The sequence below is a fragment of the Ornithodoros turicata genome, chromosome 1 (assembly GCF_037126465.1).
Source record: "Ornithodoros turicata isolate Travis chromosome 1, ASM3712646v1, whole genome shotgun sequence".
In the NCBI taxonomy this organism is placed as follows: domain Eukaryota; kingdom Metazoa; phylum Arthropoda; class Arachnida; order Ixodida; family Argasidae; genus Ornithodoros; species Ornithodoros turicata.
The window spans coordinates 57,135,661-58,257,426 of NC_088201.1; the positions used below are offsets into that span (position 1 = coordinate 57,135,661).

Here is a 1,121,766-nt window from a genome sequence, read left to right on the forward strand (position 1 = left end):
CGTGATATACCAGCATTGACTACCTCCTCCCTGTCGTGATTCGAACATAAAACACTCTGATAATTATATGATTGTCCTGCCTTTCCGTGAACCTTTGGTTCAATGACAAACACATCTCCATTCGTGCGATAAAATCGAACGGTTCTCTTAACGAACATACTCAGTGTGTGTATGTGTGAGGGGGTGAGTTCTGATCGAGGGCAATAGTTGTAAAAAAATACCAGGTAATTGGGGGGGGGGCGGACATCTTTTGTGTTTCATGCGTAATGAGGATGCCATGCGCTTTGGAACATACCAGCTATCTACTGGAACATCGCAAACGATGATTCTCCAACTTTCTCTTCTACTTCCGCCTCGCAGAATGTGTACCTTCGACAAAGCTGCTCAGGGGTGCACCATTTCTCCTCTTCACGGCACTTTAACCCGTGGCAGTAAGACGGACGCTCTCCATTAGCTACGCAGGTTTTTTCGTATACCTTTCCGGAATCCCCTCCACCTTGGCTGCCCTCTCAGAAAAAGATGGGCCACATTTTCCTGAAACGCTAGAGCGACGCTGCGGAACTTCGCTCTAGGATATCTGCGAGACAAGTACGCCGTTGAGACTCGGATTGCTTGGGTGCACGCATGCTACGAAAGTCCTTTTGGGTTCTTGGAATAGTGCAACTTGGAGCATACGCACGATGTGTGTTATAGTAGACGGGAAACTGGCTTAGAAAGGAATATGTGAACAGAACGAAAACCAATATAATTTCCGGTCACCCTTGTAGCCTCGTGCATGGTTCCTCCCATTACAGACACCTCTCCTAAGCGGACCCCCCCCCCCCACTTGCGACAGCTACATCGCTTCCTTTCCTCTTTTATCTTTCCATTTCCTTTTTTTTTTTTCTGCCAATAAATCCCCCTCCACAATCTAGCAAGCTTCAAATCTGAACTGTCCTTACGGAACACTCTCAAAGACGGAGACGACATTATCAACATGTGCATCGCGAATTCCATACCGCACAACAGACACTTGATGCATCCGTTCATCGCGGATGTTTTTGTCTTGTTTTCTTATAACCATATTTCGTGTTCTATCGCATAGGAGCAGGATGCGCTGAAGAAAGTCCGCCGTGCCTTGTACCACTGCACTGGTGCGGGTAGGGAGGTTAAAGGGACCCTGATCAGAAGTTGGACAAATCTTTCGTTTGCATCTATTGCGAAAGTATAATATGCCTCCAAGCGACACGCCAAATATTTTGCGCGGCAGCGAAGTTTGCCAAACGGTGAACTGACAACCGGCTTGGCTTTTCCCCCTCAACTCGCGTAATCGGCGCCGAAATCTAGCCTCTTTATAGTGGTTTTCCGCTTGCGTGATGCGAACATGAGGCTCATGTTCATTGGACGCTCGGACGGGAAGTTCTGTTGTTAGTGAGTTAGTGAGAGCGGCATCGGAAAGCGATCTTCACAATGGATGTCGAAGCAAGCAATGCGGAGACTCCGAACCCGGAACTTTTCTCTGACCTTCCTGTGATCGAGAAGGAAATTCTGTTGCGTGCTGAACAGTTCTGGAGCCTTGCTTTCGAAACGTCGTCGATGCCGCGCATGTCGAAGTCGAAGCTCCACGAACGTCGGGCACAGATGAATCAAACACCATCAACCGTCTATCTTCGACAGTCTGGTAAGGGATGTGCTTTCTAGCGCACATTATGACCGACAGAGAGAGAGATACATGATGACGATGATATGATGATATGATTATGACCGAAGATGTAAAAGCTCTCTGTAAATTTCGTGTCCTCATATTTAGTGCGCACTTGTTTAAAGTACCGGTGCGGCTCGTGTGTCATAATGCCCAAGGAGATCGAATGCTTGTGCTTACAAGGAGCTCGAAAGCACTCCCGAAGAGTTGCAGTACGAGTGCATTACAAACCACGAAGATTTCCAACTTTTATCCCTCTATACGGCTGTCGCACTAGAACACTGTTCATAGAAGCTGCGGCCATGCGTGTTGAGGAAGCATGCTGAAGTTACCTCAGGCAGTGCTTCCCTAACTGGAAGTCAGGGTCAGAGAGCATCTTGTGAGAGGGACAGCGGCATTGTCCAGTGAAGACACTCCAGGAATTTTGCACATTTTTGGGTAGTCACACCTTTTAGAACTTTTGATGGATAGCAAGGTGTGGGAAACACTGACCTTAGGTGTATGAATTCTTCTTCTTGTTATTTACAACCGGGTACCCATGTTCTAGTAATCTGGAAAAGCCTTAGCTCTCTAGCGGGAAATTGTTAATTAACCTGAGTGTCTTTTGTGGAAACAGGTTGTAACTGCCTTTCTACCCACCCTTCTTGGTTGCTCTAGCAAAACCAAATGTCTAATTCGGTTCACGATTGCTTTGAGTGTTTTCAGGCTTCCGAAATGGAGCCACGTTATGCCATGTCGACAAGGTAATAACTCAGATTGCCTTCACTTTTGAAAATGGCCCTTCAGTGCTTCATGTGACTGCAAGAATGGTATCCCCCAAACAATAGGCAATAAGAACGATTTCTGCAATGTAATAAGATTGGTAAAACAGGAACTTTATTTGAATGATGATTAGTGGGGAGCTTCATCCTCAGGGGCACTACTCTAACAATTCCTTGCGGTAGTGTGCTGAAGTGAAATAATGAGCCTTGTAAACAATTTACTTGGCGTGGTATATATTCATTTATCATCCGTTAAAGACCCCAATGCGGTGTTACATAACGGAGGGGCATCTAATTATACAAGACCGATCACCAAAAGGCCGTGCTTCATACTATAGATTAAAATGCGATGCGATAACGTGACAAACGGCGCGTGGTGGCGGAATGATAGGTTCTCCTCACGAATTGTTGGCATGGCGGCAGTTATAGTTAGGAAACTGCATATCCAGTTAATGGTAGCAGGACCAAATTTTAATGAGACTAATTTGGCTAAGACGCGAGCATAAAGAGCAGTGTCAAAAGTCTTTGCAAGGTAAAAAAAAAAAAAAAAGAAAACACTGCATCTATGTGGGCCCTGGAATCAATACAGTTTTAAATGTCGTGAACAAACTCCACTACGTTAGTTTCGCCTGAGTACCCTTGTCTAAAGCCATGCTGGAAAAAAAAATAAACTGATAGACTCGATTAACGTGCTAGTATATGATGTGCTCCAGTATTTTACAGGGGGCAGCAGATAATACGCAAGTTACAGTGGCGTCAAATCAACGACAGCGACAGAGCTGTTAAGGTAGTTCCATAGTAGGTCCTCCGTATGTATATTTTTTCGTGCTTGATGACAATACACAAACAGAGCTGTATATTTCAGTTCGCCTGTCGCAAATGGGGTCTCCTGCGGGGTCCTCATCGCTGCAGCTTTGGCGTGTCTCGCCCGTGTTTGTGCAACGGGACGTGCCCGAAGCTCTTCAGAAGACGTACGCTTCCAAACACGGCCCATAATGCCGCTGTGCGCCTCCGCTGCTGCTATAGGCCCCGAGCAACCGCATAGGCGGCACCTTGCGTTCTGCGCCTTCTCCGGAATGTTTTGTCGTCAGCGGTAGGACGGTAAGTGAGGAAGTGAGTGTGTTGTGTACGAATGCGTGAGATGGAAAGTCGCATCGGAACACTCATTACATCAGAGTTATCCAAACTCTCGGAAGTGGGAGAATAGGAGCAGCACTCTAACCCTGTGTGGCGTTGGACGGTATTTTGGAGGATACAAATAAAAAGAAGAACGTCGTGGGTAGTTTTGATCTATCCTTGACAAGCTCGTTCCATGTTGAATATGTCTTGGGTGCTTGAATTTTCTTTTGGATTAAATCGGTATTTTTTTATGTTTTCTGTGCTATGGGGATATACAAAATTCTTCAGATATCTGGCAGCAATGGACTGTAATGGCCATGTTCGTTATGTCAAGTGGGCGATGCAACATACATGGGAAGTCGAAGTCACATTTAAGGGGGACATTTTCTCGCTTTACACCATGACACATGGGGAAATTATTTGAGCGTGTTGCTGATGGATAACACGTTTGAAAAAATATCGTGCGTCGAGGGCGCCCTCTTCTCGAAGTGTGCGCTAGCCGTAACTCTCCCTTCATCAGTGTCGCAGTGCCTTCAAAGTATACGTGAATTGTATCGCAACTGACAAGAAGAATGGTACGTTTATATCAGGGAAAACTAGACCCAGCATGCACAAGGGGCTGTGCCACAAGCGAAGTTAAACGGGCACGGTGCATGTGCTTCGGACGGGTGTTTGCACACACGCGGTGTTCATTGCTATTGTCGTTGCATGATATTTGAACGTCAAGTTGTTGGGTGAACAACTGTATGATCATTATGCTGCGTCAACTATGCGTATTGGGCAAAACATTATTTTGTACTGCAATGTGTATGTTCTAGATGCTTTACGCCTTGAGCCTCCTTCGCTGGTCTCAACATAACCAAGCTGTCCGACTTAGTCCCTGCAGATGGCGCCTTACATCTGCATATCCCCTATTGTTTCGGCAGTTCGAATTGCCAACTGTAGGACGGGACAAGCGCAATGCTTGCCCACATCACGCTTCAAAAATAGTACTGCCCTCGTTCCCAAAACGAAGAGCAGGCATGTCCTACTTTGCCTCCCTGCACGGCGATCATTCGAACGCCGGTTTGAAGGGAGACTGCCGTTCCAAGTTTGTTGGCTGTCATGGGCACAGCGCAGGGGTGTAGGCAGTTCTTTGCGCAATTGGTTACTGAAAACCCTGTAATCCGTCCTCAAAACATTGTCAGCTGGTATTTTGGAAAGACGATTGCGAGGCGATATCTGCATTCATATGGGAGCTGAACGTGGAAAGTATCCTCAGAAGGTTGTTGGGGAATTCCAATACCTACCGGTGCCAACTGGAGGCAGCCGACTGTTCGCTGTACACTCTAAGAAAAAAGGGTGTGAAAAGGTAGTAACTTCTGTAGTTACCACCCAGGTTCACATAGCGTCTGATAAAGGGTGTGAAAGGGTTGTAAAAGCAATTATCATATATCCAAATTGCTACAAAAAGGCGTGCGCCCCCCTCGTTCACAGAATCAGAAGCGGTAATCCCATCATTCGTGGCAGAGAGTGAGGTAGCAGGTAGAACTTAACTAGAACTATACCCAAAAGGTATAACTGCTCCACCCTTTTTTCTAGGAGTGTACTGCTACCCAACCCGACTTTCTCTTCTATTTCTTTTTATCTTTTTACTCGACACCCGTCTTTTATTAAACAATCCTACCAATATTTGCCTACTAAAGATAATAGAGAAAGCCAATTGCGTCAACCAATGTTGAGTCACGTTGATAAAAATATTTCAAGTGTACGTCTTTAATGTATGGTGGATTCCACAAACAGAGTTCGAAGTCATTACAAAGCGTGCGCCCGTCTGTCCATCCGTCCGTGGTAGTCCCCTGTAAAGCGTGCTTTCACGGCGCTGGCTGTGTGTTCGTAGGAGAAGCGAGCAAACAATATTACAAGATGACAGTGACGGGTTCTCTGCAAGCAGGATGCGCGTGACAGATGGTTTGCATCGAAGTGAACTCCTCGACGTGGAAGCTGCACACGGCCTGGTTCACACCTATTAGTTGATTCGCAGTGGAAGTTCCCGACAGAGACAAACAAGAACAAATTTATTTTCAGATGATGACGAGCCCCGACAGAGACTAGGTGAAATAAGAGAACTGAACTGCATACTGAAAGGTTGCCGGGTGCGGCTCCTGTCGTGCATGTGGCGCGTCGTGACCAGTACCATATAGGCATGCATGGACCATGCATTAGTTGCATCCGATAAGTTGCATTGGGAAATGCTGAAGGAACTGTGACTCGCCAAAATTCAGTCCAGGTGTAGGCTACTAGCGAGTGTGGCAGCATCTCAGGGCTTAGGCCAATGTGACGTGGCGATGCGAGGTATACAGCGAGCCGGCAGGGTTGCGGAATTAGGTGGCCTATTCTATTCCAACTCCATTCCGAGGAATGGAAATTCCATTCCTTTCAATTCCATTCCTTTCAATTCCTCGTAGTGAAGAGCTATGGTCAATTCCCATTCCTGGAATGGCTTGGCAGTGCCCATTCCATTCGCTCAATTCCGGAAATAATAAACAAGGCATCATGAATGAAGCAAGTAAGTCTGATACTTGCAAGCTGATGAGTGCAGGGGTGATGACGTCATCCGGAACAAAAAATGCACAAAAGCAACATATAGAGGGTTTTCTAACGCATCACAACGACACTAATGCACCTGAAATTGTACTAAGTAAATTTTCTGGGAGCTTTATTGCGAAATACTGCATAAAAACACCAGTTGTCTTGATGATCACGACCACGACGTTCCTGTACACAAACATTGGCTGCTGGAAGGAAGTCCGTCTTCATCCTGGATTCGTCTGGGATCCCCCACTTATATTCCTCTCTGAGGAAGTATACTATGTTACCCACTTCAAATGTCACAAGTGATTTAATCAACCACCGCTCTTCAATGACCTAGACATAACAGTCTCAGAGTGCTGCGAGCCTTGCGAGGTACAAGAATGTACTCTCACCATCTTCGTTTTTCCCTAAAACGTCCTCGACCGCCTGTGGTAGTGATGGCTGCTTGCCGTTGTTGACCTTACTCATGTGGGCGTCACAGCTATAGTCGAGATGAAATGGGATGAGTGGAAGAGATGAAATTGATGAGCAGATGGGTCGGGATTAGTAAGATATTTTGTGCAATGAGTAGTGTTCATCAATACGGAGTATCTGCGCATGGTCCGACTTTTGAAGGAAGCGGACTGCACTGCGTGCTTTCCAGCATCTTCGGATAAAAGAACCTCTGGGATGGAGGGTATTGTTGTGTCTTTCCTCTAGCAAGGAGCAACAACTGCGGGCACAAGGCAATTACGTTTATTCATCAAAGTGACATGCAGCCCTCCCTGCTGTACACTGACCCTGGCGTACAGAAGTTACACCCTTTTTGGCGATGGGGAATACCTGGGACAATTGTCACTGATAACGGGTCTCAGTTTTGCTCTGAGGCTTTTCAGGAGTTTCTCAAGCAAAATGGCGTAAGACACGCGAGATCAGCGCCCTACCATCCACCAACTTCTGGCGGCCCGTGAACGACGATGAAGATGTGCCTCTGCTGGCGCGCGCCTCTGCGCCTGCCAGACAGTTCTACAGGCACCGTCCTAGTGTGAGGCCATGCACATCTGCCCGCTGGGACATTCCATCATCTCCGGTCAGGACTCATGTAGGGGGGACACCACCTCCTCTACAATTGGTGCCCTGAACAAAGAACACCACGTTCGGTGTAATTCGGCCCAGTACCATCCCAAATTTTCCAAAACGACCAACGAAGATCCCTGGAAACCATGCTGAAGGTACGGTGCCTAGTTCATCCGAGGACTCGATAGGCGGTGACGCTCCTCGCTCAGCATTCAACGGCTTGGCATATCACGACCGCACCACTTTCAACACGCCATGGTCACTCTCACTGCGTGACGCCGCTTCACGCTTCGCAACGTTCCCCCTCGGGCATTCACTAGCGGCATGTTCCCGAGCCACACGCTCCTGTACCGGTCGCGATACGCCGCTGTCGACCGGACTACCTGCATCTCCTACACTAGCGGTCCAGGGACCTAGCCCGAGCTATCTTCCCACCTGGCCTTCCACATCGATCCTAATATTCGGCAACCAAGCAGCCAACCAGGAGTAGACCGTTATCTGGCTACTTGAATAGGGATGTAGTTCCGTATCTGGACCACTGGCTTTTTTAAAGAAATAAGAATAAAAACAAAAATCTAACGCTTTAACGTGAAAGAAGAGCTAACTAATAACGAAATTAAAGGGACTCTGACCAGAAGTTCGACAAATATTTCGTTTGCATCTATTACGAAGGAATAATATGCCTCCAAGCCACACGCAAAATATTTTGGCTGTGCGCGGAGGCAAAGTTTGCCAAACAGGGAGCAGAAAACCGGCTTCGCTTTTCCCCCTCAACTCGCGCAATCGGGGCCGAAATCTAGCCTCTTTGCAGTGGACATCCGCCAATTTCCGTGTGCGTGACGAAGTCACGAGGGCCACGTTTCATTGGGCACCCGGACCGGAAGTTCTGTTGTTAGTGAGTTTGTGAGAGCGCCGGCATCCGTCCGGAAAGCGATCTTCAATATGGACGTCGAAGGCAGAAATGCGGATACTTCGAGCCCGGAACTTCTTTCTGACCTTTCTGCGATCGAGACGTCGAGAAGAAAATTCTGCGTGCTGAACAGCTCGGTAGGCTTTCGAAACGTCGCCGATGCCGCGAATGCGAGACGAAGTTAGAGCTCTACGAACATCAGTTACAGATGAAGCAAACAGCATGAGTCGCCTGTCTTCAGGTAAGCGATGAGCTTTTTAACGCACACTGTGATCGAACATGTAAACGTTCGCAGAAATTTAAATTTCGTGTTCTGATATCTAATGCGCACTTGCTGTTCATGGTGCCGGTGTGGCTGGTGTGTCCTAATGCCGAAGGAGATAATGCTTGTGCTGCAAGGAGCTCGAAAACACTGCCGAATGACTGCAGTATGAGTGCATCACAACCCACAAAGATTTCCAACTTCTATTCTTCAATATGACTGTCCTGAAGGTCGCATATTGAACTCCGTGGGCACGCGAACCTATGAGCGACTGTATTCACAAGTAAGTCACATGTGCCCTTGTCGAACGATGTTAAAATTTGGGCGCCCAAAACTGGTTTGGTCCTGCAATAGAGTCGTTAAAAACTCCAGTACAGGGCGCAGCACATAAAAAGGCTATACAGTACACGACTCTGAACTGGAGAAAACCAATATAGGCAATTTTGTAATTGTCAGTGTGCTGTGTCCTGAGTCACGTTTTTATGTATTGCCCTGTGCATAAGGTTTTAGCGTAGGTTTTTAGCGATATTGAGTGTTCTTGATTGTCGATTCAGTGAAAAGTAAAACAATTTTGGGTTCTAAAAGAACACAGTATGTGTAGTAATGTACAAGGTGTGGGCAGGTAAACTGCAGTTACTCTCAGGTGCATGTAGAAATGACAATGCACACACACTGTACTGTAACCGGTTACCTATTTGCCTAAACTATATTTTATGTACATCTGTGTAGACGATGCAGATACACTGCGTATCGCCAGTTTGCAAGGTGAGTATGGCACAAGCTTGGAAAAAACAAGATCATGGTCATCCCAGCCTGTGCAGTGAAGAGGGTCTGGGAAGCCTTTCCCACAGAAAATGCCACAGGCTTCAAGTACCCAAGATCCTAACTGGGGGTACCTCTTCGCACAGCTCGTCTATCACATTTAAAATAATTCAGCATCTGTATTTAGGATAATCTATAGCTCTCAGGATGATGCATGGTTCATGAGTTCAACATGTTGTGTTGAAACACAACACTAGTCCTTTTTAATGAGTCTTGCGGAATGATAGATGAGCACTCCTTTCGTGACATTGTGTACCATTGCTACAGTGAACAATTTCTTGAGCAAGACTGATGAACGAACAAAAAATAGAGTCTTGTCTTCCAAATATGTATGTTCCTTGTAACTTCCGTATTTGTTAAGTGACCCATGTTGATGTCCCCCCTCATGTAATGCCTGCAATGGCCTTTGAGATATATTCATAAATAAATAAATATCAAAACCGGAAAAAGATGTAACACGTATCCTCTCCTTGTGTGAATGATACATAGACATTCTCAGAAGATTTGTACATAGTCACACTTTGCCTCATTTTGCATAAAGCCTAGTTCCACCTCTTATATCATCTCCGCATCTTCAATCTCCAAAGCAGTACAAGGCTAAAGTAATCAGTTACTACATAAAAAGAAGGAGGGGAGGAAAACAAATGCTGGCACATCTAAAATTCGAAGAAACCCTGGTACTTTCACGGGGCTACTCACGGCTCAGTGCTGGATCAGATCCCGATGGAAAACAGCTTTTCTGAGCCTCAGTGATAGATTCCCTTGATTGCACTGACTGTGAGGCACATCTCATTGGCTTGGTGGCAAGTGGGCTTGCGTCTGATAGTAAGATTTGGAAGAAAGGGAGCAAGGAACATCTCTCTACGGTCTTAAGAAGGATATCAACGTTACCTGTCAAGGTACAGCATTTCATGTTGCTTTCAGTAAGTACAACACTCCTCATAGCAGTTACCATTCGTGTTGGGAAAGCATGCTGAAGTTAGCTCAGGCAGTGCATCCAGAACTGTGAATCGGGTTCATAGAGAGCACCTGGTGAGAGGGACAGCAACAGTGTCCAGTAAAGACTCTCCAGGAATTTTGTGCAGGTTTGGGGGTCACACCTTTTAATAGTGTTGATGGAAAGCAGGGTGTGTGAAACACTGGCTTCTGGTAGATGAATTCTTGTTATTTATAACCAGGTACCCATGTTCTAGTAATCTAGAAAAAGCCTTGGCTCTCTTGGAGGAAATTGCTAATGAATCTGAGTGTCTTTTGTGGAAACAGGTCGTAACTGCCTTTCTATCCACCCTTCTTAGTTGCCCTAGCATAAGCAAATATGTAATGCTGTGCACCATATCTGATGCTAGCACACTAATTGCTTTGAGTGTTCTCAGGCTTCTGAAATGGAGCTACCTCGTACATACGCTGTGCCATGTCTGCAAGAACATAAATCAGACTGCCTTTACTTTTTAAATTGGCCCTTCAGTGCTTCATGTGACTGCAAGAATGGCACCCCCAAACAATAGGCAACAAGAATGATTTCTGCAATGTATTGAGCTTTGTAAAACAACAACTTTATTTGAAAATATATTCCAGAAGCCGGGTGACAACCTCATAATGTAGCGTCCTTTACTGCAGACACCGCTCAACACAACGAATAAAAACAGAGCGTAAACGTTTTGTCGCCTATCCGGGTGGCATCATCAGTACAACAGAGGCCAAAGATGAGCACATCAGCCTATCTAAGAGGGAATCTTACACATCCGATAGGGGGCCACGGTATGTATTACAGGCTGAAGCATCACGCCTGATAAAGCAGGATTCTAAGAACTTTCTAGGGTCCCATCGCTAGTCATGAGCAAAGGTTACTGCACCATCAAAATATATGTCCCTTAGGACAGCAGTGGTAGACTGATTCGGTCCTGTTTAGTTAAGCTAAGCATTAGTAGCCCTGACTCTTTTAGTCTTGTCCCACGTCTTTTGTCTATCTCGCCAATGTAGGTTGTATCAGATTCTATGCACTCAACTTGATATGCACAGTCAAAATGCCTGATGGGCACAGTGCCCTCCAAATAGCGTATGAAATACATTGGATGAAAGGAATGCGGACCACCGATTTGACTCCTTTGATGTTGTTTTTGATTGTTCTCTGTTGGAGGGATGATGCCACCTGGATAGGCAATGAAACGTTTACTCTCTTTATTCTTAATTGTTGTGTTAAGCCAGTGTTCTGAGTAAAGCATTTTACATTATGAACTTTGTTTGAATGATGATTAGTGGCAAGCTTCATACCCTGGGCCACTACTCTAACAATTGCTTGTGGTAGTGTGGCGAAATGGAATAACGAGCCTTGTAGACAGTTTACTTGGCAATATATTTATTTCTCTCTCATAGGTTGAAGAACCCAGTGTGGTGTTACATAACGGAGGGGCACGTAATTATACAAGACCGATCACCAAAAGGCCTTGCTTTCGACTAGATTAAAATGTGAAGCGATTGTAACATAACATAACATTGCTGCATGGCGATATGATAGGTTCTCCTCACGAGTTGTCGCCACAGTTACGGTTAGTTGAGAAACTGCATATCCAGGTAGCAGGATCAAATTTTAATTAGGCTACTTTGGCCAACACGCGAGCGTAGAGCACAGTGTCAAAAGCCCTTACAAAATAAAAAGAATACTACATCTACATGGACCCAGAAATCAAGACAGTTTGAAATGCTGTGAACGAATTCCACTACGTTAGTTTTGCCTGAATACCCTTTTCTAAAGCCATGCTGGAATTTAAAAAAAGAAATTGACAGAGTCAACTTGGTTGACAACGTGGTAGTACATGATGTGCTCCATTAGTTTACAGGGAACCCTAAAAAGTGGAGCTGGTTAATAGATAGAAGGAGCATAGTTGTCACCTCTTCTGGAGACAGGAGTAAGCTTGAGACCTATGTCCTCGACTCGCACACATACTAAGAACCTTTGACACAGATTAACGTATCTTCATTCCAGCTCTTTCACTTTCAGATGTTCATCTCTGTTGAGTGGTCTGTCATTCTTGTAATACAGATTGGAATTGAAATGCAGGTGCATAAGGGATGCTCTGAAAGAAAAAGTGTTTGGTTTTAGTCCTCTTAATGTTTCTGAAAACGAAAACAAACTTCACGGTGACTACTCTTCTGAAATTAGCAATTCCAGGATGACAGCAAAAAAAAATATCTTGCCATATCATTATATCCACCTGGCACTTCAATTGAATAATGGCAGTTGAAGATGACGATGATTCAATTTAATGACGCATAAGCAACTCGGGCTATAGTGTGCCAAAACCATGGTAAAACTGTGACTTGTTAAATATCAGATTATACTAAAATAATATACTTTGTTGGTTGGTAAATTGAGATATAGACAAAAACATGATATGATAAAAATAAGCAATTGAAGAAAAGGCAATTGTTGGCTTTGTGTGACTGATGTCGAGTTTGCCACACTACGTGTTGAATAATAATGTACGCTGATACGCTGTAGCATATAAAGTACAATCATACACACGCTCAATATGTGGTGGATATGTGAAACCAATATACACATACTTACATTTCAAACTTTCTTGAAAAAGGCAGTCCAAGTCTGTCGGATTTGCCAGACTCTATACAAAGCCAGTAAGCACAGTGTGGAATGACTGATTCATCTTTCGAAGGCAGAGGTGCAGCTACCACGACGCTTCGTCATCTCAATGCTTCGGAGCGGCATAGCCTAGTAAGAAGCCATCAGAAGGATCTCATAACGATAACTTGGTCGAAAAAGTGGAGGGTTCTGTGGGATATGTAAGAAAGCATACGCGTTACACAACAGCTACGAGAATGATCGACTGCACCTGCATGGTTTTCAGTACGTAGACTTGGAACTGAAAAATAAATGTGCTAACCTTGTTGATACTACTTTTCCGTCAGGACCACACGAGAGCACATTTGGTTTTTTTAGTTGAAGGTATCATCAGGTCCCCATGCTCCTTTGAGATGCAGCAGACAGAAGTTCGCTGAGGCGAGTGACTGCCGTTGCGGTTCGTCGCTTCGCAGCAGATCAAGAACAGTACACCGCAACGATAGGTGAAACGTTCAGAATATGGTGACCCACTCCAACACCAACCCAATGACCCGAACAAAGAGGATGAACCGGGAGTCACACAAGTTCGCAGTTAGCAAGCTCGGCATACGGCATCCATTACAGCTGACCGGATACGGAAGCATATATCGAATGCCGTGTACAGATTGAAAAGAAAATCGTAGAAACTGTTGCAGGTGATAAATGCAGGGTATATTTTTCTTCTTGAGGCTCTGTAACAAAAACATATTAACGTAGAAATGCCATTTCACGAAGGAAATTGACAGATATTGCGTGACCACGTGACGCGTTTGAGCCAATTGTGGGTGTTGCGAGTGGCCCCCGTGTTGACGTCATCTTGATGGTGGGCCGGGACGGATATCCTATATAAACGTATGTTTTCTCGGTTTGACGCTAGGCGTGCTGCACTCGGATGAAGTCAAATGTTTAAAATTCGAGTTTAGAGAAACCGTGGGGTTTTAATGCGTGAATTTTCGCATGGAGAGTCCTTGTTGGGTGCTTTATCGACTACAAGTACGAAAGAGCTCCCACAGTTTCTGGTCAGAGTCCCTTTAAACAGGAATGACCCTCGTATATTGCGTGAAACCTATAAAAATTAAATTTTATCGCCCGTTTCTTGAAGGCGATCCGCCATCTTTACTGAGGACGTTCTGATCTAACCCGAGGTACAGTCTCGACGCCCGCACCGCCTAGTGCGTGCCTGGGGGGTCGCCCCCCCCCCAGACCCCCTCCCAATCTGTAAAACCTAACCTATTCTAACCTCACTAAAGTGAGGTGATTTAGCCCAATTCAACGACCGGACCTCTTGCAAGATGCCGTTAGGCTTAGCATTCCCGTGTTTCTCCTGCGCTAAAAGTGAATCAGATGGGGTTTTTGAAATGCATATATAAAAAAACTTCTAGCCCACAGAATTTTCTTACATTTTTAGATGACCTTCTTCCACTTCTATGCAATATTTACCTTCCTAACGCGTTCACTAATTTGGGCGATGAAGGAAAAAATACACAGTTCAGTCTGGTAGTAGTGGGAACACAAGTCCAGGGAATGAAGCACTCCTTGAAATAAAACTTTAATATACACAAGCTTTCGTGCAGAACGTGCACTTCATCAGGTGAAGATACAAATAACCGTACAGCAGAACCGGGCTATTATAGCCTCACACATGTCTAGTTACCCGCCTCTTTATGTTAATTATCTATCCCCCCACGTGCGACGGGACACTTGACAGTACCCCAAATCCAGAATTTATTACTCACCCTCTGTGTCCCCAAGAACACAGGAAATGCCACACATCGTCTTAACACCCCGCCAGCGTCTTTGCGCCTCCGATTGACTGTGCTTTGTGGTGGCAAGTTAACAATCTCGCTTCACTTGGCAAGGAACAGACCTCGTTCGAAATGTTGTGTTGTGTAACTGGTTTCCCTATATGTCCATACGTAAGTGGGAATGGTGGCATAGCAGACAGGGTCAGTAGGAAAAAAGTTAATTATACAATCCGGTGTCAGTGAACAAATGATGAAACTAGTAAGATTACAAAACACTAACCAAGAACAAGCACAGTTGTTTCAGTGTTTTTAAAAATGAGTGGTCCCGATACGGAACTACACCCCCTGAATAGTTTCATGTACAAGATCGTATATGAGGACATGTCATATATTTCTATCTTACGTTTAGGATTGTGTAAATGTCCTTGTTTTAGCTTATGATGGGGGGAAGGGTGTGATATTGTATCGTTGGCGCATGACAGCAGGTGTTGATAGATAACAGCCAAGGCCTTCCGCCACGTTAACCTGATACAAGGTTGCGACTTCTGTACACGAGGGTCAGTGTGCAGCCAGGAGGGCTGCATGTCACTCTGATGAATAAACGTCATTGCCGTGTGCCCACAGTTGTGGTTCTTTGCTAGTGGAAAGACACAACAGGTATCATCTAAGGGACCATCAAGGTACAATCTCTTCGGATGTGTTCGATGGTTTAGGTTTGTTGGCGCAGTCTGTGACTTGCAATCACCGGAGCGTAATGGCGAGTCTGATATGATGAACTAGCTTTATAAACACGGACGAAGAAGTGGACGCGATGTGCGCTAGACTGTCAACTGAACATTTATTGAACAGGGATAGAGAAAACAACATATAAAAAAACTGTTCTACAATCGTCGTCCCGCTTATCCAGGGACACAAACTCCATATCATGCAGCGCTACAGAAGGCTGGCAAACGACCCCAAGTTTCTTACTTCAAGTTCCTCGATTACGTGTTATGTTAACCGGCTGCGAGGAACCTTAAATCTTTGTATTTCCGTGGTCATTATGTTTGACATTCATCAACCCACCGATTTATCACCGTCTTAGAATTTCTTCTGTGGGGCCGTTTGAACCAATCAATCATCGGTAAGTTAAAAACAGATCGTGTTATGCGCTTTGTTTTGTCTACGAAAACATCAGACGGCGGCATATGCGACCGCTGTTAACTGTTGTCCTACAAACGAAACGGACCTGCAGGCGCCACTTAGGGCAACTACCCGGCCGTAATTCCCCCGGCAGATATCTGTCTATTTCCCTGCCATCGGTTAACAGACCAGAATATTTCCATCGTTTCTTACGATGCCTCCGTGGGGTTGTGCCTTTTCCCGAGATACTTGAATTCCTCTACTTATATATTTCCTTTTCGCCCTCCTTTTTTATCATATTGGTAATACTTTGTGATACCGATTGAGTTTCTGCGGAGTGCGCCTCTCAGTAATTTCCGGTAATTAGTAATTTCAGTAGCTTTCCGATAATTAATTTTTTATGTATGATCAGGTACGTTGTTATACTGTTGTAATCGTCGTACTTTTCGAAGGAAAGCGTCATGCTCGCTAGGGAAGTTTTCCATTTATCATTTCATTTCATTTATTCATAACCCAAAGGCCCTAAAAGGGCATTTAAATCCAACAAATTATCCAACTAATAAGTAATCAGCCTCAGCTACAAGCAGACCTCGGCGAAATCACGCATGATCCCGATAACCCACAATAACTGCCATCACGATCACCAAAGGGATGAGTGTGGCTGTGAGTGCAATCGTCATTGAAGTGCCCTTGCGATGATCCTGGCGCGTTGAAATAACATCACGAAGACCTGCGGTGATCGCGATCACGCTCACGGCAGTAATCTATATTTCGTGATTCCTGTATTGGGATCACGATGCCGCGCCTCTGCAGGCAGTCATGGGGATTACAATGTGATTGAGATCAGGCTGCTTTCCCTGAGCGCGATTATTGCGTGATCGCGCTGATTACCGCGATCATGTGTTCAAAGCGCAAACTATAGGAAAGCGCGCACCTTCTGGGCCCGTTCGCAACGCCGTGTGTTCCGTTCCGTTCTGATTAGTAGGTTGATGCTCTTGCTTCACTGCTGTCTACCCTAAACATGCCCCTGCCCATAAAATTCAAATATAAGAGGTGATATTTGCATAACGCTTGCCTTTGGATGCTTTCTCAACTGCTGCTATCATCCTCCAACGTCTCTAATTTTTCATATCTCGTCTTCGGCGATCACTGTGTCGTTGTGAACCTGTTGCCAGGTGACCGAATGTCTGTTGTCACGATGCTAGAATTTTGCAATGTCGGTATGTGGTGGTGGTGTGTGTAGTTTTCTGCTTGCCGCAGTTGGCTTCGCGGCACCGGCATGTAGACATACTGGCGACGAGAGGGCCAATGGCGACGTCAGTTAGGAAATATTTGTCATAATCGGTAGCTTACATTGTGCTTCTAACACCAATTATTTATTCAGCGCGCAGAAATACATGAATGAACGAACATCCTCAAATTGACATTGATAAGTACGTTTAGCTAAGTCAGCTTCTATAATGGCTACGTCGTGGAATTTCTCCGGCTCCCTGCCCTTTTGACCCCTTCACGCTTTCCGCCACGAGGATACGTTTTTCCACTGTAGTCCCGTAGTCGGGAGAAGTGAGGACCGTCGCGCCCTTTGTATCGCACCGGCCACCGAAAAAAGGCGTTCGACGCCACCGGAAGTGGCCGGTACGCCAAAGCAGACCTCCGCTAGACAACCGAGCTTAGGATATCGACTGGTGTTATGTTTCCAAAAGGTGCAGACATATTGCTTGCCATAGACCTCCGCCAGATACTCGTGAAGCTCAGACGTCTGCCGAACTTCAGGCACCGGGAACACCGTATCAAGGACACCGTAGATGCTGAGGGCTCTAGAAAGATCCACAGCGTGCTCAGACCGTGCTCGAAATTTCCAACTGCTCTTGTCTTTCCAATCTTTCGCGTGTTACAGTGAAGGCACAGCATAAATGCTTTCTTGCCGTCATTAGAGATACCGATATATTTGAAGTGGTCCTGCAGCCATTCAGTCACAGCGAAGTCACACATGGTGTGCCGCTCGTCAACGCGATCAGACATGATTCTTCGCTGCAGCAGCGGCGCCTGTTGCCTACACAACCAGTGCCCAAAACACCCCACACCCTGGCTCGAACCACTTTTTATTGCCATTCCGTTCTTCGATTTGCCTATTTGTGGCCGGAAAGCACAATCACAAGAGGAAATTCACGCCCTCCCTGTCTTTGCTGTGTGCTAGGTGCCATGTGCAAACAGCGCAACTACATGGTGATCGCGTGAGTGCGATAATGCCTACATATTACACGAACGGCCTTTACCTGATATCGTGATCACACACATGCAATCAACCTCATGGTGGTCTCAGCATACGCGATTAACTTAACATTAACATTCGTTCGACTTTTGTGATTACGATAAACAGTGGCACGAAGATGAGTGCGATCCAGTATCGCGCTCACGATGCACAGCGATGACGCGCCGTATCAGCCTGAGTGTGAGCGTGAGTCGGCTTCAGCCTCACGCTCGCCTTTCTTCTGGGCAGAAATACCGAGCGCTGGCTACAAGCCCCGCAGAATGGTCCAAAAGACGCCCCTGTACCAGAGGTCGGCATTTTGGCCCTCGATCACTCACGCCCACAATCATCTGATAAGAGCGCATCCACCTCACACTCAATGATCTCACGCAAAGTCCTATATCGCGCCCTGTATCGCAATATTTCCAGCAGCTTGAAATAATCAAACGGCTCGAGGCGATAAAAGTTGGCGATCGCAGACGATGACGCCGCCAGACGGACTTCACACGAATGATTATGACTTATCGCACTCTCGTGATCACGATATCACGTGTCAAGATATACACGCGATATCGGTTATGCCATATTAGTGCACTCATGAGATAATGTAAAAAATCACACCCGAAATGTACAATTGATATCGAAACTTGTTTGTGGCGCGACCTTCACCATGACTGATTGTTATGCGGGCGCGGTGTTGAACTGAACGTATCCTTTATTATGCATATGTTCGATGAACGATGGACCAAAAGCAGGCTGACCGCACCTTCCTCCTACATTACCCCACCACCAACGGTGGAACACATGTGCTTCCGAACGTTGATACACAGATTGGGAACACAATAATTCTGTTGTAGCAGAACAAGGAGTAGAAGAATAAGTCGGGAGACGAGGTCAATTTCTCCGCTTTTTTTTTTTCGTTACAAACAAACAAACAAACAAACAAACAAACAAACCATTCTTCTGTCCTGCTTTATGTCGAAAGGCCGTAATGCTAATTATAACTGCCCGAATACGCAGTGTAAAAGCGACAAGCAAAATAAAATGTTGTGTGTACTAGAGAGGAGGAGGAAAGAAGTGTTGAACATTTTGAAATATCCTTTCATACAGGTTCGGTCAATAGATATAGGATTACGTGTTTTCGGTATTTAGCGAAAAGCAGCATTGATAAACGTAGACCGCCACAATCTACACGCGGTGGATGGAAACGATTTGTATGCCGTTAATTTCCGGAATGAGCGCTTCAACTCGCTCAGTTTTACTTACTTCGGAAGAAGTGAAATCATTTCCAGAAAAATTTGTAATCAATTACTCCCCCACCTGTCAGCGCATTACAAGAGCTATGGTTAGGGCCTGCCCAGGTTAACATTAGTCCGGTTTCATCAAGAAGTGGCCTAGCTAGAGCCTGGAGCAAAGCGTTCACTGTGTACATGGGACAGTCCTGTTTCGCTTTCCACCAACTGTCTTCCAATTGAAAATGTGACCATCAAAAGCCAGCGACAGGTGGTGGCCGGCCAAAATAATCCATGATCAGATTCGATTTTGCACGCCGTACGTGTGAAAGACTAGACATCAAAAACCAGGAATCCTACCAATAACCGAAGAATCGGTACACGCGCATATCATTTAAGGCCCACTCCACAGGGATGGGCCACAACTCACCAAACGAAGTTTCTTATATATCATCGTTGTGTATGTTGTTGCTGAGTTAATTACTGCAGCTACTAATCAAATCCAACTAGACGGGTATCATGAACCGTTTGGCAAAATCGTTATGCATACACACGCGTTCCTGACCAAAATCACCTACCCAAAAAGTGAAATAAAAGTTTGAAATGTGTAAGTAAGCGGCATGCGCGATTGCAATACCTATTGGTTAATTTTACAGCATGCTCCCTTGCGTCTTGCAGGGAAAAATAGAAATAAAGATACACTAATGCAAAACGTTCCACAAAGCAAGAGCGAATGTGCAGCAGCAATTTGAACACCAACGCCAGACTGCCGCAGCGAGAGACAGTGACACAAGGACAATGATCGCGGACTCACGCGATAATGGCGTTAGTTCGGAGCCGTACACAATGGTTCCCGTTAGTACTGCTGAGAGACTCGCGAGCATGAGTGCACTAAGCGAGCTCACGATATCTGAGTACAGCGTGAATAGCGTGAGTGCCACCACAGTAATCGCGGTACTTCGCGTTGTCATGTCAACGTGATGGCAGATTATCACAGAGGTACTGCCACACGATGTGAAAACACGCGGGACTCGCGCAATCGGCGATCGTGATTCTGCGTATCGTGAGTTATCGCGATCACGAGTTATTTTGCCGAGCTCTGTCCTGTGCATTGTTCGCGTGAATACTTGGATTTTCATTCTATTCTCAATTAAAATTCGACGTCAAGCTGTGGGAAGCATGTTGCATAGACGTTAATTTGGACAAAGCTATAATGTCATAGTAGCATATTGTTTCCGCGTAACACTCGACTTTGTATACTTGGATAAGCATAAACTGAGACTTTCAGACTTTCAGACTTTATTTTTTCTTTCTGTCATCATTTATACAAAAACTATGTAATTAACAGTACCACTCGGCAAGCCTGTGATGTGGTTCTGTATACATGAATACTACAGAAAAAGAATATGCAATGTCATATACATGCAGTCAATGTATATAAAGAACAACGTAAGAGATTATGTCAGAGTAGGGGGACAGTATCGAAAGACAACAACAAGATACTTAAGCTTAGGCACAGTGATCACTGAAAAAAAAAAAAAGACGAGAGCCTCTTTTTAAAGGCATAAAGCGAGGGAGAATTGCGGATAACAACAGGGAGACTATTCCAGTTCTTACCGGAAAAATAGCAAAACGAAACATCCCAAAGTCAGTACGAGGATATGGCAAACTCAACGTAAAATCATCAGCTCGACGGTCGTAAACGCTTGTGCTAAAACGAGGAGTTGTTAAACAGATTAAACACAAGATTATTGATTATTTTATACGAGAGTATCAAGCACTTATACTTGATAAGCACAAAAAACGGCCAAATATGCAACAAGGAAAATGCAAATGTAACAGTGTCATGGAGTGGTATTTGTAGCATTATACGTAGCGCTCTTTTCTGCAGAACATACAGATCACGGAGTCGGGATTCATATGTCAACCCGTAAACTTCTAATGCATATGTGGCTATGAAATAATGAATACTAAATCATTAGTAGGCTCTGTATTGGCAGGATGAAGTTTAGCCGTGAGAACGCATATAATCCACTTGTGACTTTCTTTCTCACATACTCAATATGAAATCGCCATGACAAGTGAGAGTCGATGTGTAGCCCGAGAAACTTTATATTTTCAGCCTTTTTAAGTTCGATATCCCTGAAACGTAATTCTAAGTTACTTGTGTCTAGCACTCTTTGTTTAGGGTGGAAAATAATGTAGCAAGACTTATCAAGGTTAGGTCTTAATTTGTTTATACAAAGCCATAGACTAGACTCAATCGCTGTGCCACTTCATTCGCTTTGCTATATAGAGCATCCAGGCTTGTACTCATGAGCTCAATTAGTTCCTTTTTTAAACCTGGTATAGCTCTCCAAAGCCATCACGTCAGTTTCTGGTTAGCAGGAGTATTGAGCTGTTACCAGTTCTGTGTCACACGCTGTGGAGAGACAGAGGGAAGAAATACAGATCGTCACTCCGCTCTCCGCTCACCCAAAATCGTCGTTTGCTGTGCGACCTTTCCGTTTCTTTCTGTGTTCGTCCTTTTCAAAGCATATGTTACAAGATGACTTTGTTCAGTGTCATTCTAAAAAGAACCCCCGGGGGTTATTTTCGCGAGATTTCGCCCTTTAACTCAATATGTGCTTTCGAATCATTTCCTCTTTTTTTAATTGTGGAGGGATAAAAATACGGAAGCAGAAAACTCGAAATGAGAACATCACTGTGCCTGCTTCTATCCTATGCCGCGAGGCGGCGCAAGTTTTCTTTGATCTCTTTTCGATTTTCATCCCTCCTTCTTTCTCCCTACTTCCCTTTCCTTTTGTAATGAGAGCATCCCCGCTCCCTCGCTTCGAACATTTCCCCATTTACCCCTCGCCCCGTGTCGGGGTTGTCCGACGAAACTCGCCGCTGTTCGGTCATTCGGCGTCTTCAACGCGGGGAGCGCAGACGCATCGCCAACGTTGACAGTGGATTACGGCACGCATGCCGGACTCCCGTCCTGCTTCTAGCGGTGCTCTACGCTTACCCGTCTTCTTTCCCTAGTGTTATCCACGCGTAACAGTAGCGAGAATTGAATGTTAGGTGGCTTACACGTCGTGTGCCCGGATAAATGTTCCCAGTTTTTGTTGCTGCGTGAAGTGCACAAAACCTTCCAGGTTCAAGCTGAGGAAACTGAGTGCCGCAGCAATGAAGGGATGTTGGACAGTGAGAATGGTGTTTGGTGTTGTGCTGCACTATGTCTGCTTCGGAATGCCCGGTCGAGCAGGTAAGCTATCTACGCTTGGTTGTTCTCACTTTTTATGACTCTTCGGGAATAGCTGGAAAAGTTTTACGCGTCTGAGAAACTTTTCCAGTTGTTCCGATAAACGTTTGTTTCAATGTGGCGAAAACGTAATCAAACTGTGCAGACTACTTTGCATACTGTAGAAAATGTGCTTTACTGTACAGTGCTGGACAGAAGTTCACGGAACACGCTCCGGCGCATTCCTTCCTCAGTGTGACACGCTAGAAGCGAATGAGACCGTACGGACTTAGACATGTGCCTACCCAGTCACCTGTTTGCAAGTCCGTACGGTACCAGCCTCTGCTAGTGTGTCAGTCTGAGGAAGGAATGCGGCCGAGCGTGTTCCGTAAACTTTTGTTCAGCACTGTGCAAAACTGTTTGGCGTAATTTTTATAGTATTGCATATTACTTGCTATAATGCACTACCTCGCCACGATGTACTAATTCATTTGTAGGTATGTTAAGCGCTTATTGAACGCTCAGCTGAGCTGCCTCCGTGCTACTTGCAAGGGACCTGAGTACAGTAACGCTACTACTCTTGGTGTTAATAGACATTACGTCAAAGAAAACATAAATTTCGTTAGTTGAAATCTCCTATCTTTCGAGGCTCGGCACTGTGAATGGTCGACAGCATTTCGCAAAACCTGTGCATACTGTCCGGAAGAGACTGCGGAACACCTGCGTGACGGCTGTCCAGAAATAGCCACGTTTCACATTCTACAGCTCTTGATGCTGATAACATAACGTAAACTGATTACTCACGATCTCTCTTGCACTTTAACATGAATAGCAGACGACATTGGTGCTGCAATGCGGGACTATCTATCGCAAAAACAAGGACGCCTCAGGAAACGTGCACCCATGCGAAATGGAGCGCTCCAAGGACAAGATATTAGTGAGTTTTAGTATAACGTATACGCTGTCGTCTTTGCGTGCGTAAGAGATAGCGTGGTGGTTCTGCGCAATGCGCAAGGCTCTGCTTTTGTCTTGCACGTGCGCAAGACCACCAACGCTATCCTTGACGTGCGCAAAGGCGATAGCGTACGATATACTAAAACTCACTATTGGTCCCCTACCCCTCCATTATCTACCTGCACTTCCAGGCCATTCTGCTGTTTGATCCTTGTTAAGGTTCTCTCCTAGTCACCTTTCATCGCATTACGACATGTGTCATTCGTACTGTTTCTTTTATTATTACTCCACAGTTCTTCATCACTATTTCAAGATACATATTAATGGCATAGTAAACATTATTCCACCACTTACCGGCGCCGCCACATTCGACTTCATCATATATGGTGATGATATTACACTACATTTTTTCTGGATATTCAATAACAGAAACCTAAGGAAATAATACACTACGTTTGCTGTGCGACCTTTCCGTTTCTTGCCATGCAAAATTTGAAAGTATGTCGGATTGGAATTCGATTAGTAATACCGTAACAAACACAATGCTTCTTCGCTTTAAACACGAAGATGTTAGTAATGAAACCAGACGCTACTATGACCGTAAACATGACATGGCACCTGCATTTAAAACTTTAGGGGCATTATTTCCGCAACGTTTAACTCGGAACATGCACGTGGACTATATTCTGAGGAAGCTAAGAGCAGTAGGTGAAATTTTGAGCAGAAATCACCACTTATCACCGGGAAAAGTGAAGTTTCAAATATCCAATTCATTCTTTCTTCCGAGATATACCTATTACTTCCTGTTCTGGGGCATAACTTCTATTGGAAACATAAGCGAGCTATCGGTTCCACCGAAAGGACTGATTCCGGTTGTCCTTTACATAATGCATACAAAATCATTCCTATGTCACGCTGAAGTGGAAGAGGAATTGAACATTAAAGGACAAACGCAACACAAGCCTCACAATGCCTAGTTGCATACTTTCAATTGAATGCCCCTGATATCCCTGGCCGGTAATCAGATAGTGTGGGTTCGAATCCCGCTGCTGGTGTCTTCAACTTCCATCATTCAACTCCTATGTCGAAGTTCGATAATTACAAATTAAGATTAACGTACTCAGTAAGCATTCGCAATGATATTACAAACCTCTTTAAACTATGTAATCTAAAAGTGAGTGTACATTTCGAACTGAGCAGTGGTATGGCACCTCTGTTCAGAACAACAATAATAATTATGGTAGATTATCGCTGGAATACACGTATGCTTCAGTTTTTAAACACTGTGGTAGAATAACACAAGTTTTAAGGAATATGACAACTGATCCCTGTAGATGTGCTCGGTTTCATGGTTATGAATCGAACGACGGAGGACGCGCGTGATCATCGGATGCACTCCCAGCGCCAACGATGGACAACAAAACGAAAGACGATACAGAGTTAGACAGCAGGCATGGGGAATGACGAAACACTACAAAAGCGAGATGCCTTCAGTCGGGATCTCTAGAAGTAGCCCCATGAGTCCTTCATAGAGCCACGATGACTGAAACATGTTGGTTTGACCGGTGTACCGCTGAGGCATTTGCGAAGCACCATGATTGCCTGTAGTTACACCCGGGATCCTGTACGAGTACCGTACGGGAAACACCTTACGTGACAAGGTAACGTGGCATTTCGCCGGTCGCATGAATGTGCCGGTTAAGACGTCGTAACCAAACGGAGTGACTTAGGGAACAATTTCTTCTGGTGGGAGAAATTGTGGGACATGGCATGGCATGAACAAATGTGCGTCTTTTTCGTTTTCTTGCTTAGAGGAATGGCATCAGTCGGAATAACCTCAGCATCCTCGCAAGAGGGCGTAGGACATCCGCCGGTATACATGTCCAAAGGGTCTAAGAAAGTCAGGGTCTGAGCTAACGTCCGCTTCTCCGATGCAGCTAGCACAGGAAACATCATGATTTTCCTGACGACTCTGATGCTCGCATTCTTCTCTAGCGCTTCCATTGCCAGTCATGGTGTCACCAGCGGAGATCTGGAGGATCTCGTTAATGTTTCCTCGTGATGAATCTGGCTCGGTGCAGCACTGGTGGCTTTCGTTCCATACGATAGCACGGTTTTACACTTGGGCTGAACAGCGGAACACTTGACGGGCATGCAGCGAGTTCGTTGTTGTCGTTACCATCTATTCCATCGTCCGTGCGTTGAAGCAACTCCTGGGTGGTTTCAGCCGTGAATCTTTGTCTCGTCTAGCGCAACTCGTGTGGCATCCAGGGTAGGCCAAGTAGCCACTTGAGCAGTTACCACCATATCCAGGCAAACGTCGCAGCCTTCTGCATCGCTCTCTATCTCGCCCAAGTTTATAATCGCAGAAATCTGTGCGTCTCGCAGTAGTCCGACATGGCGCTTTAGCAACGCGAGCTTCAGCTCCAGGATCTCGACGGAAGGAGTTTCCTGGAGGATTGCTGTGATCTCCGAAGTGATCTGAGTGATCTTCTCGCTGACAGGTTCTCTGAGCTATTTGAGACGGCCATGGGACACGGTCCAGTTGCCAAATCCTTCCCGGGTTTCGACTTCAAAATGGAAGGAATATGAGAATTGGTCTCTGTAAATGTGCTCTGTTTAATGGTTATGAATCGAATGACTGAAGGTGCGCGTGATCATCGGATGCATATTGTCGTGAGTATCGTCGTCTAATACACACGTTTCTTGTAAATATATAGTCTAGAAAATGTGAGTGTCTACGTTCCGAACTGCGCTGTGGCATGTACCTCTGTTCAGAACAACAAGAATTATGGTATAGATAATCGCTGAAACGCATGTGCGCCAATGTAACCACCATGGTATAATAATACCAGGACTTTCTCTAATGACTAAAAAGAAAGTCGGTTGCTTTATAGACGTGAATCAGTTATTTATTATTAGTTGTGTGTTTCATTTTGTGACTGCTACTGTGTAGAGTAAATTGGGAGGGAAGCCTTTGTCGAGTCTCCCCGCCTTTTTACTACCTCTTCGACCCAAAAGAAAATAACACTGAATTGAAACGGAAAAGAGAGAGAGAAAGTCATCACTAAATGACCAGCTACATCCACGACCGAGCGCTTTACGAGGAACTTGTGCCCACTTGTGGGGTGGCCTGATGTTTCATTCTTTTTTTCGTGTCCTTTCATTCGCGATATGAACCGTCGTAAAAGAGGGGGCATAAAATCTGTGTCACGTTCATACCTTTGGATTGATACAACTCCAGAGAGGTCTTGTTATCAGGCTGGAGGAGTAGACTGTCCGGGTTTATCCACAAGCCTTGCCTTCAGTATGGAGAAAACAAGCGCAGTTCATCTCGATTATTTGACGCTGGACGGTTTACACTTAAAAGGCGAGAGGAAGAAAGGAAACGCAGATAAAAAAGTTAGGGATTGTCAGTGAAAGTTTGAAAGTTAGAGAAGCGTTCTCTAGGAGAGTGCGTGGCAGATGCGAACGTTGAGGGGGAAATACAAGACATATTTGAAATATGGCAGTCGTCGAAAAAATAACGCAGCAGCGGGAGTCGAACCTACAAACTTCTCGAAGGCGGGTCCAGTGCGATAACCAATTGGGATACGGTGGCATCTTCTTTCGGACGGCTTACCAAGGGACCCCCCCCCCTCCCCCTTCAATCTGCGGAAAGTTGTTGGATGTAACGGCGGCCGTTTTAAATTGGGAATTTCACATGCTTCAACGTCCAATCTTGCCGTGCTGTTTGGGCATTTGTACAACACGGGTATGTACGATTTTCTGCATTTTCAATCAATATGGGGTTACACGGGCAATATGGGGCCCATATTGCCAGGACTTTCCCCATATTGGCTTAAACTTGGCAATATGGGGCCCATATTGCCAAGTTTGAGCCGATATGGGGGGAAATCCTGGCAAAACGGGTCCAAGGATATATCTCGCACGCTCGCAGCGACATTTGCAATCTGACAACGGTACCTAACAAACGTGTTTTTAGTGCTTTAAGTTTAAGACTGATTATCTGAAAGGTGGCTACCTGCATTGTGGTTGTTCCGCTGTCGTTGTTCCTTATCCGTGCATTGTGCAGTTATTTATGTTGACGCCAAGGCTGAAAAACCGAGCTACAAATACTTCACTAAACTAATCTTTAAGCACTTTATGAACTGGCCTTTTTTTGTTTTTTTGTTTTTCTCGCGATTAAGGCTGGCCCGCATGGAGCTATTTTTCAACGCGAAAATGCGAGTCAACGCGAGTGAAGGTGTTCCTATTTATTCTTCGTTTTCTTTTGAATTTTTTTATGGAATAGCATGCCGACCTTGGTCTGGCAGACCTTTCCATTCAATAAATATATATCCCCCCCCCCCGTGTTCCTGCATGGAGAGAGAGAGAAAAAAAAAAACTTCGTCGTCGGCGCGTTCGCAGTGTTGCCCGGACTAAACAACGTCAGGATGCACCGGGCTTATTTGGGAAAGCACAAACAGAAATAACAAATAGAGATCTAAAACCAGCTCGTGGTACATGGGAAAAATGCCATTTATTTTATGAGTTGTCATTACAAACGTACACAGGTGCACGTCGTTCTTGTATACGAAATACGAAACTGCATGCCCAATTGGCCTGCTCGCACTCTTCATGGCCGCAGAAGAAAACGGAAGCTTTCTCTGTCACGTGAGATCGCGTTCCGCTTCCATTGGCCAAAGCCCCTTCCCGCTTCCGGCGTTTTTTTCTACCCGGCCCTGATACCTGTTCGTCGGCGAAAACCTGGCCGCGCGCGTCAAAATTTTAGGTCGTTGACGCCGACGCGCGCGAATCGCGAGCGCAATCGCTCCATGCTGGTCAGGCTTTATACCTTCCGCTCTGTGATATCCTTGCGCCAGAAAACTCCAAACTCCTTCCGCTCTGTGGCACGCAAGAGTTCTCAACAACTGCATCGAAAACTATTAACAGCGTATATACGTTGTTTGACTTTGAGCCATGAACTTCGAGAAATGCATAAAGACAAGGCGGACTAGGTGGTGAAAACGTTAAGAGGAGTATCAGTTCCTTGTATAACTGAAGAAATATGAAAGACGAGGACGCAGAGTGTTGGACACTAGGGACTCAAAACCACAGCGAGGAAAAATTGTAAAGTCAGCGAAGGAATGAAACCAAGTTAATTCATTTCATTCAAAGCCCGCTCGTTTAAAGGGTCTCTGACCAGAAGCTGGAGAGACTTTTCCGCAGTGGCTACCGATAGAATATACAAAAGCAACTTCACATACGAAAATGCATGCCTCAACACCTCGTAGTTTTCGTAAACTCGAATTTTGAACATCGCGGTTCACGCCGACGCTGGCACACCTAGCGTCAAACCAACAAAACGTACGCATATATAGAAAACTCATCTGGTCATCCCACTGGGATGACGTCAATCGCCCATGCAATCAGTGCGCAGAATGCCGTCACACTACAACAACTTTCAGCTAGAACCAACATTTTTACGCCGATATACTGTTGTCACAATGTCTGGAGATAAAAAGCGTGTATATACTTCGAAATCTGAGACCTGTTTTATAACTGTGATAATCCAATTGGCGACTTCCATGGAAAGAACTAGCTACGAGGCTACGACCTACGACGACTTTCGGGATCCAGCGCGCTGTTTCACAGCGTTAGTGTAGTGTGTGTATTTCCAAGTTTTCTTTATTGATATCTTTTGGAACAACGACCAATTTAGCGAGGTACACAGACTTCATTTGACATGCCTCGGTTGTGTCGTCAAAGCGAGGTTTCTCGGCGGGCATTCAGTTCCGTCGATACTGCGCGTTCAACCGCAGCGGCAGGCATGGTACACACACACGCACACACAGCCCAATGTAATTCTTACCAGGCGGAGCAGGCTGATGAGATGGTGCTTTGTGCCAGGGATCAGCACAGTGGTTTATCCAGAATCACAAGCATGGAGGGGTGTTGAAAAATAGTTGGGGGGAGGGGGTCATTATTATAGTTACATCATTACCAACATGTGTCTACAGCTGAAATAGCAAGGGCACCACCTGTAGGGGATACTTCCACCTAGTATCTTGGGTATTTAAAGCATGTGGTAGTTACTATGGGAAAGGCTTTGCGTATCCTATTCACCGCGCAGACTATTATAACGATTCTCTTGTTTTTTCCAAGTTTGTGCAACACCCATCCCACGAACTGTTGGTATGTAGTGTATCTATTTCCTGTACGAGACACGCAAGCTTTGAACAAAGCTAAAGCTAGTAGGACGCAGAGTATTAATTCAGCTGCACTCTTTCTGAATAAGTGACGAACAATAACGAAAAGTTCAGAATAACTATTTTCTATTGAAAATAACCAGCATGATTGTGCACGAGACACGCATCTTACTTGTAAATATGAGCGCTAGGTTCGTGCTGCCCTCGAAGTTCTAAATATGCTGCTTTAAGAGCAGCTCCTTGCACTCCACTTACTTCTTTCGGCATTATTATGCATGAACCATTCCGGCCCCTTTACACGGCGCCGTCAAACACGAAATTTGCACAAACTGTTCATGTGCTTCATCATGATGGATGCTGATGGCTCATCTAACAGTTTGTCGTAACAGGAACTTCCTCTTCATGCTGAAGTCGATTCGCGGCTCAACATTTCAAAAGCAAGGCCTCCAAACTCTGCTGCACGTAGCAGGTGCCTCTCAGCTGCTGAAAGGTAGCTGAAAAGCTGACTTGTTTTCTCCACTGTGCTTCCACGTCCATATTGAAAAAGCACCCAGCACTACGGAAGTTGCGGAAACCACCCGAACTTCCGGTGTGGACTTTCCACCAATAAACGTCGCGGGCGTTTTACGTCATACACATGTGAAAACCACTGCATAATAGCTAGAGTTTTGCGCTGATCGCACGAGTTGAGGGCAGAAATCGAAATCGATTTTCGGCTCCTTGTTTGGAATAGTTCGCGGCTCTGCAGAGACGAAACGTTTCAGTTGTAACTTGGAGGCACCATGTAGGTTCGTTATCCATACAAACAAAGACATTGACCAGGTTCTGGTCAGAGACCCTTTAACTCTGCCCACTGCCGCGGTGTCTTCGTCGCTCCCTCTCCTCTTCAGACTCGAGGGAATGTTAAAGCTCTTCACTATTAAATTAGTGAATTCGAATGTTGAACAGACTTTCCCACAATGCCTCTTCATAACCGTAATTATAGCACATTACTATACACGGACACACAGATGGGCAATGTTTAGTGCAAGCATCGGTCTGTGAAGCTTGCCGCTTCATAGTATTTCTTGACGTTTAGTTAAGCGCCCTTCGGGCCCGAGAAACAAATACTTCCCGGTGGAAAACGCCAGCTGCTCGCAAATCAGCTCTTTCGGTTCGTGCACTTCTCCATTTCGCTTTGTGGTGGCACTTTTGTATTTCGACAGGATTGCAATTTTATATTATCCTACGCGCGTGGCACAGTGCTGAAGAAGGTATAAAACTACTGTGCTTAAAAGGGGGTACCTGTTCCATAACTGAGCGCTGTTTGCATGACAAGATGAGGGGTTAGCAGACAAGACTGAGCTGTACTCTTCATCACCACCACCATCATCACCACTACACTCAACAGCAGTAGAGTATAACTTTACGCTGCTCTTTCTTGTGACCAAAGCCGACTCACTCAATCTGAAACAGTCACAAACTATTCCCTGCTCAACAACAACGACAACAACAAATAATGATAATGAATGGGGAAATTCGCCACATGAGGTGCCGCCCACTACCCCAAGGCACAATGGGCAGGATGACACGTGTCCTGATGATGAGGTGACGAACGATGCTAAATAGGGGTCGATAGGGGTCGATTCGTCAAATTTCGACATCCCTAGCGATTTTTCTGAAATTTCTCAACAATAGATGCTAACGATGAGATGGGGTGTTTTATCGCGGTGATATACATAGCAATACGGGAGCGTGTCTACGAGCGTCCATAGCGTTAGTACACACATATCGACATTTGTACACACATATCGGGTATGGGAATGATGCCGTATCGTGCCGACCTCTTTCTCCGCGCATATTTTATATGTTTTGCACGTGGTTGCTCATCAGTAAATGGCGAACCTAATTCGGTATAAGATTAAGCCTAATAACATCACCTGGCGCAGCTTGATCGTTATCGGTGCGCCAGTAAATTTCAAAATCAAATCGAATATCGTTGCTCGTATTTTTCCGTACACTAAATACGCTCGTGCCTGATTCTGCAAGTCAAGATGACGCGAGACTATGTTTCTTTCTTTTTCACCAAAGGAAACGAAAAAGGCGAAGTCAACTTGCCAAAGTATATTTTTGTTTTCTGTAAATGTCGTAGTGTATAATGTAATATGAATTCTTTAAATTCTTTATAAATGTATGTTTAATAGTTTGTGCAATAATAGGTGCAGTTATTTCGTGTTGATGAATTCTTCGTGAATGCCCTTTGTGTATGTGCAAGCTTCCTGGGCATGTTTATGTTTCTTTGCAATTTCCATTCCACGCCATGTACCGTGCGGTCCCCGGGTTTTTTCAAGCTGCAGAGTAGCAGCTTTTTATCCGGGGCCACCGCCATCTTTTGTAGATGGAAATAACGAATCTAAATAATAATAAAAAAAGTGAAGCGCGCGTTAAAAAAACGCCCATCTGGTCGAAATTATCAGTCCGCAGTCCCACTCTGAGCATGTGCAGCATGTCACCACACATTTATAGTCTGACTCATCTTACGTGTCTCAATCTACCCCAAATCAATATTAATATTATTGTTACTGCAAAATGCGAAAGTTAGTCGTTTCGCGGCCGTTTATGACGCAGTTGATATTAATCCCCTAACCTGTTTCGGATGGTTGCACTTGAATGGTATAGTGTGTAATATAAAGCAAATAACGAGCCCATGTGTCCGTAAACGTCCACATTGTATCGCGACACCGAGCCTTTATATCACTTCAATATTATTAATCATGTATCTCTGCGCTGAGACGTGACAAATTAAAGAGCTTTTGGAAAGGTTGTTGTCACTATCACACCAAAGTGAATCAGTTGATGTCTAATTTTCCTGATTGGCGTACGTCATTTTTCTTATCAAATGTTAATTACTGAACCTTTCGAACAATTTTCATTATCCCTCGGCTCATTAGAACGTCGAAGCACGATGTCGCGAAGCGCTGAATAGCATGTTTGATGGGATAATAACAGTGGGAATGCTTCACGGAACGCGTCTCCCTCCGATTGGATTCCAGGAATCAATTATGTATGATGGTCTCCTCTACCAGCGACCGGTGGGACGTACTAAAGCCTTTGAGCTGAAGTGCAAACGAAAATGGTTCGGCGGGGAGGTGGGGAGGGGGGGGGAGGATATGTTTAATGCTGATAAAAAAGAAGGGAAAGGTAGTTCGCCGGTAGGTCTGGGATATGCTACGTAGTTTGGGAGTTACGGCATTGGCGTTCGTTGAGCATGTCGTGAATGGAAAGATGAAAAAAAAAAAAGAAGACAATTTGTCATTTGATTATTATTATACTTCACAAAATAGTACATTCGCAAGAAACATACAGAAAGAGGTCTCATAGATAAAAGCTGTTTCGGGACTGGTATTACTAGCAACAATGGGTTTTTGAGCAACCCTTTCGTTAAATGAAATACTCCAATGCTAGAGTGAAGCATAGAACATGTTTCACTCTAGCCGTCCTCGGTAGCTCAGTCTGTAACGTGTTGGCTTGCTCAGCTCCAGATCTCGGATTCGGCACCATTCGGCCGGTAGCGAGCTGGGTTGTCCTTACCCAGTGTCACAATGATGTGGGCTCTGCAGCATGATGAGAACATACAGTCTCAGATCTGACAATGGGCATAGGAAATTCATAGTCTCTGATAATGCAAATACCTGACTGAACTGGACCTAATGTAGAGGAACTCAACAAAATTATTCGGCGCAGCATGATCTTTGATATCCTTGCGCCAGTAAAGTCAAATCAAATCAAAAGATCTCGGATTCGATCCCGGTCGAGGACTGTAGCAGAGTGGAGGAGGTAAACATTTCTTCCAGCAGCGTGTGTCCGAGATTTCCGGCGCACGTCAAAAGAACCTCAGATGATCGAAATCATCCGCAGTCCTACCCTTCGGCACGTGCAGCATGTCGTCACACAAGTAGGCTGACTCGCCTTACTTGTAAATCTACTCCCAATTTGAAACTGAGAACACAAATGAAAAACGCTAGTCATATAGGCAGCACAACAAACTTATGGTTATGGATCATCAGTCAGTCATCACCAACCGTATAGTATTCGAGAGGTTTTGTGGCAATGAATTTCTAATCCTAAATGAATAGTGTGGAAACATGAAGGCACCATAGGTTGTAGTTTGGAACCGTCAGAAGATTTTCAGATGAGGTTTGTGTGTGTATATTGCAGTAGCTCTGTATGCGAATGCAATGTGTGGCGTCATTCTACCGTGAAAGGATTCGTGTTCTTGTTTTAAAGAGTAGCAAGCCAAATATTGGCTGACCTCTCTCATCACTTAAAAAGAAAGGATACTGAGTTGTAGCATGACACGGACTGGTGCAGTGCGTATGTTTCTACAGGCATACCGTTTAATAAGGGACATATCGATGTGTGTACTTTCGGTATGTTTCATATGAAGCGTAGTTCGGATGGTAAGGAACTTCTGCTTTCACAAGCGAAGAAGTGTATGCGCACTGGAATCGATATGTGGCATGAAATGTGAGCGTTTTATATTCTAGGCTAGTTATTTGAAGGTCCGTAAATAGAGACACGTGAAAGGCGCATTCGAAAAACCAAACTGGCAACCTATAGCAGTGTCGCGTTATTCCTTTTTCGACTTCGTAGTCATAGCAGTATTACGGAACTTTTGAGCGAGTGACGATATTCGGTCACTTACTTGCTGATCAGTGTTGCGAATACGGTAGCGCCGCTACCGTATTCGCTACTTTTTTCAGTAGCAGAGTAGCGATCGCGCTACATTTTAAATTGGTAACGGAAAAAGTATTTCCGCTACAAATACGAGTAGCGACAGACTACTTATCCGCTACCGCTACTTTTCATAATATGGCAGACGTGGAACACAGAGAAAAAGTGAGATAACGATGAAGCAGAATTTCTTCTTGTCATTCCTTTACGTTACTTGTTAATCAGGCAGACTGATGTGACGATCTTCCTCAACTTCACTAACTTTTTAAGTGATAAAAAGATAAAAACACTGACACTACTGTTCGTTGACGTAAAAGCTTGCAAAAGATAGAAAAGTGATAAAGATCTAACATATCTATATAACGTACGGAGTGGTCACGTGAAAAGAGAGGCGGGGACAACAAAAAAGAAAAAGTTTCTTCATTCCTGGATTGCTAACTTTTATAAGCTCAGCGTAATTGAATAATTAGGAATATAATTTGTGTTATTCTGTGCATTTTCTAACTTTTTACCTCACATTTGCGAAACGCACACAAGTAAGTATGTACTGCATAATATTGGCTACGGAGCTAGTTTCCGTCACACAGTCAGTTGCGAAACTAGTGTGAGCGTGTTGATAGCTCATTTAAAACTGTGTTTTGGAGCTTTATTGTTCAGAGCAGGTAAACAAAGCGTCTTGTTTCTTGGAACAGGAATACGAAAATATATCGGAAACACAGTGAGATATCGCTAAAGTCATTAATTGCACTCCAAACGTACCACCGATTTTGCTTGAATGTGTTCTGCCTCAAGTGAAACACATCTGGCGAGATCGAATTTCCTAAGCTTACACAGGTTGCCGAACTCGGTGTAGTCATTTTCTCACATGAAATACGTTACACTGTGGGTATATGAGCTACACAAAATTAATACATAATAATATTATCCGGTAGTCAGTGTACGCCATCATGCTTACTAATGCTCTTTGCATACTTGCTTGGTGGCGGTACACAGGCGATCAACCTTAAAGCAATTGATTGTTGACAGTGTGTCACATGTCCAGGGAAAAACCTACATGATATTTTTCTCTCTAAATGTTTCATTACGGAGGTGATCTCGCATAGGTAGAATCTTACCAAGGAACTTACGTATTAAACGTAGGTTTTCGTATAGGCAAATGATTTCTAAGAGAAGCCGTCGTGTATAGCAAGCCGCTGTAGCGCAGGCTAACCGTTCCCTCTTCTTTTTTTTTTTTTAGTAATAAACATAATAAGCAACATTGAGGTTGGGATCCGCGGATATCTCGGACAAAATACTATATTGCTGCAGAAAAATCGTCTTGTGCTTCAAACATTCTGACGGGAAAATTATTAAATGCACACATGCGCTATGTGCATTAAATTGCACATTATCTCAAGGTTAATATCAATGTGAAGTAATATATATTGGCGGTAGGAAGTGGTATACTTTATACTGCATGGCACCTATATGAGGGAACTTAAATACTGCACCGTCTTTAGATACATTCGACAACGAAATGCCTACCATAAGGTGTTGCATAGAGAAGGGTACGGTAATGAATAAGTAGCGGCATAGTACTTACGTTACTTTTATTTGGTAGCGGCATCTCGTTACTTTTTCAAATTCGTAGCGACGTTAGTATTGCCTTACTTTTTTGTGGAGTAGCGGGTATAGCGGTATTTCGTTACTTAGTTTTGGTAGCGGGTACAACACTACTTGCGGTGCAATATTGTTAGCCGGGAACCTATCTTACTTTGTGTATTATGACTTTTGAAATATTTTAAAGCTAAGTTTTCAAATTTTGCGCCAGAGGTGCGTTGATCTTAGTAATTTGACAACTGAATTTATCGTAACTTCTCAGATCTGGGCATTTTCATATTGACCGCATTTTTTTTTTCTATTTTGCCAGAAACGAGAGTTTCTTGTTGACGTTTTCGTTTACGTTACACGCTGCAAGTTACAGTACAGTAAAGGACAATGCGAGTTCCGACGTATTTACAACATGACGCCTCGGTGGACTCAAGCGAGGAGGGGTTGATATGTTTAATGCACAGTAACAAAAAAGAGAAGGGAAAGGTTAGCCACGGTGTAGGCTTGCTATTCCCAAAAGCTATCAAGAAAGCAAAAGTACATACAAGCAGCTGAGAAACAGAAAATTATAAAAAAAATACAGAATAAACAGCTCCTTCACTAGTCGTTGCGCATAGGACGTATCAGAGCATGCCTAGGACTTTAGATTCCCGAAGGAATCGTGTCAGCGCAGACGTGACTTCAGCGTGCTGAGTAGGGCCAAGTAGGGGCATGTTCATGTTTTCAGCGACTACGCAAACTGCATGCTCGCTGATATAGTAGGAAATCGATGTTGTTGCCCCGTTGGCGCCCATCTCAGGACAATGAGTAGCACTGCAAAACTAAATTAAAAGGAATGAGGATAAACGCAAGTGCAATGGCGCATTTATTCAATTCAGAAAACAAGCGACCTTGTCATAATTAGAAGCAATAGTTGCCAATGCGACCTACTTGGTATCGAAACATTAACAAAACACGACTAGTTGTGTCGAGCCACATCTCACGCTGCGTTCCCTATAGGGTTTTCCCGATGCTGAACATAGCTTTGTGTTTGTGTGCACCAAAACCCCACCACCACCAGCTTTGCGAGCGAGAAAACTAATTGAATAGGGACTGCCATACTTTTAACCTGATCCCGACATGTAATCTTATCCAGCACAGCAATCCGGTCAGACGCACAAGCGTCTTGTAGAGAGCTTGGAGCTCCTGATCGGTATTGTGGAATATCCCGGAGCGCCGTCGCGAGGCAGGAAAGGCACGCCATCGTCTAAAGATCGCTACATTTTTGCGCTGTCAGACGTGGGGGATGCTTGTGGTTGAAGTCTTTAATTGGCGATGACGGTGTGTCCTATTCAGGAATCAACGAGAAAAGTTGCGAAATCGCATGAAGCAAATCACTCCTGCTCCGTTCACTTTGGCGACAGCCCTTGGACCCTGGACCGACATCCTGCAACACCGTCGCGCCCTGCAGATTTTCTGCAAGACACCGGTCTCCTCTATGTCCTTTAGTGCGCCTCTCCACATTCTGTGCCTCGCGTGCCTTCCTTCATTTAGTGGGGCTGGAGTCACTACATAAGCTACGCTTCAGAGTATCGACACTGAGTTCCAAGAGCGAGCATGCGCCATCTTGCTTCCGCACCACGGTAGCCACGCGCACTTCAGGAACACTTGAGCGCGTGATGCCATCTATCGTGCGCGGGTGAAATGTTCCTTTCGTTTGCAAGCAGCTCATCAAGGCTGACGGCCTTGAGCTCAACTTCACTTCCTCGGGACGATCCTGTTGACAATACATGGATTATGGATTATCGCTCAGCAATCATACACGCTTCTCTATCCCACAGCGGGCTAGTTCCACCGAATTTCGAACACGCAAGGAACCTTTGCATCCTGGATTCCACTGAAAAAAATATATATTCGGTAGACCATCAAAAATAATGAAAAGGGGACCCATTTTCACCTTTGGGGGCTTAGCCGTTCGCAAGGTAGAAGGGGTGGAAACGTCAGCGTCGTTTTGCGACCAGTCTCCGCAGGCCTTTCCAAGGGTTCGAAGCCTGCTATATCGCCAACGGCGCATCGCAGGGTACGGCATTTTTTTCTGTGTATAGTACAGTTGGTGTGTAATTACTGGGCAACTTTCTTTTAGCAACGGTAATTATTTTTTCATAAAATGTTAAAGTCGCGACATACAGCGAAAGTGGCCCCGATTTGAGTGCTTCTCCTGCGCGACTGGTTCGTCGCAGAAACGTGAGAGACCCACTGATGTATTCACCGTTCAAAGCCCTTTACAATGGTACCAATTTCGTTTCTTTTCCGTGCACAAAAATGTGATTTTTCAATTTTCCGAAAGACCTATCGCGAAATTCGCGCACTTTGGTCCCTCCTAGCGCGACTAAAATTAAGCCTCCATTTTTTATATATTGTGGGACGATCTCAGGCCGATATCTGTAATAAATATTAGAATTCGCCCTTGACCGCAGCCGACGCAGCGATTTTTCGACTCACCACTGGTGCGCGCGCTCGCGCCCTCCCGTCGTCTGCTACTTCGCGCGTGGCTTCTTAAACTTGTGTTGTACGTTTAAATTGAACAGGACAAGTAACAACATTTGTGGAGAAGAATACACTGCATGGGTTTATCTACATGTATTTACACGGGTGACACATCCTTGAGCACTCGTCTTAGAGTGACCGCTTTCGATGTCGTGTCCTCTTTCTCCCATACATAACAGGAGCGAAGTCCAGGCACCGGTCGAACGCCTTTCCATTCATCCAGTTTGCGTTCTCTAAAGTCGCTGACGTCATCCACGGGAATATGCAGCAGGACTACATTTCGCACCTTTTTTGACACAGTATTAGTGACGTCGGTAGCGTTCAGGATTGCGTCCGTTGCTTTGCAGCGCAGGTTGTGCGTTGTTGCGCATGTTTAACGACAGCGCCGATTCCATCGCAGGCATTTTTCCCATGGCCGGGCGCCGAGAATACCCACTTGTGTGTATCCGAGTTGTGTTGTTATGACTCATCTCGAAGTGTTGAAACCTGTTTTTAAAGTGAGAGCTCGTTCCATCCGACACATACGCCGCGCTTCCATACACGGGACCGCTTTCTTCAAGATGCTGTTCGATCTTCGCTATCGAAAGCAAAGCTACTGCGCTGTCGTGCCGCGTGTCGTCACTTACAGCGGCGAAAATGATTGTCCGCTTCGGTGTAGTGACAACGCACGTAAATACGGAAACTTGTGTTTTATGCCAGTGATAGCTCGACTGGACCTCCTTTGGTATGACAGACCAATTTTCTGAGAAGTCGAAATGAAGTACCACGTTGCCACGCATCAGTGCAGATTTTTCTCTATGTATCGCTTCTCTCTGGATCTTCCTCACATAATCATGACTGATATAGCGTCCCACCGAATTCCGCAAAACCTCGACGAAGTCGCTCATGGGCAAAGTGCGCTTCACTAGTCCTCCGGATTCCCACGTGGCAAGGGGAATTTCTTCGTCTTCTGGTAATCCCAGACTTGCCGTTGTTAGGGCCTCCGTACCGGGACAGTTCTCACTCTCCGGAGAGGCATGCTTCTGAGCCTCCGTCGCAGACACACATGCTGATGATGCTAGGAACGGATAATTCATTTTCGCTATTGTTTATCACAGCTGTTGCCGTTAACTCGAAATTCGCGCAGTAGGAACACACATACTCTTCTCTACAAGGGCTGATGCTCACCCATCTTGGACGAAGCGAATAAAACTTGCTCAGGCTGAGACTGATGTCCGGATATTTGTTCTTGAATTTTACATAGCTTCCCGAATAGAACACGTCATGTACCTTTTCGTCTTTGCGACTTTGCTATCACCTTCCTTTACGTGCACTACGTCCCTTTGTCGCGGGCTTTGGACGGAGCACTCCAGTTCATGAGATGTGTAGAAACTCAATGCCGAATCGAAGTTCTCCTGCTTTAATGGATTTCTTGAATATGGATCAGGCACTGCCCACACATGGTTGTCCTCAACTAGCTTCTTCGCTTTCCGAATCATGTACCGTGTCGCTTCGGGGATGCTTTCTAGTATATCGCGCTCACACATGGATGCGGGGAGCAGTGTAAGGAGCTGGCATCTTTCTTGCAGGGACTTACTTGTCTGGTAAGCTGCCCGCAGATTTCCTAACATTTCTTTGTAGAGCTGCGCCGGTGAAGTCGATGTGCCAGGAAGAGAAATTTCAAAAGCAGTCTCGATCTGCCGCCGGGTTTTCACATTCAGAGCCTCGTTAATTTCGGAGTGTTTCCTTTCTGCATATGACGCTGACGGCTTCTTGCGTTTTTGCACAGGTGACACGCCGATTTCTTGGGTAGTGATCAGAGCATTTATGTCCTCGATCGCTTGAACTTCTGTCGAGAATGGCACATCCCCAGCACTGCCTTCTGAAGGAGTGGACGAAGAGGCCTCCTCTGATGGCACGAGATTCCTCATATATAGAAAACACTTCCTGCAGAGCATATACGATTCGTTGACATCCTTGGCCCGTTCGGCACCAAGCACGGTTTTCGCAGCTTCCACTCCAATAACAGAAACGGATCTGAAGTCCTTCGTGCGCAGAATTTTCTTCCTGTGCTTGTGAAAGTAGTCCTCACAATATCTGCAATTACCACTGTGCACATATGGCGCCGCAGACATTGTATACAATGGTGTTAAATACGCGTAGGGTATCACCAAGCGGATTGAGAAGACTGTGCCAGTGGTCTGCAGAGTTGAAATGCCCAATGACTGACGCCGCCGCGGTAGTGGTAAAACATTGGGTTCGAGATGTCCCTTTAGCTTCTTGGGAGGTATATGGCAGGACATCCGGCTTACGAGCCGCCTACCTTCAGCATGATAATCTTGTTAAACTACCAAGACGACGGGCGCTGCTGCAGTCACTAACCTTCGCTAGTGTACAGCACTTTTTGCGGGAAAACCTATATCTTATCATCCCACCAATGCTGTTTTATGTATTTGTACGTAAAAAAAAGCACACAAGAAACCGTTTCTGTTGCAAAGCATCACCCGACTTAAGAGCGGCGCGCTATGGCCTTGGCGAAGTAGCACACGATGGGAGGGCGCGAGAGCACGCACCAGTGGTGAGTTGAAAATTGGCTGCGTCGGCTGCGGTCAAGGGCGAATTCTAATATTTATTACAGATATCGGGCTAAGATCGTCCCACAAAATATAAAAAAATTGAGGCATAATTTTAGTGGCGCATTCGCGCTAGGAGGGACCAAAGTACGCGAATTTCGCGATAGGTCTTTCGGAAAATTGATGAAAAATCACATTTCTGTGCACGTAAGAGAAACGAAATTGATACCATTGTAAAGGGCTTTGAACGGTGAATACATCACTGGGTCTCACGTTTCTGCGACGAACCAGTCGCGCAGGAGAAGCGCTCGAATCGGAGCCACTTTCACTGTATGTCGCGACTTCAACATTTTTTTAAAAAAATAACTACCGTTCCTAAAACAAAACCAAGTCTCCAAGCAATTACCCACTCACTGTGCTATACACAGAAAAAAGTGTGGTACCCTGCGATGCGCCATTGGCGCCATAGCAGCCTGCAAAATCGCCTACGGCGACTGGTGACAAAACGACCCTGATATTTCCACCGCCTGTATCTTGCGAACGGTTTTGCCCCCTAAAGTGAAACTGGGTAAGTTCTTTTCGAGGGTCTACCGAATATTTTTTTTTTTTAGTCGAATCCAGGGTGCAAAGGTTCCTTGCTTGTTCGAAATTCGGTGGAACTAGCCAGCGAGCATTATGCTAGCTGTCTTTGATCCTCAACTGGGGATGGTGTGGTGCGGAAACAAGATGGCGCTCCTGCTGTCCCTTGGACCTCAGTGTCCATACTCTGCTGGGGCCTTACTCAGCAGATGCTCGTGCGCCTGTCCGCCTCTCACACATCGTCCCTTCATTGTCATTTTACATCATGCCGTCCCGTTGGCATTGGGGTAGTGGGCCACAACTCAGGTGACGAATTTCCCTATTCATCATCATCATTGTATTTGTTGTTGTTGTTGAAGGTGAAAAAAGAAATACAAACGGTTACGACCATCTAGTTTTAACGAGGAGCTCTCGTGCAGAATCTGCACTTCATCAGACCCGATGAAGTGTCGATTCTGCACGAAAGTTTGTCTTCAAAGCTAGATGCTTCTAACAGTTTGTATTTTATTCTGACCACCTCCTTCAATGGACTTGATGGCGTTTTTATACTCCCTCTATTTATAAAAAGAAAATCATAGAAAAAAATTAACTCTCACGTGGGCCCATCTGATGGCTGAAATCGTTGAGTACATACGTTGCCCAAGGAGTTAATATTTTGCATAGTGTAACCACAAAGTGATTTGAAGAGCTTGACTAAGCTAAGCGGTGCTGAGTTTGTATTTATTGTATTGAGTTTATTGTATTGTAAGTATTTCGACTTGTTTGAGGGACCAATGATAAGTTGTAAGTTATTACTTTTTGGGAAAGGTATATTGTAATTGTATACAATTATGTTTCGACACTAATCTAATCAAGTCCGATAAAGTTGCATGTAATATTAGAAGCATAAGAGAGCATCGTAGGTTGGCCCTGCAGCGCCACACACTTTGATATTGTGAAATTCTCCACAGCCTCCACAACCTCTCCTTGCGTAGTGGTTCGCACGAGTATACGACTGTTAAACATACACTGCAAACTTTTTCACACCTTCGAAGGTGTGCGCCATGCACACTAAATCTGGTTCCTAACATTGTACTTCCAGGAAGATATTTTACAAAAATCAGAAAGCATTACAAAAGATCAGGTGACAGCGCAATTTGTTGCTTTCTTTACACCTTCGATATCGTAGATACGTGCTAATGCATATATGTATCGCTACCGATCATCGAGCACGTGTAAGTGTCTACAATACTGTTCAACAAAGTTGAGATTTTGAGAAAGACTGAGAGGCAACTCGTGCTAAACCGTACTTCATTATGAAATTAGCACAATTACACCGAAAAGGTGTGAAAACTGTTACAGTGTACAGTGGTAGGTATACCAAAAGCATAAAATTTGCATGGTCGAAAATCGAGCTATATTACAAATATTTTTAGAGAATGCAGCGTGACATTCAGCAAGAACAACAACCCTTTGGCGAAGCGCTCTGTTTGCATTGGAATTTTTTTAAATGTTTTGTACTGATACGTTGCTCCACGATACAACATAACGGCAGCAATTGTCCTTCCACTTTCCAGACGATTGTCTTTCATACAGTAAGCTAGATCTCGAACTAAATTTCGTAAATTTCTGCTTGTTTCGTTTCCAATGCGAATTTGCATTCTCGTGACAACCCGAACGTGCCTCTGATAGCGGTGACGCCTTCGGCACACTTAACGGCGTTCTCTGCGGCTTTGCAAATATATTGACGGTTCTATGCCATAGATGAATGTTGTTTTTGGTTAGGTGCGTGCACAAATCCGGGCATTCCCATTATGCATATGTACTAAAGAGGGATGCTCTACGTAGCAGTGTCGAAGAACATCAACTGTGCGCCTGTACATCATTAATGAACTTTTTCTTACATACTTTCCGTTACTTCGAGTTTGGAATGGACATTGTATAGGAATATAGTGTGACAAAGGTCTTTCCACGGGTCTTTCGTGTCTTTTCATTCACTGTTTACGTATTTCTTTTTGCATTCTATATAACTCAAAGTGTACAGAAAGTGAAATATTTGTAGTTCGTGTGAAAGTCAGTATCCGATTTCAGTAACCGTCACAACCAGAATGGAAATAGGACTGCAAAAGGCTGCGCTCCAGAAACATAGTGCAGATTTGGATGCTACCAGCTGCATCCATGACGTTCTCTGCAACGACGGGTGACAGGGAGACATAAAGCATTCGGATAGAATCCCTCAACCTTCGGGCTGTTTAATATCGTGGCGGAGAAACTTATAAAACACATATCTAATATAATACAACTGTACTGCGCCTTCTCTTTCACCAGTGTTCGATGCTGCAAGCACGATATTCAGGTCAAAGGATGTGCGTGTGAGGTACGTGGAGAAACGCGCACCCACAGCTGTCCAGATGGGGGGAAGGGGCAGCCGCCCCTGCGGCCCCCGGGCGCTTAGGAGGGGGGGGGGAGCGCTTCGCGTAATCGTGCCCCAGGCGGAACCTCGCGTCGGGACGGCTCTTCGTGAACCATGCAGCATTTAAAAGATAACTCTGTCAGCTCTCCTTTCGCTACCTCGGCAAGGAAGCAGGAAGATGTTGTCAGAAGCACGTGGTTCGCCTCTTGCGGCTTTTAGAACCAAACCCTCTTATTTTCGCCCAACTCTCCTCGGTCGGCCACCGTATCTGCCTTCAGTGGGTACCCGGGCATACAGGGCTACACGGCAACACATGTGCTGACGCGGCTGCGAGACGCGCCGCGCTTGATGCGGCCACGCCGGTGCCCCTACTACCGCTCCTGGTGTCTGCGTGCCGCCTGCTTATACGGCGTCTCTGCGGCGACGGCACCCGCCAGTTTCTTGTAGACGCTATCCGACCTAATGCGTTCCTGCAGTCCATCGACCCCTCACTGGAGTTTGTCATCGGCTGCCGCTGTACCCGCGAGGAGGAGACCCTTCTACATCGTCTCCGGCTGAACGTTGCCCTCACCCGTTCACTCCTGTTCAAAATGGGCCGCGTCCCATCTCCCACTTGCCCCTGCTGCGGTGTAGAAGACATTTCTCATCAGCTCCTCCACTGTCAGCGTCACCACCATCATCGGGCCGTGCTCTGGCAACATCTCTCAGAGCTTGGGTGCACGGACGGACGGACAGACGTTTCCCTCGCAACACTCCTTGGCCCTGTGCAGCGAGCTAACCAGTGGAGAGTCACAAAAGCGGTGCTCCGCTTTCTGCGTAACACGGGTCTCCTGGGCTCCCTGTGAGCCCTGTGTTTCTCTCTCGGCCCAGTGGGCAGTCACCACAGCGGTCCTCCTTCGAACCTTGTCAACGCCTTGTGATTGTGTGACTGTGTGTGTGACTTTTCAGTTTTAGTTTTGTGTTTTAGTTTGGTTTTTCTTTTCCTTTTCTTTTCCTTTTCTTTTCTTCTTTTTCTTTCTTCTTTTCCTTTTCTTTTCTTCTTTTTCTTTCTTCTTTTCCTTTTCGTTTCTTCTTTTTCTTTCTTCTTTTCATTTCTTCTCCTTTCCTTTTCCTTTGCTTTCTTCTTTTCCTTTTCTTTTCTTACTTTTCCTTTCTTCCCCTTTTCTCCTTCTTTCTTCCCCTTTTCTCCTTCTTTCTTCCCCTTTTCTTTTCTTATTTTTTTTTCGTCCCCTTTTCTTTCCTTCCCCTTCCCTTGCCTTTTTGTTTGGAATAGCAAGCCGACCTTCGTCTGGCTGACCTTTCCTTTCTTTTTCTTAATAAACATATTCCCCCCCCCCTCTTATTTTACAGCGGCAGCTGTTAACGGGCAGGTTTCAGGAGATCGCCATGTCTGTGGAACCAAAAACCTCCTCGCATCTCCGCGCCAGAGAGGAGGAAAACGGAGTAACTGGTGCGCGCGCAGGTGTGGAAAGAGCAGGCGGTGCGAGAGAGCAGCAGCTGGGTGCGGTTCAGGGAAATCAAAGGGAAGCACACATTAGGGAGTTTTAGCACATCGGAGGCGTTCCACGGATAGAAAACAAACAAAAAGGAAGCTTTCAAATACAATATCGGCAACTTGGTGCCAGCCACTGCAAGAGAGTCAGGCGCGCCATATTTTCGGAACCGTTATCGTAAAGTCCTTCAAATCTGCGAAATCTCTTTTAATCCTTCTAAACCAGCCTACTGAACTGGCGCCGCGATAATAAACAAACGAGGGTGAGCAGTGTGACGCCACGTCAGCTGTGGATCCGGCGCCTCGACCATGTCCTCATGCACGGCGGAGGTCAAAGCGGCATCCCAAGCAGCACAATGTACTGAAAGTCGAGTCCAATAGGGGTGAACGGGTAGGTGGAAGACCTTGAACGAACTGGCGAAACTAAAGAACATTGATAAGACACATACCGTCCACCCCTATTGCACTCGACTTTCGGTACATTGTGCTGCTTGGGATTAAGGGATCAGTTTTTAATAACCTTGAAGGAGAGATAAGATGCAGGTTAGCTGGTTGTACATGATGATAATGATAACGTTTATTTCACCAAGTGCTTGGTGGGAGGTGGAGGCAAAAGCTAGACCCCAGAGACAAGGAAAAGACGTACCGCGAAATGGCGTTGTTGTCCTGTGTATGTCTCTTCCTGATCTCGGAGTTCTCTTCCAGCAATTAATAGCCTTTCTGCAAACATATATCACAAAGATTTACAAAGAAATTTGCAGACCGTCACGGAAGGCGTTGCGACATATAGCAGCAATGCCAGGCGTTTCCTCGGCGCCATCAAAAGTCACCAACAGCTGCCGCTGAGAATCGCAACAGCTTTCGTGATCGTCTGCAAGTTTTTGTTTTTCAAGTATTCGTCTTTCGTCCCTCAAGCAAAACTGTTGAAAGTGCGACTGTCGCTGCGTGTCCTATGTCTTCTCATCGCTTAATAATGGCACTCTCTAGCACGCTTTATAATAGCAATTTTCTATACAATAGAAAGGGCAAACTAAATAAAACAAAAATAAATGTTCCCTAGGATCACTAAGCGTAATTTCCATCAGCCTTACGTATATGAGACTATGAATGCTTAGTCATGCACCATTGCTTGCATGCGGCGCGAAGTATTGCTGCTCTGTGCCAGTTTCAATCACCATCGCATATTGGTATCAAAGCCGTAGCGAGACAAGTGTGCGCCCAGGGCAGGGTAAATCTAAAGAGCCCCCCCCCCCCCTTCTTCCACTTCCGTCAGAAGCCCTATAAACAAGGAAATGAAACGCCTGTTTGCGCTGCCGAGATCGTCAATTCAAATTTTCTTTACTCCCGCTTTATCTCGTCCAACCAACCTGCCAGAGCCTGCCGTTCGGCGCCCTCTCAGGCGAAGGCGCTCGGGGCGGCTGCCCCTCTCGCACCCCCCCCCCCCCCCGCTACGGCTCTGATTGGTAGCACTATTATCGATTGCATCACGTATCACCCACAATTATCCAACGTATGTGTGTGTGTGTGTGTGTATCACGTGTTTTATCAGTCACTATCGCAACTGAAATTACGCATAACAATTAAGCATGCACTTTCCCGATTAATGAAGTCCGCTTGTATCGCGTGTGGGCGTCTGGTCAGGAAACCTACTCAGGATTCCATTCGCGAGTAAGAAATTTAAGATACTATCAAAACTGTCAGAAAATTTGAGTGATGTCACCCTGGGGAAGAAATGGGGAAGTTTGTGTGGTATGCGTGGGCAAATTTACCGCTAGGGAGTTTCCGCCATAACTCTTTTTCTCAATCTCGCAGCAATCCGAAACAGTACTAAACTTCGGAATTATGCACCACGTGGAAGTTGAGACTTGCAGAAATGGAAATACCCTTGAAACTTTCTCTGCGATATCCGTACATGGGAGCAAGAAATCTCGTGTTATTTATGTGCTCGGTATATAGAAAACACGGTCACAGTCACTTATCACAGGAAGAGTGAACGGTGCAGACACTGAAGAAGTGATTCAGTTACAACTTGTCGACCACCCCCGATGGCTTGAAAGAATGTAATCAGCGCTTGTAGTGCACGACGACTTTAGATGGTGGGCAAGATACCCAGTACCATGAAAATAATGAAATGATGATTGCCCACAGCTGGCGAGCGAGAACTGAATTGCTAAAAAAATGCTGCCAAAGGTGACAACACACAGATTCCACGTCAAGAGATCCAACGGGTCAAGAGATTGCCGAGATGCGCCGTTGGATCTCTTGACCCGGTTGGATCTCTTGACTCGTCTGAGGGTTCACCAGCCTTGGATCTTTTGACCCCTTTGTGTTACGTCGTTAACTCCAACATCGCTAAGCAGAAATTACCCGTATCGAAATACGAGGAACTCGTTTTACGTGCGGTATAAATGCAATACAAATGCAGGTGGCAAATCAACATCCATTTTTACTGACTTAGTTACTTACTTTGTAACACATAGCCCAGTTAAAGAAAAGCCGACAGTTCTCTTATGTCATTTGTGTAAAAAACAGGTGGTTGCATTGTAAGATCGACCTGTTTGTAACACAGGATTTATAGAAGTGCTGTCTTTTTTTTTTTTTTTTTCAGCGCTTCGTGTTAGAGATTATTTCTATATTTAGCGTGGGCTACATACACTCACATTGGGTGGGCCGGCTGCTGTTTCAAACACGTTGATTATTCAAACACTTCTCGTATCACAGCAGGCTCGTAGTCGAAGAGCCAAGTCGCTGTTGTGGACACACGTTCTATATGGCGAAACCGTATGATCATGGACTCTCTCAGGGTACGAAAGATAGCTTCATATGCCCGAACATCTTTTGTGTGTGTGTTTCGGACAAAGACAAAGCACTTTACGGCTGGGCCCATTATTATTGGTAACAAACTTCAGTTCTGGCATAACGTGGGGACGGCTGCACCAATGGACACAAAAGTACAGCGTGACGTCCTCAAGTGTGTGACGTCCTCAGGGACTATTCGTGTGCTGTCACACAGACACATAACATCACCTTGCAGTGGATCCCAGGTCATTGTGGCGTCCCTGGGAATGAGGCTGCCGACCTACTTGCGAGACGGGCTCATGTGGCACGTGGCGTACCGACGCACCCTACGTATTTCACCCAAGCGGACGCGAAACAAGCAATTGGTACTCTTATGAGACGTCTGTGCAGTGAACACTGGCGCAGCAGTGTCCCTTCTACGTCGTTCCTGCGCAAGGTGGACCCAGATCTCCGTTTTTATATGCCGTCAGCGCTTCCTCGACCCATCACGTCGCTCATCTACAGGCTTCGCCTCAACGTGCCATACAGTGGACGACTTTTGTTCAAGCTCGGCATGGTCCCGTCCCCCAACTGCGGCCTGTGTGATGTAGTTGAGGATGTGGATCATATACTCCAAGACTGCCCGAGGTACAGTGCACACCGTTGTACCCTTGTGTCGTCCCTGTCCCGCCTGGATAATCGGCCATACTCCACCGAAGAGGTTCTTGGGTGCTGGCCAGCAAATCAGCTCATACCTGCCATGCGCGCCCTTGTGCAATTTCTCGTCTCGACGGACCTCTCGGACAGATTGTAACGCTCTGTGTTTTTGTGCATTGAGATTTCGCTTTTGGTGCCAAGCTAGGTGGTGATGTTCTCATTTATTCTGTTTCCATTCTGTTGCAAAGCGTCGAGTTTTGTGTAATTTCCCTTTCTTTTCTTAATAACGCGTCCTGGAGTAGCCAGTCCCGAGTGGCTCGAGACTAACATCTCCATTTTTTTCTTTTAAAATCAATCAATCAATCAAAAGTACAAAGAAAGCTCTGAGTCCAGCAGTATAACCTGCATTTTGGCGTTGAGGTCAATGAACGTGACAGGTCAATGTTGACTGGAAAACACAGTCGGACAGTATTTTCCCGCACGGTTAGTAAAATAGAATAACGTGACAAGGGTGGGGGCCAATGAAAAGAATGAGACAAGGATAAGTTTTAAGCTCTGCGGCCTACGATTCTTTGTAAGTTGAGCTCAATATTCTTGGTAACGAGCATCCGTTCTGGCATGGCGTGGTACTGCGCTAGGGGCAATGGACATAAACGTGCAAAGGCAAAAGGGGGACTCGCCGCCGTAACCTACAGCACAACCTCAGGATTTTCTCGCTTACTTTTTTTAGTGCCTGTGCGTGTGTGGTAAGAAGAGAGAAAACACCGAAACGTCTTCACTGTTACCTGGCGTATTACTTCCTAACTTAATACTACGTACAGCGCAATCGTTCTGCAATGAACATGGTAAGGGAATCCTGACCAGTATGACGCTTTGACTGGTTGGATCTCTTGACTCGCCTATCACGTGACCGGTTGGATCTCCTGACTCGATGGATCTCTTGACCCGGTGTCACCCTTGGCCCGGAAGGAATGGCGCCACGACATCACTCAATGGTTACTACTCCATGCAGTGGACCCGTCATTCTCATTTAAGATGCCAGCTGGCTTCCCTCGCTGCTTTACATCACTTCTGCGGCGTCTACGGCTCAACGTCTCCTTCACCTCTGTCTTCCGGGTTACACTAATACGGCTCTGTGCCCAGCTTGCCACACCCCAGCGAAATTCCCCATATTATCGAGGGCTGCGCCCGGTACACGTGTGAACGCCAGGAGCGCCACACTCCACAAAAGGAGATGTCCCGCTTAGTAAAGAGGAGCGCGCTCCATGCGCCCCGGAGCCGCTACTTAACGCGCCCGTGGGCTCGAGCGAACTCCATGCAATACGGGTTACCACCTGCTACGTAGATGACCAATGAGCGAAGGCGCATGAAGTCGTGGCGGAGGGGGTTGGAGGCGTGATTGGTCGAAAAAAAGCGTTTTCCGTATCGAGAAGTCTGAAGAGCGTGTCGTAGGACAACCGCCTCCGCACGCGATCCGCACTGTACCCGCGACAGAGAGAAGTTGCAGTGTGAACGGCATAAGAATATATTCCATGTCTTTGACACGGAACCGTGTGTTTGAGGTGAGGTGAAGTGTGTCTTTCCAGTGTGCGACTTTTCTGCACTTTCTTATTATTCCACTCCTTTTTCTTTTTCATTTCTTACATTATGGCTAACTAATTAGCGTTACTCATTTTTGCTATGTAAGCGATATATGTCAAGTAGCCTCCACGTCCATGCGTCCACATAGATGCGAAGCCAGTTAATGCTTCACATTATGTTTATTTACACTCACTCAGTGCGTTTTCGGGCTCACTAGCAAATTTGCTGTAACGCGACTTGACATTTCGAAGATTTCGTTATTGGGAATTATATTTGGAATTACATTACTGACTGGGAAATAGCACGGAGACAATAATTATGCTCACAAACTAGTTTGTGGCATTGTAGTGTTTCACATCATTCGCAAAAATAGAGGGGAAACGCAGAGTGAAAACAAAGAAATACGCGCAAAACGCTATAATTAAGTTTTCGAAGATTGCAGCACGTACGCCATTTGACACCACCATAATAAAGTATCAATCATAATGTTATGTCCGTGAACAACATAGAATAAAAGTGAAACTCGCATGAAATACGTGCAGTAAGGCTCGATTTATCTTACATGCGTTAAAAAATAATTATTCAGCGAGCGCAGTTCCTTTATAGGGACAGGAGAAAATTGGCCGTACAACAGATTAAGGCACCTGTGTAAACGACATGAGACTTGTTCCATTAATAACGCGTATTATATAAAGAGCAAGTTCGGGATATTTATCAGTAAAATGACTGCGACAACGCATTGTGCTGAAAAGCTCTGAAATATCGGTCGACAACGCAGGCGTACGATGTTGAAAGAGGAGATGACACGATCGTTTTCGTCCATCTTTTCGAGAAAAGCAGACACTTGGATTGAATCAAAACGTACCACTCGTAAATGAAATGTGCAAAACTAGTCTGCCTGACATGGCGATGAGTGGAATGAGTAAAGGCCAGTTCCCACATACAGCGGTTCGCTTTACAGCGCTAGAAAATAGTGCTCAAAATCTGGCGCCGTTTTTCCGGTTGCTGTTCTCACATACTACTGTGCACAGAGCACTCTCCTGCTGCAGTCACGTGATATCTCGTTGCGACGTCATGCAACGGCACCACCGTGATTGTTTACTGTACGCGCCGGATATCCATAGGATGAACGCGGATGACACCATCGATACTGTGATCGCGATACCGAACTATAGTAACCAAACAGCCATGAATTGGAAGATGCATGGGCAAATGAAACTCGTGGCCATTTTCACGTCGCCGTCGTTGTCGCCTTCCCGCCTTGCGGCTTCGAGTGATCGGAAATAAAATAAACCAGTACTATTTTTGAACTGTGATGTGGGCAAGCTTACGCTTGTCCCATCCTACAGTTGGCAATAAAAAAAAAATAAACCCCAGCTTCCGCGACGTCACGGCTGGAAGACGCTCACGATTGGTTAACACGGACTCACCGCTCAATATAGCGCTAGAAAAGTTGACCGGGGTTCTACTTCGACAAGAGTGGTTTTATAGCGGTTCGTAGAAATGCGAGGAGAAAAATATAGCGCAATTTTCTAGCGCTATGTAGTGAAGCGCTATATGTGGGAACTGAGCTTAACAGCTAAACAACAAGTTTTCACTTATGCTTCCACTATACCGTCTACCTCTTCCTGTGCATTTGTGATTTCGGAGCTGGATGTTGAAAGATCTGCACGTCTGTCGTACGCCACTTTGGCTTCAGCAGCTGAGCTGTACGGGATGTTGATGGCATTAAGTTTCATCGCAAATCAGCCGAACAGCTCTCGCTGGTTCATTTACAGTGACGGTCAAAATGCGGTTTGGAGGCATTGGCCTCTGTTTGTTGCGGGATCTCTCGAACCTGCGCTGCAATATGTATTGTACATGCTTGAGATTGCGGTCTCCGCGGGACATGACATACAGTTCCAATGAAGCCCTGGTTACTGTAGCATCGCAAGAAACGAGACACTGGATGCTGCTGCACGCCGAGCTCCTGATAGCGGTCGCGGCCAGCCGAAGCTCATTTACTTCACCAAGAGTGACGCGAGCAGTATTATTCACAGGCTCAGACAACAGATGTTCACTACTTCCTGGGTGTCTACATCAGCACAGTCTACGTTGTTATACAGGGTTGACCCTGAGCTCCGATACCAAGCGCCTCCATCCTTACCTCGACCTGCTACGTCCCTTGTGCATAGGATTCGACTGAACGTCCCGTACAGTTTGCTTGCTGCACAAACGGGGGGGGGGGGGCTGGTAGTACACAGTACAGTATAATACAGATTCATTATGAACGGCATTTCAACATTAAGATGCATAATCACACGACCGACAAAGAAAAAAGACTAGCACCTTGTCTCATGAAGCTGAATGAATACCTAGCAACCAACGGTGAAAACCTTAGACGAAACAAGCAGAATACCTTGCGCAAATGGTTCTTGATGATCCGCATGAGTTTGCGTGCCTGCACGCGTTTTTGCTCCTATATGCGCGCAATATATGCATTGAACAGTCACTTACAAATGATTTTGGACAAATGCATGGTACGATCATCTGCATGACTGGTCCTACAGCCCAAGTTTGACAGTACGGATGTAATTCGCTGCGCCGGACTCACTACCAGAACGTGTTGGTAGCTGAACTGGGTGGGGTCACCTGAGAAATTACAGGGGAGGTGTTGCAAAAATGCAGGGAGGGTGTACACCCCCCCCCCCCTGAGGGGGTGTAGGGAAATCTCTGATCGATGGAGCATTGTCTGCATACCACGGGGAAGATCTTTCGTGGGAAGAGAGGGTCGGTGATTCTGCATGATGTCCTGTATGCTAGGATGACGCACCTCAACTAGCTGTTTGACGACCATGTGCCTGTCAGTGTCGGCCGGGACTGGTAAGAATGGGCTGCAGCTGTGGTGTGCTGAGGAAACTAGCTGGTCCTCTCGTTCGTTGCCTCTGATGCCGACATGAGACGGGATCCATTGGAGCGTAAGCTCACCTCCGGTTAGCCTATGCTGGGTACACGACCTCCTTATACATCGGGCTAGGATGCTACCACATATAGGGTTCATCACGTGGTTGAGGGCACTTCTGTAGTCCGTAAGCAAAACGGCCTTAGTTATTCCGGTGACTTGAACCGCAGCAGCTGCGTGTAAAAGGGCCAGAAGTTCGGCAGTCGAAGATGATATAGGGTAACTAGTTGATTCCCCTTGCCAGGCCACATTCATTGACGGGATGTATACGCGCTGGTAGCGCTCTCGGAATGGTGGTCAATGGAGCCATCCGTGAACACCAGAGTATGTGTGTGATAGACGTCGCTTATCAGGTTCTCAGCCGCCATCCTGGCCACCAGGGGGCTGGACTCGCTCTTCTTCCGTAGACCCAGGATGTGAAGCGTCGTTGCGGGCACGAACTCCCGCCACGGCGGCGTGGGCGGACTAGCTGGGAGCCGAGGAAGATCCCCCCTGTTGGCTAGAGAACTGGTGGCACTAGCCAGGCGTCCTAGGGATGTGTCTGTCCTTTGTTCGAAGTCGGTGAAGAGGGAATGCTTGTTGATAGATGTTGATGCATTATCCAGAAACTGGAGTCCTTTGAGCTCAGTGTGGACACTAACAGGCTTTTCCGTAGCTTCCAGGTACGTTTGGGTGACGCTAGAGAAGGTTGGGAGACCAAGCACTGTTCTTATTCCGGCGCGATGAAGGCACTCAAGGGCCTGCCATTGTGTAGGCGCGGGGTCTACGTATGGCGCCATGTAGAGAATGCGTGACAGGATCAGGGCTTTGTGAAGGGTGAGCAATGACCGCGCACTGCAGCCCCATGATTTACCGCTGATTCTGCGAAGCAGGTTGAGCGTTTTCTTTCCCTTGCAGATAGTCTCGTAAACTTGCTTAGATCAGCGTAGTGTGCTATCGATGGTGACACCAAGATATTTACATGACGCGCATCTTGCGATGGCAGTGTTTTTAATGCTGAGGCTTGGGAAGTCTTTGCCCACGTACTTTCCACGAGGAATGCAGACCATGCATTTTGACTTCTCTGGCGACGCTTCCAGCCCTCTCGCAAGCAGCGCTGCATTGAGCCAGTTCAAGGCAATATCAGCTGTGTCACCAACTTTCTCCTTGTACGTTCCCATGATGCGGAGGCAGATGTCGTCCGCGTAGATGGTGAGATGAAGGGCGTACGGTGTAGGGCGGATTCCTCGGTGAACCCCGGCCATGATTAGGTTGAATAGTATAGGTGATAGAACACTGCCTTGTGGGGCTCCTCGCTCAAACTTCTTCACAGAGCTAATACACCCGCGGACGGAGACGTCAAACGTTCTGTTGGATAGAAAGTCACAAGTATCCCAGCAGGCGGCCAGTGACTCGAGCTGCTTCGAGCGCAGCGAAACATGCCGAGTGCGTTACCGAGTCGTATGCCTTCTTCACATCAATGAAGAAAGCGAGAGCAAACTCATTGGACTCTCTCGCTTGCTTCAGGCTAGTAGCCACTTCAGCGATTGCGTCAGACGCGCTCCAGCCCTTCCGAAATGCTGTAATGTGATCTGGGAGGCAATTGCCTCGCTCCAGGACCCAAGCCAGCCTTTTGTGAATCATACGCTCCAATAATTTGCCAACGCACGAGGTTAGAGCAATGGACGGTAAGAGGACAGTTGGCTCGGTGGCCTCCCCGGCTTTAGGACGGATATTACTCGAGCATGTTTCCAATCAGATGGGATGCATCCAGAGGTCCAGACGTTGTTATATAGTTGGAGCAGAGCGTCGAGCTGGTCATCACCTAGGTTCTTGAGGGCCTGGTTAGGGATCCCGTCCGGGCCAGCTGCACTGCGCCGCTTTAAGCCTTGGATGGCGGACTTCAGCTCGAACATTGTGAGGTCGTCGTCCGCTGGGGAACCGTTTGCTACAGTGTGGCTAGGAGAAAGGCGTTGGGCACTGCAACTTGCGACGCGAGCTAGATCACTGGCATAGTCTTCGGCTATGTCCTTTGGCTCCCTGTTAGACGCTACCGATAACGTGGCAAGCGGGTCGACAGGCTCGAGAAGGCTTTCGATCGCTCGCAGGGTATGCCAAACCTTCGTTGTTGGAGTATGGGCATTGAGGGACTCGCTGAACTGCCTCCATTGAGTCCGCCTTAACTTCAAGGTATACCTTCTATGGGCAGCACAGACATGCCTGTGAGCGACCCAGTCGCCCTGAAGGCCGGTTCTCAGAGCTCGCCGCTGTGCTCGACGCCGCGCAGCACGGAGGTTGAGGTATCGGAGGTCAGGGGCAGGCCAAACTGGGCAAGTGTGCTTCCCCCAACTGCGGCCAATGCGGTGTCATAGAATACTCGGAACACATCCTGCTCGATTGTTCGAAGTGCGCCTACAGTCATAGGACCCTAGAAGTGAGCTTGGCTCGTCTGGATGCCCTGCCTTTTCACGCTGCCAAAATTTTAGGGCCTTATGGCCAGCACATCACCGTGCGGTCGCATTGCAGGCACCGGTGCAGTTTTTTGAGTCAACCGAGTTGATCAGTGCTTTGTAACTTGTGACGTCTATACATTAGGACTCGGGTTCGGTTCCCGGGATTTTGGCCTAATTTCGTGTTCCGAAATCCCGGAATTTGGCCTTGCGAAGTCTCGGGATTTCGGGATAATGTATTTTGGCCTTCTGGACGACGAATATGCGGTCGCACGAGTGAATAGGAAAGAACGATGTCTTACCGACTTTTGGTTTCAAGCGCCCCTCCTTTAAGACTATAATTTGCAATCCGAAAATTGCAATCCTTCATCGTCCACCACGCATGACAAAGACTTTACCTGCTGACTTATATGAACCACGCAAGATAGCCAAGAACAGCCCTCGACTTGCATTAAAACTCCTACGAGATTGTGAATCATCCGGTCCATACGGCCACACAAAGTATTGCAGAATGTCTCTCTCAGCAGAATTTCTCTTTTTTGTTGTTTTAATCGCCATGAATACGTATGTTTCAAAGTGTGAAGAAAAAAAAACAGACAGCCTTTTTAGTAAACTAGATTGGGATACTCTAGACCTGAACACAACACATGAGTAAAAGGGGAGACGAGCAAAACGCACCAGTCCCCAGAATAACCTAGCGGAAGATGCGAAAAACGTCATTGGTTTTAGCAGCCGCTTTAGCATATGTAAGTGATGAACGTCAGTCTTATCGTACACTGGTAACTGCGAAAAATATGGGCCTGACGGAAATATGCCCGACGACCTACCTCAAGGACATACTTGCTGAAATAATCTTTTAAATCATTCAGTGCTTCCACACGTCAAGCGTCCTGGAACAGCTGGTCGCACCAGTGCGACCTACGTTTCCATTTTTTCTTTCTATTTCTATTCTATTCTATGCCTGGGCAGAGCCACACGATATTCCGTGGCGGACGAGAAGAGACGCATTACAACGCTAAGTCGATAAATCCTGCACGGTACGAAAGCTCAATATAAGACGCGGCGAGACTTTTGCGCGGTGAGCAGTGTTTTTTTTTGTGTGTGTGTGTGTCTGTGTTCTTCCACTAGAATATTCGGACACACACTGACAGGAAACGCGCACTGAATCGCAATTTCCATAAAAATTCACGCGCCATCTTTGGAAGACAAACAACCAACGTCTCCAAGTTAAACCCAACTGAGACAAATTATTACTACGTTCCTTAACAACACTGAGCAAGTCACAAAGTCGCGACACAGCAGTGGTCTCGATCGCGACATTTGGCGCTTGGTCCTTCACCCGCTTAAACAGATCTACCACAACACTGTAGAAACGCGAAGGCGAAATAGAGGTGGGGTACATATTACCGATGCCCCTAGGTACAAGGGTCCTACATAGCCTTACTCTTATCGAAGTTAAGCCTTGCTCCAGACAACAACATATATATTGTGATGATGAAGTGGGGAGGTTTTCCACTCTAGGAGTGGAACGCTACCCCATGGCTAGGGGTCTAATATGAGTGGTGACACTGATGAGTAATGACGATGAGAGATGACGGGAATGATCGAAGTGGCGATGGCGATGCTGAAAGTGATCGTGATGGTGGGAATGTCCGAGGGGCTGCTGGGGTCATAATGAGTCCTTTAGGCCTGTCGCCTCTAAGAAGTCAACCACATGACGTAAGGCCGCCTTGGAGTCGGCCGCGGTGTCCCAAGGGCCGAGGATGGTCGACAAGTTGAAGGGGCGGCAGCCAAGGGTGGCAAGCTGTGACTGCAATGTACGCCTCTCGTTGATATAGGTCCGGCAGCGGAAGAGTATGTGCTCAGTGTTGGCAAGTACACCACACTCGTTGCACATAGGGCTAGCCTCACAGCCTAGCTGGTATCGATAGGACGGAGTGAAGGCCACATTCAGACGTAGCCTGTGGATGAGCGCCTGCAGAGGACGAGGAAGCTTTGCAGGCAGCCGGTATGACAGCGTAGGGTCTACACTTCCCAAAGAGGACCTAGTTGGAATGTCGTGGTGCCATGTAGGGTAGACCAGGAATCGGACAAATGCCTGAGGAGGGATCTTCTGTCTCCTCTCGAGAGTATAATGGGCATAGAAGGCCGTTGTTGATGTGCAGCGGCAGCGTCGGCCTCGTGGTTCCCAGTTATTCCGCAATGCCCTGGAACCCACTGAAAGGCAACGTAGTGGGAGCGATCTTGTAGGGACTTCAGGGCGCACAGGATGACTATCACCACTGAGGAAAGGGAACCGCGGATGCCCATGTTTTTAATGCACAGGAGAGCTGCTTTGGAGTCGGTGTAAATTACCCAGTGCCGCGGTTCGCACTCTTCCGCATATGTCAAGAATAACAAGATAGCATAAAGTTCAGCGGAGGTCGATGAGGTACGGTGAGATAGACGACACCCACGTGTAACAGACTCTGATGGAATGGCAAAGGCAGAAGATGAAGTGCCCCTGGTCGACGATCCATCCGTGTATACAGCGGTACTGTTGTGGTATTGAGCCTCGATGAAGTCAAGGGTAAGTTGCCTAAGAATAAAATCAGGATGGCTCTTTTTGTTGTTCTTGAGGCCGGGGATGGAGACAGTGACAGGCGGCGATGGCAACGTCCATGGAGGCACTTTGGGTGCCGTCGGGCCGACTATGAATTTGGGGATATGAGGTCTGAATGATGTCACAGCAGCATGAACCGTCGCGTTCCGTCTAGCGTGAAGCTTGCGAATCAGAGAGTGATGGTTATGATGGGCGCGGAGACGCAGGTAGTGGCGTGCAGTTTCCCGAGTACGGAGAACCTCAATGGGGATGTCCCTGGCCTCAGCCACTACTAGACGGGTTTCAGAGCCTCGCGGGACCCCGAGACATAGCCGAAGACTGCGCGCGAGCAGGGCTCGAATCCTTTGGATCAGTGTCTGAGGAAGTCGGTGCAGGACGGGAAGGCTGTACATCACTGAGCCACGAACCAGGGCATTGTGCAGCATGAGGAGATCCTTCTCGTCTCGCCCCCATGCGAAGTGACGAATCACGTTGACCCAGCGTTGGACTTTCTTTTCAATGACGTCTATGTGGCGCTTCCACGACAAATTCCATGATAGTCACGCCGAGAAACTTGTGATGTCACCTGCTCCAGTGGGCTTCCACTAATATACAGGCGATATATATGCATGTCTTTGCGCGTGAAGGCTAGAACTGCGCTTTTCTCTACGGATATCTCCATTCCTGCCTGGAGTAAATAGAGGCGAATGGCATCTAACGTGCGCTGAAGACGCTGACGGAGTGCTGGACGGGAAGTGCCTGTAGTCCAAATACAGATGTCATCGGCATACAGGGACAATTTGTCTTTCCGCTGAATGCAGGTTCCAATGCCCGCCATAACGGCATTAAAAAGGAGCAAACTTAGAACGCTTCCTTGTGGTACCCCCTGAGAGATGGGGAATTGCGCTGTGTCGCCTTGTCTTGTCCGGACGAAAATACCTCGTTGACTGAGGAAATCAGCTATCCAAAACAACGTTGTACGTGAGAGCGCAGCGCTGTATAAAGCATGTAAAATTGATGGATGACTAACGGTGTCGTATGCTCTCTTAACATCAACAAATACCACCGCCGAGATCTTCCTGCCTCGTCGTGCCTCTTCCACAGACGTGACCAAGTCGAGGACAGAATCTATCGAACTGCGGTGCCGTCGAAACCCAGCTTGCTCTTGAAGGAAGAAGGCACGGCTTTCGAGCCACCACTCAATTCTACGCAAGACCATTCTTTCCATAACTTTCCCCAAGCAGCTGGTCAGAGTTACCGGGCGAAATGATGCCAATTGGGATGGGTGTTTTCCTGGTTTTAACAACGGTACCACTTGGCCGACTTTCCACTGCCTAGGAACCTGTCCATGCCTCCAGAGAGCTGAGTACACTAGGCGAAAACACGCAAAGCTTCGCGCAGGCTTTCATTGTCGCGCGAGAAGAGAGTAACATCATCAGCGTACGCTGACCACACTTCCAGTGCCAGGGAGCGGGAAACCTCGTATGCTCGTGGATGTTTGCAGACACCACAGGAAAGGATCAAGGCAGAAGACAAAAATCATAGGAAACAAGGGGCATCCCTGGCGTACCCCCCCCCCCCCCTATTGACTGGAAAGGGATCGGCGATGATGCCATTGATAATTATGTCACTGGACAAGCCTGAATACAGGGCCTGAAGCAAAGCTACAGAGGATCCAGGAAAACCGAACATCTCCATAGTCAAGAACGGCTACAAGTGCTCAACCCGATCAAAAGCTTTCTCTTGATCGAACGAGACCAGACAATCGAAGACTTCTAACGTACTCGAGAACATCCCGCGTGAGCAGCACAGCTGAAAAAAAGCTTCTTTCTATAAGACCGAGCAGGTCTGAAAGGGAGATATCACATACGGAAGACACTCTCTTAAACAAGACGCAAAAGGGACGCGATGATCTTGTAATCTGCGTTCAGTAACGTCAGCTCTGGCATGGGCAACCATTATGCCATTCGTTTGATCTTTGTACAACCTGGTAGCTACTTATTGATGACTCGATGAAGGGTCGCTTATGATCATAGTTGCGCCATTTCACCACAGGGAAAACTGATCAATCCGTCGACAGTAAGCAGACGGAAAAGTTTAAGGTTGGGATTCCCGGATATCTCGAACGAAATACTGTTTTTGCAAAAAAAGAAAGTCTTGTGCTCGAAACATTCTGACGGGAAATTTATTCAATGCACATATGCGCATCATCTGAAGGTCAAGATCAATGTAGAATAATATATATTTGCTGTGAGTAGTGGTATACTCTGTGCTGCATGCTGGCTGTGTGAGACACCATAAATATTGCACTGTTGTTAGGCACATTCAAGTATGAGATGTCTACGGTAAGGTATTGCCTAGAGAAGGGTACGGTAGTGGAAAAGTAGCGGCATAGTATTTACGTTATTCTTACGTGGCAGCGGTAGGAGTATCGCGTTACTATTTCAAATTTGTAGCGACGCTAGTATTTCATGCTAGTATCACTGAATGTGTTGCGATTTTCAGCGTCAGCGGAAAATCGCACAATTTGTTTGTTTGTGTGAATGTGTGTATGCGCGTGCGCGCGCGTGTGTGCGTGTATGTCTCACAGTTGGTTTTGTGCCTCGGACACGGCGGCTTCTTGACATCTTCCCGTTAGCAGCTGCGGCTGCAGAATGATGCACTACTTACCGACAGTCCCATTCCTGAATCAACCTGTATTCTTGTTTACTGAGATTAATCGACGGGGCACTCATGCAGTTTTTTCTTTGCCTACTTGTTGTGTATAGAAGGCTTCTTGTATTTCCCGCGTGGTTGTTTCGCAGTGTCGGGCAATCACCTCAGTCTCTGCGAGGTTCGGAAAACAACCACATTCCTAGCAGTGTGTAGCCAGATGTCCAAAAGGGGTACCTGTTAGAGTGGAATGGTGCTCACGTAATCTTAGATTGATGCATCGCACAGTTCGGCCAATAGAAACCCTGCCGCACGAGATGGGAATACTATGGTCTACCCCCTGTTTGCAGAAGTCCCTTATTATACACACCGCTACCGCGGGAGCTATACATACATGGTATAGACTATGCTGCGGCGGTGATAAATTATAACCATGTTACTTATCCCTGTCTGATGCCTGCCTTTGCCTGACTAACTCTTCCTTTTTTTTTTAATAAACATATACCTATCCCCTGTCTGATATCTCTATTGTACCCTGTTATATACCTTTTCTTCTAACAGTAAAGAATGAACGGAGCCTCACTACGAACATGTGGGCAGAGGCACTAGTCTTCCTCCGCATAGCTGTGACTCCGGTGCCGAACTCTTCGATATAAAGACTTTCGCACACACGCCCAACCTTTTCAGAATGCCACAATATGCGCAGCTACTGTACGTTGGGGGCAGGGGGGGGGGCTGTTTTGCCTTCCCCACACTCCAATTTAATATCTTCTGTTTCGTAAAATCGATCCGTGCTTCGTTCGTACAGCATTACAGTCTCTGCTTCTTGACAGAACCAATGAATTAGGAAAACGAAATAATATTGCCGTGGCTGTAATAGTTCGTGTACATTATTTTCGTTGAAAGCATGGAACGGTCGTTGAGACCGGGTTATTGCTTTACTTCACGCATTCAAGCATATACCACCAATGCGCGGTCTGTCCTTTTCACGAGAGTCGACATCTTTATCGCGTTTATATTGTTATGGCTTCCTGCATCGCTCTCTTTCTGTTCCCGTGCATGAACGTTTCGATTGCTTTATCCCTCATTGTAAGGTCAGTACACGTAGGTTGGTTGCCCTTCCCATTTGAGATATGGGAGTCTCTTATTTCGCTGGTCTTAAGCGGTCCCATGTTGGCACGGTGATGTAAGACTTCAGAAGAACGCGGCCTGGGGAATAAAGAACGCACACACAAATTAATTAATTAGCAGCGGCATGACCGAGCGGGTTAAGGTGTTCCGCTCGTTGGTGGTAGAAAAGGTCGTGCTTAAGGCTCGGAGGTGGCTGGTACGAATCCTACCACCGCCTGTGCTCTCTGAGGTTTTCCCTGGGATTTCCGAAGACTTTTCCTGACGAATGTTGGCACAGTTCCCCCTGAAGTCGTCCCAGGACGCATACTAACCACCCTGTACCCCACTCCTTCCTGCTGTCCTCTCTCCGTCTGTCCACGTCTGTACGCCGCTCGTGGCCACAGTCGCTTCGCGGCGCAAGCACAGAACAAAAATAAATAAATCATTAACTTTATTTAGGGGCTTGCGGGCACAAGTGCCATAGCAGAATGGGAGAGAATCGTCGTTGAAAGCTTTTTTTTTATTTTTTAACTCATGAAACGAGCACGTGCGTTGAAATATCCCTCGCAGAATTTCACCATGGATGAGGCGAAACCGGGACCGCGCCGATCAGGAGCGCAGGGAGGACAGCGTTCATTCCACGTCAGAGGGCCACGTGCTTTAGAGCTATGGAGATGATTAGACTTCTGCCTTCACGCGCTTAAACAGATCTACCACAACACTGTAGAAACGCGAAGGCGAAATAGAGGTGGGGTACATATTACCGATGCAGCTGATTTGCTGGCCAGATTAACCGCTTTGCGGCCTGCGTAAGCTTCTGACGGCGAAGGTCATGCGCGTCTGGGTTGTGTGGATTCGACTCGTTTGCATAGCAAAATTCAGCAACGGATATTTCAACGTACGGGCTCATTTCAGGATTTAAAAAAATAATAGAATGCCTTTCGACGCGGATTTTCTCTCATTCTGCTTTCTCACTCTTGCCTGAAAGCCCCCAATAAAAAGTTAATGAATTTTCAATAACTAGTCACCTAGTAATTACACACTCTCTTCGAGAGGATGTCCGCCTGGCCCTATGACCCAACTGCAAAAACGGTATCTATGTTGATCTCGTAGCGCTTCCTAAAAAAAAAAAAGATTAAAAACTGTCGCGGATGCGGAACACCCTATATATCGCATCTTTTTCCGAAAGGGTACTTCGATTTAGAAAGGGTATTTACATAGGAACGAAAGGGGACTGAGTGCTTTGAGGGGAAAGCACGATTCACGGAACAATTAGAAAAAAAAAAACCTGCGGTGGGAGTTTTCCAAGCAAACCTGGGAAATATCCTCAAAATGCGCTCATGTCTGTCGAATAGTGTAACTAAATGAGGTACCCTATTCAGTGGCTCAAGTGACGAATTGCCGCTATAGGCAAGGATGGAGTTTACCACATTACACGAATGCAAATTATGCTGAATGTCGTGCAGTGGAAGACATAGAGCGCGTCGTCCTCGCTCGCCACGCTGGATCGTCGCCCTTTTGATACGTCTAAGATAGTGGGTGCTTGGCCTGCACACCAAAGTCTGAATGCACTGCAGGCCATGGTGACCTTTTCGAGGGACACTAGGACGGAAGACCATTTCTAAACTTCCGTGCTTCGAGTAACGAGTGAGAGTGATACAGTGAGTGACACTGTTACTGTGACAGCCTTGTCTGTGTTGTGACTGTTTCTGGAACAATTTTGGCGGTGCTTGTGACTGTTATTGTGACAGCTTTGTCTGTGTTGCGACAGTTGGTTGAAAAACTGTTTCTGAAACAATTTTGGCGGGGTTTTGTGTCTGTTTTGATGGGAGGTTGCTTTCCTTCTGGGTCTTTGTTTCCTGTTTGTTTGTTTCCTCCTGTCTTTTTCTCTACAGAGATGATAATGGAGTTCAACATGGAGTTCAAAAGCTCAAAAGTTGCGACCAAGTGAGAGGAAAATGTCGGAATCGCTGGGGGCACACACAGGACACATCACACATTCAGCATGTCATAGGATGTCCATAGGCCCGGTTGCATGCAGAAAGTCTTCAAGTGCCCTTAGCACCTTGTCGGACGCCGGAGGACCTAACAGTTTCGTGATGTCGAAGGCTCGGGAGTCCACACGAGAGAGGCTTGTCTCTAATGCCCTTCGAGCATCAACGTATTTCTGACACCTGAGAAGGATGTGTTCTACATCCTCTACAACGCCACACTCACTACAGTTCGGAGAGTCTCGCTTTCCAAGTTCGAAGAGGAGACTTGCGCTGTACGATACATTGAGCCGTAGCCTTCATCATTTTTCTTTTGTGTTATGCCAAGTGTATTGTACACCCGTAGTGTCTTTAAGTGCTTACGCGCCATGGAGTAACTGGTCTCCATGTATGTGGAGCGAATTTTATCAATTTCTTTCTTTTTTATAATCAATCATTCACGGATGCTTCGCGAAAGACAGCTGCACGGGAGATTTGGTTTAACAGAGCCACCCTTCCTTGTCGTAACCCGCGGTGCGAGGTAATCTCGACACCAAAGTAAACGATCCAAACAGTCATCAGCTCATGGCTTTTCTTGCTCAGTTCTCGTTTACAGGAACTCGCGTTCGAAATTTACCGGCGTACGCTTTTCGGATTTTTTCGGATAAATCTCAAAACCCGGAACCCTACTTACGAAGTACACATAGTCGACACATGCTTTGATTACTGCGGATATTACTGAAAGTGCTCCTCCATCATCGTCCCTGTTCTACGACGCTCTGCTATAGGGGCCCGTTGTGGGCATCGCCTGAAGATCGCAGCACCGTAACGCCGTTCGTGCTCGTGCAATGAGGAAGAACAGATGACCGGGCTAGTTGGTTCAAGTCACTCATGTCCTTGGCAGAAATAAACACGAACACAGCAGAGCGTAAATGGCCTTCTAACAAGTTCTGCTGGAGTCCCATAGCGTCAGCGTGTTTTCACCGTATTTCAATGTATGTGCACCCTGAGATCCTGCGTCTTTGGAAAACCGTCACCAGCGTAAAACAAAATTGAACTAAGGGGTGTATGCACTTCTCACCAAATGCTGTATTGCGTAATTACCTTGTTGAATTGTGCGTGGCTGTGATAACATTATAAACTGTTGTTGTTGCGCCATTAAACACCAAACCAAACCATAGCATTATAAGGTCATAATGTGAAAGAAGCTTCATTAAAGTCACAACTTCGTCTCAAACTAAAAGGAAACGTCTACATGCGTATGGTCCTCACAGTGCAGAAGACTGCTGTGTAAAATACTCTGTACATTTTGTTGTGCCATATCTGAAATGTTGTTTTATCTTTGCTATCTGAAACGTCAAATTGACCGCGTTATAACGGAACATTTCGCACAGCAAAAGATCGCGATTTCAAAGCGCGCGCCAAACGCAACCGAAACGTGCACGAAGTGTCACGAAATCTAAACTTTGCCGAAAGAAAAGTGTTTGCGAAATATTTGTTAAAGTAAGTTACTTAGAGGCTACTTCGCCTGGGAACGTCTACCCCCTCAGGCAGGCGTTCGTAGACGAACTAGTCTTCGTTGTATGTTCATAAACTTAGCTACACACCAGCGGCATAGCCGAGTGGGCTAAGACGTCCGCTCATTGGTGGTAACCCAGGTCGTGCTGTAGACTGGGAGATGGTGGGTTCGAAACCTACCGCCGGCTGTGCTCTCTGAGGTTTTCCCTGGGTTTTCTGAAGACTTTCCAGACGAATGTCTGCACAGTTCCCCCTGAAGTCGGCCCAGGACGCACACTAATCCCCCTGTCCCACACTCCTTGCTGCTGTCCTCTCTGTCTGTCCACATCTGTACGCCGCTCATAGCCACAGCTGCTTCGCGGCGCTAACACGCAATCAAAAAAAAAAAAAAAACTTAGCTACAGTTTATAAACTTTTGCTTCGCTCCAGTTGAGCGAAACTAAAATTTCGGACCGGAAGTTCGAAGTCCCAGCATGCGTAGCGCCACCTCTCCACTCGAAAGCCACTAAATCTGAAACAATCCCGGACTGTATCCTCTCCACTCGAGCTGCTCCTCGAGACCGCTTTTGTGTTTCGAATGTCGACCTCGACTTAGAATGCCCCCCAAGGGGAGGAAGCCCTTCGCGTTTTCAACGTCTACTACACTGTAGAGCACTGCTCGGCCCGTGCTTACCAGAAAGCCCGGCCCAGCCCGGGTAAAGCCTCCTTTTTGTGGGCCTGGGCCGGGCTCGGGCTTGAGATTATGGGCTCGTGCCGGGTAGCCGAGAAATTTCTCGGGCTCGGGCCGGGATCGGACAGAACAGCCTAAAAACTCTTCGTGCTTGGTCCGGGCCCAGGTCAGGTATTGAGTCGTCGAGCCGGGCTCGTGCGGGTAAGTCAAATGAAGGCCGCACTTGAACCGGGTCCGGATCTAAAAATTCGATCTAAAAAAAATAAAAAAAAATGAAGGAAGGCTCCATTTCTCCATTCGCTGAAGTAAAGGATCGTTTAAGGATATGGCCGTCAGATTCCCGTCACGCAATAAACAAGCACGGCAGGGAGTGAAAGGTTCTTCGCATCTTTGGCGTGCATGGCGCATCTGGGCACCCCGCACAACCTCTCCATAGTGCATCGCCAGACAACGAGTGCTTTCAAAGCCTCACGCGGCAGCAGAGTTGCGTGTTTGCGGTAGTAATCCTCAACTTTTATCGCACACTTCAAACGGCCACTTTCGGCAGCCAACCACAAAATGACAGTGGACGTTGAGCACATAGCGACAGCCTCGAATTAAACTGGCCAGCACATTCACAGTTACAAATGCAGTCGTCAATTAATATGCGGTTCTCTATAAGGTTTTAAAGGACATCGCGGGGATAGTTTGAAAGCCTCCTCTTCCGTGTGTCTCTGTGTGCGATTCACCAGCTGCTCCGGGCGAGTCAGGCGGAAACTGCTCAATGAGAGACACTCTGCCGTCAGCCAATGTGGGCAGCTCTCTGCAACTGTGTCCCCCCCGAGCGGTTCGCGTTGATCGAGATATTCATTGAAGTGATGTAGCGCAGGAAATATTCCCATCGGCAAGTGGTGGCAATTTAAGGCCGGGCGTTACTCTCGTAGTGTCCTATTGAGATGTAAATTCCCCGGACGTTCCGCAGCCTTTACGATAACCAAATGGGCTACAAAAGGTTTGGGATCTCTGGTGCTGAATTGAAAAGGAAGGACGACAGAAAGACTGGTTGGGGGAGCGAGTGGTTTTCTTTCACCACAGGACGTGAAGGCAAGATGAACAGTTTTAAACGGCAGCTAGGACGAAATGGTTCCAACGCAGTTGTACAACCCTTCTTTGCCTGCTTAGGTTATTGTGCCTATACGCATGCGGCAAAGACGCTTACAGTACTTGGTTTCATAACCTACTGACCGTGACCTAATAGCATAGGAATGTATGCATGAAACAAAGGAATCGTAGCGAAGTACAATTAGCTAGAGGCGAGGCTTCGTAAACACCAGCAAAGGTTATATCGGTAAGCTTCATGACGACACACCTCGTTCATAGTTCGTTGTGATGCAGGTTGGGCCACTGTTGTCCGTTTTAATTCGGGCAGCTACAAAATAGTTGCCGTACTATGTGCGCTCACGTTTTATGTGAAAGAAAAGTGACATTGTGGATCATACATTGTGATGTGAAAAGATATATAAAGTAGTAGGCATTAAAGATGAGGGCAAAATTACAACCCTCTCTTCATTTCCCTTCGCACGTTTTAGGTCTCGTATACACTTTAACTGGGACGGTTGCCATCATTGGACTATTTTCTTCTCGAAATGTTCCTACCATATTCCTAGAGGTACCTGCACTCCTCAGTATACCGGCGACTCATGGCGGTGTTTCCAGTGAATTCACAAGATGACGTTTATGGAGCCCCTTGTACTGTAGCTTAAAATATGTCTGCACCGGCAGGAGGTCGCTTAACCGAGTCGCGAGTTTTCCATCGACTCAACCAAGGGGTAATGTGCCCCTTCGCAAGCAGGGCGCCATTAGCACAGGTGCAACGCGTGAAACATGCAGGCACACAATGCTACGCATGGAGCATCATTAGCTTGATTGCCCTCTAAAAGCGCGCTATGCAGGTCACACTTCTATTCGACTGGGAACCTTCAGGCAAAAGGCAGGGACGAAAAAAGAAACGTGCCAGTGTTGACGGCAGCCATTTCAGTTTCACTGAAGCAATCTAATAATTGGGATAGATTGACACGTAAGGATTTACTGAAGCAATCTATTAGTTGTGTTTAGTTTTAGTTGTGTTAACGTACACGTGTTCGCGATACTCTCGCAATTCTCATTGCAGTCAAGTACTCTAATTGCACTAGGTGTGTGAAGGAACCATGCCTTTTGTTAAAGCGCAGCTGCTGATATCCGCTTTCAGGAGGGATTCATTAGGCAAGGTACTAGAAAATTTGGAAGCCGTGCTGGCTAGCAGTGATTTCGAAAATAACATGAGCTGGCTCTTAATCCAGGTCACTTGAAAGGAGGGTGAGCAGGGATAATCCTATAGAAAGCAGACACATATGGGAGGGATTCTCTGTGCATGATCTTGGGATAATTGTGAATAGTGGACTTCTGAATAGCGAACGTGTGAATAGTGAATAGCGAACTTGCGTAGATCACATGAGTATTTTTTTTTGGGGGGGGGGGGGTGAGAATTTATGTGAGGACCAGCAGAACAAGTCGGGAGACGAGTTAAATTTCTCCTTTTTTTCTCCCTTACAAACAAACAAACAAACAAACAAAGTTTCCGTTTCACGGCACCCTTTACTCCCTCGTCTTCCTGTTTGAAGCGAGTCCGGCACCATGCGGACATTATTTTCATCTTTTCCTTTCTTCATTCGGCGCTATGTGGTCGTGGTAGCAGAAGATAAGGGCACTTGCCAGGGGGGGAGGGGGGGGGCGTATGGAAGCATATCAAGTTCATTGGGAATATATTAGGGATGCCAAGATATCGATAGATTGATTGAATGGTAAAATAAAAAGGTGGAGATGCTAGATATCGATATTTATTACGTGTCTCTGTAGGTTATGTGTATCTTATTTTTCCCCGCCACCAGCGCTTTTGCAGCCACCACAAGCCAGAGAGGAGGAAAGCGCACGAATAAGAGGGAGGAAAAGCACATGGGCCGTGTGCTTTCCTTCTCGCTTGCTTGTGCGATCAACTGTTTTCAACGTGTTCGCCAGGCGAGACGGCGCTGCGCTTTCAATATGGTGGCGTCCACCAGAAAAGTTTATCAATGTATAGCCGCGTTTACACGAATTCGACAAGCTCATCGTATCGAGTTATCGCACCAATCCTGACCAGTGGATTGGTTGACATGGTCGTGTCGGACAGGATTTGTTGGGATAAGCCGACACGATAGGCTTTTGTCGCATTCACGTAAACGCAGCAATATCACTTATTATTCGACACACGCAACGTGGGAGGCTATCTTAATTCCTGCGGTAAAATACCTCATCCCATCGTCATGCATGTAGCTGTTGTTACTTTTAAAACATGGCGATATTTAATTGATATCGACATGTCGATATTCCCGATGTACCGTACTCGCGTTAAAATGATAAGCTACTTGCATAAGCCGGCTCCACAGAAAGGGAGTGCGGAACCCCAACTATCATTTTGTTAACTGCATGAAGCGATGGTATGGTGAGGATGACAGAGGATGTAAGCACTTGAACTGACACGTCGTAGTATGTAGAATGATTCTAAATTATGCAGGGGCCTCAAACTCAAGTTGAGTCGCGGACCGCGGTGACCTTAGATTACATCATGGACGGCCGCACAGAAAATAAATGACTGCGTCGTCATAAATCCGCATGACTAACGAAGAGTAATAATTAACTGCCTTCTGAAATGAGGTATTAAAAAATGAAAACAATTCCAATAATGTATGTATTTCTTCGTATTTCTTCACATACGACTACGTCTGTGTTCAGGAGCACTGAAGTCATCTTTTATTTACGCACTGTATTGTCGTCACTGCTTTGGCTCTAACTTGAAAAAAAAAAAAAAAGAATCAGAGACAAAGAGAGAAAGAAGCTGACTAGACTGGAATTAGTGACACTGGATGGTTTCTCGCTTGGTGCATTAATTTTGACACGTACAATACTAAAATACCGTGGGTGTTGTAAATATCTCGTGCTTTCCAATTTCGCGTGGACGGCACGTGGAGGGGCCACTTCGAGGTTGATAGGTGTACTTTGAGATTACCGACGCGAGCATTCGTTATAGCCGCGCAGAGGATAGACATCAGATGGCTGTGACCACAATTTCGACTCATCGAGGTTCGTAAGTGACCACATGCGTGTACGCTGCTGAACATAGATGGCGCCTCACCGTGCAAGCGTTAAAACTATACAGGAAAATCTGATTTCACTGTTACACTCTAAACCCAGTGACGGATAGGTGCCGTCTGATCAACTGGCACATTTTTTTTTTAAATTTGCCACATGACTTCAAGGGGCACACGGTGCCTGCGAAAGCTGCAGGTGCCATGTGCCCCCTGAAGCAACTGGTACGACATCCCTGCTGTCGCCAGGAGCCACAGTGTACCGGACGTATCGAGGGGTTACTTGTACCCACTAATACGCGAAACACATTGCGCCTCTCGAGTTCCGTAACAGAAAAATTACCTCCACGCTTCGCAAAAAAAGAAAAAGCAAGGAAGAAAATGCTCCGAGCACATCGAACATTTGGCCACATACAACAAATTTTATTGGCTTGCACATACCTTTAAATTGCATCCAGTACATCATCGTTTGCCGAATGGAAAGCATACACGGTTCACTAATCCCAACACACATATGGAGCACACGTTGCACGGACACACAACCCATCCGATGATCCGATGCACCAGGCAGTCCTCCAAACGCCGAGCACACAATCCTCGAAACTTCGAACAGGCTGGCACTGAAAGCTCGATGAAGATCCTTAGTGACGAACACGACGGTTCCTCAAACGAAATGGCCGAGGAACAATTGTCCAACAAGTGGCAACAGACACCAATTCCATGTGAGAAGCAGTTGCAATCTTTCACGCGTATGTGTGACCGTTGAGACAGGAAACAACTGTAAAGAAACCGAAGTGAATATCACGCTGGTATTGTTCCAACGTCAATGCTGGGATAGTACTCCATTTTGTAACTCACCTCCTCGCAATCGATACAGTCGCACGGTCACCTATAACGAAAGAATACAATTAACCTGGCTTGTAATGTACATCGTCGCTTCACCGATGCAGCCGATCCTCTCCTGCCGCCATTTGCAATGTGTGTGTGTGTGTGTGTGTGTGTGTGTGTGGTCACTTTATTGACAGGTAATATTATTAGCAGGGCCAGCCCGCGAAACTGTCCTCCATACCATCTGACATCAGAGGCCCTCGGGTCGCATAAGGGCTGATTGGGCTCATGTTGTAGACCCCTGTTCTAAAAGTGTTCAGCGTACTACTGCGGACTACATCTCGGCTTCAGAATCTTACACTTTGTGTCATTAGTGAGTTTTAGAGTATTGTATGCTATCGCCTATGCTATGCTATGCGCCTTTGGGATAGCGTTGGTGGTTCTCCCCGCGCGCAATGCATAAACAGAGCTTTGCACATTGCGCAGAACCACCACGCTATCCCTTACGTACGCAAAGGCGACTGCGTACGATATACTAAAACTCACAATTGGAATCTACGTGTCTTACAGTGTAGTCTCCGCCCCCAAAAAAGTTTTTTTCTGTATCAGGCGGAAGCATCACAAAACTAATTTCTATTTTTGAACACAACGACATAATCGGTGTGCCCAATCTATACCAACGCGTCTGACAACATTGCCCCTCCAAGGTCGATATCTTTCTCCTCACTAGTTCACCACATCCTCACCACTTGGACATGTGATTGTGCGCCGATAGCATTGTGGCCGGCGTCGGGGTCATACTGGTTTTGCCACTGGCGTCGGCGACGGCGGCGCGAACAAGGAAAAATCAATCATACTGCATGAGCACTATCTAAGCCCCGTTATCTAACTACGTGTGATAAGCAAATACGGTATTGAATGAGTTCTGAAATAATCGTCGAGAAACAACAGCTGATTTCTCTTTCTCTTTTCCCCCTCTTTTGCACAGAACCATGTGTTTCTCCACACTAAGCATGGGGAGTGGGGAACCAACGCCTGGATGGATGCGGTGTAGTTGGTACATAATTTGCACGGTTATGTAGCGCAGCAGAAGAACGCGAACTACAGAAAGAATGAAAAATCACTATGAAAAATCATCATGCAAAATAGAAGCTGGATGGTAAATTAACAAACCCATGAACAGCAGGCACCATGTAAACAGTCGGCATAACTCGCGTCATTTTTCGCACCCGAAGGATTTGTCTCCACCTTTGTCCTTCCCACGTAGTAGGGGCTATTCGCAGAACAAATCACAGCGATTTTTAGCTTTCTGTCCCCATCTTACAAAATTAGAGCGCCAAGGTAACGCTACACTGCGCTCGTTTCCTGTAAATGTGAAGTCTTATCAATAGAAAACAAGCACACTATTCTCACCAATAGATTGCAATGTCGTGGTCAGTCTCAAAACTGACCTCCCCAATAGCACAAAATGCACGAAATGCACGAAACCTCCCCAATAGCACGAAAGTTGCCACGCGTCCTGAACCATGAGACGCGCACCTCCGGTGGCGCGTGCCATAATCTCCGCGGCGGCGGAGCACATGTGTACCCGTCTACCCACGAGGGTGCCCTCGAAAGCAAAACTCAATAGACGAAAGCGTGCTGGGCGAACCCGGTGCATTCTAGACAGGTCCCCACGTCACAGCAAACATCAAGGCACACGTGACCTTAAAGATAGCCGCGCCCGTGATCGGCGGCCAAACCGTTTGTAAACAAACGCGTTTGCTGTTGCTGTGCGCCGGTTTGCGCGTCTTTCCACCACGGTAATGATTTTTATCCTATAATCTCGCGGTAGAACGCGCAGTTTTGTACATGAGGCCTCGTACTGTTGACAAATTCCAAAGATGTGATGACGACCTCGTGTAAGATGCACTGAGCGGATGCGTTGTACTTAAACCAGTCTTGGGAAAAGTTACTTTCAAAAGTAACTAAGTTACAGTTACTCGAGCAAAAAGGTAACAAATTTAGTTACCCTGTGCAAATTGTAACTAGTTACAGTTACAAGTTACAGTTACTTTAGAAATTTTCCAAGCAAAGAATGAGATCAACAGGCTTTATTGCATAGATTGAAGTATTGCTATTTATATATATATTACATTTCGCTAACTTGTCGTAGGTGTGACGACCACACATTTTGCGGCACGCTATCACCGTTGATCTTCTCTCCAACGAGCTTTCGTCTATCCAGTGTGCGGTGGCACCGATGAAGCTCGTGCTAAAATTGAAAGCACCCTGTTTTAACACTAGTCTGCGTCCTGCACGTTCAGCATATTGGAATACCTGTTCGATGCAGTCCAGCAGACGGCCAGAAACCTTCCCTAACCTCTCAACAAGTGATTGCTTCATGTCGTCGTAAGCACTGTTGAGCAGGGCGACAAGGGCTTTTCGCCCGATTACTGTTCTTGAAGGCTGGAGTACCTCAATCATGCGTCTAAACTGCTCGTTCTCCACAACGGAAAAGCACTGCATGCTCGACCCCACAACAAAATTTAAAATAGCCCGGTCTATTTGTCTCTGAGATACTGTAGACGACGTGGCTACCAGTTCCATCAAATTCTTCTGTTTAGCCTGAGTGCTTGGTTGCCTTTCGCCATCCGGTGCTTTACGCTTCTGCTGTGCAACACGGTGCAGACCAGGATGCTTCCTCTGAAAAACCGTTTGGTAACCTACTAATGCCGGCAAAATGTTCACAATACAAGGTAAGTTACTTCCAGGTGCTTCTTCAAGTTGGCTGTAGGATGTCTTGCTGCATGAATAAGTTTTCTTGCACGTCTTGCAACGAACTTTGACGTTGACGTCCGTAGAGAACACAAAATCAAATGTACCCTCATACATTGACCAACGAACCTTCGGGGCATCTTCCATGTTGCCCGTCGGTACACCGGCCACTTCGAAATGTCATCAAGTGACTCTTTGTAACAAATATTTTACAGGCCCTTAGCGCGCCTATTCCTTCTACCGTACCCCGTGCGGAAGTACCGCGCATAACCTAGCGCACTTCCCTCGCATCCCTTCGGTAGCCTCCGATCGAGGTCAAACACCCAAGGAGGAGCACATGACACGTACCTACTTTTGTGTGCTTCGGCGGATAGCTGCATCAACAGAGATTCGTTGTGTGTTTGTTGCGCGTCGTCCCTTCTATTTCGTTTCTTTTTTCGTCGCTTTGGAATATTCTGGTTAGCCCCACATTCACAATTTGTTTTTGTCGAGTAACCGACCATAGCATAACCGCCGCTGAGGCCAATGGCGTTGCGAAAGAAAGGCGAAATGGGTAAAATTATCGTGAAAATATACAATTTCGAAATAAAGTAACTAGTTACTGTAACTAGTTGCTGAGAAAAGTTGCACGGTTACAAGTCATGTTTAAGTGACAAATAACTAGTTACAGTTACAAGTTACAATTTTTGTAACTAGTTACTTGTAACTACGTTACTTCCCAAGACTGACTTAAACTAAGGAGGAATGGGGTACCATGCCGCAGAAGAAGCACCGTATAGTGTACGTTGGCAAAATACGTTCATGTCATGTCTTGGAAAGCGCTCCAACGACATGTAACCAAAGTCAGGCGAGCTCAAAATGACGCTCTTTATGACGTGTGACCAGGACAAGGTGGCGCCTTTGCGAAAAGCATCCGCTTGAGGGTAGTTACAAAAATGGCGGGTTTGTCACCCCTTGTGTCTCTACCAGTCTCTCACAGCTGCTGGCAATCTTGCTGTGTATAGCGGAGACAAGATGGGAGAGCACCCGGTGACGTCACCTACCCTAGGAGAATCCGAAACTTTTGCAATTTTTCGGGTTCTTTCGAATATTCGTGGAAGCCCGCAATGTTCACTGACGGCATTTATATTTTGCGTACTGAAACTTTAATGGAGGTCGATTTATAATACGCAATAAAATAAATGTCATTTCTATGTTTAGTTCGTAACGGCACTTACGGTTCTGCGGATTCAATCTTAAAATTCTTTCGACGCACACTGCTCTTCATGCTGGTCCTCCAGAATGTGGTTTTTGAAAGGTTTGGGAAAGCGCTTTTCGGCAGATCGATAGACTGGCCGCTCGTAACTAATAGCATCATCGACACCCGTCATTTAGTGGTCGCCCACTCGTGAACAGCTGGGGACGGGTACCGGTGTGAACCCATTAATCTGAATGCAGTAAGCGCCCTGTCCTTGAACCAATGATCACGTGCAAAAGATGCGGATCGTGTTGGTGACACATGACGAACAAACGCAAAAGTGACACGGACAGCGTTCGTGAGCAACTGACTTACTAGAGAGTTGTAGTATATCGTACGCTGCCGCCTTTGCGTACGTAAGGAATAGCGTTGATGGTTCAGCGCACGCCCACAACAGCATGAGAGCTTCGCGCAGTGCGCAGAACCACCAACGCTATCTGTTACGTACGCTATCGCCTTTGCGTACGAGGTACTAAAACTCTCTATTAGGACAAGAAAGACAGAAAAAACAACGACTGAGCTGAAAGAACTAGCGCTACAAAGGGTACCTTCCTGTGCTGGGGAAGGATTCATTGATATTTGACTCGCATGATTATACGAGAGCTTAATGGGCGTGATTTCTTCAATCCGTATTTGCGTGTCCAAGGTCAGCGAACATTTCCCTAGACCGTTTCTTTTTCGTATAAGTTTGTTACTTGTATTCATTCTCAAAAACGTTTGCGATACGCCTGGCATTTTCATTCAGTTAACCGAACAGGCGTCGTGCGTAACGTGGTACAAAAAAAATGCCGTTAATCGACAATACAAACTACGTGGACACGCCAATGCAAGCTCGGACGACGGAATATCTTGTGCAGGGGGCACGTTTCGAAACACTTTGGCGAACAGCGTTCAATGCCACTCTATCTGCGTAGAAACCTGACAGAAACGCAAAAGAAATAAATCGGGCAGAACGAAGGACGCTATCCACGCATCCACACGCGTGACATCCTCGCGGAAGATTCTAGTGGAAGAAAAAGCGAGAACGGTGGTGGTGGTGGTGGTGATGGTGGTGGCGAAAGCGAGAACAATGCTCACGGAGCCGAAGTTCCGTCCCGTGTTATGTTGAGCACTCACACTGTGAGGAGTATCGGGAGTAGCGTACTGCACACTTACCCCAAGAACACTCGTGATCCTCAGGACGTCCTCAAAGTGCCATTGCGTCCTCGTCCGTGATGGGATGCCCGGAGGAGATCCAGAGAGTGTCATCAGGGGAGCTTCCAGTGATGGTCATTTGCGTATGTCCTGCGGCCTTCAGTCGGAGGATATATATAGGCGATGTAAATTACTTTAATACTGCGTTGTGCATTTGAATGCTTGCCCCCATTAATTAGTGTTCCGGTTTGTTTGTCATAGCCGAATTCAACCCAACCAGCAGTGATCATTAGAGACCGGCTTTATATGCGCTAAAAAGTAATGAAATATGCATGCAGCTATGCACTAAACCTGGTCACAACATGCAGCAAAAATGTGTCATATATGCGGTAAAAACTCGAGCCGTATATGAAGTGATCTCGCACACCGCCGCCGAGACGAGTGGTTTCTAAATGTAAATGTCCTTTTTATTTAACCGGATATGTTGGGGTTACAATGAAAGATAACGAAAAGCGGGACATTCAGAAAAAGTAATACAAGGCGATGTTTCAATGATTGGAACTGTTGAAGAAAATGTTTTCCACCAGATACCGTTCAATATTTTCTGGATTGAAGTTCTAGCGCCTGTCAGTCAAAACGTTCTTATAGTTCGAAAATGATTTCTCTACGTCGCACGTTGTGAGCGGAGCCTACTGGAAGGCTGAAAGTAGGTGTGCGGGCACAACCTCCGGTAGGGTGGCGTCAGGAACCGAAGTAAACAGATCGCCGACTACTCGGAGAACGGCAAATGCAGGATTCTTTTGTAGCACGGCGAAAAATTTTCTGACAACCTTTTTGCCGACTGGACTGGTAATCTTTGCGAGCTCCTCGCGTGCACCTTTCACCACATCCAAGGATTCCACGAGCAGGAGGCCTCCCGTTTCAAGCTTCCGGATGGCTCGCGCAAGGAAGACTAAGTGCGTTTTCACTACCTCCAGAGCTAGCACTGGGTTTTCAAAGAGCGCTTGTGCTTCTCTGGCAGCGCTGCTGTCCTCGGAACTGAACGTGTTCACCACGTCCTTCAAGTCGTCGAAGTGAGTTGCATAGACGTCGACTGCTCCCAACCAGGAGCCCCATCTTGTGAGAACAGGTTCAGGGGGCAGGGGAATGTCTGGCATCATTGCTCGGTATGTTTCTTTTCGACTTGGCGCCTTCACAAAAATTTTCTTCACGACTGACACCATCTTGTTGACGAGTGGGTAGAGCCCCCTAACTTCCTCTGCCACGCGGTTGAGGCCGTGCGCCAAACACGTTACGTGCACGAGGTTTGAATAGAAAACCTCAAGGGTGTCAGCAGCCTTTATCATGTACGCAGCTGCATCTGTGTAAAATATCCTAAAGTTCTCTCCGCTCCCATCTGGCCAGAGTAGCTTGAGAGTATCGTTTACGAATCTAGCTACAGTGCCGTGGTTTGTTTTCTCAAGTGTTGGACTCGCAAGCAGATAGGGCCTGGACCTTTGATTTTCATCAAGTTTTCCAACAACAAGATGCGCTACGTAGCGGCCGCAAGTGTCCGTCGTCTCATCTACACCACGTCAGCAGCCCACATTGGGCCGTTTCCAACAGAAGACCTTATTTCGTTCACGGCTTCCTCGTACAGAAGAGGCAGGTAATTCTTGCGGAGAGTTGACTCTGCTGGTATCTTCCTGTGAGTATACTTCTCAAGGCATTTTCTTAGCGTCGGGTTTTCGAGTTTGCGCCACGGAATATTAGCCGCGACATTGGCTTCAGAGAGGTCCGCACAAAATTCGTCAAACTCAGGGCGAGAGCTCGCAGCGTGGGCAAGTTGGGGTTGTGAAGTCCTGCTCCTGCTCCTCCTTTGCCTTTTCAGAAATGTGGCACTGCGACCTCGCATGCTGGTCCATTTGGAACTTCCTCTCTGCATTGACCTATAAGAGACAGAAAAAAAGAAAAATTGAGTCAGGAAACATTAACGGCCGTGGCAATGGATTTCTGTGAACTACAACTTTATTTTTGACCTTGGAGAGTGGTGAGTTTCATCGCCACAGGCGATACTCTACCCCATTGCTGGTTGGAATGGGGGGAATAAAATAACTAGCCCCTTCACAATAACGGTCGAAGTCCGATGGTGTCCATAAATGTCAGAAGAGCTTTGAGCGCAGAGCGTTGCTGGGCTGGATTGGGCCAGGGACCAAACAATTTCGATAAGGAGAAAGGGCGAGAGTCCAGCTGACGAAGAGACTCGGAGAGTGTGGTTCGGGAAGGTTGGTAGTGAGGGCAATGAAGAAGAATATGCTCCAGATCCTCAAAAGCACCACAGTGGCAGCAGGTGGGAGAGTCAACTTGTCTCAAGCGGTAATGCCACTGAGCTGTAAAGGCCACATGGAGGCGCATTCGGTGGATTAATGCAGCATCTTGACGAGAGGTGTTTCGTGGCATGCGGAAAGCGAGCGTTGGATCAACTCTGCTCAACATAGAGGGGGGAAGAATGTCGGTTGTCCGTTGGCGGGAAGCCAGGGGTGTCACTAGGCGTCGCAGAATTGAACGGCGGTCTCCTCTCAGCAGAACAATACGGGTCCGTTTCCGATACGAGAGTGCTGCTTCTGCGGCGCTGTCGGCCTGCTCGTTCCCCACGACACCACAATGGGCTGGAACCCACTGGAGAACTAGCCTGTGGCCTGCGGCGTAGATAGTGTGGTAAGCCATTAACACATCTGTGACTGGGGGTGCGGATGGGCCTCGTATGCCGGAATTTTCAATTGCTTGAAGTGTAGATTTGGAGTCTGTAAAGACTGTCCATTCCCGGGGTGTAAAATCAGCGATGTGTTGTAGAAAGAAAAGGATGGCATAGAGTTCAGCAGCTGTGGAGGAGGTTGGATGTGAAAGGCGTCTTCCGTGCACTACGCCTTCGGATGGTATGACGAATGCTGAGGCGGACTTGTTGTTTCGGGATGCGCCATTGGTATATGCTGCCGTAAACGTAGAAACCTTCTCGTCTACCAGAGCATGAAAATGGGCTCGGAGGACTTGACGGGGGACCTGATCTCTTCTTTCCAGAAGGTTTGGGAGGCGTACAAAAGTGGGCGGTACCGGTAGAGACCAGGGGACTTCCGGCGGTATAGTGTCCTTAGTTATGAAGCCAGTAAGAGTCTGGCGTGTCCTCTGCGCTACTCGATAGAAGTCGCTTTCAGGGCGGTATCGAATTTTCCTGAGGAGCGGGTGGCGGGGAATGTGAGCACGCAAACGGAGGTAGTGCCGAGCCGTTTCCCGTTCACGGAGAACTTCAATCGGGAGCTCACCAGCTTCAGCCAGTACTCGTCGTGTTTCAGCCATTCTTGGAACTCCGAGGCATCGACGAAGGCTTCGAGCAAACAGGGACCGAAGTGTATTTAATGAAGTTGTTGATATCCTGTGCAGAATAGGAGGGCTGTAAAGCACAGTCGCCCTCACCAGTGCCGCGTGAACCGCGAGCAGGGAACGCTGATCACAGCCCCATCCTGAGCCAGAAAGATGTTGAATTGCGGGGAGCCATCGCTGCACTTTAGTTTCAAGGTGTTTAATGTGTCGAGCCCAGCGCAAGTCCGAGTCGATTACCACGCCAAGGAAGCGGTGAAAGCGCACCGGTTCAAGCTTCTTTGGAGCAAGCCAAAGAGGGAAATTGGTCATAGCTTTACGCGTGAAAGGGAGCTCGACACACTTTTTGGGTGAAAGGTCCATCCCGAGGTGCGTGAGGTACGTATGGATATTGTTTAAAGCTAGCTGCAGGCGGCGCTGGAGAGCTGGGCGTGATTTTCCTACTGTCCAAAGGGCGACGTCATCTGCATACACGGAAAACGAAAACGACACTTTGCGAGGAATTACTGATTGTAGGCCGGTCATCACCACGTTAAAGAGTGTCGGGCTGAGAATGCTTCCTTGGGGGACTCCTTGAGGAACAGGATGCAGATGGCTTTGGCCTTGGACACGTACGGACAGCGACAGTTCGGTCCGTAAGGAAGTCTTGGAGCCAGATGAAGAGCCGACCGGATACTCCAAACGAGCGCAAGGCGTGCAGCACACAAATCTGCGAGACGGTATCATATGCGCGCTTGATGTCGAGGAAAACCGATCGGACGATCCGTCGATGGGCACGAGCATGTTGAACTGTAGAGACTTGGTCGATAACTGGATCCATGGAGCTTCGGTGGCGACGAAATCCAGCCAGTTCGTGAGGGAACTCACGTTGTTTTTCGAGCCAGCAGTCGAGGCGATGCAAAACCATTCTCTCCATCAGTTTCCCCATGCAGCTTGTCAGGCTCACCGGGCGAAAGGAGGATAGGGCATTTGGGGGCTTGCCTGGTTTCAGGATGGGAACAACCAGTGCCTCCTTCCATGTATGTGGTAAAAATCCTTGTTGCCAAGACGTATTATACACATGAAGGAGAGCTTGGAGTGATCGCCCGTCAAGGTTTCGTAGGGCGGCATAGGTGATTTTATCGGGTCCAGGGGACGAGCCGGCGTTCACAAGCTTCAACGCTGCCTTTAGCTCGATTAGTGTGAAGTCGCGGTCCATAACTTCCGGGGGACGGGGCCAGTCTTGATGAAGTTCAGGCGTCAAACTGTATATAAAGCTGCGGTGTAGTGGCTTCGTCGAGGCAGCCCCTGGAGTCGTTAGTACCACACAGAAGTCCGTCGCAAGCGTTTTTTCGTCTACACCCTTAACGATAGCCAAGGCCGCGAGAGGATTCTTTTGAGGGGGCGCCTCCTTCAGAGATCGGATTGTCCGCCTGATCTTCGTGGCCCGATCGAACGGTGAAAGGTGGTGGCAAAACTTACGCCAACGCTTCCTCTCCTCGTTCTTAAGTTCTCGTGTTACTTTAGCTTTCATCCGGCGGTATTCCACAATGTCCGTAAGTTGCCCCTCTCCGACGAGCCGTTCTTTCTGCTCGGCGACGTAATGCTCTAAGGTGGTTAATTGCTGAGGAATGACCGACATGGCCTGTTACCCCTTTTAGACATGACCACCGCGTCCTGAATACCGCGGGTAATTGCTTGAGAGAGAGCCTCTGGGGACATACCGGTGTGCACAGATGTTCTGAGGCCCGCACGAAAAAGTCTCCAGTTTGTGAAAGAAATCAGTCCAGTAGTGGCTCAGAGGGGCAGTCTGTCGTGCGAAATATATAGAGGAAAATGATCGCCACCTCTACTGTCGACGTCCGTAGCGCACGACAAGTGGCGAATTGTGTCGGTTGAGCACCACGAGAGGTCCAATACATCAAGTGACGTTGGGGATCGCATGTAAGTGGGCTCGCGGTTGTTCAGCAGGCACATGTTATTATTCTCCATTGCCTCCAACAACCTCCTTCCCCTACCGTCCGTCCTTCGGTTTCCCCAGGCCGAGTGATGTGTATTGAAGTCACCCAGCACAAGTGTCGGGGCTTCCAGAGAACCAAGGAAGCGTTCGAGGTCCCTCCACGGGACCTGTCGGGACGGATATAGATACTGACGACCGTTAACAGCATGGGGCCAAGGCGGATCCTGCAGGTGACGTAATCATAAGAGCGATGACAAACTGACCCGATGGGTGCAGCAACGAGGTCATTGCGAACGTATAGCGCTGTTCTGCTCTCAGGGGATTGATGAGATCGATAGATTGTGTATCCATTAACGGCGATGTGTACAATCCATGCCGTGTTCGCATATAGCTATTAAAGGGAACTTGTACTGTTGTAGATGTAATTTAAAATCAGGGAGCAGGAAAAGCAGAGACAATTGCCTTAAGGGCAGTGAGTACCGCTGAGAAGCAGAGATCTTCAGAGGCTGATGAAGGTAACTGTCTCCTCGTGCCTGCTGGTTCTGTCACGCTGGCGTAAGTGTTTGTAATCTGTCTTGATGGACGAGGAGGCGGTGGGTGACTGCTTGTGATAGGCTTAGCCGCGACTGTATTCAGCGACCCTCGTTCACCTGGTGCAGATCGAGGGGGTAGTGCAGAAAATTCTTGTGCATTTGTACGAGACGGGAGTGTGGCACTACCATTCCTAGGAGCGTCAGACGGAAGTCGTAGGTTCCGGTCTTGGTGCCTTTTGGTGGCGGCGGTCTTGACAGGACATAAAGAAAATGATGCGTGATGGCTGGATTTGCAGTTAGCACACTTTGGCTCTCTTTTATTGTTGCAGTCTGATCTCCGGTGAGGCCCGGCGCAGCTGCCACACCGTGTAGAACCTCGGCAATTTCGTGCAATATGGCCAAATCGTTGGCAGTTATAACACTGTATGGGGCCTTCTATGTACTCTTGGACTGTGAAGGTCTGAAACCCAAGGGCAATTCGGTGGGGAAGACGGATTGTAGGTTCAAAAGTTCACACATCACTGCCCTCTTCTGCTATGGAATGCCGAACCTGTCGCCGTGCAGATAAAACCCCTGCGTCTTTAAGGTAGAGCACGAGGTCGTCGTTCGAGTACTACGTACTTGGAACATCATATATCTTGCCCATATTTCTGGCGTACGATTGGGGTATTGATGGTATCACCGGAATCCCAGCTAAGCACTTAGCAGACAAAAGGTTGCGGGCAGCTGCTTCGGACCGTACGGAGACGAAGAGAGAACCATCTCGGTGGAAACGGTGGTGCATAACCTGTTGTTGGGCTAGCAGGCGTATCTCACTAGCGACCGCATTAGGATTCACCTTCCAGAAAGAGTAGTCACTAGTTGCTGGTCGAAACAGTATGGGAATACCGCGGGCTCGGTTCTTCCTGTAGGTGACAGTGGTGAACGGGTCATGAAGGAGAAGTGGCAAGGTTGCCATCGTTCATCTCATCTGTCTGCTGAGGAGCTGGCGGTACCGAAGTGTCCATGGTGTTATCGGGAACATTCACGATCTGTGGATTGTTGGGATTACCAGAGGAAGGGCTCCCTACCCGTTGTCGTTTGGCAGGACTGACGGGGACCTGTTGACCTGTGGTAAGTGTCATAGAGACGTTGGACCTCCCGTCCAGATTACGGCGGGAGGTTCGTGACGGTTAGATTTCTTTTTTCAAAGGCTCTGAAAAAGCCTAAGGGCTGTTCCACTTCACACTGGTTGTCGTTCTTCTGTGAAGTAAATACTAAAGAACGGCCTTGATTTTGCGTCGTTAATAAGCGTCTTTGTGCGTACATTGCGTCGCAAAGCGAGTCCCATTTACGAATATTTGCTTGAGAGATTCTCGTTCGTAATCCTCCCCAATGCATGAAAGCCCATGCCTTGTAAACGTCAAGGGATGAGGGGGGGATATATGTTTATTTAGGAAAGGTCAGCCTGACCGAAGGTCGGCTTGCTATTCCTAAAGCAAAATATAGCAAGGCAGGGTTGTTCGTCTATACTTGAACGTTCCATGCACGCTCCTTTCTTACCTTCTTCTAGCAAATCCTGCAGAATATCTTTCCGTCGGTGCACAAATCTGGATTCTCTGTCGTCCATCTCTTGTAGAGGCATGAAATTGGTGGCTTAGGTCTCGGGATTGTAAGGAAACGACGTAAAAGCCGTCCTCCTCAGGTAACCGAGGATGCGGCTGTAGAGTATGTACCACTGCTCCAAACTACAACGTTGCAAGCTCATTGGCCCAGACTGTGTGCGAGCTCCGATTGGTCGACAACGTTTTGAAATCGCATTCTGTACGCGCGCGCGCGCGTGTGTGTGTGTGCAGCGTCCCGGCGGCCGTTTCAGCAGCTTCAGCATAGTTTCGAAATAGCTCGCATCGGTCGGCACGGCGTCCGTCCTCTTGTGTTCCGTGTTTCGGTGATGTCAATCGGCAGAACAATTTGTGATTCTACGCGTGTCGTGCTGTTCCTGGACACGACTATTATCCCACGTACAGTCTATCAACTACGGAACTGGAATGCTTCGTGGGCTGGTGCGGTTGGAGCGTGAAGAACGCGTTCGGGCGCCGTCGGATGTTGAGGCCTGACAACAAAGACAGGATTATGATTACGTGCCACACAAGCGCCTTTTCCGCTCTGCAAACAACGAAAGAAGATGCTAATTATAAAATCGGCCGGCAAAGCGTCCTTTTCCCAGCAAACCACTAATATCCCATGGATGTCCAGAATAGATCGCGAACGTCTCGAATGTCGCAATGTTGTCCGCACGTCCAGTGGACATCCATGACATGATCCCAAATACGTCGGAGACGTTCCAAAATTTCAACATCCTATGAACATCCCTGGGACATCCCGGACTGTTTTAATCATGAATAAGAATTGTTTATTTTGCATTACGTACGGTGAATTTCTTCCTTGATCCTATAGTGTTATGCGTGAGTACGTGCAGCAGTGGTGATAGATATTTCTGGACTTGGTCGAGAAAAGGAATGTGGCATCACACACTCTTCTGAGAATCGCCGATATATTCCTGATATTTTTTTCAGACCAACTCTCTGATCGTTTTGTACACAACATGACTGAAGTGTCGATAGTGCCATATGCGTCGATTACGTGATCGCAAAATGTGTTGGTAGGTTTATTACATACGAGTACACAAAAAATCATCAGTTTCCACCTGTTACCTAACGCTTTATTAGGCAAGGGGGCGCAAGCTACCGCTACCGCCACCACAATCCACTGCCACTCTACCGCCTTGGAGCGGGATGTACGATGTGTATATATTGGTGCTCGTTGTTGTACTTCTCAAGAATTCATTTCCGTTTGTGCCAAACAAGAATGAATCCTGCAGCAAACAATGTAAATGTTCCTCTCCACAGTTGTGTGTAAAACAAACTAGGAATTGTGTGTGAGCTATGCAGATGAATTGTAATCCGAAACTTTAGGCCTAACGAACGTCCCCGCAATCCTGCTTCCATATTTTCAAAATCTTACGTGAAGTGTGTTATTAGTTCTGTTATAGTTACGCTTTATTGCAACAAAAGTGGACGGGAACGGGAAGTGAATCGGGAACAGGGCAATTCTCGTTCCGAGCGGACAGTGAGAAGCTGAGCGTGACAGGATTTTGAGTTTCTGCACCCGTAACTATGTTAAAAAATGTTATACGATACACTGCAAAAAATTATGTGTGTGGTACAATAAAAGATATGTTACAGCATATTCTTGTTTCATTTTGGGTGACTGTCAGCATAAACCACTATAAATATTCCAAACGACAAGAAGCATGCAAACGGGAATATCCTCTGAACGTCCGAATATCCCGTCGCGATATTTATAGGACGTTCTTGAAACGTACAAAAGCGGGTCTTTTGCTAGTCCTATGGATGTACAAAGGACTTCTACGGGCTCTCTGGGCAAATCCCTGGGATATCCGAACATCCACGCCGGGATGTTACTGGGATATCGCTGGGATATCTGTGGTGGTGATGTCAATCGGTAGAACAGTTTGTAGAAGTGTTCGCCGGTTTCTTCATGCGTCGATGTGATTCAACGTGTGTTGTGCTGTTCCTGGACACGACTATTATCCCACGAACAGTCTATCAACTCCGGAACTGGAATGCTTCGTGAGTTGGAGCGGTTGGAGAGTGAAGAACAAGCGCGGGCCCCGTCGTATTTCGAGAGCTATGTTCGTTCTGCTTCAAGTTCGAACTTAGTTACAGTGCGTCAGCAACGCAGTGGACTTTGTATTCACAGTGCACCCATGTATCAGATCTTTGAATCAGTGCTTAGTGTCAAATAAATATTTCTTTTAGCCAAAAGAAGCTTCAGTTATTTCGAATATCGGGTAACTGCGGCAGGTGTGAAATCCGGTAGAAGTCGATGGTAGCCAGAACCGGTCGAAAGGTCAGCCAAAGTTAACGCTCCTGATTGGCCGACAGGCATTGCATAATATCTACAACGTTGCACTCTCATTGGTCGTGTGCCCAGTGTTGTGTGAATTATCTCAAACTATGGGGCTCGATGGGGAGCTGTTGGAGCTTGGTAAAAGCGGCAGACGCACGCTGGGCGCCAGAGAAAGAACGGGTCATACTCTCTGTGGCAGCCAGAGAGGCACAAGCTGCGTTCGGCGCATCCAGAGTGGCGTCGACGCCCGCAGGGAAGGAATCACAGCAAACGGCACGATGCCGAGTGTCTAATCGGTGGCTTGCAATGCGAAATATGGTTCAGATCGATAAGTCATATCAGACGGGCAGGGAAATATGCAGCAAAAACGCAAAATATGCAGCAACGTATGAAATATGCATTTGCATGCACTTAAAACATACCGCAAATCGTTTGGGACAAGGCTCTAATGTGCTTTCATGTCACCTCCAATGTAAACAATGTTCAGGAAAAAATATGCATTTGCATGAACATCCGGTTTCTAGTTATCATCTATCAACTACAAAAATAGTACAAAGAGAAAATACAAAAAATAGAGGGGTACAAATACAAATTGAATGATTTCAATGGATACTCAATGCACTGAGTTCAATGTGCGACGAAAATAGCTCGCTAGATGTTTCATTGCGATCTTGTTGCCATGAACATCCGAACAAGATCCCTGACGGGATGTTGCATGGAGCATTTCCGTTGAAGATGCAGAAAATAGTAGAGGACCAAGTCGGCGTCTTTTCCTGTCGTCTGCTACGGAATATCTTGTGGCTGTGTCACAGGATATTCCCCACGGTTAGCACTATACACATGAAAACACGATGTTGAGCGCTCGCGATCACGTGACAGCAGAAAGCTCTGATGTTTTTCGAATCTTCCGCTGGAGTATTCTGGGGAATGTCGTTTGTGTGACTACATGGTATGAGGCACACGAAAAGAGCCGCTTTCCTGTCCTTATTACTATTACTGTTTCGTTGACTCAAAAGGCTGTCAAAACACTCCTGGACCTTCGCGAACCGTAAAGCGCGTTGCACCGCACAGCGACCTCCTCCCGCGGCGCGCATGCAGTGCATATGTTAACAACCAAACCATATATCCCTGCACGATCGAATGATCATTTGAGGGGCGTTTTTCCATATGTTCGTTGTCGCGACGTGTCTCTAAAAGGGTTTCCCTGTACTCCCTACAGGGACCATTGCATGGCATGTATAGAATACGACAAATAAAAAGCGCTTACGAAGCATAAACGATGCCCTGCGCCGTTGGTACAGCAACAGTGGCGAAGTTCTTGAATTTACCTCGACGACTAGGACAGGTAGTTACTCAACGTCTGTTGCCTAGTTGAGGACGTTCTAGGGATAGTTTGCTTCGTTACCGGGGCCTTGCTTTGCAGTAACAATAAATCACGAATGAGGAAACTTTGTGCATGGGCGTAATAGCGGCGAGCTGCGTCTTCTCAATTAAGTATGTTTCAGAATCCTGTGAATGTACCAGACTTGCACAAGCAAGTCAGTGACCCTCAGCTAAGTCGAAAAGTTTGTTTTCTGGCAGTGTTAAATATGTGCTTTGAGCGGCTTGCAGTCATCCGTAAACCATCATAAAGTTAACCACTTGGAAACTATCACAGTACCTAAATCACATAACATAACCATAATATTACGTTGAGTGAACATTTTGCATTACACTGGGCAAGAAGCTTGCTGTATCACGTTTGAAATGGGCGAAAGTTAGTTTGTGTGTGCACACACACACACACACACACCTATCGCTGTAAAAATACACATACACCTATCGCTGTAAAAAGGAATTCTGAGCTTAGTGCGTCACGTAGTATCGTAAGCTTTATGAAAGGGAACACGCGAGCGCGTGGCAGATAACCTCCTCTGCTAACTTGATTGACTAGACAGCAGGGTCTTCGATATAGTGAAGGTGTTGGGACTTTGGGCACCGAACACGGGGGATGATGCCTTGGCGGCACTCGTGAAATTTGTTCAGAGCTGTGGGATGGACTCAACCTTCTAGGATTCTCTGTACATGTGATCTTGGGATAATTGTGAATAGTGGACTTCTAGTGAACATGTGAATAGTGGATAACGAATTTGCGAGTAGAGCACCTGAGAAGTATTTTGGGGGGGGGGGGGGGTGACGTGGGGGTGGGTGGCGAGAATTCATGTTAGGAGTAGCACAACACGTGGGGAAAAGAGTTCAATTTCCCCTCTTTTTTTTTCCTACAAACAAACCTCCTCTGCCACTTTTGGCGGCGCTCTGTTACGACACATGAAAGAAAATGACGAGAGTCTTCCTGTTTTGTCTGGTGCTAGCACCCCCGCCCTATCAGCCTGTGATACCAGGCCGTAGCAACGTCGCTCGTCATTATCAGTTGTCAACGGAAACATAAGATACGGCAGCGCCCTTTCCACTTCCACACAGAATGAGCCACAAGACGTCGCCGTAAGCAACGGGCGAGGCTATCTGCCATGCGCTCCCAGGGTGACCGTTCCGAAATAAGCGTATATCCCCCCCACCCACGCGCTCACGTCTTCCCTTTCATAAAGCTCACGATAGTACAACCTGTAGGTAAACGTTATATTAGAGCCGCAGCGTGTCTAGCGTCAATCATAGGAAATATGGAATTCAACAACAAGGATAAAATCACTAATGTACTCCCAGGTCAAGCGTACATGCCATCCATCACTTACTAATCACCATCAACCAACAAAATTGTAGCAAATGGCTAATATGCCGATTGCTTCATAGAAGGCTGTGCATATGGTTGATTTAATACGTTCGTTTTCGACTACAGAAGAAAAAGGAAAGAAAAAGGCATTGGCGTGGCATTGGCAAAGGCGTGAAAAAGGCATTTTACGTAGACGAACGCACAAGGCGCGGTTATTTCTTTCTTTTCTCCTTTTGCTTACGCTAATTTTCCAGGAAAAAAAAACTTTACATTACCTATAGGTTCTTTCTGCGCGCTTGAGAGGAAAGCTCGTGAACTAAAGAAGAGTTACTCAACGGCTTCTGACACTTTGCTTCTTAGAAGGCTTCCTGGAAGGCCGCAGACCTTCAATAGAAATACAATCTCAATTATGAGTACCGTTAAGTTCATGGGAAGCAAAGCAACTTCCATGGCATGCAGTGCGACGATGTTGGATGCCCTTGGCTGCTGAACATTCCTACGCGTCCTTGGCATTTTGAAAGCCGGCACGCGCCGTCAAAAGTAAAACAAATGCCAGCACTTCTTGCCTTCCCGCTGCCAAGCGGTGCCACTTCCCCATAAACAAACAAACAAACAAACATGAAGGGGAAAGTGCCTTTGACTAGAGTCATAGGACTGCAGTAACAAAAAAATATGGGAGGTGAGTTTGCAGTAAAGATTGGGAGTTTCCATATCCTCGGGTGTGTCGTCATCAGGATCGTTACCGTAAACGTGCTTGGCACGATCGTAACATCAGCGCAGCGCTAGAGTTTTCTTCTGTTAAGTTCAGAATTATTGCTCACTAGTAGTTTGCCACAAAGCTTCGAGCTATAGGTGTTACGGCCTCAAACTATTCTTGAGCAATCGAACATTGTCTGTCTTCATTCATATACGCTGCGACATTTTATTCAAGTGTTAAGCCTCCTTCTGTTGCCAGAACATATTGGATTCGTCGAGGTACACTACGACACGAGATGTCTAAAGCGTATACATGTTATGCAAGCGTAGGATGTTGTACCATATCTGTGTAACGGCATTCTGTAGCCTCAAGAAGCAATAAGAGGGGGCTGGCACCCTCACCCCATAGGCTTTTGTTTTGTTTTTTAAGATCCGTCTTAGCGCCGCGAAGCAACTGTGGCTATGAGCGGCGTACAGACGTGGACAGATTGAGAGAGGACAGCAGGAAGGAGTGGGGGACAGGATGGTTAGTATGCGTCCTGGACCGACTTCAGGGGGAACTGTGCCGGCATTCGTCTGGAACGTCTTCGGAAAACCAAGGGAGAACCTCAAACAGCACAGCCGGTAACAGGATTCGAACCCGTGTCACCTCCCAGTCTAAAGCGATCATCCTAACCACTGTGCCACGGGAGCTGGTCACCCCACAGGTGCTAGATGCTGTTACGATATGGATTGGGAATGTGGAACGTCATTTCACATTTCTGCATAGGACCTAGTAATGTAGGCTTGTGTTGCAACCTGTGCTGTACTACTATTCCCATTTTTAGGCAGCGATAATACGAACTTTATTAAGAGGGCATACCAGCTCTCCGTCGCAATGTATTTCCTATGGAACAGTTTTTATGCTTTTTCTCTGTAACCACCGTGCAGATTTGGACACGAGTGGTTTCATCATAAAGAGGAAGACGGGATGAAGAGAATTATGCTACTAGATTGATCATACATGTCGTATGTATTTTACAGCGACGTCACGAGTGCGAAAAAACATACACAATTTTTCTCCTCCCTTTTTGAACAGGTTTTTATTAAACTGGGGGGGGGGGACGTTGGGCAGACGAGTCCGCATTGTCGCGGCCCGTGCAGGAGACCACCGCGACCAATAAACCTCTCCTTTTTTCGGTGCGCTTATAGAGAAGTGAGATGAGTTTATTAGCTTCACATGAAACGTCAATTTGCTCGATTTTGCCGTTTCGGTTTTGTGCTTACTCAGTCAACTGTCTCATAAGGCTAACGAGAATCTCTCGTATTTACGGTTAGTGGAAGGCCGACTTCACAAACATTCCAGTAACGTTCAACAGGACTGCCCGGTAATGTTCGTAATGTTGAAACAGCCAGCAAGCGGATTACACACAGATAAATGTTGCTTAGGATAACGGCACTTAGAACTGCAGCTTTATTTCTTGTTTCTCTCTTCCTCTTATTGGTCGGTTTATTCTTATTTTTATCTTTATTATTTTATTTCATCTTGTTTTCATGAAGGATTCACGTGAACCAATTAGTCTAGCAACAGTCTTTTCCGGAACCCAAATTCACGTTCGTGAAGCAAGGAAAACCAACGACAGCGACGGGGGAGGGGGGATATATTTATTAGACGAAACGAAAAAAAAACAAAAAAAAACAGGCTGAAGGTCAGCCAAACGGGACGTCGCCTTGCTATTCCGGAAATACATAAATTAAATAAATAAGTAAATAAAATTAAGAAATAAGCGATAAATGAAACGGACGCGACGGAACAGCACGTTAGTTGATTATTAGGTTAGTAAAAGTTCGGTGTTTGCTTTTTCATGTTCAGGTTCAGGCAGTTGCTGCGGAGAAATAGCCAGATAACATTTATTTCCAGTAGTTTATTTTTCAACGGGGACTTCGATCACGTTATTTTGAGGTACGGCCAATTTTTCGATACCGGTTCCCTGGATTTTCCATCCTTCGACAATCCTTGCTAGTTGCACGTTGGATGACCCAAAATCTGTACCCGTCTGTCTTTGCACGGCGATCAAAGGGAGGCCGTCTGAGGAAGATAAGAAAAAGCTCCGAGTCACTGGGGATTCTCGGCTGAACTAGTGTCTACGCTGAACGAAAGGTCTGGTGTAATGTGAAGCACCCTGTGAAAACCTAGTAGTGTCTAAAAATATAGTACTGAAGTTTCCGGGTAATAATCAGCGCAATTATGAGACGGAAATCGTGCTCCGAGACCTCGTCGCGCGTCAAGTTCCTTTCATTTTATCTTGTTCATTTATACATAAAGGTGCAGTTCAAGAAGTTTTAGGAGCTTCCTCCTTCTCCTTTTTTCTTCTTCCATTTTTTTTAATAGCTGTTGCTAAATGCATTGCATTTATTTAGGCTGTTTGAGCCTATCAAAAGGCCGAAAATCATAACGCCGAACTGTCAGAAGGCTGAAAATGGAAAGGCCAATGAGACACAGGGTGAGCACTCCAGTGAATGACCATTGAAAGGGATGGTGTAGATCATGAAAAAGTTTTGTGGCTATTGTATTAGAAATCAAATAACTGGAATGCATAGCATTTGGTGCTCGCAAATAGACTACCCAGCGAAGATGAAAAACAATAATCTACAGCATGTTTACTACAAAAAGACAGTGTGTGGTGAGTAAAGTGAGGATAATTGTGCATTAAAAGCCCCTGAAATATAGATGCAAGTGAGAACTGAAATCTAGACAGCCGATGACGCACATCACAGCCGACGGAGTGTTATCGTTCGCTTTGCGGATTTGTTGAAATTAGGAGACATAAGGTTTTTTTTTTTATGTGCTAATAATGAATAGTTAAATCTACATTCCATTCAACAAGCAACATAAAATGGATACAGTTCGCTGCATTAGTTCGCTAGCGTTATCGTTCGCTGGATGCTGGTATTTCTCCACTGTCGGTCAGACACAGGTGTTACAGTTGTCCTTACATCTTTTTCTGGGCCGATGTTTATGGGATATAAAAGTTCTGCACCCACTTATTCAGGTGTTTCATTGCGGTTTCATTGCATTGAAAATCTGGTTCATCAACATAGAAGGTATTAGACAACAACTACGTCATTGTCTGACCGCCAACAACAACAAAACATGTGACCATACCTGTCTCATACCTGTCTCATTAAATTTTCCTATAACAACAAAACAGAACTATATATGAAAATACTAGTACTCCGGTTGAGTTGGGAACTACGTCCGACGATATCCACGTTGAACGAGCGTGATGTCTGAGCCTCAGGATAGTGGGCATTTGCGTTTCATTTCATTGATACGAATACGGAAGGTAATGAGTCATTGCGCTCAGTATTCTGTAGTACTCCCCTTTATAAAAGAACGCGGCTAACATATCTGCCCGAAATAAGAAGGTAGCAGGAAATTGGAAAATCACCAGTGATGAATCACCTCGTGTTATAGTCAAGATTTATTTGTTGTTGGAGAATCGCTTCCTAATCTTACCGCGTTGTCTGCACTCAGCAAACTTTGCGAGAGAGGAACAGAAAGAACAGATATAATCGGCACAATGCAAGCGGCGCAGTGGGTGTAACCGCATTTATGTTCCTTGTTCAATGGTTTTACTGTGCATTAGCATGCATGTTAATTTTAAAAATCCCGTCACCCAATTTAAACAAATAATGTGATAGCACGTGATCGGCTACGATCCGTTTCCTCAGCTGTTCACAACGGCGCTCCTGTAATTTCCGGGATACGGAAAAATCGTCCCCGGTGGTAATCTAGGTTAGAGCCGGGTCCTAGGTTAGTTTTCAGGGTTAGATTAGTTTAGGCTTGTTTTTGACAGTTCACCGTCCACAGTCCATCGCATCGTCCTCATCACATTATAACTGGATATTCCGAAATCCTAAGCATTTGGAGAAGGCGTTTGATCGAAGACCGCTTGGTCCAAAGCCGTTCGATCGAAAGGCGTTTTTTCGAAGGGAGTTCGAAGCTCGCAGCGTGTCCTCAGCACCTCTTTTCCTGTAACTTTTGACTCGAACATATGGAGCATGAGGCGATCAGTGTCCTCTCTTTTTTTGTTTGTTTTTTGTTTGTTTCTTGCTGTTTTTTTTTTAAGCTAAAGAGGGGAGACCACTCGTTATTTGCAGACTTTTGTCATTCACGAACAGCACAGTCTTCTGGCTTTTTACTCTCTTCCATCCGAAAGGAAATAAAATTGAATAGAACAATGGCGGAAGTATCCCGCGTAGCAGTAGGACACATACCGAAGAAAATGTCTTCAAGTTGGGAGCAGCCAATAGTCTGTGCTTCCTCTGGGCACTCTTTTCATTGCTGGGATCCGAAATGGGATAGTGATATGTGCACAAAAGTCACTCAGTCTGAATGCTAAGAAGGAAATTCCGCCATAGTGTAAAATACAGATATTGTATTAACAGCTATATAAAACTAGTTCAATCTTGTTTAGGGTATGCATCTGCTCCAAACGAAGCAATAAAAAAATCAATCAAACGACCGCTGCCGTTTCGATCAAACGGTGTCCGATCAAATGGCTTTGACCAAATGTCCCGCGTTCGATCAAACGGCTTTCGTTCTTGCGGAGACGGTTTCTCCGGGGGATTTTCCCCTGGGAACGGTTCTTCCTGGGGAAATTTTTTCCGGGGAGGAAAATCCGGCATCTCGGGCGAGCTTTGATTAGTATATGAAACGACTTCTCCGTGATCATTCCTTCATTTGGCAACTAGCGCTCATATTCATCTCTGGAAACCCCAATTTTGTAATTGCATCTGTGTTGGCCTTCAAGAATACTGATTTTCCTAAAATACACATAAATTTGGCTCACATGGTGTCCAGTTGTTCAGCTTTTCCACGACGGAATTTGACGTTTTCAAGTTTGGATTGAATTAACTGAGACCTCAGCATCCAACACAACGAAATCTGGAGTAAAAATTTACGCTTCAGAAGTTCTTCTAAAAAAAGAAAAGGCATATATTGTCCTGTCCCACATAATAAGGAGGCCGAACTGCACTTTTTTGCAACACTCAAACAAGAACCTGTTATGTTGTCAGGTGACCATTGTTATTATTTTTCTACTCTATGTCCTTCTATTTTTTGTCGAATCGTTCCTCTTGGCGTCCAGGAAAAAAAAAAAAAAAGACTGTGTTGGGAATATCGGGACTCCCGCTGCGAGGCCTTGCCGCTCGACCTTTCCTTATCTTCTTTGGTTGGTTTCCGTGTGTCGACCCCAAGACTTTATCGCCCTTCACCTCCTTTGTACGGTTTTGCAAACTGGCACACCAGAAGAAAGGGAGTCCCCTGTCACTGGTGTTGTCGACTGACAACATTTTTCTGAGCGGGTGTAAGGTGAAAGAAAAGAAGGGAGAACATGGGGGAAAGGAGCCTTTCAAATATGTTACTGAAGTTTCCGGGTAATAATAAGAAGTCTGTTCTACGACGGAAATTTTGAAAAGTCTTTTGCACCAACGCCTTGTAAATGAATTCAGATATTTGATAATGCTTACTCATCAGAAATATACATATCAAACTGTCATTTTTGCATGAATAATAGAGTTATTATCAAGGTAAATTGCATGTAAGCCAGTGCAGAAAAAAAAAAAGGAATACCGTTTCGAGTACTAGATTTTCCAGACTGGCATTGTAAGCGCTGTGTGTAGGTAATGTTTATAGCCTAATTTACAGCCGCTGGTAGATCCAATTGAGGGCCTCCGAGATACCGGCATCCGTACTATCCGATCACACTTGTACGTAGGCATACAGTAGGTATGCACTAGTAAAACAATACGAAGAACAACTAAAAATTCCATAATCAGTCGGTACAGGCGCCAGCAACTTGTGAAAACAATAATTCTAGCATAAATATATAACAACAAAATAAAAATAAAGTACTCATATAGCAATAGGAGACAAGCAAAAAGACGTGAATGTCTGGAATCGAACTGCGGACCTATCGTGGCAAAGTCCGACACTTCACCTCTCGACAAACAGCGCAGAAGGCGCGGATCGCCTTAAACTCGCGAGGTCAACCATGCACAATGGGGATTATTTGGGGAGTCGAAGGCGCACGGCGTGATAAGGACGGCGAGCGTGGCGCCATCTAGAATCGGGAAAATCGTGAATCGGAGTTGCTCCCCGACTGGTCTGGCCTCTGAACTCTCTTCGTATTACTTAAGGCAGAATACGCCACCACATTTCAGTTATACGTGTGTTGCTAATATAGCCAGGGCTGGCCATCGTGTTAGTACTTAAAACCGCAAGTAACCGCACTAAGTTCCGTTAGGCGAGGCTGGATGTTAGTGCGACGGACTTGTGGAACCGAGCATTGTTTGGCATTTCAACAAAGGAAGGAGAAATGTCGCCTAGAAACGGATGGTCCGCGTTTATGGGGAGGGTGCACCTTCATCACGGATGTGCATCATGCACCTTGAATGATCCAGGGTCAAGCGATGAGGCGTCGAAAGATGGTGGATTGAGAGGGCCGATGAGACCACGGACGGTGATGATGGTGCTAGCCGTTGTGGACTGAATGCAGTGGCGTAGCCAGTAAAATACTTCAGGAGGAGTTCTATGGGGACCTTACACGGCGGAGGAGGATTTCACCCTCGTTTCCCTCTCCCAAATTCACTACCATAGGTACGATTTGGGGTGAACCCCCACCCCCACCCTCTGGCTACACCACTGATGGAATGCACCGACAGAGGATGATGTGACGGTGTTGTGCAAATTGTTCAGGAGCTGAAATATCGGCGGTGTGTTGCAAGTTAAAGATGCCAACGACGTACGTCCTAGGGGCTCCCTTAACAGTGATCAAAAGGAAAGGGCGGAGAAAACGGGGACGACGCTTTGGGTGAACACAGCGGATGGTTTAATAAAAGCAGTGGCAGAATGTGTCCTCGAATTAGTTCCTGACCTACCGTGCTGAATGAACTGTGACATCGCACCTATTAGCTGCTTGCGGTACATGAATCTTAATACGGAGAAGTCGACGTTTTGCAGGTGATTCTTAATTGTGTGTGTTGGCTCATAAACACAAAACGTATTTCGCGGTGAGAACTCTACCTGATGCATCGAATGCCTTCAAGTCAAGGGAGACGACGTGCTTCATAGCAGTGTGAATTGTAGAAATATTTTGTTTGGGTTGTTGTTTGTTTGTTTTGCCGTTGAGTTTGAATACGCAGGGTGTTTCTTTTTATCTGCAACAAATTTTCATGAAAAGGGGAGCTGCCTTACGGCGCTTTTACTTGTGTCATGGGACTACGCGACGAGTCTGCTACTAAGAAACCGCATTTTTTCTCAATTAGGGGACTAATTAAGAGATATTCTAATCAACTTTTAATTATTGACTTTAGAGAGCACATTGCACTGGTGATATTAAGAGGGGGGGGGGGGGGTAATGGCAGGACCGGCTCGCCGTTGTTGGCCACACAGAAGTGGGCGTCGCCACGACTCTGGCAAAAAAAAAAAAGACGGATGGAGGATAGAAGATGAAGGTTGGAGATGCGTAGAGGGTGCATGAGTTCGTCGGGGAGAAGAAAGCGTTAGAGGGGTCGTTGACCAAGACCCGCCTTCTGCAGAACGACAACAAGGTTTCTTGCTGTAGCGGAACGTTCGCTAGAAGAACCACCGGGGTAGAGGATGTCCGGTAGCGTGCCCGAGCTCGAGTGAGGGAGATAGGCTTTGCGCGCAGAATTGTAAGCTCGGCAGTCTCGCAGGATGTGCTTGATTGTTTCAGGTTGTTGGACAGTGACCGTAGTAGGCGTCACCCCTAGAGCCGATCTTGAATAGTTGAAAGTTGGTGAACGCAGATCCAGTACGGAGCCTATGGAGAATGGTCTGTATGACTCGAAGGTTTTTCATGGGAAGAAGAGGGCGATGATGGTGAATGATGTCCCGTATCCCAGGGTGGCGCAGTTCAAGCTGCTGAACGGCCATTTGCCTGTCGGTGTCGTCCGGAGTTGGTAAACTATTGCTGCAGCCCAGGTGTGCCCAGGACGCCAGCTGATCCGCCCTTTCGTTGCCGCCGATACCGACGTGGGACGGGATCCATTGGAAGACGATATCGCCTCCGGTTTACTTATGCTGAGCGCACGATCTTCTGATGCTTCGCGCCAAGATGTTGTCACACATGGGGTTCATCACGTCCCATAGGGCGCTTCTCAAGTCTGAGTATATGACTGCCCTGGCGAACACACACACCTGGACCGCAGCAGCTGCGTGCAGGAGAGCCAGGAGTTCAGCAATCGTAGAGGATATCGGGTAACGCGATGTTCTCCCTTGCCAGGCCACGTTCACTGATGGGATGGGATGGGATGGCGATATTAAAGCCTGATGTCCACATGATGCGCTCGAACCACTGATAAAGCACAAAAGTAATCGCAGCGCGGTCTACGGACCTAACTATTTGACTTCTGCCATCTGCTGTAAATCGCAAGTGTGCGGCAAAAGAGCGTCAGCGATGTTGATATCTCCGCCCTTACTTAATGTCACAGAAAAACGTCATACACGATGTAGGGAACCCTTATAGCGGTATGTTTCACGATCTTTGTTTCGTTTTGCTTTTTGCTTTCTTTTCTTCCTTCATGTGTTCTCCTTCCATTCTTCTGGACACGGCTTTTGGCCTTCACCGGTACAAGAAGCGCTGATATGCACTTGTGACGCACAAAGCTCCTTGCAAGGAAAAAGAAAATAGAAAAAGAAGACAGATTTTGAATCATACCGCGATAAGGGTTTGTCTGAGGCTGCGTTCCAATACCCCGGTTAGTCGACTGCCTAGCGGTCTAACCGGAAGTGCCGCCATGTTAAGTCTTGTTCCAAATCTCGCCAAGTCCGCTATTCAGTCGGCTACCGCCTAGTGAGCATCGATGCAGTCTAGGTCTGCGTTCCAATACCTCGCGCCCGTGAAGCCGCCTGACTAGGCAGCTGAGTTAGACCCCTTTGCTTGTCACTATTGGAACAGGCTTGCCTAGCCGAGGCGCCTGTGGCGCCATTTCGTTGCTCACGCAAGAAATGCGTACGGCGCAAGCGCAGCAGGACTCTAATGCGCTACGTTTCTAGGACATCGTGCATAAACTGTCACCTTCACAACTAAACATGTGTTGCAACTCTCTACGCGCTTTTAAAAAACATACCACTATGTGCAACTTTACATTTAAAGCCAGCAGAAACAGCGGGCACGCTGGTACCATCAACGCGCGTCTCCATCCCGGCTGTCAGATGGTCAGTCGTATAACTAGACTGCATCGATGCGCACTAGGCGGTAGCCGACTGAATAGCGGACTTGGCGAGATTTGAAACGAGTCTTAACATGGCGGCACTTCCGGTTAGACCGCTAGGCATTCGACTAACCGGGGTATTGGAACGCGGCCTAGTTATACGCCTGACCATCTGACAGCCAGGATGGAGACGCGCGTTGGCGGTACCAGCGTGCCCGCTGTTTCTGCTGGCTTTAAATGTAAAGTTGCACATAGTGGTATGTTTTTTAAAACTGCGTAGAGAGTTGCAACAAATGTTTAGTTGTGAAGGTGACAGTTTATGTACGATGTGCTACAAACTTAGCGTGTTAGAGTCCTGCTGCGCTTGCGCCGTACGCATTTCTTGCGTGAGCAACGAGATGGCGCCACAGGCTCCTCGACTAGACAAGCCTATTCCAATAGTGACAAGCAAAGGGGTCTATTCAGCTGCCTAGTCAGGCGGCTTCGCGGGCGCGAGGTATTGGAACGCAGCCTTGGAACGAGACTTAACATGGCGGCACTTCCGGTTAGACCGCTAGGCAGTCGACTAACCGGGGTATTGGAACGCAGCCTGAATCGCATATGACGTTTTTCTGTGACGTTAAGTGAGGGCGGAGATATCGACGTCACTGTCGCTCTTTTGCAGATCACTTGCGCTTTGCAGCAGACGACAGAGCTGAATAGTCAGGTATGTTGCGCGCTCCGAGATTACTTTGTGCTTCATCAGTGATTCTAGCGGATCATGTGGTGATCAGGCTTTAATATTAAAATAATAAGTCAATAATTAAAAATTGATTGAAGTATCTCTATTAATTAATCCCCTAATCGCAAAAAATGTGGTTTCCTAGTAGCAGCCCGGTCGAGTAATCCAATGACAAAAGTAAGAGCGTCCTAAGAAAACTCCCTTTTTTATGAAAACTTGTTGCAGATAAAAAGAAACACCCTGTATACATAAAAAAGGGAAGATATTGAATTCGTCACCTGACGAATTCTCCTACTCCCACAAAGACCCGAAGTGAACCCCACAGAAAGGAAAAAGAAAAACGAAAAGATGAAAAGATAGAAATAGAAAAACATCACCTCTCCCGGTCACCGAACTGTATGTGCACACGCGTAGCTGCATCTCCTAGAAGTGAAATGAATAGACCTCTATCGAAGAAACGTCAGTGTGACGTAATCATGACGTTTTAGACATAGTGAAACCGACACAGCGCGGGCCAGTTTCACAAGGCCATATTCCTTCACGAAGGTCACGGGTGGCTTCTTTGTATTAGTGGTGCACACAAATGAGCTCACGTTTTTAGTCGCTTCCGTGTCTTCATTCGCGTTCCCAGTTCACCGCGGAAAGAAAAGAAGGCTTCATCCCAACAGTTGCATCGTCTGAAAGTCAATGTCGTAATCCTGTGCGGAATGCGGTTTCCTATTACGACTTAGTTCGCGCTTGCTTTGTAAAGAGACACCACGTGCACTCGGAGAAATTCGTACCCTTCAAGCTCATGATGATGGAAGAACACGGTAGCCATCTTTAGAACGGGCTGCCGAAAAGATAGGGCTACCGGTAGAATGGAGCAGAACAAGGCCATACAACTAATAATATGTAAAGAATTTAAAAAAAAATCTTACAATATGAGAAGCCACACTAAAACATGGCTCTTTTGTGACTTACTGATTTTTTGCTGTAGTAGTTCTAGTCTACCAAGGTGGCGGCACTGTTCTACCATCTGACATCATTTGTTTGTAAACAGGAATGGGGAACTCGGCGACACATGCCTAGAATGCGGCCCTAAATGTTGTGTTATGCACATATATGCCTTAGAACTAATTCTTGGTATCCCAAAGGGACCAGGAAGAGATTCCCGATTTTTTTCTTTTTTTTTTTGTTCTCTGCGGATAATGGTTCTCTAGAATAACTTTAACCTGAAACATATGCAAGGGAAATGCGCGCATTTCCTACATGCAACAGTAGTGGCGAGTGGCTTCCGGACACACACGCCCTATACAAGCGGCATGACGTTGTGGGATCGTGCGTCGTTCGCTCATTCCATGCCACTCCGCCAATGGGGAAGAGCACCTGCTTCTGACGTCATGTCTAGTTTTTACATCGTGCCGGCAGCGGTCGAGCCGCACCAATCGCCTTTTTGGCCGTGGTTTTTAGTTAATACCCCATATCCCCGCTATTCTAACCAAGGTTCGGTTTATACTCCGCATAGTGAATGTATTGCTTCCCAGGAATGCGTACAATAAAGATGCTTGTGAGGTCTCTACATGGTCCCGTCAAAGAACACCACAGACAATTGGGAGTAGGTAAGCAAGGAAATAATAACAGGAATGAGAGGTTCTTTCACGAAATTCATGCAAGCATAATGAAACGGCAGAAACAGATTCTAGAATGAAAGTCTTTCACGTAATTTACTAGTCTTCGCATACAGCGGACCTTGCTGAAAGTTAGCATTTGCTTTATTTGTTTATGCATATATATATACTCATGGAACGATACGACAGCACCAGAGGACACGTGTTTGGGGCTCGTCAGCTCTGGGTAGCTGCGCATCGTTCGGAATTGGCAAACCAGGGGTCGCTCAGCGAGCGATATACACCTGGGAGGGTGACTGAGCAGTCCTCAATGCCACAGTGCAAGCCAGTGAATTATCATGAGGGGGTATAATTATATATCGCTCGCTGAGCGACCCCTGGTCTGCCAATTCCGAACGATGCGCAGCTACCCAGAGCTGACAAGCCGCAAACACGGCGAAACACGGGTCCTCTGGTGCTGTCGCATCGTTCCATGAGTATCTGTTTCTCTGCGTGCAGCCATAGAAGCCATCTTAATCTGTAATCTTGAATTTCAAACACGTCTAGTGTCATTTACTTATTTCTGTAATGTCTTTTCCCCCCTCATTATATATATATATATATATATATACTCATTGAACGATGCGACAGCACCAGAGGACACGTGTTTCGCCGTGTTTGTGGCTCGTCGGCCCTGGGTAGCTGCGCATCGTTCGGGATTGGCAAACCAGGGGTCACTCAGCGAGCGATATACACCTGGGAGGGTGACTGAGCACTCCTCAATGCCACAGTGCAAGCCAGTGAATTATAAAGAGGGGGGGGGGAAGCCATTAAAAAAATAAGTAAATGATGCTAGTTCATGCTAGTTTGATGATGATAATTCACTGGCTTGCACTGTGGCATTGAGGAGTGCTCAGTCACCCTCCCAGGTGTATATCGCTCGCTGAGTGACCCCTGGTTTGCCAATCCCGAACGATGCGCAGCTACCCAGGGCCGACGAGCCGCAAACACGGCGAAACACGTGTCCTCTGGTGCTGTCGCATCGTTCAATGAGTATCTGTTTCTCTACGTGCAGCCATAGAAGCCATTTTAATCTAAGTTTGAATTTCAAACACGTCTAGCATCATTTACTTATTTTTTTAATGGCTTTCCCCCCTCTTTTTATATATGTATATATATATATATATATATATATATATAATCTAGTCCACTTTCGCCTATAACTTTTTCTATAGCCAAACCGATGTTAAACTTTTGTGAGAGCGCGATCACGAGCACAGGAAAACTCCGCTAATAATAATAATAAAAAAGAAACCGCACTGCGCCGCCTTAGAACTGTGAAACGATGGCATAAAGTATACGATTCCATTTTATAGCTGTTTTACAGCTTTCAGGTACCTGTAAAGTGACCGCCTGTCTATTCGTCTTCTACTGGCTTTAAAATGTATTTTAAGCGATATTCATTGTTGCTACCGTTTCCGCGCCCATGCAGTTATGCTGTAATATTGTTAGACCGACGTCGGGGCGGAAAGCATTGCTCGCCGTCGAAGGACCAACGTTCCTGTACGAGCATTCTTCAAATTCTTCGACAAGCAAATAGCAGGGCTTATGAAAGGATTGTAAAAAAACTGACGAACCTGCGCTTTTCGATATCAAAGATCGATGCATTTGCTTGAGCTGTTTCCCCTGTGCAACTTTAAAGTAACCATACAGAGCCCTGCGTACTATTGCGCTCTCGAATGCCTAACGTATTCGAACACTCCACCACTGAAAAGCAAAGCAAAACGCAGCACCACGTCGCCTTACTCTCACAGCCCTCTCATTTCATACCCAGCACTCCATACTCAGCCCCCTCCCCTCACCAGCATTTACTTGGAAGTCTCCTTCAATCGCAATTACCGCGTATCCCTGCTGATTCGCGCCAGAAGAGGGTGAAACATCCTCTGTGCGTCCGAACCAGTATACACTCTCCGACTGGATGCGTGCTGATGCGCCTGAAGAGCTGCGACAGCTGCACAGCGCTACCCATAATACCAGAGTGCCTGGGTACCCACCGGAGCAGCACGTCATGGGCCGGTTGAAACATATGAGTGGTCAGTTGCAATCACATCGAGCACAACCGAAGAAAGAACGTCGGGCACGCATTTTCCAGAACTGGCAAGCTACTCTTGGAATCACTATGGACGATCCAAGATCTGGCACTAGAGGGAGACTCTCCGATGTTGTTGCGCCATTAAACACCACCAAACCAGTGGGAGACTTGGAAGAAGTGTTGGAAGACCCCAACGATTGAGCAATAGAGTATGTGTACTTTCCCTTAAGTCCATACAACAGTAATATGACGAGCAAGCAAAATAAAACGGCTCAGTCTATTTTTGCCTGTAGGGCACGCAGTATAGACGTTATTTTAGCTCTCGCATCTCGATTGTTTATTCCGCATCTCGATTAGAGCCCAGCAAACATGATCGGCTGGCATTCTATTACCTAGTGGTCTGATTACGTCTATGCCGGTTGGAAAATCTAAAATGGAATTCGATATTAGAAACGAAGGGTTTGGACATTACAGACTGGGTCCCTTCCAGTACAGCAAAACTGCTTACTGTTGTCTTGTGCTATTTTTTCGTAAGACATTTAAAATCCATAACTGTGCGTTTCGTCGGTGCAAAAGAAAGAGGGGAGAGGAAAATGCAAACAGGGTGGCTCACTGTTGAACGAACAAATGCATACATTTGTTCATGCAGTCCCATTGAAGAGCTAGGTTGAAGGTGCGCCTATGTACGAGCTGGTGCTCATAACCACATTCGCGATGTTGAACAACCAGTAGAAGCCTGTGTGGAACGTTAGGCTTCGATTCCTGAAGTGCTTTTTCATTTCATTTCATTTCATTTCATTTCTTCTACACAAGATACATCACAACTGGGAATCATAGACATGGAGGAGCCAGAGGGAAACACCCGGTTGAAGGCTCTTCCCTCAAAAGTGCGTTAGTCACAATAAGAGCAAAAATCATAAAACATGAAACTAATACAGTCCTGGAAAAAAGAATGGTGCACCGTACATGACGGGAAACACAAGGATCAGGAACTGTTAATTAACAATACATTTCTCACTTGTTTTGTACTTACTGTAATACTTGTGTACTTTGTAATACTTTTCTCACTTGTACAGGCGGCAACAGGTTCCAGTTACAAACACCACGAAACAAAAACGACAGCCTGCCGTAATTTGTACTGATCTTTGGTAGATTTAACATTCCACCTGCTCCTGCCCTAGTACGCGAGCTTGAAATCAAATTGCAAAAAAATATCTTAGGCAAGGTTAGATTAAGTTTTAAAATACGATAGGTCAAACCTAGAACGCCATATGTTATTATGTTCTGGACACTGAGAATGAGTATCACGATATGAAACAAGGGATAAATAAGGCAAATCAAAGATAATCCTGATGACACGGTTTTGTAAGACTTCCAGGACATGTAAGTGGGTCTTATAAGTGATACCCCACATAGAAGAGCAATATGAAAAATGGGAATGTATGACAGCGTAATATAAATTAAGTAATATGGATGTAGGAAAAAGCTGACGCTTGGTATCAGAGAAACGTCAGGCGAGTTATTAGCTCACTAATGCTGGTTATAAAGGGTTAGTCTGAAGGTCTCGACTGATTTCGGAGTTGGAGTTGTATCGTAAGTTGCGTGCGGTTGCCAGGTCCAAATGTCATCTAGCAGAGCGTCGCAGTTTTTCCGATAAACACGAAAAGCGAACGTTTCCTGTATAAGTGTAGATGAGCACGTTAGCGGATGCCGCGAGGGTGAGCAAACGAGGAAAAAGAGATTGAGTACTATTTTTTGCGGCGTGGTAAAACGTAATCACGTAAAACCGCTTGTTGTGTTTACCCTTATCGTGCTTGCACAAACGTGAAATGATTCCCTTTCATGCATACACTAGCTGGCTTGTCTTATCCTCACCCTCATCACCTCCAAACGCTACACCAGGGAATGACACACCCTCGTGAGTCATCGACATTAGGGAGAAAAAAAGTGGGGAACTGGTGTACCGAAGAGGAGAGCAAAGAAATGGGGGATGACGTTTCGAGCGAAGGCTCTTCTCCAGACTAGATGGACGGAATGGACGGACATTCCGTCCATCTAGTCTGAAGAAGAGCGCTTTTTTTCTCTGTGTGTACGTGTGCTTGGCAGCCCTTTTGGTTTTTAGTCACCGACATTAGACGATTGAACATATCCAAGTTTCTAAACCTGGGCGCAATCCCGCAAGCCAGCCAAACGAGGACGTCTGCTTGCTATTCCGCAAAAAAAAAAAAAAAAAAAAGGTAAAAAGAATTAGGAAATAAAGGATAAACTAACAAAATGTGAAAGAAGGACGAGATAGAAAAATAAAATAATTTAAAAGAAAAGGAAAGCATTCTCTTTCTACTTTGGCATGCGTCAGCACCGTTTCTCGCACGCATGTTGTAAAACACGCTAAAGTGGGACCAATCGAAGCTTCGAAAGTGCTACTAAACATATGACTGTTGATAACGTGGCCTTCGAGGTACCGTATCTACCGGACCCAATCAACAAATGAGATCCCAAGTCTTGCACCCTGCCATTGCTCCCGATAGGTACGATAACTCCACGGTCACGTTTCCAGCTGTCTACTAAAACTGCCTATTATCCATCGCTTCAGCTCAGCACAATTAAGGCGTGTCGATGCATGTGTGTTTACATGGGGTGCATTCTTTTCGGCCCCTGCTTTGAAGCAATAACTATTTGGACACGGCGTTGGAATGAGCTCGCGTAATAGTCGGGAACCGCGGTACAGTAGCTTCCAAAAATTTATTCATGGGTATGGGAACAGCGTCGGGCTTCTTTAGGTCCTGGCATCATTTTTGCATTATCGGTCCAGAGTAAAGCACCTGCGTTTCAGTCAGAGGAGCAAAACCAAGATTTTTATCTCAGACTCTCCTACTTCGTTACACACCAGCTCCCGTGGCATAGTGGTTAGCATGATCGCTTTCCACTCCGAGACTGGGAGGTGACACGGGTTCGAATCCTGCCACCGGTTGTGCTGTCTGAGGGTTTTCCCTGGGTTTTCCGAAGACTTTCCAGACGAATGTCGGCACAGTTCCCCCTGAAGCCGGCCCAGGACGCATACTAACCCCCCTGTCCCCCACTCCTTCCTGCTGTCCTCTCTCCATCTGTCCACGTCTGTACGCCGCTCATAGCCACAGTTGCTGCGCGGCGCTAACACGGATTTTAAAAAACAAAACAAAAACCTATGAGGTGAGGGAGCCAGCGGTACAGGCATTCCAACAGTGTTGCCGTTATAATAGGAATGCCTAAAATTTCCATAGAACAAGTAATATTGTTAGTTGCGATATGTGATGCAATGCACTCGTTTTTAAGTGTCCTCCCTTTCGGACAAGGCAACGAACCACCATCATGATTTAGCGGTCCAGCGTTTCTTCTTCTTCTTCTTCTTCGTCTTCTTTTTTTATTCTGCCTGCACCTTCGACAGCAAGGCAGGCAGTGATAGCACTACTCAACAGCGTAAGTCCTATATACCTGAAATTCAAGAGTTTCCTACACATTACTTCCGAGCTGTTGTAACCCTACCCCCCTTTTACTTGCTTGAAAAACCCTCGTGATAAAGTTTTCAGCAGTATTTTCACAGTTGTACTACTAATTAAGATGTAGGGTACCAGGGGAGACAATAAAGAAGCCGAGGAACGGGGCACGAGCCTCACTCGGTTCGTAACCAGGGAAGAGTGTGTGTGTATCCAACAGGCCCAAGAAGTTGGGACTTCTGAGCCGCAGGAGCCTTCCAGCTATCAAGAAGCACAATCGTCGCCAGAGTCCGGAAAGTGGAAGGAAGCAATGGAAGACGAATTACGATCACTGCACGAAGCACGAACATGGATACTTGTCGACAGGAAGCCAGGAATGAAGGTTGTAAAGTCAAAGTGGGTCTACCGGATAAAACGAGATGAAAAAGGAGCAATTCAAAAATATAAAGCTCGCCTCGTTGCAGTCGGTGCTAGTCAAGTTCACGGCATCGATTACTACGACACGTACTCGCCAGTAGTCAAGTTGACAAGCTTACGATTGCTACTTGCTCTTGCTAATGAAGAAAGCATGCACTTGCGTCAACTCGACGTCAAGACGGCGTATCTGCATGGTGTTCTCGAAGAGGAGGTATACATGGAACAGCCGCCCGGAAACACAATGCAACCACACAAAGTCTGTAAACTGCACAAATCCATCTATGGCCTGAAACAATGCGGAAGAACGTGGTACCAGACCTTAGACAAAACTCTGCGAGGCCTCGGTTACAGACGACTCGAATCAGATAGATGCGTCTACGTTCTGGAAAACGCGAATGATAAGATCCTCCTGAGCGTTTACGTCGACGATATGCTTATGGCCGCAACTAGTCAGCATGCGTTGGTCAAGGCAATCGGCGACCTGGGGAAAAAGATAGACCTGAAAGACTTAGGAGAGCCGAAATATATTCTAGGCTTTGAAGTGAACCACGAAAAGCGTAATCGCTGCATAAAACTGCATCAGCGGAAGTATATCGACGAAATCTTGGAGAAATTCGGAATGGCTTCATGCAAGGAAGTCGGAACGCCGATAGTAAAGGGCTTGGGCACAAAACAAGAACACAACGTCGATCAAGATGTAAGGCTGGTCTCGTTGGGTGTCGCCTTTAACAGGGGCTTTCTTGCGAAGTCGTTGCATGAGATGTGTGGAGAAAAAGCAAAGGCAGCAGAGAACCTTTAGAGAATATTTCAAAATTCCCAAAATAAAACGTTAACATTCAACGAGAGCATCAGCAGGCTTCTCATTGTTGTCTTTATAGTTTTCTCTCTCTCTCTCTTTTTGTTTTTTCTGCAACTGCGATCGGGAGACCTTTGTATGGTATCCTGTACGCAAAACAAATTTCATTCACTGATTATTTGTGAGGGTTCCTTAGGCGCAACTGATGCATTACATGCGAGAATCGATCAGAATCCGCGTGGTATGACGGAGTGGATGTGCCTATGGATGAGCAAGGCAACGATAGATGAAATTGCTGGACACCCTTCTTGATTGATCACGCCGTCCACCAAACAGCGGCCATGCAAAATATTTTTGCTGAAGAGTCCTTACCACTCCGCTGCTAAATTTAGAAAAAAATGCTCTGAATTGCACTCAGCACTGTGGCCAAATCTGGGAGGCGTGGGCCGAGACGTCCTCACAAGATGGGCTGTATTTGTCATTGAGAATTTGTCTGCCACGGACACGGTGCGGCGCTACCTGTTCGGATTCGGCTGAGGCTGGGGGGGGGGGGGGATATATTAATTAGACCAAAGGGGAAAAAAAGAAGGAGGGGAAAGGTCAGCCAAACGGGACGTCGGCTTGCTGTTCCGCAAAGAAAAAACAAAAATAAATGAAAAATAAAATAAATAAAAAAGAGAAGAAAAGAATTAGGAAATAAAGGATAAACTAACAAACGGTGTCTGAGGCTGGATTTGAAGTTCAACTCATCCTTGGAATCTGTATATCTTAATTGGATAATGATAAGCCGTCAGATTTCGCTAAATTTTATTGAATTATCTTGTACATACGCGTTTACATTGGATTGCCTTTTTTGTTGCAATTGCTTTGGATGGTTTGATTGATTGATTGGGAAATATTAAGAATAAAAAATATTAAGGTGTGGACCCCACAAAGTCGGGTAAGGCTACTTCAGAACTCATGAGTTGAAAATAAAGTAGAAAAACCGACCTCAAGATGATCAAGAGGCATAAATAAAGATGCTTTGGATGGTTTCTTTGACACTATCTCTCACCGAATTTCTTGAAATGTTGAAGGACTTCGAAACTTTTTCTTTGTTTTAAATTTGTGTTTCACGTGTTCTTTTTTTGTTTTTTTGTTGTTTCTTTTTTTTTTTTCAGATATGATTGAGTCTTAATGCAATGCTCTTAACGGCTTTAGCCATATGGAACGTACGAATAGAGTGACTTCAATTCGGTACTAGTGCTACAATATGCGCCATTTTCTGGTTATCAACCTTCTCCAGTATCTGTAATCGCAATGTAACGCAACGTATCAGCCTCGCAGTAACACAGTATCGTTCAGTTGGGATCTTACGATATAGAGCAGGAGACATAAAGATCCAGCCGAAATTGGAAATGGAAAAAGAATACCGCCAAGTCTTAGAAACCATCAAAAACAAAATACAATCAATGTCCTCGGAAGTTGAAAAAGGTGGAAAGACCCATCACGTGTTAACAATTAATGGAAACTACTCAGAATAAATGAACCCGTAAAGAACTTGAGGCCATATCAGGAAATAAAAGCAAGCAAGATAGGAACACTCAAATGTGACCATCGAAAACATTGAGAATAAACTAAAGCAAACAAAAAAATCAATATAGCACCGAAAATTCAGGAGAATCAAAGCTAAATGAACATATGCTGGCTCGCAAAAATAATCACACCAACCGAGGAACGCAAAATAGGCTGCATAAAAAAGAAAGAAAGAAAAGAAAACAACAACAAAAGAAACGCAGATGTTCATTTTATGACGCAGGAAGAATTACACTTCAAGCCCTTTTAGATTACTTGAAATAGTGTACGGTTAAATTTAGTCGGCGGCAGTATTAAAACGGTAAGGAACAATCGCGGAGCAGTTATTTTTCTTCCTTTGTTTTACAAAGAGGTTATTCAGAAGAATTGGAAGCTTTGTATAAAGAAGAACATTTCACAATGATAAAATTAATTTCCAAGAGGTGATTATTTCGTAACGTGCGTTGGTCTATTCATATGAATGCGAGTCCGGAAAATTGGAAATAAAACGTGCCGTCGAAAAGGAGGGGGGACATATCTAGGTGTCCATTGTTCTAGCCTAAAGGTTACAACAGGGTGTCTAAAATATGGAAAACAAGGATTTGTCAGAATTTTGATGCGACCGAAAAAAAAAAACGGGGATTGTCAGGGAAATCGCCAAAAAGCATGTATAAGCAGCGATATGCAGCGAATCATCAGTGCGGTTGGGCGGCCACGTCGCAGCAACGGTCCGCTAATGCGACAAGCTCTTAGACAAGCTCTTAGACAGAAAAATAGTACTAATAAGTGACCTTTGATATACAAATATATATACAAAAAGGGGGTCATAAATGAGGCACCGTACGAAGTCTCCCGTACTAGAGGAAATAGATCGATACTTTTAAAAGTAAGGAGGAACGTGTATTTGTAATCTGTTTGTTTGAATTCAGTAGATGATCCCTATTATTCAATTATGCAATACATGATATGTTTTATGAGTGATCTGTATCGAAACATAGGGGAAGACACCGAGTTCCGTTTCGTTTTGGTCAGGAAATTCGCTTCAAACAGTCTGTGAAAACCTGAAAATGTAAAGGAATTTGAAGGAGTACAGTTTGGTAGACACCTGTTGCAAGCGGCATTCGCTAAGGCGGATCATATGCTTTCATTTTCCCTCCTCAGCTATAGTTTTCTTTACTTCACTGGATATTTAATTGAACTGCAGCAGCTGGCTATCTTCATGAGCGCCACATTCTCCATTTTATTTTTCCCTACACCAAAACAAACTGTAGCAAGGGATCTGCCCTTATGAAAAATAGAAGCTAGGTTCTATAGAAATTATATAGAAAACTGTGGAAAAGGTAGTTTTAAAATCCATTGGAAATATATACAACTTTTATCTACTTTTAATGTAGTTCCTTTCAATAATTGGGCACCACTTCGTATAGAAAGTGGATGAAGAAAATTGACAAATTGTAAACAGGGTAGGTACAAAAGCTAAAGCAATTCTATACAGCCTCTATCTAATCCTGATCCATTTCTAATGAATATTTGGAGACCAGTTTCTATAGAAACTATACAGGAGAATAGATAACACGTCGTAAGCAATATGAAGAGTCTCCTCACATTTAGATACAGTAGACCTTCGATAACTTGTTGCTACGCATGCTTTGCACCTAGCCGATGCCTGTATCTCGATAACCAGGAATGTTCTATTTATTTCACCACTACACCAGAAAAATGCTTTCCAACTCCAAATCACACACACAAAAAGAAAATGATTAAACAAACACAGATAGGAGGGAAATACTTGCACATGCACAAACTTGTGACGTGTTTGCAAAGAAACAGATACTAATTCAACACGCAACGAAATGGGGGGGGATGTAGGGGGAAGGTGCGGTCAGCCTGCTCTAAAGTGGCGGCTCGGTGCACCCAGGGGATGGAGAAGAGGGGAGGGTGAAAGAGGGAGGGGAGAGATGATGGTGGCACAGGAGAGGGAGGGGCGTGCTAACCCTCTTGCTCTGGGATTTGGGTAGTCCAAGTGGACTACCCACCACAGAAAACATGCGAGCATCCCTCAGTAGTCTTCATTGGGAAGCTCCCTGTACTACGGTAACCGCCATCTGTATTGGCGAAGTTACCCCATCTTATCGCGCCGCAACGAAATGGCTTCGCCATGTGGGGAACCGTCTGCGCTTGAGATGCGACCGCAGGGGTGAGGACGGCACGCATAGATTATTTCCGGAGCAAATAACAGCCACAAAAAATATTTCATCCGACTGGTTCATATATTACTGCATTGAAGATTGTATTTCTTATTTAAATTACTCTGGAACTAAACCAACAAAATCTCTACAACAAAATAATGTGGTGCTGCACGTTGCGCGTGTGTGGAGCGCCGTATTCTACAATTAGCTGCCACGATCTATGCCTTTACACATGGTTCAAACGTGGTAAATACAGTTGAAGTAGGCACAAACCTGCTACTTCAGAACTGGTTTACCCATTTTGTACACACGTACCTTTTCCTTTGACAGTGTAGAAGCAGCAGTACGTCAAGTGCAATATTAAAAAACAAACAATAAATGTTCGCGTTGCCTGAAGTGATAAGTCACAATATTGCTACTGACATTGATATCCATGTTCACACATTCACAAATAATATGCATTACTTGTTATTCAAATGCGTAGAAAAAAAACTAGTACTACATGTCGATAAATAGGAAGTTCCGTGCCTAGTATAAACTCTTTACAGACTGTATAGAAAGTCTACACATTCGAGTTCCTGAATCCTGTATAGAAAGTGTGTAGGGTTTACCAGTAAAACCCTATACAGGTTCTGTCTATTTGCCATGCACAAAGTTGACAGAAAGTGTATAGAGTTTACCAGTTAAAACCCTATACGTATTCTGTCTATTTCCCATGCACAACGTTCACACTGACACGATAGATAATCTATAGGTCCTGTATATAAACTAGAAAATCAATTTCATCAGTGTATATACGCTCCTCTTTCTTTATTCGCACTGCTCGGTGCGTACTCAGTATTAATGCGCTCTACAATGGGTAAAAACTGCATATTTGTTACAATGACGAGATTACTGTTTGTTTGAGGACATTATTTCGTTGCACAAAATATTTAAAAAGTACACAGATCATTATCATCATCAGTTTTATTCCATAAACAATAGCACGGTCCTTTGATACTCTCTCTGGTCACGAAACTCCGCCGGAAAGTTAGCCTAGGGACCGGAGCTGCCGCGCGGTGGCGCGCGCGTAAGCAGCAGGTGGTGACGGTAGAGTCTGGCTCATCGTAGCCGTATGTTCGCGCCTGGGCTGAGCTGGCCGTTTTGGGTGGTTTTGAGCACAACAAACCAAATAATGTTGTTCAACGTTTTTGAATTTTCTTTTATTTTACACGTGCAGCGATATATAGCTCTCTGAGCAGTATAATCGGCTGCGGACGGAGGAGAACTTTCAGCGAGAAATGGCTTTCACATACTCACGTCCAAATGGGACTAGTCGCATTTGCAGCGGCGCTTTGTCACTTAAAACCGCTGTGTTTAGGCAGTTATCTCATCGACACGCCTTAATGTAAGTGTTTCGATCGCGTTTAATGCCTGAAAAAATGAAGACTCCACCTGCGCTACAGCAATGAACCCAATCATCATTTATTGCAAATTTACTATTTTAGGTAGCAGAACTCCAAATACTGCTATTACAACGTGTTTCCCACACCATGGAGGCTTTAATTAACTACATTTTATGATTGTATTATACATTTTATGCGCGAAACAACAGTGATCACAATCAGCGGCACTGGCAATGAGGACTTTATATCACAGAACATCAATGGCAGTGAGTGACTGGGCTTTACATAATCAATTATGATAATCGGAAAAAACAATGTTCCAGGGCAACTCATGAAATGACCAAATGCCTTACGGCCTTGGATGGCCAGACTTATTTGCACTGTTCACCGACAGTGGTAAATCTTTCCTGCCACCTGCAACAGGGCTTGATCTGGGTGTAGCCAGGTTAAGTTTCTTGTTTTTTTTTCTTCTTCTTTTTTTGGGGGGCAAAGAAGTGCAGCCGACATCTAAAAAAAATTAAGCTCTTCAGTTGTTTTCTGGATTTAGTGCGCACTGTATCCAACGCTAGGACCCGGATATATATATATATGTGAGGTACATGTGACACCTTGAAGGTTGCACACACCTGTGCCAACTTTCTCAGCAGGGTGTACTGCTTCTATTGTGTGTCCCACAGCTTCCGCTTTATTCGGTCAAGTTCTGCTTTTATGCACACATGTGAATCAGTCCGACAGGAATCGTTGCAAGTTTTACTGCAGGCTAAGATAAATTAATGAATGCGTGTTATTATGGCCTCTTGTTGGCTGCATTGCATTCATATGTTACAACAGAGAAGTTTCAAAGGGCTTCTATGAATAGTAACGCACATTCTACTCTGATGCGCCTAGCTGTCTGTCTTGAACGCAGAGTTCTCCTGTACCAACGTCAATGAGAGGCGCCGAGCTTCTACCACCACAACTCATCAGTTTTCTTTTCGAGAAGGGTTTCGCTGCTGGCAGCCTCGTCGTTGCGCAACTTTTAGGTTTTGGGGTTCTCTAGTATTGCGGACATCCGTCAAAAATCCGTGGCACGGCCTCAGGACGCAGCTTTGACCTGTCGCGAGGCATGGTGACCTTCTCTTCGCTTGTGGTGTCACTCAGAGCTTCGCGTGTCACGAGGAATTCGTCGGCTCTGACAATGTCGGATGTGTCAAAGTGCTTCTCCCACACACATGTCCACTTTGACTCAAAGCTAAACCGCGAGTCCTCTTTCTGAGGTATCGAACGCTTCCACTTGTCTCGCTTGATGGCATCAGTCGGCAACGCGAAAAACGATACCTTTTCACCAGAATTATCATATCCCGAGCGACACGCTGGGATACAACACGTCTGCGGCATGCATAGATTAGCCGAAATCTATTCACAGTCTAAGGATGCACGTGGATTTTAGGAAGAAGCGTCTACACTGGTCAAAACGCAGGCAACAGAAGAGGCATTTACCCGTATCAGCTGGCGTTTTCTCCCCAAGTAGCGACGCGCGCGCCTCCGCGCGGCGGCGGTTCTCCCTAGGCAAACCTGACCTACTGTTCTCCGGCGGAGTTTCGTGACCAGAGAGAGTATCAATGGACCGTGACAATAGTAACAATTCATAAGAGTTAATTGCAGTTAACAATTCTGCTATTTAATTGATAAAATATTGTATATTCCTTATAATGACTAATAAATAGTAATTCTGCTCATTACAATTAATAGTTATGCTGTTTAATTATTAGTTGAGTAATTAACAATATTATAACACATGCATGAAGTCATACTGCACCGTGGCCCAAAATCCAGACTTATTGGTGAACTCGCTTATATGTATACAGAACAGATTCAGAATGGAAAGAATTATGTTTGCGATGTTTGTATAGAAAATCTATGGAATATGACAGATAAAGTACCTATCCACTCTCAATGAACTTTCTATCTAGTGTCTTGGAACTGGATAGAGGAGATAGATTATCCATTGGAATTGTATAGAAAGTGGAAAACCATTTTCATAAGGGTGCGTCATGAGCACCCGCGTGGGACACTTAGATGTTGCACGTTTAATTATCACATGCGGGGAAGTAGCCGAAGAGCTAACATGCTAGCTTCATGCACGTATATTCTTTCTTGCAAGTCTGAATCGCTCCCCCGCATGTGGGATTAAATCCTAACAAGACGGACTCTTCGCAGTTGTTTTACTACGGTAGTAGGGAACAACCACTTCTGTTTCAAGGACCCATTTCCTGCTCTGGGGATCTCTTGTTGGCAACACGAGAGATACTGTTATTATCTGGCATGTAGTCGTACTGTGCACCCAATGCGCGTGTGAAGCTTAAAGCAGCAGTGCAAGCCCCTTTCCTAAGTTTTTCATTTTGAGCTGGAGGCTATATCATTCTGAAACATCCTTTTCTCTCTACCGCAGGTCTGTAAGTATTCCGCGACACGCGTGTCACGTGGCGTGATGTGATGTGAAGTGAATGTGTATGAGTGCACAGAAAAGGCAAACATTGCAATTGAGGCAGCTGTGCTTTTTGCTCCGGGAAAATTATTTCGTCTAGGATTGACGAATGTATACTCATCGAATGGATCCTCAAAACGACACGTTTTATCAGGAGCCTGATCTTCGTATCGCATAACGCGCGTTAGATGTATCACTTCGGCCCGTGATTCGTCACGAGCTCTTGCGCGAGCCTACCAAAGCGGCTTTCGAGCGCGCGAACTTTAAATATAACGATAGCTATGTGAACGTTCAAAAGTACTAAAGGAGCGTCATTTGCGTACGTAAGGGATAGCGTTTGTGGTTCTGCGCACGCGCAAAACAGAGTGAGCTTCGCGCATTGCGCAGAACCACCACGCTATCGCCTTTGCGCACGTAAGGTATAGCGTGGTGATTCTGCGCAATGCGCGAACCTCTCTGTTTTGCGTGTGCACAGAAGCACCAATGCTATCATTTACGTACGCAAAGGCAATAGCGCACAATGCACTAAAAGGCACTTTTGTCTGCGCGTGCGCAGAACCATCCACGCTGTCCCTTACGTACACTTGTCGATGCACCAGAAAATCCCTAATCATCATCATCATCATGTCCCTTACGTACGCAAAGGTGATAGCGTACGATACACTAAAAGGCACTAATATAGCGTATGTGGTTTACCGATGATAGGATACTGTATAAGTAGTAATTTTCGCGAGGACCTATTTTTCGCGAATTTAAAATCCCGCGAAATATTCGAACCAATGACAGAAAAATACGTGAAAGAAATATGTAAGAAATTTGACCCAGGACGCTGAGGCAACTTATGTATACGGAGGATCTTACGCTGTTACACTGCATTGCCTCGCAAAGTGTTCAGTTCGCCGCTGCAACTGGAGACTGTAGTCCTGCCTTCACGTACGAATCCCCCGCGGATGTAAGCCTCCCGTGATTCCGGTTCCTTGTAAGCCTGGATCATCCAGAAAGCGCGTATGCACTCTGTCACGCGTATAGACCTTTGGAAAAGTTGTCGCATCACTACCAAGTGCCAATCGCACCTGCTCGATGCGATGACAGGAATGACGGGAGACAGGGCAATTGAGCAATGGCACAGATACGAGCCGAGTAGGACCCCCTAATCGCATCCCTTGCAGTCAGAAGTGCTCAAAAGGAAGACAAATTGAACGAATTACCCAGTTGGGATACCTCTTATTAGCTTCTTCCAAGAAGTTCAAGGTGGATGGCCCCTAAGATGCAGGGTGGACGCAGCGCGGTACCGCGAATTTAAGGTTCCGCAAATAATTGCCTGATCCTGGCTTCTCACAAATTCGCGAATTATTGAGCCCGCGAATTTAAGCACTTATACAGTACCTACTGTGCCTTTCCTCCAGTCGTGATCGCACGTACCTGAAAGACGACAGTTGACGAAAGGTGAACGAGTGCCGGTGGCCTGACCCGAACTCACACCTCTCTGATTGCGGGTCAGGTGTGCTACCAATTACACTACGACTATACATCGCGCTCTCATCAACGTACCAAGCCCTCGTTCACGCACTTGGTCTGACACATTCTCTCTCACATTTTCTTCCATGCTCGTTCACGTTCACACACAGTCGAACGGCGTTGGCGGGGCTTAAATGTTCTGTTTGTTTCCATTGTTCCTTCAGCCTCTGCACTTTACGTGGTCGCATGTTTAGACGCTTTAAAAAAAAATTTCATGTTAGCGTCGCGAAGCAACTGTGGCTATGAGTGGCGTACAGACGGAGAGAGGACAGCAGGAATGAGTGGGAGACAGGGGGGGGTTAGTATGCGTCCTGGGCCGACTTCAGGGGGAACTGTGCCGGCATTTGTCTGGACAGTCTTCGGAAAACCCAGTGAAAACCTCAGACAGCGCAGCCAGTGGTAGGATTCGAACCCATCACCTCCCAGTCTTCAGCACGACCTTGGCTACCACCAAAGCGTGGACGCCTTAACCCGCTCGGCCATGCCGCTGGTTTTAGACGCTTTACTTTTCAGTGACACGAATAATTGCATTAATTAAACAAAAAGTTCTTCATTCGTAGCGTGCTTTCTGAAAATGGGGTGCCTAATTTCAGACAGCCTCTTTCGCAAGAATACTTCTACGTCCATACACGATATGTAAATGTGCTCCATGCTCGCGTCTTATTTGTGGTTCACAACAGCGCGCCGTCTTTGTACACGGAAAATCGGCAATCGATGGTTTTGTGCGCCTGCGTAGCGGTACAACGTCTTCGTGTTCTACGTGATCGTCAGCTATGATCTTGCAGGATGTCTTTATTGTACGCACGCGGTTTGAGGAACCGAATAACGATACGCATGAGAAAACGCTTTTCTTTCACGGTTCTGTGCTTTGCTATCTTAACGCAAACCCTGCGGCACTTTTTCTGTTGGTGGTATTTCAACGCGATCTCTCTTCGATTTAAATAAACCCAATGCATTTCCTTCATACGTTCAACTACACTTGCGTATGAGTTTGCAGATAAAGTGCACCAAATCAGCGTCGTTTTCAGTTGCACTGTGCCAGTGCCTTCATAATTGATTCAAAACGAAAAACTCGAGTCTTGGGGGGGCCACAGGAAAACCTAACACTGTCCGCAGGTCCCAATGCCTCAACCATCTTTGTAGTGTCCTGCTAGCTGGTTTTACAGCGACAGCTGTTAAGGGCCCAATTTCGTAAAGATTCTGTCCCGTACGTCGCGTTGCCGAAAACCCATTCGCTTTCTTGGCGCGAGACGAAGCGAAGAAACGAGGAGGCGCGATATGCGGTTTGGTCGTTTCGAAGTGTCATGTTGGCTGTGACGTTGGCGTCACGTGCCTCAGAGAAAAAGGATCAGCGGTGTTTGCCGCTTTCGCATGTCATGGCATGCGAAGAGTTGTGCGCGTACCGGCTTCTCGTCGCCCGCAGCTGCGGCGAGGACAGTATTGCGTTTGTATGCGGAGGTGAACAGCGGCAGTATGGGCCGTCCTAGGAAGTGTACGTACGGAAGATTATCCTGCTGCGGACTACAATCGACAGGGCGAACCATGTGCGTGGCGACATGCGAGCTCAAATAAACAGCTCTGTCGCTGTCGCTGATTTGGGGCCACTGTAACTTGCATCATAACAGTTTTTTTATATTTTATTTCATATTTTCCTCACTTTTTTGTTCTTGTCTTTATCACATCGTTCACCAAACAGGCTTCTTGACGTGCATTGCTCTTCCTTTGGTGACCTACGGCCAAGTGTCAACGTACAAGAGGAGGAAAGCTCGTGGCAAAAGACGAGAGTTGACATTAGACGAGTTTCAACAGGGACGGAAGTGGGTTTCGTAAATTTGCAAGTTGTTGCCAAGTTAAACAATCAACAAGAGGTCCAAGTAACTCATTGCGTGACTCATGACCCACCCATGACGTACCATCTCATTGCGTGGAACGTCGTTTTAGTTACTTGCATCTGCACTCTTTGCCCGGAAACAGGTCAAGGAAGCGACACTTTTATGTTAAAATGCGCTTTCTCTTTTCCTTTCTTTTTTAAATTGCTGTTGTTGTTGGCAAGCGATTTCGTCGAGAGTGTTCTGTCCGCCTGTTACACTGCTGCCTCAGCACTTCAACGACGTCTGCCAGGCCGCGCGAGAGCAGCGCCAGTCGGCGCGTCGCTTTCTCCCCATCTTTCAGTTCCATTCTCTTCGAGTAGATCTGACATTTCCCCCATGGTTCTTTGCCCCGACGGCAGTCGGCCATGCGACAACGTGCTGCCCTCACGAAATCGTAGTGCTATCAGGTGCGTGGCGGGCATGATTGGATGTGTTCCGTCCTATAACCACTCGAAGAATGTACGACTCATGTACGTTGAGCAAAGGGGGAGGGGGGACGTGTAAACATGTGTACTTTGTCAGTTGCACTACATCCCGGTAGTAGTCGTCGCATCACATTCCACAGCGGTCATTAGCAAGTGTGCATGTTGGCGAAGCTTGACGCAAACGTACGTCATGTACTGTTTGGGACATGGTATTACTTTAGATTTAGATATTGCTTTAGATTAGGAGAAATCTTTCCAGGTGCAGTACCGGAAGCAACACTGCTCTGCGACTGTTCGGCGGTATTCCAAGACGCGGTCCACCAATGTAGACCGCGTTAACAAATGTGCTCTCACCCCAATAGACCTGTTTCTGCTGGGTCAGATGGCGCGACTGAGCAGCAACGTCAGCGCCCTAAAATATGCGACGCGCGGCACTTTCAAATACATGGTCTCGAGTTGTTCGCACTTGGCAAGATGCACCGCTTTTTCCGTGGATTTCCTACGGGTTTTGTAGCTTTCCTTAGCGCCATGGCGCTTGAAACACCATGCAAAACCCGCTAATGAAACTACTTACTGTTGGATGCGTGGCCGCTTGTGCCCCGAAATGGCGCTGTGCAGACTTTGCTGCAACAGCCATATAAAAAGAGCAGGCATCCTTTTTGCCCCACTCCGCCCACCTATACGCGGATTTGAAGGGACACCAGAGCAGGAAGGGGGAGCTTCATACCCCTGTCACACGGGTATTTTGGATCCTGCTCGACCGAACCTGCTTGAACCCAATGCAGATCGTATGGTGCTGCACGGCCGCTTCCAAGCAGGATCGAACTTTGATCCTGCTTGACTCAAGACAGTTCCCATAACAGGATTGAGAATTTCAAGACTGTTCGACGGCCGCCATTTGCATCCTCGACCCCGGTGAATTGTCGTAACTTAAGACGGACATGCGCGCGAAGCTACAAATGATGCTTACATCGGTATACGATAAATTACCACTAATATCGCTGTTATATAGGAAACGCCAAATTAATGAGTTCCGTTTATTCATTTGCACAGGTCAACCCTTCAATGCGCATTGAAAGTGGCCGTGTAGCAGCGTCAAAACTCGAGCGTGCTCGGGAAGTTCGATGCAGATCGGATTCGAGAAGGATCGAAATGCCCGTGTGACAGGGGTATTAGATGTGCAGCGCGCCAGTTGCACATGTTGGCGCGACTGTGGTGACCTTCGGCGTGTGATTTAAACTTAAGCGAGATTAAACTGAGTCCACGGCACGAACTTTCTTGATACCCACTGCGATATGCAGCGCACGGTGGATATTTTGTTTGTACGAGTTAGGCCGGTTTCACACTAACGTTTTTCTGGAACCTTGTTTTTCACGGAGTCAAACGGACCCGTTCGAACCTATACGAGGCTCGATTGCCTTTAGACTCTGTTTTCGAAGCAAACGGACCATAGCAACGTTAGTGTTAAACGGGCTTTAGGTGGACTTCTCGGCTTCACTAATAGTATAGCTAATGCGCAGTACGCTTCTGTGGGCAGTGGTGGTCGAAGTCATTTTATACATAGACTTTCAAAACAGTTGAACCTAATGAAAGAGAAAGGCCGCATAGCATAACATAGAAAGCCCAGACAGCTATGTCGAGTAAATGCTATGTTTAAGTGACATTTTGTTTGAAAGAGATAGATTGTTGTACAAAAGACAGCGTCGTACAAGTGTTGCCACGACAACTGATATAAGCAGATGAGAATCATTGTCGTCCAATCATTACTGCAGGATCGCAATGCGTATATCATGCAAGCTGCACGTATATCGACAACTGGTGTGCAAATCGATTAAACATGTCGGTTGCAAGCTATGGCTTGGAAGTGTCACGCCACTACACTACGGCCCACTACACGGCCCACGTCACTACAGGGAGGTCAAAGCCAATGCGTCAACATGGCCACTCATGTAGTTTTTCTTGCCTGAAATGGTGTACCTTGTGCTTTTTTTTTTTCTTCTTGCTTGTTCGATTCTTACCGGACAGGGAACTGCAAACGACGTACGATATGAAGGCCGATTTTAATCAGTCACTTAAATACCGGTGTTGCGCCCGCTATCGGAACTAGGTGGTGATGGTGGTGATGGAACTGCTTGGTGTGTAGTGACGTTCAGGCGGGCAAGCTACGGAAACAAAGTAACAAAATTCACTACCGTCTACTCCACTTAAAACTGACGGTAAAATAATGCAATACCACAACCGCTAACAAATAAACATACTTGGCTCTTTTCTTCTTTTTTTTTTTTTTTCTTCGGCACCGTACCCTCGTCATTTAGGTGTCTGGTTGCCTCATGTTTGACTATACTGTGTACAATTTGTTTTTCTTGAAATAGCCAGCATGCAGCATAAAAGACACCACAACGTTCACATATATGTGAATAACGCTGTTTTTCGTCATAGTATTATGTGCATTCATATCATTCTGTGCGATTGACTCATTTTTCGGGAATATATTAGATTTGATTAGATGACAAAGAAAACGAAAACGGGCTACTCTCCCGCATAGACAGTTCGCAGTTTCCCAACTGGATGAACTGCGATGAATTTCGTGGTTGTTTTTGTTTGTTTGTTTTCCTTTTTTGTTCGTTTTACTTTTTTCCTCTACTTACTGTTGCCAGAATGATTTTCCTTGTGCCTACTTCTGAATTGAATTTGAAAAGGAAGACATGTACTGTAGGGGACACGGTTGTCTAAAATCAGCACTCCGTGGTTTACCGCATCTCAAATATCCAGGTGTTACAAGACTATTTCTTTGGAGTAATAACCACGTGCTGCACATGGTCCACCTTCAAATACAATACTGGCACAACACTTTCAGGCTCAATCAAGGTAATATGGGACGTCGAAGTACTGATGGGCGGTTTTAGCTAACCGTGTCCCCAACAGTACTTCTATTAAATATATCGCATATTCAAGTATTTATACCTGTCCAAATTTATTCGTGTTTTTTTATTTTTGTGAAGTTGGTCAAGATCGTGATACGTTGTAAAATATTGTCACCGGTGATGAAAGTTGGTAGTTTCAGTTTGGACCAGGCAAAATTCGCGGCGCATATCTTCAGCATCGAGGAAAGTAAACAATAACCATTGCGATTGCTGCAACCTGACTTCACCTGTGACTGATAACCAGGAGATGACGCTTCATGCGATTCCATGCTCTGCTGCTCACACTGGACAGCTGCGGAACACATGAAATGTGTTCCATAACAGCATGGAAATGGCATGAAACGTCATCTCCTGGTTATCAGTTCCAGGTGAAGTCAGGTTGCAGCATTCGCAATGGTTATTGTTCACTTTGTTCGACGCTGAAGATATCCAGCGCGAATTTCTTCCTCAAGGCACCACAGTGACTAATTCGTGTAGATTAGGAGTCCTGCAACGTCTACACGCGTGAATACGACGTGTAAGGAAAAGAGCTGCTCCGCAACCACAACTGGCTTCGGTTGCCAGACAATGGTTGTGACAACGCACATGCCCAATGTGCTCACTCTTGTGCCCCACCTTTTGCGTCGGACCCTCTCTGTGTGTCTTAACGTCCCCCTATTGACCCTATTTGGCTACCGCACCCTTTTGATTTTCATTTTACTTATTTATTCCCTGTACCTTGAAACGAAAACGCATCAGCGACTTTCAGGGCACACAACACGGTGTGACACAACTGGTATGTGCAGTGATGGTAAGTGAGGAAATTTGCCACATGATTTGGGGCATGACACATATACTTTAAGGACGTCCCCGTTCTGCGCTCCCACGGCGGTTTTGAACGCGTGTGCGACAGCCGCAAGCCCTGTGCGTGGTCTGAGGTTGATTGCGAAGCTTGTGAACGTTACTCATGTTATGCTGTACTGGATACAAATGCGGAACCTGCATCGTGTCTTTGCATCGTGTAAATGGAGCTCGGCGTACAGACCGGTACGATGTGACGAATTGCTTCGACCAGTGCCATCTTGGGGATTAAGGCTACTCCGTGGAACATCAGGTGACTTGCATCTGGTTTATTTTACGTAACGGGCCGCAGTAACCCCGTATTGCGAATGTAGTACAACTGTTTGCTGAAAGATCAGTTGCAGTCGTTCATTGTCCTCCAGTAGTGTTGACTTCCTCGTTAGCAGTCTCATTAGAAAAGGTAACATATCTTATAATTCCTCTTGGCGCAATTACATGTGAGGTACACCGGTTCATAAACCGAGGTAATTCGCAAGTCGAGGGTTGGCTGCATAGCTTTTCCAAATGCCATATATGCCTTCAGAATAGCGTCAGCCTTGACATTCTCTTCAGAGTGAATATACTGCATTAAATCGTTTTCCCGTCGCCATACATCAGCGCTTCCAGCAAGAGCGAGGTTGCATTAAAGTGGTTTGTTGATAAGTTGATAAGTAAAATAAATAAAATATGAAGACATTGAATTCGGCAATACTCCCCAAAAGAAAAGAGAAAGAACAGAAACGCGTCGTAACACACGAACCTTTAAAAAAAAAGTCGTTTGTTTGTCCATGGTTCATTAATTGCATTTGGCGTGACAGCGAGGAGTCCTTTTAAGTCCTTTTATTAGAGCCTTTATTGCCTGTCAAGATGCCGTCTCCTTTTGGGAAGACTCTCAACGGGAGTCTAGAAACGCGTTCTTTTGTAACGCGATGCTCTATCGCATTGGTGCTTGGAGATGATTCTCTCTCCTACAAATGCTGTAAAGTGCTGTGCATTTAATTTATTAACAGAGTTTTTATTAATGAGGTATTTAACCAGTGAACCTAGTTAATTGACTTAATGTTTAATGGCACCCTGAGTGGCTGAATGACCGCTTCCTGCATTGCAGTCATGGCTTGTGAAGCACGGAAGTGACATGCGCTACGTGAAACCAGTAGGACTGCAATTTACTATTGATATCGGCATAAGCAAATGGTATAAACAAATACGTTACTCCACGCTGAATTGCCAAAGATTACACTTAACATACCCCTGATCAGAGGTGGGCGTTTGTCCTCACTAGCCTCGCCCTCACCTCAATTTTCTGGGAGAAAAATTTTCCTCACCTCACCTCAAAATTTTTCTTACAATTTTTCCTCACCTCACTTCAATTTTTTTATTGAAAAATTTTCCTCACCTCGCTTCACCTCAAAATTGTTTTTGAAAATTTTTCCTCACCTCACCTCACCTCAAAATTTTTTCCCCGAAATTTTCCTCACCTCACCTCAATTTTTTTTCGAAATTTTCTCACCTCACCTCACCTCATTTTTTAAAAGCTATTTGTGTATTGGATGTGAAGATTGTGTATTGAGCGTTGGCTTTGAGTGACTACCAATGTAAATGCATATACCTCAAGCGTGAGTGCATACAGGGTGCGGCATGAAACCTGTCATTTGACCATTATAAGAAAACGGCTTAACGGAAAAATATGGGGTAAACAACTTTCTTCTGGACATTTAGTTTGTCACCAAATACAAATAGTTTCATCAATCTGCCATTGAAATACATTTTCGAAATTGAACTAATTAAATTGCTTAGTCAATGTAACGTTCTTTTTTTTCTCTTCTTGCTGGAGGATTTGGCCTAGTCAATCACAGAAAACGCTTCGTGGAACGATTGTTCTACCGATAAAAGTTGCGCGGAAATTGAGGTTCAATTGCGGGTATGCGAATGACGCGCAAAGTCGGGCGTCAGATCAATGGCGAGAGAGGAGGGCAGTCCCCGCCCAGATGAGAGACAGAAGCTGCGGAAAGAAGGAAAGATATCCCGTGTACGCGCGGGAAAAGTTTCATAAAGTGTGCGTTCGTAAATTTTTCCTCGCCTCACCTAAAAAAATTTTCCCATAGTTTTCCTCGCCTCACCTAAAGAAATTGAAAATTTCGTCACCTCACCTCACCTCAAAATTTAAAAAAGATTTTCCTCACTTCACCTCAATTTTTATATTTTCCTCACCTCACCTCAATTTTTTTAAAAATTTTCCTCACCTATCCTTACCTCAAACTCATCAGAAAAATTGGCCCTCACCCCACCTCAAATATTGTGAGGTGAGGGTGAGGAAACCTTCACCCCGCACGCCCTCGTGAGGGTGCCCACCTCTGCCCCTGATGCAACACTCCGGATTCAGAGAACATTCACCGGCCTCGGTGGCTCAGTTTTTTTCCCCGTTTATTAGGGTTCATGGCGCTACGTACAAGAATGACATGAGTGAATGAATAACAATATTCACATTATGTACAACTCATTGAAAACTGCTGCACATTAACATAATACGGCGACTAAATGAGAGCAATGCGCGTTACAAAAGCAAACTCCACAAAAACCCAAACTCCGCGAAACGTTACAAACACAAAACCCCACATGAACAAGGAAAAGTAAGCTTAGTATAATAAGGACACGTAGAAGAAGTAGGAGCATGAAGACATGAGCAGGACAGACTGGTAAGAAACAAAATAGTGGTCTACGGGGCCCGTTCGTAAGAGATTGATGACGTTCAGCCAGGTGTGCGCAGTTTCGTCAGAGGACGTGAACACTAACAAGTGCGCTAACGAAAACACCATGCGACGGAATATGGGCCAGGAGCCGACCGGTGGCTCATTTGCGTCATATATTCGTCGAGCTACCCACAGTGCGTATAACCCTAACAGGAGTAGGATGTCCAGAGGCAAATCGCATCCAGGCCTGACAGGAAGGAAGCGTATAGTACGGGAATTTAAGTAGATGTCCCTTTTGAATGCGCGCTGGAAAACGTCCCAAAAGAAGATGGCGTCTCGACAATAGAGAAAAGCGTGCTCAATGTGTTCCTCTTCCGGACAAAGACGGCAGTTGAAATTATTCCATGGCACCCAAAGCCCTCTGTCGCGCAGCCACGCACGAAGCGGTAGCGTTCCAGTGCGTAACCGATAGAAGAAAGTCTTCACCTTTGGACGCACTGGCATGCGCCGCACACGCAAGAGAAAATCACCACCAGGCTGGGGTGCAAACATCGTACGGTACATTGGAGGCGGAAAAAGCGAATCCAGAAGAGCGTGATAGAGGCGTTTCCGAGTCGTTTCAAAGATGAACTCTCTAGAGAACCTTGCCAGGAGGAATCTGAACGAGGCTGCTACCTCTTTGTAGAAGCCCCAAACAACCATAGGCGTGTCATATACTGTCGACAGTAACAGTTCCGGTAGCTCATCACGGAGGATGGCAGCAGTGCAGTGCTGGAGGAAAGGGTGTAGCTGGTCGCGTACAAAGCACACGTGGCAAACCAACTGACGAACGGAAAGGCAGGACAATCCCAACCCCCCGAGTTTGACGGGCCGGAACAGACTTCCATGTCTCATTGGTTCATACGACGAACCCCATATAAAGGTGCAAATGACCCGCTGGACTCGATTAATGTGTGTTCTTGCGCACGGGAGTACTTGCAGGTAATAACTTATGCGAGAAGCAAAAAACGTATTTGCCACATATGCACGACCGAAAATAGAAAAGTCCAAAGGTTTCCAGGTTGCCACCAGGTAACGCAGGCGACTCAAGAAAGAAGTCCAAAAAGACCGTGAGCGTCTTGAACAGTTGAGGTCAATTACCAAGTATTTGGGAGCTTGCGTAGACCATGACAAGCTTGCCATAAAGCTCGGCGTGGAATCCCACCGCCCTAGCCAGGATCCGCTGCATTTAGGCCAGCTAATGCGAGCGCCACTATAGCATCACAAAACCTTCGCACATGACATATCGCACGATGGATGCTGCCAACTGTTCCGTAGAACGTTACATCATCTGCATAAGCAAGAACTTTAACTTCGAATGCGTGCCTTCGAAAACCGCGAACATACGGGTCTGCCAGAACCGATCGGCACAGCGGCTCAATGTAAAGGGCAAAGAGGAGGGGGGAGCGCGGGCATCCCTGTCGCACTGAAGACCTCACAGGCATAGGGTTCGAAAGGCTTCCATTGACTTGGAGCTGTGTGGCGACACCCCGATAGCACAATCGCGCACCCACTTGAGCAGTACACATCCCACGTTCACGCAACGAAGTAGCAAAAAAAGGAAGGCGTGACTCACTCGGTCAAATGCCTTTTCGAGATCCAGCTGAACTAATGCCGCTGACAGCCCAAAGAAGTTGCAACAATCGACCACCGATCGCGCCACATGCGCGTTTGTAAATATTGTACGTCCCTTCATTCCGTAAGTCTGATGTTCACCAACAACATAGGGTGTTAGCTCCTGAAAGCGGGCAGTGAGAACCTTCGCAAGTATTTTGTAGTCCACGTTCGCCAATGTTATGGGGCGGTAGTTGCTTAGTAGCACACGAGATTCTGCATCAAGTTTCTTGGGAATAAGAACCGTACACGTACGTGTAAATGACTGTGGTAGCATGCCACAAGAGAAGGCAGTATTAAATACGGTAGACAATATTGGCGCCACCGAGTCTTTACAACATTTGTCAAACTCGGGCGTCAACCCATCAGGACCGGGGGCCTTCCCTGCCTGTAGAGTGGTGGCTCAGTCGGTAGCGTGTTCGTCTTCTGATCCCGAGATCGCGGGCTCGAACCCGGCCGAGGACGCCAGCTACTTGGTGGCAGGGTACAAGTTGCTTCGACACGTCGTCTTCCGCGAGGGACATTAAATACGGGGTGCTGTGTGGTGAGCTTTCATCGCACGTTAAAGAACCCTCAGGTGGGCAAAAGCAATCCACAGACCGACCGTTGTGGCGTCGATCTCAGTTGTCTCGCGACGTAAACCCCAAATTATAAAAAAAATTATGAAAACGGAACATTCCTGTTCCTGCTGAATATTTCTTGGGGACAGCAACACAGTTGTAGGAAAAAGTGCAGGATAATAACTAGAACGTAGTAACACAGTTCCTGGAAACAGAAGTGCTGTTATGATCTCGGAGCAGGCAACGCTGCCTCGACACACACACACATAAATGGGATGATGATGTGGTGGGTCAGTCACCTCCCTTATCGCGGTATAATGCGCTTGTACCTCCAGAACTGTTCCTTGCTTCCCAAATATACAGCACGGTTGTGCGTATACTGTTGAGCCTTTTGTTGAAAGAATCACCGAGTAACAACGGCTCCTCGCGGTGCTAATGGGAACATATGTTGCGAGAAATATATGACGCTGCACGTGGCAGTACTTTTAATTCTGTTTCGTTTAATTAAAAGTTACAACTCCCACATATAGTCTAAACTTTGGGTGATTTGCATTTGGCTGACATCGTTGACAGCACGTTCACATGCAAACTTTACGACACCGATTATAAAACAATGAACGCCTCGAGGCGGTGTGTCCATTGGCCGGAAATGGCCTATCGGAAGAGAAGACCTGCAAAATGCATGAGCTCTCGCTATTTTGCCCCCATCGATTTACTTGTACCGTGTCATAAATCACGGAAGAGCAGACAACAAGCGATTAACGACCACCTTCCGCTGTATACTCATCTTGGGAACTGAAACCGCGAGTCAAGATAGACAGAAAGAAGGTTAGATTAGACTAAAAAGAAAATGAAACATGTGCAGATAAGGGGAAGTGTGTAGGTATACATACGTTATGCTGAAGAACGCACAGAAACAGGACGGGATCTTTACCATGTTCAGTGCTACTAACCAACAGACTCTTCACCTTCTTGCACATATGTTACGTCAATTGCATTGTAGAAAGGGTGATTGCATCTAGTCCACGCCTTTTAATGACACTAAACACGTGAACGTATGATTCGCGTAAACAAGTAAGTGACGCGAAATATATTCATATAGCGTCTCAAAGAGATACTCTGAAAGCTACACTTGCTCGACTAGATAGCAGGGTCTTCGATATAGTGAGGGTATTGGAACTTTGGGCACCGAACACGAGAGATGCTGCCTTGGCGGCACTTGTGGAATTTGTTCAGAGCTGTGGGATGGACACAACCTTTTAGGATTCTCTGTGCATGATCTTGCGATAATTGTGAATAGTTTACTTCTAGAGAACATGTGAATAGTGGACTTCTGAATAGCGAACATGTGCATAGTGAATAGCGAACTTGCGAGTGGAGCACATGCGAAGTATTTTTTGGGGGTGGGGGTGAGAATTTATGTTAGGAGTGGCAGAACAAGTCGGGAGACGAGTTCAATTTCTCCTTTTTTGTTTACAATACATACAAACAAACAATCATATAGAAGAAATCGTTATTATCATCAAAGACATATTATCGTACGTTCAGTGAATGGTTCGTTACTCCTGCACACACAGCTTGAACAGTGATTTTTTTTTTTTCGTTGCTCGTTTACGTATGTTTTGATGTCTTTCGTTGGCATTAAGGATGGAAGAATTGACTATGGCTACGATATGCCGTTGATTACTCATGGATTTTTGTTTGATTAAGTTAATTTGACAGTACTATCACATTGGACTAAATTGGACTTCTACCTGATGCCGCATCACCAAGACTGACCTGCTGCGAGCTCGCCCAGAACACGTATTTTTTGCACCTCACTGTTTTGTTGTTTCTATCGTAACTTAATATCAGCAGAACCAGACACTGAAAATGATTGATATCGCTTATTGTTGAAGTTTAGAGTTAACCGTTAATTTTCCTTACCCTCTTTGTGTGTGTGTTTTTTTTTATGTTTCCTTCTTTAACCTTAATTCGACAATACTTAAGGCTGCACGGCATGGCACGAATAACTAGCCGAATTCTGCACGAACCGAAATCGGGACCGAACTTTTTTTTCGTGCATCACCGCATGCTACCGAACTGAAAGCCCTGTGCTCCCTACAATGTGCTCCCTAAAGTCAACAATTAAAACACTTGATCAAAATATCTCTGTTAATTAGTCCCCTAATTGAGCAAGAAATTGGCTTGCTAGTAGCAGCCCCGTCGAGTAATCCAATGACAAAAGTAAAACCACCCTAAGGCAACTCCCCTTTTCATTAAGATTTGTTGCAGATAAAAGGAAACACCCTGTATATTATTTCACATTGATCTTGACCTTGAGATGATGCGCATTTAAGACAATTTAATGCACATAGCGCATGTGTGCATTTAATAATTTTCCTGTCAGAATGCTTGAGGCAAAAAACGATTGTTCTGCAGTGATGGTATTTTGTCCGAGATATCCGCGGACCCCAAGTTCAAGCTCTTCTGTCTGCTTCCTGTCGACGGATTCATCAGTGTGATCAAGTGCCGCAACTGCCATCGAAACGACCACTCATCAAGTCATCAATAAGTGGCGACCATGAGGTGGAAACATCAAACGAATGGCGCACTGCACCAAAGATTAGGCCTCACAGGAATTACGAGTTGATGTTGTTGCCTACCCCCTGCCCCTCTTCTTCCAGCCACACGACGGCTTCCCTTACAAGGCGTTCGACTATACGAAAATCTACGTTCAGTATGCTTTTTCCGGGAGCATGAGTTCCTCAGTAAGAGTCAACCCGTGTGGGATCACCCCATAGTCAAACGTTTAGAGCGAGAAAAATATCATGTCCCTTTTCCCTGAACATGTCAAATGCTGTCAACAATCAATTGCTTTAAGGTTCATCGCCTGTGTTCCGCCACCAAGCAAGTGTTCAAACAGCATTAATAAGCACGTTGGCGTACACGGGATCCCAGATAGTATTATTTATTTATTTTTATGTGGCTCATATACCCACAGTGTATGTAATATGAGAAAATAACTAGACCGCGTTCGGCAACCTGTGTAAGCTTAGGTAATGCTATCTCGCCAGAAATGCTTCACCTGAGGCACAACACCTTAATGTAAGGTCGGCGGTACGTTGGGAGTGCAGTGAATGACTATAGCGATATCTCATTGTGTTTCCGATATATTTCTGTACTCCCGTTCCAAAAGACAGAAGGATGAAAAGCGCTTTGTTCATCTGCTCCGAGCAATAAAGCTCCAAAACACAGTTTTAAATATGCTATCAACTCGCTCACATTAGTTTTGCAACTGATTGAATGATGGAAACTAGCTTATCGTAGCCAATATTACGCAGTATGTTATACATACCTCTGTGTGTCTCGCAACATAACAACTACATGAATGACGATGTGACCTAAAAAGTTAGAAAATGCACACACTTAACTTATAAAAGTTAGTGAAAGTGAGGAAGATCGTCACATCTGTCTGCCTGATTAACAAGTAATTAACTCAAAGGAATGACAAGAAAAAAATCTGCTTTATCGTTACCTCACTTTTTATTTCTCTGTATGTTCGACGTCTTCCATATTATGAAAAGTAGCGGTAGCGGTAGCTGGGAAAGAGTCCGCCGCTACCCGTATTTGTAGCGGAAATACTTTTTTCGTTACCAATTTAAAATGTAGCGCGATCGCTACTCCGCTACTGAAAAAAGTCGCGAATACGGTAGCGGCGCTTACTAGTAGCGGCGCTATATGTACAACACTGGTGTGAACGAACAGTCCGTTACACTTTCGTGTTCGCTTCACATATGATCGCTCATGATCGTACAGAGTTCTGCCAAGCATATTTGCCGTTGTCCACGTGAAAGTTAAAGCTTCCTCTGTGCCCCAGTGGAACCTGACGAACACCTATGCTGTAGTTCTGTTAGCTAGATGTCAGCTGTATTTGACGCGTGCCTGTGCACGGAACTCCTGCTTGTTTACGCTATACGCACCCATTTTTTGTCGCGTTGACCGCAGCATGCGTCTTCTTGAGCCACTTGACAACAGGTAGAGTGACAAAAAAACGTCTCATGCGTACGTTTATCGGTGATTCCATGCTAACACGCCTGTTTCCTCCGCGACTATCGCGCCCCTTTACTGCACTCTTCCACCCCATGAGTCTCAACGTTGCCTTTACACCTGCCTTTCAACACCGTCTCGGCTCCACCTCGTCTTCCCTCTGCCCCATTTGTGGAGTGCACGGCGACCTCTGCCACGTCATCCTGACTTGTGGGCAGTATCACCACGAGCGCGCACTGATGGAAGTTTCTATGCAACGTATTGAAAAGCGGCCGTTCAACATCGCGAAGATCCTCGGACCGTGGTCGAACGCTGCCCACCAGATGCAAGGCCTTCGTCTTCTTGCGGATAACTTGTGCTCTACCGGTCTGGTGACGGCTCTCTGAAAGTGCTCCCCCCATCATCATCATCCCCTCATGCGTTCCCAATGCGCAATAGGGCAGTGTGCCGCCTCAGCAGCGGTGAATCGCTCACCTCATGATCATCCAATGTATGCGTATGTGTGCGTCATTTGGGGCACAACGCTGTACGACTTCGACGAAACTCGCGTCCCTTTTCTTTCTTTATGATATCACCATCGCAACCCTGTACTGAAAAGAAAAGTTTTTGTGATATACGACTTACTTACCGTTCTTAGTAATCATAGTAATCAATATTTTCTTTTCTTTATTACTGTTTCACACAGGCGTCTGCCCTGCCTAGTTCCTCCATAAGCTGGGTTTGATTACCTCGTGTAACCCAAGGCAGGTGCCTGGCTCTGCTGTGCCCACAATCAGGACTCTCTATCTATCAATTTCATATAGTAGATATAACATCAGGCCGCGTTCCCACATTCCGCCTCATGTCGCAATTTCACTATTGAGCGAAGCAATTTCGAGGAAATACGTTCCTTCACACACGAAGCCATGCGCGACACACAACCCACAAGCAAGCCCACGTCGTGGCTAACCTTTCCCTTCTCTTTTTTTTACTTTGCATTAAACATATCGCCCCCCCCCCCCCCCCCCATGCGCACGCCATGCACGAAGCAGACGATATATCTGTATCTCGGAGCGTCGATCGGCTCTTTTTGTAATCGAAAAAACAAAAAAAAAAAACATTTGGTACCCAAGCATTTCTCAGCAAAAAAAAAAAAAAAGTGGAGAAAAAGAATATCGAATCATGCAGTCTCGTAACTGTTTCCTGCCCATGTGTCGGGATGCAATAGTCCCTTTAAAATTCATTCACTTTATATCGAAGCGCTTTTCCGACGAAAAAAATACCCAAGCAGATTGTCGGCCGATATAGCGAACATATCTCGGTCCCATAGATGGGTTTCCGTACCGTCCCTTTAAAATAAGAGGGACATTATAAGCTAACATGTCTTTCTCGTAATACATTCTGAGTGTCGGCATTGTTAAATTATTTTCGTGTCGCGTGTGGTATGGTGTGCTGCGCTTCCTTACATCACTTAGTTTACTAACATTACAAAGGAGTATATCTTTCGCGAATCGTAATTTCTTCACGAAAAGAAATTCGTAAAGGTGACGTGCACGGAAAACATGAAATTTTTGTAAACGTAATGTCATTATTCACCCATAACCTCATCATTTCATCTCTCGTATTAACCAACGCGCCCTCTAAGGCGAACCACAAGTTAAGTGGCATATTTCATTACTCATCGCCATGCATTGTTGTGAACAACACAGAAGTGCAGTTGAATTCCCTGAACAGAGACATGAAGCAGCTTTTGCTTTGTTGAACAATGGAAACTATCTATTCTCTCTAGCAAGGATCCACATGCGATGGCCAGCATGTACCACACACACACACACTCTCTCTCTCTCTTTCTCTCCGTATCACGCCCCACCGTTCCTACGTACGCCACTATTTCTACGAATCCCATTGTTTTGAGGTTCCCTGGAGGGGACCCGTCTTCGTCCATATCGTCCCCAAATATTTCGCTCCCGGCGATTCCTTTGGCAATCTTACTTCTATTATTATTGTATGGATGCGTTAGAGTTTACCGTGACATTGAAGTGTAATTTCTTTCTGGCAACGGTGACGCTATTCTCCTATGTACCTGTGGCCGACGTGCAATCACTTTTGGGGCCTCCGGGCGTCTTTGCTAGCCCTCTATCGATTGTACGTCGTTTACTGTTCCACGTAATAGCTCATACATGATGCCACGTTGAAGATAATCATTCAGCAGACAGTGTACTCTTTTTGTTGTACGCCGCACGGATTGGCTGATAATGAGCAGGGCTACGGTTCAATTATCAGGCTGCGACAGGGTCGTTAGACGGGGCTCGCCAATTACCGTGGTCGCGTGGCCGAAAATAGCATCGTGCTTTGGAGATGTTGATGGTCGAGGCTATTCATTGCTCTGTCAGTGAGGGCAAAATATTTCTAAATGCGCATTCTATCTGTTTTATTTCGGTTCTGTTAAAGACTGTCCGGTTTAGGATTTGGCTGTCCTGTTGTCAACCCGGCCTTTCGCAGTTTTCTCGTTAGAAGTTCCGTTTACGTAAGTTAAAACAAACAAGGAGCAGTTAGATAAGTATATTTCAAAATTAGCCCCGCGAAGACAGTTCGCAGAATGAAAAACAAAACGATGATATATAGAAACTCGGATTGTCGTAGTGAGTCGCGTTTACAACAAGGACGTTAAAAGATGACTGTGAAAGAGGTCGATCTCTCTTGTACAAGTAAACAGGAGCATACTGACTTAGATGTAGTAGAGTAGAGTAGATGTAGAAGAGGGAGTAGATGTCGACACAGCCTCAACACGTGGCTAGGATGAACCAGCTCAGTCGCCATAGCTGTCGTCCGAAGCACCTCTTACCAGCTCGCGTGGAGTAGAGGTTAGGGATGATCGCTTACACGCCGAAACTGCCAGGTGACACGGGTCCCAATCGCAATACGGGTTCTGTCTGAGGTTTTTCCTAAGTTTTCCGGCAAACCTTCCTGACAAATGCCGGCACAGTTCCCCCTGAAGTCGGCCCGGGACGCATACTAACCCCCTGTCCTTCACTTGATCCTGTTGTCCTCTCTTCATCTGTCCACGTCTGTACGCCGCTCATAGCCATAGTTGTTTCGCGGTGCTAACACAAAATAAAAAAAACACGTCTTCCTAGCCACTTGTCAGGCAACTTAGCCAGCACCTTCCCATAGGCCTTAAGCCGAGTAGGCGCATTACACCCGCTCACGAGATGCCAACTTTACGTGTCTATAATGGTGACTCAGTTGGCGCTTTGTATTCATGCGGAATGCATTCTTCTAACAATAGTAATGTTAGAATCCTGGTTGCTTCGCGTGGTCCTCGGTGTGCCTTCTCCCTTATATGAAACGGCGCACGTGTTCCCTCTCTCATTACCCTCTTCCCTCCGCTGAAAGAACATTGAAAAATATTTTCACTGTTCCGAGCGGGACATGAACCTGATTTCCTTGGTTTGAAGCTCAAATGCCTTACCACAGAGATAGGGACGGTCTGCCTTGCATATTATACTCAGTAGACCTGAAGTGTGTTTCTTCATTTACATATCAACACCCAACAAACAACAACAAATAAGTTAATGATAATGAATGGGGAAATTCGCCACGTAAGGTGCGGCCCACTACCCCAAGGCACAATGGGGCAGGATGAGATATGCAAACAGTGCTCCAATCCTCACCAAGATCGTGTTCTACGTTCAACTGCATTTGTTAGTAGAACCACACGCACGTGGCTCACGGGGTGCACGTCTGCGGAGAGCCCACTTGGTGCTCACTTTTCATATTTCTCTGCAAAATTTCCTTGGCTTCTATCAACACCCTTGACGTCAACATACTCATATAGCGCAGTCTGTGTGCATTATACATATAGTGCATTTGAGACGTTTTGCCAGCTCTACCGAAAGAGCTCCACTGCGCTGTTTTTTTTTTCCTTTGTTTTCTTTTTCAATGCTATTCGGGCTGCCGTAAAAATACTTTGCGCTCGTTGCGCAATAAACAAAGCGCTTGAGTAGAGCACCTGAGTAGTTTATTTATTTTTATTTTTTTATTTTTTGGGGGGCTGAGAATTTATGTTAGGAGTAACAGAACAAGTTGGTAGACGAGTTCAATTTATCCTCTTCTTTTCCCTTACAAACAAACAAACAAAGCACAGCTGCGATGTTTTTAAAACGAACATTAGACGCGTTTACATGGGCGCATACGTCGACTGAGAGCAACAGTGGACTGATCGCAAAGATCGACTTGGGACGGCTTATATGGCAGGAAGCGATGCGCCTTAGTCCGCCGGGCAACTCAGTCGACTCAGTCGATGACAGCGCCGCCAAGGCACTAAAGTGGCCACTTTGCAGTTGCATACTGTTTTATCAGTGTGTGACTTCCTTTACCCCGCCCATTTACCGCGCCCATAAACATTAAAGCCTTCTACCAACGGCCCAGTCGATGCCCAATGCTGCTGGCTGGAAACGCTTGCACCGGCGGGAACGTCAACCGTGTCCGTCGCCATGTTTATTTTCTGTGTTGCGGGCGGAGCACGGCGGCAGATGCGGCTGTGACGTAGCGGAAACCGTCGGCACAGTCGACTTGCCCGGTTTACATGGCAAAGGCGAGACAACTCCAGTCGTCTGATCTACCCCAACGGTGCGGCTTATTTCTGCTGCGTCGACGTCCCCTTTAGGTGGATGTAAACGGGTTTACATGGAGAGGGGAGATCGACCGATCTCGCCCAGTCGTCTTTTGTCGCCTTCATGTAAACGCGCCTATTATGTGGCTGACATCGTGCCCTCCAGTATTTCTCGAGAAGAATATCTGTCTTTTCCGTAAATCCAAATATGAAAAGACACGTCACTTTTATGCAAGTCTGGATCGCATCCATCTATTTTTCTTGCCAGTCCCTTATCCTTGGCGCTTTGCAAGTCAAGAAACTCAAGAAATATTACGGAAGCAGTGACGCACGGTGGGCACGGCCGCCACGCAAAGCAAGAACGACTCCTCAGCTTCACGCGCGGGTTGCAGTGCAGAACAACCGAAGAAAGGTCGATCGCATATGCAAGATGGATGAAGCTCCTGTGGTGATATCCATCACGATGCAAGATGTGGGTGTAAGTAAATAAAAGTAAAAAGGGACACAAGGAAAGGCAGGCTACCAAGAAAAGACACCAGTGCATAGGTAGCGCTTGAGATATTGATGACCGCGAGCTGGAGTCTGCAGTTGGAAAAAGGTGCCTGGGGAACTGATGTTTACAGCAGTGCCCCGCGTCCCCGAATATAGGAGGACGTTTATACCGAGCAATGTAGAAGTGGATTACAGTCAATCCTCGTTTTATGAACCCTCGATTTACGAATTCCCTCGGTTTATGAACTGCGTCACAAGGAACCAAACTCTTTCCATGTATTTCTCCCTCGGTTTATGAACCCTCGATATCCGAACTGTGAACTGATTTTCAGGGAACGAAACGCAAAATCACATGTGTTCTGACTTCGATTTATGAACGGGGACGGTGGAGCTGTCCAGAGGTTGACGCACGGGGAATTACTGGGACCGCGTCAATAAAGATGAACAAAAAATGAAGATCACCTGTTTCGTGAGTGGAAACCTTCCCGGGTGACCTGTAACGGCCGAGCGGTCCCGGTTTCAATCATATCTAGAAGATGAAAACACCTCGTGGCTCCTAGAGAAAGCGATCAGCACAAGCCGGTGACAAACCGGATATATGCCGGTGCAAACAGCCTGACCCCTCAGCTAGCATGAATGCCGTTCTCGATTGGATTCACCGTGACCGTGGAAATAAACGTAATCTAGTGCAATGCCTGTAGTGTTTCAGCCCGTTTCTCTTCCGCGCACCTTGCACCTCGGTTTATGAATCCCTCCATTTATGACCGACTTTTCTAGAAACGAAGGATGTCCATAAATCGAGGGTTGACTGTATACTTGATACAATTCAGGCAATCATTTATTATCATTTCAAAAAAGAAAAAGAAAGTGTCACGCCGTATTTTATCATTCCTGTGTCGCTACTGATAGAAAGATACCAGTTATGTCCAGTTTATCTGTCCTGCTTCCTGCAAAGCAATTTTAATTTCCTTTCTTTTTTTTTTCACTATCTTCTACTCAGTACCGAAACCATTTTTCTCCCGATATCGTGACACTACAGTCACATTCTTCTTCCGATGATTGTTCTCAGCGTACTCAGTAAGTCCGATGTCCTCTTCGTTCCCTGCCCGTCTTATCTAAAAGAGCTTCTGCACGGTGTTCCGGCATCATGCTCCGACTGACGTTCCGTTCTTCTTCCTTTTCCTATTGGGCGGTTCTGTTCATGGTTATTTCCATCGATGTGCACCCGCGATGGATGCTTTATTTATTTATGTAATGGGGTAACTATATGGGGGCTGATCTGAGATTGCGGACCTGAGAATATCATACAGTCGGTATCCCGCGCGTGGAGTCCTTTGGACAAGTCTTCGGGGCTAAGGACTTGAACTCGCTGTTCCTACCTCCTCATAACTAGTACGAGTGAGTGGGGATGACCTATCTCGAATGTCATGGCTCGAGATCCCACGGTGTGCTTAAGGAAAAAATAACCTCCCTTTTTTATTATTTTTCATCTTTTAATCCAACCCAATCCAAGAGAAAATGATAATCTTTTGCCCTTAGAAGTTTGTCTCCTATTTAATACGTACGCTATTGAATAAACCACAAGCATTGTCGTTAAACATTTGAACTTCGTTGCCACCAATGTGACAGTGGAAACATGACGTTAGCCCAAGAAAAACGGATCCAACTGTATTCTTCGGAATCAATCAGCAGCTAAACGTGATTTCCGTGCTGCCCATATTACCTCATAGATGGGCAAGTACTGGCTAGAGGGGGGGGGGGGGGTATGTTTATTGAAAGGGAGGAAAGGTTAGTCACGCGCAGGCAGACTTGCTATTCCTTTAAGAAAAAAAAACAATAAAAAAGAAACACACACACACATACACACACAAAAAGGGGGGGGGGGGCCTTAGAGGCTGGTCGAGAGGGCGGTGGCACGAAGAAAGCTCAAGGGGGTAGTTGTAACCGCCCCCTGGTTGTGCAGGACCGTGCCGAGCAGCGTGGTCAAAGAGATGTTGGGTAGCCAAGTTGTCGCAAGTCGCGTTGGAGGATGAGTCTTTGTGAGAGGTACCGGTTGCAGGATAATAGGTAGTGCTCAATGTCAGCTTCCACACAACTTGTGCAACTGGGAGAGTTGTGGAATTGGGGGGTCTGGCGCATTTTATACAGGAGTGAGGGTGTGCGCGCAACATTCATTCGAAGACTGTGGAGGAGTGACTCTTCAGCTCTATTGCAACGGCAGGCAATAGCACAGCCCTGCAGGGGGTCAATGAGGCGTACGAAATGATGATATGAGGTAGAGTCCGCTCGGAACTGCCGGGTACGGACACAGCGCCACCGGCGAATGTGCAGGGAACAGGCAGAGGTCGTTAGGGGTAAAGGGGTAGCAGGGAGAGCTCTGGTAGATGTTGCGTGTCTTGCCATTGTGTCCGCGCGGGTGTTACCGAGAAGGCCTACGTGTCCCGGGGTCCACTGAAGCGTCACAGAGTGGCCAGTAGCCGCGAGTTGTGTGAGAGCTTGCAGTATGAGCGCGTGGAGAATGCATATTGTACTGGGGCGAAAAGAGAACAGCAGATCCAGTGAAGCCTTGTTGTCAGTCAGAAAAACCCACTGTGCAGCCGGCAGACCGAGCTAGTGCTGTAGAGCCGACACGATGCTGAGGAGTTCTGCTTCCATAGAGGACATTGGGTAAGGGAGGGCAAAGGCTAGCTGAAAGTCACTATCAGGGATATGAAATGCAGGGATATGGAATCGTCATTATCACTGCGAGTACTGCTATAATTTAGGACAGTAGCCTCAGATTGGTTTGCTGAACCGCAGAGAAAAGCAGAATCTGGATATAGTCCGTGGCTGCTTTCCAGCCTCCAACCACGAGTGTAAACATTCACATATTCCTCCGAAAGGGGGGGGGGGGGATATAGGTTTATTGCAAAACAAAACAAAAAACCACAAAAGAGGGGAAAGGTTAGCCTGGCTCCAGAAGCCGACTTGCTATTCCCGCTTATCAAAAAAGGAAAAAGAAAGGGAATACGTTTCCTGCTCCTGTGTCAACAACTTTGTTGGTTGCGGATTTGTGCAACCTAGAATACGAGTTCATATTTGAATCACCTTGTTGTTGTGTCGACTTGGGCCGTCGTGGGTGTTCGCTATTGTGTTGACGCTATCTACAGGTTGTCCCAGAAAACGTGTCATTGAATTATAATAAAAAAACTACGCCACCTAGAATCATGCGGTCAACAGCATTTGTTCTTATTAGGTTTTTGCCGCCTCCTTATGTGAATGTCATGTACTCCAAGTTTAATTATGTAAATATTTGCGGACTGAACTCGGAAATTTGCCAAGTAAAGGTCACTTTTTACCCTACCAATATGATGGGCGTGCCGAATTCACTCAAATTCATGATAACTCACAGTGATATTCACGAGCTATCCCATCGGAAAAAATAGCCGAATATCATGCTTTTCGGAGCACCGCACCATAGCGCGCGATGACTTTTTGAGCGCAATCGCTCTCTGTGCGACAAAAGGAGGTTCCGAAGCCAGCCCACAGAGTGATAGTAGAAAAAGTAACAGTTCCTAAAATTGGGAGAGGGAAAGCATTATGCCAGCGAAAGTCGGACGTTATAAGCCGTGCCTGTTTTATCTCTTTCTGCGATGTCAGGGAGGGCAGGGTTTCCACCCTCCTTTCGTCGGACTGACAAAGATTGCGCTGAAAAATTCATCGTGCGCTATTCTGTGCGACCTCCGTAGAGCATGATGCTCGGCTATTTTTTCCGATGGGATAGCTCCTGAATATCCCTGTCAATTATCATTAATTTGAGTAAATTAGACACGCTCTTCACATTGGTGGGGTAAAAACGTGACCTTTACTAGGCAAATTTCCGACTTAAGCTCGCAAAAATTTACATAATTAAACTTACGGTACACGACATTCACATGACGAGGTAAAAACCCAGTAAGAACAAATGCCGTTGACCGCATGACTCTAGGTGGTGTAGTTTTTTATTATAATTCAATGACACGTTTTCTGGGACACCCTGTATGCAGGGTGTCCGGCGAGAAAGTGTCAAAAAATCAGTGAAAAAAAACTAGGGGTTATAAAAGCATGGGACTTGCTTTTTGAGACTCCTGAAGAATTTTGCCACCTACTGTAATGATTTTTTTAGTGTGATTAATTAATTAGTGGAATTTCGCTAATTAATTGTTGAAAAATGCCAAGGAAGCGTCACGTTTTTCTGCCGCAATTGGAAAGGCCATGTCAGGAAAAGCGTATCCCAGTCAAAATTAGTTGATATTGCGCACGTTTTTCAGAGAAAAATTGCTACCCGAAAAGCACCCGCAATCCTATCGCAAGTTGAGCGCTCATGCGGCCTTCGCTTCGCCGCGGATACAAGCTCCGCCCAAGGGCCCTCCCTCTGCGAAGAAAGCAGGAAGAAAGAAGCAAACAAAATCGGTAAAGAGGAAGAGTGAAACAGACCGCAATCCTATTATCAATCAGATAAACGGAGTCACACGGTTTAGATTGCGCTTTGGACAGAACCACAGTCTTGTGCCCTTTTATTCTCAATGAAAACAAAAATTAAAAAAGGTGCTCGAAGTGCCTGCCGTCTTCGCCGATACACAACTGGCATCTGTAAAAAAACATTTCTCGCAGCATTCTTTAGCTCTTGTGGTGGGAGGTACGGCAGAAGGCGGTTATTTTTTGCTGCAATTCTTCTGGCGCTGTGGACTCCGTTTGGTACACGGCGCCCTTGATTCTGCCCCACAAGTAGAAGTCCAGTGGTGTCAGATCTGGGGACCTCGGTGGCCAGGGAACTGGCCCAATGACGGATAATCCACATATCCCCGATGAGATTGTCCAAAAATCTTTTGGCACTGCCAGACGAGTGCGGTGGGGCGCCATCCTGTTGGAACCCCATCTCTACGAAGTTGAAGACTGTCTTCATGAGTATTTCGTGCACATAACGCTGCGCCGTCAGGCCACCGCTGTAGTACACTAGACCGAGTTTGGCGCCATTAAATATCCCAATCCAAACACTAAAGGACCATTTATTTCACTTTTAAAATAATAAATTAAGTAAACTAATTAACAAATTAATTAGCAAACGTCATTGTTCCGACGGGGAAAGGGAAGGCAAGAAAACAGTTACCAACCAGCACAATATACGGAAACCAGCAAGGCAAAGGATGGGCTGGCTTATCTGTGTCAGCTTTATTGGGAACATACCTCAAGCTACGATAATAGGGACACGGAGGTATTCTTGATAATACCACCACCGACTATCCCCAATGCACTTGTCTTCCGTATGTGCTGCACGGCGGAGTTTGGAGAGGGACCGACAAGCACCACTGCTGGCTCATGAATTTGAAGTTCCTCGTTCTCCTCTCGGCTGACCAACAAATGTACAACAACAAGAACATTTCAGTTTTTCTTGCAGATCGAAATATATTATGCCGGTAAATGTTTTCTAGAATATCATTAAAAAATGTTATCGGAAAGCAGGCACACCTTCTGCAATGGGCTTCAAACAGCTGTGTCGTCGCTTCGCAACTCTTTAGTTGCTTCATTATTTAGAAAAAGAAGCACCGGCTGGTGTACTACTTTAGTCCAGGCCACCGTACGTTGCAAAAGCCTGTATGACTGTCAGAAAGCAACAGTTCACTTCTAGTATGACCGCCTTTTCTAATTTATTTTAAAATTTAAATAAATGGTAAATTTAATTAAATTTAGTGTTTGGAGTGGGATATTTAATGGCGCCATACTCGGTCCAGTGTACTACAGTGGTGCCCTGACAGCGTAGCGTTATGTGGACGAAATACTCATGAAGAAAGTTTTCGACGTCGTAGACGAGCTGCCCTTATTAAGCAAACGCGCCACGATGTGGTTCCAACATAATGGCGCCCCACCGCACTCGTCTGGCAGTGTCAAAAGATTTGTGGACAATACCTTCGGGGATAAGTGGACTGGCCGTCATGGGCGGGTTCCCTGGCCACCGAGGCTCCCAGATCTGACACCACTGAACTTGTGGGGCAGAATCCAGGGCGCCGTGTACCAAAGTACCAAACTGAGTCCACAGCGCCAGAAGAATTGCGGCAAAAAATAACCGCCTTCTGCCGTACCGTCCCACCACAAGAGCTAAAGAATGCTGCGAGAAATGTATTTTACAGACGCCAGTTGTGTATCGGCGAAGAGAGCAGGCACTTCGAGCACCTTTTTTAATTTTTGTGTTCATTGAGAATAAAAGGACAAACGACTGGTGGTTCTGTCCAAAGCGCAATCTAACCGTGTGACTCCGTTTATCTGATTGATAATAGGATTGCGGTCTGTTTCACTCTTCCTCTTTACCGATTTTGTTTGCTTCTTTCTTCCTGCTTTCTTCGCAGAGGGAGGGCCCTTGGGCGGAGCTTGTATCCGCGGCGAAGCGAAGGCCGCAAGAGCGCTCAACTTGCGAAAGGATTGCGGGTGCTTTTCGGGTAGCAATTTTTCTCTGAAAAACGTGCGCTATATCAACTAATTTTGACTGGGATACGCTTTTCCTGACATGGCCTTTCCAATTGCGGCAGAAAAACGGGACGTTTCCTTGGCATTTTTCAACAATTAGTTAGTGTGATTAATTAATTAGTGGAATTTCGCTAACAAAAATCATTACAGTAGGTGGCAAAATCCTTCAGGAGTCTCATAAAGCAAGTCCCATGCTTTTGTCACCCCTAGTTTTTTTTTTTTTGTGTGTGTGATGTTTTGACACTTTCTCGCCGGACACCCTGTATATGCACGGGCGGTGGGAGATGCACGTACGGTTCATTTTATGTGGAAACCGACGTATGAAGTTGAGTTCTGTTGTTGGGAAGTTACTTGTCAGTAGTTTCTTATGCGGATCGCTCTATTGGTTGATTGTCCGTATGGGTGTATAACTGGGTCGATGATGCTTGTCAGCCTTGGCAACGATGAGGCACCTAATACACATAATACACATAATACATTCGTGAGGAAGGCTTTATAGTGAGGATATGGTGATAACGCAAGGACCTGCGACAGGAGCGACAATGTAACCGATCGCTGGAAGTATGACGCAGCAGTTTTGTGTTGACGTCCGTTGTCGCTTCGTGTCCTGACCACCGTCACTGTACCACGACACCACGTCTTCAAGTACTGTACGTCTGTACCAGCGCTCCAAAAACATGCGTCCATATCCCGCCTTGTTGGGCCGTCTACCTTCCATGCTTTCTTGCCGTCGTAAGCACCGCTTCTTGAAGATACTCCTGCTGTTTCTGTGCTCCGTCTTCCCGTGAACGGAAGACGTCACTCTTGTATCCCGTAACACGTACCCACATGCATCTACGCGTTAAGCTCGATGCATACATCTCAACCATTGTGCTCCAGTGTTGTTCGGGCAGCACGTTCTCGATCGAAAGTTCCGCCATCTGCCTAAGGGCAGGAAATTGATGCACAGCATGATGAATGAATATGCAACAAACAGCTTCAGTGCCACAAACAAAAACAGAATCTGTCAACCAAGACGCAACGGTGGTTATGATGAAAGAGGAAAGGCTGAAGTTTCTGGGAGAGCGATTACCCAGTAAGGGATTCTCCCAGCACCTCCCCTCCATCCCCTCGAACAAAAAAAAAAAAAAAACCTGTGAAATGGGCAAAAAAGAAAAAAAGCAGTAGTAATAGGTGTCACCTCACCTACGGGAAACCAACACACCCAACGAGATGAAAGTCTTCACAGGGAACTGTGCCCAGAAATTTGGCTAGTTGGTATTGATCCATTCTGAATGTAAGCGCTGAAAATTACAAGGACGTAGAACATAGACACGGAACGATGCGCCACTTACAACTGTGGCTTTTATTGCACCTTGAAATGAACGAACAAATAGTAAAATCAATGATATAATATAAAAACCCGTCCCTTACCCACCGCCACGAGACCAACCCGGAACGCGAAATTCCGTAACGTAGGCTAGTTTACGCATAGGAGAATGCGCTGCATCGCTATTGGTTGGCGCTGCGGCAGCCTGAAAACCTGCGGGAGCCAGAAACGGCCGCAGCCGCTACCGCGGTCAACATGGCGGCCAGTGTGTGTTTACTGAGTGCGAACTGAATTATTGCGACGGCCAGGTGCAAGGAGCAAATAAAGTGGTAGATGAACTACTACTCGTAGCGCAGTGTTGCAGTGGTGAAAGTTCCGTGTGGCGTTTCGTGTTGTTTGGTGTATGTGTTTTAAGCTCGCGTGGACCATGTACGATCAGTAGATGCAATCAAGTGTCAGTAAACTCAACGACCGCTCAGCAAGCAAGAAATTCTGAAATTCGTTGCGTTTTCTTAATTGCACTTCTCGCTTCTGGCCTCTGTTGACGCAGGTAGTAGAGCCACCAGGAACGTGTTGCTGTGATGGGACTCTGAGGGCAAAGTATTCCGTATAGCCAAACATGAAGGGCAACTACTATTTTCATTTCGACTGTGTCCCGTACATTTGGCGAGAGAATTGAAGTAGAATTTAAGTGTGCTGTTATTCCTGCGTCCTCAGTCGACGATGCTTGAAAGGATGTAGTCAGTTAGTGCGGTTTCGCGAGCAATATTCCAAGCTTCGCACCTCCCTCCAAAGGGGAGTGGTGCGGAAGGTCGTCTGTGTGCATCCAAGAGCCGATATACCAATAATTACCATGCGTATGTCATGTTGAGTGAAAGGGGATCTGCCTGTAATAATAAAAATCACAGCTGCCTTTAGTTGTGGTAACCTATGCAGCATGGTCCCTTGGGCGGTCTGTTCTTGTGTGAGCTTGTGACCTGAAACTGCAAGTTGTAGCGCTTGTCCAGTTACCATGGGCCATTTGGTAATTTTCTGAGTTATTGTACAGCAACTGAAACTTACTTTTCTGCATCAGATAATGCAGCTTACTGTAATTTGTACATTTTTTAGCAGCTTTTCTCAAAACTGCTAGTTACACATCTTGGAGTCGAATGATTATCTCATGCTCCACGGGTACACACCATGTGTACATTTTCAGATGATTTGGAAGCAAGAACCCGCAGTTCATGCAAACAAAGCTGAATGTTGTGGTTTTGCATTGATAGGTGGCAATGCATAGGTCTGCGTGCCAAGACGGAATTGATTACACCTTACTTTATGGTTTTGGGATGGCAACTCCACCTTTGCAGTAACGGTTTCGGGTCAGTACGGCCATACTCCCAACACAAAGTTGGACTAAGGATGAAGGTTACGTCTAGGAAACGTAGACGGCCGTTTGAGGGGACTTCTGAAGTAAAGACCAATTCAGGACAAGTCTTTTGAGCACAAGTCTTTGGTATGGCCGTACTGATCCGAAACCGCTACTGTCAAGGTGGAGTTGCCATCCCAAAGCCGTAAAGTCAGGTGTAATCAATTCCGTCTTGGGTTCTGCTGTTAAAAAACCCTGTATCCATAAAGTCCCTACCGCTGTGTCCCAACAAATCAGCCGCCTCAAAGAAGCTGGCTTCCAGTCGGATGCAATATATACACACCTGCAAAAACTCCTAAACCCCCCAAAACCCTTAAACCCTGAACGCCCACTGAACCGCCGCGTGGTCCTATCGTTTTACCACAGTATATTTCACATGCCTTAGGAAAATTTGCAACCTCGCAAGGAATCAGAGTAGCCCACTCTGTTCACAACCAGCTGTCCACCCTAACACCCTTCATGAAATCTGGTCAACACCAGCGATGCAGCACATCCCACACAAAAAAGTTCGTAGACTGCAAAAAGTCGTGCGTGTACCGTATACCCCTTCGGTGTGGGGGTTCCTACATTCGCCAGAGTGGCCGTTGCCTGAACGATAGACTTCGGGAACATGCTAATAATGTCAAAAACAAATCAAGTACTTCTGAACTTTTTAAACATCTGGAGGGCTGTTCCGGTTGTTCGGCAGACCTTCCCGGAACCAACTGTTTAATCCCCTGCAATGACAAGCTGTCCCGCACTCTACTAGAATCCTCTCTAATAGCAACTACAAAAGGATGTGTGAGCCAACCTAGCATTGTCATCCCAGAAGGCTTGGTCACTCTCCTTAGCCCCGTTAGCCCCGGATAACTTCTTTAATCTTGACTAATTCCATGGGAGAGACTCAAACACATTTTATTCCGTACCTTATTCACTTCTTAGTTTTGCTTGTATGTTTATATTTTCATATATTTTACTGTTATCAATTTTTTACTTTTTATCGTCCTTTTTGCAATCTGTACTGCTTTGGAATACCTTTCCATTCTTTGCAATCACACACGTTCCCTTGCGCAGTTATCGATGCTACCACCGACCGTTAAGAGGTTAGTATTACGCGCCTCATATTCACCTACGCCGAGACGCCGGAGTGTACACTTTCTTTTTACCCTGTCTCCCTTGCCCTTTCTGTATTAAAGCTTCATTGCTGGTTCGTGAGTCTATCTGTTCACCTCGTCCTATGTTCGTCCTGTATTTTTCCCCTCAAACTCAAGGCACTGTTAATATCAACTCAACACCAGCTAGCTTGCCTGCTCCTGCTATGTTCAGTGATTTTTGTGTGCTTCCAGACATCTTAGTACAACTTTGACCAGCTTAGCTAGTGTATTCGGTGACGCGTAGGAATGAGCCCGAGCTCACTGCTACACACAAACATGGTTGTAGTCACACTTCATCAACAAATCGTTCGAAATGCTGACATCAGCTCCCTCCGCTGTTCTGGGCGGACATTCTTCGTGGATTTTAGCCAGTGCCACTCTGCCTGAGCCACATGGAGGTGGCAAAGTACCTGGCTCACTTTTGGCCAGATGCTATGACGAGCTGCTTTTTCAGCAACTGTCATGAAGGGTTGAGGCGTCTACAAATAAGTAAAATCACGTTGAAACAACGAAAAAATAAACAGGCTCGTCATGCAGAAACTAAGAAGACAGTGGTGTCACATATTTACTAGTATAATCACCACTAGCTGGCGGAGGTACAAAAGTCTTAAACGAGGCAATATTAGCTTGAATCAATGTACAGAGACGGAGGACAACAGATGCAGACAGGAGTCCTGTCTCCCTCTAAGTCTCTTCTCTGTCTCCGCACATCCCAAACTTAGGGTAATATTGCCTCCTCCATGGCTACACTGACTCGCTTGCACTCTATCTTTATGTCCCGGTTCATTCCATGTCCCAGATGTTGCGCTAGACTGTCCCTGACTTCTTTCAAATAAATTGTGGTTGATTGTTCCCACGCAGCCAATGCTCTCCCGCTTGCAAAAAGAAAATTGCTTTGTGGCCGCTTCTTGAAGATTTGCAAAGGGACATGTGACCTACCTATTGAAAAAAAAAAAATTCAAACAAAAGAGCTTTTTTTTTTTGCAAATTCTACCCAGATCTCTTCTGAGTGATGACAAAGCGTAACACTTTCGTGCCATATGTACTGAAGGTTGATCGACACTTTGTGATCGGTGGCTGATCGATAGTTTATGCCCTGAGAAAAATAAAATTCAAAAATTCTTTGAATTTTTATGGAACTCCGCAGTTTTTTTCAGAGCCACTCAAACTGTTCAGCACTCTTGCATAGGAGGCACAGAACATGTTAGAAATATTTTGAGGTGCGTATATTTGGAAAAGTATGTGAGAAAAAAAAATGGAAGTTCAAATATATTGCATTTTGCCACTTAGTCGGCCATCAATTGCACAATGAGGTGGTTCTGACAAAATATGAGACAATTGCATTTCATGGTACACACCTTGATTATTTTTTCCACATCGTTTCATAAAAGGACTGCTTTTGCAGTGAAAGAATTTTAGAACTTGACCACCGTCACACATATCCGGCGTTGCCCCGCAAGGCTGCTTCAGCCCACAACGCATCGTCGCTGCTTCCTCCAAACACACTGGAGCACCACTACCCGATTTGCGTGCTTCAGAAACAACTTGTAGAAACTAACCTTCAAATTTCAGGTTCTCACGAGAAAAGCCTACTTCTGCGGCGCAGTTCAACAGGAGAACTGGTCGTACGGATGCACTTAGGTGACATTGGACACTGGCGAGCCATTGAATGACCATAATCAGTTTAAGCGATGGCGGACACGATGCTTACTAACACAGACTCTACGGTGCAAGGCAATAATGTGTGTGAAATAAACAGAGAAAGCACAACAACTTAACTCTTTCAGCTACCACAAAAGAAAAAATAACTGAAGCCTCGAACTGTCCAAGTGAAGTAATTGAGGGGTCAGGCCCCGCCAAGCTACAGTGTCGTAGCTTTTTGCCTGTACCCCCTAAACCCTTGGTAAAAATAAAAATTATGATATGACGAGCCAGCTCAGCAGGCTGGTGTCACCTCCAGTTGAAATGAGCTAGATATAATAGGTGAAGACCCATCGTTGCTGAAGTATATCCTGGTCTCCAGTGCTCCTTGGGCACTGTGCTGCCGCAGAAGGCCATTCTTGTGAGTACGTCAAGCATGGAAAGTTAATTTGTACCAAATGCTTTTGCAGGCAACGTAAATCTGTTTGGGTTGCTCCCGTGTGCGTTTGGCAGCATACTTGGGGTGAAGGAGCAAGGCAATGCCGCATGAGTGTGGGGATGGTCAAGTTCAATATTTCTTTTTTTTTTTTTTTTTGGCTGCAGATGATGAACCTTTGTACAATGGACATACTTCCAAATGAAATTTATCTCATATTTTTATCAGAACCACATCAGTGTGCAATTAACGGATGAATATGCTATAAAAAGCAACATTTCACAAATTCATAATTTTTTTTTTTTTATAATCTTCCAAGTCGGTGTACCTCAAACTATTTTTAACACATTCTGTGCTTCCTATTCAACATCGCTAACCATGATATGTAGCATTATTACATACTAGGTTTAAAAGTATGTTAACCACTAAAATAACTTAAGATAAACTAAAATAAGCATGGCAGAGGTTACCATCTTGTCTGTATAAACGAGTCTTTTCCTTCAGCTTCTGAATGGCCTCTCTGTCATCACCATATGCATCCTTTCACCACTGTTCATACCAGTGATACACTGTTCTCTGCGTTGGGTTAGCAGCTGCACTTGCAAGCAGTTCATGGGCATTGTTTTACATCTCCAGCTTAGTTTCATGAAGGCGCATGGCCTCGAACACAGCCATGCCTCCAAGGAAGCAACCTCGTTATGACAACAAAGATAGAACAAATGAACAATTGTATGTTAGCTATGTAGCATGAGAGTGCAGTCTTGCAATAAGATCAACAAATATACCTCATGAGAACCTGAACTCCTTGTTGAGCAAGTTATGCACATTTAAGATTGCATATTGCCAATCTAGTCTTGTTCCATGATTTTTCTATCTTAACTTTTCTACTAGTGTCCAGCATAATATGGGCTAAGATGACTATATATGCACCTCAAGACCCCTAATCATCAACCAGCATCATACCTAAACCCCTACCCTATGATATATTGCTTTCAAGAGCTGGGTACGCAGTGAACAGATTGAAACAGCAGAACTACCTCAAAGTGCAAAGAACTCATCGTTCAGATCTCTTCACCGGGCTAATAATCCACGAGGTATAGATGTACGTTTAGTGCAGTCATCCAGCCATCGTTTGGCGTCGTCCATGACAGTTTGGAAAGAAGGACATTCGTAACATACGTTGAATTTGAAGATGCGTTGTCCTCAACACAAATGATGCGTACTGACACTGCTTCCAATCGGAACATGTCCCAATTATATCTTGTTTTCAACCCTTTTACGTGACAGTATTTACAATATTTTCCTGGCAATGTTTGTGGCACAAATCAATAATGTGGAAGAATTAATCGAAGTAAATTAAACTGACCACAAGGTGCACGAACGGAGTGTGCAGATAGTGCGGTTGGTGCGGATAGCGTTTAGGATTAGCTGGTGTAGCAACAGCTGTTATGGCAATTCACATTATTGCTCTAGGCATTCTAGCATGGCGGATAGCTTGCAAAGGCTTGTCAAGACGACGCAATGCTGATTTGCCGTGATAGTTTGGTCTTGCAAGTATACTGCCTTAATGTTTGGCCATGTTCTACTGTAGTCAAGTAATATGTTCTCTTGTTCACTGAAGGTCTACAGTATCTGTAACCATAGAACGATGCTGCGGTGCGCTCAATTTTAAATGCTGCTGCGGCACTTCATATTAAAACGGTGGCACTTCACCTCTGGGCTGCAGTCCTTGGATATCTTACCGAGTTTCCCACATCGGTATGGGGAGGAACGGAGCTTTTGTGACTTTTCGGTATTCATGAATACTGGAACATTCTATTACTGAAGATTTCTACACTTATTGCACCTCACACAATGCCGTCGCATATATTCTACCCTGCATAATTCGTTTGCAGTGTGAAATGTTTCGCATGGTTTTTGAGAGAGCCTGTCTCTCCTGCAGGTTGCGTCACTGACCTGTCCATGATGGTGGAGTCATGGTGATGCATGTTCCAACGCTTGAGACTACGTATAGGCGTATAGGTGCATATAAGGAAGAAAACTGCCCTGCTACCCTTCATGTACTCTGAATGTGTATTGTACAATTTGTGCTAGTGTGTACCCAACAACTAGTTTATTTGGTGATTATGATTGGGGAGTTTCATCACCAGGGGCGATACTCAAACCCGTTGACTGTGGTGGTGTGGTAAAATATCATAATGAGCCACCTAACAGTGAGTACTCAAGTCCTATGATGCCAAAATAGGTCGGAAATGCTTTGAATGCAGAACTTTGGTGTGCTGTATGTGGCCATGGACCAAGAAATATTGACAATGTGATGGAGCGAGAGTTCCGCTGATTAAGAGACCTTGAAAGGGTGGTTCGGGAAAGTTTCTGGTGTGAGCGCTGAAGAAATATGTGCTAGTGTGGACCTAGTGTGCGAAGAGTAGCGACACACCATTTAGTAGTCTTGCTTGGACGATACAGGAAAATGCAGGTTTCGCTCCAGCAAAGGAGTTTAGTTTTTTTTTTAACAACACAGAGGAACATTCGTGGTCAGAAAGGGAGAGTAGTGCATACCACGAATGTGGGGAGTCTGAGCAGATGACGGACGGACAATCGGATCAGGCCCATTCTCTCAGTTTGGTATCTTTCGACTTATCCCCTTATTGCATAAAGAGGTTCAATTATTCATGTTTGGTAAAATGAACGAGGTTTCAAGCTTAAATAGGATAAACGTGTGTGGGAGGAATAGTGTAATGTTGCTTTCATAATAATGCTCCGAAACTTTCAAAAGAGGTTAATTGAGTAACAAGTTATTTTGCCATATAATCACAATTATTTAAAAATAATAATATAAAATAAAGTGCTCAGGATTTTCCAAGCACCAGAACTAAATTAAAATGCCTGTATTAAGTGCCAGCAGAGTCTGTTACTGTAGACTGAGACTTGCCAATCAAATGCACACACGGCACACTGAGTCTTGCCAATTTCTACAGGCACATGTGAAAGGAAGTAGAAATATAAATTTAACTTCTAGCACATCCAGTGGACTACAAATTAGTCCATAGGGTGTGACCGCTTTGGTGTTAGGCATTAACCATGAGCATTGGCGTTACCAGGGTTTTTTCCCAGTGGAGCAAGTGTGCAACCCCTCGAACACCCCTTTTTTGGAGACGGACATTGGGCGTTCAGAGGTTCCTATCATGGCATCTGAGAATAAACATTACAACCTATGACTAAAGAGTGCACCATTTTTACAAGCGACCTTGGATGTCCAGGGGGGTCATGGCATGGGGGTTGAGGCTTCTACTGCGTGCGTCTTGAGTGGCCGTCGAGTTTATGTAGACTTAGGTGCAGCCAAGCAATCCTGAATTCTTCCACCGTACTTGTGCAACGGCTTATGTCAAACACACACACAAACACGCCAAGCAACACGGAACGCCGCACGGAACGAGGGCTGACCACAAAACTTCCACAATTGCAACACTGTACTAGGAGATCACACTTTTCACTATTCATCTCTCGCTTTCTTTGCTCCTTGCACCCTTGCACCTTCCCTTCTCAATACTTCAGTTCCTATTGCAGTGTGTAAACAAGCACTGGCAGCCATGCTGGCGGCGATGGCAACTCTCCCCCGTTTCTGGCCGCCGCAGGTTTTCATGCTGCCGCGGTGCCAACCAATCGGCGTGCGCGCATTCTCCTATGCGTAAACTAGCCTACGTTACGGAATTTCGCACCCGGAACAGAGTTATCTTGTGTTGATTTCCGTTCTTTCTAGAAACGTTATCTCACGTGCTACTCAACGCTGACGACGGTTGGCTGATACTCATTCGATCCCTGCCGTGTGTATACAGTAAGTTTCGGTTATCTCTCTCATGTGCCGGAACGCTGAGAGTGGGAGGTGGCCCAGGTTCGAATCCGGGCGCCGGCTTCGTTGTCTGGGTGCTTTCCTCGGGTTTTCCTCAGACGCTTTAAAGGGGCACTAAAATGCAAAAAACAACTTGCTGTCAAATGAAAGTCCGTGTTTGAATTAGTCTAATTCAAACAAAATCAGTTCACAGAACACTACCGTTTAGAAGAAAAACGCAATGAAAGCAGAGCCGTCTTTGGCGGCAACGAATGGGATCTCCAGAGGCAAAGACTGGCGGCATCCAATGAGACAGCAGGAGAAGCATGCGCATACCTATCGTGGGCTTGTGGATTTGGAACGGGTCCGATCGTAGTGTTCCGTATATGCGCGGCATGATGCGCATACACTGCTGAATTTTTCAATGGCGATTCACTGAATTGTAGCCCACAACAGTTGTCGCGAATGTTCTACTGACCACATTTATCTCACGTCCTTCGGACAGCGACGCCAGTGCTCTTCGCAACGCGCACTTTTTTTTTTCACCGGGCCTGGTCCATGACGTGGCACGCGCAGTACGGACTAAAAACACCGATGCACGAGCTGAAGTGTTATTCACTGCTTAGCGCCGAAGCAAGAAATAGTTCGGTATAATTTTGATTGTAGCTTCGTAATGGCATCAAAGTTTTGAATTATGATAAGAAATACGATATTAACATAACGTGTAACGTAATTTGAAGTGAACTTGTCTTTGCATTTTAGTGCCCCTTTAAGACAAGCGATGATGGTGAAACTGTTTGCCGTAGTCGGGCACGCTCAGACGGGCAACGTTACTACTATCGTAGAGGGGGGGGGGGGGGGGTCGTGCTTCCTGGGCCGACATTTCTCTTAAAGCGTTTGAGGAAAACTCATGGAAAACACCCAGACAGCACAGCCGGCGCCCGGATACGGATTCGTCGCCGGAGCGTAGAAGAAATACTTCTTTGGTGCGTCAGCCTCCAGTGCTACTGAGGCTCTCAGCACGAGCTCTGACATCTACCAGGTATCAAAAGCAAGTGCATCCTTACCGGGTACAGAACATATGCCTAGATGCGATACAATATATCTGCTATAAATAGACCGCCCTCGGTGGATCAGTTGGTAGCGTGTCCGCCTTCTTGGATGGACCCCAGGGTTGCGGGTTCGATCCCGGCCGAGGACGCCAGCAACTCGGTGGTAGGGTGCAAGTTGCATAGATACGCAGTCTTCCGCGAGGGACGTTATATACGATGCACCGTGTGCGGCGATATCGGTGCACGTTAGAGATCCCTCAGGTGGTCAAAATTGATCCACAGACCGACCACAGTGATGTCGCTCATGATCGTAGTTGTCACGCGACGTAAAGCCACGAATTATTATTATTGTTAATGGTAGAAATACGAATATCACCATTTAGCCAACTGTATATGTGCCTAGACAAAACGTACACCCAATTTACCCGAATTCAGTGCCTATTGTATGCACGGAACACAGCGAAAAGAAATAGTGAAGAGGAACATCATTACGCGCACTCTTTCAAGGCTTCCTGTTTCGCCGTCTCTTATCGTCCTTAACCACAAGCACGTCTGTCGCCGTTCTTGATACCTTTCCAAAGGTTTCTCCTTTAGCCAGCACGTGCTAACGTATCTTCCTTTCCTCCCGGCAACAATAATGTGCCAGCACGTTCCAGGTTTCCTATAATTCATGGCATGGAGAGCTTCCCCCTTGTCCCTGGCATGATATTGCACAGCTATTTATGACACGGTGCTGCGGATCCCCAAGGTATTGATTATTTCCCCTACAGAATCGGCTGGCTCGTGCCGTGTCTGTTGTGTTTTTTGTTTGTTTGTTTCACCGTTTGTTTGCCGTTCTCTTCGGACGTTACGTGACGCTGAAGGATGATGCGAAATGGACGGCAAGAAGAAAACGAGTTTTGCTCGGCAGAAAATTTTCGAGGCCAGATATTGTACGCCTCTCGAATATTGTCTGTGCATGGAGTCGAATAAACCCAGTTTTATTCATGCTAGATATTTCATTCGAAATTTTCGAGAACTCACCGTGCTGAAGATATTTACGCGTAGTTACCAGGTAATTGATGTGAAGACGGCGGAAGCCAAATCTGTAGTGACTATACATCCTTTCCGGCATTGGGGATGGGGGTAGACGAGAGGTAGCTCGTTGCTCGGAAGTGAGGAAAGTGGGATGGAGGGTAAAGGAGGGCAAAGGCCCGTTAACTTATTTGCTGATTCGCGCGCGGTCTTACAAGCCTGTGGGTCGACGACAAACAGATCGGCAGGGCTCTTTGGACGAGCTTCCGACGATCAAGGTTGCCACGAGAATAGTCTCTCTTCGGGTTGGGGTTCAGATGCGCCGGTGCACCCTTTCCATTGGACAAATCCAGTACTCTCGCTCATGGTACTCTAAGTAATGGAGATGTCGAAAGAAAACAAAGCAGTAAAGATACATAAACCACATGGTTGGAGTTTCTTAACGACCGGTCCTATATTTGAAGTTACAAACGTAAAGTCATATGAAGCGATATAAACCAATCAATTTTATTAATAATAATTCGGGGCTTTACGTCGCGAGACAACTGCGATCATGAGCGACGCCACAGTGGTCGGGTCTGTGGATTAATTTTGCCCACCTCAGGGTTATTTAGCGTGCGCCGAAATCTCGACACGTGGCGCACCACATTTAACGTCCCTCGCGGAGGACGGCGTGTCTGAGCAACTTGTAACCTTCCACCAAGTTGCTATAGCGTCCTCGGCCGGGTTTGAACCCGCGATCTTGGGATCACCAGGCGGACACGCTACCGAGTGGCCAATTTTATTATGCCGATATGAAAGTACAATATCGAGAATTGCCTAAATGCAGCAAAACAGCCGCATGACGTGAAATCCCAACGTTACTTTGGAACGTTCCCAACTTTGCTCAATGTAAATCCCAGCGTTTAATCAACGTTAAACTCGAAATTGCAAATTTCGAGAACTGTGGAACGCGAACCGAAATGGATAAAAGAGTAACAAATGAATGTTCAGCTCTGCCGTTTTCAAGTGATCCCGAAAAGCCAAATGTGTGTCCGGCTCCAGGAGCTCGTGCAATCGAATGCGAAAGAAGCGGGAAGGTGTTCGTCTCAGAAATAAAATAAAAAAAAGTGGGAGGGGGGAGACAGAATTCCACGTTGTCATTGGCGAGTTTGCCTGCTTAACATTCTGATATGTGATGCAGTTTTTGACGCGGTGTGACGCAGAGTGACGCAGTTTGTATCAATTTTCGATTTCAATTTAAATTCAATTTTGTTATTAGTTATGCCATACACAGTATACTGTGGGGGCCCCGTAGCATAGCTAGAGGTGGGGCCTCCCGGAAACAATCTAAATATCATACGTGGCGACAACATCAGAACAAGTCATGAAATATAAGGATGCACATTATATGGATGGTCAAGGGAATATACTGTCATGGTAAGGGAGAAAGCACAAGAGGGCAAAAGAAAGAAAAACAAACAAAATAAATAAATATAAGAAACAAAAACAACTGAGAATCAGCAAAAATGTGGCGCTTATGAAGGTGAACAGCGTAAGCGCAAAAGCCCATGGGAGAAACAAGACAAATAGGTGAAAAAGTTAATGTGTATGAAAATGAGGAACTAATTCATGAGATGGTTCCTTAAAGGGACTATCGCATCCATCTCAGACGATTCCGAAACTGCAGCGCCGTTTTACTCCGCGTTCGTCACTGATAATAACGCCGAAAATCCGACGCGATTTGGCAGCGTTGTTCCTGTGTAGTTTGATATAAAACTTCACAAGAGCAGACGACGCATTCCGGGATTCCCTCTCCGGAAACGTCACACGGACGAGGCCAATCACTGCGCGCCCTATGGCATGGAGAATACCAATCACGGAGCGGCCGGAGGGAGCTTGGTAGCCTTGGCAACCGATAGACAGGCGGCCGGGCAGGCGGGCGAGGCGTCTTCTCTGTTACCGGCTCGCGGAACGTTGTTTCTGGTTAGTGTCGAACGTGTTCGTACAGTCAGGAGCGTAACGCCTTGTTTCACGTAACATGGTTACGTCTGCACTCACACTGGTAAGCGAAAGCCTGCGTATTTACCGAGGACTTTTCACTTAGTATAGTGCGATGCGAACGCCAAGCAGACGATCTCGGAGACAATCGCCTGCGCTGCGCTCCTATTCGTGTGCCTCGCTTACGTCATCATCGTGTTGGCTGCAGATGGAATGCGGACCTTTAAAACTAGATTACTTAACATTTAAGCTGTTTTCGGAAGAGAAATTTTGCAAAGTTGACTCTGAAACGGTGACGAACATTATCCTATCGGTATCATACATACGTTCCCGGATGCGATAGTCCCTTTAAGACGATCCGAAAGCGATGGAATGAACGTACTGACTGTAGACAAGCAGGCAAGGCATTCCATAGTTTGGCAGCCACGAAGGTGAATGTTTGCTTCCCGTAGTTGGTTGTTGTGCGTGGCAGGAGAAAATTACCGGAGCGAGGTGATCTAGATGGAATGCTTACTGCAAGACACTGATTGTCGCAGACAGCTAACAAATGCTTGGACAGAAGCAGTAGAACGCGGAAATGAAACACCTGTATGAGTGGCAAAATACACAGGAATATGAAGAGGTGGCGACAGCTGCATATTGTGGGAGTGAATGTAATGATGCGAATGGCTCTTCTTTGTAAGCGGTTTAGAGACGAGAGATGAGAGATATATGTGGATCCCTATGATGTGATGCAGTAAGAGAGGTGGGAATGTATGAAAGCGTAATATAATGACAAGTGTATGGAGTGGAAAAAAAATATCTGACCTTTGATAACGCATGGAGGCCGAAAGCCACACGACGACATATGTTTGAGATGTGTGATGTAAACTTCAAATGGGTATCTAATGTTACTCCCAGGAACGTTACCTTACCATTAGGTAAGAGAGCTACCATTTAGCGTTAAAGTTGGCAGCAGCTGTAGTTTCCTCTGAGGGCTATGAAAGAGAATGCACCAGTTAACGACATAAGTGAGGTCCTCATTTAGCTTAGCCTAGCCTGTCTGTCATTTTCAGGTAAGAAGTGGTGTCATCAGCGTACAAAATGCACTGTGAATGAATGGTGGAGCTAGGTAAGTCGTTGACATATAGTAAACACAGTAAGGGACCTAGAATAGAACCCTGGAGAACACCGCTATTGATTGTGACGGGTAAAAAGTCATCATTAATTGTAACCACCTGGGAGCGATTGGAAAGATAGTTAGATATTAGTGTGTAAGCTGAACCACAAATGCCATAGCTATTTAATTTAGATAAAAGGATGTTATGGTCAATAGTGTCGAATGCCTTGCTTAAATCGATGAGAATAGCTGCGGTCACTTGGCCAGAGTCCATTGCATCTGTGATCTTGTTAGTAAGTTCAAGTACAGCACATTCATTGGACGAGTGGCGCCTAAACCCAAACTGGCTCGACGTTAGCAAATTGAACTTTTCAAGGTAATTATTGAGATGAATCACGAGAAGTTTCTCGAAAACCTTGCTAAAAAATGGCAGGATGGCAATGGGACGATAGTTATCGATAAGGGTGACCTTGCCTTTTTTGTAGACCGGTGTAATCCTAGCAAATTTTAAAGCAGCAGGGAAAAATAAAGCAGCAGGGTCATAAACATGACGTTAAAAATGTAAAGCACACTCTTGCACCCGTATTAGCTCACAAGTTTGATGTGACTCCTGCAAATACCATCAAGACCAGGAGCGGTAATACGCAGATCTGATATCACATTTGTTATTTCCTCAGGGGAGGTGGGTCGCAAGTAGAAAGAATGATGACGCCTACTTAGAGGTACAAATGGCGAAGTTGCACAAGTCTGACTGGATATTGTAGCGAAATGGACCCTGAAAGCGTTGGCGATTTCACTGTCACCTTTTAAAAGATTTTCACCCTATAGGACATTTCGGAGGGGAATGTATGCGCCTTATTTCTGCCTAGAAAATTGTTGATGACCCTCCAACTTTTCCTGGGGTCGCTTTTATATTTTTCAATTTCACCAAAGTAATAGTACCTTTTAGCGACCTAGAAGAGTGGTTAAATTATTTGAAAAATCCTGTATCGATTCTTAAGGTCATTGTCATGAGGGTATCTTTTTACCTTCTTGTAGAGATTATTCCTCGAGTGGAATTGAGGAGGCCGGTGGTTACCCACGGGTTGACAGGAGTACTAAACCTCCCACCGCACCTTTTATATGCTGTGCACCGAGCGCATGCATTGGTGATGAGGGACACCAAAACCGCGTAAGCTTCTTCACTGGACTCCAGCTTATAAATTTCAGACCCATCTGTGGTGTTCAGTATCTCGATGTATTTGTCTTAATTGAGATATGGTCGCAAGAAAGTATTTCGGTTAACCTTAAAGGGGCCGTAAACAGGCCATCAAACATTTCTGAAATAATGATACCCCATGAAAGAACGCAGCTCATAATACCCAAATATACATTTCGTTCGGCTTGTGCCAGCTCACTGACCCGTATAACTGCTTTCAAAGATGAGTAACCAGCGAGCCTCTCTCCACAACGCATACGTCACATGGCTACGTAGCCTTTTGCCGTCCAATCGTGCGGCCCAGATGCGCACATGACGTTTCAAATTACCAGCCAATAAACATACTTCGTTATCAGCTGTGAGTCGGAGCGCTCAGTTTGTTTGTGTGAAACATGGAGGAAGGAAACACAGGAGCGGCCCTTCCAACCTTTTGCCATTGGGACGAGCGTGCCGACCTTCGCATTGCATTCTGGGATGCTCCTGTCTACCATGTGACCGTTCACGTGACCCCAAGTGCGTGCGCAGGCCAGCTGTCTAAGCAGACGACGGGAGTCGTGATTCTCTTGCAGCTGCATTGTGATGAACACCGCGCGTCCAGTTTTGTTTGTGTGTGTTCGGAGGTTTAGCCTTGGTTTATCCTTCTACTACAAGACAGGTCACGGTCTGTAGGACAAGCACGCGGGACTAGAAACATCATCCGTGGCAGCGACGTTTGTGTGACGACGTCGCTATGTTTTGTGTCGTTATTGCTAAAGTGGTAGAGCATGCCAGTAATCAAACTTTAACAAAAGTGGAGGAAATCTAATGAATCTGCAGCTGTAGCACAGCAAACGAACGATTCAAGATGACTCTATCACAGACAGGGGTACGAAACAACCGATCAAGTGCGTACTTACGAATAAAACGTGATTCCCGTGACAGAGCTGCTTTCTGTTGAACCACAGCCCCGACCGCGGTAAGAACACGTTAATAAAACGTTGTTTCCGCAATGGTACTCGCATTTTAAGAGTAAATGACTTTGGAAATGCATAAAAGCTCGAAGAGCAGAGCTAGCAACAAATCGTTGCTAAACCGAAACTTTAGAGAGGATCACGTGGTGGACAGGAAGTAATGGCGGTTTTGACAGGAGCGACCGCCAGAGGGGTCCCACGGAAATCTGTTCGAAACGGCCGCTCCTGTGTTTCCTTCCTCCATGGTGTGAAACGACGTTTTGCGCTCCGTGGTTCCGAAATTCAACGTCATGACATCTTCAACATCTCTGGCTGGCGCAAACTTCAACAGCTGGGTTGCTATCACATGACGCGATTCGAACCGGGGTTCCTTCCAGTCACGCTATCCACTGTACCACGCTATCCACTGTACCACGCGAGCTGGTGACGCGATGCCGCGTGGATCAAACCAAAGTACGGCAGCCCAGTTGTCGGAACCATTCGAAGATGTCGAAGATGTTCCATCGCGCACCTACTAGCCCGCCATACACCTACCTAAGATTCCGGAACTGTATAGTCCCGGATATTCATTCGCGCAGGTGGTGTGCTGCGTGCTACTGCCCAGAAAACGTAGTGCGCGTATGATACCTAAATTAAATGCATTTCTTTCTCAGTTTGAGGCTGTAACTGTTCAGATTTGAATAGAAGAGGATTCACGTTCATCTAGTCCAATTCCGCATTTGAAATAAAATCATACGTGGAACACTCAATCGTAATTGCGTAATGCGCGAGGCAGAGCTAAAATGCGAAAGAGCAGTGAATATTTCATCTGTATGCAAGCGCCTTTTGTTTTTGAGCGTTAGTAATTGCAAGGAGTTTCACTGACTAAGTTTCAATAATATAACACAAAGAAATGTGCACCTTTTGTACCTGTTTACGGCCTCTTTAACGTGAAAATCGCAAGTTGCAAAAGTTGACATATCGTTCAACTAAAGAAGACTAAACTTTATAAGCAATCAGTGACGTAACCGGGGGTGGGGGGTTTGGGACCCCCCCCCCCCCCCCCTCCCGAAGTCGTACGATGGCGAAATCCTCCTCCGCCATATAAAGTACCCATGGAACCCCTCCCGAAATATTGTTGTGGCTACGCCATTGTGACCAATATTCCGGGGCCAATATACTCGTCAATGACGTCGTAGAGCGAAATTTTTTTTGTGGTATAATCTCTTTAAAAGATTAGCAAGCAATGTGAAAGTTACTTGCTGAAAATACATTTGAAGCTTCATAATGACCTGCGTAGGAATTGCCGAAAGAGAGTATGTCGCTAAGAGCGATTGGTGTCCTATAGCGGCGCGCAACCCCTAAAGTTTGCACAGAAGGATTCATATCACATTCTGAGGGAGCGTGATCGTTTCCACACGAAGGCTCTGAGATGAGCCCTGGAGAGGGCAGACTGTTTGACGTAGTGAAGGTGTTGAGGGGACTGGCCTGGCCGTCCATCGACAAATCGCGCAACAACAACTTCTATGCCTTTTTTAAAGATCCTACACAATGGATCTCATTTTAAGATTTTAGCCATTAATTGCTCGCGAATAGCCGGTCCACCCATTTCTTACCGCCACCACCATCGTCATCATCGTCATGATCATCATCGCATCAAGTGCAGCTGTGCAGAAGCGAGGCGAAGGCAGAGCTTTGACTGCGATCGTGCGGTAGGAGGCCCGTAACTGCAAACGTGAAACGAGGACACATAGTACGAGACATATCAGAGGCGAGAGGCAGTGGAAAGGAGCGGAGAGAAAGATTTTGGATGTTGTCGAAGTTGCCATATCATGCGCCATGTCTTTTTTGTTTTGTTTTTAATACGTTAGCATTAGGAGTGTCAAAATGGAAAAAGCTGTATGTATGTACAGGGTGTCCCGGCTAAATGCGAACAGATTTTTAAAATATACAGGGTGTCCACGCTAACTGTGAACATATTTTTAAAAAATATATATAACACTTTTTCCAAGATGAAATCAATTGCAATATAGCATATGCTGAAGGGCACTCCCTAGGAGGGCATTAGCAAAGTCCAAAGGCAATGTCTTAATTAACTTTCATTAATCAACTTGTTAATTATAAAAGCGACAAAGTTGTCCCAATGAGAACATCTGTTCCTTTCGGTCACCTGATATCGTAGCCGTTTTCAGAACAAAAATCCGTTCGATAGATCGCCCGCAAAAAATTAGTGAAGGAACGCCATTTTTTTCTTTATTTTGTTCATTGCGCATCTTCGCAGACGCGTATTTCCTTCATCCCCAACGTGAGAGGGGAAAGGAGTACAGGGCCGCCTCATGCGTCGCAGATGAGCTTTAACTTGCGGAAACAAAACAAAAACAAATGTATCGGGTGACTCTATCGGAACTGGCCTTATCTTGGGTTGCGTTTTCTGTTTCCTTTTAATCTTTTTCCAGGACGCGAGAGGCGATAGTCTGCTCTTTCTTCCTCTCACATTGGGGGTGAAGGAAAGACGCGTCTTCTACGAAGCGCAATGAACAAAATAAAGAAAAAAATTGCGTTTTTTCACGAATTTTCTGCGGACGATCTATCCAACGGATTTTTGTTCTGAAAACGGCTACGATATCAGGTGACCGAAAGGAACAGATGTTCTCATTGGGACAACTTTGTAGCTTTTATCATTAAAAAGTTAATTAATGAAAGTTAATTGAGGCATTGCCTTTGGACTTCGCTAATGCCCTCCTAGGGAGTGCCCTTCAGCATATGCTATATTGCAATTGATTTCATCTTGGAAAAAGTGTTATACATATATATATATATATATATACATATATATATATAGGGTATATATATATACCCTGTATATATATATATATCACTTTTTTCGAGATGTAGTCAACTGCAATGTAGTATATGCTGAAGGGTACTTCTTAAGAGGGCACCAGCAAACTCCGCAGCAATGTCCCAATTAACTTTCAATAATTAACTTTTTAATTATAAAAGCTGCGAAGTTGTCCCAAGGAGAACATCTGGTCCCTTTGGTCATCTCATACCGTAGCCGTTTTCAGAAGAAAAATCCGTTGGATAGATCGTCCGCAGAAAATTCGTGAAGGAACACCATTTTTTGCTTTATTTTGTTTATTGCGCATCTTCGGGGACGCGTCTTTCCTTCACCCACAATGTGCGAGGGTGAAACAGCACACTATCGCCTCTTGCGTCCTGGAAAAAGATGAAAAGAGAACAGAGAATGCAACCCGAGATAAGGGCATTTTCGATAGCGTCACCGATACATGTGTTTTTGTTCGTTTCCGCAAGTTAAAGCTCATCTTCGACGCATGAGGCGGCACTGTGCTCCTTCACCCTCTCACACTGTGAGTGAAGGGAAGACGCGCCTCTGGAGATGCGCAATGAACAAAATAAAGAGAAAATGGTGTTCCTTCACGAATTTTTTGCGGACGATCTATCCAACGGATTTTTGTTCTGAAAACTGCTACGGTATCAGGTGAACAAAGGGACCAGATGTTCTTATTGGTATGACTTCGCAGCTTTTATAATTAAAAAGTTAATTATTGAAAGTTAATTAGGACATTGTCTTAGGAGTTGTTTGGTGCCCTCTTAAGGAGTGCCATTCAGCACATGCTATATTGCAACTGAGCTGGGACACCCTGTATGTGTGTGTGTGTGTGTCCGTGTATGACCGTGGCCTACGACAGCGTCCTCCACAGCACCATCGTCGCGACGCTTCAAGAAGCGGGAGTGGGCAACCGCCCGCTCTCGTGGATACAAGATTTCCTCTGCAACCGGTCCCTGTTTATTCGTACTGCCGACGGCGACACCGCTACCTTTGCTGTGCAGCGCGGAGTTCCGCAGGGCTGTGTGCTCAGTCCCCTCTTCTTTAATGTCATCATGGCCTCCCTCCCTTCACAAATAAGTACTGATGTCAACGTTACGATCTACGCGGACGACATTTGCCTTTGGACATCATCCACCCGCCGGGACACTATCCAACGCCGCCTACAAGGTGCTCTCAACACCGTCGAGTCCTACGTCTCCGACCGTGGTCTCTCCGTGTCCCCATGCAAAACGTCGGCCATGGCCTTCTCTCGCCGTTCCTTCCAGAATTGCCCCCTTCGAGTTGCGGGAGCGCAGCTCAGCTTTGTCCGACAGTGCACATACCTAGGCATAACCATTGACGCAGGGCTATCGTGGTCGCCACATGTCAGGGCCCTGTCTTCCAAAGCAAACAGCCTTGCAAATGTGCTGCGCCGCATCTCCGGCGCCTCCTGGGGCCCGTCGTACGCTGACCTCCGCCATGTGCACAACTCGCTCACGCTGGGCGCTCTCCGCTACAGCCTCCCGGTCCTGCACGGTCTTGGCCGTACCGGAGAGAGGGAACTCTTAAACATCCAGGCCCGTAGCCTCCGTATCTGTCTCGGCGTCCCAAGGACGTCCGAAACCTTCTCGGTCCTTGCAGAGGCGGGAGAAGCCCCGGCCCCCATCCTCCGCGACAAGGAGACCCTCGGAACCTACGCGCGCTTCATCACACGGCACCCCCTGCATCATCTGCGAACGATACCGCAGAAGTACCCGGACTCTGCCTTCGGCGACGCCATTCGCAGACTCAACGGGCGCCGTCCGCCTGCACCAGCGGGGTCGTTCGCACCCCCTATGTGGACCTTCGACCGACCCACAACGATAACACGCATCCCCGGCCTCCCTCGCAAGCATGGCACACCCACGGGGGTCGCGCGGCAGCGTGCGTTGGAGCACATTTCCTCGCTTCATGACCAGCGAGTACCCATATACACCGATGGCTCGGTGATACCAGGCGGGTCGGCAGCAGCCTTCTACGTGCCTCACGCCCACTGCAGCCATGGGTTTAAACTCCCGTACGAGACTTCATCCACCGAAACCGAAATGATCGCCATTTATGAAGCCCTGAAGTTCATCTCGGCATCCGTTCCCGCACCATGGACCATCTTCACAGACAGCAAGGTGGCGCTAGAAGTGCTGTCATCATTCTCGATCCCCCTTGTTCAGGACATTGGCGCGCTCATCGTTCAGTGCCTCAGCCATCTCGCCCGCGCGGGCCACAGCGTTTGGCTTCAGTGGGTCCCCGGTCACACAGGCCTCCCCGGCAACACATCCGCTGACGCCGCTGCGAAGCAGGCCCACACCTCTGCACCATTGTTATCGGTCCCGCTATCACCCTCGTCATGCCGACTCCACATACGCCGCATGTGCGCCCAGCACACTCGCCTCTTCACTGAGAGCGCCGTTCCAGCCCGCACTTTCCTTCATTCCATCGATCCCAAGATGGAGCTCACCATCCCACTGAGCCTCACTCGAAGGGAGGGCTCACTCCTTCACCGCTTACGACTCAACGTCGCTAAGACCCCATCGCGCCAGTTCCTCATGGGCAACATAGGTTCTCCACTATGCACGAAATGTGGCGTGGTGGCGGACACTACCCACCTCCTCCTGCACTGCCGCCTTTACTCATCAGCCAGAGCCGCACTTGAGCAACAGCTCACACACCTCGGCCTACACCTCACGCTGCGGACCTTACTCGGCCCCGTGCAGCGCGCCCGACAGTGCGTAGTCACCAGACTGCTCCGCCGTTACCTCGCTGCAACCGACCTACTGGTCGCCCTGTGAACCGGACTATGCCCGCCTGGGTACTCTCTCTCTGATTCTTTTTTATTCTTTTTTTTATTATTTTTTATTTTTCTTTATCTTTTTTATTTTTTTGGGGGGAATAGCAAGCCGACAGCCTGTCTGACTGACCTTTCCCTTGTTCCTCTTCTTTGTTTGTTTGTTTGTTATCATTAAACATATCACCCCCCCCCCCCGTGTATGAGATGGTGGAGCCTCAGGCAGCGGCATAAGTAGACATGTAAAGGGGATATAAGAGGGTAAATGTAACTGAAGGTAAATGATTTGAAATTGAAGTAGTCAAAGGTAATTAGTAAGTAAGAAGTAATTGAAGGTAATTAAAGCAAGAATGTTGAGTTTGAAGGCAATGAATGTAAGATGTACGTATGTAATTAAGAGAAATATTAAATTAAATTAAAGCTTACCGCAGGTAATGAAATGTAATTAAACGTTAATTAAAGGAAAATTGAGAGTAATTAGGGCAAGTAAACGTAATTAAAGAGAATTAAATGAAATTCAAGATTACTTCAGCTAACGTGGGGTTACCTTTGGTAATTAAAGGGTAATTGAAAGCAATTGAGGCTAATTAAAGGTTAATAAAATGGGCTTGCATTAGTGATTGAAAGTGTCGAACCGGAAGTCAAGTATAGACCGGAGGTGGACAACCGGAAGTCAAGTATAGACGAGAAGTGGATAACCCGAAGTTGGGTTTAGACCGGAAGTGGATACCCGGAAGTCAAGCATGGACCGGAAAAGGCGCTTAATGCTAACGCATTGCTCCCGCACTGACCGCTAAATCGCCAGTGAATTTTTATGCACAACGACCTTTCTAGCACCTTTTGGTTGGTTAACTACGCAGACGTGCTGCAAGTTTTGCAAGGACGGACGAACTGCTGGGAAGCGGAAGAAGGAGGAAGAGGAGCGAAGTACAACGTAATGGTCGCTTCAGCTTGTCAAAATCCCGTCAGTTTGTGGTGTCACTCCATCCCACTTCCCTCTCCCCCGAATTTAAGGAAGGAAACGCCGTTAGGTGAATGTTGGTCACCTTTGATGCGTTTTCAAAACAATTGACAAAAGCAAGGAATGAGATGATGCTAAAACTTTTATCGGTTGCGCCGTTTAAAAAATGCAGCCCCCTCCTACCTGCTGTCCTCTCTCCATCTGTCCATGTCTGTTCGCCGCTCATAGCCACAGTTACTTTCCGGCGCTAACACGAAACTAGAAAAACAAAAATGCACCCTCGTCTTATATGGTAGCAAATCTGCGAGTCTCGCAATAATGAGTACAGATGCTGCCATCTTGTTTTTATTTTCATTCCGGTATTTGTCCAAGTGTGTTAGTGGCTTGTGCTGCGTTCCTTCGCTGGCATTTATTTCCGCACCTATACGATCGAAGTGATTATCGGTCTAAGTTTCCCTTTTATGAGTATAAAAAAAAATTACTTCAATACTTTTGACATGCATAAGTTGGGTGTTTATACGTTAGTTGCTTCTTTTCATTCGCTACGTATATATAACACATCGTGGTTTTATACATTGTTGGCGGTGAGCATCCATTCGAATGGCTGTGTTTTCTTAGGGGCGAGTGAAGGACTAAGACAACAAGATGCTCGCGCGGCAAAGAAAAACGTTGGTCTCTTTTGGGTCACGTTCGAGACAATAGAACGTGGCCAACGTTACAAAACGGCCATTGCTTGAAATCGAGATTCGCGGCCTGCGTTTCCTGTGGGGACGATGGAGGCTGCATGGCAAAGAGTGCCATGACATAAAGCCAAAAGAACGAACATGATGACACTCGAGCTTAGCCTTTTCCCATGCTGCCTATATGTGTACATTGCTGCTGGTAATATTTTTATTTGCACTCTGCTCGACGTTACGCGAACTGTCAGTCCTCGGAGGTGAAATGTACTGTGGTTTCAGAAACGGAGGCTGCAGGAGTTTCATATCCTCTGTGGAGTCGATTTTTTTTTTTTTCATAGCGTTTCACTACATCCCGAGGTGAGCACAGCTTGCTCTAAAGCGCACTTGTACATGTCTGTCGTCGAGATTTCTTTTTACTGGGTTGGTTTTGTGAATATACGTGTATTCTTCATGTATTGCTCGATTCTACCCGTTGCAGTGGAGCAGATAAGTACGCTGAATGCAGTCAGCGTCATATTTTTCCGAACGGTAATTTCAGACGGTCGTAAAGTTGTTTGCCATACTGCGACATATTGGAACAGATGGACAAGCACACTTTGATCATAACGAAAGTCTGTTCTGTGACATCTAACTTTGTGGTTTTCAATCGCAGCAGGTCAAAATGCTAGAAGTAGTTATAATTCGTACTCTGCTTTAAGATCAAACTGGAAAAGCTAAAACGCATCCGTGGTTGACAGATTCGATTTTTGATATTTCATATGTAAAACGGACACGATTTAGCACAGTACGACACTCTCAAACGCTATATTTAGCAAAATAATATTATATAAGGTCATATAATACGTCGCACCGGGGAAACGACTGATTTGTTAACTGTATCGTCTACAGCTTGGTAGCGAAATCCATGCTGAAGAAGCCTTTGAGCGTGGGCTACACAAGCCACAAGAACAAACACAAAGCAGCTGAAACTAGCAAGAATCATTGCTTCACACAGAACCACAGATATATACTCGTATATTACACAACCCGCTGTGGAAAATTCAAGAGGAACTTGCGCTGGATGAGTTAAAGAAAAGCGACGCGACAGAATTAGGAAAAACAGATCGTCCAAAGTGGTTTCAAAAAGTCTTGTCAAGGGCGGGTGTACTATCACCGATGCCGCGCTAATAAAATGTACAACCGACTAAATAGCCATTGCCTCCCTAAGCAGTCGTTTTCTTGTTTACTTCGTTTCATTCCGAAGGGGCTTACAATATCGGCAAACTTTTAAATGAGTCGCAAAGTTAGAATCTGAATTTGCCATTCATTTAAACAATGAGATCTTTGAGACCAATGTATACAAAGCCACAGTTGAAGGGAATGCTTATTTCTAGCACACGGAACAAAGTTTAGAGAATTATGAGATTTCCGGAGTTAGCTGGACGTTATGAAAAAACGGTACCACAACATTGCGTTTTTTTTTTTACAGAATCAGGAAGCCCGTGGCGAACTTAGCAGAATACACCGGAAGCCGAAATCTGTAATGCTACAGCGAGTGCAAAAAAAAAAAGTGAAAATCGGCTTTTTCTGACGCGCGTATTTCAACGGCGCACGAAATCGGCCGCAAAGACGCGATGAGAGGAGGACATGCCCCTGCCCAGATGATAGACAGAACACTGCAAAAAACAAGAGGAAAGGGAAAGGAAGAGACATCGCAATAATAATCTGAGGCTACATGGATTGCCATTGGTACAGGGCAGGGCATAAACCATTTGTTCTATTTGTTCTATTCACCATTCACCATTTGTTCTATTCGCTCGGTTTTAGCCAAACATCCTAATGCCACTTTCTGCAATTCTTAACTGTTGTCGGCCAACTGCTTGACAGCTTTACACACGTTCAACACGTGAGGTTCCATGCCGCAAACGCAGCTGTCTTTTCCCCGTCAAGGTCGCGGCCAACCAGTCCTGATTTTTGGGTTAAATACCCCGCCCTTACGGAACACCTCTCATCCAGACTTGTGCGTAACGCGCTACAAGTAATTGCGTTACTTGTGATCAATTACCTTTTTGAGTAATTTTTTGAGTAATCAGTTACTTTACTGAGTAATCGATTACTCAGTAATGGATTACTTTACCAGCAGAGATTAGCTTATCTTTCAGATGTTCTGCCCCAAGTCAAGCCCCTGGTGCCATCAGCCTTTGTTGGGCTGTTCTACTATAGCAAGCGGAGGTCATTGTAATAACGCTCTGGAATTTCAGAGTCTCTCTCCCTAATCTCTTCCTACACCAGTGTGATGGTACCTAATGCTTTGGAGGTTTGTGAGTCATGGGGAAGTTCCACGCAATGCTCTTCCACAATCGGGTCAACGTCTTCCCGGGCATACAGTCAGATCTCCTTGTCCTACGTGTTTTTGTTTGTCTTGTTATTTCAGCTGTTCCGCTGTTGAACCTTATTTCTTTTTTCTGAGGCACACAAAGACGGTTATAATTTGCGTGAATGCAGAGTAACGACCGAAGTAACGCGTTACTTTTCTACTGGTTACTCACTTACATTTGAAGTCGAGTAATTGGTAAAGGTAATCAATTACTTTTTCCACAGAAGTAACGGTAACGGTAATCAATTACTTTTTTCGAGTAACGGGCACAAGTCTGCTTTCATCGTATCTTTGCGGCCGATTTCGTGCGCCGTTGAAATACGCACGTCAGAAAAAACCGATTTTCACTTTTTTTTTTTTTGCACTCGCTGTAGCATTAGAGATTTCGGCTTCCGGTGTATTCGACTAAGTTCGCCACGGGCTTCCTGATTCTGTAAAAAACAAAAAAAAAAAACAAAAAAAAAAACGTTATGCTGACGAGGCAAATTTCAGAGTTCAATTCAGAAATTTCAATTTATTGCAGTTGAAATTCCACAAAAGTATCTTTTGAAGATGGCAAACTTAATTGCCGCACGGGAGCCGTTGACGGCATATTTTTCCGTTCTACCGTTTTCTTATAAACCCCAAATGACATGGTCCGTGAATCACCCTGTATATCTTTGAGACTACTGCAGAGTTGTCGGAACAAGCAAAAAAGCAGTAACTGAAGCATCAAGTGCATTAAAGTAGATTTTTGATAGTACAGGGGCAATTGAAGTCCTTGACTGACAACAATCAACAAGAAAACGATTGCTTAGTTAGGCAATGGTTATTCAGCCGATTGGACGTTGAATTAACAATACCTTGGTGATTGTACACCCGTCCTTGAAGAAGTTTTTTGAAATCGCTTGAGTTAACCTGATTTCCCAAATTTTGTTGCACCGCCCTTTTATTATATTATTATTATTATTATTTGTTACTATCATTATTATTGTTATTGTTATTATGATTATGATTATTATTATTATTCGTCGGCGCAAGCCTGTTTTCCTCCACAATTTCTCAGAGCGAGTTGTGTACATATTTGTGGCAATATACCAAAGGTTCTTATTGGTTTGAGCTAGTTTGTATTTGTTCTTTTGGTTACGTGTCACCTCCCCACTCCATCGTCAGAATAAATATGTTGTTGTTGTGTCGCCAGGGCGGCCTTACGTCATGTAGTTGGCTTTTTTGAGGCGAAAGGCCAAAAGGACTCATTATGACCCCAGCAGCGCTCTCGGACATTCCCACCCTTACGATCACGCTCAGCATCGCCATCGCCGCCCCGATCATTCCCGTCATCTCTCATTGTCATCACTCATCGTCACCACTCAAATTAGACACCCTAGCTATGGGGTAGCGTTCCACTCCTAGAGTGGAAAACCTCCCCACTTCATCATCAGAATATATATGTTGTTGTTGTTGTTGTGTCGCCGACGCTCAGGCTTCTTCATTATGAATTTCGTCCACCAGCTGGCCTGTGCCTACGTTATTTTATCGTGTAGTAGCGACATCGCAAATAATGTTCAGTTTTGAAAGTGTTCATATTTTCTAGCGTCCTCGCTGTCCATTCCAATTAGTCGATATTTATGTTGTTACTATGGTAACTTTAACCAAAAATGAACATGAGATTTCATTTAGTGGGCGAATCCGGTCACTGTTATCATTTTATTGAAATCTAACGCAGTATGGTGCTGCGCTGTGTGTGTGTGGCTCGTCGTTTGTGTGTTCGATGATCCTGTACCAAAACACAACACGAATGTAGAACAAGTCGGGAGACAAGTTCAATTTCTCCTCGTTTTTTTTTTTCCTTACAAGCAAAGAAACAACACGGATGCTTTTGCCGCTCCTAACTACGAATAATCAGCGCAAACATAGACGACGTCATCAGGCTTTTAATGACTGCTGCCTCGGGATGTGACTTGCTGAGTGCGGCACCGAAGGACGTAGTGAACGTACTTACTAGCATTTTGAACATCTTTGCTGCCGGCATAATACCTATATATTCCTGTACAGCGGCCCGGCCTGTCATATGTTGCTCTTACGATTACGCCCCCCCCCCCCCCCCCGAGCACCCATTACGTGGCGAGCTTTCTTTCCTCGAGTGAACTCGAGATCTGAGTTGCCGATCGCACGTGACCCGTGTGATCCATTTCCTTAATTCGACGCAGACTGGGAAGCCTAATTGGAGCCAGCGGAGAGTAGACACCGCGCACTTGAAAGCCCCTCTATACTAATTAAGCTTGCTTCTTTTCTGGCAGGTCACGTCACAAAGAAGCAGCTTTCTTTTGATAGCTTCACATGAACAGCCTCCAAGTGTTGCTCTTTCGAATATACGACGGTCGAAAATGGTGTTTGTTACCTTTTCCCCGTATGTACAAGGGGAAAGCGTCCGGCAAACATTTTCCCGATGGTTCGTCGTATCGAATACGACGCCGAGGCAGTCAGCTAGTTGACGAAGATAGTCTGAATAACTGGTTAACTTTCTGGTTGCAGGAAATACGCGTGGAAGACGAATAACGGGGAGGACATTGCCGTGGAGTGCAAAATGTATTTACTCTAGAACAGGTATTGTTATGATCACAGATATTATTTACAGTTAACGGACCTTTCGCAGATGAACTTCCCTTGTGTGTCGCATAGCAAGTTTCGTAACGTCTGTTGTCAGAGGATCCGTGGTCATACTAACGACGGGGGAAACACAGTATTTTCATCATTTTGTGACGCATCTAGTATCGATTCTTAGCTTTTCCCTCTTTCAACGGTCTCTACGTTGGATGCCTATTACTGGAATATGAGAAATGTACACGAAAAGAATACGCCGGTTGACTACATTAACAATAAAAAAAGACAGATGAATATAAAATAAAAATCGGTGGCAGAGTGGTCGATAGTATCGGCTCGGTAGTGTAATGACAGCGGCAAGATGACGCAAACAGGCTGTGGGTTCGGTTTATTGTCTCGATAGGTCTTTTATTTGTTTTTTTACGTTTTTATGGGCGCACCCAACCGGAATTATGCTTGTGTGCAACGCGAGAGGTGTGACCTCCGACGCGATTCGTGCACCTGGTGACGAGATATGAAAGCAATCTGACCTCCCACTATATCTTATCGGAAGCTGAGGCGAACACACGCACGGCAGCCAGTTCTCATTTCGGTTCCACAACAGCACTATTTTCTTATGGCCTGTGTTCGCAATATCAGCTGTCCTGGCTCCTGTATGTGTGTATTCACGCTTTCGCAAGGTTAACTCAAATGAGTGACACGACGTGGCGCCACCCACATCTAGCCGGTGACGCGGTTAACCCTAGACAACTTCCGGTTGTGCCTTCTGTTTGTAAACAGTAAAAGGGTGACTATCTCACCCCTACAAATTGACGGTGAGACCTGTTCTACCCTGTGCCCTGCGAGAGATCGGGAGACGCCACTGTGCCGCCTCTTGGTGGGGATCATCGTTTCGTTTTTGTTACTTACAGTAAACACTCATATGAAATGAAAATGCGCCTTACTTGGAACACATATGTCGTTCTCGTCATGGAACCAGGAAATACCAAAGCTGGACAGTGTCTTACACGTGCAATGCCTTGATACGCAATGCAAAGTGTGAATACTGCCTGGCGGAACATCCCGACGACACGGTTCATTCAGTAGACACCAGGAGGCGACTTGTTTCATATCTCGTCACCAGTTGCTCGAACCTCGTCACAGGCCACAGCTCGTGCGTTTGCACCCAAGTATAATTTTGGCTTTTCATGCCGAATTTTCGTCTCTTTCGTGTGTTCTCATGTGTCGCTATGTTCCTCAACTATCAGACGAAATAAAAGAGCGAAAGGATACGTTGTAAAGTCCGAAACGCATGGAGCGTTTTCCCGACGATTTCACGGCGCGTGCACGCCCGGCGTACGTGTGACCTCCGAAAAACTAGTTTTCCGATGCGCACGGAGAGTGTACGCCGGAGTTTTGCGACTTTTTCGAGGAAAGACAGAGCGATGGCCGCCGTGCGTCTGACAGAGTTGCGTATGGCTAGCGAAAATGTTTTGAGACAGTACTCATCACATTAAATTTACTTCTACATTTTAACGATATCTGGAACGACTGAACGCAGAAACAGTAGAAAACAACAGCATCGACACATTCCAACAAATGATTGTGGTTGATTAACGTAAGAACATTGGTGCGCGTTACTGGCTCCGTACGCCTCCCATGCGTTTTGGGTAGTTCGTCTTGCGAGCGTTTGTTCGCTGAGGGTGCAAGGCTACGGCGTGCACGCGTCGTGTTGGCGCTGAGAAAACGTTCCGTGCGTTTCGGGCGTAAAGAGAATAGTTGAACGAGGTACAATTTGAGGTGAGGTGATATACTAATGTTCGCTTTCATGCTCACATATTAAGTGAAAATGAAATCCCCACTTATTTACTATAGAGACATGGTCAATCTCAGAACGTAACCATAAGTGCTGTAGGAAAGCAGCACAAAGTATATTATTTACCGATCGCATTTCACTGAGTAGAACTCATCTGAAACGTGCTGCTTGCGGCACGGTTGTCTGGAATCGCCTGTCAGTAGTTCTGCAGCCCATATTTACTTGACTGTCGTCCGAAACGCCGTTCCAGTATTGTATTTAAAGAAAGACCATGTGCTTCACCCGTTTGTTACTCAAAATAAATGATCTTGCAACTCCTGGAGACTTGAGATGAGATAAACCACGAGGAGCTGATTCCAGACAACCGTGTCACAAGTACTGCATATATGACGTGTAGGATTTTTTAAAATTTCGTGTTAGCACCGCGAAGCAACTGCAACTATGAGCGGCATGCAGATGTAAATAGATGGAGAGAACACAGCCGGAAGGAGTGGGGGACATGAGGGAGGGTTGGAGGAATGGCTACATGCAATGTTTAATGCCCGGCGCTTTCTTCGAACTCTGGGGAGAAAAAGAAAGGCTTCATCTGTAGACATTGCGGTAAACATGTTCCAATGCGGTGGCTTTATAGGACCATCGTTAAGGGTAAATTTTGGGTCAAGTGATCGCTGGTCGTATAAACCTACGGATGCACCTGCACGGCGGAGGGGCCAATAAAGCTCTTGCTGTAGAAGATGCACTGGCAATGCGATTATTTTGCTGAACGCGACTATATTGTTGGTTGATACCGGTGTCAACACAAGGAAGTTGTTTGGTTCTTCTTCTACCGCAGCGAGATTAATGTACTTCACCACGACGAGACACTGAATGAAATATTCCTGGAGAACGGTGTGATCTAGCCAGTCCGACCTCACGTACGGCGCTTTTGACGTGGTGTTGGTACTAGGTTACATAGCCTCTGGTTTGCTTAAACGAATGGCAACGGATCAAACCCCAGGAACGTGCTTCCTTAAACACAAGTACGTGCAGTCCCGTGTTGTACGCTTCTAGACGGATTACTTATGGAGCGTTAATCAGATCATGGTTCCTTGTTGACGCTAATTGTGACTGTTGACCGTCTTCATTACTGCTACGTTTCCCGAATACTAAGGCTTCCAGTTCGTTTGCCATGCTTACCGCATTAACGAAGTTTGTTTCGCCATTGTGGTTGCGCTCATGTTCGTCGCTTCAGCAGTGCGAGGGCTTTTGTTGTCGGGCATGTCTACAAGTTGCAGGAAGACCTACTTTGGAATGATGTGGACCAAGAACTCCAGCGTATTCCGTACATTGCAATACAGAGTAAATTTTGCATTGTGTGTTCAAACCACATGATGGAAACTACAGTTTAAAATCCCTCTCGGAGCGCGTTTCAAATATAGCGTAAGCGTCACACACGTTTTGTAGCAGCGTAATCCTGTGTTGCTTCGTGAAAACTAGGATGCCTCAATATCTTGGCACAAGATCTATGCACTTGGCACAATATCTGGTGGTTAGCGTGTGCAACACAGGACGAACCGGCATGACTTCCTGGCGAAGCAAAAGCATGAGGGTCTTGTCTTTTTGTGGCTCGTGCCTGGTACTCATGCCCGCCTAAAATATGTCGCCGTGCAGCATATATTGGTCACGGCATGTTCTCCCATGGGCCAAATAATTAATCAATGCTGGAGCTGACGCAAGCATCGGAAGACGCATGACAGTGACCTGTGTCTTTCAGTGTTTTTCGCAATTGTGATGACCGCTCCCGGTAGGAACGACAGCACACGAGATAGGGGTACCTTTGGGGTATTGGGAATTTCAGTTATACGATGCGTCTCGAATGCTTGGATTACACACTGCGGCAGTCACGTGACGCGCGTTTTCTGCGGCCTCCGACCGCGCGATATCGGGTGTGTCTGCGCTTACCAGCTGACGCTGTAAAAGCAAGCAGCTCTTCAGTACTTGAAAATTCCTTTCACGCAGAATGTGTTTTAGCCGCTTGAAATCGTCTGTTCATTCTTCGTTTCCAATGCGGTCCTTACGGCAATCGCAGTGCAGCACTTCGAGTGCTATATCGCGCTTGAATAGCGGCATTCGTGCGTGACCGATGTTGTCGCATGTACCGCGCTTTGTTCTTCTTTGCTGTTCTTCCAAATTTGCAAGAACAGCATTCATTCACTTAGACGATGACGTGATTTCCTCACATCGCACGACCCCACTGCCACCGCCGCAAGAACTGCTAGAAAATCTGTGTTAGGCAATGGGAAAGAGAGTATGACGCTGCTTGGAAAGGCTGACTGTTGCTGACTGCCACGGTGATCTAGGAAAGTGGGAATAGTATGTGGCATGGCAATCTTATGGATGGACGCAACGGGAGGAATTTACACGGGGGGTTAGACAAGCGCATGTCAGCTTATGCATCACAACATGGTGTAATAAAAACCCAACGGTGTCTCATTTCTGCGTTTTCCATCCTTAAAAATTAATCACGATTGTTGAAACAGTTTACTTTTTGCTTCCTGCGACAATATATGGTGATGCGTTGCTTAATTATTGAGCAAGGCACATCAAGCAAGGCAATCTATACTAGAAACTCCCTAACGACACTTTGAAACGACAGCCTCGTAGCTTGCACTCTTTTCGACAGACTTCCGGTGAACAAAAACACAAGAGCGTACCGCTTACCCTACTGAAATGCCATTTTCGTTTTGTCACGCTTCAGTTAATTCCTGTTGCCAACACCTGGTCTGCCAGCAGATGCAAGAAAGACTGAATCACTTTGAGAGCAGTGCACATATTTGTACTCAGGTTACACAAAGCCCCTTCGTCGGTCAGTCGTGAACATCAACCCTCGTTTGTATTCACCAAACCCAGATGTGGAAGCTTAGAGATAAGTGCGAAATGATCCAACAGATTAATACTAAAAGAGACAAAAACCAGAAAAAAAATTTAAGAGCACGTCGCATTGCATATTAGATGACCAACTCGGACATATTGAAGCACTCGCTTTTGCTGAACCGTTTTATGTGTTTCCGTGCTTGGACCTTGTTCGCTGTCTGCATTTGCTCATTATGCATGTTGACGAAGCTTCGTGCCCTGCGTACCTCTACATACCCCTTTGTTGGCTGCTTCTGGAATATGGTCTCCGCAGTGCGCAGAACGCCGTGGCTTCTCTAGAATGGCTGTTGTGAGTCGAAAGAATAACATCGCGAGCCCAAATTGGGTTACGAAGAAGGCAGTACACACGAGAGCAGGTCATTCGGCAGAAACATAATTGTTTAGAGGAAAGGTTCACACTTGGGGGCTGGAGGGTTGAGCTGGATGCTGCCGTGGAAGTGAACGTCACGAAAGCAGATGTGCCGGTTGTTCGCCGTAGCCGCTCCCCATTAACTAAACAGGGTTCTAAGCAATCGTAAATGTCACTTCACTGCTCCGTTCTACCGCCACATGCATCCTGGGCCGACTTCAGAGGGCACTGTGCCGTCATCCATTTGCCAGAAAACTCGGAAGAGCCTTAGCAAAGCCGGTTATGGTGTTCGTTCCCGTTGTCTCTTTAGCCTGACCTTAGAGGAGTGGTCCTCAACGGGGGTTCTGCAGAACCCAGGGGTTCCACCACCCTTGTCCTGAGGTTCCGCGAGCAGAGTATTGTCGAGGTCTTGCGAGTGAAACTTAAGGCTCGCCTTCGGCCATCTTGGTATTCTACCGTGTCCGACATCTCATCCTTGTCATCGGGATTGGCGTCGAGATCACCGGATCAGGGTGACGCGGCAGACGCTCGTTGTAAAGCCTTGAGCCAGGAACTGTCATCGTCGGTTTGCTCAGCCTTTAATCAAATCCGGCTATCTCTCTGCACAACGTGGGGCCCGTGTTGCTTTTCTCTCATGTTCCGAAAGCACGGTAAGCACTTGGAAAGTCTGTCCCGCTTTGGAAAAACTTCGGAGCTGCTTACAGGGATTTGGGATCTACGACCATTAGTGGTGAGCCACTGTGGGTTATCTGCGGGGAAGTATTAACAAACAGGTCAATAGACGACCCTCTGTTTACAAACGTGTCACGTCAGGAGAAGATTGGTTCGAGGTTATATTTTGCTGTGGTGGGCAAGAAGCGGGAAAAACGCGTCGGCTGATAGGCTGATAAAGCTGATAGAGCCCACCAGCATGCTTTGCGCGACGTCGTTACGTAATCAGTGACGTAGGGGTGCAGGTCGTCTATGAATATGGCAAACTTCAAGCGGCATCTTGCGACAAAACAGTTAGATAAATTATAACTATGCAGTTTAATAAACCATAAGACAACGTAAATAATTCGTTACTTGTGCGACATGTAATTCGCATGATCCACTACTATGCAGTTGCTTCTAGTGGTATGTTCCTTGAAGTCTCTCTGGCACGGGCACGGGTTCCATCGAATAATATCTAAGTTTAGAGCCAGTGCGGTAGAGGTACCCCCCAACGAGCTTATGCTGTTGGGGGAAAACATCTATGCTGTACTCACTTGGCCACGCCACTGATGTAACATTTGCAGCTATATGACAACGTCACAACATAAAACATTTTCCTGACCCCACCCATGTCCTCCTTTCCATTTCTCCCACTCGGTGCATCTGTACCTCGCGAATACCCTCGTCTGCATCGACGAATGAAATATCGATTTTTACCGGCATGAAAATTCCATTTCGTGTGAAACCTGGTGAGCAGCATCCCAATTGCATTACGCGCGTAATTTCCGACAATCGCCTTCCGACAACTTCTACGTAGACGTAACATTGATATGAGATCTAACTTTGACGAGGAAACGGCGGGGCTGACGTGTTAAGAGGCGAAATATATTAACGTGTCCCTCATTTGTCCAATGTTTTATCTGTGGCTTCTGTGGCACTCAGGCAAAAATTATGAGCAAAGTTCTTAATCTCACTGACTCTCACGTTCGCATTTTTCGAGTGGATACGTAAGAAGCGCCGCAATAATATTTCAGCAATAATATTAAGATTCAAGCTCGTTTGCATTGTGAGCCATTTTGAAGTCGAAGCGAGGAACACAAATTTGTCGCGTTTTGAAGAGCGACAAGGCAGTGCTAGCGAATAGTTGCTGCCTTTGGCCAACACTGAGACGATAATACACAAAGTAGTCGGTTGTATATCATACGTACTCTTCCTAGCTATAAACGAGGTCAAATCGTCCACAGAGACATCATCATGCACTTATTGGGCATGTTTGATCGCAGTTAGTGCATCGTCTCACCCCTCAAGACAGGTCCCAGCAAACCATCGACGTCTCCTCAACTTCCACAGGACGTTTGAATTTGGACAAAGAGGTGTCTCAGGGACATCTGTTATGATGGGACATTCTGGGGATAGTCCTAGTAGCATCCTAGGACATCCAGTGGATGTCCTTGTAGCATCGCAATTATCATTTAGTAGACATTGTGTGGACAACTGGTAGATGTTGCTTACTGACATTTTCAGGACCACTTCTTATTCCCTGCATTAGCCGGCATGCCACATAATTCAAGAGTTCAGTTTGCAGGTCTTCCAGCTGGTCTCGGGAGCGACCACTAAGACAAAACAGCTCATAAAGTTGAAAAATCTTTCCATGGAGCAGTACTGCAAGCAATACTGCTCCGCGATATTCTATCATTCCGAGACACGATCCCCAATGCAGACAGTGTTAGCAAAGATGCTCGCACCCTAAGCAGGAGAGCAGGCTCACTTATGCCCCCCTCCACCACGTAAGTACGCGAAGTTGATTGAGACCTGAGCTCTAAAAAAACTTGCACGGGAAAGACAGATACTACACATTGTTTGTCGCGCGAGCTTCCACAAATCCGCGAGCGCTGTTCGCCTGCAAATGAATATGAAGGGTGGGATGTCTTAGTTTAATTCGATTGTGTGCACACGCAACACCGAAATGAGGAATTGGTTTGTGCATTAACTCACCATGAATATAACGTCTGTGTTTCTTACTGCTTTTGGTTTGAGACATCCAGTTCGGAAGTCGACCTTCCGCTGTGCTACACAACCCGTGTTTCTCTTAATTATTTAAATACTCTGTATAAACAAGTGCTTAAATACAAAATATAAATATATTATTTAAATACCAGGAGGCTTAATCGCTGCGCGAGCGAAACGAACCAACATAAGGAATCGTTAGCTTACCGAAACGAAAAATGTTAACGAAGTTGCACGCATAACGACGAAACGAGGCTGTCACAGCGGGCCTAGCGGGCCCGTGATTTGCTCCTCGTGACGCATGACGTAACTTCCTCGTTTTCGTTAAAAGTGGCGCAATCTTTGGCCTAGGCAAACTACATACCGTGATCGGTATTATACGAGAGGGTAACCCAGGTGAAAAGACGTTATCGTTGCTTGCGCCCACAGAGAACAAGAAAATGGCGGAAGGTTTCTTTGCCTGGAAGATAACGGAAGCTGCGAACCGTGAACCACGCAGCCGTAACCTCCAAAATGAATTTCAGTTAGATGAAATACATTTTAGGAAGCTATTCCGCCTGTCAAAAAGAGCAGCCCACGTATTGCACTGTTAGAAAATTTTATACCTTTTAGGGGTATAAACAGCTTGTCCCAGGTATCAAAGTAATTTTATACCCCCTGAAGGTATATTATTTGCACCTAATGGTATAAACATATATCCCCTTGAATGTGCATTTTCAAACACGAGGTCTAATCTTGGAAAACTGGTATATTCGATTTATTTCAGCGCTTTATATAAGAGTGGCACTTTCATGATCTAGCTCGTAACAAAATTAGAACAAAATAATATTGAGCAACAAGTGCTTTAATAACATCAACTACCGCGAGCAGGAAAGGGAGAAAGAAAATGCCTGGAGACGAACGCACACAAACGTACCCACAAACTCATATTCACAATGTGCAGGTGTAAAACGTAGAGGGGAGCTCCTGCAGATTACTCGACATGCAGGAAGCAACGTGGGAGGATTTAATGGAGAACAGATACTGGTATAATACATGGCTTCGGAAAATGTGGGGCCGCTTTCGCCGGCACGGTTTTCACGGCACCTCCAACAGCATTCAGCCTGGCTGCTCAGTCTTCCCAGTCAGTATATATATGTGGTGGACGAAAAGGCTCCTCTGAATATATTACGGATGTAGTTCCATATCGGGATCACAGGCTTTTTTAAAGAAAAAGGAATAAAAACAAACATCAAACGCTTTTAAATGAAAGAGGAGCTAATTAGTAACGAAATTAAACAGGAATGACCCTCGTATATTGCGTGAAACGTATAACAATTTAATTTTATCGCCCGTTTCTGGAGGGCGATCCGCCATCTTTACTGATGACCTTCTGATCTAATCCGAGGCACAGTCTCGACGCCCGCCCCGCATAGTGCCTCTTGCACCCTACCTCTTGCAAGATGGCAAGTTTCGACTCCGTTAGGCTTAGCAGTCCCGTGTTTCCCCTGCGCTAAAAGTGAATCAGATGGGGTTGTTGAAATGCATATAAAAAAGTTCTGGTCCACAGAATTTTATAATTCTTACATTTTTAGATTCAGTATATGACGTGTTCACGTGTATGTTCACGCGTTACGGATGCGGCACGGCACGGTTGTCATGGCAACGAAGCACAGCGAACGAAAGAGCATATGCACCGCACGAGTTGGGCTCGAGCGAACTCCATGCGGTACGCGTTACCTCCGGCTACGCAGCTGACCAGTAAGCGAAGGCGTACTGGAGAGTAGAGATAGATGGATAGCTAGATAGATGTAGAAAGAGTGATGGCACGATTGGTCAAACACAGGACTTTTCCGTATCAAGAACGCATGTGTCTGAACAGCGTGTCGTACGACAACCACTTCCGCATTCGATCTGTACCGTACACACGACGGAGAGGAGTTAGTGTGATCCAGGCATATCACAATTCGCTTCTTGACGAGCGCCTCGCTACTCGTTAGACGTGTAAGCAGTTTTTCGTCGACGGATGACGATATCACTGTAATGGGATTACGGCAGGCTATCAGAAGCTATCAGATCCCAAATCAGACACTCAAGAATGTTGATGAGCAACATCACGCTCTTCCAGATATACAACAAAAGCATGGATTGGACCGCTCATTTTATATGGCATGCTCTATATAAGACACACTGATCTATCGACAGCATAGTGACAAATCCTCCAACGTCCCATTGCGTTGGTGTAAGAACATCTGTTTGTCTATCCAGCTTCCCGAATGTCCCAAAAGTCTATCTAGAATCGAAAGAAAAACCCAACAGCAGACACTCGGAAGGTAGACGGCTTGGTCTCACAGTCAACGTAGCACTGTACAACAAGTCAGCACTGCCAAATTCTTAACACGTCCCTAAGCCGTCTGGCAAGACCGTACGCCAACGGCCCACTGTCATAACGTCGATCGCGTCTCCCGACCTGCTAATCTGAATACCCCGCCATTGCGTGATATATAGTGCCTAATACTTCATTGCACATTCCAGGCGTATGAAATAAAGGCGGATCCATCCCCCAGGTATTCAAGGCTGCTAAGAGAACCTGGGGCCCGACGCTGAACTGAGCATACCGTTCGCTATCGTTGATTGTTTGAAGTTCACGCGCTCCAAATGTCATGGGACGGCGCGCGAAAACAGTTTTGGTTTGCTTGAAGGGGGGGGGGGGTATGTTTATTATATTAAAAAAAAAGGATGGAAATGTTAGCCTGCGCTACGGCGGCTTGCTATGCCCAGCAAAGAAAGAAAAAACAGATAAGAAAGAATTACAAAGAAAAAGGAAAACAACCAAGAAATTGAGTACAGTTCACCCAGAAGATCACAGAAGGTTTGCTGGGGTTCTAAATAAATGTTTCGATAGTCTTTCGTGCGGTACAACAACATGATGATGACATAATAACGATGTAGTGGGCTGTAGCGATAGCTCATGGTGAATCACGGGGAAGCAGTGTTGTACGTAGCGGCGCTACTAGTAGCGCCGCTACCGTATTCGCTCCCTTTTTCGCGAAGTGATCGCGCTACATTTTAAATTGGTAACGGCAAAAGTATTTCCGCTACAAGTACGGGTAGCGGCGGACACCTTCTCCGCTACCGCTGCTTTTCATAATATGGAAGACGTGGAACGGAGAGAAAAAGTGAGATAACGATGTAGCGGAATCTCTTCTTGTTATTCCTTTTACCGTGTATTCACACGAGCGACATCCTCACGGAATATTCTAGTGGAAGAAAAAGCGAAAACACTGCTCACAGAGCCGAAGTTCCGTCCCGTGTTATGTTGAGCATTCACACGGTGCGGAATATCGGGAGTGGCATACTGTGCATTTAGCAGACGACACCTAGCAGACGGCACCGTCAGCGTGTTTTCCTGTCGTCTGCTACGGAATATCTTGTGGCTGTGTAGCACGGTTAGCAGTGTACGCGAAGACACGACGTTGAGCGCTCGCGCGCACGTGACAGCAGAAAGCCATGACGCTTTTCGCATCTTCCGCTTCTCGGGGAATGTCGCTGGTGTGAATACACGGTTGTTGTCAAGGTAACTTACCACAATACACGGTCACTTGTTAATCAGTCTGACTGATGTGAAGAGCTTCCTAACTTTCACTAACTTGCATAAGCTAAGCGCAATTGAATAGCAATAGGAATATAAGTTGGTCAATAAATTTAAAACAAAAATTATGTATCTATGCATTTTCTAACTTTTAGCTCTTATATTTACGAAACACACATACGAATAACATAGGGAAATGTGGGGCAAGATGAGATACGGGGCAAGAGGAGACATAGTATCGAACTTGTACTACACAAGTTTACTTGGTTATATTAAATATCCTGATCAGAAGAGAGATTTTTTGCTCGACGCCGCCTGTCTCACAGACGCTTTGCTCGATGTGGTTGAAACTTTACTCATAGGTGGCTCTGCATGTCCGCTTTGTCGCACGTGAGAATTCTCCGGATTGGTGTATGCGTTGAAGAGGAAAAAAATCGTTCACTTCTGCCTGGAATGTAAAAACCCGCCCATAAGGCGCGATTTTCTGTAGTCATTTTTCTTGTAATCTGTGCACCAGCGTTTCGCAGGCTTATTCTGTCAATGTAAGTCCACATGATTTTTCTTTATCCATTCATCTAGAAATATGCAAAATATGGGCACTCTTGGTTATCCGGTGTTGAACAGAAAAATTAATGCATCTGATGATATGCACGGGGCCAGACGCGACACTTTAATGCAATTTAAGTTTAATGCAAATTAAATTTAATGTAACCTAGAAACGGATAAGTCAACTATGGTTTGTTTTCTTGAAAAACGCCAAAAATAAAAATTTCATATTCAATTGCAAATTTCTGTCTCATCTTGCCCCACCTTACTCTACTGCATAATATTGGCTACGAAACTAGCTTACGTCATACGATGAGTTAAAAACTAGTGTGAGCGTGTCGATAACACCTGTGAAACTGTGTTTTGCAGCTTTATTGTTCGGAGCAGATAAACAAAGCGTCGTGTCTTTTGGAACAGGAATATCGAACACAATGAGATATCGCTCCAGTGATTCATTGCACTCCAAACGTACCGCCGACTTTGCTTTAAGGTGTTTTGCCCCAGGTGAAACGTTTCCGGCGAGGTAGAATTACCTAAGCTTATACAGGTTGCAAGCGAGGTCTCGTTATTTGCTCACATTACATACGTTGAACTGTGGGTATATGAGCCACACAAAATGAATGAATAAGAATATTACACACACGCACGCGCACGCGCGCACACACACGGACGCACACACACACACACGGACGCACGCGCACGCTCACACGCGCACACACGCTCACACGCTCACACGCACACGCACACGCACGCACACACACAGTGTATACCAACATGCTTATTAGTGCTCTGTATGTGCACTTTCTTGGTGGAGGTACACAGGCGATTAACCCTAAGACTATCGATTGTTGTCATTGTTTGACATGTTCCTGGAAAAGCTACAGGATATTTTTTTGTTCTCTAAACGCTTCATTACGGAGGTAATCTCACATGGATAGACTCTTCCTGAGGAACTCATACTCGTGGAAAGCGTAGATTAAACGTAGATTTTCGTATCGTCAAACGTTTTGTAAGACAAGCCGTCGTGCGCCCGTGGATCACACGGAAAACTGACCAATCCGTCGACAAGAAGCAGACGGAAGAGTATGAGGTTAGGATCCGCGATATCTCAAAATACTGTCATTGCAGAAAAATGATGCCAGCTGCATAGCCGTTCGGGCTAAGGCGTCCCACTGGAGAAGGGTACGGTAGCGGATAAGTAGCGGCGTAGTATTCCCGTTACCTTTACTTGACAGCGGTATCGCGTTACTTTTTCAAATTTGTAGCGACACTACTATTCCGCCACTTTTTGTGCAGTAGCGGTATTTCGTTATTTAGTTTTGGCAGCGGGTACAACACTGCGGGGAAGTCATGAATTTATCGCGTGTCACTGAATAATGCGAAGTTGAAAATGAGGCCCCTTGTCCTGTGACATTTTGCACTCGTACAGGCTCGTATTCACAGAGGGCTCCTTTGACGACAGCGTCAGGACAGGCACTCGATCGTACTACATGTCATCGATAAATGTAGCCTGGAAAGAAAAATCATTTCTGTTTCCAGTATGGTCTCGCTGCTGAGTTTCTGGTAATATCACATACAGGTGCTGCGGTACAGGTCAGGGTTATAAAAAAATGGCAGACCCCTTCACGGCCTTGAGCAGCGCAATTTAAAAAGATAGGGACATATTTTGCATAATGATGATATTTTGCACATCCCAGCAATGACTCGTCTGACAATCTCCAACAGACGACGACACACACACACACACATGCATTGGATGGTGATGGGGTAGGCGATTCACCGCCGCTGAGGCGGTACACTGCAGACGACGAGACAGTACCTTGGATTATAGGAATCCTACAATCCAGGGTACTCTCTCGTCGAAGAATGCGACACACATGCACACACATATATACAGGGTGTTTCAGATAAATCCCCGGGCCACGGGTGCAGGAATCGAAGAACTTTCTTGTTTACAAGTATCTGTCCGATATCACCTACAAGCTGCGCACCGTGTGAATGAGTGGCAGGCACTGTTTATTTAAATACAAATTCGATGGGTTTCGTGAAAAACATTAAAACGTCGGCATTAAAATGGGTACTACCCCTTTTGGGACCTTCAGTGGATACCTTTTAGAGAAAAATCTGCCACCGAAGAGGGTCATTTGTTAGAGTAATGAATTGGCTTTGGTTTACATATTTTTATCGCGGTTGATCGCGGCGAAGCGTAAAAGGGCGTAATTAATTGGTGGATAAGGGAGCGGAAGAGCGTCCTTTTGCGCTTTACCGCGACCAGCCGCGACAAAAATATGTAACCTGAAACCAATTAGTTACTGCAACAAATGACCCGCTTCGGTGGCAGATTTTTCTCTAAAAGGTGTCCGCTGGAGGTCCCAAAAGGGGTAGTGCCCATTTTAATACCGACAGCGCCATGCTTTGGAAGCTATGTTCTACACGAAACTCATTTGGATTTTTATTTAAAGTGCCACTACGGACTAAATCTCGTGTCTTTAGAATCCTACCAAAGCTATGTTACTGAAATCTTGTTGTCTCATTTTCCACTGACTATCGACCCCTATTTAGCATCGTTCATCACCTCATCATCAGGACACTTCTCATCCTGCCCATTGTGCCTTGCGGTAGTGGGCCGCACCTTATGTGGCGGATTTCCCCATTCATTATCATTAATTTAGTTGTTGTTGTCGTTGTCTCACTTTACATTCTTTCAGAGTATTTTGGCTCTACATTACGCGGAAGCTAGTGAAAATTAATTTTTATTTTTGAGAACTATGACGTCAATTTAGTCTCCGACGGAGCGCCTGGCTCTCCTCTGGCAACGTTGTTGTCTTCCGAGGGGCTCACTTTTTGCACGTTAGCTGAGTCCCACGTGACTTATCTGACCGCTCCGACCTTCGAGAAAACACAAAGGAGCGAGAAGACATGTCTCCTATTTCGCCCTCTTTTGATCTGTGTCACGTGGCTTCTCCAACACGTGTCTCTCCCCGGACGCCAGCGTTGTTGCTAGGAGACGAGTGCCCTCTCCAGAACATGACAGCGTTGCAATTTGTGGGTTTATGACTACGTCACCCGCGCCTCGCGTCATCGAAACTTGTGGAGGCTCAGCAGATCTTCAAAAATTGACAGAAATGCACAGCGTTCGTAAACAGCATTGAAATTTCGCGTGTAGAATCCTTGAGGCACCTTCTTTCCATGGATTAAATAAAGTATACACTGTTTTCCGAGTCCGGAGTGGCACTTTAGATAATGAACTCCTCCCACTCATTCAAACGGTGCGCAGCTTGTAGGTGGTATTGGACAGATACTTGTAAAAACGAAAGTTCTTCGATTGGTGCACCCGTTCGCGAATTATTTAGTCCAGGGATCTATGTGAAACACCCTGTATGTACATACGCACGTACGTATGTACATACAGGGTGTCCCATCTTCTGTCATTAAAATCTGTCATTAAATTATAATAAAAAAACTACGCCACCTAGAATCATGCGGTCAACAGCATTTGTTCTTATTAGGTTTTTGCCACCTCCTAATGTGAATGTCATGTACTCCAAGTTTAATTATGTAAATATTTGCGAACTGAACTCGGAAATTTGCCAAGTAAAGGTCACTTTTTTACCCCACCAATATGAAGAGCGTGCCGAATTCAGTCAAATTCATTATAATTCACAATGGTATTCAGGAGCTATCCCATCGGAAAAAAATAGCCGAATATGATGCTTTTCGGAGCACCGGACCACCGCGCGCGATGACTTTTTGAGCGCAATCGCTCTCAGTGCGACGAAAGGAGGTTCCGAAGCCAGCCCACAGAGTGATAGTAGAAAAAGTAACAGTTCCTAAAATTGGGAGAGGGAAAGCATTATCCCAGCGAAAGTCGGACGTGATAAGCCGTTCCTGTTTTATCTCTTTCTGCGATGTCGGGAAGGGCTGGGTTTCCAACCTCCTTTCGTCGGACTGACAAAGATTGCGCTGAAAAATTCATCGTGCGCTATTCTGTGCGACCTCCGTAGAGCATGATGTTCGGCTATTTTTTCAGATGAGATAGCTCCTGAATATCCCTGTCAATTATCATTAATTTGACTAAATTAGACACGCTCTTCACATTGGTGGGGTAAAAAAGTGACATTTACTAGGCAAATTTCCGACTTGAGCTCGCAAAAATTTACATAATTAAACTTACGTTACACGACATTCACATGAGGAGGTGGCAAAAACCCAGTAAGAACAAATGCCATTGACCGCGTGACTCTAGGTGGTGTAGTTTTTTTTATTATAAATCAATGACACGTTTTCTGGGACACCCTGTACATACGTACGTACGTACTTACGTTAGATGATGATGAGGTGTGCGATTCACCGCCGTTGTCACGGTACGCTGCCACATTGCTTTTTGGGAACGAATGAGGGGATGATGATGGAAAGGGTACTCTTAAAGATGTGTCGCCAATCCCGTGGAGCGCAAGAACTCCGCTAGAACACGAAGGCCGCGCATCTGGTGGGTACCACCCCAAGCAGCGCAATGTACTGAAAGTCGAGTGCAGTAGGGTTGGGCGGTATGTGTCCTATCAATGTTCTTTAGTTTCACGAGTCTGTTCAAGGCCTTCCACCTACCCGTCCACCCCTATTGCACTCGACTTTCAGTACATTTTGCTGCTTGGGACGGTTCGAGAATCTTGGCGTGGTCGAGCGGCCGTTGGTCAATACGCTGCAGACCAATTTCCATTAATGTACGCTCTTGGTGATGCTGCCCACAAGCCAAGATGATGAGGTGGAGATCGCTGTGCACTCCACACCTGGGGCAGAGGGAAGACGAGGTGGAGCCAAGACTGCGTTCGAAGCAGGTGTAGAGGGAACGTTCAGTCTCATGCGGTGGCAGAGTGCTGCAAAAGGGCGCGGTAGTCGCGAAGGAAGTTTAAGGGAAAGCGTGGGGTCTACAACAGTGCGAAGAGAGTGGGCTACATCGTGTTGCCACAAATACGCAAAACATAAATCCATCACGTTAAAGCTGCTAAGCAAAGGTATTCGAGCTTCACTAATCGAACATCCTGCATCTCCGTGAACCTTAAGAGGCCTTACGATATCCACTCGACTTTATTCCATCTAAGTGAACAAGGCGGGCACAGCCGGAATCTGACAAAGTTTCCATTCCTTCATATTTCAAAACAGACCACGAAAATGCCGCGTTCATGTTTTGCTACAGCACATGTAGCATTAAATCCCGCTGTACACAGCATACAGTGTAGAATATTGTTTCGAAATGCTCCCCTGGTGCGCTTTCCCATAACTCACCCAGTGTGACAAACGCTTGCTTGTGTTAAAGTGCCTAGCAGTTCGCTGTCGTACTGAGCAAATGGGCTTGCTGTGGAAGCTTAGAGTGTACGCCATAACGAGTAGAACGTAATACAATGCGCACAAGTACCTGTACTTCGAGCTCGTTGAAGATACGCGAAAAGGTATGCACAATGCCTTCCACATGGAAGTTTACAGCAATACATTGAGGAAGTATTACTTATTCCAAAACTCTTTCTCTGTCTCCTCACAACGCAACTTCAAGGCCAAAAGGTGCCATTCATAGTGTAAGAGTACATCCAATATCGTGAGCCACGTTAATAGTTTGTCCTATTAGTATTATTAGCATTGGTCACGAGCGTACTATGCTTCGTACTGTGTCCTGCATTGAACTGTCAAAACCTTGAGCACGCTCTTCAAAAAGACACTAAATGTCATTACACAGGCTGGCGTCAGGGCCGGCGAGAGGGGAGGGGTGCAACCGGGGATGGAGCTCCGTGGCCCGGGACTCTTCAGGGGCCCGCCAGACCCAAGGCCTGGCGCTTCCTAACACCGAGAGTCGTGAGGAGGGGCCCGGGCAGGACTAAGCCGGAGTCAGCCCCAGGGTCCGCAATTTCTCTCGCTGGCCCTGGCTGGCGTAAGAGCTGTGGCTCTCGAAATAAATCAAGTGCATAAAAGAGGTTGCAACACTTCGTCCCAACTTGTGTCAAATAAATGTTTAAATACTATTATTTGCAACGATGTGAGCCTGTATTCCAAGTTTTACAGCAAAGGAGGCAAAAACGCGGAAATGCATCGAGCCAACACCACCTAGAAGAGAAGGCCTCTCCAATATCCTCTAGCGCTCGCGATACGTGAGCCTACTCGGATGGTTACTCTCCAATGAATCGTGTGCAGTCTGCTTCGCCGGGACACCGCTCTCGTGTAATACCCCTGTTACACGGGCAGCTTTAACGGCTGTTACGCTTAACAGCAGTTAGCCCACAAAACCGCAGTTACCGCGAACCACAGTTCGCTGCTGTTACACACAAATCAGTCAGAGCGTTGACGAAGGTCATGTGGTTTTCTGGTGGTTTCTTACCCCGTGCATTTAATGCCGTCTTCCTCAATTGACTTTGTTGTTAGAGCGCAATTGATTGACGATGTTTGCTGCATTTTCTTATAGGATCCTCAGTGTTATTGTCTGCGTCATATTTCTGTTTGTGCATCCTCGATTTTGTGAGTTAATGTGGTGCACTGAAAGTAGACGTGCGGGCGTTGCAACACAGCATGAAAGACCACATTAATAGTGATAAAAGCGCACAGAAAACAACAAAAATGCCTGTCATTATGTTTACGCTTTTATCACTTTTAACATGTTCTTCTACCGACAGGCCCAATGAGCACACGTTCGAATGACCACATGTAGTGTCGCAGCTGTTTTAAGTGTCAGTAGTGCGCCCTCCCTAGTTTCCCCAACCACGCTCGACAGGGGGATTAGATTACACTCGACACCTACTTTGAATTCGATACGTTAGCGAGCAAGCCTTATATAGCTGACAAAACTTTTTGAGTGCTGATGTTGGATATATCTTTGTAGGGCTTAATGAGATTAGAATTCCAGTTTGGGCCTTTATTTTGCGATTTAAAAAAAAAAAACGAATAAAAGATAACAATTTTTCGTCATCATCTGAGTGCCGTAGAAAAGTTTCTGAGGCCTTCATCGAACGTCGATGGCGCCGTAGCGCAGGCTAACCTTTCCCTCGATCCTGTCCGTCTTATAATAAACATACCCCCCCCCCCCCCCCAACGTCTATAAGCATTGGAAATGATTGAATTCTGTTAGAGAAAAGATGTTTAACTCGAATCCAACAATTATTCGCGATGCTACGCGATTTTCGAAAATGTGCGGGGAATCACGTGGAGCCTGAATGGTGTCGCGCCCTTTTAATGCAGCAGACGTGAGAGAGTGGTTGGCAGCGATGACACCGAGAAGTGATGCCTTTCTAATGCGCACTGCTTTTTAACGGCCATTATACTGACGCTTTACATTAGAAAGAAAAAAAAGCCTCGCTGCATCCTACCGTATAGGCTAATCAGAAATGCTTCCCCGATTGAAATCGTCAATATTTCTGGAAATTCAACGAAAACAGCCGAGCTATTTCGTAACTCGTAGGTACCTCGTAGGTATCTCGTAGGTATCGCGTACTTCATCTTTTGTTGACGACAGCTAGGTATTCCATAACTATTGATAACTACATATTTGACAATGACAAAATGGCTAGGAAGCAAGCGAGCTGGTGAAGGTGATGCATAATGTAAAAACCCCGAGACTAGGGAACACGAAGGGACAGACACAACACGAGACTTCGTGTTGTGTCTGTCCCTTCGTGTTCCCTAGTCTAGGGGTTTTTACATTATGCATACATATTTGACCTCGCTATTCGCATTTGAAATATAGAAACTTTAACGAAAGTACTCTTTTCAATCTTTTAATCAATTTAATTGCTGTTGTTGTCACCTGGAGAGCATCTCCAGTATGGCAAACAACAGCAATTAAATTATGAACGGTGATGTCATAGGGTGTCTCCACGCTTAGGCTGGGGGGCACTATCCCAGATCATGTGGGTTGATATGTTTTGACGAGTGAGGATGACACGCCCACCAAGGTATCAGGGCAACGGGTTAGACCACGCGTTAAGTAGCGGGTCCCGAGCGCATGGAGCGTGCTCCTTTTTACTAAACGGGACATCTCCGTTTGCGGAGTGTACCTGTACTACTTATTTGTTGCTGTTTATTCTCCTTGGCAATTGTGTCCTGAACTCCATTCGCGGTAGCGTCATAACCCCCTCTACTCTCCTCTTCGGTGCATTTCGATGACGAGACACTGTCGTTGGAATATAACCTTGCTGCGAAAAATAAACTTTAAGCAAGGCATCATAATTTTCATAGTACACCTCTGCCAAAATCTCATCACATACTTACCACAGGACAGCAGCGCACATCGCTTTTGTAGCTCGCTTTCTCCGCGCATCTCAACAGACTTTCAAGCTTTGTAAGCCGCAAGTGCGGGATATGGTTATGTTGGTGCTGTAGAACCAATACCCGCATATGACAGATGTGAAAACACAGCGTACTTCTTGAAACTCTTTTCAAAATGAGACTTGTAAACGAAGCGGAGAATATGTGCACAAAAGGCAGTTGAGTGTTCCTTGAAGCGTGGCATGTTCGAAGTTCTCGAATACAAGCTCTTTGGCTGCACGTACTGGAGCTAATAAAGATGGGCAAAGGGTTTATAAGACTTCATCAGCAAATATAGCGTCTGTTATTTTGGTATAGTAAGCTTTGTTGTCAGTAGGAGGCATTCCAAGGTGAACTACGTTCGATTGCCGATTATTCTGTCATGCATTACGCTGTGTAGCGTTCAGGTTACTCATAAGAGCAAACGCAGATACATTTTAGGGGCGAATAGTGATTGGGAAAAATGTGTGTCCTTATACACCATGTATGGCGGGATGTCTTGAAAAATTTGCGCTGCATACGAAGAGCGCATCTTTTAATTGACACAAAGGCGGATGGATGGATGCATCCATCGCGGGTGGATGTCGCGAAAAAAAAAAAAGAAGTAAAAGGCAGAGATTGAATGCATCACAAGACAAATTCAGCTTGTCCCATAAACAGACTCCACCCTCCCCCCACCCCCAAAAGAAAGAAAAAGAAAAAAACACACACACACACACACACTTTCGCCCGCCATACGTGGAGGGGATAAAACAAACAGACCATATCAGCGGTTAGCGTCGTGCACAATGGAGCACACGGTCCTGCTGTCTCCAATGCATAACTCCGGATAAAAGTGAGAAGCGCTGACAAGGCAGCATCCCTCTTGTCAGGTGGTCAAGGAGCCAGCACTTTTTACGAGGTCAACGTTTCGGTTGTTCAATCGGTCGAGAACAGATTTCATAGTGGCCTTTTCAGATGCATATGTGGAGCAGTGCACGAGAATGTGCTCCGTATCTTCCACGTTTGCACAAAGTGTACAGTTCGCAGAATCGGCCCTCCCAATTTTATGGAGGCATTGGCGCCCGTACGGGGCATTAAAACATAACCTGTGCAAAAGCGTCTGAACACATTGAGGGGGTAACGAGGACGGAACACTGAATTTCAGTTCTGGGTCTACTAGATGTGGCATCGCCGAGTGCCCGTCGCCTTGTAGCAATTGTCGTGTACACATATTCTGTCATACAGACCTCAATAGGTCTTGCACACCTCCTTTGGCGTACGGCAGTAGATGTCAGTAAGGCAAAGATGGGCCTTAGATAAGCATTGGAGGTTTAAGGTGTATGAGGAACGCACCGCATTGAGCATGATAAATTTTTATTCTGTGTGAAAAGTAGGACAGCACATTACCATCGATGAGTCATTACATAAGTCATTTTAACCACATTTTGACCATACGTATTAGCATCACGAAGTTATTTCCACACTGTTCGAACAACTGTATGCGCCGGTGTTCACAAACCTGTTCATTGAAAGAACTTCCTACACGAGAACTTTGAAGTTCAGAGAAAAGAGAAATCAGACATGTAACAAAATGTCTTCTCTGTACGGTCTCAGAGGTCTTACCTAACGAGTTCCGTCACTAAAACGCATACTTCCTCGCTATTCCACTGCAGGGCATGCAACGTAATTAGTGGCAGAGTTTCACGACGCCGTGAAAAAAGAAAAGAAGAAAGAACTACCTCATTCATATGTTGTTTTTACCTTAGAGCCACCTGAACATTTCAAGCTATTGTCTGTCAAAGAGGCCTCCTTTTAAATAGCAGTTCGACTCGCACGTACCCTTCAAAAGCCTTTAAATAATGACAAGACGGCAAAAAAACAGAGTGAGAATACGCTTGGTGTAAAAACTCAACAATTGAAACCGATCATCCTAAAGGAAAACGGAAACGCCGTTGCTTTTCTTATTTCTTCAACCAGTCTGTATACAAGATGGGGAAGCAGGGCACCCCCAATAATGTCATTTAGAAAGTTCCGAATAAAGCTGTTTGGTATGCATTAGTTAAGCTGCAAATGTCGGGAGACTGTGACGGGAGCACTGGTCCGTGGAACTTGACAAGGCCAGTTTTTATTCCAGTATCATCCAGCATATCGAATATGCATTCAGTTGCAAATATACTTGGTGGTGGTGGTGGTGTGATGTTATAAGGAAGAGGAGTGAGGTCTGCCTGCTCAGACAAGGCGGCAAGTTTCATTCCTTTGTGAAAGGGGAAGGGGAGAAGGGGGAGTAAAAGAGAAGGTTATCTGGGAGAGCAAGTTATATAGAGTTATCTGTTTTGTTTTTTGTTTCTTTTTTCTTCTTCACTATTCCCGGCGACTATGGTTCTCTAACAATGGACCTCACCTGACTCAGCTGCAGCAGCTAGATCCGAGCTTGCGGTTACGAATGCAGCATCTAAGTTCGGGCAGACAGACAGTTTAGACTGACCCCGAAATCCGCTAAATTTAGCGGCTTTTCCCCAAATTTGGCAACACTGGCCGATGTCTGCTTGACAGCACATTGACAACACGGTGACCGACGTAGTTCGTCTCAACTACAGTCGCCTGCGATACGTCACATATACTACAAGAAAACATGCGAATGATCCACCACAATCCAGTTGCTACTCGAATCCATCTGGAATACATTTGGGGATGAACGAATCTTCCGATGTACTAAAAGTCCCTGTAGTTCGCTTCCCATTCGCTTTTCTAATCGGCAGAATCTGTCGCTTGATTCGGGCACAAGCGACTTGCTAAAACTCCCTGTTGTGTTCTTTGTTGGAAGCCGAGAGAGTGAAGTTGCTGTTGTTGTCGACTAGTGAAGGATCTGCTTTTTTTGCTGCTTCTCCGTAACTTTCTGCATTTCCCTTTCTTCTTCTTCCTTTTTGTTTGTTTCTCTTTGCTTTAGGGAATTGGAAGCCTCCATCATGACTAACCTTTCCTTTTTTATCATCATTAAACATATCCCCCCTCACCCTTTATTGCCTGGCGCCGTAGCGTTGTGTCTGTCATCACTCCAACAGATTAGGTTATTAAATAGCCCACCTGTGCCCGTTGTCACCGTTGTACATCCCTAGGACCATACCTCTCCCTTTTATCTTTCCTTTTCCTTGTTCTGCTAATAACCCCCCTCCCCCCCTCCCCTAGGTCCAGTGCTCCTACTGAACTGCGTCGCCGCAGTTGCCTTTCTCGTGAGAACCTGAAGCTTGGAATATTAAGTTCTCTAGTTTTTTTTTCTCGTTATCTTTTTTTTTTTCGCTGAAGACTGCAAATCCGTTTGGACAGCTCCCATCTGCATTGGGCGGCAGCGGCGGCGACGCGCCGTGGGATGAAGCAGCCTTGCGGTGCAATGCCGGATGAGTGCTGGGGTGGTCCAGTTTAATTTTTTTTTCGCTGCTAAAACAAAGTGTTTCGACGAAATTACGTAAAATTAATGTTCAAGGGGGCGTACTATCAAATGCAAGTTACCTCATATTTTTATCAGGACCACCTCAGTGTACAATTGACGGCTGAATATGTGTTAAAAAGCAATATTTCTGAAATTAATGATTTTCGTCTGCGTACACTTCCAAGGCTGCGCGCCTGAAAATACTTTTATGCCTTTCTACATGCCTTTCCGAAATTTTACAGCTTTCTTGGGGGGCAGAAACTCTCGATAAAAGGTGTCGATCAACCTTCAACGGGTCGTGGCACGAAAGTATTATGCTTTGCCTTCACTCGTAAGAGGTTTGGTTGGAATTTGCGCAAAAGCTATTCAGTTGATTTTTTTTTTTTTTTTCACCAGGTAGGTTACATGTCAAATCCCAATCTTGAAGAGACGGCCACGGCGCAAATAAAAATTTGGCTGCAAAAATAAGCCGGGTGTGCATTGGCTCCATGGGAACAATCACCCACAAAATATTTCAAAGAAATCTGGTTATGTCGAGCGCAATGTCTGGGACGTTTGGCATGGAATGACACGTTTGACATTTAGTTCCGTTATAATTTGAAGAATTTGTAATTCTAAGGATGGTTTTTCGGTTGTTGGGTGGGGGTGATATATTTATTAGAACGAAGAAAAAAGGGAAGAAAGGTCAGGCCAAACAGTATGCCGGCTTGCTATTCCGCAAAAAAAGAAATCAAAAGGAAAAAAGGATAAACTAACAAAAGCTGAAAGAAGGATGAGATAGATTAAAGACAAATAAGATTTTAAAGAGATGAGAGTAATGTTGGTGAGGGTGGGACACTGACGAATGAGATAACAAGACTTGAGTTCGCAGGCTGTGCATGAGACCTGTGTCGCTGAGGAACGTCAAGACTGCTTTGGTCACAGACCGCTGGGTGGGATGTCGAACTGCGCCGAGCAGAGTGGGCAGAGAAAAGTCTGTGCACCGCAGCTCGAGTAGGCGTCATCTGAGCGTGCCTTGAGCGGTGTCGAATCTGCGGCAGTCGAGCAGAAGATGTGAAATATCAGCTTCAACAGCGCAAGTAGCGGTTGTTGAAAATTGAGTAGAAGGCGACTTTTGAGTCTGATATACAACAGGACAGGGTTGTGGATTTCGTGCTTTTGTGGTAATTTGTGCTGCTAGGATTGCGGTCATTTCAACGCCTCTGGACGATGGCGTCCACTGAATCGCTTCTACCCAATCCGTTTGTAAGACTTGGACGGAAAAAGCTCCGGCACTATAGTTCCAGCATTTTTACTCGTTGGTCCATCTGTGAATATGTGGACGTATCCAGCACAGGAGGAATCAGGGCGCGTGCCAAACTGGTAATGGGGACTCCATTATGAAGCAAGGACGTGGCGTTGACTGTAGATGAAATTTGAAACGCAATTAATGTTCTTCATCCAAGACGTGCTCGTTGTTGCGGCGAAGGGTATTACTTGGTTTATTAGGTATTAGAGTCCTTAGTGTAGTGGCAAATGTAAATTATCAGCATCTACTAAAGCCAATCTGTTCTCCGAGAAGCACGCACATCAGACACCGACTCCGATTGCAAGTTGCGAAGCTAATTAAATATGCGATCTATTGCGCCCAAACTTAGCCTGCACGCTGGATTATGAGTATATGCAACGCACTGGTTTCAACTTCGGACTAAGATAACGTTATTCTCACTTTACTGCTTCGGCTTGCTACAGTTGTGCAGCCGTGTACGTATGTCCCAACCATTAGGCACATACAGGAACGTGAATATTTTTTGGCTATATAGACTATACTGTGATATTTAATGTTCTTTCGTGCGATATCTATGTGCTGTATCATCAACTTGAAAACACCAGATCGAACAACCTGCCCCAATAACACGGACTGTGTAACATATCATGGCGACACCCGGAATGTCTCAGGCCTCTGTTCCGTTCGCTTTGTAACATGTGAAAAGGGCGGGTGGATGCCACTATGGGCTCACTGACCTCCCAGCCCCCGTTCCCTGCTCCCCCCTTTACACTTGCCAGAGCATATGAAGCATTGTCAGTCTCGTGGAGTATAACTTCCAATTTCGCTCACTGGAGGCCCAAGCAACGAAAGCGTATAAAAGAGATTTCCAACTGTTATGCGAAGGGTATCTCATAACACCTGACCCAGAGGCCAAAAGTATGTGACCAAGGTGAATGAATTTGTGTTACTTTCCAACATAGTCCCCGTTGACGTCCATACACTTCGTCATACGATGTCCCATCCTCAGGGCTAAGATTCCGCTAGGGGAAAACCGGTCACATCATCAATGACGTCATCATTACTGGAAAGTAAGCAGGACAGAGATAATTTTTTATCCTGGGGAATAAATGTAGTCCAGTGTGGTGGGAGCTTGATGCAGCGGCGTAGCGTGGGTTCCCAGCGCCCAAGGGGAAACCAGCATCGCGCCCCCAAGCACACGGCCCGTTTGTGCATCCCTATACCGTCGTCTTGGTAACTGAGTCAGTTACTTCCGATCACGCGCATCTTAGCGTCGAGTCACATGGCGCAACTTCTTGCTGACATAAAAAGCAGAGCAAGACACTGGTGTAACTGGTGTACATAGATTTATTTCGAATCTCCGACATTTGATTTGTGAAAATTTTTCAATAACATCACGACTGCAGCACTGAACAGCACGTGGTATATTGAACCTCGCTTCAATCGCGGTAATTGACACAAAAAGGCGTACGCCTCCCTCTGTCCTCGAATCAGAAGCGATAACCCTATCATTCGTAGCAATGGCTCGCGCAGAGCGTGCAATGGGGTGAAGTTCAGTTTTTAGAGTGCGGAAGTGGATAGCGGAAGTCGATAGCGGAAGTCAAGTATATGACGGGAAGTTGACAACCGGAAGTCGTGTTTAGACCTGAAAAGGCACTTAATGCTAACGCATTTCTCTCGCATTTACTACTAAATCGACACTCAATTTTTTCAAAAGATAAACAGTTTCACTGTTTTTATTTTGAACTTGTTGTTCTCTCTGTCGATAATTTACGCCCCAAAAAATCTTGCGCCCGGTGCGACCTTTCCTGCGCCCCCCCCCCCCTCCCTACCCCACGCTACGCCACTGCCCTGATGTTAGTCGAGATCTGAGCGATGGTCTGGATGACTGCTAGGCGATCTGCCATGACCTCATGGACACGGTGGATGTTTCCCTGTGCGGTCACGTTCATAGGTCTGCCAGGACATTGGCTGTCCCGTCCTCACTTTCGTTCTGCGGTCCACTTCTGCAACGCGCTGTAGAATCAGCTATCTAGCCCAAACGTCGCCACCATATCCTGGTGGATGCCTGCCAGAGTTAGGGCCCTTCAGAGAAAAATGACCGTGTGTGGCCTCAACTTCTCAATTTTAGCTCAGCTGCGCAGATCGCCACCTGCCGGCGGCCGCCACAAGGAAACCGTGGTCAACCTTCAAGAGAACCTATGGCGTACGATAAGGTGCCTGTGTGCGCATTCCTTATGTGCCCGAAAGATAACGGGATGCCTCTGGTATGTTTGTGTAGCATGGCTGCCTCTTTGACCGCGTGCATCTTACTATAAAGGCTTTTTGTCAAGTCACTCACCTGCACAAATCCCATTGAGACGCTGACAGCCCAGCACAGGTTTCCTTGGCTTTCCTGCCTCGTTACTGGAGAAAGAAAACGAGGAGTATACATGTACGTACCTGACGGCTATCGATCTTCATTTTGTGTAGCGAGCAAGTCATTAAGAATGCACCTTACGCGCTTCATTTAAAATGTAACAAATGAAGAGGGGCATCGAGAGACGAAACGCGGGTGGTGTTGCAAATGGCGACCCGCATCAAAGTTGAAGGATCAAAGCACTAATACATGACGACACTGTAAACGATTCACGTTGGGGCGATTTTCACCCAGCCGCTAATTTCGGACATCATTCTCATTTTCTCTCCCCGTCACCCTCAAATATGTGGAGCATTGTGTAATAAAAAGGCATGTGTTAGGATATATAAAGTGTTGGCTCACGTTAAAAGTGGGTGGCGGTCTGAGCTAACATGTTACTTGGCTGGGGCAAATGGTGGTCGCCCAGCCGTTATCAAGTAATTTCGGTGGCCTTGTTTTATGATAGCGCCTTGCACATTTTTCAGTAACATGATCAATCGCGCTCCTGTTTTCGTCTTTTTTGTTTAGGATGCGTTCTAGAGAACCGTTTCGGTAGAATGAGGTCCTGTTGAATGATTAGAAAATTGGATTGGCACTCGTTGTTATCTTCTAACCACGTAGCATTTGGTTTATAAAGCTACCTTATATAGTACGGGCAAATTACCATGTAAAGTTACTCAGAGTTCTAGGCCGCCGTTCTGTAAAACTGGGTGAAATATTAGGCTTTTATTTTTATTTATTTATTTACTTAGAATACTACTAGCTCCCTCTTGGAAGCCCGAGTAGGAGTGGAACAAAACAAGCATCAGCCATACAACAATACACTACAAATGATCCTGAATATGCGACATAAATTCAGCAACAGATTCAGACGACGTAACACTGCCCAGAAGGCTGTTCCAAGCAGTTATTGTCCTCGGGAAAAAAGAAAATTTAAAAGAATTTTATTACACTCTATGAAGAAATCAGATGTTGCAAACAGATTTTGCAAAGCGAAATATGAGAATGAAACATAACAAAAGCGCCCTGAAAAGCGGGGCACTTGTGTCACGACACACTGGCAGCGCCTTATTTCCAAAGGCAGAGTGCACCGCATGCAGAAAACTTGGCTCATCAAGGTTGTATAAGGTATCATGAAGTTCACTTTGTTTGCTTCCATTGCCTTTCCACGCCGGGACTGGGAGGTGACACGGGTTCGAATCCTGGCACCAGCTGTACTGTCTGAGCTTTTCCCACGATCTTCCAAAGTCTTTCCGAGCGAATGTCTGTACAGTTCCCCCTAAAGCCGCCCAGGACGAATACAAATCCCCAGTCCCCCACGCCTTCCTGCTGTCCTCACTCGATCTGTACACGTCTGTACGCCTCTGATAGCCACAGTTGCTTCGCGGTGCTAAAAAGGAATTAAATAACTAAATAAAAAATAAAGAAATGCTTCAATTGCAAGAACTAAGTCGTACGGTTCGTTGTGTTAGGTCGCCTCAGTCTGCCCTGGGGGTCGCGAGAGAGTGGGAAAATCGTGTCCTTTAAATTTCGCAGGATATTCTCGTGCTACATTTAGCCTACTGTTTTTATATGTACAGGTAGGAAGCTAGAACACCCTAAGAACGTAGTATGCTTTTTTTTGGAAGTAGAAGTACAAATAAAAAATTACGGCGTTCAATTGCAGGCGTGTGTCTCATTCTGGCCCACCTATGTATTACCCTAATCAGACCCGATATCTCTTAGGACGCGAACGCCTGTGGCATATGGAAAACAAGAGTGTAAGACTTAAGTAATTAGGCAGATTTTATGAGTAATAACTTGTAAGATTTCTAATGCGAAATGCCTTTGTGCACCTGCAGTTTAAACGAAACCAACCGTTTTGCAATATTCGTCTGCAAGCCCTGGGCATCCTAAATAATTAAATTGCGAAGTTGGAGTTGGACGGACTAAAAATATTACGAAGTCTCGTAAGCTGCTGTCATCATTTTGTTTCATTTCTGGGATGGGATATTAACCTGGATTATTTGTTATACGGTTAATCTACGAGATTCTTTTATAAGGCGATTTTACTGCTGAAACCACATCGGGAAGGTCCAGAAAGAAGTGATCCGAAAGGAGAAGTGTTCTGTAAAGCCAGGACAAGTTGTACTTCATTTCGACAGTTTTCGACGAATTGGACAGTTATCCTGCCCAAGGAAGTCCAGAGCTACCACTGGCACAAAGCTCAAGTTTTGATATTCACATATGTGGCTATTACGTCAACTTCAACTCGCGGTTATGCTGTTGTGTCCGACGACACCCGGCAGGACAGCGCAGCAGCATTGCATTCTCTTCTCAAGATCGAAGAACATATGCAGGACCACGGACCCCTGTATGGAAGCGCTGTATATATCTTTGATGGGGCCAGTGCGCATTTCAAAAACAGATTTCAGCACTATGAGCTCGAACGCAACACAACTGTAAAGAGGTGGCGTTTCTCAGCTTCAGGTCATGGAAAGAACGCCTGTGATGGAGTCGGAGGTGCTGTTTTCAACGTGCGCTCTCCAGCAACGGAAGTAATACGAAACGCGTGTGAGTTCACTACCGCCGTGTCAAGACATGTCAAAAGCGTGACTTTATTGTACCTTACCTCGGAAGATGTGAAAACCCTCAGGCAACAGAAAGAAGATAAGTGGAAGAATGTACGTCCAGTGCTCGGTCTTCGTTCTCATTACGTGTGGGAAAAGGAAAGTGAGGCTCCTAACAGTGTAAAGTTGAAGAAAACTCAAGCAGATATCCCACCTTTGTAAACTAGCGTTCTCGTCCTGTGTTTTCCAGAGTTAGACAAATGCCATAACATGTTTTACCCTTGATTTCTCTGAATCGCGTCCTTGGCGACCGTAACGCCGACCAGCTGCGGGAGAGTACCGCATAGGGGCAGCGCGCGTGCACACTGTCACTTTAAAAAATCGTAGCGTCATGGAAAATCAAATATGAATCTCGATTTTTTTTCTCTGCGTTAGGAAAGGGTTTCTGCACAACATATAAAAAATCGCGGTAACTTTTTGATGGCCTTTTTTTTTTCTAGCGCCGGCAGAAATACAGCAAAATCGCGATACCGCCTGTGGGATTGTTACAATCTGCTTCAAGCAGATCAACTCTCGAACAATGAAAATGTATCAACAGATAGAGCATGCAATGACGAAACGAATGGTGTAGGTTTCCTTATTACCAGATAAACGGCGTCAGTGCATGAAGGCGTTTTCTTGCGATTTTTCCATTTTTTTACGAAAAAAGTGTCAGTTACAAATGGGTAGGAAGAAGGTAGTGTGTTTTCAATACAGCAGTGAGCAGGTGAAAAAATGTGTGGCTCTTAGAACCGCATAGTTCTCAATTGAGAAGCCCTCAAAGTAGCCCGAAAGGACTGGGTTACATTTCGACCAGTTTCTTTCTCCCCCTCTTCCTCGAAAATGGCTGAAGATTGGGGTTTAAATATAGGCGCATTTTCATCATTTCCCGTCCCCTGAAGAATATAGATTTTCTTACAAAAAATTGGAGATGGTCAGGCTCCTTGCTTGGTCGAAATTCGCTGGAATTAGCCAGCTGTGGCGTGGTGGCCGACATTCCTCATTATCTTCTGCACTGCCAGCAGCATATTCCCCAACGGCAAGCCATCCGTCGCCGTCTAATGCAACTTGTCTGCCACACAATATCCATTTCCACCCTCCTTGGTCCCGTCCCTCGGCCTACCCAGTGGGCCGTCACCACAGCCCTGCTCCGCTTCCTGAAAGACTCGGGCCTCGCGTCTGCCCTCTGACTGGGCTTTCTTGTGTCATGTCGTGCCTGTACTGCATTAACCGTTTTTCTTTCTTGTTTTCCCTTGCTTTTTCCTTTTCTTCCTTTTTTGTTGTTGTTTATTTTGAGTTTTTTTCTTTTTTCGAATAGCAAGCCGGCATAAAAAAAGTTTATCCAAATTAGTTTTCGTTGTGGTGCCCTAAACTAAAAGACAATAATTTAGTTGAGATTGAAAGAGGGTAAAGTAAACTTGCCTCAGGATTTTTAAAGGTAGAAAGGAACGACATATCGTGTTTATGTTATTATGTTCCTGTTATTATGTGTCGAGTTTCAGGTTTTCGGAGTTTATTTTGTGACACAGTGGGAAGGATGTTTTCCGGGGTTTTTCTATCGAAAAACACGACAGAAATTTTCTGTCGTACGACAGCTCTTCTTGTTGTCAGTGCATGATTTTTTGTTGTTACGACAGGAATGGCTGTCGTCACCACAGACGTTTCTGTCATAACAACAGAAAATCCTGCAGTGACGGCAAGAGGGGCTGTCGTTACGACAAACGTGTTTTGTTATACAACAGGCATTTTTGTCGTCACCACAGAAAGTCTAATTGTAGTTACGACACGACTGACTGTCGCCACGACTAACGTGTTTTTTTTTTTAACGACAAACGTGTTCTGGTGTTTGTTTGCTTGTTTGTACGAAAAAAAAGAGAGGAGAAATTAAACTCGTCTCCCGACTTGTTTTGCCACTACTAACATAAATTCTCACCCCCTCCCCACCCCCCAAAAATACTTCCATGTGCTCTACTCGCAAGTTCGCTACTCACTATTCACATGTTCTGGTGTACGTTAGACATTGTTACACGAATACATGTTGTTACAACAAGATATCACCTTTTATGCTAACGAGGGGTGGCAATCGTGAACAAAAACTTTCTGCGGTGTATGCCAACTTTTGTCGCAATATCACCAGACCTACCGTGTTTTGTGCAGTTAGGATTGATAAATTTATTCTGCAGTGACGTTTTTTTTATTTATACCACCCACGGATAAATTTATTTGTTTACCATTTCGCATGGTGGGTAATGCCGGCAATTTTACGCAATAACAGCAAAGGGCAATACTACGCCGCACATTTATGTTGGCAGTAACGCTGTTTTCTCTCGTTTTTCTTCTATACTATGTCGGAAACTGTCGTTACGGCCTCCAAATGGTTGTTGTGCAATAGCCGTTTTTCTTGGCACTACATATATTTATGACGTGACACGATGTATTTGCGATGTCGAGTTTCTCGGCAAACTGTCTTACTTATTGGGCAACTTTCACGGTGTCGTATCGGTATAGGAACGAGAGGGAAAACAACAACAACTCTACACTGTAATACATGGTTATCTTGTAAACTATTGCCATTTTCTAGATTGCGAAATGAACTTCTACTGTGTCCAAATGGGCACAATTGCAGCATAGTGTTCCATTTGGTAACTGTGCTTATACGCATAGGGCATCCACAGTTTTTCTGAGAATCCATACCCACGAAAGCAAGTCTGATAAAAATGAAGCAAACATTTAGTTTCAGTGTTAAAGGACAATTATAACCAGATCTGCACGAATATTGGAAGATTTTTTTTGCATTCATCAGCTACTTTGCACTTCATGCAAGCAGTAATGAAACAAAAACAAATGCCGAGATTTTTTTTTTCAAGCCTCGTCTGACCCAGGGCCGGATCCAGGATTTTCCAGAGGGGGGGTCCTGCTGATGACAAGTGCCACGAGCATGCTGGGATTGGTCCATTGAACCCTGTGTTCAAGTTTGGAATTGAGGGGGTAGAGACCCCTGGACCCCCCCCCCCCTCTACATCCGCGCCTGGTCTGACCGCCATTGAGCTTAGCTTTGTGCGCTAAGCTTTGTGTGTATTTTCAGTTAGTGTCCGAGTTAGCGCCTGAGTTAGTGTCCGAAACGCGACGTTTATAAAACGACACATACTCACAAAACTAATAAGATGCCTTGAACAAACGCTTAGCCTACTGCTATGCGGCAGAACATGCAGACAACGACATGACATTTGTACGACGATCACCTGCTGACGTGAACATCTCGAAATCCGGAAATTCCTCGATATATTCACCTTGCGGCTTTCCCTTGCGTCCCGTCTTACTATATATGAGTTTCAAAAACTAGCTGTCCTTCCAAGAAGACAATTTGTATGTCATCTGTGCTCGCTTATATTCATCTTGAGGAGGAGGCAAGCATAACTCACAGAAAAAGAAAAACCCTGTAGGCGCTGGACGTTTTCCAAGACGACTAGGGAAGTGGCCGAAATGACCTGGTGTCGAGTAAAGTCACTAAATGGGGTACACTCGAGGTGCCTCTAGGCAAGGATGGAGCAGAACCGTTTATGTTTCCCAGAGTTCGGACACCCATTGCTGCTTCGAGCGATAATGAGGTGGAAAGGGAGCCACGAGGGCAGGGCAAAGTAGCCGGAAATTCCAGGGCGAGCGCGGCCTCCTATTCGCTCACGGAAAAAAGTGCAGTCTCCGAGTCAAAAAAATCATTGTGAATGAAACATCTGGAAAGGCTCTGGAATCTTGTTTAAAAAGTTTAAGAACATGTCCAAATGTAAGTGCCTCTAAGAAACAGCTCCTGCCTTTGAGGATTGACCTGGACCACTCAATGTGGTCGCAGGTCATCCAACTATAGCAATTACCAAGAAAAGAAGAGCAATAAAGTAAAACACTGCTTGGCATATTGGCAAGCTGGATATGTGCAGCAATTTATCTGCCATTGGTCTTGGAATGTTCCTCTGTATTCGATGTTTTTCGATTAAAACCGAATGAGGGAAAATTTACCCGGCGTTTTTCGATTAAAACCGAAAACGCGGAACCCTACTTATGGTGAATTATTTATTTATTTTGAGAAGTGAGCGCACATTTGCAGCACCCAGTCAGTGTGTGTGTGTGTGTTTATAAATATATTTTCAACCTCGGTCACCAGCTTCTCATTCGTGGTTTCTCATCTTTATTCGTTTAGCGTATTTCCCATCATGAACAATGAGTGTCACAGCTTAAAAAGCAAAAATAGAGATATATAAAAGGCCCCTAGGCCACTAAAACCAGCGAGCCCACTTAGAAAGGAATATGCTGCAGCAGCATTTCCTTTCCAAGACAGAACAGATGCAACTTATTGCTTGTCTTCCGAGCTTCCGCAAATTTGGGAGTCCTCTTCGCATCTCGGCCAAAATGAAGGGTGCGGTATCGAAGTTTAATTTGATTTCGCACATAACCAACAATGAAGTGAGGAATTTCTTGGAGTATTAAATCGCTCTCAAGGTACCGTCCGTGTTTCTTACTGCTTTGGTTGGAGGCGTGCATCGAAAGTGAAGCTTGGGCAGTGAAACACTATCATTTTTTGTCTCTTGGGAAATAAAATGCTCCGTGCAACGTCCCTCCAGGGGCCCTTCGCGGACGTTCATACAACAAGACCGCAATGAAAGGTCTAGCAAACTATATTTTACTGCACGTCAAACCCAGCACATGGACGGATTCCTTTCAAATCCGACAATCTGTATTTGCACCCCTATATCTGTTTTTATTTTATATTTTATGTTTGTAATTGTTTTGCAATTTATGCATGAGCACTCCTTTGGTTGCATTTGGTAATGAGAAATACACCGGGAACTTGATTACTGTTAGCAGGTATTAAAGTGCACAACGCAGTATTAAAATAATTTTATTCTCCTGTGCTTGTCCTCCGGTTAACGACCGCAGGATGTACGCAAATGACAGTCACTGGAAGCTCCTATGACAATCTGTGGACCTCCTCCATTCATCCCATCGCGGACGAGGACGTGATGACACTTTGAGGACATCCTGTGGACCGCGACTGTTCTTGGGGGAGTGGATGTTAAGGAGAAGCAAAAGATGGATTAACAAACCCAAGTGCCAGATTTGCATGCATTTGCTTGTGTATCTTGTACATTGCCGTGAACCCAATATATGAGCCTTCGAAAATGTTTCGATATAAGAAGACTACTCAAAAACAATAGGAGAAATATCATATAATAATATAATTATTTAAAAAATCTAACTATACATTCGAACTCATTTCGCTACCCAGGAATAATACAATATGTTGTGTCCTACTCATTCGTGAAATGAATGGTATGTAATGTAAACTAAAATAGCAATACATACGACATGGAAAGAATATCGTCATACCCCTTCCACTGAAGTGTGCCGGGCTTTTTCGCCTCGCATAACGTCGTGCTTTCCGCTGCAGCCGCTTGTGAGCCCGTGACTTTCCATTCAAAGTAATAGAAACGAACTAAGCAGAGTATCGAACTTCTGCCAATCGAAATAAAGTGGGCATACGCCGATGATGCCCCATGAACAACAGTGCAAACACAGACAGCGGCTCAAGACTCCCTCCGACGACCGTGTAAAAATGGCGTCGAGCACCAGAGGAGGTGGGACGCATTTTACGTCATGCATATGTTAAGCTTCTCCCTGCGACCGAACTCTTAGAACATAAAGAATTCTGGGATGGAGTTCAGTCGCGTGACACGGATGCCTCGCGCGTTCTCAAGTGAAAAATTGTTGCACAGTGCATTCGGGTGAAAGGACGAGCCACCCTTAATTCCTTCTCGCGGGGGCTGCTAGCTCGCGATACGAGTCGTTCTTGGCACACAAGGAACAGAAACCCGCAAACAAGTCATCAGAGCATGGCTCTTCTTGCTGAGCTCTCGCTTACCGGAACCCCCGAAACTGGAGTTTTTCGGATAAATCCAAATTGCTTTAGCTTTTACCGGCGTATGTTTTTCGGATGTTTCCGAATAAATTCGAAAATCCGGAACCTTACTTGTCAGAAGCTGGACTGGGCACAATTCAAAACAGTTCTCATGAATACTAGTGAACGTTAGTGGTCAAGAAGTCAAAATGTGTTCATAATACAAATAAGCCACATATTCCTGGTTCTAGGGAAGGGTTGTACAAGACTGCCACTGCCATCGTGGTAGATGAAAACAAAAACAATAAAAAAGTGATAAACCGGAACAAATGCTCATTTGGAACATTAGAAGGAGTGTTGCAAAAAGTCAGAGCTACATTGGCAGTCGTGCGCTGGTCGGGGTCATATTTCTAGCCAGTACCGTGCAATCCAGGTAATAAGATACTACAGAAGAAGATTGTGCAATGTCTTCGGCACATCGATCTCTTAAGGTCTTGTCAGTGTTCATGAACTATAAAGCAAAAGGGGATCCCATTAAGAGTTTCATGCGTTGTGATGCAACCGCGCGAGCTGTTGGTGACAGGTGAATTCCAGCCAGCCAGCGTACGTGTCACGATCGAAGTTGCAATATCGAATATCAATTGAGAAGGCCGCAAAACACTTCTTTCCCGTGCAGTGCTCCAAAAACAGCAACAGCAGTTTATTGAAATCCTTGAAAGCAGGTCCTCTGGCGTAGTTGACATTACTAGTCGTAAGTACGAACGCTTATATTTGTAGCATTCATTTTTACTATACAAGGCAAGGAGGTCAAGGGATTGCGCATCACTCTAGCTTCCTCCTTTCCCCGTTTGTGAAGGCAGTACTTTATTGGTTTGACTTCAAATAAAGGGAAGCAAGTTTGGAGTGAACCACGCGCGTCCCCGCACGGTTTTAGCATAGGAGACAAAATGAGACTGAAGGTAACAAAACAATATATCCCCGGACAACGACCGTGTATTTAAAGGGACGGTCGCATCCGTTCCAGTCGATTTCGAAACTATCGTGCCATTTTATTCCTCCTGGACCACTGACCGCAGTATCGAATATCCTACGCGAAATAGTGGCGTAGTTTGACTGTTATTCGACCGAATACGTAACAAGAGCAGACGCCGGACGTTGAGAGTATGCCGGAATTCCCTATCTGGAAAAACTAGAAAACGTCACTCCCTAAGAACCAATGAGGGCGCGACCTTCAGAAAAGCGGACGTCTCATACGGGGCGTCCGGACTGCGCCTTTCCTCCTCTGTGTGTTGCGCTCTCACTCCTCCGCTTAGGGAGTGACGTCGCCACGCCGGAGCTTCTGCGGCCGCGGAAGCAGACCTGATCCTATTTAAAATTCGTTTATTTAATATCTAAGCACTTTTCGGGCGAAAAAAATATAGCCGGGTAAATTGTCGGCTGATGCCGAACATGGTGGTATCGGTTGCATAGATGGGTTTCCGCGTGCGACCGTTCCTTGAGCGAGTTGCCTCCTTGCTTCGCAAGTCACGTAACCTCTGTTCTGTCCGCATCCTCTCATGCGCAGAGACACAATGTTGTTGCACATTCGTGTCAGTGTTGTCGAAGTGATGTTCTTTTATAAAATATTTGTGAACCTGTGCTGCGGATTCCATCCGAATTTTAATGCTTGTTTCAAATTAAAACAACTGCAGTATTTGGGAGCAAATTTATCTGCACTGCCAGGTTGGAGTTGGACGGGCTAAAAATAATACGGAGAGGTCTGCCAGGTCTTAGCTGCCAGATCCGTATTTCACTCTATTCAAAAGTTGTTAGTCACTGCCTGTGAGCAGTTTTTTTTTTTTTTTTTTTTTTTTGCTGCAGAAATTCGAGCAACTGAGAAAACGCTGAATGGTATGCTAGGTTTTTGAAGCAGTAAACACGGACAGAAAGGGTAGGTCACTCCTCGAGTATGGTCTTTTGCTTCAGGGAAATGTTTTTTTCCGGCGTCTCTGTTTAACGAATGAGGTTGTTAAATCCGTAGATCGCCTTTGGCCTATGCTTAACATTTCAAGCTTCATCGACCTGCAGAATAAAACGGTGCTTTAACGCATGGTACGCAGAAAGAAAATAGCCGAAGCTATTTGGCTGCACGTAGTGTATGTGCTTATAAGCACTCAAAAATCGCCATACCAGCACTGGACGGCTGTCCAGTGCTGGCATGGCGGTTTTTGAGTGGTTATAAACACAGACTGTGAATAAGGATCGTTACGTGGAGGTGGGATAAGAATGTAGAGCTGATAACAGCTGACTGGCAGACCGTCGAAGAAACCCGTGCAAACAGATTACGCCTGCGCCTCAGGTGAAGCTCAGAAGAGTATGTATGGCAGGCATAGGATATCACTCATGCAACAGGTGTCAACCATCCTCATGTAAATCACACTACTCGCAACGTCCAATAGCACCGCCGCATGAATGTACTCCTAATGCCCCATGTCATGCATAGAATTAATTTTATAGCCTTTCAAGTAGCTTTTGCGAAACGGCGCCGTATAGGGCTGTCACGGCTTGTATTACATGGCAACCGTCATACCCTTTTGCCTTGAACAAACTGTAACGGCATCCGCCGTGCTCTCTCCTTGCAATTGCAATTGCACACAAAACAGCTCTGTCACTAGTGGGTTGGAAGATATAATCGTTTCGGGTATTTGCTTGGTGATGGTGTGACCATCTCGCACGTTACCAATTGCTCATTCGCTACACGACACTTAATGCGGCAGAACAAAACGGCTGTGCGTGCATGAACTACTAGCAGTGCCCTTGCGATCAGAAAACAGCACAACAAACAAAACGGGACGGAACATGTTTTATTTACCAGCTTCGGGGATCAGCGAATAGTTTCCTCAGTCAAGAAAAACACATCACCTGGAATCTCTGCGGTTTCCATCGACCTGCTAGTGCAGGATTCATGGGGCAATTAAGAACTGTCTTTCGCGCGCAGGGCTATTACCAAAGTAATCACGGTAGGCTCGAAGGCGTTTACTTCTGAGTTGGCGAGGGCGAGTTTACTTCGGTGAAACAGATTAGCGACGGTTACAAAAATAACACATTTGTGTCGTTATGAGTCAAAATTATGATGCTATCTCGCAGTCAAAAAAAGAGAAAGAAATATATAGGCAAAAGAACAATGATTGGGCGACATTCTCCTGACTTGTATCACACCATAAGCATGGTCCCCAGGGGAGGAACTGGCTTGCATGCGGCTCGTACGCCGTTTCTTCGAAACCAACCAATCGTTTGTATTGTATTCAACTCTGTCCTTGGTTTTCTTTGCATGCTTAGTATGCGGTAATACGCATGCTTGTGAGGCCGACGATGTGGGATGTAGGCTAATGTGTAGTTTCTAAACGTGTATTTGGTTTCCGGTCCCGGAAATGAGTTGTACGCTTCGCTTTCAAACTACAAGAGAAAATGGCCTCTCGCTGCCAGGACAAGTGCTTGCATAACAGACACGTAATGCCTCTGATTCGGAGTAGCCCTTGACATGCGACTGGCTGTACAATTATTTTTATGGGTGGCCTTCCCAGATTCCGCAAAGAAACCGGACGTAGGAAAGCCGACTGGTTGTCGTTGACTTGGCACTATTTCCAACGAGAATTTGGTAACTTTTGAGTCGTGATAAATTTCCTTTAAAATGCAGTTGTTCTCAGTGAAATGACTTGCAGTCCAGGTGCGCAGATTATAATTCATTAGCAACGTGCCTTGTGCCTTGCCTGGGCTACGTTTTACTTGTGCTTGGTATGAATATTTTCCTTGCAATAATCGTCTTTCGACAATTGCGACAATTTCTCTTCGATGTCGTGGATCTCTGCAGTGACGTTGGCAGCATATTTCACCACATTACCGCCAACTACGGGGTAGAGTATCACCCCTGGCGATGAAACTCCCCAACCGTCATCACTAAAATAAAATTGTTGTTGTTGTTCGGCAGGCAAAGCTACGGTGGCATATCCGTACATATCCGTACATATCCATCGTGGAAACCGAACTACAGAATTGGTCGCCGGTGCGGAGGCCTCTCCCCCCATGACGCTCATCTTCCTCCGCTCCCTGGCGCTACAGCGTCTACTGTTTGTTAATCCCTCCGTGCCGCAAAGAACAAGAAAGTCTTTTTGCAGACACCGTCTTTTACAAAGAGGTGCACCGCGACCCAAAAAGCTGCGGAACCGAACGTCGCGCGGGAATTAAGGAAAATCGGGCACAAAGATTACTTGGCGTTTGGTTTCCCCACATCGAGCAACATGCGATGTGACAGACGCCACCTGAGCCGGTGCGCCTCTGTTTTCTAAGTGCGTCCAAGCGGAAATTGTTGCGGTATAAATCTACGCGAAGGAACACGAATAGATGTGGTAATCGAATTTGTGCCGCAACAAGCGCCAAGCAGAATTTGGCGAGTGGAAAAGAAAAACTAGCGAAGTTTTTCTCTAACAACACTTATTGGTGGATTTATTGCTGGAACTCGTATTGGTGGATTCATAACTTTTTATTTCTTTATTTTTGTTCTTCATCCCGCGAGAGGACGGAGTAATGTTGCAGTCGCTGGTTTAGTTGGTACGTATTCAATTACGATTAAGGCTCCTTTCTTTGAAAGGAAAGAGAAAGCCACGAATGCAAAGAACCAATGAACCCCATTGTTTCCCCATTTTTTCTTTATCACATCACATCACATCACATCAGTTATACCACAAGGTGATGGTCATGCTTGAGAAGGACAGTAACTTGTCAGTACTCATTGCTTTTATGCTTTGGTTTTGTGCAGTTGGAGGTGCCATATATCATACATGAGAGTATTAGTTGTTCGTTTGTTTGTCTGTTTGTACGTGTTAGCATTATATTGTACTGTATTGTTTGCTTGTATTATACTATTCGAATCAAAAGAGAAAAATAAAATAACACAATATCTTCCGGTATTTTTTTTTTCTATCAACTCAATAACACAAATGGACGTATGCACAATGTCTTGCACCTCACGTGCCAAATAAAAGCATAATAACCCACATGAGGAGGTATGGACATGAGCTCAGTATCATTGGAATACGTTTCTGACATCTTCGGCGACGGGATGCATGCCTGCAATTTTAGCTTCAGAAAATCCCAGAGAGCTTGGCGCCGCTCTGAAGTGTGGGAACTTTCTCATCAGAAAGGATAGGAGAAGGTGTTTAACTTGTTTCGATCTCTCCTGTCTACGGGTCATAGTCTACGAAGTGTCAATGTCAGGAGAAGGAAATCGTGATGAATTATTCTCCTTTCCTCATGACAGTCCTAGGATGCAACCCGAGTTCAGCTCTCTGCGCAGCAGTTCCCCAGTTCCCTCTCTCCCCTATTATCCGTGAAGCGACCTCATTGGTTCCCTCTCCGAAATAAGGGTTATTAGCTAAAGGTTCGGCACACGTAGTTTCTTCTGTGGACCCAAGCGGAGAACCATGCTGGTCTACGAATACCCCCTTATTGCTGCCTTGTGAGTCGACAGACACGTGGTCACGTGGTGTCCCTTTCTCTTGCGCTCGCGAGTGAGAGACAACAATAACAACGGAAATTCGCCACATGAGGTGCGGCCCACTGCCCCAAGGCACTATGGACAATAAGACTGTCGTAGCGTATTTCCTGAAATGGTCGGTCCAAAAGAATGCTTTCGCTTACTCAATGCTGTGAAGAGATGCAAATGTCACGCAAAAAGGAAAAAAAAAAAAAAATAAAGGAGCTGAAAAGAAACAGGCAAGGCTCGCTTGTGTTTAATACATTATTTTCCTTTTTTTCTTTTTTCGGTGACATGCAAATCCTTGTCGTATCGTGCTGCTGGTTGGGGGACGCGTTTTTCCGGAACGCGCGTCCCCAAAAGAGGCCCAATCGTTGGAAATATTTAATGATTTTACCATGAAAACCTTAACATCCTGTATACTTTGTCGTAATTCACTCGTTGCATTGTGTCGATATAAAATCGAGCGGCCTGTTTATTGGAACAAGGGACGGTTGGTCTAACGTAATAAGGCCCCTTTTGCTCTTTGTTGTACGCGTAGATGTGTGGTTGAGTGATCCCGAACTGGGTGATTTCACGCCGAATCAGACAAAGTAGTCCGGTCGACCTCTCCGATTTTTTTTTCTTTCTAACATATATCAAAACCTAGTCCCTAGGAAGCATATTGGCAGTGAAAGTAGTTGAAAATAGTTGGTAGGTATTTCTTAATTAATTATCGTTCATATGCGAACGTTTCGACCGTAGCGCTTCGTATGAAGTTTGACGCCACGCCATTCAACATATTCAGCTTTTTTTTTTTTTTTTACATACTGTCAGTAGTGGATCGCATTGTGTCCTAGGTTCTGAAGATTTTAAGGTCTGTCTTTATCAAGGTAAAACCAGCTTCCGCGGCATAGTGGTTAGGGTGGCCGCTTTCCACGCCGAGACCGGGAGGTGACGCTGGTTCGAATCCCCGCACCGGCTGTGTTGTCTGGGGTTTTCCCTGGGTTTTCCGGTAGACTTTCCAGACGAACGTCGGCTCAGTTCCCCACGAAGTCGGCCCAGGACGCATGCTAACCCCTCTGTCCCCACTCCTTCCTGCTGTCCTTTCTCCATCTGTGCACGTTTGTACGCCGCTCATAGCCACAGTTGCTTCGCGGCGCAAACACGGAATTTAAAAGAAATATCCAGCTAAAAACCACAAAATTGCCTCATTTGAAAATTTGGCGCTTTTCCAACTACTTTACTACTTTCACTACTTTCACGGCTAATATGTTTCCAAGGGACTAGGCTCTGAAATGTGTCTGAGAAAAAAGAAAAAAAGGAGAGCTCTACCGGACCACCCCGCCTGATTCGGCGTGAAATCACCCAACTGTATTTTATGACCCTGCATAACACTCAGCTAATTGCACAAAGCGTACCAGGTAGCGTCTCCAAGAACTAGTTCCAACACATCCGCGGGGGAGCAGACCTGTAACGTATAATCGCGTCTCACACTAATTAGAAGTAATTAGTTCTAAAATTATCGAACAGTCTTATCGCAATGTGTATTTGGCCTTAGCTGCCCTTGTGCCATAAAGCACCAAAACACCAAACTTCACCTAATCACAATGTAATTACTTTGACAAATAAGTTGCAACCCAATTTAAGTTGATTGATAATTTAATCTGTATTCAGCCCCTTGGTTGGACATTGGACCGTCGGATCATCCGCCCTGCATCCAGTTTACGACTACGTTCCCGAGAGCGTTTACCCCGTGTCTTCGGTTTAATTAATTTTATTGCCTCCTCCGATAATCCATTTTAGCTTCGCTGTTAGTCTGAGATCCCGAATATGTAATGAGAAACTATCTCTCCCGCAGGAAGTAGAAATCCCTTCGGAAACGAGGCAACATCGAATTGGGGGAATTCCTGCAATGGAAACCGAGGGTGGCGTGTCGTTGCAGTCACGCATTAGCTTTTGCGACCTTTGCGAAACTGAGGTTTCGAAATGTGGCTGTCCCTCGAAACTGTACGCATTGAGGGCTCTAATTCATTATTCCACAGTGAGCTCTGAACTGTTCAACACCGTTGCTGTTTCGATTCCGAAACGCAGCGTATTCCATGTAGTTCCCGAGAGTTGAAGCACGGCTGTGTTGGTATGGGTCCGTATTCCAAAAGGGAAGAGCACAAAACAGAGCAGACGACAAGGACGGTACGGTCCGTGCCGTCTGCTGTGTTTTGTGCTCTCCGCTTTTGGAATATGGACCCATGTAGTTCCTGTTTCTTGACATTGGAGCCTATGGCGAGTGATATACGAAAGTATCGTTTCCGCAAATGTATAGAGCCCACTGACCGTTTTACACGCCGTTCAAAAAGGGCTGGTTTGAGACGCGCCCGAGGCCTCTCGCGCTGCTATGATCGCTTTATTGAAGGAATACTGTTAGCTGAGGAATATCGTTTTCGGCAAATTGAAAATGAAAACAGTAAGAGTGGGAATGAAACCGTGTGTTTGGGACACTAGTGAAGTCCACACCTCAACTCAAGTTCTCGGTAATCTATTTGCATTCGCATCTCAGCGACAATTTTCTCACATAATTCTTATAGCGGTGGGTCTGACTTGAACTCAGGTCGTTCGAGTGAATTCAGTCGCTCCCGTTAACGTCAACCGGGATTATGTGATAACTGCAACTATGACACTAAAAGAGGGGTGCCGAACACATTCGTGTCCGCATTGAGGCATGGAGAAACTACGCCGACCGCATATCACGGCTTGGGGGTATAGCCTGTTTCTGATTTAGATGCCACAATACAGAACTTAAAACGACATAAAACGCATTACTTAGCGCTGCTCAATCACAGGATCAGTAACCCTTTTTATTTGCTGTGTCATGTGGAAATTTGGCACATCTTGCTTTTAACTGTTGCATCAACATCGTGTGAAAGTGATTGCGCAATTGCAATCTTAAGGACTGCGTTGAAGTCTTCGTTTGTTACTTGTGAGCGTAACTTTAACTTATTCTGGTTCATCACAGAGAGCGCCTGCTAGCAGACGTATGTTGGCACAGTTGTCTCGCGAAGTAAAGCCACGAATTATTATTATTAGACGTATGTTGTACCGAACATGGACAGTGGGAGGTATGTGTTTATTAAGGAAAAAGGAAAAGTAAGCCAGGCAAAGAGCCGGCTTGCTATTCCGAAAAAGAAAAGATAAACGCAAAGAAAAAGACTGGACAGGGATGGGGGGGATCTACATTTATTAGAGGGAAAGGTCGACTGGACAGGCTTGTCCGCAACCACATACGTTTTGTGCGTATCTTCGGATACTTTCGTCCAACGTAAGAATAAAACGATGCCGCACAAACTTCAGCGAACTTGTTCTTATCGGTGCGTCGCACAGCAGGTCAATCAGTTCCATTTGTTAGTCATCACGAACGCTGTTAACTACAGCGGAAAACGGCGAGCCAAAAAGCTCCGTTTCAAGTCTCCTTCACTCGAAGAATCTTTGCTCGAATTCGCTTGGGAGATCACAAAGCCCGCGACTGAACCGGTCCGTTTCTGGTGGCATTGAAGGCACCAATATTACAAATCGGCCATGTAGGGTTTGCTCAAACATTTGGTAGGAATGTAGGAATGACAGGTTTAGAGAGTCATCAGCGAAGACGAGGAAAGCAGCACGGAGACAGACAGGCAATGTCGAACTTTCAACTTTTTATCACGTGGTTAAAGGTTGATTGTGATTAAAGGTTGAAAGTTCGACATTCCCTGACTGTCCTTGTGTTACTTTTCTCGTCTTCGCTGTTGTCATGTGCCAACCGGCCGAGCTCGTCTCTTAGCTTAATAGAATATTTATTTCACTTGTTTACGAAATGTTTATGCGAAATGTCTCTTAGCTAGAGCGTCATCGGCTGGTACAGGTCAGTGGCAACAGTTTTCTAAAACTAATTAACGGAAGATGCAGGAGTACAGAGCCCAATGGTAACACCACGACCGTTCATGAAGCTTCGGTCGAAGTTTTTTGTTTAAAATATTTCGCTGAGGGGCCACGCGGGCCGCCACTTCGGCAGCCCGCCTGTATTAAAAGGTAGTTGAGTAGTTAGTATAGGATCAGATGAAATTCCTTCATTTATCTTTAAAAGTTGTACTGATGTGTTCGCACCTTTTCTTGTACATATTTATAACCTATCCTAGAGTGATGGTACATCCCTGGATGTGTGAAAGTCGGTTATTGTGGTTCCCATAATGAAGGGCAGTGATCCCTGCGACGTTTAGAGCTATAGACCATATCTACCTTTTGCTCGTTCTCTAAAGTTTTCGAAGTTGTGGTTTCAGTAGCTTTAGGGCGCTTCTTTGACGCCAAAACTAGGGATAGCCAACGTGGTCTCTCAAAGGGAAGGCGAACTGAAACTAATTTGTGCTGGTTTTTCAACTGTGAAAATAATTTGTGCCGCTGCGCTGTTCCGAGGGAGAGGTGTCACGCACCGATCGAAACCATCGAGATCGAAGAAGAATACTCACAGCGAAAATGAACCTGAACGTCTTTATAAAAACGCTTGTTTCTGTCCAAGGAAATATTATCAAGTTTTGATCCGGCCGTGAAATAATAGGATTAAAGCAAGGCAGACACGGTGTAAGAAAAAAAATCGATTTTCACACGACTAGGTGGTGACAGAATACAATTAGGAGATTTAGTAGAACGGGAGCACTCTACGAAAACGGTGCGAAAAAAGAAGCTGTCGAATCAAGGATCAGCAACGTGATGACAGCCACATCAAAGGACGCAAGCGATTGGTTTATTGGGCTATGTTTTCTGAATCACGATTAGTTTACATCTTGGGCGCGTTAAGTAGCGGCTCGGGAGCGCATGGAGCGCGCTCCTTTTAACGGGAAATCTCCTTTTGCGGAGTGTCCTACCACCTGCACCTTAATTAATCTTTTAAAGGCTGGCGACAGCCGGGTCGAACGGAAAACGGCTCTACCGGAAAAGAACATTCAGTGGCACTCAGAGGCCTAGAGGTGCTTTGCACACGGAACGTGCACACATCACGTGCACACGCAACAGTCTCTTGGCTTAACCCCCCCCCCTTTTTTTTCGTAATAAACATATCTCCCGCCCCTCGTTTAGCAGAGGCTCCGGAGCGAGAGGGACAGAGCGCGCTCTGTAGAACCGCTACTTAACGCCCCTTGCGATCTACTAAAGCTCGGTAGTGTCCCAACATGCATTACTTTCAAGAACCTCCCTCGGTTCTGGCATTATTTACAGGTTCTTCGGGTGATGTGATGTGATGTGATGTGAATAAAGAAAAAAATGGGGATGTGAGTTTCGACGAAGTCAAACTGGCTACCCCAGTACACTTAATACAGAAAGTTCAATCCGATGATGAGATGATGAAAACGCAAAAGGATGATGTCCAGAGACGAACAGAGATGATAATGGAGTTCAACATGTAGGTCAAAAGTTCAAGAGCTGCGCCCAAGTTAGAGTAAAGTGGCGGAATCACCGGGGGCACACACAGGACACATCACACATTCAGCTTTTCATAGGATGTCCATAAGCCCGGTTGCATGCAAAAAGTCTTCAAGTGCCCTTAGCGCCTTGTCGGACGAAGGAGGACTTAATAGTTTCGTGATGTCGAAGGCTCGGGAGTCCAAACGAGAGAGGCTTGTCTCTAATGCCCTTCGAGCATCGACGTACTTCTGACACCTGAGAAGGATGTGTTCTACATCCTCTACAACGCCACACTCACTACAGTTCGGAGAGTCTCGCTTTCCGATTTTGAAGAGGAGACGTGCGCTGTACGGTACATTGTGCCGTAGCCTATGTAGGACAGTTGTCGTTTGTGGCGTAAAGGAAGGTGGTACCCGAAAGCGTAACCCTGGGTCGACCTTGTACAGAAGCGAATCCCGAGCCGATCCTGTTAACCAGGAGGTATTGCACATTCGTTGTTTGAGCTCGTTCAGCATTCGCCCCGCGTCACCCTTGGTGAAATAAATGGGCAACACCTGGGCGCGCCTTAGTTGAAGAGCCCGGCGTGCAGCACCGTCCACAGCCTGGTTACCTGCAATGCCACAGTGGCTAGGGATCCACTGCATTTGGATGTCATGACCTTTTAAAACTGCTGCATGGTGTGCGTGTAAGACATCTTGTGCTGCTGTCGCCAGAGATCCCGTAGTAAACATGGTAGCTAGGGTCTGTAACGCACATTTTGAGTCGCTATAGATGGTCCAGCGAGCAACTGAAGATTGTGAGTTGATGAAACTTATTGCCAAGAGGACTCCATGAGGTTCTTCGGGTGCGTCAGTGCTATCGCATCCATTGAGTGATTATACCAGAGCGCGGATTTTCATATATGTTTCTTTCTGTATGTGATTCCTCGAGAGTGAGAGGGCTCCTGTCCCTCAAACTGACGCGATACGGCTTCACCGAGACTTGAAAGCTGCTTTAAATAAATGTTATCGCATTTAAAAGGCCACGAGGCGAAACTTACTGATTTTATTTTTTCGAGTAATTAATTGGTTTCTGTTTATATACGTATTTCTTGCGCGGAGTAGCGCAGCAATGCGCTCTTTCGCTCAGCTATCCGGCTCTAAGTTGTGTGTTCATCCCCCTCGTTCACATGCGGGGATGACGGCAGATGAGGAACAGCCGCGAGAGAAGCTTCGGTTATGGTAAACCATACTTCAGCATACTTCGATATTCCTTCTCTACCTGACTGGTGTACACATACGCGCTTCTGGTGCATTCGTCATCATTACGATAAAAGTACAGTATCTTGCCCACCCAATGAGAGCTCTGAGCGCTGTGTACCAGTGGGACAGAGAGGGAGGAGGAACACCTAACACGTAATCACGTAGTATTAATATGTACGAAGTAATAAACAACTGTTGGTTATGTGTGGCAAAAACTAACATGCCTAACCGCCGCATTCCCAGTCAGCCCTGAGGGATCTCTGTGCTTCGAGGGACCCTTCCAGTAGCTTTGGCAATGCATGGGGCACTCGCTGCCAAATCTGCTGAAAGCGTCCTTGGAAGCGCAGGGATCCCTCAGGGCTGAGTGAGAATACCGTGGTAAATGTCATTACCTCCGAATGATAAGGCGGTTTCCTATCGTTCTAAATATTTCGAGGCTTTGAAAGCAACGTAATCGATCAATTTAATAACGGCGATTAATGCAGCAATTAATTTAATATTTAATAACGGGAATATTGTACGTAGCATGCTCCCCTCCCACCCCCTTCCCCCGCTCAAAACTTGTTTTGAACTACTCTTTCTTTCCCCGCACTCGCAGCAGATTGGAAATGTCTGGATGAAGAAACATGCGACAGAGTCTTGTAGTTTCTAGAAATATCGAGATAAATGTTGTTCAATCTGACTGAACAACTACTACCTACTAAGAGTGAGCTCTCCTTCCTTATCTGGGCTGCAAGGGCAACCTAAAATATGTTCGTCTATGAATGAGTGAATAAAAAAGACTGGGGCGCTGGTTTGGTACTACACACTAAACGTGTCGCATGCATATTACATTTTCTGAGTATGCGTATACATCGGCTGTTTGGACCTTTGTCGCGAAGAGTTTCTTGTTTGTCACCTGCAGTAGAAGCCGCTGCCGCAGACTCCTATTTGCTTTGCCAACGAAAACACTCCGCCTCGGCTCAATTAGTTTTAGTTGCACCTGATTTTCCGGTACGAACGAACTTGGTGCATCCACACGCACACAACCCAGGCTGACCCCAGACTATGAAAGAAGGCGTGTATCAAGTGGGTTCTCTTAGACGTGCATCCCCTGAACGGTGACGTTATGGAACATCTGGCCAGTGGCATTAGCACCCGTCGAAGAGCGAGCGCCAGGGTGAACGGGAGTAGGAAGCAAGAGCGCAAGAGGGAAGTCAGCGTGGTTTAGCTCCCGTGCCGTTGGGGGCTGTACTGCTGTATTCACAGATGGCTCCTTCATGACGGATGGCTCAGTATGGCTCAAAGTCCGCTTTGGACTACCATCCTTGGTCCTGGGTGTTATAGACTGACTCAAAATCAGCCGTGTAATCTATAGGAAACGTGGGCACCCGCAGCTCTTTGGCTCCGGCAGTAGTGAGTATACTCACGGTGCTCCAGAGTCTGGGGGAACAGGGACACCGGTTAACCTTACAGTGGTTCCCGGGCCACATTGAAATTCGCGGCAATGAAGTGGCAGATTTGATGGCTGCAGCAGCCCACCGTAACCGCACAACCGTGCCCATCATGCCCTCCAAACGGGATAGGCACGCCCATTTGTCAGCGTTGGTGTCACCCGTGACCGACCAGCAATTGTGCCACGACATCATCCAGTGGTCTCTCCTTTATGCAGTGGACCCGACATTATCATTCAAGATGCCATTCGGCTTCCATCACAACTTCACGTCACTTGTGCATCGCCTATACAACTCAACGTCGCCGTTACACGTGTGTTCCGGTATAGGATGGATCACAGTAGCACGATGCTGTGCATAACTTGCCATACCACAGCTACGATTCGCCATATCATCGAGGTCTGCGACCGGTACACGTGCGAATGACGGGCGCTTAGACACCAGGTTGAGCTTCTGGACCACAGACCATTCAGCTTGCCCAAAGCCGTTGGACCATGGAGCACTCATGCGCATCAGTGCCCGGCTCTTCGCTCCCTGTTTGGCTGTCAAGCTACAGGCCTCCTCCAAGCCCTCTAAATCTCCTATCGGTTATACGGGGAAAAGGTCACGCATTGGCAGTACAAAGAAACGAATTATGCTGTGGAAAATACCGAGCACACCTATCTTCAACACTACATTCGGTGATATATACTCAAAGTCAGATGTTACATCTTCATGAAGGTCATTGTCGCAGGAAATGTGCAGACGGCGATGGGTACAATTGCAGAGTGATTCGTCGCTGCTACTTCGCATAGATCCGGAGCTGAAGTTCTGTGTTCCGCCTACTTTATCGCGCTCTGTTCAGACGTTTTTACACCGGTGTCGGTTGAATGTGCCTTATGGCCGTCATTTTCTGCATAAAGTTGGAAGAGCCAACTCATTGAATTGTTTGGTTTGTGCAGCGGTGGAGGATAGTGAGCAGAATATAATGCACTGTACTAGGATCCCCATCCCCCTCTTTTTCTTTCTTGATCACATTACCTAACATCGCACTGAACTAGGTAATGCATCACAAAGAGTTACACTGAAAGCTGCACTTGATCGACTAGACAGCAGGGTCTTTCATATAGTGAAGGTGATGGGAGTTTGGGCACCGAATATGAGGAATGCTGCCTTGGTGACACTTACGAAATTTGTTCAGAGCTGTGGGATGGATACAACCTTCTAGAATTCTCTGTGCATGATATTGGGATAATTGTGAACAGTGGACTTCTACTGAACATGTGAATAGTGGATAGCGAACTTGCGAGTAGAGCACCTGAGAAGTATTTGGGGGGGGGGGGGGGGAGGAGAATTTGTGTTACGAGTAGCAGAACACGTCGGGAGATGAGTTTAATTTCTCTTCTCTTTTCTTTCCTACAAATAAATAAACAAACAAACAAACCAAATCAACCAAGTTACGAAGGCATTCAGCTTGTAATACACACATGCGCACGTCATCGTACTACCATCCGACATAGCAGCACTCTACTTCAGTTTGACAACAAGCAGTCTCGAGTATGCGCGCTCTAAATTTACACTAGAAACTCGTACGGCAAGGATGCTTCGATGGGACAAATTTTGACAATTTGATGCTTGTAGCCATGCTCCAGCATGGCAAGCTCAAAACTGTGTGTGGGAATAAGAGCATTCTGTGGGCAAATATAGGGGATGTACTCTAAAAACTTTTTTTGACGTAGAACTGAGTCTTTCTTTGCGGTACGTGAAGCGTGTGATGACCAGCGAGACCGCGTAGTAAAATTTGAAGCAAGTTAAAACGCTCATAATTTCAAAACTATTCAAGGCACAGCGGTCAGTGAGATGGCGTTGTGTAGAAAGCAGATACAAATTTCATGTGATTGTGCACACAATCTGTCTTTCAGCAGAACAAACGAGGTGTCAAACGATTTGTCTTGACAGGCTCTAACCATGCATGTATATAACGTAAAAAAATAAAAATCGAGCATTTGAAACTAATACAGGGTGTGTGCAGATAAACCTAAGTGGTATTTGCAAACATAACTCGTTCCCTGACTAGGTCAGAGCTGGGAACGATACGTTTGGGGCAAGTGCGAAGCCCGAGTTCCTTTTTCAAAACACCCGGCGAAGCCACGCGCCAACGAGCCAAACCAGGCGCTGGGGTCGGTCGTCATTGTCCTCACTTCCGGCCACTACAGGGCCCCCCCGCTGGAGACAGCGAGGAGCTGTCAGCCCAGGTGACGGTCTTCCGGGGCGTAGGGGAAGACGCAATGGGCGGAGCAGCCGGTGGGCAGTGGACGGCTGGATGTAGGCACGGGAAGGACGGATCGGTACCGATGGAGGAGATGGGAGCCGCCTCGACGTAGGCGGGCTTGAGTCTGTCGACAGTTACAGTGTCGACCCGGCCATTGACGGAAATCTTGCAGGTCTTGTCGGACCGGTGGAGGACGGGGTGCGGGCCGGAGTACGGCGGATAGAGCACCTTCCTCACGGTGCCCGTGAGGAGGAAGACATGGGAGGCCGTTTGGAGCTCTTGAGGGACGTGAGGGCAGCGGCTTAAAGAGGAACGTGTGGGAACCGGGCGAAGAGTCGTGAAAGCATGGTGGAGGCGTTCGAGGAATTGCGAGGGCTCGATGGCTCGAGAACCGGGCGCGAAGAACTCAGCAGGTAGGCCGGAGGGCGCAGCCGTAGACCAGCTCGGCAGAACTGCAGCCGAGGTCAGGCTTGAGGGCGGCTCGACTGCCCAGAAGGACGAGTGGGAGGTGGTTCGCCCAGTGGGCGCGGTTGTCACAGGCGGTGAGAGAGGCCTTCAGGTGACAGTGCAACCGCTCGACCAAGCCGTTTGATGCGGGGTGGTACGAGGTGGTCCGGAGCCTGGAGGTGCCAAGTAGCGCGGTGAAGGAGGCAAAAAGGCGGCTGTTGAACTGCCGGCCACGGTCGGTGGTAATCCGAGACGGCACGCCAAAGCGGGACACCCATGTGGTCAGGAAGGTGGCAGTGACGGTCTCTGCAGACATGTCTTCCATGGGCGCAGCCTCGGGCCACCTGGTGTACCGGTCCACGGCTGTCAAGAGGCAGTGGTACCCTGATAAAGAGGGAAGCGGGCCGACGATGTCAAGGTGCGATGTGGCGAAGCGGGCATCAGGAGTGACGAACTTGCCGAGAGGGCTGAAGGTGTGCCGGTGGGCCTTGGAACGCTGGCAAGCGAGGCAACTGCGTACCCAGGCGCGGTTGTTGCGGTTCATGGAAGGCCATACGAAGCGTTGCGAGATGAGACGTTGGGTAGCCTTGATGCCAGGATGAGCCAGATCGTGCAGGGAAGAGAAGATTGCACCCCGGGATGCCAGGGGAACGAGCGGGCGGTGCCGACCAGTGGACACGTCGCAACAAAGCTTCAGCTTGCAGCCAGGAAGAGAACGTCTTGGAGGTGAAGGGAGGAGGACTCACGCTCGCGAAAAGTGCGCAAGTGGTAGTCAAGTGCTTGTGGTGAAGCCAGAGCCTCAGGCGAGACTGCGTCTGCACCGCCTGCGTGCGAGACTGCAGATAACGACGAAGGCCGGCTCAAGGCGTCGGCCGGACAGTTTTGCGAGCCCTTGACGAACTGTATGTCGGCGCCGAATTTAGACCGGAAGGCAAGATGCCGAATCTCGCGCGGGGAATACTTGCTGCTGGCGGATCGAAAGGCGGCTGATGGCGGTGAACGGCTTATGATCGGTCAAAAGGGTAAACTTGCGGCCCTCAAGAAAATGTCGGAAATGCCGAACCGCAAGAAAGGTACCGAGAAGCTCGTGGCCGAAGGTGCTGTATCGTTGTTCCGTGGGCTTGAGACTCTTCGAGAACAAGGCGATGGGGTACCAAGAGTCGCCGAACTGCTGCTAGAGCACGGCACCAACAGCGAAGTTCGAGGCATCGACCATAAGAGTTGTAGGGCGTCATGCTTGGGATGAAAAAGCAGAGCGGCGGACGAGAGGTCACCCTTAACCTTCTCAAAAGCCGACTGAGCTTCGGCGGGCCACGCCAAGGTGTGCGCACCACGAGAGGACTTGCAGAGAAGGGCCTCCAGAGGCCGAAGGGCGGCGGCGGAGTGAGGTAGAAAACGACGGTAAAAATTTATCAGTCCCAGGAAGCGGCGGAGCTGCCGAACGGATTGAGGCAGCGGAAAGCTGGAAATTGCCTCCACTTTACTGGCGAGAGGGGAAATGCCATCTTTGGAGACTCTGTGACCGAGGAAGTCTGTCGAGCTCACGCCGGACTCGCATTTCTGCACGTTGACGACGATGCCGTGGTCAGCCAAACGGGAGAACAGGAGCTGGAGACGTTGGGCGTGCTCCTCGGGTGTCGAACTGACCACGAGTAAGTCATCAACGTACGCAAACACGAACTGAAGACCTGGCGTGACAGAGTCGATGAATCGCTGGAATGTTTGAGCCGCATTCCGTAGACCAAATGGCATCCGCGGAAACTCAGACTAAAGGGCGTCGTGATAGCGGTCTTCTTGACGTCCTTAGAGGCGACCGGGATCTGATTGTACGCCTTCATGAGGTCAATCTTGCTGAATATGGTGGCGCCGTGGAGGTTGACTGTAAAATCCTGTAGGCGGGGTAACGGAAAGCGGTCAGGAATGGTCGCCAGGTTCAGGGCCCGGTAGTCTCCGCAAGGGCGCCAATCACCCGTTTTCTTGGGTACCATGTGCAAGGCGGAAGACCATTCGCTCGAAGAAGGCCTGGCCACGCCGATGGTGATCATGTGCTCGAATACCGCCCGAGCAATCTTCAGCTTTTCAGGGGCTAGGCGCCGAGCACGCGCGAAGACGGGTGGTCCGGTGGTGTCGATGTGATGGACCACATCATGGGCGACAGGGCGCGTCCAGTCAGGTGGCTGGATGAGAGTGGGGAACTCCCGGAGAACGTCAGCAAACGAAGACGTCATAGCGGGCGCAGTCGTAGCGGTAACAGAGATTGTTGGGGAAACCGCAGGTGCAACTTGTACCCGGAGACTGGTGGCGGTGTCTACGAGCAACTTGCGGGAAACGTTCACAGACAGGCCGAAACGCTGGAGGAAATCCGCTCCGAGAATAGCTTTCGAGACGCCGGCCACCAGGAATAGCCAAGGGAAACTTCGCCGCAGGCCTAGGTTGAGGTCAAGCACATGCTTGCGGTAAACGGAAATGGACGTGTGGTTGACCGCTGTCAGGTGAAAGAAAGCGGGACGGCGCATGTCAGAAGCGGTGGCGGGCAAGACGCTGACTTCTGCTCCAGTGTCGACTAAAAAGCGAGTCTTGCTGACGCGATCCACAATGTATAACAGGCGACTGCTGAAGGAAGGGGAATTCGGGGAGACGCTGGTCGCCGTCAGTGCGCCCCGGGCGGGTTTCCCGACCAGCCGCAAGTCCGCGTGCAACGCTCGGCCCGGCCTCCGAAGCGGGCGTGATACCAGCAGAGAGGGGACGAGGAAGAGTCTGAGCTCGCCGGTGAAGACGACCGTCGACGAGCGCTGAAGTGACGGCTACGGGAGCAGCGTCGGCGAGAGTTTGCTGGAGAACGGGATCGCCCCTGAGCTTGGGAGAGGGCAGCCACACATTGGCGGAGCTCGGAGACGTCCTCAAGCAGCGAGTCTAGCCAGGAGTTCAGCGAGCCTTCAGGCGCACTGTAAGCATGCTGACGGGGTGGACAAGGTGAAGAGGCGTCAGTGAGGGAAGGAACGGCGGGGCCGACGACCTCCATGATCTTGTCCGCCTGCTAAGCTAGGTCTTGAAGTGGCAGGCTGGTGGCGGGGGCCAACATCATCTGCGCCTACGGAGGAAGCCGCTGCAGGAAAAGCTCCCGGGGGACATTGGCGTCGAACGCGAGCGCGGGATCACCCAGCAAGGCTTTGATGGAGCGAAGAAGCTGGGTTGGGCGCCGGTCGCCAAGCTCCTCAGCCGCCACCAACTGCTGTAGGCGCTTACGCTCGGACATGGTGATGCGCTCAATAATAGCTGACTTGAGCCTTGTGAACGGGTATTGAGCGGGAGGAGTCTGGAGAACGTTGGAAACTTCCATGGCGATGTCGTGCGGCAACGCGGCGACGATGTGCCGATACATCCTCAGCAGGGAAGATACACCGGCCAGTTGGAACTGGGTTGTAAAAAAACGACGACGACGAAGTTGTATCGCGGACCACACGCACCTTCCATTCGGTTCGTGACCATTAAAGAAGCACAACGTCTGTGACCAGTTGTCCGATTGCTTACATTTTGGTGCCGAAACCCGGGAAGAAGACTACTCAGGAAAGCATTTGGCAACTGGACCGTGCCCCATGGATCGTCTCAATCAGTTAAGAGAACCTGTCCGTGAAAGGGTTGCGAAGCTTACTTCGGAGATCATAGCATCTCTCCAGGAAATTCCTTCTTACAAGACCCTGCAGCTAAAGCTCGCACTACTAACCCGTCACGCCACAGAACTCCGTTATCTGGACGAACAGATATCAGCCATTATAGACTTGGACGACATTGAAACCGAAGCAGAGGGCTGCGACATGTATCTGGAGATGATAGTAACTGCTCAAGTGCGCGCTAGCAAGGTTCTGGAATGTTCAAGACGTACTCAATGACTGCGAAAAGGCCTACCTTGAACACTACACGATTTGCGAAAGATGATCCAGAAAGATCCACAGCAGAAGCTTTTCAGGAATCTCTTCAACGCTTGAACGACAGAAGACACTATAGCGACAACCCTGAATTCGTTGTACTGGCATCAAGTGACTGCTCCGCAACTCAGATTGAGCGTCAAACCATGGAAACTTGCGGAACCAAAATCACAGGTGCTGCAGTAGGCCAGGTTCAACACGGGGATACAATGTGTAGTCTCAAGATCTCCGCTGATGACATCTGGACTGGTAACGGAAGAACCTGCGAAGAATGCGAACACCCCACGGATCAGGGAAATCATGAAGTCTCCTGTACCACATCAGCAAAGCAGACGTTACATCCAACTATGACTTTGGCAGACTCTTCCGACGTCTACGACCGCGGACATCCTACGACCTCTTCCAGTGACATTGCCGCTCAGGCTGCTGCAACTAACCCCATCCTTGTGAACATGAAAGGCAATACACGTACGTCTGTTCATGTCAGTCTACGTCCTATCACGCTTCGTAGGAAGAACTGTTCCCTACGTCACTTTGTCTTGCTACGTCTTCATCGGAACATTCATGTGAGGTCACAGGGCCACCACGCACATCTCTCACGTAAGGGTTGGATACTGGAAGCACGTTCAAATAGCCATGATTCTTCGCAAGTGCCTCAGCTAACAGCGCCAGACAAGATCGTTCAGCCTATGTGGTTCTCTACAGGACTTGTAGGACTACCATTAGAGCCTGACTGAAGACCACTCGCTTTTGTACATCGGTTTTAAGTTTTTGTGTTATACGTTGCGTGTTTATGTATATTGTATCGTGGATATCGTCTCACCGTTGGCGCCGGGAGTGTAAAAAAACGACGACGACGAAGTTGTATCGCGGACCACACGCACCTTCCATTCGGTTCGTGACCATTAAAGAAGCACAACGTCTGTGACCACTTGTCCGATTACTTACATGGGTCTTTGCTTGAATAAACCAGATGTTGAGGTTGCGAGGCCAAGAGGGCGGGAGACGGAGAGCAACATGACCCATGGAGTGCGATGGTGGGCGCTGGGGCTCCGAAGGAGGGTCGCTCGCGTCCCCGTTGCTGCTCATCGCCGAAACTGTCCTGTTGCTGGTCCTTTGTTTGGGTCACCAGTGAACCGGACTAGGTCAGAGCTGGGAACGATACGTTTATTCCAACGCTTCGGTAGAACTGGGGCAAGTGCGAAGCCCGAGTTCCTTTTTCAAAACACCCGGCGTAGCCACGCGCCATCGAGCCAAACGCAAGCGCTGGGGCCGGTCGTCGTTGTCCTCACTTCCGGCCACTACACCTGTTTATCGGACGAACTTCGGATGGCGGTCGAGGACGCATTTATGCGTGCGAAAGCTACAGAAAAATCGTGGAAGCCATACTCAGCGTAAAAAAAATTAACAGGCGACGAAAACATCGGCTTCCGTGCATTAGAATAGGGCAACGTGGCGGTTTCAGGAGAGTTGTGTGCAGGTGCCGCTATAGGGGGAGCTATCGGTGCAGAAACCAAAACGACGTCCCATATGGATGCTCATCGATAATGCCCCTGGCGGTACCTGCACACAACCCTCTTGAGACTGCCATGTTGCCCTATTATAATGCACGGAAGTCAATAGTTTCCTCGCTGTCTTTATATCTTGCGCTGAGTACGGCTTTTTTTGTGTAGCTTTCGCGCGCATAAATGCGCCGTTGTGCGCCACCGGAGGTTCGTCAGGTAAGTGCACAACTCGTTACACGTGCAAACGCCACTTATACCCCTGTCAGATGGACTAATTTAGTGTTACTTTCAACGACTGACACTTGCACTTAATGCCATTCATGTGCTGTCACGCGACATGTTTTAGTGACACTCGGCAGAAAGTGCACTACCGATAAAGTGAGCTCCCCAAACTCACTTCACTCCTCTTCGGCTGACCGAGTGTGTAGCCTCGACGGCAAGCTTTGTGGTACAGGTAAAAATATTGAGAAAAAGCGAGGGGCCCCGGCGCCACAATATTTTTAATCAAGTATTTTCAATCCCGTGTTCATTTTATTTTAGCACAGCGTGATATTTTGCCAAAAAAAAAGAAGCCTGTCATTGCTCTCGTCAACAACCTGTGAGACCCTCGCGGTATCGGCGATCCGGCAGCGGCCGTTTTTGTTGTGGCACAAGTGTGAGGCCAATTTGTTTAATGTTGGAAGGAGATTTGCAGGAGGTGTATCTAAATCAAAGAAACACATTCTGTGGAAGGTATTGTGGCGCACGCCTAAAAATTTTGCAGTCGTTTATTCTTATCTATCGTAATTGCCATCATTGCTTAAGTGAGACTTACTTAAGCCTTGTAGCAAGCATGTAGTGAAACTGACATTCGCTTGGTTGGAGTGCAATCCACGAAAGTGACACTAAATTAGCCGGTGTGACAGGGGTATTAGGTTTATCTGCACGCACCCTGTATAGAAGATAGAGCACTGAAGTGTGAATCTTCTGGCAATAGTGAGTTTTAGTGCACCGTACGCTATTGCCTTTGCGTACGTAAGGGACACCGTTGGTGGGTCTGCGCACGCACAAAACATGAGGATAGCTTCTTGAAGTGCGCAGAACCACCACGCTATCCCTTACGTACGCAAGGACTATAGCGTACGATGCACTAAAACTGTTTAATGTCAAACGTGTCCCTCACGAGAGAGCAGGCTAAAAGGGATGTAAAAAGGTGCAACTCACTGCTGCAGAATGTCCTACCCTTTATAGGCAGCGAAAGAAAAAGAAGACCGATCGCGCTAGCAGCGACACTACACCACCAAGGCCATCGATGTCGGGCGTTGCTGCCACAAAACGAGTTAACATAACTTCAACCGTCCCGGGTAACCTCTCCGTAGTTCTACGTCAAAGCCCAACGGACATTGCATCGGATAAGGGACCCCAACGGGCAGCGCATGACAGCTGAGAACATTCCCTTATGCAAAATTAAGACTTCCCTTTTCTGCCCTTTGAGACGGGGAAATGAATTGCTCCCTGACACTTTTCGTTGCTACCGATATATTCAGGTTGGTTGATTGGTATAAAAAAGAAAAATATGGAGATGTTGGCCCAACTCTACATTGGCCCTGCTACTCCAGTACGCTTATGGTGGCGAGGTCTGGCTACCAAGGATTCTGAAGGGGGAAGGTAAAAGGTAAAGGGACATATTCGGGGTTGAGGGGAATTTATGCAGACTTTTTAGAAAATGACGAATTCGCAAAGAGACATTCGGCGAGTGTTCTCCGTCATTTTTCGGCAAATGGTGAAAACTGTGAACCCTATATGGTCATGATGTTAGTCCGGATCATCCGCGCTGTGCCCGTACCTATTCCTCTCCCGCCCCCATGTACCACCGACTGCACTATCACGTACCGGCAAGTACTGTCCCAGCCATTCGATGGCTAAGTAAGAATTGCCAAACTCCTGCGAAACACATTGAGGTGTCACACAGCAAATCTCTTGTCTAGAATATGAAATCCCACCTAATTTATGCAGTTGCAATCTGCATATCCCATATTGCGTCGTTGCTAAATACTTGTGTGCCTTGTCTATCCATTTCTGCGTTCATCCTCCATCCTAGGACGGACAGGCGCGCTAATTCCGATTGCGTATAGCTGCGATATCGTTTAAATACTAATATAGTAAATAGAAGTTGCGGTCCTAGTGCACCCTGCTGATTCTGGTGATTGATGAATAATGTTCGCATGATACACTCTTGCCTTCCCATTACGTGGATGCACCACCTTTCATGTTGTTATAGGAAAATTTATTGGCGGGAACAACACACAACATACAGCACAGCCGAGACACTACAACACAACATGCAGTACAACGCTGCAGTACGCGCTTTTCATGTACTCGCAAATGCCACGGAGCGATCTGTCCTCTTATTGAACCCCTTACAATTCTGTTCTGCTGCGTGTCTTTTTTTTTTTTTTTTCACCCATTAAATGTTTGCCAAACGGAGCACCCATTTTAGTCGTCGCCAATGATCTCCAAAGCAAGGCGGAATCTGTTGAACTGCACCAAATCTCACAACAACAACAAGTATACTGATGACGATGGATGACACGAGCAAGGATGTAGGTAATATGTATACGAAGTGCATGTTCATTCGCATGAACTCTGTTACAGACCAAACCTCGAATCGCACTTCAGTTTCCGTCCAAATGAGGTTCATGCCACTAGACCGAAAGAGAAAACTTTGGTTGTTTACCGTCCCCAGGTGCAGCACCGCATTGCGTACGACATCAAGCACCCCTGTATCTATTTGCGACGCTCTCTAGCCCCGTGTGAATGCCGCACTGCAAACAAATGAGGTCGTTAGTAGTGCAAGCACATAGCGCATCATGCGACGCTTATCACTTTCCTGATGCATGTACAGTTCGTGCATAATGTGAATGTGGTGCTGTCCCGTCTTAATGAGAATGAGAATTATACAGGCTCGGTAATAACTTACAGATACTTTGTGACGTCGTTGGCGCATTCGGCTGGCTCTGGTACATGAACAAAGGCAGTTACATAGCGCTTGATATGTAGTTCCAATTTTTCTCCTGCCACAGTCGTGAGGTCTGTAGGCACCTTTGGACTTGAGAGATCTGTCTGTGCGGGGAAAAAGAAGCTTCAACAACAGAAAAAGAAAACGAGAAACGCCATCGACAGGAGGGAGAGGTCGCAGGGTTGCTGGTACATCGGATAGACGTAAACAGGAAACCAAGGGGCACGGAACATAACAGGAACGACATAAACACTGAAAAAATGGCTAGTGAAAAAAATGACTAGGAAGCAAGCGAGCTGGTGAAGATGATGCATAATGTAAAAACCCCGAGACTAGGGAACAAGAAGGGACAGACACAACACGAAGTTCAAACACATTCTGTTTGTGTCGCGAATTTGTTGGTGCTGTTCCGTTTTAGTACCGTGTTTCTCGGTTTCTTGTTTGTTTGTTTGTAAGGGGGAAAAAACCGAGGAGAAATTGAACTCGTCTCCCGACTTGTTCTGCTACTCCTAACATAAATTCTCTCCCCCTCCACCCCCCTAAACTACTTCTCAGGTGTTCTACTCGGTTTCTTCTTTACTTCTGAAAAATACAATTTCAAGTTTTCGGAGAATGGCTGCTTTATCGCAGGTGTCAATACGCATCCTGTTGATGCGCATCCGCGAGCAGTTCTCCTGCGAATCCTTGAAACGTGGAACAAGTATTGTCGTCGGTCAGTTGGTTGAGTGTCCGCCTACTGAACCCAAGGCTGCGGGTTCGAATCTCACCTTAAGACACACACAACTTGGCGACAAAGTGCACGTTGCTCGGACTCGTCGCCTTCCGCGAGGGACGTCAAATACGGTGCCTCTAAATCATATGCTGTCAGCTGAGATTTCGGCGAATGTTAAAGAACCCCCAAGGTGGGCAAAATGAATTCTCAGACCCACCAATGTGATGTCACTCATGGGTAATGACAATCGTTGTTTTGAGATGTAAAATAAAACCACCAATTATCTATCCAACTTGAAACACATACACTAACATGGAACACATGTCTTAATGCCTGAAGAGAATTTAGAATGTTAAACTCCATTGACGTCCCTGCAGGAATTCTACCAAAAGGCGCATTGAAAGTTGCAATTTAACCCGCTGCATCCAAAACGCGTCCCAGGACGCCTGTAAGTTTTGTGACGTAGTGCAGATCGATTGGATACGGGGTCTCTGACGGAGGATATTAAACAACTGGTGCCATCACGTGCCGACGTTTCAGAGCTGATTAGGGAATTCATCGCATGTGCCACTTACAGGAGGAAGCGTCACTTGTTGGCAAACGACCTTGCGCGGATTGACAACCGACCCCTTGACCTCAGACTCATTTTGGGACCATGGGACAAACGAAAGCAGATGTCCGTCTTGCGACCCTTTATCAAATTCCTTGAAACTACCTGCCTGATCGACTCCCTCTAAGGCCCTGTCAGCGTCGTCAGCATCATCCTGATCACCATCCTCTCATTTTTCCCCAATAGCAATGGGGTAGCATTCTGCTCAGTGAGCGGAAGTCATCCCCATATCATCGTCATCGTGTATTTCTCTCTCTCTTACATGGACAAAGTAACTCACCATAACCACTGCGGTTGCTTGTCTGGTAACCTAACTTTGCAATTTTCAGTCCTTCAGTCAATGAATATTAAGAGAGAAAAATATACAAAATATATTTCATCATGCACACCGCGAGAAACATTATTGCTTGAGAGCTGTCTGTAGCGAGCACTCTGACCCGCACCATCGCTTTACATCAATCTTTGTTATTGCAACATGCTCGTGCAAACGCAGATATTTGTCTGGAGTTTTTCAGTGGCGTTCGCTATTTGTACATACGAGTAAGCCTTGTGCAGACCTCTATGCGGCGTTATAGCCACAAGGATTTCACAACGCGAATTTCTCTTGTACTGGTGTTCTGGTATCTTTCGCAATTCCGACGTAGCATTAGAACAATCATTTCGTTTGAGGCTACCAGTGGTCAGTTTATTTCTTGCTTTTTGTGCTTTGCAGTATAACTAAGAGATTTATCTCGTAGGAAGTTCGATACATGGCAAGTTCACACCTGTGTGGCGAACAGTTGGCAGCACATGCTGGACGGCTTGCAGGCCACGCGTGGACCTGTTGATGAACGAATTTATCTGTTTGTTTTTACTCTCAATGTTTTTTGTGTTGTCTCTTTACATTAATGTCGGATTGTAAAGCGCTCGATGCGTTGCAACACAGTTTCTCGCGAAAATTATGAAATATGGTTCCTGGACAATTGAGGTGATTATGAAACGATTTTTCTTTCTTTCTGGTTTCTGTATGACACAGAAGATAAACTGTAGTCATTTTAGCGATTTGGTCGTACTTCTGCCTGTACTTCGCTTCTGCCTATATAAGCGCAATCAAACACGCTCATGACCATCATGACCATCAAGAACTGGGATAAGAGTGCTACCTGAAGAAAGTACTATGTGTGGAAAAAAAAAAAATTGTGTATAACTCAACCTCAACAGCTGTGCTGAAATGCATGGCCACTAGACATGTGCTATAGTAATCGTCCAGTGATGTTTCTTTTTTTTTTTTTTTTTAAGGTTTAGCGACCTTTAGCTACTGTTCTACCTCGCTTTGACTACATCAGATCGAAAAAAAGTGGCAGCACTCACAAGATGTTTCTAGACACCCAACGCAAGTTTTACGTTCGTCAAGCGAACGGTTTTGGCACGATTTAATATTGTTTCATCAATACTGCAGACCCTGCTAAGGGTCCAAGCAGGTATGGGCATATTCATGTATACATCTACAGAAGGAACCATAATGCCGAATGCCAATACATCCTCCCCAGGTAAAGTGTTCCAGACCCCGACAGTGCGAGGAAAGAAGGCAAACTTGTACATTTCAATCCTTGATGCTTCCAAATTGAGGGCCTTCGAATGATTTAGTCTTTGTGAACTATCAAAACGATACGAGACATAGCTTTCAATATCCAGGTCAATTTCTTTGCTCAGAAGTAAATACAAGAGTTTTACTCGCACTGCCAAGTTATCAAGCTTACATGTACGCAATAACACACAAACTAAACTTGTTCGACTGTAATCATCAAAGATAAATCGTGCAGCCAATACGCTGTACTTCTTCTAATTTCTCAACGTCCTTTTTTTTAAGTACGATCCCAAATCTGTGAGGCGTACTCCAGAGATGGTTTCACGTACGTTTTAGATGCAGTCCATTTAACTTCTTGCGAGGCAGACGCAAGCCTTCGCCTCAAGAACCAAAGCTTCCTTGATGGACGAGAGCAAACTTTCTGTATATGAGGACCCCATTTCAGATTTGAAGTTAACGTTACATCTAAATATTCAACTTCTGTGACCTGTCGAATCTCACAGCCGCTCAACATGTACTGATGTTCAAGTGCATATTTGTTATGCTCATGGGGTACGTCTTAGTGGCATTCAGCTCCATATAAAACTCTTCACACCATTGTTGTATGAGGTAAAGCGAGTCATTTAAAGCTATCTGTGCTTGTTTACAGTTGACTTCAGACCACAGAATACCATCGTCAGGAAACAACCTAACTTTCGGCAAACTTACAATAAGTACAAGATAGGAACCGAAACACTTCCCTGTGGAACACCAGAGGTAACATCTAGGCTAGAGGAAGAAACATTATTCAAAAAACAAATTGCTTTCTATTAGACAAATATGCCCGTATCCAGTCCACCAAACCAGTAGGGAAGACAAACGTCCTCAGTTCCGCTATCAGTTTAACGTGCGACACTTTATCAAAAGCGACGCTGAGCTATAGCGAAGCTAATGCCAAGCTGAGCTATCGAAAGCGAAGCTATACGAAGCTGATAGCCCTGGCGACGCTCTACGGCGAGCGACGACAGGAGTGGCGTGAGGAGGGACCCTGGGACCCTGGCACGGCTGTGCACCATTGCGCCACCAACGACGTGACCGCGTCCCGAGTGGAACGCCAATGATTTGCCGATGCTCCTTTGTGCGAGCCCTGTGCAAACCCAACGTCCGTTGACAACTTGACACTGGGATCCTGCCCGCTTTCTGCGTAGCCAACCACGGCGAGCAGTTTTTCACCTTCACCACCACCACCGACACTGGGATCACGTGTCTAGTGGCCAAGAAGGAAGAGGAGGAGCAGGGAGGAGAGGTCGGGAGGCGATTAAAAAAACGTGCATTTCAGTCGGGGAAAATATGTGGTTTACAAGCCTTCTGGACAGGAAGAACCGTTTTCAGCAAACATTTAATGGGGTCCTCGCGAAATTCCGTGGTCCCTTTAAGCACTACTGGCACGATGACAGAAGGTGAGAGAGCAGAAGTGGGCAGTAATGTTTTTCAGACCATTGCGCATCGCAGGGCCAGAAGTACTAGCTCTGATTGTTTATAACTGCTGAAAGTTTGGGCATGTTGCTGTAACATAGCTGAAGCAGTGATGAGGATGATGAGCGCAACAGAGAACGAGACACAAGAAAGACACGCACGTTTACTACAATGTTGACGTGATTTAGTGAAAGAAAAAAGTACTACGACGTATTGTTGTTACTTTGATACTATTGCTGTTGCTACTTTCATCGTTTTAAAAACGGGCAGTGCAACGGACAAAAGAACAGGAACGAGACAAGCACATTGAATGGAACGTCTCTTTAATACGTGTCTAGTCGTTGTGTTATAGCTTGTGTTACAACTTGTCAATCGAAATTTAAGCGTTTGTTATGCACATACGGACAAACTGCAACCGTCTGCTTGTACCGCTGGAGAGAAGTATATATTGCAAAAAAAAAAAAAAAAATGAAAATTCATCCAGTCACTATGCGGAGATATAGCGGCAAGTAATTTCAGCTAATGACTCAGTCAGCAGTGTGGTAGCCTGTTGGCAAGCGTGGCATATTCATGCCAGTAAAATATCGTCGAAATGCCAAAATTTAGAATTAGCGTGCCGTGCAGTCGTGCATGAGCAAGTAATATAACTGAGAGAACAGGGTGCGCTTCGCTGCAACTTGTCACAAAGAGGAGAACTAACAACAATGTGTCGAACACAATATCCATATTACTAATATGTTTTAATCCAATGAATTCAACAATCTTCTCGTAAACCGAAGCATACAGCAGCGTATGAGAAAGTATGCACGCCTTCAGACTCTTTCACATGAACGACTGCAAATGTCTGCTTCTGTGGCTGTTTATCTGACTGACTGACTGATTGATTGATAAATAAATAATAAGCAGTAGTTAGATCTGACAACGTCAGGACTGGCTATTCCAGAACACGTAAATGGACAAGAAAGTAGGGAAACACACACACACACACACACACACACACACACACACACACACACATACATACATACACACACACACACATACATACACACACACACACACATACATACACACACACACACATACATACACACACACATATATACATTCACACACACATATATACATTCACACACACACACACACACACACACACACACACACACACACACACACACACACACACACACACACACACACACACACACACACACACACACACACACACACACACACACACACACACACACACACACACACATACACACATAAACATACACACATAAACAGACGATGATGAGATGGGGCTGATGCCGGCCAGCAGGCTGGGCGCTACCCCAGTGCAATTTGTAGACAGTGAGACATGATGATGGAGATGAGGATTCAGGTGATCAGAGCAGGGTGGAGAGGCCTGTTGGTGACAAGAAATCCCAAAGGTGACGGAGACCTTGGTGCATATTGATACGGGCAGCACAGCGTGGTGATGGCAATAGTTTAATGGACAGAATGAGAATGGCCGTGCGTGACATGCGCCCGTCCCTGCCGACACCGTCGTCGTCGTCGTAACATTGCCCCCCTCCCCGAGGCGTGACCTCCGGGACACGACAGATGAAGAATGCCGTGCAGCCGGGGGCACAATAGGTAATGTGGTCGATGATGGTCGACGACGGTGTGGTCGATGATGGGAATGGCTCGATGCGGTGACGTTCGAAGGATGGACGGGTGGGCGACGATGGGACGATGGTGGAATGACGCTGTGCTGCCTCCACAGGGTCGGGGCCGATGGTATCCTCCACTGAGCGCTGTCGTCGCGGGCGTCGTTGGGCGTCTTCGGGACTGGGGGATCTTCAGGGCTGATTCATTGTCGTCTCCGGTCGTCGTCGTCTCTTGTGGTCCTAGGGTCGGGGCTGGGGCGTTGATGGCCAGAACAACAGCGCTTCGAGGAAGGATAGCCCGCACCTCCACCAAAGCATAAGTAGGATCAATAGGTAGGTGCGTATCAATATGAACGCTACTGGGGCCAGCACCTTGCGTATGGTAAAGGGGCGATGGTCGATTGCATGCATTCCGTGCTGCAAGATCTCGCGCTCCCGCTGGTAGACAGGGCAGTCCATAAGTAGGTGGTGCAGGTCATCGCGCACGTTGCATGATGCACAAAGGCCCGATGGCGCACTGCCAAGACGCTGCCTCATAACTGGGGTAAATGCAACATTCAGCCGCATACGGTGAAGAAGAGGTGCGTAGTGTCGCGGAAGGAAGCGACAGAAAGAGAGACGGATCCACTGTGTAGAGCAGAGAGTTGTGTGTCGTCTCATGGAGCCACTGTGATCTCGCCTTGTCTGCAGAGGTGGCACGAATAAGGGCCCGCGGGCACCTTTGGGCAAGATGATAGAGCGGGCGGAAGGTATCTGATGACCCCGTAGGGCAGCCTGGTCAGCCTCTTTATTGGCGGGTATGCCCATATGGCCAGGTACCCACTGTGATACTATGCAGTGGCCCAGGTCCAGCAGCTCCTCAACCCCAACACGTCCAAGAGACATAACATAAAATATATGGCCTGAATACAAAGGAATACGGTCACATTTAATCAGGCACTAGGATGAACGATAGCACCTTTCACGGTTATCTCTGTGTTGCGTGTGTGCAGACACTCGAATTCAGTTAACAAAACTGAAAGGTCATAAGACCAGTGGACCGAATAACACACACGCTGAGCCGTGTCCACGACGGGTCCGAGAGTTCTACAGCCGCATTTCGTTTAGATTTGCCATGTAAGCTTAATGCATGTGGATAATGCCGATGCACAAATAAATATTTCACACCGACGACATGCGGGTCTGGGTTCTCTTCAGAAAATACCGCATCCGTCGTAGGACATATGTTATTGAAATTTGCGTGGGCTGGGCTTAAAGTGCCACTATGTACTGAATCTCGTATCTTCAGAATCATATCGAATTGACGGCATCGTAATCCACGTGTCTTACACGGTGTTCACACAAAATATTGTTGCTCTATGTGAAGCGGAAGTATCGTAAAATTAATTTTCTAGCTTTGAGACGCATTGCGTCATATGGTGTGCAAGCTGCCGTGCGTCTGGCAACATTGCTTCCCGAAGGTCGATTTTGCTCCTCCTCACTACAGCTGCAGGTAGGCTTCCCAACGTTGGGAGGAGTGCACAGAAGCTCACGCTGTTGAAGAGACTGACGTTGGGCCAGTTGTACATGTTAAAGATTAAAACCAGCGGACAAGAGAGAAGACAGGAACAAAACCACACGTTGCGACTAGCAACAGTTTAATGACACAAAGCGTTTTTTTTTTTTTCGGCAGAGCAACACATCTGCGCCGTGCAGCGGCCAAAAATTCACAATTAGGAACCAACTGAAAGGTGAAGGTCGAGTACAGAAGGTAAACACACGTGTCAGGAAGCTGGCCGCGACCCTTGCAGGAAACCGAATTCTTTCTCTGATAATAATAAAAGGAGGTAACACTTACACATTGACTCTTTTCATGTTTACACATTTGGTACTACGCCTCAATTGGTAGAGGCCGCACGAAATGTGAATGAGATAATTGAGGCGTACCAAATGTGTACACATGGAAAGAGTCAATGTGTATGTGTTCCCCCCCTTATCATTATCAGAGAAAGAATTCGGTTTCCTGCAAAGCGCGCGGACAGCTTCCTGACACGTGTGTTTACCTTCTGTACTCGACCTTCACATTAATTTAGTTCTTGTGAATTTTTTGGCCGCTACTCGACGCAGGTGTGTTGCTCTGCCGAAAGACACTTTGTCATTAAACTGGTGCTTGTCCCAACGTGTGGTTTTGTTCCTCTCCTCTCCTCTCTCTTGTCCGCATCTTATCCGCTGGTTTTAATCTTTAACATGTACAACAGGCCCAGCGTCAGTCTCTTCAACAGCGTGAGCTTCTGTGCTCTCCCCCCCAACGTTGGGAAGCCTACCAGCAGCTGTAGTGAGGAGTAGCAAAATTGACCGTCGGGAAGCAATTTTGCCAGACACACGGCATATTGCGCACCATATGACGCCATACGTCTCAAAACTAGAAAATTAATTTTACGATACTTCCGCTTCACATAGAGCAACAATATTTTGTGTGAACACCGTGTAAGACACGTGGATTACGATGCCGTCAATTCGATATGATTCTGAAGATACGAGATTCAGTACATAGTGGCACTTTAAGCCCAGCCCACGCAAATTTCAATAACATATGTCCTACGACGGATGCGGTATTTTCTGAAGAGAACCCAGACCCGCATGTCGTCGGTGTGAAATATTTATTTGTGCATCGGCGTCATCCACATGCATTAAGCTTACATTATGACAAAGCTAAACGAAATGCGGTTGTGGAACTCTCGGACCCGTCGTGGACACAGCTGAGCGTGCGTGTTATTCGCTCCACTGGTCTTATGAGCTTTCAGATTTGTAAATTAAATTCGAGTGTCTGTACACACACCGCTGCTCGACGCTGGTGTGTTGCTGCCGAAAAACACTTTGTGTCATTAAACTGTTGCTGGTCCCAGCGTGTCGTTGGCTCCTCTCCTCTCTCTAGTCCGTGTTTTAACCGCTGCTTTTAACCTTTTCTCACGCTGTTGTTCGGTGAGAGAAACTGACTCTCGATGCCGTCACCTGCTCTAGGAGAATCCGAATCTATGGAGTTTTGCAGCTTCTTTCGAAAGTTCGTGAAACACCGTAATGTTCACCGGCGGCATTTTGTATTTGTGTACCGAATGTTTGAGCGAGGCTGATAAAAAAAAAAACAAATAAAATAAATATCAATTTTTTGTCCATGGCCTTCATTTTGTAACCATTTACCTCTACCGGCAGAAATTTAGAGTTTATGATAACTAGCACAGCCCAGAGTCGCACTTTTGTGTTTGTACCCTATGTCCATGCTGTGTCGCTGAAATGTACCTACAATATGGGTCAGTGCTACATTAAAATCCGTTATGAGCTGGGCACCATCAATTAACAATAATTTAGCAAGTACCTTAGTGAAACAAAGCAGGACGATGGCGTAATGCCCTATGCAAATATTGATTCCCTCTACTTAAATCATCGCAAAGAGTAGCGACCTCTACGAGGACAGGGATAATGACTAGCACAGTGTCTGTGGTATTATTTTATCCCTGTTGAGGCCACGAATTTATTTTCTTTTTTTCTTCCCGCAAAGAGCCTGTGTTACGAATGCATTGTAGGTGACACGCAATATACCTTACATCATATTGTGTGCTATATAAAGCGCTAAGAGGAGCAATATGTGTGGGATGATATGTCCAACGGGGCGTGAGTTTTGAAGTCGCTCCTGAAAACATATCTAAAGAATATTTGCTGCTGACAATACGAGCTGCACCATACGTGAGGTGTTCTTAATAGTAGATAGGCCTAATAGCCTTTTACCTCTCTAACAAACGTGAGCCAACAGCGTCCAGAAAGAGACGGAAAAGAAAAGGTGGAATAAATGTGTATAAAAGTATAATGAAAAGTATCGTTCATTTAATCGAGGATTGAAGTAAAAATGACAAAATATACATAATTGCTTTAGATATTCCCGTGGACTGCATTATTACGTTTTAGAAAGTTCAAAAAAGTTGTAGAAGAATAAAGCTCTTGTTACTACATGTTTGTACAAACTCTTGATGTCACAGGTTTTTTTTCTTCTCTTTTCAGGTGAGTTTCCCGCTTATGATTGCTCCAGTAACCGAGCAAACGGTAGGATATGGGAAAGATACGGTAAGAGAGCACGGTAACATGTAAGAGTGTGTACGGCTTCTGTTTTCGTTCCTTTTTTATTGATTCACCGTTTCCCTCCAAACGGGATTTGTATTTCCAACGTTATGCAGGTTCTCTGCATAGTGTGACTTTGCTGGATGTCACCTTGTTTCCCATATGCATTCCCAAATCTCTCGGCGTAATATCACGGAGTTCGTTTTGTCTATTCGTTCCTGAGAGGAGCAATGGACAACTACGCCTGATCCAAACAGCGCATACGGTATGCCATCTCCCGCACACTCCGGCGTTTCTCTTTCTAAACAGGTCGGAAACAAGTCCGCCATTTTGCCTTGGCCGCCGTGATAGACTCGGAGATCGTGTTGCGATATTAGAGAGTTTTAGTACATCGTACGCTATCACTTTTGCGTACGTAATGGATAGCGTTGATGGTTCTGCGCAGTTCATGCGATGGTTCATATGGTTCTGCGATGGATCATAAGAGAAAGAGAGCTTCGCGCAGTGCGCAGAACCACCAACGCTATCTGTTACGTAGGCTATCGCCTTTGCGTACGATGTACTAAAACTCTATGAGCTCACTTCGCTGCGTTAGCGTGTTTTCATTATTCCGCGAATGACTTGTGCACACATCTGGGGAGTGATCTACGAGAACACACAGACGGAAGCACAACCTTGTGGTGATGGTGATGTGATAAAGAAAAAAATGGGGATGTGAGTTTCGACGAAGTCGAACTGGCTACCCCAGTACGCTTACGCAGAGAAAGCACAAACAGATGATGAGAAAACAAAGAGGTGATGAACGGAGATGAACAGAGATGCTGATGCACTCAACCTTGTTCTAGCAACTCTATGCGCTAACAGTGTGCATCTGTGTTTCTTTGTAAAGCGGCTTTTTCTAACAGACGAATTTTTTCGACGAATGATGAAGGTGGGGATTAAACAGACACTCGTCCTGACACGTGCGGTGAGATGCAACGCCTGGCGCTATTGTTGCCAAAATCAAAAGCGTGCGAATGGCGTGATGGCGGTAGGCCATCGGAAGCACCGTGAATCATCGAGTCGTTAAAGGGGACGGTCGCATCGGTTCCTGTTGATGTTGAAACTATACTCATTTTATTCCTCGTGAAACACTCACCACGCTATCGAAAAACCCACGCGAAATAGTGGCGTAGTTTAAGTGTTATTTGAGGGAATACATGACACGAAGCTGTGAATGGACGTGACGAAGAAGGGAACACATGACACGATGTTGAGAGAGTGCCGGAATTTCGTCTCGGGGGAAAAAACGAGAAAACGTCACTCCCTAGGAACGAATGAGGGCGCAACCTTAAAGGTCAGCTCCGGAGATACCTTGACTTCTTGAAACTGTAACAATATTCTGGAAGCCCATATCGAACTGTATCTGAAACCACCCTTCATTTCCGCAAAACAGCCCCATATTTTAAATAATCGTAAATTAACCATTTCGAAACAGAAATGGTGGCCGCCATTTTTATGACGGCAGCTGTTCACGCGGTCTATATCGCCGACGTAAGTGATATCAGTGTTCTTCAAGACTTCCCTCCCTCTCTACGGAGCATACGGGAATGTAAACAAGCGATGGTGGCAGGGAGCGTCTGCTCGATCGACGTAGACTTCTTGATCGCATCGATTTTTTATATTTGGGATGATCTGCCAATGCCAAAATACGCTGTTGATACCATTTGTGCAGTTAGAATTCGTGCAATTATGCTGTCGCGTTCCGGTAGCGGCAAACTGGCTAAGAACGCAATGAACGTCACGTATATCGTCAACGGAACTGTGCTACGCCTACGAAAGATATTTTTATTCGCATTGTATGTGTCTTTGATAAAGTAAGTCAATTCATTGCTGAATTGAAGACTTTACTCTCTTATAGTTACGGCTCATCACTGCTGCATTACTTGCGCATATCTTTCACACTCTCGAATACCTGGCGTTTGACGTTACAGGAGCAGTACATCACATTTCTTGGCATTATACCGGGTGAACGAGTTGAGTTTGGCAACGCCATGTTATCGTATACACACTGCAGGTACGTAAGTGAGAACTGGGCTTGAATGACAACCTTAGTGTAGATTCGCGATGAACGAAAATTTTACGCTGTCGAGAGAGCAAGCACCAGATACAAGAACAAGATACTTACATGAGGGCATACGTGGCTTATGAGAGCTGAACAGAAAAAGAAAGGAAGGAAAAAATAAACGAAAACAAAAATACACTGCACAGTACAAGGACACCGTGCAAGTGTAATTATCAGGAATATCTTGCACGTTATTTCGGCTGGTCTACTAGTGCAGTGCAGCCATGAGCCATCACATGAATCAACCACACACACAAAAAAAAAAAGAAAAGAAATGAAGATGAGTTGCTTCCATGTGTCATCTACACCAGTATTGCATCTGGATCTGCATGCTGGTTTCAGGAGGCGAGTTACTTCTTGAATCAATGCACATTTCCACACATCCCACAGATACTGTAATTTTACATGTAACATTGAATAGACCATAATTTTATTGAATACACAGAGATCATAAAACTATCTGACTCCCCGCCATAATCCCTCGCAACAGGTAAACAAGTACACTGCAAGATGGACAGAATACAGGTGCAGTTGAGGAGAGCTGCCTCAGGACGCTTGCGATGAGCCCCCCTTGTGTAGTCTCTTCATTCTGTTCGGGGGCTCATGAACAGCCATCGTCCACAGAGATCGAGCAGAGCCCCACAAAGCCCCTGGACATACTCTGACATGAAAATTAGCATTATTAGAATTCTTAAAACAGATGGGACAGGCTTGTGCAGTAAAGAAGCAATGCAATTCTCTGTTTCAGTTGTTTTCTCACACACATTCCTTATGTGCAGATACAATATGTTGCACACAGATAAGGTGGAATCGGTGGTCTTACCTACTTACCATGACATACTTAGATACATGACCGAGTAACAGCACTGAGACTAGGCAACATTTAGTGCACACAATGGCGGGATGTCTTTCAGAATGGGAAGTACACCCACTATCCCCTACAACACTTCGAATGTTCCAGTTCCTGTAAGTGAGGAATGCAGGACAATTGCTTAGTAATCGCTGCTAGCTTTTTACCGGAACCAGGTTTCCATTATCATTGCTTGTCCATGTGCATGTTCACGATACTGTGGCACCATTATTGTAGCACCAGACGTTGCTTCACCAGTGTTGCTGTATGTACCTGTTTCCTGGGGCCTGAGCAAAGAGAAGCAGAAATTATAATTATACCTGTTAAGGCTAATATTGTTAGGAAAAGCAAAAAAGCATCTACATATTTAAGAGCTACAAAATGTGATCAACAATGTTGACCGCATAGCTTGCCCCCAGCTATACACCTGCTAATAGGAAATATGTTGTCAACCAATGGACAGCATACATATGTGTTATGACGGTGTGCTACAAAGCAAATGTGGTCCTCTTGCAATGTGCCATGTGTCAAAACGATGATTCACAGATAGAAGAGTCTTTCTCATGACTTCACCTATTTCTGCTAATCTGTGACGAGCATGCTGACCGTCATCCCTTGCTGGTCAAGGTACTCAATTGCTGGAGTCAACTTCATTAGTATAGAAGGACAGAATGGAATTTTTGGCACGTAATAACTTTACATCACAACTTGAATACAATGCGCTCACAGACACAGCCCGGCTTTTAAAGAGGAACAACAATATGCTACCATGTATGCAGGATATGAGGTAGTTCCATGGTTGGGAAAAGGCTGAGTGTGATCATACAGAAGTCCAGACAGACACAGAGTGTCTCAAAACAGGAACTCCTAAGTTGTTGCTGATTTCAGCTGCTGTGACTGTTTTGTCTTCCCTGTCCCAAGCTCAGACTTCTCCAAACTCATGTAATTTCTCAACCAGCTTCTCTGAGAAACTGCGTAGTTTTACATACAACCGCGGATTATAGGGCTTAGCAGTCCCATATTTGTCGTTCACATGTTTACATTGTGTACAAGCCATAGCGCAAGTTCGTGCGGACACTTACCCGCAACTTTGGTCCTTTGGTGCTATCCTTTCCTCTTTGTTGTCGTCGAACGAGGCAGGTGCCGCATCCCTTTCCAGCGACTTTTACAGTCCAAATCGGCCGTCAGGTGAACGACCTCGTAACATTCTGATGCAAAATTCTTCGAGCACACACGGCAGTTGCCTTGATAAGTTCAGAGCACTCAACCACTGGTTTCGTACCACTCAATCACGCACAATATCAACTGGGAACCTGGCACGATACATCTTTCTTAGTAGCGTACCTGCTCGTACTGCGAGAAGCACGGCATTGTCACAATTCACTCACGCTGCATCTCTCACAAAGTGACAACTAATTAGATGAGGTTGTGTGTACTGACTAATCGGAGTAAAAAGATGATCAAATTAAGGCGCGGAGAAAGGTGCCCGTACGTACACGACTCTCGATTTCGCTTTCGCTTTCAGCCTGGCGAGTGGTGATTGCTGGCGATTGCGAAACTGCGAGCCAGCAAACAAGCCAAGAGGAGCCAAAGCGAAAGCTGAGCGTGACGTCAGCTGTTCAAGCGGACGATCGGACGGCAAACCAAAAAACAGATTTCGCAGTAAATACAGGGTATTCGCCGAAACTATTTTGGAAGTACATTCAGTAGGCATCAACCTTTGTGCCTGCGAGTTTTTGTTGTAATCTGTGGCAGTGAGTTTCCTCCGGAGCTGACCTTTAAGAAAAAAGGAAGCCGTGGGCGTCTCAGAGTTACGGGGCCTCTGGATGGCGCCTCTCCTGCTCTGAGTTCCGCCCTCTCACTCCTCTCGGGGAGTGACGTCACGCCGCCGGAGCCTCTGCAGCTGCGGAAGCAGCGCTGATCTTTAAAATTCGTTTATTGAATATCGAAGCACTTTTCGGACTAAAAAAAATTAGCTAAGTAGACCGTCGGCCGTTGCCGAACATAGTGGAGCAGTGGGGGCGGGGGGGGGGTATGTTCATTAAAAAAAACAGGTTTCATATATGGGTTTCGGGATGCGACCGACTCTTTAAAGGGACAGGCTGAATCCGCCCGACTGATATTTAAAGGTACTGTAAGGCAGCAGGCATACAATTTTATACTACTGGCTCATTTGACAGCCTGGGTGCTCAGTATACTGTCCACAAATTTCGTTCAAATCCACTTGGTGTTTTTTTTTTTAATAGAAAATTCTGATTTAATATTACGGGCAACCCTGTGTCTAAGACCCAGCACGAACTCCGCAGTTCACGCCATGTAGTGCGACGAACATAAACATGCCAATAACAATGGGACCGTACAGCGACATCTATGCACCGCTACCACCACTGAGGTTCGCTGGACGTGGTGCATTTTTACGTAGGTGACTCTCATTGTGAATCTGCTGACAATTCTGTTTCTCATTTCCACGATGTACCAATGTTCTTGCATTTTGAGTGTGTCAGGAACTATCTCGTTTGAACAAACTCTTCCAAGAAAGTTCATGAAGCCGACTACTTAGCCCATGACTTAGCCGATAGAGGGTTGGAGACATGTAACACTGTTGCTCGACGAATGGGCGATTGTTTCCCACCAGGTGTCGCCCCGCGTCTTTTCACCGCAATTTCAGTCGTAATTAAAAAATTTCTCTCGCACATAAAATTTGCAGTAGGGGTTTCTTTCGGGATAAGCTTTCAAATTGCGCTGCCAATATTAACATCTTGCCTGCTGCTTTCAGTGCCTTTAAGGGTCAGCTACGCCGATTTCCCGATGTGTTAAAACGGTTGTGATATTCAGAACGAGCACACCAACTGCCCCCGAAACGCACCTTTGTTTCTCAATTTTGTCTTCCTATTACGAAAATTAATTAATCTTAGAAACCAAAACAAGTCATGGGCGCAGCCATTTTTGTGACGTAGATGGGAAAAACCTGCTCCATCTAAGAATCGTGCTTCTGATAGGATGAAAGCTGAGGCTTTCGCCGACTTCCCTGGCGGCTTCTCCCGTTTGCGAGGAAATCCAGTTATGGCTGCCGGCTACGATGAGCGTTTCGTCCCAGGTAATCCCGAGAACTATTGAACGATGGAAACAACAACTGCGAACTCGCCTCAACAACATTTTCGACGTGAAATTCTGATTATGTGCTCGAGAACTTCGCAGTTCAACCGTTCAGCTTCCATTCATGTCGACCCGTTTGCTGCTTTTGCTACAAGTGCAGGAACGGGAGCGATTGAGCAACAACGTGAGACTTGGTGGTCGTTTGAGCATATACCTGCAGAGGACTGGTCTTCAAAGAAAGAAGACCGTATTTCTGCCCATGCACATCGTGCGATTGCCAGGCTTGTTACACGAGATACATATATTGTGCAGCATCATAGCGTGACCGCAGTGAACGACGTAGGAATGTATCGTGACCATTCGAACTGCATTTGTTCAACCATTCGTCGGTTATATGAAAGTGGTCATTAGAGTTGCCCCGCACAAAAAGTGTTGGATGTAGTTTTGCAGTGTGTTGCTTATCTCGTAGAACGTATCGCGGCATGTAGATCGAGAGCCCTTATACGTATTTTTTGCATGTTTACTTGAGTGTGCGCATTGTTCTATACCACACAGGCCATATTTCATTCATAATAGTTTCGCAAATAAACACATACGGGTCGATCGCATACTGCTTTTGAGTTAGGCATAGTGTCTTCAAGTCAGGGTCTATGTATCCTGTTTGCTGGGCCCAACAGATGTTATTAAGGGTAGTGCAACATTTCCCACTTCTTGAACCATGCTAACATTGCCAGAATAAGGAACATTACACTGCTGTGTATTCCACACTCAGTTGTCTCGCCACGTAAACCCCCAATTATTATTGTGTGCTCCACATGTTCAACCAGGCAGCACTTCCCAATTCCCATACCCTTTTTTTTTTTGAACATATGCTTAAAATTGCACAACTGCCACTCAAGTAATTTTGCCACCAATTTAGTCAGTGACAAAAGGTATATGTACTTTATCACAAATTTAATAACCTTGGTGGAAATGGTTGATGCTGTTTTCAGCCTTGTACAGTGCACTTCGTAGCAAAATACACAGTCCAAATGTTTTCCTTGTCCACAAATGCCCTGTCAAAGCTAAAAGACCCTTATCAAAATGGGGAAGCCCGGGCTTGCTTGTCCAGAGAAACAAATATGAAACTGCAGCGCTCAACGTAAATAACTGCATGCTCGGCAACTAAAGCTGTTGATGCCGAAGACCTAATTTTTCTAGGTTAAAAGGAACAAAGGAGAAAAACCACTGTGGCGTATTCATGTTGCTTCAAAAGTATAACACCACAAAATTTGTGAGAGTCAGTTGATGTACTTATGTTGGTCACCTCCTGCACCAATTTTTAATAAGGTTCAATTGCGTTGCAACCAACCAGGACCTAAGCCTGAGCTATAATCTAATAATAATAACAATAGTATTTATCTATGACCTATATGGACCTTCAACACTAGTTTGGTCTTGGATTCCACATGTGGCCTCTAGTGAAATTCGAAGCTGCTCTGTAGAGCTAACAGGAGACTTGCAGATATTTTTTTTATTTATATTTTCCAAAGAACATGTAAAAAACAATGTGCTGTACCAACTGTATTCAAAGAAATACAAATATACTTTGTTTTAGCTATGTGCATGTTAGCAGATTACGGGTGACCGATGACACACAATGGGCGTCAAGGGCGAGAACACAAGAATACAAGAATAATGTGAAATGTGGACTAGAAACTCTATACTAGACGGAGCGTGGACATTACGGCGGATGTGAACGGCGCGCTCTGTCCTGCGTTGTCGCGGTCGAGACGCTCACCCCGGTGAGCTTTTGCGGTGCGCTCGCACATTCTGTGGTGCAATCGTACCGTTTCCTTTCTTTTTTCTTTTCTGCTTTGGGGTGTACCGTCTTTCTTTTTTTGGGGGTAGCAGAATTCGCTTGCGCGAATTCAACCTCCCCTTGTTATTTTACCAACCACCACCACCACCACAAGAATACTACCACTGCAGGCACTATCCTGAAATTCTAAGTCACCATTTGTCAGAAAGCAATGACCACGCACAGCCTAAGGATTATATTGAGCTCCTTCAATTATCCTTTTTATTGACAGCACGTTGGCTGCCATCAAGTTCATGAGTGTGACCTTTATCGTTGAAAGAACGGTTCAATAGTAAGCGAGCTGGTGATAGTGTCCATGATGGCGAGACCTGAAGAGGAGATACAAAAAGGGACATACACACACAATGTTGAGACAATGTGTATGTCCCTTCCTATCCCTCGTCTCAGGGTTTTTCGCTATGGACCTTCATCATGTTTCCTTCCGGAAACTTTACATATTTTTATGTAGAATTGTGAAGGTACAGCCAGGTGCTGTTCGCAAATCACAGAGTACTTTTGAAAGAAGAATCTATAGAATGTACACAGTCATCTTCAGCATTGCACACATCTATGGGACATGTTAATCACTTTGGAATGTCACAGACATGTCATGGAGGCCGGCACATGATAAGTGGTGTTGAACAGACAACTATTTGTCATATTTTAGGCACAAAAAGCAGTTTTGGCACCTGTATGTTGAGACAGATGTATCTCTACAGACTTTGCCATGACACAAATATATGATGCAACAAATGTACTCTCTACTTTATTATGGTTATTAGTCAACACTGCCAAGAATGTGGGAACACAGCCTTGTACCACCTACACTCTTCAAAATGACCTTCACACACGACATTGTAGGTCAACGAGACTCCAGAATGATGTCCTCTCCCTCCCCATTGGCTGAAAACATTTTTCTACTCCTTTGCATAAGGGGAAGTTAGTACAAGAAACGCACACGTTCCTTTTTTGAGCAAATCAGTATTCAGAGCGTTACCATACTGTGGTGGGCCTGCAGTGCATTACGTGGTACAACACACACTGTAAAAAATTTCACCGTAGAACATGTCCCGCGTTCTAATGAATGTCTTCTCCAGTTTTTGAAACTGCCGTTTCCCATAGTGGTTTATGGTATGACACAGTATTTCTAAATCTTTACTGTAGTTTACTGGTTGTAGCAGAAAAAGATACCATTGTTTCCGATCACAGGACACAAGCCATAAGTGCTATACGGCAACAGTACATGCTGCTGTCTAGCAGTTGCTCGTGTTTGGACATGGTATGGTGCATGCAGGGTAAATTTCATGGTTAAAATATCCAAACGTGAATAACTGTTACATTACATGATGTAGAATGCTGTATAGTATGAATTTATGTCCCGTGTCACGTGACCGAAAACAATATGTGCTTTTGCTCGTGCTGCACAGCACAGGCGAAATGAGCTGCATGTGAGGATAACAACATGGAACCCGAGGCGCGGAGGAAAAGGCATGACTTTGCGATCTCTGTGTCAGTTGTTTCATGCTGTAATTGCGTACCAGCTCGCCTGTACCTGAGAATAAGTTTGATGCATTGTACACGCACCTTAGACATGCAGTGTGTGGTGTGTTGTGTTGTGATAGTAATGCCACTAAATACACAACATGTGCTGCCGTGCATATGATACGATGATACTGCTTAAATGTACTCTGAAAGCTCTGGAGTAAGAACACAAACCACCACCACCACCACAACGCCCGCCCCCCTCTGTTGTCATGCGCCTGCAGCAGAGCCACTGCCACTGTCCTTCACCGAATCCGCCTTCACGCACAGCTGGCTTCATCGGTTCGGACTTACACCGATACCACTATGTCGACAGTGTTCTTCAAATTCGGAAACCATCCTGCTCGAATGTCCCACATACAACGAAGCACGCAGACGGCTGCTCAACACTGACCCCAGCATGTCTACATGTGACATCATCGTTGGTGGCAACTCGCCTGGCGAGCGACGACGCCGGACTGGTGCTCTGGTCGCCTTCCTAAAGGAAACGCGGCTTATATCGCGCTTATAGTGTAGTGTAGGTTTCTTTCTTTTTATTTTTTTTTCTGCGTCTTAGTCGTGACGCTGCCCGCTTCCAGCGTGGCCAACCACGGCGAGCAGTTTTCATCTTCACCACCACCACCAAACACCTCAGGCATGGCTGCTCTAAGCTCGCGAGCAACAGCAAGGGCATATACGAACAGAAGAAGTCGAGCACAAGTGATGCAATGCACTTGATTAATCAGAAAATGAAATGTCTCCAGGTGTCACTGTTCCGTCAACAAAAACAGATGAACTTTGAAGGGGCGTCTGGTTGGCAGTGGTGACAGCCTTCAGCTTGAAACCCAGACGGTGCTAGTTGAGAAGTGGAGTGCAAGCTTTTCAGTAGTGCTAGAATGCCTGCGAAATCATTTAACAAATCAGGCAATTCCAAATCTGTACTGAGAATACGCCCGCTGGGGCCTAATCTCTAAAAGATGAAGCAGTAATTAACTGACAGACAGCGTATTTTTCTTTTCTATGTGATTGCATTTGCACCCCATGACTGACTTGTCTGGCATTACGCATCTTACCTTTAGCTGCTGCCTAGTCCTGCCCCTGCAATCTCCTGCTGCAGATAAGGTTAGCACAGAATCCCGGACGAGACATCTTCGGCTTCGTGTGAAACAAGTTGCGCATTGCTTCCGTAGTATTCGTATGAGCGAAATGAACATATCAAATCGCTGCTTTCGAAGGTGGCACCCAGTCGGAGTTGTAACCGATTGTTGCAGTCAATAGCTTTCGCCTTTCGGAAAGTTGTGGTTTGAAACATTGGAACTGCATGCTGAAGTGTTCTTGCAGACGGGAGCAAAACGCTCACGCATTCTCGGCACGCAGCACAGAACACGAAACACACCAGGAAGTCTGTACTGGCCTAGCAAATGCTTTGCAGTCGAAGGAAGCAAAACTCACGTTCCTCGTGGGTTCAGTGAAGCCCAGCAATATACTGGCTCCCTAATAGCGAACTGTTTATCACTTCCCCAATGTCAATCTGCGCAGCAGACGGCTCGGCAGAAGAAACCGGCCGGCTTGGCGGAGGAAACCAAGCCAAATGTCATGCCAAGCAGGAGCACGGGCATACCACGAATGTGAGACACAGGGTTTGCGGGCCACAAGACGGAATGTCAGTGAAACCAAAAATTCACTTTTTCGAAAAACCGCGAGGAGTTAACTATTTTGCACACATAATCAGTGTTCCCTTATGAACACATCGTGTGAGTACCATTCCATTCTTGGAAATCGGCGTAGCTGAGCTTTAAGTTAGTCCTGCATTCGACTGTGAGATACGTGCAGATGCCATGTAGATATTCAAAACGTCGTCCAGTAGAGCGTCGTACTTTTCGGGATAAATAAGAAAAAAATGGAGGCTGTGGCTGGGGTCACAGCCTTTGGGGATTGACGTGGAACTATGGATATGTTATGCCGAATGGGTGACGTCATTTTGACTCATGTTGTAGCAGTAATGACATCGATGGCCTTGGTGACGTAATGTTGCTGTTAGCGCCTGTTTCTTCATTCCCGGTCTATAAAGTCGAGAACGCTTTACAGCAGCGGGTTGTATCGACATCCTGATACATGGGTCGCACCTTTTTACATTTAGGGTATGGTCTTTCCTGTGATGGGTCACTTTTTTTTGCTCGTATTTATGTATATGTCGAGATTGACAGAAAGTTCACATTCCGGCCCGCTCCGGCCCTCCGGTCACCCCCGGCCCTCAGATTCATTGGGTACTTGTGGAACCAATATATGGGATAGCTGAAAGTAGGTTTGTGATTACTGTTGCTCCTCAAAATAATATTTGTTCTCATGGTAAAGCGTATCCTAGGAATGCGGTAGCTATTAAAATAAAAATAATAATTGTTCCAGAGATTCATGAACCTTTAAAATAATATGAAGAGAAGAATAGTCCTCGTGCTACATGGATGTATAAAAAAATAAAGAATGAAGCCGTGTTAGCATGTGATGCTCGAATTATTCATCCTAGGCTTACATCTCGTGTGATATGAGATACTCTTGAGAATGCTGTAGTGATATCTCTTGTTGCTTATTGCTAAAAAAAAATTCCAGTTAGGATTTGGATAATTAAACATATCCTTAATAATTATCCAAACTTTCATAAGTAGGAAATATTAGAAGGAGCTGGTAAATCAAGTCGAATATACAGTTTTTATTAGAATATGTGATTTTCGTAGTAACATTAGTTAGATTTTAGTGGTGCTATAACCCATTTAATAATTATTATAATTGAAATTAAGGAGATTAATAAATAGATAATAATAAGAATAATAATAATAAGAATATAATAGTATCATTAAAGTAGACGGGCAGAAATCCAGCGAACCGGTAGAGAAGTACGAAGGGAGTTGCCTCAGTACAGGAGCCGCCTATATTTCGAACAGAGACTGTTCAGAACAGTCTCTGTTCGAAATATCGGCGGCTCCTGTCCTGTGCCAACTCCCTTCGTAGTATCATTAAAGGTTTTTCTGTTAAAATGTCTTGAATTTTTCTTTTATGTTTGGATATCGGGGTGAAGCTATTTATCTTTAAAAATAGATTAATTGGAAAACCAATTAAAATTAATTTTTATTTCCTGTATAACCTTCAAATGGAAACTCGTTTTTTATTTCATGTACACCTTCTGTTAAAGCTCGTCAAGACTACTCGTTTGGCATCGAATTTGTTCCACTGCGACACCCGGTTGGTATGCTACACGCGGTGATTGTTGAGCGACTGCCAATATTCGTGCCCTGAACTGCACAACGTAACCCTATCCCGCGCCATTGCCGGTGACACGTGCATTATTATATGAAACTTTTATCTGTTATCTCTACAACTGCACTTCACTTATTGCGGTACTTTTGAAATCAGAGTAGTTATTATTATTATTAATATATACATTAATAATAATATAATAGTTCTGAAATTATTAGCGTTTTAAACTACTTGCAATTGCCTGATGCTGCCTGGTCGATCATGACAAGCCGTACGTACCGCATAGAAAAACGTAGTTCTTAGTGGAAACCAGAACCTACTGTAACGTAACGGCAGCAAAATTTAATTTCAAATCATTTGCCCACGAATTTCATTGAAGTATAATACACGGTGTTCCTGAACATGATAAGAAAGCATGTGACAGTGTTTTCACAGCTTTGGATTGGGTTCAAACTGTCGCTTCAAGCGGCTAATAGAGCGTGATCGCTGAATCCTGGCTCTCTCTGAACACGACGCGTAATGAAGATGCATCTCGATATCTGTTTGGAAAGTGGACGGATAATGACGTCGTGTATCCATCCCTGCGGCCATCATCTGTTCCCCGGATGACCGAGAAACGATGGCGCCATAGGATATCATCCCTTTAACCAAGAGCTGCCAGAAAAGAAACCACGTTTTTCTTTTTTCTTTTTTAATTCATCCTTCAATTCAATTGTACAAAATTTGGGATGCACATTGCAATGTTCTCATGAAGTAACCGCATAGTGGGGACACAATTTTGTGGCGACATGGCAAAAGCGTTTGGTTTCCAAGTGTTTGGTTTCTCCTGGTCTGCTTCTGTAGCTCGAGACCGCTGTGTTGATCTCCACGGCAGAAATAAAAACACTCAGTCTCCATCCAAGTGCGATATTGTGCAGTCGTAAACAGACCAGGTATTACCCATCGCAACGCTCGGTGATACGCAAAACACATGAAACCCATTGCCTAGCCCCCACTGTTTATCTTTTGCCGCTCGCGTGTGGAGTTTGGGCGAATGGGGAGACGGTGCAGGGGACGTGCGCGCCCGTCATTTCGTTCCCTCATTCACTTCTGATGCGCAGAAACGCACTTGCGGAGCTCGTTCACTCTTAACACATAACTTCACCACACAACACTGCTCGCAGTCATGTCACTGTCATGCAGAATGGTATACGTTCTCTTCCCTTACTTTCTCAACAGGAAGTCTACTCCTCCTTTGGAGACGTTGTGGAAGAACGCAAAGCGTCCGAGAGAGAGAGAGAGAAATACATGATGACGATGATATGGGGATGACTTCCGCTCATTGAGCAGAATTCTACCCCATTGCTATTGGGGGTCCGAAAAAGGCGAATTCATCCCATTTTTAACAAATCACACGAGAGAACAATGTCGTTCGGGAGGATGATTGGCTAGGAGTGTGTTATGTGGTGAAGTTTTGTGTCCATCCTTTCAGGCTACAGTTGTGACGATGCATGCTCACTCGCGTGTGGCAAACAACGGCGAGCCGACACCGCCTATAGAAACAAAGCCCGATCGCTTAGACGACGTAACAATCATGAACCCGCCAATCGCGACCGTGCTTTCGGCGGCCGTGCCTATGGAGACGAGCCGCTATGAGTCGCATAGGCAGCCAACGGTAGCCACAGAAAGCCTGCGTTTGAAATCGCACGCGGCGATTGGCTTACATCCTGAGTTTCTCTATCCGCGCGCGAAGGAGTGAGTGGAAGTATTAACAGGTTGTGAGCCCTTTCACCACCACCACCACCACCACCACCACCACTGGAAGTATTAGTCGATCTGTAAAGTGAAATATAACCACACTGTTTCAAGGTACCATCATGTAGAACTTGGCTGACACGCAAGTCATCACCTCTCGGTTCTTCATACTTATCGCACTAATTAATTTTGACGGGTAGAAATCCAGCGAACCAGTAAGGAAGTATGAAGGGAATTGCCTCAGTACGAGAGCCGCCGATATTTCGAACTGAAACTGTGCTTCTTCTTCAGTCTCTTTTCGAAATATCGGCGGCTCTCGTCCTGAGGCAATTTCCTTCATGATTAATTTCGAACACTTTTAGAAACTGAAGGGTGGCGACCCTCAACGTTCCAAAACGACAAAGTTGGAGTCGGCCCCGGATTGGCGGACAGACATCACGTGATATTGAAGTACAACATAACGCATCTGGAACACGTTACTAATTACCATTAGACCTTTTTCGAAGAACAACAGCAATTCTTAAGAAGTTCGGTTTAAACGTTGTAACGTCCGAGTTCCGTGCCGGCGCCATCTGATGATTAGGTGATCTGCGCCATCTGTTGACCTTTCTCTCTCTCCATGTCTCTGTGTCATCTGCTCGCTGTAGCGCTGCTGTTTGCGAAACTTCGCATCCAAGTGATTTCAACGAATGTGTCGTTTGCGTTCTTGTGGTCCGGACTACAGAAACCGTGCATTTCCGCAATGAAATGCTTACTGCACTCGCGAGAAACGCACTATCTCGTCTGATGTATCTTGCTGCTTGCGTTCTCAATAGGTGGCGCACGAGTCGCCTCAGCATTGGGGCGCTTCTGGAGTCCGCTAGCTTGCTTTGCGTAGCAATCTTTGCAATTCGATTGCTGAAAAAATGCTCAATATACGGTAGAACTATAACGCATCTGAAGCGTGCAAGTAACAAGCTTTGACCAAACCATACGGTTTCTACAGGTTTGCCATTCACTTCATAGTTCCTTTAAGGATTTTAAGGAGGCCTTCTGTATAGCCAAAGGTGGCGTTGCGCAAACCAAAATCGCCATCAACCCTCCCCAGCCCCATGTTTTAATATTGGACGCACAATTCGCGAAATAGACGTATAGCTTTCGCCTCTGATAAAAACGCGGTGCGCCTTTTGAAGCCACATCACCAACGATCTACGAACACACTCTAGTCAAGCACCGAAAGTTGCGAGCGCGCTCCAAAAAGCCACGAGTGCAGTGGCAAGAAAGCGATACGTGGGCCTGGGAAGACAATCTGATGCCCTGCGTAGAGAAACACAATGGTGAAGTCTACGCCCGTATCGCCGAGGCAATGAACAGTTCCGGAGTGCGCTGAGGGAAACACTAAAGGGGGGGGGGGGGGCGAAATGGCCATTGTCATGTGTCAGCGGCGCGAACTCCTTTCACTAAGTGGTCCTTCAAAGCTGCAAAGGGCCCCTACTGCAAAGGAGTCCTAGCTTACCCTTTGTGTCAGGCGTATTACACGCACATGGTACAAGTCCCTTTAATGCGTCAGCATTAGTAGTGGAAAAAGCTGTATGTACGTACCTACGTGTGCGTGCGTGTGTGCGTGCGTACGTGTGTGTGTGAGAGAGAGAAAGAGAGAGAGAGAGATGAAGCCTCACTGAGGCAGAGGTATAATTCGAGATGTAAAGGGGAGATAAGAGGGTAAGTATAAATGACAAATGACATGCAATTGAAGTAGTTGAAGGTAATTCAGAGTAAGAGGTAAAGCAAGAAAGTTGAGTTTAAAGGTAATAAATGTATGATATATGTAACTAAGAGAAAGGTTAAATGAAATTAGAGTACCGAAGGTAACCGCAGGTTACTGGAGATAATTAATAATTAACGTCAGTTAAAGGGAAAGTAATTAAAACAAGTAAACGTAATTAAAGGGAATTAAATAAAAATTCAAGATTACAAAATTCAAGATTACTTCAGGTAACATGCGGCTACCTTCGGTAATTAAAGGGTAATTAACGGGTAATTGAAAGTAATTGAGCCTAATTAAATGTTAATTATATGGACACACATATAGCAATTGAAAGTGTCGAACCGGAAGTCAAGCATAGACCGGAGGTGGACAACCGGAAGTCAGGTTCGACCGGAAGCGGACGACCGGAGGTAGACAACCGGAAGTCAAATATAGACCGGAAGTGGACAACGGGAAGTGGGGTTTAGACCGGAAGAGGATACCCGGAAGTCGGAATAGACCGGAAAAGGCGCTTAATGCTAACGCATTTCTCTCGCATTTACCGCTAAATCGCCACTGAATTGAATTATTGAATGTTGGCAATGAATTATGGGGACACCTGTTGTGTATCGCTTCAAATGTCTGGGTTCCTTGTCAGCGAAATTGTCTGCTGCTGATAAGCGGTGCTGCCATGATCTCTCGTTGGCCGTGCCTTTTCTATTTATTGCTTGAGTGCCTTTGATACCGGAGCGGCAAGGTGGATGTCGTGGATATCTTTGTGTAGATATAGTATTGGCGACGTTTAAAAGAGCAGTGATGAAAACGAATTCTTCAAGAGGGCAAATCCTCCTAAGATTTTCTGGAACGCTTGTTTATTTATAATACCCTTAGAGCCACGAGGCATTGAAGAGAGGATGTGCGGTTATAACATGACAATAGACAATGGCTTTTACAAAACACGCATATTTAAAAGAAAAGCTTTTTAAAAAAAGCAGATAATACAAAGAAGACAAGGAAGCCCGAGACAGCTTCATAGAGTGCATAAATACACAGAGCGTATGTGGATCAGTGCATGTATAAACATGATATGTCATCACTGAAGGCGGTCAGGCTATCGATGTTCGCAATGTCGCATGGGAGCTGGTTCCATTCTGAAGCTGTACGGATGAAGAAAGAATCAAAAAATGACTTGGTGTTATCAGTATTTACATAGACCTTCCGAAAATGGTCAATGAGGCGAGAGATGTACCTAGGGGATGAAAGGTATGACGAGAGAAGCGGGTCTTCATGGTGGTATATCTTAAAAAAAAGGATGAGACGGGCAACTTTGCGACGATTAGAGAGGAGTGGTAGCTTTAAAGTCACGCTGGATGTGTGGTTGTAGACTATATCTGGCGGCTCGGTTCTTGATTGACTCGAGCGTTTTCGTGAGGCTGTCAGAGGTGGGATCCCAAACAGAAACAGCGTATTCTAGTTTGGGTCGGACGGGGGAGCTGTACAACTGAAGCTTTATATTGGAAGGTGCCTGATGGAATGTACGCCTGATGAAGCCTAGAGATGAGTTTGCAGCTTTGCAAATATGAGTAATGTGTGTTTTTCCACGTGAGGTCAGATGTTATGTGCACACCAAGGGACTTGTGTGAGGAGATTGTTTCAAGTCGTTCACCATTGTTATAGATAACAGATGATGATTTATGTGAACAAGAGATCCTGTGGTGTTTGCACTTGCTAATGTTAAATTTCGTAGACCAGTTAGAGCCAGGGATCGGAACCGGAACCGAACCCGAACCAAAAACCGAAAAAAAACGTTATTTTCTGACGAAACCGAACAGAACCGAACCCGAAGAATTTTTTTGCTTGTCCTGAATTGAACCGGAACTCAACCAAAAAAAAAAAAAAACATACATTTACCGGTTCGGGAATCGGTTCAGAGGTGAAATAATTGTACTACTGACCGACCTTTTTTGTTTGTTTGTTTATTTATTTTTTGTAATATGCCAGATGCGAGTAAAAGTTTGACTGTAGCGCCAGTTTTTTACCGTAGCAAAATAGGGCGCCGACCGGGTTCTGCCAAAAAGATTCCTGCACTTCGCTTTTCGTTTTCAGCAGACGACCACGAGAGTACCATACAGTAAAATATCAGGTAAATAATAAATGTGTTGATTACTTGTCTTGTGTTTTCACCTGCTTTCCCGAAAGGTTTTTCACCTGAAAGTGTTATCTCACACCTTTCGCTTACAACCGAGTAGAGTGAGCTTTCATGTAGCAAAATTACTGCCCATGAACCGGTTAAACCTAGACCGAGAAAAGTAACTGTTCCAACCCCTGTAAATGTTCCGACCGCTGATTGATTTTTGTGTGTGCTGGTGGGAGGGGGGGGGGGGGGTTCTCCGTGAGCGGAACCCGAACCGATATACCTGAACCGGTTGAAGCTGATAATTTCGGTTCAGCGGAGCTAAACCCGAACCGAACCAATATGACTGAACCCGAACCCGAACCGGTTCCGATCCCTGGTTAGAGCACCAATTTTCGAAGGAGGACAGGTCAGATTGCAAGATGCTAGCATCGGTGGAGCTGGAAATTGGCCTATATACTATGCAATCGTCGGCATAAAGAAGGATTGAAGAGTAGACACAATCGGGGGGGGGGGGGGCAAGTCATTGATGAAAATTAGAAACAGTAAAGGGCCCAGGACGGATCCTTGGGGTGCAGCAGATGAGACCGCTGTTAGTGAAGAATTACGGGGTAACTGCATACGACGAATTCTCGACTGAAAACCGGCCACCGTCGCCATTTTTCCGGTGAGCAGACGCGAGCAATGGTAACGTCACCGATTTCTCGACGACAGCGATGGACAGAAAAATCCGGGGAAGAGCGGAAGCGGCCGCTCAACGGCAGCCAATAGCTCGACGCGCTATCGTTCTACGAGCGGACATGGCGGGCATTTTGGATGCCCGCATGACCAACCTGGGAAATTGGGAAGCATGCTGTCGCCCGCCCGCTGCTGTCTGAGGACGCTTTTATCGCGCTTGCTTTGCGAATATGCTTTGACCGCAAGAACTTCTTATATGTGCCGCTATAACTTTTCTATGTGTAGCAAAATATTTATCAGTTAATTTGGAGCCAATATTTAACACGGACTAATGAACCGCCCGCTACTGAGCCACCGTTCGCCGCAGTGGACATCTGTACATGCGGTTCGTCCCGCCGTTTCTCCGTCGAGTTGTCGTGCCGGTGGGAAAGTTGGCCGCTTTTCCGTCGATAATTCGTCGTATGCGATTACCGCTTTAGTATAATTTACAGCGACGGAACTGCAACTTGGAGATAAGAAAGGCTTGAATCCAGGCGAGGACCGCGCGGTCGATGTTGAGATTAGAAAGCTTGAAAAGCAGCTTATCATGATGTAACTTATCAAATGCCTCCCTGAAATCAAGAAATACGCAGTCAACTTCTAAGCCGGTATCAAGTGAACAGCGAACATCACGAATAAATGATACCTGTGTTTCACACGAGAAGTGCTTACGAAAACCGTGCTGGTAAGGTGTGAAGAAAGCATTAGACTCAAGATAACGGATTACGTGCGAATAGATGATGTGCTCCATAATCTTACATGGGACACTGGTGAGTGATATGGGACGGTAGTTACTACCCAAGCAGCACAATGTACTGAAAGTCGAGTGCAATAGGGGTGGACGGTATGTGTCTTATCAACGTTCATTAGTTTCATGAGTCTGTTCAAGGCCTTCCACCTACCCGTCCTCCCCTAATGCACTCGACTTTCAGTACATTGTGCTGCTTGGGTAGTTAGGCTGTTATCTCCACCTTTGTGGACTGGGACAACTTTTCCTGTTTTCCAAGCGCCTGGGAGCTCACCCGCCTCCAGAGACTGTTCAAACATCTTCGTAAGTAGCAAGGATGTGTACACTTTGGTACTTTCAAGAATTTGGCATTCATGTTGTCGATACCGGCACTAGAACAATAGCTTCAGTCTATCAATGATCTTCACAATGCCAAACGAATTAAAAGTTTTTTTTTTTATTATTATTACTTTTTTGACACATAGTAAGCGGATCCATGGGCAAAAAGTTATGCCGTGGCTGGGTTGATGGAAGGATTGCGTTTGTAGGCGAAAATACGCTTGTAAAGAAGTCATTGAATACGTCAGCAGTTGTAGCGGACGGGCCTACGCTGACGTCAATGCTGGTAAGACGGATGGTATAGCAGCACCGTTTCTGATGTTCGTGTGCACGACTGCTTACAATACACTCAAGAACGTGTTGGTGGTAGTAGGAAGTTGTGCAAGTAAGCCATTTCAGGAACCAACAGTGGCTCTCAACAAGCACTCAGTTTCTCAGGCCTCTCATTGCTTGAGCGCACGAAGTTCCAAGAGGGGTACCAGGCAGAAGTGGAAAGTCTTGCGGAATTCGCTCCTTACCTCGAAGAAGTTAGGAAATATTCGTAATTTTGCTCCTTGGTGAACCACTTCGAAGCATGTTTGTCGTTTGATGTTGAGTTCAATGATATTCAGCAGCCCGAAGGAAGTTCCTAGTTTAAACACGTGAACAAAGCCGCTCGAGCTAAGAAATTTGTTATACATCAGTGTAAAGTGTTTCAAGATTTCCCACATCAACATCATCATCCATTCATCTATGATGGGATAGTGCTATATTGTTCTGGAACCGCTACGGAAGTCCTCTCGAATATTTTTTTGAGAAAGGACTACTCCTACCAATCGCCGATCCTACTCTCTGACATGTCTGTCGTCCCATTGGTCATCCACTGGATGTCCCCGGACCTACAGCGACAAGTTTAAGTCAAGAATCCATCGAACGTCCAGGACTTGTTACGCTGCTGCTAGGAGCTATGTGTTGAGTTGAATTTGGCGGAGAGTTCCCAACGGGCGTCACAAGGGTATCGGACTGGGAACCCGGCGTGGAATCTGCGCAGACCTTTACCTGGGCAAGCTCGAAATTCACCGGACTAACCAGGTGCAGGAGTACGAGTCGCCAGGTGTGCCCGGGACTGAGGAGGACATCCAAAAAACTAATAAAGCAGGGCTTACAGTCTGGCCTGAGCACAAATAACGAGGCTGTGTACCGCCTTAATCAAAACCTCCTATATGTCACGCTGCTGGTCGATGGAAGGCCAACGAAAGTCCTGGTGGACAGTGGGGCAACGGTCAGTATTGTAAATCGAAGCCGTGCAGAGGCTAACAAGGTATTCCTCGGACATCCAATAGTCGTTCAAGGCTACGATAGAGCTAGCGGGAATTTACGAGAATGGGCAACTGTCGAGCTGTCGTATAAAAATCGCGTTATGCCCGCCACGGCATTGGTTATGGACGACGTAGAATGCAGCTTCGTGTTTGTCTCGGCCCCACATGAAAGCCATGAAAATGAACTTGTTCTGGGGCGATGGGGGTCGACGTGGAAGGAAGGGCTTGTACAGCATTCACACAAGGGATACAAGTTCGGTGTCCCAGAACAGCTGAGGATGTCATGCTCTTGTACCCAGAGTTTGTTCGCGTTTTTTCCTGTCCACCCGGTATCAAAGGCTACGCTGTACCTTTTCGACTGACGAACATCAACGTCGTCCGCAAGAAACCGTACCCACTGTCCAGGCAAAAGAAAGCGTGGCTCCAAAATGAGCTGCAGGGCATGTTGGACGCGATATCATAAGTCCATCAACGTCGACTTTCGCATGACCTGTAACCATCGCACCCAAGGAGGACGGCACTTTCAGGTTATGCACGAACTACCGCCTCGTTAACCAACAAACGGATCTCTTCCCGTATCCCATGCCTCGCATCGATGACATTATCAACGAGGCAGGGGGATGCAAGATGTTTTCTTGCATTGACCTGACCAAGGGATACTACCAAATACCCCTGGCGGAGGAATAGAAGCACTACACAGCATTTATAACTCCATTCGACGTGCACGGATACAACCGTCTACCGTTCGGATGGAAAAATTCTGGAGCCTGGTCCCAGAAGATAATGGGTGACATTCTGCGGCCATACCGGGGAAATGTTTGTGCAGTATACATCGACGATATAGTAGTACACTGCCGCACACCGGAGGAGCATAGCCATCACTTTGCTCAGGTGCTTACAGCATTAAGCCAAGCGACGATCAAAATCAACTTTAAGAAGAGAAAGTGTTTCCAGGAAAAGGTAACATTTCTTGGGAGAGTATTGGACGGGAGAACAAAAAGCACAAAGCAGGAGTGCGTCGCGCATCTCTCAGCTGCGAAAGCCACACGACATACATTACCTCAGGGTATTCCTAGGCTTGGCTGGGCATTTTCGGGCATTTATTAGAGATTATGCCACGAAAACCAAGTATCTAACGAAACTGATCAGGAAGAATATCCCCTTCACGTAGACAGAAGAATGGGAGAGGGCATACCAATTCTTGGTTAACAGGATCTCCTCGGATCCTAGCCTTACTCTTCCTGACTTGACGCCTTTTGAACTGAAAACTGACCCCTCCCACTTTGGCATGGGGGCGGTGCTATATCAGCGCAGACTGGACGACCCAAGGAGCCACCAAATGAGTGTCACAGGATATCATTCGCACACGCTCTATCAACCAGAAACAAACTACACAACCACTGAAAAGGAGGCTCTGGCGGTAGCTTCGGGGCTCAAGTATTTCCGCCCATATTTGGAACGCCGGACATTTGAGCTTTTCACAGACAATCAGGCACTGTCGTATCTCCTTAAGTTAGCAGCGCGCAAGGGAAGAATTGCACGTTGGATCTTGGAAATACAACAATTTTTCTTCAAATGCTCTTAGAGTAGCGCCTCCGACGTCACACACGCCGATGCGCTGTCACGTCTAGCCATTCACCTGCCACGATGTTCGACTAACGTGGACGAGGAAGTTAATGTCCTGAAGCTCTGGGACGGCTCCCAGCAACTAGACTTCAAGGAGGGAAGTGGGAAGTTTTTTGTTCCGGACACGTTGGTTCATAAGATCCGCGAACTGTATAATGACAGTCCGGGATCCGGAGGACATGATGGGTTCTGGCGTACATCCTATAAGCTTGCAAAAGGCTTCCAGTGGCGAAACATGCGAACCACCATACGAGACTACGTCTCTTCATGCATGGCAGATTCACAAAGCCAAATTCCACCGCCTGACAGACATTATGATACTACCCCAACACTCAGACACACCCTTTCACGTCGTTCACCTGGATTTCGCGGAACGCGAAGGTGTACGACGCACTCAAGCCTTCCTGCTCGCAATCGACCAGTGCACTAGGGTGCTTGCCGCACGACTTGGACGGGAAGACTCCCATTGAGTCCTTGCCCTTCTTGAGCGAGATATGTTCCGGAGCACGAAGGTGATCATCTCAGGCAACGGTCCTGCGTTCCGCAGTAGAAAGCTTCAAGGTGGCCACTTGAGCATGGAATTACCCTGCGGACCACAACTCCCTACCAACCTGCAGCGAACGGGTTAGCTGAAAGAGTCATTCGAGACATCAAAGCTTACATGGCTGTCTATCCGAACTTTCGTGGCGGCTGGAAGTGCGCTTTAGAAGGCGCAGTACGGCATCACAGCAGGTCCCACACCAGGGCTCTCGGATGCAGTCCGCATTTTGCTGCGTACAAGGAGGTCCCTATTCTTCACGCTGATCAACAGCTAGGTGTAGCCGACCGTGTGCGGCTGGATGAGAAGCCGATGACACCGGATGAAAAAGGGTCTGTAGGCATCGAATGAAGCGGAACTTCGATAATAGACACCAGACAGGGGTTCCGCAGCTCAACATCGGGAACCTTATACTCGTTCGGTACGGACTCCCGGGAAGCAAAGCGCCATTTTAGGGGCCCTACACTATCAAGGCCCTGAACAGGAAGCATGGGCTTATTAAGGGCGTTGTTTATACGGGTCCAAACGGCACAGAAGAAAGGGCGTCCATAATAAATATACTTCCGTACCATCCGCGGAGGGATGGAATTCAAAGTAGGGGAGTAATGTAGGAGAGGAAGTGTGGGTGCACGAGAGGAAGATGGACGAAGGCAATAAAATCATTCTCTCTCTGTTTGCTTCGGAGAGCAGCAAACATATCTATCTTGTCTGGTTCCATAGGAACTCTACATGCATCATCTACGCGGCTCTAGTCAACACTTTAGGCAGTGCACACAAGTGGTAAGACATTCTTTTTGCTGTGGTTCTACTTCTCGTGGTGTGTTTTTGAACGCTATTTTAAGTGTCAAAACAAAGGGCGTCGCATTAGATAGGTTTAGTTTAGCGTACGCAATCGGTTTGCGTACGAAAGGAAACAATGTGTTTAAACTACGCATGCGCAGCACGCGAAGCCACGTTCGGTGCATGCATAGCGTGCCCCTGCTATTTCTTTGCGTACGTAAAGCGATTGCGTGCGCAGTACTAAAGTGCGGTCCGCATTATTGCGTTTCAACGCGTTCGTCAGTCAGCGTCTCTGTGTGACGGACGCCATGGATGTCCAATTCACGTCCACACCTTTGCGTGAAACGGCACGCGATGGAGTAATTGCAGACTATACGTGAGAGCAGTAAAAGAAGATAAAGCATGGGTCAGACTAGTGCGTTTCATTGCGTGCGGACGCGGGCGAACGTTGGTTAACGTGGCAACAGACGCGATCGAGGTCTTCTGTAGCAGCAGAAAGCAAGGAGTTCGCCCGAGGTGAACTTTTCCGACGAACGCACCGGCCCACAAGCGAAAGAACCAATCGCCGTGCTCCACGCATGCGTGTTGATGCGTTTCTCCTCTGTGTGAGACGAATTCCGACATGGTAAACAAGAGACGAGCGAGGCTGATTGGTCCTCCGTCCTCGGTAGCTCAGTCGGTAGCGTGCTGGCTTGCTGAGCTCAAGATGGCTGGTTCGATCCCGGCCGATGGCGGTAGCAATGTGGGGCGCCCTACTGAAAAAACGTCCTGAGGTTACGACTGATATGTTGAGGTTCTCTGAGGTTACCTCATAACTGCCTGAGGTTCTCTGAGGTTCCCTCAGAACTGCCTGAGGTTCTCCTGAGACTACCTCAAGAAACCCTGAGGCCGTACCTCAGGACCTCAAACCCGGCTGTGGATCCTCTAAGGTTACCCCAAGAAATTCTGAGGTTCTGCCTCAGGACCTCATACCTCGTTTTCGGTGCTTTGAGATAACCTCAAGCAATTGTGAGGCTCAATCTCAGAACCCCAGATCTGGCCGTGGTTCTTTTAAGGCTCCGCCTCAAGACCTCAGACCAGACCGTAGGTCACCCAGGGTTACCTTAGCGCATCTTTAGTATCAACATAGGGCCTCACACCTTGATACACTTTACAGCTTTGGGAATTTCGGTGCGCATTTCTCAGGGACCCTTTTCGTTGGGGAGGTTCGCAAAGCTTTTGGAGTACAATTTAGTTTAGTGACTTAAGTTAATCATGTTAACTTCATTAAATTGATAACGTTAACTAACCCTACACGAAACCGTAACGCCAAAACGTTACATGCAATTTCGGGTCATCCACATAGGAAGGCATAAATTCATTTATATCCGGTTAAAAATAAAGCTCTGCTAGCACAGTAAACACAAAGAAGTTGTACACCAATACGGATGTTATACAAAAATCACAATGAAAGAATGCTGGTGATTATAACGCATGTTGTTAAAACCCGAGACTATATACGGAACTTCGAAAAGAGACTTATACTTCCGCAAGTGTCTGTTCAGCTTCCTAGTCTCGGGGGTTTTGATAATATGCAAACAGAAATCACACTACTCGTGCGAAAAATACACTATAGATTTTTACGTGATGAATCATCCCTGAGGGTATTATAAATAAATGAATAAATCATCTTAAAACACAATGTGCACGAGTTTTACAGGATAAACGGAAGAAGTTCACGTGCTTAATTTTTGTTAGAGGCCAGAAATAATAGATGCAAACAGGAGTTGTTGTGATACACTCTGCTCCTATGAGCTTCAAACAGGTTGGCGAAGCCATTACAATGAAATGTTCTGCAAAGAATCTACAAAAGATGAAATATTTGGTTTACGAAACAACGCGGGAAACATGCAACGTCAGTGTCGTTTTTACAGCTGCACTAAGTTTCTCCGCTCGAGCCAAGCATCCCTCTTTCTCCCTTTTTCCTTGGTTCGGGAGGGGCCGTACAACAAGTTCCCGATTTTTGTGGTTCCTGGAATCGCCTTGAGGTTCTTGACGACATTCGCGTTCTTGCTTCTGTGGAGAACGCGATTATTTTTGCTGGAGTCAATGATGCCACGGATTTTCAATCGGAACAGGGAATATCCAGTGCACGCTATTTTCCGGAAGGCTAGCGAAAACACGCGTGGAGGCTTCTTTCAGCAAGGTACGTGAAGGTAATTTCTTGCATATTGGTTTGGTGGTATGCGAGTGCGTGCGTACGTGTGTCTTGCATCAAAGAAAACAATTTGCTTGAATTTTTTATGAATGGAAAGTGACACTTTAGAAGTAGATGCAGCTTTGAATTTGAAATATTTGTGATACCGTATTTTCAGATTCCCTGCGACACATTTCAGATAGACTGCATGTCTCGTGGTAGGCACTGAGGATGTTGCCAGGGCCGGCAGCGAACGATAGCGTGTAGGAAAACCTTCAAGGCATGAGCCGGAACCGCAGCAAATGTGGGATGAAGTGAGTGTTTACATATCTTGAACAGTACGATATCGCCACCGAATTTCTGTCCCTCTGTTGCTTTTCATATCATTCTTTATATGCATAGAGTTACTAAGCTTAGTTGGAGACTACACAGACGCCAATGGTCTAAACCGTCTTTGTTTTGAGTATCGCAATTAATCGTAATGGACTTTTGTAGTCTGTTACTGTTACTTTCGTACATGCTCAGTGAATTTGGTAATCATTATTCGGTATTTAGTGTATTATTTTTTATTGTTTCTTTGGCTATCGTATGCCTCAACTGAATTTCATTTCTAGGTGCATATACCTCCAGTGCTTCAAGAGCAGGGCAGAGCAAGGCGAAGAAACCAGAAAGAAAATTAGGATAGTCTGTGCGACACATGAAGAACAAATTAAAGTGTCTGGAAAAGCATTTAAAGTCTGATTACCTCAATCACGATAGAAAGTATTCGAACACGAAATGGTGCTACGGGTGGTCGCTGTTCTTTCTGTCTTGAGTTCCACTCTGCGGAAACCTCAGAACCTGAGGTAACCCCAGGGCCTCAACCTCTGAGGTAACCCCAGGACCTCAGGCTCTGAGGCAACCTCAAAACCTCAGATGTCCCATAACATTCAAGGTTCATTACATTTATTTCGAACTGGCAGCAGTTTATGTCACGCCAGGCTCACACGTGGGCACAAGGTTTTCTGCCACAAAGCTTTGTGGACAGTTGTCACGAAAGACCAGTATTGGCTGCCACTTGCGCTGCCCGCATGCATGTGAACACTCTAGCGGATCGCTCGTTTCGCACGCAGGTGTACACAGGCGTCTGCGCGCTGTGAAACGCACTAGTGTAAACCAAACTTAAGAGCGCACGCGTCAACGGTTGCCGGGACAACGACCGACATTCCTTGCGTGGTTCCGTCCCATGCGTATGTCTGAAGGGGCTTGCGTTGGTTCGCTGACAGACACGTTGAAACGCAGTAGTGCAGACCATGCTTTAGACTAAGGGTTCTCAACCGGTGGGGAATTCCCCCTGGGGGAAATTTGGGAATGTCAAGAGGGGAATGACACCATAGGCGCGTTTACATGAAGGCGACATAAGTCGACTGGGCGAGATAGGTCGATCTCCCCTCTCCATGTAAACCCGCCTACATCGACCTAAAGGGGACGTCGACGCAGCAAAAATAAGTCGCAACGTTGGGGTAGATCAGACGACTGGAGTCGTCTCGCCTTTGCCATGTAAACCGGGCAAGTCGACTGCGCCGACGGTTTCCGCTACGTCACAACCGCATCTGCCGCCGTGTTCCGCCCGCAACACAGAAAATAAATATGGCGACAGACACGGTTGACGTTGGTTGGCATGCAATGCAGCCAAAACAAGACTCGTTCCAGGTGTACATTTATTGACTGGGCCGTTGGTACAAGGCTTTAATGTTTATGGACGCAGTAAAGGAAGTCACACACTGATAAAACAGTATGCAATTGCAAAGTGACCACTTTAGTGCCTTGGCGGCGCTGTCATCGACTGAGTCGACTGAATATCCCGGCGGACCAAGGCGCATCGCTTCCTGCCATGTAAACCATCCCAAGTCGATCTTTGCGATCAGTCGACTGTTGCTTTCAGTCGACGTATGCGCCCATGTAAACGCGCCTCATGTAACATTCGCCTCCAATCGGCCCCAGCGCACTCGTCGTATAATATCATACAGAGTACATCTTCCTCACCAGGAACGCCTCGACGTTATGTCATCATGGCTGCCGAGTGTGCACGATATTCGAAGTGCAAGTTAACGGCACGGTCGCTCGCCACAAAAACTGCGTTAAAGAAACTCGGAAGAAGCAAAAAAAGTACCTCAAATTCTTATATGTGTATTGCTCTGGAGTTAATATGGGGGGGGGGGGGGGATAACGTTTTGATGAACTGCAAAATGGGTGCATGGAGCTAAAAAGGTTGAGAGACACTACTTTAGACTCTGAATTAAGAGTCTGTGCGCTGTGTCGGTCATGCACTCCTTGAGCCCAAACTGAAAGTCAAGGCATTCGTGTGGCGCATTACAGTTCAGTAACCAGCACGCCAACAATAAAACGCTCAGCTGAAGGCAGAGGGTCATGATTCCAACTTCCAGGTTGACACATGTTCCGCGGTAACGCTTACCCGAAAGAATGTGTCGTAAAGTGCCAGCTTTGGGTGCCATGAAATCGTGTTACCTTATGCTACACACCTTCACTATGATGAAGTTCGTACGGTATGGGTGGATTGGATGGACGAAAGCAGTCACTTGTTGCTTTACTTTTTCATTATCATACTGTGTTCCGCAAACACTAACAAATGAGTGCAGCTATCCTGCACCTTCACCCCTAGGTAAAAAGGCCTCCCTATTGAAAAATGGTGTGAGGTAACTACAGAAAATTAAGGTTACCCCAGAAATCCTGAGGTTCTGCTGAAGTAACCCTAGCAACGCCTAGCGTGACCACAAGACGCCCTAGGGTTGCTTCACACGCTAAAAACAGCATATCACGCTCTGCGCCAACCACTGTCACGACTGCTTGAGTTATCGTTACTGATTCGAAGAGAGATGTGAGGCATACGCCTTTTTGTGCCAATTTGGATGTATTATAATTGACACAAAAGAGGCGCACGCCCCCTTCTCTCTCCGAATCAGAAGCGATAGTCCTATCATTAGTGGGAATGGTTGGAGCAGAGCGTGCTGTTCGGTGAAGGTCTGTTCTTTACAGTGCAAGACACCCTAGGACTACCCCAAGACTACCTGGGTTCCTCTAAGACGTTCTGGGGATACCATAAGAAACCATGTGGTTAGCCTAAACTGTTCTGTGGTTTACCCAGGACTTTCGCAGGTTGCCCTAGGTGTCCTTTCCCCCGTTTTTTTCCTTTCGTCTAATAAATATACCCCCCCCCCCCTATGTGTCCTACCGCTACAGAACCTGGCGTCGCCTCAACATATTCTGGGGGCAATGAGAAAGGTCGCGGGGTGGCCCGCAAATAATCTGAGAAACTACTCACAGTACCCCAACACTACGAATTTTCAATAGGGCTAGCTCTATGTGCTACGTTAATACTTGCTTAATAATTTAATAATTTGCTGCAGCCAAAACAACACTATTTATGGGTATGCTACAGAAAAATGAAAACGTTACTTCAGCATTACACCCTAGCGGCGAGCGGAAGCGGGCTCGTTCAGAGGGGTGGGCGAGTGCGATGGTTGATATGATTTGATGGGGGAGGATGACACGCCCGCGAATGTATCAGGGCAACGGCTTAGAGTTCGTCCAGTATACCGGTGGTTGTAAGAAAAACCATAAGCGATTGAAAAGCCCTACTAAGGTGATGAGGGGGATTGCGCCAAGGTCCAAGAATCTTGGATGTGCTAAATGGTATTTTGTCGATGGTGCCTAGTTGACGCATAAGTGTACGTCGTTCATTCGTGAAGTGTTGCCAGTCCATGAGGATGTGCTCAGTGGTGGCCGGGACAGCGCAGGTTGTGCACAGCATTCAGCTGCTGAAGCCTAATCTATAGCGGAATAAAGGGGTAACGGTGACGTTCAACGGCACACGACGCAGAAGGGACGTGAAGTGACGTGGAAGCCTGCTTGGCATACTGAAGGACAATGTGGGGTCAACAGCGCGGAGGAATGACCACCGCGTGATATCTTGACGCCATTTTTGACCGGCCAGAGTTGACACCATTGCTGACAGATAGGATCGTCTATCACCGCTTGAGAGCGCAAATACCGGATAGGGCAAAAGCGGAAACGACTTTAGGGATGCGATGAGCCGCTGCAGCCGCCGGATCAGCTTCTTCGTTGCCTCGTATTCCAGTATGGCCAGGGATCCACTGCAGAGCAGACTGCCGTCCCCACTCTTCTAGTGTCTTGTGCACCTTCAGAATTTCCACAACCACTGGTGCCAAAGATCCTCGAATACCCATGCTCGCTACGCACTGCAGTGCCGCTTTGGAGTCGGCGTCTACCACCCAGAAACGTGGTTCGAATTCCAATACCATCTTCAGGAGTAACAGAGCATATGACTCGGCATAGGTGGACGAAGTGCGGTGCAATAACCGATAACCTCGTGAGATTGACTAGGCAGGTATAACAAAGGCCGCAGAGGATCCGTCGTTGGTGGAAGAGCCACCCGTGAACATTGCGGTATGATTGCTGTGTTTCGTGTCCCCTCATTGCCAGCCTGACAAAATACAAATGGTAGTACTGAAAACCGTTGCTTCTGTTCTCTTCCATGTCAGAAGCGGGTGGTGCATCGGTGAAGTGAGAAATAAATTCTAAATTATGATGTTATGGAGTGTTTCCTCGCTTAGGCTATGGGACAAACATGCACAAACACACTACAGATTTCATAGGAAAATCTGTGCTTGCTTGCATGAAGTACCAACCGAACGAATACGCGAACCCTGATATGGCTTGCCGCAATATGACTTCAAGCCGACTGCTTTTAAGTATAAATGCGAAGGATAAATAATATCGACCTACAACGCTCCCATAACTCTAGCCTTGTGTCGATGCAAGCTGCTGGGGAAATACCCGTAATCATGAAGAGCTCAGAACGCAGTCTATAATCAGCAGGTATCCAGGTGGTCTCTTTTCATCGGTTCGAGAACAACAAAAGCGGACACCATTAAAAATACATAACTTTTATGCGTGCCACTGGTATCCTTGGCGAAATCATCGACGTTCCACGTGTAATTTTCTTTAGGCTCGCCTTCACGGAAATAATGTGCTGCCTTCAAACTCATCCAGGGAAGCATACTGGGCAGATAAGGCTTCTCTATGGTAGCGGTGCCGAAATGCTAGATTCCAAAATTTCAACAGAAAAAAAAAAAAAAAAGATACAAGAAGGCACTCAATCTTTCGGGGTTGTGTATCGCTGCGCAAAACTGTCGAAAGAATTAAAATGTTTTATTTTCAAACTGCCGCAATACTACTTGTTTGTTCAGATCGCACAGGATGTCAGTTTCCGAAAACTCTTTGCGAATCCCTCCGTTCCAGGGAGTTAAGGCGGAAATCTCTTCCTCAGGAATGCCTGGTTACAACGCTGAAGAATTCTATTCATTATCGGGCTGAGAATTTCCTGTTTATTGGTACGCGATCCCTGAATAATTAAGAAAAACGAAGGGTTTCAAGACACATCGCTGCAGTGTGTCGTTAAAAAACGCGAGAGAAAATTGAATTTTGCCCAATGTGTGATGGGCGTTGATAGAACGGGCAAAGCTTGATGAGTGGTGAGGGGCAAATTGGTGACCTTCAGACGTCGTTCCTTGTTCCAGGCGTTACTATGAGAGTAACGAAGTGCAGGACACGTCCTACAACAGCGCTTTGTCGTGCGCGATTGTCTTGTCCCAGTTGTCTGACATCTCCTGTACTTGATTACTTTAACAGCAGCGTGTGGACAAAAAGCTATTGGCTGTGGAACGAGGTAATTTTCTGTGTTATTGGTTTCGAATATACATCTCTTACCGAGGAAGGGAATAAAATATATTTTTATTAACCAGTCTCTCGCTATCAACTATTACAGTCATATCAGGATGGCTTCCACGTCGTTGGTAAAACATAGATGATCGATAACTACCACGGTATTGTTGTTGTATTCATCAAAATCTTATACAAAAGGGGTCCAGTAGCAGAGCTAGAGAAAGGGCTTCCCAGGTCCCACAAGCACACATTAGATTATTACAAATTCACAGTTCGGTTTCCGTAAACAATGCTCGACATGAATACTTAAACTTACAGAAAAACTTAAAGCAAAGGGAGTTATACTGGATAACTTGAAAATAAGCATCTTACATTAGCAGTTTTCATTGATCTTCCCCGAGCCTTCGACTCTATGGACCATAAAGTTCTAGAATACAAATTATGTCGTTATGGCATTAGAGCAGTGTTTCTCAACCGGGGTTCCGCGATCCTTGTCCTGAGGTTCCGCGAAGAGGATTCTGTTCAGCACCCGCGAGTGTAACTTGACCGCCTACCAGAGCTCCCACTCGAACAGCCTTGTTATATCGAACAGTGCTCGACATTTGATCGTTAGCATTGGAATTGACGTTGAGACCGCAGGACCAGATTGCCACAGCAGACGGTCATTGCAAAACAGCCACCAGCTGTGATCTTCATGGGTTAGCTCATCCCGCAACTCAACCCGACAGTTTCTCCGCACTGCGCTTTTGCTTTTCTCTTGTACTTCAAAAGCACTACAAGCACTTTGAAAGCCATAGCTACTTCGGTGAAATTTCGGTGAGACTCTCCTACCCACGTGAACTTGGGCTTTACAAGCATTGGTTTGCAACCCACAACACGTTATCTGCGGAGAAGTAAATTGTGAAACAGTTGAATGTTATCTAGCAAACCTCAAGCGATATTTTGCGACGAAGCAATAAATAATTAAATAAATTATAATTACACATTTATCGAATCAGTTAGACAGAATAATAATTCGCTGCTTGTACGGCATCAAGTTCGCCTCACCCACTTCTATACACAGTTGTACCCAGCGTAGTAGGTTCCTTGAGGTCGTGCTGCCAGGATAAGGGGTCCACTCGAATAACGTAAGTTGAGAACCACTGCATTACAGGAGTTACACTTTCTGCGGGAAGTCGCTACTCTTCATTATGGCGAGACCCCTAGACGAGGGACTTACACACGCAACGTCTCAAACACTCCTGAAGGGTATATTCCCTTTTTGTGATTCCATTTTTTTTTGTCTATGTGGTTTAAGTTGTTGTTTTTGTTGTGGTAATAAATTCGTCAGCTGTGTTTGAGACGTTATACGTGTATGTCCCTCCTTGTCCCTCGTCTCGGGGCTGCGACATCGTGGATACCTATCACCAGCTGACTTGTTACTTTACCAAGGATTTACTTTTCAAGACAGCTCCGGGATTACCCCAATAGTGCGAACGGGAAGTGCGAAAAAAAATCCCTGAAATTCAGAGATTTTTTCGAGAACTCCCTGAATTTCGGGACATGAAAAACAGACAGCATTGAGGGATTCTGGGATTCAGGATATCCCGGGTCCCAACACTGGCAGTTACTGCAACAGCTAGAGCTATCCACATATTACCTTCTGAAGTAATTTCGAGAAATACACCAGTGGAAAACGAGGTCTATAAGTACAAGTCTTCCGATAGAAATGTGCTCTGAAACAATGACAGACGGACAGACAGACAGCTTTTCCGTAAATATGAAAAAGCAAGATAATACGAAGACTTAGTCGGTTTGTTGAATATGGAGGGAATAGGCGGTTAATATAGAGGGTCTGCAGTCTTGTGCAATTTCACTAGAATGAGACGAAAGTAGAATTTTTGTCCAACGCTAAATTCCAATGGCCAATGTGAGCTTAGCTTAACTATGCGCGTTTCAACAAAATTTTTCCAGCTTTGCGGGTGCTTTTGCAGAATTCTACGAAAAAAAAAACACCCGATATGTGGATTGAGAAGACAATTCAAGTGTGGACGAAAATATATAACTCAATCCAGTTGTAGGAGGCATTGAAACGACAAAAACTGCAAAGAATGATGCTCATCAAAAGTTTTAATGAAACTTAATGAGAATATGGAGTGCAAACTCTACACGAAAGCTCGCCACTCATTAAAATTCCTTTGCCATGCTTCATTTTTCACAGTTTGTCGTTTCAATGTGGATGGAAGCTTAAATTGCGACAGAATGTTTAAAACCGCGTCATTTTTTTATTTTTTTATGTCTACATAAATTCGTTCTGAACAGAAGCTATTGTTTCGCATTGCCGAAATTACTGAGGGAACATTCTCAAAACGCCATGTCTTTCTTGGTTGTATAAAAGAAGACTAGACAAATGTAGCGTATTCCGCTATGTAGCGAGGCAGTTCTCTTTTAAATGGGCGCTAAGCACGACTTCTATTGTAGTCTCTTTATACTTTTTGAGCAGGTTGGCTCTGCATCGACTTCCCGATGCAACTACATAGATCGCACCATGGCACGTCAGCATCCAATTTGGGCGTCGCTTTTGCGAACGGTGGAGCTTTCTAAAATGCAGAGCAAGGTGGCACCAAAGTGGGATAGCGTCGTAAAACAAAGTGTCCATTTGTTTTTATAACCAGTTGTCCAATTATTTGTATGGGATATAAGCGGATGAAGATTATAAAGTACAGGTGGACTGCAATAAGACCGGCAACTACTCGAGAAAGTTCAATGTAGTTGCCAAAGCTCATCACAGGTATTCACGGGCGGCAACGTCTCGAACGTAGTGAGCTATAGGGACTGGAGCAAATGAATCATTGCGAAATAAATTTACAAAAAAGTTTTTTTCAGAATTTCTTTTATTTCACCGAGACCCAAACACAAACGGCACCTATGGATCCACAGACAGCATTGATCTGTTACATGCTGAGCGTTAAAATATTACTATAAAATATTATACAAAATATTACAAATATTACTGAACAAGGTTAAAACAATACTGTAGCGTAGTTCCTTCCACTGCAGCGCCAGTCCTGTGCGCGCTAGCCGAGTAAAAGGCTATGCCGCATTCGTGATTGTTTCTTTTCTCTCTCTCATCGACACTGCGACGTGTACGACTAACGGGCCTCATCTATACATAGTATACTTCTCTTAGTTAGGCACCCACAAGTTAATGCACTTATAGTACATACCTTGCATTTTTTGTATACTGGAACTGGAGAAGGTAAATGACATCGTTTTGTTTCTAAAGGACGGCGACAGTGTGGCACACTAGTCTGAGATTTTTCAGCAGTCAGGCTTTGTGATATTTTGAACATTTCGTAGACAAGTGAAATAACTATTTTATTGTGACCTTTACTTACGTATACCATCCAGAACTGAAAAATTAGACTTTACTGCGGTAAAGATGATGCAGATTGAGCATAGACGTTGACATTGAGACCCTTTGTAATGGTTCCTTTGTTAAACCAGCGGCCGAGTCGATACAACCCTCGCTCGTCCGTTTTGACTCCAAGGTCATGGTGGAGGCTACTGGCGGTGTACGCTGAGATTTTCCTTGGGATTTCCAGTAGACTTTCCACACGGGTGTCGGCATTCTCTAAGTTGGTTCATACCAGGTCTAAGTTCATACGAAACCGTCAATCTCCCACTCTTTGCTTCTGTGTTTACCGCTCATGCCCACAGCTGCCTCGCGGTGTTAAAGAAACTAAAGTGCAAAAATGTTTCCCCGCGGAATGAAAGATGCCCCTTACTTTGACACAAACACAAAAGGGACGGGATTCATTCCTTGCGTCTCCTCTCCTCCTCAAGAAGCGTGACAGCGTGGAGCGACCTGCCATTGGTCTCATATAACGACTTGACCAATCACCGCGGGGGACTGTTTGAGGAAACCAATGGCAGGCCGCCACGCATTGGCGCGCTTCTTGAGAAGGATAGAAGATGGATGGTGTGAATTGCAAATTCCTTCGCGTATAAATCAGGAACGGCGCGACACATGAGTTTCGTTCCTTTTATGTTGGTGTAAAGGTAACGGCACCTTTCATTCCGCGAGGAAGAATTCTTGCACTCTGGTGCCTCTCCGACATGTAATGGACTATTTATTGGTTGGAGAAATATGCCGTACATATACAGTCACTGTTAAAGGGGCACAAAACCGATGCAAAAGCAATGATGTATCAACTGGTATATGTTCATTTAACACTGAAATGTATTTTCTTAAATTATGAATGTCGACAACGGCATAGTAGCGCAGTAACTAGAAAAACATGCACTATTTCTCGCACTTGCTGTGCCCTAAGTTCTCGCAACAATAGCGTCGACGTCATTTTGACGTTTCATGCGGTCCACCACTTATGTTGCCGCATTTTTTAATACGTGTTTTCTTTTTAGCGCCGCTAGACTAATTCATGAGGAATGTCCTTCCACATTTGAATTACTTTATTTGCTTATTTGTATTATTTGTTACCGCTTGAGACAAGTTGACTCTCCTAGCTGCTGTCACTGTGTTGCTCTAGAAGATCTAGAGCACATTCTTCTTTGTTGCCCACACTACCAACCTTCCCGAACCCCACCAGCGCTCTGCCCTCAAAGCTCTTTTCACCTTTTTGGACACCATAGGACTTCGATGCTTATTGTGAAGTGGCTCATTATTTCATTCCCCACGTCACCACCCCCAATGGGATAGAGTATCGCCCCTGGCGATGAAACTCCCCATTCACCATCTCGCAATAAAGTTGTCGTTGTTGTTTGTATTATTTCTTGTACATCTTTTCCGGTTGCCTTCACTGAAGGAAATGGCATTACGTGATAACTCTTCGAAGTGAACCCCGTCCACAGCGGTGAGTTGCAACAGTGCGGCAGCAAACAGGTTGGGCAGGTTGTGGCAGTTGCACTTCCTTCCCGAGTTCTCCTCCGCGGCTGACCTTGTGGGACTCCGGGATTGGTTGATGACGCAAGACGTGGTTCGGGGATGGGTCGGGAAATACAGGTTTCTGATACGTCTGCCCTGTTTGATGTAGCCCAGTGACGTTTGCTGACGCATTAGAGGAAGGAGAGTGTTGCGCTGATTCCGCTCTTTTATCTGCTTTGTAAATAGTAAAAGCGCTTGGGTTACACAAAGCCTTACACATATTAGTATTAGTATAGTATTACACATGTTGTGAACATTTCGAAAACAAGTGAAAAAAATATTCCATTCACTCTGTGCGTGTTTTTAGACAAAGTACGGCCATCAATTTAGTGACCCTTTAAGCACTTTTTCCTTCTCATAATTGAATTACTACTTATATTTAGCGCAATGCCATAAAAACACTGCTCACTTTTCTGCACAGAGTAGGACTTCGGCCCTCGCTGTGAAGTTCATCATTATATTTTCTCCAATGCGAGGCATAAGGTGAAGTATTGCCTGTGGCGACGAAATACCCATCATCCTCTATAGATAGTCTGGTTGTTCGCGTTACTCATCGTTGTGAAGCACTAAATGTTATCATTTGAAATATATCGCTGAGTTTTCATCATCATTCCTGATCGCTTCCCCACGAGTGGTGCTTTGAAACCTAAACGCTAGGTTATATTAACGACGCCGGAAGCAAAACACAGCAGCATTCCGTTTGCCTCACGGGACGAGTACCTGAATTGGGAAAAAGATAAACCTTGCAGAATGAATGAAAAGCGAATGCCTCCCTCCCCACGTACCTTTCAGCGCAATGTGATATCGAAGAAACCAATTTTAGAATCTCTGGAACACATACCATCATTTGCGAGGTATTGGGAATGTGACTCCGCTGCGCAAACTTCACACACACATGAAAACAAAGAAAATCCAGACAAAGAAGAAACAAGTACGTGATCCAAAGTGAGTCTGTCTGACATAAAGGTGATTCCCTATTCCCTTGTGAGCAGAACACGCTCGCAACGATCGCCCCCCTCTCTAGTTCGTGAATCATTGAATTGCCATTAGTGCGAAAAGAGAGGACAATTGTCGTCTCGTATTAACGCAGGTGAAAGAGAACAAAAGGCAATTATTAACGCGCTCGCGTACAGGACGTGCTCGTTGAACGAATGTCCCCCGTTTTTTAATTTTTTTTCGTTATTATTATTTGTTTTACAGTACCGAAAATCTCGTACTTTTTTTCTTTTTGTTCAGGATTGAGCTGTCGTGAGACGTAAAGGATTTGAAGTCGAGAAATCGAATGATTGCCGGATTACCGTCTAATTAAACGTCGATGACAACCAGGTTGAAGACATCATACGTGTCAGCGATATGGAACGACTGTAGGCGGTTATTGCGCTTCAGATTTATTATGCCAGAAACGCGCATGAAATGTTGGATTCCGGGTTTTCACTTGTCAACTTTCACACTTTCAAGTGTCGGGGCACTACCAAGTCGTATGCGTTCAATCGTAATGTGAGAGTTACGCGTCGAGGCTGCTGCCATTTGCAAGGTTTTCCTTTTATAATTGCTAACGTCTCCCTCATAGTGCGTGCAAAGTATCTGCACAGTTCGAAACTGATGGTCCGTTGGAATCATTGCTGGAAGCACAAAATCATAGTGTTTCAAAAAAATAAATAAATAAATAAAAATAAATAAAAGCACAGCCAGTATTTCGCAGTCAAACTTTTGAACGTGAAATATATTTTCTGACTTTCATGTTCAGTAAAAGGTAATCTAGAGTTTGTCTTCCTTCAAAAAGCGGCGATAAGGTAGCGTACCACGTAAACGGCATATGCACCGGCAACAGTCGACCTTCGTCTTCTGTATCGGTCCTTGTCAGAAAAAACTACCAGTCTGGCAACAATCGGTGGCTGACAGCGCCAGCTTGGTTATTTTCCTTGTACTTTTCGAGCGTGCTCGTCGCTTGTGCTGTGTTACTTTGATGTCTTTTTGTCACGTCTTCGATGGAATTGATTATCGACGCAAGTTTGCCCCTTTGTCTTTCTTTCTTTTGTTTGGTTGGTTGGTTGGTTGTTTTGGGTGGGGAGGGAGGGAGGGTTATAAACCCCTCTCATCGTTCTTTACGATTTGTGAGTTGCGGGCTGACCTACAGGGTGTGTACAGGTAAAGTATACCCACGTTTACGCTCGGAACGCCTTGCCTGCTTACTGGACAAACTCCCGGTGACGCACCATGATGCATTAATGCGTAAAAAAAAAGAAAAATAAATCATGGTAGCCAAACTGTGCGTAACACGCAAACTTTTTCTCTACGTGCATTTCCAATGGGCTATATCGATGTCAACGAGGCTGTGTCCGGAGACTTGTGTGCGGCTACCGCTAGGGACGCAAACGCCGGAGAAACCGAAATAATAGAAATGAGCATCCAAGTGGGACTTCGTTTCGGTTTCTTCACTGGTAGTACCCCTAGCGGTAGCTGTATGCAACTGAGAAAACCGCACGCCCCCATTCAAAATGCACGGAAACCCAAGTTGGAGTGGCTATATTTTTTGTTGCACTGAATTTGGTTAGCTCGTTCCTTTTGTATCCTTTTTTTTTTTTTCGTCGGCATAAATGCGTCGTCGTGCTCCACCGGAAGCTTGTACGTCGTGCATTGTACACACACTTTGCATTCCGGTTGTTATGCCTCCAGTACATTGCCGCTGGGGTTGAAACGAGGAAGGTTATATACTAAAACTTCTGGAGTGGAAGAAGCGTCCGAGCGGTGACGCCGGCGTGTCGCCATCTTAGAAGGGGCAGAACAAGAGCGAATCAATGTACACCTGCTGACTAAGGTAGCTCTAGATTGTGTGCTTTTATGCGAACATGTAAAATAATTGCTTAAAAAAGGCGTTCGGGCCATCTGCCCAATTTAAATGGACGTTGTATGGACCATTTAAAAATTGCTGGATAAAATCCTCAGAACCCCCTGCCAAGAGCGAGCATCACCTACCAAATCCAGGATTTAGTGCACATGAAGACATACGTCAGAGGAACTGATTCCTTTTATCGGTTACCCCGCAAGACGCAGCTTAAAAAAAATATAATAATAATAAGAGGTATGGTTGCGGGCTTTACTGCCGGTGTCAGTTTTTGCCCCTTCCAATATGACCGCAGGCTGCACCCGCTCGCAACGGCTCGTATGGGGGTTCGCCACTCCAGAAGTTCTCGTATATGACCTCCTTCGTTGAAACCTCAGTGTGTGTGTTTTTTTATCTGACGCAGTAGCACGTGCCTTATTAAGAATTACTTGCTGCGATAAAACTTTCCTCGCCACCAGCATTCTGCTCAATGAGCGGAAGTCATCCCCATATCATCGTCATCATGTGTTTCTCTCTCTCTCTTCCTCGCCACCCACATCGTAATAAATAATTCGAATGATTGCAAGAGCGCAATCATCGTGTCGATGCACACACAGGGAACCTTTCGTTCGTATACACAATACCCAGTCTGAATTCCAGATATCATCGTGCTTTATACGCTTCACGTTGAATCGCTGTTGTTCCGTCTTACACTATCCAATTCCGGACAAATGGATGTTCGCGACCCTTGGAAAAGCGAGCGAACGGGCACAACGAAACCACTTTGCCGCACTTTACTCTGTGTACACGAGACCCCCCCCCCCCCTCCCCCCGACACGCACAGCGTGACGATAGTGACACCATTAACAATTCAGATTCACGAACAAACGCGTTCATCCCTCGGGGTATGCTAGAGTATTCAACCATATGTATCTAAGCATGTGAATTTTTGCGGGGTTTGAAGTACTACGATTGGCTTTAGAATACGCGAAGTGGGATTATAATACTCGATGGTGCGGGCGAACATTCGGTGTCCTTACTTTTCTTTTTTTTTTATGAAACTGGATAAATATTTTTTTTCTGTGTCTTCTAAATGCCGTGTAGTTTTGAACTTCCATGTAGATCACTATTGAGTTTCATGCGGGTGGCAAACGCTTAATCTATAGTATGAAGCACTAAGGAATGGGAAATGGAGAAACGTTGTTGTAATGGTCGGCGTTGGTGAGGCACATAGTATTCCGGCGACACTAGACAGCCTGTATATCAACAATCTGGGCAGTTTTTCATGGCTCAATGAATTATTGGCATAATTCTATTTAGTAATTTAAAAAAATAGACAAAAAGTCCCCTACTGATCAGTGGTCATATCTTGGAGTGTGAGCTGTTCACGTGGCCTCCTTTGAATTTGGTGACACATTATCATTCAGCATCAGCACATGCTAGGATTTTGGCGTGAATCTGATAAATGTAGAATGGAGATATGGAGAAAATAATGTACTGGTGTTGGCGGAGACTGTGCAACATTGTTTAAATTTGTATTACATTAAATAACCAATGAGTTGCACGTCATGGAGGTGCATTATGATCGTGCACGTCAGGCTACGCTGTCTGATGTAGACCTTGTTTCTCTTATGTACGTGTTTGTGCAAAATTCTTCCCGCTCACCTATGTCACTATCCGTGTATTCACACGAGCGGCATCCTCACGGAATATTCTAGTGGAAGAAAAAGCGGAAACACTGCTTACAGAGCCGAGGTTCCGTCCACTTGTTAAGTTGAGCATTCACACAGTGCGGAACATAGGGAGTGGCGTACTGCGCATTTAGCAGACGACACCGTAAGCGTGGTTTCCTGTCGTCTGCTACGGAATATCTTGTGGCTGTGTAGCAGGATATTCCCCACGGTTAGCATGTGTACGTGAAGATATGACGTTGAGCGCTCGCGCTCACGTGACAGCAGAAAGCTATGACGCTTTTCGCATCTTCCACTTTCGGGGGAATGTCGCTCGTGTGAATACACGGTATATGGCACATCTTTCTATTTTCACAGAATTAGCGAGGGAGACACCAGCTCGCGTGGCGTAGCGGTTATGATAATCGCCTTCCACGCCGAGACTGAGAGGTGATGCGGGTTCGAATCCCGGCACTGGCTGTGCTGTCTGAGGCTTTTTCCTGGGTTTTTCGGCAGACGTTTCGAGACGAACTTCGGCACAGTTCCCCCTGAAGTCTGCTCAGGACGCAGACTAACCCCACTGACCCCGAGTCCTTCCTGTTGTCCTCTCTCCACCTGTCCACATCTGTACGCCGCGGGGTTGCACACACCTGTTCACATCTGTTGGGACTGGAACAGAACACGGACTGAATGCGAACGGAAAAGCGGACAGTGACAGTAGGGGACAATTTATGGCCGACCGTTTCGAAATGATCCCCCATGCACGCTCGCACCACACTGTAGCGCCGTGTATTGTACATACGTGTACCGAGTTTCAGATCGCTCTCTCTTTGTACAGTCTTTGCAAATAAAGACAGCCCAGACCCCGACTGCTGAAAACGCTTCTTACTTCTGTGCTTCGCGACATTTATTCGGGCTGCGAGTTTGCAAGGCATTTCTCTTGCCGAAACCCGGGATATATTCTCCGGACCTCAACGGGCAATCTTGCAGTTATGGAACGAGTGAAGCAGAACCGTGCGTCGAGAAGACGTCAAGTGACGAAACGCATCGGCGAAGCATCATTATCCATGGATTATCCTTTAACGAATCGCCGGAGCGGATGTTACTTGATAATCTTGTGGAACGGCTACGGGTAAATAACGAAGAACTCACACATTTTAATAACGAGTTGGAGTAGTATCTGAAGGATGACGAGGTGGAATCCGAGCTGGACATCGTACTGGAGTATGAGGACAACGCAGTAAGCACCATGGCGAACGAAGATCTCCGGCCTTGGTGCTACTCCAATCGCAACAACGACAGGTCAAGTGACTGCATCGTCGCCTCAATCCAACAAGACAACAAAATCCAGCGATATCCGACTTCAAAAGTTGCAACTGGTGAGGTTCCGCGGCGAGCTGTCAATGTGGGGAAGCTTCTGGGAACAGTTCAGAGGCGCCGTTCATGAAAATGACTCCCTCACCAAAGCGGAGAAATTCTACTATCTACGCTGTTTGCTCGATGGGCCTGCAGCGACAGCAATTTCTGGTGTACAAGCAACGGAGGAGTGTTATGCAGATGCCATCGGAAGTGCTGACCGAACGTTTTGGTGACAGGAGACGGATCGAAAGGGAACACCTGTCAAAGCTTCGGACACTCCCGTACGTCAAATCATCACGTGATGTGTACGGACTTCGTAAATTCTACGACCACATTCAAACGCACGTTCGAGGATTAAAGACGCTAGGTGTCGCACGCGAAAGCTACGCATCGATGATGTTTGAAATCCTGCTCTCAAGTTTGCCCACAGATCTGGCACTGGACTACCAACGACAAAAGAAGAGGCTCCTTTTGTACGACACAAGGAATATGCCAGGCAGCACGGAAACATCGTCAGAAGCTGAAGGACACGCCTCCGGTGAGCGCAAAAGTATCCTCAACTTTGTCAGGGTAGAAATCGAGAGCATGGAGAGCATGACGGAAAAAAGGCAAGACACTCATGACGGACGCAGCAGCGACGCATACACAGCACATCCACCATCGTCGCATGTACTCTACAATGACACTAGGAAAAGGACTGAAGCTTGTGTCTTCTGCAGATCAGGAACTCACACCACAGTGAAGTGCAACAGTTCAATAACGCGAGACGAACGCAAAAAGAAACTAGGAAAGGAACACTGCTTCAAATGCACTAAAATCGGACACTGATCACGCGACTGTCGCTGCAAAATTGATTGTGCTACTTGCAACGGGAGACACCCGACTTCCCTATGAGACCCAACTTGGACAAAATCAACTAACAATAAAGAAGATTCTGCAAGTGACACAAATAGTACCGCAGAAGCTAACGTGCTATCGGCAAACATGGCCACACCGACAAACGAAAGCGAGTCATGCTCCAAATATTTAGAGCATTTGGAGTCAACGAAGACAGGTGTGTCTACTTCCGCGGAGTTGTCGAAGGAGGCAGCCCGAGAACCTTCATTCGTGAAGATCTCGCTAAACTACTCAAGCTGGACGTAGTTGACACGATAACGCTATGAACACGTTTGCCAACTCCAAAACTGCAAACAGCAAAAGGTACACCGTTGTCAGAGTGCCCGTGAAGAGCCAGCACACGCTGACCGAAGTAACAGTTGAAGCCATCGCAATATCGTTCATATGCAATGATCTGGTTCAAACAGCTGTGGAGAACGAATTTGTAAAACAGGTTCACGGCGACGGAGGTTTCCTGGCCGATTAGATGTACCATGAGCATGTCCAACGATCCACGGCATTAATTTTCTCCTCGGACAAGATCAGATGTAGAAACTGCGTACAGGCCACGTGCAAATATCCCAAACGAACGACCGCCTAGCAGCCATCGAAACGACACTCGGGTGGACGTTCCAAGGTCCACTATCTACAAAAGCTACAGTCCAGCAAAACACAAACCTGGTCATCTGTCTACTGAGAGTAGGCACAGCTAGAACGTGCCTAACGAAGTATCGGGGTGTAGAAGCTGTCGGTAACACAGGCGATACTAAATATCTAACTGAAAGGGATGCTGAAGTAATGAGGCATTTCACGAATAGCCTCAAACGCAACGAAGACCGCTACATTGTGTCCCTGTCATGTAAGGAACAACACGAGAATCTTCATGACAACCAGAGCTGGTCACATTTCTCGGATCCACGAACCCCCGCTGCCTTGCTAACGCGCGGGAGAACGATCACGAACATATCTCACAGGGATCTGTGGCTCAGGGGACTGGAACGGTTTGGGTAAACGCTACTCAAATTTGCACCTGTGACTTCGCAAACGGACGACGCAACAACCGAGGCGATTTACAAAGCAGTCGAAGAGGAACGACAGAGCACAAAGTCAGTGGCTGTCCACTTCATCCCTGGGAAAACGTATCTTTAGGAAACGAAGGAGCCAGCAAGCTACAAAGGCTCATCCGCGTCTCCGCATGGGCTCGAAGGTTCACGTGGAACTGCCGCAACGCAGCCGGCGACAGGAAACGAGGCCCTTTGGACACGTCTGAGGCACATTAGGCTGGGGAATATTGGAAAAACAACGGGCTCAGCATGAGGCATATTTTGAGGAAATTATAAGGTGGTTCGTGAAAATAAGAAGCCCATAAACAAGTACAAGACATTGTCACTCGGACTGCGACTAGAGAGAAGACCGCACTTTTCGTCCAGATGAGCCTCAGACGCTGTCTCCTGCGCATTTCCATATTGAGAGAAGAATCACCGCGCTACCGAAGTCGCCACAGGAGCTAACGCCACCTTCGTCTCGCATCAACTAAACGAAAAGACGCCAGCGGCTTGTTGACATGTTTTGGGGTCGCTGGAGGAAAGAATATCTTCTGCAACTTCGGTCGGCTCGCCAGGGTTCAGCGACAACAAATACTTTACTGGTTATTGTGCACGATGGCAGGTCGCTACGCCACTTGTGGAAGGTCGCACGAATATTGCAAACACATGCTGGAAGGGCCGGTCATATTCATTCGTGTAACGTGCGTTTGCCAAGTGGAGCCCTGTTGCGCCGTGCAGTACAACATCTGTATTGGAATCCATTGGAATGCAGGGGTTCTTAATTCCCACACCCCATTTTGCCGTCCGGGAGGATGTAACAGAACACGGACTGAACGCGAACGGAGGAGTGAACAGTGACAGCAGGGGACAATTTATGGCCGACCGTTTCGAGACGATCCCCCCACGCTCGCTCCACGCTGTAACGTCGTGTATTGTACATACCTGTATCGAGTTTCAGTTCTCTCTCTCTTTGTACAGTCTTTATAAATAAAGACAGTTCTAACCCAAACCCCCCAACTGGTGAAGACGCTTCTTGCTACTGTGCTTCGCGACATTTATCGTGGCTGCGAATTTGCAGTAGCGACGGACGCATTGCGATGTACGTGCGTGAAAACGCCATGTACTTCTGAGCTCGCGTGAAAGGTGTTCTCTTTCAGCGCATGCCATTCATTCGAAGCCCACCCTACAGCAAAAATTTGAGATTTTCAATACGAATGTACGGCTGTAACGAATCGAATTTAAAGCGAACTTAATGGCTCATCCTGAGATAACCTGCAATGTCGAGAGAGGATTTCAAGAGGAGAATTTGTTTTTAGCAAACGTATTTTAGCTCTCTCCTTCGCGATTTGAATGGGAACGTGCCCCACTGTTTCGTATCGGTTGCAATTCAAGCGTCTTGGCACTTGTTTCGTACCGTGTAACATGCGCCTCGAGAGTCTGTGAACTAATGATGCAAAGCATGCGTTTGTGATGGCTGGAGTTCGTGATGTACGGTACACAGGCCCAAGTCATTTAGTCGATGTCGACTTGCTCACTTCGCTTCGGCCTCATTCATTTTGAATTGCAATGCACTACACTCTTCTCGAGGCGTGCATTTAAGCAAACCCGAAGTTCCCGCTTCACCGACATCACACTTCATTACAGCGCAACAACATTACGTCTGCTCGCCAAGAAAATCGGGGAGAAGCATAGGTATGAGGTCGGGGTAGTTGGTAAACGGACATTAGAACTGGAAGCAGCAAAAGACAAAGAAAGAAGACAAGAAGAGACAAGAAGCTACGACTGCTTACACACAACTAAAAGGAACATCTTATTGCTGCTTGCGGGTTGCTTCTCCTGCGTATAACATGTCAGTGCAGTGAAAGCACGCTTCACAGGAGACCGAGCGGACGTAAACTGTCTCGTTTGGCTGCCTATTTGTTGAATACGTTGAAAGAACGTATCTGCAGAATGATTCCTTGAGCAACACCCGCCTTCTACAGAAAGAGAACAAGGTTTCTTGCTTTGCACCCTCCGACGAACTCACGCACTCACTACGGATCTCCACCCTTCATTATCCATCCGATTTTTTTCTATAGTCGTGATGGCGCCGACTTCCGAGTGGTCAACAACGGCGAGCCGATCCCGCCATTACCCCCCCACCCCCACCCGTCCCGCAGAGTGATTCGGTAATCGCGTTATGGAGCACATCATAATATTATGTAAGCGCTACGGCGAAGCCCGTCTGCTTTTGCAGTCGCAGTTGGCAGCGCTGGACAGCCAAACTGTTAGTGTTCTTAAAGTACTCGGGCCGTGGCAACCCCAAGTTAGGCATCGGACGTGCGGCGGTGTGGTAAAATATTTCCGGGATACATCGAAACAAACAAAAAATGTTCCGACGCATGGTGTCAACACAGAACAGTAGACCGTATCGCATACCCGTATCCGGACGGCGGCGCCTCTGCAAGATCTCAGCTCCATTGGGAGACTCATCGCGTCACGTCCTGTTTAACGCCCATCGGAGGAGCCCATCCAAGCTGCCTGCGTCCTCTGCCGAATACAAACCCGGAACATTGGTGTCGGTATGCGGACACATTACTACCTGATCCACCGATGAATTTTTGTCGCCCTTATTGACGCCTTTTCACGTTGTCACTCTACTCATAATTCTAGAATGACGGCATGCATTTACGTGGCATGTCACTTCTAAAGTGATCCACCGGGTCTGGACAAATTTTTGTCGTTTACGTCTGGTACAGCTAATTGCAGGGCTACTGATGCTGTTTATTCCACTCAGTCATAAACACTGAGATTCCTTAAGATATTAATAGTAGTTGTCTGTGGTAGTTCACTATCAAATGTAAACGGATACGCTCACGGCGGTGTACTAGCTGGAAACATGATCTTCATTTGTGATTATCATGATGATGTAAACTACAACAGAATGGCTCATAGGAAATAAACTGCATGCCTAGACGTTAAAGGGGTTGAGACACTTTCATAGACGTGGTTCATTACATCAAGCACACATTGTATTGCATGCCAGAACACAAAGGAAAAAATAATTATTCTTCCACGTGTCGTACTTAGCGAGATACAAGCCCCCGAACTCACTCCCGAACAAAGCGTAGACGTCACAGACCTCTGAGTTGCGTCCATTCCCATTGGCAGCACGTGACTTCTCGTGGGCTGCCTCACTGGTGGCGGTGAGGTCTGGGGTTTTCCCTCGGTTTTCCGGTACACTTTCCAGACGAATACAGATGAGTTTCCCCTGGAGTCGGCCCAGGACGCATACTAACCCCCTGTCCCCTACTCCTTCCTGCTGTCCTCCTTCCATCTGTCCACATCTGTACGCCGCTCGAGGCCACAGTTGCTTCGAGGCGCTAACACAGAATTTAAAACATACAGGTCATCCGCATCGATTAAAATTTATCAAACTCACCAAATTCGGAATTTCTGGATATTTTGCGAAATACGGTGAGGGAACAAGAGTAGCATAAACTGCGATGAAAACTGTGCATCTTTCGTGCGGATGACTAAGCCAGGCTCCAACAGCTCCCCATAGAGCCCATAGTTTGAGATAATTCACACAACACTGGGCACACGACCAATGAAATTGCGACGTGGTGGATATTATGCACAACCAGTCGGCCAATCAGGAGCCTCCATGTCTGACTGGCTTTTCGGTCGGTCCTGGCTACCATCGACTTCTACTGGATTTCAGGCCTGCCGCCGTTACTCGGTATTCAAAATAAGTAAAGCGATTTTGGGGTAAAATAAAGATTTATTTGATACAAAGCATTAATTCAAAGATCTGATACATGGGTGCACTGTGCGTACAAAGCCCACTGCGTTGCTGACACACTGGGACAAGGTTCGAACATGAAGCAGAACGAACACACCGTTCAACCGTTCAACAAACTCCTAACACCGAGCCAGTCTCATGAGTGCGTACCATTTCATGATGAGCATCTTCTTTCGCTGCCTGCGGTGCATCCATTATAGCGAAGCGAAAAGCGCTTGTGTGGCACGTAATCCTGTCTTTGTTGACAGTCCTCGAAGTCCAACGGCGCTCGAACTTGTTCTTCACGGTCCAACTCATGAAGCATTCCGGTACCGCAGTTGACAAATTGTTCGTGGGATAACAGTTGTGTCCAGAAACAGCACAACACGCGTAGACTCACAAGGACAAACTAATAAACCCGCGAACATATTTCTGCAAACTGTTCTGTCGATCGACACTACCGAACACAGGAGGACGACATGCCGGCCATGCTATTTCGAAACTATGCTGAAACGAACGGCCGAGACGCTGTACGCACATGCGCGCTACAAAATGCGATTTCAAAACGTTCTCGACCAATCGGAGCGCGCGCACAGTCTAGTCCAATGGGCTTGCAACATGGTGTATGGGCGCAGTGGTACATACTCTACAGCCGCGTCCGCGGGTACCTGAGGAGGACTGACTAAGCTACACAATCACATGCTGATGCAGAGTTTTAAAAAAAATATTTACAGAGCAATCCTGTGATCAATCAGAGCAATCCAATCTTACTGGTGATTTGGTAAGCCGTTCGTACCTTTCTGCTTATGATCTGCGTCCTACTGCCTTTCCTTTGTAAATGATTAATCTGTTCGTAAAATCAACTGTCTACACAATTTGTCCGTAGAATCTACACTGTTTAGTTGCTGTCATGCAGCACGCCTATGTGATTTTATACCAAGTGAGAAAATTCGTCCTTTTCTTATAACTCTGCACAGCAAATATGGTTTTCCAGGTGGCGTAGAAATTCACTGCGAAATGGAACGGGGAATGAACTTCGCTTGCGCCGCAACCAACTGGAACATTTCGTATACAACGGTGTACTATGTACTTTTAACGTTTTCATATTTATGATCTTCTACCTGGAGTTCTGATTCCATAACTGGCCGTTCCGCGTAAACATAATTCAGCAAAAAATCAAAATGAAGCAAAAAAAGCCACAGGGCATGTAGTTTTAGGGAACCACGTTAGGTCCTGGAACGAAAATAACCTGTGGTCGTTAACAGCTGGCATCACGTGCGGTTTATGGCCACATATCCACAGATACGCTATCGTTTTCTCTTTCACGTTCCTGCACGCGTTGTCCGTGCGGTCTAGGGGCACGTCAGTCTCATTTATCCTAGTAATATGTGGCATAGATATATTAGCGAGAGTTTACTATAATGTGCGCTTTCGTGAGCAAATGTTGTCTGTTAGGTGTTGCGACTGGAACAGAACATGGACTGAACGCGCACGGAAAAGCGGACAGTGACAGCAGTGGACAATTTATGGCCGACCGTTTCGAAACGATCCACCATGCATGCTCGCTCCACACTGTAACGCCGTGTATGGTACATACGTGTACCGTGTACCGTATACGTGTTATTTTTCTGTGTGTGCGTTATAGGATGGGAATGGATGGGATGGATATTTAAAAGAAATATTGAGATGGTGGTTCCGCACAAATGTGAATCTTGCTACTCCATCACACCAACAACAATAACAACAAATAAATAAGGACTATGACCTGGGGTGATTCACCATTGGAGAGCTGTACCCTACCCCATTACACGCGAAACATTAGATGTGAGATATGAGAATGAAATTAAAGTTATGTGCAAGGGTCATCACGCCCGGGTCATGCGAATGTTCAAATTTTTCGAATGCCGCAGAGAATAACTGCATATTCGATTCGAATTTCGAATCCAATGTCTTGTTTCAAACCGAACACATTCGAATGGTTCCGTATCTGCACGTGTAAGACCGAAAACGCCAAAGAGAAAGAACACAACAAAGTGAGCGCTGCCTCTTGCATATCATACATCTATCTCCGACACCTTGCAGCGCTCTCAGCAGAGTGAAGCTGCAGCAAGGTCGTGCCACACTGTGCGTTCCTAAAGCTACTCCCGAGTAGAGTAGATCACGGTGAGTACGTTTAGGAACGCATGTCACACACTCATCGGGTAAGCATGGAGGCGAGTTTACGCAGACGATGATGGGTAGGAAGACGTTATGGACAGCCGTACACGATAGCTGCGTCGTGTCTAAAAATCGCCTAACACGATGAAGCCGACAACAATCCCATTCCAAATTAAAATGTCGTAGCAAGATTTTGTAAAAATACTTTCTCGCGATTTTCGTTGACATACCTGAAGCAGCTTGAAAAAAAAAAAAAAGAAACAAACAACAGTATAGCATCGCGCGAATCTTTTGCTGGGACAACAAGATAACTAATGCGCTAACATGTCAGATAAGGGATACAAAAGAAATAGGCAAAGAAAACGGAATGCACGACTGAACTTACTATGCAAGACTTACTTTGGCAATCACAGAAGTGAATCTTGCTTATATGCATGCCAGTTGCGCTTTCGACAATCAAGTCAAAAAACGCGCATTGAAACAATTGTGCCATCAAAGTTGCGCCAGACAACTGTGCCATTTCCTGGAGACGTCCTGCAGTATTTTACGTCATTGCGGTACATATACAGCTCATGTTTCCAGTTAGTACACCGCCGTGAGCGTATCCTTTTACATTTCAACCGGACTGCCGTAGATTATAATTATTAATATATTATGCATACTCAGTGCTACGTTTATGACGGAGTGGCATAACAACCACAACATAGATGAATGGATGATGATGTGGGATGTTTCCCTGCGTTGAGTGCAGGACCCTACCCCATTCCAAAAAGGTTCACATGAAAGGATGACGAGGGAAGGAAATCCCTACAATTCGTGAAGGAGGCCGGTGGCCCTCAGAAAGGAAAGAAAAGCGCCAAGTGCACGGCACTGATGTCCAGGGTTACTCCATGGGCCGAGAACATTGCAGATGTTTAATGGCCTCTGATCCAGCATTTCAAGTTGACATTTAAAGGCCCGTGGCTCGCGTACATACTGGCTGCAGTCTTCTAGAATGTGTCGGATTGTTGCCGGGAAACCACAAGTTGTACACAGCGCCGTGTTGCTGTGGCCCAGCCTATACAGGAGTGCAGGGGTGAATGCGACGCTAAGTCGTAAACGACGCACGAGAGACGTAAAGAGGCGAGGGAAACCGCATGGCATTTCAAATAAAAGCGTTGGGTCAGCGTAACAGCATACAGAAGCGACCACCGGGTGATGTCATGACACCATTCCTGATGGGCCCAAGGCGACGTCAACGCGGACAAGAGGGAGCGCCTATCCCCATTCGAAAGTATGACGGGGACTGCTGAGGGAGTAGCATAAAGCAGCAGTTGCCCTGCAAATGAGCGGTACTAGACGTAAATGCCATAATTTTCTCCAGCCTCTGTGGATGTCTTCACAACTGGGTGACATCAAGCCACGTAAAAGCATGGCCTGCTTCTAGAATTACGAGTAGACTGATAACGTGAAAAGCTGCTATAAAGTTGTCCTCAATAAAGGGCGAAACTAATCTGTGGATCAGTTGGTAGTGTGTTCACATACCGACACCAGGGTTCCGGATTCGTATTCGGCCGAGGACGTACGCAATTTGGTGGTGTGGTACTAATTGGTTAAGCGATCCTGGTCGACCATCTTGCTTGCTTGCGAATGGTGCCATGGAGTGTCATTCCCCGCGGTACGTTGGCACAGTTTCGTTTCAAAGTACCCCGAAGAAGAAAAGACGCGTGCGTGACGGAAAGTTGCCCTTGAAAGTTGGTTGTGGTCGCCGTGACGCTACCAGAGTTTGGGATGTCTTTCGAAGCAAAAGGTGCTTCGGAATGTGTTGAATACCGTAGTTTACCGTGAAAGCAGCAGACGCGCAATCTCGGAAGATTGTTGTATTCGATAACTTGAGCCCCGAGTACGCTTTCGTCACAATGTTCGTTCTAGGTTCACTCATAGCTTTTAGAAAATTGAAATTGATAATTACGGGCAACACTGTGTCGAAGTTGTCACCAAATACGCATTGCGGCGGTAAACCACATTGCACGCGGACATCTCTGGGTCTCGAACGAAACAAGTTGGGTACGTCTCGGCTACGTAGCCATTAGGAGCAGCTACTTAGTCGGGAACATGGATCAGTGTTTCTTGGCCATTATTTGAGGATTATTTGCCACCAGACGTCGCCCCGAGCTGTTTCACCCCAATTCTGCTGGCAAATTAAAAACATTAAGCGTTCCCTGTCACATTTGTACTTGTTGCGCTGAATTTACAAGCAACAAACGGTTAAACTACGCCGTCAACATAAATTGCCTGTCTGCTCCATGACACCTTTAAGATACCGTCGAATACCACAGTTACACATGTGAGTAATAGAAATCTGAAGGAGTGTGGTAGAAGGAAACCTCGGAAACTGGGACGTACGGGCGAGGGGAGCGCCGTATTGAACCAGCTACTGTTGCCGGCGCGCATGAAAAAAAAAAAAAAAAAGAACAAGGTAAGCACACGCCAAACATAACGCAAAAGAGGTTTCTGGAGCAGTAACACACAGTCCTAATTCATGAAACCTTAAGATTTGAAAATAAAAATGGTCGATCCATTGGTGGATCCGACGGGAATGCGCTAGCAGTAAGACTTGAAAACCCTTTGGAACTCCCTTTCACAACGCTACACATCCCTTCAACGACCCTTCACAAACGTTACACAACCCTTCACACGACCCTACACAACGCTAGCGCAAGACACCATCCGCAGCCAAACTAGCTTTTCGGCCTTCCTTCGACTCAGCTTGGCGGCACCATCTCGCAGCCCGCAGCCTCTGCCTTCCTTCGACGGCGCTCCTACGCGCAGCATTTATAACCCATGGCGCGACCACGCAGACACGTCTGAACCTGTCGACACCACAGCTGCACTGGCCGCCGATGCGCAGCGTCGCCGGGTCGCCGCGTGTTCTCCACGCGCCCTCTCCTTCCCTCTCAACTCACCGCGCATGCGCGCCACGCCGTGGCTACAGACAGACCACGCCGCGATTCCTGCGTACCGATGACTCTAATGCTAACGCATTACTAAAAATAAACACGAAGACGCGCACACACGAAACGGACGCCACGTGGGCACGCGGTCACCACCGCCGCTGCCTCGACCAGCGTTGGCTACAAGCCTGGATAGAGGCGGGCCGTGACAAAATCCTTAGCCAACGGAAGCAGTGGAGCAAGCGTTGCCAACTGTTTTCGGAATTGCGCCTGTTTTCACGGGCTAAAAATACGTGACATTCACTAGGCTGATTCAACATGGCTGCCTCCGTGAGCATACATTGAGAGAGAGAAGAGTTCAAGTTATTTGCTGTCCTCCGATCCTTCTCCGCGCCTTTCCTTCTAGCCTCTCTCAATAAGATTTCTATGATGTGAATCACCTGAAGCGGCATCCGGCGACGATTCTTTTTCGCTTCGCTTTCTCAGCGCCTACATATGTATTCAGTTCGATTGGGCAACTATTCGCTTCGTATTCGCTTTCGCTGTATACAGGGTGTGTGCAGATAAAGTAGCCTATACCCACATTTGCGTAACTAACGCGTAGCCTGCTTACCGTACTAACTCCCCGTAGCGCATGATGACGCATTTATACGATGGAAACGAACAAAGAGTTGTGTTAATCAAACCCTGCGTAACAAAATAATAACCAGAAACATTGTTCTTCTACACTCTTAAAACAGAACTTCACCACATAGCGCGCTGCGGGCCAATCATTCCCCAGAATGATACCGTTATCATACCTGATTCGTGGAAAGCACGGGGCGTACGCTTTTTTGTGACAGTTATCATAACTGCATAAGTATCACAAAAAGGCGTACGCCTCCTGTTTTCAACAAGTCAGGTAAGGTAACGATGTCATTCGTGATGATGGTTGACTTGAAGCCTGCTATGCGGTGAATTTGTTTGTTAAGAGTGTACGTTTCGTAATTCTCTTTACAAGTTCTTGTTCAACACTTCTCCCTCATAACGTGTGCAGCGTTAATACAAAAACGCACTCTTTTCGGATACGGGCAAGTAGACGTACCGCTATCCAGCTACCTCTATGTTTTGTTACGTCATCTGAAGAACTGTAGCACCCAATCAGACGCCAACGTGGAGGCACGCATAACGTCGTCTGCTCTACACTCTTTAAAATGAGGGGGGGGGGGGTAATGACAGGACCGGCTCGCCGTTGTTGGCCACACAGAAGTGGGCGTTGTCACGACTATAGCAAAATAAAAAAGAAAAAGAAAGACGGATGGAGGATAGAGGATGTAGGGCGGAGATGGGCAGAGGGTGCATGAGTTCGTCGGGGAGAGAAAACTTTTAGAAGGATCGTTTAGCAAGACCTGCCTTCTGCAGAAAGAGAATAAGGTTTCTTGCTTTAGCGGAACGTTTAGAAGAACCGCCGGCATAGATGATGTCCGCTAGCGTTCCGGACCTGGAGCGAGGGCGGTGGGCTTCGCGAGCAGAACTGAAAAATGGACTTCACCACATTGCACGCTCCTAGCCAACCATCACCCCGAACGACAAAGTTCGAGCCCCTGATTTGTTCAAAACGGGAGGCGGAGCCTATTTTGTACAACTATGCCGTACATAATAAGTACATAATAGGCTCCGCCTGCGAGGTAACCGCGATCGCGTTGGTTGGATACGGACTTATCGGACTGTGAAAAGCTATACAGAACGTGTCGCAGCCAACAAGTTAAAATTGCCGTTTGGTGCCGACGCAGTCGGCGGGTTAGCTTGGAAGAGTTCATACCCCCTTTAAACGTGACTGGCCTGCGACTGCTTTTGATTGAAGGGGAAATGAAGAAGAAACATTTGAGGGTTATGAACCACTAAGATAAAAGGTAAAGTAAAATAAAGAGTAAACTCGTACGAATGTGCGAGAGTATCAGGTGGCGATAATTATGGTGATGATGACGATGATGATGATAAAGAAAAGAGAAATGGGGACGTAAGTCGCGACAAAGTCGGGCTGGCTACTCGGGTTGGTTGAAAAAAATTACACACACAAAAAGGCGAAAAGGGGAAAGAAAAACAGGAAAAAGGGAAGTAGCGCTTGGCAGGATAAGTCACAGTACAGCCGTCGAGTATAAAGCAACGAAGCCGGATAAGTTCCACTTGGCTTCACTGAGATCCTCAAGCTTTAGAAGCTGGTGTCCGCCTCAATGTCCCGGAAATAGTTCTACAGAGCACGGAACTCCCGTTGCCTGTACAATTTTGACGACACTGAAAAGCCGGTCGTCCACGGTTGCCAACTCCGATTGTTTGCGGCGACTGGCTTGAGAATGATGCCCAGAGACAAATCGGACGTTCATAACGTCATGCAGAACTCCACATGTAGAGCACTTTGGGGAGGCCACCTTCCCGATGTGGCCACTGTGGGTCGCTGCGGGCACTGTAGAGCACACTCAGTCGAAAGCGATGCAACAGTGTCTTCATGAACTGGGCTAGCAATGCAGGTACCACAAAGGCGTTGTTTGGGTCTATTAAGTGATGAAGTGCTTGCCGACGTGTGTCCATTAAGCCATAACTGAATGTACATTCTATTGCTCAGAGCGACGAGCATTAACTATACGCGTCAGAGCAAGTGAAGTACGTCCGACGTATCGGAACGCGCCTGTATGCGGGGCACTTCTGCGTGTACTGCGTTGTTCCACAGTATGCCGAAATGACCAGGTATCCACTGTAAGGTGATATAGTGCAGTTTCGCAACCCAAGAGAGGTATACACTTATGTCACGTACAATGGGAGCGAGGCCTGTGGAAGCCAGCGCTGCTTACGGGACTTTCAACCCAGGCTTTAAATGATATGTGACTAATGGTTTGCAATTTCGAATGCCTCAATGAACTGCAGTGGCAGACGGACACAACCCTCAATTGAGAACACAGTGACCCCATGAGCGCATGTAAATCCTCTTGTCGTCGATGCACATTTACCACGCGAACCGCACTCTTGGCTTCATGTGCTGCACACTTGGCTAGCTGACTCTGTCCAATCTTATGCGTCTGGTATATATCTAACAGATGTTCGTCCGAACAGCGGCATGGCCGAGCGGGTTAAGGCGTTCCGCTCGTTGGTGCCAGCCAAGATCGTGCTGAAGACTGGAAAGTGGTGGGTTCGAATCCTACCACCGGCTGTGCTGTCTGAGGTTTTCCGTGGTTTTCGGACAACTTCCCAGACGAATGTCGGCACAGTTCCCCCTGAAGTCCGCCCAGGACGCATACTAACCCCCCCCTGAACCCCACACATTCCTGCTGTCCTCTCTCCATCTGTCCATGTCTGTACGCCGCTCACAGTCACAGTTGCTTCGCGGCGGTAACACGGAACTAAAAAGAATAACATGTTCGTCCGAAGCTCGAGAACGCCCCAGCACACCGGGACCCACCACAGTCAACCCTTTCTGGATCCCTTGAAGCCGTGCAGAACAAAGCAATCCGCTTCATCTGTCACAATTACTCAATCTAGCATGAATTTCTTAAGAAAGATGTCCCGCATTATGTTTTTTTCGTAAAATATATTACCACAACGTTTCCTTGACATCTGTTCTTTTAAACCCGCCGAATTATACTTCATCACGGACTGACCACCCGCTGAAAGGCGGTAAACGTTTCTGTCGTATACATCAGCGCGCCTCACTTCTTTTATTCCTAAAACCACAAAAGACTGGAACAGCCTTCCCTATGAAATAGTGTCTTTGAGCGCGTGTGAGAAGTTTGATTCTGCTTTGGCAAACCTTACTTTGGAAGAATATTTATGTTCATGTCCGGTACAACCGTTGTTAATTGTCTTCTATGCCCCTCCCTGATGTAATGCACAACAGGGCGATTTCAGATAAAATAAATGACATGAAATTGGTGAAATAATATTCACCGCCTATAAACGGTCTGCTCAGTCGTGCTGAAGTAACTCCCTTCTGGTTTAATTGGAACATATGTCGAAAATAATGATTTCTAAGGGAACGTCTGCAGAAGCGAGCGTGTGCGAGATTTCTCAGCACGTACTCGCTCAACAACCTCGTCGCGTAATCTTCGTTTGCGAACCGCTCCTCTAAACACTCTTCAGGGTTTCAGAGCAACTCAACACCCCCTATTTTTATGACCCGAGTAGCCGCGCTAAGCTCTAAGCCACCGGTCCGTGAGTGAACATTGCGCGGAGGAATCAAAGGGACACCGAATATGCCGTCTCGGTTGTTTCATCGTCATCGAAAAGCCCTGTTGGCCCATGCGCGGATTGTAGGCAAAAAAAAAAAAGAAAGAAAAAGTAGAAAAAGAAGAGAATATGGAATAAAGACTGTGAAATCGCTGGTATGTTGACGGTAAAATGGGCGGAACAGTTATCTCCCCCTTTGTGTCTCTGGAATGCATTTGCAAAATTAGGACGTTGCTTGCAGTCCCTGTCCCCGTTACGCTATGTATCCGGTTGCAGCGCATCTCAGGGCTGTATCTACTATATTTTGCGTTCGATATCAGTGTCCTGTAACATATCCCAGTGGGTTCGTTTTGCTCTATACGGGGGAGGGATACAGCTTCTGCGTACTTTCCCAGATCAACATCGTTTGATGAAATGCCGTTTTATCCTGTAATCCCCCCCCCCCCAACACATACATTATTTTCATTTGTGGCACCCTGACCGGTTAAGCTTCCCCTGCTCACCATTATCCATACCATCACATTGTCAGTCCTTACAAAAGCAGGTAATTCTTATGCGACTTGTCCGTAATAATGCGGAACCAATTTACTACTTCATCATGCCTATGTCATAAGCCTCATGTCTATGTCATATGTCTGTGTACCTGAGTGTTTGCGCTCCAAGTGTCTATGTACGTTCATGTGCTGAGAGTTGCTCATGTGGTATGGAGTAGCAGGCTTCCACGTTGGTGGTGCCAATTTCTGCATGTTTTTCTCTCTGTCATAAACTACGAGCTTGCCCGAACATGTTTTTTTCCTATCATTGTTTCGATATCCGTTTCAAACTCATTTTGTGAACTGTCCCTCATTTCGAACTGTGCGGTTCGTGTCTTAGTGTGGTACTTTGCATTACCATTTCCGAAAGCGCATTCACAAAGCAGAAGCAACGCGTGGTAACCAGCTGTCAAATGAAGTATCTGTAGCCCATATGATGATCTACAAACTACAATCAAAGTACAATACCATAAAACCACCAGCACGGTGCATTTATTCGTTTTTTGCTTTCGTTGCTATGATGCTAATACCAGTAGATTTCATAACGACTTCACCAAAATATTCGAGCAAAACACACACACGCGCAAAAAAAGTAGTAGATGCAAAACAAAAAAAGCACGCTATAGCGGGTTTTTCGTCCACTGTCCTGTAATTTAAGAAATCACACCAAGAGAAGCTAAGCCCAAACGTGTTCCTCAACAGCCAAAACTGACAATTCTCTGCAACCCCGTGATTCTTTTTGTCTTTTTGTTTTAATGTTTCTGCTAATGACGACTCTTTCCATCGTGCACGAATTTACTTTCGCTTTGCTCTGTCCGCTATGCATCACAACTCTGTCTGACATAATCCCGCCAGGGATGTTGCTTGAATCACCTCAACACAGGAGACGTATTACGAGGGTTAAACCAGACAAATTGCAATGTCGCAGAGATCAAACTCACCATCCGCTATGAAATCATCTTACCTGGCTTCCAGAGTCTGCCTACCCTACATCATGCATGAGTGTTTCATCCGAACTAGAGCATTTGAGAAGCATGATTAAGAAACCTCGAGGACCTCTTTTTGTTTCTTCACTTCTTATCATTTTCGTCGTTCTGTCCAGCAACCTTTGATCTCGTTGCGATGGAGAGTAAAGCGATTTACCTGCTACGGCGGAACGTCTTCCACTACTCCATAAGCCCTTTCGTCTTGAAGCGTTTCGCTCTCAGATTACGAAATGGAATAGGAGAGACATTAAGATGTGCGTCGCGGGAACTATTTAGAGCGCGGCTTTCTGTTGATATTCGTCGAAACGGCCTCAACATTTGAAAGAGTCAGTTACGCGGTGAAATAAGTTGAGCGTTTTATTCTGTATCACGTGGCTGTCTTGCCGCGTCTTTCTCGAAACATGCTCTCCGTGTAACAGAGTAACAAAACACTGTTTATTACCAGTCAGCTACGTGGGTCGCAGCGCGGCTCCTGAAACAGAATGACCATATTCGTGTCGCGCTGCATATGACTTCTTCGGTGTCGCCAGCTGTAGGGCCACTACACTTCCTTCTTGTCAGGTGGAGCCGTGCCGCTGTGGCGGGTGATAGACCTTTCCAGGATACCTTTGAAATTGAGGTGCGTCCGGCTGCTGGCTCTGAGGGGAAGACGCCGAATTATGATGGTCGGCAGCAGTTCTCGCGGGCTCAACTCCTTGTTTCCAGCGAAGTTCAGGTTGTCGTTTCGCCATCAACATGTACCTGAAGCTGTTTCATATCTTCGGTGTGCACTTCGTAGGTGACTCTTCCTAAGCCACGAACAATCGTACCTTTCAGCCAGTGCTTCTCGTGAGATCTGTCTCGTACCCAAACTTGTTGATCGTCCATGAAGAACCTGTCTCTGGTAGCGGAATCGTGATTACGTTTTTGACGAACTTCCGCTGATGACAAATCGTTCGGGCGATTTGGCCGTAGCATGTCAAGTTGTGTGCGATAGTGCCTCTTGTTAAGCAATTCGCACGGATGTCGTTCTGTAGTTGAGTGAGGCGTGACTTTGTACTTCAGTAACAAGCGGCGAAATTGCGTTCCCGAGTTGCCCTCTTCCTTGCGGTGGCGAAGGAAAGCCTCCAGGGTGCGAAAGAGATTCTTAGCCTGTCCGTTGGACTTGGGGTGGTATGGCGGCGTCAAAATGTGTCTGTTCCCAAGTTGATCCAAGAAGTCCTTGAATATCGTATTGGTGAATTGAGGACAGTTGTCTGTAACGAGTTGGACTGAAAGACCGTGGGCAGCGAAGATTTCATCGAAAGCTTCGACAGGCGCAGTAGATTTGGTGGAAGTTATGAGGCGCACTTCGGGCCATTTATTGTGCATCAACTACAAAGAGGTAGTTTTTCCCGTCGAACTCAGCGAAGTCTTCGTGTAACCGACAGCAGGGTTCTCTTGGGACCTCCCACTGGTGAAGAGGAACTGCAGGCTGCCGGTCCGAAGAAGCAAAACAGGTTTCGCATGACGCACATCTGGTTTCTATCTCCTTGTCCATTCCATGTGGTAGATTACAGCACCAACGCCTACTGAGGACGCGTCTGGTGGTGGTTCAAGGTGTTACCCCGGTCGAAGTGTGCCAAGGAATCGATGGAGACGTCGCTTGATCTCCTCAAATGCTCAAGCGCATGCAGGTGACCAATCCCAGTGCACATAATTCCTCAAGAGCCTATTCAAGAGATCCGAGAGGGCCTTGACGTACCGCCCGTAATACTGTACAAGACCAAGTGAAGCACGAAGCTCCGCCACGTTTTTTGGCTCTGGCATGTTGACGACTGTCGACAGTTTCTTCGGTGATGCTGAAAAACCTTCTGCCGACACAACTTGTCCGAGATATTCTACCTCTGGCTTGAGAAATCGCACTTCTGTTTCTTGAGACGGAAGCCATATTGACGAAGACGTCGCAGGACTTCTTCCAGATGGACAAGATGTTCGGCCTCAGTCCTCCCTGTGATTATGATGTCGTCTAGGTAACACGTCAAGCCGCCTAAACCAGCTGTGACCTGTTCCATAGTCCTCTGAAATATTGCAGGTGCTCAACATATTCCAAAAAGCATTCTGTTGAACCGGAACAGACCTTTGTGGGTGTTCACCATAATAACCTGTAGAGGAGGTGATGAGACCGAGCCGAGACCGAGCCGTTCCTCGTCCACGTGCCGTCGTCATTCTTCCCGTATTGGTATCGACGCGGACTTCAACCGCAGGAACCGCTCCGCGTCTGAGGAGGGGGGGGAGTGATGTGGCGGCCCGTGGACGACGATGAAGACGTGTCTATGCTGGCACGCGCCACTGCGCCTGTCAGTCAGTTCTACCGGCACCGTCCTAGCGTGAGGCCACGACCATCTGCCCGCTGGGACATTCCATCATCGCCGGCCAGGACTCATGAAGAGGGACCTTCATGACACCTCCTCTACATTTGGTGACCCGAACGACACACAGGAACAAGAACGACACACAGAACATTGGTCTTCTGGCCACTACAAACCTTTTTTGCCTCTTCCTCGAATTTCAACTGCAAATATGCTTCCGCGAGATCAAGCTTGGTGAGTTTCCTAGCTCCTTCGGGCGCGGTAGAGAGTACTGTGCGACATCAAGCTGAGGATTTACCGTAACGCTGAAGTCACCACAAACGCGTACCGCCCCGTTCGGTTTGGGAACTACAACGATTGCAATAGCCCACAGAGACACTTCTATGGGTGTCAGAACGCCGTTCTTCACTTGTCTCTCAAGGTCTTTTTCAACAGCTTCACGAAGAGCAAACGGAATGGGTCTTGCTTTGCAGTATTTTGGTCTTGCTTCCGACTGAAACTTAACTGAGCCTTGACCTTGGAACAGCTGCCCAAAACGATTTCAAAGAGATCTTCGTACTTCTGAAGAATAGATGTCAAATCCGGTTGCTGGCCTCCAATTCATCCAACAAACATTGTGCTGAGGTCGGGCTTCCACTTGCGAATTCATTCTCTGCCAAGTAAACTGATGCAGGTTAGGACTTCATCCTCATTTCCAACAGCCCTAACGCTTGTGATTGTCTTCACACGTACGACCCTGGGACGAACGCGAAGACTGTGGCTTCTTCCTTGTGCACATGCGTTCGATGTGTCCCAGTTCGTTGAATGCTCTACAGCGCTCCTTCGTGAAGCGGCAAGTGGACTCCGCATGATTGTTGTTACCAGAACGAAAACATTTCTCCTGTTGTCGATTATCGCCACTCCGTACTTTGCCGATATGCGCAGACGTTGTCGGGTGTAAGACATTGCGATCCACTTGACGAGACTCTTGTTCTGCCCGCAGAAAACTTTCGGTGATACGTAATGCCTTGTAAACGTCCAGGTCCACTTCGTGAACTAATCGGGCGCGGATACGTTTGTCACGTAGTCCGATGATGAAGGCTGTGCGCAAGGAACATGCCCGAGGGTCAGTCTCCTTTTCGTACTTACAAAAGGCAATGGTGGACCGAAGCCTTGCAAGGAAAGACATTCGCGTTTCATGTTCCTCTTGTCGCGCAGAGAACAGCTTCGCGCAATCAAATTCCTTGAAGCGTTTCGGCGAAAAATGCTCGCGCAACTTCTTCAGCAAGTCGTCGTAGGAAACTTCAGTTCTGAGTAGTAGCTGAATCAAAGATTGCAGAGCTTTGAAAGACTCCTCTCCCAATAGTGCTATCAAAGTGTTCCTCCGATCGACTTCTGACGTGATTCCGGAAACGTCCAGGCAAGCTTGAAGACGAACCTGGTACAGTGCCCAGTCTTCCTTTCCAGGATCGAACGTTCCTGGGCCGATAAACCCTGAAGTTCCAGCGGGAGCTTGCACAGAGTGAGCGGTAGCTGAACTCCCGGTAGCCGCAGGAGGTGTCATTCTATAGTGCCTCGAGGAGTCTAGCTGCAGTCAGCTCGTCGCCAGTGTAACAGAGCAACAAAACACTGTTTGTTAGCAGTCAGCTACGTCGGTAGCGGCGCGGCTCCTGATTCGTGGCGCGCGGCTTGCGGCATTCCTCGCCAGTACACTCCGTATTTGACGTTCTTGGCGATTGTCTAGGACTGGCCATTCTCAGGGCTAGGTATTCTGGTGCATTAACGATACATTCTACGAGAATTTTGAAATTGATGGAATGGAATGGTAGAACCGGCAAAAGCGGTGGTACCATTTTGTCCTTCTGTCCTTGTGTTTGTTTTTTGTGTTTTTGCTGCTTATGCAGTGTGAACCCGAAAGTGATTGGAGTGCGCTGAAAAGTGCACTTTCGTGGACGGATGGGATAGTTTGCAAGGGGCCACACGAAGGAGGATCGGCTGAACTCCAAGCATCGCAGCGTAATTCTATTTCCACTTTGGAACAGCAGGGTGCAGGTCGCTGACTCTCTGTATATGCGGGTAGTCCAGGGTTAGTAATTCCACATTGTCTCGTACGGCGATATGTGAAACGTCTACATCGAACGATTTGGTCTTCATGCAGAGGATGATTTTTGCTGCATTACGGTAAAGGACAGGAGGCCCTGTGGCACGCGGAGCTGTGTGGTCTAGTGGGACGCCAAAGTTTCATAAGTGAGTCCCAACGAAGAGTTTCGCCAGGTCTAGTGTCATGCGGGGTTATTCTTCTAGTCTCTTCTATACTTCCTCAACTCTGTTAGTAACGTTCGTTGGCGAAGCCCAGTACAGCCAAAGGGAAAGCCGAGGTTCCTGAATTTTGTGACAACTTGTTTGCCGAGCTGATGAACGCAAACGTTCCCCTTTACAACTAAAACCGCGGACTTCCTCAGATTAAGTTGTCCGCCACTGTACTTGCAATAGTATATAGAGCCACCTCGGTGTCTTTTATCGCTGAGTACGACAGCAGTGATATCATCTGGGAAAGTCAATGCTGGGACTATGGGGGGGGGGATATGTTTATTAAAAAAAAGAAAGGAAAGGCTGGGACTAGGGTGAACTGGGACACCATACTGGGACAGTGTGTCCTCTCTTCTTCTTCGTCCTCTTCCTTTTCCACATCAAGTTTGTGTCCGGTGGCAAGCGGTGGCCTGCCCAGGAAGAGTGCGACAATGATGTCTTAGAGCCAGAAACCAATCCCCCCAACAATTTAATGAAGCGGAGAAAAGTGTGCATGGGCTATACGGAGTGTTTCACTTAAGAGTGACCCCTAATTATTTAAAAAAATGTACTTGAGATAAAAATTAGAAGCCTTTTCCGTCATACTTGTGAAGGTTTTTGCCGCCCAAACAGGTGGTTTCCATCAGTGTACCTCATTAATTTGTCTAATTAGCTTAATTCAACTAAAAAAAATTCCCAAGGAGAGGTAACATTTTTTGCGCTAATTAGAAGGCCCATGGCCACAACACCCCTTTTGAGTTACAATTACAGGATCTTTCACGATCTTTCCACAAAAATTTGACACCCGAAAACACATAAAAACTGCCCCAAAAACCGTCGCTCGTCAAGGCGCTCGTTCGGCGAAATTGCCACCCCAAGGGGAGGAGGAACGGACAACACAGGAAGCCGGAAAAATAGCCAGGAGGACAGCTGACTTCGGTGATCAAAGTAACTCATGTTTGCGAACAGATAAGCTTGTGAAGGCAAAATACGTGATTGCATCCGGTCCCCGCCCTCCCTTTTGTCTTCTGTTTCTTCTCATGCTGTTTCCATGCGCTGGGGGAGAGTCTTCGGACCGAGACGATAGTCCTGGAGCCGCGAAATCCGAAAGCGCGCTTGCAGAGATGTCAAGCTTTCGGGTGTCGAATTTTTGTGGAAAGATCGTGACAGATCCTGTAATTGTGACTGAAATGGGTTGCTGTGGCCATGGGCTTTCGAATTAGCGCACAAAAAAAGAAACAGAAGAAAAAAACGATACCTTTGCTTGGGAATTGATTGAGTTCAATTAAGCTGATTAGACAAATTAATGAGGTACACTGATGGAAACCACCTGTTTGGGCGGAAAAAACCTTCACAAGTATGACGCAGAAGGTTTCTAATTTTTATCTCAAGTACATTTGTTTTTAATAATTAGGGTCACCCTGTATAGACTGCAGCTTCTGAAGGAGCAGATCTTCTGTCAAGTGCTCATAGATGTTCGTCGTCATCGTCGTCTTCGCTGACCCCAAAGGCACGAAGATCTCTTTCGCGACCCGCTCGCGTGGCTTAGTGGCTAAGATGATCACCTTCCACGCCGAGGCTGGGAGATGACCGGAGTTCGAATCCCTGCATCCGCTGTGCTGTCTTTAAGTCTTTGTCTTTTCCCATGGGTTTCCCTCATATGCTGTAAGACAAATGTAAACACAGGTCCTAGTAACAGGCAGATCGCATGGCAATAACTCGCCATCAAACAACCAATGTCTTTCACGACAATGTCCGCGACAAAATGCGGAGCCGACGTGGAGGGCGGTGTAATCTGGTTGGCTTTGCTCGCTTTCCGTTCGAAGTCCGCCCAATGGCAAAATGTGCCTGACGACAGGATTTCTTCGCATGTAGGACAGTACACAGAATGAGAACTATAAATGATTTTTGCAACTACTACAAGTATTTGCAGGCATTGGGATGTTTGATTTCTTTTATCGCGGATTACGAAACAGCACGGTTTTTAACCCTTCTTTGCAAGGATTTCTTTGTTTATTTAATAAAAGACACGCTGGTATGCACAACTGTTATAACGATTTAAAATGAGGTTTCAGAAACTATACAGATTCCATCATGAGAAAAGACACGCCAGAGTCTGCTCGAAACTATTTAAGGATCAGGGGAGCGTAGCGGCGGAAGGGGCTATGAACAACCACATCGGCTCACTTCCTGAATGCTACGTCTCCTTGATCGTTGAATAGTATCGAGCAGACTCTGGCGCGTCGTGTTTGATGATGGAATCTGTACAGTTTCCGAAACGTCACTTTGTTTTAACTGTTGTGCATGCCGGTGTGCCTTTTACAACATAAAGATAACTATTCACGGAATTTGGGCCATTTTTAGAAATATTTCTTTCAAATTTCTGTTTAAACAAAATGAATTTTGCGAGCTAAATTTTAATTTTGTATTTTTACCTTTTTTGACAGAAACAGGAAGCTCATGTCTGACTTTGCCCGCTTTACTTCAAAACACGTTCCCCAATACCGTCAATAACAGTGGAGAACGAAGAACGCACGAAATGCGTACATACCGTATTTTCCGGTGTATAACGCGCACTCGTGTATAACGCGCACCCCTAAAAACGGGCCGAATTTGAAAAAAATGTTCGATGTACAACGCGCACCGGTGCATAACCCGCACCGCAATGGTGCTACAAGCTTCTGTACTGCCACCAGTATACACAATAAACCAAAGCGGTGCATCATATACGTATGCATATGCTATATTTGAAACACATTTAGTCAAATCCGTTAAACTCCGATGCAACAGCGTCGCTGTCATAATATACTTCAGTGTCCTCTCTGCTTTCCGTTTCGCGTCCCTTCTCAATCACGCCACTCTTCTGAAATGAATTATTGACCGTTAATGAAGTCCAGTGTCCTTTCGCCGGATCTGTCAACTGACCCTAAGAGATATGGGAGAAAGTCACAGCACACCCTGGAAGTGGCTGGAATTTGTACGTCACTGACCTGAAAAGGAACTCTGCAGGAAAATATTTCCGTGTATAACGCGCAGGACCTCTTCAGAGCACTTTTTTATTGTATAACGCGCGCGTTATACACCGGAAAATACGGTACTCTTGGGCGCAAAGTTCTCCGTAAGATTACTTCAACAAGGAGGCGGAAAAGAAGGTTGGTCCGCCTCTTCAGTCGTATCTTAACATAGCGGTGTATCGTCGCTCCTGCTATCAAGCTGCAGGAATGACAACGAAATTGGACAGGTCGGGCCACTGCCTCTTTCGCGTCAACATTCGGAGTAATCTCACGGGGAACGACGCGCGGCGGAGCACTTACGCGTCTCCCGGGAAAGGCTTCGGTATTTCCATTTCACTATTGGTGCATGTGACTAACAACCACAAAAACAAAAACAGCAGCATGCATGACGATGAGATCAGGTATTTCACCTCAGGAATTACGATACCCTACCTCAGTGCATGTGGGTCAATATACAGGGTGTCCCAGAAAACGTGTCATTGAATTATGGTAAAAAAAATACTACGCCACTTAGAATCATGCGGTCAACGGCATTTGTTCTTACTAGGTTTTTGCCACCTTCTGTTGTGAATGTCATGTATCGTAAGTTTAATTATGTAAAAATTTGCGAACTGAACTCGGAACTTTGCCAAGTAAAGGCCACTTTTTACCTCACCAAAATGAAGAGCGTGCCGAATTCACTCAAATTCATGATAATTGACAGTGATATTCACCAGCTATCTTTGGAAAAAATAGCCGAACATCATGCTTCTCGGACCACCGGACCATAACGCGCGACGACTTTTTGAGCGCAATCACTCTCAGTCCGATGAAAGGAGGTTCCAAACTCAGCCCACAGAGTAACAGTAGAGGTACGTTCGATTAGGCCTGCACTGCCTGAACCAGTTCCGGTGGTGCTGCACTCGCCCGTTCGTTTAGCCAGTGCAGCCGAGCGCCCCCTGCACCGTCTCGTTCGTTTCAAACCAGTGCACGCCAAGTGTAGCCCTAGTGTAAATAAAACTCTGCATTCCCGCAGGGGTGCAGAGTAATGGCGGCAATGGCAACAGGCTACACAAGGCAAATAATGTAAATTCTCGAACGTATCCCGAGAGAGCGGGAAGGGACGTTTGAATCCTTGTTCTCATGATATCAAGTAACCAGACTCGGGATTCCAACTTCCGACACATACATGCACAAATAACTTAGCATATTTAAGTGATCATCGAGCAGTAGAGGCTCGTTCCGCCACAGAAAATTCAATTTATCTCGACCGAATTTCGCAAATATTAGATATAGCATATGCCTGCCTTCCCCGAAAGGTGAATCGTGTTTGCCACATACTTTTTGTGCGTAAGCTTTTTTATGTGACCTTCCGGCAAGCTCAGTGAAACACCACTGGAACTTCCACTTGGAATTTCCAAGTGACTCAGTCTGTCCGAAGCATGGCCTACTCTTCATACAGTTGCGTTAGGAAGAGTCACTGAAGATGCGTGTGCGACATGGCCTTACGTACAAGGACTTCCACCTATTGGAAAAGACGGCTAGGAAAGAGAAGAGCCGCATGGCCGACCGCGTTGATGCGTCCACACATTGGTGGTAGTCAGGGTCGTGCTGGAGACTGGGTGCTGGGTTCGATTCCTACCACCGGCTGTGCTGTCTGAGGTTTTCCCTAGGTTTTCTGGCAGGCTTTCCCGAAGAATGTCGGCACGGTTCCCCTTGAAGTCTGCTCAGGACGCATATTAATCCCTTGTCCTCTCTGCATCTGGCCATGTTTGTACACCGCTCATAGCCACCTTTATGCCGCTCATATACGCATATATACTGCCCATGAACCTTTAGGCGAATTGTAATAAGATTACTTGAAAAATTACTTGCTAGCAACCAGTCGATTAGTTGAAAAATTACTCAAAATGCGATTGAGTACTAGTAATGGAATTACTTGTAACGCGTTACGGGTAAGTCTACATTCGTACGCGCATTCCACTCAGTTTCCAGATGCAAACGATGCCTTTCCGCAAACGATTACGGTGCACATCCATTGCGCTGCAGCATCGTAAAGAGGAGATCAGTCTCGGTTAAAGGAGCAATGAGGTGACATTTAAGGCGGCTAGCAACCCTGTTTCATTCGTGCAGCTGCCCACCAGGGGACACCATGCAAAATGTTTTCGCTACGCTGTGTAGTGACACTGTGCAATCAAATTTACACAAAACAGTGGGATAAAATAGTCACTAATAAGCTTATCTCTTCACCGATCTCTTATAAGTCAGATGGTTGCGCATCACATCCCCTTGCTACACAACCTCCCTGTTACCACAGAGAAGGTGTTAGAGTCTATCCTAGCAAAGGGCGTCAAGCTCTGTCTTGGCCTTCCTCGAGCAACGTCAAACGCTTTAGCCATGGCAGAAGCACGGGAACCACCTGTATCAGCTCTCAGGATGCAAGAAACGTTCCGCCACTACGTGCGGTTGGCAACGCGTCACCATCGCCATCCTCAGCTTCGAGCCATTATGAGTCGTCACCACTCTTCTTTTACCCAAGCTATCCAGACACAACGTGGTCTTATTCCGAAACACAAGCCACATGCATTACCAGATATCCCAACATGGGTCCTGCACCCTCCTGACGTAAGAACTAGTGTGCCTGGACTCCCGGGAAAGAAGGATATACCAACGCATGTTCTTCGTCAGTTCAGTCTTGAGCTACTAAACAGCTCCGCAGGCAGGATGCAGATTTTCACGGATGCCTCTGCGACATCATCCGGCTCCTCGTGTGCATTTGTTATCCCGGAGGCGAATATTGAGAGAGCGGTGCGGCTGTCTCACGTCACCTCTGCAACGGCCGCTGAACTTTATGGAGTCCTCTTGGCAATAAGTTTCATCAACTCACAATCTTCAGCTGCTCGCTGGACCATCTATAGCGACTCAAAATGTGCGTTACAGACCCTAGCTACCATGTTTACTACGGGATCTCTGGCGACACCAGCACAAGATGTCTTACACGCACACCATGCAGCAGTTTTAAAAGGTCATGACATCCAAATGCAGTGGATCCCTAGCCACTGTGGCATTGCAGGTAACGAGGCTGTGGACGCTGCTGCACGCCGGGCTCTTCAACTAAGGCGCGCCCAGGTGTTGCCCATTTATTTCACCAAGGGTGACGCGGGGCGAATGCTGAACGAGTTCAAACAACGAATGTGCAATACCTCCTGGTTAACAGGATCGGCTCGGGATTCGCTTCTGTATAAGGTCGACCCAGGGTTACGCTTTCGAGTACCACCTTCCTTTACGCGACAAACGACAACTGTCCTACATAGGCTACGGCTCAATGTACCGTACAGCGCACGTCTCCTCTTCAAAATCGGAAAGCGAGACTCTCCGAACTGTAGTGAGTGTGGCGTTGTAGAGGATGTTGAACACATCCTTCTCAGGTGTCAGAAGTACGTCGATGCTCGAAGGGCATTAGAGACAAGCCTCTCTCGTTTGGACTCCCGAGCCTTCGACATCACGAAACTATTAGGTCCTCCTTCGTCCGACAAGGCGCTAAGGGCACTTGAAGACTTTTTGCATGCAACCGGGCTTATGGACATCCTATGACACGGTGAATGTGTGATGTGTCCTGTGTGTGCCCCCGGTGATTCCGCCACTTTACTCTAACTTGGGCGCAGCTCTTGAACTTTTGACCTACATGTTGAACTCAATTATCATCTCTGTTCGTCTCTGGACATCATCCTTTTGCGTTTTCATCATCTCATCATCAGATTGAACTTTCTGTATTAAGTGTACTGGGGTAGCCAGTTTGACTTCGTCGAAACTTACATCCCCATTTTTTTCTTTATTCACATCACATCACATCAATAAGCTTATCAAGCTATACGCGTATAAGTGACTCTAGGAGAAAACAGTCTCGTTTGGCAAGTCCCCGTGCCTTTCTTCTCGGCTTACGCACTGCTTATAGCCACTTGAGCTGCGCCGGTCTGCGTCACGCGTCACATGATCGGCCCTACATGAGGGGACAGGTGACGTCAGGTGTACCTCTCACCTTCTCTCGTTTTCCGATACGCTCTTCCCAAGAGTGGGGGATTTTTGAAATGGATGCGGTCCATAGGCGTCGCGCGCACGCTACAGGTCACCTGCTCCCGTTGTACTTTCGTAGGACCTCATTTTATTGGTTCCAGAACACGGCGCAGCCAAAAAAAAAGTAACTATAAAATATTGGGGCTCACCTCAGTGATCCTTTTAAGTGTTTTAAGTGTAGAGGAAGTGGAGTGACAGAAAGGTCCTCGGTCCTTATAGACGACCCACTGTTCACAAACGTTTGACGTCACGAGAAGATTCGTTTTTTGAGGTTATATTTTGCTGTGGTGGGCAAGAAGCGGGGAAAACGCATCGGCTGATAAAGCTGACAGTGTCCACCAGCATGCTTTGCGCGGCGGCGTTACGTCATCAGTAACGTAGGGGCGCTGGTCGTCTATTGTGTCGTCTGCGGCTCGACGCTCCGATTCCTATACAAAGATGGGAGATGCTGGTACGCTGAATATTATAAAACTTTTGGTGCGCCGGAAGACGCGGAGCACCTACCCGAGGCCTCATGTCTAGCTCTGAAGGGTGCCCTGGATAGGCTGGAGCGTCGACCACTCAACATGGAGATAGTATTAGGGAACTGACAAATCAGTGAAGACAACTTTCACTTTTCGCTCTCGTGCGGAACTTGCGCCCAACGCTCATTGTCCCGTCTAGGAGTTATCTTGATACGATACAGTGGTGCTGTGTTACTGTGAACCAGCCGCGCGACCATCCATTAGACAGTTTGTAGTTAGCAGATACGACAAAGAAACGAGACTTACACTTTTTCGGAAACCCGTCATTTGAACAAAGGTATCTGAAATTACCTTGTGTACACGCTTTACATCTGTGCACACCTATGGCATCGCGAAAGTATGTAGAAGTGCCATTAATGGTGCACAGCTTTTGGCATCTTTTGACTTCGAAGTTTCTTTCCATAACACAAAGACAGTTGAATAAATCAGTATTGCTGGACTTTGTGTGCAGGAAAGCACCAGTAGAATCGATGAATCACTACATTGTGAGTGCAACGGTGGGGCGTTCTCTGTACTACCCGTAAGTCACACCTCCCTCTCGAACAATGCACGCTTTGGACATTATCCTAAATTTGAGAGGATCTCTTAGAATTGTGCGCAGAACAACCTTATTTTTATGATGATTGTGGGAAGGCACAGGTGTGGGAAGGATTGTGGGAAGGTACAGATGTGGAACAAACAGATATGGATACACTTTAGTAATCATTTCCTCAACCATACCAACCGCCTTTCTGTTGATTCTTTGTTGAGTTCAATCTGTGCATACTTTTTCGCATTGCGTGTTTTCCACGGACATTGTAAAAGAGCATACAGGATTTTCTATACTGCGCCATACTTTTGTACTGCAAGAAGTCACAAAGAATTCGACAGCTGGCTGCCTACGGTTCTTTCGCCAGCTTGCTGACTTCATGACATGGTTGAAAACTTCCATTGCAACAAACGAATTATTCATGCGGTGCAGCTATCTCATTGCACCAGCCGCTCATGCATCACCATTGTGACTATCATTAACAAAGGTTCGAATAATTAGTCACGTATATCCCATAAAACTGTATGTTACACAGAAAATTTATGACATGCGCAGTGCTACACATAGCGCCTTCCTGAAGTTGCGCTGACACTGTTTACTATCTCCAAAGCAATCTGTTACCGTGTGCATGACATGGATGTCATACCACATAGTACATTGTTAATTGTTTCATTATGAATAAAAGAAATGGTCTCTTGGCACTTGGTACCGCATCTTTCCTGTACCACGGTGCACGCAGGACCAAATGCTCTCTCACCAATTATTCGGTTCGAGAATTTTGAGCCAACCACTGGACTGTTGTTTGCTGTTGCACTGTTTAAATTAACATTATGCGGTACGGTTACTCCTTTCATCAATAGGTTCACCCCCATTGTCCATTAAGCAAATTAAGTACAAATGTACAAATTAAGCAAAAAAATGTTTAAATTAAGATTTTGAATAGGAAGAGCCGAATATAATCATAATACAGTACAGAATACTTGAAAATAAAAGTATTTAAAGTAGAATATCAAATACTTCAAATATTATTGATGCTACATTTAATATACTTCGGTCGTAAGGTAGACCCGTGGCCATGGGTGTCGTCTCGGGATTTCAACGTAATATAAATGTGCTCGTGGTAGTAACTCCGTTTCAAAAAGCTCAACTGACATCCTTCTTCTCTTTCTTTAAAATGACACTACGTGACGTTTTTGTCGTCCATGTGCTGGCTAAGTTCGTGCCAGGCACTGATGTCCTTATCACAGCCTCCGTAGTGCGCGCTTTCAAAGTTGAAAAAGTCGTACGGAAACCATGCTGAATGGGTCCTTTATATCCCCCAAAGACAAAATTGATGAGGAATAAGAATTCCAAATGATTAGAGGTGAAAGGCCCTCCCCCCCCCCGCCCCCCATATGAAAATAGGCGTCACCTTTGCGGTTAGAATACTGTACCAGGGGACAGATAATGAAACTATTTTTGATTACGTGAGAGAAAACCCATAGAAACGGACGAAGTTCCCTGTAACAAGCAGGGGGGAAAGTGAGATGAAAAGGCTGCGTGTGGATAAGTTTGCAGCAGCACAAACACGAGTGCCAAACTAATTAAACTACTGAGTAGAATATACCGAGTATTTGAGATAGCGTAGAAAAGTGAGATACTAAATACAGAAAAATATTTTTTTCATGTAGTATTTTAAATACAATACTTCAAATACGTAGAAATCTGCCTCTAACTTTTCCTCCTGTAAAGCGTGCTTTGTGTACATCGCTTATCATGTGCAGGTGAAGCAGACTTTACGAAGCCCATTAGTCGATGAAGTTTCTAAAAATTGCTTGATCTACAAGGCACCCCTATGTATATAGGAAAAATAATAATGATGCTCTTCTGCCGTTGGTGAGAAATGGAGAAAACCGAAAGAAGTGGCGGTTCTGCCGAATACCTTTTGGTAAGACCAGTGAGAAGACCGTCATGGAAGAAGTATAGTACGATGCCCGTACTCGTTGGAGAACAAGCACATGCCTGTGCGCATGATGACGTTGTCTCTGACTAAATCATATTAAGCGATCGAAATAATTGTATAGATCAACAAATCCATATTCCAGCAATTGAGCGAGTTCAGATCTTGAACGTGGGGCGTCCAATTGGTAAATTAATAGACACTCCGTACGTTTGTTAAGTTGATTAGCATAAAAATATGGCTGATCCCCTGAACTGCCAAGAAATTGTGCGGATAAATTAAATCCGGGAAATGCTCCACTGAGCACGGACGCCTACTCCTCTCGCGCCTTCTTAACACGAGCCTCGGTGGATCAGTTGGTATCGTGTCCACACACTGATCCAAAGGTTGTGGGTTCGAATCCGCCCGAGGACGCCAGCCGCTTTGTGGCAGCGTACAAGTTGGTTAGACACGCCGTCTTCCGCGAGCGACGTTAAATGCTGTGCGCGGTGTGCTGATACGTCGTGCACGGCGCCGTATGTTGGAGATTTCCTTCGCACCCACAGATGGGCAAAATTAATCCACAGACCTGTGGCTCGATCATTATCGTAGTTGTGTCACAACGTAAAGCCACACAATATCAGTTATCAACCTTCTTAACATCATCAGCGAACCGCAAACGATGACCTACTGAACACGGTGTTCTAAATGGATCGCTCGCAAATTGCCGTTGAAACTCAAGATCCGCTCCCACATACGACATTGAATTTTCTCCAGTTGCTGTCCGCTTTGGTTGCGCAGTAACATGCTTGTTCAGGTCCTTGATCCCATTGTCTTTGTCGATAGGACCGCAACGATCAAGATGTCGCTGTTGCTGCTCGGGAGTCTCTCTTGCACGTTTCTCCCGCTGCGCCTTCGCATGTTCTCTGATCTGCGCAATCTACTGTTTTTCAGTGAGAGGCCGTTTTCTTTATCGTCCCATGACCACATTTTGTAGTACGCTCTGTGTCGTCGTAGTACGCTCCGTCCGCTCTCCTCGAGTACGCTCCGTGTAGTCCTCAGAGTGACACGCTAACAGCGAGTGGGACCGCACAGACTTACAAACATGTGCCAAGGTAACCCAGTCGCCTGTTTACAAGTCCGTACGGTTCCATTCGCTGCTAGCGTGTCACTTTGAGGAAAGAATGCGCCGGAGTGTGTTCCTTAAACTTTTGTCCAGCACTGGACAATCCTTGTCCGTGTCTGCGTCTCCAGGTATGAATGCATGCCGCTCTTTTGTGCAGGCATGTGCGCCTCCCATCCTGAATCGACGAATGAACTGTAATGTATTCTAACTTTACAGCGGTATGCTTCTCTTATCATTCTTCTGCTTAATTGGTCTCTTGTCGACTACATTTTTTAAGGTTATCGCGACGTTATTTGTAGTTACAAAGTTAGTCGTAACCTAAACCTTGATAATAATGTTAATATAAAGCGAGACAGTTACAATTCCACACATTTATGAGTGGGAATGTCAATTACGTAACGTGCAGAGAGTTTCTCGCTGTCTACGTTTCGATTAATTTTGCGAACTCCGAGCCTCAAATTAGCGTTCTTCATGCACTCAGTGCGGGGTTATTATACACGTATGTTCCGTGTTAAGTGTGTCATTTCGAAAAACGTAGGCGTCAGCAATTACCTCCCTACAGACTTCCGCTACAAATTGAGGCTTGAAAATTTTTATACAAGAGGCACATATAACGCAGCTTCAAACGAATTAAGTCTATGAAATGTATTGAACATCTGGTTGCCTCTATCCCAGCACCAAAATAAAGAACATAAACAATTTTATTTTAATGAAGATGATTGGGACGTTGCATCATCCAGACACGAGTGCCTCTGCTGTCTTATACTGTTCAATACCTTAAAGGAACTCTGCCGTGTTTACCAGAATCAGGTAGCCGAAACTCCTATTTCTTATGGAGTTTACGGACTCTTGTGCACTTACGCCTGCAGTCGTGAAAGACTCTGACGGATGGGTGGGTCGTAATGTTCCACGTGACCTTATGACGCCACCCTTTCAAACGTTGCATGCCTGCGCACTGTCGATGAAGTCTGAATGCCGAAGCCAGAGTGTTATCTAACTTGTTCCGAACGTAAGTGTAAGGATTAAAGTGTAAATATGTTGGATTTTTTTTGCAATTTATTTGGAATGCACTAAATATGATATTGTAATTCTGAGTTGTATGGTAACGTAACGTAATTGAATTGCAGATGAAGTGTGGGTGAACTAGATGAAGTAATAACGGCAACAATAATAGAACATGGGGAAGAGTTCGTACAAATGTTAGAGAACACATTCATACTTGCATCATTAGGCGAGCATTTATGATGTGCTGGATTGTTTGGATTATGTGACATCATTTTCAACAATATACAAACTGTTATCATGTGCACCTAATGGTGGCATTTGGGTAATGTATACACATATTAGGCGTTCCGTATCGACTTACTCTCTCGTTCTGCAGTTGCGCAAAAATTCAGCAGACGGTACCGAGCAGTGTTCCACTTGTTCACTCAGTTCTGTCCCAGGAGCAGCATATCGATACACTTGAATCACCATCTGCCTGCAGACAAGACTCGTTTTACCATCAAGCGAATGCTGTATCTACCTCGAAGGCGTTCGATAACTAATGGATTAGTAAAGTGACCAGGGCTCACTGTTTGTTCACCGTCCAGCTGCATTACGCATTCGCTAGGTTCCACCTGCAAACTTCCTGCGCCTTCATTTTCTTTTTCTCTCTCCCAAACTGCCCAACGGAAAAAATTTCGAAGAATCGATATACTTATGTAGAAGCAGACTCTGCGCTTTAGAACGAGTGAACTTGCGTTTTAATTCTTCTGTTTCGTTGTTTTTTGTTATCCAAACCCTATAACACACAGTTTTCCTGATTCTCAATCCCAAAATTCGCGGTCACCCCCCACCCCCCCACCCCCACCCGCAGGCGCATTCCTCCACTATGCTCAGCCGCTATGCGGGAAGCGGCCTTACAGGATGTGAATTCAATGGGAGACAGCGTTTATGCCAATCAACAGCAAAACAGAATAAAATTTTTAAGATGTCATCTTCTAATGGAGAAGAACACCATGTAAAGGACCCCTGCAGACATGAAAGGCGCTAGCAGAATATCAACCAAGTGCACCCTGGCCAAATGAATTTTAGGGCATTGCGCCTATGGGGATTCCGTCGATTTTTGCAGAGCGCCCATGTTTAGACTACGATTTTTCGACAAAGACAGTGAAATTCTGGAAATGTCATCGCCTATTTTTGTTCAGTACGTCCTCCAGGCCACATACCAACCATGGCACAATGTGTGAGTGTTAATCCTTATGCACCCAGGGCCTTCAAAGTTGCGACTCAGACAGGGTTCCCCTCCTAGGCGCTCGACGGACTAAGTCCCAGTACTATCGTAGTACGCATGCGCCGAGACTGTACGGCCGGTCCGAGGGAGTTTGAAAGGCGAACGGTAATTTTTTACAGAACTCGAAAGGGCTGACAGAATAGACAACTTTATGTTGAGTGAGTAATATACAAAAGATACCGTTTTGTATTTTATATCGCTTTTATATTAAACTATACAACTTGATAAAACTGTCCATTTCGAATGCCGTTTTGGAAGCGATTTTGTCAAACGCGACCTTTCAGGGTGCAACAGATGAACAAAGTACGGGGTTCAAAGTCCGTGATCTTACTTTCAGATATACGTATTACAAAATCACCTTAGGTCATCTTTAATATTATTGTTATATCAAATGATTAAGCCCCGAATTTTATGAAATGGGCCATTTCGAGTGCCGTTTTGGAAGCGATTTTGTCAAACATGACCTCTCAGGGTGCAACAGGGGAACAAGGTACGGGCTTCAAACCCCGTCATCGTACTTTCACATATACATATTACAAAATCAGCTTAGGACATCTTTAATATTATTGTTAGATCCAATGATATTAAGTCCCGAAGTTGATGAAATTGGCCATTTGGTCAATTCGAGTGCCGTTTTGGAAGCGGTTTTGTAAAACGCGACCTCTCAGGGTGCAAAAGGGGAAAATGGTACGGGGCTCAAGCTCCGAAATCTGGATTTCATGTATCATTCTGTAAAACCAGCTTAAGACATGTCTTATATTATTTTTATATTAGCTCATATTAAGCCGCAAATTTGATACCGTTTTAGTTCTTTCTTTTTTTTTTTGGCTTCACGAGTGTCGTTTTGGAAGCAGTTTCTTCAAACGCGTCCTCTCCATGTACAGGGGAAACAGGTACGCCCTGGCACCACGATTAAAGGGGCTTCGCACGTTTTCAAGGGCTCGATCTCCTGCCGAACGTTGCGGTTGCCTCTATTACAATCCCAGTACACGCCGTTCATAGTATCTTTTTGGCACCATGATACAAATCATTTCAGCCATTGTAAAGGGCCCTGCTGCCGCCTTTTCCAAATTTTGAGGTGGTTTCCGATCCAATCACAGGAGAGGGCATAACATAAGCCGTCTTTATATGTCTTTATATGTGTGTAAAATGTCTGCCACTATGACTAAAGGGGCTTCTGTCCGTTTTAAAGGGCTCTGCTGCAGCGTTTTATGGAGTTTACGGCCGCATCCGTTATAATTCTAGTAGAATGGCCATAGCATAAGCCGTTGCGAACACGTATATGACTTTAGAACTATGATACAAGGGGTATCGACCGTTTTAAAGGGCTCTGCTGCCGCATTTTCCGTATTTTGCGGTAGCCTCTGTTACAATCCCAGTAGAAGGGCATAGCACAAGCCATTGATGACATGTCATTGGCAGCATGATACAAGGGGTCTCGCCCGTTTTGAAGGGCTCTTCTGTCTTTGAAGGGCTTTTGAAGGGCTCTGCGGTCGCTTGTGTTATGATCTCGGTAGAATGGCATAGTATAAGTTGTTGATAATAAGTCTTTGCCGGCATGACACAAGGGGTTTTGCTCGTTTAAGTGGGCTCTGCTGCCACGTTTTCCGAATTTTGCAATCGCCTGTCTTATAACTCCAGCAGAATAGCATTGCACAAGCCTCTGATAACTTTCTTTCTTTCGCTCCACGATACAGGGAGTGTCGCCCGTTTTAAAAGGCCTTGCTGCCGCCGTATCCGAATTTTGCGGTCCCCTTTTCCGCAATCCCGGTAGAAAGGCATAGCATAAGCCGTCATGAATATGCCTTTGGTACCATGATACAAGGGGTTTCGCACGCTTTAAAGGACTCTGCTGCTGCCTTTTCCGAATTTTGTGGTCGCTTCTGTTGCAATCCCAGTAGAAGAGCATCATAAGCCGTTGATAATATCTGTTTGGAACGATGATTAAAGAGGTTTCGCCCGTTCTAAAGGGCTCTACTTCAGTCTTTTACGGATTTTGCGGTCGCCTCCGTTACAATCCCAGTGGGAAGGGTAATAGCATAAGCCAACCCAATCTCAAATATGCCTTTGGAACCATGATACAAAGGGTTTCGCCCGTTTTAAAGGGCTCTGCCGGCGCCTTTTCCAAATTTTGCGGTCACCACTGTTCCCAGTACAAGAGCCTACTATAAGTCGTTGATAATGGTTTCGCTATGCAGAATACACCAGTGTCTTTATGGTGTATTCCTTGGATGTCTCTGCCATCTTCGGAGTTGCAGGAAGGTTACTTTTTACTATTCTCAAAGAAGTTTGCAAGTGATGCAATGTTTCAGAAGGACACTGAGGGTCATTTCTTGCAGGTAGACGTGTAAGCGAATCATGGACTTCTCTATGCGTGCTGCACTTCGAGAAAAATCGGTTGATTACCATGAACAGTGAAATTCAAGCGGCTTCGTAACGGATGTGTACTTTCATCTATGATGTCTTTTCCTCAGACTTTAGCACCAGTGCTCGGAGGTGTCTGCTGCCGTGTGAATGTTCGGACTGCCGGCGATTTGCCGTGCAAGTTCACTTTCGTGCCCCGTATCTTGGCAAGTTTTTTTCCTTGCCATATCTTCGCGGCTCTCTCATGCTGAATTCAAACGGCAGGTATCAGCTCTTAGTCCGTTGCGCAACTCGTATCAGCACCGAAGAGCAACGACAATTTCTTCTTCGTCGTTGTTGTTGCGGCTGGCACTAGCGGCTGGCATTATCAATGCGCATAGAAGCCACCCAAGCAGCACAATGTACTGAAAGTCGAGTGCAATAGTGGTGGACGGGTAGGTGGAAAGCCTTGAACACACTCGTAAAACTAAAGAACATTGATAAGACACATACCGTCCACCCCTATTGCACTTGACTTTCAGTACATTGTGCTGCTTGGGGCAAGATGCGGTAGCCGGTATGATAAGATGTCTGCGTGATTTCTAGTGGAAAGAACCATAGGGGGGTATTCGCTCCGAGATCGAGCAATGTCTGCGCGCTGCGGAGAAACTATGTACCATTGTGTGGACGCGTCGTCTGCTTTTACACGTTTATTCAGCGTTTACTGCAGTAGGTGGAGCATTGGAGAACCGGACAGTATCGAACCAGTGATCTCCCGGTGAATATATACTAGAATTACGGAAAAGAATTATCAATTCCGAACATCGGCCCACGTGTTATCCACACTAGAAGGGTGACAGTTTCGCCCCCTATAGGTCGATCTCGCAGCGAATATCTTTATGGATACATATCTATGGGTATATGCATTGGTGGCCAAGCTGTATCAGGAAATCTCATGAATTACAGGGCTGTGGTTGGAAAAAGTCAGGGGGAGTGCACAACTCCCTGGGGGATGGGGGTAATGAAACCCCTGGAAAGGACCGCAGTTATAGCAAAGTACCTTAGCCTAAACAGCTGAGCGGTATAGTTATTAGGCATTCGCATATACAATTCGTCAATGAAAACTTCACTTGACACACCAACAGAAACAAATGAGCTTCTTTTTCAAATGAGATACTGAAAATTTGAAAGGCGCGTTTCAAGTTCTTCGTACACAGTTCTTCACGAACGATTATCCCAACGTTCAGGAGCACTGAAATTGTCGGTTTACACACTGTATTGTTGATTTTGCTTGCATTTTCAACGTGAAAAAGAGATAAATCATGGAAAGAGAAATAATTAAAAATTTTCACACAATGACCCTCGTACATAACTACTTCATCTCTATTTGTTTTCTTTTTTTTTTCTCTGCGCCTCTCTATGCTCCGTATAGCTTTTCGCGCATGATATCCGGAGAGGCTGCTGCTATGCTGCAAGCCCATAAACTTAGTGTAATAATTAAGATGATGCCATTCTCAGCACTTGTCTCCACCATTACTTCTCAATTATCATATTACTTACAGTGTAGTTTATCAAAATGCACGTTCAGACCAGATCGCTATAACTACTTGTTGAGGTTCATGAGTCACAAACTGCTCGAATGTGAATGTACTTCCTAACGTCGACAGGAGGAGCACTACATCGAGCAAGGGTAAAAACAATGCCTGAAAACCTGGTTTCATTCCGAATTCTTCATTATATTTGGGGGGGGGGGAGGCAGCTTTATTCTATTTAGTGGTCAAGAGCCCTCGGGGCACAGAATTGCTGACTGCAAGCCATGCACATGCGGCCCGCGTGTGTGAGAGCCCTGATTACCCTGATCTAAGCATTGCTTCATCTTCAGCGGGCATTAATAAATAATGTACTCGAGGGCGCGTAGCACTTGTTTAGCATCATCTCCAAATCTGCTAATGAACAACATTATTTTTGATGTTGGGGTGTCTAATCGCCACCGGCGATATTCTACCCTGTTCCAGTTTCTACTCCCCTATACAGGCTATACTCAATCCCGTGCCAGTCTTCATACCATGGATCCATACATTGGAGATCAAGTTGAAAGGTATAGGCAGGGATTGAAGGAACGGGTTGCACCATCAAACCGCGTTATTGTTGCACATGAGAGAACTGATATTCTGAGGCTGGAATAACATAGAAAGGACAAATACATGCAAAGCCTCAAATTGTCTAAGAAGTGACTTTCATCTTTCAGCGTTATTGTTGTTTCGTTTCAAGCTGATCTAAACTCGCTGATTGCTATGCAATTTATTTTTGGAGCACCTTGCATTTCCCACGCATAACTATACTACTGAATACAACAGACATCTGTCGACGTCTGTACGCCGCTCATAGCCGCAGTTACTTCGCGGCGCTAACACGCAATAAAAAAAAAACGAATGCAACAAGATCCGTACGGTGCATCCGATGCACCCTACATTTGTAGTTGTAAGAGACGAATGTCCGCCTCGGTAGAGATACTTTCACCCGCTGGATCACGTCGCGGAAATGTTTCCTTTCCAGGCGGGGGGCTGCAGACGTCCATTGTCATTCAGAGATGCGATAACACACCACCGAACGCGTTCCAAAATGAACCCCCAGAAAAAAGCTCATTTTCATGATATTTTGGTTTTGTCACTGATTTTCCTTTCCCACACTTCAGCCAATCAAATTTTCCTACCTGCGGAAGGCAAAATCTGACATAGGACTAAGTTAGAAACTGCAACATCTGTTGTAATTGTCTGTTCTTGTGTTGTCGTAAATTGCCGTGTGACCTATCCACCTGCGACTATTCCTACAAGTATGGGTAAACAGTATTGTAAATACACTAAAATAAAATTCACTCAGTGTTCTCTACTTCTTCACCGCCTCGTGTGTCGGTGACCTTCTGTAGTATTCCTACGCTTTGCTGGGATTTGGGAATATACACGCCTTCGTTTCTGAATGTATTTAGTTCTGCACCAAAAACCTCTGGTCCAACAAAGTCGCGTTTGATCAAATCATTGCCACTCGAAGACGCCACCACTCGCATCGGCACAGCACTCGCAGACGCCAAATTGTCCATTTCATTTAGTAATAACTCTGGATATAAACGTGATATCGAAGGTGTCATCATTTAATTACGTAGTCTGTATATCCATGCTTAATAGCTATGAGTCCGCGGCCCACACCTGTTTCCCTTGCTACAGCCTGTGAAGTATATCGCGTTTGGTCAAATCGTTAATTTTCAAGCTACCAAAGAACAAACAGGAGAGAAGATCACACACAAGTCGCACTGTTGTTGTTTCGTGTTTGTTCTTTGGTCGCTTATGCATTTACACTAACCGGCCCAATCCATATACTTCAGACATTTTGCCAAACCGTCGCCCAAGTGGCACTTACTGGCGCCAGATTGTCATGAGTAAAAACTTGCAGCCAGTAAAAACTTGCAGCCAAAGAGATGACGGACACAACAGCGGGAACTGCAGACGCTTAACTAAAGGATTTATTAACAATACGTCAGTTAAAAGGCGCAAGGAAGCATGACACAGATAGTGATAACGATAGTGTGCTCCAACAAAGCTAGTCTCCTGCAAGATAATCGATCTCGACTGGCAAGAGGGACAAAGAAAGGGGGAAAGGGAAAGAAATTTGGGGACGACCCCAAATTTCTACCTTGGTGGCCAAATTGTCAGTTTCCTCTATTTTAACTTGTAATAGCTCGCAATAGATACCAACTTGATACTGACGGTATCATCATAAAATTACGTAGTCTGTGTATCGTCTGCGGACCGTAGCTGTTGTCCTTGCTGGCACCCGTAGAACTCCCATTTAGCCAGTTTGTCGTCCAGAAGGCTTTCACAGGCGCAAACCTGCCAATTTCATCCGGCAATCTCCCGATATCAGGAAAGCCTCATGCTCGTTCCCAGAGTTATACATCACGTCTTATTCTTTATCCTACACGAAAGCTCCCGGGCGTGTTATCGGTGTTGTTATCCGGTCGGGGCGCGAAAAGGGAATTGTTCGCCTCAGATATGTCCTCCTCTCCTTGCCCAAATCTGTTCGTCCTCCCGTACTCAGGCACCACCCTGTAAACTTAGCTTCCTTGCATAGTCCTCTACTATCAGGCGAAGCCAGGTTTCAGAGGGGGTGTCCCTGAATGCGGCTCTTGCTTGTGGTTTACTAAGGTGTAAAAGGCAAGAGATATATACTAGTCTGCTTTTCATCAGGCGAATATGATATCCGTTTACCGGTCTTGCAAAGCTCTAGCCTATTCGCGCAGTGTGAGCATTGCGGTGGAATTTCCTGGTTAACGTATTATTAAAATAGGTCTTGAAATCTTCAGTCGAAAAAAAAAAAAAAAACAGAGGAAGAAGAAGCTCTGTGCTTATTTGCAGCCGATGTTTGCGTTTCGCGGCTACGATGTATATCGAAGATTTATATAAGAGGTGCGCTGTGCAAGTATCTCATGTAGAAGCGAAACGTGGGCGTGCATTTGCATTCCGGAGGAGCGTGATGAAACCCTGATATTACTAACCATAGCCGACCGAAAAGTTTCTCTTAGATTTATAAGCGCGCATATATGGAAGGCCCGCTCCTAATGTATTCAATAAACATTACGCAGCTTTTCGGGAGTTCCTTTCGCAAAAAAAAAGTGCGGCGCAAGAGTGGAGAGAGCGCTTCGAATGGGCTTTCCTGAACAGCATAAAATAAATTATTGTCAGGAATGTGTTATGACAATCCAGAAACCAGAATGTGTTGCACGTTTTCCTTTACCGTCCTCTATCTGCCTGTACGAAACTATATGCGCGCACGACTACATGTTCAACGCAATCAGCAGTTGGCAGTGGACGTTTGTCGTAGAAGAAAAGAGAACAGGAGACAGAGAACTCTACGTATAGTATCACCTGAAGAAGTGCGGTGAAGTCCAATAACGCCGCCATTCATCGTTTTTTTCTTTGTGTTTTCACGAGCTGTTTCGGTTTTATGACGAACTGCGTAGCAAATATTACTCAGAGATCGAATGACGTACGAATAAATTGTGCTTAGTGTTCCCATATATCACTATACTGGAAACTATATGGCGACATATGCCTTTTATTAGTCGGCTTCAGATGAAGCCATCGTTAAGCAAGTTGACGGGATATCAACACTTTCAGCCGTGCGGGCACGAAAAACAATGTGAATATCGATAAGGTACATGTAGGTCATCGACGTGAAGATGTCACTTCCTTAAAGGAACTGTAACAACAACAACAACATAGATGAATGGATGATGATGATGATGTGGGATGTTTCCCTGCGTTGAGTGCAGGACCCTACCCCAATCCAAAAAGGTTCACATGAAAGGATGACGAGGGAAGGAAATCCCTACAGTTCGTGAAGGAGGCCGGTGGCCCTCAGAAAGGAAAGAAAAGCGCCAAGTGCACGGCACTGATGTCGAGGGTTACTCCAATTGCCGAGAACTTTGCAGATGTTGAATGGCCTCTGATCCAGCATTTCAAGTTGACATTCAAAGGCCCGTCGCTCGCGTACGTACTGGCTGCAGTCTTTGAGAATGTGTCGGATTGTTGCCGGGAAACCACAAGTTGTACACAGCGCTGTGTTGCTGTGGCCCAGCCTATATACCGGAGTGCAGGTGAATGCGACGCTAAGTCGTAAACGACGCACGAGAGACGTAAAGAGACGAGGGAAACCGCCTGGAAACTGTAAAGTGAATGGCAAACCTGTAGAAACCGTATGCTTTTCTGAAAGCTTGTAACGTGGACGCTTCAGATACGTAATAGTTCTGCTTATATTGAAAACTTTTTCAGTTATCGAATTTCAAAGATTGCTGCGCAAAGCAAGCTAGCGTACTGCAGAAGCGCCCCAACCCTGAGGCGACTCGCGCGCCATCTATTGAGAACGCAAGCAACTAGACGATACATCAGACGAGATAGTTCGTTTCTCGCAAGCGCAGTAAGCATTTCATGGCGAAGGTGCACGGTTTGTGTATTCCGGAACAGAATAACGCAAACCACACATTGGTTTAAATAACTTGGAAGCGAGGTTTTGCAAACAACAGCGATATAGCTAGCCACAGCTAGCAAACGACACAGAGACGGGGAGAGAAAGGCCAACACATGGCGCAGATCACCTCGCAGGCACGGAATTCGGACGTTACAACCGTTAACAGTTAAACCGAACTCAAGAATTGCTGTTGTTCTTCAAAAAAAGTCTAATGGTAATCAGTAACCTGTCTCAAATGCGTTACGTTGTACTTCAATATCACGTGATGTCTGTCCGCCAACCGGGGGCCGACTCCAACTTAGTTCTTTGCGAACGTTGACGGTCGCCACCTTGCAGTTTCTAAAAGTGTTCGACGTCAATTAGTGCGAAAAGTATGAAACTGAGAGGTGATGATTTGTGCGTGTGATCACACAGCCAAGTTCTACATGATGGTGCCTTAAAACAGTGTGGTTATGTTTGACTTTACAGTTTCTTTAACATCTAAGGAGACGACCTAAATGATATGAGCTGCCCGCCTTCTCATCGCTTTCGTAGTGTCCTGTCTCGTATGGCGTCCAGGGCGTTGACTTCCTCTTGTATCAATGTAAACATGTTATAACGGAACACGTTTGGCAATAGCAAAACTGTTTATACAGGTACCAGGGGTCGCGTTTGGGTAGATATGGACGGTGCACCGGAGGCTTCACGATGTTCGAGGCATATTCTTGTCTTGAAGGTAGAGTCTCAGACGCAGTGTGGACATCTCCGCGCATGTACCACTAACATGAACAGGTGCTGAGAAGACAACCTGCACGACGATGACACTGTGGAGTTGATGGAACAATTTCACATTTTCCATACATTTCATGCATTCAAGTTTGAAACGACCTCATTCCTTCAACCGGTGTTTCATACAGTGATGTAACATAAGGCGTCCATAATGATAGCAAAAAAAAAAAAAAAAAAAAGGGACATGCAAGGATGTGTGCAGAAAACCCTAAGTGGCATTTGCACACGTATCTCGTTGCCTAAATGCCGAGCGAACTTCAGGTGGCGCGCGACGACGCATTTATGGGAGCTAAGCGCATAGCAAACTCGTGGAAATTAAACTCGGCGTAACAAACTAACTATAGCTACACAAACTTGGGCTTCCGTGCATTAGAATAGGCTACACCGATGTCGACAATGCGGCTTCCGGAGAGTTGTGTGCAGGTCCGCCAGGGACGCTACCGGTGCATGACAGAAATGAGCATCCACATAGGACTTCGTTTCAGTTCGTGCACCGGTAGCGCCCCCGGCAGTACCTGCACACAACTCTCTGGAGACCGCCAACGGTATGGCCTAGTCGGATGTGCGGAAGCCCAAGTGTACGCCGCTATATTTATCTTGTTACGATGCCGAGTTGAATTTCCTCGATTTTTTCGATAGATATAGCTCGCATAAATGTGTCGTCGTGCTCCACCGGAAGTTCGTCCGGTATAAAGGGAACGAGTTAGGTGTGCCAATCACACTTAGTTTTTTCTGCAAACACCCTGTATGTTGATGTAGTGCGCGATGTGTACACTTTATAGGCGTACCAGTCGCTCTGTCTTCTTCGTGCACTTGTTTTGCATTGATGGTGTGACGACAGCCGAGACGACACGCGAGTGGCAACACATGACAACCGCCTGCGTGTTGTAAATGGTGTTTCGTCTTATACCCCTGTCACACGACAAATTGGACGTCATTCCCAGCGAATGACATTCGTTTCGTGCCACACGGTGAAGTCAAATGGCAATACATGCGAATGATATTTGCCCAGCGAATGAGTCTGGGGAAGTCATTCAATGCAAGCATTAATGCGATTTATAACTCTAAGTTATTTCATGGTTCAGTAAGGTAAATGCGTATGAGGTCAATAAGGTAACAGTGTGAACTCAAGCGGCAATTGGAGTGGACTTATAGTGCAGTGATTATAAAATATGTACTCTAAAACAATTTTAAACCGCTTAAATATAGTGATCAACGCGCGGGGTTCATTCAGGGATTCCACTTGCTAATTATTGCGTCATGTACCTGACGGATGGAGAAGCTAAAGTCGGCAGGTGGCGGCTGTACGTCAAGTGGCAATTGGCAACAGCGTGTATCAGAAAAAAGTGGGAGGAGCGTTTCGCGTGCTGTGTGCACAGTAAACTTTTTTACACTTTTTTGGTGTAAATGGCTTGTCCCATGGCGCACACCTTTTTGGTGTTGCCTTTACACTCAAATGATGAATGTTTTCTAATACACCCTTTAGTTAAGCGTATTCCTAGTAAAACACTGTTATAATGGGTGTATAAAAACAAAAACACCCTTAAAATGGGAGTATTCTATTGAAAACACCTTTTATGATGGAATTATTTGTTCGCAAATATTCCCTCGCAAATACTGTAATAGGAGCTTCCGCGGCAGCATACCGACACCACTGGCCGAGACATGCAGTTCGACGTTCTTGCTTCTATGGCAAGCAGCACCGCGAACACGGTAGACTTCCAGCCGTGGTTCCATCGTAGAACCTAAACCGGAGCGCAATGCGTCGCAGGCAAGCATCGTTAGCTTGGTAACACTGTGGGACCAACCTGAGTGCAGAGGCATAAAGAGACCTCGGGCACCCTCAGTAGCCTATATTGGCGTGTCGGATGGATCATATACTGAAATACAATTTGTTGGGGCACGTTCGTTACATGTGGTGGGGTGGGAAACGTTTGTAGAGGTGGCGGGAATGTGTTTTTGCAATTAACACACACGCATGCAACGAGTCAAAGATATAAGCTAAATTTCTAACATCCCTCCCTGTCAAATACTGTGTTTTTAACTCAGGTTATCGTCTATAATGTGATTACTTGCTGAGCGGAGCTGTGAAACCAGCATAATTTTTCTCTCACGAGAAAAATTTCTACCACCATTTCAACACCATTTCTAACACCATACTCCCAATTCAAATGGGTGTAAAAAAGGTGCATTCGACGGAAAACACCCGTTTCAACACCCCACTTTACACCTTTAATGATCCACATTGGATAAAACATGGTGTATGTCGATATTACACCTTTAGTAATGCACTTTTTGCACTCTTTGTGGAACAGAAAAGGGTTACACAAGAGATAAACTGATGTTCTGAGGCTGGAACAACATAGAAGGGACAGATACAAACAAAGCCTCAAATTGCCTAAGAAATCAACGATGAAAGATGAAAGTCACTGAAAAGGTTAGCCAGCTGTAGGGATCGACCCCACATCTTCTGGATTGCCGGTCCAGGGCTCTACCAATTGAGCTAAGCTATAGCTTAGCTCAATTGGTAGAGCCCTGGACCGGCAATCCAGAAGATGTGGGGTCGATCCCTACAGCTGGCTAACCTTTTCAGTGACTTTCATCTTTCATCGCAGAAAAGGGTGTTTTTATAAGAATACACCCTGTTTGAGCAAATAAAGGTGTAAAATGATTTACTGTGATGGTGGCTCGCCGCTTCGACATTCGTTGCATTGGAAACAAGGGAATTCAAAGTCACATAGTAAGTAACCTTCCGTATTTGCTATTAGTTCCCTGCGTAGTTCGCTCTCATGTTAGTGTAATGTTGCATTGGTGAAGCTCGCAGGTGGATACATGATGTGATGGACGCACACAGACATTCGAGGTTTCACACGTGGACGTTGCACGGACGCCGGCTGTGATGCGTTTATTGGAGAAATGGATGAAAATGGACATACACTGGAAGTAGCATGCTGTTATTGTCGCCATGCACGAGCCAAGCATGCAGCACTGACTGAAGCAGGTTAGTAACACGAGGAACGCGTATGAGCAGTTAGCTTTATGCATGCGTTGAGCAGGTGATTACGTCACATTAAGAAAGTTCTGCATGCATTCGCTTTTAGTGATCCCAAAGACGTATCAGAATTGCGACTGCTTCTTCCTCGTCCTGAATTAGACGTTCGTTCTTTTTCCTGTCACTATTGTTTAAGTCGATTCGTAACCAGTTATTTTAACGGTTGCTTACTTGTCGTTTTTTCTTCTTCCATCATTGCACTGAAATATCGGTTATCATCACTTCGTTGCGTGTTACCACATGACAGTATCCCGAAAGGGAGGATAAGCGAGCTGCGCGTTTCCACGTCAGACTTGTGTAAGCGTTAACATTTGGCGCTTCGCAGGTCGTTGTGAACTTGAGACGTCATGAGCAAAGCATTTTTAACGTTACCATCGCATTCGGTGCAGTAGCACAGAAAGTGGATAGACTAAAAGCACCGGATATATTAAGGCCGCATATTGCGTTGTAAGCAGCATAGTGGAATTGTTTCAGGAAATGGATGTGCAGATTGACACCACTTTGGTAAAATCAGAACAGGTTCGGAAGTTGCATTATGAGGAAACCGATTGTTTGTAACGTGCCTAAGTGTAAAATGTATTGGAGTTCTTTATCTCATTAGACTTTCATTTAGATGATTTTTCTACACGTCATGCGAGGATGACTACGAATTACCTATTTTGCTATAGTCAAAAAGTGACTTGTCAGCTTAGTTCCTTTATATGTACATTCAGTGCAAGGTGTTCTGCACTTTAGTGATACTCATATTTCACATATGCCTTTTTTCTACATGATCCTTCGACGATATTTTGCTCCACTGAAGAGGAGACTTGTCAACTCGATTTTGACTTTCAGTGCAAAGTGTATTGCATCTTGAACTTTTAATATTACTCCTATTTAATATGTTACAATTCATTCTTTGAATGGTCTTTCCATGTGTCATAGGAAGATGATAAAGAATTTTACACTCTATTTTTCGAGTATTTTGCGTAGAATACTATGTAATATGAACCGTTGATTATAAAGTAACTCTCTGTTTGCAAACAAAAACTTCATATTTTCGTTCAGCATTTCCTGCGTTTTATAGGGCAAGGTGTCCTTGAGAACGTGTCATTTTAGTTAATGAAATACTTTACATAGCGGCATGCAGTGAACGATATTTAGTTCCGTTAGGTTTTTGGAAACTCATGACATGCATTTAATTTGTTTTCAGTGGTTCCATTCTTACTTGTTTTTTGCAACTGAGCTCCACAATTTTTTTAGTATTGTGAATTTTTTATCTTTCCAAAAAGATGCGCGTGTCGAGTTTACTCCGTTTCAAGTACAGGCAAATCGGCATCCACGACGCATAGTTATGATTACCCATACTGTTAGCACACATTTCTCTGTGGTGCGCTTCTTTTATTTGGAGTTCATGCAATGTTTTCAGGGACGCCTCACCTCGCCTCCCTGTGTAGATGGCTTCACTGAATAACTTTAAGATAAAGGTTACAAACGTAGCAACGCAGTGGATGTGTACAGGTTACACTTTAACCTCTGTGTAAGAGTTACATGGGCAGCAACGTGGAAAGTGACTACAGGTTATGCCTTAACCTGTGCACAAGGGTTATTCAGAGTATAGGTACCATAGTTACCTCTAGAAATAGAGGTAAAAAGTTTTTTACTTCTATTTATGGGTTACGGACTTTGAGTGTAGTTTCGAGAAAAAGAAATAAAAATAGAACCAATGTGCCTGTATAATGCTTCATATGTTCGCCCCTGGTGTCTTAATTAGACATTGACATCATTTGCGAATGACATTCTGTTTCTTCGTGTAGCTCGATGCAAGGCAAACGAATGACATTGGGTGCGACTGTCATTCGGTTTGCCGTGTGACAGGCGTATTAGCTGCCGCCATGCCGCCGTTATATCCTAACCAACTAAGGCGATGCATCATTCTCACGGATACACTCGGACGCTGCATTTGTGACTCCATGAAGACTATAGTGATACGCGTAGTCTCAATACGGGCTTAGCGCACTCTGCCTCAGAGAAACACTTACATGTATTCTTGTACTCAGCGATCATCGGGAACATCACGAAGTCATCACAGAAACGAGTTTCTCGAAACCCAGTGAAACACCATTTCTAAAATCACTCACCAGGGGAAAGATTGGCGTATTCCCCTATCGTATCCAGGCACACATCGCAGGCCAACAAGACACTCCTCCTCGCAACAGCTCCCAGTAATGATCACGTTCGTGAGCCGCTTCTTGCACGCCATCCATTACCGGCACTTTGTACGCACTAGGCGACGTAATCGCAACATAGACCCGGATGAAACCAAGGAATAAAGTCACGCTATAGAACGCCTGATGGCCCTACAGCACGCCAATATCTATAACCTCTTGCCGAGCAAAATACTTCAGAGAGAACTGTTGCTGACTTGGGTCCTTTTCTTCTTTTTTTTTTTGTCCTCACTTCTTCGAACTGACGTGTATTCGATTGACTCGGGTCATTCGTGAAATTTGAACTGTTGCCGTGTGTTTGTGGACAGGGTGTATGTAACGGAAGCGACAGTCGTGTATGGCGTCTATGCGTGGGAGGGACTGAGGACGTCACTTGTAAGTACGAAATTATTGCGCGACGTATCAGTTCAGGACGTATATGCGTGAAAAGTTGAAGTGGATCGACGCTAGACCCGTATTTAAGAACGAAAGGAAGCAGGAGGTACCCCGCCAGTCCTGCCGCGAAAGCAGAACGTTACTTGCAATCGAAATAAGTTTTTGACTTACGTATAACCTATCAGTCAATAGAGAGTTTTAGGACATCGTACGCTATCGCCTTTGCGTACGTAAGGGATAGCGTTGATGGTTCTGCGCACGTCCATAAAAGAAAGAGTGCTTCGCGCAGTGCGAAGAACCAACATCGCTATCTCTTACGTACGCAAAGGCGATAGTGTACCATGTATTAAAACTCTCCAATGTAGGACTTCAGTCTTTCAGAAGGGTAGACGACTGGGCAAGTTGGTAACAGTGTCTGAATATGAACGCTCATTGAGGACGGGACGAGACAGAAGAACGTGCTAGCACTAAAAGTGTTCTAGTGGTTGTGTTCTTCGCTTTTCTCTCACGTCCTGTCTCATCCTCAATGAGCGCTCCTACTCAGATTTCGGCCCTCATTATACTTTCACCAAATTACCGCGAGCAATGGGGTACACCCCCAATCACATCATCAAATTAAAGTAGCTATTGTTTTGTCGTCGTTTATCATGTATCGAAGTATTCGTACCCCCAATGTGTTACAGGTAGTACTCTCTGATAGCATAACTGTTTATAATTTGTATTGTTTCCTGCCGATTTCTCGCTGCGTTTCGTAGAGAGCAGACGAAGCGTCGATTCAATAATGGTGTTTCCATTTCTTCGGAAGAATTGAAGATGCAGTTATTTTCTCTTCAATGTAGTTGCGCTGTCTGAACTGGTTGGAACAATTCGCTCAACATGTAAAATTAATCACTCTTGATGGGGCGTTGAAGAATGTAGAGCTCAGCGGTCACACTCTTAAAACAGAACTTCACCGCATAAGACGCTGACGGCAAACTATGGCGCAAAACGATACAGTTATTACTCCTGATTTGTGGAAAGCGCGCGGTGTACGCCTTTTTGTGACTATTAACATAACCGTGTACGTGTCACAAAAAAGGCGTACGTCTCCTGCTTTCAGGGCGGATGTGTGAAAAGTTGAATTGGATCGACGCTAGAGCCGTATTTAAGCACGAAAAGAAACAGGATTGAGGTACCCCGCCAGGTGTACTGCCGCGAAAGCAGAACATTACTTGCAATCAGAATAAGTTCTGGAATCTATGTGTAACCTACTAGTCAATGTAGGACTTCGATCCTCAGGGTGAGGCTCATCGTTATATATTCACCTAATTATGCGGGTGTTACGCACATAGGGCTTCATTTCAGTTCGTGCACCGGTAGCGCCACCGGCGGTACTTGCACACAACTCTCTGGAGTTTGACCGAGAGAGCAGTGCGACTCAGCTCATTACAACTGTAACATATTTTACGAGGGCGATTAGAACAGCAGAGGCTTTATACAAATGAAACTGTCTATACAGATACCAGGTGTTTCCGTTTCATGACGGAGCTCCAGCTGCAGCTCAGGTATGTCGAAGATGCTAACTGGGGCCCTATTTTCGTCGAAGTAATCGACCTCGATTACTTTGTGTCTCGCTTGACATTGGTCATCACGCCTTCTTCGCGTAACAAGGCTTCGTCACGAATAACACGCTCTTAACGACCTAGTTACGGGATCTAGTTACGCACATGAGCATGGTTATAGTTTCACCTTATTATGGGGAGGGAAGAACGATGTCATTCGGGATCTCGTGGTTGGCTAGGAGCGTGTTATGCGTGAAAAAGGCTTGTTACGTGAAGGTGTGACCACCAAGGTATGACGGCCAATGACAGGCGAGACACAAAGTAATCGAGGTCGATTACTTTGACGACAATAGGGCCCCAGTTAGCATCCGAAACACACCTAAGCTGCAGCGCCGCATGGGACGCGGGATTTGCGTCTCATGCGGTTTGACAGGCGTATTTGTTCACGGTGCGTGACCATGCAGAGTTCTACCCGGCGCGATATTCACAGAAAAACGCACCATGCGGGCCGGCCTATACCCTGAAAGAATGCTGCGGCATACAATGGTACGCGGGAAGCCTACCATGCACGCTCCAGGCCTTGCACGTTGGCTGGCATCGTATACTCCTGCGGTCCTTAGTCTGAACGATGTACAAAAACTCGCAATGTCATGCGTTGGCGTCAGGAAACTGGCCTCGCGCGAAGGACCCCCCCCCCCCCCCCCCGCCCTCCACAGTGCACATCGGACTCAGTCGTATTTCGCTTCCTCATCCCCAACCTTTCACCGAAATTGCAAAATTCCCATATCGGACCCCCCTCCTGGGAACAAGGCTAACCGGAAGTCGCGCGTACGCTAGTAATAAATTGCGCTGTAATGTGCAGATTCCTTAGTGAGGTTAGGTTAGGTTAGGTCAGTACATATTACACGCGCGGGGGGGGGGGGGGGGTCCGGGGGGGGGCAGTTGTTCGAGACTGTGCTCACTTCCGTCTAAGCCTCGTTCCCAGGGTTAGATCGGAGCGTGTCCAATGTGGGATATCTGTCTTACTCAACCTTTCACCCCTTGCGGCTATAGTCGTGATGCTGCCACTCGTGTGTGGCCAATAACGGTGAGCCAGTACCGTCACCCCTCTCTCCCTCTGTTTTAAGAGTGCATGCATGGTAATCCCTACCGGCCCCGATGGATCAGTTCGTAGCATGTCCACCTACTGACTACAACGTTGCCGCCTCGAACCCGGCCGAGGAGGCTAGCAACGTTCGGCAGGGTACACGTTTCTTGGACACGCTGTCTTCCGCGAGGGACGTTAAACACGGTGTGTCGTGAGCTGAGAAAACAAAAGAAAGGATAACGAGAAAATAAGGAAAGAAAAAGAAAGGAAGAAAAAGAAACATGAAGAACATAGGTGAGAAGAAAAAGAAAGGCGCAAGTGGGCAAAACTAATCCATAGACCGACAACTGTGGCGTCGCTCAGGATTATAGTTGTCTCGTGACGTAAATCCACGAATTATCATGATCATAGTAATCCCACGCACTCATGCGATATCCCACCCTTTTCCCTTTAAATGCGTTAGCATTAGGAGTGTCAAAATGGGAAAAGCTGTATGTATGTGTGGTGTGTGTCGGTGCATGAGATGGTGATACCTAATCGAGGAAGAGGTGTAAGTGAACATGTAAAGGGGATATCAGAGGGTAAATGTAGGTAAATGATACGAAATTGAAGTAGTTGAAAGTAAGTTATAGTAAGACGTTAGATTAAATAAAGATAATTAAAGCAAGAAAATTGAGTTTTCAGGTAATTAATGTAAGATTATGCAATTAAGAAGAAGATTAAATGAAATAAAGATCACCGAATGTAATGGCGGGCTACTGAAGATAATTACATTTAAAGCGAATTTGCGCGTAATTAATGCAAGTAAACGTAATTAAAGAAAATTAAATGGAATTGAAGATACCTCAGGTAACCAGCGGTTATCTTCGGTAATTAAAGGGGTAATTGAAAGCAATTGAGCCTAATTAAAGGGTAATTAAATGGACTTGCATATAGTCATCGATTGTCGAACCGGAGGTGGATATCGGAAGTCAAGTATAGACGGGAAGTGGAGAACCGGATGTGTATACCCGGAAGTCAATAATAGATCGGAAAAGGCTCTGAATGCTAACGCATTTCTCTCGCATTTACCGCTAAATCGCCACTGAATTTTGTTCACTTGCCTGGCACTTCATCATTGACCCCATCAATACCTACACTCTAAAATCAGAACTTCACCGCATAGCGCGCTCTGCGCCAACCATTGCTACGAATGATAGGGTTATCGCTTCTGATTCGAAGATACGGGGAGGCGTACGCCTTTTTGTGTTATAGTCGTGACGATGCCCACTTGAGTGCGGCCAACAACGGCATGATAGTTCGAACTCCCCGTGTCAATTATCATATATCCAAAATGACACAAAAAGGCATACGCCCCACCCTCTCTTTCGGATCAGAAGCGACAACCGTATCATTCGTGGCAATGGTTGGTGCAGAGCGTGCTATGCGATGAAGTTCTGTTTATAGAGTGTATAGTGGTCGGTGCGCAGTAAGCTGTAAGCATTCTGGTGCAGCCGGACCGCAAACTCCCACTTACTTTTCTTTTCAGTCCAATTCAAGTGAATCACAAAACTACCCGGTTCTCTAAAAGTCGTCCCTCTCCATTCTCAAAACTGCCTGGACAAAGTAAGCGTGCAACGTAAAAGACAAAGTGCAATACAGAATGAAATCTCGCCTGCGAGCCTCAACGACTTACCCAATATGAGAATTCCGGGCTTCGCTTTGAGTCCTTTCATTTGTATGAAGCCTCTGCTGTTCTAATCGCCCTCGTAAAATATGTTACAGCTGTAATGAGGTGACTCGCATTGCTCTCTCGAGACAATCATTGTGCTGGGGTATAAAGACGCTAATGTAAGCATCGATGCGAACCTGCTGTAGAACGACTGCAGAAAAACACTGTAATAGCCGTGGAAAAAAAATATATATGGCCGATATCGGAACAAATGTTGTATATAGGGTTTATTCACATGACGTCGTCCGCATGTGAGTACCGTAATGTGGGTCCTCAGGTTTTAACTGTCCAGGACTTCACCCACATAGCATTCTGCTGTGTGAATATTATTTCTACCATATACAATTAATTTCCATGTTTTCAACGCTAATAGAACTCAAAATACGTAGCATATGGCAGCGAACGAAAACGGGAACGAAACTTCGAGGGACCTACATCATGGCGGCGATTTCGATGTTTCGAAGCTAGTGCCCTCTGGAGGGGTGACGTCGCTGAATAAACTCTACAACGCTGATGCGGCCAGCGGCATTGCGAGAGATCGTGTGCTACTGAGAATTGTCCCATGAGAATTGAACCAATGAGAATTGTCCTCTGTAAATATACTTCAATATGAAGTGCCACCACGAACGAAAACTCGTGTCCTTAGAATCCCTAAGAATGTACGCCATGGCGAACTTCATGCCTCACAAAGTGCATTCTCCCAAAAAATTGTGCCTCTATGTGACGCGGTATATTTCTTATCCAAGGTCCATTCCCGCTTCCTCTCCACAGCTGCTGGCAGTCTGCCAGACTGCAGCGGAGGGGGAAGACGCGCGCTGTTGCTGGGAGACAGACGCCAGACCTTCCGGTACTGTCATGCACCCGCTACTCTGGGAGAGTCCGAAAATTCGCGAATCCTTTCGAAAATCCCAGGAAGCGCGCAATGTTCGCTGTCGGAATTTCTATTTTGCGCACTGAGTCTTTAGGCCCAACCGCATGAGCCGTTTTTCGAGCGGCAGAACGCCGAGCTTATCACAACGGCAAGTGACGCTGTGGAGAAACGCTCAAAGCTAGCCGCATGCAGTGTTTCCCCAACGGCGGGCGTTTCCGTGCTCTCTCACAGAAGGAAGCTCCACATTACACGATAAACACTTTTATAAAGGAGTGAAAAAGGCTCAAACACAGGTGCTTTTGAGCGATAACATGTTATAACGAACAAGATGCCGCAGCACTGCAGGAATGCGTACTCACGGAGCCATTTTGTTGTGTCGCGCTACTCACAAGGCACCGAAATACACGAAGCAAACGCAGCATTCCAGTTCACATCTTCATCGATCTGTCGCGCACTTCATGTTGTGTTTTGCAGTATATTGGACGTTCTCACTAAATTACGTTTTTTAGCATTCGCAACTATCTTCTGCCGAGCAGGGTCCTCCAGAGCAATCTCAGCAATTCCTCGTGTCGCCATCTATGGGGTCTTCCGAAAACTGTCGCAAGCGGATGGACTTAACCTGACGCTAATATGTAATTGGCTACTTGTGCACGCCGCTTCCGTCCCTGTATACTTCCTTTGGCTTCCTGCTTCCCGAGTATTGGGGTGGTACGGCTGTTTTCAAGCAGCCTGAGCAGCTTTCTTAGCTGTACTCCGTTTTCCTTTGAAAATAAACTGGAGAAATGTAAAAAAGAAAAAAGGAGAAAAACTGTGAGAAGTCGTACTTCCAATGTGCATATATTTCTATAGGCAGAAGTTCGGAGACCACCAGCCATGATGTCGCTACGATTTTCCCAAACTCACGCCATGAGGAACCACTGATTCCTCGCTATCATTAAATCTCAACAATGTCAAAGATAACGTGGACTGTGAATCACCACCCTACCGGGGCCTGGCTAGTTTTCCCATTGCTCTGTTGCCCGTGGAAGTACATTGAGCCCAAACAATATGGTCTGCCACTCAAATTAAAGCAGTAAACTTCTTCCAAAGTTCGCCTGTCTCACGATGCGCGAAGATTTCAGAACGTATGGAAACAACTGTAAATGTCATCATCACATGAAACTTTACCTGAGACTAATCCCATCAAGAACTCACCTTTGATGCGCGATTCCGGAGCGTCTACTGAGTGGTTCAGACGTTTCAAATAACGTGCTTCTGTCGCGAAAACAGGAGTATTGGCGGCGTTTACAATTTACACCTTGCGTGGTTTACCTCACGTTACTGGCCAGCGTCACAATACCCCTTATTTACAGAAGTCCATTATGCGTGGAGCACCACGCGGATTGTTTTCTATCAATGTCATGTACAGCTTGGGACATACATGTCTGAAGTCGACAGCTTGCGGTTTATCCGGCCTGGAATCTCCAGGCGTTGCACATTTGTTTGTTTCGACTAATAAACACGTACTGGGTAGCATTCCGTACGTGTCTATTAGTCGCAAGAAGCATTCCTGCAACACCTGTAGATTTCAGACTCCATAAACCGCAAGTTGTCGATTCCAGACAAGTATGTCGCAAGGTGCGCTAACGGTAGGCTTCTGGCTCACCTAAGTAACCAGAATATCAGTGCTTGTGCGACAGAATACAGCAACACGTTTCGGCTTTGAGCCTGCCATGCACATAATCTTTAACGCACTTCAAAGACCTTGTATCTGAAGCGCATATATTAATTTTCTTTTCTTTTCTTTTTTGGGCCCTTCCGAACTCATTAAGCGGAAAGCGACACATTTATACACTGACAGCGCCAGTACGCGTATACTTGAAAGAAACCTCTAGCAAAGTCGAGGTCCCACTTCCTTTGTGGTTTTTGGCTTTTCACCGCTACTTCTACGTGCTCGACCTGGAACTCTGAACTCTAATAAAGGCCCGAAACCATGAAGGTCTTTATGAGGAAACCTCTTCAACGAAACTGAAAGGCAACGATATTGAAAGGACCGTGCAATAAAGTTCAGAAAACAGTTTCCAGTATTTTTTGGAAGATGCCCGACCCGTTCATTAATAGAGGGAAACGTCTCGTTGCAATTTTACCTTCTACATGACAAAAAAAGAAAAAAAAAAAGAAGAAGAAGACGAACGGGATGATGAAACCGTGCTTCAGATAAATATACCCTCGTATAGAGTGCCTCACCCGTGCCTACTGACAGTCACCATACAACATGGACATTACGTACAGGTTCTTTTGCGATGCTCGTTTTTTTTTTTTTTTTTTTCTTCTAGCGTTTTGGGTAACTCTGCGTTCTCGAAGCAGTCCATTACTGTACATTGCGCACTGATACTTAGTTCTGGTATCTAGTTTTTCCACTTTCGGAATACATTCCGTAATCACGGCTTATTGCGTCATCTCGTAGCCGCTGAAGTTGACGGTCGGAAGTTAGGTCTGGCAACAAATTTACAGCTCTGCGGTAGATTCGACAGCTGGGCCTTACAGTTAATCTTTATTTTGTTTCATTCAATCTTTCTTTTATTACGGCTATTTCAGGGCGACATTGCAGTGTTGTTGCATGTCGTCCACTGGCAACTGTAGCTTCCAGGTGGGCTAGGTGAATCTTACTTTGAAGATTGGCCCTTCGGGGCCACCCAAACTGCACCCTCAAGCGATATCCCACTCATCTCTGGCGCTCTCCGAAAACACATGGTTACCTCAAACATAGCTTCCGGGAACCGCTATGTTCATTGGTATACATGTCCCTATGACACTACCTAAGAGCATTCTGATCCTCGCTTACCTAAGGCTGAACCCATTGTTGTGTGTCAGACATCCTTCACGCTAACTATCAGTCTTCACCGTGTTCATCCATCATCTCGATTCATCCTCTCTCGGTTACAGACAAATACGGAGGCATCAACGAAACGCTGGTAACGTCTTCATCACCTCTATATCACATGCAGAGCTTTGCTCTTACAGGACTACCAACGAAACAACGGGAAAAGAAGCAGGCGCTCTTTGCCATCGTTAAGTAGTAAAGCACTTTATGTGCCAGACGGGCCATTATCAATAGTTTTGCTTCACTTTTTCTTTTTTCTTCCTCATATCAATTAGTTCTCCTCGTACCTCATCGCGATTCGGCAGTGTAGCCTTGCCATGCCGGGGCCGGCATGAAACGGTTTCATATATTTCCCGTCTGCAGCAAATACGAGGGGTGTTCAAGTCAAACCGGGACTTTTCATTTTTTGCAAATGTAAAATGAACTTACAGGCGAGAAATAAGTTTTATTTTTCAACGTAATCTCCAGCTGCACTAATGCACTTGTCCCATCGTTTCACGAGGGCTTGGATGCCAGCAGCGTTGAAATCCTTACCGGCGCGTAGCAGCCATGATCGGACCGCATTCTTGACCTCGTCGTCGCAGCTGAAGTGGCGGCCCCCAAGGAACGCCTTCAGTGGCCCAAAGAGATGGAAATCGCTGGGGGCGAGGTCTGGACTGTAAGGGGGATGTGGCAGCAACTCCCAGCCAAGTTCCTGTAAGGTGCGTGTCGTGAGGTGCGCGTTATGCGGGCGCGCATTGTCCAGTATAAGGAGGACTCCTTTGGTGATGAGGCCCGGCCGCTTTTGCTTCAGCGCCTTATGCACATCTCTGAGAACCTAGCAGTAATATGCACTATTGATGATGCACTGGGCAGAAAATCAACATGAACAACGTCAGCCTTGTCACAGAAAACCGTGGCCATGACCTTACCCGCAGACGGGGGCTTCGGAAGTTCTTGGGAGCTGGCGAGCCCGGATGCTTCCACTGTTTTGATGCGCGTTTAGACTCAGGAGTGAAATGGTGCGCCCACGTTTCATCGCACGTGATGATCAAATCAAGGAACGGCTGTCCTTCAGTGTCGAAACGGTACCTTAGCTCTTGGGAGATTTCCAGTCTCCTGTGCAGGTGAAACACGGAGAGCTGCCTCGGGACCCAACGGGCACTAACTTTCCGAAACCGAAGGTGTTCATGAATGATAGTGTTCAACGTTCCCACGGAAAGGTCCGTCTTTCGAGCCAGTTCGAGACATGTTATCCGTCGGTCCTTGAGGATCAGGCGCTCCACAAGTTGGATGTTCTCAGGAACTCTGACACTGGGCTCTGAGCCGCCCCGGCCAGGATCGTCCTGCACTGATGTACGGCCGTCTCGGAACCGTTTGCACCACTCAAACGCTTTGCTGCGGCTAAGTGTATCGTGGCCATACTGAGCCTGAAGTCTGCTGTGAATTTCAGATGACTTTATGCCTTCATTCACGAGAAACGTCATGACAATTCGCTGTTCGATGTGCGCGCTCACCTCGTTGTCGGCCATCTTGTCCAGCACGTGTCTTCTTTGTAGACAGGAAACACACAGCGCGAAAACAACAACCACGGGAGGAAACATAAGACACACACGGGCGCTAACTCCAACTAAACTTTACTGCACTGAAGGGTGCGCACGTGTCTTCTGTTTTGCACAAACTTTGGACCACCACGTGGTGAACGCGGAGGCCTGTCGCGTGTGAAAATGACGAAAAAGTAGCGCTCCCTCTCACCGTGCTTCATGACTGCGAAATGGGAGTGGCCGGCAGTTTACGCTCCTCATAGCGACGATTTTCGAATATTTATTTCAGATGTTGCCAGTGGAACAGGGAACGTTAAAGGGGATGCGACAGGTCATCATACGTTATGCCAGATAAACTACAGTCCTTGTACCGCTGTGAACCAGCATTGAAAGTTTCACAGCGAAGAGGGTAATAGAAGAAGACAAAATGGGCACCGCGAATTCCGAAACTTACGCGGCTCGGTACGGGGCCATTACATCCAACGAGCTGTTACATCCAACGAGCTGTTACATCCATCGTGTCGTTACATCCATCGATGGACGTAATGGCACGATGGATGTAACAGCTCGTTGGACGTAATAGCACGGTATGGATGTAACGACGCGTTGGACGTAACAGCATGATGGATGTAATGACACGATGGACGTAACGGTCAAAAAATCTGGGTCGCCATAGGGGCGATGGGAGGTAAGAAGGCCGACGGGAGGAGAAGCACGGATTAGGAATGACAGGAGTGAACAGGTAACCTGCCTGTGTTCAAGACGACTACAACCCGCAGGCGGTTGCTGTGTGTGTGTTTCCTTTCTTTCTTTTTTTCGTTTTCTTTTTATGGAAGGAATAGCAAGTCGGCCTATGCCTGACTAACCTTTTCCCGCTTTTTTTTCAATAAACATACGCTGGCATAGGACGCGCGGACGTCTGCATCCAAATTCGATGCGAAAACTTTATCAAATCGTGGCTTTCATTTTCACCATCATTCTTTCCCGGACGAACTTGAAACGTGAACCAGTACAAACTAACCGCAGACAGTCTCAAAAAAGAAAAAGAAAAGAAACACGCACACACAATAAAGCTTTTACAAGCATAAGAAGCTGCTCAAGCGCTAACTTGACCTGCCACCCTCACGTCCACAACGTGTGGCAGACATTGAAAATAAAATACATAAAATGAATTAAGCATAAAGGTGTTTTAATGATCTTATCTGTGTGCTGCTCTCGCCATATAGTTGCGCAACGCTACCATTACCAAAGGTATAGCAGTGACTTAACAGCAAAAGATCACAGTTTCTTGAGCAGCGCGGCCATAATTGATAATAGCAAAGTGCATTCTATATTTTAGTAGGTACATCAGTTACAAACAGCGCTTCATTCGCGGACTGTAACATTATGTACATGGCAAAACCCCAACATCTATCACGCGTTTCAGATACGTTGCGACGTCTTTATATTGAACGAGGGCACACAAAAAATAGTGGCGAAATAGTTCCATCTCTTCGGCATGCCGGGCGTTCCTCTCCCGGATTCGTGACGTTTGTGGCTTGGGCAGCGCTGCAGGGTGGCACAGCAGAAGCCACAGCTGGTACTTTGCGGCGTGCTGCACCTTCTGGAAAAATACAAGAAGTTCCGCGAGACTCGGGAGCTGGTTCGGGAGTTGGTCATGGAGTCCATTGTGCCAACCCTCAACCACATTCGCGGTGCGTGCGCCGGAGTTGCCAAAGTGGTCCTATACGTCACGGACGGGAACGTATGTCAGCCAAAATTGTGGAAGTACGATATGAGGTGCCGCAGCAGAGCGCTCAGAAGAGGTGATACTTGCTGAGGTGGATTGGAAATAAAATCCCCGCTGAACGGGAGACGGAAATGTTCGGGGAGGAAGGGCAGGTGCCTTACCGTCCTGAACCACTCTCGTACTTCTTAATTGTCCTGCAGACGGTTCTCAAGCAAAGCTAGTCCCGCTTTTCATTTATCGCCGTCGCATAATGAAAGGCGCAGGCACTTATTTTTATCGGCTGATTCACACGTACAGCGCTGAACACTGTCACTGGTGCATTCATATAGCTGCAACTTCGAAGTGAAACATCCAGTAACCTGAGCTTTGTAGTGTTCCCAAGTGGCTGAAACGGTGTAGGAGTGTGTCACGAATTACATCATGGGTTTATTCATGGGCGGCTGTGACACGTCGCCTGGTGAGAGCAAACACCAAAGGGTGACACTCTCCTCGTATCGAGACATGAAGGGTGTACAACGGGATTCTGATTCATGAATTCTGGTGAGTTATGCTTAAAGTTTCCGTCCCGAAACACTTACTCGGCCAACAAAAGCGCTTCCAAGTCGCTATCTCCGCACAAGACGATCATTTCGCTGTCCGGTGTGGAGTCTGTGTCAGAGGAATTCTTCTCCGTGGAATTGTCCAGGCAGCAACAATAACCCGTTTCTGGGTCAACCCGTGGTTTTTCCCGGATTCAGGTGACCAGGTGTGTGCACCTTCCCAACCCTATCTGGTATTCACACCACGTGATTCACACCCAGGACGCTATCTCATAGGTGAAGGAGATCATTGGCAATAAAGCGCAGAACCGCGACATTCGCACTGGGACCACTCAGTTTCAAAGCAACTAAGTTTCCTAAGTTTCAAAAACAACTAAGGAATTAACGACCTCAAGACTTCCTGGCCACTGACGTAGGTGCGACAAAGAAGTACAGAACACCGCGTTTGAGATGGTCGATGGAAGGCGCTGCGTAACAAGCACAGAACAGCGACGAAAACATTGACCGAGTATTCTGTGTCCGTGGATGTAATGGCTCGTTGGACGTACTGGCCCGATGGATGTGATGACTCGATGGATGTACTGGCTCGTTGGATGTAATGACCCGTGGATGTAGTGGCCAAAAATGGATGTAACGTCTCGTTGGATGTAACGGCACAATGGATGTAACAGCATGTTGGACGTAACGGCTCGTTTTTGGATGTACCGGCGCGTTGGATGTAATGGCTACGTTGGATGTAGTGGCACGGAATCAAAGCGAAGCGGGAGAGGGCAGTTTGAACCGGAAGTAGAAGTCTGCTTCCAGAATAGGAGTTGTACGAATAAATGTTGTACGACGAAACACGAATGTATTTTGCGAAGCTTTGGCTGTTTTATCTTGGTGGAAGCCTTCCCGAAGTGAATATCACACCAACTTCGGAAAACTTGCCTTTTCGCGGACACCACCTTTAAATATCCACAACATCGAATCGCGTGAAAGCTCTTTAAAAGGTGGAGATCGACAAAAGGAACGTGACAGAGAACTTGGTAACAAAATAAATTATGGTACGACATTAAAGCAAAAAAGGATTCCGCATCTCGAAGGCTTTAACATGCTTAAACGATCTGACGCGCCAAAATTACTGACAGCATTCGGCACATTAGCACCCCGTCATCACACTAGATCTTCGCCTCAACAACTGCGGTAACCGCCAGTAAGAGAGAGGTTTAGGGAGAGAGAAAAGAAATAAAATATCTTGTGTTTATCTTGGGCATAACGTCAACAAAGTCTATTATCTCACAAAGCACACCATCTACCCACACGTCCGTCGACATACGTAGCCTAACAGCAGAGCAGCATACCCTCTTTCTCTAGTTCCTGACCCGACTATCTTTGCCAGGCGCATCCTCATCAATATACGAGAACAGCGGCATATACATACCTCAATTAAATCGTCGCAATTAACGGCAAAATTTTCCCCCATTTTCATAACGTCCGACCCAGGAGCTCTAATCACTGCACCTGGAACGCCGATGGGAAGAAAATAATTGAGGGACATTACTGATAATGGCGGTGTAGATGTAATGTCGTGCCAACACTAATTATGGCATGCCCAAAGGCCTGCAGAAGATGAAACGGAGAGAGGAGCGAAGTGTGCCGAGCGGCCTCTGCACGCGCGAGAAAATTCACTTTGGCCTGGTGCATACATTACAATCTAACAATGGAAGGAAGTAACTCACGCCGAATTGTTTACAAAGAATAATCGTCTTCTGCACCAATGTTCACAAGAGAGAATGTGCAAGTTCGACGCGAACGGCTTGCAGTGGCGTGTTAAGACTTTAGGTCGAGACAAGATCCCACACAGACTAGAATCAGTAAGCAAAAAAAAACAAAAAAAAAAGAAAGAGGGGGGGGGGGACGCTTGTAGGATGGCTATGCTCAAACCTCAACAGTAGTTACTAGTCATTGACAAACACTTTACAAGCACTACTATTCGATAACTGCAATCTTGTGTATACGTTCATAACAACAATCGTGGTCAACCTACTAACGGCATCTGGGGTGCTGAAGGAGAGCTTTAGATCATATCGTTGTTACCTTGAACATTAAAATAATTATTGTGAGACATAGGTGTTAGATATAATAAGGGCATAAAATATGACTGATAGAACGTTTCAGACACTACGTTGTTTTCTATTCGTTTCTTGCACCAAAAATGCCATTGTCAGGCTGAACATAACTATACTTCAAGGGAAAGCAGGGAGTAACTATGACGTTCACTCCCATTTCGCTTTAAAAAAAGATACGCGTAAAAGACACACTAAAACAGGGTAAAAATACAGAGACCGAAACTTATTCTCCCTCTGCAATTTTATTCTCCGGCAGAGTCTTCTCTTGCATTTATTGCCCTAACTTATACTCTTAGGAGATTTCCTTCCCTAGTCTGCGATTAAAAAAAAAAAAAAAAAAGAAGAGTTTTAGGAATTGCACGGAATTTATCTGTTAACGAACACCAAAGTTGGTTATTTCAGTAGAAAACGTGGCTAGAGACGCAACGGTCCAAAGCCAATTTTTCCAGGGTGCAGACTCTGTTAGTCCGGAACTCAGCGAAAATTAGGGCGCTTCACTGTTCATTGCAACTATGTCAAAAGTTCCTGAGACTTTACTTGAAAATACCGATGTTTTTTGTTTTTAGTATCTGCTTTATTACGCGTTCTGAGGCGTTTATTACGTGTTACGTGCGTTATTACGTTTATTACGTAGCTGCTTCGGATTGGTTGACAGTACAATAGTGAGCTGGATTGCGGTGGTAGCCATGTTGCGACACCATGCACGAATTACGTCTCGACTCATCCTTCGGTCTTGTCTGTGCGCAAGTAATGCGAGTCACTGTGCGTCAGACTTGTACTTGAGTAGAGCATTTAAGTTACGTATCTTAAATACTTTTTGCGAGTAACTTGATATCTTGCAAATACTTTCAAATGTCAGTATTTAGTAATCTCACTTAAATACATCTCAATAAGTTCTACTCATATTCCAAGTTACTTTGAAGACACTTCTCCGTGCGTAACACGGGGGTTGCGCAAAATATTCTCTTTTGTCTCGGCAATGCGCTTCAGCGTCTGAGATCTTCGGGACATCCACGTCCCTAATGGGAAGGGGTAGCGTGCAACGCCTCGGGTTTGGGAGCACGCATAAGGCGATGAAGGGTATGCGGGTAGACCATTGAGACCCCTATCAAGCAGGATAGAAGACCCGTGCCGAAAGCCACAGCGAGAGAGGGCACGTAAAATATTCATAACTCTTCATGAGGTTAAAGCAACGGCCAGGAGAAAAACGACAGTAAATTCTGTCGTTTCTGTAGAGCATTCGTTGGCATATGTATGAGCCTGTTCAATATTGGGGGTAATTTGTATTTACCAGTTGTTCCTGAGAGCTAATAAAGGTTTTTGGTAATGCCACTTTCAACTTCGCGCTATTCGCATTTCTTTGATAGCGAATTCCAACTGTGACGATAAAGAACATCTTGAAACTAACAAGTTAGCTTTAAGAGTATCTAATACTCGATCTTATCTCTCTATTTTAAATATTTTTCAAGATTGGGTATTTAATATTCTACTCAGTTACTTGTTTGCCCGGTACTCAGTAGTTTAAATGCTTCTTGTGAGTACCTTGTACAAGCCTGCTCTGCGCAATACGCAGCTTCCCTAAAGTTCTGGTTTCCGCCGTTTCCCGCGTACGAGGTAGGGAGCCTCCATGGGTTGCTACAGCTTCTCCGCCTTTCCTCCTCGCCCTCGTGCGGAGCGCGCATTTTGACTCCCAACTTGGTACGCGCTGCCCATTGCCCGCTGTGCATTTTGCGCGTTCGAGCGGCCATTCGGCACATGTACACGTAAGTGATTGCATTTCTACTGTATCTTAGCGTCATTATATGTTTTGGGAACAAATATCGCAACTCATCCCTCCGGAATTTTAAATCCAGCGCGCAACAATCTTGTCAAAACTGCCCCTATTACTGCTGAAATCGGTCGTTCCACGAGTCATTTGTTTCTCTCGTTGCATGTGTGCTTGCGTCTGGAAGATTATTGCACTCTTTACAAACCTCGGGTAATACCAGTGTTCCGTCTCATTTTTTCTGTGTGTACCACGTTCGGGTCACAGTTCTTTTGCATCGGACTTTACACATGAAAGGGCTCCTTCTTTCTTTCCTCTATTTCTTTGAGAACCTTTGCGACACTCCATTGGAAGCCAGCTCAGGTCGGTGTTATGTCGACAGACGTTGTACTGAAGTTGCACGAAGACGCCCTGAAGGTGCATGGCTACGAATTATTTTTAACCGGACCAGTTTCTTTGAAACTGATTTGTGTCTGCCAGTTCCTGCACACCCCGCGGACTGGCAACTATAACATCGACAACAGCGATTACCTCGCAGATCTACTGAGCAATCAAATGAAAAAAAAAAAAAAAAAAAAACTCCGACGAAAGGGATGTAGACAGCGACCTGGACTAGGTATTCATCGAAGAGGTAACTGGTGCCGAGTGCGACATCCTGTCACATATCGGCGGGTTTGTTGTGAAAAGTGCCCTGAAGTCGATGAGGTTACAGTGCCAATCATGCAACGTCGGATTATGTGCAGAATCTTCGTAAAGCCACAACAAGCTCACTGAGCTTCGTGAGCACGTACGTGGTGCAATGAATCTTCGGTACATTTCGGGCAGCGTAGCACATTTCTTCGTACAATGTGAAGAGGCATTCAGAGCGATTTCTGCTTCAAAACGCACTTATGCGATGCACTCACCTTTCAAGACTGTGTCAACTTTCATTCATAATAACGTGGACAAGAATCTTCCGGCTTGTCGCCAACATAATGAAGAACTATATCATGTAATCATCGGCAAATTTGTACAACTACGATCGAGGGTGCACTTGCGGTAGGAGCATGTCGGTAAAACAACGTCGTTTTCAAACAAAACGGCAGCAGGCGTTGAACTTGAATGAGACGTTGGAATAAAATCTGCTTGCAATTAACGTACTTCTGTTGTCTGTCATTCCCATGTTTACTATTGTAATTCATTGGTCGAGACACGACTGCGTGGCTCGTGATCGTGCAGTGACGAATTTATACAAATGTCACAAAGCATTAACAACGTATTTTACGACCCATGACCAGCTCTACTAGCATATATGACAGTTTTGCTACGCTAGTATCCTTCATCCCGCTTTTACCCTCTTCCTGTCGCGAGAACTCGAGAAAAACGCAACCCCGCCGCTGACGCCCAATGCGATGTGGGAGTCAAAATGCCGGCGCTCGTTGCAGACGACGGAGTTGTAGCCTCTCTGAAAAGGGAACGCACATGGAGGATCCCTAGTACGAGGGCCATGGGAGCGCCACCTATAGGTACAGAAGGCCAGCATAATGTCTTCCCTCATTCCTCCGCGCGTTGACATATAAAATCGACATGTATCAGCCAATCGACGCATGCGATTTCAAACGTTGGCTTTCTGTGGCTCCCATTGGCTTCCGATGCGGCTCATGGCGGCTAGTTTCCACAGCTACCGCCGCCGAAGCACGGTCGTGATTGGCGGACTCTTACGTCACGCGTTTAAGCGATCAGGCTTTGTTCCTAGGTGGTGTTGGCTGTGTCATCATTGGCGTAGCTGGACATGCAGCTGGTCTGCTAGACTAATGCAATATTTTCTTCACTCGGTGTTAGCGCCACGAAGGAACTGTGGATACGAGCAGCGTACAGACGTGGACCGATGGAGAGAGCACAGCAGGAAGTACGGGGAGACAGAAAGGGGTTGCATGCGTCATGGGAGAACTTCAGGAAGAACTGTTCCAACATCAGTTTGGAAAATCTGCCGGAAAACCGAGAAAAACCTCCGACGGCACAATCAGTGGTGGAATTCCGATCCACCACCTCCCAGTCTTCAACATGACGTTGGAGCTACTACCAACGAGTGAACGCTGCGTTTACTCGGCCACGCTGCAGGTGATAACAATAATAAAAAAGGGAATTTGCACATTGTACAAAACGCGTTTAAATACTGTAGCTTTGCAAACCCATCGTTGACAGTAAATGTTTGGTCACATAGTCCCTGTCACGTGCCCTATAAACCTAAGGACGGACCTCCACGGTGGTGGGCCCTGGAAAGTTATCTAAAGCATATGAGCAGTGGATACGTTAAGAGATCAATCGCTTACGCAGGACTGTTACGCAGTAAGACCTGTATCTTATAGCCAAGGCCATACCTGGGTAGTAATATTATTACTCTAATGAAATTACTGTAATGAATTTCCTGGTAATTTGTAATGTAATTTAATTACATTTGGGCGGTAATTTTAATGGCATTACTCATTACTTTTTGCAAACGAATCCAGTGTGTGTTCTGTGTTTGCACTTGGCAGAGAGAGTTGGGGACCCGCGAGTTAAAAGAATTCTAACACCCACTATGAACGGTGACACACTCAATCGACACGGGGAACGTCAGTTCCCTTCGACGAGCCAGTTTCCTTAGTTAGGGCACCCACAAACAAACGTTCTTCAGGTCAACGGTTTGTAGCCTTGGAGAATCATTGTTTGCGGGCCCCATCCACCAGACAATCTCCCTGTTGTCGTCATACTTTGTATCACCTTCGTCTCTACATTGTGGAACGATACGTCATACCACGACCATCTCTATAATATGGTCGTGGTATGGTATTATAGAGATGGTCGTGCGTCATACGTGTCACACTTGCCTGACATGTAGAAGAAACAAATAGAAGAGTACAAGCTAACTGTTGTTACATTGTCAGCACACATTTGTGTTTTTGTCTGTTGTGCCTTCCACAAAACTCGGGAACATGTATGCCAATAATTTCAAAGTAATGACATTGTAATGTCATTACTTTTTTGTAGTAATTGTAATGCAATTTCATTACATTTCAGTTGCAGTAATGTAATTTAATTTAATTCTAACTGGAGTAATGAGTAATGTAATTTAATTACATTCTAGAAGTAATTTACCCAGGTACGGCCAAGGCATAATGATCGTGTCTAGATTAGTGTAGGTCAACTAGAGAATCATTGTAACCACGAAATAATTATTGTACTACTCACTCGCATGTTTACCAGGATCCGGGTCCTTCGTATACTGAAAATTTACAAAAAGTGCACTATTGAAGTGCAATGCGTATTTTTTGGTGCTGGCTTAACTTCTCTCATACCTCACATCTAATGTTTCGCGTGTAATGGGGTAGTGTACTACTCTCCAGTGGTGAATCACCCCAGGTCATAGTCACGATTTATTTTTCGTTGTTATTGTTGGTGCTGGCAGCATTATTATTAACTGGAGTAGTAACTTATAGTTTCGTGATTCACTGTTCGTATCTCTTTTCTTGGTTTTACTTGCGCAGCCGCTTTCCAACTATGCACCGAAAAATTCTGCAAGTATCGCAGTGAAGTGCGACAGGTAATATTTCTTTACCACATTGCGAAGCATTCCTTCAAAAGGAAGATTGTCGCTCTGGCAACTTCTGCTCTAAGACAGGAACCATCAATGCAAGCCGTAATGAGGCGGGGCGCATGAGAAAATCTGGAGCAGTAACTCAAAGCTTCACGTGCACCTTGAAAGCAATTACTTCACCCAAGAATTTGAACCTACGCGTTCACTCAACAGCAGATGTCGATCAGGTAGGTCGCGCAGGTGCTTTCGAAGCTTTTGCAACCATAACTTTTGTTGAAGCTAAGTTATATGCATGAAATATTTAAGCTAGCGAGGTCATACGACCGAAGAGCGCTGGTGAGATAACGCAAGACACTTTTAAATTTGCTTCGTAATGAGGCAGCGCAGCAACGCGCCGCCGAAGTGCAATTTGTTTTTTTGGTGAAAGTCCTTCAATATAATTTTCAATAGCACTTCTCGGCGGGACGCGATGGAAAGTGATCGTGAAAAGTGAGCGGTTTTACGCTCCTGCCCACGGGAGGTACACGCGACTTCATTACACATCCGTGTCGCTGGTCCCTGTCATAGTGCTCTGTGGCAGCCCGCAAAACGACTTATTGATTCCGTGGCGTACTAAAGACTAGTTTCGGTGCCCATAACGTTCTCTGGAATATTCCAAGACGTCAGCTTGAAAGAACCTTCAAAGTACATGTAGTAGTCCGCTGGTCTACTTCAAATATGCCGGTGGCTGCAGAGGACAAGGAACCAGAGGCTCAACAACGCAGTTCATTGTTTTGTGTAGTGGAGTGCAATATTATAAAAGCACATATTTCCTGCATGCAGGAATGTGCTTTTATAATATTGCGTAAATGTAATACGTAATTATAGTAGTATATAGTTATAGTAGTGTAATATATAATTACAATGTATAATATTGTGTAAATGTAAGCAATGTAAACAATTACACGCATGTAGTTGTAATTGGAGTACAGTTACACGTAAGGTGTGTCAGCCTTTTGTCTTGATTCCGTGTTAGCGCTGCAAAGCAACGGTGGCTATGAGCGGGGTACAGATGTGGACATATGGAGAGAGGACACCAGGAAGGAGTGGGGGACAGGGGGGTTTGTATGCGTCCTGAGCCGACTTCAGGGGGAACTACATTCGTCTGGAAAGACTTCGGAAAACCCAGTCAAAACCTCAGACTGCACAGCCGTGTAGTAGGATTGGAACGCACCCCCTCCCGCCGGTCTTAAGCACGACCTTGACTACCACCGACGCGCGGGACGCCTTAACCCGCTCGGCCATGTGGTGTGTCAGCCTATTTGTGTGGCGACATGCTGCGGATAATTTCGACCACGTGGGGTTCTTTTGAAGTTCATGTAGCAGTGATATGTCAGTGGTTCAAGTAGCGGGTGAAAGGAAAGTCAATAATGTATTCATTCATAGTTGTCACGTATCTAATGAACTTCACGTTATATTTCCGCGCTCCCGAGGACTAGTTGCAGACGCCAACTCCTCTGTATAGGCAAGCCCTTTGTAGATATGCGACATGAAGCAGCGTCAAACGTTACGTCAAACGTCAAGTCCATTATCTACACGAAACATATGTTACGGAAATTCCTGAATCCGAAACCAATCAGGTTTCTTCGATCAGACCTGATTCCGGACTGAACCCAAAATTGGGCGGGAATCAGGAATTATTCAGGAATGGGGTATCAGGATCTATTCCGGTAATTTATTCAGGGACTGAATGGCTCCTGAACTAGAAACTGAATGTAACCTGAACAAACTTGCCATTTATCTGATCATACCCGGATAGAATACAGGATGATCCCTGAACGAAAACGGAAAGCGCCTGAATGAAATCGGAAGAAATGCTGAATGCATGGTGGTGCATGCATTCGCTTGCTATGACCTTTACTGCAGTGGATCAAACAACAAAAATCTGACTAGACCAGCAAGAGATGCATGCAGGATTAGTGCGAAACCTGAAATCGGGCTATTTGACCATGCGCCCTTGTCGTGCCTTTATATACTACATGCACGAATTGAACACATAGTGTAAGATTCAGTCGACAATTTTATTTCCATGGTTTCGTTTGCCTTTGAATTCACTAAATTTGTTCCAATAGATTTCAGTAGAGCCGGGGGCGACGCCTTCCATTCCTCCCGTCCTACGCTGTGTGCCCGAGCGACTTCTGCAAATAAGGCACACACATGAAGACAGAGAAAGAAGTCCATAAACGGAATCGCGGCACAAAGACTTATAGCAGGACAACTTACCGTTATGGAATGAGAGGACTTGTCTTGTGGTAACCCAAGAAAGCGCTGATGCGATCGAGTTGGTTCCTACCGACTGACGACATGGCACGGAAGACGGAACACAGAACGCACGGCACGACACACACAAAACCGGCTTCTCAGGAAGCGCAGGCAAATTCCTGTCGCATTCTTCTTTTAAAACGTTCATTCCATACCATACTGGAGTGCAGTCTTGTTGTCTGCAAGAAAGAAACGGGAAGTGACGAAGGAAAAAGCGTACACACACAAAACAAACGCAGTATGAAGCGGCCACTTACCAGAAATATCCATCAAATATTCTTCTTGCTTGTCAGAATACTTATCTCCCCTACCTGTACACGTTTCACTGTTGTAGTTTTCTATGTGGATCACACACAAAAAAGCGTTTTCTTTCACACGAGGACGCCTTGATGCCGACGATGGCGAATGAATCCTGTCTGTTTTGGCCTAGTTAGCACTTCAAATGACTACGGAGGTCAGGTGACCAACTGACGTTGACAATATTCCAAGAATAAGTATATTCCCTATCAGCCCGAAGGGAGCAGCGGTGCGGAAGGGGAAGGGTCAGTGTATGCCCCGCTGACCTAAAAAGTCGAAACCAGTTTAGCTCCTCGAACACCTTTGTCCAGAGGGACTGCAATGTACATGTGGTTTCCTGGTTTCGAAGCCAAACGGAAACTTCTGCAACACATCCGTATTATCATGTTGTGTTACCTCCTAAAAAAAGTTAAAGAATAAGCAAGATACATTAAGCTTTATTGCTTTATGTTATGTTTTATGCTTTATATTATCATATCCCTTATGAAAATGATTTTCTAGTTTCTATACAAGACCTATAGAGAATCTATCTCTCCTGTCTAGTGTGAATCTTGTGCATAGGAAATAGATAGAAGCTGTATTGGGTTTTTAACTGGTAAACTCTATGCAGTTTCTATACAGGATTCAGACTCTAGAATGTATACATTTTCTATACAGTCTCTATAGAGCTAATACTATAGCTGCCCCGAAAGATCTTATTTACGAACATGTGCTACTTGTTTTTTGCTGTACATTTGAAGAACAACTAATACATGTGATGTGTGCATGTATGAACACGGATACAAATGCTAATAGCAATATTGTGACTTATCACTTCAGACAACGTGAACATTTGCCGTTTAGTACTTTTTAATGTTGCACTTGAAGAACTGCTGCTTCTACACTGTCAGGGGAAAAGGTATAAAAAGCGTATGTATAAAAAGGTAAACGAGGTCGGAAGTAATATTTTTGTACATATTTCAACTGTCTATACCATCGTTTAAACCAAGTGTAACTCACTGATCGCAGTAGCTAATCGTATAGTACGGGGCTGGCTCATTAATTTGGTGTGGAGATTGTGCTGGTCTAGTTCGAGTAATTTGAATAATAAACACAGTCCTTATTGCAGTAATATATTAACAGCTGGAGGAAATGCTTTCAGTGACTGTTATTCGCTACTGAAATAACAATCTATGCGTGCTCCCCTCGGGTGGTGACCGAAATAAACCGTGCAAAATAAATCGTTCCGAAATAAATCGTGCTGAAATAAACCGTGTCAATATAAATCCTAGTAATACTCCCACGGTGTTCAAAATCCCGCTACCGGCTAGAAAACCACCGCCAGCTATCCAGACACCGAGTGCCGGTCGCCAATAGCCACAGGAGCGGTGATGGCCCGCACCCTGTGCCGACGGGAAAAGCCGTCGGCACGCAAGCAATAAGAATGATTTTCTAGTTTCTATACAGGACCTATACATAATATATTTATCGTATCTAGTGTCAATTTTCTGCGTAGGAAATAGATAAAAGCTGTATAGGGTTTTTAACTGCTAAACTCTATACACATTCTATACAGGATTCAGGAACTAGAATGTATACATTTTCTATACAGTCTCTATAGAGCTAATACTAGGCGCCGAAAATGTCTTTTTTAGGGACATGTGTTACTTGTTTTTGCTGTACATTTGAAGAACAACTAATACACGTGATTTGTGCATGTATGGGCATAGATACAAATGCTAATAGCAATATTGTGACTTATCACTTCAGGCAACATTTACCGTTTATTACTTTTTAATGTTGCACTTGACGAACTGCTGCTTCTACACTGTCAGAAGAAAAGGTATAAAAAGTGCATGTGTAAACCAGGGCGGAAGTGCCATTTTTGTACTTATTTCAACTGTCTATACCATCATTTAAACCAAGTGTAACTCACTGATAGCATGTAGCTAATCGTATAGTACGGGGCTGGCTCCATGCATGCGCAACGTGCAGCACCACATTAATTTGGTGTGGAGATTGTGCTGGGTTAGTTCGAGTAATTTGAGTAATAAACACAGTCCTTAATGCAGTAATATACTAACCAGTTGGAGGAAATATTTTTTGTGGTTGTTATTCGCTACCGAAATAACAATCTATGCGTGCGCTCCTCACCCGTGTGGTTGCATCTCTAGCTAAGACGGTTCCACATGTGGCCTAGCCATTTCGTTGCGTGTTTTATTAGTATCTGTTCCTCTGCAAACACGTCACAGGCGTGAGCGTGTGCAAGCGTATTTCTTCGGTTTCTTTTTCGTCCCTTTTTTTCTTTTTTTTTTTTGCGGTTTTGAGTTTTGCGCAGTGGGTAGGATGTGGCGGTGAAATAAATGGTTCCTGGTTTATGAAATACAGAAGAAGATTATCGAGCTACTGCCATCGGCTTCCTCTTCAAAATTGTTTCGTAACCCGTTTCGTGACGCACCATGTATTGACAGTAAAGTCCACTTCATATAGTACATAAATGCAGTCAGTATAGAAAAATGAGGCAACTTTGTATCCTACATGAACACAATCTGTGTAGAAAAATGGGGCAACTTTCTATCCTATGTCTAACTACTTTGTTTTCAATGTATATGTAAATGCTTTATCTATTTTCTATCCGATAGTATTCCCATTTATTCATAGAAACTCCATTCGGAGTAGATACAAGTTTTAATCTATTTCTTATGCGCTCTATCTAGGGTTTCCTATAGAAATCCTGTAGAAAATAGATTTTTTTTTTCATAAGGGATCATACTGTACACTTCCGGCATTGATTGGTGTCCCTTTTCCCTGACCAGAAAGTTATTTCAGCAATAACAATTAATACTAATTAGTGGTTTTACGTCGCGGCCAACTGTGAAATTATTTAGTCAAACATAATCTTGACACAATCCAGCGCTGCCAAGGTCACTTCACCTGATCGTCCTGCCATCACTTCATCTCATCGCTCGTTCGACTGGCCAAGCACGGGGTCTCGAAATAATGTGCACAGCGCGTGGCTCCAGAAAATGTTCCTGGGTGCATTGTGCTGAGGGATCCCGAGTATTTACTCACCGGACAATTGCTTGAATGTATTTCCGTTTCTACTGCTGCTATATTCCGGAAGATATGTTTTGCGGGATTCTGTCGATAACGTTCGTAGATACGCTACATATAATTTAATAATTCGAGACTTCCAGGGCAACGTGATCGAGGATCTCTGTAATCATGTTACGTAATATCTATTGCCACACTTGAAATATTTTCAATGATTGTCAAGGGAACCCCGGTTGGCGACCAAGTATCAGGCACGTCCTTCCGGTCTTGTTCAGGAGATATTCAGGCGGATTCAGGAAATCGGCGTCCGGAATCCGCCTGGACCTACGCCGGAATGCCCTGATAGTGCCTGAACAGTGCCGGAATCCGACGGAATCAGCCGGATAGTGCTCGGATTCAGGTTATTCAGGAAGTTTCGTACGGGATTGGGCGTCTAAGAGAGTACAACCAGTTCGATTGACAGCGTCCCCCATTACTTCTTTTAGGCGTGGCGACAACAAATTAGCGAACGAATTAGCGAACGAATAAGCAAGAAAGTCGCTTTCCTGAATAACCACCGAGCCCCATAGGGACATAGTGACGGCATTTTCTGAGGCACGTGTGTTCTCACCGGTTCGCGACCAATAGTACTTGAACACACACCGCTGTCAATGACGAGATCACCAAGGGCGATGCCAATCCAGCGATTGTTGCCTGCAATACGGAAAAAGCTCTAGGGACGGACGGGTTCACGACCCGCATCAACGTCGGTTTTGTTTTCAGTTATCTATTGCGCCTTTGCTGGAGGTTGCTGGGTGCGCAGCCATTTCAGTGTCCGCACTAAGTCTCTCTTGCAAGCGATATCACACAGTACTAATCGCTAGGAGATGTGATTGAGAAGCACGCTCGAATATGCGAAATTATGATTGCACACGGCCTACCAATGTAGACTACAAGATTCTACGCAAAACTACAGTGCAACCTTTTCAGGCGGTACTCGACAAACTCTCAGCCACTACGTGTGCATCACTAAACAAGGAAAAATAACGGGAGGCTTGCGTCAGAGAAGCCATACCATGGTTCCATTATTCGCACGGTATAATAAATGCAGGAGACTGTGTCATATTTTGAGCTCACTCAATCCAGTGGTGCCCGCTATTCAATTTAGGTAGCGAAATACCGTTACCCGCTACCCTATTTAAAAGTAGCGCGATACTAGCGGCGCTACAAATTTACGAATGTAGCGCGATACCGTTACCGCTACCAAAACAATGCAGCGCAATTACCCTTCCGCTACTTTTTCGCCGATGGCCTATGAATATGTGTCATATATACGCCAGCCAGATTCAGGGCTGAGCGACGGCTGCGGCTCGACTTCTTTGAGTCGGGCTTACATGATCTGAGAGCGAGTTCAGTGGACGTATTCTGGCGTCTAATTTATTTTATTTTCTCCCTCGAAAGTAGCGGTAGCGGAGGCGGTTCCGCTACTAAAAATTGTAGCGGAAATTACTTTCCCGCTACAAATAACAAATGTAGCGGAGTTACACCTTCGCTACTGAAAAAAGTAGCGATTACAGTAGTGCCGCTACAAGTAGCACCACTACGCACAACACTGAATGTCACACAACTTTATTTGACGCCACTCCGATATCATAACGATGTGAGGTTGCGCCATTCACTATCAGAAATGCATTCTGCCACACCTACCGATGTTCTGAGCCCACAGTGAGATACAAAATACGGAGCCGCCTGGTATAACGAGGACAACGTATTAGTTACCCGGACAACAGAAAGAAATCGATGCTACATCATTGTTAAAGTCGCATCTTCCAAATACCCGTCTGGTAGCAGCGAGTTCATCCGCTGATTAATGACACGGGGGATTAGTGTTACAATGACTGTAAGAATGCTCATTAGGCGTACCTGCAGGACTTACTGCAGAAGCGGCAGTTCCCCGTTAGAGCAACACTTGGAAGTGAATCCTCAAGCACGCAATAAAGGAAAATAATGAGTCATCTAAAGGGCAGGCCGTCTGGATATCTGAAAATTGCGTAAGGACTATTTCAGGGAAGTAGTCAGTATGCGGTTTTGATTTTCCTTGCCCATCGTAAACCACCCGAATTAAACATCTATGACTCGAATTTGCATCACACCCTCGATTTCTACGTGGTACGATTTCTCGAACTCTACGTGGTGATTCACCTGACGTGTTATTAATTCCTGTAAAAAAACTCTACTTGTCCGAAAAAGATGCGGTCAACGGCATATATATTATGGGAACTTTTGCCATGACTTGCTTTGGTTTCAAACAGCTTTGTGTTTCTTTTTTTTTTTTTTTTTGCAGGAAGTTTAATGTTCAGAATTGAACTCCAAATTTTGCCGAGTGAAGTTGAAGGGGTTGGGACACTTTCCTAGACGTGGCTCATTACATCATGTACTGCACGCCAGAATATCGAGGAATAAAGAATTATTCTTCTACGTGCCACACTTACTGAGATACAAGCCCTTGAACACACTCAGAGCAAAGCGCAGACGTCACAGTCCTCAGAGTTACGTCCAAACCCATTGGTGGTCGTACGCACATTACTTTTCGTTCACTGCCTCACTGGCGGTAGCGAGGGCTGTGTTGTCGAGCCGCGGATTCCGTGCCACTACATCCAACATCCAACATGCCGCAACACAACATCCAACGCGCCGGTACATCCAAAAACGAGCCGTTACGTCCAACATGCTGTTACATCCATTGTGCCGTTACATCCAACGAGACGTTACATCCATTTTTGGCCACTACATCCACGGGTCATTACATCCAACGAGCCAGTACATCCACCGAGTCATCACATCCATCGGGCCAGTACGTCCAACGAGCCATTACATCCACGGACACAGAATACTCGGTCAATGTTTTCGTCGCTGTTCTGTGCTTGTTACGCAGCGCCTTCCATCGACCATCTCAAACGCGGTGTTCTGTACTTCTTTGTCGCACCTACGTCAGTGGCCAGGAAGTCTTGAGGTCGTTAATTCCTTAGTTGTTTTTGAAACTTAGGAAACTTAGTTGCTTTGAAACTGAGTGGTCCCAGTGCGAATGTCGCGGTTCTGCGCTTTATTGCCAATGACCTCCTTCACCTATGAGATAGCGTCCTGGATGTGAATCACGTGGTGTGAATACCAGATAGGGTTGGGAAGGTGCACACACCTGGTCACCTGAATCCGGGAAAAACCACGGGTTGACCCAGAAACGGGTTATTGTTGCTGCCTGGACGATTCCACGGAGAAGAATTCCTCTGACACAGACTCCACACCGGACAGCGAAAGGATCGTCTTGTGCGGAGATAGCGACTTGGAAGCGCTTTTGTCGGCCGAGTAAGTGTTTTGGGACGGAAACTTTAAGCATAACTCACCAGAGTTCATGAATCCCGTTGTACACCCTTCATGTCTCGATACGAGGAGAGTGTCACCCTGTGGTGTTTGCTCTCACCAGGCGACGTGTCACAGCCGCCCATGAATAAACCCATGATGTAATTCGTGACACACTCCTACACCGTTTCAGCCACTTGGGAACACTACAAAGCTCAGGTTACTGGATGTTTCACTTCGAAGTTGCAGCTATATGAATGCAGCAGTGACAGTGTTCAGCGCTGTACGTGTGAATCAGCCGATAAAAATAAGTGCCAGCGCCCTTCATTATGCGACGGCGATAAATGAAAAGCGGGACTAGCTTTGCTTGAGAACCGTCTGCAGGACAATTAAGAAGTACGAGAGTGGTTCAGGACGGTAAGGCACCTGCCCTTCCTCCCCGAACATTTCCGTCTCCCGTTCAGCGAGGATTTTATTTCCAATCCACCTCAGGCAAGTATCACCTCTTCTGAGCGCTCTGCTGCGGCACCTCATATCCTACTTCCACAATTTTGGCTGACATACGTTCCCGTCCGTGACGTATAGGACCACTTTGGCAACTCCGGCGCACGCACCGCGAATGTGGTTGAGGGTTGGCACAATGGACTCCATGACCAACTCCCGAACCAGCTCCCGAGTCTCGCGGAACTTCTTGTATTTTTCCAGAAGGTGCAGCACGCCGCAAAGTACCAGCTGTGGCTTCTGCTGTGCCACCCTGCAGCGCTGCCCAAGCCACAAACGTCACGAATCCGGGAGAGGAACGCCCGGCATGCCGAAGAGATGGAACTATTTCGCCACTATTTTTTGTGTCCCCTCGTTCAATATAAAGACGTCGCAACGTATCTGAAACGCGTGATAGATGTTGGGGTTTTGCCATGTACATAATGTTACAGTCCGCGAATGAAGCGCTGTTTGTAACTGATGTACCTACTAAAATATAGAATGCACTTTGCTATTATCAATTATGGCCGCGCTGCTAAAGAAACTGTGATCTTTTGCTGTTAAGTCACTGCTATACCTTTGGTAATGGTAGCGTTGCACAACTATATGGCGAGAGCAGCACACAGATAAGATCATTAAAGACACGTTTATGCTTAATTCATTTTATGTATTTTATTTTCAATGTCTGCCACACGTTGTGGACGTGAGGGTGGCAGGTCAAGTTAGCGCTTGAGCACCTTCCCGTCGTGACGGGCCATCTTATGCTTGTAAAAGCTTTATTGTGTGTGCGTGTTTCTTTTCTTTTTCTTTTTTGAGACTGGCTGCGGTTAGTTTGTACTGGTTCACGTTTCAAGTTCGTCCGGGAAAGAATGAGGTGAAAATGAAAGCCACGATTTGATAAAGTTTTCGCATCGAATTTGGATGCAGACGTCCGCGCGTCCCATGCCAGCGTATGTTTATTGAAAAAAAAGCGGGAAAAGGTTAGTCAGGCATAGGCCGACTTGCTATTCCTTCCATAAAAAGAAAACGAAAAAAAGAAAGAAAGGAAACACACACACAGCAACCGCCTGCGGGTTGTAGTCGTCTTGAACACAGGCAGGTTACCTGTTCACTCCTGTCGTTCCTAATCCGGGCTTCTCCTCCCGTCGGCCTTCTTACCTCCCATCGCCCCCATGGCGACCCAGATTTTTTGACCGTTACGTCCATCGTGTCATTACATCCATCATGCTGTTACGTCCATCATGCTGTTACGTCCAACGCGTCGTTACATCCATACCGTGCTATTACGTCCAACGAGCTGTTACATCCATCATGCCATTACGTCCATCGATGGATGTAACGACACGATGGATGTAACAGCTCGTTGGATGTAATGGCCCCGTACCTCTTCCGGTGACCTCTCCGGTGTTTCGCCTGCGGTAGGTGGGGTCGCCATTGACTCGCTGACCGCGGCGCATCGGAAAGCATCTCGAACTATGCCTACGGCCATGTCTGCGGGCTACGGGATTTCGGCGGCTCATTGCAAATTCGATTAGGAAATGCCATATCCGACGGACAGCCTCCTTTAGTGACAGACGCTTTGCCGCGCGGCGGATGTTTTCCGTAGTCTGCGGCAAGCGAAAAAAAAAAAACGAGAGCGTCGGATCTTTCACTCATGTCCTTACAGTCGTTTGAAGCAGAAGTCATGTCACTCATGGTACCGATAAAAGCGGATGGCAACGGATAACACACGATAGCTGCAGGGTCACGCCAACGTTGAAAATCAACAGCAAACAACCGCCGACATTCCTCGCATGTGCACAATCACGTGACTACAACAAAACGGCGGTGACGTTGATCGGCATATGCTTGCCTGAATTCGTCGTGCTGCGCGGAGCGGACGGCGAGATCCTATTCAGTTAAGGTTCCAAATGTTTTTCTGTTTCTGAAGAAAACATTTCGGTGATATTCGTTTTTGACGACCGCTATTCTGCACGCACTGCCGGCTCAACTATATTTTTGGTCCGGACACCACCTTTATTTATTTATTTATTTATTTATTATTATTTTTTTTTTTTACGCTTCTCCCGACTAAAATTTGCTATATTGGCTGTAGACGAATATGTCAACCTCTGGGATGTCTGGACCATAAATGGCTGGTATCTTCTTTTCTGCTTCTCCTCAGTGGCAGACGGAACTTATCGGAACACTGTATCACGGTCCCTCAATAGTCCCTCAATGGAATATTGAGGGACCGTGACTGTATTCATCACCACCTGACGCACAGAGCGTGAGTCCACCACCACCATCACCACCTGCGTTTCTTCATTGGGGATAAAGGGTGTAAAGTGAGCCAAGTGGGGAAACGTGAAGACTACGTGAAAGTGTAGTCCTTACTGGTTATAAGTGAAAGATTCAAGATTTTTTTTTCGTGATTCAAGGTTTCTTTTATTTATGTCAGGTAAAATTCAATTGGACCGTGAGGGCAAGCCCTGTGATACGGTTCTGTCACACTAAGACATAATCCTACCCACATAAAAAGAGAGAAGAGAAAAGGAAAAGAAAAAAGAAACGTGCGATAAATGTACACTTTCAGACCCGGGTTTCAACATTGTTATCCCGGTCATATCACAATAAGAACAAAAGGAGAGAAAGAGAAAAACAAAAAGGTATGTGCAATGAATGTACACTTTCAGAGCTGAGTTTCGACATTGTTATCCCGATAAGAAATTCGGCACAGACGTTTTAACTTATCAATGGCTCGTATGGCAATAGGAAGCTCATTCCAGAGACGAGTACCAAAAAACATGACTAAGAAGAAGCCAAAATTAGTGCGAAAGGTAGGGCACTGAAATAAAAGTGGTACATTTCTAAGGCAGTAAGGTGACTGTACATTTTATAACTGTAGCTCAGAGCTGTCTGTGGACCCATAAAAGAAAGCATGCATAAGTAGCGAGATTTTATATTTTAGAAGATCAAAGATGCTAAGAACAGCGAATAGAGGAAACGCAAATAACACAGAATTCCGGGGATTCATTGAAAGCATATTTATTTTTTTCTTAAAACAAACCCACCATCATATTCTCAGGGCTCGTTTCTGGGCTAAAAATAGTGAGTTGAGATGAGAGCTGTACGTCACACCGTACACCTCAAGACCATAGTTTATGTGAGAGTGTACACACACACACACATAGAGATACGATGATCAGACGGGGCTGATGCCGGCCAGCAGGCTGGGCGCTGCCCCAGTGCCACTTGTACGTGATGAGAGTGTACTAAAGCATAATAAACATTTAAAAGTGTGGCAGTCGGAACTAAGTGCCTTAATTTTGCAAGCGGATAAAGCCCACCAGATATTTTACTTCGTACCAAGTCAATATGTAGTTGCCAGTTAAGATTTTCTTGTAAAATTACACTCAAAAAGCGCGCAGAAGTAGCACGTGTTAGGACATGGTCTCCAAAAAGGAGCTTGTTTTCAGCAAAAATCAAGACTCTTCTGGGAAGGGTGAAAAACGATGTATGACCTCTTCAGTAAATTAATAACGAGCATATTGCATAGTAGCCAGTGTCGGTATTTATCAAGAACGGAGTTTGCCCTGGAAAACAGTGTTGAAAGATTGTCAGATTCTATAAATATGTCCTTGGCATCCGCATAAAGAAAACAACTAGTAGAAAGATAATTAGGTAAGTCATTAATATAAATAAGAAATATGAACGGGCCCAGAATCGAGCTCTGAGGCACACCCGTTCCTACAGACCTTTGATCAGAATAACTCTCAGCATGATAAACGAATTGCTTCCTTCCGCTCAGGAAACTTTCAAGTAAGTTTAATGGAGGAACACCATTAAAATTACCGTAATCCTCTAATACCGTAACGTTCCAACTTCTGTTGGAGAATTTTATGGTTAATGAAGTCAATGCCTTTGATAAGTCAACGAAAATACCCATAGTTAAAAGTTTTCCTTCGATGTTCATTCTAAACTTATCTGTGGCGTGAATTAACCCAATAGTGGTTGACCTCTTTTTGCGGAATCCAAATTGAGAAGCGCAAAGTGGTTGGTTGATTTAAAAAAAAAATCTTTCCAACACCTCAACATTAGTTTTTCCATGACATTACTTACTGCTGAGAGCAATGAAATTTGCCGGTAGAGGTGTCAGTATAATCGCCTTTTTTTTAAAAATAGGTAGCACCTTAGCAGTCTTTAATTCCTGAGGGTAGATACCGTCGATGAATAATTCATTATATGACTCAGCAAAGGTTCTGCAAGATAAGGAAAAAACGTCTTGAGAAACGTAGGGGAAATATTGTCATGCCCAGAAGAATTGAGCGGTTTCAAGCTTTTAATAACAGGAGTGACTTCGGAACTGGTTGTCGGTGTAAGGAAAAAAAAAAGTGTTGCTTCAAACAGGCAAACGGGCCGCTAAGAGTGGATCAACATGTGGGCAAACACGACTTGCTCCATTACAAAAACAATTATTAAACGCATTAGCGATTTCCTTTGGGTTGGTAACACTCGTTCCGTTCTGCATAAGCCGGCGGGCACCAGTGGGGTTTGCATTGATAGTGCCGTGTTGATTGTTATCTTTTTTTTTTTTTTTTTTTTTTTGTCACCAGCTGAACGATTGATGGCTGAAGAGAAGTAATTTCGCTTCTCAAGCTTCAGAGTATCTCTAAGCACATTGTTGTTCCTTGAGTATCTAGCACGAAGGTGGTCGTTTGACGGATTCATGCGGAGTTTCCGACAGAGGTTATTTTTGTGCTTAATGTACCTAAGTACCGCTGCCGTAATCCGAGGCTGCCTCGCTGATGGGCGCCGACTTAAGGCGATTTTCTTTGAGTATCTATTAATAATATCAGAAACTGTGGAAACAAAGAAGCTGAACGTTTCTCGCACACAGGAGAAACGGTCATAGGTCCCAGACATCTGCGAGAAACATCTTTTAATAGCACTATAATTCACATATTTGGATGTCTGGATTCCAGTTGATTCCTGTTTTTCACAGCAGCTACCAAGGGAAATAAAAACGAAACTGAAATAGAAGTAGAAGACACGAGTAAAAATCCTTATCGAAGACGATCTTCCGCAACTCTTTAAACATATACTGAATCTACAGTTTGTTTTCGTCCTATATATCCCCTTATCGTTCCATAAATATTAAGCAATCGGTTTCGTTACTCTGTACTCGAGGCAATACAAATTTAAACGTAATGTAGACATCGAAATATTGTCAACTGAGTACGTCTATAGGTCGTCTATGCGGCGTCTATACGTCTACAATATCTGTGGGACAGCTATCAGCATGTAAAAAACAAAGTTTAGTTGTTTGAACCCCATGAGACGCCCCACAGAGGATGTTCATTGAGATCGCAACAGTCATTTCCGACAAACTTTCAAACAGCTTTCCTATCTTGCAGAACTTTGATCTATTGGATGGCTTGCAATAGTCGGCGTCAAACGTGTGTCCAAAGTCTACACAAGGATTCGTGAGTTCAGTCTTCCCTGGGGAGTTCTTCGAAGGGACCGTGGCATTTTTGACATGTTCATTCATTCGAGTTGTTTGCTCACAACCAGTCTGCCCTATGTACGTCATCTGGGAATCGCTGCATTCAACTTCGATACCCTGGTGTTCGGAAGCGAGGCTGATATCCTTCGGGTGTGACAAGCCCTGACAAACGGCATTATGGCGTTAGATAGCCGGATGATGGCCTTTGCACACATGTCGAAGAATCTGCCCAAGCAGCACAATGTACTGAAAGTCGAGTGCAATAGGGGTGGCCGGTATATGTTTTATCAATGTTCTTTAGTTTCACAAGTCTGTTCAAGGCCTTCCACCTACCCATCCACCCCTATTGAACTCGACTTTCTGTACATTGTGCTGCTTGGGTGACTTGTTTAAGGACTTTTCTGCTTTCAAATCAAGCTGCGTTGAAATTCTTTCAATGTGACGTCGCCTCATGCGTTTCAGAATATGCTCGCATCCACGTACAGGTTGTCCCAGAAAATCTCATTAAATTATAATAAAAGCTATTAAAAGCTGCAGTTATTTCTGTGTTAGCGCCGCGAAGCAGCTGTGGCTATGAGCGGCATACAGACGTGGACAGATGGAGGAAGGAGTGGGAGACACGGGGATTAGTTTCCGTCCTAGGCCGACTTCAGGGGGAACTGTGCGGACATTCGTCTGGAAAGTCTTCGGAAAACCCAGGGAAAACCTCAGACCGCACAGCCGGTGGTAGGATTCGAGCCCACCACCCACCAGTCTCGAGCACGACCTTGACTATCACCAACGAGCGGGACGCCTCAACCCGCTCGGTCATGCCGCTGGTCAGCGGCTCCTGCGCTGTCTTGTTAACTCATCTACGGCGCTCCTTTCAGTGTACCGCGATGACGAATCGCCGACGCTTTCCGTTTTCTTTACGCTTTGCGTGTGTGCATAGCAAAGAACCAAACTGAGAGACTCCGAGAACTTGGCACAGCAAGGCATTCTGAGCGACTATTACTTGCACTAAGGGAAGATAATTCGGAATAGGCACCATGGAATAGCAGTGAGAGACTGCACTAGTCACAAAGTTAACTGTTAACTTGAAAAAGTAACCATTTTAGTTTCTGTTTGCGACTGTAAGGCAGCACAGAACAGCCTTTCGGCTGGACGGGGGGGGGGGGATAAAATGTACTTACACTGATAATTATGGGAAAGATAAACACGCCCATCTTTTGCTGCCATAAAAACTGTGCGCAACATCTTGTTACACCAGCTCCCGTGGCATAGTGGTCAGGGTGATCGCTTTCCACGCCGAAACTGGGAGGTGACACGGGTTCGAATCCTGTCACCGGCTGTGTTGTCTGAGGTTTTGCCTGGGTTTTCCGAAAACTTTCCAGACGAATGTCGGCACAGTTCCCCGTGAAGTCTGCCCAGGACGCATACTAACCCCCTGTCTCCCACACCTTCCTGCTGTCCTCTCTCCATCTGTCCACGTCTGTATGCCGCTCATAGCCACAGTTGCTTCGCGGCGCTAACACGGAATTTAAAAAAAAACATCTGGTTACCACTCCTGATGTATACAGTATTTGTAGCCGAACTCCAGAAAACTTCCCCAGGAGTATTTCACGACGCTCCTTACGTGAATGGCAATGCTTTCGTGACGGCATTCGCAGCAACTGGCTGCAGAAGACTACTGACGTGCCCAGACAAGCCTGTGAGGTTTCTAATGCTGCCTTGCTGGAAGAGAAGGTGAAGCCCGGTTTCGTGCACTCCGATTCGGCGCCATGCAAAAGCAATCTTGCAAAAGGCAGCTTGCAACTAAACCTTGCAAATAGATCCCTTTCTGCTCTTTGTTCCTGGTCTGTGAAGAATGGTATGGTCAGTAATCGTAATAAAACCGAAGCAGTTCTATTTTTCAAAAATCCTGATACTGCTTGTGCTCGATCTGAATAATAACGCTATCTGTTTCTCAAAATCGTCAATAGTTTTAGGGGTAACATTCTGCGATGCCCTAGCATGGAATGACCACTCTCATAGACAAAGAAAATAAGATGTCAACTGGGATCATGATTTTAACAAATCGTCGTAATTTACCGCCAGCACCAGTAACGCTGATCATAAGTAACCTTCTCGCCCTTCAGTCACCTCCTGGAAAAATGCGACAAAACCCAGCCAAGGCCCAGGCCCTTGGCAAGTCCAGGCCCTCGCTGGTCACGGTGTTGTGACATATCTGCATTCCTCCCGGCAGACCGAGCACAGACTGTCTTCCAGTTTCCGCCGATCTGATGGCAGCATTACTGAAGACCCTGATGAGGTTCTCGGCGGATTTGAAGATTTCTTCCGGGCCTTGTACGCTGATTCGCCGATTGTAAACGGACACAATGCCTTTTTGAATGGACTCCCAATCCTCCCTCAGGTGGATCGAGAGGCAGTGGCGCAGCCTCTTTGTATCGGAGAGTTGGATACTGCTGTGCGAAGAACAGTACCAGGCAAAAGTCCTGGCCCTGATGGCCTTCCCTCAGAATTTTATAAGACTTTTTGGCCTTCTCTTCTGTGGTTCTTTTTCGAAGTGGTGCGCAATAGCCTGGATGGTGCTCCGTTGCCAGACTCGTTCGGCTCCGGGCACATAGTGCTGCTCCCAAAGAACTGTGGTGATTTGGCCAATCCCGAAAACTGGCGTCCAATAACGCTTCTGAACTGCGACTATAAGCTTGTCACATCTATCTTGTCCTGTCGAATTCAGAGCGTTCTCCCTTCTGTGGTGCACCATTCCCAGACCTGCACTGTACCAGGGCGAACAATGTATGATACACTATCAGGTTTGAGAGATATGCTACCCTACGTGTCCATGCGAATATCGGATGGGTCCCTGTTGTCCCTTGACCAGAAGAAGGCGTTTGACCGTGTGGCCCATTGTTACATGTTCGCTGTGCTTGGGACATATGGCTTCCCTGAATGGATCTGCAATGCAATCAAACACCTTTACCGCAACCATCGTAGTTCCTTGTACATCTTGCAAAGGTTTTCGAGAGAATTCCTTGTTTCAAGAGGAGTGCGTCAAGGCTGCCCTCTTTCGCCTGCTTTGTTTACCCTGGTAATAGACCCATTCCTCTGGAACATTGACACGAATTCGGGGATCCGTGGTTTCCCTCTCCCACAATCAGGCGAGTGGAAGGTGACTGCCTACGCTGATGATGTAACGGTTCTTCTACGTGATGTTGACTCTGCATTCGAAGCATTGCGTGTGTACGAGTCCTATGCTGCGGTGTCTGGGGGTGCCCTGAACTACCAGAAGACCAGGCTCATGCCCCTCGGGAATCCTGCGCAGTACCTGTCTCTCCCCTTCCAGCACGCCACTTCGCTGAAGATACTCGGTGTTGTGTTTGACAATCGTGGGCCTACGGCTGACAATTGGACAAGGGCCCTTGAAGAGCTGCGAGCAAAATGTGAAGCTGCCTCGCCCTACGAACTTTCTTACCGAGAGCGAACGTACCTTCTCCGGTGTATTTTATCAGGCCGTTTGTGGCATCTGAGCCACATCTCAATAGCCCCACAAGCAGTTGTGGTCCGGATTCATTCATGTTTTCTTTCTTTCTTTTGGAAGAAACGAAGAGGGCCTATAGCACGTGCAGTGTTGTCATTTGACGAATCTGTTGGCGGCGTGAATTTGCCAGACTTCGGTCTTATGAACCGTGGAATCGCCCTGAGTACGACCTTACGAAGTCTCTTTAGCGTCGATGACACCCCTTCTAAGGTATTGTTAACCTACTGGATGGCGCCGTTTCTGAGTGAATTCCTGCACGTGGCCGTTGATCCGCAAGCAGCAGTGGTACCTCAGCGTTTCCATGCAGCCGTTCGCGCATATCACCAAAAACTGTCGTCCACTGTCCCCGTCCGCAGCTTGGCATCTGCTTCAGCCTCTTCCATGGCAAAGAAGGTGCTACAGAACAGTGTCACAACATGTGACGGTGTGCGAAGACGAATGGAGCAAGCGGCAAACATATCGTGGGCAACTGTATGCGCCTCTCTGCCTATGGATTTCTACGAGACGTCATGTGGAGCTTTGCCTGGGGAATCCAGCCTACTCGTGATCGTCTCCACACGTGGAATGTAACAACGTCAGACATTTGTCCATATTGTACGCACCAGGAGACTAACCAGCATGTCATCTTCGAGTGTCACGTTGCTCGTACGTTCTGGAGCATAGTCAGGCGGTCCACACGCATCTTGTGTCCTGTACAGTTCGACCGTAGGTGGCCACATCGGCTAAGTGTATTGCTCACCGCGTGTGGTGCTTCTGTGCTGTGGAAAGCCCGTTGTTCTGCTGTGGCCCGACGTCAGCGGACGACGCCTATCTTCTTGTTGGTTCGCAACGTGCGCGTTTTGCTCACCAAAGTGTTACAGCACGAACTACTCGCTTTAGGTGTGCAGGGGTTCGCGCGCAAATGGTGTCATCACCCCTCGATCTTGTATCACAATGGGTGTGTGACCGTCTCTGGTGCGCCCCCATGAACGTCATTCACGTGCTCTTATTTGCCCTGTAAATATTCTGCACCTGTGTATATATTCCTACTTATTATGTACTGCATTCCATACTGTACATAATCGCAGACATCTAGGGTGGTGGTCTTAGGGAGTACTGTATGTATGTTTGTATGTATGTATGTATGTATGTTTGTATGTATATATGTAAGGAAGTGTGAAGTAGTGGATCTAGAGTGGTTTGTAAGCATATGTGTATGTAAGGTGTACGTCAACTAACGTGGGAAGTAGCAGTTCTTATTACGTTCTTGAGTTTAATAAATTTTCCTTTAACAAGTAACTCGATGATAATGCCACGCGTAACATGCTGTCACGATTTGGGGCACAACGACACAAAGTAATATGCACTCGTTATTTGTGCTGCAAAAAATAAATAAATAAATAAATAAAGAATAATAATAAAATAAGAGCGCGCTGTAACTGGTGTTTCCTATGATGCTCACACTGATGTACTCTTCAGAAAGTTTCACTTCTATTACCACTGAATCAGCCTTTTCTACTTAGGAAATCATAAATGAAAGCAGTTAAGCACAACGATCAGACGTAGTAAACTTTAAGTTGTGCACCCGCCTTTATCCTATTCGTTATGCTAACAAATGGATAATACCTTCGTTTCAGACTTCGTATACGGTTCACAATCCCTAACACCTACGCTCGCACTGCTACTCAACGAGCTGCTTAAAGTTGGCATGCATGCTGACTCAAGGTATAATCAATTGAAAGCACATTTCCTGGACCAACAACAACTATTCATTTGCGACAAATCTAATTCGGATGCAAGTGTGCCAACAGTTGACACTGTTCGGTGCAATCTCGTAGACAGTGTGCATACCTTACGAAGCTGATCTCGCTCTAACTGGCGGCTTTTTTCCCCATTGCTTATTTCCTTTATGCTGTCATAAAGCATATACTGGGGCAGTGCTACCAAAAAGCAGCAGGAGCTGCTTGACTAGGGCAGCACCCCTTTACACTTGGTGCCAAATTGCAGCGCAGTTTATGACATACATATATGCAATAATCCGAACAGTATACATGATATTCAGACGGCTTCCGGTTCGTCTGCTTTCGTGGTTCCAAAACAACATGCGGTTTTGAATTGTCATCTCCGCGGTTTTAGCGCGGCCGTGGCTGATAGCCGAGGGCATTTCTTTGCGTTCCGCCTGCACTGACTTTTCATAAATTTCCTTGAAACGCAACCGTGCCGCACGTTCGGTTACAAAATGAGGGGATGGGAAAACAAATTGTCAGTAGTGAAGTTCGACAGATTTCCACGAGACGAAAAACGCCGCAAAGCATGGGGGGGGGGTATATTTATTAGACGAAAAGGGGGAAAAAACGGGGGAAAGGTCAGCCAAAGCATGGGATTCAGACTATGTAAGTAGTGTGATTAATCGCAACCAATTTTTCAGTCGAATTTTGCCTGATGTGATGTGATGTGATAAAGAAAAAAAGGGGGATAAGTCCTGATTTGCCTGATATGTTACATACGAATGGTAGATTGTACATATTTCAGCAATTTGACGTACTTGTAACGATAGTTTGCACGTAGAACATTTACGTTGTTATACTGTTAGTGAAAAGCAAAGTGTTCTGAGCAGTTACTTGTGTGTAATTAGATAAATATGTTAATACAATATCTTGAACAGCATGGGCAGCAGTGGTGAAACGAGAGGTGTTCTCTCCGAGGAATGCATCGAGAATATGTAGCAAGCACTTTCTGAGTCATGAGTGAACGATGATGCTTTATTTCCAATAGTTGTATATTAGTTGGGTGATACGGACCTCCACCCGAAATCCAGATGTAGGCCCTCAGTGGTACCGCTCTGCACCTCTGCACACGTTGTTTACATTGCGGTACTGTTGTTGTTGTTTTTAAGTGTCAAGTGCGGTACTGATCAGTGCTTCGTGAGCCGGTATTAGTTTCTTGGGGAAAATTAGTGATAGACTGTTATTCTAGGAGCCCCAGTACACACACCTAAGTACCCAGGTTGGGTGTCGAGTTTCTTCACTCACAATGATGCTGTGGTAGACGCCATGCTCCCCAGAATGCACTCTGATAATCGTGACAAAAACAACTAAAATAGCTCCTCGTCATTATGTGTGAAAGCAACGAGCAACAAACACCAGAATTAACGTGGGTTACAGTAAGTAATGGAAGGCCCGGAAGTTTTCGTGGAACCGGAAGTTAGCGCGGGCTGTGTAAGCACAGGCCAAATGACATAATGAAAGAACGCAAATTGGAATACCACACAGTAACATGCACACGTGCACATCATCCACAATCTTACAATAGCTGGGTGATAGAGGAAAGGGAAAAACATCGGTCAACTCAGATAAGCGTCACGGAGTTTTCTTCGGGGCATAGAAAAAATATCTATACTCGACGCTAAAAAGGCGTTAAAAAATTTTGGCAACCTATGGGTTAGAGACTGTTTGCCATAGTTAGTTCTATGGGAAGGTACTTGCCAGAGGTCTGTCTAGTCATTCGTATGGGAGTTTTGCGTAAATTGCACAAGGAGAGTGGAGATAGGGTGCAGGCAAGCTGGTACTTTTTTGTCCGAGCCTTCTAGGTTTTCCTTCGTCATGCACAAAGAGAGCCTGTGTTGTTGTGTTGGCGACAAGCCATCAGCTATGATCTAGTTAATAAATAATCGGACAAATTAGTGATTCCTAGTATTCGTAGTGTACTAAAAAAGTGAGAAGTATGTAAAAAACATGGAACGCTTTCGATTGTTCTGATGGCCCTCTTTTGTAGTTTTCATTACACAAACTGCAAACGCGAGCTAAACAATCGGCAAAATGTGAGGAAAAACGGCGGCCGCTCACAATCTCTCGGCGCCGCAAGGTCACTAAAAGTCCCCACCCTGTCAATGAGGAGGCACGAGGAAAACGCGCATGCAGGCAGCCTACCCTCAACACCTTCAGAGAGCCCGTAAGATAGCCTGCTTACGTTACACTGTGCATTACGCCATAAAGCGTCGCATCAGGCCGTACCTCAAATCTCACACCACTCCGCAGAAGGCTGATTTTAGAAGGCGTTTTTTTCTTCTTCTTTAATTGAATTTGGCAGTGATAAGACATCGCTCAGTTAACTATCTTTGGCGTGGTGGATCCGAATAGAACGTCTGATTGATCAAGCCGGGCTTCGAACAATGTTAAATGTCGTTTCGCTGCCCCTTTAATGGTAGCGCATACTCGCAACGGGCACACGGAAGTGTACTGCTAATCAACACATCATTCGTAGTACATTAGTGCAAATGTACTCGCAAAAAACGAACGAAGCAAACACAACGTAATTTGCTTACATGCGCCCATGCGTATAGAGTAATTCTCGGCCCATGGAGTAACCCTGGACATCAGTGCCGTGCACTTGGCGCTTTTCTTTCCTTTCTGAGGGCCACCGGCCTCCTTCACGAACTGTAGGGATTTCCTTCCCTCGTCATCCTCTCATATGAACCTCTTTGGAATGGGGTAGGGTCCTGCACTCAACGCAGGGAAACATCCCACATCATCATCATCCATTCATCTATGTTGTTGTTGTTGAATGTAAAAACTCTAGAGTGTAGCACACAATGAATAAACTTTGTTGTTGCTAGTGTTCGATGTTTCGCCCAATTTCTCAGTAATCTGACGACTCCCGGCAACTGCAGGCCTCCACCATTTCCCGTATATGCTATTTTCGCGGCAAATATTCCACCGTACCTGATTTGAGTTACAGCTGCTAGGTGTCTATATGTTACGATGGTATTTATGGGTTACAAAACTGGGAATGCATTTGTAAGGATATATGAAAACTCAGAACTCGAGAATACATTCATGAGACGTCAACAATGCTTAAAATAAAATTGCAGAACTGGCATCTCAAGGTGCCAGCAATCACAATTAAAAGTGAGAAGTACAATGGTTAGCAGAAACGAAGATTACAACGAAACAAGATCACGCAGTAAGGATTAAGCCCTGACTAACTGATAGGACCTGAAGCACAGTTCGACAATACTGTAATACGTAGTCATTTTTTTATTTTTTATTTTTTGTCTAGGAACAAATCTGCAGCCTAGTTTTCTGTTCCAATAATATGTTGTAACGCAGCTCTTCCTTATTTCCCTCCCCATCTTCTCCAAACAGGCAACGACATTAGTGCACACTGCCTCACTTTCCGTTCACTTTTCTTCTGACTTTTCGGAGCCACAGAAAGCCACCGATGGATTGTTAAGACTCATTAACCTGCACACCTCACCCCGTAGACCATAATCATTGCTGCTTTCTTTTTTCTTTTTTACCTTTACCCTTACAACGTCAAAGCAGTTTCATTCTTCTGATGTGTCTTCTGGCACTGATGTTCGTCCCGGTTTTCACTAATTGGAGCACCTTTGCTCTTCCTTGGCATTATTGCCAACGCGAAAAATGAGGGTACGCCTTGAGATCTTGCAACAGAAGAAACACTCGCATTCCACAGGAATGCGAGTGTTTCTTCTCTTTTCTTCTCTCCTCTTTTTCCTTGTCGCGCGTCTCGTTCTCGTCATTCGCCTTCCACTCATGATTATGCGTAGCCTCGTGACGTAGCACACTGTTAGATCGGCTTGGCAGAAGAAAGAAGTAGGCTGAAGCGCATTTTTAGAATGCCATCGCCCCGATTCTGATTACTTTGGGATTAGCACTGTCAGAATTATTATTTAGGGATTAACACTGTCAGAATGACAAAGACTGCGTCATGTAGGCACCGATTTCGATTGCGTTGTTGCTGAGATGCAAAGGGAAGAATGAAATTGAAGTTTTCTGCCTTTTCCAACTCCGAATCTACGAATTCAAAAATGACTGAACCGCAACACAGCTTTAGTTAGATTGATGAACCTTGTGTTCCCCCGCTTCTTTCTTGCGTTACAAATGTCTTTCGTGTGACATGATAACTAAAAGATGCGCGTCAGGCATTTTTCACTCAGCCCTACAGTTTGAACTCGCGAAGAACCGAGTATAGGACATAGTTATTACGTTTGGTACGATAGTGCTGCTACGCTACTGCTTTTTCACTTGACTGCTGTCTCTTCAGATTACTGTCGATTGATTGAACTCGAAAGAAGTCACACACACACACAAATAAATAAAACTAACTGCGACGGTTGGTTTGATCTGGTACAGTTTGCGATCATTCCGCCTTTCCGAGGACCATTTGTCAAGGCGTCGTTCATCATTGAGCTGCCGTAATCGCGATGTTGCGCTGAGTATAGATATAAAACGTATCTGAACTTGTCAGATTGGATATTTGCACCGAGAATGATGAAGACCAAGATGTCGTATGGAAAAAATCATCGAAGTGTCCACATAAGTAGTATCCAAATCCAGTGCAGAAGAAGGCTTCTTTTAGTACCGGTGGATTGGTTAACGTCCGGATTATTAGAAAGCTGTGAAATACGACAAAACACGCTGAGATAATGCGCGGCTAAAACGAGCTACGACAAGAGTTCTTCTGTGGGCGCGCGCGCGCTCCAAAGCATTGTTGTTGCTTAGTTGTCCAAACCTTTGTTGTTCCGTGTGCCCGTGTGCCTTGGCTTGCCGTATTTACCCTAGCTTTTCTTTGATTTCGTTTTTCTTTTGTACTTAGTAGATGTGCAACAACAATGGTGCAAACATTTCGTCAGATTAGCTTCCTAACATGTCCTATGCGCGCTAGACAGTTACAGCACTGAGTGGCATCAAATTTTTGAGACCACACTTCATTGTTCATTTGACGATGTTCACAGACGAAGCGAAACCGCTCTACATTTTCATAGAAAATGTCCGAGGAACAACGGCCCACTTTACCATTGTAGCGACGGCCGCCGTCGTTGTGCTCCCGCGCATTAGCGTACCGCTCTGTCCACCAGCGTAACTAACCGGATACACTTATCAACCCACGGACCGGATGCGTCTCAATATTTGGTGACCCGAACAACCAACACTATGTTCGGCGTAATTCTGCCATTCAAAGACACCAGACAAGCCGATACAGACACTAACAGAACAGACCTTGTCATCCCACTGACCGGATCCGTCCCAATAGAGATTTTTAGTAGACCGTTTTTGCATTTCCGATACGATACCCGCTACGGCGTTGGTCTCATGGCGCATGCGCAACGCTAGCGGAGTTTCGCTAGCGTATCGCCGATACGGATCTCCTCGAGGAATAGCGTACCGTGTTAACGGAGGCGTCACGAGGGTTGCGGGGCCCCGCGAGGAGAAGACGACGAGGAGGCCAACTACGCGAGAAGCGAGATGGCGGTGCGGACTCCCGTAGCATTTTTATGCTGCTCAAGGTGATTGCGAGTAACCCTTCGTGGCGACGTTAATTAACCGCATCGTCTCCTTCCACGGTGTATACTAAAACGTCAACAGCGTCAGTCTCGCGTATCGTGATATCGTTTCGGATTATCGTACCGCGTACCGTACCGGGACGTTGCAAAGTGGTTTACTAAAACTCGCTGTTACCATAATGAAACAGGATGCGTGACTCTCGTATACAATGCATGTCTACTGACCAGTGTTACCCGTTACCAAAATAAAGTAACCTGATATTTGTACTCGTTATTGAAGCAGAGTGTAACGAAGTACCGATATCAATACACAATTTAAAGTATCGCAATGTAGCTACGGTTACTCACAAAAGGTAACACGATGCTTGATCCGCGACTTTTGCTGAAATTAGATATATTATTTTATTTGCGTCGTACAAGAACCTCCTGGCTATAGCAGGCCATTGTCCCTCCGTCTCAGATGCATGTGGTAGTGTAGTAATAGTATGTAAACTGAAAGGGGATGTATACGTGACACCAGCCTAGCCATTAGGAATACCTATAGTGCAGTATGTGCCTCGGCGCAACGAAGCAGAATATGTACTGCCAGAGCCTTGACTTCGGTTTCCAGGCAACAACGCTCTAATGGAATTCGTAATACCTCGCATTGTCCTCAGTAAAAGCTGAAGGGTCATGAAAGAAAACAATGGAGCATTTGTTGTGGTATAATCCCAGCTGCGGAACATGTGGGCACGGGTACAGCCCTTCTGTAGAGCACATGGCGGAACCAGCAACACTGTTCAAAAATAGGAAATGTGTGTGGTGACAAAGTTGTTGACAGGCTATCAGAGTATCGGTAACGTAACGGGATCGCACTGCGATATATTTGTAAGGCAATTACTTGCTGCACTGCCAATATAAAGAAAGGAGCACGATTACTGCATCGCCACGAAAAAAGTAGCAATACGCTATGCAAGCAGGTCAGCTTTTCGCGCAGCCCCCCAGCTTTTCCCTTTGTCCATGTACAGGTTGGAACGGTGTCATTGGGGGGGGGGGGGGATGACGTTTAATAACGGGTGACGGTCTCATTGGATCACTCTCAAATAACGTACCAAAACAGCTACATGTGAGGACCACGTGCCTTTCTCTTTTTCACCACAGTGTTTGGCCTCTAATGTCGACAGACGCTTTGTCACGTGCTTTCTCCAGCCTTTTCTTCCTCTCATGCGTAGAGACACACTTGCATAGCGTATTACAGTAACGCCGTTACCTGTAAAGCGTTACCTACAATGCTGCTGCTGACGTAAACATGTCCAGGGGAGTTTGTACCTGATATAAAATATGGACCAGCTCCCGTGGCATAGTGGTTAGGATGATCGCTTTCCACGCCGAGACTGGGAGGTGACACAGGTTCGAGTCGTATCCCCGGCTGTGCTGCCTGAGGTTTTCCCTGGGTTTTCCGAAGACTTTCCAGTCGAATGTCGGCACAGTTCCCCCTGAAGTCCGCCCAGGACGCATACTAACCCACTGTTCCCCAGTCCTTCCTGCTGTCGTCTCTCCATCTGTCCACGTCTGTACGCCGCTCATAGCCACACTTGCTTCGCGGCGCTAACACGAAATAGAAAAAGATATGATATGGGTTCAGAAAAATGCCCTTTCAAAACCCTTGTTGTAATACCCTAGTCAGACGGCATTTCAAATGTCAATTGCGAGAAATGGCCTTCGGCCTCTCAAATGACCTTTGCTCGGGGGCGCCTGCCAGACAGGCGGGAAAGGAGTGCTCCTCAACTGACTGCCCTCACCGGCTCCCTTTTTCGGTTTCGTTTTCCCTGTCTGATGTGGAAATTTTAAGTTGGTCTGTGCGCCACAAATCAAGATGCAGAAGCCATATGCATTTCTCTAAATATGATCTAAATACGTTTACACAGTTTCACTCCATTCTCCGCATTTTATAGGTTTTCCTACATTCAGCTGCGAAGATAGCGAGGGTACAATGGCATAACACTGTTGTCGAGATTGCTCCTTTCTGCTCCTCAAATGTCGTTGGGGGCCTCCTTTCGCGTTGATGGTCATTTCTTAGAAAGGTCCTTTGAGCTGCCCTCTGATACGGCTGTCAGAGGTCATTTTTTGCAAATGAAAATTTCCCGAATTCCTTCGAGCATGCCGTCTGACAGGGGTATAAGACCTCCGAGAAGAATACAACATCCTGACAAGAGATCAAACAGGAGATCAATGGTTGGAGCCATGCTTTTACAGCGAGGGTGGCCGTATGCAACCTGATGAAGAAAGATTAGCTCCCGGGCCCATGCAACATTCTCTTTACTCTATTCTAGGTCCTAAAGCACCATCGTTCTAATTGGACACGTTGGCAGAAGGACACTATCGGCTTAGTTGTCTGTCTTTATACGTTGCGCAAGCACAATTAAGAAGCACAAAAGACAAATTTCGGCGCACTTACCACTGCTGCAAAGTGCTCTGAAGCCTTGAACCCCGGGGTTTTGGGTGGTCAGGGAGTCTCGCGCGCCGTAGCCGCTCGAAACATCACAATAAGACTGTCTTTAGCGCACGGCCGTGACATCAATTTCGAAATTCCTAACCAACCAGAAATAAACGTATGCGGCGAACGTGTCTTTTCGTATAGCGCATGCGTGGTGTTAGCATGCTATCTCCTTGCGTAAGTGCTCTTCTCTTGATGACGCTACATGCCTGAAACAGCTACGACGCGTGAAATGGCATAAACAAACGGAGTTCCATTGAAACAGAAGAGGTTGGTTTCTAAGGCGACAGCTTGTACACTAGGCGCGTTTACACGGGCGCATACGTCGACTGAAAGCAACAGTCGACTGATCGCAAAGGTCGACTTGGGACGGTTTACATGGCAGGAAGCGATGCGCCTTAGTTCGCCGGGCAATTCAGTCGACCCAGTCGATGACAGCGCCGCCAAGGCACTGAAGTGGTCACTTTGCAATAGCATACTGTTTTATCTGTGTGTAACTTCCTTTACTGCGCCCATAAACATTAAAGTCTTCTACCAACGACCCAGTGGATGCCCAATGCGGCTGCCTTGAAACGCTTGCACCGGCGGCAACGTCAACCGTGTCCGTCGCCATGTGTTGCGGGCGGAGCACGGCGGCAGATGTGGTTGTGATGTAGCGGAAACCGTCGGCACAGTCGACTTGCCCGGTTTACATGGCAAAGGCGCGACGACTCCTGTCGTCTGATCTACCTTAACGTAGCGACTTATTTCTGCTGCGTCGACGTCCCCTTTAGGTCGATGTAGGCGGGTTTACATGGAGAGGGGAGATCGACCTATCTCGCCCAGTCGACTTATGTCGCCTTCATGTAAGCGCGCCTATTGTCATGATGGGACTAACTTAATAATCGACATGAAAACACGCTCCTGTTAATAGTGAGTTTTAGTGCATCGCACGCTATCGCCTTTGCGTACGTAAGGGATAGCGTGGTGGTTCTGCGCATTGTGCGAAGCTCTCTTTATGGTTTGCGCGTGCACGGGACCACGAACGCTATCCCTTACGTACCTAAAGGCGATAGCGTACGGTACACTAAAATCTCTAATCGTGAGTGTAGTGTCGTACGCTATCGCCTTTGCGTACGTAAGGGATAACGTTGGTTGTTCTGCACACGCGCAAGACACAAGCAGAGCTTTGCGCATTGCTCAGAACCATCACGCTATGCCTTACGTACGCAAAGGCGACAGCGTGCATTATACTAAAACTGACTAATATCCTACCCGTTATCGCAAAAATGGGATAACACTATGTGACACGTTACATAGTTTCCTCTGCAGCGGTTACGCCCGGGATGCAGGCGGCATTGACCTTCAGGCATTGCGTTATATCGAACCAAAGAACACGTAACAGTAGCCGCGTTTACATGAATACGACACAAGCGTATCGAATCCAGTTGTCGAATCGAATCCACTCATGTAAACGGGTCAGTTCGCTAGAAGAGCGTATCGTATTCAATCAGGTAAACAGAGGCGGATTGAGACGGTGGATGCGCATTCCGATTGATTGTGCATGTAAACAGGCGATGCATATCGAGGGAAGAATAGAGGATTATGAGAAGGGCCGTTCGACTGCGGGCTAGTTGCGTCATCTGCTACTTCTGGTCGGGATGACAAAATGATGATATTAGGGAGTTCCCAGCCACACTCCGTTTTGGATATCTAGGTTAGTCTGCACTGACAGAAGCAGCAGGGCTTTCATCCGTAGAACAGATTTTGTTCTGAAGTACGCTTCAAAATGGGGCGTAGATGCTACGTTTTCGACGTTTTGACGTTCGGAGCGAAGGTAGCGGGACACCGGAAACGGCAGTATTTGCGGAAGTGCGCCTCTAACTTTCCGGTATGACACGGCGTGGCGCCATCTCCGGTCTGGACTCGATCGATGGGCGTCCATCTAAAAGGTGTCGTATCGTCTTCTCTCCGGTTTCGACTCGATTCGATACGCTTGTGTCGTATTCATGTAAACGCGGCTCATGTAACCGCGGCTACAGAATCAATAGAAGGGAGTTTTAGTATACCGTACGCTATCGCCCTTTACGTACGTAAGGTATAGCGTTGATGGTTCTACGCACGCCCATAGCAGAAAGAGAGCTTCGCGCAGTGCGCAGAACCACCCCGCTATCCCTTACGTACACAAAAGCGATAGCGTACGAATACGATGCACTAAAACTCTCTAATAACGAGAATACGCATACAAAGTGTACGATATGACAGACGAAACGAAGAGGAGTTTCTCTTACGCCCGTATTGCGATATTGATGCCCGAAACGAATGACGACGGAGTTCGAACGTCGCTGCAGTCGACACGCAGAAAATATCCCCCGTAGTGGCTGCGGCATCGAGGCCGGAACGGTTACCGCGACTTGCTAGTTGACACTGTTGTTCACAAAGAAAAGGTGGGCCAAACGTTAAGCTGTATTCGATTTACTATTTGCGGAGCTAACCGAAAGAGCTTTTCGGTGTCCATCATCTCGAACGTATTTTTCTTCTTCTTCTTCTTTTTCTTTTTTTTTTTTCGGATTCGTGACTGCAGTTTCTTCTGGCATAAATTTACCACAGCGGCAGCAGCTGTTTCTCGTTTTAATATCGCAAAGGGTGTCTTTTTCTCTGCCTGTTTTGATCAATTGCACTTTTCGACGCCAGTAAACGCATATTCGTCTGTATCGTATGACGTATTTTAGGTGCTGTTACCTGTGGCGTAGCAATTTTCAATGACAAAAATATGCGCCGGTAAAATTTAAAGCAGTTTGGATTTATCCGAAAAACCGCACTTATGGTGGTTCCAGTAGCCGAAAGCTCAGCGAGAAAGGCCATTCTCTAACCACTTTTTCCCTTTTGTGTGAATACTGCCTAGTGTCGCGGGTTACCAGCCCCGAGACGAAGAACGGTAGGTGTCTCCACCAAAATCCACTATGTAACAGCCTTCTCCCGAAGCACCCCTGTAATGCGGGTGAGCTCCACCCTTGCCTAGAGGTGCCTTGACATTGGAATCACTGGATAGGGTACGGTCTACTCGACACGAGTACATTTTGAGGTCATTTAGGTCATTTCCCGGGTCTGCTGGGGGGAAATGTCCAGCGCCTGCGGGGGGGGGGGATCTATTGGCAGAAAAAAAAAAGGAAAATGAAAGATAAAAAGGGAAAGGTCAACCAGGGGCAACACGCCGGCTTGCTATTCCCTAAAACAAAAGCGGTGAATCAAAATGCTTGCCTTCTTCCTCAAAGTGGGCAAGGGGGCACAGATGACATACAACTTATCTTCGTGAAGGGGCAGCTAGTTGTTGCAACGCAGACAGTAAGAGATGGGACGTAAGCGAAAGCTGCCTTGGAACTATAGCTAATCCACCCATGTACACCGGTCCATTCGCTAGGAAAGCGTATCGTGTTCAATCCTCTAAATAGAGGTGGATCGAGACGGCGGATGCGCATTCAGATTGTGCATGTAAACAGACGATGCGCATCGACGGAAGGAGAGAGGATTATGGGAAGGGGAGTTCGGCTGCGCGCTAGTTGGGTCGTCCGCTAGTCTGAATGACAAAATGGTGATATTAGGGAGTTCTCAGCCACGCTTCGTTTTGGATATATAGGTTAGTCTACACTGACAGAAGCAGCAGGGCTTGCAGCCGTAGAGCTGAGTTCATTCTGATGTACGCTTGAAAATGGAGTGTAGATGCTACGTTTTCGACGTTTTGACGTTCGGTACGAAGCTAGCGGGACACAGGAGGCGGCAGTATTTGCTGGAAATGTGCCGCTAACTTTCCGATATGACACGGCGTGGCGCCATCTTCGGTCTGGACTCGATGCGCATCCATGTAAACGGTGGCGTATGCCAAGGCGAATCCAGATTTCGGTCAGATAACGGTGGTTTCGACTCGATTCGATACGCTTGTGTCGTATTCATGTAAACGCGGCTTATGTCAAGGCGAATCCAGATTTCGAGATGTTCACGTCGCCAGGTGATCGTCACACAGATGCCGTCGTCTTCAAGTTCAGTCGCCACAATTAACAGTAAGCGTTTTGGCAAGGCAGCTTCTCTTTCTCTTGTGAGCATATCTTTTCACAGCCGTAGCTTTTTCTCTGAATCCCAAAAAAAAAAAAAAAAAATCAGAAAAATAAACGACGAAAAACTCCGAATTGTCGAAACATAATAAAGTCGGAAGAGCACTGTTCCGAATGTGTCCACAAATGAACCCCGAAACCCGGAAGCCTACTTATAGGGTACACCTTTGCCCTAGCCAGCCCACGAATAAAATCGGGTGTATGGAAGTCCAGGAAACAGTAGCTGCGAACTAAACCCGGGTTTAGTTCGCAGTCTTTGCTCCAGCTTGTCAGCACCATTTCGCTTTTGTCGAGACAGTAGCTCAATGGATCTATTGGTTGAAAAAACAAAACAAACTATGGAGGAGTTCAATAGACACAAATTATAATCTCACAGGCGTTACAGCGATGCAGGCAGGCGAACGGCTCCAAAACAGCGACACCAAAACCGGAGCCACAGTTACAGGTTCCCACTTCTCTGGACTTGACAGACACGACAGGCCTCAACTGACCCTTAGCTCTTACAAGACTCTGCAGATTGCTTTCATCCATGAGCGGACAGGTGTGTAAAAGTATGCTGAAATCATTAGTACCATATCAAGGTCAAACTGTCGCTTACAATCAAGAGGCTTGTCTGCAAGTGATAGAACGTTTATGTCCAGAAGATTTTACGGAATGCTCATACATTCCTCGGTTCCACAATCCCTGGTATCATTATCCTCATGCGTCGTTTATTGCAGCATCCCCTGGTCATGAAGCCAATGCGCGCGAACGTCGAAAGCGCACACATGCTTTCCACCACACGCAAGCTATAAACGGGTATGGTTCGCTGTGTCTCATACTCAATCCCATTGATGAGTGGTCATAAAGTGACCAACAACGCCACTCTAGAGCGCTCAGTGGCCATGCAAATTGAAGAAACGCTCCCTGCGTTCCATTTTTCGCGCGTACGGCGGATAAAGTACGAATCAGTATGCAGCGTCCGAGGACCAATTCGCCGAATCGGCGACACACTGTTGACGTGCCGTGAGATGACTTTTTGCTGCCACCCTTACGTGCACTGCATGAGAAAGACGCGGGAAAGGCTTAGCTGCTTTTAGGCTGATGCGCAACTCGTGATTCAAACCCTTTTGCTTTTGCGAAGGCGATATCGGCTAGGCTGCTCCACTCGAGGGTTGTCATGCAAACGAGGTTTAACAGGAAGTTTCACTTTCCCTGGCGAAGAAGTAAGTCCGAATTGAAGGGGTATGTGTGAAATTCCGACGCGGCGTATTCTGGAGCGGGGTTTCTTGAAAGAAAGAAAAAAAGAAAAGGTACGTTGGATGTGGTGCATGATGCAGGACGCAAGGAGCGTAGCTGATAGCACGTCTGCCTCCTAATCATGTACAGGGTGTTACCCTCTAAACGTCTACCCGTGCCGGGATGCCATGTTCGGCAATTTTCCAATGCAGATGAAACATTGGGTTGTCTGCATATAGAGCTCTGAAGGTCAGCCAAACGGTGTGTCCGCTTGCTATGCCGCAAGTGACTAATTAGAAAATAAAAGAAACAGATAAAGAAGAAAAAGAACGGCGAAAGTCGGATGAAAGAGACGTGTTGCCTATATAAAAGTCTACCTGTGCCGGCATGCCATGCTCAGCAGGTGGTCAATGCAGACGGATAATTGTGTTGCCTGATAATAAAAATTGTGCCTGATAATAAAAATTGTGTTACGGATAATTAAAGCTCTGAAGGACATTCAGTCCTGGTAAATTTGAAAGCGATTGAGCATCGCAGTGCACTGTTTTAATGCGAAATGTACGAATCATGTGTTCAAAACAATCAAAATGGCAGTGTTGCAAAGGGCACTTCAAACGCTGTTTTTAATACGGCAGCGTCGAGATACGCGCAACACTCAAGGACCTGGGATCGCAGTGAGCTGTTCTGCAATAACAGCCGCTTCAGTATTGTGCGTCTGGGAGTAGCGTCTCAACTGCTGTTTTTATGCATATTATTTATGCAACACCGCCGTTTTTATTGTTTTGTATATGGGATTCCTACATTTTGCGTTATAACATTGCGCTGCGATGTTTAATCGCTTTGAAATTCACGAGGACTGAATGTCCTTCAGAGCTTTATATGTAGGCAGCAACATTTTCCATCTGCATTGAGTGCCTACTGAGCATGGCATGCCGGCACACGTAGACTTTTATATATAGGCAACACGCCTCTCTCATCCTTCTTACGCTTTTTTTAATCTAATAACAATCCGATGCACCGTTTGGCTGACTTCCCTTTTCTTTCTTTGCCTTTCCCAAGCAGCACAATGTACTGAAAGTCGAGTGCAATAGGGGTGGACGGGTATGTGGAAGGCCTTGAACAGACTCATGAAGCTAAAGAACATTGATAAGACACATACAGTCCACCCCTATTGCACTCGACTTTCAGTACATTGTGCTGCTTGGGTTTCTTTTGTATTCCCCTTTGAATAAACCCCCTCCCCTCATACTTCATCCACAACTGCCCTTGTTTCGCTGGCAGTTTTGTGAAATGAACTACTGAACTGATATCCGCTGCTGAAACCTGCTGTCCACCTCCATGCACTTGAGCTCTCACTGTAGTGATTTCGAGCAGCAGCGAGCCAGTAACCTTGTTTCGGCCGAAACACACGCGCATGGCAACTGCGGCCAATAAACAATTCAAAGACTAATTTATGAGCCAGGAGAAATACCACTGTACATCGCTTCAGGTTTCCTTCTTTTTCGAATACATGTCTCCGCTTTCAGTATAGGCAGAATAGAGAAGTGGAAGGCGTACTTCAAAACTGCGTGCATGCAGCCGGCACGAGATAAACGCAGCCTTTACGCGTGGTACCTTTATTTCATTTTACCAAATCATAGTTACTTATAGGCATCTGCGAACAGTATTAGTCTTGAGCTCTAAACCAAATGCGATGTTGACGAAGGAAACCAAACATGCATGCATATAAGAGATATCAGCATAGGGTTGCATTGTGGGTTACGGTGCCTAATATAGTCTAAAATAGTAGCTCACACTTTGCTGTCAGCAAGAAGGAATGGTCTGCGGTAAAACAATTGGAAGATAATGCTGAAGTAAAATTTGCATCGAGTTTCTACATTTACGACAGGTTCAGGCTTCTTTTACTCGAGCTGGCGACTGTACTCTTTTTTTACACACGCCACCATTTTCCTCTCCGTCTTTAAGGCGGACTCACTTCTTAAGAAAGTCTATGGGGAAATTTTGTTCGCAGGGTTCTCGTAACCCTTTCTAAATTTCTAACCAAAGAGGTACAGACGTGTTCCCCTCGAGTTTATCTAGGGAAAGACACATTTTTGAAGGCCTGACGCGATCCACTGATTTTTGGCGAACTAAAGTTTGTCCAATTTTCAACACATGGGAGTCTATGGGAGATACAACAAAATGGCTTCCTTCGGCACGCCCGCCCGCGATATTTGGGCCAAAATGATTTCATTCCCTACAGTAACAGTCTGGGAATTGATTGCAATCAACAAGTTCGACAAGCTTACTGCAGTTTCCCAGATCCCTGCGAATAAAAATAATGACTTTGTCGTTTGCTAGCATGTTCTGCACGCTGGCGCTGCCGATTACATTTCTTCCTTAAAGCGCGGGAGGGAAGCAAAGCGAAGAAAACAGTTTTGGGACGGTGCAGCCAACTCTCTCCAGAAGCGAACGCCAACTAGGACGCATGAGTCAGCCTTAAGATCGAATGAAACTGGATCGTGTTTTGCAGCGATAGTTGTAAAGTGGACGTATAAAGTGGGAGATAGTCTGGAGTTGGCGGAAGAGTGTCTGACGCGCCCAGTAAAGCGCTTGCGCCTGCGTCTCACAGAGGGAGCCTCAGGCTCACATTGGGAGAAGCCTGCATTACAGTGCATCCGCCCGCGGCTCACAGAGGGCGCCACATCATGCTGTAATGTCGGTTGGTCGTTTGCGTCTGCGGAGAGACAGAGCAGTTCCCTTATAAAAGAAGTGTGCTGCTGTCAATAGTTGTACGAAGGAATTCGATAAAGAGTTTATAAACGCTGTATGAACTTCCTGTAGAAAGTCTGTTGGAAATTGACCACTGATTTGTTACTGAGCCCTTATCGTGGAAAATCTATAAACAAATGGTTGTCGAACCTCTATACACCATCAACACGAAGTTTTTATACAATTCCTAAGAAGTTTATAGCCCCCGTATGAATTTCCTGTAGAAGGTATGTTGGGAATTTGCCACGGATTTCTTATTACTGCTTTTATTGCGACAGGGTCTATAAATTTCATATTGAACCTACGTTGTAAAACGATTATTGTGTCCCTATCGAACGTCTTGTAATAGGCTGTATTCTGTATTGCAAAATTGTTACGGTATTTGTACTAAGTTGCTATTGAAAATATTCTTAAGGTTCCTATTTTTGTAATTCCGTGCTAGCGCCGCGAAGCAACTGTGTCTGTTAGCGGCTTACGAACGTGGAAGCGGGAAGGAACGGAGGACAGGGGGCTAGTATGCGTTTTGGGCCGACTGGAAAATATGTCACATTAATTCTGCTACACGCAACACATTCCCTGTAAACAGGCAGTTGTTTGTTGTATCCCATTCAAGTGGTTTCTGCTATATTTAAAATAAAAAAATAGATAAAGGATGCATGTATGAACGTCTGCTCCAACATTTCTGCGACCGATACAAGACGAAAGCTCCAAGAGCAGTGATGCGAGCGATTTGGTTTCGATCAAACATAGACATGATGCGGAAAGAAGACCGGACGCTACACAAACATCCACATTTTATGCTTTGTGAGCTGCACATTGCGAGTTAACGCACACACTCCGTCTATACCCGGTGTGTGCCCCATATTGTCGCAGAATCACGTTCTTCACCGTGCAAATGCAACCATGCAACCTGCCAGCATTGGAAGTTTTTGAGTCTGTAATCGTTTTGTAAGACGCGGAGAGACATTGCGCCCCGTGCAGTATTGTCCAACCACCTGTAACTCCCGTTCATTTACACACAATTCTTATGTTGACAAACAAAAGTGACCTTAATTGAGCAAATTTCGGAACTGCATTCGTCAAAATAATGATCATAAAGCTGAAATAGAAAAGAAACGGAACGCATGTCATAAAAGAATCAGCGCATAATGTGCGTGGGGAAAGCAGCCGCCTCGCATGGCGCTTCCGTAACTCCAGCGCTATCCATTGCGCTACAGTCCAGAAAAGCGACTACTCATCCACGCACCCACAGGCCACAGCGCATGCGCAGACGTGCGGATTCTTTCCTCTCCGCAGACGCAACCGTTATGTCTCAGGTGGACCTCAGGTGAAACTTCGCTGTTGGTGAAATCGCGTTTAGTATTCGGTTTAATTCTGCCATAATTTTTTTAAGAACTGCATAAGCGAATGCCTTTTCAAAGGTTATCTGAAGTACCATTCTGTTCTTTACCTCTATATGTTCATGCTACGTATTCCTCCAACTGATGACTGTCTGCGCGACGGGAAGCCATTGTCATGTCTTCGTATAGTTTCGTTTGGCGGAAGCGAAAAAAAAAATCGTCATATAGCTCGCTTACTTTTGCTTTCCTTGTTATTATGCGAAAATTTATTACGGTTCCAGACACACATTGATCCACAGGATACATTACACGTAGACAAGACACACGGAACAGCCCGTTTTCTAAAACTTTGCGTCCGGGTCGCACTTTCATCCGGATACCGTACAGAAAACTGTGAAATCTGGAAGGCAGGAACTCTGCCACATGGAATAATAGGAGATGCAATAGAGAACACGTTTTTGTAATCCTTACTAGGTAGTCAACCATCATTAGAATCTGAACGCTGCGTGGGAAAACTCCTGCAGAAACGTGCCACTGTCGACTCTGTCAACGGCACTTGCGTTGAAATAACAGAAGCGTAAACGCCACAAACGCCGCGAGCATCCTCCACTAACGAGCCTATTTCGGTTCACCAGACACGAGTGGTTGACTCTCTATTCTGTGCATCTCCATACACATGCCCAGATTCTTCATCCGGGCTTATAGCAGAGGGGGACAAAATTGTAACGCCTGACAGACGTCAAATCGGAATACAGGAGCAGTCGCTTCATTCCTATTCCATTCGTGTTGGCCAGCTTCACAGCAGAAATGGTAACGAGCCAGAAACGAAGTGCACTATCTATGCAAATGGAGCTGTGATTTCTGCCCGTAAAAAACCGTTGCGCTGGCGGTTGTACGCACCAGATGGTTAGGCCGGACGGTGCTCTCTGCCCCCCAAACCGCAACGATTAAAAGTGAGAAACTCTGTCGCACGTCAAAGGGTGGGGAAGCATCTGTCAGGCGTTGTATGTATAAGGATGACTCGGTCAGTACCAATCTGCAGGGCTTACAGACTTGGAGACATGTGTATTGTCTCGGCAACTACACAGACGCACATGGCAGATGCAATGTCAAGTGAAGTACTAACTAAGGTGTGCCGACGCTTTGTTTTCAAATGAATAGCATCAACTTAGCTGTCGCCACTTAAAATAGTAGGTCTAACGTGGAGCAGTTGCGTGTGGTTTGTGTATAGAGATAAACACTGGTGTGGTCGCTGCTTCCATACGAGCACCTACTATAGGAAGACCTATTGAAAAGGTAATGCTTCAAATGTTGTTGGGTGCCGGTCGCCCTTTAGCCTTCACACACGTCATATTGTCCCTGTACGATGTCGCGGACCTGTTCCGCTCTGTCATTTGCTCCACAAAGGTGCAAGTGTTGCATCGCTGTATGTGTTCCTCGCTATTGCTCTTTTCTATACCCTTGCGCAACTTTGTGTTGTGTGTCTGCACCAGTCTTATCGAGGAAAGTTTCCAATGCTCGACTGAAATCATCCGCTCTACAGGTATCCAACGACACATAGAGGAAAACAAAACACATTTGACCTCCAGTCTAGATTTCTTCATCTGGGATTTCGCAAGGTCTGCTGATCCAGCTCTGCTGTTTTGCCAGGACAAACTGGGCCAGACCCAGTTCCGACGGGTCTGGCTCTATAGTACTTTTCTTTTTTTCCCTTCTGATCCTAACTCTAACAGCGCAGCCGGTGCTCAGACTCGAACTCGTGCCACCTACTCCAGAGGCGGCTGCTTAAAAGCCATGCAGAATGCCTTATCTGGTATCGAAAGGGCTAGAAGAGCGGTTTGGGTTGGGTTAGGTTAGGTGAAACATAGTGCACAGACGTCCATCTGTGTTCCTGTCGTGTTCCTGCACTATGTTTCTTCTCTGGCATTTCCTTTCAGAACTTATCGCCGCCTATATTCTGCAAGTTATTTGTGCCTTACCTCTTCTAAACGGAACAGAAAATAACAGGGTCCGCCGAATCACGTGTTCCTCTCGACGCCAGCTATTCAGCGGTCATTGGGCTGACAAGTCGTCACATAACGTGCCCCCCCCCCCCATCCCCCAAGATTCCGGATGGGACAACAGAAGTTGGAAATTGTAGCGAGACAGAGCAGTGGATTGAGAAATGTGAACCCCGTTTCATTTGGACTGTGGCTATTTCTGTGAAACGCTCGTAAAAAGCAACAGTCTCGCACTAAAGCCGTTCAGTGACCACACGCATCAGAATGCCGGCGTTCCCGATAGTCGATAGAGTTAAGCTGATAAAACACAGTTCATGGATTGCTTGTCACAGCGGTCATGCATAGATATATAGTAGTGAGTTTTAGTGTAGCAGTTTGCGACGTCCCGGTACGGTACACGGTACGATAATTTGAACCGATATCACGATACGCGAGGCTGACGCTGTTGCGGTTTCAGTTCACCGTGGAAGGAGACAGTACGGTTAATTAACGTCGTAGCGCTCCCGCATGGCAAGTCACGAACCCTGCACCGTGAAGCCTTTCGATGTTACGCTGTTGAGGAGTTCTGTTATTGCAATCCATTTTATTGCATTCACGAAAGGGTTACTCGCAATCACATTGAGCAGCATAAAAATGCTGCAGGGTGCCCGCACCGCCATCTTGCTTCTCGCGTAGTTAGCCTAGTCTTCTTCTTCTTCCTCTTCTCTCGGAGCCCCACCGGCCCCACAACCCGCGTGACACCTCCGATACACTAGTCAAACGCGGTACGCTATTACTCGAGGAGATCTGTACCGTACCGGGTATTGTATCGGAGGTGCAAAAACAGTCTACTAAAACTCTCTAGCAGGGAGTTTTAGTGCATCGCAAGAACCCTACGAAAACGATACGATAGAGGACGCTATCAAATCCGAGCTTAGCAATGTGATGTCACCCGCTTCAAAGAGACAGGGCAAATGGCTTATCATGTTTTCGGGACCGTTACCGTGAACACCTTCCGATGTACTAACACTCGCTAATAGCGAGCTTTAGTAGGTCGGAAGCTGTTCACGATAACGGATGCGAAAGTATGATGAACTAATCGCAGTGTTTCTTCGAAGCAGGTGACATCACATTGCTAAGCTTCGATTTGGTAACTTCATTTATCGCATCGTTTTCGCAGAGTTCTTCCGATGTACTAAAACTCCTGAATAATGATGCGATTTGCTGAAATCGTACGATGCTTTTTCCGTTAGTTTAGTGACCTCACACCGTATGTCATTCTGTCTGAGTGCACCTCTCAGAATGACGGCAGCCCGAATCATAGTGGACATCCATCAGTACGAGCATCATGTAATTTATTAAGGATTCACAATTATTTTGACTGTTCGTGCACGTACCGTAATTTCACGCGTATAAGCCGCACCGCAGATAAGCCGCGGGACGCGTTTTTAGGAACGCTTTGAAAATTTTCTGGCAGAGAAGCCGCACTCGCAGATAAGCCGCGGGCAATACGAGACGACTGATTTGTGCGACAAAGGAGACCATACAGAAGGGCATAAACCCTGTGGTCCATACTTCGGGTTCGGCATAGTGTGCAACAAAGGAGGTCGGTTCTAGAGTTCTACCAAGATCGAATTGTGCAATTGCTTGGCGTTTTTCATGGCTTGATGGGTCAGTGGTCTTCCAGAAGGTGTGAATCACTGTCACCACTTTCGTTAAAGCTGCTTAGGGGAATGCACTAGGAAGACCAATCTATTCGAATGTGAACACATCCCTGTTACGCACTGTTCGTGCAGGGCAGTGCTGTTCCAGAGACACTGTAGGCCCTTTTCTTAAAACCGGCGTATGGGGAAGATACCAAAAAAAAAAAAAAAGTGATCAGATAAGCCGTAGAGCGCTCGAGAGAAAAAAAAAATCGCGCATAAGCCGCGGCTAATACGCGTGAAATTTCTAAATGATTATTACCGACTGTTGATAACGACGCAGAAACGGGGAAATGAACATGATTGAATGAACGCGTGGTGAGAAAGGAAATGTGTACCAAATTGACATACCAATGTGTAAAGAGTTACTTTAGAATACGTGTCTATCTTGAGAGATTGGAGGATATGTTTAATGCTGACAAAAAAAGAAAAAGAAGAGGTTCAGAGGGACAAGTCGCGCGCATCTTTGTATCACATTTCTCATGATGATAAACTAATTTTAAGAAACTTCCGTTTCACACCGAGAAGCAATATTTTAGCAGAATACCATTCGAGATATATCTATTTCAATTGCGTAAATTGTAAACAACGAGAATTAGCCGAGGCAGGCTACATTAATTGTGCGGTATTCTGAACAGCCAAGAGTGAGATATTTCAATTTTGAACTAACTTTTTCAATTCCAGAAATGTGACAGTTGTTGTTATTGAGAAAGCCGTTATTAGAGTTCACAGCTTTATCGCATTCATGTCACGCCACCAATGAGTCAGACTTTCGCTGCACTCGACAGATCCACCGTTTAAGTGGATCCGCCACTGGACGTGTCGATTTCTTGGTTGTCTTGGACCATTGGACGTGTTTATTCTGGATCGCACATGCTCGGTTATAATCACAGCTACTCGACGTACAGCCGACCATGTGCAGGTTTGATTGTTGCATTCCAGTTTTACGTCTTACGATGTACTTAACACCGTGAAGATGCATTATAATTGCACTGAGCAGCAAATGCATGTGCAACGGCCACTTAAGTTCCTGAATGTGCGGGCAATGCAGCCATTCCAATAAGACATCCTCGTAGGCTTCCTGTTGGCTGCAGTGCACGTGCAGACATGTTTCAGAGGAGGAAATGTCCCACGAATGAAGGTGATCACGAGTAGACTGGATGTCCCAAGTAAAGAGTGACATGTTGTCACGCAGTGGTGCTGAGAGCCAGGAGCACGCGAGTGTCGTCTACGATATGCCTGACGCAGAGCGGACACGCCTCATCAGGCTCTCGCTCGTTTGTAACAGCACTCTGCTGTGCTGTCGTTGAAGGCGTTGAAGGAGCTTTCTTACAGGCGTATGCATCTTGCAGTCAAGCCGTATAGCTTGAGAACTGGTCCTCCAGTGGCTAGTACTCTCGTGCTTTGTCTTACTGGCTTCTGCCATACAAAAGTAGAAATACGGACATCAGATAAGAGATAAGATAACTCTGAACTGAAAGTATAATTTTAGACTTTTATTACTCTTGTATGGCGTTTAATTACGCTGCTGCTGGAAAGTGACTAGTTGATCTCTTATTAACTTCCTCATAACAGAGGTCTGTGCCTCTTCGAGCGAAGCGTTTTACAAGTGTGCCAACGGTTTTACTCGATGCTTGCTCGTTCTAAACAGAGCAACACAACTGGTTTTTCTTCGTAGATGTGGCTTATCGTAACACACGTTGTTGTCTTTTCCCTTATTAAGAGGGCTGCTTTGCCGGAATGTACGAGAGGGGGGGGGATATATATTTATTGAAAGAGTACGAGTTCCTCAGGGAAAGTACGAGGGAATGTACGAGTAATCCTCAAAACAGTTCCTTTTTGCTATTGAGCTTCGCACTTGTGGAGCCACAACCTCCATATTTTCATTTTTAAAATCCAATCCAGAACCACAGACCAACGCGTCGGTCTTTGCATTATGATGTACATGATTTGCACATTACTTAACATTATTTGCACATGATGTCCTCTAAAATTGTAACTCATGTCTTCTTCCTCTTAATCACGAGTGGATTTCATTCTTTTTCATGTTTCATTTCTCCGTGGGTTTCCTTCATCATTTCATCGGATGCTCAACTCATTCCGCAAATTTCTTCTTTATCCTGAAGGTAAGTCCGCATCATTCCTAGCGATACAGCGCAATCTAATCCCAACAGCCGGCTACCTGTCTTAGATGGCCACCTGTGCTCTGTTGTCACGGGTTGCCGCTAGCAGCTAGCCGTGTAGTCACTCTGTGTGGTTAGATGTTACATGCGAATGTTTTTCCGAGCATTCCCTGCCAAGCTAGCCATCTTGTCATGAGCAATTTGCAACATCAACGCACTACTTAGTGAAGGCACTGTATTTAAGATTGATTGATTAACGCGTAACACGCAGGTTTACATGGCGAGGCAAAACCAACGGGCGGCAACAGGTAGCCTATTGATTAATATTTACAGTCTCTGCGCATGGTACGATGGCCAAAGACTAAAATTCAATCCCTCTGTTGAAGTTCGCGCGAACTGTAGAGAGCGCAAGGAAGACACGCCGTCACGAAGTCTCAGCTACCAACAACGCTCTTGCTAGACCCGTGTCCTTGTCCGTTCCGACGAACTTAATAAATAAGCAAACCCGTACATTGCGTGTTTTGGCTTATGGGTTTTCTCGCTAGGTACTTTATGGCGCGGCCTCCACAGGTTTTAACAGTGTGAAACACCGACGTCACGCCGATCGCAATGCACGGCACGCACAGGGTAACTGGACCAACTGTCCCGTTGGTTGCCATGGTGCAGGGAGCAACCTAAGGAAAGCCGATGATGATGATAGCGGTAAAAAAAATGGAACTGCGCACTGCACCTAGCGGGGCCGGGCTACTCCAGAGCGATGTTGTAAGAGCATGTGGCTAGTAAAATCTTAAATTGGGAGCGTTAGGTAGCGGCTCCTGATCGCTTGGAGCGCGCTTCTCTGTACTAAACGGGACATCTCCTTGTGCGGAGTGCCGCGCTCCCGCGCTCGTGGTGGTGGTGGTGGAGTGTCGTTGGGAGGAACCCGAGAGGTCTGCCTGCCTGATTAGGCCTGATTAGGACTCGGGAAGGGAAAGGTGGTGGAGAGGAGGAGAGGAAAGGGTGAAGTGGAAGACCGAGCAGAATCCGCTCGGGGGGAGGATAGCTGCGTCCATGGGCCGACTTCAGGGGAACTGTGCCGGCATACGCCTATTACACATCTGAGGGAAACCCAGGAAAAACCCCAGACGGCACAGCCGGCCCGCGGATTCGAACCGCGGACCTCCCAGTCTCCAAGCGCACGCGTTACCGCTGCGCCACCGGAGCTGGTGCTCCCGCGCTCCTACCCACAAATCCGAGGGTTTCTCGCGCTCTCCACTCTCTCCTTTCCGGTTGGACCCGCCTGTACCTTAATTAATCTTTTTAAGGCTGCAGAGAGTCGGATCGGAAGACGGCTCGGAAAAGAACATTCACTGACATCCAGAGGCCTAGAGGCGCTTTGCACATGCAACGTGCACACATCACGTGCACACGCAACGCTCTCTTGGCTTAAAAATCCGTTTAGCAAAGGCTTCGGAGCTAGAGGGACAGAGCGGACGGAGCGCGCCCTGCAGAGCCGCTACATAACGCGCCCGATGTCTCCTCGGATGATTGTAAGAAGGACTGTACACCCGCCTCTCTCTCGTTCAACTAGCGCCTTTCCTTTTCTCTTTCAACCTTCTCCTTTCCGACGCAACGAGGCGCCGAGCAGCTTGATGGCACCCTTCCTCAAAGAGCACATTCACCCCATAGAGAATGTCACTTTCCAGGGCTCTGCTGAAGAGCCCCATAAGGGGCGAAACTTTCGTCCGCAGCTAAAAGGCTGTCGCGCCTGATGTGTAAACACATATCTTACATGCAGCCATTGTGCTCTTTTATTTTTTTCGGCGTGCGTGTACGTACACATGTGCTAACAGGGTGTTCGACGAGACAGTCTTATTTAATTCTTAAAAAGGCTGCACGGCCTGGCCATTTCCAACTGCCTCGGTGACACTCATAAAGGCTCTTGCCAAACATCACGATTACATTCGTGTCGTGCATAAAATAAACTAATTTGGTTAAGTGACCTTGAAAATTAGAGAAACCAAGGTTGACATTTTTCTTCATGGGTTGGGGCGCCCATCGCTAGAGGTGAACAGAGCTGACCTTGACAGTATCCGCATCACACACGGTACCCGCGCATATAAGATCCGCATACGCTATAGTTAGAATAGATGCACCAGGATCCGCGCAGCTATTGAGTATATCGGCACAACCGCGGTAATTGCGCTTAAAAAAACAAAGAAAGAAAGAAATCTACGTCACGGATACATTACGTTACAAACGTGTTAACGTTTCAGCATACAGTTACATACAGCATACAGAGTTAGGAGCCGGGTCTGGCTACTCCAACGTTATGTCACCCGCAGTTCAAAAAGTGCAGCAATGGAAGGGATGACTCACTTCCAGGGCCGGCGTGAGAAATTACGGGCCCCGGGGATGGGTCATGCCCGAGCCCCCGTCTCACGTCTCGATAGCACAGTCAAAGTATTTCTTCTTTATATGAATACGGCAGGCCTTGGGTCCCACCGGCCCTTGAAGTGCCCCTGGCCGCCATCCCCGGCTGCCCCACCCTCTCGCCGGCCCTGCTCAGTTCGACGCCATTTTGGATACATTCCGTGCTCTCAATTATGGCTAAGGAATGTCAGTAATGCTTATTTGAGGATAAAGTATGGAAAACCGCACACACCGCAGGGAAGCGCAGTTTTATCAACATGTTACGCGCGCGGATTTCAGGCCCTTATATTCCTATCCGCAGTCCAGGATGTCGCGTGGATCCGCTGATATAAACGCACCCACGCACACCTCTACCTATCGTTATACCCCATTACATACTTACTCCAATAAAAATCATAGAATCTTCATAAGATTTATACAGACATTTGACACAAGCGAATCCGTCGCTCGTCGAAGAGCACTCCTTGATACTGGCTTGCGGAACCTTGCGAGAAGGAAACAATCAGCATCGCAATCACACCTTGCGGCCTCATCAACATGTCTGTCGTCAGCGGTTGAGACGGAGGAGGAGGAGGACAGTACTAGGCAGTTTTAGCTAACCGTGACTCTTATCCACTGATTGGTTCCGGTTGATACGGTTCGACGCAAGCCACGTTATCAACGGTTTCCTAAAACCCTCTACTGAGTTTCAGTGCATCGTACGCTATCGCCTTTGCGTACGTAAGGCATAGCGTTGGTGGTTCTGCGCACGTGTAAAACATAGAGAGCTTCGCGCAGTGCGTAGATCCACCACGTTATCCCTTACGTACGCAAAAGCGATAACGTACAATGCACTAAAACTCACTAGTCGGGAGTTTTACTTGGCGCATACAAAATGAAGTAGGTTGTTCACAATGCGCACGCGCTGTACGCAAACTAGCGATTGCGTGCACGATATTAAAACTCTCTAATGACAGGTCACGCAACAAGGCCTTCGATCGACATAAGAATTTGTGTCGCTTTTTCCACGCCTCGACTGACGCAGATCAAACAGTTGCGCAAACGCAAGTTTCGGCAAGCGCCCTTCGGCGTGCGACGGATTTTCGTGTGCCAAATTTCCGTGCATGTCTAGTTCACGTCCGCCAAACGATTTTAACCTTGAAATCTACATACCTGAATGCAACTTTGCAGAGTGCATCGTAATCCGCCATTAATATGCGACGGCCGGTTGCACAAATTCCTCCAGCGACCAATTTCTCACGGAAAGTTTCGGCAGCGGCCGCCATGTTACCCCCATGCGCCCCTTGTTTACCTATGACTGCCTCCGCACACTTCGCCAGTTTCCCGTCATGTCTTTTGCCTGTTCCCCCTCGCCTGTTGCAACAGAGTTACGCAGAGGCCAACCATTACCTTCATGTGCTTCTACGGGAGGCAAGCTAGGCGGGCGGCAAACTGTGGGGGCAGCCATGCTGCGATCTTTTTCATGGTTGCCTGTATGCTTTGCACGATTTACGCTACACATGACGCGAAATAGACCTGATTTTGGCAACCGTTCCGCCATCGTTCCAACGGTGGCACCGCTGGGATTGTATCGTTGATCGTTGATCGCTGCTTATTTACGGTTTTGCATTGACTGAAAGAGCGGGTGCAACACGCTAGAAACAGTGGTGTGAGGGTTTTGTGTCACTCTACTTGAAACAAAATTTGATTTGTCAAGTTATTCGGCCCGTATCCTCCCTGAGCTTCCGGAGTTACCCTTCGAGACAGCTCTGCCAAATGCATACCAACAAACGTCCGTATAGTACGAGGGTGGAATAAACGAGTCTTTCATTTTATTTTTTTTATTTGTAGTAAGAAATAAACCAAGTGTGCATTATTTTTCTGCATTGTCTCCCGATGTAGAAATTCATTTTTCCCAGCGGGTCGGTAGGTTTTTGATCCCCTATTCATAAATAAAAGTGGGTTAAATCAGCAGCCAGTTGCGCGCAAACTCCTCCACTGCGTTGTAGTCGTCGAATCGTTGGCTTCCTAGAGCTTCTTTGAGTGGCTTTGAGTTTCAAGGCTATAAGTCAAGCCTATAGGAAGGGTGTTCCAGTGGCGTCCAGCCCATTTCCCTTAATTTTGCACATGTGACGGCTTCAGTGTGTGGTCTGGCGTTGTCATGTAGGAGAATCACTTTCGGTGTTGGTTGGTCACGCCTTTTGCTGCGATAAGCAAGTTTAACTTCACTCAAAAGTTCACAGTAATATGCAGCGTTGATGGTGCGACGATCGTGCAAGAAAGGAATGTGCAAAATGCCGCGCTCGTCCCAGTTGCAACAGTTACAAGCACCTTGCCAGCTGACAGCCGAGTCTAGGGCTTTATGCCAGTATAGGTCATTATGCCAGTCGGCCTCGTCAGTCGTGGCGAACACCGAGCACATTCTTATGGAATGTGCACTCTATACTGCCTGCAAAGGCGGATACTGTGTGATGAGCTTGCCCGTATCTGCAAGAGACCGCTCAACTTAGCTGCACTCGTTGGCTCCTATGAAGAGCCAGTGCTCCATCGTCGGGTTCTTCACCTGTTCATGGACTTCCTGTCGTCCACTGGATTGCTCCAGACGCTTTAATTCTTTCTCGTATTTTCATCCTTCCTTCATCATCTTCATATAATGTTCCACGTGCAATGGGCTAGGGTAACGCACCACCGCGCTGAAACACCCCCTCTCATCGTCATCCTCTCTTGTTGTTGTTGTTTTGCTTTGTTTCATATCATACGCATATTCTGTAGTAACGGAAGCTTCGCTAATACCGCGATGCAAAGTAACAGGAACAGAGTCGGCGCATCAACGCGATCAAACACACAAATTATAGCTAACGCTCGAAAAACGAAACTTTACGTAACGGAGCTACAGAGTCACCGCGAGGAGCCCTACCGACTACGAGCGGAGGAGTATGCATCAGATTGCAGATGCGTGCGCAACAGACTGAGAGCAGTGCTGGGACGGTTATAATAGCGCCGTTATGTGGTTATGAAGTCGGTCTCTTCTATTGTACGATCCACAATGCTATTCAAAACGAAAAAATACTGTTTCTAGTGAGACAATTCTCGAAAAAGAAATGCATACGTTATCTTCATTGGCAGATGGGACATTTCGTCATTACGACGTATTCATTCGTCATTTTGACGTGAAACTCCTCATTACACACACCTCACAATCAGCGCGCATCGCGAAATAGCGCGCGCTTGTTATTCTTCCTGCGTTGCATTGCGAGCGCATTCGAAATAATGAGCTTTGAGTACAGAATGTACATGCTTCCAATAGTCTATGAGACCCACAAACACCCTTTAAGCCCTTTTAAGATTGTTCTGTACGACAAAAAGTCAAAGGCTTTTGCAACGGATAATGCACATCTTAAACATCAATACTCATGATAATTAGTGGCTTTGCGCCGCGAGACTTCACGTCAAGCGACATCACATGTACACTAGATCCGTCAGAAGGGGCTCCTGAAGCAACTCGTGGGGGGATTTAGGAGTCGCACTATTCGTGTGCTTTCCGCTCAAGGGACAATTCTGAAGGCGCACCATGATTGTGATTCTCCAACAAATATACAAATTTGAAACAGAATACGGAGCAGTACTCGTTGAAATTTCGTTATATAAGCGTGAAAGTCAACATGGTGAAATAGAAAATGAGGAAACCTGAGACAGGGAGCAAAACGGAACACGGCGCATGTTCTCAAACGCAGCAAACCATTTGGTGACACAAAATAACTACGCTCCCGATAACTTCCTTTTTTGCTCCCTGTCTCAGGTTTCCTCGTTTCGCAATCTACCAGCTCTCCTGCACCCTAGCACTTTAGACGGTGAAAAACGCCGGAGAAATCCCAGCAATGCGTCTGGAACACAGCCTCGCGCTCAAACGCAGGAAGCAAAACGACGCCCCAGCAAAGGATAAGAGAGTCGAAAACAAAAATTGAATCCTGAGTGTATTCCTTGCGGGCACCGTAAGCATGAACAAATTATTATCCTGACAACTGGTTATATCCCTTTATTATAACCTCTGATCGAAAGGGAATATACTTTGAGGTTATGTATCTTTATTTGACAATTACGCAAACAACCATTCGCACAATGACAGAAAACCACACATCGGGCTGCCAACAATATCCGCAAAAGACCGCAGTACGGCGGCGGCCATAATTCGGCGCTCCAAGCGCCGTCTCGCCAGGGGACACGTTGAAAACAGTTGATCGCCCAAGCCAGAGAGAAGGAAAGCACATTCGGGGGGGTTGGGGGTGGTTACGTAGGGATTGCGAAAGCACACGGGTTGTATGCTTCCTCCCTGGCATCGTTTTCCTCATTTCTGGCTTGTGCTGGCTGCAATAGCGCTGGGTGAGCGCTGGGTGTTGCACCAGGGAAAGACAGAGGACGGCCGCTGGCGTTGGCGCTCCTACGACTAAACGGGACATCCCTTTTGTGGAGTGTGGCGCTCCTGACCACAAGTCTGAGTGCTTTTCGCGCCCTCCACCCTCCTCTCCGGTTGGACCGATTAATGATTGAATGCACCTTAATTAATGATTCACTTCGACGCCATTTTGGATACACTGCATGCTCTCAATTATGGCTCCTCCTAAGGGATATCAGCAGAGAGTCTAATGCTTGTTTGCGGATAAAGTGCGGATAACCGCATGCACCCCAGGGGCGTGCGATTTTATCAACATTTTGTACGCGCGGATTTCAAACCGTTATATTTCTATCCGCAGTCCAGGATGTCGCGTGGATCCGCTGATATAAACGCACCCACGCACACCTCTACCTATGGTTATACCCCATTACACACTTATTCCACTAAAAAATCACAGGATTTTCGTAAGATTTCTACAGACATTCGACACCCGCGAATCCGTCGCTCGCCGAAGCGCACCCTGCAACCTGCCGGCCTCCTCCGGCAGGTTGAAAACTCTCTGCCTATGCCCCAGTTGGAATAGTGGCATGCTTGATGGGCACATACATTATTAAGTGTGGGCCTTAAGCTTGGGCTTCCTTCTTTGTTGTGCGATGTCGTACCTGCGCTGCCCTAACTGTTTTTCTTTCTCTTTCCTTTATCTTCTTTTCATTCTATTAAACATACCCCCCCCCCCCGTGCTGCTTACTGTTGATGCAGTATGAGAGCACCTGCGAGGCCCCCAATACCGGTGTCACGTACCGCACACACGTATATACTGATGGAGACGACGTCGCATGTCTGCAGTCCACGGAGTACAAAGGAGCGTACACGCACTACACGAAGCCTTCTTGAGGCTGCGTGATGCGTACATCTGCTCCTTCACAGACCTAGGCCGTTTGATCACGGGTAATGGACAACAATATTGCGCGAAAATGTTTTATTGTGAGCAAAAATTAAAACTGTTGTGATCGAGTTTCAGCGAAGCCGCCCTTTATAGACTGCTGATATACCTTAAAGAATAAGTTTGCTCCCTGATGTCGTTGAAATAAATATGTCGGGCAGGAGCATTTTACTACAAACAACTCGCCGGCGAACCTTCTTTCTTGAACACGGCATATTTTCACAGTTGTGCATATCGAATCGCAAGATCTGGCAGCGTACCTACATTCACGGGGAGGAGCACACGGGAGAATCTCCCCATCGGCTCGCGTGTCATTTCCATGGCGTTCTTTCCAGGTTGGTCACGTGTGTCTGTCCTCTCTCACACCTCCTCCTGACGTATTCTCTGCAGCGGGAAGCAAAGCGTTCTCCAGCAGGATCAAAGCGTTCTCCAGCAGCGCCAAGGGGGCGTCCACTGTCGTCGCACTAACGTTGCGCATTCGTTTTTCTGCGTATAAAAACCGTGAGGGTTCCAATTTTTATAATGCGAGTAATACATTATACAGCTCGAGTCGGCGAAAAGTGAAGCAGTAATTCGGTAAATCGGGGAGTACATGAGATGTGTGGGAACAAATATCTACGAATGGATGCTTGGAGAGAGAACTATCCTTGAACTATTTGTATGCCATGGTTGCTACCGTTTCTCCTCCTTGAGGCTAGGCCATTCACATGCGTCTACATTTCAATTTGTGGCACCGATAGAGAACCTAAAGAAGCGACACCTGAGAAGGAGGAAAAGAGGAACAAGTAATCGTAATACAAGATAAATTCCTCCGAAGCTCTCGTCGAAGGTTAATGGCGCAAAGCTGCTGGTGGAAAACGAATGACGAGCGGAAATAAACACGAAAGGTGACGCTATCAGCTTGTCACCCTGGGCCAAGTCGTACATTTCTTTGCGGAAGGGCGGAAGTGGACAGTGTGAGGAATGTCCTCGAATGTTGACTGATCAATAGAGGCTTAGCACAACCGTCAGGCTCTGCCTTTTGTACGTGGGCCACATTTCTGCAAGTACAGACCAAGACTCGGCCGCGCGCGCGTCGGTGGGAAGTCAGTTTGTTGACAAGGTGTGACGCGCGAAACAATGATAGGCACCCAGCAGAATCCTATCATTTGTAAAAAGAGAAAATATCTACGGTTAAACCTCGTTAATTTGGATCGCACGGGACCGACGAAAATGTCCCAATTATCCGAATGTCGAATTATCGAACGGGGAACAAAATACGTGGTGAACTTGCCGTTATCAACGTACCTTTATTGTGAAAAGAACTGCAAGAGTGTGGTTTGCACTTTACCGGAGATCTGAGCCTTTAAAACAACTTTCCTGATAGCCGCCAAGTGCTGTATTGCTTCGGCACTGCCGGGAGCACTGCAGCAAAAGTCCTCCAACACAGCACCTCTACCGAATTATCCGAATTTCCGAATTAACGGGGGTTGGGTTATCGAGATTTTACTGTATTGTAGTGGGAATGGACAAAGTGCGTGTGGTGGATGTTACTTCAGTTACATGGGGCTGGCAGGGTGGCAGCATTCTTTCCCCCGGCTGGAGACACTGTCGTGTGGTTCCCCATAAAAAAGCTCTAGAGCATTTCCTGCTCCTCGTCGTCTTCACCACGCAGCCGCTTTTGCTGGTAATTTGTTCTGGAGTGAGAGCTGGTGCACGGGTAGATTTAAATTTTCTGTTGATGACTGGGAAAGGATTCGCAATGTAAAACCCGAAGCGGAGGCTAGATGATTCACTGATTCATGCTATTCTGGACCTCTTCTGATATGCGGATTGCTTATGAACGTCGGAACGTTATCAGAAGTTGCTTCCATTTCACTTATCTTATTTCGTTGATATATTTCACGGCGATGGCTTTCACCGCAAGAGGTATTATGAATGAACTCACATTCCGCCGCACTCTGTGTGCGTTGACAGGATTAAGTCCCCGCCTAGCATTGAAAACAACCCAAGGTTATCTAGGTTGGCTGATCCTCTTTTTCTTTTTTTCTTTTTTGTCATCACTTTAAGATGAGAGAGAACAGCAGAGGAAAGCTGTTTCGTCGACATCGAACTCCGCTCTTTCAGTCCACTTTCACGGGACTGCCGAGTCATGCTCTAGGAGCGGGGTTCCTTCGTTAGTGTAGCAAAAGAGGGAACTTTCGCCCCGGGGACAAATCCAGCAACGCAGGGTTGGAGCCACGTTCTTTTTTGTTTCAAATTTCGGGGGTTTTCTTTGGAATCTGGAAAAAAGGGCACCGTAGGAAGTATCTGTACAAAGTAGGATTGGCAAACAACTGAATTCGAGGTTCCTGTAGGCGCTCTACAGTCAGTTGACACTCTGCTCTAATATTGGTATTTATAAATTCTGTAATGAATCTGAATCGATTAATCAAGCGCGAGGAAGACAAAAATACATTGAGTTTCAAATTTCCGATGCCCATTCTCTTAATGTGTTCCCTATCTGCAGTGATGCTATCGTTATACAAGGTGTTTATTTTTAGCCTTTACATAATTTTTATAAAAAAGCTACGAGAGCAGAACAGATGTCGTTTCTGAAATTGACTTCTACGGCCAGGCGGAGATCCTCTCGAAGATAGTATGCAACTACAAGGTGACTAATTACCTAAAATTCATTAATTAACTCTTTACTTCGGGGATTTCGGGGAAAAGCGAGATAGCAGAATCAGAGACTGTCCTCGTTGAAAGTCATTCCACGTCTAACAAATACTGAAACACGCACGTGCGTTAAAATATCCAGCCCCGAATTTTGATATGCATATGAGCCCAAACCGTAACCGTGGCGACCGGGAAACCGAGCAGCACAGCGACCATTCCACGTCACAGGGCCACGTGATTTGGAGTGATGGAGATGATTGGAGTAGGTGCCGATCTGCTGGCCAGATAAACCGCTTTCCGGCCCTGATAAGCCTCCGTCGGCGTAGATTATGCGCTCTTGAGGCGCGCTTTTTCGGTTTTGGCTCATGTGCATACAGAAATTCGACGATGGATATTTCACGGGACGCGCTCTTTTCTGGATTTCTAAAAGATGGAATGGCTTTCAACGGGGATTGTCTCCCGTTCCGCTATTTCGCTTTTGCCCAAAATTCCCTAATTAAAAAAGTTAATGAATGAATTTTATATAATTAGTCATCTTGTAGTTACACACTCTTTTCCAGAGGGTGTCCGCCTGACCGCATAAGTCAAGTGCAGAAACGACATCTGTGCTGCTCTCATAGGTTTTTAATAAAAATTCTGTAAAGGGTTAAAATAAACAGCTTGTATATCCTACCTATCCTTAGTGGTAGCTATGCCATCACTTATCGCTCGCTGTTTTTACCCGGCGAAACATCAGCAAACTCTCTCGTCTGGTCTTACCCCAGAGAACTAGAGGATGGGTCGCAGGCAGACCTGTGAAAGTTAATCACCAAATGTACTTAAATTACGGTTACAGTTACACGGTTGTGAAAGTACTTAAGTTCCAGTTACGCAAACTAATGTGTAACTAAGTTACAGTTACTCACCAAAGGTAATTGAATTACTGTTGAATTACTTCTGCTTAGATGTGTCTAAAATGGCGAAATGTAAAGCCTCTTAATGCCTCTTAAAGCCTCGTAATGCAGTACTTATTTCCGTCTAACATTCGCATACCCCCCCCCCCAAAAAAAAAGGGGGGAAATCAGCTGGGGCAATAGGTTTATTGAAAAACAAAGAAAAGAAAGGGTGGAAAGGTTAGAAAGGCGTAGGCTGACTTGCTATTCCCTCAAGAAAGAAGAAAAGAAAGCAAAACAAAACACACACACACACACAAAAGGGACCTTAGAGGCTGATCGAGAGGCCGGTGGCACGAAGAAAGCTCAAGAGGGTAGTCGTAACCGCCCCCTGGTTGTGCAGGACCGGGCCGAGCAGGGTGGCCAAAGTGACGTTAGGGTCAGCTGGAATGCCCAGCAAAACAACCTGCTTATGTTTGGTGTGTCCAGTTGGTAATGTCCATCGGTCCTCAGAAGAAGAATATTTTCAAAGATCTCATTTGTAAGACTGCCTCTCCTCTTCCCAATACTACCGATGCTGAACAACCGTTCCACCGGTGCACCACTTGGTAACGCTGTATTATACTTGAGAAACGAATTATAAGTGGGAAGTCCTTCAGGCAACCAAGGCTGGATGACGTAAACATTGAAATATATTTTGCATACCCTTGCTCCCAAGGCGCAGCAGACTTGTCGTTCCTTGCTTCAGAAGCTGTGAGGGGAGTCATCGTCCGACGATCGGTCTTTATGTGCAGTTGTGCACTTTCAGTTTGAACCTTTTGCACAAGGGTTTGACGGCTCTCAATAGGGCGTCCGGGAAAACACGTGGCGATAATCACCTGAGGCGCGGTTGCTCAACGACTGAGAATGGCCTGCTGCCTTGTACTGTAATAATAATAATAATAATAATAATAATAATAATAATAATAATAATAATAATACTAATAATAATAATAATTCAATTCAATTCAATTCAATTCAATGTTTATTTACACTTGTGGCAAGTTACAGGGAATAATAACAGTCCTGCCTAAGCCCGAGGGAGCTTGTGAGCAGGGGCTGGAGTCAGCAGCGGTACGCGTCAATACCCACAAGATAACGGGAAAAGGTGCTAAACGGAAGTCATGGAGAAGAAAAATACAGAGGGAAAAGGCACAGTAAATTACAACTTTAACAGTAATAGTATTTTTTAACAGACGCTTTAGCTGTGATTTTGTACTTACTGTTACAATCTCTGGAGGTAGGTGATTAAAAATATATGGAACGTAATAGCATCGACAAAATGTTCCATAACGAGTGAAGCTCGACGGTACTATGTAGGGACTCTTTAGATGCCTAAGTTCGCGCCGTGCAATATTGGCCTGCTTATACACATTAGACCAGAAATATTTCAACACTACCATGTACCTGAAGATATTGTCGAAACGAGGAAGTTTAGTGGTACGAAAAAGATCTGTATCAGTGGAAATTGCTGAGCCATAGTTTACGCTCTTTAAACAGCTATTCAGAATGGAGTTAATTTTACACTTCCAAGATTCACTGCAATGACTGAAGGCAGTAATACCGTATCGTAATACACTGTAGCCCAAGCTTTCGAGGATAGTTCTCTTGACCTTCACTGGGACAGTACAGCGTAGGCGAAACAAAATACAAGATACTTTTCTGACCCTTGCGCAAACGTAGGACAGGTGATCGTTCCAGGACATATCATTAGTGAATATGATTCCCAGGTATTTAACAGAGGTACTGTACTCAATGGGATTACAAACACAGTTGTTACATGTGGATGAATGCAGAACTACTGGGAGATAGGAGGTCACACGTTTAAGTGGGTTATGGAAAGAGATTAGTTGTGTCTTTCTTTGATTAATATAAATTTGATTTTCGTGAAACCAATCATAAACGTAAAAGGCATCCGTCTGCAAAATTCTGATGGATTCGGCGTCATTAACATGAACAGAGGCAATGAGAGTATCATCTGCATATTGAAATAATTGGCAGTTAGAAATCACACCGTTGAGGTCATTAATATATAAATTAAATAGCAAAGGAGCCAAAACAGAACCCTGAGGCACCCCAGATTGAATCTCAACAGACCGGCTATGTTCACCACCGACAGACACATGCTGGGTCCTCCTTTGAAGGAAGTTGCACAACCATTTATAAATTGGACCGCGAAAGCCGTATGCATATAATTTCTGAAGTAGTATTGAGTGGGAAACAGTGTCAAATGCCTTGGATAGATCAAGGAATAAGCAGGTAACAAATTTGTTTGTGTCGAACGAGTGGTAGATCAAGTCTACAAAGCCCTCAAGGAGCTTCTGAGTCCCTCTGCCTTGTGTGAAGCCGTATTGTGTTAAGCTTATGATGTTTTTTTTTTTTTTTTTTTTTTTTCAAGAAATGAGACATGACTGTGTGAACATATTTTTCCGTAATGACGGCCACAATTGAGAGTAACGATATTGGTCGGTAGTTCTCAACCTTGTTTTTCTGCCCATTCTTAAAGACTGGACTCACGGTAGACATTTTGAGTGCGTCAGGTATAACACCGGATGCAAATATTCCGTTAAGAATACGTAGTAAGCTGTTACATATGAGACTATAGTTGCGCTTGATATCGCCCGCCTGTATTTGATCAGAACCACAAGATTTGGTTGACAGTCCGTTGACAATGGATCTTAATTCGGGTACAAGTATGTCAGGGAATACGCGCGTGTCAACTACCGGACTGAAGTGTAAATTAAGTGTTCTGGATCTGTCAACACGGTATACGGACGCGAAATGTTCACTAAAGCACTCAGCAATATTCAACAAACAAGGAAACTCACTGGCTATCTCGTCATCTATGTTTTTTATTTTATTTTGCCGCCCTATTAATTCGTTAATAGTGTCCCAGGTTGCCTTGGCATTCCTTCTGTGTTCGCTGAATCTGGAGTGATAGTATTGTTTTTTAGATAGGCGTAACATAGCTGTTTCTAATCGTACGGAACTCATTTTTCAAGGCACTGTCCGTTGGGTGGCGTCGGCATCTTTTCCATAGTAGATCTTTAGTTTTAATTAAAGAGATGATCTCACTAGTCATCCATGGATATACACGCCTGTTTCTTTTTTTCCTTTTCTTTTTCCCTGACTTCTAGGCGTCCAAAAAGTATTGTGCGAATATACTGTATGCCTCTAAATGGTCAGTGCAGAGTTCCACTCGGGACCAGTCACAGTTAGACAGATGATGGTCAAAAGTTGGTAAGTGACAATAATGAATCGTTTGATTGTTCGGGTCAATGGAATCTGCAAGAGTCGTGGCCCTAAAGAGCACTGTGGCATAATGGTCGGCGATTTTATGAGATACGGCACCTGCCGATACAACCGACCCATGGGTTCTGATATTTATATGGTCCAGGCATGATGACACCATTTTCCCACTCATGTACTCCTCTCTTGTCGGTACATTGATTACAGCGTCTAAACCAAATTCCGCTAAAACGTTAAGGTAGTCGGATACAACTGGCTTAGTTGGCTTCAATAGATCTATATTTATGTCGCCAAACATATAAAGCTCATTGGCCTTGTCTAAGTTTTGACTATAGATCGCAGCTCTATTAAAGAGTCAGGAACATATTGATTTGGTGGTCGATACACAGCAATCAGAGTAAACATGAGATCTGCATTACAAACTGTGAGCGTTAAACGCATCGCAACTGCTGTTCGTGGGTATCCTTGCAACACACCAGACATTTTTTTACAAAAACAGCAATGAAATAAAAGGACTTATACCCGCACAGGCTGTATAATGAAATTTCACTCTCAGAAATGTTAGTTTCAGTTAAGATAATCACATCCAGGTTATGCAGATGTTCCTCAACATAACACAACATGAAAGATGAAAGTCACTGAAAAGGTTACCCAGCTGTAGGGATCGAACCCACATCTTCTGGATTGCCGGTCCAGGGCTCTACCAATTGAGCTAAGCTAACACGCCTCTCCAGCGACTTTCGGGGTGCGTCATCTGAAAGAATGTGTGTACGAGTGAGCAAAAATGTAAGAGTGAAAGGAGGGTGAGTGAGAGTGAGTGGCTGGTTTGTCGTCCCTTCAGATGACGCACCCCGAAAGTCGCTGGAGAGGCGTGTTAGCTTAGCTCAATTGGTAGAGCCCTGGACTGGCAATCCAGAAGATGTGGGTTCGATCCCTACAGCTGGCTAACCTTTTCAGTGACTTTCATCTTTCATCGTTGATTTCTAGGCAATTTGAGGCTTTGTGTGTATCTGTCCCCTCTATGTTGTTCCAGCCTCAGAACATCAGTTTATCTCTTGTATAACACAACAGTTCATCCCAGTGCCTTCTTAGGCTTCGGATATTAACATGTATTATTCCCAGCGTACTCCTCTCTACATGGTGTAACTCTTTGAGAACTGACAAAATGTCCGGAAAAGACAACAACAACAATAATAATAATAATAATACTTTATGCCCACAAACCCGCCCACAAACAGCGTACGCCTGCACAGCAGTGCACCTTCGTACATTACACCAAGCTGAGGTTTTGGAGCACCTCCTGTCTTAACTGACTAAAACTGGGATGAAATAAGTCAACGTCATTCGTGAAAACATTAAAAGATGTTTGTATTCGTCGAGACGGTGACTATCGAGCAGCCATATCTTTAACATAGAAAAGAGAACTGCGTCGGACAGTACGGAGTGGTGCATGAAAATGTAAAAGGTGAATCACAGACTCTGCATGTATAATGTTGTGAACACATTTGTACAGAAAAATGAAATCACGACTTAATCTTCGGTTGCACAGAAAGCGTTCAGATGCGCGTTGCATATCACCAAGTGGGAATCTTCGGGAACAGATTTTCAAATAACGCTTATAAACTGCATCTAAACGTGTAACAAAGTATGTCCAACACAATTCCATGCAACTGACCCAAATTCTAAGACAGGTAAAAGAAGAGATACAAAACGAGTCTGCAAACAATCTGGTCCGCTCAAGTCACGAGTCATTCTAGAGATAATACCAATAATTCGGTAGGCTTTTTTTACAACGTGTTCCACATGGACATTGAATGAGAGACGCCGATCCATCCAGATCCCAAGGTCTCTGATAGCGAACACTCTACTAGCTCTGTGTCATACAGTTGATAAACAAAAACTGTGGGGTTTACTTTGTTGGTGAACGAGAATACTTTAGTCTTTCCTGTGTTCAATACGAGCCCGTTTTGAAGGCACCAAGTAGTAATAGCATCAACATCGGCTTGAAGCAATACACAATCCGATATATCAGATACAGCAAGAAAATTTTTCAAGTCATCGGCAAACTTGAGAAGTTTAGCCGACCTTAACGTCGTGATCCACTTCATTGATGAAGACATTGAACAATAATCGCCCCAAAATCGAGCCTTGTGGTACACCTGACTTTGCAACGTAATTTGTAGAGAAGCTGTTACAGACTCTCACAGTATTCAACCTCCCGTCTAAATAACTGACAAACCATTGACAAAAACGTGAGCACATGCCATAATGCCGGAGTTTACGCACACGAAGCGAATGGTTCACAAGGTCAAATGCCTTGGTGCAGTCAAAGTAAACGCTATCCACTTGACCCTGCTTATGCAGATACGGCAGGTGCATATGCAGGTACTATCATTCCTCTGATCATTTTATTTATTGCATCTGTGACAGGAAACGTAATCTGTCAATCTGTGAGGTCAAAAGAGAAAATGTGAAAGCAGTGGAAACCTTGGGAGCATGTCCATCTCATCAGAGTTGCAATATCGAAAGCACTTTGCTTGGCAGTTGCAGCGGCATCCGTATCGGTCTGCCGCCCTTCGCTTTCTGGGATCATCTCTGGCCGGCTTCCCAGCTCTGAGAGCACCAGAATGGAGTCGCTAAAAGACAAGGGTGAATAACAAGCTCAGGTTAGACCTCGGCAACAAGTATCAACATCTGCGTCCTCGAACAACTGTTTTCCATGCGACAACAACAACTACATGAATGACGATGGGATGAGGTGATTCACCGCAACAATTGCGGTACCATACCTCAGTGAATGTGGGTTAACATATGAGTGGGATGACAATGAAAAAGAGAAGGCGAGATGCGAGAGAAAGCGCGACTGTACAAGGCTCGATCCGTTTTCGCCACATACTGGTCACGTTGCGTCTCTAACCACGAAACGCACGAAAAAAAGAAAAAAGAAACAACGGAACCACTGCAACGCCTTGATCCTCGGTATTTTTATTTTTTGTTTCTCTGTCGCTGCTACATGGCTACAAAAGGGGACGCAGTTTCGGAATTCTGCACTGTGAGTGTTAGGACTCCTCGTTTAAGCCAAACAGGCAAACAAAGATAATCAAACTGAGAGAAGATATGAACGAACTAAAATGTCTTAAAGAATTACCATCTGGTGTTTTCGGCATTACTTATGTGCTCTTCATAGACGTTCTTAGGAGTTCTGTTTCTGGTGCGCACAGCTTTCACTTTCCCTCGACGTTTCTGTCGTCAACCTTTCAGCTGATGTCGAAACACTGTGCGTAGTACGGCCAGGCGAACTGTGCAATCGAGTCAGATGGAGTCACAGGACTCTCTAGTGCCGACATAGAGTCCCCCCATAGCGGTGCAAACCAACTTCGAAAAGCGTGTTTCTGGCTCACTTACCCACGTCATGCAAAACAGCCGCTCAGTCGAGCTGCCGTCGGGTCGGTCGGAGACGCACTGCTGTTGGCTTGGCTTGTCTTGTTTCCGTAATCTAGTTCAACACGGCAGGTTAGCTAGCTATGTACTGGCTTAGCGACTCGCTTAATCAGTGCGGCTAGGTCAATCTCGGAACTGGGGAACTTACCAGGTCGCACAAAACGAGTTTTGCATGCTTGTGCTGAAGTCACATCGAAAGTATGTTTGAAAAGCAGTTGTCCTTTTGAGTGCAAGTTACACGAAAAAATAGTAAAGTTACAATTACAGTTACTCGTTTTCAACAGCACCTAATTACAGTAATTAATTACTGAAAAGTGACCAATTACAGTAACTTAATTACTTGTAATGAATTACTTCCCAGGTCCGGTCGTAGGTCAGGGGATGATCTTGTTTGAAATACCGTATACCCTCTACCTCTGCCCTCAGGTGATTTTCCCAAGCTGTTCTCTGTTCAGAATATTTTATTAGCATAATTATCTAATTACACAAGTAACTGCCAAGATTACACTTTGCTTTTAACTAAAACAATAAGCTGTTCTCACGCTGTACCGTGCGCAGAATCAACAATAATTAAGTGCCAAGTGAAATTTTTCGACGTCTTTCATTTTTTAGTTCCGTTGTTTAAATCACAACAACGTTTTGACACAAATAGCACTCGCCACTGTAAGCATCACGTACTTGTGGGCTCAATGTGGTGGTGGTGGCGGCGACGACATTGCCTTCCGTTCCATGTGCTCATGTGGTGTTCAGCCAGCATGCCCATCCCTGTTTGAATATTTGAATCAATCCAAATCAGTAAATTGTACATGCATATTTTATTCCCTGATATGCATCGGCAAAATGTTGTTGATGAGTTAATCATTCCGTTGAGTTCTGACCACATCCCGTCAGCAATGTTTGCCTGCCTACTTTTGACGTTTTGCATGAATTTATTTTCCGTTATCAACAAAATGGCGCTCATACACTTCGGTAAATTATTGCGCTGCCACGTACCAGCGACAGCCCCCATAGGAAGGTGTTTTCCCAAATTGATTCTCAACCGAGATCCGGGACACCTGAACACTTACCGTTTCAGAAGAAGAAGAATAGAAAAAAAAAAAATGGGGGAGGGGGGCTTCGTTTTCATGGCCATCTCTAATTGTTATTGCGAAGCGTGTCTGTTTCGTATCGTAATGCTCTTTGTCGGAGATTACACGGCGCACGTAGCAGACGGGCGATGCCTAGAATACAACGCCCGCGCATATTCTAATTATGTGCAGTACACGGGGTCCCCGTGTATGCATCGTGGGAGCATTTCTCTATTGTTTTTTCCGCGGGCTGCCATATTCCTAATGACTGAGCGTTTTGCGAGCGCCGCTGTCATAATATGGAATGTACGCTCAATGATGATTTTTCTGCGGCGGAAGGAAACGAGAGAGAAAAAGACAGAAAAAATAATGAAAGCAGCGAAATGAGTTGATAAAATGCATTAACAACCCCTTTAATCGGGAGCATATATTGAACTACAGGGTTCGTTGGTTGGTTTCCAAAGTGTTTGCTATTCATAGCACTAGGCAATATATCACATAGTGTTAATACTTCGAAGTTTTTACAACGATAGAGCCTGTTAAAAGGCCTGCGCAGCTGTTTTGTCAAACCCCCACGCAACTATATTGACGTAACTATAACCCCCCCCCCCCTTTTTTTTTTGTTTCTCCCTGCATCCATTCGCTATTTCTCGCACCTCAAACTCGGCGTGCAGTGCATACTTAAATAAACACTGAATTACCCTAGATATACGGCGCTTACCCAATTATACAATACGACAGGATCTCGTTAAGTTCCTTGTGATTCGTAACAAAGTGTCAGAAATCGGCTGTTTGTGAAAATCGTCTGCCCTCGCGCGTCTTCTTTTTCGTTCTTTTTTTTTTCTTTTTTTGCCTCTACGTGAAAGCAGAGCGAACGCAGGCAGTCACAATATTTAACGCAGCACAACCTAATACAGTCGTATATTTCGATTCAGCTCTCTAATTTAGAAGAGATTAGTGGAGTTTATTCACCGTGGCAGGCGATACCCTAACTCCTATCCCTACAGGTAGTGGTCTGAAAGATATAATTATGAACCACACGATGATGACCCACATTGTTCACAAAGGTAATCGGATGCGTTTGAGGACAGTTGGTTGTTAGACCGGGTTGGATCACGTGTGTGAATTTGCCTTTTTCTTATCTATTGTCACGACAGCTGCACAGCACACATGTTGTATATTGTAGGCTTCAAACAAGAAGGATTTATTTAACTTGTATTATACACGCGCCTATATAAGGCTAGGTTAATATAGAGCGTTGCTGCGCGTGATCATCTTCTCTTCGTTGCTGTTCGAGAAGTGACTGTTCCTTGTCTCTCTCTCTCTCTTCCGTGGCATGGTTGCCAACCGTCATTCTATCGGAGGGCTGCTATAAGCGTGATTATGCCGTGAAACCGAAACTAAGTTTTGTATTTTGCCTATATTCGGCCATCGTTTTCTTTCGATCGACCCGATCGAACAAATACAGCTAAAGCTAAAGTTTTCATCTTCTGGGCCAGTCTCGCAGGGCCAGTGCTCGTCATCACCGGACGACTCTATCGAACTTGCGGAGTCTTCTCGTGAAATGTCGAACCTTTTCATTTTGTCTACCAGGACAATGCCCTTGTAGCTTCGACCTTTGTGGCCAGTCTCGGGCAAGGATTGAATTCGGTATCGATCATGCGGCAGTTTCTCAATGACCTCATACGGTCCTCTGTATTTGTCGCAGAGTTCCCTGGATTCTCCAGTAGCGGGAGGTTCTCTTTCAATCAGTACCAGGTCTCCCACTTTGTACTCGGGCGCTGTGCTGCGCTTCTTGGTGTAGAGGCCTTGCTGGCACCTTTGGTCGTTCTCGATGTTTTCGGCCGCTTGTGCTCGTCTTTCTAACATCTCCTTATCTAGCTCTTCCTTGAGCGTCTCTCGTACGGGGTCGCCCGTCAGGTTTCGCGGTACATAGTTGAACAGTAAGCTGAATGGGGATGTTCGAGTTGGCCTGTTGTATGTAGCGTGTATTCCTCATTGCGCTTGAGGTAGGGTCTCATCCCAGTCCTTGCTGTCGGGATCCTTGGTAAGGCTAGAAATGGACGGAGTGATCAAGCGATTGTATCTCTCCACTTGGCCGTTTGCCCTGGGAGTCGCCGTGGCATTTCTTATGTGAATGCTCTTGATGTCAAGGCAGTACTTCTCAAAAAGTGCACACGTGTATGATGTTCCGCGGTCCGTTATGATCCTAGCCGGAGCACCAAACATGCCCACAGTGTCTTGGAGGAATCTCGTAGCGAGGACGGCACTGGTGTTACGCACGGCACGAAGGATCACAAATTTAGTGAAAGCGTCCACCAGGACGATCACGTAGGCATTTCCACGCTTGCTTCGCACGAAGGGGCCTAGGTGATCGATATGTATAGTATGGAAGGGTTCTGCCACCTTCTCGATGCTGTGTAGCTCTCCTGGCCGTTTCCCTGATGGTTTCTTGTTGTACAAGCATACTAAGCATGTTGAGATGTACCTCTTCACGTAACCTCTCATGCGAGGAAACCAGTAGGTACGCTGTAGGAGTTCCACTGTTTTATCAAGGGCGAAGTTTCCTGCTTCGTCATGGTATTTGCGTACTATTTGCCAGCGTGCTCGTGCTGGAACCACCCATAGCAGCGTGTCTCTTGTTCCGAACTTGTCTTGTCGCCTTCGGAACACTCTTCCGTTGTTGAGGACAAAGTCCTGCTTTACTCTCTTCGCTTCCTTTGTTCGGTCTGCACTAGCCAAGCTTTCCTTTATCTTCTGGATGTATGGATCTGACCGTTGCGCCACTGCCAACCAGTCGTCAGTTGTGACAGCTGTCGCTAGCATTTGTACAGTGTCCACTACCGTCTATTTCTTCCGGTTCTCCCACGGGAGCCCTGCTTAGCGCGTCTACGTGGCCCATCCTTTCGCCTGGTCTGTGCTCGATCTCGAAGCGGTACTCCTGAAGCCGAAGATCCCATCTACCAATCCGGGGAACGATGTGTTTCTTCGAGAAAGCTGTTCGAAGAAAATTACAGTCAGTGACCACCGTGAAGTCCAACCCAAGCAGATAAGGGCGTAGCTTTTCTACAGTCCAGACGACAGCCAATGCCTCCAGTTCATGCGAGTGATACTTTTCCTCGTCACGTGTCGTTCGGCGACTGACATACATAACTGTGTGGAGGAGATCGTCTGATTGTTCCTGCAGAAGCACACCTGCAAGGCCGTGGCTTGAAGCATCCGTGTGGAGCTCGGTCCTGGCCATAGGTGAATATAAGGCCGGTGTTGACTTCTCCATCAGCCTTCGTTTAAGTTCAAGGAACGCGCTTTCTTGGTCGGACGACCAACACCACGTCTGATCCTTGCAAAGCAATTGGCTGAGTGGCTTTGCAATGAGTGCGAATCGTGCTATGAATCTGCGGAAGTAGCTGCACAGTCCGAGGAATCGTCTTAGTTCGTGCTGATTACGTGGGACTGGAAATTCCGCGATGCTACGAAGCTTGTTCGGGTCTGAGTTGATTCCTGGTTCACAGATTTCATAGCCTAGGTATAACGTCTGTTCTTGGAAAAACGAACACTTTTTCAGTCGCAGTGTCAAATTTGCGTCCCTGAGGACACTCAACACCTGACGGAGACAAGTCAGTCCCTCCTCTACAGTCCGTGTAGGGATCAGTAGGTCGTCCATGTAAGCCATAACTATCGTGTGTCTCAGTGGACCAAGCACGGCATTGATCATCCTTTGAAAGACAGCTGGTGCGTTGACGAGACCAAAGGGCATTCTGGTAAATTCGTAATGCCCGTCTGGAGTTACAAATGCTATCTTCGACCGACTCGACTCTGTTATCGGCACTTGATAATAGCCCGATGCTAGGTCTAACGTGGTAAAATACATTTTGTCGTGCAATCTGTCCAGCTGGTCGTCAGTCAGTGGAAGAGGGTAGCTTTCTTTGTTTTGTGATACGGTTGAGCGCACCAAAACCTACACCAAATCGTTTTTCACCAGTTTTTTTCGTCACCAACAGAATAGCGCTTGCGAAGTGAGAGTTCGACTCTTTTACGATGCCGACTTCCTCCAGTTCTCGTACGATACCTCTAACCACTTCCCTTTCCGAGTGAGTGAGACGGTACTTGACGACGCTGTCTCCGATGAGGTCGATCCGCGTTTCCGTGAGCGCCGTACAACCGATTTCAGACGTTGACTGTGCAAAACAGTCCCGGTAGTCGTTTAAGAGTTTAGCGAGTTCTTGTGCTTAGGCAGGTGTTACAGATGTGCCCACGTTTATTTCGGAAGCCTTGATCTCACTACTCTGGCCCTCGTCGTTGGACAGCACCTCGACCACCGTTGGCGTATCCTCTGGCTTACACCACTGTGCTCTTATCACTCTTGAATGGAAAGTTCGTGCTCGGATACATTTGCGTCCGGCAGAAGGTACTCCTGTTGTTCATCCTCGCGAAGCACGCAACTAAAGATGCAGTGTTCGTGACCTCGACCAGCTCGATACTGAGCGTCGACGTAGACGTCACTCATGTTCTCCTCTTTCGTGTACAGTGTGACAAGTCCGACGTAGTTCGGAGGAATAACCGTTCTCTTTTTTGCCTAAAGGCTGACATGTCTTGGCGTAAGAGCGGGTATTTTAATATCCTGCAGGGTGCCATCTTCGTCTAGGTGCGCATGTTCTTCGAAGATCCGCAGCATGTTACCCCTGCGTATGACAGTGACGTGTGGTTGCTCTGTGAAGGGTTGTCCGATCAGCAATGGAATTACTTGGGCATTGTCTGAGACGGCGTAGACGTCCACCGTTGCCGTGGCTTCGTCGGCTTTCAGTTCCAGTCGCGCTTTGCCGATGGGGATTATTTTATCAGAGCCGTAGACGTGGATCTCAAATGGAGCTGAGAGATCGCTGTACTGAACCGATAATTCGTCTGCGTTAGTCTTGCGAAGCGTGACGCACTGGCTGCCCATGTCAACAAATGCCTCGACTTCTTTACCGTCCAGGAGAGCCGTCATGAAATACTTCGCGTTCGCTGGCCCTTCCGCTGTGACCACGTTTTGTGCTTGCACAGCTGCTAACTTTGCCGAACCTTTGCCCTTGTCTTGACGACAGTCTTTAGTCTCATGCCCTGTTAGTTTCCATTTTTCGCAGCGTGGCTTCCTCTGTGGCTGTGGACATGCGCCTGAAAGATGTTGGTATTGGGAGCAATTGAAGCAGAGGGGTTCTCCTTTGTCGTTGTACTTTGGCTTTCCATTTCCCCTGGATGACGCGGTTTGACCAGTACTCTGTTTCGCACTCTTACTGGAGTCTTGGCCACCCGCGGAACGCGAGTGCTTGATGATGTCCACTCGTTCGTCCAATAGTTTCAGGCAACGAAGGAGTTCCTGCGGATTTGCAAGTTCACGCACACTTAGCGATCGAACTGCGTTTTCGTCGTCGAGGCCAGTGATATTATACTCGATGCAAGCGGGATCGTCCAGTCCGCATCTTCTGGCCTTGGCGAGTTTGTCGTAGAAGTAGATCTCGATGGTTTCGTCCCGTTTTCTTTTTCGGGCCTCCATTTCCCGCAGTAGCTGTTGAAAACTTGCACTTGATGGAAACGCTTCTCGAAGCTTGCTTTTCCACTCTGCCCATGTATATTGCGTTGTTGTCAGTCCATCATGCCAGCTTCTCGCAACTCCAACTTCCAACTTCGAAAGCGCAAAGCAAGAAGTTTGTTTATCATTCCAGCCGTAAGCCGCCGCGAGTCCGTCTACCTTGTAGATCCACGCTTCCACCGTCGGCTGAGTGTTCGTGGCAGGATCATATATCGGTATAAGCTTCGCGCTCGCCGAAGCTGGCAACAGCACGTTGCGGTGGCCGGGGTGATTCGTGGAGTTGTCGAGCCCCGTCCATAGCTTCTCTAACCGCTGCTTGCACTGCGGCTTGCATAAGTGATTGAATATCAAAAACGTCTGCGTTGTTGCCGTTGTTCGGTGCTCCTGTCCCAGCATCAACGTTGCTGTGACGTCCGATGCCAGTCGTGCCGTGAAGCCCACTTGACGGTGTTGCCTCGCCCTCCGCACGCTGTTCTCAATTCGTGTGGCTGCTAACGACTTGTACGTTGTCGTTGACTACGTTCGTCAACAGTAGTGCTGGATCCTGTCCGCGTCCCGTCCATTGTTCGTGGAGCGTCCACGTTATGTGATGCACGGTGCGTGAGCATACTTTGCAATCCAACTCAATCAAAGCCCACCTTGTTCTGGTGATGAAAATGGCGAGTCGATCCCACTTCTGATTTCTGTAGGCTTCAAACGAGAAGGATTTATTTAACTTGTATTATACACATATACATATAAGGGTAGGTTAACACACAGCGTTGCTGCGCGTGATCATCTTCGCTTCGTTGCTGTTCGAGAAGTGTCTGTTCCTTCTCTCTCTCTCTCTTCCGTAGCATGGTTGCCAACCATCATTCTATAGGAGGGCTGCTATAAGCGTGATTAGGCCGTGAAACCGAAACTAAGTTTTGTATTTTGCCTATAATATTATACAGGGTGTTCAACGAGAGGATGCCACTCAATTCTTAAAAGTAGGTTTTACTTAAGAAATTACTGAGAATTTACTCAGAATTTCAATGAGAAATTTCGTGCTGCAGCGAGTGCGGCATGCATAGCAGAGTTACACAAAACCATAGGAAACGGAAGTCCCCGTGTAGCAGCTCCACAGCCCGAGGAACCACAACAAAGCAACGCCGTATACGTTCTAGAATAATCCTGGGAGACGATGCAACACACCGGATGTTTTGAAACGTGATATGGTCCCGACGTTTCAATCGCATGTTGTGCACCCTTCCATGCCTCCTATAACGGGTTTCGGCGTATCGAAAGTGAGGAAGTTCAGTGAAGTGAAGCGCCTTGAACGCTCGTATCTCCGCGGCCCTGGAGAGCATTTATTGATCTAAGTGTGTCTTTCCACAGGAAAGCTCCTGAGCTGAAGGGATTATAAAACGGAAGTCGACTGGCTCATCTCATGAACCCGGTCAGTAAAGTGCGAAAACTAACGGCAACGTTTTGCGAGGCTTTGACAGGTTTTCTTCCATTGACCCTTGCAAGCTACATATCAGAACAAAAGGGTATTTCCTCCGACGTGAAACATAACAGTGAAGTTGTGAACGATGTCCCTGTGCTGGGCCATGTGAGGAACCAAACAGCGACATGACATACGTCTGTTTATGTGTTCCAGCTTCGGAACAGTTTCTATAGACCTTAGCAGTAATTTCCTAGTAAAATAAATAAAGTATATACAGGGTGTCCACGCTAAGTGTGAACAGATTTTTAAAAAATATATCAATCACTTTTTCCGAGATGAAATCAATTGCAATATAGCATATGCTGAAGGGCACTCCCTAGGGGGGCATTAACAGACTCCTAAGGCAATGTCTTAATTAACTTTCAATAATTAACTTTTTAATTATAAAAGCTACGAAGTTGCTCAATTGAAAACATCTGATGTCTTCGGTCACCAGATACCAAAGCCGTTTTCAGAACAAAAATTCGTTCGATAGATCGTCCGCAAAAAATTCATGACGGAACGCCATTTTTTTTTCTTTATTTTATTCATTGGGCATCTCTAGAGACGCGTCTTTCCTTCGCCCCAAATACGAAAGGATGAAAGAGCACACTATCGCCTCTTGCGTCCTGGAAAAAGATTAAAAGAAAACAGAAAATGCAGCCCAAGATAAGGGCAGTCGCGATAGAGTCACCCGATAGATTTGTGTTTTTGTTTTGTTTCGGCAAGTTAAAGCTAATCTTCGACGCATGAGGCGATACTGTGCTCTTTCACTCTCTCACACTGGGGGTAAAGGAAAGCCGCTTCTTTGAAGATGCGCAATAAACCAAATAAAGAAAAAATGTCGTTCCTTCATGATTTTCTGCGGACGATCTAGCGAACGGATTTTTGTTTTGAAAATGGTTTTGGTATCTGGTGACCGAAGAGATCAGATGTTCTCAGTGGAGCAACTTCGTAGCTTTTATAATTAAAAAGTTAATTATTGAAAGTTAATTAAGACATTGACTTAAGAGTCTGTTAATGCGCCCCTAGGGAGTGCCCTTCAGCATATGCTATATTGCAATTGATTTCATCTCGGAAAAAGTGATTGATATATTTTTAAAAAATCTGTTCACACTTAGCGTGGACACCCTGTATTTATAAATATATATAAAGTGATGATGATGGAAAGGTGTCCTATTAGAGTTCGTACATTAGTGCACTGCTGGAGAGGAACTCAGCAATAGCTCGTAGGCCTTGCATCAGATGTGAGGGGTCCGACCATGGCCCGATAATTTTGGCTATCGAACTGGCGTCGATCGACGCGTTGGAGAGCAGTTTCCATGAGGGCGCGATCGTTCTGTCCGCAGACCAGGAGGACGTGATGGAGGTCACCGCGCCGACACCGAGGAGGTGTTTGAAAGCCGGTGTAAAAGCCACATTAAGTCTCAAGCGGTGGAAGACTGTGGTAAAGGAACGCGGCATTCGGCGGGGGAGAGTAAAGGACAATGTGGGGTCAGCGGAGTAAAGCAGAGAGTGGGTGGTGATGTCACGTTGCCATTGAGACTGCATCATGGGGCCAGTGAGGCTTGAGACGAGGTAACGGCGATCCCCCCGAGACAAGATGATGGGGACACGCCGGGTGTACTGGAGCGCGCCTCCGGCTGTTCGATCTGCGTCCTCGTTCCCGCTGATGCCCACATGACCCGGGATCCACTGGAAGACGATAGAGTGGCCCTGTGTGTTTGCTTTCTTGTATCCTTGTAGAATTTCAATGACCGCAGGACTGAGGAAGCCGCAAAGTCCCATAGTTGCCACACACTGCAGCGCAGATCTGGAATCTGTAAAAACGACCCAGGAGCGAACGGGGCTGTCAGTAATTTTCCGCAAGGCGAAACGAATAGCATAAACCTCAGCGCATGTTGACAATGTTTTATGTGAGAGAAGATGGCCATCTCAAATTGACTCAGAGGGAATGACAAAGGCAGACGACGAACTTTCCCTCGTGGTTGAGCCATCCGTGAAAACTGGGGTGGAAGTCCCATAACACGAGCTCATCATATCGAGAGCGAGCTGCTTCGTCACGCATGCAGCGACGTTGCCTTTCTTCCCTGCTAGCCCAGGCACCGACAGGGAGATGCAGGGCGTCAGAAAAGTCCAAGGAGGAATGCTGGGAGCTGTGGGTGCGACCACAAAGGCAGGTATGCTAGTCTTCAGTTGAGAGACACATGGGTGTACGCTGCTGTGCTTGCGTCTCCGGAGCTTCCTAACTAGCGGATGCCGCCGATGGTGAGTTAGAAGGCGGATGTACTGCCGACATATCTCCCCGTAGCGAAGCACTTCAAGCGGGGCTTCCTTAGCCTCAGCAATGACCATATGGGTCTCTGCCGCTCGAGGGACTCCCAAGCACACTCGGAGACTGCGTGCCCGGAGACACTGAAGCTTATGAACTGAGGAAGGTAGAAGGCCATTCAACACAGGCAAGCTGTATGCAAGTGACCCGCGAACCTAAGCTCGGTGGACGGCCAAAAGCGACGCCGTGGCACTGCCCCACTTCATGCCTGCCAGATGCCTGATCGCCGCAATCCACCGGTGGACCTTGGCTTTCAAGCTCGCTATGTGCTTCACCCAAGACAGCCTGGCGTCTACCGTGACACCTAGGAAGCGATGAAAATATGCACTCCTCAGCTGTACACCAGCAACTGAAAGAGGGAAGGGATGCATGTCCCTTCTCGTAAACGGGAGTACCACGGACTTTTCAGTCGAGATGTCCATGCCGGCAGTTGCGAGGTAGTGCTCAATAGTGTTCAAAGCGTGTTGCAGGCGCCGCTGGATGGCTGGACGGGATTTGTCGCTGGTCCAAATGCAGATGTTATCCGTGTAATTGACAGTTTCGTTCCAATGCAGCCCCGAAGACCCGCCATGGCCACGTTAAACAAAATTGGGCTCAATACGCTCCCTTGGGGAACTGCATGAGTCATCGATACATGCTCCGTATCCCCGTGACGGGTGCAATAGTTGCCTGCTATGAAGGAACTACGTAATCCATGAGAGAGCTCTGGAGGGTAGGCCGGCTTGGGTGAGGGGATGCAGAACAGAGCCGTGACTCACGGTGTCGTAAGAGCGTTTAACGTCAAGAAACGCAGCCACCACTGTCTTCTCACGCGCCTTTGTTTCTTCCACCGACTTACTGAAGTCAAGAACAGAGTCCATAAAAGACCTGTGCTGGCGGAATCCTGACATTTCCTGCGGGAATAAGGAGTGCCTCTCGAGCCACCACTCGATTCTGTGGAGGATCATGCGCTCCAACAACTTGCCAAGGCAGCTAGTCAAGCTCACTGGCCTGAAAGAAAAGAGCTGAGAGGGCGATTTTCCCGGCTTCAGTAGTGGGACAACTCGCGCTTGCTTCCAACCCTGTCATGTACTTTCCCGGTTCTCCAGGGCGTGTTAAATACCTCGAGCAGGCACTTCTGACATCGCTCATCCAGGTTACGGATAGCCCGGTACGTGATATTGTCCGGTCCTGGGGAAGATCGAACACGTGACAGGAGGAGTGCGTTCTTTAACTCCGAGAGCGAAAAGTCATAGGTCATAGGTCAATAGGTCATGTGGCTCATGAAAGCCGGTGAACACGCTGCCACGGAATGAGTGCCAATGGTCTGACAGAAAGCCAGAGCCACTTCACCCTCTGGCTTAGAAGAGAGCAACGCTAGAGCACCTACCGGGTTGCGGTCAGGTGTCGGCTCTCTTAAACTTCTAGCGATCCGCCATACTTTCGCAGGACTATCAAAAGGCGCCAGCGTTTCGCAGAACCGCCTCCAACGTTTTCGGTTAACAGACACCAGTTCCTTAGTTACCAACTTGTTCATACGGCGAGCCTCCATTACATCCCCCAACAGCCCAGTCCGACGCGCTTTGCGCTCAGCTCGCCGACGCATGCTCGCAGCTGCTCCACCCGTGGGTTTGAGCCAAGATGACCAGGGACCACCTTGACAAGCTTGCTAGACGAACGAAGCGCTTTCTCAATGGCTTCAGCCATCTGATTTGCAGACATGTCTTCGCGGGTGCTTTCTGCGCATAGCGAGCGAAAGGCCGACCAATTCGTAAGGGTCACAACTTTGGCCGAAGTGTACGTGAAAATTTGTTAAACGTGATGGAAGATCGGAAGATGATCGCTCCCCCTACCGTCCAAACCCACCGCCCATGTGATGTGCCTGGAAAGGTCATTTGAACACAACGATATGTCCAAACAGTCGGTCAGAAAGCACAGACCCATGAAGGTGGGAGAACCATCATTCAGAAGGTGGATCCCCATGCCTTCTATGGCTTTCGCCCAAATTTTCCCGCGACTGTCCATCTTTCTGCTTTCTCACAGTGAATGGTGTGCATTGATGTCACCGACAACCATAAAAGGAGCAGGGAGACCGGCGAACACATCTCTGACGCTGCGGGACGTAATTGTAGCCGACGGGGGAAGGTACAAGCTCACAACAGTCAGAGCTGTTCGGCCCATCCGTACCTTGCACTCTATGTAGTCGAAGGGATCACGGTAGGCGCACGTCAACACAGACGTTAAGTCACTCCTAACGCATACAATAATTCGAGACTGGGATACGCTGTCCAATGTGTAAGTTTTGTAACAGCTGAGGCGAAAATCTTGATGGACGTAGGCCTCGCAGGTGCATAAGACAGGTGTCTGAAACTGTAGAACAAACGCCTTCAAATCGGGCATCTTGTTACGCAGACCTCTTGCGTTCCACTGCAGTATGGTGGCCGACTTATATAGTCGCTCCATTCTTGGGTGAAAAAAGATCATCCGCCGCCAGAAGAGCTTTGACTTCAGGCAGTTGAGCCGCTCCCGGGAAGGTGGCGACGACAGCTTTCAGTGCCAGAAAAATCAACGGCATATATATACAAAGATGTATAACTTTCACCGCGCACCTTTACTTTAAGACAAGTAGATTTTTAAATAGAGTTTGAGTTTGATTATAGAAAAAAACCGGAAGATATTGATTTTGTCACCTGACAAATTCTGCTACTCCCACAAAGGAAATGAAACGAAAGAAAGGCGAAGAAAACTGAAAAGATGAAAAGGTAAAAATAGAAAGAAATATAATAAATAGAATTTTATGACACATTAGGTGGAACGTCCGGTACAGCGTCTCATATCTGTCGCGTGCGCGCGCGCTAGTGCTAGTGTTTGCTATTGTTGTTTTCATTGAACCATGGACCAAGGAATGCCATCATTGTGACAAGAGCGAGAGCATAACTGATTTAAAATCGCTCTGTGTAATGCTAAAACGGTGGCAATGCGTGCATTGGAGAAGGATGTGTTCCAACTTACCAAGTCACCACAGTCACAGTGACGGCAGCTTTGAGAGTCCACCTGTCGCAAGCGACAAAGCAACTGAGCAGTAAAAGCGGCAAAAGCACCCTGACAAGATACATTTCGCGGCATCCGGAAAGCAAGCAGGGGACCAACTCTTGCAAGCATATATTGTTACAGGAATGTCACTTGGCCACTGGTGCACGGCCACGGGTTCCTTCAAGCGTCTAAGAATGGAACCAAAGGTGGTGCTTAAATACAGCCACTATATGATTTGCCTGCCTTATGCTTTGCTGTTCAACGTCATGACAAGTACCTCCACATAAAGCGAACGAGTTCCACATTGTCAAGTAAAATGGCTACAACAGGCTCTCAAAAAGTTCCATATGGACGCACCATTCGCGGATGACACTGCATCCACTTGACGGAAGTGGTCGAGGCAATGCGTATCGTTTGGATAGATGTACCTAAAGGGAGGCACCGAAAAAGCCTTTGATAGTTTGTACTTAGTGGCATCGCCAAGGCGCATAACGAGAGCAAAATCCGTTGTGTTGGGTAATGGCCAGGTGGGAAGGAGTTTCAGAGCAACTGTGGTGTGTAAACAGTATATACGTACAAAGTGTGACGGCAACCTGATGAAGCCTATCGTTCTACTGGTGGACCAGAGAAAATAAAGTACCATAAAAAGTAACAAGCACATCCAACTGAAGCAACACTTCCAGCACGCGACATTTTCGTTCCTACGTCATTCACGTAGTCGAGGCATTCTGATTCATTCATGAGCTGCCCTATGTGTCTGGTATATGCAAATGTACTTCGCAATCTGCAGATCCTCTGTCATGCCGTCGTTATGCTTGCAGGCTTTAGGCGCCGCAGGTCGAGAGGGCTCATATAGAATATATTCTGCCATCATCTTTCGTAACGGCTGCATCTGTGAGACTGCCGACAAATTTCTCATTGCTAAATCACATCGCGATGGCTTGTCCGAAAGTTTCCCCTGGAGGATGTTCATTTTCGTTATTGCTTCATTAGTCCGGCCAAGGAGATTGTTATGTTCCATCGACAAGCGGAAGAATTATACTAAAACAACAATTGTTCGTCAACGCCTCTTCGAGACGTTCTATAAATATGGTAATGATGAAGGATCTTCGTTGTTCGTCTTCCCGTTGGATTTATGCGGGAGAACGGAGGGCGCCTTCGTCCAACGGGTGCGAACTTTGTAAGTACGAGGTAATGAACTGTGTGCTCAAAGACAACACCAAGAATAGAGCGCTGGAAAAAGAAAAGAGGAACGGGGAAGCGAAGATGGCGGTCGTGAAAATAATTTATTTTAATAATCGTTGATTGAAATCGTTCCCTGCAGCTTGGACGCTACATATAATAGAATGGGATTAGTGGAGTGTTCATTAAGAGTGCATTGCCGCGAGGCTTCGACGCTTCGAGTCTTCCCCATTCTAGTTTGTGTAACGATAATTTATGCAAACAGACGTGTTGTTTCGAATGACATGCAGTTCGGAAGGATAGCGTGAAATGGCGTGAAATACCGTCGACTATTTTGTGCGATATTTTATAGCTGGAAATACGACTGTGCTCACGCCAGTGAACAACCTGTAATTTCAGAGTACTGTAAATCACTCTTTTATTAAGACTTACCTCAATATAAATTTCGCATATGGAGCAATTAGATGACTTGATGTTTCTTTAAAAAAAAAAGATCGTATGACATATGACACGTCATACGATTTTTCTTTTTTTAGGTAGAGGTAGGAGACTGAGGTAGAGGACTGTTGTTGACAGGCACAGCTGCTTGGAGTTAGCAACCACGGATGCTTCCTCAGTAAGCATCACATGACCAACTAAGCCCACCGCATCCCGTGGACTTTTCCCTAGCTACGCTGCTAGGCCCCACACAACATAGTCAGGTTGTTCAGTTCCTGCGGAACTGTGGCCTTCTGGGTGAACTGTGATCAATTTCGCGTGTTTGCTTTCCTTTTTGTTTGTTTGTCTTTCTTTTTTCCCCTTTCTTTCCTGGGAATAGCAAGCCGCCGTAGCGCAGGCGAAGCTTTCCCTCCTAATTTTTTATATAATAAATGTACCCCCTCCCCCACTGCATCCGCTTGTCAGTAGTTACCGCAAGGGCACAGTTGATTCGCGGTGCAAACACAATCAAGGAAACCGTTATTGTAAGAACCTGCTAAAGCTCGGGAGATGGCGAGATGGAATCCCATCGCGGGCGGTGGTGTACAACTTGAATGTGCCAATGAAGTCCTCCCAGTAGGCATAGTAGAGTCTCCCGCTCCTTTTTGTTGTCTTCTTTCCATCACTCCAGGTCCGTACACCGCTCATCGCCACGGTCGCTCATGGCCATCCGACATGAATGAGCGTTGTCCACCCTGCGCTTTTGACGCCCGCCATTTTGGTTTCGGCTTATTCGTATCAGCGAAATTCGGTGATAAATATTTAAACGTATTCGCTAGCTCTAGGATTTAAAAAAAATAGAGTGGGTGAATTAATGCATTTGATAGAATTAGCCATCTAGTGGTTACATATACTCTTCGAGGGAATGTCCGCCTGGCAGTAAAAAAATCCACCTGGGTCATTCCACGCCGAATGTTCCAATGGCCCAGCTTGACCACCGGCTGTTCGGATCCCAAAAAAATATCATGGATGCCCTGTGCTATCAGTAGGCATTTCCAGAATTCCCACTGAAAAATATTGAACCGCTCAGTACAACGAAGGAGAAAGCCCAGAAGGCGGAATTTTCCGGCGGGGCAGATGCTTATGACCCAGGATGAGGTAATGAGGTCCGAGCCATGTGCCAAAGGTTATTTCTTTTTCCAGTTTTTATTTGTCACGGCATTTGTCAAAACGACTCGTGTTTCGTCGCTATTTCTTAGACGTTTGAAATTTTTTTAAAAAGTACTTTTAGAACGACGAGGAAAGTTTGTGCAAAGTGACGACAACCCATATAGCAAACACGTATGTTTTGAAGGGCGTCCGCCCAGTATATTTTACTACATTAAATGCCAAACGTGACCTTTTTTTTTTTTTTTTTTCAAAGTTGGACGTTTTCTTGGCAAGTTTTGGAAATGAAACGGTTGACGGAGAACAGTTAGAAAGTGTGGGGATGGTAGAGCGGAGTTGGAAATAAAACATATAAACAACTATAAAAGATATTTTTTCATCAGCGCGAGAAGGCATTTTTCTGGTTCTTCATGCAACACCGAGCCGCGCGTGTACGTACGATGGGAGCGCGTCGGCGGGCGCTCAGCGAACACGGTACTATACTGTGTGATCTGGGCACTGTGCTCTGGGCTGTCCGAATCCGGCTAGCCGGGCGATAATTTATACCTCAGTCCACGTCGTTATCGTGGAGAGATATGTCTATCAATATTGCGCCAACTGTGAGCACTGCTTCCACCAGCAGCATGACGGGAAGCTTAAAGAGGAGTAAAAAAGCACAGCGTCATGCAAACATTATTATTATCATTTTCTACATAGTTCGTGAGATTGTACACATATGAAATTTCTTACTGGATAAAGACAGATTTCACACAGGTTGGTAGCCTATCACCATTGCATATCACGTCCAGCAGGCAACAACTGATGCGATGGAGTTCCAGAAGTGTTTAAATGTTCGACGTGTCTTCTTCCTTGAACACCTATCGATTCACCTCAGCGAATGATGCGGGTGACGTTTTCTAAACAATGAGATTTTATCATATGGCGTCACGAGAAGACCGGTTCGAGGTTATATTTTGCTGTGGCGGGCAAGAACCGGGAAAAATGCGTAGGCTGATAGGCTGATACAGCTGATAATGCCTACCAGCATGCTTTGCGCGACAGCGAAACGTAATCGATGACGGGAGGGTGCAGGTCGTCTATACTCAGCATATCTTGCTGACGCAATACCTGCGCCCATTTCGTTGCGTCTCCGATATATTTTCGTATTCCTGTTCCCAACGACACGGCGCTTTGTATATCTTCTCCGAGCAATCAAGTTGCAAAACACAGTTTGAAATGCGTGGTATTAACGCGCTCACGCTAGTTTTGCTGCTGATTGTATGACGGAACCTAGTGTCGTTGCCCATATTATGTGGCATGTTAATGATATTATACATATGTGAACTAAAAATTAGAAAACGCACAGAATAACACATATTACATTATTGACTGCGCTGAGCTTATCAGAGCCAGCCACCCATATTTCTAGCGGAAATACTTTTCCCGTTACCAATTTAAAATGCAGCTGTATCGCTATACTCCGCTACTGCAAAAAGTAGTGAATACGGTGGCGGCGCTACTCGTAGTGCCGCTATGTACAACACTGATCAAAGTGTACTGTTGTAATATCCACTTCGCTCATAAGGACGTATAGTGATGTGACGAAAAACTAGCGACTGAGCCGTATTTTTGCAGGATAAGTTGCAGGAACTTATTTCCCACTCAGAAACATCTGTTTACATTACACCTAGAAAATATGTGCAACGAAGAAATGGAATGTAATATTCGTATGCTAGGGTGTCTGCTCTCTGTATAGTAGCTAGCTGCGCCAGCTTTCGTATTCATCTCAAAGCCAAGTGCCCTCTTCTGCTCTGAACATTGTAAAACAGTCGACTGTCAACGGCAGCGTCGTTAACAAGATATGAAGCCGTCCGTTTCAAAAACCGGGCACTCGCATCAGAACAGCCGAAAATAGGAATCGATCCACGAGGAACAGCTGTTGCTAAGCGGGGTTCCAGCATATTATTTGATCAAACCTACGCATATACACACTGTGCCAAGAGCATTTATTCTGGGCAGGAACGCATTAACTTTCTCTTCTACACAGAAGACCTACTAATTAAAGTTAATCTCATTGGTCAGCGTACTTAATTTGTCTCTGGCGAAATACGTGACTTCTAATGTGCACAAGGCTACCTGTATAGACTTTAAACTAACAGCTCCCAGTACGACAGTAGCTTCCAGTATATACAAACGGTATACTATATTTTCGCCTCCCTGTACGGCCATCGCGAGATGTCTAATACAAAATTCCGTCCAAGAGTCGCCTAGATAGCTGGCGCATTGCGGCATACGAATGGTAATACCACAAAATAAAATTTTGTTTCGCATGGACAACTATTTCGATGATGGTGGTGATTGGGGTGTTCCACCTCCACATGTCTCTTGGCGTATATACGAATGTTATACACTAGCGTTTCGTTGCGGTTGGTCCTTGCTCCAGCTCTCGCTTCGATTGGTGAGGTCTTAGTGATATGTCCCGTGTATGCGATGTTATCCACGAGAGAGGGTTTCTTCGGGGTTTCTTCCGCCCTCGGCGAAAACGACGAGGAACTGTCACAAGGTATTCTCGAAACGAATAGCAAACAATAAGCCCCTGTAAAAGATGAATCAACGATACAATAATCCACTCACACCCTGTTTATTTCTGCCCTTCTTAAAGACACCTCGTAAAACGCGAGACATCCGGAACGATAATGGCATACCAAAACACGTTCTTTGATGCGGGATATATTCGCCATTAAATGGATTATATAAAACCCGAAGGCGTCTCTTTTGTGTCGGTTTGCCGGAATGTCATTTTGTCTTCTCAGAAACATGTGTCTTTGTTGTTTTCTTTTCATTTTATTTTTTTCTTGAGTAACTTAAAAACATTTCGTTCCTCTTCTGCACGCCATGCAATATATAATAAATGAAGGGCGAAAAGCGTGTTTCGCTGAGTCGCGATTTCGTAGGAAAAGCAGCCCGTGACAGTTCGAAGAGCGCTCTTGTGTCATTCCACATGAACAAATTGTATGTTGAGGCCACCAGAGGCCTATGGATGCGTGCCTCAGGGCTTAATACTCGAGCAGAACGAAAAATTAAGATCCATTTTATGCCTCATTCATGCACGCGCTTGTTTTCGTTGCCCAATACGCATAATAAATGCGCGAGCTAGCATGCTTAGTTGTGTCAAAGCTGCGTCCGTTTTCTATTGTACGATTAAGGCAGTTCATACTCTAAGCGCATCGGATTCCTTCTGTTGCATAAGCACTTTTAGTAGGAACGCCTTTCTGGTATTGAGATGGAAGCGTTGTAATCCCCTTAAGATAAAGTTGTCCAACTTACGAATAGCAAACGTGCATTTGGCCAGTTGTTAACTGGCGTATGGTGCAAGGCATGGTATATTGGACGCTATGGAAATTCGCGTTCGAGCTCTGCTTAATTTGTCGTTTCCGTAAATAAGAGAGGAGCGAAGGATTGTATTTCCTCAAGAAAAGGCATGCCCCCTTTGCTATGAACCCGTCGAAGGCAACCTATTATTATTTTGTGTGCGTGAGGAGGGGGGGGGGGGTCAACTCTATTCTAGTTCCGCAGAAGTACTGCTGGTTCAAGAACAACCAGCTCAAGAAGGCAAAAGGTGCGCACCAGAAAGTGATCTTCGCGCGTAAACATGAAACGGTTCACGTGCAAATGAAGTGGCGTTCAGTACAAAATTCCTGTTGGCGGAAGTATACAGGGTGTCCACGCTAAGTGTGAACAGATTTTTTAAAAATATATCAATCACTTTTTCCGAGATGAAATCAATTGCAATATAGCATATGCTGAAGGGCACTCCCTAGGGGGGCATTAACAGACTCCTAAGGCAATGTCTTAATTAACTTTCAATAATTAACTTTTTAATTATAACAGCTACGAAGTTGCTCCAATGAGAACATATGATCTCTTCGGTCACCAGATACCAAAGCCGTTTTCAGAACAAAAATCTGTTCGATAGGTCGTCCGCAAAAAATTCGTGAAGGAACGCCATTTTTTTCTTTATTTTATTCATTGCGCGTCTCTACCCAAGCAGCAAAATGCACTGAAAGTCGAGTGCAATAGGGGTGGACGAGTAGATGAAAGGCCTTGAACAGATTCATGAAACTAGAGAACATTGATAAGACACATACCGTCCACCCCTAATGCACTCGACTTCCAGTACATTGTGCTGCTTGGGTAGAGACGCGTCTTTCCTTGGCCCCCAATGCGAGAGGATGAAAGAGTACACTATCGCCTCTTGCGTCCTGGAAAAAGATTACAACAAAACAAAAAATGCAGCCCAAGATAAGGGCAGTCGCGACAGAGTCACCCGATAGATTTGTGTTTTTGTTTTGTTTCCGCAAGTTAAAGCTAATCTTCGACGCATGAGGCGGCACTGTGCTCTTTCACTCTCTCACACTGGGGGTAAAGGAAAGCCGCTTCTTTGAAGATGCGCAATAAACCAAATAAAGAAAAAATGGCGTTCCTTCACGAATTTTTTACGGACGATCTACCCGAACGGATTTTTTTTCTGAAAACGGTTTTGGTATCTGGTGACCGAAGAGATCAGATGTTCTCATTGGAGCAACTTCGTAGCTTTTATAATCAAAAAGTTAATTATTGAAAGTTAATTAAGACATTGCCTTAGGAGTCTTAGGAGTTACGGTGCCCCCTAGGGAGTGCCCTTCAGCATATCCTATATTGCAATTGATTTCATCTCGGAAAAAGTGATTGATGTATTTTTAAAAAACCTGTTCACACTTAGCGTGGACACGCTGTATATCCCTTGTTCTGAGGGATGCGGCAGAAAAGTGCGAACCGGCGAAGACACGTCAGCATAAGTACATAACCGGCATCAACGAATTTATTACCACAAACATATCAGACTATGTTAGAGAAATCCCTGACTGAGGACGCTGTTTCCGCGTTTGGAGCCAGTACCGGTTCATCGCCATGTGGACAAGATATCTACACTAACTGTGCGCTATAAGGTGGCGTTCACACGGGCCGATTTTCAGCACCAACTCAGACCAACTCGAAGCAACGTCTTTGGACCAACTTCAAGACGGTACCGTCTCCACGTTCACACGTACCAACTCGTTAGCTCCGTCCACAACCAACCTTACGGCGATCGGGGTGTATGGGTTCAAGTCGAACCGCTGGTGACTTTTTTTTAACTGTCATTAATCAAAACGAAGTCATTTTATTTCGCCAGAAGGTCACCAGTATCTCAAAAAATGCCTATTGATATGTTTATATGGCCCTAGCAACAACAAAAAAAAAATCATGTACCCCTGTAGGATTTGAACCCATGCCAGGCAGTACGACAGGAACGAAATCGCTTGACGCCCTCGAGGGTCTCGTGGCAATGCTCCTCGCGTTGATTGGTTAGACCACCACCAACTCTCCGAAGTTTTCGCTCGGCGACCGATTCCCACCAACTCGAGTTGGTCATGGTCGGTGATGTCGGCCGACTGCCACCAACTCCAAAGTTGGTCCGAGTTGGTGCAGAAAGTTGGCCCGTGTGAACGCCCGCTTAGAAGCCACATTTCCCACATACGTCTACGACAACAACAAATAGATGATGACGATGGCATGCGGTGTTTCGTACGTCTACGTCGTCGTCATAGCAGGGATACTTGAAAGATGAAACACAGTCTTCACAACTTTGACTTGAGTGGGAAGGGCAGCAGCAGAGCTGATAATGCCTTATTATAGACCGGAGTCACACTGGTCATTATACATTATACACGAACATCCCGTCATACATGTATGACGAATGTGTATAACAAACTACCCCTAAACATGTATGATCATACAATGCTGGTTATACTGGTTACACACCGGCAAAATATGTTTTAAAACACGTATGTATAACCAATGTGACCGTGTCGTGATACATGCAAGCGCTCTGACTATGTTTGACAACATGTTGCAAACACACGACGATGTATTTGTGCACTGCCGAAAAACGATGATGGAGAAGTTGGGTAAAGGCAGTGGTTGTACGTATCGCCGTTGCAAGTAACGCCGTTACAGTAATCGATACTTTTTTTCGGTATCGGAGTGCGTATCGCGATACTTTTTTAAATCGGTATCGGGAGAGGATTCCCGTTACAAATTTATGGTAACGCGATCTCTGTATCGTTACCGATACCGATACTTTTTAGTGTCCCACCCTTTCTTCACCGACCATATTTCTCACTCTTATTCAGTGTCAATGGTCCGCCTAGGCCTGGACAAGAACCCTGTGGACACGGCTACGTGCTCCGTAACCGGAATTATGGAATTATAGCGAACTTTGAAACTGGAGGAAATAATCAGGCTGTGTTCAACAAAAGAGTTGAGGTCAAGGAAGAGAGGTCAAGTCTTTGGCAGTGCGTTCTGGATTCCACTGCTAAGCTGCCGTGTCGCACTGAGTCACGCTCACATATACTGTGGGATAGTTAACTTCGGATAGATTCCTTGGTGATTGGACTCCACAGTATGTGTGGGTCTGACACTAACGTAATTGTCATATCGGCCTCTGTCAGCTGACGGAGAGACCAGGGCCTGCAAGGATGGCAGAAAACAACTTCGAGAACCAGCCATTGATAAAAGTCAAGTAACTACATAACAAACGAACTACGTAATATGCTGTCCTTTCACTGGAAAACTGTTCACGTAAGCGACATTTGTATGTTGCATAATCTTCTTATTTCAAACAAAAGTATCACGCAAAGTATCGCGTTACTTTTTTTAGTAACGGTAGCGGTACTCTGTTACTTTAAAAAAGAAGTATCGATATCGGTATTTCGATACTTTTTACTTAAGTAACGAGTATCGGTATCGCTATACCATATTTCGGTAACGGGTACAACACTGGGTAAAGGGGAGCATACGCCACGACAGTTTTCGTTCGCACGAGTCAGTGCCAACGACATCGTGATGCACGTGCGAGCTCTTTTTCTGCGCACATGGAGCATGAGACAATCGAAAATCAGCAAGTGCAGTTCCGTCTTCGTACATCTTGAATAGGGATGTCGGCGAATGGAAAGTATATAAATTCCTCGGTTCGTTACTCTGACATTGACGTGTGCCATACATCAGGATTTAAGCCACTCCCAGTTCCTCCAGTTAAGTTGTATAATCAGTGTGACCGATGTGTGAACAACACATGTTCGAGACTATGTATAATCATACAAGCGTTTGGACCATACCATGTTGTCAAACAAGAATTGTATAACGATGTGTGACCGAGCATTATACATACGCCATACACGTTTAAAGACATGTTGTCATACATCTTTGGAGCGCGTGTATAACCGGTGTGACTCCGGCCTTATCGTTTCTTCATTGTGTTACAGGTTAGTTCTGGTTACGTTTCATCATGTGAAAGTGATAATGCTTGTTTGCTATACTGCCACCCCCTCGTGTTGTTTTTCTATGTAAATTATATCGGCGTTTCGCATACATGTTACGAATCATCATGTTATATCGGATAACGCGGAACCAAACCATGGACCAGGGACAAAACCGCTAGAAGAGCAGCTAAACTCCACACAGGAAATTCCGTCTGTGTTGGGTATTAGCCGCTGATGACTGACGTTAAGACTCTTCAACTTCAAAACAACAGTCTACACGTGAACCTTTGTCAGTTGAAGGCACAGATAAAAAGTGACGTCGCTACACCAGTCAGCAACAATACTTTGCATGATGATGATGCTTCCACTTTTCTTATTTAAAACGGGATCACTATTTACCCCCGCCATTTTTCATTCGCTGTAGGCTGAGAACCCCCCCCCCCCCCCCCCCAAAAAAAAAAATGATGCTGCGGGTGTAATTATGGTAAGAGGCTCCTACTTTTCGCTGTGACCCGATTCACTGGAAAAGTGTTTGGAAATTATAGATTAACCCGTGCAGAAAAACGTTTCCCCAAAGCCAATCTATCAGGTTCCATCAATACTTCCTTTATTTCACCCTTATCACGGGACATTGTATAAGGGTACTGCCTGCTGAATAACGTGCACCGCCAAACTGCAGACGGATGTCTCCACTGTCGCGCCCTTAGTTAATTTTTAAATCACTGTCGTCGGTAGCTGTGCACTTCAGTCTAGACTCGACACCCTTGATGGCAGACGAGTAATGGACCTTTTTGGGCTATTCTCGGAAATCCTGAGCCACAGCTTGAAAAGGCATCGTACGAAGAACTAACGTTTCGCTTGTAATTGCACAGAAAAAGGAAGAAGGAAAAAAAATACAGCGTGTAAAGGCAACACCACCTAAATACAGAAAGCCTGCGCGCTCGTCGACATGACGTAACAATTAAGAGTCAGCCAATCGGGATCGTGTTTCAACGGCCGTAGCCAATCACGAACGCGCTTTCAGCGGTCGTGGCCATGGAGAAGAACCACCGTCGTCTGCGAGTTGTGATTCAACGTCCCCGCGTACTAAATGGGAAAACCTGGAAATAAAGCGCAAAACGGTCTCCATCTTTCTCAAAGCTGATTTTCTGGAAAACGTCTTGCACTTTTTGTCCAAATATTTAGGTCTGCCGGTTCCAGGTGAGCTGCAATCATTTGCGGGTTCTTGAATTCGCAGAACGGTGAATAGCAGTAGCAGACGAAATCTGACTCTTAATTGAAAGAGGGAGAGGAGGCGATGCGCATACTTCCTCTATCTAGGTGGTGTTGGTAAAGGGCTGTTTTACTCCGACGTAACGTCGACGAGCGAGCGAGCGCAACGAGGTTGACTTCCGTCGGCTGGTGCCGGAGTGTTTATACTCGAGCGGCAGAGAACGTGCAACGTCAATCACTGTGCTCCGGCAGCGATGGGCGCATTTCATGCTGTCGTTGCGCGACAACATTCGCCGGCACCCGCTGTACCACAATCACACGTGTGCTTCACGAAGAGAAGAAGCAAAGAAAAATGGCAGAGTCTGGGGCGCGTTCCTGGCAGCGCGTGAGCACTGCAGCAGCGTTGCGCAGCAGTGATTTATCCAGACCGCCCTAACACCGCCCCGCCCCCCCCAAAAAAAACTGCAGGCGACCCCCTAAAATTTTGTGAGATTGCACAATATTTCGTCAAAAGCATGTAAAGACACCTCCTTGCGGAGCCCCCCCCCCCCCCCCCCAAGGACGAAATTCTGGGTAAACCACTGGTTGAGCAGCCCGTGCTTTTGCACTGAGCGGAACTACAGGGCGACGTGCAAGTAGACACACGTTACTATGGCCACGCACGTGCTGGAGGAAGCAAACGTCGCGCTGCTTCACGACAAAGTATAAACCAGGTCCCCCAAGGTCGCCATTTTCCCATGAATTTGTTCCTATCCCAATGCGTGCAATGCCGGAGGCCGCCCTTAGATACCCCATTGTTACCAGACGTTGGCTTGCGTTTGATTGTAGCGCGCTAAAGATCCAGTTGAAGCACAATCCAAGCCAGGCCAAGTCACCGAAGGAGAAATGGACGACTGCGCCTGCGGCGCCTGGTACGACAGGTACGCTATGTGATGCACGCAGCCGTGCACTAGATCCTTCCGATCGCTCAACACGTTTAAAAACGGGACCAAAAAGTGAAACACGACACAGAAAGTTGTTATACGCGTTTTATTTGGACATATAGAGACTAGATTCATTCGCAGAAACAACAAAAACATTTTGCCGCTAAACTTAGCGCGCTGAAGTGATCCGGAACGGCAACAGTGGGGTATCTAGTGGCGGCCTTCTTCGTTGCACGCTTTTCCGAGGTGAGTTTGGGGGACCTGGTATAAACAGCACGTCAAAGCCAACGCAGCGTGCCGTTAGCGCACCCGATCTCGCAGGGCGACGCTGCACGAGCTACGTTGTCTGCCGTTGGAGTATAAACAGCCCTTAATGGTTGTATCACTTTTTTCGCTTGCTACTTTTGTCATGTGAGTATGCATGTGTTTGACGCGAGTTATACGTGCGGAGAAGGCACCTGACAGCTTCCAGAGACTGACCTATTACCTCGAAGCGAATAAGTCAGTCTGGTATCTCTGTAACATTTCATAGCTGATGCGATCAAGGGCTCGATCGTCGCATCAAAGGAGCTTCAGAGGCCTCGAAAATTCCGTTGCCAACCGCGTCATGAAAAATGCCTCCCCTTTAGCCCACCATAACTTCAAAGCTATACTTTCACTTTCTCAAAAATCAATTTCTTTCCTGTGGAGAAAGAGAGAAACAGAGTGGGTTCACTAAAAGCGTGAGAGACATAGAAACCAACAAAGTTTCTTCTGTGCTGGCTGATCACAAACCAAAAGCCCCAGTTCAGCTTGCACGCACATTCATTCTCTACCATTTTCCCGTTTGGGATCCAGCCGCGACATCGCCATTTCAGACGCGGACCCCTTTTTTTACATCATTTCTCACTGAGAGATGGTGCCAGTACATTCCCTTTTCTTCTCCACTCGTATGACGGCTATTTTGCCGTGGAACACCCTCCCAAAAAAAATGGCTGACCAGTTCTGAAACGAAGATAGACGGCAGCTACGCCTCTCCGCCGACGGTACCGTCTGTGCTGTTTCATTTCGCGCTTTGCCATCACCGGGATGTGAAACCAGGCGAAAATACAAAAAAAGTAAATTGGTGCCATGTCGTAAACAACTTTCACTGTAATCTGAGGTTCCCAGGAGTATTTTGTCCGTCCCGCCTCGTGTGGAGCGCCTGGTGGAAGAGAAAGACATTGTAACAGAATGATGAGGACCCGAAAAGTGGAAGTAAATGACAATGTCTTAGCTCCTTCGTGAGCTCTAGCTGGTATGACATCAATAGGAAGAGGGGTAGGTAGTCCGGAGTGGATGGAGCGGACTAGCTGTTCTTACGCATTGGTAGTACAAGTAGGAGGTGGGTGTAGTTTATTGGCGCGTTCTGCTAAGAACGAACGCGTATTGCTACGTTAAAATGAACTAAGGTTCTGCCGTTGACCATTTTACTACAAAGAGGTATACAGGGTGTTTGCTCTAACGTGTCAGAAATTATATTTAAAGCGAGCGATAAAAGAAAAGCAAGTGGTATTTTTCTGCTACTTGAGTAAGAAACAGGTACTGCTTCACTAGTAGCACCTGTTTCTTAGTCAAGTAGCTGAAAAGTAGCGCTGGTTTCTCTTGTATCGCTCGCTTAAAAAAAATTATAGGCACGGTAGAGCAAACACCCTGTATATAGGGAGGTACGAAAGGGGGTTAACCACTGTCCTTATGTTACTAAACGTTGTCTCAGTGCATGCTCCACCGCGATTGATAACGACTTTGCCCAACAATGACCTTGTGCAAAGCAATGTTAAAAGCACCGTATGATATTCCATAGCACGCGATCTTACTGTGTACTGGAACTCGTTGGGATCCTAATGTAAAGTAGTGAATTAGGAGGGTGTACCACGACACCTTCCACCGTCCTCTCCGCTATGAAGACTCGCCCTCCTGTCTTCCACACCTCCTTTCACCTCACCACATGACTCATTCCTCAGCGCTTAGTAACGTCTCTGAGCTGTGAAAACGGGGTGTCGTTTGGAGCGAAAACAACTCATTTCACGCTACCTGCAAGGCTCACGAGACTCCAGTGAAATCGATTTAATTGATCGTATATGCAGGGCGAATATGTAAACGTAATTTCAAAGAATATTTACTGGAACACCTAGTAATCGCAAGTGTTCCAAGTTCCCCGGGTAATGTGCGAACATGTTGCCGATAATCAAATCGAAGCATTGAACTCGAAGCAAGCACTCAAGCAACGATGTTGTTGTTGAGGCCGATGTATCACTTAGATCTACTTCAGGACCGTTTTAGCTATCTGGAGCACTGGTAACACAGCTAACATAGCATTAGTTGCTTGCACTTTCTTCCTGTTTATGTGTGTTATCTATCTCCAATGCACCATTTACGTGAGATGTGGCGCCCTCTCGAATGTCGTCTGCTACTGGCTGAAAACAAATGTACGTGAGGAGGCACAGCGGGTTCGGTTTTGTGTGTTTCGTTCCAGCGTACTGGATGTGTTCACTTTTTGGGTGTCCATCTGAGGTTTCGAGCCCTGCTTCTGCTTCTCTCTGTCTGAGTGTCCGTTTGATGCGTGCAACATGACCCTGGAGCCCGCCGTGCCATTCCATGCAAGACCAATAAGCTGCGCACCACTGTTTTGAAGAAGAGGAGGAACAAGTTTGAGTTTGAGTATATATAAAAAAAGAAGAAGAGGAGGAAGAAGGTTCTTGCGCTTGTTAGGGTGAGCTTGTTGAGTGTCGTAGCTCACCATAAGTGTAGTGCAGCCATTCTGCATTAAAGCTGTTCGTTATCGTTCCTGGGTCCTTTCCCTACATTTTTGGTGCCGAAACCCGGGAAGCATAGCCTCACTCATTGACGGGAGGATTCCAGGAGTAGGAAAATTGAATTGAATCATTGAATGATGGCAGTTGGAAGAAAAGGCACCAGCTGTGGGATTAGAACCCACGCCATCTGATTGCAGGTCAGAGATGCCACCAATTACACCACGCTAGCTACCCTCTCTTCAGCCTACCAAGCCACGCTATAGGAAACACGGGGGCACGGACTTACCGTCAACACATTCTCTCTTACATTGTTGCCAGTCACTCCCACATTGCCACTAACGACGAACACACTCGTGGTGGGCGGCATCTGAGTTCGAACACACTCGTGCCACCCTCCACGAGTGTGTTCACCTGTGCGAATGTGGGAGCGACTGGCAACAATGTGAGATAATGTGTTGAGGGTGAGTGCGTGTCCCCGTTGGGTGGTTGGTTGGTGGTTGGGAAAATAACACGGGGAGGTTGAATTCGCGCAAGCGAATTCTGCTACCCCAAAAAAGGAAACAGTACGATCGCCGGGGCGAGCGTCTCGACCGCGACCACGCAGGACCGAGCGCGCCGTTCACATCAAGGATCATAGTAATGTCCACGCACCGTCTAGTATAGCGTGTCCCCGTGTTTCCTATGGCGTGGCTTGGTAGGTTGAAGAGAGGGTAGCTGGTGTAAGTGGTAGCCTCTCTGACCGGCAATCAGAGGTTATGGGTTCGAATCCCACTGCTGGTGCCTTTTCTTCAGTTGCCATCATTCAATTGAAGATAACACAGATAGCACGCATAAACAATTTTGTGACAATTATCAACTGCACAATGCCGCAGAAATGGCGTACGCCCCCGCTTTCAGCAAATCAGGGGAAATAACGATGTCACTCGGGATGATGGTTGGCTGGGAGCGTGCTATATGATCACGTTCATTTTTTAGAGCGTAGGAGGTTCAGTATTCAAGTTCTTGATGTTGTTCTCACTGTTGCTGCAACGATTAAGCAGACTGACACCTTTCCTTTCTAAAGCAACTGGTTGTAACGTTTCGCACAGATCTGGTTTCGTGGACTGTGTCAATGGGGTCGTCTATTGTATTGCATGCAACGTCTGCTATGTGGGTCAAACTGGGCGATGCTTAAACAGCGGGCTTGTTGAGCATAGAAGGAATGCCCATTCCCTATTAGGGAATTCGGAGTTAGTGACCCATTTGAAAGTGCCTAACAATGTTACAGTTGTTCTCCCCCTTTCCGTGAGACTGTAATTCTCGAGGAGATTGGCGATCTCGTGTCGCGACTCCCGGCAAAGTTTAAAGAAATTGTTACGAGGGGGCATTGTATAAGAATCCCCTAGGGATCCCCCCCCCCCCCTGCACAGGAAGTTGTTTAGACGGCAGCATCTCCTCGTGTTTGCGGAGCACGTTGCAGCACAGAGTCGGAGGACGACCAAGAAAAAACCACGAGGACAGACTCAGAAGTTATAACGTGCTCCTCAAAAGGATCAAAAGGAGATACTGTCGTCTGATCGTACACGCCAGCTTGCTTGCATCCTATTTCATGCGTTCTAATAACTTGTGGTGTTAGTTTGTTTCCGCCGTGTATCTCGAGTCCCATCGTTCCCGAACTGCAGTTCCCGTGGTTATTGTTCCGCGCATTAAAGGGGCCGTAAACAGGTACAAAAGGTGCACATTTCTTTGTGTTATATTATTGAAACTTATGCAGTGAAAGCTCCTTGCAATTACTAACGCTCAAAAACAAAAGGCGCTTGCATACGGATGAAATATTCACTGCACTCTTTCGCATTTAAGCTCCGCCCCGCGCTTTAACTTTACGTCATTTTGACGTAGCACTTTCCTCACCAATTACGATCGAGTGTTCCACGTATGATTTTATTTCAAATGCGGAATTGGACTAGATGAACGTGAATCCTCTTCTATTCAAAATCTAAACAGTTACAGCCTCAAACTGAAAAAGAAATGCGTTTAATTTAGGTATCATACGCGCACTACGTTTTCTGGGCAGTAGCACGCAGCACACAACGAGCGCGAATGAATATCTGGGACTACAGTTCCGGAATCTTAGGTAGGTGCGCGATGGAACATCTTCGTCATCCTCGAATGATTCCGACAACTGGGCTGCCGTACTTTGGTTTGAGCCACGCGGCATCGCGTCACCAGCTCGCGTGGTACAGTGGATAGCATGCTGGCCATATCACGTCGTGACTGGGAGGAACCCGGGTTCGAATCGCGTCATGTGATAGCAGCCCAACTGTTGACGTTTGCGCCAGCCGGAGATGTTGAAGATGTCATGACGTTGAATTTCGGAACCACCGAGCGCAAAACGTCGTTTCACACAAACAAACTGAGCGCTCCGACTCACAGCTGATAACAAAGTATGTTTATTGGCTGGTAATTTGAAACGTCATGTGCGCAGCTCGGTCCCCCGATTGGACGGCAAAACGCTACGTAGCCATGTGACGTATGCGTGGTGGAGAGAGGCTCGCTGGTTACTCATCTTTGAACGCAGTTATATGGGTCAATGAGCTGGCACGAGCCGAACGAAATGTATATTTAGGTATTATGATCTGCGTTCTTTCATGGGGTATCATTATTTCAGAAATGTTTGGTGGCCTGTTTACGGCCCCTTTAACTTTTTCGCCATATGTACTAGAGGATCGCTAAAGAACAACGGCGACACGATAACGGTGGCATCCTAGAGGATTGTAAGACTGCAGGTAAAAATGATCTCTTCAGTACGTCTCTACCTTTCTTTTTTTTCTTTGTACTTTGTCCTTCGCGGCCCAAATCCAGCTGCATCCTTACTTGCCCGAAACGGGCTCTTTATGGGCAGTAAGACGTCCAGATGTTTCATTGTGTCTTTGGTTGTCGGTTTCTGTCATAAACTACCTCGGAAGAGATCTCCTTGATATCGTGGGCCCACCGAAATATGCGTTTGTTTTTCCGGTTCTCTTGCTCTAACGTCTTCTACAAATGGATCGCTTACGATTCTCGAGATCTTGTCCAGTAGGTAGACCGGCCCCGTTTTATTGTTCCGTCGCTGGTCTCCTCTTGTTTTGTTTTTATAATTGGGCATTTTGTATCGCGACTGAAATACAGCAATGCCGACATAGAGCAATAGGGCTACCAATAGAGCGGGATCAGGAGGGTCCATTATGCATTTATAGAGGGCGCTGCACTACAGGAGGTCACGGTATTCGATGTGCGTGCTTACTGTATTGAGCGCTCCGTTGTGCATGCTGTATGTTTTGTGCGTGTGTCTCGTTGGCAGCGTAGGGTTGCATTCATGCTAAAATGAGGAAGAAATATTTTCCCCTTGCACGCTCTCATTGGCTTTCGATATCATTTTTAATAGTGTACCGGTTAGGATATCCGCATTGCATGCCGAGACCTGGATGCGTTCCGTGTTCGAACCCTGGCACCGGTGGCTGTCTCAATGTTCTTCCTCGAGTTTTCTTAAGACGGCTTTGAGGTGGTAGTGCATCCTCCATCTTTGTTTCTGCAACAACCACCGACAGGGGTTTGTTTGTTTGTTTGTAAGCAAAAAAGAGAGGAGAAATTGAACTCGTCTCCCGACGTGTTCTGCTCAGGGTTGGCTACCGGAAACGGACACGGAAACGAGAAACGGTAATTACCGAAATTAAACAGGAAACGATAATGGAAAAGGAAACAAAATTGTTTTAGTTTCCACAACCAGAAACGGAAACGAAATTCAAAAGTGGTAACGTTAACGGAAACCAAATTCGCAGGACATTTCCCTCAGTGTTTTCACGTTAATATGAAAAGTATATATATCCGCACTATTCTTCCAGTCATCATTCATTCATTCATTCGTTTATTTTCGGGACTTTGTTTCGTGTTAAGCCCACTGCGAAGCAAGATGGACGCGAAAGTTTTGGATGGCGTGTTATTTTTGCGCACGAGCGGAGACTTTTGAGACTTTAAGGCATGTATTTCCGCAACCTAGAGATGCATCCACTTGCGGTGTATAAGATTCGTGACGAACTTTGCATTAAAGTCTTTAGTGTTTGTGTTTGGTGTGGCTCTCCCAAGGTATACCTAAACTGGTAGCGAAAACAAGCGAAAATACTAAATCAGACCCATCGGCAAGGCTACCATCATGAGGCGCGAGCGATCCTGGGTGTTGACAGTAGAGGTACGATCGTAAACACAAAAACTTTAGAACGTGGGCATGGGTTGTGGGCGTAAACTAATAGGTTATTCATAATTTCAATGTAGAAAAACTTTCTGTTGCCCCACTCGTGCACATATACGAAATCATCTACCACCCGAGTATGTTTCCGTATCCTGCTCCTTTGCGCATGTGTCACAGTGGGCGTGTTTACCCGTGCATCTGTGTATCCGTGCCGTGTGTCCGTCCATTGTAATGCGGAGTTCGTATACTTTTTGGGTTAAACAGGTAGCGACGTTGACATCTCGGAGCTGTAGGCCAAGATTAACACGTGTGAACTGATGAATACAATGCATCCCCTGTTGCTGGCCCCGCGAAAAAAAAAAAAATTCATGGGACGAGCGGCCATGATAGCGTGAGTGTTAGCAGGAATCAGCTGTGCACCAACGATGCCATGTTTTGTTGCAATGGCCACTCATTGAATAAATGCAAACATCTAATCCCTGCGTGTGCGTATTGCTCTAGGTGAGAAGTGGAGCTTAAGTGAACCTTCCTCGTTTCTGTGTGATATCACGGTGCCCTTCTGTTTGGAGTTGTCAAGATATGTGATAACTATATGTATTTCGTATTGATATGTTTCATTAAACCTGATACGATTTATTTTTTCTGTGTTCTCGTCTGGTACTGTTGCACGGGTGAGGAAAAGGGAATACAACGCAAACGAAGTGCGCGAACGAAAACGTGCCATGGCGAATTATGCACTACTTATTATTCATACTGCTGACGTCACCTCTGACGCCATTTATTTACAATCGTAGTAGTCCGCGCAACGGATGGATGGCGCTGACCGTCTCTATCATGGAGTCATTCTGAAGACACAGGGGCCTATGGGAGTTGCGCTACCTGTTTAGATATACCTTGGCTCTCCTTTTGCTTTGTTATGTAACTAGAATATCGGACATGACAGAGCCAAAACGAAACAGTACGAGTTCCGGATGAGAAACAGAAACCAGCACTGGGGGGGGGGGGGGAATTACCTCGGAAACGGAGACGAAATTCTTAAAAGGAAACGGAAACAGAAACCGCTACCGAAAATCGTCCAGAAACGGAAACAGAAACGGGTATGAAAAGCCGAGTTTTTCAGTTACCGGAAACGGAAACAATATTTTCGGTAACCAACCCTGGCTTCTGGTACTCCTAACATTCCTAACGACAGGGGTATTCTGTTATGACCGTATTATTTTTCATATACCTGATAGATGTCACAGCTTCCACGTAGCGCGAATCAGAAATGTGAGCGAGGCTTCTCGGCTGACTATACGGCCTCGCTACGGCTCTGACTATAGGTGACAAGGGTTACCGTACACGAACAGTTGCTGCATGTATCCGTTTTATATATATTTTTCTCATGCTTGGTTACATTAGAATCCTCCTTTGAGGCATCTTTGTTTTGTGAATGGTCACAAAGCTGAACGGAGCACAAAATGCGATCTTTTATCGTCTACGGAGCGCTGTTAGAGAGCTTCTAATGCCCAATCCCAAAATCTAGTCCCGCGTAGCACATAGCAATCACTAAAATCTACGAGCTAAGACATATTTCTCGCAAATTGAACAATTTCTCCCGGCGCTCTGCTATTTCAAAAATGTATGAGGAACCCCACATTCAGGCAGTTCCCTATACGACGCAACAATGGAAAGCTAGGCCAGTTGGGGAGGCATAATTCAACATCAAAGGCAGTGCACACAGAACACACGAAAAACGTAGACACGAAAAGTAGTTTTTAGGAGCGCTTCTCTTCTCTTGAAAAGGCTGTCGTCATCTGTCGCCTCCGACTTCTAGGAATCTGCCGAAGAAAAAAAAAAAAAAAAGGTGCTTGTGTTGTCTAAATCTTTCGTGTGTTCTGTGTGCACTGGTTTTGATGTTGAATTATCCTAATGTGACGTCGGCACAGCACAAACGATTGTGAACGACGTTTTCGCATTACTAGACAGATTCTGACTTCCTCCAAATGGAGGACGTCTGTAGTCGTGTTCAACTTAATAAGGAACCGAAACCTAGTCCGTCAACTACATACGCCGTTGGAGATAAGGAGAAGCAATAGCGCGCCAGGAGAAATACTGCAGGGCCACCATGCGCCATCAGTAGGGGAGCGCAGTTTCTGCCTGAGCGTAGTGTCATGCTGCCAGTCTTGACAGCCAATAGATATCTCCTTGTTGGTAAACAAATTACGTCATAGTGTTCCACAGCGCCACCAATTTGGTAGAGCTGAAGTACGCTCGAAGCTATAGCGGCGAACAAGGTCGCGCACGAAAGGAAGGATCTTGAGGGGATTACGATGGCCCTGAAAGGGACGCGACCTTCAGTCCTACTTTCTTTCAGTATAGGAGGCAACGAACACGTGCCCATTCATGAAACCCAGCCTTCCCCTTCCGATTTGTTTCGGTTTCAGTCTCTCTACCAACGTCATGATGACGTTTCTCGGGTAGAGGTGTATTCATAAGCAGAGTGAGTATGATGGATTACATTATTTTGCCCAAGGGGGAAGCATGACCTCACTGTGTCCCGCCATCCTATCCGCGGCGCAGTAATATTTTGACAGCTGACGTACTAGATTCCTTTTCCTTCTTAGCAGCAGCAACAGATAAATTAATGATGATGAATCCGTCTATAGTAGAGTTTTTGAAAGCATAGTCAACTTGCGGGCGCATTTTACCAATTTCCAACAATAAAAAAAAAAAACTAACGCTCGCAGGCAGCACATGCAGAAGTGGTCCAATAAAATAAAATAAGAACTTGCAGAACATTATCTGCAACATTGGAACTTCTTTTCTGATTTGAATGCATATTTCTACGACGATGCCATAGACTTTGTAGATAATTTTTTACATGACCTGTTGACGAAAATTCCAGATGGACACGAAATTCCAGATGGGGTTTTAAACAGTTAGCGCGTTGCGGAGGAAAATGTCAACAAACTTCGCTTGTGGTGTAGATGAGATCCTGAGGAAATCGTTAGAGCCACACCCTTTTGTCACTCTTCAGGCGCTTTGGTGCTCTCCAATGGAAATCTTAGAAATAATAAAATAACATAATAATAAAAATAAATAACATAATTAAACAAAATAGTAAAAGTAAATAAAAATAATTAAATAAGAAATAATAAAAATTAATAAAATAATAAAAAGGGGTGCAAACTGGCCATAATTGTTAAATGTAATAAAACTGCATTACACTATACACACTAAACTTTTTACACCCTTTTGAGTGTAAGGTGGGTGTACCATAATTCACACCTCTTTGAGTGTAAAAGTTGGTAGATGTAATGAAATGCACATAGCTCTCAGGGTGTATTTCATAACACCTTCAAGCTTTTGCACTTACAAGGGTGTGAGTTATGGTACACTCACATTACATCTGCAAAGGTGTAACAACTACTTAGCGGGTGTGGGGGCTTGAAGGTCCACTCTTAAATTTTATGCACCTTTTTGGGTGTAATTGGTTGATACCCTAACTGATTACCTTTTTGGTGTAAGTCAACACCCTTAAACAATGGCGTAGCATGTGCAGCTTTGTTTCCATAGTGAGTGTATCATGCATATCAGCCGAAGTAAATGCACAACATGAAAATGTAACGCATGGTGTTCTCCCAATGTAGCAATTCCAAACTGGTGCCATATTGGACCAATATGGTCTTATATACGGATAAGGATATAATTAAATTAAACACTTAAATTTATAAATTTGAAACATCACATATATGTGATGACGAACCAAAAGCTCACTCAGAAAGGCATTTCTGCTATATACATTGCTTGTCGTGCAAGCGTCTGCAAATTCGATAGCCCTGCTCGCATTCTACTCAGAACGAAGGGTGCCGTGTCTAAGTTTAATTTCATTATATACACAAAAACACTGAAGCGAGGAATTGCTTGATGTATCAACTCAACATCAAGATACGTTTGCGTTTCTTACTGGTTTTGGTATGAGGGAAAAGTAAGACTCAGCGTTACACGCCATTCATATACCACGACAATGTTTTACAACATTTTACTCAGTTACACCTTCACACCAGTGACCACAGATACACCCTCAAAATCGGGCTCTATTACACCCATATAACACCCCCCACACCACATGGGTGACACAAACCCGCCATTGTTGTAATTACCCTCAAGCGGGTGCTTTTGGCAAAACTAGCATCTTGTCCTGGTTGCGCGTCATAGAAAACGTCATTTTGAGGTCATGAACCTTTGTTTACATGTCGTTCATATTTCCGTCGTCATAGCGCCAAGAGATGGCCTTATTTTTCCAGCGTAAACTATACGGTGCTTTTTCCGCAACATGGTAGCCCATTTATATTTAGTTTAAGTACATCGCATCGGGTCAGTGACTCTTAACGCGCGGTCGTCATCACATCTTTGGAAGTCGTCAACAGTACGAGGCCTTATGTGCAAAACTGCACGTTTTACTGCGAGATTATCGGATAAAAATAATTACCGTGATCGAAAGACATCCAAAACTTCGCGTAGAAACAACAACCGCGTTGTTTACAAACGGTTTGGCCGCTGATAACGGGCGCCGCCATCTTTAAGGTCACGTGTGTCTTGACGTTTGCTGTGACGTGCGACCAGGACCTGTCCAGGATGCATTGCGTTCGCCGAGCACGCTTTTCTTTCATCTAAGGAGCAATATATTGGATGCCACCCCTGTGCCCCACACAAACTTTTTTTGCCCAGAAGGGCGTAACAGTGGTGTGCAAAACGATATACACCCAAATTACACTGCATTTGCACCGAAAAGGGTGTTCAGAATTCAAGAGAGTACATCTCGCGGGCCGATGAGTAGCGCCCCTAGCGGATCGTAGGAACAGACTTCTTGCCGATTATGGCATGGGCTCTACAATCTAGCAGGTCGTGGCCCTGACATGGCGGAATGTTGCCAGACTACCAGAACTATTCCGGAACTTTGCATTTTGTAACAAACTGGTATCCATAAAGCAATAAGCAGCCATCGTGACAACGGAACAATAGAAAGTTTCCAAATATGTGTGATTCGTCCATTTGCTTTCATGATGAAAATTTAGAAAGTCGTTGATATTGCACTAGACGGGTAATGCCCCTGCTGCTGTCCCGTACCTCGTACTAATTGCAGTTAAGAGGCAAAACACCCTGAAATCAATACACCTTTATTACACCCTTAGTACACCCTTAACACACCAATGTAAATGTGCACCCATTTCATGCCCATCTATGAGAGGATCGGCCTCCTCGTAGGGGTGTAATATGAGTGTGAGCTGGGTGTATATTGCAAAATGCGCCCCTGTAAAACAAATTAGTGTGATACTTATAAAATCAGTTTGCTCAGACGCAGTTGAACGACTAGTTAAAATGTAATTTGAAGGAGTACTTAGTAGTTATGGTTACACTACAATGGAAGTAGTTAGTGCCCATTTGTGCTGGTTAGGATACAGCAAGTTGAAACAGCGCTCCCAAGTGACTCTTTTCACAATGCAAAGGAATTTCAATCATTGTCAGTACAGCAGAACATTATAATTACGGACAATAGCATTAAGAGATAATTGAACCGTGCCCCTGTTAAGCCCGTTCCTGCCTACATGGAAGCGAAACCTATTATACTCGACAACAAAACATTATACCTTCGGCTCAGCGGAGAGGAAATTAGTTTCAATGAATAGAAGACATTGATCTTAAACTAAAAACTGTACAGCACAACTTTTCTGCCACGGACTTGTGTAATACGCACTCCTCACCCCCCAGCTACGACACGCTAGCATATTCACTGCGAACTTTGTTTTCCCATTATTTCGTCCCCGTTATCGTCCCTGTGCAATGTCCAAAGGTGTTCACTATTAGAAAATCTGAGACGAATAGGCGTACGTAAGATAAAAAACATGAAAACAAAAAACATGAGTATAAAGGCTTGATGTGTACGGTCTCATGAAACGTTGACGACAAATAAAAGAGAGAAAAAATCCCTAGCACGGCATGTGTCGTGTCGAAAGCCTTCATTGTTTTTGCAAGCGCTGCGTGAACACGGTATTGAAAAGTACTGTAACCATATGGAGCTTCATTATCTCTACACGGGGAAGGTCTTCTCGTAGACTGTTTAATGTGTGCGCCTTCTCGCCTGACACGCCAGTGCGCACGCTGTCAGACACTTATCTCACAACGCAGTTTCGCCGTGGACATGCGACATGCGAAAATCCGATGTCTGCCTTCGTGAATGACATGTCCTGAGACTTCCTATTTGGCAACGTTGCTTCTGAAGCCCGGATGAACAACCCGCGAGACGTGCTTGCTTCCAAAGCCGGAACTTCCTTCCGCGAAGCAATCACGGCTCGTTCAAGTGTTAAAACCACCAGGAAAGGAATGAGAGAGAGAGAGAGAGAACCAAAACCTTTCCACCATGCCCGCGTCGCTTTGTATGTAGTATGTTGTTTTTTTTTTCTCTCTCTCTCTCTCTGTCTGGGTACAATTAGAATTTTTCGCATTTTTTTAGTAGTATGTCGCCTTAAATGAGAACGTTTCGTTTTGTGTAAATGGAGTTTTGAGGTTAAGGGATGATAAGGGGGTATAGAGAGTGTGGTACATTGTTGAAGGGCGAGAGAAAGAAGTTGAAGCGTTAAAGGACACGGCTGTTTTAATACGAATATAGTGACACCAACACCGCCTTGTGTTACTGGGAGCTGTATGGATTGCAGTCTTCAGAGTACTCAATCTAGCACGTCAAAGAGATGTGACCGCTTGTGGAGCTTATGCGTGGCAGGCGTTACGCCTTTGTTATTGTACTCCAGAAAATGGAGCACATTTGTTAATTTACCATACACGATAATGCATTGCGGCACGTAAAATTAGAGAGCTTCCGTGCACTGCAGAGCTGTTCGGTGCTTCCGATTGGGCAACTGGAGTCCTATTTCCTGAGTTGAATATTTTCCATGGATTCTAAGGTGTACTTCGAATTCCGTTGGCAACAAATAATCCCGGATTCTGTCATATAGGCACAGTCATTACCAACGGGACTCAAATTAAGTTTCCTTAAACCAAGTTCCTTCTTCGGCTCTTTTATTTTTCTTCTTTCCTTTCTTCGTTAGATGAATTTGCGGACATTCCCGTCAATCCCAGGGAAAAGGCACGCCAGCCAACGCAGAAATTAGAGCAGGCAGTGGCAGCGGAAACATAGACAAATGCACCTTTCGAAGATTGCCCAAAAAACAGAAGCAGAAACGGAAGTAATTATGGGTATATTACGACCGAATTAATGCAGGTCGTTTATGATAGAACAATGCATTATGGAACACATGTGCAAGTTGGGAAGTAAGCGGCATGACGGCATCGCATGACCGATTATGCATAATTTTACAGTTTCCCAGAGGAAAAAAAGAAAACACTATAGTGACAGGAAAAGCGGCAGAGCTAGTCTACAGTCAGTTGCGATGACTGCTGTTCTCGTGAGTACACTCTGGAAACAGAACTTCAACGGTGTTCTCTCACTTTTGTTGGAAACAGGAGGCGCACGCCTTTTTGTGAGGCTTGTACAATTAATTACAGAGTTTTTGTAGATCGTATGCAATCCCATTTGCGTACGTAAGGGATGATAGCGTTGGTGGTTCTGCGCACTGCGCGAAGCTCTGTTTCTGTTATAGGCGTGCGCAGAACCATCAACGTTATCCCTTACGTACGCAAAGGCGATAGCGTACGATGCAGTAAAACTCTTTATTCTCACAAAAAAAAAAAAAAAAAGCGTATATGCTCCGAGCATTGCGTACGGTTCTGCGCAACGGTTGGTGTTCAGCCTGTCAGGTGGTCAAGTCCTGTTTTTAGAGTGTACACTGTTACAGCAGAACTTTCCGCAGAACGCTCCTGACCAGCAACCCAGTGGCATAGCCCCCCCCCCCCCCCCTCCGAAATCGTACCTTTATTACTGCATTTGGGAGAGGGAGACAGGGGCGAAATCCTCTTCCCCCATGCAAAGACCTCATAGTACAACGAAAATGGACCTTTTTCACAACTACTTATGCGCATGCGCTGCGACCTCGAGTGCGCCGGACAAGTTTATCTCCGTATTCAATAGATGACGCTGGATGGGCCAACGGGAGCAGACGTGAGTGGGGACCTGTGGGGACACGGCCCTAACTCGTCGGCTCCACTTCAAGACCGGTTTTGGTCCTTTAAGCGGTAACCGCATACGACGAATTCTCGACGGAAAACAGGCCGCCGTCACCGTTTTTCCGGTGAGCCGACGCGAGCAATGGGAACGTCACAGACTTCTCGACGACAGCGGCGGACAGAAAAATCCGGCGACGAGCGGAAGCGGCCTCTCGACGGCAGCCAATAGGACCGCTCCACGCGCTATCGTTCCACGAGCGGACGTGGCGGGCATTTCGGATGCCCGTATGACCAACCTGGGAATTGGGGAGCATGCTGTCGCCCGCCCGCTGCTGTCTGAGGACGCTTTTATCGCGCTTGCTTTGCGAATATGCTTTGACCGCAAGAACTTCTTATGTGTGCCACTATAACTTTTCTATGTGTAGCAAAATATGTATCAGTTAATTTGAAGCCAATATTTAACACGGACTAACGAAACGCCCGCTAAGGCGCCGCCGTCCGCCGCAGTGGAAATCTGTGCATGAGGTTCGTCCCGACGTTTTTCCGTCGAGTTGTCGTGCCGGTGGTAAAGTTGACTGTTTTTCCTTCGAGAAATCGTCGTATGCGGTTACCGCTTTATGCTAAACCACGTGGGTTTCCACAAAAGGAAGAGGGCGCAGACTAACTGGCGCATGATGATTGAGGATCGAATAACCGCGAGACACTGTGTTTGAGAACTTTTCGTGTTTGTCTGCGTGTCCCGTGTCTCTCGTTTATTCGTTCCTTCATCACGTGGGTCTGTTTTGACGCGCGCCGAGGGTGGTTTGCTGGAGCCCCGCTAGGATACGGCGCGAATGTGAAAAAAGTTCATTAGCCAGGGCAGGCTTCAAACATGGACGGCACAAACACGTAGGCCTCCAACGAAGAGTCCTGGCGTCGGCAACTTTTTCCTGAGTTGTTTGATTCCCCATAGAGCCCTCCCGAAACATTTTTCTCACTACGCCACTGTAGGCATCAGTCTGTCTCCTGACTTGTTGAAAACAGGAAGATACGCCTATCTTGGTCATGCATAACGATCAGCACACTCTTCTGGAAAAACTGTGAGCAACTTCTTCTAGTAATGTGTTACTTAGTTGCTAGTAAAGCAGATTGTCTTGTTGTGCGCGTTCTGCATTGTAAAAAAATGGTATCCAAAATAAGATAAGTTATAACGTGTAAATGAAATATGTTATCCTTCTGAATATGTTAGTATCCTCATATGGCGATGGGAAGAGTCTTCTGATTGCCCCACAGCACATCCAGGTATGTGCCGCCTATTTCTTGGGCCAAGGTAGCCCCAGATCCAGTTTGTGAACGATAGATAGGTAGTGTACGTTAGACACCTGCGAGAAAAACAATCCTTAAGACTGCTATGTGAATTAAAAAGGGTAAAATCACTAAAATATACCTTGTGCAATGAAAAACAACCAAACTAAGCTATACACAGGGCATGAACATGAAGCGACACACATGCCATGTACGCCACCTAAGTGTGTTTAGTGTGTGTGTGTTTCCCTTCTTCGTGTTTATCTCTCTTCTTCGTGTTTGTCCTGTACTATTAGCACTTTTACCCTTTTTAATAATAATAATAGTTTATTTTACCAACGAGTTGGTAAGGCGGCTCAGGCAAAAAGCTGCCATGAGAGCAGCTTGACGGGGCCTGGCCCCCCTACAATTGACATGCAGCATGAACGGTTAATAGGAATTAATCAATTAAATTTATATGTAAGTCCAACATGCTCAACGAGATGTTTCACGCCAGCAGGGTGGGACTTGTTCAGATGAGGTGCTTTTCTAAATTCTGGCGATAAAAAGTGGGGTGCTAGTTGTCAAGAAACATGCATGTCATGTGAAAGACAGCACAAAAGGAAGAGATAGACGTGAAATTGCATGGAAATGTCTAGTTCGATACTGCAGTCAAGTACTACTTACATTTGACATGCACATTCCTACTAAATATATACACACACAATGCTCTACTTTGCTACCTTTGGATGGAATTTGGGGATGAAATGGGGTTTACCCCAAGTCGAACCGAAAAACACACTTGCGGAAGAAGTCATTATGCATCTAGCAACGTGCACAGGTCGAGAAAAAAAGAGGATGCTCCGTAATGCATTGCAACAATGTGCTAGTGCAGAGCGTCGGTACTGGGATCACTGCACTGCAACACAATACACGTCCGGCTCCTCTGACTGCAAAACCCGCAGAGGCCGCTATTGGGCTGTTTTTGAAGTGAGCGTCTGTCAAGCACTGAATCGAGATGAGCTGCTCGTAGCTGACGAACGTTGTGATTGTCGCGAGCAGTTTCGTCACCGTATCTCTAGTACACTGTGTCGGTACAACGAATCCGTAGAATAGGGATCATTGTCCTCTATTACTGCATCACTGCTGTCCTCGAGGAAATCTGGATAGCGACGACAGTTAACTTTCACTCTCGTCGGACATGTTGACATCCCAATGCCTTGCAGAGCTTGCAGACGACGGCGGGTTCCCGGTCCAAATTCTCGAGGCCGCGCCCTGATTGGTTCTTAGATAAATAAGTTTGCAGGGTTTTCCAGAGGAGGATTTCCGGAATACTCTCAACATCCTTCGTCTGCTCTTGTCATGTATTCCATCGAATAACAGCCGAACAACGCCACTATTTCGTGTGGGGTTTCCGATAGCGTGTTCAGCAGTCCATGAGAAATAAAATAACACTATAGTTTCGAAACCGCACGAAACGGATGCGACTGTCACTTTAATGGTCAACTCCCCGTGTCTCGTCAACGCTGAAGGTTCGATGGTTTAGTCTGGCGTGGGCGCTCTTTAATGTTTTGCCGGCTATCGTAACAACTTAGTTTAGAAATGACGGCTACATTGAGAAATAATGGGCATGGGAGCGTGGCTTCTGCGTGGCACTGCTGAGCGTGGCACTGCAGTATTTGAGAAATCAAAAAGTTTTGAGGGTTGTCCGGAAATGTCTAGGGTAGTATACGCTCCTACGATGGACTAGCTGGACTGAACCAGCGGGACTTGAGCGAGCTTGCTGCGTCCACTTAAACGATCATCCGACTTAAAGGGACGGACGCATCCGTTGCAGTCGATTTCGAATTTTTTTGTCATTTCATCCGTCTTGGACCACTGACCACGTTATCGAAAATCCCAAGCGAAATAGTGGCGTAGTTTGACTGTTATTCGACAGAATGCATGGCAAGAGCAGATGCCGGATGTTGAGAGTATGCCGGAATTCCCTCTCTGGAAAAACGAGAAAACGACAATCCCTAAGAACCAACGAGGGACCAACCTTGAGAAAAGGAATGCCGCGGCAGTGCGGGCGTCTCATAAGCCGCGCTTACATGAATTCGACGAAAGCACATCGTATCGAGTTATCACACCTTCTCACGCCTATCCCGACGAGCGGATTGGGTGACTTGGTCCATCCGGTGGGAGAGGAGTTGTTGCGATAATTCGATAAGATGCGCTCTTGTCGCATTCATGTAAACGCAGCTATGGAGTTGTGCCCAATTTACCTCTTGGTGACGCCCGACGCGAAGCCACCGCGCGAACGGTAAGGTCGAAGGACATCGGGATGGAGGACGTTCTTCGTGTTCTCACTGCGGAGAACTTGCCACTATGTCTCACGCGGTTGACGACGAGACTCTCTGGGATTATTCCTCGGTCCGCTCTCTTTTCAGTGTGTTTTCTGGATTTTTCATGTAATGAGCGCGTATTCCCCCTCATTTCGATGCTTCTGCAGCTCATTAAGTTTAGCTTTTAATTCACCTTTTTCACATACGCGTCGTATCCAGCGCACGGAACCGTTCCGGAGTGCGACCGACGAGCTCGCGCCGTTCGTGCGGTCTCTCCACTGGTCCCCATCTAGTAAAGACGGAGATAGCCCTGTCCGGCGCCTCAACGTCATACGCATTCCCATAGGCCATTGTGAAAAAGGTCCAATATCTCATGGCGCAAACATCAGGGAATCAAAGTAAACTGAAAAAAACAAAAAAAAAAACTGCTGCGACAACGCCGAAATCCAGCAGACAAAAAAACGAGAAGGCGTGTTTTGGACATGTTACACCATTGGTTAAGAGAACATCGGTATCGTCAGCTCTCGCTAACGCCGCGAAACACCGTGAAGAAAGTTAGGCATGCCGACCTTTTTGGCTCGACGTCTCTCCTCTCAGAACGCCGAATATACGCCTCAATTGCGCCGCTTACAACCGACGTCGCGTCGGGCATCATCACTGTGGGAACTGGGCATTACGGGGAGTCTAGACGCCGGCGTTCCTTATCTGAGTGCCGCGCTCTCACTCCTCCGCTTAGCTAGTGACGTCACGCCGCCGGAGCTTCAGCAGCCGCGGAAGCACCGCTGACCTTTGAACTTCGTTTCTTTAATATGTAAACATTTTTCGGACAACAAAATTAGCCAAGTAGATCGTAGGCCGATGCCGAACAATAGTGGTATCGGTTTCATAGACGGGTTTCTGTGTGCGACCGTCCCTTCCTACGTGCAGCAATTTTGTGAGTGATGCAAAAAAGTCAGAGATGTAGAGCCCCCCCCCCCCCCCAACCCGGGGGGCTTTTTTTTTTTTCATAACTAAATGCATGGCTTCTGGAACGAGTAAAACAATGCAAATCAATTTACCTTGAAACACCTTTCCAGTAACGCACTGCACTATACAAAAGTAGACAGTGTAAATTAACACATCCACGTACTGAATACGGATGACTCCCGTGGTCACTCTGCTTCCCTTCTTTAGCGTCGCCCACTTGTATATAGTCCAGCTTCCGAAAAAGCATTATCGAAATGAACGCAGCGGCGCGAAACATTACAAAAAAACAAAAAACGAAACAAAAAAAGAAACACTGCCACGTTTGGATGCCCGGCTACATCGATCTGAGACACTCTCAAAAAGAAAGGGGAAGTTGGGGCGAGGATCAGGGTGGCCTGGTTTTGTTGAGTTAAGCTCCACGTGAAAGAGGTAAGCAATAAAGCGGGCAGGTTCCTAATTCGATAAACTCGTGCAAGTCTACGCAGTGCATAGTGAACCGAAACGCTACCATTTCATGGGCTGTCTTCTGCTGGGCTACGCACGCCGTAGGTTTTCGAGTTTTCTTGCGTGCCACTTTCTGCGTGTGTGATGATCCTGCCGCTTGTTTCAAAGTGATTTTGAATAGGACATGAAACATTTCAGGGTGCGTTCCAAAACCTACTCGAGTCAACTCGGGAGTAGCGCTCTACCCGAAGCGCCGTTCCAAAACCGGGTCGAGTAACTCGATGACGTCACTACCCGCGTTCCAAAACAAGGTAGAGTAAGGAGAGAGTTAACTCGATTCAACTCTCCTCCGAAGGCCGGTCAGTGAAGGTTCGCCCGAGTAATGACGTCATGCTTTTGTCGTCTGCTGTTTTCCGCGAAAGCGCGGCATCGAAACCAGCTGAATATGTGGTTGTCAAAAAGCCTCGACCTCCACAACGGGTTATCAATACACAACTGGACACCGAAATGGCCACACTCTTCCTATGCGGATTGTGCGACATGGTTTTTGAGGACCAGGCGAACGCCCAAAGACATGCGAGCCGGATACATTTCCCAGGAAAAAGTGAGTCTCGCTGGTGCGCTTTTCTATTTTGTCTCCATGTACGTTGCTTTTCCATTATCTATTTAGCATATGTTCACTAACAGCTGCTCTGCAATGTTTATTTCTTTCACTGCCTTGTAGTCACGTGGTCTTGTAAAGGCGGAGCTCTACGTGAAACGTTCAAAACTATATTAGGAGCAAGGGCTATTACTGTCCAGCATTATTATTATTATTACTTTTGTGTGCGTGTGTTGGAAATGGGATTTTAAATGAAATTTTACTTTTCTTCCTTTACCTTCACAGTTGTAAGATGGTTTGTCGGTACGTTCGTGTGAACAGGTTTCAGATAAAATATGTACTACCATAGGCGCAGGCTAGCTGGTGGATAAATGCTTGGGTGGAACTCAGCTAGATTCTGAGCTGTGGAAGGAAGGGACAAAACGACAGCACTCTGTCACGAATTTCCCGTCTTTTCGCCCAAGCTCAGACTTCTTTCAAGATAAATGAAGCATAGGCGTTTGCGCGCTCCGCGATAAGTGTGCTATCAGAACCGCTTCATCGCACTCTGATTACATGTTTTGTTTCAGCCGTTCAGCTAACATTCGACTCCGACGCCGCAGATATTTCCGTGACCCAAACCACGTCCGCACCACTACCTCAGTTCCAGGATTCCAACCAGCAGCTGCCACCTTTTGTATTTTTTATCCTCTGTCGTCATGGTGTTACCGTTTCTCTTTTTTTTATATCTTTTGACTACGAAGTGCAACGGGATGTATCCACATTATGCATTTGGGGTAGCTAATGGTACGTGAAAGCTCCCATCCCACAAAAAAATAACAAATAAATCACGACAATGTCAGTTGCTTTTCCCTGTCATTCTCCAATAGAGGGGATTAAGAATAATTCTGCAGTGTCTTGGAAGAAATAGTACCAGACAAGGAATCTCTGAATGTAACTGCAACAAGTAACTATACATACACAAAGTGCTGAAAAAGCCAAATGCCCACTGGGCCGACAAGACAGAGTGCAACTATGTCTGACGGGGCATGGTGACTCCCGTAAACAGCTCACAATACATTCCCAGTCGTCGTTATCGTCGTCTCTGTAAAATAAATCTGACGCGCGCGAGATGAGAGCGGTGATGACACCGGCCTCCATCTTAACTCGGTCGGTGTCCCCCATGCGTTCCCAAAGCTACTCGACCGGGTGCGTACTCTGTGGTCACATGGTACAACTCGGTCATGTGACCTACTCGACTCGAGGGTTTGTTTTGGAACGCACCCTCAGTTGTCGGTACGTGGTACGCCCGAGTCATTGGCGTGATAAAAGAAGAAAATAAAAGCGGTGTGCCGCCACCTGAACGGTTCAATCGTAGTGGTACGCCTGTTGATGTTTCTTCCAAGTTTTTGTTCTGCCTGCAAATGCAATGCGGTGGTTTCGTTCTGTTTTTTCTTGGTCGCTCCTTCCCATAGGTGCGGTGCCGCTGACGGTTGTCACGACAAAATACGAATAACCGTGGAAATATGTTGACCGCGTTAGAAAGGGCTCGCGCACGAAAGTTCTTTGTTGTCACATGGTCCTGGAGGTGCATACACACATCTTACTTACTGTAAGGAGCGAAGTTTCCTTTCAAATGTTCTCATCAGACGTAATATCCCAGAGCCGTGCATTAAAAGGGAGTCTGGCCAATAATGGGGCCTATGCCTACACTCTGTGCTTGGTGAGTGGAGCCACCACGGACACCAGCCCCCAGTCCCAGGGTGTTACCTACCGTGCCGAGGGGATGAAAGGTGAAGGGATACAAACCTTGAACGGTGGCGGTCGGGGTCTTGCTCAGGCCCTGGCCGACGGGTTTTCTGAAAACTCCAGGACCTTCCCACATGTATAGGCATGAAGTGTGGGTGACCTTGAGGAATGCCTAGTTATCACAATGTAGTACCGTCTAGTAAAGAGTAAAAATTTCAAAATTTTTACCCTGCATTTCAGTAGTTACCCTGTAACCTATGGGCAATACCCTCTATAAACGTTACACAGATCACACACACACACGCACACAAAGGATACTGTGTCCTACGCGCCACACAGACGTAAAAGTTACAGTTTGGCCAGGCATGGCTGCCTCAAGACGCCTGCCTCTTCACAGACGTTACACAACTAATGGTGCTGAAAATCAGCTCTCATCAGTGCAGAACGCAAAACTGTATTTTGCAACATAGTGCTATAGCATACGTAATTTATCTAAGTGCATCCAGTGTCGAAAAACTACCCATCACTACATGCACAGATTCACATGCCCAACAAATGAAAGAAAGGAAACAAAATGCAACTGAAAAATATTTATTATTTAATTGGTAAACCTGGCACTATACGGCAGATGCAGTAGTACGAGGACGTCACAATACAGACACTTCAGCTGTGGTGAACGACATTCAGTTTCAACGAGGTATACTTTTTAAGTGTACTCACGTTGTTGCAACTTCCTCTCAGTATATGAAAGCGTTCCTGTTTTTTTCCCATTCTGAAATCTGCGTCTATATACAGGGTGTTTTTTTTCGAGACAGATTTTTCATAAAAAAACTATAAATGCTATAGACATGCTGTTTTCACTTCTATCGTCTCTGGGCCGGCGGACCTTCTTGGTCATATGTTGCTGAACCGTCAAATGACTAATTACCTAAAAATCGTTAATTAACTTTTTAATTATAAAAGCTACGAAGTTGTTCCAATGAGAACATCTGTTCCTTTCGGTGGCCTGATATCGTAGCCGTTTTCAGAACAAAAATCCGTTCGGTAGATGGTCTGCAAAAAATTCGTGAAAGAACACCATTTTTTCTTTATTTTGTTCATTGCGCATCTTCGGAGACGCGTCTTTCCTTCACCCTCAATGTCAGAGGGTGACGGAGCCTCATGCGTCGAAGATGCCGCCACAGTGCCGCTTCATGGGTCGAAGATGAGCTTTAGTTTGCGGAAACAAAACAAAAACACGTGTATCGGGTGACGCTATCGGAACTGCCCTTATCTTGGGTTGCATTTTCTGTTTTCTTTTAATCTCCGCCCAGGACGCAAGAGGCGACAGTGGCTCATTCACCCTCTCACATTGGGGGTGAAGGAAAGACGGGTCTCCGAAGATACGCAATGAACAAAATAAAGAAAAAAGGGTGTTCATTCACGAATTTTTTGCGGACGGTCTACCAAACGGATTTTTGTTCTGAAAACGGCTACGATATCAGGTCACCGAAAAAATGATCTCATTGGGACAACTTCGTAGCTTTTACAATTAAAACGTTAATTAACGATTTTTAGGTAATTAGTCATTTGACGGTTGAGCAACATATGGCCAAGAACGTCCACCGGCCCAGAGATGATGGAAGTGAAAACAGCATGTCTCTAGCTCTTATAGTTTTTTAATGAAAAATCTGTCCAAAAAAAACACACCCTGTATAGAGGTTTCACGTCGCTAAAAGTTGCATTAAAGGGTACCGAGTTAAGAGTGTATTCCTAAAGCTCCACCCACTTTTTTAGTGTCTGACCAATGACGTCTTGAAATTCGGGGCACTATCAATCAACCTATTCTCACTATCTGTCCCCCTTCCCTGCATGGGCAGCACCATTTTCGGTGCTGCCCATGCACCGCTATAAAATTGAGTAACCACTATACAATACCACCACCACTATAAAATTGAGTAATTAAATTCAACATTATACAGCACAGTGCCATTTTTCTCGTGATTTCGTTCTGACCGCCTTGTTCACCAGGCCTAACATCGACGACAAAACATATCATCTATATTATGAGTGTAAAGAACATAGAACGGACGAATACAACAGAGCGCGCTGTTGTGTGCGTCCGTTCTCTATTCTTTGTGTCCGTCTGTTGGTTTTAGCGCTTTTATTCCGAGATGAAGAAGTCTGACACTTGCCAGCCGAACAATGCAGGGACGTGTGACGTCATCCGAAAAAAAAAATGGACACAGGAAGCGTGTAGAGGGGTTCTTCACATCAGAACGACACTAATGCACCTGTGATTGCGCTAAATAAACTTTCTCGAATATTTGTTACGAAATATTGAGTCAAAACACCAGTTGTCCTGCTGATCACGGCCACGAATGCCCTTTGCTCCTGTTCACAAATATTAGCCGCTGGAAGGAACTACAGCTTGGGAAAAAAGTTTACGGCCAGACTTGTACGTATTTAGAGTATCGTATTTAAAATACTGTATTTTAAATACAATTTGCGGTATTTTGGTTCTCTACTCCATACTTTTTGTTTTGTGTATTTGTACTCTATTTAAAATACATTTTATGGTATTTTCTACTCAATACTCTAATTACATATTTTGGATCTCCCTCTCAAACTTTCTGTGTCTCGTCTTTCCATTATCTTGCTGGTTCAGTGCAAATTTCCTGAGTCCCTCGGACGTGACCCGGACATTGGCCCTTCTTGGAAGTCCCCATTTAGAGATATTGCCCCGTGTGTACTAATCCTTGGCCAGTGAGGGTTCTATTATGTGTGCCTTGACGCGGTGACGATGAATTCTGACCTCGCCGAGCAGGGACTTGCTAGAAGTTGCTTTGTTCTGGGTCACATATACTTAGTGGAGATATGTGGTATCTCTTTGTCATCTGTTTGGGACTTGTGTTTAGATGACTGCTATCAGACAGGGCACTACTGCTAGTGTAGTGCGCGGGGTTTAGGTGATTCATGCCACATAGCGGCGACTTGCCGCATTGACCAGTGACCGGTGACTTTTTGCGCTCAAGGATAAATAGTATCTTAATTGTATTTCAAATACTTTTTAAAGTATTTGTACTCTATCTTAATTACTTTAATTTTCATGTATTTATACTCCATCTTAATTACATTCTAACGTTAGTATTTATTATCTTATCTTAAATACATTTTTGAGTATCTTGTACATGTCTGTTTACGGCACATCAGGGTGCAGCATTTCTCCATTGGAGCGACACCCTATAGCAGCAAACAGGAGCGCGCATATATAGTCAGAGATGGATAAGATAGTCGGTCACCCGTTTCCTATTCGACGTCTTCCTGATGTGTAGCAGGGGGTCGCTTCGGTGAAGAAATATGCCAGTGCAGTTTTCGTAAACTTTTGTCCCAAGCTGTATCTGACAACCGACTTCGCTGCGCTGTCATACCCAGGGATGACGCGAAAAATGTCCATTCCACATCTTCTGATGTTGCGCTGACAACAAACACTGCTTTGGCGATGCAGGACAGCAGCAGTGCGCGATCCTTGGTTCAAGAGGCACAAGGGCAGAGCGTTGAACCCGAGAATTTCTCAGTGTCTCCCGGGCCATTCCATTCCGGTGAAAAAGCGGAATAATTCCATTCCCACTCCAGTAATAATTTAGTTGTTGCCGTCCTATTCCCTTTCCACTCCGGATTCAATCAAAGAGGAATTATTCCGAAATCATTTCAACTCCGGAGTGGCAACTCCGCAACACTGATAACGATCTATAGTCAGTGACAACTTAAGTCCAACCGTTGGGACCGCCCGTGGAAGGCTCCTGCGATTGTCTACCAGCCTTTGCACGACGCCCCCGCTTCGCGATGTAGTGCCGGCTTTCTCTCTCCCCGCAGTCCCCACATGGCCGCGCCGCACTACATTCGCGCGCGCGGAGCGATTCTTGTGTGTGTGGGGGGGGATCAAGTGTATGACTCATGTTGTCACTGACTATAGTATATTCTTGTGGAGATGTCATTCAGGGCTCTCCCGATGTGGTCGTGGTTACATACCACCTGAACTTGACCCAGGAACAACCCAGAATTTTCCGCCAGATGCGTGCACGCTCCAATTTTGACATCACGATGACAAACTTTAACAACACTTGTAAACAATTGTGTACATTTTGTCTTGAACAAGGCGACCAACAACAACAACAACAAATACACGGAGTGACGTGATTATTGATTGAATTTGCCACATAATTTGTAGCTCACTGTCCCATAGGAAGGCATATACTGCTGCAATGTCGGCATTATTGTTTTAGTTCCCCCTTGCACTTAGCTTGCCAAGTAGTTTATCCTTTAGTAAATAGATTATTATTATTTATTTATTTTTGCTTTCTTTGCTACCGCTGCCCACAATTTATTTTCTATACTTCATTCACTACGTGTGTAACTACGAGACATATCACCTGGTCCCAGGAGAAATGTTCGCAAGAACGTCAGGTGATCCCGCAGATCGTTGCCAGTGCTGCAGAAAATCCTGAAAGCGCTCTGTTGCCAAATTGGTCGGCATACTAAAACAGCGACACTTTGGCTCTTCCGCTGTTCAGCAGTTACTACTAAGCACTTTGTCTATCCACCTACGCTCTAACTTGTGCTTAGTAGTCAATTCACCACGCGTGGCCCTGGAGCCCCGATATAATCCCCCTTCCAGTGCTCGATCCCTGAGCTTTTTTAACCGGAGTGTGACGAGGATACGAAACGCCTTCTGGGACACTTTGCCCGAGGTACGCTTTATCTTAAGCACGGGGATTAGAAACTTCTGCCTGAACCGAATTATGATCGCGTGTTTTGTAGTGTGTCCTTTCCGAGCGTTGAAACCGTCGAAGTCGATCGGTTTTCGCGAACACTGCCTCACTGCCAGCCCACAAGATTCTGCTAAATTTGTTGTTGTAGTTTGGAAAATTCCCGGCACTTTTCCTTGGTTCTTGTGGTTCTTACTTGATGACAATACACGCTTTGGTCCTTATGGTTTCGTGCGTTGTGTTTGTAACACGGTGAAATTTAATTGAGGCACGTCTATCTTGTAGTGGGCGGTATAGCGGGCAGCGGTGGAGTGTTGCTGAACGCATTCTCCTTTTGTATCATTTTTTTTCATGGTGGTATGTGCTTACACACCATTGAGCAAGTTCGCCAAAAGCGTGAGCGAGGCCACCTTAATGACGTACTTTCAGCAGGAGGTTAGCTTTCCGCCACCTGACGACCTGACTCTCGTGAAATTTTCCAAAGGGAAAGAGGTGTCCTAGGAGCAACAAGGTGCTTCGATGGTACATAGGCTCGTATACTCTAGATTTTGTAACGGATTACTAGCGTTTAAGCAGCTGTAGATTTTTTTGCAAAATTGTATCATTTGAGTTTCCATGCTGACGGTATACCTCCTCCAAATTTGGTACCATGTAACGCCAAGTAGTCACGCGGTACACCTCCGGTCGTGGTAATCCCGTGGCCCTGGGAGAAGACCAGCCACAAGCAATGGCCGACAGGAGGAGCTCGCTCAATTCCTTGAACGCCCAAGGAAGCCACTCAAGGAAGCCACTCGCTTTTCTGAAGTGAATGTGTGTCTATGGAATGATATCAGGCTTGAAGAAGCGAAGTACGGCCAAGTACTGCAAGAGTCATTTTTATGAATATCGGCGGGCCCTATGTCCATTCTAGAGAGAACAAGTCCGTGCTCCAAGAAGTACCCCGCGAGGAATAAACGACACGTGTGCTCCATTAAAATTCATAAGGAATCATAAGAGCACGTCGGGCTTCTCTGTGCATTGTGCAAGACATTAGCGTGTGGGAACTTCAAAAACGTTGAATTCCAAGAGTGCTTGAAGAACGGCCTCCTGCTCCCCTTGGCATTCGGGTTGCCTTCCACAAGTTGGAACCCTATCGCGGCAACTTCTAAAGAATTTCCTTCGCGTCACTGAGTGTCATTGAAAGGAACTTGGATTCCTCTTGTAAGGTGATTATCCACGAAGCGCTGTTTTGGGTTTTTCAATAAGGCTTTCCGATGACCGGATGCTGTCGCATTCATGCGTACCTCATTTGCCAGCCTCGATGAAAGAAAAAGGACACATGCTGAATAGATTAAACACATAATGGCCAGAATCAGCCAAAGTAGTGCATGGTCGCAGGTTGTTGAAAACGTGAAGGGAATATACCTTGGTTTCCTAGAAGACCTCGTGCATAGTAGGTTATCACATAATAACGTGAACTAGATATTATACAGGAATCCTTTTTACGCGAACGGTCCTCGTTCACGTAGTAAAGCCCATCGAGCCCGTTTCCTTTCCTAGAAAAGGCCATTTCTGTGTTACCCAGTGTGCTTTTGGGTCGATGACATCGCCTGGCATGTCTTGCATAAATTTCAGCCTGAACATGCGGTTCCGTGGAAAGCAAAGGGTGTGGTTCATTCTGTTTCATTTTGTTTCCTCGTAAAGCGAGGTGTGTTTACGTTGAAGCCGAAAGTGCCTGAAATAGAACGACGTACAGAAATAGCGGAGGTAGTAAAAGTGAGCGACATATTATGGGAGCACGCGGCTTCACGTAAGTGAAAACAGGCTTTGTACTTTGGCACAGGTACTTTGGCAATTTCTAATGCGCCACCGTGAGCGAAAAACAGTGCGCATACTGTTTGGTGTTCGCTGTTCGTCGAGCGTGACAAGGGACTGAACCGGAGTTTCTGAGCACAAGATGCAGTATACATAGATTCAAAGGAGCAATGAAATAACATTTGTAATTGCTTCGAAACCCTCCTTCATTCATCAAGGTGTTTATCAGGAACCACCATGTAAGTTATTTTCCCTGAACGGTGTCTTGTCCCTGAAGGCCCGGCACGATCTACTGGAGTGGCATAATTGGTTCAGTGTAACGTAGAATCAGCGTAACAAGCACCCTCAAGACCTCATTGCTCACTGAAAATTCGTCAGCTATATACGAGCGCGCCGTGGCGCAACATGCGGTGTACTCTGTACGTAATGGACTGACGTCAGCAGGCTCTTTGAAGGAGTTGAAGGGTTTCGAGAGGGTATGCAGATCAAGGAAGCCTCTCTCCTGATCCCGGATGAAGACCTTTAGCAATCTTTCAAACTCCCCATACAGTGCCCTCTACGGAAGCGGAATTGTTCGGCATCCTGGCAGCATTAGAACATGTTGTAGGATCGTGTCTGATAAGTGGGTCATTTTTACTGACATCGAGGCATCATTAGATATGTTGAAGTCATCTCGCCCCTCAGAGACCTCGGGGAAGAACGCTGTAGCTCACGGCACTTGATACGTTTCGCTTCAGTTGTTATTTTCGCACACTCGTGTTACAGTAACTCCACTCCTTCGTTACCGTTTTTTTCTTTCTTCGTTTCTTGCATCTTACTTGTTCACATCTTAACTTTGAACACTCAGTGTTACGCGTCACGGAGTTGACGGATCCATAGTTGTGGTACCACAATCTCCTTATTTTTCTTCACATATTCATTCCATTCCATTCCGTCATCTCGCCCCAGCATAATAAGCGATTGGCATGGAATTGTACTTCAGAAATACACTCAACTCTTAGCCTCTGTTCGCAGCAGCACGTTCCAATGGGCCTGTACGGAAACACCCGAGCCGACAGAGTATCACCATCTCTCTTCTCCGTTTTCTCCCAGCCTCAGGACTCATGTGACGTTGTCACATTTTATGGTCACTCTTTTTTTAAATAGGAAGCCTGGTTCGGCTTTCCCTATAGTATTTTCCTTTTTTAATAAACATATCTTCCCCTTCTTTCTCTCTCTCGCGCGCAGGAGGCCAGCTACGGCTGTCGGCTTGCGCGCGAGCGCATGTTATTCGTTGCATAATCGGCCTGCACCAAAAACGAAAAATTTACGCAGACGACTTCTACAGCTCCTTTAATACGCTAAATCCTAATCATCACATCACTACGATAGTTATTTGTTATTCACCATTTCCTTGTCCACTACTGTCCCTGTCTCACGCGTGGATTCGCTTTAGTCACTGTTCAAACGAAACCTAATGACAGAGGGTATATTCGTTGCAATATTGATATACAGTTTCCCTTGATACCACAAATTATGGTCCGGTCATTTTCCACTTTCATGCTTAGACATTACGGAAGTTCTGAAAGGCACAGCAGCACCTTCCTCAGATACCAGTATCCCACGGAGCCACTTTATCCATACATCTTCACAGGGAAAGTGAACGCCTTCGGGGCAGCGGGCCAAGCAGTCAACTGCTTGTAATCGATTCTTGCTGTCAACGAAGACGTCGTGCCAATACCCGCACAAGTACCGAAGTCAGCTCCCTCAGGGTGTTGTTTCCGCCAACTATGGCTGCCCTTCGGCAATTGCGGCATTCATTGCCCAGTTTGACAGTTGGCCACCTTTCTTTTCCTCACGACAGGTAGCGTGTAAGGCCCACCTGGACTTGTGGGATTTGTGGGATGTATGAAACAGGATTATATTGTGAGATAGACAAAGGGTGGAACAGTATTACGTGTGCCTGAGAAGGATCATCAAGGAGGTCACATGTTGTGTTTGTCAATTGCATCAACTGAGCTGTTCTTGCCAGGGTGTCGAACCGAAAAATTTACGGGTTCGGTTCAGGTTAAGAGATTTTGGTTCGGTTCCCGTTCAGTTCCAGAAATAACTGTTCGAACCAGTTTATTCGGGTTCATAACGGTTCAGCGCAGTGCGGAAAAAGTTATGCCAACATCCTCTGGAAATATACGCTGGAGTGTACGTAACGGGATGCAAGCCTTCCAGCGAACACATTAAATGGGCACTAAACCGATATAAGAGCAATGATGTATCGGTTGGTGTATGTTCAATTACCTCTGAAACATATTTTCTTAAATGATGAAGGTCGACAACGACATTGTAGCGCAGTAACTACAAAACGCGTCGTGCACTATTTCTCGAACTTCCTCCGCCCTCCCAGTTCTCGGAACAATAGCGTCGACGTCATGCTGACGTTTCATGCCGGCCAATACTTACGTTGCTGCATTTTTGAATAAGTTCTTTCTTTTTTTTCTTTTTTTTTTTTAGAGTTACTAGAATACGTTTGCGAGGAATGTCCTTCCACAACGGTGTACATCTTTTCCGGTCGCCTTCACTAACGGAAATGGGATTATTTTATGAGCTGCAGTAATTATTCGAAATGAAACCCCTGTGCAGCGGTGGAGCCGCAACAATAGGGCAGCAAACAGGTTGGGTAGGTTGTGCAGTGGCACTTTGTTCCCGAGTTCTCCCCCGCGGCTGACCTTGGCTGGCGCGGCTGACCTTGAGGGAGTCCGGGATTGGTTGACGACGCAGAATGTCAATGGGGGACGAGTCGGGGAAATACCCGCTTCTGATACGTGTGGCCCGTTTGATGTAGCCCAGTGACGTTTCCTGACGCGTTAGAGGAAGGAGAGAGTTGCGCTAATTTCATACTGGCATGGCGACGTTTGAGTTACAAACATATGCTATACGTGCAGCCAAAGAGCTCCGGCTATTTCTTTCATTTTATACTTCACTGGCTTTGCACTGGGCTTTCAGTGAGTGAGTTATCTCACCCTGACGGGAGGAATCACGTGTTACGTGACCTTCTGACGCCATCCACTCAAACGTTGCCTGCCTGCGTACTGTTGATGAGGCCCAACAAGGCCGAAACAGCTGTCCAGTACTGGCATGGCGACGTTTGAGTTACAAACATATATATATATATATATATCGCTCGTGGGACAGGCATTACAGATTGAAAATACCAATCATTTCAGAACAATCAATCGGATGGTCATCACGCATGTTGGTATAACCATCAAATGAAATACGTAGATCACTCACGCCGCATGTCAAAATTCTCACTATATCCGTATTTTATTATTCTCTCTATTGCAGTTTACACACATACTATTGAACCGTACTGTACAGTTATTAGGATTTTGCGATCGTCGACACGCTCTCACATGAAGCCTATTTACCCAAACCTAAGCTCCATAGAGCTAAGCATGCTGGTTGAACATAATCGATTTTACTCATCTGATACACGAACGCGTAATGCCTGTTTAGAAGGATATCTTCCTCTTCTAAAGCTCTTCTCAGTCAGGTCATCACGACAACACTCAATAGGGGACCCAGACGCCGTCGAATCAAATAATATATTGCGTCAATCTCCGCGTCCGACGTTCAGCGACCTCTTGCTTGCGCAGGGACCCATTCAAACCAACACAACGTCTTCTGTCGGATATTCCATATAGGCTGCAGTTCATCACGGTAAAGATATGTAGAAATGCCAGCCTTTATGACAAAACTGGAAGTTTGAAAATGTTCAACGAATGCCGCCCCAGGGCAATGCCTGCAGAGATCCCACGTAGATATTCCCTTCGGGACTAGCGTTCGAGAGATATTGAATGGAATAATAGCGTTACTTTTATAGGTACTTTTTTTTCTTTTTGTCTAACAATATGAGACAGCTAGGCCCCGCCTCACTTTATAAATGTGTGCGCTTTCGCTTTCAGATGCCTGTTTTCGTGCTGGAGCTTTGTAAGAGCGCCGACGATATTCTGTAGTTTATGTAGTTTGATAACGCTATTCAATGCATATTTGCGCGGTATGTAGTCGATCGGCACATGCGACATGACATGGGAGCGCAACATTTTCTACGCACATTCTCATTACGGCTAGGACAGTTATCCGCTGGGAAATGTGCATGCAGTTATGTTCTAGAAAACGCCGAAATATATTTTCCAAATATTATGCAATAATCAAATGCGTTTCTGAAACCAACTGTTATCGTGGATTGAAGAATTTGTGTTTGACGTCCGCACACAGACGTGCACAGCAATGTTAAACAAGTACAGGCTGTTTCACCTAACGTGAAAAAAAATCGTCTTAAAAAATCTACTTGTCTGAACATTATGGGGTCAACGCTGTTTATCTGGGGGGAGATTTTGCCATTATGTACTTCTGGGCACTTTATGAAATTTAATTCCCGAGAAATTCAATTTTCCCACTTTATCTTTACTTGTAGCAGAGTAGCGTGAAAAAAACACGGACACAGAAGAAGCGCTAGTGAGTTCTCTTCTGTGTCCATGTTTTTTTCGCGCTACTCTACTACAAACTTTCACTTTTCCTTTTCCAACCTTCTGCGGTTAGCAGGGCGCGGTGTAAGACACTTTCTTATCTTCTCTTTATCTTTCAGCGTGTAACAGGGGCATATAGTCGCAAGGCAAAGTTATCTCAAATGAGAGCAAGAAGGAAAGAGGAAGGGGCGCGCGTGGCCGTCTCTCTTCCGGCACGTCTTGCATTACCTTGATGGAGAACTGGGCTCGGCCGACAATGGACCTTTTTCACAACGGCCTCTGCGCATGACCTTGAGGCGGCGCATAGGGTTATATTCGTCTTCACTAGATGGCGCGGTATGGGACGACAGAAGTACACTCTCGGAAAAGCAACGGATAGTAAAAGTAAGAAAACGTTCGATTCTTGACCGCTATTTTACGTGTCATCACCTTAGGCGCCAACCGCATGGAGCGTATTTTACAGCCGAAATGGGCCAGCGTTGTCTCTGCCGAACCACGCGGAACGTGAGCAGAGCTCTTCCAACCGCATGCGACAGATTCTCGGCGAGCGTGGTTGGCATGGTGACGCGTCGGCTGCCTACTGTCAACGCGGCAGCTACATACATACTAGTTACATTGTAGCTATGCTGATGAAAACATACAATGCCATCTGTTTCTACTTTCGTAAAACTCGTTTCGTAAAAGCAGTCAAGATGTGGGTCCTCTTTTGTACACCCGCGCTCCGCGCGTCCCCGAGGCGCTTCTGGCTTCGCCTGGTTCCAGCTGGTCATGTTAATTGTTGCTGGTCATGCTGCCATTCGCTTGCTTTGCTTTGCGATATTAAGTAATCACGGCAACATAATCACACTAAGTATACATGACAGTGGCGATCATGTGCTGGAACCCGCAGCGATAAAATATGACAGCCAACTTCAGTCACATTCCAGTTTCAGTCACATACAAATACCCAAGACGACAAACCTGGACTCAGGTAATCACTCATCGTAAGCGCATGACACCGTGAAGAAAGGCGACACACACACGAAGCGTACTGTCAAAAAAGTTTATTGACTCACATATATATTGTTTAAAAACTCGCTAACATGTTCGTTGTCGATTACGCCATCGACGGAAACGGCGCCAATCCTCCCCGCTCTTCGATAAGTATAAATGCATTTGCTTAAACGCGTAAATACACTTACGACTTCGTCCGCGAGTTCTATACAGAATAAATGATTCGTTACGTATTTGCACTCGTCCATCTTCATGTTCCAAGCGTTCAACATCGCACACCACGAATCGGGCAGCCATGTTTTCTGTTTATGTGCCGTGCTGGAGGGCTGGAGGGAAGGCGATCACGTGCACTTTCCTCTCGCTGCTGATTGGCTGGCCCGATTCCGCTCCGGTCGTCACTGCCGAAATTTCTATCCTGCCAGATATGAGCGTTTCGGCTGTGCGCCTATTGTTCTGTCGTTCGGTTGCACGCTCGGCACACGCTCCGCTTGAATTCGGCTGGCAAATACGCTCCATGCGGGTGGCGCCTTACGCTTGGGGCGATGACGGATAGTAAGGGTCAAGAATCGTTCGTTTTCATAGTCTTATTTTAAGCGGCAACGGCTGACGCTTACGCCATCCGTCAAATGTTTACTCTTATATTACCGCCTATTGCAGCACGTATACCGCATAGCATGAGTAAACGAAAAAGCTCTGTAGCCGTCAACGGTGCAAGGTGCCCTCCCTTCGTCCCCCAAAGGCAACATCGTGCTCCTCTTGCGCTCGCATCGGCTGCAGCGACAACAAAGAAGGACGACCTCCGAAGAAGGAACGTTTGTTGCCGCCTCATGCGTTCCATCTTGGTTCTGAAATCGGCAATTGCATCAGGGCAATTAGACGAACCGATGCAACAGCTGCACCTATATATTTGATAATGAAAAGCATCAACAGAACGAATCACAGTGTACGCCAGTGTGTGAGTAACTCACCTACAAGACCGTGGTCTGCTGGCGGGTGGCGACACATCAAACACCAGCCAGGGGGGCATTTAGCGTACGCTAACGCGTCTACAGCCCGCAGGTATCCCGAAGTTCGTTAAAACATGTCAGTAAGTATGACATGTCAGTAAAGTTGTTGAAAGTGAGCGCTCGATGTTGTGTGTGTCTGTGTTCGTCCTGGTTTTAGCGCTTTTACGTTATGGAAGGTATCCCGAACAGTCGCAGTTTCGACAGCGTCCTCGCAGCTGCCCGACTAAATCCGTTGATGTTGTTTGTGCCATATCTCCACTGGCGCTTGTACAACCATCACCTGTGCTCTGTATAACAACGAGGGGCATTCACACCGAATAAAACAAGAAATCGGCAAGGCTCACCCACGTGGTCCTGCGAAAAGTCTGCAACACTCACCTCCTGAACGCGCTCTACTTCACGACAGACGCACGTGCTTCCCGCCGCTCTTGAAGTCCAGGCTCTGCAGTCTAAACGTAAAACGGCACGACTCGACGGAGTGGCGCTAGTGTCCATTTGATAAACTTCGTCGAGCGGCCGCGAGCAGAGGAGGGACCGCAGCCGAAAACTTTGGGTTGCTCGAATCGCGGAAGATCCAATCGAGAAAGCCTGCGTCCAAACTGTGCACGCACACGCAGACTTTCTTGTTTTTTGGTAAGGTTCACCAAGAATAAGTGTAAAAGCAGTGACGTCATGAGTCCGAGGTTGGTTTATCCGTCAAGGGGAAATTTTATGCGTAAATTTCTAAGGGTAAATGCACAAATGACGGTGAAAACAAGTGCCTTAACGGATACAGTGCGAGGTTTAACGGATACTACAAGTAAAATACATGATAACGGATAGGGCAGTTGGCGTCGTCGTCCTCGCATATTACAGTTACTAATAGTAAAACACGGAGTAAGAGTTATTTTAAGAGTTGTTTTTAAGAGTTAAGAGAGTTATTTTAAGAGTTGCTTTTCCGAGAGTGTTGGGACCAGTGGGGAGACGACACGAACGCCGCGAGCTCGTCCGTCCCACTCTGGACCAGTTTTGGTCCTTTGTGCTACCCACGTGGATGTGGTTTGGCTCGGGCCGAGCGTGGTTCACTGGACAGCCGCTAGGACACGACGCGTATGTGGAAAACAGAGCCGTATATACGGCTCTGGTGAAAGAGGTCCATCAGCGCTCCTCAATAGGACGGTTTTGGCGATTTCTTTTTTTCTTTTTGCTATTGTCAGAGTAGTAAGCAATGCATTTTGCAGTGCGATGGGGTAAATCCAATGTGCGCTTTCTGTTTCTGTCAAAAAACGTGAGGTTGACTTGGCAAATTTCGAAGATAAACTGGAAAAAACTGAATTTATCGCGAATTAAATTTGATAAAAGTACTCAGAAGTAATTGCGAAATCTCCTCCGAGGTAAAGAGCGTCGATCCCATAATGTTCAGGCAAGTAGGTTGATATGTTCATACTTTTTTTTTTACACTTTAGGTGAAGCACCTTGTATGAAAAGGCGTGCAGGATGCTGCGGCGTTTCGATACACATATGTTCTTAGCACACATGGACACACGCGCACGCGCACACACCTCACGTCTGCTACCTGTGAGACGAGTGCCACATATTGCACAAAAAGACAAATACTTTGCATGTCTTCGAACATCTACAGACTCTTTGGTGTTCCTTGGGTCACAATCGTGCGAGTAACCTGAAACGATAGAGAATTCACTCCTCGGTTAGCTCTTACAATCTCACACTTCTAGCTGCCACTGTACGGAAGTTAAAGTCAACATGGCGGTGCATGTGCCACCTGCTTCCCTCCTTAGTATCGTATCGAACCAATAAAATATTTTACATGACATTGCCGCATTGTCGTCTGCCGGCCCAATAACTTATTCAATGTATAACACTTTTCTGGCGCACGACCAAACAGTGCTGTACAAGGAAAATTTATTATGAACGAAATACACAAGCGGTCCTCAGCACACAGTAATTGGATGGCTACACTAAAGGACTATTGGGACGCAAAACACAGAAAATATATACACACTATGCAACTATATAACTACTATACAACTATGCACACTATATACATCAAAATTTCATCAGTTATATAGTCTGTAGGCTATACCATGTCGTGAAAGTACAAAGAGAAAATTGTACGACGTACACTATGTACACTATGTACAGTCAAGGTGGGGCTCCCACGATGGATACCTGGCCGTCCTGTGCACAAACTGAGGGGTGTGCTCCCCATAGCCTGTTGAAACGATCTCGTCCGAGCACGAGTAGTTCCCGTTGCAGGAAGTTCGTCACATTCACGCGCAAGCGTCGCAGCAACAAGAAGAATGGGGCGCGATTCCGACGTTGTGCCACTGCCTTACAGCGCGCTGTCCACAATATATCGGCGCCACAAGCAGTCACGAGAATACTAAGGCGGTGAGACGGACGGCGACTGTCGAATGACATAGGACAAGCGACATTTGTGTGACGGCGAACAAGACACCAAAAGATCCTCGCCGTGTGGCATTCGTAAAGCACATGACTGTTCGTCTCGACGTGTGCACAATATGGACAAGTGTTTGTCGACACCATGTTCCACAAGAGGAGATGGTCGCGTGTGGGCAGGATGTCCCAGGCAAACCACCACATCACATCACGCAGAGGTCCAGGGAGCCACGAGCCGACCAACACCGACCACGACATGCTTCTTGGGCGTCGCCCGCTATCGGACCCATTGTTGTCCACTTCATGGCAAACCACTGCTTCCGACAGCACGCTAGGAGAAGAAGCCAGCAAATGACTTGGTAGAACAGAGGACAGCTTGTGGTGATAGGAGTACAAGTGTATCGGTTTTTCATCACTTTTCTTGCTGTAAACATTTTGAAATTAGTTGTAATATGTATAACTGCGACGCATTCAGAAATACACCAAAAATATACACTTATGTGCGCCATAAGATCCGTCCTGATAGGTCCCAGAGATATGTGTTGTACAGCTTGGGACAAAAGTTTATGGAACACCATGGTGTCGCATATCTCCATTGGAGTGACATCCTAGCAGCAAACAAGACCGGACACACACTGGGCGATGGATAGAACAGCCAGTCACCCGTTTCTTATTAGATTTCTTCCTTTTAGCTGGCAGAGGACACCTATGAAGAAATGCCCCAGTGCCGTGTTCCGTGAACTTTTGTCCCAAGCTGTACCTCAATGTACTTCGGTATACAATTCAGAGTACCAGTCTTAATGCAACTGTAAATAGGTAACGAGTAAGGCATCATTGAAATGAAAATGAAGGCGGTGAAGACTATAAACGGGATGAAACGGAAAACAAACGGCAAACATTTTCGTTGCGTTCTTGAAGGATTTTACGTATATGTAAAAGAAACATCTTATTATTGATAGGCCCTTCAAGCTACGTACCTCTTCGAAGAGCTCGAAACAGAACTCTGCCCTGTCATCTCTTTGCGCTTACCATTAATTCATCTTCTCATATTAACCTCTTTCTTGTGGAGTAGGGTCTTGCGACCACCGCGTGGAAGTATCCCATGTTATCGTCACTTTTCCTGAATTCAGTTATTGTTGTTGTTGTTGTTGATAGGCCCTTGTGAGATTTGCAGGCAGAACATACATTTTTTGTAGCGTATATTGTCCAATTTGCTGGAACAGGAATAACATACCCGGCAGCAAATGTGCGCAACGCGCTTGCGGAAGTCGGGAGGCTATAGATTTTCAAGCCATGAAGGTCGACGCGCACGTCCATCTCACTGGATTCCGAAATGACATTCCTGCCATTGGATTCCAGGAGAGGAACTCAATTTACTTATTTTCCCGCCCTTTCTTCGCCTTTCTGTCCCCTCTGCTGTCCGTGCGAACACTAGATTGCATCGTAGATCAATCGTTGGATCATCGCGCAAACAGTGCTGGGGAGACTGCAGTGCCATTTTCAATATCCAGCTATGCGTAACGAAATGAAGAATTGATGACCATTCACTATTGTACCATACGACCCATTCGGAACGTTGCATTACCGGATCTTTCTTCCACAACTAGCTAGAGGACCATTCTTCATAGAATATGGTAAAAGCTGTGATTTGTATCGGAGCTCACTTTCGAGCGTTTCGTTTTGTGTTCACACCCGCTGAGCCCCCGGGAAGGGAGACAAAAGGATGGTACCCAAGCATTCCTCCTTTTTTTTGTGTGTGTGTGTGTGTGTGTTTGTCTGTGTGTGTAGAAATATGATTGCTCGGGAAGTCGGTAGCAGTCAATTTCGCGCAGAACACTGCTGTTCAGGCACCGTTCTGGAACAGCGGTGATTGATTGATTTGGTTGACAAATATAAAAAATAAATAAGAAATTGTGATGTATTCAAAATACCGACAGCTTGTCCATGTAACCTCATGTGTTCGATGTCGCGGTTCAAGTTAGCGATCATAGACAGGGTAGCGATCATATAGGGCACAATATACTATAAATATTACCCAGAACGAAGTTGAGAGCGCCCAATGAAATACACTAGTACGCGTGCAAGAAACGAGTCGCCTATTCCATTCAGCACTGTTACGTTATGTTACGATCACGTGCTCCCATATACATGGCGGCGGATGGAGTTGATACGCTGTCGATATGAGCGTTGCACATCTCTACCACTTAGGCGCGTTTAGTGAACCGTGAGCTTACTCCAAGGAGCACAGGGAGGACTTGCCTCTTCAGATCCGTTTTCGATGCTTGTACTGGTGGCAACAAGGATGCTGCACTACCTTTACGCAGCTTGATCCAACTGGAGAATTCACGGCGCGCTATCCGATCCTGACAACCAGGTATTTCTACTAACGCGTCAAATTTCAGAGTACAATTCAAGAATTGAAATTTCTCGCAATTGAAGTTACATAGAATGGTTCGTGGCAGTACGTGGCAAACGAAAGATGAGTATCGATGACTATGTGCATTTCGGACAAATAATTCGTTTAGTATGATTCTCCTATACACGTCATGTGAACGTACACGCAACATCCATGCATACAAAGTACAACGGCAAACGCAACGGCAAATGCAAAATGTGCAAATAGGATTGGTAGAATTGGTATTGCACTGCATATAATTGGTATCGCATAACTGGTAAAAAAAAGGCGTACGCGCGCCTCCCGTTTTCAACAGATCAAGGGCGGGAACGATGTCATTCGGGATGATGGTTGGCTAGGAGCGTAACATGCGGAGAAGTTCGTTGTTGTAACATCACCACCACCACCACCATCGTTGTTAAGAGTGCACTTCAAAAGAAAAAAGAAGTGGTTGGTTAATTATGTTGCTAGAACTGTCGTCGTGAGCACGTTCCGACTTACTAAAACTCGCTAGCGTATCCACTCACGGTCCAGGGAATGTGGATTTTTTTTTTCAGCTTCTCAGATGTGGCCCAGAATATTGATGGTACATCTCAGTTTGTCACTCTGGGGCATACATACTGAGTGACTTGCAATATACCTCTCCCTGTTTGTAAACAAATGACGTCATAATGTTCGACAGCGCCACTAACTTGGCAGAGTTGAAGTACGCTCGAAGCTAGTGGGCGAAGAAGGTCGTGCCCGACAGCCACGGTCCTGAGGGGATTAGTACGAGGGTCCCTGAAAGCGCAACCTTCGGTCGTACTTTTCTTGGGAGGCAGCGAACAAGTGCCCAACAGAGCAGGCGTAGCAAGCCGACATAGGTCTGGCTGACCTCTCCCTGCGTGGACGCCACCTCCTCTTTATTAAACTTATATACCCCCCCCCCCCCCCCAACAGAGCGAAAAATGGCCGGTGAATTCTGAACATTCGCAAGGATGGTACATTCACAAATTATACGTGGTACACTCTAAAAACAGAGGTGTTGGGGGGGGGGGGGGTAATGGCAGGATCGGCTCGCCGTTGTTGGCCACACAGAAGTGGGCGTCGTCACGACTATAGCAAAAAAAAAAAAAGAAAGAAAGATGGATGGAGGATAGAGGATGAAGGGTGGAGATGCGTAAATGATGCATGAGTTCGTCGAGGAGAGCTAAGTGTTAGAGGGTCGTTGAGCAAGACCCGCCTTCTGCAGGAAGAGAACAAGTGAGCGAGCGCGTGAGTGAGTGAGTGAGTGAAAAAGAAAAAAAAGGAGAAAATTGGCACCACCAACGTGGAAGCCGGCTACTCCATACGTAGACAACTCAGAAAACATACCAATAGTCACACAAAGTCAGAGCAGTCAAAAATAAAAAAATAAAAAAAGGACCAGAAATGGAAACAAAGGCCAAAAGTCAAAACTTATCGTCGGCACCAATATCACACAGGAACTAGACCAAGGTACGCAGCGCAACCAGACTTTCATTCGGGGGTCGGGGCACTCAAAACCGTAGGAGCGTGCTATGCGGTGAACTTCAGTTTTAATAATGTCGAATACGACTCTGCAATCAGGCCATGTCAGTATTATGATTTGAGAAATAACGTATAAGCCTGTAGTTTTAGCTACCCATGAAGCTAAAATTTCGATCAGGTATCTTCTCACGTGTAACCAAATTGACAATCTGAAGTCAGCTGCCCATCCCCTGAAAGTCAAACGTGCGACGTTTGAAAAATGTGTTGTGCGTTCGGTGGTATACCCTGTATACCTGGGCCTCTCGGAAACAGTCATTCGGGGTTCTTACTCCGACCCTGTTGACACTAAGGGCATGGCCGAGTGGACACAAGCGTCCCCTCGTTGGAGGGAGCCAAGGTCGTGCTGAAGACTTGGAGGTGGTGAGTTCGAATCCTATCATCGGCTGTGCTGTCCGAGGTTTTCCTCGTGTTTTCCGGCAGACTTTCCAGACAAACGTCGGCACAGTTTCCCGTGAACTCTGATCAGGACGCATAGTACCCCCCTGTCTCCCACTCCTTCCTGCTGTCCTCTTTCCATCTGTCCAACGTCTGTACGCTGCTGGTTGCTTTGCGGCTCTAACACGGAATCAGTGTTGACACTAAACGCTTTGTGTTGTGTGTATGCGTCTCGTCTCGTGTTCGTGGTTTTAGTGCCCTTAGCTCCATGGAAGTCGGATACCAACGTGCCCAAAAAAAGGTTCAGCGAGCTTCACCGGTACTTCATATTAGCTTCACCGAGCTTCATACGGGCTTAGCGCTCATAGCCCTGCGGAAGTCAAATACCAACAAGCCCAAAAAGATGTTCACCTAGCTTCACCGGTTGCTTCATACGAGCTCCACCAGTTGTTGATGCATGATGTTCGGCTATTTTTTCCAATGGGAGGGACCCTCAATATCCGTGTCAATTATTATGAACTTGAGTAAATTCGGCACGCGCTTCACATTGGCGCGGCAAAAAGTGATCCTTACTAGACAAATTGTCGAGTTCAGTTCGTGAAAATTGACATAATAAAAGTCAAGTTCGATAACATTCACATCGGGAGGTGGCAAACACCTAGTAAAAACAAATGCCGTTGACCGCATGATTCTAGGTGGCGTAGTTTTTTTATTATAATTAAATGACACGGTGTCTGGGACAGCCTGTATATGATTACAGTGAAAAGCCAAGCACGCGACGCACCCACACTCTTAGAAATGAGCTTCACCACATAGCACGCTCCTAGCCAACCATCATCCCGAATGACAATTCTCGCCCCTGATTTGTTGAAAACGGGAGGAGGAGCCTATTTTGTGGCCATTATGCACGGCACAAAATAGGCTCCTCCACCCGTTTTCAACAAATCTAGGGCGAGAACGTTATCATTCGGTTTGATGGTTGGCTAGGAGCGTGCTATGTGGTGGAGTTCATTTTTAAGAGTGCAGCGATAAAGGTCGATTCACACGATGTAACTTTTTGCTGCAACTCGGTTCCCGCTACTGTTGCATGCAACCGAAGTTGCACGAAAAAGGTCCCTTTCATACGGCGAGCAACTCGGAATGCCGTAGTTGTCACCGGGCTCGCCAGATGGCGCGAAAAAACATCATTGTCATCATTTTTGTCCAATCGCACTGCGGTTTCAGCTCGTTACGACTTCAATCCCTTGCGAGTTTGATAATTTTGCATAATTTCCACTGGTCAGTGATAATTTCACCGTCTCATGTACCGCCGCTGCAATAACTGACACATCGAAGTATTCCTGATTGGTCGCGCTTGCAAGGCGGAGCCGTGTGATTGACAGGTTGCAGCTCAATTGCAGGAGAAATCGCTCGTGAAGCGATCGGCTGTGCAACTCCTGCAGCTCGGGTTGTGCAACCAGAGCCTCACCGTTCACACGGTGCAACTTGTTGGCGCAACCTGGTTGCGCGCAACTAAGGTTGCATCGTGTGAATCGACCCTAAATGTGCGATGCGCCAAGTTGTGATGTTAGCGCGTCAAGGATATGTGGGTACCCGCGGGTACCAGGCCGTTTAACTATTTGCGGGTAGAAATTCACTGTCGCATGCACGTTGCGAGTAAACTTCCGGTGTATACCGGCAGGGTAGTGCGCGTATACCTGCATTTTCAACGCCGCGTGGGTTTCATATCTGCTGGGCGATGCGTGTGCGGGTTCGAATTTACTTACCCGCGCTCACCTCCAATCATAACTGACAGGCCGAGGAAACGTAACAGACAGTGACACAGCGATTTGTATGCGTTCTCTCATCTGCACGCTCACGCGCTTCCCACGTGCGTTCCACGATATTCGAAATGCGTTGATGCGCAGGAGATCTCGAAAGAAAACATGTAGACAATGGCACACACAATGCGACCTGATGCAAGTAACGTTCAGAATCGTTTCAACTCCTGTTTGTATGAAAAGGGCCAAAAATAAATATTCGTCCACATTTGTAATGTACGTTCATAATTCGGGACTTTACGTCGCGAGACTACTGTGATCATTAGCGACGCCACAGTGTTTGGGTCTATGTATTTATAATGTACATGTTGATATCGTAAAGGCAGAGATGACAATAAATATTTTCATTCCCCTATGTAGTGTTGTGTAACGTCGAAAACTAAAACAACAAAGAAAGACGAAGAGCAGTATTTCAACGCAATACCAGTTTGTTACCTTTCGAGCCGTTTTTAAACTGTGCCCGAGGAGAGTAATATATGTGCATACGAATACGGGAAAGATATATCGATCGCTATGCCAGGGATTTGAGTTTTCCTTTATATGTGACTTGAAACTTCAAGAGAGGAAGTGGCAGTCTTCTGCGGGGCAAACTTGGTTCCAACTCGTCCATGTCAAGATATAGGGCTAATATCGAACGATCGTTCCATATGGTTCGAGAGATGAGAGTGTTCGTCAACTGGGTAGTAAAGTAGGTGTCTATAATAAGCGCTGGCTGAAAGAAGGATGAAGTCGAGAAGCCAGGAAGAAAAAAGTGAGCGTTTCGCCGTGCCGTCATTCATCTGCGATTTGCGCAGCCACTTAGTGCATAGCAAAAACCCACATACATAAACCTAACCCTGGGACAGATTACCTCCTGGCTTCTCCTCAAATTGCTTGGGGTCCATTACTTACTGCTGTCCCCCGTTATTTTTTTTGTGCGTGACGAGACCTACCACTTCTTGCTCGTCTTTCATGCGAGGTAACCCCGCATATGTTCCCTAGGGGAGCAGGGTCTGTCAGTATAAGCTGCAGCATTTTATGTTTGACAACACTCAGTAACAAGACACACTTCTCGGTAGCGAGCCCTTGAACCCTGCTTTATCGTTCTTGCTGCCCACCTTTCCTGGGGGGTGGTCAAACCCCAGAAAAATATGATGCCACCATGAAGCGGAATGCATATCTCTCATGAACTAGCCAAAATCAGTTTAAACTTTCTCTTCAAATCAATCAATCTGCGCCTAAGGTATACATGCCTTTCTGCACCACTTCCGGTTTGTTGCCAAAACTACATACGGTTTCGTAACAAACACTCTCTGCGCCAACCACTATGCCGGTTCATACAGTTATCGCTTCTAATTTGAGGAGAGAGAGGCCCGTATACGCCTTTTTACGGCAATTGAAATTGCCACAAAGAGGCGTACGCCTCCCATTTTTAACAAATCAGGGAAGTGAAAGATATCATTCTGCATGGTGGCTGGTTCCGAGCGTCTTTAGTCGCGGAAGGACCGCAAATCTTCGTGGCACCGGAAGTTGTGATGGGGGCTTGTTTATGTTTACCCGAGAATGTCATGTATACAGGGTGTCCAAGAAAACGTGTCATTGAATTATAATACAAAAACTGCGCCACCTAGAATCATGCGGTCAACGGCATTTGTTCTTACTAGGTTTTCGCCAACTACTGGTGTGAATGTGATGTATGGTAAGTTTAATTATGTAAATATTTGCGAACTGAACTCGGAAATTTGTCAAGTAAATGTCACTTTTTTACCCCACCAATATGAAGAGCGTGGCGAGTTCACTCAAGTTCATGATAATTGACAGTGAAATTCACAAGCTATCCCATCACAAAAATAGCCGAACATCATGCTTTTCGTAGCACCGAACCATAACGCGCGACGACTTTTTGAGCGCAACCGCTCTCAGTCCGATGAAAGGAGGTTCCAAACCCAGCCCACTAAGTGATAGTAGAAAAAGTGACAGTTCCTGAAATTGGGAGAGGGAAAGTGCGATCGCAGCGAAAGTCGGACGCGATAAGCCATACCTGTGCTATCTCACTCTGCGATGCAGGTGTAGGCTGGCCTGGCTGGGTTTTCAACCTCCTTTCGTCGGACTGACAAGGATTGCGCTGAAAAATTTCTCGCGCGCTAGCTCCGTAGAGCATGATGTTCGGCTATTTTTTCTGATGGGATAGCCGCTGAATATTCCTGTCAATTATCATTAATTTGAGTAAATTAGACACGCTCTTCACATTGGTGGGGTAAAAAAGTGACCTTTACTTGGCAAATTTCCGACTTCATTTAACAAAAGTTTACATAATTAAACTTATGTTACACGACATTCATATCAGGAGGTGGCAAAAACCTAGTAAGAACAAATGCCGTTGATTGACAAATTGCCAACAAATTGATGATTCTAGCAAGTGTAGTTTTTTTATTATAATTCAATGACACGTTTTCTGGGACAGCCTGTAGAGTATGAGAGAGAATTGGTAGAGCCCTGGACCAGTAATCCAGAAGATGTGGGTTCGAGTCCTACAGCCTTGCTAACCTTTTCAGTGACTTCCATCTTTCATCATGTATAGAGAGAGCCCAGCGAGGGGCGTACGCCTTTTTGTGTCAATTTGGATATAATGTAACTGACACAAAAAGGCGCACGCCCTCCCCTCTCTCTTCGAATCGGCAGCGATAACCCTATCATTCGCGGGAATGGTTGGCGCACAGCGTGCTATGCCGTGAAGTGGCCGATATGTGAGGTCCCGCCCAGCGCTATTTTACAAGATCTGACATTGCCATCTCTACCATTGTAGCTTTCATTCATGCGGCACATTTTCCACATATGCCGTGAAAGACGGTCTTCCTCTAACAAGACAATGTCTCCTTCACGGAGCTCCCTCGATGACACAGGCCGCGCTTTATGTGCGGTTGTAGCCCGTGTCGCTCTTGAGTCACAAAAACCTAATCATCAGCATCATCAGCATCGTCAATAATCATCATCATGATGTATGGGTGTATCTTAATTCATGTAGGATTCAGCTTTTATCGTTTCTTCAACTGCCAGTGGCCCTGTTCGCCTTCCTGTTGACTTTCGGCAATTGTTTGCAAACCGTTTCATCTAATCAGTCAGCCGTACCACTTTGCTGAAGAGTGTACGTACTCAATCATCGTGTTGTCAATATAGCTTTCACGCAACGTTCCGTGAACAGTGTCGTTGCAAAGAAAGTGGAGAAGTTTTTGTTGAAGCACCTGTTTGACGGACGTCCCCACAGCGGGTTATAGTCAGTTAATCGTTGAGGCAAAAAAAAAAAAAAAAAGAAGAAGAAGAAGAAGCGGGAAGGGTTAGCAGAGAGTCGAACCGACAATGTTATCGGTTCGGTTCGGGTTCGAGCATAAGGGTTCGGTTCCGGTTCAGCTCCAGAAGGGAACTATACAGCGGTTCAATCCGGTTAATTCTAAACGGTTCGGTTCACGAACCGATACAATAATATAAACCTTCCTGCACCGGAATGTCGCTGAAGGCGAAATTAGCCGCGGCACGTGCATTACGCTACAACATTATTGTTGTTCGCCCTCTCTCCCACTCCTTCCTGCTGTCCTCCGTACACCTCTGTACACCGCTCATAGCCACAGTTGCTTCGCGGCGCTGACGCGGATTTATAAAAAAGTTGTTGTACTTAATTTTATACGGTGGACTGCGACAGGAGGTTGCAATGTTCATGGCAGATTTTTTAGACGGTTTAACGTGGATGGTGCGGAGGACGAGGAACGTGCCCTTTTCCATCAGGTGTTCTCCTCCAACCACGATCAGAGTTAGCTCACAATTAGAATGGTATCAATATTTCATCTGAGATGTTCAGAACAGGGGCCGTACCATTATTTGGCGCTTTGCATATATTTTAACTGTAAGTGAAAAGCGCACGCCCTGCTTTCGAAGCGAATCATTAACATGGCTTTGATCTTTTCAATTTGTGTTGGCACTCCTGCAACATGTAACTTTCACCTACAGCTACTATCCAAAAACGGCCGCGGAATTGTTACAGGAATCGATACGCCCCGACGTATCGAGAGACTGAGCGATATCATTCTAAATTATGGTTGACTCCAACCATGCTACTTTCTTTCAAGCTGTTCTGAGGTGCTTTTAAGCTGCGCCATAATACAGAGCTCTGTGCCCGTGATATCAATCGAATATTGCAGAGAAAGTGAAATTTACAATGGGACACAATGAATAAACGTCATCTAGGTGTCATCTGCTCCCGACAACAATAAACGATTTCTAGATAACTCTAACTGCGATGCGCATCGAATTCATCGCCTTCTTCACCAACTTACTTCTGTAATCTTCCAGCGGACAGCGCACTGGTTATGCGCGCGCACACTCACACACACACACACACATAAAGACAGACTTGTGCCCGTTACAAAAAAAAAAGGAACTAAATACCGTTACCGGTTACTTCAGAAAATAGTAACTAAATACGTTACTTGTTACCAACATACAAAAATAACGAGTTCTCGTTACTCACAGGTAACGCGTTACTTTTACGTTACCGCCGCATAGTTAAGAGATCCAACAAACATGCCGTCAGTTGACTTCAACTCTTTATTAATGAGGAATTGCATTTCAGAAGAAGCTGATACAAGAAATTTGTCGTCCGTCCTTCGTGTTCCGTGTCTCTCGGCCCCTTACCATGAGTCGATATCAGCTTGCCTGGACCTTCTCCCTTCTTTCCGAAGTGGGGGTGATAGGAAATTATGAAAACACAAGAAAAAACACCTGTTTTCGTGCCACCGGTCACCAACGGTTCCCCCAAACAGACAAGGGGCTGCGTCATAATTTAGGGCGCTCAGATGCTTAGCAAAGACAAGAAAAGGCTAGAACTCGAAACGCGTTTTTTGTAGCCATAGCACAATTGGTGCCCATTCTTGGGAAGGAGTGATGGCCGGAGATTAAGGAAACAAGACAAAAGACAACAACACATCCAGCCAGGGACTGCAATAATACTTTGAGTCGCACGTGGTCGTGGGTCACGCAGGTCAAATCTGCACGCATTGCGCCACACGGAGTGCCGAAATGTGCTCCCCCACGCTGAAGAAAAGTACGAGTAACGTCAGTAACGAGTTACCAATTTTTGTAACTGATTCCGTTACTATTACCAGTTTTTAAAAAGTAACTGAATCGTTACTTCGTTACCAAAAAAAGTAACCGTTACCGAGTAACGAGTTAGGCACAACTCTGCATAAAGAGATTATGATGACAAATGCTACAGCTTGCTACATTCTCTAGCTGGTCTCAAAAGAATAATGCGCGTGTGGAAACTGTGTAGCACACGATTGGCTGTAACATCATATCACCAAAGCAAATACATACTACGTGGTGTTTGTTAGCGTGCTGGCCATGTCACATCGAGACTGGGAGGTACCCGGGTTCGAATCTGGGTGCCCTGGGGTTTTTCCTGGGTTTTCCTGGGTCAGATATATGTCGGCACATGCAGTTCCCTTAGAAGTCGGCCCAGGACGCAGATTCCCTCAGAGCGTTAGTCGTGACGTTGCCCACCTCTGTGAGGCCGACAACGGCAAGCTCTTTCAACAGTACCGCCAACACGACCATCAATGCATGATAAATATTCGTGAAATATACTTGATTTTTTACAGGGTCATTTGTCTTTTGGTACGTTTCCAAAGAAGCGACAGCTCTTGCCGATTTCTGTATAAAAATTTTATGTAATAATAAATTAAATAATAAATTAATAATTTATTAAAAGTTCAATGGAAGTGTGAAAGCGTGATCTCTCAAGCCTGCAAGCCTGCGAGACGAGTGCTCATATAGTGCGAACTACACGGAAGCGCTGTGAACGGCGGAAGGTCGTAACGATGTCCATGTTGAAGCACCGTGAACCGATTGAACGACGACTAATCTTGTCCCGGGCTTTAATTCCTGTCTTCGGGATTTGATTTATGTACTCACGCGAAACCCGGATTAATTTTCTCTCGCGTATTAATAATCTGCAAGTCACCCTATTAACCCGGCATGTATTTTGAAGTTCATTTCTGAGTTTTGAAACTTCCCAATGAAGGCGGATTTGAGTAATCGGCTTTAACTTTTCCTTCACACTGCTTCTCACTCGTTTATGTAATTTAAATTTCAAGAATTATGGTGTTCCTCGGGAGGAAACGCTCTTAGGAGGTTTAAGGTTCGACAAGAGGTCATGTTGCCTTCCCTTCTTCTCTACTTCCTTGCTTTGTTCTTCTTTTTTGTTTTGTGTTTTTTTTCTCCAGTACTGCAAGGCCGCTTTGTCGTTTGATGCCTTCACTTCCGCGTTTTTCTCTCGAATTTATTGTAACTCTACACTCTTAAAACAGGACTTCACCACATAGCAGGCTGAAAGGCCAACCACACTCTTAAAAATGTACTTCACCGCATAGCACACTCCTAGCCAACCATCATCCCAAATGATATCGTTATCTGCATGCCCTGATTTGTTGGAAACGGGAGGCGTACGCCTTTTTTTTGCGACAATTATGAACAGCATCAGTGTCACAAATAAGGCGTACGCCTTCCGTTTTCAACAAATCAGGGCAGATAACGATGTCACTCGGGATGGTGGTTGGCTAGGAACGTGCTATGCGGTGAAGTTCATTTTTAAGAATGCACTGTACAGAGATATACTTTTATCATTCTTGACTTGTGGAAAGCGCGGGGCGTACGCTTTTTTGTGTGACAATTAACATAACTGCATAAGTGTCAGAAAAAGGCGTACGCCTCCCGTTTTCAACAAATCAGGAGAGGAAAGATGCCATTCGGGATGATGGTTGGCTAGCTGCGTGCTATGCGGTGAGGTTCGCTTTTTTTGGCTATAGTCGTGACGACGCCCACTTCTGTGTGGCCAACAACGGCAAGCCTATCCTGCCATCACCCCCCCCCCCTCCCTTTATGTCGTGACCCCAAGATCACAGCTGAAGACTTTGCCAGGGAAGTAGCGCGGGTCGCCTGTTCGAGTGGCCATCGTCCCACCCATCGCCTGTCTGTCACTGATAATTCTCCACTAGACGACGACATCACTATGTCGGAACTGAAATACGCCATTCGTAGCCTCAATTGACGGAGCGCGGCTGGCCCCAGATGGAATCCCCAATCAGACCCTGAATGTGGTGAAGGGCAGCTGGAAGCTCTCCTTCATCTATACATTTCAGTCTGGGCCTCTGGTGCCATACCAGCTGACTTGAAACACGGTACACTCTCAGGAAAAAGGGTGGAGCAGTTACACATTTTAAGAGGTAATAGTTGTCACATATGTTGTGCCTAAAAGGTTGCAAAATTATGTTACCTACGAATGATAGGGTTACCGGTTTTGATTCGATGAGCGAGGGGGCGTACGCCTTTTTGCAGCAATTTACATATATGATAATTGCTTTTACCACCATTTTGCAGCCTTTATTAGACACTATGTCGACCTATGTGGTAACTATAGAAGTTATCACCTTTTTTTCACACCCTTTTTTTTCTTAGAGTGTAGGGTGGTACCTGTCCTGAAGAAGGGGAGACCTCCCGCGCAGTTGTCCTACCGTCCTATTGCTTTAACCTCGTCTCGGCAAGCTACTGGGACAGATAATCCGCAAGAGGCTGTGCTGGGTTCTGAAGCGCGAAAATCACTTCCCTAAACACATTACAGCTTTTCGATAGGGTTGGTCCCCTTCTGACACCATTGCTGAAGTGACTACATCGCTCAAAGAGGCAAATGAGTCAAATGTATTTCCCCTCGCATTGTTCTGACGTGAAGCAGACCTATGACTCTGTAACTCACGTGGCATGTTTGGCTGCGACACGAGATGCTTGTATCACGGGTCTCCTACTGAGATACCTCACGCAGGTAGGTACCTCACCTAGGTACGCAGAGGTACGGTGCGACGTACGTTTGATGTGTGTGTGTCAATGCGTGCATCAGCTGCAAGAAAAAGTTCGAACGGGGTCCCACAGGGCAGTGTTCTGCCGCCCACGCTATGAAATCTGATCATGGCCGGAGTCTACCGAAGGATTCACCCATCTCCATATACCCTTCAACCTTCCATCTAACAACGCGAACGATGTCTGCCTCCGCGTTGTGGGAGACAACAAGGAGAAGCTTCGTGACCCACCGAAATTGCCCTGAACGGCTTCAGTGCGGCCTTCTTGAAAGACTTCTTGAGAGAGAGCTGGTAGTACCGCCTGAAAAGTCTCAATGTATATGGTTTGCATTATCCGCCGAAAATATGCAGGCAAGGGTTTCCGTAACCTCTCCATCAACAACACGCCCGTCCCAAGATGTGAGGCTTGTCGTTATCTTGGCGTCACAATTGACAGTGCTTTATGCTGGTCTACGCCAGTGAACCAAACGGTTTGTAAAGGCAAGAGGACTCTTAATTTACTCCGAAGGATCAGTGGCAAGTCACGGGGCTGTAGTTCTCGTTCGCTGCTCACGCTGCACAGAGTCCTCATTCTCTCACGTATCCTGTACGTGCACCGTACGTAGATCTGGGACCTACACAATGGCAGGCTCTTGAGCGACTCCATTGGGCAGGAATAAGAATGGCGCGCGGAATACCTGCCTTCTCTGGAATTACCTAGTCTTATGTGGACGCCAAGGAAAAGCCATTTAGTATCCATTCCGACCTTAGAGGGCTGCGGTGCTTGGACAACTTAGCCACATCCGGAAGCAAGCGCTCTCTTTTCTCTGCCCTCGTGAGAAGGTCACACACGTCCATCGGCCGCCTGGCCAGGGTATACGCTACTAGCTCCCTGGCCCACAATGAGAGCACGTCTCAACATCCTCAACATACTGCTGGATCACTTTCGGCGCCATGGCGGGAGTTTGTACCTGCTACAAGGCTCTACGTTCCATGCATTCATAAAAAGAGGGAGCGTAGCCCCCTGGTCGCTAAAGTGGCGGCTGAGAAACTGATAAGCGATGTCTACCACTCCTATATTCTAGTATATTCACAGATGGCTTTATTGATGACCGTAGCAAAAAGTGCTACTTGTGCGTTCTACATCCCATCAGTGAACGTGGCCTGGCAAGGGAGAACATCGCGTTAACCGATATCCTCTACAACTGCTGAACTCTTGACTCTCCTGGACGCAGCTGCTGCGGTCCAGGTGCGAGGTTCGCCAGGGCAGTCCTACACACACACTCGAGAAGCGCCCTATGGGACGTGATGAACCCCAGGCAATGGCCATGAACGAACATAAGAGAGCGAACATGAACGAACAGGGCAAGTGGCCATTCAGCAGCTCGATGACCTGCACAACCTTGGTATACGGGACGTCATCCACCATAATCGCCCCCTTCTTCCCATGAAAAACCTTCCTCGGGGCATATAGACCATGCTCCATAGGCTACGCACTGGATCTGCGTTCACAAACTGTCACCTATTCAAGATCGGCGCTAGGGGTGACGCCTGCTGTGGTCACTGTCAAGAGCCTGAAACAATCGAGCACATCATGCCAGACTGCCGAGCATACCATTCTGCGCGGAAGCCCATCTCCCTCCTTCTAGCTGTTCAGAATATTTTATTGTATTTTACATATTATATAGGCATTTTATATGACCCCTGGAAATCGTCATTAGGTGTTAGTTGAACGCGGCATAGGAAAAAAAGAAGAAAAAGGAAACACGTCTTCAGCGCCTGTATATAAAATACTACTGTAGTGTCATTTTAGACCGTTTGTCGAACGAGCGCGTTAACGGCTGGAGGCAGGTAACGCAGGTAAAATCAACCTCAGCTTTACCATTGCCCGCAGCACGTCCACACCTGTAACCAGAGTTATTGAAGTTACTTTTAAAAAGTATCTAAGTTGCAATGCAGATATCTCATGGAAAAATGTAATGGCACAGTTGCAATTACTTCGGGAAAAAACTCAGAACTTTTACAGTTACTTTCCCCCGTACTCTAAAGAAAATAGTAAGGTTAAGACATATTATGATAGATTAATGCGTTTCTAACTTGTATATGAGCTATTGAAAATTTTCTACATGCATCTGACGGACGAATGATTACAATATTTTATAGACACATATAACGATCCGATGAACGCATAACACGAAAGTAAATAATGACACACAAAACGCCCTTTACACGCCCTTTAAGCACACATGTATGTCAGCTGCCACCCTGACCCCAATCCAAGTTGGTTAGTAACAGTGGGTCGGTAAATAGGCGACGTGCGCCCCTACGTCATTGATTACGTAACGCCAGCACGCAAAGCATGCTGGTGGGCACTATCAGCTTCATCAGCCTATCAGCTGACGAGTTTTTCCCGCTTCTTGCCCACCATGCAAAATATAACCTCGAGCCGGTCTTCTGGTTACGGCACATCGGGGGGATATATTTATTAGAACAAAGGAAAAAAAAAGGGGAAAGGTCAGCCAAACGGGACGCCGGCTTGCTATTCCGTAAAGAAAAAAAAGAAAAGAAGAATAAAATAAATAAGAAAGAAAAGAAAAGAATTAGGAAATAAAGGATAAACTAACAAACGGTGAAAGAAGGATGAGATGGATTACAGGAAAAGATAAATTAAAAAAAAAAAACGCGAGATTAATGTGTTGAGGGTGAGAGTGGGGCACTGAAGAATGAAACGGCACGACTTGGGTTCACAGGCTGTTCATGAGACCTGCATCGCTCAAGAAAGTTATAACTGCTTTGGTCACAGACCGCAGAGTGGGATGTCGTACTGGGCCGAGCAGATGCCAAAGAAAAGTCTGTGCACCGCAGCTCGAGTAGGCGCCGTCTGAGCGTGGCTCGAGGGGTGTCGAATCTGTGACAGTCGAGGAGAAGATGTTGAATATCGGCTTGAAGAGCACAAGTGGGGCATTCGGGCGAGTGGAGGAGACCCATTTTACAGAGAAGCAGAGATGTCCTAGAAACATGAAGTCGTAGTCGGTGTACAATGGACGCTTCTTGACACGAGCAGTGGTGTGTGACAATGGAAGTCCGTCGACGGGTCGTTAGACTGGAGATGATCGTTCGGTCGGACAGCGTCACATGTTTGTAAACAGAGGGTCGTCTGTAGGTAATTGGTGTAGATTCCAAGCCACGTTAGCTTTGTTTAATGTTTGTGCCTATGTATGATTAGTGTCCACAGCCTCCATATACGACCCTCGCATTTATCCGTCATGAGTGCCGCCGACCTGACGTTGCAGGATATTCGGTGATGAGGGATTACGGATACAAAGAACGCGTTTCAAAATGTATCTACAAGTAATATCTTCCTCAAGGTGCATATGCGACTAAAGTTACTAAAAAACAAGTTACTGAAAAAGCTACGTAACTATAGTTACGGATACAAAGAACGCATTTCAAAATATATCTACAAGTAATACCTTCCTCAAGATGCATATACGACTAAAGAATCTAAATGCAGGTACTTAGATACTTTACTCAGTTACTTAACAACCCTGCCTGTAACGTAGGAGCGTATAGCAAGTGCGTGTCGCTGGTTACAACGTAGCCCAATGTAAAGTTGTAAAGTGACGATTAACAACACTCCATCGAGGAAGCCCACTGTATCTACCCTGTTTTCACCGACACCACCAAAGACGTGTTCACGGCATATGTTCCATATGTGTACATTGTGAAGCTATTCTGGGTAGCTCCCATTTGGAGGCGCATCCGAAGTACTCTTGCTGCATTGAAACGCCGGTAAGATGAATCCTCTGTAATGTTCAGATATACCCTGCCCTATGTTTGCAAACACTCAACTCGTGCTCTAACATAAACCAGAGCCATGACGGTTAAAATGTTGTGATGTTTGTTCGTCTTTTGCAAGCTTGAAATGCTCAGTAAATCCCCGCTACAAAATAAGCTACTGGAAATAATCGTTATTTGACTATGCAATGCACAGTCGCGCGCGGGAAACTGCCAGCAGGGAACTTAGACTAACCTGGACATCAAAATGCGAACACTGAACTTGGACTAACCTAATAATGAACTACCCAACGTGGTGTTCCGTCGTGTCTGGCATGTCTTAGCCTATAACGGCCGCTAAAAAAAAAAAAATCGCCTCCTGTTAGTGCCTAAAAATCCGCTCTCTACGTAAGTCACCACAATGCAGGCAAAAGATAAAACAGATCTCTTGTTGCATATGTCGGAAGCAGTGCCGCGTTTGGCGCACAATGAAACACTGAAGTAATCCTAATTCTAACTAGCATTTCTGTCCAAGCAGTACAGCATTGCTACGCGTTGGAAAATGATCCTTGCCGACATAACCTTCGATTTCATTATTGTCCTGCTGCCTGCAAGTTTGTTAATTACGCTTATCGCAAGATATGATTCCTTTGTTTGATTCTCGTCTTTTACGTTCTAAGGTGACGTAGAAACGATGTCGTGTAGCGAATGCAACAGAAACGCGAGTGGAGGTAGCCAAGGTCGTTCTGAAGACTGGGAGGTGGTTTTCCGAAGACTTTCCAGACGAACGTCGGCACAGTGCCCCCTGAAGTCGGCCCAGGACGCATACTAACCCTCCTGTCCCCCACTCCTTCCTGCTGTCCTCTCTTCATCTGTCCACATCTGTACGCCGCTCATAGCCACAGTTGCTTGGTGGCGCAAACACGGAATCGAAAAGAAAAAAAGAAACGCGAGTACATTGTTCGTGAATTCCCTTTACTCTGCAAACGGCGCATTCTCCGACGGTTCCAACGACAAATGCCATGCAAAAGATTGTCAAGAATTTCCTCGCACATGCTCCGCAAACTCCTCCGCGGGCAGATTCACAAGGACACAGACAAGAAAGGCATAACAGAGAACTGTGACTGTCCAGATTGTTGAAAATCCCTTTATGAAATATTGAGCAGCGACGTCAAGTCGCACGAGAGCTGTGAGCCCATGAGAAGCGGGAAGTCATCTCCCTGCACTCCTGTCAACCTTTCACGTTCGAAAGTTCCATATTGACCGGCAGAAGTTCGCAGTGAAGCGGCGAAGCGAGTATTGCGTAAGATGTCGGGCTGGAACAGTTGTTGGGATGACGTTGCGAAGAACATTGTGTGTTGACTGGTACCTGATATTTGCTCAGTGCGACAGCCAAATAAGCGGACAGTTGTACATAGTGACCCTCAATAAAGTTCTGGTTATCTTTCGTAGAGAAATGTTGTCGAAGCCGTAAAGGCGACAGTGTAGCTACATATTGAGGGCAGGAGGCAGCTTGGCCAACGTGAAATAGGGAAGACGGCAAAATACAACGTCACACAACTCGCGCCTTGGGCTGGTGGTGAAGTCAGCACTGAAACAAACATGTCGCGCAGTATTACTCGAAGTTGTGTGTGTGTGTGCGTGATCCAGAAATAGAGTACAAGTATGTTCATCGCAGTAAATAAGACCACAAGCGTTTGCGTGGTCACTCAGAGGAAGATGAGGGTTCGTGAGAGGCCACTTAATAAAACGCTGGCTAGCTTCTTGATTGCCTTTCTGCACCTCGGGGTATTGTTGGGGTTGTTTTAGATGGGAAAATTAACAAAAATAAGGAGAGCTTGGATTCGTCACCCAAAGAATCTTGAAATCCCCCCCCCCCCCATGCTAGTCAACCTAGTCAGCCTCAGCTAGACGCACGTTCGGTTGAAGAGCAGGGGACATAGGACACCTCCCCACGGCGCCCCTCTTGTGACACCATGAGAGACTACATCTCCGCCTTCTGTCCGCATATGGAGTATGGACTGACCATCCTCGCATATAGTTTACAATCGAGCGCAGATGCAGACCTCTGATTCCTCGGCTCTACAGATCGTACAGTACGTCGCTTCAGCTGACCGTACCGTACGCCGTTTTGCTATCTGAATATGATGCCGCTATGATCCGATCTTTGGACACATTCGTGTTCCACGAAGGTTTTACCAGGTCCATTTCATTGTTCACACCTGTCATGTGGGTATTGTATGTTAGTTTTTACAATCTTGATTGTAATCTGCGGCGCTAGATGTATAGTGTGCATCCCGCTTGTAGCCTTCGAGCTGTTGGTGACATCACATCAGCCTATATTTCACATTAGTATCGGCAGCCAATGCTTCACATTAGTATCGGCAGCCAATACGTTCTGCTGGGTGAATTTCCGACCACTGGAGTCAGCACGACATCATTGTGTCAATCAGCCTGGCGGCGCTCATTTTGGCGACCAGAAGGCCGTCATGGGGCACTTGGAGTTTCGGGATCAGTAACACGCATCTATACTTGCACACATACGCACGCATTCATTGATCAGGTACAGGGAACTGTCGATCTTATCTTCAGTATCGATCCGCATTGCCCTGGCCGCAGGTATACGAAAGCTGAGGGTTTCTTTCTCCATATTCTTTGCTCATGTGTTAATTCTGCGTTAATTGTTTGTTCGGTACAGGCTTAGAACTTATTGAATGCCCCTCGCATAATGCACAGGTCTCGAAGGAGATTACATTTAATTTAACGTCGTTTAATTTAAGTTTAATGAAACATCACTCTGTCCTTCCGTTAAAACCTGTCAGCTTTCTGTTTTTGTTTTTGAACATCTTAGGCACTTGAATTCACGATGTATCTGGTGTGCGCAAATAACGTATGCCCCCGTTTATGCTTGCCTGCTTACCGGTCGAACTTCCGGCGGCGCAGGACAACGCATTTTTGCGATCGTAACCAACAAAAAAAAATCGTAGTAACCAAACTCTGCGTAACAAAACATGTAAGCCACGAAAACTTTGCTACTCTGCACGTACCCTGAATGTCAGGCGAAACGTCACAATCGCTCTATTTTCACTCTGTTCTCAAACGCAATGCTCTGCCATGTGATTGATATGTAAATTCGTCTACGAACACGGACTATACAATGCGATTTCTTTTATTGCGAAGTAAACGTGTCGCGAAATTGGGGTACCGTTGTGTCTACGGGCGTCACCACGTTAATCCCAGCGTAAAGACGTCGCTTGTAACTTCACCAAAAACACGTCAATATGTTTCACATTGCAACAAGGTCAGTTAGGCGAATGAAAGACTATCTGCGCCAGTGCCATCATCAAGGAACTATGTAGGGCACCGATACGACTGAAAGAACGAGGAAGACTGGACACGACCAGTCCCCTTAGTTTTCGCTGTCTTTCTCTCTTGTCATTGTGTCTGCTTAGAGATCAAATTTGAGGCTGAACATAGCTAGCCATTATGTCATGAGACTGTGTGCAGTTTACACTCGAAGCGACTGTCATGTTTACTCGAAAAGTTAGGGCTAGCTGGCCGTGTACCTTGGGGAATACCCCCCACAGACATCGGCTACCCACATTGTCTTCTGCAGTGTGTCCACATTACGTAAACAAGATAAATCGTTCGACAAACGAGAGCATCACAACGGCCGCTGCCCCAAGGCGAGGGGTGCGCTGCAACCGCTCACTTGTCCAAGAGTCTCTTCTCCTAATGTCATCAGCACTCAAGGAACAATTATTCAGGGTCATCACAGGGATGTTGTCCAGCCTAGAAGCATAATTTCCCGAACTCGTGTATAGTTGAATCGCTACAGATTGATCGTTGTGCAGCTCTGGGACCTCTTCTTTAGGTTTGTTTCCCGAAGAATGCGTCGTCCAATATAGCGAACTGTCGTTAAGCAGGAATTAAACAAGATGGATACAGCAAGCAAGACACATTATCTTGCAGTTTGAGTTTCCAAAGCCTTCATATACTGCTCTCGTCACACACTTACGCTTGAACTTTCATTTGAAGGCAAATGAAAGACAAAATTTGCTTATGATGTGAGCTACCTGTAATACCCAGGCTCTCACAAGGGCAGTCTTCAATGACCATTGAAACCAATGGCCATTGAACACGTAGCGCCACTAAGCGTGCAACGTGTCAACGTCTCAAAGAGCATTGGCTCCAATGCTCCATGACAGGTTTACACGTTACACGCTTGGTGGCGCTACTTACACGTTGAATGGCCATTGCTTTCAATCATAATTGAAGACTGACAAGGTATTACATTATTGCCTTCGTTTAAAGGGACGGTCGCATCCGTTCCAGTCGATTTCGAAACATTAGTGTCATTTTATTCTTCGTGGACCACTGACCAGGTATCGAAAATCTCACGCTAAATAGCGTCGTAGCTTGACGGTTATTCGATGGAATACACGACAAGAGCAGACACCGGATGTTCAGAGTATGCCGGAATCCCCTCTCTGGAAATACGAGAAAACGTCACTCGCTGAGAACCAATGAGGGCGCGACCTTGAGAAAAGCAATGCCACGGTCGTCCGGGCGTCTCATAGAGTTACGGGCCGTCTGAACGGCGCCTTTCTCCTCTGAGCGCCGCCCTTTCACAACTCCGCTTAGGGAGTGAGGTCACGCCGTCGGAGCCTCTGCAGCTGCGGAAGCGGCGCTGATCTTTAAAATTCGTTTATTTAATATCTAAGCATTTTTCCGGACGAAAAAATTAGCCAAGTTGATTGTCGGCCGATGCCGAACATGGTGGTATCGGTTTGATAGATCGGATTCCGGATGCGACCGTCCCTCTAAACGCTTGAATGCCCATGTAGCACCTAGCCTTCAGTCTAGACGCAGTAGGGTGTTTGTCTGAAGTATTAGAGAGGGAGGGCTCACTATGGTTTAATATATTTAATATTTTCGAAGCAAATGAAGTCAGTGAAAAAAAAAAGAGAGAATGCCGGATTATCGTACACACGTTAAGTACCATAGTGGAAACTTAAATTGCGTTATATACATGCATTCGAAAAAAAGAAATATAGAGGCGCTACACTCTTAACTCCGTACCCTTTAGTAAAGGGTAAAAAATCGCAATATTTTACCCTGTATTTCAGAAGCTACCAGGTACCCTCTGAGCGACCCCTTTTATAAAAGTTACAAGGAAACCCACTAATTAGAGGTTACGGCCCTCAATCCAGCACCTGCCCGTAAAGGTTACGCCAACGTGCGGCTTTTTATACAGGATGTTCATTTTTATTCGCAACAGAGTAGCGCTCATTTGGCAGGTGGGGTATGTGAATTTTTGCTAATTAGTCGATCCGTAGTTACAAACACATGCGTCAGGAAATGTCGGAAATGTTTGTAACTACGGATGGGTTAATTTGCGAAAATTAACATAACCCATCTGTCAAATGAGCGCTGGTGTGATGCGAATAGAAACAAACACCCTGTGCGTGGGATATCGACAGACATTTACAGAACACACCAAGGTACCAAAATGAACCAGCAGAAAAGGAGAACTTGAACATATGTATATTACAAAAACAGAAGTCTGTCGAGAGGTGACACATTGTGCACAAGTGCGATTCTGATGTGAGGAGAAACCATGGTCGCTTTACCATGTATGTGGAAAAAAGAACTATCTTCTAAGTGAGAAGCAATGCATAAAGGTGCGAGGAAGCTAGCGAGTCAAAACAACTGACCTATGTTTGCTAAGCTGAACACATCCAACGAAATGGAGAATTGCAGCAGAAAAAAATTTATTCCACATTCGTGTTGCAGAGGCGAGCGCAAATGGCAATACAGTATTACATAAAACGCACACAACCTTGAGGAATATGAGTGTACAGTAACGCAGGAGACACTACATTACTGCGTTATCAGCGTTGGAGGCGCTCTGGGACGAGTTTGTGAGGTACTGCATTGCGCTGGTGACGGTATGTGAACCTGCATGTGGGATCCTGGGAACAAAAGTTTGGGCAATGAGAGTAACACTTACGGAACCATTCAAATCCGTACAAAGCACAAGGTACAAATCAGCATAAATGCGGGAAGGCGTTCACTCCGCGATTGAGTCTTAGAATATCGTAAGAATACAACAAGTAGGAAGCTGCGAATTATATATCTCGATGCATATATCCGCAGCTCGCAAAATGCACGCCGGTGTATTGACTTGGCGACCAAGTAAGAGCAGAAAAGTAGCAAGCGTAAGTGGCGTTCATATGCAGGGCCGCAAAACGCTTGCCATAATCACAACAAACATGCGCTAAGAGCTCTTGCTATCAAAATAACGCACGTACCTAGCACAAAATGTACACTTACCCAGTGTATGAAGTGTGTGAATTAGGGCTGCGGTCGTGACGTTCGTTTTCGGTTATATATTCTTTGCAATCTTCGCACTCACTACACTTTCCCCTCAGAACACCGAAAATATACTTGTTTGCTAGCGACATCTAGCTTTTCCGGTGTTCCTGACGATACTATGATAAACGCGAGGAAAACCACTGATTAAAACAGATTACACTTGTTAACGGACGGACGACGAGCGTTAAGCGTTTCAAGGAAACCGCTCTCAGTGTGGATAGACCTAGACCAGGCTCGGCTACGCAGCGAAATCGGAAATCTTGGTGGTTGCGGCATTGACAATTGTTTTCCACCCTTTAAAAAGAAACATACTATCTGTATTTCAGACTGCGAACTTATAATCTGTGTTCATACAGCATTGATAACATGTAGTTGACGTATAGGTGACGCTGAAACAGATAAAAAATAACAGCGTAGATTCGCAACTGTCGTCTCGAATGGGAGGCTGAAACGCGGCATTATGCTGAAAAACAAAAGGAAAACAAACGATAAGAAACTAACAAAGAGATTATCGTTGGAGATTTCGCTTAGAAGTTACAGTGTCTGAGTAGAGGGTACATTTATAAGTTACAACAAGATGTTTTTGTTTTTTCCGAGATGTAACTTCTATTCGTGTTGTAAAGACATGACTTTGGTCGCTTTTAACCTCTAAATACACGTTACAGTGGTGTAACCTATAAGAAATCTCGAAATCTACGTCTATACAGAAGTTACATGTTTCTAAAAGTTACAATAAAAGGTACGGGTTTAAGAGTGTAGTCCCGACTGGCTGCTCTAATATCGTAAACCGATAAAATACAAATAAATAAATGTCAACAGCAGATACCGGAGTCTCAGAAAGCAAAACAGACACTGAAACCAATATTAAGAGATAAGTAAACGGAGAGGATATGTTACCTTAAAGAGACTATGGAATTTCCTGAACACTCCATAACATTGGTGAAAGCGCTTTTTCCTGTCCGGAAACGCGAACCCGACAAATTTTTCTAAAGCGCGCCGCTTTTTAACCTCGCGTGGTTGAAACTGCCTTCACGTTCTTCCTCTCGCTTCTTGACTACTACACGGGGGAGCCTAAGCTACAGTGAACTGAACTTGGGTGATTCCTTAGGTAGGGTTTGCACGCGACTCCCAGAAAGGAGCGTCTCGCCAATTCGTTGGTAAAACATGCGGTAAGTGGTGAAGTTTTTGGTGACGCAATCGGACACAGCGGTGACAGTCAAGTTATTCCGCTAGACACTCCCGTCGCCGCTCTCCATGGCTTGACTTCAAAAATTGCAATTAAGTCGCCTTCTTTCTGCTGCTGTCCTAAAGGCAACATCAGAAATATGTCTTACTCTTATGAAATGAAGAAGATTCTGCAGACATTCTAATTATGTATTTCACACTGTTTCTGCCGAGAAACAACAGTATAGTGACAGTGGACTTCCACGTTATTAAGACTACACAGTTCTGAAATATATGGCAAGATGTGGCAATCGTCGAAAAATTATATTCACCATTACAAAGTTCGTTCGACAGCTGGCACCGGGACAGTGAGTTAGTTGTACCAAAGGTAATGGTTACAGCTTTCACCAGACTGAGACCCGTATGTTCGTGTGGTGCCCGAAAAAATCGTGAATCGGAGATATACCGCTTCACTCATATCCCCTCTTAACAGTTTTTCATGAGGTACTCATCGTTCCCAAATGGCATTTTCAATGCCGCGCTTTTTGGGTGCCGTAATTCGAAAGCTGAAGTGTCCGCATAAAAATGCGTTCTTGCATATTGCTCTTGAAAAGCTGTTCCGCCAGAAAACGAAATTACCATTCCTCTTGTTTCGGCATCTGCTTTTCGTTTCTGCAGCGAAACTCGTTTGTGAAACTTGACATCGTACGGCACTATAAGACTCTCTGCAAGGAACGAGAACACTTAAGCGAAGGCAGGACATGTATCAGATATATTGGTTCGTGTCATATATTGCAACAAGGGGAACTGGAAGACGCGATGCTTGTGATTATTGTGCTTTCCGTGGCGCCATTGTCATCGGCAAAAAATAGCGCTTGGAGATACAGGTTGTGGAATAGCCTCTCGGTTCTCGTGTGTCACCAGGGAGTTTTAGTAAATTGTTTTCACCCGAACGATTCGCGAACAGTTTTGCAGCTGTCCAACCAGAGGATTCCAATCTAAAATCACTCCCTCTTCTCTGAGTCCGAGTGAAAACGATTTACTAAAACTCACTATTATTTATTCCAAAACTATTTCAAAAATTGTGCATAACCAATTTTGAGTTTGAGGAGCACGATCCAACACAAGGACGGAAGGCGAACAGGAACACCACGGAAAACCACGCGTTCGTCCTCCGTCCCTGCGTTGTAACGTGCTCCTTAAACTCAAGGAGACGCTGCCGGCTGGTCGCACGCAGAGCCGTATATTAAAAGGGAGTCTGGCCATTAATGGGTCATGCCTATACCTGAAGCTCCACCCACTTTTTCAGCTTTGCGACCAATAGAGTTCTGAAATATTGGGCGCTATCAATCAACCTATCCTCACTATTTGTCCCCGTATCCAACATGGGCAGCGCCATTTTGGGTGGCAAGTGGATTGGATGGGATTGAAATGGATACCTCACGCAATCTGCAAAACTAGTGGATTTTTGGTGCAAATTTGACGTGCGCCACCTAGGGAGCGTAAGGCACGTCGGGAACTGTCGTCTGCTTCCGTCGTTGTATCACTGCCGGCAGAACCACCTGCTGGGATAGATTCTGTCGTCGGTATGTTTTTTAAACAAATCTACATGAATAGTTTGAATATAAAAGGCAAGAGTGTTTATATCCATGAAATCCTGCAATTAAATATAAGATTGTACAGCACAGCGGCGTTTTTCTTATGGTTTCGTTGTGATCGCAGTCTTCACTAGGCCTAACACGTCGACAAAACGTATTATTTTCAGTTAGATATCGATGGATGAGCATAAGATGAAACTGATTTCCGAGAAACTTATATTAGGATGTACATTTGCAGCGTAAAATCAGGTTAATCTGTAAAAATGTTTTGTCACGAAATCCCCGCTTCACTGTGTTTGTTTTGGTCGCCATTTTGGGCGGCAGTATGGTGTCATGGCGACCCCCTTGGTAAAAAGCAATCCAATCAGAGGAGCGAAACTGTGATTGACAGGTCGAGCCTCTTTTTGTGACTCCTCCCAATGGCCAGACTCCCTTTTAATATACGGCTCTGGTCGCACGCACTAGCTTGCTTGCCTCCTATTCCTATGTTCCACTGGATAGATTAGTCTATTTCACTGAACAACAGTGTGACATCCCGGGACAAAAAAGTTGGAGACATCAGCTTGACAAGGTCCCATGGCCTAAGCATATGACAGTGGTTGCTACAAATCATATATGCATTACAAGAAATGTATTTAATAAGAAGAGAGGAGTTATCAAATGAAGAAGCCAAAAGAAGAAATGGAATTATCAAAGATGGAGTACAAAGCTGTAGTGAGGAATACGACCCAGCTACATATAAGACCATAGAGATACACAATGGGATACTAGGATACGATAATAGGATGCACGCACGTCTTGCAGAACCTTTGTCCCTCGTCCGAACAAGAGTTGGAAACCGTCCTTGCAAAGAGTATGAAAAAGTGTCTTGGCGTCCACAAAACCACGTCAACTGTCTCTGTCATGGCTGAAGCCAAGGAACCGTCGTTAGCCGGACGGCACAGTCTCTTGTCCACTACATGGGGCTCTCCACTCGCCATTACCGTCACACATTAGTGCTCGTCATTCTTTGGCGACCAGCATCCAGCTACTGCTAAGCTGTTCTAGCTCATCGCAGCCTCATTCCGAAGCATAAACAACTGACTCCACACACAGTCACACCATGGGCCCTTCAGACACTTCCTGTGTATGTCAATGTCCATGACTGTTCAGAATATTTTATTAACATAATTATCTAATTACACAAGTAACTGCCGAAACTGCACTTTGTTTTTCATTAATACTGTAACGACGTAAACGTTCTACGTGCAAACTATCGTTACATGTATGTCAAGCTGCTAAAAATACGTACAATCTACCATTCGTATGTACACATACCAGGCAAAATTCGACTGAGAAATTGGTTGTGATTATTTACACTATCTAGATAGTCTGAATCCATTGTTAGAAAACGACGTTCTTCAGAGCAACGCGCCCATACTTCACGCATACGTGCCGATTAGACCACTGGCGCAGGAATTCCTCCTCACCTAGCGAAAAGAGACGGTGCTCAAGGTGGTCACGGAGCAAACACGTAACAAGAGTAAGTCTCGGATGCATTGCTCTAATACGGCGATTCTGAGCTAGCACTGCATCGGAACTTCCATCACGCAATTACGATTACATTGTTAAAATTACTTCGGGCGCTCACTTCAACGGTACGCCTTGCAGCGAAGCGGCGGCGCACTGAAGTCCACAATGTCGGCACTACAACACACTCTTGTAGAACATGTGTATTTGTTTCGTTTGCACCACAGCTAGGGCAAGTAGAATTTCGTGTAGAATCCGTATTTGGCCAGCCGATCTTTTGTTGGAAGTATACCCCAGCAGGCTTTCTAGTGAAAGTCTGCAATCTCCTGCGGCTGTGCAACCGGGTCCCTTCTACGACTGTGCGAGAACGTAGCACTGGCAGTACCTTCTTCGGAGCACATACACACACACATAAATGGGATGACGATGTGGTGGAGCATAAAGCCTCGCATATTCAATATACTTGGACTTTCTCTACATCTATATCTGAAAGGTGATCTTGCACAAACTTATATTGCCTAATAATCTCTTTATAAAACTCTGGTGGATTTTCTGTTGTAGGATACGTATTGCGAAGACCCCTGGTGTTAGGCACGTAGCCGAGCAAGCATATAATTTTCAACTTTCTAACTGAACTTTCAATGTGTATTTGTTGGCTGCCCACGCGAAGGACACGTTAGTAGAATGGCATACGCTTTTGGATCCCTCAATAGGGATTACGGTGCTTTCAAGGTCGTCCAGAGCCAGCGTCCCTTTCAAACCCTCGGAACGTCCGTCTGGGAGTTGTGGAAAGCGGGTCAGCCGGACCAGTAAGCCTTTGTTACCCACTTCGGAGAAAGCTACGTTTGAAAGTGAGAGTTTTCTGTATCAGCTCATGTTCACGTGTAAACCTTGACGTCAGTTTCTAATTCACTGATTGGTGAAGGAGGTGTGGCCTTTCGTTAAAAGGCGACGCTTCTTGATCATTGGGGTTGATTGTCGGTTGTCGACGTGCCATCATATGTTGTAAATAAATGTAAATAGTTGTTTGCCTGTTGACGTCGCCTGCGAGTCCGTTCTTCAAGCAAGGTGCCGGTACAATCTGGGATTTGGGCCGCCGAATGTCTCATCATCGCTAGGCCCACCCCGAGGAGGAACATAACTGGCGCAGTCGACAGGATTGTGCCGGCTTTCTGCGACGAAGAGGACACAGCGAGCAACGGTGGAGGCGACAACTTTTGCGTTGGGGACCGGACGGAGACACAGGGTTTGGACTGCGACGCAGACTTCGCCAGAGCCAGAGGCATCATGCAAGGGGAAGTACCATCCAAGTGTCTCACGATCCAGAACAACACGGGGATGACGACGACAACGCAACAACCCGACCGGAGGACGCAGAACCCGTTCTAGCCACTGGAAGAATTTCGAGTGCCAGGATCACCGGACATCGGAGACCCCAACTCAAGCTCCGGAAGCAAGCTACAGGGCAGGTGCTTCTTTGGTTGCGGACTGTAATGCACACTATGACCGAAGGGTACAGCGAGCGCATAGGCGGGGGCGACATGAGGAGCAGGGAGGAGTTGGAGGTAGATGTTGCGTTGATGGCTGCCATCGAAATTGAACGTGGCGGGAGTAGAATGAGGGCGTCGGTCGCAGAGGAGTGGAAGTTTCTAGACATGAAACTTTACCTCGCACAACTTGAAGCCGAAACGCGTCGGCTGCGTAACGGAATAGGGACCGAGCCAAACCCAAATTTCGTAGCGGTTCGAAGCCTGTTAAACACGTTGAGCATTTCACTACCAAAGATGCCAGAAGCTGAGTCATCTGTGCCTGAGTGGATATCATTTGTAGAAAAGACATTTGATGCCCTAGCCGTACCTCGTCAGTGGGGTGTAGGACTTTTCTACCCGCTTTTAAGTAAGAGGGGCAGGCAGTTATTTGCAAGAGTGTCACTGGCTGACCGCAGTGACTTTGAGGTATTGAAACGGGAGATTTTAAAAGGTACAGCCAACCGAAAAACAATCTCAACTGAAATAAAGAACCAGGTTGGTAGTGGCAGCGAACTAGAAGCAGTGGTGAACAATGAGTCGTATGTAGAACGTCAGAATGCCAGTGACGGCTATGTTGAACATAGCAAAATGACAGAGGCATCAGAACAGGCGGAACGCCCAATAGTACCTGAATGTGAACATTACCCTCAATGTGTGAGTGAGAGTTCAGATTGTAACATAAGTACAGGCGATTTGGATATGGCATGCAAGCACCATAAGTGTGACAATGACGAATGCGGTAATGCGCCAGAGTTCGCGGTATATGTTGCATGTCCGGTGACGACGGATGATCCGCCAGAAAACACATTCCAGTGTGTGAGAGAAAGTCAAGTAGGGACAGAGTGTACCGACCAGATGGGAGACTCACTGCCGCATTCAAATGCTTCGTGTGCCTGTACGATAGGAGAAGAGCGCCGCTCTAACGTCACGCGCATGGTTGAGCAGGCGTATTGTAAACGAAGGCAAGTGATGCAAATCACTAGCGAGAGTGACGTGTCACGTTATTGTAATGTAGAGACACACATGCGAGATGAACATATCGTGCATTTCAATACATCTGCCGTGGATGGTATTGAAAATCCCTCCGAGCGACAGAGGCGGCAACATATCGGTGGCGTGGCACGTGCGCTGAAGCCGTGCAGTAACACTACACTGAAAGCTAATGCGAAAGTCGAGAATGATGAATCTTTGGCTCATGAGGGACAGCCCCAACGACATGGCATTGTCCCCTTAAGGTCCTCATGGCCAAAGAAACAAAATATCTCACAAGATGTTCATGTGACGCTTGTAGAGGAGTTCAGTACTCTGACAATGAAAGCACTTAGCCGATATCCTTTTGCAAATCAGCAGCCTAGTTCGTCCGAACAGGTCACATACACCAAAGTGGTCACGGGGATGGTGTTCGACACTTTAGATTGAAAGAACTGTACGTTTTTTTGCTGACAGAACAGTCATAGTGTGCTGCGGCCTGCAATCAAGAGGCACCCTGTCAGTGTTTTTGTGTTACCATTTGTGAAATGCAACAGGGACTTGTGCGAAGGACATGAACATTTGCAAGAAGACCGCGCTGCAGTTGGAACTCTGCTAATCTTTGTTCTATGGTGTGTAGCCTTTATCTTTGTGATGCTTGCTCGGTGTTGTTTTTGTTATGTGATGCATCCCGTTGAAGTATATGCATCACAGTTGTGGCGGAGGTGTTAGGCACGTAGCCGAGCAAGCATATAATTTTCAACTTTCTAACTGAACTTTCAATGTGTATTTGTTGGCTGCCCACGCGAAGGACACGTTAGTAGAATGGCATACGCTTTTGGATCCCTCAATAGGGATTACGGTGCTTTCAAGGTCGTCCAGAGCCAGCGTCCCTTTCAAACCCTCGGAACGTCCGTCTGGGAGTTGTGGAAAGCGGGTCAGCCGGACCAGTAAGCCTTTGTTACCCACTTCGGAGAAAGCTACGTTTGAAAGTGAGAGTTTTCTGTATCAGCTCATGTTCACGTGTAAACCTTGACGTCAGTTTCTAATTCACTGATTGGTGAAGGAGGTGTGGCCTTTCGTTAAAAGGCGACGCTTCTTGATCATTGGGGTTGATTGTCGGTTGTCGACGTGCCATCATATGTTGTAAATAAATGTAAATAGTTGTTTGCCTGTTGACGTCGCCTGCGAGTCCGTTCTTCAAGCAAGGTGCCGGTACAATCTGGGATTTGGGCCGCCGAATGTCTCATCATCGCTAGGCCCACCCCGAGGAGGAACATAACTCCTGGGTATCCCCTTCTTTCCCTTTCCTTTATTTTTGTTGCTTTTTGTTTTTCTTTCCTTCCTTTTTTTTCATTCCCAGTGTTTCTTTTTTCTTTCCTTCCTTTGTTTCGATTCCCCCTTCTCCCCCCTTTCTTTTTCTTTTTCCTTCCCTTTCTTTTTGATTCCCCTTTTTGTTTTTTTCTTTCTCCTTCCTTTTCTTTTTCGTTTTCCCCTTCCCCCATTTTTCCTTTTTTTTTTCGGAATAGCAAGCCGGCTCTTTGCCTGGCTAACCTTTCCTTTCTTTTTTTCTTAATAAACATATCCCCCCCCCCCCCTCGGTATAAAAGTGTCCTGTGTCCCGGTCCCAGCCAGTACATGACTAAAGGGCTCCCCGGTGAATCGACTTGGTTTAATATGCCTAAGGTGATCCTCAATGCCAGGGCTGGGCAAGATACTTCAAAAAAGTATCTTCGACGCCGATACTCGATACCCTCACAAATTTTATTTCCGATACCGATACAAGATACAGAACCGAAATTGATTTTCGATACAGATACTCGGTACTGTATCGTCGATACTTCGATACATAACTGAAATCCCGAATATAATACAGCTGGTGTTATGATTAGCGAAGTTTATATTACTGAAATCACAATATAATAAAGCTGGTGTTATGATTCGCGAAGTTTACATCACTGAAATAACAATATAATAAAGCTGGTAATATGATTAGGGAAGTAAAAACATTTATTATATTTATTAATCATCATTTATTATTTCTAGAGCCTTTAGTGTATTTTTATAGCGCACTTTTTCTGACAGGGCTTGAACGTATCCGACCGCACGGATTTAATGAAGCTGCGCTGTCTAAGCAGCTAGTCTTGTTAGAACTTTAGACTGAACCCATGGGTACGTTGAAACGATCGCATCAATAAGCAGCCCAGCAAAAAACAATTCTTTAAGACAATGTTCTTCGTGCGTACCGGTCTGTGAGCACTTGACTATACATACGAATAAACCTGAAACTTTTTTTTTCTGCTGCTTTTATCGTTTGGTACTGCAGTACTTACCCGGTAGCCTCTGACTTTGCCTCTGACTTGATTTTCTTAGTTGGCCGTTGTGAATTGTGAGCTGTAGAACGGGTTACATTGCTCAAGCTAAGCCGGCGGTTATTCTTTCCGCATGGCAGACGCGGAATCCACACTTCAAGTCAAGTGGACGTGCTCTTGCGCACTGAGGAGGGGGACATCGGGCAGCGCAGTTCCAGAAGCCGTGAGGTTGGTCCTGTGTAAGGCGTTTTCGGCGCGCCCGCCGTAGAAAGAGACGGAAGAGATTCTTCTGGAACCCAGTGTTGCCAGGTCACTTAGGCGAAAATTCAGAAGCTCGGCGTCAGAAAATTCAGTAGAATTCAGTAGATGTACTAAAAACAAGGGCAAACGCTCCACGGCGACCTAACTAGTGGGCCATATGATAAATAAATACGAACTTTCACGATATATAGGCGACAGAATAAGTGAAATATACTTGTAATTTGGTGCACACAGTAAAAAAGTGCTTGCACACCGTCATTCGATCACGTACTCTCGCTCATACATATTCGCAGTTAAGTTAAATCAGTTCTTGTCTCCTATCAGTCGCATCGTGTGCAGCGGTCCAGTGATAGTTTCTGTCGGAAGCTGTTCACGAGGTTCACCTAAGAAAATATCGGTTCCACGCACGCGCTCGAATGGGACAAGCAGAGGAGGTTTACAACGAAACTTCCTAACGACGGAAACATAAACTCGTCGGAACTTGCATGTTTGCTATGTTACCGGGTGTCCTGTGGAATATGCATGATTCTGCAATGCATTTGCTATAAATTGTTTTACTTGGGCAGCTGCTCGCTTTTTTAAAGGTGACTGCTTGCAGATGCCACATAACGCGTAGACCCCTCATTATGTCAAAAGTACATGATTTTCTCGCTCGTACGCGGACTACGATGCAACCAGACAGTGCCAGCAAACCTGAATTGGAGTTCGCTATGCAAAACCACGCTTCAGGCAAAAAATTCAGTCGATTTAAGAGCGTTTTGACCTTTTTTCAGTATTTCAGTAGACAGACTCGGAGTCCAGTAGATCTACTGAAATTTCAGTAGACCTGGCAACACTGCTGGAACCAACTAGAAGCCGCGCGCGCCCACGAGCTCGTCCCAGGGCAGGGCCCAGGGCCTCCTCTCCGGGCGACCTTGACGATAGAGCGCGCGCGCTGACGTAAGCTTCGAACGAATTTATGGTCGACATGTCTACGCCGCTGCGGCCTGGCTTGTACTACCGCCTGAGCGAGCGCCGCCGACCCTAAGTCTCACAACAGCCTCAATATTTGCGTCTTTTTTAGTATCGAGTATCGTTAAAATACACGATACACTAAAAATGTATTTTCGATACCGATACTCCGATACTCTCATTTTTGGCACGCGACCACCTAATACCGATGCACAAAATGTATCGAAAGATTGTATCGAAGATACATGTATCTGCGATACTGCCCACCACTGCTCAATGCAAACAACAAACTATGTTTTTACGCATGGAAGGCTCCACCCACCCTCTGCTTTTGGCCTCCTCAACAAGTCAACGGCTCATCGACTCTGACTGGCTCTGCCTGTGCATAGGTAATTCCTGAGCTGTCGATTGAAAGAAGTACAAGGTTATTGCACCCGACGTCGGCGGCGGTGGCGGTGTTTGTTTTTCGTGCATTGAGTTTTTAGCATTTTCGCACTTGGTTGAGTTTTTTTCCACTCCGCGTCTGGGCATGTGTGCCTCACAAAATGTATAGATTTGTATAGTTTTCCCTTTCTTCTCTTTTCCCCACCCTCCTTTCCTTTCATTTGTTTTACATATAATGAGCCCTAAATAACGCGTCCTGGAGTAGCCAGTCCCGAGTAGTTTGGGAGAAAAGTACCATTATGCCATCTGCTCACTGTATTAATGATGAGAATACACTTTGTAGTTCACTGTAACCTATAGTTTCCGCATGTCCGTTTGAAAGCTGAAAAATATACTGGTCAACGAGTCTAGTTGAGAATGACTCTATTGTGATATGCGGCAGGTGCAAGTTTCTTCCTCTGTGCGTAGTAGTGCTTCCCTTGCATTTTTTTTTACTTAGTGTCAGGGTGCAAGTTGCTTAGACATACCGCATTCGACGAGGGAATCTAAATTCTAAATACTGTGTGCCATGTGCTGAGATTTCGGAGCGTGGTAAAGAACCCTCAGGTGGGCAGAAGTAATCCACAGACCGACTACTGTTGTGTCGCTCGTCATTATAATCCTCTCGGAATGTAAAGCCACGAAGTCCAACCATAAACGATGCTTTTGCGTTTTATTTATTTGTTTATTGTTCATCCGGGATGATAATGGGAAAAATTATTTTTTCGAGCAATTTCATAACACTAGCGATAACAATATGACGTCGGCCAGAGAGAGCACAAAACCGGGAACGCTGTTTTCTTCACTTGACGTTTTCTTTTTTCCTTTCTTTATTATTTCTCCCCCTCAAATACAAGCAGCTCTCATCATCACACTGCGGTGAGCAAGTACGCCTGTTTATTCCAGATTGCCACTAAAACATGTCCGCTTATATGATGATCTGCCAAATGTCTACGTTCCAGTTACGTCCATACGCTTTCATATTCCGATACATTTTTTAAGGCACCATCTGCATGGTCGATCTAGTGAAGAAAATGGAAGGTAAACTTAATATCGGAAGTGCTACCGAGATGGGGCACCACCAGCTATCTGGCGTCAATTTTTATGAGCCCAGCAACGTCCGGGGCATGAAACAATTTTATGGCTTGTCCAGTAAACATTGCCCCGTTTGGGTGATTTCCAAAAGGTGTTGGCACTCGCACGCGCTACATTTCCCGCTATCGCTATAACGCCAACAATATGCTATGCTTCTCTTCCATCGATGTGCATCTTTCGCGTTGTCTGGGATGGCATATGTTTGCCGAAGCTTTATTTTGTTTCGGGCTCGTTGTCTGCGTAATACCGGACGTGGGTGGCTTTGATAGAATAGTGCAATGTGATGGAGTATTAGGAAAGTGTTCAGTGTCATGCAGCGTTCCTTTTGACGCGGTGTGTCTTGGATGATGTATCTGTCGAGCAGCCTTCAAAGCTCCGCCGTTGTAAAATTTTATGCTCATGTCACACGGTCAACGTCAAATGACAATCTACTGAAAGGCCTTCGAGATCCTAAAACGCCTTTGAAATCAACGTAGTTGTGCCGCTTCGACATGGGCAGTTTTCGACGGCCGGTGAAAGCTTCCACATTTCGCCATCAAGATGCTGCGGCGCGTAAATCGCGATGTAGTTCCTTATCCTCTGGCCACTGGTTTTGTGTGTGGTCAGTTGTGGTCGTGGCTTCCTGGGTTCAACACACAGACTGGTTCTTCTTAGCTGTTCTCCGTCCATTTTATTTTCGTCCCTTTCATCATCATCATTCGTCTATACGTGTATAGCGCTGAAACCGGCTGTCTAAACTAAAACGGCTTTCTCAATGTCTCCCTTTATTTATTTATTCAAACTGTAGGCGTAGCTTTGCTGTGCAATGCATGTACACTAGCTTTTATCTTAAAGTGCGTAAATGAAATGTAGGGAAAGTTATAACTCATTTCTTCATGGATTATTGTTTTCACTACTGAGTTTGAGATTGAGTTATTATAGAGATTATAGAAAAAACCGGAAGATGTTGAATTCGTCACCTGACGAATTCTACTACTCCCACAAAGATCCCCTAAATGAAAGAAAAATGAAAAGATAAAAATAGAAAAACATCACCCCTCCCGGTCACCGAACTGCACGTGCACATGCGTAGCTACATCCCCTTGAAGTGAACTGAATTGCGAGAAACTAACAGGAACGGGGAACTCGACGACACATGCCTAGAATGCCAGGTGGGTCAAGCTGCCGTTAAATCAGCGTCAAACAGCGGAGGCTGCCATCTTGTGGAACGCAGTTGCCAGACCCAGAAACCCGAAGTTCGCCTGTTACGGCGGCACAAAACGCCGCTGTTGTCTTTTTGTCATATTTGCTTAAACAGACGAATTTGTTGAAAAATTATGCTGTAAACAGGTAAAAATTAGTAATCACTAACCCTTGTTGTCTTTGACATTCTTAGCGATTGTTCTAACGCTCGCATTGTAACGCATGCACAAGCTAGAATGACAGTTTCGGTTTTGTGGTTGCAGGTTTTGGCGTGCTACATATCTATCATATGCAGGCACACCTCGAACTACTTGTTGAGCCAAAATATTTCTGAAATGTTTTTGATATATTTGCAAAGGAGGGGGAGGATGGAACGTTAAACACTCCGCATTACAATATTGCTAAGGGTAAAACCTAAGTGATCAATGCAGACGTCCAAAGATCACGAAATGTGACCACACCTCGATGGCATAATCCTGATGTAAAGCCTCCATGGACCAGAGGGGAAGGCATAGCAAAAAAAAAAGAAAAGCAGAAGACACCTACCAAAATGTTACAGATCAATGACTTGATGGTTCCTCTTTTCCTCTATCGTGATTACTCAAGCAGCTCATTTCTAAGGTACAGCAGTGACGAACTCTCACAGCACACTTGTGAGTAGCCTGCCCTGTTCCTGCACCAAAACGAGTAGCCTACACAAAGTGTATATTGGTATGATGGTTGACTACAGTGGGAACAGCATACTTCTGCTTATGGAAAGCAGTCTCAATATTGCATATACCTACTTATTGGAGAAAATCTTCTTCACTGTGGTGAGCATGCATACAGGCAAAGCGCATATGTTGCTTTGCAACCACTTGTCACCTGTGCATTTTATATCTTCGCATAGAGACAACGCTTTGGCACACACAGATGGGGCAGCACAAGTGAGATATTTTACTGAAGGCACAGTGCACGTTATTTCAAAGTTCCTCGAAAGGACGTGCCGTTCAGACACAGGGAACGATCATGGTACATTTCATTTCATTTCATTTTATTACCTTAAGGACCCTTTACACAAGGGTGTTACATAAGGGGGGAACAAAAGGAACACGTCAAAGTATTTACACAGTTTATAATTGTATTCTAAAGAAACATTGCTTCGCAGACACGTTGAAAACTGCTAAGGTCCGGCAGTGCGACGACATCAGCTGGCAACCTGTTCCATTCGCTGATACCCAGCTGAAGTGTGGAGTGCTTATGCGCGTCCGTGCAGCTCAAATTTAATTCTAACCTATAGGAATGCTCAACACGACGCGAGAAAAAACTGGCGCGAGTAACATATCAGAATGATACAATTTATGTAGGAGAACAAGCCTAGCTATTTTACGCCTTGCTGCCAATAATGGGATTTTATAGTACTTTTTGGTCTCTGTCATACTTACTGTACGATCGTGTATATTAAAAATAAACCTTATAGCATTACTTTGAACATGTTCTAACTTATCACATAAATATCTCTGATAAGGACTCCACACAACAGCAGCGTAATCTAGTTTGGATCGTACCAAAGTATTATATGCTAAGAGCTTCACATTTGAAGGGGCCTGGTGCAATGTACGTTTTAGAAATCCCAATGTACTTGATGCTTTGAGACACAACTGTTCAACGTGGTATTTCCACGACAAATCGTCGGATATGAATATTCCCAAATGCTTATATTGTTTAACTTTTTCTAACGTAGTTCCCCGAAATATGTAATCAATGTTTGTGCTCATTTTTGCTCTCGATATTGACATCACTTTTGTTTTTGTTACATTTACGTCCATTAACCATACATTGCACCATGCTTCCAGGGCATCAACATGTGACTGAAATCTTATACAGTCTTCGTAACAATTTATGCCCTGGTACAAAACCAAATCATCAGCATATAGCCGAACGTTGCACTTCAAACTTTGCGGTAAATCATTAATATAAATTAAAAATAAAAGAGGGCCGAGGACAGAACCCTGCGGAACCCCTGAGAGAACATGTGATATATCTGATACCGATGTACCGCATTTTACACACTGCGTCCTGGATGTCGAAAAATTAGATGTCCATGCGATGACAGAGGGATGAAGTCCAACGGAATGCAGTTTGCTAATTAACCGCAGGTGAGGAACTCGGTCGAATGCGTTTTTAAAATCGACATAGATCACGTCTACCTGTAGACCACCGTTTGTCATTTCAAAAAGATCTGTGACCAACCCGAAGAGCTGTGTTTCACACGAAAAATTTCTTCTAAAACCATGTTGATTTGGGAATAAGACCCCGTGATCGTCTAGGTGATCCATAATATAACCATACAGGATATGCCCCAAAATTTTACTACACACGCATGTTAAAGATATCGGTCTGTAGTGACTGACCTCTACAGGTTTTGGTCGTTTGGGAATTGGTGCTATTATTCCGTGCTTCCAGTCGGATGGTAAATCTGCGCAAACAAGACTCTGCTGGAAAATTAATGCTAAGATTTTACCGGATACTGCTTTTGTCATTTTCAATAACTTTGTTGTAATTCCGTCACAGCCAGGAGATGAAGAGATTGGTAAATTGTCAATAATTTTGATCACACCCTCAGGAGAAATAGAAGGCAGTTCGGCTTGGGTAGCGTGTGCGTGAGGTTGTATATCTGGAAAAAATGTGGTTTCTTTCGTAAACACTGAAGAAAAAAAGCAGTTTAATTCCTGTGCGCATGCCGAGTCAGACAGACAGGGCTCAGGCCAGATATGTTGTACACGTCCATATATAAACAAATTTTACTTCAAAACAATAAGTAGTTACGCCCAGCAAAGTAATGCCACTATGTGTGCACACATTTTGTGTACGCAATGACGGTGTTCCACATTTAACTTCTATCAAGCATGAAGTGTTTGTGTGGAAAAGGCAGCCAGCATATGGGTGGGTGAATATGAATTTTGCAGATATTAGTAACGTGTGATAAAAACCATTTACTTATCTTTTACTGCTGCACAGATTTCTTAATTGTATGCATGCCTCGACCCATGTGAAAGCAAAGCAAACAAATTTTGTTAAGAAATCTATGATCAGTGATCTACAACAAAGTAACCTTCATTTGTGCATATGCTTTGTGAACGTAATCACTGTTCCACATCTTACGTCTAATATAGTTAAAAACGATAAAACCCCCTGTGCAGCAAAAAGACTAGGACACCACACTTAACTGCCAACCAAAGAATTTTTATTTTGTGAAACGAAGCCTTAAATACATAAGAACCCTCCTCTCCCCCTTTATTCCCTGTCGTGTTGGACTTCCTGTTTACACCACCATCTCTCGCACACACAGCCGTTATCATTAAGTGGTCGACATGAATGCTGATATGTTTTGGGAAAGATAAATACAGGGGTTACTGACGCAGTTACTATACCTGCTTTTTTTATCTCATGCGCCTCTCGAAAAAGAAGGCTACCTTGTTTTTTACACCTGAACAAAATTTTTGTTTTTTGGAATTCTGCCTAACATCCCACACATGTCAATAAGTGGTCCCCCAGTGCACCGTATCTATTAGAGGTATTAGTTGCATGATCTTTTAAACGAGTGTTCATGCACCTTTCAATTAAAAACAATTTAAAAAAAACAGTGCTGTATCAACCACCCCAAACACTCGCTCTGTTTATGCACCTTGATGATTGCCCGATATATACCTTATCACACTTTAGTGGTATAGAGTAAACTATATGGATACGCCTTCTGCAAATTTCATCCCGTGGTCACCAACCAGGACAAGTTTTAACCGTTTTTCGTGTTATATCTAGTCAATCAGGCTTTCTGTTAATTCATATGAATCACCAACCAATCCTTTTTCATGTTACGTCAATATGCTTGCGTATGTGGAGAACTGAAAGGTATATGCTACGTGTGAATATGAATGTCAGCAGACTGGACGGTGGGAAAGGTCTTTTACGATACAGCTGAACACACACCGTCCTTAAGCCCCTCTCTTTGAGTGTGGAAGGGTATGACGTGAACGAGACGGTTACAAAAAGAGGTGCATGAAAGCGGTTCCACTTCCAAACCAGACCTTTAAGAGAAAAGTCACATGGAGGTTGAAATTGATTCATGGAGTACTTGCGAGGGATTCGAAGTGATCATGCAACTTGCCTTATCAAATATAACCGATTACCAAATATATATTTGCGAATAAATCCAGTCTACCACTATCATACACTGTGTGTTATTATTCCACAACTCAGTCGCAAAGATATTTGTAGTTACGAATAGCGTTTGAAACAATTTCCACTGGGAAACCTTCGCAACATAGCTTGCAGGGTCGTTGCAGGAGAAAATTGTTTCACGAAGCACTTGTGACAGTGTGACAGAAAACATTCTTCACTTGCGAAAGCGAAAACGAAGCTGCCTACTTCAAGCACTGCTGTTCATTGGCAATCGCAAAACATAATTTGCGCACTAACGAAGAAGTGTTTTAGCCAACATACGCAGGACGACGGGTATGAATGTACAAATGTAGTCACTTCTTCGCACAACGTCGTCGCAGAGTTACGCTGGGCACCTTCTTCTACATCATCCAAAGCAGCCTCAGCTGGCTGGCGAGCATCACAATATTTAACGAACATCACAGTCCACAGACACAACTGGACAGAACGCACAGGATCGTACATCCGCGGTGATTGGAAATACCGTGAACACATCCACACACCCATTGAGGAGCGACGGCAACTCACGCTGGATTGGATACGGATTGAAGTGGCTATTTTGAGAAATAGCATGCTCGGTGCACATTGTTTGCAGATAACTTCTACTTCGGTACAAATCTAGGTGGCAGATTTTGCGATGTTGGCAACAACCGTCCCACAAGATGGCGACCTCCGTTGTTTTACGCGGGGAATGGGCCGAAAGGCAAGATGGCGACTTTGGCCCATCTGTAAAATGCGGTCCTAAAATACCGATTCCATATCACTGCTCACTATGAAGTTGACAAGCGCTGATAACGCCACATCTCTCCTCTTGGGTTGCCATACACAGTACTCAGTGCTCAGTACAGTACTCAGTTCAGTACTCAAGACAAGTACTAGAAGTGTTCCTTTCTGAAATAGTGAGTAGTAATCTAAAACAGCATCGCCGCAACCGCATTCGAAACGTAATTATTGCGGAGTAGAGCAGGGCTTATACAGAATGGTCTGCCTACCATATCGGTTTGTTGCACTTGCGGAAGTACAGCCTGTATCTTCAAAGCTTTCTTTTTATTCCAGCGTGTGCAAGGAAAGCATTCATAAACATCGTGGCGCTGTAAACTTAATCTGGAGGCTCCCTGCTATCTATTGTGTCGATATACGACGAGTATTTCCACTCATGACTATAGGCTGCGCCATCAAATCCTTGCCCTAAGCCACCATTGAAGCAGATTTGGCTCCTGGGGCGCTTTATATTGGTTTTGTGAGCATGTTCTGCTCTCTCGTCAACTTATAAAATGAAGGCGACCTGTGACTGTCGTAAACGTGCCGCATGTTCTGAGCAATCGAAGAACGTCGAAGGGAATCTCATAACTGCGAAAGTGTGTTTAAGCGAGTAACAGGGTAAGAATGAACACTGAAATCTGAAGAAAAAAAAAACATAAGAATGATGTGAAGCATTCTTACACATGTTTGCATCGTAACAAGAGTACATGGTAATTTTTCTTTCTTTTTTTATTTGTTAAGATCACGAAGCAGCAATGGCTATGAGGGGTGTGCGGACGTGGACAGATGGAAAGAAGGCAGCAGGAAGGATCGGCTGACTAGGCGTTATTATTCGCCCTGGGCCGACATCATGGGGAGTTGTGTCACCCATTTCGGTAGTCTGCCAGAAAATGCAGTTCCACAGTTCCGGTGGCAGAGCCTGGTGGTAGGATACGAACTCACCACCTCCCAACTTTGGTGTGACATTGGAGCTATCACCTATGAATGAACTAGGGATGTTTGTTCTTTTTTTTACCGGTTCTCAAGAGGCATGATGGGTCATTTTCGCTAGCTATAACGAGGATGCAGGGTGCGCTTTCTAATTCCGTGCGATCTTCTCATTCAGACCAAAATGCTTTCCAGGGAGAATGCTTTGTACTGTTGCTAAAGTATAAATGACGCGAAGTAGTAGGTATTTTACTTCGAATACAATTTCGCCCATCACTCCTCGAGCGTTACGGAATTTGAAATGCAGTTTCTTTGTTTGCCTCTCCTACTTATTGATTTAGCACTTAAAGCGCGGACCGAGTAAAGGTAGGACCATTTACAGGACGCATACGCCCTACTTACTTTCATTAAGAGGGTATACAAGGTGCGCATTTCTCTGCGTTATATTATTGCAAAATCAAAAATAACGAAGACGGTTAAGAGCATCAACTGTTTATTATATACAAATTAAAAACAAGACTTTCGTACAGTAGGCTGCACTTCTTCAGGTTTGAGGACCTGTTACAAGCGGTGAAGGATATATCGGAGTCATGTCACATGGTACAAGAGAAAAGGGTGAGGGCTGAGAGAAAAATACAAACAAATGCAATACAAATACAAACAAAAGCAAAACGTAATCCATAGGAGGTGGCTAGACAAGTTCCGACATATTGTTGCAACTTAGGCAGTGAAAGCTCCTTGCAATTACTGGCGCTCAAAACGAAGAGGCGCTTGCATACGGATGAAATACTCACTTCACTCTTTCGCTTTGCCGCCCTGCGCCCTGCCGCCGCCCTGCGCTCTAGCTTTACATCATTTTGACGTAGCGCTTTCCTCACGTATTACGATCAAGAGTTCCACATATGATTTTATTTCACTTGCGGAAATGGACTAGATGAATTTGAGTCTTCTTCTATTCAAAATCTAAACAGTTACAACCTCAAACTGGAAAAGAAATGCGTTCAATTTAGATATCACACGCGCACTACGTTTTCCGCGCAGTAGCACGCAGCACACCGCAAGCGCGAATGAATATCCGGCACTACAGTTCCGCGATGGTCATCTTCGTCATCTTCGAATGGTTCCGTACTTTGGTTTCAGGCACGCAGAATCACATCACCAGCTCGCGTTGCGCAGTGGTTAGAGTGCTGGCCATGTCACGTCGTGACTGGGAGGTACCCGGGTTCGAATCGCGCCATATGATAGCAGCCCAATTGTTGACATTTCTGCCAGCCGAAGATGTTGGAGATGTCATGACGCTGAATTTCGGAACCAATGAGCGCAATATATAGTTCCACATAAACAAACGGAACACTCCGCCTCACAGCTGATAATCCCGTATATTGGCTGGTAATTTGAAACGTCATGTTCGAAGCTCGCCCCCCGCCGATTGGGCGTATGTACTCATGGAGAGAGGCGCGCTGGTTACCCATCTTTGAAAGCATTTATATGGGTCACTGAGCTGGCACGAGCCGAACAAAATGTATATTTGGGTATTATGACCTGTGTCCTTTCATGGGGTACCATTATTCGTGAAATGTTTGGCGGCCTGTTTACGGCCCCTTTAACTAACAATACTTGTTATCGAAAAGCAGTTGAAATAACAGTCGGGAAACGTCATTATGAAAGCAAACAAAAGCTTTTCATGAAATGGAAGCGTGTGGCAGTCATCGCAGTTCTCGCACGTGCGCACACACAAAAAAGGAAAGCAAACCCCTCTTTTTGTATTTCATATGCACCAAGGACAGAAAAGCGCCTTTCAAATCATTGGGGACTCTAGTGCTGGAAGCCCCCTCCGGGGGTAATTCTAAATTGTTGTTATGGCTTAAGTACTCTTACTATTTCTGGTGAAGTGTACTCGTGTTTTTATTGCAGCTCTCCGGTTAATAATAATTACCACTGTGAACGAAAGTCGAGAGCAGAAAGTACAGAAAGTGGAAACTCCAACAGGAAAGGGCCCGGTTTCGCAAACGCTGGTTCACTTTGAACCGAGATCAAGGGTTGCTAAAACTCGAAGTTAACACTCAATTCTTTTTTTACAGTTTCATTGAAGAAACGCATCTGATTGACATTTTGTGACACTTTCTGGTCCCTTGTTTGTGACATGTGTTCCCACTGGTTAGGGATGTTTGTCTCCCCCCTCCAACTACTGGGTTTTCCCTTTTTTTTCCCAACTAACTGTTGCTAAGTGGTCGGGGTAGCCAGTCTGACTTCGTCGTGACTTACGTCCCCATTTTCTTCGTACTCTATCACATCACATCACATCTTTTTTACAAACGTTAGTTGGTGACGTGATGAGCGTTTCAGTGACAATAACTCTATATAGTGAAGCAGAGTTCAGCGGTAAATTTGAGTTAAGGGACCGTTGATCTTCGTTCAAATGTTAATCGACGTTTGTGACACCGGCGGTAGTGGCAAAGAATGTGTGACGTTTTGAAGACAAAAAGTAGAAGCAATAGAGAGTCCCAACACCACCTAGAAAGAAAAATAGCCTGATCACCAAAACAATCAGACGTAACAATGGACCTTTTTCACACTCGCGTCGTGTCCTAGCGGTTGTCCAGGGAAACACGCTCGGCGCGCGCCAAAACACGGCCAGTGCCATCTTGGCGCCATGTATTAAATATCTAAGGAACCCTCTCTGGCGCCGTCAGGGTCACAGAGCGTGCGCAGAAGCGTTGTGAAAGAGATCCATTAGGTGTCCGCCCGCCAATCACGACTGCGCTTCGGCGGCCGTAGCCATAGAGACGAGCCGCCACCAGCCACATGGGTTAGCCACTGAAGGCCCGCGTTTAAAATCACCTAGTAGGATTGGCTCACATCCCGGTATTATATGTCCACGTGAGAAGGAGTGAGAGGAGGCATTTAGCAGGTCTTCTGTGTCTAGGTGGTCTTGGTAGTGCCCAAAGACAAACCTTGCAGTCGTTTCCCGGCTCCTGCAACATGTACTTACGAGGGAGGTTGAATAAATTGTCTTAAAAACGTATAAAACGTATAAAAAATATAAATTCAACCCTCTATCTCATGCTTAGTAACCGCACCGGTGGTAGTGCCGGTCGTCTATCTGAATGTTGCGTTTTACGACCTCCGCGTGGCGCGTGCAAACACGCGATAACTGATCAGGAATGGCTGCCCCGCTGCAGGTTTGTACCAGGCAGAAGCAACGATCGGCCATACGTTTTCTTATGTGTGAAGGAGTAAACCTAGCCACATCCACTGTCGGACGAAGGCACAATATGGTAGAGCCTGCATATCACTACAACAAGTGTATGGATGGGCGCGTAAGTTTGCAAGAGGCGAGACAAACGTGCTCGACTTGAAGTCCAGAACATTAAATAACATCCTGTAGCTTACGTCCTGAGATTCCTCTCGGGTATTCGCCCGGAGAGTTCATGTGTTCTATATGTCGGGTATACATTGTTCGCTTGTCCGCTTGTCCGCTAGATCGTATCCTACCACGGGCCCGTAATGACCATCCGTCCCCATCAGAAGCAGTTCTTCAGGGTATCTTGGCACGAAGCGTGAATGTGGGCCGAGGGTTTCCCCGTGGGCTACGTCGAATGTTACAACCGTGTTTCCTGAAAGGGGGCGGGTGGGAGTCTTTTTCGGCTCTTATGAAGCAGGAATTCCTACGTCACTACACTCACATGGCAGCCAGCTTTGGCCTTCAGGTAACTGGCTTTCAACGGGGCGTACCTCTCGGTCGTGCCTTGCTCTACGAGACTGGAAAAGGGAATTTGCCTAATTGCCGTACATGTGGCGAAGCAGAAAACACAGAACGCATATTGCTTTGCTGCTTTAGATGTAGATCGACGTGATCTTCGTGCTGCCTTGGATCGACTCGGCATTAGACTTGAGCAAGCTGCTGGGGGACGAGATGCTAATGCAAGACGCTAATGCGAAGGGCGAACGGAGCCACTGGTGAAATTTCTTACGCTACCAGCACGGCCCCTGTCATTTCCCGTCTTTCCCCGTACACATACAGACACACATATTCATTTACCCTAGTGTAAGTGATTTGGATTACCTGGCTCATCGGTTGTAGGAGACGACATCTCCATATTTTTCATACTATGCCTTGCCTGACCTTAGCTTTCCCCAGGCAGAACACAGCTCACTCTGTTTAACGTATAGGTTACGTAAATAAAGCTATCATCTACTCTGGTGTCATCCTTCACTTCGCACAGAGTCACATCCTCGCGCGAGTTCCTTATTCTCCTTTTTGTTCCAAAAACTAAAGCTGGAGCTCAAGGGGTGACGCTTTGATACGGTGCAAGAGGTCGCAAGGATACTTTGCATGCTGCGGCACAGAAATTTCCGGCAAACGTCTGTAGGATGCGCTGCAAGCAGATGTGCCAGGTCGCTAGATAATGTCACAGGGGAGACTGCTTGAAGGTGATAGAGACAAATTATAAATAAATTAACCTTAACACATGTTATAGATTAACTTCGGACAGTTTTTGATAACGGATGAGGTTTCCGATAAAATCTGATTAGTACAAATATCGGGTAATCGTTATTCGTCGCAAAATGTTGTTTTTTAGCCATTCTCTCCTTGCAGAATTACATTAAGACAATTCTGGGAAGTACAAGTCCGGAAAATGTCGAACCTGGCATTTGAAGTAGAGGGTTAGCAAAAAATATAGAGAACAGTATAAGGGTGACGGTAGTCCAGTTAAGTCGGCAGTCATTTGAGTAGTACCACACTCTCTAAAGTTCAACATTGGTAAATATTGTTTTACATCGACGTATAATTTGACTTTCTTAAGTCCGTATCCCTCTCTCTATCTTTTTGTGTGTGTGTTTATTTGAGCGTGAACTTCGTGGACTAAATAATTTAGTGCGAAGGGTGCAGGCGATCTTCCGCACATTTATGTTAAATAATGCGGACGACAATTATAAGGACCGGTCGCAAAAAAAAAAAATTGGACAGCTCAGCTGCTACTTTTTATTTATGTGAAAGCTTTGATATTGGAGCGGATGCTTTGTTCTCGTTTCATCTTGCATTTTTTTCGATAACATCTTTTCTTCTACTTTTCTAGCAATGCTTTCTTTTGCGTCGCCACCCCCCCCCCCCCCATGCAGCTGATGAGCTAATTATTTTTACCAATTGTGATTGAATACGTTCCATCCTTGTACATCCCTGTAAGTGTCCATTTTTACTTTAGAGCTGACAACACTCCAGTTCTTCTGCTGACATCGGTATTTCCTTCTGCGCTTCTTATCAACTTCCGGTTGACGGAGGCGTCATTTCCAGTTCCGCTGCTGCAAACTTCCACTCGATCGACTGTGACACGGAACCCTTCTTCTCTGCGGAATAATCGATATTGTACCGTTTGATGTCCGCACTGCAGCGTGAAACAAATCAAGGAGAGGAAAAGTGTGGAGTCATTTGATCAGTGAGCACTGGCAGTTGTTGACGAGATATGATCTATTGTGACTCGGTGTGCGTTGCGTCGATGAGGCGACATAACTCTAATCGAATACTGAGCTATGATAACGTGGATCACTGTATGATAGTTTTTGTGTGGGGTCTTACGACGGCATACATTGCAACGATGCTACCCATTTGTGTAGTACAAGTCCCGACAAAAGTTCACGGAACACGTGAGCGCTGTATTTTCCCCTCGGTGCGACACCCTAGCGGCAAGCGGAATCGGGCTTGTTCACTCGTTCAGATGGGTGGATGAGTGCGACGGCAGCAACAGCAATCCAAACCACGTTTCGAGCACGATACCGAAACCAACGCGGTGTGTCGCTACCAGCGTACTCGCTCACCCCCCTGAAGCAGTAAACGAGCCCGTTTCCGCTCGCCGGTAGGGTGTCGCACCGAGGAAGACAGTACACCGCTCGTGTGTTCCGAACCCGCAAACAACAATTTTTTTTAAATTTAATTAATTAAAGTTTAATTGTTCACCCGTGTAACTCAATCGAACCGAAGTCCGTCAAAAATTTCAGAAGCATAGAATTCAGGTGCTCCTAACCCCTCGTGCTCGTTTTCTACCGTTGCTGTTCGGTCGAAACTCTTAAAACTGCAACACCCTAGTGGGCCAATAATGGCGTGAAAATGGGAGTAGTGATCCGATATTTTTAACCGCGATTCATTCGTGCTGGGTAAATGTAGTTTAAGCCCAATACTGGAAGCACAAAACCAATGTTCGTTAAGTATGCGAAGTACGAATGTTAAAGGAAGAGCCCCAGGACGAGAGGCCCTTCCTCTGGAGCCCCAGGACAAGAGACCGTCCTCGGTAGCATCAGGGTTCATGATGGATTGACTCCTGCTGACATTCCGCACCTGATCACTGTATCTGGCGTCCAACTCCTGGTGCAATGCAGGGGGCGGCCCCGTTATGCCTCCGTTGCAAGCAAGTTGGTCATATCAGACGTGAGTGCGCGGTCCCGAGGTGTGACACTTGTCGACGTTTTGGCCATAGGTCTGGTGATTGCCCACGCTCCTATGCTGCAGTGGTGGAACGAGCCGTGCATGCGGATGACGACGCCACAGAGATGGAGGCTGACCTCGTGGAGATGAAGGAGGATGAGGCCGGTTTGAGTGATCTTCCAGTTTCTCCAACTGTTCCAGACTGGAGCGCTGAGAAGGCCCCTGTCCATGGGTTCGCGAGCGTTGCAGGGACTGTGGCAATCGGTGCTTCTGCTTCTCTGTCGGGTCGCCCGTCTGAGAGAGCTACTCCTACCCCCTCGGCTGAGAGCACGGTCATTGGGGATACCAACAGTGTTTCTGTATCTGAGGATGATGAACATAGTAAGAGTGAAACTCCTCCGACTGTATCATCGGCCCCGGTCTACCATGGTGACCCTGCCTTGAGTGCTGAGCTCCCAACGACTGAGTCGACGGACTCTGCTGGTGCCACCAGCTGCACACCCACAATTCACCAGGCTCCATCCATGCTTCCCCGTAGTCGGTCGCGCTCCACCGGCAAGAAGAGAAGTCCTGCCTCTAGGTCTTCTTCGTGCGGAGTCGGCGGGTCACCCTCCAGTCGGCGTCGTGGACGTGTGCGCGGTAAGAAGATGCAGACTCAGTGATGGATGGCCTGAAGGTCGCCACTATTAATGTCCGGGGGCTCTCCCGGCGGGACAAGTGTGTATCTGTTTTGAGCTTTGCTAGACAACATATGTTTGATGTTGTTGCCATACAAGAAACAAAGATCTCCTCTCAGGCTCGGTTTGACGCAGTGCGTGATTTGTTTGCGCCGACGTACCATATGTATCATAGTTTCTCGGAGGGTGCCTCCGGTGGATGTCTTCTTTTGGTGAGCAAGTCACTTCCAGCGTATGAATTCAAAACAGTTGCTATAGCCAATAAGTCTGTGCTTGTAATTGATGCTGCTTTTGGTTTACAGCCTGTGCGTTTTGTCAACGTGTATGCCCCCACTGATGAGCATGAGAGGAGGTGCTTGTTTCAGGGGATGAGGTCCCTATTAGAAGTTCCGGGCACGCTTGTTGTTCTGGGCGACTTTAATTGTGCTCCGGTTGCGCATGCTCCCCATGTCGTGTCGGGGGCTCAGGAGAGCGCCCGGATTCTTGCCGCAGTGGCTGAGGCCGCCGGTTGTGTTGATGTGAGCTGCTTTGCGGATGCCCCACAATTGCCCTTCACTAGGGAGCAGGCGGGGTCGCACTCCTGTCTGGATCGCATCTACACGAACCACTCCTTTCGCTCCCCAGCTGTCTTTCGTGTACGTCCGCTGCACTTTTCAGACCATCTCTGTGTGTCAGTGAACTTCCCGGAGCTAAATAGGTCACGGCGTAAAGTATCTTTCGAACTCTGGAAGCTGAATAACGCTCTTTTCACGAAGAAAAGTTTCTGCACTGAAGTCGCCGGTATGCTTGCGTCGCTGCATCGACGTACTGGTATCCTGGTTGGTTGGGAAGAGTTCAAGTGCGACCTCAAGTGGATGGCAATTCGTGCTGGCGTAACTGCGGCGCATGAATACAAACAGCTGTTGCGGACTCTGAACGTGCAACTTCGTGAGTTGATGCAGTTGGAGGCGCAAGCTCCGGGTTGTTTCTCTGAAGACATTAGGCAGCTGAAGCGAAACATCGACGACCTGATGCTTATACGGTACAATGGAGCAGCAGTGCGAGCACGGTCAAGGACACCGATTGATAGTGAGCGACCATCCAAGTCTTATGTCGCTGCTGAAATACGCCATGCGACGGATAGCCACATTTCGTCTCTTAACGTGGGCCGACGGATTGCATCATCATCTATGGATATTCTAAATGAATTCAGCAAGTATTTTTCTGGAATACTGGGACGTACAGTTCCCTTGGTGAATGCCTCTCTGGCGCGCTCACTGGTTGCCCTATTACCGACGGTACCCCAAAGTGTTGTGGACTCTCTAAGTGGCCCCATTACAGCTGACGAGGTTGTCAAGGCCATCACTGATCTGCAGCCGGGAAAGGCTCCTGGTCCCGACGGCATGACGTCGGAATTCTACAAGCACTTCAAGGATTTACTAGCGCCAATACTGACTAAAGTCCTCAACGCTGCTTTCTCTTGTGGATCGTTGCCACCATCTTTCACCAGCACCCGCACAGTTCTCATTCCGAAGAAACGTGATGCTGACTCCCGCGTATTGATAAGCAACTATCGACCAATCACACTAGCGAATGTGGACTATAAAATTCTTGCGAAAATACTGACTACTCGCTTCCAAGAAGTAGTACCGTACGTTGTTGGGGAGCATCAAACGTGTGGTATTCGCAGTCGTACCATTTTCACAAATGTACATGTGGCGCGAACGGTCCTCGACTGTTGTAGTTTCTTTGGACTGCGAGCCGCTTTAATCCAGCTAGATCTGGAAAAGGCATTTGACAGAGTCAGCCATGCGTTCCTTTTTCTCGTCCTGCGCCATGTGAATGTAGGACGTGTTCTCTTGAAGTGGGTTGGCATGTGCTATCGTGATATTAGTACGAGGTTTCAAGTCAATGGCGTTCTGTCTCAGCCTCTGCCTGTGAAGTCGTCTGTCAGGCAGGGTTGTCCGCTTTCACCCTTACTGTTCGCTCTCTATATTGAGCCACTGTGCAGGGCTATTCTGGGGGACCCACATGTCCGCGGCTTCCGGAGACACGAGTTTGAGGTCAAGGTTCTTGCCTACGCCGATGATGTCACTCTTTTTTGCTCAACAGTAGGTAGTGTTCATCGTGCTATTTGTCACGTACGGCGGTTCTGCGAAGCTAGCGGTGCGTGTGTTAGCTGGCCTAAATGTAGTGGATCGTGGCTAGGTAGGTGGGACAACACGCCCAGCCTCATGGCAAATCTGTCCTGGTCCAACCAGCCCCCAAAATACCTAGGGATCGAGCTGCGCTGTTCTCGAGCATCTGGTCCTTTCTGGACGTCCTTCCTTGCCCGCTTCCGACACCTCGTGGCTGCTTGGAAGCCTCTGGATTTCTCCATTTTTGGCAGGTCCTACGTTGCGAACACGTTTTTTGCGTCGCGGGTAAGCTACTACCTGCAAGTGCTCCCGTGCGCTAGAGTCTATGTAAATCGCATTCAGAGGTGCCTGTGCACCTTTATATGGAATTCCGCGTATGAGCCGATGCGTCGTGGCAACCTTTTTAGGCCGATCAAACTGGGTGGCCTAGGTGTGTCTTGCCTGTTTGTCCGGCAAATTGTTTGGCGTTTTTGTTTTGTACGCGAGCAACTGAATCCCTTCCTACAGCATTGTATCGCTGCGATCCTTCGTGACGAAGTCCCTGAAGTATTTGTGTCCACGGTTTATGACACACCAATGTCTGTCTGGGGCTTCTACAAGGAAGTAGCCGCCTCTTTCCGCTTTCTGTTAGCTCGTTTCTCGAGAGAATATCTGTGCGAGACCACTCGGAAGGGGTTGTATCACGCCATCTTGGACTCACTTTTTCCGCCACCAATGTACCGCACGGTGTTTGAACCCCAGCCCGGGGGTGACATCCTTTTACGTGTGAGCCGCATGCCTATTAGCTCAAAAGTGAAAACATTCTTCTTTCGCCTTCACACGGGGACGTTGCCGCTACGTGCATGGCTTCGTGACAGGGGCTTCTGGGTTCCCTGGAACAATTTCAACTGCCGTCTCTGCCCTGAGGAAGAAACAATAGAACATGCTTTTCTCGGCTGTAGGGATGCCATCTTCTTCTGGGATGTCTTCCAGCGCACATTCAAGGAAGATATTTTCTTGTCTCCCCGTTCAATTCGCTATCTTCCTGTGCGGAGTGGTAGTGCACTGCCGTGGGATATTTTAATCCTATTGGGATTATATGCGTTGTGGGTCGCGCGTAAGATATATGACGCCAATGAACCGCCTGTAGGATCGTGGCCAATATTTCGGCGAATGCTGTTTTCACTGGGAGATTTTTTAATCTGCACGTCTTGTGAGGAGACATCCCAGAAGTGGCTGCACGTGATTGACCTCCTTCGGGCGGGACCCGTTGACTACTGAGACATTTTTGTGTTTTTTCCCTTTGTATTGTTCCATCCCTCCCGCCCTTTTGGGTTGTGCTGTACGTTAGATGCCTGTTCGCAGAGTGTCAATGGAAACTATAGGGCTGTAATGTAGATAGTGTACATATCTATTGTTCTACACCGCATCTTGTATATACCATTGACACATTAAAATCAGTTTGATTGAAAAAAAAAAAAAAAAAAACCGTCCTCGGTAGCTCAGTCGGTAACGTGCTGGCTTGCTGCGCTCAAGATCGCGGGTTCGATCCCGGCCGACGGCGGTAGCAATGTGGGGGAGGTAAACATTGCTTCCAGCACCGTGTCAGAGATTTCCGACGCACGTCAAAAGATCCAAAAGAAGAAAAGGTCCAAATTATCCGCAGTCCTACCCTGCGGCATGTGCAACATGTCGAAATATCCAGTTTGAGATTGAGACGACGACGCGTATGAATACAAGAATAACAAACACATTCCTGAGTTGAGCTTGTGGAACAATGCCATTCCTATATACGCTGGAAGGCGTCATGGCATAAAGGGGTTAGTGTTGTACGTTTCTTTGTTCGTTCCCTTGTTTTCTCCCCACACTCAGGCATATGTTGCCTACGTAGTCATGGCACGTGGACGTGGTGGATGCATGGGCGACTACACGTGGGTTCAAGCTAGCTGACGCTTCGATCCGTCCCCTTCTTTACTGTTCTTATCTAGAGTAAAAATACAAATATATGGAGTACGTAGCCACGGAGAATGTAGAGCGAAATTGTCGTTCCCAGATGAATGCTCATTACAAGAGCGTACTATTTTCCGACGACGACATAGAGAGCTTAGGCTGTCCAGCAATTAGGGAGGATGGATTTTGAAAGATTTATTGAGTTGATTTTGCGAAGTTTATTTTTCAGAGCGTCTTTTTGAGCACGTTGGTATTTACACGATTTATTTTTAAAAGTTTATTTTGGCAGTTTTTTTAAGAGATTTATTTTTCAACGTTTTATTTTGAAATAGTTTATACCAGCGTCACACCGGGGGCTGCCAACGCACGTGTCTTTGTTTTGCCAACGACGGGTAGCGACGTCTGAAGGACATTTCATCAAATACAAGCTGTGACGTAGATTGTTTGCAAACAGCCAGCCGTTTATTACGTGTTCATCCGCCTTGTTCACACGCGGACGAAGAAACGCAGAAGAGAAGCTTCGGTGCATTCGTCAACATCACGATAAAGGCACGCTACGCGCGGCTGTTTATCTTCCGTCACCTCCGCGTGTGAAACGGACGGATGAACACGTACTTGGCAGCCGGATAGCTGAGCGAAAGAGTGCATTGGTACGCTGCTCCGCGCAAGGAAAGGGTAAACCAATTACATAAATCCTGTAATAATAATAATAATAATTCTGGGCTTTACGTCGCGAGACAACACAGAACAACTTTCAACTGCGATCATGAGCGACGCCATAGTGGTCGGGTCCGTGGATTAATTTTGCCCACCTGATGGTTCTTTAACGTGTGCCGAAATCTCGATACACGGCACACCACATTTAGCGTTCCTCGCAGAAGACTGCGCGTCTGAGCAACGTGTACCCTTCCACCAAGCAGCCACCCTACTCGGCCTTGGTTCGAACCCGCGATCTTCGGATCAGCAGGCGGACACGCTACCGACTGAGCCACCCAGGGCGGCTTATTCTTTTAAAATCACTAAGTGTCGACGCTCTTTATTGCTGGAACATTTTTCGCTGAAGGTTCCGATCGGTAAAACAGAGGTTCCGAATGCGTCCGAAATAAATTGAAAAGTTAGGAGTCTTATTTAATTAATAAGGCGTATGCAAATGAGCCGCTCACTGCTCAGTTCTTGGTCGATGTCTCAGGAAAGCTCACTGGAAAGAAAGCTTTTTGATAGCGCGACCTGTTTACGAATTATTCAGCCGGGGGAGCTTCGTGAAACACTCGGTATTGACCTTGTCTCGTTACTCTCAAAACCACCAGTCTCCGTGCGCTCCTTAGCCTTGTTCCCAGCGACGACAAAACAGGGGTGGCTCAGTTGTCTCGCGACGTAAACACCCAACTATTAAATATTATTATTAAACAGGGGTGGACTGCCAAAATCGCTCTTCCCATTGGGATGAATGCTGATGGCCGCCGAGTGGCCTCGGTAGCTCAGTCGGTAGCGTGCTCGCCTTCTGATCCCGAGATCGCGGGTTTGAACCCGGCCGAGGACGCCAGCAACTTGGTGGCAGGGTTCAAGTTGCTTAGACACGCCGTCTTCCGCGAGGGACGTTAAATACGGGGTGCCGTGTGGTGAGCTTTCATCGCACGTTAAAGAACCCTCAGATGGGCAATAGCAATCCACAGACCGACCGCTGTGGCGTCCGCTCATGATCTCAGTTGTCTTGCGACGTAAACACCCAATTATTATTATTATTATGAACTGGTGGCCGCCGTCTTTTATGCGTGTGACTGAGGATAACGTAACATTCCATATAACTAGTCATCTGGTAAACATCTGAGTAGCGTATCAACGGTCGAAAGATGAAGGAAAAAAAAGATTGCTTGCTTCCGCGTGCGATATGCACAGTTGTTCACGTGAGGAGTGCTGGCCGATGCGATATCTTTTCTACACCGGTTCCGGAGCGGGAGAAAATGAACGGGCGCGAAATGAACGCGCAGCTGACACGAAAATGAACGAAAACCCACACGGGATAGTGAAGGAACTCGACTAACGGCAGTTCACACGTGCACAGTTCCTGTGACTACAACTGGGTGGGAGCACTAAAGGCGGCGCCCATGCCTTGAATCGCGTTTTTGAATATAGAACGAGTCCAAAGCGCGAAATTGCCAGGGCAAGGCCACTTTTTTCTTCTTCCAGAAACAAGTAGAGCTGGGTTGTGTATCTCATTTCAAGACACGCCCCTTATGTTTTCATGAATCTACGAGAGAGAAAGAGATAAAAAAATGAAAAGACAATCAGTATATCTCCGTTATTTGTTGTCGCTTCTACAGAGAACAATCTAATCATGGCTGTGCGACTACACAATACAGCATGATTTGCCACGAAGAAGAAGGAAGACAGGAAAAACGTAATGGGAGCAAGCAGCGATGGTTTATCTCAACCAGGTTACACTTGCATGGATCGTTGTCTCTATTATATCTTTTCATACTTGCATTAGCAAGGTTTTTTCCCCGGTACACACCTACATCTGACAAGTGTCTCTCGCGCTACCATATTGGTCCGTGTTAGCCAAGAGGGAAAAAACAATAGGGATTAGATCAAGTGCTGAGGGTCTAGACGATTCTGACGAGTAGGTAGCCCTATCCAGCAACTCATGCATCAGCTCTGAGTGTTTGTAGTTGGTATGGGTAAGTGATGCTGGAGTAATGGGTTGTATCGAGGGGTAGTTCTTCTCCATCGTTTCTCTCTCGTGATCCTGCCTTTTTTTTTTCTTTCATCTGCATACTTTTACGGCCCTGTGCAGCTGTTGCTAAAACGATCGTAGTCTTCTAAGGCAAGCTTAATGCATTGCAGGAGCGGCTACAGTAACCGCTGTTGCGTGTGGAAAATCGTATGACTTTTTTTTTCTTTTTTTTTTTGCTGCATTACGGCATTTGTATTATTATATTTTTTTCTGATCTGAAAGAGCCCTTTCAACCCTGCGAGTGCATTGACAACGCCGGGAACGAACATTCGACCTGTGTTGGACCTTCATGCATTTCACAAATCTGAACAAATATTGGCATCCCAGATGGCTCGTACAAGTGCAAATTCGAACAGCATGAATGCTAGCAACCTGATTGTCAATTGATTTCAACTAGTCTATTGATTGTTCAGCCATATTCGCCTTTCTCAAGCCAGATGATGTAGCGTTGATGTAACGGACGCTGGGCAATCGCAAAAGACGACGACAAAGTGAGCTGCGGACGAACACCAGCCAGCCGTTCCCAAGGCGCCCGTGGTACCGTGCTGGATGCTTCCGAATGAGTTCCTGACCCCCTATTGGGACGACGCGTACACGCCGCGTCGCATGAGCAACCTCATGCTTTCCAACCCGGAACATTCGAGACGGCTCCAGAGGGGTCTTCGACTCACGGTCTTGTTCGTGAGTGCGATCTTAGCCACAGGATGCATCGCGCTACTAGTCACAGCGATCCAGCGCTCTGGTAGAAGGCATCGAGCACACCGATACCCACCCGGGATACCCCAGGACGTGGCGCCAGAGGGCATTGAGTCACAGGGGCTCTTAAGGAAAAAGCTCAATCGTTTCTTCAACCGAGGCGCCTTTCAAGCAAAGCACCACCATATTGGACAAGTTCCCGGGAAGAAAGGGAATGAGATTCCGAGCGTCGCTGCGGGGAGATGGAAAAAACGGGTGAGGGATTTGAATTATAGTTTCGTTACACCGTGAGAAAGGAGTAACGGAGTTTGTCCAAACGTTTCGTTGTTAAAAGTTGTTAAATAATGTGGACGTATGCAGAACCTGTTTTTTATTTTTATTTTTTTTTACATTGCTAGAGTAAAAGCCAGGTTCACTTGACGCACCAATTTGAATAGAAACACGCGCCAGCCTATGCAAAAATGAAAATTAGCGTAGGCTTTTACTCAGATATTTCAAAAATAGGTCAGCAGGGCTCTTCTCGCCGTTTTGCTGCCGCATGAGATAGTACATGATGCACACTTTAGCCAAAAAGGACTATGTATTGCACTCACAGTAGTCACGGAAAACTAACTTTCAACAAAGCTGTTCAGTTGCTTTTTTTAATACAACTATAGTTTCAACTCCAGCTGCCACGTTAATGTGTCTTAACTAAAGTAAAAACCTTCTTTTTTCTCTTACGCTGCCCAACTGCAACTACATCACATGATTGTCATATTTAAGCCGTAGTTGTCTTATTTTTTGAAGATCACTAAGCCTTCCATCTCTTCAGTTTACACACATCCCTTCCAACAGGAGCGCTGGAAAGAATGCCCACGCGATCTTCACAATGAGAAAGTCATTCAGACCATGCAAACATATGGCACAAAATGACGCTACCCGAGGACGCAAATTATGGTTACATTCACCAAAAAAGTGGAAACAAGTTAGGTACCAGTGCTTTTCCGGGAAAAGTAACTACGCACTGCAACGAAGTGCTTGTACAAGCCACTTGTGATACAGTTACTATCCAACTGATCAACGGGACCTCAAATCGTGAGGAGTAGTTGTGTTCTTCTGCTTCGTGCTTCTTTTGGACGGACGCATAGAACATGCGTCCGTCACACTCCTACTACTCCTCACAACTACTCCTCACGATTTGAGGTCCCGTTGATCAGTTGGATAGTAACTGTGTCACAGTAACTGTGTGGTAGTAACTGGTTCACATACGAGTTTGGTCAGTGGCACTAGCAAGTTACGCGTGTAGATACCCAGTCATTGCATGTTGCCTAAAATAGGCAGCTGCGCAGAAAAAACAGTAATGTGTGTGAGTCATTACAGTAGTGGGTCAGTGAGAGGGAACGACCAGAGAGGCACGATAAAGCATCCGAAATTGGCGCATCGCGTGCTGCGCTTTGAGTAGAGAGTGCAATGCAAACCACAACTGGACCCGGAATTAGAAATTGTGGCTACTGTTTAAAATTCATATTGAGACAAAAATTGTAAGGGAAGGAAAATAACCTGCATCCATAGTGGTCTGCAGTGTGATCTGCCAAATGTGTTAGTCATGCAAAAAGTGGGGAAAAAAAGACAAGAAAACAGGGCCGATAGGCTTCTGTAGTTCCCACTTCCGTTTGTAAACGCTTGTCGGAGCTGCACAGTCATATAACCTCTGCGTTGATACCACGGTTTTACATCGCAGTCCCAACTCAAACTTGTATTAAGGTATTTCTTATATAAAGCATTTCATAGTTCGGTAAAATAGCGTAAACGCAGGCGAGCTGGAGGACGAAATCCATTATGGAGGAACCTGAGCGTGAGCTACAAAAATCACAAGAACAAACACAAAACAAGCTCAAATCTAGCTTGTTTTGTGTTTATTCTTGTGATTTGTGTAGCTTACGCTCAGGCTTTACCTCTACATGTCCATTGGCAATAAAAGAAAAAAGAAAAAGAAAGAGTGCGCCTGCTGCAAAAACGACTTCTGCGTCATGGTCCACCACCGCTGCCTGCAGTCAGAGGGCGGGCCGAATAGCAAACTGAGATGCAGCACCCACTATCGAGATTATTTAAAAGCAGGGGATAAAGTCAGACAAGTGAAAGTCAGAATTGTACGTGTTGAACTATGCGCAAACGTGATGCCCTGACTACATGCAACGTGCAAGTGGAGAGCACGTACCTTGACCGATTCCCCGCGAAGTATTGGAGCCAAGCTCTTCACGTCTCATATTGCTACGCCTAGCTATTTTACCTAATCAATTTTGGTGGATAAGGAGCTTTTGAGGTAGGCTGCAATACCTGCGCCGGGTCTTCGTTGCTCAGCAAGAAAGAACCCATCTGACCTGTACGCTTGGTTTGAAATTTTATGTCACCAAGATAAGCAGTAGAATGTTCGAATGATTGGAAATCTACCCGAACCTGAACACTGGTAAGCATCGGCAGCAATAAAATACACCACAACCGGAAACAGCAACAAGAGTCATTGCTATTCAAAAGGACGTACTCAGAGCACAGCTATTACATCTGCATACATTCCGCTTTACAACACTGGTTAGAGACGTGCGCAAAAGCACTGGACACTTTATGTACGTAAGTAATGTCTGGCGACAGCGTTTTCCTAGGTGGACACATATTGCTTTTGCGATCTTAGCACGCTTCGCTCACGTATTCAGATGGGTGTTTTCACATCAACATTTTGAAGTATCATTCATCCGCGACATTATCCAGTTTGAATGACTCGAGGTTCCTCTTCTTAGGCAGAAATCTACTGCGTTTACGACCCCAGAAGCCCTAGCCAACAGAGTCAGCAGTTTACAGCCAAGGACATCCCTCTTGGTCTGTGCACTGCTGTTGTTTACTGCTGCCTTGGAATATCGGACAAGACTCATAACTTGACGTCGTACAACCATGCAGTGGATACCGGTGTTACTGGGATGGGCGCCTTCCTCAGGATTGTGCGTCGCAAGGCCCCTAGTGTGAAACGGTACGCTGCGCTTGGCGGCAAATCTACCGACTATGTTCAGTTGATGAGGGCCATAAAGGACAAGCGATCTCGCGAACTCTTTGTTCTTCACATCATTGAATGGCTCACGAACAGGAAGACGTCCTTCGATGGTATGGTTGTTGACATTGTCGAACCTGACCGTATGCCGAAGCCAGACGTGCTTGACGCGTTTCTGTTTGAGCTGTCGTCCAAGGTGAAGCACAGAGACATTATTGTTACGCTTCCGTTTGGCCACATAGCGGAGCACCGCTATTTTCAACCGTTTTCTTACAGAAAGGCGAGATACCTGATTAAGACCAGCCATCGTTTCACTCGTCCTGCGATTGGCATTTGTCCCAACCCTACACGTGGTGGGCCCTACCATTCGTTTCAGAAGGTCGTTAAAGAGACTAAGAAGCGGCATAAGAAGAACTGGTCTACGGTACTAAGGGAGAAGACGCTTTTTACGATATCCTTCTCTGGCTACAGCTACACCGTCAAGAACGCTTCGCTCACTACCGCCGCTGTGGAAAAGGTCGAATCCTACAACGTGTCTACCTACGCAGATATTTGCAAGAAGGTAGTGAACCATAGCTGGAGTCACAAATACATCGGAGAAACTGGCTGTCTTACCGCGTGGGCTGGTAAGCATTATATATCTTCACTGTCGCCAAAGTCCTTCGCTTCCTTGGAAGACAAGAATAAAATTCGTGGCATCGTGGTCTTTGATCTTGACAAGGATGACTTCAGGGGCGTCTGTGGCGAACCTTACCCGTTGATGAGGGCACTCGACGACGCACTAAACCGTGCAAGGTGATCGAAAGTTCTAGTTCATAGCATGTAATAAAGAAGCAAGATGTTTCGTGTGAGAGTTTGTTAATAAAAGCGTTTACGTAACACATGCTACGCGAAAGCAAGAGCATACGGACTACGTCCTAAACGGGAGCTAGGAAAATGCAGGTACCGAGAGAGAAAATGCATGTAAGAAATTAGGCCGCAATATTGTCGATTCATGTATTCTGTGCCTGAGCATAAACGCCTCTATTATTGCCGCATCATAGGGCAACTGTCAAGCATGTGCTCACTGAAGCAGATGTTCACACGCCCCTCATTGACCAACACTGAAGGGGTGACAATACAAAGTACCCGTTGCGTGGTTTGTGAGGATGTACATGGTCTCTACATGTCTTCACTGAAGGAGAAATTCCTTCCGCCACACCGCCTTTCCTTGTTGTGAAGAATGTTCGCTTAGAGAATTGATTGAAATCGGCACTTAGAATTTCTGTCGACATATGCTTTGCTTTACCATTGTGATGCATATTCGTCTCTTGTATAGGACATCCCATCAGTGCATTCCTTGCTTCCAGTTCAGTATTCGTTTTCTGCATTCAAAAATAATAGAGCCATCACAAGTGCGGTGTACCCTGCGGGGTGACAACGATATCGGGTCGGTCGAAGGATCCTCCTAAAATAAAAATATGGAGAAATACTGAAAGCATTTCATAGTTCGGTAAAATAGCGTAAACGCAGGCGAGCTGGAGGACGAAATCCATGATGGAAAAACCTGAGCGTGAGCTACAAAAATCACAAGAACAAACACAAAAGCTCAAATCTAGCTTGTCTAGCTAGCTCTTTACAGAAAGTAAACGACTCAGTGCGGAAACCGTACATTGTACCGGGCCGAGGAAAGCCGTTAGATCTTTTCACTGTCTTTTTCTCTTAGTACTAATATGTTTCGTTTTTTACGTGGTGTGCACGTACGTGGAGATGCTGAAACCACTGTGATTGTTGACCACACCCTGACGTATTGAATGAAGCCCCGTGTCAAGGAGTAGGTAATAGCAAATGACAGCGCATGGAAATTGTTGAGAGAGTAAAATCCGCATGATAGCGGGCCAGGTTGGGGCGTATTTTCCTAGCATAGATAGATCCGAAAGGAACAACGTCGAAACGGCAGTATGCAGAGAATGTATCGAAGGGAAGAACGTCTGATTTCAAGGATTTTTCAAAGCGGTAAGTTGACGTGTAGGACCTAATGACAGTGACACATACACTCTTAAAAATGAACTTCACCGCACAGCACGGTCCTAGCCAACCATCATCTCGAATGATATCGTTATCTGTCCTGATGATTTGTTGAAGACGGGAGGCGTACGCCTTTGTGTGACGCTTATGCTGTTCATAATTGCCGCAAAAAAAGACGTACGCGTCCCGTTTTCAACAAATCAGGACAGATAACGATATCATTCGAGATGATGGTTGGCTAGGAGCTCGCTATGCGGTCAAGTTCATTTTTGAGTGTATAGGACTTAAAAGGGTTTGTTGTGGAGGTTGGGCGTACGTTGCACTTAGGAATGGCAGGAGCACCATCGCTTTTGATCAGTGTTGTGTTTACATAAACAGTAATGAAAAAGAAGTGTAGGTTACGTAACATCCAGAAATCTTTCGGATTGTGCTTGTCTTTGATGACAGTCTCCAGAAATAAAGGTTCGCATGTATGCAGAATTGAACTCAGGTCGACTTTTGCTTGCACTGAACTTGCATGTACGAGGGTGGTTCCATAAGCTTCCGGCCCGAGGTAGAAAATGCGCGCGAATTTGAAAATGCGATTAAGGACGCGTGGCGCCATCTGTTGGAGGGCCGCAGCACCACCCTCAACCCTCTCCATGCTTTTGTCGGTTGGAGAGCGACATTTCAAACAGCCAGGGTGCACTCTTCAGTTAAAATGGAAAAAAAAATCGAGTACCGCGCTGTGATAAAATTCTTGACAAACGAGGGACTTTCGCCTAAAGAAATTGAAGCGTGACTGGACAACGTGTACAGGGAAGCCTCTCCATCGTGCACAACGGTAAAAGACTGGGCTAAGCAGTTTCGGCTCGGGCGAGAGTCCATTGAAGATGATCCACGTACGCGATGGCCGTCCAGTGGAAGTGGTGACACAAGAAAATTTGTCTCTTGTCGAGGAGGAAGTGCTGAGCGACAGTCGTCTGAAGGTGAAGGAAATCTCAGAAAGGCTGGGGCTTTCCAAAACAACCGTTTTTCGCATCATCGGCGAGGGCCTTCACATGAAAAAGGTCAGTGCGAGATGGGTGCCACGATTTCTCTCGTCAGTTCAAAAGTAACAGCGCGTCGTCTGTGCCAAAGAGTTTTTGGAGCTCTGTCAAGAGAACGAAGAAGAAATATTGAAGTCAGTTGTCACAGGCGATGAGACTATGGTGCTCTCCTATGATCCCCTTTCGAAAAAGGAGTCGATGGAATGGCGCAAACCAGGAGAAGCACCCCCAAGAAAAGCCAAGGTCGTTTTTTTAATAATTGGGTGTTTACGTCGCGAGACAACTGAAATCATGAGCGACGCCACAGCGGTCGGTCTGTGGATTGCTTTTGCCCACCTGAGGGTTCTTTAACGTGCGATGAAAGCTCATCACACGGCACCCCGTATTTAACGTCCCTCGCGGAAGATGACGTGTCTAAGCAACTTGTACCCTAAAAGCCAAGGTCACACAATCCACAAAGAAGATCATGGCAACATTATTTTGGGATTGTCTCGGGATCCTCCTTATCGACTTCAAAGAGAGGAACACCACAGTGAATGCGACTTATTATGCTTCACTCCTGCACCGACTGCGAGATGCCATCAAGGAAAAGAGGCGCGGCAGGTTGAATCGAGGTGTCCGGTTGCTCCAGGACAATGCCCCTGTCCACACGTCTTCTGTTGCCAAGGCTGCACTGAAGGAGTGCGGCTTCGAAGAAATCCACCACCCACCCTACAGTCCAGACTTGGCACCGAGTGACTACTTCCTGTTCTCAAACTTGAATAGGGATCTCAGATTTCAAAACGATAGTGAGGTGCAAGAGGCAGTTTTCCAGCATTTTGCGGACAAAACTTCGGACTATTTTTTCAAGCGTATAAGAATGCTGGTTGAAAGGTGTCAAAAGTGCATCGAAGTTAAGGGTGACTATGTCGAAAAGCGATACACTTGTTTCGTCTCTATGGCTATTAAAAGTTGGTCGGGCCGGAAACTTATGGAACCACCCTCGTATCTGGAGTGAAGCGTTTCAAGATAGGGTAGATACATAGTTCTCAATTATAGGGGCAACTTTTGGCTGCTTGGGTGAGTCTTGCAACGATTGCGCTATTTTTGTTTACTGTTTGTGACGGATGACTTTGTCGCTGGGTGGCGTTAGAATTCCAGGAGAAAAAAATGGGGGCTTCTCCGTAGCCTCGGTGGCGCAACTGCGAAGCTCCTTTGCGAACGTTAAACCTATGGACAGAAGACGTTTCGTAGAAGGAGCTATGCCGCAAGAAGTAATGAGAAGCTTCCCCACTTGCTTGAAGCAGACCTCAGAGTTTTTTTTTTTCCTGCTGTTTTCTGTTGCTTTTACTTTCCTCCAAATGTTAAATGTAGCGCACAGTCGAACGTTTCTTGTACGAACGCATTGACTGCATTCATTACGACAATATGTAATTGAAGATCTGTTGTGATCTCCGCACACACAAAAAAATAAATAAATAAAAAAGGAAAGGAAGAAACACGTTTTCCAGGCAAGGCTGACGTCCTCACGAAAAAATATGTGTTAAGCTGTTTGTCACCTCCTTCAGCGCTTCAGCGAGGTTCGTAAAAGTCGTAATATGGGCTTGCATCACATTAAGTAGAATGATCCGCAACGTCACACGTAAAAGCACAAACGTAAATACATAACTGTCATTGCCTGTCTTCAATGGAAAAGCAGCTTATGGTCTCACCGACGAATCCCGATAAGTGCACAGGACATTATTAGCCTGCCAACATCTACATCTATTGTTGCTTATAATATGTTGTGCACAACTGCACACTAAGGCTGATTCTACGTTCATAGGCAAGTGCTGAGAGATAGTGGACGTAGGAAGAGGCTGTCGAGTACTATCGAGATTGTTGCCTATGCTCCGGGTCATACGTGCTTCTAGAAACAGATGACGACATTGTCGCCCATACAGGAACAATCAGGTTTTGCTGCGCACGTTGCGGTCGTTGCCGGAGACGCTTGATAACCCCTTTCTCTTTTATATAACCGCTGGTTTGTATGCCTTCCGTGAAGCGCGTTCGGACATGCGCAGGCATGACAAGAGCAGCATTCAGGGACACCCCCTCTGAAACACGGCTTGACCTGATAGCAGAGGACTACGCAAGGAAGCTAAGTTTACAGGGTGGTGCGTGAGTACGTGAGGAGGAACAGACCTGGGCAGGGAGAGGAGGACATATCTGAGGCGAACAATTCCCTTTTGGCACCCCGACCTGATAACAACACCGATAACACGCCCGGGAGCATTCGCGTAAGATAAAGAATAAGACGTGATGTATAACTGTGGGAACGAGCATGAGACTTTCCAAATATCGGGAGATTGCCGGATGAAATTGGCAGATTGGCGCCTGTGATAGCCTTCTGGACGACAAATTCACTAAATGCGAGTTCTAAGAGTGCAGCAAGGGCAGCAGCTACGGTCCGCAGACGATACACAGACTACGTAATTTTATGATGATACCGTCATTATCAAATTGGTATCAAGAGTTATTACGAGCTAAAATAGAGGAAACTGACAAATTGGTGAGAGTGAGTGCCACTTGGGCAACGATTTGGCAAAATGTCTGAAGTATATAGATTGGGCTGGTTGGTGTAAATCCACAAGCGACCAAAGAACAAACACGAAACAACAACAGAGCGACTTGTGTCTGATCTTGTCTCCTGTTTGTTCTTTGGTCGCTTGAAAATGAATGATTTGACCAAACGCTACTTCGCAGGCTCTGGCAAGGGAACCAGGTATGGGCCGCGGACTCATAGCTATTAAGCATGGATATACAGATTACGTAATTAAGTGATGACATCTTCGATAATACGTTTATATCCAGAGTTATTACTAAATGAAATGGAAGATACGGACAGTTTGGCGTCTGCGAGTGCTATGGCGATGCGAGTGGCAATGATTTGATCAAACGCGACTTCTTTGGACCAGATATTTTGGAGCAGAACTAAATACCAGATTTGGAGATAACGCTAAACAAGTGCTACGCGCCCTCGAGTACATTATTTATTTCTCGTTTAAGATTTCAGCTATTCTGTGTCCAGAGGGCTCTTGACCACTAAATAGAAGCTGCCCCCCCCCCCCCCACACACACACACACACACGCGCGCGCGCACACCAATAATGAAGAATTCGGAATGAAACCAGGTTTTCAGGCATTGTTTTTACCCTTGCTCGATGTAGTGCTGCTCCTGTCGACGTTAGGAAGGACATTCACATTCGAGCAGTTTTTGTGACTCATGAACCTCAACTAGTAGTTATAGCGATTAGCGATCTGGTCTGAACGTGCATTTTGATAAACTACACTGTAAGTAATATGATAATTGAGAAGTAATAGTGGAGACTAGTGCAGACAATAACATCATCTTAATTATTACACTAAGTTTATGGGCTTACAGCATAGCAGCAGCCTCTCCGGATATCATGCGCGAAAAACTGTATACTGAGCACACAGAAGCGCAGTGAAAAAAAAATAGATGGAGTAGTTATGTTCGAGGGTCATTGTGTGAATATTTTTAATTATTTCTCTTTCCATGATTTTCTTTTTTCTTTTTCACGTTGAAAATGCAAGCAAAATCAGCAGTACAGTGTGTAAACCGACAACTTCAGTGCTCCTGAACGTTGGGATAATCGTTCTTGAAGAACTATGTACGAAGAACTTGCAACGCCTTTCAAATTTTCAATGTCTCATTTGGAAAAGAAGCTCATTTGTCCCTGCTGGTGTGTCAAGTGAAGTTTTTCATTGACGAATTGTATATGCGAATGCCTAATAACTATACCGCTCAGCTGTTTACGCTAAGGTACTTTGCTATAATTGCGGTCCTTTCCAGGGTGATTACCCCCACCCCCCAGGGAGGTGTACACTCCCCCTGAATTTTTCCAACCACTCCCCTGTAATTCATGAGATTTCCCGATACACCTTGGCCACCAATGCATATACGCATAGATATGTCTCCATATAGATATACCACCATATGATTATCTCCACTCGAAATCACGCAGACATCTTATCACGCCGGGTACCGCATCTTGGCTTCTATGCGCATTGATGATAGTGCCAGCCCCAGCAACAATGACAAAGACGAAATTGTCGTTCCTCTTCGCTGCTGATACGAGTTGCGCAACGGACTAAAGGCTGATACCTTCCCAAGCAGCACAATGTACCGAAAGTCGAGTGCAATAGGGGTGGACGGGTAGGAGGATAGCCTTGAACAGACTCCTGAAACTAAAGAACATTGATAAGATACATACCGTCCACCCCTATTGCACTCGACTTTGAGTGCATTGTGCTGCTTGGGTTCCGTTTGAATTCAGCGTGAGAGCCGCGACGATATGTCAAGGAAAAAACTTGCCAAGATACGGGGCACAAAAGTGAACTTGCACAGCAGATCGCCGGCAGTCTGAACATTTACACGGCAACAGACACCTACGAGCACTGGTGCTAAAGTCTGAGGAAAAGACATCATAGATGAAAATACATATCCGTTACAACAACAAATAAATCATGACTATGGCCTGGGGTGGTTCACCGCTTGAGAGCATATCCGTTACGAAGCCGTTTGAATTTCACTGTTCATGGTAATCAACCAATTTTTCTCGAAGTGCAGCACGCATAAACAAGTCCATGATTCGCTTACACCTCGACCTGCAAGAAATGACCCACAGTGTCCTTCTGAAACATTGCATCACTTGCCAACTTCTTTGAGAAAAGTAAAAAGTAACCTTTCTGCAACCCCGATGATGGCAGGGGCAACCAAGGAATACACCACAAAGAGTCACTGGTGTATTCTGCATAGCGAAGCCATTATCAACGACTTATACTAGGCCCTTGTACTGGGATTTTAACAGTGGTGACCCCAAAATTTGGAAAAGGCGCCGGCACAGCCCTCTAAAACGGGCAAAACCCTTTGTATCATGGTGCCAAAGGCATATTCGAGACGGCTTATGCTATTGCCCTTCCCACTGGGATTGTAACGGAGACGACCGCAAAATCCGTAAAGACCGCAGCAGAGCCCTTTAGAACGGGCAAAACATCTTTAATCATGGTTCCAAACAGATATTATCAACGGCTTATGATGCTCTTCTACAGGGATCGCAACAGAAGCGACCACCAAATGCGGAAAAGGCAGCAACAGAGTCCTTTAGAACGTACGAAACCCCTTGTATCATGGTACCAAAGGCATATTAATGACGGCTTATGCTATGCCTTTCTACCGGGATTGCGCAAGAGGAGACCGCATAATTTGGATACGGCGGCAGCAAGGCCTTTTAAAACGGGCGAGACTCCCTGTATCATGGAGCGAAAGAAAGTTATCAGTGGCTTGTGCAATCCTATTCTGCTGGAGTTATAACACAGGCGATCGCCAAATTCGGAAAACGTGGCAGCAGAGCCCTCTTAAACGAGCAAAACCCCTTGTGTCATGCTGTTAAAGACATATTATCAACAACTTATACTATGTCATTCTACCGAGATCATAACACAGGCGACCGCAAATATCGGGAAAAGGATGCAGCATAGCCCTTCAGAACGGGCGAGACCCCTTGTATCATGCTGCCGATGACATGTCATCAATGGCTTGTGCAATGCCGTTCCACTGGGATTGTAACAGAGACTACCGCAAAATACCGAAAATGCGGCAGCAGAGCCCTTTAAAACGGTCGATACCCCTTGTATCATAGTTCCAAAGTCATATAAGTACACGCAACGGCTTATGCTATTGCCATTCTACTGGAATTATAACGGATGCGGCCGCAAACTCCATAAAAGGCTACAGCAGAGCCCTTTAAAACGGACAAAAGCCCCTTTAATCATGGTGGCAGACATTTTACACACCTATAAAGACGCGACGGCTTATGTTATGCCCCTCTCCTGTGATTGCATCGGAAACCACCGCAAAATTTCACAAAATCGTGGTGCCAAAAAGGTACTATGAACGGCTTGTACTGGGATTGTAACAGAGGCTACCGCAACGTTCGGCACCAGATCGAGCCCTTTAAAAGGCGCGAAGCCCATTTAATCCTGGTGCCAGGCCGTACATGGAGAAGTCACGTTTGAAGAAACTGCTTCCGAAACGACCCGCCCTAAACAAAAAAAACGTCCTAAGCTGATTTTGTAGTATGTATATGTGAACGTAAGATCACGGGGTTTGAACCCCGTATCTTGTTCCCCTGTTGCACCCTGAGAGGTCGGGTTTCACAAAATGGCTTCCAAACCGGCACTAGAAATGGCCAAATGGCCAATTTCGTCAACTTGGGGGCTTAATATCATTTGATATAAAAATAATATTAAAGATGTCCTAAGCTGATTTTGTAGTATGTATATGTGAAAGGAAGATCACGGGGTTTGAACCCCGTACCTTGTTCCCCTGTTGCACCCTGAGAGGTCGCATTTGACAAAATCGCTTCCAAAACGGCACTCGAAATGGCCAAGTGGCAAATTTCGTCAACTTCGTGGCTTAATATTATTTGATATAAAAATATTAAAGATGTCCTAAGCTGATTTTGTAGCATGTATATGTGAAAGTAAGATCACGGGGTTTGAACCCCGTATCTTGTTCCCCTGTTGCACCCTGAGAGGTCGCGTTTGACAAAATCGCTTCCTAAATGGCACTGGAAATGGCCAAGTGGCCAATTTCGTCAACTTTGGGACTTAATATCATTTGATATAAAAATAATATTAGAGATGTCCTAAGCTAATTTTGTAATATGTATATGTGAAAGTAAGATCACGGGGTTTGAACCCCGTATCTTGTTCCCCTGTTGCACCCTGAGAGGTCGCGTTTGACAAAATCGCTTCCTAAACGGCACTGGAAATGGCCAAGTGGCGAATTTCGTCAACTTCGGGGCTTAATATCATTTGATATAGAAATAATATTAGAGATGTCCTAAGCTAATTTTGTAATATGTATATGTGAAAGTAAGATCACGGGGTTCGAACCCCGTATCTTGTTCCCCTGTTGCACCCTGAGAGGTTGAGTTTGACAAAATCGCTTCCTAAACGGCACTCGAAATGGCCAAATGGCCAATTTCGTCAACTTCGGGGCTTAATATCATTTGATATAAAAATAGTATTAAAGATGTCCTAAGCTGATTAGTCAACTTAATATCATTTGATATAAAAATAATATTAAAGATGTCCTAAACTAATTTTGTAATATGTATATGTGAAAGTAAGATCACGGTGTTTGAACCCCGTACGTTGTTCCCCTGTTGCAACCTGAGAGGTTGCGTTTGACAAAATGGCTTCCAAACCGGCACTCGAAATGGCCAAATGGCCAATTTCGTCAACTTCGGGGCTTAATATCATTGGATATAAAAATAGTATTAAAGATGTCCTAAGCTGATTAGTCAACTTAATATCATTTGATATAAAAATAATATTAAAGATGTCCTAAACTAATTTTGTAATATGTATATGTGAAAGTAAGATCACGGTGTTTGAACCCCGTACGTTGTTCCCCTGTTGCAACCTGAGAGGTTGCGTTTGACAAAATGGCTTCCAAACCGGCACTCGAAATGGCCAAATGGCCAATTTCGTCAACTTCGGGGCTTAATATCATTGGATATAAAAATAGTATTAAAGATGTCCTAAGCTGATTAGTCAACTTAATATCATTTGATATAAAAATAATATTAAAGATGTCCTAAACTAATTTTGTAATATGTATATGTGAAAGTAAGATCACGGTGTTTAAACCCCGTAGGTTGTTCCACTGTTGCACCCTGAGAGGTCGCGTTTGACAAAATCGCTTCCAAAACGGCACTCGAAATGGCCAAGTGGCGAATTTCGTCAACTTCGGGCCTTAATATCATTGGATATAAAAATAATATTAAAGATGCCCTCAGCTGATTTTGTAGGATGTATATGTGAAAGTAAGATCACGGGGTTTGAACCGCGTATCTTGTTGCCCTGCTGCACCCTGAGAGGTCGGGTTTCACAAAATGGCTTCCAAACCGGCACTCGAAATGGCCAAATGGCTAATTTCGTCAACTTCGGGGCTTAATATCATTCGATATCAAAATAATACTAAAGATGTCCTAAACTAATTTTGTAATATGTATACGTGAAAGTATGATCACGGTGTTTAAACCCCGTACGTTGTTCCCCTGTTGCACCCTGAGAGGTCGCGTTTGACAAAATCGCTTCCAAAACGGCCAAATGGCGAATTTCATCAAGTTCGGAGCTTAATATCATTTGATATAACAATGATAATAAAGATATCCTAAGCTGATTATGTAATGTAATGTATATGTGTATGTATATGTGAAAGTAAGATCACGGGGTTTGAACCCCGTACCTTGTTCTCCTGTTGCACCCTGAAAGGTCGTGTTTGACAAAATCACTTCCAAAACGGCACTCGAAATGGACAGTGTTATCAAGTTGTATAGTTTAATATAAAAGCGATATAAAATACAAAACGGTATCATTTGTATATTACTCACTCAAAATAAAGTTGTCTGTTCTGTCAGCCACTTCGAGTTCTGGAAAAAATGACCGTTCTCGTTTCGAACTCCTTCAGACCGGCCGTACAGTCTCAGCGCATGCGTATTACGATAATACTGGGACTTAGTCCGTCGAGCGCCTAAGAGGGGAACCCTGTCTGAGTCGCAACTTTGAAGGCCCTGGATGCATCAGGATTAACACTCACACATCGTGCCGTGGTTGGTATGTGGCCTGGAGGACGTACTGAACGAAAATAGGCGATGACATTTCCAGAATTTGACTGCCTTTGTCGAAAAATCGTAGTCTAAACATGGGCGATGTGCAAAAATCGACGGAATCCCCATAGGCGCAATGCATTAAAATTCATTTGGCCAGGGTGCACTAGGCTTATATTCTGCTGGTGCCTTTCATGTCTCCAGGGGTTCTTTACATGGTGTTCTTCTCTATTAGACGATGACATCTTAAAAAATTTATTCTGTTTTGCTGTTAATTGGCATAAACGCTGTCTCCCATTGAATTAACATCCTGTAAGGCAGCTTCCCGCATGGCGGCTGAGTATAGTGACGGAGTGCGCCGACGGGGGGTGACCGCGAATTTTGGGATTGAAACCCATGGCATGCTCTGCGTAAAAAGTAGTCCTTCATGTCTTGGGTGAAGAGGGAATGCCTGCATGCATAAGGCTTCACCGGAACTGAAAGTAAAACATCGCACAACATGCGCCTAGCCACCATCATCCCGAAAGGCATTCTTGATTTCTTGGAAACGGGAGGCGTACGCCTTTGTGTGACAATTATGCAACTACGTTAATTGTCACAAAATGGCGTGCATCCAACGCTTTGCACAAATGGGAGTGATAACTGCATCACTCTGTGGTTGGCCTTCAGCGTCTTAGGCGGTCAAGTTCTGTTTCTAGAGTGTGGTAACATAGACCAGAAAACTCAACGTATTAAGTGTGGAAAGATGGGCAAGTTGGTTGGAGTCCATAGTTGAATAAAAGTGCGCACAAAACAAAGACGGACAAACACCACGAGTTGTGCATGGCGTGGTGTCGGTTTTTGTTCGTGCCACTTTGTATGAGCCTACACTCTTAAAAATGAACTTCACCGCATATCACTCTCCTAGCCAATCATAATCTCCAATGATATCGTTATCTGCCCGGACTTGTTGAAAACGATATCATTCGAGATTATGGTTGACTAGGAGTTCATTTTTAAGAGTGTACTTTTGTTTGGACTACTACTAGAGAGAATGGATTACTTTTTAACGCAGACTATACGCTCTTGGGCTCCAGGCATTTCCGTTGTCCGTTTTTCTCTTGCATGCTCTTCTATTCATCTATGGACCACGAGATTCATCATGTAAAGGACCTAGGTCGCCCGCAAGCAGGTTGACACGACGGGCGCAGACGAATCACGAAAAAACGGTTTCCAGGTTAACGGCGACGAGCGTCGTTCAGAGTCGTAACAATGTCTCGTATAGTTGCCTCAATAATGTTTATCACTGACGTCCTGTCTACTGCCCTGAATGGTTCGTCGACTTCACTTTATCACCCAGGACAACATTGAGTGAAGGGAAACCTGAGGAACAGTAGCAACGATTTGGTTATGTGATCAGAGTGACTCAGTTTTCTAATCAGTGCCACAGTGATTCGTTCAACTCATATAGGTCTATGCTCCGGGGTTTTTTTTTTTTTTTCAAAATGTTGAGCATCCACATTTGTTTTGAAGGTTTTTTAACCGTCCCGCATTTAAACAAGCTTCTCTCTGCCTTCTGTCCCAGTGATTGTGCAGCTCTCTGCCAGTCTAATGTAACCTTTGCCTCAGGACAACGGAATTGGATGGACTCTTTGGCGCGGCACGCACGAACCACGTGGTTGGCTTTAGATTCTATTCCCCATTGCTGTAGGCAGTGATGTCACACTAGTGTAGAAAGAGCCAGGGGAATCTCAAATGGGCTAACTACTTTCTTCGTGAGCATGCATACATGGCACAGTGCTGGACAGAAGCTTACGGCACACACTCCGGCGCATTCCTTCCTCAGTGTGACACGCTAGCAGCGAACGGTACCATACAGACTTGTACAATCCCAAAATTCGCGGTCACCCCCCCGCCGGCGCACTCCGTCACTATACTCAGCCGCTATGCGGGAAGCTGCCTTACAGGATGTTAATTCAATGGGGGACAGCGTTTATTAACAGCAAAACAGAATAAAATTTTTAAGATGTCATTGCCTAATAGAGAAGAACACCATGTAAAGAACCCCTGGAGACATGAAAGGCACCAGCAGAATATAAGCCTAGTGCACCCTGGCCAAATGAATTTTAATGGATTGCGCCTATGGGGATTCCGTCGATTTTTGCACATCGCCCATGTTTAGATACGATTTTTCGACAAAGGCAGTCAAATTCTGCAAATGTCATCGCCTATTTTCGTTCAGTACGTCCTCCAGGCCACATACCAACCACGGCACGATGTGTGAGTGTTAATCCTGATGCACCCAGGGCCTTCAAAGTTGCGACTCAGACAGGGTTCCCCTCCTAGGCGCTCGACGGACTAAGTCCCAGTATTATCGTTATAGCCATGCGCTGAGACTGTACGGCCGGTCTCAAGGAGTTCGAAACGAGAACTGTCATGTTTTCCAGAACTCGAAGTGGCTGACAGAACAGACAACTTTATTTTCAGTGAGTAATATAGAAATGATACCGTCTTGTATTTTATATCGCTTTTATATTAAACTATACAACTTGATAAAACTGTCCATTTCGAGTGCCGTTTTGGAAGTGATTTTGTCAAACGCGACCTTTCAGGGTGCAACAGGAGAACAAGGTACGGGGCTCAAACCCCGTGATCGTATTTTCACATATACATACACATATACATTACATTATATAATCAGCTTAGGATGATGAAATTCGCCATTTGGCCGTTTTGGAAGCGATTTTGTCAAACGCGACCTCTCAGGGAGCAACAGGGGAAGATACGGGGTTCTAACCCCGTGATCTTACTTTCACGTATACATATTATAATATCAGCTTAGGACATCTTTAATATTAATTTTATATCAAATGATAATAAGCCCCGACGTTTACGAAATTGGCTACTTGGCCATTTCGAGTGCCGCTTTGGAAACGATTTTGTCAAACGCGACCTCTCAGGGTGCAACAGGGGAACAACGTACGGGTTTAAACACCGTGATCATACTTGCACGTATACATATTACAAAATTAGTTTAGGAAATTTTTAATATTTTTATATCGAATGATATTGAGCCCCGAAGTTGACGAAATTAGCCATTTGGCCATTTCGAGTGCCGTTTTGGAAGCCATTTTGTCAAACCCGACCTCTCAGGGTGCAACAGGGGAACAAGATACGGGGTTCAAACCTCGTGACCTTGCTTTCACATATACATACTACAGAATCAGCTTAGGACATCTTTAATATTATTTTTATATCCAATGATATTAAGCCCCGAAGTTGACGAAATTCGCCACTTTGCCATTTCGAGTGCCGTTTTGGAAGCGATTTTGTCAAACGCGACCTCTCAGGGTGCAACAGGGGAACAAGATACGGGGTTCAAACCCCGTGATCTTACTTCCACATATACATATTACAAAATTAGCTTAGGACATCTCTAATATTATTTCTATATCAAATGATATTAAGCCCCGAAGTTGACGAAATTCGCCACTTTGCCATTTCGAGTGCCGTTTTGGAAGCCATTTTGTGAAACCCGACCTCACAGGGTGCAACAGGGGAACAAGATACGGGGTTCAAACCCCGTGATCTTACTGTCACAACACATACTACAAAATCAGCTTAGGACATCTTTAATATTATTTTTATATAAAATAATATTAAGCCTCGAAGTTGACGAAATTTGCCACTTGGCCATTTCGAGTGCCGTTTTGGAAGCGATTTCGTCAAACGCGACCTCTCAGGGTGCAACAGGAGAACAAGATACGGGGTTCAAACCTCGTGACCTTACTTTCACATATACATACTACAGAATCAGCTTAGGACATCTTTAATATTATTTTTATATCCAATGATATTAAGCCCCGAAGTTGACGAAATTCGCCACTTTGCCATTTCGAGTGCCGTTTTGGAAGCGATTTTGTCAAACGCGACATCTCAGGGTGCAACAGGGGAACAAGATACGGGTTCAAACCCCGTGATCTTACTTCCACATATACATATTACAAAATTAGTTTAGGACATCTCTAATATTATTTCTATATCAAATGATATTAAGTCCCAAAGTTGACGAAATTGGCCACTTGGCCATTTCGAGTGCCGTTTAGGAAGCGATTTTGTCAAACGCGACCTCTCAGGGTGCAACAGGGGAACAAGGTACGGGGTTCAAACCCCGTGATCTGCCTTTCACATATGCATATTACAAAATTAGCTTAGGACATCTTTAATATTATTGTTATATCGAATGATATTAAGTCGCGAAGTTGATGAAATTGGCCAATGGCCATTTGGAGCGCCGGTTTGGAAGCGATTTTGTCAAACTCGACCTTTCATGGTGCAACAGGGGAACAAGGTACGTGGTTCAAATTCCATGATCTTAGTGTCAGATATACACATCAGAAAATCAGCTTTGGACATCTTTAATATTATTGTTATATAAAAATATATTAAGCCCCGAAGTTGATGAAATAGGCCATTTGGCCATTTCGAGTGCCATTTTGGAAGCGATTTTTAAAACGCGCCCTCTCAGGGTGCAACAGGGGAACAAGATACGGGGTTCAAACCCTGTGATCTTACTTTCTCATATACATACTACAAAATCAGCTTAGGACGCTTTTTGCTTAGGGAGTGTCGTTTCGGAAGCAGTTTCTTCAAACGCGACCTCTCCATGTACGGCCTGGCACCAAGATTAAAGGGGCTTCACACGTTTTAAAGGGCTCGATCTGCAGCCGAGCGTTGCGGTATCCTCTTTACAATCCCAGTACAAGCCGTTCATAGTATCTTTTTGGCACAATGATACAAGTCATTTGAGTCATTGTAAAGGGCCCTGCTGCCGCCTTTTCCAAATTTTGCGGTGGTTTCCGATGCAATCACAGGAGAGGGGCATAACATAAGCCGTCGCGTCTTTATAGGTGTGTAAAATGTCGGCCACCATGATTAAAGGGGTTTTTGTCCGTTTTAAAGGGCTCTGCTGTAGCCTTTTATGGAGTTTGCGGCCGCATCCGTTATAATTCCAGTAGAACGGCAATAGCATGCATAACCCGTTGCGTATACTTATATGACTTTGGTACTATGATACAAGGGGTATCGACCGTTTTAAAGGGCTCTGCTGCCGAATTTTCTGTATGTTGCGGTAGTCTCTGTTACAATCCCAGTAGAACGGCATTGCACAAGCCATTGATGACATGTCATCGGCAGCATGATACAAGAAGTCTCGCCCGTTCTGAAGGGCTATGCTGCATCCTTTTCCCGATATTTGCGGTCGCCTGTGTTATGATCTCGGTAGAATGACATAGTATAAGTTGTTGATAATATGACTGTGACAGCATGACACAAGGAGTTTTGCTCGTTTAAGAGGGCTCTGCTGCCACGTTTGCCGAATTTGGCGATCGCCTGTGTTATAACTCCAGCAGAATAGGATTGCACAAGACACTGGTAACTTTCTTTCTTTCGCTCCATGATACAGGGAGTTTCGCCCGTTTTATAAGGCCTTGCTGCTGCCGTATCCAAATTATGCGGTCTCCTCTTGCGCAATTCCGGTAGAAAGGCACAGCGTAAGCCGTCATTAATATGCCTTTGGTACCATGACACAATAGGTTTCGTACGTTTTAAAGGACTCTGTTGCTGCCGTTTCCGCATTTGGTGGTCGCTTCTGTTGCGATCCCTGTAGAAGAGCATCATAAGCCGTTGATAATATCTGTTTGGAACCATGATTAAAGAGGTTTTGCCCGTTCTAAAGGGCTCTGCTGCGGTCTTTTACGGATTTTGTGGTCGCTTCCGTTACAATCCCAGTGGGAAGGGCCGTCTCGAATATGCCTTTGACACCATGATACAAAGGGTTTTGCCCGTTTTAGAAGGCTCTGCCGGCGCCTCTTCCAAATTTTGCGGTCACCACTGTCAAAATCCCAGTACAAGGGCCTAGTATAAGTCGTTGATAATGGCTTCGCTATGCAGAATACACCAGTGACTCTTTGTGGTGTATTCCTTGGTTGCCCCTGCCATCATCGGGGTTGCAGAAAGGTTACTTTTTACTTTTCTCAAAGAAGTTGGCAAGTGATGCAATGTTTTAGAAGGATACTGTGGTGGTGGTGGTGATGGTGAAAGGGCTTACCGTTGTCGGCCTCACGTATATGGGCAACGTCACGACGGAGCCCTGGGGAAATGTGCGTCCTGGGCAGACTGCTAGGGTCACTGTGGGTCATTTCTTGCAGGTCGAGGTGTAAGCATACCATGGACTTGTTTATGCGTGCTGCACTTCGAGAAAAATTGGTTGATTACCATGAACAGTGAAATTCAAACGGCTTCGTAACGGATATGTTCTCAAGCGGTGAACCACCCAGGCCATAGTCATGAACTATTTGTTGTTGTTGTTGTAACGGATATGTATTTTCATATATGATGTCTTTTCCTCAGACTTTAGCACCAGTGCTCGTAGGTGTCTGTTGCCGTGTAAATGTTCGGACTGCCGGCGATTTGCTGTGCAAGTTCACTTTTGTGCCCCGTATCTTGGCAAGTTTTTTTCCTTGTCGTCGCGGCTCTTTCACGCTGAATTCAAACGGAAGGTATCAGCCTTTGGTCCGTTGCGCAACTCGTATCAGCAGCGAAGAGGAACGACAATTTCTTCTTTGTCATTGTTGTTGCGGCTGGCACTATCATCAATGCGCATAGAAGCCAAGATGCGGTACCCGGCGTGATAAGATGTCTGCGTGATTTCGAGTGGAGAGAACCATAGGGTGGTATATCTATATGGATACATATCTATGCGTATATGCATTGGTGGCCAAGGTGTATCGGGAAATCTCATGAATTACAGGGGAGTTGGAAAAATTCAGGGTGTGTGTACACCTCCCTGGGGGGTGGGGTAATCACCCTGGAAAGGACCGCAATTATAGCAAAGTACCTTAGCGTAAACAGCCGAGCGGTATAGTTATCAGGCATTCGCATATACAATTCGTCAATGAGAAACTTCACTTGACACACCAGCAGAGACAAATGAACTTCGTTTCCAAATTAGACATTGAAAATTTGAAAGGCGTTGCAAGTTATTCGTACATAGTTCTTCACGAACGATTATCCCAACGTCCAGGAGCACTGAAATTGTCGGTTTACACACTGTATTGCTGATTTTGCTTGCATTTTCAACGTGAAAAAGAAAAAGGAAATCAGGGAAAGAGAAATAATTAAAAATATTCACACTTTGACCCTCGAACATAACTACTCCGTCTATTTTTTTTTCTTTTTTTTTCACTGCGCCTCTCTGTGCTCAGTATACAGTTTTTCGCGGATGATATCCGGAGAGGCTGCTGCTATGCTGTAAGCCCATAAACTTAGTGTAATAATTAAGATGATGTCATTCTCTGCACTTGTCTCCACTATAACTTCTCAATTATCATATTACTTACACTGTAGCTTATCAAAATGCACGTTCAGACCAGATCGCTAATCGCTATAACTACTAGCTGAGGTTCATGAGTCACAAGAACTGCTCGAATGTGAATGTCCTTCCTAACGTCGACAGGAGCAACACTACATCGAGCAAGGGTAAAAACAATGCCTGAAAACCTGGTTTCATTCCCACTTCTTCATTATTGGTGTGCGTGTGTGTGTGTGGGGGGGGGGGCAGCTTTATTCTATTTAGTGGTCAAGAGCCCTCGGGACACAGAATAGCTGACTGCAAGGCATGCACATGCGGCCCGCGTGTGTGAGAGCCCTGATTGCCCTGATCTAAGCATTACTTCATCTTAAGCGAGAAATAAATAATGTACTCGAGGGCACGTAGCACTTGTTTAGCGTTATCTCCAAATCTGGTATTTAGTTCTGCTCCAAAATATCTGGTCCAAAGAAGTCGCGTTTGATCAAACTATTGCCACTCGCATCGCCACAGCACTCGCAGACGCCAAACTGTCCGTATCTTCCATTTCATTTAGTAATAATTCTGGATATAAACGTGATATCGAAGATGTCATCACTTAATTACGTAGTCTGTGTATCCATGCTTAATAGCTATGAGTCCGCGGCCCATACCTGATTCCCTTGCCAGAGCCCGCGAAGTAGCGTTTGGTCAAATCATTCATTTTCAAGCGACCAAAGAACAAACAGGAGACAAGATCAGACACAAGTCGCTCTGTTGTTGTTTCGTGTTTGTTCTTTGGTCGCTTGTGGATTTACACCAACCAGCCCAATCTATATACTTCAGACATTTTGCCAAATCGTCGCCCAAGAGGCACTCCCTGGCACCAATTTGTCAGTTTCCTCTATTTTAGCTCGTAATAACTCTTGATACCAATTTGATACTGATGGTATCATCATAAAATTACGTAGTCTGTGTATCGTCTGCGGACCGTAGCTGCTGTCCTTGCTGCACTCTTAGAACTCGCATTTAGTGAATTTGTCGTCCAGAAGGCTATCACAGGCGCCAACCTGCCAATTTCATCCGGCAATCTCCCGATATCTGGAAAGTCTCATGCTCGTTCCCACAGTTATACATCGCGTCTTATTCTTTATCTTATGCGAATGCTCCCGGGCGTGTTATCGGTGTTGTTATCAGGTCGGGGCGCGAAAAGGGAATTATTCGCCTCAGATATGTCCTCCTCTCCCTGCCCAGATCTGTTCCTCCTCACGTACTCACGCACCACCCTGTAAACTTAGCTTCCTTGCGTAGTCCTCTGCTATCAGGTCAAGCCGGGTTTCAGAGGGGGTGTCCCTGAATGCTGCTCTTGAACAGGTGACTGGGTTATCTAGGCACATGTCTGTAACTCCGTACGGTCGCATTCGCTGCTAGCGTGTCACTCTGAGGGGCAGTATCGCTTGCGGTGTTGTTCCGGGAGGATTTTTCTTAAATCTCTTGGGAATGAATGCGCAAGAGCGTGTTCCGCAAACTTTTGTCCAGCACTGTACATCCGCCGTCGCGCTCTCAGGCCTACTGAGGGTCCGTTTTCTCAATTGAATTGACTCTTACGCGGTTACGGAAGAAGAGGCCTGAATAAGCATTCCTCAGATTTTTCCTGAATTTCGACGAAGCCACTTTTGAACACGTGGCGGCGACTCCCACTTTGCCCAACTTCGAATAGGTATAGAAAGAAAGGGCAAACACATCATTTTTGCATTTGCCGTTTTCTTTCCCTGCCCGTTTATTACGCCATTTTACCTCCCTCCTGCGTGGACTCCGCCTCAATGCGGCTTTCACCCCACAATTCAAATGTATGATCAGGTGCTGTGACACAAGCATCTGGTCCACCTGCGGTGTCGTGGCGAACGCCCAGCACATTCTTACGGAATGTGCACTCTACGGCCCGCAAAGGCGGATACTGTGTGATGAGCTTGCTCGTATCAGCAAGAGACCACTCAACTTAGCTGCACTTATTGACCCCTATGAAGATGTTCTCCATCGTCGGGTTCTTCACCTGTTCATAGGTTGCTTCAGACGCTTTAGTTTGTTATCGCGTTTTCGTCCTTCCCTCATCATCTTCATATAATGTTCCACGTGCAATGGGGTAGGGTATCGCACCCCCGCGGTGAAACACCCCATCTCATCGTCAGAATCTATTGTTGTTGCTGTGGTTGTTGCAACTAGAAAGATTTCAAAGCTCAATCATATACTGTGCTATCCTCCCCAGTGCAGAGGAAGCTTCCCAGCAGTTCGAGTCCCCTGTTGCAGTTTTTAGATGGGCAGTGTGCGTGTGTACCCCGCCTATTTCATCCTCATCTCACTCAATAATCACCCACATGCGATGGGATAGGGTGGCGGAACTCCTGCGGTGAAACTCCTGATGCCATCATCATATTATATATATATATATGTTGTTGTTAGATAGGGCAGAAATGCATACTTATATCAAATATAGCACGTACACCGTGAATGTTACACATGGTCCTATTCACCATTCTCATTAACTAAGATGTCATTTGGGAATTGGGACAAGCGCTATCGACAACCGAATTTGCTGTTAAAGAGTCCGAAAAGGATCGGGGTCTTATTCTCAACCAACAAAAATACGATAGCGCTATCCGATTGAGAAATTTCCAATTCGGCATGTGCAGGGCCATCCACGTCGCATGTGGACAAAACATCGTGACGATCATAGAAAGACGAATTGCAAATCTGCGCACCGTAAGCATGTACAGAACGGTTACCCCGACGTTCTGATATTTCCCCGCAATATATTTTGAAATCGAGCGACGTCGCTTGGAAACTTCCTCGACGGTACACGTCGAGAGACAAAGTCAGTGTGGATCCCCTGTGTCTTATTGTGTTTAACCTAGCTCTGCGTCTGGTGCGAGCGACAGCTTTGTTTCGTCTTCCTTCTACGCAAGACTGTTCTCCTTGGCCCGTCAGCTGCTGCTGACATTTTCCACCTCGTACCGCCCTACATCTGACCTCGATCTTTTCTCCGCTTTAGAATCCTAAAGGGTGCTTTTCTGCACCACCCTTTGGCGAGTCTAATATACACACAGAAACATATCACACCTTTTTGAGTGTAAAGTTGGAGTTTGATAACTCACATCAAATTCGATGTAAAGTCAGTAGGGTGTGAGAATCTACACCCTTTAGAAGGCTGTAAATTGGAATATTTCTTACACTCCTTGTGGCGTAAAGTTGGTTCTTGCTAACTTACACCAGTCCTGGTGTAAAAGCAGTGGGGTGTAAGAAATTACACCATTTAGACGCATGGGCCGATGGTGATCTGTGCTTCAGCTGCAAGGATGGGTAGTCAAGAGCCATCAGAGGAAGCTGTGTTGCATAGCAGGCTTGCGTGCATCCACCAGAGGATCCACAACAATGCGTCCGGTGGAAGTAAAATGCTGGCATGCATTTTGTCTATATTAATTTATTCCTGACTATTCAGGCATGGAGACAAAGTTTAAACAGATACTTTCTGACTAGACATCGCACTGAGAGTGTCTGACTAGACACAGCTTGTACAGGAACCATGGGTCATTTTCTCATCAAAAATCAGTTTGCATGAGCTAAAAGATAAACGCAGCATCAGCTGGGATATGATACAGTAATCCACTTGATAAAAAGGAAAACAGCAAGTGTAGTTACGCATATGCTAAACGTTCGGTTGATGAAAATAAGAACATGTGGTAAAAGAAAACCGTCATATATGCAGTTATACATAAGGTACTTAAACAAAGTTGGGCTGGTGATGAAATGATATGAATAACAGCACACGTGGAAAGTTAAGCGAAGGCAACTGGTTCTTCAGTTGCTATTTTTACATTCTACGGCATGGCGTGCAGCTTCCCCACCAGTATGAAGCGAATGCAGTAGACGGCATGCTCACAATCCCACAAGCAGATAGAGTGCTCACCTAACTTGCCTACGAACTTTAACTGATAGACTGTACTTGCCTGAGGATTATGCGGTCATTTGCATTTGATTTGGGAAATGTTTGCCAGTGTCTGAATTAAATTTGACCTACATTTTCAACTGTGGCTTGTTTACTTTGTTCAATTGTGTAACATGGAAGAGAAGGAGGAGCAAAGGACAAAGATCGAAAAGCAGATGGTACATTCAGGGATGCTCGTGGTCATCATAGGCATTGCATTTAAAGGTTAGGCAGATGGCACGTTAAGAAGAAGGCTTTTGTCTCAGTCGGTACACCATTTTTACACCAAGATAGGTGTTGCTATTTTGACTGTGGGGAGTAAACTGTACAGTACACCATTTTTGCACCTGGATAGGTGTTCTGCTTTTGGCTGTAGGGTATAAATTGCAAAATACACCCCTTCAACACCTAAATGGGCGTAAATATTCTTAGTGTGTATATCGGCACTTTTGCTATACCGATGCACGCATTTTTTTTTTTTTTTTCGCGTAAGGGGGCGGGGATCTCTGGGTTCCTGAGGCGGTTTGCCTGCCGGTGACGGAAGACAGAAAATACTGCTGGACTTCATGAGGGAGAGTGACCTGATTCATTGGTGTCGTCTGACAACATTGCACTGCGCGGGACTTTGTGGTGTGTCATTCGCGTGTTGGGAAACCTGCTGTTCCTTTCTGGCAAGCGGCAGTGATATGTGATTTGGCGGTACTGATGACGATGGCGTCCTCGGAGAGTCCAGCGAACGGCTGGTGGAGGTGCCGCTCATGTTCTTCTGAGGTCGCCCAAGCCACGAGAAGGTCGTACATAGAGGCGTAAGCGAAGAGCAATCCTCGCAGCACTTGATCCATAAACCGCTGAAAGGTTTGGGTAGCGCTTCGTAGACCAACGGGCATGACTCGTATAGGATCCGAACAAAGTGGTGATGGCGTTTTTTTGTAAACGCTGGAGGGGTCCATGGTCCAGTTTTGAAAACAATCGTTGCTTCGTGCAAACTAGCAGTGAAATCCTGAATATCGAGGATCTGTCCGGACGTATAATACGGCTGAGGACACGATAAGCTCCGCATGGCCCCCAGTCCCCTTGTCTTGATCCGCCTTGTCTTTCTCCTCTACAACTCTGAAAACACAACTTCACTACGTAATAGGCCGACCATTCCACAGAACGATACCACTCCTGATTGGTGGAAAGCACGGGGCGAATGCGTTTCTCTGAAAATTAATATAACTGCATAAGTGTTACAAAAAGGCGTGTACGCCTCCCGTTTTCAACAAATCAGGGGAGAGAATGATGTCGGTCGGGATGGTGGTTGGCTATATAGGGGCGTGTTATGCGGTCAAGTTCTGTTTTTGGAGTCCCAGTAATACATTGAATCTGAAACTGAAGTAAGGTGAGTGACTGCAAACCTCGTCTTGGCTAGCGATCGGTGCATCATGCACGCAGACAGTACAATGGGATGGAAGATATGGTACCCTTGCACTAGATATATTATATCTCCTCCTTTACAGAGAAACGGACAGGCTTGAGTTTCAGTTTGAATATACCGGGTGTCTCAGTTAAATCCCCGGGCTAAATAATTCGCGAACCGGTGCACCAATCGAATAACTTTCTTTTTTTACAAGTATCTGTCCAATACCGCCTACAAGATGCGCACCGCGTGAATGAGCGGGTGGCGCTCATTATTTAAATAAAAATTCAAATGCGTTTCGTGAAAAAAGCTAACTTCTAAAGCAGGGCGCCGTCGGCATTAAAATGGGTACTACCACTTTTAGGACCTTCAGTGGACACCTTTTAGAGAAAAATCTGCCACCGAAGCGGGTCATTTCTTGCAGTAATTAATTGGTTTCTGTTTACGTATTTTTGCCGCGGCTGGTCGCGGCGAAGCGTAAAAGGACGGAATTCATTGGTTTATTTCATTGGTGTAAGGACGCAATTCATTGGTGGATAAGGGAGTGGAAGAGCGTCCTTTTGCGCTTCACCGCGACCAGCCGCGACAAAAATAATTTTTTTTTTACGGACCTCCGTTAGTCGTGACGTTGCCCGCCTTGCGAGGCCGACTACGGCAAGCAGTTACACCACCACCACCACTACCACCGCGACCAGCCGCGACAACAATATGTAAACCGAAACCAATTTATTACTGCAAGAAATGACCCACTTCGGTTGCAGAGTTTTCTCTAAAAGGTATCTACTGAAGGTTCCAGAAGGGGTAGTACCCATTTTAATGCCGACGGCGCCCTGCTTTAGAAGTTAGCTTTTTTCACGAAACTCATTTGAATTGTTATTTAAATAATGATCGCCTCCCGCTCATTCACGCGGTGAGCATCTTGTAGGCGGTATTGGACAGATACTTGTAAAAAAGAAAGTTATTCGATTGGTGCACCGGTTCACGAATTATTTAGCCCAGGGATTTAACTGAAACACCCGGTATATATAAAAGGGGGAAGACATTGAATTCGTCACCTGACGAATTGTGCTACTCCCACGAAGATCCCCTAAATGAACCCCACAGAAAGGAAAAATAAAAATGAAAAGATGAAAAGATAAATCTAGAAAAAAAACCTCTCTCACCCCTACCGGTCACCGAACAGAGAAGCTCTTTCGTGATATACAGTACCTTCACCTGCCACGATGGATAAGATAACCGATGGCAGACATGACGAAGCTACGTACGCAAACTTGAAGACTGGAAGATTCGACAAGACGCAATGATTGACCACGTCCCGTTTCAAAAATATCGCCACCTTAACTATATTGTGCAATGCAGCTACACGGGTAGCAGACATATTCATCAGTCAGGGTCTGAAATAGTATCTCCCAGTGTGGTTCCCATTCCCAATGAACAGTGTGCTGACCTTTCCTTTCTTTTTCGTTAATAAACATATCCCCCCCCCCCCCAGCATAAAGTTACGCAACTAACCACTTACGTTCGTTGACGGGGATCTCGGTATAGTGTGCACGGTTGCTTCTGGCACCTACTCTTCGCCCAATCGATGGTTGTTGCATAACATGCTTGGAAGTTCTTAAAGGGGCCGTACTAGAATTGCTTGAGCTTTAGTCCCGGTTTAGAAACGTCTAAGCCACGTGATAAACCTCACAGTGTGATGTCACTGATCAACGGGACTCAATGTGTGTCCAGAAAGGAACAGCAGGTTCTCATAGCAGGCTCTCATAGTGCTTTGGTGCTTTAACGGTATATTGGATGGCAAGCTCAGAAACACACGTCTAGAAACCAAACAAAAAACAGCATAAAAATAACTAGATCGTATTATATAAGTTGAATGTGCGTACAGCAGCGTATTCCGGTAACCGCTATTCGTATTCCAAGGTTAGAGTTTTTTCTCAAGGTTAGTCTCTTTTAACTAAGCCCGTTAAAACTCGAAAAAAAAAACGAAAAAGAACTATAGGAACTGTGCAGATCGGGAGGTGACGTAATGACGCCGTTGGCACCGTTTAAACGAAGCAGGGAACGATTATGCTGGAAATATCTGAATTCGTCTATAAATAAGCTACCAGAGTAAAGACGTGTTGGATTAAGGCATAGCTCACTTCAAGGGCGAACAGCTCATGCTCCGATGAGAGTAGTTCCAACAGCTAACAGTTCATGCTCAGAAGCAGAGAAGTACCGGCTCCCGATCAAATTCTGGTTACATTTACCGCCCTTCAGATCGCTAGTCTATTTCGCTTGTAACTTCGTGCCTGATCAGGCACGATATCTGCAGCTTATCTCAGTTTCACCAAGACTTCTCATCTCCACCAACGTGCACGCACCTTGCACGCACCTCGACGCCACATCAACTCTAACTGCACTCTCTCAGCGAGTGAACTACCACAGCTTTACAGACCGCAACGGGGCGCGCCGTTGCATCATTTCCACCCACGCCCCATGTATTTAAACGACTTGACAAAATGTTCTCATCGTCTGAAACGATTAAAGTTTAAGTTAGTTCTCCAGTCAACGAACTGGGCGAAGAGAGTTAGGCATGGTTTCTACCATGGGTGGTATGAGCCGAAAACGAGGTCATTAGCACTAGAGGTGCATGCTCCGCATAAGGGCGTGGCGGGTTTCGCTCTTATGTGCGACGTAAAAATCTCGACAACAGATGGCAGCTAGTATTGCGCTTGGCAACCATGCTAGCGAGCCTACATTTGACCGAGCCTACATTGCCGTTCTTGGCGACAGCTTAGGTTGTTTATTAGCTCTGGCCTCTGTCCTGCTAGTATGTGTACCCTCGTATCCAGGGAACTGTGTAGCAATAACTCGGATAGAAGGCGGTTTTCGTGGGAAATTTCTTTTCTTTGTATCGCGCTTACAGGTACACTTACCTCGTTTGTGATGCAGTTGATGGGTAGGGTTCGTTGCGCCGGTATTCCTTTTGTTTCTAGGAGCTAAAGCCTCATTCAAGTGGTATACGTCTGGACCCGAAGTCGCCACGTGATCTACAGTTCAACATCGGTTCAGCGGTTCGGCGATAGTGGTTCAGGGTTGTTCTGTAATTTGTCAAGTTTTGGTACTTCTTCAATTTTTCGCATATTTTTTTATCAACCAATTAATGCGTGAAAACTAAAATTCTGGCTTACATTAGTACGCGGCAAAACATTAGCCTTTCTTTAGTACAGTGGCGAATGTCAGCATCTGCTTAGAGACGGCCCTGAGGAGTTTTCCCTCAGTTTTGTTCTGACGCGTGACCCCCCTTCCCAGGATCCAACCCAGGACGCATGGTCACCTTTCCGAGCAGCATGTAGACATATTGGCAGACATGACACAGACCGACTGGTTAGGAATAATAATAATAAATCAATAAATAAAGTAACGCGTAATAAATAACGAAAGCGACAGGGAGATCAAGAAACAGAAATGAGAAAGATGCGCGGTGCACATACGCGAGCTGCATTTATCGATTATTATTCTTTGATTAATGCATTTTTCCTTCGTCTTCCTCATCACATTTACTTGTTTAAGTAAACAAATAAAAACGTACGATATCCTTGCTGTACAGCGCTGCATTATATGCTCTACACAATCTTCCCCTACGAAATTCCCCTACAATTCCCCTACGAGGTTTGTTTTAATCTCCCTGGCTTGTTTTGGACAGGTGCCAACGTTCCTGAAGAACTTACTTGAACAGGTTGAGATGAATACTTTTCGTTTAGACCACTTCTGCAGCATGCCCTACAGATAGTGACCTTCCGGTGGCGAACACCTTGGAACCTGATACATAAGTAAAGGGGAATTATCCCGTAATATCAGACTGCGCGTATGAATATCGTGACAAGATTGCGTGTCTGCTGGAGAGCCTGTGGGAGTCATTCACACGTGAGCTTTCGTGCAAGGCTTGCCAGCAGCCCATTTGCCGTGCACCTGTGTGGATGAATCAAATAGCCAGGTCGGATACTCTGTAGCCTATAAAGATTTCCTCTTACCTGTGAGCCTGGCAATCATGCGATGCCCGTCACAACAAATTGATCATGTGTCACCCATCCAAGATCAGGGGATGGGTTGTCATAGAAGGTATACTTTTGGCAGGGATTGTTACGCAGCTACAACATATGCAGGGTATGGTCAGACTAAACATTACAGAACAGAAGAAGAAGAACAGTCTCTGTTCGAAATATCGGCGGCTTCTGTCCTGAGGCAACTCCCTTCCTACATTCTACCGGTTCGCTGGATTTCTACCCATAAACATTACATCTATGTTTCGAAAGTCTCTCAGTCTAGCCCCACGCGAGATATAGTATATTTTTTAGCCTTTACATACCGTATTTTCACGCGTATTAGCCGCGGCTTATGCGAGATTTTTTGTTTTCGCGGACGCTCTGCGGCTTATGCGCAGGTGCGGCTTATCTGATGACTATCTTTCCCTGGTATTTTCCCAATACCCTGGATGAAACGAAAGGGCAGACAGTGCGTCATGTTTTTCGGAACAGGACCGCCCTGCCATTGCACGAACAATACCGAACAGGGACGAGTCCATATTCGAGTGGTCTGACCTTCCGGAAACATTCCCCCACGCAGCTTTAACAAAAGGGGTGACAGTGAATCATGTCTTCTGGAACATGTCTTAGTGAGCCGCTCTGTAATATTTCTGATGTTAGCCTTTATTCTGTCGAATAAATGATACCCGTTTTCATAGCGATAAAGTCTCTATTGATTTTGTATGTGCATCACTGGTTTAGCGCACAAAGCAGTCGTGTCGTATTACCCGCGGCTTATCTGCGAGTGCGGCTTATCTGCAAAAAAAAAATTCAAAATGTATCTAAAATTGAGTCCTGCGGCTTATCTGCGGTGCGGCTAATACGCGTGAAAATACGGTACTTTTTTAAAAAGCTGAGAGAGCAGCAGAGATGTCGTTTTTGCACTTGACTTCTACGGCCAGACGGACATCCTCTGGAAAGGAGTATGGAACTACAAGATGACTAATTACCTGAAATTAATTAATAAACCCTTCAATTAGGGAATTTCGGGCAAAACCGAGATAGCAGATTGAGCGACTATCCGCTTTGAACGCCATTCCAGGTTTTAAAAATCCTGAAACGCGCACGTGGGTTAAAATGTCATTCCTCGAATTTTGATATGCAAATGAGCCGAAACTGAAAAAGCGCGCCGTCACGCTCGCCAACGGAGACTTATTTGGGCCGGAAAGCTTTTTTTTTTTTTTTTCTGGCCAGCTGAGCGGCACCTACTCCAATCATCTCCATCTCCCCAAATCACGTGGCCCTCTGACGTGAATTGAGCGCTGTACTCCCCGCGTTCCCGGTCGCCGCGGTTTCGGTCTCGGTTCATTTGCATATCCAAATTCGGGAACGGCTATTTTAACGCACGTGTGTACTTCAGGATTTGATAAACGTGAAATGGCTTGCAACTAGGATAGTCTCTCAATCTGCCACCTCGCTTTTGCCCGAAATCCCCTAATTAAAATGTTAAGTAACGAATTTTAGGTAATTAGTCATCTTGCAGTTGCACACTTTCTTCGAGAGGATGTCCGCCTGGTCGTAGAACTAAACTGCAAAAACAACATCTATGCTGCTCTCATAGCTTTTTTATAAATATTCTGTAAAGGCTAAAAAAAACAACAAAAACGGTAAATGCAGACAGTAGACGTATGCAGACGTAATACGATTGTGTAAAACAGTGGTTCCCAAAGTGTGGCCCGCGGACCCCCGGGGGTCCCCGGGAGTGTTCGTGGGGGTACGCGACGATCGAAGACAGCCCGAAGACCGTCTTGGCGAGTGCTGGCCGCGTCATCTCTGAGGGGGACGATGTTGATATATGGTGATATTTATGATATTAAAGAAGGCAGAAATATTCTGCCTTCTCATTTTCTGTATGGCAGTGCTTTGTTTGTTTGTTTTTCCCTTTCTTTCTTCACGTCCCTTATTTATGTCAACATGAATCGTACTTATCGGGTGTCCTCGAATGGGTTCTCAGTGGTTTGGGGTCCGACGCAACGGGAAGTTTGGGAAACGCTGGTGTAAAAGGCTCTGTAGGCTCGCGACTCATGCCCTTGTTTTTGTAGTCCTAAACTGTTCATCCGCTCTATTTCCTCTTTGCACAGACAATCACGTATTTATGCCGCAAATATGTGCACGTGTACTGGCCTTGAAAAAGTTTTGCATACTGACGCATTTTATTGATCGATAGAAAAGGGATCCGTTCTTGCTTTAGTAATTTTTGATGACAGCGTCCGCATTTCCGTCGTCACTGCATTTCCATCAACGTCGATGCTAAACTCGGAAGCTCCAGCGTGCTTTTTGAGCAACGTTCAATTAACCGAGGGCGAGCTACACAGGCGTGCATGCTGGAAACACCCACGCATTTCCTATTTCTGCTGCACACTCCAGTCTCCTGTGGTGTGTGTGTGTGTCTGTGGGGGGGGGGGGGGGGGATATGTTTACTACTCATACAAAAAGAGAAAACAGAAGGGAAAGGTTATCCATGGTGTAGGCTTGCTATTCTCAATCAAACAAATAGACAGAAGGAAGATAAAAGCGGCAGAGACAGAGCAAACTATGAAGAAAAACAGGAAAATACAGTTCCTTCACTAATCGTTGTGCAGACAGTCATATTGGAGGTATCAGAGAGTGCCCAAGAGTTTAGATTCCCGAAGAAAATTCTGGGAAATCCGTATCGTGTGGCAATAGCGGTGCGGTGTACGACAAACATCCACTAACCGCCTAACAAAAATTATGACTCCTTGCATGTCTTACACGAATCCCTTCTTTGCCATTTCAGACACGGACGTCGAGTCACTTGTTGGAGGCACCGCACGTCTGCCGTGTCCCATCCGGACCATTTCTAACCCCGAAAGGGAGTCGTCCAACATTCCTATCCTGATGGAGTGGTATCACAGAGATCGTATCATCTACACGGTGGAAAGCGAAAATGTGCCCCTTGTCCAAGCGAGGCACACCGTCCCTAACGGAGCGGATGAAGGACGCCTACATTTTGCAGTCGGACGGACTCCTTACCGACTTTCCCTTCAAAGGGTTTCGCTGGAAGACGAGGGTCCTTACTTCTGCGTCGTCACCTTCGACACAGGTGCCAGAATGAACACGTCGGTTCATCTGATAGTTGTCGGTGAGTTACTTGCATGTATTCTAAAGTGTAGGCTTCCTTGCAGATTGGCTAGCGAGAGTTGCAACTCTCACCATTCAATTTGCAAGGTTTCGCATGTTCGTGGTATAGTATATGTGACATTTCTTCGTCTTTTAGTAATTTCGACACGCGCTTGAAGAGTCTTTAGGGGAATTAGTGACTGAAATCACTGAGTTTTGAACACACGACATGTGCTACAGGGTAGTTCCGCATTTTTTGTTGCAGTTCCTCCAATTGCTGTGTGCATCGTTCATTATAAGTCATATTTTTCGTCCCCATTCCAACAGTAGGGTTTCTACGAATATACGTTAATGTGTCTCATAAAGCACCCATATTGGTTGAGGTATTAAACAAGTTCGCGACTACAAAGCACCTCTACAAAGCGACTTCAAAGCGCCTCTTAAGTCTAACCCGCGTAGAGCGATTTTTGCACGCCAAAAAGCGACGGGCGACAAACTCCGTCGCCGACGCGAGCGAAGATACCCCAGTATGCAACAAGAGAAAAACGTGGGACTGCAAACTGTTGTTGCCGCGGATGACTTATTCGTGAAGACAGACGCATCACTGTCGAAGAGCTGGCCGTGTTATTGGGTGTGGGTGTTGGGTCAGCCAGTTTCATCATACGGGTGTATAGGTTCCGCAGTATGGGTTCCCGGGATCCTTAAACCTCAAATGAAAGAACGCCGTTCCACGCATGTATGCACTGCTACGAGACGCTGTGAGCAGAAAGATGAATTTTTTAGAATTGCATAGTCACTGGTGACGGAATTTATCAATTTCAGTCAGAGACGAAAAGATCGAGCACAGAATGGCGTCGCAGATCCTCACCAAAACCGAATAAGTTTTGAGTCAGGCCACATCCTCCATATTCACATGACGTTGCATCATCGGACTGCAACATCTTTGACCTCCTCAAGGAGGATCCTGGGGGTCGCGACTTTGCATCCGACGATGGTGTGGACGAAGCCGTGCATGCATGGCCTGCCACCCCCCACCCCCCCCCCAAAAAAAAAGAGGGAAAAAAAGAAGAAAGCGTATGAAATGCGATAGCCTTACTAGTATATTAACCAGAGGAAGGACGAGGACTCCATTTAGGATGTTTTATGCTTCAAAAGAAGCATACTTTCAGGGGCTTTACCAGATCGGCAGCACTCTACGGGAACGATACGATAAAGGGAGCTGTCAAATCAAACCTCAACAACGTCAACGTGATGTAAGCCACTTCAAAGAAATTAGGTGATTTACTTATTTCCGCTATCGTTAAGACCGTCCGATCGCCTAATACCCCTGTTACACGGCAAACCGAATGGCATTCCCAGCGAATGACAGTCGCACCGAATGTCATTCCTTTGTCTTGCTTGTCATTCCCTTGTCCTTGGTTAGGGTGGCCGCTTTCCACGCCGAGACTGGGAGGTGACGCGGGTTCGAATCCCCACACCAGCTGTGCTGTCTGTGGTTTTCCCTGGGTTTTCCGGCAGATTTTCCAGACGAATGTCGGCACAGTTCCCCTTGAAGTCGCCCCAGGACGTATACTAACCACCCTGTCCCCTGCTCCTTCCTGCTGTCCTCCCTCCAACTGTCTACGTGTGCACGCCGCTCATAGCCACAGTTGCTTCCGGCGCTAACAGAGAATTTAAAACAACTCGAGCTACACGAAGAAACAGAATGTCATTCGCGAGTGACGTCAGTCTCGATAATTAAGACACCGGGGGCCGAACATATGAAGCATTCTACAGGCACATTAGTTATATTTCTTTTATTTCTTTTGCTCGAAACTATCGAAACATTAGATTATTTCACAAAATCGCTACTTTTTCAAAGACACTTATGGCTAAGTAGCACAAGCAAAGACAACTAAGAAGCCTGCACCGCACTTGGCAACGTGGCGACTGGGAGCGAGGGTAGTTCTTCGAAAGACAACTTTTGTCCTTCCTTCCTTCGTGTCAAAAGTTATCGAAGTTGTGATAAAATATTGGAGTACAACTTTTCATTCGTCTTTCATTTCTTCAAACGGCTTATCGTTGTTGTTGTTGCTACCTCTCTACTGCAAGGGTACGCCGTCGGTGCGAGAGGCAAAAGGGAATATCATTCGCATGTATTGCCATTTGATTTCACCCTGTGACACGAAACCAATGTCATTCAGTGCGAATGTCATTCGCTGGGAATGACGTTCAATTTGCCGTGTGACAGGGGTGTAACACTCGCTGTTTGTTCCTAAGTCCATGAACCTGAAGGCATGTGTATCAACGCACGCGATCACTCAGACGACTCCTCTTCGTCTGTGTGGTCTTCAATTCTAGCGATGCAGAGAATGGGATTGTGAATACTGTAGTAGATGTAACAACAACAACTTCGCCAACCGCCAATCGCCTCTCAGCAGTGCATTAGGCGTCCGTGTCCGAGACGAGAGAGCTCCTTCGGCGGCGCTGTCTGCCAGTGCACTGCCTTCGACACCGCAATGGGCAGGAACCCATTGGAGAGCGAGCCTATGTCCTGCTTCGTAGAGAAGTTTGTAAGCGGTTAATACATCACACAAGCGGTTAACACAGAATTTTCAATTGCTTGCAGCGCAGATGCTGAGTCAGTAAAGACCACCCAATTCCGGGGTGGGAATGGAACGAAGTGCTGCGAAAAGAAAAGTATGGCGTAGAGTTCCGCAGCTGTGGATGATGTACAATGGCAAAGGCGACGTCCTTGAACTACGCCTTCGTCGGCGATGACAAATGCTGACGCGGACTTGCCATTTCGAGATGCGCCATCGGTGTAAGCGGCGGTAGAGGTGGAAAACTTCGCGTCGACGAGAGCATAAAAATGGGCTCGAAGGACTTGAGGGGGAACCTGAGCTCTGCGGACCTGGAGGGCAGGAAGACGTGGGAAGGTGGGTGGCACAGGCAGAGACCAGGGGGCGTTCGGCGGTGTGACAGTCCTAGGTGTGAAGGCGGTGAGAGCGTGGCGTGTCCTCCGCGCCACGCGATGGAAATCACGTTCAGGACGGTATCGAATTTTCCTGAGGAGTGGGTGACGGGGAACGTTCGCACACAAACGTAGGAAATGTCGAGCCGTTTCCCGCTCACGGAGGACCTCCACCGGGAATTCTCCAGCTTCAGCTAGGACTTGCCGTGTTTCAGCCATTCGTGGAACGCCAAGGCAGCGACGAAGGCTTCGGGCGAACAGGGACCGAAGGGTATTTAACGATGTTGTAGAAACCCTATGCAAGACTGGAAGGCTGTAAAGCACAGTCGCCTTCACCAAAGCTGCGTGAACGGCTAAGAGGGAGCGTTGATCACAGCCCCAGCCGAAGCCAGAAAGATGTTGAATGGCAGAAAGCCATCGCGGCACTTTGGTTTCAAGGTGCTTAATGTGGCGAGCCCAGCGCAGGTGGGAGTCCAGGACCACACCAAGGAAGCGATGGGAACGCACAGGCTCGAGCTTCCGTGCACCAATCCAAAGCCAAACACGCCATGGCTGAAACCGGAATCAGGAATTTCATCATAACTGACATAACTAACAAGAAAAAGTGGCGATAGCTGTGAGAGTATAATCCCCCTCCCCTACTGTTATTATACTCTATAAACACTCTTTTTCCTTTTTCGGAAACATCAAAGAACCAGCATAGTGGTGGTTCTTGGAATATTCGAGCTTCGCAAGTGCGCACAACACGTCAGCGGACCGACACAAGAATGAAGAAATGTCCATAAAATGTCCCTCCCTCGTTCACTTAACGTCCCTATCGATATCTTTCGGACGTCTCAGAGGATTTCTTCTTTCTGTCGCTTGAACGTGTGTTCGTACATATATTTGACGAAACTCATTATCTCCAGGATATCCCAACATCCAGATTTAGACATACGTCGGATATCCTTAGGACGACCGTGTGTTGTTGGGTTGGATGTCTGTTCGACGTCAAAGAGGACTGCTTCTTTCTCTCACTTGCACCTGTGAGCGTACACATATCGGACGAAACGCGTTATCCCCAGGATATACCAACATCCAACTTCTGACGTACATCCGGTATCCATAGGACAGCCTTGCTTGGTCCCTGGCCCAATCCAGCCCAGCAACGCTCTGCGCTCAAAGCTCTTCTGACATTTCTGGACACCATCGGACTTCGATCGTTATTGTGAAGGGGCTCGTTATTTTATTCCCCCTATTCCATCCAGCAATGGGGTAGAGTATCGCCTGTGGCGATGAAACTCCCCACTCTCCAAGGTCGAAAATAAAGTTGTTGTTGTTGTTTGTGTTGTTGGGGTCTCCTGTGCAGCTCGGCGCTCACGCTGGGTTTCTGCGCGACGACGCTTACGTTTGACTGCGGCCAGTGCGGGCATGGTGTGTCTGTTTGGCAGTACAAATAGGCGGGTAACGAATAGCTGTACGGAAGTATTTCGAGGTTTAGTATGGTTTAGTATTTATGCAGCGTAATTCACGCGTATTTCTCCAGCCCCTCCTTCGGCAGCAACTGCAGTGCGGTTAGCCGCACGCCGTTTCGTGGCATTCTCGGGGGCACTTCGCTTACGGTCATTTTCTTTAGCGAACGCGGTGGTGGTGGTGGCGGTGATAGGGCTTGCCGTTGTCGGCCTCACATATGTGGGCAACGTCACGACTCACGCCCTGGGGGAATGTGCGTCCTGGGCCGACTTTTAAGGGAACTGTGCCGACATATGTCTGAAAGCATCTGAGGAAAACCCAGGAAAAACCCCAGACAGCACAGCCGGCACCGGGATTCGAACCCGGGTACCTCCCAGTCTCGACGTGACATGGCCAGCACGCTAACCACTGAGCCACGGGAGCTGGTTAGCGCGCGCGCATTTAGCGCAATTAGCGAACGCGGCCGCATCTCCCGCAGCAGTGGCGGCAAATCTGCGAGCTCTATACTAGAGCAACAGCAACAACAATAAATGATGACGATGAGATGGGGTGTTTCACCGCGGTGGTGCGGTACCCTACCCCATTGCACGTGGAACATTATATGAAGATGATGAAGAAGGGATGGAAATACGAGAAAGAAAGCGTCTGGAGCAATCCAGTGAACGACCGGAAGTCCATGAACAGGTGAAGAACCCGACGATGGAGTACAGGATGTTCACGGGGGCAAATGAGTGCAGCTAAATTGAGCGGTCTCTTGCTAATACGGGCAAGCTCATCACACAGTATCCGGGGCAGTAGAGTGCACATTCCAGAAGAATGTGCTGGGTGTTCGCCACGACACCGCAGGCGGAACAGAGGCTTATGTCACAGCCTGTGATCATGCACTCGAATTGTGGGGTGAAAGCCACATTGAGGCCGAGTCTACGCAGGAGGGAGGTAAAGTGACGTAATAAACGGGCAGGGAAAGGAAACAACAAATTTGGGTCTACCGAATACATGAGAGATTGAACTGTGATGTGACGGCGCCATACCTGCAAAGCCAGGGATTGAAAGCAAGCAATTAGTAGGGTCCTTCTGTCACCTCTCGACAGCACAATGCGCACGGCTGTCGGGGACTCATGGGCAGCAGTTGCTACTCTGTCGGCCTCCTCATTGCCTGCTAAACTAGTGAGTGAACAGGAATCCACTGCAGGGATATATGATGACCTTCATCATGTAGACGCTGAACTTGGTGGAGAATGTCTACTACGATGGAGGGTATCGACCCACGAGGCCCCATGGTTGCCACACATTGCAGAGCAGCCCGTGAATCGATGTAGACAACCCAGACACGCGGATGAACTTGTGATATCTGCTGCAGAAAGAGTGGAATGGCATATAGCTCCGCCGATGTTGATGACGGACGATGTGAGGGACGATATCCACGTGAGACTACATCAGATGGGACGACAAAAGCACAGGATGAACACTCCCGTGTGGTAGATCCATCACTGAAGACGGCAGTGTAGTCAGGATATTTAAGGTGCATCATGTCCGCTGCCAACTGTTGAACTATAGGTGGCACTCGATGCTTTGGAACCTTGAGGCCAGGGACAGATAGGGGAGAGTGATGGGAGCTGAAGCGACCACGAGGGGTTGTGGGAACCTTGGGGTGGATTATGAACGGAGGAAGCTTGGGCCTCACTTCCATGGGACACTTGAAGACAGCACTTTGGCTTCGCCGATAGATTTTTGCTAGAAGGGGATGACGACGGTGGTGCGTTCTGAGGCGCATGTAATGGCGAATGGTTTCCATCTGCCGTAGGATTTCTATCGGTAACTCACGGACTTCGGCTATCACCATTTTTTTTCCCGTTTCCGTGGCTCTCGGAACACCTACCTCGGAACACAGATATATCCTCAGGCTCCGCGCAAGTATGCACCGAAGTCGCTGTTCTTGAGCCTGGGAGACGCCATGCATGACAGGGAGGCTGTACACAAATGTGCCATAAAGCGTGGTGGAGGGCCAGAAAGGACTTCTCATCCATTCCCCACTTAGCTCCGGCAAAGTGACGGATCATAGATATCCACCGGTGGGCCTTGGTGTCTCAGTAGTCGACATGCCTCTCCAGGACAGGTTGGAATCCGGGATGACGCCCAGAAATATGTGGTGTTTAACTCGTCTGAACGGCGTATTACCAATGGAGAGCTGGCACTGGCGCATATCCTTCTTGGTAAAGGCCAGCGCTGCTGTTTTTTCAGCTGGGATATCCATGCTTGCTTCAGTGAGAGGCCGCCAAATCCAATCCAGCGAAAGCTAAAGACGACGGCGTATGGCTGGCCTTGATTTCTCAATAGTCTAAATACAAATGTCGTCGGCATAGATTGAAATTTTAACTCTTCGGCTAACGCAGAACTTTAGGCCTGCCATTACTAGATTGAAAAAAATTGGACTTAAGACACTCCCTTGTGGTACCCCATGAGCTAAGCCAATCGTCGGCGTGGACCCCTTATGTGTGCGAACATTCTGTCAGAGGCCTGGGCTTCCAGCAGTGCGTGAAGCACAAAGGGGTGACTGACGGTATCGTAAGCTCTTTTGACGTCCAGGAAAACCGCAATGACAATTTTCTTCTGGCTGGTTCGACGGAGGTGACAAGGTCGAGGACCGAATCCATGGCGCTGCAATGGCGACAGAAACCTGTCATCTCTGCGGGGAAAGCTTCATGTCCCTCAAGCCACCATTCTAGCCTATGCAGCACCATTCGCTTCAAAACTTTACCGAGACAACTTGTCAGGCTGACAGGACGAAAGGAGGAGAGTGTGATAACCGCCGAAACAAGGGATACGTTCGCGTGGGCACCCGCAGAGGTGAGAAGGGATCAGGCTCATAAACTAATTAACGTTAACCAACACAATTTAATATTCACACAATGCAATATGGTAGCAATGATAAAACATACAGAAATAACAGCAACGAACACTCCAAAAATAACCGAATGCGCCCAGTGTCTAGAACTTTGACCCACGCCTCGACAAGAATAGACTGACGATGACGTCACGAGGACCCGACGACACCGACGTGCTTCCTGAGGCCATAGACACGGAAGATGACTTCAGCGGAGGCTTACAGTCCGGCACTCCAGGTTCAGGATTCGATTCCCGCTTCCATCGATCATCCTCAGCCACAGTTTCTGTTTGTTGTCCACGCCCCGAGTCTAGCGGCAGCGGCGACGGTTGACTAGAGCGACTGGCCTATAGTTAGGGTCCCGCGGTTTCGGTTTTAATCGAAAAACATCGAAAAACATACGCCGGTTAAATTTTCCCTCATTCGGTTTTAATCGAAAAACATCGAATACAGAGGAACATTCCAGGAAGCATGACAGATAAATTGCTGCACATGCCCAGCTTAAGATTCCAATATGCCAAGCAGGCTTTCCTTTGTTACTGTTCTTTTCTTGGTATCTGCTATGGTTGGATGACCTGCGGCCACATTGAGTGTTCCAGGGTCAATCCCTTTGTCCCGGATCGAGTGCGCTGGTCGCAATCTCATTCTTGTGCCATTGTAGGTGCCCCACCGCGCTTGTGAACCTTTCTGTGAACTGGAATCTCGGTCACCGGTCTTTAGTTGTTTAGTGGAGGGGTTACGACAGTACATACACCTCCACTTTCCATGTACGGCGGTCCTGTTTTTCCGCGGCACCCGAGATGGGAGGAAAAAGGAAGAGGGCCTCGGACTGCGTTTGCGAAAATCAAGATTTTGAACTCTCAGGCGAGGAAGATGTTGTCGTATGCAAGTGTTGTCGCGTGACAGTTAATGTGGGCTGTGGAAGAGGTGCGGCGCGCAACGTCCAATCGCGGCGCCACGTGAATCTGAAGAATCCTCATAACGAACAAGGGTGAGCAAACGCCTTCCGGTCATTTCTTGCAGCACTTACAGAACTCGCGAACTAAAGAGCGCGCAGGCAATGTCTGACAAGAACCTCGGCAAGTATGCTTGCATTTATTACAATAAGCTTAAATGAGTTGTGCTTTCGTTGGTTTCGTGAATGCGCCATCACCTCGCTGTGGAGCAATAAAGTTTCTTTTGTGATTTCATAAAACTGGTAATCCGTATTGGTTGTTGTTGTTAAGGCTGCGTTAGACGCGCAAAGCACTGAAATTACATTGTAATTGCCATTCGCCGATAACTGTCGGGTAAGCCATGTACACGCAAAGAAAAACATCGAAAAACATACGCCGAATCCGCCAAAAAATAAACATCGAAAACGCGGAACCCTACTTATAGTCCTGCATATGGAGTCTGGGTCCCTGGAGTTCAGCAGCCGCCTTCGTCTGGCCGTCCCGCTTCTCCTCGTCGTCGGGGGCCTCTTGTCGGTCAGTCACGAACTCACGGTACCTGGGTGCCACAGCCTCAGCTTCGGTAGCCGGGGTCAGCGCAGATGGAAGATGACGTCGGCTACGATCCCGGTCGAGGCTGGATCCATGGCCTGCCGTTGTTGATCTCCCTCCAGGCCTCCACACGGGCTCCCGCTCTCGTCCTCGAGGTCGTCCCCTGGCTCGGCTGTACTTGTTGGCTTCGACTCCGCTCCCGGATCTGACTCACCTTTTTCTCTTGACGTCACACGGCAGCTTATAAGCTACTGTTTGTCCTTCGTTGCCCGAACCTCGTGACACGGCCTGGCCAATCATACGTCACGACCTCCAAACCCAGACAACACTAACGCATCCACAAAACGCGACGGACAAACAATTCGCAGAAACGACCACACAAACAAAAGAATAAACAGTCAAAATCCGTTGACGCACTCCAGCCCCAAGGAAACTCACTTTCACGGCAAAGATGACCACTATACAAAAGATCAATTCATACAAGGACGACAGACGCATTAGGTGCGCCAGAGATTAACAGAACAGAGAAGGGGATATGAATAGACCAGCGTCCGTGAGTGCAGGGGGAATATTTTCACAAAAAGAAATCATCACATCGAAAATATCACGCAATGTTTTACGAAATCGATGCACTAAAATTAATTTGACCATCATAATGTGACGTCACAAGAGATCAGAGGGTTGCTTGCTCGGCTTTAACAGAGGGAGAACTAACGCATCTTTCCAGCTTGCCGGCATTTCCCCGTTTCTCCATGAGGTGTTGTAGACATGGAGCAGACAGGAAATACCCGCATTGCTAAGATTTCGGATGGCTCGATAAGTGATGGCATCTGTACCTGGCGAGGAGTTGGCACGTGTGAGGCGTACGGAAGCCCAGAATTCGGCAAATGCATGAAAAGTCCATATCCATCACATCGTTGATCACCGGCTCTCTGCCAGCAATGGCTTCTTGGATCGTAGAAGTATGATCATGAAATATTTCAGTGTGTGCAGCCTACGACCTTGCAGAGATACTCTTACCAAAGTCGTGTGCCACGTCGGTCTCAGATTTCTTGAGAGACAAAGCGAGCGCACCCAAAGAATTTCTAGGTCAAGGGGTCTCTTTCAGACTCCGGGCCACACGCCAAACCTTGGAGACACGAGCAAAAGGCGAGAGACTGGCGCCAGCGCCCTCTATCCACAGCCTGTAGTGGACAGCCTTCTGGACAAGCCGTGCTGCGCGCCGTACTGCTGAAATGTCGTGAGGGAGACCTCTTCGTCGGGCTTTGCGTTCCACCCTCCTCCTACACGCCCGGAGCTGTTCAACGCGAAGGACTGGTCCCGATATGACGCGTTGGGACCTTCACAGTTCGGGATGACGATCGGAGGGAAGCACTGAGCACGTCAGTGAGTTGTTCAGCTGGCATGTCCGGTTGCGCCATGCCCGTGTTGTACTCTCGGAAAGTGCTCCAGTTGACTAGTCTGACCATTTTTGTCCCATTTGTACCATTTTGACCAGTGACTGCTGACTATGAAAGATGAAAGATGAAAGTCACTGAAAAGGTTAGCCAGCTGTAGGGATCGAACCCACATCTTCTGGATTGCCGGTCCAGGGCTCTACCAATTGAGCTAAGCTAACACGCCTCTCCAGTGACTTTCGGGGTGCGTCATCTGTTTATCTCTTGCTGACTATACCTGGTGCATGAAATATAAATGGGCACATGGTCACTTCCTCTCTCATCTGCGCGAATGCTCCACAGCACGTCGTTTACACTGTAACTCCGTGGTGTCGAACGACATTCACGACGTTACGTGAAACGCACTGTGCAGACACTACAGAGTTTCAGAAGGCCGCAAGCCATCTACGAAAATGATACAATAAAGGAACAGAGTAAAAAGGTTTGTGTTGTGTTCGCCTGTTTGTACGTTCCTATGGTTCCTGTCTCAGTACAGTTACTTTTCAAGAATAAACGAAGCTGTCAAGGCCAAAGATCCATAACATGATGTCAGCCGCTTCAAAGGAATGAGGTGTTCTGCTTCTCGTGTTTTAGGAACCACTATCGTAGAGACCTTCCAATCTGCTAAATCTCCTCTCGCCGAAACGATTATCAGTGCAATGTGCGCCGTGTTTCGCGGGTCGTCTCAGTGTGACCCACACTGACAATTGTAACAGCGGTGCAGCTTTCGCCACACCGTGAATACCGGTGCTGTGGACCGGAACACGGCGCTCATTTCCGCCTCCCTCCTCCGCCGCCACCCTCCTTTCACTGGCATTTCGAACTTCCGAGCTATCGACAAAGATGGCTACCTCGGAAATGTTCGCAGCTGTTCGACGATGAACTGTCGCACCGCCTGTCATGTTCGGCTGGGCGAACCGGTGTAAGCTGCACCGACACGATTTTGCTACGCTGAGCCTACACCAGCACGCTACACTATGATGCACTACAAAGACCAGTGGACTTCGCCATTAGTTCCACTTTTTCGATAACGTGTACAAATCTGCAGCCGTGCCTATCAGCGTAGCAGTCCCTGACGAGTTGAGCCACGGTAGAGAACTTGCATTGCCAGTATGCATTTGAAGGCACTCAACAACAAGGTGGTCGATGAACTCGGCTATTAGAGCACCGGGTGGAAAATGTCGTTAAGTTAGGGCGTGCATGGCAATTTAATATAGAATCAGAGGAGACCGACAAAGCGTCGGGAGCCACGCGTCGTTATGGGCGACGGGGAAGCGCAGAACCGTTCTCGACATCAAAGAACGCATGTGCGTAACCACTAACCCTCTGTCTCGTACATTTTAACAAAAGAAATTGCAGTTCTGCTTTTACGCTACACCCTTAAGACCTTAATACAGAAGAGGGGTGGGGGGGTGGGGGTAATGGATGGATCGGCTCACCGTTGTTGGCCACACAGAAGTGGGCGGCGTCACGACTACAGCCAAAAAAGTAAAAAAGTAAAATAAAAAAAGACTGATGGAGGATGAAGGGTGGAGATGCGTAGAGGATGCGTCAGTTCGTCGGGGAGTGCGAAGTGTTAGAGGGGTCGTTGAACAAGACCCGCCTCCTGGCGAAAGAGAAGGAGGTCTCGTGCTTTAGCGGAACCTTGAAACAGAACTTCACCGCATAACACATTACACGCCAACCATTGCGCACAATGGCACCGTTATCACTCCTGGTTTGTGGAGAGCGCGGGGCTTACGCCTTATTGTGACAAGCTGACAATTGACATAACTGCAGAAGTGTCACAAAAAAGTGTACGCCTCCTGTTTTCAACAAATCAGGGCAGAGAACGATGTCATTCGAGATGTTGGATGGCTATGAGCATGTTACGCGGTGAAGTTCATTTTTCACAGTCAACATCGCCATCCCCCTCTGGTTGAAGAGTGGACTACGTGTGCTTAAGCGTATGTTCCAGATTCTGCGCATCTTCTGTGTGACACGCTAACTCTTAATAAAATGGCACCGAAAACCTAATAGGCTAAATTCCCCCCACCCCCCAAATACTTGATGTCAGCTATAGAGGGCACTGCTCTCTGAGTTATATAGGGGACTAATTGCGAGGGTAATTACAGCATCGAACAACGCAACGTAAGTCCAGAAAGCCAGGAGAAAATGGTGCTTCACATAAGCAGGTATCCGAAAGGTTTCCTTCAGACGCTTTAAGACAAATGTCGGCATGGTTCCCTGTGAAGTCGGCCCAGGACGCACGATTTCCCTCTGCGATGGTCATGACGTTGCACGCCTGAGCGTGCACGACTACGGCAAGCAGTTCCATCACCACCATCTGTTTTAAGAGTGATTCCGCCTGCTGCGGAAAACCGCACTGGGTTTGGTCACGTAAAAACACGGGTTTTTCGTAATGGACATGCATAAACTTTATCTTGTGGGTGCTGAAAACCAGCTCCGGTGGCGCAGCGGTAACGCGTGCGCTTGGAAACTGGGAGGTCCGCGGTTCGAATCCGCGGGCCGGCTGTGCCGTCTGGGGTTTTTCCTGGGTTTCCCTCAGATGTGTAATAGGCGTATGCCGGCACAGTTCCCCTGAAGTCGGCCCATGGACGCAGCTATCCTCCCCCCGAGCGGATTCCGCTCGGTCTTCCACTTCACCCTTTCCTCTCCTCCTCTCCACCACCTTTCCCTTCCCGAGAAACATGCCGCCTAATCAGGCAGGCAGACCTCTCGGGTTCCTCCCAACGACACTCCTCCTCCTCCTCCGGGTGCTGAAAGACACCGAGGATAAGACGTGGAAAAGACGCCCTGAAAGACGAAACTATACAGTGCTACACACTTACCAAGGAGTCTTAGACCATTTCTTCGGTACAGTTTCTTGCGAATCGTACAGCCAATCGTAATCTCACAAGAGGATAGCAAGCAGCATGTCCTCAGAGTCCCTTTTACAGAAGGGAAACAACTTCTACTTTCTCTGGAAGTCGCGTGTTCTCCCAAATCGCGGTACACATGCTTCAAGTTGAAGTTTTCGGGCCGGCAATTAGAGCGGGATTCAGGAAGAATTGAGGAAGTGAAATTTTTGTTCTGATTCCAATGGCCTGCGACTCAGGGAGGAATATGTAGCAAGGTTCTTATAGCTCTACCGTAACAATCTTGTGCAGGTGTTATGCGTTTCGATACGGATTGTGAGAACAGGAGGGTGCAACAGTTTCCTGCGTCGCAGAGACGTGTGTCACTGCGGGAGGGCCTCGATATTCCCGGTTGCGGAATCTCCGACCTCGAAACTCTCGAAAGTCTCGAAACAAAGAAAATGCTGAATTGCTTCGTAAGGTGATATGCCGTGATCAAAAATATCATATCAACCTCTCGCGTTCACGAGTTTTCGATGTCTGTCGAAATGATTTTAGAGAATGAAAGCACGTTTTAGCAGCTGTCAGCAGCCGAAACAGCATGTTGAATTGTTTACCAGGTTAGTCCAAGTTCGGTGTTTGCATTGGTTAGTCTAAGTTCGCTGTTGACATTTTCCCGCGCGCGACTGTGCATTTTAGGCAGCTTATTTTCAATCGCGGACCACGAAACAGTTATTTCCAGGAATTTATTTTACAACGTAGATTTCAATCACTTTTTCATGATTTTCAATCTGTTTCTTTCATATCCAATCCAATCCAATCAATCACTTTATTTCGAAGTACACCCATCAGTGCGGGTCGCAAGTAACGGGGTATAGGGAGCCCGCGACTCTGTAATCTGACCAGATTCGAGCCAGGTTTTATTGCAAGTAACGCTTCAACATTACCGTTCCCGTGGGGAGTTGCAACAGCTAGTGCCGGAACATCGTGCCGGTGTGGGACCAGTAATATGCGGGAAAACGCGAAATTGCCAATATTTCAGCAGATAATTGGGGTGTTATTGCCGCCGAAGGCTATAGGATCTCTCTTCATAGTCATAAACGATATAAGGAACTACATTACGTATTTCTCGCTGGCGCCGACCCGGTGACGCTGCCGTTGAATGACATCTTCATAGTTTGCATTCGAATGCCGTTTCAAAATTAATAATAAATAATGGATAGACATCTGCACGCTTCCCATGAACTTTCTCGTAATGGATTCACATGGCCTTCTGCATATTTTAAACATGAGCCAAGTTAGACGGTAATCCCTGTGTGCCACGTGTCAGATCAGCCCCTAAACATCAAAAACTGCTCATATTACACAAGACGCAAAGCCTATATGAAGGCGCGCAAATAGTATCTTTGCCGGTAGGGGGCTCCCTATCGAATTGAATAATGAATGATGTGCCGACCTAGAGGCATCATCAAGTCGACAACAATCAGCAGCACCATGGCAATTTACCGCACTCTGGTGACGCTATTTTTGGAGTTCAGCTGAATTTCACATGCTTTATACTCTTATAGTCTATGCTTCGCCTGCACTGCGAAGCATGATGGCATGATGACCATGGCAATTTACCGCACTCTGGTGACGCTATTTTTGGAGTTCAGCTGAATTTCACATGCTTTATACTCTTATATCTATGCTTCGCCTGTACTGCGAAGCATGATGGCATGATGACCATGGCAATTTACCGCACTCTGGTGACGCTATTTTTGGAGTTCAGCTGAATTTCACATGCTTTATACTCTTATAGTCTATGCTTCGCCTGCACTGCGAAGCATGATGCAAGCGAACAATAACTTTCGTTGAGGCATGGTGCTGAAATTCGATATTTACAACTTCAATTTGTCATTTTTGTTGTTCATACTTCAAATCCATATGAAGGATTAGACAGAGGAGGAAGGTTGTGGGTCGCGAATGTATTATTTGGAATAGAGTCAGTTGCTCAGGAGCCCTAACAGTATAAGATTGTGGTGGAGGCGAATGGCCAAGTAACGAATGCCAGAATGTCTCATTTTGAATTAGGAGATGATTCTCGACCGATGTGTTGTTCATGTTTATTATTTCAACATATCGTGTCTAGTGTCAGAGAGTCTGCTATACCGGACCGTGCTGTGCCCAATTGTTGCACAAAAGAAGAAATATCTCAACATCGCTGCGAAACATTTACTAGAAAGTGAACATATTCGACACAAGTGTGTCTGGTTGGGTGAGAACTATGATAGTAACGAAAATCTTTCGTTACTATCAAACATTTACTAGTGTGAACCCACCCTGGTAGTGGACTTCACAGGTGACTCTAGACACCGTGTTTCGGGGTCGCAGATTGGCTGCTGCCACCTAACCTGACCTAACGAGGCACTGTAGCGACGTTAGGTGACACCAAAATTGTGTACAGTGAGTACAAATCATTATAAAATAAGCCAATTAATTTGATTGTTTTTGACGTAGAATTTACGTTTTTCCGATTTAATTTAAATAAAATTGCAAATTCAGCTGTTTTATTTCTATTGTACGTATTTAACTAATTTTTGTATATTTGACTAAATTAAAAGTCACAAAAGAAAATTCTACGCCCAAAACTTCACAGAAGTCTCCAACGGAGACAAGTCCCCCTCCCTGCCCCCTAATTATTTTCAGCTCCGAATCACAACACAAGATCCAACACCGCCGCATGCCTTAATACGTCTTTACACCTGGATTATGCCTGTGCGTTACCTCAACATCCATAATAATTATGAGGGGGGGGGGAATATGTTTATTATATATAAAAAAATAAGAGGGAAAGGTTAGCCACCGGTATGGCGGCTTGCTATTCCCAGGAAAAAAGGGGAAAAATAAATTATGAGGGGCTCAAACAGCGCAGAACCTGCCATTCCTTAAAAGCTTCTTCTTCGTCTCTTTTTATTTGTTTGTTCATTTATTTTTTGAAATTGCCGTGGAACCCGCGTAAGGCAAAGCACATAGTCTCCAAAGTCCATTTGCGCGGTACTTCTCAAGTTTTGGTCGCACTTGTAAAGAGGTTGCTGGGTTTGAGTAATGGGCCCGTCATGAGTGAGAAATGTACTGGACTGGAACCGTTACGATTCTGGTGGTTGCAAGCTGCGTGCAGTGAACTAAATGATGCTCCCCACTTCCTTTTTCTTGCATTACCTTTTTTCCCCCTTCCTGTATTCCAGCGTTGCCCTGAATATCGTTCTGCGGACCGCCGCTCATCTCTCCCGCTTTCTTCTCCTCTCTGCTGTTTTTTTTTTTTTCCTCTTTCGAGTGTGGGTAAGATGAAGCCTGTTACGGAGTGTACTTCACCGAGCGTGTAGTGCGGATAATTTATCGTGGGCACGTACAGTAAGCGTTTTATATATGTTAATACATTACGTGAGACCTCACTTGTTTAGGCTACTTTGTCAATCGTGAACGTACAGGATTTCTGAATACACAAAAGTTACCGAAGGAATTTGATCCTGGCTCTCTGAGTGAAAAGCGCGCAGTTGTTCATTGCCAAATGGTCTTCTTGGTCTTATAAGCAGAGTGACCAGAGATCTGTGTGATCCTGATTGTTACCATGCTCAATTTAAGTATCTCCTATACTGCCTCTGCTCGAATTTGTCTCCATCGCATGGAATTGTATCGGTGCCACCAATGTCACGCGTTTGAACTCTGTGCTTAAACGTTACTTGAAAATTGCTGCAACGAGATATCCTGGTGATGAGCGCATCACATACTACTCTTCGTCTTTTTTGCTCCATAGTACAAACAAGCGCGACGTCACTTTTTTGTATAAGTGTCTTAGATGTTGATCCTGTAATTAGCCTATTAGACTTCCACGTACCACAACGTGCTGTTCGTCGCAACTTATTGTTTTATGTGAACGATATATTGGCACGTCGATCCCCCTCAAGGCGTATTCAGATGTACTTCAATTCTGTGTCACATGAACTCGATTTGTTAAATCCATCCTTTAGTGTTTTTAGACAAGACGTTTCACGTTGCCTTGGCCTTTGACAGGTGCACTGCTGCGTAGGCATTGCTGTTTGCAGGCACCTTACTCAATAAACATTATTATTATTATAAATGAAGACGGGTCTTTTTTTTATTCTTTCTTTTTCCTTCTGTCTTACACACTCTCTCTAGTGTTTGCCGGCTTGAATATTTCGACATATTTTCAGTTTCGAACCGATCTGTGTAAGATTTTCTAGGCAGGAAACAGGTAGGGTAGGGTGACAGCCGCGTGGTCAATATGTAGGAATGTGGCGACGGTGACTGAACACGCAAACGTTGCAAGCCTTGTCGTGTATGAGGTAGGCTGCAAAAGGTCTGAGACTCATTATACTAAGTGCGTACAGGCCTAAATATTCCACCTGGTAGCACCATCTCAGATGCAAATGCCATCAAAGGGTGTGACTTTGCTGAATGATAGTCATTCGCCTGAAGTTTTCTCCATTTTTTTTTTTTTTTTTCAAATGCTATCACTGTGTAGGAAAAAAGTTAGAAGCAAAACAAATTCTCACCACATGTCATTTCCTATGGCCTATACTGCCCGCAAACCTCCATTTTTCCCTATGTCTGCTTCACATTCACATCACCACGTATAGGTGGCGCTGCCTGGAGACGAAGCAAAACCAAAACCTACGGAACAACCAACACCCAGATGGACCAGATGCAGGGTTTCGAACGTTTGAAGCGCGAGAAACTTCATTTAGTATTTTTACGACGTGACGTGATGAAAATGTGTAACCTTTGCTAAATTCACCCTTCATATGCTGGGTGTCCCAGCTAAATGCGAACATGTTTTTTAAACTTGCGGAAACAAAACAAAAACAAATGTATCGAATGGCTCTATCGGAACTGCCCTTATCTTGGGTGGCATTTTCTGTTTTCTTTTAATCTGTTTCCAGGACGCAAGAGGCCATAGTGTGCTCTTTCACCCTCTCACGTTGGGGGTGAAGGAAAGACGCGTCTCCTAGGATGCGCAATGAACAAACTAAAGAACAAGAAAAAACGGTGTTCCTTCACGAATTTTTTGCGGACGATCTACCGGATTTTTGTTCTAAAAACGGCTACGATATCAGGTGACCAAAAGGAACATATGTTCTCAATGGGACAACTTCGTGGCTTTCATAATTAAAAGGTTAATTATTGAAACTTAAGTAAGACATTGTCTTAGGAGTTTGCTAATGCCCTCCTAAGGTGTGCCCTTCAGCACGTGATATATTGCAATTGGTTTAGTCTCGGGAAAAGTAATATATACAGGGTGTCCCAGCTAAATGCGAACATATTTTTTTAACATATATTTATCACTTTTTCCGAGATGAAATGAATTGCAATATAGCAATCAGCAATCAATATTGGCGTTGTACCAAATTGTTTTTACAAGCGCCTAAAGCGGCGACATCTGAAACTTGCTATTTTGCTATTTATTTATTGCCCGAGTCAGCGTTGACTTGTTCACAGTCGCGCTGGACACTATGGCTCCTCAGCACAATGCAATCGACAGGAGGAAATCACTTGGTGCTTAATAAAGGGACGGTCTCGTACCCCCGGCACCTTTCATAAAGTGTACCATTCGATTGCCCTTTGTTGAAAATGGAATACTGCTAATTTACCCGACAAAGCACGCCACAGTTATTAAATAACCGAATTAAATTGCTAAAGATTGCAGAGCATGCCGCGATCTGTGTTGGCAACAATAAGAACGGCCACGTCGCTCTGCGGGTAAGTCCGTGATAGGGTACAGAAATCGTCTGCTTTTGCGCGCGCTAGTGCATCGGCGTGAGCAGACGACCTTCAGAAGTTACTGGGCACCGCGGCAACTCTCGTACATTTTCTTTCAGTTCTAAGGTGAAAAAGTAGTTTCTAAGTAGTGGCAAGCATGGTGGTTCAGAACAACTATGTTAATCCCCAGAAACAAGTTAAAAGTCGCAGAACAACCTCATCCACAATCATAAATCTGCAGTCGCTGGCCATCGGCGCGCGCGGTCGCATAACACCTCCGACCAAAAATATATTACGCCCGCTTCCATTACACTCCCCGTTGTACACTGATCATGCTTCGAAATGAAGTGTCGCTGACGACGTACATGGAGAAGGAGTACGAGTTTATTTAAAAACCGCATTAAATACTCGCGGAAAGAAAACACGTGACTTAGCTTCCACGTATCCGATTGTGCGCCACATTATGGGAGACCCCACAGTCAATGCTCGGACTACATTCTCCGCTCGCGGAGGTATATGCCTGAGTGTCCCCATCTCGAGAGCAAAGGGGATTACTCAACCCAAGGTGCTTCTGCAAGTTACAATTACCATGGCAACGACGACGCACCCTCAGGCCGACGTCATACGCGACGTATGCATGAGAGAAGCGCAGCTTTCGTCGTCTGCGCTTACGGCACGTTTCGACAAATTCCTCAAAAACGACTTGGTTATTCCGAATGAAACTTTGACGGTTGTATGTGTACAGTACTCGTGAAACTAGTTTTGGCTATGTTTCGGAATCGCCCCGGCTGTACAAGACCGTCCCTTTAAGTCATTCGCTCTTCCTCTTTTGCTCTCTCCTAGCCATGTTTCTATCCTCCCCGATAAGATTTCCCCGTTTTTTCTTTCCTTTCGTCTAATAAATATCCCCCCCCCCCCCCGCTAAGATTTCTGCTGTAACAGCCATAGTTGTGGTACTCGAAGAAACAGAATGACTGAACAGAAAGAAAGGCGCGAAGGAAAGGCACGAAACGGAAAGAAGGCACGTGTTACATTTTCAATAATATAAAGGAGCCAGTAAAGAAGCTACAAGTTCCGAATTGGACTATAAAGTTATCAGAGTTCTTTCGAAGTGTAAAGAGCTACTTTGAACTCACACAATTTTTTAAATTCCGTGCTAGCGCCGCGAAGCAACTGTGGCTATGAGCGGCGTACAGGCGTGGTCAGATGGAGAGAGGACACAGCAGGAAAGAGTGGCGGACAGGGGGTTAGTATAAATTCCGGGCCGACTTCAGTGGAAATTGTGCCGACATTCGACTGGAAAGCCTGCAGGAAAATCCAGGAAAACCCCGAGAGGGCACAGCCGGTGCGGGGATTCGAACTTGCGTCACCTCCCAGTCTCGGCGTGGAAAGCGGTCAGCCCCACCACATGCTACGGGAGCTGGTAGAAAAAAATTTTTGCGTAGTTATTGGCGAATACTTTAATGACGAACACAATTTCTATTATCTGCCCAAGAGATTAAAAGTGCGTTATGCCTATTCACAGAGTTCGAAAGTACATCTACGACACGATGGAGCAAAGCTGGAGTAAGAATTCGAAGGCGACGCATGAGGTATAATGGATGAGCGATGAGAGAATTCTAAGATTTATACGCTTCTTGAAGTTGGTGCTTGATATAATACGAACTGTATATATGTATAATGTATAAACGAACTGCAAGAGAGAAAGCACGTGTCAAAGGCCATTTGCAAATGACGCAAATAGTTCGGGCTTTAGGCTTCATCTTTCCATATACAACGGAGTGCGATACAGACACAGATAAGGTGCATCGTCTCACGTACAAGCTGGAGGATGGTTTTGTAATATAGCAGTGTCAGCTTCTTTTTTTTCCCTTCTTTTTCTTTGGTGCGGTGTCCTTGTCCACACACTCAGAAACCAGAGCTTCACCGCATAGCAGCTCCTAGCCAACCGTCATCCCGAGTGAGAAAGTAGTCTCTCTTGATTTGATGAAAAAGGGGGGCGCATGCCATCTTTGTGGCATTATACAGTTTACAATTGCCACAAAAATGGCATACGCACCCCGTTTTCAGCAAATCAGGAGAAAGAACGATGTCAAAATGCCGCAGATGCAAGCTAGCTGGTGGATGAACTAGATAGATGGTGGATGAAATGGTGGATGGTCGTCCCTCTGTGTGCTCAGTCTCAGGCTTTTACATTATGAAGAACGATGTCACTCAGGATAATGGTTGATGGTTAGCTAGGAACACGCTATGTGGTGAAGTCTATTTTTAAGCGTGCACTCTAAAAAATAAAACTCCTTTTTAGGTGTAATTGGGGTGTATTTGGGGTGTATCAATTGTTTTACTCCCTTATTACACCCTCAGGAAAAAGAATACACCCTGTTTTTGGTCTGAAATGGGTGTAATATGTGTATGTCCCGCTCTGCATGGTGTAATTTCGAGAATTGGTGTGAAAAAGGTGTAGTGGCCATCAAATTTCTAACGTTTCGCTACTACAGGTCTGGCAACAGTGTGCTGTTTTCTCTGTGTTCTCCAGCTATGGCGGTTGGAGTTTGTTGTGGAAGTTTTCGTGTTCTTTGGGGAGGTCGTTTGGTGAACTACAGGTCATTTGACCATCTGAGTTTAGTATGACACTGCAAGGATTATGGTTCCGGGTCTCGAACGGATGCAAGCAACAGATGCGCCGTGCCCATCGGATCGAGTAACTTGTCCGTGCGTCTTGCTGCAGCGTGCTGTTTGGTAAGTGTTGTCGGTGTATTTTGTCTTGTCTGGTTGATTGAGGTGCCTTTGAAGCGGGTATTTTGAGATTATGTTTGAACCTTAAGTGAAATGCACGGATTAGACCAGAGAACAGTGCACGTCGTGTTGTGTCGTCGCGCGTCACATGTGGTCATTAGGCAAAGTCAAGGGGTATACGTAACAAACGAAGTTGGTGCAATTTGTGGTAGCAAGTAAGGCAGCTGGCAAGAGTCACAACTCAAGAGGCGAGAGGTAGCGGGCAATGAAACCACGAGGCCACAACCCTCTGATTTCCGGTCAGATGTGCTGAGTCAATGGCTGTGCGCGTCTTCTGAACAAGGCCCTGGCATATTTGCATGTTGGCGATGTCGGAATGGTGTAATTGGTAATACACTTGACCACAAATCAGAGAGGTATGGGTTCGGGTCTCGCTACCGACACTTCGCTGACCCTTTACCGATTGCAGCTTTGTAGGGACATTGGTCTTTTAACTACACTATGATTGTGTGCTTCTTAATTTCTACGTTATTTTAGTATAATCATCTGATTTTTAACTAGTCACAATATTACCATGGTTTCGGCGTATTATAGCTTAAGTTGCTTTTGCGCCAATAAAATTCAATCATCATCATCATTTATCGATTGTCTTACTTTCTATCTTGAGCTGCTTGCATGTTGACGAGGGCTGTGTTTGTGTATACTCTTAATTATTCTCTAGCCTCAGCCATCTGCGTAACTGTCATGTAATTTGTATTTGGCCCTTAATTTGATTAAGACATTTCACAGTTCATTTTTTCTTTCACTACAGAGGCAGGACTTCTCTTGGCCTAACCGTAATACCTTCATCTTGGTCGACATGTTGGTGGACACGTTTATGTTTTGTATTGTGCGGTGGCTATTGGTGTTGTTATTGCAGTGCATGCAGTGTATTAGGTAATCCGAATAAAGTATATGCCTGTTATTTTAACCGTTGTGTTTCTGTTGCCCTCGGCATAACACCCTTACCGAAGGGTGTTGTCTTGCATGGGGGTGTAGACATACACCAAAAAGGGAGTCAGTTAGGGTACCACTAGATTACACCAAAAGAGGTGTTCAGAGAACACCCTTTCTGAGGGGTGTAGTTTTGCCAGAGGGTGTATATATACACCAAAAAGGGACTCAGTTAGGGTATCGTCAAATTACACCCAAAAAGGAGTTATATTTTTTAGAGTGTGTACTGCGTCTACAGAGCTGCGTTCACATGAATGCGACCAAAGCGCATCGTACCCACTTATCGCAGTAAATTGAATCCTGTCCCATCAGGCCGTGTCAACCAATCTTCTAGGGAGGATTGATGTGAGGACGTGCGATAAGTCTGTAGTGCTAGAGGCACAAGACAGTACACAGAAGTGAGGGAAGACCGGCCAGCCAAACAACGGCCCGAGCTGGCCGGTGCAGTCGTGTTTTATTAACCGCGCGCCTTGATCATTGGTGCGCGGGGGATGATGATGGCGATGCCGCTACAGGGCTCCCCCCCCCCCCCCATAGCGAGTGACAGGAAGGCAATGAACAGTGTGGAGGTGTGGTGCCCAGGAAACTCGGGGGCGAGGGTCCATTTGCGGTTGTTGCGGAGGGCAGGAGGACTGAACGGGGGGTCGATGGGGAGGGCTAGTGGGATGGCCAAGGTCCAGGTCCGGGGGAACACCGAGGGAGCAAGCGCTGGATGTTTCTTGAGGGGCCTCGAGGAAAGCTGGCTTGAGGCGTTCCAGCGCGACAGTTTGTTCTCGGCCTCCAACCAGGATGGTGTAGTGGGTGGAGGCTCTGTGCTGTACGACGTGAGGACCAGAGTAGGGTTGTTGCAAGGGTTTCCTCACGGCGTCGCACCGAAGGAAAACATGCGAGCATGTTTCGAGGGCGGGGTGCTGGAAACCGGTGGCAGGGCGCGGTGTGCGGGTGGGGCTGGGGCGAAGAGCATTCATCGTGTCTCGTAGGCGGGACATATAGCCGGCTGGTGATGCGGCTGCCGGGTCCGCCGCGGCAGAGATGAAGTCGCCGTGGAGTCGCAATGAGGTGCCATAGGCCATCTCGGCTGTTGAGCAACCCAAGTCGGGTTTGAAAGCCGATCGGATCCTAAGAAAGAAGAACAATGGGGAGGACTTCGGTCCACGGGACCTAGAGGCGACGCCCGGAGGGCGGCTTTTAGCTGACGATGAAGCCGCTCCACCATGCCACTTTAGGCCGGGTGGTACGCGGTAGTACGAATCCGTCTGGCGCCCAGTATGTTGGTGAGGCTGGTGAAGAGGGCGGACTCAAATTGGGCGCCCCGGTCCGTCGTGATGATGGAAGGAACGCCGTACCGCGACACCCATGTTGTTCGGAGGGCCGAAGCGACGCTGGCCGCGGTGGCGTCGGGGACCAGGGTTGCTTCTGGGTCAAGGATATTGAGCATGTAGCGGTGGCCGTCGCAGATTGGGAGTGGTCCCACGAGGTCCACATGGATATACGCGAAGCGGTCGTCGGGGGGAAGGACCGGGTCACCAAATGTAGAGGAGGTGATGTTCCCCTACATGGGTCCCGACCGGCGATGATGGTATGCCACGGAGAGGCGATTCTCCATGACCGCGCCGGTGGAACTGACGCCGGTGCTCCATGCGCGTGGCCATCTTCATCGTTGTCCGTGGATGACGCGCACTGCTGGACATGTCCACGGGCGGCACAGCACACGTTGCAGGCAGAGGTCGATGAGTGGGGCGGGAGCAGCCGAGATGAGGTTTGCCAGAGATGAACGTTGACGTCGTCGAAGTCGTGGTCTGGCGTTGGAGTCGTGGCCTGGGGTGCCGCAACCGGCACGGGAGTGGGAGCAAGTAGGGTCCCAGGAAGTGCGGCTGCGTAGCCGTGTGGATAGCCGGGACGCCGGCTGATGCGTGCCGTGGCGTCGGCTGCCGCGACTGCCGAAACCGGCAGGTGAGCGCGTTACTCAGGTGTCGCGGCCGCCAGCGGATGCGCGTCGAGATGTAGGATGCATGAAATGAAGCGGTGGGTCGTGAGTGTGCCGGAGGCCGTGGATAGCGCAGGTCGGTCGCTGGAAGCCGTGAAGCGGGTCGGTGGGCGCATGGGATGATGAGTCCGAACGTTGCGTGGTCGGTCGGATCGGTAGCGTTGACGGAAGCGAGACGGATGCGGTCGGCGTTGTCGGTCGTGATGCGTCGGGTAATGGTGGTGGCTTCCAGGGATAGGTTGCCTTGGTAGTGCTCGTCGATTTTGTCAAAAATTTAGGATGGAGAAGGGCTGAATTGCTCCGAACTTGATGCTCATCGTTCGGGTCACCAAATGTAGTGCTAGAGGCACAAGACAGTACACAGAAGTTAGGGAAGACCGGCCAGCCAAACAACGGCCCGAGCTGGCCGTGCAGTCGTGTTTTATTAACCGCGCGCCTTGATCATTGGTGCGCGGGGGATGATGATGGCGATACCGCTACAAGTCAACCCGACCCGTTTGTGTCGCGTTCACGTAACCGCAGCTTATGTGACTGCAGCGGGCGTGTCACACCCTTCGGCTACCATGGGATACCCCACTCGTAGTAAAAGTCGCATTGCACCGCGAGTAATTGTTCATGCAGTGCTCGTTAAATGCATATTCGCTGGTACACTCTAAATGTTTTTACACCTTAAACGGTGTAAACCCAAATGTGCAGGGCACGCACCTTTTAAGGTGTACTTTAACGCCGTCAACATCGTTAGGGTGTAATCATGTGGAAGGGTGTAATTCTCAACGCCGAATAAGAAAATACGCAGAAAATGTTGTCAGCTTGATGCGAAAAAAATACTTTTTTCGCATCGAGCTGACAACACTTTCTGGGTATATGCCCAGGATCATCTAGGAATGAAGTGTATTTGTATGTCATTTTGATAATCACCAAATGAACATATCTATAAAAAGTTTCACTGCACCTAAAGTATGCAGTAAAAGTTGCTCTGCTCATGCAGCATGTCTATAGGTAACTGGTGAACTCTAATGCGATCAACTATGTGTATAAGAATGTTATATTAAAGAAATATATACGGCTATACATAGGAAACTCAATCATAGTCCAATTCACCACAACACGCTTCAATGAGCTATATGAAAAATGGTATGCATGGCTTGTTATATGCTCTGATATATAACTTGTTATATGGCTATATGAATTGTGTTTTTTTTTTTTTTTTTCACTGAAAACTGATGGAACAAGAGAGGTGTCACTTGAACGGGTACCAGAACGTCACATAAGAAAGCTTCTGTCAGAAGTGTCACGATTGATAGCTTTGCAGTTTCAGCAAGTTGTGTAATTGTAAAAGAATTTCCTGAAAAGGACTTGCCGGTGTTTTCAGAGATATTAGGAATATATGTTGTAAATCCTCAGATTCTTTTCATTGCCCTGTGTTTAACCACCGTTGAATACGATTGCCACTTGCATGTCCATGCGGTAACCACCGCTCAGGAATCCGCTGTTTTGGAAAATTGGAAGAGCGTTTCACCTGACGTGCTGAACCTGCACAAAGTCTCGGATGGCAGACGCGTGATCAATCCGTGTCATGCGCTTCTGTAGTGTACCTTACTTATGTCAATTCATCTGAAGCGCTCTCTGATTGCCTATGTTATTTCTTACCTGATGTCAGGCTCTCCTTAGTGTGCCTGAATTAATCCACGCCTAGCTGTTAATCATGCCATGTGTTTATTATTTCGTCATGTCATGCGTTCTTCTACTGTTTCGTAAGTAATTTTATGTAATGTGGAAAACCTGCCCACTTCGTCGTCAAAATATAATTGTTGTTGCATGTTATGTAATGAGCACCTTTATAATGTTCCCTTGTCATGTCTGCAGTATTCGATCTCCTTTCAGTGAACAAAGTAAATGTATGTTCAAGATTCAAACACACCCTAGAATACACCCTGTATCACACCCACACAGATATTTTCCAGAAAAGGGTGTAATACACCATTCTTACACCCTCGAGAGCTCTCAAACAGATTTTTTGGGTGCACAAAGGGTGTATTACCCCTGTGTACAGCCATTTTACACTCATTTTACACCTTAAGGGGTGTGAAAAGATTTAGAGTGATATATCACCACGAGCAATGCAATACGACCCTCCCCCAAACATCACGAGGAGGGAGGCGTCTGCTATCCACTGTCTGCGGTTAAGCGTGGCTCGACCGCCAACACGGCTGTTCGAAATCACCATGCTTGACACCCCACATGCGCAGCCTGCTCTACCGAGGGCAATACTTCTCACCTGCTCCTCCACTGTCGCCTGTTCGCTGCTCCCCGTGCCACTCTCATGGAGCGGCTAGCTGCCCTGGGGCTGAGGGAGGTCTCACTGGCAACGCTACTGGGCCCCCTGCCACGCCCCCATCAGTAGCGCGTCGGAAAGGAACTCGTGCGCTTTCTGACCGACACAGGGCTCGCACTGAGCATGTGACTGCGCCTCTTTTCTTTCGCTCCTTTTGCTGTTTTCGTTTTTTTTATATAAAGCGGGAATATCAAGTCGGTTTTTGGATCCAGGCTAACCTTTCCCCTCTTTCTTTGTTTTGTCTTTGCAATAAACCTATATCCCCCCCCCCCCCCCCCCCCCCCACGACACGAGCGGGCACTAATGAAAGTTTGTATGCAACATATTGACAAGCGGCCGTTCAACCTCGTGAAGATCCTCGGACCGTGGTCGAACGCTGCCCACAAGATGCAAGGCCTTCGTCTTCTTGCGGAGTAATTGTGCTCCACCGGTCTGGTGACGGCTCTCTGAAAGCCCTATCACCATCTCCTCATCCGTTCCCAACGCGCAATAGGGCAGTGTACTGCCTCGGCGGCGGTGAATCGCCCACATCATCATCATCATCCAATGTGTGTGTGTGTGTGTCAGTGTATTTTCAATGTGCGCTATAACAATACACCTAAATCAATACATCCAACAACAGCGCTCGTATGTCGAGCCATCTATACTTCCTTCTTGATTTTGTTTTACGTTGGCCGTGTTGTTGTCCCTTACCAGTTGTCCCTGGTACGACCGCCACCGCGTCACTCATTTTCCGATATTTTATCGATATCCCTTACCATACCATCCACCTCTTTTACTAGGTGACGATTGGATTGTCTAATACGACTGTATCCTTGGCTTTTTAAACTCTGCGAAGTTGCTCAAATCCATTTAGTCCGGTAACGAAATGGATTTCCCGGGTAGCGACAGTTCTCAAGGAATAATATTTACGTTTTTACCAGGCTTTTTACAACAATAGAAGCTTTCCATATTGGTCAACATCCTAAACATTGATTGTCATTAAGTGATTGATTTGGCGCTCTTTGATCCAAGTTGCCCTCGGGCCATAAAACCCTCAATTACAGACACGCACAAATATCCACAGAAGCCACAATAATCTCAAACGTCCTCTCCATATTTTTCTTTTTCTTTCTTTCCCAATCCAATCCAATCTCAAACGTCGCCATACCATACCGACACGTGACATGGACATGACCACCTGAGGCCAACAAATCAAACACGTGCCATTTAAACGCCAATCGAGATGGCGTGGTCCCTGTGCGGAATCACTCGCTTTAGTCCGGTCACGTTTTGTTGAAGATTAATGCCTCGCCGTCCAACATAGCGATAAGAGCCGACATGGCACGCTGGCCGCCAACGTCCTCGGGCATTCCGTTTTCGCTGATCGAGAGTCCGGAAGCCCCTAGTCAGAAATTGTCAAGAGATGGTCAGTCATCTGACATTTCCCGAGCGCGGGTGTCCCTGACACTTGATGGGACTGAATATGCGATCCGGTGCGTGAGCACAGCGCACAGCAATGCGTGTGAGAAATGCAGCGACGACTGCAGCTTTAGGATGGTCGCCTTGATGTGGTGAACTAATTTGATAACGGATAGAAAGGCGGCCGGTCTCACTACGCCTGAAAGGCACTTAATCGGACTGGGGTTGCCGGACGAGCTGGGGGCCACTGGTATGGAAGTTTGAGGTGTGAATGCGTTTCTTTCTCTTCGTTCACTCTAAGGGGGAAAAAAGTAAATTTGGAAGTAATTATACAACGTCTAGTCCAGGATATTGTAACTCGTCCCCACTTTAGGTCCCCCCTGTCCTCGGGTTTACTCCCCAGCACTGGTTCCTAAAATTCGCATACGGCCTCCTTGAATTGAGCAGTCCACGTAAACGTGTGTTCTGTGGGAATGTCATGTAATAGCGCAATATAATTGAGCAATTTTCTGCTCACAACGTAAGAAATTGTTTATGGCTCTTTCTTGAAAGATTGTCATTTATGTACATAAATTATGAGGACTGCGAGGGCAAACTGAGGACAGACTGTAAGTGCAGCCAGCAAGCAGGAGTGAATGCCGAGGCAGATATTTTACAAAGCGACAGTCATACAGGGTGTGCCAGAAAACGTGTCATTGAATAATAATAATAATAAAACTACGCCACCTAGAAACATGCGGTCAACTGCATTTGTTCTTGCTAGCTTTTTGCCACTTCTTGATGTGAATGTCATCTAACTTAAGTATTATTGTGTCAATTTTTACGAACTGAACACGAAAATTTGCCAAGTAAAGGTAACTTTTTTACCCCACCAATGTGAAGCGATTGTCGAATTTACTCAAGTGCATGAGAATTGACACAGATATTGATGAGCTATCCCATCGGAAAAAAATGCCCAACATCACGCGTTTCAAAACGCAAACAGCCTAGCGCTCGACGACTTTTTGCGTGCCTGCATTGTCAGACTGGCGAAAGGAGGTTGCTAAACTCAGCCCACACTGGGATAGTAGAAGGAGATAAGACAGGCATGGGGCTTATCGCATCCCGCTTCTGCTGGCATCGCACTTCCCTTCTCCCCATTTCAAGAACGGTCACTATTTCCGATGGCATAACTTCTGAATATCCCTGTCTGTTATCATGAACTTCAGTAATCTCTGCACGCTCTTCACATTGTTGGGATAAAAAAGCGACCTTTACTCTGCGAATTTTTTAGTTCAGTCCGTAAAAATTGACATAATATAACTGAAATTAGGTGACGTTCAGATCAAGAGGTGGCAAAACCCTAGGAAGAACAAATGCCTTGATTGAAACGGCGTGATTCTAGGTGGCGTAGTTTTTTAAAATTATAATTCAATGACAAATTTTCTGGGACACCCTGTATACAAGGTGTTTCACATAACGTAAAAAAATCGTATTAAAAATCTACTTGTCTGAACACTACAGGGTCAACGCTATTTTTCTCGGGGGAGATTTTGCCGTGATTTCTGAGCACTTTTATTAAATTTAATTTGCGAGAAATTGAATTTTCCCAATTGATCTCCGAAGCTTGCCAAGTCCACGTCACGTTTCTTTTTTTTTTCAGCGTCGGCTGTATAGTGTAGGCTTTCCCGGCATCGCGTCGGCGTCGTCGGCATTCGCATGTCCGCACAAAACTCTTATCTTTAATTACCGAAAACTCTTATCGCAGGTGCGCTGAGCGCTGGGAGTAAGGAGGACAATCGCGCCAGTTTTCAACCAGTATCGATGGAAAGTGAGATAAAAACCAAAGTACGTCAGCTTTACAGCGTCAGCTGCATAGTGCAGACTTTCCCCGAGATCGCGTCGTCGTCGGCGACATGTGGGGGGTAAGTAGGAAAACCGCACCGGTTTACAACCGCTATCGGTGGTACACGATAAGAAGCCGATAACGCGAGAACCCCTTCACGCTTTTTAAAACTTTTAAAACACTTTTATTAAATTTAATTTGCGAGAAATTGAATTTTCCCAATTGATCTCCGAAGCTTGCCAGGTCCACGTCACGTTTCTTTTTTTTTTTTTCAGCGTCGGCTGTATAGTGTAGGCTTTCCCGGCATCGCGTCGGCGTCGTCGGCATTCGCATGTCCGCACAAAACTCTTATCGCAGGTGCGCTGAGCGCTGGGAGTAAGGAGTACAATCCCGCCAGTTTTCAACCAGTATCGACGGAAGGTGAGATAAAAACCAAAGTACGTCAGCTTTACAGCGTCAGCTGCATAGTGCAGACTTTCCCCGAGATCGCGTCGTCGTCGGCGACATGGGGGGGGGTAAGTAGGAAAACCGCACCGGTTTACAACCGCTATCGGTGGTACACGATAAGAAGCCGATAATGCGAGAACCCCTTCACGCTTTTTAAAACCCTGTGCGCGGGGCTCTTGCCACCAGCTGGATGGGTCGCCCCAAGACTGTGAAAACATCCGAACAAGTGGCCGTCGCGCAGACCAAACGCCGCGCCGAGAGAGAGAGTGACAGGGAGCGCAAACGCCTTGCACAAGAGAAGTCAGAGGTTCGCGCAAAAAAAAAAAAAAAAAAAAGAAAAAAAGGCTCGCGGCTTGTGCTAGTCATGCCCATCGACAAGATCCCGCCGTGCAAGCCAGGAATAACACATTAGGTGAAACACCCTGTATATACGTTAGGCTTGTATATGCCGACGCAACGCGCGCCGGTTCGCTTCATATTCTCCCCCCTGCTTACCATTAGTGAACCTCTGGATTTCTTTTAATCATTCGTCTGTACTATGATAGTTCTGTGACGAACATAACAGTATCTTAAAATGGAAGTTAGAGCTGACTGTGGCACGTGGGATACGTGCAGTCTACACTCATTCGACTTCGTTTAGCCTATCGTCACCTTCCTCTTCCATCGAGTCGTGACACTGCCACCGAAAGTGAGGCCAAGTAGGAACAGCAAGAGCATATTCTACCCCACCAATCACGTGTCCGTGAAAGCACAGGAAGTAGAAGAACGTTGTTCCCTGTTTCTTTTTTTTTTTTTCAACAACAAGAAGTATAGTGTTGCAAGTGTACCTCTTGAATTTGTTGGGACACTACATGAACGACAACCGTTCGGAAGACATGCAAGTGCCTAACTGAATCTTTAATCGTGCTAGGCACCGGCACGAGATGTGCGGCAAATCAATGTCTGGCTTACTGAGCTCGAGGGTTCGATCCCAGCAGAGGACGGTAGAAATATGTCTGAGGTAAATATTGCTTCCAGCACCGCCTGCTTTTCCGCAGTTTTCCGCAGGTTTCACTTTTTTCACTACCTCACTTTAACTTCACTCACTTCCACTTCACTTCAACTTTTTCACACGCTTTTGGTGTGCTTTTTGTGGACCTTGGAGGATTCCGGCGTACGCTGAAAAGCCCCAGGTGGCTGAAATTATCCGGAGCTCCATGCATTGCGGCACTGCAGCATGTCGTCGTACAAATATATGCTGGCTCGCCTTACGCGTAGAGCTATTCCAAGTTATTATAACTATTATTCCAGAAAGAACAGCTCAAGGCAACACGAACGGACACATGGCATCGTAGAACATCCGAATCCAAGAAATACACGAGGTATATCCATTTACCAATTACATACGGTCCAATACCACTAAACGAAGGTTAAAGGACATCTTAAATGGCCCCACGAACCATTCTGCTCGACATATATCCAGTATTTTCCATTCTGCACTCCATATGATTGCCTCGAACTGCAACTGCGGATGATGTATGTGCGACTGAGCAGGGGTCGCTGCTTCCATCCCAATTATGCATGCGATGTAATGCAACACAAGCAGCTCGTAACGTTAAGGAAACACTATTGGTTGTGTGTGCTTGTGTATTGGTTGTGCGTTTCAATGAGCAGTGCAGCAGAATTCAAACGGGCTCGCTCCTATTCGAAATGCATTTCATCTTCAGCGTAATGATATGAACATGCGGTATGGAAACCCCCCCCCCCCCCCACACACACTTGCTTTTTCATTCGTTTTCTATCTCTCCTCCATAGTGGTGCGAACCTTGGTAGCATAGAACGCAGAAATAAATAAATAAAATAACAATGAGTCAACTCTCGTTTAGCGCGGCGCGTCCTCCAATACTAATGGCGGAAGCGAAACATTACGTTTCCACCGGTTAGAAGATGGCTTCTTTTTTCTCCATTTTTTTCTACACGTGGGTAATCTGTATAAATGAGGAAGCTTGAGATATTTATTTATATGGCCCAGTAGGTAGGGCAGAACCAAATGGACCTAGACAGACCGTTGCCCCCAAAATGACCCCCTGGTGACCGCGCCGCGAAAGCGAGTGTGCAGACTGATGTGTTTGTTTCACCTTATCATTCGTACCCACGCCTCTCGACTCATGCATTTTAAAGCAATTTGCCCTTGATGAAGCATTTTCCATCTGCTTTGCCAGCCTCGTTTTTTCTCGTCTTCTCTGCCTCCTCGTTTGCGGTGCCTTCTGTATGGAAACGTCCATTAAGCGTCACAGTAGGAGTGCACGGTCACAGTGATACTTTGAATGATATTTACTATTTCTGTGATACTTACGACCGTTTGTATTATGCATGTATAATACTCATTCTCGGAATGTATTTGTATCTGTATCGTAATACCCAGAATTGAGGTATTGCATTGTGGTGTCCTCCACAATGCAATATGTCAATTGCGGTAGCGTCACAGTAGGAGTGCACGGTCACAGTGATACTTTGAATGATATTTACTATTTCTGTGATACTTACGACCGTTTGTATTATGCATGTATAATACTCATTCTCGGAATGTATTTGTATCTGTATCGTAATACCCAGAATTGAGGTATTGCATTGTGGTGTCCTAGTATTAGCCCGCGATGTCAAGCCACTGTTACATTTTCGCGGTCCCCTTTGTTCTCTCTTCTGCTTCCGCACACCTGACTTAGATACCGGGATACCACACATTGCCTTTAGGAAAAAAAAAACAACTAAGTAAAAACTTTTTAAACAAATTAGTTCATGCAAATGGTTACAATATTATGTCAAAACACGAAGAAATGTACACAAAACACAGCGAACCTATGTAGGAGTCTCTATAGGAAAGGCTTTTGTGATCATTTCAACGTCGAGACGTCTGAAGGTGTATAGCGCGCAGGCTCAGTTCGTTGCCGTATGCTCCGTCGAAGTGGAGGCGTAGCAGTTGGATGGTCACAGCAAGTGATATTCTCTCCACAGCCTCAGGAAGTGGTCTTGAGGGTGTGGTATGAACTCCAATCGTCCAGCCTCAGGAAGCGAGTGAGCGAGTGAATAAGAAAGACATGGTGAAATTGGCACCACCAAAGTGGAAGCCGGCTACTCCATAGACGTAAACCACTCTGAGCACATGAACGTGTATACATAGACACTTGGAGTGCAAACACTCTGGTACGAAGAGTCACACAAAGTGACAGAGCCTCGGGAAGTGGTCTTGAGGGTGTGGTATGATGTCCAATCGTTCATCACTTTGTGCTGAATATTGCCGAACGTTTCCTGAGTTGTGAAGCTTTCCAAGCGGCTCTCATTTGGAACTCTTGTGAATTTGGAAGAGTACGATATATTGTCGTCCTCCAACCAGAAATAAAGGGACCCAGGAGCAGCAATAATTTTCATCGGAGGCGGAAAGTTTGGCCTTCATTTCTTCTGTCCTCCAGCAATGCGCCCTCGAATTGCTGCTCTTTTGCAGATCGTTTCGTGTCTGTGCAGACCTTCTGTTTAGCTTGTTTGTATGCCACGCGACGTCGAGGCTTTGTCGTGTCAGTAGTGATGGACGATGATGGTAACAAACACAACACAAGCCTCAATGCCTTAGAACATGAACAGAGCAGATGGCAGCGTGGCCTAATTGATAGGGCACTTGACGGGCAATCAAGAGGTGCGTGGTTCAAATCCCGCCGCTGTCTGGCTTTTTCGACGACTGCCATATTTCTACTGTATCACTGTCTCGGTGCAAAGGCTAGAGCATCTTGGATTTATTGCTTCGACCTACTGCAACGACAGCTGATTCTACGAACGAGAATGTCATGGAGCAGCTCTTCCAATTCCTGCGGTCCAGTGTGTCTGGATGGTAAACCTCAATCTTTGACGATGTCCGTATGCTTCGGCCGTGTAGAAATGCGGATTGGTAAATAGTGTAGCAATTGTTAGTAGCAGTCATTAGTGGGTATAGTGTAAGTAGTAGTAGTTAAGTAGTAATTGTTAGTAGCGTGCGATGTATACTACTGTAGTTATTGAGGTACTCGAGGGCTGCAGGTCTGATGTCCCTGTTCTCCAGTTTCGCTACTGGTACGATATCATTGAAAACACGGCTCTGATGTTCAGCTTGTGCGGGTAGTGTACCACTACTGGCATATGACGAATAACACGTTCTCGAAGGAATTCTTTGAAGTCGTTCGCACCCTAGCAGCACAATGTACTGAAAGTCGAGTGCAATAGGGGTGGACGGGTAGGTGGAAGACCTTGAACAGACTCTTGAAACTAAGGAACATTGATTAGACACATACCGTCCACCCCTATTGCACTCGACTTTCAGTGCATTGTGCTGCCTGGGCAATGAATTGGGTGCCGTTATCTGTAACTACTTTATCAAGCTGCCCTTCTCGACTGAAGGTACGCCGAAGAAAAGTTATCATTGAAGCCGTTGGAGCAAATGAAATTTCACGCCACTTGCTGTAGTAGTCTACTAAGGTGATAGCGTAACGGCATGATGGAGTGTGTTCTTCAAGTGGTCCAACTATGTCGATATCAAGCTTCGACCACGGTGTAGGTGGAAGGAATACCAGATGAACTGCTGGGGTCGGAGACTTTGCAGACCTGTCAGCAACCTCACACACAGAACAGCTGTGCACCAGCTGTTCTACTTGTCTATCCATCCCAGGACATAAGCAGATATCACTCAATCAATGTTTCGTGCGTACAATGCCGGGATGTGCTACGTGCTGAATTGCGAGGAACAAGCTGTTAACACCTGCGGCACGACAATGCGTTCTCAAATCAGTACACCTGCGCACGGTGAACGGAAGCCCCCAAAGATAGACATGGCAATGCTCACTTGCCACTGTGATGCCCACAAGCGGGCAAGTGGTTCTCGTTCGCCGACGGAATATTTCCTGTCCAAGAGCGACATCGTTCGGGAGGCATTGTACGAACGTGATTCCCTTGCAGCTGCTGCAAAGCAGCGCCCAAGACATATGACGAAGCCTAAGTAGTGACCATCAACTGCGGTCGTGTGTCAAACATGTGAAAGCTTAGTGAAGATTTGACTACAATAAAACTGTCTTCAGCGATTCCAATCCAAACAAGGGGTTGCTTTCCTCTGAGAAGTTCACGCATTGGTTCCACCGACTCGGCACACTGGGGAGTGAACTTAGAATAGTACCGTACCTGCCCAAGAAAGGAGCGAAGCGACTTCAAGTCGCTAGGTGCCGGGCTTTCCAAGGGCTGCTATTTTGGACGTCTGAGGAAGTAGTCCTTGAGAACTGACCACGTGTCCCAAGAAAGTAAGCCTTGGTACGTTGAATACATATTTGTTATTCAATTACCTTCTGCTGACAGTCTGTGCAATACACTCCGAAGGTTATCCATATGTTGTTCTTCAGTGCGGCCGTAGATGGTGATGTCGTCTATATAAAATAGGGCAGCCTTTCTGGATGAGGGACATCATTCGCTGGAATGCAGTTAGGGCAGAGGCAAGGCGTAAACATACCCGTTTAAAACGGGAAAGACCCTCCTGTGGGATGAAAGCCGTTAAATCACTGCTTTCTGGATGTGATTGCATTTGGTGGTATAAGCTGATGACAAATCTAGGTTCGAAAAACGTGTGGCGCCAGCCAAAGCATTGAGAAGTTCCCCTATATGTGGAATTGGAAAATAATCCGCTATAACTGATTTGCTTGGCTCTCGAAGGTCCACATAGAGCCGGATGGAAACATCCTTTTTCTTCACTACGACGATCGGCGATACCCATTCTGAAGCTGTGGTCCTTTCTATATAACATCTTGCAACCAGCGTAATTCTTGTGTTCGCATACCGTGAATGGTAAGTGGTTTAGTTTTCCAGCTACAGGTTTGAGACCAGCTCGTAGTTGAGGCACCACTTGTGGACGTAGTTTAATGTTATTCCCGTTATTCCAAAAGTACATTCGAAAAGATGCGGGAAAACAGCTGCAATCTCTTGGGAAAAGATAGAAGTTGCTGAAGCGCTGAAACATGAGAGATTCCTATCCACGATGTTCAGCTGTAAGGACGCTCCCTCTTGTCCGCATTGACTTCGCCTTGGGCCTATCAGGAATGGTGTCATGACATCACCCAGTGGTCGCTCCTGTATGCTGTTGGCCCAACACTATTATTTGAAATGCCAGGCGGTTTCCCTCGCCTGTTTACCTCTCTCGTACGTCGTTTACGACTTAGCGTCGCATTCACCCCTGCACTCCGGTATAGGCTGGGCCACAGCAACACGGCGCTGTGTACAACTTGTGGTGTCCCGGCAGCAATCCGACACATTTTAGAAGACTGCAGCCAGTACGTATGCGAGCGACAGGCCTTTAAATGTCAACTTGAAATGCTCGATCAGAGGCCATTCAACATCTGCAAAGTTCTCGGCCCATGGAGTAACCCTGGACATCAGTGCCGTGCACTTGGCGCTTTTCTTTCCTTTCTGAGGGCCACCGGCCTCCTTCACGAACTGTAGGGATTCTCTTCCCTCGTCATCCTCTCAGATGAACCTCTTTGGAATGGGGTAGGGTCCTGCACCCAACGCAAGGAAACATCCCACATCATCATCATCCATTCATCTATGTTGTTGTTGTTGTTGTAAGGCCGTTACAGCATCTAGCCCCAGCAAAGTAGTGATCAGACAAAGTGGTCAACGACGTAGAAGACTAGACATGCTGACCGATCTTTGTACTAGGTGCAAGCAAGTAACTATAAGGCCTTTGGAAAAGTCGCACAATGATACAGATCTTCAGCCGATATTGTGAACATTTGTAAAAAAAAAAAATCGGATTTGTGTAGCAAAATTTTGCTGGTAGACGTTGTAAGATACGAATAATCCCGTTTCGATCAAGAAATGAACGTCCTTATGTCCAGACAACATAATGTAGATGTTTGTTTTCTGTTTGCCATCTGTAGGATCTATGCAGCTGTAGCACTGTCTGAATGCCTTGCGTAGGATACAGGAGGTAGATCTCGCTCTCGATAATGTTCGATGGTTACCTCATGTAAATGTCCAGCCGACGGGCTGAGGGAACTCAACGAAAGCGAGGCAACTCAACGGAAATGACCGTTCTGTTGCAAGCAAAAAACATCTTTGATTTCTGGCTTTACTAGATGTAGAGTACGATAGGTGATTCGTAGAGCCGAATCGGAAACACAGATTGTTCGATGTCGCACGTTGGGCTTGCATGGTTTTCCTACTCCGTCTGTGAACCATGTCATATTGAAAACTTCCTCAATTCCCGTTATACAGCACTTTGATCCGTTTCATCCGTTTCATTTTCTCTTTTTTTTCCTTTTCTCCTTTTTTCTTCTCATTTTCTTCTTTTTCTTTCCCATTTTCTCCTTTTCTTTTCTTTTCCCTTTTCTCCTTTTCTTTTCTTCCCCCATTTTCCTTTTTTTTAATAGCAAGCCGACCTCCGTCTGGCTGACCTTTCCTTTCTTTTTTCTTAATACACATATTCCCCCCCGTTTCATCGGCGAATTTCCGAGATTTCATCGGAGGCCGTTCACAATGTCGCGAAACCTGAACCGTGCGGTCCAGTGTGACTGGTCCTCCAAGAGAAGACGGTCACGCAGATATTGAATGATTTAGATTTTGATTCCCGTAGCCTGCAATCAGACGTTGACGCGAACTCACACCTATACGGCACAATAGGAACAATCCGGGGTACTTGGTATAGGTTCATGATGGAAATCTACCTATGTCATTGTCTTCTTGCTGCTATTCGCCATCATGTCACACCTATATACTATAGCAAGTTGCCGAACTGTTATGACGCAGTCATCAATATGCTCACCGGCCTGTAGCCGGCGTTGGCGAACCCTTTCGGCTATCGGATTCACGGACGTAGAGTGATGTGCATCCAGAATTGAAAGAGCTATCTCCATGACATTCTCGTTCGTAGAATCAGCTGTCGTTGCTGTAAGTCGAAGCAATAAATCCAAGATGCTCTAGCCTTCACACCGAGACAGTGATACAGTATAAATATGGCAGTCGTCGAAACAGCCAGAGAGCGGCGGGATTTGAACCACACACCTCTTGACTGGCCGTCAAGTGCCCTACCAAATAGGCCACGCTGGCATCTGCTCTGTTCATGTTCTAAGACATTGAGGTTTGTGTTCTGTTTGTCTGTGTATTTGTTTCAGCCTCAGAACAGTTGCTTTCCAGAGTGGTATACAGAATAGCTTTCCGGCGATCCTTGGACTGTGTGCAGCGCGGAAGCAACCAAGTAATTCAGAAACCCTTGTCTCCACGATACATAAACAGATAAGACAGCATAAACGCAGGCCAGCTGTGCATGAAGAAATATAAGCCTGAGGTTAGGCCACACTCGTCCGTCGTCCTTCTTGATAGAGTTCTTCAAGCTCAGGCCACACTCGTCTGTCATCCTTCTTAAGAGTGTTGCCCCCGTTCAGGCTTATATTGCTGCATGGATCTCCACGATACCCGCTGCAGGCAGAAGACTGTAGGCGGCCGTAACGCAGACATAATCGATAGCAGTCGAAAGGTGTCTAGCAGGAACTGCGGAACTGCTGCAATCTTCATTCGTCGCCACATTGTTCTGTTGTGTCTTTATAGTGTTAGCGATATAGTACACATCAGCCGCCGTTCCATTCTCGTGTTTCCGTCCATTCTCTCTTCTTCTCCCAAGCATCGGACTTCGATACCACATACCATACTATATAGAATGTATAGCGGCGCCTACTGACGACGACAGGCTCTGCGAATGCCTTGCTCGTGCTCACCGTACGAAGTGGTGGTGGCGGCGGCGAAAGGGCTCGCCCTCTCTCACGTAGTAACGACATTACTCCTCCTGCCGCCGGTTTATTATCATCTCTTTACGTCGTGACAAATGCAATATTTACTGAGCAGTTCCAAGTCCTGCCTACCTAGTGTCACCGGTGCACTTTATCGCTGATTTTCCCCACTCCTTCCGTAGATGTAGATATTTGTTTTCTGTTTGCCATCTGTAGGATCTATGCAGCTGTAGCACTGTATGAATGCCTTGCGTAGGATAATGTCCGTAGGATAACGTAGGGAAAGTCCTTTCTGCGGGAGATCAAGTCGATGATTTTCCAGGATGTCCCGGATCCCAGGGTGCTGCATAAGAACTATCTCATTGATGACCAATTTTCTGTCGCTGTCTCCCGGGGTTGGCAAACTACGACTAGTGCTGTGGTGTGCAGCAGATGGTAGTTGGTCCCCTTTTTCGTTGCCACTAACGCCGACGATGCCCACTGGGAAGGGACGCAACTCTGAGTTCTGTGACGTCTGCGCATTGCTCGGCAGTGTGTTCGAGGGCTTCTATCTCGCTAAGCACGACACATGGAATAATAATTCTTTTTTTCTTCACAGGATCCTAGCGTATACTACAATGCGCCCCATGATGTAATGAGCCACATATGTGGAAGTGTCCCAACCCCTTAAAGTTGCGTTTATATGAATGCGACAAAAGCGTATCGCATCGATTTACCACAACGAGCCATCTCCGACAGGGCCACATCAACCAAGCCAGAGGTCTAGATAGGTGCGATAACTGTATACGATGCGCTGCTGTCGGATTCATGTAACCGCGGTTTGTCTATAAGTCCCAAACCTCGCCACATCAGCACTGGACAGCTGTTTCGGCCTTATTGGGCCATCGTCAGCTGTCCAGTGGTGCTGTGGCGACGTTTGGGACTTGTAAACACATGTTCTATACATGCAGCCAAAGAGCTTCTGCTAATTTTCTTTGCACAAGAATTCGTTGTATTTCATTGAAATAATCTAACAATCTAACATTGCATACCAAATATACATAGATACTTGTAAGTGTGTATCATTGTTTTACGCACCTCTAGCGCATCGCGTCTTGCCGTTACTCACGCGCACGTGCCACTCAGCTGGATTGGTGAATGTTTGAGGAAGTTAAACCAGGAATTTGTTACTTACAGACTGGGACCTGCTACTCCCATGTAAAATCACGGGCACGTATTTCCACTTCACGTGGCTCCGAAAGACGTATTTCCGTCGCTTCCACAAAGCGCTGAGTATTTCCTACACTCGTAAGCTTTCCGCTCGCTGTTCTACGTGCAGCGCGTTTCAAAATGAATACTACCAGTGCCTTGTAGATAGAACAAGACATATTCGATAGTCACGCGGGTACATGAACTCACGATGTCAAATCGCCGCAGATGACTTCAAACACAGAAGGCCCGTTGCTACAATGGCTGCCCACTTGTCTCATGGCGGCTCTTTTTCCTGTGGCTTTTGACAGCATTGCTGTGGTTTGTGGGACTCCTGATCGTTAAGACATGTCGATTCGCAATCAGGGCCTGTTTAACTCGGGTGTCGTTGCCAAAACCGATGAAACAACAATTTGTTATGGACGAAGCAGGAATTTCAAAACATAATAAGAAGGACGCTTATTGATGCAAAGAAAATTGTTGCACGAAAGGTGCGGAAAAAGGCTAGGAGGCTTTTAAACCTCGAAATGGGTGGGGGTGTGGAGGTGGTATCAAAAAAGATTAATGGATTCATCGCACTGTCGCTCCTGATAGACTGCTTAATGAGCAGTGTTTCGAGCAACCTTAACTGTCATTTCTTTACTCTGTTAGATGGGTATTAGTGCTTTGATAGTGGAGGTTACTCCTGTAATGCTGGCATTGTAACGCACTCAGAGCAATGAGTAAAAATAATTATTTCTCTACGTGGCGTATACGTAGTGATGTACAGGTTGCTTAGCACACTACCGCAGAAGCGATGGCGTCATAGCTTCAAGAGGTCACCATTGATTGATTCGCAGACTCACGGTACCGAGTGCAATAGGGGTGGACGGTATGTGTCTTATCAATGTTCTTTAGTTTCACGAGCCTGTTCAAGGCCTTCCAGCTACCCGTCCACCCCTATTGCACCCGATTTTCAGTACATTGTGCTGCTTGGGTTGTGGTGCTTGGGCGGCTTACAACGAGACAACAATAGAGCACGGCGAGGGAGGTGGCTTAGTCGTGACGTCGCATGATGCGCTTCAAGTTAGGCTCCTCATTATGGCAAAACTCTCCCTATAAACGGCTCTGCATTATACCAGCCTGTTAGGCCCTCTCGTGGGCGCGCAAGAAACGAAGTTTTGGTTGATAATGCGTGACGTTAGGTCGACGTTAGGTCGAGACGACTAGGATCATGAGCAACGCCGCAGTGTGGTCTGTCCGTGGATTAATTTTGCGCACCTGAGGGATCTTTTAACGTTCGCCGAAATCTCAGCACACAGCACACCGCCTTTGATGTCCCTCGCGGAAGGCAGTGTGTCTAAGTAACTTGTACGCCGAAATTTTTTGCGGTGTTGGTAAACATCTGGCGGCTCTGTTGCATGTCGGGGAATACTTGACAGGTTTCTGAGCGCGAGCACCCCAAGAACGGAGCGTCGCTATATCAATACATGAAGAAAAGACGCCCGAAATGTTCATCGAAAAGTGCAGCGTTCCATTTCATGAGAAGCCAGCGAACGACCATAACCGGGACTTCACTTTGTCACACTTATGCAGTAGCCGCTGTCACGTTGACTGTGATGTATAATAATAGGGATTCCTGCGGCACTGCCATAATTTATCATTGCGAGACAAGTATTTTATCATACACACGTGGCGGGGCTGTTTATGTGCTCTTGTGTTTCAATTGCGGGGTGATAGTTTAATATTGCCCCGCTTACGTACCCGACTAAAGGCTATAAAAGCGTGGCGAGTGAAAGTTATTTATATTGTCGCTGATATCGCTGTGTACTTCAGCAGATGTTTTAAGCCAACTATGAGCTGTACGGAACGGTATGTTATTGTGATTGCAGTCTTGAGTGTCGAATAAATGTGACGTCCATACATATATATTGGCAAACATTCGTCGCACCGCTTCACTCGATTGATTCGAAGTGCCGTGCATTCGGATGTCTTCAAAATCAGTGCGCAAATTCCATTACGTGGAAGCATATATGCAGGTTCGTGGTTGGTTGGTTGGTTGGTGGTTGGAAAAATAACAAGGGGAGCTTCAATTCGTCTTTTGTTAGATCCAGACACTTTGCTGGTGCTGACCTTTGTCCTACTCCTGAATCAAAATATAACTTCATTTGTGTTATACGGGGTGTTTTTTTTTTTTTCGATACAGATTTTTCAGAAAAAAACTAAGGGCTATACAGGGTGTCCCAGAAAACGTGTCATTGAATTATAATAAAAAAACTACACCCCCTAGAGTCATGCGGTCTATGGCAGTTTTTCTTACTGGGTTTTTGCCACCTCCTGATGTGAATGTCGTGTAACGTAAATTTAAATACGTATATTTTTGGGAGCTTAAGTCGGAAATTTGCCAAGTAAAGGTCACTTTTTTACCCTACCAATGTGAAGAGCGTATCTAATTTACTCAAATTATAACAATTGACAGGGATATTCAGGAGCTATCCCATCGGAAAAAATAGCCGAACATCATGCTCTACGGAGCTCCCACAGAACAGCGCACGATGAATTTTTCAGCGCAACCCTTGTCAGACCAACGAAAGGAGGTTGGAAACCCAGGCCACAGAGTGATAGTAGAACGAGATGACACAGGCATGGCTTATCACGTCCGACTTCACTGGGATAACGCTTTCCCCCTCCCAATTTTACGCACTGTTACTTTTTCTACTATCACTCTGTAGGCTGGCTTTGGAACCTCCTTTCGTAGGACTGAGAGCGATTGCGCTCAAAAAGTAATCGCGCATTATGATCCGGTGCTCCGAAACGCATGATATTCGGCTATTTTTTCCGATGGGATAGCTCGTGAATATCACTGTTAATTATCATGAATTTGGGTGAATTAGGCACGCTCTTCATATTGGTGGGGTAAAAAAAGTGACCTTTACTTGGCAAATTTCAGAGTTCTGTTCACAAATCTTTACACAATTACGATGCATGACATTCACATCAGGAGGTGACAGGTGGTCACATGATTCTAGGTGGCGTAGTTTTTTTAAAATTATAATTCAATGACACGTTTTCTGGGATACCCTGTAGACATGCTGTTTTCACTTCTATCATCTCTGGGCCGGCGGACATTCTTGGCCATATGTTGCTCAACCGTCAAATGACTAATTACCTAAAAATCGTTCATTAACTTTTCAATTATAAAAGCTACGAAGTTGTCCCAATGAGAACATCTCTTCCTTTCGGTGACCTGATATCGTAGCAGTTTTCAGAACAAAAATCTATTTGGTAGACCGTCAGCAAAAAATTCGTGAAGGAACACCATTTTTTTGCTTTATGTTGTTCATTGCGCATCTTCGAAGACCCGTATTTCCTTCACCCCCAATGCGAGAGTCACCCTCTCACATTGGGGGTGAAGGAAAGACGCGTCTCCGAAGATGCGCAATGAACAAAATAAAGAAGAAAAAAAAGGTGTTCCTTCACGAAGTTTTTGCGGACGATCTACCGAACGAATTTTGTTCTGAAAACGGCTACGATATCAGGTCACCGAAAGGAACTTGTTTTTTCATTGGGACAACTTCGTAACTTTTATAATTAAAAAGTTAGTTAACGTAATTAACGATTTTTAGGTAATTAGTTATTTGACGGTTGAGCAGCATGTGGCCAAGAACGTCCGCCGGCCCAGAGATGATAGAACTGAAAACTGCATGTCTATAGCCCTTATAGGTTTTTATGAAAAGTCTGTATCGAAAAAAAAAAAAGAAGAACACCCTGTATAGCCTAGGGCTCGCAGTCCCAGTATCCAGCGTATGCGTATATGAGCGTGCGTTACGGAAGTGCTGGAGAAAGGTTAAGCTAGGTTAAGCTAAAAGTTACAGCTAGGAAAGTGTGTGTGTGTGTGTGTGGGGGGGGGGGTATCAAGTGTCTCTGCCAGCGATTGCACAAAAGAAAAAAAACTATCTCCCATTCCTTCCTCCTGTCCTCTCTCCATCTGTTCACGTGTAGTCTGATCATAGCCACAGTTGCTTCGCGGCGCTAACACGGAATATAAAAAGCACAAAACATGCAATGCAGCAAAACGTGCTGGTTCTTGTCGACGATGATGTCGTCCTGTGTTGCTGGAAACGCGCTGCGCGGCGGCTCATGCGCTGGAGGCGTACTCTGTCTACACTCTCCCGACGCTTGTAACGAGGAACGTAGAATAGATCTTACTGTTCAATTACAAACAGTATCTGATAAAAAAACAAGACAAAAAAAAAACTGCCGGTGACTTTCTAGGTGTGCCCATATACAGGGAGCTTTTGTTTGATAATCCGCAAACCAGCGGCGTGGCCGAGCAGGTTAAGGCGTTCGCTCGTTCGTGATAGCCGAGGTCGTGCTGAAGACTGGGAGGCGGTGGGGTCCAATCCTACTATCGGCTGTGCTGTGTGAGGTTTTCCCTGAGTTTCCGACAAATGTCGGCACACTTCGCCTTGAAGTCGACCCAGGACGCGTACCCCCCCCCCCCCCCCAGTCTCCTACTCCTTCCTGCTCTCCTCTCTCCGTCTGTCCAGGACTGTGCGCCGCTCATGGCCACAGTTCATTCGCGGCGCTAACACGGAATCAAAATACAAAATACAATCCGCAACATATCGTTTTTTAACGGTATGACGGCTGGAGCATGGATGCCGTTTTTGCAGTTGAGTTATGAGATCAGGCGGGCCCGTGAGACACAGTGAGGCATGGGGGAGAGTGTTACATTGCCGATATTCGGGAGCCTTAGAGAAGCGAAATTGCAACTGTGTCCGTCAAACAGTGCGACATCGTCATGAGTTCATGCTACAAAAATGGTGAGAGCCGCGGAAGCCCCACGCGATAGCGGCTGCTGGGCGGCAAGCACGCTTTCTTGCCGCCCACCGGCAACGTGCTGCAGACTACGTGGGGGGCCGGAAGAAATCAAGGGCGTGACGCAATCTCCGTTGACCACCTGATTGGCCAAAGATGCGCGGCATGCCGCTAACAATCGTGCACTGTACGGTCGGGGTAAAGCGGAACGCGGAGGCGACTTCTCCCGCACCGCGGCAAGCTTTTTCCGCCCCGCATACGCGTTAGTGCGCACATTTGCCGCATATGGGTACGCGGGATTTCGGCTCGTCTGGACGGCGCCTTTCTCCTCTGAGCAGTGCCCTCTCTCTCCTGCGCTTAGGCAGTGATGTCACACCGTCGGGGCCACTGCAGCTGTAGAAGCGGTGCTGATCTTTAAAATTTGTTTATTTAATAATCTAAGCACTTTTCAGATAAAAAAAATAAAAAAAAACTAGCCAAGTAGATTGTCTGCTGATGCCGAACGTAGTGACATCCGTTTCATAGACGGGTCTCCGGATGCGACGGCCCCTTTAAAGGGACAATTCGGAATGATCTTTGAAAAAAAAAAATTGCCTGACGCTTTGCGCATGCGCAGAAGACAATTGTTAGGGTTGGGAGATATTAAAAATAAAACGAAAGTGAAAAGTAGCTGTCAAAGGCCGATTATATGCATTACAAGATCCTCGACTGCTGGGGGGTGGAGGGAGGGAGCTATTGAAAGAAATGTTTGACACAACAGAAAGGAAAGAGCAATGATTAATTCATTAGCGCGTAGCGTAGAAGAGCATTCATTAGGAAGAGCGTAGAAACAGCGTGACTCTGAACTTTTCGTTCTTAGAAGACAAATAGTTGATGCACCAGACGTGCTCTGATGTCGAACATTTCAGATTCGAAATGGTTGGAACATATTCTACTCTGTGTCGAATCATTCCAGTCTTTCGGAGCGCTGCCTCCCACTCACGGCGACGCGCTTTTCATCTCTCGGAAAGCGAAAATAGGCAACACCCGACGAAGAAGTCGACTTGTTGCCGAAAGTTTCGATGAGACACCTCGCACCAGCTCTCTTATAATTCATTGTTGCACAAAAAAAAAAAAAAAAAAACGATAAAACTACAAGGCTTTGAATGCACACAAGCCCAGCGGCTACTTAGAGCCGCCGCTCCTCAGGTTTCAAAAATCATTTATGTGACGTCTGCGCCGTTTTCAGCCGAGATAATCCACAACTGCATTCAAAACGTGTTAATAATCGTAAAAGCAACAGAAGCCTGCAACGGGTTTTCTTCCGAAGACTCTCTTTAAGCAGTGTTTTTATGGGAAATGTGTATGTAATCCCTGTTACATCCCTGCACCGTGGCTAACCTTTCCCTCCTCTTTTTTCTTTTACTTCGCATTAAACATATCCCCCCACCCTGTTACATTATTTGTTACAAGGTGAAGAAACGTTGTGATGAGCGCGACCAAGTTTAGAGTGTACAGCAACGCGTTTCTCGCATTACAACATAGTGGAACAAGGCATGTCTTAGCAGGAACGACAGATGGATGTTTTTGTTAGCTGGTTTCTATGACGCCTACTATTGCGAAGATCCGATTCCCTTGTCAATATAGTGTCGATGTTGAAACATGCAATTCGTGAGTTAAAGTGTTTGGTAGGTAATTACGGCCTATATATTGAAAACGTATAAGGTTAATGAAACGGGAAAGCAGAACCCATATCGAACTTCTAACCTCCTAACGCACGACGTCTGTTGAACCATATAATTTATAAACTGCGTTTCAAATGCTCTACGCGATAGTTAGTGCATGTCATAGGTCTGTTATTAGGAATATTACGGTGCAGTACGGCACGAAAAGTTTGACGGCGAACTATTACGCGAATTATGTTTCGCTGCTCTGTTTTGTTTTGCATGCCAGTTGTAAAGTATTTTATGCGCTTCGTTGCGTTAGCCACTTGTTACGCACACAAAGAATACATCTTTAGATTGTGCTCAAGCAACGCGCGATTAGGGTTGGGCGATATTAAAAATAAAACGAAAGTGAAAAGTGGCTGTCAAAGGCCGATTATATGCATTACAAGATCCTCGTGTGCTGCGGGCTGGGCTATTGAAAGAAATGTTTGACACAACAGGAAAGAAAGAGCAATGATTAATTCCCGCGTATCGACCGTGTGATTCTTTCACCGTCTCGGGAAGGTTAATAGAAGGAAAAGAAAAAAAAAACGCAGCCCAATACAAAGGGCAATTAGCGGGACAAAACCTTCAAGGCTGTTTAGTAACGGTAATTTGTTATTCACAGGGCATTTCGCATTTTGGGACATTGAAATGCGAATATAAGAGGCTGATAATGCATCTTGCGCTGAATAGTGCGCACATAATGTCATATACATATGGTAAAATGTTCAGTTGAGTACTGATGATCATGTACAGATTCGTGTGATTTACAGACCTCATGGCGCCTATAACTCTGTTCTCGTGACTTTACATAACTATATACATGACAACATTAAGCAAAATCAGAAGGTGATATTGTGCGGCGATTTTAATATTGATGGGATTTGCTGGAATGACTTATCTATTAGAACATGTCGTGACAAGTTCAATGCTAATCATCTAACACATATTGGCTTTTAGCTTCGATGTATTGCAAACTGTCACTGCCCACACACGTCTTTGTAATGATAAATCGTCTCTCCTCGACTTGATGTTCGTCAGCGGGAATATTCCTGAGCATGGCACTGAGTTGGTAGACGGTCCTTCTGACCACAGTGTTATTCTCTTTAATTGTCCTTTAAAATTGCTTCAGATGAACGCTAGTGAGTACTAATTGAAAAGCATGACAACACTTACAAAAATATCACAGTTTATCGAAAAGGGAGCATCGAATAATATAAAGTCCGTATTTTGCTTCCGAGCCTACGCTTCGGAGGCTGACCTACCGATGCTCAACGTGAAGTACGTTACGGAAAATCTCAAGCACCCGTGCGCTTCTGGTCTGCTTCCATGCACCCAAATGAAACGGGAGCGCGAAAAGCGGCTCGGAGTCTCACACTCTCCTGTGCGCGAGTGGCGCTTGTGTCGCGTTAAATGAGTGGTGTCTGAAACACTCGCGCCCTGGGACGTTACTTAACGCACCCATTGTCGGTGTTCCGGTGTTCCACAGACTGTTCCGACTGTTCAAAGTTCGCCCCACGACAAGCGCTTTTGCTTTCGCAATGGGATGCCATCTGCCCTTCTGAGGGAACAAAGGGCGTCTCATTTCTTGGATTCGAGGCACGACTTTCACAGCAACGTAGCCGCGGAGGGATTCCTCGAAACCACAACCTACTGTCAAGTGTAGTGCTAGGTTTACAGCGGTAGCTGTATCAGGGAGGTTTTGCGGCGTCGGCGGTGATTATGGCGAGGGGAGCAGAAACGAAATGACGTCACCGCGGCATGACGTTGCAACATTACGTGGTACAGTGGAAGCCTCCAATCAAATCACACACACACACACACACGTGACATCAGATGATCTGCAGTACCGTCATTGGCCGGCGCGGTAGTCAATCGCAGCGCAAAGAGAGGGAGATAAACCGTTGCTGTGTGCTTCTCTCCATTGTACCAGGCTTCTCGCAATGGGGCGGCCACACAAAGTGCGCAGACATCAGAAGAGCGTGAGTGGAAAGCGCAGCGCGCCGCTGCTGCTCGTTAGTGTCGTCGCACACAAAGTGAAGCACAACCAGAAGCCGCACGTGCCAAGATTAGGCGAAGGCGAGAACATTCCCACAGAGTTGCAGTGTCTCGCCGCCCGACATACTTTACTGATCATAAAAGTCTGTTGTCGCTCTTTAAAGTAAGCAATTGTGGAAACAGTTATTTGCATGGTGTACTAGCACAACGTGACACGGACAGAAGGAAAAACAGGACAACGCGCTAGTGGAAACAGTTTTCAATATGGGTGTGGTGAACTGTGAAAATTGCGCCCCATCGCGCGATGATGATACAGCTATCGCTGTTACGTCTTCCCATATTGGGGACGAAAAGGCGTGTTTCTTTCTCTTCTTTTCTTTTTTTGTTAGCGCAGCACTAATTTTGGCGCTACGGAAAACACAAACCCCGAAAAAAAAAATTCCAACATGACCGCCCTCACTTGTAGCGCGCATATACATACCTGTTCTCTTCAGTCCCGTTCCTCTTGTTTTGCCCCATTTGAGTCCGCGGAAATTGGTGGGTCAAAAGTTTTGTCTCTTGGTGCAAATCTTTCGCCTCTCCTCCCCCAATGGCACATTCGACGCCTGATCCGGTAGTGGACGGACGGGGATAGTAGAAACGGATGAAAGATTAGTCAGGCGTAGACCGACTTGCTATTCCGTCCGAAAAAGAAGAAAAAAACAACACACACACACACACACACACACACACACACACGCACACGCACACACACGCACACGCACACGCACGCACACACACACACACACACACACACACACACACACACACACACAAGGGGCATTAGAGGCTGGTCGAGTAGCCGGAGGCGTGCAGAAAGTTCAAGGGGGTAGTCGTAACCGCCCCCTGGTTGTGCAAGACTGGGCCGAGCAGAGTGGCCAAAGAGACGTTGGGGTAACCATGTTGTCGCAAGTGCCGTTGGAGGACGAGTCGTTGAGGTGGCGCTCAATGTCGGCTTCCACGCAACAAGTTGTGCAATCTGGAGTCGTCTGGCGCATATTATACGGGAGTGAGGGTGTGCGTGCAACATTCATTCCAAGACGATGGAGGAGTCACTCTTCAGCTCTATTATAACGACAGGCAATAGTAAAGTCCTGCAGGGGGTCAATGAGACGTAAGAAATGGTCATATGAGGTAGAGTCCGCTCGGAACTGCCGGGTACGGACACAGTGCCAACGGCGAAAGTGCAGGGAACAGGCAGAGGCCGTTAGGGATAGAGGGGTAGCAGGGAGAGCTCTGGTAGATGTTGCCAGTCTCGCCATTGTGTCTGCGCGGGTATTACTAAGAAGGCCTACGTGTCCCGGGATCCACTGAAGCGTCACAGAATGGCCAGTGGCCGCGAGTTGGGTGAGAGCTTGAAGTATGAGAGCGTGGAGACTGAATATTGTGATGGGGCGAAAAGAGAGCAGCAGATCCAGTGAAGCCTCGCTGTTAGTGAGAAAAATCCACTGTGCAGCCAGCAGGCCAAGCTCTGCTAGCAAGTGCTTTGGAGTCGACAGCATGCCGAGGAGTTCTGCTTGCATAGAGGAGATTGGGTAAGGGAGGGCAAAGGCTTGCCGAAAGTCACTATCAGGGATATAAAATGCAGCGTCCGAGCTGTCTGCCGTCACTGACCCATCCGTGCACACGTGGCGATGGTTCTGATACGTGGAGTGCAGAAAGTCGAGAGCGAGTTGGAGGGCTACAGGTGCTGGAGTGTCACGCTTGCGCTGAAGACCGGGGACGGAGGGGCAGATATCAGGACGGGCAAAGGTCCACATTGCTGGCGCATAAGAGGGAGCGGACGAGGAGGAAGGAAGATGATCCTTCAGGCGGGTGATGGCCTTGCCGAAAGCGGAGTCAGGGCAGTCACCGTCAATATGGCGGAGATAGTGGTGAGGTGGACGCGTGAGATAGCGAGAATATACTCGAAAGGTATATCAGCATCCCGCAGGAGGGGAATAGGCGCCTCGCGTGCTTCAGCAAGAGTACGGTAAGTCGGTGGTGGTACAGTATGTTGGTGGTACTCCCAGACAAATGCGGAGGACGCGGGCCAGGGTGTTAAATAGCTCGCACTCCTGGGTTTGGCTGAGGGCATGCAAGACAGGGAGACTATAACGCAGTTTCCCCAACGCGAGGGCATGGTGGACGCGATGAAGATCAGAACACCACCACTAACTTGTCTATGCTCCTGACGAAGACGCAATCTATAACACTTTCCGTTCGGGTTCTGGTAATTTCTTGACTGACTAGTCGAAGCTTTCCTTCATAAAGTCTGCGAAACAGTTCTGTCGGCTTCTTAATATCCGTATTGAAGTCTCCCATGACAATCATGGGCATATTGTGTTCCTTCAAATTTTCTACGAAGGTATTGCTTGCAGAGTAACTGAAGAGTTTGGCTAGAAGGATCTTCTTGATCTTGTCTTTAGGGGATTCCGTAGCGTATACCAGCATGATGAGGGTGGGGACCATCCATATATAGTCCACTTCTAGACGCATAAGTGGGGCAACTTCGCCAATCATACTTGCGGTTACCGTGGTATACAGAGAGCATCCAAATGAAGGCTGCTGAGGGATGCTTGTGTGTTTTCTGCGGTGGGTAGTTCGCTAAAACCCTATTCCCAGATCAGGAGGGAATGCTCTCCTGTACCACCCCCACATTTCCCCTTCTTTTCACCCTTCGCTCTGCTCCCTTGCCTGGCTGCACCGAGCCGACACCCTCGAGCAGGCTGACCGCACCTCTTTCAAACATTATTCCCCCGTTCTCTACGACGCATACTTTACCAACTTCGTCCGCAGGGGCTATAGCGTGTTCTACCTTGTCTACTTTGAGCATGACTATCGCATGACTATGTTGGTTGCTAAGACAGTTTCGTCATTTCACGGGTAGGCGGCACCGGACTTCGGTTGTATTCTCTTTTGGTGAGGGAAACGCATCACAAGCCTTCCAATGTCGCAGTAGGGTGGACCAGGTCTCCGAGAGGGCGAGGACGTTGCACTTGGCCAGTGCCGGGTCAGTCGCGGTCGGTAACATGTGCATTGGGGTACTGCACGTTAAGGGCCTCCATGTTTGTTGTTCTCCTTGGCCCGCTGCACCATCTTTTCGGTAGTCTGGAAACTATTAGGTAGTTTTTTTGGTTGTCTAGCGCGTAGCCCCCTGCCATTGTAGATAAAGTTGCTGCTGTTTGTCGTTTTCGTGAGACACTCTCACCCACTAAAGGGTGGGGGGTAACGTTGTGCAGACGAGCGGCTCTGCTTAGGCTGGCGACACGTTGCCCCGGGGAAGAGGGTGGTGGGAGGGAGGAGAAGGGGAGGACCGTTAAATTATTTGCTGGTAAGCACAATCTCCTGGAGTTGGGGTTCTGGTGGGCTGCATATCTCGCTTCAGCCTGCGTTTTGTATCCGTCTTGCATCGCCCACTTAGCTTGTCGCATTTTGCACAAACGGGCTTTGCATTGGTCTGAAGTCTCCCTTGCTCGCAGTTGTCGCTGCGCCTTGGCACACTTACGCCTGACCTGAAGAAGTTCTTCCGTCGACAACTGCTTGCACCGGCGTGCGTGGCGTCGGGATGTGCTCGGTGATCTGAAACTGTGCACGGCATCTGAAAGCGCGCTCTATCTCATGGCGGTTTTGTATCCGCTCTTGAACATGTATGGGAATTTCCACCCGAAAATTACACGCCTACCTGTCTGACCACAGCCGTTGCCCCAGAGAACCCGGGATGGGCAGTATTTAAATACATTATATTTAAAATACTATTTAAACTATAAATACATGTATTTATAGTTATATTTAAATACTGTTTCTGGGTATTTATTTGCTTAAATACTTTGCAAATGCATGCACATACATCAAATACACCAAACATACATTTTAATAAAAGTATATGTCTTTGCCAATGCAGACGATACCGCCATTGTTGATAGTCCATCTTTTGAATATGGCAGGTTTTTGAAATACTCAGTGGTCCCGGGCGTTACGATAGCATCCGGGTGAAATTCAGCGATCTGATTTCCCATTTGCTGAATACGTACGTACCTAGAAGAATCCAGAAAAGGAAACAGAGCCCTTGGGCAACGAGAGAAATCGTTCATATAAAAAGACGTATCGCTAGATGTAGAATCTCCTTGAAGAGAAATTTCTCGCACAATATTCGTAATGTGATTTCTGACCTCAGTACGCAGCTTAGGTGCAAAGTAAGGGAAGCTAAGTCTCGGTTTTACGACCACACCCTTGCTAACTTTATGAGGACCAAACCTCAGGTGTATTGGCGGTATCTTTCACCTAAGACAAACGGTATTACAAACATTCTTATTGGTAGTGAATCTGTTTGTCCTGGCACTGTTGCTGCAGAAACTTTCAATAAATATTTCTATTCAGTCTTTACTGAGGACGATGGGACACTCCTAGTTGTTGATTGTTGTTGTTGTTCTTGATCCTTGAAGTGTTGTTTCGTGTTTAAGTGCCCCTGACCTTACAGAAACAGGCATTTTTATCCTGCTGTTGAATTGAGATACAAGAAAATCTGAGGGCCCAGATAATATACCAAATCAATTCCTGAAACGGTATGCTGAGTGGATGTCGAAGTATAGATCACTTTCGGATGGTATACCTCCCTAGGATTGGAAGGTGGCTAAAGTAGTTCCTATTCATAAATCAGGAGACCCATATCTCGTTTCAAACTATAGGCCTATATCTCTCGCCAGTACATGTTGTAAAACCTTGGAACATGTATTAGCATCTCATATTATGAGTTTGGTGGAAGATAATGATATCTTGTCTCCACGACAACATGGCATTCGAAGAAGCTTATCTACTGTTACACAGCTAGTAGAATTAACGCATGATTTATAATAGGCTGTTAATCGAAACGGATAAACAGACTTGGTTTCCCTGGATCTATCAAAAGCATTTGATAGAGTATCTCACAAAGAGTTTCTACATAAGATAAGATACCTCTTCGATGTACACATTTGGACATGGCATGAAGCATATTTGACTGGTCGTACGCAGTAAGTGCAGCTACCATTACCCGATTCCTCTGGAGTTCCTCAGGGCTCTGTCTTAGGCCCATTGATGTTTCTTTTGTATGTTAATGACATGGGAAACCTGTGTAATGACGGGGTACATATTAGGCTTTATCCTTACGGCACTGTTATACAAATATATACTGAAGTTAATTCAGTCGACGATCAAATCAAGTTAAATAAGTGCCTTACAGGAATAGCAAGCTGGTGTGAACAATGGCCGCTGCCGTTCAATGTTGTTAAAAGTATAGTTATGAGTGTTAGTTGCAGAAAGAAAAAAATGTTGTTTGATTATTCCATTTGTGGGATTCTGCTAGACCGTGAGTTGAGTTTGAGTTTGATTATAGAAAAAAAAAACGGAAGGTATTGAATTCGTCACCTGACGAATTCTGCTACTCCCACAAGGGAAATGAACTGAATGAGAGGAAAAAGAAAACTGAAAAGATGAGAAGGTAAAACTTGAAAAACATCATCCCTCCCAGTCACCGAACTGTACGTGCACATGCGTAGCTACATCGCCTAGAAGTCAACTGAATTGCGAGAAACTAACAGGAATGGGGAACTGTTAGACCGTGTTGACAGCTATCTTGGTCTGTATATTCAAACTTGTCTTACAAAATGTATGTGCAGGAGGTTGTGAACAAAAAAAAAACGTTGAAGAAGTTGCGGTTTCTCAAAAGGTCCTTGAAGTATGGTACATCAGACACTAAAATCATTGCATACAAAAACACTAATCCTACCTATCATAGAGTATGCAAGCCCTGTATGGCATCCGTACACGAAACCTGCCATGTTGAAGTTGGAAGGGTTGCAAAATAAGGCTCTTCGCTTTATTTATAATGAGTCTCAACTGTGTCTGTTTCTTTTCTGTGCTCCTTGGCAGGTTTTTCTACCGTGCGTAAAAGATTTGTCATGAATGTGTTAAAACTTTTGCATTCTATTGATAAAGGCTTACTTCACATAGATTAATCGAAGTATCTCATATCTTACTCAAATCGTGCGTTGCGATCTACCCATGACAGACTTTTCACCGAATTCAGATTTCGCACAGATTGTTTCAAGTTTTCGTTTTTCCCTCGCACTGTTCGTGAGTGGAACCAGTTGCCTTTGAGTGTTATTAGCTCTTCCAGTATTGATTCTTTTATGTCAGCTTTGGAGGTGTATTTTCAATAAACTTTTTCTTTATATACAAGTGCTTCATATCTTCAGTGCTTGATGGCTGTGTAACCACTCCTATTGTGGCCCTATCGGCCAATATTATTGTATAATAAATAGGATTAGTACACTTGTAGAGGACGATGGTGTCCCTCTACATGAGTCCTGGCCGGCGATGATGAAATGTCCCAGCGGGCGGATGGACGTGACCTTACGCTAGGACGGTGCCGGTAGAACTGGCTGCCAGGTGCAGTAGCGCGCGGCAGCAGAGGCGCGTCGTCGTCATCGTCGTCCATGGGCCGCCACATCACTCCCCCCCTCAGACGCCGGAGCGGTGCATGCACTTTTGCAAGTTTCTTTCATGGAGTACATGGATACTGCACTTGTGCCAATAATCGAATGGCATCAACATTCTGCCAATAGCGCACTTAGTACCAAATATGAGTCTTTCGCTCTGAAACTTCACAAAGACTCCAGGACCAATGTCTACATGTTACAGGGCTTTCTGGATGTGCGTATTGTTCTTCAGCTCCTGTGAGGCCCATTTCTTTGAATCAACAGCATTTGATCACATATGAGCTGGGTGGACGATAGGATCATCTAATTAAATCATTTAATCAATAAAATAACCAAGTTGAGGGAATGCTGTTACTTCGTAACAGTCTGTTTGGATGTTCTATAAACAGTTATTCAGTCTATATTAATCTGAAGTATTTGCTGCTTCAGTGTACAGCTCCGGTCAACCATAATAATAACACTGGAAAAAATTGGGTCTCATTTCCCAGCGCGATACCCATGACCAGAATTCAGGAACACCTCATCTGATGCCGGTTTTGCCTGATAGCAGAATGACATGTAAGAAAGCCAACGTAAAAGATAAGTACGACGTGAGGAGGAAAGAAGATGGAAAGGGGGGCGGGCAGACGAGAGTGGGAACTTGTACATCAGATATCGATAGATATCGAGCGAGGGCAGCCTACAGCAGACAAACAAAGCTTGAGCAGATTGCACGAGCGCACACACGCCGAACGCAGAGTGAAAAAGGTAACAAATCATATCTGAAAACTTCTACTAAGCTTTTCCGTTGCTGTACTGGGTGATTTCACGCCGGATCAGGCAGGGTGGTCCGGTCGACCTCTCCAATTATTTTCTTTCAAACATATATTAGAGCCTTGTCCTTAGGAGGCATATTTGCGTTGAAAGTAGTTGAAAATAATTGGTGATTATTTTTTAATGAATTATCATTCAGATTTGGGCATTTCGACCATTGCGCTTCCTACGAAGTTTGACGCACCGTATCTTCATAACTATTCAACATATTCAGCTGATTTTTCTTTTCTTTTTTTTTCCCCACATATTGTCATGAGTGGATAGCATTGCATCCTAAGTTCTGAAGATCCTAGGGTTTGCCTTTAAGGAGATAAAAAATCGCAAAATTGCCTCATTTGTAAAGTATTGTACGTTTTGGGAACCTCACAACTCGTCCCCCAGTTGTGATACCACAAAGTAATCGACATCATTATGTTCGTCTCGAAATGCCCTTTCTTCTCATAGCGAGTGCATCGTATTGCGCCCCCAACAGTCTTTTTCCGTAGACACAGGGGTGTCTACGGAAAATGCGTAAATTCGACAGCGCGCATCCCATATATTCCCACTCCTGACATTGTTCATTTTACTAACAAACGTTCTTCATGACAACTCAAAACAACTCATTAAAAAAAATTGCTTCAGATATGGTCGAAGTTACGTTCGCAACTCAACGTCGTTCGCAACGTAACTTCGACCATCTCTGAAGCAATGTTTTTTTTTTTTTTTATGTGCTGTTTTGAGTTGTCGAGTTACGCATTTTCCGTAGACACCCCTCACAAAAAGGCTGTTGGGGGTGTTGCCCTAATTCACAATACGGTGTACTCGCTATGTGAAGAAAGGGTATTTCGAGACGAACACAACGATGTAGATTACTTTCGGGTGTCACAACAGGGGGACGAGTTGTGAGGTGCCGAAAACGGTACCATATTTTACAAATGAGGCAACTTTGCGATTTTTTTATCTCCTCAGAGGCAAATCATAGGATCTTCAGAACTTAAGATGCAATGCTACCCACCCCAGACAATACGTGAAAAAAAATTCAGCGGAATATGTCAAATAGTTATGAAGATACGTGGCATCAAACTGCGTAGGAAGCGCAATGGTCAACATGCCCACATCTGAATGATAATTCATTAAAACATAACCAACAATTATTTTCAACTATTTCCAGCGCCAATATGCCTCCTAGAGACAAGGCTTTAATATATGTTTGAAAGAAAAAAATTGGAGAGGTCGACCGGACCACGATGCCTGGTCCGGCGTGAAATCACCCTACTGCTGTTCAGAGGTTCTGAGGTCCAACTCGCAGCATGAGAAACGCAGTTATTGGCACGAAGGGCTGATCCGCAATAACAAAATGTGGCTCGGTTTCATTAAAGGTTCCCTAAACTTAGGACTAGTCCGTAAATTTTTGATCACCTGCTAGCCGACGTGACGTGAATTCTATCCATGACTTGAAAACACGAGACGAGGTGGGGACGATAACAGACAAACACAAACACGGACACAGATACACAGTCAAACACGGACACACAGACAAACACGTCACCATCAGCTCGCTTGCTGCCTAACTTTCCTTTCGTGTATTCTGTATAATGTTACCCAGCGTTGGCAAAGAAAATTTGAGAACGACGAGCGCCAAAAGACGTTCGTTCTTACTTCAGATATGAGAGAGTTTTAGTAGGTCGTATGCAAAGGCGATAGCGTACGTAACGAATAGCGTTGGTGGTTCTGCGCACTGCGCGAAGTTATCTTTCTGTTATGGGCGTGCGCAGAACCATCAACGCTATGCCTTCCGTACGTAAAGGCGATAGCGTACGATCTACTAAAGCTCTCTATTAGTGAGTTTCAGTAAAACCGTACGCTGTCGCATTTGCGCACGTACGGGATACCGTTGGTGGTTCTGTGCAATGCGCAAAGCTCTCTTTATGCTCTGCGCGTGTGCAGAACCACCAACGGTATACCTTACGTACGCAAAGGCGATAGCGTACCATATAGTAAAACTTAATATTAATGTGCGTTAGTGAGACTGTACCAGCGTTACACTGCGAAAGCGTAGTTCGGGTTCACTGTGGAAAAAATTTGTATGTGAAAAAAAATATATATATATATATATGTATATATAGCCACATGTCTCCACAATTTTGTCTTCTATGGCGTATTCCCGAAATTATCCCACATTATAATAGCGAGTGTTAGTAGACCGGTGATAACGTCACCGTTAACTTACCGTACCTACGGGAACCAGTGGCAGAATGACCAATGATACAGAACGACTCATCATCTTATCTCTTGATAGGGCGCCGTAGCCTACCGGACTGAGGAGCGATCTACTGACACTCATTGATAGAGAGTTTTGTACGCTATCGCCTTTGCGTATGGTAGCAATAGCGTTGATGGTACTGGGCACGCCCACATCATAAAGACAGCTTCGCGCAGTGCGCAGAACCACAAGCGCTATCCCTTCCGTACGCAAAGGCGATCGCGGATGTTGTAATTAAGCTCTCTAATGAGAAGAACATAGAGCCTATGAGCTACGAAAGTTCGTTTTGAATTCGGACAGCGGCACTTCACACCTGTTACTCTCTTTTCACGGTATCAATCATGTACTGCAGCTTATTCTTGGCCTCACCATGAGTACATTGCAATGTTCTATTCGAAGTTGTGCCTGTCACGGTCACTGCACGCCAACGCCAAGAAACTGCCGAATGCCGCCCCCCTCCCCCCTCAAGGAAGAAAGAAAGAAAAACAAGCAGAAAGCCGACGATGCTGAATTTCAGAACATTTGGGGGACTCAACAGAGTGACCTTCGCGCGAGTTTGCACCAAGCGCATGTGACCTATGATATGATAAAAAAGTTGAAAAAGTGATAAAAACTGGGTTGTTTGGTAATGCATGTTATAAGGGATAAAATACCCGGGGCTTCGGGCTTCTGATAAGGAAGGTCAGAGTTGTTTTGTTGAAAACCTTGTCTTCCAATACGTTACGACAGTATGTCTCTGCACATGAGCGAAAGAAAATGTTGGAGAAAGCACGTGACAAAGCGTAAGAGGGTATTCGCAGACGGGCCACAACACTATTCGGTGAAAAGGCGAAGCCATGTGTCCTTCAAGTGTAGTTGTGGTGGAACCTCATTTAAAAGCAGTTCTTTAATTGCAATTTAATTAAGAGCAAGACCGTTATACGCGCACGACGGGTATGAGAAAAGCTGGGATGCTGCGCGAACGGCTGACCAGCCTGACCTACTTGCATAGCCTCATAAGCGTGTTTCTTTGCCAAATAAAATTTGTTTGTCAGCCGGTGCTCTTCGTGTTCGTCTCTTGTTCCTGTCCCCTGCACGGGCTATCTTATCGTTTTTAACTCCAAAGGTGGTTGACAAACTCTGCTCAAATACGCGCGAGAATCAAAGACAAAATGAAAACAGATGTAATCGCAAACGGTGATGGGAAGATGGTAGGGATGAACGGATGAACAAGTTCGTTTCATCGCACCAAGAGCGAAGTCACGCAAAGACCCGTGATGTTTCTCGCAGATGGGCTGGACATTAGAGCAGAAATTAGAAAGAATGCTTTACCGGGAATGCCGGGAAACCTAGAATACTTCGCGCTTGGGCCGTGCGCGAGCTAGGTATGGTGCCGTCAGGCTGGGCCTTCCCATGAGAATGCGGCCCGTGCAGTGCAAGTACAAGAACATAATCTTAAGAGGATGAACAAACAAAATTAAAGAAAGAAAAACGGGTTCGACCCCCTTCCGCTTGTAAAGCTAGCGATAAAAAATGATCTACTATTGTTCCTTTGGCAAGTACGTCGGAAGCTGGTGAACTAGGTAGAGCAGGTCGGGATACAATGAAGAGTGGCTTACCTTTCACACACTGAGCATACAGGCAAGAGGTCAGCATTAGCCCAATTAAAGGAAACAGGAATTGATTATGCTACAGTCCCAGTACGGCATTAATAAACATATCCCCCCCCCCCCCCCTCCAGGGAAAAAGAAAAAAACTGTGACGCTTTTCGCCTGCTGTCATTCTCGAAACTCTATGAGAAAAAGAAACGGAACGATCCGCGGAGGCGAACCAGGGAATGCGAAAGCTAGTACCGACATCTACACCACTGAGCTAACAACGCATCAGTTTTTTTCTTTTTTTATCATCGTGAGGGATCAAGAAGGAAATGCCTCGGAAGCCAAACTGAACTCGCTGCCACTTCTTTCGTCGTGGGAAAAAAAACTGGAGCATCCTACACATGCCCACAAAGTTGCAAAGCGCAGAAGACAGGTTCAGCTTTCATGCCTGACATGGACACTTTTGGGGAACCCATTGTTTTCGCGAAATACAAGCGAAAAGGCACTCCAACGCATTCTGCAATGAAGCCAACACGGCGAAAACAAGTGCCCCAGGAAAAAAACTGTGACGCTCTTGCACTTCCATTCTACTTGTACACTATCGAGGGATATCTCATAGAAACACCTAAGTGTGGAAACTTCTTTCTAAAGCTCAGCGTCAACGGATATTCTAATCAAATATGTTTGCTATTCTGTAAATTATGTAAATAAGATATTCTAACAAAACTGCATTGCTTCAATGGAGGGCAGGGAGTACGCAGGTCAAGCCAACTTTAAGAAGGGGGTGTCCCGCAATTCTGAGAACGAGCCACCCTTGGGGCACTGGGGGAACGTTAAGTGCGCAAAATCCTTGCGCTAAATTAAGAGAATAATGTTGTTCAATTTAGATTTCCTCATGGCACCAAGGGTTGCTGTAATCGCGCTTAGGAACGGAACCATATTTTTTTCAGTGTCATTATTAAGGTTGACCAGAGCTGTACGTATTTATGAAAGTATCTAGGGTAGTTAAACACTGTATTTATATTAAGTTCTTAAATACTGTACTAACAAAAAATTTATGCAAAGTATTTAAATACATATTTAAACAAAGTATTCTGTATTTATATTTCTAAATATGCCAGAAACGTATTTATGTCCATCCCTGCAGAGAACATAGCAGCCTAAAAGTTAACGTAAAAGTTAACGAGCAGCAAAGGTGCTTACATGCAATTCTGTCGTGCTTGAATAGTGCACTGTTCTCTGTCTGCACTGTGCAACGCTGCTGTTGTGAATAGGCCACTCCTTCAGCTTCGTCTTGTCTATTCTTTTTCTCTCAGCTTCGGGCTGCTGGCGCTGCCGCACTTAACACGTATACTAACCCCCCCTGTCCCCCACTCCTTCCTGCTGTCCTCTCTCCATCCGTCCATATCTGTACGCCGCTCTTAGCCTCAGTTGCTTAGCAGTGCTACTACGGAATTAAAATTAAAAGGAATAATTACATAACCCTCTTTTGAAACGATATTTCATACAGAATGGCGCCAATCATGGGATTTCTGCAATTCGATTGCTCGATCCCCCAGTGTACCTCGCCCAGGTATAAGTGTACTTAATGGATACCATACTTTAGCTTTGTCTCGAAGTGCCATTTTGTTCGTATATTCTCACGTTTCCAAACACATTGTTGGGCGAGGTGAACTGGACACCCATACCGCCCTCGAACTCTCATGCAACTCTCAGGTGTAATTACATTTGGCGGCATAAAGATGCAAAGCCATTGGCGCCTTTGCGACCACCTTTTATTTCTCTCTCTCTCTCTCTCTCTTTTTTTTTTTTTACTTCCGCGCATAATTACCTTCATTTTCTTGTTTTGGGGAAAATAGGGAATGATGCCCATCGCCCTGCGATATCTCGAGTGACGCTGGATGCTGCGTGCTCCTTCCCCATCGAGAAAATCTTTCTCCAAGCCTTTCGCTCCTCTCGCCCTCTTTCGCTTCTTGAAAACTGTACTGTTCGGGTGGAAAATGCGTGATGCACAACAAATCTCGGAATGGAGTGTTTTCTCGCAAGCTTAATCTGTTACGCAGTAAATGCGTGGGCGAACAGTGGTCGCTAATATCTCAGCAAATGTAGCCACTTATTTATTTATTCATTGCGTCTTTTACAGTATTCATTCGCTACTTGGACATTCTCTCCACAGACGGATGAAGGAATAATTCTCGTGACATACATGTCATTCGTAATAGCACCACAATGTAGGATAAGAAAAAAATTGGAACCCGAGAAAGGGACAGAGGAGGGACGACACGACACAGGATAAGAAAAAAAAAACATCTTTTAAAATGGATAAAATACCCCAGTGCGAAGGTAAAACAATGGGACAAACACAGACAAAGGGACGACGCACAGCACTGACTGCAACCAAAAGAATTTATTTCCGTCACCATCTCCTTTTTATACCAATACCTTCTCTCCACACTAACTACAGCATCACGTGAGAATACATTATACATATATACTTTAACGATAAAGAAATTGGGGAATTCGTGCATAAGTGTACCATCAGTAACCTTGTCTGATAAGATAGAATGTTTTCTTGCGTAGAATGTATTCTCACGTGATGCTGTAGTTAGTGTGGAGAGAAGGTATTGGTATAAAAAAGGAGATGGTGACGGAAATAAATTCTTTTGGTTGCAGTCAGTGCTGTGCGTCGTCCCTTTGTCTGTGTTTGTCCCATTGTTTTACCTTCGCACTGGGGTATTTTATCCATTTTAAAAGATGTCATACCAACCCGCCCAAATTTTAACCTTATTTAAAAAAACATCGACCATCAATCCTTGTCGAAAAGTACGCATGTTTAGGCCTGCATTTTACAAGGAAGAAGATTTTCTTGCAAACTATTGCATGTTAGTGATAAAGTGTCCGACCTGTTGTGGCTTCGCGTTCATCATAATTCATCCCTTCATAAGAACCCCTGTGAAGTGGGGTGGGGTCCCATGGCTACCACGGGGAAAGAAGCCATGTCATCATGGCTTCTACATTTATTGTTGTTGTTGTTGTCCAGGAACTAAACTTCTTATTCAGCTGCACAACTAGATCAAAAGAAGTACGTTACCGACACAGCCGTACGTGTCAGGAAGGGAAAAAAAAAATCATAGGTGGATCAGTTCGGAACGTGGGCGCTTCCTTATTCCAAGGTTACGGGTTGGACCTCGACAGCAGTAAGTTGGTGAGGCCAACAACGGCAAGCTGCGTCCACCATTGGCGCCGCCGGTGGCATGCTACAACTTATAGAAACATTGTCCTCCACGGAGGACGATAAACACTGGGTGTCCTCGCAAGGGGCAAAGCTAGTCAACACAGAGAACACTGTGAAATTGCTCCTCGCTGAGAGGCACGTTCAACTGAGGCATTTTGTGAAAGGTTTTTGTTTGTAGTCATGTTCTTATGTGGCGCATGAGTAGCATACGAGCAGTGTCTCCTACACATTCGTACAGCTTGGTATACCCGCAGTGCTTGGAATACCTGCACTGCGCGTTGTAACGTGTAGGCACGTAACGTATCAATTTCCTGAGAGATACCCCCCTTTAGGATCAGTGGTCCGAGGATTAAATTTGCTCACGTGATGGTTCCTTAACGTGCACCGAAATCCCAGCACACCGTATTTAGCATCCCTCGCGGGGAATCGGACTCGTACCCGTTGCCTTGGTATCAGTAGCCGGACAAGCTACCAACTGATACCGCATAGATATTCCTATGTCAGTAATCCGCACACAGAAAAAAAGTGCCACGCATCAGGATCCACTGCAACAGAAAGTATCTTTACACATTGAACCCGACGAGAGAACGCAGCCACGCAGAATAGAGCATGATATCACGCCATTTACTCTGGTAGCACCAACAATAGCGATCTCTCTCCGTTGGCACCAATTAAGATGGACCCCACCAACTCTTTTTATTTCGCCGCCCACTCGGATGTGGAAAACGACTCAGCCATCCACCACCATATTTTCCATACAAGACGGTGTTCTGCTTGAAATCATGAAAGCGTAAGAACCATGGCTTTCTTGCTTCGGAGAGGGAGAGAGATGGAGAAATGCATGGACCGTTCTGTTGGACCCCTAATTACTTCCGGCACGTCACTTCCTCGAGGAATTGTTCTTTCCCGGGGTATTAATTTTCTGGCTTGAACCTTCCGGCTTTCGGGAAGCCATCTTTTCTGCATTTTGTTGATTACCACTTCTTGGAGAGAAACATTTTTCGAGTGTCTGCGCCTCCGTTCATACCCGCGTTAATTAATTCGTAAGTTAATTATCTAAGAGCGTCATGCGAAGGTCCGTGGAAAGCGAAAATATGACGTTTGAGTTGAAATTGCAGAGTGGTTGTGCCGGTTCAGCTCTGCGTAGGACAAGTGTGCGAATCCACTGCCCACTTGTCCTGTGGTCCACCGTCATCATGCTAGGGCCCGGGAGCTCATGCAAAACGCATATTTTTTTTAATGCGTTCTAAATGATATCCAAACGCTTCTCTACACATTAACAATCACAACAACATCAATCTACAATATTTCATGCGTCATATAATTGCATATATCGGCATATTTCTTCCTGATCGTCATATAATATGATGGTTGCATATTGTGCCATATCTCTGCGCCATTTGGTTGCACATTACGTCATATTTTGGCGCTATTCGAACCATTTTTTCATAACGTTTAGTCGTTTACTGTTCCTTTTGTTTTGCTACCTACTCACTTTATTTAAAAAAGGGGGATCACCGGCTCAAAACCCGTGGTCCAGCTACACACCTAAGCTACTCCGCTGCTTTTGTGCTACTTTGTGCTACGCAATCAATGAGTTCGGCTAGCAGCACCAGCACCCAAAACGAACTTGTGAAAACAGAACGCGCGTGCTTCAAGTAGTCAACGAGCTAAAGTGTACTTGATATATTCCTTGTTAGCGCCGCGAAGCAACTGTGGCTACGAGACGTGAGCGAGACGTTACGAGACGAGAGCGTACAGACGTGGACAGATGGAGAGAATACAACAGGAAGGAGTGTACTTGATCCAAAATACGGAAGTCAAAGTATTGCAGCCTGTGAGCGCCGTTCTCGAAGGCAATAGACCTCTCCCAAATGACGTCATAGTGTTCCACTGCGCCACCAATTTGGTAGAGTAGTTGAACTGCGCTCGCCGCGCCCGCAAGCCAGGACCTTGTGGGGATTACGATGGTCCCTGAAGGGAACGCGACTTTCGGTCCTGCTTTTCGTTCAGTAGGAGGCAGCTAACACATGCCCATTCGTGGAACCCACCCCTCCTTTTCTGATTTGTTTCGGTTTCAGTCTGTCTACCATCGTCATGATGACGTTTCTCGGGTAGAGGTCTATGAGCAACACGAAGAAGAGCTGTCTGCACACGGCGTAGATCAGCTACGCGATGTGCGATATTCGCCTGGAGAACGAACACTGGCAGCGCTTCGGTCAGCTGTGTCACGTGATACTATTACCTCACGGACTGGATAGATTCTGGCGTGTGTGGAATTCTCCGTGGTGTCTGCACGTTGCTTTCATAGCTGTTTCGTCTAAATGCAAAAATGTTCCACAGGCCGGGACTAGGCATAACGAAAAAAGTACAGATACACCGACTTCACGTAACAAAACAAAAATTATTGTTTTGTTACGTGAAGTCGGTGTATCTGTACTTTTTCCGTTATTTTTCGTCTAAGAAAGGTGGTGTGACGGTTTTTTACTGTTTAGTGCTGCAGTGCGAAACTTACGCGACTGAAAAGACTCATGAGACTCCACATGGGAAAAAAATAACCGTCACAGCCGCGTCTGCAGTACGTACCTTGTGAGCACCAGTCGCTATACCCAGTGCTCGAGTTCACGTTTTGGGCGCTATCCAGCGAATGAAGCTTTTTTAAGATCTTGCAACGGAGATTCCGCTTTGAGCTCTTGCCGTATATTACTATCATTGTCACAACTACTGCTGAAGTGTGAAAAACCAACAAAACAATCTCCGAGAGCAAGTTTCTCTTCACATGAAAGACGAAACACCAGACATGTTGTTAACCGCTTGCTTGTATTTCCTTTGGATGTGTACAGATGCAAGTTATTGGTCTGGCTATTTATAAGAAAGTGCTGTGTCACAAGGACTGTGCCGTACAGTGTACAAGATGTTTTTATGTGAGCGTGGGTCTTCACTCCAGAAACAGTTTTTGTATGCGAATATTAGTGAAATTCACATTTATGTTTTAGTGCACAGTTAAGAGAAGCTCCTAAATGCTCTTGAACCTAATAGTTGTGTAATTTTTGGCACTTCGCTATTGCTATGCATGTTGAACCTACATCGGTACATGAACCATTCTGCAGGTATATGCTAAAGAAAAATGGATACCTTGCTAATAATTTAGCAAAGTGGCCTCTTCAAAGTTCCTACTAAAGTTGAAGGAGTTGCTTTCTTTCTCATACACAAAAAGTATGCTGATTGCACTTTTGTTACTTGTGTCTGAATTTGAATTTGCGGAAAGTAGCAGTGCGTCCTACAGACACACCCTACCCCGCCAGTTCTCGCTTGATATAAATGCAATTTTGTCTCCTGATACTCGTCCGCGTCTTTTTGGTTCTGTATTTCACGCGTGAGTCAAGCTATACTTAGCATCAGAGTCGTACTAGCATGGTTGTACGCAAACGCCGCACACGCAAAACAAGCACTCATGAGCTATGCGTCGTCTGCTCTCCTGCCTCGCATCCAATGCGTGACGTCACGGGCTACTCCGCGCGAGGTGGCGACACCAAAGCTTCTCCAGGCGAATAGCGCACATTTTCGCGGTACATGACTTTCTTAACTGGCTCAACTGGAAGTTTTTACCTGTGTACGGCTACGGTGGCATACTGCAATAACAAATGGAGAATAGCTGAGTGCGCACGCGTGAACGTACGTTACAACTGCCAATTAGTTTCAGTTTCAGTTTATTTATAGTTAGATAAAGTGTCATGTAATATTTCTGCATATTTTGTTCATATTTAGACATTTCGCGCCGCATATTTGCATGTATAGTTTGGAATATTTTTGTGCAAGATTTTTGTGTCCTGGGCCCTAGTCATAACCGTCGAACCGTCAGAAAAGAAAATGAATAGAAGAAACATTACTCGCAGTTGTGAAATACTCTTTTTTTGTATTGTTGACTGTAGGAGATGAGACTCGATGAGATGAATACTCTTAACGTAGCGACATTTACAATGAAAAAAAAAATAATGAATCGCTTAATCGAGCGAGGTCTCTGTCGATTAATTTGCCTGGGAATACTCGGAACAAATTCCCTGGTGTGTATGCGCTGCGTAAATGCGAATAAAATACGTTGTTCTGTTCGCGTGTTTCAACAGTCCAAAGCGTGTAAAGATTAGTTGTAATATTTCATTCATCTCGGATTCTCATGTAAAAAATACGTGCGAAAAGGTCTCCTGTGCGAGCATAACACTGAATTTATTATCTTTCATTATCAGTTGTTGACTCTTTGTTTTAATGCTACACGTGTGCCACGTAGACGTGGAATTTTCTGCTCCTGAAAATCTATCTGTTGTTTCCTCATTCCATTACCATATCTGCGCCTGAACTCGCACAGGCCCTGCCCTCCTGTGGCCTGGGGGACCCCTCCTAGCCATGGAAGTCGTCCCAAGCGGCGACAGCGCCTCGTCTACCGAAGGGGGCGGTGCCGGTGACACCGACTCCTCTTCTAGCAGCAGAACAATTATCCTGCGCAAGAGGCAGATTGATAGAGACATCGCTTTGACATCATCTGATGACGACGACCGACCCTTCGAAGAGGTCCCCAAAAGAGCGCGAAAGACCGTTCGCTCAAACATTGGGCAACACCCTGCGCCCACGGGAGTCACGGTGATTTTCGCTCCCCATGACGCAGCAACGAACCTCGCCAGGCTGAATCACCTGAAGATATCAGACTTCCTCACTTCCGAGTTCCCGGGGAGGATTAAGGAAATAAGACCGAATTTCGCGAAGAACATAATCGCGGTGGATGCCACTTCCCCAACAGCAAAGGTCTCCCTTTTAGGACTCGACCGCATCTGCTCAATCCCTGTTCGAGCATATGAACCCCGTCCCACTGGCTCTTGCTACGGCGTCATCACTGGTGTGGACGCCTGACTATCGGACGACCAAATACGGCAGGCCATCAGGTCCAGCCCAGCGGTCATCGCTGCGAGGCGGATAAAGAAGGACTGTGGTGCTGTGCGGCTGACCTTCGCCGGGGCCGCGAAGCCGCGTGAGGTCAGCCTCCATCTACTGACCATGCGTGTAAAACCTTACCTACCGCCGACGCCGCAATGTTACAACTGCCAGAGGCATGGACACGTGGCAGCGTGTTGCACTCGGAAAAGGATCTGTGCCAACTGTGGAACGTCCCACGACTCCCCCTGACTGCCCCCAGAGCGTCCCCAAGTTCGTCAACTGCCAAGGCAACCACCAAGCAACGTCGATCGATTGCCCTCAACGCAAGCAGCAGAGGCTTATTGCCAGGGAACGCTCGCGCTCCAACAGCAGCTACCGTGAGGCCAAGGTCAAGATCCACAACGAAGAACGCCGCAGGCACCGTAGACGGCGGAAGCGGCGACACCGGGCAGGCTCTAGGTCCGCTGACCAGGTAGCTGGAAGGCCAGCTATATGGAACATGGATGACTTTCCCCCTCTGCCTGCTTTGGCCTCTCAGGACGCCCCTCACACAGCACCGATCCCCATCACCACGCCCACTCCAATAGCGACGTCTGAAGCCGCCAGCAGTCAGGCAACTTATACTCCGAAGGTCCGCCGAGAGCCTCCAGCCCAAACAACGGCCCACGACTCTGTCGATATGCAGATGGTGATGGTTAAGCTGCTCTTTGCAGCTCTGAGGGCCATCATCACTGCATGCCCCGAGTGCAAAGCGCTCCCGGAAGTCCAATCGATCTTGCAGTTAGAGAAACTAATTGCCCCCACTCCTGAGTACCCGGTACGTGGCCGGTAGGCCCGGCCGGATCCAGCTACCGCTCGTTCTCATGCTGCATGGCTGTACAATATCAAACGACCACGATTTTCCAATGGAACGCAAGAAGCCTTCAGACGAAGCTCTCAGAGTTCCGCCAGTTCGCGTGGAGGTATAAGTTCCCAGTAATGTGCATTTCAGAATGTGGGATTCGGGACGACTTTCGCCTATCCAACTACATCACCTTCGTGTCGCAGCCCAACAACGCTAGAAGCCGAGCGGCCATTTTCGTCCGATCAGACATACCGGCTGTGAAGAGGTCCCTTGTAGAAACAAGTGGAGGGGAGTATGTCTGCTGTTCAGTGCGAATGGGTGCGCTTGACTTCACTGTGATTTCCCTGTACTTGCCCCCAGCGACCCGATATGACGTGAATAACCTCAAGAACATTCTGGACGGCCTGACACAACCGTTTGTGTTATGCGGGGACTTTAACGCCCACCACGTCAGCTGGGGGAGCGCACGCTCGGACTCACGGGGAGAACGACTTGCTGTGCTCTTCGAGGAGATGGACCTCCACCTCCTCAATGATGGCTCCCCGACATTTGTACAGTCCCCGCTGATATCATCATGCTTGGACCTCACAGCTGTGTCTGGCTCGATTGCACAACGCTTCACCTGGCAGGTCGACGCTGACTCCCTTGGAAGCGATCACCTTCCACTGCTAATCAACGTCCGCGGCGCGCCAGGGGCTCAGCTGAGGCGCACGGTCAGAAAGACTAACTGGAGCAACTATAGGGCTGCGTTCGAGTCTAGTTCCGCTGATCTTAGGGACGCTAGTCACCACGACTTCTGCCGCGCGGTGGTCAGCGCTACTCGCAGTGCCACCAGCGTCTTCCAACTTCCCGTGAAATTTGCCGCCGTCGATACAGAGTACGCTAAGTTGCGTGCGATACGCCGAAGGGCTGAAAGACGCGCCCGCCGTTCCCGTCTCCCCGCCCACAACCAAGAGGCCAAACGAATACAGAAAGCGGTTCAGAGGCACCTCTACAAGCTGGCTAGGGACCACTGGAGGAGCTTCGCTTCGTCCTTATCTCCGCGCACACCGCTATCCCGAGTCTGGACGGTGCTAAAAGGGCTAGCCGAGCCGGTTACCCAACGCAACCCGTTCCGTTAATTGTCTTTGGCCACGGGTCGCTCAGAGATAAGGTTGGCCGAGGAATATTGCGGCAGACTAACATCGTTGCCTACCGACGGTTTAACGTCTGCTCGAGACATACCTGTGGCCGATGTCCCACCGGCGGAAACTTCGCTCGATCATATGTTTTCGCTTCCTGAGCTGGAATCAGCCTTGAGACATTCATCACAACATACCTCCCCAGGCGCTGACCAGATCACCTACAAGGCCCTACGTAATCTCCCCTTGCGCGGACGCCATCTTCTTCTTCAAATCTACAATGATTCGTGGCGCACAGGGTCGGTGCCTCCAGACTGGAAGTCCGCAATGGTTGTCCCTATCCTAAAACCCGGCAAATCACCTCATGATATTGACTCCTTCAGGCCGATCGCCCTCACCAGCTGTTTGTCGAAGACGATGGAGCGCATGATTCACTCACGGCTAAGCTGGTTTCTTGAAAGTATGCGTTACTTCCCTGAGGTCATGGCTGGATTCCGGCAGGGCAGGTCATCCATCGACAGCGTGATCGATATCGTCTCTAGTGTTCAGCAAGCGCGGTCTGAAGGGCAGCTCACAGCAGCAGTCTTCTTAGACGTCATGAAAGCATACGATAGCGTCTTCCACAGCGCTGTCGTCGCAACTCTGCAAGAATCTGGTGCAGGCGCCCGAGCCGTCTCCTGGGTCCGGGACTTCCTATCTGATCGCACCCTTTTTGTGCGCACTGCCCACGGCGACACAGCTCCCTTCCCGGTAAGCCGCGGGGTGCCGCAGGGCAGTGTGTTGAGTCCATTGCTGTTCAACCTTATCATCGCCTCACTCCCCGCACACCTACCTGCCAACGTCAAGATCACCATTTACGCAGACGATGTCTGCATTTGGACTTCAGGCACCCGGAGAGACGCGATTCAGCGGCGCCTGCAGCAAGCCCTCGACGTCATTGAGATATATCTCGCCGACAGAGGCCTACGTGTCTCCACAAGCAAAACAGTCGCCATGACGTTCACCAACCGCTCATTTAAAAACTACCCACTCTACGTCGCGGGAACGCCACTTGATTTCGTCCCCCGCTACAAATATCTCGGGGTCATCGTAGACAAACGGCTGTCATGGTTCCAGCACATCAAGGCCCTCTCTACCAAGACGAAGAAATTCGTGAACGTGCTACGGCGCATCTCTGGAGCGTCGTGGGGTCCCTCGTGCAGTGACCTCCGACACGTCCATAACGCACTTGTGCTGGGGCTGCTACGGTACCACCACCCAGCGCTCCACGGGATCAGTAGGACGGGTGAGCGAGACCTCCTCAATGCCCAAGCGCGCGGCCTCCGGGTATGCCTTGGACTGCCACGCACGGCTGAAACCTACACCGTACTTGCGGAGGCGCAAGAGACGCCCGTGCATATTCTACGGGACCGAGAGACGCTCCGCATCTTTGCGCGCTTCGTCACGCAGCATCCTTGCCACTACCTGCTGTCCATTGAGGATGCCCGCCCCGCATCGGCCTTTGGCGGAGCCGTCCGCCGTCTTAAGGCTATCCTCCCGGACCGCTCCTCAGGTGTATCCTACGCCCCTCCTTTATGGGCCCTTGCCAAGCCCCAGGTATTGACCAGCGTCCCTGGCCTAGGCCGAAAGAGGGAGACGCCGTTAGCCGTTGCGCGTCAGCTCGTCCTCGAATACCTATCGACGCATCATCAACACCGTCAAGCGATCTATACAGACGGATCCGTAACACTTGATGGGGCCACTGCAGCCATCTACGTTCCTCAAGGTAACATCGAGCAAGCTTTCAGGCTCTCCCATACCACCTCCTCCACCGAAGCCGAGCTCTTCGCAATCCACGCGTCCCTCCGGCACATCACGACATCGCCCCCAGGAACCTGGACGATCCTGTCGGACAGCAAGGCGGCACTGGAGACACTCGACTCATACTACACCAAAACAACGGACGACCTGCACACAATGGCAATGTCCCTAGCCAACACCGCCCTTGCTTCCGGGCACAATATATGTCTGCAGTGGATACCCAGCCACATTGGCCTCGGCGGGAACGATCGTGCAGATGCTGCGGCCAGGCGCGCACACGAACAACCCGACGCCGCGGCGCGCATACCGCTCACCCCCTCGGCTTGCCGCATCCAGATCCGCCGCTGGGCCGCCCAAGAGGCGCAGAGATTCATTCGAGAATCCGCCCGTTTCAACGATTTCCTTCGCTCCATCGACCCGGCGGTGGAGTTCTCCCCACCACGACGTCTCCAAAGACCACAAGAGACACTCCTCCACCGACTGCGCCTCAACTTGGCATACACGCCACCGGTCCAGCGCATGATGGGGAGGCAGATCTCGGCCCTCTGCGATGCTTGCGAAGTGGTTGCGGACACATCACACCTCCTGCTGACCTGCCCCAAGTACACCAACCATCGCGATACCCTTTTCCGCTGCCTCGAACGTTTCGGGCACAACCAGCTCACGCTGGCCGCACTTCTTGGCCCTGTGCCTCAGCACCAACAGTGGGCCGTCACAACTGCTTTACTGCACTTCCTGAAGTGCACTGGCCTGGCCTCTAAGCTCTGAGCTGCGCGCTCCAGGAGCTTCACCTTCGTTTTCTTTCTTCTTTTTTTTTTCTCTTCTCTTTCTTCTTTTTTCGTTGCTATTTTTTTTTCCTTCCCTTCTTTCTTTTCGTTTTTGTTTTTCCTCCTTTTTACGGATACTCACCTTTTCCTCTTCGTCCTTTCCTTTCTATTTATTCTTCGTGTTCTTTTGATTTTTTTTTATGGAATAGCATGCCGACCTTGGTCTGGCAGACCTTTCCTTTCAATAAATATATATTCCCCCCCCCCCCCCTAATGCTACACTACGCTGGTGGTAAGAAACTGGTTCCATCTGCCCACTTTTCACAAACTGAGGCCTGATAAAGAATATCCTTGTCGGGACATTATATTTCATCCGAAGTCCACAGTTGGGGCATGATATATCTCAATTGGAAGTATACTAAAACTCATTGTCACTGCATTGACAATACGCAGCTTTCTTGAGCTTGTAGAACTTAATTAATTTGCATGGGACCGTTTTTTACATGATCGACGAGGACATGTTTTCTCCGTGAATTATATGTCGCATTATATGTCGTTATGTCGTGTTATAAGTAGTTCAGTGTGGGAATGCAAATTGCGAAATTGATTTTTTTAACACTGAACAAGCAAAGAGGCACAGTTTTCGATATCATAATGGTAAATCTACTCCAAATTATTATGATTATTATATTGAAAATTGCACGTTATGGTTACTTTTTGGATACCGCTCACCAAGAGATATACCACACATAAGGATTAGAAAAATTGTGGCTTACAACATTTAGGATGCGTTACACAACGTTGCGCTGCTGTTTTAGCGAATTGTGTGTGAAGACAAAGGTACTAAAATGGCAGAATAGGCGCTGTGGGGCTTATTTTAAGAACCTTTCGAACATAGTTAGAACTATAACGATTTAATCGTTTATTGCAGGTACTGGATATCCTGGCTAGCTTTAAAGGTAATAGGAAGAGAATATTGTACGGCATTTTCCGATACTGAATCAGCATACTAATTGTGTCATACGTACTCTGGAAGTTCCGATGTCGCGCTGTAGCTCAGAATCGTCGTATTCGAGAAATGCATCCGACACTTACTCTTGTTACGTGTGTTCTCCGTGACTATACCTTGAGCACCGTCTCTTTTTGCTAGGTGAACATGAATTCCTGCCTCAGTTTTCTAATTGGTATATATGCGTGAAGTATGGGCGCGTTGCTATGAGGAAACTTGTTTTCTAAAAGGGATTCAGACTATGTAAATAGTGTAAATAATCACAACCAATTTTTCAGTCGAATTTTGCCTGGTATGTGTACCATACAAACGGTATATTGTACATATTTTTAGCAGTTTGACATACTTGTAACGATAGTTTGCACGTATATAATTTAAATTGTTATAGAGTTAGTGAAAAGCAAAGTGTCATTTGAGCAGTTACTTGTGTGTAATTAATTAATTATGTTAATAAAATATTCTGAACAGAAAAATATTTTGGCAGGGGTTCTACGGAAACTTTACACTAGGAAGAGGATTTCGACCTCGTCTTCGCCCTCCTAAATGCACTAACAAAGGTAGAATTTCCGGGGATTTGGACTCCAAAATCCCTTCGCTGGCTACGCCACTGTACCGAACCATTGACAACCCAGTGGTAATGCAAATGAAGTCAGAGGACAATCATATTGTCCTCTCTCTTTATGTGTGGTAGCACATAATTGTCAATGGGATAACAGTAATACAGGTATTAACTCCGGACGCTGTTCGCGTGACGATCAATCAGAGCTTTCTATATATATATATATATATATGTAAATATACAGGGTGTCCCACCGAAAAAGGGCCAGGGGTTAAAATAAAGACGGAGTGCTGTACACAAATGGAACCAATTGTACGTGTTTAGCAGTTGTGTGGTCTATCCAAAAATATTTTTTCATCGCCCCTTGTTAATTAGTTACCGGTAATTAATTTTCTAACTTTTCAATTATAAAAGCTACGAAGTTGTCTCAATGAGAACATCTGATCTCTTCGGTCGCCTGATACCAAAGCCGTTTTCAGAACAAAAATCCGTTCGATAGATCGTTCACAAAAAAATTCGTGAAGGAACACCATTTTTTTCTTTATTTTGTTCGTTGCGTATCTCTAGAGGCGCGTCTTTCCTTCACCCCCAAAACGAGACAACGAAAGAGCTCACTATCGCCTCTTGCGTCGTGGAAAAAGATTAAAAGAAAACAGAAATAGCAACCCAAGATAAGGGCAGTTGCGATAGAGTCACCCCATACATTTCTTTTTGTTTTGTTTCCGCAAGTTAAAACTCATCTTCGACGCATGAGGCGGCACTGTGCTCTTTCACTCTCTCACATTGGGAATGAAGGAAATACGCGTCTTCGAGGATGCGCAATGAACAAAATAAAGAAAAAAAATGGTGTTCCTTCACGGTTTTTTTGTGAACGATCTATCGAACGGATTTTTGTTCTGAAAACGGCTTTGGTATCAGGCGACCGAAGAGGTCAGATGTTCTCATTGAGACAACTTCGTAGCTTTTATAATTGAAAAGTTAGAATATTAATTACCGCTAATTAATTAACAAGGGGCGATGAAAAAAATATTTTTGGATAGACCACACAACTGCTAAACACGTACAGTTGGTTCCATTTGTGTCCAGCACTCCGTCTTTTTTTTAGCCCCTGGCCCTTTTTCGGTGGGACACCCTGTGTACATACAGGGTGTCCCAGAAAACGTGTCATTGAATTATAATTAAAAAACTACACCACCTAGAGTCATGCGGTCAGTGGCATTTGTTCTTACTGGGTTTTTGCCACCTCCTCGTGTGAATGTCGTGTAACGTAAATTTAATTATGTAAATTTTTGCAAGCTTAAGTCGGAAATTTGCCTAGTAAAGGTCACTTTTTTACCCCACCAATGTGAAGAGCGTGTCTAATTTAGTCAAACTATTGACAATTGACAGGAATATTCAGAAGCTATCCCATCGGAAAAAATAGCCGAACATCATGCTCTACGGAGGTCGTACAGAATAGCGCACGATGAATTTTTCAGCGCGATCTTTGTCAGTCCGACGAAAGGAGGTTGGAAACCCAGCCCTCCCCGACGTCGCAGAGGGAGATAAAACAGGCACGGCTTATCACGTCCGACTTTCGCTGCGATAATGCTTTCCCTCTCCCAATTTAGGAACTGTTATTTTTTCTACTATTACTCTGTGGGCTGGCTTCGGAACCTCCTTTCGTCGCACTAAGAGCGATTGCGCTCAAAAAGTCATCGCGCGCTATGGTCCAGTGCTCCGAAAAGCATGATATTCGGCTATTTTTTTCCGATGGGATAGCTCGTGAATATCACTGTGAGTTATCATGAATTTGAATGAATTCGGCACGCTCTTCATATGTGTGGGGTAAAAAAGTGACCTTTACTTGGCAAATTTCCGAGTTCAGTTCGCAAATATTTACATAATTAAACTTCGAGTACATGACATTCCCATTAGGAGGTGGCAAAAACCTAATAAGAACAAATGCTGTTGACCGCATGATTCTAGGTGGCATAGTGTTTTTATTATAATCCAATGACACGTTTTCTGGGACACCCTGTATATTGGAACGCTGTGTGTTCAACACAGCCTTATTGGCCTTAATGGAGCCCAACAGTGGGGGCTTTCTTCTTCTTTATTGAGCACGAGATTTCATGTAGAAGGCTACATTTTCTCAGGGGTGAAAGCGGCAGTTTGAGATCATGAAATTAAAAGTGTTAAAACCAGACAAAGTGAGGAAGACACACACAAACGGCGCACGCTCGTGTGACGTTCCACGTGGAGTTTGAGAGTTGTACATTCTGCGTGAAAGTGCCTCTTGGTTTTGGACGTTGGCTGCCGTTTCGGACATCCCCAACAACAACAACAACAACATAGATGAATGGATGATGATGATGTGGGATGTTTCCCTGCGTTGAGTGCAGGACCCTACCCCATTCTAAAAAGGTTCACATGAAAGGATGACGAGGGAAGGAAATCCCTACAGTTCGTGAAGGAGGCCGGTGGCCCTCAGAAAGGAAAGAAGAGCGCCAAGTACATGGCACTGGTGTCCAGGGTTACTCTATGGGCCGAGAACTTTGCAGATGTTGAATGGCCTCTGATCCACCATTTCAAGTTGAGATTTAAAGGTACTGTAAAGCAGCACCGATCAAATGTCATTTAGTGTGGCTATTCGATAGTCCAAGCCACCAGGACAAAAACTGTGCAAGTTTCATTCCAATCGACAGTGCAGTTAATTAGAAAATTACGATTAAAGATTACGGGCAACACTGTACAAGGTATTCGAAATGAATCCGTACTTCTGACACATATGGCGGCAACCACATTGCATGCGTATAACACTGGGCCCGACATAACAATCCACCACAATCCAACATAAAATCCGCCCCTGCAATCCACACAACGATCCACATCTGAGGATAAACGGATAAGCGAACTGAAATGAAATGCTGAGCCGTTGAAAAAAATGTGTCAGACGTTCAAGAAGCCAGACAGCGTCGAGACTTCTTTGTTCACAGAGGTTCACAGAGAGAGTTTGTTCGTTCGAAAGAGGCCGCGAACAAAAGGAGCGCGCAGGCGCAGAAGAGAAGTAGGGAGAGCCCCCATCGAACAGCGGCCAGCACTGGGTTACTTCGCAAAAACAGGGGTTAACAGGTTAAACTGTTAACAGGTATTTCAGAATGCATAGGTAAACAGGAAAACTAATAATATGGTTACTAAAATAACGAAGTTCCGATGTCATAGTGTGTAATACCAATTTTCAGTGTTGCCCGCTGTACAGGGGGTTGTTTGACACCAGGCGTCGCACCGCTCCACTACGCCGCATCTTTCATGGCAAATTAAAAATATTTATAGCGCGTTGTCGGTCGTATGGTTCCGCATATGGTATTTAGAAGCAACAAAGTCTCTAGTCACATCACCGGCATATCATGCTTGTCTACTGCTTTACAGTACCTTTAAAGGCCCGTCGCTCGCGTACGTACTGGCTGCAGTCTTCGAGAATGTGTCGGATTGTTGCCGGTAAACCACAAGTTGTACACAGCGCCGTGGTGCTGTGGCCCAGCCTATACCGGAGTGCAGGGGTGAATGCGACGCTAAGTCGTAAACGACGCACTAGAGAGGTAAAGAGGCGAGGGAAACCGCTTGGCATGTCAAATGAAAGCGTTGGGTCAACAGCATACAGAAGCGACCACCGGGTGATGTCATGACACCATTCCTGATGGGCCCAGGGCGACGTCAAAGCGGACAAGAGGGAGCGCCTATCTCCATTCGAAAGTATGATGGAGACTGCTGAGCGGCGATGGTGAGCTGCAGCAGCTGCCCGATCCGCTACCTCATTGCCTCTTATTCCAATGTGGCTAGGGACCCATTGGAGGGTGAGCCGGTGGCCCCTGTCTTCTAAAACCTTGAGTGTCGTCAGGATGTTCACTACCACCGGAGCCAAGGAGCCACGGATGCCCATGTTGTCTATGCACTGCAGCGCTGCCCGCGAATCTGTGTAAACCACCCAGAGGCGTGGGTGGTGATCCAAAATAGACCTTCGAAATAGCAGGATGGCATACAACTCCGCAGACATCCCCAAACTTCTACTTTATGAGCGTAATTCCCCAAAACTGTGCGAAACTGTAAGAGTTACAAGCGATATATCAGTATTCGTGGACTGGTCTACGAATACAAAACTCTAGAATGCAATAGGTCTGTAGAACGTGTCCCCTGTACCTTCCCTTCTAGAAACTAAGACTTCTGAAAGCTGTACTGTTTGTTTCCGTGCACAATTCCTCATGAAGTCGGCCCAGCACGCGCTATCCCTCCCGAGCAGCACGCCGCCCTATCGGCAACGTCACGGTAAAGGCTGGTCGCGTCACTGTGGGTTCCGAACTCGTCCGTCCGCGTACGACTCGCGCATCCGTTTTGCATTTCTCTCCGCGTACCTTTGCGAAACCAGTTTGGTTGAGATGCTTCGTAATCTAATAAGGGCGTGATACGGATCCAATCCACCACTTCCTGTCACGTAGCCGGACATGGCGTGGTATCGTGGCGCAATTGATATCTTCTGTCATCGCCCATTTTCATAGGTTTGTTCTTGTGTTGCCTTTTGTCGCTGCTTTCAATGGATGTGCTCGCTGAACCCGTCTTCTTCTTCCGAATGACCATGACCAATTGACCTGAATGCATGTGTTCGCAGGCGGACGAGTCGCTGTCGGGCCCCAGCGGGCGAACCAGTCTCGAGGCTGATTCACATTACTGCGTTTACGGTTACGTACAGCGTCTTACATGTACAGTGCTGGACTAAAGTTCACGGAACACGCTCCGGCGCATTCCTTCCTCGGACTGACATGCTAGCAGCGAATGGTACCGTATGGACTTACAAACAGGTGACTGGGTTACGTAGGAACATGCCTGTAAGTCGATACTGTCCCATTCGCCGCTAGCGTGTCACTCTGAGGAAGGAATGCGCCGGAGCGTGTTCTGTAAACTTTTTTGTCCAGCACTGTACCTTCGTTCCATCGGAAAGGTGTTCCGTTCCAACGATTGGCTGTGTACGGGCGTAACGCGCAAGCGCAACCGTATAGTATACGCAGCACTGTGAATCAGCCCTAAAGGAAGAACACAAACGACTGACACTGTACATCTGTCGCAAGAATGGAAACATCAGTTCACCTGCCCCATATAGAACGACTTGCATGGTTGACGTTGAAAAGACTGAGAACACTGCGTGGAGATTGAGTTTAAAGTAAACACGGTCCAAAGGGTGACATCTCACATCTAATCCTTGCAACTACGGGCAGTGTTTGTGCAACGTGTCCTGATCATAGCTGCCTTTAGCTCTATACACATCAGGGCGCAGTGGTGCAACTTGCTGTAGGGTTACGTTAATCTTTGTCTCGTCAGTTAATCCGGGAACAGTGCAGGTATACGGAGTGACTAAGTTAAATCCCCGCGCTAAATAATTCGCGAACGGGTGCACCAATCGAAGGACTTTCTTTTTTACAAGTATCTGTCCGATACCACCTACAAGCTCCATACCGTGTGAATGAATGGGAGTTGCGCATTATTTAAATAAAAATTCAAATGAGCTTCGTGAAAAAACGTAATTTCTAAACCAGGGCGCCGTTGGCATTAAAAAGGGCACTGTACCACTTTCCGGACCTTCAGTGGACACCTTTTCGGGAAAAATCTGCCACTGGAGCGGCGACGAGCGCAAAACGACGCTCTTCCATTATCTTATCCACCAATGAATTATGTTTTTACACCAATGAATTACACTATTTAATTACGTCCTTTTGCGCTTCGCCGCGACCAGCCGCGACAAAAATATGTGTACAGGTTTACTGGTAGTGGGAAACTGGGAACTTCGCAGAGTCTGCAGTTTGTCACATTATCATGCAGCTATCTATCTGCTCCTGGGAAAACTTGGCGTTTTACTAGCGAATTGAAAATGAGAGCAGCCGAAAGGGGATGTAAACCGGAAGACCAGTACACTTTCAGAGCGCTGGCTTTCATCTATAAATTCCATCATTCTTTCATTTCTCTCAACGTGATAAAGGCTTCACCGACCCCGGTGGATCATAAAGAAAGAGAGACGGAAAAGATCCCCGTGGATTAGTTGTTACCTGAGTTGGAGACATCGTTTGCGCATACGGATTCCAATATTGCAGGTTCGGTCCTGCCCGAGGACATCACCAACTTGGAGTTTGGTATAAGTTCCTTAGGCACGTCTTCTGTCTTGAGGGACTTTCAATTTGTTGTGTGCTCAGATTACAGTGCACGTCAATTTCAGTGCATGTACATTTCTTTGTTTCGTTCAGAAATATGCACACTGTAGTAGCGCAGTTGCGAGTTAGTGTTGCAGGCGGCGGCTTTATGCGAACAACTTTGCCGATACGTCATCAGTTTTTCTAAGACTACTATAATTACTTTGCACAGTTTAAACGTGATGTCGTCAAGCTGGAACTGGGAGGTGACCCGAGTTCGAATCCTGGCACCGGTTATGCTGTCTGGGTGATAAGTGTTTCTCAAGCGCTCTAACATAAATGGCGACAAAGCTCCCCGTGAAGTCGACGAAAAAAAAAAAAAAAAAACTCGCAGGAGAAATCTTTGGAGACAAATGCCCCCGCCAGACATATTTATTTCAACGATGCCAGGGGCGAGCTTTCCCTTTAAAGGGCCTGATGATGCAAAGTTGCATACTGGGATTAATGAATGTCAGTATATAGATGAAAAGACGCCAGCATCTCTGTCGGAATCGTTGGGTTTGGATTCGAATCTCACTGCTGGCGCCTTTCATCAACTGCCAGTCTGTAATTCGAGACAGGAAGGTTTTCCTCTATATATACATGTGGGGAGGGAGGGGTGGGGGAGTATAATACTCGTAGCACGATGTCCATTCGCTTATGAAAATTAATTGACTGAAGCTTCGGCTACGCTTACGACGATAAGTTGTGACGTAATCCACAAATTGCTATCATCCTTTAACCGGGCTGCAATTAGGCGAGTACCAGACGGGTATGAACTAGGGGAGAGGAAACGACGAAGATTTTACGGAAAAGGGGAACCTTTCTGGCACGAAAACTGAGCAGGAATAAAAGAATGATAATGATAATGGGTGGAACTAAGTCCGTAGGCGTAAGGCAATTTATATTCCTGCTAAATGATGTGCCATGTTTCTTCTTCTGAACCTTATTGTGCGGGAATTACTTGAGTAATGAAACCAAAGTTTCTCTTCGAAGTAGAGAAGAGGAGAAAGAGTTAGAACTACAGCAAGCATGAAGAACAGTTAAGAGTTCGCTCAGAAGGACTGTGAGGTCTGAAAAACGTTACTGGTTCATTACATCTGCAGGCGAGCGCTTGAGTTTCAGAAAAACGAAGAGTGACGATGTATTTTGCGAATGAAAAAAAAAAAAAAGAACTCTTTTGAAGTCAGGATTACCGCTTCATAGAAAAGAAATAGAAAGAAAAACGAAGCTGCAGTTGTACAGATTGTTCAGAGCGTGACAAAAACCAACAACTTAATTTTGATGATGATGATGATTGCGGTGGTTCATCGCATCAGGCGATACCCTACCTCACCGCCTGCGTAATAAGAAAACAGTCAATATCATATTCAAATAATGATATTTGGGTAATGTGCCAAATATTGTACACACTATTAATTGTAACCCTGCAAACAAATGTAACTCGCGCACAGTAGTATAAAACTGGGGGAAGTTATTAGCTTTCCTTAAAGGGGTTGGGACACATTCATAGATGTGGCTCACTACATCATGGACGCATTGTACTGCATGCTAGAATACTGAGAAAAAATGGTTATTCTTCATCATATCGTACTTAGCGAGATACAAGCCCTCGAACACACTCCCGAGCAAAGCGCAGACGTCACAGAGCTCATAGCCGCGTCCACTCCCATTGGCAGCCGTAAGCACGTGATTTCTCATAAGCTGCCTCGCTGGCGGCGGCGAGGGCTCCGATGTCAGAGCCGCATGGGTTTCGGTTTTTAGCGGTGCCCAGTTTCTCTACTTCTGTTAACCTTTTCGCTGTGAAACTTTCCACGCAAGTTCACATCGGTGCAAAGAACTGTCTTTTACGTGTATCTGGAATAACCCGGGATGACCTGTCGCAACCGATCGAGAAGATGCTGTAATTTTGTGGATATCGAGATAATAAATAAAGAGGGTCTCCTGTACTGAATAATAAACGCAGAAGAGCAAAGTTGGCTGGGTTGCAATAATATGGATGACGAGAACTGCTGTTCTTCCGTCCCTTTTACAGCGGCAGGTGTTATGTGCAGACCATGATGTTAGCTCCGTGGTCCGCGTAGCTCCGCACGAAACGGCTCTATAACGAGAGACTGCGGAATAGGAAAGCGGGGAGAGGGTGTGGCGCTTGGACGATTGCACAGAGTTTCGCCAACGCAGCAGGCAGTTCAAGATCGTTCAACTCGGCGTAGCAGATAGGATGCATCTCGTGGCGGGCACAGCTGATGACTTCGGAGTTATCGCACAGAAAGTCCCAACCGAGAAAATCGTAGCAAGAGCAAGTAAGAAGAACTAGGAACTCAGCCATGTAACACACGTCTTCAATTGTAAGTCGGACTGTGTATACTGCGACAAGTAAAATCGCTTCGCTGGCGGCACTACTCCTTAGGGAGCCGGTGAAAGGAGTAGTCACTTTGTGTAACTGGTTGCACAAATCAAGGGACACAACAGAGAGAGCAGCATCAGTGTCGATTAAAGCAAGAACGGGACGTCCGTCGAAATCAATTGGCATTCACCGCATAGTGCTATGACTTCATAAAGTTTTGGGCTGAACAGGAGGCGTTTTAGTCTGACAACGTCGCACCATTTCAACGACCACAAAGCGATAGCCATCGCACTGTAATAAACATTGTGTGTACAAACTTTAATGCGCCCTCACTCAACCACACATAGCGAACGCTGGAATTGGCGTTACAGCAGTCGTAACGGTCCTTCAATTTCTATTGTGCTCCTGTACAGGGTGTCCAAGCACATGTTTTTATGCTATATGATATTTTATGATATACAGGGTGTTTCAAAAAACGTGTCATTCGGACTTTATAAAAAAACGGAGCGACGGAAAAATACGGGGTAATGGGCACTTGTGTGGCAACTGAATTTGCCATCTTGCAAAAATATTTTCATTTGATTTTAATTAAAATAAATTGAATTTCTTTAATTGAACTTCAAAATTTCCCAAGTCAACCTAACGTTTTTTTTACAGAATTTGAGAGCCCGTAGCGAACTTAGTCAGATCCACCAAGAAATCCGCTCAATATTGCAAATTGAACTGCCCAAAAAAAGTCCCGAAGTTGAGGCTTCAGAGTTTCGGGTATTCAACAGCGCACCAAATCAGTCGGAAAAATGCGCGGAGGGCAGGACATGATCCTGCCCCCATGAAGCTAGAACAATTTATCGCCGGACCGGCGTGCAGCACAGACGCGCAGATAACAAGGCAGGTGACATTCCACCATACGTTGATAAGCGGCAAACAAAAATGATTCCGCCTCTTTTTTCCCGCCCTGTGTTTTTTCGACCTTCTATCTTTCATGGGGGCAGGATCATGTCCTCCTCTCCACGAATCTTTGCGTCGGATTTGGTGCGCCGTTGAATACCCGAAACTTTGAAGCCTCAATTTCCTGACTTTTTTTGGGCAGTTCCATTTGCAATATCGAGCGGATTTCTTAGTGGATCTGACTAAGTTCGCTACGGGCTCTCCAATTCTGTAAAAAAAACGTTAGGTTGACTTGGGAAATTTTGGAGTTCAATTAAAGAAATTCAATTTATTTTAATTAAAATCAAATGAAAATATTTTTTCAAGGTGGCAAATTCAGTTGCCACACAAATGCCGTTTACCCCGTACTTTTCCGTCGCCCCGTTTTTTTATAAAGTCCGTATGACACGTTTTTTGAAACACCCTGTATATACTACCAGCTCCCGTGGCATAGTGGTTAAGATGATCGCTTTCCACGCCGAGACTGGGAGGTGACACGGGTTCGAATCCTGTCACCGGCTGTGCTGTCTGAGGTTTTCCCTGGGTTTTCCGAAGACTTTCCAGACGAATGTCGGCACAGTTCCCCCTGAAGTCGGCCCAGGACGCACACTAACCCCCCTGTCCCCCACTCCTTCCTACTGTTCTCTCTCCATCTGTCCACGTCTGTACGCCGCTCATAGCCACAGTTGCTTCGCGGCGCTAACACGAAATTAAAAAAAAAAATATATATATATCACTTTTTCCGAGATGAAATCAATTGCAATATAGTATATGCTGAAGGGCACTCCTTAGGAGGGCATTATCAAACTGCTAAGACAATATCTTAATTATCTTTCAATAATTAACTTTTTAATTATAAAAGCTACGAAGTTATCCCAATGAGAACATCTGTTCCCGTCATTCACCTGATATCGTAGCCGTTTTCAGAACAAAAATCCATTTGGTAGATCGTCCGCAAAAAATTCGTGAAAGAACATTGGTTTTCTGTATTTTGTTCATTGCGCATCTCCGGAGACGCGTATTTCCTTCATCCCCAATGTGAGAGGCGGAAAGAGCACACTATCGCCTGTTGGCGTCCTGGAAAAAAATTAACAGAAAATGCAACACAAGATAAGGGCAGCTCCGATAGAGTCACCCGATACATTTGTTTTTGTTTTGTTTCCGCAAGTTAAACCTCATCTTCGACGCATGAGGCGGCACTGTGGCGGCATCTTCGACGCATGATGCTCCTTCAACATCTCACATTGGGGGTCATTTCGCGGACAAAAACTTAAAGCGTGCTTTGCCTGCATTGCACCCATAGACGCAATGCATAAGAAACGTATAATTTCATTTTGGCGGAGGACGCCGACACTTTTCACTGGTTCGCCACTGGATCCTGTGAGATCTATATTACAATAAATTATGCCGAAAAGGAATTATCCCTATATCTATAAAGACTTTTGTTCCCCTGGCGTTTGAAATCTTACACATTGTACTCAATGGGACAGAAGTAGAATTCGCGCTCCATCGTGATTTCACAGTCTTATACATAGGGTTCGTGGTTTTCGGCATTTTCCGAAAAATGCCGGAAAACACCCCCCGAATGATTTTTTTAAGATTCGGAATATTCCGAAAAATCCGAATTTCTCGTATCTTGACGGCTGCCATTCCTGGAACCGCAAAGGGAAGTCCCCTTGGAATCTCCCGTTGTCGACTATTTCTCGAGCGTGGCATTATCTTCGGGCTGTGCCCTTGTTTCGTTGTGCTTAAGTGCTTATAGGACGATGACCTCAGCTTTGGCAGCACACGTACTTAGTGACACACCTATCTTTAGTGAATTTACTATTCAGAACCTTTGTGGTCTGTTGTTGTCGGGTTAAAAAGAGATCACGAGTGTACGGAGCTCCCAAACGGTTTCAAAAGCCGATCGCTGTTCCCCTGCCCTAGCCTTCTAGTTCATTTTTGTGTTCTTTGTATTCCTCTATCTACTCCGCTCCAGTTACCAATTGGAGTGACCCTTGTTTCCATTCCTGAGGCACTTCAAGGCACTTCGAGGCACTTCACTGTATGAGGAGTTATTCTTATTTGTTCTACGAGATGAATCTCGTATGGATGATATAAAGCGCGAGTTTTTCGAATATGCTGCATGCCCTGCCCCTCAGGTGGATATATCTCCTATTCAGTTTTGGACGACGCCTTCCAGCACATGGCCTTTGTTATCGCAGTGCGCCTTAAGCATACTGGCTATTCCTGTTTCTAGCGCTAATGTTGAGCGCGCGTTCTCTAAACTGCGTGTTATTAATCGCAAAGAGCGAGCCGCTATGACAGATGCGAGCATGATGATGTACGCTTGCATCTATTACAACAAGAGGTAGTCTCCTTGTTTGCTGGTGTGGCACAGGCAATAAAAGACATTGTTAATGAAACCATGAATCGATTCACTTCTTTTCGGTTCGTTGTTACGTCGCGCGCAAAATAGGCTTTCCTTCATGCGAAATAAATAGATGCCCGTATTCGGGCATTTATTTTGTGGGCGGAATATAGATGCCGAAAAAATCCGATTTATAGTCTCCCATATAAATGCCGATAAACACCCCCCGAATTGGGTTGAAAATAGATGCCGAAAACCACAAACCCTACGTTATACATCAAAATCTATCCGCTTTTGGTAATTTTCCACTGCAGTTTCACAATTAGGGGGACCATGTTTGGAATCTAAAGTGAATGTCTTGGTTTTGTGGCGAGTCAATTTTGTTCCCGAGAGCATCAAAGTGCGACTAAAATATGAGACATCACATTTAAAGAGGGCTTAGCCTATCGACACTTCCGCATGTAGGAAAGCCGACTGTACGTTTGAGCACGTGGAAATGGGAGGAGGAATGAAACTCGAAAGGGAGGAGAATTGTCAGAGTTCAGCGCGCATTCTCCTGTGATAACCAGCACCGCAAGACAGGTTTCACAAAAACATCTACAAAATAAAGGTGTGCTTTCACGGCCAAAGAGGCTGAAGAACATTTCTGGTGACTTCTCCTTTAACAACAGAAAAGACAAGGCTGCAGACACTGCATTCCCCTGCGGTTCGGGTTTGGGAAATCGAACGCTCTCTTCTTCTTAGTAGTAGTTTCTTAAACTTTTTCTGACATTGTACTTATGGCGTTAAAAACATGTACAAAAATTTTCACGGCTGTAGTGTACCGCTATTGCATTGTGATCTGCCCGCCGATGATTTCCTTTTCATCTTTACGTTATCTGTGACCGTCATGTTTTTTGTATGTATACAATGTATTATTACTTTTATGTTTCACACTCTTTCTTAATTTTTGATCGCAGCACCACGGGGAAGCTTGTTTGCCACCAGTATGAAATTTGATGGGTACCTTAATGGCTGTAAAATCGTATGTTTTGTCTAACGACGGTATATACCTCTATTAAGGAGAAGCGAAGGCAAAGCAATTTTTCTTTTTCTTTTCATCATTCATACACTTGTCTCGGCGACAGCATGCTTACACTGTGCATGGCCGAGCCGTTGCGCCTGCGCTGTCCGGGAGCCTCATTCACGAACAACATGTGCATGTCATCTAAGTAAGATATATGCCCCTATGTTCAAATCACTTGAATGCGTCGAATACATCTGGGACCTAGCGCATACAATCGTGTTGTGTCAACGTTTTTTTTACTTCAAGCCGATCATGGTGGCGTACCTGTACAGAAATTTAACACATTGGCAGAAGCGCACTTTTTGATCCTTCTTTTAAGCAAATTCCCGCAGACATGCATCATTCTGTGCAGTTACTTGCTTATTTTAGCGGCATGTTTTGCGCGTGAAATAGTGCACCCTGGGCGATTTTTGCAAACACTCGAGGTGACGTTGTACTTCGCCTTCGGCAAAGTACTGTCAACAGGCTAAGATAACGTTATCCCAATATTCCCATCACCGTGGCGATATCCGATCATTCATTCTTTTCTTTTTTTTTTTAGTGTACACCAGGGGTGCTGAACTCTTCGTGCCTGCTGGCCGCATACGACTGCTTTGGGGTAGCCAGCTTCTGGTATGCAGGGTGTCCCAGAAAACGTGTCATTGAATTCTAATAAAGAAAATTACGCCACCTACAATCATGCAATCAACGGCATTTGTTCTTGCTTGGTTTTTGCCACCTCCTAATGTGCATGTTATGTAACCTAAGTTTAATTATGTAAATTTTTGCGTAGTGAACTCGGAAATTTGCCCAGTAAAAGTCACTTCTTTACCCCGCCAATATGAAGAGCGTGCCGAATTTGCTCAAATTCATGATAATTCTCAGTGATATTCAGAATCTATCTTGTCGGGAAAAATAGCCGAACATCATGCTTCTCCGGGCAGTTGAGTATAACGCGCGATGACTTTTTCAGCGCAATCGCTGTCAGTCTGACGAAAGGAGGTGGGAAACCCAGCCCACAAAGTGATAGTAGAAAAAGTGACCGTTTCTGAAATTGGGAGAAGGAAGGTATGGTACCAGCCGAGGCCGGACGCGATAAGCTATGTCTGTGTTGTTTCTTTCTACCATGCCGGTGTGGGTTGGGTTTACAACGTCCTTTCGTCGGACTGACAATGATTCAACTGAACAATTCGTCGCGCCCTATCCTCTGCGAGCTCCGTAGAGCATGATTTTCGGCTATTTTTGCCTAAACGATAGCTCCTCAATATTCCTGTCAATTATCATTAATTTGAGTAAGTTCAGCACGCTCTTCACCTTGGTGGGGTAAAAAAAGTGACTTTTTTCCCCCAAAAAAGTGACAAATTTCCGAGTTCAGTTCACAAAAATTTACATAATTAAACTTAGGTTAAATGACATGCACATCAGGAGGTGGCAAACACCTTGTAAGAACAAATGCCGTTGACCGCATGATTCTATGTGGCGTAGTTTTTTCGAATTATTATTATTAATAAAATTCAATGACACGTTTTCTGGGACACCCTGCAGATGATCGAATTCACTCGGGACATCACAAAGCCTACCGATCCGTGTCTAGTAGCTTAAGGCACTAATATTACAAATCGGCCTTGCAGGGTTTGCTCAGAAGTTTGGTAGGAGTGTACTAGTAATACTAATCGAGTAAAAACGTGACGCAGAGACAGGTTTAGAGAGTCATTAGCCACGACCTCGAAAGCAACACAGAGGCAGACAGAAATGTCGAACTTTCAACTTTTTATCATATGATTAGAGGTTGAAATGACGTTTCATAAGTTTCTGCGCAACGCAGAACGAAGAAATGGTTTGATTGGAGGTGTTTTGATCAGGTAAACGGAAATATTTCCTGTCAAATAAACGGCGCCAGCATGAACGGGTGCACCGTTACCAAATCAGCGCCGTTTCTAGAAGCTATTTGCGTGCTTCCAGTGGCTGGTACGCTTTCACAATATCAGCTCTGAACCGGCTCGGCGAAAATATCAGATAAACTACAGTGTGATTGTGATCGGCGGCATGTTTTGTGGCTGTGCTGTCGAGTTGTCGATGTGTAGCGCAAAGAGATCGTCACGTTGTATACCGTTCATAAACAACTTGGTCTTGTAGCGACACTTGTCTGATTCCTTTATAGCTCTAAATTATCCTGGTATTGTTGAAGGAGACAGTCGAGAGCGGTGTAGCAGTGCAACACAGACGATGTCGCACCTGCGGGAAGCATTCGCACGGCTGCGTTCATTTTATTTTTCAAGACTCCTAGATAGCATCAGGCCTGCGCGCTTACGTCACCCCACGGAGGCCTGCCTGGCTTTGCGACCTGCTTCAAATTTTCTTCTCGTTCGCTCTTTCATCGACATCATAGCAGTATCCACAGCAGGCCTTCCTCTGTGACGCCGTGTCACGTGTTAGCAGGCCTCATGCTACATAGGAGGTGTTGGTTTTTCCCACACCAACTCCGCGCATGCGCTGATGGCGCCTCTTGTTTGAACGAACAGATCACTTTTTTCGTGTGCGTTTGAAACTTTAGGGGCACTTTTTTTGAAACCGGAAAAAAAGAAAAAAAGAAACAGAACTGAGAGGATATAATGAAGGGTAAGAGAATCGAAGACCCCCTTACCCATCTACAACGCCGCCATTGACAGTTTTGCTATGGTCCCTGCAGTTAAAAGGATCGCCAAATAATTTTAATTAACGAGTTATGTAATTTACGAGGAAACAAAAAATAGACGGAGTATCTTTGCACCCTTTCTAACGTTACGCACTAAGTCTCGTTGAAGTGCAATGCACCATTTCTATAAAAATGTTTCACTCATTTTGAATGAAACGCCCTTCAATAATAGCGAAAACAGAAAGTGTCAGAGGTATGATGGCATTGGGAATGCCATTCGTATGTACCAGCGATACTCCTCTAAAAAGAAATCTGGCATTTGAAAGCGAGGAAGCAGTTTGCAGAATCCTTATCAAGCTCGTCACACGGTGCCCGTTATCACCAATCAAAGGGAAGTGACCCGTGATAAGTGTTCGCTCTCTCCTGTCCTCCTCCTTCCTTTCGGGTTTCATGCCTCCTCTCAGCTATACACGTGTACAAACGTGAAGTTGCCTCACCTACACAACACGTGCTATTAGGCTAAGCGCACTTTAGGGAAACGTGTCCGCGAATCTTGCGCATGGAAGGAAAGACGTGTCTCCGAAGATGCGCAATGAACAAAATTAATAAAATTTGGGCATGACCCCCAATGTGAGATGGTGAAGGAGCAGCATGCGTCGAAGATGACACCACAGTGCCGCCTCATGCGTCGAAGATGAGCTTTAACTTGCGGAAACAAAACAAAAACAAATGTATCGGGTGACTGTGTCGGTGCTGCCCTTATCTTGTGTTGGATTTTCTGTTAATTTTAAGGACGCAACAGGCGATAGTGTGATCTTTTCCCCTCTCACCTTCGGGATGAAGGAAATACGCGTCTCCGAAGATGGGCAATGAACAAAATAATGAAAAACGGTGTTCCTTCACGAATTTTTTGCGGATGATCTACTGAACGCATTTTTGTTCTGAAAACGGCTACGATGTCAGGTCACCGAAAGGAACAGATGTTCTCATTGGGACAACTTCGTAGCTTTTATAATTAAAAAGTTAATTAACGATTCTTAGGTAATTAGTCATTTGACGGTCGAGTAACATATAGCCAAGGACGTCCGCCGGTCCAGAGATGATACGACTAGAAGTGAAAACAGCATGTCTGTAGCCCTTATAGTTTTTTAATGAAAAATCTGTATCGCCTAAGAAAAGACACCCTGTATATGCCAGTTTGTGTTTAAATTCTGTCTTGCATCTGATCCTGCTGCAAAATTACTCGACATAGCATCACTTTGCTCGGTGCAGAGATCCCTTTTATAACTGTTATTATAACTTGTGATTTGCTTATATTCTTTATTGTTAGCTCTACTCATGTATAGCAATAACAGGGTAAACCTTGTGCCCCGAGTGGTTCCCGGAAAAACACGTCCCTTCTTCCGACTATCAGCTTGAGAAATATCGCCTGATTTCTACCTCACGAATGTTGAAAAGTACGTACTGCCGGACACTGGTGCCTTGACGATAGTATGACACATGTATGGGAGCTGCATGCAGCGGCTTCATGAGAGGGTGTCTAATAGTACACTCGCCCCGGTAATGATAGCCTCAAGAACTATCTAATGATGGACGCCAGAACCATGCGCCGAGATTCGTGTCGCAAACACTCCTTAGCGAACCATCAGTGGCATGGCGTAGCCAGAAAGGGGAGGGGGGTCTTCGGGGGTTATGATCCCCGAGATTGCACCTTTGTTAGCGCATGTGGGAGAGGAAAAACGAGTGTGGAATACTCTCATCCATGTCAAGTTACTGTAGAACCCTTCCCGAAATATTGATGGGCTATGATATTGATGTCAAATGATGAATTATGATGTTGATGTAATGTTATGGGCTGTGATATAAAGTAAGGACTACCATGACGCGATGTTGAATGATTTTAGTGAAATGTGTCGTTCTATGGCACTGTGTCTGTGGTACCGCGTTAGGCCCGAACGAGCACTCTCAAAACTGAGGACATGTTGCAACACTGCATCACTCAGACAGGACGAAGGGACTGCGAGACAAACGTATCTGCGGACTCTCAACTGGCTGTCCATTTGATCCACTTCGTCCTGTCTGAGTACTCCAGTGTTGCGACATGATAGATCTCCAACTCCCTCTCTTCCTCCCGTTGATCAAAACTGAGGGCCGTCCACTTTGCTCGTGTCCAAAGCAAAATATCCGAAGGACGCAGAAAGAGAGAACATCCACTTCTTTCTCAGCGTGCAAGTACAAGTGTAGTGGCACGCTGTCTAATTATCAACAGCGATGTATCATCACTCACTTCTATGAGAGTTTCAGATTCTAGCGCTCCGTGTCTTCGTGTCTCCTGCTTATGTTCTTGTACTGCTACTTAGCGAAAAGTAAGTTTGAGTTTCGGTGACCGAAACTAAAATGTGGCTCGTGCTGACATCCTGTAATCATCGTTGCAGAGATTCTCCCAAATACATCGTACTCGTGAACACTCAACTGAATGATTGATTAGCTTGTCGCCCCATTTACAGAAATTGTTTCCTCTCTCTCTCTCTTTTTCTCACTCTATGGCGGAGAAGTGGGAGCTAAGGGCTATGGGTAGTATTGCAACTGAACCTCAAAAGGATATTCTTCGGTAAAAAAAGACAGTTTCCCATTTTTAAGCGGATTATACAGGATGTTTATTTTATTGATCGTTGCAGGCTTTTTTATCGAAACGCTATGAGATCAGCAGATATGCCCCTTTTGCAGGTGAGTTATACGGCTAGGCGAACATCCAGACGAAGAGAGTATGTAACTACTACATGTCTAATTTCATAATTAACTCTTTAATTATGGGCTATCGGGCAAAACTGATGGGTCAGTAGAATGAGAGACAGTCCTCGTTGAAAGCCATTCTGTTATTCAAAAATCCTGAAACAAGGAGGGACGTTGAGATATCCATCGCCAAATTCTGCTATGCATAGGAGCCGAGACCGAAACCCTCTGCGCATGAAACGCGCAGGGAGCATATGACCTTCGACGTCGGCGGCTTTTGTGGGCCGCAAAGCGGTTGATCTGGCCAGCAGATCAGCCCCTACTCCAATCACCTCCATCGCTCCAAAGCACGTGACCCCTTGACGTAGAATGAGCGCGGTCTACCCTGGCTCCTGATGGGCGCGGTTTCGGTTTCGGCTCGCTTGAATAGGAAAATTCGACTATGGATATTTTTCAACGCACGTGCTCGTACCAGGATTTTTTTAAAAAGTGCTACAACTTTCAACGGGGATTGTCTCCCATTCTGCTGTCTTCCTTTAGCCCAAAATTCCCTCATTAAAGAGTTTATTAATGAATTATTGGTAAATGGACACCCTGCACTTACATACTCTCTTTGAGAGGATGTCCGCCTGGCTATATAACCCACCTGCAAAAACGGTATCTATGCTGCTCTCATACCTTTTCTTATCAAAAATTTGTAACAAATAAAAATATATAACGACCTTGTTGTGTTCTATCTGCGCACATATACGCGTACACCCCAGTTCCTTTGTCCCAGCACCCCCTTTTTCTGTCCTCCTCGTCGTCATCCCTCTCTTTCGTCGCTCGTCGGCTTAGGCACAGTTCAATGACATCCAAAATAACAACGCAGTTCATCTGCAGGATGGAATATAATTTTTATTTCAAACGCTCGCTAGTACGAATTATTTGAACAAACCAGATAGCGAAAGCATGCAGGATACTACAATGACGGAGATACAGGTGTCTCGTTACGTAAACTACGATGAATACGACGCTAGACAAACTTAGAAATCAGCGAAGTATGCTTGGTACAAAAAAAGGCTTCGTTCATCCGAGAGGCAAGCTTGTGATGGTGCTATCTTCGCAAATGTATCGTATTTCACAAGACCCTTTTTGTTTTCTTTTCTTCTTTTCTTTTATGTTTGGCAAAAGTGTGTGTGTATTTCAAGTAGTTTCATAATTTTATGAAGTTAGACCTATTTTTAGAAATTTAATGACACTTTCTCACCAGACACCCTGTATAGCTAGGTTAAAGAGGTTGATATATCAGACGGCTACGAAGTTGAAAAGTAAAATAATAAGACGTGGACGACAGATTACAGGAAAGTCAAGAAAAACTAGTTTATCTAATGGGTAATCTAACACAATTATAATGTGCTATGCAACGTTGTTTCATAGCATATTATAATCTTTGTGTTAGATTACCCATTACATAAACTAGTTTTTACTTTCCTGTAAAAACTTTCCTGTAAACTTCCCTGTAATCTGTCGTCCACGTCTTACTATTTAACTTTTATGTACATATATTTTCTTTCTCTCTCTCTCTCTCTCTTTGTAACACTCAAGTCAAATTAACATTTTTCTACGTGTCGGCATGGCTGAATGGATGGTCCACTCGCTGGTGGTAGCTCCGAGGTCGTGCTGAAGACCAAGGCTGGGTTCGAATCCTACAAGCGACTGTGCTGTTTGAGGTTTTCATGTGCAGACTTTCCGAACGGCAAAGTTCCCCGTGAAGTGGGCACTAACACCCCCCCCCCCCTCCTTCCTGCTGTCCTCACTCCATCAGTCAATGTGTGTACGCCGCTCATATAGCAACAGTTGCTTCGCTGCGCTGACACGGAATTAAAAAAAAGTCTACGTGTCGTAGTTGGCGATACAGACCCTCGAGCAAACCTCCGTGTCATGTTCTAACGTCAGAGGAGCGACAGTCTCGGCCATTCCGATTGGTTCTCGAAAGCACGTGGCCTCGCACGTACCTGCCTCATTGACGGAGATGCCTGGCAGTGATGAGAGAGCCGGATGCGTTTCGGTATTCGCGGTGCCGATTTTCTAAGCGTCTATTACCACCTTTGCTTTGCAGATTCACATCGATGCACGCAACCGTATTCTATCATAACACTGAGTCACAACTAGGGTTGTCAATCTCGACCCATTCTTGCAGTCCTGGGATTTCGGGATATTTTGCTGTCAGGATTGTGACGAGTTCTGATTGTGCTTCCAAGTATATTTTCCTTGCCGCTGGTCAGAATTATCGTCGTCGCTACCCAAACTTGTAGCGAAACTGCTTTTCCCGCTACCGAATTAAAATGTAGAATGATTGCTTCTCCGCTACTGAAAACGTAGCGTATACAGAAGCAGCGTTCCCAGTAGCGCTGCTCGTTCCCAAAGCAGCGTTCCCAAAACGCTCTGTCTAGTATCCAGAACGTACGATAAGAATTTTCTCGCGACAGTAACGTTCTCCGGTGACGGCATGCGGCATCGACGGAAAAACGGCGAGAGCCCAGCGATTTTCCGTTCGACTCAGAGAACAATACACCACGACCGGTCGCGCCGACGTCTGCGGTGAGCAGATCCATATGGCGAACAAAGGAAGTCATGCGTGCCTCTTGACCAATCGGGCGCCTGGCCGGGAGCAGACGCCGGCACAACCAACGCCACCTTGATACAGGAGGCCTGCTTAATGCCTCCTCTCCCTCCTTCGCTACGTCGTCACATAGTTAGCTACGACGCTACCTCGATTCGCCGTTCTGCGAATTCAGGAACTCGCAAATGATTGCGGCCAACTTCCCAAATTTGAGCCTGTGGAGTATAAGTGCAACACGCTCTCCAGAAAATTATTCTTAAGAAAAATATAGGACGATTTTGCGCTTTATTTTGTTTTCGCATTTAGTGCGCGGGGATGTTTACTACTCGCAGACGACAGTGGCTAGCTGGGCATTTTGCTATCTCTGACTATGCGAATAAGCGAATAAATTACGTCAGCCAGTTGCTATGTTTACAACTGCAATAATAGCAAGTTTCTTGGAGAAAAACTTTCGTTTCTTTCCATACCAGGCGACAAGGAACATAGGTGTCAGTGGCGATGATGAAACACAGGCTTTCTGTGGCTGCTCATGCGGCTGACGGTGGCTGGTCTTCATGGCTACGACCGCTGAAAGCACGTCCGTGATTGGCTACGGCTGTTGAAAAAATTGTCCTGATTGGCTGACTCTTAGTTGTTACGTCACGTCGATGAGCGCGTATCACTTTAAAAAAATCACGTAAAAGAACAAATTATCTAGCTTCTGAACACTTTCTGTAAATTTTCGGTTTTTTGGTGCATGTAAAAAAGCAGAATTGTGTGTTGTGCTTATTTACATACAATTTCTTGAAACATAGATAATACCTGCAAAAGTACGGAAATACCATGTGAACAACAACAACAACAACTTTATTTCAGAATGATGGGTGAGGAGTTTCATCACCGGGGGCGATCCTCTATTGCTGGAGGTGAAGCGGGGAATGAAGGAATGGGTCCCGTTACAATGAGGATCAAAGTGCTGTGGCGTCCAAAATGGCGAAGAGAGCCTTGAGGACAGAGCGTTGGTGAGCTGGATGGGGCCAGGGGCCAAGCAATTTTGTGAGGGAGAAGGGACGGGAGTCTAGCTCGTTGAGGGAGGCGGAGTGTACGGAGCGGGAAGGGTGGTAGTGTGGGCAATGGAGAAAAATATGCTCGAGATCTTCAACAGCACCGCAATGACTACAGTGGGGAGAGTTAACTTGTCTCAAGCGGTGGCGCCACTGTGCTGTGAAGGCCACGTCAAGGCGCATTCGATGAACTAATGCGGCGTCTTGACGAGCGATATGTGCTGGCATGCGGAAAGCGAGCGCTGGGTCTACTCTGCTCAGCATGGCGGGGGGTAGTATGTCGGCGGTCCGTTGGCGGGTAGGCAGAGGAGTCACAAGGCTTCGAAGTATGGACCGCCGATCGCCTCTCAGCAGTGCAATACGAGTCCGTGTCCGAGACGAGAGAGCTGCTTCGGCGGCGCTGTCCTCCAGTTCATTGCCTTCGACACCGCAATGGGCGTGAACCCATTGGAGAGCGAGCCTATGTCCTGCTTCGTAGACAAGTTTGTAAGCGATTAACACATCCATAACCAACGGTGCGGAGGAGCCTCGGTACCAGAATTTTCAATTGCTTGCAGCGCAGATGCCGAGTCAGTAAAGACCACCCAATTGCGGGGGGGGGGGGGGGTGTAACGATGTGCTGCAAAAAGAAAAGTATGGCGTAGAGTTCCGCAGCTGTGGATGATGTACAATGCCAAAGGCGACGTCCATGAACTACGCCTTCGTCGGGGATGACAAATGCTGACGCGGACTTGCCATTTCGAGATGCGCCATCGGTGTAAGCGGCGGCAGAGGTGGAAAACCTCGCGTCTACGACTGCATAAAAATGGGCTCGAAGGACTTAAGGGGGAACCTGAGCTCTGCGGACCTGGAGGTCAGGAAAACGTGCGAAGGTGGGTGGCACAGGCAGAGACCAGGGGGCCTTCGGCGGTGTGACAGTCCTAGGTGTGAAACCGGTGAGAGCGTGGCGTGTCCTCTGCGCCACGCGATGGAAATCACTCTCAGGACGGTATCGAATTTTCCTCAGGAGTGGGTGACGGGGAACGTTCGCACGCAAACGTAGGACTTGTCGAGCCGTTTCCCGCTCACGGAGCACCGCCACCGGGAGTTCTCCAGCTTCAGCTAGGACTTGCCGTGTTTCAGAAATTCTTGGAACGCCAAGGCAGTGACGAAGGCTTCGGGCGAACAGGGACCGAAGAGTATATAACGATGTTGTAGAAACCCTATGCAAGACTGGAAGGCTGTAAAGCATAGTCGCCCTCAACAAAACCGCGTGAACGGCTAAGAGGGGCGTTGATCACAGCCCCAGCCGAGGCCAGAAAGATGTTGAATGGCAGGAAGGCATCGCTGCACTTTGGTTTCAAGGCGAGCCGAGCGCAGGTGGGAATGCAGGATCACACCAAGGAAGCGATGGGAAAGCACAGGCTCGAGCTTCCGTGCACAAACCTAAAGAGGGAAATTACTCATAGCCTTGTGGGTGAAAGGGAGATCGACGCACTTTTCGGGCGAAAGGTCCATTCCAAGTCGCGTAAGGTAGAGATGAACAATGTTTGAGGCATGTTGTAAACGGCGCTGAATGGCTGGTCGTGACTTGCCTATTGTCCAAAGGGCAACGTCATCGGCATACACGGAGAATGCGTCCTTCCGTGGAACTATCGATTTTAGTCCTGCCATGACCACATTAAAAAGTGTAGGACTGAGAATGCTTCTTTCGGGTACGCCTTGATGAACAGTGTGCTTGGGGCTTTGGCCGTGGGATGTGCGGACAGCGACAGTTCGGTCCGTAAGGAAATCGTGAAGCCAGCTGAAAAGTCGACCAGATACTCCAAAAGACCGCAACCCGTGGAGGACACAGATGTGCGAGACGGTATCATAGGCGCGCTTAATGTCCGGGAAGACCGATACAACGATCCGCCGATGAGCACGAGCATGTTGGACTGTAGAGACCAGATCGAGAACTGGATCCATAGAGCTTCGGTGGCGGCGAAATCCAGCCATTTTCTGAGGGAACGCACCTTTTTTTTTTTCGAGCCACTAGTCGAGGCGATGCAAAAGCATTCTTTCCATCAGTTTTCCCACACAGCTTGTCAGGCTCACGGGGCGAAAGGAGGATAGGGCATTTGGGGGTTTGCCTGGTTTCAGGATTGGAACAACTAAAGCCTCCTTCCAAGTAGATGGTACGGATGCCTGTCGCCAAGACGTATTATAAACATGAAGGAGAGCTAGGAGTGACGGCTCGTCAAGATTTCGCAGTGCGGCGTAAGTGATTTTATCTGGTCCTGGGGACGATCGCACATTAACAAGTTTCAAAGCAGTCTGCAGCTCAATTAGAGTAAAGTCGCGGTCCATAACCGCCGGTGAACAGGGCCAGTCTTGGTGGATTTCTGTCTGCAGGCTCTGGACGAAACTGTGGTGGACGTTGAGGCAGCCGCTGGTGTCGTTAGGACGACGGAGAAATCTGTCGCGTGCGTGGTTTCGTCTACACCCTTAACGATAGCCAACGCGGCGAGAGGATTCTTTTGTGGGGGCGCATCCTTCAGAGCTCGAATTGCCCTCCAGATCTTTGTGGCGGGGTCAAATGGTGAAAGTTCACTGGTTTGTGATGCCACTGGATGCCATGTGAAGTAATGTATCTGCCAAATCACAGTTCGTCATGAATATTACTGAAATATTCTGTGAAGAAACGTCCCAGTAAAAAAAAAAAAGCAGAAGAAGAGGCAAAAGAAACCTTGTACAGCCTGCGACATACTTGTCTGGAATCGACAGCTTGCGGTTTATCCTGTCTGAAATCTACAGGTGTTGCAAGAATGTTTCTTCTGCCTAATAGACACGTATGCTACCCAGTACGTGTTTATTAGTCGGAACAAACAATCTTGTTACGCCTGGAGATTCCATGCCGAATACACCGCAAGCCGTCGATTCCAGACAACTATGTCTCAAGCTGTTAATTCCGTGTTGCTCCTGCTTTCTGCTTCCTTGTTGCATGCTTTTGTACATGCACCAATGGAGCAGAAAGCAGAAGCAACGCAAACGTTTTTTTTTTTTCTTTTTAGATTCGATCTGTCTAAACCTAACATGATCTTGAAACTACAGAAATGCTCCAAGTAGTATACATGGCAACTAACAGTAAATGAGGCTCGAGCCGTCTTTGGGACGCTGACACAATTTATTTTGGCATATAAGTATACATAAAGATAGGCGGGGTTGCCTTTTCTCACAACATTAAGACATTTTGATAGGAATAGATGGAAGTTAATAATTAAATGATAGTCATTCCCTGCATTAAACAAGGTAAGGCCAGTCTTCATTTCTCTACTGCGCATTTCTGTAGTAAATACAACGTGTTGAATAATTAGCCTACATTACATAACACACACCAATTTATATACACAGAGTTAATTTGACGTTTTTTTAAGTCAAAAAAGCTATGAGAGCTACCTAAGATGTGTTTTTCACAGGTGGGTTAAACGGCCTGGCGCACAATTTGTGCGACATATATTTAAGTGTAGTTTGACTAATTACTTAAAACCAATTATTAACTTTTTATATACGGCTTTTGTGAAGAGAAATAGCAGAATTGTCAGGAATCCTTTTTATGCCCAGTCCACATTTCAGAACACATTTAATCACATTTCAGAATCACATTTAACCGGATGCATGCTTTGCATTATGTCACAGTACAACAAATATTTATGTTTTAAACAGCCATAATTTACCATATATTTTTCCTTGGTGTTCAATGCGTAAGCCTCGTGGCGAACACGTGGAAAAGAGGTGTCCATTTTGGTGGCCAGAGCAGCCGTTCCTTCGTGGGAACGCAGGTGTTTTCAGGATTGTAAAAGAATGGGTAACTTTCCATTCCTAGAATGTCACGCAGGCAGCGACCTATTTGTGACTATAGGGAAAGTGGGCCACGTCTTGCGGGCATTGTATGAATCCCCGTGCCCCGAGGTGTTAAAAGAAGGGAGCGTAGGGAATAAGGTCACTCGTCTGGAGGTCAGCGGTGTAGTGCAAGTGGTGGCGGCGGTTCTCCGCTGGGGAGATTCCGAGGTGCGCAAGTCGGTACTTTCAATGGGTGGACGGTAGTGTAACGGAAGTTCGAGGATCGACGAAGAAGGGCAAAGGCTGTAAATGGAGCCAAGTTATGTAACCAAGTGTGTGAGAGTCTCTGTGTGAGGAAAGTCAAGGACATTTTGTGTACCCACGAGGGGAGATAGGAAGAACCCCCACTGAAGAACAGAAGAAGCACGGCATTGGACTGCGACCGAGGACTCCGTAACCACCACAGCTAAGTTTGTTTGAAGGCTACAATAAATCACAGTATGAATAAAAAACAGTCAACGCTCTTCCAACAAACTTAGCTGTGGTGGTTACGGAGTCCTCGGTCGCGGTCCAATGCCATTCTTCTTCAGTGGGGGTTCTTCCTATCTTCCCTCGTGGGTACACAAAACGTCCTTGACTTTCCTCACACAGAGACTCTTACACGAACACACTGTAGAACGGAGTCTTCACGAAAATTTTTGCTTCCGGCAAATTCCTCACTGTTCCATCAGCAAAGCGCACAGAGCTGAACCTCCCAGTCATGTCGTCGTCTTTCACAAGTGCTTTTCTTACGATGACTGTGTCGCTCCCAGTATCGCGCTAGACAGTCACGTAGTGCCTTCCCAGCTTCCCTGTTACTACTGGCATGCCTTCTACCCGGAACTGCATATCAGGTGACACCCAAGCATTCACACCTGGAACCCTTACGCCGTTCCTCAGCTCTATGTACTGGTCGTTCTTACACGCTTCTGCAGGGCATTTTGCTTCACACTTTGGGGCTATAATGCATGATGACTGCGACAGTATTGCCGTCTTCTCGGTGCAGTCCCTTGCCTTGTGTCCCTCCTTCCCACACTTGTAACAAACCACATTTGATTGTCTTCCTGTGCGGGACCTATAACACTCTGGCGCTATGTGTCCCATATTGCCGCACAAGCAACATCTCCTCGGGATTAGCGCTTCCTCTCGTTCACGTGCTTGCTTCGTATCCGTTCCTCGCTTCGGCTCCTCAGCCTCCTCAGCTTCCTCCCTTGTACTCTACCCGAGATGACTTTCACACTGCGCTTCTAGAAAACGGTCTGCAAGTGCCGCCAAGTCCTTTAGTGATTCTGTCTTCCTTTCTCTCAGGAACATCGCTAGTTTTGGTTAGCACCCCTTAATGAATTGCTCGCTCAACAGCAGGTCGCGTAGACAACCTAATCGTGTTTCGTCTCAGATAGGTCGACCCAGCGGTCAAACAGATTACTTAGCCGCGCTGCAAATTGCGTGCCGGTTTCCCCGTTCGTGGGTTTTCCGCTTCGGAATTTTTCACGAAAACCTTCAGCCGTCAATCGAAATCTTTGCAAGAGCGCTATCTTCACCATCTCGTAATCCCCGGAATCCTCGGGGGTCCACCTTGCGAAGATTCCACGCTTCACCACTAAGACTCAGACACGCTGAGTGCGGTGGCCCATTGGTCCTTGGGCCAGTATTTCCCCGTAGCAGCCGTTCGAAGCGCAAAATGTACGCGCCCAGGTCGTCTCGTTTTTCATCAAATTGCGCGAACCATCGGTGCGGGGTTACAGGCAATGTGTTGCTCACCTCTCGCGCAACGTTCGATGCTGTTCCGACCGAGCCCTGATTCTGCAGCTCTTGTAATTTTTATCTTTACTCCGGTCCGGTGCTCTTCCGTGGCCCTGGCCTTAACAGCCTCATTCTCTCGCATCTGTTCTTGTTCCCTCGCTTGCACTTACTCTCTTAGTAATTCTCTCTCTTGAGCTCTCCTTTCTCTCTGCTCTTTCTCCATCTATTCCTTTAACGGCGCTCCTTGGAGGCCTAGCTCCTTCCCAATAGCAACCAATTCTTGCAGATCCATCGCGTATTTCTTACGGCCTTCCGAATCTCGCCCACTCGTTCATCCACGTGGCTACCCCCCCACCATTGTTGCTGAGTCCTGTCGCGGACGCCAGAAATTGTCACACATTATTGAGCTGCCAAATTTCGCCGAAATTAAACCAAACTGAAAAACAACAACAACAAATATCGAATGATGAAGAAGTGGCTCTGAAAGAGCACAGCATGTGTGCTCTCCCATTACGTCATAGTGTCGCGTCTGCTATTGGTGACGACAAACGACACAAGTTACCACTAAGGCGTTTGCCTGGCCAACAGCAGATGTCGCAGCATCAAACGAAATCAGCTACTCATTGCGGTTAGTGTCCCGAAGTTTGATGGGGGGGGGGGGGGGTCCTCTTGCGTTCGTTGAGAGCCATTTCTCCTGTGGTTTTAGCATACTTTCCGTGAAATCTGGGAGATGAACAATTCGAGGCATGTGCCTGGTTCACGGTTTCTAAAATATCACATAGGCCTGAAAAATGGGTGCTAACGATACCGCTTTCCGAAATGTTTTAATTAAAAGGGTAATTATTGACCTTAATAAATTATTCAAGTTACAGTCCTGAAATATCTCGCGTAAATTGAACAAGGGGCCGTATACCTCACCTGTGAAAACTGCATAGGTACAGCTCGAAACAGAGTTCAATGGAACGCCGCTTCGACCGGCGGAGCGGGTAAAGAGCCACCCTAGCGGTGCTTTGGAGAAATAAAGAGAAAGTGTGTCTCGACTGCCCCACTTGCGCTCCGGGGTGTCCGCCTTGCCATGAGCTGTTGACTCGGCACACCCTCAGCGGCGGTTATCATCGCGACGTTTGTTTGGGTTTGCGATGACTATGTAAAGGTCCATAATGTAAAAGCAAGAGTCTGTGCACACAGAGGGACGACACGAACACACGACTCACTATGGAAAGGTGTATGCTGGCCGATATCACGCGGATGTGATGCTGTTATCTCATTGATAGACGCAAAGCCCGACAGCAAATCCAATAAATTTGCCCATAGACGCCGTGCATCTTCATTTGTTTTATCACAATGCTGAAAATGCTCCACTCAACGGACGCGACCACCTTCAAGTGTATCAATGAGATAGCGGCATCGCATCCGTGCGATATCGGACAGCATACGCCTTTACATAATCGCCTCAAACCCAAACAAACATCACGATGATAACTATAGCTGAAGGCAATGCAGAGTCAACAGCTAATGGCAAGACGGACACCCCCGCAGCACAAGTTGGGCAGTCGAAGCACCCTTTCCCTTTACTTCTTGTAAACGCCGCTAGGATGGTTCTCTTCCCGCGCGGCCTGTCGATGCCGCGTTCCAGTTAACTCCGCTTCGAGCTGTATCTCTCATATGTGTCAAATTTAACAAAGAATGTCTCGCAGAAATAAAAGTTTTCCTGTCTCTGGATGAAAGTGAGGAGATCTATACAAAGCAAAATATTTCCCAGTTTGTAGATTGCCTTAGAGTGTATTTTGAATGCAAATACTACATACAAGTTAAACATAGGATTATGTTGTCGTGAATAGCTGGAATTTCATGCATGAATCCAGTAATTTGTTTTACAACTCAAAATTGGCAATAGTGCGCACTAAATTGAGGATGCGAAGTAAGAGCAGCAAGGGCTTGCAAGAAGAAGATATCAGTGGTGTACTAAATCAAACAGATGCACAGCACTGCTAATACTCCTCTGAGGATTCTGTACTGATTTGAGGGCTAATGTTAGCGCAGCACTTACGACAAATTATGCAGCATCCCTCAAATAGTTACAGTGGCCATCAGAAAGAGGCTGCAAAAAGTAGGCACTTGCAACGTGGTGTATGAAAGTGTGCAGCAGCAGAAGAAAAGATGTGCATCAGCATCTTACTTTAAATCAATGCTCTCCATATGAGCAGTTGACATATCTCACATAGCAGTGCAATGAAATTCAGTCATTTGTGAAACAGTGGAATGAACTCTGCCTAAAGTGAGAGGGGTTGCCGCAAAGCTGCAGCATTGCTCAAATCTCGGAACTGCGTGCGCGCAATAACACACTTCATTCAAAAAACAAAAATAAAAAACATATGGATTTAAGAAAGCATCAAAAGGTAGTCCAGTGCACCAGGCATATATAATGGAAACTAATCTCGAGAGATATCGACCTTACCTTTTGCATAGTTATAGTTCAATCCCAAAATTCGCGGTCACCCCCCGCCGGCGCACTCCGTCACTATACTCAGCCGCCATGCGGGAAGCTGCCTTACAGGATGTTAATTCAATGGGAGACAGCGTTTATGCCAATTAACAGCAAAACAGAATAATTTTTTTAAGATGTCATCGTCTAATAGAGAATAACACCATGTAAAGAACCCCTGGAGACATGCAAGGCACCAGCAGAATATAAGCCTAGTGCACCCTGGCCAAATGAATTTTAGTGCATTGCGCCTATGGGGATTCCGTCGATTTTTGCACATCGCCCATGTTTAGACTACGATTTTTCGACAAAGGCAGTCAAATTCTGGAAATCTCATCGCCTATTTTCGTTCAGTACGTCCTCCAGGCCATGTACCAACCACGGCACGATGTGTGAGTGTTAATCCTGATGCACCCAGGGCCTTCAAAGTTGCGACTCAGAAAGGGTTCCCCTCTTAGGCGCTCGACGGACTAAGTCCCAGTATTATCGTAATACCATGCGCTGAGACTGTACGGCCGGTCTGAAGGAGTTCGAAACGAGAACGGTCATTTTTTCCAGAACTCGAAGTGGCTGACAGAACAGACAACTTTATTTTGAGTCAGTAATATACAAATGATACCGTTTTGTATTTTATATCGCTTTTATATTAAACTATACAACTCGATAACACTGTCCATTTCGAGTGCAGTTTTGGAAGTGATTTTGTCAAACACGAGAGAGCAAGGAGAACAAGGTACGGGGTTCAAACCCCCTGATCTTACTTTCACATATACATACACATATACATTACATTACATAATCAGCTTAGGATATCTTTCTTATCATCGTTATATCAAATGATATTAAGCTCCGAACTTGATGAAATTCGCCATTTGGCCGTTTTGGAAGCGATTTTGTCGAAACGCGACCTCTCAGGGTGCAACAGGGGAACAACGTACGGGGTTTAAACACCGTGATCATACTTTCACGTATACATATTACAAAATTAGTTTAGGACATCTTTAGTATTATTTTGATATCGAATGATATTAAGCCACGAAGTTGACGAAATTAGCCATTTGGCCATTTCGTGTGCCGGTTTGGAAGCCATTTTGTGAAACCGACCTCTCAGGGTGCAACAGGGGAACAAGATACGCGGTTCAAACCCCGTGATCTTACTTTCACATATACATACTACAAAATCAGCTTAGGACATCTTTAACATTATTTTTATATCCAATGATATTAAGCCCCGAAGTTGACGAAATTCGCCACTTGGCCATTTCGAGTGCCGTTTTGGAAGCGATTTTGTCAAACCCGACATCTCAGGGTGCAACAGGGGAACAACATACGGGGTTCAAACCCCGTGATCTTACTTTCACATATACATACTACAAAATCAGCTTAGGACATCTTTAATATTATTTTTATATCCAATGATATTAAGCCCCGAAGTTGACGAAATTCGCCACTTGGCCATTTCGAGTGCCGTTTTGGAAGCGATTTTGTCAAACGCGACCTCTCAGGGTGCAACAGTGGAACAACCTACGGGGTTTAAACACCGTGATCTTACTTTCACATATACATATTACAAAATTAGTTTAGGACATCTTTAATATTATTTTTATATCAAATGATATTAAGTTGACTAATCAGCTTAGGACATCTTTAATGTTATTTTTATATCCAGTGATATTAAGCCCCGAAGTTGACGAAATTCGCCACCTGGCCATTTCGAGTGCCGTTTTGGAAGCGATTTTGTCAAACCCGACATCTCAGGGTGCAACAGGGGAACAACATACGCGGTTCAAACCCCGTGATCTTACTGTCATATATACATATTACAAAATTAGCTTAGGACATCTCTAATATTATTTTTATATCAAATGATATTAAGCCCCGAAGTTGACGAAATTCGCCACCTGGCCATTTCGAGTGCCGTTTAGGAAGCGATTTTGTCAAACGCGACCTCTCACGGTGCAACAGGGGAACAACATACGGGGTTCAAACCCCGTGATCTTACTGTCATATATACATATTACAAAATTAGCTTAGAACATCTCTAATATTATTTTTATATCAAATGATATTAAGCCCCGAAGTTGACGAAATTCGCCACCTGGCCATTTCGAGTGCCGTTTTGGAAGCGATTTTGTCAAACCCGACCTCTCAGGGTGCAACAGGGGAACAAGATACGGGGTTGAAACCCCGTGATCTTACTTTCACATATACATATTACGAAATTGCCTTAGGACATCTTTAATATTATTTTTATATCCAATGATATTAAGCCCCGAAGTTGACGAAATTGGCCATTTGGCCATTTCGAGTGCAGGTTTGGAAGCCATTTTGTCAAACGCGACCTCTCAGGGTGCAACAGGGGAACAAGATACGGGGTTCAAACCCTGTGATCTTACTGTCATATATACATATTACAAAATTAGCTTAGGACATCTCTAATATTATTTTTATATCAAATGATATTAAGCCCCGAAGTTGACGAAATTCGCCACCTCGCCATTTCGAGTGCCGTTTTGGAAGCGATTTTGTCAAACCCGACCTCTCAGGGTGCAACAGGGGAACAAGATACGGGGTTGAAACCCCGTGATCTTACTTTCACATATACATATTACGAAATTACTTTAGGACATCTTTAATATTATTTTTATATCCAATGATATTAAGCCCCGAAGTTGACGAAATTGGCCATGTGGCCATTTCGAGTGCAGGTTTGGAAGCCATTTTGTCAAACGCGACCTCTCAGGATGCAACAGGGGAACAAGATACGGGGTTCAAACCCTGTGATCTTACTGTCATATTATTATTATTATTATCTTACTTTCACATATACATACACATATATATTACATTACATAATCAGCTTAGGATATCTTTATTATCATCGTTATATCAAATGATATTAAGCTCCGAACTTGATGAAATTCGCCATTTGGCCGTTTTGGAAGCGATTTTGTCAAACGCGACCTCTCAGGGTGCAACAGGGGAACAACGTACGGGGTTTAAACACCGTGATCATACTTTCACGTATACATATTACAAAATTAGTTTAGGACATCTTTAGTATTATTTTTATATCAAATGATATTAAGCCCCGAAGCTGACGAAATTCGCCACCTGGCCATTTCGAGTGCCGTTTTGGAAGCGATTTTGTCAAACCCGACCTCTCAGGGTGCAACAGGGGAACAAGATACGGGGTTGAAACCCCGTGATCTTACTTTCACATATACATATTACGAAATTGCCTTAGGACATCTTTAATATTATTTTTATATCCAATGATATTAAGCCCCGAAGTTGACGAAATTGGCCATTTGGCCATTTCGAGTGCAGGTTTGGAAGCCATTTTGTCAAACGCGACCTCTCAGGGTGCAACAGGGGAACAAGATACGGGGTTCAAACCCTGTGATCTTACTGTCATATATACATATTACAAAATTAGCTTAGGACATCTCTAATATTATTTTTATATCAAATGATATTAAGCCCCGAAGTTGACGAAATTCGCCACCTCGCCATTTCGAGTGCCGTTTTGGAAGCGATTTTGTCAAACCCGACCTCTCAGGGTGCAACAGGGGAACAAGATACGGGGTTGAAACCCCGTGATCTTACTTTCACATCTACATATTACGAAATTACTTTAGGACATCTTTAATATTATTTTTATATCCAATGATATTAAGCCCCGAAGTTGACGAAATTGGCCATGTGGCCATTTCGAGTGCAGGTTTGGAAGCCATTTTGTCAAACGCGACCTCTCAGGGTGCAACAGGGGAACAAGATACGGGGTTCAAACCCTGTGATCTTACTGTCATATTATTATTATTATTATCTTACTTTCACATATACATACACATATATATTACATTACATAATCAGCTTAGGATATCTTTATTATCATCGTTATATCAAATGATATTAAGCTCCGAACTTGATGAAATTCGCCATTTGGCCGTTTTGGAAGCGATTTTGTCAAACGCGACCTCTCAGGGTGCAACAGGGGAACAACGTACGGGGTTTAAACACCGTGATCATACTTTCACGTATACATATTACAAAATTAGTTTAGGACATCTTTAGTATTATTTTTATATCAAATGATATTAAGCCCCGAAGCTGACGAAATTCGCCACCTGGCCATTTCGAGTGCCGTTTTGGAAGCGATTTTGTCAAACCCGACCTCTCAGGGTGCAACAGGGGAACAAGATACGGGGTTGAAACCCCGTGATCTTACTTTCACATATACATATTACGAAATCACCTTAGGACATCTTTAATATCATTTTTATATCCAATGATATTAAGCCCCGAAGTTGACGAAATTGGCCATTTGGCCATTTCGAGTGCAGGTTTGGAAGCCATTTTGTCAAACGCGACCTCTCAGGGTGCAACAGGGGAACAATATACGGGGTTCAAACCCCGTGATCTTACTTTCTCATATACATACTACAAAATCAGCTTAGGACGCTTTTTGCTTAGGGAGTGTCGTTTCGGAAGCAGTTTCTTCAAACGCGACTTCTCCATGTACGGCCTGGCACCAGGATTAAAGGGGCTTCGCACGTTTTAAAGGGCTCGATCTGGTGCCGAACGTTGCGGTAGCCTCTGTTACAATCCCAGTACAAGCAGTTCATAGTACCTTTTTGGCACCACGATACATATCATTTGAGTCATTGTAAAGGGCCCTGCTGCCGCCTTTTCCAAATTTTGCGGTGGTTTCCGATGCAATCACAGGAGAGGGGCATAACATAAGCCGTCGCGTCTTTATAGGTGTGTAAAATGTCTTCCACCATGATTAAAGGGGCTTTTGTCCGTTTTAAAGGGCTCTGCTGTAGCCTTTTATGGAGTTTGCGGCCACATCCGTTATAATTCCAGTAGAATGGCAATAGCATAAGCCGTTGCGTGTACTTATATGACTTTGGAACTATGATACAAGGGGTATCGACCGTTTTAAAGGGCTCTGCTGCCGCATTTTCGGTATTTTGCGGTAGTCTCTGTTACAATCCCAGTAGAACGGCATTGCACAAGCCATTGATGACATGTCATCGGCAGCATGATACAAGGGGTCTCGCCCGTTCTGAAGGGATATGCTACATCCTTTCCCGATATTTGCGGTCGCCTGTGTTACGATCTCGGTAGAATGGCATAGTATAAGTTGTTGATAATATGTCTTTAACAGCATGACACAAGGGGTTTTGCTCGTTTAAGAGGGCTCTGCTGCCACGTTTTCCGAATTTGGCGATCGCCTGTGTTATAACTCCAGCAGAATAGGATTGCACCCAAGCCACTGATAACTTTCTTTCTTTCGCTCCATGATACAGGGAGTCTCGCCCGTTTTAAAAGGCCTTGCTGCCGCCGTATCCAAATTATGCGGTCTCCTCTTGCGCAATCCCGGTAGAAAGGCATAGCATAAGCCGTCATTAATATGCCTTTGGTACCATGATACCAGGGGTTTCGTACGTTCTAAAGGACTCTGTTGCTGCCTTTTCCGCATTTGGTGGTCGCTTCTGTTGCGATCCCTGTAGAAGAGCATCATAAGCCGTTGATAATATCTGTTTGGAACCATGATTAAAGATGTTTTGCCCGTTCTAAAGGGCTCTGCTGCGGTCTTTTACGGATTGTGCGGTCATCTCCGTTACAATCCCAGTGGGAAGGGCAATAGCATAAGCCGTCTCGAATATGCCTTTGGCACCATGATACAAAGGTTTTTGCCCGTTTTAGAGGGCTGTGCCGGCGCCTTTTCCAAATTTTGGGGTCACCACTGTTAAAATCCCAGTACAAGGGCCTAGTATAAGTCGTTGATAATGGCTTCGCTATGCAGAATACACCAGTGACTCTTTGTGGTGTATTCCTTGGTTGCCCCTGCCATCATCGGGGTTGCAGAAAGGTTACTTTTTACTTTTCTCAAAGAAGTTGGCAAGTGATGCAATGTTTCAGAAGGACACTGTGGGTCATTTCTTGCAGGTCGAGGTGTAAGCGATTCATGGACTTGTTTATGCGTGCTGCACTTCGAGAAAAATTGGTTGATTACCATGAACAGTGAAATTCAAACGGCATCGTAACGGATATGCTCTCAAACGGTGAACCACCCCAGGCCATAGTCATGATTTATTTGTTGTTGTAACGGATATGTATTTTCATCTATGATGTCTTTTCCTCAGACTTTAGCACCAGTGCTCGTAGGTGTCTGTTGCCGTGTAAATGTTGTGACTGCCGGCGATTTGCTGTGCAAGTTCACTTTTGTGCCCCGTATATCTTGGCAAGTTTTTTTCCTTGACATATCGTCGCGGCTCTCACGCTGAATTCAAACGGAAGGTGTCAGCCTTTGGCTCGTTGCGCAACTCGTATCAGCAGCGAAGAGGAACGACAATTTCTTCTTTGGCATTGTTGCTGCGGCTGGCACTATCATCAATGCGCATAGAAGCCAAGATGCGGTACCCGGCGTGATAAGATGTCTGCGTGATTTCGAGTGGAGAGAATCATATGGTGGTATATCTATATGGATACATATCTATGCGTATATGCATTGGTGGCCAAGGTGTATCGGGAAATCTCGTGAATTACAGGGGAGTGGTTGGAAAAATTCAGGGGGAGTGTACACCTCCCTGGGGGGTGGGGGTAATGACCCTGGAAATGACCGCAATTATAGCAAAGTACCTTAGCGTAAACAGCTGAGCGGTATAGTTATTAGGCATTCGCATATACAATTCGTCAATGAAAAACTTCACTTGACACACCAGCAGGGACAAATGAGCTTCTTTTCCAAATGAGACATTGAAAATTTGAAAGGCGTTGCAAGTTTTTCGTACATAGTTCTTCACGAACGATTTTCCCAACGTTCAGGAGCACTGAAATTGTCGGTTTACACACTGTATTGCTGATTTTGCTTGCATTTTCAACGTGAAAAAGAAAAAAGAAAATCAGGGAAAGAGAAATAATTCAAAATATTCACACAATGACCCTCGAACATAACTACTCCATCTATTTTTTTTATTTTATTTTTTTTCACTGCGCTTCTGTGTGCTCAGTATACAGTTTTTCGCGCATGATATCCGGAGAGGCTGCTGCTATGCTGTAAGCCCATAAACTTAGTGTAATAATTAAGATGATGTCATTGTCTGCACTTGTCTCCACTATTGCTTCTCAATTATCATATTACTTACAGTGTAGTTTATCAAAATGCACGTTCAGACCAGATCGCTAATCGCTATAACTACTAGTTGAGGTTCATGAGTCACCAGAACTGCTCGAATGTGAATGTCCTTCCTAACGTCGACAGGAGCAGCACTACATAGAGCAAGGGTAAAAACAATGCCTGAAAACCTGGTTTCATTCCGAATTCTTCATTATTGGTGTGCGCGCGTGTGTGGGGGGGGGGGGGGGCAGCTTCTATTTAGTGGTCAAGAGCCCTCGGGACACAGAATAGCTGACTGCAAGCCATGCACATGCGGCCCGCGTGTGTGAGAGCCCTGATTGCCCTGATCTAAGCATTACTTCATCTTAAACGAGAAATAAATAATGTACTCGAGGGCGCGTAGCACTTGTTTAGCGTTATCTCCAAATCTGGTATTTAGTTCTGCTCCAAAATATCTGGTCCAAAGAAGTCGCGTTTGATCAAATCATTGCCACTGGCATCGCCATAGCACTCGCAGACGCCAAACTGTCCGTATCTTCCATTTCATTCAGTAATAACTCTGGATATAAACGTGATATCGAAGATGTCATCACTTAATGACGTAATCTGTATATCCATGCTTAATAGCTATGAGTCCGCGGCCCATACCTGGTTCCCTTGCCAGAGCCTGCGAAGTAGCGTTTGGTCAAATCATTCATTTTCAAGCGACCAAAGAACAAACAGGAGACAAGATCAGACACAAGTCCCTCTGTTGTTGTTTCGTGTTTGTTCTTTGGTCGCTTGTGGATTTACACCAACCAGCCCAATCTATATACTTCAGACATTTTGCCAAATCGTTGCCCAAGTGGCACTCACTCTCACCAGTTTGTCAGTTTCCTCTATTTTAGCTCGTAATAACTCTTGATACCAATTTGATACTGACGGTATCATCATAAAATTACGTAGTCTGTGTATCGTCTGCGGACCGTAGCTGCTGTCCTTGCTGCACTCTTAGAACTCGCATTTAGTGAATTTGTCGTCCAGAAGGCTATCACTGGCGCCAATCTGCCAATTTCATCCGGCAATCTCCCGATATTTGGAAAGTCTCATGCTCGTTCCCACAGTACGTCTTATTCTTTATCTTACGCGAATGCTCCCGGGCGTGTTATCGGTGTTGTTATCAGGTCGGGGTGCCAAAAGGGAATTGTTCGCCTCAGATATGTCCTCCTCTCCCTCCCCAGATCTGTTCCTCCTCACGCACTCACGCACCACCCTGTAAACTTAGCTTCCTTGCGTAGTCCTCTGCTATCACGTCAAGCCGGGTTTCAGAGGGGGTGTCCCTGAATGCTGCTCTTGTAGTAAATTAGTAAAATAAGATGAACCTTGGAGCTTCCAGCAACCCACTACGGGTGCGACCTGCTCCATTGCAAAACCTTTTGCATAAATGATAGGCGTCAATAAAACATTTAGCAACTCATCCTCTACAATGCAGTTCTGGGATTTTGGCACACAATAATGAGGTCCACAGTTACAAAAGAGCAATGTATCGGTTACGCTTTACTTCTACTACCCTGTATCTGAGACGGCAGTCTTCAAAGAGGACGCACAGCAATGCAACAGGTCCGTCGTACTCAGATGTAACACGATGGAGATTCTTCTTCGCCTTTTCTCCGCTTTTCTACGAAGTATTGACCTCATCACGGTATTTTCCAGCTTTGTATATCCCTATTTGTAGAAGCTGCACCCAACAGTGATCATCTTGGCAGTAAACGGTGAGACCAGTGAGACGTCCACACACATTGTGTGAAAGAACCAAATAAGCGTGTTTGAAAACAATATCACGCAAAGCTACGAAACATTCCGGGAGTACGTATGCCAGTAAGTTCCTATACTTTCGAATTTGGTGTGTAGGCGCAACGATCTGTGTTATGCTTCAGCAATGAGCCCAAGGACCTGCAAATGTATGTCATAAACAAAGGTAGTTTTACGCAGCTGACAAAATGGCGTAGATGTAGGCTAGGTGGTGGATGACTCCATAATGTAAAAGCTTGTGTCTGGGCACACAGAGCTCAGAGTTGTGCCTAACTCGTTACAAGTAACTCGTTACTTGGTAACGGTTACTTTTTTTTGGTAACGAAGTAACGATTCAGTTACTTTTTAAAATATGGTAATAGTAACGGAATCAGTTACAAAAGTTGGTAACTCGTTACCGACGTTACTCGTTCCTTTTGTTCAGCGCGGGGGAGCACATTTGGGCACTCCGTGTGGCGCAATGCGTGGAGATTTGTCCTGCGTGACCCCCGACCACGTGTGACCCATAGTATTTGCAATCCCTCGCTGGATATGTTGTTGTCGTTTCTCTTGTTTCCGTAATCTCCGACCACCACTCGTTCCCAAGAATGGGCACCAATTGTGTTATAACTACAAAAAAAAAAAAAGTTTCGACTTCTAGTCTTTTCTTGTCTTTGCTAAGCTTCTGAGCGCCCTAAATTATGACGCAGCCCCTCGTCTGTTTTTGGGAACCGTTGGTGATCGGTGGTACGGTAACAAACCGGTGTCTTTTCTTGTGTTTTCATAATCTCCGATCACCCCCACTTAGGAAATAAGGAAAAAGGTCCAGGCAAGCTGATATAGAATCATGGTAAGGGGCCGAGAGACACGGAACACGAAGGACGGACGACAAATTCTCAGACTCAGCAAAAGGTTTATTACAATAATCCAGGCTATATACCCAAGACGCGACACAGAGGGGGAACAAGACAAAACGAAAGGACACTAATCACGCTGCCACGTGTGGCGATCAGCTTCTTTTGAAGTGCAATTCCTCATTAATAAAGGGTTGAAGACAAGTGACGGCATGTTTGTTGGCGCCTTTAACTATGCGGCCATAACGTAAAAGTAACTCGTTACCTGCGAGTAACGAGAACTCGTTACTTTTCTATGTTGGTAACGAGTAACGTATTTAGTTACTTTTTTCTGAAGCAACGGGTAACGGTATTTAGTTACTTTTTTTAGTAACGGGCACAAGTCTGATTCAAAGCTTACGCAGCAAACAGCGCTTACTGCAAAGACTATCAACGCTTACCGATTAAACAGTTGCTGCCGGCCTTCAGCAATCGGCACATCCGACAATCCACCATCCGCTACCCGCCATTCCAGTCATATGAACAATTTGAACATCGGTTCGGCCGCTCCGCAACAAAGTTTCTTTTTATGCTGCCACTTAGTTCTGATAGTATGTACAACACGTATCGGTCGCAGTTTATTTCTGTATTGTTTATAAAGTCTTTGATGTGTCATGAAAGCATTCTTTATTGTTTCACAGAATCGACTGCGGACTTATTTCTGCGCAGAAGAAAATCCGAAACTTTGCTGTTTTAACCCAGGCGCTTTCTGCTAATGAACTGTAGGGGGCACGGTTGTCTAAAATCAGCACTCCATGGTTTATCGCATCTCAAATATCCAGGTATTGCAAGACTATTTCTTTCGAGTAATAAACACGCGCTGCACATGGTCCACCTTCAAGGTCAATATTGGCACAACACTTTCAAGCGCAACCGAGGTAATATGGGACGGCGAAGTACTCACAGGCGATTTTAGCTAACCGTGTCCCCAACAGTACGTGACTAATCCCTGTTTTTCAAAAACACAACTTTTTCCTGGAGATTCAAAAAACATTTTCGGTAAGTTTTTGTTATTTTGCAGGTTGTTTTATTTATCTATTGCGGTGATGGTCTTTCTTATCAATATGGTGTTGGCACAACCAACACCACCTAGCGATGTAGCGCAACAATTATGAGTCTGCCAATCACAGTTTTTTTCAGCTTCCGTAGCTATGGAGACGCGTCACCATCAGCCACACTGGTAGCGATTCGCTGACATCCTGACTTCATTTGTCCATGTGCGAAGGCGTGAGAGAAGGCGAAAAGCCGGCCTTCTGTAGCTTGGTTTTTATATCAGCACCGGATAGCGGTTATCCAACTATACGTGCAGAGAAAGAACTCAGGCACAGCACAGCAGGCAAGGCACAGCTGCGCGTCGACAACCACCGGGAACGGAATTATGAGCAAGCAATTCGGGCGCGCCGCTTCCTCCTTGTTCTGTGTCGTATTTATTAGCTCCAGTGGGCAAACTATATTCACGCTGTAGTAGGTTCCATAATCTACACGTGAAATCTTCGTTATCCGCCGCGTGTGCTCTCGAGTAAAGCCCTGGGTTCGGGTGTGTTCGGGTGAGTGGACCTTCCGAGCGTCCGTGTCTTTACGTCCAACTGCACCCAGAGTACACGAAGCTTGGTCGCTGATGCGACGTGACGTGGTCATTGAGAGCCGGCGATCACGACGTTGCTTTCGGCGGCCGTATATAGCTATAAAACCGACACGCCATCAGCCACATGGGCAGCTACGAGGAGCCAAAAAGAAAAAAAAGCCCGACTTTGAAATCGTCTGCGGCGATTCACAGAAGCAGACGGCATTGTGACTCTCTAGGTACACCTGCCGGAGAAGTGAGATAGGGGGCATTAAGCGCGCTTTTTGTACCTAGGTGGCGTTGTTACGTGTCCCACACTGAAGGGCTTCAAGGAATACATATAACGGCCCGTTCTCACATACAGCGCGTTGCTTCAGGGTACTGGAAACCAAGCGTTGCTTTCTACCTTCGTGTTCTCGTTTGGAAAGCAGAACGCCAATTGCTCGGCAGCTCGAGTCTCGTGAAACCTCACTGGCGACCTGAGGCAGCGCCGCTTCGCCTTGTGCTGATTCTTGATTCCCGGAAGCTATTAATTAGCTGGGCAAACAGGAAATTCGACGCCATGTTCAATTCAGCATGACACCAACGAGACACCGCAAAACAAGGAAGCAAAATAATCAAGCAGCTTCTGCGACGCCATGGGTAGGACAACCTTTTGATTGGTCATCACTAGGGTACGGAGAAATATGCACGAAAAACTCCCGAAATATGCATGCAACTATACACTGAAAATCTTCGAAATGTGCAGTAAAAATACTCACTATATGCAATTTTTTCATTGTTCTTGGTTCGAAAGCAATGCACCAAATGCCTACTAAAAAAGTGAGTATTTTATTAGGGATAACACGGCAAAACAAAGCCTGTGTCCGCGTTGCCTCTGCTTCGGCGGCACGCATGTCTTAGCGTCTATGTTGTTTTGCCTCAACTTCGGGGGCACGCACGTTGGGATCCTGACGTCGCACTCCGGCCCTTGTTTGCGGCCACGGCTGCACGACGAGCTGGCTCTTCGCGAGCTCTGCGCTTCTATTCGCGTTCTCGTTCCCGCCGCAAAGCTTGTGCGTCACAGGATCCGGTATCTCCATGGCGTCTGAAGCAGAACCACAAAGGGTTTTTTTTTTTTTTTTTGCTCAAGCGCCATGCTAACATTGTCCTCCTCGTCGTCGTCACTAATACTGTGTTCGCTTTTCTTTCTGCGGCCGACGCCGACGCCGCGATCGCGGGAAACGAGGCACTAACAGATCTGTAAAAACCTCTCGAGACAAAACTCTTGCTACCCAACTCCGAAATCCCACTCCTATACAGGACAAATCGGTTTTAATCGGTCAAATATCTTTTAATTAGTGTAAAACATTGTATATATGATGTGGACAAGGGGGAAAATGTGAAAGGTAATCGTCATAAACACAGAAAAATAACCGATGAAGAAAGGGCTTCGGCTTGCCTGTATTTTTCACCTTTAAAAGGTTCTTTAAAAGCGAGACGGGCCCGGCGATCCTTAGCCATTCTTTCGTTCTCGAAGGTAAGAAAAGTTCAGAGAAAGGTTCTCGCACTATGGAGAACTGCGGAAGAACGGTTATTTTTCCGTGGTATGGCGTGTCGATCCAGTGTAAATGTGAAACGCTCCCAATGAGTATCGAGATTAGGGATGTCCTCTCAAAGTTTAAATCAACTTTTCCGAATCTTCGATTTTCAAGGCAGAATTCATATCCTCTGAATCACCATCTATTATAGAATGACAATATATATATATATATATATATATATATATATATATATATATATATATATAGGAGTTTGTAGAAAAGTCGTTACGATTGGAACGGTGGAATCTACGCATCCTGCATCATGGGTAGGGAAGTACTGTTAATCTTTTATGGTTACACACGTGGGCTTTCGAAAACATGTTCCGAATGTCAAGGCACTTGTATCATATACAGGGTGTCTCAGTTAAGTCCCCGGGCTAAATAATTAGCGATCGGGTGCACAAATCGACGAACTTTCTTTTTTACAAGTATCTGTTCGATACTATCTACAAGCTGCGCACCGTGCGAATGAGTGAGAGGCGCTCATTATTTAAATAAATGAGTTTCGTAAAAAAACATAACTTCTAAAGCAGGGCGCTGTCGGCATTAAAATTGGTACTACCCCTTTTGGGACCTTAAGTGGACACCTTTCAGAGAAAAATCTGCCACCGAAGCGGGTCATTTGTTGCAGTAATTAACTGGTTTCGGTTTGCATATTTTTGTCGCGGCTGGTCACGGTGAAGCGCAAAAGGACGGTCTTCCACTCCCTTATCCACGAATGAATTATGTCCCTGCACCAATTAATTACGTCCTTTTGCGCTTCACCGCGACCAGCCGCGACAAAATATCGCGAGAAGGTGGTATCGGACAGATACTTGTAAGAAAAGGAAGTTCGTCCATGGGTGCGCCCGTTCGCGAATTATTTAGCCCGGTAATTTAACTGAGACACCCGGTACATATACAACAATTGCATTGGTGAGGCGGTTGGAGAATTCGTTATTATTTCATTCCCCGCATCGCCACCAGCAATGCGGTAGAGTATCGCCCCCGGCGATGAAACTCTCCAGCCATCACCCCGTAGTAAAGTAGTTGTTGTTGTTGTTGAGAATTCTTTGGCTTTTAATTTACAAAGCTCTCTCATATTAGTATGTCTCCAGGCACCTAATGCATCTCGAGTTTTTTTTTGTTTTTTTGTTATATATACTTCGCTGATATACATGTGTTATAGCGAAGGGGCATCGAGATTGTGACATTTTGTATCATCAAGGTGAAAAGGTATAATTAAGTCTTTCATTACTTTTAGTCTCCTGTTTTACTATTTTCCTTTCACTGCTTTGCACCTATTTTGCTTTGACTGCGTCTCCTACCCGTCCATCCTAGGCGCTGCTTTTCCACATTCCAGTACGGAACCAAGAGGACGAAACTTACTAGATGCAAATGGCACCAAGGCAGCCGTCCCCCACGATGTACTTCTTTGCTTCGTGCAGACACCCTTTACATTAGGTAGTTTAAGCGATGCGTATACTCTACATTTTCCCTGACTCCTTTGCAGAAATGAGATTTCCATATGACATTTCCGACTGTAGCTATACATGGAAATATGGCCCATTAAAAATTCGTCTTGTTTCGTCAATATATCATACGCCACTTCTTTTCAAGGGTTTCTGGGCCTGGTTCTCGAAAGAAAATTGTAAAATTGGGGGGTGAGAATTTATGTTAGGAGTAGCAGAACAAGTTCAATTTCTCCTCTTTTTTTCCTCACAAACAGACAAGCAAACAAAATTGTGCGATATCCACTTCCTAATGCATTTGTAGCGTGAAGCCATCTCGGCCATGCAGTGTCTGGGTAGCTGTATTCGACTGTGATGCTTATATGACCATAAAATAAATGGAAATGGGGACTCTCCTGCATTCACTGTCGTCGCGATGCTTGTCGAAGCAATTCACTGGGAAGATGGATAATGCTATGCAGTATTGCTGACTAGTAACTAGGAATCTTGGTGTTGATGGCAAGTTGGTCGTGCGGTGATAATTTCTACATACATACAGCTACGTCCCATAAACAATACCAGCTGTCTTTTGAAGCTGTGCGGCGTTCTGTCAATATATCATAATCTCACGATGGTGGTGAATCATGCTGATGGAAATGGGTATGAGCGTAATAAGCTTTGGTTAGGTGTCCTTTAGACCTCCGATACGAACGTAGCACCGAATTCAGAATTCTTTTGCGCAAGCAAAGCGGGTCTACTGGTCTTGTCGCCAATGGTTGTGATATCCTTATGAAGAAAATACCACCTCCTTGCTTTGAAGTTAAAATTCGGGTTGCTCCCGTGTACTTCAGCAGCCAATTTCAAGCCAGTTTTATACCACTGATACACGGGCACGTTTGAACTCCTTTCCATTAGGGGTCCTTTACAGGTGCAAAGGACACCTTCGCGAAAGGTGTTCGTGCCGGTGACAGACGGCAAGAGCGAACTCCTTTTGGTGTTTCGTTTGAGAAGTATACCCAAGGATATAACAGTCAGGTACTTAGATAACAGTAAACATAACAATACGACCAATGAAATCAAAATACGTCTTGCGACTGCAATATCTGCACGCAGACTTCGAGTACTTGAAAAATGAAAACACGATCTAGCCGTCCTTCGAGAGTATTGTTCTCGTATGGCCCTTTGTTCGAGTGTACGCCATACGCCTCTACAGACGAAAAGGAGATTGCCGATCTCAGCTTCCCAAGCGGACCGCTTCGTAAAAGGAGATTTTTCCTTTGCCGTGTGGCACGTCACGCAACGCCTTTCCGTTAAGTGTCCCTCTGTGTACCGGAGTTCAAACGTGCCCGTGTGTCAGGGGTGTGGACGATATGAGTGGTAGCCGTCTCGGTGTTTTCCGTGGGTTTTCCTCAGGCGCTTTAAGACAAATGGGGCACAGTTCCCTGTGAAGACGCACGATCCCACCTGCAATTGTCGTGACGTCGCACGCCTGAGTGTCGCCGACTGCGGCACGCAGTTGCATCATCACCAGCAACAATAGGAAAAAGTATTTTATCAACAGTACAAAATGCACAAGTTGAAATGTAATTCAAGTAAAGTACAGGGACATAGAAATGGGCTTGTACTTGAGTACTTGGTCCTTCAGGTACTCCCCATCACTGTGTGGTTCTACTGTGGTATTAATTCAGTTCCCCTCTGTATCTATCACGCGTCAGCAGATAGCATGCGAGCCCTTTATTTACAGAATGGGCTCCTGGTTATACGTTTGCACTTCTCCATTGTCAGCATTCCCTTTACAATGAACACCTGGCTTCTGCGTCTTAATTCAAAGAACCGGAAATAAGAAATGAATGGCCGGCGCTGGCGCCGTGTTGGCTTCCCTTCTTTTCTCTGTAGGCTTTGGGTAGCTCGGAACTTTCCATAGAATGCAAGACACACCATCAAGACAACTTGCAGCTTTCCGTGTTATGAATTTTTGATCAGATTTCCTTCAGAAGATCTATAATTAAGGAGATAAAACGGAGCGTTTCAGCCGAACTTAGCTGCCCAGTTGGTGGGAGCCAGTCGCGTTCCACGTCGTGAAAACCGGTGTTGTGCGTAGCGGTGCTACTATATAGAAGCGCCGCTACCTCATCCGCTGCTTTTTCAACAGCGGAGTAGCTCGTCCGCTACGTTTTAAATGTTTACGAACAGTAATATCAGCAGATACGTTTTCGCTCAAAGTCTTTGATGGCGTACTTTGGTTTATATAGATGTCGTTGAAAGCAACTTTGTTCTGCAGATTTGCTTTGCGCACAAGGGGTAACCAACAGTGTTAGTTAGCGCAAGACATGTGTGGTGCTCAAGTGTTGCGATTCGGGACGTGGAACAAGAGCACTATAGCAAATACTTTCGTAGTAGATAATATATCAGCTTAGATTGAGGGGTCTAAATGTAGCCAAATGCGACTATCAGAAAGCCCGGTCCTGCACATTGAAGACGTATTAACCTTTTACTTTGTAGAGGCGGAAGAATTTTCGGAGCGGCCTCAGAATCATAAGCCTCATAAGCCCACGTTGCTTCTTGTGATAATCACGATAGCTAAAATATATCGATAGTCTGTTAGTACACAACGGTGGGTGCATTGGTCCATACTACCCATTCCGCTTCAGTCCAGGACGTTCGCTGAATGTATGCTAATTGCGATCATAATTAAACCTACTGTTCGAAACGATTTCACCAAATGCACGTCCTGCTGCAACCGGCATTCTAGTAGATAACTTCAGCTTCGTCATCTTTAACTACCGTTCGGTTTTTGAGTCCGTAGCAGTGAGGCCGCAAAGAGTTGTACTTTGCGCTAATCGAACCTATTAGAGTGAAGAGCCACAGAGGTGAGCTTACGGACAGCGCTATCGCAGTTCCCAGTAGCTATACTCTCTCGAGAGGGTCGATAACTGCTGCAACAATCCGGGACTGAGCGGGAATGGCTAAAGTCCCCGGACTCCAATTGGAGGGCCATTAGCGGCTGCAGCGTCTGTTCCTTGATTAATTCGGATAGCAAGGTCTGATTGAGGAGAAGTTGGTTTCGAGTACACTGTTGGTGGCTGCCGTATATTTTGTCATTAGGCTCTCCGGATGTGATGGGTGCCATGATGGGCTACACGTGCACGATCGCTTCTATATTGAGGTACTCATTACACGGTATGTGATGAGCGCCACGCGGCTAATTCCATGACGTAATGTTCACGCTCACTGCGGTATCACAAGGGCAATTTCTTCGCATGGAAGCTTAACAATGCGTAAATCTGTCTAGAATCAAAGTTATGACATGCTAAAAAACCCATCTTGCATATTATCTGATTGTTGAGTTAGACGAGAACATGCACTATGATGGCCGCGTTGAGGATTGGTCTACCCTGAGGTGGGCTGTCCCTCAACAGCAGTCTCCATATGGATCGGTGTGAAGAATACGGGTGAAAACCTGGATACGCGAGCCAGAAAATGTTTAACATTGCAATGTTAATAAGTGGAAAGGCTGGCGGTCCTTCAGGACTTGGCCACAGGAAGCTGCCACGTCAGCCCGAACATAATCAGCGGATGTCATGTTGTCTGGCGTCGTTCACCTCAGGACTATGAGCTTCAAAACGCCAAGTAGGCAGAGCAGCTGCGGACAGGCGATCAACGCTTCTTGGGCCAGGACCGCTATGAGACCATGCGAAATCCAATGACCTTCGACTTATCATCTGGATGAGGGATCCGCCTTGTAGCCGTGCGTGCAACGGATTCTCACCGATTTCTTCTTCTCTTCCTTTACTGGACACGTAGAAGTCACCCATGGCACCAGAACATTTATCTCCACGAAACGACAAATACGTAACTCGTACGTGGAATTGTGGAATTTTTTGCCTCATATATGCGACGACAATGTGGAGGAAGGAGGAGGAATGACGTTATAAACAAAGGAAAAAAAAAGATTGACGTCTGCCTGCTTCGCCAAGGCAGCAAGTTTCACACCTGCAAAACAAAACAAAAAAAGAAAACGAAAACAGATTAAAAATAATTATAAGGCAATCCTACGAGCGAGGCACAGGCCACGACAATGACGAAGCAAGGAACCAACGACGTCTAAGCAACAAAGTTGCGGACGAGGCGTCACTTTGTGCGAACACTTGTAGCAGAATTGACCTCACTTCTTTCTTTTTTATTACTATTGAACGTCATTCCCCTCACCCCCACCAGCACGTTCCTAGCCTTGAACATTCCCAAGTGTATTGAGTGTGAACAAGTGTGAACGCAGTGTTGTATTGAGTACGTCTTTGTCGCTGTGACTCTTTCACAACTATATTATGCGCATCCGCCGTGACCTTGGAGCGCCGGAGAAGGCTATCTTCGTGTTCAATATATGGCGCTAGATGGGGCAGACGATGGCAGACCGGAGTGGGAACCAGCGGGGACAGCACGCTAACTCGTCGGCTCCACTTCAAGACCGGTTTTGGTTCTTTAAGGCCCAACCGCATGAGGTGTTTTTCAAGCGGCAAGCGACGCTGGCGAAAAACGCCCAAAGCGAACCGCATGCGGTGTTTCTACAACGGCGGATGGACGGCGTCCCATGCGAATGTTTCCGTATTCTCTCAAGGAATGAAACTCCACGTAGCTTGATACACTTTTATTACAAGTGAAATAACCTCAAACGCAGGTGCTTTTGAGTGATAACATGTTATAACGAACAAGATACTGCAGCAGTGCGCACTCACGAAGCTATTTGTTGTGAATGGCACAAGGTACCCAAATACACTGATCGAACGCAGCATTCCGATAGACATCTTCATCAAGCTGTTGCACAATTCTCTTTGCGTTTCGTATGTTGGACGCTCACACAAGAATTACAAGAATTTTTACCATCGCCAACAATATTTTGTTCTTCCAGCGAACGCGATCCATTCGAGCAGCCTGAACAATTCCGCGTGCCGCCATCCGCGGGGGCTCCTGAAAACTGCCGCGACCGGATGGACCTAACCCGAGGCTAATCCCTGATTGGCCGCTTGCGCGCGTCGTCCCGGCCTCTTCCGTCGCCCAACACCTAATATCTATTCGCCTGGGACTTCGAGGGGAGCGTCGTGTTTCTATTGTTCGCTGCCGCTCGCCAAACGCTGGATAAAATGCTGGAGAAACGCCTCATACGGTTGTGCCTTTATGCTATCGACGTGGTTTTGTTTTGGCGCACGCAGAGAGTGCTTTGCTGGAGAGCCGCTATTATACGACGCGAATGTGAAAGAGGTCCATTTAGTATAGCATGTCGCCACACTAGGTTGATACACTTTACGTGTAGATCTACTCCAATTACCATTAGTGCACGCATTGACACTGTACGGTGAAGCATTGAGGGGAAAAAAGGCATTTTATCCTTTTTTAAGTAGGAAAAAATTTTTCTACATTTGGTTGCTCGCAAGATAGACACTTCAACTGGCCCCCACGTCAAGCTCCGTCATCAGAGGAGCGAGCGTCTTTTCCGTTCCTATTGGTTCTTGTAAGCACGTGACCTCGCCTCCCTGGCGGAGATGCGTGCCGTGATGTCACACCTGGATGTGTTTCAGTATTTGCGGCGCTGATTTGCTACGCTATGTATATTACCCCCTTTGCTGTACAACTTGGAATGCAGCTTCACATACATGCAAATAGCCCCTTTAATCTCCTTTGACGATTTTCATGGGATCTTTACTGCGCACAAAACATTGCTTATACCGAAACTCAGAGTTCCCGGATTTCGTTCCTCTCCTATACAAGTCAAAGGGTCGACGTATACGAAGCTAATTGTTGGACAACCGGACCGGGTGCACATGCAGCCCATGTACGGATATAAACATGTGTGCTGCATATATTCATACGAATCAGAATACGAAGTAGCGCTCACTTTGTTTTATGCCCTCCCTCGTGCCATTTTCGGCCCTACGTGTGCACCTTCGGAACTATTCGAATTGTGATGTTATTGTGTAGGGTGGTCGATCGAAGCGACCACTGATCACTGAAGGTTGGGACGAGGTACTAGCATGACACGATCAGGAACTGCAACACGAGAACAAACATTAATTGTTTTAATACCAGTTACTAGTAAAAGAAGAACTTAATGTCAATGAACTCAGGTTGCAGTCAAGCGGAATCGGTGCATTGCGGAGACGCTGGCTGCCGCTGACCTGTGGTGTCAGGACCACTAAGAAGAGACGACTGAGTCCGAAGAAGGTCGGGATGAGAATGAAGGTTTAATTCTGCGCTCTCGCGGTTGTCGAGCGGACGATACCGATGAGAATGCGGAGGATGAAGACGATGCGCTACAGGTGTCCCCCCGCCGTCAGATGCGACGAAGGCGCATCGATGGAGCTGATCCCCAGGAAACGCGCTTGGGCTTAGGGGAAGAAGGCGAAATGTCGACGGTCTGGAGGGCAAGGGGGAAGGCTTCGTTTTCCACGAAGGCCGGCTTGACGCGGTCGACCGAAACTGTGTCCTGGCGGCCGCCTATGTCAAGCACCATGGTCTTCTCGGACCGGGAGATGACACGGTAGGGTCCTGTGTAGGGGGGGTCTAGGGACTTGCGAGGGGTTGGAGCCCGGAGGAAAACGTGCGTGGCATCGGCGAGAGCGGCTGGAACGTAAGAGTTCCGGCCAGAAGGGGACCGTGGGGAAGCAGGCCTAAGGGTCTTGAAGACGTCACGGAGGAGCGAGACGTACTCAGAGTGGCTTGCGGCTTGCGGCTGGGTTTCAGAAGAGGCGGGAGGTTGCTGGGTGACGAGGTCGGCCGGAAGGCGTAGGGGCGTGCCGAAAACGAGCTCGGCGGCAGAGCAGCCCAGGTCCGGCTTGAGGCATGCTCGTACGTGCAGAAAAATGAGTGGGAGAGCGCTGGCCCACTTTTCGGGATGGCGAAGGGCACGGAAGCAGCTTTTCATCTGCCGGTGAAAACGTTCCACCAGACCATTGGCACAAGGATGGTAGGCAGTAGTGCGTGTGCGCGTCGTGCCAAGAAGACTGCAGAGCTCATGGAAGAGGGAAGACTCGAATTGAGCCCCGCGGTCGGTGACGATTTGGTCAGGGGTCTCGTATCGGCAGATCCAGGCGGCGAGAAGAGCGCGGGCAACGGTCTCGGCACGCATGTCGATGAGGGGCACCGCTTCCGGCCATCTGGTGAAGCGATCCACCATGGTGAGGATGTAGCGGAATCCCGATGATTGAGGTAGAGGACCGACAAGGTCGATATGGATGATCTGGAATCTGCGGTCTGGCGGCAGGAACTTGCCGGGCGGCGAGCGCGTGTGCCGGGCGATCTTCGTTCGTTGGCAGGTGATACAGCGAGAGGTCCACACTTGGATGTCCTTGGCCATGCCCGGCCAGACGTAGCGGTCGCCGATCAGGCGTCTGGTTGCACGAATACCAGGATGGGAAACGTCATGAAGGGCGTGGAAGGTTTGGCGGCGGAGACTGGATGGAACAAACGGCCGATGAACGCCGGTTGACACGTCGCATATGATGGTGGAGGCGGTGCCGGGAAGAGCGACCTCTTCCAACTGTAGCGATGTTTGCTTGGACGCACGAAGCGCCCTGAGCTCTTCGTCGGCGCGCTGTTCAGATGCGAGACGTTCAAGCGAAAAGATTTCGGGCGGAAAAGCGTTGATACGGCTGAATGCGTCAGCGGGTATGTTAGCCTGGCCGCTGATGTGGGCGAACGTCACTTGGAATTCCGCCAGGAAGGCTAGCTGCCGGATTTCCCGGAGTGAGTGGCTTTGACGGCTAGCTCGAAAGGCGTGGACGAGTGGCTTATGGTCCGTATAAAGTATAAAAGATCGGCCTTCCAGAAAGTAGCGGAAGTACGTCACGGCAGCGAACGCAGCGAGGAGTTCGCGACCGAAGGCACTGTAGCGTTGTTGGGCCGGCGAGAGTTTGACGGAAAAGAAGGAGATGGGTTGCCACTGCTGGTTGATGTGCTGCTGGAGCACGGCTCCGATGGCTGAGCCGGACGCATCCACCGCTAGTGAGGTGGGCGCACCATGCTGGGGGTAGATGAGCATGACGGCGTTGGCGAGTGCCTCTTTGGCAGCCAGGAAGGCGTCCTCGGCATGCGCCGTCCAAGCAAAACCGGCCGCATTGGGAGACTTCTTGGGAGAACGCAGGAGGGCTTCGAGCGGTGCCAACACAGACGCGCAGTTCGGAATAAAGCGCCGGTAGAAATTGAGTAGCCCAAGGTAGCGTCGAAGTTGGCGCAGTGTAGCCGGTCTTGGAAACTCGCGGACGGCCTGTACCTTCGAAGGAAGCGGTCTGATGCCGTTGCAATCGAGGTGATGGCCAAGGAATTCCAGGGACGCGGCTCCGAACTGGCACTTTTGCACATTGATTATGATGCCGTATTCTTCAAGGCGCGCGAAGAGCTGGCGTAAATGGAGGCGATGTTGTTCGGGGCTTTCGCTTGCGACGAGTAGATCATCCATATACGCAAAAACGAAGGGTAGTCCCCTTACCACCGAATCAATAAAACGCTTAAATGTTTGGGCTGCGTTTTTCAATCCAAAAGGCATCCTAACGAACTCGAAGAGGCCGAATGGAGTCGTTACTGCTGTTTTATGGATGTCTTCTGGAGCCATGGGAATCTGATGGTACGCCTTCGTTAAATCAATTTTGGAGAAGATGGTGGAGCCCTGGAGGTTAACGGCGAAGTCCTGAATGTTGGGGAGTGGGTAGCTGTCAGGTAGTGTGGTAAGGTTTAGCGCGCGGTAATCACCACATGGTCTCCAGTCCCCGGTCTTCTTGGGGACCATGTGCAACGGTGACGCCCAGTTGCTCGATGATGGCCTGACTACGCCGATGTCGATCATGTGTTGGAATTCGCTCTTGGCTATGGCCAGTTTTTCAGGGGCCAGTCGGCGGAACCGCGAGGAGACTGGTTGGCCAGAAGTTATGATCTTGTGGACGACATCATGCTTCACAGGCTTGGACCAATCGGTGGGCTGTGTAAGCGACGGGAAGTCCTTGAGGATGTCGGCGTACGGCGATGCAAGCGCAGACAGTGGCTCGGTGTGAAATTGAGGAGTCGCGAAAGTGCCGATTCCGTGCACTGCGAGCGATGTCGCAGAGTCCACGAGGCGACGCCGAGCAAGGTCCACCATAAGGCCAAACCGCTCGAGAAAATCTGCGCCTAGGATGGGCTGGCTGCGGAGGCTGGATGGGGAGGTTGCGTGTTCAAATCACGTTCGGGTCACCAGTTGTGGTGTCAGGACCACTAAGAAGAGACGACTGAGTCCGAAGAAGGTCGGGATGAGAATGAAGGTTTAATTCTGCGCTCTCGCGGTTGTCGAGCGGACGATACCGATGAGAATGCGGAGGATGAAGACGATGCGCTACAGACCCATGCACCGGCACTCTCTCTTGGGGTTCAACTCACCGCACGAATATATTCGTTTGGAAGATACAATGATCCGATTCGAAATTCGAATATAGAATTCCGTGTTGGATTCGGAAATCGAATGATATATAGAATTATTGTCTTCGGTATTCGAAAAAGTCGAATATTTGCACTTGCCTAGTATTTACTCTGTAAACCATATTTCATAGTATCTAGGCGCCAAATAGCTGCAAAGGACTTCAGGCCATCTTTTAAAACGAGCTCACTGCACGACACTCACTTTTAAGTGTTCAGTGCTACACTCTAAAAACAGAACTTCACCGCATAGCACGCTGTGCACCAACCATTGCCAAGAATGATAGGGTTATCGCTTCTGATTCGAAGAGAGAGTGGGGCGTACGCCTTTTTGTGGCAATTTTCATATGTCCAAATTGCCACAAAAAGGCGTACGCCCTCCTCTTTCTTCGAATCAGAAGCGATAACCCTCTCATTCGTGGCAATGGTTGGCGCACAGCGTGCTATGCGGTGACGTTCTGTTTTTAGAGTGTAGCACACGCCAAGCGTTATGGATCAGCTGGTCGCACCGGCGCTACCTACGTCTTCATTTTTTTTTCTTTCTATATCAATCCATCCATTCATCCATCAGGACTTCTGATAGAAAGCCTAAGGACACAAGATCAGACTTCTTGGGGTGGGAGTTGGGCGCCAATGAAACATCTAACCTTTGTGAAATAAATGCTTACTCCTCCTTAAAAATATAGAATAAAACTTTCCAGGGGATCCTACGGGATTGTACGTAAGTTAGATACTCTTCTGACGTTAAAGGGACGGTCTCGTAAAGATCGAGCGATTCCGAAACTTAGCTGAAATTATATTCAAGAGTGCTATAGAAACACAGTCGCGAAGTTTCAACCAGAACAACGAAGTGGTTTTCGAAAAATTTGAAGGAATATGCCGTGACAGCAGACGACGGAAGTCGCAGCTGGATTCAACTCCCTCTCATGCAACGTCACATGTGACGTGGTTATGGTATTTATGGTGGCAGGTCGCCCATTGGGCGACCGAAGCGCAATGCACAATACAGTCGGGGGTGTATGCGCTTTGCGCTTGGAAGTTGTCACGCGCGACGTCGTAATGTCTGATAGCAAATTTAGCGATAGTGACGGGTCCCTGTCACTAAGCGGTGAAGATGAGTTCATCGGCGCCGATCGATTGAAGAACCGGGGACGTCGATGAACCTTTAGCTACTGACCCTTTGCCACAACAGCGTGGTTAGCCAGTGAAAGTAGTGGATGATCCGGAATCGATTGACGGGTAAGACTCATCCATAAAAGCGCACTTTTTTGCGTATATATGTTCCGCCTGATCGTGACACCATTCTAAATTGTACAAACATTGCAGGTGCATGTGTGTGTAGCCACTGCTCGCCAATACCAGCATGTGTTATGCGCACAATCCGGAACCTGTTTCGATCCGTCACGTACACATGGTGTTGTATTCTCCTGAAAGGTGTTGTAAGGTTTGTTTTTGTTGCGCAGCTTTTTATTTGCATATAAAAATGTGTGTTTCATGGTACGTTAGGCAAATTTCAGATTTGGGCATTTCGTCATGTATCAGAACTTGGATAGACTGCTGAAGAAAGCTGCTCTCTCTATCCATTCCCGCAAGCGGCAGGAGGTTATCAACGTGATAAGTGAAGGCTTTCCATTCCTGTCATTACACCTGGAGCAAATGACAAAATCAAGGATAAGCTGATCTACGTCAACGTCTTCAATTACCCCTGGCCTACACTCTTAAAAATGAACTTCACCACATAGCACGCTCCTAGCCAACCATCATCTTAAATGATATCGTTATCTGCCCTGATTTGTTGAAAACGTGGGGTGTACGCCTTTTTTGTGACAATTATGAACAGCATAAGTGTCACCAAAAAGGCGTACGCCCCCCGTTTTCAACAAATCAGGGCAGATAACGATATCATTTGAGATGATGGTTGGCTAGGAGCGTGCTATAAGGTGAAGTTCATTTTTAAGAGTGTATGAAAAAAAAAAGCCCTTTTCAGGACCATCCAACATATCTGCATCAAAGACCATGCTTTTGCATCGAATAAGCCCTTATCATCATTGATGATTATAATATTTCATATCAAAAATACCTAGACGTGCATTACGAATGTGCAAGATGGAACAGCCGTATTTTTCCTAATGTTATGGCGCTGTGTTCATGAGCCGATACTGGCTCACATTTTGATTGTGTCAGGGGTTGCACACTAAGATGTCCAGCACGTTGAATATAAAAGATGTGGAAATGTTTAAAACTTTGAAAAATATCAAAAATACCTAGATGTCCATGACAAATGGAACAGCGGTTTGCAACATGTTTACATGTCGTCAGTCTTATTTTTGCTCATGCTACACCGGTGTGTTCATGAGCCCATTCTGGCTCAGATTTTGATTGTGTCAGGGGTTGCACACTAAGATGTCCAGCACGTTGAATATAAAAGATGTGGAAATGTTTAAAACTTTCAAAAATATCAAAAATACCTAGACGTGCATGACAAATTTGTAAGATGGAACAACGGTTTGCAACATGTTTACTTGTCGTCAGTCTTATTTTTGCTCATGCTACACCGGTGTGTTCATGAGCCCATACTGGCTCAGATTTTGATTGTGTCAGGGGTTGCACACTGAGATGTCCAGCACGTTGAATATAAAAGATGTGGAAATGTTTAAAAACTTTCAAAAATATCAAAGATACCTAGACGTGCATGACAAATTTGTAAGATGGAACAGCGGTTTGCAACATGCTTACATGTCGCAGTCCTATTTTTGCTCATGCTACACCGGTGTGTTCATGAGCCCATACTGGCTCAGATTTTGATTGTGTCAGGGGTTGCACACTAAGATGTCCAGCACGTTGAATATAAAAGATGTGGAAATGTTTAAAAACCTTCAAAAATATCAAAAATACCTAGACGTGCATGACAAATTTGTAAGATGGAACAGCGGTTTGCAACATGTTTACTTGTCGTCAGTCTTATTTTTGCTCATGCTACACCGGTGTGTTCATGAGCCCATACTGGCTCATATTTTGATTGTGTCAGGGGTTGCACACTAAAATGTCCAGCATGTTGAATATAAAAGATGTGGAAATGTTTAAAACTTTCAAAAATATCAAAAATACCTAGATGTCCATGACAAATGGAACAGCGGTTTGCCACATGTTTACATGTCGTCAGTCTTATTTTTGCTCATGCTACACCGGTGTGTTCATGAGCCCATTCTGGCTCAGATTTTGATTGTGTCAGGGGTTGCACACTAAGATGTCCAGCACGTTGAATATAAAAGATGTGGACATGTTTAAAAACTTTCAAAAATATCAAAAATACCTAGACGTGCATGACAAATTTGTAAGATGGAACAGCGGTTTGCAACATGCTTACATGTCGTCAGTCCTGTTTTTGCTCATGCTACACCGGTGTGTTCATGAGCCCATACTGGCTCAGATTTTGATTGTGTCAGGGGTTGCACACTAAGATGTCCAGCACGTTGAATATAAAAGATGTGGAAATGTTTAAAACTTTCAAAAATATCAAAAATACCTAGATGTCCATGACAAATTTGTAAGATGGAACAGCAGTTTGCAACATGTTTACATGTCGTCAGTCTTATTTTTGCTCATGCTACACCGGTATGTTCATGAGCCCATTCTGGCTCAGATTTTGATTGTGTCAGGGGTTGCACACTAAGATGTCCAGCACGTTGAATATAAAAGATGTGGAAATGTTTAAAAACTTTCAAAAATATCAAAAATACCTAGACGTGCATGACAAATTTGTAAGATGGAACAGCGGTTTGCCACATGTTTACTTGTCGTCAGTGTTATTTTTGCTCACGCTACACCGGTGTGTTCATGAGCCCATACTGGCTCAGATTTTGATTGTGTCAGGGGTTGCACACTAAGATGTCCAGCATGTTGAATATAAAAGATGTGGAAATGTTTAAAACTTTCAAAAATATCAAAAATACCTAGACGTCCATGACAAATTTGTAAGATGGAACAGCGGTTTGCAACATGTTTACATGTCGTCTGGCTTATTGTTGCTCATGTTACACCGGTGTGTTCATGAGCCCATACTGGCTCACATTTTGATTCGATATCAGGGGTTGCAGACTAACATGTCCAGCACGTTGAATATAAAGGTTGTGGAAGTTGAGTGTTTATGTAGTCATCTTTTATTGTCCCTTATTGTAATGTACGTCCACAGCACTGACCAATTGTGTTAAAATTGGGTTGTTGGTATCGGGTACACTCTTAAACCCGTACCTTTTATTGTAACTTTTAGAAACATGTAACTTCTATATAGACGTAGATTTCGAGATTTCTTATAGGTTACACCACTGTAACGTATATTTAGAGGTTAAAAGCGACCAAGGTCATGTCTTTACAACACGAATAGAAGTTACATCTCGGAAAAAACAAAAACAGCTTGTTGTAACTTATAAATGTACCCTCTACTCCGGCACTGTAACTTCTAAGCGAAATCTCCAACGATAATTTCTTTGTTAGTTTCTTATCGTTGATGTTCTTATCGTTTGTTTTCCTTCTATTTTTCAGCATAATGCCGCGTTTCAGCCTCCCATTCGAGACGACAGTTGAGAATCTACGCTGTAATTTTTTATCTGTTTCAGCGTCATCTATATGTCGACTACATGTTATCAATGCTGTATGAACACAGATTATAAGCTCGCAGTCTGGAATACTGATAGTATGTTTCTTTCTAAAGGGTGGAAAACCATTGTCAATGCCGCAACCACCAAGATTTCCGATTTCGCTGCGTAGCCGAGCCTGGTCTATGTCTATCCACACTGAGAGCGGTTGCCTTGAAACGCTTAACGCTCGTCGTCCGTCCGTTAACAAGTGTAATCTGTTTTAATCAGTGGTTTTCCTCGCGTTTATCATAGTATCGTCAGGAACAACGGAAAAGCTAGATGTCTCTAGCAAACAAGGATATTTTCGGTGTTCTCAGGGGAAAGTGTAGTGAGTGCGAAGATTGCAAAGAATATATAACCGAAAACGAACGTCACCACCGCAGCCCTAATTCACACACTTCATACACTGGGTAAGTGTACGTTTTGTGCTAGGTACGTGCGTTATTTTGATAGCAAGAGCTCTTAGCGCATGTTTGTTGTGATTATGGCAAGCGTTTTGCGGTCCTGCATATGAACGCCACTTACGCTTGCTACTTTTCTGCTCTTACTTGGTCGCCAAGTCAATACACCGGCGTGCATTTTGCGAGCTGCGGATATATGCATCAAGATATATAATTCGCAGCTTCCTACTCGTTGTATTCTTACGATAATGTAAGACTCAATCGCGGAGTGAACGCCTTCCTGCGTTTATGCTGCTTTGTACCTTGTGCTTTGTACCGATTTGAATGGTTCCGTAATTGTTACTCTCATTGCCCAAACTTTTGTTCCCAGGATCCCACATGCAGGTTCACATATACCGTCACCAGCGCAATGCAGTACCTCACAAACTCGTCCCAGAGCGCCTCCAACGCTGGTAACGCAGTAATGTAGTGTCTCCTGCGTTACTGTACACTCATATTCCTCAAGGTTGTGTGCGTTTTATGTAATACTGTATTGCCATTTGCGCTCGCCTCTGCAACACGAACGTGGAATAAATTTTTTTCTGCTGCAATTCTCCATTTCGTTGGGTGTGTTCAGCTTAGCAAACATAGGTCAGTTGTTTTGACTCGCTAGCTTCCTCGCACTTTTATGCATTGCTTCTCACTTAGAAGATAGTTCTTTTTTTCACTTACATGGTAAAGCGACCATGGTTTCTCCTCACATCAGAATCGCACTTGTGCACAATGTGTCACCTCTCGACAGACTTCTGTTTTTGTAATATACATATGTTCAAGATCTCCTTTTCTGCGGGTTCATTTTGGTACCTTGGTGTGTTCTGTAAATGTCTGTCCATATCCCACGCACGGGGTGTTTGTTTTTATTCGCATCACACCAGCGCTCATTTGACAGGTGGGTTACGTTAATTTTCGCAAACTAACCCATCCGTAGTTACAAACATCTCCGACATTTCCTGACGCATGTGTCTGTAACTACGGACCGATTAATTAGCAAAAATTCACATAACCCACCTGCCAAATGAGCGCTACTCTGTTGCGAATAAAAATGAACATCCTGTATAAAAAGCCGCGCGTTGGCGTACCCTTTACGGGCAGGTGCTGGATTGAAGGCCGTAACCTCTAATTAGTGGGTTTCCTTGTAACTTTTATAAAAGGGGTCGCTCAGAGGGTACGTGGTAGCTTCTGAAATAGAGGGTAAAATATTGCGATTTTTTACCCTTTACTAAAGGGTACGGAGTTAAGAGTGTAGTCATAATGATGTTCAAGCAGCAAGCTCTGAGCAACCTGTCGTCCTGTCCTGTCAACAAGGTTGTCTTGTCTTTTGCTGGTTGAACATCAAATGATCACAACACTGATTTGTGGATATAACTTACATATTTATATTATGCAATACTTTTCTCACATCAGCAATGTGCAGGGAAAAATTAAATAGAGCTGTGAAGCCTGCGAATTGGAGTTGTTATATTTGTGACCCATTAATAGGTGTTGGTTCTGGCACAGGAAGGAGTGCCACTCTCATCAGTTAGTGTCAGCTACTGAAGGGGTACAAGACAACATTATTGAGCATAGTTTGGCGGTATACTGCTAAGGTAGGGATAATACCTTAGAGAGGCTATATGCAAAACAAACTGATGTAGCCTGCAATCAAGCAGATCAAGCACTTCCTTCTCGCAATACTACCGAGGTACGCGGGACTGCCGTTTCGTGCGATGCCGACAATTTCTGTACACATCACTTTTGGCTATTATCAACAGAGTAATACTTACAGTTCAATACTGTGCGTATCCACTTCTTTGGACACCGTTGCCGCTAACAGTTGACTGCGTGACGGTCGACATCTTTTAGTTTGAGCTGCGTCCGGCGCCGTCCCATACATATCGTGCTCGCAGAACGTACCTCATATGCATCGTGAACGAAACGTGCGGAGTACGCGCACGCGTGTGACAATCAGACCTTTTGTTGAAGATGCTTCGAGTATGTGACTCCCAACAGGTGCTTTTCTATATCCACTTTCATCACATTGTCGTTTACAAAAGAGTTGTTATACACCCGGGTTACGTTTCCACCACTTCCATACGGAATATTCTTTTCGCAGGTAAGACGAACTAGAAGTGCTCAAAATACCGAACGATACGAGACAAGTTAGTAAATAAGCGTCAACTGCCTTTATTAGGTGGAGTCATCCATGTAAACTCCCGCTCGAAATGAAGATGCGAGACGTATTGACATTGTTGTTCAGCCATATTTTACAATACGCGACTTTCGTTTGACCAGACCACATGCAGCAAATTTATTGCCGTCGCCGTGATCCTCGAGCACCTTTTGGAAGTCGTCTGCTCTCACCGCTGCAAAAAGGCGCGAGAGCAGACGATTTTTTCATCCAATAAGCGGTCTGCCATCGTAGCGGATATCGCTGTTGCCAACAGAAATCGCAATGTGCTGTCGCTGTTCTTATCAACTTAATTCGTTTATTTAATAACCGTGACGATTCTGGACGAGCGAATTCACAGTATTACGTTTTCAGCAATGAGGAATCGAATGGTACGCTTTGTGGATGGGCCAGGGTGTACGAGACCGTCCCTTTAACTCTATATCTTCGTTACTTTTGTGAGTAGCTTAGCAATATCTTACAAACACTTTTAAAACTTAAATTTGGAAGTGACTTCCAAAAAAGTATTTTTCCAAGTAAGTTTTAAAAGTGACTTGTATTCATTTCTTAAGGGGGTAATATTTATTTATTTATTATTCCAGAACCCAAGGGACCACTAGGGTCATAACATGGGTAAACGATACAGCAAAACTGAACAACAGCCTTTGCACACTATTAGTTTAGAAGGAGAACAAACAATAATAATAATAACAATAACAATAGTAATTGAAAGCAATAACGATAATACACTGGCCACAGTAAACTAGCAAGTAAATCTATGTGACAAAAAAGCTATTAATAAAACAAATAGGAAAGTAAATGCCTGTGGAAGGTTACGGGACCTGCGATGTCAATGAATGGAATGGTTGGAATAGTTCGGTAAGATGAAACGGACGCACCGGTTCTGGACTGTCTCAACAAGTGTTTCCAAATATGACTGATGGGGATCCCATATCGAGGCTGCGTACTCCAACTGAGGTCGGACGAGAGTGTTATATGCAATTATTTTAACATTTGTGGGCGCTTGTCTTATGTTACGTCGAAGGAACGCAAGCGAGCAATTGGCCTCTTACAGATGGGGGGTATGTTTATTAAGAAAAAAAGAAAGGAAAGGTTAGCAAGGCAAAGAGCCGGCTTGCTATTCCGAAAAAGGAAAAAGGGGGAAATGGGGAAGGGGGAAACGAAAAAGAAAAGGAAGGAGAAAGAAAAACGAAAAAGGGGAATCAAAAAAGAAAAGGAAGGAAAAAGAAACAATGGGGAATCGAAACAAAGGAAGGAAAGAAAAATAAAAATAAACAAAAAGATAGGAAAAGCAAAGAAAAACAAAAAGAAAGGAAAGAAAGAAAGAAGAGAATAAACACTAGCACAACATTACATGCAGTTCACGAGTCCTGAGACTCGGAGAAAACCGAGGAGAGCGGCAGTGACGGCCCACTGGTTGTGGTGCAAGACGGGGCCAAGAAGAGCGACCAACGAAAAGTAGTTACAGACAATCTGGAGCAGATGGCAGCGGAGGGTGTCTCAATGTTGAAGATGCTGCTGGCAATACAGGAGCTGGTGTGGGATGTCAGCTTCCACTCCACAGACATTACAGTTTGGTGAATTTAGCCGACCCATCTTGAAGAGAAGTGAGGGTGTACAGGCAACACGAGTCGTAGGCGGTGGAGAAGGAATTCTTCTCTACGGCTGCGGTGGCAAGTGGTGACGAACTCCATCAATGGGTCGATAGATGGGTGGGATCAATGGGTGGGAATGAGTTGTAAGTCGTAGTTTCGGCACGGAACTGCTGAGCACATGTGGCACACCGACGGCGTATGTATAGACGGCATGTGGAGGCTGTAAGCGGCAGAGGTGCCAGGGCCGAAGTGTCATCAGACCCAGCGCGTATCGCTACTGCGTCTGCTCGGGTATTTTCATACACGCCTACGTGGCCAGGGACCCATTGAAACGTGATGTTGTAACCAGTGGCGAAGAGTTGATTGAATTTTTGAAGTGTCATGGTATGCAGATCGCTTATTATGCTGGGGCGAGATGACGACAACATATCTAATGATGCCTTGCTGTCGGTAAGAATGACCCACGTTCCGTGCCCGGATTCGGCACAGATGGCTAAGATGTGGTCCTTCTATGAAAGGTTAGAGGAAAAAGTAAGGCCCAGGCACTTGCACGATGGGGAAGGGTAGAGAAAATGATTGGAGATAGAGTAGGTAACAGTTACAGGTTGTGGGAAACGGGTGAAACGAGCAAATACGCACTTCGGCAAGCTGAGTTCATTTGCCAAACTCTGCACCATTCACCATTAATATTGCCTTGAGCCTCAGCGTGCAACAAAGGGGACAAACCGGGACAAAGAACAGACACGATGGAGTCACTGTACTCGTGCCTGTTCTTTCCGTCCCGGTTTGCAGAGTTCGAGGTAACTCGTTAAAAGTAATTCGTTACTGTAACTATGTTCCTTTTTTTGGTAACTTGTAACTTAACTCGGTACTTTTGCACCGTGGTAACTTTCAGAGGAACTCGTTTCTCTTTCAGGTAACTTTGCCAAAGTAACTTAAGTTAAGTTCCAAGTTACTTTTAACTCGCTTTTCACTCACGTCCATATATTTTCTTGCTTACGCTCCGGTTCCTTCATGGCATTTTTTGCCATGAAACGTGATATTCAATCAATGACAGTATTTTATTCAGGAAGTAAGAACCGCTGCCATTGAAATGAAGCTGAACCATTGGGAGTACTTCCACAGGGAGTAAGATGCAAAGCGTTCGAATAGACCTCTACCAGAGAAACGTCATCATGACATTGGTAGACAGACTGAAACCGAAACAAATCGGGAGGAGAGGGCTGGGTTCCACGAACAGGCACTTGTTCTCTGCCTCCCATTGAAAGAAAAGCAGGACCGAAGGTCGCGTCCCTTTAAGGGACCATCGTAATCCCCTCAAGACCGTGGCTTTCGGGCGCAACCTCGTTCACCTCTAGCTTCGAGCGTAGTTCAATTCTACCAAATTTGTGATGCTGTCGAACACTATGACGTCATTTGTTTACAAACAGGGAGAGGTCTATTGTTGGACATAAACGAAAACGATCTGAGCGTGTTGCACTCCTCCGCAGGCAACTCAAGGTCTAAGACAACTGCTCATGCGCGCTGCACCTGCGTAATGCTATCTTGTGTCCGAAGTAACTTGGAAGTAACTCGTTCTTTTTTTAAGTAACTCAGTAACTGCGAGTTACGTTTCAGGCTGAAGAACTTCATTATTAACTTAGTTACATTTTTCACACGGAAACTTGACTTTTAACGAGTTCTTTTTGGCGGGTAACTTCTCAATCTATGCCGGTTTGTCCTGTTCGTTGCTTCATCATTTGTTAAGTTACTCCTAAGATACTCCCTTTCATTATTTTTGGGGTGGGGTTGGGGGTGGGGGTGCTTAACTTCTTGTGTTTTAGTCTGGCGCTATATATGCCGCTTGAATCTGCAGACATTTCATCCCAGATATTCCAGGATAACCGCGCCCTTTTCCGACGCCTGCAACAGCGGGCATCGGTTTAGTGGGATAATGTACTCTCTATTGCTCTTAGCGTGGCGCACACGAACTCACGGCACAACGTTGTTCCTGCGGCGCCTCTGCACCTATACCCATGAGACACAGCGCAGAATTTTAAATTAATTTTCGCACCTTTCTTCGCTGTGGAGAAGCGCTCCTAATAACAGGCCCTGTTCTATCCAAGATCCATTTGCATTTCATTAAATTATTTTGTTGTCCGAATTTTAGTACAGGTTAGGGGCTTGTCTGTACATCCGCTTTTTTTTTATTTCCTGAGCTTCGCGGGTGCGGCACTTTCACCGAATGCAAAATTGAGAGCACTTCAAAACGGCCTATTCATTTGCCTAGTGTATTGAGTCGCTTATTCTGCTAACAGAGCACGCGCGGCATTGACGTGGTAATCTATACTGGCTACGCCTCCGGGAGTAGAATTTTCAAGAACAAAGCATGCGCTCCCTATACCTGTCCTCTACACGCATTTCGCATCGTCCAGTTGCGTCGTACATAGAATAGGTCTCTTATTTTATCGGTCGAGGGCGTACTGTTTTCTCGAATGTCGCGGTTGCGAACAGAGACTGAGCTGGTGTGTGCATTGCAGTTCCGAAGTTTTTCGGGGCGTCGTCAACCACCAGAGTGGCGACAATTTATCGCAGTTCCATCTCAGGTCAAGATGCTGCGTTATTTTTGGAGGTCTTCCAATGAGAGTTTAAAATACCCTGCCTGTTCCTGCTACGAGCGTGGAACGAATGGTGCTGGTGGTAGTGGACGTTGTGGTGCTCTCGAAACAGATGGTGGTGGTGGCGGTGGTGCTCCCGAAAGAGCTCGCCGTTGTCAGAACTACACGGTTTGACACGCACCTCGCCAACCATCATACCGAATGGCACCGTTCACTCCCCTGATATGTATAGCGATGTTAACCGTCACAGGATGGTGGAGGTGGCGAGACGAGCTTGCTGTTCTTGGCCTCACTCATGTGGGCAGCGTCACGACTGTAGTCAGGATGAGATAATATGATATGATAACAGATGTTGGAATGATCATGGCCGGAAGGTAAGATGTAGGTCGGTCACTGCCAGGATAGGTCAGGAGTCCGAACGAAGAAACTGTCTCATGGTCTTTGGGCCAGTCCAGACTCCTGGAGAAAGCAGACTGGACTGGGCTGCGAGTTTCTGAGTGTCTTTTAGTGAAAGGGCCTCTGGGCTGTGGGGCATCATCCAGCGTACGATTCCTGCAGTGTTCTTGGCATTGCTTCCGCACCACAGCGTATGCACTATAATGAAGCAGGATGTGTTCGATAATGTCGGTTTGCTGACAGTGCGTCCAACTTGCGTTCCCCGAGAGAGCCAATCTTGTATAATTGTGATTCAGTGAAAGCGCTTCCTGTTCACAACCTGAAGAGCAGAGTTTGTCTATTACGGGAAAGTCCTTTTGACGGGAAATCTAGTCGATGATTCTGCAGGAATTCCTGGAACCCAGTGTGCTGTGTAAGTACTGTCTCATTGAGAAGAAATTTTCTGTCTGTCTCCTGGGGTTGGCAAACTGGGGCAACTGCTGTGGTGCGCAGCAGGTGCGAGTTGGCCCGCTTTTTCGTTGCCACTGATGCCGACGTGAGACAGGACCCATTGCAGGGAGACGTCTCCACCGATTGACTTGTGTTGGGCACATATGTTCTAATTCAGCACGCTAAAATGCCATTGCACGTGCGATGCATCACCATTTGGAGAGTGCTACGCTAGTCCGTCACTAGTCCTTTTCACGCACACACGCTGGTGTTCACAGACGGCTCCGTTGACGCCGAGTGTAGGAGCGCTACTTCCTGCTTCTTTATACCATGCTTAAATGTGGCATGACAGCGAAACAAAGATGGATTCCCAATATGCTCTACAACTGCTGAGCTTCTGGCAATGCTACATGCAGCAGCTGCGGTGCGGCTCAAAAGAAGTTGCGGTACGCAAGGTCAAGAACTTTCACGTTTCTTAACTCATGAACGCTTCCACTTGAACGCGGAACCAAGGAAATTATTCGTAGACTCTTCAAACAGCTTCAATACACTCGTTTTAAGACATATTCGAGAAATCCCAGAGGGCATTGCAATTTATGGAACTTAAATTAAATCATTCAAGGAAAAAAGGTTCAAAATACATGGCGCTTACACGGGCCGTGTAGGCGTACGCTTCACCTAACACACGGGTGTAACAGGTGAAGCACGCTTTACGTCGTGTCCCTAATTCTTGGGAATGTCACCAAGGCTGTCATCCTCACGGACTCGCGAAGCGCTCTCCACATGGCGAGGGATCCCACGTGCAATAGCATTCTTACCCGCTGTATCAAAACGCCAACTGCCCGACACACGTCAATATGTGGCGGCATCGCCCTGCAATGTGTCCCATCCCATGTCGGCATCAGTTGCAACGAAAAAGCAGACCAACTAGCATCTGCTGCGTACTACAGCACTGGCCCCAGTTTGCAATCGCGGGAGAGAGTGGCAGAAAATTTGTTCTCAATGAGATAGTACTTACACAGCATCCTGGGATCCAGGACATCCGGTAAAGTCATCGTCTTGATCTCGTATTGAAAGGACTTTTCCGCAGTACACAAACCCTGCTCTTCAGGTTGCAAACAGGAAGCGCTTTCACTAAATCACAATTATTCAACACTGGCTCTCTGGACAGCGCAAATTGCAGACACTGTCAGCAAATCGAAACTATCGAACACATCCTGCTTCATTGCCGTGCATATGCTGCGGTGAGGGAAAAATACCTTGGACACTGCAGGAATTGTAAGCTGGATGATGTCCTATATCCCATGGGCTCTTTCACGCAAAGACACTGATGTACGTAGAGTGGGAAACGTCAGGTCCAATACTAGAGCAGACAATTGGAAAACAGCAATGAAGCTTCAAAAATTTGTCGCCTAGGATAACGCGAATACAACGTGCTCACGAGAGAGAGGCTATATGGTGTATCTGCAGGAGAGTGCAGGCTACAGCTGGCAACGAGGCGAGACTAAGGACTTAAAGTGCAGCTCCGCTGCTGTTCCGAAAGTATGAAGACGTTGTGATATTCAGAACCGTGGTCCCAACTTCATTCATAAACGCACATTGCTTTCCAAATTTCCATACTCCTTCGTGAGAAATTTGAGAAAAACTACCGGGCGGCAGTTCCACTTGTGACGTCATACTTGGAACTCCGCGGATTGGATAGCCACACCTAGCCAGCTCTGCCTGACAACCAGTTTGTGTTTACACTTTGTCATGGCCGCTGTATCGTGCTGAAACAGCTGTCACGAGCTATCGGGGACCACCGCACCGTTTTATCATGTTTCTTATAAGGAATACTTCGTCTTCGAGCACGTTCTCGTTCTCAATAGCTTTGGTGGTGCTTTCTGCACGCGCAGCAAGTCCGCGCATAGTGCGCTGCCAAAGCTATTGAGAATGCGTAAGTGTACGTCACACGTTAGGTGTTAGGTCTTGTTGGTAGCATGAAGCACAGTGCGGGCACAGAATGTCCGCTCACGACGGCCGTCGTTGCACAACGAGGCCATCCTGTAAAGCTTGTTAAAGAAGACCGGCAAAACTATCTTTGAGGCTATTAACGACAGCAATTATCACGGAACACACCCAAAACATTCACCTTCGCCCATAGATCTCCGCCATCGCATCGACGATTTGGCGTTAGCCAAGCCACGAGCGCGGCTAAGCCAGGACGAAGCCGGGATTGGTCAGGGTTTGCCGACCACAGGACCGCCGTGCCAGGAAAATTTAAAAAATTGTTTTCTTAAAAACTACAAACAAATGGGTGAAAATTTTTCACATGTATGCTCCCTGTGCGGAAACGAACGCACAGCCCAAGCATGGCTCCATTCTGTCGCAGTCGAAAATCGGCGGAGCTGAGCTTTAAGGAGACTAAGAAGGAACTTAACAGAAATGCCCTCACATATTGAAGACGCCCCTGCGGAAAAAAATATGCATAAACGGGGCCATCGCGAACCATTAGGGGTCACTAGATCAACGATCCACCAAGTGCAGAGTATATAGCGTAGGTACACTGATGAACCTAATGACGCGATGGAACCAGCGGCACTGTGCAAAACACGATGGATTTAATGACGCATCAAAAGAAGCAGGAACTGCGACGAGTGGGAGAGAAAGGTGTGCCTTTCAACATTCCACGAATTCCTTGCCTTTCGCTACAACAAAATCGTGCAGGGAAAGTTGCCTTGAAAAATACGCACCAGGATCCCGTGACAGCATTCGGGCCTCCACTCTGTTTGCTTTGGACGTGTAGAAAATTACATTGATGGAGGCACGCGTTTCTTTTCTTGGGTGGGAATTGCAAGAGAGGAAATGGGAGCAAAAAGCTCTCGACTAGAAGAAAGGTTGGCATCGTGGGTCGGGAAGTGTTATAATAAGTGGCAAGGGCGGCCACCGAGCCAAATATACCCTTTGCGCTGCGGGGTACATTAAATACAAACAGATAATCGTAGCACAGTGTTAGAAAATTGGCTAGAAAACACCTCTTGACACCCAATGAATGTGACGAGGAAGCGCGAAGAAAGACAGGCAAAAAAGTCAGAGAAAGTAGTGCAATAAGCAGGTAGTGTAAAGGAAAACTCGGCATCAGATTTACTCATGCAAGGTTTGACGGGCATTCCCCAGAATATTCCAGCGGAAGGTGCGCAAAACATCATAACTTTACACTCTTAAAACAGAACTTCACCGCATAGCACGCTCCTAGCCAACCATCATCTCGAATGACATCGTTCTCTCCTCTGATTTGCTGGAAACGGGAGGCGTACGCCATTTTTGTGACAGTTATGAACTGCATAAGTGTAAAAAAAAAGGCGTACGCCTCCCGTTTTCAACAAATCAGGGGAAATAACGATGTCATTCGAGATGACGGTTGGCTAGGAGCGTGCTATGCGGTGAAGTTCATTTTTAAGAGTGTATGCTGTCACGTGAGGACGACTGACGGCCTGGGGAAATGTTGCGTCCTGGGCATACTTCTAAGGGAGCTGTCGAGACATATGTCTGAAAGCGTCTGAGGAAAGCCCAGGAAAACCCTAGACAGCATAGCCGGCACCGGGATTCGAACCCGGGTACCTCCCGTCTCGACGTGACATGGCCAGCACGCTAACCACTGAGCCACGCGAGCTGTTGTCATATCTTTTCATGTACTTTTAACAATAGCGAATCATACATACTGCGGCTCAATCACAAGTTTTGTAGAAGCCGACAGCGCCTGCTATGTGTGCAGAGTGCTACTCGCAGCATTCCGGAGCTGTGTGTGTGTGTGTGTGTGTGTGGACACACACGCACGCACGCACGCACGCACGCACGCACGCACGCACGCACGCACACGCACACGCACACACGCACGCACGCTCGCACGCACACACACACACACACGCACACAGGGTACACATAAATGGGATGATGTGGTGTGTGGTGGGTTGAGCAAAACAAGAAAAGGCATAGTATTCAAATTGCCCTAAACTTTTTGTGGAGTGACTTGAAGCGCATAGAATGTATTTCAAGCGAGTGAAAGGTTAAAGTGGGTTGTAAAAGTCGTGTAATTTGCACGCTTTCTGCTTTTTTGTCCCTGAGCAAAATAAATAACTCCATATTACTGTCAGACACACGTACGTTCCACAAATGTTGAATAAACCGCTAGCAATGAAATGGAATGAAAGACTACAGAATCGCACCAGGGCGACCTACGTCCACATTTTTTGTTCCGTCTACGAGTAGAAAGCGTCCGGTGCACTGGCGAAAACAGCCGTGATAGGTTTTCCATTGACAGAATGGCGTAAATGCAGGCTAGCTGGTTGATAAATTCCATGATAGGCAAGCCTGAGCGATGGGCAAGAACACGTAAACAAACACGAACACGAAGGCTCATTTGAGCCTTCATGTTTGTGTTTGTTGACGTGTTCTTGCACATCGCTCAGGCTTGCCTATCATAGGTTTTCCATGTACATTATCACAGTACCATTCCATTCTGCTTTGTGTTTTGCATTCTGTTTTGCTTCTCTCTGCTGGACGTTTTATGCTTTATAAGTATTAGTAATTTATAGTAGCCGCTCCTTTAAGTTTTACAGCGATGACTGCATCAGGGAGGTTTAGCGGCGTTGACGGCGATTATGGCGAGCGTACACTCTTAGAGATTAACTTATTGCATAGCATGCTCCTAGCCAAGCATCACCTCCAGTGATATCGTTATCTGCCCTGATTTGTTGAAAACAGAAGGCGTACGCCTTTTGTGTGACAATTATGCACAGCGTAAGTGTCACAAAAAACGCGTACGCCTCCCGTACAAATAATAGGCGCGTGCTATGCGGTGAAGTTCATTTTTAAGAGTGCAAAGTTAACCTTTGAGTTTGAGTTTGATTATGGAAAAATAACGGAAGATATTGAATTCGTCACCTCACGAATTCTGCTACTCTCACAAACGAAATGAAATGAATCAAAGGAAAAAGAGAACTGAAAAGGTGAAATAGAAAAACCGTTTAACCGTGAAAACATCGCGCTCCATTGAGGGAATGTCATATAGCTATCGCTAGCACTTCTTCACACACTGTGGGCGAAATTTGTGTTTTTTTAGAGGAATGCAGTCCAAAGAAGAAGATTATGACGATGAAAAACTTGATTATGATTTTAATTTGAAGTAACTCTAATCATGCGAGTGTAGATTGTTCTGTTTGTTTTGTGGAATTCTTGAGGCGTCCGCTTCTTTCAGCTACTGTAAATGAATTGAACAAACTTTTAGTGGCGTTTCTTTCCACCAAACACTCTGGGAAGCTATTAAGTGCTTTCTATTGCTGAATTTTCTTGACGAAGAAAGTGACTGACTTAAATGAGTCTACCGTCAGTGCTTCATCTTTCTAGCGCTTTAACAAAATCTTTATTAAGAAAGCGCTGCAACTACGCTAGTAATAATCATTTCCTACTCATATTATTGTGCTATTTTGTTTCGTTGCAGTTCCCCCGGAAAAGCCACGAATTAGATGCGTCCCACTCACTGAATCCCCATGTGATGTGTCTGGCGTTATAGGACCTTTCAAGGAGGGAACGCGGCTTGAACTTCTGTGCGAAGTTCGCGGTGGTAAGTTAGATGTTTTTATCATCCATGTGCACGCAGTCGTCATCGCGTTACAGGGTAGGCAAAAGACGCAACGCAATTCCCCTTTGAAATACGCTATTAACTCTATACTGTTATCGGAGCTATGCAACAATGACCAGTGAGCCAGACAATTTTGACGCGAACCGTAATACTCCACGACCGTATCGCGAACCGTAACACTCCATAGAAGAGTCAAGTCTACCGAAGTCTGCGTCGGTTCGAAATCGGCTTTTAGATTGAACTCCCATGACGAACTACACTCTTAGAAAAAAGGGTGGAGCAGTTACACCTTTTAGGAGGTAATAGTTGTCGCATATGTTGTGCCTAAAAGCTTACAAAGTTCTACCTGCTACCTCAGTCTCTGTCAAGAATGATAGGGCTACCGCTTCTGATTCGGTGAGCGAGGGGGGCGTACGCCTTTTTGTAGGAATTTCGATACATGATAATTGGTTTTACCACACTTTTACACCCTTTATCAGACGGTATGTTGACCTAGGTGGTAACCATAGAAGTTACCACGTTTTCACACCCTTTTCTCTGAGAGTGTATGATGTTGAGGTCGTCGAAAAATGCAACTTCGCGAGGCAAAATCGTCTTTCTATAGTATGACACAGTCACCATACCCTGAATAGATGGTATGAACCGTTGTATGCGCATTCGCCAGCAGGTGTATCAGGTTGGAAATGGTCAAGGCTACAAGTGGCAAACCCGAAATTTCCCGAAACCGTGATGCAGTGAATTAACGAACAGAAGACTGTTCGGATGCAACAGATATTCAACTCCACTCTGTTTCCCTGAGGCTTCGCTGTGAAGTCTCATCAAAGCGCTGCAGCAGTGCACCTTTACAGGAAGTTTACGTTGGGACGAGGTTGAAGTTTTAAGTTTATCACGTAATACGACCTTCTATGAGTTTCTACAGGACCCTCAAAAATATGCAGCGTGTCCGCAAACCTCTGTGAAACTACTCTATTAATCTCGCGTGGTGCCAGACATGCGTCGATTTGATTTCATTTGATGTAAGGAAAAATAAAATCGGGAGCCACGCGTTGTCGAGTTGCTTTCTTCCTCTGTGAACTCGCATAGGATGCAGTTATGCATTAGAGCATGCATGCGCAGTTCGGTGAGGTGCATGTAGGATCCCAAGCAGCACAACATCTTGGCCCAATTTTGGACCAATATTGGCAATACTGGCTCAATATTGGTCCAATCTTGCTCCAATATTGGGCCGATATTGCCAGTATTGATTCGATATTGGCAATACTGGCGCAATATTATCTTGGTCGAATACTGGGCCGATATTGCCAGTATTAGTTCAATATTGGCAATACTGGCTCAATATTGGTCCAATCTTGGTCCAATATTGGGCCGACATTGCCAATATTGGTCCAATATTGGCCAAGATGTTGTGCTGCCTGTGATGCGAACGGGAGAAGGGGGTGGTAAGTTTGCTCTGAATCAGGGTACTAGTTGGTGAACACTTAAGTTAAAAATGCTAGCAGCGCGCAGCATGCAATGACACAGAGATGCTTTGCAATGGGCGAGCGCCTGAAATTGTAGCACCTACCCACATATTATGCGCCCCGGAACGCGCAAAATGAAACTGGTATTTTGTTTATCCGTTCCGAACATGTTGAAATTCGGATGTAATGTATACCGGTAGTTTCAGTTAAATCCCCGGGCTAAATAATTCGCGAACCGGTGCACCAATCGAATAACTTTCTTTTTTACAAGTATCTGTCCAATACCGCCTACAAGATGCGCACCGCGTAAATGAGCGGGAGGTGCTCGTTATTTAATAAAAATTCAAAAGAGTTTCGTGAAAAAAGCTAACTTCTAAAGCAGGGTGCCGTCGGCATTAAAATGGGTACTACCCCTTCTGGGACCTTCAGTAGATGCCTTTTAGAGAAAAATCTGCAACCGAAGCGGGTCATTTGTTGCAGTAATTAATTGGTTTCGGTTTACATATTTTTGTCGCGGCTGGTCGCGGTGAAGCGCAAAAGGACGCTCTTTCACTCCCATGTCCACCAATGAATTACACCAATGAATTACGTCCTTTTGCGCTTCCCCGCGACCAGCCGCGACAAAAATACGTAAACCGAAACCAATTAATTACTGCAACAAATGACCCGCTTCGGTGGCAGATTTTTCTCTAAAAGGTGTCCACCGAAGGTCCCAAAAGGGGTAGTACCCATTTTAATGCCGACGGCGCCCTGCTTTAGAAGTTAGCTTTTTTCACGAAACTCATTTGAATTTTTATTTAAATAATGAGCGCCTCCCGCTCATTCACGCGGTGCGCATCTTGTAGGCGGTATTGGACAGATACTCGTAAAAAAGAAAGTTATTCGATTGGTGCACCGGTTCGCGAATTATTTAGCCCGGGGATTTAACTGAAACACCCGGTATACGTATGTCAAAAACTCTACCCCAGTCTGCACTGTCAGTGTTTTCATGCGTCTACACTCTTAAAAACGAACTTCACCGCATAGCACGCTCCTAGCCAACCATTATCTCGTATGATATCGTTATCTGCCCTGATTTGTTGAAAACGGGAGGCGTACGCCTTTTCTGTGACACTTATGCTATTCATAATTGTCACAGAAAAGGCGTACGCCTCCCGTTTTCAACAAATCAGGGCAGATAACGATATCATTCGAGATAATGGTTGGCTAGGAGCGTGCTACGCGGTGAAGTTCATTTTTAAGAGTGTAGCATTTTTCCCTGTTTAAGTCATTTATGGGAGCAACAAACTCTGCACCTTCGTTTGGATACGCGTTTTTGTTTGTGTGTCTCTGAGAAGTGAAGTTTGTAGAGGACCACACAAACCCCAAAAGTACACCGTGCTGGAGGCGCCCTTTATAGACGGAAACCTCGCGATAGTTCCCATCGAGAAAGCTATGGTGGCCGTTCATGAGATGGCATCGTCTATAAAAAATATTTCTAGCCGAGCACATAAAACGTCCGCTGCATAATTTCCCGAAACACCATTTCGCGTGAAGATTCAACGATTCGTGTAACAAATAAAATTATTGGCGACGTTTCATCATCTACCCACACTCTTAAAAATGAACTTCACCTCATAGCACGCTCCTAGCCAACCATCATCTCGAGTGATATCGTTATCTGCCCTGATTTGTTGAAAACGGGAGGCGTACGCCTTTTCTGTGACAATTATGAACAGCATAAGTGTCACAAAAAGGCGTACGCCTCCCGTTTTCAACAAATCAGGCCAGATAACGATATCATTCGAGATGATGGTTGGCTAGGAGCGTGCTATGAGGTGAAGTTCATTTTTAAGAGTGCAGGAACCACTGCGTAGTTGCCAGAGGGGCGGTGCGTGGCCGAGGACACAAGCAGCAGGAAGGCAATCGCGTTGCGCGAAGGGAAGAAAGAAGTGAGGGCGATAATTGAAATCCGGGAAATGAGGCGTAAAAGGGATAGTGTGTCAGTTCAACCACCGCAGAACTCTCTGGATGAAACCCGAACTTCAAGACGACGGTACCCAAGAGGAGAGGTAAGATTGTAGATAATTGGACGAGAGGAGAATCTATAAAAGGCTGCGAGGACAAGACTGGAATTGTGCATAGGCAGACACCTGTTCGGAAATAAATCAGCTGATAGAAAGAGAGACAGCTGTGTTCGTCCTTTGCATGTGCTTTCACACGCATCCTAAGTAGCACAATGTACTGAAAGTCGAGTGCAATAGGGGTGGACGGTATGTGCCTTGTTCTTTAGTTTCACGAGTCTGTTCAGAGCCTTCCACCTACCTGTCCACCCCTATCGCACTCGACTTTCAGTACATTGTGCTGCTTGGGATGCCATGTACCCCTGGGATATTAACCAACGAGACAGCCTCCAGTATATGATTACTGTATTTATTTTGTTGTGGAACACATTGTGTATTGGAAACAATACAGAAACAGTACTTGCCAGAAAAATTATTTACTGTGAAATAGGGTGAGCAGACTAGCGAATGATCATTTAAAGAGATTGTTCTTTTCATAATATTATAATAAAGGTCAAGGATCAAATAATTGGAACGCAGAGCATTTGGTGCTTGGTAATAGACTGTCTAGAGAAAAGCCGTGAAGCACTCAAATACAATATGTTTATTACAAAAATAAAATATCTGGTTTGTGAATGAACAACTGAAGTGCAGATAGTCGGCATCATGAATGCAGCCTTTGATAGGGCGTCTGTAATTTTAGGACCTGTGGGAAGTTTTAAATTTTCTTAGCCTACAAATCTGGGCAATAAATCGAACGTCTTACCTTACCATTTTCACTTTCTTGAGGAGCAGGTGTAGCGCTCCCTTTGCTAGCAACCATTTCACCACCCATGGCCACATGCCCGAAACCACCAATTATAGCTCTCTTGTCTCAAGAGAGAGCCCTATGTGTGCTAATACTATCATTTTGATAAGATAGCCAATGGCCCGCTTAATTTCGGCGTTTAAAATCCAGAATGGTCGTTCCCTTGGTTGCTCACCCTAGTACTTTCTGGCACTGCATTCGAACCACCGAATAATTAAAGTAAACAGCATCGAACTTCCCTGTATCTAAGTATGAGAGGAAGCTCCCCACTCCACAAAAAATACCCATCAACGACAACACAAAGCAGTACAAAGGCAACAACAGCAGTATATACAACATGCACGTGTCTCCAACAGATTAGATGACGTGCAGGTCGTTACAAAAAATTCCCAGAAATGACAAGCCACGACATGCTTGACCTCCGCCAGCCAGCTGTACGCTCGCTAAGCGTTGCATTAAAGTGCCCGGGAAGAAAAGAACGTTCGTCTCTATGCAGTAGTGGTTCCCATAGCTGAGTTGAAAGCCACATAGCGAAAGAAGCAAATAGAATGCTTGGTTCATGGGGATGCAGTGTCATCACGAGGCAGGGCAGTCGACAGAAAATAAGAAGGGGCGAGAAAGACTTAAGCATCTTCCCTGTGGCAGTAAAGATAACGGAAGCCTCATCTTGTACACTAATGGTTAAGTCGTCCGGATAGCTTATGGGCTGCATCGCAGTCGTGATACCCATGGCTTAAATTAAATGGCAGTAGACGGGGGTGGTAGTTAAGGTAGAGAGAATGAATATTGCTCCTTCATATTAGGGCTTCATACACTTACGTCAAGCGGTTTAGAACAGCGATACACCCTCGGCACTTTGTAGAAATGGGAGCTGCCTCTGTAAACGCCTTTGCGAAGATGAGCCGGGACGATGTCGTCCTCCCGGCTGACACACCTTATGTGTAAATCTACATTGAAATTCTGTTGTAACAAGAAGGAAAACTATTTTTATACGCCAATAATTACTCTGGCTAATTGAAGAGTACACCATCGCCACCTTTAACCGTAGCGCGGGAGCGCGTGGCCTGCTTGCATGCCAGTGCCACTTTGCGTCGACGCTGGGGCGAGCTGGGATGTAGACTCTGTGGCCCTGGTACACGAGCACCCCCTCTCAACGGGGACTCGGCAAGCACGCACAGATCACTTACGCAGTTATCAACTGTGCAGGCACTTCAGCGATAAGAAAATCAGTGAATATACAAAATCAGTAATAATATCAGCGCGCCTTTTGAGTATTTGCATCCATCCAAACACATTAAATCTTTCCTCAGCACCACTCAGAAATCTTTCCTCAGCACCATGAAACAAAATAAAAATTTCTGTGATAACACATATCATAGTGAACAGGAGGCTCAGAGCAAACATGGGTGAGCCAACAGTGTTTGCATACGCCTCAAAATTGTTTCATAATATTGAGCCCCTCACGCTTGCCCTTCCGCAAACCGGCATTTAGATAAAACGTTATAGATAGCGCACACGCGCGGTTGGTGTGCCTGTTGGGCGAGAGCGTTAGGTGACACTGCAGGGCAGATGATCAAGGTGATCCATCCTGCTACGCCGATTTCCCTGAGCTCATCCCGTCGAGAGGCGATGCCCGTGTACCATGGCCCTAGAGTCTCCACCCCAGCATCGACGCAAGGCGGCGCTGGCATGCAAGCTGGCGACGCGCGATAGGGTTAAATGTGACGACGCCTATGTGTGACGTACCTATGCAATCATTATTGCACCACAAGTTAGCAGCTCATTTCAAAAATATTGCAGGTGTACAGGATGAATTAGCAATCATTACACGTTTCGATCAAGTCGTAAAAATAAAATACAACACATCAACCTTTGCATACTGATTTGTGCCAAGATTTATCATGTGTGTGTGTGGGTTTGTATTTTTCCCCAACGCCATTGCAACGTAGCGAAAAAAAAAAGACCAATTCGAGTAGATGGAGAGCGTGTTGGTTTACAGTTAACATGACGAGAACGCGAAGGGATGGAGCCAAGACACAGACGGCGAGACAAGGCAAGAAGTGAACACCGTCCGTGTCTTGTCTCTGTCCCTCCGCGTTCTTGTCACGTTAAAAAACGAAACAAAACAGAAAACAAGCCAAATGTCGCATCACGCATTTTGAACGGCCTATCTCGCTCAAAAACCGCGATTTTGTGTGCGTTTGTTTGAGAGAGAGTGGGAACAACAGTGAAACCATGTTGGACAGGACGGTGTGGCACTAAAACGAGAGTTGTCTGAACACGACTTTCTCAAATATTTTAGAGAAACAAGATAATAGAGAGATGGACCTGTATAATTACACACATCTGTGGATGTACCACCTTTAATAAAGATGGGAATTACAAGGGCCTTTTTCCGTAACGATGGGAAAGCCGAGGCGTGTAATGACTTATTAAATACTACCGTTAGTGTGAGGCTAAGCACTGCATCAGATTAATCGACTTCAATGCGAGAAAGGGTAGTATTACGTGCAAAATCGCAAGACATGAACCAGCCATGTATTCTGGTAACCGGCGCGAAAACAGAGGAAAAATAATCAGCGAACTTGTCACATACTGCGGGCGTCTTTCCTCCACTCCAATGTGAGATGGTGAAGGCTCCTCATGCGTCGAAGATGCCGCCACAGTGCCGCCTCATGCGTCGAAGATGAGCTTTAACTTGCGGAAACAAAAACACATGTATCGGGTGACCCTATCGGAACTACCCTTATCTTGTGTTTCATTTTCTGTTAATCTTTTTCCACGACGCAAGAGGTGACAGACGGGTCTCCGAAGATGCGCAATGAACAAAATAAAGAAAAAAATGGTGTTCCTTCACGATTTTTTTTGCGGACGATCTACCGAACGGATTTTTGTTCTGAAAACGGCTACAATGTCAGGTCACCGAAAGGAACAGATGTTCTCATTGGGACAACTTCGTAGCTTTTATAATTAAAAGGTTAATTAACGATTTTTAGGTAATTAGTCATTTGAGGGTCGAGCAACATATGGCCAAGAGCATCCGCCGGCCCAGAGATGGTAGAAGTGAAAACAGCATGTCTATAGCCCTTATAGTTTTTAATGAAAAATCTGTATCGCCTAAAAAAAGACACCCTGTAAATATCCGATCGTGCGCGGGTGTGCTTATCTTTCCCCGTGCGTAGCGATGTCGGCCTGTCTTTGGACCGGCTTGTTACTGAGGACAAAAAGTGGTTCTGTACTCTGTACAACTGAACGCGGAAAAGGGTGTACTGCATGCCTGTATCATCCGCCCCTGCTGTCGCAGAGCCCGATCTCCACCAGATGAAAGTAATGTTGTCAGTCTGGTGGGATAAGAAAGGCCCTGTGGTGCACTACGAATTGAGATCATGAAACGGTCACTGCTGAAAGATACTGTCGCCAATTTAAGCGGTTAGGCGATGCCATCAGAGAAAGGCGGCCTGTACTGGCAAGTAGAAAGGGCATTGTCTTCCATCGTGACAACGCTCGGCCCCACACTGGAATGGTCACCCAGCAAAAAATAAGCATCCTCGGTTAGGAGGTTCTGCCCCGTCCTCTCCGGACCTTTCCCCTTCGGTCTACTATTTGTTTACGTCCATGCAAAATTATTTGAAGAACAAGCGTTTCACTCCCCACGATGACATCTCCCAGGCCCTTGATGATTATTTTTGTTCTCAGGACGAGAGCTGTTACAGAGACGACATCGAAAAACGTCCTGGAAGAGGGCAGCAAGTAGTACATAACAATGGAAACTATATCCAGGTATAGATGTGCTGAAATAAAAAATGCGACAGCATTAATGTTTGCTCCTTAGAAGGGACATTATTTTCCCTGATACCCATAGATATACGCAATGAACATTTAAGCAATCTAGCAGGGCCAAATTCTGAAGCATGAAGCGCACGAGTGCTCCTTCCAGTTGATGCGTCTTCCTCGTTGTGAGCGATGTATTAACGTGCGCTGAATTTTAAGCTCCTGTAATCAACGATGCCGCGAAATTAAAGTTAGTAATCGCTTAAATGCACACCATTAGTTTTCAATACAAAATATGTGCCACGTAACGAATTTGTGAATTCGACATTTCGATACGGTTAAATAATCTCACTAGTTCTGGAAATGCGTGGCATTCAAAGTGACAGTTTTGTATCGAAGACCATGAAAAGAGCATCCCAAAAATAAATAAATGAATAAAGAGAAACATATCTTTACTGATTTTTAGTCCCGCATGTTCTGCAACGATTAAATGCCAACCTCCATAGAGCGAATGCCCGACAAAAAGGCGGCGAACTTCGGTGTCGGACACCCAGCGCAAGGCGTCAAAAATGTGAGTGTTCGCCATGCCAGATATTTTCGCCCAGCGACCTCGGATTCCCGAAGCGTCAACAGCGGATGAACGCGAGGCCGGCCAATGAAAGCGCATTAATGGTAGCGCATCGATTTTGCGCTACCTATTCGTCACGCTGCCTTGCTGCCTTGTCGTCTGCTCTCCTCAGTTGTCTGACTGTCGTCTGCTCGCTGCCTATAGCCTACTGCACCGCTAGGACGCCAGGCGTTCTCTGCCAAGTAACACCTTTCCCTTTCGCAGTGTTGAATACGCCTTTCGGTACATTACTGGACATCGTTTTTACCCGTTTTGGGACACCTCATCCCATCGTCATTCATGTAGTAGTAGTTGTTTTTAGACCGTTGTTGGATTTAGTGTAACATTTTTGACAAAGTGGATTTTTTCTCCACTCACTTGGTCCTCTAGCAACAGTGACGCGGAGTAAGACAACCCGAAGCCGTCCGCGGTTTCCTCTGGTCGTCATCATTATCAACATCTCTGTGTGTGCGTGCGTGATTTACATCCAAAACGAGAATTTGTTTGGCGCTACCTAGGCGTCACCCCTTTATCCTTGTTACAGTTTGTGGTTCAAGAACGTACATACATGGAATCCTATAAATTAATTACGTTTCACGAAAACTGACATATCGGACATGGAAGCGTACACGCTATATCGTTCACCCAGTCATCTATGGTCACCTGACATAAGGTCCATTCCCCGTCTTGTTGCGTCGTCACTGAAACGTGTGCAGGCGTTGCTCCGCACAGCTGCTCGAAGGCGCCTGTTTTTCTCCAATTTCTTTGTTTTGCAGGTGGTAACGGTGGCGATTTTGTTATTATTGAGCCGCTATAATCTCGGGGGAAAACAGTGGCCATCAGTGGATAGTGGGCATCCTCCAACCTCTGGATAGGAGGAATCGTGAAAAAGATAGACAGTGGCAGCTGCTGCCCACAGCTCACAATCTTACGTCATCTCTACGTCCGATGACAGTTAGATAATTATTGAACTATGACAGTAACGAACATACTGGGATCATATCATGCAGACAGCAAAAAAGGTGCCAGAGAGAAACAGAAAACAGGACGTCCCTTTCCTACGAGTGCATTTGCTGTTGTTTCCCCACAGATAGGAAGACAGAGTCACCCCTCCACAGGTTCAGGAAGGTGGCAGCGGTCACCAAGTAAGATCTGTACAAGACGCACCGATCAGACAACCCAAGATACGAACAAGCTGACGAAACCGAAACCATCGAGGTCCATTATATATGACGAGGCAAAAACAAGACATGTTCCACAAAAGTGCAAATTAACCCTCCCGGTTACTCTTTTCTCAGCTGGGGCTAGGGGTGAGGTACGATGGCAAGTAAAAAAATAAAGAAAGAAAACGCGTCATAGAAGATAGCGGATCTAAAATGAGATGTATGTGACTCAAGACGGCGGCGACGGACCTGAAATAGTCCAGAACCAGGGCGTCGTCCCAAGTGTTCTCATTTTCCATGTTATCATTTCCCGTCATCATTTTCATCTTTGCGCAACCCAAGACGTTGCCCACCAACGTGATTGCAACTATGGCATAAAATTTCAACTTTGACATCAAATATGCACGGCGGCAAAGTTTGCTGCTCGGCAACATGCCCAACTAGCTTCGTTCGTTTTTATCCTAGTTGTCGTTTTGTTACGGTGCTTCCATGCACAAGTGTATTTCCGAAGTTTTTAGAAGAGCGTATAGTCTTTCATCGCCACAGCATTGCGCAGCGATTGCCGATAGTAAGTGGGAACAACAGCCGCCACCGGCAGTGGTTGCGCGGCGAAGCCGTTGAAAGCACAGGAAGAAAGACACGACCTTTCGTATGGTCTTTCTACTCCCTGAATCATCCTTAAGTGCACGAGACTTCAATTCCTCGTACACGAATGACGTGTATCTTCCACGTGTACCTTCCACACACATCGAAATGAGGTCGCAAGAAAATACTAGATTAGTCTGGTACGTACGCGAGAATCGCCCTATCCCTCCTCTGTGGCGCTAGGCTTCTAGAAATTCATACGCTGCTTGAGTTCTTCATTTAGTATGAGTCCCTTCGCTATCCGAGGACAAACGAAAGAGAATGGGGCATGACTGACGATATGTGAGCCACGTCCACGTATTTCGGCTAATTAAGCGCAGGAAAAAAACAAAGAACGGTGTGCGAGATGCAAGAGGAGATTGTTATCGCTCTTTCAGAGCCAGCACGATAGTATATAATAAAGTTAATGGAGTTCATTCCATTTGGCAATGAGATATAATAGCGAGATAAGGAAGATCAAATCGTCTAATGTGTCCAGCATAGCTAATGTGAATGGAGAGGAAAGCTCAAGAATAGTACACGGTAGTTGCGGAGCGGAAGGGGTGGTTCATGTATATCTAAGATACGCCTTCCCTTTAAAGTTGCGCTCTTGATGTAGTTTGAAGTCCCAGGTCAGATTTTGTCTTCCGGAGGTACGGAAAATTTGATTGGCTGAAGTGTGGGAAAGGAAAATAATGGACGAAACCAAAATGGGCTTTTTGGGCAGGCACTGCTTGAAATGCGCTCGCCGTGTGTTATCGCTATCTCTGAATGACTCGGCACGTCTGCGGCCCGCCGACTGGAAAGGAAACATTCCCGTGACGTGATCTAACGGCTGAAACTATTTCTGCTGAGGCGACGTTTGTCCCAACTACGACTGTAGTGCGCATCGGATGCATCGTGCTGGACTTGTTGTATTCAGTAGTATAGCTATGCGTCAAAAATGTAAGGTGCTCCAAAACTAAATTACATAGCAACCAGCGAGTTTAGATAAGCCTGAAAGAAGACAAAGAAAACGCGGTTTTATAATGCGACCCCTCCGTTTAGTTGCGGCGTGCCTTTCAACTTGGTCTCAAAGCTTTGATGTAGGTTTCCAATAACCCAATACCCATTTGCATGGATCCATGGTATGAAGATCGACATGGGATAGAGTATAGGGCAATAGAGAGTGGAACAGGGTACAGTACCGCCTGTGGCGATTAGACACCTCAACCATCGTCAAAATAAATTTATTCTTGAGGCGAGTTGGAGATAACGCGAACCAAGTGTTACGCGCTCTGGAGTACACGACGGCCGCATGTGGCCCGCAGTCATGTATTCTATGGCCCGAGGGCTCTTGACCACTAAATAGAATAAAGCTGCCCTCTCCAAAAAATAATGAAGAATTAGAAATCAAACCAAGTTTTGAAGCATCGTTTCTATCGTTGCTCGCCGTACTGCTGTTCCTGTCCATGTTAGGAGGCACATACACATTTGAACAATTCTTGTGGCTCATGAACCTCAACAAGTGGTGGTCACACCGACCTGGTCTCCCCGTACATTTTGGTAAACTACACTGTAAGTAATATGATCATTAAAAAGTAATAGTGAAGAGAAGAAGTAGTGAAGAGAATGGGTTCATCTTAATTAGTGCACTAAGTCTGTGGGCTTGCAGTATATAGGAGCAGCCTCTCCGGATATCATCCACGAAAAAACTGTATCGCAGAGGCGCAGAAAGAAAAAGAAAAATAGGGATGGAACAGTTATGTACAAGAGTCATTGTATGAAATGTTTAATTATTGTTCTCTCTCTCTCTGTCTGATTTTTCTGTTTTCCTCACGTTGAAAAAGTAAGCAAAGGCAACGATGCTGTGTATAAATCTGGGTGTCGAACCGAACAGGAACGGAAAACGTTACCCGAACCGTTATTTTTGCCGGAACCGAACCCGAACCGAAATTTTCATGACACTCTTGAACCCGATCCGTAGCAGAACCGGTAGAAAAATAATAGCAGTAACCGGTTCGCAACAAAACGGTTCGGACATAGAAGAAGTCAGCATAAGAGTTCCTCTCAATCCCCGAACGAAGACACATTGGTATCATCATCACGCGTCCATATCATGAATTTCGGAAATTTCCGCCTAGTAGTCAAACGAGGACGTATAGTAAGTATACTTTCAGCGCCTTTTTAACACGTTGAAGCGCAGTTGTCCTTGTGAGCGCCGGGGCTAGCGCCCCACGCACGCGGTGCGACGTCTACTCTTCAGAGACGAGGTGCCACGCGGACTAATGAAAGAGGAATGCGGTAGGCCAGGTATGTAGCTCTATAGGACGTATATGTGATTAAGTAGGCGCCCAACATTTCCCTTTACACGTCAGCAGTAAAAATTAAACAAGACAGAAACATGAGAAGTGGAGAAGGAGCGTACGCAGAACGGTGCCTGTTTGATTGGACGTGGTTTGAAAAGTAGATGCAATTCTGCTTATTGGTAGTGCAATTGTGTCGTGACACATTGCCTTTGTGTTGTGGATTATCTAGTGCACTGCTGTGAGCTCGGACAGAGTAAGGCTGGCAGGCTTATGTTCGACATGCTTCAGTACGGTTTGAGATCGATTCACGCTGCGGATGCAGTATACCGGCAAGTACTGTCGTCTATGTAACGCTGTCCATCTTATTAGGCTTCTTTTAAGTGTATCTTGCTGGCACTGCGCGCATGAAAAAAGAGATTAGTATAGAGATTAGTAGAGGGAAAGTAGCAGGACTACACCTCATCAGCGTGGACTCTACTCGCAATAAGTGTTCATCCATTTCTTCTTTCTCTCGCTAAAGTGAGTACCTGAACGCTAAAAACGTCAATGAAGACAACAGCAGTAAGCTATTAGCCACGCATTTCCTGATAAAAGCAGTTTTATGGAACATATAAAATGGAAGCGTTGAACCGGTTCGCGAAGCGGTTCGGAACTGCGAATCGGTTTGCGAACCGGTTTGATTTCTGGCGTGGCCGAACCGGAACTGAACCGGAACGAAATCAAAGCAACACGGACCCGAACCTGAACCGGACCCGTATTTTTTGCGGTTCGATATCCTGGTATAATTAGAAAATGTCAGTGCTCCTGAACGTTGGGATAAGCGTTCGTGAAGAACTATGTACGAATGTATGTAATGTATGTATTTGTCCTTTCTATGTGTTCCAGCCTCAGAACATCAATTTCTCATGTACGAAGAACTTGAAACGCGTTTGAAATTTTCAGTGCCCAATTTGGAAGGCCAGCTTATTTATTTCTGTTGGTGTGTCAAGTGAAGTTTTTCAGTGATTAATTGTACATGCACCGAGTGCCCAATAACTGCACAGCTCCTGTTTTTTGCGCATATTTTTTATGGTGGCGATTTAGCGATAATTGCTGTCGTCCAAGGTCAATGCGGTCCGGGACTCGATTTCAGCGTGAGTCCCGTCACTCTTAAAATGAGTTTCACCACATAGCACGCTCCTACCCAACCATAATCCCGAATGACAACGTTCTCATCCCTGATTTGTTGAAAACGTGGGGCGGAGCCTATTTTGTGACACTTATGCTGTTCATAATTGTCACAGAAAAGGCGTACACCTCCCGTTTTCCACCAAATCAGGGCAAATAACGATACCATTAAAGATGATGGTGGGCTAGGAGCGTGCTATGCGGTGAAGTTCATTTCTAAGAGTGCTGGCCTACACCCTTAAAAATGAACTTCACCGCATAGCACGCTCCTAGCCAACCATCATCTCGGATGATATCGTTATCTTCCCTGATTTGCTGAAAACGGGAGGCGTACGCCTTTTTTGTGACAATTATGAACAGCATAAGTGTCACAAAAAGGCGTACGCCTCCCGTTTTCAGCAAATCAGGGCAGTTAACAATATCATTCATGATGATGGTTGGCTAGGAGCGTGCTATGCGGTGAAGTTCATTTTTAAGAGTGTAGATGGTCTGTGACCGATGCGACTTTACTGCGCACACTTATGGGGGACGTACGGCATGATGGTTGGGTTTGCATTCATCTCTACAACATATGTATTAGCCGCGTTTACATGAAGTCAATAGGAGCAGGTCGAGTTTATTTGTCAAGTTCGTCTCGCTTATACGTGAACGCTGTAGGGTCGTGTTGTCGCCGCGTCGCGTCGAGTCAAGTCAAGCCGAAAGCAGGGGAAAGGTTGACTCGATTCGTTCGTGCTACGACCCACTCGCTAGGCGCCGCTACAATCGCCTCTCGTTGGTGCGAGTTCATGTAAACACACTCTTAAAAATGAACTTCACCGCATAGCACGCTCCTAGCCAACCATTATTTCGAATGATATCGTTATCTGTCCTGATTTGTTGAAAACTGGAGCCGTACACCTTTTTTGTGACAGTTATGAACAGCATAAGTGTCACAAAACAGGCGTACTCCTCCCGCTTTCAACAGCCTCCCTCCCGACTAGAGAAATGCAGTTGACGAATTGCCCGTCGCAGTTGCAGTCGGAGTCGAACCCAATGACTCCAATTGCATGTCTGTCAGGGGGGCTACTATTACACCATGCAAATTTGTCTTGCCCCAACAGGCTGTGACACAGGATCGTTCTAGTTTGCATGTTAAAACTCCTGATTGCCTGCCCTAATGACTACTGATCTGGTAATCAGCCGCTCTTTCTCTATTGTATTCTCCACTGTAGACTTGGGCTGAAGCGTAAGATGAAGTATGAGTCAGGTTAGTTAGTTAGAGTTAAAAAAGAAAAATATGGAGATGGTGGCTCCTACAAAAACACAGGAGCCGGCTACTCCAAAACACTTGAAGATAAAATTAGGACGTCTATATAAGTTAGAGGGGCTGCAATGTCCACAAGGAATGTCATTAAAGATCCCTCGGCCATTCTCCAAGGAGCTCCACTAAGTCTAGAGGACGGTGGTTCGGTCTTTCCAATGCGGCTCTAAGGTCATTACGTTGGACACTGCATCTGGAGCAGTTAATTATGTGTTCAGTGTTCTCTACATCAGCACGCGTGAGGCAGTTCGGCGAGTTTACCTAGGCTGACTATTGCATTCATTCATTAACCGTTGAAGTCAACTGTACATGCTCCCAGGCAACTTGAGGCTTGTGTGTTTGTCTGTTTGTATGTTCCAACCTCAAAACAATTACTTTCGTTCATGAGTTTTTTTGTTGTTTTTTTCTGCCTGTGGCTATATTCTCCTGTAATGTCGTGCTATGCTTTGGGCAATCGAACTTATGCACGCCTTGTTCACCTTCTGTGTTTCATTGGACGTGTTCCTCAGTTATTTTCACATATGTATAACTAGTGTATAGGCGCTGGCGGTGGTGGTGGGGACGATGGACATGCTTGCCGTAGTCTGTCACGCTCAGGCGGGCAACGCCACACGACTATCGCAGGGGTAATCGTGCATCCCGGGCCGACTTCACAGGGGAACACACAATAGAGAATTTTAGCAGACCATTGATAACGTGGCTTGCGTCGAACCGTATCAACCGGAACCAATCAGTGGATAAGATTCTGAGTCACGCACCACTGCGATTGTTTCCGATAGCCACGATAACCTTATCAACGGTATACTAAAACTCACTAATCACTGATGTGGGTAAAGCGCTAAAACGGAAAGGGACGAAACACAGACACCGAGTGCAAACTTTCAACTGTTCATTCGCATCCCCGCGTATCAACCAACAGAAGAGCCATCTCGCTGTTGTCCGATAAAATCGAGGCTGTGCTCACGCACCTATCTCCCTCCCTCATGATAAGAAAAGCCTCGTGAATTTCACGTTCCCTTTGCTGCTTGTAACGTGCCTTGATCTTGGTTTCACCGATCATCCAGTCGCACACCCTCATGTACAAGGCCAAGTTTCCGGACCTGTTTTGAACCGCGTGTCTATGTTCCAATAATCGTGCATCCACGCATCGGCCCGTTTGGCCTACATACATATCTCCTGCCGCAGGGGAGCGGGATGTCGTACACTACTCCTGAGGCGCATCCACATCATGTCTCATATTTAATGACACACTCCTTTCTCTTGCTGTTATACAGGGTGTCCCAGAAAACGTGTCATTGAATTATAATAAAAAAACTACACCACCTAGAGCCATGCGGTCAATGGCATTTGTTCTTACTGGGTTTTTGCCACCTCCTCATGTGAATGTCGTGTATCGTAAGTTTAACTATGTAATTTTTTGCAAGCTAAAGTCCGAAATTTGCCTAGGAAAGGTCACTTTTTTGTCTAATTTAGTCAAATTAATGATAATTGACAGGGATTTCAGGAGCTATCCCATCGGAAAAAATAGCCGAACATCATGCTCTACTGCTGTCGCACAGAATAGCGCACGATGAATTTTTCAGCGCAACCTTTATCGGTCCGATGAAAGGAGGTTGGAAACCCAGCCCACCCCGACATCGCACAAAGAGATAAAACAGGCACGGCTTATCACGTCCGACTTTCGCTGGCATAATGCTTTCCCTCTCCCAATTTTAGGAACTGTTACCTTTTTCTACTATCACTCTGTGGGTTGGCTTCCGAACCTCCTTTCGTCGCACTGAGAGCGATTGCGCTCAAAAAGTCATCGAGCGTTATGGTCTGGTGCTCCGAAAAGCATGATATTCGGCTATTTTTCCGATGGGATAGCTCGTGAATATCACTGTTAATTATCATGAATTTGAGTGAATTCGGAACGCTCTTCATATTGGTGGGGGAAAAAAGTGACCTTTACTTGGCAAATTTCCGAGTTCAGTTCGCAAATATTTACATAATTAAACTTGGAGTACATGACATTCACACTAGGAGGTGGCAAAAACCTAATAAGAACAAATGCTGTTGACCGCATGATCCTAGGTGGCGTAGTTTTTTTATTATAATTCAGTGACACGTTTTCTGGGACACCCTGTAGACACGCGGTTCAAGACAGGTCCGGAAACTTGGCCTTGCACGTGAGCGTGTGTGATCGTGAAGCCAAGATCAAGGCACGTTACAAGCGGCAAAGGGAACGTGAAATCTATGAGGCTTTTGTTGTCAGGACGCCCAAATCAAGAGGCCCAAAAGGCAGTTTTAAATAGTGTTAAACGCAATCAGCACAGCCGGCTCCCAGATTCGAACCAGGGTCACCTCCCAGTCTCGGCGTGGAATGCCATCATTATAGCCACTAGGCCACGGGAGCTGGTATGCATAGGCGGACCACATTTATGCGTGCAATTTTTCGCAGTTCGCAAACTCATCAATACAAGAAGCCTACGACAGACGCGTGATCGCCCTCCACATTTTCACATTTGCACAGCAATATTACGACGTGGCTTCCAGTCCTACTGGTGTGGCCTTACCTTAACTTTACTTAAACTTTTCAATAATTTAGTCCTAATGTGCAACTGGACATTGCGAGGCTTAAATATCTCACCAACTACTCAACCGGCTAGGCCGCAGCTGCTCCTTCCTTTTTTCTGTACAGTGAGCGTCCCCGTTGCACCCCCTACTGGAACTAAATAACTGAATACCGCTACCCGGTACTTCACTAAGTATCGCAGCACATGGCGTCGCTAGAAGCAGGAACAAATATTGTGAGACCGCTACTTCTACCAACAACAACAACAGATAAATTGATGGTGATGAATGGCGAAGTTCGCCACATGAGGTGCGGCCCACTTTGTTGAAAACGACGGGCGGAGCCTATTTTGTGGCCATATGTACGGCACAAAATAGGCTCCGCCTCTCGTTTTCAACAAATCGGGGGCGAGAACGCTGTCATTCGGGACGACGGTTGGCTAGGAGCGTGCTATGTGGTGAAGTTCATTTTTAAGAGTGTACTGCCTCCCAAAGTGGCTACAAGGCAAACGTGGTGAAGCGGAAATTTCGCGACAAAAAATTTCTTCTGATACTACGCTGCAGGTGTATATCCTCTCATACAACAGGGAAACAGTTATGCTCCGCTATCGATATGTAATCGAAAATAATGTGTTTTGTCATCGTTGTTAGGCCTCATGCACACGGCGAACACAACGAAATATTAAGAATAACGGCGCTGTGCTGTACAGTTTTGAATTCAGCTACTGAATTTTATAGATATAAACAATCTTGCTTTTTTTTATCCCAACGAGTCCTGTTGTTTAATTTTAAAAAAATGGTACCAAAGACAGGATGTGCACCAACAGGGGGTTCTGCCGGCAGCGGAACAACGACGAAAGGCAGAGGGCAATTTCCGACGTGCCTTCGACGTGCGTCGTCTAGGTGTCATTCATGAAATTGGCACAAAAATCCACTGTGGTTTTGCAAATGGCAAGAAAGATCAATTTCAATCCTATCCAATCCACTTGCCACTCAAAATAGCGCTGCCTATGTAGGATATGGGGGACGGATGATAGGCTGATTGATGATGCCCCGCGTATTTCAAGACGTCATTGGTGAGACAGCTTAAGAAGTGGGTGGAGCTTCAGGTATTGCCATGTCCCATTAATGGCCAGACTGTTTTTTAATGCACGGCTCTGGTTCAATGGCAATTGGTTTTGATGATTATTGACGACTGCCCGTGTGGCAGGGGCATTATAGAGATACACGGTCTTGATGACAACGCCACCTCCTGGGATGTCTTCGGAGAAGTGCCATAGAAAAACTTGGCACTGGATATCTCAATATGCGTGCGAGTTTCAGGATTTTAAAGAAAGAGACACGCTTTAAATAATGGCTGCCTCCAATTCTATCTCACATTTCTCCGAAAGCATCTAATTAAAAAGTTAATTTAAATATATCTGTTAATTAGCCACCTCACTACACAAGCAACCTTATTCCTAATGACCGCCAAATCGGGTAAGCTAATGGGAAAATTGTAAGTGTCCTAATTCAATTGTTCTTCTTCTTGTATTTTTTTCTTTTTTTTTGAAGATTTGGTGCAGCTAAAATGAAAAACACCCTGTAACTTCACTACCTCGCTAGCATGAAGAGTAACAAACACCGTGGTTAGCACACAAAAGCGGACAAACACGAGCACTCACGACAGAGAGCAACTAAAGAATGCACCGAAAGACGGCAAAGAATGCTATTGTCCAAAAAGGCTGCCAGCGGCTGGATTCGTACCCCTATTTCTTAATTACCTGTCAAGTGCACTGCTGGTTACATCATACCGGCGTTCACTACAGCCTTCTTTGATAAGTATGAGTTTTTCTGTTTTCTTGACTTTCCGCTGGTCGTGATCTGTTGAACTGACATCATTTATATAAGCATGCGATATTCAGATATATTCAGAGAGGGAAGATTGTGACGTCAGCGCCGTCAAGGCGAGGGCAGCCTAATCAACAAAAAGTCACAGACTACGCAACAGTTACGAAAACATCAAGGGGAGGAATGGAAAGAAAATCGGACTTAAGAGAGAAGTAGGCAGAGGTTGTGAGCAAAACAGTAACAACAACAACAACAACAAATAAATTAATGATAATGAATGGGGAAATTCGCCACATAAGGTGCGGCCCACTACCCGAAGGCACAATGAGCGGGATGAGATGTGTCCTGATGATGAGGTGATGAACGATGCTAAATAGGGGTCGATAGTCAGTGGTCAGCGGTCGATAAAACAGTAAATGACAACAGTAAGTGCAGAAATACTGTTATTTTGACGGGTTCCGACTTTCTTTTCTTTTCGTTGTGTGCGTGTGTGTCTTAAAAAACGTCTGAAATATCAAAAAAAATATGTTTTCTTGACATACAATACAACACACCTATAACATTAACAATTTATCAAAATCTTGCTGCGCAATAGATTGTTATCTGGCAAAGATAAGCAAATACTGATTTTGTGATAAAAATGTCGTATGCAATATGACTGACTGAAAAATGAAATGTGGGAAACGCATACGATGTCTGCGTGAAGGTGCCATGAAATGTCTTCTTCCCACTTCGCAAGATGGCACGACACTGGCAGGGAGACAGCTCGGCAATAACACGTCTCCGATCAACCGACCATAAACCGCATGAAAGAAAGATTTGAATTTTAAATCCAACTTAACACCCGGCTAATTTCAACATCAAGACAAGGTAACGACTTTCTCCTTACACGTGCTCTGGACTAAAGTAACATCGTGCGCTGCGCAATACAACAAAACTACCCGTGTGCCGCGTTTAGTTCGTGTTCCGCAGACTTGTCGGTTGAACTGAACCGTAGCTTTCGGCAGCCATTTCGCCTTATGTGCAGATATAGAGTGTTGTTTTTTGTTTTTGTTTTTTCAGCTGCACCAGACGAAAAAAAAAAAAAAAGGCATGAGGGCAGCATGGTTACTGTTTTTGCAGTTCAGTTATACGGCCAGTTGGACATCCTCTCGAAGATTGTACGCCACTACTATATGACTAAGCTTTGACCTAACATTCATTAGCTAACTGTTGCTGCTTAATTATGGGCCTTCGGGCTAAAGTGAAACAGCAGAATGGAAGGCAATCCTCGTTGAAAGCCCTTCTATGGAAGCCAAGCCTCGTTGAAAGCACGGCACGTGGGCCGGGTAAAGCCTTCTTTTTGTGGGCCAGGGCTGCGCTCTGGGTTGACCATAATGGGCCCGGGCCGGGCCGGTAGGCCCTGGGCCATATATTGCCGGGCCTAGGTCGAGCTCGAGACCCCACTGTTAGTTAGCCACGTTCAACTTCTACAGTGCGACCACCCGACTAATACCAAGACAACTAACAACAATACAACACATACGATGACAACCCATTCCAAGACAACCCAATCCAAGACAACTCATACCAGGACAACTCATTCCAAGACAACTCACAACAATACAACTCATACCAAGACAACCCATTCCAAGACAACCCATTCCAAGACAACTCACAACAATACATCTCATACCAAGACAACTCATACCAGGACAACTCATACCAAGACAACTTATACCAGGAAACTCATACTAAGACAACTCATACCACACTCAACTGATACCAGGACAACTCACAACAATACAACTCATACCAAGACAACCCATTCCAAGACAACTCATACTACGAGAACTCATACCAGGACAACTCATTCCAAGACAACTCATACCAAGACAACCCATACCAAGACAACTCATAACAAGACAACTCACAACAATACACCTCATACCAAGACAACTCATACCAGGACAACTCAGACCAAGACAACTCATACTAGGACAACTCATACCAAGACAACTTATACCAGGAAACTCATACTAAGACAACTCATACCACACTCAACTGATACCAGGACTACTCATACCAGGACAACTCACAACAATACAACTCATACCAAGACAACTCATACCGCGAGAACTCATACCAGGACAACTCATTCCAAGACAACTCACAACAATACAACTCATACCAAGACAACCCATTCCAAGACAACTCATACCAAGAGAACTCATACCAGGACAACTCATACCACACTCAACTCATACCAGGACAACTCATACCACACTCGACTCATACCAGGAAAACTCACAACAATACAACTCATACCAAGACAACCCATTCCAAGACAACTCATACCACGAGAACTCATACCAGGACAACTCATTCCAAGACAACTCACAACAATACAACTCATACCAAGACAACCCATACCAAGACAATTCATACCAAGACAACTCATGCCAGGGCAACTCATGCCAGGACAACTCATACCAGGGCAACTCATACCAAGACAACTCACAATACAACTCATGCCAAGACAACCCATTCCAAGACAACTCATACCAAGACAACCCATACCAAGACAACTCATACCACACTCAACCCATACCACACTCAACCTTTTTTCTTTTCTTTTTTTGGAAGGGGGTTGTTTTTGGGAGTAGCTTTTCAAACTCGGAACTCAAGTCACGACGGGAAAGGCCATATCAGGAAAAAATGTTACAGAATTTCACTTATACTGTAGGAAATGTAAGAATTCCACTAATGACATTTACTGATGTGCACTGAAGGATAATTAAAGAGCCAGTGCTACTATGTAGCAAATAACATTGTAGTGCTAAACAGCACTACAATGGTTATTGGAAACAAGGAATTTTCAAAAGAAATCAAATCGAAATTGTCCGATATTTTCTTCGTCGTTTGGAATGCGATTGATTAATCATTCGAGTAACTCAATGGTTTCAGCCCGTATTCCGGCTCATCACAACACTATTCGCTAAATTCGGAAGGTGTCCATTGGCACACTTCTCCAGACGTTGTTTTCGTGATGGCTTTTTAATTTTACATTTGATTTAGCTGTTCTGTTGCAAGCCAAAGCTCGCGCCACGCATCAGCTCATACCAGTCTGAAATCGTTCCAGTCGATGTAACGTGAGGAAATACGCTGAAGAAAATACACAAAGCTCACAAATAACATTTTTTGAAGCAACTTACAAAAATATTGGTATGAGTTGTCTTGGTATGAGTTGTTCTGGTTTGAGTTGTCTTACTATGAGCTGGGGTAGAGTCGGTTTAAATAATAAAAAAAAGGTTGCAGAGCAATGCGCGGAGATCTCTAATCCGGAAAAATGGATACTACAGCGAGTTCGTGTGGGGCGACCTTGAACTACGAGAGTTGGAAAAACACAAAGGCTCCGTGCGTCCTGCGGAGTTTCATTCCAGATGCAACCGCCGGTCGTCCTTCTTTCCGCTGTGTCCAATCTCCCTCAATGCAGTCTCACCCATCCCGCAATTCATGATTGCCCCCTTGCTCGCTCGAGCAACTTGCCGCCGGTTTGCGAAGGCAGGCCGCTATTCTACTCAGAATTACCCCCCACCCCACCCCACCCCACTGCGCTCTTTGTAATGCAGTGAAATCAAAAGTAAGCTGTATCTTCGCTGTCGTTCGCGGAGCTTCCCATCTACGAAGTAGGGTGGGACTGTTGGACTATTCCTTTCGCGTCAGCGCAAATCCGCAACTTGTTTTTTTTTATTTTTCTTTCTTACTGTTTATAGTCTTAAGAACTAAATGGTCCAGGCAGCACGAGGTATGCTAGGACGAGCACGGTCCTCGCGCACTTCTCTTGCTGGACGAACCAAAGGTCAGGTGACTGCTGTCTTGCTCCTCCGGTTCTGTCTTGAAACGACACATCGCGATTGCCGCACAATAATTACCCCAACAGGGACAATGAAGAAATGCACGACAGCGAGAATTTTCTCAGCAGTACAAAGCCGGGGTGCACCACTCTTTGTGGAACAGCCAGTCATTGCGTGGCGCGGGACTGAACACAGCGGAAAGAGCAATAAAAGTGGCCGTGTCTAAAACGAGACTCCGCTGAATAATACGAGCTCGCTGCTGTTTACATATTTGTGGATTAGAAACCTCCTGGCGTTATTCAACAACTTTATCATTTAAACAACCGACCTGTTTTAAATAACTAACGAAATATAATTTCGTAAACACATTAAAGAGAGCGCTGTGTATTAAAATGATATTTGGCCCATAGAAATCATAAGGAGAGAGTCTAGAAGAAAAGCTCAGAGAGAGAGAGAGAGAGTAATGGGGGAGAGCAAAATACTTGTACGGAGTCTGGGAGGCGCCATGATTGATACGGTGGACTCGGCCACGGCCTTTCCACGCGTGAACGCCAGTCCACTTGGGCACCCTGGTATCCAATCGAATCCAAGTCGTGCTTCCTTCCGCTGGTCTCAGTGTGTCATGCCGTGTGCGACGTGTGTTTGTTTTGTCTGTGCTTCCTATTCCGTAAGGAATGGGTATTGTACTGCTCAAACCTTATGCTGCTACATGCGAGAACGGCGCACGGAGTTTTGTAGGAGATCCATTCGTGACATGTTAGAGCTACCATATCTGTCATGGCAGACCACTTGTTGAGATAACAAACAACAACTTTATTTTAGGATGATGATTGGGGAGTTTCATCGCCAGGGGCGATACTCTACCCCATTGGTTTCTTGTTATTATGAGAGTTCTATGATTTTGCCTGAGTAGGTCATACCGCAAATTGGTGTACGCCGTGCAGTTCTGGAAGGGAAAACGTACCTGGGATTTATGACCACCTTCCCAAGAAGCACCCTGCCCAGTACAGGGTGTTACCACATAAAAGTCGACCTCTGCCGGCATACCATTCCATGTACTCAATGGGTATGGAAAATTGTGTTGTCAACATATAAAGCTCTGAAGGACATTGAATATCCTGGTAGAGTTCAAAACGATTCAGCTTCGTAGTGCAAAGTTGTGACACAAAATGCACGAATCCCGTATTCAGAACAGTCGAGATGGCGATGTTGCAAGAGAATTTGAGACGCTAGTTCCAACACAACCCTGAAATCCTGAAGATGAAGCCTGGGCTTGGGCGAACAAGGAGTGACAAAAGGCAAACACCAAGCAGTTCAATAAGCCGCTTGCTGTTAGATTTTTGTCCCTCTGTGTTCGCCCAAGTTCAGGCTTCGTCTTTAATGGATTCCGTCCACCAGCTTGCCTGCCTCTATGCCATCTTATGAACACTTAAGCAGCTTCTATTGCAGATAAGCTCACTCATGGGCGTACCGAGAAGGAGTCAAGGGGCACCTCCCTCCTTGAGCTCCGGTCGCTTGTGAAAATAGGAGATATGCGAAATGAAGCGCCCTCTCTTGCCCGTTAGCGGAAACGCGCTCGCGCCATTTTCGTCGAGGCGATGCTTGGAAAGCATGGCCCCGCTGTTCCGTGTACACGGTTTGCGTTGCCCCTGAGTAAGTGACTGAATAGTGGCAGCTGAAAAGGGCTTCTGTTGTCATCTTATGTGTAAGCGCCTAATGTACCACTGCGTTAGTAAAAGTTTGTTGTGCAGCAAGGCAGCATCCGTCAGCATAGTGTAAACGTCACTGCAAGCTTTTCGTTCTGCTTAGTAAAGAATAGTCTGATTAACACAACTTTTTGTCGTGAAAAGGACTGCGTATGTCGAAACTCTGAAAAAAAACAAAACATAATGTTATTTAGTAATGATGAAGGTGTCACCGCACTGCTGCGCGAAGCTGTACTAGCAGAGAAGAATAAAACGACAAAAGGGTGCGTATTCATTAATCGCTGTAACTGAGCACTAGGAAGAAAATGACATGAAGAAAAGAACCTGAAATAGTATCCTGTAGTTGAGGCTACTATCGGACCAGACTAAAGCTTAACGAATAAAGCTTAACATTCTCGATCATTCAGAATTAATACGAGGATGCAGTCACTTTAGAATCAGACATTTGTCGCTCGTTTATGCACCACTGATGCAGAACCTGAGACGCACCCATAATGTGATATGAGTGACTTTTTCGTAAAATCACTGAACTTATAGTTAATTATATCATAACCCGCAGGTGAATTGTCAAATGTGATAGATTGGAATATTGTTTTGCATACGTACCTAGTGCGCTCTCTTGACGTACATCCTAATTCCAAATAAGCATGTGCACAATAATTTGCGGTCTCTACATGTGTTCTCTCCTGTGTTCCAGTTTCTCGTGCAAAAGGGAAGGTAAGAAAAGAAATTAGTCGAGCCACTAAATAGGCCAGAACGCGAGAATAGGACACCATCTATGAATATTTGCTTTTAAATCTTATTTGTGTGTGTGTGTGTGTGTTAAGGAAGATCACTTCTTGTTGTTGAACTTTGAACTACTAGGATAAAACCACTCTTATTACAGGTTCAGGATCATGGCATTTATGTTGATAAAATATTTATTTATTAAATAACAAATAAATGTTTCTCATGAAGTCACATGCTCGACAAACGTGTCAAGTCGTGGCTTAAGGGGCAAGCAGCAATGATAGAACCAGATACCTTCCAACATCTAAATCTGAAACCTAGTACTATATCGTCTAATTATATATCACAACTACCAAATACAGCAACACTACAACCGTGGCGTGGTTACCAGAATCTCAAAACATTAAGGAAGAGATTGCTCGGCACTGTGCTGCAAATGGTATGAAAAAGTCCTGCATCAAAATATTCTCTTTTATAAGACCAGTATCTCATTTAATCTTACCATCACAATATCAGCTAAAACTAAAAAGTGAAGTATTGCAGAAAACAAAGTAAATGCAAATGCCGAACGTCGATGATAAATGCCGTGTGAGATCTCGCTGAAAATGGAATCGACCGCAAAACTGTAGGACTATTTCTGCTACTGAGACTAGAGTTCTGTACAGTTTGTCATTCGTACATTCCGCCGAAATGTTCTGTACTCCACCGAGAAGTCGTGCTTCAAAAATTGCGGCCGTGGATTCCTCTTTAGCGGAACCCCCCCAAGCCGCGCTGCAGCTCGTGAGAGATCTGCCTTAGCCATGGCGGTCGGGAGCGGCGCACTCGACAGATGGCGCTATTTCGCATATCTCCTATTGTGCGCTCTTTAGTCATTGGTCACATGAGGTTTCTCAGGTGTATAATATGTGCCGCTTAACACTCGCACAGTCCGCAGTCTCCAGCAAAAGAGCTTTGCCCCCCCCCCCCCCCCGGAAGCCCTTTGCCCTCCCCTGAAAAACTCCTGGAAACTCCCATGGTCTCGCTGCGATCCCAGGCACTTGAGTGTTGTGCGTCACGACGTTTCTACAGCCCTTCGTAACGCCGCCATATTGACTGTTTTGAACACAGGATACGTGCGTTCTACATTATAACTTTGCTGTCAGTCACTCAATCCCTATGCTCAATCACTTTTAAATTTACCAGGTGGAAATGCCTTTCAGAAAACACAATGTTCCATGTGTATCGAGTACCTGCCGAGCAATGCATGCCGGCACAGGTGACACCCTGTATTGTGTGTAGCGCCTTTTATATCCGCTCAGTGACGTATGCCTGCACTGTATGTCTCACCTGTCATGCCTGCATTCTTAAAGAGGTGTCTTCTATTGTGCCTTTAACAGAATCCTCGAAAGTGGTAAATTGATGACCTCGGCCTTTTTAGATAGCACCCTAGAAGACACGCATGACGTAACAAGAAGCATGACATCATACAACCGCTCAGTAGACGCCACGCGGCTGCGCTTTGCGTGGCGTGTATTCATCATTTCTTTCCGAGGTCTGGTCTCACGAACACCCTCACGTGCTCTTTCCCGTCTCTCCTGCCCTTCGGGTTGCTCCGGCTTTCGCCATCGCTAAAGTTCGAGGCGCAAAACCTACCTCAGTACCCCGTATACGCAAAAGTTCCGTGAAACAAATGAATTTTATTTGAGTCATTCAGTTCACAACAACACAAACTAAAGTTAATGTAGAAGTAGTCATAGTCCAAATAGCAGTAGTTAAGAAAGTGAAAATGTCAATAGCAAGTTAACAACTCAGGACTAGTACGACTATTAAGCCGCGGCATTGCCGCGCGGGTTAAGGGGTCCCGCTCGTTGGTGGTAGCCAAGGTCGTGCTGAGGACTGGGAGGTGGTGGGTGTAAATCCTACCGGCTGTGCTGTCTGAGGTTTTCCCCGGGTTTTCCGAAGACTTTCCGGACGAATGTAGGCACAGTTCCCCATTAATTCAGCCCAGGACGCATATTAACCCCCTATCTCCTACTCCTTCCTGCTGTCCTCTCTCCATCTGTCCACATCTGTACGCCGCTCATAGCCACAGTTGCTTTGCGGCGCTAACACGGAATCTTAAAAAAAAATCAAGAAATCATAACATCTTGCACGCAACTCTGCGGCCTAAGAGTACTAGGACAACCATACGATGGAGGTCAGAATGGACGTACTGCTAATATTGATTCTACGACATATTGAGTCCTGCTGGTGAGAGAAGGAAGGCTGGACCGGAAGAGAGTTTCTTTGGCACACAAGTCGATCTGTGATGTGTCACTATAAGAATATATACGTTGCCTGCGGGATAGAAACCAACCTTCTTCCTGCACACTATGAGACAGCCAAGCAAATACAGTCCTCAAGATAGGTGCATTCATAGTATAGTGATAGCAGCAGTTTCGGTGTCTGTGGAGAGGGTTCAGCTATGTACCCATTTGTTGTCAAACACGTGCCACGCTATTACGGATCACTCGGAAAACTGCAAATTCGTCAGTCTTATACCCCTGTCACACGGATAGTCTTCAATGATTATCGAAAGCAATGACCATCAATATACGCTTAGCATTGGAGCATTGGAATCAATGCCCTTTGAGAAGTTAATACGGCACACAATTGGTGGCGTCGCGCGTATATTCCATGGCCGTTGGCTTCGATGCACATTGAAGACCGCCCGTGTAACAGGGGTGTTACCCGCCTGTATGCCAAGGGCAGAAGCACCGAACTGCCCGTCCTGAATTGAGTTCTGTCTGTGGTGAAGCGTAAGGGCGAGACACATGTACGACAACGACGAGTTGCACAGTTTCGCGTCACGACTTGTCCCATTCTCCATTCGCGGACACATGCACGGAGACATCCCTACGAGATGCCCCTCTGGGCCGCCGTGTTGCTTTGCTAGAACAGTGCGGCCAGAGATACATTCTCTTACACTGTATTTAACGTAACGCAATTTCCTCGCACAATAAAACACAGTAAACGAGAACGATTCGTTCCCTTTTTTTTCTACGCAACACGACGAAATCAACAACTCGTTGCATTCTGAACGCACATTGTACGCCATTTTTTCTCGGACACCCACCATATCTACCTGGCTGCTCGGTTCGTGACGTCGCTACATCCGCACGACAACACGCCGGTGGTAGCGTAGATATCCGAGCATTTTGTCGCGCTGCGACGTGTCGTAGAGAGCTGCGCGACGACCTATTTCGACAGAATTCCTCCCAGGATGCGCTTTGCGTTGCGACGCGTCGCTCATTTTGTCGTACATGTGTCTCGCCCTTAAAGGTGTTTCTGTATAGTCGTCGGGCGGAGACAGCCTGCAGAAAACGTTACGTAATTGCAACTACCTTGTTAATGGAACACAAATTATGTGTTGGAAAGTCATGTAAATACTTAACTAGAAAGGGCGTGCAACGCATTGACCCCAGAAAAAAGACTGCTGCTTGAGAGTTTCAAGGCGACGTGGAAACAGCATTGGCAGACATACAAGTGATCCGAAAACGAAAATGCATATGAATTTACCATAATGCAATGCTCAGTACACTATAATAAATGTCAGCAAAATATGCCGTAAGCTTGTATCATGATACGTACCGTCATGACTATGTCGGTGTGCCGAGAGTTCTGTGCAGGCAGGACTAGCCGCGGATTCTACGACAGATAAACAAGGTGCAATGATTCGTCATAGCTTTCTAATAGGGAAAATCACGAGAAAACATGCTTATCTGCAAACATAGCAGGGGCAGGCAAGCTAGCTGGTGTTGACTTTATGTTAACATTGCCTCGAGTTTGAGGGAAAACACAGGACGAACACAGTGTGTTCGTCTCGTCCTGTGTTCGCAGTGTGTTTTCCCTCAAACTCAAGGCAATGTTAAGATCAATGCTTATCGGGCCATACCAGCAGCATGCCGCTTGGCTTAGATGGGCCTGTTGTAGTTCCCATGTGTTATGTGTAACTCGGAACGAACGAACATACATACATACATACATAAATGGCCAACGATGTGGCCATCTTCATACGTATGCCGGCAGTCCTTGTGCCGTGTAATGACTAATATCTGTGTGCCTCCCAAGTGTCAGACTTTCGTTTCGAGCGATGGCGTCTGGAAAGCTGTCCTTGACCGCTTTGGACAACGAAGAAGCCATGACACTTTGGACAACACTATAGAAGTCACTTTTTTAAGAGTGTGCTTGTACACTGTAAACTTTTTCACACCTTTAAAGGTGTGCGCTATGCACATTCAATCTGGTTGCGTAACATTGCATTTCCAGGATGATATTTTACAAAATTCGGAAAGCATTACTAAAGATCAAGTGTCAGTGCAAATCTTGCTTTCATTATGTCTTGGATATCGTAGGTACGAGCTAATGCATATATGCATCGCTATCGATAATCGAGCACGCGCAAGTGTCTACAATACTGTTGAACAATGTTGAGATGTTGCAAGACTGAATTTTTGGAGGACAGACAACACTCGAGTAAAGAAAATTTGTGCGAAACCGTGCTCCATTATGATGTTACCAAAATTACACCTAAAAAGGCGTGCGCCATGCACGCTATTACACCTTTAAAGGTGTGAAAAGATTTAGAGTGTATGTGTTCAATTCATTTTATTCCCGTCTCACTCATGTAATAACCCGCATGTCATTGGGTAAGGTGCCTCCACTCCTACGGAGAAAGTCCTCATGTCGTCATCATCATCACCATCATCATCGTCACAACCACCACATATATATTGTTGTTGTCAAGGGCTCCGATCACCCCAGCAGCCGAATTATATCTCCAACTTTGTAATGGGTTGTATGCGCGTTGTCACGGATCTTCAGTTTGCGTCTTAGGGTGTAGTTCCGTATCGGGACCACTCGTTTTGAAAAATTAGTGAAAGCGTTTGGAAGGTAAATATTGCATAGAGGTGAAAGAAGGCCATATATTGAATCTAAAAATGTAAGAATTATAAAATTCTGTGGACTAGAACTTTTTTGATATGCATTTCAACAACCCCATCTGATGCACTTCTAGCGCAGGAGAAACACGGGAATGCTAAGCCTCACGGATTTGAAACTTGCCATCTTGCAAAAGGTAGGGTCGTTGAATTGGGCTAAATCACCTCACCACCACCACCAGGCACGCACTAGGCGATGCGGGCATGAGACTGTGCCGCCGGTTAGATCAGAAGGTCCTCTCCTCAGTAAAGATGGTGGATCGCCTTCAAGACACGGGCGGTAACATTTAATTTGTATACGTTTCACGCAATATACGAGGGTCATTCCTGTTTAATTCCGTTCCTAATTAGTTCCTCTTTTACGTATAACCGTTTCATTTTTGTTTTTATTGTTTTTTTTTTCTTTAAAAAGGCCAGTGCTCCCGATACGGAACTACATCCGCATCTTGAGCTGTTTATATTGAGGTGTGCACAGTTGCATGTGTACAGCAACAATATACACTCTTAAAAATGAACTTCACCGCATAGCACGCTCCTAGCCAACCATCATCTCGAATGATATCGTGATCTGCCCTGATTTGTTGAAAACGGGAGGCGTACGCCTTTTCTGTGACACCTATGCTGTTCATAATTGTCACAGAAAAGGCGTACGCCTCCCGTTTTCAACAAATCAGGACAGACAACGATATCATTCGAGATAGTGGTTGGCTAGGAGCGTGCTATGCGGTGAAGTCCATTTTTAAGAGTGTACACTCTTAAAAATGAACTTCACCGCATAGCCCGCTCCTAGCGAACCATCATCTCGAATGATATCCTTATCTGCCCTGATTTGTTAAAAACGGCAGGCGTACGCCTTTTTTGTGACAATTATGAACCGCATAAGTGCCACAAAAAAGGCGTACGCCTCCCGTTTTCAACAAATCAGGGGGCTTAATCGCTTCATCGTCGTTAGTCTCGTTACGGTCGTTACAAGCTAACGAGTGGCGGTAAATTGAAAAAAAGGTGGGCACGTGACACATTGCGCGTGATGTGTACCACGGCCTTCACGTATCGCGCGAAGAGCGCTGTGCACGTGTTTTATCACGTGCCCACCTTTTTAAATTTCCCGCCGCCTTTTTGAATTTCCCGCCACTCGTTAGCTTGTAACGACCGTAACGACGATGAAGCGATTAAGCCCCCAGGGCAGATAACGATATCATTCGAGATGATGGTTCGCTAGGAGCGTGCTATGCGGTGAAGTTCATTTTTAAGAGTGTACGCATGTAGTGACGATGAGCGAGCGAATTCTGACACTTAGAGGACAACGGAAGCGAAATTTGTCCATTGCAAAAAAGGGTCCGAACAAGGTGTAAATATTACGTAGAAATATGGTGCCACTAGTATTTTGCGAGTACGCTGTACGGATGGGCGTATTTTTGATGATTACGAGCGCGCTGGGCCGCCCACCCGACACGATCGCCCATGGAGCGCGCCCGCTGCCGCAAAGCATTGCGGGAAAATCTGAGGAGCGCGTGACGTCAAATATCTCTCGAGCTCCATGTGCAGATGCCCGGTGAACGGGATAAACACGGCGAATTCCGAATAACGCATGAAGATGTTCGATTCGGAGATCTCGTGGAAGTTTGAAGACGATATATCCTATGAGAGATGGGTTCGTACATGCTTCTTCGTCTCCGTTTTTTTCCCATAGCGGGAATCAGACGTACGCCGAAACGCCAAGTGGAGGTAAAAATTTGTGCCTTCCGTTTTCGTTAAAATGCAGAAGGGACCGCTCCTTCTTTCAGCCTGATGTGCTTCGTTGACAAGCCAAGGCTAATGAGCACCTCTGGATTTGTTTTGAACCATTCGTCAACAACATGTCTGCGCACTACTTGTCTTGTTTCACCTGTCTGCAAGTAGGCATAGACGGATTCGCGGCGAGAATAAGATTCCTGTCTTTCGGAAACAATTGAAATATGACAGTCATCAAAAAAGTCAGACATCGGCGGAATTTGAACTTCGCATCTCTCGATTGTCAGTCGAGCGCCAATGGCCAATACGGCCACGGAAACAACCACAGACTGGTAGAGCGTGTTTGTTGTGAAACATATCCTGGCCGAACGCAAGGTAAGACAGCGAGCAATGTAAGCAGCAAGACTCTCACCCCTAGAGAGAATGAGATCACCTTACTTCGGATGGATTTTGGGGGCCAGCCTCGGTAGTGTTGTCTTTGTAATAAACGTCAGTCGATGTTTGACGGTATGTTTGTGCTGTCTATCCGTGTGTCGTTCGTGCAAGGAACACTATGTCCTCGCGTTGCTGAAAGGAAGTCGGCAACATGCTGTAGCACAGCCAGGAAACACTTCACAAGCATGTAGTTTTTCTTGTCGCGAAAATCAACCTCCGAACGCAAAACAACCGCGAAATGAAATTCAGGAACTCCAACAGGAGAGCCAACGTGCGTCACTTCCGTGGTGTGCTACGGCGGCGCGGCGACGCTCACCAGGGGCTCACAGTGCTCCGCGGCCGAATTTTATATCGCGATTGTGGCGACATTTCAACTAATATACGTAAATCTAAGTCGAATTCCGGATTGTTTTGGTACACATCGCAATATGAGGCAAACAACTTTGCAGCTTATTTTCGCTTCCGTCGTCCTTTAATTAGCGGCTCACTATCCCAGGCCGCTCTCGTGCGAGATATGAAATGACGAGGTGATGGGATGATGGGTGTATAATAATATTTGTGGAGTATCTAGTATTCGAGCCGAGCCAGTTGACTCATCATCACACGTTTTCGCACAGCGAGCTCAAGGCTCACGCATCGCTTCTCGTGTTCGCTGCCTGCATAGCTTTCCTGACGGAGCTAGTCTGTACAGTGCGCACTTGTCCAAAGACTTCGTTTAGCAGCCCTATTCGGTCTTTGTCCCTCTACGGTGTCAAACCCACAATGATCTTACGGGAAAACTTACCTAATTTGGACTGCCGCGTAAAACAAAGCGATGCTATTTTTGCCAAACTGTGCGATTATATTGTCACCAGCTGACACCAGGTATATGAAGTTCGGGAGCAGTAAAAACGGTGGCATTGATCGCCGGCGCACTGATAGGCCTCGCGATTGAATTTTGTTTCAGTGGCTCGTGCGTGTAATGTTCTGCCTTATCCTCTTCTGTGTTCTGTCCTCTGATTTATTCTGCATCCTGTGGTGCTGCTGTGTACATTCACACGTGTACGGCTGGGCTGGGAAACACATGCACTAAGAGTTATTTGAGTAGCAGTGTGCAGCGTGAATTCGTGCACGTTTTACGTTTGTAGTAAAACTGAGCAAAGGGATCGTTTTTGACTATATATTGCTCCACAGCGCGTGTCTTATAACGGGACATGGTACATTTGTTTCATGCAAGCACTAGCGTGTCAATTTACTGTTATTACTGTCTTCTAGATGTCATGTAGACCACTTATACTGGCTGCACGTCGCAGCTGTGCGAAAGTTTGCGGAGCTCAGACAAAGTTGCCTAATTTGGACCACCACATCTGGTGACTGTAATTGAGCTAAGACGGCAAGCCTTGCCTACTGCCCTCCGACCTCGTCCCATGTGTGTTTATCTGCGCATTAGTTGATAATACCAGTCCGCGCGGCGTAATGGTTAGGATGATCTGGGAGATGACGCAGGTCTGAATCCCGGCACCGACTGTGCTGTCTGTGGTTTTCCCTGGGTTTTCCGGCAGGCTTTCCGGAGGAATGTCAGCACAGTTCCCCCCTGATGTCGGCCCAGGACGCATACTAACCCTCCTGTCCCCCACTCCTTCCTGCTGTCCTCTCTCCATCTGTCCGCACGTCTGTACGCCGCTCATAGCCACAGTTGCTTCGCAGCGGTAACGCGGAATTTAAAAAAAAAATGATAATGATAATTCGTGGTTTTAAATCGCGAGACAACACTGCTGCGCATAAGAGATATACGCGGCAACAGGAGTTTCAGTAACTAGTTTTAAGTATAGAGGCAACTTTTCGTGTAATTGCCCTTGGAGTTGTACACGAGTCGATATTCGCTGTCTCTTCCACATAATAATTTGAAATGCGTGCAACATTTCCCGGACGTTGTGCAGTCTTTCACGGCACAACCTTCTTCCTCGATGGAACAGTCATCGCACACATAATTGCCCTCAACAATGCAAGAAACCACATGGGACACACATAAAGAAAGTGCCAATAGCGTTTGCTTTTGCCGTCATTAGGGACACTGGCTATTTCTACAACGCCCAGAGCAAACGGCACCTAGAGGTTTAGACACACGCGTAGGTGCTGTTGCCGTATCGCGGCCCAGCCCAGGAGAATTAGGTCCCGGAGGACCTAAGCACGAGCACTTTTGTTGCGGAATGGTTGCCTTGTTTCTGATGAAGCGTTCGTGTCACATTTGGAGCGGTTGGCCGACCAATAAGACAAGTTGAGCGTGCTATAATACAAGTAACACGCAAATGTCGTGCGTTGTATTATTATTACAACCGCAAACACTTTCTGTGAAGCAATATGATTACACACAATAGAAATTACGCGGAAGTATTAAATATATTTTTTTTTGTTAAAGGAAAATTTATTAAACTCAAGAACGGAATACGAACTGCTACTTTACACCGTAGTTGACATAGACCTTACATACACACACACATAGTACTCCTTAAGTTCACCACGATTATCTACAGTATGGAATGCAATACATAATGAGTATGAGTATATACACAGGCACAGCGTCCCCGGGAAGAAACTCTCCAGAAAAGCATAAGCTCGTTACGAGATTACCTTACTTATGAAGCGTTCACAGAAAAAAAGGAGAAAAAAAAACGTGCAACCTTTAATGACGAATAACAAACACACAAAAAACAGAAATACATTACCAAACGTGATAAAAAATTAACCTTTATAGCGTTAATCGCCTTTCCACTACAACAAAGTAAGGGCGTTAAGAACATTGATGAGCATGCGGATTATGGGACTCTGTAAGGATATTATTCCTGAATTTGGTGAAGCTCATTATCCACCGAAATGAGAACTGAATCACTTTCGGCGGCCTATATCAGTTAAAATAATTTAACCTCAACAGAAATACTTCAGTCGTGTGTGTTAGATGTGTTATAAAGAAGCAAAAACGTCTCCGGGAAACGACCATGGAGAGGAATTGTTGGTGTTCCTGCGTCTCTGTTCCTGTTTCGCACGGCACACTATTTTGTTCTTCTGATCCGAACAGTAAGGTTGCAAAAACCACTCTGAAATACGTCATCAGCGCGCATACAGTAGCTTTGCAATTCCTCGTACGACAATACAGCCGTGCCTAGTTAATATGGACCTCGTTAATATGGACCCCGTTAATATGGACAACTCTAATTATGGACGATTTATTGTGAGGACTAAACTTTCAGTGCATTTTCGTCTCGTTAGTATCGAAACTCGCTTTTCGGAAAATGGACGGTCCAGCAAGGTGAAAACCATATGTAGTGTCGTCTCCTTATTATGTACGGTATCGGCATCGAGGAAGATTTTTCAATATACCTTCATCATTGTTTTGGTTATTTCCTTAGTACGATGATATGGACGACTTTGGTCGGGGACGAAAGTGTCCATATTAACGAGGCACGACTGTAAATACTAGTCCTTTGTCCGCATTACACCGTATCAGATACTGCTATGGGTTTCGCAAGTGTGAACTTAAAGAACGCCTCAAAGTAAGATGTCAGATGCAAGGCCATGTCAGCAGTGTATTGCTTTCAGCGCTCTGTCGTTTCACAGAGGCGGAGCGCTCGATTCGTAATAATTCGTTTGAGTAAAATCTGCGCAGTTTTGGACCGAGATATTTCGTACACATGTTCTTGACATCCCAAAGATTACGGATATAGGGCTGTTGCAGTGAAGTTTTCACAGCGCCATTTCGGGCCCAAACGGCCACGGATCCCAACAGTAGGTAGTTTCATCAGCGGGTTTTGCATGGTGTTTCAAACGGTATGATGCCAAGGAAAGCTACAAAACCTCTAGGAAATCCACAGAAAAAGCAGTGCTTCTTGAAAAGTGCGAACAACTTGAGACCGTGTATTTGAAAGTGCCGCGTCGTCTGCTAAACTACCGTGTGTTACATAACTTGGGGCGCTGAAGTTGGTGCTCACTCGCGCCACCTGGCCCAGAGCAACAGGCCCATACCACAACCTTTGTGGTGATTTTGTTGCGGAGTCCCATTTTAAGGCGCCCTGCTCGTTGGTGGTAGCCAAGGTCGCGCTCAAGACTGGGAGGTGGTGGGGTCGAATCCTACCACCGGCTGTGCTGTCTGAGATTTTCCCTGGGTTTTCCGAAGACTTTCCAGATGAATGTCGGCACAGTTCCCCCTGCAGTCGTCCCAGGTCGCATGCTAACCCCCCTCTCCTCCACTCCTTCCTGCTGTCCTCTCTCCATCTGTCGACGTCTCTACGCCTCTCATAGCTACAGTTGCTTCGCGGCGCTAAGAAGCAACTAAAACAATTCACCCTTTTTACATTCTCTCCTACAACCTATGGTTAGCTCACTTGAGCGGCAATCAAGAGATAGAGGTTCGATTCCTGTCGCTGTCTGGCTTTTTCAACGACTGCCATATCTCAACACTTCACGTTCCGTTCTTGGGCTCCTTGAGGCTGGTATTGTGTTTGTCAGTTTCTGTGTTGTAACCTCATAACAATTACTTCGCAGAAAATGTGTGGTTATGTTGCTTGTTAGTTTCGTGTTAGCGCCGCGAAGCAACTGTGGCTATGAGCGGCGAAAATGTCTGGCACGAAAGGGATTGCCATTGCCTTCCAGTGGGTAGTTTTCCATGGGGGTATTAAATACAACGGAGAAGCCAAGACACCAACAAGACATGCACGCGACAAAGAGCCGATGGTCGAACAAGGACGGTTTGGAAAAGCCGCAAAAGGAAAATTAGATCCCCACATATGGACCTTCCACTCCCGCAAGAATAAAAAAAAAATAAAAAAACGGCGAGAAACTTCATACACCCACCGTGAGAAAGCTAACTCTACCATTACCTCAGAATTTCCACGAAATTAGTGCAATTACATAGCACCTATACGCGCAGAATGTAACAAAAAAGCTGACATAGAGCAGCCCCTAATGGCTCCTGGTAATCAGGAAAAGAAGAGACAACAACTTATACAGACGATATAAAAGGCATGCAGGGTCACAAAAATGCGAAAGACGTTCTATTCGCAACTAGGCCCAACCAGACAAAAAAGAAGAGTGCACTAGTATAACATTTGACCCCTCTCTCGGTCCGGTGATGCACACGATAAAATACCACACCAAGAAGAACATGCAGTGACAATGAGTAATTAAGTTTTGTAGAAAATACAATAAAATACGATTAGATTCTGAAATATTTTAGAAAAAGGCGTGCGAGAACGTGTAGAGCGTGTTGGTTGGGACTGAACATGACTGAAAACGCGGAGGGACAAAGAACGCTTCCGTGTGTGTGTCGTCTTTGTCCCTCCGCGTTCTCAATCACGTTTAGAAAAAGGCGTTATTTTTTTAGACTATTCGGCGGGGCTTAACGTGTGAAGGTAATAGGAATCGAGAAGGATCGACTGATATGCGGTCTGCACATGTAAAACAGCGGTAGAGAAGAAATGGTCGCCATTACCCAAATTTAAAGCGGAAAATTGCCGATATATAGTGTCACGGGATCGGGCCTCCTCCGCTAGCAAAGGTTGCGAATACCGTAACAGTGCTAGGTGCGAGACTGTTGAGCGTAATATTCATCGCTTTATCCCGAGCCCTTTGCTTTTGAAGTCACGCGTAGGACCAAAGAGCTCTAAACGTACCTGAACGTATCCTATACGCGTGTCGCAATTGGAGGATGCCAGATGCTGCATAGGCGACTTTTCTTTTTTTAGACTCATCAAACGCATTGAGGGAAAACTTCCCCTAAAAACACCTTTTTATCAGCTAACAAACACCATCAGCAACAAGTTTAGTTTGACTCTATTCTATTACATAATTCATTTAGTATCTCAGTTTAACTCACGATCTACGCTCTTAAAAAAGGGGTGTACTTTAACTGCTTTTTTGCCACATATATAACACCCTTTTGGAGAGTACTAGTACTCTCCCGCAGGGAGAAGGTGTTATACTACTCCCTTGAGGGAGTGAGGAGGCACCCTTTTGAGAGTAATTGTACTCTCCAAAAGGGTGTTATATATGTGGCAAGGAAAGGAGACAAAGTACACCCTTTTTTTAAGAGTGTAGTTGATGCTATGTACTGTCGTTGCAAGTCTGTGCTGTTCAAATTCTTGACTAATTTCCAACTCGTTCTGTTTGAACCCGTTGTGGCAGGCAAGATAGATATGCATGAGTGAATAAATTGTTTGTTCTAATTGTCAGGTCTATATAATTGTTACTCCCAGCCGTAGCGTTCTTGCTTCGCTTCGTACCGTTCTTGCGCGTGATTACGATTTGAACACGCTCATTAAAATTCTGAAACGCGCGTTTTCTTAACGGGCTACTATTCGGATACCTTTCTTACTTCCATTCGTATTGCCGGCAAACACTTTTCTTCTTCGTTATTTTTCTATAGTCAGACCCAAACTCAAAACTTTTTTTTTCACTATGTTCAGAATGTTGTTTATTACTCAAGTGTACATTACAAGGTAGGCATACTAATCCACTTTATCACACACACACACACACACACGCACGCACGCACACACACACACACACAACACACACGCACACACACACACACGCACACACACACACGCACACACACGCACACACACACACACACACACACACACACACACACACACACACACACACACACACACACACACACGATGATCAAATACACCTATTTGAACCAGCACGACAACGCGACCGTTCCTCAGGGAAATACAAAACAGGAGGGAAATACAAAACAAAAGAGGAGGGAAAGGATTGAGGCTTTTGAACATATTCATAGCTAAGGCTGCCGTCATGTAGTATATGTGGACTCTGAGGGTTCGGTGTCGTGATGCGTCCCCCCAAAATCAGGGTTCCGTTATCGATGCCAGTTTACCTGCGCTGTCAGTCTTATATGCTTGTTCCATGCAAATGCACTAATGCACCCGTATAATGTACTAATGCACCCGTGGAATGAGTATCCTATAATCAGGGCCGCCCACACGAGCGTCGGTAGGTCAGTCGGTAACGTGTTGACTTGCCGTTCTCAGGGTCGCTGGTTCGATCCGGGTATGACACGAGGTAAAATTTCTTCCAGCATCGGTGTCGGATATGGGCTATGCATGTCGGAGAACATAAGGTGGTCGAAATGCAGCATAACGCACTAGGCTATGATCTATTATTATTATTCCATACTGAAAGGGTGTTTTTCCGAAATAAAGGGTGTTCCGGAACACCCTTAAAGGTGTTCGCCATGGGAAAGCTAAAAAAACACCCTTAAGGGTGTAAAAAGTTTCACTGTGTACCGGGTGGACCAGCGGCGCAAAAACTCTAGCTCTCCTAGCACGATCAACTGTGTCTCTATGTGCACAACGATATGCTTATGGAAAGACCAAACAAGAGGGAACATTACACGTGCGCTACGACCTTGGGCGACGGCTCTGCGCCACAACACGAAGCGGGCAAGAGATACCAGAAGCAACAAAAGCCTGTCAGTGACGCGCCTCTGAATGCGGTGCCTAAAGGCGAAAACCCGACAAACAAGGGACCACAAAGTCTTTGCTGCGGCGCACTCTTGAAGTACGTGCAGGGTCGTTTCCACAGAGCGGCAGTTGGGACACCAGGAGCTCCTACTCACACCCCAACGCCCTGGGTTGTCCTCCGTGGGGACAACTCCCCACGCAGCTGTCCATAAAAATTCGCCCACCATCTCCGGAAGACAATCCGAACACACGTCTCTCCAAGTTAAGCCCAACTGTAACAATTTGTGTCTACGTTAATGTGACCACATTCCTCCGACCACAAGACGGACCAGGAAGGGGGGGGGGGGCACCTTTTTGCCGCACCTTTTACATTCGGGGATCGTTCTAGCCAAAAGCGGAACAAAACTCCATCCCCAAGCAGGTCGGTGGGACAGTGGGACCACGACCGCAAAAGCGGGGCTGTCGCGTCTAAATCGGGTCGCCTGGTCGCATTAGTCTACGTTCCTCAACAACATTCAGACGCTCACAAATCCGCGACACAGGCGTGGCATCAATCGCGTCATTTCGCGCTTGGTCTTCTACCTGTTTAAACTGGTCTACCACGACACCGCAAAACCGCGACGGCAAGACGGAGCTGGGGTACATATTACCGAGACCCCTAAAAACAATCGTCCTCTGAAAGTAGCGTAACCAGTACAGAGCAAGCAGGCGTGCAGGGTGCTGAACGTGATCGAGAGTTTTCAGAACAGCACGCAAAGCGAATAAGGTGCAGAAAGTAGAAACGTGCGGTATACCCGAACCACCCCCAGAACGGTGCTGCTGTAGTATAGGACGCCGTACCAACGCAGTTCTTCCACTCCAGAAGAAGAAGAAGAAGAAGAAGAAAATAATTAAACACATTGACACAGACTACCCGAGGCGACAGGGCCACGCGGGCAATATACCATAACTTGCTGCACAATACATTCTTGATTAAAAAAAGCGCTCTCACGGAGGGGTAAATCGAACCTTCCTGCCATCGAAACTTTCTCTGTTCTGAAACTATCTCAAGGTCACCGAGCACCAGGGTCCGGTTTTCGGGGGCAGCTCCATAGGGGTTAAAAATAATACCAAGAATTCTCAGACTGGTTGGGGAAGGGGGGGTATATGTTTATTCATACAAAAGGAGATGTCAGCCAGGCAAGTGCCGGCGTGCTACTCCTTAAAAAAAAAAAAAAAAACAGATGCGGGAGGAGCCGCGATGGCAACGATGTGCTGCGGGCGGTGAGGCTCTCCGCCTGTTCTTCAGAGGGCGGTCATCATTTCCTTGGCCTTGAGGTACTCAGAGTGCCTTCGTAACATCCCGTTGCCCAGTGTGCGGGACAGGCACGAGGAGTGTAGCGAGAGAGAGGGGCTGGTGGCCCAAGGCTTGGAGGCGTCGGGCGGGGGCGGCACGGGGCGCCGAGAACGTCGGGCACGTTAGCAGGAGGTGGGCTACGTCAGCGATGGCGCCGCAGGCATCGCAGTTTGCGGTGCCGCGTCTGCCCATCTTGTGCAGGAGTGACGGAGTGTAGGCGACGTTAAGGCGGAGGCGATGAAGGAGGGTTTCCTCGGCCCTGGTAAGGTGTTGGGTGGGGTAAAGTTGCATCGCGGGGTCGATGGCTCGAAGAAAGGTATTGCATCGAACAGCGTCTGCAATGAAGTGGCGGGTTTCAGAGGCAGACCATCGACGGATTTGAAGGAGGCAAGCTGATGCCGTGAGCGGTAGGTTTGCGATGGGCTGTCACAGCTATGCGCGCGCCTTGCAGCAGCGTTGGCACGGGTATTCCCAGGGAGGCCTATGTGGCTGGGAACCCACTGTAGCCAGACTGTATGACCGGAGGCGAGAACGGAGTTGTATGACGAGATGGTCATTGCGTGGAGGTGGTTGATCGTCTGGGATCCGTGTGAGCTGATGACCTCTAGCGCTGCCTTACTATCTGTAAAGATGGACCAGCTTCCCTGTGGCGAGATGGAAATGTGCTCAAGCGCCGCGTACACGGCAGAGAGTTCAGCCTCCGTGGATGACGTCTCGTTTGCAAGTTTGAAGGTGCGCTCGATATCCTCGTGGGGCACATAAAATGCTGCGCTCGCTCTGTCAGGTACGACCGACCCGTCGGTGTAAACAGCTAGCCGCTGGTCATGTAGCGTGGAGAGGTGCTCCAGGGCAAGCTGACGTGCGACAACGGAAGGAGTGTCATTTCGCTCTCAGACTGGAATAGTACGTCAGCCCGCCGTACAAGGCATCATCGAAGTCTGAAACAGACATAGCGTTACTCTTGGCGTTAAGCCGCGCTCCAGAAACCTGGGAATACAAGTCAAAGATGCGGAAAGCTTCACACAAGCGTTCATTGTCGCGCACGGAAAGCGTGAGATCGTCAGCGAACGCTGACACAACCACGCTTCTAGAGCCCAGGGAGCGGGAAACCTCGTATGCCCGTTGACCTTTGCAGACACCACAGTAAAGGGTCGACACAGAGTGCGACCTTACGGCAGAAATCGCTGCTCATATTGTCATAGAAATGCGAGAGCATTTATGTGGTCATCGCTGGCATTCTCCGACAATGGACAGCAGAGGCCTGTGGAACCTGAAGTAGCTGACGTACTTGGCAACCATTAGCTTCTCTATGCCCCTGTGGGAATTTTATCGTCACTGGCTAGGAGAAAATCTAAGACTTCCTAATGCCCGCGAACCAGTTGTTCTGCGACTTCAAAATGTCCGTATTGAAGTATCCCATGGCGGTCATGGGCATGTTGTGTTCCTTCAAGTTTTTTAAGAAGGTGTTGCTGGCAGAGTAACTGACGAGTTTGGCGAGAAGGAACCTCGGGATCTTGCCTTTAAAGGGTCCCACTTTAAGGTATACCAGCACAATGACGGTGCGGGTATCCTGGTAGTCCACTTCTACGACGCATAGGTGGGGTGACTTCGCCAATCATCCTGGCGGTTACCGTAGTAAAGAATGAAGGCTAGTGAGGGATGTTCGTCTGTTTTCTGTGGTGGGTGGTTCTCCGCGACTACCTGATTCCCAGAACAAGAGGGACTGCACGCCGCTCTCGCCCCTGTACCACCATCACTTTTCGCTCTCCTTTTCACCCCTCTGTGGGTGCACCGAGCTGCCACCCCCGAGCAGGCACTCCGCACCTTCCCCGACACATTCCCCGACGGCTTACACTGCGGCATACCCAGCCACAAGGAAGCTCGGAAGGTTCTCTCAAAAGTGCTGTCGAAAAGCATAGGAAACAACGGGGATCCCTGGCGTACTCTCCTAGTGACTGGAAAGGGATCGGTGATATCGCCGTTGATAACTATGTCACTGGACAAGTCTGAATTCAGTGCCTAAAGCAATGCTATGCAAGCAAACGAAAGCCGAATAAGCAGAATCTACCCCGACTGTCACTGTACGTTTCAATTTCACGCAGTACAGCTGTATTGTATTGTTTTGCATTGTAAGGCGTACGGCTCCCTTCCCTGCGGTGTGCGTGGTGTTCCTTTCTCCGGTAATTAAATTATCTCGCCCTAAACTGTACAGCAGATACCCTACGGCGTTGGACGACAAACGCAAATTACGTTATGAATGGCTTTTTTCAGCAGTCGCTGCATTAGCGAAAGAGGGCAATTTCAAGTCACCGTGTCCGTAATGACGCCTGTCTCGTTTTAGAACAGATCTCTCTAATTGCTTCGGCAGTATACTACTAATAGCTTTTACTTCTTCTTTAAGCGTTTAAATTAAAGAACAGCTTCCTTTAAGCGCAGAAGTTCTCCTATGCTCGAAGCAGTAAACGTCAGCTTAACGGTGTTGTAATGGCGTGTAAAGAGAAAAAAAAGTAGCCTACTTGTAATTCGCACCGGGTCAAAAAGTGCGTTAACGTTCACAGCCTTTTTGGTGTACGAAAAGCGTAAACGGGATTAAACACCAGATTTTGAACGCTCGTTGGGCCTAGTAGTTTTTTTTTTATCGCCTCCACGTCAGGGTGGCGGAAGTAGTGGTGTAGCGAAATAAAACAGTCCTCTTTTCTTTTTTTTTTTTCAGGGGAGGGGGGCACTTAAACTTTAAAGGGAAATTTTACATCACGTGGTATTACAACGCACACATGCCGTATGTAGGAGCAGCCGAATTCGTCGGGTGATGAATTCTAACTGTCCTTTGTTTCTTTTTTTTTGTGTGTGTGTGTCTATATCCAACCAATTTTTCACCGGGCAGGTGCACCATGTGGAGAAATACACTTTTTTCTCATATGGGAATTGGAGGCAATCCTCGTTAAGGGCCATTTTATTTCAAAAACCCCCGACACGAGTACGTGCGTTGAAATATCCATCGCCGAATTTTGCTATGCAAACGAACCGAAACCGCGCGCAGCAGGAGTGCAGGAAGGACAGCGCTCATTCCACAGGGCCACGTGCAATGAAGCGATGGCGATGATTGGGGTAGGCGCTTATGTGCGCACCAGATCGACCCATTTGCAGCGCACATACGCCTCCGACGGCAAAGGTAACGCGTTCCTGCGGCTCGCGGTTTAGGTTTCGGCATGGCAAAATTCGGCGGTGAATGTTTGGACGTAATGTTAATTTCAGGATTTTCTTTAAAAATAGAATAGGATAGAAGAATTGTGTCCTATTCTGGTTATCTCACTTTTCCCGGAAGCCCCTAATTAAAGAGCGAATTAATAAATTTTAGTCAATTAGTGTTCTACAGGTTTTCCCGGCGATTTTAATCCAAGTGCCAGCTAGATTAATCCCAGTGCCAAACAAATTAATCCAAGTGCCATTTAAATTAATACAAGTGCCATACAAAATAATCCAAGTGCCACTCAAATTAATCCTATATAAATGCTTCATAGTAGACACCTTGCGACATAGGTGGTGCGGTCTACTACGTGGAACCCAACTTTTTGTTAGTCCGGTATATCAGAGTTGCATGACATGACATATACTCACTGTTGTGGGTTATGGCAACTGTTGGTGACAGTTTTCGTCATAGCGTGACCTTCTAGGGCCTCACCGTGTCGCAGCTGTATGGAACGGGGATTTACGACCATTATTGACTACAAAACCTTTTTGCCACAATTTTGGCGAAACCGCTTATGGCGTGACTTTTTGGGACTTCTTCATGTCAGAGCTGTATGATATGGTTGTTTAGGGCCGTTATTGACTACTACTACACTGTTTTGGGAGGACTTTGGTGATACCGAATGCGACTGCGGCGTGCCCTTTTGCCACTTCCTCGTGTCGGAGCCATATGGTGTGGTGCCATACAATCATTATTCACAATTACACCTTTTTGAGACAATGTTCTGGAGCAGGCTATGGCGTGACTTTTTGGGACTTCCTCATGTTAGAGCTGTATGGTATGCTAGTCTACGACTATTATTGACTACTCTACCTTTTTGGGATAATTTTCGTGATGCCATTTCCAGCGTGATGGTACGGTGGTTTACGACCATAACTGACAATTGCGCCATTTTCGAACGACTTTTGTGATACGGGGTGTGGCGTGACTGTTTGTGATTACGTCATGTCACACCTGTGTGGCGCGGTTATTTACCACAATTATTGACTACTACACCTTTATGGGATAATTTTCGTAAAGCTGGCCACGGCGTGACTTTTTGGGACTTCGTTATGTCGGACCTGTATAATATCGTGGTTTATGGCCATTATTGACTGCTACACCTTTTTGGGACGATTTTCGTAATGATGGTTAAGGAGTGACTTTTTGTGGCTCCCTCATGTCGGAGCTGTATGGTAATGTTGTTTATTACCATCATTGACTGCTACACCTTTGTGGGACAATTTTCGTAATGGTGGTTACAGTGTGACTTTTTGGGACTTCCTTATGTCGAAGCTTTATGGTATGGTGGTTTATGACCATTATTGACTATTACACCTTTTTGGGACAATTTTCGTATTGCTGGTACGGCGTGACTTTTTGGGACTTCCTCATGCCGGAGCTGTATGATATGGGGAGTTACGACCATTAATGATTGCTACACCTGTTTGGGACAATTTTCGTAATGCTTGTTATGCCGCAATTTTTTTGTGATTTCCTCATGTCGGCGCTGCATGGTATGGTGGTTTATGCGATTATTGACTATACACCCTTTTGGACAATTTTCGTAAAGCTGGCTATGGAGTGACTTTTCGCGATTTCCTCATGTCGAAGCTGTATATGGTGAGTTACGACCATCATTGACTATACTGCACGTTTTTGGGACAATTTTCGTAATGCTGGTTACGGCGTGACTTTTTGTGATTTCCTCATGACGGAGCTGTATGGTATGGTGGTTTACGACCACTTTTAGCTACTACACCTTTTTGTGACAATTTTCGTACTGCTGGTTACGGCGTGACTCTTTGTGACTTCCTCGTGTCGGAGTTGCATGATATTGTGGTTTACGACCATTATTGACTAATGCACTTTTTGGGACAATGTCGTAAAGTTGGTTGCAGTGTGACTTTTTGTGGCTTCCTTATGTCAGAGCTCTATGTTATGGTGATTTACGACCATGTAAGCCATACTTTTGTCTTTGCTTCATCACAACTTTCCCACCTCAAACATTATATTTTTTTACAAATTACGGAAGGTTGTACAGCCTATGCTGTTGGCACACACACACAGTTTCCTGGCTGATCTGATTTACAGGCAGCACCATGAAGGGTGTACCTACAGGGATCACAATCGCAAGACAAAAGGTGACACAACGAAAATGCAATAAAGATTTTCATATTCAAACAGACGTGACAAGCTTTCTATCACTTTTTGATTCAGGTTGGCATGACATAGGTGCAGAGTAGTGCCCCAGCATATTCCGGCGGACAAATAATGTTAAATGTTTAGAATGTATGCGATGAATACAATTTTCGATGCGTGCTCTGAAAAAGAGTTTGACAAGTATTCACGACTTATATACTCAGTCAGAGCTGACCTTCTTCACTTTTCAACTGGATGCTTACTTGTATAAGTGGTTAAATTCGCGGACTAAAGAATTCGCGAATTTGTGAAGAGCCAGGGTCAGGCAATTATTCGCGGAACCTTGAATTCGCGGTACCGCAGTGCGTCGCCCCCGCACGAGGTGTCTTTGGGATTTTCCACCTTGAACTAACAAAAGAACAACAACCCTGGACAATAAACCCATTTCATCGCTTTTAAGCCCTTCTGACTCAGAGTGCTACAATGAGGGGTCATTGCCGAATTTCCCTGTCTCCCATCATTCTTGTATCCGCATCGACACAGTGAACACCGTGACAGCTTCGTATTTTTCAACTAATTACCGCCATGTTCTTGCTCCGGCAATTGAAGCCAACGTCGCCGCGTCCTTCTTCGACCAGCCACCACGTGCATGGACTGCCTGACAATGCCGTCCTCCATGCGGTAGGCGACAAACTTTTTCTGCTGCCAATGAACATATCCCTCGCGAAGTCGCTGATCGGCATAACCAGAAGCGTAAACATCGCATGTAGAACAACTACAGCCCTGAAGTCAGGTGCAGAATTGAAAGTGCAGTATGAGAGCGTAATAAACCGCGAAGATAAGATGTATCAGCGTCCAGGGCCTTATTTCTTTCTCGTATTTTTCTGTCATTGCTTCGAATATTTCGCGTGGCTTTAAATTCGCGAAAAAAAAAGGGCGTTCGCGAATTTCGCGAAAAATAGGTCCTCGCGAAAATTACTACTTATACAGTATTTCGTCGCAAAAATGAATCAGCAGTGTTCAACCGGTCGGGATGCTTGCTAAAAGGTGTCTGCAGTATTAGCTGGTTATATGTGACTGCCTCTTCAGGCTAGTCGGTGAAGGGAGGACACCGTAACCACCATTACGAAAGTTGTCCCAAAAAGGTGTAGCAGTCAGTAATGGTCATAAACCACAATATCATACAGCTCCGACACGAGGAAGCCATAAAAAGTCACGCCGTAGCCAGCATTACAAATATTGTCCCAAAAAGGTGTAGTAGTCAATAATAGTCATAAACCACAATACCATACAGCTCCGACACGAGGAAGCCACAAAAAGTCACGCCGTAGCTAACATTACGAAAATTGTCCCAAAAAGGTGTAGTAGTCAATAATTGTCATAAACCACAATACCATGCAGCTCCGACACGAGGAAGCCACAAAAAGTCACGCCGTAGCCAGCATTACGAAAATTGTCCCAAAAAGGTGTAGTAGTCAATAATAGTCATAAACCACAATACCATACAGCTCCGACACGAGGAAGCCACAAAAAGTCACGCCGTAGCTAGCATTACGAAAATTGTCCCAGAAAGGTGTAGTAGTCAATAGCAGTCATAAACCACAATACCATGCAGCTCCGACACGAGGAAGCCACAAAAAGTCACGCCGTAGCCAGCATTACGAAAATTGTCCCAGAAAGGTGTAGTAGTCAATAATAGTCATAAAGCACAATGCCATACAGCTCCGACACGAGGAAGCCACAAAAAGTCACGCCGTAGCCAGCATTACGAAAATTGTCCCAAAAAGATGTAGTAGTCAAAAATAGTTGTAAATAACCGCGCCACACAGGTGTGACATGACGAAATCCCGAACAGTCACCCCACACCCCGTATCACAAATGTCGTTCCAAAATGGCGCGATTATCAGTTATGGTCGTAAACGACCATACCATCAGACCGAAAATGGATATCACGAAAAAATGTCCCAAAAAGGTAGAGTAGTCAATAATAGTCGTAGACCAGCCTGCCATACGGCTCTAACGTGAAGAAGTCCAAAAAAGTCACGCCATTGCCTGCTCCGGAACATTGTCCCAAGAAGGTGTAGTTGTGAATAATGATCATAAGTCATCCCCATATCATCGTCATCATGTATTTCTCTCTCTCTCTCTCATAAGGCACTACACCATACGGCTCCGACATCAAGAAGTGGCAAAAAGTCACGCCGCACTCGGGATCACCAAAGTTGCCCCAAATCGGCGTAGTAGTAGTCGAAAATTGTCCTAAACTACCATGTCATAGAGCTCTGACATGAGGAAGTTCCAAAAAGTCACGCCATAACCGCCTTCATCAAAATTGTGGCAAAACGGTTTTGTAGTCAATAATGGTCGTAAGTCACCATTCCATACAGCAGCGACATAGTGAAGTCCTAAAAGGTCAGGCCATACTCACCATTACTAAAGTTGTCGCAAACAGTTGCCATAACCCACAATAGTGGGTATGTGTCATGTCATGCAACCCTGACATACGTGAGTCGCAAAAAGTTGGGTTCCGCGTAGTTGACGTTACCACCTTTGTCGCAAAGTGTCGACCATCTCAAGCATTCATATAGGATTAATTTGAGTGGCACCTGGATTATTTCGTATGGCACTCGGATTAATTTAAATAGCACCTGGATTAATTAGTTTGGCACTAGGATTAATTTAGCTGGCACTTGGATTAAAATCATCGGGAAAACGTATAGTAATTGCACTCTCTTCGAAATGATATTCACTAGCCGTGCAACTTAACTGCATCTATGCTGCTCGAATATATATTTTTTTTTGAAAAAATAGCTGTAAAAAATAAATGAAGCTTTAAAGAATGTCAACACAGTGGCTTCAGGACAGTGATGGGCAGTACTTGAAGTACCAAGTACTCAAGTAGTACTTTAAGTACATTTCTGTGTACTTGTACTTTACTTTAAGTACATTTTAAATCGTGTTCTTTGTACTGTACTTGAAGTACTTGTTTTGAGTACTTTCCCATCAAGTACTAAAGTACCCAAATCTGGACTCCAGACAAAAAATCACAAAAGAGTATCAAAAATGCACCTTATACTAAAAGCGCTAAAATGACAACACGAAGACGAAAACACACAGATAGGGCTATATATCTGAGTTTTCGTCTTCTTGACATCATTTTAGCGCTTCTAGTGAAATGCAGTACCAAGATTCCCAGTATGACATTTTACCAAAATGGATTTTTGTGCTTTAAAGGGCATATTTGGTGAAGCAAATATATTGTTGCGAGGAATGAAATGTGGAAAAAGTATCGACTCTTCTATGATTGAGTAAAATGCATGGAATGCAAACCGGCAGCACAATGACTTGGTCAATTGTCATTTCAGCTCTCCCAATGCAAGGTTCTACGCTTTTTCTATATTATTTGCTTCATTGGCAATTAATAATCAACTTATATCACCATGTGTGATTGCATTACACGATGAACAGCATGAAAGACACACATGCTTTCATTTTTACATTTTGCGTTTTTTTAATAGGTCACACGGATTACATTGCTGTATATCACAGTCGTATAAAAATGAAGGCTTACATCGTGTTTCATCCTCTTTAATTTTGTTCATATTCTTTTTTAAACATGTTCTATTTCAAAAAGCAGCAAGGAATGCCCAGAAATGTACAATCTCTGTTGGCTTGTACTTTTTCCCCTGAAATTGTCTAGCTTCCTATACCCGACGATTAGTACCGGAACACCACACTAGGCGGGTGATCTTGGATTATTCATGGTATAATACTATTTTGCATAATCACAGCACAGCTGACTGATTGCCTCTCTACATGTAACTGCAAATTATAACATCTGATTAGCAATTAACCTAGGTCTTTATGGTTTCAGAGCATTTGTCAAGGATGCTCACTAAAGTTTTGCCAAAAGAGCAAGACACAGATACTAAACAGTGATATGGAAAGTGATACAACGTAAATTGGCGTAAAATGTACTTGATGAGTACTTGAAGTACTTTGCCTAGTACTTTGTACTTTACTTGAAGTACATTTGGAATTGGGTACTTTCTACTGTACTTGAAGTACAAATGACACCAGGTACTTGGTACTTTACTTTAAGTATAATTTTGAGGTACTTTGCCCATCACTGCTTCAGGAAAACCCTTTGTGCGTATGAAAATTATCAAATCGAACCTCTCGCACAACTTGATTAACCATCACTGTTAGACGATGCAAGAGTTAGAGTGACGTGGTCATATTTCTGCCCTTGCGCTCTGTTCTTGCACACTTGTACATTTAGATTGCACTGCACACAGATTTTATGGAGATATGACTCTTAGGGATGGTACGGGAGCCTTTTTACCCTGATGTTCTCTATATAAAGCTATATAAAGATATGAAGCTGGGGGGAAAGACTATGCAGGCGACTAGTAAACTATTCGATCAAGAGCAGCACAAAACAAAAATCTCGCTTGCAACAGAGGAATGACATGACAAAGTTTTCCGATCGGAAACCCTTGAAAGGCACACCTTTGTTTTTGTCCTTCCTCCTGCCTTGAAAATTGTCATTTGTGAAGTGCTTACTGGACGTCTACTGCACACCGGAGATTTTCTGTTCACAATTTCATGGTTCTATATAGTGTACACTCTAAGAAAAAAAGGTAGAAATTCATACCAAAGCTGGTAGAACGACAGTACTTCTACCATTTCGGGCCAATCCACGCGCGCCTCCGCGGGTATGAGCGGCGGCGTCCCTTTCCCTTGCTGTCACGTTTGCTCTAAGAAAAAATGGGTAGAATATCCTACTCAAGATGGTAGAACGACAGTTTCTACTCTGTAGTTTCTTTCCACTCTGCAGTTATACCGAAAAGGTAAAATTGGTTTGAGTAGAAATGTGGCTGAAATACAGCTCTGCCGAGGTGGGTAGAAAATTTTACCTTTTTTTCTTTGAGTGTAGCACTGGTGGACTCTCACACCTTTTTCAGTGTTCTAATTAACGCATTTGAACACGCGACACAATTTACCCACAATATGTGAAGCACCGACATCGGCAATGCATCCTGCGAAACTTAAACCTGATTGTGTAGAAAAGCGTACGGCTGCTCGTGGTGGACCATGCCGAATCCACACTACGGCCAGTGCCGTGTATGCCAAATGTAGTCTGGCCATTAGGAGGAGCCTAAAAAAGAGGCTCGTACCTGTCAATCAAATTGAGCGTTTGTCATTAGCTGCTGTTTCCTATGCTGGCCGCCATGACACCAAAATTAGCCCGAAAATGGCGGCGTAGCTTGGAACGGCGAAGCGAGGATTTCATGGCAATTTTTTTTTCATAAATTACTTCAATTTTATTCCGTAAGTGTACATTCTGTTGCAATTATCTTGTAAATTACATTTAAACTACGCTGCAGCGTCGATGTTTACCTGAAAATAGTATGTTTCGTCGTCCTTGTTAGGCCTAGTAAAGATAGCGATCACAGGCAAATAGCAAGAAAAACGGTACGGATGGCCAAAAATTTGCATTTTATGACATACTTTTATTCATACACCTTTGCCCGTTCTTGATTCAATGTTGTTATGTTTCATAGTTAAATATCTATGATAGCGGCTGGCTGTTCCAACAAGCCGTTCTGCCGGCCAGTCTGCTCGCAAGCAGTTCTGCCCTTCTGCTATCCCGCGTTTTCCCGACATGCCCCTCTCCACTCAGATGGCGCCTTTAAAAGTAGACGCAAAACCATTATGTTAGTAGGTCATCAAGGATTATCCTATTCAATCTAATCCAATCCAGCTTCCCGAAAATGTCGGCACCCAGTGTAATGCAGGGTGTCCACGCTAAGTGTGAACAGATTCTTTAAAGATATATATAACACTTTTTCCAAGATGAAATCAATTGCAATACAGCATATGCTAAAGGGCACTCCCTAGCAGGGCATTAGCAAAGTCCAAAGGCAATGTCTTAATTAACTTTCATTAATTAACTTTTTAATTATAAAAGCTACAAAGTTGTCCCAAGGAGAACATCTGTTCCTTTCGATCACCTGATATCGTAGCCGTTTTCAGGACAAAAATCCGTTCGATAGACCGCCCGCAAAAAATTCGTGAAGGAACGCCATTTTTTCTTTATTTTGTTAATTGCGCTTCTTAGAAGACGCGTCTTTCTTTCACCCCCAATGTGAGAGGGAGAAAGAGCACACTATCGCCTCTGGCGTCCTGGAAAAAGATTAAAAGGAAACAGAAAATGCAACCCAAGATAAGGCCAGTTCCGATAGAGTCACCCGATACATTTGTTTTTGTTTTGTTTCCGCAAGTTAAAGCTCATCTTCGACGCATGAGGCGGCGCTGTGCTCCTTCCCCCTCTCCCGTTGGGGATGAAGGAAATACGCGTCTTCTAAGAAGCGCAATGAACATAATAAAGAAAAAATGGCGTTCGTTCACGAATTTTTTGCGGGCGATCTATCGAACGGATTTTTTGTTCTGAAAACGGCTACGATATCAGGTGACCGAAAGGAACAGATGTTCTCATTGGGACAACTTTTAGCTATTATAGTTAGTAGCTTATATATTTAGTTAGTAGCTATTATAGTTAGTAGCTTTTATAATTAACAAGTTAATTAATGAAAGTTAATTAAGACATTGCCTTTGGACTTTGCTAATGCCCTGCTAGGGAGTGCTCTTTAGCATATGCTATATTGCAATTGATTTCATCTTAGTGTTATATATATTTTTTAAAAATCTGTTCACACTTAGCGTGGACACCCTGTATATAGCTTGGATAGCCTGGGATTAATAGCGAACTGTATTTTTGCTCGTGATTGGCCAGAGAGCTCAAAAAGCGGGTGGAGCTCCAGGTATAGGCAGGTCCCATTAATGGCCAGACTCCCTTTGGCATACGCGGCACTGACTACGGCTACGCCGCGGCGCCACCTACAGTTCGATCTCGCGGCGAATAACCGTTGACACAAATCCGCATATTTTATGCCAAGTGCCAATTACAAGAACCTTGTGTGTAGCGAGAAATTTGTGGTTGATGTCAACAATTAATACCAAGTTATCCCAACAATTAGTTACCCTAGGGCTATATAGGAACTTCATTGCCTGAGATTAATCTTCAGATAGGTACTATTTCCGAGAACATCTGGAGAACAATGCAAATCACTGCCGACTTCGAAGTTAAATAACGCCGTATACCAGTGTTGTACCCGGTACCAAAATAAAGTAACGAAATACCGCTACTCGGTACACCACGAAAAAGTAGCGCAATACTAGCGTCGCTACAAATTTGAAAAAGTAACGCGATACCGCTACCGCTACCAAATAAAAGTAACGTAAATACTATGCCGCTACTTTTCCGCTACCAGACTCTTTCCTAGGCAACACCTTACAGTAGGCATCTCGTTGCCGAATGTGTCTAAAGATGGTGCAGCATTTATTTTCTGTCACATAGCCAGCATGCAGCATAAAGTATACCACTACTTACAGCCAAGATATGTTATTTCAGATTGATCTTGATCTGGAAATGATGCGCACTAAGACATAATTTCATGCACATAGCGCATAACTGCATTCAATAATTTTCCTGTCAGAATGTTTCGCATACAAGTCTTTTACTGATACCCGCGAATCCAAACCTCAAACTTTGCCGTCTGCTTACTATTGAGTATTGACGGATTGTTCAGTTTTCCCTGTGGTAAAGTGACGCAAATGTCATCGTAAGCGAACACTCATCGAGTCATCAATAAGTGACTACGAGGTGGTAAAAAGATAAAATGAGTGACATAACGTTTGCTCTCGCCAAGAAGAACAGACAGCCTTCTGAGTGTTGTTGGCATACTGCACAAAGTTTGGGTCTCACAGGAATTAGGAGTTACTGTTGTTGCCTACGCCCTGCTTCCATTTTTCCAGCAACATGACGGCTTCTCTTACAAAGCGTTTGACTATACGAAAAGCGACTTTTAATACGCCTTTTCCGCGAGTACGAGCTCCTCAGGAATAGTCTACCGGTGTTTGTTTGTTTGTCTGTTTGTAAGGAAAAAAAGAGGGGGAGAGGGGGAGGAGGAGAGTCTACCGGTATGAGATCACTTCCGCAATAATATTTAGAGAGAGAAAAAAAATGTAACTTTTCCCTAAACATGTCAAACGCTGTAAAAAATTTAAGCCAAAATTAACTACCTTTAAAGTTAATCGTATGTGTATCGCCACAAAGCAAGTGTGCAAAGAGCATTAATAAGCATGTTGGCATGCACTGACTCCCGGCTAATGTTATTACTTCATTTTTGTGGCTCACACTGGCTCACATACCTACAGGATAACGTATTTAATGTGAGCGAATAACCATATTCCTTTCGGCAACTTATGTAAGCTAAGGTAATTCTACAGGGTGTTCCATTTAAGATTGACCCCACTTTTAAAAAATAATGAATTATCGCAGAAGAATGAAACCAAGTGCATAGTGTTACCAGTGACCTGGAGCATTTAATAGTATTTTTTGTCGCGCAATTAACTGATTAATTAATTAATTTAATTTTCGAACTTTTTAATTAGGAGGATCACACCGGAGATGTCAACTGTGAAGTTGTGGGCGTTGACATGAGAAAGCGAATGCAGTGTGTCGCAACTCTCTAGCTTATAGGAGTCTTTTTTTCCCGGGCCAGCAGAAAGGGCCCGGAGTTCCGAAACAACGACGGAAACAGTTTCCGTCGCGCGAAAAGAGCGCTTGATTGTAGCGCTTTCTCACGGCCGCTTGACGAACAAGCATTGATGCCGTCCGCCTATGGTGTTATCTGTCACGGGTGCGGGGACACCAGCAAGGTCACTGCGGCGCTTTATCTCTTGATTCTTTGTTTTTTAGGCGTGAAGCGACACAAAACACGGGAAGCGGAAGATATCTGCTCACGGCTTACCTTGAACCACGAGCGCGAGACTTCACAGTTGACATCTCCGGTGTGATCCTCCTAATTAAAAAGTTAGAAAATTAAATTAATTAATTGATCAGTTAATTGCGCGACAAAAAATACCATTAAATGCTCCAGGTCACTGCTAACACTATGCACTTGGTTTCATTCTTCTGCGATGATTCATTATTTTTTAAAGGTGGGGTCAATCTTAAATGGAACACCCTGTATATGAGTGCTTCAACTGGCGCGGCACAAACACCTTAAAGGAAAGTCGGCGGTATGTTTGGAGTTTGCACAATGACTATAGGGATATTTCGCTGCGTTTCCGATGATATTTTCATCTTCGTCTTCCAAAAGACGTTTTGTTTATCTGCTCCGAATAATCAAGTTGCAAGACACAGTTTTAAACATGTGCTCTTAACATGAGCGATAGTTACGATAGGACGCAGATCACATCCTTCTCAGGTATCGAAAATACGCTGACAGACGAAGGGTTTTAGAGAAACGGGGTTCTCAGTTGTCTCACGACGTAAACACCCAATTATTATTAGAGAAGCGAGCCTGTCTCGTGTGCACTCCCGAGCACTCTACACCCCGAAACTGTTATGTTCTCAGTTACTCGCAAGGCGCTGAGGGCCCATGAAGATTTTCTACATACAACTTGGCTTATGGACATTCTATTACTTGCTAAGTATGTGCTGTGTGTGCCACCAGCGATTCCTCTGCTTGTTTGACATTGTACACCCACTCGGTTGAAACTTTTGAACCACATGTTGCACTGCTTCAATTTAACGCGTTCATCTGTTTGTATTCACCATGTATACGTCCTATAGCTCGAGATTGTGGGGACACACATCCCTATTTTTTTTTCTTTACCACATCACCATCACGATAGTTTAGCAACTGATTGGGTGACGGAAACTAGCCTCATAGCCCATATTATGCGGTATAGGTTATAGACACCTGTTTGTGTTTCGCAAATGTGAGTTTCAAAGTGCTTAGCATATGAAAGCTAATGAAATTGAGGAAGATCGTCACATGAATCTGCCTGATACACAAGTAACCAAAAGGAATAACAAGAAACAAAATTCTGATTCACCGTGATCTCGCCTTTTCTCTGTCTGTGTTCCATGTCTTCGATATTACGAAAAGTAGCGGTAGCGGTAGCGGAGAGAGTCCGCGGAGAGTCCACCGCTACCCGTATTTGTAGCGGAAATACTTTTTCCGTTACCAAACTAAAGTGTAGCGCGATCGCTACTCCGCTACTGAAAAAAAGTAACGAATACGGTAGCGGCGCTGCAAGTAGCACCACTATGTACAACACTGCCTAACACACATAACATGCTATAAACTTCGAGGCTTCAAGCCAACGGCGAGCGGACTATGCGAGCGAGCAAACAAGACCATCAAACAAATGATGAACATGATGATCGCCGAAGGGGAGAAGTGGGCCGATGTACTGCCATACGTTGTGTTTGTGTACAATACCGACTACCAAGAGTCGGTGCAGCAGACACCGTTCTTCCTCGTGTACGGCCGTCCAACTCCAACTCCAACATTCTTGCTGCTTGCTTTATGTGCAGACATTTGAACGTCCGGGACCTCTGACAATAAGAACCATTACGGAGGATTCGCACTTAATCCTATTTAAGTGTCACCTGTTACACTGTCTCGCAAATGCCAGAAAACGGCCTCCGAATCTCAACAGAATACATATGGACTACAATACATTTTGTTCTCTGTTTTTATTGCTACAGCGTGGAGATAGACCCTTTGTCGCTTCCTTGGCGGCAGACAGTTCAAGAAGTAAGACCCTTATTTGCATTGGTAGAAAACTTCTGCGCGGGCGACAGCATTTTGTATTCTACACAGTGAGCACAACCGACGCGTAAATTCGATAGGTAAACTGTGATATGAATTGGCGTATTGTATGCAGACTTTGTGCTGGTGATGGCAGTTCGTGGAACAACAGAGAGTGGTAAACAATGTTAAACTTCCATGCAAGTGGTTTTGTACACGGTAAAGCATCCGACACACATCTCAAAAGTATAGCGTCCTGGGTACGAATATCCACGTTGATGATAGGCAACAGTGCTTTTTACTCCATCAGGTCTCTCACGTACGCGTTCCCCTTCAGTCACGGAGATGACAGTTTTGCCGGGTCAGATTTGTTTTTGTTTTTTTCTCTCTCCTTCGGTACCTGACTAAATCTACCTTGCATATGCTTTGAAGTGATTGACCTGACTGGGATAGGCAGCGATGTGATGGCTAGACAAAGCGCATTGTGGCTCAGATAAGCCATCGACGCAGAAGGTCGTGTCCTTCCTACGGTATTGATGTGTTTCGTTTTAGTTTGGGATCATTTGCATAGCAAAATCTCATAGCAAATCTGGGAGTGTACAGTCGTTTCTTATTTGTCATTTTTTTAAGGGGGTCACTTCAGATGATAACTAGCACAAATTCTGCTATCTCACATTTTGTGCGAAAACCGTTTAGAGGTTCATTAATGAATTTTAACACGCTGCGACCGTGTGTCTCTGTGCATTAAAGAGAGGAAAGTTTGGAGAAACCACGGCTGGCGTGGCTGTGGAGTGGCTGCGTCCACTCACATGGCAGCAATAAGGGGGTCCTCGTAGATAGGCATGGTACTCCACGTGCGTCCACGGAAGAAACCACGGGCGCCTAACCTTGAGCTGTTACCCCCTTATTTGAAAGAGGAACCAATGAGTTCGCTTCACGTGCAATAGGAGAGAAAAGGAAACTGCGGAGCTACGCAGAGAGATGACCTCTACATGCACAGCGTTAGCAGTTAACATGTACTGACTTCGACAGAATGTCCGCCTGGTGCAAAAACGGTATCTATGCTGCTCTCGTAGCTTTTTTAAAAAGTTGAATCGAATAAAAGAACACCTTTTACGGAGAGCGTTGATTATGGTCGGATTGATTGTTTGATAAATTATGGAGATGTGAGACCCGACAAAGTCGGGTCAGGCTACTCCAGAACTCCCGAGTAGAGACTAAAACCGAAACCAAAAACCAACCTCAATATGACCAGAAGAAGAAAAAAAAAAGAAGAAGAAGAAGCTTGAATCTAATGAATGAGTCCATGGTCGGACATGACTTCAACTTCAAGTGATTCAGTTTACTAGTGCGTGCACGCTGTAGTTACGAGCATTTACAAGAAAAATTATAAACTTATTTCTTTTGCTTATCTTCTCTTTGCTTTCTTTTTACTTATAAACGTATTCCTTGCATGGACGTAGTACTTTCGAGTGCCCTGGAGAATATTGTTCAATTGTGTAATAAATTCCAACTAAAAGTGAATACAAAGAAAACTGTGTTTATGCATGTAACAAGAAAACGTATTGTTCTTCCGCATAATTATTCTATAGGTGATGTCTCCTTAAACGTAGTCAATTACTGCAAGTATATTGGTGTACACTTCCAATCAAATCTTTCAAAGACTAAACACGTTGAGACTGTAGTCCAAAGGGCTCTGGGAAGGTTCAAACGTCTGGGAAGGAACTCATCCTACGATGTGAGGTTGAAAGCGTATAAATCGCTAGTCTTCCCACACACACACACACAAATAGAGATACGATGATGAGATGGGGCTGATGCCGGCCAGCAGGCTGGGCGCTGCCCCAGTGCCACTTGTACGTGATGAGAGATGATGATGGATATGATAAGGGGTCCGGTAATCAAAGCAGGGTGGAGAGGCCTGTTGATGACAAGAAGTCCCAGAGGTGACGCAGACCTTGGCGTGTATGAGCTGGACTGGACCATGGGCCCAGCACTTTGCCTATGGTAAAGGGGCGATGATCGATCGCATGCAGTTCGTGCTGCAATATCGCACGCTCCCGCTGGTAGTCCGGGCAGTCCATAAGTAGGTGGTGCAGGTCTGCACGCACACTGCATGCTGCACAAAGGTCCGAGGGCGCACGGCCAAGACGCAATTAATGCAATATGCCTGTCCAATCTGGGATCCCCATCTTGCCATGCATAAAAATAACTTAGAAAAGGTTCAGAAGAAAGCTGACAGATTTATTTTTGCAGATCATCGCACAACAGCATCTGCACCAGGTTTATGTCGCAAGGCTAATTTGCTATCAGTGGAACAATATTTCAAGCTACAGCGCCTTAAGTATTTGTTTCAGTTGATTACAAGAACCCCGCTTTCTTCGCGTTTGATCCCGGATTGTCACATTTCTAGATACAAGCATAATCGACATTTAAAGGACATCCTAGCTCATACGGATGACTTTAAATACTCGTTTTATCCAAACAGAATACGTGAATGAACAGCCTTCCGCCCGCCACTGTGAACCAAGTTGGTATGTATAATTTTGTTGCAACTTTAGGACCTGTTTTGACTCTAACGGTCCACTTGTGGACCAACAGTATCCTAAATAAAAAAAATCAGTTTTTCTCCCTCCAAATATACTCACTTATGCCGTCATTCTCCCAAAATTTTCGTTTCGGTACCCTTGGCTTGATACACTTGCCAATTTTTAGGACTGAATATGTTTCTTCATGCGGCCCTGTCCCGCGTCAGCGACAAAATGTTGTCGATATTTTTGAAGAGGTACGACTCCGCAAACGCTTTTCGCGCAGCAAATAGTGTAGCCAGCTGCCTTGCAGGTACTGCAATACTGCAAACGACTAAGTGAAGCAACATCAAAACTATAAATCAAGCGGCTGAAAACCAATATGACGATGCAAGGACTGATTGTAGATACGATGTTCGTTCCGTCCATTCATCATGTGTGGTGAACTGTCATGCGTTCACCTTCCATTGGGTGTCCGCTATTTGTTGCGCGGACCGCGCGGAACGAAAAAAAAAAAAAAGATGTGACTTGACAGACCTGCACCAAGCTACTAACAATTAGTATAGCATGTCTTGAGGCAAACTTTAAATGAAATATATGCTCACACAACCGTGCTCTGAAGCAGATCCGACGGCTGAGTCTGCATCGCTTTCTGAAAATATTTTATAATTAATGTTTTATAACGTATTTTATAATTAAAAAGTTAATTATCGAAAGTTAGTTAAGACATTGCCTTAGGAGTTTGCTGGTGCCCTCCTAAGGAAAGCCCTTCAGCATATACTACTTTACAACTGATTTCATCTCGGAAAAACTTATATATGTTTTTTTAAGCCTGTATACACTTAGCTGGGACACCCTGTACATATATTTACAGGGTGTTTATTTTTATTCGTTACAGATTTTTTGCTAAAAAACTAGCAGAACAAAATAGATGCCGTTTTTGCATTTACCGTTGAGTTCTACGGCCATGCTGACATCCCCTCGAAGATAGTGTGCAACTACAAGATGACTTATTACCTAAAATTCGTTAGTTAACTCTTTTATTGGGGGATTTCGGACAAAAGCGGGAGATCAGAATGAGAAATCATCCTATAATTGAAAGCCATTCCGCGTTTCAAAAATCCTGAAACATGCACCTCTGTTAAGATATCCATCCCCGAATATTGATATGCAAATGAGCCCAAACTGGAAAAGTGGGCATGAGGAGCACATCACCTTGGCCGACGACGGCTTATCTGGACGGAAAAGCAGTTTATCTGGCCCGCAGGGAGGCACCTACTCCAATCATCTCCATCGCTCCAAATCACGTGACCCTCTGACCTGAAATGAGGACTGTACCCCCTGGGTTCCAGGCGCCGCGGTTTCGGTTTCGGCTCATTTGCATATCAATATTTGGGAATGGATATCTTAACACAGGTGCGTGTTTTGAGGATTTTTTAAACGTCGAATGGCTTTCATCAACGATGATCTCTCATCCTGATCTGCCGCGTTTGCACGAAATCCCGTAATTAAAGAGTTAATTAATGAATTTTATGTAATTAGTCATTTGTAGTTGCATACTTTCTTCGATGGGATATCAGCCTGGCCGTAGAACCCAACTGAAAAAGCGTTATCTATTTTGCTTTGCCAGTTTTTGATCAAAATTCTGCAACGAATAAAAATAAACACCCTGTATATATTGTATTGTTGACTGATTAGATGAGTCACAAAATTAGTGAGCCCATCTTCCTTATCTTTTAGCCTACCACTCCCTATATCCTTAACTTACTGATTTGCTTTATTATCCCCAACCAAGTCAACAACTGAGGCCAGTTCTAAAACTCTGCCCCATTGCTTTTGCACTTGAGTGTAACGCTGTAGCGTGTGCTTCAGAAGGGCGTCAACACTCCTGTGCTTTACAGTTAACTCACCCCAAAATTCCGATAGATCTCCTCCTTGTCTTGCGGCGATAGTATATTCTAAATTCATTTAACTAATCTCCCAATTTAAATTTAATAATACCTTCCACTACCCTGAACCCTTTACACTGCCACTGTTTCGGGAAGTTTTTTGCTCCTAACCTTAGCCGCTCCCTCCCAAGCCAAGTTCGTACGTAATAGCTGACTATATTTCTCATTCGTTCTTTACCCCAGCAGTCACCACCATGCACCACTCTACACCTGTTTACCCAAGCTTGATATGCGATTTCGACTGCTACTAACATGTAAAATTTCTGTTGTCTTTTGGTTACTTTCCCAACATGTATTCCCATAGCTTCCTCAAATGTCAAGTTACTTAATCCAAAATATTTCTTAAAACAGGACCACAGGTACACCGCAGGTACAGGTACCCTGTATATATACTCGCTTATGAATTAGCACTGACCTATGACAGCACTATCCATTGCTGAACATGTAGGGACACCATGCCTCGGCAGTGGCATGGAGTTTGTGGTGTTTTCCGTTCAATGCAGCAAAGTACCGCCCCCTAACCGCCGCAACAAAAGGGGCTTAGTGCTTACGAAACATGTTCACTTCGAAAACGTATGGGAGGGAAACGACTAATTCTTCTACCAACCACATTTGAGAACAAACGTTAGGTGCTCGCTGTCTCACCCCAAAATCGATTTCCATTCGAAGCGATCCATTTTTCGAACGTCATACTTTGTTTCCTTTTCAGTGTCCGGCGCAACAATAATGACTTTCTGGGTGTGTTTCGCAACCGCAGTTGTTGTTCTTTTTTTCCTTCTTCTTCCGTTTGAAAATACCAAAAGAAACAAGTGGGGTGGAATGCTTTACCCATTTATTATCTGCATTCGCATTTGTCATACAATCTTTTCTGAAGCGTACTGTAGCGCGTAATCGCGAACGTTTATAATAATAAATCCCGTTTTTGAACGCTTTCTCTGTCTGCATGGCTTCATTATATCGCACTGAGTTTGTTGGACGGGAACGTTGTGCGGTTTGTGGCAGTAAAGCTAACAGACGCGCCGTTCAGTTGAGCTTTTACAGAAGAAGAAGGAAAAAAAAGAAAACAGGAAAGGAGACAGCGGCAGGCGAGAAATAAAAGGAGATGGGCAGGTGCAACGGCCGCTTTTTAGATATTTTTGGTTGTGTGTGTATGTGTGGTTTACTCCTTGTTACGATCCTGTAGTTTATTTGCGCAGTATATCATGCAAGTCGTTCAGCTTATTAGCTGTTGAATTCGATTAAAGTAGCTTCTACTGCAGGATCAACGCAATTTAGAGAGTTTACAGCATCAAAGGTGTAAATTCATCGAATCCAAGACCTAGTTCTGATGTGCCCTCTTAAGGGGGCGGTGGTCGTGGTGTCGAAACCGTCAGCTTCCCTCTTGGCCTTACTTATGTGGGCAGCGTCCCGACTGTAGCCAGGATGAGATGAGATGATAACAGGCGGAGGAATGATGACGGCCGAAAGTTAAGATCTAGGGCGGTCACTGCCAGAATTGGTGGGAAGTCCGAGCAGTACCGATAGTCTTTGAGCGAGTCCTGATTCCTGGAGAAAACAAGAGGCTGCGAATTTTGGAGAGTCTTTCCGTGTCCGCTTAAAACAGATGGCCCAACACGCCGATGGCCAACCATTGCACAGACCGATGCCGTTATCGCGAACGAAGGGCGGAACATTAATCGAAAAGGGCACGCGGTAAAACACGTGCACGGCCGCTCTTCGCGCGATACATGAAGGGCACAGCATACGTCGCGCGCAATCTGCCACGTGCACGCCTTTTTGAATTTTCCGCCACTCGTTAGCTCGTTAGACGTGCAAGCGATCTTATTGCCAACTGTAGGATGGGACACGCGATTAAGCCGTTTGTGAAGTCGATTAAGGTTTCAGATTTTAAGCCAATTAACGTTAGTGGAGCGAGCGTTTCTGTGACATTGCACATAAACATGAAGTATCACCTCACTGGTGCTGGTGACGATGATGATGATGATGATAACGTCAAGAAATGAGGACGAGTGTCGCGACTATGTCGGACTAGCTACACCAGTGCCTCCTACCTTGTATTAACGAAGAAAAAAAAGAGGATGCAAAAAGAGGTCAGAAAGTGGGTTGTGGCACACAGGCACACACATGAATAAACGACAAGAGTGCTGTGTCACGGTGGTGGTGGTGGTGTGTGTGTGTGGGGGGGGGGAGTGAACGCCACCCATTTTCAGGAAATTATGAAAGAGAGAACGATATCGTTCTGGATGTTGGTTGGCTGGGAGCCTGCTATGCGGTGAAGCTCTGCACGGAAACGGTGATGACATTCCACGCCGAGACTGGGGTGTGACCCGGGGTTCCAATCCCCGCACTGACTACGGCAAGCAGTTCCATCATTACCACTACCACCACCATCTGCAGGGAAGAAAGTGCGACAACTGAAAGCAATGTGTCGTGATTGGGACTGTGCGAATATTCCAATTTTACAATGCCGAAGCCCATAATGGTGTCTTGGATAGCTTTAGTTGATTGTGGGCGGGTGATTGTGCGAGTGGGCGCTGCTTCATACTGAGATACCGTATCCGTATGGACATTTCACGCGTCCATCTGTGACACGTTTCGGCGGTACTAACCCTGTATTCACACGAGTCAGTTTTCTGCCGGCTGACGCTCAGGCGGCAGGGAACGTCACCGCTCTCTGGTGCCACGTGACCGGCGCTCTTCGCCACGTCACCACTTTCTGATCTCCGGAGCGGCAGTCGGAGGCAGCCGGATATCTTGTCCTCCCAGCACAGATTCTGACGACCGGCAGCGTCTGCTGCCGGCAGAAGGAGAAGGTGACGCAACGGATACTTATCGCGCTTGCTTTTTATTTCATCAGGATTGTTCTGTATGTGTCCCATACAACGGCATTCACTGTACTATGGCCAATTCTGAATTGGAACGCCAACGATGGGCGGCTTTACCGCGAAGGTGGTGCAACGACACACCGGCGCAGCAGCTTTGGAACAATTATGCAATGCATAGATAGATGCCTACAATGTAGTGTTGCATAGGAAGCTTTTTCTCTACGTCAGACACGGAATACAAGGCATGCATTTTATAAACGCGGATATTTCTTTCGCTGGACAGACGTTGACTACACATAATCGTTCGCTTGCACCTTTCCAATACATGTATAAAAACATAATAATTGGAAGCTACTCGTCCTACCGAAAGGAAATAAAAATTGATTTAATTTAATTATTTATTGACTACCTGTAGCTCAACATCACAGCTTCATCGCCAGTCCATCACTTGTCGGCACGCTGTAGCGCCTATATTGATGCTCAGCATCGAGATACGCTTCATTAGTGGAAAATAAAACCGAATGTGACAACGTCTATTATCAAAATACTCCGACAGGCGTTTGGGTCGTCCACACGGAGATTTGGGTTAATGCTGTTTTTCATTCCATAGCGCTTCTTCGGAACTTATTCTTCGGCCCATATCTTGTCCCGTTTCTCACGTGAATGCACTCTGAACCATCCACAAGGAGCCCAAGCGCTAGAAGTTTTTTCTTTCATTGGTCCATCCCACGCTAGACACGATATTCAAGCGCGAATACAGAAGGGATCGGAAAACTGCGGAATAACGAGCGGGCGTCTTCAGACGCGTAGTGACCTCGTTTATCTCGGATATCCTCTCACTCCTTCCCGACTTGCTGCCGGCAGAAAACTGACTCGTGTGAATACAGGGTAAGTGGTGAACCATCAATCCATGGCGACGTTCGCTGATCCACAGACATTTACATCAAACAACCAAATCCTAGATTCCGACAACATGACTAAACAAACACATAAGATTTTATGGCCACTCACCCTAAGAGCGGCAGAGAGCCGACTATATTTAGGCTTCCAGATGAGATGATCTGGCTAATAGAAACATCTACCCGAGAAACATCATCATGACGTTGGTATAGGCCTCTTTCCGTTTACAAACGAAAAACGCCATTGTTGTGTGGGCAGCCACACAACGTGACTCCCGATTGCCGTATGTAATGGCAGATTGATTCAGGTGTTGTCGAATGGTAATTTCTGGCAAACTGTGTCACATTATTCTCATTGTCCGTGACTGTCTGTTAATTTGTTTTGCCCACACCGGCCTTGTGACGTCACCCGCGGAAACTGGTCTATATTTACTGAAACCGAAATAAATCGGTAGGGGAGGGCTGTGTTCCACGAATGGACACTTGTTCGCTGCCTCCTATTGAAAGAAAAGTAGGACCGAAGGTCGCGTCCCTTTCACGGATCATCGTAATCCCCGTGGCTTTCGGGCTGTCGCTTTCGGGCGCGACTTTGTTCGCCCCTAGTTTCGAGCGTAGTTCAGCTCTACCAAATTGGTGGCGCTGTCGAACACTATGACGTCAATTGTTTACAAACAGGGAGGGGTCTATTCTGGCTGCGGCCAAACGAACGTCGACATTGGTTTGTATTGGTTGGTTGGTGAAAGACAAAGAAAAACATGGAGATGTTGGCCCAACTCTACATCAGGTCGGCTACTCCAGTAGCGAATTTGGTTTGTGTTAATCACTATCCACGCCCATCCTACTGTAACATCATAATCGGCAAGGCAACATGGCGACCATACAACATGGCGAGTTTAGAATTGGAACTTTCTACTCCTATAAGTAACCGCATCCGATACAGAATATCCATCTGTGATACAGTTTGCTATATCATTTTCCGAAATATGACACTCAGTTCAGAGTTTCGGCTTACCGGATGAGCTGCACTTTAAGACACTGTTGAATATCACAACTATACACTTGTGAATCACCTGAATCCACCCGGCATCCGGCGACTACTCGTTTTCGTTGTGATTTCGGCGCTCCTGTACATGAATTCAGTTCGATTGGATAACTATATTCGCTTCGTATTGGCTTCGGTTTCAAAATGACTACTCAGACAGCCCTAACCACCATCACACAATCTTGCGTAAGACGCCTGCCTGAGTCATTTGTAAAATACGGCTGTACTTCTGTCATCTTCAGCCGTATTAGAATCTCCAGCATTGGGCATGGCGTGGTACGGTCGTAGTCTGTGAGCTTCCAAGCTTATAATTCAGAATCACCGGAGCAGCTGAGCTGCCACCAACACACATCGTAACGCAACGGCCATAAAAATCAATCACCCTGATACGGTATGGTATCAGTTAAGTAATAGCAGACGCATTTCGTCTAACGAATGATATCTAACGAAGGATTGTTGAAACGTGGAGGAACAGCGCTCCTGGAATCTAAATTCTATTGAGTAAAGAGATTGAAATCACGAGGCGCTGTCTTACGACTACAGTTGTATTGGCATGCATTAGCTTACTGATCCGGAATTGATGGGATCGAGCTATTCTAAGGACATCAGCAACTCGGAGGCATATGGTATACAAGCCTCTTGACACGTCGGCCTCTGCTAGGGACGTTATATACGGTGCGCCGTGTGCTGAGATTTCAGCGCGCGTTAAATAACTATCAGGTGCACAAATTTATTGCACGGGTCGAGCGCTGTGGAATCTCGATCATGATCATAACTGTCTTGCGACATTAGGCTGCTCCTGAAATTCGCCGTTATTAACAAACACAGGAGCCCATACCTGCAGCACACGAAGGGAGTGCAACTATATTCAGCACATCCAGTAACTGTAAGAATAAATATACTACTTTTCGCTGTCTTTTTTTTTTTTTCCTTTCTCGCTACACCTTCTTTATCACCTTGTTTTTCGTGGTCCTTCCAGGTGCTATAATCCACAGTTTTATGGAAGTCGCGGCTGCGAACCTTCAGCAAGGGGGCATTACGTGCCTTGAACGAAACCATTCGCGTGCACCTCTCCATATCACATACGTGTGAGACTTTGTTAGGGTTGAGACCAGCGAGAAATTTGATTCACTGTCTCAACGAAAACCAGGCAGCGGCTGGTGTGTTCTTGATCATGTGCCGGAAGTCGCTCGTTTGTTTGTTTGCTTGTGTATTATGAGGTTAAGAAGAAGTTAGGCAAGGCTAATGCTGAGCGCAGATGGCGGGCAAGCAAGAATTATATCCGTACTATACCTTAATTGATTCCATTCCTGGAATACAGCCACAACTGGAATCATCAATGTAACAAGACAGGTGCGACAAGACGTGCGGGCTTGGATAAACAAAGCTAATGAGAAGGCAGTTTACGCGCTACCGTCCAAACATAAACTCTAATACAATATTCTAAAGTACAGTCTTTCTCTATTGTACTGGAGAATGTCTGCTGGCATATTGGACCGCACTTTTGATTGATAACTTGGTCATTTGAATAGAGTTGGAGCAAAACTAATTGAGGCATTTCACACAGGTCTGCCGTCTGCAGGTCACAACCGGAAAGAGTGTTCAATCGCGGAATAAGGGCCTGGAATACGTTACGGGCCCATTTAGTTGCAGTACGTGGCTGATGAACCCTTCCCCGTCCACCCTCCCATGTCAGATTACCCCTGTGGCTTTGCTAAAACAAGTTGCGTAGATCATTGGAATTGTGGAACAGTGTTTGCTAAGGGGTCTCAAAAAAATTATAATTGCGGCGCATTTGTAGCCGTGTTACTACACGTGTCTCTCTCTCAGTCTCGTATTTTCAATTATTACTGCAGCGCAGACTTGTGCCCGTTACCGAAAAAAAGGAACTAAATACCGTTACCCGTTACTTCAGAAAAAAGTAACTAAATACGTTACTCGTTACCAACATACAAAAGTAACGAGTTCTCGTTACTCACAGGTAACGAGTTACTTTTACGTTACCGCAGCATACTTTCAGTTAAAGGAGCCAACAAACATGCCGTCACTTGCCTTCAACTCTTTATTAATGAGGAATTGCACTTCAGAAGAAGCTGATAATCGAAATTTGTCGTCCGTCCTTCGTGTTCCGTGTCCCTCGGCCCGTTACCGTGAATGTATATCAGTTTGCCTGGACCTTCTCCCTTGCTTCCGAAGTGGGGGTGATCGGAGATTACGAAAACACAAGAAAAAACACTGGTTTTCGTGCCACCGATCACCAACGGTTCCCAAAAACAGGCGAGGGGCTGCGTCGTAATTTAGAGCGCTCAGAAGCTTAGCAAAGACAAGAAAAGGCTAGATGTCGAAACGCGTTTTTTGTAGCCATAGCACAATTGGTGGCCATTCTTGGGAAAGAGTGATGGTCCGAAATTACGGAAACAAGAGAAAGGACAACAACACATCCAGTGAGGGACTGGTCACGCAGGTCAAATCTGCACGCATTGCGTCACACGGAGTGCCGAAATGTGCTCCCCCGTGCTCAAGAAAAGGAACGAGTAACGTCAGTAACGAGTTACCAATTTTTGTAACTGATTCCGTTACTATTACTATTTTTTTAAAAGTAACTGAGTCGTTACTTCGTTACCAAAAAAAGTAACCGTTACCAAGTAACGAGTTACTTGTAACGAGTTAGGCACAACTCTGCTGCAGCGCAACTGGTGCTACTGACGGACAGGGTGCTTCAATTGCTGTGCTTTGGGTGCTTTGCCCTACACAAAATATGAAAATGTGCATGTCAGGTCTCGCTAAATAGAGCTCAGCTTAACTCGCAACTTGCAATTTCTTTTGACGTTTCCTCTTTTGTTCTACCAGGTCATCCCGTGCCTTCACTTGCGTGGCTACTGGGATCATCTCCAATACCACATGTTGTCTCCAAGTACGGTCCTGGTCGTGCACTGGCCTGGGCCACGATACCGCGGCTAGAGCGTCACCATTTCATGAGTGTTCTCACGTGTCGTGCTAGCAACGGCGCCATCACAGAGCCGCAGGAGACCTCTGTATCGTTGGACATCTACCGTGAGTCCTTGCCTTTGAATTTAGCGCTCAATAGCAATAGTAGGGAAATACTAGCGCGTAGCAGTTTTCGTAATGTTCATGGACATCACCTATAGTGTCATCGACTGTCACCTGAAGTAATGATGATTCGTCCAAAGTCCGGAAATCTTTGTATTCGCACGATAGTCTTTAGCCATTATCCACCGATAAATGCGTGGATACCTACCCTAACGCACGAATTTCTCGTTTCTGTTTCCTTTTGGGGTAAATCGAAACTAACTCACCCGTAATATTTTGTTACGGACCAGACGCTATCGATAAAGCATCATTTTGTAAGTTACGACACTGGTGTGAGAAAGTTCTGTGCATTTTCTTCACTGAAACATTTCCATTGAGTCACACCGTTAAAATTAGTAAGTGAGAAACGAAAGACGTCTTGCATCTTACCGCAGCATCCCGTTGCTGAGACACGAAACTTTGTTATAAGAGCAGCTTGCGGTCCTTCCATTTGATGCCCGATAAAGGCTCCTGAGGGATGTTTGGCATAGGCAGTTCCGTGTGACTGCCTGCCTAGCATTAGTTGATCCTGCTCTTCGTTTTTAAGGCGAGAGCAGTACTATTTTTGAAATTGGTGTGAGCAAGCTTTCGCTTGTCCCATCCTACAGTTGGCAATACGACTGCTCCGGGAAGATATTTTCTTAGATCTCAGGTCTCCCTTGAACTTCGCCTTCGCGCTGGAGGGATGCCAAAGTGAGCTCGTCCTTCAGATTTTGGAGAGGGGCCCCTGGATAACGCGGTCCGGCCCCGTGTGGGCCGTGTCTTTGAATGCGCGGCCGATAAAAAGGTCGTCGGGGCAGTACCGCTTGCGGTGCTGTTCCGGAAAGATTTTTCTTAAATCTTGCGGTGCTGTGCCCGGGAAGATTTTTTTCTTAAAATCTTCCCAGATAACACGGGAGGGATGGATAAGACTGAATAGCTTCTGGTTGGAGAGTAAAAGGAAATCGTTGTTGTGAAGAATAGGGCATGGAGAACGGCAAATTCTATTTATGGGGTGAGACCAGTAGACGGAGCTGCGCACTTTGTAGTCGCACAGAAACAGTAAAACGTGCAATTTTTGAGTGTAAAGTGCCTGCATACCTGTGATTATGCTTCAGAGAATATTTTGGATTAAGTAGTCTAACATTTGAACAAGCTGTGGGGATCCACATCGGGTAGGTAGTTAAGAAGCAGTAAAGATTATATCTATTTCTGGCCGCAGAAATTGTCTATTAATTTTGGCTTAATAGGTGTAGGGTTGTTCATGGAGGTGATTGCTGGAGCAAGGCGAAATTTAGAAATAACATTAGCTATTATGTGCGCATGTGGCTTGGGAGGAAAGCTTACGTTTGGGCCTGCAAAATTTCTTCAAACAGTGGCAGTGCAAAGGCTTTAGGGTGGTGGACGGGATCATCAAGTTCCGCTTCAGTGAGTGAAATCATGTTTCTCCATCAGATTAAAGCTTTCCAGGCGAGGGAATTGGTAATATATACGGGGTGGTTTAAATGTGAAGCACAGCGGTGTTGGCACTCCTCGAGAGTATACAATGGGAGGCTGCACTTCAGTGCGATAGCAATGCGGCATTGTTTTAGAACTTGTCTCAGTTGTTGACTCAAGGATAGAAATAGGCAAGATACGGATAACAAGCGCGCTAAATTGTTAGGGAACGTTTAGGAAGATGAGTACACAATCTTCTGTGGCTCATCTCATAGAGTCAACAACACAACGGTTATGCGTGATGTGGACAAGCTTACGCTTGTCCCATCGTACAGTTGGCAATACCATTGCCTATTTATAATACCATTGCCTATTGCCGGTTAGGGAAAGTTTAGGAAGGTGCGTACACAATCTACGGTGGCTCGTCTCACAGAGTGAACAACACAAGAGGTACATACTTGCATGTTTTCTAGGATGTAGGCTAGAGTTGGAGTACATGTAGGGCAGGCCTCCATAGACAGGTTCCTTGCTTGATGACAATACACACTCACTCACAGTGACAAGTGGTATATACAGTCGACACACGTTAATATGACCCTCGTTAGCATGACATCCACACTTTATGACCACTTTTCTGGGGCACCTTTTGCAGCCAATGGTTGTCCTGTGTAAAGGTCCCTCGTTGTTATTATTATGAAAGCTCGATAATCCGACTATGACCAACGTTTCGAGGGACGAACTGGAGAGAACACGTGTATTCCTCCCCCGTTATTATGACCGTCCACAACCAACCGAGTCATCCGCGTGACCCCAAAGTCCAGTGGCACCGGGAAAACGTACGCGCAGTATGTATTCGCCATCTCCCGTCCAATTCAGTCAACAGTACAAATGAATGAATCTAGCAAATGAACGAGTCAAAGTCATTTCAAATTCGCGTTTCCTAGCCCACCGAGTTAGGGAGACAACACACTAAGATTGCGTTTGTTTTGGGGGCGAGAGCAGTTAGATTTTTGTAATCGATGTGGTCAGACATTGCGGGTCATCCACACAGTCTTTAACAAAGACTACAATACAGCTCTCCCTGGAGAGTACGCAATGTATCAGTGTTATTTTAACACTTCTGTTTCTAACGTTTATGTCGTAGGATCGCATGCTGTAAGATTCTTCCGGCATGACGGTGCTCGAATCCACGGTGGGGTTTCAGCTTTGAAGGACTTTCGCTTTATCTACCACGAAAAACTCCATTGTGTCGATACACCCCGCATTTTGCACCCCGTGTTTATCCGCAACAGCAGTCCATAAGCTCAACGGCTCATTTACACTAAGTCGCAGAGCGGAGGTCGGTGTTCTTATCCTCCAGTACATGCATGATGCAGAGCTTCTTGGTGCCAGAGGAAGGCTTTCGTCATCCATCAAATGCAAATGCAGGTGCCCGAGAGGGGTCGTTAAATCTGAAAGCTGCCGGAAACGAAGCGCAGTTAAAATACGCGTTCGAGGAGCCTTATTTTGTTCGTTTTCGTTGTAAGAGCGCTGTAGTTTACAGAAAACAAAAAGGAAACATTCCACAAAAACGGGGCTTGGCGTAAAGCAACTCAGTACGCAGATTACTATAGATCGCGGAAACCTGTGGTTTTGGTGTACGAGCCTAGAAAAAGTACAAACTCTGTAGAATGGCGGAGTTTGGATGACTGAGTTGTTGAGTGATATATGAGGAGTGGGGGCTGTCGCCGGAGTCACGTTGACACCGAAAATATATGTCACGGAGAATGACACGCGAATGGGTCACTTGGGTATAGTTAGACACAGTTAGACACAGTTACTCAAGTTATTGTAGTCATAACTTGTTGGATCTGAAGTGAAGACTTGGGTAGTTGATGCATAACTGTCCTTTCGCACCCGTCTAAGCACAGTTGTGGGATCCTTTGCTTGATTTACTTGCATGGGTTGCTTTAGCTATTGCGCCAAATAGTTCGAACTTCGTGAAGAACTCCTCCGCGCCATAACTTCGTTCACATGGGTACTTACATTTACACGTAGGATTCAATTCATGCACGGGAGAGCAGCACACAACGCCTCAGAAAACTGATGAACAGAATTCCGTATCGTCCTTATTCTAAAGGAAATGAATCCTATGTCTACAGGTTACACCAACTAGCTCGCCTAATTCTTCTATTAGGTTACACTTATACGCTCCTCCAGTAGCACTCAAAGGGAACTCCATACTATCGATACTCTGTGAGTGAAGCCAATCAACATAAATAAAAGCGAAGAGTACTAAGCATTTATTCAACACTGCTTATGTCGGTAAAAAAGAAAGAAAGAAAAGAAAACAGGGAAGATCGACGTTATATGAGATTATATGGTAAACGTACGTGCATAGAATAGTTGTAATACAATTGTAAACATCATCCAGTGTGCTTATGCGTCCAAACCCATAACTAATGCCGGATGTTGCTTTTAGATGCAACATATTCATAACCGAAAAGTGCGGCACTAGAAAGCGCTCAGTCACATCAGAACGTGCGTTGATCTTCGACTTGCCAATAAACTGCCATTTCACCCGATAACTGCATACCATCCTTCGGATTTTCCATGAGTCGCTGTGTCGGCGCAAATGATTTTAGGAAAATTTTTTCCAGAAACATCACCGCAAGCGATGCTGCCCCGACGACCGTTTGATAGACCGCGCGTTCAAAGACACGGCCTACCCGGGGGCGGATCGCGTTATCAAGGGGCCCCTCTCCAGCATATGAGGGACCGGCTCCCATTTGCCTCCCTCCACCGCGTACCAAACCAGAGAGAATGGTAGTACAGCAAATCGTCGTTATGGCGGAGTCGACAGGACCAGAAAAGACTCCGATATGAGCGTGAATTCGCTAAAAGTGGGATTACCACAGAGACGGTGTGTTGCAGTAACCTCGGAGGCGCGCGGAAACGGCGAAGAAGCCTCAAAATAAAGATCCATTCAGCAGTCAAACGTTGGCTGTGACAGCTTGTCAATTTTTATTAAAAAAATAGGGTGATAAAAGAACAAAACAAAGAATATAAGTTAAGACCTGAGTTGGGTTTGCCGTAGGAGCTTCCGCTGGCACTCCCTTCGCACCAACGTAGTTGCCTGGCAGTGCACTTCGAATAATCCGGTTCGAAATGCATACATTTCGGCAAGTACCGCGTTCAACTTCGAGTAAAACGATAATTCGATATAAGCGATTTCGCTATAGTGCGGGTTTACTGCAATTCTATGGATTGCTCCCTATCAAAATTGCAACCCTTACGCAGTTTCGACTTTGAAAAAAAGAAAAAAGTAAGGAAAAATTACTCACAAACACATGCACACATACAAAGCAAAGGTTGTCAATTATAGTTTCACACAATTATTGTCGTTGTGTGGGTGGAAACCTCCGATGCGATGTTCCTTGTAGAAACCTCAAATACATGCCTATGGAAACACAGTTGTACAAGAAGCCGAAGTTATAAAATCGCCACATCGCAAACGATATCCTCCTTTAATCCCACAGAAGGTCAACAGAAGTTGCCATTTATTTTCTTCTTACTCATTTTTGAGTTTCGAAGATTACTGGAAAGGGAAATCAAAATAATAACCGCTAGCAGTTCATGCACTGCAGGACTCGAATTGACGTGAATAACTTATTATCGTACCGTTCAGACATCCGTCCCACGCCCTAGTCTTCAATAAGCTTGTTAGTTGGAAAGTACACTTCGTACACTTCGTGTGGCAGCATTACAAAACTGCTTATATCCAACCTTGGAGATTTCAAAAAAAAAAAAGAAAGTAACCGCAGTGCGAGAGCTGTGAAAAAATGTGTTGCAGTTGCTCATGCCCTCAATATCACTTGTAGCAAACGCAGGTGTCATGGGAATACCGTAAGGGGTATTAGAGTTTTCTTTTACTTGGTCATTGTAAATGTGTCTGACATCTTAACGTACGCCTGGAGCAAACTACACGGACACGAAGAACACGAGACGAAAGACACGTCATGATTATAGGGCCCGGAAATTTAGGCACTAGAACGATGGAAATAGGGAGGCACCAAAGCCCTCAAAAGCACCAAAGTAGACACTTTAATCTGGTACGTTCGTCGGCGTTGTTGGCGCTTCAAAATGCTCCGTCCACGAGAACTAAAGGCTACCTTACCGTACGAGCTTTGACTTCTATAGTGCACGAACGCTGAGGCAGCCTAGGACCACGCTATGTTGAATACTACTGTTAGTTCTCTGCCCTCGAAGATCTTGAAAGGTCCAGAAAGGCCAAATCTTTTGGTCAAATATACAGAAAACCCTCTGAGCCCCCTCCGCTAACACGCGAAAACAAAAAGCAAAATGCAGCACTCAGCATGAGCTTGAAAGGCGCACTCGCACTTGCACCTCTAAAAAAGGCTCTTACGGCATCTGAAAATGTTAAAATAGGCTACAGTTCAGTAGTGTCGGTAAAAAGGCAGGCAACACCAAAAGTGTTGCGTTGTAGCGTTTATAGGCATTTATAGGGAAATGCCTAGAATTCCGGGCCCTAGCCATGATACGCACAGTTATTACGTCACGATGCAGCTGTACCAACGAGCCCAAATACCCACATTAGTTCGTGCCTGAGACGTCATGTATAGTACGATTTGAGCTGAGCTCTTGTCCTCGTCGTTCCTCATACGAGGGTGGATGAAATATAAACGAGACTTTCATTTTATAATTTCTTTTATTTGCACTAAGAAATAAACCAAGCGTGCATTATTTTTCTGCATTACCTCCCGATGTAGAAACGAATTTTTCCCTTTGGGTCGGTAGGTTTTTTTATCCCCTCTTCATAAAAAGAAGTGGGTTATGTCTGCAGCCAGTTGCACACAAACTCCTCCGCTGCGCCGTCGTCGTGGAATCGTCGGCCTCCCAGTGCTTCTTTGAGTGGCCCAAACAGGTGAAAGTCACAAGGCGATAAGCCAGGGCTATAAGGAGGGTGTTCCAGTGGCGTCCTCATAAGTTTTCAGACATATGTCGGCACAGTTCCCTTAGAAGTCGGTCCAGGACGCACATTCCCCCAGGGCCTCAGTCGTGACGTTGCCCACCTCTGTGGGGCCGACAACAGCGAGCCCTTTCACCAGCACCACCACCACCATCCAGTGGCTCCAGCTCATTTACCTCAATTTTGCATATGTTTTTTAGTATTTTTTTCCGATTATTATTATTTATTTTAAAAAACACAAGGCATTGCAGCCAAAGGAAATACTGTGGTACAGGGTCAGTAGCGCATGCTAGTGGGGACTCCTGCGACACAGAGTGAAAAACATCATCGACACACAGTTAAAAACATCAACGTTGAAGCGGTAACTGAAATACTAAACAATTTTCAAGTATTTTGGTGTGGCAAGTTTATGCTCTCTCAACTTCGCGGCGAAACAATGACTAGTCTTCACATCAAACGGTAAGGCATTCCACAGCATCGTACCAAAGCACACAGTCAAACGGGTACCATATGCATTCTTTGGCCTATACAAAATGTAATCTTGTAAAGCAACACTTCGATTGCTTCTGCTGCATTTTTTTAATATAGAGCTATTGTAGGGCGTTACAATAGAAAAGACAAGCAAAGTACAGCTTTCTCGAATCAGATCAGGAAAAGGCAAAATATTCAATTCACTGAACAACCCAACGCATGAGGTTCGACTATTAGAGAATGTTATTAATCTGACAGCTCTCTTTTGTAGTTTAAATAGACGCTCAACGTATGTTGTAAATGCATTGCCTCATCAGATAACACAGTAAGTCAAGTGACACTGGACCAGAGCAAAGTACAGTTGACGTAGCACATACAGGGGGAAGTACTGTCTAGCAAGGAATAAAGCGTGACAGGACTGCGATATATTTTTGCGACTTTGTCAATATGTGGCCTCCAAGAAAAAGAGGAGTCCCGCAACACTCCCAAATATTTAATTTCATGCACTTGTTCCACAGCTTGATTCTGAACTGTAATATTAATCTGAGTACTACTGATGGATGATCTAGAGAAAATGACAAACTTCGTCTTACTCGTGTTTAAAGGTAAACGATTCGCTTCGAACCACTGAGCGATTTTGTTGGCCTCATAAGACATTGCAGGGCCTATATCAGAAGTGTTTGAGGAACTATACAAAAAGCAAGTATCGCCGGCATACATGTAGGTTGACAAAATATCGGACACCAGTGGAAGGTCATTGATATACAGAGAGAACAAGACAGGGCCCAAAACAGAGCCCTGGGGCACGCCAATGTCAATTGGCATAGGAACAGAATACTCGCCGTCAATACTCGTATACATAGTGCGTGAAGAAAGATAACTTTTCAAGAAACGCCATACACAACCGCGAAAGCCGTAACAATAAAGAAGGATTTAGTGATCAACAGTGTCGAACGCTCTCCGCAGATCGACAAAAAGACCAACAGCCACATGTGAATCATTCAAGGCCTGATGTATCTCATCACTAACAACCAAGACTGCAGATGCGGTTGACAAACCAGGTCGAAATCCGTGCTGTGCATCACAAAGTATGTTATGTTTCTTCAGATACCGGCTGATCTGTTTAGACAACAGTTTTTCATATAACGTATTGATAACACTAAGCACAGAGATCGGTCTATAGTTTTCGACCTTTTCCTTATCGCCTGCGTTATATATTATGTGCCTTATGTGACGGCTGCAGTGTGGGGTCTTGCGTTGTCATGGAGGATAATCAGTTTAGGTGTTGGTTGGTCACGCGTTTTGCTGCGATAAGCAAGTTTAACCTTACTCAAACGTTCATAGTAACATGCAGCGTTGATGGTGCCACGATCGTGCAAGAAATCAATGTGCAAAACGCCGCGCTGGTCCCAAAAAACGATTGCAACCACCTTGCCACCCACAAATCCCTTATGCCAGGCAAACACACGCGGCCTTGACAGTGTTTGAGTCCCGAACTGTGGCGTCAATCGTATGACGGACTACTGAGGAAATGTAACGAGACCGGTCGGCTTCTCACGTAACTACTAACCCACCTACCTAGCACGTGCACAAGCGGCAGCGCGCTCCAATTGATAGAACGCGCTCTACAACAAAGGTCTCGTTTATATTTGATCCACCCTCGTATCAAAGCATTTTTCTTGCGTCTTTTAATCATGTTTGTCCTTGTGACACATTAGAAGCATATAAATGCAACAGCGCACATTTTCATGGATGTCGGTGCATTATTATACGATCTCTCTCAAACTAGTTTCGTATCCACGTCACAAAATGAAACGTTAGAACTCCCTTTAGAGCGGAATCAATCTTCTTTATAGTGTATAACGAAGAACAGTGAACACGTAACGTAATACAACACAACACGGGCTCGTGCTGCGTTGTGTCCTTGTTGTTGTTGTTGTTGTGCCTACGCTCAGGGTTCGTCGTCATGGATTTTGTCCACCAGCTTGCCTGCGTATATGCGATTTTATTTGCAAATTACGTGCTTTTGTGTGCAACATGCTTCGTTATGCAAAAGAAACTTGAATCCGCTCTAAACGGAGTTCTAACAACACTAAAGAAGAAAAAACAATGAGAAAAAACTGGCGGTCTCTGTAATGATGCAGAGAAGCGTGATGCGATAGCATTGCTGTTCTTTCGCTGAACTGCTAAGAAATTACGCGGATTATTTAGTATTCTGGAAACTCTTCACCGAACACAGGCGCCCAATCAGCTCACATCTTCTTAATATCATTAACGAACCACAAATCACATCGTTACCCTTGCGCCACAGGAAACTTCAAATCACATCAAAGAATCGCATACTGAACAATGTGTTTCAAATGGATCGCTCGCGAATTGCCTTTAGAATTAAAGATCCGCTACCACATACAACACGGAACTGTCTTCAGTTGCTTTCCGGTTACGTTGTGAAGCAACATGCCTGGCGCGTCCTTCATCCCCGTGTTTTTGCCCTTATAAAAAATAAAAAAACTATGGCCAAAGTATAGGGTGTCAATAGATGAACTGTCCATTGGATATATATCCTGTCTGTTGCATGTCTACGGACTTTTTTTTCGTTCTTTGGACCGTAAATGGGTGATTGGCACCAACTGTCTACAGACACAGTGATATAGACAGGAAATTAGTAGCCCCTAAAGACTTTCAGTATACGAGTCATTGGCTTCCACTGACCTTTTTACCAACCTCATATATCCACCTGTAATTATTCGCAGGTTACGACTGATCAACATGCACGTGCAAAAACACAGGACACAGCACATGCTCATTTGGGACGCACTCTCCGTATCTGTTCAAAGGAAAATCTATTGAATATTTGTCTTTTGTCTCTCCATAGAAATGCATAGCCTATACATTTTCTGTTGGAAAACAATATATTTTCGAGTGCCAGAGCTTTGACATATTATTGACAGATGTTCAAAATTGGCCACCACGTACCTCTTGCAGTTCTGTTGAGTTCCTGTTGTGTGAAAGTGTATTGACGTTTTTAACCTGCTAATTGTTTGTTAGCCCGTGCTGAGAAGCGATACGTGGCCATCATTTGCACACGTCTAGGATCATCGAGGATAACCCTCAGTGACATTTGTAATCGCTTAATTTGCCAGTGCTTTCAGGACGTCCACTTCTGAGCACGTAGCACATGCAGTTAGAAAGGCATGTGCAGCACTGGCATTCCCTTCCTAACCATACCGAGAGGGCAAGTATCAGTAACAAGCTCTACCTGCTGAAGAAGTTGTACCAGTCGAAGTTGGACAAGGAGGACATGCAAGATTACATGAGGCGCTCTTTGGAAATGGTAGAGCGCTTAAGAGGAATTGGAAGTTTTCTTTCAATAGAATGGAAACTTCCAATTCCAAATCCACCATTTCCAAAGTGCGCCTCATGTAATCTTGCATGCCTTCCTTGCCCAACTTCGATTGGTACAACTTCCTCAGCAGGTAGAGCTTGTTACTTATATTTGCCCTCTCGTGTACCTTCTCAAGTTCTTCCGAGGCTAAACAACGGTAACTACACTTTTACCAGCGGCAGTAGCAGGGAGGCAGCGGCGATATTGGGAAATGCCCATTATCGGGATAGGCCATGCATGTTTACTTGTTTCGCTAGGTTTATCCGATTGTGTGTGTCTTAATGTGGTTATGTCTACCTTGTAGTATCTACATGAGTAATAACATCCTGACCAGACCAATTTAGCCCTGAGGTTACTTTAGGGTCGGTTCGGGCAGCGAAGCTGTAATCTGGTCCTTGTGTTTCATGCGCTCAAGGCGGTGTTGCCGTAAGATTGCGCCACCGAAGTGTCGCTGCCGTAGTTTATCCAACCAGTGTTATACTCTATGAGCCACTCCTGAACCCATAGCCACGTGGTCTGATAATGCGACGCGAGCTGTGCCAACAGTGAGACCGCATGTGCGTTCGCAGTCTGCAGCACGCGTCGACGCTCCACGACCTGCTAAGCCACGCATAGGCTGTTCCAGTGCGGCACCCGTGGAGCGATCTATCACCGCTCAACGCTACTGGTGAGTTTCCGCTCACGCCGTAAAGAAACGCGAGGGAGTACCGCTATAATGCTCTTGATACTGCAAGAATTAACAACAACAACTTGATGGTGAGATGATGGATGGGGAGTTTCATCGCAATGGGCGATACTCTACCCCATGATTGTATCTCATTACGGTCGAAGTCCCATTACGGCCGATGTCTCAATGAGGCCGAAAGTCTCAATACGGCCGATAATCATTTAATCCCCAAGTGTCTCATTACGGCCAAAGTCTCAATACGGCCGAAGGTAGTCTCATTACGGCCGAAGATGTATCATAACGGCCAAAAGTCAAAATGTTTATTGTATTGCGCATTAACATGTAATGTTGCAGCCAGGTATGGATACACATTCCAGAGGGTATAAGCCATGCAGCGTGCCCTTAGGGCCCTTATCATATATATACACATATTGTGAGGCAATCAGTATGCTATCATACCACAGCACAATGCAGCATATTGTGTAATGTGTAAATCCCAAAGGTAGTATTGATGTCGCTACTATGCTACTATGTGGAGTTAGCTACTTGTGGAGAGCTAGTTGAACATCGCCTTTATTGTGACGTTTTTTGGAGTCATCCTACAGTCACGGGCCAAGGAGGAACACCTATCTCAGTCGACAGTCCACATAACATGACTCGAATGGAAAATGGCTATAAATAACAATGTACTTAAATGCCTTCCTCTTGAAATATTTATTCTAATCAGATATGCTTTTGCGCTTAGTACGGTGCAAAAGCCTGCGCAACATTTGCAGATGTTCGCGGTAAGCAATTCGAGGAGATCAATTCAAGTATGCCGACTTGTGCTTTTATTTTTGAACAATTATGACGACAAATTTTAACAAATAAAATATGTCTCACAATGATAAATGCTACTGTACGGTGCGGCATTATCGGTGTCTTAACTTCAAATGAATTTGTTTTTCCTAAACGCGGAACGAACTACAAACGGTGCAAATATACTAACACATACCGAGCTACATCTATTACAGGCACTTCGGCTGTTTTGATTCAGTCAAATTACTCGTGTGAGAATGCAACTATGTGTGGATAGCACACTGCTAAGCCAGACAGTCTACGAAAGCATAACTCACCAGAATTCTTGGTTCTCGGCCTTGGTCAACACTGCGCGATATACGTTGGGACTATGACGATTCATTCAACTCAGTTTTCACCGGAACGACTAGCGCTGCTCGAAAGACAACGACGGAAAATAAAGAGCCGCTTAAGTCCGCTAATTTGCACGTTACAGCATTACAAATCGATAGATAAACACGTCGTAAACACAACTGCTCGCTGACACAAGAAACGAGATACCCAACGTTGGTAGACACCATCCAAAGTGAGAGCGTGAGAGTAGCAAAATAATAAGGTATCAAAACACGAAAGAAAGAGTATTGATCCCCCCTCCTTCTATAGCATGCAAAACGTGATTAGCGCTGAGATCAACATACATATCCATGACGCGAATTATTTTCACTGATCAAAAAGAGGTCACGTGGGATTGCGTGACGCTTGCGAAATGTGCAGCAATGTGCAATGAGAATGGCGAAACGAAACGTGTAAATCGTGCATTGCACATCATGGTAGCTGCCAGAAAATCGAAGCAAACTTATGAGACACTGGATTGCAGGTATGTTGGCATCTTTTTCATTCCTGCACCTCATTTCACGTTAGACTGTACGTGGATACATGGGTGTCGTGTCTCACGATGCTGGGGAAGTAGTTGCATGGGGAAGTGTGCATGGTTCTAGACTTTTAATTTTTGATCGCGTAATCGGAATATCGGCACCTCTCGCGTTGTGGCTTGCATGTGACCAACCAAGAGCTCTTCCCCTACTATAACGCTTCTTACAAACGACACAACGAAACATCTAGGAAGGTATATTTTTGATTACTCATACATAAAGAGGAAATGTATCGTTTTCAGGTCGCTGCCACTACTCCATGTGCCCGCAATTGTCATGCGTCTATGATTATACTAACGACGTCGCCCTCCACGGCGGAAGTGTTTTGCGCACACGCGTTTCAGCATGAAGCCTGCAGATAACATCTGCTGCTTACCCTTCGGATATACTGATTCTGAATTTACATATTGTAGCCACCGTGATTGTAGCTTAGAGGAATTCCGAATGTCCATGAGTGACACATGCTTATAACATTGTGACATCAGTGCAGTGGCATAAGCACTAATGTAGTGCCCCCGAAAATGAACGAGGGGCAGTGGTTTATCCAGAATCCCAAGCACGGAGGGGTGTTGGAAAAAATGGTGTGTGTGTGTGGGGGGGGGGGGTCATCATTATAATTACGTCAATACAGCTTAACATATCATTACAGACGTGTCTGAAGCTGAAATCGCAAGGGCACCCCCTGTAGGGGTACACAGGCAAAAAAGTTAGGGCGGTGTCACTGAACATTTGGGGGGTGTATAGGGGAGGTCTTGATAAAGCACTGACGAGGGAGACTCCTCCACCCCATGTGAAACCTCATAAAACACCTCCTGAAATATTTTTCTGGCTATGCAGCTGCATCATTATGACGTAATTGTCATTGTTGTCCGTAATTTCTTGAACACGTTTTGAATATATGAAAAAAAAAAAGTCTGCTTGACAGCATATGGCTTATGGTCATCATCAAACAAGAGCGTACGTCGTTTTGTTCAGCACCTTATGTACTTTTTTTTTTTTAATTTCAGGTGGACGTAAATTGTAGAAGGCAGCTAGTGGGGGAAAAGATCATGGTCATAGGTCATGTGGCTCCTGGAGCTGCCAATGGGCTCCCTTTTGGAGTAACTTTTCAGGGCACACACACACACAGTTTGCTCACAGAACCAATGAGTAGGATCTTGCTCGAATACTGAGAGAAAATGGCGTAACACATACAAATATCGTGTGACACAGTATGACAATAAAAAACATTTTTAATGAGGGATGCATCAAACACTGTCGCAATATTGTGTGCATGAAGCATTGTGTGTGACACAAGCCGTGGGGGCAAACCTCCTCGGACACACTTTGGGAAGCATACAACACAGCGATTGCTAATATGGTGGATGATTCGTTTTTCTTTTTGGCCGTGATGAAACATCTTCGGCCGTAATGCGATCTTGGCCGTAACGAGACACTTGGGGATTAAAGGATTTTCGGCCGTAATGAGACTTTCGACCGTAATGAGACTCCGGCCGTAATGAGATGTTACCCTACCCCATTGCTGGTGGTGATGCGGGGAATGAAATAATGAGCCCCTTCACAATAAGGATCGAAGTCCTATAGTATCCAGAAAGGTGAAGAGAGCTTTGAGAGTAGAGTGTTGATGGGCTGGATGTGGCCAGGGACCCGTTCCGGATACGGATCAGATAGTGCTGCGTCAAATACCTCGATACCCTGGCTCCTAACAAAGAAAGTAAAGAATTCAGGTAAAACCCGATATCTACCCGAAATCCTTGCGGTCCTTCAACTTGTCCTTCTCCGTAAACCGTCGGAAAAGTGCATCATAATATCAGCAAAGAGAGCTATTTCTGACAACCTATTTGTCCTCCTTTTATGATCCCCTCCTGCAGGAGTCAAAGACGAGCTTTTGTGGAAGTCTGCAAGTGTATGAATACCGCGGTCATTCACTACCCCAGTTCCGAGCGGAAATATAACTATTCTTGTTTCTTGTCCCAGTGTCATAGCAGTGCCTTGTTTCATATGTCTTTCGTTTCACACGAAAATTCCCCTGTGACATATCAAAGATCGTAGCGCCCTATTTCTTCCAGAATTCTCGCGTGTAAGTAGCACCCGATTTTCCCCTCCCGAATTATAAAACCCGAAAACGAAGAACCCTATGAACACGGCAATAAATGCAGTGATATGAATATAGGTACTTCTTGTCCGGGTGCCGCTGAGTTCCGTAGATAAATATTTTAAGGTTGATCGCTGTACAGCTTTGTAGGCGCTGACTGTCCGTCCGGTGCCGCTAGAAGCGATGCTTGTTTGCGATCCCGTCATGCATTCGTGTCCGAACACAGGGAGTCCCAAGCAGCATGTACCAATACTTGAAAAAAGACGGAGCGCTCTATACGCGAAATGTTGCAGCAGCCGTATATCCCACTTGCCCGTAATTTTTTCGTTGTGTCTGATTAATTAATTAGCAGATTAATTATGTAACTTTGATACCATTGCTTGATAATATTGCATTGATGTGTCAACTGGAAAGTTGTAGAGTACCTTGAGGTGGGGGTGGTGGCGGTGACGAAAACGGGCTTGCCGTTTTTGGCCTCACGAATGTGGGCCCGCGTCACGATTGTAGCCAGAATGAGTTGAGATGATGTGACAACAGTTGAAGGAATGATGACTGCCGAAAGTTAAGATCTAGGGCAGTCACTGCCACAGTTGATGAGAAGTCCGAGCAGTATACTCATAGCGTTCGAGCGAGCCCACCTTCCTGGAGAAAGCAGACGAGGCTGCGAATTTTGGCGTGTCTTTTCGTGAAAGAGCCTCCGGGATGTAGGACGTCATCCACCGTACAATTCCTGCAAGGGCCAAGGTATTTCTGCCGCACCGCAGCATATGCACATCAATGCAGTAGGATGTCTTCGAGTACCTTGAGATGGTGGTGGTGGTGGTGACGAAAACCGGCTTGCCGTTGTTGGCCTCACAAATGTGGGCTGCGTCACGACTCTAGCCAGGATGAGATGAGATGATGTGATAACAGATGAAGGAATGATGGCGGTCAAAAGTTAAGATCTAGAGGGGGGGGGGGGGGGTAATGGCAGGATAGGCTTGCCGTTGTTGGCCACACAGAAGTGGGCGTCGTCACGACTATAGCCAAAAAAGAAAGAAAGAAAAAGAACGCAAAGCAAAACGAAACACAAAGGAAGGACGGACGGATGGAGGATAGAGGAGAAACACCTGACCTGACAGAGGTGTGTCCAATCAGGTACACTTTGTGTGGACTTTCCTTCTTCTCCTTTATTATTTTTTTTTTTTTTTGTCTAACAAAGAAGGCCACGAAAGACAAAAATTAACAACGACAACAACAAAAAATAATAGAACAAATGTGATAACGTACGCCGCGTTACGATTTCATTCTCTCTCTCCCTCTTTTTTCTTGTATTAGGCTATTTGATTGGGCTACGACTATTGGCCTCGAAAAGATAATTTCCAAGGCACGGTTAGTTTGTTGCGAAAGACTTGCGTTCTATTATATTTGGTGAAAATGTGTTGCGATATAAAGCTGATATTTTGAATGTAATGCGCACATCAAACGACTTTTTTATTGCGGTGCTGGCGCTGCTGCCTACCGCTCTGTTTTAGTGCATATTTCGGGAAATATTTGGGAATAGTTAAAACGTCACACGCAGCACACAGTACGTTCGTACATATTGTCCCGTCCTCCAAAAGGCACATGGATCCTGATGTAAGTGCGAAGGCAAATGTAGTCACAAAACATATGTTCTGTGTACCGCAAACGGCATCTGAAAACGGACTGAAACGTAATGGAAACGAAAATAGCCAGTGTGTTGCCGGAAAGGTTAACAAGAGGGAAAATTGTTGAGAAAAGGATATGAAAACGGTACTGGAAAACTGCCGTGATCAGAAAACCGCAGTCCGCTATGAAACTTCCGTTTTTCGCTTTCTCGTGTTTCTCACTCTCGATTGTCATTGACTTCCATTTGCCATATGCCTCCCCTGAACGCCGTCGTTGATTTACTGTTCCTGCCTTTAGTCAATGATCTAAGCTGTGAATTTATAGGGCTGTCCACGTTCAACAATGGCCGCGAATGAGTATCACCAACGCAAAGTGTAGTCAGTTTTCATTCACACGAAGCACCCCGACAGCGATGGGAGGTGCTCTTTCTTTTACGTGTATTCCACGCAGTCTCGCTTTCTTCGTTCCCTTCTAAATCGCCTTAGTGCGAGAAGAAGCGCAATATCCAACAGCAGCTGTTTCGACTGGAGAAATCGATCCGCTAAAGCGGGGGAACCTGGCGCTGTATGTTTGTAGGCTCCTACAAGCTCGCTGACAAATAACATCATATGGCGCTCGTGAAATAGCAAAAATGAACAACTTATGACTACCATTGGACCACCTGGTTCCTGTTTGCCTTCAAGTACTTAATTTGAGATTATATTCGGTTTGATAGAATATGTTTTCGTCTTTCATCTCCACGTGGTGTGGACCGGTTTCTTCTTCTTTCTTTCTTTCTTTTTTCTTGTAATTTATACAGCCAATGTCACATACCGAGTGTTTCTCGAAAATCCTCCAGCTGATAAAATCAGGCACGGGTAACGCTAAGAACTTTCTTTTTGGTAAACATCCTTGAGACATCGGCCAAGAGCTGACCAATGAGTGACTCATTTGCTCATTAATTAAGTAAAGATCCTAACTTCTAAGTTTTACCTCGGTCGCTTTCTGCACCTGTGCCGTAGCCATCGTGGCGTTCAGCGAAAAATGCTCGAAGACAGAAAAAGAAAAAGAAGGAAGAAAGCGTCGACCCTTATTGCTTTTTTACAGTAATTAATTGGTTTCGGTTTACATGTTTCCAGCGCGGAGTAGTGCAGCAATAAGCTCTTTCGCTCAGCTATCAGATTCTCAATTACCGTTTCATCGGCGTGGTTCGCACACGGAGGTGACGACAGATAACGAACAGTGGCAAGAGACGGTATCGTATAACTTTTCTACCTGACTGGCACACGGCGTTACTGGTACAGCGTGGCTACTGGTACTGGTGTTACTGGTACATCAGTTATCATTACGATAAAAGCACACTACCTCGCCTACCCAACGACACATGTGAGCGCTGTGTGCCAGTCGGACACATAGTGAGAAGCGTCTTTGCGGCTGTTCCTCATCTTCGCTCACCCCCGTGTGCGAGCGAAACAGCGCATTGCGGCGCTACTCCGCGCAAGAAATTTGTAAATGTGTACATTTATCGCTGACGGTCCCCTCGATCGTTACGGTACAGGTGCCGACAGCGAACGAAGTAAAACTTAGCAGTTGAGATTTTTAATTAATGCTCGTACACAAAATGAACCACTCACTGGAGGGCTTTTGGTGATGTCCCGAGGATGTTTACCAAACAGAAAATTCTTCGATAGCGTCAGCCGTTTCTGAATTATTCAGCTGGGGGATCCTTGTGCAACACCCGGTAGGTTTCAAATAATTACAATCAGTTATTAAATAACGGCTCTGTTTTAATTTAATGTGTAAGGCTCGGAGGTTAGACATTATATTAGTGCCCAGACATCGCCTTCATGTAGCACCATAATAAAAATTGATGTGATAAAAAAAAAAAAAAAAGTCGCGCTCGGTGGATCAGCAGGCAGCGTGGACATGATGGAATGCACAGAAGACACGGGCGGGACACGGGCAGCGTTCACCGTCCATTTCCTCCGCGTCTTCAATCATGTCATTTTGAAACAGCATGCTCTACACCTTCTAGAGTTAGCAGCGTGTGCGCCTTCTGATCCCAAAGTTGTGCGTTCAAACCCATCCAAGGACGCCACAGTCGTGGTGGCAGGGTACAAGTGGCTCAGTCTTCAATGAGGGTCGTTAAATTCGATGTGCCGTATGAGGAGGTTTCGGCGCACGATAGGTAGACTCTCAGATGAGCAAAAGTAATCCACGCACCGACCATGCACTTTGGCGTCGCTCATCTCATGCCTCGCGACGTAAAGCCACTGGTTATTAAAATTTTCACTAATATCAAAAAATGGGAAATTCGACGATCCGGTGAGGGCAGATCAAAGCAGATACCTCATACGGCAGGCTGCAATATTTCGAACGGAGACGGTTCCTCCACTTCGCGTTACTAATTTTCCTAATGACGCTACTAGTGTTCTTTCGCGTAGTTCGTTATTGCGAGTGCAGGGCGGTGAAAATGTATGCAGATACTTCTATCAAAGAGCGCAAATACTTGAGCATGAGAGTTTGTGACTATGTCCTTTCGAACTGACTCTAGAATAATCGTGTAGCGCAAGAGCTCAAGCTCACATTGTGATGTACAGTTCAGGATGATCTCTTATGCGCCGCTAATGATATCATGAAATTGTACAGCTGTTTTTCCAGCATGTTTCAGTCCTGTTTTTCGTCAGACGGTGCAATGCGACTGGCGGCACAGTTCCCTGTGAAGTCAGCCCAGGACTTGACGTCCGAACCATGCCGCGCCCTACCATGCCGCACACAGGCAGGAAGACCGGTGGGCAATAAGACGCCCCCTCTAACCCATCAGTCGTGTGCGGTTCCCGAAAATATGGAATAAAAACGGTACACATAAAGTGAACTATCTCTATCATACGATTTATTATGTAACATCTGCATCGTCTCCCCTTCAGAAAAATGTGTTGATCCACGCCCGTCGTATGTGCGAGGAGTTCAGTGTAAGTTTCTATGAATCGTCTCTCATGATAAAACATGGATCGGATTACCTCACTAAACGATATTGTAGAAGTAGTAAAGATAACAAACGACGCGAACCCAGCTCAGTGTCGCCATATTCAAGAAAATGCTTATGGAAATTGCTTAAGAAATGTTATCTCCGCCCTCACTTAGCTTCACAGAAAATCGTTATGTTTCCCGATCTTTGTTCTGTTTCGTTTTTCTTTTTTGCTTGCAAAGCGCTTTTGGCATCACCACTACATATCAGCGCTTATCGTACTGGGGAAGGACAAGAGCTGTGTCCGGCAGGATGAAATGACTGGTACGTACGGCAAGCGACTGCGAAGTGCGAACACATGAAGGAACGAAACGAAGGAAACAGAAAAACAAAACAAAAGATCGTGAAACATACCGCGACAAGGTTTGCCAACATCACGTATCACGTTTTTCTGTGAGGTTAAGTGAGGGCGGGGATATCAACGTCACCGTCGCTCTTTTGTCGAATACTTTGTTTCCAGCGGAAAACCGAGGTGAAATACTTAGGCCTATAGCACGCGCTGAGATTACTTCATCAGTGGTTCGAGCCGATCATGTGGTGATCATGCTTTAATATTGCAATTACAATGTGCTCCCTAATGTCAATACTTAAAAAGTTGATCAAAATATATCTGTTAAGTAGTACCCTAATTGAGCAAAAAATTGGTTTCCTAGTAGCAGTCCCGTCGAGTAATCCAATGACAAAAGTAAAACCGCCCTAAGGCAACTCCCCTTTTTATGAAAATTTGTAAAAGGAAACACCCTGTATATATAGATAGATAGAGAGACATACAGACGGACGGATGGATGGATGGATGGATGGATGGATGGATCAAAGTAAAATGGTGAAAAAGTGAAAGCGGTGAAAAAGTAAAAAGACGTGGACAACAGATTACAGGGAAGTTAACAAAAACTAGTTTAGTTAGTGGGTAATTTAACACAAAGATGATAACATACTACGAGACGTTTAAAGGTACGGTCGACGTTTCGACAGTGGCACTGTCTTCGTCAGTATAGATATAGACAGATTCGATAGATATAGATATCCAGGTTGTTTCACCTAAAGTGATTGAAAATTCCAACTGGCGGCATACTCGCCGGAGGATTGTGGGACTTCCGGAAATTACCTTCTGGGAACTTTTGCCGCCATTCACGAAGGCTTTGGACAGAGGGAAATTTATTTTTGTCAGTTGAAGTTTGAAAATTGCCAAGCGAACCTCACTTTTTTTAACAGAAATACGAAGTCCTCCACGGATAACTGCAGACACCACTATGCACAGTATCGCAACAGAAATAGTCGAAAAAAATTACTAGAAATTACGCTTTAGCCCTGCCTGCTTGATTTTCGCAAAGAAGCGTGCGCCAAATGTGCGTCTAGAAGAGGAAGTGTCCCGCCTTTTGCCTTCTTTGTGATAAGACGGTTGCCACCAGCATCAAGGACAAAGCGGGGGGGAGAAAGGTAAAACAAGAGGTGGGAACAATGCCTCCTGTCTCCGCATCTCCCGTGCGCTCTTCTTTGCGACGATCGAGCACGCGGGGCTAAAACGGAAATTTAATTTTTTTTTTTTTTACTATTTCTGTTGCGATACTGTGCATAGTTTTTGTTGGGGCTGTGGTTATCCGTTGAACACTTCATATTTCTGTAAAGAACGTGAGGTTCGCTTGGCAATTTTCAAAGTTGAGTTGAAAAGAATAAATTTCCTGCAACTGAAAATTGTCCAAAGCCTTCCTTAATGGTGGCAAACGTTTCCAGAAGGTAATTGCAGAAAGTCCCACAATCCTCCGGCGAGTACGTCGCCAGTTAAATTTTTTTATCACGTTAGGTGAAACACCCTGTACCTGTCCATGGAGGAAGGTCGAACGGTCATATGTGGAGAATGGACGCTGGTGATTGTTTGTTCAATCAATCAATCAATCATTTGTATTTCATTCATTCAAACAATTCACACAAGTTCAGAGGCGATATAGGAACTTGGTATCCCACAGGAAAGAATCCAGCTTTGCGGTGTGCTAGCGTCTTTCTAGTGGCGCTGAACCGCCCAATTATGCCATTTACTTGTGAATGTAATGTACGTGTGAGCTGGCTACTCAGTTGACATTGACGATTTGCGAACCATGAAGGCTAGACAGACGCGCGGGCAGTTTTTACTGTTGCTGGCGATGTAGCTGGCTGCTACAACGGTTTCTTTACAGCTTGAACGAGACTGCACCCCCTTAGTTTGAACAATGAACACCGACGCGACGCGCCAAAGAGCCCAGTACCTACAAAAAAGGTCATTAATGCACGATCTGGAAGCCTGGAAGTCATTCTCCTACGGGCTCTCAATATGCACTTTTCATCGCCCATTTACTGTTGCTAGGGGTTCATGCATCACGATATTTCAGCATCGTATCGCCCTCAATCATCGTAATACGTTACAATATTTCACTCAGAGCATAAAAGTAGACACCTGAACGGAGAACGGAGTTGAGCAAGCTCACGAGCCCTCATCTCCTTACCTAAATGAAACTTTGGAAGACGTTGAGGATCTGATGTGAGAACGCATTTCTTTCATAAAGTTTCACCAGTTGCCCTGTAAAACACTAATGGGAGTTCTGGCATGATAAATTATCCAGTGTATAACGCGATGGAAACCTGCATCCTCTAGCGATTCCAAATTAACCTCCCTTTTTTTTTCACTCTCATACTCCCCTTTTTCTCCCCATGGGATCCCCCCGTATATTTTTGTTTCTTCTCTTTCTAGAATATTCTATGAGGTGAGAACCATAAGCGCTGCCTTCTGCAGCCGCACTTGTTCATTTGGTGCTCGTCAGCGGTGGGCAATGTTGCCTGCCTGCGAGCTTGGCCGTGTTAGCAAATTGATCTTGACCCCATTTGCGTTGATATAACGTACTCCCACTTTTATGTTCCGCAGTTCTTTTGTTTTGTCCAAGGGCGGTTCCGTTCTGGATTACGAGCGTTATGTTCCCAGATGAAGTGACAAATTGCTCCGGTCGTTTTTTCCTTTCTGTTTTTGTTCGCAACAGACACGTGTTAGGTGGGCAGTGTCAGCTGTCGGTGGCATTAGTGAGATAGAAATTGTGTATGTGGCGACGTGTATTACAAGCAGTACGGACCACGTGGCGTGGTAGTACGGGCACTGCTATGCGCAAAAAACAGTTTGGAGAGGCAGGGTTCGTTGCTGAAGGAGGGGACGCCGAACGGAAGTTTTCGATCGTCCGGACTAACTTTGGCTTCGGTGTATCTGGTGGGAACCATATTACCGGCGACGTAACTAAATAGATGCAAATAAACCGTACACGTATACTCCGTATTGACTGCTTGGCTAAAGTCTTTCAGGCACGTGAAGTTAACGTCTGGAATTCTCTGTTTACGCTACGACTAGAAGGGGCACTAAAGTTGACAAGTATCTCCTCACGGAATGAAAGATCTTGTTACCTTGACAGCAATGCAAATGGAACGGGGGACCACAATTTACGCTTTCCTTTTATCTGCCTCTCAAGCGGCGCCACAATGCCCGGCAGCCTCCTATTGGTCACCGCAAACGATTTCCCGAGTTGATTTGACACCCTATACGCGCTGCCTCGGAGAGCAGAGGGTAAGCTTAAATCGGCGCCTTCCTTCGTGTCTGAATCACGAACGACGGGACGAATGAATCCCGTACCTTTCGTACTGCTGTCAAGGGAACGTCAACATTCCCACGTTGGGGTCCACAGTGATCGTGGCGATAGTCGAGTCCGGTGAAGCCCATATACCATCAATTGTGAAAGTGGCGTTGTCATTCTACAGTGGGGAGAGGTGATCAGGGCCAGATATTGAGTCTTAGTCTGACTTGTACGTAACGGGTAACGAGTAATTGCGTTACGAGTAATCAATTACTTTCTTGAGTAATTTGTAACGTGATCGATTTTTTTTTCTGGCCAAGTAATTTTTTAGTATGTAACTCAAGTACAATTTTCGGTAATCAATTACCAAGTAATCGATTACTTTGAGACTAAAGGATCCACATTGTTCGGGAACACAACACCAACTGCCCTCTGCACATTCCAAGGCAGTCGCCTTATCTATACCCAGAGCGGAGGATAGTGGAAGCGATGAGGCCGCTCGATACCTTTCTTCTTCTGCGACCGCTCCTCTTTCCATCCTTGCAGACCACCGAATAATACGTAAGGACTTCCTACGGTACAACACTGCAGTTCCTTCCAACGCAATCGTGGAGAGAGTGTTTAGTGTGGCTGCGGACGGTCGTTCTCACAAGAAAGCGCGGAAAATTAACGGACGAAACTTTTGAGAAGCAGCTGCTACTGAAGTTGAACACTGCCCAAATGAAATAAATTCTGCTTTCATGCTGACTTCGCTTTTGCTGTTTCTTTTTTCTTTTTTTTACTGTGCGTCATATAAGTATGATATCTGAGCTTTAAGTCATGCAATTTCTCGCTGCCTTGCAGCTCGCAGTACGCTCGCGGTTACGCACGACGGCGTTCAGACACTTCTGTTTGTAGGTTTTCTGTCAGCTATCGAAAGTAATTGGCAAAGTAACGCGTTACTTTTCTATACGTTACTTCATTACTTTTTCGGGCGAGTAATTTGTAACGGTAAAAAATATTTTTTCGTACAGGGTAACTGTAACGGTAATCAAGTACTTCTTTTAGTAACGTGTACAAGTCTGGTTTTAGTGAATCGTTTTCACGGTTCGCGAACGGTTTTGCCGCTGCCCAACCAGAGGATTCCATTCTAGGTCACGCCATCTTATCATTGGCCCTTTGCGATACCGTTCGCGAACCGTACGCTATCGCCTTTGCATACGGAAGGAATAGCGTTGGTGGCTGTGTGCACGTGCAAAACATAAAGAGAGCTTTGCGCACTGCGCAGAACCACCACGCTAACCCTTACGTACGCAAAGGCGATAACGGACGATGCTCTAAAACTCACTGATAGCTTGCTTTAGTGAATCGTTACGCTAAACTGTTTGCTAACCGTTTGAATGAAGACGATTCACTAAAACTAGCTCAGTCAAGTGGACACAGGATAGTAGGACCACACACGGGACAATCACATGAACATCAACATCAACCGCTGTTTCCGTATTCTTATAGCGTCTTCGATATACTGCACCGTTGCGCACTGGTGCGCCTTGGTGCGGCACCCCATCTTCGATATACTGCACCTGTGCGCACCGGAGGTCTTCGATGAACGGGGTACACCCGCTCGATCATAGAAATCTTAAGGAGCATGCTAGGAGGAAACCTCCGAATCTGGGGTGTGTGGGCGAGGGGAGCGCCATATTGAATCAGCCAGCGTTGCCGCAGCAGCACTCTGCTCCGCCGCCAAACTTAGCGGATAGCATGATATGTATATACAACGCACACCAATTACTAGAAAACAAGGCCTGTCCTCAAAGATGAAACACATAAGCGGTACACACACAAAACGTCCATGTAGCCTACATTACGTATGACAGTTGTATGGGGAGTTGAGAACGTATATGTACCGCATGCAAAAAAAAAAAAAGCCTGTAAGCATACACCAAACATAACACAAGAAAGGTTCTTGGAGCAGTAACACACAAATGTAAACCACTACTGAAACCCTGAAACTGGGATAAAGACAGACACGAAGGAACACAGACATAACACGGACGCCACGTGGGGACGCCGTCGCCGTCACCACACACAGGATGCCCACATCACCCCACACTGCCACCGCTGCTGCCTCGACCAGCCTTGACTACGAGCCTAAATAGGAGCGGACAGTAGAGACAAAATCCGTAGCCAACGGAAGAGCAGAGCAAGCGTTGCCAACACTTTTCGTAATTGCGCTTGCTTTTACGGGCTAAAAATACGCGACGTTCCCTCGGCTGCTTCAATATGGCTGCCTCCGGTCACCTACATTGACAGAGGGAAGAGCGCTGTTCAGGTCCTTTGCTCTCCTCTGATCCTCCTCCCCGCCTTTCCTTCTATCCTCTTTCCGTAAGATTTCTATGCGCTCGGTGCGCCGCCGAGATGCCCCGACGTGCGCCGTGGAAATCGGCCGTGCGACGGAGTGCAATCCCAAAGAGCATTTTGTCAATCGACAGCAGCAGGCGCCGTATCACGCGTACGGTATGGCATCCGTACGTAATTACGTGTTGCTTTAGGAGTTTCTTTCCGGCTCATCGGAGAGCGATGATGACGAACTCTTGGCGCTAATTCATCAGAGTAAGTGGGGAGGTTCAACTGTGGAGTGATCAATTACGCAACAAGGCACACCCACCATTCGTTAGCTATTTAAGCTGCGCTTGTCTCATCGTAAGCCGATCTTTTCTTCCGTCTATACAATAACGTCTGCCGCGTTCATATTTGAGTTGTGACCACGTGTTGCTACGCAGAAATGGCGCTAAACAGTAATCAAAAAATGGAAACGTCATAACCAAAAATCAGTGCTTGTCAAATTCCCCGCGAAACACCAGGTGCCTCTCGCTGCGAGAACCGCGATGGTACAGGTTTCTCTTCGATATTACCCTTCTCTGGGTATTATCGGTCACCTCTCTGGGTGCCACCGTTGTGGAGTATCCGCATCCTGCTGGTTCCGGGGCAACCCCGGTGCACTTTTATATAAGGTGCTTAGTAGACGTGTGTGCCGATGGAACCTCGACCGGCAGTGGCGTTATGCCCACTTTACCACCGGCGGCATCGGCGCGAACAAACAGAAGTCACAAACAGCACAAACCCTCAAGCTACCGTCATCGCGATGAGTAAGTCGCCAAATGCGTCCGTGAGCGAGATGTATTTACGTCGTGCCTTTAAATCTGAATAGCTTCCGTGTCGTTACAAGCGAAGAAAAGCAAATCCGACTTCGCGAAAGGGCTGCTATGCACGTTCTCGCGTCCGAAAACAGGTGCGAAGAGGCTCTCGGCGCGCCGGTTTGGAGTCGGCGTATAGGTGTGGTGCGACGGCGCACATGTCTAATGGCGAATTCGGGTGGCCATTTCGTGGCAACTTTTTTTGACAGATTCCGCCTCTTCTTGCCAGTTTTGCAGATCTCGTATGTTCACGGGGCGCCTTCCGAGAGCCAGGAATTTGCCAGCTAGCACTTTTTCCGACCGGCCTCGAAGCGACAGAGCAGAGGACTGCCCAATTATATCTGGTGTCTTCATATCCGCACCGTGAGGGTCGCGAGGGACCTCATTGGTCCGCACGTCGAAGTTCACGTGGGTTGGCAGACGACGGAACCTGAAGACGAGCGACCGCGTGTCTAAAGTGTCTAAAGACACTAGATTCCTGGCACGCATGTTCCGGTGGCAACGGTCACGTGATCCAGCGCGGGCGCCGACCTAGGAATTTCCGAGCGCTAGGCCGTGTTGCCGCGAAATGACCATCCGAATTCGTCATAATTCTTAGTCCATGTTCACTTCGGGCAAGGATAAATCGTTCTAATATCGCCAACTGCCCTTCCTGTTCACTTTAACCCATACACAGCATTTCATATTTACATAAAAACTACTCTTACACGTGCCGGAGGAATATTTTAGAATTTCATCGTTTATTTCGGCGTTGGGGGTCTTGTGTGGTTATGTCCCCCCTACATGGAAATAGCGTCGATTAATATCAGTTTCTCGAATTATTTGTTTGGCGCTAGAAGTTCAAGGCTAACTGCAAGTTACAGGCTGCAGGAGAGCTGACGTCTAAACAACTATGCCCAACTGTGTTTACTCGAAAGAAAGAAGCATTTGATTTTCATTTACAGAGATATCGTCTACCAGTTCTAATTGCTCGCCTTATTATTAAGAACGTCATTTCACCCCCTACGCCACGATGCCTTCATTGCAAAGCGCTCGGCAATTGAAACCCTTCTGTGATAAGCTTTCTCAAAGCAAGTAATCAAACCTCCCTCGAGAGCGATTCGCATTTCTCAAGGGAAGCGACCACAGTGCAATGATTCATGTATCTCCTCTAAGCCTTGGCGAATGGACTCAAGATTTATGATCCTGGTGACGACAATCCCACGGGATGAGGAAGCGGTCGTGGTGCCTTGCATCAATTAGTCCCTCAGGTTTGTCTGGAGTGGCTCGAACGTAGTATCTTTCCATGTCGTAAAGAAGCTTAGAGGAATGTTGTAATCTTGTGGAGGGAAGATTGTCAACATTCAATGTGTGTCTTGGATCAACTTGATAGGGGACAATGTCGGCTGTAAGGAAAGCACAAGGAAAATTAGGGCGCCTCAATACTACCTCCCTCTGCATAGGGTGAAGACAACCGCATCGTCTGCTACGAATTTCCACCATCTTTAACACCGACGCACAGCTCGCGATGTACTCACAAAAGTGTAGCTACACACTTGAGTAATTACTCAAGTAAGTTGAGTAGTACAGGGTTTGAGTAAATACATAGCAGAGCAGGTTTGAAAAAGTGGGTGAAATCGGTACACAGCGTTCATGCTTGGTAAGCGTGGGCGTAAAAATGGCGGCTTTACGGCATTGGCTTCTACTCCACCCTACACACAGGGAGCTAGTATTCAGGCACCCTAAGGAAAACACTGAGGCAGCGCAACTGGTATCGGGATTCGAACACTTGCCAACTTCCGGTCGCGTTGGCTCTTATCCCTCAACACCACCCACCTATGGAGTAGGCCGTATATACTTCGTGCTGCTCATATACACCGTTTCGTTCGATGCCTGTGATGTTTCGGATTTAATACGCTGTGAGAGTTTGTCTCTGCGCATGAGATGGGGTGAACGGCAGAAAGGTCACGTGACCGGCCAAATAATGTGGCAACTCGTGGAAGACGTCGTCGCTCTTTGGGGTGTATCGCTTTGTTGGCTTATGGTCAGGGGTGGTACATTCCCATGGATTGCAATGGGGACGTTTTTCGGGCAGCAGCAGCGCCAAATACGACCCCAGCGGTAGCAAGACTAATTCTGCCCATGCGCATTTGCTATGATTTTGGATAGGGAGGCGAGTATATCATTCGTCCGTGAATGCTGTTTTTCATGCTTATCCAACATGGCGGAGCGCGCTGCGGGTCTGTGCATGTGTCTATCGTTGATTTTTCTACCGGGTTACAAGGTATTGGATATTGGAACTGAAACACTGTGTTCATCAAGCTTATTCACACATATGGAAATATGACATCACTGCTTTTCTTCAAATCACTGCACAGGTGCTGCAAAAAGTATAATTACATAGCTAACAAACACAATCACAGGGTTTCTTCGCAACAAACCTCTTCAGGAGGACACATGCTTTGTGACTTGTTTTCCAGTATCATGAAGCTTGGCATTCAGGCGGTCTTTATATATTTCCCGGTTCCTGGGCATTTCAATGTGGATTTCCGCACGTGCGCTGTACACAACGCTTTCGGGAAATCAATTTCGGTGTTCTGCACCTCGAAGGACGTGAAAATAATCGATCAAATGTGAATCCTGTAGTTCCAGTGTCTGCAGGTACTAACTACCTCCGCAGAAATACGAGTATTCTTATTCTTACCAATGCACTCTTGCTTGCCGTATCCGGGTATCCGGAACTGGTGTCTCACGCGTCTGTGCAATACAAAATGGCACAACCGTCCACGCACACACCCAAGTACATTCATCATAACTCATAATATTTCTACGGTTGATTACTTTAAAAAAATACAGGTTGATACAAAGCGCGCACTTACGCACCCGCTTCCACTGCTATATGCCACCATCTTCCACCTCAACGGCCAACGGTTCAAAGCACGCGCCCAAAGTTTCGGATTGATTGCCGGCGGTTGGGGGAATGTTTTCACGTGACACATACATTCTAAATGACAGAGAAACAATTCAACTCAAAATTCACTCAAAGAAACATAGGCTCGCACTTTGTTCAGTTCTTGTAGAAGAAGTACACTAAGGAAGTCGGAATTCATTTTCGTGATGAAGAAGACTTGCGATGTGATGGCGCCCCAATCGATACTACCGTGGCGACACACTTGGCGGGACCGCAAAGCTCTCCATGTAACTCAGGCGCGTTATGGTGTGTTCCATTGAGAGAGCACATGTTGCCGCACGACAGGTGTGGGCCAAACTGCTTACTCACGGCAGTGTCATACGGGATTACCTCCTCAACAGAATACCATCTACCCTGGGCTGAGCAGAGCGTGTCTCGCACAGTGCACGGCGCACTTATTCGACTCTCTCTCTTTGAATTGCATCGATCACGCTTACATAGCCACGTACCAGCTCCAGCATTCTAATACCCTAACACACAGGTTATAACAATCATTTGTTAGTGCATACTAAACCGATAAGAAGCTATCGGACGTCACCGCCCTCGAAGAACAAAGAGGAGGCCAGAGAAAGACTCATGACGGTCATATTCTCATCTTCGATCACCGCCCTCATTTCGGTGGCGCATTTCGGTACCTTTTCTCTCCGCTCCTGTTCCAGTCCCGTCCCGCCCCTGTTGCCCCCATGTGAATTGACTGGTCAAACAGTATTGCCCCCTGAAGCAGACGTTTTGCCTCTTCTCCGCCGCTAATGGAACACTCCATGGAGCACTCCACATTCCTGAGATGGATCTATGGCAATGGAATTATTTTTGCACCTTCCCGGAGCAAAAGTTTCACCCCGCTCTCGCAATGGAGTTCGCCATTTGTCTCCTTTTGTTACCTGTGTGCGTCATGTGGGAAAGCACATGGTCAACAACTGACTTGTTTTCTTCGTATTTGGATTCCCGGCCAATGAGGTCACGGCATTTACAAACGGGGAAAGAAGGAAGCTGGAGGGGTCCGTGATCTAATTGCGTAATACTTACTTGGGTAAGGTGACCACCCAGCTCATGCAGAGAGTCACAAGTGACTCAACTCATACCACGACAACTTATACCAGGACAATTCCTACCAGGACAACTCAACCACGACAACTCATACCAGGACAACTTATACCAAGACAACTCAGACCAAGACAACTTGTACCACGACAATTCATACCAGGAAAACTCATACCACGACAACTCATACCAGGACAACTCATACCAAGACAACTTGTTCCACGACAATTCATACCAGGAAAACTCATACCACGACAACTCATACCAAGACGTAGTTATACCAGGGCAATTCATACCAGGACAACTCATACCAAGACAACTCATACCAAGACAACTTATGCCACGACAACTCATACCACAGCAACTCATACCAAGACAACTTATACCAGGACAATTCATACCAGGAAAACTCATACCACGACAACTCATAACAAGACAGCTCATACCAAGACCACTTATACCAGGACAATTCATACCAGGACAACTCATACACAGACAACTCATACCACGACAACTCATACCAAGACAGCTCTTACCAATACAACTTATACCAGAACAATTCGTACCTGGACGTCTCATACCACGACAACTCATACCACGACAACTCATACCACGACAACTCATACCAAGACAACTCATACCAAGACAACTTATACCAGGACAATTCATACCAGGACAACTCATACCAAGACAGCTCATACAACACTCAACTCATACCACGACAACTTATACCATGACAACTCATACCAAGACAGCTCATACCACACTCAACTCATACCAAGACAAATCATATCAAGACAAATCATACCAAGACAACTCATGCCAAGACAACTGATATCAAGACAGCTCATACCAAGACAGTTCATACCAAAACAGTTCATACCAAGACAACTCATACCAAAGCGAACTCATACCACACTCAACTTTTTTCGTGGGAAAGGGGCTTGTTTTTGGGAGTTGCTTTTCAAACTCAAAACTCAAGTAAAAAAAAAACTCAAGTCACGCCGGGAAAGGTTATATCACGAAAAAATGCCACATAATTTCATTTATACTGAAGGAAATGTAAGAATTCCACAAATGATATTTACTAAAGTGCACTGAAACGCGTGGAACACGCACTGAAAAACGCTTTGAAAAGATATCAAATCGAAATTGTCCCACGTTTTCGTCGTCGGAATGCGTCTTGTGAAAACTGCCATGTTTTCCAAGAGTTTGCGCCGTTCCTATTTGTCTGACGTTGGAAGTATTGATATCCTAGGAAAGCATTTTTTTCTATACAAATGTGCTAGAGCGCCCTTTTGTTATACATCACTCAGCTGTTCTACTATAAAGCGAGGAACATGACCATATTCTCATTTTTTGCTCATCTTTGCCAAGGTTTTACGCGAAGAAAAAAGACAATAGCGCATTGTAGTTTTTTGCAGCGTTGTGTCCTGGGATACACAAAGTGTGCCACAGCCCCGTATTATTGATATTTGACGTAGGTAATTTATAAACACTCCTAAGAAAACCTGAAAAATTGGATTTTTCAACTTGTCATTTCGTATTGTTCTAGTGCTTGTTTGAAAGCAAAATCCGCACCGAAGAGAGACAATTATGCACAGAACAAATCCTGAAAATTTCACCGTAATCGGAGTGTATCAAGGGGAGCCCGAATGCCTAAAAGCTACCCGCTCACCGCCCAGCGAAACCGAAACCGATGGGCTGTGGCAAGCGAGATTTACCGCGTAAGTTGGTAACCACCGTTTGCTGCTACAGCTATACAGCTGCATACAGCTGTTTCTGCACTTTTCGTTGTCTTTTTTTTTTTTCATTTTCTGTCATGAACTTTCTGTGAATTATGCCGTTCATTTTCTTCATTCTTTTTTTTTTTTTTTTATGTGGTGTATTGGTTTCATTGAATTGAACTCGGGAACTTGCCGTCGGTCACTGTAACCGACCGTCTGCGAACTTCTTTCCTTTTCAACCGTATCTATCTTCCTCGTGTTTATTATTATTATTACCATTTTTCTAGATTTTATTTTTTTATCCACATGGCAAACAATGCGCTTTGTGCCTTTCGCTCTCCACAAAATCTGCCGTGCACTTTTGGTTTCGATAAAGAAAAGTTGGATTAGCTTGTCAATATTATCAGCATATTTACTGAAATTAACATGAATTAAATACGTAACAACCAGGTTACGGAAAATATTCACACTAAGAAGACTGCCTACCGCATACATTTTTCCGGCTTATATTTTGGAGTGGTAATCAGGACGTGTTGCCGAGCGCTAGGCCGTGTTGCTAAAAACGCTTGTCCTTGTGCTTGTTCGTAAAAGTTCTCTATTCGATATCCGCACCCTCTAAGTTAATATGCGCATAGTTTGTCTAGATGCAACCAACCCAATAATGTTCCTGGGTCTAGTCATTGAGATGGTTGTGATAATAAATTTCACGGAGAGAACATTTCGTTATTAAAGATGAATGGCGAAGTTGCAAAATTTACGTGTAGCTGAGAAGGCGCTTGCTTCATTTCTATTTTACTGGTCAGTCAAATCGGTTTCTAATACGAAAAGCAAATAGGAGTGTCCTCTTTAGCATAATCAGGTTGTGCCTAGAATAAGTAATCAATTTTGTACAAGAATCAGTAGTCAGTTTCGTACAGACTAGGACTCGAACTATAGGCTAAATTTTCGTCTATGTTCATCTGGTTCTCATATACATTAGCGAAGCATGCTAAGAACAGCGCAAATTCATCGGTGGTTGAACCCCGGAAAACACAATCTGGAGGTTCCTTCAGGTCCCTGGTTGACCTTGTTTATTACAAAACGCGGCAAGGTGCGTCTTTTTGCCCCTGTGTGTGAATGTAACGAAGAGTAGTCATACTTAGGTTGGAAATCGTGGGCAGAGCCGTAGCGACGGGTGTGCGAGAGGGGTAGCCGCCTCGGGCGCCCTCGTGGGCGCCGAACGGCAGGCCCTGGCAGGTTGGTTGGACAGGATAAAGCGGGAACGAAGGGAATTTGAATTTACGATCTCGGCAGTGCAAATAAGCTTTTTCATTTCTTTGTTTACTTAGAGAAAGGAGGGGGGGGCGCTTCAGATTTACCCTGCCCTGGCCGCAAACTTGCGTCGCTACGGCTGTGATCGTGGGGAATTTCTCATTGTGTCGGTTGCAGGGTGACTGCCCTGCGGATCGTCTAAGACACCTTTGGGTACTGTAACCCTAAAAGAAGGCATGCATACCCATACGAAGAGAGAAAACAGCTCAGATTAGGTAACGTTCGTTGTGGAAGTCATTTCCGTTGATATAGGGAAACCAATTGTGCATGGTTGCTACGAGTAAAAAATGATTCCTCAGCATCAGCACACGTAAGCACAAGCCGAGCTAAGAATATAGTACTCATTTGTAACATCATTCATTTATTATATTATGCAGGGTGTTTCACCATCGGACCTTTTCCATATTCGCGTCGCCCCTGGCGGCGGAATGTCGAACGTCGTATCTTTCCCCCCAATAATGGTGACGCTTTACGAACGGGCACGTACGTTGCGTAGGAAAGTAGCCAGAGAAGATAAGAAGGAGAATGCGGAAAGAGTGAAAGCGCATTGTACTCGTTACCAGACCTCAAACGTCCGCGTAACCTTGAAACCGATTATCTCCCCACAAAGAACATGACAGTCGCCCGCAGGCAGCGTACACACGGGACAACTTTTTCCACCAACTATGAGCAACTTTGGAGTTGCTGTCACCCGGCAACCTCCAGCAACTGGAGTTGCTCAGAGTTGCTGCGAATCGCTCGCCGACCGAAAACTTGAGAAGTTCCTCCTGCACCGGCCAATCAGCGAGGGGAGCATTGCCACGTGGCTCCCGATGGCGTTGTGGATTTCATTCGTGGATTCATGGGTTCAAACCCTGCAGGTGCAGCTGAGAAATAACTTTTTTTCTTTTTTACGAGCTTCACGGAAACATATCAGTTGCCATTTCTGGAAGGTAATAATTATATATTGGGGCAATAAAACTGACTGAAATTTGATAAACAGCAGCTAAAGAAAAGATTCCACCAGTTCGATTCGAACCCACATTCTCCGGTCGCCATAAGGTTGCTTGTGGGTGGAGCTACCGAGTTGCTACGTGTGAACGCGGACTCGAAATTGCTCGAAAGACGTTGGTTTGAGTTGCTTCGAGTTGCTGGGAAAAGTTGCCCCGTGTGAACGCCGGCGCAGGTGGCTCCATGGCGATGTTTTCCGCTCAAAGATGGCGGACTCAAGGGCTGGGCATGCGCATACGCGTTGTCGGAAATGGTACATTATCTTCTGGAAAATTTTGCCACCATTAAGGAATACTTTGGGCAATTTTTAATTGCGGAAAATTTATTTTTTCAATTGAACTTTGAAAATTGCCAAGCGAACCTCACTTTTTTACAGAAATATGAAGTCCTTCAGGGGATTACCACAGACACCCCAAAAAATAGTACAAATTCGGCTTTAGCCCCGCCTGTTTGGTTGTCACAAAGAAAAGGCCACGGTATTTGAGGGGAGAGGGGGAAGTGTTCCCGCCTTTTGTTTTACCTTCCTTTTCGCCGCGTTTACCTTGATGCTGGTGACAAGGGTTGCCACCTTTCCTAGTGAAAAATACCGACCGAAGGAGAGGAGGTGGAAGATAGGGAAAGGAGGAACGGCTCGTAGGAGAGGAAAAGTGGGTGAGCGTTGGACGAGCACACGTAAAGAGAGATAAAGAGCGGGCGTGCCCGCTCAGGATAATACGAGGAAACATATGTTCCTGTGTGGTGCTGATCATTGATGTTAGAAATTGCTATGAACAGGCATGAACGCTGATAATAACAATTAATAACTAAGAAAACGACTGGTGACAGCGGAGTTGGGTCTGTGCTCCAGATTTATTCAAGTTGTGGTGGGATGTTGAAGGGAAAACCCTGCAAAAGCCCCTATGAAACATCATGAGCCACAAATACGGGCATAAGGCTGCCGGTATCACCTTCCTACCGGCAACCGGCAGGGCGACCAAATAACCGGATGTGCCGGTATAATACCGGCATGGTGGCAACCCTAGTGACAACCGTCTTATCACAAAGAAAACAACCCGTCTTTATCACAAAGGCCAAAACAAATGAAGGCGGGGACACTTTCTCGTCTAGACTTTGATTTGATTTTAGACTTCCTAGACTTTGAGACTTGATTTCGCCTACGTTTCTCTGCGAAAATCAAGCAGGCGGGGCTACAGCGTAATTTTTACTTTTTTTTTTTTACTATTTCTGTTGCGATACTGTGCATAGTCTTTGTTGGGTCTGCGGTCATCCGTGGAGGACATCACATTTCTGTAAAAAAAAAGTAAGGTTCGCTTGGCAATTTTCGAAGTTCAATTGAAAAAAAATAATTTACCGCAATTAAAAATTGTCCAAAGCCTTCTGTATTCTGGTCTTTCGCATTGCATGATCTCGAAAAGTTTCCGTAAAACGTTCCATCTCCAACGTCCTTGACTCTTGCGAGTGAACATGCACGCGCCCTTACATATGTGGCTTCCCAGCTAAAGGGCGAAACGCATTGGACGTTTTCTCAGCGTCAAAACGTCGCGCGTACGCCATGGCCTTGCACACGCGGCGAAGAAACGCCAGCGAGGCGACCACCCGAAACGCATGGGACGCGTACGGAGCGAGTGACGCGCGCCACTGTTGCTATATTCGTCGACCACAAATATCTGTTAGAACCTGCGGCTGCACTTCTTTCCTGTGGTTCTTGCGTTCCTTCATTCCAGATACCATTAAAATGTTCACGTAAATTTAGTGTGATGGATAATGTCCCAAATATTTATGCGAGCTGCTCATACGCCACCTTGTCTGCCGCACGACGGCCATGGTTCTGTCCACTTCTCGGAAAACGCGCGCGAATATCTGTAGTCGACAGATTCCGGCGTACGCCCTCCGCGCGCGTTGAAAAACTGATTTTTACGAGGTCACACGCACGCCGAGCGCGCGCGCGTCCTGAAAACGTCGGAAAAACGCTCCATGCGTTTAGCCCTTAATAGTTCTTTTCATGAAGCCACAAAAACGTGGTAGTTAGTTAGTTAAATAACTTAGTAAAATAAAAATAAAAACATGGTATTTCTGTAACCATGCCAACTGCTTTACATGGCATATCGTATCACCAAAAATGCAACAATAAAATTCACCTTCCTGAAGTTGTACAAGTTGATGCATAACTTTCCCATCAAGACAAGAAGAAAAGAAAAAAAGGGTTCCGCGGAAAATGTGTGATCAACGACATTTAGACACGACGGAGCTACGACAGACGAGGACAATATGGAAAGGGCACCACACCGCTCTTTTCCGTATTGTGCTCGTCTGCCGTAGCTCCGTCGCGTCTAAAATGCCATACCAACCCCACACTGCGTTGTTAGTCAACGACATTTGTTTGTGGGATAAAGGTACACTAGCACAACTACGTGGGGGCTTGAGTGTCTGCCCCACTGCCCTGCTGTGCTGCTGCAACCGGGTCAACGTGACACATGGCCACAGGACGAACGACCGAGGAAAACCAACGAGAATGCCCACGCGTTGACATTTCTTCGGTTGTTGTCTTCGGTCATGTCTCATTGTAAAAGAGAATCACAGGGGAACGCAACAAAGCTGTTGTTCAGAGCTTGGCTCTTGAGTGTCTCTTTGCTTGTATTTCTGACATTTTTGCAAGGTTTCCACAGAGTAACATATTGACTTTGGATCGAAACGACTGTTGTGGACAGAACTAAAAATCGTAGCATCCTATTTTTGCCCCTAGTAAGCAATGCGTGCGTGTACCATGAACGCTTGTGGCATTTCGTACTACAGCTGTTTCGTTGCAATGTTTTCGCTACGCGACGGACAAGCAGCCTTGCTGTCAAATGGCATATGGAACTGTATTCGTTAATATTATAATACTTATCACAATGAAACTGCAATTATCACAATAGGCTCGAATAATAACAATTGCGCCCTTGACGAAAAAACTTCGGTCTCCCAGTGCCACTGACAACTTCTATGACAGCGAAGCCTGTTAGGGGCGGAAAGCAGGCTGTTACAAACCAATTGTCAGTGCTAGGCGCGAATACTATTGCCCAGAGAGAAAAGAATACAAGGCACGCGCGTCTTTGTCTCGTTCCTTTCTCTTTCCAACTAGTTTATTTGTTTTCTACATGTGGGGGAACTGAAGGAAGAACCAGAGCATGGAAGGAGGGGGTACCACGGTAATTATGTAGGCAAGGGGAAGGGAGTGCTGTCGCGTCCATTTTGCTACGAGGAATTTTTGTCGCACGATAACTGTCTTGCAATGCAAATGCAATTTCTTGAATTGAACTCTGAAGTCTGTAGACGGATCCTCCGTTTACTCGCAGGTACAACGATCGCCTCACAGCTAACTGTGGGCAATCAGCGCCGCGTAATGCGATGGAGACGACTGAAATAAACTAGTGAAATTGACGACATTTTGTGGCGAAAGATCACACCTCTCGTCATCTCACACAGCGATAACACGAATCGCAGCCAAATAGGAAAAAAAAAAGTTATATTCACTTTTGATGGCACTTTGTCACGGCCGCTACTATGCGGAACACAGACAGGTTACGTAGCCTATAATCGCTGACTTCCCTATTTTACTTCGGTTATGCCATTCCTTTGATTCTTATCATTTTGTGTGCGCACTGTGAGTTGAACTTCTAGTTTCAATAGAAGTGGTAATTTCATAATTCATTTCAAGAAATCCTGTTTCTGCAAGCTGTATTGAGATAAAACTGCTACGGATCGGCACGTGAACAGACTCTTCACAGCTGACTGCAATTATTTAGTATTTGCGACCATTTTTTATGACGGTTGTTTGACCATTTTGCATTTGATATATAGATTTTTATATATCTCAAATATATTATATTTTGCGCAGTCTTCGTCACACGCTACGCGCGCGGCAGCTACCCCCCATGCTACTCAAAACACGAAAGGACCAAAATCAACTCGCCGTCTTGCATGACAGTTTCAAAAGACTTTTACGAGACAATCGTCCCTTCTACACACGCATAAACACCGTGTACAATGGCATAGTAGAGGGGAGACCCAAGGTCAAAGGGTCCAGTCCCCAGCTGTCCCACGCGTATAACTGTTTCTCCCTAACGGGGTCATCCACGGAAACCGCGACGGTGGCGCCCCGCCGTAGGAAGCCCGTAAATACATTCAAGATAGACCGAGAAGCATAGGTGGGGAAGTTACTTTTATTTTGTAGTGCACTACCGTTACTCACTACTTTTTCAAAAAGTAACACGTTACGTTATTCGTTACTGTTGCAATAGAAGGTAACGCGTTACTAACGCCGTTACTTCTGATAAGTAATGCCGTTACTTTTGCATTACTTCGCTAGTTGTCCTTATAATATGTACCATTTTCGGTTGAGTCACACAAGTGCGTTCCGCTGATCAATACAAGCAATGTTGTGCACAAACAAGGGTCACGCATGAACAAAACTTACATGTACGATTTATTGCAATGCAGAAGTAGTTGACGCTCAAAATTTTCATCTGTGTGGCTGAGCGGACTCCTAATGACAAGTGCGTGCTGCTTGTCAAGGTTGATAGAGACGGTGACTTTTATCTCACACAGTATAAATCCAAACAGCGAATCCCTTGGTACTTTGTTACTTGTTCAGACGGTAGAGGATATTTTTCTGTCGCTTTTACCCCATTCGTCCGAAAAATACCAAAGGGAGTGAAAAATAGAGGTGAACAAAGGTGACATCTCAACCAGGGTAGGTCAATAGTCCTTTTGCGTTCTTCGCGGGTGCCGATGTGACCTTCATGTCATTGTTGAAGGTGAATAGAAAAAATCGGAGATTTTCCCGGAGTCTACAGGCATGATCCTCGCTCAAGCTTTCAAGTTTAGACGATGAAGCAATGTTCCCAAACACGCAGTAACGCATAACGCCGTTACGCGTTAGTTAGTAAAAATGTAATGACGTTACGTTACTCATTACTTTTCTCCCAAATGTAATGCGTTACCATATTTCACTACTCGAATGTAACGCGTTACCGGTAACGCACTACTTTGTAACGCGTTACTCCCCACCTATGCCGAGAAGCCGTGTTCAGGACACTCGGACCGATTTACTCGACGTGGGAGCTGTTGTTTAGTTCGTTCCACCGTTCTATTGAACTTCTACAAGTCTGTCTGGCCATCATGAATAATGCGTTCCTAGTCTCTGGCTGGCGCCAGGCGCCCCAAGGCATCACGAATACAATGGATGGAGAAGCGTGCAAATGAACACCTTGCGAATAGTATTGTAATGGGCTGGAATACAGATTAATCCCATTTATCACCTGTTCGAGGGATTAGTGTCTTAGTGTTCCATGCGACGACGAAAATGTCGGACATTTTCAATTTGGTGTCTTTAGAAAAATGCCTCATTACAATTGCAGCGCGGTTTAGCTATCCTACAATGTGCACCGCAAAATACCATGTGCGGGATTCGTGCATTTCCTGCAGTATAAGTTACATTCTGTGGCATGTTTTCCTGATATGGCGTTTCATGGCGTTAGCTGACTTCAGATTACTTGAACTTGAGTATGAAAACTACTGCCATAATCAACACTCCTTCCCGCAAATAAATAAATAAACAAACAAAAGCAGCTCTCACAAAAAAAGAGTTAAATGTGGTATAAGTTGTCTTGGTATGAGTTGTCGTGGTATGAATTGTCTTTGTATGAGCTGGGGCAGAGCCCTCGCGTAGTGTATCGTTATTTCATGATGGGTAGTTATCCCTGAAGTTGTCCTTCATGTCGTTCCGAGTCCTTCCATGTCCAGATGGTCAATATTTTCCTGGCCCCGACAAAGTCATATTCCCGCCTGACATGCTCGAACTTTATGTGAACATCGCACGCGAGGATTCGGAACAAGCTTTTGCTAACTTCGCAGATATATGCCATTGTTTTACAGTCGAATTGCATAAATGAAATTGTTAAAGAAGTTAACGAGAACTACTCAGCTTTTGCTTTTCTTAATAACCTTGGCGTCCCCAAAATTACGTCTATTTTATTAGCTCTCCAACGTGACGCACATTGTCAGGTCGATATTTAATGACTGCGGTACGAGTCTGTTAAAATATTTTTCAGTCGAACGGCCTTTTAATCAAGTAATCGATGCCAGTTAACTAATGTGGTCACATAACGACAACCAAAGTCTTGGACAAGGACCACTGTGGTACAGGGTATGCCGATATTTCATTTGCAGACACACAAAGAGTGGGCTTCGGTTGTAGAATTTAAATAATTATTTTTTTACATTGACGACGTAGCACTCTACTATATAGAAAAGCGCAATTTATACATCATTGCGAGCAAAAGCATATTTCATGGTGTTCACCTCAGTTTTGTCGTAAAGTAACGCCGGGTATCGTCTGCACGCTTGGTAAGCGTTTCGAAGAATACACGACCACTGCGGGACACCATTCGTATCTCAACTCAGCTGAAAAACAAAATAAGCCACAGCACTGCTTACATTAGTGGTGGTGCTAATGATGTGAACGGTTTGTCGTTGTTCGCCTCACAGCTGTTGGCAGCGTTACGATCGTATCGGAAGATAATAATAATAATAATAATACCTTTATTAATGTGCCCAAGAACAGCCGAAGCCTTGGTGTTGGCGCACGCAGACAATGCAGTATTTACAAATATATATATACACACACACATATACAGGGTGTCCCAGAAAACGTGTCATTGAATTATAATAAAAAAACTACACCACCTATAGTTATGCGGTAAATGACATTTGTTCTTACTGGCTTTTTGCCACCTCCTCATGTGAATGTCGTGTAACGTGAGTTTAATTATGTAAATTTTTGCGAGCTTAAGTCGGAAATTTGCCTAGTAAAGGTCACTTTTTTACCCCACCAATGTGAAGAGCGTGTCTAATTTAGTCAAATCAATGATAATTGACAGGGATATTCAGGAGGTATCCCATCGGAAAAAATAGCCGAAGAGCAAATGCTGTTGACCGCATGATTCTAGGTGGCGTAGTTTTTTTATTATAATTCTATGACACGTTTTCTGACACGGCGCCATCTATCGGGAAACTTTCTTTTTTGTTACCATCTCTGAGATATCGTCCACCAGCCATGCAGTGTGAAATTGATGTGCGCACTTGCATTAATTAGCTAAAATAAAAATCAATTACCCGGAAATGACAGCTTTCAAAGTACGCGTCCGACGGTACCGCGACATCTACTACACCATTGGGGATCTTGAGTAGATACCCCTCAGAGGAAAAAAAAAATCATCGGGTCTAGTCATTTTCGCGAGTAATTAATTAGTTTCGGTTTACATATTTTCCTCACGTAGGACCGCAAACACAAGTTCTTTCACATTGCTATCCGCCTCGAAATTACGTGTTCTTCCGCATGTTCGGCAGCAGGGAGTCCTGATAGAAAAGGTAACAGCCGCAGAACCCGCTTCGCCAACCTTCCTTCCTGTTTATCTGATTGATGTACAGTCCGCTCTACGGGGCCGTCGTGTAGTCGAGATAACGTGCTTTTATCGCCAAAACAAAGAATGTACGCTCGAAACAAACAAGGAAAACAAAGGAGTGAAGCGGGGATTCTGTTGTTGTCCTGAGCTTTCGTACCATGAAATAATAAGCCTTCTGACCAATTGACCTTCTATTCACTTTCAATCTCGAAGCAGGAGAAATTATGCGTATCATGCCATTTCCCCACTTGGTTTCGCTTCTGTAATGCCATATTCTCTGAATGTCCATAGGTGACCGTTGGACGATATATCGACGGTGGTGTGACAGTGCAGAGATCGATGTGCTCCTTATGCACCGCCACGATGTATTCTTGTGCTTGCAACCGCAATGAAGATTCGTTCTTTACTTATAATGAAGGCAACCTCTTAAGTTCAAACTACAAAATTAGGAAAACACAAATTTGATTTATTGCGGCTCAGAAATCACAGGACGTGTTCAAAATGCCTTCCTTCTGCGGAAGGCATTTTGATCCTTATCCTGATCCTTATATATATATATATATATATATATATATATACTTGTATATATATATATAAGGGGGGGAAATTAGCAGGAGCTCTTTGGCTGCACGTATAGCATATGTTTGTAAGTCAAACGTCTCAAACGTCAAAACGTCAAAAGTCAGTACTGGCAACATATATATATATATATATATATATAGAACAAATAGGTTAATATATCAGACGGCCACGAAGTTGAATAAAAGTGAAATAATAAGACTTGGACTACAGATTACAGGAACGTTAACAAACACTAATTTATTAAATGGGCATTTTAACACATAGATTAAAAAAAGAATGGTCAACGTTTCGACAGTGGCACTGTCTTCGTCAGGACAAAAAAACCTGACCTTTTTGTCCTGACGAAGACAGTGCCACTGTCGAAACGTTGACCATTCTTTTTTTAATCTATGTGTTAAAATGCCCATTTAATAAATTAGTTTTTGTTAACGTTCCTGTAATCTGTAGTCCAAGTCTTATTATTTCACTTTTATATATATATATATATATATATATATATATAGTTGAAATAAATGGGAGACAGAAGACGAAAGTAGGGGAAGTAACAACAAAAGGGGTTTATTAAAACTTAAAAATCATAAAAGTTAGGGAGGATGTCTATGTTACGGCGGAAGCTCCGCCTTCTTCGGGACAAAAGAGCTAAAAGCTTTAGCTCTTTTGTCATTCATAGTGCTTACGTCATCTCTGACGTCATTTATTTACAATTGTAGTATCCGCTCAACGGATGGATGGCACTGAGCGTCTGTATCATGGCGTCATTCTGAAGACACAGAGGCCTATGGGAGTTGCGCTACCTGTTTAGATATACCTTGGATCGCCCGCAAAAAATTCGTGAAGAACCGCCATTTCTTTCTTTATTTTGTTCATTGCGCTTCTTAGAAGACGCGTCTTTCCTTCATCCCCAATGTGAGAGAGAGAAAGGGGCACACTATCGCCTCTCGCGTCCTGGAAAAAGATTAAAAGGAAACAGAACATGCAACTCAAGATAAGGCCAGTTCCGATAGAGTCACCCGATACATTTCTTTTTCTTTTGTTTCCGCAGATGGGTCAAAGTCGCCATCTTGTCATGTGCTTCGGCCCATTCCCCGCATAAAACAACGGGGATCCCCATCTAGTTGGACGGTTGTTGCCAACATCGCAAAATCTTCCACCTAGATTTGTACCGAAGTAGAAATTATCTGCAAACAATGTTCACCGAGCATGCTATTTCTCACAATAGCCATTTCAATCCGTATCCAATCCAGCGTGAGTTATGGCTGCCGTCGCTCCTCAATGGGTGTGTGGATGTGTTCATGGTATTTCCAATCACTGCGGACGTACGATCCTGTGCGTTCTGTGCAGCTGTGTCTGTGGACTGTGATGTTCGTTAAATATTGTGATGCTCGCCAGCCAGCTCAGGCTGCTTTGGATGATGTAGAAGAAGGTGCCCAGCGTAACTCTACGACGCATCATTCTACGACGACATTGTGCGAAGAAGTGACTACATTTGTACATTCATGCCCGTCGTCCTGCGTATGTTGGCAAAAACACTTCTTCGTTAGTGCGCAGATTATGTTTTGTGATTACCAGTGAACGGCAATACTTGAAGTAGGCAGCTTCGTTTTCGCTTTCGCAAGTGAAGAATGTTTTCTGTCACACTGTCACAAGTGCTTCGTGAAACAATTTTCTCCTGCAACGACCCTGCAAGCTATGTTGCGAAGGTTTGCCAGTGGAAATTGTTTCAAACGCTATTCGTAACTACAAATATTTTTGCGACTGAGTTGTGGAATAATAACACACAGTGTATGATAATGGTAGACTGGATTTATTCGCAAATATATGTTTGGTAATCGGTTATATTTGATAAGGCAAGTACCACTTCGAATTCCTCGCAAGTACTCCATGAATCAATTTCAACCACCATGTAACTTTTCTCTTAAAAGTCTGGTTTGGAAGTGGAACCGCTTTCATGCACCTCTTTTTGCAACCGTATCGTTCACGTCATCCCCTTTCACAGTGAAAGAAAGGGGCTTAAGGACGGTGTGTCTTTAGCTGTATCGTAAAAGACATTTCCCACCGTCCAGTCTGATGACATTCATATTCACACGTAGCATATACCTTTCAGTTCTCCACATATGCAAGCATATTGACGTAACATGAAAAAAGATTGATTGGCGATTCACATGAATTAACAGAAAGCCTGATTGACTAGATATAACATGGAAAACAGTTAAATCTTGGCCTGGTTGGTGATCACGGGAAGAAAGTTGCAGAATGCCATATTCATATATAGTTTACTCTATACCACGAAAGTGTGATAAGGTATATATCGGGGAATCATCAAGGTGCATAAACAGAGCGAGTGTTTTGGCTGGTTGATAAAGCACTGGGGTTTTTTCAATTGTTTTTAATTGAAAGGTGCATGAACACTCGTTTAAAAGAACATTCAACTAATACCTCTAATAGATACGGTGCATTGGGGGACCACTTATTGACATGTGGATGTGACAATGAAAAAATGGCTAAGAAGCAAGCGAGCTGCTGAAGATGATTCATAATGTAAAAACCCCGAGACTAGGGAACACGAAGGGACAGACACAAACGTGACTTCGTGTTTGACTTGTGTTCGTTTGACTTGACTTCGCGTGTTTGACGTGTGTGACTTGTGTGAAAAGACATCGTGTTTGTGTCTGCCCCTTCGTGTTCCCTAGTCTCGGGGTTTTTACATTATGTGTGGGATGTCAGGCAGAATTCAAAAAAACAAAAATTTTGTTCAGGTGTAAAAAACCAAGTAGCCTTCTCTTTCGAGAGGCGGATGAGATTAAAAAAGCAGGTAGTAACTGCGTCAGTAACCCCTGTATTTATCTTTGTGGTGTAAACAGGAAGCCCAACATGAGAGGGAATAAAAGGGGAGAGGAGGTCTCATGTATTTAAGGCTTCGTTTCACAAAATAAAAATTCTTTGGTTGGCAGTTCAGTGTGGTGTCCTCATCATTTTTGTGTTCCGTTCTCGTCTTTTCCTGCACGGGGGGTGTTATCGTTTTTAACTATATTAGACGTAAGATGTGAAACAGTGATTACGTTCACAAAGGATATGCACAAATGAAGTTTACTTTGTTGTAGATCACTGACTACAGATTTCTTAACAAAATTTGTTTGCTTCGCTTTCACATGAGTTGAGGCATTCATACAATTAAGGAATCTGTGCAGCTGTAAAAGATAAGTAAATAGTTTGTATTACACGTTACTAATATCGGCAAAATTCATATTCACCCACCCATATGCTTGTTGCTTTTTCCACACAAACTCTTCCTACTTAATAGAAGTGAAATGTGGTACACCGTCATTGCGTACACAAAATGTGTGCACACATAGTGGCATTACTGTGCTGGACGTAACTACTTATTGCCTTGAAGTAAAATTTGTTTATGTATGGACATGTACAACATATCTGGCATGAGCTCTGGCATGTACCATGATCGTTACCTGTGTCTGACTGGCACGTCGTTCCGAGCAACTTTGAAATCACGCGCACTGTGCCTTCAGTAAAATATATCACTTGTGCACATCCAAAGCGTTGTCTCTATGCGAAAATCTAAAATGCACAGATGAGACGTGGTTGCAAAGCAACGTATGCGCTTTGCCTGTATGTATGCTCATCACAGTGAAGATTTTCTCCAATAAGGAGGGATAAGCTATATTGAGACTGCTTTCCATAAGCAGAAGTATGCTGTTCCCACTGTGGTCAACCATCATACCAATATACGCTTAGTGTAGGCTACTCGTTTTTGGTGCAGGAAGAGGGTGAGAGTTCGTCACTGCTGTACCTTAGAATTGAGCTGCTTGAGTAATCACGATAGAGGAAAAGAGGAAGCATCAAGTCATTGATATGTAACATTTTGGTAGATGTCTTGTTTTTCTTTTTTTGCTATGCCTTCTCCTCTGGTCCATGGAGGCTTCGCATCAGGATTATGCCATCGAGGTGTGGTCACATTTCGTGATCTTTGGACGTCTGCATTTATCAATTAGGTTTTACCCTTAGCAGTATTGTAATGCGGAGTGTTGAACGTTCCATCCTCCCCCTCCTTTGCAAATATATCAAAAAAATTTCAGACAGACTTTGGCTCAACATGTAGTTCCAGATGTGCCTGCATATCATAGATATGTAGCACGCCAAAACGCGCAACCACGAAACCGAAACTATCATTCTAGCTTGCGCATGCGTTACAATGCGTGCGTTACAACAATCGCTAAGAATGTCGAAGGCAACAGGGGTTAGTTATTACTAACTTTTACCTGTTTACTGCATCATTTTTCAAGAAATTCGTTTGTTTAAGCAAATATGACAAAGAGACAACAGCGGCGTTTTGTGCCGCCGTAACTGGCGAACTTCGGATTTCCGGGTCTGGCAACTGCGTTCCACAAGATGGCAGCCTCCGGTGTTTGACGCTGATTTTACGGCAGCTTGACCCACCTGTGTTTCCGCAAGTTAAAGCTCATCTTCGACGCATGAGGCGGCACTGTGCTCCTTCCCCCTCTCACGTTGGGGATGAAGGAAATCGCGTCTGCGAAGATGCGCAATGAACAAAATAAAGAAAAAAGTGGCGTTCCTTCACTATTTTTTTTGCCGGCGATCTATCGATCGGATTTTTGTTCTGACAACGGCTGCGATATCAGGTGACCGAAAGGAACAGATGTTCTCATTGGGACAACTTTGTAGCTTTTATAATTAACAAGTTAATTAATGAAAGTTAATTAAGACATTGCGTTTGGACTAGGGAGTGCCCTTCAGCATATGCTGTATTGCAATTGATTTCATCTTGGAAAACGTGTTATATATATTTAAAAAAAATCTGTATACACTTAGCTGGGACACCCTGTATACAGATTAGGCAAAACATAACACAACATATTCAGGAAGAGGAACGTAACAGGAAGATATTCACACTGAGACATACAGTACAGACTTAGAGATATACAGTACATAGCACTAAAAGGGAAGAAAAAAAAAGTTCAACTTCACGCCTTACTGAGTGAACTGAGTGAATAATAATAATAATAATTATAACAATAATAATAGAGGGCCTACCGGATGGTGCACCAACAAGGTCCAAGGCGGTTTAAACATGGCAGAAGCAATACAAAAAGCAAAACAAAATATCAGTAATATAAAGCAAACATGAGATAGATGAGGGTAGGGAGATGATGAGATGAGGGTAGGGCCGCACAAATGTGGGCGGACTCACCTTACGTGTCAATCTACTCCCAATTATTATTATTATTATATTAGGGTTGGGGGTTTAAAATCTATCGATAGATGGTTTTCCAAGTCGAGCTTCAGGCTAGTCCAAGCTCTAAGAGGTCCAAAAACCTAGCCCCTTATACAGGTATCCAACCTATATCCCCATGCCAAGAGGAAAGCATGCTTTATTACTTTCGTTAGTTATCTATGAGTGTAGACGAGGCGTAATTCCCATATGTTTCGACGGGCATTGGTTCATGCATGATGATGTGGTTACCTAATCGTATTCCCTGCATTCATAATGCTCTCTGTGTCGTTGTCTTTAATCTCTTTCCCCTCCAACGTATGTAGGATGATTCGCTGTCAGGACGATAACATATTTATATTGAGAAAGTGCAGTTACGTACATACAAGACAATACAGGAAAGAAAACCCCATTTACGTAACATTGAATAGGATAAATGCAGGCAAATGCATGCAACGAAAAGGTCTTTGCAAATAACTAATAGCTAATAATAACAAACGAAAAAAGAAATATTGTTTGCTCTCTGCTCTCAAAACTCTTTCATCCTATATTTTCAATCGGTTCTTCGAATGAGGTACGACGTAAAGCACAAATCAACAGGGTAAATAAATACGCAGTCCGCAAACGCTTTTTTTTTTACAGGATTAACTCGACCCCTCCCCAACTGCAGGCCTCACAATTAAAACCCCTCGCAGGTTTTCCTGCTCACACCTTATGACATCGAGGCATTATTTTGTCTTATGTGTCATCACGTTTTTGTTCCTTGTAGCGATGTCTAACCTCAAACCACAAACTTTAACGCTAGACTAACGGTCCTCAATAACCTCTGCAACATATATCATCAGTGTCTTTCCACTGCCTGGCTCCGTATCATTCCCCCAGCATGACCGCCAGCACGACCATTTCTGCTATTTACCACGACCCTCGGAACTATAATCGCCGCCGTAGAGCCGGAAGCATTCACACTCTTGGGACCTTGGCCGCACACTCGTCTGGCCGTCCACGTCTGTACCTTATAGCTCAATCTGCTCCGTCTTCTAAATCACGTTCCTTTCTAGTAAACCGTGGTCAGAGTGCAGCCACTAAGCGTTCCTTATAATCGTGTGTGGTTCAGAGAGCAATATCTGCGATTACTGTGGCCAACCCCCCAGTGCGAAGTGTGTGAAAGAGCTCAGAGGTGTAATAAGCGTTATTATTATGGCCTTTACAGCACCTAGCAAACTGAGAGTGGGAAGGGAGAAAGCATTTTGTTCCACGACATGTAACTGCATGGTTGTAGGGAGAGGTAGAAGCTTCGGCCTAGTTATACAGGATGTTTTGTTTTCTTCATTCGATAGAGATTTTTGCGCAAAAAAAAGTGTGAGAAACATGGATGATGTTTTTGCAGGTGGGTAATACGGCCAAGCGGATACTGTCGAAGGGAGTATCTAACTGTCAGATGATTAATTACTACGAATTAATTAATTAATCTTAATGAGAGATTATCAGGGGAGATGTGATAGAGCAAAATTGGAGCCAATCACCACGTAAAGCCACTCTCTTTTTTTAGCAATCCTGAAGCGCGCATGTACTTTGAGGTATCTATCACAAAATTTTGCAACGCAAATGAGCCGCAACCGAATCCAAGCACATCAAGCGCGCAGGAACGACACGACTTTCGGCGTTGACGGCTTATCTTGGCCGCAGAGTGGCTTATCTCAACTGAACTCCAATACTACGTAATGGTTAGCACACTTGACCAAGAGCTAAGGGTTCGATGACTGCCGGGCTCTCTGGCTTTTTCGACGACAGTCATAGTTGAATACCACGTCCTTTGCGTTTTGTCTATATTGTATTCTCTTTACCCGCCACTCTCTCTCTCTCTTTCTTCCTCAGTATCGCGCGTATTGCCTTTCGGTTGTTTTAGATAACCATCACTACTTCTGCTGAGAAGTTTATGTTGTCTAGCAAAGATATAAGCCGCAGTCGAAGAAGCTGCTCACGAAGTGAAATACGTATTGCTGAAGCGGGAGCGTAAGATTTCCACAGCCATTCTGAACACTTTTGGGATCGTTTGATACAACTTATTCACCTTGACCGGGGAAACCTCATTTTCGTCGGTATGTAAATTCCATTTTCTTAATATGGGTGAAAGAGATATCACGTGGCTTCGGACTGGTAACCTGCATTATGCTTCTCTGCGAGCCTATACGCTGCTTCCAGTCCTGATGGGTGGACGGATTCTTTCAATATATGCTCTTTTGCGCGTTTACATCTCGGCAGCTGCAGCGGCGCGGCAGCTGTTCTTACGCGATGCGCGAGGTAGAATTGAGCATACGCCAGCATCTAGCATATTCATAAAGCCGACGTTCGTTCGCAGGTGCGGCCCTGCCATATCAAAGGTAATTCGTTTTCAAGTGCGGACGTTACGCACGCGCGCCGTAAAACGCGTTCTACATCTGACCGTGACTCCACCTTGTATATCAGCTCCAAAGTGCATCAGCCAGTTTCAGCTTCCTGTTAGAGGGACACTGAAGTGCACAACTTTCCTCGTGGAATGAAGTGTTTCTGTTTCGTTACTTTCACAAAAATGCAAAAGGAACAGTATTCATCCGTGGCGTTGTTCCTGACTTACGCGCGAACGAAACCGCAGTTTACGCTTCATTCCACGAGGATAAATTTATGCTCTTTAGTGCCACTTTAAAGTCTATTACGAAGGCAATACAGGGCAGCCGTTCACCACTGTACTGTTTGGGACACGGTTGTCTAAAATCTCCAGCCCGTGGCCGAGCAGTCCCCTATCGGCGATGTAGGGTACGAAGGCACTATACCAGTACGTTCTCCGAGGGAAGCTCATGCACTGCCACCTGTCGGGACAGAGAACCATCGCATACACGGCACGGGCTGGAGATTTTAGACAACCGTGTCCCAAACAGTACATAGCTACTGTCATCGCGTCATGTTCACGTGACTGACAGGTCTCACTTGATATACTACTCTTCCTTTTCGAGGCGTCTAAAATTAAGATTTCGCTGTTCAAAAGCAGCAAATCTGTTCAGTTATAGTTAACGCTTATTCGCTACTCGTTGAAGTTTATGGAATGAAGCACCGCAACATCACCTTCTCAGTCCCTTATATTCGAACTGTTTCGCACACGCAATCATTATTAATAATTACAATGTTTCTTACAACGCATTCTAAAGTCACGGCCCTCACGATGGAAACGGACGAAGCGCGTATGGGCTACCGGTTTCTTCGACGAGAAAGAACCCGTAACATCGTAAATTCCTAAATTAACTTGTAAAATGCAGCTGTAGTAGAATTAAATTTACATGATAGCTAAACGCCTTATTGGTTCCAAAGTTACGGCTTTGAACCCGGTCAAGTATGGCATCAATTTTGCAGCATACGGCGAGCTCTTAAATTCCAGTTACCCCAGCCTATTGCAAACCATCGTCGAATGACTGAACTGAAGCCACCATATTGTGATTTGTGACCCGTAGTTGCTCAGCATTACATAACGAAGTTTTCTAATCAAATAAAAACGTTTCTAACATGAGTGAATAAAATGATTCAAGACGACTTTGAGTCCTGTGACGTGTTTTTTTACTGTTCTGGTGGAATGTATAAACGGTTTAAAGCGATCGTGAAGCGTTCTGGCTATTTGTTGCTGCGGCGGCGGTTGCTTGTTTTGATTGAACTTGGATTGGGTTCGTAGCGCTTTACCATCCGCTATTCGCCTCGAGATCGAACTGTAGGTGGCGCTGCGACGGATGCCCTAGTGGGGATACGGCATGATCGGGCGCAGCAGGCTCTTGCTTTTCTACGCAGATATCGCAGTGTTTCTGGATGAAATGCTGCTGTCAGTGCCTCACATATTGTGGATGTGTTGAAATGCGATATTTAGAACGCTGATATGGTGTGGAAGTTGACAAAAGTGCTGCACTGCGAAACGCTCAAGTCGCGAAGTTGTGAAAAGAAAATTTCCTGTGTGCTTTTGAAGGGAAACACTGCCTCATTTGTTCCAAGTGAGATTTTGTTTTAGTCTTTTTTTTTTGGGGGGGGGGGGGGGGGCTGCTCTCGCTCGAATATTTATTCGTCGCTTGTGTATAGCTGTCTTTTCCTGTACCTTTCTACCTTACATCGCGACAACAAGGATTAAAAAAATAAAATAACTCAAAATTCCTGTCTCTACTGATCTCAATGTGCAATGTACTAATCAACAATAACAATGAATCTAAATGTACAAATGTGCACGAATGCAATATAAGGGCCCTTCGCTATAATTTTTTCGTCGAATAACAGCAGTGGTTATTCAGGTCGTGCGAGTCCGGGAGAGGTTCCAGGTTTGATTCGTTTGCATGCGGGCATTCATTAAATGGTGCTAAAGTATGTTAGCAGATGACCACACCTGTGTGGTGGACTTGACTTTGTGTGGGGTGCTACCGGTCAGGAAATACATATAAACTAAGTTTTTGGTTCGAGCGGCAGGTATATTCTGAAACACGCTGTTGCAGACGTGCTTCACACCCCCCAATACACGCGTGTTTTACATAGAACGTTCAGGGATGGTGCATTTTCCCTTGAATGCGTGTGTTCCAATGATTACGTATGTGAAAGATAAAACTTTAGCCTGTCATACGGTCAGATGAGAATGAGACGAAAGCTTCAAATTCACACATTTTAAAACACCCGTGTCATAAATATATATATTCATGCATTCATATATTCCATATATTCATATATTCGATGCAACTTGTGTTTAGAGCGTGCAGAATATCCTAACTTAGCATTATGAAGTAACTTCAAACCGCTAGCACAGAAGCCATTCTATAAATAACTGTGACGTAGTTGTATGCTTATGATAAAAAAACTGTTACAACATTGACCTTAGTTCTTGGTACATTTTGTTTGACACACAGAACAGCAGTGACAAATATAATATAACAAAGGCCGAGTGGAATCCGCATACTGGAACGTATGCACTTTCTGTAGTTTTCTTCTCTGCTAAGCACGCTGGGGCAGAGAACTAGAGAAATTCAAAAAAGTTTTCCACCAAATCATTTTCACTCATTTTGAAGGGATCTTAAAAGCTCAAATGTCCAGAAATTGATCCTTCCGGGCACGTTTTCGAGCACGATGACTACAGCGAAAGCACCGGCTCAAGCGGCGCGTCCCCACTAAAGGCAGTTCACGGAGCAGCCGCGTGGTGGCGACGCTGCTCAGTCTCGAGGCGAATAGACGACATTCTGTCTACAAACACGTTACGTCATGAGAAGACCGGTTCGAGGTTATATTTTGCTGTGGTGGGCAATAAGCGGGAAAAACGCGTCGGCTATAGGCTAATAAAGCTGATAGTGCCCATCAGCATGCTTTGCACGGCGGCGTTACGTAAATGAAGTAGGGGCTCGGGTCGTCTATAGGCCTGTTGCACTCCGCCAGGAGGCGCTCCAAAACTTGCGTGTCAGCGCCGCTCGTGGCGATTATTTCATGACTCGGACGCTCGCGAGCAGACGACAATCCCGCTCTTTCTTGCATTTGCGTGATGCATAGGCTGTTTTGCCTTTGCGGGCTTGATAAAGTTAGAAAGTTCGATGCTCTCCAGAGGTTCTGCTATCCAAAAAGGAACTAAGTTCATGAAGCACGTGCACAACATGCAAGAGGGTACTGACTGCAGCTACGCAATATTGGCGAGCTTTAGTCGATCGGATGCACGCAACGAAAATGATACGATATAAGTTGTCAAACCGTATTTCAGCAATGTGATGTCAGGCCCATCAAAGGAAGAGCATCATTGGTCAACCGCGCTTTTGGTTAACCAATCAGTCAACCGAAACCGCGTTCGGGACGTCGATCTCCCGGTCTTCTAAATATCGCTATTAAAAAAAAAAAAACGTTGTGCAGTAAGTTAAGCAGAACGTTGTCTGCGACATCAGCTTGGGGATAAGTGCTTGCGCATGCTCCATCATTTGCAACACATTCAACTTAATTTGATGTGCCGCGTTATGCATGTTCCTATCGCATATTCATGTGCGGTTCCGTGCGCCACGGCGACTAGTGTGCCGGCGTGTTTCGTGTTTGACGTCTTCCATGGCACGAGTCGAAAAATATCTTCTGCCATACACAGAATTTGTAAACGACGACGTAGCAGACAAGAGAAGCACACAAGTACTACATGCGATTGCAGGTAAATATACACATCATCAATGCTCTGCATTCCACAATATTTGTATATGAAAATGAGCGAAAGCTATTTTCACCTAGCATGATGATTATTTGCTCTTACAGATAATTTCCTAGCTGGGAGCTCTATATTTTAAGTTTATTCTACCTCGGTTAGTGTATACAACGGGGGGGGGGGGGATATGTTTCTTAAGAAAAAAAGATTATGTGCGGTTGCTGTGCGTAGCGATTGTGGCAGATGAAGACTTTCTTAAACCCCCCAGAAAACACTTTACTATTTCTTATAATAACTGACAGGATGTACTGAAAGTATCTAGGTCTAAAAAGTAACAAAGATCACCGGTATTTTCTTGATGACTGAAAACTTAGCCGGTTCTCCTAATTTGACTGCATATTTACAAGAGTACCACATACCCTGATGATTTTGTTAATGTGCGGAGAAGTGACAGGAATCCTGCTGTTTACGATCGTACGACACAGTACTAATTCGTGCCGGACTTGTGCTCCCGTTTTGTCGCTTGCATTTTGCAAAAATAAAGAGCTATTCTATACTGCCTCGCAGGCTGCAATGCCAATGCGCCCGTAAGTTTCTGCATTCCTGCGATAGGGGCCAGACTGGCGCTTCAATGCCGTCCCCAAACTTTACCGCAACAGGGCTATGCGCCAGCTTCGAAGCGCAATGTATCCAGGAAATTATACCTCGACACAGACTTGGGTGCGGTATTTTCATATGCTCATAACAATGGGTCACACTATGGATGCCGTCGGTCTTTGACGCGTCGAATAGGAAGAGATACATGGGTAAATGGCGACTCAAGCCCATCTGCTTGAATCTGCTGCACAGCAAGATAACTCCCGCAGGAGGGACCCAGTCTGCCAGCAAAAGTTGTCGCCCCCTACCAACGAGCTTGGTTGAAGTCGTTCCGTACATCCGACAAACTCAGCGAGTCCGCCCAACGCTCGCTGTTATTTTGCCTCGTGAGATGCGGTAGCGACGACAGTACTTTGTTGCAGTTCTGGTCGAATACGATATCTCTCGGTGGAGCAAGAAAGAGCTGCTCCGTTATGGCCCGAGTCGACCTGAGACGACCGGCGAAACACATGAATCCGGATCGCCTAGTGAATCACGCATTAGCAACCGGGAAGAGAGAGACAAAAGAAAAAAACAGTTGCTCCCGATAGACCACTGGAAACCGCTGTAGGACACGTCCTCCTGCGCTAGGTGCCGTGTACTGGGATTTAGGCGCAACTTAAAGTGACAGTCCGGTCGAAAACATAGGTCTGGGAAACATCGCCTTATGATTTCTAATACTCCTCACAACAACTGTGCAAAATATTTCAGAAGAAATCGTATCGCACGATTTATAATCGATTTTTTTCTATGCCGCAGTTGGTCCCGAGTAAAAGCCGCAGCGAGCTCTCGCGTGACGTGCATAAGAGCAATGCCGCACGTGACTTGCGCATGCCTGTTTGCGCGATAGTTGATTGTTGCGTGCTAGCATTTGTCCATTATGATGTTTTTGAGTAGCAATCACGCGTTATGTAGACTAAAATGCAGAGTAGCGTCAATGTAAACACAGGTATCACGACGTAGCCTTCTGTTCAGTACACTCATAGACAAAAACACCTCTCTGCATTCCCAGCAACGGCGCAGTCCTCCGCTCCACTTTGTCCATTGGAGACGTCATGCTCAAGTGACGGCTGACGTACATAGAGGATCCTTGGGGCAAGGAGTATGCGAGGGAGAAAAACGAAACCGGGTGTCTTCAGAGGAGTATTTTTTATTCGATATCTCGAAAACCACGCCATTTTGTGAGCTGAAACTTTCCACCCAGCATGTAAGCTTCCGTGGCAGTTGGAAAAAATCAACTTCCGGTTTTCCCGGACTGTCCCTTTAAAGAAGCCTTAATTGGGCTAAATTTATCCACGCACCAACCGCTGCGGCGTCAATTATCGAATGACGAAGTTCTGAGACATCACGACTGACTGACACACATAGAATGCTTCGACGCCTCCCTGTATATGGTACGCGCTTCTCTGTCCATGCACCGCCATGTCTACCATCGACATTTCTTGTCCATAAGCTTCTCGATTGCGTGGGGGATATGTTTATTAAAAAGAAAACATTAGCCAGATGTGGGTCGGCTTGTAATTCGTACAAAATAAGAGTAAAGCAAATTCGCTCGTGGAAAGTGAGTCCCAAACTTGCTTCAGAACGTTCTCCGGGCTGCCAGGTTCACGCCACTTGTTTTAGCGCCAGGGCAAAGATACAGTGTAGAGAGAAGGGGTCAGAATTCCGCTATCTTCGAAAAGGGAAAAAAATGGGGCCCCTAATACCTCGCATAATTTCCCTCAGCGTGTGACGTAAGATTCCTGAATCGCGAGCGTTTTATTCTTCATGGTATGATAAATGTCAGCTCTGAAGCCGCGCGTTCCAAAAAATTGTTACACGTTTTAGATGTGTACGTTGCGTCTTCACGACAATTTAATTCGGCTTGGGCTCATTCGGCTGACCAGGGGGCGACCGCTCTCACTGCCATCAGTGCCACCTGTGGTGGCAAGGATAAGCATTTCCAGCATTTATTTCAGTTATTTCGCAGTTTCCTGCACTTATTTCATCAGGCATTGTACACATTCACTGAGGTAGGTCGAACACAAGACAGAATTCACGCGATTACGTGTGAAATCGCCAACGTCGTCATCTACGCTTGTAGAATATGCTGGAAAACTTTTCCTCCGCCCACCACCAGGGAAGAAAGCAGGCGCCAGTGTCGCCGTGCCAAACTCTAGCCGAACGTCCCTATTCGTTGCGAGATCGACCTATAGGGCGACACCGTCACCTTTCTAGTGTGGATAACACGCCTGCCGATGTTCGTAGTTGTAGGTTCTTTTCCGTAATTATTCTGTGTATTCACCGGAAGATCACATGTGCCGCGATGGTACGATACTGTTCGGTTCCCCAATGCTCCACTTACTGCACTGAAAGAACATACGGTCCGTGGACAAACATGCATGTGTGAATAGCACCCTAGAGTTTAATGGGTCCGTTTCTCGTCCGTCAAAAACACGAACGAGAAAAACATTATTTTGAAGCCGGCCTTATTGAACTCAGAATCTACTCTCCCAAGGGACGCCGTTCTTGGGAGGGCTTTGACTGAAAATAACATATCTACATATTCGATCCTTTGCATGCTACGCAGTCCAAATGCAGCAGGGTGTAGCCGCCAATGGATTCGAAAATCGACTGCGATGACAAATTCTAGAAATCTTCAGTGCAGCTTAAGTACGAGTGAATACGGTGCGCTTTTATTCAGTAATTTCGTCAAGTTATTTGTAGACTAGCTTATCTGCTCATTAATTGTAGCTCTGAATATTCCTTTCTTCAACGTGTATCAATTATACAATAATCCTAATTCTCATTGGATGTTTGAATGTCATGTTTCTTACTTGTCGTGTTTCCATTGGCCTTCTAAAATTCCTCTCCGTACAACAAAGGCCGAATTAGAGGAGAAGTACACACATATCCGCTGATTGCGGTGAAATCTCTAGCACCTCCTGAATCCAGACAGAACAACGAAAGAAGGCGAAACATTCTGTCGAGTAACATCGTGCTTCAATAATCAGAAGACAGTGGGCGCGTTAAGTAGCGGCTCTGCAGAGCGCGCTCCGTCCACTCTGTCCCTCTCGCTCCGGAGCTTCTGCTGAACGGGTTTTTTAAGCCAAGAGAGCGTTGTGTGTGCACGTTGCGTGTGCAAAGCACATCTAGGCCTCTGGGTGTCACAGAATGTTCTTTTCCGGTAGAGCCGTCTTCCGATCCGGCTGTCTGCAGCATCAAAAAAATTAATTAAGGGGCATGCGGGTCTAACCGGAGAGGAGGGTGGAGGGCGCGAGACGCGCTCCAACTGGTGGGTAGGAGCGCGGGAGCGCCACGCTCGGCAAAAGGAGATGTCCCGTGTAGTAAGACGTTGCGCGCTCCATGCGCTCCGGAGCCGCTACTTAACGCGCACAATATCTGAAACATGTCAGCTCTAGAAATGCCCATTTCTTCTCATCTGTATACTCCGCGATGGATTACCTGGCGCTATCAGCGAGACAGAGAGACATCCGACAAACCGATAGAAACTGGATCCAAGAAACTGCATAGAACTGGATCTTCGGGAATTATCCCCACCAGCTTTCCATCCCAAACATTTCTTCCTGTCAGGCATTTGAGCTATCATTTTCACGTTTCGCGAGTAAAACAAAAGTAAATAGCCTGTGCCATGTACGGGTGTACTTTTCACGAGCAGAAGTTGGTATACCGTCCAGAAGGGGCGTCATTTGTTGTAGTACCACAAATGCTCGTCTCATTAATGCTCTCATGCTCTTTAATACTCGGTAACGATGAATATGATAACAATAATAATATGTACAACAGGTTTTCTCACTCACTTTAATCCAATGGTCAATCAGTTTAATCGAGTGATCACTCAATTTAATCCATCGAATTTCGGAAAATGTATATATATCCGTCATGGAAATCGTCATGACTGAGAGTCTCATGATTACGCCCATGTATCATGAATTTATGACTACTGATTCAACAACCCATTGTTTTTGCAGTGTGATGCGATGTTTTATGACAGCTTGTGATCATTATGATATTTCATCAATATTTTAAATGTGCCATGAATCGATTTTATGGGACTACCGCAGCTTCAAACATTGTCATACAGTGTTTTATGACTACCGACAGTCATTGTGACATCCCACGACAATTTTCATATGTGCCATGAATAGATTTTATGTGACCACTGCTGCTTGAAGTCGGCTCAGGACGCATACTAACTCCCTGTCCCCCACTCCTACAGCCTGTCAAACTAACTAAATACTGCTGCCCCAAGCAGTGTCAGGCAGTGTTTGTGACCCTTTTGGCCATTATGACATTCCATGACTATTTTCATGCTATTTTCCATGAATCGATTTCATGCAACTACCGCTGCTTCCAACAGTGTCATACAGTGTTTTACGACTACCGACGGTCGTCCTATTCGGTGAAGTTCTGTTTTCAGAGGGTGACGTGACATGAAGTTTGGAAAAGAAAACACTCACAACACAAGGAGAGGTCACGTATAGTGCAGAACAATAATCGCACGTGGTCGACCTCCTCCACGGCACAATGATATTTGTGAACGAAGTAGGCCGTATCTAAAGGCCAGTACACCACGGTGACCTGGACACCGCTCTCGATCCCGTCGCTTTGTCCTTCCGTTGTCCTTCGGTTGTCCTTCCTACATGTCCTTTCGTTTACTTCCGCTCTTTGCCATTTTTTAACCCTTGACATTTTCATGAATTTCGTCATCCTTCAGCTACACCTGTATGTGCTCTGGAGTAGCCCTCTCCAACTTTTCAACCATCCTTTATTGAAAAGGAAGGATCTTGTCCTCGTACACTTCCTCTACGCCTCATCTTCCACATATTCCGCAGGCAAAACATGAGGAAATAATGTGAGGTTTTGATGTGCGCATCTGTTTCCATGCCTAGAAATGTAGAGAAAATCGCTTTCAAGTTACGGTTCATTGCGACAGTAGCTCATTACTCACAAAGCCAGCTTCTTACGTGCATTCAAAACGAGTGACAGTTATTCTGTCACTGCCGAGAGAGCGGCTTTCCAGTGTCCTTACTTGACGTCAAGTAAAGCCGTGACAAGGTAACGTACTACGGGGCTCGAGGTCGGGTTTCGAAAAGCCGTGTGTGGGTGGTATTAAAATACCAGTTCCTGCTAAATGTCTTCTCAACATATCTCGCTCGGGAACTCAAAACTTGTGACTGCACCGTGGGTGTAAACCTTTATGTGAGAGCTATTCGCGCTGGTGTTCGTCTGAACACACAATCGAAACTATGAACAAGTATGTTGACTTACACACAGATTGCATTTCTGCACCAAAAGAGTAAGCCGCCTAGAAAAGTCATTCAAATATTATTTCCTGTATGGCACCCGAAGAAAGTGATTTGCAAGAACGCTTTCGGGGATCTCCTGCCAGAGGAGCACTGCACGGGCCGCATTCTTGGGCCCAGGCCCGGCCCGGCCCGAGCCTGACCTTCCTTTCATTTACCCGCCCAGGAGCGGCCCCACGATTCTATACCTGGACCGGGCCCTGCCCAAGCCCGATTAATTTCTAGGTTTCTGGTCCGGAGCCCTGCCCGAGTAATTTGTAGCCTACCTGGCCAGCCCAGTGAAGCGGACTGTAAAAGTTGACCGTGACTAGCAAAAAGTGGACTTACGCAGGTTCGAGCTCGATGTAGGCCTGGCAATGTGCGAGTCTGGGCGCGGCCCGGGCCCATTAATGTGAAACCCGAGCCCGGCCCAGGCCCGCACAATGGAAGCTTTACCGAGCCTAGCCCACGGGTAGGGCCGGACTCGGGCTTTCAGGTAAGCTCTAGCCCGTGCAGTGCTATATCTCCTACTTCTTTTACCGAGGGTGTGTAATTCGAATAATCTGAATTGACATTTGTGACTTTTCAAGATTTGTTTATTTCTTCTTCCCATTATCTGTTATGACAACATCCTTTATGGTACTCCTGCTTCGTGTGGGTGGTGGTGATGTGCTGTTCTTTTGTTCGTGCTTCGGGGGTATTTCATACATGTAATGCACTATAGATTGTTGGCAGTGAACCTCAGGGTATGCTGAGAAGGTTCAACATATCCGTTCGCTCGCTGTCTCCAGCAACTTGAAATAAAGTCGTCATATGTCACACTGAGAGGGGCTGGGGCAGTCTGGAGCCTTCGGCTGACCTTGAGACTATTACCTCAAGCACTTTTACCTCCGTCGCGCACGCATTTGACTTCCGCCAGGGAGCTGTAACGAATGCCTTAGACGGATGGCAATGTTCACACCCGGTTTCGGTTTTATTTATTTATTTCGGTACACCTCAGCGGTTTTACGGTGACGTAAGGTTACAGCGCCCTGGCGGAAGTCAAATGCGATAAACGGAGGTAAACGTGTTTGAGGGCCGTTTTGAGACACGATAAAGCACAACCGCAAAGTTTCGTCTCGTGATGGTGACAGACAGAAAGAAAAGTGTGGAGGTGAGTCTCGACTTAAGGCTCCTTCACACTCCTGCAGGTAGGGTTGCGCTTGCGCTTACGACGAATCGTTCCCATGGCAACAGAGCCCCGCTGTCCGCAAACGCAGTACGCAAGCAGAACGGAAGCAGTTGAGCCAAATTCAACTTTCTCGACGCAAGCACCGCAACCGCAAGCCAGGTGTCCAATAGGATGTGAGGATATAGCGCGTGCGCAATGAATGCGCGGGGAGCACACGGTAGCTGCGGCGTTTCCCTTTGCTCCCTAGGGGGTGCGCTGTGAACGGCGCTCGCTCATTGGAGCAACGTAACGCTGAAACGCAATGATGTGAACGGGGACTACGAGCGCGGCAACGTGAACCCTTACCGCGATGAAAATAACGTAAATGCAAGCTTTAGAGGCAAGCGTAAAACGCAGCAGTGTGAACTAGCCCTAAGTCGGTTTTTGTCTCGTATCAGTGGCTTGATTGCTTGGTACAGCATAAACCAGAAGTTACTGATAGTGATGTCACGGCGACGAAAGCGCTGGCTACAAAATTCAGCCATAAATACCTGGTTGCGAATGTTCCGAATTCAATCGAAATATTTGCATGGTGAGTCTGAGTATGGTAAGAAATCATCTGGGAACGTTTCTCGAAGGGACCACGAAACGGTTCTTCATTCTCGTTTTTCTTTCACAGAAGGAGGGTTCCTTGACACATAAGCAATGTTTTACGTTCGGCAAGCGAACGGTTTTCTCGCGAGAGAATTTAAAGGAACGGCCGCATTCGTTCCAGTCGATTTCAAAACTATGCTGTCATTTTATTCCACGTTGACCACTGACCACGGTATGGAAAATCCCACGCGAAACAGTGACGCTGTTTGACTGCTGTTCGATGGAATACATGACAAGCGAACAGGAGCAGACGCCGGATGTTGAGAGTATGCCAGAATTCCCTCTCTGGAGAAAGGCGAAAACCTCATTCCCTACACCACCAATCAGAGCACGGCCTTGAAAAAGGGATGCCGTGGCGGTGCGGGCCCTGAGCAAGGCCATCTCACTCCACCTGTTAGGGAGTAACGTCACGCTGATCTGGTTGTCGCCTCCGCAGCTGCGGAAGTAGCGATGGTCTTTAAAATTCGTTTATTTAATATCTAAGCACTTTTTCGGAGGAAAAACTTAGACTGTCGGCCGATACCGAACATAGTGGTGTCTCTTCTCTTGCACTTGTTCCACTTCTTTTCCGGTGCTAGCACCGCTGCATATGGTACGGTGGCCTATCTCCGCTTAGCACATACTCGGAGCGAACAATCTCACGTCCAGGTGGTGGTGGTGGTGATGGTGAAAGGGCTTGCCGTTGTCGGCCTCACGTATATGGGCAACGTCACGACTGACGCCCTGGGGAAATGTGCGTCCACCTTCTGGCTGCACGATCACGAATTGCACCAATGAAAGAGATGGCGCTTGCTTGGCTCGAGCTGCTCGGAGCACTGATGTAAATATTTCCAACGCAATTTTCGGTTGCAGACTCGCAATTACTTTTCGACTGACTCGACCACTACACTCCATTGGATTACAGGAGACCCTGGACGCTGGGCGCCTTTTGTCTGTCACAGGGTCATGGAGATACAACAGACGGTCAACTCTACCGATTGGCAATATGTGCATCCCGGAGATTTGTGGACCACAGGTATCTCCTCCAGAAAACTGCTTGACTCTAAACTCTGGTGGAGCGGACCCACGTGGCTCCCTTCACACACCGTAACGGTGGTTGGCATTATCGTTCCAGTCATCGAACCTGAACGTGACTGTACGGAACGCTCACATACTGTGCTGCACGTCAACGATTCTAACACACCACTGATCCTCGACATGGAAAAGTACAGTAGCGTTCCATACACTTCACCGTGTAACGGCATAGATCACGCCCTACATCCACAACCTTAAGCGTTCGGGCCTCAGTTCGGGTCCCCTCTCTTCTGATGAAACTCGAGAGGCCGATAACTACTCGATCAAGCACATACAACTGTCGGCCTTTGAAATGGAAATGTGTACCACACGAAATCAGCAACCTCTCGCTACAGTGTCACGATTACGAGACCTGCGACCATTTCTCGATGACGACGGCATCTAACGAGTAGGCGGACGAATTCAACACCACCAGACAACCGTCGGACACCAGTCAACCGTCACCAATCAAGCGGACACCAGTAAACCGTCCTTCACGGAAAGACACTCAGTCATTATCCCTCCACACACATATTACGGCAATTAAGCTTCTCATCCGAACAGCTCATAAACAGGTCTTTCATTCGGGAGTCAGAGGCACCCTTGTACACATCAGAGAGCGGTTTTGACTCATCCGTGCGCGCCAACAAATCAAGAATGTCATAGGTAACCGTATTACCTGTAAGAAAAACGATTCGTGACACATGGTTCAAATGGACGCTCCACTTCCCGCTACACGTGTAACCATGTCACATCCCTTTCAAGTGATAGGAGTCGACTGCGCCGGCCTCTTACACTTTAACGACGAGCCGGGAATATGAGGAAGCCTACATCGTCATCTTTACATATGCCATCACAGGGGCCGTGCACCTTGAAATATGCGAGGATATGTCCACGAACAAGCTTCTGCAGGCGTTCCGCCGGTTCGTACCTCGAAGAGGTGTTTGTGAAATACTTTACAGCGACAATGCACGAACATTTCAAAGCGCGGCTAAAGAACTTCGACATATGTGTTACATTCTGAAAGCTCCGCTCATTCAGGACTACTCTTCCATGAGAGCCATCCATTGGCGCTTCATTGCGGAGCGCGCTCCTTGGTGGGGCGGCTTCTTCGAGCGTCTCATACGTTCGATCAAATCTGCCATAAGAAAGACGTCATCCCGAAATGTGGTCGACCTCGTTGAAATGCAGACGCTGCTCTCCGATGTGGAGGCCATCCTCAACTCCCGTTCTGTCACATATGTCTACGCTGAGGATTCCGAACCTATTCCTTTAACTCCCGCGGACATCAGCAGTGGTAGAAGTCTGCCTGCAATGAGAATCAACCCAGCTCTTACACGCTACTGAATGGCGCACGAGCAACGCAGTTACTCAGGCATACGTGGACTCAACGCCAAGAACTCTGCGACTGCCCTGGAATACGTGGCACAAAGAGTATCTTACTGAACTACGTTCGGCGTACCACTGAAAATCGATGAGAGGGTTCAACATAAATGTCGGAGACGACGTACTAATTCAAGAACCAAACCGAACTAGATTGCAATGGCGAATGGGGGTAGTATACAAGAAGTCTTCCCCGGTTCCGATAGAAGAATCCGATCGTGTCTTCTCAGGACCAATGGTCGCACTATATTGAGACGACCTGTACAAAATCCTTATGGGATCGAGCCATCATAACGCCAAGATAACCCCGCACCGTCGCGTGTGGCAAGATGTTAAATATATCACCTGTCATAACAAAGATGAAGGACGACGATTCACCTTCTCACGTGATGAGTCACCTCACGTTCACATTTCATTCTCCTTTCATTCCATGTTTACAGGCAATAAACGTCTGTTGTTTACCCTCTGCTTTGTTTAGTCGAGAAAGTACAGGAGGTCGCGAGGGGTTCCTCTCCTGCAAATCAGGGGACGTATGTAGAAAGGTTCGAACTGGAAATGACCTGTATGTCCCGTCTCTAGGAAGGGGTTTACTTTCCGTCAACAAGATGACGCAACTTGGAAATGTTGTGACTTTCTACTGGGACCGCTGCACAGCTACTAACAGCTGACGGGTAGTAGCAACTGGTCACCTAGAAAATGACCTCTACCGGGTTGTGACCAGCAATGTCATGGGGGAACAAATCACGCGGGCCAGTCACCGTGGTGGTGGTGGTGGTGAAAGAATTCGTCGTTGTCGGCTTCACAGAGGTGGGCAACGTCACGACTAATGCCCTGGGGAATGTGCGTTCTGGGCCGACTTCTAAGGGAACTGTGCCGACATATGTCTGAAAGCGTCTGAGGAGAACCCAGGAAAAACCCCAGGCAGCACCGCCGGCAGCGGCCAGTCACCGTGGACTAACGGGAAAGACATGGCAATAGCAAACCGGTCAATGAGAAACGTCTAACCGCCAAGAACGTGCTTGGGGACCGTCAAGTGGTTCAACGCGAAGAGCGGCTAATGATTCATCCACCGGAATAACACCCACGAGGATAACTTTGTTCATCGGATGGCCATCACCGGAAACAACCCCTTAAAGATGAAGCGCAGCGTAGGTGATGGGAGGTGGTCGTATAATTTGACGTCGTTGGTGGAGGCAAGGAGCACAAAGCTGTCAACATGATAGGTCCTGGCGGAAAAGATGTGCAAGGTAGTCGCTATGCTCCAGACCGGCGGGTGTCTAGAGGACGCGGGAAGCTCTCTCCAGTGGAAAGTTACAGGGAGAAAGCACCCTCGACACAGCAATGCCTGTTGGCGAGAAGTCACCACACAAGGCCACCAGGCATTGGTGCAAGGAAACCAGCAGAGGAGAGGAATACGCACTTCGGGAACTACTTTATTGCTTCCGACAGGGAAAGATGCGGACCTTCAGTAGATGCTTGTCGAGGGGTAGTGTTGGTCTGACGACAAGGATAGCACGAATGAAAATCTGCACCCGCACACGCGTGCTTACGCACGCACACTATTCTTATTAGTAAAGCACCTGTTCACTCCAACGTGTAGTAGCTTCCGTTTATTGCTGCCACTCAACAGTTACAACGGTAGTCGAGATACAGCAAATAAAACTCGCCATGGCTGCTATTGCAAGCAGCAGCAGGGTAGCACTATGTGCATTATTACACCGTCCTTCTACGAGGAGTTTCAGAATGCTCTTTGGCAGTGAACTGAGCTTGGTTAAAGGTACTGTTCGTTAATTTCATCTGCTAGAAAAGAAAAAAAATGGGAAGAAGTGCAGACAGTAAAAGTACTATGCACTCCACCGTGACTGGTAGTGCCCCTAATGACCATGCTTTGTACTGGAAAGCCCTGCACCGTATGTTGAAATCGCTTCCATCGTTCCACAACTGAATAATTATCTTAAAAGAATCTTTCTTGTTGCTTGTGCGCAAAGAGGCCATCAGCACTTCTGAATATGTGTGTACTTGTGCGTCTAAACGATCATCCACAGTACTAAGTTGGGTTAACATGTGACCGGAATAGTTGACTTCCAGCTTCTTCTTCTTCTTTTTTTGGACGCGAATTGACACACGTGCTTTCCCGTTGAGCGTAGAAAATCAAAGTAGCTGGTATATTTAGCATGATGTATGTGTAGGTCCAACATCATTGGTGTTTGACCTACATGCCCCGTTTGCGTTGAAAGCTGTTCTTAATTCAGCACAATACAAGTTAGTGAAGAGAGGCACTGCATATATGGGCTTGGAAGCACCTCTGAGCAGATCGTGTGTTTGTACCATTGAAGTTACCTTTTTCTTGCATGATGTACTAGCGCTAGGTAACTAGGGCAGACAGATGGACGAAGTGCTACTTACCTAATGCTAGTACATCATGCAAGAACGATAACAACCTGATCAGTTTATCACCCTAATGTGATACCTTTTTCGCCCACATACTGAAATTCCAAAAAGGGGGTTATCCCGATTCACTGTTGGGTAGTGTGGCGGGAAGACTACTGGAGAAGCTCAGGTGCAGTTCTAGAAGAGATATCCAGGGGACTCGTTGGAGCCCTGTTACTATGCCCCTACAGTCACGGGGTTTCCCATATCTTTAAGAAGGCAGGGCAGAGGCATTTTCTTCCGGTTGTGATGTCGTCCCCTGTGAAACTAGAGCGATCGTGAAGAATGATCTGCGGGAGGCACTGCAAGATCAAACACAAATGTAGATATGTAGAATGTCACCAGCGTGTTGTATACGGCATTCATCTTACATGTGGGAGGTTTTAGATTGGTTAAAACGGGAAGGAGCCTTAATAGTAGGCTCAGGGACCACCATGCTTTTTGTTGGGTTGTACCACCCTTGTCTCTATTTGTTGACATATCTCTATCCTTCTTTCTTTTTCTATTTTAAGCGTGTCGCTCCGTGTGTCCGTCATTAAAGCCGTTTAATTCGGAGTCAATAGTTGTCCTGCGTTGTTTCTACATTTCTGTTTTTTCGTCACCATGATATGCGGTGCGTTGCTTTTCCGAAAAAGTATCTATTGACAAAACTAAAGTCCTTGGTAATCCAGTGGTACCCTTTCTTTTTAAGGCACTGGTACAGGTGTCTTTGAAGACTGAACTCCGACCTCTCTACTCCACTACTACTGATCGAACGTTGCGAGAGCCAAAAAATGTTACGGGAAAGTTTATGTAAAAGATCGGGCAGCATGTGGAGCAAATCAGAAATTCGAGCGCTAAGCTTTGAAATCATATCGCAAACACCGCCATCAAGGGCTACAGTCATTCACACGTACGGGATCCTACAGTGTTGGAACAGGCTACTCTAGGCGCAATTCTTTCTTATTTACCTAAATGATCGTTCTGTAAAATTCAATGGAACAGTCGTTGTTTCACATGACGGCCGCCTCGCGGCGCCGTCTGCTGCCCAGCCATAAATTTCAGTGTGTCACACCAAGTGCTTAGTCGGCACAGAGTAGAAAACAAACATGGTGAAAACCAAAGAAGCATTCAGCAGCGCTGTTTTCTGCGCCATTCTCATCCTGAATTATTCAAACGCTGCCTCAGTGGCAAAGCCGCCTCGAAAGTGTGTACCCCACGTTGCAGCAGTGTCGTACGAAACGCCCAGTTGACTTCAGCATTCGGGACTAGAAAGCTAATACGACTTCTTCTACATTGCGCGCTAGTTTATTCACTTATTCGGCACTGTTTTAATTTTCCGTTCTTTCGACGGCATTGCCCGCGGCGTTGACTCTTCTCTTTGCAGTTGGAGGATATTGCGTCCAACAGCTTCACTGACTCGTGACCCTTGTTTGTTTATCTTCTTTTATTCCTCGAATCCTTCCACAGGCTGTGCTGTCAGTTGTCTTCGGGGAAGGTTTCCAGACTGATGTCCGCACATTTCCCCTGAAGTCAGCCAAGGACGGATGCTAACACCCCCCGCCCACACACACACACACACACAGCCGTGACCGCAACTGTAGCAAAGAAATAAACACCCTTGTCCGTTCTGCTCTTAAAACCTCACAACGCACTTATCATGGAGTTGTTGGACTTCGCGCTGAATGCTCAGTCATCGTAATACACACTCTATTTTTCGTCACTATTCGTCACTATTTCGTCACTATTAACTCGTCACTAGATCACCGAAAAGTTGTTCATCGACGGAGAGAACTAGTTCTATCACAACTGGTGCATCGTCGGAGGACGCCCTTGAAAGGCTAATGTTGTCATGGGGTGAAGTGGCGATACTGGCTTGCAGAAACAAGACTTTTGTTGGGGCGAAACTGTACCCACAAACAGGGGAGCGACAAACTTTAGTGAGAGCAGACGGGTTGGGGTCCGGTGAGAGAATTCCCAGGTCTGGGGGCTTAATCACTTGCATCGTTCGCGAGCCAACGAGGGGCGGAGCTCTCGTTAACACGAACACGTGACACGTTTCACGTGACGCGTGACGCGCTTTTTTCGTTAACGGGACAAAGGCGTAATCTCTTGCTCGCGTAACGACCGACGGTGTCGTCTGCCTAACGAATGTGTTCACGTGCTCACAGCCTTCATCGCCTACATGGCTCATGATCTAACGAGGCGCGAGACACTCGGGAGCTCGAGCACGTGGTGTATGACGAGCTCTTTTCGTTAAAGTGACAGGGGCGTAATCTCTCGGTCCAGTTACGATCAAATTAAATCGTTTGCCTAACGAGTGGGTCTACCCACTCGTTAGAATGTGAAACATCTTCATTTGGAGATTTGCAGAAACGGAATTTCTGCAGAAACGAACATGTGTTGCTCCACGACTGTGTACAAAATGACATGCTCCTCCTTTTATCGTATTTACACCAGTGGTTACATGAGGGCTGTGAGATATTCTCGAGAAGATGCAGATGAAGACGAGACAGAAGACGAAGAAGTGACAACGACAAGCCATAGACAAACCATAGACAAACCATGTGAGCTATCCAAACAAAATTAAACAACCTCATTGATCCACAAGATTACAGCCTCGTTGGCAGCTGTAGTTTGTTCAGGACGGTGACATCATAACACGTAACCGCTCGTTACAAGCACGATAGCCTCAACGAAGAAGCTAAACGAGGAGCAGGGATTGTGCCACAGCAGGGCGTCGATAAGTTTCTTCGTTTCGTTATTCGTAACGACACGCTGACGTTGAAGCTGCCCAAGAAAGATGGCGGAGTGATTCTTCGCTTGTGCGATCACACGAGCAGCTAACTGTGCCCCATGGACGTGATGGCGTCAGGATGCCTTTCAACTGGACGAGACAGATTCTGTAAAGTTCTTCCGTGCGCCAAGAAACGCTCTCCGCACCGTTTGTGAGGACTTGTGACCGTGTACTTCACTCCGTCTTGATAGCTACGGGTGTTGTGATGAACAACAAAGGCGAAATGGAGGCATATAGTAGTGTTCGAATTGTTCTCTTTAGTAGTACATTGCGGACATAGTGTTGATGTAGCAATGAAAGGAAGAGCAAAGGACTCTGTGGATTTTCTGAGGTCGATTGTCTTGAATAGTTTCATAACATTCTCTTGCTTCGCGGTGCTAACATGGAATTAAAACAGTTCACTGACGTTCTGTTCAAGCTCACTAGAAAACTGTTCCACTGCGAATTTATTTTATTTTAGGCGTCAGGAGGCCTTTCAACTGCACCAGATAGATTTTGTAAAGTTGTTCCGGCCGGGAAGAAATGCTGTTCGCACTGTTTATGAAGCCTGACTGTAAGGCTGCGCGTTGTACTTCCATGCTTGAAGAAAAAGTTACCTAAAGTTAATGAAATAAGTGTACACGTTGAGAGAACGGGCAGCCTCCTCCTCTTTCTTCTTTTGATACTTCTGATACCGCTACGTCTTTCCTTTCTGGTCTCGGACTCCCACGTGAACTAGAACTCAGCACACACTAGTTCTCGTATTAAGACCATTCTCACCCGACACCATCGTCAGGGTAGGAAAATGATTTACAATTTTTTGCGTATAGCTCGACGATTATACTCACAGTGATGTACATGTTTGTTAATTATTTTCACACGACTAGCGAGCCATATATTGAGACGGGAAGAAAAAGAGGATGACGAACGAGCCTGGGAACGAACATTGGAACGCAATGAGCATGTATGAGAGCACGAGAATGCGAGCTATCGGAACAAATGAAACAGTCCTATTGGTCGGAGAAGATGCAGCCTCGCTGCCAGCCTGCTCTTCGCTCAGGGCGGTGCTTATTTAGCTTATTTAGTGACTCTAAAAATAACCACAAAGAAGAAGCTTCACGAGGCGCACAGATTGCGACCACGCAAAGCGTCGATAAAGTTGCTCGTTTCGTTAGCCTGAACGACTCGTTCAGCTGTCTCGTGCCGTTAAGTTGAACGTGTGCAACGATTAAGCCCCCTGGTTCGTCGTAGCAGGCGTGAACAATTTCGTCGCGCGGGCTTACCGGTATGGCGATCAGGTACTAGTGGCTCTTCGTGCTGAAATGCTTCTTAAGGAGAACGCCGTCATTCTGTATTCATTCATCAATGATGTATTCATTAATCAGACTCGTCCACGCCGACGGTGGTAAACCGACGATCGCTTTAGGTAATATTCGCACGCAGAATGTTGTAAAAGAAACACTGAACATATCTTATTATCCTGTCCACGGTATCAGCAGCACAGACAATCTCTACAAGCTTCCTTAGCTCGGCTGGATGGCAGACCATTTGATGTTGTTAAGGTTCTGGGCCCTTGGACACCCGACCATCAGTTTCACGGCATGCAGGCGTTTGTGCGATTTTGCGCAGACTCCAAGTTGGTGGATACAGTGTGACTGACAGTGTGTGAGGACAGCGTGTGTGAACAGTGTGTGAGTGACTGATTGAGAGTCTTTGTCACTCATTGGTTTTATTGTATATAGTCATTTGTGTTTTCCTAAGTGATCTGGAGTAGCCGGCTCTCGTAATGAGTGCCTATTTCTCCTTTTTTTTTTCTTTTTTTATCAACTCAACTCAACTCAACTCAAGCGAAAGAACTCAAAAGATTAGGGAGGAATTGCATTAGTAAGCCTTCAATACATTTATCTAAGAAAGTTGATAGCTTCATATCGGGAAGAAAGTTTCCGGTTATACATGTGGCAACACCGGCACTAGAAGAGGAGGAGAGGAGAGTATAAAAGCTCCTGGTTTGATGGAATAAGGCTTTGGTTGGCAGTTCAGTGCAGTCGTTGTTTGTCTTTACTTATATATATATATATATATATATATATGTATTATATACGGTATTTTGAGTACGATACTCAAGATACGTACATATCTGCCTTTTCGTCACAAATGGTGATTTGATACCTTCGGGTACGTATGTTCACAGAGACGTACGTACTCTAGATTCAAAAGTGATTTTCATTAATTTTAACAGTACCCAGCCCAAATGCTCTCCATGTACTGCGTGAAGCAAATTCGCGAAATAACTGTTTATAGTGCTACTCTATGGGTAAAGCACTACGTCACGAGGGAGCACGACGGAACCTTGAAACGAGTCGCTTTCTCAAGTAAGGGTTATTGTGTGGTCCAAAGTGTCGAACCGTGTATTTTAGCTTGCACAAGCACGCACTCAGCACGTTTTCCTAGCTGATGCGTAAAAGAAGTTGTGGCAGAGAGTTTCGTTTTCCAAACTTAACGTTCTCTTCACATCTCACAGTTCATCGGTCAACTGGCGAAGCATGATGAACAACAACAACTTTATTACGGGATCATGGCTGGGGAGTTTCATCGCCGGGGGCGATACTCTACCCCATTGCTGGTGGGGATGCGGGGAATGAAATAATGAGCCCCTTCGCAATAAGGATCGAAGTCCTGTGGTGTCCAGAAAGGTGAAGAGACCCTTGAGGGCAGAGTGTTAGTGTGCTGGATGTGGCCAGGGAACAAGCAATTTTGTGAGAGCGAGGAGGCGGGAGTCTAGCTCGTTGAGGGATGCGGCGAGTACGGTTCGGGAAGGTTGGTAGTGTGGGTAATGGAGAAGAATGTGCTCTAGATCTTCAACAGCACCGCTGTGCCTGCAGTGGGAAGAGGCAACTTGTCTCATGCGGTAGCGCCACTTTGCTGTGAAGGCCACGTCGAGGCGCATTCGATGAACTGGAAGCATACGGAAGCATGATGATGTTAGTCTAATACCAACATAAACTCAGCATCGAGCAACTCCCTGTGGATCATGGCTTTCTGGGAAGAAATGTAGACTGACTTCCGTAAAGTGCTTCCCAGAAGCGATAGCGTCATCGCTGTGCTGAGACACGTACGAGCATTTCACAAAAAGGTTGACTTCTCTAAGAGGGTCGTGCATGTAAACAAGAACGACGTCTGAAAGACCTTTAGGTTCAGGCTGTGTTCTCATAGTTTGTTTATGTTGTTTGTTATCTCTGACGCATGCCAATAAATATTCACGGCATCTAATGTGGTATACACAGCCTACATCAATAGCTGCAATTTCTTATGACCAGTTGTTTGTATGGTAATCCTCAAGGTGGTACTACTCGAGCAGCACCCCAATGTGGGTCCCATGCCGGACAAATATAGGCATATCTCGGATTCTCAATGTTGGCCTAATTTTACAATTGCAATCCTGCCCAAACAAGGCCTAATATTGGCAGCCGATATTCAGCTCCACTATTTCCAATGTACACCCCATATTGCCCATGCAGCAGCTCAATATTGACCTCAAATTGGTCCCATGCTGGGTAAATGGGAAGCCGATATAGGCCCAATCAAGGCACTACTCGCGACACGGTTGTCTCGAATCGCCTGTCAGCAGTTCTGCAGCCCATATTACTTTCGTCGCGCCTGAAAGTGCTGTGCCAATATTGCATTTGAAAGCGGACCATATCCGAGGTAGCACACCGATATCGGCCCAATGTGGGCTGCTAGGTTCACCAATATCGACCCCATATGGGTTGCCAATATTGATCCCACGTGAAAAGTGCAACCAGACTCCCCATTGGACCAATATGGGCTGCCTATACTGGTAGGCCTATTTTGCCTGAATTGTGCCAATTCTTCCGTGATAATGCCGACGATGAGTCCGTGTAATAATAATGCATTACCCCGTATAATATCCACCACTAAAGTCTTTTTTCGCTTTTATTCGCTTTTCTATTCTTTTTTTCATTCAGATGTAACTGATCCACGTTGCGTCGCGTTACAAAAACAATACAACATTGCCTAAAAACGAAGAACAGGTGGAGTGCCCGTCTTCCTCAAAGGTCCAGGTAGTCCCAGAGAACTACCCCTACAAAACATCCCTCAGAAGCCTTCATTGGGATCTCAGTACTATATGGCCCAACAACTTACAACCCGCTCCTAGTGTACAAAGGAGCGAAACACTTTCGTGACGATGACGGACATATACGCCTCAGCATCTCGCACTGCATCTGCAGTAACTTGAAGGCACCTAGCGTTACAGAACAGATACCCTTTTCTCTCAGACATGGCGTTTTTTATTTGATCTGCAGCTTCCATTGTCATTAGAGTCTATAACCACCGACGTTTTCGCTCCAATGAAACGACCGATCCGAGTGTCGCGCATGGCCATTACGAGTTGTAGGACGCGCGATTTCGCTGAAACGAGCACACGCTCCGAGTCTTTCGTTTTATTCCGCAGCTACGAACGATTGGCATCGCGAAGCATGAAGACGGCTGTTTGCATCAGCTGTGCCAGCTGAGTTACACAGCATGTTATATAGAGTGGGATAGAGTCACTAAATAAGCTACGCTTCAGAGTATCGACACTGAGCCGCCATGTTGTTTCGGATGACCTCCAGCGCCATCCATTTAGCGCTCTTCGAAGTGTTGTCTTCTTCCACTGCTGAACTTCACCTTCTTCTATTTCTACTGCCAAAATAGAGGTGGAGCTGGACGTCATCCGAAACAACATGGCGGCTCAGTGTCGATACTCTGAAGCGTAGCTTATTTAGTGACTCTAGAGTGGGAGTGGCAGACGCCGTCTGTTTCGTACAATGTGTATCGTCTGCGGGATGTTGTTGGATGTAACGACGTATTGAGTAGGGCATTTCACACGCTTCAGCGTCCAATCTCGCCGTGCCGCTTGGCACTCGGTACAAGTACCCAATACGGGTTCGCCCCATTTTCTGCATTTTCAGCCAATATGGGGCCCATATTGCCATTTCCACATATTGGCTCAAACTTGGCCATATGGCCCCATATTGCGAAGTTTGAGCCAATAAGGGGAAGTCATGGCAAAACGATTTCCGCCAATGCTCAGCCAATATGGGCCCAGTATTGTGTGCTGCCTGGGATATTATTTGTTCTACGGCTATATGTAGATGATGAATGGGGCACGTTCCCCATATTCAGCCAATGTCGCCTGTTTCATGGCTATATGGGGACTATATTTCCAGTGACCAGCGAATATTGACCGGTTGATGTCAACCTTGGACCAATATACCCATGTAGCAACGATTATTGGAAGAATAATGGTAAACGTGGTCCTATATATTACCGGTAGGTCGATTGTCCCGACAATATCCTGGACCAGGATAGTCTGCTGCCTGGGTATGAATCCCGTTTCAATACACTCTAAACCGTTTCACACCTTTAAAGGTGTAAAATAGGTGTATTAACAAAGATCACACCCCTCTCACACCCTACAACTTTGTTTTGGAAGTTCCTGAGAATGTAACAATGGTGTACTACACCTTCAGGTGAAATACGGTGATAAGTGTGTCGCCTGGGTGTATAAACAGAGTATGTTTATTTTCGTTCACATGAACAAAAGTAACTGTATACAACAACAGGGAACGGGAAGTTACATTACAAAAGTGCATGGCGTGGACTTACAACACGTCTACCATCTGATAATGTATGCAGATTTAGAAGATCTGTTGAGATAATGCTTAAATTTCTTAAAACACATTGCTCCTCATTGCAAGACAGAACAAATAATGATAGTGCTCATCATACTCAACTGCAGTTAATGTTTGTATGAGAAAAATGGTATCAGTGTTAATAACATACAGGGTGTTTCAAAAAACGTGTCATTCGCACTTCATAAAAAAGGGGGCGACGGAAAAATACGGTGTAAACAGCATTTGTGTGGTATCTTGCAAAAATATTTTCATTTGATTTCAATTAAAATAAATTGAATTTCTTTAATTGAACTCCAAAATTTCAAGTCAACCTAACGTTTTTTTTCTTTTTTTTTTTTTACAGAATTAGAGAGCCCGCAGCGAACTTAGTCAGATCCACCAAAAAATCCGCTCGATATTGCAAATGGCACTGCCAAAAAAAAAAACCCGAAATTGAGGCTTCAAAGTTTCGGGTATTCAACGGCGCACCAAATCAGTCGCAAAGATGCGCAGAGAGCAGCACATGCTTCTGCTCCCATGAAAGATAGAAGGTCGAAAAAAAGAGGGCGGGAAAAAAGAGGCGGAATCATTTTTGTTTGCCGCTTATCAACGTATGGTGCAATGTCAACCGCCTTGTTATCGGCACGTCTTGTGCGGCACGACGGTTCGGCGATAAATTGTACTAGCTTCGTGAGGGCAGGAGCATGTCAGGCTCTCCGCGCGTCTTTGCGACTGATTTTGTGCGCCGTTGAATACCCGAAACTCTGAAGCCTCAATTTCGGGACTTTTTTGGGGCAGTGCCATTTGCAATATCAAGCGAATTTCTTGGTGGATCTGACGAAGTTCGCTACGGGCTCTCTAATTCTGTAGAAAAAACGTTAGGTTGACTTGGGAAATTTTGGAGTTCAATTAAAGAAACTCAGTTTCTTTTAATTAAAATCAAATTAAAATATTTTTTAAAGATGGCAAATTCAGTTGCCATACAAATGCCGTTTACCCCGTATTTTTCCGTCGCCCCGTTTTTTTGATGAAGTCCGAATGACACGTTTTTTGAAACACCCTGTATATGCCTGCAATTTCAACGAACACGGGTAAGTCCTCCTCGGAAAGTTCTTTTGCAACAACACAGCCAACAGCAAATGTGTTATCATTATCAACTGCACTTTTCACATGGACTATAGATTCTGCGTGAATATCACGGTCATGAATGTAACTCTGAATTGCTTCTGGGGCATGTTGAAGTAGTATCTCCTTGGAACTATCAGTAGATGTGGCATTTCTGATGAAGGGCTGCGACCACACATACATTTGATCAAATTGATGTCTTCTTGCTAATGAAAGGGTTATGTTCTAAAAATTTCGAGTGTTTCTAGCAACATCTTTAAAATGATAGTGTTTCCCTTCGAAACGCGTACACCATAGAGCTAGGAGAGGACCAAACATACTGATGAGTCGCTGATAATGAACAATGTAATGCATTTTACAGGGGTTAGATATTTGTGGGTACCACACTGCAAAACCTTGAAGAAACGAATAAATGCAATGTTCTAAGTAATGAACATGCATATGGGGGAGGTGCCTGCTCATGAGAAGGTCTACAATTCCACGAAAAGCTATATACAGCTGCCATGCTTCATTGCCATGCACAGCTGCCATGCCATACATGATTGTCTGTTTGTCGTCTGTGCATGTTTACACACATATTGAATCACCTTGATGTGCATACATATATGGACCTCAATGTGAGTATATGCAATATGCTGGTAATTGTGAATACACAGTTACCAGCATATTGCCACGAACCCAGCAGTTTTATTCAGCGTTACACCCTTTACACCAATTGCCATGAGGGTGTTAAAATACACCTTAAAAGGTGTGCGCCATGAACATTTTGATTTACACCCTTTAAGGTGTAAAACGATTTAGAGTGTACATTGCCTTACGGAGTTTTGATCTGCACGAAACACCAGCTGGTAATGCAGTTCAGACTTCACTAAGAGCTCGTTGCCATACAATCTCACCAACAGTTACTGCGATTTAATCTTAATGAAATGAAGTAATGAAAGGGATGTAGTTGGCGTTAAAGGAACTATCGCATCCGGTATGATGTGTATGAGACCGATACGGTAATATTCGGCATGGCCTCAAAGTCTACTTGGCCAAGTTTATTTTCCCCAAAAAAGCGTACTTATTAAATAAACGAGTTTTAAAGATTGGCAGTCCCTCTGCATCCAAGCGAGAATGACGTAAGCCGTGGGCACGAATAGGAACGCGGCGCAGGTGATTGTCTTCGAGGTCGTCTGCTTCGCGTTCGCACAGCAATATATACTTGAAAAGACCTTGGTAAATACGCCAACTTTCTCTTAGATCACGATGTTCCGTGGAACACTGTATTATTCTCCTGGCTGTACAAAGACGTACGACGCTAACCAGAAACAGGGGGTTTCCTCAGGACAGGAGCCGCCGATATTTCGAACAGAGACTGTTCTTCTTCTGGGAAGAAGAACAGTCTGTGTTCGAAATATCGGCGGCTCCTGTCCTGAGACAACTCCCTTCGTACTTCTCTACCGGTTCGCTGGATTTCTACCCATTTACGCTAACCAGAAACAGCATTTCACGAGTCGATCTCAGACATCTCCCCGACCTGCAGACGCCATCATTCCCGCCCGGAGGTTGGGCGCAAAGATCTCTCTGTCGTTCCCTGATTGGCCTTGTCCGCGCCAAGGGGCGCTCACTGATTGGTCTTGTCCAAGTGACGTTTCCAGAGAGGGAATTCCGGAATGCTGTCACATCCGTCGTCTGCTCTTGCCATGCATTACATCAAATTGCACAGAAATAACTCCATTAATTCGCGTCGGATTTTCGAGGTCATTGCCGGTGATGAACGAGGAGTGAAATGGCACTGTAGTTCCGGAATCGACCGCGATGGATGTGATAATCCCTTTAAGGAGTATTGCTTTTCGTGATGGCTTTACCATTAGTAAATAAGTCGTGCATAATCGATGCTTTCCTTGCGTCAGTACATGATTTATTTCTTCCGATGCGAGACGAAATTGCTTCCAGCGACATCTGTATACGCATTGCGCAACCTGTAAATGAGTGGGAATATAGTGACTTCCAGTTACTTGTCTGAGACAGAACTGCTTTCAATAAACCAATGCGGTAACCCATCATAGAGCTCTGATGTCTCTGTGTCCCAAAACCGATTGTGTGTGCACATCTGATCTGTCCGATATGTGATCGTGGTTTTTGTTAGCTCCTGAATTCTTAAAGGTTGCCAATCTCGTTATTTCTAGTGTATAATTTGCTCAGGATTTCACGCAGCATTTCTTTTTTTTTTTTTTTTTTTTTTACAGTGACTCCTCAGAATGTGACTATCCGTGGTGCACAGGGCCCTCTGTCTGCGCACTACCCCGTTGAGGTGGAGTGCGAAGTACTTGGTTCGCTACCTGCCGCTGTCGTGTCCTGGTACCTTGGAAGTGATGCGTTGCCTGGTAGTCGGGGCGATAACTACCTCACCTCCAATAACGTGACGGTCAGTCTGGTGAAGTTCACCCCGAAGCCTGAGCACAATGGACAACCCCTGCGGTGCATTGCGTACAACCCACACATGCCGGGCATCAAGGTGCAAGATTCCTGGAAGTTAGACATATATTGTAAGCGTATGTTTATTGACATCGTTAGAGTATTTTAGTGTCTAGACCCTAAAAGGCGAACTTGACCGCATGAGACGCTCAGAAGCAACCGTTACCCAGAAATCAAAAAGAATATCGTTCCGGATTTGTTCTGGATAGCAATTGCACGTCTTTTTGTATTCAGCGTGGATAAATGTCAATTCATACCGGAAAGGCGTATGCTGCCGATTTTCAACGCATCAGGAAGGAGACGGATACCATCCTGAACGACTGTTACTTCTGAGCATCTTATGCGGTGGTTTTGAGAGCGTAGTATTTGCAAATGCTGGTGGTGCGTGTGCCAAAATATGTGTTTTGCAGCGACGACGTGTTATGTCTGCGTAGGATGTACGTGTTATGTCAGAACTAGTACACGTTGCTTCGCGGCGCTAACGCGGAATTTAATTTAAATAGTACAACTGCAAAAGCCCCGTTGGCGTCTGAAGTTTCGCGAATCAAAGTCATCTTCAAACTGTAGAAAATTAGATTAGACTTGTCTTATCTTGCCTTATGTCTTGATGTCTTATCGGTGGCTGCGACCAACTCAACGAGGAACTAGTAAGCTCCAGGCTGCTAAGGAAGTATGGTCTCAAGACAAGAGAAAAGAGAGGGAGCCCACGAAAAAAGTTGATCGTTTGTAAACATTTGAAGACCTACAGAATAATAACAACAAACAATGGATACGAAGCAACTCCGATCTTCGTTTTCAAATATATACGCTTAGCGATGATATCATTAACCCTATTATTTCGCAAAGCGAAGCAGTACCGTTAAGAATGCGTGAGGATGTTCGTCAGGTGACTATAAAAAGTGACACGGAACCCAGAGAGAAATACCCGACTTGCATAACGGGCGTTGGGGGATATGTTTATTAGGAGAAAGATGAGAAAAGAGGAAAGGTCATCCAGGTTGATGCCGGCTTGGTATTACAAAAAACAATCAGAGCAACGACAAACTTCTTGTGATTAGAGCAAGCAGTCAGAGCAGCACAGGCACAACATAGCACGAGAAAGCCCGCCCAGAGGGTGAACGCAAGGCCCGAATCTTTCAGGAGGCGGAGTAGGGCTGTGGTGACGGGCCACTAGGTAAGCCGAGGGACGGGACCAAGGAGGGTGGCCATGGTCATTGCGCTGCACCCAAGTTGCATTAGACGGCGACGGAGGGATTGCCGTTGGGGAAGGTGCTGCTGGCAGTGCAAGAGATACTGAGGAACATCAGCCACCACGCCACAGCAGAACAAATATCGCATACATTAATCGTACGCTTAGGTTGACGCAGACTGCATGATGTTTCGCTTCTTTTTGACGTCCAAACTCACACGTCGCTGTGGCTATTTCTGAATCCGGTCTCAGTGCAATTAGTGACACGGTTGGAAAAATGAATGTTTAAAAAAAGAAAAAAACGGGGGCCGTGTTTGTTCATATACAGACGGAGACCTGCTGCCTACGTATAATGAAAATCTCACACACGCACAGATACAATATATGTCAAACTATGAAACATGGCAAGTATGAAATAGGACCTCCCAGGTATATTAGCCCTTGAGCGTCGCACTTTATGCGGAATGTAGCCCGGCAGAAAGCGAGACGCGAACCAATGCGCCCACTTGGATCAGCATTGCTCTGTTACGGCTCTCGCGAGAGCAATTCGAAGTCTGTCAAATGACTCGACAGCATTTCACTTACCGCAAACTGCTGTCGAAATTGCGTCATAAATTCGCACTATCATGCAACGGCTCGTGTTCTTCGTTACCCGTCAAATGCCCAGTCTACTCCAGTTAAGGGTTTGCCTCGTTTGCATATGCAGTTGTGTGAGTAATGGTGCTGGAAATTGCTCTCAAGGTGATCCCCTTCGAGTACATTAATTTCCGATCATTGCAGCCAAAGCTATATTTGAACGTCACAACGGGGCACAGAGCTGGTGTGTAATTACGCGAGCAGACATTTGTTGTACCCTTTCATTGCGAATCATTTGTCTCAGTGATCGCATCGTAAGGAAATTGTGAAGGAAATGATTCCTACGTATCGGCATATAGTCACCCGAGGGTGTGAGTGCGCACGAATCAGATGTTCTCGGAAAATAACAACGAAGCGATAAACGAGATCGTTGAGGTGACTACTCGCTTCTGGATTTAGCAAGCCAATTTCAGCATCTTGTTGTGTAGCGCAGATTCTCGGTTAAGAAGCTGGGACAGCTTCTAGAACGCATAAGCTAAGGTTCTTTCAACGAATGAAAAACAAATCGGGACCGTTTAAGCGGCAAAGAATTTTTGGTGAAATTTTAGAGAACACATTATGCGCACCCTCTGTCTAGCACGATGATAACGAAAAGACGTGGAGTAGTGTAGTAAAAAGGCGTGCAGTAGTGATTAGGATGATCGCCCTCCACTCCGATTGGTGACACGGGTTCGAATCCCGGCACCGGCTGTGCTGTCTGAGGTTTTCCCTGGGTTTTCCGGCAGACTTTCCAGACGAATGTCGGCCCAAGACGCATACTAAGCCCCCCCCCCCCCAACCACCACCACCACCACCACCATCCCCCACTCCTTCCTGCTGTCCTCTCTGCATCTGTCCCCGTCTGCACGCCGCTCAGTTCGTTTCTGAGCATTTAGGTGCTGCATACTTTTCTTTGAACGCCGTTACTCCAATGCTCGAACGCGCAAAAATGATAGACGCTACGCGGTCCTTATTGGATAATATGAAAGCGATGTAAGCCGTATGACTTTCAAAACTGGAGAACTTGTCTCAATTTTCCTTTCTCGGGTAAATTTGTCCATTCAACGGTCTCCGTCATCGTACGATCACAGTGCACCACTTCTGCCAAAAGTCTGCGTCCGACTGTTTAGAGTTGACCGAACAAAATACTCACTAAATAACTACATGGATAGGTAGATAACCACACATAGCAGCAACCACTCGAAAAGTTTCATATGGTGGTCACTGGTCCACTTGTTGACGAGTCGGGCTTTATTCGTATTTTGCGTCGTTGTTCTACAGCAGTGGTTCTCAACTTATGTTATTCGAGGGAACCCGTATTCGTAGCCAGCACGACTTCAAGAAACTCCCGCAACACTGCGGCAACTATAGCCACAGTTGCTTCGCGGCGCTAACACGGAATTAAAAAAAAACGGCGGCAAGTGTGTAGAAGTGGGTGGGGCGAACTACATGTCATTCAAGTAGTAAATTTGATTCTGTACAACTGATTATTTTTGTTTCGTCGCAAAGTGTCAATTGCGCTTTGCCGGGTTCGTTCGGCTGTTTCGTAATACAGCTATGCAGATAACGCATTGTGTGCTACCACTGGTGCTTGTAAATCCCAATGGCATGTAGGCGGGAGAGTATAGCTCCGAAATTTCGCCAAAGTAGCTTCCACTTTCCAAGTACTTGTAATGATTTCGAAACACGAGAGAAAAGCGAAAGCGTGGTGTGGAGAAATTGTCGGGTGAGTTGAGGGTTGAGCCAGCCGATGAAGACGACAGCTGCTAGGTCTGTACTACTATATATAAGCATGACAGTCAGCCGCGGTATAGCCACGCCAACCTGGTCCTGCGATCTCGATGTCAATCCCAATGCCAACGATCAAATCTCCAGCACGGTCCGAGAGGGAGCCTTCGTAGGCGGTCAAGTTACAGACGCGGGTGCTAAACAGTACCCTGTTCAGGGAACATCAGGACAAGGCTCGCGGAACCCTAGTTGAGAAACACTGCTCTACAGTAATGAACTAAATAAAAACCCGTGCTAAAGATACATATCTGTAGCGTTAGGAGACTGTGTGTCCTAGAGGCCCAGTTTCCATCTACCGATTTCCTTGTTAAAGGGACTATGAAAAGATATTTGACGAGCCCACGATCATTTTTAATTTGTTCCCCTGTACTAAAGCATTCACTCTGTGAAATGTGAAGTTCAAAATGGTTCAAATAGCGAAGATATTCCATATTAACCACGGGCGTGAAGGGCAGCTGCTACGGTCCGCCTCCGAGGCGAACTGGCCGTGACATCATACACAGAACGCGTTGCCGATTTATGGACGAGCTTTTGCGAGCAAACTACTAAATTTTAAAACAAGCTTGCATACTTCGCCATGAAATATGTTTTAATTTGAACTGGAGACGAGATTGTATCTACCCGATGACGCAAAATCCTACGAGAAATGTAATATAGCCGTTGACTGTCAGAATGGTTACCGCAGCACGTTTTCCTCTTTGAACGTCTTTTTCGTCAGAACATACCTCCGTCGGTGATATTTTACGAGCTGGTCAGTACCGAACGATCCATAGACGCTGTGTGTGTCGCATAATCTCTTCCTCCATTGCTGACAGTTTGCCTTTCGCCATATTTCAAGTGATTTGGACGGCAGATATACGACGTCGTTGTTGTCCAAACCGAAACCATGCACCCACATGGTCTCGCAGGGTGTGTCCTCCTCGTCGTTCACAGTTGGCTGAGACTATTGGATGGCGATGACGTAAGCCCACTTCGAAATCATATATCCAGCGGTCACGCTCTGCTATTTTTGGTGATAACTGCGCCCCCGTTGTACTGAATACGGTGAAAAGTCCATGTGTGTACGATCGTGAGGGATCATGTGAACGGTTTCCTGCACAGTACTCGGAATTCGCGAAAATCATTTCATGGTCCCTTTAAAGGGGCACTAAAATGCAAAAACAACTTGCTCTCAAATGAATGTCCGAGTTTCAATTGGTACAGTTCAAACAAAATTACTTCACACAACGCTATCGTTTCGAAGAAACACTCAATGAAAACAGAGCCGTCTTTGGCAGCAACGAATGGCATCCCCAGGAGGCACAGATTGGCGGCATCCAATGAGACAGCAGGAGAAGCGTGTGTGGATTTGGAACGGGTCCGATCGTAGTGTTCCGTATATGCGCGGCATGATGCACACTGTTGCATTTTTCAATACCGATTCACTGAATTGTAGCCCACAACAGTTCTCGCGAATGTTCCACTGACAACATTTACCTCCACGTCCTTCGGACGGCGACGCCAGTCCGCTTTGCAACGCGCACTATGTTTTTAACCGGGACTGCTCCATTGCGTGGCACGCGCGTGCACGCGCATCTTCGACTAAAAACACCGATGCACGAGCTGAAGCGTCGTTCATTGCTTAGCGCCGACGCAAGAAAGAGTCTGGTATAATACTAATTGTAGCTTCGAAACGGAATCAAAGTTTTGAATTGTGATAACAAGTACGAAATTAACATAGCGTGTAACGTAATTTGAAGGGAACTTGCTTTTGCATTTTAGTGCCCCTTTAAAGAAACCATGAAATGAACAAATCCGACAACTACCGAACAGGGAGCATTCGCTGCCTAGCTCAAAAGCATGACGCCTTCACCTGCCTCTGTTCTTCGTGGGTCCTCGGTACTTCGGGTTCAGAGTTAGTCACGTGGTCCGCATGAAAAATAAAAAGTAAAAAAATACGCGTCTATATTGGGGCAAGGTCGATATAATGTCGTCATAGAACACTTCTTATAACACACACACAAACACACCACACAAAATCCTAGAAGCGCACCTGGTCAACGTGATGCGAAGCTGCGGAATTTTTCTGACGGGACGTGCAACTGAGACTTTCTATATAGAAATCGAAAATGAGATTGTGACAGCATTGGCACTCTTTCGATTCATTGAAACGAAGAAACCAAATTTAAAAAAAAAAGTTCTTTGAGCTTGGATAAGATTCATGGCCTAAAGCAACTGGCTAACATTCATACAACAAGCATCCATGGCCATTCCTTTGAAATTTGAAGTCCCTGCACCATGTCTATGGAACATGTCACTACTTTCAAAGCAAGCCATCACAAACAGGTTGCCTATCAATATCGCTAAAGGGTAGACGCCAAATTTCTTTAAACTGGATATGTATAGTATGTTGCAATATCTACGCAAGTTCGCGTCATTTTTTTAGGGGATACCTGCACGTTGAACAGCTGTTGCCTTATTTCAACACGCAAGCGGAAGTGTTAAGAACGCCGTATTCTCTGCTTTCATCCATGTTTGCTCTATATGTTATGCGCATCGATTTACTGCGTCTACTTTTTTATGCGCATTATTTTGTTGTTGCGCATCTTTTCATCTTCCTGTCAGCGCAGCGTTCGGACGCAAAGGCTGAAGCCACTTACGTTTCCGGGTTGCACTTAAGGTTCAGCTATTCCGGGGAATGTCATCGTGTTCTCTGAAAATGGAGAACTTTAGAATGTAGGAACTACGCGCGTCAGAATTTGCTGAAGGAGGGCGCGTCGAGCTCACGAAGGGCTTGTGTGTGTGTGTAAGGGGGGGGGGGGGGGTAGGATCATAATATTTTTTTTATTATTATTATTTTCTGATCTGTAAGAAGCCAGAGACCAGCGACATGGTCGAGGTTGCAAAAGCATCCGGTCATTGGTGGTAGCCAAGGTCGCGCTGAGGACTGGGAGGTGGTGGGTTCGAATCCTATCACCAGCTGTGTCGTCTGAGGTTTTCCCTGGGTTTTCCAGCAGATTTTCCAGACGAATGTCGGCACAGTTCCCCATGAAGTCGGCCCAGGACGCATATTAACCTCCCTGTCACCCACTCCTTCCTGCTGTCCTCTCTCCATCTGTTCACGTCTGTACGCCGCTCATAGCCACACTTGCTTCGCGGCGCTAACACGAAATTAAAAGAAAAAAGCGTACTATGTACCTTCAGGAGCTGTCACGCGAAATAATTCCTTCGGGAAGCGAGCACTTCCTGAGAAAAAATAAAATAAAATAAATTTGTGTACAAGAGCCCGTGCCACCGGCAGGGATCTCTCGCGGCTACTGCTCCATCTGGCGTGTTGTGACATCAGATCATCCGGGCACATTTATTAGCTGCCGAGAATCGTCTGTTAGCGAGGCGACTGGGCGACTGCTCTGGGTCAGACGCGGGAGCGGCGGCGCCAAGTACAACCGCAAAAAGAAAAGAAGGATAAGAAAAGAGGGCGCGCAGCCTCACTATTGGCCGGAAGACATAACGTCACGGACTCGTAGCCGAGGGAATGATGATGATGATTGGAATTTTACTGGCGCACTAGCAACTAGGGCCATAGTGCGCCACAACAGTGGTTATCCGAGGGAATCAGCTTTTCTGACCTCAGGATCGAAAGCTCTCTTGCGCACCAGGATTGCGCACTGCAGTAGTACCTTTTGCGCGGATATGTGTCGTTCGCAGGTGTTGTAATCTTAATTTCTACCCCTCCTGGAATATTTAATTGGTGGGAAGCCCTCCCTTGTCTCTGGGTGTAACACAGACAAAAGAGTCACAAAAGAGTTGTGTAACAGAGACAAAAGAGTTGTGCCTAGGGAGGACATCTTGCCCTTGGAGGACCGTGTGCCCTGGGCCAACTTCCTAGGGAACTTTACCGACATCCGAGGAGAACCCAAGTATAAAACCAGTCGGGTTACCTGCTAGTTTCAGTGTGAAAGGCGATGATCTTAGCCACTAAGCGACGGTAGCAAGGTAAATTCGGCGAATTGGGAATTGACATGTCGGTCATTCGGCCGATTGGTACAGTACGTTTTCGAGGGGAAAGGATTAAGGCCGTCTCCCGGCCTTCAATGCATTCGGCGAGTTCGGATTCGGCAGATTGGGAAGAGACGTCTCCGGTCAACACCCCAACAAAGCGCCTTACGGATGTGGTTTGTTCACGTCTGTCGTAAAAGAGTGAATGGATTTTTCCTATCCACTGAGCTGGTGACCTACAATTCCTATGAACCCTTAACACGTCATCCATAACCCTTTAAATACCAGGCCAATGATGAGGACGGTGCCTAGAAGAACAGGGCTCTGTTCGAAATGTCGGCGGCTCTCGTCTAGAGGCACTTGCCTTGACATTCCGCCTGATAAGTTTTTTATGGACTGACTGTGACGTACTAACTTGGGTTAAGGCACATATATTCAGTCTGAAACTCAGCACCAGTCTTACAGAATTGAGGGCAGGAAGATAACGTCTATGATTATGAGCACAGAGGTGGAAAGAGCCGAACAAAAGAGAACCCCGGCAGCCGTACGTCTGATCGAACTTAGCTTAGATAGGTCCGACGTATAGGCGAGGACTGTGTAATCTTTTTTCTTCATCATGTTTTTTCTATCACATCACATCACATCGTGTAATCTATTTTTCCAGGATTACAGCACCGTCTTGCTTCAATGTGGGAAAGGACATGGAAACATCAATTAGGGTATGCTACAGGGACAGGCATGCCAAAATCCGGGAAAACCATGATCCCGACGCAGCGCTGATCCTACAATACGAGAAGGATGCTCGGGTTATCTAGCTGGTTAAAAGCTCTGAAAGGGAAGGACGAAACACACACCGAATACCGAATCTGAACAGTTTATTCACAATCCCCGCACATCGGACAAATCGCTTATCTCACTGTCACCCAGTAAGACCGAAGCTGTGCTCACGCACCTGTCACCCGCCCTCTTGATTATGACGATTTCGGGTGATGCATTTGGGGCACTTTTTTTCTGCCCCGAACCCGAGCGTTAAATTCGGGTGATGCGGCCAGAGCAAGAGCCGCGTGTTCGGATAATGCACTACGGAGCAGTTCGCTCGCCCCAAGAGCACTTTTTTGGCTCTTGCTGCGAGAGGCCGAGCCAAAACCGCCCTCAACTCACTTCTTCCGCTCTCGACGGCGAGCATGCGCATATATGCGCCTCGCGAGTGTCATCTGCTACGTATTGCTCATGCAGTTGTCTTCCTGTCACATGGCCTGTCATCTGTTCCTTTGTTGCGTTCACCATTGACGGCATGGATCTTTACGAAAGTAGTAGCGATGGCTTAATACGGGTGTCCTACCGCAGGAGAACAGGATATCATACACTACTCCTGTGGACCATCCTACGTCAGTCTTCTCGTGTTTAATGACGCGCTCTACTTTTTTACTCCCATTTTTTACCTTGAGCGGTAACGAACTCAGTTTTGGGTTGCCGCCACAACCCACCTTTACATTACACTTGCGAGCTAGCTTCATCAGATGGTGGGAGTAGCCATGCACATATGGAATAACTACCATCGGCTCGCTGTTCCTCTGCCCTATTTTTTTCCTCCTGTTTCATGTGCCCATCTTTGAGCATTCTATGGCAAAGATTGGCCAGCCAGAAACTCATCATTGTACCCGGCGGGGGCTATAGTCTTCCGATCTGAGCAGTAAAAATATTGCCAATGTCATGAGGACATGACTTAATTAAAGCTAATTTAACAGTGTTTGTTTCTACCTCTATTTTTATTGTCTGAGAGGTATTGGAGTGGAAGGACATAAGTGGCTTCTGACACCTTTGTCAAACCTCCAGCAAAAGTGTTTGCCTTTCTGATTATCCGCAAGTCCAAGAATTGGAATTTGTTATTATTCATGTTCTCGGTAGAAATTCTTTCTCAAATTCTTTCTCAAAAAATTTAGGCCAACTTGGCGTTTGCGTAAATACGCTCTGCCCTCAAGGCTCTCTTCACCTTTCTGGACACCACAGGACTTCGATCCTTATTGGGAAGGGCTCATTATTTCACTGCCCGCATCACCACTAGCAATGGGGTAGAGTATCGCCCCCGGCGATGAAACTCCCCAGTCATGGTCCCGTACTAAAGTTGTTGTTTTGCATAAATACGCGACTATTGGAACGCACCCACGCGGTTGACAACAAGTCCGGAAACTTGGCATTGCATGGGCGGGGGTGTGATTGCCAAGGTATGTTCGAATTAGGTTAGACACACACAGTAAGATTAGGGCACAATACAAGCGGCAAAGAGAACGGGAAATTGACGAGGCTTTTCTAATCAAGAGGGCGGGTGACAGATGCGTGAGCACAGCTTCGGTCTTATTGGGTGATAATGAGAGAGGCTATTTGTCAGCTTGATCTGCGGGGATTGTGAATAACCTGTTGAAGGTCGGCGTTCGGTGTGTGTGTGTTTCGTCCTTCTATTTTAGCTCTTTTAACCAGCTCGATAATATACCAACAGGCCCAAAAAGCGATCTTAAATCGGGTTATCTCTTGATATTTCTCTGTTTCAATCAGCCAACGTGGTTTTCTGACGCTACACGGCGTCGGTGCGGGGTCGATGTTTTGGAACGCAAAGGACTCGATGCAAGTGGTTGATGGCGTCAGCACCACAGGCGTTACGTCTCTGAGACTTACGTCTCTGTGGTATGGTGTAGTCCATACTTCGTGCTTGCTGCTTGGAGAAAGGGACAATCGCCGGGTGAAGTATCTACAGCTACACTGGACTCGATTTCGTGGGAGGTTGGTAGGTGCTGTGCAGGAGGCAGGTGCTGAACCCGGCGTTGTCAGGTACTACAGGACTGTTCTTTGCTGATTTGCATAGAGACCCCCTTGATTTCCCGAAACGAAAATTAAATCACCTCCTTCTCCTTCCGTACCACACGCACGCAAAAGCAAACAAAAACGCAACACACACGCAGTTCAACTTCCACAGTCTTATTCTTTTCATTTCTTCGAGCTTTTACATTGAATGGCCTCACACATTATGTAAACAGTTATCTTCCTCATTTAACTAAACGTCAATACCCCACCGCAACCAGTCGGCGTATTGAAGTGCGAGTTCAGGCTATTCTCCTCTACGATTTAATCAGGTTTCCAGGGTGTCTGAATAAACACTATGCAAATTCGTGACGCGAGTATCTGAACGGTTTCCAGCGTTTGCTAATGCAGCGAGTGCGCTTCTGGCTGAGCAAGGCGGAGCAGGTGCTTCGAAAACGCAAGGTTTCATTGAATAGAGAGGGCTGTTTCCAGGTTTTCTACGCTGGTCTTGGAGTGCGTGCCCCGTACGCCGGTGGAAATAAGAACGACTCTTGAGTAGGGAATTGAGATGTTTCTGGGCTGTATGCAAAACGCTGCTTTCCATTGTTGTCAAGTTTACCGGTAAGCTTTCAAAGGTCTCCATTGCGTTGCATGGACCAATGCTTGTCAGCAATCAGCATAAACTTAAGCATGCCTGCAACGCCATTCTTACAGCCTACTGATAGAGTTTATCACATAGTAGTGACTCATTGAAAACTGAACTATCGGTTTAAGCGTCCGCTATATATGCGCGAGGGCACGTTAAGGTGGGGCAAGATGCGACACTGGGGAAGACGCGACATTTTTTGCTCGACGAGGCCTGTCTCAGAGACGTGTTGCTCCATGCGCTTGAATTCAACTCATGGTGGCTCTGCATGCCCGCTATATTGCACGTGAGAATTGTCCGGATTGGTGCTTGCGTTGAAGATTTAAAACATCTGTTACTTTTGCCTGGAATGTAAAGACCCACCAAAAAGGCTCGATTTTCTGTTGTCCTTTTTCTTGTCACCTGTGCAGCAGCGTTTCGCAGTCTTATTCTGTCAATATAAGTCCATATCCTATTTCTTTATTAATTCATGTAGATGTATGCAAAATATGGCACTCTCAGTTATCCGGTACAGAAAGAATAATGCATCCGATGATATGCACGGGGCAAGACGCTACAATCTAATGCAATTTAAATGCAATGTTATTTCGAAACGGATAAGTCAACCATTAGGTGACTTTAGGCTTGTTCCTCAGATATTTATTTTTACCAACAAAAACATGATAAACAAAGAAAGTCACGTCACACCTGAAAGCGTACGTTCAAACATGTTGAAACTACCTGGCCCCCTAAGTTCTATTGACAGCGTGTTCCATTAACTACTTTATTAAAGGACTTCGTGCAAAAACGAGATAGTAGAATGGGAGACAATCCTCATTCAAAACCATTCCATAAAAACAAAAACAAAACAAAAAAACGAAAGAAACCCGATCGCGAGCGCAGGCAGGACAGCGCTCATTCCACCTCAGAGAGCCACGTGCTTAGGAACGATGGATATGATTGGACTAGCTGCTGATCTGCTGGCCAGATCAGCCGCTTTGGGGCCCAGATAAGCCTCCGTTGGCGAAGATGATGCGCTCATGAGGCGCGCGGGTTCCGTTTCGGCTGACGATAGATATTTCGCGGCATGCGCTCGTTTAATGATTTTTTTTTTTAAAGAACAGCTTTCAAGGATGACTAAATTGTCTCTAATACCTAAACGCACTCATGCAGGATCCACATCGTGCGAAATTGTGAATAGGCAGCGATTGTGATCGCCCTTAGGTGCGGACAAAACGAGTCTCGGCGACAGAGATCAACGACGCAGACACTTGTCCCCCGTTCGCGAACATGACTACGCACTTCAAGGAGGGTTTGCGCAGGCGCAGTGACTTCCTTTCACCCTCGCCTTCTCGCTACTCGCACTGCCGGTATGGTGGGCTAGAAAGACTGGTGTGCTTACCGCCATATTCAATACATGGAATGCGCGATGCCCCTGTTTTGAAGCCAAGCTCCTGAGCTCCGGCGCTATGCGCTCGCTGCGAACCAAGCGGATTCTCGTTGAACTAGTCCAACATATGCTGTGTGTGACGGTGTATGTGTGCTTGACTATTTTTATAGCGAATATATTTGGACCAGCACTACGTTGGTTTGCCGCACTGACTGTTTACTAGCATCCGCAGTTCTTTGTAACTAAACCACGTGACATTTGCTACCGTCACGCCTGCCTAGCCGACGATCCCTGCAAGCGAAAGATATCGGAATGTTGCGAAGCACGTGACCGCATGTCTTATCTTCGTTGGATGATGACAGCCGGGTCGAAAAACAAAATAAAGGGCGGCTACTGCGTCCGAGAGCTCGCCTCCTTGATGGTTTCTTTCTCTTCACTCTTTCTTTTCAGCCTAGATTATCGAGTTGCTGTGTACAGGAAGCTGGGAACACTTTGTCACGGAACATAGGCCGATGGTAGATTGTTCAACTAAATTGTCATTTAGCTAAACTATGGCGCTTTCTATACAGTGTACCTCGCCGCACATCTTAGTTGTTATGTAATTCTTTTGCTCCCTATGTAACTATAAAGGAACATGGTATCGGCCATAAAAAACGAAATTGTAGCACCGCAGTAGCATTCTCTCTGCACGCACGGTTTTACTGTTGACCAGTAGAACGACCGAGTCATATATATATAGCGCGAAAGATATATTCCTTATTACCTTGCTCCTTCTTCCTTGCTCCTTATTTTGTATATATATATATATATAGAGAGAGAGAAGAAAAGAATGCACATTTGTATTATTAACCGAAAATGCTTGAATGGAATTGATGTTATACAAAGGGTTCCTAGAACTCATTTTATCCACTGATTGAGCGGCCTAAGAGCGCTGCTAGCGTGACATTATGCAATAACAACGAATACACTGATGATGATAAATGTTGAAATTCGCCACCTGGGTTTGTGGTCCACAACCGACAGTCATTATAGATTATAAAGATTCAAGTTGAAAAGCGTAATATACATGTGCCCTATGACTTGCGAAGTGCCCGCTTGGTGTGCCCCCCCCCCCCCCCCGCCATATTACTTGTGTCGTACTACCCTCACTCGTTCTCAGACCTTTGTCCTACATTTTGCAATTGATCAGTTCACCGTATGTGCATCTGTTTGCATTTCCGTCGCTTGTAGGCGTCCTGGGGTGGCCCCGACTCTGTCGCGACTCATATCCCCATCTTTTTCTGTTACCTCATCACCGCCATCATCAGGTTATATTAAAAAGGGTGTAACATAGTTACAAATGAAACCTATTGACATTGAACACGGTTAAGGATATAATGTCATGATTGTTCAGTATATGGTCCCATGTTGAAGTGTAAATTAGGAAACCCCAACCGGAGTTTGAGACTTCATAAATGATAATGCACTACTTGATATTGCCTTTTGCTATGAGGTACACTAGAAGTCAGGAGTCTTCTGCTTCAATACGTGATCTGTTCCTGGTGCCTAACACCCTTCACTGGAAATGGGACTGCCAAGTACTTGGTTGACATTCAGATCACAAGATGGTTCTTGAGATGCACCATATAAAATTTAAGCATAACAGACCTAAAATCCAGATATTCCACGATATTCCTTGGGCAGATCCTTGTACAAATTTTAACTGGATCTGTAGCATCTCGAGAAATGTTAATATGGCCTGAATTTTTTTCAAGGCCACTGTACACATATCCACAAGAAAGTTCGTGTCCCAGGGGGAAGGGGGTAATATGTTTATTAAGAAAAAAAAAAGAAGTAAAGGCTAGTCAGGCAAAAAGCCGACTTGCTATTCAAAAAAAAAAAAAATGGGAAAAACGAAAAAGAGAAGGAAGGAAAGATAAAGGAAAAAAACGGGGAAAACGAAAAAGACAAGGTTTACACTCAAAGACCATGGCTGACACGCGAAGCTTAGCATCTTAAACGTCGCATAAACAAAATTAGACGGCGATGGAAACTAACCCTGGTTTCAGGTTTGACGAAGGCACTGAAGGAGGAAATGAGAAAATTAAGTGAGACTAAAAAGTAATATTATAGCTACGTCTTTGTTGCGTACTCCCAGCAAATTTGGCATATGACTACTCAAAGTATCGAGCAAAAGAGGAACAAAATGACGCACAGCAGAGAACAGATTATATAGAAGATGTGGGAAACTCCTAATAGATCTATCACCGTTGTCGCACAACTTAAACTCCCGAATTATTATTAGTATGACATTACTTTAAAGCAGCACTTGTATCTCTATTTCTTATTATGCCACTGTGGGAGGTAAATATGAAGAAGTCTTCTGCGGGTAGATTGGCAAAGGAAAAAAGTGGATATGCTAGTCCAAAGAGTCTCGGGACTGATTACTTCAGGACGCGATATTGTGGTCTTCTGGGCAAGACAATATTCCGAATGGTTTTCTTAGAAGGTACGCCGAGTAAGCTGTGCAATTCCTCAAAATTATTTTCCAGATATCGCTGGACGAAGGGACTGTCCCGAACGAATGGAAATGCGCTCGTATAAAACCGATACGTAAGGCAGGAGTCCCGACTTTGGTTTCGAATTTTCTCTTCTTTCCAGCTTTTGTGAATTGCTAAAGCACATCTTTTCCAAACAATTAACATCATGATCAAGTAACAGCATTCCTTGCAGCATATCTTTCGTGAGGGCTACTCCGCTGTCATGGCCCTGTTTGATTTCATCCACGACTTTGCATTTGCTTTATATAATAACATACAAATTGAAATATTGGTTTTGCATCTCTCCAAGGCATTTGACCGTGTACGTACCCTATAGAAAGCTGACACATAATACCAAGATCATGGATTGGCTTCGGGACTGATTCCCTGTCTGATTGAACCCCATACACCTGGGGTATACGACAGGAGTCAGTCTTGAGACTTTTGCTGTTTCTTGTCTATATGCACGATATGTTAAGTAACATTAATTGTAAAGCATGTTTATTCGCTGATGACTGCGTAACATATCGCGCGATATATTCCGAAAAACATAGGGATGTCTGAACGTGCGTCCTCAATATGCCGATCGTTCTCTCTCTCTTTTTCTTTCTTTCTGTGTGCTTTGCTTATGGCTCACCTTGCTCGCCTTATATTACGCACCTTTGCAAAGCAGTTTAGAACACATCAACGAGTGGTGTTACAAATTGCAAATCAATTTGAACACCGACAAAACTGTGTCTATGCTGTTATATGTAGAACAAGGGCTTTGCCAACATCATAGTATACCGTATTTTCACGCGTATTAGCCGCACCGCAGATAAGCCGCAGGACTCGTTTTTAGATACATTTTGAAAATGTTTTTGCAGATAAGCCGCACTCGCAGATAAGCCGCGGGTAATACGACGCGACTGCTTTGTGCGCTAAACCAGTGATGCACATACAAAATCAACAGAGACGCTCAACGCTCGTCAGCCCCGTACTCCCTGCCAGCTGCCCTGTTCCCGTACTTGTCCGCGAAGTCGACGACTTTTAGTTTGAAGCCGCTGTCGTGGCTGTGCCTCAGCGTTGGAGCCATGCCTCACCTCTAACTGCCGTGCCCGTGTCCACGAATGCTGCTGCTCTCGTCAAATGAGAACTGACGCTTAGCTGACCACGTTTTATCCCGATGTCAGGTGCATTGAACCCTTCCTGTGGGTCTGTGCGTTTGGTATTATTCTGCTATCTCGCTTTCGCCCGAAATTCCCCAACTAAAGGGTTAATCAATGAACTTTAGGTGGTTAGTCATCTTGTAGTTACGTACTCGAGATGATATTCACCTCGCCGTATAACACAACTGCAAAAACGACATCTATATGCTGTTCTCATAGCACGTTTACAAAAAAAAAATATATATATATATACATATATATATGAAAGGTTTTCTGTCGCGCCATAACGATCTGGGTTTGTAATAGACGTCAAAATGCGAAAGAGAAACTTCTACACGACGCAATCAGTCAAAGTCAAACGCAACATCTTTCAGGGTCGATTCTCTCGAGAGGAGCTGTTATTGATGGAGACAGTGATGATATTCTCATGGTAGATATCCATGTATTTTTGTCACGGTGTCTGGTTCGACGGATCGTTGAGTTGCCGGAATGCCAGATGCTTAGGCTGCACACGTGGCCTCATTGCGAAATGATGTCTTCGCAGAGTTTCAGACTTCAGAGGAAATAGCGAGGTTCGCTGGCGATGTACACATTTCTTGAAGCAAGCCGATTAGTAATATGTGAAAGGACGATCCTCCCCCCTCTTTTTTTCTCTCCTTTGTTATCACGCAGTGTTCCGACTTAAATGGCCCTGGAAATGCCAGTCACAGCTCAATCTGCCTAACCCCAGTTCACCAAATGCAGTTAAAGCCGGTTTCACACTAAGGTTTTTCTCGTCCGTGTTTTTCACGGGCGAGAAACCAACCCGTTAAATTCTATGGTGTTATTCACATACCCACGTGTCTTCACGGCCCGTGTATCCGTGCCGAAACATTCTGGGCGTGTCCCGCCAACTCTGGCCCGTTTTTTCACGCACTCGGCTCGCCGTGTCGATACGCCCTTTCACACAACCGAATTCCTCGTCCGCGTGCATCCTGATACTGATAAAAATAAGAGATAAATGAAGAAGGGGAAGAGAATGTGCTTTGACGTAGGCCACCCTCAAGGACAGCGGCCTTACAAGATAGGCGAGACACCAGTTTCTGCTCTTTCTGTAGAAGTGTAAGGTCCGTATTTTTGGCCGTTTCGCCATTTCGTGATTTCAAGCTATATGACTCTCAGACCTTTATATCGCGTCATTTTTGCCTGCCGTTTCTGTGAGAAATGATTTACGACAAGAAACGTTGCAAGCAGGGAGCGTTTTTAATTGCATTCTTTTGTCAACAGAGGCAAAAATATAACTTGTATATATAAAAATAAAATAAAGCTATTGCAATATCCATCATGTGACCGCTAATGGAGCAACAGCAATATCTACTTGAAACAGAGAGGCAAACAAGAGTTGAATTGAGTTGAATATATATATACAGGGTGTTTTTTTAGGCGATACAGATTTTTCATAAGGGCAAACTATAAGGGCTATAGACATGCTGTTTTCACTTCTGTCATCTCTGGGCCGGTGCCCGTTCTTGGCCATATGTTGCTCGACCGTCAAATGACTAATAACCTAAACACCGTTAATTAACTTTTTAATTATAAAAGCTACGAAGTTGTCCCAATGTTCCTGTTCCCTTCATGTGCATGTCCTGTTCGATGTCATCTGTTCCTTTCGGTGACCTGATATCGTAGCCGTTTTCAGAACAAAAATTCGTTCGGTAGATCGTGCGGAAAAATTCGTGAAGGAACACAATCTTTTTTCTTTATTTTGTTCATTGGGCATCTTCGGAGACCCGTCTTTCCTTTGCCCCCAATGTGAGAGGGTGAAAGAGCATACTGTCGCCTTTTTCGTCCTGGGAAAAGAATAACAGAAAATGCAACACAAGATAAGGGCAGTTCCGATGGCGTCACCCGATACATGTGTTTTTGTTTTGGTTCCGCAAGTTAAACCTCACCTTCGACGCATGAGGCGGCACTGTGGCGGCATCTTCGACGCATGAGGAGCCTTCACCATTTCACATTGTGGGTGAAGGAAGACGCGTCTCCAAAGATGCGCCATGAACAAAATAAAGAAAAATTGTGTTCCTTCAGGAATTTTTTGCGGGCGATCTACCGAACGCATTTTTGTTCTGAAAACGGCTACGATATCAGGTCACCAAAAAGAACAGATGCTCTCATTGGGACAACTTCGTAGCTTTTATAATGAAAAAGTTAATTAACGAATTTAGGTAAATAGTCATTTGACGGTCGAGCAACATATGGCCAAGAACTTCCGCCGGCCCAGAGATGATAGAAGTGAAAATAGCATGTGTATAGCCCTTATAGTTTTTAATGAAAAATATGTATCGCCTAAAAAAGACACCCTGTATATATGTATATATATATGTGTGTGTGTGTTTGTAATTTGATCGTGCACTCCCAGAGGAGGACAGCTGCAACGCGCGACAGCTCAACGTGCAGCTGCAGAGCTTCGGCAATTTTTCATTTGTAGATATATACCTGGTGTTTGAGTTAAATCCCCGGGCTAAATAATTCGCGAACGGGTGCACCAATCGACGAACTTTCTTGTTTACAAGTATCTGTCCGATACCACCTACAAGCTGCGCACTGTGTGAATGAGTGGGAGGCGCTCATAATTTAAATAAAAATTCAAATGAGTTTCGTAAAAAAAAAAAAAAAAAAAACTTTCTGAGACTTACGTCTCTGTGGCATGGTGTAGTCCATACTTCGTGCTTGCTGCTTGGATAAAGGCACAATCTCCGGGTGAGGTATCCACAGATACACTGGACTTGATTTCGTGGGAGGTTGGTAAATGCTGTGCAGGAGGCAGGTGCTGAACCCGGCGTTGTCAGATACTACAGCCGCAATTAATTGGTTTCGGTTTACATATTTTTGTCGCGGCTGGTCGCAGTGAAGCGCAAAAGGACGCTCTTCCACTCCCTTATCCACCAATGAATTACGTCCTTTTGCGCTTCACTGCAACCAGCCGCGACAAAATATGTAAACCGAAACCAATTAATTACAGCAACCAATGACCCGCTTCGGTGGCAGATTTTTCTCTAAAAGGTGTCCACTGAAGGCCCCAAAAGGGGTACTACCCATTCTAATGCCGACAGCGCCCTGCTTTAGAAGGTAAGTTTTTTTACGAAACTCATTTGAATTTTTATTTAAATAATGAGCGCCTCCCGCTCATTCACACGGTGCGCAGTTTGTAGGTGGTATCGGACAGATACTTGTAAAAAAGAAAGTTCGTCGATTGGTGCACCAGTTCGCGAATTATTGGTATATCACTGTATATACTGTATATACAGGGTATATACAGCGACAGCAGATGCATTCAAAGGGGGTGTTGGGCCCGAGAAACACGGGCAAGAAACGGACATGGAGTAATTTTCACGGAGCGGGCGCACGTGCTCGGACAGTGTGAGTAGCAGCTTCGAGCAATGCTGGTCCGTTTTCTACCCGCTGCATATTTTCATGTGACACGGAGGAAAAACCTCCGTAGCCTGAAAAAGCGCAGAGTTAAATGCGAGTTTGTTCCGTGAAAATTACTTAGAATGGGGCGTGGGGGAAATTTATCGTCGCGAACACGCCATTCGCCAGGAAATAAGGTAGTGTGTATGGCCTACATGAACACGAGTGCAGCCTGTAAAAAGTGAAAGACCAGGTACACGTCTCGAACACGGTGAGCACACGGATGATCACCGACAAAAAAAGCGGTCCCAACACGGACGCGCATTTCCCGGACGCGAAAAATGTCACGTTAGTGCGAAACCGTCCTAAGCGGATTCTTTCGGAGGAGGAATGGCGAACCCCCTTTCAGACACATAGATAGACGGGCTTTTCGGAGGAGTTGGGTATGGCGGGAAATGACCCACATAGGGCAGGAATGACAGCGGACGTCGTGTACAAGATGAGGGAACACCCAACAGCTCATGATCGTCTTGGTCAACCAGTACGAACGGTGCAGAAAGATTGCACATACTGTATATGCACATGACACACTGCTACTACTAGCCGGCTATGGAAAGAAGCACAAATATATTGCTGCTGTGCATTAATAACAATGCCAGTAATAACATGTATGCAGGTTTGTAATATTTTCACTTGGAAAATATCTCTTCCAGCGTCCGTTTCATTTCGGTACCCCCACTTCACTCCATTCACTTTTGCCTAGTGTTTCGGCACGTATTCCATTACTATTGGTACGAACCACGTAGAAGCCATACGCTCTGCGTCACTACCGTGAGAGGTGACTGTCCTGCCGCAATACTGTAGCGGGCTACTAAGACGACTTTCAGTCCTCTGCAATAGCTTATTAACAAATTATCGCTACAGCGTATTGCGTACCACGGCAATGAGAGCACATTTCAGCGGGTTGCTGGTCTCTATTGTGCATGCATACGGTAAGATCATTTAGGGAAAACGCCATTTGAATCACCATATGCTTCATTTTTCGTTGTCTTTTATTTTCATGTGCGTGTGCTCTTCTTCTTCTTCTTCATCTAACTGGATAGTGTCTGGAGCTATGTGGTCTCCCTGGTGGGCACCTGCAGCTCCATTTCTTTTAAGCTTCAGCGTAGTGTGAAGACGTGTCTTGAACGTGCGACGCTCTGCCATGAGCGTCACTGTTTCCTTCATTCTCTCATTTTCGCATCAGCGAGAGGACGGCTTAATAGCGGTTGACGATACCGCTGTCTTTTAAAAATGCGCACAAGGCTTTCATTACTTTCACTTGTTGCTGTTTGCAGCGCGTATGCTCAGTGCGCGCGACTCGCGGAGCCTTTGCTGCGTTCACATTTCTTTCGTAAATGGGCGTGTTAAGTGGCTGCTCCGCAGCGCGATTGTTTGGCACTCCTACCGTTAATGTTGAACTCCAATGGCAGAGTCGGAGCAAGTGGCCGACTCCGCAATCGAGCGGCGTGATCTGGCCTAGAGCAAGTGATCCGAATCTGCGACTGGAACGCTTGAGCCCAGCTTGGAGTTTGGCCCTGGCCAATCTCCCTTGGTGGACGACGGCCAGAGACGGAGGAGGAAGAAGAAGAAGGTACTCATGTACCACTACTACCCCATGTTTTGCAACATGAAGGTACTCATAATCAGCAAACGTTGCCCTGGTAATGCGTGACTCATCGCTTTCTTCAAGTAGCAAAATCCCCAACGTACGACGCGAAATACAATCACGGCGGAGACGCATTGCGAAGCGGCCATGTTAGCGAAGAAGAGACAGGAAATAGGTAGCGCGAGCGACAAGTGATACGTCACGGAGAGTTACGGTTGAATCTGCCTATTTTGGCGGAGCAGTTTGGGTTTCTCTTTGGAGTGACCTTGGCTTGAAGGCCACTCCAAAGCTCCTTTGGCAGACTCCGGCACTGTTCCCAATCTGCCAATAGAACAGACTTCCTCCCGGCGGAGCAGCAAAAAGCAAAACTTGCTCCGGAAGCGCTCTGTACCTGCCATTGGAATTCAACACAAGTAGTTACGCTCGCACTCCGAGTTTCGTACGCGAGCGCGCTTTCTCGCCCCAGCTTTTGGAGGGTGCACGAAAAAGGGGGTATCGTGCTCCATCACGTGTCCTCTTCCCTCCTTATCACGAAAGCGAAGAAAGAGAATGCAGGACGTGGGGTGGCAGCGGAGCAGAGAGAGTAGCAAAAAGAGAAAGGGAATAACAGCAGCGGAGCGAGCGTGTTCAAGCGTCCAAGTGCAATTTAATAGCTGCTCCAGGAGCATGAAACTGAGAAGGAGTATAAGAGAGCAGCTACTTAACGCACCCAATGCCATTTGGTCTGCATTCTTTCTCATGCTGATTTGGCAGCGAACAAGGAACGGCATGACAGAAATGTTCGTATGATCTCGTGGAAACAAACTCCACGGATTACGGCTTTGCATATATTTGTTCCTCTTCCGTGCACTAATTGTTGTCGCGCTTGAAAGGATATCCGTAGAGCAAGGACAACTTTCTAGGGGGTCGAATGTCTGGTACGTACTTGGAGAAATTTGGAATCTATAGGAAACGATCCTATCCCTATACTCACAGTTGATTCGTTATTTTGCCATATACCGCACACGCTAAATGCCGTTTGGCGAACTGGGGACACTTTACAACAGCGGTAAAAGAAAACGTATGCGGGGGCAGGGATTTCAATGGTTTTAGCGTGTTGAGACTCATCGCCACGACGACACCACCACAGGGAATATGGTCTGTAGATATGGAACGCAAAAGATCCACTCGGAGGTGATTATCTGAAAGATTTTGAAAGACAGATATTGTTAAGTTTTAATGAGTCTAGTATAATTTCAAGTGACCTTTCATGTCTACTCCATGCTGACAATCTCAAGTCCCTGCAATGATTGCTGCGTCACGCCGGAAACTTTTGCACCGCGTTTCTGCATCACACGGCATATATGGCGAAGTGAATAATTGTGGAGAGCATTTGCAACGCCTGCAGCGTTATTAATTCAGCTGAGCGAGAAGCCGGAATTCTAGTGCAAAGCATTGTAGACATGTATAGTTATATATAAATTTATCTCAGTTGTCTCGCGAAGTAAACCACCAATTATTATTAACATAAATTTATAACAGCTCAGTCAACCTTTTCGAGGCAACCTCTCCATCTTCAGTCGAGTCCCGAGGGAAATCTAAGAAAGAAATAGAAAAAAAAACGGAACTTGTACATACTCGTACATAGCCTCCACATCCTTTTTCTCGCAGTTCCATATCGGGAAATACTTGGAGTGCAACATTTATCTGAGGTGTGAGACAGCGCGCAGAACTTGCTCCTACGGAACATGGCATGGCGTGGCCAATAGGCAGTCCTCTTATGTTTTAACGCTGCAGTATTGCATGCAAAACATAATTCTGTTTAGACCAACCTCTATGGAGCGAATGAGCGTCGAAAAAGCTGCGAACTTCGCCCCGCGTCGGACGCCCTGCGCAAGGCTTCAAAAATGTGAGCGTTTGCCGGCGATCTGGCCATGCAAGATATTTACACCCAGCGTCCGCAGATTCCGGAAGCGGAAACTGCGGATGAACACAAGGCTGGCCAATCAAAGCGCACTTCCACTATGATTTCACTGCCTTGTCAATAGGCCTGTAGCTCTCGGCCAGGCGGCGCTGCGATCAGTAAGTAACTACCAGAGCCGTATATTAAAAGGGAGTCTGGCCATTAATGGGTCATGCCTATACCTGAAGCTCCACCCACTTTTTCAGCTTTCCAACCAATGAAGTCTTCAAATATGGGGCGCTATCAATCAACCTATCCTCACTATTTGTCCCCGTATCCAACATGGGCAGCGCCATTTTCGGTGACAAGTGGATTGGATGGGATTGAAATGGATACCTCTTGCAATCTGCAAAACTAGTGGATTTATGGTGCAAATTTGATGAACGCCACCTAGGGAGCGTAAGGCACGTCGGGAACTGTCGTCTGCTTCCGTCATTGTACCGCTGCCGGCAGAAACACCTGCTGGGACGCATTCTGTTGTCGGTATGATTTTTAAACAAATCTACATGAAAAGTTGGAATATAAAAGGCAAGAATATTTATATCAATGATATCCAGCAATTAAATATAATATTGTACAGCACAGTGTCGTTTTTGTTATGATCTCGTTGTGACTGCAGTGTTCACTTGGCCTAACACCGGCGACAAAACGTATTATTTTCAGTTAGATATCGATAAATGACCATAAGTTGAAACAGATTTCTGAGAAACGTATATGAGGATGTACATTTGCAGCGTAAAATCAGAGTAGACTGTGAAAACTTTTTGTCACGAAATCCCCGCTTCACTGAGTTTGTTTTCGTTGCCATTTTGGGTGGCAGTTAGGTGTCATGGCGACCCCCTTGGTCAAAAGCAAACCAATCAGAGGACTGAAACTGTGATTGACATGTCGAACCTGTTTTTGTGACTCCTCCTAATGGCCAGACTCCCTCTTAATATACGGCTCTGGTAATTAGCGGGCAAATGCGCCGCTTGTGGAAGGAGACTGAAACACTGGTTCGCCCTCAAGAGCGTTTCAGTGTGGCCAGTTTCGCTAGTTTCACTCTGCGGCAATATGTTAACTGGCTGATAACGGCCGCTTATACACACATGGCACATAAGTCAGTCATATACCAACCGGTACCAAGGTACCAAGGCCCGGCGAAGTAAAACAAAAAAGTCACAATGTTTATTTAATTAACGAGCGCATGCAAATGAGAAACTGAGCGGCCAGTTTGTGGCCGGCGCATGAAGGATGCTAACCGAAAAAAAAAGTTTCCCGAAAGGTGGCACCGTTTTCGATTTATTCAGTCGGGGGATTTTTGTGAAGCACCCTGTATATAGCGGTTTTCCAAACAGCGATGGGGAACTAACTAACACAAATAACAAGTAGAACTAGAAATAATACGTGTCTTCGAGGAGCAGCAGAGAGTGATCTTTCTGCTGTTCATTGAAGACACGTATTTCTAGTCCTATTTGTTAGTTACGTCATTTAGTTCCCAATTAGGAGCTTTCCGGCGAAAGTGAGGTAGTAGGATAAGATACAAACCTCGTTGAAAGTCATTCTATGTTTTAAAAATCTTGAAACAAGCACGTACGTTGAAATGTCCATCGAATAATTTCGCTATGCTAATGAGGAGAAACCGCGAGGACATCAGGAACGCATGTGGCCTTGGCCGTGGGAGGCTTATCTGGGTCGCAAAGCTGTTGATCTGACCAGCAGATCAGCACCAATACTCCAATCATCTCCAAAGTACGGTGCCCTCTGACGTGGAATGAGCGCTGTCCTCCCTGCGCACCTCATCCGCGCGGTTTTGGTTTCACCTCATTTGCATAACAAAACTCGGCGTAAGTGCTCGTTTCAAGATTTTTTAAAATAGAATGGCTTTTAACGAGGATTGTCTCCCATTGGTGCTCTCTCATATTTTCCCGAAAGGCCCTCACTGAAGAATTAGTTAATTAATTTTAGGTAACTAGTTTGTCAAGTAGTGCCATATCCTCTTCGAGAGAATGTCGGCCTGGCCGTATAACCCACCTGCAAAAGCGGTATCTATGCTGCTTACCATAGGTTTTGACAAAAATAAATAAAAATCTGGTGCAGCTGAAGAAAACACTGCATTGCTTACTTCTACCATCACACCCCCATTCTCTGCATCGCCAGTTCAGACATCTCCGAAGCACAAGTCGCTCAGCACCAAGTGAGTTCCAAGACGTACTAGTGGAGCTAACTCCTGCCAAAACGTAAGAGGACCTTCCATCTCGAACCAGTGGAGGAAGGTCGCCATTAGCCTGCAAGAACTAAGTAAAATTCCACGCACATTGGCTTTGACTTTCGCGAGCGACAACACATTAGCACTGATGATTGGGGTGTTTCGCGACCAAATTCCGTATATACAGTACAGTGGAATGCACTTTGCATACGCATATTTGATCGGGATGATCGAGAGACCAGAGCAAAACATGCATAACACAGCTAGGTATATGCAGGAAATGCATATTGATACATACATTAAAGCAAAACTCTCAGGTTGAGAGCCGCCCGTGTTACGGACAGAGACTGTTATTTTGTATGCGTGTACATGAGGACATAGATAACCACGACAGCTTAACTGTAGTATATGAAGTAGTGTACAACGCTTGTACTGTTGCGCAACCAAGTCTAGTGGATGTTTTATACGAGCAGTGTGGAATAAATCTTTCTATAACAAGAATCACACAGTCTCTATTTTTCTTATCATAGTCAGAAGAATGGCTGCAATTACGAGAGATAGATTCTGTTTTTCTGGAAACTATAGCTGAATTTTATGTGAGTTCTACTTCATATAGAAGAACAAGATCATGCCAGTGTGTGAGGCACGTATGCGGTGACACAAATTAGGTAGGATTCTGAAAACGCGAAATATAGTCCAAACCAGTGTTGTACCCGCTACCAACACGAACTAACGAAATACCGCCCGCTACTCCACAACAAAGTGTCACAATAACAGCGTCGCTACAAATTTGAAACAGTAACGCGACAGCCTGCCGCTACCAAATAAAAATAACGAAAAATACTGTGCCGCTACTTTTCCGCTATCGTGCTTTTCTCTAGGCAACACCTTACCATAGACATTTCGTTGTCGAATGTGTCTAAAAACCATCCAATGTGTGTTCCCTTACATAGGCAGCACGCAACATAAAGTATACCACTAATTGCAGCCAAGATATATTATTTCACATTCATCATTACCTTTAGATGATGCTCCTTTAAGACCTCAATTAACGCACGTGCCGCGTATTTAAACATTTTCCCGTCAGAATGTTTCGAACACAAGACTTTTTGAGACTTCGTGTTGTGTCTGTCCCTTCATGTTCCCTAGTCTAGAGGTTTTACATTATGCATTTATTTATTTATTTTCAATACCCTCTGGGCCACAACGGCACAAAAGAGGGGAGGGGCTTGATACATAAATGGAACATACAAACAGTTACAAAAGGCGTACTGGGCACTCAAAGAATGCAAAGTGTAACACACAAGGCAGCCGGGTCACAGACAGCAAGCATGTAAGTGCACACTGGTGGAAAATTATGAAACATAGCAAAGGAGCCAGTATGATGCCCCAAAATAAATAATAGTAGCAACAATTAACGCATAATATATACCACATGATAAGAGAGAGAGGAATAAATGATGACGATGATATGGGGATGACTTCCGCTCATTGAGCAGAGTGCTACCCCATTGCTATTGGGGGAAAATGAGAGGATGGTGATGAGGATGCTGCTGACGACGCTGACAGGGTTTTAGAGAGAGTCGATCAGGCCGGTAGTTTGCAGGAATTTGATGAAGGGTCGTAAGACGGACATCTGCGTTCGTGTGTCCCATGGTCCCAAAATGAGTCTGAGGTCAAGGGGTCGGCTGTCAATCCGCGCAAGGTCGCTTGCCACATGAGAAGACATAGCACATAATAAGGGGAAAACAAGAGAGCATGGGGGCGAAAATGGGTTTAGCAGATCTTATGTGGAAAATAACTCTGTAGTGGAATCCCTAAAAGAGGGCAGATCCTGTATTGTAGCAATGTCACACGGTAACCTGTTCCAATCATGTGCGGTGCGAATGAAAAAAGAGTCGGAGAAAGAATTAGTATTGGCGTGATGGATTTTAACTTTTCGAAAGTGATCCAAGCGGTGGGAGGCATACGTGGGGGATAATATGTAAGAGGAGAGGATGGGATCGACATGATTGAATATTTTACGAAAAAGTGATAAGCGAGCAACTTTACGACGACAGGCTAGTAGGGGTTGTTGTAGATACTGCTTCAGAAGAGAAGCCCTTGCTGTACGGTTGTTGTTTCCCATGATAAAGCGTGCTGCGCGATTTTGAATGGATTCTAGCATTTTAGTAAGGTTATGGCTTCCGGGGTCCCAAACCGAAGCAGCGTTAAGCAAAGCAGTGACGCAGCATTAACTTCACCAGCTCGCTTGCTTCTTAGCCATCTCTTCATTGACAAGACTGTTTTCTTATTTCTTTCTTTTTCTTTTGCAATTACGTAATTTTGTTCAAGATATCTGCGAATCCCAACCTGAAACTTTTCTGTCTGCTTACTCTGGACGGATTGAGCAGTTTTTCCTGTGGTCAAAGTGTCAACCGTCATATAAGCGACCACTCATCGAGCCATCAATGAGTAGCCAGTGTGGTACCACCAGTGTGGTAAATAAAGTGTGGGGGGTAAACAAAGTGTGTGTGTGGGGGGGGATATAAGTTTATTGCAAAGAAAAAACAAAGAAAGAGGGGAAAGGTTAGCCTGGCTCCAAAAGTCAACTTGTTATTCCCGCGTAAAGAAAAAAACGAAAAGAGCGAAAGAAAAGAGGCACAGTCACAGCGGGTTTGGCGTATATTCTTTACGAAGTGTTGGCAACATTCTCCTCAGTTGTTGACTTGGTTGGGGAAAATAAAGTAAATAAGTAAATTAAGGATATAGGGAGTGGTAAGTTGAAACGATAAGGAAGATGGGCTGACTAATTTTGTGACTCATCTAATCAGTCAACAATACAACATTCTCCTCTCCTTCTTGTTCCGTCCTGAAATGGTTGCTTTTGTGTGCGTTCCCTTGTAATTGATATGCATTTGGTAAAGTGGACCCTCACGAGCGAAAGTTGTTGTACTTGGAGATGTCCTTCTGGAGCTTTTTCGTAAGAGCGGTCATTGCTAAAAAGGAAGCAGGATGCTGGACCGGAACCAGAAATGTCTTGCTGCGCCGTGATTGGTTGCTATGGACGCCCTTGAACTGACGGCTGCGTGAAATAGCAAACCTGCTCTGATGCAGTGACTCACGCGCTACGAGCAGCTGCGACATACAAAATTTTGCGCTGGGCGTGAAAACTCAGCTTTTACGACAGAAAAACGCACCATGCGGGCCGGGCTTAAAGGCCGAGCTGTGGGAACACAGCCCTTCTCACGTGATCTCACTCAAGGCTAGTGGCAACAGCAGACAATGCCATCAACTAGGACCACGTGCTTTACAAGTTGCTCTGGTGTTTGGCGTGTTCCACTCCGTCATGCGTAGTGCCGTACTGAGTGTGAATCGAACAATTTCACGCTGTGAATGACTGCATCTCGCAAGACAGTCTAATTGCACTTGCATCGCAAGCAAGCGTGTTTTGCGATGGTCACGCATTTTCAAATCATGGGTGGGACAATACAGCATAAAGACCCAGTCTTATGGGAGTCTTTCCTGATAACTCGACCGTCCATTTGTGCATATCGAAATGGACGCATGTGTGAGATAATCATACTCGCCAGCTACAATGCTTTCAAACACAGAGACATGGCAGAGATTATGCACAAACAAAACTCCGACTTCAAAGGTAGTTACTGAATAGCCGCGAACTATTTCCATCGAAAGTGGCCTTAGTGACGGCAAATAACAGCACGAACTTTGATTAAGCGTGTGAATTGGCAGTCTGCAGAGCTAAATTCGAATAACAACATGACATTTCATCACGACTGAAAGCGCTGCGAACGTGAGAGCCTTTTCAACGCCGTCTTTTTCAATTGAGCTCCCTTTTATTGAACTAATCCCAACTCACGGAACTCTGGGAGGCAGCCTCAATCCTTTGACCTTCCAAAATTGTTGTCCCCACTGCTCGAATTAATATGCATGTTACGCTGACAGGGTATCATTGAAACTTTTCTAATATCGAGCTCCGTATACTCGCAGCATTTTCAAAGGTGGTATTGCCGTTTTTTTTTTCTTGCTTAGTTGCGCAAATAAACATGGACTTAGTTATACTTTGATCGCTAAAGAGCAATTTCCATGAAGCTAATTTTCTGCAAGGAAGTTGGCGCAGCAGACTGCTGTGCGCGTTACGGAGGCAGTTGTTCGCTGGCACCAGCTCCACGAGACGGAAAACGAGCGGACGTTGGAGAGTCTTGCTCCGACGTCGCGGTTGTTAGAGCACAAAGTGAAATCAGTTGTTTGAAAAAAATGCACTTAATGTCCCAAATTGTACAACTATCTCCAACAGCTGTTTAAAAAACGGTGTCCTGCAATCTACCGAAAGGCATATTCAATCCTGCTAGAGGAAAATGTATTTCTTGGCAGAGAATGCCTGGCGTTCTAGCGGTGCAGTAGGTCAGGCAGCGAACAGACGACAGCACCCCATATCAAGAACACGACGACTCAAGGCCACCGTACAGCTGCGCTCAAGTTTGCACGTCGGCGCCAGCGCCAATCGGGGACCCAAGTGGTAGTGGGCGCAGTTATTGGTCCGCACAACCTGGCCGCCAGGCATGCATCGTTGGTAACCACGAAACCAGTTACCGAAACCAGTTGCTTACTCGAAAAAATCACTAAAAGTCGAAGCTACTGCTTTGACACTGTGTCAGAGTGACCATTGCTACGGCACAGGTACCAAAGCCCGGCGAAGTAAAACAAAAAAATCAGGATGTTTATTGAATTAACGAGCGCATGCAAATGAGAAACTGACCGGCCTGTTTGTGGCCGGCACATCAGGGATGCTAGCCTAAAAAAAGTTTCCCGATAGGTGGCGCCGTTTTCGAATTATTTAGCTGGGGGATTTTCGTGAAACACCCTGCTAAATGCGAACATATTTTTTTTTTAAATATATACATCACTTTTTTCGAGATGAAATCAATTGCAATAATGCACATGCTGAAGGAGGGTATTAGCAAACTCCTAAGGCAATGTCTTAATTAACTTTCAATAGTTAACTTTTTAATTATAAAAGCTACGAAGTTGTCCCCATGAGAACATCTGTTCCTTTCGGTGATCTGATATCGTAGCCGTTTTCAGAACAAAAATCCGTTCGATATATTGTCCGAAAACAATTCGTGAAGGAACACCGTTTTTTTTCTCTTTATTTTGTTCATTGCGCATCTTCGGAGACGCGACTTTCCTTCACCCACAATGTGAGAGGGTCAAAGAGCACACTATCGGCTCTTGCGTCCTGGTAAAAGATTAAAAGAAAACAGAAAATGCAACCCAAGATAAGGGCAGTTCAGATAGAGTCACCCGATACATTTGTTTTTGTTTTGTTTCCGTAAGTTAAAGCTCATCTTCGACGCATGAGGCGGCACTGTGCTCCTTCACCCTTTCACATTGTGGGTTAAGGAAAGATGCGTTTCCGAAGATACACAATGAACAAAATAAAGAAAAAAATGGTGTTCCTTCACTAATTCAAAGAGCTAAATGTGCACATTTAGAGAGCACATTTAGCTCTTTTGTCCCGAAGAAGGCGGAGCTTCCGCCGTAACGTAGACATCCTCCCTAACTTTTATGATTTCTAAGTTTTAATAAACCCCTTTTTTGTTACTTCCCCTACTTTCGTCTTCTGTCTCCCATTTATTTCAACTATAATTACGTAGTCGTCCGATCCAACTTTTCAAGATATATATATATATATATATTAAATATGTTCGCATTTAGCTGGGACACCGTGTATGTATACAGGGTGTCCCAGAAAACGTGTCATTGAATTTTAATAGAAACTACGCCACCTAGAATCATGCGGTCAACGGCATTTATTCTTACTGGGTTTTTGCAACCTCCTGGATGTGCATGTCATGTAATGTTAGCTTAATTACGTAACTTTTTGCGTAAAAATTTGCCAAGTACAGGCCACTTTTTTAACCCACCAATGTGAAGAAGGTGCCGAATTTACTCAAATTAATGATAATTGAAAAAATAGCCGAAAATCATGCTATGGAGCTCCCAGAGGATAGCGCGCGACGAAGTTTTCAGCGCAATCGTTGTCAGTCCGACGGAAGGAGGTTGGAAACCCAGCCGGCAGCGGCATCGTAAAAAGGGAAAACACGGACATGGCTTATCGCGTCCGGCTTCGGCTGGAACCATACCTTCCCTCTCCCAGTTTCAGGAACTGTCACTTTTTCTACTATCACTCTGTGGGCTGGCTTTCCAACCTCCTTTCGTCGGACTGACAGCGATTGCGCTCAAAAAGTCGCCGCGCGTTATCCTCAAGTGATACGGAAAGCATGATGTTCGGCTATTTTTTCGGATAGGATAGGTCCTGAATATCACTGTCAATTAACATGAATTTGAGTAAATTCGGCACGCTCTTCATGTTGGTGGGGTTAAAAAGTCACCTTTACCTGGAAGAGTTCCTACCTCAGTTCGCAAATATTTACGTAATTAAACTTACGTTACATGACATTCACATCAGGAGGTGTCAAAAACCTACTAAGAAGAAACGCTGTTGACCACATGATTCTAGCTCGCGTAATTTTTTTTATTAGAACTGAATGACACGTTTTCTGGGACACCCTGTATGTACAACGGCGACAGAGACAATTTTGTGCCTGAGAAATGCAGCCTCCTGCACGAAAGCTTGTACCGTAATAAAATTCATGAATGTCTTCAGTGTCTTTGTCTTCAAACTACGGTCTTGTCCGCCCTTGTAATTAGGCATGTAGTTGTTATACACTCTTCGAGAAGATGTCAACCTGATTGCATAACTCACCTATAGGCTGCTCTCATGACTCTGTTAAAAAAATATCCTGATGCAACAACAACAACAAAAAATCAGTGTATAGTTGTAAACGAGAAAATAGTCAAAACACGTCATAAATCATACAGGGAGTCCCACACTGTCGCATTGTAGTGAAAGAGTAATGAAAAAATTCACTGGCGATTTAGCGGTAAATGCGAGAGAAATGCGTTAGCATTAACTGCCTTTTCCAGTCCATACTTGACTTCCGGGTATCTACTATCGGTTTAAACCCAACTTCCGGGTGTCCACATCCCGTCTATACTTGACTTCCGGTTCTCCACTTCCGGTCTAACCTGACTTCCGGCTGTGCACCTCCAGTCAATGCTTGATTCCCGGTTTGACACTTTCAATTACTATATGTAGGGTAATTTAATTAACCTTCAATTAGCCTCATTTACTTTCAATTACCCTCTACCTGAGGTAACCTTTAATTACTTTTACTTGCCTTAATTACTCTCAGTTCCCCTTTAATTGACGGTAATGAAATTTAATTACCTCCGGTATAACCTGCGGTTAGCTTCGGTATTCTTGAATTTCATTTAATCGTTCTCTTAATTACATACAGGGTGTCCCAGAAAACGTGTCATTGAATTATAATAAAAAAACTACAGCACCTAGAGTCATGCGGTCAACGGCGTTTGTTCTTACTGGGTTTTTGCCACCTCCTCATGTGAATGTTGTGTAACGTAAGTTTAATTATGTAAATTTTTGCCAGCTTAAGTCGGAAATTTGCCCAGTAAAGGTCACTTTTTTACCCCACTAATGTGAAGAATGTGTCTAATTTAGTCAAATTAATGATAATTGATTGGGATATTCAAGAGCTATTCCATCGGAAAAAATAGCCGAACACCATGATCTACGGAGGTCGCACATAATAGCGCGCGATGAATTTTTCAGCGCAATCTTTGTCAGTCCGACGAAAGGAGGTTGGAAACCCAGCCCTCCCCGACATCGCAGAAAGAGATAACACAGGCACAGCTTATCATGTCCGACTTTCGCTGTGATAATGCTTTCCCTCTCCCAATTTTAGGAACTGTTACTTTTCCTACTATCACTCTGTGGGCTGGCTTCGCAACCTCCTTTCGTCGCACTGAGTGCGACTGCGCCCAAAAAGTAATCGCGCGCTATTGTGCGGTGCTCCGAAAAGCATGATATTCGGCTATTTTTTTCGATGGGATAGCTCGTGAATATCACTGTGAATTATCATGGATTTGAGTGAATTCGGCACGCTCCTCATATTGGTGGGGTAAAAAAGTGACCTTTACTTGGCAAATTTCCGAGTTCAGTTCGCAAATATTTACATAATTAAACTTGGAGTGCACGACATTCACATTAGGAGGTGGCAAAAACCCAATAAGAACAAATGCTGTTGACAGCATGATTCTAGGTGGCCTAGTTTTTTTATTATAATTCAATGACACGTTTTCTGGGACACCCTGTATATCTTACAATCATTACCTTTAAACTCAACTGTCTTGTTTTAATTTCCTTTAGTTACCTCTAATTACCTTCAATTACTCTTACTCTTAATTACCTTCGACTACTTCAATTTCAAATCATTGGCCTGCATTTACATTTACCCTCTTATATCCCCTTTATATTTCTACTTATACCGCTGTCTCGGTGAGGCTTCACCATCTTTCACACGGACACACACACACATATATACATACATACAGTTTTTTTCTATTTTGACACTCCTAACGCTAACGCATTAAAAACGTAAAACACCCTGCATACTGTTCACAGGCTCAGTGTCGGCATACACATTTAGTTGCTGGCGTCTCCCTCTCCCTGCTTCGGGCTTCATGAAATTGCTTTCATTGCGTTCTTTCCGAGGCGAGCAAACCCTGATGAGCGCGCTTTACAATCGCCACACTTCATTGCAACAGCGCCACTGGACTACGGCTGCTCGCAAGAGAAGAGGGAGGGGGGCGGGACATATTGTATCCTTGCTTCTCCTGTGTACGCCGTTTCATTGCAGCGAAAGCACGCTTTACAGAAGCCTGCCAGGAATGGATAGACTCGCGCTTTGTCTGACTTTAAAGCGGCTTTAAAGGGGTTGGTGTTTGTGGGTCTCATAGGTGACTGGCATAGGCTCAATGCACATAATTTCGAATACAGTCGCAATGCAACGCAGGAAGAATAATACGTGCGCGCTATTTCGTGATGCGCGCTTATTGTGAGGTGTGTGCGAGTAGGAGTTGGCCGACAAAATGACAAATGGATACGTCGTAATGACGAAATGTCCCATCTGCCAACGAAAATAACGTATGCATTTCTTTCAAGAATTGTTTCACTAGAAACTGTATTTCTTTTTTTTTTTTGTCTGAGATAGCATTGTGCAACGTACAAAATAAGGACTTCGTAATCACATAACGGCGCTATTATAACCGTCCCAGAACTGCTCTAGCTTCCGTTGCGCACGCATCTGCTGCAATCTCATCGATACTGCTCCGCTCGCAGTTGGTAGGGCTTCTCGCGGCGACTGTGTAGCCTCCGTTTTGTAAAGTTTCGTTTTTAGAGCGTTGGCTATAATTCCTGTGTTTAATCACATTGATGCGCTGATTCTGTTCCTGTTACCTTGAATGGCGGTATGTCCTATGTATCCTGTTACGTATGGCGGCATACCGAGAGCTTCCGCTACGCTATAGAATATGCGTATGATATGAGTCCCGGCGAGGTGTATCCCTACGCGTCACAGGAAGTCGGATCTCCCTTCGAACCGCGTTGATTGGAAATGCGGGAAGGGGCAGGTCCCGCAATATACAGGGTGTCCGAGCTAAATGCGAACAGATTTTTTAAATATATATATATATATATATATATATACATATATATATATCACTTTTTCCGAAGTCAACTCAATTGCAATATAGCATATGCCGAAGGGCGCTCCTTAGGAGGGCATTGGCATACTACTAAGGCAATGTCTTAATTAACTTTCAATAATTAACTTTTTAATTATGAAAGCTGCGAAGTTGTCCCAATGATAACATCTGGTCCCTTCGGTCATCTGATGCCGGAGCCGTTTTCAGAACAAAAATCCGTTCGATAGATCGTCCGCAAAAAATTCGTGAGGGACCACCATTTTTTTCCTTATTTTGTTCATTGCGCGTCTTCAAAGACGCGTCTTTTCTTCACCCCCAATGTGATAGGGTGAAGGAGCACAGTGCCGCCTCATGCGTCGAAGATGAGCTTTAACTTGCGGAAACAAAACAAAAACAAATGTATCGGGTGACTCTATCGGAACTGCCCTTATCTTGGGTTGCATTTTCTGTTTTCTTTTTATCTTTCTCCGGGCGCAAGAGGCGACAGTGTGCTCTTTTCCCCTCTCACATTAGGGGTGAAGGGAAGACGCGTCGCTAGAGATGCACAATGAACAAAATTAAGAAAAAATGGTGTTCGTTCACGAATTTTTTGCGGACGATCTATCGAACGGATTTTTGTTCTGAAAACGGCTCCGGTATCAGGTGACCGAAGGGAGCAGATGTTCTCTTGGGACAACTTCGTAGTTTTTATAATTAAAAAGTTAATTATTGAAAGTTAATTAAGACAGTGCCTTAGGAGTTTCCTGATGCCCTCCTAAGGAGCGCCATTCAGCATATGCTATATTGCAGTTGATTTGATCGCAGAAAAAGTGGTATATATATATTTAAAGAATATGTTCGCATTTAGCTGGGACACCCTGTATTTCCTTTGACAATTGGATGCGCTGGGGGTGACGTACCCCTGACTATGCGGAGTGAGGAAAGAGGAACATCGAAATTGACACTTTTGTTCACGTTTTAAGTACAAACTGCGCAACCGGTGGGTCTCGCTCCTTTTGTATTATTGCCATGATGATCGAATCTTTCATATCGGAAAGAGAAATTTTTACACTTGAGGGCTCCTTTAGCGGCGCAATGAGATAACATTTAACGTGGCTCGCAATCCTGTGTCATTCGTCAAGCTCGGGAGTCCAGGTCCATCAGGGAGACCCCTTGCAAAATATTATCGCCGTGCACTGCATTCTCACTGCACAATTACAAATTTAGAAAAAGAGACGGAAAAAGCAGCCTCCTCGCGTGGCGTCGAAAGGTACCCGAGCCTTGCTCCTCTGCTTCTTACTTCTCGGCTCACGCGCTGCGCTTGAGCTGCGCCGATGCACGTCACGAGTCACATGCCAATGGAGCAGGTGACATCACGACGCGTCCCTATTAAACTCTGCGCTATTACAGCGCGCTGTAAAGTGGTGGCACAACGTCAAAATCGCGCCCCATTGTTCTTGTTGCTGCCACGCTTGCGTGTGAATGTGTTGAACTTCCTGCAGCGGGAACTACTCATGTTCGGACGTGATCGGTTCGATAGGCTATGGGGAGCACATCCCTCAGTTTGTGCACAGGACGGCCACGTATAAATCGTGGGAGCCCCGCCTTGATTGTGCGTAGTGTACATGGTATACTTATTTCTCTTCATACTTTCAGATTTGGACATATGGTATAGCCTACAGACTATATGACTAATGAGTTTTATATGTATATAGTTCGCATAGTTATATAGTAGTTACACAGTTGCATAGTGTGTGTAGTGCCTGTGTTTTTGCGTGCCGTATAGGGTAAACTAGGGCTACCTGAAGACGGGGGCAAGTTGAGGACAGTTTGGGTTTTCCTCGTGGCATTTTCTTAGCAATATTTTTTCTCGTCTGTGACACCAGCGTGAGCACAGTCGTTGCCTGGGCTTTGAATTAACGTGTTGACATTCTGTACGTGGCTTTTTAGAAAGACATGAGACGCTGTTTTGCAGACATGGTCGAGGTAAGAGGGGCCTTTTTTTGTCCCATCTGTGACTTTCGCGAGCATTGACTTCCAATTTGCTCATTTCTGTTCCTCAGCTAATAAAATATGACCTCACCGTTATGATCTGTGTCACTGCCCTGTGTTTCCATGTGCACTACTCGTGGCTGACCGTTTCGGCTGGCGCAAACAAAAGACAAAATTTAAACCCGGCATTAATTTTTTGATGTCCTCAACTTACCCATAGGGTGGGGTAAGTTGATGAAAATATGTAGCCTGTCATTTTTGGCTCGTACAAAATAAATATCTGGTTTAGCACCACAGTAATTTGTGCATCATTTCTCAAAGGTTTGGGGATTCAGTTAACAAATTATGGTACAGTTTAGGCGATTATTCTGACTGCTATTAACAAAATAGCTCAACCGTCTTCAACATAGACCACCTTACTATAGTCCTTTAGTGTTGCCATTGAATTAATGTGTGTTGAGTACAATTTGTGTCGTTCATAATAAATTTTGCCTTACCAACTCTGGTAAGACAAAAATTATGTCGTTCAGTAGGAAGTGTAGTGTTCTGACGCATGGTCCCTCATTCGGTAGTGCTTTACTTCGACGTCACACTACCGTGTTTCTCTAAATTTCCATGCTCATATTTCGTCTATTGTACGGAATTATTTGCGCATTCTTGGTCTGATTTCTAGGGTTACCCGAGACTCTCAGAACCCATCTTGTTTTGTCCATCTCTACCTTGCGCTTGTTCGAACCAGAGCAGAATACGCGTGCACAGCTTGGAATTACGTTTCACTGGTAAGGGCAAATGTTATCGAGCATATTCAAAGAAAGTTTGTAAGAATCTTTTACGACAGGTACGTGGGGAGACGGCTTTATTATTCTTACACGGGCATTCTGAGCCATCTGGGTATACCTACCTTAAAGGCAAGGAGAACGCTCACTGACATTTTTTTTCTGTATAAGCTAGTAAATGGTAAGACCTGGTGTTCTGAATTGCTCCATACAGTGTCGATACGCTGTGCCTTGCGTTTAAGCAGACTTCAGTTATTGTTACCCATCCGCGCAAAACGCTATGATGCCAACTTACCGTATGCAGCAGATGTATAACAATGCCTTATACCCAGCACTTCACATCTTTGCTGATCTTAAGCTTTTTAAAAGAGTGCGCCGCAGTCTTTTATGCTAATTTGTGCTCGTTTCTTTTCTTTTAGGCGATACTTACTGTGTTTTACATTTCCTTCACTAATGCTGTTACATCATTTCTATTTTATTGTTCCCGTTTACCATTGATAATTTACGTGCCTTCCTTGTATACGTGTACTGATTTGTAGGCTCTAATTCAGCTGTTGTCAGACAGCAGGTCAAATAAATCAGAATCACACACACAAAAAAGTTCCGGTTTTGGGTGCCATAAATACTCCACTGAGCAATTTCGTCTATCATTCATGGACACTGCTAAATGTTCCTTACAGCAGTCACCTCGTGTAGAAACTTTGGAAGAATTTCAATCCGGAATGTGGTGAGTTCACCGTAGTAGAGACCGCGACGCGCACATGTCAATAATGTTCTGTATACGATGACAACTATCGTGGGCTTCGAATCATAAATAACAAAAAAATAAACTGTGACAGATTGTTTGCACTGGCGACGTAGGTTATTAGGCCTGCTACGACAATAGAGTGCGGGTCGATTTGTAGTGTAAATGAGATTGGCTCAATCTGCCAAAAGTACAACATAACACAATGCTGCACATGCCAGCAACGGCCCAAAATGATTTCGTTTCCAAAGGCACTGCGTGCTCTAAGGTGAGGGACAGAGAGACAAATCTTCAGTGCAAGCGCATTTACTTCCTAAGCCACGTTGACATCTCTCACAGAGTAACTCTACTCCAGTAGAAGAGAGCAAGCGATCAACAACATCCTTGCGATCAGTGTCCCTAGCAGGACACATCGCAGTGTGTCCACTTCTTTTAAGCCTCTTAGTTAGCGCGCCCGACAGTTGACAGATCATCAACGAGACCTGCCGTTCCTGCTTCAAGAACTAATCCATTTGTGCGCAGATCGGTGACGTCATTAATCCACCAGAAAGAATCGCTTGTCGAGAGTTCCTGCAAGATTGAGATCTTCATGGGGGAAAAAAATGCGAGCGGAGCTCGAATTCGTCGTAAAAGAAGGACAAGACCCGTATCATTACTGGGAAAATAGGGCCAAATCCTTACGCTCTGGAAATGTACATCATTAAAGATTCCCTCTTTAATTTCTCTTGTTCTGTGTTTACGGCAAGAAAAAAAAAGAAAAAAGAAGATGCGAGAAGACAGGAGAAGATATGTAGGCGTACCAGTTCATATGTTAGGCACATCACTTCAACGGCGATTAATTGGCAGGATTGGAGGGTCGTTTGCGATGCTGGAATTCAAATCACGTCAGTCTGGAAGAATGCGTCATTTAATCACTGTGGGACTTAGACAGGTCGTTTTGCTGGCTCTATCGGCTGCACCAACGTGCTATATCGTTTTCGTTGGAAGCGAAGCAAATTGTGCTGATACGCACTGTGCGTCATGTGGTCTCTAGTTCTCATCTTGCAAAAAGAGGTTTGCGCTTTCCTGAAAGTCGGAAGCGCCTGACATTCCTGGAAATGTGGTGTTCCACGTCAAACGGAGCGTCCGCTGAGCCCAATTTATAGAACGCTGTAAAGTACAAGACTCACTATGATAATGATTCTTGCTATTAAACTGCGGATCAAGTATACTCTTAGGACGTATTGATATGGTTAAAGGGACCGTTCGCTCCCTCAGTTAATTGAAAGAAATGTATGTGGAATGAGCATTTGACTCGAAACAACTCTCCTACATGACGTTTTGCACTGGAAATCGTTGTAGTCCAAAGTTATATGCATTTTGTCGTGAGAGCTTGCGGCGCGGGCAGATCCACAGGTAGGAGAAATCTAGATAGCCTCTCATCCGCTCGCGTGACGCTGCGTGACATTCACTGTGAGGTGGTCACATGGGAGCGAAGATGACAGCCAACAGGAGGCCGCGAGGTCGCTGCCGCTGTCTGACCTCGCCTAGCAGGGCGATGGATGGGAGCGCACTCGTAAAGTCAAAGTGCTGTCTCATGACGTTGCGCATAGGCTATGTCTTGAATTTAAAATCGCATTGATTCTAGAGCTTTGCGATGCGTATACTACATTGTACCGTACAATTTCACACAAAGTAACGCCAGAACATGGGTAAAGTATAAAATTCCCAATCCTTTCGAGCGCAAATATACCATCTGATCTCTCAAGAGCGAACTATCCAATTAATGTGGACTGTAACCCCAGCTTTCTAATCCGCTTTGATATAAACACGCAGCCGACACTGACCCACTTCTCAACCCTAACAAAGCTCCCCAAGAACGAAGCTTGGTCATTTTAGTCCCAGGGACTCTGTGGTTGTATTTTTCTGTCCACGCAAGAGTAGACTGACAGTGCTCTACACTTCTATCACACGTAATACCACGACCCTTCAAATACAATGTAAATGATGAGAGCAGTGCCAAGTAGAAGAGCAATCACTGTTCGAAATGTCAGCGGCTCGCGACGTGACGCTTTTGCTTCTATCTATGCCTTCACCGGGACGCTGGATTCCGCATTTCGAAAAGGAATTAAGTTGTTCAGAAAACCGTAAGAGCTGGAATGGGATCTTCGCCTGACTAATCCTTCCGCGTTTCATTGCGTGCGGACCCTGTCGAACGTTGGTTGCCGTGGCAACAGACGCGTGCGAAACCTTCCGCAGCAGAACGCGCTAGGAGTTTGCCCGAGCTGAGCCTGTTCCGACGCACGCACCGATGCGCAGGCGGATCCGCACATACGTGTTGATGCGCTTCCCCTTCTCTGTGTTGGTTAAATTTCAACACGGCCGCTGTAAACGTAGAGCGCACTGAGGTGTCAAGAAAAAAAGGAGAATGGATCCATGATTATTACACCTACATTCAAACTAACAGCAGTTTTTTTTTTATCAAGCCGGACTCAAACGTGAACTGCAAGCTTTCCGCCAAAACGCTTCGTGGACAAGAACGTCACGAAACACGCACATTGGCTGACACTTGTGGTGCCCGCATGTATGTGAACGGTCCACGGATCGCTTGCGTCGCACGTATTCGCACGCAGGTGTCTGCACGCAATGAAACGAGTGTGACTCATGCTAAATAGACGACTTTAGAAAATCCCAGAGAGCTTAGCGCGACTTCAAACTCTGGGAACTTCGTTGTGAGAAAGAAGGAACAACAACAAATAAATCGTGACTATGACATGGGGTGATTCACCAGTGGAGAGCCGTACACTACCCCATTACACGCGAAACATTAGATGTGAGATATGGGTATGAAGCTAATGTTATGTACGAGTCCAACAATTGAGCCGTCCTCCACTGGCTGCACGATGCTATGCCGCAAGAAGGAACATGAAGAAAAAAAGAAATAATGAATGAAAAAAGCACCAATGGTCATTGAGATACAGAGTATGAAGAGTAGAAGTATAAGAGTAGAAGGAAGGAGATATGCATACTGTTTCGATTTCTCCCCCTCCGACCGTAGTCTACGAGGTATCAAGGCCTGGGAATACAAACCGCGATGTATTATTCCATTATTCTCCTTTCCCTTTGACAATAGGCGCCCAGGATGCAACGTGTGCGAAAGGAGCACCGAAATTTCCTGAAATCGTCTTTTTTTCGTTATCGACCTCTCTGCGTAGCTCCCTTTCCATATCCAGCCCTCAACTCCTTCAGAGAGTAAGTGAAAGAGTGCTGTTGACGTCACTTCGTGACGTATATAGTACTCTGCAAGCGCCACGCAGTGTCCGTAGCAGAGGAATTCTCACTGAGAAATGAAACTCGCGGTTGCCCGCGGTGATGCTACGTCAACTACTACGTCAGATGCTACGGGCCCAGCTTGCAAGAACAGAAAGGAAATTGCTCCGTGCCGTCCTCAGTAGTTTTGGTTATGCTTTACGAATGAGCAGGTTGAGGAAGGTAGCAGGGGTCCGAAACACTACCGAAGCTACTGAGGACACAGCCGAAATAGGAATATGACGTTCGTGCAAGCAACCTGATTATGCCACGCCAAGGGAGCGGGCCTTCGAGGTCATGCAGCGCCGCTCATGGTATTTTGGGGACGATTTTGTGTAAATTGTGCAGTAACAAGATACCGTTCAGCAAAATTTGCATGGTGGCTCCTGCATCATGAATGAAGCAGAGTTTATAGCAATGCTGCCATTTCATTGCTCCTTCAAGCTGTAGAGTAAATGCAGGAACTCAACTTTCCATGTCTTGCTTAGTAAATACCTAGTGATGTACTGCTTGCGATAAACTTGTCTGAAATTTTCATTCAAAGGTGCAGCAGCCCGTATTGGCCTGTCCGCCCTTGCAGGAGCTGTAGCATTATTGTGGGCAGAATGCCGTACGAGTTTATTAGTCGGAAGAAACAATCTTGAAAAACCTGGATATTTCAGACAGAATAAACCGCGAGCTGTCGATTTAAGACGAGTATGTCGCAAGCAGTACCTTTCACCCGCCGCAACTTCACTGAATGCTCGAATAAAAATGTGGCACAGTTTATACTCAGCGTGAGACATTGCCACCCCACGTACGTATTTCGGCCCGCTTCTTATCGTGTTACGTTTTGTTTTTTTCGTTCTCAGATAAGCCGCGCGCACAGCTGACCCTGGGAAGCCACCCCCGGCAGTGGAACATCATTGCTGGACATGACGTTTACTTCGAATGTCACGTGGACGCCAATCCTCCAATCGGGGACGTCGTCTGGCGTCTGAATGGCCGGGATTTGCAGCCGGGCGTTCATGTGATCATGAGCAACCAGTCACTTGCTCTTCAAGGCGTGCAGCGGAAAAGTTCCGGTGCTTACACGTGTGTCGCTGCTAATCGAATAGGAGAGAACGAAAGCGAAGCAGTACTGCTTAGAGTGAAACGTAAGTAACCTTGGTGGTTTAATTCATCCGGCACGATTTACGTGAACAAAAGTGCTAGAATGTGGAGCTCCCATTCACTGACAACCATGCTTAACCATGCCACTGCTTAACCATGGAAAGAAAATGGGCGGTTTTTGTCTTACTGTTTTCACTGTTGTTAACGTTCCCGCTGCCACTGTACACGCTACTGACATGCTCCTAGCCAACCACCGTTCAGTACGTGAATGATATTGTTGTCTCTCCTAATTTGTTGAAGTTGAAGGAGTGAGCACATGCCTTTTAGGACGCTCTACAAGAATCCCAAGCAGCACAATGTACTGAAAGTCGAGTGCAATAGGGGTGGACGGGTAGGTGGAAGGTCTTGAACACATTCGTGAAACTAAAGAACATTGATAAGACGCATACCGTCCACCCCTATTGCACTCGACTTTCAGTACATTGTGCTGCTTGGGATGGTAAGTCGCTGGCCTTGAGCGTGTCGTGTGGTGAAATTATATTTTAGAGCGCACTTTGACGAGAGTTTCAACCGCATAACACGCTTAATTCGAGCCAGCATTCCGAATGAAAACGCTCTGTCTCCTGACTTATACCCCTGTAATGCTCCTGTTGCACGGGCAGCCTTCGACGACCGTTGACACCAACCGCCTTGAAAAATGCGCGTAGCACCAGCAAGCGTATGTCAACTTCTACAAGGGAATTGAATCAAATGCTGCTTGACATGTTGGCACGATACGCGCTTGCTGGCGCTACGGACGTTTTTCAAAGCAGTTGGTTTCAACGGTCGTCGTAGGCTGCCCGTGTAACACCTGGGTATTATATCCCCGTCATACGAGCAGTCTTCAACCATTGAACCAACCAATTGAACCAGTGCCGTATTAATACACGGCACTGCATTGAACATGCGCGTAGCGCCGCCAAGCGTGTAACGTGTCCACCTGTCAAGCAGCATTGGATTCAGTGCGCTTTTAGAAGTTGACACATTACACGCGTGGTGTAACGTGGTCCCTTCTACATCGTCTTCAGCTGAACGTGGCGCTCACCCGTTCACTCCTGTTCAAAATGGGCCGCGTCCCACTCCCACTTGCCTCTGCTGCGCTGTAGAAGACGATATATCCATCAACTCCACCACTGTCACCGTCACCTTCATCATCGGGCCGTGCTCTGGCAACGCCTCTCAGAGCTTGGGTGCCCCATGGACGTTTCCCTCGCAACACTTCTTGGCCCCGTGCAGCGAGCTAGCCAGTGGAGTGTCACAAAGGCGGTGCTCCGCTTTCTGCGTGACACATGCCTCCTGGGCTCCCTGGGAGCCGGGTTTCTTTTTATGTATTTTTGTTTATTTATTTTCATTATTATGTTTTGTTTAGGGAATAGCAAGCCGGCGTGCTGCATAGCTGATCTTTATCTTTCCTTGTCTTTTTGTTCTGCCAATAAATCCCCCCCCCCCGTTTTCAACAATCAGAACTCAGGGAACTGTGTTCAGGGTATGGTCATTCTAGTTACGTTCAGTCGGATCTTCAGTACTCACAATAGGTTTTGCCGCAGATTGATGCTTACACTTCAGTCGTAATTGCGTGAGTGTTACGGAGATGCAAAAATGCTTGCGAAGACAGTGGCTCTCAAGCTATATTAAACTCCAGAACCCTCGATTGTTTTAGCTCGACTTCAACGAGTCCAATATTACACAAGGACAGATGCACTTGCGGAGAAATCTGCAAGATGACCTCGACATCCCTGGGTTCCTTCAAGACCGGCTCAGAATCGCTGCAAAAAGCGGGATTATGTAATTTGCTTTCATTACGCGGTAGAATTATGCGAAATATTCACTAGAGCGTAGCAGTACACAGGGGAGACGGGTAGAATAAATCAGAGGATAAGAAACCGGCCTCGGTGGCTCCGTTGGCAGTGCGTCCGCCCACTGATCCCAAGGGTGCGGGTTTGAACCCGACCGAGGGCGCCCGCAATTTGGTGACAGGGTACAAGTTTTCGGCGAGGGACGTTAAATACGGTGCGCCGTGTGTTGATATTTCAGCGCACGTTGAAGGACCCTCAGGTGAGCAAAATTAATCCTCAGACCGACCACTGTGGCGTGGCTCAGTGGCTGTCTTGAGACGCAAAGTCGCTAATTATAATCATATTATAAGAGGGTAAGAGAACATAGGCGCAAGCTGAATAGGAAAGAACAAGGCATATGGTATCATACGGGTGCAAATCTGGATTCGACGACGTGACCATCCTTTTCGTGTCAAAATATACTCACGCAATGCAAGGGGTGGAAACCATCATAATAAAGAGATTAAAAGACTACCATGAAACTGGAACGCTCACCGAAAAACGAGAACTTCTCGACCATTCCACCATCATACCCAGTCAAATGGCGTTAAGTGACCCTTTGCCAATTATTCGCAGGTAAATGAACTGTCTTGTAATACAGATATTTAAACTAAAAAAGTGCAATAAATTAACTGCACAGCATTGTGCCAAACGTAGAATGGTCCCACGTGCCTGAAGCCTAGTCCCGAAAACATTCAGGAGAAGTGTTACATCATTTTCTAAGATAATATCAGCTCTTTAGTGATAAATATCACATCAGGTAAGTGTTGTGTTATCCGTCGGCGGGTATATTCCACGTCGAGGTAGTACAATTTGCGAGAGACAGGATACGATATAGGGGGGGGGGGGGGAGGATATGTTTAATAGCGTGAAAGAAAAAAGGAAATGTGAACCAGGCTATTGCCAGCTTGCTATTCCGAAAAAGAAACTGAAGAATAAACAAAAAGAAAGAAACTGAAACTGCGATAGGGGGTATATAGATAGACATAGCAGCAAGTACTTGCTGCTATGTCTATCTATATACGTTTCTGCATTTGTTTTCATTCAATACTTTTTCCCCATATATTGAAATAGGATCCGTGCCAGAAGAGGCCATAATGTTTGCACGTGAGAGCGAGAAGCGGACTAAAGGACAACGAACGTTTGTGAAAATGTGCGAATGATTAGTTTTCTCTCTGAACATTGTAACGTGCTCTTTGCGTGAAAGTCAATATTTGATATGATCGCCAAGGAAACTCGTGTATTTTTTTTCTTTTTTAAGTTTGTTAATCGCATGGAGCTCAAATTACAGGAAATACGGAAGTAACTCTATAAGGTTTTCTTTGCACACTTGCCTGCTGCATCTTTGGTACCCCTAGAACTTGGAACTTTGCTACCCCTAGCGAACCCTGCATATACTCCTGGAACGTTCGACAAGATATTCTTGTCACTTGAGATGAACGCAACAAACTACAGTAGCGCATTCCACTTCCTCTTCATCTTTGAAGAACCCGCTGTCCTCGACGCGTTCAGATACTGTGACATCACCGTAGATTTCAAATATCTCGATAATTCACGGTGACGTACAGCATGGCGGCACCTTTGCTGTTGACTCGTCCGGTGTTGCAGTGCTCAGAATTTAAGCTCCTCACAGGTGGCGCTACTGCGGGAATAGGAATTAGCCCACAATACCAGTAAAGAAAAGGAGCATATAGTCACAGTAACTGAATGAAGGCTCCTTGGTACTGGCCAGTGTTGCACCCGCTACCAAAACAGAGTAACGCAATACCGCTACCTGCTACTCCACAAAAAAGCGTAGCTACAATACTACACGTACTACAACTACAAGTACTACAATACTAGCGTCGTTACAAATTTTAAAAAGGAACGCGATACCTCTATACCTCTGCCAATTAAAAATAACGTAAATACTATGTCGCTACTCTTCCCCTACCATACCCTTCTCTAGGCAACACATTATATCGTAGGCATCTGGTCGCCAAATGTGCCTAAAGATGGTTCACTATTTATGTAGCGTGAAGTATGTCGTTACTTACAGCAAAGTTATATTATTTGACATGCAGTTTGCAATGATAGTGCAGTTCGAGATATCCGCGAATCCCAACTTCAAACTTTTCCGTGTGCTTACTCCCGACGGATTGAGCAGTTTTCCTTGTGGTCAAGTGGTGCAACTGCCCTCATAAGCGAACTCTCATCGAGTCATCAATAACTAGCTACCAAGTGGTATAAAGATAAAACGAAAGGCATAATGTTGGCTCATGCTTTCGCCAGGAACAACGCCTCCAAGAGAATAGACAGCTTTCTGAGTGCTGTTGGCATACTGCACCAAAGATTAGATCTCACAGGAATTAGGATTTACTGTTGTTGCCTACCCCTGCTTCCTTTCTTCCAGCCAGACGACGGCTTCTCTTACAAAACGTTTCATTGTACTATATTTAATTGCGTTTAATTGCTACGATTAAACCACGTTCACTACGCCTTTTCTTGGAGTATGAGTTCCTCACGAAGAGTATACCCTTGTGAGATTACCACCATAATGAAGCATATCCAGAAGAAAAAAGTAACTTTTCTCTAAACACGTCAAACGATGTGAATAATCAATTGCTTTAAAGTTAATCGCTTGTGTACCGCCAGCAAGCGAGTGTGCAAAGAGCATTAATAAGCATATACACTGGCTCCAGAGTGATGTTATTGTTTCTTCATTTTGTTTGGCTCATATACTTACAGTGTAACGTATTTAATGTGAGAAATTATCTAGATCACGTTCGGCAACCTGTGTAGGCTAAGGTAATTCTACCTTGGCAGAAATGCTTCACCTGTGGCACAAACATCTTAAGGCAAAGTCGGCGGTACGTTTGGAGATGTCTATCGCGATATCTCGTTCCGTCCGCGATATATTTTCGTATTCCTGTTCCAGACGACACGACGAACAATAAAGTTGCAAAACACTGTTTGAAATGTGATATCAACCCGCTCACACAAGTCTTGCGACTGATTGTATGACGACGTATCGTAGCCCACATTATGTGGTTCTGTTATACATGCGTACCTGTTAGTGTTTTGCAATGTGAGCTAAAAATGTTAGAAAATACAGAGAATAGACACAAATTATATTCCTAAATATTCGACGGCGCTTAGATTATGAGAGTTAGTGAAACTGAGGAAGATCGTCACATCAGTCTGCCTGATTAACGAGTCACCAAAAGGAATAACAAGAAAAATATTCTGGTTCGCTGTCCTCGCTTTTTATTTTTATTTTTATTTTTTTTTCTCCGCGTTCCACGTCTCCCATATTCTAAAAGTAGCGATAACGGTAGCGGAGAAAGAGTCCGCCGCTACGCACATTTGTAGTGGAAATACTTTTCCCGTTAACAATTTGAAATGTAGCGATATTGCTACTCCGCTACTAAAAAAAAGTAGCGCATACGATAGCGGCGCTACTAGTAGCGTGTACAACATGGCTAATACCAGCAAGAAGACAAGGGCATAGATAGAAGTAGACAGGACGACTGCAGACTCTCAAGTGAGTTTTAATCAAGGAAAACAGCATCTTAAACGCAAACATCGAGGTCACTGTCCTGTTGTCCTGTCTACTTCTATCTGTGTCCTTGTCTTCTTGCTGCTATTCGCCATCGTGAACCTATACAGACTACCCCGGATTGTTCCTAGTGTGCTATGTACAACACTGATACTGGCTATATGCGGTAACCATAGCGCTCTCGCAAATGTTCTGCTTGTGGCCAAGTATGACCGTAATGTGGATTGAATTTTAGCCCTCTCACATACAGCGAACAACAAAAGCGTTTACTCGGCGACTGTCGACTCGAATCTCAGCTATTTCGCTAACGTAATTTTGCGCTACTTGAAGCGCAGTGTCCGTCGCGCCTCCCTTCTTGAGATTGAGGACAGCCTCAAGTGTCTCCCACACTGGTGCCTTTATGATTTCAAATTGAGTTCCCGTCCGCTCTTTCTCCTTCTTCATACTGTGCGCTCGCGTCGTCAAAAGTAATTCAATAATTCTACTAGCCGCGTGTGTTCCTTTCTTGTTTCAGTCTCGAAGAAACTCTTCTTCAGCAGTGAGTCCCCCCCTTTCGGTGGTTTCCATTTCTGTTTTAATCTCTCTTTCGGCAGTTTCAATTTTACGCGCGCTGACACATTGCAGCCATCGACTTCGAACACTATCGCTTTGCAGATTCCTTCCTTTTCTCCTCGTTATTTTCCTTCCGTCCCTCTTATATTAATTTCCGCGCGATAATTCCGTGTCCACAGCCTATGGAGAGATGGCTATCTATTTCTTTGTCATTCGTTTGCGAGTGATTGTGAAGAAAGTTGGTGTTATTTCCAGAGTGGACCGGTATTCAATTATTTTCCACGCAAGAGAAATAAGAAAAGAAAAAAGCGTATCACTCACAGGGGCTTTCGGCGCCGGGCGCTAATAGGCGGCATTCGCGCATGTGCGCTGCGTTGCGAAAATCTAGTTTAGCTATCCTCCTCCTTCCGTGGATATGTTCTGCAGCAAATTTCGGGCATTGATAGAGCGCTTTCTAAGGGGACAAATTGTGCAGAGTAAGTGGCAGTAGTACAAATATCCGTTTCCGATATGATCGGGTTAGACAGTATCATCTATGAACTGTAGTCAGAAACTGTCAAAAAGAAGGAACTGCCCCCGTCACCCAAAGACTTGTTGTGGTCTCTTGACAATTTCCTGGCGGAAAAATGTCTTTGCCCTCTTCAACCTATCCAATGCTTTCGAGGAATTTTTTCGAGTGAGTGACTGACTGCGTGTCTTTGTCACCCATTGTTCTTATTGTAGTTAGCCATTTTTGTTTTTTGAAGTGATCTGGAGTAGCCGGCTCTCGCAATGAGTGCCTATTTCTCAATTTTTTTTCTTACCAACTCACCCCAACTCAATTCCTTCGTAAATCTTTCTATACGAACTGAAGACGTATGCTTCCCATTCTGTGCTCCACCCAAGATGTATCCTATAAGGGTGACATCTGCAAGTATCGGTTGGTACTTGTATTGTAGGAGGCACAAGTATTGTAGGAGCCGTCAGTCACATGACTGCCTCTTTGTTTCACCTATATACGCTACAAGTGTTTTATGTTTGTTTCTGTGTTGGCACCGCGAAGCAACTGTGCCTATGAGCAGCGTACACATGTGGACGGATGGCGAGAGAACAGCAGGAAGGAGTGGGGGACAGGGAGTTAGTATGCGTCCTGGACCGACTTCAGGGGGTACTGTACCGACATTCGTCTGGAAAGTCATTCGGAAAACGCAGGGAAAACCTCAGACAGCACTGCCGGCGGTAGGATTCGAACCCCCCACCACCTCCCAGTCTTCAGCACGACCTTGGCTATACCACTAACGAGCCGGACGCTTTTTCCCGCTCAGCCATGCCGCTGGTATTTCAGTTATGTGGCATCGGTTTGTGCATCGCGTACTGTAGTGAGCTGACGCTTACAAACTAATACTAAGAATAGCTCGTGGCTCTACGTCCCGATACAACTTTGATCACGTTTACAAACGGTGAGGATGGTTTCGTCAGGGTGTTTTAATTTTACCCACCTGAGGGTTCACTGAAAACACGGAGCCCCAGGCGTAGCGCCTATTACTGAGTACGGAAGGTAGCTTCAATGATCCCTAACAAGCCACCGAATTGCCCATATCTATATGCTGATTCCAGTGATTCGATTTGATGATGCCACCTTCTAATCCCTTTTTGACATCACCGTTCATGTGTTTCCTACACTTCGTTTATCTTTTGTAACCCGAACGTGTTCTGTTGTTGTTTTTGTTGTGTGGAGGAGGAAGGTTGCGCGGTGGTATGTTGTTATTGCGTGATATGCATGTAACTCGACGTCTGCCACGTCGGGGAATGACTTCCCTCTTCTGGGGGCACTTAAATGAAGAGAAAAATTATATAAAATACTACGTACGGTGAATGCGAGTATAAAAATTAGAAGCCGCACTCCATTACAAAGAAAAAGCACGTAATGTAAGAGGTGAATATGGAATGAATTAAAGTCAGAATGAGCTATTGGCAGCGGAGACCTTTAGCAGCATGTTATTACTTGGGCTCGCCTGATCCATTACCGTGTCAACTCTGCGTTGACATGGTACGTTTGACATGACAACGTTTTTCGGATAACTCAGGTGCATTCAGATTTTTTTTTTTTTGAATATCATTATGTGAGATATTCTACTTCCAGGTTTCAATAAAATATTAATGTAGTTCCAGGATTATCTTTATACACCATCCCAAGCAGCACAATGTACCGAAAGTCGAGTGCAATAGGGGTGGACGGTATGTGTCTTATCAATGTTTTTTTTTTTGTTTCACCAGTTCGTTCAAGGTCTTCCACCTACCCGTCCACCCCTATTGCACTCGACTTTCAGTGCATTGTGCTGCTTGGGATAATTCAACTGCTCTGCTTTTGTTTTGTTTTTTTCAACAGCAAATATATTTAGGCTACTCGTCCCATTTACGCTCTTAAAGATGAACTTCATCACATAGCAACCATCGTCCCGAATGACATCTTTCTTTCCCCTGACTTGCTGAAAACTGGGGGGCGTACGCTGTTTGTTTTTGTGGCATTATGCAGTTCATAACTGCCACAAAAATGGCGTACGCCCCCCGTTTTCATCAAATCAAAGGAGAGAGCGTTGTTACCGTGATGATGGTTGGGTAGGAGCGTGCTATGCGGCGAAGCTCTGCTTTTCGAGTGCAGCCAGATGGCCAGAGCTTTTTCATTGGCTTTCGTTGGAAGTCAAGCTTTTCTTCCGCAGACACCCACCGGGGGTCTGCTAGACATCCTCCCAGGCAGCGTGTGTTCTTTCACTGAATGTAACGTGAAGCATAGGGGCCTTGGTGCTCGTCTGAAGCAAATGATGCAGTGTTAAACTTAAGCGCAAAGAGGCTGTGTTGTAGAAGTGGCCTGGGCTGTTGCATGAGTCTCCTTGGAAAAAAGAAAAAATAGTGGGCTAAAACTTTAATGAAGGTGTGCTCACTTTTCTCGTGACTCAACTAATCAGTTAATAATCCAATTTATTTCACTAGTGGTATGTTAGGCGATCAGCGGTTGGGCAGTTATTGTGCATGATGTTGCTATAGCCGAGGGGACTGTTGCCCTTGAACGTCGTCTTTTTCGTTTTCACGTATTCTCAAATGGAAACCACATAACGCTTCAGGTACCAGAATCCTCTTTTGATCGGCAATATTCCTCCTGTCTTTTTGTTCAATTTCAAGCAATGAAAAAAAAAAAAAAGAAATCTAAAGACAGTTTGCACGCACTCGAAACACAGAACTTCATCGCATAGTACGTACGCTGTGCACAACAAATGCATAGAGCGATAGGACTATCGCTTCTAACTCGAGGGGGGGGGGGGGGGGGGGTACGCGTTTTTTTGTGTCACTTTGTATATATGATAGTTTACACAAAATGCGTATGCTTCCCTCTCTCCGAATGGAATCTTAGAATCTTCCGAATCTTCTTTCTTCGAATCGCAGCGATACATCTGTCACTCGTGTTGGCGCACAGTGTGCTATGAGGTGAAGTTCTGTTTTAGATTTTCTGGAGTATCAAATGCAAATCTGCAATGTACTGTGATGCTGGCAATAAGCGATCTATGAATATGCATATCTGCGCATGAGAGTATGTGAACAGAAAAGACACTACGTCATGTGCCAAACAAATGAGCGACGTGTCAAACGTTCCGTTGTATCGGCATATCAGTTTGTTGGCATAAAATCCGTTTCTCACCCACGTAGGGAGCACGCAACGACGCAGCTGTAGCACTAATTGTTACATTTACACGCTTTATGCCGCTTTGTTGGTCCCTTTACTGGGAGCCCAACCAATGAGATCACGCCTTTTTTAAACGGGGAGAGAAAGAAACTGGAGGGATGCGCAGGGGAACTGGACCACTTGTATGTGATTAGTCCGTTTAACGTTTCTTGAGGTTTGATTGCTTTCGCGTAGTTGAAGTGACTGGTAGCACGCCGCAATACATATACAGTTTTGGCCGTTCATATTCAAGAGAGGTTGCCTCAGGCTGTCACTTGAATTTACACACATTTATTTCACACCGTGCCGGCTCGACCAATTATTGATTTTTTTTTTTTTGCACAGGCGTGGTGCGTCTGTCAACAGCCCACAGAAAGCGGATGGTGGAACTGGTCCCCGTAGTCGGCCACGCTTAGGCGGGCAACGTCACGACTGTCGCAGAGGGGGGGGGGGGGGGCAATGGCAGGATCTGCTCGCCGTTGTTGGCCACACAGAAGTGGACGTCGTCACGACTATAGCAAAAAACGGACGGGGGAACGGACGGATGGGGAATAGAGGACTGAGGGTGGAGATGCGTAGAGGGTGCATGCGTTCGTCGGGAAGAGCAAAGTATTAGATGGGTCGTTGAGTAAGACCTGCCTTCTGCAGAAAGAGAATAAGGTTTCTTGCTTTAACGGAACGTTCGGCTGAAGAGCAACCAGGGTAGAGGATGTCCGCTAGCGTGCCCGAGGTGGAGCGAGGGAGATGGGCTTCTCGCGCAGAATGGTACGCTCGACAGAAAGCACTTCACAGCATAGCACGCGCCCAGCCAACCATAATCCCGAAAGACATCGTTCCCTCCCCTGATTTGTTGAAAATGGGAGACCTACGCACTTTTGTGACACTCATCATCCCCATCTCATCATCGTATCTATATTTGTGTGTGTGTGTGTGTGACACTCATGAACTTCATTGTCACAAAAAAGCGTACGCCGTGCCCTTTCCACAAACCAGGGGGCGATAGCGGTATCATGCTGTGCACTGGCTGACCTTCAACGTGTTGTGTGTTCAAGTTCCGTTTTTGGAGTGCGTCCTCGTCGACGCCGACATCAGTGTACAATATTACACCGTTAATGTGTTAGACGCCCTCTGTCATGAGCTACATTCAGTATTAAAATATGGCAGACATGCTGTGATACGCTCGTTACTGTACTCTTGAAAACCCCCCTAAAGGTACATCCATTTATATTCAACGCAGGTGCTTTTCAGTGTTTTCCGCGCGCATCCCCGCTTTTCCCAAGGGCGTCATTCGATTCGTTTTTATTCGCACAGCGAAACGCTCATAGTTGTCGCCAGTGTGCTGTTTGCCGTTTTTATTTCTGGCTTTTACACGAGCGACAGTTATTAGAAATTCTATAGCGTCGAGCAGTGCAGCGTGCAAACGGAGATGACACCATTCTTTGCTTCCTGCCACTGTGCTGCACAACTGCGGTACAGTGGAAATCAATACGATTGCTACGTGACCGGTTTTAATTTCGAGTAGGATGACAGCAAAGTGCTCGGATGTTTACGCTATTTGAGGGCCTCCGAAAATGGACAAAAGACGGCGCTAGTGGACAGCCTCTGCCAGTCTGCAGAATTTCGAGATTCTCGGGGGAGTAAATCTCGACTGGTGTGTTTTCCAAAGCTGTCGGTTGGTTGGTTGCTGTACTGTTGCCGGGTGGTCTGTCTGCTTGTATGACGGCATGTAGCTCTGGTGACACAGCCAATAAGAGACACTGCAATACGGTGTACAAGAGCCATAACGGCATCATTCGATAACAGAAATGCGTTCGATCCGTTCTCTCTTCAAGTCAACAACGGTGTCATCTTGTAGAGGGATGACATTGAACATGTTACCTGGTATAGTACTGTTTTTAGTTCTATTTGAAAACGAACTTTCCCTGAGATTTCGAGTAGCGTCATCAAGGATGTCATAACCATTTGCAGAATAATAAACACCTTACAGCTCAAGCTAGCGAGAATAAGTTTCCTTTTTCGGCAGCACGGACAACAAATTTCGAGATCACGCCATTTAGACGGATAGGTCCGTCAGTCAGTGTCGTGGACCAGTGAAATTGGTTAGCGAGAGCACAACAATTGACACAGGGAAACAAAATTATCGCTTGCATTTAGTTAAGGACAGGGCCCTCTAAAGCTTCTGTTGTTAATAATTGGATGTCTCTGAGGAATAATGATACCAGTGAAACTTTGTGCTTCGGAAAAACAGGAAAACTAGAACATTTTGAAACTGGAAATTACTGCACCCATTTTCAAATGCAGCACTGCACATTTTTATTTAGTATTATTATTTTTTTTTACATACGTAATGACGCTTTTGAGGTAGAATACGTTCTTTGACTGGAGTTTCCTTAGCTCTTGAGCGTGTCGTAACCACGTCCAATTCCAGTTCACACTCTTAAAACAGAATTTCACAGCATAACACACTGACGGCGTCCGGGCGTAGATACGCTTTCTTTGTGACAATTAACATGACTGTATGAGTGTCACACAAAAGGCGTACACTTCCCGTTCCGGACAAGTCAGGGGAGGGAACGATGTCATTCGAGATGATGGTTGGCTAGGAGCGTGTTATGCGGTGAAGTTCTGTTTTAACGTGAGCCTCAAGCCCTTCTGGTTTAGAGCCACATATAGGGCACCTCTTTCTATTGCTGCTTCCCTTGGAAAGAGATGCTCTATATAGCTATTATTGCTTCCCTGTTCTCCATGCGCCATTAAAACTTGAATCTTCATCATCATCATCAGCTGCTTCCCTGCTTCCTTTCCCAGTTTGGGCGGAAGATACCTGTAAATAAGTTTCTTTCTTAGAAGAGACCGACTTATTTTTGTTCTACTATTATCTTAATGGAACAGCTGTCTGTCGAACAGAATGATTGATGGTCTGATGAAACGTTGCTTAGCTCTTCGAAAACATTTTGTTGTTTGAGTGTTGCCCTGCATGTCCTATTCTTTCATCGTTTGTTTTTCGCTTTTATTATAGAAACACGTACACAGAAAACCCTCTTTTGAGAACTTTTTCGTGTTTGTCTGCGTGTCCCATGTCTCTCGGTTATTCGTTCTTTCATCACCATGTCTGCGCCCTCTCCCTTTCATAGAAAGCCCGCCTGGCTTGCATCGATTTTTAACGATTCTTCTTTTTTTTAACGATTTTGCGTCTTCGGCCATTTTATTAGCACGTGCTGTACGAGGTACTGGTCTCCTCATTCCACTCGCCTCGCTGTCCTTCTACCCAATGTCTTGGAGCTTTCACGTCAGTACATAATATTTAAAATAATTGTTTTTGCATCTTGGACACGTAAACGTAATCCCTACAGGCTTGTGGCTTCTACATAAATACGATTCTTTCGCTTTAGTTCAAAGTACTCACGCGCAAATGAATAACTAAAGCTTGGTTGGTTAATTTAAAGAAACAACAATATGGAGAGAATACAGTCAAACCTCGCTTTACGAACACCCTTCGTTTCTCAGAAAATCGTTCGTAAATCGAGGTATTCGTAAATCAAGGTCCGAGCTGTGCAGTGCACAAATGCCTCACAAAAGCACGGGAAATTGATTTGAATACGTTTTATTTTTTGAAAATACTGCGTAATTGTGCTTTGCACCATACTTTCTGCAGGGTCTATCCTGTTTAGAAGAGATGACAGAAGTCTAACACTTGACTCATCCACCCGGTCCTCAAAGTATACCGTATCGCGCGCGGATGAGACTGTTTCCAACGGCAAATATCACGCTTGTCACCGGCTGTCAGGACTGAACGCCTTCTCTTGAAACGGCAAGATGTTTCCATCTCGGAGACCTGGTCCAAACTCACAACCGTTCGGCTGTAAACGCCCGAATTACTCTTTCAGGAAATAATGAATCATGTTTGTGGAACGTAGTGGCGTTGGGACATTGTATGTTTGACCTTGGCAGCATGTACTGAGGAACTTTCATTATCCTCCGGTCGATTGGCCTGTCCTCTGTACGTCCATAGCGCCCGTTCGTATATCGAGGTCAGAATGGGTTGGCTACTTTGGGTCCTTTCCCTAATAATCCGTTCATAGTTCGGATATCCAGGGTTCGTAAAACGAGGTCAAAATACACGGAAAAAGTTTGATTCCCTGTGGAGCCGTTCGTAAGTTGAGGGAATTCGTATATCGAGGGTTCATAAAACGAGGTCCGACTGTAAATGTATTTGTTTGCTCACGCGTCCCTGTCGTGCACTGTCATCTCCTGACATGCCTAACATGCCTCACCAAACGTTGTGGCGACCGCCTCTCGGCTCCCAGAGCCGGCGGTCCCACACCCGGGGCCGTTCCACCCACTCGCTACCAGAAGGAAGTGCAACCAACTCAAAAGGAAGAATGCAATCAAACGTTTAATGACATACCTCACCACGTACAAAGCCTTACCGAACACACTGCCGCAATGCCCAATGCTCGGAGTCGGAGTGCCCCAAAATCCTACGGTGGTCCCCTTTTAAGGAAAAGAATCCTCGCGCCCAGTAACACTTCGAAGAGCGGCACGTGCAATCACAGATAACGATAACATATCACCGGCGTGGTGACGGGAATAACGAAAAGCAGATAACCCGCACATGATAGTTCCCGACAGCGTGACGAGACAACAAATTCGCAGGGAAAGTTCTGTTTCCCACAACGTGTAACTCGGATTTCTGCCCGCGTCTACGAATCAGCATTAGCGAAGGATGTGGCCACGGTGTTCTGAGCTGGGTGTCGCCCATTTTGCATGAACATTGTGAGCCCAAACTCTGTGAACAGGTACAGGATTAGATTGTGCTCTCAGACAACTGGAGTCATAAGCGGTTACTCCACACATTTTTGTGTCCGAGTTTGTTTGTTTGTAAGAAGAAAAAAAAACAAGGATAAATTGAACTCGTCTCCCGACTTGTTCTGCTACTCCTAACAAAAATTCTCACCCCACCCCACCACCAAAAACTACTTCTCAGGTAGAGCACCTGAGCACCTGATCGAGCACCTGATAGAGCACCTGAGAAGTAGTTTTTGGGGGTGGGGTGGGGTGAGAATTTTTGTTAGGAGTAGCAGAACAAGTCGGGAGACGAGTTCAATTTATCCTTGTTTTTTTTCCTCGGGGTTCGCTATTCACTATTCAGAAGTCCACTATCCACATGTTCACTAGAAGTCCACAATTAAACACTATTCACAATTATCCCAAGATCATGCACAGAGGATGCTAGAAGGTTGTATCCATCCCCCAGCTCTGGACAAATTTCACAAGTGCCGCCAAGGCAGCATTCCTCGTGTTCGGTGCCCAAAGTCCCAACACCTTCACTATATCGAAGACCCTGCTGTCTAGCCGAGCAAGTGTAGCTTTCAGTGTAGCTTTCTTTGGGATGCATACCTAGTGCAGTGCATTATAATATGCTCACTATCCTCCACCGTTGCACAAACGGAACAATTCGATGAGTCGGCTCTTCCAACTTTATGAAGAAAATGACGGCCATGAGGCACATTCAAGCGACACCGGAGTAAAAACGTCTGAACAGAGCGCGGTAACGTAGACGGGACACAGAACTTCAGCTCCGGATCTATACGATGTAGCAGCGACAAATCACTCTGCAATTGCACCCATCGCTGTCTGCACATTTCCTGCGACAATGACCTTAATGAAGATGTAACATCTGACTTTGTGTATGTCACCGGATGTAGTGTTGCAGATAGGTGTGCTATGTCCGCTAGTTCGTCTGCTGCTTTATTCCCTCCTATACCCACATGTCCAGGAATGCACTGCAGAGTTACTTTGTGGCCGGCGACTCTACATTTGTTGTATTCATGGAGTATTTGGTGAACTGTTGGTGTCATACAGCCATTTCCCAAGAATGAAAGCATGGCTTGGAGTCCGGCTTTTGAATCGCTGTATACCACCCACTCGGCAGGTGACTGTTGTGCTACTACGTATTGCATTGCCAGCTGGATGGCCACCGATTCTGCTGTTGTTGAAGTTGTTTTGTGCGACAGTCGTGCCATTCCCTCTTTCCTGTGCAGTGGAACCACAAAAGCAGATGCTGAGCCTGATGCCGTCGTCGATCCGTCAGTGAAAATAGCAATGCTGCTACAGTGACGCTCCATCATAGATAGACAATGCTGTCTCAGCACTGTCGTGGGCAAAGTGGACTTGGGGTGGTGTACTCCAGGCACGGAGATGCAAATCCGGGGTAGCTCTAGAGTCCAAGGGGGATGCTGAGTCGCTCTTAGAGGCTGTGTTTTTGGCAAGTTGCGCTGGTAAGCAGCAATGGCTTTGTAGAAGTCAGAATTCCGGCATCTCAATTTCCGTGCCAGGGGGTGCTTGTCATGGCGCAGATTCAGGCGCATATAGTGGCGCACTATTTCTTGCGTTCTCAGCACCTCTACAGGCAGTTCTCTAGCTTCTGCTATTGCCAAAACATTGGAGGTGGCTCGAGGTACCCCGAGGCAGATTTTCAGACCTCTTGTTAAAACTCTCTCTAGTGTCCTCTCGGCTGTGTTGCTTATCCCATATAGTACAGGTAGATGGTAAGCCACCATTTGCCGAATAAGCGCCCGATGTACCGTAAGTAAGGACTTCGTTGACTCCCCAACGGGGACCGGAGAGACGACGAAGCACGTTGACCCGTGCCTCAGACCGCTCCTGAAGATGTTTTATGTGAGCAGACCATGATAGTCGTGCGTCAATAACGACTCCCAAGAAGCGGTGATGAGACACCCTCTGAATTGTAGACCATTGAGAGTCAGTTGAAGACTCTTCATTCTTTTCCGAGTAAACGGGAGAAATGCAGTCTTCTCGACAGATACGTCCATGCCTCTGTCCGAGAGGAAGGATACCGTGCAATCTAACGCATTCTGGAGTCGCTGTTGCAAAGCAGGCAATTGCGCCCCAGACGTCCATATACATATATCGTCAGCGTAAATGCTGGTGTAGACGTTCTTGGGTAAACGGTGCGGTAAATCTGCCATGATTACATTAAAGAGCAGAGGGCTCAGGACCCCATCCTGCGGCACTCCGCTACCGAGGTAGTGATAATCACTGTTCCCGTCCTCGGTCTGTATGTACACAGACCTTCCTTGAAGATAGTCAGCAATCCACCGCAGAGCCCGACCCCTTATCTCCCGAATGTACAGACCATGTAGCACGTGGCCGTAGCTCACCGTATCATATGCGTGTTTAACGTCAAGGAAAGCTGCCAGAGTAGTTCGGTTTTGGGCGCGTTCGTGTTCAACAAAAGTGGCAAGGTCCAAAACACCATCCATAGTAGCTCTGCCCTGTCGGAAACCAGACATACATTCCGGAAGCATCTTCTGACTTTCTAGGACCCACTCTATTCGACCAAGGATCATTGTTTCCATGACCTTACACAGGCAGCTTGATAAGCTAATTGGTCTGAAAGATGCTATATTCCTGGGAGATTTTCCTGATTTCAACAAAGGCACCACTTTAGAGATTTTTCAGCCAATTGGGAGCTTGCCATCGTTCCAACTCTTATTAATGATACCCAACAATGCCTTCAGAGCGGAGGGTCCTAAGCCAGCGATGTGTTTGTATGTAATACCGTCCGGACCTGGGGAAGACTTGCTTCGCCTTGATCCTATGGCTGCCTCCAGCTCTGTCTGAAATCATTGTCGAGGGATGTACACGGGGCGCTATCGGTTAGCACAGTGCTCCTTGTAGCATTTTCCACAGATGCCTTGTATGCACGCGTCAGAGAGGAGGTAGATGACTTCGTCAGTAGGCTACAAACCTCATTTGCAATAGACCTCTCGTCGGTATTGAGGTGAACTGACAGCGCCCTGAAAGAGTACGATTGCGTAGTGTTTACTGTCCCGAGTGTCTGCATTACCTGCCATAGGCGTGTCGTAGGTGTGAATGGTGATAGTGATGAACAGAACGATCTCCACTGTAGTTGAGACAATCGTTGTAAGTGCCGCCGTATTACACGCTGCAGCCGACATGCTTCCCTATAATCGACTTGATTTCCTGTTCGGCGAAACCTCCTCTCTGCTCTGCGTCGAATCGCTCGTAGCCTATCATACTCTGCGTCTGCGCGCGTGTGCGTGTTAGGAGCTATGACGACCTTTGAGGCTCCGTCTGCTGTTTTCTTCACAGCAGCGACAAACTCTTCCTCTGTAGTTGCATCTGCGACATCTATAGCTGATTCGGGTTTATACAGCCTCCGGTCTACTACACGGACGCGGTGATGTCGTTTCTCAGAGCCCAGCATACGATGTCTAACGAGAATGGGCATATGGTCGCTCCCCAAGGAGTCAACGTGCGTAGACCATTCGATGTGGCGTGCAATGTCCGTGGAGCAGATCGTAACATCTATTGAGCTGTGACAACGCGGTCCGCAGAAGAAAGTGGGTGACCTATCGTTGACGGAGGTGAGGTGTAATTCTTCTAATAGTGTTTCAAAAATTTTGCCAGGAGCGTCAGTGTGCCTGCTTCCCCACAATACACTATGGGCGTTCATATCGCCACACACGATGACAGCAGGAACACCACTCAGCAAGTCTCTTACCTGTTCCACTGTGACTTTTGCGTTGGACACTATATATGCACTAGTCACCGCAACGAAGACGTTGTTCAGTCTGATGCGGCACGTCACGTATTCGAAGTTTTCGTCGGTGGACGCACGTAGGAGAGTACATGGTATGTCTTTTCTCACACATAACATGGCTCTGCTGGGGTGATTCATCGAGTGAGAGGGGTATGTCTCATAGCCTGACAGCCTGAACCTGTCGTTTACCCTAGGTTCACTTAGGGCCAGTACTGGAAAACGATGACGATGAACGAAATTGCGGAAGTCGCCCATTTTCTGCTGTAGACTATTACAGTTCCATTGGAATATAGTGGCAGACTTATTCACTTTAGCCATTATATGGGTTCGTTGGACTTTGTGCGAAGGTGTCGCGCCAAATGTACGAACGAGACCTTTAGAGTAGGCTCAGGACTGCCGATTCGAATGGCAAGATGAACTGTATGATACGTCGTGCATTCCCGGGAAGCGCGTCCAATGCGCATAACTGGCGTAAAGCCGCAAATAACATTGTTGCAATAGTTGCTGCGAAGCTGGTGTACGTTGGCATGGCTTTGGTGGCATTGGTCGATGGCACTGCATTGGTCGATGAACGATGCTGTTGGTTATCACCGGGATGAACCAATTTATTGTGTGGCATGCACTCACTTCTTGCTGAGTGCGGGATTTGTGTCCGAGTATGGAGAGCGCTATGCATACTTTCTATGCATACTTTACAGTGTAGACAAACAAACACACACGTATACATTGGATGATGATGAGGTGGGCGATTCACCGCCGCTGTGGCGGTACACTGCCCCATTGCTGTCTATTGAAGACAAGGGGAACGGATGAGGGGATGATGATGATGGGGGGAGCACTTTTAGAGATCCGTCGCCATACCGGTGGAGCGCAAGAACTGAGCAAGAACACGAAGGCCTTGCATCTCACAGTGGTGGCCATCCAATGCATAGCTCCATAGTACGAAAGCGTGCTGGGCGAACGCAATGCATTCTGAACAGGTCCTGGTCGCGCGTCACAGCAAACGTCAACGCACAAGTGACCTTAAAGATGAGCGCGCCCGTGATCAGCTGCAAAATCGTGTGGAAACAAAGCGTTTACTGTTTCCGAGCACCGTTTCGGTCTTCTTTCGACCTCTGTAATTGTTTTCATCCCATAATCTCGCATTCAACGCGCAGTTTTGTACATGTGGCCTCGTGACTGTTGACTACTTCCAAAGGTGCGATGACGGCCCGGCATTATGACACACTGAGCCGATGTGATTTACTTAAACTGAGGAGAAATGGGCTACAATGACGCGGAAGAAGCACCTTGTAGTTTACGCTGGCAAAATACGTTCATCTCTTGGCTTTATGACGATCGCAATATGTCGACAAGCGCTAAAACGATATGCAAACAAAGTCACATGACCGCAAAATGACGTTTTCTATGACGTGTGGCCAGGACAAAATGGTAGTTTTGCGAAAATCACCCGCTTGAGGGTAGTTACAACAATGGCGGGTTTGTGTCACCCCTGTGTTGCATCTGGTGGGCAGCGTTTGTCCACTGTCCAATAATCAAACAAAACAAGAAGTAATTGGCAATTTGGGAAACCCAGCGATCCCGTAAACGTAGATTGGGGTAGAAGCCTGAATCGGAAGCCGGTGATATTTCGAGCGGATATACTTTTTCTATACTGAGTAGAAGACCCCCGTACCCTGGGTAGAAGTACCCTGTAGAAAAGTATCTGTTGGAAATATCAATGGCTCCAGACTTGAGGTTTTGCGTCAAAAAGTAATTTGAGTATTCCGTCGAAGAAAGTGGGGGGAAAAGAATTCAAAATAGGATCAAGATACCCTTCGGGAAACGTACTGAATGTGATACTAACATACTAGTAAAAGTATTTAGAATACAGTGTTGCAGAACAGTACTCATTGTGCTTACAAGGCTGTTGCAGCGCCAAAGAATGGCTTCCAGCCTGCACAGCGTTCTGGGAAACAAGCTGCGTTTTTTTGTTACGGCGCAATTCTCTAAAACGTCAAACTAAGTTTCGTCAGCCGAATTTGGCCATAGTGGGGATTCCAACTGCAGGTGTGCAGAACGTTCTCTGCGATTTCAAGATTGGCTATGGGAAGTTAATCCGTGAGATCCCTCGGGAGAAAAAGTATTACCTTTCCAGAAATAATTTCTTTGGGAGAAGCCCTTTCGGGATGATGAGAAGGGAGGGCTAGATTCCCTAGTGGGTCAAGCAGCGAACAGGTTGGATGATTGCTTAGGTGACGGGAGTGAAGGAGGAAGTGGGCTCCAGGATAGTTTTGCTTACGGCGGACCGGTTCGTTTCGTGAATTCATTCGTGCTGGAAAGATAACACAATATGTGCGTACTTTGCGTCTCATTCATTTTGAGTAGTGTTATACCCTTGTCACACGCGGGCAGACTTAAACCGCGGTTACCCGATCACATCGCGGTTATCGTGAACCTTGCTGTGTTGTTACCACCCTGCAGTTTGTGACATGTTCTGTGTGGGAGAGATTTACTGAACGAATTTCACATGGGTACTATACAACAAACACAACACACACACAAGATCAACGATACAGGACGATGCAAAATGCGGCTATTAACAAATGAGAGGCAATGAATGATATATGATCATGCATGGGGAAAAATATGGATGGGGACAAAAATATGTACAAAATATGAATACGCTTATGACCGGGCACCAGCGATGGTAACGAGACCGCCGACAGCGCGGCCGGAGGGTGATGGCCCCAACGGCGCACAAAACCACCCTCCCCTAGCGCAAACAGTTCCCTCTGGAGAACGCTGACGACGCGTACCCGCAAAGATCGCACGAGCAGGAAGATCGGGACGTCGCGCCTACGCTGCGCCACAGCCTTACATCTGGCACCCCACAAGATCTGGGCCCCACAAGCCGTCACAAGCACACTGTGTCGTTGGCTGGCACGTCTGCGGTCAAGGAGTATTGGGCACGTAATGTTTGTATGCCGACTGACTAGCTGCTAGAATATGCGGGCTATGCGGCAGTCAAAGAGTACATGACGGTTGGTCTCCACACCGGCGCAGTATGGGCAGATATTCATCGGAGTAATGTTCCACACGTGGAGGCGATCACGCGTCGGCTGTATGCTCCACGCAAAACTCCATAGTGTGTAGAACAAGGAAGGAGGGAGCCACGAGCACACAGACCTGCTCCACGCGGTGGTGTCCACTTGCCGACGACGGTGGGCCCAGATTGCGCTGCTGTACGCCTTGTCCCACAAAACTGCCTGCGACATATGAGCGGGGCTGGTGGAGTTCGGGTTCACAGAGTGAGTAATCCGAGCCAGCATGCGATGGTAAGCGTGAATGACAGCGTGGAACCGCCGTGGTGGTCGTGCTGCCGGGCGTGTCGGTGCAAACAACTCCGGTGGAAGAGTGCGCACCAGAGGCCCCATCCAGTACATTAGAAGAACTTGTGTGGGCGATGGCTCTCCACAGAGGATTCGCAGAACGGTTTTAGTGCGATTCCACTATTCATGAGGCCCACGTCTGGAAGGGCTAGGTCCCCTCGAAACACTGGAAGACAAAGGAAAATGCGGGCCAGAGGCCTGTTGCGCCTCTTCTGCCAAATGAAGGCTAAGATGGTAGTGTGGATCCGCGTGACAACCGAGCGCGGTGCGATCAGCACATGACTCAGATGCCACACGCGTCCACAGAAGATGCTCCGCACGAGACATGCGCGCTCGAGGTACGTCAAGTTGAATGCGCCGGCAGCCTCGCAGTTCGTGCAAAGGTCTTGCAAAGCGCTCGACCAGTTAGCAGGCGTGGGCCCGGTGCTGTCAAAGAAGACGCCGAGAATTTTTAAGGAAGTACATGTTAGCAGTGACCATGTGATTGTGACACAAGCGCCAGGTATATTTTGATTACGCTGTATAGCATGAAAAGAAAAGGATATAATGGTAATTAAAAGGCTTTACGATGATTAAATACACGGTACGCACATGGTACTTGCGGGAAATGTCATTACACGCGTATTGACGTCGGAAAATCGGAATCACGAAACCGAAGTTGCCAAGCTCGGTTTCCCATAACCGCGGTTAGCGGCGTAAGCTCCGTTTGGTCGGCCGTGTGACTGCGGTGAACCGCAGTCTTGCCTTGACTGGGCGCTGCCCGTGTGACCTGGTAATAGTGTCGATTGCACTATGACGTCACGTAGAATCAACGCTTATGTAGGTGCACGCGATCTTCTAGCTATGTGTCCGTGGACTTTGTCGAGACGTCGAGTCGCAACATTTTGAATGAACGAGTGGGATGTTAATGATTGAATAGCAAATGAATTAACTAACGAGTCTTCCTCTCCAGCTAACGAAACCCACACAGTAACTTTCAAGGTAACATTATGCTTTCCTGTACAAGCCTCATAAACAACAGAAATTATACTCTATCGGTACTGCAACTAATGTACCATTCTCATTACAATGCGGAGGGTCAGTGAAGCAGACCGAACAGAAACTACAGAACAACAGAAACAACAGAATTTATACACTATCGGCACAATCTCTTGGGCACTACATGAGGCTCTCCACTCGCCACTACCGTCACACATTAGTGCGCGACATTCTTCGGCGACCAGCATCCGGATTCTGCCAAGCTGTTTTAGCTCACCGCAGCCTCATTCCAAAGCACAAAAAACTGGTTCTACCCGCAGTCCCACCATGGGCCCTTCAGGCACCACATGTGCATGTCAATGTCCCTGGCTTGACTTCCAGAAAATCGGCTACAACAATTGTTGTTCTTCGCCAACTCACTCTGAGCCTGCTTCATCGCGATGAAGGCAGAATTAAAATCTTTACTGATGGCTCATCGACACAGACCGACTCTACCTGTGCATTCGTAAACCCTGAGCTGTCGATTGAACGAAGCGCTAGGCTGTCGCACCCGACGTCGGCTGCCGCGGCCGAGCTGCATTCCATTCTTATGGCGCTTTCCTTCATTGTGTCCCGTCAGCCACCCATGCACTGGACCATATACAATGACTCTAAAACCGCCCTCCAAGCTCTGCAGTGCACCATGAGCTTGAGCTCCTTCGCTCCACTGGTGTGTGACGTCCTCAGGGAGTATTCGTGTGCTGTCACACAGACACATAACATCACCTTGTGGCGTCCCTGGGAATGAGGCTGCCGACCTACTTGCTAGACGGGCTCATGTGGCACGTGGCGTACCGACGCACCCTACGTATTTCACCCAAGCGGACGCGAAACAAGCAATTGGTACTCTTATGAGACGTCTGAGCAGCGAACACTGGCGCAGCAGTGTCCCTTCTACGTCGTTCCTGCGCAAGGTGGACCCAGATCTCCGTTTTTATATGCCGTCAGCGCTCCCTCGACCCATCACGTCGCTCATCTACAGGCTTCGCCTCAACGTGCCATACAGTGGACGACTTTTGTTTAAGCTCGGCATGGTCCCGTCCCCCAACTGGGGTCTGTGTGATGTAGTTGAGGACGTGCATCATATACTCCAAGACTGCCCGAGGTACAGTGCACACCGTTGTACCCTTGTGTCGTCCCTGTCCCGCCTGGATAATCGGCCATACTCCACCGAAAAGGTTTTTGGGTGCTGGCCAGCAAATCAGCTCATACCTGCCATGCGCGCCCTTGTGCAATTTCTCGTCTCGACGGACCTCTCTGACAGATTGTGACGCTGTTTGTTTTTGTGCATTGAAATTTCGCTTTTGGTGCCAAGCTAGGTGGTGATGTTTTCATTTATTCTGTTTCCATTCCGTTGCAAAGCCATTCCCAGAATTGCGGGACACCTACTCTTAAACTTGGCTTCACCTGCGTACTCTGCGCCCTCTATTGAAGCTATGCATTCCAGCCGCTATTGATAGAATATACGTTAGCCGTGAGGGTTAGAAAAAAGTGTCCACATCTGGGAGTGACGACTGAAGGTTTCTTTGTTGTCCACTAGTGGAATGGAAGCGCAAGACCGTCTGGAATTTTTTCCTGGGAGGCTTATTTTCGCCGTGTTGGCTTCATGGCAGAATACATTGGCATGTCTTTGTCCTGTAATTACGTGAAAACTACGGCTTCCCCAAAAAGTGTCCACATCGGACATCATAGGCGGACCTGTATTCTGGCTCTGCAGCTTTGTGCGCAGTGGCAGGAGGCCCCAATTTAATAAATAGCCAATAGCCAATAAAATAGCCAGATCGAAAGAGGTAATGGTCGGTGACAGCAGCATTCCGGTTAACGTGTGTCTTGGGGCGGACCTGAAATTTCTTCTTACGGTCCTTGGCCTCCAGTCCGCTTCTTCAAGCTTTCCTTGTCCGTTCTGCGTCGCCACCCAAGAGCAGCGGTCGAACCCAGAACTGGCTCCGGAGTTCTTCAACACAGAACCGATAGCGAGGAGTTCACAGTCCATCCGGAATGACTGCGATGAGCTGAGGACCGGTGCACAGTATATGCCACTCTTTGACATCCAGCCTAGTATGGTTATTCCCGACACGTTGCACATGACGATTCGTATATTCGGCAGACTTTTTGAGAACGACATTCGGGAATTTCATGATATGGATTGTATGGCAAGTGTACGGTCTGCAGGCTCCTCAACCAAGAACGTGCAGGAACTTTCTGAATTGGTCTCCAAGTGTTCCGTGAAAGTAACATTGTATCCAGAAAATCAAGGTCCCCGGGGCAAGCTGTTCTCTACGTTGTCTGGGACAGATTGTAAAACGTTATTATATAGGTTGCCTGATAAGCTACTTAGTAAATTACACCCGGACACAGAGAGCGCCGTATTGAATTTGTGGAAGATGTTCCAAGAAATTGTAAAAGCTCTTCAGTGGGAATGCCCTCCTGATCACCTGTAGGAAATGGCATCGGATTTTTTGCGAATGTTTGTGCAACTCGGCCAGACACACCGAAAGGGACCAATGTTACTCCATACATCCACATCCTTGCGCATCATGTGGCTTACAAACAATCGAAGTTCCACTCTCTCAGCTGGTACTCAAGCCAAGGAATAGAAAAAAAGAATGACGTTCTAAAGAGGTTGTACTATTCTAAAACAAACAAGTGGGATGCCGCGATGGACGCTGTGAAACTAGCTAAAAGAATTGAGTCACTGCAATCTTCTCGTGCGCACAGATTGTACGACGATTATTGGCACGGGGGAGGCATTCAAGAAAGCAGGAAAGGCCGTGCCAAGTCATCCATTCAGACGACTGCTCCTGAGTTGTTGAGCTGTATTGAAGACATGAGTGCCGGTGCCCTCCGTACAGAGCTTGCTGCGCTTGGAAGGAACACATCCGTGAAGTGCCCACGCAAGCTTCGAAAAATGCTGTTGGAGCACGTTAGCTCTGCCAGGACGCTAATTTTCCCTTTCTCTTTTCATTTTTACTACTGGACTGGGGTTCATTTACACCTTTGTTTTACTGAGTGGTGAGTTTCGTATGCCAATTTGATCTGCATCACAAATATGTACTGAATTATCTGCACTTTGGCATAACATGCAATCTCTAAAAATGTCTATAAATAAACCCCGCTTGCGGCACAGCAAGTCTCAGTGAGCGGCTGTTTGCGGCGGGAAACAGTTCTTGGTCAGCTATGTGTTTTCAGTTGCTTTGCCTAGTAATGTTGTCCGCGTTATCAGTGTCTGGCCGTTGAGGACACACACGCTCACTGGATGGCTTGATTCCTTTTGCTTCGCCGAGAGACCTATCTTCGGGACAAAGTATTCCAAAACCCTTTAATTTTACACATATTTGGCTCTACGGTAGCGTGTGGTGTGAGTGTGACCCAAGCGGTTCTTAATTAAGCGGTTCCGTAGACTGCCATATGACTTTTCAAAACTGGCGAGTGAGGTGAAATAATACTTGGAAGTGAACGTGGGTAACATAGCTGAATCGCAAAAAAAAAAAAAGAAAGAAAGAAAGAAAGAGAAAGGAAGAAAGAAATATAAAATTATGCAGTCTTGAACACTTTCCATTGGCATTTATATAGCGCCAATGAAACACTTCTGCACCAACGGCCTTGCTAAGCCTAACGGATCCGAAGGTCGCCATCTTGTGAAAGGTAGAGAAGTTGCTGCATAATGTAAAAAAACCCGAGACTAGGGAACACGAAGGGGCAGACACAAACACGAAGTCTCAACCCTTTACAAACACACAAACACGAAGTCTCTTTGAGACTTCGTGTTTGTGTCTGTCCCTTCGTGTTCCCTAGTCTCGGGTTTTTTTACATTATGCATCATCTTCACCAGCTCGCTTGCTTCCTAGCCATTTTTTCATTGTAGAGAAGTGTTTAGCATGCCTCAGTGAGATAGGGTTATGTTAGGATCGCACAGATTTTGGGGGCTTCCCGGTGGTTTCTTCACCACCAGACAACGTTCCAAGCAGTGCCGGCATTAGTCTGTGCCGTCGGAGTGTCGTCGCCTCCTGAGTACACATGGCGGGTCATCTTGGAGACACCTGCGTTATTTTTTTTATATACTCCACACGACATTCGGCGTTCATTGTTGTTCATTTTGTTCATGTTTTGCGACAAGGGAGGCACTTGATAACTTAACCTGTTATTGTGCTTATCGACGAACTTACACCGTAACACTCCTTGTATGCCGTTGTTCCGTGTTCGTTGATCGCAAAATATAACCTTAACGACTGCCTCGCCTTGCTTATTTTTGTTGTTGTTTTTGCTCTAAAAGTTAGTTTATCAGGGCGTGACTGCTTCTGCAGCATTAAAACATGAATGTAATTATCGTCACTCTTCGCATGGCCATGGAAGATCCATATTGGATGCCCACCATACCTCTCTCCATGCCGACCAATCATATCACCTCACGTACTTCAACCGCGAATTTCAATTTCAATTGTTCCACGACATGCAACCAGAGCAGAAGCCTGCTGGAGCTCATGCATTACGGCTTTGATTTGAGATTTATAAGCACGAGGCCTCGCGTGTACGCTTCATTGTTGTAACGTACTAAAGGCCGGCGCTCGTGTCTATGTGACGCAGAAGTTCCCTTTCTTATCTCCCTTCCACACCCCTTCGCATTTTATTCCTCCTCACATATCCTCGTGCCGGCCTGTCAAGCTGGCTGCCCTGAACGGTACTCTAGTATACGGCGAAGCAAGCTTTGCAGTCGGTGTCCCTGAATTCTGGTCATGGTCGAGTTTTGTGTAATTTCCCTTTCTTTCCCTTTCTTAATAACGCGTCCTGGAGTAGCCAGTCCCGAGTGACTCGAGACCAACACCTCCATTTTTTTCTTTTAAAAATCAATCATAGTCTATCGGTGCTGCTACCAATGCACCATTCTCATTACAATGCAGAGGGTCAGTGAAGCAGACTGAACAGAAACTACAGAACAACAGAAATTATATTCTATCGGTACTGCTATCAATGCACCATTCTCATTACAATGCGGTGGGTCAGTGAAGCACACTGCCATCGAGGTTGCAGGTTTGATTTCTGCCGATGGTACGGGAAATTCAGTAGCACGGTACGGTAGTTGGAACGCCTTCTTTTACGAAGGACGATAAACGTCGTGTATACTGTGTGCTAAGAATTTGAGGTGAGGAAAATTAACGGTGGTAGCAACGTGAACAACGTGAACGTGAACGTGCGTGAACGTGAAACAATCGACGCAGCTAAATTCGCGCTTTGCCTAGCACAATACCCCCGTTTCTTCGGAAACAGGAGATAATGGCTCGAAACCCTCCAAAGTAAGCTCGACAAATACTTTAAATCGCCTCCAAGTTCCCATTGCTACTATACGCTGTTTCTTATTTTGGTGGCGTTTGAATGGTAATCAATATCGAGACGGCGATGTGATGGATTGCCCTGCTGTTTGAAAGTGGTAATCAATGCGGCTACTATTTAAATAAAACGGAGAAGCCATAAATTACAACTGTCTTCTGAAACAGTGAGGTTCGCGGAATTCGCGAGTTGGACTGGGTCCACTGTAGGTACACGAACAAAAGACGACAACGACGACAAAAGACGATCCCTTTTGCTGTGCCCGAAACGCATAGTCTACACTCTTAAAACAGGGGGTGCACACTAAACGTTTTTACACCCTTTCCAGTGTAAAAATGGTGTTTGATAACTCACACCTATTTGGGTGTAAAGTCTGTAGGGTGTAAGCAGTTACACCCCCTAGAACGGTGTATCTGGTTCGTCCCATTAATGACTACTGGGAACGTACTAGACAGGGTTTCCCAAGGAAAGTGGCAGATCCCAATGGGCAATCAACGGAAACCTGAGGCTATACTTGTGGTACTTGAGTTACATACAGGTGCACGTCAACAGTAACACCTGTTTAACTCTGGTACCATAAATATATAGCGTCAGGTTTCTGTGTATCGCTCTCTTAGGCACTGGTCCACCTTTCCTGCGCCACACTGTATATATAGGGTCTTGGTAGTTGGCCTGGGTAAGAAGTCGTCTGGCATCATTTGCATATAATTTAATTATGTGCAGTTCTAAGTACTGTGCATGATGTTCAGTGCGACACTTAAAAACACTGGAGTGCATGGACCATCCTCACAGCACAGAACGAACAGAAGCTAAGGTGCATAAGTCCCATCGCTGCTAAAATTACAGAAATGCTGTGTGCAGCTGACCCGCCTTTTACACCCTATGGGCCTGATGACCTTCTCACGGAAGGGTGTAAAAAGCAGGTAGAAGGGCGTAAAAAGCAATATACACCCACTTTACACCCAAATGGGTGTTAGACAGTTAAGTGTGGGGTGTAAATTGTGCAATACGCCCTTTTAACACCTAAAGAGGTGTGAAATTTTTTAGTGTGTGGGGGTGGCGAGACCGGCTTGCCGTTGTTGGCCGTACTCATGTGCGCAGTGGCACCACTGACGCCACGAAGAGATGATGTCATATGGTATGGTATGTTCAAATGATGACGGTCGAGAGTTGAGTTCTATAGGCCGGTCATAGCTAAGATTGGTGAGAAGTCCCGGAAGCATGCGGGTCCGGTTTGTTGGGGGAAGCAGACTATGGGCTGCGAGTTTTTGAGTATCTTTCAGTGAAATAGCCTGTGGAATGTATGACATCATATAGCGTAAAGAACGTGATCGCATAACACGCTGAAGGTCCACCACCATCCCACAATCCTTTCGCCTTTCTTTTAGCCATTTATTTTCTAATTTTTCACTTGCGGAGTAGCAAGCCGACACTCCGTTTGGCTGACCTGTCCTTCTATTTCCCCCCTTTTGTTTTGTCTTCTAATCAATTTATCCCCCCCCCCCCAATCACATTGTGTACAACTCCCATGACTTGCCGAAAACGGGAAGGGTAGGCTTTTTTGTAACACCTATGCAGTTATGTTAATTGTCACAAAAAAAAAAACGTACGTCTTGCGATCTCCACGAATCAGGCGTGACACCGGTATCATTTCTGTGCAACGATTGGTCTTGGACCTCTGGTGTAAGAACGTGCAAGTACTGTACATCTTCAAACCAGCGGCATGGCCGAGTGGGCTAAGGCGTCCGCTCGTTGGTGGTAACCAAGGTCGTGCTGAAGACTGGGAGGTGGTGGGTTCGAATCCTACCGCCGGCTGTGCTGTCTGAGGTTTTCCCTGGGTTTTCCGAAGACTTTCCAGACGAATGTCGGCACAGTTCCCCCTGAAGTCGACCCAGGACGCATGCTAACCCCCCTGTCCCCCACTCCTTCCTGCTATCCTCTCTCCGTCTGTTCACATCTGTACGTCGCTCATAGCCACAGTTGCTTCGCGGCGCTAACACCCAATCAAAAGAAAATGTACATCTTCAAGTAATGTACTTGTAGATGCAGCTAAGGGTACACCTACGCTCTGAAATCACAACTTTGCGGCATACCACGCCCGAAACCGACTGTCATGCAGAATGGCGTTCCTTTTCCTGATTTTTTGAGATCAGAGGAGTACACCTTTTCTGTGACAATTTGGATGTGTGTGAACCATCATACAAAGGCGTACGCCGTCTCTCTCTCCTCAATTCAGAAGCGTTAACTTATCATTCAGGGCACGGTGGTTGGCCCAGAGCGTTGTATGCGGCCAAGTTCTCGACTTTACTTTTCGACAAGTTCAGCACCTTTAAACACCCTGGACCACCCTTGACTATACAGAGTGTCCCAGGTAAACGCGAACGTATAAAAAAAAACTATATATATATATATATATATATCACTTTTTCCGAGGTGAAATCGATTGCATTATAGCACAGGCTAAAGGGTACTCCTTAGGAGGGCATTAGCAAATTCCTAAGGCAATGTCTTAATTAACTTTCAATAACTACCTTTTTAATTATAAAGGCTACGAAGTTGTCCCAATGAGAACATCTGGTCCCTTTGGTCACCTGATACCGGAGCCGTTTTCAGAACAAAAATTTGTCCGAGAGATCGTCCGAAAAAAATTCGTGAAGGAACACCATTTTTTTCTTTATTTTGTTCATTGCCCATCTTCGGATACGCGTATTTCCTTCACCCCCCAATGTGAGGGGGGTGAAGGGCACACTATCGCCTCTTGCGTTCTGAAAAAGTATTAAAAGGAAACAGAAAATGCAACCCAAGATAAGGGCAGTTTCGATAGCGGCACCCGATACATGTGTTTTTGTTTTGTTTCCGCAAGTTAAAGCTCATCTTCGACGCATGAGACGGCACTGTGCTCCTTCACCCTCTCACATTGGGAGTGATGGGAAGACGCGTCTATGGAGATGCGCAATGAACAAAATCGAGAGAAAAAATGTGTTCCTTCACGAATTTTTGCGGACGATCTATCGAACGTATTTTTGTTCAGAAAACGGTTCCGGTATCAGGTGACAAAAGGGACCAGATGTTCTCATTAGGACAACTTCGTAGCTTTTATAATTAAAAATTTATTATTGAAAGTTAATTAGGACATTGCCTTAGGAGTTTGCTAATGCCCTCCGAAGGAGTGCCCTTCAGCCTATGCTATAATACAATTGATTTCACATCGGAAAAAGTGATATATATAAATTTGTCTTTAAGAAATATGTTCGCATTTAGCAGGGACACCCTGTATATACAAGCCCCTTATTCAGAGTACACTAACCTTTCTATCGCAGATTCTCCTGTCTGTAATCGGTCACGTACGACCGTTTACGCTGCTTCCCGTCATGAAGAGGTGCACGTGATATGTGACGTCACGGCCGAACCCCCTGATGTCTCCTTCAGGTGGTCGTTTAACAACTCGGTGACAAAGCACGACGTGTCTTCGTTTACTGTGACGGGGGCTCGTAGTGTCCTGTACTACACGCCGAGGCAGAAGGCAGACTACGGGACCTTTCAGTGCCTTGCAAATAATTCCATTGGAGAAATGAAGAGACCCTGCTTCTTCCAGATTGTGCAGAGAGGTAGGATGTGCGTTTGGAATGCGTGTTGTATTGGTGTTTGAGCTTGCCATGTACAGGGTGGGTGCCGATAAACCTAAGTGGCATAAGCAAACATAACTCGTTTCCTCTTTCAATCATCATCATCATAACTCGTTTCCTGTTTATCGGACAAACTTCCGATGCCCCACGATGACGCATTTATATCAGCTAAAGGTACGGAAAAAAATCGTGAAACTTAAACTCGGTGTAACAGAATAAATCTAGCGACAAAAAGACGGCATGCATCAGAATAAGTTATGCCGATGTCAACATGGCTGTCTCGGGAGAATTGAGCGCATGTACCGCTAGGGGCGCTATCGATGAGCATTCACATGAAACATCGTTTCGTTTTCTGCACCGATAGCACCACTAGCTGTGGCTGCATACAACTCTCCTGAGACCACTATGTTGACATCGGTGTAGCCTATTCTAATGCACGAATGCTCAAGTGTTAGTCGCTAGATTTAGTTTGTTACGCTAAGTTTAATTTCAGTGATTTTTCTCTAGGTTCAGCTCGCACGAATGAGTCGTCGTGCGCCTCCGGAAGTTCGTCCGGATAAACAAGCAGCTTGCAAATTTGCAAATGCTACTTAGGTTCTGCATACACCCTATACAAACCGTGAAAGTTACAGTCAGAGAGGTGTTGCTACCTTGTAGTCGCGCTAGGTATTATTGAATGTCTTGTGGGTTCAGCGAAAACCAAGTCAGTGGATTCTAAGAACTGTTGTGCCAGCCCTGAAGCCTTCATTAGAGGAAGCTTTACAAAATGTATGGCGTGTGATACTATGAGCAGCAGAGCGAAGCTGCATAGGCACCCTTAAAAGTTACGGTGCCTCAAAAAACAAAACAAAAAAGAAAAAAAAGAAGAAGAGAGAAGAAGAGGAAGCAAAAGAAACATGTAACTCTTTTATCCAGATTCGGACTGCGAATCACAATTATTAACCATTATTCCTTGTACAGCGTTATACTTTTAAAGCTTGGAAATGTTTTTTTAGTAAGCGCTTCTTATTTCACTTCTGGTTAACGGGGTAGACAATTGTGGAGGCTAAGTAAATTAACATCCGAAATAAATTAACTCCGAAGGCGGTGCAGGAACTGTCGGTACGGTAGCTAGAAGACTGGTGTGCTTATCTCCCATGTACTCGCCGACGTTAGATATAATCGCATTATACATTTGTAAGTAAGGAGCTCAAGAACGGCGCTGAAATAAAATATCGGCTGTGCGTAGAGAGTGCGCGCAGCCCCACAACCCGCGATGGCGGTACCACGCTTATGGTACCACGCTTATACTGCTTGATTCTTGTGGATTAAAGGAGGTATAAACTCCTATCTGCACTTATTTAGTTACAGGTGTAATAGGTGTAATATTGTTCTTCTACGCTTTGTAGAATAGAATAGAATGGAAATAACGCTTCTACGCTTTGTAATTCTATTTACAATGTATTGTTCAATACTTCTTCATAACATGCGCAGCATTAATACAAAAACGCACTTTTTTTCGGATAGGGGCGAGTAGACGTACCGCCATCCAGATACCTCTATCCATTGTTACGTCATTTGAAGAATTCTAGTACCCAATCAGGCGCCAACGCGGAGGTACACATAGCGTTCTCCTCTACACTCCTAAAGACGAACTTCACCACATAGTACGCCCCCTAGCCAACCATCATCCCGTGGGACAACATTCTCGTCCCTGATTTGTTGAAATTTTAAACTAAGGTTTTTAAGTTCTTACCTTTGTGTGGCGCTCTATGGCCTGTGTTGCTTTTGCGCCAATAAAATTCAATCATCATCATCATCATCATCATGATTTGTTGAAAACGGGTGGCGGAGCCTATTTTGTAGGCATAATGCCGTACGTAAGAGTTACATAACAGGCTCCGCCTCTCGTTATCAACAAATCAGGAACGAGAACGTTGTCATTGGGATGATGGTTGGCTAGCAGCGTGCTATATGTGGTGAAGATACGAACCTATCAGATTCATTTATACAAAAGGTGTCACAGCCAACAAGTTGAAATCGCAGTTTGGAGCCGACACAGTCGGCGGGCTAGCTTGGTAGAATTCATAGCCCCTTTCAGACTAGTCAGTCAACATGCACACGGTGGTCGGACATTGACCAACATCGTACTCAGAAGTATGAATCGCCCTGAGTATTCGCCGTCATCTACAAACATAGCACAGTCCGGTTGCGTCGCACTTTGATGAACTCTTAAGTGAACGCCGAACTACTGGTGGGCAATTTGAGTGGGGAGTCTGTCCTGAAGCAGGAACGTTTCTGCTATGTCTGTGAGTGTGATAAATCACATATGGCGCTTCAAGACATTGTAGTTATCAGTTTTGACAAGTACATCATTAACGTGTACTTCTACGTTTCGGAATTAATCCAGAACATCACTTCTTACCAGGCACCACAAGCTCCATCTTCAACTGCTCTGCTACAAACATTACGGACGCCGGCTTGCACGTCGAATGCCACAAGAATCCACTGCACAGCGACGGCTACGAAGATGGTGGCGAAGAAGACGTTGCCGCTGAAGCCTCCACATTTCGCCAGCAGCGAATTTTCCTTCTTGAAGTTCGAGATAGTTACACGGAACGCATCGTGTTCAACGCCACGTCCGACTCACCCTGGTTCGCCGTAACCAATCTTCTCGCAGGAACTCAGTACATTCTTACAGTCTACACAATTAGCGAGCGAGGTAGAAGCCCACCAGTAACGATAACTATGTCCACGCTCTCGACATCCGAAGAAAAGCTACGGCAGGGTAAGTCTGCTTGCGTCACCTAGAGCACTAGAAAAACAAGTTTCAGAGTACCGCCAACCGCATGGCTTGACTTGGCTCCGCCTAACATGACCAGGCAACGCCGCCATTTCCCTTCCACGCCAATTGGGCCCGCTGTGTTAACGCTCTGCGACAATACACTTTTATGTAAAATCGCGTGAGATTACCTGTGCAGACGATACTGGACGGTAAAGAAACTGCTGTGTGTACAGATATACGGACATAGACAATTACAAAGCGAAAAAAGTTTTCCTAGGTAGAGACAATATAATCTCACTTATATACACCCTACTTACTGATACTTATATACAATAAGTTGATATAAAAACACAGACGTCGCACTGTAGTATTCTAATTAGTAGGGCTAGTGATCTATGACAGCATATTACCTCTACAAGAGATAACCATATGAATAAATAAACAGAAGGGGATATGGTGGGTCACGGTCACGTGGGTGTATTCAGCCAATAACCATCGCGGAAAAGGCTGGCGGTACTCTGAAACCTCTAGCGTCACCCACTCACAAATTCACAGTGTTTCATTTAAAGTACACCACTTACGTAAAAGATAGCAAGATGAAGAAAAGGAAAGCATTGCTTTGCGACTGCTGCAATTACCTAGGAGGAATCGAAATGGAACCCCAAAATTGCCTTCGTCGACCAGTTGCATTCCCCACGGGGTGATTGGGTGTGCGACATTATCGGCTGCTATTTTCAACTGTGATGCCAGATAGATGGGTACAGTTATGCTGTGCGTTCTGGCTTCAGACTTTATAAGACAATGGCGCAGACAATAGAGTCAATTGATAAGTGTATTCCTCGTGAAAAGATCAAGGGAATGAATTGAAGTATCTACGCTCGATCGCTTATTGCCGGTCCAGGTAACAGACTAAAAATCAGTTTTCGTGACGGCGTTTTTTAGCGATTTTCTCTGCTTCCGTATTTCTTGCCGAATGTAATGGTGCTGCCTGATACAGAGTACGTATGTAGAGGAGGTGGTGTTCCTCTACATGAGTCCTGACCGGCGATGATGGAATGTCCCGGCGGGCGGATGGTCGTGCCCTCACGCTAGGACGGTGCCGGTAGAACTGCCGTGCCAGCGCCGTAGCGCGTGGCAGCAGAGGCACGTCTTCGTCATCACACACGGGCCGCCACATCACTCCCCCCCTCAGACGCGGAGCGGTGTAGAGCTGGCGGTTGAGGGCCGCGTCGATGCATGAAGAGGAGGAAGACAGGCGACACGTAGTACAGGGACTGCTGGTCTTGCGTCTTGTGTTGAGTGGGCAGAAGAGCGGGATGAACGGTGCGGACAAGAGATGGCCGGGAGGGTTCCAGGGGCGGGCCAAAGCGGAGAGCATGCAGGTAGGCCGAAGTGATAAGAGAGTGGGGCGACGGAACCGCGACCGGTTCGTGAGCGTGAGCTCGTAGTGTTGTCGCCGAGGAGAGTGCCGGGGAGGACCATCGCGAAGCACGGGGAGACCGGGAGTAGAACTCGGTGGCCTCCGTGCGGGTCCCCGGTGGAACGTTGGTCCCTGTGCCTCTTGAGCGCCATTGGATGGGCTGCCAGCATCTTGTATCGAAGCCTGGTGGGAAGGCAAGGCGGGCAGGGTTCTTGGGAATGGCATGACGATGAGGATGGGGCCATGCAGCCGCAGCGGCGTACCGCGACCGGTATGGGAGCGTGATGCTCGTGAAGGTGCCGCTGGTGAAAGCCCGAGGAGTGCCATCGCGAAGCATGTGGCGACGTGACGCATAGTGAGAGACCATGGCGATGCGAGCTGAGTAGATGAGCGAGCTGGGTAGAACCATGGTGTTGCGCGGCAGTGCGTTGCGATGAGTGGAGCCGCGGTGAATTGACGTCGTCGCCTAGCGGTTCCTCGGTAGAACGATGCACCGTACCTTCGGAGATGACTTCTTAGGTGGGCTTGCGGAAATTTGGGATGGTACTGGGCCGAATTATGCCGAACATGGTGTTCGTTGTTCGGGTCACCAAATGTAGAGGAGGTGGTGTTCCTCTACATGAGTCCTGACCGGCGATGATGGAATGTCCCAGCGGGCAGATGTGCGTGCCCTCACGCTAGGACGGTGCCGGTAGAACTGCCGTGCCAGCGCCGTAGCGCGTGGCAGCAGAGGCACGTCTTCGTCATCACACACGGGCCGCCACACGTATTGAGCTCAGCAACCCGCACAACATTGGCAAGTCAATTATACTACACGACTATACGAGTTTGTAGACACAGGGCGCATTATGTCTAATGATGCTGCCTACACATTATACAGACGATCGTCAAAGGAAGCGGTCGGATGTGCCTAATTGTCCTCGTCAATAGGTATAAATAGTATTCCCATAAATGTATCTGTTCGTCGTCTTCGCTCCTTCTTTTGTTCACGTCTCATTTACAGTTTTATGGCGTAAAGCCACGAATTGTCAATTATCAACATCTCATTTACATTTACCTCTATCACCCTTGTGGCCGTCCCAACTTTCATATTTTAACATACGGTACTCTGCCGCGTCGTAGGCACCTGGGTAACCATAGTTATTTATCATTATTATTACGGCAAAACTTTTGTTTTCACCACAGCTGCAGTAGTGTGCTTATGGCGTCCGTTGTGTCGTCACCGTACTCGTCTTATTGCGTACACTGTACAGGTCCCCTCAGTGCAGGACACGGTGTTTGTGTCATGGACAAAACAGTGGGGAAACTGTCTTCAGGGAAGGGTAACGGGCGTATTTTCGTTACCGTTTCCATTTTTGTTACTGCTATATTTTCGTTTTCGTTAACCGTGTCTGATACCAGCCTTGCAATTTCGTTTCCGTTACGTTTCCGTTACTGCTAACGGTAATGGAAAGGCTGTTACAGAGCTGCGGGAGGACAGCCAGTCCGGCTCTGTCAGCACCCTGTTTTGCCCAAGTGCTGCTTTGGTGTCACGCGTACACAAGTAATTTTACGTCGTTGGGATGCGCACATCTTCAGTCTTCTTCGTCTTCAGTCTTCAGTCACTCTGAGTCCACCTACTCAAGATTGGCGTAACCTTCAAGCAATGTCGCATTCATAAGCGGGTGCTCTCAGTAGTAAATAATACTGCCATAGCCAGGGTGAAATGAAAAAAAAAGTAAAATATAAATAACTAAAAGCGCGTCGTATGCTGTCATCCTCGTGCTATGGTGGATTATAGTCAGGCGTTGATGTCATGGAGTTATGAGGACTGGGACGAGGTAAGCGAGGGATGCACCCTCGAGATCCAATATTGCGCTTTGTTTCCATGCTCACGTGTAGTCTTTAGAGCATTACAGGGAATGGAGTTATCAAAATACAACAATAATACGAAACGTCACGCAAATGACATCGCACAACAGGAAAAGCCATTACCCGAATTCAATACCGGACGATAATTTTCGTTCCCGTTTCTGTTTCGTTTGGAAATGGAAATTCCGAAATGGAGGACCGTGGTATGCGTTTCCGTTCCCGTTGTCGTTACCATCTCCAATTTCGGTAATATACCGTTTCTGTTTCCGTTACCATTACCGTTACCCTTCCCTGACTGTCTGCTGTGTTAACATGCGTACTATCGTTGTCGCGGGCAGCATACTGCCGATGTGCGAGATGGGTTTCGATCATAGGAGGCTTTAGTCTAACGCGCAAATTTATTAGTCCTCGAACTTTGTAAGCTTCGCCTTCTAGATCTCGTTTTCAGCGTTAGCACAAGGCTAGGAATAGCAGGCAAACATGGGGGATCAAGTCTGCTCACACTGGACGTGGCGGCACTTTCGCTCCTGTACCTATGGCCCTGACTGCCGGCGACGGGGGCAGCTCCTCAGGTTGCCAAACTGCCGACCTGTAGCTACCTTCGTACGTCACGCACCTTCGTCAGCATTTTACCGTGTGTCAAATTCGTTAAAAAATAATATTAAGAAGAAGAAATCAAGAAAAGCTTCGGGGACTCTTCTAGATGTAAACAAGCAATAGCTCTGCGAGATCTATACTGCGACAAAACCGTTACGAAATATGCATATGTTTTATAATAACTACCCACGAAACAACACGTTGATGGAAGGGAGAGAAAGAACGAGTTATCGACTGTACCGAGTAACCGATTTTGCAATTCTCAGTTTACATTCCAGCACCTTTGAGTTACTCGTTTCTTTCATGCGATTACTTTCTAAAAGACGTGCGACGTGACCTATGTCAATTTCGCCTGGACAACGTAGTTCCGCCACCGCTCCAGGGCCATTATAGGCATCGACGCCAAAATAGGCACTAACGCCTGAATAGGCATTTGTTGCACCCTAGCAGAAGGTCCTTTTATCAAGAACTGTTTCATTCGTGCAGCTGAAATTGTGTGCCCAACCGCAAAAGATTCTTTTGAGGAGATTAGCCTTTGTGCAAATACTCTCGCTAGGGTGCAGATTTGGAAATGCAACTTCGCGATATTTCGAAGAATTTTTGTGTATATTCCTTAGCACTTGACGAATCCTCGAACATAGATGGTATTGCTCAGCGTGTGGTGTTCATCCACGGTGTCACGCACGACTTTGACATATACGAGGAACTGTTTGATCTGCTTCCTCTGAAAGCGAGAACGACGGGAGTGACCTGTGGAGAGCGGTAAAAGGCAGCATCGAATCTTAAGTGTGAGAATCTCGCGTCAGTAGCAACTGATGGAGCTGATGAATGGTTGGTCGCAATCTAGGTCTGGTAGCCCGCCTTAAAGAAGCACTTGCAGAGGAAGGCGTGCCCACGAACCTTCCAGCCATTCAAGTTAAGTTTAGCTAAGTTTAAGCACGTCATGGACGTTGTCGTCAACACCGTTAACTTCATTCGGTTGAGAGGCTTGAATCATTGCCTGTTTCTGATTTCCATCAAAACTTGGATGCCGCGTACAAAGACCTGCCTTATCATGCAGAGGTCAGATGGCTCAGCAGGGGAAATGTCACTTCAACGTTTCTTCGCTCTTCGAGATGAAATCGAGGAATTTCTTCACAACAAGGGGAAAGAATGCCTTGAAATGGCCGTTTGGAAAACTCCGACCTGGCGTTTCTTGGCGACATAACTAACCACCTGAACATTCTGAACATGGGACTACAGGGGAAAGCTTGCTAGATCAGAGATGTACGACAGCGTCAATGGTTTTGTGACAAAGTTGGAACTTTGGGAGAAACAGCTAACGTCGGAGCATCTCTTCCACTTTCCTTGTCTGAAAGCCGTTGACTGCAAGAAAGAGAAAACGCTGCGCACATACTCGTCGGTGCTGCGGCGTGAGTTATGTCAAGGTTTCATGATTTTCAGATCCTCTAGGCGATGTTTAAACTGCTCGCCGACCCCTATTCAGTTCTTCAAGAAGACTTCAAGCCCAAGCTCCAAATGGAACCAATACATCCCCAGTGAAATTCCACAATCGCGACAAATGTTTGACGAAATCGGCGCTCCCGAGTTCTACAAATATGTAGACAGGAAATCGTTTCCCTGCCTGGTGTCCGACGCCAGCAATGTTCTGTCGATGTTTGGAAGCACATACGTATACGAGCAGTTCATTTCAATGATGAATATCAACAAGACTAACCTGAGGTCCCAGCTGCCTGATGACCATCTTCGAGCCCCGTTGAGAATTGCCACTGCGGTCACCCTCGGGAATCTGGTGAGGAAGAAGAGGCCTCAAGTGTCGTCAGCGCATCATTAGGAGCGCGTCCTCCTGTAACCTTGTTCGCGTTTAATGTATTCCAGGGTGCATAGCCTCCTGCCATTGGCTGTAATAAAGTCGATATTGTCTGCTCTGCTGCTCTTCTATACGATAGGATCGTAGGCAACGGCATCCATGTATCGCATGGAGAACGAGTTCTGTGTCATGTTAAACAGTTAAAAGAATTTCCCGCTACGCCACTCGGCCTCGACCACGCGGTTTCCCAAATCAAAGGTAGTTCCTGTGTACGTTCACTATCTGCGGCCCGCCGTGGTGTAGGCCAGGCCAATGCGGCCCGCGATTCAGTTTGAGTTGGAGACCCCCGTGGCAGATCAGTGAACATTCTGCTTGTGGTCATTTCGTGGTGACATTTTTTGCCAAATCCCGAGCAGCTATGTTCGCTTGGTCAAAGCGAAGCAATCTCGCATGTTCGCGTGGCGCTTTCCCTGTGCTCGGAACTTGCCAGCTAACACATTTTTCACCAGGTATCGAGACGACCGAGCAGTGGGTTGCCCAACTATATCTGCTGCCGTCACATCCGCACTGCAACGGTGCGAGTGTCTTCATTAGTCCGCACGTCGAAGTTCACGTGGTTTAGCAGACGACGGGATCCGAAGACGGGTGACCGCGATGCCGCTAGCCTGATCAAATTGACTAAAACCGCCCTGTTCGGGTGGCAGCGGTCACGTGATCCAGCACGGGCGCCGACCGAACAATTTCTGACTTCTGGGCCGTGTTGCCATGAAATCACCACCCGAATTCGACAAAAGACATTTTTCGCGAGCCAACTGAAAGGCTCCGCTCCGGCAAATTTGATTGCTTGTTGCTGAATATGTGGCTGATTGTTTGTGGCATGATAAGCCAGTTGCCTGACTCCTTTGGAGTGAGTGACATCACGTTCCTGATCACGTTGATACGTCCCATTTCGCCTGTTAACGTTTCGCCTAACAAATGTTACCGGCTTAAAGAAGTGGGACGTTTTTTTTTCTTCTTATTTCGTGGTACCGCCGCAAAGCAACTGTGGCTATGAGAGGCGTATAGACGTGTACGGATGGAGAGAGAGCAACAGGAAGGAGTGGGGGGTTAGTATGCGTCCTTGGCCGACTTCAGGGGGAACTGTGCAGACATTCGCCTGGGAAGTCTGCCGGGAACCTCCCATAGCACAACGGGTGCCGGGATTCGAACCAGTGTCACCTCCCAGTCCCGGCGTGGAAGGCGATCATCCTAACCACTATGCCACACGAGATGATAGCGGCATGGGGGACTGGCGAAATGGGGTTGTCAAGCAATCAGATTTGGCGAAGTGGATGTGTCAGCAAGTGAGCGTCCGCAGCGAACACGAACAAGAAAAAGACGCAGCGCCGCAGACGCCTACTTGCTGCTACGTGCTTCGCCATGTGTTTCTCAAAGGTAGCCGCGTTTGGCTTCGTACGTGGATTCGTAGCGGATTGGAAGTTGGCTCGGGCGGATTCCGCTCACTGTTGCTAGATGCCAGATTCTTTACCAAGAAATGCAGAGTGCAGAGTCTGGGCAAAATCAATTGCTAAAAGTAATTGATTTCAAATACAAGTTACTGAAATTTCTAACTTAGTTACAGATACAGTTACATAAAATAAAATGTAATCGAAAAAGAGTACAATTACCACAAAAAGTATTTAGTTACCAATATTCAATTATTTGTATCTAGTTACTTTACAACCCTGGTATTCGAGACATCATAACCGGAACATTTTGAATAGGGCACAGTGTAGTGCAGGAGAAGATCGGAAGCTTAGGCTACAGGAAAGTCTGCTCGGTGGGTCCCGTGCCTACATTGACCGAAGACCACAAACGTCAGCGGAACGCCATCACATCGGAACTGCAGCAGCGATATCGGCACGAAGGCGAGGACTTTTTGCTTCGCATTGTGACAGGTGACGAAAGTTGGTTTCGCTATTTCGAGCATGAAACGAAACGGCAGAACATGGGATGGCGCCATCTCCATCCTCCGTCAACAAAGAAGGCAATGGACGCTGCCGTCAGCTGCGAAGGTGATGGGCACGGTCTTCTGGGATGCAGAGGTTTTTGATTTTGGTGGAATTCCTGGAACATGGGCAAATCATCACTGCTGCTCGCTATGTCCAGGCACTGCAGAAGCTCTGCCGTGCATTACGCGACAAACGTCCGGGACGAAACGTCATCCTCCTGCTTGACAATACTCTCCCGCGCGCCGCGCGCCTTACATCAGCAGCAATTGCGAATATGGGTTGAGATGTCCTCCGACACTCACCTTACAGCGCCGGCTGGCACCCTCCGACTACTATCTGTTCGAATTTGTAAAGGATCAGCTGCCCGGAAACGTTACGAGACAACAGAGGCAATCCAAAAAGCAGTGCGTCAGTGTTCTTCGGATGGCTAGAACGAATTTGTACCGCAGGGGGATTTTCAAACTTCCAGAACTCTGGAGCAAATGTGTACAGAGAAGTGGCGATTATGTACAAAAATAAAGGAAAGGCTGTAGATTAAAATGGTGTATTTTGTTTGCCACTATAATTATAATAAAGCATGATGTTGCGCGAAAACAAAAACTAAAAATTTTTGCTCATGACTTTCGGTACGATCCCTCGTAACTTCCAGCAAATTGATGCATTGTTCATTGCATTGGAGGAATTTTACTCTCACCATGCAGTCCGTCTCATACTTCCCTGCAAGCCAAGACAGGCTGGGGAACACTTCCTGAAGACTAGGCTGTGTTTCTCTAGTACGAACATCTAACCGGTTAAGTTCAGTACGACTCAGCACGCGGTAATTGCTATTGCATTACTCAGTGAAGTCGAGTCCTGCTAACAAACTATCGTTTGATCGAAATTCAATGTATTCTTATTGTTGCTCTTCGATCAATCAGAGAGAACGTTGCCAGATTAAAATCAGCGTTATATCGTTAGTCGCGCAGGACTACGTATGAAGCATTCAGAGAACTCTTATAATAACTAGACACCAAGACTGCAAAGAGAGGCGCCTGAACAACTGAGCCGCGATGATAAATACGGTAGCCCTAACGAGTTATGGTATCTCCTAGAGGCTCAGTACGCCGTTATCTTTGTCGCAGCAAGAGGTTTAACCGGTGCCCGTTACTCCAAGCAAGGAAGCAATCCAAGCCCAACGATGATAGGTGATAAAACAAACTCACTCCGCATACGGGGCCCAGAGGAAAACACACGTCTTGAATTTTATTGTATACCAGAGATGGCGAGGCGGGGTGGCGTTCACGCGTTGAAAGTACTTGGACATTGGGAGAAGAGGGAGAAGACATCTCCTCCGTACAAGTCATTTCCTTTGTCCCATTTGTTTCTCTCCCGGCGTCTCTTCTAGCCCACCTCTCCTTATGATTCCTTTGGAAACATCTTTTGTGCTCTCTATCTGAGTTGTAGAAATTTTCACGATCTAACCAAACCTATTGGTGACGGCTGATATCAGTGGTTATTTCTCTTTCGATGTAGAATATCGAATTATTATGTTTTATCCTTGTGCCATCTTGTTTGTTTGAGAACATTTACTTACTAGTCTATCAACGCTGTTGTTAGATGCAGATGTATCCAATTTATCGCAACAATCCGCTCTTTGAACGAGGTGTCACTTTGTTTGCGAGGAGTGCTACAACTGCACGTAATTTCCCAGTCATGTCTACACTTAATTATATAAAACGAAATAACGAAGATGAAACATTTCTGCTGAGTTTGGAAACTGGTTAGAATCCGAGGTCACCGGGGTTAGGAACGCAACTACGTTGCATTAGCAGACATGTACAAAATGGTTATTTAAAATGCGATGCTAAAATAATCGAGGCTAAATGTGATTAAGATGTACCTTAGAGACCAAGATACCTTAGACCAAGACCTTAATCCGATCTTGGTGTGGTAAGGTCCAAGGATCAGTACAGGTCCTTGGAAATGAAAATAATTGGTGTACAACGGTAAATACTTGGAAAATATTTAACGTTTATTTGAAATGCTTGAGCAACGATGGTCAAAATGTTAAATTGTTAAAATATAATTGAAGTAAAGGCTTTACTGGCGCGTAGTACGAGTGTATTTCAGAATGCCCTTCTGCCAGTCTTCTCTTTCTTTGAAACATTACCTGCTTGGGCAAACGCAGCTTTTCAAAGCAAGCGGGCTTTGGAGCTGCTGTCATTTGCGTTCAAAAAGAACATAACAACGGAAGAAAGAGTATCCTCTTTCCTAGGGTTTCGTTCTGTGCTCCGATATCATTGTGCGGAAAAATTTAACTGATTCAAATAATTAAACTGAGGGAGACAGAGATGATTTATCTCCCAAAAACGAAATGAGGAACAAAGCTTCTATTTTAAAAAATTTTAAAAAATAAAGCTAGGACCGGTCACTTGAAAACGCGGTCGGTCCTAGTTACAGAACGTGTCACTAAAATACGCGTCTCCTCGGGTGAAATATTTTCGCTTTTCGAGGGAGCTAAGACAGCTACAAAACAACCTAAAATAGGGCGTTTTGACTGCGGTATTCGAGATACACAGACACAGAGACGCGCACCAGCCTGCAATAGACCCACACCTGTTTGCAAACAAATGACGTCAGTTGGTACAACAGCGCCGCCAACTTGGTAGAGTGGAACTGCTATAGCAAAAATAAATATGCCACAAGAAAGCCACGTTTAAATGTGGCTCCTCGCATTGAATTTTTTTTTTTTTTTGCAATTATTTGCATATTATGAGTTGTATGGCATTGTTCTGCTCCATTCTACCGGTAGCCCTATCTGTTCGGTAGCCCTTTCTAAAGATGGCTGGTCTTCGGCGGGCTAGTCAATCTCCTGGAACCTGAAGGGCACGAGTTTCTCTCGGAGTGCACGTGGTGTCTCTACACAAAGCAAGCGCGTACTAACTCCTAATAACAAACCACATTCCACACAGGATTACGACATTGACTCTCTTTCCGCGGTGGACTGGGAACGCGGAAGAGGACAGGAAAGCGACTAAAAACGTGACCTCACTTGCGTGTGCCAATAATACAAAGAATCCACCCGGGACCTTCGTGAAGGAATATGGCTTTGTGAAATGACGGTGTTCTACGCCCGTGCTGTTTCGGTTTCACTATGTCTACCAACGTCATGATTACGTCACTGTGACGTTTCTTCGGTAGAGGTATTGGGAGACTCGCTGTGTGGAATATGGTGATTTCAACAATCCCTGAAGAGCCGACTACATGAACGATGTTTGGCATTCCGTGCGCGAACACCACGTGTAGATACGTACTTTTCTCAGGGGGGAGGCAATTGTGCCCGGCTCCATTGATCTATCTTACTCATGCATTATTCTCTGCCATATTGCTCTGCTGTTGTCATAACAGGGCATTTATGCTATGCCACAGTGTCCGCTGCACAGAATGCAGCCAGTACTGTGAAGTATTGACGATACCTAGGAAAGCATAATTAAAGACGTTATGGAAAAATACGTTATGAGCTAATGATTGGCGGCAGAAAATTATACAGAGTGTTTAGTGATGTTTCAGGCCACCGCATTATTGATTATTTCACGGTATTAGTGCCACGGTGACAATGCTCATGTAGTAGAAATGCAAGCGAAAGACATGAGTGTCCCATTGGAGGCAAAGGCCTCTCAGGAAAGGTGAACTTGAGCTTTTGAAGATGCGCCACCGGCCGACACAGCTCAGCGACGGGACATGCAAGGCTGGGACGGATGTGCACGACATCACATGCCGTACTACGCGGGGACCACGAGAATTAACTCAAGAAGCATGCTGCGCATTTTTCAGAACTTTGAAAAGTACAGCAATATGATGGGCAGCAACCTGCACAGTGCTTATATGGGCATAGATGGTAGTTTTCCTACTTGTTGCAGAAACTGCGTTCGATCAAGAAAAGTGCATCCCACTTTTTTTTTTTCTTGGTTAGTTTCTTTAAACAGTGCATCGGTTTGGAACAAGTAGAAGTCACATTCGTTTAAGGACTATTCGGGTAGATGTTAAGCGATGTCCACATTACGCCGTTCCACGCCATAATATTGTTCAGAAAAGACGCCGATCTGTGACATCGGCTATATCTGGTAGCAGGATGATGACTGTACACGTTGATATCGATTGATGGCAGCACGACATGACTCGACACTCTTTTTTGCTTGACGCTTTCCCACCGGGTGCCACGTCCACGTTCTGTCATCTTTTCGCAGTAGCCACACACATATAATAGTTTTGTGGTTATATGTATTACATTTCCAGGATGATTCGTTTTTAACGGTATCCATGCACATCTCAGTGCAACGCAGTTGGTATGACGGAGAAGCCAAGTCTCAAGCAGAACGAAATGATGGTCGGGTCAGGGGTCGGTGTGGTTCCTCTTTCAAATGCGAAGAAACTGGGGGGGGGGGGGATATGTTTAATGCGAAGTAAGAAGGAAAGGGAAAGGTTAGCCACGGTGTGGGCTTGCTATTCCCTAATGCTTTCAAGCAAACAGAAGAAAACAGCTGGGGTACAGAAAATTATCAAAAAATACAGAAGTAACAGCTCCTTCACTAATCGTTGCGCATCAGAGAGTGCCCAGGAGTTTAGATTCCCGAAGGAATCGTGTCAGCGCAGACGTGACTTCAGCTGAGAAACTGATCGGCATACCAGTATAGGAATATGTTGCCTGGAGGTGGAAGTAGTACTCTTTGTCAGGGTTACAGTCAATATTCTCCTGCGAGGGACGCAATGACGCTCCTGAATTACTGTTATGCTATTATTACTGTATTTTTGTTCGCTTTAGTGTCTATGCATATCGGTTAATTAGGGGATCACTTCGGCAGGGACAAATACACTGTAAAAAATTTTCCGATGCGCTACGCTGGGAACACACGGTGTACATACGAACACAAAGGACGAGCAAAACAAAACAAGTTATAGCTAAAAGCGCTTGTTATGCTTATACGTAGCGTACCAGAAAGAGCAAACTGACGCGCGTTTACACATTTTGACTTTGAGTTTTTAAAGGATAAATGCACTGATGAGTACGAGCTTTAAAATCAAGCATCGCTTCTCCTCAGAAACGCTGTTTCATTCGTTCGGCCTCCGCTTACGCTCGCCTTGTTCTCTCCAAGGGCGAATAAGTCGGTGTTGGTTTTTACTTTCTGCGTCACGTGATTTCTAGTGGTAAATGCGAGACGTGAATAGCATCAATGAACTCCTGCTTAGAGCAAATGCAAATCTGTTCCCTCGCCCTCTCTCTATAGTATTCCTAAGTTCTCCCCAAGCCGAACACAAACTTTTCCCAAGGAATTAATAGCGTTCACAATAAGTGCTAATGGTATGCCTTTCGATTCCGCGGAAAAGTTAAATATTACCGTCAACGACCAGAGTATGGCTGCTGATGGCATAACAAATATCCCTCTAGCGCAATCTTTCCTGGCTTGTTTCTATTTAATTATCTCCATCACATATCCGTCCTGTATCAAGTAACCGTCCGTCAAAATATATACGCAACCAATTTTGAGAGTGACAGTGTTACCGAGCGCACAAAAGAAGACATATCTCCTGGAGTCCTTAAAAGGGACACTAAAGTGCAAAAGCGTATCCTCGCGGAATGAAAGATGCCGTTACCTTGACAGCAATACAAAAGGAACGAGATTCATCCGTTGTATCGTTCGTGATTTATGCACCGACGAAACCGCAATTTACGGTTTCGCTCTTATCGCCTTCTCAAGAAGCGTGACAATGCAGTGCGGCACTCCATTGGTCTCCCCAAACCATTTGACCAATCATCGCGGGGGTCCGTTTGAGGAGACCAATGACAGGTTGCTCTGCATTGCCGCGTTTCTTGTGGTGGAGAGATGAAGGAAATTGCCGCGTAAATTGCGGTTTCGTCCGCGCTTAAGGGACTATCGCATCCGTCGCGGTCGATTCCGAAACTACAGTGCCATTTTACTCCTCGCTCATCACCGACAATGACGCCGCAAATCCGACGCGGATTAGTGAAGTTGTTTCTGTGCAATTTGATGCAATTCATGGGAAGAGCAGACGACGGATGTTGAGAGCATTCCGGAATTCCCTCTCTGCAAACGCCACTTGGACAAGGCCAATCAATGAGAGCCCTTTGACGCGGACAAGGCCAATGAGGGAGTGGCAGAGAGACATCGGCATCCGATCTCCGGGCGGGAGTGATGGATGGCGTCCGCAGGCCGCGGAGAGGTCTCAGATCGGCTCGTGAAATGCTGTTTCTGGTTAGCGTTGTACGTGTTTGTACAGCGAGGAGCATAGCACCCTGTTCCACGGAACATGGTCATGTCAGCACCCACACTGGTAAGCGAAAGTCGACGTATTTACCGAGGTCCTTTTCACTTAGTATGTTGCGGTGCGAACGCGAAGCAGACAACCTCGGAGACAATCACCCGCGCTGCTCTCCTATTCGTGTGCCCGGCATACGTCATTTTGGCTTAGCTGCAGAGGGAGTGCGAATCTTTAAAACTCGTTTGTTTAATAAGTACGCCGTTTTCGGAAGAGAAACTTGGCCAATTAGACTTGTGAAACCTTGCCGAACATTACCGCATCGGTCTCATACACACCTTTCCGGATGCGATAGTCCCTTTAAATCATGAACGCCGCAACGGATGATTCCCGTTCCTTTGGTGTTGGGGTCAAAGTAACTGCCCCTTTTATTCCGCGAGGAGACTCAGGTATCTTATCCCGCCTATTCTTTGTATCCCACGTACTCCTCTTTCCTACCCTATTTACTGCCTGCCACGCTTTCAGGAATAAACGCAGTTAGTGGTGGAGCTGTTGTGAGATGTGTGCTTTGTGTTTGCCTTCGTCCAGGTCTGTCTTCTCCAACCATCGAACGTGATCTGCAGCCAACAAGTCCATATTGCGTCTCTCCGCGTCTCGCCGAGCGGGAATTTCGAGCCGTGTGGAATCCAATAATATATAATGCCGGCAATAAATTGTACCAGAAATCGAAACGTCAGTATAAGTCGGAATCACGATTGCACTGAATGAGCTCGTAAGAACCAGGTCATGCGGTGAGTCGTGACTACGTTACACTTTGCACTGAGCTTCAAACCGAAATCTCATTGAATCTTCTGGACTAATCCTACCTGAGAAAACGTCATGGGGGGGGGGGGGGATAGAAGGCTCAAGGTAGACGAAAAGTGGTTGGATGTATGGATTTTAGATATATTTTTCTAATGCTTAATGGAATTTCTCGTGGGAATTTGATGTGCCTTTATTTTCTCAATGACCAAAAATTTGAACGACGCGGGACATCCAATTTTTTGCCATCTTCCAAGCGCTGTAGAAAAGTTTCTAACGTCTTGTAAAGACCCCACAAGTTTCTAATGTTTATACCCGCCAAGACATAACTCATGCAACTTGAACAATTCCTTGAGGTATTATGTGCGCTTTCAAAAATGGTGGTGGTGTGTGTGAGGATCCCGTACAGGCTGAACGGTGTCGCGCTCCGTTAAAGGAGTTGTGACACTGTCATAGATTTATAGCGAATTCAGCTGGTCGTTCGAGTGCAGGCCAGTGTAGTGCTCCAGTGTAGGGCCTGCCTAGGAAAACCGCGCCAGTGCTGCTTACACCGTTCCGCGGAGCCGATCATGCTAGACGGTGCCGGTGTGCCAAAAATGCGAAACCACGTTCAATCATCGCTGCGCCGCTCTAGTTACACCGGCAGCGGGAGAACCCATGCGACTCATGTATGAGATGGAGCCACAGGACAACCCATAGGCGCCGACTGCGGGGGGGGGGGGGGCTTGGGGGCCTGAGCCCCCCCCCCCCCCCCCCGGAACTTTCCTAGGGGGGCCACGTCCCCTCCGGGAAGTCTACCCAGCTGACACTCAAGATGAAAGTTTCGAGGGATATCCTAAGAATCGATCGCGTGTTGCATGCGCGTGATGATGAAAATCCTGTAAAAGTTCGTCTCATATCGTCACAACACGGAATTCCTGATACCTTGCTCGACCTCTCTGTATGGGGGGGGGCTCCGGCCCCCTCCGGCCCGCTCCGGCACATTGAAAACTCTCCGCCTACGGGACAACCACTTTAATAACCACTTGGAACGTAAAATACTTAACAATGCCAAAATCCACATTCACAACCTGCATTCATAACCACAAGCCACATTCATACCTCATCGTCCGAGTTGCGCGAAACAGTGTCCACAACGTATAGTTCTCCACCTTAGCACGCTTCGCCCGTGGACAGAAAAATCTCTAGAATGCCTCAGCATAAACCGAGGCTGTCTGGACTTCACGAACTTGACTCATCAAAGCATCCAACATCTGCAGTACACTCTCAGAACAGAACTTCACCGCATAGCACATTGTCCGCAAACCACACCAATGATAGGATTACCGCTAGATAGGATTCGAAGAGCGAGGGGGGCGTATAGCAATTTGGATATATGATAAGTGCTATAAAAATGTCTCTGTCCCCATCTCTCTTCAAATCAGAAGCGATAAGCATATCATACGTGGCTGTAGTTGGCGCACAAGATGCTACACTCTTAAAAATGAACTTCACCGCATAGCGTGCTCCTAGCCAACCATTATCTCGAATGATATCGCTCTGTGCCCAGATTTGTTCAAAACGGTAGGCGTACGCCTTTTTTGTGACACTTATGCGGTTCATAATTGTCACAAAAATGGCGTACGCCTCCCATTTTCAGCAAATCAGAGCAGATAACGATATCATTCAAAATGGTGGTTGGCTAGGAGCGTGCTATGTGGTGAAGTTCATTTTTAAGAGTGTAGGACTGCTGGTTCCATGGCGGCCATGTTGAGCAAGTGTAAACAATGGACATGAATGGACATGAGGGTGAGCAGGAGCGGAAAGCGGAACTTGAGAGCACATTTTGCGGTCCGCACAGCCGATATTCTCGGTGTGGCCTGACCTGCACAGATTTAGTGCTCGCGAGCGCATCCTGCACGCGAACGACCAGCGGAACATGTTGCGTGTTGCCCTGAAACGACCACCAGAACATGGACGCACGAACCAGTGCAGCTTTTTCTGCACAAAATGACCAGCTGAATTCGCTATTAGTTCACTGCATGATGAACGCGTTCTATACACGCCAGAGTGTCGAGGAAAAAAGAATTAGTGGGAGTAGACATTGGTATTAGTGTGACAAGAAAGGAACGTCGTAGTTGGTGACATACGTACAGACACGCTGAACTAACTTTCACGCACTTCAGGATCGTCAGAGGAGAGAGAGCTTCGGACATTCCCATTGGTTCTCGAAAACACGTGACCTCACCCGCGGACGCCTCACTGGCGTATAGATGCTCTCCGTGATGTCAGAGCCTTGTGAGTTTCGGTATTCGTGGTGTCGATTATCTACACGTCTATGTGCTGTGCAAGTAGGTCAGCTGTCTACGCAGCTCCCCTGTTTCCCGCTCTCCCTTATTGTCCATAGAGCAACCTCATTGGTCCCTCTTCCAAATTTGCGGGGTAACAGCAAACAGCTCAGGGTTACGAGGCCCACGTGGTTTCTTCTGTAGGCCCAGACCGCTCTACGAATATCCCCATATTTGTGCCTTGTGAGTGGACAGACACTACGTCACGTGGTCTATCCAAACTGTATACCCTCTCCTCTGCGCAGAGACAAACAGTCGTAGCGTACTATGCGTTTTGCTGTAGAACTTGGAATACGCGTTCACATCGATGCATGTAACCTGGCGCGAAGTGTGACATGAGAACACGGCTGTTCAAGCCTGTGCTTGCCGTATAGTTTGCCAGCTGCGCTTCTAGATTTTAGTATGGTATGTTTATGAATGGCATGGCAGCCGGCGTTTCGATTGAAACCAGCCAGCGGCTGTGCTGTGTGGGGGTTTCCCTCAGGCTCCCCGTTGTTGTCTTTACTTCCGGAACAGATGTTGGGACAATTCGCTCTGACTTCAGCCATGCTGCGGCCATACATGCATACTAAACCTGCCTTTCTGACTCGTTCCTGCTCCTCAGGTCTCTCATCTCGCAACGCATGTATGTCACACGTATAGCCACGCTGGGTTCGCGGTGTTGGGAATGAAATAAAGTAAGGAAGTATCTCTGACCTCGTCACGAACAGGTGCCTAGTAAAAGATTAAAGAAGAAAGAAAGAGGAGCGACGAAAGTTGAAAAGTGAAGAACTACAATAAAGTACGTTTATATAAGGCTGCCCCTCGTAGAACATAAAAATTCAAATTTTACATGGTATTTGTTATGTGCGTTTGTCTTCATCGTCTTCCTATGCTTGTATACGTAGTCTGCGTGGTGTTCCTTTTTTTTTTCTTAATAAATATCCCCCCCTTATTCATGCTCAGAGTAATGACGATGGCCACAAGAAGCGCAGGCTTCAGGATGACATCAACAGTATGGAACTACGGCATATTGGAACATAATGACCGGCCCTCGTGCCGCCCAGCATTGTCACTACGCACCGTGCTCGTGGACTCACGAGAGCCATGATGATGACACTCGTACCAACAGCTCGACTAGTACTTCGGATAATCAGAGTTCAAGTGATATCACACGGACGATGTTAACTAAAAGGAAGGCACTACGCGTTGGTCTCAGCTTTGATTTCTGGTCGAACACGCCGTTAATATATCCATGCTTTCTACACTTTATTTATTTATCCGTTGAGTATAAACCTTTGTAACGAAAATCGATTGCAAAGCTACCTTTGATGGGAGAGACGTGCCTAGGAGTGAAAACAAAAAAATAAAAAAGTAAAAGGAATGATGAAGGAACGAATAACCGAGAGACACGGGACACGAAGACAAGCACAAGAGTTCTCAGTGTGTTATTAAATCTTTACTGTGTCTGAGAACTCTTGTGCTTGTCTTCGTGTCCCGTGTCTCTCGGTTATTCGTTCCTTCATCATCATACACCAGTTAGTCTGCGCCCTATCTCTTTTATCGAAGTAAAAGGAAATATGTATGATGCATGCCAAGCTAATCCAAGAAAGCAATTCTTCACGAAATACTGAAATGTGTTCAGATTAAGAGAGAAACTGATGTTCTGAGGCTGGAACAACATAGAAGGGACAGATACAAACAAAGCCTCAAGTTGCCTAAGAAATCAACGATGAAAGATGAAAGTCACTGAAAAGGTTAGCCAAGGGTTGTTAGCTTAGCTCAATTGGTAGAGCCCTGGACCGGTAATCCATAAGACGTGGGTTCGATCCCTACAGCTGGCTAACCTTTTCAGTGACTTTCATCTTTCATCGTGTTCAGATTGTTTATTTATGGAATACATTATTGACGAGGTCTAGTAGGGCGAAAGCGATTGACAAAGGCGATGCACATACGTGCATAGAATGCGAACGGAGGGTCCGACGGTCGCGTATTAATGCGAAGTATTTAATAAGTAGGTTTCAGGCGGAGGCTACATGAAGGTTACTAAGACGTTAGTAGTTTCTTAAATAATTCAAGAGAGAATGACTAATTACTAGCACTAGAATGAAACTAGTAGAATGAGAAACTAGGATCGACTTTTCCGGATGAGGCTTCTCGTTCTTCAGGACAGGCAAGAGGAAGGAGGAGTCTCCTCCGAGACGTCGGTTCTAGTTTGTAATTCTACTACTTCGGTTCTAGTTATCATAGTTCATCATTCTTTTTTTTTAATTATCTACAGACTGCTGACGTTTTAGTTACCTTGTTGTAGCCTCCGCCTGAGTCTCGCGTATTCATTTCTTTATGCATACAGATTTGCCGCTTTATTAGATGCCGCTTCATTTCTTATAGGATTAGACGTTTAAACTATATACGTACTACATATTGTCGACTGGAAACCTCAACATGTATGGCTTTTGCGTCAGTTTTTCTTGAACCGAAAGCATCAGTTACTTTACAGTACGCCCTGTATTACTCGAAAAGCAATGCACAAAAGCTGCTCCCGGGAATACACAGACACCAGGCACTGAGATAGCTGTGTCAATTTTCACCAAACTCATTAGTGCAGCATGTGGCTTACTTACCGCCTTCTTATTCTGTTCCAGCTGGCCAATACAAACGACGGTGTTGTTCGCTCTTGAGCCTCATAATCGCAGCGGCCTGTCTCCTTCTCGTCATATTCGTCGCAGTGCTACTCTTCTTCAAGTACAGGACAAGGTTAAAGAAGGCCAAAGGTATAATGTCACTGTCCTTCACACATTTTTGTTCACTGGTTCAGCGCAGGGATTTCCAAGGCAGAGTATGGGAGTCGAAGTGAAATAAAAATGAATAAAAATAGGTTTTGGGTGTGGCGCTGATGGTTGGAGGACGTAATGAACGCTAGAAATTCACATGAAAATTGTAAATTGGTCCAATTCTTAACGGCTAACGCATCGTTGTCTAAATAAAGTTGTTTGGTCCAGTTCTTCGGTCGATAAATCCTGAAAAATAAACAGCTGCCCTCTAAACATTTCCAATGGCCTGTATCGCTTGCTGAGCCTCATATGTGTGCGGATTCGCCTAGGTTTTTTTTTTCTTCTTTTTTTACATTCTAAGTTTTTAGGCTAAACACTAAACGATTTCTTTTGCGGAGTTTTTAAAACGTTGGGCAATTACACGCATTTCTGTTAACTCTGTCGTTTAGAGCTAATTTCAAAGCTTCGGCGATGTCCCGGCTCTTCAGGACGCTGGCGGAATGGGGTTTTGACACTGCATAAAAAGTAGCGCTTTTAATTTTTGTATGATTTGTTAAAGGAAATCCAAATGCTGGAAATTTTGCAATGATTTTAGGGCGCTCCATACATCGTTGACGACAATTTCGGCGTCTGTCAGGTACCGTCGGTATTCTTTACGATGCAGAACGTATACCGTACATTATCTTGGGAAGCCCTCGTTATGCCCCTTGTTATTCTAATATGATACACAATTGTGGGTTTATTGTCAGAAGCACTTGACTGACAACGAAAGAAAGGGCCTTGATGCATATGATCTATTCGGAGAAGGACTCACTCTAATTCAGCGTGATTTATAACGCGTATGGATCTACGCACGCATTTCCTTTGTCTGATGCGGTTTACGGCACTAATGCGTACTATAATGACATATTTTCATAGTTTTCATATTTTCAGTTCTCATAAATGTTAGTTACCTATAGATTTATTATGTATATAATTCATATTTATACAGTTTTGGCCGTGTATTCGGAATCTGAGGTGGCGTTCGTCGTAGCGTCGAGTGGTGTATTTCCGATGGCGTAGAGCACTGTGATACGACAGTATCACAGTGCAATTTACTGTGCAAGTAGTGTTTAATTCCATATTCTTTTTCTTTTTACATAGGGGGTAACGTGCACGACCTTTGATTTCTACTTCACAACCATATGCGTTTGAGCGTGTTTGTAGTACGTGTGTGTGTATGTCAAAAACTTTCTTCCCTCCAAAAATAATTTTTCTAGTTCCCTCCTCTAAAAATGTGTCGCAAACTGGATTACAATATACCTTTGCAGCGGTATATTTTGTGTACCAAAGGGGTTTAAATTCAAGACCTCCACTAGACCTCTAACAGTGCACCCTCTGCAGCACTATTCAATATACCTTGCAGGTATATGCCTATACCTATGCCTAGGTGTGATTTAATACCATGATGGTACTCGTGCAGACCCTCACAGGGGTATAGAGGTGTACCCCTAAAGGTATGGCATATAGCCCTTGGTTGAGGGCTATTTCTTACACCTGTAAGCGGGGTATAAAATAATACCCAACAAGGGTGAATTTATTGAGCACCCGATCTATACCTCGAAAGGTATAGATTTTTCTCTGAGTGTAATGTGAGAATTAAGGTGGGCTCACATTGAAGTTTACAAGCTTATGGAAGCAGCAGACCCTCCGGATGCCATCCGTGGGAAATTAGGACGGAACAGAGAGAAGCAGAGAAGAAAAACTGGCGACGGCGCGGTTATGTACAAAGGGCTACTGTAACTTATTTTTTCGGAGCGTTATTAATGTAATAAACTTGAGACCATCCAGTGTCAATAAAGTCAGCTTGCTGTTCCTTTCGAACATAAAAAGTTCGTTTTACAGGATTCTTCCTACTATTTTTTTTTTCCCTATTTATCGATTTGAAGTACAGGTCTAAATAGGGGATAATTTCAGTGCTCCTGAGCATTGGCATAATCGTTTGTGAAGAACTACGAATTTTATCTCGAATCGTTTTCCAAAATTTCGGCAGCCCATTTCGAAAGGTGGCTTGTTTATTTCTCGGCGTGTCAAGTAGAGTTTCTCTGTAATGCGTTGTACGCACTCCGCTCCTGGTCTTTGTGTATAGTTTTATTTTATTTTTGTGAGGCCCTCCATGATGTGGTCTCAGGTTAATACGGCCCGCAACTCAACTTGAGTTTGAGGCACTTGCCCCAGGCCGGGGGTGGGGGGGGATACAGGAAAGCTTCTCAGGGGGGAGCAGTAAAAAGGAGGACAGCGGGTGATATAACAGGACGGTTTACTGCATTTTCATTGCACACGAGTCTCCATTCTCCGCCTCTATAAAGCCAGCTTGGATTACAGGGACAATCAGCCCACATTGTATGGAGTTCGAAAGAGGCAAACAATATTTGTGACAAAATTGTTATTTGGCAGGACTGACAGGGAGTCTTGTCGGAGCAGGACCCGGAGAATCGCTGAGCCGGCCCGGATCAGGGTCCGTTTACACGAAACGCTTGAGAATATACTCAGACTGAGCAGATTCACGCGGAGAGATTCGAAAAAAATTAAATCCTCCGAGTCGTTTGCTCAAAACGACGGTGAGGAGATTTTCATGTGAGATTGCTCTTGGAGGCAAAGTCTCTCCACGAAAGCGTTTCCCCCGTTGCCATGACATCGCGTGACGCGAAAACTTAGCCCCGCTAGCTCTCAACTTACCTCCACGCTGAGTGGAGGCGATCATGATTCCTAGACATCGCTCCTCGAGCTGTGTTCGTTTTTCAACACGGGCGACCCGCGAGTCCGTCATCGACTCCAGCGAATCGCGTCGAGAGGAGCGTAGGCGCGAGTCGACTTTGGAGCACCTTGTTGAATTCTCGAATTTTGGAACGGGAGTCCCTCCCACGGTGATCACGCCTCGAGAGCCGCGCAGCGGCATTGTTGCCCCTTAAAGGTACTGTAAAGCAGCACCGATCAAATGTCATTTAGTGTGGCTATTCGATAGTCCAAGCCACCAGGACGAAAACTGTGCAAGTTTCATTCCAATCGACGGTGCAGTTAATTAGAAAATTACAATTAAAGATTACGGGCAACACTGTACTTGGTATTCGAAATGAATCCGTGCTTCTGACACATACGGCGGCAACCACATTGCATGCGTATAACACTGGGCCCGACATAACAATCCACCACAATCCACCATAAAATTCGCCCCTGCAATCCACACAACGATCCACATCTGAGGATAAACGGATAAGCGAACTGAAATGAAATGCTGAGCCGTTGAAAAAAATGTGTCAGACGTCCAAGAAGCCAGACAGCGTCGGGACTTGTTTGTTCACAGAGGTTCACAGAGAGAGTTTGTTCGTTCGAAAGAGGCCGCGAACAAAAGGAACGCGCAGGCGCAGCAGAGAAGTAGGGAGAGCCCCCATCGAACAGCGGCCAGCACTGGGTTACTTCGCAAAAACAGGGGGTTAACAGGTTAAACTGTTAACAGGGGTTTCAGAATGCATAGGTAAACAGGAAAACTAATAATATGGTTACTAAAATAAAGAAGTTCCGATGTCATAGTGTGTAATACCAATTTTCAGTGTTGCCTGCTGTACAGGGGGTTGTTTGACACCAGGCGTCGCACCGCTCCACTACGCCGCATCTTTCAATGCAAATTAAAAATATTTATAGCGCGTTGTCGGTCGTATTGTTCCGCATATGGTATTTAGAAGCAACGAAGTCTCTAGTCACATCACCGGCATATCATGCTTGTCTACTGCTTTACAGTACCTTTAAACGAGGTCGACTCCGAAACTACAGTGCCGTTTTACTCCTCGTTCATCACCGACAATGACGCCGAAAATTGCATGGCAAGAGTAGACGACGGATGTTGAGAGCATTCCGGAATTCCCTCTCTGCAAAAAACGTCACTTGGACAAGGCCAGTCCTTTCTGATACATCCGTTTCATTGTTCATCCCCAAAACTACAAAGTTTAGCGAGTTTTTGAACTATTTGGCAGTACGCGAAGTACGACGCGCTAGTGGCGCTACTCGCGGACATACTTTCTACGGTACACTCTAAGAAAAAAAAGAGAAGTAATTTTACTCATTTTGGGGACTAAATGCATTGCCACAAAAAATAGTCGCTTAAGGGAATAAATACACGGGAGTAAATGAATGTCGCAGAATGGAGACTGCATTTCACGCTCTGTTCTAACAGTTACAGGTATATAATTCGTGTGCATGCATGAAAATACTTCAAATCAAACCGTCAACAGTGATATATCGAGTCATATAAAATCTTGCGACATACATAGGGCACAATTTGCGAAGAAAGAAGCCCTAACTGTTTCTTACTCTGTGTGGGTGGAAAATTTCTAAGTTGGCTGAGTTATACAGCGTTATGAAATCAAACTGACCAACAGCAGGTATTTACGTAGTCTGTTGCATTCGGAAGACCATTTGCGAAGTTCAGTGACAACTTGCGGTCCTGGGGAGTAAATGTCGGGGTTAGGGGACTAAAATAGGGACTAATTTCATTCTAGGGGACTAGAGGCTGCGATTACTCCCTAATTTACTCCTTTTTTTCTTAGGGTGTAGCTGAACTCCGGCGAGGAAAAAATAATGCATATAAAAAGAAAGCTCATATGCAAAGCAACTCTGCCATTTACCGTCCTTCTACTGTTATCCGTTCACCTTAGCAGAGACAAGAACTTTTCTTTTGGGATACATCTTCCCGTACACTTACTGCCCTTAATTGGTCCTGATCTGAGATTCCTTTTTCTGGCTCCTTGCCTACGATTTCGAGAATTTATCTAGGCCGTGGAAGTGTATTTAACGGAATTTTTCTTTTAGATAGCGGCGAATGTTTTGTGTAACTAGAAAGCGTAACGAAATTACAACATCATTTGTTTTGAAGTCAAGTTATCTGGAACGGCCTACTCCCTCCCTCTCAACTTAAAAAAGAAAAACACAGGAAAATGTGCTCAGTGATGCCTCATTGATTGATTGATTGATTGATTATTTCAAAGAAAACCAGGGAGAAGTTGAACTTGTCTCCTGACTAGTTCTGCTACTCACAAAACAACAAACAAACAAACAACCCAAAAACAAACAAAAGTACATTCCCCATCCCCAACAATTAATGTGTTAGTACACTAGGTGCAAGTGAATAAATATCACTAGAACATGCAGAGAAACAGATACACACTAATGCAAAGATACACACTAATGCAAAGATACACACTAATGCAAAGATACACACTAATGCAAAGATATACACTAATGCAAAGATACACACTAATGACACACTACAAATATACACACTGATACGAGGCACTCACACCAAATCTTAAAATATGAGTTCCATGCCGCAGCTCACAAGGAAGTTCTCAAGTGCCACAAAGGCAGTATCTCGCTTTCTTGGGTCACACAGTCCGAGCACTTTCACCACGTCGAAACGCGCCTGTTGTCCAGGCGGTCGAGGGTATACCTCAACCTAGCCCTTTGTGGAGCATACTTGGTACAATGCAGGAGAATGTGCTCAGTGTCCTCCACTGTCGCACACACTGAACAGTCTGCAGAGTCAACCCGCCCAATCTTGAGGAGGAACTGTTGACCGTATGGGACGTTCAACCGAAAACGATGCAGCAGCGTCTCAATGGGTCTCCGTGTACCGGATGGGAACCGGTATTTCCCTTCCGGATCGATCTTGAAGAGGAGAGATGATCGGCGATCAGCTTCCTGCCACTGTTCCTCCATACCTGCTCTTGAAATGGACTGAAGTTGCGATTTCACGTCTGCCTTGGAAAATAGCACCACATAGTTTGTTGACGAAAGATGTGCTACGTCCGCTAATTTGTCTGCGGCCTCATTACCCGGTATGCCGATGTGCCCAGGAATCCACTGGATGAGGACGTCATGACCGGTGCTCTACTATCTTGCATATTCTTTCAGTATGTCGTGAGCAACTGGATTAATACGTCCGCCAGTCAAGAACGATTGTATAGCTTGAAGTTCAGCCTTGGAGTCACAGTAGATAACCCACTGAGCCGGTGTCTCCCTTGTGCCTATATAATCTATTGCCATTTTAATCGCAACTAACTCAGTGATAGTCTCGCGATCCCTTCCCTGCGATGCTCTGGCACCACAAATGCAGATGCAGATCCTGAGGTCGTCGTCGAGCCGTCAGTAAAAATCGCCGTCCTGATTGTCCATTGCGGCAAGGCAGTACTGTCGGATTGCCAAGGTTGGGTGATGTGCTTTTTTCTGCATGATGCCTCATTGTTGGCGTTGCCCCTATGTAAAAGAAGCAAACGACTTTGTGCTATACTATTGACGTGTTTTTGACAAGCATCTGCTCCAGCACTTGCTGGGAGTTCGGATACCTTGTATGCACAATGTATGTAAACAAAGTAAAAGAAAAAAGAAAAACAAAAAACAACTACTTTTTCGCAGCATAAGTGCGTCACACTTGGGTAAATATGCAGGCGTCGTGCATGTTGTCAAGAAAACTTTTGCAAATACGAATAGCCTTGTATACGGCCTTCGATCCGTGGCAGGACTTGCTTCACTGGCTTCGTTGGCATGACAATGGTGCGCTGGCTGCTGCGCTCAGTAGCCAGTGATTTATCCAGACCCCCCTAACCCCTCCTACACCCCCTTAACACCCCCCAAAAATCTTGTGAGATTGCGCAATATTGAGTGAAAAGCATGTAAATACACCCCCTTGCAGAACCCAACATCCCCCCAAGGACGAAATTCTGGGTAAACCACTGGTAGTAGCTGACCCTTAACATTTACTATACTTGTACTTGTTTGAAACTGCGGTTTGTGAGCAGAGGATATGAACGTTTTCTGACTTATACCTCAGGGCCCCTCAAGGATATGTGTGTTGCCAAGTGGTCACCTTCTGTGTCAGTCTCAGTGGTTGTATGTGTGAGTGTAGGTACACTTAGGACGACGCTGGGCGCAAGTCGATTGCACTGAAGGTGACGCTCACGAAAAGTACAACAATAATAACGTGACATCAGCGAAACAACGTAAAATAACTTCACCCTCCCTGCCAGACTAATTTTCCTCCTTGAATGCACTTATTTACACTACGGGGCGCAGTGTAACTTTTACACTATCGAAAAGAAGAGTAACAACAGCGACAACTCCATGAATGACGATGGAATGAGGTGATTCACCGCAAACGTTACGCTATATGACAGTAATCTCAGTGACAAAGTTGTTACGCTGGCAAAACTGTTCAGTATCATTTATATCATCCACGATATTTTCTTGACATACTACGCTTTCTCGTACTTTTGTGCCAAGAAAGCCTGGTATAGCCACCATTGCATCGCGGCAGGGGTGCAGAGTACGCTCACTGTGCGATCACAATAAAGTGAAGATGAACAATACACAATGAAGCTATCGAGAGAAATGAATCAGTTGTACGTTATGCATTTTCAACCCTTGACTAGACCGTGTGCTCCCGACTAGAGCCTCTTATTACTGTGTAACAGTGTTGGGGATTCGAAGTACCGGATTTAATTTTAAATCCACGAAAGAGACTGGCACATTTGATTTGGATTTGATAGGCGGCTTCATTAAGAACCTCATTTGGATTTGGATTGAATCACGTTCTATCTCAAAGATTTCGATTTACATAATTTGCCATGAAATTCAGCCCATATGCATGAGCGTCCAATATGCATCCCATACACTTCAATATTCCGGGAATAGGCCACTGAGAAACCTCGGCGACTCTTCATAGGATAAAAGGTTGTTTTCCAGTGGTACTACCAGAACACTGCAACGACAGTTTTGCACGCTGCTTACGTCAATATACGGCCTATACTTCATACGCGAAAAAAGAAAAGAAAAGAAAAAAAAACTAAGGAGAAAAAGAAGCACTAGGGCCCATTTTATCCTTCCAACTCACCACCAAGTGCTGTATCATTGTGTTCCCTCCTGTTTCTTTATTTCATATAGTTCTTTGCATTCGGTCGTACGTACTGCACATAAAGAAAGTATCACAAAGTATCATGTGGCAGTTGTACCATACCAAGACCAGCGACAAGGAAGTAGTAAGCACTGCGCTTCCCGCAGCACAATATTCGTCCAACAATCAAGTTCCCATTTCTCTTTATCGCAGTATATGCCAATCGAGCTCCACTGAAGTAGATGTCTGCCATGTTTCGCTCTTTTTTTTTTTTCGCAACTGTTAGGAATTCTTGTTAGTAGTTCTGTGTAAAAGTCCGAGCTTCGGAAACTGCGTTTGATTCTGAAACCATTCCACAGCTGCTCAGCAGTGTTAGTTTCTCTCTCGGATTTGTAATGGATTTGAAAAATCTGGATTTAAAAAGGGATTTGATTTTGCGTGCTGAAAATAAATCCAGATTTAAAGTGTTTTGATTTACTCGAGTAAACTTAAATCTGGACTTGATTTGGATTTCATTTTCATTTAACCGCTTCTGCAATCTGCGGATTTGATTTAAATCCGATTTTTTCCCTCAAGTCCCCAAAATTACGGTGTAGTACCAAGGTAAATAGGAAAAAGTCAGAGTTGCTTTAACTGCAAAAAATTATGTAAACCCGGTTGAGGCAAAACAAGTGGGCGCTGGATAAGACAACAGCCAACGGTTTTGATCGAACTGAGTTTTGATCGATTTTTTTCCTTCTTGATTTTTGCAGAAATTACACACGACCTATTTCTATACATACTTATGTCTACTCAAAATATACCTCTATGTGTAACGGATGAGTACAGCGGAGTGTCATATTGATCTATTCGAATGTCTACAGGTGTGGTGAAGACACGTTCGGGGCAAAAGAATTCGGGCCTTCAAGAAGACAGCGCAGCTGACGACCGTGTTGAGATCAAGTGCACGAACGTCGCAGTGCGAAAGTGTGGTGCCAAAACAGACAATCAGTCTTTCAGCTCTGAACTGACGTACGTGTGAAGAGCCTGGCCGTAAATGCCAACATCATGAACTGCTGAATTTCTGCAGTCGTGCGGAATCTACCTGAGCACCGTGGACCAAATAGAACGACGCGTGTGTGTGCTTGTGATTTTCTGAACCCTATATGTGAGTGCTTTGGGTGTCCCTTCCAATGACATTGCAACAAAATTGTGACAATTGTCGCTGTACCATAAGATTTTGACGACTGTCTGAAGCTTTCTACTGTATAGAAAGTTTTGTTGATCGTGCAAAGGTAAACTGGCGTTATAATACTGGCGTGTCTGCGCGCGTTTCTCTCGGCTAGTTCACCACGCGGCGAGGTAAGGTTGTGAAACGATGAACGGGTTGATGCCGTCTGCATACATGCTGAAGTTACGGTCAAGTTCCTAACAAGGCACCCAAGAGAAGCCATCGTTATCATGTGTTGTCAATCCCTCTGCGATTAATAATTCGATTCGCAGATTTATTCGCAACGCTTGCATGACACCTTATTTTAGGGATTGTTGACAGCGTATTGCTGAGGGCAACTCTCATTTTTTGGGTTTCATGGCCTTGTAATGAAGTTTAACAAGAAGACAAAAAGGAAAAGTAAGAATGAGATGCACCGGCTAATACCGATAATCCACAAGCAAGTCACGGCATAGGGTCTGGAGTGATTATGGAAGGCGAGAAGGGCTCTGACAGACGATGTATTTATAATGATAGTCGCTGGACAACAAATAACTTCGGCACGAGTAGATGTACTGACTTACCATTGAGTGTACTTCTATATCCCCATGTTCGTATGCAGGTATGGCCTGTTCCTCGCAGACGAGTGAGACAGACTGTGATGCTATAGCGTATAGGGTGGTCGGTCAAAAGGACCATCACTGAAGGTTGGGACGAGGTACCAGTGTGACACGATCAGGAACGGCGACACAGGAACGATCATAAAGAGGTTTAATATCAGTTACCGATGAACGACTATGAAATTCGATTCGAGAAACTTGAAGTCAGAAGGAAGCGGGGCATCGCGAAGATGGTGCACGACTTGAAGCAGTAGTGGTCAACCGTCCGGAGGAAGCGTGGCGTATATGAGTAAGTACAAGGGGTCAAAAAATCTGGAAAAAGTGATGTCGACCACGTTCTCTGAGGAGCATTACTGGCAATGCCTCAAAATCGCAGCATATCGTAACGCCGTCCGTGCTCGCACAATGAGCGGCGTTACGGTGTTACGATCATCAGGCGGCGCCAGCAATGCGCCCCTGGTGTACGCCGCCCGTCTTGTTCAAAATAGCTGGCGCCTGTCAGAGGATCCCTTCTTTCTCGATGACCTGTGCACGTTCCCGAGGCACCGGCGCACGTCGCTGCCGCCAACATATGTACGCGGAGTGTCTCTTGGCGTCCAATGCATGACAGAGACACAGTTTGCGAATTCCTACTAAAATTAGCTGCTCTTTAGCAAAGATACCGCAAAGTTAATTTTTTTGAGCTGTTATAAGATGTATCAAGTCGAATGGTGCGGCCGTCCATTCGCATGTAATAAATACAATGCAGGATTATTGTGATTGTTCATCCTGCCACGACTTGTCAAATGTATTATCATGTTCGTCAATATTATGCTGTGAAGATATATGCATTACGCTTATTATATGTAATACAAAAGAAGGCACTGATGTCTATGTATCTGCATGACCAGAGATCACTGCAGAAGCGTCTGAACAGGAGGTCGCGAGCATGCAACTTTGTGCTCCGGCGCAACTTAATAATGATATTGTTCAAAGCGCTCCATCGTCTTCCAAAAAGCCAAAAGCAAAGGACGCAAGCACCAGACTCCTCCTGCACTGGACACCGCGTAACATTAGAGCATGCACTGCGAGTTGCAACCAAAATGGTGCTCGTAATGTTTAATTAATTTTCCCACAACAAACCGAAACGGAGCACACATTAATATCGTCCTCGATAAACTTGCACTGGAATTGCCCCGAAACTGCTGGGGTGCGTGGCGCTCTACACTGGCGGTGCCCTGGGCGGATGCCTTATCGAATATGAAACTGCACCGCACTGGTGGATCTGGTGGACACTAGCGTGCGCCACCTAGAGATATGTGCTCGTTGTGGCTCGTAGGCTGCGCGACCCGTAGCGAGCGACACCTGGCGAGCGGCACCGATCGAATGCCATGCTGACGATGGCTCTCTGCTGCTGCTTGCCCGGCTACACCTGGCTACTTGTCGCTTCCGCCTTCCGTTGTGCTTCCGGCAATCGCGATGCTTCTTTGGGATTGCACTCTGGCGCTCGGCCGGTTTTCTCGGTGTGGGTTCGGGGCAACTCAGTGGTGCACTGAACGGGTGCACTCCTTTAATCGAGGACATTCACTGCTCAGCAGTGCAGTTTATCGAGGATGGCAAGCCGCACAAGGTCGCACCGGGGCGCAGTGCAGTTTACCGAGGACGCTATAAAAGAGTACATGTACAAGGAAATGGTATCATCATTTTAATCTCCTCCAGACTATTATTATTGTTTTCTTCTGCTGTCTCTTCTCCTGAACAGTTAAACTGGACCATCGAGGTGGCTCGGAGAGTGCAGAGAGACCTGCCATTCTCTGTTGACAAAGTATCTACTCTCAGTCGGAGGCCCCTCCCCAGATAATTTGGACTCTGTGCGTGAAGAAGGCTATTTAGTGCTGCGTCACAGCATAGCAGTGTTACAGCGGGGCGGGAACCCAAGTGGCACAACATATCTTGGCCCGGCTGTGTAATGGCAATACTGGGTACAATATAGGACTGTAGCTGCCATCCATATGGTAATCAGCATCACCACTGCCATCGTCATCAGCAGCTCCCGCGAGCACTCGAGTTCCCGTTCGCGCGACCATCGCCAGTAAAACAGTTGTCATATTTGCGACCTTTGATATAGCCCCCACGGGACGAATATTGTTCCAGCATTGCCAATATCCAGCCGATATACACAACGACAGTCTGTCTCTGGGCAGGAGAGAGTGGAAAGTTTCGAGAAACCACGTGACGAAGCAGCAGTAAGGGGGTAGTCGTAAACGGGCCTGCCGCTCAACCGCGAAATGTTAACCCCTTGTTTGGGAGAGAGACCAGTGAGGACGCTCCGCAGACAATAAGGGAGAGGGGGAAGCTGAGGAGCTGCGCAGACAGCTGTCCTACTTGCAGATCGTATTGGGTCAAGATGTTATGCTGTCTGGGAGCATTAATATTCGTTAATTGTTATTATTCTTGTCTCTCACTGTATTGTTAGTCTCTATGTTTGGGTAACGCAAGGTCGGTCATCTTAAAAAGAATGCGAAAGATGGATAAAGGTATATTTTACGTCACGGTTTGTTGGAAACGTTTTTTGACGTTATACTGGGTAGCCCTGCTCGCTCCTTGCAAGAATCGCTACACACGCGCGTGGTTTAAACGATTCGTTTCTGCAACTATGGGACAGATGTCACAAGATGTCAAGTGATATTTGTGGGCGAGACAGACCTGGCTCCCTGAAATGTCTGTCATCAGCCAAATAACGTGTGCTAACCTTGGAGACGTGTCACTTCTTTGTGTGAATACGTGTCTAGGTTCGCGGCTGAGCTAAGTAAGTGAAGTATTTTGCTGATTAGACGCAGGTGGCTCTGGGATTAGGAGGAATGCCCATTCGCTGGACTTCGCTACGCGCTGTTCCACGAGGGCTTAGTAATGTAACCTGAACAGTAGCTGGGACCCAGTGTCGGGCTACTAATGAACCTGTGCAGTTGATATCGCTCAGGCTGTTGGGTTGGTTGTATTGGGTTGACAGAAGGACCTCAGACTGTCTTGAATATATTCCGTATCTATTGAAGGAAAAGATGTCAAACTGCAGTATCGTTAACTTTCACGGCCTAGGCACGTCGGTATTTCCTATATGGCTGTCATCGAGATCATAGGGGTGGACCTCAATATTCCGGGTTGCGAAATTTCCAATCTGGAAATACCCGTTCTCGAACCAAGGAAAATCAAGATGCTCTACTACTTCGTAAGATGGTATATGCCGTGTTTAAAAACACGGTATCATTATTTAACCACCCAAACTCACTGGTTTTCGATGTCTGTCCAAGTCGTTTTAGCGAACGAAAGTCAAATTTTAGCGGCCGTTAGGCTCAGCGGATCAGACACGACGGGGCACCACGTTGGTCCACAGAAATTCAAAAAGGCGGGCGGGAAATTTAAAAAGGTGGTCAAGTCATAAAACACGTGCACGGCGCTCTTCGCGCGATACGTGAAGGCCGTGGTACACGTCACGCGCAATGTGTGACGTGCCCACCTTTTTTAATTTCCCGCCACTCGTTAGATTGTAACGACCGTAACGACGATGAAGCGATTAAGCCCCCTGGTTCGTAACAAAATATTACGGGGGAGTTAGTTTCGATTTACCCAAAAACGAAACAGAAACGAGAAATTCGTCCACTAGAGTAGGTACCCACGCAGTTATCGGTGGGTGATGGCTAAAGACGATCGTGCGAATACAAAGCTTTCCGGACTTTGGACGAATCATCATTACCTCAGGTGACAGTCGATGACACTATAGGTGATGTCGGTGAACATTCCAAAAACAGCTACGCGCTAGTATTTCCCTACTATTGCTCTTGAGCGCTAAATTCAAAGGCAAGGACTCACGGTAGATGTCCAACGATACAGAGGTCTCCTGCGGCTCTGTGATGGCGCCGTTGCTAGCACGACACGTGAGAACACTCATGAAATGGTGACGCTCTAGCCGCGGTATCGTGGCCCAGGCCAGTGCACGACCAGGACCGTACTTGGAGACATGGAAACATGTGGTATTGGAGATGATCCCAGTAGCCACGCAAGTGAAGGCACGGGATGACCTGGTAGAACAAAAGAGGAAACGTCAAAAGAAATTGCAAGTTCCGAGTTAAGCTGAGCTCTATTATAGCGAGACCTGACACGCAATTTCTGCGGCCAGAAATAGATAGAATCTTTGCTGCTTCTTAACTACCTCGCCCGATATGGATCCCCACAGCTTGTTCAAAAGTTAGACTACTTAATCCAAAATATTTTTGAAGCACAACCACAGGTATGCAGGCACTTTACACTCAAAAATTGCCTGTTTTACTGTTTCTGTGCGACTACAAAGTGCGCAGCTCCGTCTACTGGTTTTACCCCATAAATAGAATATTCAGAGGTAGCACTCCATGCCCTATTCTCCACAACAACGATTTCCTTTTACTATCCAACCAGAAGCTATTCAGTCTTCTCCACCCCTCTCGTGTTATCTGGGAAGAGGAGTTCTCGACTAATTCTTTCCTCAAGTCTTTGTAAATTTCCACGACCTTGCAATCGCCATAGTCCTTATTATTGCTCAACTTTTTAAGCTGTACAAGAGCCTCTTTCGCTACTTTGTATAGTCTTTGCAGGTTTTCAGACATGGGCACTCTATGATCAATGCTGTCTTGCCTAAAAAGTTTTATGCTAGTGCCCAGCCAAAATTTCGATAATAGTTTCCCGGAACCTTCCTCAGCTAGCATCCTGTAAGTTCCATGCACCGCGTATGCCTGTGCCAAATGTCGAAAGTCCGGAATTTGCAGGCCACCATCAAACACTGGAAGCTTTAATCTTTCTTGCGTCATTCACTGAGTCTTCCCACTCCAAACGAAGCTAAAACAACGTTCCTTTATTCCTCGGCTTACATCCCAAGATGGGTCAATGACAGAGAACAAGTAGGTGTACTTTGGCACCACGATAGCTTTAATGACCTGTGCTCTAGCCATCAGTGACATTGCAGGCCCGTCGTGATCTTTCATAGTCTTTTCAACTATAACGTCGTATAACTATTGGGTTTGGGAAAAATTTATAACTATTTTTTCTGAAAATGTTTTATTCACAGTAATTACTTAGGTGTCACAGATGAAAATCAATTGCTGTGAACAGAATCCGAAGCTTGCCTTCTGTTGTACCGTACGATCTTGTTTGGAGCCCAGCAGGGAGCCGCAAGCGATATTATCGAGATAGTATTGACCATACTCTGCGGGCCACAGGGCATTCACGGAAAACATGCACTGCGGATTCTTCTTTCTGGCATCGCACGCAGCTGGGTGTTTTAGAAACTCTCCAACGGCTGAGCCGATCCCGCGTTGGTCGTGCATCCGAGGCAGTGCGCCATCGCAGATCTTGAACAGAACTTGGTAGCCGTAGCGGCGCGACGGCGGATGATCAGGCGCATCTGCTATTCGCAACACCTGTCGCAGCGCTAGGGTTTTAGCCACTGTATGTATTTCGGGTAAATCCCATGCACCCCGCAAAGTTGGACAATGGAGATACGGGCGTGCGAAGTAATGTGCTTTACAAACTCCAGAAGAATTTGATGAGGCCTGAATGTAATGAACGAACAACAGAGCACGAGGGAACGCTCACGTGTGAGAGGTGCCACAGTCGCGCCGTAAAGACTCTTCGTATCAGGTACGCCTTATCTTTGCAGGAGAGTGCGAACGTGTTCACCTTGGCTATCTCTTTCTGTATTTCTAAGGTTGCTTGTGTCCAGTTTGACCGTGATAATCCCTTAGCTGTAAAGAGAACGCCTAAAATGCGAAATGCAGGGCACACGGCAAAATCCAGTTGATTCAGGCTAAAACTACCTAACAAGCGCAGCTTGCTCTTGTCTTTGTTCAAGCTTGCACCAGAATACAAAGCGTACTGATCAAACAAGTCCAAGATGTGCATGAGCGAGTCCGGGTCGTGTAAGAAACATGTGATATCATCAGCATAAGCTGTCACCTTCCAAGCACCAGAACCAGGGAGGGGCAACCCATTCACTCTGTTACATGAGATAATACTGCGAAGAAATGGGTCCAAGCTGATAACAAATAGCAGGGGTGACAGCGGGCAGCCTTGTCTAACACCGGGCTCTATATGAAAGGCGCCATGTTGACGGGTCACTGGGATTACTGTTGTCTTTAGGAATCATGACAACTTAACTGGCCATGAATTCGGGGTTCCATGTGGAGGCGGTTAGTAGCCACTGAAGATATTTGTGGAAGTAATTGCGGAGTGCAGGCCAAAACATTTTTTAGAAGGCATTTGGTAACCCATCTGGTCCTGGTGAAGATCCGCTTTTCAGCTTCTTCACTGCGTTGTCAATCTCTTCTTTATCAAAAAGGAGCATTCCTCGTTTGAGAGTTCGGGCAGGGACTGCAGTACGACTATAACGTCGGATATCGGAGCAACAGCAGGAAGCTGTCGCAGATGTCTTGTGGAGGGAGAAGAAGTGCTGAACGCCGGACACATTTGATGGTGTGGCATAAAGAGCTGTACAGCGGCAATTGTTATGCAAGGGCTGTGTATCGTTCCATTCGACACCCGTGAAAAGCAAGCCCCACGAACTGTTTATCACAGTGGCAAAGGACCAGAACCTAAATGTGAATACTACGAACAATGCTTGAGGTTCGCGTCTGTGAATGTCGCACTTAGCGCGTTAACGGCTGGAGGCGGTAACGCAGGTAAAATCAGCAAGGAGCAAGGCGAAATTTAGAAACATTCCCAGAAATCCGGGACACGGTTTCTTAAAGTTGGCTTGACCGGCGTACTCGCTGCCCTCCATTGAAGCAATGCATTCCACCTGGTTTTGTTAGAATATCTGTTGACGCTGAGCTTTAGAAAGAAAAGCCCACACATGGGTGTTGCTGTGAGAGGCCCATCGATGGTGTACTAGTGGAATGGAAGCGCAAGAGCGTCGCAGTTTTGTTCCTGGAGGACTTATTTGCGCCGTGTTGGCTTCATGGCAGATTGCACTGGTGTGCTATTTTTGCTGTACTTGGCTAAAACAGTGGGTTCTCAAGAAAATGCGCATGTAGGACATGAAAGTTGAATTCGTCTTGTACGCTTTGCAACTTTGTGCGCTGTTGTGGGACGCTGCAATTTTGTTCCCACAGCAAAAGAAGTATTGACACGCCCGGTGTGGCTTGCGAAGCGTCTGTACCTTCATTCCTGCAGGAAGTACGCACGGGCAGCGTTGGCTCAGTGGTAAAGATGTTGGTCACTAGTTTCGGGGGCCGCGGTTCGATCCGCGGTCTGCTCGGTTTTGTTTTTTTTTCTTCCTTTTCTCTTTTTTGTAGAGGTAGTTAACAGAGGTAGGTATGAGAGTAATGGCAGGGCGGGAGCGTCAGAGTTTTGGCTTAATAATGCCGTACTGGACCTATGCCACACTGCATGTCGTTCAGTTAGATTTACTTGCCCTAATGCTGTGCGATCGCCTGTGCAGTTAATATGTGAATAGCAGATGACTTCCCCTTGCACTCCCGCTTACTTCACCGCTACAGGAATCCCCGTTTTGCACAATACCACGCGCGTTTGTTGTAATGTAGATTATTGTCATTCATTTAAAATAAATTTCGGACTTGTGGCATAAACGCCCTTTCTTGTCTGTGAACTCCAGGTCGATGTGACAACGGAATCAATTATGTGGGTCAACTTTGACGCGCTCTAATGGTAAGGGTATTTAAGATGAACGAATTACCACGCGTGTTTGTTGTGGCGTTGATACATGATACATTTACCATAAATTTCGGGCCTGTAACGAATGCAAACATCTCAGGGAAAAGAGCTGTAGCTTAAACGTCCTTGTCCCTGTCAAGGTGGAACTCATCAAAATTTCATGGATAGAACTCGACCTGACACGGAATCGTCGTGCGGGTACACTTTAACGCTTTATAATGGCGAAATTAATAGAAATGCATAAAGTGACACGCGTGTTTGTTGTAGTGTAGATACTTGTCCATCATTTACCATAAATTTGAAACATGTGACTTAAACGTCCTTCGTTCCCAGTCAAGGCGGAACTCATCAAATTTCCGTTGATAGAGGTCGACCTGACACGGAATCGTTACGCGAATATATTTTAACACTTTATAATGGCAAAACGAATTGAAATGCATAAGGCGTCACGGTGGGTTTGTTGTAGTGTACATGCTTGTCCATCATTTACCATCAATTTCAAACATGTGGCTTAAACGCCCTTTGTTCCCAGTCAAGGCGGAACTCATCAAATTTCCGTTGATAGAGGTCGACCAGACACGGAATCGTTACGCGAATATATTTTAACACTTTATAATGGCAAAACGAATTGAAAGGCATAAGGCGTCACGGTGGGTTTGTTGTAGTGTACATGCTTGTCCATCATTTACCATCAATTTCAAACATGTGGCTTAAACGCCCTTTGTTCCCTGTCAAGGCGGAACTCATCAAATTTCCGTTGATAGAGGTCGACCTGACACGGAATCGTTACGCGAATATATTTTAACACTTTATAATGGCAAAACGAATTGAAAGGCATAAGGCGTCACGGTGGGTTTGTTGTAGTGTACATGCTTGTCCATCATTTACCATCAATTTCAAACATGTGGCTTAAACGCCCTTTGTTCCCTGTCAAGGCGGAACTCATCAAATTTCCGTTGATAGAGGTCGACCTGACACGGAATCGTCACGCGGGTACACTCTAACGCGCTGTAATGGGGAAACTAATTGAAATGCACAAAGTGCCAAGCGTGTTTGTTGCAGTGTAGATGCTTGTCCATCATATACCATAAATTTGAAACATGTGGCTTAAACGTCCTTCGTTCCAAGTCAAGGCGGAACTCATCAAATTTCCGTTGATAGAGGTCGACCAGACACGGAATCGTTACGCGAATATATTTTAACACTTTATAATGGCAAAACGAATTGAAAGGCATAAGGCGTCACGGTGGGTTTGTTGTAGTGTACATGCTTGTCCATCATTTACCATCAATTTCAAACATGTGGCTTAAACGCCCTTTGTTCCCTGTCAAGGCGGAACTCATCAAATTTCCGTTGATAGAGGTCGACCTGACACGGAATCGTCACGCGGGTACACTCTAACGCGCTGTAATGGGGAAACTAATTGAAATGCACAAAGTGCCAAGCGTGTTTGTTGCAGTGTAGATGCTTGTCCATCATATACCATAAATTTGAAACATGTGGCTTAAACGTCCTTCGTTCCAAGTCAAGGCGGAACTCATCAAATTTCCGTTGATAGAGGTCAACCTGACACGGAATCGTCACGCGGGTACACTTTAACGCGCTATAATGGGGAAACTAACTGAAATGCACAAAGTGCCACGCATGTTTGTTGTAGTGTAGATGCTTGTCCATCACATACCATAAATTCGAAACATGTGGCTTAAAGGGACTATGAAATTTCCCGAACCCCCATACGTTTTTTCGATGGAAACTGTTCTTCCCGCAGAGAAACTAATATGCCACAAATTTTTCCGGACGAAATCGCTCCACTCTGCGAGGAGCGCGCGTTGGAAATGTCTCTTCCGCGTTCCTCCTCTCCCGCGCATATTTCCCTGCCGATGGTGTAACTGTACGGACCGCACTTCGGTTCCCCGTTACGTCACAGGTGTTGCACAATAGCAAGTAATGCCGCGAGCTCGCGCTGTGGCTGCCGCCACTGCCGAAATCTGCCGATCACGCGAAAGCTGCTGTCATGGAGATTTCCACTCCCGATGAACGCATACGCGGGATCCTACGGCGCATGCTCCTGGCGGGATTCCTCGGCTCGGCAACACGTCACGATGACGTGTTGCTGAGCCGGCCGTGGTCGCGTCAAGTTACCTGATGTGTCTCCGCTCGGCAGCTCCCCACGGCGCGGCGCCAGCTGTCCTCCCTTCGCCGCTCCGTTTAAATTCGCTCCCGAAAAGTCCGCTCGCGCGACGAAAGTAAAATTTCGGTTCTAGACTCAGAAAAATGTCTTCTTTCGAACGAAACGAAGAAAAAAATCGTTTCATAGTCCCTTTAAACGTCCTTCGTTCCCTGTCAAGGCGGAACTCATCAAATTTTCATTGATAGAGGTCGACCTGACACGGAATCGTCACGCGGGTACACTTTAACGCGCTATAATGGGGAAATTAATTGAAATGCACAAAGTGCTAAGCGTGTTTGTTGCAGTGCAAATGCTTGTCCATCATATACCATAAATTTGAAACATGTGGCTTAAACGTCCTTCGTTCCCAGTCAAGGCGGAATTCATCAAATTTTCATTGATAGAGGTCGACCTGACACGGAATCGCCACGCGGGTACACTTTAACGCGCTATAATGAGGAAACTAATTGAAATGCACAAAGTGCCACGCGTGTTTGTTGTAGTGTAGACGCTTGTCCATCATATACCATAAATTTGAAACATGTGGCTTAAACGTCCTTCGTTCCCAGTCAAGGCGGAACTCATCAAATTTTCATGGATAGAGGTCGACCTGACACGGAATCGTCACGTGAATACATTTTAACACTTTATAATGGCAAAACTAATTGAAATGCATAAAGCGTCACGGTAGGTTTGTTGTAGTATATATGCTTGTCCATCATTTACCATCAATTTCAAACATGTGGCTTAAACGCCCTTTGTTCCCTGTCAAGGCGGAACTCAAATTTTCATTCATCGAGATCGATGTGACTACGGAGTCCTGGTGAAAGCCAATTTGGACGCGCTCTAATAGTGAAACTAAATAGGATGCACAAAGTTACAAGCATGTCTTTTTTGTAATGTAGATTTTTTAATGTAATGTATATCGAACTTGTGGCTTAAATGTCCTTTGTTCCCTGTAAAGACACAACCCGTCAAATTTTCATTCGAGGTCAATATGACGACGGAACCAATTTCCTTCGCCCCCAACACGTGAGAATAAAAGAGCACACTATCGCCTCTTGCGTCCGTGAAAAAGATAGAAATTAAAAAAAAAACGGAAAATGCAGCTCAAGATAAGGGCAGCTCCGATAGTGCCACCCGATACATTTGTTTTTGTTTTCTTTCCGCAAGTTAAAGCCAATTTTCGACGCATGAGTCGGCACTGTGCTCTTTCACTCTCTCGCATCGGGGGTCAACAAAAGACGCTTTTTCCAAGATGCACAATGAACAAAATAAAAAAAAAGTGTTCACGAATTTTTTTCATACCATATATCGAACAGACTTTTGTTCTGAAAACGGCTTTGGTATCTGGTGACCGAAGAGATCAGATTTTCTCATTGGAACAAATTCGTAGCTTTTCTAATTAAAAAGTTACTTATTGAAAGAATTAAGACATTGCCTTATGAGTCTGCTAATGCCCTCCTAGGGAATGACCTTCAGCATACGCTATACTGCAATTGATTTCATCTCGGAAAAAGTCATAGATATATTTAAAAAGAATATGGTCACATTTAGCTGGGATACCCTGCATACAGGGTACGTGAAGTAAGACTGAATGAATTTGATGAAATCCGCGAATGACTTTCTTTTTCGCAAAAGTCGTTCAATATATCTATTCCGGACGCGACCAATTCAAAGGTGGTGGCGTATAAACAAATAGCGCAGCCGTTAACTAACGTTCCCGATTAATCAATATAATTAGTGAAAATACGTTGAATGCGTAATTGCAAAGATGTAGAGCATAACCCTGAGGGGCCTGCCATGCAAGAACCGAAATCACAGAGCCTTTTTGCGCTCTAGTAAAAAAATGTGCGAACATACAAAATAATTGAACACTATGCGGGTTTTGCGGCAATTTCTCCTCTCCTTGTCTCGGTGTCACCACTTCTCAACTGACAACAGGTTGTTCCTGAAATCATGGAACAGCCCGCTTTGTCCCTGGTGTGAGGGAAATAGCGATGTTGTTTCTCAGTCTGCATTATTATAAAACGTGCCTTTCTTGATTTTCTTTCCGTCGTTACCTCGTTTGATCTGCACAACACAGTTCGCGAAGTGATGTGATAAACGTCACGCAATAAAACTACAAATGCATTACTGTAAAAACCTCGCAGATAATAAAAACACAATCACCCATTCCACTGCTCAATAAATGTCTACGTTGTATCAGATTTGAACAAGCGAAAAACAACGAGGACGCTAGGAAGCGGGGGGCCCCATGTTTTGAGAAACAGCGTGATGTCAGTATCGTCAAACGGTGACAGTGAGGGTGATAGGAAAGAGCGGCTGCCCGAACTCGCGCAACTCTCGACGATAGTATATTTTCGCTACTTTTTTAAGGGCACAGAGAAGTGTTACTGTTTCGATTCCTGCTGATTAGACTTCTCAGGGTTGTGCTCTCCAAATTTGGAATTGCGCGCTCAGCTTGTTTTCAGGAATTATGAGGATTCATTATAAAATAATTAACGGCCGCACTAATTACATTGATAAGACACATCCCGTCCACAACTATTGCACTCGAGTACATTGTGCTGCTTAGGCATCTCTCTTCCTTTTGTCTTTGATTCGAGCGCGTATTTGAGCAAGACCTCCAGGATATGGAAAAGGCCTCTGCCTTGCGTCACACTGGAAGGCCTGCTGTTACTATTGTGGATGCTGCCATGAAGTAAATGAAAGAACGAATGAGAAGAAAGCTCGAAACAGGTCGCAGGCCTCCATATAGGTGACGTAAGCGTGCATGCCCGACATTATTTAGGAAGTGTGGGTTTTCCAATCACTTTTTTGTGCCGAACGTGACTCTGCTTTCACCTCTAGATGTTCTGAAAATAAGCAGTCTTCCGCTTGTTTATTTTCTTATTTTTATTTCTCTAAGGGAGGGAGTTGATAACCGACAAGCATTCTTGATGGTGCCGGCAAGAGACTAAGACGCAAAATTTGGAATTAAACATTGAAATGTCCTCATGATAAGGTCAAGAACAAACTGAAGCGTACGATACAGTGATCATGGAGTAACAAGGTGCAAGTACAAAAGTGAGGTGCAGTTACTGAATTCGCTTTCTTAGCTTATAGAGCATAATTTCTTTTCAGCATAATGCAGGATAATTTCTGGGGTTTTCCTCAGACGCTGTCACACATACGGCGGCACATTTCTCTCAGAAGTCGCCCCACGACACACATTGGTCATCGTCGAAGGCATCCCCATTCCCCACAGAGAGAACAAAAAATGGACCAGGGCTAGCTTAACAAGTGGCAATCACCCCGTTCCACACGCTACGAGCAGCAGCCCACAATTCTGAGCAGCAGCACAGCGAAGAAAAGTTTGGCAAAGCTTATCAGAGCTGATTCATCACGTTTTCATTCTGCGCTTGGCAATTGCTGCTGATAGCCGGGCTCCGCGCGCGATATCTGATGTACAAATTCCCTTCCTCGTCTGCCCAAGCCTCTTTCCATCTTCGTTCCTCCTCGCCGCATACTTTTCTTTCAAGTTGGCTTTCTTACACGTTCTTCTGCTATCAGGCAGAACCTGAATCAGAGGAGGTGTCCCTGAATTCTGGTCATGTATTGTGAGCTATTATGTCCGCATATGGCTTGGGAGTGAAAGGTTACGTTTGGGGCCGCGAAATTTCTTCAAACAGTGGCAGTGCCAAGGCTTCAGAGTGGTGGACGGGATCATCAAGTTCCACTTGAGCGAGTAAGTATGAATGGAATTATGTTTCCCGAGCATTTGAAAGCTTTCCAGGGGAGGGAATTGGTAAGATATGCGGGGCGGTTTAAATGTGAAGCACAGTGGTGTTGGCACTCCTCGAGAGTATACGATGGGATGCTGCACTTCAGTGCGATAGCAATGTGGCAATGTTTTAGAACTTGTCTCAGTTGTTGACTCAAGGATAGAAATAGGCGAGATACGAATAACAAGTGGGGTAACAAGCGGGATAAATGGTTAGGGAAAGCTTAGGAAGATGAGTACACAATCTTCTGGTGCTCATCTAATAGAGTCAACAATACAAAAAAAAATTCTGTGACTCATCTAATCAGTCAATAATACAATTTCTCGTAGCGCTACCCAGAGCGAAGAACCCGAGTAGCTTGCCCTGCACATCTAAAAAGCAAGATGTATTCAGAGAATATTGTGTTTTTCTTCTACAGCTATTACCGTTACACTGTGTTTAAAAAATAGTTTAAATAAATTCAATTATACATTCCGTAGGTCACACAGTATACGGGACTTACTCACCTCCTCCGGTTGCGGCCAACATATTTCTGGCTGTACGCCTTGTAACAGTAATCGCTACCAAACCTGCCATTTTTGTTCTACCATCCACCATTATCTCCAGCTCTGTTAATCATTTCAGCTTCAAAGTTTGACAAGCCTTACACTGCAATTCCTTTAATCTTCTCTATCTAATTGTGCGTAAACCATGCAACAAGCAATACATCGGCGAAACACTCAACACCATTCGTGACAGATTCAATGGTCATAAATCAGACATTGTTCATAATCGCCGGACCCGAATAGATATACATTAGAACATACCGGGACATGACATAAGCTTTTATTTAGCCATTGTCATCTTAGAATCCGGCTACGTCAATGACATTAAACGAAAAAACCGAGAATCTTGCGACTCTGCGACCACACCGAACAACGACAACAACAAATAAATCTTGACTATGACCTGGCGTGAGACGGAATGAGCTTTTTTGGTGTCCCATTACAGTCCTTCAAATTGTAGCTTGCATGTTTACCAATCCCCCCCCCAAACTCACACACATAGTCGCTTTCTTTTTTATTTTCTCTTCCTTTTCCCCACCATTTGGTCACTGCCTCACCGCTTTACTTTTGTTTATTTTTTCTCTTTCATTCCCTACATTTCTCATATAACTGCTCCGTACCAATCCCCCATGGTCACCAGATTCATAGAACGCCAGGTGGGTTATGAAGGTAATGTTCAGGATGATAGTTTATGGGCGACACGATGTTCTTTTCGGCGGAACATGCTATTATGATGTTTCTTACTCATGTTTGTGCTGTTATCGATTACATTTCTTCAAATAACAACTTAGGATTTCGAAATATCCAGTTTAAAAGTGATGAGGACGACACGCGTATGAATACAGGACACGTACTCTTTACCCTTCAGCCAGCTGAGCGCTGTGACCGAGGCTTCCGGAGGGGGAAGGGGGAGAAGATGGCTATGGCGGTGCTGTTGACGAATTGCGCAGCAACGGTCATTCGCACTGATAAAAGAAAGGCCAAGAAAGCGCGCACACACACGAAAAAGAAAAAAGAGAGACAGTGACACGGTAGTATTGATGGAACATCATGCAAATAGTCCTTCCGTACAATGATGTTCTGGGAACCAGCATCCTCAGCTGTGGGGAAATTGACGCTCACAAAGTTTTCACTAGAACTTTTGGAGAAAAATGACTGAGTTCTACTCTAAATAAGTGGAGCTTTCGAAGGAAGCGGCACTCTCCATATGAGTGGAAACAAGAGATTGTGACAACAAAGAGTGGCGAAAAGAAAGGAGTGTACGTATCACATGATCTAGGTGTCATTCCTTATTTGTGTTCCGGCCTACGGAAGGAAGGTTATGGACTGATAGGGTGCACCGTGTAATGACAACAGCCTTTGCAGGAAATGACCCCACAAGGTATGACAAGAGCTGTGAACCAGCAGCGTTGGAAGCCTACACACAGCTCGGCTTGCCATTTAGCTATTCCCCGCCGGTGTTCAGCCCGTGCCCAAGCATTTAGATCTCAGGCCGTCGCCTACAACAGTCACGTGCAGTCCATCGACCCCTCGGTTACCTTTTTCATTGCGTGTCGCTGCAGTCGTCAGGAGGAATCACTGCTGCGCCGCCTCCGTCTCAACCTTGCCTGCACCCCATTGCTTCTTTACAAAATGGCCCAATCCAGCTCCCCCTTGTGTTCCAGGTGTGGCGAAGTGGCCGACATTGCTTATTGTCTTCGGCACTGCCAGCAGCACATTCCCCAACGGCAAGCTCTCCATCGCCGTCTAATACAGCTGGGCTGCAACACATTGTCTATGGCCACCCTTCTTGCTCCCGTCCCTCGGCCTACTCAGTGGGCCATCACCAAAGCCCTGCTCCGCTTCTTAAAAGACTCGGGCCTTGCGTCTGCCCTCTGACTGGACATTCTTGGAACTTTCTTTCGTGCCTGTACGGCACTTCACTGCGTGCCTGTTCTTCTTTCATTTTTTGCCTTTCCTTTCTTTATTTTTGTTTATTCTCAGTTTCTTTCTTTTTGTTTATTTTTCTCTTTCTTTTTCGGAATAATAAGCTGGCAATAGCCTGGCTGACATTTCCGTTTTTTTCCTTCTGTTTTTCCTTTTTTCTTTCAGTCTATTAAACATATCCCCCCCCTACACACAGCTGACGCGCGTCCTGCCCGTCAGCTGTGTGTAGGCCTCCAACGCTGCTGGTTCAATAGCAGGCCTATAGTGATATACCCTCTGGGATCCAGTCCGGACGGCATAGTATACAGAGACTGTAAACCTGTGCTACTTGTAGAGGTGAAAATCCTTGTTGCACGGCAGAAGAAAAGCGCTGCTGAGCTAATTTGCACAAAAGCACTTCAAGTGTAAGAATGGTTGGAGAGAACTATGACCTCAGCGTTACAGGTGCGTATTACACGCAGGTGCAGCTGTGACTGTTTCTGCTAGACCTGAGGGTAGCAACCTTCATGGTGTTTTCGAAGATAGAACCACTTGTAATTCCGGTGCTCATCACCGGGATGTGACAGTTTTCTAAATGAACTCAAAACCAGGCTACGGTATACATTCTCTTGTGTGTGTGGGAGAGATTTACTAGACGGATTTCACATGGTACTATACAACAAGCACAACACACACATAACGTACACAACACAAGATCAACGATACAGGGCGATGCAAATTGCGGCTATTAACAAATGAGAGGCAATGAATGATAAATGATCATGGATGGGAAAAAATATGGATGGTGAAAAAAATATGTACAAAATATGAATTCGCTTATGACGGGACGCCGGCGATGGTGACGAGACCGCCGACAGCGCGAACAGAAGGGTGATGGCCCCAACGGCGCACAAAACCACCCTCCCCTAGCGCAAAGAGTTCCCTCTGGAGGACGCTGACGACGCGAACCCGCAAAGATCTCACAAGCAGGAAGATCGGGACGTCGCGCCTACGCTGCGCCACAGCCTTACATCTGGCACCCCACAAGACCTGGGCCCCACAAGCCGTCACAAGCACACTGTACCGCTGGCTGGCACATCTCCGGTCAAGGGGTATTGGGCACATAATGTTTGTATGCCGCCTGACTAGCTGCCAGAATATGCGGGCTATGCGGCATTCGAAGAGCACATGACAGTTGGTCTCTACACTGGCGCAGTATGGGCAGATATTCGTCGGAGTAATGTTCCACACGTGGAGGCGATCACGCGTCGGCTGTATGCTCCACGCAAAACTCCACAGTGTGTCAAACAAGGAAGGAGGGAGCCACGAGCACACAGCCCTGCTCCACGCGATGGTTTCCACTTGCCGACGACGGTGGGCCCAGATTGTGCTGCTGCACGCCTCGTCCCACAAAACTGCCTGCGACATATGAGTGGGGCTGGTGGAGTTCGGGTTCACAGGGGGAGTGATCCGAGCTAGCATGCGATGGTAAGCGTGAATGACAGCATGGAACCGCCGTGGTGATCGCGCTGCCGGGCGTGACGGTGCAAACGACTCCGGTGAAAGAGTGCGCACCAGAGGCCCCATCCAGTACATTAGAAGAACTTGCGTAGGCGATGGCTCTCCACAGATGATTCGCAGAACGGTCTTGAGTGCGATTCCACGATTCATGAGGCCCACGTCTGGAAGCGCTAGGCCCCCTTGAAACACTGGAAGGCAAAGGAAAATGCGGGCCACAGGCCTATTGCGCCTCTTCTGCCAAATGAAGGCTAAGATGGTAGTGTGGATCCGCGAGACAACTGAGCGCGGTGCGATCAGCACATGACTCAGATGCCACACGCGTCCACAGAAGACGCTCCGCACGAGATATGCGCGCTCGAGGTACGTCAAGTTGAATGCGCCGGCAGCCTCGCAGTTCGCGCAAAGTTCTTGCAAAGCGCTCGACCAGTTAGCAGGCATGGGCCCGGTGCTGTCAAAGAAGACGCCGAGAATTTTTAAGGAAGTAGTGCATGAGAAGGGTAGACACGCGGTGGACATACGGTGACCCAGCAGCAGCAGATTCGTCTTCCTGAGGTTTAGAGCTCCACCTGAGTAAGCAGCGTAGATGTCGTAGACGCGACACACCTCAGACACCGAAGACGGGTCTCGCAGAAGAAGGGTGACGTCATCTGCATAAGCCGCGACTTTCCAAGATCCAGACGAAGGAAGGGGCAGTCCGCGTATACTGGTGGCCGTATCAATGCTCCACAGAAAAGGGTCGATGGACAAGACAAACAGAGCAGGTGACATCGGACATCCTTGCCGGACTCCCCTGGAGACCCGGAACTCCCCGGAAAAGTGACGCAGCATGTACAGGCAGCTACGGTGGTTGCTATACAGCCGAGCGATGATGTCTCGAATCCACTGAGGGAACTGATACGCTCGTAGTACAGCAAGCAGGTATGAGTGTTCCACACGATCGAAGGCCTTTGCTTGATCGAGAGACAAGAGGCAACCACCAACTCCGGTGGCGGCAGCGTAATGCAGGGCATCGCGTAATCCAGTGAGCGTGTCGTACATGCTCCGGCCCGGAACGCTGCACGTTTGGGAGGGATGTATTATTGCCGGCAGGACACTCTGGATGCGCTGGGCCAATATATATGACAAAAGTTTATAATCACAATTCAAAAGCGTAACAGGACGCCAGTTTTCTGGGTACGCGAGGTCACCGCTGTTCTTGGGGAGCACAATAATGTGCCCGAAGCCAAAGGACTCAGGGAATGCCACCCCACTCAGGCAAAGCCGCATAAGCTCAAAGACGAAAAGGCGGATGGTAGGCCAGAAAGCTGCGTAAAATTCAGCAGGCAGGCCATCAGGGCCCGGGCTAGTACCAGAAGCTGCCCTGGATACAGCGTAGTCCAGTTCTTCAATAGTCAGCGGAGCCTCAACGGAACGTTGATCTGCAGGTGAAAGGGACGGCAACGCGTCAAGAAAATCACTGTCCTCGGTACTCGCAACTTGTGTGCTGGTGTAAAGAGAGCGGAAGAAAGCTTCAAAGCCGCCTACTACCTCTTGTGGGTCCTCAGTAATAGTGCCGTCGGCGTCACGAAAGCTGTTAGGTGGCAGCTGGCTGCTGTGCGAACGGCGAGCACAGTGAAGGTAGCGCACGACACCGGGACCAGCAAGCGCCTCAGACTGGGTGTGACGCATACGAGCAGCCCCAGCTGACGACCTAAGGAGGAGCCTATATCGCTCCTGGAGACTCTGAAGGTATTCCTCCATCAAAGGGGTTAACGAGCGCCCCCTGCGCAGTGCAAGTATCTTTATAGCAAGTAGTCTCAGAAGAGCGTTCCGCCTCCTGGCCCGCTGTTGGCCCAACGACAAACTGCAAAATCGGCTTCAAATTTCGCTCCGCCATCACTATTTACGTGAAAATCACATGTTTCGTCGCTACCGCCTAGTGAAGACCGCGATCCCACGAAAATAGCCCACCACTGATACGTAAGATATTGCATGATATTATTGAATTTTATTTATACATACATCTCCGGGCATTTTTGATTCCATCTACTTACTTTACGTGATTAAAAGTTCATACCGGCAGCTGTCTGTTACGAAGACGCGGTTCTGCCGCTCTCCTGGCCAATCAGTTCTACCAGCAACCATTTCTGCACTTCAGAGTCTTCCCAACATGCCTCTCTCCATGAAGGCGACGTTGATGAAAGTTGGCGCAAAATGGGTCGTTTTTGTCTGTCACGAGTGATATCCATTTCAATCCAAATCAATCTAGTTTCTCCAAAATAGTGGCACCCAGTGAATAAGGGTGAGGTATAATTACTGCATGACCTGTAATAATAGGGAACTCTATTTCGAACTTTGACTGGCTTGATATTTCAAAAAGTGCGTGGAGCCTCAGGTATATGCACACTCTAAGAAAAAAAGGTAGAATTTCCTACCCAAAGTTGCAGCAGGACAGTACTTCTACCATCTTGTGCCAATCCACACGTGACTTCTTCCCCCGCGGGTATAAGCGGAGCCGTCCCTTTCCCGTTCTCCTCTCTCTCACGTTTGCTCTAAGAGGAAATGGTAGAATATCCTACCCAAGCTGGTAGAACGACAGATTCTACTCCGCAGTTATACCCAAAAGGTAAAACTGGTTGGAGTAGAAATGTGGTTGCAATGCAGCTCTACCGAAAATCATACCTTTTCTTTTCTTAGAGTGCAGATCCCATTAATGGGCAGACTCCCTTTTAATACGCTTCCGGTCAAGAGATCCAACGAGTCAAGAGATCCATCGAGTCAGGAGATCCAACCGGTCACGTGACAGGCGAGTCAAAAGATCCAAAGCGTCAAGAGTTCCAACACGGTCAAGAGATCCAAAGAGTCAAGAGATCCATCGAGTCAGGAGATCCAACCGGTCACGTGACATGCGAGTCAAGAGATCCAACCAGTCAAAGCGTCATACTGGTCAGGATTCCCGACAGAAAAGAAAGTCGATCCCTTACAATTTTCATTGCAGAACGATTGCGCTGTACGTTGTATTAAGTTAGGAAGTAATATGCCCGGTAACAGTGAAGACTTTTCGATGTTTTCTCTCTTCTTACCACACACGCACACGCACAAAAACAAAGTAAGCGAGAAAATCCTGAGGTTGTGCAGTAGGTTACGGCGGCGAGTCCCCCTTTTGCCTTTGCGTCCATTGCCCCTAGCGCCATAACACGCTATGCCAGAACGGATGCTTGTTACCAAGAATATGGAGCTCAACTTACAAAGAATCGTAGGCCGCAGGGCTTAAAACTTATCCTTGTCGCGTTCTTGTCATTGGCCCCCACCCATATCACGTTATTCTATTCTTTTACTAACCGTGCGGGAAAATACCGTCTGACTGCGCTTTCCAATCAACATTGACCTGTCACGTTCATTGACCTCAACCCCAAAATACAGGATATACTGCTGGACTCAGAGTTGTCTTTGTACTTTTGTGTCCATTGGCGCAGCCGTCCCCACGTTATGCCAGAACTGAAGTTTGCTACCAATAATAACGGGCCCAGCCGCAAAGTGGGGGGAGGGGGGGAATATGTTTATTATGTATTTATTGTCTTTGTCCTTTTGTGGACGGCGAGAAAAAATAAGGGAAAACTTGATACAGAAAAACACACACAAAAAAAAAATATGTTCGGGCATATGAAGCTATCTTTCGTACCCTGAGAGAGTCCATGATCCGCCATGTCGAACGTCTGTCCACAACAGCGACTTGGCTCTTCGACTACGAGCCCGCTGTGATACGAGAAGTGTTTGAATAATCAACGTGTTTGAAACAGCGGCCGGCCCACCCAACGTGAGTGTACGTAGCCCACGCTAACTGTAGAAATAATCTAACACAAAGCGCTGTCAAAAAAAAAAAAAAAAAAAGAAGACCGCACTCCAATAAATCTTGTGTTACAAACAGGTTGATCTTACAATGCAACCACCTCTTTTTAACACAACTGACATAAAAGAACTGTCGGCTTTTCTTTGACTGCGCTATGTGTTACAGAGTAAGTAACTAAGCCAATAAAAATGATATGTTGATTTGCCACCTGCATTTGTATTCTATTTATACCGCACGTAAAACGAGTCCCTCGTATTTCGATACGAGTAATTTCTGCGTAGCGAGACGGGGTCAAAAAATCCGAGCCTGGTGAACCCTGAGACGAGTCAAGAGATCCAACCGGGTCAAGAGATCCAGCGGGTCAAAAGATCCTCCGAGTCAAGAGATCCATCGGTGGATCTCTTGACTCGATGGATCTCTTGACCCGTTGGATCTCTTGACGTGGAATCCTTTTTAGTACACGGCACTCCTCGGAACGGAAGCGGACATGAGCGACAGCGCTAGGACGTACAGCCATAGAGCGACCGGTCAATGCACTGATTTCGATTGTAAAAGACTGGATCGCGGATAGGGAGCGCGAGCGTGCGGCAACCGGCCGCCCATGTTACTGTACCCAAAACATTCGCCGCAGCGATAATTACAACTTCTTGCAATTACGGTTGTACCAACCGTATCGGCAAGGATACAGGGCCTAAATTTCTACAGGTGAGTCATTGTTTATCAGGGAATAAAGAGGCGTCCATTCTGTACATTTATTTCACAATTAGGAAGTGTTTTTTGCCCAAAACCAGCACTGGATGAAAGTTGTTTGACTGTTCTTCCGAGGTTCAATCGAACACACTTGCATTTTACCCGGCGCGAATACAGTTTGAGTGCATAATATGCTAGAGAGAACGTGTTATACTACACTGGTAGCGTAGTCATCAGTATATCTGCGAGCACTCGAGCACTTTACTGCATGCATTGCTAGCACGGTACACGGTGTTCTCTACCGAAGCAAGTGCACAGTCATTTCTTTGAATCACCTTCGCGCACAAGTTCAGTGTTACATCGTAATGAGACCAAGAGAGCCACCCTTTTTCATGTATTGGTATTGTTTTGTGCCTTGGTTTGATTTGTGACAAAGAACCCTACGTAACGGTGGTGTGGTGTGACTATGATACCAACTTTTGGAGGATACCGTCTTTTTGTCTGAGCTATGTTGTGCGATAATAATAATTTGTAGCCTGTCGTGTTATTTGTAGCAGTGTTTAAGGCAAAAGTGGTCTCTCAATACAGGTTTCCTCACTCTGCAGTCCTATTCAGCAAAAGCATGTGAGTACGCGAGGACATTCAATTTGGCACAACCACGCCTGCAAATAATCAGAACAAATGAAGGAGGAAACAAACAAAAATAGAAGAGCTGTACTCCAAAAGGAGATAAGTCCTGTGTCTCAAGGAGTTGTTACCACTTTTTAAGTAACTTGAATAAGCTTACATCACTACCTGATTAACTGTCCTAACGAGCGTCATCTAATTGCGTGAAGTAATTATTTGGGCTACTTGTTTCCATATTTGCGAGGCATTACGTCGAAGACACCGCTGTGGTTCACTAAAAGACTCTTTCTGCGGCGATACTTGATATAAATCATAATAAACACATACACCTATCTAATACAACTGCTACGATTCTACGGGACGATCTCTTTCTGCCATGCGAGTATATCTTTTCCGGGACCATTCTTTCTGGAACAATTTTTGTCCAGAACGCAGCACGGGAGATTATATACGTGATTGTTGTTAACCTCACATCGTTTCTTATTGAAATATTGGCCGTGAAACGTGCTCTAGCACTATCCCCAGCACTGCACTGCAGTGACGGTCTACGTTTCGGAATACAAAACGTAACGTAATTAAGAATCGAACGGCAGGACACCTGTGAAACACTGTTAGGATACATCAGTGTATTGGTACCTTACAAAGTTGTGTGATGACAAACAACGATCAACGCTTGCAGCGCAATAAATAGTCACAATCTCTGTTGCCTCCCATTGTCTCCTGTGGGCACACACAGCATTTTAGGGCCCACCAACATGGCGGCCCGAATGCGTGCCTCTCCACCACGAGCCCCTCTCCCTTGCGCGATCCAGCCTTTATACATAGAGATCAGTGGGTAAAAGCGTCACTTCCCGCCAGACTGCGGGACTCCCCTCAGCACACATCCCCCGGGCCGGACCAAGTCACCTATAAAGCACTTCGGAACCTTCCGGATTCAGGTCGTGCTTGCCTCCTGCGGATGCTCAACGCCAGCTGGCAAAGGGGCCACGTCCCTCAAGTCTGGAAGACCGCTATGGTGGTTCCCCTTCTCAAGCCAGGCCAATCACCCCGCAACATTGACTCCTTCCGTCCGATTGCCCTTACTAGCTGCGTGGGAAGACGTTGGAACGCATGGTGTTCCGCCGCCTGAGTTGGTACCTCGAGACCGTGCGATTCTTCCCCGAAGTAATGCAAGGCTTTCGACAGGGTCGGTCGGCGATAGATAATGTTATCGACCTAGTGACTGAGACGCAGCAGGCAAGGGCTGAAGATCGCATGACTGGTGCCGTCTTCCTGGACGTAAAGAAAGCGTACGATAGCGTTTTTCATAGTGCCATCATCGCGACACTGCAAGAAAGTGGTATCGGAGGCGCTCCCCTTCTTTGGATCCAGGACTTCCTGAGCGACCGCTTTTTGTTTGTTCGGACCACTGAGGGGGACACTGACCCCCACCCTGTTAGCCGAGGCGTTCCTCAAGGAAGTGTGCTCAGCCCTCTGCTCTTCAATGTCATCATGGCCTCTCTTCCTGCCCTGCTGCCCCACCACACGCGCCTCACGCTATATGCCGACGACATCTGCTTATGGACATCTGCCGCCCGCCGCGACACCATTCAGCATCGACTGCAGGGAGGCTTAGATATCATCGTCGCGTTTCTCGCCGACCGCGGTCTCTCCGTTTCACCCAGCAAGACTGTGGCCATGGTGTTCACTCGTCGATCATTCACGAGGTTCCCGCTCGTCATTGAAGGTTCACCACTGCCATTTGTCCCGTACTGCAAGTACCTGGGCGTGGTACTTGACCGTGACCTTTCCTGGTCTCGCCACATTAAGGCGATCACAACCAAGATCAACAGCTACGTGGCGGTTCTTCGTTGCCTCGCTGGTTTGCGATGGGGCCCATCCTTCTCTCACTTCCGCCGTGTCCACCAATCCCTCGTGCTGGGTTCTCTCCGGTATAGCCTTCCCATCCTGCATGGTATCAGCCGAAGCAGAAATTGAGATCTCCTCTTTAGCCAAGCCAGGAGCCTCCGCGTCTGCTTGGGAGTCCCTTCGACCACCGAGACATACTCTGTCCTAGCCAAGGCACGTGAACCGTCGATCGATGTCCTGCGGGACGGGGCAACCCTCAGTGTTCTCGCACGGTACCTTACTCGGCACCCTCTCCACTACCTTCGCCACGTCGACGAAGACTGCCCAGCCTCTGACTTCGGTCGTGCTCTCGGTCGCCTCAAAGGGTCCCTCCCTGCACAGTTCTCTCTGCCCTTGCACGCCCCTGCGATGTGGACGCTTGTAAGACCCGAGACCTGTGCCACTATTCCCGGCCTCCAGAGGAAGAACGATGTGCCTTTGACAGTAGCCCGCCAGCTCGCGCTCGAGCATCTAAATTCGGCCTATCCTCTGAGCCGCGCCATCTATACTGATGGATCGGTAGCGAATGAGTCATCTGCAGCGGCCTACTACGTCTCGCAGGAAAACCGTGACCTCGCCCTCCGACTTCCCTACACAGTGTCCTCCACGGATGCGGAGCTGCTCGGACTGCTGGCCGCTCTGCGGTATATCGATGAATCTGTGCCTGATGCGTGGGTCGTCCTCACAGACAGCAAGGCGTCTTTGGCGCTCCTGTCCACATACCACCCGAGTGTCGTGAGCGATCTGCGTACCATGGTGCTTCAGGAGTACGCCCAGCTCTGCTCGGTCGGCCACCGTATCTGCTTCCAGTGGGTACCTGGGCATACAGGGCTGCACGGAAACACATGTGCTGACGCGCCGCGCTTGATGCGGCCACGCCGGTGCCCCTACTACCGCTCCCGGTGTCTGCGTGCCGCCTGCTTATACGGCGTCTCTGCGGCGACGGCACCCGCCAGTTTCTTGTAGACGCTATCCTACCTAATGCGTTCCTGCAGTCCCTCGACCCCTCACTGGAGTTTGTTATCGGCTGCCGCTGTACCCGCGAGGAGGAGACCCTTCTACATCGTCTCCGGCTGAACGTTGCCCTCACCCGTTCACTCCTGTTCAAAATGGGCCGCGTCTCATCTCCCACATGCCCCAGCTGCGGCGTAGAAGACGATATTTCTCATCAGCTCCTCCACTGTCAGCGTCACCACCATCATCGGGCCGTGCTCTGGCAACATCTCTCAGAGCTTGGGTGCACGGACGGACGGACAGACGTTTCTCTCGCAGCACTCCTTGGCCCTGTGCAGCGAGCTAACCAGTGGAGAGTCACTAAAGCAGTGCTCCGTTTTCTGCGTAACACGGATCTCCTGGGCTCCCTGTGAGCCCTGTGTTTCTCTCTCGGCCCAGTGGACAGTCACCACAGCGCTCCTCCTTCGAACCTTGTCAACGCCTTGTGATTGTGTGACTGTGTGTGTGACTTTTCAGTTTTAGTTTTGTGTTCTTCCTTTCCTTACCTTATCTCCTTTGTTCTTAACTCTTTTTTTCTTTTCCTTTCCTCTTCTTCTTTTTCTTTCTTCTTTTCCTTTCCTTTCCCTTTCCTTTCTTTTCTTCTTGTCCTTTTCTTCCCTTTCCTTATTCTTTTTTCTTCTTCTTTACTTCCCTTTTCTTTCCTTATTTTTCTTTTCTTCCCCTTTTCTCCTTGTTTCTTCCCCCTTTATTTTCTTATTTTTCTTTTCGTCCCCTTTTCTTTCCTTCCCCCTCCTTTGCCCCCTTTTTGTTTGGAATAGCAAGCCGACCTTCGTCTGGCTGACCTTTCCTTTCTTTTTCTTAATAAACATATCCCCCCCCCCCGCCAGACTTGTACGTATTTGGAGTATTGTATTTAAAATACTGTATTTTAAATACAATTTGCGGTATTTTGGTACTCTACTCAATACTTTTTGTTTTGTGTATTTGTACTCTATTTAAAATACATTTTATGGTATTTTCTACTCAATACTCTAATTACATATTTTGGATCTCCCTCTCAAACTTACCTTCTCTCTTTCCATTATCTTGCTTGTTCAGTGGAAATTTCCTGAGTCCCTCGGACTTGACCCGGATAGTGATTCTAGACCCGGACATCGGCCCTTCTTGGATGAATCCATTTAGAGATCTTGCCCCGTGTGTACTAATCATTGGCTAGTGAGGGTTCTATTATGTGTGCCCTGACACGGTGACGCCGAATTCTGACCTCACCGAGCAGGGACCTGCTAGAAGTTTGCTTCATTCTGGGTCACATATGCTTAGTGGAGTCATGTGGTATCTCTTTGTCATCCTTTTGGGACTTGTGTTTAGATGGCTCCTATCACACGGTGGCGGCTAGAGTAGTGCGCGGGGTTTAGGTGGTCCATGTGACATAGCGGCGACTTGCCGCATTGACCACTGACCGGTGACTTTCTGCGTTCAAGGATAAATAGTATCTTAATTGTATTTCAAATACTTTTTGAACTATTTTGTATTCTATCTTAATTACTTTAATTTTCATGCATTTATACTCTATCTTAATTACATTCTGACATTAGTATTTATTATCTTATCTTAAATACATTTTTCAGTATCTTGTACATGTCTGCCGGCCCGCCAATTTTATGGAGCTGCTCGACACCACTTGGCGCCCCGGTCGGCGGGGCCCTCGAAAATGGGAGATTTTTAAAACTCGGGAGCATAAAAAATAATAGGATGTGAGAGGTGGGAATTTGCGAACGAAGTGCGTGGAGTGAGGTGTACAAACCCTGCCAGAGACAAGGTTCTGTCTGTGTGGTTTCTCAACCCCTTTAAGCGTCTCCCTTCTGAAAATGAAGTAAACTGTAAACTGAGTGCAAGATCCGGTCACGCCGTAGGCGTTGTCCAGCGAAATAGGCCTTTGGCCCCACTGTGCGTCGTGTTGATAAAAATCTCTAATAAGTTTAAGAGCCTTTTGAAATCATCCATCAAAAATTTTTTTTTTAATTCCGTGTTAGCGCCGCGAAGCAACTGTGGCTATGGGCGGCGTACAGACGTGGACAGATGACAGCAGGAAGGAGTGGGGGACAGAGGGGTTAGTATGCGTCCTGGGCCGACTTCAGGGGGAACTGTGCCGACATTCGTCTGGAAAGTCTTCGGAAAACCCAGGGAAAACCTCAGACAGCACAGCCGGCGACAGGATTCGAACCCGTGTCACCTCCCAGTCCCGGCGTGGAAAGCGGCCACCCTAACCACTATGCCACAGGAGCTGGTCATCCATCAAAAATTTAAACTTTAAACACGTTTTAGCCTCACATATTCGTAAGATTAAAATCATCGGCTGGCCCAGTGTTTGAGGCAGCTCTTTTTCAGTTGAAACGAGGATGGCCGGTCACTTCTTCCGGAAAGGACCTATACCAGAAGGAGATCGTCCGATGTCTGTATCAGTGGACACAAACACCGTTTGGATAGGTGACCTCCTCACGAAAGGCCTTTAAGGTGCCCGTATGTCAGGGGTATACGTTGGAGGCACAATTAAGCATGTTCACATAAAACGCTTTTTCCCCGTTTCCCTCTCTCCCCTGTTGCCAGTGGAGTGACGTCATTGTTCCTTCTCCCAAATAAGAGGGAAACATTTTCAGGTTGAGGTGCACGTGGTTTCTTCTGTGGGCCTATGCACGTCTACGAATACCCCCTTACTGCTGCCTTTTGATTGGATGGACACTTCATCACGTGCTTTCTCCAAGCTTTACCCTCCCCATACGCAGCAGTGCCTGTACATACTGCGCGTGGAAATAGAACGACACATGTTTTCAGTTTTCTTTTCATTTTCTTTTTCTTTTTTTGTAGTACGAAGACCGGAGAAATATCCAACAACAAAAACTTTCAGCGCGGTTTTACCTGTAAAGTATAGTCCGACAACTACATACGCCGTTCGAGATAAGTAGACGCAATAGCGCGCCGGAAGAAATACTGCAGCGCCACCACGCAGCGTAGTGGCATGTGGCCAGTCTTAGCAACCAATACGGAAGAGCACAGTGAGTATGATGGATTACATTATCTGGCGGAGCAGCGAGCGTGACCTATCTGTGTCCAGGCATCCTATCTGCGGCGCACTAATATTTTGAGAGTTACAGTTACGGTAGTACTTATAGTTACAGTACCCAAGCGCTCAAAGTATAGTACGAATTGCAATAATTAATAGCTTGTAACTTGTTACATGGCCGCCCTCTATAAAAGGAACGACATCCAACATAGCGCCGTCTTCTCATTTGCTGTTCTCCATCGAGTTGCAATCTGCCATGGCAAGCACAAGTGTAATAGTTTGAAGCTTGTAGAAACATACGCCACAGCTTGCTTCTGTCGCCGTAGTGCACACAGCGTCTTTTTATTCGGAACTTTCAGGCGGAGGCATGCGATGTATAATTACACCCATTATGAGGAAGATACCGCGAACCATATCATAAAAGCACGTCTGCTCATTCCTTCTTCACTTCGTTGCGTCATTTTAGTCTTGAAAGATGAATAATGGGGGCATTGGTGTAGCATATCTACGGACACACAGACACCCATATAAATGGGATGATGATGTGGTGGGTCATTCTCCGTTGTTATGGCGGTACACTGCCCCATATCTACGGAATAATCACAGGTGTTGCAGGAAACGAATAGCCCATATACGACGGCGCTCTATTAGTGCATACAAAAACCGCGGCGTGTATACTAAACAATACTCTCTGCATTTTTTGTCCTTTCATTTAGTGCAGTATCAGTCATGATTAGATCTAACTTCGTTTATACTAAAGTTGTTTGATATCTATGGTCACAGAATACTACGGGATAACTCAGGCAAAACACTATAGGCTTTTGTACAAAATCTGCCGCGCTCACTTCTCGCGCATCCGATGGCATTGCGGTCATGACGTCAGCCACAGACGGATGTCTTTCAGCAACATATCTGCATACAGCTTGGATAATACGAAGGTGAGGTAGACTTCAACCTCACCTCACATGTTTTAAGGTGATCTAGTGTGGAGTGAAATGTTGGATTTAAACAGCAGGATCAGATTTTTATTAATGAACAGTCAACCATTCTTTCCCCTTACGACCCACGGGACATTTGCTCATCCCCCTAAAGGCTCAAGGCGGACCACCAACCGTGTCATCCAACAACAAGAACAATAAATGAAGGAGAAGCGATGATGACATGGGATGTTTCCCCGTGGTAGCCACAGGACCCTACCCCACTTCACCGAGGTTAATATCATCCAACTGTTATGTTGTCACTTTATTTGTCATGTGTCGTGGCATAGTATACAGCAGCGTAATTATTTCCATAAATATATTCCGTTATTGGAAATGGATGAATGATTCAACTTGTAAAATATAGGTGCATCTGATGAGCAGCTCCCTTCTTGAAGCTAGCTCGGTACAAGTCGTTTCTGTACAGCTGTCATATGCCCGGTTTCACCAACGCTGGTTAACTTTGAACCGATATCAAGGGATGATTTCATAGCGTGTGTAATGGGGTAGTGTACAAATTCAGTGATTCAAGAGATTCACCACTGCAGCGGTGAATCACCTCCTCCTGATTTATTTGTCACCTGATTTATTTGTTGGTGGTGTTTTTCATAGCTCATTCGTACGGGAAGTGGAAATTTCCTGAGTGGTTGGATCCCGGAAACTGATTTTGAAGCTCACGTCTCCAGGACAACAACAGCATATAAACTAATGATGATGAATGGGGAAATTCACCACATGAGGTGCGGCCCACTACCCCAAGGCACAATGGACAGGATGAGGTGTGTCCTGATGATGAGATGATGAACGACCCTGAATAGGAGTCGACAGTCAGTGGAGTCACTGAGACAACATCAAAAGAACGCTAGGCAAAAACACAACACACAGGGCGGAGGCATCGCCTTCCCTATATCTACGACGAAAGGACCACAGGAACAAACACATGAAACAACTCCAGATGCTACGTGGCCCCCTTCGTTCCTGTGCACAGAAGCTGATGGATGACATCATGACATCACAAAGGCCATGTGCCAAACCCCTGACCCATGTTCAATTGTAACGTCTAATGTCTTCGGCAAATCCCGGTCCAATTCGATAACCACCCTGCTAATTAATTTTTTGTCTGGTTTGTGTTAAGCCCGATTTTCCCCAGAATTAAATTTGTACTTTGCAACCCCAATGCACCACAGGAGCGCACTACACATTCTAAGAAACAGTGCCACTGGCGACACACGTGCAGCGCTGGTACGTTCGAAACAAAGCACTAACCATGTAACATACCAGATGTTCCAGAATTAAATTTGCGGAGTTTGCCGGACACATGTTTACTAGAGCGCCCGCTGGCGCCACCCAGGAGACATTTTTTTTTTCCTTGTGGCTGCTGGTACCTACTTTCCCGGGGACATCCTTGCCGGATCCCCTCTTGGGCACTTTGTGATGTCTCCCTACGGCGCCTGCCTCAACAGCGACTAGTACAGGAGCAGTCCTCCTCTATATTTCTGTGTAGGCTTACTTTTTTTTTCGAATAGCAAGCCACTTGTACGGCTCACCTTTCCCTTTTTTATCTAACCATTGAACGTATTCCCCTCCCTCCGATTTTTGCCTGGGTGAGGAGAATTTGACCCGGGTAGTTTAAGGGGCACTTTCCTAATGCAAGGAACAATCAGATTAGATTACATGCGTTTATGTGTTCCTTCAAAGTATTTGTCATGAGGTGTGTGAATGTGTGATTGTGATTTGTCTGTTCCCTAACTGCCATTACCACAAGTAGTGACACGTTTTGCTATCTGACACAGGGTTATTTGAATTACTCGCGTGCCACATACGTCAGTATACTGGTGTCCAATCGGATAAAGCTACAGCCTCACCCACCAAGCCTTTCTAGTCACACTCATTATCTGAGATTAACCACTCGAGCAACCCTAAACCAGATAATGCCTCTCCAAGTGACATCTTATCGCTCCTGTATGTGCGTGGGAACAAAGAAATTTTCTTCCGGACGAGCGCCTTAGGCCTTGCAGGAACAGCGCTTTCAGTCTTTCCCACGGAAAGCATTGAAAGGCCCATTTCTGTTCGTGTTTTTATCCCTCAGTTGGTCAGAATGCGTTTCGCACTTAACCTACATTGCTTCTTTTAGACCTGCTAAGTGTACAAAGAAAATGAGAGAACAACCAAAGAAAGCACTAGATATAAGAGCCTGCCTCTCGGGAGAACAATACACGTCCGTTCATCCCGTCTGACCATCATTGGGGTGCAAGAACCGCAATAAAGTATTGCAGCTTCGCGCCTAACAAGATGTTTTTGCCCCTGTTTAGAGGCAGCCTTTACACGGGCGGCGCGAACTGTTATGGATTTCCTTGCAAGTTATCTCGTCAGTGGCGTGACAGCTATTCTGGTCCTTGTTCGTCGTTCTGTATTTACTCTGGCCTTTCCTTTGTCCCTTTTTATCTCCTCTTACTCCGCAGTATTTCCAGTTTTGTTTATGTGGCCGCACGGTGAATTTAAAAACGTGCATCTGCCCAGCGTGCGTAAGCTTTATATTAAGCTTTTTCCAAACAGTTGAGAGTTACAGTGCGCTGTTGTGAGGAATAACGGTTCGGAAATGATAAGGACCTAGATTGACAACGTAGTACACTAATACCCTTCCAGAAAAGCGTCTAGATTATCTCAAGGAGAGAAAAGGGGCGAAGGTCATAAAAATATTGACCCCTCTTGTCCCTTTCCGACACAAAGAGAAGTGAAGATCGGGAAAATCCTGGCCACATTTTTCGAATTACCATGGGAGACCCTGTCCTGCTTCCGAGATATGGAGGTGTCCGACGAAAGGAATTCGTGCTCCATGTGTTTTCAATACGCCTCGTGCACCTCGATCATCGCGCCACTCTTGGCGCCTAACGGTGACAGGCAGAACTTGATGTGTTACTCGCTCTCACGTCTTGGATTTAACGTCGTGCTGTTTGCAATTGATTTCGTATTCCTTCGTTCGTTATTTGGACAAGTTTGATCCCTCACATCACCACCAGCAATGGGGTAACGTGTCTGGCGATGAAATTCCCCATTTATCATCTTCAAATAAAGTTGTTGTTGTTAGACAAGTCCTTGCTCGACTGCCTATAACCGCTGCAGAGAACGTCTTAGCGAATTAAATGCTGCGCTTATGGCTGTACAAAGACGGTGCGAGCCTCGTTGAGAGTTGCATTTCAGAGAAGGGGTTTCAGTTTAGGTGGTTACATTTTAGAAGAGGAAGGCTCGTTTCGAACTACGTTTTCGAGGCTGAAGGGAACATTTTAGAGAACGCCTTTCTAGTGACCTAAGGTTTTGGTCTTGATCGAGTCGCCCGCGTAAATCGGCAATAGGTACTGCTTCCGGTAAGTGAACGCCACTCAGTTTCGTTTATAATTACTATTTCCGTGTGGATTCTTCTGTAATATTACAATTTACAGATATTCTTGCATAACAAGACCAATAAAATCCGGGGAATAAAGCGTCGATTGTCTCTCTTTAATGACACATCGCGTACCCCAATATCCGATGATCTGCAACTACTGGGAACGTGGAGAAGGCGTGAAACATTTGGTGCAATGACCTTTTGGGACCACCTGTCTGCTTTTCTCCTCTTTCCCATCAACTTTCACGCAGTAAAACATTCGATATCCGACATCTGTTCACTGCGACAGCTGATTTTCTTTTGGTTTTCATGCAGGGTGTCCCAGATATCATGGCCCAAGAGTTTAAAAAAAGACGAACCTTAAACGTTACGTCAAACGTTAAACGTCAAACTGAACGTTGGAAGCAGCTGCCAGTATTCTTCATTGCGCTTAATTCATTAATTAGACAATAATAATTAGCTAAATCACCATGCGACCGACTTTCCGCGCGATGCAGTTGCCGGCAGGGTGTCGAACCGAAACGTTTTTCGTTCCGGTTTTCGTTTCGGTTCAAGGGAAATGGTTTAGTTTCGGTTCAGCTCCGGTTCAGAGTAAAACAATAACGGTTCGAAACCGGTTCGAAGCGGTTTAATTTTACATGGTGTAAGGAGAATTTACTGCAGCGAAACTAACCCCTTTTACGCTCTCCAAGATGCCAAACAGAGGGAGAAAAAAGGAGCAGGGTTACAAGGTCCCACCAAGTGGCTTAGAGGAAAACAGCGACCACGCCTTGCGCTCTGGCACATTGTTCTGATGCGAAGTTCGTGCACTAATCAATGACCAAAGTAACAGCAAGTCGTCGAGTATTTCCGGGGAAAGACGGGACCTTTGATCCGAGAGAATGAATTTCAGGTTTGCATACCTAAACAACGATGGATGCCATGTATTGTGCGCTTGAGCTCTTGCGGTATGTTCTATTGAGGTCCGAGTAGTTCAATTTTTCACTGTTTCGCTTGAACCAAAAGCTGAAAACAAATTCTTTTGATTTCCCTCCAGAGTATTAAAAAAAAATCACGGTTTTCATTTTGTTCTAGTTCACCCAAAATAGCGTATTTTTCCTTTTTTTTCGGTTTTCGCTTCTGGTTTTCGTTTTGCTTCGGAACCCTGGTTGCAGGGCGCGTTATCACGTGGTATCTTTTCGTACTCAGCTGGATTTCTTTAACGCACGAAAAAAAAAAAAAAAAGGAAAATAAAAAACGTACCTTGTTGGACACATCTAGGAGTGTCTCTCAAGGCACCCCATAACTTTCCAATTGGGCCAGCTCAACTAACAAGCCAAAATATTAATTAAAAAAAAAACATTACCGAACTAATCTTACCTAAGTAGTCAGAATAAAGTTCCAACAAATAGGAGCCTCTAGGTTTAATGACAAGCTTTCGTGCAGAATCTGCACTTCATAGATGACACGATGAAGTGCAGATTCTGTACGAAAGCTTGCCATTAAAACTGAATTCCCCTAAACACTTGAGTTTTATTCTGACTACCCCCTTCTTGGACTTGACAGCGTTTTTGTATTTTGTACTTACGTAATGTTATCTAATTAATTAAGTACAATGTAAAAATACTGGCGACTAAGATAAACTACTGCAAACAACATTCAGTTGGCGTAGACGTCTCCGTCCTTTTTAAAATATTGGTGCATCTTCGATGAGACACCCTGTATGTATGAAGGTGCACACCACACCCTACGATAGTGCATGTGAATGAGTGCATATAAGTGCGCTTTGTTTTCTCTGGGCACATGCAATCGTGTTACTGCTTGTTATCAGAGGCGTTTTCAAGTGGGCCGCGAGAGAGGGGCAGCCGCCCCGGCCTCTTCACCAGGCAGGCGCTTGCCGGGTAAGTCTTGGGAGCTGGTAAGGTTTGGCAACAAAGTCGAGTGAACCTTTACTGTAGGCTTTAGAATGTTATTTTCCCATTTCGCTTTTTTTTCACTTATAATTTTTCTGCAGGCCTTTGAAGTGAAGAATATTGAACGTGTTCGTATAACCAACATCCGCGTAGATAACAAAATAAATAACGTCCTACGTGTGAGTATCTAAACATGAACAGTACACATGTAAATTCTACATGTGTGCGTTCACTGCTTGAAACATAATGGCGCGTGTCTCTGTGCGGTGCAGCTAACACGTCGCTAGCAGACTCTAGAATGCGGCCCCAAGCCAGAGTTTCCTTGTGTACTGGGAATACAGTACCAGGACAACTCTTACCAGACAACCCATACCACACTCTTCAACTCATAACAGGACCGCCCATACCGGGGCATCTAATACCGGGACAATTCATACCAGGACAACTAACAGAGAGTGTTATGGTATCTTCGACTGGCGATATCAATGCTCTAAGCCAGAGCTCTCCGAGCTGGAGGAAGAAACAAGATGGAAGAAAGAAACAACTGCCGAAGCTCTTGTCAGAGCACTCCGTTTTGACCAGTCGAAGATAGAGCGCGCGCTCCAGAGCGATCGGTGGCTGCCAATAGACCGCTACCCGTAGCCCGGTAGGCTAACGCGCCTACCGCACCCTATCAGCAGCTAAGGTTCTGTGTTACGCGCTCTGTCATTGGATCCGGTAGGCACGGTAAGTTAACGGTCACGTGATCAGCGGTCTACTAGCACTCGACGACGTCGTGGTGAAGCTGCCATGCCTACCGGAACCAATGCCAGCGTGCATGACTCAGAATCGTATCTGCTGATTAGGTGTTGTAGACACGATACTTCGGAAGCCACGTTATCAACGGTCAAATTTTATTGGGGCCGCAAAGCGCTCGGGTACACTATTCTAAAACTCGCCATGCGCTTTGGAGCCCCAAAGAAGCGATGGGTCATCACTATACGCATTGCGCCAAATGTTGTTTCGGTTGTAAACACGCGCAGAGACGACCTCTTATTTCCTTGGGTCTCCAAAGCGCTTGAGTACCGTATACTAAAACTCCCTGTTATCAAGTTAATGAATTTCGCGCACGAAATGAAACATTGCGGCAGTCACCTTGTGGTGCTGCAAGCGAAAAGTACTTGCGTTTTGGGTACCCACGGAAAAATTATATTGAATTCTAAAATCATCTTGGATCGCTTTCGTTTGAGCACGCCGCACGCCTCCTTCATTGAGTACGCTGAAATTAGGTCCCTTAATTCTGAAACTCCCTGGCACCTAAAATATACGCGCTCTGGGGGGGAGGGGTATCGTTTATCGCAAGAAATAATAAAAAATAATACGAAAGAGAGGGCGGTCTGCCTGCCGAGACGGGCGGCAAGTTGCCACAGAGAGAGAAAAAAAGACAAGAAATAACAAAAAATGAAATAAAATGAAAAGGAAAACGAAAAATGGGACACACCACAAGACACACGACGCCCTATTGCAAGTCTTTCTTGCACCCGAAAACGTATTTTTTTTTTTTTTTTTCCTGACAGGTTACACGTAAGACATTTTATATATACGTGTTCTGACCCCACCTTCCGCCAACATTCTCTCCCCCCATACGTGTTAAAACAGCTATTGTTTCCAGGTGTAAATTCTGTAGCGTTCATGTAAAGTATACTGAGGAAGAGCGTATGTGTGTAGTTGCCGACTTTCCTTCTTTTCGTTTTTTTTCCCCCTTTTTCTTTTATTTTTTTAACTTGTCTCTGTTCTGCTGGGGGCAATCAAGCCTTTGATTGTACCGACGCTTTTGCGTTCGAGGAAGCCCGTAGAGCATATCCAGTAATCTATATCGTACGTGAAGATATATATCCCGGCCCAGTTTCTGAGTATTGTGTGCGCCATAAAAGCTAAGCAGCAGAGGCCAGGTCGAATGCAAATAACTGGCGCGTAGGCATGCGCATAAATATAGCTCCAATCTAGGTTACGCCGCCCGACCAGTCCGCCCACAATTATTTTATCGACGCGTAATCTAATTATTGTAGATCATGTACGGAGATTGTAGTGAGCCTGGACTACTCTAAACCCAGTGACGGATAGGGGCCGTCTGATCAACTGACTGATCAAGACTGCCGTCTGACTGATCAACTGACTGATCAATGACTGCCGTCTGATCAACCACATGACTTCAAGGGGCACGCGGTGCCTGCGAAAGCTGAAGCTGTCATGTGCCCCCTGAAGCAACTGGTACGACATCCCTGCTGACGCCAGGAGCCACAGTGTACCGGACGTATCGAAGGGTTACTTGTACCCACTAATACGCGAAACACATTGCGTCTTTCGAGTTCCCCAACAGAAAAATTACCCCCACGCTTCGCAAAAAAGAAAAAGCAAGGAAGAAAATGCTCCAAGCACATCGAACATGAAACACCAAATTTTATTGGCTTGCACATACTTTTAAATTGCATCCAGTGCATCATCGTTTGCCGAATGGAAAGCATACACGGTTCACTAATCCCAACACGCACATATGGAGCACACGTTGCACGGACACACAACCCATCCTATGATCCGATGCACCAGGCAGTTCTCCACACTCCGAACACACAATCCTTGAAACTGCGAACAGGCTGGCACTGAAGCTCAATGAAGATCCTTAGTGACAAACACGACGGTTCCTCAAACGAAATGGCCGAGGAACAATTGTCGAACAAGTGGCAACAGACACCAATTCCATGTGAGAAGCAGTTGCAATCTTGCACGCGTATGTGTGACCGTTGAGACAGGAAACAACCTGTAAAGAAACCGAAGTGAATATCACGCTGGTATTGTTCCGTTTGTATGGTATTGTATGGTATTTGTATGGTATTGTTTACGTTAATGCTGGAATAGTACACCATTTTGTAACTCACCTCCTCGCTATCGATACAGTCCCACGGTCACCTATAACGAAATAATACAATTAACCTCGCTTGTAATGTACATCGTCGCTTCACCGATGCAGCCCATCCTCTCCTGCCGCCATTTCCAATGCGTCCACCGTCTGCAACAGAATGTACTTCGATTGTTAAACACGAGTAAAACGCAGGCGTCGTACGATGCATCACAGCTAGGTTGACTTACCTTAAGCAAACATTAGACCTGTACTTAAAAAGCAAGGTGTCATCCTTCTCAAAGGCTAGGTTACAACGCAGACAGCGGCAAGAAAGCGGGAAGCGGGAAGGAACGTACTGCGTGAGAATACGTTGTGCTAGTGATGGGCGATACTATCGATACTTTTTGACTATCGATTAATCAATTATATCGATATTAACTATCGAGTGAACCGGAATATCGATAGTATCGCGATAGTTTTTCGGACTATCGATAGTATCGTGACTTGTGCGCCTGGTGCGTCGGTGGTGCACTTCACCGAGCTTCACGTCGCTTAAGCCAAGCCAGTCCAGCACTTCGCTTCTGCCTGTAAACTATTCATACTTTATTCAGTCCGAATTTAAAGTTTTAGCTTTTTCCTTTTGAAAACGACACTTTATGCGAAATTTCCGTTTCGCTCCTGCAAACAATCAATAGTTTGTTCACTCAGAATTTAAAATTTTAGCATGTTTCTCTTCAAAACGAAACCTTCTGAATTCGCGTTTCGCTCCTGCAAACTATCAATAGTTTGCTCAATCCGAAATTATATTTTAGTTTTGCTCTAGCAAACTATCAAGAGTTTCTGCACTTCGAATTTAAAATTTGAGCAGGTAACGAAACTTTCTGAATTCGCGTTTCGCTCCTGCAAATTATCCATAGTTTATTTATTTCTAATTTATGATTTCAGCATGTTTCTTTTGAAAACGAAAGCTCCTGAATTCACGTTTCGCTCCAGCAAACTATCAATAGTCCGCTCATTGCGAATTTAAAATTTTAGCTGTTCCTTTTGAGAACGAAACCTTCTGAATTCGCTTTTGTTCCTGGAAACTCTCAATAGTTTGTTCACTCAAAATTTAAAATTTGAGCAGGTTTCTATTGAAAACTAAACTTTCTGATTTCGCGTTTCACTCCTGCAAACTCTCAATAGTTTGTTGACTACGAATTTAAAAATTTACTCATGCTTCTTTAAAAAAACGTATGAGTTCGCGTTTCAGTCATGCAAAGTATTGTTTAGTCACTGGCAATTTAAAACTGAACATATTTCCATCGGAAACAAAACCGTATGAATTCTTGTTTTTCGCATGCAGTTCGACGATCGCGTTTCGCTCGTGATTGATAATTACCTCTGGGGGAAAAAAAGAAAAAAAGAAAGAAACATTATCATGAAAATAAAATATGAAGTTCACGAAATATGAACTATCGGAGTATACATCTACACACCTGTATAAAGTTGGCATTTCTGAGGAGGAATTAGTGGCCCTTAATTGTCACGAACCCGTATTACTGTGACAGTAACATAAACTAGTAACAGCTTGACAGCGTATGCGGCTGCTCTGAATAATATTAACCATACGCATAGCGCACAACAACCCACAAAATCTCTTTTTCTGCTTTGTTGGCTTAAGCAGAGCAGAAGTTTCCGTCCGTTTTTCGGCTCCTGATATAATCGATCTTATATATCTTATATATATATATATATATATATATATATATATTAGTCGATTTATATATATATATATATATATATTAGTCGATTTATATATATATATATATATATATATATAGTTGAAATAAATGGGAGACAGAAGACGAAAGTAGGGGAAGTAACAAAAAAGGGGTTTATTAAAACTTAAAAATCATAAAAGTTAGGGAGGATGTCTACGTTACGGCGGAAGCTCCTCCTTCTTCGGGACAAAAGAGCTAAGCTAAGAGTTAGTATATAATGCAGGAAAAAAAGCCATTAAAGAAACAAGTAAATGATACTAGACGTGTTTGAAATTCAAACTTACAGATTAATATGGCTTCTATGGCTGCACGCAGAGAAACAGATACTCATGGAACGATGCGGCAGCACCAGAGGACACGTGTTTCGCCGTGTTTGCGGCTCATCGGCCCTGGGTAGCTGCGCATCGTTCCTCTGGTGCTGCCGCATCGTTCCATGGGTATCTATATAGTATATATATATATTAGTGTTCCGCGCTCCGCCGGTGAGGAGTGACATGGCACAACGTAGTGATGGGCGATAGTCATCCAAACACTATCGATAGTACTATCGATGGTTGGGATGACTACTCATTTAAGTATCGATAGTTTTGTTCAAAACTACCGATACTTATAGATAGTTATTAGATAGTACTTATAGATATAGATAGTTTTGTTCAAAACTATCGATATAAGATATATATATATATATCTTATATCGATAGTTTTGAACAAAACTGCCTGCTACTACATTACTCTGGTTAAAAACCCACCTTGACTGCCAGTGCAAACCTCTATCCTGGTGCCGAACGTTCAGAGTATCGACACCGAGGTCCAAGGGAGAGCAGGATCGCCATCTTGTTTTCGCACCACACCGGTATCATCCCCATTTGAGGATCAAAGACGGCTAACATAATGCTCTCTGTGGGATAGAGAAGCCTGTATGATTGTTGTGCGATAATCCATGTAATATATATATATATATATATATATCTTATATCGATAGTTTTGAACAAAACTATCGATACTTAAATGAGTAGTCATCTCAACCATCGATAGTACTATCGATAGTGTTTGGATGACTATCGCCCATCACTACGTTGTGCCATGTCACTCCTCACCGGCGGAGCGCGGAACAACGTTGTATGCTCCAACGAAGGCACGCATATTCAGCCGGCACACGCATCATTCAACAAGCACACGAGTACACCGTTCAGGAGGCACACATATTATTCAGCGGGCACAAAGCCGTTTCATACCAACGTGACGGCTTTGTACCTGCTGAAATTTGGCGATGAAGATCGCTGTGCTTGCTATTTGATAACCGTTACGGCTGCTTCCAGACGGTTACGGTTGTGTACCGGCTGCACTTTCTGAGGGAACTTTTTTAACTGGTACATGTCCGTCACAGGATCTAGAGTGTGCGCTTTATTCAGATGCTAGTCATTCGCGAAGCGCTTCGTTGATGCGCGACCATAGAAGGGCACGTGGTACAGCTACTGAGTTGAGTTGAATATCAGGTATTATCATGCTGACAGACGCCATATAACGTGTATAATCCAAGTAGCGTGCGTATAATCTAAAGAAAGGGAGACTGCGAAATTTTTGAAGTCGGGGTCATATAATTTCTAACCATCTTGTTGCCGTGCATGCAGCATGCACGCTTAACCTGTTCAGAGTATTTTGTTGACATAATTGCTCTCCAGAATTGGCCTCGGCTACGAAATATGTGAAGCTTAAGGTGTTGAGACTTGTCTTGTCGATAATGAATCCGGCGTCCAGGGTTGAGTTGTCCAATAGCATCGCCACTACAGTGATTAAAGCGTGTCTAGTGCGCTACGCAACAGATGTATAGCTGATATATAAACCTGCAAGGAAATGGACACCTCAATGGGTTACTGAAGATATCGAAGATATCAGTTTCTGTGAATGGGCTGAAAATTACGCGTACAAGCGTACAAGTTGAGTGTGATCGTGAGTAGAACTTACGTCTCATTGCAAGGTGTTCTGCCTACCGATACGGTATAATAATGTTTTCCGGAAGTTCTTCCGAGAATTCTTCCCTCTGGCTCCTCGCTCCTCCTCCTCCTGTATTAATACTCTATTACTCTGAAATAAACTTGAACTTAAATTTGAACATTACTGGAAAACTGATTGATTTCGTAGCCCAATGTACCGGTATTTGTCCTATAGCGGCGAAGGAAAAACACAGCGAAGGAGCCCAAACAGCACACCCAGTGCCAAGGTTCGAGTTCGGGTTACTTCCAAGTCTCACCTCGGGAATGCTTTCATCACACTTACGGAGGAACTCGCGTGCCGTAGGGCCGTTCCTGATCAGAAGTTGGCTCTTCAACCTAAGTTCCCAGAAGAAATTTGTATGTAAGCAATCTTTAACTCGTAAATGACGACGTCCAGGAGACGTGTATGATAGCAAGGACGATCACCTCAGGCAACGAGGAGGGCAAGGGCGTGCACCGTGAGTCGACAGTCAAGTCACCCCTTGACAATGACGACACTTCGCGTACACGGATGTGCCCTCTGACAAGGAGAACCGGCGAATCAAACATAGGGGAGCCATCCTGATGCCATAGTGAGGGCACAAGTGACACAAGAAAGGTACTGTCCCCAGTAGATTACAGGAGTAGGTGGACAAGCCGCAGACAAAGGGGGTTAGATTGGAAGCTGCTCTCGATTGTCTGGATAAAAGAAATTTTGATATCGTAAAGACGGTGAGCTCCCGAGGCTTGTGTGTGTGCTAGATGCTGCTTTTGTGTTCATTGCTTTTACGGTGTCACAATTAAATGCAATTTGTGTCAGGGCATAGCGTTAGGGCAATTTACAAGCTCTCTATCTTGTCTATTTTTGTATTTGTGTGTTGTTGAGGGGTTGGAGCTCAGCGTATGAGTAACAGAATTGTGTGAGGAGATCAACCTCTCCTGTTTAGTATTTTCAATTCAATCCAATATACAGTGGAACCGAAAATTGAGTTCTAGTTGAAAATGTTGGAGAGAAAGTGCCTGCTACTACATTACTCTGGTTAAAAACCCACCTTGACTGCCAGTGCAAACCTCTATCCTGGTGCCGAACGTTCAGAGTATCGACACTGAGGTCCAAGGGAGAGCAGGATCGCCATCTTGTTTTCGCACCACACCGGTATCATCCCCATTTGAGGATCAAAGACGGCTAAGATAATGCTCTCTGTGGGATAGAGAAGCCTGTATGATTGTTGTGCGATAATCCATGTATTTTCCACCTGAGCGTCCAGAACATGTCAAGGTGAGCTCAAGCCCGTCAACTGCTGCTCGTAAACGAAAGGAACATTTCACCCGCGCACGATAGATGGCATCCTGCGCTAACGTGCGCTGTGCGCGTGCGCATGGGCAGCGGGGAGCGAAAACAAGATGGCGCATGCTCGCTCTTGGAACTCAGTGTCGATACTCCGAAGCGTAGCTTATTTAGTGACTCTAGTTCAATCTATTAAGCGGATTACAGGAGATTCAGAATCGACACTGAGGTCCAAGGGAGAGCAGAAGCGCCATCTTGTTTCCGCACCACACCGGTACCATCCCCAGTTGAGGATCAAAGACGGCTAACATAATGCTCGCTGTGGGATAGAGAAGCGTGTATGATTGTTGTGCGATAATCCATGTACTGTCCACCAGAGCGTTTGGATGTCAAGGTGAGCTCAAGGCCGTCAACCTTGATGAGCTGCTTGCAAGAAAAAGGAACATTTCACCAGGGCACGATAGATGACATTGTGCGCTAAAGCGCGCGTGGCTACCGCGGCGCGGAAACAAGATGGCGCATGACAAATGTCATTTTAAGGCAATAAGATGGTGCTGGCGCCTTTTTCTTCGTATTTAGAACGCTTAAAACCAGCTCCCGTGGCATAGTGGTTAGGTTGATCGCTTTCCACGCTGAGAGTGGGAGGTGACGCGGGTTCGAATCCCCGCACCGGCTGTGCTGTCTGGGGTTTTCCCTGGGTTTTCCCTGGGTTTTCCAGAAGAATGCCGGCATTGTTCCCCCTGAAGTCGGCCCAGGACGCGTACTAACTCCCCTGCACCCACTCCTTCCTCCGGTCCTTTCCACGTCTGTACGTCGCTCATAGCCACAGTTGCTTCGCGGCGCTAACACAGAAACAAACATAAAACGCTTAAAGTGAGACATCGGAAGAAAATCGGTTCCAGGCCAGTGTTACTTTGACGATGCCGATGTATTGACATGTTTCGAACGCAGTTACGGAATATCTCGGCTGAAAACGGCGCAGACGTCACAGAAATGATGAAATATGAGGAGCGGTGGCTCAGAGTCACCGTTGGAAGAACGTGTTTGAAGCAACACTGGACGCCCGTTCTGCATCACTGGCTATGCGTCCGCTTGATCTGTGCCTGTGTGTATTCAACGCCTTGTAGTTTTCTCCTTTTTTTATCTGTGAAACAAAAAAAAAAGAGTGATAAGAGGGTTGTGCAAGGTGTTGCATCAAAACCGGCAACAAGTCGACTTCTACGTCGGGTGTTGTTTATTTTCGCTTCACGACAGATGAATACGGCGTCGCCGTGAGTGGGAGGCAGCGCTCCGAAAGACTGGAATGATTCGACACAGAGTAGGGGGAATATGTTCCGTCTATTTCGAATCTGAGATGTTCGACATCAGAGCACGTCTGGTGCACGAGCTATTTGTCTTCCAAGAACGAAAATGTTGCAACAACAACAAAAATGAGTAATGATGATGTCGTGGGATGTTTCGCCGCTGTCGCGGTACCCTATCCCATTGCTTGAAGGGGAGATGATGGTGAATGATGATGAATGTTCAGAGTTCACGCAGAAGCCCTGTTGCCGCTAAGAAGGTGATGAGAATTTGAAGAGCTCGTAGCTGATGCGCTGGGTTGGCCGGAGGCCCAAGCAGTTGAGGAAGGGCAAGTGAGGGCCAATCACCGTTAAGTCCAACCGTCATTCATTTCAATGATAATTAAAATGCCCGCGTTACAGCGATATTACATTTCCTCGCAAACATTTGTCTGGCTTCAACCTAGACATCAATGACAGCTATTGTAACCTAACCGAACACCGTCAACACCACCTAGGTAGCGGAAGACCCTATGTCACGCACGAAGGCTTGCGTGAGCTTTGCGAGCTGCTTCGAGCTTTTCTCTTGTTCACTCTTTCATTCAGGCCATAGCAGCATCAACAGTTGTTACAGCAGGCCTTCCTGTGTGACGTAGGACACATGTCTTCTGCTATCTAGGAGGTGTTGACACGGCCCGAGAACGTCGACGATACCCAAGGGATCCTGCATATGCCAGCCTGTGCCTCGGCACCTACATGTGCCCGTTTTGGTTCCACGTGTCAAATAAATCAAACTGATACACAAGATAAGCATGCTTCATGAGATAAAGCTCGTTTCAAGCGTTCTGTTGCTGTCACGCACACCTCTTTCGGCATTACTTGTTGCCTGAACCGGGATGGGAGGAATTCTTACTTAAACGGCTTCCTCTTAGCGTGGATTAACCTGGTATGTGAGACGATAACGTGCATCTTTGCCAACCCGCGTTGCATTGCCCATTAGCCTGGCTGACATTTCCTTTGTTCTTTCTTTGTTTTCATTCTATTAAACATATCCCCCCCCCCCACGTTGCTTGCAAACAGAACGGGACTTCCGCTTATTCATATTCAGGTAAGCTTTCAAAGTATGGGAAAGTTTTAAAGTTTCAAAGCTATTTGTCAATGTTTACTCTGCACGCGCTGAAAGTTACAAGAACGGCCAACAGTAATTAGGCAAAGCCCTAAACCCTTAAACTTGGCATCGACCCATTTTTATGTGCCGTACAGGGCACCACATCCTGTGTTACACGTTATCAACCACGGACTGTTTGATGTGCGTGTAAGGAGGTTTTCACACTAACGTTTTTGTCATCTGTGCTTTTCACCGGCGAGAAACGGACCCATTAAAGTCTATGGTGCTATTCACACATGCACGTTTCTTCACGGACCGTATATCCGTGCCTAGAAACACTCGACGTGTCCTATCCTGGCCCGTTTTTCACGCACTCGGCTCGCCGTGTAGGTGTGCCCTTTCACACAACCGAATTCCTCGTCCGTGTGGTGCTAGACTCGTCGCAAAGTTCACAACTGAAGAAAGTTCAGCAGATGCGAAGAAGCACGGCGATTGGACGCTCTACGCGGCCCATGTGACAGGACGTGACTGTCAATCAAAACAAGTTCAAAAGCAACTGAAAATGTGTCTTTTGAACTTTTGGCATGACGTCAAAATGACGTTGCTGAACTTATTCCAGGCTCAAAAATGTTCAAGGCCGAATTGTGTTGATATGGATAAAGGCAGCGACTGGGAGCTCTACGTGGCTCACGTGACGGCGCTTGACTGGCGATCAAACTAAGTTCAAACTGAAAATACGTCTTTTGGACTTTGGCGTGACGTCAAAATGACGTTGCTGAACTTATTTCAGGCGGATAAAACTTCAACACCGGATCGTAGCGAACATCGAAGTTCATAAAAGAAGCGTTGCTTTTGCTGCATTGTGTTTGTTTTTCCGCCGTCGGCGTGTTTATTGTGACAATAGCGACGCGTTCTAAATGCCTGCCCACACTTTTCGGCAGCATTACCGGTTGTCACAGGGCACTGTGTGGTGGTTGTGCGAAAGCCTTCGCGCGACGCCGGAGGTTGGCGGGGTATGTTCCACGTCGCGGACAATGACTGTGGAGCAACAGGTTCTTTGTTCTCTTCGGTTCTTAGGAACGGGAAGTTTTCAGGGCATTGTGGCTACAGACCGAAACCTGTCTGGGTCGCAGGGAACTATGAGCCGAGCGGTTCGAGCGGTTTCCACAGCAATTGTATCGGAGCTCGGTGATGAGTGGGGGAGCCTTCCACGTGATGATGTTGGCAGAGCGGCCAGAAAGGACTCCTTTACGCGACGGGACTCACGCCTCGCTGGCGCCGTAGCGGCAGTGGTTGCAGCACTGATCGCAATCCTTGGGCCACCGGACACTTCTGGAACCATCATCAGAGACGGGTGCCGCAAGCAACACTACGCGAGGCTTAAATTTCTTCATCACGTCGAGCCCTCGGGCTCCGAGGACGACGGTGGCGCCCGCGGCCTGACCGTGCCGGGGACACGGCAAGCGGTGCTGCGGGACTGCATGCGGAACCCACTGAGAAAGCACCGGTTAATCTTCTGAAATTACAAAGAATTCAAAAACACGATTGTTTCACGAACGGTACATTCTGAAAACAGAGCTTGAGCTCGTAACACGCCACACACCAAACCGTCATACAGAATGATGTGGTTCTTTTTCCTGATTTATTCAAACGTGTGGGGGGGGGGGGGGGGACGCCTTTTGTGACAATTTCGATAAGTGGTAATATCCACTAACGGCGTACACCCCGCTCTGTCCAAAAATCAGAAGCCATAGCCGTGTCATTCGGCGCTGCGGTTGGCAAAGACCTTGCTGTGCGGTAAACCTCTGTTTTTACCGAATGTATTATGCACTCTCAAAACAGGGGGGGGTGTCGAGGTAGCTTGCTCTCAAAACAACTTCACCACATAGCACGCTCTACGCCAATCATTGTGCCGAATGATGCAGTCCCCTGTTCTGATTTGAGGAGAAAGCGGGGCGTACACTTTTTTGTGACAATTAACATAACTGCATAAGTGTCACGGAAGGCGTATACCTCCCACTTTCAAAAAAATCAAGAGAGCGAACGACGTTATTTGAGACGATAGTTGGCTAGCAGCGTGGTGTTATGCGGCGAACTTCTGTCAGAGTATGTCGCATAGGCATTCTTGCCTGCGACAGGTTCACTGACAATGCTCGAGTCTGTCAACTGCCCAGTTGTTAATCCCATTTCGCCCACTGCGTCTCTCTGCGGCAACTGAAAGTTTGAGAATTGTCAACACTTAGCATTTCCGAACACAGATTTACAAATGAGTGTCATTAAGCAACATGTTAGTGGACATCGTGCATTCATGCTTGCCCTCTGTGGGAGCCCGAGCACAGGCGCCCTGGTCCCGTCAACGGCACCACGGCCAACAGCCGATAACATTCGCTATTCGACGTCTGTTACAGATGCCGAGGGAGGGCCCCCGCCTGTACCTTTGCCGCCATTACGAATTTTCAACGCCTATTATAATTATTATTATTATTTCGCTCTCCGGGCTCTACCCCAGAGCTGCTGCCACTTCGCTGTGCTCTTCTGCGCTGGCCCGGCCACGTTCACGGCGTCTACAAGCTTGTTCCATAGGACACGCTTCTGGTCCCTGGTGAATAGCGAAACGTGCTCAGAGCAAGGTCTTGCCAGGAATTGGTGCTGCTCCATGTAGTTGAGCAACACGTCCAACTGAGCGTCGGAAGCGCGCGGACCCAGGATCTTTCGAAGCTTCGCCGGAGGACACCGCGGATCTTCCGTCATTTTTGCCGTAGCTGTCTACAGTGTCATCGCAATTAGTGCACGTATATGTTCACATGTGCTGAATTGTAAGGATACACGATAAGAATAACTGCAAATAAAAGCGGCGCATTTTCTCGTTCTTCACTCTTTCACTCCTCGTTATCTACCTTACCTTCTCGCATGCTGACGTATATAGAGCTGTTGCGCTAAAGTTTGAGGAGGGTTACTGGAGCGCCACTGTGACCCCTACCGTCGGAATGCTACAACACGCGGCCGCTCACGCCTTGTATGCATAACTGATAGCAACGAGTAGGACGCGTCAAAGAGTACGCCGTTTTTATTTATTTTTTTTCGAAATCGAGCTCTACTCTACTTGAATCGAACTCTATTAATAATTGCAAACTACTGTTGTGTCGTACGGTGCCATAGCAGCAAGAAGGTGGCTCTTGCCCGCCCAAGAAATGTCCCCGGAAAAGATGTCCCCGACTGGCAGCGCTATTCCGGCTGCTGGCGATATGCACGCGGCGTTATTTTTGTTCTACTCAAAGGCAAGCTAATTCCTGAAATATGAAGCCCTGAAACAATTGTTCCTCACTGCTGCCGTCGTTTACCATTTTCAGTAATAGACTTGCATTGCGGCTGTGTAATATCCAAGTATAATTATTGCAGTAGACAAATATCGGCATCTGTTCTAATGAAATAGAACACAAAAACGTTCACCATATATACATTTCGTTTTCTTGTATTTGCTTTGCATTTTTCTGCTTTTTATACTAAAAGTTGACTGTGCAGCCGATGCCTCGGATAATTGTCGCTGTGTGACAGTAACATCCCGAGTCTAGGGACGACGAAAACAGACACACACAGACAGAGTTTGGACACATCTGTATGTGTCTGTTTTCGTCGTCCCTATAGTCTCCGGATCTTACAGTCATGAATTACATTCACCAGCTCACTTGTTTTAAGCAATTATTTCATTGGGTCACCGTCACCAGAAACCCCATATATATAATTTTTTGTTAAATATGCGTACGGAACCAAAGCTTGTGCACATATACACGAGGCTATATTGTATATGTATATATATATATATAATAGCTGATTCCAAATTTAAATAGTCGAGAAGTTTGCTCAAGCTGCATGGCTGTGCCCGAAAACGCTTCGAAATCATTGGTACTGCGTTGCCCAATGGCTGTTTATTCTGTGTTCATGGTAGAGTCGTGAACATTCCGCACGCGGAGAACATAACCAGAGGTCCCAAGGAAAGAGCAACTATTTTGGTGTTGAACCACAAAACAGTTTGCGTTTCATTTAGATGTCGTGTTATTATTGTTCAACTATCTTCAATTAATAACGGCGAACGATTTGTTAAGTCCCCATTGAATTCGATAGGCGCCCTGCGAATTAATCTTTGCCTTGTTCTTGTTAAGCCTGATTTTTCTCAAAATGAAATTTATACTTTGGCACCTCCAATGCACCAGAGAAGCACACTAAACACTGCCAACAAACAGCAAGGCACTGGCAAGCACAACAAACAGTGGCATTCGCGACATACACGCGTTCTGCATATGTACATCGTGCTGCACACTGTACACGTGTTTCAGCAACTTTCTTTTAAAGAATTTGTCGATCCTTTTGACTTGTTCTATCCGTAAAGCAGATGATAAACGAGAATGCCACACAACTTAGACAGCGTAGACTGAGTGTCGTCTGCTAGGGAGCGGCCGTGTGTTGAAAAGGTCGCCACGAGCGGCGCTAACACACAAGGTTTGCAGCGCCACCTGGCCCAGCGCAACAGGTCTATAGGCCCAACTTCAGTGACCGGGAAGAGGAAACATTTCTGTTGAACTTCGCGAAGTTCAAAGCTCCTCCTATCGCGACGTCATCTATTGAACTTAGTTCAGCGTTGACGAGTCTAGCACCCCAGATAGCGATAAAAATAAGAGATAAATGAAGAAGGGGTGGAGGGTGTTCTTTGACGTAGGCCACCCGAAGGACAGCGGCTTTACAAGATATCCAAAGCAACACAATGTACTGAAAGTCGAGTGCAATTGGGGTAGACGGTATGTGTCTTATCAATGTTCTTTAGTTTCACGGGTCTGTTCAAGGCCTTCCACCTACCCGTCCACCCCTATTGTGGACGTGATGATGTGGTGGGTCATTCTCCGCCGTTGTGGCGGTACACTGCCCCATTGCGCTTGTGGAAGGGATGAGGCGAGACACAGCTTCTGCTGTTTCTGTAGAATTGTAAGTTCCGTCTTTTTGGCCTGCCGTTGCTGTGGCAAATGACTTACGACACGAAATGCTGCAAACAGGGAACGTTTTTAATTGCAGTGAACAAAGAGGCAAAAATAAAACTTGTACTTATAAAAATATGTGTAAAAATATTAAACATATTGTAATGTCCATGGTATGGCCGCTAATGGAGCAACAGCAATATGTACTTGAACCAGAAAGGTAAGCAAAATTCTAACGTTCTGATATCGTTGAGGAGCGGGAGCGACAGAAGATGCATCGAAAGTAGCTGCGGTGCCCGAGAAACAGGGGCAAGAAACGGACATGCAGTAATTTTGACGGAGCGGGCACACGGGCTCGGACAGTGTGAATAGCAGCCCTTGAGGTATGCTCGTCCGTTTTCTACCCCGTACGGATATCGATATGACACAAAGGAAAAAAACTCTGTTGTCTGAAAAGGCACGGGGTTAAAGACGAGTTTGTTCCATGAAAATAAGTAGCTAATTGCGTGATGTTTCTCATGCTTTCGCAAGGGCCAACGACTCCAAGAAGAATAGTCAGCCTTCTGAGTGACTTTGGCATACTGCACCGAAGCTTAGATCTCAACACTCTAAAAACAGTACTTCACCGCATAGCACGCTCTGCACCAACATTTTCCACGAATGACACGGTTATCACTTTTCATTCGAAGAAAGAGGGAGGCGTACGCCTTTTTGTGTCAATTTGGATATATGGTTGTGACAGAAGCCGGCATTTTTGCTCCTTCTAGCACCCCTGCCTATAGAGATTGCCGATAGCTGTAGGTATACGAAAAACACATGTTCGGCTCTCTGGAGCCTCGCCACTCGCAAGGAAATACTGTAGTGTATATGGCCTACATGAACACGAGTGGAGCCGGTGAAAAGCGAAAGAAACAAAACAAAACAAAAACAAAAAAGACGCACTGTGAACAGACGGATGATCACCGAGATTGAAAGCAAGTGTGAAACCGGTCTAAGGCCAGGTTTCGTACTAACGTTTCTTCTTTCTTTTTTTTTTTGTCCGCATTTTTCACGGGGGCAAAACGGACCCTTCGGAACCTACGGGGTTCGATTGCATTTCGGTTCTATTTTTGAAGCAAACGGATGAAAAACACAGTAGTGCGCAAGCGTAGGATGTTTTACCGTCACTGTTGCTTTTCAAACACGAAAAATTCCCGTTTCATTTGCCACATTGTCATGATGTCATATTTTAAATCACTCTTTTATTAAATGGATTATCGTTTAGTGACGTTAGTGTGACGCATTCTGTTGCCGCTTTGAGTAAAGCCTTTCCTTCCCGTCACGTTTAAGAGAGCGGATGAGGGTGCGCGCAGTCATTTCTATTTTCAGGCGTTGATGCGTATCCTCGTCTATCGACCTCAGATGTTCCAGACAACAAAAACGTAAACAGGAAAGTCTGCAGGCAAGTACACCCCGCACTTATGATGGAGAAATGGGCGATCATGCGTCCGCGACGTTCTTCTGCCGTATTCGTGCAGGACGAGTTCAACGAAACAAAAGGAAACCGAGCGCTTTGTTTTTCTGTCGGATCCTCCGAGTCATTTCGCTACCAACGGGAAGTTAGCAACTACGAAACAGAGAACCAGCAGCACAGAAGAAGGTGTGGTGTCTACGTTAACGTTGCTCCGTCAGGAAACGGTTCTCAAAATCAATCTAAAAAAATCGTCTGGCACAGCAATGTGTGCAATAACGACAACGATAAGCTTTTTTTAGTTTTCTTTACGTTGTTTCACGCAACGCATAAACAGGAAGGACATAGACATGACTTGACACGAAGGGAGCCGCCATGGTTTTGCAAATTATAGGTGAGTAAGTAGCACGCAAAACGTGTCAACAATCAGAGCAGTCAGACAACATATCTATTGTCGCGCGCAGTGAGTATTTACATACGAGTGCAACTCAACATAACATCATCCAGAGTGTCGTATATTATAACCCAGTCACACGGACTAGTTTGGCGTCACTTTCAACGAGTGACACTTGCACTTAGTGTCATTCGTGTGCTGTCACGCGGCATTTTTATCACGTGACACTCGGCAGGAAGTGCACTAACGATTTAGCGAGTTCCTAAAACTGACTTCACTTCTCTTCAGCGAACCGAGTGCGTAGCCTCGAGGGCAGCCTTTGTGTGTCAGGTTAAAATATTGAGAAAAAGCGAGGGGCCTCGACACCACACTATTACTTTAACAGCGTGTTTATTTGATTTTAGTACAGTGTGACATTGTGCCGAAACAACATGTCATTACTCTGGTTAACAGCGTGTGAAAACTTCGCGGTCACTGCGATCCGGCGGCGGCTATTTTTGTCGTGGGACATGTTTGAGGCCAATTTGTTTTATGTTGGAAGAGGACTTGCAGAGAGGGTTTCTAAATCAAAGAAAAACATTCTGAGGAAAGTACTGTGGCGCACACGCTAAAAATTTGGCCGACATTTATTCTTATCTATCGTAATTCCCATCACTTACTTAAAGCCGTTTAGCAAGCACGTAGAGAAAGTGACATTCCCTTGGTTGTAGTGCACCTCACGAAAATCACACTTAATTAGCCCGTGTGACAAGGGTATTAGCCTCTTTCCAGGGACACTATATATTTCCAGTCCGGAAAAAGCTCTTGGCAGGCTCAGGCACATATGCTACTCTGGATTATACTGTGCGTATAATCATAAGCGAGCAGTAATAGCCAGCTCCGAGTAGCATTGAAAAGTGTTCATTCAAAATTCTCAAATTTTTCAAACTTCATTTGTCAAAAATTTCAATGTTTCTGAACCGTTATTTGAACCGGTAACCGTAATTTCCTCAGCCAGTTCAGTTCCAACATGGTGGCAGCAATATCGGATCGGTTCAGTTCCGGTTCAGCCGAAAAATAACGGTTATTTTCGGTGTTCGGTTCGGTTTCCGGTTCGGTTGGACACTCTGGCCAAAGCTTCTGCTTTTGTCTTGTCGTTGAGCAGACTTTCGTTTCACTTATTTATACATAATGTTGGCCACCTTCTGGCAGCCAAAGCATGAGCGCGTAAAAGGTTGTACAAATGGCAGAAAGGAAATAATAATATTATTGCAGATAATAATATTACAAAATAGTATGGAAACACAAAGGAAACAAAGAACAAAATCACAGGACGGTTACGGTTATGTAACGCGCATTTCAGCGGCAGCTGTTGTGGGTGAATGTTGACACTTTTATTGCTGATGTACAGCAGGGATCGGAACTGGTATTTTTTTCGGTCCGGTTCGGGTTTGGGTTCAGGCATATTGGTTCGGTTCGGGTATAGCTCCGCTGGACCGAAATTATCAGCTTGAACCCGTTCAGGTATAGCGGTTCGGTTCAGGGTCGGCTCAGGAAGAATCCCCCCCTAACCTTTCCTTGTTTTTTTTTCTCAATAAACATATCCCCCCCCCCCCCCCCCAAAGAAAAAAAAAACTGTCAACGGTCGAGACATTTACAGGAATTGGAACCGTTACTTTTTCGGTCCTGGCTTGACCGGTTCATCGGCAGTAATTTTGCTACATGAAAGCGAACTTACCCTCAACGTACGCGGTTGTAAGAGAAATGTGTGAGATAAGCGTTTCAGATGAAAAACCTTTCATGAAAGCAGGTGAAAATGCAAGGCAAGTAATAAACACATTTCTTATTTACCTGATATTCTACTGTATTGTACTCTTGTGGTCGTCTGCTGAAAACGAAACGCGAAGTACTTGAAGCCTTTTGGCAGAACCCGGTCACGGCCCTCTTTTGCTCCGGCAAAAAACTGGCGCTACAGTCAAAAACTTTTACTCGCATCTGGCATCGTACAAAAAATAAACAAAGAAGGTCGGTTGGTAGTACAATTATTTCACCTCTGAACCGGTTCCCGAACCGGTAACCGCATAAAATTTTTGTGGTTCAGTTCCGGTTCGGTTCAGGACAAGCAAAAAAACGGTTCGGGTTCGGTTCGGTTCGGCTTCGACAGAAAATAACAGTTTTTCCGGTTTTCGGTTCGGGTTCAGTTCCGGTTCCGATCCCTGCTTCACAGTGACGAGTACTGCCTTGTGATCTGTGAAGTGAGTGGTGATGTGGTCGATATTCTTGACGAGGTCTCGGTTTTGTAAGACCAAATCAATGCAAGGCCCCTGTTCTGGTGGCCAGTTCGAACATCAACGCTTCTTGTAGACCGGTGATGAAGTTGGTGGTCTTTGCGTGAACGTCAAAGTCCCCCAGGTATCGGCGATGGCATGTGGACTGCTAAGGCGTAGACGACGTATGTTATAACTCGCGGAACTATTGCGGTTGGGGCAAGGTAGGCGGCCACGACGATCAGTCCACTCTCAAATTGCACCGCACACATCTCACTCACGACTTCGCAGTCACGAAAGAGGTCTAGGGGTGAATTGTTGACCCCATCTCGCATGTAGATGGCCACTCCGGCCGCGCAGTACTTGCAGTGGCGTCGAGAGCCACAGCTATACTCAAAGCTCTTCACCTGCAACGGTTTGTTAGGGTCCATCCACGTCTCTGACAAGCACAGGATGGAACAGAGCGCGCTGACGTGGTCGTAGTGAATGTCACGTGCGTGGGCCTCTAACGACCCAACGTTGAGTGCTGCGACAGAAAGTGAATGCGGTTCTTGTAGTATAGCTTCATGCACCGTGACACGGTGGTGTCGAGTCGATGCGCTTGGAGTCTGTGGAACTCGTCGGCCAGTACTCTGTCGACGTTAGTCTCGTTATGCATGGTAGTGGAAGTCGCCTTTCGAGTTTGCTTAGTACAGACCGGCGATGTCCCCGGCTCGAGAGAGCGCGACATAGACCGACTTCTGCGAATGGTTTGTCGCACACGCATGTACTACCTGCCTGTATGTAGCCCTCTGCGACATGTGAATCGTGATGGCACTTGCTTGCACCAGCGGGAACACGGTCCTTCGCACCGACACCTTGGTCTTGCGGTCTATGGTGCACGTTATGGTGCGTGACTCGATCTGTATCCAGGCTTGCTTAATCTCGCGGTTATTTTGGCCCCACCGTTTCGCCTTGATGTGAGCGATGTAGCCTACCGCGCTTGAAACAAAGTCCAACCAGAGGCGCGATCTTGTATGAAATATTTATCTAGCAGTTGTCGCTTGGTGATCCTCTGAAGCATATCCGTGTTTCTGAAGGCGACCGACATTTCTGTGACAACTCGATACCGGAACGCTTTCATCGCCATGTACAAAAAGTACAACGGTGCCGCCTCCCCCCCTCCTCTCTGTGCTCCTAATCTTAATCATGGCACGTGTGAAGGACGTCGGATTCGCATGCATTCTTCATGGCGCCTGAACCAGAATCACTACCGAGGTACAAACCGAGGTACAAACAACTTGGAAAGTCTGTGGAAAACATCGAACACATCGTTATGCACTGCACGCTTGTCAACTTTATAGTGAGCAGTGATATGGAATCTGCGTTTTAAGACCGCATTCTAGGCATATGTCGTCGAGTTCCCCCTTCCTGTTAGTTTCTCGCAATTCATTTCACTTCTTTGGGGATGTAGCTACGCATGTGCACGTACATTTCGGTGACCGGGAGGGGTGATGTTTTTCTATTTTTTATCTTTTCATCTTTTCATTTTTCTTTTTCCGTTCATTTAGGGGATCTTTGAGGGAGTAGCAGAATTCGTCAGGTGACGAATTCAATATCTCCCGTTTTTTTTTTCCTATAATCAAACTCGAACTCATCATCATCTCCTTATTCGATCTCAGATGCTGGCCCTTATCCACCAAGGGAGATTGGCCAAGGCACCATCCTCACAGATGCTGGCAGAGTACCTCAGCGCGCGAGGCAGCGAAGGGTCCCGCAGGGCAGTGTACTGCCCCCACGCTGTTCAACTTAATCATGGCTGGGATCCACAGACGAATACGTCCTACACCATATGCGCCACAACTGACCATATACGCCGATGATATCTGTCTCCGCATAGCAGGAACGAAGAAGGAGAAGATTCGCGACTCAGCCGACGTAGCATTAAACGCCACCAACGAGGCCTTGTCGGAGAGGGGGCTGGAGATATCACCAGAAAAGTCCCAATGTCTTCTCTGCATCCCCCCAAGCAAACACGTTGGTAGGGACTTCCCACGTCTAAGTATCAATAACATCCCTGTTCCAAGGTGTAAAGCGTGCAAATACCTTGGTGTCACTATTGACAGCTCCTTACGCTGGACGAAGCAGGTGAACGAAACCACTGCTAAAGGGAAGAAATCGCTAAATTTGCCCAGACGAATCAGTGGCAAAGCATGGGGCTGTAATGCACGATCCATGCTCATTCTGCACAGAGCTCTTATTCTATCTCGGATTCTGTATGCGACGCCGTACGTTGACCTGTCGCCAATACAATGGCTGAACCTCGAGCGTCTCCATCGGGCCGGCATACGAACAGCGCTTGGTCTACCGAGCTTCTCCAGCACTACCTATACCTATCTCGAGTCAAAAGAAAAACCCGTCAGCATCCATTCAAAACACAGAGGGCTCCAGTTCATAGACAACGCAACACTTCTGGGCAAGAAGCAACTCCTCACCGGTCTTCAAGGCAACCTCGCCACGTCCCTAGGCCGCCTGGCTAGGTCGCACGCCAATTGACCCCTACCGTACGACGAATGTATCCCACGACCTGCTACTCCATGGCGTGAAGTAATGCCCAATATCTCGTTGCACATTCCAGGGCTAAGAAAGAAGGGCGAATCCAGCTCACTGGAAGCCAAGGCAGCTGCTGAGGTCCTAATTAGTGACACTTTCCACGCTCACACTCTGGTGTTCACAGACGGCTCCGTTGACGCAGAGTGTAGGAGCGGTACTTCCTCCTTTTATATACCATCATTAAATGTGGCATGGTAAAGAAAATCAGTTCGATACCCAATATGCTCTACGACGGCTGAGCTTCTGGCAATATTACATAAAGCAGCTGCGGTGCAGGTCAAGGGAATCACCAAGGCTGTCACCCTCAAGGACTCTCGTAGCGCTCTCGAAATGGTGATGAACCCCACATGCAATAGCATTCTAGCCCGGTGTAGGCGACAGAAAATTTGTCGTCAATGAGATAGTTCTTATACAGCACCCTAGGATCCGGGACATCCTGGAAAATCATCCACTTGATCTCCCGTTGAAAGGACTTTCCCGCAGTACACAAACCCTGCTCTTCAGGTTGCGAACAAGAAGCAGAGAACCTACAATTTCTCCTCTCTTTCGTCTCGCTTTCTTCCTTCTGCGGACGACGCCGACGCTGCGATCTCGGGAGACGAGGCACCGACAGCTGTCGCAGTAAAAGGTACACAAAAAAGTCAGTATATACACAAATTCTATTTACATTATTAAATTACAGGTTCATCTAAGGAACCTGTTAGAGTATGTACAATATTAGAACCCATGTAAAATATTAGAAGAAGAGTGTGGTTTACACACTTCTTTAGCGTCGTACCACTGCACTGTATAGAGCTCAAAATGCTATGTGTGCCATTACATTAATATATGCGCCTAACTAGAGTGATGCGATTTATATTGGTATAAATTGTTGATGCGATTTTCAAACCCGACAGTCTTTTGTGTGTTTCTGTTTTGCTCTGTAGCGAAATGTATGAGGACTGATATTTATCTCAGTGGTGTAGAAAACGTTCCGCCCCACCATTTGGCGAAGTAATTTATAATTAGACATAAGGTACTAGACATTAGACATAAATTCTATTCAACACATCACTCGAGAATCTCTAACGTCACGCACGTATACTAGTACTTCAGGAAAGGTCGGCAGTTGAGGGAAAGTTACCTACTGCTGTCGCCTCTTCGTCAACCCGGGCGTTGTGAGGTATGTTGCATTCGTCTTGCTGTGTTGCGGTCTTGCTTGTGTTCATCTTGCTGTCTTTCATTCGTCTCAACTCAAAGAACGTTAGTTGTAGTAATTGAGGCGAGTAGTTCTCCTAAACACTACAACGCTGCTCCTCTCTATTGTGTTCATCTGTGTGAATGGGCGTGTGGCTGGGACAAATGCAAATAATGGCAACAATTAAATTATGAATGACGGGAAAAATACAAGAGAGAACACACAGGACGTAAGTGTGTGCGGTTGCGTTGTGTTAATGAGAAAGTAGCTGGCGTGATGTAGTAGCTGCATCTCTGACCAAAAACCCGAGCGCTTAACTTAGACCCCCAATGCTGGTGCCCTTTTATAAACTGTTGTTCTTCAGCCCCCCGCGCCGCCGTCACTACTGGAGCACGCGAGGTGATACTGGAAGAACGAGATGGGTTTGCGTTGAAGAAATTTGCACTGAAAGGTTGAGTTGGCTCATATGCAGCTACCGTGCGCCAAGACTGTGGCGCGGCGGTGCAGCCACCAGCGGATGCATCTTGAGTGACAGCCGACGGGTGGCCATGCAGCCAGGAGTGAGCAGTTATAGCAATACTTTGTATGAGAGAACTATTTCTGAAATACTTTTGAGTATTTGTATTATGTGCCGTAATACCCATCCTCTGAATGTACTCTACTTGTATTATAATTCACAAAATGGGAAGTATTGCTTGTATTATGATACTCTGGAATGTGGAATACACTGGAAAGGTCACAAGTCCGACCTACGGAGTGTCACCGGCACACTTTAACGCTATTTTTTCGGTGTCCCACAAGCGTATCGTCAAAACAAGGCCTTCGACTATGCGCTTATCCCGCATTCCCTCGAAAGAGACTCGCCTTAGGGCAAGAGATTACTGGAGGCTCTCCTGCATTGCTTCTAGGTCAGCGTCCCTGCGTGTGAGCCATCCGATTTACAAGATCTTTGTAGTCTGAGGGAGTGCATTCAGTCACTCTTGTAGGTGACTGCGCCGGGGACAGTCGTACAATTTTGGACCAGATCATGACACCGCAGCATTGCTTTGTATGTATTTGTCCTTTCTATGTGTTCCAGCCTCAGAACATCAATAGTCTCATGTTCAATGGCTTTCCATCGACCTACTTGGTGTCCCGCACCTAAAGCAGTAGGAAACACATTCATTACGTTCATGTCGAGTTAATATTCGAAGCAATTTCTCACTTGAGCCTTGTTTGTACGCGTGAGCAAATTAAACTGAGACACGTCACCTCCACCATTTTGATTCCGAGACAAGCAGGGCTCTCGAGTTTGGGGAAGCTACTAAAAGACATGAAATACTTATATAGTGTCTGTTTTCGCTTCGAAAGGAATGCCAAACGGGCCAAAGGAATGCCAAATGTGGGCAAGCTTACGATTGTCCCATCCTACAGTTGGCAATACAAAACGGTCGTCGGGGCAGCATCGCTTGCGGTGCAGTTTGCGGGAAGATTTTTCCCAAAAAAAGGGAATGCCGGTCCCTTTCTAAAGCTTCTTGCACCTGGCACTCCTGAGGGAGGAGCGGTGGGAGGCAGTAAGGTACTTGGCGGCGAAAACTAAAATTGAAAAGGAAGCCTGGTGCTCCCGAAGGCTCCTCTCCAAACATCTTTCTTCGGTTCAGCGACCAATGGAGGCTCTAATGAAAAACGGCTGCAGAATCACTGGTCACAGACAAATAGCTGAAATGGCGAGAGAGTTCTTCTCAGACTTGTACGGGGGAGACCTCACAGAGTCAGACCGTTTCAGTTCCGGTTGCACCCGCAACAGGGGTGTTGAACTGAACTATGAGGAGGTTGTTCAGGTTGTCCGTAGCCTGAAAAGTACAAAAGCACCAGGACCCGACGGGTTGCTGAGTTCTACAAGCAGTATTGGAACCTCCTGGGTCCCTCTCTGGTTAAGGGGCTTAATGACTCTCTAAAACAGAGATCACTACCAGATCAGTTTATGGAGGGAACCGTTACTTTGTTATGCAAGGACCCCCAGCGAAAGGAGCAGTTGGGAGCCTGGAGGCCGATAACACTTTTAAACGTAGACTACAAAATTCTAGCAAAGGTTCTAGTAAAGAGGCTACAAAGAAACATGGAAAACTGGATATCGCCATTTCAGGGGGCAGCAGTCGGTGGTCGAAAAATACAGGACAAACTTTGGGAAATCAGGGATGTAATACTTGTGGTTAGCGGAGAGGGACGTACGAAGTATTTTAATGGCCTTTGATCAAGAAAAGGCTTTTGATAGGTTGAAACATGCGTTTTTGAGGGAAACGCTAGAACAAGTCGAAGCAGAAATTGAAATAGTAAGCACTATATAGGAGCGATGTATAGAGGATGCAAGAGCAGGTTGCTCATCAACGGTTGTCTAGGGAAGGAAGGTAAGTCCCTGTTTGCATTCTCTTTTTGTCTTTCTTTTTTTTTTTTTTGTTATCTCACGGCTTCCTGCCCATGGATAAACTAGATTCTTAAACTCGACTAAGCTCGACTATACTCGGAACCTGAGATGACGTTGTCATTGTGTGCTGATTCGCCGTGTTGTTGTAAAATGTGTTCATCGTTCATCTGACCTGGATGACGAGCTCGTGCATGTCATTGCGCAGGGTACCCCTGGAGGAAACCTTAGCCCGCGTATTTGCCCTCCCACCTGCACACTTGTCGGCTGCAGTGAGAACCATTCCTTAGAATAGCAAGACACACATATTCTTATTCGTAGTGAGTAGTAAGATGGCACTCGTAACAAGGGCGCTGGACGAAATATTTAAGGCGAAGGCGACAAAAATTCATGGAAGTTTAGTATTTTTGTGTCTTCTTTACTTTTCCAAAAAATGTCTTAGTACGTGCCAGACATCGTACTCGAATTTGAAGCAGCAATGTTAAGGTAAGCGTCTTTGATATTTCTGTTCGCTGTAGCAGTTAGCGTATCGAGGGTTATACGTTAAATGCACTGCTTTTCACTAAGCAGTAGAAAACCAGTCCCCCCCCTCCCCGGAAAAAAAAGAAAGTAGAAGAAAGACAAAAACTCCACTTTCGCCTGTCAAACTAAATCAGCGGTGAACAGTGAATCACGGTCATAGTAGGGTGTCTACAACGCACTACTCCGGATAAAAATCACAAGCGCTGTGTGGCATAGATGACATCTACAGGATAGCAACAACAGCGAATGGACACTTCAGTGCTGGCGTGCCGCAAAAGCGCCGTGGTAAAATATATGAGACACGCGTGACGGATCAATATAGTTTGGTTTGTCGTCTGGTATAAAGAGAAAAATATGGAGATGTTGGCCCAAGATGTTGGATCAATATAGGCTATAATGCACGCTTTGCTAACTTTCATTGATTGCAAACTGCCATTCAGATAACTCTTAGCGCGTGTTCACCTGTATGGTGGTGTGCGCAACTTCAGCGTGAATAGTCAGATTTAGTTATTTTATTTCCTTTTTTTTTAGTTTCGAAAAAACTGAATGCGACCTGCGAAATTGTCCAACAACAACAACATATATATTGTGATGATGAAATGGGGAGGTTTTCCACTCTTGGAGTGGAACGCTACCCCATAGCTAGTGGTCTAATATGAGTGGTGACAATGATCAGTGATGACGATGAGAGATGACGGGAATGATCGATGTGGCGATGACGACGCTGGACGTGATCGTGGTGGTGGGAGTGTCCGAGGGCGCTGCTGGGGTCATAATGAGTCCTTTAGGCCTGTCGCCTCAAAGAAGTCAACCACGTGACGTAAGGCCGCCCTGGAGTCGGCCGCGGTGTCCCAAGGGCCGAGGATGGTCGACACGTTGAAGGGGCGGCAGCCAAGGGTGGCAAGCTGCGACTGCAGTGTACGCCTCTCGTTGATATAGGTCCGGCAGCGGAGGAGTATGTGCTCAACGTTGGCAAGTACGCCACACTCGTTGCACATAGGGCTAGCCTCACAGCCTAGCTGGCCGTTATCTCTTCGTGCGCACCGCTGGCGGTGACACCACCAAGCACCACGTGACCCGTGGGGTCCCGCAGGGCAGTGTCCTTAGCCCCCTCCTCTTTAACCTTATCATGGCTTCCCTTACCCCGTTGATCCCTGCTCATACATCCATCACAATATACGCCGACGACATCTGCATCTGGACTTCTGCAACCCGTCGAGACACGATCCAGCGCCGACTGCAAAGCTCTCTACATGTGATTACCACCTATCTTGCCTCCCGTGGCCTAACAGTGTCGCCGGCGAAGACTGTTGCAATGGCGTTCTCGCGCAAGTGCTTCCGCAGGTATCCGATCTACCTTGACGGCTCCCCTCTGACTTTCGCCACTTCATGCCGATACCTAGGTGTTATACTTGATCGCGACCTAACTTGGTCCCGCCATGTGAAGATGATTACCACAAAGGCGACTGCCTCAGTTCACGTCCTCAGACGTATCGCTGGTGCGTCCTGGGGCCCGTCCTGCTCTGATCTTCATCGCGTCCATCAGGCCCTCGTGTTGGGGACACTACGCTACAGCCTCCCTATCTTGCATGCCCTCAGCCAAACACAGGAGCGCGAGCTCCTTAACATCCAAGCCCGCGGCCTTCGCATTTGTCTGGGAGTACCACGAACATCAGAGACTTACGGCACGCTTGCTGAAGCACGGGAGACTCCTGTCCCTCTTCTGCGGGATGCTGATACACTTCGAGTATATTCTCGCTATCTAACCAGTCACCCTCACCACTATCTTTGCCATATTCACGACGAATGCCCTGACTCAGCTTTCGGCAAGACCATCGCCCGCCTGAAGAATCATCTTCCTCCCTCCCCAACCACTCCCACATATGCGCCAGCAATGTGGACCCTTGCGCGTCCTGATATCTGCTCCACCATCCCTGGTCTTCAGCGCAAGCGTGACACTCCCGCACCTGTAGCCCTCCAACTCGCTCTCCATTGTTTGCACTCCACGTATCAGAATCATCGCCAGGTATACACGGACGGCTCAGTCACGGCAGACAGCTCGGGTGCTGCATTTTATATCCCTGATAGTGACTTTCAGCAAGCCGTTGTCCTCCCATACCCAATGTCTTCTATGGAAGCGGAACTCCTCGGCATCCTCTCTGCTCTACAGCATCTGCTCGGTCTGCCGGCTGCACAGTGGGTTGTTCTGACTGACAGCAAGGCTTCACTGGATTTGCTGCTCTCGTTTCGCCCCAGCACCATATGCACTCTCCACACGCTCATACTACAAGCTCTGACACAACTTGCGGTAACTGGCCATTCTGTGACGCTTCAATGGATCCCGGGACACGTAGGCCTTCTGGGTAACGCCCGCGCAGACACAATAGCAAGAGACGCAACATCTAACAGAGCTCTTCCTGCCACCCCGCTGCCCCTAACGATCTCTGTCTGCTCCCTGCACATTCGTCGGTGGCGTTATGTCCGTACCCGGCAGTTCCGAGCGGACTCTACCTCATATCATCACTTCGTACGCCTCATTGACCCCATGCAGGACTTCACTATTGCCTGCCGCTGCAATAGAGCTGAAGAATCACTCCTCCACCGCCTTCGAATGAATGTTGCACGGACACCCTCACTCCTGCATAAAATGCGCCAGACGAACTCCCCCGATTGCACAACTTGTTATGTGGAAGCCGACATCGAGCACTACCTCCTATCCTGTAACCGGTACCTCCCAGAAAGACTCGTCCTCCAACGCCACTTGCGACAACTTGGCTACCCTAACGTCTCTTTGGCCACCCTGCTCGGCCCAGTCCTGCACAACCAGGGGGCAGTTACGACTGCCCTCTTGAGCTTTCTCCGTGCAACCGGTCTCTCGACCAGCCTCTAAGGCCCTTTTGTGTATCTGTCTGTGTGTATGTGTGTGTGTATTCCGTTTTCTTTCCTTTTTTTCGTTTCTTTCTTTTTTTTCGTTTCTTCTTTTTTTTTTCGCTTCTTTCCTTTTTTTCCTTTTTTCGTTTTCTTTCCTCTTTTTCGTTTCTTTCCCTTTTCTTTTCGTTTCTTTCTTTTTTTTTACATTTCTTTCTTTTTTTCGTTTTCTCTCTATTTTTTCTTTCCTCTATTTCGTTTTCTCCCTTTTTTTTCGCTTTCTTTCTTTCGTTTTTTTTCGTTTTCTTTCTTGCCGCCTTCTTTCCTTTTTTCGTTTTCTTCCTATCTTTTCGTCCCCTTTCCTTTTCCGTTCCTCTTTACGAAAGGAATAGCAAGTCGGCCTTTGCCTGACTAACCTTTCCTTGTTTTTTTTTTTTTTTTCTCAATAAACATATCCCCCCCCCCCCCCCCCCCCCCCCCCCCCCCCCCCAGCTGGTATCGATAGGACGGAGTGAAGGCCACATTCAGACGTAGCCTGTGGATGAGTGACTTCAGAGGACGAGGAAGCTTTGCAGGCAGTCGGTATGTGCGAAATTGTCCAGAATTTGCTGTAGCCACCTTGTTGCTGGTGAACCGACATTTTGTCATCATCCTACCGCAGGCAGACTGCAATGGGTGACGACAAAAATTCCTACTGTTAATGTTGAACTTCATATTGTCTAGCATCCGTCTGTATACTTCGTGGTGTTAAGGACGTTTGCGTGCGTAGCTTTCCCTGCTTGTGCACATATTGATAACGGAAGATCTGCAGCACAAGTTCAGTACAAAGAAGTGTTGTGACCATACGTTACATGATTTTACTACACGTATCTACCAGTGTGGAGAAAGCGAGCGCCCGATGCAGGTTATGAGCGTAGTAATATCCGTGAACGTGATCAGCTCCAAGCTCAGGTCGAGATGGAGATCGTGATTAGCAATAATGAGACTTGGCAATGTGAAATCGTCTCTTTGTATTTTTACATGTACTTATGTCTCGGACGATGTTACAGTACGGCGAGTCGGTAATATTGCAGTGGCACAACACCAACAACAAATAAGGAATGATGATGTATTGGGATGTTTCACCGCTCAGGCGGCACCCTATCCCATTGCTTCCTATCGCTCATAGAAGATATACACCGGCAAATTTGCCTCGGTGGATGGCATGCTTCGCTAGTGCACAAAACGGTTCAACGTCACTGAACCTGTCTGAATCACCCGTTTTTGGTTGATGGCGAATGTCAGCGTAAGCGCAACACGTATAAAAAGAATACAATGCGCTGCAGTTTAGTTTGCAAGTGGTAGTGTTGCAGTCACTTTTTTTCAACGTAGAATGCACTTGCTTTGACTAGTTTCAGTGTGCGTGCCTAACGTTCGCATTCGTACAAGTGCGCAGAACCGAAAACCCCAAATGCGATAAACTGCAGTTTTTGGCCCGCTGCTTGATGTGGGCTCACGAAACTCGGTAGACTGGTGTAAAACGACCCCCGCGCCTGCATATTTGACTGACATTGATGTTCTTCCGTTATTGTGAACACCACATCGCTTTATGTAACATCCACTGAATCTTTCGCTCACATCGTTGGGTTACTGAATTGTTGGGCCACAACCACGAGAATAGTGTCGAGGGCTATATAAATTATTAGTATAAATTTACACTTTTAGTTGCCACTACGTGAGAGTTGCGTTAAAGAAACAACAACAACATATATATTGTGATGATGATGAAGTGGGGAGGTTTTCCACTGTGTGGAGTGGAAAGACCTTGCTTAACGACGTCAATATGGGACCTCTTACTGACGGAAGCCACTGGGGATTCCTCATCGGAGCGCCATTGTACCGCATGCTCCGGGGGGGGGGGGGGGGGGGGGGGGACCAACCACCTCAAAACAGCCCAAGGGCTGGGAGTGGGCATCTTCATTCGAAATGTTGACATCCCTCACCAGCTACGCAACAAAAGAGTAAAACCACTGTTTACTCCTTACTTTCACAATTTTACTCTTGATCTTACTCTTTGTTGTGTTTTTATTATTGTCTAACCGATGCGGGTTTGTAACGTTCCGAATGAAGCTGTAAACTTCTATAAAGAAAGTGGCTCGACCGTGCTTTGTTAATACATAAGAGTTAGGTCCGTCTAGCACGGTAGATACGAAGTGTTCAGGTGGTGACTCTATACGCCGATACTCCTCTTGGTTTTCAAACTCAGGTAAGATGTTTCCTCAACGATGCCGCTGCTGGCCTATTTCTTCACGTACCAAAGTTTCCGAGCTGGCAGCTGAGGCAATGCATCGAACGCGCGCGGAAGATGTTCTTTGCTAAACGGCTGTTTGATTCAGACAATGCACTCTTTGTAGGTAGTGAGTAGTTCCATACGTTTCGCTAAGTCTTTTGGATGTGCTTTATCTACAGCAATGAAGAACTGCTCTGTCGCACAAACAAACGTTTTTTTTTTCTAAAAAAAAAAACAGATTACGATGATGAACGGTTTGGTGGGTTAAACCTGTTTGGAGTCGCCGAACTCAGAAAAGCGGATCCAAATGTATCCCTTGCTTCTTCGGGTAGCTTGCCGGCTACACTGTGCCATTTAGTTCAGCAGCAGTGCTACAGCGCAAAGCGCCGAAGACAACAAAGGGCGGTCAACGTACCGTCATGTGTCCAATCAGCCACGAGAGGAGCGAAAAAGTACTGCCGTCACGGTTCACCGAGAAAACGCATTCTTCTCCACGAATGTAGGTAGCCGAAGATAAAATACCACCGCCTGATGTGCTGTTTGCGTTTGTTAATGGGTGTTCCACAGACGTTTCACAGGGAGTATGCAGGGTACCTTGGAGTGTGCCCAGGACGGGCATTAATCTCCCCTCCCTATAGCTTCTTCAAATCGTGCTCATTTCGACAATGTTCTGAAGATATATTTCGCTACTTTGCGATCGCACTAATATGGAATAAGTGTCAACGTCGCAATATGGAGGAATGCTCAAATTTTTTAAGGTGTTCCTAAAAAACGGTGCTTGTAGGTGATAATGAAGTCGCTGATTCGAGGACTGCACAACAGGTTTGTTTCTTTGGTGTAGATGGAGTGACGGGTGGCCAGCGCAACTTGCTAACGTAGACAGACGGGAAGACTAAATTGTCGATAACAAAAAGAATAGATAAGTAAATTAATAAAAATGCAGCAACAGAAATTGTGAAGAAAAGCAATAATATGCGTGGTGCCCTGAAACGCTAGTGTGTGTGTGTGTGTGTGTGTGTGTGTGTGTGTGTGTGTTTAATTAGTCCGGCATTCTTGCATTCTCTTCAACGTTAACGTGGTGCACGACCTCACGAAGCAGTAGGAAAAAAGCCCTGAACATGTTATTCTTTTTCGTAAGTACAGCTTTATATAGCCTGTCCTTGGGCCATCGTATGCACTAATACGTGCCCTTGACTAGTGTCCTGACGCTCCAGCACTCTACACTGTTTCCGCCGAAAGTATCCACCAGAAAGAAAAGGAGAGAAAAAAACAAAGACAGGGAATGACACAGCTAACTTGGCGCGATATTTCTACTTGCGTGTGAATGGAAACCGAACATGCATTTCTTCTTTGCTCCAATGGAAGGCAGCAAAACCACATTCTTCCATGGCGCGTCGACCATCCTCGTAAACGCAGAGAAAGTGCGGTTCGTCTGTGCAGCCGCCGTCTGCTAAATCTGGAAGCAGCAAGACCCAGAAAGCACCTCTTTGGGCCGAACGCGCTGCAGGAAAGCTATATTATCAACTTGTTGCGATTCGCCGATGGTGCTGGACTTTCTCCCCGTTTCTTTCTTTTCTTCTTCTTTTGCCTGACCGGTCTGTTTTGCTTCCTGATTTCTCACTTACTCTCTTTTTTCGTGATAGCCCTCCCCGGTGTGTATAAATATACAGAAAGCGAAAGGGAGTGGTTAATACTCTGCGCTTGTATCGTAACTCAGTGGCAGCGCGTGTTCACATCGTCTACAGGAATGCTTTACGCACAGGTGAGTGGTTTTCATTGTGTCAAGAGCTGTCGTGCTTTAGTGGACTTCTGCGAGGACAGGACAACAAGTAAATACATATCATATTCTCTGGATCGTTGTAAAGAGGTCACGTTATTGAGTTCGTGGGCTCTCTCAGCACTGTCAACCGATGTGTAAAGAGGGTTTGTAAAGTCTTGATTTCTTCTTTTTTTTTCTGTTTGCGCGTGTGTACAACTGTATGCTGTTTCAAGCTGCTGCGTTGGATTATTGATGTTGTTCATGCGCGAAATCGGGACATACAAGATATTGCCCGATTTTGTCGCAAGGCTCGCAAGAGCATTTCTTGGCCGATTTCAAACTCCAGATCACGTATAGTCGCTGCGGCGACTCTGAGTTGAGTTGAGTTTAAATGATAAAACAAAAAAAGAAGAAAATCACGGAGTTCACTTTGAGTCTTTTTAACGGCTACTTTTTGTGGAAATAAAATACATTCATCATGCAAGGAGGTCGATTGACCTCGTTGGTTTCTATTCTCGTATTATATCTGGATACCTATCATACAGGTTTTTGTCACATGTTTTCAAAAAGTATTTTTGGTTCTTCGTGTGCACCGACGCGGCCACACTGTGTTTTTGCATGAGGTATATTTCCACATGTACTTCGCGCCATTCTCCAAGAACATTTGAGTACAGCGGTTTCCTTAACTATAGAGTTTTCAAATGTTTCAAGTACGAAGTGTTCTATCAAAATACAGATGACATCTTTAGAAATCTGGTATTTTCTACAAACAAACGAGCAATGTTTTTTAAAAGTACAACCTGTTTGCTTACTTTGACCAAGTCCTACAGCAGTTACACGCATGTACGAGACGAAAGACCACTAAAAGCTGAGTACATACATCACTTAAAATTCAGGGGATATGCTCGCGCACAATTCACTTTTATAGGGTAAAGGCTGGTTCACATTACAGCGTTTACGGCTGCGTACGGCGTCTTACGTGTACCTTCGTTCCATCCTGAAGGATGTCCCGTTGCGATGATTCGCTGTCAGCGGGCGTGACACGCAAGCGCAACCGTAAACGCAGCAGTGTGAATCAGGCTTAAGACCCTGTATATCAGTGAAGTTATATCACTGATGATACACTATGCATTTACGGGAGTGGCTCTTTAATGGAATTCCCCCTTCAGTGTTTTTTTTTCTTTTTTTACGTTTTGTGTAGTGTTTTTCATGCGAATTAGCAGTGAAGCCGAACTGGTATTGTCCGAGATCACCCGCCATGGCTGCATGTTTCCTTTTTTTATTTTTCTTGTTTTATTTACGGTCGATCCTTCGGACGATGACAGAGAATATAAGCAAACATAAGTGTGCGACATGTTACTGTGAGTATTGCTGTTTTCGTATTGTTTTCTTTTGATAGCTGAAGTTTGCGGACCGTTCCCGAAATGAGAAATGCAGATTTTACACCGTATTTTTGTTTTGGACGTGCCTGAGCCACAACCTAACAACTTTGATTCACCAGAGAGAGAAATTGCTATCAGATTTTTCAGTTGGTATGATTTTCACTGTGTTACATTGCTTCTGCTTACTTAAATGTATAAAATAGATACCGGTTATGCAACATCCCCTAGTCATTGTGGGTAACCATTTTTACCTTCAGCTGCATAATGTATCATACATGATACATACAAAAATTTGGCTGGCGCTTACATGAAAACGTCCTGATTTTGTTCAGATTCGGATATTCTTATTGCAGTGGTACTGCTGCATTGAGAAACATTTCATTACTGACAGAAAAGAAAGCGAAATATAGGTATAAGGCACCTGTTCCGGCACCGCAAATGACTAGTTCAAAAGAGAAGTACGAGTATATAACCTCACTGCTGGCACGCCCGAAATAAACCGAGACATCGTATAATTCCTTCCTAATGATTGCGCTATACCCATGCCACAGAGACACGAAAAATGACCGTAAGTGCTTAATGCGTTAAGTTTCAATGTCAGTCTCTAGTTAGTTTGACACCAGGATAGTTTGAATAGCATTTGCCTTAATGTCATTTTTCTCTCAAATGAGTTCCTCAAAAGTCACAACTCATTCGCCCATGGGATGCCTAATCTTGCACCCACTGTTTTCGTGGAGTAACAAAACTACTTTCTACTGTTTAACACTACATAGGTGTTTAAATTTTGCTTAAACAAGTATCTGTTCACGAAAGAAACATTCCAGTCGTTAGGAACCTTCACCGACAATATGAAAAGATGCACGACTACACCACAAGCAGATGTTTCCTGAGTTAGCAAAAACGACAATTGTTCATGTTATTGAAACATATTCAAACTAATCCGCATGGAAATCAAGCCAATATTATTGCATTTCAAGATATTAACTTGATCTTCGACGTTTTAACTGCGCTTAATTTTTTAAAAGTTGTATCACACGCAAAGTTTACTTTAGTGAGTGGGTCAGGTGATCACCCTTCATTTAAAGTCATTACAAAAGGACGTGTGACACTCTCATAATACTAAAAACCCCGAGACTAGGGAAGTACGAAACAGACACACACGGTTCGTCTATGTGTCCGTGTATCCCTGTGTGTCTGTTCATACTTCCCTAGTCTCGGGGTTTTAACTTTATGGGTTCTAATCACCAGCTCGCTTGCATTTTAGTGATTCCCTCCTTGTGGCACAAGCTTCGTAAAAAATGCTTTCGAGATAATCGAGATCATCGAGGCATGAGACGATAATGTCATTTTTGTGGTACGGGTATTGCTTTTCGCGGTGACCAACAAGCGTGTGAGCTAAGTGTAAGAAGTGTCCCATAATATTTTTCTGTTTTTTTTTTTCTTGCGCACTCATCCCTAATCGGCTTAACGAACACAGAATGTCGTTTGTTTTGTGAATGTTTTTTTTAATGTTAAATTAAATTCACAATAACCGTGCTAAACTTAAAAACGCTGAAAGAATTTCAGTCACCACTGGCCTATTACAGTTTTGTGCACTGCCGTGTGCTCACGAGCATGCACTAATTAACCGCCAATCACATTTTCCTCAGGATTCTTGTCTTTGATATTTGATTTTCTTAGTATTTGTATCATGCGAATGGTGTTTTATGTAGCTGTCAATATTTGATGTCCACAAATTGTTAGAGCATCGAGCGTATTAGAGTAGCCAGTTCTGACCCCGTTGGGACTAACAACTTCCCTTTTCGTCTACTCCAATAGAGCATCGAAATCATACGTAAGTACGGCATGACTAAAACTGCACAACAACATGTTTTATAACTATCTACCGGCTTTCTTTTTACAGCACCAGCCTTCAAGCACTCGTTCACAAAGGGGTGTAATGATGTTTTAGCTGGTGGTATTTTTAGCACTTGTACAAATCAAGTACAAATTTTGAATTGAGCAGTTAAAATTTATAGTACTTTTACTCACGTTTTTTTCACGGTTTGTCTAATAGGTTTATTAACTGCTTGCCTGATTTTTTTCTTTACATTGTGCAGTAAAGACAAAAAGGACTAAAATTCTTTTCAGTCTCATGTTTCTTACACGCAATAGTGCAATATATTTGCAATTCACGTACATGTACAAACCATGTATATTGTTCGCGGGCAGAGCGAAGATTTCAACTTGGAGGGTGGATATCGCGTTTGACGTGGCTTCATGACGCCAACACCCTCAAACGGTATTTCCCTGCTGATGATGTTCCAATATAAGGCCGAAACAGCTGCTCAGTGTTGGTATGCATGGCGCCGTTTGAGTTGTGAGCTCAGCACTGGCGCTGCAGCGTAGTACGTGAGTTTATGACACTACATATGTATGTGTACACACTCCAGCTACAAAACACATGTAGGCACAAAAAGAAACGAAAGAAAACGGAAACTTTCTTTCTCGGGCACATCAAAGCTTGGATCACAGTAATGCAGGAGATCCACTATTTGTTTAGAAAATATTGCGTATATGAAGCCACCAGGCGAAGCCCTCGTTGCCTAAGCGTGCCCTGTTTCTTATGCCAGCATGGAAGGCGCATTCTCACAACTAACATGAAGATACGGGCATCAACCAATCTTCTACATTTGTTATGACGATGCAATGTCCTACGCTTTTTACTAGCCGGAAGAAGTAAATGTACGAGCATATTACATTGGACAGTGTCGTGCACGCCTCATTAATCGGTCCCTACCTCCAGGAAGATGTCGTGCCCTCAAAGTCCACTCTTCCACGTTATCTTCGCTTGTCGCGTACTCACAGTTGCCCGCTAGCATACCGTCGCTGTCTCGGTCGCGCCGAGACAAAGTTAGCTGCATGGATGAACCGACCGTTACAGCCTTTGCGTCATTTTCCTTCCTGAGTGTCCGTGTTTACAACACAGCGAAGGAAGAGTGCTGAAACATGGGAACGCCGCAGGGGAACAAGAAGGACGGTCCCGGTTAAAAGAGGCGCTGCTGAACTATTTTCTCTTCTTCCGCGATTAATTGCCTCGGGTGAATGCGAAAATAACGCCCGTGTGTAACCTTTGCGAATGGTGAGCGAGTTATCCAACTGATGCGGAAAAAGTCTAAAGACGCGATTGCAGGCGATAGTCCACAGGGTGTTCCTTGCAGTGAAAACAGAACGTATAAAAGCACTCTCGGAGACAAGCGACATTGAAAATGATAGTATTCTGTCTTTTGGTCTGCTTGAGAACGTGGGGAGTTGCCCGTTTTATGGCACTGTGCATGCGTGTAGGTAAATTGTCGCAGGAAGTCAAAAATCTAACTGTATCATTACTTTACTTAGTTCTACGCATGTGATTTGACATGGGGCATGGAACAAGTCGCGAATTGGTGGAACAAGTCGCACAAGTCGGAGGTGCCCCTCTGGTATAGACGACCCTCTGTTTAGGAACATGTGACGTCATGAGAAGACTGGTTCGAGATTATATTTTGTTGTGGTGGGCAAGAAGCGGGAAAAACGCGTCCGCTGAAACGGCTGATAAGGTTGATACGTGCCCACCAGCACGCTTTGCGCGGCGGTGAAACGTGATCGATGACGTAGGGGTGCAGGTCGCCTATAGAGGGTAAGGGCTCGCCGTGCTCGAATTTGCCTCCGCTGTTAATCTTCTTCCGCGCTCCCGTTGCTCTCTCGATCGCTCGGAGCTTGACCTTGTGGGCTTTTCGGGTTCCTTTTGGGGCCTTGGGTAACTGCCGTTTCCTTCCATTCTGATCATATTTTAGCTTCATATATGCCGACATTCTGGCAAAATTTTGATATTTCAACTTTGCAAATTTATAAAATATTGGTTATTGTAGATGAAGCCGATATCGCTTAAGGACCAGGTAGTATCTCTCAAGCGCTTCCCAACGATACCTTAATCGACGTCCTAGCCTCACGAGTTCGCGAGACACACTGGCCGCAAGGTACGCGTACCCCTATATTTCCGTCTCTCTCGCACGCACCCGCCACACCCAGAGATTGCGTCAACCGCCCCAATGACCTCAGTAGTTAGAATCTTACACGTGTATGCCATCTGGATTTAGCCGGTTGGTTGCTATCGGTTTATTACTCAACGAGTTATCGCGTCATGAAATTCGGCATAATTTCGTTGCATGGAAAATTTGGACCTGGCTACCAAATCGAACGGTTTCACGTCAAAAAAGAATGGAAAAACAAAATACGCGGTGGCACCGAAGGTAACACCACTATTTTTGTGTAGCATTCTTCCGGAATCGGTATGTGTCCATCCTGGTGCTTATATTGCACAGCACTATATATGCAGGCGCCGTAACTAACCTTTGTTGCTACGTGTTCGGTGTAGTTCAGTATTTCCAAACTTCGAAGCATAACTGCACAGCCGGTATAGCCGAGCCGAATGCGTAGAGTGCTGTGCGTGCACAACGTTTGATTGCAAGAACATTTATTTCACTGTTCTTGGCTTTTTCATCTTTTTCGTGCACGACCGACGTGTTACACGGCTAAAAGGTATTGGAAGGGAAAGTTCCCTCTCTGACATCGTTGAAATAAACATGTCCGAGAGGAGCATTTGACTCCAAACAACCCTTGCGCCGGACCTCTCATTCGAAATCGGCGTATTTCCAAAGTAATTCGTATTTTGTCGCGACCGTCGGCAGCGGACCCACAGCAACGGGGAGGAGCAACCGGGAGATCTCATCGTCATCTCGCGCGACCCTTCTGTGACGCGTAAGCGTCCTCTCCACACCTTCTCGTCACGCCAGGTGGGAGTAAGTCGCCATCTTCCCATGCATTTCTCCCTATTCAGCGTGTCAAACGGCGGCGGCAGCCATCAGACGTCCCACAGTTATTAGCACAGTAATATCTCTCCCCATAAGTGGCGCAAAGTATAAAATGTCTGGGCACACTGTGCCTAAAGTTGGATGATTGTTTGGACCCAAGTGGATTACAGACTCAATCCAAGCCATCCAACTGCCAGCTTGTCCAAGCCTAAATGCTCCTAATGTCAACAAGAAGCACTGCGAAGGCGAAGATAATGCGAAATTGTCGGTTTGTGAATTGAGGAAACGTATTTTTCGAAGTTCTTGATCTACAATATGCTGCACAGTTTTGTGAAATTGGTGATTTGTTGCTTCCGGGCTTCAAGCCTTGTTTACGTCTTCGCGTTTGTTGGAGTAGTGTTGTCGGTGCTGTGGCCTTTACATTTGCGTCCCATTTACCACTTCTACCATGAACGATGACCTGCGTTCGTTTTTGTGAATTCGTTTCAAGTTTAGCGAAGTGAAGTACGCAGCATATGGATCACCGTGCTAGTTGCACCATGCAATTGAACTATTAACAGATGTCCCCAAGCAGCACAATGTACTGAAAGTCGAGTGCAATAGGGGTGGACGGTATGTGTATTATCAATGTTCTTTAGTTTCAGGAGTCTGTTCAAGGCCTTCCGCCTACCCGTCCACCCCTATTGCACTCGACTTTCAGTACATTTTGCTGCTTGGGTCGTAGAGAGTGAAGAAAAACAATGTGCAAGTTTCCGGCGATGCAGATGCATCAAGGTGTTTGCATCGAATGAACTGCGCATGTTGACGGCACTTGGCACACAGTTCTGTAGATCGATGTGCGATATCGCAATCTGCCGTGATTCAGGCAGAATAGCTATACGAATGCACGAAGTAGAGGGAAACGTGTAGGTGAATGAGAGAGCAACACACAACTTTGTTGCAACAAAGAAAATCTGTTTATTAATGCGAGTCACGATTTCATTAGAGAACAGTACAGTAAAATTAAGCTGTTTCACGGGGTAGCCAACAGACATGTAGCTGCTGCTGCCAAGGAGCATGTAAAAACGTAGTTGTGGATGGGATGCTGTTCTACAGCGCTACGTCTGAGCAAACTCTACTTGCGTCTGTCTCTTTTTTTAAGAATGCTCCCTAGAAAAGGGAAGAAAAATGTGGAGGTACTGTCTTTCAGTTTCCCATCTGTAAATCAGGATGGCATCAGGTGCTGCTGATGCATTTGGGTGTTTTAAGCTTCGTAATTTTTCTCTTTTCTCTGTGCAACTGGACCTCAGGTAAAGGAAGTCAAATATACAGTTGTCACAATTAATGGTCACAAATGCTGAATGTTGTGATATCAAACGTGTCTTGCATAGTTTATTTTTGCACTAAAATAATTTTACATCATACATACGCATTCATATTGCCACTAATTAGTAGACATGATACATGATTGGAGTTCAGACGGAGATGATGTTCAACCAAAATTGGGGCTCAACTGATTCGGGGTAACAATCAGTAGGAGATGAGTTTAAATTGAAAAAGTCAGACCGTAAATATAATATTGTAGGTACACAGGCTGTTCGACACAGGTACACCTCTATATTAAAAGAATGGATGGTGATCATGAGTGGTCTACTTTATTGTATTGAAAACAATTAACAGATAATTTATGAATGGTCAATATTCCTGCAAAATATTATAACTGAGATTCATAAAGCGAGGCTTATAATTTTGCAATAAATAAGGAAATGGGTGTTGTTTGAGAGGGCACTGTTAATAAAATAAAGGAATTTGTGAATTTCATCAATCAAGAGATGATTCTGTTTTGTTTCAGTGAAAATACAATTGCATTGAGTTTCTTTGTAACAAGCTGTGACTGTATTACACAGGAGCATTCACCACGCCACGCTGCGCTGTCAGTGTCGGTACTCCCCATATAAAAGATATGATCGACTGAGCAGCCAGGATGTAGAACATGTTGTAGCACATAGCTGCTTGATGTAGACAGTCGTAGTGCCCACGCACTTTGCTGGAGATTCTTCCTTGCTTTTGGTATAATTGCACAAAGATTTAAGCCATAGTTTTGTGGTTAGTACATGAATTTTAGTCATGTAACATGTGCTAGATGAATATGCCTCACAGAAACTATCTGGCCACCATTTTTGGCTTTTCTGGCTTTTAAAAATTACATTTATGCAGCAACCATGTACTTTTAATTGGTACTTTACTTTTTAAAGGATTTGAAAACCCGTGCTCAAGCAAAAAATACGCTGCAAGCAGACTTTCAACTGAATGGCCCAAGTGAAGCCGTTCCTGTGTCATGGCTTCATGGCAAATGCTTGAAGAGGTTTGCATCTGAGACACACTTTGCTGTTGGTATACTCTTGCATGACCTGCACACAAGCACAAGCAGGATAAAATTGAGAAAATTCACAGAGAAGTACAGAGGCACACTGGCACTAAAAGGAATGAAACAGTGTAAGCTCCATCACCTGAACATGGATACTTTGTTGACCGGCGCCGGAACGCTGGGGCATGCACCAGGCTTCAGTACAGCTCGACTGTGTCCACCATAAAAGAAGCATTGCTGAAAATGAGTGGAGCACATGAGGTCGTGTTTGCAGTCAGTGTAGGATTTCGCATTCACTTCCTCAAGTCGCTGAACCCATTTCGAATATCGTTTCGTATGTTGTTGTGGGAGCCTGTGAGGGCGACAAATTTTCATTAACAATGTTACAGAAACAACAGAAGTAGTGCCCTCTTTAGCTTTATGTAGCACACGCATAATGCACCTTCAAATGTGTCGGAAAAAGCTATAGGATCTCCAGCTGCAGGTGCATGCATCCCCAGAGCCTTCCCGAGTGGAGCTGTTAAGGGGATGGTGCAGCATCTGCTTGCCATATTCCCAGAGTGAAAATATCTGAGTGCTTGTATTATCTTGAGGAAAATACAAGGTGCTCCTATATGTGTGTACATGTATCTGAAATGCAATTATTTTCTTAGTAACTTGCACTGCTTCTTTCGGTACCTTATCTCGGATGGTTGAACAAAAACATGCCAGGTGGGATCAAGCAAACATAAGTAACATTGATAAGGTGGATGCTGAGCGGCATGCTACCTTGCCGCATTTGACCTCTAGTCAATGCTGTGTTAGTAAAATATTTCTGATGTTGAAATTTATAAGTTTGGGTAAATGTTACAAAAGTAAAGCTATGTTTGTATGTATTGGCACTCTGATGTACAAAGCTGCACGGCCAGGGAAAGACAAACTTAATTCACTCGAAAAGATAGTGGAAGAATTTCACACACATGAAAGTACGAAAAGCAGGCTACTTACGTTAGGAAAGATGCTCCTGATCCACCCTCTCTCTGCACTGCTTGCAGTTCTCTTTTATGCATTTATTGGGCAACAACAATAACAACTTTATTTTAAGATTATGAATGGGGAGTTCCATCGCCAGAGGCCAATGGGGATTTTTTTTGCCGCATGATATGAGCACACTGGCTTCAGGTACTGCCACGCAAAATATTTACTTTGATAAGCGCGTATTTCCAGAGATAATTAATTAACAAGAGTGCGCGCAGCGCCAGCGATCTCTTCCATGTCCTTCTGGCATGTCGTGACGTCAAATCATCGAACACTTGCATTGTTGACCATACAAGTAGGATGCAAGCGAGCTGGTGACAGCCTGGAGATGACACTTGTTGCTTCTTATTCGTCGTTATCTTCGCTCAATGTCAAGGAATGTCATCTCTACACTTTTATTGGTTACCCAGGATCGTCCGCTATACGGCGAGGGAGTGACACGTCCTGTGTCAAACGCGGGGTGGGCAGTGCCGACTACAGTCGCAAAAACAAAGAAAAGAAAAAAGAGGTGCACGCATCTCTATTGGGCGGAAGACGTTACGTCAGAGGCTGATAGCCGAGTGAAGCAGCTTTACTGGAGCCGCGATATTGAAAGCTCTCTTGCGCACCGGGATTGTGTGCTGCACTGGTGCTCTCTTTCTTCCTTTGTTTCTTTTTTTTTTTTTTTGCGAATATGTACCTCAGGGCTTGTAGTCCTAATTTCTACTCCTCTTCAGATATTTTTTTACGGGCCCTTCAATGCTCCTTTATTTATTTATTTTCATGTTTCAACAATATCTTATGAATATGTTTAACTCCTGTTGAAACTTTGAAGCCGGGGAAGAGCCGATCAAATCACGAAAGGAATCTGTATGTTTGTATTTTGGTGCGTACTCCCGTTTGTCGATACTATGCTGCTTCCATCGCATACGAGCAAACTATCAAAGTTTTTTTTTATTCCGTGTTAGTGCCGCAAAGCAACTGTGGCTATGAGCGGCGTACAGATGTGGACAGATGGAGAGAGGACAGCAGGAAGGAGTGGGGCACATGGGGGGTTAGTATGCGTCCTGGTCCGACTCCGGAGGAACTGTGCCGACATTCGTCTGGAACGTCTTCGGAAAACCCAGGGAAAACCTCAGACAGCACAGCCGGTGGTAGGATTCGAACTTGCCACCTCCCAGCCTTCAGCACGACCTTGGCTACCACCAACGAGCGCCTTAACCCGATCGGCCATGCCGCTGGTCAAAGGGTTTTGACAATTCGATTGATGTGGTTCATTACATCATGCACACATTGTATCGAACACAAGAGTATTTTGGAAAAGAGAATTATTTTTCTATGTGTCGTACTTGACGATATAACCAACGTTACCTAGATACAGAAGACCTGCCTATTGCCTCCTCTCCCTCCTTCGCTACGTGGACATATATGTAACGTTCCTTCTCGAAGGAACCCAATAGTCCAAAAACTGTGTCCTCTTCTTTCTTCCTCGTGACCCCACCCTCTCGTCCTCCTCGTTGGCACCTTACAATATAAAGTCAGAATTCGTCTTCTATTGCGATTCGCCGTTCTGCGAATTCAAGAACTCACAAATGATTTCATCTAACTTAGAACCTGTTGACCTGCATCAGCAGAAAAAAGCGCCAAGACGCTTTCCAGAGAGTCCTGAGAAAGATATGGGACCGTTTTGCGCGTTGTTTAAGTTTTTCCTTTGGTATGCGGGGACGTTCAATCACTACTGGCTGACGACGACGGTTCGTCTCTATGACTACGACCGCTGAAAACACGATCCTGATTGACTGACTCTTAGTTGTTACGTCACGTCGTCGAGTAAGCAGGCTTAATTTCTCTATCTAGGTGGTGTTGGATATAACCCCTTCAACACCAGTACTCGTAAAGCTCTGACATCAGAGCTCCGGCCATTCCCATTGGTAGTTATAAGCACGTGACATCTGTCTCGCGCTTCCCCACTGGCGGAGACGCCTGCCGTGACGTCAGAGCCGCATACGCACTGGAATTTGCAGTGCCCATTTTCTAGGCCCCCATTACCCCCTTTGCTCTAAAAACTTCGAATGCAGGTTCACATCGATGCAAATAATGGTCATTTTACATTTATCCGGTATAACTTGAGACGAATTGACGCAATCCCCTCTAAGCTAGACCGAAGAAATAATAAATGGTTGGATTACAGATGGATAGCACTCTGTATAAGATAAACCCTAGGATGGGAGTGAAACGATTCCAGAGCAATGCTACAGATCAATAATGCAATCTCATCCCACACGGGATACGGACATTTCGGTACACGGACCTCTCGGTACACGGACCTTTCGGTACACGGACGTTTCGGTACACGGAGCTTTCGGTACACGGCCATACCGCTGGAATATGGTCTTCGGCTTATTGGTTATGACAACGTGTCTTGTTCTCAATATAGATTTTTTTATTTAAAATGTATGAGCTACAGACGTCCTGTTTTCACTTCTCACATCTCTGGTTCTGCAGATATTCTTTGCCAGCTATTGTCACCCAAACGGCATATCTGGGACTCTTATAGATTTTTTAATAAAAAATCTGTATAGAAAAAGACACCGTGTATAAGGAAGGGCATATGCCCTTCCTTATACAGGGTGTCTTGCAACATGGCGTGCAAAACCTTGTAATATTACAAGGTTTTGCACGGACGAAAACATCACTTCGTTGTCCGTTGCGCTGTTCACTGTAAATTAAAATTACCATGACCTTTCTTTCTTTCTTTTTCTTTTTTTAACGGCTTTCAACGAAAATACGTTTGCTGAAAAGTCCGGCAACCTCTTCATTTCCTTTTTTACGAACATAACATTTTTGACGACCTACATTAACAACGGGCATCTGGGATGTCTTCTGTGAAAGAGAGTAGGACAAAATAAGCCAGATAAAAATGCCCGCCTGCTATACCGGGGGCACTTTTTTCCGGGAACGTTTTCTCCAGGGTCATTCTTTCCTACGCCCTTCTGGTTGCCACCCGTAAGGCACTGCAGAAAGGATACTTTGCGATCATTGCAGCATGCAGATACAGCCAATTTTAGGGGAACATCTACACTCCCGTCACCAGATTTACTACCATTCTTGAGCCCTTATGTGTCCTGCAGAGGGAAACCCATCAAAAGGTCAAAACACGAAAGGCCAAAAGATTAAAACGGACAACAGACGAAGGGCCGAAAAATGAAAACACCGACCTATCTGAAGGCCTAAGGACATTGTTCAATTTTTTCGCACAAGATTTCAACATAATGTCCGTCCAAGCGGGTGTAAGCTGTAAACACACTTTTTAAACTAACCATATAAAGAAAATTTAACCTAACCTTAGCCTTGAATTTTGACTTTCGGTTTGTTCGGGGATTCGATTTTTCGGCCTTATGGCTACCACTCCCTGCAGAGACAATGCCCGGAAATTATACTTTTCGCGGCGACCATCTAAAGACATGTATCGTGCATGGGATGTTTCGAGTATTTCCCTTGGATGACATACTGAAACAACGCATTGCATGATTAATGCATAGTCTAGGTACTCGCAATTTTAGGTACTCGAAAAAAAAAAAAAAGAAACAGTCACCGTTTTATGACTAAGAAGCCGAGGACCACCTTCCAGGGGTGTGGCCCTGTACCGAAATGTCCGTGTACCGAAAGGTCCGCGTACCGAAAGGTCCGTGTACCGAAATGTCCGTACCGAAAGGTCCTGTACCGAAAAGTCCTAGCGACACCTTTCCGGTACCTAACACATCCTCGACGAGACCAATATTGCTTCCCTCCCCGGCCGCTGGTGGGGCGCTTATGGGAGCCACATCATAAAATCACTGCCAGATCTTGGAAGACGGGAGTTTGGCTAGAAGAGACGACGACCGTCAGGGCGTGCATGATGAAACGCCCTGACATTCTCGTGACCATTTCGCAAGCAGAACGGTTAACCTGCCGTGCAAGCAGGTTAACCGTTTTCTAAATCTAGTTTGATCTAAAACTACGCTCGTTGAATACGCACCTAAAGGCGATTGTCTATGGCACTATACACCGAGAGAACATAAGAGCTACAGCCACGAAGGTGTACCTCCGCCAGCAGCGAATGTAGTACGAACACTGAGAGTGGGGCAGATGCGGTCCTATGTTGCTGTTGGCTGCGCGGCCGTGGTCACATCGTTACCCTCCCCCCGTTACGTAGCCGACTACAGCAAGCAGTGCCAGTCCCCCCCCCCCCTCGTCTTCATTTGAAACGAACAAATCTTCACTTGAAAGTGATGTACTGGAGCATGATCGGCATACCGATAGAATAGCGTAATCGCAGGCTAGCTGGTGGGCGAAATCCATGATAAAACGTTGCTTCGTTGTGTATGTTCGTGTATTTTGTGTAGCCCATGCTCAGGCCTGTTTCATCATGAATAGGAATACAATCGATGATGCAGTGCGGCACCATCACATTTTGTAATAGCGTACTCTCGCTCGTGTAATAGCTCCAAGGCGTACTGAAGCGCATTCTCCTCCTGACGCATCTCTGCAGTTAATCACGAGCATAGTCTCTATCTTGTGAACACGTGATAATCACATTATCGTATTACGTATGACGCAAGCGGGCGATACAAACTGAGGTTAACGAAAATCACCCCTATGGGGTTAGTTTTTTCTTTTCATTATTTTCTGTTGCGCAATCGCTCGACGGACACTCGCAGCGCAACTATAGCGTTCCTATATTGGGTACTCGCTGATATGCCTTAAGTAGTACGACAACACCCATCGTCGCGCGTTGAGAGGAACTTATAATGAGACAATTGATGTTCTGAGACTGGAACACACAGAAAGGACAAATACGTACAAATTCTCAAGAATACAAAGCCTCAAGGCAAGAAGTTTAATGGCAGAGATATGCGCCACATATATGGCTCTATTTCGCCGCACAAGCGAGATTCGGAGATAATAGCACAAGAAGAGTTACAAAACTGATACGTATTCAAATGCAGCTCAGTAACGAGTGCGATCGCTTTACGTATCCCACATAATAGTAGTTAGGTACTGCCACTGGATTGGTAGGTTTCGAGTAGGAGAAGGGACAACTGTTAGGGATATGACGTAAAGACGGGCACCAACATCATACCATCATAAGCAGCAGCAGGCAAATAGGATGGACACAATGATGCCAGTAGCGTTTATCATACACTTTTGAAGTATAATGACATAGCCATCCAGAGGTACCTTGTACCAGTTCTTGCGAAGAATTGTACTCTTCTTATTATTGCACCCACACCTTTGCTCATTCAAGATTAGAGTTCAAAAGAGTACAAAGGTTATTGGCCGACTTCTGCACCATCGAAAGACAAATATTGTGACTAAATGTGTGCGAACATAAATTGCTTCGGAACTTTAATGTAATATTTCTATCCAGGTTACCCTCGTCTTCCTTGTCTTGTACATCTCGTTGGACCCAGCGTGGGCTACACATTACGGAGGCGCACTAGTGCACAGTCCCGCTGGAGCAGAAGACTACCCTCAAGCATTCGTCATCAGTACACTCAACCCAAGCGACAAACATGGGCACCAACACCGTGGTTACGGACACGGTCACAGGGACTACAATGCCGAACCCAAGTACGTCATCCGGAATCCGTACGGAGTTCCACTGAACCATGGGGGCAGCGAGCCAGTGCCCTTCCACGGCGGGGACGTCGGGCCCTTGGGAATGGTACCGGTGGGATACTACGGGCATGGAAGTGAACATGGCTACGGACGCTGACATGTGGAAGATGCTGCGATTTTGCGCTCCGTAAGATGTGTTCCTGTTTGTGTTTCACGGTGAGTCAATGAATCTAATTTATGTTGTTTGTACAGAGAAACTCATAGTCTTCCGCAATATTCTCGCGATCGTTTCGAAGGCACACTCTCCGACAACGGCAGTAACTTGTGGTGTAACCGGAAGGGTGTACTGGCCCAGTTTAGGGACTGAATTAAGTATCACGAATTAAACCGTAACAAACGCAGTACTTTACGTAGCCGTCAACCATTTCCGAAGTCGTAAGAATTCTACTCGCTTCGTCCTGCACTCAACTACTCCGCAGAAAGTTAGTTGCACCGGTCGCTCGAATAAATGTAGCCTCTAAGAACATTTACTGGAATGCGCTGCTTCCGTAATGCGATTTGTTGTGAACACACGCCGTCCCGAGTTGACGGCGACAAAGTTATGGCCAGCATGCCTCGAATCACATTTCGAATATCCGAGCATTTTTACGTATTGATGCGAGGATAGAAATGTTCCACGACATGTGAAACGGTAGGGAGAGATCTCCCGAATGATTTACCAGTAAGGTAATGTACATCAATGGTGTTCGATAAAATGGCCTGCTAAGAGACCGTTAATTGTGAGTTCCATTGATGAAAACAGATATAAATGCAGCATACCTTAGCCGAGTGAGTGCATTTCGTTCACTCCCAATGCGCAGCTGTGCAAAAACTCGGCCATGTTCTAATTTAAGCAGTATTTTGTATTGGCGTATAGAATATTTCCCCAGTGATGCTCTGCTAGTATGCCCAGCTAAATTTTGCAAACCTCCTCTGCTATTTATTTACATAGTCGTTAAGTGTTGTGTGCAGCTTTGTCAGCGCAGCTCGAGTTGCGCTTTGGAGACAAAATGGCGGATATATAGTAGAAGACAGCACGTTATTATCACCCTCCATAGAGGGCGTTTGTATCCAGATGCCCTAAGTACAGATGTAATCAAGCGCTATCTATGTATGAACAGTCCCACTTCGATCATAAAATAATTCTGCAAGCGAGCTGGTGTAGACATGACGCAGGCAGCAGGGACCGACGGGGGTTTTATCGCTTTTAAAGTATGCTGCACCGAACAGCCCAATTTTTAACCATTTTTGCAGGCAGCAGATTCACCCAGAAAAACCCAAACTCAGGGATATGTTGCCTACGTCAATTATACTACTTCGTTTCATATTCGGACGGTGCTCAGTTTGCTCAGGAGCTCAGTTGTGGATGTGAAAGCCAATACCCTCTACATTTGCTTTGTATCGTCCGTTAGCTGTTGTAGCCGGACGCACCATCAAGTGATTGGTTGTTCTATAGGTACTAAGTTCAGGTAACTTATCTTCAACTTCACTGCACTACTTTTGGTGAAAGTAAGTTCATAAGGTTAATAACACAGTTAATAACTCGTGTAGTGGTACATTTTTACACGCACCACGTTCCATAGAGTCGTTTTCTCGTCCTTAGAATATTATAGCGCGAAGCCTCCAGGGCACCTGTTGAACTCCTCTTTGGGAAGGGATGCGTTCGGACTGAAGCACTGGAAGCTTAATGACGAGTCATTTAATTCGATTTACGTGTGAAATTTAATTAGTTAATTCCTCGACGGGTTCTCCTGCTCGCGAAATAAGCTCCCCTCCTACAACCATCAGAGTAAGAAAGACTACGGCGCTTACCCCAACCTGACGCGCTCCCGCATATAACTGCATCTTGCACCCGTATATTTATTTATTTATTTATTTATTGTATGTACTTCAAAGGACCACAAAGCGGGTACAACATGATGGAGTGGAGCATAGCAGAATAACAGAGACAAATCAACATAAGAGAAAATCAGGCTCGTGATACATCCCATAGGATACAATAGGCAAGAATATGTGTACAAGATCAAAGGCAAAAAAGAGCAAAACACCAAACGTTATGGATGAGACGCTGAGTAAGAAGAGGATTAACTGGGGCGAGCAAAATAAATCGTGGATTGCTTGCTTAAAAGTCAAATGATCACTAATTGTAGCAATGTCATGAGAAAGATCGTTCCACCAACGTGAAGTTCGCGGAACATACGTAGGTCTCGGAAAAACTTGGAGTATTATATCGGTATTCTCTTACCTGAAACGCATGATCCACACGGTGAGATATATGGCTAGGGGGCAACAGCATAGAGGAGTAGAGGAAGCTACTGTGGAAAGTTTAGTGGAAAAGCAGGAATACATATGATTTTATAGAGCGTTTGGCGTTTCCGGTACGTAAACAGAAGGTAATGACGTTTACAGACTGTACAAAAAGCGGTAACGCAACAAACGTCAAACAATGAGGAGGAACTCAATACTGAAGTAAAATGGCTAAAACCCGCAGTCGAGAGCAAAAAAAAAAAAGACAAACACTCAGGCAATCGGTCTTCTACATCCCTTCACTGGTCTGGTTAGCGAATTTAATTCAGTATGCTACACCAGCCGGCCCAATTTTTAACGTTAGGAACTCAATAATACACACATAGCGCACGAAACTAACTTCTTGTTGTTTCTATTTCCCCCCACCACCAGGCATGGCCGGGCGGGTAAAAAACATCCGCTCGTTGGCGATAGCCAAGGTCGTGCTGAAGACTGGGAGGTGGTGGGTTCGACTCTTACAACCGGCTGTGCTGTCTGAGGTTTTCCCCGAGTTTTCAGGCAGACTTTCCATGCGAATGTCGGCAGAGTTCTCCTTTAAGTCATCCCAGGACACATACTCACCCCCATACACGCCCCCCCCCCTTCTTCCTACTCCACTGTCTCCATCCGTCCACCTCTCTACGCCGCTCATAGCTACAGTTGCTTCGCGGAGCTAACACGGAACAACAGCAAATTAAAAAAGAAAAAGAAACTCCTCCACGTTGAGTCCAGCACCGTGTGTCAGAGATATCCGGCGGACGTTGAAAGACCTCTGGCGGTCGAAAATTATTGTCAGTTCTTCCCTGCGGCACGTGCAGCATCTAACCACACAAATATTGGCGGGCTCACCTTACGTGTCACCTTACATGTAAAGGATGCCGTAAAGCAGAAGACATGCAGCTTATGTTGACAGCGTAGACTAACGGCTTGTTGCTGATAAACCCAGCACAACATGTTATACATGTGAGAGAGAACGCTTCATATTTTTAATTTGCTCGTAAAATTGCGGTGAAACGACTCGGAGGGTACGTCTGGTAGGAAATAATCCCGAATTCGTCTAGCAACAGTGATCTATGTTTCCGATTGATTTGCTGCTCCTGGTGGCAACGTGGCCGTCACGTATAGCGAACTTATTTCGTTTTAGACCACGACCAATCTACAACAATAGTAGAGACCCGGACAGATGGCTATCGCCTATGGGAGAGCCGAGACGTAGGTTAGTGAGAGCCGTGTGTGGGGTTAGTCAGAGCCTCGTATTAAAAGAGTCTGGCCATTGGGGGGAGCCTAAAAAGAGGCTCTACCTGTCAATCACAGTTGCGCGCCTCTCATTGGTTTGTTTATTACCACGGGGACCGCCAGGACACTCAACTGCCGCCCAAAATGGCGACGAGAGCGAACACGGTGAAGTGGGAATTTCGCGACAAAAAACTTTAACAAAGTGCTCAGATTTTACGCTGCAGATGTACATATTCATATAAGTTTCTCGAAAATCAGTTCCAACTCATGACCCGCTATCGATATGTAACCAAAATAATACGCTTTGTGGTCGCTGCTAGGCCTAGTGAACACGGCGGTAACAATGATATAATAATAAAAAGGGCACTGCATTGAACTGCTCAACTTTATGGATACAAACATTCTTGCTTTTTCGATTCCAACTATTCATGTTGTTTTATTTCAAAAAGTCGTTCCGACAACCTGATGTGTACCAGCAAGTGATTCTGCCGGCAGCGCTACGACGACGGAAGCAGACGACAATTGCCGACGTGCCTTGTGCCGCCTAGGTGGTGTTCTTTAAATTGCACCAAAAATCCACTAGTTTTGGATATCGCAAGAGGTGTCCATTTCAATCCCATCCAATCCACTTGCCACCCAAAATGGCGCTGCCCATGTTGGATAGGGGGGATATAGTGAGGATATGTTGATTGATGGAGCCCCATATTTCAAGACGTCATTGGTCAAAATCTGGAAAAGTTGGTGGAGCTTCAGGTATAGGCATGACCCATTAGTGGCCAGACTCCCTTTTAATATACGGCTCTGTTTGTCCTGCTATCCAGCATGGGCAGCGCCATTTTGGGCGGCAAGTGGATTGGATGGGATTGAAATGGATACTTCTCGAGATCTGCAAAACTGGTGGATTCTTTGTGCAAATTTGATGAACACCACCTAGGTTGCGCAACCCACGTTGGGAATTGTCGTCTGCTTCCCGCGTTGTACCGCAGAGCCGTATATTAAAAGGGAGTCTGGCCATTAATGGGTCATGTGTATACCTGAAGCTCCACCCACTTTTTCAGCTTTCTGACCAATGACGTCTTGAAATATAGGGCACTATCAATCAACCCATCCTCACTATTTGTCCCCTTATCCAACATATGCAGCGCCATTTGGGGTGGCAAGTGGATTGGATGGGATTGAAATTGATACCTCTCGCGATCTGCAAAACTAGTGGATTTTACGTGCAAATTTGATGAAATGCCACCTAGGGTGCGCAAGGCACGTCGGGAATTGTCGTCTGCTTCCGTCGCTGTACCGTTGCCGGCAGACGCATCTGCTGGTACACATCATGTCGTCGGTACGACGTTTTAACTTATCTACAGATGGAATAAAAAAGGCAAGAATATCCCTAAAATTCAGTAATTAAATTCCCAGAAACGTATATGAGGATGTACATTTGCAGCGTAAAATCAGAGTAGTCTGTGAAAATATTTGTCACGAAATCCCCGCTTCACCGTGTTTGTTTTCGTCGCCATTTTGGGTGGCAGTCAGGTGTCATAGAAACCCCCGTGGTAAAAAACAAACCAATCAGAGGCCCGGAACTGTGACTGACAGGTTGAGCCCCTTTTGGGGCACCTCCCAATGGCTAGACTCCCTTTTATATACCGCTCTGGGGTTAGTTACGCTATAGCGGCCTCTAGGAGCGCCACTTAGCACTCTTTGAGAGAGGAAATGACAGTTACATAACTATGTCTTTCGTCTGCTACACAGCCTGCTGCTTGCTATGTACGCGCTACCTTCTTCTGGGGTTGTGTGATAATTTTTGTTAGGAGTAGCAGAACAAGTCGGGGAGAAGAGTTCAATTTCTCCTTGTTTTTTTTTTCTTACAAACAAACAACAAACAAACCTTCTTCTTCGTCGTCAACGTGCCTACGGCCCACCATATATTGCCGAGGTTTCGGCGAATCACGTGATAACGAAAAGCGCTAACTAGCGCCAAATCTCATACCCAAGCCAGAACTAGAACCCCGGGCTGCTTTGCGCATGTCCAGGTCTCTAGCATATGGTATATAGTAGGTCCTGTATAGATCCAGTTTTGACCGCATGCAATGTAGTTTTGCCGCCGTACTTTACGAGCAAGTCGCAGTTGGTGACCGTTTCGACACAGTGTTGCCCGTAATTTTCAATTTTAATTTTCTAACAAAAAGTCGCAAATTGTGACGTAAGAATACTGGGTGCTGAGGCTATTGAATCGATAAATTTTCTGAGATTGCACCTTTACTGCTTTACAGTACCTTTAAATGCGATAATAGTGATCGAGTTTTTGTATATCGTACGGCTATCGCCTTTGCGCACATGAGGGTTAGCGTTGTTGGTTCTGCGCACTGCGCGAAGCCCTCTTTGTTTTGCGCGTCCACGGAACCGCCGGGATTATTTGAAATGAAATTTCCATTTTAATTCTATTTCACAGGTTAAACGCCCTTCACATGTACAAAAAGTGTTCCACGGTGGCTTGCTACCGCGACATAAGACATCGTATCACCGTCACTATTATCGAAGTCTCCACGATTAATTTAGATTATGAACTCCTTATTAGCAAACATCGTCTTGAGACTCAAATGAGCTTAGCAAATATATTAGTTCAACTGAGCGAATGATATAAGGCTTTGACGAGGCTGTGTCTTTCAGGCCTGAAGAGCCTCGTTTGACCCGAACTCCTTCTAACCCCTGTGCTTCTCAACAAAGCCCCTGGCAGTTTAGAAATTCACGATGATTCTACTATAAAGTTTCGCTAACTGCGTAATTTATGAACGCCAATTCAGTCACCGAGGTCGCTCCAGTGGTCTTCCAACCGTCCTGGCAATACCACAACTCTTCTGTCATGCGCATCGATAAAGTACTGCACACAAATAGCGACGTTGAAATTCGAGTCCGCTCAATGTTGTTTCGAATAGGATACGCCCTGATGCTTTATTGAACGCCACAAAGGAGACGCACTGATGAATCAATATCCCCAGCTGCCACTGAAACGCATTCAACTGCTCCTCCCTGCGGAAATCAACGTTGTCAACGTCATCTGGCCATACTATTTGAGGTTCGCAGACAAGCTGTCTTCCGCAAAGTTTGTGTAAAGCGAGCTGACCGAAACATACCTGCAAAGCGTTCGAACGATTTCTTCAATGGATCTGTCCTCTTCATCTGTTTCTTTCTCCTAGCTATTTTTCTTTACGTTATCCTTGCTCCTTTGTACTGAAGTGGCGAAGACGCGCTCTCAACGGCAATCTCTGGCCGCAATTCGCGGGCACCTGTTTCCTTCAGAAATAGTCCGCGGCGTTTAGCGCACGGTAACATTAGTCGCTTGCGTTTTCACGGATCCAACTGGTAGGGACCTTGTGCTGATGTCCATGTCCTTGACAGCTCCGCTGCGAAATGGGTAGACAAATTTCGTCTCAGCATTATCAAGTGCAATGATAGAAGGTTACAATAGACCGGAAAAGAACAAAGAAGGGCCGAAGCTTGTTTAAATGTTACTTTTAATGTGTATATGGAGGGCACTTCGCATTCCTCTCAGCCTACTAAGGGACGTAAGAAGCGGGTTTTCTTGACTGTTCTCAACCGAGTACGAAAAAAAAAAAAAAAAACTAATGGAAGGGTAGAAATCAGTGCAACGGCCTTTCAACGGGTCTATCTCAACGAATCAAGTGCCAATTTGCTCTGGGATGACAATTTGTAAGTTCGCGCTAGCGTACGAAATACGGAAATTTCTGCATCATTATTTGCACGAAATAATTATTCATCAATATTTTGTACGGGATTTGACGACATCCTTTATAATCACTATGTCCTGCCTGATCATGTTTTTTTTTTTTTTTTTTTTTTTTTACGTTATAGAGTCATTGCACCAGTGGCTTGCCTCGAGGGGACACTCCTTCGTCTCGGTTGCATCCTGCTATTCTGGGGTGCCATCTCATCTCAGTCAAGATCATCGACATTATCACCAGCTGTATATACCTACTCCGCCGTACACTGTTGCGTGGGATAATATATCCTCGCGTACAATAAAATTGTTCATTGTTGTTACGACTTCTGTTGCTAAACTTGTGTGGCCTCTTTCATGCGATGTGTGTGGTATCACCATTGCAGGTATTTTTGTTTTGTTGTTTTTCCGTGGTGGTGGCGGTGAAAGGGCTCGCCGTTGTCGGCCTCACGCAGGTGGGCAACGTCACCACCATGGAGGAAGGAAACACAAGGAGCGGCCCTTTCGACAGTTTTCTATCGGGACGAGCGTCGCATTGCATTCTGGGATGCTCCTGTCTACCACGTGACCGCTCACATGACCCTCAGGACAGTATGGCGCCAGCAGAGCAGACGACGCGAGCTGTAGTTGTGTCACAGTTCAGATGGCAGTACTACGTTGAACGCGTGCTTGCGCTTTATTTCTCTGTGTTCGAATGTTTACTGTTCTATTAGAAGACCAGTCACAGTGTGCAGAATGCAAAAGGAGTACGCAGCACAGGTAAACATCACGTGTGGCCACGGTTACTTCCAACGTATGTACGTTCCTTGATTAAGTTGTAAAGAATGCCATTCTCAAAATACCATTAATCAGATTTGTACAACAACAGAAGATATGAAATGAATCTGTGGCGCAGTATGAGGTCCGAAATGAACAATTCAAGATGACTCGAACACACACGGACGACTAAAACAGCTTACCGTGTGCTTACGAACAAAACGCGTTCCCGTGACAGAGCTGCTTTTAGTTCAACGAGAGCCGCAGCCGGGACAGGAACACATTACCATGCGTCGTTTCTAATGATGGTGCTCACATTTTCACTATAAATTACTTTCAAACAGCAAAATTATACGGAGAGCAGCGCGAGAAATAAAGCCTTGCAAAACCAAAATGTCAGAGGGGATCACGAGGTGGACAGGAAGCAATGGCGATTTTGACTCGAGCGACCGCTAGAGGGTGGCTACGCTAGTCTGGTGCGAACAGAGCCGTATATAGGGAGAGTTTGGCCATTCTGTGATTTTTGCCGCCAGCGCGCCGTGACGTAATACGCGTCATAGCTCTGCTGACTCCGCCCAATTTCCCAGCATGCAAGCGGAGTCGGAGGAAGCCCCCGTCGGTTCCCGCCACAGGGGTGGCATACAATACAACGGCCCATAGAGAATACCGTGCCGCTGGACGCCATCTTGTCGTGGTCTAGCTGCATCCCACGTGACCACCATGCAAATGGCGGCGCCCATGGCTTTCGCCTGAGCAACATGTAAACAAAACAGTTGCCGTGCTGCCTGTGGTTAGAAAATCTTGGAACTTCATTTCATAGTGGTTATTCGCTTATTATCCAGTGAACTGTGACTTGACAGATCTCGTGTACGACATTGGCAGATTCGGGTGAATCATTAGACGAACGCCGATATAGTTTGGCAAGCTGCGGTTATTAAATATAACATGTGCTCATGCTCATCTGCGTCGTGCAGTTGATTGATAGATTCAGTATTGGGTTTTGCTATTTGGCTCATGCTTACCATGACAGAGTCCTTTCAGAGTAAACATCTTCATATGGCGCAAAACAGATACAGACGAAGGGTGCAGTCGAACAACACAGGCCCACCTTTCAGAGTGCAGACTTGCTTCTAAATAGCCCACACCCGCATCAGAACATACAAATATCACACGCTGTCACCTTGAATTAGAAAACAGGAGTGACAAGAAAGTAGAGAAGCAAACATACACAGTAGATACTCAGTCGCAGCGTACGACTGTGCAACTGGACATTTTATTCTTTGGTAGCGTTGGGGTGCTTTGCCTTACTCGTGGTGTATTTGTATTTTCTAACAAGATTTTGATCGTGTGGTTTTCGTAGTAATTACTTAATGCAGGTACAGACAGAGAAAGAGGGAACTGAAGTTGGGGAATAAAGCTTGAGTCGTCTCTGTTAACCATTATAGACATAATCCTGATTATTTACATAATTTACATGATCTGATTATAAAAGGACTGGTGGTTATACTTCGTTATGACAATGTGGCATGTACTGGAACTGGAACCTGTGAAAAGTAGGGGTCTTTGGGAACTGGACATAACTCTTCTATTCCCTGCACTTTGTCAGGAAACGTGAATCAAATAGTCCTCATCATAGCATTTACAAATAGTTACAAAACAACCCCACGACCCTTGCTTTATGTACATATATCACGTTGCAAGCATCAGGTACACCTGGCGATACTCACTTTAGGTACATGTTCGAGGCATCACCCCTGTTTACTGTCCTTTAAACTGAGTCAGCTTTGTAAACATTTGCCGACATCGCATCTTGTGCATCTCCTCTGTGCGTGCTTTGCTAGCATGATGCATACGTATTTTCAAGTACTTCTGAGAGATGCACCGTATTAAGTGGAAATAGTGATTCTCTAGTGAAGTTTGCTCAAGCATGTGATCGTTCCGTATAGACCTGAAAACGCCTCTGTCCACCATAGATTCCAGTACTTGCAGGAGTATTCTTTGTAGAAGGGTCGTTGAAGACATGCCCTCTTGAAGAAGAGCCCTGCGCAGCATTTTCTCTGATGCCCTGCAGATGATGATGACATCATCTGATGGGTAGGGAAGTTTGTGAACCCGCTCCTTTTGCTCTATTAAAGAGTGGTGAAGGGATGGCACATCAACTGTCAACTGGGAAATGCACACCTCACATTTCAGGTACACCTGAAGGCGGCACACAATATGTCCGGCAATGTACACGATTACTCTGTCCCCAAAAACAGATGGCTCTGTTGGGTCCGCGAAATAGTCGTGGTCACACAGCTCGTCCTCTTCAAATTCTTGTTCCCCTGCTGCACTCCTTCCTCTTGACGTCCAGTTGATGACGTCTTCTGACCGCGGTTGTGTAGCACTGCTCACGTGAAGTATGGATACATTTTCAAGAGGTAGACAATTCCCTTTTTGACTGCTATCCACTTCTGTGTTGATGATGAGCTTTTTGTAGGCTGCAGCAAACTGCCTTGCAGTGGGGTTGTTGTTGAATCCCCCATGTGCACGTACTAGGCCGAAGAATAATTCTAGGTGGTCCTGACTAACCCGATGTGTTGGTAGGTATTTTACTGCAGATTTGGAGTCCAGGAAATCATAGAGTTGAATGATGCTCTTGCAGCATATGACGAAACCAAGGAACCCGGTCTTTCTGTTCGTCTGCAGTAGGAGTGATCCAGAGTGGCCTTTACGTAGATTATGTATGTAGGTTGATGCGATTTGCAACATTGCGCGAGCTCTGTCAATGTTTTCGGGGCACAGTGGTTTTTTCCAGGACTTTTGGTGCATATTTACCGAGTTTAACACATCAAATAAATTGTTCATAACTCTAAGGAATCTCTCTGTTCCTTGAGAGTCCTCAAATCCTGGTACAGCAAGGTCGCGACACTCATGTATGGCATCTGCAACAGACATGCTCAAAAGTTCTGCAGCAAGACTCACTTTCATGGGCTGTCGCTTCCACTGAACATGTGCTGCTCGCAGTCTGTTAGCTGCATGAAGCCCTTCTTTGTGCTGCAGTGAGTGGAGTGCTTCGATGTGGCTCCAAGATATCTCACAGCCGTCTTCATCGACAAAAGATTTGAAGTGTGACAATGCATTCCTCACTAATTTGAGCATATGGCAGGCATCAAGAAATACATTTACAGGCTCTGCAGTGTCTGGATGTGAGAAACTGGTCCTTAAATTGTCAGGCTGGAGTGAACATCCAAGGCTTTGTAGCATTGATATGTTTGCCGCTGCGCCGTCACAGGTAAGGGATGCGACTGTGACCCCTGCGTTGTGCGCAAGAGATAACCCTTGAAGAACAAGATTGCTTCGCTGTTCTCCAGATATCCCATCCACAAGGAAGTACCCAATGGGCAGCTTCCATTGTTCATGTAGTGATACAAGCAGAATAACAAAAGCCTCCTTGGCTACGACACAGGAATCCTCCAAGCTTGGTCCTACAGTTGCGTAGCCATATGTGCGGCGCCCGTCCCATTCTATGTGCCTTCTGATGGCCATTTCATCAACCATAAGGCTACATATTGTTGGTGCTCCTGTTTGTTTGTTAATTGTTGCTCTCATCTGTAGTGCTGAAAGTGCTTCATTCGAAAATCCCGGCTCACCATCAACTGACGTGTACCACCTCTTAATGGTACGTGGATGGGGCAGACACGTATCAAAGGCCTGGCGTACATAGTCATATGCACGTGGCGAGTAAAAATGCAGGGTTAGTGCAAACGCCCGCAATTCAGGGCTATAAGTGTGAGGCAGGCTAGTCCCCTTTTGTTTAGCTGTCTGTCTCATCAGCAGGTCCTTGTTAGCCCCAGCCAGGTTCTCAAGACAGCCCACCTGTTCTTGGAGCAAAATATTCTTGGACGTAAGATCTGATATGACGTGCTGTAGTTTTGCAACCTTCCGCTTCATCCGCCGTTGTGTTTGTTGCAAGATTTTGATCTTCTTTTTACTAACGGTATGGAGGTTGGCAATGCGTACAACTTCTTTTTTGAGAAAGGCCTTTACTGGTGTGTCCTCAGCCGGTTTCTCCTATGATGGCATGTAGTCAGAAGCTTTATTAGTTGTTATGAAGATAACTAGGAAAGTGACAGTCACAAGAAGTGTCATGCCATCCATCCCATGCGGAGATCAGGTATATATTTCGATGCTACTTTGCAACAAAACTGCACTATCTGTTAAAACCGATAAAAGCAGTGTGAAAGACTAAAAGACAGTACGACACAAGGATAAAAACGGACACATACACGCACAAGCACTTCTGTTGAAATAGCATGCTTGTCGGCCACAACTGTGGACCTAATTAACATTAAGATTGGTCAACAAAATGATGTCAGTCATGAAAGGGTTTCACTGCCATGATTATTAGTAGTAATTCACCTCAGTTATGCACCTCACACTACTGATGGTTACTTGTCAGCTGTCAACAGGATTACAGTCATTAAGCTAATTTTTTCATAGCCTTGCAAACAGCTACACCTGTTTTATGTGTCTGCTCAGAAAGATGCGCTTTGTAACTTGTATGCCATCATGTGTTGTAGCCGGCTATTTTGTGCCATATCGAGACCCTGAAGTTTTTAGGTTCTATTTTGTTCCCAAGTTCGGGGAGGTAAAAATTGGGCAGAAATAACTACGTCAGAAGTTTGTGCACATTCGGGAGGAAAAATTAGTATCAGACCGAATTCAAGGAGGAACCGGGCTTTTCATGGAACTACCTTTTGTTATATTGTTTATCTGCAGCTTTAGAAGTGTGCATTTTGTAGAGGATTAGTATATTGCTACCCTGAAGTGACAAGCTTAGGAACAGTGTCATGGGTAATAATCGGGTTTACCCCTAATCAGACTAGCCTAGATTTGTGGTGCAAATTTGGGGAGCAAAGGGTTAAACCCTATGCTTCAGGGTCTAACCATATCACATGCACCTGACAGAACTTTGCTGTGACACACTTACTGTGTAGGAAGAGCTGATTTTGCATTGCAGCTTTGCTGATGAGTGATGACTAAGAAATCAGACATGCAAATCACAGGATCTTCACAATGTGATCAAACTTGGTCAAGTCCATCTTTATTGCCTTGAACTGAGTACAATTCATCTGTGACAGGTACGTAGGTTAGTTATAATCAACAGCATGCATAACTCTACAATAAACTGGAGAATCCCTTAGACACAGCACAAAATGTAGCACTAACGCAAAGCACTGCAGAAGTAACAGCAGGAAGTCATCTTACCACAGAACCCCACCCCCAGTATGGGCCGTAATTAATTTATTTGAAGTGCGTTTTAAATAGTGTGACAGCAGGGCTGGCGTCAACGGGGGTACAGGGTGGCATTCCCCCCCCCCCAGAACTGGCCTGAAAGGGGGGCACAAACTGCCATTTGCTTTACGGATGTCTGGACGAGGGGCACAAATTTCGCTGCTTACCTCCCCCCCCAGCACCGCAAGTAGACGCCGACCCTGCGCGAGAGATGAATGATTTGGGGACTCACACAACTGCACCCCACTGTTGTGCATAACAAAACATCGAGGCCTGGCTGTACAAAGGATAGACAACACACACACCCCGTGTGCTGTTTTCTGCCTCTTATTCCCCCAGCCTCTGTGTGTCATTATGGACCAGCTTACTGATTTCCTATCTGATACCTAAATGGCTCCCATCTGGCACTGTGTCCATTGCACAAAGTCTGTTAGTTGTAAACATGCAATCCTTAGCAGCTCAGAGTACTATCCTTACCACAGGGTCATGTCTGCTGGTGCTTGGAGTCGAATGGGTGAAGCGGCACGTGGATGTCCCCTAAATATGCATCAAAACAAAAAAGGCGCAAAATGAGTAGCTACGAAAGAATGTGCAAGATGATATCTCTATCCATCTGAGACCCTGGGGCTGGGGACAAGGGAGTGAAGTACAATACAACTCCATTGAGGGTTTTCGACGAGTTTCCATCATCGTCACTTGATAACTATGCGCAAACATGCATTCTGACTGTCCTTTGCTGGCCCCCAGTCTCACAGCCCTCATATGAATGGTACTGATATAAGATTTTGGAAGCATGCAATTAGCAAAAATTTTTGAAATGCATACCATAGGGGACTCTGTAGACAACATTTGCCCTTCTCTCTCGGGACTAGCTTCACCTTCATTGAATAAGCTCTGAAAAGGCAGGACACAATAGTACATGCTCAAACCAATTCAGGTGGCTACATTATGGGCCAACCAGCAGTAATGTGAATACGAACTACATGAAGACAGTAACCAGAAAACATCTTACTGGTGCTGTTGTGTCAGGCCATTCACTGGACACTGAAGTGCTACCGAGGCCAAGTCCGGTGCTCACCTAGAAAAGAGGTGTGTGATACTCTGGGTCTTGTACATTGTGGTAAGCACAGTTAAAAATCCCAAAGTCATATATGCCTTGCATTATAAATGCATTATGTCCTGATAGTTGTCCAATGCTTGATAACTATAAGCAAATGGTATTTGCAAGTTGTACAGCATTGTTAAACTAACTTAAGAATACTTACTCCACTGAGCTGTGGATCAAGGGGACAACATGATGTGCCCTGCTGCAAAATGGGCATGTGTGAATGAATTGTCTCATTTTATTAATATGAATTTCGAAGGAAATAAAAATTGGAGTACACTAATATCAAAATAACTAGAAAGTGGTACTAACTGCAGTGGGGTCCACAAGTGCCCCCATAGTTCCACACGCCTGTAATATGACACGGTCATGTTCATATGATACCACAATGAATGTTTTTTAGCATATGCTCACATCAGCCGAGAGATCTTGTCCTCCTGTCCCTAGGATGCTGGATAGGCCCACCATCTGCAGATTTCACAACGTCGTGAGTCAAGCTAAAATTGAACACACCCTGCAGCTCTTTACCTGCTGAATGTCAGGGGAATGCGTGACACCTACAGCAGGAGAAATATGTTCACTTGAAGCTCTGCTGGACGGGACTACCTCCTGATGATTTGACAAACGTACATGGTTAGCTGCACAAAACTGAACACACACTAGAGCTCCCAGGCGATAATGCAAAAGCTGGATATTTACCTGCTGGATGTGAAGCAACGGATGTGCGACACCTACAACAGGGGCAATAGGCGCACCCAGAGTTCCACATACCTGTATAAACAGGGTCAAGCTCATCACACCACAAATGCTATAAACACCATGCTTACATCAGTTGAGAGTTGCTGCTCTCCCAGCCCTGGAATGCCCGGCAGCCCCACCACCTGCCAAATTTAACAACACTGTAAAAGCCGACATCAATACGTGCACTATGGCTGTTTACCTGTGGAAATGAGAGCTGTTGCCCTCCCAGTCCAGCGACGCTTGGCAGCACCACCACCTGCCAATTTCACAACGATGTCACAAACGACGTCATGCAAAACACGCATCATAGCTGCCTACCTGCGGATTTACCTGCTGAGCTCGGACCGAGGGGTGTGTGACCGGAACAGCACCTTCTCTCAAGCGGACTCTTGACAGCGATGTCCTGTCGAAGTCCACGTTTCGAAAATGTGCCGAACAGACAGCGCTGTTCTTTGTTGGCGTCCAGTCCTGCCTCCCGATCGCGTTAACCCATTGCAATCGCAGACAGGGTTCTCGGGGAAAGCTAAATGGTACCGTCGAACGAACACGATACAGAAACGGAAACTATAAGCGGTGATGGAACACGCACGTAGTGAGAGTACTTACTGGTGGTAAGTTACGCCAGACTCCTTGCTGGCGCGCGTTGAACGATTATTGCAGCCAATATAGCAGCACACAACCATCGTCACAGGTAAAGGATTGCCACTCACACATGAAAACAGAAACTGCGGAAACGCATCCGTCCGTAGGAGAAGCGAAGCAGATGACAAAGCGCGATAAAAAAAATCAAGGCATGCGATTGGACGATCGAGACCACGACAAGATGGCGGTTTTGCCAGAAGTGACCGCTTGGGGGAGGCTTCAAAAATGGCGGGTTTGTGTCACCCCTGTGGTTCCCGCCATATTGATCCTCGCCGTCTCTGCTGGCTACGCTAGAATGCCGTAGACCAGACCGGCGTTCACTTTAAACGGCGCACGTTGACGTGGAATTCAGCAAAAAATTGGGTTCTGCAGCGCCGTTGCACATTCCTCGATTGCAGTTCTGAGGGGTCCCAGCTTTGAAAGGTCGTCATTGCGTTAGATTAAATAATAAACCACGATGTTAACGGGATAATTTACTTTGATCTTCAGGACACATACAAAACGTGTACGAAAGGACGTGGAGTTTGGGGCCCTGAGCCTCCACATTGATTTTTGCGTGTTTTGTGCGTGACCTCATGCTCAAGGCATGGAGGTAAGAAACTAAGGAGAGGGCGATACGATCGGAGGGCCGTGGGACCCCTCTAGCGGTCGCTCCTGGCAATACCACGCCCATCTAGTTGCCCAGTCACGTGATCCCCACATGTTTCGGCGTTATGGCGGTCTGCGCGGAGACTTGGAAGTTTAGCAAATCTCATCATCAGGAAACCTCTTACCTTCAAGGAGTCCATTCGCACAATACTTTGAAGGTTATGGGGTGTTTCAACATTCGCCGCGTGATAAAACACAGCAAAAGTTGAGCAAAACAGCAGAGAAGCCAGGCAATGTCACGATGACGTACGTACGTTTTCTAGCGATTTAGTGATCCATTGCTTCCACACTGAGATGATCTATCTTGTCTTTCAACGGGTGTGATAGCTTCTAACTCCAAAGATGTTATGAAAGCGAAAACAAGTTATTCGGCCGCAGCTCGTCTCTGTATTCAGGTAAGGTACGCCGCGGACATGGAGGACGCCATGTTTTATGACGTCTTGCCGTGACGTTTATGGGTCACGTGTGTGGGCAACTAACCACAATGCCATGCGCGGGTCACAGCACGCTCGCTTGCATTGGGAGAGGCGCTTAGGGCATCTCCTTAGTTTCTTACCTCAATGGCTCAAGGTAAAATGTGTAGGCCTCGTAAGGTTACCTATCAAGCAGAAACACGCTCCCACTGCTGGGCGTGCCCTCTCGGAGCGGGGAGCGGCGAACGGAGAACGGCGAGAGTGTCCACACCGAGGTTCGCCGTTCTCTCCAAATAAACTGACGAGGACGAGGGAAGCGAGACTTCCGTGCGCGCTACGAGGCAATCGTCTGTTTTCATGCGCCAAGGACCCTCGTCTTGTTCTTCGCTTTGATTGGTTGGTCGCTGCCCTTACTTTTTTTTTTTTTTTTTTTTTTTGCTATAATCGTGACGATGCCCACTTGAGTGCGGCCAACAACGGCAACCCTGCTGAAAAATGTCATAAGCTCTCATATATGAGAAATTATGAGAAAAGGAATGAGCACATGTGAGCATGGCTATGAGCGCTGTGAGCAAGCCAATGAGCAAGAGGAAAAGGGGAGCGGGGGGGGGGGGCATGTGCACAGCAGTGAGCGTTACGAGCAGTTATGAGCAAACGAATGAGCGCTGTGAAATGTGCAATGAGCGGAACGTGAAATCACATTGACCGTGTGAGCATCGGGTGCTGGCGCCACAGCGTCTGCTGATGGCCTTTGAAGAGACGCTCGTCACTGTCGTCGGGCCGTAACGGCCGGAACTCCATTTCCCTTCGTCCGATTCTGTTAGGTGCATGTTTCCCGTTCCGTGTCCTACCACATTCTATTTGGCTCCTGGATTCTCATCCAAGCCGTTGGGAATGCCATCTCAGTGCTTGGGCGCTTACTTGCTTATTCTACCCTGCTTCTCGGAGCCGTCTGGACGTATTTCGCTCCGCTCTGCATTGGACTCATATTTTCGTCGCCGTCTCCATGCTGTGACAGTGTATTTGTGCCGCTTCAGTGATCACTGAAGGTGTTTTGTGTGTGCACCTTGGAATCAACCTACGGAAGCCATGGGAGGCGTGTGCGCATTACAGGTATGTTGCAGTCCCGTTTTTTTGTTATCGTTCGTTATGTCTGTCTGGTTAGCTGTCTGCAACTACCATATTCTTGCTTTTTTGGCTCTTTGTGGAAAGCGTTCGCTGATAGCCTTTACATGTGTGTATAGAGTGTTTAAAAAAGTCGCGCACTAAATTCTTGTACCAAAAATTTTGTGGCTCCGTGCTGCAGGGCGCATCGAAATCGTACGTTAGCATGCTCCAAAAAGTGTGTGTTTGGATGCCCCAAAGTCAAGCAAGCCACAAACACTCAGTGTCACTAACCTGTTGCTGTAGTGGCCAGCGAACAAGCACATGCACTCAGTTTTGCATGCACTGCGCACACATACTCGGATGTTTCAGAACCGGGTTCACTGGACGTCGCCAGTATTAGAGTAAGGTTACGTTCAATTTTAATCGGCAAAATGACCTCGTGCGTTATTGTGACTGACTAAATATAACTTAATACTTTGTAGGTGTGATCTATGCGTTGGGATGAGAAACGAGCCCTAATCATGTCAATTTCAGCGTGAACCGCTACGGTTGTATAAGTTGTGGGAACTGGAATACTTCTAGGCGCAGAAATTTAGCGCAGCTCTAACTTTGTTCTTTCTTTTTCAACAGATGCCTTCGTCAAATATGCAGAAGAAGGTAAACCATCGACGTCAAAGGTGGCTGTACAGAAACGGAAAAGCTCATGAAAAACCGTTGGCAAGTTTCCTGAGGGACCTACGTCGCGCCAGTATCTGAATAAACCGGTATTTTGTAATCACGTGTTGTCATTTTAGCTTAATCACGCATGTTGCACGTTTGCTCAGACGGTTCATGTGCATTCATGTACATCGATGCGCTGTATGAGAATGCTCATATGGCTCAAAAGCTGTATGAGAGTGCTCATATAGCTCATACATGCTCATAGAACGTATGATTGCTCATACAATAAACACATATATGAGCTCCATGTGATTGCTCATACAGACGGCTCTATGGTTTTTTTCAACAGAAAAATGTCATAAGCTCTCATATATGAGAAATTATGAGCATTGTGAGAAAAGGAATGAGCACTGTGAGCATGGCTATAGGCGCTGTGAGCACGGCTATGAGCGCTGTGAGCAGCGTTACGAGCACCGTGATCAAGCCAATGAGCAAGAGGAAAAGGGGAGCGGGGGGGGGGGGGTATGTGCACAGCAGTGAGCGTTACGAGCAGTTATGAGCAAACGAATGAGCGCTGTGAGATGTGCAATGAGCGGAACGTGGAATCACATTGACCGTGTGTGAGCAGCTGATGAGCGGGGTGAAAATGATATCATAGCACAAAGTGCTGGCGCCACAGCATCTGGCGATGGCCTTTCAAGAGACGCTCGTCACTGTCGTCCACCGTAACGGCCGCGGAACTCCATTTCCCTTCGCCCGATTCTGTTCAAATTTTAGGTGCATGCTTCCCGTTCCGTGTCCTACAACATTCTATTTGGCTCCAAGCCGTTGGGAATGCCATCTCAGTGCTTGGGCGCTTACTTGCTTATTCTACCCTGCTTCTCGGAGCCGTCTGGACGTATTTCGCTCCGCTCTGCGTGGGACTCACATTTTCGTCGCCGTCTCCACGCTGTGGCAGTGTCTTTGTTTCGTTTTGTTGCCGTTTCAGTGATCACTGAAGGTGTTTTGTGTGTGTACCTTGGAATCAACCTACGGAAGCCGTGGGAGGCGTGTGCGCGTTACAGGTACGTTGCAGTCCCGTTTTTCCGTTATCGTTCGTTATGTCTGTCGGGTTAGCTATCTGCAACTACCACATTCTTGCTTTTTGTGACTTTTTCTGGAAAACGTTTGCTGATAGCCTTTACATGTGTGTATAAAGTGTTTAAAAAAAGGCGCGCACTAAATTCGTGTACCAAAGTTTTGTGGCTACGTGCTGCAGGGCGCACCGAAATCGCACGTTAGCATGCTCTAAAAAGTGTATGTTTGGATGCCTCAAAGTCAAGCAACACACAAACACTCTGTGTCACTAACCTGTTGCTGTAGTGGCCAGCGAACAAGTACATGCACTCAGTTTTGCAAGCACTGCGCAAACATACTGAGGTGTTTCAGAACCGCGTTCGTTGGACGTCACCGGCATTAGAGGAAGGTTACGTTCAATTTTAATCGGCAAAATGACCTCGTGCGTTATTCTGACTGACTAAATACAACTTAATGCTTTGAAGGTGTGATCTATGCGTTGGGGCGAGAAACAGGCCCTAATGATTTCCATTTCAGCATGAACCCATACGGTTGTATAAGTTGTGGGAACTGGAATACTTCTAGGCGCAGAAATTTAGCGCAGTTCTAATTTTGGTCTTTCTTTTTCGGCAGATACCTTATTCACATATGCAGAAGAAGGTAAACCATCGGCATCAAAAGTGTCTGTACAGAAACGGAAAAAGCTCATCAAAAAGCATTTGGCAAGCTTTCCGAGGGACCTACGTCGTGCCAGTACCTGAATAAACCGGTATTTTGTAATCGCGTGTTGTCATTTTAGCTTAGTCACGCATGTTGCACGTTTGGAGAGACGGTTCATGTGCATTCATGCACATGAATACGCTGTATGAGAATGCTCATAGGCTGTATGAGAGTGCTCACATAGCTCATACATGCTCATATAGCTCATACATGCTCATACAGCTAATACATGCTCATACATGCTCATAGAAGCTCATATGATTACTCATACAATAAACACATATATGAACTCCATGTGATTGCTCATAGAGACGGCTCTATGTTTTTTTTCAACAGGAATACAGAGAGACATCGGAAACTCAACAAAATGGCACAGGAAATTTTCGCTTTATCGATTTGTTTTTTCCTGTACAACGTCAAAATAGACATGGGTGAAGTGTTTCTGTCGAAGTTAAATAACTTTAGGTTATATAGGTCGTCAAATGTGATATGTTTCAGTTATTCTTTCATATGTAAACTGGCGGGTTAGATGGCTCCGCCTTGGACGACTGCATGTCTTTAGTTGTTCCAGGCCATGGGGACTGTAAGTGTCGTGTTTGCCCGTGTGTGTGTGTGTGTGTTAGTCTCGGTGTTTATTACTTTCCACCTGACAGAGGTGGTAATGCCTCACGTACCGTAAAAACCACGTAAAAAGGGACATCAGTCTGTCTTTAAATAAATATATGAATATCCTGGATAATATACGGTATATTTAAGGTTGTGGTGGTGGCTGGTGGGGCGGTGGTGGTGGTGGTAACAGTTTGCCGTTGTTTGCAGACACAAGAAAAATCCTCCAATCCGGTGAAGTAGACAAAAAAGCTTGAGGTTGGCAAATGCGAATATTTGGAACAAAGAACTGTTCTTGCAGGACAACAGTGTTGAAAAAGCATTGCGTTGCACAAGGTAACGTAGGTGCACATATTGTGAAGGTTGGAAACGACAGCAAATATCTTGCCTGCGAGTTGTTTATTTTGGTTGCATGCCGGCTGATTGAAAAAATTTACATTGTATACTGTCGTTGGCCAACGTACGTTCTAGTACATTGGGTAACAGGTTGGGCACCGGGACGCTTGAGCGACGAGAGTACAGTAGCGGGAAAATAGCGGAACGTATTTATGCGTTAGTTTTATTTTGTAGCCGAAATGGTACCGCGTTACTTTTTCCGAATTTGTAGCGATGCTACTCTGGCGTTGTTATTGTATGGGGTGGTCGTTCATAGCGACCGTCACTCAAGGCTGGGACGAAGTACTAGCGTGACACCATCAGGAACTGCGCCACAGAAGGTGATGGAAAGATGATGATGAACTTGGGTCAAGCGGGCATTGCGGATATGACAGATGGAATGCGTACTTGAAACACCAAGGCTTGAAACAGTGGGGCAAAGGATGCCTGAAAAATATGATGAACCGGTCGAAAACGGTGTGAAGCGTGCGATGGTAAAGTGGTGGTAGCCGCCTATTCGGGTCCAAGATTTTCCCACGTATCCTGCCGAAACTTCCTCGCGAGGAGCCCTCACGTTATCTTCTTCCTTGGTGGACGTATCGGTGCCGCTGACCATGCACTCGCGCTCTCTCTTGGCATGACAGCTATACTATTGCGCTACTTTTCAGAGGAATGGCGGGTAGCAGTATAGGCGGTATAGCGGCTGTAACACTGCCTGCAGTGTACGGAAAGGTACGCGTCGCCCACAGCTCTGAGTGAAGCGACGTGCTACTTTAAGCGGTCATTCAAACACCTTCCCGTCTGACCGATCTATACTCGGCCACAGATGAGCTGGATATTGTATACAACGCCAGCTGCACAGGCAACGGACTTGTTGGTATGTTTCAAGTGGCTTTTCCACCTGCACCGTTGGAAACAACAGTGCACAGCCTGGAAAGTTTGTAGGGAGCCGAAAAGACGACATTGACACCAATCTTCTGCCGACCACTTTTACGTTGTGTGAGGAGGGAGTCCGTTTTCCCTGTCGCGTGCTTCTCCCTCCCGGTGAAATTTGAGACGGACATCCAGATGTCCCGTTGCGCTCGCACCGAGGACCGCGAGTGGGACAAAGTGACCAGTCCCAGGCTCGCTGCGGTCCCGGTTCGAGGAATCGAAGGTCTGTAAAATGCCACGTACGTCCTTGGGATGAATCTATATATATTGTGAATAAACCGCAACATCTCGAAGACGTTCGAAAAAGTGCTTCGACTCCACGCTGTCTGTTTTTCTGTTGCTGGGGACAGCACACTAAATTTTTTTGCAAATATGTTAGTGTAAGAGGAGTGTATTTTGCAATATACACCCAGATCACACTCATATTACACTCCCTCGAGGCTGATCCTCTCAGAGATGGGTGTGAATTGGGTGCACAGTTACATTGGTGTGTTAAGGGTATAGTAAGGGTGTAATAAGGGTGCAATGGTTTAAGGGTGTTTTGCCTTATTGTAAGATGTTTAACATTATCGTGGAATATAAATGACGTGTGCACTGAGTCTTAATTTTCCCTTATACCAAAACCAGTAAGAAACACAAACGTTACCTTGATGGTGAGGTGATACACCAAGCAATTCCTCACTTCAGTGTGTTTTTTGTATATATAATCAAATGAAACTCACCCTCACCCTTCGTTTTGACTGGAATGCGAGCAGGGCTATCGAATTTGTGGACGCCCGCAAGACAGGCAATGGATATAGTATCTGTTTTCTCTTAGAAAGGAAATGCCTTTCTAAGTGAACTTTTGGTTCGTTATGCAATTTATGTGATGTTCCAAATTTATCACTTACTTTAAGCGTGTAGAACTTATCCGTATATCAGACCCTATATTGGCCCAATATGAGACCAGTTTGGAATTGCTATATTGGGAGAACACAATACATTGCATGTTCATGCTATACATTTACTTTGGCTGATATGCAAGATACACTCAATATGGAAGCAAAGCTGCACACGTTACGCCATTGCTTAAGGTGTTGATTTACACCAAATTATACCATCAGAGTATCGTCCAATTACCAGTGTAAACCCGCTAAGTATGTGTTACACCCTTTCAGAAGTAATGTGGGTGGGTAGGTAATCACACTTTTTTAACTGTAAAGGTTTGAATGTGTTGTGAAATACACCTTGAGAGGTGGGTGTATTTCATTAATCCCACCTTGTTGGGTGTAGCTCCTACACCAAAAGGGTGTGCGATATGACGCACCATTCCCAGAAATCCGGGACACGGTTTCTTAAAGTTGGCTTGACCGGCGTACTCGCTGCCCTCCATTGAAGCAATGCATTCCACCTGGATTTGTTTGAATATCTGTTGACGGCTGAGCTTTAGAAAGAAAAGCCCACACATGGGTGTTGCTGTGAGAGGCCAATCGATGGTGTACTAGTGGAATGGAAGCGCAAGAGCGTCACAGTTTTGTTCCTGGAGGACTTATTTTCGCCGTGTTGGCTTCATGGCAGAATGCACTGGTGTGCTATTTTCGTTGTACTTGGCTAAAACAATGGGTTCTCCGGAAAATGCGCATGTAGGGCATGGAAGTTGAATTTGTCTTGTACGCTTTGCAACTTTGTGCACTGTTGTGGGACGCTCCTATTTTGTTCCCACGACAAAAGAAGTATTGAGAAGCTCGGTGTGGCCTGAAAAGCGTCTGTACCTTCATTCCTGGTGGTAGCACGTATGGCATCGTTGCCTCAGTGGTAAAGATACTGGCCCTTGCTTTCGAGGTCCGCGGTCTAATCGGTTCCTTTTTTTTTCCCTTTTTTCTCCCTTTTCTTTTTTTTTTCTTTGTTGAGGTAGTTTAACTGAGGTAGGTATGAGAGTAACGGCAGGGCGAGAGCGTCAGAATTTTGGCTTAATAATGCTGTACTGGATCTACAGGGTGTATGCTATAGAAGGTCAGTGACATTTTCGCGCGTGACAATATATCTATTTGAGAGACGGACTTGTGCTGCCATACAGTGAATCACTTATGCCAGAGAAACCTACGAAAAAATTGTGGTTACCATTCACTGCGTAATAAAATTAACACGGCCGCGGAAACTTTCGTCTTCATGTGTTTCTTATGCGAAATACCGATAGATGGAGGTGAAAGTTCGCATGGTCATATTTATTTTGTTACACAGTGCTAGGTAACCACGATCGTTTCGTAGGTTCCTCTAGCATAGATTATTCACTTTGAGGCAGAGGAAGCCTTCTCGCGACAGAGGTATAGCATCAAAGAGGTATCACTTCTTGCACGAAAATGTGACTGACCTTTTATAGCATACACCCTGTATATCACACTGCCATGGCGTTCAGTTTGATTTAGTTGCCCTAATGCTGTGCGACAGCATGTGCAGTTAATATGTGAATAGCAGATGACTTCTCCTTGCACTCCCACTTACTTCACCGCTACAGGAATCCCCGTTTTGCACAATACCACCCGCGTTTGTTGTAATGTAGATTATTGTCAATCATTTAAAATAAATTTAGGACTTGTGGCATAAACGCCCTTTCTTGACTGTGAACTCCAGGTTGATGTGACAACGGAATCAATTATGTGGGTCAACTCTGACGCGCTCTAATGGTAAGGGTATTTAAGATGAACGAATTACCACGCGTGTTTGTTGTAGCGCTGATACATGATACATTTACCATAAATTTCGGACCTGTAACGAATGCAAACATCTCAGCGAAAAGAGCTGTAGCTTAAACGTCCTTGTCCCTGTCAAGGTGGAACTCATCAAATTTCCATTGATAGAGGTCAACATGACACGGAATCGACACGCGGGTACACTTTAACGCGCTATAATGTGGAAACTAATTGAAATGCACAAAGTGTCACGCGTGTTTGTTGTAGTGTAGATGCTTGTCCATCATTAACCATCAATTTGAAACATATGGCTTAAACGTCCTTCGTTCCCAGTCAAGGCAGAACTCATCAAATTTTCATGGATAGAGGTCGACCTGACACGGAATCGTCGTGCGGGTACACTTTAACGCTCTGTAACGCTCTGTAATGGCGAAACTAATTGAAATGCACAGAGTGCCACGCGTATTTGTTGTAGTGTAGATGCCTGTCAATCATTTATCATCAATTTCAAACATGTGGCTTAAACGTCCTTTGTTCCCTGTCAAGGCGGAACTCATCACATTTTCATTGATAGAGCCCAAACGGAACAAATCTTTCCATGGTGTTCCTGGGGATATCCTTTCACAGAAATTCGGATCTCCCTGGGAGACAGACATTTTTCCGACGGACGTCCCCCACCTCTCCGAGTGGCCACGATTTGGACTTCCCACAAATATCCGTCGTTTGTCCTCACAGGAAGTTACACGGAGATACCCTGACGTTGCACGGGCTTACTTGCGTACGTGCTCAGGGCCCTGCATTTTCTCATTATTATTGTTCATATAGCTTTATTGAGTTGCTGTGTAACTGGACAGATTCTTACTGCGTCCGTAGGCGTTTTTTCCGCCATTTTGTTTCGGGTTCGGCCACTGCATCGTGCTCCTTTTCGTTTGTTTCTCGTATTTCCGTTGCGGACAATGAGCATGAAGTTTTAAAAAACAAAAATAAAGACGTACATATACAACCTGTTAGAACCATGAAGATCACTAGAAAGGCAGCGGCATACCGTTCCAAAGCGACAACAGATACTATATATTGCTTGTCTCGCGAACTTCCGCAAACTCGAGAGTCCAGTTTTCCTGCGAGTCAAACTAAAAGGTGAGGTGTTTAAGTTTAACGTGATTGCGTATACCAAAAACAATGGACTGAAGAACTGCTTGGCGCATTAACTCATTATGATGCAACATTTGTGTTTCTTACTCCTTTTGGTGTAAAGCGTTTAGTTCGTTCATCGAAAGTCGAACTCACGCCGCGATGCTCTTTGTATGTTTCTCTTTCGCTCCTGCGATAAAGCTCCACGTAACATCCCGCCAGGGACCCTGTTTGGACAATTCTTCAAACGGCCTTTACGGTATATTCTGCGGATGTACGGTTAGGGATGTTCATTCATGTAGCGCCGAGGGATGTCCACCTGACATCCATTTCAGAACATGGACGTTGGGATCTATTTCGGACATCCGCAGGAGATAGGGTTCTGTCTGGGAGGTCGACCTCACACGGAATCGTCACGCGGGTACACTTTAACGTGCAATAATGGGGAAACTAGTTGAAATGCACAAAGTGCCGCGCGTGTTTGTTGTAGTGTAGATGCTTGTCCATCATTTACCATCAATTTGAAATATGTGGCTTAAACATCCTTTGTTCCCTGTTAAGGCGGAACTCATCAAATTTTCATTGATAGAGGTCGACCTCACACGGAATCGTCACGCGGGTACACTTTAACGCTCTGTAATGGCGAAACTAATTGAAATGCACAGAGTGCCACGCGTATTTGTTGTAGTGTAGATGCCTGTCAATCGTTTACCATCAATTTCAAACACGTGGCTTAAACGTCCTTTGTTCCCTGTCAAGGCGGAACTCATCAAATTTTCATTGATAGAGGTCGACCTCACACGGAATCGTCAGGCGGGTACACTTTAACGCGCTATAATGGGGAAACTAATTGAAATGCGCCAAGTGCCACGCGTGTTTGTTGTAGTGCACATGCTTGCCCATCATTTACCATAAATTTCAAACATGTGGCTTAAACGTCCTTTATTCCCTGTCAAGGCGGAAGTCATCAAATTTCTATTGATAGGGGTCGACCTGACACGGAATCGTCAGGCGGGTACACTTTAACGCTCTGTAATGGCGAAACTAATTGAAATGCACAAAGTGTCACGCGTGTTTGTTGTAGTGTAGATGCTTGTTCATCATTTACCATAAATTTGAAAGATGTGGCTTAAACGTCCTTTGTTCCCAGTCAAGGCGGAACTCATCAAATTTACATTGATACAGGTCGATCTGACACGGAATCGTCACGCGGGTACACTTTAACGCTCTGTAATGGCGAAACTAATTGAAATGCACAAAGTGTCACGCGTGCTTGTTGTAGTGTAGATGCTTGTCCATCATTTACCATAAATTTGAAAGATGTGGCTTAAACGTCCTTTGTTCCCAGTGAAGGCGGAACTCATCAAATTTACATTGATAGAGGTCGACCTCACATGGAATCGTCAGGCGGGTACACTTTAACGCGCTATAATGATGAAACTAGTTGAAATGCACAAAGTGCCACGCGTGTTTGTTGCAGTGTAGATGTCAACCATTTACCATCAATTTCAAACATGTGGCTTAAACGTCCTTTGTTCCTTGTCAAGGCGGAACTCATCAAATTTTCATTGATAGAGGTCGACCTGACACGGAATCGTCAAGCAGGTACACTTTAACGCGCTATAATGGCAAAACTAATTGAAATGCACAAAGTGCCACGCGTGTTTGTTGCAGTGTAGATGTCAACCATTTACCATCAATTTCAAACATGTGGCTTAAACGTCCTTTGTTCCTTGTCAAGGCGGAACTCATCAAATTTTCATTGATAGAGGTCGACCTGACACGGAATCGTCAAGCAGGTACACTTTAGCGCGTTATAATGGCAAAACTAATTGAAATGCACAAAGTGCCACGCGTGTTTGTTGTAGTGTAGACGCTTGTCCATCATTTACCATAAATTCCAAACATGTGGCTTAAACGCCCTTTGTTCCCTGTCAAGGCGGAACTCATCAAATTTTCATGGATAGAGGTCGACATGACACGGAATCGTCGCGCCGGTACACTTTAACGCGCTATAATGGCGAAACTAATTGAAATGCACAAAGTGCCACGCGTGTTTGTTATTGTGTAGATGCCTGTCAATCATTTACCATCAATTTCAAACATGTGGCTTAAACGTCCTTTGTTCCCTGTCAAGGCGGAACTCATCAAATTTTCATGGATAGAGGTCGACATGACACGGAATCGTCGCGCCGGTACACTTTAACGCGCTATAATGGCGAAACTAATTGAAATGCACAAAGTGCCACGCGTGTTTGTTATTGTGTAGATGCCTGTCAATCATTTACCATCAATTTCAAACATGTGGCTTAAACGTCCTTTGTTCCCTGTCAAGGCGGAACTCATCAAATTTACATTCATCGAGATCGATATGACGACGGAGTCCTGGTGAAAGCCAACTTGGACGCGCTCTATAATGGTGAAACTAAATAGGATGCACAAAGTTACAAGCATGTATTTTTTGTAATGTAGATTTTTTTATGTAATGTATATCGAACTTGTGGCTTAAACGTCCGTTGTTTCCTGTAAAGACACAACTCGCCAAATTTTCATTCGAGGTCAATATGACGACGGAGCCAATTATGCGGGTCAGCTTTGACTCGCTCTAATGGTAATTGGAATTAAAGTGAAGAAATTCCTACGCATGCTTTTCGCAGTGTAGATGTATTTCAATCATTTAACATAAATTCCGGACATGTGGCTTGAACGTCCTTCATTCTGTACCTCGCCAAATTTTTCGTTCTCATGCAGCATTGTGCAAGGCCGTAACCTCCTTACGGGTTAACTCGTTCTTATAGCAAAATAATCAATATGTTAAAAATACAATGCGTGTTTATTGTCACAGACATGGTGTCCCAGCTAAATGTTACCATATTGTTTAAAAGTATATAACTTTTTCCGAGATGAAAACAATTGCAATATATCATATGCTGAAGGGCGCTCTCTAGGAAGGCATTGGGAGACTTCTAAGGCAATGTCTTAACTAACTTTCAATAATTAACTTTCTCATTATGAATGCTACGAAGTTGTTCCAATGAGAACATCTGACCTCTTCGGTCACCAAATACCAAAGCCGTTTTCAGACAAAAATCCGTTCGATAGATCGTTCGCAGAAGAAAAAATCGTGAAGGAACACCATTTCTTTATTTTATTTATTACGCATCTCTACAGTGGCGTCTTTCCTTCGCCCCCAACACGAGAGAATGAAAGAGCACACTGTCGCCTCTTGCGTTCGTGAAAAAGATAAAAAAAGACGGCAAATGCAGCTCAAGATAAGCGCAGCTCTGATAGAGTCAACCCGATACTTTTTTTTTTTCTTTCCGCAAGTTAACCAATCTTCCACGCATGAGTCGGCACTGTGCTCTTTCACTCTCTTGCATTGGGGGTCATCGAAAGACGCTTTTTCGAAGATGCACAACGAACAAAATAAAGAAAAAAAAACGGTGTTTCTTTACGATTTTTTTTCATGCGATATATCAAACAGACTTTTGTTCTGAAAACGGCTTTGGTATCTGGTGACCGAAGAGATAAGATTTTCTCATTGGAACAACTTCGTAGCTTTTCTAATTAAAAAGTTAATTATTGAAAGAATTAAGACATTGCCTTAGGAGTCTGCTAATGCCCTCCTAGGGAATGCCCTTCAGCATACGCTATATCTCAAATTGATTTCATCTCGGAAGAAGTGATAGATATATCTTTTAAAAAATATGATCACATTTAGCTGGGATACCCTGCATACAGGGTAGGTGAAGTAAAACTGAATGAATTTGATGAAATCCGCGAATGACTTTCAAAATGACTTTCTCGCAAAAGTCGTTCAATATATCTATTCCGTACGCGACCAATTCAAAGGTGGTGGCGTATAAACAAATAGCGCAGCCGTTAACTAACATTCGCGATAAATCATTATAATTAGTGAAAATACGTTGACTGCGTAATTGCAAAGATGTAGAGCATACGCTGATGGGCCTACGCCGCAAGAACCGAAATCACAGAACCTTTTTGCGCTTTAGTAAAAAAATGTGCGAACATACAAAATAATTGAACACTATTCGGGTTTTGCGGCAATTTCTCCTCTCCTTGACTGGTCACCACTTCTCAACTGACAACAGGTTGTTCCTGAAATCATGGAACAGCCCACTTTCTCCCTGGAGCGAGGGAAATAGCGATGTTGTTTCTCAGTTTACATTATCATAAAACGTGCCGTACTGGATTTTCTTTCAGCGTTATCTCGTTTGATCTGCACAACACAGTTCGCGATGTGATGCGATAAACATCACGCAATAAAACTACAAATGCGTTACTGAAAAAACCTGGCAGATAACAAAAAGGCAATCACCGATTCCGCTGCTTAATAAATGTCTGCGTTGTATCAGATTTTAACCAGAGAAAAACAACAAGGACGCTAGGAAGCGGGGGCCCCCATGTTTTGAGGAACAGCGTGATGTCAGTATCGTCAAACGGTGACAGTGAAGGTGATAGGAACTCGCGGCAACTCTCGACGATAGTGCATTTTCGCTATTTTTTTAAGGGCACAGAGAAGTGTTACTGTTTCGATTTCTGCTGACTAGACTTCTTAGGGTTGTGTTCTCCCAATTTGGAATTGCGCGCTCAGCTTGTTTTCAGGAATTATGAAGATTCATTACAAAAATAATTAACGGCCGCACTAATTACATTGATAATACACATACCGTCCACAACTATTGCACTCGAGACATTGTGCTGCTTGGGCATCTCTCTTCCTTTTGTCTTTGCTTCGAGCGCCTATTTGAGCAACACCTACAGGATATGGAGAAGGCCTGTCCCTTGCGTCGCATTGGAAGGCCTGCTGTTACTATTGTGGATGCTGCCATGAAGTAAATGAAAGAACGAACGAGAAGAAAGCTCGAAGCAGGTCGCAAGGCCTCCATATAGGTGACGTAAGCGTGCATGCCCGACATTATTTAGGAAGTGTTGGTTTCGCCACTTTCTTGTGCCGAACGTGACTCTGCTTTCACCTCTAGATGTTCTGAAAATAAGCAATCTTCCGTTTGTTCCCAAGCAGCACAATGTACCGAAAGTCGAGTGCAATAGGGGTGGATGGTATGTGTCTTATCAATGTTCTTTAGATTCACCAGTTTGTTCAAGGTCTTCCACCTACCCGTCCACCCCTATTGCACTCAACTTTCAGTACATTGTGCTGCTTTGGTTTATTTTCTTATCTTTATTTTCTAAGGGAGGGAGTTGATAACCGACAAGCATTCTTGATGGTGCCGGGAAGAGACTAAGACGCAAAATTTGGAATTAAGCATTGAAGTGTCCTCATGATAGGGCCAAGAACAAACTGAAGCGTACGATACAGTGGTCACTGAGTAACAAGGTGCAAGTAATAAAGTGAGGTGCGGTTACTGAATTCGCTTTCTTAGCTTATAGAGCATAATTTCTTTTCAGCATAATGTAGGATAATTTCTGGGCTTTTACTCAGACGCTGTCACACATTCGTCGGCACATTTCCTTCAGAAGTCGCCCCAGGACACACATTGGTCATCGTCGACGGCATCCCCATTCCCCACAGAGAGAACAAAAAATGGACCAGGGCTAGCCTTACAAGTGGCAATCACCCCGTTCCACACGCTACGAGCAGCACCCCAGAAATCTGAGCAACAGCACAGCGAAAAAAAGTTGGCAAAGCTTATCAAAGCTGATTCATCACGTTTTCATTCTGCGCTGCGCAATTGCTGCTGATAGCCGGGCTCTGCGCGCGATATCTGATGTACAAATTCCCTTCCTCGTCTGCCCACGTCTCATTCCATCTTCCTTCCTCCTCGCCACATACTTTTCTTTCAAGTTGGCTTTCTTACACGTTCTTCTCCTATCAGGCAGAACCTGCATCAGAGGAGGTGTCCCTGAATTCTGGTCATGCCAACTGACACCAAAAAAGAATGTAAAAAGTTTAGTGTGAGGTCCCCGCACTGCGAAGTTTCCCCCCTTTACAGTTGTGAGCGGCCCTGTGCAGAAAGAGCATTACCTCTGCTCCTTCACTCCAGAACGCAGGAGGCGAACTTCACCTACGTTTCGTTTAGGCTTTCTATGTGGTGAGTCGGTCACCGCCTGTAGCCATAAGTAGGTGGAAAACCCCGCTTTCGGTAGCCACACAGTCTGCAAGTCGAAACTATGGTCATCGCCTGGGTCAACTCTGGGTCATCCCTCTCTTGACAGCTTGGAATGTGGGGAGTCGAACGACAGCAAAGCTTTTTTAGACCCAAGCATGTACGACCAAAAGACGTGCTCCCCTGCACCAAACGCGAGGCCCAGATAAAAAAAAAATGTACGGTGTCAGATCTCGGGAGCTCCAACATGAAATTCGTTGACTTGATGCACGTTTTAGAAGCAGATCAAATATTGAACGCAACGGAGGCTAAGCAGTCGCCAGAGGTAAGATGATTAAAGAATCGTCCATATATCTAAAAGTCCTGTGGATGTGCTCGTCGATCAGAAACCGCGATAGCTTGCGCTCGAATTGCGCTAGAAAGATTTCCCACGGGTGCAACGCTGGATCCAATGCCTAATAAAGAATTGAGTTTTCCTGCTTAATCAGTAGATTCTCGCTCAGAGAGGCTATGCGCACTGATGGTCGGGTTAACTTGATGCGGCAAGAAAAGCCCGCGAAACGCTACTATTGGACAGCAGGGACCACGGTGCTCCCCGCAGCCAATAAGCGCCTTCTGCTTACTTTTCTCGATGCATCGAATTATCTCGGCAATCACCAAACATAGCCTCCCAGGTCTTACCAAGATATGACAACTATTTTGATATCCCCCGCCTTCCAGATTGCGTCGGTTGTAGGTGACCTTGGGGCTGCGCATGTGCGTACTTACTTGCCGCGAGAATACATGTCACTACTATTCAATTGTAAGTATCGCCTTGTCAGACTGTGTTCTTCTCGCTGTCCCGTGTCCTGTTCTCCCCTGCGCTTATTCCTCTTGAAGGAATCGTCTGCTTGTTGCACGGAACACCAATGGCAACAGCGGTGTTGGCAGCCATAGAGCGGGCGACGCAGAATGTGGCCACGAGTCAGTCTCCGCTCAATACGTCCTAAACAGTACGATTTGAAGACAAGTTAGCAAGGCATTGCCTTAGTTTGGCAAAGCATGTGGGAGATATGCAGGCACAAGTAATCATGTCCTGCTTCAGTCGAGGCCTGGGCTTATGGTGAAAATGCACGGGAGCACGAAGCTCACGATACCATTAGAGCAAAGCTGTCGCCCGTGGACGGAGCCAATGCTGAAATCCGTTGTGCCATCCGGTATTCAGTAACTTGTTTGAACAGTCTCTGCTGCAGATTAGAAGGGCTGATTCGCGCGAAGTCGTTTGTGTAGGCAACAGTAGACAAACTGGAGCACAAGCTGACGCACACAGCACATGCCTCAAGGCGCTATATAGGAACCTTTGTAAGCACCTCTTTTCCCTCAGTTGTGTGAATACGAAAGATCCGTCATGTTCAAGATGCCGCTGCCTCGTCTCGTGTTGTATATGCGTGTGAGTGTGTGTGTGAGAAACAATGTGGAAAACAATCTGAAGTGAAGGTGAGGGCGTGTCCTGCACGTTCGAATGAGACCCCTTGGCAAGTCATTGCCAAGCTGTATGTACCAGTGTGGTGTTGTGTAATCGATGAGCGCACTCAGCCGGTGCTTGAGAGGCGCAAGTTCGGTATGCGCCGCTGTCTGGCTTTTTCGACGACTGCCCAAGTATGACGAAACATATAGGTAGTCTGTTGTACAAGACAGGTACCTCAAAGGTTTACTCTGAAAGCCGTTCTCCATCATGAGGTGCTCGGGGTCGGGATTCCTCGATGGATGCAACGTTTTCAGAACCAGTGGGACGAGCGCTGCGGAACAGACAAACTGTATTAGGTTATGTGCTCACCGCTCTACAGTTTCCTATGTTTAATTTCGTACGTTACTGGGTTCCGAATTCGTCTTTAAAGGACAGCCTCATAGGGCAAGCTCCGTGTATAGTCCCGTCCGTAGCTTTATTGGGCCACGTAATACCACGTGATCGTCAGACTATGTTTTCAGAAATAAAATTTACGGATATTCATTGGCGGATCCTTAGGAAATGCGTTAGCACAAGCCTTTGATTGACTCTTGTGCTTCCTCCTTTCTGTTTTACTTGTTCGATTGCTTGTTTCGCTTCCTCCTTTCTCTTTTGCTACTTTTTTTGGTTCCTTCTTTTCTTTCCTCCTTTTCCCTTTCTTTCGTTCATTCTTTTGCTTCCTCTGATGTCTTTTGTTTCTTTTCTTCGGTTCCTTCTTCTTCTTCCTCTTTTTGCGTTTGAGGTTTCGTGTTAGCGTATAACTTAAGGAGTTACCATAAGGCGTTTCTGCTTGGCGAATGCTGACGCATTTCCAAGGGATTCACGAATGGATCTTCCTAAAGTTTTCTGAAGGCTTACGCCACCCTAAGTAACGACCCAGAGTCGTCGTTTCGTAGACGTGGTCCACGCACGTTTCTCGGTCACTTGAGAAGGAACCTCTGTGGACGGCAGAACAGACAAAGCACAGAGAACGCATATCTAAGGCGAACTGGGAGTCTTTCACATCGTCCTGGTTGAAGTCTCCTACCATGACGACCCACTCCTGAGTAAGCATAACACAATCCATCATGTGGTTTACAGTGGTTGCCGCTTGCCTGTGTATAATCCCTGGCTGGAGGTATACAGTAACGACGTTGAGATCTGTGGGAAGGCGTACGGCACAGGACTTACTGTATTCGTGAACGTTACTGCGAATCTCCCGGGGTGTAACGCTGATGCCATCCTTAACGTAGATGGCAACTCCGGCCTTTCGGTTTCCAGGACGTTTGGCTCCAGTGATGTAGGAGAAGTTCTTGATTTGGATGGGCACATCGCAGTCTCTGGGAGTCTAAAGTCGCAGTCACAGTCTGAGTCTAAAGATAACATAACTCGCGCGTCGTTTTCCGCTGTCTTCATTGGTTTCGTTCAAGCTGCCCCTGTGATAGTATCTCCTTCCTTCTCGTTTCTTTCTCGTGTCCGCAGTTGGACACAGCCGTTTGTCCTTTGACATGAGCCTTCTAATGCTAACACATTAATAGTTTCGCCAAAGAATTACTTCCAACGATGGCCCTATAAAGCTTTTGTAGCTTTAAATGTCTGCAGCCAACTTTTCTTCTCCCTGTGCGTTTGTGTCCGTGGTGTATGGGGCTTCCCGAAACTCAACAGCCGACCTAATCAATTTCTGCTTAACAACTCAACACTGCAATCTACTCAAAAACAATTCAAGTTGAAGCGCTGAACACTTAGGTACAGGTGTGAAGGCACATGTGTTTCGTGTACCTTGCCTTGCATGAGCAAGCAAAAAGGACGAGAAATATTTTTATTACACCTTTTATTACTTGTTGATTGAAACAAAAACTGCGATTGCGCAGCTTTGGCGCTACATCCCTTCCTCTTGACAAGCAAGCGCAAGAGGGAAAGAAAAAAAAAAGAGTATTTCTTTGGAACTTCTGGCTACACTTGCTATCCAGCCGCAAATGTGCCGTTTCACGTTTTTTTTTTTTTTTTTGGTATTCGTGCCGCCGTCGATGGTACACTGCAAAACAAAATTGACAGTAATGAGCTGACTGGTTTGACGCAAAGAATGATAAGGGAATAATCTACAAAGCAAAGCCGCCACCTGTGGACATTTTCATCGTCTACTGGATGTATATGTTGCAGACATATTACGCTCTCAAAAGTTTGCATTTAAAATACAAATTGCAAGTCATCGTATACATTGGAATACGTTAAATTTCAATAACGTGAGGTTCAAAAATAAAAGTTCAAAATCTGTGCATATGAAACAATCAGGTAGCGACACATCAAACTGTTCGTCATTTTAGATCGGAACATAGCCATAACAAGACGAAAGTGTCCTGCTCCACAGGACCGTCCACATAACAGTGATAGACTTCACGTCCATAGCTTATGGTGTCAGAATGCCTGGAAGAACGAGGCATTCCACCTCAACTATATGCCACCTAAACTATATCTGAACGGAATATGCAATAACCATGGTGATCATGCCGGAGCACTTCGAGCTATCGGTACACATGAAAAAAGTATGAGGAGAAGAGTCGGACGGTCTTTATGGCAGATGCAAGCAAAAGTGTGATTGCTTCCGCGAGGTTTTTTGAGAAACTTCGTACGCTTTGAATATACTGATCAGTCATAGTTTGAAGGATGTAAGCAACTGTTCAAGCAATTTTACCTGGCGATTTACACCCAGTGCGCTGGAACATGTCCAGTGCTGAATGGCTTTCCAAAAGTGTACTGCTTGCCGTGGTGGAAGAACACGGTGGACGGCACAGGGTTGCTAGCATATCCTTCGAATCCTCCTTGCGCAGCCTCGGCTAGGGTCTCGCCATTGGTGAGTGTACGAATGACGTACACGGGACCCCCTTTCCGAGACCCGCTCGCCACATAACCGGTTTGAGGCTGCTGAGGCAGACCTTGGGGCACAGGACCGGCGCCGTACGAAGAGAAGTGAACGGGATATCCGGCTGATGTCACATCAGCCCAGCAGAAGAGGAGGACACCCAAAGTGATGGCAGTTGATATGCTCTGTTGATGGAACGATGATGGGGAGATTAGTATTACATAAATTAAAATAAAAGGACCCCTCCGCAATGGGAACCGAGATGTCTCGAGCACGTCATCGAATCTCAGTCTCACATTACCCTTTGCATGAAACGTTGAATGTCCCTCAGGACTGATACCAAACTTTGTGCTACCCGTACACTACACCAGTAGTTTATACCAGATATTTTCCACGTCCTTGGCTGGACCATACAAGATGAACAACTGCTCATGGGATGGATCACGTTACATCTATTACGTGTGTTTAACTTAGAGTGAGGCGAAATCGGTTTAAAACTGAAGTGGAACTTGTTTAAATTAACGGGAAGGCTTCAGGAGATCGCCGTGTTTGTGGCTATAGTCACTATCAGCTGCAGCTGAAAATCTCCACACCTTCCATGATCGTCTGCATTTTTTTTTTTTTTTTACTGGAAATAGATATCCATGGTACCTGTACACGATTCTTTTTCATCTTTCATTCATGTCCATTGGGAACAGATGTAGCTTTTCTGTCATTTCTTCGCTCAAGAAGTAATCCCTAGCATAAGCGCCCTCCCATGATGAAGCTACTAATGAGCAAACTCCATCATGCTGCGTTATGTTGCTATTAAGTTTGTTTCGAAATTCGAAACAAACTCTCAGTGAAAATTGTTAATTCAGGGTAAAGAAAGTTTCCCTGAATTTAGTAGAGGTGAATTTAGAGGAGTACAGGTCTAGGGTAGAGAAAATTCAGGGTTAAGACAGGGTAAAGAAAATCTCCCTGTGGCAATTCCAAAGAAGCTTAGCTGAAGTATGATACCGGAATCAGATTTACTAATTATGTTTGCAGACGATCCCTTTGAACAAAGAACGAGACATGTTTGTTTAATGAGCGAATAATGTGAAACATTACGAGCACCGCGGAATGCGGAGTTACTGCGGCGCCCACACAAGTACTACTAGTGCTAGTGAAGCTGCTAATTAGATCATAAGGGTAAAGTCAATAATCGGTTTCCTAATTATCCCTTTGTGCACCAGACACCAAGGAATTTCTTACCCATCCCATTGTCTGCATTTTATTTATAAAAAAAAACACGAAAGGTTCGAGTCCTACCATAACGAAGTTGTGGTGGGTCGGCTAGCTGTGTTTCGTGCTGTTGAGGCGCCTTATCGTGAACAGCTAACAAGTTTACCTTAAAAGTGAGCATTCTTAAATAGGCAACAGCCTGGTGTTTCCATAGCTCTGAAAAGGAGGCTTTGGCTTCTGAAATTGCCAATGAACGTCAGAAGTTGTAGGCTTCAAAGAGATCCCACCTACTGATATCTTCCGTGTAGCAATCGCTCTATGCTATGCCTGGCGACGGCCCTGTATGTTTTAATTTTGCAAGGTCATGTTAGAAACGGGATTAACGACAGTGGGGTTATCTTCGCTGCTCTTCCTGCTCACTGCTACTCATATACTCTTTCCCTTTCCATCTGTATAGCTCGGCACGTGTTCTAAGGCTAAAAGTGAGGGTAACAAAGGACCCTCACCCTCTTACACTGCCCCCTGTAACTCAGGTTTGCATTCTGTATTTCGGGTTTATCAAAATCAACTGGTGCAGAAATGGGGGATACGTGCATAATTTATTGGCTTTCGTAGCATAACTGAGCACTGTAACGCAATCGCATAATGAGAATGAATACGCAGTCGGCTATACAGTATTTGGTCACTCGAAGTTGTACATCAGTAGTCTATAGCACACGAAAATCAAGTAACTTTGCGCAGTCCGTGTTTTATTCAGCAACATCGACTGCGTTGCAAAAGAAAACACACGCTGCCTCAGCCATCCAACAACTTACCATTCCACGCATGTTTGCTGATGATTTCTAGCTTGCAAGAACCTTTTCCACACACCACGGCAGCTGCAACTGATGCCAGGTAACGCATTGCCCACTTTTTATAGAGCTCAACTTGTTGTCTACCCTTTCCATCGTGCAGAGTTTTTCTTTCGTCGCTCATAGAGCGTGCCACGACGACCCTAATGCTTCTGACTTTGACAACACAAAGCGAATGAAAAAAGAAAAGACGGAGCACCAAACAGAAGAGAATCTGCGCGAAGGGGCGGCAAAGAAAAAAAAATGATGCAGGCACTTTGTGAATGCTCTCAGCGATGCTGCAATATCGAGGTGACCCTGAATCTCGCTTGTGGCTAGATCTGGGCCGTTGACCGAAGCGGAACAAAATGCCTTTAATGCATGCACGCTATAAATAGGTTTTTGCAATGGACGGTGTTTTGTAGATGCGAGCTTCGTATCTTTTTATAAAATCTGCGGCGTATCTTTTCCGTATTCGTTCTTGTGCTGTGCTGCAGGAGGCGAACTTTCTCAGATAAGATCAATGACGTTGTTTTGATGTCATTACTATAAGGAAGGTATCGCTGAGGGCGAGCAGCGTAAAGTGCTGATAGCAAGCTCCACCTCTCACACTTTGGCACTTAACGTGAGAAGAAGAAAATTTTCAGCGACTTTGTTCTCCTGACAATATGCCGTTGGTTTCTCACCCTTTTGGGTTCCTACGAACACGCTGTCACTGTACATGATTCCGATGGGGTCAGCGGAGTGTAGCCGTATAGGGCCTCTAGAGTTTAACTTTACAGTTGTTTTTTCGTCTCATGTCTAGTTCCGTTTCGTGATTGAAACTTGGCGCGGGGTCTGGTTTTCTGCTTTAGTTTAAGCGGTAAAAACATGGGCGGCAGTGGGGGGATCTTGACATACGATGAAGCGACTTTCACGAGTCTCATGTCCGAGCTACATGTCTTTTACTCTAGCTGCGAGCCTAAACAACGCTATAGATCATGGGAAGTTAATCGTCCCTCTTGTAAGATCTCCCAGAAACGAATATCCGTGACGCCCTGGCCGGTCATTTTCGAAAGGTGTTTCCCGTACAAATACATTCAGGATTAAAATTGATCTCTAAATGCATTAATTAGACTCTGCTGGATGCCTTATCAGATCGCGATGTCCCACCAGGCCGTTTTCTACTCATCCCATGTGACTTCCATTTTTATCGAAATGTTCCCCTTTTTTTTTTTTTCATTCCGTGTTAGCGCCGCGAAGAAACTGTGCTCATGAGCGACGTACACACGTGTTGAGAGGACAGCAGGAAGGAGAGGGAAGCAGAGAGGGGTTAGTATGCGTCCTGGGCTGACTTTATGGGGAACTGTGCCGATATTTGTCTGAATAGTCTGCCGAAAAACCCAAGGAAAACCTCAGCCAGCACAGCCGAGGGGGGGGGGAGATTCGAACCCACCACCTCCCAGTCTCCAACACGACCTTGGCTACCAACAACGACCGGACGCTTTTTTAATCGAAATTTGTGTATTGATTGCAGAGCCGTAGCGATGGGGGGGGGGGGGGGGGGGGCAGCCGCCCTGGGCGCCCTCGCAAGAGAGGGCGCCGAACAGCAGGCCCTGGCAGGTTGTTCGTACAGTATAAAGCAGGAATGAAGAGAATTTGAATTTACGAACTCGGCCGTGCGAATGAGCGTTTTCTTTTCTTTGTTCACAGAACTGTTGACGGCAGTGAGAGAGAGAGAGAGAGAGTGTGTGTGTGTGGGGGGGGGGGGGGGCTCTTCGCGTTTACCCTGCCCCGGGCGCAAACTCGCTCGCGACGGCTCTGATTGATTGTGATGGCTTGTTAGTGCAACCGCACATTTCCCTAAGAAGAGTGATACGCTGTTATATATTGATCCTGGCTGTAATTATTGGCCCGTGTCAGAACCATGTCCAACACCGTCGATGTCTTCTAATGTTCTTGGAGTACCTCGTGCCTACCGGTTTGCTCCAGACGCTTTAGTGTCATACGCTGTATCCCAATGAAAATGGTAATGGTACCGTGATGTTACACGTAAGGTTTGTCTGCGCAGTGTGGCGATATGTTGCACGTGCCGCGGGGTAGGACTGCGGATATTTTGGACCACCTGGGGTTCTTTTGACGTGCGCCGGAAATCTCCGAGACATGGTGCTGGAAGCATCGTTTACCTCCCCCACATTGCTACGGCCCTCGGCCAGGATCGAACCCGCGATCTTCAGCTCAGCAAGCTAGCACATTACCGACTGAGCTACCGAGGACAGTATCCCTAGGTTACCATAGTATCCCAATGACCATGGGTTCTTCTTTCGTGTGTGTTTTTTCTTCATCTTCCTTTTGAGCGGCGTAGCGCGGCCAGTGCGAGGACAGCTTAATTGTTGTGCTTGTACATAACTTTAACTTCATTCTCATATTAGCCCACCATACTCACATCTAATGTTTCGAGTGCAATGGGGTAGTGCACTGCTCTCCAGCGGTGAATCACCCCATGGCATAGTCACGATTTATTTGTTGTTGTTGCGTTATACTCCCCAGTGAATCACCCCATGTCACAGTCACGATGTATTTGTTGTTCTTGTTGCCTTATATTCTCACATAAAATTGCCAACGGCGGTGATGGCACCCACAACTTTTACCTACTCCGAACTTCAACACCCGCCCCACGACAAGACGAATGCCTTCCGTTCTATATAGCTCCCGTTCTCTTGCCTTATTCTCGAGTGGTGGAATCCAGTGATAAAATGCGTGGAGAGAAAAAAAAAAGGGGGGGGGGGAGGCTTCCCGAGTTATTTAATGTAGGGTTCCGCGTTTTCGATGTTTATTTTTGGGCGGATTCGGCGTATGATTTTTGATGTTTATTGATTTTCGCGAAATCGGAGTTTTTCGATGTTTTTCCTTGCGTGTACATGGCTTACCCGACAGTTATCGGCGAATAGCAATTACAATGTAATATCAGTGCTGCGCGCGTCTAACGCAGCCTTAACAACAACAACCAATGCGAATTACCAGTTTTGTGACATCACAAAAGAAACTTTATTGCTCCACAGCGACGTGATGGCGCATTCGCAAAACCAACGAAAGCACAACTCATTTAAGCTTATTGTAATAAATACAAGCATACTTGCCGAGGTTCTTGTCAGACATTGCTGCGCGCTCTTTACGGATTACAACGCGAAAAATCGAGAACGCCTTCTCGACGTTTACACTGGACACAGGAAACGCCTGTCTCCTGCCTTTCACTAGTTAGTCCAGTTCTATAATTGCTGCAAGAAATGACCGGAAAGCGTTTGCTCACCTTGTTCGTTACGAGGATTCTTCAGATTCACGTGGCGCCGCGATTGCACGTGTTCCGATATGCGCGCCGCACCTCTTCCACATCCCACATTAACTGTCACGCGACAATACTTGCATACGACAACATCTTCCTTGCCTCAGAGTTGAAAATCTTTATTTTCGCAATCGTAGTCCGAGACCCCCTTCCTTTTTCTTGCCATCTCGTGTGCAGCGGAAAGACAGGACCGCCGTACGTGGAAAGTGGAGGTGTATGTACTGTCGTAACCTCTCCACTAAACAACTAAAGGCCGGTGACGGAGATTCTACGTCACAGCACGTCCCTAAAAGGTTCACAAGCACAGTGGGGCACCTACAATGATAGAAGAATGAGATTCCGACCAACCCACCCGATCCGGGACAAAAGGATTGACCCTGGAACACTCAATGTGGTCGCAGGTCATCCAACCATAGCAGATACCAAGAAAAGAAGAGTAATAAAGGAAAGCCTGCTTGACATGTTTATCTGTCATGGTTCCTGGAGTGTTCCTCTGTATTCGATGTTTTTCGATTAAAACCGAAAACGCGAAAAATTACTTATAGGGGATGCGAAAAGAAAGTATAATATGCGTTTCTTCATGGACACAAAGCCGAGGTTTGTGATTACGCCAGGACGGTCTCGTACACTGATTGAAAAGGTGAAAGTGCCGCTACCAGCCACGGAGAAGGATGGCGTTGTGAAAAAATGTGACGAACAAGCAGCCTCGTGGGGTTGGACGGTGGTGGTAGCCTCAAAATGCAATGGAGGAGTAAGGATATGTCTGGACGGTCTTTACGATAAAAAAAAAGAAGAAAGAATCAAAACTGGAAGTCACTTGAGCGTCGCCGCCTCCTCACTGTAGGAGCTTTTTTGACTAGATGTGAAGGTTGCATTTTGGTAATTGAAGCCAGCTAAACGACATATTCCAGATTTTGTTTACAGAGGTTTCTTTGTGGGATATGTCCATCAGCAACTGGATATGTTCAGTGTTGAGTACCAGAGGTTTTGGGACGGATTCCCGGGTACATTGACTTTTTTTTAAATTCCGTGTTAGCGTGTCAGCGTGGCTATGAGCGGCGTACAGGTATGGACAGATGGAGAGAGGACAGCAGGAAGGAGTGGGGGACAGGGGGGACATTGCCAAATGGTTGACATTTTAGTCACGAGTTATGTGTTATACATGAACATAGTCATAGGTTAGAGAAGCGCGAGGTCGCCTTATTGTGGCTGCCAAAAAAATATAGCATGCGTTGGTTAAGACTGACTGGTTAAGACCGGGAAGGGAGGAAAAAAAGAGCTAGTACTCAAGTAGTAAAAAAAGTAGTACTAGTAGTAAAAAAAAGTACTACTGGTGCTAGGTACTTGGTACTTTAATTCAAGTACAATTTTGAGGTACTTTGCCCGTCACTGTACTCCATCAACGAGGCTGTGTAGTACGTCGTATCAATTGCAACTCCATCGTCATGGGCTATTTTCCCTGGCTTTGATAGATAGATAGATAGATAGATAGATAGATGTTCTCCCCATCAGCACCTTCGCAATGCTGAAGGGCCGATGGTCCAGTTTATCGAGGGCGTTCTTCGTTGTTTGCCGACCGGAGCCAAAGCGTCGGCATGTGACCAGTACGTGGCTGGACCCTGAATCTGAACTCAAAGCACTTTCGAAGCTGTGAACGAAAGCAGTTGACGTTCATTTCTGCTGCTGCAAAAGGGCACATTGTGTTGCTCCAAAGGATCGTAGGGCACAGTGGGATTTGTGGAGAGGAGCAGCCTTTCTAGGCAGCCCAGGACGAGCTCAGAAATGACCTTCTCGAAAAGCCTACTTCACGTGGTGGGACACAAAAACAATATGGTAAAGAAAGAATAGGGAACGAGAAGAAGAAAAAAGAAACATGCTAAGAACATTGAACGTCCAGGTCAGTAAGATCATCTTGTGAGTGTGACATGCAATATTCGTTCCTTGCACGATATCCATCTATTGCCGACAACTCCATGTATAGCCTTCCCTGTATGTAACGAGCCTTGAATGTCCATAAGCTATCGTGAACGGCTCAATGCCTCTCTAGCAGGAACATTCGTCTACGAGATACGAGTCTGTAGACTTCTAGTACAACTGAGGACGCGGATCATCTTCTGGTGTTCTGCAGAGGCTTCACTTCTGGCATCTTCTAGTATGCAATCTATGAAGAGTGTGTCGGATATAGGCTGGACCGTCGACTTTCGATGCACAGCAGGCGATGGCGAACTGGCCAAACGTGCAAGGACAACTCGCACTTTGTGCCCTGGTATGCCTCCTGAGAGATGCCTCCTATGCCTCCTGCGGCCATCTTCGACGACTTACACGGCTCACAAAATCTCCAGAAACTCAGAATTGCCCTCTTCTTGCGTCACCATTTCTGGAGCAGCTAGCTGCACCACTGCGGACTGAAGTCTTCATTTTGCTTTTCTTATCTAATTCTCTCTCTCTCTCTCTCTCTATAACAGCATAACCATTACACGCGCCATTAATGTGCATTCAAATTTAGTATGTATGCTACCAACTTCTGTGAAGCACAGGTGCGAACTTTGCGCCGAAAATATGACCTCATGAACCAACCCTGCCGCGTGAATGACAGTGATAAACAGCTTAAAATACGCGCCGACGAAGGCATACCTTGAGCTTGAGGGAACGATAACACACGAAGTAGTAGACAAGACGGCTTACTTACTTCTTCGTGTGTTATCGTTCCCTCAAGCTCAAGGTATGCCTTCGTCGAACCTTCACCAGCTCGCTTGCCTGCTCACCCTTATTTCACTTAAAATACGCCTTGATTGATTGATTGAAAGAAAGAAAAAAAATACGCCTTTGTTTTTGCGTGTCCATTTCTCCATTACCAAGGTTGAAGAACCACCTTTATCTTTTCAGGGTGATTCGGTGGTGGTGGGGAAAGGGCTAGACATTGTCGGCCTCACATATGTGGGCAACGTCACGACTGACGCCCTGGGGAATGTGCGTCCTGGGCCGACTTCTAAGGGAAGTGTGCCGACAATGCGATTCCTCCCAAGAGAGGACCCACAGACAACGAATAGCGTTCAAGCGCGTGCGTGAACGTGTTTGCAGCAAGGTTGAAGAACTGTTATCGCCACAAACAGCACGTTCAGTGTTCTCTGATTCATTGTTCTCTTCAACTACGGGAAAATTTTTCCAAAGCCGCACACCTGGGCCTACAGACGTAGAATGGAAAACCTCCTGCTTCAGTGGTTTCTGGTTTCTTTTGCCCTTGCAGTTTGTTAGTGATTTGCCTCTCTCGTGACGATGATAATGATGGGAACAATTTTAAAAAAGGGGACGGAAGTAGCGACAGGGTCACAGGGTCTGGTGGTTCGTTACCTATTTGCTTTAACAACTGCATTCGCACTTATTTGACCGGAATTGTGTTGATTATGTTGACTTATGTTGAATTAGTTGACAAATTCGATTCTAAAGAAACCGTACGGTGAAGCCAGTTGTGGTCTGCAACTCTTTCTGCAGCATGGCGTGCATGAAGTAAGGCAGAGTGGTTGACTGCGAAGGGCATTTTTTTCCGCTTTACCTCCATTGAGAGAGCGAGATCGTGTTCCTCCAAGAGACGGGGTAAACTTTCTATGACACGTAATGTTAGAAATAACGTTTTGACGAATGGAACGAATGTGTTTACATTTGTGACACTTGCATGCTGAACCAGCTATAGCTCTACACTCTAGGAAAGACAGGAGTAATTTTACTCCTTTTCGGGAGTAAATGCACGGGAGTAAATGAATGTCACAGAGTGGGGACTGCATTTCACGCTGTGTTCTAACAGCCCTACATAATTCATGTGCATGAATACTTTGAATTGAACTGTCAACCGTGATATGTCGAGTGATATAAAATCTTGCGACATGCATAGGGCACAATTTGCCAAGAAAGACCCGCTAACTATTTATTCCTCTGTGTGAGTGGAAGTTTGCGAAGTTAGGTAAGTTATATAGCCTTATTCCATCAGATTCACGAGCACATATTTACGTTGCATTCACGAGACCATTCGCGAAGTTGCGTGACTATTTGAAGTCCTGGGGAGTAAATTTCGGGATCAGGGGACTCAAATGGGGAGTAATTGGCAATATAGGGGAGTAGAAGCTGCAATTACTCCCAGTTTCACTCCTTTTTTTCTTAGAGTGTAAGTCGATCTGTAGCAGTGCCATCTGTCGTAGATATCGATAGTTCATCCGCAGCTTCATGTAATATTTCTTTCTAATAGCTTCACTGATTACTAATTTCGGATTTCTTGATACATCGCTTGCTCCACTGAAGAGGTTGCTCTGGCCTGTAAATGAGGTCAAACATATTTTGTTTCTGTGACTGATGACTCCCCACCAAAAATTGGGAGTAGATTTACACGTAAGGTGTGTCAGCCTATTTGTGTGGCGACATGCTGCACGTGCCGCAGGCTAGGACTGTGGATAGATTCGACCACCTGTGATTTTTTTGACGTGCGCCAGAAATCTCCGACACACGGTGCTGGAAGCAATGTTTACCTCCCCAACATTGCTACCTTTCTCGGCCGGGATCGAACCCGCGATCTTGAGCTCAGCAAGTCAACACGTTACCGGACTCCCCAGGAGAGTAACGTCATGGAATAAGCACAGTTGTTCGTATGCATTTGCCGAAGCAACACCCAAGAGGAAAATAAAGACACGTATTAATGCATCGAAAACAAATTATTTTGAACTGGAAGACGCTTTGCAGCTGTCATAATGAGTTTTTGAAATACTAATTTCGTTGTAACAAGAATGATTTACTTTAGATACAGTCCTTCAAGAACGAAACGCTGCATCTGCATGTCCTAGAGCATCCGACTCTTCTGACGTGGTGCATCAAAAGCAGGGCTGGAAGTGCCCTCTAGTGCCATCCACCATGGCTAAATTTAGTTTTGGACTTCGTAATGATGAAGATTGGTCCTTTCTTAGGCATTGGTTTCCATACCATCGGCATAGGCTTCCATGGTTTCATCATTGGCTTCGGGGGAGCTGCATGAAGTTGTTTGACCAGGTACACGCTTCCAGTGTGAAACTTTTGCTCGTCTTGACCGCCGCCATGCATCATTGGCCAACCTCCCATCATAGGCCACCATCCGCCCCCGCCTCCCATTGGCCAGCCACCCATCATGTGCGAGTCGCTGAATGGCGTGCCAAAGACAAACAGCAGTAGTCCGACCAGGATGAGCCAACTTCCCTGAAAGAATCAGTTGAGTGCTATAAAAGTAGTTATTGGTCGCTTAGCCACTGTTATTAGTCGATAACTGCACGTACTCCATCTACTAGATACAAGTTTACTTCTACGGATAATTTCTCACTGTGCCGCCTTGCTGCACTGTGTTTCGAAAAGCGCGCGATACCCTCGCCAGCGAGAAATGAACTTATGGGTAATGCGTTACAGCGTGCAAAAGTACTCGTGACACTCGAAGGGAGGGGCCATTAGATCCCAATCATTGAGGTCGCAGCCCGTACTGGTCCCTCTTTAGGGTTAGTTCTTGCGCGCGGTTAAACAGTCAGTTTTCTAGTACTTGCGCGATTACCTGGCCGGTCAGAACCCCCGATACAGTTACCTAACGATTTATTGCAAGGTGAACGATAGAAAGCCTCCTCTTAACGGCCCGTGTGAATGAGCCAGACATGTACAAGATACTCAAAAATGTATTTAAGATAAGATAATAAATACTGACGTTAGAATGTAATTAAGATAGAGTATAAATACATGAAGATTAAAGTAATTAAGATAGAGTACGAAATACTTCAAAAAGTATTTGAAATGCAATTAAGTACTATTTATCCTTGAACGCAAAAAGTCACCAGTCACTGGTCAATGGGGCAAGTCGCCACTATGTGACATGAATCACCTAAACCCGGCGTATTACGCAAGCCGCCCCTGTGTGATAGGAATAGGAGTCATCTAAACACAAGTCCCAAAAAGGTGACAAAGAGATACCACATAACTCCACAAAGTATGTGTGACCCAGAACAAAGCAAACTTCTAGCAGGTCCCTGCTCGGCGAGGTCAGAATTCGGCGTTACCGCGTCAGGGCACACATAATAGAACCCTCCCTCGCCAAGGATTAGTACACACGGGGCAATATCTCTAAATGGAGACTTCCAAGAAGGGCCAATGTCCGGGTCAAGTCCGAGGGACTCAGGAAATTTCCACTGAACAAGCAACATAATGGAAAGACGAGACACAGAAAGGTTGACAGGGAGATCCAAAATATGTAATTAGAGTATTGAGTCAAAAATACCATAAAATGTATTTTAAATAGAGTACAAATACACAAAACAAAAAGTATTGAGTAGAGTACCAAAATACCGCATATTGTATTTAAAATACAGTATTTTAAATACAATACTCTAAATACGTACAAGTCTGGAATGAGCCCATAGTTTGTGGAACTGGTCGTGTATGTGAGCGCCCCAAGAAGCGACATGTGTCTGAAGGACCTCACTCTACTAGTGAAGCGCATGTAAACGCTTGCACAAAGGCACATCGTAACTGGCCCCATTAGTGTAAATGTTATCCGGGCGTTTGGACCTTGTAGGCGCAGTAAACGCGTAAAATTCTCATATGCGTGCTTAGCATTCCCATCATCAATACCGTCTCACACTGTCAACTGCGAGGAAGCTCTGCAATTGCAAGAAAACCATAGCATTAGGCACTTCTTAACCATGTGAAGCCCCACAGCGTGCGAGGTAAAAATGCAAATGCGGAATTGCTTTCGCCCGCACGTGGCATGCTAGGTAGGCTCCGCAAAGTCGTTTAAAGACACATGGTTTTATGAATACGTCTGGCATGTACGTGGTAACAGTTAAGACTCTTCGTTTGATTTCCATGAACCTTCTCGGTGTTTTGGTACTTCCGTTGTTCACGTGTGTTTCATGAAAAGTACCGTCAAGTACAAAATCCCATTCTGTTTTGGGAGGATGGCATGATTGACATGAGGAACCACATTACAAGAACTAATCAGTAGAAGAAAAACAAGCTGTGCTGTCCGCATAGATGATTGTAGTAATGTCATGTGGGGTAGTGGGGCACAACTCAGGGGGCGAATTTCCCCGTTCATCATCATCAGTGTATTTGTTCTTGTTGTTGTTGTTTTGGTAATGCATCATTCAACTAAGGGACTGATTCGAAAGAAAGCTCAGTCAGACCAGTACCCCAGGCCGGTGATTTATCCATACCCCTAACAAGCCCCCTTAACACCCCCCTTAACACCCCTCAAACCTTTGGCGACACTCCCCTGCGCACCTCCTACAGGCCTTCTACAGGAAGTCCTCTGTTATTTCAGCTTTAGACACATGTCAACAATGATATGTAAACCACTGCCCTAGGATCAGGGTGAGTGGGTAAATCACAGATGAAAGAACATGATAAGGATTGTGAAATGTGAGCATTGTGTTCTGAGCTAATAGGTGTTAACTCAGTACACAAAGTAAGCGCAAAATACCACTTACCTGAAACGCCATGATGGTGTACGACACGAACGTCAGACCTCTGTTTGAATAGCAAAGTCTGTTTCCGTCCGTTTTATACCTTGGCGTTCTCATGCCCTCCTTCTTTTTCAGAATGTCTCGAGTTGACACTCCGCACCAATCCGAGTCTTGCGTCACATGCGAAATGGAAAGAATAAGAAAATGCGAGAAGTATCAGGGCCAGAACTGGCTGTGGCGAATTGAACCTCAAAAGCGTGAGTGCATGCTGTACCCCATGATCCACCAGAACATTTTTTTTTTAAATTTCGGTGTGACGCTATTACACTCGCACAGCTACATGAAAAAGAACCAGTTCACGAAAGAGTCTTGTTTCTCCAAGGCACCTCTGTGAGCGCGTGACCCTTCATCATGGTACGCTCACTTACATTAGTAAGGAGAAGACCTTTCCTGTCACATTTCTTTGATGCCATCACTCTCGTTCCTGTTGACGTTGTTACTGCAAACATAAAGCGTATCTTGCGGCTCAGTTCTTAGCGCCTTTCATTGAAAGTGTAACTTGTCCGTCGTTGTTTTTCGTTTCCCTTTCCGCTTGATATTGTTGTGGCCAAGTCGAAGTAAGTTGAGCACGACGCAGGCGAAAGCGAGGTAAATAGGATTTTCGATTTAGAAGGCCTGGTTCTCTGGAAATGGAATTGTATAATGTGAGTTGTGATTCCCCGTTACGGAGTACAGATGCCTGGGTTTCCGGTTAGGACAACAGTAGTAATTTTAATAGACCACAAGTAAAAAAGATGGTGATGTCAGGATGGTTAGCCCAACAAAGAGTTTAGCAGAACGAGGACGTCTGATCCCAGCCTAGGTCCTCCTGCTTCCAGGTCCAAATCGCATCTCGTCTGCTCTTCCTCCTCTTGAGCCCACCTCAACCCCCTTGCTCGTAACCATTCCCTAGCCGGCTCGATGACGATTCGACTGCCCTCGTTACACCACATGAAGTTAATGCAGACCTGTTCACTGCGAATACCTCATCCAGAGCAGAACCCTGATTATATGGTATGTGTTGAATGAGCTTCCATAATTCGTTCAACTTTCTTTCCTCTCACAAGGGGCGTTGACCACATCTGCTTCATCTTCTATTATTGGTATGCACACGTGTTAAATATCACCAGTTCCGGTGAGGATGAACCTTTGGCTCGTGCATGACCAACCAGCCTTTTCTCTCCTCTTTACCTTATTGACTCTAAGAGTGGACATTGCTCTGCTTGCACAGTTTTCCGAATGCTGCACAACACGCTGGAGCAGAGCGGAGTATGGAACCCGACAAAGTTGTTGACGACATATTCGCAACAATGGAGAAAAACAAGGCAAGGTAGGCAGACAGCAATGCTCTCAGTGACTGATAATAATAATTGGGTGTTTACGTCGCGAGACAACTGAGATCATGAGAGACGCCACAGCGGTCGGTCTGTGGATTCCTTTTGCCCACCTGAGGGTTCTTTAACGTGCGATGAAAGCTCATCACACGGCACCCCGTATTTAACGTTCTACCCCGTTCACGTTCGTGTCTAAGCAACTTGTACCCTACCATCAAGTTGCTGGCGTCCTCAGCCGGAGTCGAACCCGCGATCAGAAGGCGAACACGCTACCGACTGAGCCACCGAGGCCGGTGCTCTCAGTGACGGACGCGGCATGAGCGCTCTCCACTTAACCACATGTACGCGGTGGAAGGTTGGCGATCCTTTCCATCCAAATCACATAACTCCAGCGTTAAATATTCATTCTGTCTTAATGCACGAATGGCATACGGTCTACTGCTCTCCCCGAACCTCCTAACAATAACAAGAGTTCTCGGGAACTAAAGGCTGCGAGTTGGGCATAATTTCACTCTTACGAAACCCTGTAAAGGTTGAGTACGTCGTGTACGCAAATGAGTCATGATACAAGTGCAGTACGTATGTTATGGCAAATTCCACTGAGACAGCAATTTTTGTCCCGCGCAAGGTGGGGTTTAAGTGCATGCTCCCCCTTTCCTTTATCTTTAATAAACATATCCCCCCCCCCCCCCGGTGGGGTCATGAGGGTTCGCTTCGTCAATGGAATGCTGGCACTCGTTCATGTGCTCTGTGCATAGGCCTGTTGCGCTGAAGTTTGCGAAGAGGGATTGGGACGCCCATATCTGGTCTAGCGACAGAGTAGACGAGCAAAGCACAGCCGCTCCGCTCGCATTCTGGAACGTTAGGGCGGTTAGGGCTTCGGACGTGTTTGTACATTTAGCTGCAAAACGGAACGAGTTTGTCAAAATGAACCGAGTGCAGCGGAAACACAAGAATGGAACTAATCACTGCTGTGTTTTGAGGTTCCACAACAACGGTAGGAGAGGCACGAAAAAGAAGTCGTCGTAGGTCTCGAATGTCGAGGAGCAGCTTCCGCCGGTGCGCTTTTACCGCGTTCCTGTGGTGCGCCACGGTGCTCTGAATTTTGTCTTTGTGTCTGGCAGTCTTCTACAGGAGAGGGTACGGTAAACAGTATGCCTCTATTTCATCTGGGAAAGTAAATGCTGCAGGTTATCTCCCTCAGATTTCTTCACAACGTCTTCTATCATTTCATCTAATCGTGTCTTTGATTCATGTTCTATGGTGTTATGTCTTATAGAGTGCGGATTGTCTGTCATTGGTGAAGAAACGACGGGATAATTAAAGAGGACAAACGGAGACACTGGGCTTGTTTCTGGTGGGCATTTGGATGGACGAGCATGAAAAGAAGAAGATGATGTCGTGTCAGATAACTAGACATTTTCAGAAGTTCAAAATGTCATTTAAAGTATTTATATATTTATTTACCTACATCGCCGAGGCATTACAGTAGGGGGGCTGGTTACATAGACAAGGAAAAAGAAAGAAAAACTCAGGATAACACTCCTCTTAGTTACAATGCAATGCATTCAAAGGCATATGAATGAAAACCATGAAAACATGAAAACCACCATGAATGTGGGCAAAAGCCCACGTGACTTACAATGTAAGACTTCTTCACAACACAAATTAATGTAGAACTCGTTATGGTCAGTTGAACTCACAACGTGTTCTGGCAAACTATTCCACTGGGATATCGACCATGAGAAAAATTTAAAAAAAGAGCATTTGAAGACATCGGCTAAAAAACATATTTTCTTACTTTCCTGCCGTGGTCTAATATCGCTGAGACATATGTTGGAGGGAATAAGTAATGATGATGAATGCAATACACTCATATTATGATACACGCTATAAAAATAAAAATAAAAAACTTTAGTCTGAGGTTTCTCCTCCGAATACCCATAAGTTCCCATCCCAGCATAGCCTTCATTTCGGTAACACTGTCATCGTATCTAGATCGTGAAAGAACCAATCTATCTGCATCGTTCTGTACTTATTCGGTTTAACTAATACTCTCTCGGAAATGAGTGTCTCACACAACGCAGGCGTACACCAATATTGTACTTACGAATGTAAAATAGAGGACCTCTTTTACATTTCGGGGAACATTCTTCAAGTTCCGCACCAGCATTAGAAGTGTGCGACGAGCTTTGTTAGTTATTAATGTTATGTGATTGTTCCAGGAAAGGTCGCTGGAAAAAATTACACCCAGATATTCGTACTCGTTCACTCTGTGTAAATATTTGCCAGTAAGCAAGTACGGTGTGGTTAATGAACTCCTACTTCTAGTAAACGACACTACCTTGCATGTATCTAAATTAAGTGGAAGTTGCCAGGAGTTGGACCATCTATGTATCCATGTATTGATTACATAAATAAATAAATAGTTCTGGGCCTTACATCGCGAGACAACTACGAGTATTGATTATGTGTGCTAAATTACACAAATCCATAATAAATGTATATTGCAGTAAGAACATTTGAATATTCAGGTAGCATCAACGTGCATGCTCCTCCCCAATTTATCACGAGGTATTCCCCAGCTTCGTGCTACACAGGTTTTTGTCTTGTAGGTTGCCTCGTTGGCAAATATGCACAATGTATCAGCGTGCTTGCACTGGCCGGGAACGCCAGCCTTAGAGGTGCAGCTTCCACGGACTCTCTTATGTGATGGAGAAGGGGCAGTCAACTGTGCAGATAATCCATGGCAGGGGTCAAACAGAAAGTTATGTCACTGAAGCCCAGTTTCACCAACGCTGATTAACTTCATTATTTAACTCAAGACCGTAAGTGACGTCTTTCTCCGAATAATATTAGTAATTGTCTAATGGCACAATCACAGTTTGATTTCGCAGTTTGCACGTTGTGCACGTGTTAGAGCAACTTTCTCTTTCTCTTTTTTATTGACGAAGGTCGAAAAAAGTCCTCAATCTTTTCTACTTTGTCATATCGGTAAAATAAGCGATACATCATGAATACGCTATGCAAGTAGGTCATCCTTTCGCGCAGCCCAGCAGCTTTTCCCTTTCCCCTCGTGTACGTAGAACGGCCTCATTGGATTGTTCTCAAATAAAGTACACAACAACTGACCTCAGACGCTTTCAGACGTATGTCGGCACAGTTCCCTTAGAAGTCGGCCCAGGACGCACATTCCCCAGGGCGTCGGTCGTGACGTTGCCCACCTCTGTGAGACCGACAACGGCAAGCCCTCTCGCCATCACCACCACCACCACCACCACCACGTGAGGACCTGGTTGCTTCATCAGCTCTTTTCATCAGTCTGCTTTCTTCGATTACTACGCCAACATAATCGGCCAGCAGGCGCCTTTGCAAAACATCTCTCTGGCGCATGGTTTGAAGGTCCCGCAAGACGTAGTGGATGCGTTGAATGGTCAAATTACAGTGGAGGAGGTGTGTGACGCCATCGCGGCGCACTCTCAGAAAAAAAAAAAAGAGTAAAGAAGAGTGAATAGAGTGTAACTATGACTTTTACACTCTTTCTATACTCTTTTCTGCCCATCTCTTTACCCAGCTATGACGACTATGACGTTGCCATACCACGCTGAATAGGCAGGTTCTCGTCCGTTGACTACCTGTACTCTAAAATCGCGGCTTGTGAGTGATCGCCAAAGTATGTGCGTGTTAGTCAGCCATCCTTTGTCAGTCCAAGTCTCAACGTCTGTACGCTCGTCCATATTACCCCTCTCAGTATAAACTCCTCGGTTGGTTACTGTGACACTGACGTGTGCCATACATCACGGTTTAAGCCACTCCCACTGTTCCTCCAGTCAAGTTGTATAACCAGTGTGACCGATGTTTGAACAACATATGTTCGAGACTATGTATAATCATACACGCGTTTGGACCAAACGATGTTGTCAAACAAGGATTGTATAACCAGTGTGACCGAGCATTATACATGATCCATACATATTTGAAGACATGTTGTCATACATGTTTCGAGCACGTGTATAACCAGTGTGACTCCGGCCTATGCCTCTTCTCCTCTGTCGTGTTCCGCTGTCTTTGACTCAAGGAAAGCGCTGGGTCCAAAACTATTGCTCCTTGGAGCGAATATTTTGTCCCTGCTCTGCCAATGGAACATTCAACGCCTGACCTGATTCTGTCAGTGGAACAGTTGTTGCCCCTTCTGGGGGGGAAAACTTTGACCAGCTCTGCCAATGGGATGTGCCGTAAGTGCTGCATAACAAATTGCAAGTTGCCCCAACTCCTCTCGTCACCTCATCTCATCGTTGAGCTATAGTCGTGACGCTGCCAACGACGGCGCACCTTCAACAACAACAACAAATTGCAAAGGTCAAGGTGGTAGCCAAACGGTGATGGAGTTGATAGCACGTGGGTGCTATGACCTACTGTCTCAACGCGACGGAGTGGTTCGGAATGGTTCCAGCCAATCAGTGAAATAATGCAAGAACTTGACGCGCACACTGATCTTTCCTGTGATAGATAGACACGTCATTTGTGGCTTTAAGTCGCGACACAACTCATGAGCGTCGCCACGGTAGTCGGCACGGGAATTAAATTTCACTACCTAGAGTGGTCACTATTAGACAGTACTTAGAGAGTGTTAGTAGACCGTTAATAAAGTCACCGTGAAGGTACCGTACCTACCGGAACCAATGACAGCGTGCATGACTCAGGATCTTATCCGTTGATTGGGTGCGGTAGACACGGTATCTCGGAAACCACTTTATCGACGATCTACTCACACTTCGCTAGTGTTGACCGTTGACAACGTGGTGTCCAAAGTACCGCAGCTACGGCACCCAATCTGAGCCGTGGACGCTTGATTTCCGTATGTATACGATAACTTTACGGTGACGTTATCAACGGTCTCTTAACACTCTCCAGTTGCGTAGCCAGGGGTGTTCAAACCGCCTCCCTCAAAACCGTACCTTTGGTAGTGCTTTGGGGAAAGGGAAACGAGGGTGAAATCCTCGTGTAAAATCCCCCATGTAAAACATCCATAGAACCCCTCCCGAAATATTTTTCTGGGGGGGGGGGGTGATATGTTTAATATATTAAAAAAAGGAGCGAAAGGTTAGCCTGCGCTACGGCGGCTTGCTATTCCCAATAAAGATATAAAAAAAAGAAATAAATGAAATAAGAAAACCAAGCAAAAAGGAAAACAACCACGAAATTGATCACAGTTCACCCAGAAGGCCACAGATCCGCAGGAACTGGCTACGCTACTGCCACTCTCTACCATCTCAGCACGCGTCCCAAGGGCGTCCCAGGGGCGTCAGCAAGTCCCTCGCGGTGGACGGTGTTTCTAAGCAACTTGTACCATGGCAGGTACCTGGAGTCCTTCACCGAGTCCAGGGTATCAGTTCGTGTACACGTTACCAGCTAATCTACTGTTGCTGGTGATCGTTTTTTGGCGTTTAAATTAATACTCCACGGAAAACGCTTCCTTCCTCTCACCGGGTATAACGTACGAACCATTTTCCGAACCGGCAAGCAGGCGGCAGGCTTCCTGCTACAATTCCTCAAGGCCGCAAACCTGCGGGACCTGTGACACGTGCTTCTGCGCATCATCATTTCCCTGTGTGTGTTATTTTTTTTGTGTGTGCGATTTTTTTTGCCCGGGTGAATTTTATTTTTCTATTTTTTTAAGAGTAGCAAGCCAAATATCGGCTGACCTCTCTCAACACTTAAAGACAACAACAACAACAACAACATCTTATCGGGTGAGATGTCAACGGAGAAGCTAGGGCAAACAGAGCAACGTTGGATTACGTTGAATGCACGTAACCATCTGTGCCTTATGCCACGTCTTCTAGCGAATATTCTGTCCGCTCGGCACAGAATGTTCCGTCTTCCGCTGTTCGATCCCTTGTGTCGTTTCTTGCTGCATCGCTGAGCACTTTCCTTCGCGTTTTCTAACAAATCTTCCATCGTCGTTCTTCGTCTGCGTCGTTGGGATACCCTTGGCATTTCTTCCGCAATATGTTCTTTTGGCGCGTGCTTCTCTACCGCCGATATCTCGGCCGATGAAGTCGCTCGTGCAGGTGCCGTTTAACCATTCAATTCCCGCAAGCCCGCTGCAGCCATAAAAGTGCGGCAGATTTTTTTTTTATCATGTGAGTTCAACATTGCGATCAATCATGCTCGAAATGCCGGATATTACAACAATGCAGGATATTACAACCTTTCGACTGCATCCGGTCGTGACAGGCAACGTCAATGCTTTTCACATGCATACCCATGGGGAGGTACTGTGCAATCTCCTCTCTTCAAGAAGCGTATGTGTTGTAAGGTCTTTCATTCGTTTCTTTTTCCCATATTTTCTTACTTCGGGTTTGTTTTGGTGTAAATAAAAATAAAAATTGGGAATGTTGTGCTCATGTAGAGAGCCGGCTACTCCAGTTCAGTTATCCTGAATCGAATATCCTGTACAGTAAATGAAATGATAGTTAAGGACTAAAAATGAAAAGAAAATAGCAGTCGATGGCGTGTCACATATACCTCACGTGATTGTCGCAGTGTAGTCACAGTAACATTACATCCGCAGCTTAGTGTCTTACATCCGCTGTACACTAACTGATTAGAATCTCAGAAAGATTGTTTGTACAGTGAGTACATAGCCTGCGTTCACTTATCACTGCCTCCAGCGGTTTGCCAGCTCCCGTGGGCTATCCGCAAATTGGTTGTTGCTTCTTTGTTCAAAAAGCGCGCGCCTTGTAGTTCTGGATCGTTCATCTTAAAGCGACTGTCCGTACCCTCCGCAAACGCTGTTATACTACGGTTGCTTATGCTTTCTGTTCTTTATGAATTTTATAGCCAGCGCTTTCAGCAGTGTACATATAGTATCAAGCGCTTACAGAAACAAAAAAAATCGTGTGGCATCTGAAAAAGGCGAAATTATCTAACGCTAGAAATAATGGTGAGTTTTAGTGTATCGTACGCTATCGCCTTTGCGTACGCAAGGAATAGCATGGTGGATCTCCGCACTGCGCGAAGCTCTCTTTATATTTTGTGCGTGCGCAGAACCACCAACGCTATTCTTACGTACGCAAAGGCGATAGCGTACGATGCACTAAAACTCACTAATCGATATAGAGTTAATCGCCTTTGACGGTTAAGGTAATGGCACAAAGAACACTGGGAATCATGCTGGTGTACTCTAATCATTGAGCTCCCGCAGAATATTATTGCCACACATTGTTATCTAAGAAGTATTTGAACATCTAAAGATACGCTTCACTCATGTCTGTTTGACGTCGTACTGTTAAAAAAAAAATCAGCGTAGAAACAGCAAAGCATTTTTCGTAATGTGACCAGGGAGATGTTTCGTTTTGCATCCGATGTGTGGCCATGTCCTGTTCCAGGCGACAGAATGTTTTGTTCATCAGCTCCGAACAATAAGGTTAGAGAAACTAGTCTGAATATCACCAACATGAAAATTTCAAAATGAAAATGTCATCTACGCCCCCACAGTAACTTCGAAATTGTCTATGCAACTAAGAATTAAACCGTTGTCAATATATTACTAAGTGTCGGATACTGGTATGTGTTTTGCAAATGTGAACTAAGGAAGGCGCTGAAAAATACGCGGGCACACGCGATGAAATACAACTGGACCGGTTCTAGGACGGTAGAAAAAAAAAATCATTGTTTTTCATCATACGTCCCAAGCAGCACAATGTACTGAAAGTCGAGTGCAATTGGGGTGGCCGGTATGTGTCTTATCAATGTTCTTTAGCTTCATAATTCTGTTCAAGGCCTTCCACCTACCCGTCCGCCCCTATTGCACTCGACTTTCAGTACATTGTGCTGCTTGGGGTATTTGATTGAGCTTCACTTATGAGAGTAATGAGGCTTGTGCAGTGACGTCACGTGCCATTGGAAAACATATTGCCGCACCGGAGTCACAGTAGAAAGGCATGCCGTGAGTTGTTGCGGTATGCGTGCAATTACGGGAGGTAACTGTAAAAACACACGCTTTCAGCCTCATTCGGCCGGCAGTATGACGCCTGTGACGCATCCCCATGTTTTCTCCTGTCACGTGACTCAAAGGCGCTCAAAGGCTGCGTGTGACGTCATGTGCACAAGCCTCATTGAAACCGAAGTCGATCGTCAGGCATGTCTCCCTGAATGGCGAAATAAAAAACATGACAAGCAAAGAAAAAATCACTAGCATAGACACCGTACATCAGCTTGCCGGCGTTTTGACAGTTCCCATGACGAATTCGTGTCCTCCCAATCTGCCGTATCCCTACTCGCCGAATGCTTAGAAGGCCGGGAGACAGCCGTAATCCCTTGACCTCCAAATGTGCTGGTTCGACTGGCCGAATGACCGACATGTCCCTTCCCAATTCGCCGAATTTACCTTACCACCGTGACTTAGTGGCTAAGACCATCGCCTTCCACATCGAAATTGGGAGGTGGCCCGACTGCGCTGTCTGGATGTGTTCCCTGGGTTCTCCTCAGATGTTGGTAATGTTTCCTATGAAGGTGGCCCAGGGTGCACTGTCCTCCCAGCAATGCCGGTGAGAGAAATTACAGACCCCGGGGATGCAAGACTACGGAGTCCTGCCCGTACCCCCTCCTCACGTCCCCTGGTGTTTGCAGCTATCGGGCATTGGGTCGGGCAGGCCCGTGATGAGGCCCGGGGCTCCATTCCCCCCCCCCCTCTCTCCGGTCCTACATCCCAGTGTAACTTGTCTTCCGCCGCACCTACAGGCAGAACACTAAACTAACACGCCGTAAATCAACCAATTCGATTGTTCGTGGGACGTTCTGTCCTTCCTACGTTCATCTCTCATGGGGCTTTCCATTGCCTTGACAAGCATTACGCTTTCGCTGTAATTGGTTAATAAGCGATTATAGAGGATTTCAAAACCATCCTCATAGCCAGCCACAACGTTACTACGATAGGACCTCTCACGATAGTAACGCAGAGCTTACGGCTTCTAGGTTCAGGAGCCGAAAAAATACCTTTAAAATATTTAAATAAAAAGCACAAAATTTAACGGACTGAAATGTCTCGAAGAGATATTTTTCTTACTCTAAATGAACAAATTACTAAACAACACACATATTGTTAATGAAATAATGTCGAGAAGACATGCGAGCTGTTGGCAAGGATTCAATACTATGTCCCCCGAGACCAGGGTACATAGAAAGACCACACACAAGAGAAGTTTGATCCAGAGATGTCCCCCTTTGTTTCTCTGGCCATGGATAAATTTATCGTCTCCCTATTAAACTCTTCAGCTGTGGCGTTATCTGCATGTGTGGCTACGTTCCCTATATAGTCAGGGGTTTTCGTCATAAATATTGCTAATGATATTGCGATTGGTGGGTGTCATCTTTCAACATAATTTCTAGTTCTCCAGCCACTGTTCACTAAGGGATCCAATGATTGTAGCACGTTTCCTATCTACAGGTCGTTTGCCACCATACCCAACTCGCCGAAAAGCTCCTATATCATTTCCCAGCTTGCCGAAACGGGTTGACCTTTCCCCTCAAACATAATCCGCTTAACTGCATTCGGCGAACTGGGATTCGGCAGATTGGGCTGTGACCGACGAATTAGCTTAGCTCGACGAATTCGCTTATTTTCATGACGAGAACCCCCGATATTATAAGGAACCAAAAGGACAAAATCCACTAGTGTCCCCTAGTCTAAGGGGTTTTCGTCATGGATATATATGCCACCAGCTCGTTCGCTTTTTATATATTTTTGCATTACAGCTTTTTTTTAACTTTCTCGATGCTCCAACATAGAAAGTGTGAGGGCGTAAAGAAGACCATGTCACCACTTCGGTAGTGAACCGGTAATTGAAACACACGTAACAAAGGTATCTGCATAATCGATTTAACATATTTATTGACACTATCAGGTCAGGTATCAGCACATCATGTTGCTGCTGACGTTCTTACAATGTTAAGTGGGAGGTAATATTTGTTCACAGAACACACATCTATGTATTTAGTGCGACACTAAACCACAGGAAACTCCCCAAGTGAGTCACTATCCATGGATATATTTTATCCCCACCAGCCCCCTCCTCCTCCTCCTCCGAAAGCCATCTTTCCAAATCCACCGCCTCCTCGTTTTCCGTGGCCTTGCACGATTATGCTCCCGCCGCCAACTGCGCCACTGCTTTTAACGACAATACCCGGGTCAGCCGGAGCCTCAGCCTGCAAAATGACAATTCCATCGTCGAAGCCGCCACCGCCGCCAAATCCTCCGCCAAATCCTCCGCCACGTCCGCCACCATGTCCTCCACCATGGCCACCGCCGTGCCACTTCATTTTTGGTGGTTTCATGGGCACCGATACGGGGTGAAGTGCCTTTACTAAATACACAGAGCCTGTCTTGAAAGCCGTGCCGCCGCCGCCGCCGCCTGCCTGATGGCCTCCACGACCACCGCCGTGTCCACCGCCGTGTCCACCGCCGAATCCTCCTCCACCGCCGAATCCCCCAGCATCGGTAGCGTGTAGAGTTGCTACGATGAGCAGGAGCACCTGCAAAAAGCATGTCCCGAAATATAGCTGGAGAGAAAGAAATTATTTTCTCTATGGTGGAGGGCAGATGAAAAGCGGCATTTACCACAGGTTAACGCTGTATCACTTTCGTCAGTCTTTCCTGCATGCTAACTATTTCATCTCCAGGGAACGGTTTTTGTTTTTTATGTAGTGTGGTAGAACTAAACGTGATATGATGTGATGTGATATGATAAAAAAAATGTGGACGAACTAAACGTAGCCGGGGTTACTTTGACAGCTTCCAGTATTCTTAAGCCCCAGTTGACGATAAAATCTCTTGCACAAACTCGCTTTTGATGTTAACCTCATTTTTTCCTTTACCTTACCTCCTTTTGGTATTAGTATATATCTGAGTTATCATACCATGTGACATGAGTAAAGTGAACATGTTTCTCTTGGCCCATTGCGTAATCGTTTGTACTTGTTCCAAACAGATCTCCCGAGAACAGGAGGAAGGTCACTCACGTCACATAACATCAGCCCCACCTATTTTTCGTTGAAACGCGAGAACAAGAACACTATACTACAACTGAGACTAATAGTGTCCCAGACAATAGGGGAAAAAATCATGACATCCTATCGTCGTGTTTCTGCGCTCTTTCCCTGTCAACGGTGTGACGTTAATAGAACTCGAATGCATCGCAGAGAGTACTGGAGGATTGTGGCTGGCCCTTCTCTTACAGCTTCGAAATTAGAGGATATGCAATGCATTCTACGTGGGTCAAAAAAGCTACGCACGGATAAGCCACGATATATGAGCGGAAAATTTTTCTTGAAAATCGTTCACAAAACGAGGGGTTCGTGGAAGCTGGAAAGCTTCAGATTGAGAGGAGAACATGGCTTCATGAAACCTGACCAACTCCACAATTATTTTTTGTACCATTGTCGTCTCAATGCCTGCCCAGAATGAACGTTCGACCGTATTTTTGTTTCTTTTCTATCTCTTTCTCTCTCTCTCTTTCTATCTCTAACATAGTGCACTGCAGGTGCTGGTGGCTTGACATAGTTGGCCCCACTCGTGTTGGCCAGCGTCACGACCAGCACCGAGATGAGATGGGATCAGAAGAAGTGGGAAAGGTTGAAAGTTGATGAGTGAATCAGTGTCAATTCGTTTGTGCAATGATTAGGGGTCAGTAAACACAGTCTGTGTGCAATACCCGCCTCATGAAGGAAGCGTACTGGGCTATGTGTTTTCGGGCATATTTTCGGCAACAACAACAAGAAGAACAAATACGTAATGATGACGTAGTGGGATGTTTCGCCGCTGAGACGGCACCCTATCCCATTGCTTGAAGGGGAGAAGATGGTGAATGATGATGAATGTTTAGAGTTCACGCAGGAGCCTCTGGGATGGATGGCATCATCCATTCTTGCAGTGCGTAAGATATTTATCTCTAACTTATCGTATGAACGACAATTTCCCAGGATGTGGTTGAGAGTTTCAGTCCGGTGATAATGTCTGCAACTATCATCAGACATACCATCAGATCAATATAATAAATTTTCTTTATATATGTCTGCAACTTGCGTTGTAATAGTAGTGCACTGCATTCTGGATGCGGTTCCATGTTGGCCAACCAGAGACAGCACTCATTTCACGAACAACTCAGCACATTTGATATCTCTGCTTTGAGCCTCCATAAAAATTGTTCATTTCGAAATAGCTCGTCCTGTGCCCCGTAGAAGCCAACGCGAACACTAACTTCTGGCTTGCCAAAGCATATGTAATTGGAAAATATTTCGCTTATTCATGTCTACAAGGGCCGATCACCTTCGCTTTGGTTCTCGTGAGGTGCACATTTCAAAAACTCACACAAGGAGGATTAAGCTAAGAAATAAGAACCAAGAAGGACTAAGCAGTAACTACGCTACTCAAGAAAGGCACCCTTTCTGTGGCAAATAGCAATAAGAACAGCATTCGTAGTAAGATGTTCTGTACCCGGCTTTCAACGGGCACGTGGAGCACGTTTGACAGCTTGTCGACAGCTGTTTTGCGGACAGCTTCATGCGTTCATGAATCCAGGTCAAACACGCCTGGGTATAGGATATATTCTATATATCCGTCACCCAAAAGTGCATTCACTGTTCGGGGTTCGGAAAACGGGGAACAGGCACTCTATTCAGGCTGCGTCGCCGCGAGTTCACATTACATATAGTTATCGAGTTATATTACATATAGTCCCCAGCATTGAGCTGCACGTTGAAGGTCAACCATTCGACAAAATGATGCTGTCGTCAACTCTGATTTGTGCAAAACGCAGCCTGTTAGCCTCTCGTTTTCAACGATGTCTCTCGAGACGATAGTTTGCTACGAGCCTGCTATGTGGGGAAATTCTGTTTTAGTAGTATAGGGTGCACACAACGCCTCCTATTAACCAAACCCAAGACCAAGAATGGTTCAGAATGGTATCCCGCATGACACTCGATGCAGCACATATGGGTTCATCTTATGTCAGAAGACGTACATTACTATTTTGGTAATATTTTTATTTGTAGCCAAAAAATGCAAATGTTATTCTAAGACAAGCATGTGGCATATTCACTTCAAACGCAATGTACTAACTTCATTTGTTTTTTTTTCACCGTGAATAAACTAAACGCACTGTTCGCATACATTTATGTCAAAACGGTTTGATTCGGTTGCTTGAGTATAGCAACGAAGTTCTATAAGGCCATTTGTTGGAATCCAACGGGCTCAGCTAAACGTCTAACCTGATGTTTGTATTGCTTTTTACTTTGTATTGTATTGTTTGTCCTTCTAGTGAGGTTGAGGAACTGAACATCAGATAGCGGCTGCCATGTAGCAGCGGCGGGCCGTCGCACTCGTAGCAATGCGTTCACGTCAAAGTTGCGAAATATCACAACGAAACCATTTTCTTTGTGTGTCTTTCTGTGTGCATGTGTGCCTTCATCTCACATTTCAGAGTTTCTGTTCAGGCTCCATAAGTGTACAATCTAAAGTACTCCATGCAATGCCGCAACATACCTACCTCAACCTAGAGAGACAAGATAATTTCTTCAATTGCATTATAGTACGAATTAAACAGCAGATGCTACAAGGTTGATAAACTGTGCATCGTAAGAAGGCCTCATAAATTGTTGACCGATTCCTCAGTCGATAACTTTTCTACATGTATATCTCGTAGCAACGCAAAATGAACCTGAACACGAGTACCAAGAAAGCATCCCACTCTGTAGCCGCTCTTTACGTTAGAGCATCCCACTCTGCATGAAGGTGCAACAGCTATTGCTTTTCAAAATAACGTGAAATAACTGTAAAGTAATGCTCAGTTTACCAGCTAGCATCAATCAAATGACAACGACGGTTTGTCGTTACACATTAACATCGCATATATATTTTCACATCTATTTGACCTTCAGGTACCACAGCGTTCCGTCATTCATAGTTCTCGTGCATCTTTAGAAGTTCTGGTCCCCCGAAATCTTTCTGTGTTGCACTAACTGCTACAATAAGCGAGACATGCTTCTACCACACTGCTGTCCTTCGAACGCTATTGACTGACACAGATTATATTGCCATAACTGCCGAAGAAAATCGGCGCACAAGGTACACCATCCTCAGAAAGAAACGTAATTTTGCCATGCATGACCAGATGGATGCCACATCCATTTGGTCAGCATGGCCGTTTTATCAATCAGTCGTTGAAATTATCTTTCATAGCACGAACCACCTGTACTTACCACTGGTAACATGATACACCGTTGACTCCTCAGCTGTTGGTTGTCAAGGTGCAGTTGCATTTTAACTTGACGTCCAAGAGCGAGACGCTATATATACCTGCGTCCGAAAGTCGAGCAAGCCATTGTGCACTTGAGAAAACCGGGGAATAAAACTGGAATCATTACAGCGTCACGAAAATCATATTCGAAAGCCAGCTCAAGAGTGACCCGTTCTGCAGCCACACTCACACGCGCGGTCACACAACATAATAATATCTTTAAAATGAAGTATAAAAAAAAAAGAAAAAAAAATGAAACAGAATTTGAGGCCTGGGGGGGGGGGGGGATAGTGCCGTCTCGTAGAACTTCTTCGAGAGGTTTCCCAATTTTTTTACGAACTTTTTTTAGTCTGGTTATCATTCGCGGACGGTCCGATTATTCCATTAGCCTCTTCTCGTAGAGTTGGTGCTCTTTTTTATTATTATTATCTTTTTATAATGTGGAGCTCCTCGAGTCATATGACGTCGAAAAAAAAAAAAAAAAGTTCTCTCCGCGTTCATTCCCACGCGTGGATGGAGCCTCTTCAGAATGAAATGAATAGTGGCGCGCCGGCTTTGGCGTTGTATAATCTCATTATAGTTCTTTTCTTCGCATTCACTTTACGCTGTCAAGATGTCTTTCAAAGTATTCCTACCAGCAGACCACATTCTCATTTTTAGTCTTTCAGGACGGCTTCTGACTGAACGCTGATGCCCGTTTCCGACAAAGTTCACAGCACCATTCATTGTAGCTATGCTTGTTTTCGGATATTTTGTCGCGTCTATTCGAATGATTAAAACGCACGATAACGACAAGAACACATACATGGAGGGAGGAGGTGCTTCACCGCTGCAGTTCTCGTGCCCTGCGTTACTACATGTTCAATATTATATGGAGGAGACGGGGATGCAAGGGATACACCACACGCGCGCGGGCATGCAAAAACACGACAGTTAACG

The 1,121,766-nt window shown here is 45.9% G+C and overlaps 5 protein-coding genes, 3 long non-coding RNA genes and 2 other non-coding genes across 12 annotated transcripts; 6 read left to right on the plus strand and 4 right to left on the minus strand.

Annotated features, from left to right (window-relative positions):
• Positions 1 to 11,757: 11,757 nt before the first annotated feature.
• LOC135399106 (uncharacterized) lies at positions 11,758 to 13,270 on the minus strand. The gene is made up of 3 exons (XR_010424196.1): positions 13,085 to 13,270; positions 12,754 to 12,972; positions 11,758 to 12,259 (listed from the first exon to the last, which is right to left on the minus strand). It is a non-coding gene; the product is annotated as an uncharacterized LOC135399106 (long non-coding RNA).
• Positions 13,271 to 22,015: 8,745 nt separating this feature from the next.
• Positions 22,016 to 972,296, plus strand: LOC135378276 (hemicentin-2-like). Its single transcript, XM_064611260.1, has 10 exons — positions 22,016 to 22,401; positions 571,537 to 571,881; positions 717,716 to 717,838; positions 787,801 to 788,004; positions 865,977 to 866,276; positions 908,683 to 908,967; positions 940,208 to 940,495; positions 942,921 to 943,280; positions 962,954 to 963,082; positions 971,867 to 972,296. Exons 1-10 carry the CDS (start codon positions 22,323 to 22,325, stop codon positions 972,022 to 972,024), a joined length of 2,271 nt encoding a protein of 756 aa, XP_064467330.1. The 5' UTR covers positions 22,016 to 22,322; the 3' UTR covers positions 972,025 to 972,296.
• On the plus strand, positions 413,604 to 413,676 carry Trnaa-ggc (transfer RNA alanine (anticodon GGC)). Its single transcript has one exon. It is a non-coding gene; the product is annotated as a tRNA-Ala (tRNA).
• On the plus strand, positions 537,056 to 541,147 carry LOC135399109 (uncharacterized). 2 transcript variants are annotated; one of them, XM_064630822.1, is made up of 2 exons: positions 537,056 to 537,541; positions 540,061 to 541,147. In XM_064630822.1, exons 1-2 carry the CDS (start codon positions 537,140 to 537,142, stop codon positions 541,102 to 541,104), a joined length of 1,446 nt encoding a protein of 481 aa, XP_064486892.1. In that variant the 5' UTR covers positions 537,056 to 537,139; the 3' UTR covers positions 541,105 to 541,147. The 2 variants fall into 2 exon arrangements, with proteins under 2 accessions (XP_064486892.1, XP_064486901.1); XM_064630831.1 differs by having other exon boundaries at positions 537,429 to 537,541; positions 540,065 to 541,147.
• Trnaa-ggc (transfer RNA alanine (anticodon GGC)) lies at positions 606,015 to 606,087 on the plus strand. Its single transcript has one exon. It is a non-coding gene; the product is annotated as a tRNA-Ala (tRNA).
• A 56,544-nt stretch (positions 972,297 to 1,028,840) lies between the features above and the next one.
• LOC135394786 (uncharacterized) lies at positions 1,028,841 to 1,029,581 on the plus strand. The gene has a single exon (XM_064625811.1). The coding sequence runs from the start codon at positions 1,028,841 to 1,028,843 to the stop codon at positions 1,029,579 to 1,029,581; it is 741 nt and encodes a 246-aa protein (XP_064481881.1).
• A 10,805-nt stretch (positions 1,029,582 to 1,040,386) lies between these two features.
• Positions 1,040,387 to 1,063,412, plus strand: LOC135399123 (uncharacterized). Its single transcript, XM_064630842.1, has 3 exons — positions 1,040,387 to 1,040,637; positions 1,055,599 to 1,056,005; positions 1,063,221 to 1,063,412. The coding sequence occupies exons 1-2, from the start codon at positions 1,040,623 to 1,040,625 to the stop codon at positions 1,055,944 to 1,055,946; spliced, it is 363 nt and encodes a 120-aa protein (XP_064486912.1). The 5' UTR covers positions 1,040,387 to 1,040,622; the 3' UTR covers positions 1,055,947 to 1,056,005; positions 1,063,221 to 1,063,412.
• Positions 1,063,413 to 1,070,767: 7,355 nt separating this feature from the next.
• Positions 1,070,768 to 1,071,098, minus strand: LOC135399138 (uncharacterized). 2 transcript variants are annotated; one of them, XR_010424198.1, is made up of 3 exons: positions 1,071,052 to 1,071,098; positions 1,070,924 to 1,070,995; positions 1,070,768 to 1,070,830 (listed from the first exon to the last, which is right to left on the minus strand). It is a non-coding gene; the product is annotated as an uncharacterized LOC135399138 (long non-coding RNA). The 2 variants fall into 2 exon arrangements; XR_010424197.1 differs by having other exon boundaries at positions 1,070,769 to 1,070,833.
• A 20,203-nt stretch (positions 1,071,099 to 1,091,301) lies between these two features.
• LOC135399142 (uncharacterized) lies at positions 1,091,302 to 1,094,734 on the minus strand. The gene is made up of 3 exons (XR_010424199.1): positions 1,094,361 to 1,094,734; positions 1,092,172 to 1,092,524; positions 1,091,302 to 1,091,514 (listed from the first exon to the last, which is right to left on the minus strand). It is a non-coding gene; the product is annotated as an uncharacterized LOC135399142 (long non-coding RNA).
• Positions 1,094,735 to 1,116,586: 21,852 nt separating this feature from the next.
• On the minus strand, positions 1,116,587 to 1,120,849 carry LOC135394927 (acanthoscurrin-1-like). Its single transcript, XM_064626047.1, has 2 exons — positions 1,120,790 to 1,120,849; positions 1,116,587 to 1,117,066 (listed from the first exon to the last, which is right to left on the minus strand). The coding sequence occupies exons 1-2, from the start codon at positions 1,120,847 to 1,120,849 to the stop codon at positions 1,116,587 to 1,116,589; spliced, it is 540 nt and encodes a 179-aa protein (XP_064482117.1).
• Between the last annotated feature and the right edge of the window lie 917 nt (positions 1,120,850 to 1,121,766).

Coding starts and splice junctions, on each gene's coding strand:
- LOC135394927 (XM_064626047.1), bottom strand. CDS start 1,120,849: ATGCAACTGCACCTTGACAACCAACAGCTGAGGAGTCAACGGTGTATC. Junction 1,117,067..1,120,789: donor GGTGTATCATGTTACCAGTG/GTAAGTACAGGT, acceptor TGCTTTTTGCAG/GTGCTCCTGCTCATCGTAGC.
- LOC135399109 (XM_064630822.1), top strand. CDS start 537,140: ATGCTTCCGAATGAGTTCCTGACCCCCTATTGGGACGACGCGTACACG. Junction 537,542..540,060: donor CGGGGAGATGGAAAAAACGG/GTGAGGGATTTG, acceptor TCCTCTTCTTAG/GCAGAAATCTACTGCGTTTA.
- LOC135394786 (XM_064625811.1), top strand. CDS start 1,028,841: ATGGCTGGGATCCACAGACGAATACGTCCTACACCATATGCGCCACAA.
- LOC135378276 (XM_064611260.1), top strand. CDS start 22,323: ATGAAGGGATGTTGGACAGTGAGAATGGTGTTTGGTGTTGTGCTGCAC. Junction 943,281..962,953: donor CGAAGAAAAGCTACGGCAGG/GTAAGTCTGCTT, acceptor ATTCTGTTCCAG/CTGGCCAATACAAACGACGG. Junction 963,083..971,866: donor AAGGTTAAAGAAGGCCAAAG/GTATAATGTCAC, acceptor GAATGTCTACAG/GTGTGGTGAAGACACGTTCG.